Source organism: Manis pentadactyla, chromosome 13 (genome assembly GCF_030020395.1).
Source record: "Manis pentadactyla isolate mManPen7 chromosome 13, mManPen7.hap1, whole genome shotgun sequence".
Taxonomy (NCBI): Eukaryota; Metazoa; Chordata; class Mammalia; order Pholidota; family Manidae; genus Manis; species Manis pentadactyla.
The window spans coordinates 62,079,579-63,210,788 of record NC_080031.1 but is presented as its reverse complement, the minus strand read 5'-3'; the positions used below and the strand labels follow the sequence as shown (position 1 = coordinate 63,210,788).

Here is a 1,131,210-nt window from a genome sequence, read left to right as displayed (position 1 = left end):
TTTTAGGTGATAAAGGCAATATTTGAAAGTATGATTTTCTTGCTCTTACAGTCACCTAAAAAAATAAAGAAATTGAGATTTTAATTGAAATAATAGTGGGATCTCATGTGAGGCTTTTGCATAGTCATAGAAAACTAGCATTAGAGGCACATGTACTTTGCTCTCAGACTTTTGGAACCCATAACTGTTGGTGGATTTAATTAGACAGCTCTACTAATTTGAGCCAGAGTTATGCCAAGTACTTTTACGTTACTCAGCAGGACCACTCTATGACACTGACAATGTCAAGGGGTTATGTTCCAGTCATAAAAATTGGCTAAGATACTTAAATTACCAAATAACTCAGCCTCAGAGGGACCATATTGCTTTGAAAGAGAGTGGTGTGGGGGTTTTGAAGTGTCAAAAATAAATGAGAAGTAACTTAAAGAAGATATCTAGTTTGGTTTATGGACCACATCCCCCCCCCCAATTTCTATCTAGTTACTAGACAAATGATTGATATTGCTAAAGTGCAAAATCCTTTGATAATGAGGTTTTATAAGTAACTCCTGCATATGTTGATGACCTTTTACTAGTGTCAGTGTGTGACAGAGGTGAGTTCTGAGAGAAGAATGAGCCAAGTTTTGAAGCCCAGGGGAACTGAGGGCCTAGACCATTACCATTTGACTTTCTCATTTATTTTTCTGCACATGAATCCCCTGTTGACCCTGAACGAGACATATTTGAAATATATTGGGGAGAAAGAGGTGAGAACTGGGCAGCTGAATAGTAATTTGGTCTCTGCCACTCATTATTTCTGGCTCTTTGGATATTAGCTATAGCATTCAATTGCAATGCCGTCTTGCTTAAATCACGGCTGTCCATGCAGTGGCCTTAGGAACGAATTCCTTAATTTTTCAGCATCACTGCAAGAGAGATGAAGAGTCAGATAATTATTTGAAGCTTCTATAGCGCAGGACACTACTCAGCATGTCTGTTAATGGCAGATTGCAATCGGAAGAGTAAATGATAACCACATTTATGTACATATTTATCATTATCTATAAATTTAGACTTGGCCTGCAACAGCAGTTTATTGGATTCAGAACCATTTATTAAATTGACTTCATGTATTTTCATGGCCATGAGTTTAAAGAATTATATTTTTAAAGGATTTCCACAAACTGAAAATGATTTGCAACTGCATTAATGGGAAGAAATAAATTGAAGACACTCAGGTGAAGAGTTTAACACAGAGAAATGTTTGATTTTCCTACAAGAGTTTATAGGGTACATTTGAAGTTAAGGTTTCTGTGTGTGCTTTCTGCCAGGTTTTGCTTCTTAAATTAACTTTTAAACATTTCTAGAAACTATTACTATATTAATCTTTTTGTGTTTTTTACTGCCTGGTTTGGTAACAAGTCACTATAGTGTTACATTCAGGTTAGTTAGTGTGGAAACGAGTGGAAGATATTCCTTCATAATTCTAACGCTTTTAAACACTAGTTTGTTGCATGATTATTATATTTAAGTACCTCATGATGTCAGTTAACTGCCATTGCACCTCAGTTAAATAACTTTATTGATAGTGTGGCCACATTCCTTTGAATAGCTGTAACACAGTCAGATAGGCTGTCTCAAATTAATGTTAGGTGATCCAAAAAGCACATGACTTTATACATCTTAGGTTTGGTGTGTGTGTGTGTGTGTGTGTGTGTGTGTGTGTGTGTGTGTTTATGAGTGTCAGTTGGTTTGGGTGCATTTAAGAAATAGGCAAGGTTGTAGGTTTTGAGAGAAGTGTGAAAATTCTATTAATTAACTTTAGTAATCCCATGACACCAGAATGGTAGCCAATACATCTTCCACAAAAATAAATAATAATGATGTATTTATAGCTAATGGGCTGTAACATTCTGGGATCAGCAAAAATGTGGGTAGAAGCAGAGAGAAACACACATGACCTAATGAAGGGGACTGAGAGAATAATAGACATGGAGGAGAGCACATGGGTGAGCCAGGACTTTTCAGGAAAAAGGAGGACATTTTAGGGTCTTGAAGTCCTGGTTATTTTCATTGGCTAGTAATTTGGAGTCCAAGTGACCTGAAGGTAATCTCTCTATTTTTAATCACCTTTTCCTCTCATGCTTCCTCTTACTTTTCTCCTTACCACACATATAATTTGGTTGTTGTAAAATGGGGCATCAAAGGTTAAAAATAATTACTGTTTCATTGTGCCAGTTTTTCAGTCAATATTTCGAAATTGCCAACTGAATATTGTGTCAATTTCAATAGTAATGCATTTTCCCACCTCTGAAATTGATACAAATTTATATGTAATTTTTAATTTTCTTGCCTTTATTGTATGAATTTAGACCTTTCTAAATGATGACAGAAATGATGACAATTATGTCTTACTCCTAAATTGAAAGTGAATTCTTTTAAGATTTAATTATTATTCTTCCAAGTGGTAAAGATATCTCAAGACAAATGCTGGGCATAGAAGCCACAGGGCATAAATATGCAAAGAAGTAAAAAGCTAACCTTTTCAAACAATAAGGCTTCTCTCTCACTTACCAACTTTACATTTCCCTGTATGGCCCCAGAAGATGACTGGTTAGCCAGAAACGGGTAAGATTCCTCAAGGGAGGAACAACCTAAGACAGGCACAGTCGCAGGGGGGCCATCAGGTGAGAAATTGGGGATCAACAGAGGTGAGGCTTAGAACCTCACCCCCCCTGTTCTGAGAGAAATCTTCTGCATACGTGGATGTTTTATTGCCCTTGTCTAGCTTGGATTAACACGTAGTCTACAGGAACACACCTGATCATCTACATTTGCTCTCTTACAACACTAAACTATGTTTTCTACCTTTATCTTGTATCTACCTACCACTTCAGCATTTTATTAAAAATAATAATAATATAGAGAGAAATGTGGTATCCACATATAAATCAAGTATAAAAATCAAATGAGTATTCATATTTGAACTGACTTTATAGTTCATAATGCATGAACAAAACCAAAAGTTTCTGTGATGACTGCCCTTGTACTGTTCACCATGTGACTTATTCACTATGTAAGAATTTGTTCTCCATGTAAGAACTTGTTTGTTATGCTTCAGAAGATTGGAGACTGACGAAAATTAGGCTTGGGGTGGATTAATGATTGTGCATTGAGCATTGACTCCCCTATACAGAATTTTATTGTTGTTAACAACTATTTGATCAATAAATATGAGAGATGCCCTCACAAAAAAAAAAAACAAAAACATGCACACTTCCAATTGTAAAATAAATAAGTAACCGGGATGTAATGTATAGCATAAGGAATATAGTCAAAATATTGTAACAGCTTGGTATGGTGATAGCTGGTACCTAGAATTATCATGTATATAAATGTTGAATCACTGTGTTGTACACCTGAAACTAATGTAATACTGTGTGTCAACTACCCTTCAATAAAAAATAATTGTCTACAAAAAAAAAAAAAGATTTAATTATTATGTATGTTTTCTGAACTTTTAAAATATGTCCTTTATGAAGTCAAGCAAGTTTCCTTATATTAATTATTATCCTAAATGGGTGATGGATTTTTTTGCACCTAATTTTTCTGCATTGAATGAAATACTGTTTATTCTGAGAGAATGTGTTGACATAAATTCATGGATAGATTTTACTCATGTTAAATTATTTCAAATTTCTGTGATGCTCTGTGTAAGGCAGAACTAAATACAAATTGCACATTTTAGATAGTAACTTATTAACCGTTTTTACATTTTATTCATAAGTGGGAGTTACAATTTTTCTTTCATGAACTATTTTCATACAGTTTTAAATCAGTGCCATACTAGCCACATAGACTGAATTGGTAGAATTTTTACTTTTTCTGTTTAGAAAGTTGTATTAAAGGGATATTTTTTGAGAACACATAGCTGGATTTTTTTCCGTTTTGAAAATCTGTGTCTTTTAACTGAAGAGCTTAAATATAAATGATAATTAGAATTGGTATTGTGTATTAGGATTTATTTCTTCTATAGTTTGTAGAAGTTTTTAAAGTCATGATTCCCCTTGGCTTTATTTTTTCATCTTTCTTGATTTCTATTGGATAAACTGGATGTCCTTTACTGTCTTTTAAATCTTTTGTCTACCAGGTTGGAAGTTAGATTATTTCTATCAGTATATTTAATTGAAAGTTTTGATTAAAACACAAAAATAAAATACGTAATGTAATTGCAAAGGGAGGTGCTAGTCCAATATGCAAATCTTTAAAGGAAATGTCTTAAATTAAAAAAATTGAAAGTTAAAAAAGTTAAACATGCCTACACTAAGGATGTTAAAGACAAATGAAAAGAGGATTTATGAAGAACATTTCTTTGGAAAAAGCTGTTTAGTGTGTTGAGTCCCATGCCCACCCCCAAGAGGGAAGGGAGTGGCTAATTTAACTGTTACCTCAGAACTGGGAGAGGGGCTTCACCAGGACATTTACAACTTCATCTCTTCCCCTGCTTTAAGGGGAGACAGGAGAAAGGCATTTGTCCTCTGGAAAAAATAAGAGGATGAGAGAGGTGGGGCAGCAAGTGATCTAGTAGCAGAGGGAGTGTGTTGGGGGAAGGGAAGTGGGTTTCCTTTGAACCACATGTATGCCATGTGCTAAAGGGATCTGGTGTGAGTGTTGTCTTAGATGTTATTAGATAGGTCTTACTGGAAAGCTTTATATCCCTCAAAAAGTGGTCAAAATCAAATCACTGGGTTCCTAGGGGCTGTCACATCAAAGGAACTGGAGGGCAGGAAGTCCCAAGGACTGGGATCTCTGAAGAGGTCACAGAAGAGCTTGTGTGATATTAACGCCAAATACAGTGTCATTTGAATAAGAAAAGTCCTGAATCTCTCATCTGATCTCAAAACCCTCCTGGCAAGTGATGGGGGAATCTGACACTGTTGTCTATCATGTTAGAGAGACAATCTGCAAGAATAAACAAAAGTCCTGCTGGACTCCCTCCCTGAAGACCAGCAGACCCAGTGCAGTAGGTTCCAGCTAGAAGGTGAAGGGAGAAATACTGCTTTTGAAAAGGTTTGGAAGATTTTGTTACTATACCAGATTCGACATTCTGTGTATAGAATGAGAGTCTGTGTAGACATGGATCTTTCTATTATGTGCGATAAGAAAAGTCATGCAAGTAATAACTCTATAGCATCTTACTATGCTGACGGACACTGACTGCAATGGGGTGTGTGCTGGGGGACTTGGTAATATGGGTGAATGTTGTAACCACAATGTTGCTCATGTGAAACCTTCATAAGATTGTATATCAATGACACCATAATAAAAAAAAAAAGAAAAGCCATGGAACAAATTACCCGACAATATATGATTATATCCCATGAATTCCCTTTGATTGTTATACACCAGTTAAAGTATTCTGTTTCTGTTATTTAGTAGTTATCCTTACATTTTTAGCATGCATATTCTAGCCTCCTTCTGAACACTGCTGATATTAGTACTAGAAGTTTCTAACTAATTCTTGTAACTTATTATATGAAATTTTAGCATAACCCTGTATTGCTAATTCTTTACATTTATACCTACTGAGTTCCTCTTCCTTTTTAAAGACAGCTTTCCTTCTCTGATGTTGTACTAACATTCTCTTAGATTTTTTCCTAACGTTTTTATACTTTAGTTTCTAACCTTTAGATTACTGATCTCTCTGGGAAATTTTTCTGCATATAATATGTGGTAAGTTCAGTTATATATTTTTATTTTAAATATATTATCAGTGGTCTCAATCTCATTTATTTCAGAATCCATTATTTGCCCAAAGATGTGTACTGCCACATTTATCATGTATTTCCATGTATTCTTGTTCTGTTTGTAGATTCTCTCTTCTTTCTTCTATTACTGCTTTTATACCATACCATTTTTATATTTGTTTAACTAGTTCTACTAATATTTTTCCATGTTTCTTTGGGAATTATGGAAGATAGTTTGCATGAAATTCAAAATATTATAAAGTTCCAAAAAGATCTCTTTGAGACTATGACTGATGATTTATTATATCTATGTAAATCTTTTAATAAGTTTATATATTTTTATATATAAACTTTAAAAATAAATTTGCTTATTTCTTTTAATAAATTTATTATATATGTCATATATATAATAAATTTATGTCTGTATATATGGGTATATATGTGTAAATCTCTTAATAAATTTATATATATACATAAATAAGTGATTTATATATATATATATATATATATATATATATATATATATATATATATTTAGCTCTTCCTTTTAGGGACCCAGGCCATCTTTCCATTCTCTAAAGTCTTGTATGTACTTCATAGATTTTTTTTCTCGTGCCTTCCTCACTTTTGTTGTTATTGAATTCACTCCCAGACTGTATAGCTATTTTGTTCTTGCAGTAAGATTTTCCACATACAGCAGTTTAGTAATACAGAGTCCAGGAAGCAATCTTTAGAAAATCTCTGGGGAGATTTAGGTCCAAATATGCTTGAGGTACAGCCAAGAACAGGTGTTAGCCCCTTTTGAGAAATGTAACCAAATGTTGAACTATTGTGAGACCACAGAGCAAACTGTCATTTATTTCTTCCACACAGATTTCTGAGTGCTTGTTCTTAAATACTAGGCAGTACTGTATGATACTATAGGAAGCAAAACAGACAACTATTTCAGAAAACCCTTGACTTTTCTTAGTTTATATTTTAGTAACAGGGACAGATGATAGATAAGATAAGTAAATTATATACTGTGTTGTACAGTGTTAAAAACTAAGTAAAAGAAAGCAGGGAAGGAAGATAAGCACTGGGCTGGGCTGAAGTTGTAGGTGGGGTGCACCATCTACAGAGAAGAAGAGAATTAAGATGAGATGGGAGATAGGTCATGGATGGAGAGCCTGGTCATATAGGAAATTGTAGGTACTTGTAACAATGTTCACCTTGACTCCAAGTAAGAGGGAAAGTTGCAGGAGAGTTTTTAGCAGAGTAGTGAAATGATATGACTTAGTTGAACTGTATTTTGGCTCTGGGTTGAGAATAGACTAAAGAGTAGTACCTCTGACCCAGGTAGAAGATGGCAGTGAGGTGGTGGGGAGTGATTAATTTTGGAGCTATTTCGAAGATAGAATAGGCTTGCTGACTGAATGAGCATGAGATGTGAAAGAGAGGAGTCAGGAATGAAACCAGTGCTTTTTGCTTGAACAGCTGGAAAGACAGAGTTACCATTCAGTTAGAAGGTAAATAGCATGGAAGAAGTAGATTTTGGCAGGGACGGGGATCAGGCGCTCAGTTTGGGATATTTTATTTAAGAGATACTTACTAGAAATCAAGCATATACTGATTTAGTAGTTAAGTGTTGATATCAGGGACCAGGAACCGTAATGCGGATGTGGGAACCATCAGAACATAGGTGGTGTTCTAAGCTGCGAAACTGGAGATCACCTAGCAAGTGAGTATAGGAAGAAAAGAGACTGAGACTTGGAGTACTCTGACATTTCGGGGTCAGGAGAAGAGGCTAATTTAGTAAAAAGACTGTGAAGGAGGGGCCCAAAAGGTAAAAGAAAAACCAGCCCAATATGTTGTGCTGTAAGCAAAGTGAGGCAGCTGTATCAAAGGGGAGAGAGTGATTTATTGTGGCAAATGGTGCTGGAAAGTCAGTTAAAATGAGAAATGAGATTGACCATTGTCTTCAGCAACATGGAGTCTGCCGCTGACTGGTAAAAACAGTTTGGTGAAGTGGTGTACAGGAGGAGATTCACTGAGAGGAATTCAGGAATTTGATTAGAAAAATTGGGACAAAGTTTTGCTTCCAAGAAAAGGAGGGATATGGGACCTAACTGGAAAAGGACGAGGTAAACGGGAGGGAGGCTTTTTTGAAACGGAAAAATTACAAGTTTTTATGTTTAGGAGAATGAATCACAAGAGAAGAAAGAACTGATATTGCAGGAAACAAAAGAATAGGTGGAATGATGTCTTTGAGTGAGTGAGCAGGATTGGCATTTAATTTACAAGTGAAGAATTGGTCTTTTCTGCAAGCAAGGACCTAAGTGGAGGATATGGTCACAGGTGCAGGAAGGTGGGCCGGAGTTTGTGGAGTTTTTCTTCTGATTGTTCTGATCTCTTATCAAAAAAGGAACCAAGTGATTAACTGAAAATAAATCTGGAGGAATTAGTATTAGAGATTTTCAGATAGAGGAAAATGAATGAAAGTCATGCAGGAGAAGGACTGCTCCAGCCCTAAGATGTGGGAAGCATATAAAACATCTGACTGCCCCTACCCCCTGCAAAACCATTCATTTTCCTCCATTATTACAGTTCTTCAATTTTTAGCTGGACAGAGTTTCTTACAAAAATCATGGCCTTCTTTGCAGCTAGGCAGGACTCTTGGTCAAAATTTAGCCGATCACAGAAATCTGTAGCATTACTTTACACTAACAAAGAAATAGCAAAGAGAGAAATCAGGAAAACAATTCAATTCACAATTGCATCAAAAAGAATGAAATACCTAGAAATAGACCTAACCAAGGAAGTGAAAGACCTATACTCTCAAAACTACAAGACACTCATGAGAGAAATTAAAGAAGATACCAATAAATGGAAACACATCCCATGCTCATGGATAGGAAGAATTAATATTGTCAAAATGGGCATCCTGCCTAAAGCAATCTATAGATTCAAGGCAATTCCTATCCAAATACCAACAGCATTCTTCAACAAACTAGAGAAAATCATCCTAAAATTTATAGGGAACCACAAAAGACCTCGAATAGCCAAAGCAATCCTGAGAAGGAAGAGTAAAGTAGGGGGAATTATGCTCCCCAACTTCAAGCTCTACTAGAAAGTCACAGTAATCAAGACAATTTGGTACTGGCACAAAAGCAGACCCATAGACCAATGGAACAGACTAGAGAGCCCTGATATAAACCCAACCATATATGGTCAATTAATTTATGATAAAGGAGCTATGGACATACAATGAGGAAATGACAGCCTCTTCAATAGCTGGTGTTGGCAAAACTGGACAGCTACATGCAAGAGAATGAAATTGGATTATTGTTTAACCCCATACACAAAAGTAAACTCGAAATGGATTAAAGACTTGAATGTAAGTCATGAAACCATAAAACTCTTAGAAGACAACATAGGCAAACTTCTCCTGAATATAAGCATGAGCAACTTCTTCCTGAACCCATCTCTTCGAGGAAGGGAAACAAAAACAAAAATGAACTCATGGGACTATATCAAACTAAAAAGTTTTTGTACGGCAAAGGACATCATCAACAAAACAATAAGGCATCCTAAAGTATGGGAGAATATATTTGTAAATGACATATCTGACAAGGAGTTAACATCCAAAATATATAAAGAACTTACACACCTCAACATCCAAAAAGCAAATAACCTGATTAACAAATGGGCAGAGTATATGAAGAGACAGTTCTCCAAAGAAGAAACTCAGATGGCCAACAGACACATGTAAAGATGCTCCACATCACTAATCATCAGGGAAATGCAAATTAAAACCACAATGGGATATCACCTCACACCAGTAAGGATGACCAGCATGGAAAAGACTAAGGACAACAAATGCTGGCGAGGATGCGGGGAAAGGGGAACCCTCCTACACTGCTGGTGGGAATGTAAGCTAGTTCTACCATTGTGGAAAACAATATGGAGGTTCCTCAAAAAACTAAAAATAGAAATACCATTTGACCCCAGAATCCCAGTCCTTGGAATATACCCGAAGAGTACAACTTCTCAGATGCAAAAAGACATATGCACCCCTATGTTCATTGCAGCACTTTTTACAATAGCCAAGATATGGAAACAACCTAAGTGTCCATGTGTAGATGAATGGATAAAGAAGATGTGGTACATATACACAATGGAATACTATTCAGCCATAAGAAAGAAACAAATCCTACCATTTGCAACAACATGGATGGAGCTGGAGGACGTTATGCTCAGTGAAATAAGCCAGGTGGAGAAAGACAAATGCCAAATGATTTCCTCATTTGTGGAGTATAACAATGAGGCAAAACTGAAAGAACAAAATGGCAGCAGACTCAGAGACTCCAAGAAGGGACTAGTGGTTACCAAAGGGGAGGGGTGGGGGAGGGTGGGTGGGGAGGGAGGGAGACGGGGATTGAGGGGTATTATGTTAAGTACACATGGTGTGGGGGATCACAGGGGGAACAGTGCATCACAGAGAAGGGACATATTGGATCCCCAGCAACTTGCTGCACTGATGGACAGTGACTACACTGGGGTATTGGTGGGGACTTGATAGTATGGGTGAATGTAGTAACCACATTGTTTTTTCATGTGAAACCTTCATAACAGTGTGTATCAATCATACCTTAATAAAAAATAAATAAAAATTTAGCCAATGAAATTAAGTGGGCATGTTGCTTGTAATTTCTGGGAAACCTGAAGAAGGAGGGCTTAATTTCTCTCTACTTTGTGTTGCTTAGATTGCACATGTGAGGCCTGGTTGCTGAGGAGATTCATTGAACCCTGAATTGCTAAGTTCAGGTTTCTAAAAAATCCCAGCCCAAGGCAAATTTAGGTGCTAATTCATTACTGGGGGTGTGAGAGTAAAAGAGAAGTAAGGCTAGGAAGCAGGAGAAGCCAATACAAAGTAATGTGTTTCTGCGTCAACCACAGTTCCACAATCATGGAAAAATCCTAATGACTAGGATATGAGCAGTAACTCCCAACTTCTTGCCATTTATACTGTTGTTAGCCAAACTTCTCATGTTGGGGTACCTCCTCCTCTCTGCATTGCCTCTTCTGTCCCCTACAGGTGGGTACTGGGGAAGCCAGAGCCTGTCAGATCAAATCAGATGTGGGCAATGGAGCTGCTGGGCACCCTGCCTCAGTGGGCATGTTGGAGGCCCTGCCAGTCAGTGGTGGGAGAAGACAAAATATATAGTGGTAACCAGGATTTGCAATTGTGAGGACTTTGTAACTTGTTGCTGGGTCTAGTCTGGCTAGGAGCCAGGGCACAGATTCCTGGGCCTTCACTCTTACTTTGCTGTTATCAACTTGGGAGATCATGGAGAAATAGTTTGAGTGTCCATTTCTTCATCTATTTCAAGAGAACATTTTTTTTTTGTATTGAAATAGTTTGAAATAATGTTCAATGCCATTCTTATTACTTGTGATTCAAGAGGTTCAAGCACCTTCTATAATTATTTCCTTTGCGTTATATATTACAGTGTATTATTAGTAAATATTTTGGAAAATATCAATTAAATAGGTAAGATACTAGATTCTAGATTCTAAATGTGGAGTGTAGTTTGAAAAGCCCTGTTCTTCATCTTTGTTCACTTCCTAACCTATTCCAGAAGATTGTAAACACATAGCTAACCCATCTGATACTAAAATGGTTGAAGGTAGAAAGGAGAAGGTGGCTTTTTATTTTCACTTCTGTTTGACAGGAAACTCTTTTAGGAGGCATAAACCAGTATAATCGGGGTTTCTGCATTTGCATAGAAAAGAGTTCTGACAAATACATGGAGCTCAGAATGTAACGAGGGAAGGGGCTGACACCTGGTGTAGTGTTTAAGAATCTGTTTTCCAATTTTGGCCCTTTATGTAAAGTTTTCCTAAGCAGTATTCCTTATAAATTTTTTTTTTTTTTTACAAAACTGTTAGTTCTAAAAAAAACCCAGCTTGTTGAAGAGCTTTACTAATTATATCAATCTCTTGAGGGTACATTTTGGTAAAATCCCTGAGAAGTCTTGTGAAGGAGGCTGGTGACAGTGTTTAAAACCATTTGTGCCCAATTTTGTTTCTCTATAGAGACTACTTTTTCTCATAAACTTCTATTTTAAGAGGTACCATTTTTAAAATTCTGCTCTACAATTTCACCTGGAGGAAGATCCTAGGTCACAGGTCAGAGATAATATTTAGACAATATCTAAGCGTTTTGTGGTCTTGGGGTTTGATTGGTAGATTTTAAAAAAATGGGAAAGAAATATCTCATAGTCACCTAGACAACTTTTTCTTTGGTAAAGCCTGTGCCTTGTTAATATATTTTGCTGAATTTTGGGACTGAATGGCATAGCTTTTCAGATTTGTGACATATTAAAGATGACTATTCTGGTTAATGAATGTGGTGCTACATAAAGTGGAAAGATGAAATTCATCACAAAATTGTCTGAAAGATTAGTCAGACTTTGGCTTTTCTAAGACCAGAGTGCCAAGCCACATTTGAAAAATGGCATGATCATTGGAAAAATTTGGATATTTAAAACAATTAATTATATTTTGAGTTTATTTCACAATGTACCAGATATAAAGCAGGCAGAAGGTCATTTTGGAATTAGAGAATTTGTTCTCATTTGGTTACTTCCTAAATATAAACATTGCTGAAAAAGGAAAGGAAATATAATCAACTGCATTAGGAATCGTGCCACATTAGCTCCTTTATTATATAGTGAATTATATGAGATTTCAAAGATGGTGTAAGTATATTTGCAAGGAAAATGACTGTAAAAAGACCATAAGCAATATACAATATCATCTTATATTTCAATCATTAACAATTACTTAGCCAAAGTCCCTTTGAGTCAAGACATATTAAATGATCAACTCTCAGATTCCTTAGGAAGTCATAGGAGTTACATTATCAATTTGAATAATCTGAATGTGGTCCTGAGCTCCTTTGATTCTATCAGTGAGAACTACCAAGGCATTCCAAATAAAACAGAAACAGCACTGACCAGTTGTCTGCTCTTAACCCTCTTACTCAGCTCCACTATTATTCTGATGGCTGCCATACTACAGTATGCTCAAAAAGCTTCCTCTATTATTATTATTAGTCTAGAATACAACCACTGCAAAGCTTGGTTTTGTTTGTTGTTGTTTTGTTCGTTGTTGTGTCCCAACTACCTAGAACAATGGTTGACTCATAGTAAGTGTTAAGAATAGCTCCACGCATGAAGGAGTGAATGAACAGAGGGCATTATGTAAGTCCCTGTCCCATATTTCTTGTCCTCACAGTTTCTAGAAACATCTGACACAAATGTTGTGCTTCAATCAGATTGTGCTTTTGAAATAATGTTAGAGGCCCAGGGAAAGTGCCCCCTAGAATTATCTTCTTTCACAATGCCTGAAATTAGTTTCCTGCTCCTCCTCTTCTTCCCCCTTCTTCTCTCCTCCTCCTTTTTGTTTTTAATTAAGCAATCTTTTTTTTTTAAGTGAGGTGGGTTATTATAAAATTCAAATACTTTTGAGAAGGGTAACACCCATTCCTTGTGTAACATCTTGATGAGATCATTACTTATAATTTCTGCTATTACCACCTTGATCCAAGCCGGAGAGGTATCTCCTCCCTGGTTACTGGAGTAGCATTCTAACTGGATTCCCTGTGAAGTCTCTTTTTAGTACAATACCAGAATAATCCTTTTAAAATTACAACAGATTATGGATCTCCTGTGCTTAGAACCTCCATTGGCTTCTCATGTCTCTCATTTCAAAAGACTGAGTTTGTTCCTTGGCCTTCATCTCCTTTGTAACTTGTGACTTCATCTCCTACACTTCTTCCTGCTCGCCACGGCCTCCTAACTGTCTTTCAGACACACCTTAGGAAGGACGTCAGTGTCACCTATCCCCCCTCTGCTCTTTATCCACATAGCTTCATGGTTAACTCCTGTCTCTTTCAAGGTTTTATTTACATGTTGGCTTTCTCACTGAGACCTACTTACACTATCCTTTCTGAATTGTAATCCCCATCATCACTCTGAAAGCCCCTTACCCTGTTCTACTGTTTAAATCCTTTCATAGCACTTGGCAACTTCTAAATTAATACAGAATTTTATTGTTTATATGTTTACCATTTACTATTTCTGTCCTCCTGCCAGCATAGGATTCTGTGATGGCACAGATCTTTGTTAACTGGGGTACAGGTGTATCCAAGTACCTAGAATAGCACCTTGATACTCAACTATGATACTCAATTCATAATTCTAGAATGAATGGATACCAAATATTTCACTTGTGAAGGCCAAGAAAATAGTAGCAAAGTGTAGAAGCCTTGGGTGCCTTGTAAAGATGGGCAATGACTGGAAAAGGACCTATAGAGGGTAAAGGAAATGTATTGCGCCCAGCCTGTCAACAGACTCTTGGGCCAGTGTAGCTAGAAATAATGTATATTCTGAGCTTGTGTATGATCATTTGATCATTTACCAACTCCCTGATCGCCCAGAAAGAAAATGGCTTAGTCTCATGCAAGCTGCCACACAAAGGCATGTTTTCGATTCAGCCAGCTTTAAATATGCTTGTATTCTAATGGGAATGCTTAATTCCTTGTCTTAAAAGTACTCAAATGTCTATCAGTTACTGCTGTGTGCTGTTGACTTTTTTTTTTAATTGTACAACCCGTAAGACAATTGTGGAGAGGTTATCCGGAGCTTTGCTATATTAGCACAATAGTATTGACTGCTGATAAGCTTGACAGTAATTTGGGTCATGGACAAAACTACACCAGGGATTTAGAAATATCAAAGACCTTAACTGACATTAAGCAAGCCTCATATTCTTTTAGAAACTTCTACAGCAGGCAGTATTTTTCCCAGGATGTAGTGATTAATAAAAGGTAAGAAGAAAACTAAATTGAGAAGCTTGTGTCTTCTGGAGGAGCTTTTGGGAGCTACTGGTGGCAACTGTACTTGGACTTCTCTTAAAGAACCCACTAAAACCCTCAGAGGGGTTTGTCTGGAAAATTATTGGAAGAATCCTCTGGTAAAGAAACTATTAGTAGTGGTTACATATGGAAATAGGGAGTTCTAGAGTAGGAGGAAGAATTTTCATTTCATGCATATTTATGCTATTTGGATTTTTGTGGGGTAATTGAGTTACTTCAAAAAGTTGTCAGTATATTTTATGGTGAACACTGAGTAGCTGGTATGTGCATCTTGAATTCCATACAAAAAATAACTACTAAAATCATAAAAAATAAAACAACATGAAACCAGAGCTTTTGTACTATGTCATCTCATGTCCTGGACGTTAAGGGGAGTGTGTGTCGTGATATGTCCTGTACTATGTACATAGAGCCAGTTCTCATCTTGAAATGGGTTTTCCCTAAAGTTTGTTTACACTTCAGTTGTTAGGAACATGAGATGCATTTTTTCCCCTCAGAATTAATTTTGCACTGGTGGTCTAATTCCATTATAATTATAAAGAACAAACATATTCACATATCTAAGATGATAAATGGTAATAGAGCTTAAGTTCTAAGCACGTATTAGCCACATTTCAGTGAAGGGCAGGCATGTCAGAGTTCTAGTATGGTAGGTCATCTCTTTACTCTGGCTGTTAGGGGTAGGAAAGCTTCCCAGAGCTCCAGCTTTCCTGAGGTGATGCTCCCTGGCTGGACAAAAGTAAAGAGCTCTGGAGTGGGGGCAGGGGATCTGGGATGGTATGAGGGTAATGAGAAGAAAGTGAGGCAGAACTCAGTCCTGGAAATTTAAGAGGGATGAGAACCAGAGGCATGGAGCCTGGGGAACTCAGCCTGGAGCAGTGGCCGGGTGGAGTTCACCTTTCTGGACCCTTCATTTCCTCCATTTTCACCACTGCTCCCCATCTTATGGTTGGCTGGGAGCACTTCAAGGAGTGAGCAGCGAGGGTGTCCTAACAGCCTCTGGACAGCAGCACAGGTTTATCTTGCTCTTTCTCCCTTCTTCTCTTGCTAAGAGACCAAAACCTGGAGATTAGGAATATAGGAGGGTGAGAGCAGAGATCATACAGGAAGAAATAGCTGAAAGTTTTCCTTCCCTTTTTGTCATTTACCTCTGCCAGTTGCAGCTGCCAACTCAGAGTTTATAAAGATCTTAACCCAAGGCTAGGAAGTGAGAGGAGGGCAGACAGCACCAGATGCTCATGGTGCTGCTGAAGGGGGGAAGTGAGGAAGTGGCTCGGCCCCCACTGCTTGACCAGGTGTGTAAGAAGCTGTCCTGTCCTCTCCGCCCATCAGCCGTGTGGGACTAATGTAGCACCTTCATAGTCTTCCCAGCTCTGAGAAGGAAAGAAGAAGAAAAGAGGATAATGTTTTTATGATTATTATAACTGATATTTATTGAACAGTAACTATTTACCAGGCATTTTTCTAAGATTTTGATATGTAACAGTGTAACCTTCATAATGATCATATGTATGTACATATTTGTTACCTTCATGCAATGGATGAGGCACAGAGAGGTTGCATAACTTGCCAAGGTCACACAGGTGACTTAGCAGGTGCAGATGCTCATTTGTATTCAGTATGCTCAAAAGGGTCAGGGGAAAAATCAGTACTAGTATTACATGTCTGCAGGTATGAGTAGATTTATTAGAGGTCTGAGACGTGAACTAAGCATTTCTCTTGCAGAAATTTTCAGAGATTTTTTTCTTACAGGTAGAAAATACCACTAAAAAAAAAAAAAACCTGATCTAGGAAAAAAGACTTTTTGGCAAAAAAACTTAGTATAGAACAGTAATCCTGGGAAGCCCATTGCTGGAGTGATGTAAACTTGTTTGGATGATTGAGATGAGATAATGGATTTTCTCTCATTTCATATTCTCTCTCAAACTTGGTGGAAACATGTTCCCTATTTCTTAAGAGTTGGGTTATGTTGATTCATATTTTACTCTTTTTATTTTGGATATCATTACTTTTAATACCATCAAATGCTGTTTTAATAACATAATGTATTTCTTAAACGGTTAAAAACTTAAGGCCACTTAAAAAACACTCATTAAAAATTAGAAGAGTAATTTTAATATTTAGATTACCTCTGCAGTTCCCAATTGCAGATTAACATAGAAATATGCTAAATAATTGAAAAAAGTAAAGAGTTTAGTAGTAGTAGTAAATTTATGTAAATCACATATGAATGTAAATTATTCTGTTTATAAAAGAAAACATTACTCTCCTCTTGCCTGATTGAACAAATAAATATTTCTCATCCATGTAAATATGTTTATATAAATAAAAAGTATTTATTAAGTAAGTCACCATACCAGAAATTAGATGCTTATTCACTATGGTACATCTTTCCGATCTTTCTGGAGCATCTGTTTTCCTTGGGAAAATGTTAATTTAATGATGATTCTAATGATACCATTTATTTATTTGTAAATCTCCCATGACAAAACCATGTGAAATGCTGCCCTTGATTATTCCCTCCCCGCTTTGCTTCAGAAATGAAATTGTGGACAAAACCATCTAACATCCTACGGTTTACCTGTTACTTGAACTTCTAAGATATAATTTGTCACTATTAGAAAACCAATGTAAGGAAAGTTAGTATTAATGTTTACTTTCTATGCTTTTGTTGTTTGTTTAATTTCAATACTCACAAAAAGAAGTGAAAATGTATTAACTGTGTAGACTCCTGACCAAACTGGGAATCTGGAGGTTGTGCTTAAAATGTCAAAGTGTTGGGAAAGTTTACCTGTGAACTCAGATTCATGTTGAAATATAGACAACTGATGTTGGACACAAGCAACAGGTGTACTAGGAGAAGTAAGAAAGAGTGAAATGTCTTTGCCAGGAGACAGAGAGAACACTGGCTACTGAGTGAATGTGCCAAAAAGAAGGAAGAGGGTGAGATGGAGGAGGGAGGAAGGAAGGGAAAAAGGAAGGGAATTTTTGTTGTTGTTGTTGTTATCATTAATCTACCATTATGTGAAGAACATATGTTTACTAGGCTCCCCCTTTCACCAAGTCCCCCCCACACCCCATTGCAGTCACTGTCCATCAGCGTAGCAAGATGCTGTAGAATCACTACTTGTCTTCACTGTGTTGCACAGCCCTCCCTATGTCCCCCCTACATTATACATGCTAATCGTAATGCCTCCTTTCTTTTTCCCCCGCCCTTATCCCTAGGAAGGGAATCTTTTTAACAGGGTTACTTTGTTATTTCTCATGAAAATGGTTCTTTTTAATGCTAAATAAAAACATTTTCCCCTGGCTTATGTAAATTGTGGATCTATAAAAAGTGAATTTTAGAGACCAGCTTTAGTTTGAAATAGCAATGGTGATTTCATACTCTGCAGGTTGGCCTTGGGGTGTTGAAAACACCAAATATGTGCTACTTTGAACCACCTCCCCCACTTTCTCTGGTAAGTTAGAGTTTGTAACTTATCTAGGCTTCTGATTTGTGACTTGTGTGCACAGATTGAGATATACATTATGGCCAAGTGCTGGTTACTGGCTTTCCAAAGGGCAAAGAGATTTTTGAGAAGCTACCCTTTATGAAGACTTTTAAAATAAGTGAAATTTCTTAAAATTAGTTTGAAGTGAGACGTATATAACCCAAAGATAAGCATGCAGTTATCACACATTTACATATTTGTAATTGGTAAAACCTTCTGGAGACTGACAGAATTTAACAACTCTATTTTTATTAATTCTTATAGTTTCAGACAAATCTTCATTCCAAACTTCTCTGCAAATGATATTGAAAGCACATGTTGATTACTTATTTGAGGGTTATTAAAATTGGGAGTATTTTAATTTGGAACATCAAGAAATCTTCGTGTCATTGTTTTATAGGACATACCATTTTAAATATGTAGCTATAACATTGATTCCTTTGATTGAACAAAGCGTTCACAAGACCATTTTTCAGGCTGAAAAGGGGTCATAAATTTATAAAACCAATGTTCCTGCCGATAGATATAGATCTTCAAAATAATTTATGGTGATAACTTTCTCTGTGTTTGGTAAGTTCAGTTGGAATCAGAAGCAGAATGTTTATACCTTAGGAATTTACAAAGAAGCTGTAAGTGCAAACTCACGTTCATAAGACACTCTACTTAACAAATTCTTATGTGATGAATGACCTTGGAGCAAAAAAAAAAAAAGGTGCGAAGAGAACACACAAGGTCTTCATTTCACACTTGCAAATTTAAGTGTCCTCTCCAGATTAGCACCTTATTCCTGTGCTGAGGCACCAAAGAAGGTATTCTGCCCTACATTTTAGCACATCCAACAGAAAGAAAATAAAGACAAATAATTTGAAAAGGCTAACAAGAACCAATTATATTCATGGCATTTAGGGTGCTTTTGAAAAAGAAAGGCAATTAAAAGAAAAAAATTGTCCTAATTTTTTTTTTCTGACATAGGAGAAAATAATGGGCTCATTCCAAGTGTCTAAAAAGGTGTCATCACATTGTTATTTATACATGATAACTGAATAATTCACAATAGACATCTTTCATGTTGATGATTTCTCTCCTCGTTGTTTGGAATAATGTTAACTCTCTTGATTTATTGTTAGTCCAGACATGAGTGGTTTAAATCCATGGGGCAAGTAGGCATAGACTAGTTTAGAATGATTTAAATTTGTAAAAGCTGAAAATTCTTAAAACTCTGGCTGAAATTCCATTTTATTTCCTTTTCTAGAAACTCTTCTCATCAAAACACTAGGCAGTGACCTTCTGGGCTTCAGCCTTTTCCACCCAGAATCTGCAGGCTGGGTCACCTTCTTAGAGAGCCAGTGCGTTAAACCCAGACCTCATAATCAAAGCAGACCATGACTGGTTCTTTGCAGAGCATTCCCCCAGCCACCAGAAGCTGCTGCTATTTCATGTGAAACACGAAAATCCATTGCTCAATTAGGCAAGGACTTGACAAACATAATCAGAGTGGCCACAGCTCATTGCTTCTGACACTTCTTTATCCCTTCATCCATTAGGCACTTGAGCACCTGAGGTTCAGCTGAAGCAAACTAGGCTCATAACTTTAGTTCCTTGATCCTTGGCCAGTTGTAAGAGAGCATCTACTTTCACTTCTGCACTCACTCTTAAATGTCTGGATGTGTCCTGCATTTCAATCCTCACAGTAGCTCCGAATGGCATTGCTGTCTATGGAATGAACCATCTAAAACCCTGTTTTCTCAGTTCTTTTCCCTCAACCTCATTGATCTGCACCTCCATGTCATTTCACAAATCCACTGTCATCATTAGATCCTACTCCTTGCCATCATTTGTACAACTCACCTCTGAAATACTAAATTAAATCATTCAACTCTGTGACCATAACTTCTTGCCTCTGACCTTTCTCAGTTTTTCAAACTATCTTGTTCTTAAATATATTGGGAACTCCTGGTTCCTGTCCCTTACAATTTTTCTTTCTCTCCACTAAACTCTTGGCCAACATGCTCTCCTCTCCTTGGGCTCCATTGTGTACCAGCATCAACCAGTTTCTGATGGGATTCCCTCGGCCACTTGCCATGAAATCCACAGGTTTTACCCACACCTGTACCTTTTCTGTCCAACTTCTGTCTTAATTGTAGTCGAAGAGTTACTCCAACTTCTGTTCCAGGCCAGACCTTCCATCAAATCTATGGACCCCATTTTATTGCACTTTCTCGCTAACACTGATTTGTTATGTCCTTCTTTCTGTAGCTTCACATTTCCCCTCTGTCTCTGCCTATTCTCTATCATATGTAAATGGTCTGAAGTCTCTTCTGTCTTAAAAATGATAGTCTTTCTGTCCCTTATTTTCTTTGATTTATACTTGATCTTCATTTTCCTACTTCACAACAAAATTTCATGGAAGAGAGATGACAGTCAGATATGACTGTCTTCTCCACTTCCCCCATTTCTCTGAAATTTTCCTTAACTCAGTCACTGTTAGCATCTTTTTAATAAATGTAATGTGCTGCTTTCATAACTTGGACCCATTAGCCACACTGAATACAGTTCATCATTTGCTCCTCCTTAAAAAACTCTTCTTCAGGACCTAGGGCAGTCTACCTGCCTGGGTTCTCCCTGTTGTTTTAGCTCTTCCAAGCAGTCTTTTTTCTGCAGTTGCCTTCAAGTTCTTTGTCTCTTAAATGCAGGGCCCTTCTTCTCATCTCAGTTTTCCATAATGAACTTAAGGACTCCCATTGCTTCAAAGAGAAAATGGGTGTTGACATATCCCAGATCTCTATGTCTGATTTAGATCTCTTTATTGAGTTATGGAACTGTGCACCAACCACTTACTGGACATTTCTAATTGTGTTTTGTATTGGTGCTTTCAGAAAATTCATCCAAAACTGAATTTATCTACCTATTGTGGACACCTTGCTTTTCTTGGAGTATATATTTTAGAGGATAGGATTACCACCCAGCCAGTTACTCATGCCAGAAATAAAGGAATCATTCAAGACTCTTAGCACTCTTTAACCCACCTTCTCTGAGCAAATCAGTTGCTAACATCTGTTGATTCTATTTCTTAAGTATCTTTCAAGCTTGTCGAGTAGCCCTGTTTAACTGGACAAGAATTAAAGGTGTGGAATTAAAGGTGAACTTAACCATGGCTCCCCCTGTCTTCAGCCACTTTTTCATACTATAGCTAGAAACGTTTCCAAAATCTGAATGTTTGACTATGTTAATACCTTGCTTAATATCTTCAGTGTCTTCCTATTCTACTACGATGGTGTTCAAACTCTTGTCGATGGCTTAAAAAGCTTTCTAGAGCAGTGACTTTATCTGATTTAATGACCATTATTTCCTAGTCACTAGCCACAGGACCAATGTAATAAATTTTCATTGCCTAACCACATAATTGAGTATGTAAAAATTTCTTGATGTCTGTTATATTGTAGGTTATAAGATGGAAATCTGTAAAACTAGATGCATGTATCCAGCTCTCCAGCAGTTTATAATTGAAATGGGGAAAAAAACTATATTCCCTACTCTTTCAAAAAAGAATTCAAAAAAGCCTCACTGTGCTGTTTAACAGTTACATTCAATGAAACTCAAGAATGAGGAGGTAAATTAAGTCAGAAGGGAGTTTGAAGTCAAGATTATCTAGGGTCTTGAAGACAAGTCAGTGAAGCTGGCTGTGATGCAGGAGGGTAGTCTTCAAGTAACATTAGAACTGTAACATGTCAGCTTGAAAAAAGAATAATTTAAACTTGTTTTGGAAAAATAATAAGTCAGTACCATTCCCCTTCCATTTCCCAAAATTGCTTATTTGTGTTTCATCTATAGAGTCCCCTGTTGTTGATGGTCAGTTGTAGATCTAGATATACATAATTGCATCTCCTTAGAGGAATCACTGTATTGGCTAGGTTACAGCTGATCACATTTCAATAATGCAGAGGATATAGGAGACAGTAAAGAAGTCATTAAACCTAGCCTCTTGAGATAGGTCGGCATTTACCATCCATGTCATACAGCTTTAGCAGACATGGTTATAAACCTCACTACTCTCTGTTTGCTTTGTGCTTTAAAAAATTTTTGATGTTGGAATTATCTACCTATTGTTAAAAGGAATGCATAGCAATAATTTCATTTGCCTTTTTTCAAAATATCTCATAAAATTATCTTTTCTAAATTAATTTACTTAACCCTGTATATTCTTGTGCTCCAAGCTATAGGTCTATAAAATGGGGACAAGGACAGTATGTACTTTCTAAGTTTATCGTGAGAATTAAATGAATTAATCAGTGCTTCTCATCCTTTTTTAGTTCCTTTTATTGTATGAAGAAAAGACTTCACTAGTTCTGCAGCATGTGAGGCTAAATGATGAGGTAGTTCATGGCAGGTCTAGTTTAAGGGGTCCAGTTTGAGTTTCTGATTATCTCACACCCACTTGGCTAACCTGAGAGATGCTCCGAGATTATCTTTGGAGCACCTGAAATCCATAGGAGGCACACGTTTGGGAAGCCCTGAGTTTGTAAAGCTCTTAAAATTACACCCGATGCATAATGAGAGCTCCAGCTATTATTGGGGCTTTACGTGTCACGAACATGAGGCAGGGTAGCACTACTGCCACTTTGCAGATGAGCATCTGGAGCTCGGGGAGATATGTAATACAGCCAGAAGGTTCTTTCCAGGACATAAATGATTTTAAGAAAAATTAAGAGTCCCAGAACCACCTCGCCCCACTTTTACCCCAACTAAGCTAAGAAAGATGAAATAATAACATAACAAATCAGTTATATATGAAATTGTAATACACATCCCAGTTGAGAGTTACTCCTGCCATTTGCAATGTCTAGTGTCCCTTCTGGTGGTCGTAGGTATGTGACAAAATGTAGAGATGTAAAAGAACCTTGATTCTATAGGGACATTTGTCAGTTACATTTATTTGTACATTGATATATTGCAACTATGGATAATGTTAAATATGTTAAGCACACAGTGCTCATACCATTTCAAGAAAAATTTATCTACAATTTGGTATTTCCCTCTTCTTGGAGAAAAAGCCTTTAAAACTGATCGTTTTTCTTAATCCAGAGAGGTGTTAATGAATTTTGTTACATCAAGGAATTGGGTTCCTTAAAATGGAACTAAGGAACATAAGGAAAATACCAAAAATCCAAGGTAATTCACTCCAAGGACAAGAATTAGAACATTTGTATTCCTGCCTCCCCCCCATCCCCCACATACACACACTCCAAAAGAAAGTGCAAAGAAGATACCAGGGCCAGTATTCATTAAATTATGCCTAAACTACAAAGGTATTCATAAAAAAATAGGGCTGATTTGTCTACATTAGTGGAGTTATGACTTACCTACCCAACTACCAGCTTTAAAAATTTTAATGAATTTCTTAAAAATTCTCCCAGTATGTCATGAAAAAATTTTAATAAGACATAAAAGAACATCAATTTACAAAGGTATTAGTTGAGTATTCTTTTTGTTGACTCTATTTTTTAATATTTCCATTAAAATCATCTTAAATGACATCAGTAGTAAATTGTCATTTTAATGAAATTAGATATTGCCAGACATTCATGAAAGACTGAAAAAACCCAAGAAACTTAATGGATAAGTAGATTAATAAGGCATATTAGGCTGGGCTAGACTTACAGGCACTTGGTGCAAAATGCCTTTCTAAAACAATAATATACCAAAGTAGTCTTTCTGCCTATGTTAAAAATGGTAACATTAGAAGGAAGATGTAATATATTTTGTTCAGTTGGAGATTTTAAAGTGGACAAAATGCTTAAATATATCCTTCTAATCTATTGCTATGGACTGCATGTGTTCCCCCAAAATTCATATGTTGAAGCCTTAATGCGATGGTATTTGGAGATGAGGTCTTTGTGAAATAATTAGGTCATGAAGGTGGAGCTCCCATTATAGGATTAGTGTCCTTAAAAAAAGAGCAGGAGAGCCAGCTCTCTCTGCTCTCCACCAAGCAAAGATAACAAGGTAACAATTGGCAAACCAGGAAGCCAGCTCTCATGACAACAAATTTGCCAGAACTTTGATCTTAGACTTAGCCCCTAAAACTGTGAGAAGGAAAGGTTTGTTGTTTAAAGCACTCAGTCTCTGGCATTCTTGTTATAGCAGCCTGACCTGACTGAAATATCTATATAGTAGAGGAAAGAGATGTGGGGTTTGGAGCTTGTCATATTTCCGGGTTTCTCTATTGCCTGGACATTCGGACAATTAAGCAGTGATTAAGACAAGTCTTGACAGTGACTATGAATTCACTAAAATGAACTGCAGAGTGATTACAATAAAATTAGACTCCCCAAAGAGGTAATCACATAATTCTTAGATGCAGAAAACCTTTAATACTATTTATAACAGATGCATCTGACAATACCCAGATGTTCTACAGCTTCCATGTAGATGAAAAAATGAGCCATAACTCAGTGGACCATTATTAGAAAACATGATTTGAGTGCCTTTCCCCTTGAATGACTATTGATTAGAATAATGCAAAAGTATATTCTACATAGTGTAACAATGTAAAAAGAATACTGTGTGAAAAATACATACAAAATTCTGCTAGGTACTGATTGTTAGAACTTCCTTTTTCATCCATTTTCTTTAACAATTCTATAATTATTCATGTGGAGTATGAATTGTGTAATGTGATGATTATTCACAAACTTGCTTTGGTTAGTATGTTCATAAGTATATACATGGTCTATGTCTGTATTTGAATCTAAGTCTGTAATAATCTCTCTTATTTCCTAAGATAATGTCAAAGGAGAAGGATAACTAAAAATGTTGTATGTAAGATAGGGCTGAGAGAATGTCCTAAGGTAAATTACTGTGCTACTGTGCAAACCCATTTTCTAGGCAGGTGGCCCAGAATATTGAAAAGTTGAAAGTCATCTGCATGAGCAAATGAGGATATAATTGTGCCTGGGGTAGACAGTTTGATGGCCAGTTTCAAGAGCTCTTGTAGACATTTTGACCAGGTTACTCCAAGGCAAAGCAGCTGCATGAATTAGAAGTCTGAGACAGACGCCTATAGCCCATTCATCTGCTTGTCTCTCCATGAGTCAAACTTCCAGACTTGTGTGCACTGTGGAAATCTCCTTACAATTAACACTAAACAAGTCAAGGGCACAGTGTAAAGTACCTTTTGTGAAAAAGAAGGTGATAAACACCTTGTAAAGGGTGTTGGGTCCTCTCTCTTAGTTCACCCAACTGATTCTTCACTAGTTTGGGTAAAACAACCTGAAAGTTAGAAAGTGTAGGAACCTAAATTTGGGTTTCAAAAGTCTAATCCTAGAAACTGGCTTGAGCCAGGAGGTTTTGCCACTTCTGCCCTGACTCACCCTGTTTAGATCTAAAAAGTCCCTCATTCTTTCCTTCTACTTTATTGAGAACTCACAGCCAGCAGGGGGGAATAAAGGGGTGAGACTCAGTTAATGCATTTCAAAATCTCCCATTCTAGCTTGGTACTGAGATGTGGAGGTGGGAGCTCTAAATGTTTATCCTAAAGGAAGAGGATTCACAGCCCTTGTTTATATTCTCAAACTGACAATAGCATGCATATATAAAAACATGTATATAAATATATAGACAGAGAAATGTATTTTTACTTATGGATATCTTTATACAAGCACATTTTCTTTAAACACTTCAGTCCATACATACACTTATTTAATTTTTTCTTAATCTGATTTCTGAATAATATTTATGGTACACAGAAAATCAGGTATACACTTTTATACTCTTAACTGCATCTTGTTTCTGTTAGCAGTATTAAACAGAACAGGTAGCAGATTTCATAGAATTGGTATCACTGTGTGATCAACCTATGGAAACATGTTTTCTCCTTTAATAAAAGATAGAAGTATCTGCCATATCTGCAGATGAACTGAGAAAAGCAGTTGAAACTCTGAATTACTTTTTCTATGTATGTTACCCTAAGTATGCTTTAGTGAATCAAGCTCATTACTTCAAAGCCTTGCAATAATGTGGGGCCTTGTTTCATTTGTAAATGATTAACTAGCTCAGCTTCTTTTGATGTAAAAGTGAGCTAATTGTTTTGGATGTTACAAGTCTGAACCCTTGAATTCAAAAGGTAACAAAGGAAAAGTTGCACAAATTCTCAAATATACTTACTAGACACAGAGAAGTCATCCTCTGCTGCCATGATTTACTTTTAATTTTTGTTAACTGTATCAAAATATCACTGTATCTTAATTTTTATTATCTCTAAGTTGTTATCCTCTGTTATTATTGTGGAATTTGGTTACAGTACTCCAGCTTTCTCACACAGGGACCACTGCGGAAGATTGAAAGCATGTAGATTGTAAGGCGAGAGTCCTGGAGGTAGAGTGTGGGGAAGTTGGGGTTCCTGTGGCCGGGATCCTCACTGAACTTAAACCACCTGATGATGTAACCGGCCTCTTGTTAGGCTACGGCTTCCACACATTTAGGCAATAAGCTATTATTTGCGCTATATAGAGAGCTTGGCCCAGTGCTCTGCCCGGAGGCAGGGACGCTAGTGCTCAACCTACTGCCAGAGAACAAGCCGGGTAATAAACCCTTTGACCCCAAAGAACGTTTTGCTGTCAGTTTCTTTGGTCACATTGAATCCGTAGTGAACTTGCCTGGAGCTGAAACCATTGGCAAGGCAATCTCTTTGCCCTTTCTTCTTACTATGTGTTTTAAGTTCCTTTAATAAACCATTTGATTTGGCATTTTAATTTGGCCCATGAGCTAGTCTGCTTTTTTACCTAGGGAATAGTGTATTAGTGTTTTTATTACTGCTGTAACAAACTAACACAAACTTAGTGGCTTAAAACAACTCAGATTTATTATCTTAACAGTTTTAAAGGTCAGTGACCCATTTTGGGTGTCACTGGGCTGAAATCAGGGTGTTAACAGTTCTATGTTCCTTTCTGGAGGCTGTAGGGGAAAATCCATTTGTTTCTTTTTCCAGCTTTTGCAGCTCAACCCTTATTCCTTAGCTTTTGGCCCCTTTTCATCTTCAGCCTCCTTAGTGGCAGATTGAGTCTCTCACAATGCCTTCCCTCTAATTCTGACCCTTCTGCCTCCTCCTTTGCTATTTAAGGACCCTTATGGTTATAATTAGGCTAATCAAGTACAATCACTTTATCTTAAAGGGAGGTAATTAGCAACCTTAATTCCTTATACACCCTTAATGCTCCCTTACAATGTAATATAAATAGTTTATGAACTTGGATTAGGACATGGACGTTTTGGGAGGTCATTTTTCTGCTTACCAAAGATAGCCTCACTGGCTTGTACCTGGAATCTATCATTGCATCAGTAATTTTTCACCTCACTACTGCGCTTACTCATTTAACAGTCTTTCATTCACTTAATACTGATTTCATACCATGCACATTCCTGGGCTACGAAATCCTCTTCTTAAAGTCTTCCCTCCCTAGCCTCTACGTAGAACCAGAAAGCTTGTAACCTTATCGTGCTTGATTCACTGATACTAAGAGGGATCAACTTGCTAAAAACAAACCCTGAACCCTCCTTATCAAGTCAGTTATTAACTCAAAACTAGAGTGACTAACCATCCTGGTTTGCCTGGGACCGAGCGGTTTCCCAGAACTGAGACTTTGAGTTCTAAAACTGAGACAGTGCTGAGCAAATGTGTGTATCAAACTTCTGTTTAACCATCCTGCCCATCCACTCAGTAACTCCCACATCCCTGGGAATTAGAGGCAGTTTATCTGTAGTGGTCAGTGTCAGGCAGGGATTAAAAAGTTGTGGCTCTGTGGTTTCAGTATCTATGGGGCTGTAAACATACCACCTAACCTTTCTATTCTTGAATATGCTCAATTGTAGGATAAAATGCTTGGGGCGATTACCACAAGGTTTCTTTCCAATTCTGAAATGGTGTGATACTTTTGTCCATTTGTGGTGAAATTATTACTAAGCAGCTTTGAAGTAGCTTATAGAGAAGTTCAATGTGAGGGCTCTGTTTTCTGTTACCAGATTCCTGTCTAGCCACGCACAGTGTAACTGTTGAAGGCTCCTACTGGTCTTTGGTTATTTATACAGAAAATACTTTGGTTTTTTTCTGGAGTCTTCCCAGATCTAAGCAAATATTTGAAGTTTGAGGCATCTAGAGCCTTTAAATAGAGTGAGCAAGCATATAATTAGGCTTGGTTTTCTCTCATGGTCCAAGGCATGTCTTTCCCAAGATGTTGCAGAGTTCTGTAAGTAATTATGACACGTTAGTATGTGCATTTGTGGCAACATGGTTGTTTCATACTTTTCTTTTTTCTGTTCCACAAGTGGAAATATGAACTGTTGACTCAATTCAATATTCTAGAAAACAGGACATAGCAAAGAAGATGGTAAAACTGAACTCTTTAAGAGTATAGAATAAATATGAGGTTTATATAAAATAATTGATCATTAATATCTTCAAAGTGTAAAGTTAGGATATATAGGATTTGGGTTGGAGTTGAGAAAAGGAGACCATTTACATACCATTGATCCTATTGTATCATTTGGGAATGCACATTCTCTAGGGAAGGGAGTTAGGAAAATGAAATCAAACTTTATGGGTTTGTGTGGTTGTTAGAAAGAATAGCTTTTGCTATGTTATTTGCTAAACTCCTGCCTGCTGTGCATACTGTAACTCTTGGGGCCACCTCTTGTAGCCCAAACCAGGATCCCAGACAGCCCCAGAAGTGGGTTGTCTTTTAGGATATCCCATTATTGCCTAATAATGTATATGGAAAGAAATCCAACAAGGAGATCGCCACATGCTGCATCGGGCCTCCTTAAAGTTGCCTACACTGTTTTGTATATTCAGGAGTCCTTGACCTGTCCCTGTGGACAGTGGCAGGGAGTCTGAACTGAGACCCAAAAGCCTGTATATAAGTTGTGTTTTCCCGCATACAATACTAATAGGAGAATAAGGGAAAGCACTTTTGAGTTTAGTGTTTAAGAAGGGGCTCCTTATTCTACCCTAACTGGCCCATCTCTCTGGCCTGTAGAAGGAAGAATTGGAAAATGTAATTTTCTACCATTTGTTCCTCTGCTTCTTATTCATTTCCTGTGGGGTTGAGTAATTATGAACTGGCCATTACAGTGGTTCACATTTTTTTTATTTTGGTATCATTAATCTACAATTACTTGAAGAACATTATGTTTACTAGGCTCCCCCCTTCACCAAGTCCCACCCACATACCCCTTCACAGTCACTGTCCATCTGCGTAGTAAGATGCTGTAAAATCACTACTTGTCTTCTCTGTGTTGCACAGCCCTCCCCGTGCCCCCCATGCACTATACATGCTGATCGTAATGCCCTCTTTCTTTTTCCCCGCCCTTATCCCTCCCTTCCCACTTATCCTCCCCAGTCCCTTTCCCTTTGGTAACTGTTAGTCCATTCTTGGGTTCTGTGACTCTGCTGCTGTTTTGTTCCTTCAGTTTCCCTTTGTTCTTATACTCCACATATGAGTGAAATCATTTGGTACTTGTCTTTCTCCGCTTGGCTTATTTCACTGAGCATAATACCCTCTAGCTCCATCCATGTTGTTGCAAATGGTAGGATTCATTTTCTTCTTATGGCTGAGTAATATTCCATTGTGTATATGTACCACATCTTCTTTATCCATTCATCTACTGATGGACACTTAGGCTGCTTCCATTTCTTGGCTATTGTAAATAGTGCTGTGATAAACATAGAGGTGCATATGTTTTTTCAAACTGGGCTCCTGCATTCTTATGGTAAATTCCTTGGAGTGGAATTCCTGGGTCAAGTGGTATTTCTTTTTTTTTTTTTTTTTAAGTTGTATTTCTGTTTTCAGTTTTTTGAGGAATCTCCATACTGCTTTCTGCAAAGGTTGAACTAATTTACATTCCCACCAGCAGTGTAGGAGGGTTACTGTTTCTCCACATCCTCGCCAGCATTCGTTGTTCTTGGTCTTTTTGATACTGGCTGTCCTAACTGGTGTGAGGTGATATCTCATTGTGGCTTTAATTTGCTTTTCTCTGATGATTAGAGATGTGGAGCATCTTTTCATGTGCCTGTTGGCCATCTGAATTTCTTCTTTGGAGAAGTGTCTGTTCAGATCCTCTGCCCTTTTTTAAACTGGATTATTTGCATTTTTTCAATTGAGATGCATGAGCTCTTTATATTTTTTGAATGTCATCCTTTATCAGATATGTCATTTATGAATATATTCTCCCATACTATAGGATGTCTTTTTGTTCTATTGATGGTGTCCTTTGCTGTACAGAAGCTTTTCAACTTGAGATAGTCCCACTTCTTCATTTTTGCTTTTGTTTCCCTTTCCTGGGGAGGTATATTCATCAAAAAGTTGCTCATGTTATGTCCAATAGATTTTTGCCTATCTTTTTTCCTAAGAGTTTTATGGTTTCATGGCTTACATTCAGGTCTTTGATCCATTTCGAGTTTACTCTTCTGTATGGGGTTAGACAATGATCCAGCTTCATTCTCTTACAAGTAGCTGTCCAGTTTTGCCAACACCGGTTGTTGAAGAGGCTGTCATTTCCCCATTATATATCCGTGGCTCCTTAATCATATATTAATTGACCATATCTGTTTGGGTTAATATCTGGACTCTGTATTCTGTTCCATTGGTCTATGGGTCTGTTCTTGTGCCAGTACCAAACTGTCTTGATTACTGTGGTTTTGTAGTAGAGTTTGAAGTTGGGAAGCGAGATCCCTCCTGGTTTATTCTCCCTTGACAGGATTGTTTTGGCTATTCAGAGTCTTTTGTGGTTCCATATGAATTTTAAAACTGTTTGTTCCAGTTTGTTGAAGAATGCTGTTGGTATTTTGATAGGGATTGCCTTGAATCTGTAGATAGCTTTAGGCAGGATGGCCATTTTGACAATATTAATTCTTCCTGCCCACAAGCAAGCGATAAATTTCCATTTGTTAGTGTCCTCTTTAATTTCTCTTAAGAGTGTCTTGTAGTTTTCAGGGTATAGGTCTTTCACTTCCTTGGATAGATTTATTCCTAGGTATTTTATTCTTGATGCAATTATGAATGGAATTGTTTTCCTGATTTCTCTGTCTGCTACTTCATCATTAGTGTATAGGGAAGCAAAAGATTTCTATTTATTGATTTGGCATCCTGGAAATTTGCTGATTTCTAATATTAATTCTTGTAGTTTTGGAGTGCATACTTTAGGGTTTTTATGTACAATATCTTGTCATCTGCAAATAGTGACAGTTTCACTTCTTCCTTACTAGTCTGGATGCCTTGTATTTCTTTGTTTTGTCTGATGGCCGTGGCTAGGACCTCCACTACTATGTTGAAAAGCAGTGGGGAGATTGGGCATCCCTGTCTTGTTCCTGATCTTAGAGGAAAAGCTTTCAGCTTCTCGTTTTTAAGTATGATATTAGCTGTGGGCTTGTCATATATGGCCTTTATTATGTTGAGGTACTTGTCCTGTATACTCATTTTGTTGAGAGTTTTTATTGTGAATGGATGTTGAATTCTGTCGAATGTTTTTTTCAGCATCTATGGAAACGTTCATGTGGTTTTTGTCCTCCTTTTTGTTTATGTGGTGGTTGATGTTGATGGATTTTCGAATGTTGTTCCATCCTTGCATCCCTGAGATGAATCCCACTTGATCATAGTGTATGATGATCCTCTTGATGTATTTTTGAATTCGGTTTGCTAATATTTTGTTGAGTATTTTTGCATCTATGTTCGTCAGGTATATTGGTGTGTCATTTTCTTTTATTGTGGGGTCTCTGCCTGATTTTGGTATTAGGGTGATGCTGGCTTCATCAAATGAGTTTGGAAGTGTTGCGTCCTCTTCTGTTTTTTGGAAAACTTTAAGGAGAATGGGTATTATGTCTTCTCTATATGTCTGATAGAATTCAGCGGTCAATCCTTCTGGCCCAGAGCTTTTGTTCTTGGGTAGTTTTTTGATTACCAATTCAATTTCGTTTGCTGGTAATTGGTCTGTTTAGGTTTTCTATTTCTTCCTGTGTCAGTCTTGGAAGATTGTATTTTTCTAGAAAGTTGTCCACTTCTTCTTGGTTATCCAGTTTGTTAGCATATAGATTTTCATAATATTCTCTAATAATTCTTTGTATTTCTGTGGGGTCCATAGTGATTTTTCTTTTCTCATTTCTGATTCTGTTCATGTGTGTAGATTCTCTTTTTCTCTTATTAAGTCTGGCTAGGGGGTTATCTATTTTATTTATGTTCTCAAAGATGATTTTTCTCCTATTGTTTTATTCTCAATTTTATTTACTTCTTCTCTGATCTTTATTATGTCTCTCCTTGTGCTGACTTTGGGCCTCATTTGTTCTTCTTTTCCAGTTTCAATAATTGTGATGTTAGACTATTCATTTGGAACTGTTCTTCTCTCTTTAAATAGGCCTGGATTCCTATATAGTTTCCTCTTAGAACTGACTTTGCTGCATCCCACAGAAGTTGGAGCTTTGTGCTATTGTTGTCTTTTGTCTCCATATATTGCTTGATCTCTTCTAATTTGGTCATTTATCCATTGATTATTTAGCAGTATGTTGTTAAGCCTCCATGTGTTTGTGAGCCTTTTTGTTTTCTTTGTACAATTTATTTCTAGTTTTATACCTTTGTGATCTGAGAAGTTGGTTGGTAGAATTTCAATCTCTTTGAATTTACTGAGTCTCCTTTTGTGGCCTAGTAATGTGGTCTATTCTGGAAAATGTTCCATGTGCACTTGAGAATAATGTGAGTCCTGCCGCTTTGGGGTGTAGAGTTCTGTAGATGTCTTTTAGGTCCATCTGTTCCCAGTGTGTTGTTCAGTGCCTCAGTGTACTTACTTATTTTCTGTCTGGTGGATCTGTCCTTTGGAGTGAGTGATGTGTTGAAGTCTCCTAGAATGAATGCATTGCATTATATTTCCTCCTTTAATTCTGTTAGTATTTGTTTCACATATGTTGGTGCTCCTGTGTTGGGTCCATATATATTTATAATGGTTATATCCTTTTGTTAGACTGGCACCTTTACCATTCTGTAATGTCCTTTTTTATCTCTTGTTACTTTCTTTGTTTTGAAGTCCATTTTGTCTGGTACAAGTACTGCAACACCTGCTTTTTTCTCCCTCCTGTTTGCATGAAATAACTTTTTCCATCCCTTTACTTTAAGTCTGTGTATGTCTTTGGGTTTGAGGTGAGTCTCTTGTAAGCAGCATGTAGATGGGTCTTACTTTTTTATCCATTCTGTTACTCTGTATCTTCTGGTTGGTGCCTTCAGTCCATTTACATTTAGGGCGATTATCAAAAGATATGTGCTTTTTGCCATTTCAGGCATTGGATTCATGGTTACCAAAGGTTGAAGGGTGGCTTCTTTCGTATCTGACTGTCTAGCTTAACTCTCATATTGGGCTATTATAAACACAGTCTGATGAATCTTTATTTCTCTCCCTTCTTATTCCTCCTCCTCTGTTCTTTATATATTGGTTGTTTTATTCTGTGCTCTTTTGTGCTTCCTTTAACTGCTTTTCTGGGTAGTTGATTTTATTTTTTTTGTCTTGAGTTAGTATTTGGTTGATCTTCTTTCTTTGCTGTGATTTTATTATCTCTGGTGACATCTATTTTGCCTTAGGAATGCTTCCATCTAGAGGAGTCCCTTTAAAATATCCTGTTGAGGTGGTTTGTGGGAGGCAATTTCCCTCAACTTTTGCTTGTCTGGGAATTGTTTAATCCCTCCTTCAAATTTAAATGATAGTTGTGATGGATACAGTGTTCTTCTGTCAAGGCCCTTCTGTTTCATTGTATTAAATATATCATGCCATTCTATTCTGGCCTGTAAGGTTTCTGCTGAGAAGTCTGATGATAGACTGATGGGTTTTCATTTGTATGTGGTCTTATTTCTCTCTCTGGCTGCTTTGAATAGGTTGTCTCCTTATCCTTGATCTTTGCCATTTTAGTTATTGTATGTCTTGGTGTTGTCCTCCTTGGGTCTCTTATGTTGGGAGATCTGTGTCCCTCCATAGCCTGAGAGACTATGTCCTTCACCAGATTGGGGAACTGTTCATCAGTTACTTCCTCAAAGACACTTTCTGTCCCTTTCTCTCTCTCTTTTTTCTTCTGGCACCCCTGTAATATGCATATTGTTCATTTGAATTGGTCACACAGTTCTCTCAGGATTCTTTCATTCCCAGAGATCCTTTGTTCTCTCTGTGCCTCAGCTTCTTTGTATTCCTCTTCCCTAGTTTCTCTTTTCATTCATCGTCTCCTCCACCGAATCTAGTCTGCTTTTAATACAGTCCATTGTGCTCTTCAACGATTATATCTCCATCCTAAATTCTTTCCTGAGTTCTTGAATGCTTTTTTGTACCTCCATGAACATGTTTATGATTTCTATTTTGAAATCTCTTTCAGGAAGATTTATTAATTCAGTCTCAGTCCTTTCTCTGGTGCTGAGATTTTGCTTTGAACCAGGTGCCTCTGACGTTTCATATTTGTATGTGGCGCCCTCTAGTGCCCAGAAGCTCTCTCTGGAGCTGCTCAGCCGCTGGAGCCATGTCCGGGGTCACAGGGGAGTGGTGCTGGTGCCCTGTTCCATGAGGTCCACTCTTTTCTCCACGTGTATGCATTCTGGTGCATCCTCTTTCCTGGTGCTCTTTCAGGACTAGTTGTGTTAATTATATTTTTGTATTATATGTGGTTTTATGAGGAATTCTCTGTCTCGCTTGTCACGCCACTGTCTCTAATCCGGTCTCAGTTGTTTTGATGCTCCACCCAGAACTTGGAGTCTGACTTGTTAAATCTGTATCGCTCTGTTGGTTGCAGTTAATTTACTGTCAGGAGAGGAGCTACTGTGACATCTGGGATTTACCTTTCTGCTTCAGAGTGAAGAAGTAGTAAGATTCTTAACTTATTCTTTAGCAGGCAGACAACAACTCTGCCCACCTTGTGGGCTGGGCAGGCGGCCTTGTCTCATATGCTCCCCGACCAAGATACCGATATTCCAGGGAGAAACCAGACCAGTAAATTTCATGTGTTAAGTTAATTTTAAATATTCACGGACCACTGAACAAGTCCACACCATTAAGGCTTTATCCAATTAGCAAAAATCCTCAACAGCCTATAAAACCTCTAGACAATGCACAACTATGGGCTCTCTTATCCCTTCCTGGCCTGGCGAACCAAGAGCTCTGTCCTCTCACTGTCTCTCTCACTAAATGCCTCTCCTACCTTGGGTGTTTGCTAAGTTCATTCTTCGACTCCACAGACAAGAAGAACCCGAGGATCATTTTGTGGGGCTCGTCAGGGATAACTTGGGAGGTGAGTTATCAGCATCAAAGCCTGCCTTTTCTTTCACTGTCTTTATAGAAGGAAGCTGTCTGTGGCACACAACGTCAGGTGCTCTTCAGCCACTTAAATGGGACTAGCCCGGCTGCTGATCTCAAAGTCTCGAGTGACAGGTTTCCCTGCGTCTCCCTCAGTGGACCCCCGTCTCCCTTGGGAGCCAGCAAAGTCAGCTGAGTGGAGGCCAGGATTCCCTTTCAGAGGCATCTCCTTGGATGCAAGGGACTGAGGAAGGCTGTGGGCAACTCCGAGAGTCTAGACTGAAGCTACACTTCAGTGGCTTCTCAAAGGCCCGTGTGTCTGGAATCAGACCCCGACAGCCCGACTGGGTATCTATGAGGAGTGTCTGTCTTTCTGTCTCTCTGACTTCCAGCCTGCTTCTTCAGGCCACCCTGGCCTCTGAGTGAGGCAGGGGGCATCCGTACCTCTCTTCTAACTTCATCAACGTCATAGAACCCGATGCTAACCACTGCAAGGTAGGGGATCTATGCTTCCCTCTTATTTCTGACGAAATGCTGTAGTTTTTATCTCATAAAAATGTGTCTGGTTCATTGAAGAATGCTGTTTGTATTTTGATGGGGATTGCATTGAATCTGTAGTTTGCTTTAGGCAGGATGGCAATTTTGACAATATTGCGTTGTTTTTTGATTCCCGCTTCCAGTTCTTTGCTGGTAATTGGTTTGTTTAGATTTTGTGTTTCTTCCTTGGTCAGTCTTGGAAGGGTGTATTTTTCTAGGAAGTTGTCCATTTCTTCTACGTTTTCCAGCTTCTGAGCATATAGGTTTTCACAGTAGTGTCTAATAATTCTTTATATTTCTCTTGGGTCCATTGTGATGTCTCCTTTCTCGTTTCTGATTCTGTTGATATGTGTTGATTCTCTTTTTCTCTTAATGAGTCTGGCTAGAGGGTCATCTATTTTGTTTATTTTCTCAAAGAACCAGCTCTTGGTTTCATTGATTTTTTTCTATTGTTTTATTTCTCTCAATTTTGTTTATTTCTTCTCTGATCTTTATTATGCCCCTCCTTCTGCTGACTTTAGGCCTCATTTGTTCTTCTTTTTCTAATTTTGATAATTGTAATGTTAGACTATTCATTTGGGTTTGTTCTTCCTTCTTTAGATATGCCTGAATTGCTGTATACTTTCCTCTTAAGAGTGCTTTCGCTGCATCCCACAGAAGTTGGGGCTTTGTGCTGTTGTTGTCATTTATTTCCATATATTGCTGGATCTCCATTTTAATTTGGTCGTTGATCCATTGACTATTTAGGAGCGTTTTGTTAAGCCTCCAGGTATTTGTGAGCCTTTTTGCATTCTTTGTACAATTTGTTTCTAGTTTTACAACTTTGTTGTCTGAAAAGTTGGTTGGTAGAATTTCAATCTTTTTGAATTTACTGAGGATCTTTTTGTGGCCTAGTATGTGGTCTATTCTGGAGAATGTTCCATGTGCACTTGAGAAGAATGTGTATCCTGTTGCTTTTGGGTGTAGAGTTCTATAGATGTCTATTAGGTCCATCTGTTCTAGTGTGTTGTTCAGTGCCTTTGTGTCCTTACTTATTTTCTCTCTGGTGGATCTGTCCTTTGGAGTGAATGGTGTGTTGAAGTCTCCTAAAATGAATACATTGCATTCTATTTCTTCCTTTAGTTCTGTTAGTATTTGTTTCACATATGCTGGTGCTCCTGTATTGGGTGCATATATATTTATAATGGTTATATCTTCTTGTTGGACTGCCACCTTTACCATTCTGTAATGTCCTTCTTTATCTCTTGTTACTTTCTCTGTTTTGAAGTCTATTTTGTCTGATACTAGTACTGCAACACCTGCTTTTTTCTCCATATTGTTTGCATGAAATATCTTTTTCCATCACTTGACTTTTAGTCTGTGCATGTCTTTGGGTTTGAGGTGAGTCTCTTATAAGCAGCATATAGATGGGTCTTGTTTTTTTTAATCCATTCCATGACTTTATGTCTTTTGATTGGTGCATTCAGCCCATTTACATTTAGGGTGATTATCAATAGGTATGTACTTATTGCCATTTCAGGCTTTAGATTCATGGTTACCAAATGTTCAAGGTTACTTTCCTTACTGTCTGAGTCTAACTTAACTCACTTAGTATGCTGTTACAAACACAATCTAAAGGTTCTTTTCTGTTTCTCCTTTTTCTTCCTCCTTCATTCTTTATATATTAGGTGTCAAATTCTGTACTTTTTGTCTATCTCTTGATTGACTTTTGGGATAGTTAATTTAATTTTGCATTTCCTTCGTAATTAGCTTTTCTACTTTCTTTACTGTAGTTTTATTACCTCTGGTGACAGCTATTCAAACCTAGGAACACTTCCCTCTAAAGCAGTCCATCCAAAATAGACTGTAGAGATGGTTTGTGGGAGGTAAATTCTCTCAGCTTTTGCTTATCTGGAAATTGTTTAATCCCTCCTTCAAATTTAAATGATAATCTTGCCAGATAAAGTGATCTTGGTTCCTAGCCCTTCTACTTCATGGTATTAAATGCATCATTACCCTCCCTTCATGCCTGTAGTGTTTCTTCTGAGAAGTCTGATGTTAGCCTGTTAGGCTTTCCTTTGTATGTGATCTTATTTCTGTCTCTGGCTACTTTTAATAGTCTGTCCTTATCCTTGATCTTTTCCTTTTTAATTACTATGTGTCTTGGTGTTGTCTTCCTTGGGTCCTTTGTGTTAGGGGATCTGTGGATCTCCATGGCCTGAGAGACTATCTCCTTCCCCAGATTGGGGAAGTTTTCAGCAACTACCTCCTCAAAGACACTTTCTATCCCTTTCTCTCTCTTCTTCTTCTTCTTCTGGTATCCCTATAATGCGAATATTGTTCCGCTTGGTTGGTCACACAGTTCTCTCAATATTCTTTCATTTTTAGAAATCCTTTATTCTCTCTGTGCCTCAGCTTCTTTGTATTACTCTTCTCTAGTTTCTATTTCATTTATTGTCTCCTCCGCTGTATCCAACCTGCTTTTAATACCCTCCATTGTGTTCTTTAACGATTGGATCTCCGACCTGAATTCATCCCTGAGCTCTTGGATGTCTTTCCGTACCTCCATTAGAATGTTGATGATTTTCATTTTGAACTCCCTTTCAGGAAGAGTCACGAGGTCCATATCATTTAAATTCTCGGGAGTTGTATTAATAATTTTACCATGGACAAGATTCTTCTGGCGTTTCATGTTTGTATATGGTGCCCTCTGGTGTCCAGAAGCTTTCTTCTGGAGCTGCTCAGCCCCTCAAGCAATGTCACAGGTCCCAGGGGAGCAGTACTAGTGCCTGGTGGGAAGAAAGAGCTGTTCCCTGCCTCCCTGCTGCTGTGCCTGTCTCCACTGCCTGAGCCAGTTGGCCGGTCACACAGGTATAAGTTTTGTCCCAGAGCAGCTGGATATGGATCCCTGCTTTCCACAAACAGCCGGAATCCCAGTCTCCCCAGGAACTCTGCCTGTATTAACTTTCCTACCCGGTAGTCATGCAAGTCTCATGGAAGCACAATGAAATGTAGGTTTGTGCTCCCAGCGCAGATCTCCGGAGCTAGGTATTCAGCAGTCCCAGGCCTTCCACTCCCTCCCTGCTCTGTTTCTCTTCCTCCCGCCGGTGAGCTGGGGTGGGGGAAGGGCTCAGGTCCCACGGAGCCACAGCTCTGGTACGTTACCCTTGTTCGGTGAGGTCTGCTCTTTTCTCCAGGTGTGTGCAGTCTGACGCTGTCCTCTTTCCTGTTGGTCTCTCAGGATTAGCTGCGCCAACTATATTTTCTAATTGTATCCAGTTTTAGGAGGAAGCCTCTGTCTCTCCTCTCATGATGCAGCCATCTTTCCATTTTGACAATATTAATTCTTCCTAGCCAAGAGCATGGGATGAGTTTCCATTTGTTAGTGTCCTCTTTAATTTCTCAAAAGAGTGTCTTGTAATTTTCAGGTCTTTCACGTCCTTGGTTAGGTTCATTACTAGATCTTTTGTTTTGTTGATGCAATTGTGAATGGAATTGTTTTCCTGATTTCTCTTTATGCTAGTTCATTGTTAGTGTATAGGAAAGCAACAGATTTCTGTGTATTAATTTTGTATACTGCAACTTTGCTCAATTCAGATATTAGTTCTAGTACTATTGGAGTGGAGTCTTTAGGGCTTTTTTTTTTTAATTTTGATATCACTAATCTACAGTTACATGAAGAGCATTATGTTTACTAGGCTCCCCACTTCACCAAGTCTCCCTGACATACCCCTTCACAGTCAATCTCCATCAGCGTAGTAAGATGCTGTAAAATCACTACTTGTTTTCTCTCGTGTTGTAGAGCCCGCCCTATACCACCCCCACATTATATATGCTAATTGTAATGCCCCTTTCTTTTTCCCTCCCTTATCCCTCCCTTCCCACGCATCCTTCCCAGTCCCTTTCCCTTTGGTAACTGTTAGTCCATTCATGGGTTCTGTGATTCTGCTGCTGTTTTGTTCCTTCAGTTTTTCTTTGCTCTTATACTCCACATATGAGTGAAATCATTTGGTACTTGTCTCTCTCTGCTTGGCTTATTTCACTGAGGATAATACCCTCTAGCTCCATCCATGTTGCAAATGGTAGGATCTGTTTTCTTCTTAGGGCTGAATAATATTCCATTGTATATATGTACCACATCTTCCTTATCCATTCATCTACTGATGGACACTTAGGTTGCTTCCATTTCTTGGCTATTGTAAATAGTGCTGCGATAAACATAGGGGTGCATCTGTCTTTTTCAAACTGGGCTGCTGCATTCGTAGGGTAAATTCCTGAAAGTGGAATTCCTGCGTCAAATGCTATGTCTATTTTGAGCTTTTTGAGGAACCTCCATACTGCTTTCCACAATGGTTGAACTAATGGACATTCCCACCAGCAGTGGAGGAGGGTTCCCCTTTCTCCACAATGTCGCCAACATTTGTTGTTGTTAGTCTTTTGGATGGTAGCCATCCTTACTGCTGTGAGGTGATATCTCATTGTGGTTTTAATTTGCATTTCTCTGATAATTAGCAATGTGGAGCATCTTTTCATGTGTCTGTTGGCCATCTGTATTTCTTCTTTGGAGAACTGTCTTTTCAGCCCTTCTGCCCATTTTTTAATTTGATTATTTGCTTTTTGTTTGTTGAGGTGCATGAGCTCTTTATATATTTTGGATGTCAGCCCTTTATCGGATCTGTCATTTATGAATATATTCTCCCATACTGTAGGAAACCTTTTTGTTCTATTGATGGTGTCCTTTGCTGTACAGAAGCTTTACAGCTTGATATAGTCCCACTTGTTCATTTTTGCTTTTATTTCCCTTGCCTGGGCAGATATGTTCATGAAGAAGTCACTCATGTTTATGTCCAAGTGATTTTTGCCTAAGTTTTTTTCTAGGAGTTTTATGGTTTCATGACTTACATTCAGGTCTTTGATCCATTTCGAATTTACATTTGTGTTTGGTGTTAGACAGTGACCCAGTTTCATTCTCTTACATGTAGCTGTCCAGGTTTGCCAGCACCATCTGTTGAAGAGACTGTCATTTCCCCATTGCATGTCCACAGCTCGTTATCGTAAATTAATTGACCATATATGTTTGTGTTAATGTCTGGAGTCTCTATTCTGCTCCACTGGTCTGTGGCTCTGTTCTTGTGCCAGTACCAAACTGTCTTGATTACTGTGGCTTTGTAGTAGAGTATGAAGTTGGCAAGCGATATCCCCCCTGCTTTATTCTTCCTACTCAGGATTGCTTTGGCTATTTGGGGTCTTTTTTGGCGATCCCATTTTATAGAGAAACAAATCAAGGTTGTGAATGGCTGACACTTTTGCTCAAGATCCACAGAAAGAGACAGAGCTGGACTCAACTCTAGGTCTACCTGCTATCCAACTCCAAATCTTAACAACAGACCACACTGGCTGGAAGCAGTCTGAGACATGGTTCCAACTCCTCCAGCAGCTAACAGGCCTCTGGAAGATGGGATCAGCATGAGCAGACCCAAAGGAGGAATCCAGATAATGTGCCTTGAAACTTGCTTCTGTGGGACTTTTATCAGAACTGATAGATTGGCCCTTGCTGCATGGACCTCCTACACGAAGGAGGTGGATTGATCAGCACAAGGGGATGCTGTGGTGCATCACTCAAATTCCTTTTCTGGCCCTTAGGCACTTCATCTCACTAGTTTCCTGTGGGTTCTTCTCACAGGACATAGAGCTTGTGAAGTTCCACACTATACCCAGCTTTTGCCCTTACCATAGCACCAGCACTCTTTAAAAATTGTGTGGTTGATTGTCCTCCCAGCCATGAACACTGTAAACTCACATTCTCCCTCTACTGCCTCAGAGAATTGCAGGTCAACAACTTGTAAAACGTCCCTCATCTTCTGCCTGGCATCTGCTTTCTTTCCTTACACAAGGTCTCCTGCTGTTGGGATGAAAATCTGGCTGCTCTATGTCTCAATTGTAAGCCCCAAATCATGAGGAACTTGCAGAAAAATATAAGGAAGGGGTGCCAGACCTAGTTCCAGCCTTCCTCCTGAGTTAGCGATACCCAACTTTTGGCTGAAAGCTGAAGAGCCTAAACCCTCACCACTCCCACTGTTTCAACCTCTCGTTACACAGTAGTGTGGTTTGTAAAGCCTCTATATGCTTAAAAATAAATTCACACCATACAAAAAAAATCATGAGTCTACCAACCAAACATTACAATATTTGCCGTCTGCAATATTGCCACCGTCTTTCTATGATTATTTTGTATTAATGTAATCAGAAGGGTAAATAACTTTATGTTTAAACATTGTTACATATTATTTTCATACCTAAGTTTCCATATTTCCTAACTGTTTGTCATTGATGCCTAATGTTCATTTCAGTGATTGATTTATATGTAATTTATTTATTCCTTTCCTTATGCTTATAAGGTGGTTTCCAGCCTTTCTCTATTGTAAATAGTGTTATAAACATCTTTGCATTTATAGCTTTTATCTTTCAGAGATCCTCAGGCACTTGTCAACTGTAGACTCTCCAAAAGATGACAAAAAAATGCAGTTGATCAAAGTTAGGATTATTAGACCTATTGTAGTAACATAGAATACTTCCTTTGCAGAGTTTTAGTACTTCTCCAGGAGGAGGTTGGGAGCCTGTTTATAAGGCTTTGGGGCCAGGGCTGGGTGAATTTAGGAAAGATTTATAAAGGCAGGGAATTCGGATTGGGCACAATTTAGGACTTAACAGTTCTGGATTGGTAGGCACAGTAAGGCAGTGGCTTGAAGTGGGCTCATGTTACCCCTTGATAAGTTAGCTATTTCTGTTAGCTCAGTCTTGTCTTCTGGGAGCAGTGTTTCTTGGAGCAAGCAGCTAAGTTATTTTTGTTTATTCTCAGTATTGTTGAACACAGGAACGCAAAAGTATACTTGATCCCGGTTTTGTTTAACCTAGGAATAAGAAGTCTTCTTGGTTCATTTCTACCAAAAGTAAATCATATACCTTACCCCACTAAACAACTTCTCAGGTCGGGGCTTCACCTTTATCCCCAGGGAGATTAGAAGGAAGTGATTCTGAGGTTGCAAATCCCAGTCTTGGGGGTTTGGGTGTGGGGTGAGGAAGTGCCTGTGCGAAGTGGTCAGTCGCTGCTTCCTTCCTTAGCTACCACTATTCCCAAAGATCTGGCCAAGCAGCCCTCATCTTCCCAGGAGCTTCTCCTGTGTCTGTCTTGGTGTTTTGCCCTTGTAGTTCCTCAGGGATGGTTTTGAGGGAAGGTGGTGACATCAATGCTGGTTGAGTATCTTGATGGCAGCCAGCACCAGAGTGGAGTCATCTGCTATCTCCATTTCTGGGAAACATACCAAAAAGTTTTACCAAGATGTAGGAAAGACTGTGAATTATCCCGTTACTCTTATATCTGATATACTCAGAAAGGGTAGGGAAAATAAGTTAGTTAATTTCAGCATACTGTGGCTGATTTTTTTTATTATGGTAATATAGATATGGACAATGCAAAATAATAAATTTTCAGCTTTACAATGGTATGAAAGTGATATTTATTCTGTAGAAACCATACTTTGAATTTTGGTCTTTTTCTGGGCTAGACATATGCAGTGCAATAGTCCCTTGTGAAGCTGGGCAGTGGCCACAAGGTGCAGTTCTCAATCATGAGGATAAATAACCGATACACTTACAGCCATTCTGTGCCCATGCAACCATTCTGTTTTTCACTTTCAGTACAGTATTCAGTAAACTGCATGAGATATTTAACATTGTATTACAAAATAGGCTTTGTGTTAGATGATTTTCCCAACGGTAGGCTAATTTAAGTGTTCTGAGAACCTTTAAGGTAGACTAGGCTAAGCTATAATGTTGGGTACATTAGGTGTATTAAATGCACTTTCAACTTAGAGTATTTTCAACTGCTAAAGAACAAAAATTCAAAGGAGTAACTTTAAAGATTTAATTGGCTTTATTCAATGATTCATGAATTAGGCAGTATCCCGTCATAAAAAGAAAGGTGCTCCAAGGAGTTGTACAAAATGGAAGGCTTTCATAGGCAGAAATGAGGCCAAAGAAATTAGCAGCAAAAGAAAAGGATTGTTTCAAGCAAGGTCACCTTCACTTAAGGGGAAAGGCAGGAAGTCTAACGCAGATTACCTCACTGCTGATCAGGAAATTTCAGAATAATTGGTTCAAAATTCTACTACTGGGAGAGGATAAAACTGCAGTTAGGTTAGGTATTAAGTGTTTTGCTAGAACTTAACATACGTGACTCTATTTTGGGCCTGTTGTTTCATTTTTAACACAACTTAAGATGGGTTTATCCAGATTTAACCCCAGCTAAGTCAAGGAAGATCTGTATAACATAAAGGCATACCATTTTAGCTATTTTTATGTGTATGGGTCAGTGGCATTAAGTACATTCACACTGTTGTACAATCATAACCACTACCCATCTCTGTGACTTTTCATCATCTCACACTGAAACTCTGTATCCATTAACAATAACTTCCCAACCACCTCTTCCCCAGGCCCTGGTTTCTGTCTCTATGATTTGCCTGTAAAGTACTTCATGTAAGTGGAATACACAATATTTGTCCTTTTGTGTCTAATTTCACTTAGCCCAATATATTCAAGGTTTTTCCATTTGTAGCATGTATCACAATGCCATTCCTTTTAAAGGCTGAATAAACCACATTTTGTTTATTCATTCATTCATCCATGGACATTTGAGCTGATTGAACCTGTTGGGTACTGTAAATACGGCTGCTATGAAAATTGGTGTACGTGTACCTTTCAAATCCTTGCTTTCATTTCCTTTGGGTATATGGTAATTTTCTGAGGAAAAGTTGTTTAATTTTTTGAGGAAACTATTTTGTTTTTAAAATATGGCACATGCTATTGTTAACCTTAAAAATAAAACAGTTATTTTACCAGCAAAAACAGGTTTATTTAGAAATAGCTAAGAATTGCAATCCAGGACAAACAAGCTCTGGAAAAACGATAAGCATGTCCAGAAAACAAAGGAGAGGTAGAGAAATGCTCTTTTATAGAGAAAAGGGCCAAGTTGGCAGGGCTGTTTTCAGCAAAAAGCCCACTGGAGTAAACTGGGAGGCGTACATGTTGTGGCTTCTCATTGGCTGAGCCGTGACTGTCTCTACTTGGCTGGGCTGTTGCAGGGGAGGCAGAAACTTTCCTTCTTGCTGGGGTGTAAAGTAGCTATGACAGTATGAATTTTGAATTTTGAAGTACAAAATTCAGTATGGCGTCAGTCTTTTCCTGAGGTCAGAGATTTACAAGGCGTAGTGGGCATGAGAGCTCCCCCTGCAGGCCTCCCAATGCCTTGTCCGTGAGGTTTCTCTCAATTGTCACACAATAAATGTATTTTCTTCTTAACTTTGGAACCACAGTAGCTCATTTAAGAGATAGAAAATATCTGCTCTATAATCCATCTGTTAACACCTATCTTTGTCATTAAGTCAAACCAGAATTACTTATTGTCAGAAAAAGTCTATTTTTACACCAATGTGTTAATACATATTTCAAGGAATATGATAGTAACCACTAATAAATAAATAAATCTTACAAATAAGATTACTAAAACCTACCAACTAGTTTTAAGTAATACAGATCTAATATAGTTATTATTTTAAAGGATAACACATCAATATATTGTTTCTTAATGTGTAATAGTGCAATGTAATGTGTAGCTAAAATTGTACATTATTTAGAAGCAAGGAGTATGATAAATGGTTGGTTTCCTGGTAAAGTGTGCATGTGTGTATGTCTGATGTGATTCAAATTCTGGTGTTTGGCTTTTGAAAAAATTAAATAAAAAACCATGTCAAGCTACAAACAACTCCATTAGTTTCATTAGGCAATCTTCGTATTTAATGAAAGAGAAAGATTTACTGCTAAACACTAATAGATCTAGAAACTAGCATGTAATTTCTTTCTTTTTTCCTTTCTTTTTGGTGGGTAGGAGGTAGGTAATATTTAACAATTTTAAAGATAAATAAGGGTACTAAAACTCATATGACTCAACACCAAAAAAACAAATAAACTTAAGCTCTGACCTAGTGAGGATTTAAGTCTCCGTGAGATCCTAGCAGGGCAGCACTTGCTGGTCAAAGAGTGTGAGGGAAAGTCTTGAATGAATAGGATGATATTCTTGGACAGAAATTTTATCTTGAGAGCTCTACTGTGAATGAAAGGAAGCAGATACCATCTCACATCCCACCACCAGTGTGTAGGAAGAAACCCAGTAGAGGACATTTACACCTTGGTGGAGAGAGCAGATTCTGAGTTATCCAGCATATCAACTGAGGTCTGTTGGTAATCTCCAGCTATCAAACTCCAGCTGGTAATCTCCAGCTATCAAACTCCAGTTTACAGGGTAGAGGTTACCTCATGGGAAAATAAGCGTCGGAGCTCTCTGCCCTGAGAAACATTCCCATGCCCATTGCCCCAGCTTGGAGGCTAGGACTTGGACACTGTTTCTCTACACAGATTCAAATCACTAGGCTAACAGGCCAGTATCCCCAAGAAAAAGAGAGCTCAGAAAAGTAAAAGTGTATTTTAACACAGTAACTGCTATAAAGGAAACACAGTAAAATGAAAAATCTTAACTGGTTAAGTAGTTTTATAGGACCAGGTGGAAGAAATATAGGGGGTGATACTGGAATCACGAATCAAGAAAAATTATATATTAGAAGTATTGACTGGAATACTGAGTCTGCATAATAATATATCTGATTAAAAAACAGAACTCACTGGTGCTTTTGGCTGCAAACCACAATGAGCCTAGAGGCAGCTGGTTATAGAATTAGTTTGCTCAGTAATATGACAACATTACCAAAGATCTAGTTATTTTCCATATTTCCACTCTGCTGTGTATACCACACTGGCCATCACTGTCCAGCTTGTATCCTCATGGTCACAAAATATCCCACTCTTAGATAACTGTCCACATACAACCTCACCAAGGAGCAGGGATACATTGGAGCCTCTTACAATTTTTTGTAAATAATGAATAAAACGTTACCCAGAAGACTGAAAAAAAAAAAAAAAAGTAAAATGTGGGACCTCTTGCCAATGGGTTTCTGCCCCAGGCAAGTTCACTATGGAGTCAATGTGGCCAAAGAAATGACAGTAAAATGTTCTTGGGGTGAAAGGATTATACCCAACTTTATTTCCACGGTGGCAGCTCAATCACTAGAATCCCGTTTACTCAGAGCGAGTCCGCAGGCAGCAAGCCGGTCTCTGCCTCTGGGCCTATAGGCGTGCACAGCTGGCTTTGTCCTCAGCACTGCCACCCCTCCAGTCTCTGCTCTCCTGCAGCCTTGCAACCATGCCACTGTGTCCCCCAGAGCACTGGGTAGAGCTCTTTATATAGAGTCAATAGCAACGTATTGCCCACACGTGTATGATGAGCTGGCCAACCAGGGTCAGCTGAGAATCCTGGTCACAGGAACTTTCATTTTATCCACAGGGACAATAATAGGATAAAGGCTGGGACAGGGCTCATGGAAGTTATGAGATTCTATTGTAAGTTGTATGATTCTTATACAATGCATTAGTGGTATAAATATTTGAAGGCAGATTGGTAAGTTAAAGGTGTGTACTCCCACCTCTGCCTGCAAAGAGAGAATGCGAGGTGATCTATCATGCTTTTACTATAAACTAATAAATTTAATTTCACTTTTACCCTAAAAAAAAAAAACAGAACTCACTAAATGAATCACAGAATAGATTCAGCTGAAGAACAAATACATGAACTAAGAGGAAAGGTCAAGTAAATCTCCCACAGCAAAGACAATCATGACCAGGTGGGATTTATTCAAAGAACCACAAGTATTCAGTATTAAAAAGTGTAGTAGTAAAATTCACCATATTATATCCAAGAATAAACCCCATATGACAAATCCTGACAAAGCATGTCACAAAATTGTTAGGATGGAAAGAACTCAGCTCTGTGTCGCAGGGAAGTTAGATAAAGTGAGACGAGAAACCAAGTTAAGAAAGCAAAGTGAGTTTTAACACTTCACACAGTAACAGAGGGGTCTGCCTAAGGTGAGACAGGCCCAGATGCTCATGCTGAGGCTTCTTTGATGTGGTTTTGGCAGGGCAGAGAGGTCCTTGATTGACAGATGTCAGCTCTCTAGGCTTGTTCTGATTGGTGAAATGAGGACAGGGGCTGTGCTGTGCCTGTGCTTCTGATGTTTCTTATCTGGGGAGACCCTGGACATTTCCTGAGTCACTCTTGGACCCTGTGGCTGCATCTGATTAACTCTCTGAGTCATTTCTGGCTTTCTGGCTCTATTTGATCAACTCCCTGAGTCATCTTTGGGGGGGCCCTCTCTCCTTTTCATCTGCTCATTTCTTTGTGCCTGACACTTCAGAAGAAACCAAAAGGAGACTTGAAGAAATAGAAATGCTTTCAATATTTTGGATATGTAATTTTAGCATGAAAAAGATGTCCATTATCTTTAAGTTTATTTATAAATATAACAGAAACCTAATAAATATACCAAGAGAATTCTTTCATTTTTTTCCCCTGGAAATACTGAGCAAATGGACTTTGGATAGGAGGGAGAAAGCAGTCTCCACTTGAGAGACCACAGGGGAAGCAGTGACATCAAGATGATGGACAGGGCATATACTGAAAAGAAGCCAGGGACACAGAGAGAGTTGGTGGCAATGCAGCATTCCAGAAGGGGATTTTAGAAGAGTAAGGAGGTTGGGCCAGAGAAAAGCAAGTCTAGAACACTATGAGGATGCTGAATGGTACCTGGTAGACCAAGATACTTGATCACAGAAAAATACTTTGGATTTAATCTTCTCGGAGATTTTATAATAACCCTCCAAGGTGGAGGGTTTTTATAGATGTAGCTGTTATTGGCAAGAAGAAGGTAGAGAGAGGGAGGAAATGCCAGTCATTTATCCCGAGCATGTATGGTTCCATACCTGCATCAGTTTGGAGTGTTATATGATTAAAGGCAATCACTTCAAAGATCCTCTTTGTGGGCCCTGGGCTCATAGTCATATTACTGATGAGAGGGGAAAGCTGAACATATATTTGTGAGGTAAAATATAAGTCTGTATGTGTTTTGGCAATGTTGTACTTTACCCGATTCCTACTCCTGGAAAACAGTGATGATTCATAGTGCCTTCCCCCAACCCCATCTTTTTGTGTTTTAGGAAACAACTTGATGCAGAGAACCACCCTTCTCCATGTGACTTAGACAACCCTGTGATGGTCCCCTTCATTACCTGTGGTGATGCAAGGAGAAATCACAGCGTGAAGTAACCGTATCAGTGTGCAAAAACAGAAAGAAGCCAAATACTGGCAAAGAAACCAGTAAATAATTCAAAATAGGAAATAGCAAGATGGAACTCCAACCCAAAGTACTGGCATTCCAAATTCTCCACCATAGCCTTCTGAAAAGGATTTTTGTAGTTACCAATGAATCTCAAAAGATAGGTGTGACCTGAAAATGAAAACATGAAGTCAAACAACAACAACAACAACAACAACAGGGTGGGGAGGCATCTGATACACATTCTTGGCAGTAAGAATGATGGAGAAGAATTACACGAAGAAAGGTTCACAGTCTTTCCTCTGAGGAAGTGATAGTGGTGATGACTTCTTCATTATGAATTCAGGAAAGTGGTTGCCATTCTTCAGTTAAGGAACAAAAAAAATAAACCCACAAAGGGTTACCTGAAAAAGATGTATGTGAAATCTATGCCGATGTGAGAAATGACAAAAACAAGGACAGAAGCCGGGAAGGAATCAGTGTTCTTCCGTTCTTTATTTGAATATAGAAAACTCTAGAAGCAATTACAGAAAGCGGACTCTGAAACTCCACGTTTTCAGCAATATGAATCAAGAAATCAGTTTCTTTAAGACTAAAACACAGCAATTGCAGCTGCCTGGCATCCTTCAAGGAAAACAAGAGGTGAAAACATAAGTAATCTACAATTATTGCTTCAGGGGGAGAATTTGCATCAGTGATGGATTTGTAAGTTCTTTTTATGAACATTTCCATCTTAAACGTTCCTTTTCTTTTTGTTTTGTTTCTAAACTAGCCTATTATTTCAACATGCATTTGACTAAGTCTCTGTGGAGGTGTTATAAGAAATAAGGTGGGGTTTTTTTCTTTCCTTTTTTATGTTTGTTCAAGTTATGTTTACCTAAACCTTTCACAAGTCAAGTATACTTGCAAAGTGATTTTCAATAATATGCTTCAAAATGTTTTCTCTATGAAATAATTTGGGGACTATACTTGCCTCATATTTCTCATTTGTGCTAATCATGAAGTGTACTTCACTGCTTCACCTCTGCTTTTTTGCCTTGAAATTAAATGTTGAGATACATTTAATAATAGAAAATTATGAGGCAATTGTAGCTATTTAAAAGAGATCATCTTTGTTAAAAGTTATTCTTGTTAACTAGGATAGAAACTTATTATGGGCATGCAGATAATGGATTATCCAAATAAAAATTAATTTTATTATACTTAAAAAAGTAAGACAAAATAAAGTAAAATAGAACCCCAAGAAATCTCAAATAGTGGCATTTAGGCATCTAGCACTGATGCCTCTGCTAAAAGATGTATGTTTGCATTATCATCTGTTGGTGAGTAACTGCTTCCTCTTGTGGTGACTGAGTTAGTTTATTAAAAACTTGTGGAACATTACTTTTTCTTATTATGCAAACTCCCATAAAGAAACTTAACTACAGGTAATTTGACAAAATGAAATGGTAAATATCCTTTTATCACCATGGAAAGAGATGTTTTTATCACCACAGTTAGTAAAAGGCAGCCATTCCGAGAAAACAACTTTTTGCACCTAATCTGTCAGCACACACAATTTAAAGTTCAAATTTAATGTAAATTTAAATGAAGAAAACAGTGACATATTCATCAAAGCACCACAATGCCAATTTTCAGGAGAATTTTAGAAAAGAAATTATTTCATAAGACTGTCAAAAGCAAGTAAGAATTGCCATCTTGGTCTAATAACCGAGAACAAGGAAAGGAAATTGACCAAAATGACTACCATCATTAAGATTAAGTAGGATGTGAAAATATTTTGATAGAATAAGCACTGAAGGTACATTAGCTATTTCAAAGATCTTTACATTGGTTTTACCAAATTTGCTTTGCTAAACTCTTAAATTTGCATTTGACTTGGTTTTGTCCTTTCTTATACCCATCTTACATGAAAATACTCAGTATGCAATCAACTCTTGATATATGTGTATCCTCTTTATAGATACATGGATGAGAGTTACTGATCATCCATGAAGTGTATTCAGACTTTTATCCCTTAATCTTCAACTGTAGGATTGCCAGCCACCACTTTAATATGAAGGTTGGGACAAAGAAAGTTCAACTTGCTTGCCTAATATCCAATAGGTACTAAGTGACACATTTGGGATTCACGCTGAGAGCTTTCTCCCAAGTCCGTGCTCTTAAACTACTCTGAGTTACATTTATAAATCTGACTCAAGCCAGGTTATCATAGGATTAATCTCACTTGTCTCTTTCCTTTCAAGCTACACATTCAATATGGAGTTATAATGGAGTTCAAAAGAGAAGATTGGAGGAAGGGTTTGGGATATCAGCCCCCTCCTGTTTTCTTTGCTTATCTGACCTACTATGTACCTTCTACCAGTTGTCAGAGGCAGAGGCTAAGTGGCCAAAAAACAAGAAGGTAACTCACAGCCGCCTTTTCATGTCCTGTTTTCCTTCCTTGTCCTCAGCCTCACACTTTTCTTTGGACAGCTTTACTTTTAATAGAGAGACTTGGTAGAAATTGGATGTTACAGTAGGTTGTGAAGTCTTGCTATCTAAGCTTCCTCATGAGAGCTGGCGTCAAGGAGACGTTATTCTGGTCTCAGTGTTTTGACCTTTACACAATGTGCTGTTTGGGAATGTTTAAAAGTGAAGCATTATTAAAAATTCCATACCTGGTTTATGACATCAGGATTTCCACTGACATAGAAACCTGATAAGAAATGCGTCTAGTAAGATTATACACTGTATAATTAAGAGCAGTATTCACAACAGAACACAGTTTCTCTAGGTCCGGGAAAGACCATTTTCATTTCATTTCATTTCATCTTCGTTTAGTAGCGAGACTCCACATTCACTAGTCATATGGTCAAGAGGATTGCTTGACAGTCTGAGACTTTCTCAACCTTTCTTCTATCTAAAATATGACATATCCAGTTTTTTGAATTTTAAGTTTTAAAGCTAAAATATTTTGTTAGAGTACGTATGTGTTCTATTATGAGATTCATTGTTTCTTCAACTAATGTAAATTAACCAATTAAAGCTAGAGAAGAGCTCAACATACTTGTGATTATCTGAATTCATTCATGTTTATTCCTTATATATGTTATATATAATGAATATATATACAATGTTTTGGTCAATAAATCTCAGGTGTCTACTACTGTTGCTAATGGTGGAGATATACCAATGCACAAGGTAGGTCATGGAGCCAGCCTTTAGAGGATTTACATATTGGTGGGTATCTTGTTTCCTGGGGATTTTTTTCCTATTAAAATTTCAGTAGTAAAAAATATATCATTGACTCAGCCCAACTTTGTATATACTTGTAGTTGTCCATTTAGACTCATGTCATGGCCTAAGTGACTACTAAATGTTAAAGGGCCAAGGTCAGAAAAAAAATCTTGACCCTGTGAGAACGTCTTCATGGAAAGGAACCTCACTGGGCAGTCATAGTTAAATAACTGTATTTATATGTACTTTACTATCATTGGATGGTGTACCACACTGAATCAGTAATGTTACTGAATGTGTTTCTGTGCTTTCATAGGTCATTTTTGAAGTTATTTTACATAAATATAATCAGCTATCACATAAATTCCACCTTGTGCTTACAAGAGGACAATCATAAAAGTACTAATCAAGACTAGTAGATTCCTTTAAAAATCAGAAACTTTCAAAGATGTGATGACAATACTAAGAAAAATACTTCTAAAAGAAGGGGTACTCAAGGAGTGCTAAACTGATTATCCAAAGTTTTCAAACCATTTTCCTCAGATTACATTATTGAACTTTAGCATGAATTTAGTGTTTTTATATAAGTAATACATATTAAAATGGAACCCAAAAGTTCTTAAGAGTTATATTTCAAAATTACTCCAAATTACTCAAATATAACCATTTTTTGACATTTGGTTAGATGTCTTCCTAGTTGAATACCCATAGTGGTGCCTAAATACAAAGAGAAGGATAAATGAATAGATGGGTGTAAAAAAGGAATGGAGTATAGAAAGAGGAACAGAAAGTTATTTTTCAGAAACTGAATCATACTGCAGTTAATTAAAATACTAAGTTTAATTATACTTGAATTTACTGAAAAATAGGAATAAAGCTAAGAGTGTTGAACTTTAAATATTTCATAGAAGTTTATTAATACTTAAAACACCCCTTATGATTAAGAATAAAAGGAAACAGATGTGTATAATTTTAAGTTTCATTTTTAGGTAGCATCATTGCAATGCTGCCATTATGGATGAAACAAGCACATTTTTATCTACCTCCTTTCTCCCTGTTTCCTACTTTGTGTAGCTCTTTCTACTTTGTAAAAATGTCTGTAAAAATCTGTACTCTCCTCTGGTATCATAATCTCTGTACTTGCGTTTTATTTTGGTATTGAAATGGATTTAGTGCTCCTCTGGTCGTTTTACCATATTCGCAGTATAGGAGGGATTTTTTTTTTTAATCGCCTCTTGATTGCCTGGATTTCATTGTCAAGTTTTTTGGAGGCATTTTCAAGTAAGGCTCATCCTGGATAATATAAGGCTGAGAATTCTGTTGCTCTTAAAACTTTATGGTTACTCATGCTTGGCTTTTATTTAACTTCTGAGGATCCACTACCATGCCTGACTGGGGATACAGAGATGTATACATTGAAATTCCTGACCTGGAAAACTTTAAAGCTGACTGATAAACCATACACTGTACTGAATACAATAACAATTAAGCCCCCATTGTTGTGTGTTTGAAGCAGGAACAGTGACTGAGCAAAAGCACAGAGATGACAAACATGGTGCACAGGGAACTTTAGATTTTAGATAGTGCTATGCACAGGGAAAGAAAGAAAAGGACGACAAAGTCTGGAGCAGGGGACCTACATTGGCCCTTGTCCCGAGATCCAAACTTTCTTCATAGAAATTAGTGCAATGCAGTTGTGTCAATCAGTTCCCACTCCCATCTCCACCCTCAGGTGCTTATTGTCAATATTGTACTATATTTTGGCATGAAGCATTGCATTTGTGTTTTGTTTCTGTTTCTTTTCCATGGCATTTCCATTCATGTTTTGAGTTGGCTCTATGGCAGAGTTAAGTGACTTTTTCAGGAATGACTCTTTTATTTTTTTCTTTTAGATTTATTTTTTTTTTGTAGATAATTATTTTTTTATTGAAGGGTAGCTGACACACGGTATTACATTACATTAGTTTCAGGTGTACAACATAGTGATTCAACATTTATATACATGACAATTCTAGGTACCAGCTATCACCATACCAAGCTACCAATACATACCAAGTTACAATATCTTGACTATATTCATTACATCCCAGTTACATATTATTTTACCATTGGAAGTGTATACTTTTTTTTTTTTTTTTTTTTTGTGAGGGCATCTCTCATATTTATTGATCAAATGGTTGTTAACAACAATAAAATTCTGTATAGGGGAGTCAATGCTCAATGCACAATCATTAATCCACCCCAAGCCTAATTTTCGTCAATCTCCAATCTTCTGAGGCATAACAAACAAGTTCTTACATGGTGAACAGTACAAGGGCAGCCATCACAGAAACCTTCGGTTTTGCTCATGCATTATGAACTATAAACAGTCAGTTCAAATATGAATACTCATTTGATTTTTATACTTGATTTATATGTGGATACCACATTTCTCTCTTTATTATTTTTATTTTTAATAAAATGCTGAAGTGGTAGGTGGATACAAGATAAAGGTAGAAAACATAGTTTAGTGTTGTAAGAGAGCAAATGTAGATGATCAAGTGTGTGCCTGTAGACTATGTGTTAATCCAAGCTAGATAAGGGCAATAAAACATCCACGTATGCAGAAGATTTCTCTCAGAACAGGGGGTGGTGAGGATCTAAGCCTCACCTCTGTTGATCCACAATTTCTCACCTGATGACCCCCTGCGACTGTGCCTGTCTTAGTTTGTTCCTCCCTTGAGGAATCTTACCCGTCTCTTGCTAACCAGTCATCTTCTGGAGCCATACAGTTAAATGTAAAGTTGGTAAGTGAGAGAGAAGCCTTATTGTTTGAAATGGTTAGCTTTTTATTTCTTTGCATATTTATGCCCTGTAGCTTCTATGCCCAGCATTTGTCTTGAGGTATCTTTACCACTTCGAAGAATTATGATACTCGGTAAATTCGATATGAGGCACGAATTCTATTTCAGGGTTGTAATTAGGAAGGAAGAAGAAAAGCTATAGAAATAGCAGGTGGCAGAAAACATAGGAAGATTGATTATTTCTTTGACATATCTTCTTGTAGAGTAACTTCAGCATGTATAGGTTTTAAGCTACTACTTAAATTGCGCACACACATTAACATAATAGGAGTACAGTTACATAACCAAAGCAGACCTGTAATTACCAGCCATCTCCAGTGAAACCAAGAAAACCAGTTAGGCACCTTAGGCATTTGTGAAAACTTATCTATGATATGGTGGATATTGTCCAACTGAACTTGAACAGTCTGAGAGAAATCAGACAAATTAAAACAACCCATTCCTGGGGAATGTTCACATACCTTATGTTCTTTTAACAGTAAATAGTCTGTAGTTGTAAGATTTTGGAGCTCTACAATTTGCACTTCTCCTAATTCTTGATTGAGTTCCAACAGTATAGATCCAGTCAAATTTGCTGTTTTACTGTATGCATAGGCCAGCTTAGATATCTCCTTCATTCCCATGGCAAGTCCAGGAACTGGTGGGATGAGTACATCTACAGCTGTAGCAGTACGTTGATCTTTTTGGGGTTTTTTGATGATCATCTTCTGGCATGAGTCTTCCAGAGAGTGCTGATGTTGGAAGTTTTTTTTCATGTCGTATCTTAGTTCATTTTTGAGGTAGCCCAATTAGGCTTTGATCATCTGTATAAAAACAAACAGACCCTTTGTCTACACTTTTATATGCCCTTTATACTCTTGTGTAAAACTCATTGGAGGTTACCACACAGGAACTGCCCTTTTTTTTTTTTTTGATATCACTAATCTACCCTCACATGACGAATATTATGTTTACTAGGCTCTCCCCTATACCAGGTCCCCCCTATAAACCCCTTTACAGTCACTGTCCATCAGCATAGCAAAATGTTGTAGAATCCCTGCTTGCCTTCTCTGTGTTGTACAGCCCTCCCTTTTCTCCTACCCCCCAATACATACTAATCTTAATAGCCCCCTACTTCTCCCCCCCCTTATCCCTCCCTACCCACCCATCCTCCCCAGTCCCTTTCCCTTTGGTACCTGTTAGTCCATTCTTGAGTTCTGTGATTCTGCTGCTGTTTTGTTCCTTCAGTTATTCCTTTGTTCTTATATTCCACAGATAAGTGAAATCATTTGGTATTTCTCTTTCTCCGCTTGGCTTGTTTCACTGAGCATAATACCCTCCAGCTCCATCCATGTTGCTGCAAATGGTTGGATTTGCCCTTTTCTTATGGCTGAGTATTCCATTGTGTATATGTACCACATCTTCTTTATCCATTCATCTATCGATGGACACTTAGGTTGCTGCCAATTCTTGGCTATTGGAAATAGTGCTGCGATAAACATAGGGGTGCATTGGTCTTTCTCAAACTTGATTGCTGCGTTCTTAGGGTAAATTCCTAGGAGTGGAATTCCTGGGTCAAATGGTAAGTCTGTTTTGAGCAATTTGATGTACCTCCATACTGCTTTCCACATGGTTGAACTAATTTACATTCCCACCAGCAGTGTAGGAGGGTTCCCCTTTCTCCACAGCCTTGCCAACACTTTTTGTTGTTTGTCTTTTGGATGGCAGCCATCCTTACTGGTGTGAAGTGATACCTCATTGTAGTTTTAATTTGCATTTCTCTGATAATTAGCGATGTGGAGCATCTTTTCATGTGTCTGTTGGCCATCTGTATTTCTGTTTTGGAGAACTGTCTGTTCAGTTCCTCTGCCCCTTTTTTAATTTGGTTATTTGTTTTTTGTTTGTTGAGGCGTGTGAGCTCTTTATATATTCTGGATGTCAAACCTTTATCGGATTTGTCATTTTCAAATATATTCTCCCATACTGTAGGGTTCCTTTTTGTTCTATTGATGGTGTCTTTTGCTGTACAGAAGCTTTTCAGCTTAATATAGTCCCACTTACTCATTTTTGCTGTTGTTTTCCTTGCCCGGGGAGATATGTTCAAGAAGAGGTCACTCATGTTTATGTCTAAGAGGTTTTTGCCTATGTTTTCTTCCAAGAGTTTAATGGTTTCATGACTTACATTCAGGTCTTTGATCCATTTTGAGTTTACTTTTGTATATGGGGTTAGACAATGGTCCAGTTTCACTCTCCTACATGTAGCTGTCCAGTTTTTCCAGCACCATCTGTTGAAGAGACTGTCCTTTCGCCATTGTATGTCAATGGCTCCTTTATCAAATATTAATTGACCATATATGTCTGGGTTAATGTCTGGATTCTCTAGTCTGTTCCATTGGTCTGTGGCTTTGTTCTTGTGCCAGTACCAAATTGTCTTGATTACTATGGCTTTATAGTAGAGCTTAAAGTTGGGGAGTGAGATCCCCCCTACTTTATTCTTCTTTCTCAGGATTGCTTTGGCTATTCAGGGTCTTTGGTGTTTCCATATGAATTTTTGAATTATTTGTTCCAGTTCATTGAAGAATGTTGCTGGTAGTTTCATAGGGATTGCATCAAATCTGTATATTGCTTTGGGCAGGATGGCCATTTTGACGATATTAATTCTTCCTAGCCAGGAGCATGGGATGAGTTTCCATCTGTTAGTGTCCCCTTTAATTTCTCTTAAGAGTGACTTGTAGTTTTCAGACTATAAGTCTTTCACTTCCTTGGTTAGGTTTATTCCGAGGTATTTTATTTTTTTTGATGCAATTGTGAATGGAGTTGTTTTCCTGATTTCTCTTTCTGTTGGTTCATTGTTAGTATATAGGAAAGCCACAGATTTCTGTGTGTTGATTTTGTATCCTGCAACTTTGCTGTATTCCGATATCAGTTCTAGTAGTTTTGGGGTGGAGTCTTTAGGGTGTTTTATGTACAGTATCATGTAATCTGCAAATAGTGACAGTTTAACTTCTTCTTTACCAATCTGGATTCCTTGTATTTCTTTGTTTTGTCTGATTGCCGTGGCTAGGACCTCCAGTACTATGTTAAATAACAGTGGAGAGAGTGGGCATCCCTGTCTAGTTCCCGATCTCAGAGGAAATGCTTTCAGCTTCTCGCTATTCAATATAATGTTGGCTGTGGGTTTTTCATAGATGGCCTTTATTATGTTGAGGTACTTGCCCTCTATTCCCATTTTGCTGAGAGTTTTTATCATGAACAGATGTTGAACTTTGTCAAATGCTTTTTCAGCATCTATGGAGATGATCATGTGGTTTTTGTCTTTCTTTTTGTTGATGGGGTGGATGATGTTGATGGACTTTCAAATGTTGTGCCATCCTTGCATCCCTGGGATGAATCCCACTTGGTCATGGTGTATGATCCTTTTGATGTATTTTTGAATTCGGTTTGCTAATATTTTGTTGAGTATTTTTGCATCTACGTTCATCAGGGATATTGGTCTGTAGTTTTCTTTTTTGGTGGGGTCTTTGCCTGGTTTTGGTATTAGGGTGATGTTAGCTTCATAGAATGAGTTTGGGAGTATCCCCTCCTCCTCTATTTTTTGGAAAACTTTAAGGAGAATGGGTATTATGTCTTCCCTATATGTCTGATAAAATTACGAGGTAAATCCATCTGGCCCGGGGGTTTTGTTCTTTGGTAGTTTTTTGATTACCGCTTCAATTTCGTTGCTGGTAATTGGTCTGTTTAGATTTTCTGTTTCTTTCTGGGTCAATCTTGGAAGGTTGTATTTTTCTAGGAAGTTGTCCATTTCTCCTAGGTTTCCCAGCTTGTTAGCATGTAGGTTTTCATAGTAGTCTCTAATAATTCTTTGTATTTCTGTGGGGTCCGTCGTGATTTTTCCTTTCTCGTTTGTGATACTGTTGATTTGTGTTGACTCTCTTTTCTTCTTAATAAGTCTGGCTAGAGGCTTATCTATTTTGTTTATTTTCTCGAAGAACCAGCTCTTGGTTTCATTGATTTTTGCTATTGTTTTATTCTTCTCAATTTTATTTATTTTTTCTCTGATCTTTATTATGTCCCTCCTTCTGCTGACCTTAGGCCTCATTTGTTCTTCTTTTTCCAATTTCGATAATTGTGACATTAGACCATTCATTTGGGCTTGTTCTTCCTTTTTTAAATATGCTTGGATTGCTATATACTTTCCTCTTAAGACTGCTTTTGCTGTGTCCCACAGAAGTTGGGGCTTAATGTTGTTGTCATTTGTTTCCATATATTGCTGGATCTCCATTTTGATTTGGTCATTGATCCATTGATTATTTAGGAGCGTGTTGTGAAGCCTCCATGTTTTTGTGAGCCTTTTTGCTTTCTTTGTACAGTTTATTTCTAGTTTTAAGCCTTTGTGGTCTGAAAAGTTGGTTGGTAGGATTTCAATCTTTTGGAATTCACTGAGGCTCTTTTTGTGTCCTAGTATGTGGTCTATTCTGGAGAATGTTCCATGTGCACTTGAGAACAGTTTGTATCCTGTTGCTTTTGGATGTAGAGTTCTGTAGATGTCTATTTTGTCCATCTGCTCTACTGTGTTGTTCAGTGCTTCCATGTCCTTTCTTATTTTCTGCCCAGTGGATCTGTCCTTTGGGGTGAGTGGTGTGTTGAAGTCTCCTAGAATGAATGCATTGCAGTCTATTTCCCCCTTTAGTTCTGTTAGTATTTGTTTCACATATGCTGGTGCTCCTGTGTTAGGTGCATATATATTTAGAATGGTTATATCCACTTTTTGGACTGAGCCCTTTATCATTATGTAGTGTCCTTCTTTATCTCTTGTTAATTTCTTTGTTTTGAAGTCTATTTTGTCTGATTTTAGTACTGCAACCCCTGCTTTCTTCTCGCTGTTGTTTGCCTGAAATATGTTTTTCCATCCCTTGACTTTTAGTCTGTACATGTCTTTGGGTTTGAGGTGAGTTTCTTGTAAGCAGCATATGGATGTGTCTTGCTTTTTTATCCATTCTATTACTCTGTGTCTTTTGATTGGTGCATTCAGGCCATTAACATTTAGGGTGACTATTGAAAGATATGTACTTATTGCCATTGCAGGCTTTAAATTCATGGTTACCAAAGGTTCATGGTTAGCCTCTTTAGTATCTAACTGCCTAACTTAGCTCGCTTATTGAGCTGTTATATACACTGTCTGGAGATTCTTTTCTCCTCTCCCTTCTTATTCCTCCTCCTCCATTCTTCATATGTTGGGTGTTTTGTGCTGCGCTCTTTCTAGGAGTGCTCCCATCTAGAGCAGTCCCTGTAAGATGTCCTGTAGTGGTGGTTTGTGGGAAGCAAATTCCCTCAGCTTTTGTTTGTCTGGGAATTGTTTAATCCCACCATCTTATTTAAATGATAGTCGTGCTGGATACATATCCTTGGTTCAAGGCCCTTCTGTTTCATTGCATTAAATATATCATGCCATTCTCTTCTCACCTGTAGGTTTTCTGTTGAGAAGTCTGACGTTAGCCTGATGGGTTTTCCTTTATAGGTGACCTTTTTCTCTCTAGCTGCCTTTAAAACTCTTTCCTTGTCCTTGATCTTTGCCATTTTAATTATTATGTGTCTTGGTGTTATCCTCCTTGGATCCTTTCTGTTGGGGGTTCTGTGTATTTCCATGGTCTTTTCGATTATTTCCTCCCCCAGTTTGGGGAAGTTTTCAGCAATTATTTCTTCCAAGATACTTTCCATCCCTTTTCCTCTCTCTTCTTCTTCTGGTATCCTTATAATATGGATATTGTTCCTTTTGTAGTGGTCACACAGTTCTCTCAATATTGTTTAATTCCTGTTGATCCTTTTATCTCTCTCTATGTCAGCTTCTATGCGTTCCTGTTCTCTGGTTTCAATTCCATCAATGGCCTCTTGCATCCTATCCATTCTGCTTATAAACCCTTCCAGAGTTTGTTTCATTTCTGTAATCTCCTTTCTGGCATCTGTGATCTCCCTCCGGATTTCATCCCATATCTCTTGCATATTTCTCTGCATCTCTGTCAGCATGTTTATGATTTTTATTTTGAATTCTTTTTCAGGAAGACTGGTTAGGTCTGTCTCCTTCTCTGGTGTTGTCTCTGTGATCTTTGTCTGCCTGTAGTTTTGCCTTTTCATGGTGATAGGAATAGTTTGCCGAGCTGGGACAAGTGACGGCTGGAAGAACTTCCCTTCTTGTTGGTTTGTGGCTTTCCTCTCCTGGGAGAACAGCGACCTCTAGTGGCTTGTGCTGGGTAGCTGGGCACAGACAGGGCTTCTGCTTCCTGTCAGGCTGCTATGGAGTTTATCTCTGCTGTTGCTGTGGGTGTGGCCTGGCTTGGGCAGCTGCTCCAAAGTGGTGGAGTCGCGTTGGAGGGGGAGCGGCTGGGATGCTATTTATCTCTGTAAGGGGCCTCCATGCTCCCTGCAGCCCAGGGGATTAGGGTGCCCAGAGATCCCCGGATTCCCTACCTCTGGATTAAGTGTCCCGCCCTGCCCTTTTAAGACTTCCAAAAATCACCCGCCAAAACAAAACAATGACCACAAAAAAGAAAGAAAAATGGCTGCTCTTTTTTCTTTATTCTCTGGCGCCAGCCTCAGGCATCTGCTCACTTGTCTTGCTACCCTCTTTCCCTAGTATTGGGGTTCCTATCCCTTTAAGACTTCCTAAAAGTGCTCGCCAAAACAAAACAGAAAAAAAAAAAATGGCCGCTCACTTTTCTTATGTCCTTCAGCGCCAGACCTCCGGTACCCGCTCACCATTCTTGCTTCCCTATTTCCCTAGTAACCACGGTCCCGCACATGCACTGTGTCTGTGCTCTGGTCCGGATGACTGGGGCTGGGTGTTCAACTGTCCTGGACTCTGTCTCCCTCCTGCTCTGTCTACTCTTCTCCTGCTGGGAGCTGGGGGAAAGGGCGCTTGAGTCCCGCGGGGACGCGGCTTGTATCTTACCCCCTTTACGAGGCACTGGGTTCTAGCAGGTGTGGATGTGTTCTGGATGTTGTCCTGTGTCCTCTGGTCTTTATTCTAGGTAGAGTTGACTTTGTTATATTTTCATAGATATATGTGGTTTTGGGAGGAGATTTCCGCTGCTCTACTCATGCCGCCATCTTGGCTGCCCCATTTTATTTTTGAGAAAGATTTTTTTCTGTCTTTAGTTAATTACTGACTACTAACTTAAGAATGCTCCTTAGTCACTAGCTTATGGTTATTTCATTGATTTATATTTTCTTTTTTTTCCTGATCTCCAATTCTTTCCTGATGCCCTTCCCTGTAGGCATATAGTATAATGGGTGTGGCTTTTATTCTTGGAAATGTATTCTATTATATTTATCAACCGTATGTTGCTTATCCATTCTTTTTGAGTGAGAAACTAAAATGCCCCTTCACTTCCATTATAAATAATGCTGTGAATATCACCCTTGTAAAGATCATGTTACAGAATGAGATTATAGGCTTGTAGGTTATATGTATATTTAATTTCATTAAATGTTGGTTAATTGTTCTCCAACACAGCTACATATGTCGATACTTCATTTTATATTATGAAGGTTCCTTTTTTAATCCATATCCTTACAATTATTTGTATAGGTTGATCTAATTTTTACCAGTTTGGTATGTGTAAAATAGTATCTAATTTTTGATTTGGGTTTTTCCAATAGCTGACAAGGCTGAGACTGTCTTGGGAAATGTGCCTACTGTTTAGTGGCTGCAAGAGTCCGAGCGCATGTTGGGGGAACAGCGTGAGGCAGGACCTACTTGAAGTAAAGAAGGCTGAAGCTGGCTGAATCACTGCCTGGCTCTAGAGCAACTGCTCAGTTTGAAGGAAATACATATCACCCCTCAGGGAGCAGACTGTCAGTGGGAAGGTGAGAGCAGAATGAAGCTAACTAGAGTTCAAACCCTGTGCAGAGCCCATTGGTTTCCAGGAGCCTGGGGCCTAGAACAGAAGCCGGGGAATGAAGCCTTCATGCTTGACAAGCACAGAATTCACGATGAGGGCCATGGGAGGTAAAACCAGGGGCTTCCTCTTTCCCTGAAGGCTCTGGGGAAGTGATGGGGCAGAGAGTTTCAAAAGAGACAGTGGGTTGTTGAAGTACATGAGCCTGTTCCCTATAGTGGGGAAAATTCAATAAATGTTGGGGCTGTGGAATCACAAGGTGTTCGCAAACCCACTATACACATACACCTCACATATAACTTATATGTGTACATATTATATGATACTGCTAAGATACGACAGTTACCATGTTGTATGGGGCAGGAAGGTTCTAAGCCTGGTTCAGGTAATGCCTTATTCTCACCCTTGGGGAGATTTAGTAATGTGGTTACCCTAGATACATAAAGTAATTATCTTTTGTTTAATCCACATCATTGGTTCCCAAGTTTTGATATGAAGTGCAAGATAAAAATTCAAGTTGATAAGAGTTTGTGTTGGGTAAAAGGCCGCCCCCCATCAGTGGTCTGCTCTGATGCATGTGTCAGAATGCTCCAGAACCCTGTGTCACATCATAATGGCCCTCCTGGTGTACTTAAGCACTGGCCAGGCCAGTGAGTGACTGAGTGCGGAGAGAGCCTCTCTAGTTGCTTGTTGTTCTTGGATAGTGAGTGCAGAGAGAGCCTTTCCAGTTGCTTGTTGTTGGATATACTGACTTGATTGTTAGTTGCCATCACTCGAACCTCTGATAGCAGAGCTCCAGGGAGGAAGGCCCACTTCTCTGAAGTGTTCAGCCATGAAACACAAACGGACAAGGAAACATCTTGAAACTACACGTTCCCCCAAAGCTGCCAGGATGTCAGGAGGTGTGTCAGTGATATTCTCTGAGCATTGGGGATCTAAAAATTGTCTTCTAAAGAAAAAGAGCAAGGTTTCCCTCTTATGGGAGAGAAAGGGCAGGAAGGCTGGAGGGAGGAGAAGTGTGGGTGCGCCGGTCTTTCTAGGGAATTAGATCATCTGAGGGTCAAGAGCAGATTCCTGTGACTAGGTCCTTGTCTCTGTGGCATAGGACCTGTGTTCCATACATCGTGCCGCTCTGGGTTACTGTATCACAGATGTAGTGATTGATTACTATAACTTTTCTTACATAATGTATTTCCCTTTATTTGTTTTTTTACAAAACTGCGGGCATTTGTTAAGTACGTGGATATTGTTATACGTTTTCTAATAATACTTTTTCCAGTTTATGAAGAACGTGTGGCTATAGAGGTAAGTAAATAATTAGGAAAAAAGTTTGGGAACCTAAAATTGGAGGTGCAGGGATGAGAGTGTGAAGTCAGATAGAAAATGACTTGATTTCTTAGATTGTCTCCAACATGAAGAGCTTTCTTTCATTGTCTCAGAGCATAGAGATGTAAATGTGAGGCTCCTTTATGAAATGTAAGTAAAAAACCAGCAGGGCGCACACACACCACATGGTTGAATTGAGAAAGTTCGGTTCTTTCTAGAAAAAGTGGGAAACTGAAATAGTTGTGGTGACTGTGAGGTTTAAAAAGTAAACAAGTCCTGTGAGGAAGAGCCAGTGCTCAGCAGTGGGAGGGGACAGATGAGGACCAGAACCAAGGGTCCCAGTAGGGGCTCATAAAGGGAATGTGACATTTGGATTTCAGAACACCCCAGTGGGGTCTTGGGGGGAGGCTTGGGAAGTGAGTCTGTCTGCAATTCAGCTTCAATACACATAGTGCGTGTTCAGAGATATTTTTTGTGTAAACTATAAAACATGTAAAACACATTCACACCAATTTGCACATACACACACATATAGCATAAATAACCAAAGGGGAAGACAGTAATTTCTAATGTAATGGCTTTCTTAATATGTACCAGGTCCAATTATTTGCTTCTCAAAACTCATTATATCACTAACGGAGTAGATTCATTAGTTGGAGTACATTAGGCCTTAGTAACTAATACACGAAGGAATGTATCTACTTCTTATGCAACAATGAGTGTATGTGAAGGAACAGGGCAAGTCTCCCTGCTGATAGAAACTTTTTATCATTAACACTCAGCTTTTAAATAGACCCCAGGTTATCAACATTCCAGTTAGCTGGACAAGGGAAGAACATGGCAGGGCACAGAGGAGGACTTCATGCCTATGCCTGGTTGGGGCACGTGTCCTTGCCACTCATTTCCCACTGCAGAAAACTTAGTCACATGGTCAGAACTACTGTAGCTCCAGGGGGAAGGGTGTTCCATGCCCAGGGCCGAGTCCCCCTCTGGAACCGGTGAAACCAAGATTAGTCCAGGAAAAGGCGTTTCTTCTTTGTAGTCACTGGCAGTTAATGCTCCCCAGCCTGGCACACACTCCGCTGCTCCACCTCTTCTGTAGAAGGTCTTACTCACCATGGTGTGGGCTGAGAGCGAGAAGGGGCTGAGGAAGAGCCAGGTGGAGAGACAGGGCAACTCAATGGCCCAGGCTCAGAACTGAGTCCCTTCCCTCAGCAGGGGCCATAAATGACCCCTTGTCCAAGACCTGCCCAGGGTGTTCGCTTCCAATCCAGGGGCAGAAATGTATCATGTGGGTGTGTCTGCCACCTTTGAAAGAATTTTTAAAAGACCTGAATAGGGAGGCTGAGAGTCTCGGAGAAATACAGAAATCCATTCCCAGAAGAGGAGTCTGGGTCGAGTGTGTAAAGTCGTCATTTGAACATCTCCAGCACCATGGCTGCTGCCCAGGAATTCCCTGCGAAAATGCTGTATCTGCACACCTCTCCATAATTATATTGACATCCCTATGTTTCTATATATCTATGTCAATATAGATACCAGTCTAGATAGATAGGCAGACAGACATGCAGAATTCTTTTAAAACTTATACACCCATGTCCTCTAATTACATAATTTCACATGAGGACAAAGGAGCTAGTACCCAATTTTAGTCACTAGTTTTTGATATTCTGTATACATCTTTAGAAATATCACATACAAGATTCCTAAAACACTGACATCTACTACACACAATTTTCATAATTGTTGTTTCCTTGTATTTGGGAGCAAGTGAGGTTTCAAATGCTTAATTTCATGGGGGGTTTCAATGCCTAACATGATTGTTCACTCAGCATATCTTTTTTGAATGGATACAGGTCCCAGAAACTGCTTCATCTGTTTTTTTATATTCCTTCCTCAGAATTCGAGAAGACTCAAGAGGACTCTCCTGAGCCTGAGGCACATGTGGTGGTCAGAGACAACAATCAGACACCGGGAGAAGAGTCCTCTGACTCTGAGTATTTCTCCCGCGTGTCGTCTCCAGGACAGCTGCGTGCTGCTGCTGAGGATGGTAAGGGAGATCACAAAGGTTGGACAGGATGAATAGCTGGGGTGGCTCAGCCCAATCCCTACTTATTTCACTTTCCCTTCAAAAACAGGAAAGGGCTTCAGGGCAGAGGAACTAAGACTGAAGCCTCTGCACAGGGACAAATTGGGGTGTGCTTTCAAGGATAGAACAGTTCCCCATGTGAACACTGGGAGAGCTGTGAGTGAGGTAGTGGGCTGTGCTGATAACAGGGTGGGAATTCAGTTACCACCTCTTCCCTTAGGTCAGCACAATCTCACATGCACGCACGCACGCCAGCACACACATACACCCTATATTCCTCCATACCAGGTACAGCCGCATTATTCCTTTTCACTTTCTCATATGCACAAGCCTTCATTCCAGATGCGTCCTTCCCATTCTCTACGAGCGTTACAGATACACACTTGCGTCTTCCCTCCTCACGCCATCATTCTCAGACTCTGCTGTCTACAGACTAACCCATGAATAATGTACACCCTTTCACACAGGTAGCTTGTTTTAGCTCCCTCAGAGCCAGGGTCTGCGCTCAAAAACTCCTAATGCCCTGATGGGAATGCACTTTCATGTACAGTCTTTCTTTTCCATGTACCACCTCACCCATAAAACCTTCAGCTCAAAGCCTTCAGCCCCTCAGGGAGCTGCGCTTCTGGGAAGCTCAAGCACACTTCCTCCAACACGCTCCGTCTTTAACTGTTTCACAATAAGAACATGAACCACCCCTGTTCACGTGTATTGTCTCACCACACACACATGTACACTGTCATTCCCCACCCCCTTACCTATGTGAGAAACACTCACCAGGTATGTCCCAGAACATACATAGACCTCAACACCCTCATTCCCACAGAATCACACCACAAACATAGCTCAGGTAAAATATACCACACACGGCATTCATTGACTTCACATACATATGTACCTGGGGGCCATGTGCCCACATAGGAATATTCTCAAGACCATCGCAGCTCCTACGGACTTCACGCACTTATTCTAGTTTACTTATTTGAAACTTCTTTTCCCAGGAATCACCGAGTTACCTGAAGATGTTCCTCATGTTGGGGCCCTTGAGATGACTCCCCCCCAGGTCTGGGAGGAGCAGGAAGCTTCCTCCTCCTCTCCCTCCTCCTCCTCCTCCTCCTCCACCTCTTCCTCTTCCTCCTCCTCCTCCTCCTCCTCCTCCTCTTCCTCCTCCTCCTCCTCCTCCTCCTCCTCTTCCTCTTCCTCCTCCACCTCCACCTTGTCCTCTTCCTCCTCCTCCTCCTCCTCTTCCTCCTCTTCCTCCTCCTCCTCCTCCTCCTCCTCCTCCTCCTCCTCTTCCTCTTCCTCCTCCACCTCCACCTCCTCCTCCTCCTCCTCCTCTTCCTCCTCCGCCTCCTCCTCTCCCTCCTCCTCCTCCTCCTCCTCCTCCTCCTCCTCCTCCTCCTCTTCCTCCTCCTCCTCCTCCTCCGCCTCCTCCTCTTCCTCCTCTCCCTCCTCCTCCTCCTCCTCTCCAGTCCCTGTGAGTCAGCAGGGTGAGTCCTCTCTGTTCCCACAACACGCGGGCACAGCACCCATCAGGGAAATTCATTACCGGCATGTCTTTCTGAAAAGGGGTGTGACTGTCTGGTGGGGTGGGGTGGAAGTGTTGGAGCCCGCCTCTAAAAAGACTAGAATGGTGTCACGTGTTTTTTCTCAAGAGGCCCAAAAAATATCGGGGGCCTTTTCAACACCAAAAAGCCAGACTGCGGTTTTTCTGAGAAGACCCTCTTATGTGTCTGCACCAAAACGCTTCACTGACAAGGAGTTCAGCTCGGATAACAACGCCCCGCAGGGAAGGGAGCCGGCTGCCAGTGCAGGGGAGCCTCCAGCCCAGGAGGGCTCCAGGGCCAAGACACCCCAGGGGCTGGGGACCCTGGACAGCGGCTTCAGGTGCCTGGGCTGCTGCCAGGTTTTCCGCAGCTTGGAGGTCCTGCAGGCGCACGTGGAGAATGCGGCCCGTGAGCGCTTCAGCTGCCACGTTTTCAACCGTGCCTTTGCTCAGATGCTCAGCAAGCACAAGAAGAGAGCCCGAGAGCTGGGAGGAGAAAATCAGGAGAACGTTTCCCTGCCAGACCAAAAGCGTTCTCGCACTAAGACATCCTCCTGCAAGTAAACAGACGTTTCAGGCCCCAGAAAAGTGAAAGTGAAGCAGGCCAGCCTCTACCGAGCCACTACTACTGGCCCTTTCACCGCCTCTTTTTTGAAGGACTTGGCTGGTTTAGCTGTTACTTTAATTGATTACACATCCTTATTATCCCTTCAATAAATCATTGTTTTGCCTCAATTAGCCAGACATTTAATGTTGTTTGTAATTTAATGTATCTTAACAGATGCAAATTAGCTTTAACATGATAATTTCTCTCTTTTTAATCATTGAAATGGTGTAGGGTAGAAAGGAGTAGCACACTATAGTCCTCTTGAGTTTCTACTGAAACAAGGGGTATATACTTACACTTGGTGTGTACACTTTGATCTTGATTAGTTAGGAAGCTGTGTTGAAAAGGTTTACATATGTATACAAAATAATTGAACTTCACTAGAGTAGACCTTTTTTGACATTTTTGAAACCAGTGGGAAAATGAAAGTGCAGAGAGATGTACAAACAATAAGAAGGAAAATGAAATTTTAGACTTGAATATTAAAACAGATTAGATTTTTAAAAATCATACATTGGGCCAAACAGGAGCACTGTGATTGCAAAGGAAACATACACTGAATCTGAAGGTAAGGAGGGAGAAGTTCAGTCGGAAGAAGAGAAAATCATAAAAAGGAATGTACAGAGTAGCTCCAAGGCCTGTGGGGGACCAAAAGTTCTGAAATTCATGCCAAGCCACAGGTGTCGCAGAAGAAGAGATTCATGCAGAAAATATCTGAAGAAATAATGGCCAACATTTTCCAAATTTGGTGACAGATGCCTGTATAGATTGCTGGTGACTAGAAATTGAGGGGAAGCAGTTGCCATGGGCTCAGAGTGGATGATAAATTCAGAGGTCTCTCTCCCAGTAGAAAGATGCCAGGAGCCCATGGCTGGCCCCGGTAGTTTTCCTAGTCCTTGCAGAGCTCACATAGAAAGGCTGACATGCTGGAGGCCCCAGGCACATCTGGGGAGGGCTCTCTTTCTGTTTTGATCTGCTTTGGGGCATGGTGGACAGATCCTTCACTGCCTCTCCCTCCGAGTGGGAGATTAAGAGACTTGGGGACCACAAAATATAGCTAAGTGTGTGGCTGTGCTCCTTGGGACTCCATATGGAGCCATGGGACTTCCAGAGTTTCAAGCAACCCTGAAACCAAACCAAACCAAAACAAAAGACTAAAGCACTGTATGCAAAGGGTAAAAATGCATCTTCTCTGTAGTTACCTGGAATAGGTAAACAATGCATTTGTATTTGTAAGACAGATTTTCCACAGATACTGTATGTCTTTGGCGTTTCATTCTGAAGAAAGCGTGACTGTTTTTCCTCCCATTGTGTTGGACACATGACTTCCATTGCTACTCAGTGTAACCATTTTAAGTTGTTTGTACTTTGGATATAAATATACAGATATAATCATCTGGCCCAGAGAGGAGTTTACAGTGACTGTCAAATTGAGCTTAGAATTTTCTACTCTCACATATAGGGTTTGAAAGATGTGGCTGAAGGACTGGGAGAGCTTGTCTCCTGCTGTGCACGTAACATCCAATTTGTTGATCCAATTGTATATCCAAACTGTAATTGCAGGCACGGCGACCTGGGTGGAGCATTACAAAGATGAGAGGGATGCTTTACCAGTCCCAAGTGGAATGAAAGTCCAGCTGAGGGGTCATTTCTTGGTAGCTTTTGGCCTTGAAGCTATGTAACTGCAGTTAGAATGTCACTCACCGTGAGTCATCTGAACCCAGCGTTCAGTGCCAGCAGCACTAATCAGCAGGCACCATCCTGCCGCTGACCCATCATCCGTCGGTCTGAGCTGGGTGGGACGGCCTTGTTCTGGCCAGAAACCTGAGGAAGGGTTAACACCCACAGCATCTTAAGCTCCCAGGAATCTTAGATGTCACCTAGTCCTGCTTGCCTCCTCCCTTCAGCTTGTGATCATCCCTTTGGCTTCAGTTTCCCATCCATTAAACAGGCAGATTAGCTCTTGAAATGGGTGGATTAGCTCCAAGAAATAGCTCTTCCTCTTGTTGAAGGAGAAGATGGTACCTTCTGCACACCGTATCCTAAGGTGGCCTACACTGCTCTTTTATCCTAGAGATGGAGGAAAAAACTTGGGGTTTCTTTTGTGGGGTTTTCATTGGGGCAAGAAACTTGCCTCACTTCTGGAGTATGTTAGTTAAAGGCATGAGACTGGAATTTTAGTTTCTCATCTCCCGGTATGGGCTCTTTGCATGATGCATTGCCGATTCTCTAAATCAGGAGAAATTTTTCAGTCTTGACATACAGTTTTATTTAAGGATATAATAATAACAGCAAAGCAAAGGACCTTATGATCATGAACTATCCCATTTTTAATTAACTACCCCCAAATTCCTTTGATAGATCAATAGATGAGTGGTTTTTTTAAAATTTGTAACTGAACATTTAGAATAGTATGAAAACTGAGTGTATCTGTTTTCCTTGTTCAGTCATCTGTATAGAGGGAAAAATCTTAAGGATAAAGGAGTGGGGGTTCCCATACTGATTTGACCATCAAACATGATTTCTGTAATAGTTTTATCTCCTGGTGTGAGATGACTTCCCATCCTTTCTGAGACCCCACTGAAATAAAAAGTATCAAAACTTAAGAAGGAATAAGCCCCAACAGTTGAGTAGTGGGTAGATGGGGAAAGAGGCAATCATCAAAGGAAGGTGTTTAACAGTTTCCTGGAAGATGGAATGTTCTGGGAGTGTATGAACAGATGCAGCAGCATGGACTCAGCCCTGAGAGCCTGCAGGGGGTCGGGAGGCAGCCTGCCAGTGGTTGTGTTGAAGAGCTTTTGGGCTTAGAGTTGGCAGCGGAGGCAGAGGCCAAGGTGAGCGGTGAAACTGAAAGCAAATGGGTCCACCAGGGTGTGTACACGGGACCCATGCCTAGCCAACTTATACTGTACAGAATACAGGCAGCCTGATGTTAATGACCAGGCAAAAAAATCTTAAAGACTTTCATCTTAAAAACAATACAATGCAACTAAAGGGTGATATAATTATTATTGATTTCATTATCCTTCCAGATGATTCCATCATTCTTTGGCTTTATTTTAATATTTTCTTGGCGTAGTTGGAAATAATTGATTAATAATGAATGAAACTTAGGATTGTGAAGTAGCAAAATATCACAAGGTAAAGGAAAATAAGATCAGTAAGATCCCATATTATGTATTAAAAAAGAATCCATTGGTGCTATGTGGTAGTGATAATGATGCTGGGGTTCTTGTTCACGGAGCTGAAGAATGAACTTCGCAAACAGTCAAGGTAGGAGAGCAAGGCAGAGGCTTTTATTTAGACATAAAGCAAGAGGACAGGGTGGCGTGTTGTCTAGGGGATTTATAGGCAGTTGAGAGACAAAGGGCTAGGGATGTACACCTGCTAAGTGGTCCCAAAATGTTTGTATTTGAAGAGACATTTATTAAGGTTCTTATTAGTCTTCCTGTTTATTTACAAGAAATGTATTGCTCTGATTTCCTCCCAGGATGGCAGCTTCTTGGTCTGGGAACAATTCACTTAAGACAGCCTGCTTTGCTCCCAAGGTGGGCTGAGTTATTGTCTATTTGTTAAAGAGTAATGTTAAGAAACTTACTTTTTAACTAATTGGGTTTTAAAATGCAATCTTATTTTCAAGATGGAATCCTTCCTGTTTTTATTACATTGTTTTGGGCTTGCTTGCTACATTGCCCGGGTTGCAAATCATTAGTTTAGGACTGGAGGAGGAAAAGCAGCACCTGGGTAAAGTCAGAAAAACAAGCTGGGCCCCTCAGTAGGTCAAAGCAAATCCCGCAATGGATTTATCTTGCTTTGTTTTTTCCTGGGGGCCCTCACCCTACTCTGTCTAAGCCCATGGTCCCTGTCTCAATAAGATAGAAGAAATTTGATTTTTTTTTAAAGGACAGATTTTCTCTTTGCTTTTGGAAGACGTGTAAGAAAGAATAAAATATCAATTCATACAAATAATTTCTGCCTTTTGAAAGTAACTTCTTTTCTGATTATTTTAGGATCATTTTATCTTTGGTGTTCCTCTGTTTTACTAGCACTTTATTACTATATTCTGTATCTAGGTGTAGATTTCTTTTAATTTACATTTTTGAGCATTGTGTGTATGTGTGTGTGTGTATGCGTGCGTGTGTGCGTGCACATACACTGCACGTGTATGCTCCGTGAACCTGAATGTAGGCACCTGTCAACATTGCTGGAAAATGCTCAGGTATGATATCTTTGAATGTTGCCTCTTCCATTTTCTATTCTGTCTTTTATTCTGAGGCTAATACTTGTAATACATGATGTTTTCATAAGTCTAAATTGACTATATTCTTTCTGCTGGTTCTTTCTCATGGAGCTTTGTTTCTTCACAGTGTATGTGTGTGTTTTGTTTTGTTGACCTTTTTTGGCATTTTTTGGTATTTTTTGCTGGGTAATCCATTTCGTTGTACCTTATCTCTTTTTTTTTTTTATGGCCAAGATTGAACTTAATATACACACAGGAAATTTTTTATTTGCTTTTGCCAGTCACCCAGGAACATTATCAGTTGGGAGGGACTTCTTAGCTTGATGGTTTTTATGGAGCACACAATAGGTATTAATTGAGGTTATGCACCTGTGAAGGGGTTTATTTCTCAGTCTCCCTTCCCCTGGGGATGTATCCTTCATTGGCTTTGTTTGGAGCTGGCCTTGAGGAACCCAGTGCTCCCCTACCTTGAGCAAACCTTAGACTGTCTTCGTTTCCTCTGCCTGTGTGACCCCCAAGTAGATGCATGAAGTGCTAGGGTTCACACCTTGCCCACAGGACAGAGTCTGCTACAGTGCTTGCTTGTCTTACCAGGATCTCTGTTTATATTCAATTTAAGGCTACCACAGAGTCCTTCTAATCAGCTTAGAGATGCATATATAGGTAGAGCTATATAGAGATCTATGTACATACAACTTTTAAAAACAAATATAGATACAGATAAAACAGAGATTGATAGATTTATAGATAACATTTTTAGGGTCCTGAGGATTCCTTTCCAGGAAAATCAGAGCCCTAGTGAGTGATCAAGTACTGAATCACTCTTCACGGTTAGCCAGCTGTCACCAGGATTTACACTGGAAATGTCAGAAATAGAGAAATGAGATGAGATAGTGTATTAAATTACTTAGTGCTCAGGAAATGCCATGTGAATTTGAAAAGAAATGACCACTTCAGGCAAATAATTCATACTTAACAACTACTCTTGTTTAATGAATAATGTCTCAAGACACTTGTTCAATTTCTAAAATTCAAAGATAATCAAAATGAACTGAAATACAAATTTGGGAAGGCATTAAGCCTTTCACATTAATAATTCTATTTTCTGAAGTGATATTAGTACATGGTGTTTGGAGGAATTGAAAAAGCTTTTTTGATATACTTTTTTTCACAGACCAATGATCATTTTTATTATCTCTGTTTTTGAGGGAATAAAACTTTAAAAATTACTGTGAGCAGCTAACAGTTTTAAGGAATAAAAGCTGTGAAGCCTGCTTCAGTGAACTGTAAAATGAAAACAAGCTTTTCAAAATGTGCCATTTAGTAGGTTAGAGTGTATCAGATGTATACATTGGATCAGTTTATTTACAATTATTTTGTTTTCAAGAAAATATAAAATGATTTAAGAGTAAGGGAAAAAGAAAAATTTGTGATGTGACCTTGAAGAAAGTCAAAATATTCTCAGGTCTCAGTAAGGAACTTGTCATCTAGGTCAATACAGTACCTAAATTATTTCTTTATTTATTTATACTCAAGTTTGACTCTGAACAAAGTTTATATACAGCTTATATAAAACACAGGAAGATTATTCAAGTGTTCAAAGTAAAAGCTGAAAGAAAAAATAAAGCACCAGCTAGGAAAATAAAATTAAGTTGGTAAAAGCCTAGTTAAAAAGCTACACAATAAAATTAACTTGATTGTGGTAATCATTTCACAATGTAGACATTAATCATCACATTGTGCACTTTACATATACACAATTGTACTTGTCAGTTATACTTCAATGAAACTGGAAAATGAATAAGGAAATATTTATTTATTAAACTGTAAGAAATTTTTTGTTTGTACCAAAGAATAGGCAAAAGATCAGAACAGATATTTCTTCAAAGAAGATACACATATTCCTAAAGCACATTCTCAACATAATTACTCATCATGGAAACCCAAGTCAAAACCACAAAGAAATACGACCTCACACCTACTGGGATGGCTACAATCAAAAAGACCAATATTAACAATTGCCAGTGAGGTTGTGGAGAAATTGGAACCCCCATACACTGATGATGGGAATTTGAAATTTGGAAAGTACTTTCGATAAAAGTTTGAAATTTCTTCAAAATGTTTAACATAGAGTTAACCATATGGTCCCGCAATTCCTGGAAGAGGTTTAGAGAGTGAGGTCAATATTATTACTAATTTGCTCTTCTTTGCAGAAATGACTGAGCCAGGCCATCACAGAGAATTTGTTTCACTCCCTCCCCAAACTCTAGCTAACTAAAGATCTTCCTCGATGCCTAGAAATAGTTGAGCTATCTCTGTAGGAATATATCTAACAATTCATTATATTTCTGTTTTCTCTTTTTTATGTTAAGAAACATTGCACTTAGTATAAAGTAGAGAGATTTTGTAGTTTTTCTTGAAAGGTACGTAATAACAAACCACTGCTCCCTTAGCTATTGGACATGAATTGCTAAATGAAGATAAAAAATATAGGCTAAATAAGCGACTGTTAATAGTTTTCCACTTTGTATTTCAAAGGACAAAATCATGAGCATGTCAGCAAAGCCAAGAGAACTACCTCTGAGTTCAAGCCAAGAATGAAGGATAAAAAGAAAATTCTATGATTCATCATGTATCTAAGACGAGCTGAACCAAATTGCTGAGTTTAGGACTTACAGCTTTTGGCATTTTATATTAATTTTCTTTCCAATACTGTGTGTGTGTGGATAGATAGATAGATAGATAGATAGATAGATAGATAGATAGATAGATAGATAGATAGATGATACATAGATACATAGATAAATCTAAGGTGTTTTATTCATTATTAAAGAAACTATTGATGACCTCTATTTCCTTCTACTAAGGTAAGCTCTACCAGTTTTGAAAGTGATGCTTGAGTACGTTTACTATTTTGTTAACTCTGATAAATGGCACATTAACATCTTTTATGTATGTAGAGAATATTCCTAGATATCCAGGCCCGGATAAGCCATTTTGGATCTCACCTCTCCTTCTACATCAAAGTAACTGACAAGTTCTGCATGCATTCTTTACCTCAGTTCCATCTACCCTGCTATCCAATGTGGCATTTGCATAAAAACAGACACTTAAATCAGTGGAGCAGAGGATACCCAGAAATAAACCCAGGCACATATGGTCAATTAATTCATGACAAAGCCAAGATTATTTAATGGAGAAAGAACAATCTCTTCAATAAATGGTGTTGGGAAAACTGGACACTTGTAAAAGAATGAAACTGGACCCCCTATCTTACACCATGAACAAAAAATCAGTACAAGATGGATTTAAGACATGAACTAAGTCTTAAGTACTTAAACCCGAAACCATAAAAATCCTAAAATAAAACATAGGCAGTATGTTCCTTGACATCCATCATTGTGATGATTTTTCAGATTTGACACTAAAAGGCAACAAAAGCAAAAAGAAACAAGTGGTCCTATATCAAGCTAAAATCTTCTGCACAGTAAAGAAAACCACCAAGGTGAGAAGGCAACCTAAAGAATGAGAGGAAATACTTGCAAATCATGTCCAATCTCCAATTGAGGAGTTAATATTCAAAATATAAAAGAACTGCAACAACTCAATAGGAAAAAGCACACAATCCAATTAAATATTGGGCAGAGAATCAGAATAGACAGTTTTTTCAAAGACATACAGAGGACCAACAGAAACATTAAAAGATTCTCAATGTCACTAATCACCAGGGAAATGCAAATCAAAATCACAATATCACATCACACCTGTTTGAGTGGATATTATTAGAAAGACAAGAAATAGCAAGAACTATTGGCAAAGATGTGAGTAAAGGAAACCCTTGTGCACTGTCGGTGGGAATGTAAATACGTGCAGCCACTATGGAAAACAGTATGGACGTTCCTCAGAAAATTAAATAGAGAATACCCTGTGATCCAGCAATTCCACTTCGGGGCATTTAGCTGAAGGAAATGAAAATACTAACTCTAAAAGGTATCTATAGTCCGTGTTCAATACAGCATTACTTACAATATCCAAGATATAGAAACAACCTAGGTGTCCATAGATAGATGGATGGATATTCTATGGACACGTGTGTATATATATATATGTGTCATGCACACAGTGGAAATTACTCAACCATAAAAAATAAGGGAACCCTGCCATTTGTGACAACATGGATGGAACACAAAGCCATTATACCAAGTGAAATAAGACAGAAAAAGACAAATATTGCATGATCTCACTTTGTGGAATCTTAAAAGACATACGTGGACTGTTAAAAATATTAGTATTTAAAAATTAAAATTTTATAAAAACAAAATTAAAAGATTTCTCAAACAAAACAAAACAAAACTGAGTTCATGGATACAGAAACAGATTGATGGTTGCCTGAAGGGCGGCTTGGGGAATGCGCGAAATGGGTAAAGGTGTTCAAAAGATACAAACTTCCAGCTATAAAATAAGTAAGTCCTGGGGATGTAACATACAGCATGGTGACCATAGGTAATAATACTGTATTGTATATGTGAAAGTTGCTAAGAGAGAAAATCTCAAAAGTTCTCATCACAGAAAAAGAAATTATAACTATATGTGTGGCATTGAGTGCTAACTAGACTTATCATGACCATTTTGCTATATATTCACATATCAAATCACATCTAAAAGTGACAAAATGTATATCAACTGTATTTCAACTTAAAAATAGAAAAAAGAAATTCAGTATCTTCAGTTCTTCTAAAATCAGTTTCTGAGGGAAGCTTCTCCATCATTGTTATGGTATTTTTCAAAAAAGTGTTGTTTTTCTATTTCACATATAGTGGGGAATTTGCTCAAATGGCTCTTATTTATTTATGTACTATCTAACCTCTTCATTTGTGTAGAATCTCCCAGAATGCAGGAATGATAATGATTATAAGTCCATTATGTGCATTTTCTGTGTTATTCAAACATGTCTGCATCATGTAGTAAAATTATCTCTAATACTTAGTACTCTCCTTAGGTCAAAGTAGACATACAAATAATTCTACTTGTTGGAATTGACATATCAATGTCTTTGTGACATATTGGAAATAATCTACATGTTATATATTAATATTAACACCATTTATGACCATGACTTTGCCTTTTGGTTTTTGAGTAATCATTTTTTTTATTAAGGTATGATTGATATACACTCTTATGAAGGTTACACATGAAAAAACAATGTGGTTACTACATTTACCCACATTGCTAAGTTCCCCCCAATACCCCAATGCAGTCACTGTCCATCAGTGCAGCAAGATGCCACAGATCCACTATGTGCCTTCTCTGTGCTACACTGTTCTCCCCGTGATCCCCCACACCATGTGTACTAAACATAATACCCCTCAGTCCCCTTCTCCTTCCCTCCCCACCCGCCCTCCCACACCCCTCCCCTTTAGAAACCAGTAGTTCATTCTTGGAGTCTCTGAGTCTGCTGCCATTTTGTTCCTTCAGTTTTGCTTCATTGTTATACTCCACAAATGAGGGAAATCATTTGGCATTTGTCTTTCTCTGCCTGGCTTATTTCACTGAGCATAATGTCCTCCAGCTCCATCCATGCTGTTGCAAATGGTAGGATTTGTTTCTTATGGCCGAATAGTATTCCATTGCCACCTCTTCTTTATCTATTCATCTACTGATGGACACTTAGGTTGCTTCCATATCTTGGCTATTGTAGAAAGTGCTGCAATGAACATAGGGGTGCATATGTCTTTTTGAATCTGAGAAGTTGTATTCTTTGGGTAAATTTCAAGGAGTGGGATTCCGGGGTCAAATGGTATTTCTATTTTTAGTTTTTTGAGGAACCTCCATATTGCTTTGCACAATGGTTGAACTAGCTTACATTCCCACCAGCAACGTAGGAGGGTTCCTGTTTGTCGGCATCCATCCTCGCCAGCATTTGTTGTTCTTAGTGTTTTCCATGCTGGCCATCCTTACTGGTGTGAGGTGATATCTCATTGTGGTTTTAATTTGCATTTCCCTGATGATTAGTGATGGAGCATCTTTTCATGTGTCTGTTGGCCATCTGAATTTCTTCTGTGGAGAACTGTCTCTTCATGTCTTCTGCCCATTTGTTAATCGGGTTATTTGCTTTTTGGGTGTTGAGGCGTGTAAGTTCTTTATATATTTTGGATGTTAACCCCTCGTTAGATATGTCATTTACAAATATATTCTCACATATACTGTAGAATGCCTTTTTGTTTTGTTGATTAAGTAATCATTTTTTTATTGAAACATAGTTTATAAACAATATTATAATCATTTCAGATAACACCTTAGTGATTCATCAATATATACATTATTAAATGCTCATCATGATAAATGGAGTTACTATCAGTCACCATACAAAGATGATATAATATTATGAGCTATATTCCCTATGCTATATTTCCCTCCCTGTGACTAAATTATTTTGTAGTTTGAAGTTTGTACCTTTTTATCTCCTTTACCTATTTCACCCATTCCCCCCAACCCATGGTAACCAAACCCCGTCTCTGTGTTTATGAGACTATTTCTGTTGTGTTTGTTTTGATTTTCAGACTCCACATGTAAGTAAAACCATGTGGTATTCCTTTGACTAACATTTCACTCAGCATAAAACCCTGTAGGTCCATCCCTGTTGCCGCAAATGGCAAGATTTATTTATATTTATGACTGAATAGTAGTCCATTGTATATGTGTACCACATCTTCCTTATCTATTCATCTATTGGTGGGCACTTTGGTTGCTTGACTATTGTAACTAATGTTGCAGTAAACATTGACGTGCATATATCTTTTCAAATTAATGATTCCATTTTCTTTGTGTAGATTCCCAGAAGTGGAATTGCTGGGTCATATGATATTAATGTTTTTAATTTTTTTGAGAAAATTCTATATTGTTTTCCCTAGTATTGAAGTTTTCCCTTCACTAATTTGCAATCCCACCAGCAGTCTATGAAGGTTCCCTTTTCTCCACATCATCATCATCACTTGTTATTTCTTGTCCTTTTGATATTAGCCATTCTGACTGGTATACAGTGATATCTCATTATGGTTTTGCTTTGCAGTTCCTTGTTGATTACCGAGGTTCAGCATCTCCATGTGCCTGTGGGCCATAAATATGTCTTCTTTGGAAAACTGTCTATTCAAGTCCCCTCCCATTTTTAAATCAGATTATTTGATTTTGGGTGTTGAGTTGTATGAATTATTTATATATTTTAGATAGTAGCTCCTTATCATATATAATTTGCATATATATTCTCCCATAAAGTAGTTTGCCTTTGTTTTATTGGTGGTTTCTTTTGCTGTGCCTTAGCCTTTTAGTTTGATGTAGTCCCACTTGTTTATTTTTGCTTTTGTTTCCCTTGCATGGGGAGACATATCCAGATTAAAAAATCTAATGTTGATGTTCAAGATTTTACTACCTATGTTGTCTTCTAGTAGTTTTATGGCTTCAGGTCTTACACCTAGATCTTTAGTCCATTTTGGGTTTATTTTTGTGTATGGTATAAGATAATGATCAAGTTTCATTATTTTTTGCACATAGCTGTCCAGTTTTCCCAACACCATTTATTGAAGAGACTGTCTTTTTCTCATTGTATATTCTTGCCCCCTTTATCATATATTAATTAGCCATATGTACTGGTTTATTTCTAGGCTGTCTATTCTGTTTCATTGGTCTATGTCTCTGTTCTTGTGCCAGTACTGTACTTTTTGAAAACTGTAGCTTTGTAGGAGTACAAGGTTTGAAATCAGGGAACACGATACCTCTAAGTTTGTTCTTCTTTTTCAAGATTGTTTGGGTTATTTGGGGTCATTTGTGGTTATATTTAAGTTTTAGGATTATTTGCTCTAGTTCAGTGAAAAAAAATGCCATTGGTATTTTGATAGAAATTGCACTGAATCTACAGATTACTTTGGGCAGCATGGCCATTTTAACAATATTCTTCCTATACATAATCATGATATAGTTTTCCATTTATTTGTGTTGTCTTCAGTTTCCTTCATCAGTGTTTTATAGTTTACAAAGTAGAGGTCTTTTACTTCCTTGGTCAGATTTAGTACTAGTTATTTTATTCTTTTTGATGTAATTGTAAATGGGATTGTTTTCTTAATTTCTCTTTCAGCTAGTTCATTGCTTGTATATATAAATGCAACAGATTTCTGTTAATTGATTTTGTATGCTGTGACTTTACTGAATTCATTTAATTCTAATAGATTTTGGTGGAGTGTTTAGGGTCTTCTATATATAGTATCATGTCATCTACAGACAGTGACTATTTTACTTCTTCCTTACCAATCTGGATGCCTTTTATCTATTTTTCTTGTCTGATTTCTGTGGCTAGGAGTTCTAGGACTATGTCGAATAATAGCAGTGAGAGTAGGCATCCCTGTCTTGTTCCTGACCTTAGAGAAAAAGCTATCAGCTTTTCACCATTGAACATGATGTTAGATATGGGCTTGTCATATATGGCCTTCTTTATGTTGAGATATGTGCCCTCTGTACTCACTTTGCTGAGAGTTCTGTTATCATGAATGGATGTCAAACTTTATCAAATGTTTTTTAGCATCTATTGAGATATCACATGGTTTTTAACCTTCCTTTGTTAATGTGGTGGGTCATATAGATTGATTTGTAGATACTGAACCATCCTTGAATCCCTGGGACAAGTCCCACTTGATTGTGGTGAATGATCTTTTTAATGTGTTTTTTTATTCAGTTTGCTAATATGTTGTTGAGGATTTTTATATCTATGTTCTTCAGTGATATTTCTCTATAATTTTCTTTTTTGTAGTGTCCTTTTCTGGTTTGATACCAGGGTGATGCTGACCTCATAGAATGGAAGCTTTCCTTCCTCTTCAGTTTTTTGGAATAGTATGAGTAGGAGAGGTATTAACTCTTCATTAAATGTTTGGTACAATTTACCTATGGAGTCATCTGGATGGGAGTTTTGTTTGTTGAGAGTTCTTTGATTACATATCTAATTTCACTGTTAGTAATCGGTCTGTTCAAATTTTCTATTTGAAAAGTGGTTTAGTCTATTGGTTCAGTCTTGGAAGATTGTTGCACCTAAGTATCCATTTCTTCTAAGTTGTACAGTTTGTTGGTATATAATTTTTCATAATACTCTGTGATAATTGCTTCTGTTTCTGTGGTGTCAGTTGTAATTCTCCTCTTTCAGTTCTGATCTCATTTATCTAAGCCATTTTTTTCTTGATCTATCCAGCTAAAGGTTTACCAATTTTGCTTATCTTTTCAAAGAACCAGCTCCTAGTTTTATTAATATTTGTATTGTTTTTTAGTCTCTATTTCATTCATTTTTGCTCTGATCATTGTTTCTTCCTTTCTTCTACTAACTTTGGCTTAGTTTGTTCTTCTTTTTCTAGTTCCTTTATATGTCAGGTTAGATTATTTACTTGAGATAGTTCTCACTTCTTGAGGTAGGCCTGTATTGCTATAAACTTAACCTTAGGACTGTATCCTAAATATTTTTGAACCATTATATTTCTATTTTCATTATTCTTCAAGTATTTTTTAATTTTTTCCTTGATGGCACATTGGTTGTTTAGTGGCATGCTGGTTAGCCCCCATGTGTTTGTGCTTTCTCTGTTTTTTCTTGAAATTGATTTCCAGTTTCATGCAATTGTCAAAAAAGGCTCTTGTATGATGTCTTTTTAAATTTATTGAAACTTGCCTTGTGACCTAACATTCTGTTCTGGAGACTATTCCATATGTGCTTGAGAAGAATGTGTGTGTATTCTTCTGTTTTGGATGTAATGTTCTGTATAAATCTGTTAATTCCAATTGCCCTAATGTGTCATTCAAATCCATTGTTTCCTCTTTGATTTTCTGTCTGGTTGATCTATCCACTGATGTAAGTGAGGAATTAAAGTCCCCCACTATTAGTATATTACTGTCAAGCTCTCCCTTTATGCCTATTAGTATTTGCCTTATATATTTGGTTCTCCTCTGTTGGGTACAGAGATATTTACAGTTGTTATATCTTCTCACTAGATTATGAGCTTAATCATTATGTAATGTCCTTTCTTTGTCTCTTGTTATAGTCTTTGTTTTAAATTCTACTTTGTCTTATATAAATATTGCTACTCCAGCTTTTTTTTTTCTCATTGTTATTTGCATGGAATATCTTTTTCTATCCCTTTAGGTTCAGATTGTGTTTGTCATTAGGTCTAAAAAGTGAGGCTCCTGCAAGTAGCAAATAGATGGGTCTTGTTTTTTTACCCATTCACTATGACCATACTTTTGTTTCCTTACAACAACAACAAAAAGATTCCTGTTGCCCTTTCATTGAACATCTACACAATGCAAGGCACCTTGGTGTCTCATGGAATACACAGAGACAGTGTCTGCCTTCAAGACATCATCAAGCTGCAGGGATAAGATGAAGACAATGTAGAGCAGATAATATGCTGTGGGATTCAAAGTAAGGAGAGATTAGATCAATTCGAAGTGAAAGGAAAGATTTCTTGGAATAGGTGATGTGTAGGTGAGGCACTGTAGCAGAAATTGTTAGTTTTTTACCTGGGTATCTATGGCCCCTGTACTTTCTCAGTCCAGAGTCCTGAATTTTAGCTAAGCACGTTGATATGTGAAAAGAAAGACTACATTTCCCCAGCCTGCCTCCCTTAAAACCAGGTACTGTCATGTACTAAGTCATGCACCAAGCACTGGCCAATGATAAGTCAGCAAAAGTATCCTGTGTAATTTCTGTGAATGTTGCTTAAAGGTAGCTGTGTTACAGGAAGGAGTCTCTCTTTACCATTCTGCCTTTTGTTGGTCTTTTGGCCCACAACTCAGGTCTAATAGCTGGAGTTCCACAGACCATCTTGAAACATAAAGTGACTTGAAGATGGAAACTTTGTGCTAGTTTTGTAGAGAGAAAGACAGGAGTAGAGGTTTCTGATAAAAACATGAGATGGACTTCCTACCTCCAGATTTATTTGACTTAAGAATAAACTTAATTTATGTAAACCCTTATTATTCGGGTATATTCTCATCTATACAGCTGAATCAGATCCTAACACTATAGGTCGTAGAGTTCCACTAAAGGGAGGCAGAGAGAAAAGTTACTCTAGCAAAGGAAATAGCACTCTACTGGGGGATTTTGTAGTTTTAACTGTATGCTCATTTTGATAATTCCAGTAAAGCCTCTGATAGCATTTCTTGTAGTCCTCTTTCCTTCCAACAATACTTTCACATCAAGAGAGGCAGTTGAGGTCAGTGATGAGAGGGGTGAACTCTTGAGTCAGACTATATGATTAGGACCCCAGCTTGTACTCCCACAAGCTGTGTGACCTTGAGCAATTATTTAACCTTTCTCAGTTTCCTCCTTGCAAAATATAAACAGTGAAAAAACCCAGTTCATAGAATTTTTGTGAAGATTAATTAGTAAAGCAGCTAACAGTGAATGTTCGAGAGAAATGGACCATCACATTGAAGGTGAGTGTGGCTTGGGCACTCAACCTGGGAACAGAGAGTTAAATGAATCAAATTCCTTACTCTCTACATGTTTATAGTGTAGTGTTCTGTGAGGGCAACTGTGTTTGCATTCTCGAGGATGATTCTCTTTGCAGTTCTGTGTCCAGTGAACCACACCACACCATGCGAGTCTAAGTAACAGAACAATGTTTAGTCAGCAAATAAATTAATACACCTCAGTGCACTCTCTTATGCCAAGAAATGATGCTGTGGGATGGTACACAGGAAGATCAACCTGATAATATCATGGGATTTCCCCTCTACCCCCTCCAACACACAAATCAGACTGGCTTGCAGTATCTTCACGTTAATGATGACGCCATTTTAGGAAGACCTGAAAGTGAGTCATGTCAGAATATGGCAGCATTAAGAATGTCTAATATTACTACAATTTGTGCAAATGCCAAATTAAACTTCTTGAGCTTTTTAAAAAGAATTGTTTCACTCTGAAACAAATGACACAGCAGTTTCTGCATGGCTTCCCCCTCCCGTTCATATGTTTATACTGAAAGGCACTTCCTCTATTGTCCACATGACTTTGCACCAGCCCCCACGTCTACTTAGAATTTTGGAGGAAGTTACCAAATCATTAGAAAGTTGTGCCAGTTCTTTAGAAATTGTATATTTTTTCTATAAAAATAATATGCATGCAGCCTACCTAACTTGTGATGTGCCTAAAGATAGCAGTGTTGACACTGTCGATTCCAGCATTGTCGGCCAAGCTCTCTTAGGGCAAATTCACAGTGGATTCTAATATGTGTGACGAGAACCATGCCCCATTGCTGGAACTCTCGTCAGTGCTCTCTCCTCAATCGCTGGGACAATAAGAAGAGACCAGGGTGGCCTCAGAGGCCCTCGGCTCTGCAGCAGCTCCTCATTACACTTTTTATAGGGCCCTGGGAGTGGCCCACATATTCTACCACCCTGACCTGTCCCTTCTGCCCACAGTTGGTCTCCTCTCCCAGGTCACTGCCATGCAAACCTAACGTCACTCTCTAGTCTCCAAGTCTCCAAGTCCATGTGTATAGTCCTTTGGAGCAGTGGTTTTCAAGATTTGTTTTACCATGACCCATAGGAGACAAAAGTTCCACAGAGTATGGAACACCATGTCATACTCCGCAGTGTGCACATTGATAAATTCTATCCCATTCTGTGTATTAAAAAAATGCTCATCATAGCTTACTAAATTGATTTCATGACTGATTTATAAGTTACATCTGTTTGAAGAATTCCTATTTGAAAGTTTTAAAATATTTTAATAATAAAAGTAAGAAGAAATAGCTTCAAACTAACAAGGGGAAATTCACAAAAATTCAAGTCATCTAAAAAATGGCCCTCTGCTGGACATTTCGTTTCCTTTGGCTGTTTGGGTATTGAAGCTGGTTCATGTGTTTGGGGAATTCTCCTCCTCCTACTTGGGGAGGCAGGACCCATTTCCTACTACAAAACCTCACTGCCCAAATACCCTCTTTGGCCGCCCCCTAGAAGTGGGGGATGAGTACAGCCACCCAGGCACGTGGTCTGGAGTAAGAATTCAGCTGGCGGTGTAAATGGCTATTGGCCACAGCCCCTGTGAAGCAGCGTTGCACACGGCCTGGTGCCAAATGGAGCCGTGTGCCGGATGCTGCCCCCGGGATCCAGCTGGAAGGAGAGCAGTGGCTCCATCACATGGTGTTTGGTGATGTGTATTAGCCCCAGACATTGTGTCTGGCTTCTCTTGATTCTTACCTGTGTCTGATTTTCCAGCTTTCCTGGCAATATCCTTTCTGCTTAAATCTGCATAATGTAAGTTGGTTTCTCTCATTTGCAATCAGTTGCAATCAATTTCCCTAAGGTTTAATGTAAACATTACAGATTTTAGCTCTGCTTTATGTAAAAGGTGATTTGTAAAAGGAATTTGCAATTCCCTACAAAGTCTGCATTAGAAGTCCAGTGAAGAGAAGGATGGGGAAGTCTGGTGAAAGCTCGATTGGGAGATTGAGGGTGTGCCTTACCGTTGAGACAGTAAGTAGAGGAAGAACCCATCCCTTGGAGTTTCTCCAGTTTTCCTTTCTCAGCTAGATTCCTAATTATTTCCTTTCTTAGCGTTAAAAACTCGGGGGTTACCAAATGACAATGACTAAGAGAGAAAAGGGAAGGCAGTTCCTAGCAATGAAAGGGAAGGGAGCCCTAGGTGCAGCACCGGGGAACGGAAGCACGCCATCAGAGTCGCTCCTTGAGGCAGCCTTCCACATGCAAGAGGCCAGTCCTGGATATGAGAGCGAAGAACTACATGTGAAACTAAAGCACATCTACTACCCATGAGCCATCATCTGAATACAGATGCCTATTTTTTTTTTGTCACCAGGCTGTGAGATCCAGTTTAATTCTTCCCAGTAAAGGGCTAGATGGCCAGTATAAATTCTCCTTGTTGATTTATCCAAATGGTACCTCAATTTCTATAGACTGTTTAGTCAGGAGGATTGGAACAGGAGTACCCAGGCACAAAGACACAGGTTTGCTGGGGCAAACCCTCATTAAATTCCATTGTTGTTTTCCTCTTTGGAAAATTGTGTCCTGATATTTCAACCATCCTATGTGCCCAAGGGATTTCAGACTAAGTGTTTTGTGCATAAATCCAATGCAGATATGCTGCAACTTTAGTTCACACCCAAAATGTCACGAGGCTACCACTTCTGTACTGGATTAACACACATGTAAATGTGATGACTACGTAAGCCTGCTGCTAAACCAGATGAACACAAATGTGTTCAGGTAGCAAAAAGACACTTATGAAATATCTAATGAAATAAACATAACAATGAATTAACAAAAATGCAAAAAAAAAAAGAGATGAAACAATTTCAAACTTACTTAGGCAGTGAACATGTGGATACAATTAATATGAACATTGTTTTAGTATCAAAATGTCAATTTAGATATTTTAAAATATGGAAAGGTGATGTTTACTGGCATTGATTTTATTTATTTCCATTAAAAATAGAATCTTAGAAATACTTAGTTTTTTTAGAAAAGTTTCTTTTCTTAGAACTTTTCTTCACCTGCATTGTGATAATAAAATATAAATGTAGGGTAGAGATATTGTTCATATGCATTCTTGAGCAATAGGAATTTTGAGCAATGTGAATAAATGATTAAAAGGTATCACCTGTTATTTTACTGAGCATAATACCCTCTAGGTCCATCCAAGTTGTTGCAAATGGTAGGATTTGTTTCTTTCTTGTGGCTGAATAGTATTCCATTGTGTATATGTACCACCTCTTCTTTATCCATTCATCTACTGATGGACACTTAGGTTGCTTCCATACCTTGGCTATTGTAAACAGTGCTGCGATAAACATAAGGGTGCATATGTCTTTTTGAATCTGAGAGGTTGTTTTCTTTGGGTAAATTCCTAGGAGTGAAATTTCCAGGTCAAATGGTATTTCTATTTTTAGTTTTTTGAGGAACCTCCATATTGCTTTGCACAATGGTTGAACTAGCTTACATTCCCACCAGCAGTGTAGGAGGGTTCCCCTTTCTCCACATCCTCACCAGCATTTGTTATCTCTTGTCTTCCTGATAATATCCATGCTGACAGTGATTTGCATTTCCCTGATGATCAGTCATGCTGAGTATCTTTGCAAGTACCTGCTGGGGATCAGTAATTCTTCTTTGGAATAATGTCTGTGCAGATCCTCTGCCAATGAATATGATTCCTTTGTATGGATTTCTAGAAAATGCAAACTAATCTATAATGATAGGAAGCACTGTCATTATTTGCTTGAGAAGAGGGATGGGGCAGCTGTGCTGAGTGGCAGGAAGGAGGGTCTTCAAAGTTAAGGATGCTTTGTGTGTTGATGGGTGTGTGTTCATTAGCTTGATTGTGGTGATGATTTATTTCATAGGCATATACATATGTCAAGACATTATATTATGTACTTTACAGTTTTATATTATTATATAATATACCTCAACATAATACATTGTTTATATGTTTAGAAAACAAGACATTCACAAGAAACTCAGTTAAAGAACACTTAAATATGACTAATAATATTTCTTATTAGATAATAGTGAAAATATGTATCCATGCATATATACATATATGTATGAGCTAATCCTGAGTTACTTACCTAGTTGTGAAGTTAAAACAAAAAGAACCTATATACTACAGTGTATGCCTCAGTAAGAGATGCATCTGTATGTGCATGTTGATGAGCCTCTATTCTTAGTCCAGTGAACAAACATGCATTTTTTTTCAAAACCCGCAATCCAGGTCTGCACAGAAGCCAAGCAGTTCATGAAAGCACATCAGAAAATAACCAACTAGCTTTGCTAAAAGCAGAAGAGGGGCTGCTGAAGCAAGCATGACAGTAAATGGGTGAGTTAGCCTTAGGGTTAGCCTTAATTAATCATAATTCCTAGCAATACAGTACAAAGAAGTAATTTGTGTATCCTAATCCTTTTATTATATCCTGTCTTACAACTCTTAAATGCATTTTCAAATAATTAAGAAGTTTAAGGAAAAAAAAAAACGTATTTCCTATCCCTGAGAAGATCTGTTTGTTGAGTTTAGCTTTTGTTTTAAATATATTTTTCTAATTTACCATATAATACAGTCTGGAAATATAATATTTGCAAAACCAGAAAACAGATGTAGGTTTTGGGTTATATAGTTTCATGTAAAATAAAAGAAAAATTACATTCAATAGGCATGAAATACTTCGATAATGATGTTAGAACATGGAACCAAAACATCTACAATATATAGCATGAATTAACTTGTCCATATTTGTGGGAACATTGTATACAGTCCCCAGTATTGCCAATTCAGTGAAAGTAGTCTTGTTAGAGATTTCTTTTGCACTTCCCCAATATTCTCGCACGTTGATGGTGGGCATGTCAGTGATACAACTAACATGGAGGGGAAATGAACAGTCTCCAGAAAAATCACATATCTATTTACTCTTTAACTCAGCAATCCCATTTCTAAGAAGCTATTGCAAAGTTACACTGACAAAACTATATACTATGTGCACAGACTCATTACCTGGAATGTTTGTGATGGCAAAGATTGAAAACAAGCCCATCGATTGAGAGTGAGCTGAGTGAGTTATGATATTGCTGCACAACATGCTACCATAAAAGGAAACAAGGAGGGTCTCTACACAGTAGCAGATTTTGATCACCAGGATACATTAGGTGCAGAATGGTGTATAAAGTAAGCCATGTTTTATTAGTAGTGATGTGCTAATTCACAACAACTGGATATTGTGTTTATCTTGATGTAATGCAACATAAAGTGCATAGCATCCCTGTGAAGTAGTCTTAGGAAAAGTGTTCAACCTGACTCTTACCAAGGAGACATGGGCAAACCATCAGACCAGTGGGATGCCCTGCAAGACCACTGGTCTGTTGTCTTTAACTAGGATCTGTTCTGGGAAAAGATAAGGTTATGATAAGAACCATTCTAGATTAAAAAAGAACTTAGACTTTAGAGCTTAAACTGATTCTGGTTTTAGACCAGTCAACTGCACAAGACATTTTAGAAGAAACTAAATATAGGCTAAATATTAGATGATGTTAAAGAATTATTGTTAATTTGATGAGATGTGATCATGGTATTGTGTTAGGTGGGGAAATGTCCATTTCTCAGAAATGTACCCAGAGATATTTAGGGTAGCAATGCCATGTGGTCTGTGATTAAATACCATACTTCAGAATAAAAAAGTTGAAACAAATTGGGCAGAATGTTAACGATCATGAAATCTAGGTGATGAATATGTGGTAGGGAGTACCATTATATTGTTTCATTTAATAAAAAGCTAAAAAATAAAATTGAAACAGAGCAACACCAGTAGAGGTGACTGCCCCGAGCTTCCTCCCTCCCGCTTCTTGATGGGTGGGAACAGCCCGGAGCTGGAGCAGCTGTCTGGACTCCGTAAGTGGTGGGCACTGGTGAGGTCAGAGGTCACCTACCAGCACTGGATACTTGCCTACCCAGAGAGAAATAATTATTATAATTAAGCCTTTGGAGAAAAGGTTGTTATAAATTTGCAGGATGTGTGAAGAAATGAGACAAACACCCTGAACCTCTGTTGCCATCCACATCATTGAGAGTAAATGTTAGAGCTTATGGGACATGTAAAAACAGGGGCCCATGGAACAACTCATGGTAGTCTTTGGAACATTGTTAATTCCTAATAAGTTTCGAAAGACTTTCTTTGATTATCTCACTAATGACCAAATGACCCACCTCCATGGGGGTGGTTTATGAAACAGAGAGGAACCTGCCCGAGGACTCAGAGTCAGCGGTAAAACTCTCCATAAGTATCTTTTGTAAACAGTACATTTCACCAACACTGAGGAAGGGGAAGTTATCATAAATAGAAGTACAGAAGTATATGGATATAAGAAAGCTGTTTTAAAAATTCATGAATAAAAAAGTATGTGTATACTCCTTTCTTGGCAGGATCCTGATTGGCCTAGGTTTCCAGGCATAGTTTGTAGTCTGTGGCAAAAGTGATTGTTAAATATTTAATTTGTTTGGGAACTGTTTCCCAGACTATTATTACAGGATCACTTATTTGGTGCCATAAAAATTTTATTCAAGAAGTGTTTGATGTGCCGAAGACATGTAGTAATATTAATGCCTCCACACACTCTAACCCACTTCTCATCTTTCATGTTGAATTCACTTTACAAGTCCTTATGAGGGGCAACGATTGTTCATTAACATAAACAAACAGATCGTAGCAAGAGTAAGCTTCCCATCAAAAACCAAGCTATGATCAGAGGCTAAATCAGTGATTAAAAATCAGTGATTAAAACCTGAGCAGGACTTTGTGACTGGATAGAATTATAAAGCGGATGAGTCTTCCATTCAGCATTTCTCATCCTTCTTCCAGCGTCCACATGAACCTCTCCCCCCAGCCCTCTTCCCCAAGCGTCACCTGCTGTCTAGGAACTTAGAGCTTCTTGGCCCATTGCAAACATGTGCTGTGGTATTTTCCTACGAGCATAGTGTCGTCTAGGACCTTTGTAAACCTCCACCTTCTCCCCTAAGCCTCCCATAACCCAAAAGGTGCTGTTGCAGAATTTTATCAGACTAACGGACACAAGTAATTTGCCTGTACAGTCCGAATTCTTTAACTGCTATGGTAAAATCCTATGGGCATAAGATGAGTTAGGGGCCATCATATGATGCTATTTCTTCAGTTTCACTTTGAGCCACTTACGGACCAATTCATCTTCAACAGAACTGAAGGTACAGAGGGACTTGGGAAAGTGTCAGAGGGTAAAGTCAAATCAAAAATGGGGGAGACAGAAAGGAGAATATATTTAGATTGAAAATAAGCAAGATTTTTCTTTTTACATTGACTTGCATTTAGTCACAATATTTATTTTCAAGTAACACTCAAGAAAAATACATTTCTATATTTCCTAAAGGGGAACCTGAGAAATAATGCATTGTCCATGGCCATAGAAACAGAAATGGTCTAGACTATTTGTATGTGCTTGTTTCCCTTTATTTTAATTAAGTAATCATTTGCAATTAGTCTTACTGTCCCTCATTTTGCAAAAGTTAATAATTGTAATTAATGGTTATATCTTCTATTTAGCTTCCTTTAGCACTATCTGAAAGTGAATACAAAGTTTCTGGAAAAAAAAGGAACAGATACATGGGCCGATGTCAGGGTATATCCAATACCGGGAGATGTCCCAAGATTTTCATTGATTCCTTCTTTCATGGCGAGATTTCAGGCACAGATCTGGCTTTGGCTAATATAAATTTTGGCAGCATGTTTGAGTTCTGCTAATAAATCAAATTGTCTCACATTTATGGTGCTAAATATTTTCTTAACTCACTCATATTAGTTGCTAAAAATTTAGTTCCATGCCTTGGGGTTATGTTAACAAGTCCCTCTTAAGAAAAATAAGCATACCACATGAGTTTTTCATGAAATTAATTTCATTTATTTTGAAAGATGGTCCTTTATTCTAATGGTATTCTTCCTTCTTTTTAATGTTGAAATAAATCCTTCCCTTTATGGAACGATGGTGATGGTATATGGTAATTAGTGTAATGTGTGCTTAATATTTTAAATTTAACAAAATAAAAGATGGCAAACCTATGCTTCTTTACTCATTTTTTTCCACTAGAGGTGGACAGGTTTTACTGGTACTGGAAATCAAAAGTCTGAGACCAACTGCTCCATATTCTGTTTTCTGCTTCAAGTGTTGTTTTCTAGAAGGTGACTGAATCAGAGTAGAACCAGGAGCAAAAAGGATAAAATTTGAAAGATGCTCTTCAGGTTGTAAACTGATTTTCAAGTTGCGAACTGCTTGATACTAATACTTTTTTTTAACTGAAAAGCTGTGTCTTGAGTTGAAAAGACCGGAACTTCTGAGTAAATTTAGAAATCATTTTATCTAAAAAAATTGTTTTTAATTCAAGTATCCTTGATATACAATCTTATGTTGGCTTGGAATGTACAACACAGTGGTTCAACAGTTACCCATGTTATTAAATCCTTACCCCTCTAGTGCAGTTACCATCTATCAGTGTAGAAAGATGTTACAGAATCATTGACTATATTCTCCATGCTGTACGGCTTATATTGTGATTGCAAATTATTTCTACCCAAAGATTTTTAAGAGCTTGTCTTTCTTCTGGGCTCTTCACTGTGACTTTAAAGTAATCCTTTTCAGATTAATAAATCAGAGTCACCCTTGGAGTTTTTTCAGTTTTCTTTTATTAGGAAATCTGAGGTTAGCTAGAACCCAGCTGCAGAACATGAGAGAGAAGGAGGAAGAAAAGCCTGACAATGTGAGGCAATGCTTAACCATTTCAGTGTGTGCAATTAACCATTCATACACACTTCTTAAAAGCAGAGAGCTGGGATGATGGTGTCTGCAGGAAAAAAAATGTAATTAAATATTCCCCAGGTTTTTAGCTTCAGTAAAATTTCATCATGGTATGACATTTTATTGTAATTCTTTGCAATTTATTGTTAACTCCCCATGTTCCCCTCTCCCCTTTAGAATCCTTAGTATGAAGTCTTTGCATGATCTAACTGAAAAAATATATATATTTTGTCAAGGACAGATAATAGTATTTTATGCTTTTAAAAAATATGGATGTGGATATGAACTTAAGCTCGCACATCCGTATTTTTTGGAAAATTTTGTACAAAGGACTGTCCTCTAAGGATAGAATTCCCACATAAATGTCAATACCAACGTACTAATGTAAGTGCTCAAAAATACTTTTTGTAGAAAAAACAAAACAGTTGTCTGATGCTTTATGAACAAAGACCTCAAATATTCCTTGATCCGTCTGACACCCTGATCTCCTTTTGGTTGTCCTCTGTCCCATTCTCGGCAGGTTTTTTTCTTTAATTCCTCCCCTCCCCTCTCCTGCCTCTCGTTTAGTTCCCTTAAATTGGTACTTGATTTAAGGAGTGAACTCCTCCAACCCCACTGCAGCAGCTGATGGCCCCAGACCCCGCGCGGGGACTCCCGGACGCCGGCCCTCCCGCCCCGGGAGACGGTCCCGTCCCCGCCAGAGCCCCTTGGCGGCACTTTCCGCGGCGACTGGACGCGCAGAGCCCCGAGCCCTGCAGCGGCAACGCTCGGAGCCGCGGTTGGCCCCGGGCCTGGCGGCGGGCGGTAGGAGGCTGCACCAGCCCAAGGACGCTCGGGGGGCAGCCGCGCCCCGGGTGGAAAGCAGCTGCTCAGCGGAGAGCGCCCTGGGGGCGGAGCGGGGGCGGCGCTGCGGGCCCCGGATCCCACGGGCCCCGGGGTCACCTCGGGCCGAGGCGTGGCCCTGAGACCCTGGTTTCTGGCGGGCCAGACGGGAAGCTGCTGCAGTTCTCAGCCGTCGCCAGCCCCGCTTTCCTGGACTCGGATTCAGCCTCCAATCTGCACCCCCGGAAAGACGACCCCGAGGAGAGCATCAGCCCCGGGACACACTTCGCCTGAGGGCGGTGGTGTTTGCCCAGGCCGTCAGAGGCGGCGGGACCGACCCAGCCTTCCTGGGGAGGGCTGCAAGGAGCCCGGGAACCCGGCAGGGCGCGGGCCGCGTCGGGGCTCCGGAGGCGAGGGCGCTGCGCTGGGCTCGCTGACTCCCAGGCCCCTGCGAGCGCCTGCTGTGATTTTCCGCGCTCTCCACGTCTGCCAGGTGTCCCAAGCCTTATCTCCAGCAGCACTTGGGGCGTCCTTTGTGCAGACCGCTCACAGTGTTTCGCAAGATTTCCCTCTCCCTGGCAGAAAGGCTGGCACAAATTGCTGGTGCGGGTGTGGAGGAGCAGTTGTCTCGGCGGAGAGCTGAGCCTAGAAGCGAAGGACGCTGGTAGGGCTGGGATCAGAGCTGCTTCTGGTCCTGTGGCCCCCATGCTCTTGTTATGGCTAACAGGACTAGGGGCTGGAATTGTCTTCTTGCACTTCCTGCAGAAACTCCTGTTCCCTTACTTCTGGGATGACTTCTGGTACCTGGGGAAGGTGGTACGCTATGGAATTCGGATGGAGATGTGCAGGCTCCGAGGCGAGCTGGTCACTGTCCTGGATAAATTCCTAAGCCATGCCAAGCAGCAGCCTCAGAAACCTTTCATCATCTATGAGGGAGACATCTACACCTATCAGGATGTAGACAGAAGGAGTAGCAGAGTGGCCCATGTCTTCCTGAACCATTCCACTGTGAAAAGGGGGGCCACCGTGGCTCTGCTGATGAGCAATGAGCCTGACTTCATCCACGTGTGGTTCGGCCTGGCCAAGCTGGGCTGCGTGGTGGCCTTCCTCAACTCCAGCATTCGCTCCAAGTCCCTCCTGCATTGCATCCTCAGCTGTGAGCCCAGGGCCCTCATAGTCGGCGCAGGTAAAGTATGGGGTGTGGTCTGCTGTGCAGAATGGCAATCCTGCCTGTGTCCCCCGGACCTCCTTTTTTGTTAGAACAGTTCACAGCTAATATATTGGGTGTGTGCATGCCAAGGGGACAAAATAGTATTACAGGTCTATGAGTGGTGGACAAACACACCCTCTTCCCATTTCAATCTCATACCCTGTTGTAGGTTAGTAAATATCAAGACAGCTTCAGAAACCTTTACTAAAATATCTGCTTCTGACTATTCGGGGACGGGGCAATTTTACTGTTATTGATAACCTTCCATGGGTGCAAAACACAGATACAGAACTTGGTCTATTCTAAGCTGGTCAGATCTGACACAATTATTTGATGAGTAGGAAAGTTAATCTTGCTGTCACTGTGGAACACCTATCTGCCTCTAAAGGTAACATTATCAAGTTTGACTACATTAGCAGAAAAACTATGTTGAATATAAAGTGCATGAATTCTGGTCTTCCTGTCTGCTCTTACTCTGCAGGGACTGCAAGCTAGGATTTGCCCTCCAAGATTGGGCTCCCACCTCCTAGCCGGTGGGTATGCACTTGGCAGACTTTTGGCCTTTTTGTTTTCTCCCACCCCCATCTGTGCACCATTTTTTTCCTTTCTGTAGTTCTATCCTTCTTTCTCCTCCCCTTGGAGTTAGGCTTTGAATACACAAATTAACCCTGAACTACAAAGAAAAGTCTTTCGTTGAATACCTAATTAACAAAGAACCAAGGGAGATGGGTTGCATAACAAAGTGGAATTGAGTGTGAAAAATGATACTACTTGGTATAATCTGAATGGTTTATGCATATCATTCGTGTATGAGGGTAGGAAGGTAGAGGGTGAGCAGAATCCTTGGCAAGGCCCTTAGCGAAAATATTTAAGTATTTTAGATTAATAGTTCCATACTGTCACCTTGTGCAGACTTTTTAGATTCACAGCACAGTATGGAAAAATAATCTATTTATATGCCAGTGATCTCCAAAGTATAGAACTTACCAGGTAACCTTTGTCATATTGTAATTGTACATTAAACAAAAATGAGTCAGGCAATATATAGTAAAACGGTTAATTATTAAAGGCTCTCACTTCTGCTGCTTCCTGTTGTCCTTCCCACTCAACTTGTGACCTGATATGCATAATGCTTCCTTTCAAGGACTGTTTTATCTTGCTTAAGCCACGGGAACGGAGAAGCCAAAAAGTCTCTTGTGTATTTTTTGATCGTTTGTTTTCATTCAGCGACCGTGTCTTCCAAGAGTGAAACTCAGCCTCTCACCTTGGAAAGAGGCTAACTAATATGTGATGGGATTTCTCTGGACAAGAAGTAGGATTAATGAGTCATACAGAATTTTTGTTAACAGGGTGAAGCAATGTTTACCACTTGTGCGGGGGCCAGTGATAATGTGAAGGAAGCAGGAAAAAAGTATCAGCAGTTCGTCTCTTGGATATACACTGACATTTTACTCTAATTCCCATCTTATTCCTCGATCTAATTTAGGTCACAGTTTCTGGAACAAATCTGCACCTGAAATTGTGCTAAAAACTGATAAAGCCATAAATCCCCTTAAGAAGAGCAAACTGAGAGGGCCAGAGTACCCCTGAAAAGAATGTTTTTCTGTGGCCATGAGGTTGATGCCAACTTGAGAAATACCCCATAGCTGGTCTCCAGAGGGATTCGTCTCAAAGTCCGCAGAGCTGGTTACCTCTCAAAAAGACCATTGAGACTTGGCTGCTGATTGAATTGTAGCCTAATTAGGACCAATTAATCTAGCAGTTCTTGCTTGTGCCAGGTTTTGCTTTACCTGCCAATGAGTGATTGCATGGTTTCCTTGTTTTTGTTTTTTAACACCAACAGTGAGTTTTTACATGTAAAAGTCACTTTGGGATGCTGGAGTTTTAAGCCAAAGCCATTTAGTTGATTGATTTTATCATTTAAGTAGTATCTGGAAAAGTCAACCTTCCATCTTTTTAGTCTGTTTCCAAAATAGGCATATGACACATGTTTTTCAAAGATGGGACAATTCTATTTCGATTATTAGATTTTTTGGTAAGATGTTGCTTGTGTCATAGTCACGTCCCTATATTTGAAGTGCTTACCCTGAAATACTATATCCTTGGTCTCTTGGGTCTAATCAGTGAACAACATGTTAGTTTTTAGAACTTTAAATTTCAGAGGACTTAGATTCTCATTGGATGTTCCTGATGGGGAAGCACTATTAAGTCATTGTGTCTCAGGGGAGTGTATTTAGGTGGAAAGACAAGTCAAGTGGTTTAGACAGAGATAAGCCAGGCAGACCAGGATGTCATCTGTGGCCTGCTGCTGCTTAGCTGCATGATGGGAGACGGGATCATCAGCTGCCCTGGGTCTCCCTCTACCTAGTTGTAAAATGGTGATAATGCCTCTGCTTCACCATAGGACTCCAGGAGTAAATGACATAGCTGTTGTAATAAGTGGCTTGCTGAGTGCCAGCTATGTACTCACTAGGTGAATTGAAATAAGTGCTATTATTACCATAGAGTCATCCCAGGCTCTTAATAAGAGATCTTGGGGTTTTGCCGTGACCTCCTAATCTGGGGTTAGCTATAAGAAAGGCTAGTGAGTCGTTTGTTTGGAATCGGACCTTGAACACTTGGCTTTGGTATGTTTTAGCAAAATTTTATTTTTCAGAGTTATCTAGAGCCAGTTTCAGACAGGTTTTACACACAGGCCAGGTAATGCCCACGGTGATAGGGGAAGTGTCAATCATGGCAGTGCCTGATAATTCTGTCTCCAGGAGCAAGGAATAAGCAAAAGAAATCACTTAAGCCACCAGTCAAATGCTATTCGTCCTCTTACTGTCCTTCACAAAAATGTCAATAGCTGCCATTTCCTCAAGGCTGACTGTGTAAAAGGTATCCTGTGATTCTGAAGGGCTGGTATAGGCCTATATTTTGGAAACAGAGGGAAAGCAATTCACAAAGTGTATCTAGGGCAACAACATAGTAGATGGCAGAGCAAAGACTGAAAACCTGAAAGACTGCTGTGCTATCTAGCCTGACTGTTCTGGGGGCTGTCAATCCCCTTTTGATATAACTATGAAAAAAAGTACATTCCAGTTATATAAATACAGTAAAAAAAAAAAAAGAAAAAAGCTGCCAGTATTAAGTCATCAGGCTTTTCATACACAGATCAGAAAAAATTAAAACATTTATAAAACTATTATTCCTTTCTCTCATAGTCTGAAGAGTCAAAAATACTTGGAAGGAAGTTTTATATTTGCGTAGTTTGGTTTAGAAGATGTGTCAAGGGGCATCTCAAATTTCCCAGGAAAAATGTGAGCACGTCCTGAAAATTAAGTAGTCTTAGATTAAGCCTAGCCCTTTCTTCCCAATATTTCAACTCTGATGTCGCTAATCATGACTGTTGCCGAGGTTACCATCCACCTGTTTATGCTTTTCTCTTTACTTCAAACAAACAAAAAATAATGGGTTGCTTGTATCTCATTCTTGAAAATCTATGTAATTACATCCTTAGACATGTTTAACAACAATAATAATAATAATCCTTTCCATTTTTAAAGCACTTTATAAATTACAAAGTGTACACACATTATCTTACGTGATCCTCACCACAGCCGTAGCCTCGTTTTAAGGATGAGGAAAGCGTGGTTGACAGGGGGCAAGTCTTCTCCTCAGGCCCGTCTGTGTAGAGGCAGTACGGACAGGAGCCCAGATTTTCTGATCCTGAATCATAAAAGCCCCCTGGGGACACCTTTGTCTTTGCCCCCCTTTCTGCTCTCGTTCATGCCCTCACCTCCGTCTCTTCTCCTCTCCCCTTCCCTTACCCGCCCCCCTCCTTTTAGCCTCATCTTACAAGTCCTCCAGACTGTTCACTCAGACTGTGCAGGACAAATGTTCCAGTTAACAATCAGCCGTGGTAATTCTCCAAATGACTTTCAACCGTAATGGCATCTGTTTTTTAAAGACCAAGAGGCAGAGTTAGAAGAAAAATAAAGACCCTTTAAGCTTTATAGAAAGGTACTATAAAATACTTTTTCAGAAAGTAATATGTGCTCACAAAAGTAAGACACAGCTTGTGTGAACTTTTGTTTTATCAATGTACTTTGATATCCTCATAGAGCTCTACTTTAATTTTAAGGACATTTTTAATATTTTTACTGGTAGTAGAATGAATCACTGTTTTGCATTTTTTTTTTCTATGTCATACTCAACTAGGTCAAGGATTACATCCATTCGAAAAGAAAATAACTGATTTTGATAGGATTTTTTAAGTGGCTTCGTGGTTCTGGAGCTGGGAAGGACAGTACTCTATGCATTCGTGAATAAATGGTTTTTTGCTGTTGGTCACAGGGACACTGACCAGGGGTGCTTATTTACAATACCTGCTGAGCACACATCTGTTATAAGGGAATGATGCTTGAGTACTGTCAGGAGCAAAAATGACTTACAGGGTGGCTGTGCCTCCTCAGCAGAGGGGCAGGCTGAATGGGAGAAGCACCATCTTGGAGTTGGGGAAACGTGCTTAGACCTTAACTGTTCCATTAACTGACTGCTAAGACATGGCAGATTGATGAATGTCACTGCGTCCTGTGTTAATTAAATGGAAAGGACACAACAGATGCCTGGACCATAGTACATACTCAATAAATAGTTGCCATTATTATTTTTAGTTGCATGGTGGCAGAGACCTATAGGCAAAGTTAAGAGGTCAGTCTTTGCCTGAGCCCTTTGGTTTTCACAGTTGAAAGTCTTTTCCCATGTGTATTTGTATTATGATTATTAATAAATTAACATTTGTAAAAATAGCTGACACATTATTCATGATGAAATGAGTTTCTGGCCTGATCTAAATATAAGCATCCATATCCTAATATGAATTGCTTTAGGACATTGCTTACTTAAACATCATTTATCTTAGAAATGGTAGCCTGCCCAGTGCATTCTGTGAAAAGTAGTGAGCTGCTCTAAGTAGTAGGGTGCTAGTTATAAGCATGTGGTGGAATGCGTAATTTCATTTTGGATTCTATGTGATATCTTTGCACTATGGAAAGCTCAAATTAACTATTTGTAGTTGGATTTCTTATTAGTTTTATTAACACATAAAAGTTTAAAGTTTAAATGTTTGCCAGTGTATTAAGAGCTACAAGCAGTGTCTTTGAAAGTATCAGATTGTTTTAGGCAGAATAAGTTTTTCATTCAGTATGCATAACATACTTCACACTAAGTTTTACTCATTGGTGTTATAGTCTCAGAAATGTAAGAGATACAATAATGATGTGAAGGAAAGAAATTAAGTTGTACAGAAAGTGCCAAAGAATCATAGTGAAGATCCTAAGTTACCTGTTGTTACGCTTGCAGCCCTACCGAAGTCCATACCAAGTTCAGCTGCTTGGTTTTCTTACGATAGTTTGCTGCTAAGACCTGCATCTACAGTGGATCCCATGGGCAGAGCTCCATTCCATAAACAGGTCTCTCTACACCTACAGTGTGTGTCCCGGGGGCTGGGTAGGATGCCCACCATTCTTTTGAGGCACTGCAGGTTTAGTAGAGTGGAATCCTCACTTCACTCAAAGGAAATACTCATGAAACACAACCAAGTTTCCTTGAAATATTTAAACACATGCTCTCTTATGTCAGGACTTTATATTCAGAATTCACTTTCTGAGTGACACTGCAAGTTTTCATTTTATTAAGAAAGATTGACACTGATGAGTAAATCATGATTCTTTATCCTCTATAAGACTTTTCAAATTTTCATTTCAATTTTCACTATCCTCATCTACATTTCTTACCACTGTTGAAGAAATAATTTGTAGATAAACTTCAACAGAATTCTAAATGTGTCAGCTAAGTTAATTTAATTTTAATGTATGAAGGAAATTAAATTGCATCTCCTCTGACCTCTAGGAATCTACTCCCTTTTTCTTGCTTAAGTCATCCTCTTTCATAAGTACTCAGTGTTTCTTCAGACTTTACATTTCCAACACATTAGGGGCCACAGTTATTTGTATTGTAACTTTCTTGGCACTTAATGTTGCCAACTTAGACTTACATATCATTAGGAACATATAAAAGTTTGTGCTGTTAATATATGATTCCAGATGAGAGACTTGAAATTAAGGTAGCGAAATGAGTCAGTTCTGAGACTTGTACTAGTCTATTCGAAATGCCAGGGGGAGTCATTAAGACAAAATCTAGTACTAAAAATTAAAGGGAAATAGGATGTCTAGATCGTTTGTTTGTCCTGCTTTTACATCTATTGGTGACTTGCCTTTTCCCCAGTATTCCTTGTGATTTTTCACTTCTTACCAAAGCAATCTGTGTACAGCTGTGTATGCTCAATAGAATTAGATGTTTTCTCTGGATTCTTACATTTTCATTTGGGTTTGCTGTAGAAAGAAGAATGAACTCACAAAACTTCAAGTCCCAATCTGCCTCCCGACTCCCAACATACCAACTCCTTATAATTGTCTGTGTTTCCTTAGTTTTCTTGCAAGCTTTATTTGTGAACTGCCTGGTCCCATTTGACACATTGATCTTACTGCTTCTTTGTGATCAGGCTGGGTTATAGATTTTGAGGAGGTAAATCATGAGTTTTGCTCAAATGTATTGTGTGGGAGAGCCTTTTGTGTGACATCTGTATGACCGATGGCTTTTGTGGATAACCAGATACTGATTTACATTTCCAGGGAAACGTTTAATGCAGTGCCCTGAGTTCTACTTCAAAGCAGAATATATCTTGTGATCATTGTTGAAGTTTTGTTAAAAAATTAGAAAAAAAAATAATTGTTTAGAAGGGGAGGTCCATATGTATATGGACCCGAACAATCTGACCAGGATGTATTTTACATTTAGTAACATTTTCAAGTTGAAATAGAGTTGATAATCAGTGTTATATTGGTCTCGGCATTTCAGGCTTTCCCCCTCCCCTTGTTCCCTTGCCGTGGGGTCCCGCCTGGCCTCAGATCCCACTGCTCCTGATGGAGGCTCTGCTTTTCTCCGCCTGCTCCCCCCTGCCACTGCGGCTCCCTGCTCTGAACTAGGGCTCTTATTACCTTTTCTTTTTTTCCTTTTGCCCTCAAAGACTTTTGTCTTTAATTATCCTGATCCAGAGAAAAGGGCACCTCTCATTCTCCTCTGTCAACCTTTGGCTTCGGATGGTCCCTAAGGCCTAATGACCTTGGGATTCCAGAGCAGTGGGCGGACTCTCCCGGATGTGCTGCATTCAGAGAGCTCTGAACAGCCACAGACAGATGGCTGCTTAAATAATGAGTTACTGGGTGGTATTTCCAGGAAAATGTCTAGTGAAGTATCCTGAGTTTAGACTGAAGGCAGAGTATCAAAACAGAGTTTTATTTAAAAGTTACGAAGAACCATAATCTGGATGGTGGAGTCCCAAAATTCAATTTGAATCAGCCTATTTGCATTGATTAAATCAAATGATAATCAGATTTCCCTTTCAGTTGTTCCTGTTGAGACAGAATCCTAAAATGACTATGATATTAGTCATCCACCCAGAACAGGAAACCAGCATTGCATTTACATTTTATCTCTCTCTTCCAAACCACAAAGGAAAGCCAGGTGAATGAGCTTTATACTTTATTCACTTATTTCTAATTCTTTGGTTTTTAGATTTGCTGGGAACTGTAGAAGAAATCCTTCCAAGCCTCCCAGAAGAGATCAGTGTTTGGGCAATGAAAGATTCTGTTCCACAGGGCATAATTTCACTCAAAGCCAAGCTGGGCACAGCATCGGAGGGGCCAGTGCCACACAGCCACCACGTTGCCTCAAGCCTCAAGTCTCCTTATCTTTATATTTTTACCTCTGGGACAACAGGTAGGATCTATGTCTTCTTTAACAGATGCAGTACATTTGCAAAGCAATGGTGTTGGGCAACTTTGCGCCACATGTCGTCCCCAGACACCTGAGAAGGCCTCTGACACAAAGAAGACCGCTTAGGTCTCAGAACTCTCAAACTTGAATAGAAAAGTTAATTGCTTCACTTTTTTTAGTTTTTATTATTTTTATTTTGGTATCATTAATCTACAATTACATGAAGAACATTATGTTTACTAGGGTCCCCCCTTCACCAAGTCCCCCCCACATACCCCTTCACAGTCACTGTCCATCAGCATAGTTAAGATGCTGTAAAATCACTACTTGTCTTCTCTGTGTTGCACAGCCCTCCCCGTGCCCCCACACACATTATACATGCTAATCATAAGGCCCCCTTTCTTCTTCCACCCTTCTCCCTCCTTTCCCACCCATCCTCCTCAGTCCCTTTTCCTTTGGTAACTATTAGTCCATTCTTGGGTTCTGTGATTCTGCTGCTGTTTTGCTCCTTCAGTTTTTCTTTGTTCTTATTTTCCATAGATGAGTGAAATCATTTGATACTTGTCTTTCTCCACCTGGCTTATTTCACTGAGCATAATACCCTCTAGCTCTATCCATGTTGTTGCAAATGGTAGGATTTGTTTCCTTCTTATAGCTGAATAATATTCCATTGTGTATATGTACCACATCTTCTTTATCCATTCATCTACTGATGGACACTTAGGTTGCTTCCATTTCTTGGCTATTGTAAATAGTGCTGTGATAAACATAGGGGTGCATCTGTCTTTTTCAAATTGGGCTGCTGCATTCTTAGGGTAAATTCCTAGAAGTGGGATTCCTGCGTCAAATGGTAATTGCTTCACTTTTAACTTAGCAGGTCACTATGCTCACTTGGCCATGGTCTGATCTGGACAGATTGTCTGCACATTTGGCAGTTTAAAGGGCCCTGGCATAGCTGAAGTCCTTGAGCCAGCCCCAGTGGCTCAGTGTGAACTTTGGCCAGCTGCTTAGGCAAGGTCATTGCTCACTTCTCTGCCCCTTAGATTCCTGAACCTAAAGAGATGAGCTTAAATGGTTTCTCATTAATCCTTTAGCCTACCTTAAAACAGTTCTGTGTGTTCCAGTGTATGACGTTAAGTCCTGAGCACAGTCTGACTCTAGCTATGATTTAAGCACTTGTAGCTGGCACTTGATTTCCTTGAGGGTGAGTGGAGTAGGTGACACACAGGAAGTCATGAAGGCATCACAGCTTTTGGAGAAGACACCCAACAGAATCAAGTCCCTAAACTTACCTTTTTTTAGGTAACACACACACGCAAAGAATAATGAAACTGCCTGAGATGTCAATAGGCATGTTAGCTTAAGAGATTCTTAGGAAAAACTGGGTCATGTTTATGGTAAACTAGGTCACCTTTTAAATTAGTTTGAAGATGACTGTGGGGTTTGGAGTAGGCATCACAAATGTTCTGTTACTAATTTCTTGTGCACAGGCAGTGTTATAAGCAAAACTACAGTTGCCTAAATAAAGTTTTCTTACTTCAGTAAGGAAGTTTTACTTTCTTTTCTTTTCTTCTTTTTTTGCTATTTGGATCCTAAGAATGATCTCTCTTAGACTGGAGAGTCAGCTGTATTTTTGTCTTTGCTTAGAACAGCTTTGATAAGTGAGCTGGCAAATGCTAATATGTATCCAGTTGTCAGTATCACTTCACTTTGACTTTGGACTCCAAAAGGGACAATGCAATTCTGGAAATGATATGCTTTGAAAACTTCCAACAGAAGGTGCTTAACTAATATGTCCTTGTGGATATTCTCTTATGAAAACTAGAAAGTGGCTCTGGGCTTTAAAACCATCTTTACCGTGCCTCCACCCCACCTGCTTCCTCACCCCAACGAGAAGAGTCTGGAGCAGACTGTTAACAGCCCTGGTTTTTTAAGACTAAAACCCAGAGGGTTTTGTACCATTGGAGTACAGGGTGAAAGCAAAAGCACTTCTAATTTGTTTTCTTTTGATATTTATTTGTGCTGAAGTTGTTCAGCACAGAGGTGAAAAATTCTAACAGTTTTACAAATTGTAGGAAAAGAGTACCCACTTGCCCCCTGGAGTTCTTCTTCCCCAAACCAACTCCATTCAGTATTTTTAGAGCTTTCATTTTATAATCACCTCCGTATCTCTACACAGAACAAGTCTCTTAACTAGAAAGTTAACAGATGTTGACTACAAAGTGCCTGCTGCTTTTCCATGATGCAAAGTCAATGGTTTGTCTTCTATTTCCACTCCCCACCCTCCTCATTTCTTTCTGTCTGGTGCACTTTCTCCCCAAGCACCTTCCCATAGTTTTATGGCAAATGTGGGCTTGGTTAGTATCAGTATCCTCACTTAGTAGCACTATTTCTAGCTGAGTTCTGCAGCATAATGAAATTAATTTATCTCCTTTCTCTAGGTATACAGAAATCTACCCCGAATCTGAATTGGTCATTGTTCTGTTGACTTGCTGGTTATCTATACACTTCTAACTGGTTCATGCTCACCCATATGATTCCACTTATATGTGGGATATAAAAAATACAAAACAAGCAAGAGAAACAGAAATAGACTCCTAGTCACAGAGAACAGAATGATGGTTGTCAGAGGGGGGAGGTGGAGGGATGGTTGAACGAGGTGAAGGGGAAAAAGAAATGAGCGAGAATGTTTCCTATCTTGATCTAAATAATGGTTACTTGAGTGTATACATGTCAGAATGCATCAAGCTGCAACTAAGATTTGTGCATTTTATTGTTGGTAAATAAAATAAAATAATACCTGTATTAAAAAAACAGTGAAGGCTGTGTGTTTCTTGTCCAGCCCGTTCCATGGCCACCTCTTTGCCGGGCCTTCACCCCAGCTCTTTCCGTCTCCACCAGTTTCTTTCTTGCTGTCCTGGGTTCATTCTTCGCCACCATCCCGGGAATTCCCTTCACCATGTTTATTTTTTCTGACCCCTTAAGTCCCAGATCCTAAATTAGTTTCCTTGGCTTTCTTTCATTTTATCGTTGTACTGCCTTCAGTGGCTGTCTGATAAAGAGTGTTTAGGAAGTAAGGTTTTTGAAGTCCTTACACGTTAGAAAATGTCTTTTTTTCTATCTTGCACTTCTTGGTTTAGAATTCTAGGGTAGAAATATTGTCTCCATAAGGGTTTGAAGACATTGTTCTGTTGCCATCTGACGTCCAGTATTCACGTTGAGAACTGCTTTTCTTTCTGATTTCTTATCCTTCATGCACCTTGGCATTGTTTTTCTTTCTTTTGGGGGGATTTTTAGAGTCTTTACTAGTCTGTAACACCACGATGACTTGGACTGGGACTGGTCTTATTTATCTATTTTGCTGGGAAACTTCTAGGGCTTTTCAGACTACAAACTCATGCCTTGCAATTCTAAGTACTTGAAAATTTTTTTTAAGTTTTTTTTCTATAGGCCCATATCTTTTCTTTGTTTCTGCTCTTTCTGCTCATTCCCTCCTGTTACATTTGTTTGTTCATTCTTTTATCTTTGGAGCTCTAACTTTTTGAAGATTGGCCTTCCTGGACTATTATTAATGTTCTAATCTTTTCTATCCCACGTTCCTTGTCTTCTCTTTTGATTTACTTTTTGAGAGATTTCTCTTCTAATCCTTGTGTTCTTTGAATATTCTTCTTTCCTTAGCATGTTATTTTGTATTATTGATACTTTATTGTCCCGTATCTCTCAGAATATTAATGATTTATTTTTTTAAGATTTCTCCTCTCTGCCTTGTCTCTGTTTTCTCTTTTATCTTTTGGGTTGTATTGGCCTCAACCCTTTATCCTGCAGGAGTTCCTCAAATATCGGGTGACCTCTGTCATTTCATATTTAAAATGCAGTCACCAAGACACATGCGCACACAAAATAAACCAAATCCTGACTGAAGATCTGTGTGCCTGAGTGGGACTTGTGAACTGGTTGCTTTCATTCTCCAGGACATTTTGTTGGGGGATCCATGACTGTCAGGGTTTCTGATGTTGGGGGATCCGTGACTGTCAGGGTTTCTGATGTTGGGGGATCCATGACTGTCAGGGTTTCTGATGTTGGGGGATCCATGACTGTCAAGGTTTCTGATGTTGGGGGATCTGTGACTGTCAAGGTTTCTGATGTTGGGGGATCTGTGACTGTCATGGTTTCTGATGTTGGGGGATCCATGACTGTCAGAGTTTCTGTTTTTACATGTGTGTTATTCACATTCCTCAGATAAGAATCTTGAGAGGCAAAATGAGTCCAATTTAAAAGGGAGATGGAAAAGCATGCAGACTTCCTCTTATTCCCCCTATTTGTTCAACCTGTCTTCTTCCTGGTGTTTCCAGAGGCTAATCTTCTACAGAAAATAAATCTCAAACCTTCTACTACCATTTTGCAAAAAGCAGTCTGGGGCTGTAATTTTGTTTTATCTTTTGCATTTTAAAACAAATATCAGAAGAATTTATTGACATTGTTCCAAAATTAGTTTGTAGAATGATCTCACACAGGGAAAGTTACACACACATCATTCCTTTTAGTTTAAAGGCCTGAGCCGTGTGGGGTCATGAGAGAGCACAGCAGAGCAGCATACGGAACTGATGGTACAGAGGACGACATGCTTTATGAATATAAAGCTAATAAAGATTGTAACAGAATCACATTGAGCCTCATTAAAAAATGAAATGACACATTTAATGAAAACTACCTTTCTCTTTCTCTCTAATATTAATGGATGTTTCCAACTCTAAACCTAGAACTGAATTAAGTGATTGTAATGATAGTAAATATGAGAACTTATGTTAGTGTGTCACCTAATGTAATAATCAGTTCTCACACAAACCATCTTATGGATGTTGATAATGAGGAAGGTGTTGGCGCACATTAGGAAGTGAGGATTTGGAAAGTTAAATGCTGGGAGTGAAGACTGCTCTTAGGCCCTTTTGCTGGGTTATAAGGGAGCCCTTTGGATAATATGGAGCATTTCCTAGCCATTCTTACTGCTGTCAAGTCCTGTTTGCCCAAGCTTACCAAAATACTACATTCCCGGGCCCTGGAATCAACTCAGAGTGTCTCTGAGTAAGAACAGGATTGAAGTCAATTCTTACACCACTTACATCTCTCTGACCGAGGAGATGATGTGGTATCTTAGTGAACAACAGAGGGGTTATAAAATTCCCTATTCTATGACCTTGATGTAATTGCTTCTAAATAGAACCTCCATAAAGCTCCCTGTGTAATATTGCATATTTCTTTTCCACTCTCTGAGGTACCCAGTAATCACATTTCTGAGGCTTTCTGGGTGCTGTGGGCACAAATCAGCTTTCTGCAAGGGTTCACTTGAGGTTTCAGCTTCCCAGCTGCCGAGTCACCCACCGGTCATCCTTCTGCCTTCCTGGAATGGCGTTCATCTCATCTCTGGGACTTTCTCCTGGCCTTGCGGGTCTATGCTCGTGCTCAGTCTGCCAACTTCCAGTTCTCTTATTGCTCACCAGGCTTGGCTAGGTAGCCTCAAAGCTTGGTCAGAGCCGCCGTGCGTCCAGCACTCCTGTGGGCAGCAGGACGAGGAGAACAAGGGAACCGTTTAAGGCTGTGCACCTGGGAGCCGTTCACTATCACCGTCTAAATCCGTTTCCTTTCATCTCTCCTTTTCCCCAAACTTACGGGTTTTTTCTTTATTCCACAATGATCCCAGCATTCCCCAAATTATTTATCTCTGCTTCTGAATGGGTTTTCTCCTGACATCATCTTTTCTTCCATCTTCCTCCTAATCCCCAGCAGCCTCATTCCCACGTTTATGCCTGGGCTTCATCCCTCCAGTCGAGGGACTTTTGAGGATTCCAATGTCAGGGATGCACAGAAGGTTAGAAGAGGGCTTTAGAGACCAGCTAAGGTAGCACTTCTCCGGGTATGTTCTACAACATATCCCTTCGTGTCTTCAGAGAAATGCAATGAAAATTGAAAAGGGTCTTTATACAATTTCCTTGTCCAGGTTGACAAAATACAAATTAACATCAGCCAAAACACCAAGGTTTCTGTACCAGGCGACTTCTCATGGGCTTTAATGTGTTAATATGCTTTCTAACTCTTTCAAGAGGGACTCTAAAATGCAGTTTTAATAAACTTTATTTATTCTCCTCCTTTCAAACTGTTTTACATCAACCTTTGATCACTTTCATTTGTTGCGCAAGTTCATTTATTTTGTGTCTTTTATCAAAAAATCTGAGTACCTTGAAGGGTTAATAATAAATTAATGAGATCATTATACACTTAAAGCTAAGCGAATTAGGAAGGGAAACATGGCTAATCAGTTTGCTCAAGTGCTTTGAAGGAATGACATAAGCATACAGGTGGAATATAACTAGATAAAGCATGCTGCTTCTTTGGACACACCTCCAATTTGAAAAGTTATTATTCTTAAAGCTGGGTTGCCATGAGATCAGGAACACTGTGGGAAGTAGGACTACAGTGGCTGAAAAACATGGGAGGGAACTTCTTGGAAACAGAACATGCATAAAGATTTGGTCTTCTGGAAGAAGGCATTCAAAACAGAAAGGCATTGAATTACCAAGAATCAAGACTGGAGATAGTCTCACTCAAAAGCTTTATAAATGACAATAGGAAAATTCTGTATGCATGTAGATGACAATAAATACTTTCAGGAAAATATGAAATGCCAAGCTATCAAGAGGAGCTGTGGAAGACTTCCTTTGAGAAAATTCATGAGTACATTTTAATTTGTAGGCAGCACTGCCTATGAGATGGTCTCTTTCAGTTAGCATAAATGGAGCACAAAAACCTGTTAGGAAATATCAGATAGGCGCAGCAACAAGGAGGGGCTTGAGGTTCACCCCAGTCAAAGTGTCTGGAAGTCACTGGAGACTGGGGTTCACAGCTCCATGTGCTGCTGGGACCAAAACCAAGGAAAATTTGGCTTCCAGCAGTAAATATACTGAAGTGGAGAAAGAGTGATGTCTACTAAATAAGATGGCACCCCACTTGAATGTATAAGTAGCTCTGGTTACTACAGACCACAGACGGTTATGAAACCAGAGAAGGCTTACAAAAGCAAAGCTGGAGTTTAGTATGTATGGAAAAGAGCTGGTCGTCTGCGTGAAATACACGTCAGGAAATAGCAGCAGCAACTGTGAGCTAAATGTCAATTGGAAGGTAGAACACCAGATCACAGAGGCTGAGCTCAGAGGTCATGACCAATGGCAGGGAGATCTGGGAGGAAATTGCAGCAACAGGGCATTGCATGGGGCGGAGCATACCCAGAGAAGCACATAGCGGACAGTAAGGAATTCTGGCTGTAAAAATTGAGAGGCCAGACATGGGAGCGTATCTTATTTTTTTAATTGAATAAATTTGATATGTAATATTGTGTAAGTTTAAGGTGTACAACTTGTTACTTTGATACATTTATATACTGTAATACAATTGCCAAAGTAGCAATATTCATCACTTTACATAATTACAGTACAATAATTATTGTCTGTATTCATTATACTGTGCATTGGATCTCTATGGCTTACAAGTTTATACTGTTAATCACCATCGCTCTTATTCCCCAGCCCCCAGTCCCTGGTAAAGAAGATTCTACTACTCTATTTTTTAAAGGCTTTACTTTTTTAGATTCCACATGTAAGTGGTATCATACAGTACTTGTCTCTGTCTGACTTACCTTACTTTGCATAATGTGCTCAAGGTCCATCAATGTTGTCATCATAAATGGCAGGATAGCCTCCTTCCTCATTGGCTGATTAGTATATGTACCACATCTTTTTATCCATTAATCTGTTAATGGGTATTTGGGTTGTTTCCATATCTTGGCTATTGTAAGTAATGCTATGATAAACGTAGAAGTGTATATATCTTGTCAAAATCCTATTTTCTTTTCCTTTGGGTATGTACCCAGAATGAAATTGTTGGATTGTATGGTAAATCTATTTTTAATTTTTTGAGGACCCTCCGTACTCTTTTCCATGGTGGTTGGACCAATTTACATTCCCACCATGTATAAAGGGTTCCTTTTCACCACATCTCTGTCAGCACTTGTTCTTTCTTGTCTTGTTGATAATAGCCATTCTAACAAGTGTGAGGTGATAGCTCATTATGTTTTTGATTTGCATTACACTGATGATTAGTGATGTGGAGCATCTTTTTATGTGCCTGTTAGCCATTTTGATGTCCTCTTTGGTGAAATATCAATTTAGTTTTTCTGCACATTTTTAATTGGATTATTTGTTTTTTTTGTTATTGAGTTGACTGAGTTCTTTATATATTTTGGATATTAACCTCACCTCTTATATAATCCAATATATGGTTTGCAAAAATTTTCTGCCATTCTGTGGGTTGTCTTTTCATTTTATCAACTGTTTCTTTTGCTGTGTGGAAGCATTTGAGTTTGATGTAATCCTGTTTATTGATATTTTTTCTTTTATTGTTTGTGTTTTGGGTGTGACGCATAAAAAATTATTGCCAAGACCAGTACTGATGAGCTTCTTCCCTATGTCTCCTTCAAAGACTTTTTTGGTATCATGTCATATGTTTAAGTCTGATCCATTTTGAGTTAATTTTTTTTTTTGAGTCATGTGGGATGAGATCCAAGCTCATTGTTCTGTATTTGTTTCTCCAGTTTTCCTTTCACCATCTGCTGAATAGACTACCCTGTCCCTATTGTGTATTCTTGGCTCCATTGTCCGATATTAATGGGCCCTGTATGCCAGGGTGTAATTCTGGGCTCTCTAATCTGTTCCACTGGTTGATGTATTTATTTTTATGCCAGGATCATACTATTTTTATTACTAAAATGGCTTTGTGAAATAGCTTGAAACCTGAAAATGTGATGCCTTTGACTTTCATCTTTTGTCTGAGGATTGCTTTGGCTATTTGGGGCCTTTTCTGGTTCCACACAAAATTTAGGATTGTTTCTCCTGCTTCTGTGAAGAATGCCTTTGGTGGGGCTTGCTTTGAATCTGTAGATGGTTTAGGGTAATTGTGGCCATTTTAACAACATCAGTTCTTCCCATCCATGAATGCAGAAGTCTTTGCATTTTTCTGTGTATTCAATTTCTTTCAGCAAAGTTTTGTAGTTTTCACTGTACAGATCTTTCACTTCCTTGGTTAAATTTATTCCTAAGTATTTTATTGTTTATTATTCTATTATGAATGGGATTTTTTTCTTTATTTCTTTTTCAAATGCTTCATCATTAATGTAAAGGAATGCAATTGATTTCTATATGTGGATTTTGTATCTGGTCACTTTAGTGAAATCATTAACTGATTCCAACAGTTTTTTAACAATTCTTTGGGGTTTTCTATGTATAGGACCTTATCCCCAGCAAATAATTACAATTTTACTTCTTCCTTTCTGATTTGGATGCCTTACCTAATTGTTCACCATAGGAGTGGTGAAAGTGGGCATCCATGTCTTGTTCCTTCTTAGAGGAAGTGCTTTCAGTTTCTCTCCAGTGAGTATAATGTTAGCTGTGGATATGTCATGTATGTCCTTAATTATGTTGAGGTGTGTTCCTTCTATACCCTGTTAAGGCTTTTTATCATGAAAGGGTATTGTATTTTGTCAAGTGCCTTTTCTGAATCTTTTGAGATGATCATGTGATGTTTTTCTTTCAGTTTCTTGATGTTTCCAACAGTATTACAGTTCTTGACATAATCCAACAGTATCATAATTATTCATATGCACTTATTGAACCATCCTTGCATCCCAGAGATAAATTCCACTTGGTCATGGTGTATGATCCTTCTAAAGTGTTCTTGAATTTTGTTGCTATTACTTTTTGCTGAATTTTTACATCTATGTTGATCAGGAATGGTGGTTTGTAGTTTTCTTGTGGTATCCTTATCTGGTTTAGATATCAAGATAATGCTGGCTTTGTACAGTGTGTTAGGAAGTATTCCTTCCTTGAAATTTTGGAAGAGTTTGAGGAGGTTTGGTGTTATTATTCTTTAAATATTTCATATTTTCAGTGAAGCCATGTGCCCCTGGAGATTTCTGTGTTGAGAGTTTTTTGATTACTGATTCAATCTTCTTACTTGTTATTGGTCTGTTTAGATTTTCTATTTTTTCCTGGTTCAGTCTTGGTAAATTGTATGTTTTTAGAAATATATCCATTTTTTTCTAGGTTATGTAGTTTGTTGGCATGTAATTGTTCACAGTAGTCTCTTATGATTACATGTATATGTTTCTGTGGTATCAATTGGAATGGCTCCTCTTTCATTTCCAATTTTACTGATTTGAGTCTTTCTCTTTGCTGTTTAGTCTAGCTGAAGGTTTGTCAATATTTTTTTATTTTTGAAGAACCAACTCTTAGTTTTGTTGATCCTTTCTATTGTTTTTCTTCTGTATTTCATTTATTTCCACTCTGATCCTTATTATGTCCTTCCTTCTGCTAACTTTGGACTTAGCTTGTTCTTTTTCTTTTTCCTTTAGGTGTAAAGTTAGGTTGTTTATTTGAGGTCTTTACATTTATTGCCATAAACTTTCCTCTCAGAACTGCTTTTGCTACATCCTACAATATTTGATATGTTGTATTTTCATTTTCATTTGTTTTGAAGTAATTTTTTATTTCTCTTTTGATTTCTTCTTTGACTCAATGGTTCTTTAAAAGTGCATGTATTTGTAGATCTTCTCACTTTCCTCCTGTTGATTTCTTTCATACCATTGTGGTTGGGAAAGGTAGGTGATTTCAGTCCTCTTAAGTTTGCTAAGATATGTTGTGTTGCCTATCATATGATCTATTCTAGAATGTGTTCCATGTGCACTTGAGAAGAATGTGTATCCTTCTGCTGTTGGAACAGAATCTTCTGCGTATGTCTATTAAAAGTCCATTTGTTCTAAACTGCGGTTCAATTCAAATGTTTCCTTGTTGATTTTCTGTCTGGACAATCTACCCAATGCTGATAGTGGAGTATTAAAGTCCCCTACAATTATTGTATTGTTTTCTAAGATCTGTTATTAATTGCTTAATATATTTCAGTGCTTATTTTGGGGGAGCATACATATTATACAATTATTGTAGCTTCTTGATGTACTGACCTCTTTATCATTTTTCAATGATCTTTGTCTCTTGTTACCCTTTTTGGCATGAAATCTATTTTGTCTGATGTAAGTATAGCTATGCTTTCCTAACTTTTCAATTCTGTTTGCTTGAAATACCATCTCCTGTCCTTTCACTTTGAGCCTCATGTGTGTCTTCAGAGATAAACTGAGGCTCTTGCAGGCAGCATATAGTTGGGTCTTGTTCTTGTATTCATCCATCCAGTCTTTGCCTTTTAATTGGTGAGTTCACTCCATTTACATTTAGGGTAATTATTGATATGTAAGGATTTACTACTGCCATTATATTTTTCACCTTCTGGTTATTTTGTCTCTTCATTGTCCACTGCTTTTCCTTCTGTTTCTGTTTACCTTTGTAAGTTGGTGGTTTTTCCAGTGATTTGCTTAGTCTCCCGTTTTTTGTTTTGTGTCTCTGCTCAAGATTTTTGCTTTATGGTTACCATGAAGTTTATGCAAAACATCTCATAGATAAAATGGTTGTTTTTCTGCTGATGGCAGTTTACCTTTATTCACTTTTTTTGATGTCACAAATTATTTCTTTTTATGTCTGATTCTGTTACCAAGTTTTGGTAGCTATAGGTATTTTTAGTGCTGTTTTCTTTTGTACTACAGTTAAGAGTATATACACTACTCAATGCACTACTCTGAAAAAGAGTTACAGCTTTCTAATTCTGACTACTTATCACTTTAATAAAATATTTGTGTATTTTTGTATTTTCATTTCAGCTTGAAGAGCTTCTTTCAACATTTCTTGTAAGGCAGAGCTGGGTGTGGTGAACTCCCTCAGCTTTTGTCTGTCTGGGAAAGCCTTTATTTTTTCTTCATGTTTAAAGGATTACTTTGCTGGGTGGAGTATCCTTGGCTGGCAGTTTTTAATCTTTTGATACTTTGAATATTTCTGTTTAGTTCTCTTTTTAGAATTTGATTCTCTTTGGTAAAGTACTCCTTCTGTTCATTAATTTTATTCCTGAAATTATTGTACTGCCATTCTAAGTATATCTGTAGCTCACTGAATTTCTTCATAATGCTATTCTAAGTTCTTTATCAGTCAGATTGCAATATTCCATGATTTGGGGTTGTTGCTGGAAAATTGTTTCTTTTCGTGATACCTTGTTACCATTTTTCATGGTGTTTGATGAAAAGTGCCTCTAATACTTCATTTAAAGGAGCAAATGCCTTTTTATTTAAGCCAGTTTTTGTTTACTTTGATTCAAGCACTTCAACAGGTGGGTAGCTAGGCGCCTTTCTTTAGTTTCCCAGAAGGTGGTGCTATAGCACAGGTTTTTGGTTTCTTTTATGGAGTGTACCCCCCCCCACTAAGGTTGGGGCATCAAAAAAAAAAAGTGGCAAAGCAGGGGGAGGTATGTAAGTAGCCCTTGGGGCTCTGATGTGACCGCAGCAGTGAGGGGAGGGGCAGGGGTGTCTCAGAGCTCTGTTGGCCCTGCTGACCTTGAGGTAGCCGCAGGGAAACTTCTTCAGTTCTCCTTGCCTGCGTCCTTCACTTCCCTTCCCCTTGCCCCAGCCGCTCGGGCCGCCCTCAGAGAGAGCCCACGGCCCCTCCAGCTGCAGGGCGGGTGATGGGGCAGAGCCCCACCCACTGCCTTTCACCACCTCAGCCGGGAAGCGCTGCGACTCGGGCCACCGCCTTCCGTCCATCAGAGGTGCCGGGTGGATGGGCCTCCCCGGCGTGCTGTGCGGTGTGGAGGTGCGCCCTTCCGTCCGGTCAGGTGTGTCTGCTGAGCTGTGAGCTGCGGCTTTGTGCTCCGTGATGCTGACCTCACCCCAGGGGCGCCCCTTCATCTCGGCCTCTGGCCTGAGACAGTCAGACGTCAGCGAGGAAATGCTTCAAGCCTGGGAAATGTTACAAAGGCCACGTTCAGGGCTCAGTACCGCCCACTGAGAAGTGACGTCTGCAGCCGCGGTGAGTGTGCAGAGCTGCTGGCGGGTGCAGCTGCTCTCTGGAAGGTGGCCGAGGAGGCCTCCGTCAGCAGCGGGGAGAACGGACCACACGGGGGACCTGCGTCCGCCGCCATTCTCTCCCGGTCCTGCCATGCACTGGCTTCCTGTGGTTTCTCTGCACCGCCCTCTGCTTCCTCCCGGACTGCCGATCCTCCTGGTCGCCACTGCATTTGTGTGAACAAAAGTAACTTCGCCGATGAGGTGGATTTGGGATGAGGCCTGTGCATGAAGACATTCTAGAAGCATTAGAACTGTTTGAGCCGACAGTCCAGATGACTAAAATACGACTTAATCTAACAAATTAATTCAGGAGATGATCCTCATTGTGAAAACAAGTTGTGTTCACTGTAAGGAGATACAGGTTGAAACAAAATTGTTTATCTCTACCATAGATATGGTGATTTCATATTAATTAGGTACTAATTGGATGATTTTATCATGTTGATATTACAGTACAGAAGACTTAACAATCTGGAAATTATTTAGGCAAACAATGCCAAGTAACAAAACAATATGCCACAGTTTTTATACAAATTAATTCGAACTACAGATTTTTAGAAGAAGCCCATTGTACATGGAAGAGGATTAGAAGAAAAAGCTGTTTCTGCTTGGATTATGAATATCCAGAACTATATCAACATCATATGTCATAAAATGTGATATTTTCTGATGACCTTATTCCAGAATATATTAAGCATGACAAAATTAATGGTTTATAATTGAGACAGAACCTTACTTGGAATTGATATTGTAAAATTTCTACTTAAAATAATGGATTAGATTCATATTAAGTTTTGCCTCATTTTGGGTGTACATTTTTAGATTTTTTGCATTCTGGCAGCAGATCTGGGTCTTTGAAGCTGACAAAACTTCAAAAGTCAAGCATGACTGAAACTACAGTATCTTAAACTCCATGTAATTTTATAGTTTGGATCCTTCTGGGTAGATCTAAGATTCAGGGATCCATTACTGCATAGCTCCCATTTACATGGCCCCTTGTACAAAACAGATAGAAAACTTGAATGCACTTTTTCTCAGTTGCTGTTGTAGTAGATAGCAGTATAGACTCGCTTTCTCTCACATTTTTCTTCTTTTTCCTGTCTTCCAGGTCTACCAAAAGCAGCTGTGATCAGTCAGCTGCAGGCTTTGAAGGGCTCTGTTGGACTGTGGGCTTTCGGTTGTGCAGCCGATGACATCATCTATATAACTCTTCCCCTGTATCATAGTTCAGGATCTCTCCTGGGAATCGGCGGATGCATTGAGTTAGGTAAGTTTTTATTTTCTCTTGGTAAGTTTTCAGAATGCCTTATAATTAAAACTTGTGTTCATTAAAGTTTGAAGCTTTGGCAGTTGAATTCAGAGTATTTGTGTGCATATTATACAATTATATTTATTAAAAGGACCCAATTTCATGACAAACTCAGTGTATTCCTGAAGTGGGAAGAGCAGAGACCTGGGAATGTGGCCCTCGGTCGGAGCTGGCCCTTGACTGGGCTTCCCTCTCTGTGGGGTCACCCATCTTTTAGTGGTCTTCCTCCCCCTCCTGAACTGGTAGTGAAGCTTTCCAGGAGGCCAAACGTGGAAGCTGCATAGCTCTTAAGGCTCCAGAAGTTACCTAGATCATTTCATCTGCATTTTGTCAGTCAAAGAGAGTCACAAACCATTCCAGATTCAAAATCTGAAGGCTGGGGAAATAGACTCCACCTCTTGAAAGGCCGAGCGGTGAATTCATATTGCAGAGTTAAGGGCATACAAGGAATAGCTGAGGCTATCTTTGCAAACACTGTACCCAGACACCCAAGAGGTCGTTGGGCAGGACTTGTGACTCAGTGACTCAGTAGATTCCATTCATAAACACACTGAAATTATGTGTCTGTTGCTAACTAGGCCTGAAATAATATAGTAACAGGTATCATTTACCACTATTTAAATATGTCTAAAATATGATAAAGTAATTTTATGGAATAGGAGATTTTGAATATGGTCCACAATAAAGATGGTGAAAACATTAGCATTTTCCTTGAAACATACACAGATGACTTACATTGTTTTAGCAATTAGGTTGTTAAAATGAGGTTTAGCAGTCATCGATATCTTACCAACTCGACCTTAGTCTTTCTCAACCTCAAGATATGGTGAGGCTGCTTCAACATTTTAAAAATAATATGTACATGTTCAAGGTCACAAATAAGTGAATATATTCTCGGTCTCCATGAAGGATGACTCTTATCTCTGGTTATGCTCTACTACTTGTAACTCCCACCCTTATTTTGACTGATGCTTTCATTCCATGTATTGCAAAAAGTGTATTTGCAATCAAAATGTAGAATTACAACAGGCATAATTTTACATGACTTAGTAGACTGTAAGATTCATGTTTTCAGTCGAGCTTGATATAAATGACCACTGATGACTATAACAGCCTTGACAGTGAGCAAAAGTGTTCTAGACAGCGCAACTGCATTTGTATTTTATCTTAATGCTGCCCTTGAATTTTTTCCCTAGTGCCCGTTTTTGCCTTTTCTCATAGGCGCTACTTGTGTCTTAAAGAAGAAATTCTCTGCAAGCCAATTTTGGAATGACTGCAGGAAGTATAACGTGACTGTGTTTCAGTATATTGGAGAACTCTGTCGCTATCTTTGCAAACAACCTAAGGTAAGAGTGATCATTATCAGAGAGAAAATGTAATTTCAGAAAAAAAAGGTATGTAGAGAAAAAAGTCATTTTTTTTAACATTTAAAATAAAACTTTTTTTTACCACAGTAAACAAAATAATGTATTAAAACTGACTTCCGGAATTGCCCAAATTATTTTTTTAAACATGATCAAAACTTTTTTATACATTACTTTAAACATAGTTTTCTTTTGCAAATTTATCCAAAATACTAATTTTTCATTTTAGAAATTAGTTTATATTTTTATAAGAGGCCCTAATTGATGTTCATCAAGATACCTTTCTCTAAGCCCTAATAGTTTATACCTTCCATTTAAAATATATAAGTATATTTTAAGTTGTCATTCTCAAGGATACTCTTGAAAAATTATGAATTAAACACCTATAAATTCTTCTTCACTTCTGTTTAAGTGTAGCAATTTATCATATAATCCATACTGGTCTATCAGCTGAGTGAGGATGAGTTTCTTGTTCTCCTCAGATATAACTGACTGCAACTCATAAAGCAACAGCTGGCTACAGCTTCTCCACTTCCTTATTAACAACTGTAACTGAGACAGGTCATTCTTTGATCTGTACATTTTGACTAGTTTTAGCCTCCGGAGAACATCTTCTTTCTCCTGAATCTGCTTCACCAATTTTTCTTTTCCTTCATTTAATTCTTTTTTGGGAAGATTCTCATTCACAAAGTCATCCTGGAGATCACTGCAGGACCCAGTATCACATGACTTAGATTCACATACATTGATACTCTTGAAGGTATTTTTTAAATATGTATTTTCTTCAGATTCATTGTCTATATGTTTAATACTTTCTCGAAATTCCAAACAGTTTTCTTCTGTTAAAGATGGTTTTTCTGAAAAGGTCTTATTTTCTTCATTTTCTACTTTAAGCCGCTTTACCACACTGGAACAGGAATTAAATGAAGATCTAGTTTTCCTTAGTCGTTCTCTAAGTGTTGCACTCATAGGTTGTTTTCTTGAACTACGTGTACAGGGAGATGGTAGACTGTCGCAGGCCTGTGGAGTGCTAGGTAAAATCACAGCTGAGTCAGATGGACTTTCCATCTTGAAAATGAAATCTTGGTTTACGTCTCCCTATGCCATTCCCAGTGTAGAAAACACATGCAGCCGAAGCCAGGAGCAGGTCCAGCTCCAAGAAAAAAGTCATTTTTGTTTATTTCTACTCCAGCTTCTTCCAGAATGTAGTTAAGAGCTGACTTGCAAAGATGTGTGCAAAACATAAAAATGAATGTAAAATGTATCAGAGGAAATAAAAGGAGAGTAATGCAGAAATATACATGTGCTTTAGATTGTGACAGGATAGGACAGACCCACAGTCCAGTCCATTTCATATTTAGACCTATTATAATGTCTGTAAACATTGCCTGGATCTGATTATGAAGTTAGATGCAGGCCATGTTTATAGAAAGTAATGTTTCTAAGGTGGAATTAGATAATATTTTTAAATGCTGTCCTTAAAAAGAAAAAAGGGATGACATTGATTACACTTGTTTTTCTTTTTTTCTTTTGAATAAGTGATTAGAATATCTTATCTCATTTTGCTTTTGCTTGGTTTTGCTTTAAACTTAAAGACAGATTTTTCTTTAATTTACATGTGTCTCCCCTACCTAAAGCAGTCATTACCACATACTTTGGTGTTTTGCCCCTTTCAAAACACCAATGGAGTTTTGACCAATGGAGAGGGTTGCCTGAGGCTTGTCTTTATTAGTTCATTTGCTTTTTTGCCCTCAGAAATTATTTTCCTTTTCCTAGTGTCATTTGTATTTCAAGGTATTGAGTTTTTTAACTGTATGATTTTCTAAACAATCTTGAGACTACAAAGTAGTGACTCTTTCTGTAATCAGATCAACACCAGTGCCTGAAGAACTGTGGTGGAGAATGCCTGCCTGTGTGGGGTGGGGCAGCAGAACCTGAGGACTGGCCGTAGGCCTTTGAGAAACACCTTTTCCTGGGCTAGGGCATCTCTCACTCATCACCTGTGCCATCATCCCACTGGCTTACGGCATGGATGGTGAGCTGGGGTATCTTCTCTGGCTGGCTGAAATATGTCCTTTACCCAGCACAGCTGAGATGAAGTTGGAGGCCTTTAAAAAAGACTTGATCAAATACGTGGGATTACAAAGGAGAGATAAACACAGAAAAATGTAAAACTGGATAATCTTATTTACAAAATGCTTTTATTCATTTTAAGCTTGGCATTTACCATGGAGAGACCTCCTGTTAGCTCCTGACCCATCTCTATACTTTTTCTTTTTCTTTTTTTTTGGTTAGGTGTGCTTCACATGGCTATAGATTCCCTAGATTCATAGCCAAGACAGGGAGTCCCAGAGAAATGTTTTAGGTTTTCTGACCTTTATTCTGTTCAGGAAGACTTTGCCAATATCAGGGTTTGGTCTCACCTGAAAAGTCCCAGTAGAATTATAATTCCAGAGTCTGACATATTTTCTCTTCTAGTTTTTATCATATTCTTTGTTAATGTGTATATTTGGGACTAGGTTACTTTAAGGAATTCATGTCCTCCAGTAAAGATAAAAGCCACCTTCGTAAAGCACATAGTAGGTACCACCTAATGAGCTTCCTCATGGCCTTCCTAAACTGGGTCTCCAGCCACTCGTGTTTCCTCTCATCCTTTAATAGTAGCGTTAGCTTTCCCAAGGTTATTTGCCTAGTAAGTGTTTATTGAATGGCTGAATATATGCATTTATTTTATTCCAAAATTTTACCATCTTAAATAATGCTGCAATTATAGTCTCTTCATGCAATATAACCAGTTTAGGATCTCAGAAGTGAAAGCAGTCTAAGGACGCAGATATTTTGGTGATTTTTTTTTTTTTTGGCATATTTCCCAACTGCTGTTCAAAGTGGTTGATGTGGTTTAGAATCTCATGGGCAATGCGGTAACATTGCCTATTTCTCCGTCTCTTATCAGTACTGGATGGTGTTAACAATAGTGGTCTTCTAGTTATGCTTCATGGAGCTCTAGATACTCCTTCAAGCTTCCTCAAAAGTTCCTGAAGGATGGAGGACAGGGATAATAGGTGTAGCTCTGGGAGGAGTGTGTTCCCAGCCCAAAGGCACATAAGCCAGTGTAACCAGTGAAGCCAAAACCAGTCAAGGGAAAAGCTAGGTGGGAGAAGCTCTTTATTGCTTACAAGGGGCCCAGCTCCATTCGCCTCTCTCCTGCAGCTACTCTCGCTCTCCATTCCTTTCCCAACCCGGTGCCCGCTGTCCTCTCTCCCTACCCTTTTGGGGAGAAACTCTGCAGGTAGAGCCCCAGTGACTGACTGGCTCCAGAGCAATTGTGCAACAGAGGAAAGGAGAGAACAGCCTCCCTGCATCCCTTGTCCCCGAGGCTGCCAGAGGCTGCAGCAGTAAGCACCTTTGTTATGTAAAACGACTGAGGCACGGCAAGAGGTTCTGGAAATACTGTAGTTTTTATCCATAATAGGCCAGTCTTTGTGGCTCACCCTTTAAAATATGGTGGATGAAACCAATTTGCTTGTGCTTCTTCGTAATGTTTTCTTTGAACAGAGAACATTTTGTTTAAAAAAAAATAAGGAAAAGATTATTTAATTTCATTTATAAATTTATAGGCTAGAAAAACAAATATTAATTTCTCTTTTAGGATTATTGGCAAGGGGGGATAATTTTATGTCCCCCTTTAAAATGTCTCTTCTGAGTCTTCCACTCATTTATCTCTTTGGCATATAATGTTTTATCTCATCTGTTAGACCTATTATTTCCTATGCTGAAGATATTAATAGTTTGTCATATTTCTTACAAATCTTTTTTCAGAGTGTTTTTCCTTGAGTTTTTTTTTATGATATACAATATCCCTTTCAGTGCTCTGAATTTGTAATGCACTAATTTAGGGAACCTACTTTAGCTGCAGAGCATTTGAGAGAACTGAGAATTAAAAGCAGAAAATCTGATTGCTTTCAGTTAAATATTTTCATTTTTAACTAAAGTTCTGTGATGAAAAGATGCTGTTCCTGAAATAATCTCTAAGAGTTTACCTGAAGGTAAATTGAGGAAGAGAGAGGGAAATATTGTGCAGCCTAAAGAAAAATTTAACAATTCTTTTGAGCAGAGATGCATTATATTATCTAATCCCCTTTGTTGAAATCACATAGAACAATACAAACAGTTCTTGGCATTAAAGGTTAGGAGAAGGAAGTCATCCTGTTCTGCATGACACCTTATCCTTTCAAGGAGATCTTGCTTTTTTGCTGCCCATGTTCAATCCTTTCAATGAACTTGCCTTGAAGGGGAGCAGCGATGTCCTCTGCGTGGCCTGCACCGCACTGGGCAGTGGGTTCAGGTGGGGCCAGGCAGTGAGAAAGTGCCGTGGTTCACACTCTCAGATAATTAGAACTGAATGTCTCATAAGCCATGGATGTTTATTTAAAATAAATCCTTAAGCAAAAGAAAGCAAAACTGTCCCTAAATATACTCAAATTTGTTGTCAATCTCAAGGTAAGTGATATAATCCAAAGGAGATTTACCTGCGGGCAGAAGTCACAGTCTGGGCTGAGTGCTGATATGTCACTGCCTAAAAGCACCATAGGGTTGCTTTCCATGGTTGGGAAGAATTTATTCACTCCTGACCCAACCCTGTCTTTTTTCTCTTTTTTTGAAACTCCAGTTACAAAAGTTCCTTGGCATAAACATTGGATAAACAGCCTCAAACTGCTGGCAGCGGCATTATCCTTGAAAACCAGCCAAGGTCCTGGTTCCTCTTAGTCACAGAGCAAGTCTCCCCTGGGACAGGAAAGCAGTTTGTTCCCACTTTTCCAGTGTTCCAAGTTTTCTACTTACTGAAGCATCATCATATGATTTCTGATTGGATCTAGTTCTCTATTTTCTTAACATTCATACTGCATTTAATATTGACAGGTGAGGAATGTGTGAACCTCTAGACATTGGTGATTCTCTGGGCTCTGCCACAGAGTTTATCTTATTGGGACAAATAGGATTGGGCAGTTGGTAGTTACAGGGTCCCCTATGTCAGTCATTAATTCACCCATTCATTCACTCAAGTAATATTGTAGGTTTGGGTATACAGGGGCACAACAGACAAACGAGACCCCCTTTCTCAAGGAACACTCTAGTTTGGGGTAAGACAAGTAAACCAGCAAGCACATGAAGCAAAGTAATTACAAGTTTATTGAAGAAACAAACAGGCTGAGGTCCTGGAGGCTGGTCAGTGGCAGGAGAGGGTGTCGCTAGTTAGACTGCATGGTCAGAGAAGGCATCACTGAAGTGTTTAAAAATGGCATAAAACTAAATGTGATTCATTCCCAGAGGAATTAGCATATTGACAAAAAGCCCACATGGTGAAGTACATGCCAGAATGATGCTCAGGCTGAGAGGCGGAAGGAAATTGAGAAAGAACAGGCTATGCATATTCGGAGAAAAAGAAGTTTTGAACCAGCCAATAAAATTAAGACAAATGTAAAGAAAGCGTAATATGGATATAACATACTTAGGTGATGTCCAGGAGAGAATGTGAACCCTGTAGTACTTAGCCAGTGAGGACCCAGGGGTGGGACTCGCAGGCTGAGGACTAAACTGCTTGTTGTAACCCCCTGAGTGTGCCTGGTCACCAGACACTGATCCTGCAAGACCACCGTTAAAGCCTCGCTCCACTGTTCTCTTTGTCTCCGTGTCCACTTACTGAGTTCAGCCCAATGAATGTGGTTCTGTAACAGTGGTGACCTGTGAGCTGAGGAACTAACCTGACATGTGGGATCTTGCCATAGAAAAGCTGGGAGATTGCAGATCTGGCAGAATAAGCTGAAAATGAAGACGTCCGCAGGGGACATAGCCTGAATGTTTGAAGAGAAGGAGACCCTGGCTGGACCACCCATAGACCAGATCTTGTAGGGCTCAGTAGACTGTGGAGGAGGATTTAGATTTTATCCCCATCAGAGCATTTGGAAAAAAGATGAAAGCAAACTGGAAAAAAACATTAACAATTTGGGATCTATTTTGAAGGAGAGAGAACAAGACTTGTTAAAGTTCAGGGATGGAGAGGGAAGGAATGGATAGATTCAAGGATGAGTCCCAGGTTTTTAGTTCAAACATATCTAGGTAAACAGAGACCCATTTGCAGAGATAAAGAAAACTGAGGTTTAAGGAGTGAAAACTAAATTTCTTTAGGACCTGTTTAGTTTGGTATGTTAATGAGGCATCCAGGTGAAGAGGTAAAATAGGCAGTTGGGTGTAGTAATCTAGAGCCCAAGGAGTACCGGGACAGGGTCTGATCAACAAAGCAAAAGACTTATATTATGATGCATATGTATGATGCCTGCTTTTCAAGTTAATATTATAATTTATTATTTAGGCTGCTATTATTTAGCTTATCTATAGCTTCCAGTGTGCAACACCTACATTTTGACATTCTTACACTTTCTAGTGTATGTATTTTGGTTTATGTATTTCAGTACATATATTTTCTATAAATTATATCCCTTTATTCTGTTTTCTTCAAAACTAGGGGATTCACTGAGAGAAAGTATCCTTGTGATTCTGGATACTTTTGATAAAGTATATTAAATCCTGACCAAGTGGATACACTCAACTCCTGTTATGAAAAGAGAAACATTTTAAAGCATCTGGATATTTGATAAGTATTTATGAAATATGGCTCATTAAAAGCCATACAGATTATACTTAGTTTTCCCTCCGCACTGTTTAGACAATCCTGCAGTGACCCCTCAGTGTTTGCTGGGTGTTTCTGAAGGTAACAAAATGAAAATGGTGAATGACGGGGATCTGTGAGCTTGCACAGATGGCACTGTGAGATTTCAGTTTGAAAGGACACCTAGTTCATTTTCTCCCAAGAGAGCCCATCATTTCTTTCAAGCTTTAAGAATCTCCCTTGTCATCCTTAGAGAAGACGTGGGGGTAAGGAAGATGCAACAGTATCAGAGAACAAAATTCCAGGAGGAGACTGCAAGCTGTCTAGGCCTAGGTCTCTTGAACTTGTTTGTTTGTTTTACTGGTGATGTTTGGAAAGGATCTGACAGCAGTTACAGGCTCAATGCATTGGCATCACCTCCCTGGTTCAGTGCATGACTATTTTGTTTTTCCTATTGAAATTAATGTATTAAAAATATTTATCCTTTTATCATGTTTTTATTTTCTTGGTTTCTACGTAACTTCAGCTGTTTCATCATCACATCTCCCCAATTCCACATCTTGTAAAAGATGTGTAGTTTATCAAAGCATTAAGCTTTAGAAACTTCCCTGCCCACACTTAGTAACTTGTAAGGCATGACATTTTAAAATTAATGTGGGCTTTATTAAGATGTTCTGGTTTAGTTTCCTTACCATTTTCTTCTCTGCTACACTCAAAGCAATTGATTTTATCTCTAAGACCTCATCATTTTGAGATATTTATACATTTTTTATTTCTTTTCCCCCAGCATTTGAAGCGTATGATTATATGGTTGAGAAAATCACCTCTCTTTTAAAAGCCAGTTTTCCTTAAATAAATCAGAGATGTGTTTAATAGTCTCATACTAGATATGAATGCACTTAGAAAAGTTGGCAAGATACCAGAACCTTCTTTTCTGCTTAGAAACTACAAATATAGAAATATGAGGGACTAAGATAGGAAATAGCTATTACCATCCTAAATGCTAGTAGAATTAGAAGGGGTGTTAGGAATATTCTGAAATGTTTTAGAACTGTGTATGTATTAAAGGCTTTTAATAAGTGCTAATTTTAATACTTAATTATTCATATTTCCTGGGTAGTGGTGCATATAAAATACATTATATCTTCTTCTTCCTGTGTGTTGATACCATTCATGCTGTCATTTCCATTAAGAATACACATATCCCTTATTTATTAAATTTCCCAACAAATTTACCTTTATGCAGAAAGTCTTCCCCAAAAGTACATTGCTTCTCTTTCCAACTCTTGTTGTATGACTTTCTGCTGGTCACTTCGCATCTCTGAGCCCTGGTTCCTGAATTTATATAAAATAGCAATACTTAACTTTTCCTAATTTGACCCTCAATTCTCACAATCCAGTTACAAGATATATGTGAAAAAATGTAAACTCAGACGCCCAATGCACATAGAAAGATTTTATTTTTTATCGGAATGTAGTAATGTTTTCCACAAGTGTCATTATAAAATTAGAGTAATTTTTGTGGGTGTTGAAAAATAATTGGTCTTTGACTACTAAAAACCATGCAACATTGATTGCAAAAAAGTCAATTTAAATAGATCATGAGACTCTTAAAATAAACTTTAATAATATTGAAATGTTAACAATCTTATTATAGTTGTCACAAATAAAAACACTAGGAATAATAATATAAAAACAGAAACCCTGAAAATATGTCCGTTTACTTTTGGGTTTATATACTATTGTAACTATAACTGTGGTGTGTTAGTAAGGTCCTCCTACATTCCAAATTGATTTAACGTTTTGAAATTTACATCCCAGATTATTTATTTAATTATTTATTTGCTATTTTTCACATTGCCTATTCTTTTAATAGTCTATTCCTGATGTCCTTGCTATAGACAAGTCAAGGTCAGAGATGATTTATCTTTGCCTGGCAGAGATGGCTTATCAGCAACATTAAGAACCTTTAGCAAATGATTAACAACTGGCATTTTCCAATAGATCATTTTATTCCCAATGGTAAAAAAATAACAATGAATTTAGTTAAAAAATATATCAACAATCTAATGCCAACTTTTCCTTTAATTCACCATGCGATGCCAGGCAAGTTATTGAATTTCTTTGCCCCTTGGAATCAGGGAGCTTGAAATTCAAGCCTAACTTCCATGTCTTACAAGCTCTGTGATATTGGGCAGATTATCTTGTGTTTCTGAGTAGCCCCACATGTTTTTCATCTGTAACATGAGTGTGATAACGATTATGTCCAGAGTTGATGTAAGGATTATTGAGTTAACCTAAGTGTAGAAATTAAAGTGAAAACAGTCCCCAGTGGTGGGGCTCTTTGGAAGAGGACACTTGGCCTTCTCCCAAAAGTTCTCACAAAATGGTTTTTTTTATCATAACAATTATGCCAAAATCAAAGATCTGGTCTACTGCATGACAGGTTCAGAGCCCCATTTCTCAGTCCATGTCTTTCGATTAGACTCACCTAAACCAGGCTCAGGAAAGCCCATGTATAGCTCTAGTTGTCTCCATGGCTGGGTCTTCCTCAGGCTTCCTGACCTCTGCCTGTTGGAGTGCCAGCACTTGCAGCCAAGCCATTTCTCTTCTCTCTCTACTTCCCTGTGTATGTTCCTGGCTATAAATACCCTGCCTTCTCCCTTGACTTCAAGCTTTATATATCTGAGTTCCTACTTGACATCTCCACTTAGAAATGTAGTTGTCATCTTACCTAAAAAATGACCAAAGCCTAACTCTTTAGACAACCTGCTCCATCAGCTTGCCCCATCTTGACAGTCACGGTTCATGACGACTCCATTCCTCCAGGTACTCACTAAAAAACTCTGGCATCTCCCTTGAAGCTTCTCTTTCTTTCACCCCCTCCACCCCCCCACACCATCTAATCCATGAGCAAATCCTGCTGAGTGTATCAAAAAATAAAACCAGAATCAAACCTCATCGTACTAGCATGGAAGCTCAACTATAATCAGAAAAAAGAGTTCCTGGGAAGGACGGAGTCCAGTGAGGGAGTCTGGATAAACCCAAGGTTTGCATCATTGTGGGAGGGAGTCATGCCCTTGCTACAGCTGCTCACGGCCGAAATTATCTTGCTAACGAGCCCCTGCACTTTTCGGTGTATTTCATTATTGAATCGTGGTAGCTGTGGTTCAGGCAACCTTTTTTCTGGGTTTCCAGGGAAGATCAACCTCCTGTAAGTCTACCCAGGCTTTTATTTTTTAGGCCCGTCAATGCTGCCTTTCAGGTTAGAGGCAAGTGTTGGAGGCTCTTGGAGCTGATCTTCTCTATGAGGCAACTGTGAAATATCTCTGGTCTAAAGCAGTTTTCCTTGCACTTTGAATTCTCTGAGTGCTGTCAGGATAGAGAGCACCTCTCCAGAGCAAGTGGTCTGCAACAGGCAATCCCCATTACTAGTGTATCTAGAAAATGAATTTGAAATAAGCCCACAAGGTGGTTGGTCTCTGCTGTAACCGTGGAGACCACAGAGCTCTTTTCAAGCTATTATTTATGCCTTCAAATGCTTTGTGGAACTGGTGTCTGCATCCCTGAGGCCCTGGCTTGTCCTAACCCGGCTGGAGAGACTCCGTGACAATGACTGAGGGGGCAGCTAGCACCCACACTGTGTTAGCCATGCAGGCCTCTGCTTTTACATGCCCTCCTGTCCTTTCTCAGAAGAGGACCCCATGCTCTTCCCATTCCATTCCTACTTCAATGTAAGAAAGTTGGCTATTTGATGTGTTTTTCTATCCCGGGATTCTCCGGCTGTTTTGCATTTAGTGTTACTCTGTATCTGTTCTGTAATGCCCACCTGGCTGGCTGCCTCTATTTTTTCAATGTATAATATCAGAGTGTCTGTGAAGGAAGCTCTTGGAATATATGGTTATTATTACAGGGGATGTGTTGGTGTGGCACACGTACAGGTCTAATTATGAGTGGGTTTTAGGAAAAAGGGATCTTAAATAGAATTAAGATGGAGGAATCATAACCCCTAATATGCATTGTTGTATATTTTAGGTGATCCTTTAGGAATTCGACCATACTTTTGTGCATTATTAAGTGGCTTCTAACCAAGGGCTGAAGGCAGACATGATTTGCACCTTGATTTTTACTATGAATTTAGATTTCTTTGCTGTCTCTCTCCCCATCTATCAAAAAACAGTCTTTGTTCCCTGAGAAGTCAAGGTTGATACAGAATTACTTGCATTTAAACAGAACCTCCAAATATTTCACTTGTCGTAGGCCTACAAAGAGACTATTCAGCCCGGTTGTGTTACAGATTCTCTGAGTAGGACTAAGCTCATGTTCTGGAAGAAAGAGATTTTGTTTCTAGGCTGGTGTTTGTTGGGGGCCTGCTTTTTTCAGCAAGTGAGCAGATAAATCTGTGACCCGCTAGGAAGTAACTACAATTCAACCCCTGCTAGAAAACAGCTCCCAAAGAACACTGGGAAAAAACAAGAGCCTTGGTTCAAACTGATGTGATTCCTTTACGGGTATCGTCACATCAGTTGGCTGCGTGGTACTGAAAGCCGGAGGGAAACTGGCCTCCTGAAATCAAGGATCTTGGGATCTCTGTACTGAAAGTTCAGACCCATTCAGCAAATTCTCTTCTAAATTTAGAGTGGCATTTCAGATGGCTGAAGCTGAACTGAGTCCTCTCTGTGTGCTGCAAAATGCTTACTCGTGTATGTGTGCTCTTTGGGCTTCTGTGTCTGCCTCCCTCTCCCCCTCTCTGCCTCGGTTTCTGCTTCTTTGTCTCCCTATCAGCACGTGTCTCTTCCTGTGTGTCCCGGAACCTGTGTCTCTGTGGGCAGCTATGTCTCTGTATTTGTGTGTCTGTGTGTGTGCCTCTCTGTCTGTCTTTGAGTGTGTTTCTATGTGTCTAGTTTGTCTTTTTATCTTTGCTTTTCTGTGTGTGAGAGAGAGAGGCAGAGACTCTTGCTGTGTGCATACCTCTTTATCCCTGTGTCTCGCTCTCAGTTGTGTGGGTCTCTGTCTCTGTGTGAACGCATCTCTCTCTGCCGGTGCTGATGATGTGTTCTTCCTCACACTTGTCCCTCTGCGGAGCCTCCTTTCCATATCCCTGACCATAACGTGGGTTCTTCCCTCTATCATCTTTCATCTGGAGTACTTCAGCTGCTTTCCTCGACTCTGCCAGCCCCCCAGCCCATCATGCCACTTGGTGCCAGCTGATGTTACTATGCCAGACTCTGCTCAATGCCCTCCAGTGGCTTCCAGTCACCTTCTGGGGTCACTGGAGAGCTTCACGTCACTAGCTGGGCAAGGTTTTTCAAAAGGCTCCTGTGACCGGAGGCACACAGAAAGACAGAGGCACACAGACACCGATATTTTGTTCATTTACCAATATGCTCAGTGTGTATTAGAAGCTGTTCACCTACTTTACAAATAAAACCAGCTCCCAGTTATATCCAGTGAGACAGAGCTCTTAAAGAAACATAAAACGAACATTCACATTGTCTATGTGCTTGACAGCTAACAGATTAAAATCTTTCCTTTAAGTCTGAGAAGGTACAGAGTTAAAGAATGTGACCCAGCATTTTTAATTTTGTTTGTTTGTCTCTCATTGTTACTGATTTATTATTATTTCTTGTTATTTTGAATTATTTTGGTGAGCTATGGAGGTAGCTCAGAGGGGATCTTAGATTTACAATGACTACACAGATAATGTATTCTTACTCTAATTTTTTGAGGTATGATATAACATTAGATTCAGATGTATAGCATAGTGATTTGATATTTGCATATGTTCTGAAATGATCACCAAATTAAGTCTAGTTAGCATCCAGCACTATACATAGTTGCAAATTTGTTTTTTGTGTGATAAGAACTTTGAAGATTTATTCTCTTAGCAACTTTCAAATATACAAGAGAGTATTATTAACTATAGTCATCATGCTGTACATTACATCCCCATGATTTATTCATTTTGTAACTGGAAATTTGTACCTCTTGACCTCCTTCACCCATTTTACCACCTGTCTGTTCTCTGTATCAATGAGCTTGGGGTTCTGTCTTTCTCTGTCTGACTTAGTTCACATAGCCTAATGCCCTCAGGTTCCATCCATGTTACCACAAGTGGCAAGATTTCATTCTTTTTATAGCTGAATAATATTTCACTGTGTATATATGTACCACATTTTCTTACCCATTCATCCATCATGGACATTTATGTTAATTCCCTGTCTTGGCTATTGTAAATACGGCTGTGGTGAACATGGGGGTGCACATATCTTTTTGAATTAGTGTTTTTGTCTTCTTTGAATACTTACCCAGAAGTGGAGTTGCTGGGTCATATGATAGTTCTATTTTTAATACTTTGAGGAACCTCCATTCTGTTTTCCATAGTGGCTGCACCACTTGTGATTTCTTGTCTTTTTGTTAATAGCTATTCTAACAGGTGTAAGGTTCTAATTTTTCATCAGTGTATAATTCATGTTAGTTAACAGTGTTTATTAACTATAGAATAAAATTAAGTTCTGTTTTTTCCTTTAATTCTAAAATATGAACTAGAATTAAAAATATGGGAATATTGTCCATCCAATAACAATAGTTACAGGTACTTGTTATGTTTATAAGCCAAATATTATACTGATTAGATGACCTCTTTTGCTTATTGTATGTTAGGCCCTTGGCTTAACTGCAAACTACAGGACGTAAATGAGATAGCTATTCTTATCAGGCTTGCAGAGGAATTAACAGAATCAGAATGGTTTCCATCCTCTTGTTCAAATTTGTATAGATGAAAAATGATAGAGCTGAGAGTGCAAACTCAAATATATATATATACACACACATATATATATGTGTGTCTGTGTATATATATATGTATATATTTTTTTAAGTAATCCATTGTTCCTGAAATATGCTTTCTTCCTTACCTGCTCTCTACCAAAATAAGCCTTCAGTTACTTGAATTTAGGAAAAGCTTTTCCCAGATATGAGGAAATAAAAGTTCTATCACTCTGGGCCAGTGTTAGTTTCATTAACTGGTAGACACAGTTCTGTAACAGACATAAACAAGATTTAAATTTTTACTTCCCTTCCAGTATTGTACATATGCAACTTACCTCTTGGATATTTGCCGGTTACGTAATAGTAATGCATGAAAGAACTGGGAAGTGGAACTAATGAATTACAAGTAAAATCCTTTCTTCTAACAGAAAGAAGGGGAAAAGGAGCATCAGGTGCGTTTGGCAGTTGGAAATGGCATACGGAGTGACGTGTGGCGAGAATTTTTAGACAGATTTGGAAATATTAAGATGTGTGAGTTTTATGGAGCTACTGAAGGAAACATTTGCTTCATGAATCACACCGGGAAAATTGGATCCGTTGGGAGAACAAATTTCTTTTACAAAGTAAGTACATTTTCTTTACAAAATAGATTGAGGTCTGCTAACTTCTATTCTAGACTTTGTGCTTGTAAATTGTGGTAAATATTATCACCTTTCTTTTTTTTAAGTTAAGGACTTCTGTAAATAAAGTGGCGGCTAGGTGAAGTGGTAGTGTAGGTCCCGAAGCCTCGACCATCTACCATGTTTTCCCTCTGGAATATGGGGATAATAACACCTAATTTTTCTGTTCTTTTAAAATTTAATCATGTAATATATAAACAGCAAGCATAGATTCTGCTACATATTAAACTCTTTCCATTTTCCATGAGTATTTTCAATTCATTACTTCTACTTTTCACTTTTATATCACTCAAAGTTATGTATAGGCTTCTAATACTACTGTTTCCTTAAAAGCTGTATTAAGATTCCATTAAAATCTTAAAAGCAGCCAAAAAATCATCTTCCTAGGAGTAAAAGACGTGCAGCTGTTTTCTCAATAACAGCCATGCAAGGCAAAAGATAGGGAACAGTTATCTTCAACAGGCTTGGAGAAAATGATTTGCAAAATAGAATTTATACTCAACAATAATATTTTTTAAGGAATAAAAGTGAAAGTAAACAGTCTCAAAATCTGATGGCAAAATTTACATAACCTCAATTGGAAATACACAAATCCAGAATCGCAGTAGCATATAGATCTTTCAGTATTTGATAGAACAAGCAAAGAAAAAAAATCCTAAAGTGCTACAGAATACTTTAATACTATAAACAAGCCATTCAAACTAATGGACATATATAAGACACTGCCTCTAAAACTGCAGAGTATCCATTCTTTTCAAGCATTTATGAAACATTCACAAAGATTACTAGACCACTTAAGGAATTCCAGCAAATTTCAAAGGATGGAGTATATATGGATTGGGTTCTCTGACCACCATTTAATGAAAGTAGAAATAACTTTTTAAAAATGAGTTAGATCATCTATATATTTGGAAGTAAAACATCTCTAAATTTCCATGGATCCAAAAAAAGTCATGATAGAAATTGGAATATAATTTGAGCTGAATCATAATGAAAATGTTATATTTCATAATGAAAATGTTACTTGTGGACTCAGATAAGAGCAGCTGAGAATTCATAAGCTAAATAGCCATCTCTATAGATTATAAAACAACTAAAATAAGCTCAAAATAAAAGGAAGGAAATAATAAAAAGCACAAATTAAAGGAATTAGAAAAGAAACATTTCATGAATAGTTTCAAAAGAAATGAATATGAAATTTTTAGAGAGTAGAGAAATTGATTCAAAGCTGATATAAGTCATCCTATGTTTGGAACCTAAAGAAGGGGTACAAACTATTTCTAAAATGCATTCTTTGGGGTTTTGAGGGTCTTACTGACATGTCAAAAATGCCACCTGTGTTTTGAACAAAAGTAATTTTGGGAAAGTAAGTGCTGCTATTACTGAGCTTCATGTTCTTTACAGTTAATTTTTTCAATTCATTGCACTAGTTCCATTAAAAATTTGATATTCATACCAAATAGCTCCTTAGTGAAACAGAGTCACTCTGAGGTAATCAGCCAACAAGAGTATGATGAACGAGATTTGTATTTTATAATACTGGCTTGACTTCACTATAACTTTGAAACAATTTATCTTCCCTGTTAGATTGCACTAATGCTAGAAATGCAGGAAGTTGTTATTGTCTCCAGGTTATTTGGAAAACTGATTTTCTGTTCATTTTAGTTTTTTTTTTTTTTTTAGTTTGGAAATGGAAAAAAAAAATGTACCTAGTATCATATGAATTCTAGTCTGTCTTTTATCATTTCATTTGCATATTGTTTGTTACCTAGCAGGTAGTCAGAAATATTTGGACCAAAAATTGTTTCATAATTATGTGAGGAGATTTAATAAGTGTGTCTCTCAAAAACTCAAACCTAATGGATGTTTGCATGTGCTGTCTCAGAGAGGAATCAGCCTCTAAGCAGAGACAGGAGGTTAATAGTAAAGGAAAAGGTTGAGGCAGCAAAACAGAGTTCCTTTGATCCAGATATACTCCTTGCATGGCATGCTTACCTACAAATGCATGAATTTGATCTTTGCCCAAATACCCGCCAAAGCAAACAATATGAAAAATATAATGACAAATCATTTGAGAAACAAACCCAAGTTAAAGTTACGGACCTTTTTCTACCCCAAAGGATGATAAATGGGAAGAATAGATATGAAATCCCTAGGGGAAATACAACTTCAAAAAAAAGAGAGAAAATTTAAATAAAAGCCAGCTGGAAAAAATATATGGATGCACATCAAAATAATAATCCTCCAAAATGGCCAGGAAATGTTTAGAAAAACAATTTCCCATAGGTTCAAAAGTTGCAATAATTTTCCCATTAAAAAATAAGAGCTCAAAAAGGAGGAAAGAGCAAGGAAAATATAAATCAACAAAAGTATTTGGAAAGTAGGCAGGCTCAGCTCAAAGAAAAATCATAAAAGGAAAAAATGAAAATATTACAGAAATGAGCACCACATTAAAGGACTTAAAAATAAACAGGACTACAAACGTTGTTAGGGAGCAAGATGGATGGGATTAAGAAGTACACAAATGCAACAAAAAGAATAAGCAAATAATAATATGAAAGAAATTAAAAAGACAGATTTGAAAACACAATGATCTGACATGTTTAATTGGTTTTCCTGCAGAAAAAGAAAATCAAAGAGAAAAAATTACTTAAAAACTAATAGAAGTAAACTTCTTTAAAGACTTGAGTCTTTAGCAAAACACACGTTGTGTCCCAGGGGGAGAAAAAGTACATGGTACAGAATGATCATCAGAAAAATATATATACTGGTGAAATTACTGAACATAAACATCCAGAAGGAGATGCAGGGGTGGAAAAGGCAAAGGGATGCATAAAGTGTAGAGTGAAGGTGGGAAACATCTCAGGCATCTCTCAAAACAAAAACAAAATACTCAGTGACAGAAAAAGAGGGAAGTAATGTCTTCACCTAAGAATTTTAGTTCTGATTAAGCTCTTCTTCAAGTATAAAGGCAACAAAGAGCTGTTCTCCAAATTTTAAGAAGATGAAGAATATAATAGTCATGTATTTAGAGGAGTGCAATTCTTCTTTATGAAATTCACTGAATGCAAATTTTTGGTCGACCTGAACACAAAGCAGAACTTAGAAATGAAGGAATCACCAACAGTTAAAAACTTTGGGTTTGTTTAAATACAGATTGAACAGCTCTGAATTATGTTTATAGATGGGATACAAGTACAAATCCTGACAATGTAAGAATACTTATAACACTTAAGTACAAATTCTCTCATCTTTCACAGCCATAAATCCATAGATACAATAGGAAAGATAAAATATGGGAATTCATACAAAGGCTCATTTTCATCATATCTTTCTATGCTTTTTTTATTGTCTTAAAATTAGGCATCTTTTAGGGACTAGGGATCTGAATATGCAAAGGCGTACAGGTATGTGTGAGAACTCCAAGGGCCTGTGCATACAGCCACATGGGCATGTACGATGCAGTTCTAGGCCTCCATTCACCTCATGTGTTATGAAGGGGACCCTCTGCTGCTGTGCTCTAAACACCTTTACTATACCTCTACCTGTATCTGTACATGTGCATATGTGTTTGAAGGCATTATATCTATTTTTTTATTTGTGTTGTTACAACACAGCCTTTTTTTTTATTGAAGTACTAGTGATACACAATCTTATATTGGTTTCAGGTATACAACACAGTGGTTCAACAGTTACCCATATTATTAAATGCTCACCCTCTCTAGTGTGGTTACTATCTGTCAATGTAGAAAGATGTTACAGAACCATTGACTATATTCTCCATCCTGTACTACCATCCCTGTGACCAACTTATATTATGATTGAGAATTTTTCTGCCCTTTTATCCCCTTTACTCTCCCCACCCACCCACCCAACCCCTCCCCCATGGTAACCACCAGTCAGTTCTCAGTGTCTATGAGTCCACTGCTATTTTGTTCTTTCTGTTTTGCTTTGTATTTATATTCCACAAATAAGTGAAATCATACAGTATTTGTCTTTCTCCATCTGGCTTAATTCACTTAGCGTAATACCTCTAGGTCCATCCATGTTGTTCAAAAATGACAGGATTTCCTTTTTATGGCTGAATAATATTCCATTGAGTATTTGTTCGACATCTTCTTTATCCATTCATTGATTGTTGGACACTTGGGTTGCTTCCATATCTTGGCTGTTGTAAATAATGTGGCAGTAAACATAGGGGTGCATGTATCTTCTCAAATCAGGGATTTTGGATTCTTGGGTAAATTCCTATAAGTGGAATTCCTGGGTCATATGGTATTTCTATTTTTAGTTTTTGAGGAACCTCCATACTGTTTTCCATGGAGGCTGTACCAATTTACATTCCCACTAACAGTGTAGGAGAGTTCCCTTTTCTCTACATCCTTGCCAACATTTGTTATTTCTTGTCTTTTGGATAGTGGCCATTCTAACTGTTGTGAGGTGATATCTCATTGTGGTTTGGATTGCATTTTCCTGATGATTAGGCACATCTTTTCATGTGTCTGTTGATCATCTGTATGTCTTCTTTAGAAAAATGATTTTTCATGTTTTTTTATGTATGTATGCATGTTTTTTTAATTGAGAAAAATTTTTTAAATCTGCCCACTTTTTTTATTGAGACCTGTACTCTGAAAACTATAAGACACTAATGAGAGAAATTAAAGAAGACACAAATAAATGGAAATCTATTCTGTGCTCATGGATAGGAAGAATTAATATTGCCAAAATTGCAATGCTTCCCAAAGCAATTTACAGATTCAGTGCAATCCCTATCAAAATACCATCATTTTAAATGAACTAAAGCAAATAATGCTAAAATTTGTATGGAACCATGAAAGACCCCAAATAACCAAAACCATCCTGATAAAGAAGAACAAAGCTGGGGGTATTATACTCCCTGACTTCAAGCTATACTACAAAGCTATTGTAATCAAAACAGTATGGTACCGGCACAAGAACATACCTATAGATCAATGACAGAATAAAGAACCCAGATATAAACCCAAGCATATATGGTCAATTAATATACTATAAAGGAGCCATGAATATACAATGGGGAAAAGACATTCTTTCAGTAACTGGTGTTGGGAAAACTGGACAGCTACATGCAAGAGAATGAAACTGTATTATTGTCTACCTCCATATGCAAAAGTAAAATGAAAGTGGATTAAACACCTAAATGTAAGATATGAAACTTAAACCTCATAGAAGAAAACATAGGCAAAAGTCTCTTGACCATAAGCATGAGCAATTTTTCCTGGACACATCTCCTCAGGCAAGGGAAACAAAATATAAAGTGAACAAGTAGGACTAAATCAAGCTAAAAATCTTCTGTACAGCAAAGGACACCATCAACAGAACAAAAAGACAACCTACAGTATGGGAGAATATATTCACTGATGATTTATCCAATAAGGGCTTGACATCCAAAACATATAAAGAACTCATACACCTTAACACCAAAAAGTAATACAGCCATTTTTGTAATCTGACTAGACCTCTCAAAGGCAGAAAAATAATAGAAAACCCTGTATCTTCACACTTACCGCTCCAATTCAGGCTACTTCTAGATGTTGTGAAGTTTCAATTTCATTTTCATTACAAAGTTAGCAAATTTCTGACCATCAAGTTCCCTGTATCTGAGAACAGCCACACTGAGCAGTGATTATCATGGAGTGAATCTCGCTCACGCATGTAGTTGCCAAACTAATATGAAAGAAATAACAGCAAAGCTGGTATCACCAGTTGCTGGGCAAATTTTTTCAAAATACAAAGCATGTTAAAACAGGAAAGAAAAGAACGGGTAATGAACAGGGCTCAATTCTTGTTTGGTTAAGTTGATAAATGCAGTTCAGAACTTTTGGAGTCTTTCTCTTTAGTAGTCATTAGGCAAGTGGTCAATATGCTGTTATCTCAATTACAGAGACTAACAGAATGCAGGCTGGCATTTTAATAAAGAATCTTTATGTTGAGAATAACAGTATACTTGCTTTGCTGCCTCTTCCACTGGCCCTCATCTTAAAATAGGGTAAAACTGATTTCTTCCTCATAGGATGTTATGATGGTCAAACTAAATTCTACTCTTAAGCTCTTAGCACAGTGTCTGGCATAGAGTAAGTGCTCAATCAATATTGTGTTATCATATACATCTTAATTCAAATAATGAATTGTGATTCTGTTTACATGCTGATTTTACTGAGATTAAAAACCAGAGAAGTTTGTGTTTAGTCTTTGATAGTAATATTGTCATATTTATCTCATTAATCTGATTCATCTTTTTCCACTTTTTTGATCTATATTCATTTTTCTCCTTCCCATCCTTCTCCTCTTTTTCTCTCTCTCTTCTGTTTGTCCTTCCTCGTTATTTTTTTCTTACTTCCTCTTACTACCTCTGCTTTAGGTTACTGCTTTCTAGTTTAGCTTATTTAAGAAGATCGTTTGTTTCACTGATCAGGAAAACCTCAATTTTCTTATAAAGAGAGGAGGTTGGACTGAACTAACCTGCAATTCTCTCCGGGGTCAGATTTTAGCAGATCTATGAATCTACATGACATGGCAACGTGGACATTACAGGAGCAGAGGAGCAGGAAATATTTGGGGACAAGGACAGATGCCCAATTAGCTTGTTTACCCATGTGATGAGGGTATGTCCCACCACATTCGCTGTCTCACAGCACAGCAGGGCACAGACGAACTGAGTGTCCGCTTAGGGATGTTGGAATGAAAGCCTAGAGAAAAGGTCAAAGTAAAAGTCCCCTTTCAAGGGCTTGCAAGTTAAAAATAGACAACAAAATGCTTCCATTCACAGAGTCTACTTTTAGTTCTGCTGAAACTTCCCATTTCCAGGGATGTTTTGAATGACTCCAAAGAGAAGGCACAGAAGTGGCCCTCTTACCTGTGGTTGGTAGAGGATGTAATTGAGCTCACTTGTGATTGCTTGACATCACTTTATTTAAGGTCACACTGAACCATGTTCTGCTAAGGTAACGGGCAGCATAAAAGAAATGAAAGCAAATGCCAGCCCATGTGTGCTGCTTACTGATACCTGTAGTTTTGACTTTCGGGTGTTTATTTCATTTTTCATCAGTCAAGTTTACTTATTTTAATGAAACCACATTTTAATTCATTGTTTCAATCGATGAGCATAAAATTTACTACCAGTAGAGGTCACTGCACAGATAAACAGCTGAATCTTGTTTTGGTTTGTGTGTTTTTGTTTTTGCAGCTTTTTTTCACTTTTGACTTGATAGAGTATGATTTTCAGAAAGATGAGCCCATTAGAAATGAACAGGGTTGGTGCAGTCGTGTGAAAAAAGGTAAGACTCTCGTGTTTGAAGAGGTTTCCTCGGGCAGAGTTTTTGCATTTCTTACATTGGAATGGTTATTTCAATGTAACTTACTTGGAATTTCAGTGCAGGTGGAATTGTTTAATTATTAGGTGCTAGAGGCCCCACATGGGTTGCTCAGGTGGTAAATTATTAAAATTTAAAAGTGAATACTATTCGGCTCATAATTTTAATTCACCACTTGCAGTTTCTAACCGTGGCCTATGTCTATCGTCCTGTATCATCCAAGTGTAATGTAAAGAGAAATGACTTACCATTCTAGATATGGGGGAAAGGCAGGCTGACTTGGGCTCTCATGATGAGAAACTGTTCAGCTTCGGACAGGGCAGCCAACCTGTGTGAGTCTCGTTGTCTTCATGTGTAGAGTAGAGGTGACATTACTTACCTCATGAGGCTACTGCTGACAAGGAAACGGGACGGTGTATGTAAAGCCCTGTGGCGGGTCTGGCATGTGGCTCAGTACCATCTCCTCTTTTTCCTCTCACTCTCCTCCTCCACCAGGGGAGACTTTCTGATCATTTTTGGTTAGAAATGTTAATGAAAGCAAATGCCCGAATTAACTTGCTGCAGCGTTTCATAAATCTAGAAAGTTAAGTGTAGAGATGTACACTTAGAATTGCTTAGAAGTCCAGTCTGAATAAAGCAGGCCAAAATTAACTTTTCACTGTCTCAGAATATGTTTAAGTTACTTCTCAGGTGATGTCCTTTAAATCTTTACTTCAAATGTGGAGATAAAAGGCTGTAAACGAAGTTTTTTGTTGGTTTTTTTCTAGTAGCTGAAAGATTGAAAAAAAATGTAAGCTGTATCTAATAAAAAAGCAAATTTCCCAGTCCTCTGAATTTTTTAAGCCTACAGGCATTCAACTTTATAGATAGTATCCAGAAGAGAAGCCATTCCTAAAGAGTTTGCAAAGAACTTTATTTAAACATACTTTTCTAGTGAGATTTATTTATTGCAATTCCAATAATATCTGACAATGGAACTTGAATCCTCAAACTGCTTATGTAAACCTCAGTGTTTCTTAAAAAGCGGATTGTCACCACATATCTGATTTAACTCTTTTCCAGTTCTTGTTAGGGGTTATTCAATGTTTTTCCCATTAAAGCATTGTGTGTTGCATAAATCATGCCTAGCAGGGATAAATAAGAATACACTATGACCTTTTTAAGCACTTGGAATAATTAATTTCTCAGGGAAGAAACTTTCATCTGTAAAAAAAGCAAAGAACATAAAGCTTAAGGGGAATAGAAGAGGCTTGGAAATTTCTGAAGTATAGAGAATGTAGACTGATGAGATATGCAATGGAGGAGAGGTGTGGGTGAGTCAGATGGACCTGTTTAAAAAATACTTCCACCATAGCATTTGGCAGCTCTGTGGCAGCAGGAAAATTCCTTTTTCTTCCCCAGTTTCTTCACCTGTAGGATGAAGAGAATGTGAGGGTCTGTCTTACAGGTTTGTGGTGAGGGTCAGATAGGGTACATGTGTAGAGCCCTCAGAACGGTGACTGGTAGGCAGAAAGTGCTCGGTAAGTGTCACCATGCGGTGATTATGAGGGTGCTGAAATTGATGGTGCTGGTGATGGCAGTGAGGGGCCCCTGCTGTAGCAGAGCCCCCAGGCTTGGCCAGCCGCCCGTGTGCCCTGGGAAGCCAGGATGTAAAGGGGTGGGAGCCATGGAGTTGAATAGAGTGTTAAATTGACATAAATTGCTTTGCAGTTTGCTGGAATTCAGCCGCAGCTAGCCAGAGGGATGTTGTTACCTCTTCTTCAAGGGGGTCAAAGCTAGTCGACAGTGGCCTTGAAACACTCTGGTTGATGGTTGCTTCTGCCCTTTGGCTACAACATTCTTTTAGGAATAGTTTTTCACCATGCAGATGATTGGGCAAAATCTTAAGTAATTTGAATAAATCTGATTGAAAAATTATTTCAGAAAATATGTCTGAAAACAAGTATAACTAATAAATTTCGTGTCTTATCTCTTGTCCATTGAGGATTTCCAGACAACGTCCCAGAGGAATAAGACATTTTCATAAGCTACTAATAATGTATTAAGTAGATCAGAGATTGTATTGTACAGAAACCTTGTAGCAAAATCACAGAGACTTGAATTTGAGTTCTAGGTCCATTCATATCTATTGGACTTTGGTAACTTCACTCTTCTGGGAGGCCATGGTTCCTTGCCTGTAAAATAGCGGTGTCAATTACCAATTTAAAAGAATTCTGTGAAGAATAAACAGCACAGTAAGTGCCCAATTGCTACTACAAAACATTGCTACTATCATTATCTTCAATTCAATTAAAACTATTATTATGGTTATTTATATAGCTAAATATATAAAAGTGATAAAATCTGTGTAATCCAAAAGAAAAGTAGCCTTTGGTCTATGTACTGAAGATGTAAGATAAATTTAATATACCTTTCCTTACATTCAATTTTCTCTTTGTTAGTTTTTCCAAAGGATATTGTGTGTGTGGCAATGCATGAAAGGATGTACTAGATGTAGGCATGCAGAGTAAATGGTATCAAGTATCCTGAAAATAGGTGCAGAGGAAAGTAAGAGAAGCAGCTTAGGCTGTGTTGGTTAGGTATAAGTTAGACACATGCATGGTGTGTACAGTTAGCTGTAATCAGATCACTGAAAAATGCCTTTCTCTCACAGGAGAACCTGGCCTTCTCATTTCTCAAGTGAATGCCAAGAATCCTTTCTTTGGTTATGCTGGGAACAAGAAGCACACAGAAAAGAAGTTGCTTTGTGATGTTTTTAGAAAGGGAGATGTTTACTTTAACACCGGAGATTTGATGGTCCAAGATCAGGAGAATTTCCTTTATTTTTGGGACCGTATTGGAGATACTTTTAGGTAAGAAATACAGCTGTCCTGCTTGTCCTGTGATTGTGGTCCATTCTCTGAGCAAGGCTCCATGGAAAACTGACAGACCACATGCTCTTTGATCACAATAATGTCTCCCCATGTAAAAATTCATCGGCCATCTTTTTTCTAAATTGAAACAGCAGTTGTTTATTGATGTCAATTTTTATAATTTTTAAAAAATGAGTCAATTTGGTCCACTAAATAGTATATTTAATAATAATAATAATAGAAATAATAGAAATAATAAATAATAGAAAATCAACTTGGTCAAATTGGTATAATTCTTCACCTGCTGAAACAGCGAAATTTCCCATTCTTATATTTTCTTTTTTAATTCCTTAAGATTATTTTGGGCTTATGGAAATCATTTTGCTTTACTAGTTAATGACTACAGAACAGTGAAGGACAGCAGGCATTAGAAAATGCTCAAATGAATAAATGAATTATACTTCTCTTTCCTCATCTTGGGCAAAATTATGAACTCACTTTATATACAATTATTTTAATTAAAATAAAATATTCATTCATACACATTAAAAGAGCCAAAGGGGCTCTCCTAGAAATTAGAGGGGGTCAGTTCACTGAAAGACAGCTACAGCTTTTCTTTCAATCTTTTCTATCTCTATTATTAGAAACAGGGAGTTTTTTATACCTGTTATATTATAAAATAAAGAGGGACATCATTATTTTGTTTTTTATGACTTATAGAAACACATTTTATAAGTAAGTTTTTATATAGCAATGGGACATAGATAAAGTAAATTTAGCTAAAACACAGATACACTGATTTTGATTTATCAGCAAAGTGTTTCCTAAGAAATGCCTTCATTTTGAATGACTCCATCATTTTTGGTTAGTAGGTGCTTACACAGAACCAGAGGCAGGTCCCTAAAACTAAAACTGGGTACTTAGTCCTTCAAATCCAGATCTTATTTTTTATTTAGATGGAAAGGGGAAAATGTTGCAACCACAGAGGTGGCGGATATTATTGGCATGTTGGATTTCATACAGGAAACAAACATCTATGGTGTGGCTGTGCCAGGTATGAATATATTTCAGGTTTGGAAAGATTCTCAGAAAAGAATATCCCACTTTAGTTTTGCAGTGATCTTACTAATTCAAAATTTCATTTATTATATATTAAAGTAAATATCTTAGTCTTGTCTCGGCAAGCAATGCCCTGGGCCAAGGTAACCATCTTCAAGATCCCATCAGGGGGAAGGCACCAAATGAATTTCAGTGTATGTGTGTATTTTTAAGCAAAGTTTGAAAATTCAGGTCAGTGACTCACTGCTTGAAAATAGTTACAGCTTTTCAATAGTCTATTATTTTTCTGTTAATGACGAGAGTTCATGCATGCCTCTAAAAAAGGAATATGTTCTAGTTTAACTGTTTAATAATACTGACCTATTTTTAAAATTAGTTTAAAATCTGTTTGGCAACCTTTATTTTTTATAAAGATGCATGTAAGGATTGTCTCATGATCGTAGAAATGTCAAAAAAATGTGGCCAACTTGAAATCATAGGACAACTGTCCCTCTGCTCTCACTCTCACACTTTTTTTTTTTTTTTTTTTTTAACAAATGACCAGTTTCCCAACTAATGTTTGTAGGTCCAGGGGATCCTGGGGGTGGGAGTGTTTGGATGGGGGAACAGAGGAAGGGTATTTAGACTCTAATAGACAGCCACTGAGGGCTGGAGAAGTGCTGCAGGAGTTCTGATTCCCTGGAAAAACCCATAGGTGGCATGAGAAGCAGTAAGTGATCTATGAAATTAGTTATGGGAATACCAGCCTCTAGTATTTCAACTTAAAAACATACCCTTTATTTTTTGCATCGATGCTTAACACGGACACGTCTCTGAAATATGTTTGTCTTTAAATATTTGTTTCTTCTTAATATTTTATACTAAAGGATGCAAATTATGAGTCATTTATTGTGTTTTCCATTCCATCTGTTCTGTTTTTGTAGTTAGACAATTAAGGACAGACTTGCCCTTCCTTGTTCCTAAATGATTTCTAGGGAGGAAATCATGCTTAGGAAATCAGATGCCCCTCGTGGATGCTAGTGTTTCATTGTTATTGCTGCAATTGATTTAATGTCTCTATTTGCAACAATTAGTATGTAATTAATAGGATTATTTTGAAAATCCACTATTACTTGTAAAAGTGACTCTATTTCAAACTTCATTTTTCAGATCATGAAGGAAAAGCAGGAATGGCTTCTATTATTTTAAAACCAAATAAGTCTTTAGACTTGGAAAAAATTTATGAACAAGTTGTAACATATCTGCCACCTTATGCCTGTCCACGATTTTTAAGAATTCAGGTAATTTTACTGTCTGAATTTGAGGAATTCAGGTAATTTTACTTTCCCATCAGATTTAAAACCAGGAATCCAGGAGGTAGTTTAACTACAAAAGAATATTTTCTCTTTTAGCTAATAGGAGCACTTTATTTACACTAGAACATTTCAAGAATAATGTAAATCATGGGGATGCTAATTTATACCATAGTTGAAGCCTAATGATAGAAGGAAACGTGATGAAATGCCAGGATCCTTGTTTTTGTCCTAATTATAAAATTGCTCTCTTCCTCTTTAATCAAGCCCTCAGAGCAGAAATGATAGTCCTAGTAATTGTGGCAAGCCAAAAACCACGGCTTAACACAGGCCTTGTGAAGGCATTGGGTGCCGTGTGCCTAAAACTAGGTCCCAGAAAGCTGACGTCAAGATGTCTGCAGGATGTGTGCAGAACCTAAACGCAATTGGCTCAAGCAATTCTACTTTTAGTTTTTATCCTCACTGAGGGAATTCTGAATTCATTTGTTTTGAGGAGTGGGCTTTCTCTTGTTAGGTTACTGAGATAAAGTACAATAAAAAGACACAGACCTACTCAGCAACTTGCTAAATTTTCTTACTCATTTATTCAGCCATCACTTATTTAATATTGTGCCTCAAATATCACTTCCTGAAACTAGAACTCATCATCTCTTAACATCCAATCACACAGAATTTTTCACGATAATATTTGTCATGTCGCAGTTAGATCCCTGATAGTGCAAGAAATGGCATCAGATTCACCTTGAAAGCATTTGATGACAATCTCGGTATATAAGTCACCTCTTGACCAATGGGGCACATTGTCTGAACTGTCGTAAATGCCTATTGTATCCACATAATTGTTTTAATCTGTAAGAGCTTCACACATTGCCTCTGATTATTTTCATAACAATCTGTTGAAATACTAAAGGGAAGTAAATATGAAACAGAAGTAACACATTTTTAATTGAAATTTATATTGAGCTAATTGTAGCTTTACATGCAGTTATAAGAAATAATACAGAGAGATCCTGTATCTGCCCTTTACCTCATTCCCTCCAATGGTAACATTTTTTGAAACTATTAAAACCAGGATATGGACATTGATCTAATCAACCTATTATATTAAAATCTCCTGTTTTGCTTACACTCATTTGTGTGTGTGTATTAAGTTCTGTACAATTTTATCACCTGTGTAGCTTCATGCATCAATAACAAGACTACCAGGATCCTTCTGTTGCCCATTTATGACACCACCCCCAAAAAATGTATTATAGGGAGTAGAAAGTTGATGGACCAAACAATGTTTTTAACATTTTCCCCTAGGGCATCTTAAAATTTACTTTCATTAAGCAAGAGAAATATTTTGGCACAGGACTACCTTAGAAGAAGACTAAACCAGGCTTGTACAAATTTAAAAATGTTTTTGGTATCATTTAACACCTAAAAGAACTTGTGCCATGACTAGTGTCTATTACAGTGTTTGCTGTAGTAAGCACAGTGCATGAAGCTAGTGGCCAGTCAAAATACTTATTTAACAAATGAATTATAATAAATGATCTGTTATAGGCAATGCAAAACTCTGTTACTTCTGACAAAATGAATAAAGCAACTATCTTATTCAAACTATGTTTAGCACAAATTAAAAAAGGATTATTGTTGCCAATAAATGTACCAAAAAATTGTAAATGTGATATTACTCAGTATGGTTGGGGTGCAGTTAAATTGGTCTTTTCATTCTGCTTGTGGAAGCACAATTTGTTATATAACCTCTCTGGAAAACAATGTAAACGTGTTCTCAGATTCTTGGAATTTGCATATATCTTTAGTAATTTCATTTCCAGGAATATATTTCCTTAGGAAATAAAGATGCACAAATGTTATATACAAAGATGTTCTTCAAAGTATTGTTTATAGTAATAAAATAATAAATAATACAAAGTGATTCTACTAATCCTGGTAATTGCTTTATAGGAAAAGATGGAAACAACAGGGACATTCAAAGTACAGAAGTTTCAGCTGGTGGAAGAAGGATTTAGTCCACTGGAAATTTCTGATCCACTTTACTTCATGGATAACTTGAAAAAATCTTATGTTCCACTGACCAAAGAACTTTATGATCAAATAATATTAGGGGAGATCAAACTTTAAGGTTTTTTTATATATGGGATGTTCAAATGCTTTCTTAGGAGAGGTGAGAAGAGAGTGTGTGAATTTTTAATATGATATAGGGAAAGGGAACTGATGTTAATTAAGCATGTACTGTATTTCCTTAATTTGCAACAGCTATTCTTTAATTAAGAACTTTAATTTGTTTTAATTGACAACAAACTTCAGTTGGTTAGTATTTTTACTTGGGGATTCAGTGTATAAGTATTTGCCTTAATCTTAAAGATTTTAAATAATAAGTGGTTAGCAGTTTAGATACATCTAAAAAGGACTTTTTAAATAAAATTTCTAGTTTTGAATAAGTGATTACATTTTATTCAAATATTTGTGTGCCCTATCCTGTAGCTCAATAACATCATCTTCATTAATATGTGTTTTAGGTCTCATTCTGATGTTTTTAGCTTCAAACTTCTAGTCAAAGGAAGCTGACAACTAAATGCATATGCACTCATATCTCCCTTAACTTAAACTCATCTTAAGGTAATAGAAGAAATATAAATACATGAAGCAGCAAAGCAGGAAAACTGGTAGGAGATTTGAAGAATGTATAATGGGATGAAATTAACAATAAAATCCAACAGAGCTGTAGAAACCCCTGGGAATACAGGGAAACAATAGACTAGAATAGGACCGAGGTATTAACACCAAGATCAGAGGCAGAAAGAGCTTTGAGTGTGAATGGGTTTGTGAGTAGTTAACTGGAAACTGTATTACATGGGTGGTGTAATAAGCACAGTTGTACTTAACCTCAGGTTGGAAGCACCAAACCCCAGTGTTTGCTTCAAGCTAAAACTATGTGAGTGATTCTCTTACCACAGTGCGTTTGCCTCCATGGGAGGGGGTTACGGGTGCTGAGCTAAGAAGCGGAGTAGGATCCAGCAGGAAGCTCCTTTGCCCGTAATCCTAATTCTCTGTACAGCCAGAAGTAACAGTGGCCTTGCCTCATGTTGCCTATCCATGCCACAGAGACCATGTTCATTGAAAGAGAAGTTGCAGATAGTTCCTTTTAATCATTGTTAAGAAAACATGTTTTGAAGTTAAATTATTTTTAAAATGTAAAAGTTAACCATAAATAGCATGGAAATAAAGGGTCAAACTTTAGAATGAAAAAAAAAGAAAATGTAGTCAATTTTATGAAAACCAGGAATTTTAAGAGGAACATTTTTTAAAAAGTAAGTCTAAGCATATCCATTCTCCCATCATATAAAAGAGAATGGATTTTCTTTATTTAAGGGAGTATTAGATGAATGAATACATTGGTATTTTTATATTGGTGACTTGGCTTTTCTTTACCTTTCCCACTAAAAAAAAAACTTTCACTTTTACATATGTATTTTTCATTTATAGGTGCCTTTGAAGTGCTATAGAGCTGAAGAAACATTTTTTTCTACAAATTCATAGCTCTTTGAAATCTTTGGAAGCTAAAAAAGGGACATTTGAAAAATGGGGGTAGGTTTATTGGTGGGAAGATTGAAAAAGTCCTTTTTAATTGCTTCTGTTTCTCTCAGGAAAAAAATAACAGAGGAGAAGGGTTTGGTGGAGGTTTTAAACAAGAAGTGATGGGCCGTTGCTTTGAGAAGTGTATTAGAGAAGGAACCCAGGAGACTTTGTAAGGGAAGTGGTCAAAAGTTCAGACAAGTCAGCAGCATTGTGTGATTTTCTCCGTAGGTCTTAGGTCAGATTTCCTAAGGCAGAGCCCAAGGCGGGGATTCACGTGTGTCTGATCTACTGGGGAGGACAAGAAGGGAGTTTGGTAAACAGGAGAGGGCAGGGAAGAGGCTAGGCAAGGATGTGGTCTCAGTCTTTGTTCCATTTGTTCCCCATGCTGACCTCTGGTGCATGAATCAGCCACAAAGGCTGCCCTTTTGTGCTCGGTGTCAGTCAGTCATTACCTGGAGACGCCCTGAAGAAGGGGCATGATGAACGGCAAGATAGGCTAATGGATCCTCCCGAAAAGATATTATTTATCAGTAATAAGAGTGAAGTGCTGATACATGTTAAAACATGGATGAACCTTGAAAACACACTAAATGAAAGAGGCCAGTCATAAAAGAATACATGTAAGATGCCACTAATATGAAATGTCCAAAATAGGCAAATCTATAAGGACAGAAAGTAGGTAACTGTTTGCCAGAGGTTGGAGAAAGAGGGACTGGGGAGTGGCTGAATGGCAGTTTCTTTCTGGGGTGATGAAAATGTCCTAACATTAGATAGTGGTGGTGACAGTTGTACAATCAGAATAAACTAAAAACCACTGAACTGTACATGTTTAAAGTATGTATTTTATGGAATGTGAATTAAATAAATCTCAAAGCTGTTAATTTTTTTAAATGTGGAGTATCACATGGGGGTCCTATGGGCCTGGTGGGCCTGGAAAGCAATAATCAACTGTGATATATGATTCAACTACTCTAACTGGTTTTTCTGTAACTTCTGATGTATGTTCAAAAACGTTATCTTAATTAGACCTCGTTTCCACAACGCAGCATGACTATTCCTACATTGTTGTTTTGGGATTGTTCCGCTCCATGGGATTGGGGACTGTCAAGCAGCTAGTTATGGTTAGTTATACATTAGGCATTAAGTCACTCTTTAGATCATTGTATATAATTCTTTGATCAATAAATATGAGGGGTGCATTCTCAGCACCACTCTTGAGCTGTTAAGCTTTGAGTCCCCTGGCTGGTCCTTTCAGATCTTCGATATTGATGCCGGGGTTCTTGTTTGCAGAGTTGAAGAATGAACTTAGCAAACAGTGAAGGTAGGAGAGCCAGGGAGACTTTTATTGAGAGATGCAGTGAGAGGACAGACAGAGCTCCTGGCATGAGCCAGTAGAGGACAAGAGAGCCCCGGGTGGTGCGCTGTCTAGGGGATTTATAGGCGGTTGAGAGACAAAGAGCTAGGGATGCAGACCCACCAAATGGCCTCTAAATGTTTATTTTTAAGGAGACACTAAGTTTCTTGTCAGGTTTTTGGACTATTTTGTAGAGTTAGCATAAGAAATTTAGAATAGCAGTTTCTCGGTTTGGGAGCATATCAATCAAGGCTGCTTGTCTTGCTTTCAGGGTGAGCTGAGTTATTGTCTGTTTGTTAAATAGTAAATTAAGAATTTTACTTCTTAATTTCTTATCTTCAAGATGGAATTCCTGCCTTTCACTATGTTGTTTACGGCTGGGCCTGCCTGTGATATTAATTGCCCAGGTTATATATTACTGAGTAGGGGCTGTAGGAGGAAAAGCAGCATCTGGGTAAAGTTAAAGATAAACGGCTTTTCAGCAGGTTAAAGTAAATTTTACAATAGCCTCGTTTAATTTAATTACACAAACAAGATATGGGCTATGCTGAGGTATTTTCTTATCTGGGGGATGTTCAAACATTCCAGGCCAGGTTATTCCTGGCTTTTTAGTTTTAACTAATCTTTGTTGAAGAATGCTTATATTCTTAGTTTGATATTTTACTTTAGAGAATTAATATGACTCTGACTTTGCTTAATTGTTTAATATGGAGTGTTGGTAGGGGTCTTTTTCCAGAGGCCTTCACCCTTCTCTGACTACACCCACGGTCCCTGTCTCAGTATCTCATCGTGTCTCCTCCCTTAACTGCGGGTCAGAAGCAGGGAGGGACCGAGAGGTCCCATGCTACCTGCTTACGCAGCTTCCTTGCGTCCTCTGGCTCTGCTCAAGGCTGGTCCAATATATACCATGGCCAGTTCACAATGGATCACTGCTGGGTTCATCAACCTGATAACTTAACTTGTAATTCTTGACATTGAATAAATATTGCAAAACAGAATCTCTACAGATACTCAGAGCATTGCCCATTGATTATACTTCTTTCTACCTGTTTGTGAATTAGGGTTCAGAGAGGAAGAGCAGCTGAGGGAATATTTGGGCCTCAGTGGGTGTGATGGATGGGAGTAAGGGACCTATACCAGTGACGGGCGGGTCAAAGGTAGGCTTGGGCTGACTCCCAGCTGCCAGACTGGGGAATGGAAGTAGTTAAGGAACTCATTTGCTTTCTTTTTCACCATGGCTCTTCTTTGTGCTATTTCTTGAATGTACTGTTTATTATCTGTAAGTGGAGACAAGATCAAAAGAATATCATTTTCAACAGACATATGTTTTATAGATTGTCAATGACATAATAGAAAATTAAAGTAAATTCTCCATCTGTTACGAGCTGCAGTATTGAGACCAGACATATTTTCATGCAAACAAGCTAAAAATACTGAAGATACACGAGAGCTTATGCCAAAAGGCAATAACATACTGAACAAATCACTTTCAGACTGAATTTAGCAAGCAAAAGAGACGACTCTTTTTTGATGCTGCCAAGAAAACCAGTGAGAGAGATGAACAGATTGATTTATATCAAAGATAGTGATTAAACCTACTCTTGCAAATCCTGCGTTAGTCAAATATTTTGGTGACTGACAAGCAAGCCAAACTATTAAGCTTAAAAAAATGGTCTCTGAATGGCCAGTTGGCTTTTATCTGCATCAAAATACCTGGTTTTATGGTTTAATTGCCTTCCTATTCTACTGAAATCCAGAAAGAGAATTTTATTTGAAGCTATTGTGATCTACTTGCATGTTATATGAAAATGTAAAGAGACATTTAGATCAAATGGAGATTCGTAGTCAAATGAATCAATTTTTTCCTGGGAAATGGAGGCAAATCAAGCACCAAGGCTCCCAGCAATAGAGTTCCAAGCCGTAGCCAGAAGGGGAAAATGAGAATAAAATTAGAAGTGGCCATTATTGTGGAGAAAACAAGAGCAAATTTGGCCACACATCACCTTGATAAATGGCACTTTAAAAGATAGATTAAGTAAACCTCCAAATGTCAAACTAGATTACATGGGTAAGGATAGCTCCACACTGCTATGCTGCCCTCTGGGTATCAGCCCCTGGCAGCCAAATTCCTGAGGGAGCAGTATCAGCAGGGGTCAGCCTGTGGCTCAGGCAAGCGAGCCCAGGCAGCCAGCATCCGATCGCTCCCTTTATGGAGTCCACACTTCATTCTCCACAGGACCATGCAGATTAGTTACTGGTGCCAGGAAACCGTAACACCAATTCTTTTCCTGTTACTGAGACAGGGACCGTGGGTGTAGTCAGAGTAGGGTGAGGGCCTCCGGAAAAAGACCCCTACCAAAACTCCATATTAAACAATTAAACAAGGACAGAGTCACATTAATTCTCTAAAGTAAAATATCAAACTAGGGAATATAAACATTCCTCAGTGAAGATTAGTTAAAACTAAAAAGCCAGGAATAACCTGGCCAGGAATGTTTGAACATCCCCCAGATAAGAAAACACCTCAGCATAGCCCATGTCTTGTTTGTGTCAATTAAATGAGGCTATTGTAAAATTTACTTTAGCCTGCTAAAAAGCCGTTTATCTTTAACTTTATCCAGATGCTGCTTTTCCTCCTTCAGCTCACCTTGAAAGCAAAAAGCAAAACAAGCAGCCTTGACTGATATACTCCCAGACCAAGAAACTGCTATTCTGAGAAAGGATCAAAACTGATAAGAAACTTAGTGTCTCTTTGAAAATAAACACTTAGAGACCATCTGGTGGATCCACATCCCTAACTCTTGATTCTCTCAACTGCCTATAAATCCCCTAGACAACTCTCCACCAAGGACTCTCTTGTTCCCTCCTGGCATGAGCCAGGAGCTCTGTTCTTTCACTTTATCTCTAAATAAATGCCTGTACCTTGCTCTCCTACTTTGACTGTGAAGCTCATTCTTCGGCTCCGCGAACAAGAACCCCAGCATCATTACTATGCAGGATAAAGTTCACATTGTGCTCCGAAAAATGCAGTTGTGCAACACAAACACAAGTACTATTTCAGTAACAATATAAAAATGTAAATTGAAAAAAAAGATTGAGAAAGAGAGCTCCCTCTCATAATATTTCACGGTATCTGAGGTTTCACATTGAAACTCTTCAAGTAGGATGGGGAGAGAGGGTGGTGAGGACAGGTTCTCTGTATTTTTGTTATTTTTTGTTGAGGTAAAATGCTGCAATTTTACTATTGCAACCATGGGGCCTGAAAGAACACAGCTGCAAAAATGTGAGTGAATTCTTTTCTACCCCAGCACTTTTCATTCCTCAGAGCACTCAAAAAATTGAAAATTGACCATATATCGAAAAACTTCCAATACATAAGATTACATAACTAGCAGTTTTCGTTCTCACCTGAGTAGATACAGTGTCTATTCTAGCCTGGATTTAGCTCTCTAATCCTATTTCTTCCCAAGTAGAGCCATTTTCACTTTATAATTCACTTTATAATTCGTTCATTTTGAGAAAATTCCACATATTTTAAGAGCTTCTGCTCCAAATCCTCGCTCTCACATTTGTCTGTTTCCTTGTCTTTATGAGTCTGGGACTAAGACTCTGCACTTGTAAGCGCCTCCTACTCATCCAGGAGTCACCGTCTCGCCCCTCGCCCATCCCCTACATTTAATGCTGCCCTCTGAACCAGCCAGGGCAAGAGGCATCCATTATCTCAAAGTTGGCCTGTTAATTATAGCAGAACACAGAAAAAAGAAGTCAGTACTTAGCTTCTGAGCTTCTGAAGTCTGAGCTGCCAAGTCAGTCAGAGCCACTGTTTCCTGCCTCTGGAGATGGTATTCAAGTCTGCCAGAATGGCGGGGGATAAGGGGCCAGATACAAAGGGGTTAGGTGTTGGTGTGATTCCCAGAAAATGAGCTTTGTACCTTGGCTTATGTCTGAGGCCAAATACCAGGACAGAAGAACACTAGAAACTTTAATTAGAGCACTGTGGGGGTGCGGGGGTGGTTAACCCAAATTCAACTGAAGCCCTGCGAGGTAGCTAGCCTCAAGGGCCCCTTTATCCAGCACGGCGTGGCATGGGTAGGAGTCGCTCTTGCAGTTGTAGGCAAAAGGGGTCTGAGGTAGTTGAGAGAGTTCTTGTGCCAGCATGGCTTGGGAGCGCAGCCCAGGTACTTTTCAATCCTTTTAGAGGGGCATGGCAGTAAGGAAACGAAATGGGAACAAAAAGCTTTGAAGTTGGGGGCAGAGGAAGACTCAGCTGCCATTGACATGCCACAGGTTTGATCTGCAGACCAGCTGAGCTAATGGTGAGATGGGGACCATGGGCTTAGACAGAAGAGGGTGAGGGCCTCTGGAAAAAGCAAGGCAGGATATTTACAGTCAGAGCAATGTAACTACATGCAAGGAAACCCCCTACCAAAACTCTGTGTTGGACATTAGTTCTAGAGTCATTCTTCAGTGAGATCAGTTAATATTCCCCAGATAAAGAAGAGTAGCACATGTTTTTATTATGCTAATCATTTGTAATCCTGTGTAAGATTCACTTTAGCATGCTGAAGGCCCAGGCTTATGTGCTGTCTTTCCTCCTTCAGATATGATGAGGTAATTTTGCAAACTGGGCAACTAATTTAGCATGCAGACCCAGCTGTAAACAACATAGTTAAAGGCAGGAAGGATTCTACCTTAAAGACAAGATTGCATTTAAACTTACTCTTTAGCAAACAGACAATACATTAGCCCACCTTGGGAGCTGGGCAGGTGGCCTTTTGATATGCTCCCAGACCAAGTCCAGGGTATCCCAGAGAAAAATCAAGGCAGGAAATACCTTATGTTAAGTTAATTCTAAATATTCAGGGACCACTTAACAAGTCCACACCCCTAAGCCTTTTTTTCATGTTCCCAAATATCCTCAACTGCCTATAAAACCCCTAGACAATGCACAACTATGGACTCTCTTGTCCCCTTCTGGCGTGAGCCAGTAGCTCTGTCCTCTCTCTCTCTCTCTCTCTCTCAATAAAAGTCTCCCTGGCTCTCCTACTTTGACTGTTTGCTAAGTTCATTCTTCGACTCCACAAACAAGAACCCCGGCATCAATGGGATGATGGAGAAGTCAGCAGATACCAGCCCGAAACAGTCAACAGGACCAAGCCTGGTTTCAGTCCCAAACCTGAGTTTGTGGCCTGATATGCCCACTGGTCATGGCCCACATTTTATAACCTTCTTTACTTGCTGAAGGAGAGGAATTAATGACTTTTTTGTCATTAAACTTTCAACACAAATAACATCTACTGACTTATGTACCGATTCGGGGTTTGAAAAATATGGGTATATCTGAAATATAATGAAACAGGGATTTGGGTCTGTTGAAAAGGCTGAGACAATTTTAGAGTATGATTTACATAATGGTTTTTGGTTTTGGTGATACATTTTTATTGAAGTATAGTTTATATATATTATATTAGTTTCAAGTATACAACATAATGATTCAGCAGTTATATGCATTATTAAATCCTCACCCCAACTAGTGTAGTTACTGTCAACATAGAAAGATGCTACAAAACTATTGACGATATTCTGTATGCTATACTTTCATTTTCATGACTAATTTATATTATGATTGAGATTTTGTGCCTCTTTATACCCTTCACCTGTTTCACTCCACCCCTAACCCCTCCCCCATGTTAACCACCAGTCATTCTTCAGTGTCTATGAGTCTACTGATGTTTTGTGCACCTCTGTGTTTATTGCTGCATTATTTACAGTAGTCAAGATATGGAAGCAACCAAGCTCTCCATCAACAGAAGAATGGATAAAGAAGACAGGATACTTATACAATGGAGTAGTATTCAGCCATAAAAAGAAAGAAATCCTACCATTGGTGACGACATGGATGGACTTAGAGGGTATTATGCTGCGTGAAATAAGCCAGGCAGAGGACAAATGCCATATGGTTTCACTTATATGTGGAATCTAAAAACAAAATAGAATGTAATTACTGTTTTAAAAACGTTTTGTAATACTTCCTTTGCTATTCTTTCAGTTTAAAATTGCAATATACTCAAAAGTTTCATTAAAAATGATGATAGCATGTAAATTCTATAAACGGTTATAGTTTATAGTGAGATATTCAGGAGGAATATATGCCAGATTGAAAGAAAAGTATAATCTTCAAATGTTGCTGATGGTGATATTTAAACATTTTGAAAAGCAGATGGTTTAGAACCTTAATATGCATGACCTAGGTGATGATAACAATTTTAAATGCATTTTTGCTAATAAGTCTGCGTGATCAGATACAATAATTCAGGGAAAAATACCTGTTGTACAAAGAAAGATTTATTGAGTTTAAAGGGTAGGTTAATTTCTCTTCCAGGTTATATGAACCTAAAATTTAAAAAAATGAGGACATAGTAACAGTAAGTGTCTAGCATAGTACTTGGCACATAGATGCTTTAAAAACAATCTCTTTTTAATAAATCAATGTTATGTCCTTTTCTAAATATTACAGTACTATTAAGTCATCTTAAAACCACATCATCCAAACTCATTAAACATGGAGTCAGTTAAAAAACAGTAACTTTATTTTTTACAATATTGCTGTGAAATCATGTCTTTCTTATTGCATAACTGCCCCATGCTTAACAAACATCTCCAAGGTATTATTAATTTTACTTGACTAATGTTCAAATTAATTATAACCAAGAGTCAGTGTGTTTTACCAAGATGATAATAAAAAGGATGCTGTAATAGACAGAATAATGCCTCTCCCACACATATCCTAAGACATCCATGCCCTAATTCTGAGAGCCTGTATGTTACCTTAAATACAAAAAGGACTTGCAGATGTAATTAAGTTATAGGTACTAAGATGGGAAGATTATTCTAGGTTATCCAGGTGGGACCAATGTATTCACAGGCGCCCTTATAAAGGAAAAGAGGAAATCAGGACTGAAATGAAAGCTGGAGATATGATGGTGAAAGTGGAGAGATTTGAAGCAGCTAGGCTGTTGGCTGAGGATGGAGGCGGTGCCATAGGCTTAGAAAGCAAGCAGCCTCTAGAAGCTGAAAAAGGCCAGGAAACAGATTCTCTCCTACCGCCTCAGGAAGAAACGTGGCTCTGCTGACACTGATTTCAGGACTTGTGAGCTCCGGAGCTGTAAGATAATGTCTTTATTGCCTTAAAGCCATGAAGAGTTTGGTAATTTGTCACAAATGGTGAAAACGTGTACAGATGTCAAATTCCAGGGCAAAAGAAGATTGAGGTAAAGACATAGGCTACGTCAGGTCACTAGCCGCCTCCCCTGTCCCATCCTGAACCTCTGCTGGAGAGCCCTGCCTGTCCTGGGGCTGTGAGCACCTAGGGCGTCAGGAAGGGATCGGCCCGAGGCACTTACAGCCAGAGCTGCTGAATTGGGAGAGTTTGGGTGCCCCCGGGGAACCCTCACTGCCCCCCAGCCGAAACTGTATGTACTTACTGAGGAAAGCATCCATGGGTTTCTTCAGATTCCCAAGTAGTTCAGGACTTAAAAAATACTTAAGAACCTCTATATTAGAATAATGGTTTACTGTTTTGTTTTATTACGTCCTTTGTAACATTGCCTGTCATCAGTAAAACGGCGATCATGAGGATGTGCAAGAGACTGAGCGTCAGTGACCGCGGATGAATGCTCTCTGGACACTCGGGTGTCCACGCCCAGCACACCTACCCAGTGGGCCTGCCCTAATAGAAGCTGTTGTGTGGCTCCTATGGGCACTGTGTTGGTGCCCAGTGGCCTTTGGGGTTTGTCATTAGGCATCTTGGTAGCCATTTGGCTTGATGTGTTCTCACTTAATCCTCAGCCGAGGCCCTGAGGGTCAGAAAGCCTCTGCAAGAAGGAAGGGACTGATCAGGAGTGATCTGGTATTTCAACGCAGGCCTTCATCTTCACTGAACCTAGGAAGCCGCATGGTACAGTGTGTTGGAAGAACAAATCAGGGTCTCTCAGGTACCAAACAAGAAAGGGGGTATTTTGAGCAGCTGCTTATAGCTAGGCAGTGGTTCTCAGGGACCAGAGCAGCAGAGGCTGCGGGGAACTTCCGGCTCTGCTCCAGATCTGCTGACACGAGCTCTGGGCCAGCCCAGCAATCTGGGTTTAACAAGCCTTCCAGGTGCTTCCGAAGACAAAGTCTGAAGATCACTGAGCTAAACTGTAAAAGTCCTTATCACCCTACAGAGCATTTTGCATTGATTTTTTTTGTATTCAAGCAATAATATTCAAATTATAAGTTAGTTTTTAAGGATGAGGAGGGAGATGGGAGAGAAAAGAAGGAAGGCAAAGCAAATTAACAGGAAACGGAGAAATTAATTTGATTTTAAAAATTTTCCCCTTTAAAAAAATGCCAATACAGTTTTTACCTGATCACTTGTGGCTGCAAATAACTACTTCTTCCTAGAGCACTTGCTCTTAACCTAGGAACAACTGGGACACTTAAGCAAGCTTCCAGAGAGTTATGATTGGCATTTTTCCTGCAAGTAGTCTCTTATCAGGTCAATAGTTCAGCCTTAGATAATTTCCTATAGTCTGAACAGTTAAATTTAAACCATCAAGAAATCAAAGTCAAATTAAATCAGAGCAAAATCCATTGATTGGGAATGGCTTAGGACAAAGAAATCCCATCAAAAAATTTCTTAACTATTCTAACCTGACATATTCACTCAATTTCAACATGACCTTTCTTAGTTTTAATGTCAACCAGGTTATGCTGCAGTCTAGGATCATGCATGACAAATGCTGAAGAGAAATGGATACTGTGATAACAGATATAAACCAGGCAAAGAAGGGTGCGTAAACTCTGTCTAAATCCCAAAGGCCAACATAAATAGATGACCAGGAGCAATGAGCTGTGTGAATGCATCAAAAACCCTCTTCTCAGCTTTTATTTTGAATCATATTTTTAGGCATATCCTCCTCTTTGACTTCTGCCATCTCTAATATTCACTCTATCCTGACCACTGACATTGTTTTGGGTGACTCTGATGTCTGAAGTCAGCCTTACTGAGAAGCCTGGAGCCTTTTAAGACCATCAACCCCCCTTCATCCCATAACTGTCATTCATGCTCAGAATTGAATACAAAAGTCTTCATGCTAGATTTGTTCACAGTATCATTTATCTTATTTAGAGTCTTTATTATGTGGATAACTATTACAAATTGTCTTATTCTCTTAATTATGATAGTTGTACTAAAAATCAACTTCAACTGAGTTTTCAGAGTGGCACTTGATCAAGGTACCTTGCATAGTTTAGGGTCTGATCATGTATCATCTACACAGCTAAACTTCTACCATTTTTCCATATATATCTTCATTAAGCAACATTTGCCTTCCCTCAGATGTTAAAAATGTCCTGCTTTACAGCCAACCACTTCCCTTTACTTTCCATCAAGACTCCTCTTTTCCACTTGGTATTTTCTTCATCGCTGATGTACTTTTCCTCCTATATTTATCCTACCAGGTGCCTGGATTTTTCTGAGTTTCTGAATTTACTCCTTTTGAAAAGAAAAAATAGAGACCATCCTTCAACCTTGCAGCTCTTTATAGCTGACATCCTTGCTTACTGTAGCCAAGATTGCTAGAAGTCTCTATGCCCTTATCATTCCCACTTCCTTACTTCCCATGCATTTTAACTCAATGCAATCTTATTTTTGATTCCATGGTGATGTAAACATTGCCTGCTAAAAGTCCTTGAATGACAAACATATCATTAAATACAATGGCTTTTCAGTATTCTCTGTTTAGGCTGATAGGCTTTACTTGACATCTTTGAATGCTTATTTCTTCTTGAAACTCAAATCTCTTGACATCTAGGATATTACTTTCTCTGGTTTCTCTTGTATTTCATCTATGTGTCCTTGACCCTCTTTTTCAACTTCTCAAATATCTATGTAATCTCAGGACTTTGACCTACTGTATTTCTGACCACAGTAAACTGCACCATTATTAATCCACCCAATTACTCAAGTCAGAAACTTTTGTCTGATTACAGGTAGAAATGTTTCCTTTCTTCTCATATAGATCTTCAAATATGTTTCTTAAATAACTCCCTGCACTGATGACCCTTCCCACCATGACCTTGTCTGTCTTGCTAATTCAGAGCCATTATTCAACAGTTATCTGAGGTTCTCTCTTTACCAGGAAACCCTCCCTTCTCCAAAAGCAGTTACGGGACAGAACTGCATTAAGCAAAACTTGAAATATTAAAATAAAGTAACTGCATCCATCTCTTGCCAACTGACTGCACATTTCTTATTCACACTAAGAAAAGCAAGTGAAAGCCTTTGAGTTATTTGAAACTAATTACTGTATAAGTTCTGGTGGCTGTCTCTTAAGAGATTGCTAACTTCCATTACCCAGAAAAACCAAGCATAAAGCTATAAGACTGAGGTGAAAGAAACACCCACAAGCCCCGAGTCAACATGATTTGTGTGCGAGGAGAACTGCCAGCTCTTCTAGAGAGCTAGATATCTTAGGAAAATGGAGCAACAGTGGAATTTGTCTTCTGCACTTTATCTACCTTTATCACTATCTTTCCTTTCAGTTTCGCACTGTACCTGTCTTTCTTGTGTCTTCCGGGTTATAAATATTTGGAATGTACTTCCCCCAAAGCCCTGATATTATATCTATTATTACTATGTTTTGCCTCAGAATTAGCTGATTTTAAAAAGGTGGCATCAACACACCTGCCTTAAACTTTTGGCCATTTGAATATTGATGAAATTGGGTACTAAAGCAATGCATGCAATTAATTTAAATTAAACCCTTGACTTTCAAATATTAAATATAATATTAATGGTTGAATTAAGAGATTCTCTGACTTAAGGTGATTTTTATGCCATTTTTAAAAACCCTTATTTTTAATAAGTCTAAGAAATGAAGGAACATGTTAAATAGATGAAAACGGTGAAACAATAGCCCTTATGCATATAACCTAGTAATAATAATATGAGGGTATTATTTTTACTGGCAGTGGCAAAACTAGGTAATTAAGACCACTCTTCCTACAGAGAACAATTTGAAAGCCTGCTTAAAATATGTTGCAATTTACTTGAAGTATCAGGATCCTAACTAACCAGGTAGCAAAGAATTACTGATGAATGAGAAGACAGAATTGAAGAAAACTGAGTCTTTTTTATTTTCTGGAACTTTAAATATATTAATAGTCACCAATGAGTTAGATCTCAGGGCTGGTTGTGAAGCATGCAAATTGAATCTTGATAGAAATGCAGAGAAAGGCAGCATCCCTTTGGGCCTGTTTGGGCCTGGGAGGGGGGTGTCTTTGGTCCCCCCAGAAGTGGTGGCAGAGAAGCTAAGCAGCACTATTGAAAGAATTTGGGGGATATAGGACAAAAGTTGCACCAGCCCACCAATGCTGCGGACTCTTATAAACCCATGATGCTTCAGATTAGGGCTCAAAAGTTTGCATTTGTGGAGTCAAGGTACACTGGGAATGAATCAGTTCTTGCAGATACTGTGGAATAGCTGTAAAGCATCTGAGAGGTTCTGAAAAATCCCAGTCCTAATGCATAGTGTATTTACATTTAATGTAACTTAGTTTTTGAATTTATAACTGTTATCAATAGCATTTGAGTTAAAACTTATAATCTTGCTACTTGCTTTCTATATATTCTGCTTCTTTGTTGTTCCTTTTTCTACTTCTATGATGTCTTTAACCATCTTCCCATTTATCTGCCTCCAATTAAATTTTATCTTGACTGGAGTTGGTCTTTCTGGAATTTATGTATTGAAATTTTTCTTTAGTTTTGGGAAATTCTTAACTGTTATCTCTTAAACATTCCTTCTGCCCCATCTTTCTCTCTCTCTGTCTCTCTTTTTTTCCCTTCTGAGACTTTAGTTAAATGTATGTTATGTATTTTAGAAAAATACAACTTACTTAAACTGACACAAAAGGAACTTGTAAATTTGAATATTCTTTTAACTATCATGTAAATTTAGTCTCTAATTAGAGACTGACCATACAGGTAAAATAATTAAGATACTATCATAACATCACAAAGATAGAAAAATGAAATAGGGAACCCAGAAACACACCTGTGTGCTATGGACATTTGACTTAAGAAAAAGTAGCTGTGGGGAGTAGTGGGGAAGCAACACTGATTTCAAAATACTGTGCTGTGAAAACTGGATATTCATGGGGAGAAATAATGAAACTTATTTCAACATAGTGCCACAAACAAAAATCAATTACAGATTGATTATAAATCTAAATGTGAAAGTAAAAATAATCGTTTTTCAATAATGAGAGAATGAGCTCAGGATATGAAAAATTTTAAACAGAACCAAAATGCTAGCTGTGAAGATTATTATCTCTAACTCAATTGACACTAAGACTTACGTTTCTCTAAATTCATCATTAAGAAGATGAAAATTCGGGGGCGGAGCCAACATGGCGGCATGAGTAGGACAGTGGGAATCTCCTCCCAAAAACATATATACTTTTGAAAATACAACAAACACAACTAGCCCTAAAAGAGAGACCAGAAGACGCAGGACAGTGGCCAGACTGCAGCTACACCAGCGAGAACCCAGCGACTGGTGAAAGGGGTAAGATACAAGCCCCGGCCCGGCGGGACACGAGCGCCCCTCCCCCCAGCTCCCGGCGAGAGAAGAATAGGCAGAGCGGGAGGGAGACGGAGCCCAGGACTGCTGAACACCCACCCCCAGCCATCCAGGCCAGAGCGCAGACACAGTGCGTGGGCGGGGGGCCCTGGATACTGGGGAAACAGGGAGTAAGACCTCTGAGCGGGTGCCGAAGCTGATGCCCCTGTGACAAAGAAAAGCGGGGGCTTTTTGAAAGTCTTAAAGGGACAGGGACTTAACAGCTTGACGGAAACAACACAGGTCATAGACCAGCAGCTGGAAATTACAGGGAAAACTGGGCAAACTAACCTCCTGGGCAACAGCTCTGAGACCCCTCACGGAGGCAAACAGCCAAACAGCCCCCCCATCCATCACCCCTCTGGGCGCTGCAAAAGCAGAGAAGCAGCCTGAGACAAACTCCGCCCACAGAAAGGGAAATTTCTCCCTTCCGGCCAGGCAAGACACAAAGACCCACTCTACACGCAATTACCCAACACAAGCCACTAGGGGTCGCAGTTGCCCCAGTAAAGAAAGGCCAGTAGCAAGTGAAAAGTTTGGCCCTCCCAGCTGACAGTCAATAGCACCTGTCAACATGAAAAGGCAAAAAAATATGATCCAGACAAGACTAACCCAGACAGCTTCGGCATCTGCTACATCTTCCCCTGAGAAGGAATCTGGGGAGATAGATTTCGCCAGTCTTCCTGAAAAAGAATTCAAAACAAAAGTCATAACTATGCTGATGGACTTGCAGAGAAATATGCAAGAACTAAGGAAGGAGAATTCAGAAATAAAACAAGCTCTGGAAGGACTTCAAAACAGAATGGACAAGATGCAAGAGACCATTAATGGACTAGAAAACAGAGAACAGGAACGCAGAGAAGCTGATGCAGAGAGAGATAAAAGGATCTCCAGGAATGAAAGAATTCTAAGAGAGCTGAGTGACCAATCGAAAAGGAACAATATAAGAATCATAGGTATTCCAGAAGAAGTAGAGAGAGAAAAGGGGATAGAAAATGTCTTTGAAGAAATAATTGCCGAAAACTTTCCCAAACTAGAGGAAGAAATGGCCTCTCAGACCACAGAGGTACACAGAACTCCCATGACAAGGGATCCAAGGAGGGCAACACCAAGACACATAATAATTAAAATGGCAAAGATCAAAGACAAGGACAAAGTATTACAGGCAGCCAGAGAGAAAAAAAAGGTTACCTACAAAGGAAAACCCATCAGGCTATCATCAGACTTCTCAACAGAAACCCTACAGGGAGAAGAGAATGGCATGATATACTTAATGCAATGAAACAGAAGGGCCTCGAACCAAGACTACTGTATCCAGCACGAATATCATTTAAATATGAAGGAGGAATTAAACAATTCCCAGACAAGCAAAAGTTGAGGGAATTTCCCTCCCACAAACCACCTCTACAGGGCATCCTACAGGGACTGCTCTAGATGGGAGCACTCCTAAAAAGAGCACAGAACAAAACACTCAACATATGAAGAAGGGAGGAGGAAGAACAAGAAGAAAGAGAAATAAAGAATCATCAGACCGTGTTTATAATAGCTCAACAAACGAGTTAAGTTAGACAGTAAGATAGTAAAGAAGCTAACCCTAAACCTTTGGTAACCACAAACTTAAAGCCTGCAATGGCAATAAATTCATACCTTTCAATAATCACCCTAAATGTAAATGGACTGAATGCACCAATCAAAAGACACAGAGTAATAGAATGGATAAAAAAGCAAGATCCATCCATATGCTGCTTACAAGAGACTCACCTCAAGCCCAAAGACACGCACAGACTTAAAGTCAAGGGATGGAAAAAGATATTTCAAGCAAACAACAGAGAGAAGAAAGCAGGTGTTGCAATTCTGGTATCAGACAAAACAGACTTCAAAATAAAGAAAGTAACAAAAGACAAAGAAGGACATTACATAATGATAAAGAACTCAGTCCATCAAGAGGAAATAACCATTATAAATATATATGCACCCAATATAGGAGCACCAACATACCTGAAACAAATATTAACAGAACTAAAGGAGGAAATAGAATGCAATGCATTCATTCTAGGAGACTTCAACACACCAGTCACTCCAAAGGACAGATCCACCAGACAGAAAATTAGTAAGGACACAGAGGCACTGAACAACACACTAGAACAGATGGACCTAATAGACATCTACAGAACTCTAAATCCAAAAGCAACAGTATACACATTCTTCTCAAGTGCACATGGAACATTCTCCAGAATAGACCACATACTAGGCCACAAAAAGAGCCTCAGTAAATTCCAAAAGATTGAAATCCTACCAACCAACTTTTCAGACCACAAAGACATTAAACTAGAAATAAACTGTTCAAAGAAAGCAAAAAGGCTCACAAACACATGGAGGCTAAACAACACGCTCCTAAATAATCAATGGATCAATGACCAAATCAAAATGGAGATCCAGCAATATATGGAAACAAATGACAACAACAACACTAAGCCCCAACTTCTGTGGGACACAGCAAAAGCAGTCTTAAGAGGAAAGTACATAGCAATCCAAGCATATTTAAAAAAGGAAGAACAAGCCCAAATGAACGGTCTAATGTAACAATTATCGAAATTGGAAAAAGAAGAACAAATGAGGCCTAAGGTCAGCAGAAGAAGGGACATAATAAACATCAGAGAAGAAATAAATAAAATTGAGAAGAATAAAACAATAGCAAAAATCAATGAAACCAAGAGCTGGTTCTTCGAGAAAATAAACAAAATAGATAAGCCTGTAGCCAGAATTATTAAGAGAAAAAGAGAGTCAACACAAATCAACAGTATCAGAAACCAGAAAGGAAAAATCACGACGGACCCCACAGAAATACAAAGAATTATTAGAGACTACTATGAAAACCTATATGCTAACAAGCTGGGAAACCTAGGAGAAATGGACAACTTCCTAGAAAAATGCAACCTTCCAAGACTGACCCAAAAAGAAACAGAAAATAAACTGTCCAATTACCAGCAACGAAATAGAAGCGGTAATCAAAAAACTACCAAAGAACAAAACCCCCGGGCCAGATGGATTTACCTCGGAATTTTATCAGACATACAGGGAAGACATAATACCCATTCTCCTTAAAGTTTTCCAAAAAATAGAAGAGGAGGGGATACTCCCAAACTCATTCTATGAAGCTAACATCACCCAATACCAAAACCAGGCAAAGACACCACCAAAAAAGAAAACTACAGACCAATATCCCTGATGAACGTAGACGCAAAAATACTCAACAAAATTTTAGCAAACCGAATTCAAAAATACATCAAAAGGATCGTACACCGTGACCAAGTGGGATTCATCCCAGGGATGCAAGGATGGCATAACATTCGAAAGTCCATCAACATCATCCACCACATCAACAAAAAGAAAGACAAAAACCACATGTTCATCTCCATAGATGCTGAAAAAGCATTTGACAAAGTTCAACATCCATTCATTATAAAAACTCTCAGCAAAATGGGAATAGAGGGCAAGTACCTCAACATAATAAAGGCCATCTATGAAAAACCCACAGCCAACATTATATTGAACAGCGAGAAGCTGAAAGCATTTCCTCTGAGATCGGGAACTAGACAGGGATGCCCACTCTCCTCACTGCTATTTAACATAGTACTGGAGGTCCTAGCCACGGCAATCAGACAAAACAAAAAAATACAAGGAATCGAGATTGGTAAAGAAGAAGTTAAACTGTCACTATTTGCAGATGACATGATACTGTACATAAAAAACCCTAAAAACTCCACCCCAGAACTACTAGAACTGATATCGGAATACAGCAAAGTTGCAGGATACAAAATCAACACACAGAAATCTGTGGCTTTCCTATACACCAACAATGAACCAACAGAAAGAGAAATCAGGAAAACAACTCCATTCACAATTGCATCAAAAAAAATAAAATACCTAGGAATAAACATAACCAAAGAAGTGAAAGACTTATACTCTGAAAACTACAAGTCACTCTTAAAAGAAATTAAAGGGAACACTAACAGATGGAAACGCATCCCATACTCATGGCTAGGAAGAATTAACATCATCAAAATGGCCATCCTGCCCAAAGCAATATACAGATTTGATGCAATCCCTATGAAACTACCAGCAACATTCTTCAATGAACTGGAACAAATAATTCAAAAATTCATATGGAACCACCAAAGACCCTGAATAGCCAAAGCAATCCTGAGAAAGAAGAATAAAGTAGGTGGGATCTCACTCACCAACTTCAAGCTCTATTATAAAGCCATAGTAATCAAGACAATTTGGTACTGGCACAAGAACAGAGCCACAGACCAATGGAACAGACTAGAGAATCCAGACATTAACCCAGACATATATGGTCAATTAATATTTGATAAAGGAGCCATGGACATACAATGGGGAAATGACAGTCTCTTCAACAGATGGTGCTCGCAAAACTGGACAGCTACATGTAGGAGAATGAAACTGGACCATTGTCTAACCCCATATACAAAAGTAAACTCAAAATGGATCAAAGACCTGAATGTAAGTCATGAAACCATTAAACTCTTGGAAGAAAACATTGGCAAAAACCTCTTAGACATAAACATGAGTTACCTCTTCTTGAACATATCTCCCCGGGCAAGGAAAACAACAGCAAAAATGAACAAGTGGGACTATATTAAGCTGAAAAGCTTCTGTACAGCAAAAGACACCATCAATAGAACAAAAAGGAACCCTACAGTATGGGAGAATATATTTGAAAATGACACATCCGATAAAGGCTTGACGTCCAGAATATATAAAGAGCTCACATGCCTCAACAAACAAAAAACAAATAACCCAATTAAAAAATGGGCAGAGGAACTGAACAGACAGTTCTCCAAAAAAGAAATACAGATGGCCAACAGACACATGAAAAGATGCTCCACATCGCTAATTATCAGAGAAATGCAAATTAAAACTACAATGAGGTACCACCTCACACCAGTAAGGATAGCTGCCATCCAAAAGACAAACAACAACAAATGTTGGCGAGGCTGTGGAGAAAGGGGAACTCTCCTACACTGCTGGTGGGAATGTAAACTTGTTCAACCATTGTGGAAAGCAGTATGGAGGTACATCAAAATGCCAAAACAGACATACCATTTGACCCAGGAATTGCACTCCTAGGAATTTACCCTAAGAATGCAGCAATCAAGTATGAGAAAGACCAGTGCACCCCTATGTTTATTGCAGCACTATTTACAATAGCCAAGAATTGGAAGCAACCTAAATGTCCATCAATAGATGAATGGATAAAGAAGAGGTGGTACATATACACAATGGAGTACTACTCAGCCATAAGAAAAGGGCAAATCCTACCATTTGCAGCAACATGGATGGAGCTGGAGGGTATTATGCTCAGTGAAACAAGCCAAGCAGAGAAAGAGAAATACCAAATGATTTCACTCATCTGTGGAGTATAAGAACAAAGGAAAAACTGAAGGAACAAAACAGCAGCAGAATCACAGAACTCAAGAATGGACTAACAGGTACCAAAGGGAAAGGGACTGGGGAGGATGGGTGGGTAGGGAGGGATAAGGGGGGGGAGAAAAAGGGGGGTATTAAGATTAGCATCCATAGGGGGATGGGAGAAAGGGGAGGGCTGTACAACACAGAGAAGACAAGTAGTGATTCTACAACATTTTGCTACGCTGATGGACAGTGACTGTAAAGGAGTATATAGGGGGGACCTGGTATAGGGGAGAGCATAATAAACAAAGTATTCGTCATGTAAGTGTAGATTAACGATAAAAAAAAAAAGAAAAGCAGTTCCTGTGTTGACCTCCAATGAGTTCTACACAATGATATAAAGGGCATATAAAAGTGTAGGCAAAGGGTCTGTTTGTGTTTATACAGAGGATCAAAGCCTAATTTGGCTACCCCGAAAATGAACTAAGATATGATATGAAAAAGAACTTCCAACATCAGCACTCTCTGAAGACTCATGACAGAAGATGATCAGCCAAAAAAAAACCCCAACAAAGATCCACGCACTGCCACAGGTGTAGATGCATTCATCCCACCAGTTCCTGGACTTGCCATGGGAATGAGGAAGGAGATATCTAAGCTGGCCTGTGCATACAGTAAAAGAACAAAATTGACTGAATCTATACTGTTGGAAGTCAACCAAGAATTAGGAGAAGTGCAAATTGTAACGCTCCAAAATATTACAACTACAGACTATTTACTGTAAAAAGAACATATGGGATGTGAACAGTCCCCAGGAATGGGTTGTTTTAATTTATCTGAATTCTCTCAGACTGTTCAAGTTCAGTTGGACAATACCCACCATATCATAGATAAGTTTTCACAAATGCCTAAGGTGCTTAACTGGTTTTCTTGGTTTCACTGGAGATGGCTGGTAATTACAGGTATGCTTTGGTTACATAACTGTTCTCCTATTATGTTAATGTGTGCACACAATTTAATTAGTAGTTTAAAACCTATCCATGCTGAAGTTACTCTACAAGAAGATATGTCAAAGAAGTAATCAATCTTCCCAGGTTTTCTTCCGCCTGCTACTTCTATAGCTTTTCTTCTTCCTACCTAATTACAACCCTTAAATAGAATTCGTGCCACATGTCGAATTTACCGACTATCATAATTCTTCCAAGTGGTAAAGACACCTCAAGACAAATGCTGGTCATAGAAGCCACAGGGCATAAATATGCAAAGAAGTAAAAAAGCTAACCTTTTCAAACAATAAGGCTTCTCTCTCACTTACCAACTTAACATTTCCCTGTATGGCCCCGGAAGATGACTGGTTAGCCAGAGACGGGTAAGATTCCTCAAGGGAGGAACAACCTAAGACAGGCACAGTCGCAGGGGGGCCATCAGACGAGAAATGGGGATCAGCAGAGGTGAGGCTTAGAACCTCCCCCGTCATGTTCTGAGAGAAATCTTCTGCATACGTGGATGTTTTATTGCCCTTGTCTAGCTCGGATTAACACATAGTCTACAGGCACACACCTCATCATCTACATTTGCTCTCTTACAACACTAAACTCTGTTTTCTACCCTTATCTCGTATCTACCTACCACTTCATCATTTTATTAAAAATAATGATAAGAGAGAAATGTGGTATCCACATATAAATCAAGTATAAAAACCAAATGAATATTCATATTTGAACTGACTGTGTATAGTTCATAATGCATGAACAAAATCGAAAGCTTCTGTGATGACTGCCCTTGTAATGTTCACCACGTAACTTATTGACTATGTAAGAATTTGTACTCCATGTAAGAACTTGTTCGTTATGCATCAGAAGATTGGAGACTGACGAAAATTAGGCTTGGGGTGGATTAATGATTGTGCATTGAGTATTGACCCCCCTATACAGAATTTTATTGTTGTTAACAACCATTTGATCAATAAACACGAGAGATGCCCTCAAAAAAAAAAAAAAAGAAGAAGCCAGACACACACAAAAAAAAAAGAAGATGAAAATTCAAGGCAAAGTGTGAGAAAACATCTGTTGTGTGCGTGTGTATGTATATGCACAGAGCATTCACTTTTTAATGAAAATAATATATAATGTTAAGTAAGTGTCTAGAATAGCAAAAGGCTATAAGCCTCTGTTAGTAAAATAAACTCATTTTTGCATTTCACCTTCTTTGTGCAGTAGTATTTTTTATATTGTAAACATGGCATAATGCAATTTTGGATTATTTTATTTTAAAGTAAATGTTTTGATTTTCTACATTCTCTATTTTTGAAGTCTTCATAGATATAAATAGGGTATTACTGATACACAATAAAATTTGGGGCTCATGTATATTAGATTTTAAAGAGAAAGAACTTTAACTGGTGCAAAAAAGTATGGCAGAAGTGAATGGCACATGGAAAATACTCAGTAAATTAATTTTTACCACTTTATGTGTTTTATGGTTTCCATTATAAAAATTGAATAGATTAAGACAAATCAAGTATAAGAAAAGCTGTCATATTTAAAGCTTTGTGATAATTTTTAGTGATAATCTTAAAATTTCTTTGAGTTAAAACCTTAATGTTTAAGTTAAATCTACCCCACTTCATTCAGAAAGAAGAATAAATTCATCATCATAAAACAATATAAACATTAAAAAATATATGATCATAAATTATGAAAAATATTTCCTAACTGCAAGATGAAAATCTCATTTATTTAAAATTTCAGAAGAGCATGAACATAAACCCATATTATTCAAGCTGTAACTTGATTCATGATTGAAATTCATCAGGGAATAGTACTGTAATTATAATAAAAGTAGTTAAGCCTCAAAGTCATTAGACATAATGCAAGATTATGGGCAGAGGAGATAGATTCTATTTCATATTTTGCTACTTAAAGGTTTTGTGACCTTGGATACATTTAACCTCTCTGTGTCTATATTCTCTATTATATAAAGACGCTTCAAAGACAAAGGTTACACCTTTTGTTTATATTTCATTTTCTACATTTGTACACATGATTTATGTATGTATACACTACCAGAATATGTAAATATGTAAATGGAAATACATTCCTCTACTTAAAAGTTTTATCAAATTTTTTATGTATTGTTTTCCATCCACATAAACTTTATCTCAGCAATAATATTCAACACAGCAAGAGAAATGTTTACAGTATAAAAGGAGTAGTTTGTTTTGAATAAATAGTTACTGATAACCAACTAGTTGTCAGACTTTGTGTTAGGTTATGCTTTCTGAGTGCAAGAATATACGAACATTGATGTTTTTCTATCTTTAAATAACATAATAATTACAGTCCTAATGAGTTCCAACATCAACACACACATGCATTGCCAGATGATGTGGTTAAAATGCAGACTCTGCTACTGCAGGGTTCAGGACCTGAGATTCTGCATTTCTAACAACCTTCCAGATGATTCTCCAGGCTGCTAGGACACAGATCATGTTTTGACAGCAAGGTGAACCTCCTTTACTGACTTCTATTTAAAAGGTCCCCCGGCTTTTTCCTTTCCAGTGCTTGTTCCTTTTGATGTTTGGTATTCTGTACTTCTTCAGGTTATTTCACTATTTCCTGGTGTTATTTGTCTTGAAGTATCTTCTACATATTAAAAGATGCCCCCATGCTTTCTCACTTCGAATTTATTCTTTAGCCAATTGTGCCATCAGTTACTGAAAAAAGTCGTGATGTGAAAGTTTTCCATCCTTATAAAAAAATCCCCTTTCTTTTGAAGTTCCATCTCCTGTAAGTGGAAGACTCAGTTGGGACCAAACCAAATAGATTTCATCAGCACAGATACTGAACTGTATTCCACATGAGCTCAGGGGCTGCAGGCTGCACGGCAGTGAGAAAATGAAGTGGACAGAGAAGATAAAGGCATTTGCTGAAGGAGCCGTGGGGTTTACATTTAGTCAGGTCACAGGGAATTTTGCAGTTCTAGAAACTGACAGTAATGTCTGGGATAAAAGTGAACTGTGCCATATCCTGGAGCCTAATCTATATATGTGCTACATAGAGTTTTAACTTCATCATATTAAGTTGGCAAACTTAAGTTGGAAGCTCCTGGTGAAAGCTATCACTCTAAGCCAACTTTAGGATGAATGAAATGCCAGACAGCCTCCTGATCTTGCTCAGTGGACAGATGCAAAGAAAAATCACCAAACTAGCAATTTGCAGCAGTTCTTAACTTCTAAGCTGGCCTCTTACTGCCTCTGCCTCTAGCTTTGTTGTGGTTACTTTTTTTGTTATACTAATTATGGTGTGTGTGTGTGTGTGTGTGTGTGTGTGTGTGTGTGTGTGTGTGTGTGTGTGTGTTGGAAGTTGTTAACTTGTCTTTTTAGTTGATAGGTGTCCATTTCAAGAGTAGCCACATTAAAATTTGAGATAGAAATTGATGCCTATAATGTAGAGGTCCAAGATACTGAGCCTAACGCTATGACTGAATGGAATTTTGGGGTTGTCTTTCTTGAGTAGGCGTAAATGTATTCTGTTTATGAAATAGAGTGTGAACCAATTAAACCAACATTTGATAACCAGAATGGTGGCCTTTGATACTCATTATGCTGTTTATAAAATATTTTCAGTTCACTTCCTTCCAAGCATATCACTAAAGTACATCAATCCCTGAGGAAGTTAGAGGTGGCCTTGGGATTTACTGTGGACAACAACATGTGATAGAAATTATGTAAATCAGTTTTGGGGAGGAAGCTCTGATGATCAGAGAAGCCTCTACCTCCTGAGTAATTTTACTGGGCAGAGCCCTCCCTGACCCCTGCTGAATATGAATGTAAGAAAAAAAAATGCACTGGGCTAAGTTATTAGTATTAAGGACTATTTGTTACTGCGGCATAACCCAGCACCTATTCTGACTAACATAGACTTTAATTTGCTCAGTCTCTGTGCTCTGAGTCTTTTCTGACTCTTTCCTTCTTTTCCTCATCTTTCCTGTAGCTCTCTTAAAATCAAGTGCTTGCTGCAGTCTGTACGTCATAATTTGTGATGGTTGAGTAATCCTCTGCAGGGTCCCTCAGTGGTCAACACATAAGTAACTGCCAGTGTCTATTCTTAAGGTCAACCCTGGTGGAGGTCATACTACTCAAATAGAATTCATATTGACAATATAAATTATCTCATATCATCTGGAAATGACTCACATTAGCTAATGACTGGCCTTCCAAGTACAGGCCATCTGTTTTTGTTGTAAATATATTAACTGATGGGCTGCAGCCATCACCTAAATTAGCAGCTATTTAAGCATGGATGAGCAGTATGAAAATCCTTGACAGTTGATGGCATGTTCAGATTGTACTGTCTTAAGCTGCAGGGAAGGTTAACTGCAAGAGATTCAATGGCTTGTTTTGATCTGTGTAGAATATACAATTGTCCTCAGAAATCACTTTAGAGAACCATGTGTATTAATCACAATAAAAACAACTGGAAAATAATTATAATTTCCCACCACAGTTACAAAATATTGCTTTGATGTTTAGGTTTATTTGTTAAGTAATATACCACGGCACAAAATAGGGAATGATATTTGGGTGCTTGTATTGTTAAATGAGTTTATTATTTTTTTTTATTAAGGTATCATTGATATACAATCTAATGCTCAGGTTTCACATGAGCAACATTGTGGTTAGTACATTTTCCCCTATTATCAAGTCCCCACCATATACCCCATTAACAGTCACTGTCCATCAGCATAGTAAGATGTTACAGTCATTACTTGTCTTCTCTGCTTTTTCTGTGCCCCTGACCCCTACCCTTTGGTAACCACTAGTCCATTCTTGGGTTCTGTGAGTTGGTTGATGTTTTGTTCCTTCAGTTTTTGCTTTGTTATTACACTCCACAGATGAGTGAAATCATTTGGTACTTGTCTTTCTCCACCTGGCTTATAAAATGAATTTACTTTTGAGAATATATAAATAGAACCCCACAAATCAGTAAGTGAACATAAAAACAAATAGCAAAGAATTAAAATAAGCAATTACAATAAGTTGAAATCCAAATGTCTAACAAAAAACATGAAAAAATGTTTAATCTCATAATCAGTAAAAGGAAAATTAAAACCACAGAACAGTATCATTAAGTACTATAAGACTGGCAAAAAGAAAGAGTCTGAAAAAATTGGAGAAAAGATATGGAAAATAGAAGCTCATATATTCCTAATAGATTATAAACTCAATAAGATATTAATTTGGCAATATTTAATAAACCTCAGCATGATCATAACTGTAGTCTAGTCTACTGAGTGTGTGTGTTGTGATTAATTGATCCATTTAGATTATTTTGGTTCAACAGGAATAACTGATAGACACATTTATATATGAAACTTTAAAATAGTAATAATAGTAACCATATTAAATGATAACTGCGTAACATGAACATAGTAAGTGCTTTAAATATAATACCCTGTTTAATCTTCACCAAATCCCCTTGAAGGATAATTATCCTAGTTATAAAATGAGACAACTTGTAATTTGGCAAAGAACCCCCACTTAGGATACCAGAGCCAGCATTTAAGCTGGAATCTCCCAACCCTGTCACTTACCCCAGTACGGGGTCTATATACCCACCACACAGAGTTTCTGGTATTATATTCAGGCTTATTTCTTTTAACAGCTTGAGGTAGCAGAGACATCTACTACATGTAATGTAAATAGTATTTACATTAGTGTTTCTGCACATGTAGTCCAGACTTCATTCCCAGTCTCTCATGGTTAGCTGAATGAGGAATTTTCATCAGTGGAATGTGAGGGGAGTTGATATCTGCCACTTCTGAATTAAAACTAAGTGAATACATCTTCCCCACCCTCTTTTCTCTTTGATTCACTAGATACAGAAGACAATGAAATAGAGGATGGCAATGCCTTAGAAGGAAAAAGCTTTATCTCTGAATCACTATATCAAGGAAAGTCACCCAACCAGGGCTCACATGAGGTAGAAATAAACTTTTATTGTGTTTAAAATTTATATGTTTGGATAGTCAGTCACAGCACCTTAACCTGAAATGATTTCCACAATACAATCCATACATCAAAGACTATGAATATTATCAAGGTTCTTAATACATGATGTCAAATTTCTTTTTAAAAAGATTATGTTAATTCACAGGCTCACCAGAAATGGATAAGGGACTGTCTTATTCCATCTGCCAACATACATTTTAAAAAATATTTTTATTCTTTGATATGGTATTGTTCTCTGAATACATCTTTCCAGTATTTTGTAGAATAGCAATACCTGTGGTGTCCCAGCATTGTGGGACAATTTAAAGCTATAAACTGAGGTGCTTGTGAGCTATTTTACTAGTATGGTCAAGGAAGAATGCAATTAATATGGAAGGAAGATGTGACCTGATTCAGGCCAAGTGAACTGACTCTAAGAGAAGAATATTGAAATAATAGAATTATGAAAATTGTTTTGGTGAAACTCTTTGTATGTATAGTGGGGAGAAATAGAAAATGAATGATTTAGAAGGTGCCATTAAGAATATACACTTGGGAAAGAAATAAATACAGAGCTTTCTAGGAGAGACCCAAAAACATACATACAGAAATGAGCTGCTTGGTTAAAACAGCCTGACCCAAGTAAGAAGCAGAGAGGAATAGTTTAAAGATTTCAAAGGGAAGAGCCTTTTGGGATCTGTAGCCCAAAGTTATGGGATTTTCTGCTAGAAGTTCTACAAATTTGATATTGTAGGATATTCGGTCTAAAAGTCCCTTTCTTTCAATCTAGGGGTTGCAGAAGAAACTTTAACTAGACTGGGAGCATTGAGGGTATAGGAGTCTAGCAAGCTGTTCTAGAAAGCTGTCTTAAAAATTAAAGATAAGGTGTATGTAGCTTGTTTACTACTTATTCCCAACTCCAGCATGGTATTCCTTTGATGGACAGGTTAAAAGTCCATTCATTTGGCAAATGCATGCAATGCATACAGTTTATACAGCTCCGTTTTCTCGCAGTACACAAAAAGCCATGCACTTAAAGTGGCTGTGTATGTCCAAGATGATGAAGTGCACTGTGGAACAAGGAGTCCTGCCAAAGATGCAAAAGTGGAGAAATTCCATAACCTATGAGTACTGCCTTTAAAGGAGAAACCGCCTTTCATTTCATTCATCTTCCACCTCAGTCCAGTCTGGGGAATTCTTCGGTAGGAATTATTTTTTCCTTTACAGTGGCAGCTAGTTCTTAAGGTCACAGACTGGCTGGGTTCAAATCCAAAAACTGTCCCTGAATGGCTTCTTGAAATCGGAGAAGGTGTATAAGCTCTCCTGCCTCAGTTTCCTCATCAATAAATAGTAATAATTACAATATTGATCTCCATAGCTGTGTCATTGAGTTCTTTGTGTGAAAGGCTATAGTAGGCTGAATAATGGCTCCCAAAGATACCCGATCTTAACCTCTGGATCCTATAAATATTACCTTATATGATAAAAATGGTATTTGTAGATGTATAAGAATCTTGGGATGGGAAGATTATCCCACCTTCCATCAGCAGAGCTTTTAATCAGATGCAACAAGACAGGGACCTGTGCACCTTAGAGGGGGGCAGTGGCCACACTCCAAAGCCTTTTTCTTAATTGGGAAGATGTCCTACTTAGACTCCAGGGAGTGACATCACCTGGGAGGGTATGTGACATATTTGTCAAAGTCTTCAAACTAGTGCTCCTGAACAGTATCTGGAGCTAAAATTTGCTTCCCAAAGAATGATAAGAAGCCCAGGCAAGAGAAAATGGTCCACTACAGTGATCTGGAGGCTTTGGGGTCCTATGAACGGACCCTCTACTGCATCTCTAATCTGTGATTACAGGTTAGGTGACCCTGAGCCACCATTTCACCTCTCTGGGCCTAACTCTTCTTCCTAAACTGTGGGAGGTGAGGGGGAGTGCAGGGGGTGGGGGTGGGGATGACAATATTGCCTCTTTGGATTATTGTATGAATTAAATAACACATGTGAAGTGCTTCGCTTTGACCTAGTAAGCAGTAAATACTGAATAAATAGTATCCAAAAAAGAAAGGGCAAAGCCTTAAATCATTCAAAATCATGGAGGATTAAGTAGACAATTAACTTCAATAAAATTAAGTGAAAATTTAAAAATTGGGCACAGAAAAGTCCCATTAGGTCTTTGCTTTGTTTTAGGCCCAAATATTGGTTTTTGTTTGTTTGTATTTTAATTCTCTAAAACATGGAAGTCTAGTAGTAGCACCATGTTGGGGTTAGTATATTAGGACTGCAGAGGTTGTTCCTGAAAATTAAAATAATAAGAGATAGTCCAACTTTTTAATAAACTTAAATTAGGGAAAAATCCTTCCTATGAAAGTAGATGCTGGCACCAATAGGATATTAAGTATAGAAATGCTTTTTATTTACCTAAGTTTTAGCTCCAGAGTTATGAGAAATCACTTCATTTTTTCATAGCTAGGTTTTAAAATTTAATGCAGGTGACAGAATAGACAGTAAAAAGTGGCCTCAGAGTCTGTGTAGAAAAGCCAGACACGTATAGCCTGAGTGGAAACAGCACGGCGCCTTCCCATCCACTTCAGTCACAGCGTTCTCGTGTTGAAAATCATCCCAAGATTGGGGTTTGAGTAATGGAGTGGAAATTGGGGCGATTGTCATGCACTGCTCTCACTGAGCAAAACCATAGATAGGGCTGAACTTAGCTGGCCTTGGGATAGTTTAGAGCCCTTATTCTTTACTGTCCACCATTAGGTTTGCTTATTCCTTCCTTCTTTCTTGGTACCAAAATACTTACTTTCAAGTTCAAGGAAGGACATGTGACCCGTTTCTGGCCAATGACATGCCAGGAGATGTTTGCTCGGGGATTCCTGGAAAATGATTTTTTTTTCCTGCAGCAATGGCAAGGGAAGCCGAGAAAATGCCTTTCCCTGATGCTGCGCTTGCTTCCAGCCACTGAGCACAGTTGTGAGATGCTTGGAACTGCAGCACCTACTGTAGGACCATGAGGGGAAGGGGAGAGACTGAGGAAGATGCCAACCTTAGCAATGACCTGGCAAACTTCTGGCCCTGCGGCAGCCACCACCCCCCTCTGAATGTCTAGTTACGTGCAAAGCGTAAAATATTTGTCAGGCTTTGTATTTTTCTGCAGGTAAAAGTATTTGTAACTGACACAATAGCTACAAACAAATTGGGATTACCAATACTTTAGTTTCAGGGACCTTGGGGCTCCCTAGAATGTAACTATATTACAGTGTCTTTAGGAGAGGGTGAGAAATGACATCAGAGTACTCAACCAGAGAATAAAAAGAATGTTGAGAAAGATAAATCAATTGGTTTTGGTTATCATTGATCTGTTCAAGTATTTATTGAATTCGTATTATTCGACAGACACTGTGCTAATGGGAATACTTTGAAGCAGGTAGGTAAAGTCTCAGCCTTCACATAGTGTGTACACATCATAAATAAACTTAGGAAAAAGATGAATACTGAATGGCAAGTGCTAAGAAAAAAAATAGACTCTAATATAAGTGTGAAAGATTCGACTGAGGAAATCTATTCTAGATAGATTTAAAGGATGAAAAGGAGTCCAGTGTGGTAAAATCTTGGGAAGCAGCCTTACAAGTAGAGTAAGTGCAAGGTTTTGAAGCAGTAAAATTCTTAGAGAATTCTATGTGGCTGGAGAAGTGTGAGTTCAGGAAAAAAAGATATGAGATGAGAGCGGAGAGGTGGAGCAGAAGTCAGCCTTTGTAAGGCCTAGCAGACCAGGCGAGGAAATGCACCTCCCTCCATCTCAAGTCTAGCTGGGAAGCCAGCAGGGGGTTTGAAGCAGAGAAGTGAGACATTCTTGTTTATGTTTTTAATAGTTTGTTCTGTCTGCTGTGTGGAGCACGGACTAGGGGCAACAGTTGAAAGCACACTGCAGGAATCCAGTGAGGACTGATATGCTGCGACTGGGCTGTTGCCCCTGAGAATAATTAGTTGTTGAAGAGATGGGTTTTGCTGGTGGAATGAATGTTGTGGGGCTGGAGGCGGACAAGGGAAGAATGACTCACAGGTTTCTAGCTTGATCCCTGGGGAGTGATCCCACTTTCTAAGATAGGGAAAGACTTTGAAGAAAAATGCTTATAGGATGAAAATTAAGAGTTATGCTTTGACTGTGGTATGTTTGGGAAGTTCTGGAGACATCAGGTAGGGAGGTCAAGCGGGCAGTTTGACTTATGGGTCTGAAATTAAGGAAGGAGTCAGCACTAGAGATACAGATTTAGTTGTTGTAACATAGACGGCATGTAAATTATGGGAATAGATCAGGTCATTAAGGGAAAGTGTACAAAAAGAAGAAAAGAGGATGCAGAGCTGAGGCCTGCTGTGTGCTGACATTTAAAAGTCAGAAAATAGAAGCACAAAAAATATTTTTAAATAGCTTGTGAAAGCAGTCAATGAGAAGGAAAATCAGGGGGATATCAAGTACTGGCAGCTACGACCTAAAAAGATTTCAAAAAGCAGAGAGTGACCAGAGAAGAGTTGGATATGTCTGGAAAGTCTAGTAAGTTCCGAGCCCAGACATGGTCCTTAGCCATTGGCATGGTCACGGAGTTTGGCAATAAGGTCACCAGTGACCTCGATGAGAGAGTTTATGTGGACTGAGGAGGCAGCAGCCATACCGGGGTGAGTTAAAGAGGATATGGAAGAGAAGTGGAGTCACATTTTCCAAGAAGTTTTTCTATGAAGAGCAGAGAAATGGGTTCAGATGTATAGAAGAGGAGGAAAGAGTTAATTTACTAAAACTTCACTTAAAAAATCACGTCTGATGAGAAGATCCAGTAGAGAGGGAGGAATTGTTCATGTGGGCCAGGAGTGGGGATAATGGCACAATGGACTTGTCTGAGATGGGGATCCAGAGCCCAGACAGAGCCTCTGCTGGGAGCAATGATGCCTCCTTCAACGGATCCGGAAGGGAGAGGGGGAAGTCACGTGCTGTGATGACCTGGAAAGTTCTACGAACTTTTGTCAAAAAATGGCAAACTACAGAACTGCACTTGCCAAGGGCACACCCCACATGTGGCAGAGCAGGGATGCCAAGCAACAGTGTGATCCAGGATTCTGAACGAGCCGTAACTGACCTTGGGGGAATTGAAGCCGGTCAAATTGTAATCAGTGAGATGCGGCTCATCTGTCTTAGGGCGCGACCTTAAGATAAATTTTGCAGACAGTGGGAGCTCTAGGTCTGGGAGAGAGTTTGTAATTTTGCTCTTTCTTTTCCATTCTAAGAGTCCGTTTATTGAAAAATGAACCAGACTCAGCATTGGACAGAAACTTCCTGATGAGACACATGGAAATTCTGAGATACAAAACATAATAAATTATAAACGCCTTTCTGTCAAAAGATGGTCACAGCAAGTTGAATGTATTAAAATAGAAATGGGATTCTGAAAGTATGCTCTTTGAAAAGAAAATGAGAAAAGAGCAATTTCGGCGTAACAGACCAGGCCAAAGTTAATGCTGTCTTTAATATAGTGATACGTACCTAAGTTATACCAGAAATAAGGACAACAGACATTTTAAAATAGTTTACAAAGTTATATATAACAAAAAAGAGAAAATACATAATTAGGTAACTCAGTCAGTTTCTTATTCCAAAGCTGCCTGTATGTTTACCCAAATTCTCTGCCTTTCATTCTCAGTGGAACAAGAGTCCCTGATCCTGGGAGAAGCGCCGACCCCTTTCTGTGCTCTGGATCCCGTCCTTTCTAAGGACTGTTCTCCTTCAATATCCCCTCTCCCAGGGCACCATAAATCTCTCCCTTTATTCCGGTTAATTCTCACCAGTGTAGAATGATTATATACTGTTTCTAGTGTTTCCTGTCTTAAAGAAATTCTTCTAAACCCTTGTCCTTCTTAATCCAAAGCGTAATTGACTCATTTCTTATTATCAGCTTTTTCCTTGAACTCAGTAAAACCGAGCTTCTATCACTGATACTCCACTGGACCTGCCCTTGTCGGTGACACAAAGAGCCTTTAAGTCACTATATTCTCTGTGCTCCTTCTCGTCCTAGTTGATCACTCGGCAGTATTTGACGTAGTTGCCCATTTCCTTAATTTATTTGGTTGAACTGTATGAAATTTCTGGTTTTATAGGTCTAAAGTAATTTGGGCTGTTTCATTTGGCTTAATATAACAGTAGCACTTTTTCAGTTCACCTCCAGTGTCCAGGGCTCTTTGCCTATCTCCACATCTACTTCTTACCAATCTCATTTCTACCTTTACCTCCTTTGCTAAACATACCTTTGTCATAGGCCCTATTTTCTGTTTAGCTATTGTCTCCTTCCTGGTGAGCTCATCTCTTCCCATGGTTCAAATACCTTTTTTGTGAGGATGGGTGTCTCATATTTATGTGATGAGCTTCCTCTCCTCTGAGATCCAGATTTAAATATGCTGCTACCTACTCATCTCCCTTTGAGAGCTCAGAAGCATCTCAAATGTAGTATGGCCAAAATAGAATTCTTGGCTTTTGCCCCTGACATGTTCCTCTCCTAGGCTTCTTCATCTCAGAATGGCACCCTAACATGGCCAGGTACCCAAGCACAAGGACAGGAGTTATTTGGGATTTCTGCCTATTCTTCATCTCGCATATCTAATCTATAGAAAGTTCTCTTGCTTTTACCTCTAAAATAATGGCACATTCCCTGACTCGTTTCCATTGCCAGAGTAGGATTCTTCAAACTTGGCACTATTGACATTTTGAGCCGAATCACTGTTCACTGTGGGGGGCTGTCCTGGGCATCATTGGGTGTTTAGTGCTATGCCTGGTCTCTACCTATTATGTACCAGGAACATCTCCGCTCTCAATGGTGACAACAAAAAAACGTCCTCAGACATTGCCAACTGTGCCCTGGGGAAAAACAGCTCCTGGCTGAGAAGCACTGCTCCAGAGCCATCTGCCATCATCTCTGAACTGGATGACTAATACTCAACCAAACCAAACAGGGCCTGACTTCTATTTTTGACCCCCTGCATGCAATTCTCCACAGACCAGTCAAGGTGAGTTTTTTAATATCAAATCAGATCATGTCATTTCACTGATTACATTTTACTCAGAATAAAACCAGATTCCTTATGTGGTCATAGCCATTGCTCCTATCTCTTATTTCATAGGATTCACTATGTCCCCACCCCACCAATCCTCAAACATACTAGGTCTGTGACACTTTAAGAGCCTTTGTACTTGTTCTCCCCTCTGTCTAGAGTGTTTTTTCTGATCACTCAGATCACAGCTTAAATGTTTCCTCCTAAGAAAGTAGATCACAGACAATTTATTTAAAATACCCTTCATCATGCCACTCCCAGATATGGCACTGCATAACATTTTCTTCTTAGGCCTTTCACTAGGGTTATCTCATTCACTTGCTAATGTTTCCATGTTATTTTATTGTTTATCTATTTATTCCCCAGTAGACTATAAGCTCCATAAGAGCAAGTTGCACTTTAAGAGCATCATCTTTCTTGTTCATTACAAAATCCTTAGAGCATATTATTTGCTGACTGAATGAGTAGACGGAGAATTCAAGCAATTCAATTTTATATTAACGTGAGTTAAAATAACATTATGGGTGATAATCACAGGTGGGTGTAAAATCATAATCCTAACAATAGTTTTCTGCTAGATGTGTCTATTAGATGATCTCAGAGGTATAATCCAATTCTAAAATTTCTCTGATAGCTCTTCAAATCCTTTGATTGTGCCGCATTCCATCTATATATGAAATGACATCTTGACATTTTTTTTTTCCCTTCCTTTGCAGAAAATTGTGAGAATTCCCCAAGGAGAAGTGTGTAAAAGCTACTTGGATATTTGACTTTCTTTATCACAAAGTTTCCAGAAAACACAAATGGAGTCATATTTTTGGAGCCTGTTGAGAAATCTAGTCATCTGCTAGTAATAGCTGTCCCAGGATTAATTTATAATGTGAACAAAGCATTCATCTAAAAAACATTGCCTCCAACTGAATATACCTTTGAATTTTCAGGATGGTAAGCTTGACGATATATGCAGTGTAACAACTCTACACCAAATATTTGGAGAGATTCTTCTATGTCCAGGCAGTATTCTGGGGGCTGTTACACAGCCTGGAACAAGGGAAACAAGTCTCTGCTCTCACAGTGGATGAAGATGGTGGTGACTGTTGAGAAAAAGAAGAAAAATGAAGCGTGAAATGGGTATAGATTGTCATCACAGTAAGTGATCTATGTTAAGTGGGAAAGTAATGGTGGAGCTCTTTGACTTGAGGTAAAGTAAGCTCAGACATGCAAAACATAGGGTGGTACTTGTATTTTTAAATTATTTTAAGGTAAAAATTTACATATGACAAAATGCACAGATCTTAATATCTTAATGAAATACAGGATATTTGCTTCATACCAGAAAATTCCATGATGCCTTCCAACCATTACTGTCCTCCTGTGGGCCACCATTGTTCTGATCTCTATTATCAGAGGTTGATTTTATCTGTTTTTGAACTTCATTTGAATGGAACCACACAATCTGCTCTCTTTTGTGCCTGGCTTCATGTTTTTTTCTGGATTCATCCATGTTCTCTGTATCAGATATTCATTCTTATTTCTGTATAGTATTCCATTGTGTGACTCTATCACCATTTGTTCATCAAATCTCACTGATTTGGGATATTGTGAATGGAGCCTCCATGAATATTTGTATAAAGTTTTTTTGTATACACATGTTTTCATGGATTAGGATGAAATTTTATTTAGGATTGAGATTTTGTGGCTCAAGGACAGATGCATGTTTAGTTGCACAAAAAGCTGCCATACCAACTGTTCCAAAAATGTTGTGCCACTTCACACACTCACTACAATGTATAAAAGTTCTAGTTCCATACTGTCCATTGTCTTTGATTGTAGCTGTTTTAGTGGGTGTGCCATGGTATTATTTTGCTAATTTGTGTTTTTCCTTCAATGAGTGATGTGAAGCACTTTCTCAAATGCTTCTTGGACATTTATCTTTTTAAATGAAGTTTCTGTTCAAGTTTTTTCTCCCCTTTTAACTGGGTTGTCTTTTTATTTTTTATTAGGAGTCTTTCATCTGTTTTGGCTGATCTCCTGGTGGTTTGCAGCCTCTCCCGCAGGTCCTCCTGGGTGAGCACCACCATGCAACATGACAATTGTCGCACTAGGAGCTCCATGAACATTTTCATGTCTCTATCCCAGATCTCTTTGTCACTGATCTTCTCTTCCTTCTTCAAGGTTCCTGACTAGCTTGCCAAACCATTAGCCATTGCCCATGAATCTGTGTATTTTCTAAGCTCAGCTCAGGCAACTTCTCTTTCCATGGAAAGTAGCTGATCAGGTCATTTCCCAATTCCCCACCCATTAGGAGGATTTCCCCTCATTCCTGTCTTCCCAGGCTTGCACCAACATAGCAAGCCAATCCGTTTGTGAACCAAGCTCACATTTGTTATCCCTCATTAGCTAGTGATAATGGATCTGCCATGTGGCCTGAAGGAGGGTGGGCACGGGTTGGAGCACTAGAGGATAATATAGCTGTCTAGGCTACTGCTTATGCGGTCCATTCGCTCTGTCTGGTCTTACTTGTTCTTGATCCCAACTTCCAACTTCCAATGGATGTCTTCTGGGCCTTCTTAACCTTACATCTTGGTAGATATGACAGAAACTAGCTTAGGGTGGGCTGTTCTGTAGGGATGGCCACTTGATGTCCTATCAGCATATTTTACCTTTCTTATGCAGATGGTACGGCCTTGTTCCAAAACTGATGGTGTCTGCAGTGTGATTCTTGCATGAGGGTTTGCCATAAAGTTAATGGAATCTTTTTGTACCACTGGTATTTTCAGTAATACAGGATCTGTCAGATTCTGTGGCCTGAGAGGCAGGGCTGCTTACACCACCACTGGATCCACTGAAAAACCCCTTCTTCTACTCTGGGCCCCACTCAACGCTGGCAGCATTTCGGGTCACCAAATGCATCAGGGTGTTTATGCACAGATGTGGAGTATGTGGTCCCTGTGACCCAAGTTGGTCTCCTGGGCACTGTGTTGTATGCTTTGTGATGGAAAGAACAAGTAGAAGAAGCAATGACTTGTCCTGTACTTTGAAGAGACTATTCTGGAATGCCCTAGCACCCTGGACCCTGAGATGTTACTAATGTGGTAGACCCTCCCTTAGAGATCCTCTCTCTCCTCTTGGAGCTCTTGTGTCTCAGCAAGTCTTCCATAAACAGTCACCTTTGTTCATCTTGTCCAATTAGCATTATATGTGAGTGTAATATTCTGCAGGCTGTCTCTTCATAGAACATTATGATAGAGGGAAGACCATTAACACAGCTTTGGGGTGAGAATGTAAATGTATGGCCATGTAGGAGTTACCCTAGAAGCAGTTTGGCCCATCTTCCATAGCTGTACCAGGGTATTAACACCTCTATGCTGTAGAGTGTTCCTTAACTGATATACTTATGCTCCACATCTCTGATAGTGCAGCCTCGTGACCCAGTGCCATGCATAACTTCTCATCTCTTCCTTTGCATTCTGCAGTCCCTTGGGGATATAGTCCCTTTCCAGCACATCTATGGCCTGGTTTTGCCATTACTTTAGACTGTGTATGTGCCTTGGTACCAGGAGGGAAGGTAGGGGGAACATCCTGGGGGAATTCCTGTCTTGCTGAAGAAAAGCCTCTGCATTGTCTTCAAAGAAGGGGGGAATGCCAGTCATTAATGAATCTGAGGACACATGATTTTGGGTGTCATCAACCCCATCTTATGTGTTGTGGTCCCATTTCCCAATCAGGGCCCTGAACTCGGCATGGAAAATATACATGCACTATTTGAAAGTTTCATCTTCTTTGGAGCTCTGCTACTCTTAACATTAAGTCCTAGTCCTGGGTCCCTGCTGTCTCTGTTTTCTTACTCCAGGGACTGAGTTACCAAAAGCTGCCCTATGGCTTTCACACTTAGCTTTTAATTGCAATTATTTTCTCATTATCTTTTTCTAGAATATCAATCAAGCTTTGCAATCACCACCTAATTCCTTTTTTCTTTCTAATAAGTATTTCCCCCATATTTTTCAAATGATTGATTACAGCTATGGCATCCTTTCTACTTGTCTATGATCCCAGCTCACCACTGGTGAAAATTTTAACAATTGCTGGATACTACCTGTCCTCTACTTTCTAGAAGTGGTGAGGTATTCATTACTAGCCCAGCAGTGGATAATACAGCTCCCTAACCCCATCCACACTGACTTTCTTAGATCATTCTCAGCACCAAATATCACAAGGTGGTTTCTCTGGAAGCAGACCCTGAGATAAATATTAGCATGCTGAAGACTTAATAGGAAGCGCTCTTTTTTGGTCACTATTTCTTCAACTATTCTTTCTGCCCCACTCTGTCTCACCTGGCTTTCTTGGACTCCACTTACACATGTGTTAGACTACTCGATATTGTCCTACAAATCACTAAGAGTATTTTTATGCTTGTAAAATCTCTTTCTGTTCTTCACATTGGATAATTTATATTAATCTGTCTGCAACATTGCTAATAATTTCCTCTGCAATTTATAATCTGATGTTTAGATCATGCACTGAATTTTTCATCCCAGATACTGTTCTTTTCTGTTTTAAAACAGATTTGTTTGCTTTTTCCTCATTTTCATTTCTCTGCTGATGTTTCCCATTTGTTCATTCTTATGGTCATCCTTAGTATTCTTAAATGTACTTATAATAATGGCTTTAAAGTTCTTTTCTCTTTATTCAAATACCTGGGTTTTCTTGAGGTCTGTTTTTATGTACTGGAAAACTTTGAGCAGAGGAGTGATGTACTCTTCAATTATGTTTTTAAAGTACTGCTCTGATTGCCCTAGTGTAACTGGACATTAGGGGTACAAAAGTCAAAGCATGAGCACTAATAATGAGGATAGTATTACAGTCAGATGAGGGATGATGTCAGTTTCATCTTGGGTGGTAGCATAGGTGTGGCTGAGAGGGTTTGGGCTCTGGTCTTGTTGATAGATCAGAGGGAGAGAGAAAGAAGAGAAGATAAACTCGTGGTGACCATACTTAGAGACTAAAATGGAGTTGCTGTTTGCTTACATGATAACAGGGGAGAACATTTGGAGGCGGTGCAAAATCATACTAACTGTGAGATTTCTATTATATATCCAAGTGGAGTTATCAAATAGGCACTTGAATATGAGTCTGGTTTTCAGGAGCAAGGTTTTACATGACATAGATTTGGAAGTGAAAGGTCTGTGGGTGGTATTTAAAGTTATGGTCTTAGAGAAGAGGTGTCAGGACTGAACCCTGCTGTACTCAAATGTTTAGAGGTCTGGGGAATGACAAGAACATGGGAAAGGAGCCTGAAAAGTAAGGAGGAGGATAAATAAAAGAGAATAGCATCCAGATGAGATGAAAAACATGATTCAAAATGGAGGGAGTGATCAGCTTTTCAAATGTTGCTGCTAATTAGGAAGAGTAAGGAATAAGACTTTGTTGTATTAGTCCACTGAGATTTTGGGGTTTGTTCCTGCAGTGTATTACATAGTAATCAATACCATATACAACAGCTTCTGAAATTGCTTGAAGTTTAAATTTTGAAAGTAGGTGCTTGAATTTAATTAACTGGTAAATTTCCTAAGAAGTCCTATATGAGATCATTTTGGACATTTTATCTGTAATGATGATTTTATTAATTAGGATAGTTATTTTCTACATATCATTAGAATATATATTTATGGTTTTATTTACTGACTCTAATAATATTTATAAAACTTATTATCTAATAATTACATCCCTGAGAAGAGTAAATGATCAGTGATACGCACTCATGGCCCTTTGCTAGCATCTTCATGCACTGCTTGACACACGGTTGGTACTCAATGTGAATGTGCCCAGCACATATGTATCTTATTGATGCTATTTGATGTACTATTGCCCCTGTACAATTAAATTAAGTGGCCAGAAGCCAATCTCACGTAGCACAGTGGAAATGGAAATTAGTTTCTTTACTGAGAGTCAGAAAACCATTTCAAAACCTGCAAGTGGATGAAGTATGTTGTCGGGGCCACCACTGCACAGGCAAAAGTGCTTGTTGAGGGTGTTTGAAGTCCAGACCCATATCCAGTCTCCATCTTGTCCAATCTGCTCTGTCCCTGAGGCCTCAGCCGGTAGAAGGGATACTTTCAAATTACTCCACCTGGAATAGCTACTCTTCCTGTAATCAGTCAGCCTAGAGGAAGGAGTGCCTTTCTCTTATTAGCCCACATTTGCACGTCTACATACAGAATACCTTGCAATAGAGTGGTAGCTGCAGAAATATCATTTTGGGTCCAATGGGTTCCGCCAACAGAGGTTTAAATGGAATCTCACAAATGTGATGAGAAGCCAGAAAACAGACTATCTTCAGATGCTTGGGTACAAATGAACAATAAAGGCCAAATGATGGTCTTAGCATTATTTTAAAGCAGTGCTTCTCAACTCTGGGCAAATTTGCCCCCTCAGGGATATTTGGCAACATCTGGCAACATTTTTGATTGTGGAGACCAGGGAGGAACAGGGTGTTACTGGCATCTAGTGGGTAGAGGTCGGGAGGCTGCTAACCATCCTACCGATAGCCAGCAAACACCCATTCCCCCGAGGAAAAGTAGTATCCATTCCAAATGTCAGCGATTCCAGTCGGGAGACCCTGCCTTAGAAAGTTGTTACTTTCTAAGAGGAAATGCTTAGTATCTAAAATCTAATAGGTAAAATGAGTTCAGATTCAGAAGCCTATCTTCCTAGGACCTGACGTTAAGGAAACTCTGTTCCTAGCGTTTGCTTTTTTAATTCTAGAGAATTCTATATAGTGACTTCCACTGTTCAGAGGCTGAGGATTCTTCTACGTGAAGGTGGTCGCTTTGCCGCCCTCACAGACAAATCCTCAGTTTGCATACAAAGTCCCGAATTTTACTCTTAAACCTCTGAATGTTTTGCAGTTCTCAATCCAAGTTTTCTGTAAACTGGGTCGAGATAAAGGCAGGCCAAGATCTCAAACCCACAACGAGAGATCTTGTGCTCCCTGGGATTGAGAAAATGTGAAATTCTCACAGCGCTAAGGAGGGATGGCCCTCCTAAGGAAGCATTAAATCGTGCTGCTTTTCTTAGGGTCCTATTGGTTTTAAGATGACCGCCGGCAACGGGCAGGAAGATTGCCTGCCTGTCACAAGGCCAACAGGTAAGGCGTCCCGGCCGACTCAGCCGGGCAGCCCTGGGGCCCCGGGCTCGGCCCCGAGCGCCTCGGGAGCACTGCCCTCTCGAAGGGGGGCGGAGCCGATGCAGGCGCGCCACAACCTCGGCCGGGGACTGGCGCGCAGGGCGGCCGGGCAGATCGGGGCCGGAGGCAGCGGCGGTGGCGCGCGCCCGGGGAACCACCCGGCGCCGGGACCCGCCCCCCGAGCAGGCGGGCGGGAGGCGGGGCCGCGGCGGGCGGCGGGCTGCGCCTCGCGGGCCTCGGCGCTCGCAGACGCTCGGGGAACATGGCGGCGGCGGAGCCGGCGGTCCCGGCCATCCCCGGCAGCGCGGGCACGCCGTCGGGCGCGGTCCCCGTGCTCTTCTGCTTCTCGGTGTTCGCGCGGCCCTCGTCCGTGCCGCACGGCGCGGGCTACGAGCTTCTCATCCAGAAGTTCCTCAGCCTGTACGGCGACCAGATCGACATGCACCGCAAATTCGTCGTGCAGCTCTTCGCGGAGGAGTGGGGCCAGTATGTGGACCTGCCCAAGGGCTTCGCGGTGAGCGAGCGCTGCAAGGTGCGCCTGGTGCCGCTGCAGATCCAGGTGGGTCCCGCGGCCGCTGCCCCGGCTCCCGGGGCGTCCCTGTGCGCGCCGCGCTCCTCAGGTGCCCCGCGCGCCTCGCCGCTGGGAGGGCCGCGCCGCGGTCGCAAGCCTCGGGGGCGGCCCAGCGACCGTGCTCGCCCGAGGGTGGCGGTCCCCAGCCGGGCTCGGCCGCAGCGGGGGCGTGGGCCTCCTGGGCCGCGGCGCGCCGGCGCCCCCACGTGCGTGGCCCTCAGCAGCCCGCGTCCGCTCCGTGCCGGGAGCGCGTCCCCGCCGCCCGCGAGATCGGAGGGCTATGCCCTGGTAGCCGTGTTGGTTCGGGGGTGGTGCAGGACGGCGGAGAGGAGACCGTGGGGCGTCTTGGATTTACCACTTGCGGAAACACAAACTTCAGGAGTCGGACCCTTTCCCCGTCCTGTTGCCCAGCTTTGAGTTCCTTGCGCTTAAGCCTCCCCCGACCTAAAGTGGGTAACAATTGCTTGGCTTCTTCCTAGTAACTGTCAGCTGAATGTTGATTTGCGTCGCCTACTAAAGTCACCTGATTCCAGGACTGCAGTGCCTTCTTAAATGCCCAACTTCAGCCAGATCATGATTTTTTGGTTGTGCTGACCAAGCGAGTTGTTACACCTGTTTAACCTTAGAGCTTTTTAATACTGAAAAAAAAAAACGAGCTCCAATACTAATCGTGGGTTGGTTGCCTGTTCTCTTTTCACGCTTAGAGGATTCACTGGCGTATTTACATTTTTGAAAAGAAATATCGTAAGGTATACTTTAGATACTACATTATCAGCCTTTTATTCCTTAGTTGAGAAACTGATAAGGCGTTATCCTCCAAAGTCCAAACTGAAATGAGGGACTCTGGGTTAATAAAGCATTTTAACATTCATGTATCGTTGTTTTTTTGCTTCCAGCACAGAGGGCTGTGGAATTGGTCTTATTTTTCCTATCACCCCAGCACCTGTGCCAGAAGCTTCCAAAAAGGTACTTCAACCTGGATAAAGTTTCTGCGTTCAGAGGACAAAGGTTACGAGATTCCCCTCTTCACCCCTGGAGAGCCTAAAAAGGAGACAAGATGGTCTCTGATACCCCAAATTTTGCCCTGCTATCCAGAGGGAGAATTTGGAGAATTATAGTTCCTAGTTGTTTACTTCTCCCCATTTTTATGTCTTCAGGAGTTTTCATGGCTGACACCTCTCTACAGCCTTCCTTGTCAGTCTGTTTAGATTATTGCTGCCAAAATACCCAGGAAGTTGGATGCACCTTTGACAAATCCATTAATAAAGGCGAGAATCCAGATGCTAAGTGAAGGAGTCTGGAAGCCTACCCAGGGTGCAGACTTCTTTATGTTGCATTTCCTGTAGTGGTTGGGAGGAGCATGGTCTGTTGCCTGAGAAGATGTTTTGCCACCCAGCCATCTCCCATATCTGTTGATTCCCGCCTGCCCCACCTCCCTACACCGCCACCCCACTCCAAGATAGGATTTTTTATTTTGAAAAATTCAAGGCCTGGGTCTGACAACTCTTCTTAATTAAATATCTAGAAATTAATAATGTTTATATACCTGAAATGTCTTGCATATTCTCAGAAGATATTAGATAGTTGAGCTCAGCTGTGGCTTTTGAAATATTTTGCTTGGTATAGGAGATAACATCTTTTTATGGTGGTGGTTTATATTATTATTTATAATAATAGCACTGCTCTGTTTATCCCTTTAAAAGTGTTATTTTTTTGTTTCTAAATAGTTCCAGAATTCTTAAGCATCTGTTATAGAATACTTTATACATTATAATATTTAAAAGATTTTTCTTTTATATTGTATCACTTTAGTATTCATAATAGTTTGACTTCTTCAGTTAGGTGCCTCCCCCAGCTTAAAAGTAGATAATGTGGAGGGTCCACCCCCCCCCAATATATGTCTATATACCTGCTGTGATACCTGTTTTTATCTATATGAGAAGATATGTGTGTGTGTGTGTATACATATTTGCATAGACATATACATGTGTGTGTGTACTCTCAGAAGGGGAAGATAATTTTCTTTAAGACCATTTTACTGTATTTTTTTGGAGCCCTTCTGTATAACGCTAGAGGTGTGGGCACTTTATAGCTAGACAGGACCATAGAGTTCATTCTACAGACATTTGAATGATAGCTGCATGTGCCTGGCACAGTGAATGCAAACAAGGGTAAGACCCAATTCTTACTGCTTACCTGATAATCTAACTCTTAAATCTTGCTGCAGGAAATTGCCCAGGGTTTTATGTTGGTGGAGCTAGAAACGCATGTGAAGGTCCTGCCTTACAGCTGACCAGGACATTCATGTCCTCTCTCCATGCTTAATGCACATATCAGGCAGAATGGAAAACAAGCCACGAACTCGAGCTTCTAATATCATTCGTTTTGATGCTATTTCATTGTTCTTTGGAATAGATGCCTGTCACTTAGGACTTTGGAATAGATGCCTGTCACTTAGGAAAACTCAAGGTGACCCATCAGTAAGGTGCACTGCTGGGAATGGTAAGCCTCATTTCTCGGAGAAAGAGACAAAGGATGTAAGTTTGGCCACATGTAGTCCGGTTCTTAAATAGTGCCATTTGTTATTTCTCTAAACTTAGGCCTTAGAGCCTTGGTGGCCCAGCTCACATACTGTATGTTCTAGAATATATTCTTATTTTACAGAGGGATCCTAGCTTGCTTTCCTGCTTGCTTTCACTGGTATTGCTTAGGGACCTCATAAAACACAGTGGTAACTGGTGCTTCAGCATCCGCACCTGTGGTTGGGACTGATCTTCAAGACTCACATTGCCAGTATTAGGCTGTGGTAATGTTTTAGTGTCTTCTTTTCCCAAAGGTTCTGTCAAAATGATCGAGTGTCTGCTGACAGCTCAGGTTGCTGAAGACATCTCATGTTCCCAGCAGAGTTTACGTGCCTTCTCTTGGTCAGGATGCTTGAAGCCTGAGGAGTGTTGAGACACAACAGAAGATAGGTAGAGGAGAGGATTTTAGACTGAGAATTTAGGTCATTTTACTGACTGACAAGGTATCTTTTAAAAGGCATTTTCCAAGTTTTAACTAACGGAAACTCACACACATTTAATATACCACCAGCAGTGTATTTTCCAGCCTGCTGCCAGAGAGGGCAGAGCCCAAATAGAAGACAGGAAGACATGGACTTTGTGAGGGCAGCAGTGAGAGGATTTTGCTCCTGTACAAAGGAGGGAAGGTTCTGGCAGCTTTGTGTGGGCAGAAGATAAGGGCTTCCCTGGGAAGGTTATTTTGACCTTTTCCTGAGATGGTTGATTGGGAAGGTATTCGGCTCAAGCTTTCACTCTTAATTTAGACATCTGTTACTACTGTTTCTATTTTAAACGTGCTTGAACATTTTCTAGCTGGAAGAGATCTCTCAGTTCTTGGTGGGAAGGAAGAGAAGGCAGGGTTTGGAAAGGACGAGCAATCTGTTCCCCCGTGGGCTTGCTGGCTTGAAGGTGGTGGTTTTCGGTCACAGAACCTTGAAGGTGGGAGCATGTAGAAGGAGCAGGTAGGTGAGTAATTCTGAGTAGAGCAGATAGGATGGATCTCTGACAGCAAACAGTGTCAAAGGCACTGAGAAGAAACAGCTGGCTTCTGAGGGCACGTTATGGTCTCCACCCCACTGGTTTGGTGGTGCGTGTGTGTTTGTGTGTGTGTGTGTGTGTGCGCCATTTGATGAGAATTTTTCGGTTCAGGTTTTTGCCTAAAACAGTTGCCTGCATTGTGCCCCTTGTAGAAGCTACCTGTAAACACACTGTTTGAGAATGGGAGCTATGATCTCTGTTAGGAATTTTTTTGTTTCATTTAGTTAGCCAAGGGGAATCCAACTTAGAGTCACGTGTCCCTCTGTCTCTGGCATCTGGCTGGCTTCACCTCACACCAATCTGGGGTACAGTCTTAAGAAATCAGCTCTGAGGTGGGGGGAGACAGCTGGCCTCCTTAGGGTGGTTAGAAATTGTATACTTCAACTGAAAAGCTAGAGTTGTCATATTAATGTCAGTGACATTAGTGTTCACAATAGATGAGTATGTTGTGCAAATAAGATCTGAATAAATAATTCTCTTGCACCCTAAATGAAAAAGCCCCAAACTTATTGCCAGGAACAGATCATGGAATGGTAAGTCGGTGATTTCTGGAAATCCACTTTATGGCTCATTTTCTTAATTCTGCAGACTATGTTGATGTAACAAGTTAGGCAGTATTAGTATTTCTTCTCTCTCTCTCTCTCTCTCTCTCTCTCTCTCTCTCTCTCTCTCTCTATATATATATATATATATATATATATATATATAGACGTAGGTTTCTTGATATATCTTAGTAGTAAATGGTATTTTAACCTCATTACAGAGAAATATTTTTTTACATGTTCTGAACTGTAGAGTGTAAGGTATGTTTCCTATATGAAGGATATCACAATAGCCTAATAACACTTATTGATTGATTATAGGAAACTCTTTCAATCCTTGAAATAGCCCTATGAAGTAGGTATTATTTTTCTTGCTTTGTTAAGAAATAGATAAAGAAACTGACATTTGGATAAGTTAATGATTTGCTGACTTCCATGTAATTGCAGTTAGTGAAACTGAAATTTAGACTCAGGTTCTCCTGCCTGTGGGCTTCTCTCTTAGGGAGCCTTGTAGCCCCCCGGGAGTCACATCGCTTACTATATAGCTGTGGTAATCCCATGTCCTTGTAAACACTTAGGAGTGAAATAATAATACTCCATCATCCCTTCTGGACTCTCTCCCAAGCAGATGATCCTATTTTGTGACTTAACAGACTACCAAAATTTTGAAAACATCATATTTACAATTCCAGACTTTAACCTCTCCTGAACAGTTCACTCACTGGTAGCTCGCGAGGGGGCTGCTGTAACAAAGTACCACAACGCCGAGCAACTTACACAACAGAAATTAATTTTCTCCCAGCTCTGGAGCCTGGAGGCCAGGGCTGGCGCCTTGTGAGGGCTGTGAGGGAGGGTGTGTTCCATGCCCCTCGGCTTCTGGTGGCTCACTGGCAGCCGGCATTGGTTGGCTTAGAGACACATCAGCCTGATCTGTGTATGATCTCATCTTGATTTAAGTATATTTTAATGACTCTGTTCCCAAATATGGTCCTTCCTGAGGTACTGGGGGGTTAGGAATTCAACATACGAATTTTGGGGGAGGCAGTTCAGCAGATAACACCCACTGTGCAGTAGTTTTACGGAGAGAACAGAACCCGTACGCAGTGCATCATGAAGCCAGGCCGGCCACCCTCTGGGTGCCTCTATGAGGAACGGGGATTGAGCAAGGGAGGGACAGGTGCCTTGCAAAGTAGTGGCCGTTGTTAGAAAATGGGTCAGAGCACCTGAGGTAGTAAAGGAGCATAAATACTGTCATGATATAGTAAGAATGGGACCTGAGGATGAAAAGTCTTTTGAATATGAATTAAGGTCAAATTCCCACAATGACAGTAAGACAGTGGACAACGTTTATATTTGAAATTGACCCCTTCAACACTTGCTTGAGGAAACCATTGGCTGTTACTAACTTTTGGTATTTAAATGTATATGTTACTTAATGTAATAATGTAATAGTATCAACTTTTTGTATTTAGATTATATGATAAAGATGTTATACATATTTAAAAATGTATTATGTATGTCTATATGTAGGTATATGAAGGTGTATATATACACATGTTTTTATGTGTGATTTCTACATGCTTCTTGAATATTCATTGGTCAGTAATTGTTACACTTTTACTTGTGATGGCATTTGGTCACATCCACTTTTAATCTGCTCTTGCAGTTGCAACATGTAAAATTGTGACTGTAAGCAGCATTTTCTTTATCTACAAGGTTTTAGTTTATGAGAAATTCAATTTAGCTGTCAAATTAAGAATTCCTGAATTACAGAGTTTGGTGTGTCATTTGACATCAGCTTATTGGAATTCATGTGGATTTGGGGCTGGAGGTCATTGGCTGGATATGGTTAGGATTAGGGGGCTTTTTTTTCTTTTTTTTTTGCAGCCTCAAAGCCTCCTTTCTGGCTTGTAATGGATGGAGTTTACTAATAAAGTAGCATGTTTTTGCCCAACTACCATAACACAGAGAGATTGTTTCCTTTTTATGCACTTTGTATTTAGAATAGTGTTAGATTTATAGCAAAGTTGCAAGGATATTGCAGAGAGTTCTGGATACTTGGGCCTCGCTTCCCCTGCCCTCCTCTTACCGTCTTACGTTGTGGTATAATGGAAGGAACCAACAAACCAGCGAGGGCACCAACCTTGGTACATTCCTATTAATTTACTATTAAGTGGGCTTTTTGCTTTATTCAGATTTCACTGGCTTTTCCCTAATGCCCTTTTTCTGTCCCCCAGTCCAATCACGGGCACTAATGATATTTAGTTGTTCTATCTTTTTTAGGCTCCCCTGGACTCTGACAGTTTCGCAGACTCCCATTGTTTCTGATGACCTTGACAGTTTTGAGGAGTAGCAGTGAAATATTTCTGTAAAATGTACATCACTTTTGGTTGATCTGAGGTTTTCCTCATGCTTAGACTGGGGCTGTGGGGTTTTGAGAGGACTAGCATGAAGGTCATTCTCATCCTGTCACATCAGGACTGTGTTCCAGCAACATAACATCATCGATCACTTCACCTTGGTCACCTGGCTGAGGCTGTGTTTGCCGGGCATTTCCGCTGTCAGTTTACCCTCCCACCTCCATACTCTACTCTGAGGAAGCAGATATCTGAGTGCGGACTGCACGATGTTGGGAGTTAAACTTCAACTCTTTGAGAGGAGAGCAGCGATGCGTTTTGATTCACTAGATTATGACCAGTTACCTATGAATCAAAACGTGCTTTGCCAGCTTGTCTCTGTTTTTTGTCTCTGTTTACGGAGGGTTTATAGATGATGATTTCCTATGCTTGGAGGTTTTGTCCGGTGCTGAGTATTTCTGGGCTACATGTTCTGACCCCAGCTGTGTGTGTCACAACGTGCATCTGCTGTCCCCTGCCCAGAACAGGACACTTCACAGCTGAAATGCAGCAGTGGCATTGATGTTAACTTTTACTCTTTGTACTTGTAAGCGATGCTATCATCAAACCTAAGTTTTTACTATTGTATCATTTTTTTCTGATTATTTTTAAATAACACTTGGGAAATGTTTTTAAATAGCATTTGGAAAATATAAGCAAGGATATAGGGAAAGTGTTACCAACACTCCTAACTATATAACAACTGTTAACATTTTTCGTTTATCTGCTTCTTCATTTTACTCATATTTTTACATTATTGAGACACTATTGAACTGGGCTTCATTTTTAAAATCAGATTATGGGCACTTCTTAGTTTATGTTCTTTGAAAATATATATACCTATGTTATTTTACTTGGCTCAAAAATCTTTTGTCATGTTAACATGTTAAAATTGTGCAGTCATTTCTGTAATATTGGTCTTTGGTTTATTTCTAATTTTCGCTATGAAAAGCAATTTAGTGAACATCTTCATGGGTAATTTTTTTTTCTCTGTGAGTCACATCATTTCTTTTTGTATATAGTTGTAGAAATTGACCTACTGGCTCAAACAATAGGTGTATTTTCCTTCCTTTATTGTCCTCCACTGAAAATAAATGTCACTGTATGATTGCTAAATCATTCTTTTTTATTTTCTCTTCAGCTCACTACCCTGGGAAATCTCACTCCTGCCAGCACTGTGTTTTTCTGCTGTGATATGCAGGAAAGGTTCAGACCAGCCATCAAGTATTTTGGGGATATTATTAGTGTGGGACAAAGACTGGTATGTATGTTTGTTTTTTCCAGTTTGCTGAAGCTGATTTCCATTTGTATATACACATTTAAGTATATTGCTCATTGTCTTTCTATTTGTTGATTGTTTGTTTTCAGTTACAGGGGGCCCGGATTTTAGGAATTCCTGTTATTGTAACAGAGCAGTATCCCAAAGGTCTTGGAAGCACTGTTCAAGAAATAGATTTAACAGGTGTGAAACTGGTACTTCCGAAGACCAAGTTTTCAATGGTGTTACCAGAAGTAGAAGCAGCATTAGCTGAGATTCCTGGAGTCAGGAGTGTTGTGTTATTTGGAGTAGAAGTGAGTACCTGTTTTTGTGTTTTTGACACAGCATCGTATGTAAAACTTGATCTTTCCAGAATACAGTTTTGTATATAGACTGCCATGTAGGTAGTCGTAATAATAGCCACCCTTTATTTAGTGGTGATTGTTTTCATGGCACTGATCTAAACACTTTCTGTCTCCTACTTCATTTAACTCTCACTGCAACCCTCTGAGCTAAGTACTCTTGGTCTCCCCATAGTACAGATAAGAAACTAAAACACAGATGCTGTATCAGTGCCCTAAGGTCATGCAGCTAGTAGTGGACAGAGCTGGATTTGAATTTAGGTTGACTGATTCTTGGGCCTTTTTTTTTAACCACTACTTTTGAACATTTTCACCAAAGGCGTGATTTTTATTTATGTGTTGTAGGATTTCACTTTGGTCACATTTTTGCTCTAGAAAAACCTCACAAGTCATGTGGTTTATTGTCTTTCACAATGGAATCATGTTCATACTTCAAAAAGAAAAGACAGATTCCTAATGTTGATTAAAATGATTTTTTGTTTGATTTGGTTTTTTGGATACCTCCAAACAGAATATAAGTATTCGTTCACAGCTTTTGAACAACTGCTGAACTACACTTTTAAGATTATATGAACAAAATTATTAAAAAATGAAATTCAGATACTATTAAATCAATATACCTATGATGTTTTAATGGCAGGTTTTATAGCAGTAAGTTCTCATAGTGGAAGGATATAGCCTCAGGTTTAGAGGTACGTTAAATATTTCTGTTTGGATGTCGATAATGGCCATAGAGAGGCAGCCCATTGGTATGAATCTGTCACGCTCAGTGCTATTGCTGACTCCACTGTTTTTGCTCATTCATCATCATTATGCCTAATCAAAATCACCTATGAGCAGTCATCCAGTGCTAATTTTAATGAGGTGTCAGTTGATAATTTTCCTAAAGCTGTCTTGTCAGGTGAAAGTAAGGATGGCATTGTGGCATTATTGAAATCTGTTTTTGTTTTTTTTTTAATGTCTAAGGTGGTTATTTAATTTTTTTTTTTTTTGAGAGGGCATCTCTCATATTTATTGATCAAATGGTTGTTAACAACAATAAAATTCTGTATAGGGAACTCAATGCTCAATGCACAATCATTAATCCACCCCAAGCCTCATTCTCGTCAGTCTCCAATCTTCTGAAGCATAACGAACAAGTTCTTACGTGGTGAACAGTACAAGGGCAGTCATCACAGAAACTTTTGGTTTTGATCACGCATTATGAACTATAAACAATCAGGTCAAATATGAATATTCGTTTGATTTTTATACTTGATTTATATGTGAATCCCACATTTCTCCCTTATTATTATTATTATTTTTAATAAAATGCTGAAGTGGTAGGTAGATGCAAGATAAAGGTAGAAAACATAGTTTAGTGCTGTAAGAGGGCAAATGTAGATGATCAGGTCTGTGCCTGTAGACTATGTGTTAATCCAAGCTAGACAAGGGCAATAAAACATCCACGTATGCAGAAGATTTCTCTCAGAACAGGGGGATGAGGTTCTAAGCCTCACCTCTGTTGATCCCCAATTTCTCACCTGATGACCCCCCTGCGACTGTGCCTGTCTTAGGTTGTTCCTCCCTTGAGGAATCTTACCCGTCTCTGGCTAACCAGTCATCTTCCGGGGCCGTACAGGGAAATGTAAAGTTGGTAAGTGAGAGAGAAGCAATATTGTTTGAAAAGGTTAGCTTTTTGCTTCTTTGCAGATTTATGCCCTATGGCTTCTATGCCCAGCATTTGTCTTGAGGTATCTTTACCTCTTGGAAGAATTATGATACTCGGTAAATTCGATATGAGGCACAAATTCTATTTGAAATCTGCTTTTATTGGTTGTATAATGTAGTTATTGTTGGGACATGTTTTTACTGCGTATGCTCTGCCAATCAGTTGTTACAAGGTAGTGCTTGTTACAGAGATGGAATCTGCATAACGCATTTGCTGGTGACGTGTAGTGTGTACTTTTAGCCTGTGTCACGTGCCCTTTCTAATGTGGCCCACCGTTACCCCTGGGGGCCTTGTAGCATCTCAGTTTTCGCACTGTTTCCTCAGTCTGCAGTACTGCAGACTCATTCTTTGTGTTCGCTGTGGTATGAATTCAGGAATACACCCAACTGCAAGCATCATGAACACTGAGTGGTAGTCATCAGCGGTGAGAAGGCCCTTCTGATGACATAGATAAACGCCTTCAGTAATTCCTTATAGAGCTCTGAGAAGATGTTCAGGGTTCCAACTATCAGAAACATCGATGTAATTTCTGACTTAAAAAGTCAGAGGTGCTGTTTATGCCCCAGATCACCTAGTGAGTTAGATTAGAGGAAAAACTAGGTATAGGGCAAGGTTGTTGGACCTGTAACTCTCTCTTCTTTGTGATGTTGTAGCACATTGGTAAATTGTTTTACTTTACTGTGTTATTACATGTGATGCTTTACTTTCCTACTAGACTCATGTGTGTATCCAGCAAACAGCTCTGGAGCTGGTTGGCCGTGGTATTGAGGTTCATATCGTTGCTGACGCCACCTCCTCGAGAAGCATGATGGACAGGATGTTTGCTCTTGAGGTAATTGTCCTGCTTCAAAATAAATCATATCAAGTTTTCCAGATAAATCTGAAGAGTATTGAATATTTAACAACAATGAAAGGCTTACCTCTTAAGTTTTAGTGTGGTCTGATGATACCAGACTTGATTTCCGGAGTCCCGACTGTGCACGATTGCCCTTTGAGGTCCCACCATTGTGTCCTATTCTATATCTTCTCTCTCCTTAAACCTTGATTTCCAGTGACCCCAAGACCTCTTTACATCATTTCTCATAATCTGGCTATGGTTTTATGTGGGACCTGAGAGGTATTCCAGTAAGCTTAATGTGAACCATGTAGAGAATTGTGAATTAAAAACAGCTGCATTTCACCTACCTTTAACTCAGCCAAGATCCAGCCGAAACCTTGGGCATAGCAGGCCTCAGCCTGGTTCAGCCTGATAGCAGGTTTTCTCAGACTCAACTTTCTGCAAATAGGAAGTGTGTCACTGACTGGACAGCACTCACGTGCAACGTATTGTGGCTTTGAACAAGTGCCAAGTCAGGGAGCCAGTGATTTTTTTGTCAATGTCACCCAACAGTCCTTACTTAATCATTCGCTATTCCAAGGCTCTGGAAAAGCAACACAATTCTTTGAAACAATGAGTGAATGTTGTAGATCTCTCTCTCTCCCCCTCATTCATGTTTAATTCTAGTTTTGTTGAGGTAATTGTCCTGCTTCAAAATAAATCATATCAAGTTTTCCAGATAAATCTGAAGAGTATTGAATATTTAACAACAATGAAAGGCTTACCTTTATTTGTAATAACTTTAGTATAATGTACATGTGGATTGACTTGTTAGGTCCTTTAACTGTTTATTTTTATTGAGAGTGGGAAATACAGATTTTTTTGTTTTGAGACCCTCCGGAGTTTCATGCACAAGGCAGGCCTATGAACCACTTTCTCTGTAGGATTGCTAAATCCTCTCTTCAGCCTAACGTGTTCCCTGGGGGGTGAGCTTGGTAGGGCACCAGAAGGAGTCAGAGGAGAGAAAGAAAAGTCCGTGGCGAGGGCTGCCACGAAGCAGGTGGGCCGCTGGCAGCAGTGATTGTTTTAAAGCTGTCCATTCTCCATTATGCTCGAAGCAGGGAGTCCTGTTTTGGGACTACTGGTAGAAATCGTTTCATTTATTTTGTTCAACTATTTTTAAATCCATTGGACTATTGGATGCTTTTTGTTGTGCTGAAGTCCTAAGTGTTGATTCTTCCTGTCTCTGCAAGGGTTTGTAAGCTGTTGTTATATCGTGAATGAATCAACTCTCACTTTTCTAATTTCCTTAGGAATCTGAGTTTATAGATGCCTCTATCCTTTCTCCCCACCTTGGCAAGCAGCCCTCTGCCTCTGTGCAGAACCTTTATGGTAATGCAAAGTGAAAAAGGAGAAACATATAAAACCCCAGAATTCTCCTTGTAAAGACATTGTCCTGCATTTGTATATGTTTTTTGAACATGTCTTTCTTAAGGCATTTATTACAGAAAATTTTGATTGTTGGCAGATTCTCTCTTCTCACAAGACAGAACGAAATTGTGGCCAGCTTCTTACTTTCTGAACCTTGTTCTTGGAGAGGTTTGCAGTCTCAGCCATCAGGGGTCCAAACAGTGGAGGGATAATACAGGTTTGAATGCAGTTTCTGGCATTTCTTAAATTTGTGTCTTTGGACAAGTTATTTAATATCAGTACTTCATATTCCTCATCAGTGAAATGGAAAGAATAGTAGCCCCTCCCTGGGAGAGTTTTAGTGAGGGTTAAATAAGGTAATATATTGATAGTGCTCCGTACAGTGCCTGACAAGCCAACACTTAAGTGTGAGCTGCTGGGTTTATTTGTGTTGTTCTTGTTGCTGTCTTCATGAGTCTGGCTTATCAGAAGTGTAGGAAGCGTCTATTAGCTCCCAAAACCTAGAAGGCACTAGGCCTGAGAAGTTCTGAGGCTGGAAGGAGAGAATATGGTCTGGGGTGGATTTGGAAGAGCCTGGGCCAACCAGCCCTCCTGGGCTTAAAGTGTTGAGGCTGAAAGGGAACAGAGAATCCGGTCATGTAGTGATAGGGTCCCTGTGCCGCGTTTCAGATTTTCCCTCTGAGTCTTACCTTGATAAGGAATGTTTTAGTTTATCCCAAAATCATAAAGAGAAACGTTAAGTTTTCTCTTTTATTCTTTAACTATGAAAGTTAAATAGCAATCTGACCAGCTCTCCTCCTTCAAATAATTCCAGAGACTACCCCTATGGCCTGTTAAGATTATTGTACTAGTAAGATTTATAGTTACCATATTGAAACTTCTGTACCGGCATCTTTGGTATGTATTTTATGCAACAATATTTTCTGAGCACTGACCACCTGTCAGGCATTGTTTTTTTTCCAACTAATAATTGTTGAGTAAATACAAAATAGAATAAAGCACTCTCTTGCACTTGATGTCCTTGTCCTTCTGGGGAGTTGTCAGTGTTGCTAGGAAGTTTAATGGGTTTGTCTTGTCCCCTTGCTGAGGCTGTTGTAAGGCTTTCCGCTCTTGCACTCCTAGGTTTGTGGGTCAGAGAAAAACCTTTCCTTTCCTTGGGCCTAGTGGGACTGTTTTTTGCAAGTGTAAAAGAAGAACTTGGGAAATCCATTAAGCCATGTACCCACGTGCAGCAAACAGCTGGAGTTTTAAATGCCTCGTTTTAAACCAGGAAAGAAAGTGCCTTTGGGACCAGTATTGTACGTGGCCTCATAGCTCCAAGGGCTAGGAGGAGCCTGCCAGTGTCCGGAAAGGGGCTGTGGTTCCCTCTCGGCTCAGGAACCCTTTCGGGTTGGGGCTGGGCAGGTGCGTGGGCAGGTCTACCAGCCTGATCCAAAATGGGCATTTTGCTGACCATGCTTTTCCCTAACATAGGTTCTTGGCTTGATTATTTTGAATCCAGTCCGTATTGGCCATACCTCCATCTTGAAGCTGAGTCATACTGTGTTGATTTCTGTTTACTAAATTGTGTTTGGTGCCTGGTGTGCCCCAGCCACCCCGCCAAGGTGACCTGACCCTCAGTATCACTGAGGATTGGTGGCCGGGAGTGGCCAGGCCGTGGTCAGCAGGGCGCTAGGGGAAGCTGGCTTCTCCCAGGCACATGATTCCTTCCTCAGGTCTGGGGACAGCGCTCTGTTCTTCCTGCCTCACGGAGGAATCAGACAATTGTGAGAACTGACTTCTGTTGGCACTTCAGAGTATGTAAGGCGCTTGCACAGGCATCAGAAGTGTGGGGTTCAGATGCAGACCTGAGTTGCTGAGGGTCCTCGTCTGCCGGGAGCAGCGCAGGGGTCAGGGCTGTGCAGCCATACATAGCCCAGGGCTGGGTTTCAGTGACTGGGCTGCTGCCAGTCTTACGTTTATTCCTGCCCTTCTGTCTGAAGCAAGCACATAGTCCTTTGAGATTTCTGGGGTTTGGTACAGTCCTCAGAAGCTGACGAAAAAGTAAGGAGGAGTAAATGAGTTTCCAGAAGTCTTCAAAAATCCAGAGAGAACTCGCCAGCTGGTATTTGTCCCGACAGGAAGGGCACTAGCAGCCTCGCCTGTGCTGTCCTCTTTCCCGGGTGATTCTCTGCTGTTTCCTCCTTGAGAATTGCCGTCAGCTGCGGCTATGTTCTTCGGTACTGGTGGAGGTTCAGGCCCGCTTTCTGAAGAGCGGGCTGCACATCTACAGCCACCTGAAGGGGGAGTTTCCCTGTCCAGGAATGTCGGGGCTCTTCAGGGGGATTCCTGAGTGACGAGAGCTGGATCTGTGCAGTGTCCTGTGACTTGGCCTGGAATTGTTTCTAACCACTTCATCTGCTGTGATTCTTACAGTTGGTGTTTCTATATATAACAGTTGGCCTGTTGTTTTTCTCTAGGGTTTCTGATACAAATACATCCAAAGAATGCATCTCTGCTGTAGATTTTCTGGGCACCCTGTCCCCCATTTCCCCCACTTTCTCTTCTTTGCCCCCTCTCTCCCTTTCCCCTCCCTTCTTTGAGATTTCTTTACGATGATTCCACTGGAACAACTAGGCAAGGATGTTCTTTGACTGGTGAAACTTCCTATGGCCTTAAATTTTATACTCCTGTTTTGTGATTCTAGAATATTATGGTGGTGGTGGTGCTGGTGGGCCGTTATCATCCAGGGGCACATGCTTCAACCTCCATGCGGCTCTCCCACCAATAACCATTTCTTACTTATGGGAAGGTCACCTGTGCTGTGTTGGGTGTTTGGGGCCAGAGAAGAGAGATTGAGAGTCATTGCTTTACATTATTAGCTGGCTTTCTCTTCTGTCCCTGGCGCTCATAAGTCATAATATTGGTACCTGTTTTCTTTCGTTCCTAGGCCATATTACTAATATTGAGAATAACCGTAATATGTTTGTGGTGTGGCTAGTGTGAGATCTCTCCCCAGCACTGAGCTGGATGGTATGGCTGCAGACCATGGTTTCCCTGCAAGATGCTAATTTTTGTGTCCCTGCATCCTCTTTGCTGTCTTCATGTGGCATTCATTCTCCTGCTTGTTCCTTGATTTGTCTTTGTCTTGTTTACAGCGTCTTGCTCGAACTGGGATCATAGTGACTACGAGTGAGGCTGTCCTGCTGCAGCTGGTGGCTGACAAAGACCACCCCAAATTCAAGGAAGTTCAGAATCTGATTAAGGCGAGCGCTCCAGAGTCGGGCCTGCTTTCCAAAGTATAGGACGCTTGAAGGACTGGTATGCTGCCCCCCGTCAGGTGACAGGACTGTAAGCCAGACAGGCTCTTGTTGCTCGTGGAATTAATGTGTTAGACTCAAATTGGCTCCTTTTCTGTGCCCCTTAGTGAAAATAGAACCTAACCCATTAGACCATTTGGGTACCAGCATTTAGTTACAACTGTCCGAGGCTTCAGGGGCTGCTTTCCTTCTTTTGTTAATGTGCTTTTATTTATTTAAAAAAAAATTGCAACAGAGGTTCCTGTTGTGTCTATACTGTGTACACTGATCGTAACTTGCTAGAGTGCGTGCTCTGGTGACGTTTTCTTAAACTGCACACCGTCAGGGCAGGCACACCAATCGTGGGCAGACACTCATGTCAGTATCACTCATATGTTATCATGTTTGTGTGGACTTAGTGCTTTTGTTTACAGGTTGCTTGAAACAGGAGTATGAGATGGGAATTTAAAAGCAGGACTCTGGACTCTGTGACCCGTCTCCTTGCACAATGCAGGCAACTGCCTTGTTCTCACCAGATGAAATTATATTGATGAATTATGTATCTTTCTTGTTTATGCTAATTTTCCTGTTCTGGTCACCATCATTCTCTGTTAATGTTCTCCTTTTTAGCTGAAGCTTTTAGCTAGAGACTCACGGGGTCATTGACTATTTTAATTTATAGACAGATGGGATGATTCGCAATGCCATATAATTGGTGGAGGGCTGTTATAAAATGTTTGAAGTATTTCTCTGGCTGAAGAGCTGGACAACTGTCTTAAGAACATCTAATACGCACTAGATTTAGCAGAGAGTTGAATAAAATGTAGTTCTAAACCATCCATATTCTTTGATATTTTTCTCTACCTACCTTCCAAATACTACAGTTAATACAAAAAGAAAGCATGAGTAATGATCTGGTAGTGTTAGTTTTGTAGTCATTGCTACCGTTCAATAAATTTATTTTCATTCAATACTTATTAAGATGGTTTTAAAACTTTTTTAAAAATATGTGAATATGGAACATTGCCGTCTTTTATATTAAAGTCATTGAAGAAAATGTATTACTGTGAATGAAATGATTTTGTTCCTCATAACATGGCTCCTTATACTATTCCAGGGATTCTAACATTTATTTAAAGGTATAACATTTTTGACATAATCTTTCAACTCAAGGACACTGTCAAAGAAGGAAAATCCTTTGGCGGTGGAGGCAAGTGGATTTGACTCAGGGGCCTTTTTCATTAAGAACAATGGTAGAAACTGTTACTTCTTTTGTCTGAGGGAACAAACAACAGCCTATCCTTCTTGTGAGTGTGTTTAAATGCTTTTCTTCCCGGTAAGCTTGTGTGTCAAAAAAAAGAACCAAAGATTTCTCCATGTTTTAAAATAATTGTTAATAAATTTAACTTCACGCTTCTCAAGCTTTAATATGAATGCAGATCACCTGGGGATCTTGTTAAAATGCTGACTCTGGCTTAGTAGGTCTGGGGTTGGGCCTGACATTTTGCATTTCAAATAAAAAGGAACCATTTCCACCAGTGCTGTTCAGAAGGGGCCTCACTTTGAGGACCAAGGATGCAACTCACAGCGCCTGTCTGCCTCCCACTACACCCTTCATTTCTCATGACATGTGACCATGGTAAAAAGCCATTTGTAGCTGAAACCAATTCTGTGACCCTGAGTTAGCTTCCTATGGGAAAACAAAGGACCACAAACTTAGTGGTTTAAAGCAACACAAATTTATTGTCCTACAGTTCTGTCAGGAGTCTGAAATGAGTTGAGTGTCACTGGGCTAAAGTCCATTTTCCCCCTCCATGGTCAGCAGCTTGAAAGCAGGATCTATGCACTTTCCGTGCTTATTCAAAAAACATATTTTGAGAAAGTACTAAATGCTTAACACGGTGCTATGTGCCAAGGATAAAAAAGATGCTCCCACCTCAGGACACTTACAGTCTGGTACAAAATGGGATATATCCTAACCTCTCAATAAATGTAATTGAATTAAGTTGTGTCAAAGGTTCAGAAATGTCAGTATAACATTACAGTTCAGAGTAATACAATTATGAATTCTGCCTTCTCCCTTCTTTTTTGTAGGTCATGCAAAGCAAGGTGACAAGGCCTTATTATTATGGGAAAACTGGATTGATTTTAATGCATTAGGCTTTGAATTTGGAAGTATATAATTCTGGAGGATAACAAAACTCCTTTAATTGATGTAAATAAAAAACTTGCAAACATAAGCCAGAGAATAGTCCAGTGTATTAAAAATTGCAAGAGGGTTAGGAGCAGGCTCTGGATGCACAGTTTGACATGCTAAAACATCTGTGGAAACGTAATCCAAAATTAAGAGTAGTGAAAGTAATAAACTTATTTCAACCAGGAAGCCAAATACCCTCTTACAACCATTCAACTACCACATTTCTTTAGGTGGAATATTTTCTGTTTTTAAAAGTAATTTGGGGGGGTCGGAAGATGGCGGCGTGAGTAGAGCAGCGGAAATCTCCTCCCAAAACAACATATATCTATGAAAATATAACAAAGACAACCCTTCCTAGAATAAAGACCAGAGGACACAGGACAATATCCAGACCACATCCACACCTGAGAGAACCCAGCGCCTCGCGAAGGGGGTAAGATACAAGCCCCGGCCCCGCGGGAGCCGAGCGCCCCTCCCCCCAGCTCCCGGCGGGAGAAGAACAGGCAGAGCGGGAGGGAGACGGAGCCCAGGGCTGCCGAGCACCCAGCCCCAGCCATCCGGGCCAGAGTGCAGGGCCCTCGATTCTGGGAAAACAGGGCAGCAAGAACAGTGAGCAGGCACTGGAGGCTGGGCGACAGAGGACATAAGAAAAGCGCGCGACCATTTTTTTTTTTTGCTTTTTTGCTGCTTTGTTTTGGCGAGCGCTTTTTGGAAGTCTTAAAGGGACAGGGACCCCAATATTAGGGAAACAGGGCAGAAAGACCGGTGAGCAGAGGCCTGAGGCTGGCACCGGAGAATAAAGAAAAACGAACGACCACCTTTTTTTTTTTAATTAAAAAAATTTTTTTTTTCTTGTTTTTTTTTGTGGTCGTTGTTTTGTTTTGGCGGGTGCTTTTTGGAAGTCTTAAAGGGGCAGGGCGGGTCACTTAATCCAGAGGTAGGGAATCCGGGATCTCTGGGCACCCTAACCCCTGGGCTGCAGGGAGCAGGGAGGCCCCTTACGGAGATAAATAGCCTCCCAGCAGCTCCTGCTCCAACGCGACTCCACCATTTTGGAGTAGCTGCCCGAGCCAGGCCACGCCCACAGCAACAGCGGAGATTAACTCCATAGCAGCCGGGCAGGAAGCAGAAACCCTGTCTGCGCGCAGCTGCGCAGCACAAGCCACTAGAGGCCGCTGTTCTCCCAGGAGAGGAGGGCCACAAACCAACAAGAAGGGAAGTCCTTCCAGCCGTCACTCGTCCCAGTTCTGCAGACTATTCCTATCACCATGAAAAGGCAAAGCTACAGGCAGACAAAGATCACAGAGACAACACCAGAGAAGGAGACAGACCTAACCAGTCTCCCTGACAAAGAATTCAAAATAAGAATCATAAACATGCTGACAGAGATGCAGAGAAATACGCAAGAAAAATGGGATGAAGTCCGGAAAGAGATCACAGATGCCAGAAAGGAGATCGCAGAAATGAAACAAACTCTGGAAGGGTTTATAAGCAGAATGGATAGAATGCAAGAGGCCATTGATGGAATTGAAATCAGAGAACAGGAACGCATAGAAGCTGACATAGAGAGAGACAAAAGGATCTCCAGGAATGAAACAATATTAAGAGAACTGTGTGACCAATCTAAAAGGAGCAATATCCGTATTATAGGGGTCCCAGAAGAAGAAGAGAGAGGCAAAGAGATGGAAAGTATCTTAGAAGAAATAATTGCTGAAAACTTCCCCACACTGGGGGAGGAAGTAATCAAACAGACCACGGAAATACACAGAACCCCCAACAGAAAGGATCCAAGAAGGGCAACACCAAGACACATAATAATTAAAATGGCAAAGATCAAGGACAAGGAAAGAGTGTTAAAGGCAGCTAGAGAGAAAAAGGTCACCTATAAAGGGAAACCCATCAGGCCAACGTCAGATTTCTCAACAGAAACCCTACAGGCCAGAAGAGAATGGCATGATATATTTAATACAATGAAACAGAAGGGCCTTGAACCAAGGATACTGTATCCAGCACGACTATCATTCAAATATGACGGTGGGATTAAACAATTCCCAGACAAACAAAAGCTGAGGGAATTTGCTTTCCACAAACCACCTCTACAGAACATCTTACAGGGACTGCTCTAGATGGGAGCACTCCTAGAAAGAGCACAGCACAAAACACCCAACATATGAAGAATCGAGGAGGAGGAACAAGAAGGGAGAGAAGAAAAGAATCTCCAGACAGTGTATATAACAGCTCAATAAGCGAGCTAAGTTAGGCAGTAAGATACTAAAGAGGCTAACCTTGAACCTTTGGTAACCACGAATTTAAAGTCTGCAATGGCAATAAGTACATATCTTTCAATAGTCACCCTAAATGTTAATGGGTTGAATGCACCAATCAAAAGACACAGAGTAACAGAATGGATAAAAAAGCAAGACCCATCTATATGCTGCTTACAAGAAACTCACCTCAAACCCAAAGACAGGTACAGACTAAAAGTCAAGGGATGGAAAAACATATTTCAAGCAAACAACAGTGAGAAGAAAGCAGGGGTTGCAGTACTAATATCAGACAAAATAGACTTCAAAACAAAGAAAGTAACAAGAGATAAAGAAGGACACTACATAATGATAAAGGGCTCAGTCAAACAAGAGGATATAACCATTCTAAATATATATGCACCCAACACAGGAGCACCAGCATATGTGAAACAAATACTAACAGAACTAAAGGGGGATATAGACTGCAATGCATTCATTCTAGGAGACTTCAACACACCACTCACCCCAAAGGATAGATCCACTGGGCAGAAAATAAGTAAGGACACGGAAGCACTGAACAACACAGTAGAGCAGATGGACCTAATAGACATCTATAGAACTCTACATCCAAAAGCAGCGGGATATACATTCTTCTCAAGTGCACATGGAACATTCTCCAGAATAGACCACATACTAGGCCACAAAAAGAGCCTCAGAAAATTCCAAAAGATTGAAATCCTACCAACCAACTTTTCAGACCACAAAGGCATAAAACTAGAAATAAACTGTACAAAGAAAGCAAAGAGGCTCACAAACACATGGAGGCTTAACAACACGCTCCTAAATAATCAATGGATCAATGACCAAATCAAAATGGAGATCCAGCAATATATGGAAACAAATGACAACAACAACACTAAGCCCCAACTTCTGTGGGACACAGCAAAAGCAGTCTTAAGAGGAAAGTATATAGCAATCCAAGCATATTTAAAAAAGGAAGAGCAATCCCAAATGAATGGTCTAATGTCACAATTATCGAAATTGGAAAAAGAAGAACAGATGAGGCCTAAGGTCAGCAGAAGGAGGGACATAATAAAGATCAGAGAAGAAATAAATAAAATTGAGAAGAATAAAACAATAGCAAAAATCAATGAAACCAAGAGCTGGTTCTTCGAGAAAATAAACAAAATAGATAAGCCTCTAGCCAGACTTATTAAGAAGAAAAGAGAATCAACACAAATCAACAGTATCAGAAACGAGAAAGGAAAAATCACGACGGACCCCACGGAAATGCAAAGAATTATTGGAGAATACTATGAAAACCTATATGCTAACAAGCTGGGAAACCTAGGAGAAATGGACAACTTCCTAGAAAAATATAACCTTCCAAGATTGACCCAGGAAGAAACAGAAAATCTAAACAGACCAATTACCAGCAACGAAATTGAAGAGGTAATCAAAAAACTACCAAAGAACAAAACCCCCGGGCCAGATGGATTTACCTCGGAATTTTATCAGACATACAGGGAAGACATAATACCCATTCTCCTTAAAGTTTTCCAAAAAATAGAGGAGGAGGGGATACTCCCAAACTCATTCTATGAAGCTAACATAACCCTAATACCCAAACCAGGCAAAGACCCCACCAAAAAAGAAAACTACAGACCAATATCCCTGATGAACGTAGATGCAAAAATACTCAACAAAATATTAGCAAACCGAATTCAAAAATACATCAAAAGGATCATACACCATGACCAAGTGGGATTCATTCCAGGGATGCAAGGATGGTACAACATTCGAAAGTCCATCAACATCATCCACCACATCAACAAAAAGAAAGACAAAAACCACATGATCATCTCCATAGATGCTGAAAAAGCATTTGACAAAGTTCAACATCCATTCATGTTAAAAACTCTCAGCAAAATGGGAATAGAGGGCAAGTACCTCAACATAATAAAGGCCATCTATGATAAACCCACAGCCAACATTATATTGAACAGCGAGAAGCTGAAAGCATTTCCTCTGAGATCGGGAACTAGACAGGGATGCCCACTCTCTCCACTGTTATTTAACATAGTACTGGAGGTCCTAGCCACGGCAATCAGACAAAATAAAGAAATACAAGGAATCCAGATTGGTAAAGAAGAAGTTAAACTGTCACTATTTGCAGATGACATGATACTGTACATAAAAAACCCTAAAGACTCCACCCCAAAACTACTAGAACTGATATCGGAATACAGCAAAGTTGCAGGATACAAAATCAACACACAGAAATCTGTGGCTTTCCTATATACTAACAATGAACCAACAGAAAGAGAAATCAGGAAAACAACTCCATTCACAATTGCATCAAAAAAAATAAAATACCTAGGAATAAACCTAACCAAAGAAGTGAAAGACTTATACTCTGAAAACTACAAGTCACTCTTAAGAGAAATTAAAGGGGACACTAACAGATGGAAACTCATCCCATGCTCCTGGCTAGGAAGAATTAATATCGTCAAAATGGCCATCCTGCCCAAAGCAATATACAGATTTGATGCAATCCCTATGAAACTACCAGCAACATTCTTCAATGAACTGGAACAAATAATTCAAAAATTCATATGGAAACACCAAAGACCCCGAATAGCCAAAGCAATCCTGAGAAAGAAGAATAAAGTAGGGGGGATCTCACTCCCCAACTTCAAGCTCTACTATAAAGCCATAGTAATCAAGACAATTTGGTACTGGCACAAGAGCAGAGCCACAGACCAATGGAACAGACTAGAGAATCCAGACATTAACCCAGACATATATGGTCAATTAATATTTGATAAAGGAGCCATGGACATACAATGGCGAAATGACAGTCTCTTCAACAGGTGGTGCTGGCAAAACTGGACAGCTACATGTAGGAGAATGAAACTGGACCATTGTCTAACCCCATATACAAAAGTAAACTCAAAATGGATCAAAGACCTGAATGTAAGCCATGAAACCATTAAACTCTTGGAAGAAAACATAGGCGAAAACCTCTTAGACATAAACATGAGTGACCTCTTCTTGAACATATCTCCCCGGGCAAGGAAAACAACAGCAAAAATGAGTAAGTGGGACTATATTAAGCTGAAAAGCTTCTGTACAGCAAAAGACACCATCAATAGAACAAGAAGGATCCCTACAGTATGGGAGAATATATTTGAAAATGACACATCCGATAAAGGCTTGACGTCCAGAATATATAAGGAGCTCTCACGCCTCAACAAACAAAAAACAAATAACCCAATTAAAAAATGGGCAGAGGAACTGAACAGACAGTTCTCCAAAAAAGAAATACAGATGGCCAACAGACACATGAAAAGATGCTCCACATCGCTAATTATCAGAGAAATGCAAATTAAAACTACAATGAGGTATCACCTCACACCAGTAAGGATGGCTGCCATCCAAAAGACAAACAACAACAAATGTTGGCGAGGCTGTGGAGAAAGGGGAACCCTCCTACACTGCTGGTGGGAATGTAAATTAGTTCAACCATTGTGGAAAGCAGTATGGAGGTACATCAAAATGCTCAAAACAGACTTACCATTTGACCCAGGAATTCCACTCCTAGGAATTTACCCTAAGAATGCAGCAATCAAGTTTGAGAAAGACAGATGCACCCCTATGTTTATTGCAGCACTATTTACAATAGCCAAGAATTGGAAGCAACCTAAATGTCCATCAATAGATGAATGGATAAAGAAGATGTGGTACATATACACAATGGAATACTACTCAGCCATAAGAAAAGGGCAAATCCAATCATTTGCAGCAACATGGATGGAGCTGGAGGGTATTATGCTCAGTGAAACAAGCCAAGCGGAGAAAGAGAAATACCAAATGATTTCACTTATCTGTGGAATATAAGAACAAAGGAAAAACTGAAGGAACAAAACAGCAGCAGAATCACAGAACTCAAGAATGGACTAACAGGTACCAAAGGGAAAGGGACTGGGGAGGATGGGTGGGTAGGGAGGGATAAGGGGGGGAGAAGTAGGGGGGTATTAAGATTAACATGCATGGGGGGGTAGGAGAAAAGGGAGGGCTGTACAACACAGAGAAGGCAAGTAGTGATTCTACAACATTTTGCTATGCTGATGGACAGTGACTGTAAAGGGGTTTATGGGGGGACCTGGTATAGGGGAGAGCCTAGTAAACATAATATTCGTCATGTAAGTGTAGATTAGTGATAGCAAAAAAAAAAAAAAAAAAAAAAGGGCAGTTCCTGTGTGGTAACCTCCAACGAGTTCTACACAAGGGTATAAAGGGCATATAAAAGTGTAGGCAAAGGGTCTGTTTGTGTTTATACAGAGGATCAAAGCCTAATTGGGCTACCCCGAAAATGAACTAAGATACGATATGAAAAAGAACTTCCAACATCTGCACTCTCGGGAAGACTCATGCCAGAAGATGATCATCAAAAAACCCCAACAAAGATCCACGCACTGCTACAGCTGTAGATGCACTCATCCCACCAGTTCCTGGACTTGCCATGGGAATGAGGAAGGAGATATCTAAGCTGGCCTGTGCATACAGTAAAACAACAAAATTGGACTGGATCTATACTGTTGGAACTCAACCAAGAATTTGGAGAAGTGCAAATTGTAGCGCTCCAAAGTCTTACAACTACAAACTATTTATTGTTAAAAGAACATATGGCATGTGAACAGTCCCCAGGAATGGGTTGTTTTAATTTGTCTGATTTCTCTCAGACTGTTCAAGTTCATTTGGACAATATCCACCATATCATAGATAAGTTTTCACAAATGCCTAAGGTGCCTAACTGGTTTTCTTGGTTTCACTGCAGATGGCTAGTAATTACAGATATGCTTTGGTTATGTAACTATACTCCTATTATGTTAATGTGTGTGTGCAATTTAAGTAGTAGCTTAAAACCTATACATGCTGAAGTTACTCTACAAGAAGATATATCAAAGAAATAATCAATCTTCCCATGTTTTCTTCCACCTGCTACTTCTATAGGTTTTCTTCTTCCTTCCTAATTACAACCCTCAAATAGAATTCGTGCCTCATATCAAATTTACCGAGTATCATAATTCTTCCAAGTGGTAAAGATACCTCAAGACAAATGCTGGGCATAGAAGCCACAGGGCATAAATATGCAAAGAAGTAAAAAGCTAACTTTTTCAAACAATAAGGCTTCTCTCTCACTTACCAACTTCACATTTCCCTGTATGGCCACGGAAGATGACTGGTTAGCCAGAGACGGGTAAGATTCCTCAAGGGAGGAACAACCTAAGACAGGCACAGTCGCAGGGGGGCCATCAGGTGAGAAATTGGGGGTCAACAGAGGTGAGGCTTAGAACCTCACCCCCCCGCTCTGAGAGAAATCTTCTGCATACGTGGATGTTTTATTGCTATGGTCTAGCTTGGATTAACACATAGTCTATAGGCACACACCTGATCATCTACATGTGCTCTCTTACAACACTAAACTATGTTTTCTACCTTTATCTTGTATCTACCTACCACTTCAGCATTTTATTAAAAATCATAATAATAAAGAGAGAAATGTGGTATCCACATATAAATGAAGTATAAAAACCAAATGAGTATTCATATTTGAACTGACTGTTTATAGTTCATAATGCATGAGCAAAACCGAAAGTTTCTGTGATGACTGCCCTTGTACTGTTCACTATGTAACTTATTCACTATGTAAGAATTTGTTCTCCATGTAAAAACTTGTTTGTTATGCCTCAGAAGATTGGAGACTGACAAAAATTAGGCTTGGGGTGGAATAATGATTGTGCATTGAGCATTGACTCCCCTATACAGAATTTTATTGTCGTTAACAACCATTTGATCAATAAATATGAGAGATGCCCTCACAAAAAAAAAAAAAAAAAAAAAAAGGGACAGACTTCCAATGGTAAAATAAATTAGTAACCGGGATGTAATGTATAGCATAAGGAATATAGTCAAGATATTGTAACAGCTTGGTAGGGTGATAGCTGGAACCTAGAATTATGTATATAAATGTTCTACCACTGTGTTGTACACTTGAAACTCATGTAATGTAATACTGTATGTCAACTACCCTTCAATAAAAAATAATTATTAAATAAAAAAAAAAAAAAAAAAAAAAAAAAAAAAAAAAAAAAAGTAATTTGGGTAAATCTGACTTCAGAGCTGGGTGGAACTTCAAAGACCATCATTTCAAAGGTTCACGTCAGCTCTAAACTTCTTAACGTGGTTTTATTTTACAAATGCAATGAGTGAGGCTCAGATAGAAATGCTTTTTTGAAAGCTGCATAGGTGCTTAAAGGCACAGCAGGATGAGAACTGGGTTTCTTCGTCCCTCCTGTCCTCCCTTCCAGTCCCTGATAATGCAGGGGGAAGGGCCATTAAATAGGATGGTTTCTAATTCACCCCACAGCACACCATTTCACACTAGCAAAACTAGTGGGATACTTGTAGCTGATAGCTTTCCTGTGCCACAATCTTCAATCTCATCTTTTTTCTTTACAGTTTTCCAATTAATTTTGGAGAATGGCTGAAAATAGGAATAGTATCATATCATTGTTGAATAGATGCATCCATCTTCCCACATCATTAAAGCTCCCTTAATTTCCATGGAACATGATTGTCACTGTTTAACCTTGATTAAAATGAATTTAAAAGTCACTAGACTACTATAATGAGATATATCACTTAGATATGATTGAAATGTATTTTTTAAAATAATTACAGTTGGCTTTTAGAATTCGTATTTCCATATTGCTTTTCTTTATCTTTTAAGCTTGAACAGCAGACATGTTACCAAGATTTATTTTTAGAAGAGATACAAATCCAAAATTGTGGTCAACTATAATAGCCTGTTAAATCCTATGGAAGATATTATCCAGATTTGCCTGTTGTAGGAAACAGAATTTTGAAATAGCCCCAAATGTTCCCTCGCTGGTTGTCACACACCCCCAATCACATATTCATCTCCATACAGCTGTAAGGGGTTTTTGCTCAGGTGAATTAAGATCTCAACAAATTGGTTCACCTTAAGACAAGGAGACTGTCTTTGAGGGCCTGATCTAATCCGGTGAGCATTAAAAGGGACTGGGTGCTTCCTGGTGATAAAGATCAGAGTGGGAGGGTTCTACCAGAGAGAGGTTCTCCTGAGGACTTTGAAGATGGAGGGGACTAAAAGCTAAGCATTTGGGTGGCCAGCAAGGAAACAGGGACCTGAGTTATGCAAGCACAAGGAACTGAATTCAGCAAACAACCTGAGTGACTTTGCAAGCTGATTCTCCCCCCCCGGGAAACCCCAGGTAAGAACTCCTGGCTGACACCTTTCATTTCTGCCTTTTGAGACCCCAAACGGAGAGAATCTGCCATCCGTGCCTGGACTTAAGACCTACAGAACTGCGAGGTAATACATTTCTCTTGTTTTAAGCCACTTCGTTGGTGCTAATTTATCACACAGAAATAGAAAACTGATATATATTTGCTTTTCTGCTTTGTTGTGTTTTGAAAATTTGCAAAGTTTACATGAAGAAAAGGAGAAAGGAAGGTTGGAAGTGGGATGCCATCAAGAGAATAAAGTCTGTATTTTACATACTAATTAGTTCCTATTAATTTGCTTCCAGAAAAGTGGGGCTAGAAGGGACAGTGGATGTCCTGCAGTCCATTGTGTTAGTGATGCAGCCTTTTCCATTGTAAGGTTAGCTTTTTGTGTTTTTCATTTCAGGAACTAGTCAAGTAGGAGCACACTTGTCATACCAGGCTTCATTTCCTGATATAATTGTTAGCTACATAGTATATTTTACTACTTAACTCTAAAAGTCACTTGGCTTCAGATTTGTTCATTGTTCTTGCAGCTGCTTCCTTGTTAAATGGTTCCTCCCACATCAGGCAGTAGATGCAAGAAATGAAAGGTGATGTGTCCCAGAACCTATAGTTAATACACAAAGGCTCGTTGTTAACATATACTGAATACGTGCAACTTTGAATTGGACTTCTGGAAAATGCATATTTATGCTTTCAAAATAGCCCGTTTAGCAGCGCCAGCTACAAAGGTGGAATGCTTTGTAAATCAAAATGTTGGAAATGTGGAGATTTTTCCAAGAAATTAGGCCTTAGAAAGACTGCGTGAAACCTATGAAGAACACAGGTGGAGGTTCTTAGTTGCTATCCAAATGGTAGTGTTTTTGCTTGTATGCCAGTAAGAAGTGCTTTATATTCTTGGAGAATTAGGCAAAACCCAAATACTCTGTGTCCTTTGCTGTCAATATTAGATTTCAGCAATTTATTCTTGCAGGTTGACAGCATGGTTTAAGCATAACGTGTGTGTGTGTGTCACAGACCTTTCTTTTCAAATTAAAAAAAAATGGATTGGAGTTGTTGGTGAGGGGAATTGGCAGGAAAGAAGAGAAGAATGGGGAATTTTCCTTCTTATTCTGCAGAAAGCCTTTGTATAAATGTATGATTGAAATCATTGAAATGGCAGATCTGACACCAGAGGCACATTCTCATTTGCACAAGGAAGAGATTGGACTCAACTGTATCACATGTAGGTTCCTTGAAATTTTTTAAGTGAATTAAATGGAACATTCGTTTGAGTGACCGTATCATATCAAAGAATGTGCCAGGTACCTAAGTGCTCTGTATCTATTAACTCAATCCTAACAGTCCTGTGATGTAACCAAGTGAATAAGTAACTTGCCCAGGTCATCCAGCTGGTTGGAGTGGAGATGCTGAAACTTTAACCTGGAATTTAGAAACTGCTGGAACCATTATACTACGCTTGCTCTTGCTGCCATGGGAGCCAGACACCACGCTAGGCACTTAGGGAAACGTCTATAAACAAGCCATAATTATATGACACATAGGTGGCACATGGAAGGTCTTTATTCACAGGTTTTTTTCTTTATAGAGGTAGCTTTCCCTGTACTCTCAGATTTGCTATAAATAGCTTTTTTTTGAAGACTTGACATTTTCCTTTAAATACTTTTAATTTCTTTAGAGAGCTCATTGAGAAATGTACAAGTTCCACTAATGCTCTTTCTCTTGTTAAACTTCCTTTAAGCCTTTTAAATGGCTTTAGATTTGCATTCAGAAAATGCAATTTTCTTAGCCAGAAATTTTGTCAACTCACCCAACCTCTGCATTCTGATCTTTCAGAGATAAACAGAAACTTATTTATGGTGAGTACTCATTGACTCTGCCAAGTTACTTTGTGCTTATTTTAATTACAAACTAACTGTACTTCTCTAAAAGTAAAATTCTATCTCCTAAAAACCTGAATATTTTAGCTTCAAGGTCATTGAAATATAAATTCTTCAGGGACAGGAATGGTTAGGACCAAAATTAACATAAAAACTTTCTAGAATTAAGAGTAATGGAAACATGTATATATTATAGCCCTTGTTTTCTTTCTGTATTGACCAATCTCTTATATTCTGAATGATTCTAATCAAATCAGTTGTTATAATAACTAGTAAACGTAAATTTCTAAGCTAAAATCAGTGTCAAACTTGGGATTTGATTTTACTCTTACCTACCAATAAATTGGCCTGTGTATTTTTCGTGGATGCTGGCAGAAGACATGAACTTTCTGGATCAGAGAGAAAGGCCTTTATTACTCATGGCCCTGGAGGCAGCATGAACAGTAGCATCAATACATGGATTCCCTTTGCCCCCAAGTTGCACAGGCAGGATACAGTGTGTGCCGAATGGATTTCATGCTCTTGGGGGGTTTACACTGCGCTTTCAGAGCAAGCCACAAGCAAGCCTGCTCTTTGTCCTAAAGGAGCTCTTATCTCAGCTCTCAAGATTACCTGCTGCATAAGTGATACTGAGAAATGGCCGGGGTAGAAGTGTTCAGGTCCTTGAAGACATGGCACTCCCAGCAAGACATGGAGTATAAGAAGCCCAAGGAGAGCTTACATCCCAACAGGTGGACGCAGTGTGCTATAGTGGAAAGTGCAGAGTCCTGGCTTGCTCTCTCATAGCAACCTTAAATAAGCCTTTCTGAGGATCTCTAGGTTATTTCACATAGGAAATGGGGTCTGATGAGATGGCAAGAAATAGCCACACCTTCAACCAGATACTCGTTGTTGCCCTTTTCTGAAAACCTTTATATAAAATAAGACAGGTTGCTCAAGGCTAAAAATTGAGCCTCAGAGAATTTTCACATTATCAAGCAACACACACACAGTATGGGTGATTGCCCTCAAGTGTGAAATGGATTCTTAGAAAAGAAAATGAATTAGTAATTGTTTAATCAAGGGTGCCTTAAAAGAAATCTTAGGAAATGCAAACAATTAAAAATGTGTTACTAAGAAATGTTATCTTTCTTTTTTTGGGATAACGATAAAAACCTCCAATCCTCAGAGAAGGCATCAGGGTGTTGTGAGCATTTAAAAAATTGTCATCTTCATGCAATGTCTGGACTAGCTTAGAGATATCTTAGATGGACTGCTTTGTTTGAGAAATTTGTTTTTTCAAGAACAAGTGAATGAGCTCATTGTTTAGTCTTTTGAAACACATCTGATTTTTATTTTAGGTAATAGATTGAATTCTGTGAATACAGAAGTTTTGCTAAATAATAGCTGTATTTAGATGAGCTTGGTTGGTTGAAACTTCTCAAAGTAGGTTTCACATCTTCTCTTCACCCCTTGAAAACTTCTGTGCTCTTCAAAGAACTAATAAAGGTATAAATGAAAGATACCTGAAAAGAGATTGCATTACATGATTTCAGTCCATCCTGACTTGCAAACTAGCATAATGGTTGATTTTTGCCAGATCTGTGCTTTGCTGTCATTATTGTTAACATTGTGATTGTTCACAGACTACTCTGGGTAATTGGAATGTGGGCATTGTAGGTTCAGGTGCACAGGGATTCATTTATGTTAACATGGAATGAAAGCTGTTTTGTCACTGACAGACCGGTAGCATAGGGTTGGCAAGTATTTTAACACAGGAGAAACGAATGCCAGCAAACCTTACAAATAATTTCTGGAATGAGTGTCTATGGGTTTATTTGTTCATCCTTTCAGTACTGTCTTACTGGTTACCTACCTTGTGAGAGCTTCCCCACTGGGAATAGAGGAGAGAGAACTATGCTTCTAAAGGAACTCAGTCTAGTGAGAGAGAAAAGCAAGGCCCCGCAGGCTGGTCGGTACAGATATGAGGTCCTGGGCACGATTAGGGGGAGATGGGTGACACCCCTCCCCAGATGGATCAGGGCTTTTTTTTTTGTTTAAAACAACAGAGATTTATTTTCACACAATTCTGGAGACCTGAAGTCCAAATCAGGGTGTCAGCAGGACTGTTTCCTTTTTAGAGGTTGAGGGAGAATCCTTCCTTACCTGTTTCCAGCTTCTGGCAGTTGCCAGCAATCCTTGGTGTTCTTTGGCTTGTAGACCCAGCACTCCAATTTATGGCTCCATCTTCCCCTGGCCCTCTCCTCTTTGTGTCTGTGTCTTCACATGACCTTCTTTTAAGGACAGCAGTCATTGGATTTAGGGCCTATGCTAATCTAGAATGACCTCACCTTATGAAATTATATCTGAAAAGACCCTATTTTGAGATAAGGTCTCCTTTTGAGATTCTGGGTGGATAAGAATCTTGGGGAGACACTACTAATCCAACACATCAAGGTTCAAACAGTCCACACGTTAACCATCAGCAGTGATAGCACCTGGGTTATCCCCAGTGGATTATAAATCCCTACATCATGAGAATAATGGCAAGGGAAGAGATCAAGAAAAGAAAGGCTTTAAACTTAACCTCTGCTGAAATGGATCAGGGCTTTTTGATCCAGAACCTTCCATGTTCATTCTTGTACAGTCTGTGTGCTTGATTGGCTGGCTTCATACACAGGATATTTTCTGGCCTTGGCTTTACTAGGATCTGAAGTTTTACTCCAAGCTTATAGTCTCTTAAAGGAGCACACCATCCAGTCTAGAAAGAGCTGCACTGGGCCTGCCTAGCTCCTAGGCACAGTGAAGGTTCAGGGACAAAACGGGTGCCAACAGCAGCATGAATATTCCTCAATATCAGGCGTGGGGAAGGTCAACTTACCGATGCACACACCAGAGCAACGTGCAGAAATTCTACTTAATAGGCGAATCGCTTACTTACAGTACAGTCAGTCTGGATTAGAGAGAGCTCTGCTGGGGAGGTGCACATAGGCTGAGTGGCTTTGAGTCACTGTGCGGTAGGCATTGTGTATGTATCCTGAGCTCTCCAGCGTGAGTGCCCACAAGGCGAGGCAGAAAATGCAAATAACAGAGCAGGTAGGCCTGGCGCCCAGGGAAGTGAGCGTTGAGAGGCTGGCCCTGCCCAGTGCCGCCCGCTTGCTGCGGCAGAGGGAGGCAGACCCAGTGGTAGCAGTTCCCAAATCTAGAGAAAATGAAAAGCTTGACTGTAGATGTTGGTCTCCGGCCACCTGACTGTAGCCACAGCTCCTCACCTGCAATGTGGTGGTCTCAGTTTTTCTCATTCACCCGTTACTAGTTGATCTTGGCTATTTCAACCAAGCCCTAAAGCAGTGGCCACAAAGCTTGCTACCTGTGAGAATCACCTGGAGATGTTATAAAACTCCAACACCCAGAGCAGGCCCTACACCAGGGAGACCAGCCTCCACGGGTGGGACCCAGATATTGCAGGGGCCCTTAAGTCCCCACCCCCTCGTGGTTCCAGCGTTCAGCCAAGTTTGAAAAACACTCCTGGAAGACCTTGTTCCTCAGTGTGCCCTGCGTGTGCCCTGCAAATCATGACCATCATGCCTGTGGCGAATGCAGACTCTTAAGCCTCACCCCAGTAGTGCTGTGATAGACCCCATAGTTGAGCCAAATTCCCCGAGGGTTTCCTGTGCTGATTAAAATTTGAGAAGCATTGCCTGATTACCAAGTGACAGGGTGAACCTCACTTAAGCCTTAGAACAGTGGTTCTACGCATTAAAATGACCCATTTCAAAAATGTAACTATCCAGGCCTGCCTAGGGAGATTGATTTAATAGATTTGTGATGAGTCATTAGTATTTAAAACAAAAACTGTGCCAAAGTACAATGTACTGGCAAAGTTACATCCCATTAATTGTCTTAGTTTTCCTCATTTTGTAGTTCTGAGAACTTGTTTTCACCCAATAAGTATTTCTAGGATAGTCATTTGATGATTAATATTGAAAAAGGCAGGCACTGAGAGAAGGGTGCCTGCTACCAACTGTTAGCTGGTATGTCTGGGTGTGGATGTCTTCTAATTATACTAATTAGCTCTTCATTGCCTCTCTTGAAAATGGACTCCAGTCCCTCAAACACAGGCCCATAATCTACAGGAATGGCTCAGTCAACCAGGTATCTTATCTGAGAGGACTTAGAGCATCTGGAATAAATCAAGTTGTCCTTTTTTCCTGTGAACTCCAGTTCCTTCAGCTGTAAGTAAAGGTGACATCTCTCCTGTCAGGAGGAAACTTCGCGAAATGTTTATAAAGCACTTAGCACAGTAGCATAATGAAATGGCAAGTCTCCTGAGAGAGGACGTTCATCTTAAGAGGTGTTTATCAAGGATCTTGGAGCCCCCTTCTTTAACTTCTACCCAAACTAAAGCAGGTTCGTTTTTTTTAATGTCCTAGTTTCATATAAAATAGAGAAATAACTACCGCTATGCAGTGCATGGTTTACCGTAAAGAACCAGAGGTTTTACCCAAACTAAGCAATGCAACTGAGCAGTTTATTTTTTTTGTGGGGCATGCTGGGAAGCTAAATCATGGGGTGAGCCTGCAATCCAACGTACTTTAAGATTAATTCTGAGGTTACTTGGTCATGGCGGCCCACAGATCACAGCTCTTTTTCAACTTTATCAGGCTAATTTATCTGTCATGTGTGACGGTGGTGTCCAGTTTTTCTATTATAGCAGAAGTAAAAGCTAATATCGGCTGAGGCACTTTTGAGTCAATTGATAAAGCTTGTCCAGGAAGGCAGCACACTCAAATGCATTGGTTACTCAGAGGTCCGGAAAGATCCTCCTCGGTGCAAATATACCTGCATCTTCGGCACAGAACACTGCGCTGGAAGCTCTATGGCGCCCCCTTGGGGTAAACGAGGGGAATAGGCTCTCCAGACGGCTTCGCCCAGAGGGGGCACAACCCGTTTTATTACCTTCCACAAAAGTCTTCATTTACAGAAAAGTTAAGGGAGTCCCTGTCTGTGTGGAGCTTACATTCTGATGGTATCTCAGCTTTCATTTTATCGAAATGGATCTGATAATGTAGAAAGTATTGGAAGAAAATGAAATAATGGAGCTCTTCTCACTGAGCTATTTCCAATAATTTCTGGACTCCACTTTAAATAACAGGTTCTTAGGAATTTTTCCCCTGGCTTTCTATTCTGCTTTTGCTTGTGGAAAGGCATGTATATTTTGTGTTAATTGTAGTAAACCTATATGGTGAGACATACTGAGAGATTCTGAATGCTTAATGAGAAATCTAAGAATTTTCCAGCGAATGTAACCTCAGAAGGGATCTTGTGCATTTTTCTTTATGTGAGATCCAGAGATGCAGACAGAACTTTCAGCCAGTCACTGTTCAGTGGGATTCAGTGTCTTCCTAACCGGGTCCCATCAAGGCCTTTAAGGATACCCCAGAGCTTGGAGGAGATGTTATTTGCTGAGTAACCAAAGCTTTAAGGCCTGGTAGCCTCAAATACAGAGAAGCCGAACCAAGATTTGAAAAATGAGAAATTAAGAATATAAATTACTGCTTATAAAAATGTTAATAGACACATCAGTAAATTATTTTAGAATTAGCATGCCTACTATTTTAGCTAACAAGAAGCATCTACTATTTGATGCCAGTTCCTGAGAGGATTTGAGACTCCTTTGTGATGTTTATTTATGAAGGCACACGTTTGAACATTTGTATTTAGTGCCTCTGCACTGTGAAAGCAGTGATGTCGGAATGGAGAAGCTACAGTGTAAGAAAGGAAACAAGCACCTAACAGCAATGAAACTCTATTGCTCTGTTAAAGAGTCTTGCTGCCAGACCTGATTAGTTTGCATTTGGTGGTACTTTCCGCTCTGATTGTTCCCTTCCTGTTATTATAAATAATGAGTCAGAAATCTGACCCAAACCCAGCTGGCTTGTGCTCCTTTTTCTTTCCCCTGGCTTTGTTCTATGAGACCTACACCCATAATTCCTGCTCATCATGAATAATGCCGCATGTGTATACATATATATATATATATAGTACAAACTTAGTTTTTCACTCAAAAAATACTTAATGATACTAAATTCTTTCAGGTATTCAGAAATGTTAGTTTTTTGTTTATTGCTTTTTAAATGAACTTGGAGGCTGCATCAGGACTGGGAATGCTCGGGAACATAATTTCATCAGAAGAAGACTTGTCAAAGCCATTACACAACACTGCGTTTTTTTTTCTCCAGTGAATTCTTATATAGTTAGTTGTATGATTTCAGATTATTAAAAACAAATACAAACCCTCTGTATATGAAATCAAGAAGTAATATTCTGACGGAATTCTCTAAATTTTATAACAAATTTACATATGTTTTTTCCTGTACATCTTAAAGCTGAAGTAAATTTTCAGTATCCTGAATTGGACCTAAATTCTAGGTCATCTTACAAGCAGGACAGGGGCTGATTGAATTGTTTTTAAAAAGGACAGAAGTAAACTGAATTCAGTTGCATTCTCATGATAGCTGATTTTATTGTCAGTCCTAAAAATGAGGTTGGACAGGGGTGAGCCGACAAGTTCAGGGAAAAATAAGATTATATTTATAGCCACTAAATGTAGTATTCTGTCAAGGAACGACAGTCAGAAGTTAATTGACAGACGAGACTGGCCTTAGGTTTAAAGTTCATCCACAATGGCAGGACAGAAGTAGGAGACTGAGAATATTGATCAACAAGGTAGACTTGAAGAGATGACCACTAAGACCAGAAAATGGTCATTTTCTATGTCTACCTTACTTAATCATAAAAGAGAATCATGATAAAATATTAAGAAAATATTAAGAGCCACATTATTTAAAAAAAAACTTCTAAATATCCATACTTATGACTTGTATTTCTTCATCAAGTATATTAACTCACTACATGATCAACTATATTTTTCATAAGTTTCTCATAATTTTGAAGTTAAGGTTAAAAGGAAAAGAAGGAACGTGAACTCAACAGTCCAAGCAGGTTTATTGCTAAACCTGAGAGGGACCCCTCTGTCCTAGCGAGCAGAACAAAGAAGGCATCTCTTACAGGCTAAGAGACAAAATTTTGATGGCTGGGGTTTTGGGCAGACTTTAAAAGGGATGGGTCAGGGAAAAGGTGGGCTTGTGGCTTGCTGACATGTCCTTGGGAAAATACTTGTAGCCTAAGTAAAATGAATTCTAGGTCTCTCTGAGATGGCTGATGGGCTTATTCAAAAAGGCAATACTCCTGTCTGGGTTCTATCAAGGGTAGAACTTTATTTATTCATAATTTATTTGACACTGAAGTCAGGACACATTTCCCAAAATAAAGACACCCTTATCAAATCGAACTTAAACTAATGATCCCCTATATATAATGAGCAGATAGTACCTTAGGTTTATCTCAGGGATGAATAAAGTCATATAAGAAAATACTAAGCAGTATGACCACAAAATAATTATATAGTTCTCTGTTAAACAAAACCCTGGAGTACTTAAATGCAAGCATCACCAGAGGGAAATTCTGCAACACTTAATTAAAAAGAGCTTGCATTCTTGTGTAAAAACTTATTACCAATTAATTTAAAAAATGACAGCTTCTTTTCCTTAGAAATTTGGGCAAATAGGAAATGATTGGGCATTTACCAGAAAACAGTGCAAATGGCCATGGCATAAAAAATTATTAATCATTAAAAAACACAAGTAAAAATAGGAGTATACTCCTGTTCACAATACTTGTAAAAGCAAACAGATAATCTGGTACAGTTTTGTGTATGAATTGGTACACACTTTTGTTGAGGGCAGATGGTATATTAAATAAAAACATTAAGAGAACTTAAATAAGATGTTTTTCATTTATTGGGGAAGAAAGATGGCTGGATATAAATGATTGAGAGGAAATTTGTCAAAATATCAGTAAGTTGTCACTGATGTTTCCATTACATTAAACAAATATTTATTGAGCAGTCAGTTTGACTAGTGCCAGGAGCTAACTAAAGTACTGTGTATACAGCAATTCCTAATTTTAAAAAATCCTTGGTAGTTCAGACTATTATTTAGTCTATTTTGCTTTATTCAATATGATTTTCAGAATTTACAAAATTTCTCCCAGGAATATGCTTTCTCCTATTAATAGAAATGCAGGTTACTTAATTTATTCTATTTAAAAGATGAATGTGTGTTCACTTTAAATATTTCAGACTGAAATATGTTTATTAAAAAATTCTCTGCTATGTTACCTAAGTATTTTGTCATGTCCCATAGTAAATCGGACCACAAGGGCCCTTCCTACATACATATGACTACATTAATTTTATTTACAACCATCATCATGTTAACTTAATATTTCATTTTCTGGACTTCTTCTGACAATGAACCATTTTGATAATTTTGAGAATGAGAAAACATAGGAAGCAGCTGTGGGGACATTGCTCTCATCACTGATGCCCCTGGATTGTAACAAAATCCTGGGTTGTACCTGACATTTTCACCACTTTCACTTACACTGCACCTTATGGGCTTACAGGTAGTGGGGAGGAAGTAGTGGAATTATGCAGGGCTAAGTGCTATATGGTTACCTAATTACCTGTTGAACCTGAGTAGTATTTTTTATTCTTAATCTGTGCCTTAGGATGACCTGGGAGGTAGGGATAAAGCAGATCATCAGGCCTCTACCCCCAAAATTGTGAGCAAAAAAAAGTCTGGGATTGGGCCAGGCCTCTGTATTCTTAACAAGTTGTCTCAAGTGGTTCCATCAGCAGTGACCACTTACTGGAAAACACTGAGAGTAAGTGCCCTGGGGCTGGAAGCATACATGCCGGTGCACTTTAGGATGTTAAATTATTGCCCAGACAAATCTCCAAAGAAACATTTCCCATTAGCCTTGCTCTCAGATAGACGCTACAGAAATGGGACACCCAAGTCTTCACGATTGCACACTTAGCATTTCTTGAAGGTCTGCTTTTGGAGCTCACATTTCTGAAAAGAGATGTCTAGGTCACTTCCAGTGCGAGCAATTATTTTCTTGAAAGGTTTTCCTTTTTGGGGTTTGTTTCCAGCTTGAGCCCTTCATGCTCAAAGGGACTTAACAGACTTCCAGGCACCTCTGCTGGACAACCGGCCTGAAGAACTGATGCCTCCCATTGGAAGACAGCTTCCAAAAATGTTTTTTTGCAAAAGAGAATTTTTGGCTTTTCAGTTAGCAAAGCAGATTTTCCTTGTATTCAGCATCAAAATAAATATGTGGAAATTAAAAATCCTCTGAGTTTATGGATTCCTAAATATGTATATGCAAATCCTTGGGGTCCTTCGAGGCCGGTTTAAGGTACATCTTGAAGGTACATCTACTTAAATGGTGATACTTCAAGCATGGTGACGACCGAACATTGGATAAAATTATGAAGTAGACTTAGGCGGCCCCTCATCTCTGCTCCTGATTCTGCTCTATCAAGAGAAAATGTCCATTTCTACCTTATGCTGGCTTTCTTAGCAGTGAAACAGTAACTTAGATAGAAATAGATGTTTTACATCTTCCTGGGACTTATGCATTTTGTGGATAGAGTTTTGTGCTATTCAGGAGGATTGTTGAATATTAGCAAGAATCCAGTAAACATTTGCCAGGAGTGACGGGGGGCTAAAAAGTTTCCTCTAAAATAAAAATCCCTGAAACTATACTTTCCTCCTGTGATACCATGCTGACCTTTGATATCCCTTCATTAGTATTTTAATAATATGGCAGTCATAAAAATATCATCCTAATCATCAGTACTAAAATATATCTGTGAATACATTTGTTAATTTTATTTTCCCTTTAGTCCCAAAGGAAATTAAACATATGAATGTGAATCTTATAAATTCATGAATAATGTGTATACATGAACATTTTCCCAAATTTACTGTGAATTGCTATAAAAATGGAGACTACTTTCAAGTAATGGTGTTTGCATGGACTAAATGATTGTGCAAGCATTGTGTTTCTTGTAACCATGGAGACTTAGGGCAGTGGAGACATACATGCATATCATGTTGAAAACGTACTAGGGTAAAAGAGGAACTAGCTAATGAAAAACGAGATATTTATTTTATAAACCCATCAAATATTGGTGCATTTAAATGTACTTTTTGCAAGAGGTAAGCCACTTTACACAAGTTTTAAGTTTTTTTTTTTTTTTTTTAGGCTAAAACCAATTTTATTGCATTAATCATTACAACATGCTACATTTACAAGAGAATATATATAAACTTCTTGAGTATTAGTTCAGGGAAATATGATTGCAGTACTTCATATGAACAAAACCATGTATGAAGTTGACCAGGAGGAATCTGACTAGAAAGTAACTGAAACATAAGCAAATTATCTCAGGGGTAATGGAGAACCTTAAAAGAATAGCTATTAGTTGACACAATGCTTTGACTTGAGGAATCTTGAGATACACATATTAGTGTCTTAGATAGATTAAAACAGGTGGGGAGAGATTAGAAAATATTTACACACCAGTTACTAAACAATGAAGACTGTGTTTCATTGTGTAGTATTTTATCATGAAATTAAGTTTCAGTAAAAATTTGCTTAGAAGGATAATATTTTGCTTAAATATAAAATGTACTTTAGATTTTCTTTTATTCTTTGTAGGAGAATCTGAATGTCATAAAAAACAACATTTGTTGAAATATTTGTTGTAAAAAATGTACTAACTTGAAAGTTGTAACTATGTTTACCATAGTAGGTTGATTTTATCCAGTTTGGATAATTAATTTACTATTATGCCTTGATCTAGCTTAATTATCTCAACCACATAAAGATATTACGTGTTTTTTTTTAACTAGAAGCATAGCTAACAGCATATTTCCTCTTTTAAGTAAACATTAGCAAAATAAAGTAAGTTTAACAGAACATCTTTAAAGTGCAATGCTTAATCCCCATCTGTACCTAAAAGGTTGATATGCATTAAACATGTGATAAAACAATTTAAATATTTCAAGCAGAAATCTGTTGAAGCAAACACAATTTTGACTATTTAAACGAAGTTATGGAGTCAAGATGATGGGATGTACAACAATAAATTATCTAATGGTAAACTATTCCTTAATTACCATATTTAATTCTAACAAATACATTTAAAGACAACATTAAATAATAAAAGTGTGCTCCTAATGACTTCCTCTCTAGTTCTCTCTATTCCTCTATTCCTTCCTTCCATTCATTCCATTTTCCTCCTTCCTCTAGTTTTTTTTTTTTGTAGCATCCCTTTGAAAATCTGTCTTACCTTCTCCAGCTGCACAGGGAAAAACCTGATGGCCCAGCTGCAGCCAGAATATGACATCCTCCCAGCTTTGCCTTTTTATTTTTTAATTTTTTAATTTTTTTTTAAGTTTTAAGTTTTTAATTCAGAGCTTAGCATGTTGCTTGGCGTGTCATAGGCCCTCAATAAGTGTTTGATTGATTCAGGAAGGTATTGATAAACTCTACGAGGTGGCTCAGTGCGAAGTGCCCCGGGTGAAGTCCTGCCCTTGGCAGGTTGTGTGAGTTCAAGACAGTCATTTCCCCCATACTTAGACTCTTATCAGATGTAAGTCTCCCCAGCTTGCCATTATTCATACATGAGATTTCATAATTGATAGAGAACTCACAGAGTGTCTGACAAAGCCCCCCTCCACTGATGAGCAATCTGAGGCCCAGACAAGCCAGATATTTACCTTATTTTAATTAGGAGCAAAACTGTCATTGATTTTCATCCTATCTCTTAACTGTATGCTTTCACCTCAGCCCTTACACTTCATATAGTGTAACATGGTTCTAACATTCAGAACTCACAGTTGATCCCCTCAATAACTCTGTGCGAATGGGATTTAATAATATTCCCATTGGACAGATGGGAAAACAAAGGGTTACAGAACTTAAGTGACTCCTTCAAGGACACGTTTTGCATGAGTGAAGGCACTTCTCTATGGTGTTGCCTCTTGTTCAGTGTCTAGATAACATCAACTACATACACAAAAAATAAAACAGTAAAAACAAATACATATATTCCTGGTGGTTAAATAGGCTTTATCGTTCTGGAGTTTTTTAACCTGACATTGTAAAGTTTGTGTGTATTATCTCAAACTACCAATCAGTGTGTGTGTGTGTGTGTGTGTGTACAAAAAACTGATCAGTTGACGTGATTTTTAAAACCAAAAATGGTTTGCTTGGAAAGATGGGCAGTAAAGAAAGCTTCCAGATTATAGGCCAAATTTGATAAACCAGAGTGTTCAAAGGGGACCAGTTCTTTAAGTGAGGCCAATTCTCACCTTCATGTAATATTTTCTCTTTCCCACCAAAAGATAAAGGAATTAGCTAGATGATCGGGAAGGGAGAAAGACAATTTCCTTCCCAAAGTTTGAAGACTTACCGCCACCTCGAGGCAGAACAGATGGTCTTTCTTAACAATGCATAAGATTTGTTTTACATGAATTGTGGGGCTTAAGCTAATTATATTGTGATACCCCCACATGAACCAAAGAAGGTCATGGTTTACCCTTCATGATGAAAATATATTTCATGGTATTTAGACTAAGGAAGGGAGAGTATTGAGCCAATACTCCTATTTCTGTTGAGAAAACAAATATTTAGGGAGATAAGGTGATTTGCCAAAGTTTTTCCACAGGTGTCAAGCTATAGTCAAAACCTGGCTTTACTGGCTCCCTTCCTGGGCCTGTGTTACTAAAATAAACTCTGTTCATTGATAAGGTAATCAGTAGACAGTAAATAAAAGGGTGGAATAATTTTATAGGGGACATGTGCACGATGGACAAGCTGCATTTCTACCAAACCTAATGAATACATATACGATCCAGCAGGTCAGAGATGCCATTCACAGTTGTCAGAATGAGATGCGCCCTGATAAAAACCTGGGAAGTGATGATGGACCTTTTAGTGTAGACTGCTCATGAGCTAGCTTTAAGAACTGCAGGTACGCATTGGAGAAGGTCATCGAGAGGGCATGACCACCCTGTGACCTGTGAGCCGGGCCTGGCCAATCTGAGGCCCCTCACCCCCACCCCGCCCTTGGAATGAGTTCCTCCCACCGTTCCTGTAGCTGGCGCCGTTTCAAGGATGTAACCTTAAGAGTGAATGATGAGACCGTCTGGATGGTGTGTGTGACTGAACCCCATTAAGGCCTCTCCAAACATTTTAAATTGTGGCATGCGGGTGAGAGACCACTGCTCGGGCGACCACCCAAAACTAACTTCATAAATAAGTTCCTTGCTTATTGGAACTTCCGGCTGACAATCTGGAGTGGCCGGCCTCACCATCTCTCCCTGCCTTCTGTGTAGGGGGCCCAATTTGTGAACTAATAGTTTGATGCGGTGTTTGGGGGTGCATTTATCAAAATGCTTGTACAAATCTTTTCCAGAATTTTAGACCAAATGGTAGAAATCTGAGGGATGGGCTCACACACACACCATACAGTCTATGGTCCATTTACTCAAGAAAGTGGAACCACGTTTAAGCCATGGAAGGTAAAAAGGGATTTCTATTCTTTTCAAGGTCCTTGGAGAGGAGTTGTCTTTGAAGACTTGTTCTGATGTTTGACCATATGCACATCAGGAATTTTTTTAAACCCAAAATATCTTATGATAATCTTCAAGCCTATTTGATTTATAAAATCAGGTACATTAGACTCATACTGTTAATCTTAGGCTTTAGTGCCATTCCTACGTGTCCCTTTATGTTTTTTTCCTATTATTTAGGAAAATTATTTTTTTAAGACTTCATTTTTCAGAACAGTTTTAGACTTGCAACAAAACTGACAAAGAGGTAGAGATTTCTATATGCCATCCCACACGTAGGCATAGTCTCTCCCATTGTCAGTGAGCAGGTGTGCGTGTGTGTGTGTGTGTGTGTGTGTGTGTGCACACATGCACATGTGCATAAATTTCTTTTTTAAACTAAGGATGAGCCTCCACTGACATAACTGCTCAAAGTCTGTAGTTTAACTTAGAGTTCCCTCTTGGTCATGCACTCTATGTGTTTGGACAAATGTTAAACTACATATATCCATCATAATATCATACCAAGCATTTTCATGGTCCTAAAAATCCTCTGTGCTATGTCTGTTCATCCCCCCGTGCACTCCCCAACCCGTGGAAACCACTGGTCTCTCTATTGTCTGCATGGTTTGGCCTTGTCCAGATTGTCGTAGAGTTGGAATCCTATGTAGCCTTTTCAGAATGGCTGCTTTCACTTAGTCATATGCATTTAAGTTCGGTCCATATCTTTTCTTCAGTCTTGATAGATTTCTTTTTAGTGGTAAATAATACTCCATTGTCTGGGTGTGCCACAGTCAACAGTTTGTTGATTCATTCATCTACTAAAGGACATCTTGGTTGCTTCCCAATTTTGAATATATAAATATCCTTGGGCAGGTTTTTGTGTAGGTGTAAGTTTTCAGCTCCTTTGGGTAAATACAAAGTGTGCCATGGCTGGATCACATGGTGAGACTACCTTTAGTTTCCTAGGAAACAGTCAAACTGTATGGAAAAGTGGCTGGACCATTTAACATTCTGACCAGTAATGTGTGAGGATGCCTGTTGCTCTACTTCATGGCCAGCAATTCAGTGTTATCAGAGTTCTGGATTTTGGCCATTCTACTAGATGTGCTGTGGTTCCCTTCATATCTTTGAGTCAAATACAGATGCATGTTTACTTTCTGAGTTCATTACATATACATACAATTTTGGCTCTGTCGAAACCGTTTCACGTTCTCACAACTCCTTGTTTGTAGTCTGCAGTCACTGTCCAGTTTCCTTCATTCTGTCATTCATTCCATATTTGTTTATTGAGTACCTACCTGGAAGGCATCATGTCTTAGACTGGAGATGAACCAGGTAATCCCTGGCCTCAGTTGAAAATTCAGATTAATTTTAAAACACATGTTCTTAAAATTAGCATAAAATTCTATAATAAAAAAACAAAAAAATACATGCCTGTCCCATTCTTTCCCACCCCCATTTCTTGACACCAACCTCTTAAAAGCAGAACATTTTTGTATAAGATATGTTCAAAAAAGTATGCAAATGATACTTGAGCATTTCAAATGCAGTCACCAAACTCTGATAACAAGGAAATGAGAAAATAGAACATAATCAGTTCTTTAGAACGCCCCCTACCTCCATCTCTTGATGCTGTTACAGACATTTATGTGGTTTCAGCTTTGGGCTGTGATGGGTGGTGCTGCTATGAATAATCTTGGAGATGTGTTTTTGGTGAACACCCATTTCTGTTAGGTGTCTTAGCAGGAATGGAATTACTAGGTCATGGGTTGTATACAACAGAGCCCTAGTAGAAACTGCCAGACAGATTTTCAAAGCAGTCGTAACATTTGGCATGCCTATCAGCAGTTTTATAGGAAGAACCAATCACTCTGGAGCTTCTATTACTTCTGGGGATTAATTCCATTAAATTATACATATGTATATTTCCTTAACAAGACACTGACACCCTTGTATTGCACTTATACTGTCCCCACCTTGTCTCTCCTCACCTTCCTCTGAAAATTAAGGTTAAATGATCTCTTCTGTTAGCTCTATTTGTAACTTAACAGAATATTCTTTTGTGTCTCCCTGCTTTCTGTCTGCTTTGAGCTGTTTCCCTTGCCTCTCTACTGTGTTAAAATGTAAACATCAGATGTATTATTAGGTGCCATCCTAAATCAGGATTGTTCAGTTTTCCCTATTATTAAATTATACAACTGGGTACATTTGCTAAAAATGAGAAACCAACGTTGGTACATTCCTATTGACTAAATGCCAGGCTTTATCTGTGTTTCACTAGTTTTTCTGCTACTGTCCCTCTTCTGTTCCAGGTTCCAATCCAGGATACTCCATTTCCTTTACTCAGCATATCTCCATATTCTCCTCTGGCCTATGACAATTTTCAGTGTTTTTGTTTTGTTTTCAATGATCTTGACAGGTTTAAGTACTGGTCGGGTCTTATGGAGAAGGTGTCATTTTCTCATGATTATACTGAAATTGAGAGATTTGGGGAAGAATGCTACACAAGTGAAGTGTTCCCGTGACACCACACCTGGGGGACATGACATCTACCTAACATCCCTGCTGGTCAACTTTGCCATTGGTTAAAGGTGCCATTTTTCTTCTTTTCATACTCGATTCTTTGGAAGCCAGTCCCTATCTGGCCCGTTCTAACTTTTAAATCATGTGGCAGGCCAACTTCTAAAATGACCCCCGAAGTTCCCACCTCCTAGGACATAGATTACATATGTACAGTCTCTTCCCCTTGAGTGAGCGCAGGGCTTGCAAACCTGAGAGACAGTCACTCCTGCGTCTGTGCTGTGCTATGTAAGACTGGAGGGAGTGTCTCCCAGTGGATTTAAGAGTAAGCACCATGTTAACAGCAGTGGTTCCATGGCTAAGACCCGAGGGTAGCCTCTAGGAGCTGAGAGATTGTACTTGTTATATAGCAATAAAAAAGTCCAAATTTCCAGGAAATTCATGCACATACTTAAGACAGGCATACCTTCTTTTTGCAATCAGTGCTTCTGTGCCTTATCTGTAAGTTGATTCTAATTGTAGGAAAATGATAAATTATTATGGTCGTTCACACTCTACTGCGAAATGTAAGTATCTGCTAGGATCCTATTTCCCGTGTTCTAAGCACACAGTTCAATTGAGTTCTCTGTTCTCCTGTCTAGGGCTCAAAAATCAGGGAGTACTTTAATTTGCTTTAGATTTTAATTTGCTTTAGATTTAGGGTTTGCTAAATATTTAATTTTTAAAATCCCTTTATTTTTCTCCTAAAAAGCACTATCACTGTATCTTCAAGCATTTAATTATACCTATTGAATAGAGTCAATGCATTCTTTATTTGAAGGTAGAATTCCTAGAGTCCACTGATTCATATTCTCATGTGGACTATTTGAATTCTAGGCCTGATAAACAGATGTCGATTTTGGGGTGTAAGATATTCTAAGATCTCTCTAGGCTGCTTATCAACATTTAAATAAAGTCCTTTTTCATCCCTGAATTGTTAATAAAGGTTGCTTCTATTTATGTTACTCTTTTTCTCTCTGTTTCTGGTAATCTTTATATGGTCAATAATCAGGGGTTGTTTGCTTGAATTTAAGAATTTAAAAAATGGTGTTGAGTATACCGAGTGTTCGGCATGGCCTCCTGGTACTGTGTATGTCCCTGCGCTGTCCTCCCAGGATGCTCCCTGGAATGAGAAGACTGATTGGAATCTTTCTCTTTTTCTCCAAATGAACCTTGTTGTCTGATAAGTTTTGTGGTCAGAGGCAGAGAACTGCCTTGTAAATTAGTTCTCACCTGCCAGTGTAAGTAAGAGCTTCTGGGATGTCCACACCCACACAGATACTACACCTTTCTCTAGGCAGTTGTTTACAGATTTTTAGAAGAGGTTACTTATGTCTTATGATGGGAAGAGGGAGGTAAGCACTCGTGTGTGTGTGTGTGTGTGTGTGTGTGTGTGTGTGTGTGTGTGTACAGATTCCGTATGCTTTCAGACTTTCAGACAATTGTGAGTCTCCCGTTTCCCCATGACCGCCTACAATTCTCTGCACTCTTACAAGGTCATTCACTTTCATGTCCCTTTATTGTTTTGGAAGGAGGAAGAGAAGCAGGCATATGTGCACATTTTTGAACCAGCTCCCAGGAGATCCCTTTTAATCATAACTTCCCACTGCCAGTCCAGGCTAGCTGGTTAGCCTCAGGCCTGCCTACGTAGCTCTTTCACTGTTTGCCTACCTATGGCCAGTGTGTTCATATGCATGGGTTTCTTGATGATGGCTGTTATGGGGTCGGATTCTTGGGTTTCAAACTCAGCTCTGGAGCTATGTGATGCATTTCTTTGGGAAGGTTGCTTAAAATTTGTGCCTCAGCCAGGATGTAATCAAGATGATTACGTCTATCTACTTCATAAAGTAATCTGAGAATGACTTCATGTACTTCCACTGCCATAGAATTTCTAAACTGTTTTCTGATTTTAAAATAACCCCTTCTGTCATAAAAGCCATAAGCAGACACAGAGAAATGCCAGCAGGCAGAGGTAAACTGAGTGCATTCCAACAGTCTCTCAACACTTCTTGACAATTCTTCATCATTCCTGATGCTGAATGATTCCTGACCAGCATCCAGGATGCGAGGCTTAGGGGCCAGTGAAGAAGAAAAAGCAATACAACTGGTAAATCCTGCCCCTTGGTATCACTTATCCTCAGTGTTGATTTCATTATGATTTCTTTTTATAATTCTCTGACTAAATGAGAGCTTGATGAATCACTGCGTAATTAAATAACCATGAAACAGCAGGCAGGCAGGATGTGTTTTACTTCATTTGGTTGATAGAGGAAAAGTCACTCTAAGGGGAAGTGTTTTTCTTACATCTTTTTGACATACAAGACATATATAGGGAGAAATAAAGGACTTGTATCACAAACATCAATATTTTTATTAACTGTTTAAACTTTTACAGACAATTAACCAAAGAAGAGGTACAACCTTCAAACTTTCCTTTATGTGTTCCCAGGATTTGGGTTACTTAAGTGCATCATATCCATCCAGGTCTGGGCTGTCTCTGGCAGAGACACCAAAGGACTCTTGTAGGAGAGTTTGGTTATTGTCTATGATAACAGTTTCAGAAAATTAGCCAATGAGGCAAAATACACTGATTTCCTTACATCCTATGAGGGTACCAACACATACAGGCATATCTAAAACTTTAGTATTTTTTCAACAGTTGGTATTTTAGGTTAAAAAAAAACCCTATTATCCTATTACTGCTTATGAATAGTGGTTTTTTTATTTCTAAATTTTTATTAAGGTATGACTGATATACACTCTTATGAAGGTTTCACATGAAAAAACAATGTCGTTACTACATTTACCCATATTATCAAATCCCCACCCATACCCCAATGCAGTCACTGTCCATCAGTGAAGCAAGATGCCACAGATCCACTATGTGCCTTCTCTGTGCTACACTGTTTTCCCCGTGATCCCCCACACCATGTGTACTAAACATAATACCCCTCAGTCCCCGTCTCCCTCCCTCCCCACCCGCCCTCCCCCACCCTCCCCTTTGGTAACCACTAGTTCATTCTTGGAGTCTCTGAGTCTGCTGCCATTTTGTTCCTTCAGTTTTGCTTCATTGTTATACTCCACAAATGAGGGAAATCATTTGGCATTTGTCTTTCTCCACCTGGCTTATTTCACTGAGCATAATTCCTTCAGTTCCATGTATGTTGTTGCAAATGGTAGGATTTGTTTCTTTCTTATGGCTGAATAGTATTCCATTGTGTATATGTACCACATCTTCTTTATCCATTCATCTACTGATGGACACTTAGGTTGCTTCCATATCTTGGCTATTGTAAAAAGTGCTGCAATAAACATAGGGGTGCATATGTCTTTTTGAATCGGAGAAGTTGTATTCTTTGGGTAAATTCCAAGGAGTGAGATTCCAGGGTCAAATGGTATTTCTATTTTTAGTTTTTTGAGGAACCACCATATTGCTTTCCACAATGGTTGCACTAGCTTATATTCCCACTAGCAGTGTAGGACGGCTCCCCTTTCTCTTCATCCTTGCCAGCATTTGTTGTTCTTAGTCTTTTTGATGCTGGCCAGACTTACTGGTGTGAGGTGATATCTCATTGTGGTTGTAATTTGCATTTCCCTGATGGTTAGTGATGTGGAGCATCTCTTCATGTGTCTGTTGGCCATCTGAATTTCTTCTTTGGAGAACTGTCTCTTCATATCCTCTGCCCATTTGTTAATCAGGTTATTTTCTTTGTGGGTGTTGAGACATGTAAGTTCTTTATATATTTTGGATGTTAACCCCTTGTCGGATATGTCATTTACAAATATATTCTCCCATACTATATGATGCCTTTTTGTTCTGTTGATGATGTCCTTTGCCGTACAGTAACTTTGTAGTTTGATATAGTCCCATGAGTTCATTTTTGCTTTTGTTTCCCTTTCTCAAGGAGATGCATTCAGGAAGAAGTTGCTCATGCTTATATTCAGGAGATGTTTGCCTATGTTGTTTTCTAAGAGTTTTATGGTTTCATGACTTACATTCAAGTCTTTAATCCATTTGAAGTTTACTTTTGTGTTTGGGGTTAAACAATAATCCAGTTTCATTCTCTTGCATGTAGCTGTCCAGTTTTGCCAACACCAGCTGTTGAAGAGGCTGTCATTTCCCCATTGTATGTCCATGGCTCCTTTATCATATATTAGTTGACCATATATGTTTGGGTTTATATCTGGGCTCTCTAGTCTGTTCCAGTGGTCTATGGGTCTGTTCTTGTGCCAGTACCAAATTGTCTTGATCACTGTGGCTTTGTAGTAGAGCTTTAAGTTGGAGAGCGTAATTCCCCCTGCTTTATTCTTCCTTCTCAGGATTGCTTTGGCTATTTGAAGTCTTATGGTTCCATATGAATTTTAGATGATTTTCTCTAGTTTGTTGAAGAATGCTGTTGGTATTTTGATAGGAATTGCATTGAATCTGTAGACTGCTTTAGGCAGGATGGCCATTTTGACAATATTAATTCTTCCTATCCATGAGCACGGGATGTGTTTCCATTTATTGGTATCTTCTTTAATTTCTCTCATGAGTGTCTTTTATGAATAGTTTTTTAAGAATTATATAACGCACAGAGTGGGTATTCTGTACATAACAGGTCTCATCCCTTTTCTTTCCATGAGTGTGTCCTTCGTGACTTTTACGACCCCTGTCCTCTGTTGGGTTTGGGTGTAGGGGGCCATGGGGATGAACCCCTGTCCTGGCTCATGATCAATGGGGGGGAGCTCTGGAGTTGGAGGCCCTTCCCTCTAAATGTATCATTATTTATTAAATGCACTAACTTGACCTCACCTGGAATGTCCCTTTAGCCATTATTTAGAGTACTCCCCTTATCAGTTATATTTTTCAATGTCCACAGAGACTTACTATGCCTATTTGCGAGCTTAAGTATTACATAGACCATGTCTGACATTGATCCTGAAGAGGCCCTGCTCTTTCCATTACTTCTTCTGGAGCTGTGCCTTCTTGAGGGTTTGTGTTTTTTTTTATTTTTGAAGAATTTTTATCTTTGTTATTCATAACAAATGTCTTCCCATTCTCCACTTTGAGTTTATAAGGGCCATTATGGGTAGAAACTTGTTACTGGTCTCTGAAAACAAATTGCCGTTGCTGCTTTCTTACATTCCTTCCCTCCCACCCAAAGGTCCTATTTAATTTATAAAATCACTTGTTTTCCTGATAGGATACATTTACCAGAGCCAATTAAATTTTTCTTCCTTAACTAGTGAAAAGACAGGACCAGAAATTGGCAAGATGAGGATGGAAATAGAAAGTCAAGCTCCTACCAGAATTATTTTAAGAAGAAAGCGTTCTCCTTTAAAAACTTGGGATGGCTTTACCCCTGAAAAGCTAGGAACTTTGGATTGCCATTTAAAGGTTCTCTTCACGTTGGAAAAGTAGGAACACCTCCAGCTTATCAAGAGAATATATTCCCTTATAGACCTAAGCAATTCATTCTGCTTATATGGTATCAAAGCATATGGGATTCTGCTTATATGGTATCAAAGTATATATAACTTAATTTCTAATAGCTGTATTTTCAATTTGCCTTTGGTTAATTCACTGTAATTAAACATAAAGCTTGTCACTTACCCCGGTAGTCTATCTTTATGTGCAAATCTTTTTAAGACAGAATGAGTTATGAGCACACATTTGAGAAGAGTACCTGTAAAATGCTACTGGTGATCAGTTCATTTTAAAAATGGCTCATAGAGACTGTTCTTAAGCCGAGTTTTATGTATTTCACAAAGTTTTATAGCATTTAAGTCCTGTATGTTGCTTGGTGTCTTAGGATACCTAAGCAAGATGCTGAAATTATTTTATACAATAAAACAATTGGCATTTTGTCTATTCAGAAGATAAGCATCGGCCTTTCTAAAATCAATACGGGGACATTTGATGATCAGGAGATTCCTTGGGTCAGGGTAACATAACCATTTTTATTCAATGAACACGTATTTACCGTTTTCAATGTGCAAAGCATTGTGTTGCCTGCAAGAGTTACAGAAATAATTACTTATTACCCTTGAGCTCAAGGTGATTAGTTTGACAAAAGAGAAAAGAACTTGCTTTTAAACAGAGGAACTCTGACAGAGGTCCAAATGTCCATGGAAGCAGTGAGGGGGTCTCTTAATTCCATTTGCAGTGATACCCAAAGCTTTACGGAGTCCGTTTTGGATCTTCATTGGTGCCCCTCTCTAGCAACTGTCTCCAGCTCTGGGAGACAGAAGAGGACAACCACATTTCTCTTGTCTTCCCCCATTCAACCAGCTTCTAGTCTTGCTTCCACCCTAAGTTTCCTGTCCAGTATCTGTACATCTGAATTCCTTGCCAATCTGGACACAGGATGGAGAGGAACGATAAATTTTGAACTTTTTATCCTTTGTAGGCAAGACAGTGAATGCCTTTGCTAGTCAACCAGGAGTACATCCTTCCGTTTTGAAGGAATTCTTGAAATAAACATGAGGATAATTAAAATTCAGGATCTTGGCAGAAGCACTTAGATTTTCACCTTGAGTTGACAAGTTGACCTCATTTCATTTACTGTGAAATTAAAAGTGACAGGTTAGTGGTGAGCACAGGTGTGTCCCTATGATTAGATCTCAAGAATGTCATTTTGATCATCAATCTAAATGGCACACCCTAAAGTTGCTTGCTACACAACACTTTCTTCCCTGTTACGTTTCAGTGTCTTCTACTTTCTTGATTACCTATTCACACCCATAATTCTCCTATTTCATAATCATTTAGGAGTCGAAAGGAAGGCAATATTAAAGCCAAATAAATAAGCTAATGATGGGGGACTGCGGGGTGGGGGCCTTGCACCTAAGGAGGAGGAGGCCACATTTTTAACTGGTAAATTGTGGAGGTGCCAGGCTTGTAGCTTTGTGTTCTATGTATGTGTCTTATCTAAATGTAATCATGACTTTATTTACTCAAATGGTCCATTATTAAATTTCAAAAACTTTTAATAAACATTTTACGAGGACTATTTAGTTTCTTTATGATGCCTTGTTAAAACCTTTGTTTTAACATTTTTTTCTATCAACTTAATAAAATTTGTGCCAACATTTTTAAATTGTATACTTTTAAAAATATTATTTTATTTATTTATTTATCTTGGTATCATTAATATACAATTACATGAGCAAACTGTGGTTACTAGATTCCCCCCATTATCAAGTCCCCACCACGTACCCATTTCCAGTCACTATCCATCATGTTTTAACATTTTTAATCATTGGAGCATGCAGAAGCTGCCTCAAAGCCATCTACCTGCTCTGGGCTTTGGAGAGCAGCCAGTGCTCGTACCTGGCTTGTTGATCCTCTGCCTCTGGCTCAAAGTTGCTTACATGATGTACTTTTCATGGTATTGTCAGTCTGCTGGGTGCACAGCTTCCTCTCAGAGGCAGTGGGCCTTTTCTCCCATGACCCCAGCTGCCTTTGGACAGGCCAGTTGTTATTCCCAGGGAACAGTCGTGCACACCCCTGTTCTCAGCTGTTTGGGGTCAGGGAGCCATGACTAGCCTTGCAGCAGGGTTAACCACGCCTGAGCCACTCCAAAGTCTACTCATTTCTAGAATTGGAAGGTACTGTGTGCTATTAAGAATTAAGGTAGTGAGCTTTTGTTTGTATTGACTGTTTAAAATTGTAAGCATTAACTAATGTGTCATAAGACAAATCATAATCAGAAGATTGACACTCACACATCATATGATTACAAAGTAAAATCATAAGGTATTATCCAGTACAAGGTTTATCTTTTTACTTTTAGCCTTGCACTGGGTGATATCTTACAATTTTCTGGTTTCTTACAGAGAGATAAACGGTTGTAAAATTTTAGCTCAACAGTTTTATTAGAAGAATGACTCACAGAAAAATAAACATGATGACCTGTAAGTTTTGATTTGAATTGTTCTTGGGATGATTTCACATGATTGTATAAGGTATGAATAATTAAGTGGAATCTAATTCTACTGGAATTCCAAAGGAGTTGGCAATTCAAAGGAATGTTTATCCTGTAATAAGGCTTGGGTCAGAGGGCACTTAAGGACATTGCATTCTTAACATAGGGTCTCTTTTGCACTATGAAATGTTTCATTAAAATACTGGTGTGAAGGAAATACATACAGTTGATTGATCAAGTATGAGGGTTTACACACAACCCTGGTACTCTCGATCTCTCTTGCTCTGTTTTACTCTAATTTTTTTCCCCCAACGTACTTATTAAGTTCTAAAATATTAACTAGCTTACTGATATGTTTATTACTCACTTCCTTCTCTCCCTGCTAGAATATCAACTCCATGCAGAGATCTTTAACTGTCTTTTTCATTGATGAATCCTGAACATCTACAAAAGCTTGTAGAATATTGAAGATCTTTAACAAATAGATTCTTGTTGAATGTATAAACTAATGAAGATAATGGAATTTATTTTCTTAAATAAAAAGCATCATTATTCTTACCTGTTATAATTTTTATTTGGAATTTTTCCAAGAATAGATGTGTAAAACACACCATGGGAACTTGAATTACTTAAATACTAGTTTCAATTTCTACGTTCTTGGTGTAAATGTTAAGTACACTACAATTTTTTGGATAATCTTTACTCTTTTATGTCTCAATGGATTTATATAAATGAAAAATGGATTTATAACACGGAAATGACAATTGAGTCTTCACTTTTCAATCAGCAGTTATTGTTACTGCTCTCGATCAGGATCCTAGTTTTCTATTCTAAAGCCCCCAGAGAGTTTCTCTCAAGGATACCAGTGGGGTTTCTCTGGAAATAAAAGGGTGTATTTGACAGGATCAAGAGACATTTCATTGACTGTAAGATATACTGCTCTCAAGAAAAATGAGAAATTTATTATAATATTAATATAGTATAATTAGATATGATATATAGTGATATACTTACTATAATATAAATATAATATTATTATATTAATACATAAAGTATAAATACACCTGAAACTTTCTAGGCAATATTTATATTTTACACCTAAAATTCTTAACACAATCTGCTTTGAGAAGGGTCATTTCAAATAGTGTTACTGACTCTGCTATTAGCTCTGTGGGTATCAATGGCCGTCAGTATAAGCAACATGGCTAGTATTTCTTATATGTGCTAATAATCTGTCATTTTTATATTATTTTCATTACTTTATTAGGGAACATAACGATCTACATCAAAGGAATCTAAATGAAATAAAAGATTGGAAGGGTTTTGATCTTGATGAAATGAAAGATCGGAAATCTACAAAATGACTGTTCTTTCTGACTCATGTAACTTCTTTCTTTGGAAATGGCTGCCTCCCCAAATTGGCCAAGAAGCCTGTTACCGTTAATACATGTTTTTTAATGGTTTGCAATAACAAAAAAACTAAGAGTTCCTTTCAAATAAAGTTTATTGAGGTAATTACATTATAGGTTTATAGTTCGGTGAGTTTGGAAAAGTGTATATATATCCATGTAACCCAGTCAAGGGTTATATCCATCATCCTGATCAAGAAAGAACATTTTTATCACAACCAGAAAGTTCCCTCAATTTCCTTTGCAGTCAGTGTTCTTCCCCACAAACCCCTCCATCGTCAAGCAATCACTAATCTAATATTGTCAGTTCTAGAGCTTCATATAATTGGAATCCTTGCATTATAGGCTGTTTTATAGCTGGCTTTTATTGCCTAGTATGTTTTTGAAAATTGTCCATGTTTAGCATATATCATAATTTACTGTTTGGGTTTTATTGAGTATTCTTCATACAAACTTTTACATTTTTTAATCCATTCACATGCTCATACACATTTAAATTATTTCCTGTTTGGCGATATGAAATAAATACCTCTAACAATTTGTATATAACTATTGGTGTAGTCTTATGTTTTTATTTCTTTTGAGTATATATGTATGAATGGAATTTCTGGGTCATGTGTTAAGTCTATTTAAAAGAAACTGGTAAAGGATTTTCCAAAGTGATTTTAATCATTTTACACTCCCAAGAGCAAATTTGAAACTTTAGTGGTATTCTATACTCTAAAACTTGGTATAATCAGTCTTAATAATTCTGGCCTTTCTGGTGATATCTTGTGTTTCACTGTGGTTTTAATTCATATTTCTTTGGTGACTAGTGATGTAGAGCACCTTTTATGTGCACGTGTATTCACAACTTAAGAAAGTTGTATTGTTTTATTTTTGAATTGTGAGACTACTTCATATATTCTGGATATAAAAGTCCTTTCCAAATGTATCTTACAAATATTTTCTTCTAATTGAACATGGGTTTTGTGTGTGTGCATGTGACTTTAATTTTGGTTATGAAGGTTTATTGTTAACAGCTTTATTGTGATATAATTCACATGCCCTAAAGCTCATCCATTTAAAGAATACAATTCAGTGGTTTTCAGTCTATTCATAGATTTATACAATCACTATCACAAGCAACTTTAGAATATTTTCATCACCCACAAAGAAACCCTATACTCCTTAGCTAACATTACCCAGTCTCTGTCCAACCCACATTGCTGGCAACTACCCAGCCATTTTAATGTGGTTTTCTTAATAGTGTTTTTGAAGAACTGAGGGTTTTGATCTTGATGAAGTCAAATGTATTTATTTTTTGTATTTTAATGTGATTTTTGTACCTTGTCTAAGAAAATTTCACTAATATTTCCTCTAATGTATGCTTCTAGAAATTTTATAGTTTAAGTTTCATATTTAGTCTAATCCATTTCAAATAAAGCTTTATGTGTGATATAAGATATGTGGTAGAGACAAGGTTCTTTCTTTATTTTTAAATGGACATATAATTTTTCCTAGCATGATTTATTGAAAACTGTCCTTTTCCTTTTGAATTATTTTGGTACCAATATCAAAAAACAAAAATGAAACAATTGACCATACACACATGTGTGTTTATTTCTGGACTCTCATTTCTATTTTGTTTGGGACTGCATTAAATCCAGAGATAAATTTGAGGAGAATTGATATCTTAGCAAAATTTTGTCTTTCAATCAAAAACACTGTGTATTTCCCCATTTGTTGAGCTCTTTAATTTCTCTGAATGGAGTTTTTCAGTTTTTAAGTGTATAGTTCTTGCATGTATTTCACTAAATTTATTCCTAATTATGTTTTTGGATGTTATTTTTGGATTTTTAAAATTATTTCCTAATTTTGTAGCTAATATATGGTGTATTTATCTTATATCCCATAACCTTGCTATATTCACTTGTTAATATTAGTGCTCTTAAGGATTTTTTAGAATTTTCTATGACAACAAACATGTCATTTGAGAACAAGAGCAGTTTTAATTCCTATATTTATTTCTTTTGTTCACTGGTACTTTATTCACTGTCTTCTAATATGTTCTTAATCTAACATATTTGAATTTTTGATTTCAACTATTGTATTTTTCATCTCTTGAAGCTGATTTAAGTCTCTTATCTTCTAGTTCTCTAATCATTATGTTCATATTTTTCTTTATATCCTTGAGAAAATTTACCTTTATTCATAGCTTTTTAACATACCTTCTGCTATAAGCAGTCATTTCCAATACTTCATGGTCTGTGTCTCCAGATGATTTTTTTTATTGCTATAGCTAGTATTTCCCTCCTCCTTTGCTTGTCCAGCTATTTTTGAATGGATGCTAGAAATTGTTGTAGGCTAGATTGAATTGTACTCTTTTAAAGAATGTTGATGTAAGTTTCATATGATTTTTAGATTTTGAGGCTTTCTTTTAAGATTTAGAGTAGATTTAGTTCAATGAATCCCCATAAATAAGTTGATACCCATCTGAGGACTCTATCCAATATTCCTGGATAAAGTCTTTAAATTCTGGCTAGTGAGAGTTTAGTCCTGTGTGGACTGTAGGAATTGTTTGACCTACTGCTAGCCATTCTTTTTCTTTAATATTTTTATTCCCTAATGCATTCTCTAATACGCATGCAGATCAATACTCAGCAAAATATTTGAAGTGATCCCTCTGTAGGTCACTGGAGTGCTCACTTTCACTCTGTATCTTCCTTTCTCCACTACTTTACTCCAACAATTCTTTTCTGTCTCCCTTAACCTCAGTTCTGTCTCTATACTCAATGAAAATAAGACTCTGATAGGTTCGACCCTGTCTGCCCTGTAACGCAGAAATGCCTCCAGGCAGTAAGCTCTGGCAATTGTATGGCTTACTTTGTTTCCCTTCTCTAAGAGAGGATAGTCATTTTCTGCCTGTTGTATAATATGTGAAATCAGTTGTTACATGTATCTGTTGGGCTTCTCCTTAAGGAAGAAGGGAAATTCCTGTCACAGGTAATCATTCATGGACAGAAGTAGAATTTTCCTGGTTAGTTTTTATGATTTTCACTTTGCAGCTTAGATTCCCTAACCATTCATCCATTAAGACTTTTTTCCCTTTAATTCTTTGAACTTATTTTTGTTTTATTCTTTGAGCACATTTATAATACTGAGTTAATTTTTGTCTACTAAGTTCACTATCATGGTCATTTTAGGGTTGGTGTCTATTGACTGCTTTTTTCTTTTAAATGTATAGCAGTATTTTAGATCTTGTATGTCTAGTATTTTTTTCATGTCTATTATACATGATTGATAAAAATTGTGGAAACTCTGGGTTTATTTATTTATTTATGAATATGCAGTTAAATTACTAATCAATCACATTGGACTTATGCAGGCTTGATTTTATGCCTCATTGGAATCTGGAAAGCCCGGGTATTTCTCAAGCTTCTCTTACCTGTGGCAATAAATTTTCAAAATTCCTTTATGATATTTCAGGACTTGGTTTTAATTTGTTTTAGGGTAGGTTTAAAATAAGACTTACCTTAGAACTTGGTCCTTGTTTCAAAAGTTACCTTTTGGCGTGATATTAACAAGGGTTTAATAAGATCTCTCACATGCTCTCTACTGCTGTATCCTTGGCGATATAAAAACAGTAAAACAAAATAATGTAAACTCTCATCTAAATATTTGTAAATCACACTTTCTTAGGTAATAAGTTTTAGGTAACCAGACCTTGGTGGTACCTTCTGGAACAAAAGCCTATATAAGATGGCTTTGCTTTAGCTTGTTGGGGCTTTATTCATTCTCCTGGAAAGAAGTTTTCTATTTCTAGAATGTTTCTGAAATTAGGGTATGAAATTCACTTTGTTTTTCAAATTATTTTTGTGAATTATACTATATTTAGTCACTTATTTATAGCTGAAACTCTGGGGATTTAAAATTAACATCCTTGCCCATGAGCTTTATAGAAAGTTTCGGCCTTGTGTTCCCTGCTGTTCTGCTCTGCTTTATCCAAATAAAGCTTTATGAGCCAGGTGACATCATTATGAGTCTCCTGCTCACAATTTCACTTGGGAAGAGTAAGTACTCCAGGATCACATGTGCACTCTTGTGCTGGTGTGGTTTCTGGGACACCTTTGCTTACTTTTTGCACAGCTTTTTTGAGTTGACTTAGGCAGAATTCTACTCTGAGCATTAAAGGCAATGTGTTTCCTACTGAACTTTTTCTCCAACTCGTGTACTTACTAGACTTGCTTTTTCTGGAAAGATTTCAATTGAGGAATGGGAACAAAGATCACAATAGTTTTCTGACCACCATAAACTTCAATTCCCTTGGCTGCTGTTATATTCAGCTCCCTTAGCTGGGCCTTAAGGTCCAAATTCATTTCCAGCTCAAGGAGAGCCTGCGAGCTGCTGGAGAATTCACCCAGCTTTTCACCATTGGGTTTCACAATCTTTATGCACTTATTGAATATCTTCTCCTTGTTGACCACTGTGCTAAGGAGAGAAAATTTTATTTTTACAGTTTTCTCAGTGATGTATTGGATATAAATACATAGGTACTTAAAGATAACCAATGAGGTTACATTTCTGTTCATAAGCCATTTCATCAACCCTGCTTTTTTGTATCATTCAAATGTATCCTCCTCTCTCCACTTTCACTGCCACAATCTCCGTCCAGACTTTTATAACAACCTGCTTGGTTTACTGCCACTGGCCTCCTAACATCCACTCAAGAGATCAATAGTTCATTACCCACATAGCAGTATAGAGGGTATAACAGCATGTAAAAAATGCAAATGCCATCACTTGGAGTATGAAATCCTCCTCTGCACTTAGTGGGAACTATTTGTAGATGAAAGGAATGAGAGGGAAAGGAAGAAGATGTATCCTTGAAAAAGAACAAGAAAGTATAACACACTGAACAATTGGGTTCTTTAGTTACTGTGACTTGAACCACCCATTACTAGGTTTGCAGATTTATCTTTGCAAGTTATATTCTTGGATTCAGACAGTTTTTCCACTTCCTCTGGCCCACTTCAAACCAGCTTCCGCCCATCTGATTGATTCATTCTCTTCCCCATGACACATACATAAATTTCCCATGTTAACTGCTACTTTCAGATTAACAACCTCCTGGACAGTTTACCTGGCTTTATTTGAATTATCTTCTTTCTGAGAATACTGCCTTCTGGACTGTCTCTTCTTCCCTGACTGAACCCAAGTCACTGTCTGAGTGTGTCTACTACATTCAGCCTAGGTTTCCAGAATTAGGTTTCCTTGAAGTTAGAAAATAAAACTACTGCATGGTAGAAGAAAAAAAACTATATTATACTATATTTAGTCACTTTTGTTTAGGATAATAGGTATTTTTTTAAACATTTGAGTAGATATATATTTATTGTAAATTTAATCTGTGCTTTCTATTTTGGTGTTTGATATACAACAAAGAGATTGAACCATGTGTCTGTTTCTAGAGTGCAGTATTTTTGAGGACACAGGCCATTAAAATCTTGGGATAAGTGCTGTAATAAGGCATATGGAGTGTCATTGAACACTTATTGCAGTCTGCCAGGTAAAGTTTCTTAGGAGAATAACTGAAAATTGAGTAGGAGTCAGCAAGGAAGGAATTGGCGTGGTGTAGGAAAGAGTGTTTTGAAGAAGTACACAGAGATTTAAAAATGTAGGTGGAAGGGACCTCAGAGCATCTTTGTAGGTTAGACAGGGCTCATCAAGAGAAGAAACAGGAAAGTAAGCAGTGACTAGGTCATCAAGGGCCTTGTGAACCATGTGAAGGTGTTTGAATTTTATCCCAATGCAGTGGTTCTTAAACATGAATGTGCATTCAAGCCACATGGAAATCTTGTCATAGTGCAGTCTTACTCCCTAGGTCTGGAGTGGTGCCTGCTGTTCAGCATTTCTTTTTTTTTTTCCTCTTTCATTTATTTATTTATTTATTTTGGTATCATTATTATACATGTTCTGCATTTCTAACGAGCTCCTGCTTGTTGCCTGTACTGCAGGTTCATGGACCACTAACATCAAATAGCAAGCTGCTAAGGGAAACAGCAAGAATCTGAGGAATTCAAGCAGAGCATGAAATGTGATCAATATTTATTTGTGCTCTGCAAAAACGGCTTTAATTTCAGAATAGAGGATTAACTGGAGAAGGGCAAGATTAGATGCAGGAAGATTTCTTAGCAGGCTATTTTGGTAATCCTGGTCAGATACAACATTAGTTAGGCTACTAGATGGCACTGGGACGGACAGAACTGAGCTGATTCAGAGATTGGGGAGGTAAAAATGAGAATCTTTGAAATAGATTGGACTTTGGAAGTGAGAGAAAGAGAAAACAGAATAAAGAAAGAGTTCTAGGTTCCTGGTTTGGTCGAATTTATTGTTACTCAACATGGCAGACAGGACCTGTGTGAGGATTTTAAAACAGTAGAGCTTTATGAAAATGTCATTTTTTTTTTCAGCAAAAATGAGAAATGACTATTATCTCTAAATTTAGATACCTAAAGTATTTGGCATGAATATAGAATAAAAGACTGAAATTTTTTTCTTCAGTGGCTAAAATGAAGATTTTTTTTTTCTTGAATTTTAATACTTGAGACCAATCAATAAAATTAACTCCCTGGAGTTTGGTATGATTCATCCTAGGAACTGCCCCCCTCCAGTTAGGGGCTAGTGTGATGTTCTAATTGGAACACAGCTGGGTTTCAAAGTAGACCGCACTCTGCTGCCCGTGTAGATGTAGCATTTCTAGTGAGTCCTCAGGCATTAGGAAGAATGACTGGATTGCCTGCTGTGTGTGGCTGTGGGTCTGGTTCTATTGTTCTGTCACAGCTTACATTCTCACATAGGTAAAATCTGGTTATACTGAATGGCAGCTCTGAAGTCACAACAGCTGGAGATAATACAACATAAGGGAGGATGAGGAAAATTATATATATATATATACACACACACACACACATATATATATACACATACACACATACACACATTTTTTTTTTAATGACCAGGTGAAGGCATGCCTAGGAATAAAAAAATCTCAATCATAAACTGGCAAAGCCAATTCCTGACCAACTACCTCAGTCCCAAGCAGCCCGTTATTCCTGGACGTCCTGCCTGCTTACTACATGGAAGGTTTGACTCTCCATGTGATAAAGGAGGAGGGAGTAGGAGTCACAGAGCTTCTCTAGTCTTGTCCTTCTTTTTTGAGTTGGTTTCACTCTCTGGCAAGATCTGATATGTTGCCGTGCTGGTTTACAAGTTAATGATGGGATAGAGAACAAGTTGGTAAGGCACCAAATGACTGACCACCTTTCCCCAGGTCAGTCTGTCATAAAGCAGTTTCTACTTCCTTCTAACATCTTTCATTTACATGCCCAACACTCTCCAAGTAGAGTTAACTTTTCACTGACTTTTCTTCCAATAATTGTGGGGCATTGGATTTCGGCCAATGGAGGCTATTGGTGAGTGCGGTTACAGCCAGGAGTCTAAGTTTCTCCAGGTTGTTCTTTTTCTGCTCTGACGTTGTTCAGTTAGACTCTGAGTGCATCAAGGATTATGACAAAACCTCTAGTTCAAAAATACTTCCTCACTTTCCTAAACTTATGGACACTGACAATTTTTCTTTTCTCCCTTTATTTTGTGAGGTGGACATATTTTTTTTTTTTGCAGCTCTTGATAGAACTACAGTGACATAATTAATTGGAAGTGCAACATTGCTGACTAAATAAAACAGGCTCTTCCCAATTACCTCATTGTGTAAATTTAATTATGACATGGGTTTATCTTCCATAGATGAATTTCATGGCTATCCAAAAAAGTTATTTTGGAAAGTATGTGTCCACAATGGAAGGTTTTTAGAGACTGTCTAGTGATTAGGCTCTGCCATAGTCCCCACATTTATCTCATGAAGATCTGAGCTTTAGACGGGTGGTTTGACTTGATCAGGCTCACTGAGCCAGTTATGGATGGAGGCAGCATGATTTGTTTACTTAAGTCAGAGCTTTGTATCTTTCATGAGAATAACTTGTTATTCATCAAAAAGAAGGCTTTTTTCTAACTCCACCTCAGAATAACAGAAGTAGGATGTTCAGGAGAGAAACCTAGCATTAGGGTTCTTCAGAGCCACTAAGATATGCATCTATGTATGTGTGTAGATCTGTATTGAGGAATTGGCTCATGTGACTATGGGAGGCAAGGAGTCCCACCATTCACCATCTGCAAGCCACAGTACCAGGGAAGTTGGTAGTAGAGTTCAGCCCATGTCTGAAGGCCTGAGAGCTACAGGAGCTGGTAATGTAAATCTGGTCTGAGGTTGGAGAAGGTGAGATGGGATGTTCCAGATCAACTCCTAAGGCAGGAAAAAGAGACAAGTTCCTTCTTCCTTTGCCCTTAGATCTGTTCAGGCTCTCAACAGATTGGATGGTGTGCAAAACTGCTTTCCTTGGGTACACTGATTGAAATGTTAATCTCATCTGCAAACATCCCTACAACATTCCCAACAATGTTTAATCTATGCACCCCATGGCTTATCCAAATTGACTCATGAAATTATCCATCACAAGTCCACCTCTTAACCTGATGCCCATATACACCTTCTTAAGCCATACTTAATTTCCAAATAACAATAGTAACAAGGTCATAATTCTACCTAGTCTGCTACAACTATCCTGTGTACAAATGAAAATTCACTAACCACTTCCCCACTAAGGGAGGAGACTTAAGTGATATTACTCTTCCCCTGGATATCCTATAACTTATACTGTCATATAAAGTTAACCACACTTACACACTATGATATAAAATTAATACATCTTAAGTGACATGATAGGGGAAGAGAGAGAAAAGAAAACTGTGTTTGCCTGTATATCTGGCTGATACAGTCTTAGTTTCTGTAACTGGCCACTTGGCTGTAGCTGGTATTTTTAACTACCTTCTTTTACTACCTGTTCTGTATTCTCTTTGTCTTCAGCAAGCACCTCTGTTGGTTGTGGTTTCTAACTGGTGGGGTGACCCAAATATTTGGTCCTGGAGTGTCTGAGCCACTAGTAGTCCTGCCTGGTTAGTGTAGTTTTCTGTTGACCTTAATCACAGGACATGGTAACACTAAGTGATACCCAAGGGATCACCTGGATTATGGAAATATTCTTCCTTGCCTCCATGGCAGGGCAGTTTCCCTTGATGGTAGATCAGTTACTCCAGCCAATACTGAAATGGATTCCTTGGCCTATTGAGTCAGAAGCATGAGGAGCCTATGTGGCCCGTCAGTGACAGTCTTAACTTTGCATTCAGTGTGGACTCATTGGTGTGTCTCCTGGTGGAAGTATTCCTTCCTCTAGAACTAAGACCTTTAGGCTAGCAGAGCATATTGTTTCAAAAACACAAAGCAAAAAGTTCACTACTGAGTACCAGGGGTACTATCAAATGGTCCCACTGCTTTTCTACCCCGTGTTTCCTGGACCTCAGAGTTCTGGCTTTGGGAGAGACAGCACCACATACTGGTTGCTGATTTAAAGTTATACAGCCATCTGGAGAACTTTCCTACAGCCCTGCAGGGTGTTGTCACCTAGGCAACACTGTAACCGAGTCTTCAAAAGGCCATTGTACCATTATGTCATGTCCGTTGCTTCAGGATGGTGAGGTGTAGGGTAAGACCAGTGAATTCCATGAGCATAGGCCCATGGCCACACTTCTTTTGCTGCAAAGTGAATTCCTTGATCTGAAGGAATGCTGTATGGAGTATCATGGGGTGGACAAGGCATCCTGTAAGTCTGTGGATGATAGTTTTGATGGAAGTGTGGCGTACAGGGAAGGCAAATCCATATCCAGAGTAAGTGTCTATTCCATTGACAGAACACTACCCTTCCATGACAGAAGTGCTCCAATGTAACCAACGTGCTGCTAGGTAGCTGCCTGATCACCTCAGGGAGCGGTACCATTTTGGAGGCTCAGAACTGGTTTCTGTTTCTGGCAGATTAGGCACTGACTGGTGGCCGTAGCCAGACTGGCCTCAGTGACTGGAAACCATACTGCTGAGCCCAGGTACAACCTCCGCCCCTTCCCTCAGGGCCTCTTTGTTCATGAGCCCCTTGCCTATGACAGGAGTATCTGGGGAAAGAGGCTGACTGGTATCCACAGGAAAGGTCATCCTAGACACATGATTATTAAAATCCTCTTCTGTGGAGGTCATCCTTTGGTGAATGAAAAAACACAAATACCTTTATATTTTTTGTCCAAAGAGGTCTATTCCCATACTTCTTCCCCAAATATCCTTGTCATGAATTTCCTCATCCTGTTCCTTCCAAATCCCTGATCATCCCACCAAACCCCTGACCACAGCCCGTTGGTCAGTATATAATCTCAGGTCTGGCCATGCCTCCTTCCAAGCACAGTGAACAACCAGGTGCACTGCTTAAAGTTCTGCCCACAGGGAGAATTCCCCTTCACCATTGTCCTTCAGGGATGTCCCAGAGAGGGAGGGACTACAGTGCTGTAGATGCTCACTTTAAGGTGGTGCCTGCATATCACACAGAACCATTTGTAACACATACTCCAGGCCTCTATCAACTGATTGTAAAAAAAAAAAAATCTAGAAGGCCCCAGATACAGCTGGGGAGAGAAGACTGTGCAGCAGAAGAGGTGCTCGTTGGCATCTGAGTCACTTCCCCATGTAACTTACATGTGCCTGCATGGCCTGCTCATGTATATACCACTCCCACTTGATTCTGGAGTATTATTTGTACACCCAACTTTACAACTTGATGTATCAGATAACACCCAGTCCCGACTAGTTGCTATTTCTTGTTCACTACGTCCAGTCAGCAAAATGTCATCGATGTAATGGACCTGTGGGATGGCTTAAGAATGGAAAGGTGATCAACATCTTTGAAATAAATGATAACATAGGGCTGTAGAGATGTCATATACCATTGAGATAGGACAGTGAGGGTGTATTTCTGGCCTTGCCAGCTCTGCTCCTGGTGCATGTTATGAATGGGGCTGGAGAGAAAGCTATCTGCTAGGTCAGTAGCTGAACACTTGGTATTCGGGGATGAGCTAATTTTCCCAAGCAATGAAACCACATCTGGTATAGCAGCTGCAATTGCGGTCACTACTGGTTAAACTGACAGTAACTGTTTCCCAAGGCCCATCTGTCTCTGCACAGGCCAAATGGGAGAGTGGAGATGTGGCCATCCCTGCATCTTTCAAGTCCTTGATGATTACGCTAATCTTTGAAATCCCTTCAGGAATGTGGGATTCCTTTCTCCTTAATATTTTCCTAAAGACAGTAATAATGATGTTAGTCTGGTGAAAGGAAATCCCGGGGCAAGATACCTCTAAAAACTGAGATCAGTCAAAGGGAGAAATAAAGTTTAAAATCCATTTATTGCTCACAAAACTGCAGTCTGGGACCGTTTCTCTCTTTCCTACTCAAGCAGAAGCCAAAACTTGCCCTCCCCCTCACCTCTCAGGTACAGATAAACCCTCCTTGCCCAGGTAATTACCCATTGATGGATGAACTCTCCACCCCTGAGGAATGATGCAACTGCACTAAAGCCAGGTGAGATATTCTGGAAATATTACAATTTTACCCACAAATGGCTTCTACTTGGCCTTTCCCAACATAATAGTCCTTACTCCACAGGCCAGGGAAGCAGTGTGCAGATTCTGCCAGCTGCTAAGTAGGTCTGTTCCAAACATGTATTCTGCACCTGGGGAAAAATGCCCAAGGATGGTTTAGGGACCCACTAGATCCACTGTGAGACTGCTTGGAGCTAAAGCCCCATTCCTCACCTCCACAAATCCCTACTTCTCCCGGCGGGCCACTGTGGTGTTTGGGTCTCTGGAAACTACAGTCTGTTCAGAACAAGTGCCCAGTACTCCCTGGAAGTTGGGAGTATTTCCTTTTCCCCAATATACAGTTACCTTGATGCAAGGTCATAGATCCCTTTTGTGAAGGTTGGCAGATGGCTAACAGTACATGTTTTGGGTGTTATAATGGGGTCCTTCCTCTAAGGGATCTGGCCTCCCTTTCATTCAAGGGGTTTTGGGTCTGTAAACTGACTTAAGTCTGGAAGTTGACTGAGGAGCTGTGAATCTTTATTCTTATGATTCAGTTTAGACTTTTGTTTTCTTCCCTAGAACTTTGTTTAAATACATGTTAAGTAGGGATTTAGTAGGCTTCTTATCTATTTGACTTCTAGGAGCGCCATGATTAGACATCACACATTTGTGCCAGTCAGACTGTTCTGATTGCCATTCTGACCTGCTGCCTGCCACAGTGACCGTGCCACCTCGTCTTTGGAGGTTGATGGCTGCTGCTCGGCCCCTGCCTTCCCATGACCAACTCTCTCCGGCTGTGTGCAGGCTCCCCAGTTCCGTGACTGCAGGTCCCGTGGTGAGATGTGGTATGTGGAGAAGGGCAGTCACAGAGGTCCTCAAGGATGCTGAGGCTCGCCTCACAATTCCTCACAGGGTCGGTGAAGGGGTGTCCTGGGAGCCCTTCCGGTGTTCTTGAGTAGGTGTTTAATGACAAACCTACTCCAACATCCTGCTCTCCCCCAGCCTCTCCGTCCCTTCCTCTACGGTAAACTAAGGCACGTCCTGGGATTCCAACTCACTGTGTGTCACCTTGTAGCCCACGATTTACCCAACCAAGCCAACTATTAGAGCTTGTCTGAGTCCTTGAGCTACAACTTGGATCAGAATCTTTACTTAATGATACTTAATGAGCACATATCAATAAATTAAGCCTGATACAGTTTTATGTTACCTCCATGACTGTTCCACAGCCTCAGTATCCATTTCCACACATATTCCCCAGATTTCTGTCTGTAAGTCTTAAAAACTCAAGTAATTCTTCTGGAGTGTAACAGCTCCTCATGGGTCACACGTTGTACCTCAGCTTTAGGGACCTGTGGGGACTCAACTCTAGTTCTCAGTGAAGAAGCAAAGAAGGGTGGTGGGGTGGGTCCTGAGGAGAATCAGAGGAAGCCATTAGAGTTTCCTCAGGCCATCAGGTGTAATCACCTCAAATGGAGGTAAGAGGTAGATGCCACTGGGTGTGGGGTGGATGCTTCCACTGGCAAAGAAGCCTCGTCAGAGTTTAGGGGCTCAGTGTCTCTCCACTTCCTACTTGTCCCCATCCAGACACACAGAATCCCATTCTTCGCCATCTGGTGCCCTTTCTTTAACAGTAGACACCTTGCAAGGCTGGGAATTCACCTTCATGGCAATTCAGCCATTGTAATTCAGGGGATGAGGTTCTGCTTTTGATCTTCAGCAGTTTCAACTCTGAGGTGCAGGAGCTGATGGTTTCCTTCAGGGCATACTCACAGCTCCCAGGTTGTTCATGCTAAGCTTGAGCTAAGAATTCAAATCCCTGACTTCCTCCTTTGCTTGTACTACTTTGTCTGGCAACATTAGAAGCAACCAGCCAACATGATTAACATTAATAAAGTTTCTGAAAACGTTATAAAGTTTCATACACAGAGTCACCCTCCTCCTTTCTTACAAGTGGCTGATGAAATTAAACGTATCCAGTGTAAATGTTTCATGTATCTCTATTGCTGCATCATGCCATGGACTATCAGTGACCTCTTTAGCAGCAGAAGTAGTCATAAGCATCTCTAAATCTAGTCAAATTACAATGCCAATTCCAGAAACCCTAGAACCAATTCAGAAAAAACATCTTTAATATTCTGTTCCTCCAAAACCTCTCCCAGTACCAAAATCTGTATTAGTCAGTGTTCTCTGGAGAAAAAGAACCAATGGGAGAAATACAAATATTTTCATGTCTTTGGATATATCATCTCCCAATTCTCTCTCTCTGTCTTTCTCATATATGTATGTGAATATACATAATGGGATCTGGTAAGAATTGGCTCACATGATTATGGAGTCTGAGAAGTCTCGGGATCTGCCATCTGCAAGGTGGACACCAGGAAAGGCAGTGGTGTGACTCAGAGAGTCTTCAGGCCTGTGAGCCAGGGGAGCCACTGGCAGGAATCCTAGTCCCAGAGCAGGATGGCTGATAGGAGCTGAAATGTCCCTGAGTAGCCGGTGGGACAGGAGAAAGAGGGTGAATACTTCATTGACCTTCTGTTCTGTTCAGGCCTTCAAGGGATTAGTGATTCCTAACCACAGTGGGGAGGGCAGTCTGTTGAGTCCACTTTTTTGAACACTAATCTTATCTGGAAACAACCTCATAGACACACCTACATACAATGTTTAATCCGGGCACCCAGTGGTCTACTCAAGTTGATAAATACATTTGACCATCACACCCAGAAATCTACATTTTTTAAGTTACCTCCTCACCAGGTGGTTCTTATTTACACTTACCTTTGGGTACTACCGGCTTGCATTATTGGTGGATGTCAAATGTGATGCCCTATTATATAAGAAAGTTCAGCAATATGTTCTCCCAAATATGCATTTTCTAGAAAGTAGATGAAAACTAATGTAACTATGAATTCTGGAGAAATATTTGAACATTTAATCTCGGAAGATTCATTTGGCTACTTAATAAAGAAATGTCTGAGCAGATGTGACAGACAATAGGAAGTACAATTAGAGACTCTAACGGATAAGTATAGTTGTAATGATAAATTGTATCGGCTATGCTTTTATCTTTTTTTGCTATTTTAGTGTTTGCTATAATGTGAATTATTGGAAAACTTACCAGCAGGTGGTAGCGCTGTTTAACAAATACACCCTCATCACATATCCAGCAAATGTGACTGAGTTACTGGCACGAGTGCGGCCACATTCTAACATGTCAGAATATTGGATTGTAATGTGGAAAACCAGAGTCCTGGTCCCAGCTGTATTACTTATTGGCCTCATTGCTTTGCAAAAATAATCTAATCTAATAGTGTTTAAAAAACATTGTAAGCACAATTGGGATAATAATAACTGTCCTCGTGTGTTGTTGAAAGGGTGGAAACAGAAAATGGTTGTGAAACCATTATGGAGGGGAGGGTGTAGAATGCTATGGAAGTGAAAATATCATTTCTTCTTTGTTGTTGTTTCTTTTCTTTATTTCATTTAATCCAGGCATTTGTTTTAAGATGTCTTTCTACTGGCAATAATGGTAGTCATCATGTTGAACCCTAAAAGGATGACACTCATAAGTGTAAAATGATTTCCCATTGATCAGATGTTCAACTATTTCTTGATCATTTTTCAATTCTATCTCATTTCTGTGTGATGTTAGATGCTAAAATCCTGTGTTTGTTGGAATTCAGGAGGAGTAGCTCTAGCCTCGAGTACATGATCATTGCTTCCTAACCTTAGCAAATCCATGAACTAAAGAGGGAAAGTCTAAGAGAACCCAAATAACTCCACAGTATTTTTTGAAGGAAATAGCATCTACATGAGCTGGTGTATTTAAAGTGAAAGGAGCATAGTGAGCCAGTAGTTTACCTTTACTGAGTATTTGCTGTGTACAGAGATGTGTGCTAATTATGGAAAAGCTTCAAAGGTAAGAACCCAGTGCTGCTAAGATAGAAGCCATTTCATTCTTGGGTTTGTGGCTTTTGTTTTTTGTTTTTCACTTGACAGATAATTACTGATCATGTTCAATAGACCAGGGACTTTACTAGGTGCTGGAGATACAGGCTGTACAAGACACCTGTAATTCTTGAAGTTCTGCAGGTGAATTGCAGACCATGTGTAAAGAAAGCAGATACAGTATGTAAGGACAGAGACAAGAACCATAAATGGGGATATACAGCTGGGTGGGTGCTTAGATTAAAGCCAACTTGGGTAAGACTGAAGAAGAAGAGAGATTCCAGGTGGACAAAATGATACCTACAAAGGCAAGCGTTTAATGTGGAGGCAGTAGAGTCTAACAGCTGAGAGCATGGGCTTAGGAGTCAGAATGATAGGGAATTCAGTTGTAATTCTACCACCTGCAATCTGGGTGATCTTTGGCAAGTTATTTTGATGTTTTGATTCTTGGGTCCCTCTTCTGTAAAATAGAGATGAACCCATAATGGTTTCACAACCATTTTCTGTTTCCACCCTTTAAACAACACACGAGTACAGTTATTATTATCCCAATTTTGCTTACAATGTTTTTTAAACACAATTAGATTAGATTATTTTTGCAAAGCAATGAGGCCAATAAGTAATACAACTGGGACCAGGACTCTGGTTTTCCACATTACAATCCAACATCTATTTTAGAGTGTTGTAAGAATCATATATGAAACTTAGTGTACAATAGCTCTTAATGGGGAAAGCGAACAGATCATCTTGAGAGATATAAAATAGGAGAGCAGTTGATGCAAGTCACCCAATGCTGTGCAGTGAAGTTTGGATTCATGATAGCAGACAATGAGAAGTACAGAGCTCTGTGCAGAAAGAGATGTCAGTGCAAAGATTTAAAAGGTGGTATAGCATGGCATACAGGGTGCTTTAGAACTGAGAAGGAGTGGAGGCAAGAGAAGCAAAGTCATCTCAAGAGTATGGATATGAGGTAATATGAGTTTAGATTTGGGTAAGGCATTTGGAAAGACTTGGTGATGAACTGGATATGAGATCAAGGGGGAGAAAGAATTAAAGTTATTCCCATAACATGAGCCTAGGGAACTGGGTGTATGGTTGTATTTTTGGCAAAATTAGGAGGCAGGGTTTTTTTAAAAAAAATATGAGAAAAGCAAACATATTTATTTATTATGGAAAAGAACCAGTAAGAAGAAATAAAGCTCCAGGCAGAAGGGTCCAAGATCCAGGCTGGACATTTCAGTTGGGAATAAGCTGACTTTCAAAGTGTTCATTGAAACCAGCTGCTATAGGGTGCTTGCAGATAGTAGGAAACAAAGGGAAAAGAAAAATCACATCAGTATATTCCAAGAAAGACTCTTCCTGGAGCTGAAAGAACATTTGAGAAAGTGATAAACTTATAAGCTCACCGAAAGCCAGACTTTGTTTACATGACTTGGAAAAGCAACGCCTCCCTCCTGGGCAGGGCTTCCCCCCAAGACCCTCAAGTCCCACCCTCCTTTAACAAGGTCAGGAGTTGAATGGAAACTGACACATTATAACGAATTTACTATCTGGCCGTGTCATGTATAGTAATGTCAAATGTCAGGTACCTCAGATTCTATTAAATGAACTGTGTTCTTTAGAAAATCGTAGTTTCCCTTGGTTTCCCATGTAAAGAGAAATGGACTATTTCTCTGGAACAAGCTGACCACCCATAAAACATGCAAAAAGATGGAACAGTAAAATCCCTTTCAGAAACTCTGGGAAGACGTCCCCCAGAGCCTACCTGCCCAAGTACATCAAGCAACTGTATTCAGTATCAGAACTATATGCCTGCTTACTTCCACCAGCCGGCTTACAACAGTGGGTTGCCCTTTGTCTTTGCAGGCGGGGCCGTGAACCCGATTTGAAGCTGAGGATCTTGACAACAGTGAAGGCTATTAAAAATAGCACTATTAAGGTCTAATTTATATAAGCTTATGTAAAATCTAGTTTGCCAAATATATGCATCCTAATAACCACTATGAAAGTCGTTCATGATGTAGAATATTTTCGTGACTCTAAAAAGTCCCTGTTTCCCCTTTGTAGTCAATCTCCTCCCCCCCCCCCACCCCGTCTCTGGCCGCAGGCGGTCATGCTCTGCTTTCTATCATTGTGGTCATAACTTCTCTAGAATCTCATCTAAACGGAGTGATGTAGCATATACTCTTTTGTGTCTGATGTGTTTCACTTAGCATCATGCTTTTCAGATTCATCCGTGTTGTTGCGTAATTTGTTCCTTGTTTTTCTTTATGGACTAAACTTCATACTTTATTTGAAATTGATTAGTTTTTCCTTAATGTCTTTTTTCCAGGATCCCATCCAGTATCACAATTCGTTTAGCTATTATGTCTTTTCAGACTCTTCGGGGCAATAACTCTTTGGTAAGCTTTTTGTTTTTGATGACCTTTGGTTTTTTCAGCCGGTCAGGTATTTTAGATAATGTCTTATTTAGAATTATCTGATGGTTTTCTCATGATTCACCTAGGGTTAAAGATTTTTCAGGGTACAACCATACCTGTCTAGCTGCTCTTTCCATTACTGAAAGTGTACTATAGCACTTTCCAAATTACGATTGTTGAAATCTTTATTCTTCCCTTCAATTCTGTCATTTTCTTTTTCTTTGTGTATTTTGGGCTATGATGGTATGTACAGTGGCTTTCAATTGGTCATATCGAAGGGATATTGCTAACAACATGCCTTCCCACCTGGCTAAGACAGTATTCAGTTTTCTGCTCTGAAAACTCATTTATTTCCCTCTTTCCAAACTGTTCTGTAGAAGCAAGTCACAGGTGTAGCCCATACTTCAGTGTGGGAGTGATGCACCACCTTTTTAAAGGAAGAGTATCTATATAAATTACTAGGAATTCTACACAGGAGATTTGTCTCCTATCCCCATTTATTTATTTATATAAGCATTTATTATATCATATGGGCTTGGGTATTTATTTTATACTTTGGGTTATCAATCAATACTATGTTACTTGTTTGATTGCTTCTGTTGTCTCAGCTTTGGAAACTGGGAGCTCTTAATGAGAATATATTTAATCTCTCACCATGAATTATGACATTCATGGCAGATATTTTATAGATGTGTCTTATCTTTCTGCAAAAGTTGGCTTCTATTTCTGACCTGCTGAGATTTTAAAAATTTGGAATAGATGTTGCATTTTGTCAAGTACTTTTTTGTGCATTGGTTGAGATGACCATACAGTTCTCTTTAGTTAGCAAATAAATAGTGTGATATTATATCTATCGTTCCCTCCCCCAGTCTCTTTATTTTCAGCCTGACATTCCTGGGAAAATGCCCCTGATCATAATTTTTAACCTTTTTGATGTACTTTGATTTGTTAAAAATTTGAGAACTTTGCGTCTATGTTCTTGAGGGATATCAGTCTGTTATTTTCTTGAATTATGTTGTCTGAGTTTGACATCAGGGCCTCACAGAATTAGTTGGAAAGCATTCCCTCCTCTTCAATTTTTTTGAAAGACTTTTTTTGTGTAGAACTGGTAGAATACACCATTGAAGCCACCCAGGCATGGAATTTTCAATGTAGGAAGGCTTTTAATTACAAATGAAATTTCTTTAATATATATAAGGCTCTTCAAGTTGTCTATTTCATCTTTAGGGCATTTGTAAAGACATTCTTTGTGGTGGACGGAATGTTCTAGAGAAGTCAGGGCAAGTTGGCCGAGAGTGTTGTTCAAACCTTCGGTATCCCTGCCGGTATATATGTATGTATATATATATATATACAGTCAAGCTGCTCTTTCCCTTATTGAAAGTGTACTATAGCACTTTACAAATTATGATTTTGAAATCTCTATTTCTCCCTTCAATTCTATCATTTCTTTTTCTTACTTTGTGTATTTTGGGGCTATGATGGTATATATATTTATATATACTTATATGTACATATATTTGTATATTTTATATCTTCCTGTGGAACTGATCATTTTATGGTCTGAAAGTGTGTATTTTTTTTCTGATGTTGGTATAGCCATTCTAGCTCTCTTATAATGACTGTTTGCCTGATATTTTCCTCATTCTTTCATAGTCAGTCTCTTTATGTCATTGAAATCAAAGTTTGTCTCATGGATAGGGTACAGTTGCACCATATATATCATATATGTATATATATACACACACACACATACATATATATATATATGGTCTCACTTTTGCCTGTCTCTGCCTTTGGACTGCAGTTTAGTTTATTTACTGTATAGTTATAACTATTTAGTGTAATAGTTGATGTGGTTGGATTTATTTTGCTATTTACTGTTTTGCTATTTTTTGTTCTTCCTTTACTGTCTTATTTTGCTTTAAATAGATCTTTGTTAGAGAATCACTTCTTTTAGAATTAGTTGCTCATGGTTCTTTGGGGATTCATGTACAGCTTAATTTAAAATAACCTGCTTCAGATTAATGTTGACTTCATGACTATATAATAAACTTTGCTCCATCATAGCTCCCTCCTATCTCTTATCTTTTGAGCTATTATTGTCAAATATATTATATCCTTAAGTATTATGATAGACATTATAGTGGAAGTTATAAATACAGTTCTAAATTGTTTTTTACTCTTTACTTTTACATCAGTCAAAAGAAAAACAGAGACAAATGGATTCATACCTTCTCTTATGTTTGTCTAAATAACCATCTTTACTGGTACTCTTTATTTCTGCAGGGATTTAACTTGCTGTCTGATGCCACAGCGTTTTTGCCTGAAGGAGTTCCTTTAGTATTTCTTGTAAGGTGGGTTTGCTAGCAATGAATTCTCTCATTGTTTTTTTTTTTAATGCCTCTACTTATCCATTCTTAAAGAAAAATTTGAAAGAAGAATTCCTGATCACCACCTTTTTGATATCATCTACGTTTTAGTGTTGTTAGGAGGGTCTGGCATGGTTCTCACAAGGACTCTGTGATGTGCTGTTGAATGTAACAATTTCACAGAGCATCAGTATCACAAAGTCCCTTGTCACCGCCCGGATCAACACCAAAACAAAACCTCTCTGTAATCACGCATGAACACAGATTAAAAAAAGAGAACATAACCCAAACCACGTCAATGCTCAGACATATCCCTCCCATGGTTAATATCAGTGATTGCTGCAGCTTCACCAGCTTTAGATTAGCCTTGTTTCATTCTGTTTCACAGATAAGAATGTTTAAGTTAGAGTCATAAGATTTCCTCCACTTTATGACATCATTTAATCCTTAGCCAAGCCCTATATCCTTGAACACTCTTCCAGATTCCCCAATACAAAGCCAAATCCTGTAACACTCTCTTAGTGAGATACTCCATGATCCCGGTGGTGTGTGGTCTTCTCTGCTGCAACAGGCTAGAAGCCAGACTTTGTTCAACTACAGATGAGCTCCTGGTTTCTTTGGCTGAAGGACACAGGTGCCTGAATTGAAAATGTTGAAACAGTTAGCCTGGACAAAGGCATACATACTAGTTAAACGTAACCAGAACTAAATTATGGATCATAATATTAATATCAGAAAAGTTTTAATTCAAGGTAAAACATTAAATTAGGTAAATATAAATGAGTAACAAAGAATAAAATTTAAAGGAAAGGTCTAACTTGAAAATCTGTAAGGACTCAAATATGGCATGAAAAGGAAAAAAAAAATCTTCCTGGAATGCTCTTTTTCTAAAGATTGGGCACTCAGCAAGCTTCTGCTCTAAACGGCCAGAGTAAATATTTTTGATTCTGCAGACCAGACTCTTGTTCCAACTTCTCAGCTTTGCCAAGGTAGCGTGAAAGCAGCCATTGACAATACACAAATGGGCGTGACCGGGTTTCAAAAAAACCCTTTTTGATGGACATTGAAGTTAGAATTTTCTATAATTTTCACGTGGCACAAAATATTCTTTCGATTTTTCTTTAACAGTTACAAGATGTAAAAACCATTCTTAGCTCCTGCGGTATACAAAAATAGGCGGTGGACCTGATGTGCACGGGGCCTTGCCTGCGACCCCTTTGCTAGATAACTGTACCACTCGCTGCCTCATACATTTACAGTAATGTCACCTTCTCAGCAGGGGCCTCCCTGATTACCTTTTAATAACAACACTGGCCCCTACTCCCCTCTCTACTTTTTGTCCCCCTACTGGACTTGTAAATATTAAATGTAGTATATACTTTATTCACCTGTTTGCTGTTTGACACCCCTCATGAGAATGTAAATGCTTAGAAAGTTAGAATTTTCAGTTTCATGTACCGCTTCAGCCCCAGCACCTGGTATGTTGTAGCACTTAATGAGTATTTGGTGGATGAACCAGAACCTATGGATTGATGACAGGAGCAGCAGATGACAGTAGTCAGCTTGGCCTCAGGCTGGTCGTACTTCATGCCTCTGGTTTGAGAACATGCCTGGAGACCTGCTTTACTCTCAGTCCTGAGAACACGCAGGAAGCACGGGAGAAGTCAAGGGCAAGGGCACGAACACAGAGAAGCCGGGCTTTTACTCAGAGTCTGAGATATCAGTAGAGACTGTTGAAATTAGGGAATGTACCTAAAAATCCAGTGTGAATTAAATTTTTATACTTTTCCCTATACCTAGTTGGTGAAGATTTATAGGAAATATTGTATCAGCTATAGATAGAAACTACATTTTTATTGTTTGAGTTATACTGGTAATTTCTTGATCCTGCTTTTTTTTTCAAATAAAAACTTTGGGTAGAGTATGTTAGCAGGGGTTGCCTTCCAGGAGGTTTAACCGTGAGTTTAACTGAGAACTCACTTTTCACTTGGATGGTGGGAATAGTGTATAAAGGGAGGCTCCGGAATTTCTGTGTGCCAGAGTCTGACAGTGCTCATCTGATTTGTGGATACAGGGGCAGAAGGCCATTTTTGGGTGTGGTAAACACTTTTATTGCTTAGAGGGTTGGCTTAGAAGTGTGATGGGCATCATAGGGGCCTAAAGCCACTTTTAACCACTTTTCAGGGTTAGAAATGACCATTTGCATGTTTTCTTTCATTTTTAAAAGATAAAAAACATATTTGAAGTGTAGATGAAAATACAAAGGAGGTCAAAGTGTAAAAATAAGAATGTCAGGAAAATAGAAAGTAGGAAAATAAACAGGAAAAATGTTTTCCACTTGTCTGTGCCCTTATTTCTGGAATACCCAAGAGAAAAGTGTGCTGTTTCTAAGGAGTTTTCCCTGTTTGCTTAGAAGCCTAATAAATAAGCGAAATGGTGAATTTTTACTGCAGATCTTATCATTAGGCAGTATAAGACTTTCCAATTATATATACTCCTGGTTTCTGCCTGTGAATGGGAGGACGGAATTCTGAGGCCATGGCCTTCTACTTCTCTTTAACAAGGGCTACCACTTATTTCCCAGATTCAAAATAGAATGGGGCTGGCAAATCACAGGCATCCAGAGAGAAGTCTGCTAATATCAATGCAGCCGTCGGATGGGGAGGAGCAGGGGTGGAGCGGGTGGCATTGAGGGAGGGGCACCATCCTTGAAGAGCACAACAGTCTTCAGTAGTTATTCAAAGGCCATGCAACTATTTAAAGAACTTTCCCAAAATAGGTCTGATCTCTGCCAGTCTTCCAAGTTTTTCTTCTATCTATTTATTAAGATAGACATCTAGATTTTATGTGGGATCTATTCAAGTTTTTAAAATGTCAATCAGTAATTCAAGATATTTTAAAATTCTATGGAGGTCAAATAATAGACCATGTTGGACTTAATCTTGTGACTCCTAGTTGGATGCGCCCTCTGAACATGGTGATTAAGTCATTATTTTCTTTCATGTGACTGTAGAGCTGCAAGGCAGTATGAAGCTTACAGTATCTGAGAGTATCTTTCCCATTAGGGTGTCATGGCTGAGGAAGGCAGAAAAGTATGGTGGGACATGCACCAGAGGACATCTGCATTCCTGGAGTCTTGAGTCCAGATTCTGAATATCAGCATCAATAGATATAGGTATGGATGTAGCTCTGCCTTATAGATATAGTCATTTCTTGTCCCTGCATCATTTTCCTTGGCAATGGCAGTCTATCAACAGGATGGGAAAGATACTTTCAGATACCAAAAACTTTATATCACACTATACCGATGCTAACTATGAAGGTAAATATAGACTGATATGCTTAACAAATGGAAAGTGGTCAGTAGCAATATTTAAAACAGTGTAATTTAAACCATACTTCCTGAAAAATATGTTTGGAATAGACTCTTGAAAAGCAAGGGGAATAAATCTCATTTATACCATGGTTTCTACGAGAGTAACTTCCAGATACTAAACTATTTACATTCCAAGGAACACTTAAAACATAACCCTTCCATAAACTAGAGCCTGTCTGCCTGTGGTCTCTTCTTCCAGAGAACAAGATTTGGCTGCAAAGAATATTTGCACCATTTCTGGAGGTTAGTGTAGCTATTGAGCCAAGTTACTTACAAAGGAATGAGGCATGAGCTGAGGCGCGGCACACAGAATGTTCCCTGGGCACCTTAGAGCGGCACTGAGCTGGGGAACTTCCGTTAGGAAAGTTCCTTGTTCCTTTGAGGAGACAGTTGATTAGGTTCAGCAAAGAATGTCCCCATACAGACCTACCTGGGACCCTGGGCAGCGGACTGAATGTCACAGGCAATTCATCCACCCCTTCCTTACACTTCTGATGCATGATTTTCCTCCCTAACTGCCAGTGTTTCTCAAGGCTGAGAAACATTTTCAGTTTACTTATCCATTGTAGCTCTGTTTAATATATATGTGGATGTGAAGATAAATTTATGTTTATTTGATGGGTGTTTCTCATATATCAGTAAGTCAATACGATATCATATAGTTTTAATACCATTTTAAAAGCTTCTTACTCTGTTTCTTCCTGATATTAAGGTGTTAAGTAATCACTTTTTAACCAAAAGCATATCAGCACTTAAATATTTTTGCCATGTAAAAATATTAAAATAATCAAAATGTATTTTATTCTTGCTTTAGAGTAATGGGCTACTTGTTTAGGAAGATGGGGATTGAAGAAGCTCTCCAGGCTTGAACTGTCTTTCTGACTGACTTTGAACCGCTGCCCTAGTTTATTGTAGATTTTCAGACTGGCCTTCTCCGTGCTGGGCATAAAGTAGAGCTAGATCGTCTAGGACAGGCAGCTCAGTCATACTCTCCTGCACATGCTGTCTCATTCAGGAAGCAAAGTCCAGCTTCAGACTCTCAACCTTTACCCTGTCCCCATGCTTTTGTAAAAGCTCATGCTCGTAAAATGAAAAATTTTAACTAATTCTGTTCCTTTTCACCTTGCAGCCAATCCAAAGCTGCCTTCCCTATGAGACCATGTTTTCAATTCATCATTGGGAAATTTTAAAAATTGTAAAAAGAAAATGTTTAAAATTAAGGTTTAATTAATTTAATTCAATTCAATCAATCAATACGAAATTTAACATTACTCTGAATTTTAAAACTTAAGTTCAATAAAGATAGTGCATAGACACAGTTTGGACGTTGAATTCATCAGCCCCATGCATATGCATACCTATCGCCTTCCTGACCTTGAGCTGTCTGCCCAGCACATTTCCTCATTTACTATCTCCTCCCAAGAACACTCACCTCAGAAACATGCTTTATCTCAAGTGCACTGCAAACAACTTCTCCCGCTTAATGTTCAAACCTCATTTATATAGTACTGCAGATAGAATAATTCTGAACAAAGTTCTGTACTTTATAAGAGAGGTCTTAGGATGCACTAAGGCACGCGGCCTTTTGTGTCCCATCCTCTTGCTTTATAAACAGCTGCATAAACAAAATCTTTAATTAAAAGGTTGGGTGAGAATGCAAGCAGATAAATGAATCTGAATGAAAAGTATGGTAGACAGAATCACCTTCCCCCACCACCAAATGTCCCTACCCTCATCCCTAGAAACTGAAAACATGCTACCTAATACGGCAAAGTGGAGTTTGCGCATGTGATTAAGTGAAGGGCCTTGTCATGGGGAGATAATCCTGGATTATCCAAGTAGACCCAATGTGATCACAGGGCCTTCAGTGAAAGGAGGAGGCAGGGGATTCAGTGTCAGAAGCAGAGAGAGACGGGACTCTGTGGCTGGCTTTGAAATGGTGGAAGGAGCCAGATGCTAAGAATGCAGGTGACCTCTAGAAATTAGAAATAATCACGGAAATGGAGGCCTCTGTAGAGCCGCCAGAAAGGAATTTTGGCCTGACACTTTGATTTTAGTATAGTGGGACCTGTGTTGGACTTCTGACCTCCAGAAATGGAAGATAATAGATTTGTGGTGTTTTAATCTTAATAGTTAAAAAATACTACTGTAAGATGTGTGGTGAGATAATATTTGCCTATCTTGGTTTCATAATCCTTTCTGGCCACAAAATAAACAAAACAGAAAGCATATTTATATATAATGTAACTTAGAGCTCTGTTAATGGTGTCCAAAATTCTACACCAGGTATCCTGTTCACTTCTGTAGTAAGCCAGCTATTAAAATTTACTAGCCATTATACAAAACTTGGAGTTTGGATAAGCTTAAAGAGTAGGAACTCATGTATTTTCAAAGCATGAAAATCACTTCCAGAACTTTTACTTCCTGTAGGTTAATATTTGCCATTAAAGAGCTTCTAAATTTTTATGTCAGTTTCCCGTAGTTTTTTTAATCAAAGAATTAATTAGGACAATTGAATTAATATTTAATTAGGATTTATGTAATTTGTTATAAAAATTACTTTTTTGTGAACCCAAGACACTAATTTACTCTCTTAATTTACTTCACCTCTGTGTTTTCTTAGCTTTCTTTCCAAGCTGTTTATTAAGAAAATATTATTAAATGTACATTTTTGGTCATGCAGGGTAATTAACTCTGTTAAGTCTTGGTAACTGTCCAATGCTCTATGAAATGTGTTAATACCAGTATTTATACTGGTGAAATGACTTTGTTTATGTAACTATTATCTTATTGATCACATAATAATGATAAGGCTAAGCAGTTTAATTATGTCAGAGATAATTTAGGAATTATTTTTATAAAAATAACACACGCAAGATCTTTATAAAATCTAAATAAAATGAAAAAGTACAAAGAGAGTGAAATAAGTTATTTTAAATATTGATCCATTAGGTATATTTAAGTAGAGAGATAAACAGAAAAAATATAACAATGGAATTATATCGCACATGATACTGTAATAAAAATATTACATTTTATTTTACTTAAATGTAAAAATGATAACTAAACAGTCGAAGGTGGAGCAAATGCTGATGTTTGGTAATTGTTTCTTTGCCACAAAAGCTATTCATTTTTAAAAAGTGTTTTAAGGTCTTGGAAAATGATTGGAAGAATGGTCGGATTGGAGTTAACAGTTTTCAAAGTCCATTATTTCTAGATTTGACAGTATGAATGTCTTGATTATTATAGAAGATGAAAGAAAGGTGTTTTTAGACTTCCTTGTTTTCTCTCCCTCGCCTGCGGCGAAACAGACCCCGAGGTGGCTCCTGCCTCTCCGTGCCTCCCGGAGCTCCTGATCTCGGGTCATGCCCTCCTTTGGGGTATGGACCCCACTGAGTGCGTCTAACCAACAGAGCACAGCAAAGGTCACAGGCTAACACCTGCATGATTTTAATATCCGTCTTGCTAGGACTCAGATCCTTGCAGACTGTGGGACCAAGAGCCTCAGTTCCTTGCTGGCGGTTGGTCAGAGCTACGCTCAGCCTCTTCCTCCTGGGCCTTTTCACAGGGAAGCTCACAAAAGAGCTTCTTGATTGGCCAAAGCCAGCAAGGGAGAGTTATGGGAAGACAGATTATTCCACTTGGAGGTGTTTATATTTCTAAGAAATGAATGAAACTGACTTACAAGTCTCATTCCATCCTTAAAATTCACCCTGTTGCTTACCCTCTGGGTTGGAGATTGGAGATAAGAAGGGAGACTGGGTAGTGGGGGACTGAGAAGCTGGTGGGACTTTACACACTGCTTAGCAGGCAAGCTACTCAAAATCAAGAACCATGCTATTTTTGTCCTTCTCATGTTGTAAAAAGCCATCAGTCAATTGAACCAATCTCCAGGTTGCTGAGAATTTACTTGGTTTTTGGAATTTTGGTATTAAAACCATGAGTTCTTAATTCGAGTGGTCATAGTTACTTCATTTCAAGCACTGAAAGATTTATCTGCTTAATAATGGGACATAATTTGTGTAGTTAACAATTGAAAATTTTGCCTGAACTATATCCTTTTTCCTTTTGTGAGTTTAGCTTCTGTAATTCCATTTGATTTCAGTTGGGTTGGGTCCTCAACCACGTAGCCCCACTTCTCCTGTGAGGGGTGGGCGCATGAGCCAGCGTGATGCGGCCACGGCACTGTCAGGGTTGGGGAGCGTTCAGGTGCTCAGGAAATACTAGCGTCATTTTGGGAATCGCTATTAATGTTGGGGAAGATATTGGACTGTTTTCCTTTAGGTAGCTTAAGTCAGGTTTTGTCACTGAGACTGAAATAATTGTGACAAATACAGATTGTTTTGCATTCGGAAATCTAGATAAGAAACGCTTGTGCCTTTGTCTTCTCCATTCAACTAGATGTAATTGGTTTGCTTCCTTCATAATTCTATCCTAATTTAATTAATGATATCTTGGTTACTAAAATGAGGATGTGTGATTGGATCTCTTACTGTGTTCTAGACTGCATGAGAAATCCTCCAGGAAACTGTTATTAGCTTCCTGTGTCCTTAATGATACATAGAAATTATATTTAATGTACTTAAACATTGTCTTAATTTTGGGGGCATAAATGAGGCCCAGAGTCAAAGGCTAATTTGTTTTCAATAGTTTTGTAACTTGCACAGAAACAGTGGAATTTATTAAGTAGAAGGTGAGTGTTTCCAGCATTCCGGGTGAACTTTGAGATGAAATGATCAGAAATGCTTATAAAATAAGAGTGATTTTATATTTTCCCAGGGTATTTTGTTATAGTTGTGTCTCCATAACTGTGTCTAATTTTTTTTTTTTTGCTTTGTAAATATTGGCTGTATAACTCTAAAATCTATGCTTTTTAAACTCTGGGTAATGTTACTTCACTTCATTAGTGCTGAGGAGATTATTTGTTCTTTATTCTCAGAAAATGAAGATGTTAAAGGCTTGCTTGGTAAATGTTTGAATCTCAATCTCTTCCACTCTTCTATTTTACCTTCAGACACTCCCCATCATTTAATCCAGCCTTGCATTCATTAAACCCCTATTTACTGAGGACCTACTATAGTTACCCTTTAGAAACATTCTAGTTAGTAAGGCAGATGAGAGCCCTGACTTCATGCGATGGTAGTCTCTTAGGAGGAAGATGGCATAGGGATACATATTATTTCTGCTCAACAAGTGGTGGTAGAGATGCAGTGAGCTATGTAAGAACCTGAAACATGGGCGAATGGACAGGGAAGGGGTCCATGAGGATGAACCCTTGGGCTAGAAACTGAAGAAAGTGAGAGAGTAATTCAGGGGAAGAGAGACAGGTGGAGCATCTGAGATGGAGAGAAGGGCATGTCCAAAGACTCAGGAAAGCGAGTGTACATTTCTTAGGGACTCACAGAAAGCAAGGGTGGCAGGAATGGAGGGTGAAGGGGCTTCCTGGTGCCAGGTGAGCCTCAGGGGAGACTGTGAAAAGCCCTCTATTCCATGTTGAGGAGTGTTTTGGTTTATCTTGAAGCAAAGGGAAATCGCTGTAGTTTCCATGGGGACATGTTCTGCTTTGCATACTGGAAAGATGGTTCATCTTGTTGTATGGGAAAAAAACAGAAATGAGTAACAAAAAAATACACTGACCTTATCTGCAGAACTACAGCCAGTAATCACTTGTACAAGTTCAGGAGAAAAGATGATGGCACCTTGGACTGAGGATAGGAAGACGTGGTAGAGATGGATTAGGCAGAGGAGAAGGAGACAAAATTGAAACAGATTTTGAGATAAAAACCATCATACTTGGTCGTAGGCTGGCTGTAAATGAAGGATGAGAGGAAGGATTTCAAGAATGATTATTAGGATTCTACCTTTGTGCAACTAAACGGATTAACCGAAGGAAAGAAATGCCCTCCAAAGTATCACACTCTACAGATGCACTTCTATGAACTGTCTCTCCTTCCTTAACCTGATCAGAACCTCCATGTCCAACAAGCGTACCACTACTTACTGTAACCTGGGGGAAATCACCCAGACCCAATTAATATAAGCTACCATGTTGAATGACTGATTCACCAGCACCACCTGCTATGGTGAAAAGCAGTTTTTCAAAGGAGACTTGTTAGATGGTATTTCAGACAGTGCAACAGAGGGAAGTAATTGGGCACTAAAGGGCAGAAATTTGGGGGCATGGGTGATCCCCAGTTTTCTCTTTTGTTATCCTTCAGGTTTACCTTGGAAACATGATAGAGGTCCCTAGATGTCACAAGAATAAGCATATTGAACTGGTGGTAGGCTCTTTGTCCCAGTAGATCCCTAATTCATCTTATATGATTACTCACAATTGGAGGTTTAAATTACCATCTCTTTCTCATTCTAAATGATGCACTGAATGTAAATAGAATGCAAATAGAAAACCATACTCTTCTCCTGTAACTGTTACTTGTTGTTGAGTTTGAGAATCCCATTTCCATTTTTCCCCACTAGACTTAAAAAGAACAAATTTAATTATTATTTTATTTTTTGGAGTGTTTAAATACAAGAAGGCTTGGATCATTAAAACCCTCAGTATCATGATCCATTTCTTTTAAGCTGATGTTTCTTATTGTCAAATCATATCTGCTCATGTTAGAAAACAAAAAAGCCATTTGTGGTTGTAGACTATAAGAGCTTAGTACTCTGCTAGAGGAGATACAGACCGGGCAGGCAGCCATCCTGACAATAATCTGGGACTGCTTTGTCAGTAAGTTTATTCCGGGCACATATCCCAAAGCCACTCTTTCTGGGCTCCTAAGGGAGCATGTGTGAGGATGTTTACCACAGTGCTGTCCTAGGGCAGGTGCTGGAGGCAGTTGGGGGTATGGAAAGCTGAAATGGGTGTATGTAAATGATGGAAAATTGTGCAGCAGTTAGGAGCAATGGAAAAAATATATATACATAGGGCATTATGGGCTCACCTTAAAGCTCAAGGGAAAAAGGAAGAATGTAAGAAATGTGTACTTTAATTTGTTAGATTAAATTACATGCACACAAAAGAAAAATACAGTTTTTAGAAGAACATATGAAAACTAAAAAACACACCATGAACACATTAGAATAGTTGTCTATGAAGGAGGCAGGGGAATGGGAGTAGGGAATGGGGATAAAAGGGAGTCACTAATTTCTGCCTCATTAAGGATATAACTGCCCATATTACAAGTTATATAAATGTGCAAAGGATGAAATCAACTGTCCTTAGCATCCTCTTGTTGCTGTATTTCTTTTGAACATATCTTAATACATTTTAAAGTTAACAACATAACAAATACACAATTTTATACCTTGCCTTTTTTCCCTCTAACAGTACAAAGTAACAGGTAATGAAGTGTAGTATAGAGTTTTCTGATTTTGGAATTTTGTAGCTTTGTTTTCTTGGACAAATTGAATAGCCCTTCTCATGACAGTTTCTTTATCCATAAAAGTGGGATAATAATTTCTATCTCCCCAGGTAGAAATCTCAAGATTAAATGAGATAATCTGTAATGTGTATATCATGCTGCTGGCAGAGAGTGAGCAGTTATTTCCATGAACATTTCCTCAAGCTAGTCTTAAAAATAACTGTTTTAAATGTTTTCTTTTCATTAAACACCCGATCTCTTATTCTTAGATATTTAGGTTGCTTTGAATATTCGATGGCTGTAAATAAAAAGCTTAAAAACATCTGTGCACTTAACATGTTATCATATTATTCCTTAGGAGATGTATAATCACTGACCAAATATTGGTGACATGCTTAAAGCTTTTGCTAACATGATGCTCTATTTTGTTCAACAAGATACTGCCAACATATATCCTCAACTCTCCCTTTTTTAAAACATAAATTTATTACTGTCTTTTTTAGTTTTTCTATCATATCTTTGTTCTTTCTAAAAATCAAATAATATAAAATACAGTTTTTATATACCATTTCCCCAGCCCACTGTGTTTCTTTAAGTTCCAGATGATTTTATTTGTTTGGGACTATAATTCCATATGTTTCACAGGAGCTATTTTCTGTATTTTATTGAAAAATATGTAACTGGGAATAATTTTCCTTAATCATTTTAACTTAAAAATTGGATTTTCAGAATATATTTCCTTTGGCTTTTTTTTTTTTTTTGCAAACCTGGAATGCTGTAGTAAGCACATAGATATCTAAATTTTACACAATGCAGAAACACACTGTAATTTTCTTTGTTTTAATAACTATTATCTTAGCATTTTGATCAAGTGTGCATTAAACATTGTATACAGAATTGGCCATTCATTCAATTTTCATATAGACTATTTACAGTAGCAAAGCAACATTTAAGAAAACTTCTTAGTCTGTTGGAAGACAACACCAATAATGCTTGTAATTCAAGTCTAACAACAAAACGTCCAGGAAAAGTTGCTTAAATCTCTGCCCTGCATCTCCGGGTAGAACAGACAAGATCAGGGGGTAAATTTGTGCACAAGAATTAAATCAGCCATCACTCACTGAGCATAATGTGTAGGCAGCAAATTATGTGGGTTGCAATAGGAGACTGGAAAGGAAAGAAAGCACATCCTTTTGGGAGAGGTTAGGGGAGGTAAGAAAACACACAGGAAAAGAAATACAGTTATAAACTAGCACTTGTGGTGTCTGGGGAGTGGAAAGGATAATCTTATAGGACTTCCATAGATAAAAGGTACCAACTGCAGGGTCAGAAAGTGCTATTTTGTAGCTGAGGTTTGAGGAATGGTTAGGATTTAGATGGATGAAGAGAACTCAGGAGGGGGCGTGCAGTCAATAGCTTGTGGGGTTTTAGTGTGAAGGAGGAGGGTGACGGTAAACGCTAGGGCTCCAGGGTTCCTTGCAGTAGGCAAGGCCCTTGCTGAGGCTGCCTGGTGGAATGGGGCCAGGTTATAGGGTTGAGAATTCCTCCTTAAGACACAGAGCTCTCTGCAACACACGGGAGAGGAAGCGAGCTCTTTCCAAACAACCTAAAGTTGGAAGATTTTCAGCAAACTGGTTTATTCACTGGTCAGTTTGCAAGAAAAAAACAGGGATATTTTCTTTACATGGTATTGGATGTACATTTTGACTTGTTCAGTAATAAGTACTTCTCTTCACAGATGCTGCCTATACCAAGTAATATTTCCATGAGCAAGAGAGGGAGGGCAGGCAGCAGAGGGAATGGAGAGCTAAGCGTGGTAAGAAAAGGCCTAATGAACATTGCCAAGAGCAGGGGTGCTTTGGATTCAGGAGGGGTATATGTTCCAGGAAAAGCACTTTCAGAAAATGAGATTAAAACCAGTGAGACTAGACAGATAGAATTCCAACTGGGATTTAGATTATCCAAGAGATTGACAACCCAACGACAATGGACAGAGTGAGAGCCCCCACCACAAAAATCACTAGAAGCCAAGTGCAGCCAGGAAAATCAAAGTGTCAGGGTGCTGCTTCAGCATTTTTATTCATTTGCACCAGCATGGGAAACTTGCCAGTAAATTTCAAGACATGATTGACGAGAATGGAGACAAGCATTTGCCATAAATTACTTGAGTCACAGTTGCGGCAGAACAGTACGTGTGGTCAGCTTCTGTGCTTTATCGTTCAGTGCTAGGTCTTTACACAGCGTGCCTTCTGTCTTACAATAAATTATGGAGTTTCAGTTGGGAATGGACAAGGTTGAAGCTTGGGTAGCTGATTCTTTAATATGAGGTTACATAGTGTGCTTGTGGCAATCCTAAAAAAGGAAAGTTACACCCAGAGCTTTCAGAGAGTGAAAGCATAGTCTAGAAATTTTACATAGAATTGGCCATTTATTCACATTTTTCATATATAGTATTTCTGATAGCAAAGCAACACTTAAGATAACTTCTTAGTCTGTTGGAAGACATCATCTATGATATTCGTCATTACAAAGGTTAGTGTTAGGAAAAGAACTTGCTTAGTATTTGGCTTGCCTTTAGGAAGATGACTGTTCATTCACACAAATTCAAAACATTACAAGTGAAAGGAAGAAAAAGGCTAGATGGCCGCTGTCACAACCATTCAACAATGTCATAGCCCAAGAGCAGCCATAGACAATAAATGAATGGGTGTGACTGTTGCCAATAAAACTTGACAAGAAGAGGTGGTGGGCCAGATTTTCCCAGCAGACTGTAGGTTACTAACCCTGATCTATGTTTTAAAAGAACTTTAAGCAGAGACTTAAGTGAAAGAAACAGAAAATTTGGTAGTTCAGGGTTTCGGGCCATAGTTTGTGTGATATATTTCTATTATTGATGCTAAATTAGTGTAATTCATTATGTTAGGGATTTGGTGATCCATTAAAATTTTGGCCCCCTTGTCCTTTAGTTCTGATCAAGTTGCCTGCATATTTCCTCTATAACTGGACAGGAATTCTCTTACTTTCCATTTTCTGTGTTGTGGGGGTTGTAGTTCTGCTATCGTCAGGTGCTGCCTCTTGTGATTCCAGCATGAACCCGGAGATTCTGGGACATGTCTCTGATGTATGGAAGAGGGGAATCTAGGTCAGGAGAGCATAAAGCCTATCTCCATCAGGAGGATTAGAAGTGGGCAGGGAATCCTGACTCCCCCCTCTTACCTCCCAGGTTCCAATTATCCCTTTCGTTCCTGGGGCTGCTTTCCTGTGAGTTTCCTGGGGCTGCTTGTGTTCCTGTCAGAATTCTCAATTGAGACCTGAATATTGCAGTGTTCTGCTGAAATGGAGAGTAAATGTAGAGAGGCAGTCACTGATCTGGGCTGGTTCCAGAGATAATGTGATTGGATTAAAAGTCCATTGACTCTCCTCTTTGTAGCTATTGCTGGGAAGCCTTCCTCAGCCAATAAGTGACCAAATTTTAGGAGGATGGATGATTGGTTTAAATAATCTTGCTTAGTATTAATCTCACAATTCTGAGGATTTTAAATATCAGAACAATGTATCATAGAAACTGAAATCAGCATTCTCAGTGTGTTTAAAGATAAGAGGATGTATTATTTTGAGATAATTTAGTCGTATTCTCACCCAAAGGCTGATGCTAGAGTTAATATTTTCTAAATGTTTCCCAGGGAAAGAAGTAGGTCTCCTTGATATAAAGTCTATGTACACACTTGAAAAAAATATATTGTCATGATCAACATATTAAGTTATGTTTTCACCACATTAAAAGTTAGCAAATATGCAGAAATAATGTTTAAATCACTAAACATAAGAACTTTCATGTTAAATTTTGTTTTTATAATTCTATCAACCTTTGATAGTTTAGGGCAACCAATAATTGGGTACATAGTGTACAATGATACATAATGTAAAAATATGAACATCAAAATTATATACATTGTGGGATGGTTACTTATATTCACAAAATTATTTGGTTCAATGAAATACATGCCAGAAAAATATTTAACATTAAGCATCCTTTAGAAAATTCAGTTTATTTAAAAATGTTCAAACTTTAGCAACATTTGCTGTGTAAAGGCATAAAATTCTATAGACGACTATTGCCAGAGGTGAATTTTTGTAATCATGTTAAATGTGTTTTTAGTAACTTTTTTTAAAGTATACCTATAGAATATTTAGAATAAGCAGAATTGCAAACATTTCCAGCTTTCTGTCACCAATAGCAGAGATGTCATTTAAAGATTATCTACTATCCAAACATCAGCGAGTTTCTTTGTTTTATGATTGGCACATGGTATAGATCAGCTTGTTACAAAAATGGGAGTGAAGAAACATTATTTTTATCAACATGTTAAATCTTTTTTAGTATGCTCACTACTGAATCCAAAATAAGCCTCTCAACTTCCATTTTTCATCTTTAGACTTCAGTGGCATACCATGATCATTTTATGTCACAGATTTTCTGCAACATCTGTTGAAGAGGGATTTAGTTCTGGAATGTTCTGTGCTAACAGTAGGCATAATGAATGGAGTGAAATATACCCACACTGTGTACTTTCCATCTGTGGAGCTTTTTGTGAAAAGGAGGTTGACTAGTTACTGGGGCCAAGTGGACACAAGATGCTTTAGTCATTGTGTGAACAGGGAAAATCCTGAAATCAGAGAATTGGATTTTACTGGAATGTAGTTGGCATTTTGTAGGAGAAAAAAATGCTATCTTTGGAACACTGAACCCTGGCCTATTTGGTAAGAACATAAATCCTCTTCCCTTTCACTAGGTTTTTATATATTTTGACATGTTATTACATTTATCTAGATTTAAAATTTAGAATTGATATCTTCCTGGAAAATAGAATTTTTTTCATCATGAAGTAAATATCTTTATCATTAGTAATGCTTTTTCTCCTTGATGTCTGTTTTCTCTCATAGTAATACTGTGACTATTTTTGGTGACCATTTGCATAGTGAAACTTATCCTATCATGTTTCTTTCACCCTTATGTTCTGATGTGCCTTCTTATAGAAGTTACATAGAAGTTGGTTTTTGAAGATCAAGTCTGACAATTTTAGATTTATTTCACATTCTTTGTCCTGTATGTTGTAGGTTTTTATTTCTTGAATTTTGGGATGACTTAAGTACTTCTCACATTTTTATACTGCTAATTTGTAAGTTATACACTCTGCTTCTCCAGTATAGCTGGTTATTCTTCTATCTTCTATCAAAATCTAAAGTCAATTTTTAAAAATCCATGGCAGACAATGCAAAGATTAGAAAATGTTGACTTCATTCATTCCTTTACCTGTTTAAGAACTTGGGAGCCTTGTTTTAATAACCCAACATCATCATCATAAATATTATCTATTATGCTTATTTACATTTTTATCAATTTTTCCTGAGGTATACTTTGTATACAAACATTTGCAAGTATTTTCTCCTAGTCTGTCTTGCCATGTCATTTTCTTCTAGTGACTTTTGAAGAGCAAAATTAGCTTTTCTTCCATGGCCCATATACTTTTTGTTCCCCATTTAAAAAGAACTTAACCAGCTCCAAGTTGGTGAGGACTTTCTCCTGTGTTTTCTTTTAGGAGATTTATAGTTTTGGCTCTTATGTCTAATCTATGATACATTTAATTTTCATGTATGGTGTGCTGTAAGGGTCAAGGTTTACTATTTTCCTACATAGAAATATTTGGTTGTACCACTTGCTAGCAATATTTTCCTTAATATATTGAATTATCTTGAAAATGTAATGGAAAATTAATTTACCATATATATGTGGATGAATTTCTGAACTTCCTAGTTTAATTGATCTATATAACTATCTTCATGCAGTCACGATAGCTATAGCCTTGTTGTAACTTTTGACATTAAGTCATGTAATTTCCACAACTATTTCTTCCTTTAAAAATTCTTGTAGGCTATTTTAGATCCTTTGCTTTCCATATTAATTTAAGAATCAACTTTTTATATGAATGAGTATGCTGGTATTTGTGATTTTGTTAAATTTGCAGATCAAATTGGAGAGAAATAGTATTTTAAGAAGTATTCCAGACTGTCAACATAGTATACTTCTCTAATTACTTAATCTTTCATATCTCTCAAAATTTGTAGTTTAACTTGTATGCTTCTTGCATATTTTAAGTCTACCCCCTTACCTGTTCTATGTTTTGCTGGTATGATAAACAGCACTTGAAAATTTCGATAAACAAAATTTAGGCTTTATATTTAGGTCCATATATGGCGTGAGGTATGATTCAGGTCCTTTTCCCCCGCGGGTCTGTGTCTGGTCTCTCCATTCTGTTATTTTGATCTATGTGTTTATCCTTCACAAACACCACACTGTCATGATTGCTATAGATTTACATTAAGTTTTGAAATTGAGTAATGTGAAACCTCCAATTATTTTTTAAATATTGTTTTGGATATTTTAGTTCCTTTGGCTTTTCACATAGATTTTAGAATAAGCATGCCAATATATATATTTTAAATGTCTTCATGGCATCTTGATTGAGATGTGAATCTACAGATTAAGGAGAACTGACATCTTAAAAATAACGAGTTTTCTAATTCTTTAACATGGTATAGCTCTTCATTGATTTAGGCCTTCTTTAATTCCTTGCATCTTATTATTTTTTAAAATTTATACCTAAGTTATTTCATGTCTCTTGCATAACTGGGAATATTATTGTTTTCTTAAATCTCAGTTTTAAATATTTCATGACTAATATATAGTATTACACTTATTCATTCATTTATTTAAATATATTTGTCTTGTATTTTGAAACCTTGCTAAATTCAAATCTAGTAGCATTTCTATATATCCCTTGAGGCTTTCAACAAAAATGGCTATCATAGTTGAACAAAAATAGTTTCATCTTCACAAACTGTGTGGTTTTATTTCTTTTTACTGTCTCCTTGCATTGGCTACAACATTAAACAGAGGTAGTGAAAGAGGGCATTCTCCTTCCTCATAGTATCGGGGAGAAAGCATTCAGTCTTTGTTAACTATCATGTTAAGTGTAAGGGTTAGGCAGACATTCTTTATCAAGTTAAGCAAGTTGCCTTCTGTTCTTAATTTGCTGAGTGTTCATAATGAATTGACGTTGAATTTTAGTAAGTTTTTTTCTGTATTTGTTGAGATGCACTTTTCTTTAGTCAGCTGATACAATGAGTAATGTTGGCTGAATGTTGAACCAGCTTTATAGTCCCAGGACAAATCTCACTTGATCATGAGGCATTAACTTTTTGATGTTTTGCTGGATTAAAGTTGCTAGTGGTAAGGATTTTTTGCATTTACATTCAAGAAAGATGTTAAATTATATTCTTATGTCTTTCACTGTTTTTGTTTTCATCAGACAATTTTTAAAGTGTTTCTGATTTCTTAAAGTTTGTATAAAATTGGTATCATTCTTTAATGCTTTGATAGAATTCGTCAGAGAAACAATCTGGGTCTTGAGATTTCTTTGCTGGAAGTGTTTTAACTATATTTAATTCCTTTTGTGAACATAGGACTATACAGATGATCTACTTATAGAAGCTTTGAAAGGTTGTATCTGTCAAGGGATATTTATGTGTTTAATTGTTAAATTTATGGGCAAAAGTTGGTCATAATACTGTCTTATCCTTTTAATGTCTTTAGGAGTCACAAAAAAATTACCTCTTTTTCCTGATAGTGATATTTTGTGTCTTTTCTCTCTCATGTAGCTTTTTTCTTTTCAACCAGCCTGTCAAAAAGTTTATTAACTTTATTGATGTTTATAAAAATTGAGCTTCTGGTCTCACTGATTTTTTTCATCTGTATTTTTCTTTGTTTACAATTTCACCAATTTTTGTTCTTTATCTTCTTTTTGGCTTGCTTAGAACTTAATTTGCCTTTCTTTTAGGTTCCTAAAGTCAAAATTTATTTGAGACTTTTTTCCTTTCTTGGGCATAAGCATTTAATGGTGTAAATTTTAAACACTGTTTTTAGCTTCATCGCATAAATTTTGGTGCTTTGTATTTTCATTCCTTTTTAAATGAATATGTTTTTTAATTTAACTTTTCAACTTTTGACTTAATTCATAGTTTATTCATGGTCTTTAATTGCATTATTATTATAGAAAGCACATTCTATTATTTCAATTCTTTGAAATATAATTTCCTTTTTTGGGGAACACAATTCTTCCTATATTTCTTGTTTTCCTCCACAGTTCAAACTTCTGAGCAAGGACATTTTGGGATAAAAAACATGCCTTGGGAAGTACAGGTAGTATCTCCCTAAAGACAGAAAGCTGGAGATGTCCCAGGATTAATTAATTAATAGCTTTTACCTTACCCTCCAGAGAGACATGCCTACTTGAAAATAATGTGTAGTTTGTTGTTTGGGGGATTGTTTTATAAATGTCATTTAGGTCAAATTGGCTGGTAGTATTTTGCAGAACTTATATATCCTTAGGGACTGGCTCTTGTTTTCTGATTTGCTAAGAGAAAAATTTTGAAAACCATAACAATAGTTGTGGATTTGTCTGTTTCTCTTTTCAATTCCATAAGTTTTTGTTTCATGAATTATGAAATTCTATGTAACTATACACATTTTGATGATTGCAATGACTTTTTGGAAAATGAACCCTTTTATCACTGGTATTATTCCTTGTTTAAAAGTCTGTTTTCTTTGCTATAAATGTTTTATTTCAAAGAAATTTTCTTTTGATTAGTCAGTCGAGTTTCTGTTGATTAGTGTTTGCACAGTGTTATTTTCCATCGTATTTTACTACATTTCTGTATACTTGATGGGTGTTTCTTATAGAAAGCTACATAAATGTGAGTCATTTTAAAATCTGGTCTGACAATCTCTGTCTTCTAATTGACATATTTGGACCATTTACAATTAATGTTATTATTTGTATGGTTGAAAGCTACTATCTTGCTAAATGATTTAAACTTGTTTTATCATTTCTTCTTTTTATCTTCCTGTATTTTATTAATTGAGCTGCTTTTGCTTCCATTTGATTTCCTCTATTGTCTAATAATTTATACCTCTTCTCTCATTTTTAAAAAGTGGGATTCCCTAGAGTTTACCATATACATTTTTAAATAGCCAGTCTACCTTCAAACAATATTAACTTCCCATATACTGGAAGAACTTTGCAACAGTGTATTTCAAATTCCTCCCTCCCATCCTTTCTGTTGTCTTGATACTGAATATTACTCTTCCATAAGTTATCAACCCACAGTCATTATTACTTTTGCTTTAGATAATGAATTACCTTTTACACTAAACATAGGAAAAAATTATTTCATGTTCATCTTCATTTTAACCATTTCTAGAGATCAAGTTCCTATCTGGTACGATGCTCATTTTCTTAAACTTGTAACATTTCTGTTGGTATACTTATGCTGATAATTAATTTTTTTCTGAAAAATCTATTTCTCCTTCAGTTTTTGAAAATGTATTTTCACTGTGTATTAGATTGCTGAGCTGAGGTTTTTTTGACTTGCCTAGTTTCTGATGAGAACCCTTCTATAGTTCTTACCTTTTTCCTCTAAAGTACCTTTTCATTTTCCTTTGATAGCCTTCAAGGTTTTCATTTAATGTCTGGATTTCAACAGATTTAATATAATTTGTGAACTTTATGCTCTGAGCTTAATGGATCTGTGGTTGATGACTTAAAATAAAATTCTGAGCCTTTTCTCTTCAAATGTTTCTTTCGTTTTCCCTCTGGGTCTTTAACTGTACACACAGTAGACCATTTGATACTTTCCAACAATTACAGATGTTTTGGTTCCATATTTTTCCTTAATATTTTTTATTTTTTTCTCATTTTTCTCTTAACATTTTAGCTTGGGTAATTAATGTTGTTTTATCTCCAAGTCCACTGATTCTCTCTCCTCAGGCATGTCCAGCATGCTGGTGGACCTAGTGAAGCTGTTACCTCTGTGGTCATATCTCCTGTATGTGATTATGTTATGACTCTCCTTTAGTATCTCCTATTTCCCTGCCATGACTCCTCACCTGTCATATATGCCGTCCACCTTTTCCTCTGACGCCTTCAATAAATAAATTAAAGTTATTTTCTCCTTTGAATATTTGGACCATATCTAGTCTGGTAATCTCTTTGCAGTAAGTTAGTTTTGGTATGACGCTTATTTTCCTTAGAATTTTATTTTTCAACAATCTTTGTGAACTTGGGAGAAAAGGTCTTCTCCAGAAAGAAGTTGAATTTCCTCTTCCCAATGCTTCAGAATAATTCTGAATGCAATTCTTGCCTCAGTTTTCTGTGAGTGACAATCATTTCAATTTGGGCTTTAAAACAGGTTTTGGCTGCAAATTATTAATAGTGTTATTTCCTGTTTTAAACTTTGTGCCCAATTTTAAGACTGAATTTTCTTTGTGATTTCTGAAGTTATCACAGAGGTGATAGTGGAATTTCTGGGTGCCCCCTGTAGGATGATCTAGTCCTTGGTGCTCCCATTCACTGGGGAAGAAAATGCTACCTTTCAAGGGCAAATACCCTCAGGGTGACTGCAGCCAGCAGTATTTTTCTACTTATATCCCTAGAGTCCTTTTTTATTTTTCTTTTTTTGACCTGAGAATTTCTTACTCTCATGCTAACACCCTGATGCATTGAGGAAGATATTGTCTATATGATATGAAGGAATACTTATTATTTTTGGTGAAAGGGTTGATTTAGGCAACTAGCTCACTATATATTCAGACATGGAATTCATCCAGCTTCTGAAGTTTTATGGTGACAATTTTGTGTTTGATTTGAATAGTCATGTTAGAGTTTTGAAGGTTAAGTCTAGAGGCTGATTTTGATTTGTTAGGAAATCTGCATGCCATTTTAGGACTGTCTGTAAGTGAATAAAATTACCTTTTGTTAATCAACCAATGTTCTAAACTAACACCAAACTTTATTAAAACACTTAGTCATCATCATACAATAAAATTTTGATGAAAAACATGAAGCATACACAAAGTGAAAATAGTATAATGAACCCCTGTATACCCATCACCCAGATTTGAGAACATTCCATTTTTTGCCACCTTTGTTTATTCAATTTTTTACATTCTTTGCTGAAGTCATTTAGAACTAATTCTAGCTGTATCATTTTTTTGCCATGTATTTATGTACACATCTCTAATAGATATGTATATTTTCTTACATAACCACACTTTTATTACTAAATAATATTACACCTAATAGTGTCACCACAAGTGCTTTCAAGCAATTCAGTATTCAAATTAATTATATTTTCCCAGTTCTCTCAATATTTTTTCCCATCCACCTTATTTAAGATCTAAACAAGGTCCACACACACTGCATTTGCTTATTTTTCTTAAGCATCTTTTGTTCTAGAATAGTCTCCGTCTTTACTTCCTCTCATGTTTCCCTGCCATCGATTTGTTGAACATTGAATTGTTCCACATTTAGTGATGCTCCAATCGACAGCTTGAATTCTGCTGTAAATTTCCCATCAGTCTCTTACTGTTTCATCTGTTACTGATTATTACCTAAAAAATTAATAAGTTCATGTCATTATTTCCAAAGATGCTGGATTACTATTGAGTTTTGAGGTGTTATCATGAACTCAAGGGTGTTAATATATTTAATGTACATTCAGTTACATTTATTATTCATTAGACACTCACATTTTTCTGCTTTTGCTTAAAAATCATGTTTGTTTTTGTGTCACTTTAAAATAACTGTTTAATTTTTGAAAGCTTCCTTGCTGTCGAGTAGTTCCTATTTCTTGTTTTATCCACTTGGCTTATTGACATATATTTACTCTTCACTATGAAAAATTTGTATTTGTAAGTTTATGTTCTCCTTTTGATGGGGGCATTCTTCTCCCCTACAGCACTGATGACTTCAACCCAACCTTCAGGATTTGCTTTATTTTGTGCTTCACCTACACTTGGATTGGCGTGATGGTTAATTACAATAGGACCAGTTCTGGAAACTATTAGGAAGTCCATAGGGAAGGCTTCAAGTCCTAGACATTGATGATTCTTGTTAGAATAAGGAATGCTGGTTCCTGTGTTTTCATCTGTGGGCCCAAGTTGTCAACTCTGGGACAACAGAAATCCCATTAAATCTCCTGTCATAATTTTTGTAAAACTTCCATGCTTGTTGGCTGAGTTTTTAGTCCCTGTACTACAGGTAAGGTAACACTTGGTAATACTGACATTTATGAAGGTGGATCAGTTCCAACCACCTTTCACACGTTGGCATGAGTCCCAATTTCCTGTAAGTTCAAGGTGGTATGTCTGATATTCCTATGAACAATTCTACATTGGCTGCAATTACCTTTATGACTTTGATTTCCTTCTTTATTTCTGGCACTTAGACATTTCCTGGGTTTCAAGTTTGGCATGGCATTGAATTTCATTTTTGGTAACAGATTATCTGTAATTTCTGTGTCTCTATATAGGGTCCCATCAGTCTGCCATAATGGTACAAAGTTCTGAATATATCTCAACAAGAGGTGAAAATTAGACATTTGAAAGCCTCCTAAGTATTTCCTGGTAGATAAAGGTGAAAAAGCTGATAAGATTTGTTTTTCTTGCTGCTGAATATTTCCAAAACTCAAACTCCATCAGGAGAAAAATCAAAATCATATGTTATTTTAGTAAATACATAGAGGACTAATGCCAGTTGAAGATGGCCAAGTTAAATGTTTCTAGTTTATTCCATGGAATTTCTAGTTATTCCATTTGCATTTGCATCAATTAAAATGATGCAAATTTAAAAAAAAAGTTCCATTTTCAGTGACACTAGTAGACAGCCAAGATTCAATCTACTAATAGCAAATATCAGCAGACAAGCAGTGTAAAATTTTGGCTAAATGAAGGAACATACTGAGATTTGTGTATATTTTTGATGCATAATACATACATTGTCCTTCAAGACTTGAAAGCCCTTTCAGGAGACTCTACTTTGGAACACAAATCTGGGGGGCATGAGTGTGCCATGGAATTGTTCCATAGTGGAAAATGCCATGGATTGTATCTAATTTCATAGCATAAGTAGAGAAGGGTACATCCTTATTTGGTAAAATCTCATCTCTGAGCAAATTCCAGTATCGTATTCAAGGCTGAACTACTTGAAGCTTTTCCACCAAAGTGACTTTTATTTTTAATACTGTGCAATATTATTGTGGACATATCAGTAAATGATACTCAACAAATTTTACAGTTTAAAAAATTGAAAAGTTGAAGTGATACTATCACATTTATAGATTGGAAAACCCCAAAATAATAAACTGAAAGAATATTAGAACTAAGAAGAAAATTTGAACCATCTTAAGATGTTACAAAATCAATACCTTCCTTATGTATTAATTATATCAAATCAGAAATTATGTTACACAAAACCTATTCACAACAGCAATAAAACAGTAAAATACCGAGATAAAATTTAACAATATAAATTAAGAGTCTTATTTAACTGAAAGTTTGAAAACATAGAATGAGGTTTGAATAAATAGAATGAGTTCATTGTTCTTAGGCTTTACACTGGCATTCTAGAAATCTCAACACTCTAAATTATGTAAGTTAAAATTGTGACAATAAAAATAGGAAAATGATTTTTGTAACTTATACTGATTACTCAGAGACTTAACACTCAACTAAAATGCAGAAAACTAAAGAAAAAGGAGTTTTGAAAACTCACTAGGCTTGCAAGATTTACGTTATAAAATTTCACTGTATGACGATTTTGTTGCACTTTATGAGAATATAGATAGATCATGGTATAAAAAAGAATAAGTTAAACTATACAATAAGCCAAACAGATGTGGAAATTTAGTATATCACGATGAGAAATATAAAAGTTAATTGAGGGGGAAAAAACTAGAATTCCACCTTGGCTGTTCTATTGAATATACCCTATCTCTTATGAGATCACAAACTTGAAAGTTAAAAAACAAAGCTATTCTTTGGAAAATAGGGGCAATTTTTTTTTCTATAATATTGGTGTGGGGGAGCTCCAGTCACAAAATTCATACTTCATAAAGGAAAAAAAAAAAAGATACATTTGACCACATGAAAATGTAAATGTAAATACTCTCAACGATGAAAACATTAGTCAAAAATCCAAGTGCAGAACTGAGGAAAGATGTTAATAACCCCTAGTAAAAAGGCTGGTTTCCTTATGGAGGACTTTGTTAATTGTAATTCACACCTTCCTCATATTTCAACATCTCTAGAATGGGGATGTCTGGAAGCTTTATCTAAAACGGCATCACTGTAGGAAGCACAGAGCCACGAGGGGCAGGGGTCAGCGGGGTAGTAGCCTTGTTCAGCAACATTCCTGCAGCTGGGGTCTAGCGCAGGCTAGCTCTACTTAATTGCAATGTCAGTTTAAGAGTTCAGCCCTGATGGCTTTTAGTTCTTTCAGGGAATGTTTTTGAGAAATGTGTCAATACAGGGCTCTTAATTGCATAGAAGACACTCCTGTGGGGGAACCATGGACGTGGAAGACTTAGCGTGACTGCAAAGTGCTTCCAAAGAGTCGGATGTTGGATTGGAGAGCTCTCTTTTGCTTAGTTTCTTGTATGTGTGAGAGTGAAACATGTCAAAAATATCTGCCTAAAGCATAAAAGGATTATTTTAACATGCTCAAATTAAAAATGACAGGTGATAAGATATGCTGCCCTCTTTCTTAATGCTTTGGCATTTTTGTCCTTGATGTCTTATAATTGATGATGTCTTAGATTTGGTGGAATATGGAATAGAGTGGCTTCAACTGATCAATGAGATAAGAACAATTCAAACTCACATTTAAAGAAATGCAAATAGCATTTTAAAATATGAGTAGATGTTAATGTTACTCATAATTTTGAAAACAAAAATTAAAACAAAAAATGAAATGTCATTTCATCTATCAGATTCACCAAAGATCAAACACAATGTGGATGATGATATGTGGAAACAGACTTCCTCATCCAGTTTGGGTGGTGGATTAAGCTCTTTTCAAAGGACAAATTTATGTCCTTCCAAGGACAAATTGACATTTACCAAAATTAGGGACAAAGGTAGACTTTGCCCAGAACTTCAGTATTTGCAAATTTACCTACAGATCTATTCATACACATGTATAGATATAATCCTAGGGAGAGGGTTGCTGGGTTATTTTTAATTGTAAAGAACAAAAATAATTTTAGTGTTAACGATTAGTTGAACAAATGACAAGACATCCAATCAGTATAATAATATCTAGTCACTTAAAAGTGAGGCTGACATTTATGTGCTAACAAAGAAACATCTCAAAAAGATTTCAGCAAGAAGAGACCAGACTGAGAATAGTACCTATATATATATATATATATATATATATATATATATACAAAGTGTATTTTCATTTGTGTAGAAACAAACCAAGTAAACTAAATATATATACATATGTGAGAACAAAGTTGAAGTATATACCAGTAACAATGTTACATTTATATCAAAGTCCCAGTCCAAAAAAAAGAACAGATGAAGGTCATCCATGTGACATTTTGTACTCTCAGCTGCGTAGCCTCAGGAGCTGCTGGTAGGTACAGACAGCATGTGATGATGCTGACATTTACCTGGAGCCTGTTTAACATCTTGTGTTTCCTCAGTGTGTACGTCAGGGAAAGAGCAGCCTGTCTCCTACCCCTGCCCTTGCAATTACTTGGTCTAGTCGAGCCACGGTTGACAGCTACACTCAAGGCTCTTACAGTTTTACAGGCATCTCAGGGACCTCCCTGTTTCAAGATGCGGGTCTGGTTTTTTGCTTTGGTTTGGTTTTTCTCCGTGCGTGAGCAGCTTGCCTGTTGTTATTGTTTCGAAGTATGTCATAGAGTTCTACCCATTAAGATCGATATTTCTCTTCTCCTCCTACCTGTGCTCCCAAACACGCTGCTGTTGAAGATTATAGGAGAAAAGCAATGCTCTCCCTGTGGCAGGAATGTGTCCTTTGGTTCTGGTGGTTGTTAGGACAAGCACCTATTATTTTTGCTCTTGTCTGGGTTGAATGATTTATGAGTGAACTATTTAATTTTTGGAGCATTTGACATTTTTGACCCCTCATTCATCAACCCTTTGGAATTACTTTCTTGGTAGATTGAAATTGTGCTTCATTCCTCTGTGTATATTTTCAGTTTTCCTTGTCACAAGAATTACTGCCCTGGGTTTACCCAGGAGAGTCACTGAGAGGTAAGCAGATGGCTGTCAGAGGCAGACAGACCAGGGCAGTGCTGAGAACATCCCTGGAGAACAGGGCCCCTGTTTAAGTGCTTTGTTAGCATTCTATTCTTCCAAAACTACTTTTGTTTTTCTTATACACTTCACTTTTGTGGTGATGGTAAAACTAACCAGAAAAATCTTCATATTATCTTGTCTTCCTTAGAAGTAAAGTTGCTTAAAAACCAAAAACAAACAAACAAAAAATTTCGTTATTGTCATGAAGGTTATTAACATAGGTGGCTTTGTTGGACAAGAATAGCTGTGCTTTTATTTCAGCCATTTAACTGAAAGTGTTTCAAAATTTCTATTTATAATGGAAAAAACTATTTTTGTTCTAGTAATCTAGAATTGCATTGCTGCTGAGTGCCAGATAGTTAAATCTCATTTAACTTTGTCCTATTTTAACAGTGAAATTGGTAAATGAACCACATATTAATACTTAGGGGTAATAAGAAATCTTGGTTATCCAGTATATAATTCATGGGACAGTGACTTTTGTGTCTGTTTGTTCTGTTGAACTATAAAATTAAGGGCAAATTAGAATGTGATCTGACATCTGGACACATTTACTGTTTTTCTTCATGATATTGTCAAGATTGTATCTCTGGTCTAGAGGCTTAACTCAGAAAGAGGAGATGATATCACTGCAAGAGCTCACCGTGAGGAGTAGAGCCTGGAGTGAAAATTCAGCTGTTATACCCACGAGCTAGAGGTTTTGGCTTTGTTAATAGGCCTGTTCTGATTTGTGCTGCCTGGTGTCCAGAGAAAGGTGCTAAATTAATCATCTTGTCCTAAGCAGATATCTTCAGACAACAATTAATGAAAAAAATCCAGAGTTTATTATGCCCAAGAGTTTTCTAAAATGAGACAATGGAACTGATATCCAACCATCAAATAAAGATGATTTTTTCTTTCTTCTATGTAATTTATAATTTTCCCTTATGAAAGACATATATTGTATTCTCTTCATCTCCTTGTGTCAATCTTAACAGCAAGAAAGCTCTCCCATATTAGGACACTTAAGACAAATTGTAACTCTAAAGTCTGAGCCTGTAGAACCCTAGCAGTTATTCCTGTCCCAATCCTACTCTTTGGGGGACATACTCGAATTCCCCTAAGAATCTTGAGAATATACATTTATTCATTGAACATATATCTGTTGTGTCCCTACTATGTGCCAGGAGCTCTTCTATGCATCCAGAATACAGCAATAAATGAGACAAAGATTCTGCTTCCAAGAAACCTACATTCTATGATTAATTACAATCCTCCATATGTTCAGGAACTAAGACCCTTTCCTAGTTGAAGTTTGTTGAGTAATTGATAACCTATGCTTTAAAAATAACTTCTCAGAAAGCCACTCTTACACATTGCTTCTGTATATTGCTCTATGATCTTTTAACACTTATTTTTAGAAAGAAAAACTCCCTAAGTGCTAACAATTTTCTTAAGAGTGGAGAATGGCTGGTTTGTGACCTCTATAAAAATAATCCTTAAACTGGAGAACTTATTAAAATATAGGTTATGATTCAGTGCATCTGGGCAAGGGATCAAGTTTGTTCTGTATTTCTAACTGGTCTCCAGATAAGGCTAATGCTAATGCTGGTCTGTGTACCACTCTGAGCAACAAGGCTTTATCCAACAGCAGTGCTGGTTAAAAGTATTTCATTTCCCACTATGACTCAACTATACAATTCTTCAAACTTTAACATTAAATTCATTCTTCACAGTAAAAATTGTCAAACATGACTCTCCAAGACAGGTAGTGGTTATTTATAATGTGCTCACCATACAGCAGAGACTATGAAAATCTTTGTGGTAAAGATTATGATCATGCAATGTTCTCACGTAACACATTTATGGCATAGCAACTAGAAGATTACATAACATGGTGGTTAAGAGCTTGGGATTTAGAATCAGAAAGTCCCTATTAACCATGTAATCTTAAGCAAGTTACTTAATCTCTCTAAACCTGTTTCCTCATCCGTAAAGTGGAGATGACTAATATTACTTGCCATTTAGAATTATTATGGAGATTAAACGACATGGTACATATAAAAAACACACATAATTTCTGGCACATATTGTGTGGTCAAAAATGCTGGCTTTCCCATTATGATAATACACAAGCGATATAGAGGATTAAAAAATAAGGAAAGTTATTATCCTATTCTCAGAGAACGCAGAATTTGGCATGGAGATGAAATGGATATCTTAATAACTAAGTCATGATAAAGAACAAAGAGTGTGATCAGAGTCAGAAGAGGAAGTGATTAATTTTACTTTGGACACAGGATACCAGACCCTTCCTGAGAACTCATGATGTTCAGTCGGTCAGCATTCTAGCACTTTACGTATATAATTTACTTAATCCTCACAAGATCCCTGTGGTAGGTTAAACCTTTCATCTCCACTTTCGAGGACAGTGAAAGGAAGGGTAACTTGTCCAAACCTGGGAAGTAGTTGACCTGGGTGTCCAATTCAGTCTGACTCTTGGGTCTGCCTGGTAACCACTGTACTTTCTCGTCTGAAAACACATACAGCTGCCTGTAATCTCTGAGTTGAGTCTTAGCAACCAGAAATTTTAGGATTAGGGTGGGAACAGATGACCGAGAAAGGGCCGGTGCTGAGGCAGAGACCAGAAAATGGGAGCTGGTATGGAAAATGGAAGAATTTGGATTCACTGGGTTTATTTATTAGTAGGAGAATTGGATAAGTGGGCCAAGTCACTTGGATTCTCTGAGATTTTATTAATATGACACTAGTCTCCAGGGAATAGAGACTGTTTCAGGATTCCCTAGTTCCCACTAACGGTGTTCTTTCGAAAAGCCAAGTAGAAGCCTAGCAGTTGACTTATATTTAGGACAAGCATGCTCCCCAAGGGTATGGAAGACCTGTGTTTGTCCATTAGATCTGGGTGAGACGTGTTGTGTTCCTTTCCAGTTCTTAATAATAGTTTATCCATCTATATATACTTCCATCATCGAGGAATAAGTAATATTTGCCAAGCCTCAGCAGCTTTTTTTTTTTTTTTGTATTCCCTCACTCAGCAGTGAGAGATTTCCTTAGACAGACTCTGTCCAGTCTGGTTTACTATCTCGGAACTTCAGAGATGATATATAAGAAGCACAGCTGGCCGATTGCTTCCCTGTTTTTCCATTCTTAAAAGTACCCCCCATCCTCTCTATCATTCCATTTGTCTCACTCACTCAACAGGCACCGACATGATTCAAGACACTTGGATATGTTTACAGCCTCATCATTCTATATCTGAGCAATATTGGAAGAGCAATTTACAATCCCAGGGTCAATGCAGGGATAATGACCTAAAACCTTACCAGGGTATTTGAGGTAACAAATGAGAAGTACTTTACAATTCTCAGGAGGAGCTTTGTGGTTTTAGATGTTGTTATATTTCCAATACTCATGATAATTTTTTTCCTTTATAGATGTTGTTACGTCCTGGGAAAAAGAGCAGATAATTATACCAAGTTACTCTAGTTTTATATAGGAAAGTCAAACCTCTCAGAATTTGTCATTGAAATATTTTGTCTTAGAAGACTTGAATCTATAGAAGGGTTATGTCTCACTTATGCTGTTGTGTAATTGTATTTAATGATATATATATCAGTATATATCTTTCCCTTTGCCACAGATAAGAGACATATCTTGGAGTTCAGTTAACTGTAACAATGAATTGAGCTTCATCTACCCCCTCTCCCCATCCTGCATCCCCCATCTTGGGCGTATTCGACTTTAGAAGAAAATAGCAGATGTGAAGAGATATAAGCTAAAGCATCAGTTGTATTTTCATATGGCACCATGATGTGCTGAGCAGCAGCCCCCAAATGTCTCCACATCCTACTCTGCAGAATCTGTGACTATGTCCCTTCATATAAGAGAGACTTTACAGATGTTACTAAGGATCTTGGCATGAGATGTTGAGCTTGGATTCACCATGTGATTGCAATGTATTTACAAGGGTCTTTAGAAGAGGGGAAACAGCAGAGTTAGCGCTGGAGGAGATGTGAAGACTGAGGCAAATGTTGGGAAATGTGGGGGCATGAACCAAAAATGTGGGCAGCTTGCACAGCTGGAAAAGGCAAGGAAAATGATCCTCTCCTACAGCCTCTCAGGGAGCACAGCACTGTGGACACCTTGATTGCAGACCCATTTTGGATTTGACCTCCAGAACTATAAAACATTTGCATTGTTTTAAGCTACTGAATTTGTGATAATTTGTCACAGCAGTGATTGAAAAGAAACACAGGTATTACTGGATCCATTCTGGGCTCAGTGTATACAGTCAAACTTAATGGCTGAATTTCTCCACTTTTATTATTATCCAAAGATTATTGTTCAGGATAGTGACACATGGAAAGAATGTTAAAAGTTCTATATTTGATCCACTGAAGTTGTCAAGAATCTGTAATTATGTACTCCATTTATGTTTCCAAAGAAACCATCAGTGAAATAGAAAATTGTTGTAACTGGAACATTCTTTCAGCATTCAATTTATCATTGACATTTGTACTGATAAAGTGGTGCCTGTTTTCTTCCTATTTTGTTTAAAAGATTCTTGTCATGTGATGTAATTTTTTTTAGATCATCTGCCCCTATGATAGCCAGTGAGTGTTCAAGGTTGAAAAATACTGGCCCTTAAAAAATTGGAAGAATGACAGCCATCGAGATTATGAAGGAAATGCTGACTCTCTGTGGCCATTTTGCACTTTAAATGTTTTCCTTCCTAACTCCCGGCTTTAATTACATTTTGTGCATTCTGAATTTTGATACCAGCAATGAACTAATACAGTGAAAACCTTGAAAAGAGCTTTAAAAGTACTTCATCAAACTTGCCATGTTAATGTTGCTAAGCCATTAATTTAAGAGCTTCAGAGCCTTATCTGAATTTTGTGTATAGATGAACCAGGGTGAATTATACCAGTTACTACAGGCACAGATACATATATATATTAAGGCATCCTTACAGAGAGTGCCCTCCCATGGCTGAACACAATCACTGTAGAAATAAACTGTAGGTGTCATACGTGCATTTAAATAAAAATTACTAACATGCTTTATTAATTTACTGATTTGGGAAAAGAATAGGTGGATAAATTTCTGTCTCTAAGTATGATATCCCATAGAGGTAGTGAACTGATAAATTATTTAAATAAATTTTAATACTCCAATTGCTCGGATATGCATAGCCTTGGACTTATCTTAATTTGGAAAGAACTGACACCTGTATAGTCTTCTCATTTAGGAAACTTTATTTGCTTTCATAGGTCTTGTTTTTTATCCTCTAGCAAAGCTTCCTAATTTTAAAAAGATGGATCTAATTAATTTCTTGTTGATTTTTTCCTAGGAACTTTATTATTTTTATTGCTACTGTGAATGGAATTTTCCCCCACTACATTTTCTATGTAGTTATTGCTAGTATAAAGGAAAACTACTGATATTTTTGTTGAGTACATAATTTGTTTCAGATCATCTTTTGGAATTCTTGTTAGTTATAATAATTCTTGCTAATTCCCAGGTGAGCTCCTCAGATTTTCTAGGTTTGTAGTCAAATCATCTACAAATAATAGTGCTTTCTTCTCTTTTTTTTTCCTTTTCTTAATTGTTAGGTTAGTGTTGCTTTTTCTCACTTCATTGCAGTAATTAGAACCTACAAATATCTTTAGTAATGATGATGTGTTTTGTACATTCCTGTCACTCGGTGAATCCTTTCAGAATTCAAGACATTCTTCAATGGAGGAAAATTCCTGTTATTTCTTTACTATTTCTCTCCTAGTCTTTCTAGAGTTCTTATTTCTATACTATATCTTCTGCTTTCCATCTTCCAGGTCCATCATCTTTACTTGCCATTTCTTTATTTTCTTCATATATTTTAGGTTTGATTCCTTGGAAACCCAGCTTGAGGTGGGGATGTTTATATAGGCATTTATTGAGGGAATGTTCTAAGAGAAATCTGTAATGCAGTGAACAAGGCTGAATAAGGTAGGGGAGGAAGCTAGGAAGAGAGATGTGTTCAGCTGAAGCCTGCTTAACACCATGGGGAGCTCCAATGTATGAATGGCCCAAAGGAGTCGTTCTCTTTTAAACAACAGGACCAGCTTAGGGGAAGGGAGCGGCTCTGAATTATTAGCAGCCACTACTTACAGCAGCTGGAGAGTGGGGGGAAAGGGGGGCATCAGCCCAACACATCTGGGTGAGTCACCAAAACCATCTACTAAATATTCTATGTTTAAGAATAATTCTTCAAGTAAATTCTTTAAAAATATAAGGACTACCACTACCGCCACAATATTTCCACCTTCCAAGCAATGTTACTAACAAGTATTTGAAAACAAGTTTTGGTATTTGTTTTGAAAAAACATAAGCCTTCAAGGTCTTCTATTCTTTGCAAAATCTAGCTTAAGATGCCTTGCTTTCACATTTATGTTCTCTACTCATTCCACTTCATTTCCAATGGCAGGATATTCTTCTAGTCTTAAGGATATTTTCTTGTTAATTTTGTTGTAATTGAGAAGCATAAGTGGCAACTCCTTTATTTCTTTTCCTGACCACCAGGTAAAGCTTGTATCATAGTGGAAGCTCACTCATCTTAAAATGCTGTTACTGATGTTCCCCATAAGCCTCAGTACAGTGTCCAAAATGTCTAGGCATTTTTAATCACAGAATTTCTAGGGACCAAATTTCTTAATGAGGTCCATTTACTCCTTTTTTATTAAAGTATAATTAACATATATTATGCCATTTGGTTCAGGTGTATGTCATAATGACTCCATATTTTGATACAGCGCAAAATGATCCCTATGAGACTTCTAATTATCATTTGTCACCATATGAAGTTAGGACATTATTATTGGGTATAGTCCCTCTGCTGCTAGTCTTACATCAAGGGAATAATTGCTTTAGAACTAACTCTCCTGGGTGTGCTATAAACTTGCTGCTTATTATTAAAACTATAGCTCAGTTAAGTTTCTTTGCTGATATGACTATGAATTAAATAACTTAAAATATGAAATTTAAATGAACAAAAAAGAAGTCCTTCCTATGAACATACACATATACTCGGCAAGTTGAATGCTTTGCTTAGGCCGGTAGAATCAGCTGAAGGGTCATTTCCTCCAAACACGTGAAGTTCACTTAAGTCTTTCATCTCCAACTCTTAACTGAGGTCTGGCATTAACCTTCTGAAAATGCAAAAGCACCTCATCTTGTCCATGTTCATGGAGAAGGAGACATTTTAGTACTGAGTGACCTGGGTGAGAAAGGTTTAGTGTAATAGAGGGTGAAATGAGTTGTAAAGCTTTCCTTGCCTTTAGCAGAGGGATGTTTTCTTCTACTGATGTGCCTGATAGGTCATTATGTTAAGTAGAGTGATTAAATAAGTTTTCAAAAATCCATCAATATGCTTAGAATGGAATGCCACTGGAATTTCATTAAATAAATGCCCATCTTTTTCTGGGGTGAAAATCTATTTCTATAATCTGTACCTACCTGTCTTTTAGAAAGAATTTGGCTACGCTGGTGAGATCTTCAGATGATGCTGGAGTGCGACATTTTGCTTTATGTGAGGGCAAATCTTAAGGAATTTTAAACATAAGTTATTGAATATCATGTATGAACACATACATATAACTATGTGAATCAAATATAGAAGTGTGACTTCAAGGATTAAATTACTTTCAACAGTGAAGTTTCAAAGTGCAAAACCCTGTAAATAAAATAACTGAGCTCAACCTTATATGTAAGGATGTTGGAAACCTGGACAAGCCACTAACATGTTTATCATACTGTGGTCACACCGTTGGGGGTTGAGTTCATTCTCCTCCGTTCTTGTCCCCGCTGCAATGTAGAATGGAAAGGCAGAGACACAGCAGTGAAGCAGAATGCAAGTTTAACTCAAATACACTGCAAAGGAGGAACAGGCTAGAGTCAAGTTAGACAAAGGCAGCCTGTTCACAGTAAGGTTTCTTCTATGGGGTTTTTGGCAGGGTAGAGACGTCCTTGATTAACATTATTCGGTCTTGGGAGGCTTGATCTGATTGGAGGATTGAAGACATGGGCTGCGCTCTGACATTTTTATCTGGGGAATTTTTGTCATCTGAGGAATTCCTGTGTCCTTCAAGTCACTCTCTGTCCCTGTGGCTTCATTTAATCAATCCTCTGAGTATCGCTGATTCTCTGGCTTTATCTGTTTAAACTCCCTGAGTTCTTGGTTGGCTCCACCCTCTTTTCATCTCACTCATATCTGTCTTTCTGCCTAACAACACTATTCTAATGAGGATAGATATTTTAAGAAAAGTATGGAAAAACAGTCTCATAAAAGTTGGCAGATTTATAGGTGCCACGATACTGATTTATTACGAGCTACATTAGTTGCCTGTGCTGCTGTAACAAATGGCTGCAAAGCTTGTGGCTTAAAACAACCTGAATTTATTATCTTGTACCTCCTTAGGTCGGAAGTCCACCACGGATCTGAGCACACTAGAATCAAGGTGCGAGCAGGGCCATGCGCCTTTGGAGGCTCTCGGGGATGATCGATTTTCTCACATTTTCCAGCTTCCAAAAGCTGCCCACCTTCCTTGGCTTGTGGCCGCTTCCTCCTCTTTAAAGCCAGAAATACTGGACTTCTCCTATTCTTATTCTATTTTCCCATCTCTCTCTGGCCATAGCCAAGAAAGGTTCTAAGCTTTTAAGGACTCAAATAATTTAACTGAGCCCACACAGACAATTCAGGATAATCTCCCTGCTCAAATTCATGAACTTTAATGACATCGGCAGAGTCCCTTTTGCCACGTAAGGTAACATCTTTATTGATCCCAAGAATTAGGGTGTGGACACCTTTGGTGGGGAATGCATTATTCTGCCTACCACAGAGCAGATAATTTCTAGATGAAATAGATAAAGAGCTCTACCAAAAGTGTCTATTTCTCCTAACACAGTCTGCTTTCATAGCATATTTCTAAGAATCTTATTACTGTTGTGGTTCACATAAAGTTTATAATCAACTGAAATTACAAGATAGTTTTGTATTATTCAGGGCTAACTCCCAAATAGACAAAATTACTTCACTAATGTGTCTTTCTTGAAAATTCCATTTGCAATCAATTGAATTTAAGTTCAAATTAGGATTGATTATTCAGTGTAGCTGATATACGATGAGGATTCAGGGTTGGCACCCACAATCAAAGGCAGAGAATTGTTGAAGTATTCAAACACACAAATTTATCTGTGGTTCTCAGAGATGAATTTTAATGAAAGACAAGTGAGTTTAATATAAGAAGTTTGCTAGGCTCTTAAAAAACCAAGGCATTCTCATGACTTATACTAAATGTAAATAAAATTATGCTCCTTCTGGTGTTTACCAAATCCAGCTGGCTATAGACATTTGCAAATCCACTCTTTTTCATCTCTAAAAAAGGTTTTTGATTTCTTCCTTTGGACCTCTGACTTCTGATTTTTCTTTAATGCCTGGAGAAATCCGTTCTTGCAGACTTCAAACCATTCTTTGCTCTCCTGCTGATGCTGTGGGAGGACGAGAGGCTCCTCACTCTTGGAGCGCCACAGGTTTTGTGCTGGGCTTTGCTCCAGGCAGGAGGAAGCAGATGCAGGTCAGAGAGAACAGGCAGGCCCACTGACTTTTCTTAGAAGCAGGGTTAGTTGTACCTTCAGCAATGACAACCAGGTCCATTAAAAGAAACAGTAAAATTTAGCTTTCACTGACCTTTTTAAGTCTAATGAAAAACAGTCACCTAGAGAGACGCTGCAGGGAAGCCAGCAAGGAGAACAGGACTAGATATTAATATGCACCATTGTATGAGTAGAACCTGGAATTAACAGTGGAAGATTTAAAAACAAAAACAAAAAGCGTACCCACTCCCCAACACCTCTAGGCGATTTTCTGAAATAACAAGTAAAGCAGAAGAAACAAGAAGATATGCAGTAAATGTGTATATATGTTATGGATGGTGCTTCAGTAGAGAAAAGATGGATAAAGCTACAGAAAAATGTCACTTTTGGTCAAAGATTTTTGTGCCTTTTTTTTCCTCTTTTTTTTATTAAGGTATCATTAATATACACTCTTATGAAGTTTTCACATGAAAAGCAATGTGGTTATCACATTCACCCTTATTATCGAGTCCCTCCCATACCCATTGCAGTCACTGTCCATCAGTGTAGTAAGATGCCACAGAGTCACTACTTGTCTTCTCTGAGCTACACTGTCTTCCCCGTGACCCCACACAACCATGTGTGCCAATCACGATGCCCCTCAATCCCCTTCTCCCTCCCTCCCCACCCACCTTTTCCCACCCCTCCCCTTTGGTAACCACTAGTCCCTTCTTGGAATCTCTGAGTCTGCTGCTATTTTATTCCTTCAGTTTTGCTTCGTTGTTATACTTCACAAATGAGGGAAATCATTTGGTATTTGTCTTTCTCCACCTGGCTTATTTCACTGAGCAAAATACCCTCCAGCTCCATCCATGTTGTTGCAAATGGTAGGATTTGTTTCTTATGGCTGAATAGTATTCTGTTGTGTATATGTACCACATCTTCTTTATCCATTCATCTACTGATGGACACTTAGGTTGCTTACATATCTTGGCTATTGTAAATAGTGCTGTGATAAACAAAGGGGTGTATATGTCTTTTTGAATCTGAGAAGTTGTTTTCTTAGGGTAAATTCCTAGGAGTGGAATTCTTGGGTCAAATGGTATTTCTATTTTTAATTTTTTGAGGAACCTCCATATTGCTTTCCACAATGGTTGAACTAGCTTACATTCCCACCAGCAGTGTAGGAGGGTTCCCCTTTCTCGGCATCCTCACCAGCATTTGTTGTTCTTAGTCTTTTCTATTCTATGTTGGCCATCCTAACTGGTGTTAGATGATATCTCATTGTGGATTTAATTTGCATTTCCCTGATAATTAGTGATGTGGAGCATCTTTTCATGTGTCTGTTGGCCATCTGAATTTCTTCTTTGGAGAAGTGTCTGTTCATATCTTGCGCCTTTTTTTTTCTAGCTGTGTTATTTCTTGCATGCCGCCCGAGTGGGTTAAGTGAACACCACAGTACAGGAAACCCAGATTGCCTACAGGCATTTCCATCTCATTTGCTCAGCATATTTTTCTTTAATAAACTCTTCACCCACTCCCATTTAGGCATGGCTGGAATCACACTTCCCCATCTCATAGGATGACCAACGGTCCCAGTTTGCTTCCTGGGAGCAAAAGCTCCCAGGATATGGGACTTTCAGGTTTAAATCTGGAACAGAATTGAGCAAACCATTAGGGTCTGAGTGCATTCCTGATAGGGCGGTGGTGGGGGGCACTTTCAGTGCTAAAACCAGTATAAGCCATAGGGACAAGTGGCTTTCCTCACCAAGTCCCTTGCCTTGAATTCCCCTCTAGGACTTTTGCTTAAGCTATTGGGGAAGAGCTGCCCTTTGTTTCCTACAAGGGCCAGTCAATTTCTTGCCACCTGGGGAAAGATCATGTCTTGAGAAGGAAGCCAGCACAGTGAAAAACTATTGAACAGCAGATTCAAGGGAGAGCTCTGCTCTCTTTTTGCTCTTTGATACTGGTGGCACTCCTGGGTCTAAATAGCATAAATTCCTTGAATTTTCAATTTCTGTCAACCAATAAATTCCTTTTTAAAAAAACTTAAACACTTTTGACTTTCCATCAGAGGTCATTTATATTTTACATTTTCTCAGATAGTCTCAAATTACATTTCAAAGAGGCTAGATCAGTTTTTTTTCCACCATCTGAACATGTATTTTAATCAATATTTGATGTCAGGCTTTACTATCTTGCCAGTGCTGTTAAATGGCACTTAATTGTTGGTAGAGTTTGAATTTCCTTAATGGTATATTGAACATTTTTTCAGTTGCTTGTTTCAGAGAATCTAGTTGGACCCTACCATTCTAAATCCTTTCACAAATTTGGTATCGATTGTTTGTCTTAATTCATCATTTTGTTTTATACATTTCTAGATTATTGCCTATCTTTTAACATTGGTCATGCTACCATCAGACAAAACTTATATATATAAGTTTTTTATATTGGTGTAGTGAAATTTATTGATCTCTTTGCATACCTGTTTTTGTGCATATGTTATTTTTTAAAAACTACCCTGTCCCTAGTCAGAGATTGTTCTATAGTATAAAATTGGTGTTGTCTCTTATACGTAGGTGTGCATTACATCTGAATTTGGATTGCAAGCCAGGTAGCTAAACTTACCCATATAGGAAGTTAATACCATTGATTCCTTTAAATGGTGTAAAGTAACATCTCTAATCAAGTTTGCCATTTATGCTTGTGGTGATTTTTGAGGCATCTCCTCTGTTTCATAGTATGATTGTTTTTTGCATCAATATAGGATTGTTAAAAAATGATGATACAGTTTTATAATAAATCTTCACATCAAGTAGTTCTGGCTTTTTACTGTTTGTATGAGTTTTAGAAGACATTTAAGTTCACTTCAGATATTTTGATCACACCTGCAGTTGCTCCATAGACTTGTTTAGGGACAATTGATATCTTTACAATTGTGTTCCTCTCTGGGAACAAGGTGAAATCTCTTGATTACTTCACATCTTCTTTTATGTCTTCAGTAAAATTTTGTGATTCTCCCCATTAAGAACTTTTCCAACTTTTGTTATAATTATAGGTAGGTGAATACCTAAGTTTTCTAACATTTCTGCTATATTCCCTTCATTTCTGGTAGGTTAGAAGAATAGATATTTACATATTGATCTTGTGTCTTGTGTCTGACACTATGGGCACTTTTTCATGTATGCTCTTGAATGTTTTGTAACCACATTGCTTGTAAGCATAGTCAACATGCTTTGTTTCTTATATATACATACATGAGTACATAGTAGATGCTCAAGAAATGTTAGCTACATCTGTTTCACATTCATTTGTGTAATCTCTGCAAGGTATACATCTGTGGAATTTTATGTAGACCAGGCCTATCAGGAAGTTGAAAAAAAGTGGCACAGTAAAGGCCCCTATTATTATACCATTCGTCCCATGGGGAAACAAACTTGAAACTTTGTCTAAACAAGACTTCTTACATCTAACAAGGTCCTCTAGATTCCTGCACTGATTTTCTCTGTGTTAAACTATTACATGAGGAAAATCATAGGTAGCTGAAGGGCTTTTTGCCCTTTGAGGCAAGGAAATAAAATATAATAATCAGGTTCATAGGACCATTTCACAAGGTGGGTAATGATAGAGATTACTGCTAGCATGTCTTTTTAACTGCATATATGTAGAACAAGGTCATTAAAAATGTGGCCTATTGCAAATGAAAGCCAATGGTGAGCAAGAGAACAGAGACATTTAAGGGGCTGTGTTCCAGGGTCTGCATTCTCTTAAGGTTGCTAGCTTCAACTCCGTGACTTGCATTTACATAAAAATATAAATAAATTCACATATTTACATCTACAAAATACAAATGTTTATTTGTATGGCCGTCCACTGTACTCATAATGGGAAAAACGATTTCAAGTTTTAAAACTGCTTAACCTCAGGAAGATAAGATTGTTTAGAAAAATTCACCAATTCCTAAAATCCTGCCAGAGGATCAAATCATCTAACTTAATGGTCTTAAAAAGGAGAAGAGGGGTTGACATGGAATCCATAAAACCTTATTCATCATGTTAAGAAAGAATTAAATGAGTTGAGCATTTGGCATTTCCCAATTAGAAGAAGAGAGTTGATTTTAAAAAGCATTAAAGTGTCACTTATTAAGTATTTATTAGATGTCAGAATTTATTTGAATTATCTCATGTAATCTTCAGAAGAGTTCTGCCTGGTAGCTATGAGGTTTCGATATATAATCCTCCTCAGTCAGCAATAGTACTAAGTTGCTTATTGTCTCTGAGTCCTTGCAACCCCTTGCTGTTTCTACCAGACAATATTGATTAAGTAATGGAAGTATTAATAAATGCCAATAATGAAAAGATCAGTGGGCATACTTTCCAATTCACTTAAAATAGAGATAGCATATTTAAAGAATCAATTCTTTTCCTATTTCCTTTGCACTGAACTGTGAGCTACAACCGCTAATTTCTTTGATTAGTGCTCCTGCTCCTTATATGTAGACTCCACTTCAATAGGTGCTATAGCTGAGCAAAATGAACCAACTATTTAGCATCTGTTTTGTGCCTGCTTGCTAAGTATATTCATCTACTCTCATCTGTAGTTATTTTATATTTACATTTAAATATTATTCACCTCTTTCCTTGAATTGTTGCGTTTTAGTTCTTGATTGCTCTCGTTTAGTAAGAACAGAGCAGGTCGCTTAAAAGATTAAGTGGAAGAGGGAAGTGGCCAGGACAGGAGATCAAATTCCCTTTGTTAAATTTTCTCACTGTGTTACTGCGTTGATATAAAAGCTCCAAAAGTGCATGGGATGTTGATGGGAACAGATTCACAAGTAGATATTAAAACCTAAGTCGCAGAAATCACACAAAAATGTCTGAATTGCTTTGTCCCAGATACTGTTTCTGCCATAAGCAAGAGGGTGGCCCATAGATACTGCCAAAGAGAGTACTGATAACCTCTAACTTTTTATAATTACTCTTGGAGCCTCACAATGAGAAAAGAGAGTTATAACAAGCACATTTTAATTTAAACAATGTGTTGCTCTGTTTCTTAAAACTGGAAAACGTTAATTCATATTTCTTGGGAAAAGAAATATTGAATATCTCAGTTACCACACCGTATAGTTGACTAAACAGAAGTAACTATTCACTTAGCAAAGACTGTTTACTTAAAATACCCTTGGGATGTCAATGACACTTATGTGGTTATAGTAGCTTTTTCACAACAAAGTCACTAGGAAGTCAGAAATCCTACATTTCTCCTTTTTGTCTGTCCCTTTCTGAAAGGATATTATTCCTAAGACTATCATTTGGAAATGATGTTACCAGATAAAGAAACAAAAAACATACAAGAATCTATGTGGCCTAGGAAACTAATACAATTCTTTTAATTTAATTTTGCTAATGACTCTCTAGGGGCCCCCTGTGCCTTGGAAACAAGCTGGCTGGGGCTGTAGGTGGCCGTAAATCCCAAATGCTGCTCAGGAGCCGTTAAATATTCTGCTTTCCATTCACCTGGAGGTGTTAAATGTACAATTGCTGGAAAGAAAGAAAAGATAAACTTGGCATGATAATGGCCAAGTATAGAACTTGCCAGTATTGTTTGGAGTGTCCATCTCAACCTTCTGGAAGTTTATTGATCTATGGTGCTTCTGCATAGTAACTGAAAAATAAATATTTGCAGATTGCCCTTGGTGGAGCCCCATTCCGTATTTCAGAGGGATCCCAACGGTATCCTGATTTTTCTGAATAAGCAGTTCTCAAAACAGCCTTTCCTCCCGAGGTGGGAAGTTCCCACTGTGAGCAAGTTCCCAAATGAAAGCCAGTGCAGGGTATCCACTGAAAAGCCCATGGGTCCGGTGATGAGCTGGGATTCTGCTACAGCTGGTTATTTCTGGTTCTGCTGGATTGAGAGTCTGAGGAGCCAATGAAGTTGAAGACTGCCACACACCAGAATTCGAAATGAGCTAAACCATGTAGGGGGTGTCCTTTAATCTGCCCAGGTGGTGTAATGCTGTCCTTCCTCGGCCCTGAGCAAGGATTTCCGAAGAGGGCTAATACAGATTCGCAGAGTATGAATGAGTGCTTTCAGGCTCATTAATTACTGTAACACTAGTTTGGGTGTCCTGTGAATAAAATTCTCACTCTTATGCACTACTGGAGCTTAGAGGAAAAGCAGTCATAACTGTTGGAGGTGATAGGAAGGCAAGTAGGTGCCGGCTGGAGAATTCTGAACCTCAGGCTGGAGCAAGAGTTATCAGGAAACTCAATACAACGGGTTGTCCAGCAAAGCACAGAGGGAATGGTGGATGTGAATGGAATTTCTCCTTAGTGACTTCATTACATACTAAGGAGAAACTGTGGCACAGTGGGAGGAGGTAATGATATGCTCCCTCACAAACTGACTCCATTAACACAGTCTCCCGAAAGTCCCCAGTGATTTACATTCCAAATCGAGCAGCCTGTTTCCACTCTTCATTCTTCCGAACTCCTGCGTAACAGTTGCCACGGGGGTATCCTGCCATATGGAAACCTTACCTCCTTCGGATTCCTCTCATTCAACTTAATGAAAACACTTAAAGTTTCAGTGCCCTATGAACACTGTGATTGGCATGCACCTGCAGCCAAATTTCTTGGATTTAATTCATAAGGAGAACTCCCATCCCGTTTCTTGCCCACCCACTAAGAAACTCAAAAACAACATAATAAATCAAATGTGTGTCTTTGAAGACAGTGAGAAGATAAGTTTCCAAAATTTGGTTTTTATCTTTTCGTATTTTGTCTTCCTTTCTGGATTTTCTTCCAGTTAATCTTCCTGCTTCAATTTTGGCGGCTTTCCATTTTCTCCCTGGTCCTATTCTAATCTTGCTCTGTATATGCCTGGGGCTTCTGGGATGATAGTGACTCCCAAAGGAAACTGCAGCTCTGACTTAGCTCTTGAAATCCTGAGCTGTATCCCCCAACTCCTATTAGAAATCATCAGTATGCATCACACCTCTCAGCCACAGCACATCCGGAGCTGAACTCCTTATCTCCTCCTCCTCAAGAAGCTTCACGCTTGTTCAGTAGTCTTGGCTAATACCGCCCCTCGCTCTGCAGAATGCTTTTGCAGAGGCCAATGTTAGTGATTTGCAAACATCCTGTTTCATTCTCATCTTCATGGTCCAAGAGACTTACATAGTCAAAGGACAATGGAGTGTGAACGAGAGAAAGGAAAGTTTAAAACTCAAGTCTATTTATCAGGAATTTTGAAAATCTATGTCTTAGGATCTCTGCTATCAAATGACAGCAAGGATCCTTCCCTCAAAGGACAATTAGCAACAGCCATTTCTTTTGCTATAACCTCTTTAGACTCTCCCTTCTTATCCCTGGAAGTTGTCTCGGTGTTAAGCTAACTAGTACTCAGGAGCTCTAGGCTTTGACCTGGGCTTACCCTTTAAAAAGTGCCCTCTCACCAAGTGCTTATATTCAGATAACACACTGGCTTCTCATTTATTGCTTCCCCTTAAACCACTTCATTAAATTTTGGAAAGGGGGTCTGGTTTACCTCTCATTAACTAATTTCCTCCAAATATCCAGCTAGTAAAGTGCACTACTAACTATCAATCAATATATCTTCATTAGAGAGAAACTATTAATAAATCAGAACCTAATGGTGTCTGGGTTGTGTTGACCTGGAAAACGCTGCTTATTCATCCACATTTAGGGACAGAATATTTGTCCTATCTAAATTTTAAATATTATTATGACCCTTGCTTGCATTTTCTAAAGGAGAAAAATTTCAATTCTCACTTTCTTCCTCTTCTTCTTTTGGTCCCAATTACCTAGTTTAGATAATTAGCAAGAAACTTAAAAATGACCATTGGATTAGCCCTCATTCCTTGGACTAGAATCTTTGTTGTGATTTTCAGCTTCCCCTTTCCTTCCTCTCTACATCCAACTGGTTCTAAAACCTGTTGGTTCTACAACTAAAAGCCTCTTGCATCTGGTTGATCATCTCTATGACTTGGCATACTGGGCCTTGGGTCACCCCCTAACTCTTGTGCGTCCTACGCTGGTGCCTGGCTGTTCACCTAAAAGGCCTTGCTCTTTGACTACTAATTGCATCCACTGGTTACTCATCCTGAAAAGTCATTCTCATTTTCTCTTCTTTACCTTCAAAAACTCACCCTGCAAGACCAGCTTCAATGGGCAGAGAAAAGGGAAAGACACACCATTGGTCATTATATGATACTTTCTCACTACAAGTTTCAGAAGGGCAGAAATCATGTCTGTATCATCTCTGATACCTCTTTGATATCCTCTTTGATTTTATGTCATCTTTCACATACAATAAATGGCCAGGAGTAAACAAGTTTAATATGGCATTCAAAGCATAATACCATTTATATCAACATCCCACAAAATTAAATACTTAGGTGTAAATCTAACAATGTACCCAAATCTATGTGCGGAATACCATAAAACTGTTTTCTGAAAACAACAATATAAAAATAGTAAATCAATAGCAAAATAGGAACCAAATGCCAAAATACCCTACATATAAAATTTCTCTGTGTAAAACATTCTGGGTCAAAAAAGGGATCAGTGCTAAAATTGAAGAATATCAAGAAAATGATGAATTATGGATAGGCTGTATGTAAATCTTACAAGTATGGCTGGATGTATTCACAGTAAAATTTATTGCTTTGATTCACTGTACCTCTAAAAATGAAGTAATTTAAATGCAATTAGCACTCAAGTACAGGTGCATAAAGAATCCCAAACTACACTGCAAAATTAAAAGGAAGTAAATAAACACTGAATGACAGAAATTAATGAAAGAGCTGAAAATGGAATTGGTAAAGGTAGGATACTTACTTGGAAAACAACCTATAAATTAGATAATTCATTAGAGAGCCTAGTTTTAAAAAGGAGTCATAATTTCATAACATCAGAAATGCAAACAGGAAGTAAAACACATATTTAAAATGACAAGAAACATTAGAGAATACTATGTTAAACATAATGCAAATAAATTTAAATTTTCAAATTTGGTTTGGGAAAGATGCTGAATCTATACTGATTAATACAGATGGAATAAAATCGAAAGGTTTTCATAAATTCTATTTCTAAATCAAATCTATGTGGGAGTTCTTGGGGTTTTCTTGTTTTTGTTACTCTATTATCTTAATGTGGAGTGTGGAATTAAGATAAAACTTTAGAGAACCAAAAACTCATGAAAATATGAGTTCTTCTCTATTCCATACCCAAAATAAATAATTAAAACAAATAAATAGATAACTACAGACTCAGCACATGCAACCACTGTGAAGATGACTGACTTTAGGAATGAAAATTCCAGAGTTATCAATGGTATTTCAGTTTATAAAGAGAGATTTAAAGCTCCTGAGTGTTTTTTTAATGTTCATGCAACATAAATAGCAAAATTTGAACAAAGAGCACCAAAAAAAAGCTATAAACAAACTGCACTTATAAAGTTGAATAAAAAATAATCTTAAATAACATGGTAATAATCATATTTTGAAATCAATTAAAAAATATGCAGTGCTAAGATGGGATTTATTTTAGAAATGCCAAATGATACAACATAAAGAGGCTAATTAGTATACTTCATTTACGGAAAAGTGGAGGGTAAAATAATTATATGGTTGCTTCAATGACAGCTGAAAAGAAAGTTGGTTAAATAAATCACTTTCCAGTTTATATAATACTTATTTAAAAAGGAATAGATATTTCTGTCCTGGATTTTTGTAACTATATAGCAAAACTAAAAACCAAAATTGTACATGTAAATATTGGAAAACAAAAAGAATATTCTTGTTATAATCAGGAATAAGACAAAGATGTACATTATCACTGCCATTATTTAAATGTACCCTGAAAGTATATTCTGTGGTTATGAAAAAGACAAAGAAGATACAAAACTGGAAAGGAAACATTTTCATTATTCATAGGGGATTGCATAGTTGGTAACTTTTAAGAGAATTACCTGAGCACAGGTAGGAATACAGAGACAGTAGGAAAGTTCAGTAAGACGTCTTATTATAAAATTAGCATTCAAACCTTAAAATAATTTATCTGTACAGAGTTTCAAAATTAAACAGATAATTCATCTGTACAGAGTTTCAAAATTAAGATGTTTACAAGTTAACATAAACATGTGAAGTGCAGGTAAACCTAACATGAAATGTGTAGAATCTATATAAAGAAAACTGTAAAAATTAGTAAGAGTTATAAAAAGCCTGGAATTGAGGAAAAGGCATTCCCTGTTCTTGGATAGAAAGACTCTATTTTAATGATGTAATTCCACCAAGCTTTTACTGTATATGTTCAATGTGATACTAATACAAATATCTGTGGGAAATTTTGGAAGTACTCAAGTTGATTTTAACATTAAAAACATAAGAAGAGGCAAAAAACAAATTATGTAGAATAATAATATACTGAGTACTTTAATCATGTATAAGATTGATTATAAAGCTACAATGATTAAAAAGATTTTAGCCCTGGCTTATTTAAAAAATAAGCAGATCAGTGGAACTCAATAGAGAATAAAGAAGTAAAAGTAAATACATATGGAAATTATTTAGTGTAAGATAATAGAATTGCCAAGCACTAGTGAAAAAATAACTACATAGTGAATGCTGTTGTGACAACAGGCTAACTGTTGAGGAAAAAAATAAAGCTGAATTCCGTCTTTACTTCTTAAGTCAACGTGCTTTCCACAGTAATTAAAATAATATTTTGAAGTATTGACTCAAGCCAATATTTACTCCTTTCTGGCTCCCCAGCTTTTCCCATCACAGAGGGGATAGCTCATGAAAATGAATACATTCTGCATCTGGATATAGTTTCCTTACTTACCATGCTTCTACAGCACCATCATCCGTGGACATATAAAACCATTTTGGAGCAGTTAATTCAATATATACGTACCATATAGCAATGAGCTGAAGTTCACAGAATTTACTGATTTTTCTATGTATTTTTCCATCACCAAAATACAGCTACCACCATAGTCCATTGGACATTTGGAATAGCCAACTGATGGCAGTGTTGTGGATTTGATAGCAGACAATGTCTTGGCCAGTTGAGAGCTCCCAAGGGGATATATTTAATAAGTGTTTTGAGCTGTTGAGCAACATGTGAGCACAATAGACAGGTCAGGGACCTGGAATGGAAGGTGAGGAAGTGTGTCACAGCTGTATCTATTGATCCACTTGCAAAATCTGTCCTAAGACTTGGGCACCATTGGTTTAGATGTTTTATTACCCAAAGAAAAGAATATTTCCACCAGAAGATCCCAAGATGTTTCTGAATTAAAAGCTGATATTGCCATTTGCCCATCTCAGGCTTTTAGGACACTGAGAGAAGAGAGAAAGGGGGATCTAGATTGTTGACTGAGCTGATTAATTCTGGCAATTGAAAGACAATTGTGTGCTAGTTGCAAGGGGAAGTGTAGATGAAAACAGGGATAAGCCTGAGGTTTCTGGGGCTAGTGGTAAAAGTTAACGGAGACTATAGGAACCTCAGAAAGAATCTAGAAGTGTTCAGGTCTCTGAGGAAGGATGATTGGATAACTGGGCCACAGCTAGCTGGGGCACTAGATGGAAGAGAAAATCATATCATAGGTGATATAATAATGCATACCCCAAAAGGTCTCTGTACCAGTTGAAGATACTTGTGTTTTCTTCCTTGTTATATAGTATTTTTCTTACAGAATATCATGAAATTTATCATTTTCTCAGTGTACTAAAGAATACACAAATGGAGGAATGCATGTTTCCCAGAGTTTCTGGACTTGGATCTGGAGGTGCTAACTGATAATATTTTGAATTTACGCCTTTCAGAATGAAGTTATGTTGGGTTTCTTTTAGTTGTTGTATGAGGACCCCTTGACTTAGACAGGATCGAGCATGTTTTGCTTGGAAGCAAGAAAAAGCATCCTTATTTTGGACTGCCAAAAGTAAGACTGTAGTGGACATTTATCATTCATGAGGGTGCCGATCGTATACATGTCCACCCTGTATTTGGGCAGTCACTCACTTGACATGTCAGAAATGTGCTCCGTAAAAGCCAAAAAGGCCATTCTCTTTGGCAGCTTCTTTCCCACTGATCGCCCGTGATGTAAGTTCCACAGTTATTCACCAAAAACAGACTTTCAGTCAATAGCTTGTGATCTAAAGAGGCATGCCAACCAACAGATAGTGGCTGTGGCAGTGGTTTCCATTGTTTTCAACAATAGCCATGGCACAGCGCCTGTAGGGCTGACAGCGGCTACCGAGGTAACTGTATTACCTGTAGAGTCTGGGCTAGCAGGGGCCGCAGGGATGTGGATAGTGGTCTAGTATCATGGCCTGTTGACTTTCTCTTTTAGCTCCTCCAGTTTTCCTGGAGGGTGGAAATTATCTAATATCCCTTCCATAAAGTAGTCTTTTGCTTGATGTAGCTAGCGTTAATTTCTATTGCTTTTCAACTAAATATCCAGCAGTATGTATTTTTTTCTACTTGTATTTCTTGCTTTTCTCTTGCCCCATTTAAGTATTTAGTCAGCTTTCCTTCTCATTGCCTACTGAAAGGAAGGGATAGAGCTGGGGTAAGCAGAAATTCTGACTTTGTTTTTGAAAAAACTTCGGGAAAGATGGCTATGCTGGCTTTCCTAACAAGCCCTTAGCAAGCAATACCCCAGGAGGAGATGCCCAGGGAGTGCATCTAGGTGGATGAGGTCATGGGTGGTTTTAAAACAAAATATTCCTGTGTCCTAAGCAGGGCATTTTTTTTTTTCAGGCTGTAAATTCTGCAGTGCTGTGTTGATGGGAGGTAAACCTTGTTTGGACAAAAGAACTGATATGAGTTACTTCCCCAAACTTTGGCTTTGTGATAGTCCTTAGGACCTTTCAAAATCTGAAAAGACTAAAGAGAAACATAAAGACTGAGATTAGGTTTCCTACCAACCGAGTGGGATAAGGATTTAAATTAAAAATTGTGTCAGGAAAAAGTAAAATTAAAATTTGAACTAAAATTTATATGTCCACCATAAAATTGAAAAAATTCAAGACTATTAAAGATCCAGAATAAAATATGGCATTTAAAAAAATAATCATGGATTGATGAAGTCATTCTAAAAATGACATTGTAAATATGTTCCCAGCCCAGGGCAAAATACCTTTGAAATCAAAACCAGTCAAAGGGAGAAATAAAGTAGGAGAAACCCATTTATTGCTAACAAGCAGTCATCCACTTCTGCTTGCCCATGTCTCTTGCCACACAGCTGCAAAAAGGGGCCCTACCCAACCTCTCTGGTCCAGACATGCCCTTGCTCCCCCTCGTATTCACCTATTGCTATGGAGATGGCCTACTTCTCTCCACCCCTTGGAAACACCTATTGATATGGAGATGCACTAAGGCCAGGTGAGAGATTCTGGAAATATTGCAATTTACCCACAGACATAAAACCCAGAAATACAGCACTTAAAAGATGGCTCTATTTGATGATTTAAAATACTTGAATTTTTACATGGTAAGTGATGTGTCATATAAAGGGTACTTTTAAATATGTAGAGAGTGCTTTCACAAAGTTTTTAGCCATGGACCCTCTGTAATAGAAAGATGAGCTAAAGCATAAGGCAGTAGCTTATAACAAAAGAAATTCTAATGTTTTCTTCACTTATGAACGTATATTCAGTGTCGGTGAAATTATTAAAGAAAGTAGAAATTAAAGCATTGAGAGACTACTTTTTTCTCTTGTTTAAGTAATATTGGTCATAGTAATAAGTAGTAATAATAACAAAAATAAGTGTTTACTGAGCACTTGCTCTGTGCCAGACAGTGTTTTAAGTGCTTTCTGTGAACCTTTGTAATCCTCACAAAGCCCTAAGGAGCAGTTAGTGGTTTTCCTGTCTAGAATCTAACATTGTTGGATACAGGTGTATCTGTTGGTTTTGCTCGCTGTTGGAGGGATCCTCAGTATGCACAACAGTGCCTAGCTTCCAGTATGCACTCTGTAGATGTTTATTAATTAAGTAAAATTTTGATTTACATGAGAAAACTGAGGCACAGAGAAACTAAGTATCTTGCCGACAGAGATACAGAACTGGTAAGTGGCTGAATTAACTTTTGTACCCAAGCAGTCATTCATCAGTTTGAACTCCAAATCACTCTGTTAAACTCCCTCACACAGCAAATGTTTGGTAATGTACAACATCTGGAAGATATGAGTGGAAAGGCATTATCAAAACTGTTACGACTCCTTTGAAGGGCAATTTGGCAATATATATCAAAGTGGAAAACATACCCATTAACAATTCTTCTGTGAACATACTCATGTTCACAAAGATGTCCTTAAACTAAGATGCCTCGGTGTTCAGCAATAGGGTTGGATAACTTATGATACCACTCTGCAGTGCAATAGTTAAAAACAAGGTCATTTTCTGCATGTTGATTGGGAAAGATCAGCATTAAGGGGGAAATGCGAGATCTAAAACAATTAATATATTCTGCTCCTATTTGCCTAAGTTAATCCAGTATGCTCTCTCTACTGGTGTCAGTTTTTGTCTATACCTCCACCATCTCTTAGACACACATAACAGTTATCACCATATACAGTTACACATATGTAAGCTTACACTTTTTATAGAGAGACTTAGAATCTACTTATGACCAGAGGCCTATGTTTGATTGTATATGCTTCTGTAGTCTTTGAATTTTACCGTGCGGAAGCACTCCTAGTTAATAAAAAGCTAAAACATAAGCTAAATATCTGTATATATTCAAATACTTTGATGTAAATCTGTGAATTTTGCTCATGGAAAAATGACAGTAGCAAAGCAGTAGAATTATAAGAGGGAGGCAGACAGGGAAGCTTTCTCTTTACTGATGTTTAGTTTTTGTAATGGGATATGTAATTTAAATTATATTTTGGAATAAACTTCTGGCTTTATCCTTTTCATCTGGAGATGCACACCAGCATGTGTAACAAGTCAAACTCTAAAGAATTAAAATTTTAAAGCAAGTTGAGCCTGGAAAAGTTGAATTATTTTAAGGATAGAGATATGTTCTACAAACTGTGAAGGTATTTGTTCTACTAGCCATTCATGTAAATCTGGATGCTTTTAAACAATTTGTGAAAACTATGAATAGTGTAAACTCAAACTCTAAGTTGTGTTTACTTACTATAAACTCTACTATATCCTGGTTTATTAGGCTGGGACCTAGTAGATATTAGTGCACAGTGATACACAATATGAGACTTAGGGTAATATTTTGGGAAAGTTTAAAGTTAAAAAAAACAGGAACATCTGTGTTTCCTTGTAGGATTTCTTAAAATTGTGATTTTGCATCAGTTAAAAGAAAACAAGGTAAATAAGTGTTTAAATTTCACCCATTACTTCCTCCCTGAGACATTATTCTTTATGCAAAGAAGAAAAAAGACAAAATAAAAAAAAATACATCCAAATGGCATCCACTGCACCCTGTATTTCACCTTTACAGAGAAAACCTAACTAAATTATATATTCTTTCTCAAAGATTGAAGAGTAAAATGCAGGTGTGCATGCAAGAAACTAAAACAGTTTCATGTATTAGGGAAACTCCAAAGATACCTCCAAAGAACATTTATCAATTATTTAAGCATCCATTCATTCCTTCATGCATTGATCCATCAGACCAACAACAGTACACTCACTAAGGATTTTCAGAGGCTAAAACCTGGACACGACATATTGAAGCAGGAGTAATAAGGAAAACAGCAAGTATGCTCAGTCACATAAGCTTAACTTCAAAGTTAGGAGATAATAGAAAGGTAGCAGGTGGGATAAGGTAAAAATGGAATAGGACAATCTTATAATTTTTTATTACAATATCAAAGAGAAAATATGAAATTTGATTATCATGCTTAGAACTGTCAAGGCAGAGTCAACTATAGAAGAGTTAGAGAACTTAAAACTCAACTCAATTAACATCTAAGGTATTCTATAGCAAAAAAATATGTATACTGTTCTCAAGTACTGGAAACATTAATGTGGGAAACTCTCACTTCTCACAATAATTTGAATCTTAGAATTAAAGAATGCTATAATTGGAAGGTGCTTTAGAGATTGAAATAGTTCATTTTAACAACCCAGAGAGAGGGTGGCCATTCAAGGGGATACAAATATTCTGGGCAAACAGAGAAGCTGGAGTGGTGTGAGTAGGGGGGTGGCTTTCCAGATGGTGAGCTGTGCTGGGTCAATTTAGAGACAAGATTGGGTGGTTACAGGCGAACCTGAAATGCTAGACTAGTTCTTTCAAATTTAATCTGAATGACAATAGGACTTATGTTTCCCCAAGCAAAATAGAATTACCAAAGGGGTATTTTGAGAAGGATACATGCATGTGGCCAGAAAAACTGCTTTCAATTACGATTGTTTTCCAATATGCAAAAAAGAATGATAAAAGGCTGGAGCAATATGACAGTTTTAAATTTGGATAGAAAAGGCCACGCTGAGGTACAATTAAGTGAAGGAATTGGGACAATCTCCAATCACAGATGCTCTAGCTATTATATAGATCGTTTAGTTTTATGGAAAAAAATCCTGCCCATCTTCTTTGGAGGTTACAAAAAAATGGTTGAGGGAAGATGCAATATCAAAGGAGAAGTGAAAAAAATGTATAAGAGATTGAGTGGCAAAAGAAAGGGAGAAAGAAGACGGAGCAAAAGAAGACAGAGGTACAGCAAGGTGGAGAGAGAGAGGGAGACGGTGAGGCAGAGAGGAGGTTGGAGAGGGCAGAAGAGATGTTCCTTACCCTTGCTATCCCCTGCTTTTCAAATCCCAAGGACCTCTGTACAGCTCCAGTTTCCTTTTGGAATTCCATTTGCCTTTGGTAGGTACATAAAGATCATATATGCTGTTCTAGCAATAGGGACGGACAGTGTGGGGCGGAAGGGAGCGTTCTGAGACTAGCTGTCACACTCTAGAGCTTCCTCCTTCCCAGAAATGGTCTGTCAGAGATTATTTCCTCTTGGTGGGTGTTCTTGGCTTACTGACATCTGTGACCAGGAGGCAAAACTCAACTGTTTCCCTTTAGGCTCAGAAAATTGTGTCTTCTGATGGCAGATGTAGGGATTTAAACCCCTGAGGTAGATATGAGACCGTTTAGTCTGTGTATACCGGCCCCCAGTGGCGTCGAGCAGGCTTTAAAGATTCCAGAGGGGTTTCAAATATATCTGTGGGTTCAGTGGCCGTAATTTCCTCTATGATAGCTAATTAGGGCCTTATAAATCGATTCTATCCCACTGAGGGAACTACAGCATAAATATATTAAACCCTTAGCTCCAGAGACTGAACTATATAGACAGTGAGATGTGGAGTTAGAACTAGAATTCTGCCAGTTGGATTTGAGTCAAGAGAGTCTTCAGTAACACGTAAATGAGTAGGACTATGTATTTGGTGAAAAAAAATGGCAATGAAATGAAGCAAAATTATCATCATTGCATAACCATATGAACTTTTTTCTTTATTTAAAGGTCTTAGAAGAGTTTATTTTCAAATTAGAAGTGAAAAAAAATTGCCTCAATAGAAAGGTAGCATTTTCCTTGTCGTATCTTAATGCCGTCTTCATTTTGTATCGGGAGTCACTATACATCATTTATAAGTGGTTTTGTTTACATTGTTACTGTTCACCATGAATGTTGATAAACTAAATTTCTTTAAGGATTTTCTTCCCTTTTGATAAATATTTTATTGATTAGTATTTGCTTTTATTTTTATATGAAGCTATCACAGGATATAAATGACATGGATTTTTCTCTTTGGTAGAAATAACATATTTAATAAAGCATTTATGATATGTCATGAAGGCATTGTGCTAAATGGTGTGTGTGTGTGTGTGTGTGTATGTATATATGGCCTCATTTAATTACCATAGCCAACAAAGTAGGTGGTATATGCTATTATTTTAATTATTTTACAGATGAGAAAAATGAGGCACAGAGGTGTTATAAAGCCAGGTCCCAAAGATATTAAGTCATAGAACTAGGATTAAAATCTAGCCAGTTTGACACCAGGGGCAACGGTCTATTTAATGACCACATTCACCTAAGATGCAGCGTTTTCTTTGCATTGTATATTGTCATGTAAATTTCCTAGACAAAATGTTCTCTTCTCTCTCTCTCTTTTTAATTTTAGTAAAATAGTGGGTATTGTGGTTTCTGGGACAAAAGTTTGTCCTGCTAAAATATTTTGTTTCTACCAACTGGCTATCTGAAGTTCCACATATGAGAGCTTGATTTATTTTATCTAGGAACACTTTAACATGTTCCCACTCACTGCTTACTTAATACAGATGAGTTCTAGGAACTTCTATGACAGCTCCTTTTCATGGAAAAGGAGGAGGGAACACATGTCAGAACCCTGGCGCTTGCAGTATCTCACTGAGTAGGAGGAAGGGAGAATGGGAAGTTTTGCTCACATTTGGCTGTAACTCGCTGTCTCTGGCTTTTTTACTAACTCATTCTATGACTTTATAATTGTGCCTCCAATATGCTAAGATTGACTCATGAGTTTGGCTTCTCACCGAACTCACAAATTTGCCTTCTCCAACACTTTCCAGAGGCTCCATAGGACCAGGGAAATCCGGCAGTCAACAAAAAAAAACATTTAAAATTTACCGTATGCTAAGAATAGTTTGCTTTTCAACCGGCTTTTGGAGTTCAATTTTAAAAATTCAATAATTTGCTAAAACGTGAAAGTGATACTTAGCTTAATAGAAACAGAATACAGTAAAAAGAATAAAATACCTGCAATAACCTTACCTCAAATAATCTTCAGATATCAGAAAAAGAGACAAAAGAAGACAAATATCAAAGAAGAAAGCAGAAAACATTTTAATGGATGAAATATCTTCATGAAAGTACAGATCTATGTACTGCCTCCTAAGAGAACCACCTAAAACAAAAAGTACACAGGTAATTGCACCCAGATGAGCCAAGAAATATCAAACACAAGAAAAGGAGGTGGAAATTTTAATGCACAAAGCATTCACTGAGACAAGGAGGCAGAGACGCCAAAGAGGTAAGAGTTATGAATATTCTTGTGCCTAAAACAGCTTTGAAATTCATAAAGAAGCTAGAACCAGAGAAATCAGCAACGACTGAACCATGAACACACCTTCTTTGGAAAAGATGAGGCAAAGCAGATACTGTGAGAATCCCAAGGTTTTGAAAAAACAGTTTGATAGAGACAGATCAAAACTGAAAAACACGCTAGTCAGCAAGAGATAGCATCTACCAGACTGAGAAAATAAAATTGAAAATAATTGCAGCATGGATAAGAAAGTTTTAATAGCCATGCTATTTGAAGATCTAAAAATGAAGAACAAATCAGGGAAAGAGAAAACAAAGTTAACACTGAAATCAAACTATTATCTGACTAAAATTATTACAAATGATTATAATACTTAGTGTTATTAGCAGTGCGGAGAGCCAGATAGTTATAGACACTGAAATAGGGACATGAATTGCAGAGTATCCTAGCAAACATTTTGACAGGATTCATATATTTAAATTTTTGTCCCACAGGTATAGTCAAATACTTGTCAAATGGTTACTGTCCAAAGAGATTTATTATCACTTTATACAAAATGTAAAAATGTGGAAATAAAATATGCAAACTGACAGAAGAACTACTTAAAAAAAATGGTGCCACCATACTAAACATGATAAAGAATGAGACAGATCTTTGTGAAGTGACGTGGGGAATGTTCAGTATTATTAAGTGACAAGAGCAAGATTCAGAACAACAGATAGAGAGTTACTATTTAACCTATAAGTACATATATATGTCAATATACACACACACCTACAAAGACATAAACATACGGATGCACACAGGGAAAAGGCCCGCGGGGTCACATTGCCGCAACATTGTTTTCATGTTGCCAGGGAAGTGGGAAAGCAAAGAGAATGGGAAGGACTTTTGGTTCTTACTGTAAAATTTCTGTATTAAATTAATTTTGCAAGTGTACATGAATTCCATAAATAATAAAAAATAATTAAAATGCATCTTGTAAACACTGAGCATTCAAAAAGCCAGCCAGAAGTACTTCTTTTTATTTTGTATGTTTAAACTTTTCCTCTTATTAAGGAGAGTTTGATGACTAGACTCTAGAATTGTATACAAAAGGAACATCCGGCTTGTGTTCTTTTGGGGCCAACAGTTATATCACATATCTTAACTGTTTTGTTATCCATGTTTCGGAAGGTTAGACAGGAACTAAATGAACAAGAACCGTAATTTCTCTTATAGCCTTCTTGGACTGGCCATATACTAAGTAGCTTCTTACGACTGATAAATAGCAACAAGTTCTTTGTCACACTGTGTTTTAACCTGTCTTTCTCCATAGTTACCTGTAAGGCCATGTTTTCTTTGAGTCTCTCCTTAAATTTACATATTTTGGATTATGATCTATAGAGATCATATTTAATTTGCAAATGAAATTTTGAATTTAATCTAATTGCATGGTTTACATATACAGTTTTTTAAGTACATTTTATATATTTTTCCTGTTCAGTTGGAAAATGCATTTAAGATATCTGTATGTGTGTGTGTGTGTGTGTGTGTGTGTGTGTATATAATGTATACATATATACGAGATATATGTGTTTTATTTTGAATAGTGAACAGTACAGTTCAATGTACAGGGCAACATACAATTAAAGATTTTTTTAAAGGATTTTCATCCATCCATTCAAAACAGTGTATTGATGACTTGCATGTCTAGATATGATGGAGTAGTTTGTGCCTACCAACACATACATACGTGTGTGTGTGCATATGCACACATGTATTTTCTGTTTGCATTTTATAAAATCAGAGAACTGCCTGTTGACAAAAACTTCAACAAAGATGCTAACTACAGAGATCTACTTCCTTCTAGATACCGTTGCCAATTATCTGCTTAAGACAAGAGGCTGAGAAACCCTGGCTGAGGCACAGGATACAGAAGAGCTTCAGGCAGTCCTATGGCATTGGAGAGATTGCAAATCAAGTTTACATCTGCCAAGCAAACTTCTAAGACTTAAAAACCCAATATCCTGGAATGGTGTGTAGGACAGAAGTGTACCCTTCAGCCTAGATTATCCTCTTAGGTAAATGGTCAAATTCTTAAACTATGCAAGACAAGAAGCTTAAATATTATGCAGAAAGCCTCTGAAAATCAGAGTAGGGGTTTTCAGGAATTTCACCCAGTGCTAAGGAGGGAAAATCTGGAGTTTAGAACTGGCCAAAGAAGAGAAGTTCTATTAAAAACCTATGCTCTTCATGAGGGCATTGAAGGGCATCCTAGAAGCAGGTGAGCCAATTAAAAATATACTAAAATCAAAATCAGCCCAATCCCTGACTGGGGGAAAGTTTTTTGCCCTCATAGGTAGGACAGGGTTCTCCCTTTCTGAAAGAAATAACATTGCCCAGAGCCTTTACATTCCTTTACGCATAGGGTTTGTTATTTAGTAAAGAATTGCCTGTAATACCCCCAAACGACTATCAAGAGGGAAGGGTAAAAAGACAAATCAGATGAGCCAATTTAAGGTTACAAAAACTCCGATAGGATTAGGAGGCCCCTGTCAGTCTCCCACCCATTCCTGAATCAACTGCTGTTACTTTTGCACAGAGACCTCTGTGCTTCTCAACTGGAATCAAGAAAGGCGACAAGCAGGCAGATTCTGAAAGAGTGAGACCTGTGGAGAACAGGGAACAGCAATGAGTGAGTTTCCCATTTTCATCATTTCCAGTCTGAAGGCAGACCCCAGTTTGTTCCAAGTGGCAAGACCAAAACATCAGCAGAAAACACAGTATTCCTGGCCAGAAGAGCGAGAGAGTGGAGTTCAGGGCAACCAAGGACACAGAAGAGAAAGCTGAAGGAGGGAAAATCAAAATTCTGTATATAAACTTTGCCAGATCTCTAGCTGACAACTGAAACAAAGATGCACAAGGATGGAGCCTAGGTCAGCACACACAGGAAACTGGGACTTGAGTTGCTGCCCAAGAGACAGAATTGAGGGTTATATTCAACCATGTGAATTGAAAACAAAACCATTGCCCTTTGGAGGAACGTAAAGGCACCAGAACTCTTCAAAATGAAACATACATAATATCCAGGATAGAATTCAAAATCACACACACTACAAATACATATTATAATAAGGTAGCACATTTGCAAGAGAAAAGGAAATGACCCAGATCAGAATGTATAAATTGTCTCTATATACTGGTGACAACTATAAAATGGAATGTTAAAAAGATATTTAAATAAACAAAAACCATGTTTAAGAAATCTAACAAGAGATATACATGGTCACTCTCTGCTGAAGACATCAAAACACTACTGAAAATTAAAAAGACAGATTTAAAGAGAGATATATCCTGTTCAGGTATTAGAAGGCTCACTATTGTAAGGATGCCATTTTGTCTAAATCTGTAGATTCAATGAAACCCAATCAAAATAGGAGTAGCCATTTGTTGCATTTCAAAGCTAATCCTGGAATTACTATCAAATATGAACAATAAAACAGTCTGGCAACTAGAGAAGGAGTAAGAAGAGGACATGGAAAAGCAATAATCACAATGAAGCTGGAGGCCCTAAAGTCAAGAATTATTATAAGGATGTAATCACTAAATCAGCTAGCTAGTCTCACAAGAGAAGAGAGACCAGTGAAATCAGTTGGAAAGTCCAGAAACAATCCCAACACTTAGAGTCACTTAACTTGTCACAAAATTTCCATTACAGTGCACTGGGGAAATGGTGGTGTTTCAATCCATCTAACTAGGTCAACTGGGTGTCCATATTTAAAAAAAAGAAAAAGACCCTACCTTCTCCCCCACCATACACACTTCACAGTATATACAAAAATTAACTCCACATGTTATATAGATCTACATGTGAAAGATATAACACACAATCTTCTGGACAAAAACCAGGGATATTTTCTTTGACATTGAGTGTAAGCAGAGATTTATTAAATGATATACAAAAGCACAAATTCTAAAGGAAAATAGAAACTCAATATACTGTACCTCATTAAAATGAACACTGATTATTGGGTTACGCAATTAGGAGGATATAAAAGGGCAAAGTGATCAGTAGGAAAAGATACATTATAACAAAGGACTCACTTAAAATATGTAAAGAGCTTCTCCAAATCAATAAGAAAACAAAAGCCAATAAAAAAATATGGTCACATCTAGAAGAGATGCTTCCTTTTAGTAGACCAACTTATACCTAACCTTCCAACATTGTTCCTTCCAGTCATCAGACCATCCAGCCAAACTCTTCTGTACTGCTCAGGAACCCAGATATTCTTATCTCAAACTCCCTCTCTCTTTACAGGCAAACAGAGGAACAAGAGGCACCTAAAGTCTCCCCCCAGAGAAACGTCCCTCATGTACACACATTCTTTTTGAGAGCCACCACTGAGTGAGGCTGTAATGTAGCTGCAATTCACATTTGAAAGGCACAAATATTTAAGGTTCATGCATCTTTGAATCAGCCCTGGGTTTGCTCTTTCTCTGTTCCACCAGTCATTAGGGACTTCCTAGCACCAACCTGCATGAGATCATCAGTAGTAGACGATAGAGCATCTTTAATACAACAGAGATAGAGAACATGGGGGGAGGGAGGTCTGAGATAACTCCTGTTGTAATTTTCCTGGATCTTCAGAACTTTCTAAGGCCTAATCCCAAATGTACCTCTGCTATCACACAATGCATGGCCACTATGCCCCACCTGACATTATTTGACAGCTCACAGCTCACAACTGGTGGCAATGGTACATAGGTGTTTGGTATCTCAGTCTCGACCAGGGCCAAGTAGCATGCCAAGAACTTTTTTCTGAAGGTGTAGCCTTGCTTCTAAGTCCCAGATGTCTGTGCAAATGTCCTCTGTGGCATGCCAGAACACATGCTGCACTTTCATCTATCCCAGATGTGTCTAGCACCATGGCAACTGCTGGGGCATGTGGTCTGAGCAGCTTCCCACTTACTCTGCACGGCCTTCCAAATCTATGCACTCCCTCTCAAAACTTGCAGTAAAAATGGGCTGGAGTAGTTTTCTGAAGGATTTTATACTGCCTCCAAAACCTGAAGCAGACTGCCAAGCCCTGTGCCTCTCCTTGATGTGAAGTTTGAAGTGCTCTTGACCTTGAAGAGGATGCTGCAACATAACCAAGATCTCCCATTACTGAGTGTGCAGCTGCCTCTCTTTTACCCAGAGTGCTGCACTGTTGTGATGAACCATCTCAGTCAGAAGTTACCATTTCAGCAGCCTCCATTTGGAATATCCTACAACCATAGCCCTTATTCTACAGGAGAAGCAGCCAGTATGAGGGTTCTGCCAGCTCTAAAGTATATCTGTTCTGATGAGGTATTCAGAAAATGACCACCAGGTAAATTTTTGGATCCCATGTGGCCTCACTATGAGACGGACCTGGGCCAGGCTTTTATTGCCTGGCTTCTATAAGTCCTTAAATAATAGGTGGGCTATAACAGCATTCGGGGCCTTTAGTATCAATAGTAGATCTGATCTGGTCTATAAAAGCCTTGGAAATATCTAGACACTTTTTCTAGTGTTCAGTTATTTGGTAAGTGGCCATAGGTCCCCCTTCACAACTGTGCACTTTCTTTAGTATTACAGCGTCTATCCTTAAGCTTTAATCTCCTCCTTCAATCAGTGGACACTGTCTCTGAGAATTTGCTCAGGATTGGGAATTGAACAAGCAAGGGGTTGTGAGTCTTTCTGCTGGGAGAATAACAGCCTATATCAAGCAACAAACCATCTTGGTCTCCCATCTGTCATGCCCCTGTGCTTGTTAGCCATTGTCATAAATCCCCATGGGTCAAGGTCCCTTGGTCAGCAATCTGGCCTTGCTGCTGCCAACTATAGTAAGGCTATCAAACTTGAATCTTATGGTTAAGTACTTATACATGGCCTTTTGTATTCCAGAATCCTTTTATCTCAAGTGTCAGAGATTCCAGTTCCATAATGCCATCCCCACCATCAAACCTGTCCAGCAGAGGACAGCTCATCTGGAGCTTCTCACTGAGGCTGTGATCTCTCCACTAGCATATCACCTTTATGTGTGAGTGCAGGGCGTGTCTCCTTGTTCTCCTAGTGAACACAGCCATCTGATATGTCCTTGAGTCTCATATAATAGATCTATTCCAGTATGCTGCATCTGCGGGTTTTCTGTTCCTTTTGTCGTCAGTGTCAAAGCCCTTCTTGACCTTCACCTTACCAGGAGCCCATTTAGGAGCTGCTGCAAGTGCATCTGTCCAAGTCACAGGGGAATATCCCTAGTCAGCAAACTCTCCATTATGCAGCTATCCATTCTGCCCTGGTTTAATACCCCCAGGTCTCACGTCCAGGCATGTTCTCTCAGTTCCTGTTCGGACCTATTGGTCAGATCCTGCAGATCCTTATGTGAATAATCCCTTTATCTTTTGGTAGGGTCAGGGTACTTTCCCAGCTGGGCTATGTTGAGGTTTAGATTCTACTTATTGGTGTATTAGCCAGGGGGAGATTTGGGGAGGATTTTGACAGGGTCCAGTATTGTGCCTCAACTGAAGCCTGTGCACACACACTAGATATATGTGTGTGTGTGTGTGTGTGTGTGTGTGTGTGTGTGTGTACACTCCCATGCGTGTAGGAGGAAGGCTGGCATTATCCAGCTTTTTTTGTTTCCCTTAGTTAAAATTCTTGAAAGATAATATCTGATTGAGCCCACTCCACTTACAGACCTCCCTAGGTCAAGGGTAATCAAGAAGGCATAGACCTGACATGTGGGCTCTGCAGTTTAGCACAGAAGATATATGAAAACTAAACTCTAAAGAACTGGGTTTGAGCTTGGCTGACACCTGGGAACATGTCTGACAAACACCAAATACTGAGACTATATCATAATGCCTATGCACACAGAATCCTCTTTTATTTTAACCATTATTCTGAAGTAAAAGGGACACAGTAGGAGATACTTGTTATTTCTAGTTTTACCCAAGAGCTAGGCACTTGGGAACTGGTGCAGGTTCTGAGGTTTGTGTTCTAAATCATGCCTGCTATTTCTGTTCTGTGTATTAACACTACCAAAATGATAAGCCAGTGAAAAACACTTTGAAGTAACTTTCAGCTATAATGCTTGAATGATCAAGAAAAAAAGTTGATTTTTTAAAAAGCATGTTTAAAGTAGTAATTATGAAATAGAGGTCAATTCTTTTTTCATATTTCAAAGTCTTTTCGTATTGACCCATTATTTTTGGTTGTGGCCCACTTCTAGTGGTTTCTCAGTATATCTGGCACCAGGAAGTAGCTTTAAAGTGCTGAAAGGTCTGTGGATGAGAAGCTGGGTTTTATACGTTCTCGCGTTACTTTGCTTCTGACGGTCTAGGATAAAATAATGGCGAGGTTCTATAGTCAAGGGGAGAATTACTTTCTAAGTAAATAACAGGAAAACTCTTTGTACACATAGCAGCCATATGCACTAGAAATACCAGGAAACAACTTTACAGATGAAGTTCTACCGCATTTTTCCTTCCTTCTGTTTTTAAGGTGGCTAGAATACAGGGAATCCAAAAGAAACTCAAAACTAAAAAGCTAATTTTTTCACTATTAAACTCTAATTGGACAGTGAGTGTTTAATAGGTTTGATTGCTTTCAACCTTCATGACAAATGACACCCCGTTGTTTCCTAGTAGTCACTGATTATAGCTCATTCTGAATAGAAAATTAATACATTTAAAATCAGAGTTCTTTGGTGTTTTGAGTTTTCATTTTCTACTCTAATAAATTAAAGGGCTCTGTTTATATGTTCTTAGACCCACCATCTTGTTGTGAAGTATAAATGCTTACCTATCAGCAAGATGAGTTAATATCAGAAATCCCTTGATTTCTGATATAGAATCTATAAGAGTGGTTAATTTAACAAAAAGACTTTATATATATAACTATATATATGAAACTATAGTTTGAAGCTATATACTACATATATAGTATACACACACACATATACATATATATAGTATCTATCTGTTGAGAGAGAGAGAGAGAGAGAGACATCTTCTGGGAGTAGAAAATCTCAACTTTTTTAGAAAATCAGAAGGATCGTACCTCCAAATTCTGGCCTAAAGGGAGACTACACTGCTAGTCTTCTGTTTAGAAAGATTTATTTGGAATACCCAGTTCAGAAATTTGGTGTGCTCAGGGCAAGGAAAAGTTGTCATTATAAAACTCTTAGTGTTTGTGATATGCCTGCAGAGTCCATGAGTTGATGCAGGTAGATCAATTGGTGGCTTAAAAGAATAGAAATCAGTGGTTTTGTAACTATTATTTTCTATGCTAGTAGTTGTCAAATGGTTTGGTCCCAAGATCTCTTTACACTTTTAAAAAATAATAAAGACCCCAAAGTGTGTACTTTAGAAGATTTTTACAAGACACAAAGACCCACAAGCACATATTCTCATTAGGTATCAAATGAATGGCAATATAAGCTATCTAGCCTCTGGAAAATTCTACTGTACACATATAAGAGAATTAGATTTAAAAAGGCAAATAGTATCTCAGTTGTTGCTTTAAAAGAGTTTTGACCTTTTAGGCCTTCCGGAACCCCCAAAGCGCACTTTGGAAACCACTGCTAGACCCAGTGTCTGGAAAAAGGAGTTTAAATAAAGGGAAACTGACTTCACTGACTTCAACCTGTGATTGATTATCTTCACAGGGAAAATATGTTTCATTTATGGAAAAACATGTTACATTCACATTATGGGGATTGTGTGTGCGTATAGCACAAAACAACAATAAGCAACACAGCTGTTTTGGGAAGACCAAGAAAGACTGTCCTGGTCACCCAGAGTTGGGTGGTCTTGAGCAGACCAGACTGTGCATCTCCTAAGGGATGTGCACCCCACTGGGTGCCTTGCTGTAGCTTCCAGCCGACGCACCTGTGGTGTTTTTACTTTATTCACCTTGGGGGAAGGGATGGGCTACAGGGCTGGAGGAGGGGCCCAGATTCCCAGGCCAGAAGTTCCTCTGAAGGTAAAGCACTGGAGCCCTTGAAGAGGGGTGGAGATGAAAAGCAGAATTTGCCTCTCACAGAGTGAAGGGTAGACTCTGGGATGGAAAGGTGATATCTAAAAAAAAGGGAGTTTCTCATAAGGAGGTCCTTTGTGAAAGGCTAACTTTTAATTTTTATGTTTCTTGGTCTCTCCAAAGAGTCACATTCAGCATAAGTTGAAAGGTACCTCCTCTTTCCTATCCTTTGTCAGAATACTTGGCAGGTAATCCCAATCTTTCAGTGAAGGGGAGGAGTCAGTACGCAGAGAATGAGGGTCAGGTGTTGAGAGAAATGGACCCCCCCCCTTCCCATTGTCCTCCCACTGTGGCGGCCACACCCAAACAGCGTGTTGTGCGAGGACAGCCACAGGAATGGCCTTGAATGCTGTGTGATGGTCAGCACAGCCGGAAGTGGTGGGCTCTCCGAGAGCTGCGCTGGGGACGGGGAATGAGCCCGGCTCCTCTTCCAAGTGCACCAGGGTGGACGGCACAGGCGCGGCGCACAGGGAGGAGCGCGCTCTGGGGCTTCAAGTTTCCTTCTCTTAAAGACTGACGTCCTTAGACATACCTTGGCAGCTGCAATCACTGTTGTCTTTTGACCTTAAATTTAATGAGGGTCTGCCATCCTCCATCTTTCAACAATATGAAAATCTGCTGTGCTGCTTCTGAAGGGATTTCTCTTGCATCTAATGTTAAGTATCCTTTTTCACCTATCAGTTTAAATGTTTTCATTTCACAACGATAGATTTATTTACATGGCAATGATGAATTTTGTTCAGTATCTGTGCTAATAAGAGGCTACTGATCACATTATTTAAAAAACTCCAGTCTGCAAGTTATTTCTATTTTTTTCCTAGGACTTGACCTCTGTCTCTGGCTAAGGTCAATGTGATAGAAATGAAATCTTACAATATCACATATAGCTGTCTCCTTTTTTAACCTAAGGAGATAGACCCTAATACTTATATTAATTTATTTTGTGTTAATATAAGGATATATATCTTCTCGATTTATAAAATATATATTAAATGAAATATATTATGTATATTAAATATATTGATATGTCCTTTTCAGTAAGAGAGAGTGTCTGATAAGTAACACTGACTGTCAGAAAAAATTATATACCACATTCAGTGCAGCCATTCAGGTCTTCAGTCTCTGCAAAGAAGTGATTACAAATCCAGCTGGCATTGGAGCAGGTACTATGGCCACATCTGTCTAATGCATTTTGTTGCTTCTATTAATCTCTTATGCAGGGTGTTTAAAAATTTGCTAAAAATAAAGCCTTCTTTCTGTGTAACTAAAGGACAATTCATTTATTTTGATATGCAGGTGGCATAAAATTGAACAGTTCCCCTGTATAGAGAGCTCCAAGTTTAATTAAAAATACTGCGCCATAGACCTCTGTTTTGACCGTCTCACTCTTTGGTGCACTTTACTTCTACTACAGTGTAGCATATGAATAAGTGAGAAGATTCCTTTTCCCCCAGTTCTTTCTAGTGTTGCATACTGGGAGTTAATCATAAAACAATGGACTCTGAACATTGCAAAAAACTTTAATTAGTCAAGACCTTTCAACACTTCAAATCCTCTTTGAATTGAGGTATAGGATAAATGAGAAATGGTGAAGGATACATAGGTGGTGGTCTCATGAAACATAATGAAACCATTATTATATGATAGTATCATATTCATGACCCATTATAAAAAATTCTTCATCAATTCTCAGTACTTAGGGGTAACATTCAATACTTTTCTTATTTTCACCATACTCCATGCAAAGCTGTTTGAGGTTTTAATTGATGAGGAAATCAAGCTAAAAGTTGGCATACTTACCCACTGAAGGGGAAGTATCATTATTAATAATGTCCTAGATATATCAAGGATGGAAACCCTTACTCTTCATGGTATGCTCTGAAGCAGTTTAAATAACTTTTCCTCCTGTAAAGACTAAAATATCACAGGATGTTTAAAGTTCCTTCACTGCTCTTTAAGTGAAAAGTTCAGTGGAAAGCAGAAAGGAAGAGAAACAGTAGCAGAGCAATGAGAAATCATAATACCAAAGTGCAAATAGTTCATTTTGATGGTATCCCTGCGAATTTGGAACAAATTTTGCTTTATAAAGATTTTTGTTTTCCTCTTTTAGCTTTCTAAAGATATGGGAGTTATTTAGCCATAAAATATATTTTCCCATGATCTTCCATCCTGTTACACTGTGCCATATTTGCTTTGGAGAGGATACAGGTAGGAAATCATTCTCCTTTCTCATACTCTTTCAGCAAGCATTTCATGTGTGTGTACTAGTTGCTGAGCTCTGCATAGGTCCTCTTTCCTAGGTGTTCAAGGTCGGTACCCTAAGCCACTCTTTGCCATGTCCATTCCTAGCTGCTCTCATTAAAGAAGGGCAGTCTGGTTCCCTGTCCCTTCAATGTGAGTTTTCCTTTGGCTTGCTTAGGGCAATAATGTGAGCTGGAAATGACAATGTGCCATTTCCAAGCCTCACCGCGAGAGGCATTGCCTGTTTCCCTCTGACTCAGGCGCTCTGCCATTACCATGGGAACTTGCCTGGGTTAGGCTGCCTGTAGATGGAAAGAGCAAATTCAAGCCATCCAAGTTAACCCAGCCTATCTTTCTGTGGATTTCTGACATTATTTCATCTTGCAATGTAAATGTCACCTACGGGTATTAACTTTTTAGAATTTTATATTTACTTTGTAGCATATTACTGGGTCAATTTTCATCAATATCCAGTATGTATTTTCAATGAGAATGTATTCTCTATTACATGCAGAGCTATCTATCTACCAGATAAATCTTAGTAGGTATAATATATGTTTTCTTTATCTTTACTTAATTTACTTTTCTTTTTCTACTTGATCTGTTGAATTCTTAGAGATTTATGTTTTCTTGATATGATTCATATAACATTTTCTCAATATATTTCTCAGTTTCTTCTAGTAGACATTACCGGTTTTAGTTTATATATTTCAAATATTTGATGTCATGTGCATAAAGCTTCATGACTAATAATTTTTCTGATAGATTAAATAATAATTTTCTGATGACCACTTTCATTTTCTATTCTGTTTTTGTGGTATTTTTTCATTTTGTTTTGTTAAGAGTATGCTAGAGATTTCTCTATTGTTAATTGTTTTGACCAATGTTTTGATTTACAAAAAAAAATTGGAGGACTTATAGTAAAAGACTTGAAAAGTACTTGAAAAGTACACATTTTGTCTCATTTTATGAAAAAAATTTGTTTGTTTGGAAATAACCTTTCCAAATAGACAAACTCTCTCAAGAAAGAACTAAGATAAAATGTAAAATATAAAATGAAAAAGAATAGCTACACAGATAGCAGAAGTTATAAATTATAAAGTAATACTACGAACAGCCATAAAGGAACAATTGAAACCCTAGGTAAAACATTTTTGGGGGGAGAATATGAAATGCTGAAATTGGCACAAGAAGAAGGAAACTCAAATAGACAGGCCAGTGGTTCTTGAAAATCTTGGGTTGATAATGGAAGCCTTTCCCAGATAGCATGAGGCCAACATGTTACACTTATGTTTCAGCGTATGTTAAATGTACGGATAACAGTTTTAAAAGCGTTTCTGTGTACAGGATGTCTAATATTGCTGTGATACTAATGTGTATTTGAAAACTAAATTGAATGACAAGAAATAAAATCGTCATCAATTTCATAAGTGACTATGGTAATAAAAATTCTCCATGAAATACAGTTGTCTTTTTAATAACCAATATACCGTGACCAAGGGTTTAATCCCAGAAATGTAAGAATATTGCAGAATCACAAATTGTATCAGTGTAACTCACTGTACCAACAGAGTAATTTGTTAGCTCTTTTGAGTGCCCTTTCTGTGTATAATCTGTCATTTATCTGAGCTTGGAATCCAGGAGGCTTATTAAAGCATCTGCTTAATATGTCTCTTGAACAGAAGTTGCACATATCAGTTTTCTCATGTTGAACAATCCCTGCCTTTCCTGGAAAACATATTAATTTGGCCATTTGATTTTTTAATACATTGTAGGATTCAGTGTGCTAATGTCTTATATAGGGTTTTTCCCATTTGTGTTCTTTAATAAGATTTGCTTATAATTTTACACTCCCTTATTACCTTGTCTAATTTGGGTATCAAAGATATAAAAGCCCCATTCATTCTCTGGTCCTTAATTTTATGTGCTGTAAAAGAGCATATATTTGGGATTATTTATTTCTTGAATGGCTATAGGAACTCACCTCTGATGTGATTTGAGCCCATGTTTACTTTTGGGAGGGAGGGGACATAGCATATATTTTCAACTCATTTCCTTAATAGTTATTGGATATTCTTTTTTGCTGTCTTCTTGAACCACTTTTAATAAATTGCATCATTCTAAGATATAACTTAAGTTTTCAAATTTATTGGTGTGCATGTTAATTGTTGTTACCTATGTTTATTATCATCCCATTAATTTTTTAAAAATCTCATACTTTTTTATTCCTAAAATGTTTTGCCTTCTCTTCCTAATTTATTTGTTGGTCATGCCAGAGATTTGTCTCTTATATTAGTCTTTCATAGGATGATGTGAAATAAATAGTTAGCAACTGGCATAGCATAGTCACCCATCAATCAAAAAAGGCACTGGTTGATCTTCAACTTCTTATAAAAAACAAAATGTATACTGTTATTTAGAACTACATATTTTTAAATTTCCTCAAAATGGAATATTTTGAAAATTGTCTTTATATTGGTATCTAACAATTGTATTATGGGTGGAGTTTAACAATTTTTGAAACTTGTTTGTAGTTCTAATACATGGTCAATATTTGCAAATATTCCATTTGTGCTTGGAAAAAATTATACTTCTCCCATTTATTAGGTGTAGTGTTCTACTTAGGCTATTTAGATCATATTATTGATTAGTTCATATGTATATATTCCAGTAATTACTGGAGTATTCTATTGAAACTCTTGCTATCACAATTTCCCTATATTTCAATGTTTCCCTATATTTCAGTCCATTTTTGCTTTGTGTACTTGAGGCTGTATTATTACATATATACAATTTTAGCAGTGTTTTAGCCTTCATTTGATTTGTTTTCATTATGCATTAACTCTATCTGCCAACATGCTTTTTGTGTTAAAATTTTTTTTATTAATAGTTATATCAGTCTTTATTTTGTTAATATTTGCCTGGAATCTCTTGTTCTATTACATAAGATTCATCTTTCCTGTATTTTTTTTTTTATGATTTGTGAGCAACATATAGCTAGATACAAAGATTATCAGATTAGGGGAAAATGTCTAGTTGCAAACAGCCATACTAGCACATATTGACTAAATGTCAACCTTCTTATTCCAAATAACAACTTACATAGGATTCAGTATGTAAAAGTTTCATGTCTCTTGCTTCATATTTCATTTTCTGAGCATAAATACAGCATTTCTCATGATACATAGCTTTTTAAATAGCGAAGAATTAATGGAATGGTGTTTATAGCAGAACTCAAGCTGGTCAACCTTTGAGGTGCTAAAAAAAATTGGCAAAAATCAATCTTAATTTCCCCTTTCTTCTGGATAATTCTTATTGGTATTTAAACATGTTTTAAAACTTATCAGCTTGTAAAAACCTCTTTACTTTACCCCACCCCACCCCAGCATCTACTCCCTGTCTCTACTCTGCTTTACAGTAAAGTCCCAAGGATGAGTGTCCATAGTGATTGTGTCCAGTTCCCTTCTTCAAACCCTTTTCACATCCACCTTCCCACTGGAATTGCTCTTTCCAAGATTACAATGGTTAATTCCCCATTTTCATTTTACTAGCTTATCGGAGTTTAACATAACTGATCGTTCTATTTTCCTTAAAGCACCTTCCCGCTAAGCTCCTGGGACACTCTCCTGATTTTCTTCCCATTGGCTGCTACTTGTCTCATGGGCTGATTCTTCTTCTTCTGCCTGAATGGCAAGCATCAGAGAACCCTAAGGTGGACTTCCTGGAATTCTTTACTCTTGAATATATATTCCCTTGATGAGTCTATCCAATTAACAAGCTTGTGTTCCCAGACCTGCATTTCAGTTCTATGACTTCTGATCTAATCAACACCTCAACTTGGATGTCAAATGAGCATATTAAACTTAATGTGCTCAAAAATTGCCTGACTCCTCTCTCTCCCACAGTACCACTTTGACAAAGAATCGCCGCCAGTAATTCTTCCCAGGAAGGTTAATGGTAACATGATCCTTTCAGTTACCAACCAAGAACCTCTAGAGACATGTTGGTGGAGACAACTATCTCTCCCTGACCCCCCATGCCCCTGCCCACCACCCCGGCTCCCTGCTCATGTTCAGTTCTTTAACTTAGTTGCAGCACCTTTACCACCCATGTTGTGACTGGCCATATACAATCCCAGGTACAGACTACATTTCAGATTTTTGTCACTACGTGTAACTATCTGGCTATAGGTTTTCTCCAGTGGATATGAGTGAAAATGAAGCATTGCCATTTCTGCTTCATGTTCTTAAAATTGTTTGTTCTGTCTCCACATTATCTTTCTCCTTCTCCACAAGTTGAAAATTGGCTTTAGTTCTGTGAACTACCTAGTAGATTAGAGATATTTAGGATGGCAGGCCCCTCTCCAGGCCGGTCCTCACGTAACCTCAGTGCCTACCAACACGCTCTGGATTATTTGCTTTATTTGTGCCACTCTATGTTTTGTCTCATGGTGATGGAAGTTTATCCACCCTCTAATACTTTATACTTGACTCATCTCTTTCCAGTTCTTCTTGGCTTTGCCTATCTAGGATAGTTGTGCTAAATCAGGGTCAATTTTCTCCCTCCAGGGCCTTTGGAAATGTTTGAAAACATTTTTGCTTGTCACGAAGGAGGTGAGGATTTGTTCTTGGCATCTAATTAGTAGAGAGATAAAAGATACTGTTAAACATTCTACAAGCATAAGACAATCCTCCCATAATAACATTATCTGGCCCAGAACATTAGTAGTGTCAAGGCTGAGAAATGCTGCTCTAGAATCTGATCACTTCTCTTCACCTCCTTTACTACTTCCTACCGCTTTCTTTCTCACCTGAATTACTGCTATGTTGCTACCAAGATTCCCTATTTCCACTCTCACCTCCTTATAATCTCCTCTTCACATAGCAGCCAGAGTGGTCTCCTGGAAAATGTCATCTCCGTTATCTACTGAAAATCTTCCCATGGTTCTCTCATCTCATGCAGAGTAAAAGCCAAAGACCCAGGGGTGAGTAGCCTACAAGGTTCTATGTCATTTGGGCCTCATTTTCTCACTTATTTTTTGCTGCATTCCATTCACCGTAGCTTCCTTGTCCTTCTTCAAACAAGCCAGACACATTCTCATATCAGATTTCACCCCTGCTCTTCTCTCTAGACCTGGACGGTTCTTCCCACACAAGTGTGCATGGCCTGCATACCTCCACTAGGTCAGTGAAAACTTTCTTGGTTCCACTCCTTTTCCACAACATTTTAAAAAATCTTCCTTAACTGGCCATGTTTCTTCTGTAGCACTTATCACCATCCAGCACACAATATAATTCACTCTTTGTTGTTTATTTTCTGTCCCCCACTACTAAAATGGAATCTGCATGAGGACCATGATTTTTATTTTTAATCATTGGCATATCCCCTGGTACATAGTAGGCACTTAGTAAATAAATATTTGTTGAATGAATGAGTGAAACTGTGAAACTCTTTTCGCTCTTAGTATCCTATGTTAAATAGTGTGGCATTTGTTCAAGAATATTTACCTGATTAAGAATATCTACCTAGTTGTAGGGATTTGCCTCTTATCACTTAGATTTCTTACTTGCCAAGTTTTGGTCTTGATTCAATAACAGCTTTTTCAAAGAAGTGTTAGATGTCATGTGTTTTAGGGTAGATTTGCCACCTGACTTCATTACGAGCTCAGAGTGGTTCTAGGATGTGGCTCCTCAGCTCCCTCAGGTAATCTGATCTAAGGGTGTCCTTGCCTAACTTGTCGGAATGTTTCTTTCTCCCCGGGACCACCCAGGTCTTGCTGTTGTGTTTTTATGCTTTCATACCACGGCCAACATGAGCATCCTCAGTTTTATGCATTTACTGCTTAAGCACGTCAGATTGGCAGGTGAAGTTCCTTAAGAAGATGTGCTTCTAAGCACTGAACCATTTATCCTTTTCCCTCCCATTTAGGACCCCCTGGTATGCCTTGGTTTTTATGTGATAAGGCAAAGGGACATGACAGGATGCATCATTTCACAATGTTTGAAAAATGTTGCTTTGATGTTGTACACAGTTATTTCACCTAAGATGGTTTTAAAGGCATAGTGAGAACATTTGGATACAATATTAATTTCTGTCCCCCACCCCAAAACAGCAGCCTTTGAAAATCAATTTACTTAAATGCCCCTGGACAATCTAAAATTGCCTGTGCTATCAATTGTCTTCAAAATGCTAAAAATGTGGAAAGATTCTATTTGACTGCCTGAACCCCATTCAGGAATAATTACTTTAGAGTGAAGTCCTCTGTACCTCTAGCACACCAGGCCAGTTATCCTGTTTCCATTTAAGATAACACAAATGTATCTTTTGTAGATGTGCCTTGAGAAGACAATAAAAATAGGAACATTAGGTGCTTTGTCAGACTCAGGGCATAATATTAATGAAATCCAATTGCATTCCTTCACATCACAGGCTTACTGAAACCAAATTTTAGGTTTGGTGTACATCATGCAAGATTTCATTTAGAAAGGTAAATTAGAATCCATATAATTTGAGAAACATTTGGCTTAAATTACTGGGGCAGTTGGGGGGTGCAACATAATGGTGTAGATTTTATTCTGGAGTATATGCATTTGGCTTTTATGAAGTAATTTTATAGTTTTGATGTAACAAGAAAGCAGAGCTTTTTTTTAGATGACATGATTAAAAGGACTCTGTGATCTGTTATCCATCAGTGCATGACTGCTGGCTTTTTGTTTTTGACATTATAAGAAACTTGATCCTATTTTATTGTTTAATGAAAAGGGCCATTCTTGAGTTACTTTACTTTGAGGTGAAATTCAAAATCCATGGGGCCTTAAAGGATATGAAGTAGAAATTCATATCAAAATGTATGTTGTCATAATCATAATGAATATAGAAAACCATCTTTGCCTTCAGTATTTCTTACCCAAGGAGTAAGGTTAACTAGGAACAGGAAGGATAAAAGTCTAGTTTGGTGAAGGGAATGAATTATTTCCTAGGGAGATGGTAAAATTTCTTTCAGTAATCATACTCCAAAAGTTCATAAGAAATGCATTTATTGAATAATATGTTATTTTAGGTTTTCATTTTAGCTCTCAAAATCTTTATCATCTTGACCTTTTAAAAAGTTTTACTGGCTTGCCATTGCAATTTGTTCTCAATTATCTTAATAGTGGAGTGCATTACTAACAATAAAGCAAGTGTCTCAATTTTGCAACACCTGTTTCACCTTTCCGAATCACATCATCCACCAAAATTAATAGTCCGTCTTGTAACAGACCACTACTTACTAGAGATCAGGACAAAATCAGAGTTACTCTTATTTTCTTATAAAATTTCTCTAGTAGATTCTCTTTTGTAGGGATGAGTTGCTTTTAGTAATTGTAGGAAAAGGCAATACCTGCTCTTCTACTGAAGCGCTCATGACCTAAGGGAAGGGCCATTGTCTCATTTGTAATTTTTGAAAGTAGATTTGATCAGTTGTTAACAGATAAGGAAAAGGAGAGTTGGAACAAAAAAAACGATTTTCAGAAACACTACTTCATCCCAAAGTGAGCAACCTTCACAATCTAGGTAGGCCTATGGAAGTGTGACTCTTTTTGTCATTTGTTATAATAATACAGATAATATTTTTGAAATACAGTAATGGACCTTTTTATTTTTTTTGAGTGGTACCTCTAACAGAGGCATTCATTACTTTAGGAGCATTTATGTGTTTGTTGCAATAAAGCAAACATAAACAGACCAGGCCCAGGTTTTGATTTCCCAAGTGACATTTGGATATTTATATTTTCAATATGAATAATACAAGTATAGTATCTAACAAGAAGTCAAAGTGTAGTGTAAACAAAGCATATTTCATATGGAAGATCACCTTAGAGAAGAACAATAAAAGGAAGGTGCTAAGAAAAACAAGAGAGGCATTTGATAAACCCCCTAAGGAAAGTCCTGGAGAAGTGGAGGAAGACTAAAAACATTTGGCTGATGCTGCATTTCACTATCACATTCAAATGGCCTTGGGAGCAGAAGAGCAAGGGCAGGCAGTGGTGTAGGTAAGCATGGCCTTGAGAGAGAGCCCTGATGCCCACCGTAGGGTGCCACACCCAGGGATTTCCATGTGTCTATTGTGGAGACATGGCAGTGCTAAGAAAAATCTGTGGAGCCATTGCATTGTGCATCCAATATAAGGAGACCATCACTAGAAACAAATTTTAGGGACTATAAACTTCATCACAGATGCTGGTATGATAGTCCAAAGTCCAGATGGATGAGCCGTATATTGGGAGATGTCATTCCTGATGCCCAGGAGTTGTATGTACAACAGAGCACTGGGGTGACTTAGTAGAGTTCAGCATAGAGCCCTGGGGATAGACGAGAAAGTGCCCAAGGCCCTTCCCCAGCCACCTTGCATATCTCAGCTTCTCTGTATTCAACCTCGGGCAGAAGGAGGGGGAAAGTTTGCCCTCTGAGAGGAAGGAGAGTCTAAAGGCAAAGTAGTGCATCTTTAAGAGCAGACAGTAAAAAGAAGTAAAGTAGGCAGGAAAATGCCCTCGTTGTGGAGTGCGAGCTCTCCTAACAGTCCTGTGTATTCCATTTTGCTACCTCTGTAATAAAGGATGACTTATTCATTCTGTTAGTACCACTGGCTCATTTACAAGTGCCCCACTCAGTTCATTCACCGTCAACAAACCTCAGAAAATGAGTGTTAGAAACATGGAGTTTCCTTGTCACAATGAAGGCTGACCTAGAAGCATTCTTGGAGACCAGCCTGGCCTTTTGAGGGAGGGTGTGAGTCACAGCCTCAAATGCTCATACAGACAGCCTTTTGGCCCTTTCTACTCAAGTAGTTTCTCTGCAGCTGCTGCCTCTGAACTTATGTGAGTCAAATGCTTTCCATTACTCAGGAGACAAAATTTCGTAACACAAGCCATCAAAGTGCTTGTTTGGCCACCTGGTGCTCAGCAGTTCAATATTATATTGAATTTGTTTATTCAGTGCAGTATATGCTTCGTAAAAAAAAGGATTTAGCCTGGTTTTTCCAACTTTATTTTCCTAACCTTGAAGTAATCAGAATAATGCTCTTTAAAACATCTCTAGGTAAGGAGTCACAGTTAATCTAGTCACTTAGGTAACTAATGTAAACATATTTGCACGCATGTATACCCACCAATGATTAGATTAAAAAGTCCCAATTAATTCATGTGTATTTATTTCACACACAAAGAATTAGTTAAAATAGTCACACATTTAACTGACATATTTGTGCATACACAGACATAAGTACAGATTACGTGGACATTACTACTCGGTAATTCTAGAATAGTCAATTCTTTTCTTCTTGGTCAAAACCAGAATGCTTTACGTACATATGACTTAGTTCCATACATAATTCTGTCTTCATTAAAAAAATACCCTGTACTTTAAGTTAGAGGGCTCCAGAAGCTGACCCAAGGCAGAGATTAAGGTGCGTGAAGTTTATGTGGGAGGTGTTACCAGTAGGAGATTAGAAATATGAACACAAAAGAAAGAATCACTTAAAGATTTGTTATTAAGAAGGTCACTCCTTGAGCAACGGGGGCTCAATCCCTCTAGGAATGCCGGGAAGTAGGTGCCCGACTCTTCATCCCGACCCTGGGTAGAGGTTGTCCACCTTCCATCAGTCATTGGCTGAAGGCTGTCCTGGAATGGGAAAATATTCATTCTCCAGTACTTGTGACCTGCCTCTTGCATGGGCTGAGCAACTCGACTTTGGCCAGAGAATGCATACTTCAGGCAAGCATTACTAGTCAAAAATATTAAAAGTCTGAGACAGTCCATAAGGCAGGAAGTGGTATTTTAAGTTAGCCTGGTAAAGACTGTGAAGAAGAACGTGCCAGGCAGAAGGAACAGCATGGACGAAGTGCAGTAGGACGAAAACACTGGGTGGTTTAAAATAACAGAAAGAAAGTCTGCGTGCTGGATGCTGGCAAGCTACTGACAGCATATTATACAAAGAGGATGGAAAGATTATTAGGGGCAGATTATGTAAGAGTTTGCTGACCATGTTTAAGATTTGGATCATATCCTATGTGCAATGGGGAACTATAAAAGAGTTTCCAGCAGGGAAGGTCATTAAATTTTGAGATCACCCTTGCTGCTGTGAGACTAATGGCTGGAGGGAGGCACGAGTGCACAGAAGAAAGACAGCAAAAGAGTCGATTGTACAGTCTAGGGTACAGATAACAGCAATTTGAATTAGAATGGAGATTGGGAAAGTGGGTGCTTTTTAAATACATTTTGGAGATCAAATTGTAAATGTTGATGACAGCAAAGACAGAGCACATTTTCCTGACTATGCTAAGGGATCAATAAGGCTGCCATTTACTTAGAGAATGGAGATATCTGCAGAGAGAAAGGGTTTGGAGGTAAAAACCTTGAGATCAGATTTGGAAAACTTGAATCTGAAACGTCCCTGCGATTTATAAGAGAGAACGTGAAGTAAACAGTGAGGTACACAAACACTTTGGGTTGAGAATGTAAATCTGAAGTTAGGGCGCCTTTTCTGTAAATCATCAGGGGTGTCAGAAACTACTATTCAGGCTCTGATATAGAGAATTCAACAATAGAAAAGGAGCCAAAGTATTTTAAAGAGAAAACCACAGGTAAAAAGAAAATTGCACATTTATGCGTAAGTTCCTCATTTAACAGGTAGTAAGCTCACGGTGTTGGATTGTTTTCCCAAAACTTGGTGCCTTAAGGTTTGGCTAGGCTTTGTAGCAGCAATCATCACCATGTACTTCACATGAGTTTTGATTTAACACATAGTTTATTCTAGTGAAATCATGTGCCACTGCATAGCGCATAGTAAGTGCTAAGAGGCGGTGGTCTCGAATTGTTCTGTTAATTGAGTAGAATCTCATTCTTCAGGAATTATCCTATTGTGATGTAGAAAATTATCCCCTCAGCTATATCCCCCACCACCCACAACCCAAGCCCTTCCCCTGCTAGGCTGATTTAGGGCCATCTACGTGGACTGGAGGAGTTGTGGTCTAAAACAATAATTACCTGGGTCTGAGGAATGGTGGGGAGACAGTACTGTGAGGGTTAATACTTAAGCCCATAAACCAGGAAAATAGCCTCAGGTCAGAAACTTAGAGAGTCAGAGAAAGTATGGATATAGAGTGTAAAAACTCAACCAGGGCAAATGGGTTAGAGACAGTACACGAGCCGCTGGCTGGCTTGTGTAGGTCCTGTGTATGATGCTGGAAGGCCCGACAGCTTCCAGGAGCCCTAGACCTCTTGCACGCCAGAGCAGATTTTTTGGGCCCCAATGCATACGGGCCTTTGTTAATACTGTTTTGCACTCTTCTTGACTATTTTACTGATTATAACCTGTAGCCACACTGCGATCCATCTCTAAGTGGTAACATCCAACTCCAGGACCCTTGCACACCCACACCTTTACTTTGGGCTTCTTTGTGGAGGTAATTAGAGTAGTTATGTTGCATGGCTGATGGAAAGTTCTTCTAAAACCTCATGTGGGTACCTCTCCCTTTCCCACACAGCAGCTGCTTGAAACCTTTTCACCATTTGTCTCCTCAGTCTGATCTCTGCTCTCCCGCTTTCTCCTGTGATCAGACCCCTTACCTGCATGCTGTCCAAAGGGGATTCCAGAAATGGATGCTGTACACGAAAACACCTATTCATTATGGAGATACAGGACAGGCAAAAACTCATACAATGAGGGTAATTTTTGATCCCATTGTTTTTCATGACTTTTACACAAATTTACAAATATTTTACTTTATGTTACCAACATGTATAATGGCTCTTTCACCCAAATGTAATATTAGTATGAAAATCAGAAACCTGAATTACCCTCTTATAAATCTTAACACTCAACAACTCTATATATTTGAACATTTGTTTCCTAACTGAGCAATTTAGGAACATTGTCCAACTTACTAAATATTTTTTAAACCACTTTGCAAAAGCATAATATATAATTAGTTTATGAAAAGTAGTAGTATTTAGAATTATGTCAGTCAGTATTAGGAGAGTATATTATATTTAGTTTATGTATAGCACTCAGTATAAAATCTGTCAATGAATTGGCCTATAATAAATATGGAATATAAAATATAAAGTATCAAGTTAGTCATTTTATGCCCTTATAAAAAACTATTAACTCAATCTTAGTAAATATTAGTTGAATGTTTTGTTTTACTTTTACGATAAGACATCACAGCAGAAGCTCAAAATACAAGGCAAAATAATACATATGGATACACACATATATGTGTATGCATATACATATTTACACATGTGTGTATATACACACACAAATTATCCTTGGGGAAGCTCACATAAGCGAATAGAGGCAAGTTAAAGCCACAAAAAAGTGATTTAATTGTTTCTAGGTGTTTGATTGTTATTAGAGACTTTTAAGAAAAGCCAATGCAATACTTCTGTTTCTCTTCCTACCTCTGTCTCTGAGGACAGCAGCTGACAGTTAATCATGAAGTTCCTGGCCACACTCTGATCTATATACTCCAGGAGCCCTTCTGTAAATTTAGACTGCAAACAAGACTACGTCTGACTTTGGTGTTTCTTTTTCTGTCGGCTTGTTCACATGGTACCCCCAAGTGGCCTCTTGAACTTAAAATTCAAACATAAGAGTTTACTTCTGGTGCTTTAGTGAGTAATGATGAAACTAAATCAAAAAGGAAGAGACCCAAAAAACAGAAAGAAAAAAAACAACTTCAAAGCATGCTCTGTAAAGATTGCTGCCCAGTGACTGTGTCAGAGACGGGGAATGACTCTTTTGGTTAAACTGGAAAGTAGAAGACATCACAGGTCTGTATTTTTTTTTTTTTAATCTCTTCTCAAGAGTCTGTGGGTTTTGGCTCCTGTGTATCTGTTAAGTGGTAATTCTAACCTTTGAAAGTCCATTTTCTCCGCCGTTCTAAGGAAGCTTCCTGTGATCTGAAGCCAGAGGGCTGGAAAGGATTCAGGGTCGTTATCGCATTTATTATATAACACATATGGCTGCAGGGCAGGTTATAGGCTAATTTAAGTCTTATGAGGATGGAGAAGGGTTGGGAGGGGCGGGGCTGAGGGAGGGACTGAGACCGAGAAAAAAGATATCTCAGTGAGGCTATTTTCTGCTTAGGAAACACAAAAGCCTTTTACCTCACATAATGTAATCGCAAACTACCCAGGCTCAGGTGAATTCAGTAACATCCAGCTCAGCCATTCTTGGTTTGATCAATACCATACTACCAGTGCTCCAGTTCTAATGAATTCTGAGCCAAGTCTCAGAAAACTGTTTTTTGCATCAGCTGTGAGCAGATTAAAAGGAATCAGTTACAGGAGACCTGAGCAGAAACAGAATCCAGGGATTGAAAACGTAGGCAGCCATCCACCTGAAGATGTTAGATGTGTACTCGGATACATAGCCAGCTAGGCGCATAGCTAGAAGTTTGTATCAAAGGCAAGCCTTTGGTGTCTTCTGATTCAACCACTGAGTTTTAATGTCAATGAGAATAGTAGTGAGGCACTTGCTAAAACAAACCACTGGATCATATAATTTTGATTAGAGGTTTATGCAGAAGCTCATCTCTCAAGATAACATTGGTTTGAAAAATGCAAAATCGAAACCCAAAGGGGAATGGATACAAGCACAATAGAGACAGTGGCATACGATGGGAATTTTATCTTCTAATCATAAACTTTGGTGTTTATAAATTTTTTAATTACAGATTGAAAATAAACTGTTTTCCTTAGAGTGATTTGTTTAATGGTGAACACTTGAATTTTTGAAGAGTTTTGACGGGTCAGGTTCAATAATGCTCTGACTTCCATAATTGCATGGAATTGCACAGGAGACCAAAGCTGTGTGGCTTATGCCAACTCCCATAGCACAGAAGGTACCTAGCACATGTTTTAAGTTTCCAATAACAGCAATCAGAGTCCACCAGCAGAAACAATGAAGAATTTAAAGTTTTCCTTTTGTAAATAAAGTATCAGAGGTAGATCTGGTTTCATACAAGGCTAATTAGGTGGCACCGCCTTGTTATCTAAGACTTAGTTTCTTGCCATCTCTTTGCTCCAACTTCCACAATTCAGCTATATATTCTGGTGACAACTTTTTGAGGATCCAAGATGGCTTTCAGCATCTCCCTGTGCTATTCGATTGTGTTCAATCAAAAAAAAAAAAAAAGTCAGGCATAGCTTTCCTGCATTCACAGTGAATCTGTGGCATCTCCACTTGAATTACCTTAGCTGACACGCTCAGTCTTCATCCACTCACTGTGACAGGTGATGCGCTGATTGCCTTAAAACTAGGTTATGAGCTGGGGTGGAGTCTACCCTCCCAAAAACTATGAGTTTCCAAAGAGGAATGAGAAATTGTTGAGGATGAAGAAGAGGTGAAGGAGGAGAAGTGTACTAGGAAAGTAACAAAAGGTACCTGATGTAGGACTCAGCTTTGGCAATAATTATTGACATTTATGTGGTTTAATTTTTTTTTAATTTTTATTTTTTATTAAGGTATCATTGATATACAATCTTCTGACGATTTCACAAAAACACAGTGGTTTCAGCATTCACCCATATTATCAGATCCTCACCTCTTCCATTGCGGTCACTGTCTATCAACGTATTAAGATGTTACAGAGTCATTAATTGTCTTCTCACTTAATGTATAACATTAAGATGTTATAGAGTCATTAATTGTCTTCTAGGTGCCATATGTGACTTACCTATATTATGATTGTGAATTATAGTGCCCCTTAATCCCCTTCTCCCTCCTTTCCCCTTCCCCCTCCTCAGCCCTCCCCTTTGGTAACCACTAGTTCCTTCTCATTGTCTGTGAGTCTGCTGCTGTTTTGTTCCATCAGTTTTGCTTCATTGTTATACTCCACAAATGAATGAAGCCATTTGGCATTTGTCTTTCTCCGCCTGGCTTATTTCACTGAGCATAATGTCCTCCAGCTCCATCCATGTTGTTGCAAATGGTAGGATTTGTTTCCTTTTTATGGCTGAATAATATTCCATTGTGTATATGTCCCACATCTTCTTTATCCATTCATCTACTGATGGACACTTAGGTTGCTTCCATATCTTGGCTATTGTACATAGTGCTGCAATAAACATAGGGGTGCATATGTTTTTTTAAATCAGGGATCTTGTTTTCTTTGGGTTAATTCCTAGGAGTGGAATTCCTGCGTCAAATGTTATTGAGCTCTATTGTTATCAGAGACCATTAGCTAATGTCCATACTACCATTTGAAAAGATTTTATACTCAGCTTGAATCACCATCTATTATCTCCAAAACTGCATAAATTACCATTTGGTTCAGGATTTTCCTTCTTGGTCGGTATAGGCAAGATGATTTTTTTATCCAAAATTTATATCTAAATGATTATTATTTTTTTAAAATGTAGGCAAAATTGTTGCATTTTACACCCAGTAGAATGTAAGAACCACCTACTTTCATGGTTCTTCTATAATTAAAGGAAAGCAGAAGTGGAACCTCCCTATAGCCAGTCAAGGCTAAGTATATTTTTACTAATTTAACTTTCGTTTTTAAGGGTCTAGCTAGATTAATTCCCAAAGAATTTGCAAATAATACAAACAGAAATATATGGGCTCTACTGACTATCACATACTGAGAATAATTTGGGAGTGCTGAATAATAACAAAATATATTTGTAGCCACTAAGTGCTAGGTTCTTCATAAACTAGCTAATACTATTATCACCATTTTACATAGGAGGATATGAAGCCCATAACATTTCTCAAGATATTAAGAGGAAGAAAAAGGTTCAAACTCAAAGATTGTGGCTTCAAGGATAGAATCTTTTCTTTCTTTCTTCCCTTCTTTCTCTCTCTTTCTTTTTTTCTTTCACTCAATTTTTTTATTGTGAAAAATGTCATACAGACAGAAAATTAAACACATTGTATAATAAATGCCCACTTACTATAACATTTACATATGCCTTATCTATGTGTCTGTATATCTATGTTTTTGAAATTTTTCTAAGCATTTGTAATTATGGGCATGACATTTAATCCTTAACATACTTCAGCAGACATTTCCTAAGAATGGCATTCTCCTATATGTCCACGGTATCATTAAATATCTAAGAAAATTAGTAATGCCAGTATTATATCAAGTCCATTCTCAAATTTCTACCCTTTTGTATAAGTAGATTTCATATATGGTTTGTTTGAATCAGTATCCCATTTCAGTTAATGCCCTGCATGTGGCTGTTATGAAAAACTGAGCTTTAAACCCCTTATACAACACAGTCTTGAGGAGTTCTCGGACTGTTAGAAAACGCACACAACTGCGTTTTTCTTATAACTCTACAATTACAGAGCTCTTCTGGAATAAAATATACCTGGATATTCATCACAGCTCAACCAGTTACTACTGGATTCATGACCTTGGGCAAGTCGTTTGATCTCCCAAAGCCATAATCTTTTTCATTTTTTCTGGTAATTGTGAGCATTAAAGGAGAAACCGTGGGCTCTGTGCTTAGCATAATGGCTCAGTATTGTGGAAACAGTTTAAAGGGGCATCACTGTGAATAAAAACTGTACAAGTGCATGGAAGGAATATTTAGAGTCAGCATTTGGTAATCTTACATACCATGGGTTAGCCGGGAACATGGTACCACTGACAATCCCATCAAATACAGGAAAAAATCCCAGGGAAAACAGTCCTTTAGATTCACAACACAGTGATCCATGTAGAGTCACGAAGGGAGGGAAATTGTTTCTGATACTGCCATGCTGGGCTCATGTTTTGAATATACATAAATTCTAATTACAAAAGATTTCACCATTAGAGTAAAGTAGATCTCCACCTGGGGAGTTAAGAAAGTAGCCAACTCCTGAATTAAATGGACCAAAGGATCTTGATTGGCATTTCATTAAGTAATCACATCTTTTTTCCAGCAATAACATTTTTCCTTTGTCCAAGTGGCAATGCAAAGAATTTGTTTAACCTGTGAAGAAAGAAAAATACCAGAAAATGGAACAGAATACCATGAGAAAGAGAAGCCTATGAGAGTGATGAGTTAGTCACATAGAAAATAAGGTTTAATTTTTTTCTCTAGTATGTGGAATATTTGTAAAAATAGAGTTCACTTCATGTTTTTAGCCTGAGGTACTATGTTGTACAATACACTGGGAGCAGTAAGTATTTGCAGATCACATTGGTATTCTACATGTATTTAAAACATGTATTCTGACAGTTTAATTTCCCAGTGAAAATAAAATTATTTGGCTGGGAAATAAATTGTTTTCTTGATTAAAAACCCATAACAGACACAGAGTTTTAGGCAACCCTAAAAGAAGCTCCATTAAAAGCAAAGAATCACTTGGTGATACAAACTTCTAAAATTCTCCCACCTAAAACAATGTAAAATATGACAAGCTACCAGCTATTTAAAAATAGGTAGTTTGTGTGTTAAAAGCCTACCAATAGCAAACCTACCTGGCTTCACACATTGTTCAAGGATGGCGCTTGCTCGTTTTCTAGAGACACTGCTGCATCACAGCTCTTACACTTGGCCTGGTTGTGGACAATATCAAGCTGTTTCTCCAGACTGTTGGCCAGGACTCTGAAGTTCTTGTTCTCTTACTGGTTGTTCCTGCCAAGTTGGGGGAGGATTGCACAATTAAGGCAACACAAGGCACCTTTTTCTACTTTGGGGGAAAATAATACATCAAACTATCATAGGATGGAGGGGAGATGCTGCAAAGACAGAGGGGACTGCCTGCATGTGGTGATTCTACTGGCGCACGTCTTGGGATGTTGTTTTCCAGAACTTTGTTCTACAGCACTGTAGTGTTTTTGTTCATTTCTTCTCAGAAGGGCTCTACAATCCTAACAAGCTGGATAGTTGGGTTTTGACATTTATTTTGCTTTTGCTTTTGTTTTTATCAATTAGGTGAATGCTGGTCAAAATGTTTAGTCAGGTGTCATTAGTTTTATAGTTGTCATTTTCTGTTTCACTGAACATTAGCCCACTTAATTCTGGTATAATGCTGAGAAAGAAAATAATTGTACAACTGGTAATGAGCTTCCTTCCCCAAAATATATAAAGAGTAGCACAAAGATTCGAAGATGTCCTTAAATTTTTATTTTTTAAACCTCAAAGGTCTTAATGGAAGAATAAGACTCATATAAAAATAAGAAATTATTTTTAAAAAACAGTGAAATATGCAAAATAACAAGTTGTTAGAAAACCTCAAAATGAATACATATGCATGTATGTGTGTATTCTTTTGGAATCAAAAGTCAATACGTGAACAAAACCCTATACTAGTCACAAACATTTGTGTATTTGAAGAAATACTGAAGAATTCACAAGAAACACAGTAGAAAGATTCAGAGGCGATAGGACCTAAAGAGATGAAAAGTATAAAGAACATGTTGACAAACAGGGAAACAAGATGCAAAGACTCCAAAACGTTCATCTGGCAGAAAAGACATGCTTAGACATGAAATTGTTAGAAGACAATACACGATACTCTCTGTATGACCTTGAGGTTGATAAGAATTTCTATTAGAATCAAAATCATAAACCAATAAAAAGAAAACCTCCAAAATGAATTTTTAGCATGTTTTTGCTGCTTTTGATGTTCTCAATTGACACTGTTCCTTTTTTTTAATTGAGAAATGCATTGAAGATGTATTGAGCCTATTTTATTTTTCTCTTTTCTTTGAGGCTTATCAGCATTGTATCATTATGTGGAAATCTGATGAGTTTTAGTAGAACTTTTAACACTGTGGGTTTTTACTTCATAGGCAATTATGTCATTGACAGTTTTCATTTCATTTAGATAAACATATTTTATAATTTCCTTAGTGGTTTTATGACCCATGGGTTATTTAGAAATACATTCTTGAATCCCACCCCACCCCACCCCTGCTTTGGTGTGTCTTTGGTATTGATTTCCAGGTTAATTGCACTTGGGCTGGTGCACATACTTTGTATGATTGAAGTCTTGTTAAATATGTTGTAGGTTGTCTTGTGAACTGTAGTGTTTTCCTTGTGAACTGTGTGCTTGAAGGGACTGTGTAGTCCACTCTTGTGGTATTATCTCGTTCAGAGCTTCTGTAACCTTACTTGTCTTGGGTCCTGTGTTTCTGGTCCTGGAAGTTTTATAGAGAAAGCCAGGGGAGAGATGTGGCTTCATAACCTTTCTTATTCTGTTCTGCCAGCATTTTAAGTCCTTGGTATTAGGCACTTACCCTCTTAGGATCATGATTTCTTTTCACCCATCTATCATTATGAAATGTCCTTTGCTATTCCTGGTTATATTTTTGTCCTAAATTTGACTTGGCTTTTTATTAATAGAGCCATGACAGCTTTCATTTTAGAGTGTATGGTATATATTTCACACACACACACACATGAGATTCTGATGGGGCTTAATAGAAAGTATGCATATTTGTAAAACCAAACTGTGTGAGGCCAATGATAGTTGGAATCAATTGGTTGCTTACAAAGTACAATGGTGATTTTCTATGAAAAAATAAAAATGTCAAATGACATACATAGTAAATAATTATTAGCAACTTATAGTTGCTGAAACAGTGATGGGTGCATGAGAGTTTATTATGCTATTGTCTCTACATGTCTACTTGTTCCATTAAAACCTTAAAAAGTAAAGACATATAATAGAAGATGGAAAAGATGCTTATTGGGTTATAGAAAGCAGAAAAATGTTAAGTAATATAATTCAACAAGGGGAACATGACTTTTACATGGACGAAGGCAGATAGAACAAAAGTAGCCACAAGAGAAAAAGAATAAAGTAAGATAAAAAAGAAAAAATTGGAAAGACAAATGCAAAATAGTACCTTTAAATGAAGAATTAAAAATCAACTAGAATACAGAAAAATATGAGGTAATAGTTGGTCATTAAAATAATGAGGAATCAACGTGACCATAATATGTGAAGAAAAAGTATACATTCTCACTAAGAATAGAACTTAATGCACAAGGAGAAGAAAAATATGTAAAAAAAAGTCCTGATTTATAAAAAAATGTATCTCCAAATTAATGAAAACAATACTATAAATTGTTAATGATAGTTAAACACAACAATTTTTTATCACTTTCTATTGACAAAACCTTTTGCACACAGTATCTATCTGTAACCCTTCCAAACTCCCTGCAAAGGCTGGTGGGGTAGATTGCTTCTAACAGACACGAAACTCACTTCTCCGTTTCACTCCAGAGTAACTTCTCTAAGGCTCATCTGTTAACTCTAAATTTGGTTCAAAAAAAATTTTTTTTCCCTTTATTCACAAAAAGGCACTGGTCAGAAATTCAGCTACAGAATTAGCCAAATACCCTTTACCCAATATAAATAAAGAAATAATCTATAACAAAACAGTTAAACCATTCCATTAATCTGAAGCTTTTTTTTTTTTTTGGCCTTGTCTGATAGTATGTTAAAATCAGAATTAGCATGATGACTTCCTCTCCACTATTACCTCACAGTGTCAAAGAGTTTGCTTACAAACACATTAGCATTGCGAACTGGACATGCATGCCTCACTAAGTCTCTGTTCAAGGACAACATTCGTAAGTACTTCTCTTACTGCTTCTGAGTCGCCCAGCATGTCAGCTGCAAAGTGTTTATTCTTGACATCATCCCGTTCCAAGCTGTTTGTCTTGCCCTTCAGTATTTCTTTTTCATAGCCTAGAATGGGGCATGTGTGAATTACTTCATGTTATTTGAATCCTACTCTTCTGATTACATTTTTTCTGAAATTAAATGTAAAATGATCCTTTCCTTATGCAGAGACATTAAATCAGACAACTGCTAAGAATATACTGTTATAAATTACAAAACTATGAACCTGGAAAATGGACTCTTCCTATAAGTTACAACTCACCAGAAGGAAATTACCAAATTAAAGTATCATAATTATACCTGAAAAACTAGTCTTTAACCTACTTGTTGATTAATCTTGTTTATTTTTATACAACAGTCAGTTCTTTTCTCAATAGAAAACATTGTGCTCTATGGGATGGTTATTTTTCCATCAGAATATCTCCTAGATCTTAAATTTTTTCTTTATGTTTGAGAGAGACACAGAGACAGAGATAGAGAGGGAGTCTTTTCGTCCAATAGGATAAAACTGAATAAAATCTCTCTCTCTCTCTCTCTCTCTCTCTCTCTCTCTCTCACACACACACACACACACACACACACACCATATATATTTTTTAAAGCTTTCAGAAAATATCCACCATCACCTTTATGTTAAATCTATCTAAACTTTATTCATTAAATGTATTGTTAGTTTAAAAAGCCACAGTGGCTTGTTTTCCAAAGATCTTAAAGAATATCAGGACAGTAATCTGAAATGTTAAGATAATCTAAAAAATATAAGTATATTAATACTCTACAGCATTAGAATACAATACTATCAATTTCCTAAGCAGGTTATGGGTGAGATTTCATCCTTTATATTGTATTTGTAAGGCATTTTATTTTCTGTTTTATCTGCAGCCTATGATCTGAGTCATTTTGAGACTTTGCTAACACTAGATGAATTTGTTTTTGTTCCCAACTAGTATTTAGATTCCTGGTTTAGATTAAATCTTGTTTTATACCATAATGGCTCTGATAGTAGTTATACATTCCTTTTTGCTAGCTATTAGATACAGTATATATTAAATGGCTTTAAAAAAGTAGGATAAAAGTAGTGGAATGATTTTGTCAGTTGATTGAATCAACTAAATTGTGTAGTCATAAGAAGCGTATGATCTTGGAAGTAAAGTAATTCAAAGCATCATATGCCAAGAGCAGAAGTTCCACAGGAGGGGAGGTGGCAGGGCGGGGTTGGGGGAGTAGAAAACGGATACATTCCAGTCTAAAATATTTCAGAAAATTTAGAGAAAGATACTCTAGCAAATGAGGAAAATAAAATGTTTTCAAGGGGAGGAACATTTAAAAAATATAAAACTAGGAAAAAAAATTTTGACTTGCTTATTTATATTCTTAAAATGGATTCCTGTAAAATCTTTCAAAACTGTGTGGTGAATTTATCCTCTGGATCCTGGAAATCTATGTCAAAGTCACCCTGACCTGTGAGAATTGGTTAACGTTTTTGTATGTATCAGATATATTTTGATATTTTCTGTTTATTTTTCAGCACTTCCTCCCACTGATTATCTGTAAATATCTTTCTCCTTTTCCTCTGACCATTGCCTCTCCATTTACATTCTTGCAATTTCTCCCTCAAGATATCCACACAAATACAAACACACTAGCTCATTCACTGACTGTGCAAAAAAATATGTGAGCGCCACCCATTCAGGTTCTTATGCTTTTACTACACATAGGCACATGTCTATGAATACCACCCAGTATGCTGTTTTGTATATTTCAATTATCTAAATTAAAAAATAGCACTCTTTTATTTCCTTTGCATCCAATTTGTTTCACTGCATATTTTCTTTTTTAGATTTATCTATGTCAACATATACATTCATTTCAGTTTTAACTATGTCTTCCGTAAGTATACGCAGTCAAATGCTGGCAAAGCTACATTGTTTGATTTAATGTATTGTATGGATATATCACAATGTATGTACAAATAAGAGGGTTTTCTAGGTTATATTCTTAGATGTAGAACTGCTAGGGCAGAGGTTATATTCACTTTCAATATATCTAGATCAGCCACATTGTTCTTGAAGTGGCTATGGTAATTAGTTTCTTGTGAGCAGTCAAACCTTCAATTTTTTTTTTATAAGGTTCTCAATTTTTGCCAAACTTACGGAGAGAAATTAAGAGGCCCAAAATTCCTTGTGGGGTGAACATCTCAACAAAATTTTTGGCCATTTCACTTTCTTTCATCACCATTCAGTACAATGAGTTTTTTATTTCAATACTATATTTTCTGAAATGCTCTATTTAGTTTCTTATCCTATTGGGCAAAAGTTTATTACAATGTCATGAGTTATAACCATTTTATTTGCATATTCTTTTAATTCCTCATTAGAGTAGAGTGCATGTTTTACTAGGACAGACCATTTCAATCATATTCTGAATTATACCCTCATAACCATTATGGTAACTACAACAAAAATGTTGTTCAAAAATACTGGTTGGATCAATAAACACACATTTTTCTAAGTCATTTAATGAGCAACCAAGCTTCTAGGCATTCAGGATGCAGAGTGCACATAACATAGTTCCTATCTGTCTAGTGGTTCACGTAGTACTCAAGACACATTATTTCCATTATACTCACTGCAATGTCTTCCTGCTCAAATTGTATTTTAGTAGCAGTGGTCTTGGATTTGGAATAACCGTCACATGTCTTCATGCAGCACAAAGTTTACTCTGCTCTAAGAAAGACCATAAAAAAGAACAACGCAGAACAACACAGCTGAGATCTCATGACTGCCAGGCACTGCGTCTGATGCCCTTCCTTATTCTGGTATGTGCTGTGAGAGCTCCAGGGCTAAGTGGAGATGAACAGTGTCTGCCTAGGAAAGCAGTTGCTTCAGCTTTTGTACAGTGCTAGTCATACGCTGTCCCCAAGTGAACATGACGATTGCCTACTCTCTCACTGCAGCTGAATCTTCCCAACGCTGATTATTCATTGCTTGAAAAACAGTATCAAGAATGAGGCACAGATGCTTAGTTTAGTACATTAGCTTCAATCATGTTCTGATTTATGCTTGATTAAGTATAGGTATATTCCTATTAATTATGTTTTTTAATTGAAGTATCATTGATATACAATCTTACACTGGTTTCAAGTATACAACACAGTGGCTTGCCAGTTATCCATATTATTAAATTCTCACCCCCCCAGTGTGGTTACTGTCTGTCAACATAGAAAGATGTCACACAATCCTTGGCTGTGTTCTCCATACTGTACTACCACCCCTGTGACCAACTTATATTATGACTGAGAATTTTATGGCCCTTTACCCCTCACCCTTCCTGCCTACCCCAACCCCTCCCTCATGGTAAATATCAGTCACTTCTCAGTGTTTGTGAGTCTACTATTTTGTTCATTTTGTTTTGTCTTGTTTTTATATTTCACAAATAAGTGAAATCATATGGTACTCGAGGAAGATACGGCCAAAGGTTAAATACTCAGGTATCCCAGAAGCTAGAAGTAAGGCCACAGAATCGCCTGTTAACCTTTACTTCCAGGGTCTTCCCAATTCTTGCCAATATTTTTACTTTTCCTCCATCTTTTTCTTATAATTCTTAGTTTAGCAACTTTTGTAATATTGGTTGCATTAATATAAACATACTAAAACATCAAAATATCAGCAACAACTACCAGGACATCCGTGATCCAATGAAGAGTTGGGAGAAAAACACATTAACTTTAATTATATCCCTTCACAAACTTCTGATATTTCTCACCAACTGGGCTATACTCCTACCCCACTTAGCCATAATTATTTGTAGCTTTTCAGAGGTCTGGACACAGGCATTCACCTGCATGTTCCAATTTTTCGAAGCTAGATTTCTGTCTTGATTCAGTCCCATGACTCACTCACTACACCAGTTTCCAACCTTCAATTTTCTCTTGGTCTGTTGGGGCCGGTGCTGAGACACCAGTGCGTTACCTTCCAAGTCTGAGCACTTACAGCATAGGTGCATCTCAAGTGTATTGTAGAGGACTTCCAAGTTTCTGATCCAGCATGTTAGGAGCTTGGAAGTTGCCACTCCATCCTAACAATAAGTAAAGAACTGAACAAACTGAAAAATCAACAAGTCTTCCTAGATACATTGGAGAAGTGAGGGCCCACGACAACCACTGCCTGACACCTGGAGAGACAGGCAGGCAGAGAGGGAGAATCACAGCTGGCCGGGCTGGAACTCCACGAGCAGAAAACTCTGTAGAAACCAGTTGCCCGTAGAAGCAGCTGATCTGTAATCGATAAATTGCTGGAGGCTCAGTGTGGATACCTCAAGACTTTTTATTTTATTAACTTTCCTTCTAACTATGCATTCTAGTTCTCAAACCATTAAGTCCATATGATGTCATGGACTCAAGTTTAACTCAAGAGTTAAAACTCCCAGGGAACCTGCCACACTTTTGTGAGTTTCATCTCCTAGAGCTCTATCAGGTTCACACAGGGAATATTACAGAAAAATTCTCTTGGCCTTCTGGCAGGGAGAGGGCAAAAGTAACCATTTTAGAATATGCCAGAGTATTCTGTTTGTAACCAGGCCTGCCCTCAGGAGAAACTATTTTAATGGAGCCTAACCGAATAGGGTTTATCACAGCCTAACCAACCTAGGGAAGGGAAATATCCAACTCCAGCTCCTGGACTGAGAAGCGCTCATGAAATTCACAGCCCAGGACACAGACTCACTAAGAGACTGAGACCTAACCACAGGACCACAGGACACCTCCCCTTCCCCCACAGCGCAGCAACTGCATCACTAAAGGTCTCTTTACTGGAGTTTCTTTCATCCAGTGTATCATGCCAGCTTTCAACAAAAAATTATAAGGCAGATCAATAGGCAAAAAACACAGTTTAAAGAGACAGGACAAATATCAGAACAAGACTCAGATATGATAGGGCTGTTGGAATTACCAGACCGTTAATTTAGAATCATTATGATTAATATGCTAAGGGCTCTAATGGAAAGGTAGAAAACATACAAGAATAGATGCAATTCACCCTCCTAAAAAAGAAAAAAGAAAGAATAGATTGGAATATAAACAGAGATGAGAGTTCTAAGAATCAAGTATATTGTGTATCGCCAGAAGCATTAAGTGCCCCAGAAGATTACCAGTTTGAATTACCATTCAATTTGTGTCATAGTTTCTAAAATTACCTTCTGGCATGTCCTGCAAGATGTTGCATGTCCTGGGGCAAACTGCCAATGATCTGTGCCTGCTCTATGATGGCAAGAGTCATCATTTTGCATATCTAATTGCTCCACCTCCTGTGTGTGTAGTGTCCCATGTACAGTCACACCTAGTAACGTTTTTTTTTTTAAACCATTCAGAGCAGGGGATAATGACATGCTGCTCTTCATACTCCAGGTGTGACTGTGACAGGCAACAGTGATTTACAGCAACACAATCCATCAGCTGCCAGCAACAGCATATCCAGTTCAGTGCAAAGGTAGAAGCACCACAACCAAGAACACAAAACACACTATCCAAATGGTAACTACAAACCACTGTTTCTCAGGCACGTCTTAGCTAGGATCATCATCATCAGGGGCTGATGGTTGCTCTCCTTCTTCCAAAACATGCAAAGAGATTGTTTGGGTAATCTTATAGTCAACTTCAGTCAAGCATCCTTCCCAGCAGAAAACAAATCCAGAGATTTCTTCCAGCAGTGGCCATGAATGGGCTTACATCTGAAAGAAACAACTAAGAAAATTACTTTTGTTCTGAGATATACTCTTTCTTTAAGACACCACCACTGATTTCAATGATCACTTCCTTTTTGCCAGAATTTCCTGCTTGCTATGTTTTTAAATTTCATTTATTACCTGTCTTCATTGAGACTCAGCCACCCTGGGTGGGATCTCTGATTCATGCATCAACCAGCCCACAGGACAGATATGGCTTCCTTAGAGGTTCCTTTTTGTCCAGACACAGATTGAAAGAATGGAAGGGAGCAATTTCAGTAACTAAACTGCGGGCCTGTGCTTAAGTCACCCCTAATTTAACCACACAAACTGAAGTCACTAGGCAGCCATTGTTCCCTTAAGAATGCACAGAAATTCAGAGGAATTAAATAAGGCTAGCAATGTTTCCCTTGTGGTGGAAGGCAAGTGAGCCCCAGACACAATACACCTGGACCTGATGAAACAATTTGTAAAGTGCAAATGATAGTTTGTGTTTATGTCATTCTCCATCCCTCCTTCCCACTTCCACACCCCAGAAACCTCAACGAATTTCCTCTCTTCCTTATGACTCATATCCAGATTTCATGTATATGCACCCAGTCAAGTCAGCCAGCCCTTCATACTCTGACCACTCCTACTTTTTGTTAACTTTCCTCTTAACTATCCATTCTAGTTCTCAAACCATTAAGTCCATATGATGTTATGCTTCGTAGTGAAACGTACTTTCACTGAGTGAAATATAGCCTTGGACCAAAGTGGTAGATACTCCATACCAAAAATTTTGTGGAATTCTCAGCTCTTGCTTTCTTTACAGGACAAGGAAAGCCCCCAAAAGAATAGTCCATCCCAATCAGAAGCCACTTGAAGCCAGTTCTGGCTATGGTAAGGATCCTATGAGGCCTGCTCACCAGCTGTGGTCAGCTATTATCTCTGGGAAATCTGACACATCTTTATTTAATGTTGAGTTCTATAATTTCTGTCACATTAGCAGCTTCATAATGTGATAAAGATATAATTATTCCACAGTGTTTCATAGCTTAACACTTCCCAGTCTACTCGTTTGAGATACATGGAGCTGCATCTAAGATTTAAACAAAGGCATCAGTTTTTGCTACCCAGTCTCTTTTTGAGCCAGTCGCTGAGTCTTTCTGTTGAGTAACTACCGGTACTCATTTTAATTCTGAGCATTTCTACAGCATTTCCACAGCTACATTCCCCACACAGATACACTCTCAGTTGTACAATCTTCCTGGGTGCATTTGCCTGACCACTTGGCAAGGCAGTTTGGCAGTTGCCCAGGAATCCATAAAACTAAAAAAAAACTGGGGGGAGTTGTTTTTAAGCTGCCAGATGTACTGCCCTCCATTCTGCCCGCTGTGTAGCCTTCCACTTGCCCTCATCACTTAATTAAAATTGCATCTTCATCAAGTGCAAGGAGAACATTCGCACATCTCAAAACTGGGTTGTATCCCTGAATTCAGCAACTTCCATTTCACACCAGGAAGTATGGTGCAGCAGAAGCTTCAGGCTTAGGAGCTAACAAATCTAGAGATGGCGTCACTAGGAGGGGTGCGATCTGGCCATGGGTACACTGACCTCCCTAACCAGCCCCTTCCTCCACCCTCACGCCCACGCATCAGAGCCCCAACCGGCAGCACATTCGTGTGTATACTTTCTCCATGTTGCCAATAAACTCTGCTGAAAGGCTGTAGCCTTGTGGGAATGTCTAACATTAGCCATAACCTAATAGGTGTTTTAGTTCTCAGAATAATATGTTGTCCCTCAGTGCAGGAAATCTCTCCACCAACGCCCAGAAATGGGCCATCAATTATCCTCAAAGAGGTACATCTAGCTGCAGTGATGGGTACTCTGTGAGTCTTCCCTTCCAGAGGTCATTGCTGGGGGACAGGGTTAGAGTTTTTTCAGAGACATAAGTCTCCACAGGCCAGCAAAGCAAATACTGGTTCCCCTTCACAAATTACTATGACAAGAAACTTAGGACTGTTCACACTGGTACTAGACGAAGATATCGAATGTAGGTAGTGACGGAAGCCATATTTTCAAATTATCCTAAAAAAAGAAAATATTTGGAAAATTTGTGAGAACACAGTATAAAAATGTTCACTTTGTGGACATGTTTCTACACATATTTGACCTCCCATAAAACAACAAATACATGCTTCCACTCAATATGAAACAACTAACAACCATCCTTAATACAAAGAAAGATGCTCTTAGCACCTGCTCCAAAAGGAGAGACAGAAATCTCAATAGTCGTTGTATCTCTTGATAGCTGTGCTGTTATCCATCCTCAGGGAACATGAATTCCTCTTGAGCTAGTCGCAACCTCAGCTGAATGCTGCTAATGCAAACACCAAATTACAATGTTAATCACCACCACTTTATTATATAAAACAAGAGGAAAGGAAGAAGTAATGAATTAGCACATATTTTCTGTAAGTATATGTATAATATTAAATGTGTGTGTGTAGTAGGCATTTTAGCCTAGAGATTTTAATTAGGAAAAATCTAGAGCTTCATTTCCCTTTCCACTTCTCCTTTTATTTCAGGCAAAAAGAATTTCACAAGTCCTGGCCCTCTTCATGCTAATGTCAAACCCACCAGAAGTTTCAAATGACCTACATGTTCCTTCTCCTACGAGGGAGGAGATACGGACTTTTATTTCCATTTGTGCATGATGTAGTTTATCCTTTCTAAAATACTTTTTCCATTCCTGCATCCTGTGGGTGTCATGATGACCTTCTCATTAATTACAAATATTTCGAGTGTCAGCAATGTAGGGAAAAAGAAGTACTTGAAAGCATGTGAATCATGTACAATTTGTCCTATGAAAGAGAATGATGGATGGCAAAACAGGATTTTAAAAAAATTCTCTTACCAATCTTTCAAAGATTCTCTTTTACAAAGGACTCTTGGTGATGTTGATCACTGCAGCAGGCTGGGAAGGAGACTATTTCAAAATATTTGTGTTCTGACCACAGATTTTGGAGGAACTCCACAATTTCCTTTTAAAACTCTAGGAATGCCTGTATGGGAATAAAAGAGAATATGGTCATCTGGGAAAAATCACAGTTGGCCTAACCCAGAAGAGGGATGTCTGAAAGTAGGTCACTTGACTAATAGCTCGAGGGGCAACCTGTATTATTTTCTCTTCTTTTAGAGGAAGAAGGAATCAGGAATCACAACTGAAAATGTGGTTAATAAATAAAACAAGTAAAATTTACCCCTCTAGTTCTTAAAGTCATCTGACCTTTATAATGTGGGAAAATACAGACACTGACTAATCTTACTGCTGTTCTATCCTCTTTTTATCTAAATGCTCAGTGCATAATCGAAGGAGATAGAGGACTGTTAGTCTGTCAGATTGATTGGATCTCTACAATCTCCTAGATACTATATGTAAACAATTGTTTGGGGATTTAGGTGGATTATGTTGAATCATTAATACATTAAGAGACTGATTTGATTTTTTTTTAATTCCAAAATCTAACATGAAAACACACACATCTCAAGCATAATTTGTATACTAGGATGATTTTAATATTTTACTTTTATTTGTAAGAATATATGATCTGTGCAGGGGATGACTGATTCTTTAAGAGGGAAACATTGATTTGATTAAAACCATCTTTCTACTTACTGTGCTTTTAGGAAAATAGCCAACAAATTTCTAGAAAACAAAGCAGGAAATCAGTACGAGACTGACATTCAAATTAATTTAGCTAAAAGAAATATCCCTACAATTACCAGTTTGTGAGTCCTTTTCAAAGAACAGAATGAGGCTTAGGACTAGATATTTCTCAACTCTGAGATACTGCCTCATATTTAAGAACAAAACAGTCCTCTGAAGTGAGGCCATTGATTTGTTAAAAATAATCGCTTTTCCCTCTTTATTTTTTTCTTAAGACTCAAACTTAGCCCACCTTGGAGAGAATGTAAGTCACACATTAGCAGAGAGTCAAGAGACCTCTGGCAGGATGATCCTAGGTAATCAAACTGGTTAACTTTCTTCAAAACATCTGCAGCTGCTGTTTTAGTTATAATTGAGGGCTTTGATTTCAGAAATCTGGACAGAGAATCAAACGTTGACTTTGATTTTAATTTTGTTTCACTACAGCTCATCCATGCCTTACTGTATGATTAATATCTCTCTTAATGTAATAAAAATCAAGTCGTAAGCAAAAAAAAAAAAAACACAATAATGCAAACCAAATTTAATACTCATGTTCATTGTCATTTCTAATACTGTGCCATTAATGAATAAAAAGACAGATTTTTAAATCACTTCTAATTTTATTACTGTTTCACATGGTCAATGTAAGCTCCAGATATGAGCAAGAGCTATATTTTCTAGTACTTTGGTAAAGAGTTGAATATGGAGGGACTTTTAGATGTATTTAATCTTTTTTTAACAGCAGACAGGATTACAGGTTTAATAGTAATTGATTCACAGGAAGATTTTTAAATAATTACTTCTAAAACACTTCTTGAGCATGCATGAAATGCTGTTACATGATGTGCTGGGGTCAGAGACACAAAGGTGAATGAGACACAGTACCACCTCAAACTCACTGCCTTCTACAAGAACATTTGGAAAGAACATGCACTGTAACTGTAAGCGCTGTGTATGTTGAACCATCCTTGCATTCCAGGATCAAATCCTACTTGGTCATGGTCATATTCCTAGAATTCATTGTGCTAATATTTTGTTGAGAATTTTTGCATCTATATTCACCAGGGATATTTGTCTATAGTTTTCTTTTATTGCAGTGTCCTTACTTTGGAATCAGGGAAATATTGTCCTTGTTGAATGAATTTGGAAGTGCTCCCTCCTCTTCAATTTTTTGGATGAGTTTTTAAAGGATTGACATTAATTATTCTTTCAATGTTTCATACAATTTGTCACTGAAGCTGTCTGGTGTCAAGATTTTCTGTGTTGGGAGGTTGATTATGAGGAATCTCTTTACCTGTATTAGTTTCTCTTCTTTTAGAACAGTTGCTCTGTTCACATTTATTTTTTTCTGATTCACTCTTGGTAGGTTGTGTGTTTCTAGGAATTTATCCATTTCTTCTAGATTATAGGTATTCATAGTAGTTTCTTATGATCCTATGTTCTGTGTATTTCTGTGATATCAGTAATAATGTCTCCTCTTTGGATTTTAATTTTACTTATCTGAGTATTCTGTATTTTCCTTAGTTTAGCTAAAAGTTTATTAATTTTGTTTCTTTAAAAAAAAGCAGTTCTTAGTTTTATTGATCCTTTTGATTGTTTTATTGGTTTCTATTCCATTTATTTTCATTGTAATCTTTATTATTTCCTTCCTTCTATTAACTTTGTGCTTAATTTGTCCTTCTTTTTCTAGTTCTTTGAGGTATAAGGTTAATTTACTTGACGTCTTTCTAATACCCTAGTACATGCATCTGTTGCTTTACACTTCCCTCTCAGAAGTGCTTTTGAAAGATCCCATGGGTTTTGTTATATTGTTTTCCATTGATATTTGTTATGAGGTTTTTTAATTTTCCCTTTTGATTTCTTCTTTGGCCCATTCGTTGTTCAAAAGTGTGTTGTTCAATTTCCATGTATTTGTAAAATTTCTAGCTTTCTTCTTGTTGATTTCTATTTTCAAACTGTGGTGGTCAGAAAAGATAGTTGATATGATTTCAATCTTCTTCAATTTGTTATGACTTGCCTTGTGTCCGTTCATATGATCTATTTTGGAGAGTGTTCCTCATGCACGTGAGAAGATTGTGTATTCTGCTGTTATTGGATGAAATATTCTATATATGCCTGTTAAGTCCATTTGGCCTAAAATATGGTTCAATTCCAAGGCTTTCTTGTTGAGTTTCTGCCTCTAAGATCAGGAACAAGATATGGATACCCACACTCACCACTGTTATTCAGTATAGTCCTGGAAGTCCTAGGTGGAGCAATTAGGCATGGCATCCAAATCAGAAAGGAAGAAGTAAAACTGTCATTAGTAGCAGGTGATATGATTTTGATTCTATTTGTGTGTGTGTGTGTGTGTATGTGCGCCATGAGGTAAATAAGGACCTAGTTTTTTAATAGCTTTCTTATCTGCCAATCTCTGTATGTCAGTGACATCTCCCCTGTAGGTCACGAGATAGACCCTGTACTTCTAAGCCTCATGTACCTGCATAATAGCATCTGCATTAGGGAGGAAAGGACTTGGGATCTTCTCTTGGCTTCACTCTGGCCTCTTGTTTTTCCCAAAAGCCCTTCTACAGGAGACATCTCCTTACACTTCACTCATAAGGAATGGGTTTGGGGATAGACACATTGGTGTCCAAACAAAAGCAGGGTTCTGTTGGCTGGAAAGAAGAGAGAATGGCTGCTTGGTAGACATAAAGAGTATTTGGCACTTTTGACCATTAATAAATGTAATTTTATTCAGATCAACAAGACTATATCAACTATCCTGTGTCCAAAAGCTAGGATAATGATATGAGATAAGCCATAGTCACTGGGCATAAGGAGCTCACATTATTTTGGTGCATTTAGAAAAATAAACAATTAGAGTATATTTTGGTAAATCTATTATAAAAGTGATAATGGAGTGGTGAAAGGGAGATAGGGAGAAAAGGACCCACACTGACAAGGGGAAGGGAAATAAACTACTAGTTACTGAACTTCCACTCGAAGTTATCTTCATAAATACAAGTTGAATAAATTTGTTGAATGAAAAAAAAAGGGGTTCCATCTGGACAGCTGAGCTAATCAATAAATCCAAATTTAGAACTCATGACTCTAGAACCAAAGCTAATATACTTTTGTCAGTGTTAATTCTTATGCTTAAAAATCACATTGTACAATCTTGTCTAGTTGCCTAACCATATACCAATCCTCCCTTTTAAAAAAGTATAGACATTCTACTTTACAAATAAACATTTTTCATAGAATTAATCTTGCAGATCATATCAAACTGGAGCTTATGTAATTGGATTTGGTCACACCCAGTAAATCTACCAACTGCATATAATGCTAGGGTTCATAATTTCCAAGGACAATTAAAGAAAGCTGTGCATTTTCAGAAGTGGTACTTCATTCATATAGAGGACGAAAGAAACTTAGTCATAACCTGTAATGATCTTGAAGTTTTCTACAGTTTACCTCAAAAATATCTTACTGAAGGGTGGCTTTAAAGAATGAAGAAAATGTTATGTTAATTGGAGGAGCTGTTTTGTAATTCCAATTACATCAACACAGTGTGTTTATTCTTAGTGCATAATATTCACCAAACTTTTGTAAGTTCCACAGAAAAGTTCTGAAGCAAGAGAAAAGGTCCAACCCTAATTAGAAGCCGGTTGATCAGAGGAATTTCTCTAAGGGGGATTAACTCTCCATTCAGAAACAAAGGCGCAATTTCTTATTCCTTCTCAGCTTCAAAAGGCGCTCCAAGAAAATAAGGCAAGTGAAGTGAAGAGAAGGGAAATGGAATCTGGCTCCATTTCTCATCTTCCTGGATGGATGTGTGCCTGCCTCAGGCAAGGTAATTAGAACAGCTGAGTTGCAAACATGAAGCGGTAACATTACAGTATCAAGAAAGTTTAAATTAAAATGTTTCTTTGGAGCAAAAACCTTCAAAATGGCAAATACCTTTAATGCTTTTGTCCAAGTCATTGACTTATTATATATATATTCTTTGTCTTGTTCTGGAATCCTCAGGGTATCTTTGTTACTGTGTAATATTATACTGTTTCTGCTGCATTAACAGAAGTATACTAACTTGGAAGATGGTGCCTACTCATCATTTTATGTGTCATATTTTTGCATAGGTGTCTTAAACTGTTACAAAATCCATGATTTTTGTCAAATTAACATATTTGAAATATGTTTTCACTTGCAAAATTAAAATATGTTTTATAATAGGAAAGCTACAGAGTAAGCAAAAACAATAGTTTTTGGAAAGATTGACTTCTAGCATTATGTTGTATGCATGTATAAGAATTTCCTCATTTCCCTGTATGGCCCCGGAAGATGACTGGTTAGCCAGAGACGGGTAAGATTCCTCAAGGGAGGAACAACCTAAAACAGGCACAGTCGCAGGGGGGCCCATCAGGTGAGAAATTGGGGATCAACAGAGGTGAGGCTTAGAACCTCACCCCCCCTGTTCTGAGAGAAATCTTCTGCATACGTGGGTGTTTTATTGCCCTTGTCTAGCTTGGATTAACACATAGTCTACAGGCACACACCTGATCATCTACATTTGCTCTCTTACAACACTAAACTATGTTTTCTACCTTTATCTTGTATCTACCTACCACTTCAGCATTTTATTAAAAATAATAATAATAAAGAGAGAAATGTGGTATCCACATATAAATCAAGTATAAAAACCAAATGAGTATTCATATTTGAACTGTTTATAGTTCATAATGCATGAGCAAAACCGAAAGTTTCTGTGATGACTGCCCTTGTACTGTTCACTATGTAACTTATTCATTATGTAAGAATTTGTTCTCCATGTAAGAACTTGTTTGTTATGCCTCAGAAGATTGGAGACTGATGAAAATTAGGCTTGGGGTGGATTAATGATTGTGCATTGAGCATTGACTCCCCTATACAGAATTTTATTGTCGTTAACAACCATTTGATCAATAAATATGAGAGATGCCCTCACAAAAAAAAAAAAAAAAAAAAAAAAAAAAAGGACAGACTTCCAATGGTAAAATAAATAAGTAACCGGGATCTAATGTATAGCATAAGGAATATAGTCAAGATATTGTAACAGCTTGGTAGGGTGATAGCTGGAACCTAGAATTATGTATATAAATGTTCTACCACTGTGTTGTACACTTGAAACTAATGTAATGTAATACTGTGCGTCAACTACCCTTCAAAAAATAAAAAAATATTAAAAAAAAAAAAAAAGAATTTCCTTTTTGCAGAAGAAATAATAATATGGTTACTTCTGAATCAAATCACAGATAATGATTTTAAAAGTTGTGTGATTATTTATATTTCTATTACACAAGGAAACATCAATAAAATTCTGAACAAATTAACAGTCAACTCAATTTAAGACCAACAAAAAATGTTCTAGTAAGTTCTTTGCTATGTTTTCAAAACATCTCAGATCTTCCTTTAAAGAGAAGTAAATCGATTTTAGACTTCTGAAAAGTGATACAGAATGTATTTAAAATTGGGCTTTCACTTGAGAAGAATTATCCCCATAAAGTAATTCTTATACTGTATAAGAATGTCATAAATGTTACTGTAAACACCTGTACTATTCTCATGCTACTGTGAATGCAGAATACTAAATTTTCTTTCATAATAACGTTGGCTTGAGATTAAACCCTTGCTAAATTTGCTTGTAGCTGAAAAGAAACAAAGAAGCATCACTTCAAAATTACAAAAGAAAATTACACACTTTAATAAGATACCATTTTCCCTTTTAATATGACAGATGCTTTTCATTCTTTTGAAAGCTTCATGGAGTAATAACTGCCTTTGTGGGACAAAAAAATGTTAGCACTACAAGTGGGTTCTACATAAAAATTATAAATCGTCTATCCTAATTTCAGACCACTCACCAGGGGTATGTTTTCTTCTATATCCCTCTAGACCTATGAATGGAATCATGCTCTAAATAATGTTTAGGAACTCTCTATTTTCACCTGACATATTTTCTAAATCTTTTCATCATAAAGTATTTATTTTAATGACTTCTAAGTATAAAATGGTATGGAGATAATAGGATTTATCTAACTAGTCCTGTTTCTAAACTACATCCTTTACAGAAGTGCTGCAGATAAACTCTCTGAATTGTTAGGCTATTTGTATGGAAAATTCCAAGAAATGAAATTCCTTGGGAGCTGAAAGAACAGTAACATGCCCCTTTGCTTATAATATTAGTAGCAAACTTTTTATTTTCCAAGTTGGTCTTTTGTCCTTTACAGTTTATTTCTGGTGGACTTTTCTTTGTCAGTGTTGCTCTGGGAGGAGGGGGGTTCCCTGCTTGGGGCAAGTTCACCATGAATTTGCTGAGACCAGAATAACGACAATGGAACATTGTGGGTTAAAAGGGGCTTATAACAAGTTTCATACGCGCAGCAGTAGGTCAGTGCTGTAACTCTGTCAGCCCATCTCAGTCTCTGCCCCAGGCCCTTCCTCCACTGGTGGCTCCGCTCCACTTTCTGCTGCTCCCCAGCACAAGGCTCTCTTCTCCCCTTCTAGGACTAGAGCTCTGCAGCTCCTCTCCCCTACTCCGTAGCATGGGGGTTGGGGACTCAGGAGGCAGCTCTCTCTGGTGATTGGCGGATACCATGCCCAATTACCTCCAGGCACTTGTGTGTTTCCTCTCCACCCTTCCTCTGGGCGGATACTTTGGTGACAGTTTGCTGTTGGGAGTAGGGACGGAGCTCTATAGGCTGGGAAACAACTCACATCCACCTGGCATGGAAGCAGGCTAAGTATGTATATAATGAGTGATATTAGAATCAGGTGAGAATCCTGGCCATAAAATTTCCATTTTCCCTACAGTCAGTAATATAAGCATTTTCATATTTATATGATAGAATGCACCTCTGTGAATAACTTCTAGGTTTCTATTATACTGTGCTTTTAGATTCAAAAGACATTACCTCTGATTTAAAAAAAAAATTTATATAGTTGATAATTTCTTTAAATGAATATTAAGAAAGGTCATTGCTTAGAACCCTGAAACATTAGTTTTGACAAGATGTCAAAGTTAGCTGTGCTTTGAGCACAGGCATGCTTGAATTTAGCTTTCTTCATTTAGTTCACTAATATTCTTTGCAGTGTCAAAGATTGAAATTCCTTTAATTAAGATTTCTAGTGAGGCTCTTATTGTTTAATTTGCCTTCGACATTGATGTAATAAAATAATGCCATATATGAAAAATCAGTGTCTATATCCTAAACATATGAAATCTATCAAAAGTTTTTTAGCAAATATAGTTTCTGTCTTTCTCTTTTTCTTTTCATGAGATAAAGCACTCTTTATTGAGTGCTTATAAGTACTAGGTGCTGTGGTAAGCAATGCAAAGATATATACTTAGCAAAAAGTAGAATACCTTGCTTCTTGGGGCCTGTAGCTAATGGTTCTTACCTATGGATCTATACCCCTTTCAATTTATTGAAAAATATTTTCTTTCCTTTAACATTTCTTCCTTGGAAAAGTTGTCTATATCTTCAAATGGAAAACTGAATATCACTTTAAAAAGAGATATCTAATTAATAATAAAACATTAACAATCTTTTTTTTACTGTTTATTGGTATGTACCTGTGCCTGTACTTAGCATATCACTTTCGATACTGCCCACAACCTTATGCGGTCAGAACTGGATTCCTATTTTATAGATGCTACCCTGAGAAAGGCCAAATATTCTATCCAATGATACAAAACCAGCCTTGATGAAAAGTAAATTAAATGCAAGCCAATACAATTAAATCTACATGTTGTCAATAGACCACAGTTCTTAATTGTGGAGTTGTGTGATTTTAATGCTGGCTTTTAGAAATTAGTTCAGAATTGATTTACATTTCAGCTTTGGTTAGCTGGTCATCCTTAGACAAAATACTTAATCTTTCTAGGTTGATCTTAGATAATAACATTCCAATTTCACCAGTCAGTTGGCAAGATTATATCATTTTAGAACTTTTGCTGACCTCACATATGATGTACAATGTAGAAACTAGATATAAGTTTTGCATATTTTAAGTCTTTGTGTTAGTTCAAAAAATATAAGGCATCAAGTATATGTATAAATATGTATGTATATTCCTGGGAATGGTTGTGTACTTTTTATTTCTATAAAGCATATATTGGCTATGGTGTAGTAAAGTTTACATAAATGTTTGAAATATTGTAGTTTCATATTCCACTAATTTTCAATGGATTGTTGATATTGGAAATTTTTGCCAGTTTTTATGATGAATTCTGAGTTGGATGACTATAATAGTGGCTTACTTTCCTTTGGAAAAATATGAGGAAAATTATTCTCCTTCCAGTTGAAGTAAACATTTTTATTCATACCGAAGTAACATAACTTTAAAGTTTTATTATTTCCAAATATGTACTGTCTAATGCATCACTTATATTTTGGTTAGTTTTTTATTCCCTGAAACTCAGTTTCTTTTCTGTAAAAGGAGAATACTACTTACTCAATAGCCTGCCATAAAGCTGAAATAATAAAATATTTATTTAAATATATGCAAGACAGTGCCTTAGGCTTAAAGCTCAACAAATGGAAGTGTCTATTCTCCTTCACAGGAAAGAGTCATATATACTAAATCTAAAAATGGAAAAATGATGGATCAAAAAAATGTCATTAACACTAACTGTTTATTCTGGATGGAGTCAATGGACTAGATTTCAATATTAAAATTCCTTGGATTTTAAAAGTAAAATTACCTAAGGCACTCCTTCTCAAACTTTTCCCCATGAAGTACTGTTTAGAAAAGAGAAAAATTGATAAATTCTTGACAATTGGAAGAAAATACTAAAATTATCAAGTATGGGTTTAAAAATGCATGCTCATTTTATATTTAACTCTATACTAAGAAAGGGATGCAATAAATGGTAGTGATTAAGCCATAAGCTCTGAAGCAGAGCAGATATGAATTTAAATCTAGGATATATTACATATTTGCAATTTTACACAAATTATCTTATTTCTCTGAGCCATTAACTGAAACTGGTATTAGATATGTCCTGTTTATCTTGGCTTATTGCTAAGCGACAGTGACACTGTTTTCATGAAAATTTAAATGCCTTTATCTTAAGAGTTTAGATTTTCTCCAGATGCATTGGATATTAGTAGACTTGGTGTAGAGATGAATGATTCCACAAATGTTGCGTTTATAACTGTTAATTGTGTTTATAGCTGATTTTCGTCTGTAACCTACAAAACTCATTTTAATGCTGTAATGAATTGAGTAAACAACTTGAAAAGTAGACATTTTTTTTTTCTCTCCCATGTAAAATTTCAGGAACTGGTCCAGGGTTATGGGGAGGCTTCACAGTCATTAGAAACCCAGAATCTTTCCACTGGGTGGCTCTGCCATATACAACAAAAATCTTCCATCTAGTAATCAATATAAATTGCCCAAGCTCTTGCTATTATGGGGCACTCTAGGTACTGAAAGGGAAGAAGCAGAAGGGAGGGCATGATCTTCTCTTTAACGGCACACCCTCAAAGTCACACACCTACCTTAGGGTCACTTGGCCTTGGCCACTCCTAAACAGAGTGGAGAGTGGAAATGATAGTCTTCCATTTACTAGCTACATACTCAGATAAAAGGGGAGGGTGCTATAATTAGTGGAAGGGGAGAATAGATAATAGTGAAACTCTCCTGTCTCTGCTCCAGCCCTTATGTTCCTGCCTGACAAAAAGAATCCAAAAAGAAAGGGGGTTCACCGTTAGTCCAGACTACATTTTGCCTTGGTTTCTACTGCTGATTCCAACACATTTCCCGAATCTTCTAGGAACACACAACCAGGTGGACACTACTGCCAGACACCTGGCTCTTCTCTATATTGACAGTTCCAAAAAAGCATGGACCTAAGTCTTACCTTAGCAAATTGGAATATACTATAAAAAGCTAATTGAGAAGGAAATTTTGGTAAAACCAAACAAAACAATGAGAACATTTAGAGGGTTGAAAGTGAAGTGCATCAAGATACACACAAAGAAAAGTTTTGGGTGGAAAAATATTCCTTAATTGGCCTTAATGTTAGATAAAGATATAAATCCTAGATCAGAGTACATGGCAGTCGTCTACCAGAAACATCATTCTGTCTGAGAAACTGGGAATTTAGTTAAACCTTATGTAAATTCTCCGTATTTCTGTTATATCTCTGAGACCTCTGGCCACATCCTTACACTGTTGTTGAAATTTACATCTCTAATGAAGCCTGTCCATATCTCTGGGTCCACAAAAAACCTTTTACTATACATTAGTTTAACCTGTACCTTTGTTAACCTGAATTTCTTCTTTTTTGTTTCTTCGAAATCTTTAGTTCTTTGTTTTCTGGAGATGTTTCCCTCAACCCTGACCCGTCATGCTCAGTCATTTACAGTGTCTTAAATTCCCAGTTATCCAGTTTTGAGGCCTGGTTCTCCCATTAGTGAAATGATAGTCTTCAACTTTCCTTCACAGAAGCAGACTAGTTAGTTCTCAATATCATCATTTCCTGAGCTGACTGCTTTGGCCTGGATGTTTGTGTCCCCCACCAGATTCATATGTTGCAATCCTAACTCCCATAGATGACTGTGTTAGGCAGTGGTGCCTTTGGGAGGTGCCTAGGTCATGAGGGTGGAGCCCTTATGAATGTGATTAGGGCCTTTTTAAGAGGCTCCAGAGAAATCCCTTGCCCCTTCCACCGTGTGAGGACACAGCAAGAAGGGCCCGGCTATGATGCAGGGACACGAGCATGTGGCAGCTTGACCTTGGACTTCCCAGCCTCCAGAATTGTGAGCAATACATTTCTGTCATTTATAAGCTACTTAGTCAGTGGCATTTTGTTACAGTAGCCAGAAGAGACTAAGACAGTGATGGTCTGGATTAGGTTGACCAGGGGGCCAGAGTCTGACCCTTACCCATTCCAATTACCCCAAAACCTATGGTAATTCTTTTAAATGTCAATTACATTTACCTCTGAGATACTTCAACTCTAAAATAATTCGAAAGGGTTTAACCTCAGCTCATCAGACTTGCTCACTTGCATGTCACTTCAATATTCTCTTAAGAAAAGGAGAAAACTTTCCAAGACTGCATAATTGCCCATAATGTCCTACTACTAGATTATGAATAAAATGCAGTTTCTCTAACTTTTGTAATTGCTCCAGTCTTCATAACTTTCTTGGAAATAAGGAGTCAGAATTTACATGGCCAACTGAAATGGTTTCAGACTCTTCCTGTTTATGGCATCCAAGGTAACTCAGTCTCTTTGGGGTATATCTTCAGGATTTATATAATTATTTTCCTATTTCCTGTCAAAAATGGTGTTCAAGAGTTCCAGTGTTATACTTTGTGCTGTCCTCTGAAGTATTGGTCTCTGTGAAAGTTTCCTCTCTGCCAAGTCACTGGACACCCTAATGTCACCTGCTGCTGACATGTGGTGCTGGTTAAGTCGAGACTGGTTCACTCACCTTGGCTGGGTTCTACTGGTCCTCATGCACACCCAGCCCCACCTGGGTTCTCTTGGCACAGACCCCCCTGAGTCTTACCCATACTTCCTTGGGCTATTGAACTAGCAGGTCCTCATTCCTTGCCTGAAAGCCCTACGCAGAACGCATGCCCTGCCCTCAGCTGTCTCCCATCTCCCCGCTAAAAAGACAAGGGAACTTTTGAGAAGTTGGTGGGCAACCCCTCCCTCCACCACTTGTAGCCTGCTACCTGGTAGCACATATTGTATACAGACTTCTTTAAACAGATTTAGAGTTTCTAGTCTGTACTTACATAAGCCAAAAGTACAACTCAGTGCTCTGCTCTGGGTTTCTCTTGTTATCTGTTTTTTCCCAACCGTAACACACTCCCACACCAGATTTTGGGTCTGGAATAATAAAAGCCCATCTGATCATTTGATCCACACATTTCCTTCTCTGGTTAGCTCTTCTCTTATTGTCCTAGGAAATATCTTTATATCTTCCTTTTTTAGGTAGATGTGCCTCTGACTTGAGTTGAACACAGTGTTTTCAAATTATACTCATTATACCTATTCTCAGTTAGTATAGATTATTCATCATTCCTAGAAAATTAAAAGATATATGAAATGTAGAAATGAAAAATGCTTAAATATCTCCTCAAGGGATAATTGCAATCAATATTTTATTACACATATTTTTCAGTGTTCTATGACTATATTGTCATTTGGCTGTATTACATCCATATCACTTTATATAGATAAGATCATATTGCCCAATGATTTCTTTCATTCTTGGAGATGTCAACCATTCTTGGAGATGTCTATTAATGAATATGCATAGACATCCCTTTTCAGAGATGTGCTATATTCCAGTACATAGAAAGGTCATAATTTTATTAATTCTTATTGCTGCTATACATTAGTAAAAACATTTTAAGTTATGTATCCACTTTAACTCATGTTCTTTTTCTTAGTCTTCTAACTCTACTGTATTATAGTTGAATTGTCATTATGAAACTATTGAGCTTTTAAAAAGCATTATGTTACAGTTAAGAAGATATATATTACATTTTAGAGCTAAAGATAACTAAAAGCCATGATACTGCTAAACTCTTCATAGGCTGGAGTTTGCTCAGACTCAGCTCCTAGGATTATGCAAATAAGAACCTAATCATGAAATGAAATTCCCAGTGTCTCTTATCCATTTGTTCTCATCCAAGACCTTGAAAACATCAAAGTACTTTCATTCTTTAAACGTTGGAAGGATTTCCAACACCAGTTTCTGAAATAAAGGCATCTATGTCCTGATCTTCCTTTTGAAATAAACAAAAATCAGTAATTGGAACTATATAGAATATATAGAGACTGAAGTCAGCTTTGGAGCCAGACTGCCTGAGTGACTTGAGTTAAACACAGTATTTACAAATCATAGTCACTGTACCTAGTCATCCTTGGCTACCTGTGTGTTCTGGGGCAGATTTCCTAATCAATCTGCATCTCATTTTTCTTATTTGTAAAATGAGACTGATAATGACTTTTGCCTCATACAGTCTTGGAAAAGTCTGGAAAATTGCCTATGTGAGCATTTAATATGTTATAATAATTTAGTAATTATTATTTCTGATGAACTTGGAAAGCAGCCACAACCAAAAGCCACACTCCATGAAGAAGAGAGATACAGGAAAAAATGAGGTGTGTAGTAATATAAGTCCAACAGCACATGCAGATCATTAGCATCATGCAAAGCCCTTCAGAATGCGTTCCATACTCTGAGGGTCCGATTCAGGGACTCCTTGATTCAAAAGGTGCTGGAGGGAAGCCTCCCTGCCTTCCATTTGACAAGCTAGTGTGGAAAGTAAGGCAAGAATGGCTGAGGCAACAGACAGGTTCACAACATGCCAGAAAGTATGAGAAAAGCACAGGGCACGCAGCCCTACAGATGCTGATTTTGATTAGGAAAGAGGGGTTCCAGCCAAATCACACCTAAATGCCTGCCGTCTTCCCAGGGCCCAGCGTTTTCCAGCCAGCCTAGGTTGGACCCAGACTGAACACAGCTGTTGGGGAAATGTCTAGTAGGAAAGTGATAGAAAGCTACCAATGCAACCTGGAGCTGTGTGCTGACCAGCTCATTGCCCTGCCCGACCTGCTCCCAACACCGCCTTTAACAAGCTGGCCAAGAGAAAAGGCCTCCCTTTCAAAGTGAGTAATAATAACCAGAGTAAAATCAGCAGGAGGTCTGTGCAAAGGTAAAAAAGGAAAAACCATACTAGACTCCTGTAGGCCCAAGGACTCTGTGTGCATGGAGAGCAAAACTCTGACCTTACTGTGGCAAATGCCTCACTTATTAAACAACGAAGTTATGAAGTTGGTAAGCAATTAACATTCCTTCAAGCATCAAATCAACCACCATCTAAATACTTATTCCCTGCATAGTCGATGTCCTTTTATATATATATATATATATATATATATATATATATATATATATATATATATCTGAAAAGTGATTCAGCTATGTATTTGAAAATATGGACATTCCACTACACATGGTAAAGAAACTTCTGAAAGGACATTTGAATATACATTTGAAAGAAAGAGAATCAGAGCATTAGTTTGGAAGAACAGAAGGAGGTATGTCATTGAAAAGAGTTAATAAAAACATTAAAGACATTCTTTTATTTCAGTATTCAGCTTTTAGCACACAGGGCATATAGTTCTTTGATTATGAAAGGGGTGATTTCTTTCATTGTTTGCCTTCTGTGAATGAAAAAAAATCCACTCATTGTTTTGGCCCTTTGTTCATTAGGTTAGTTAAAACAGATGCCTGAAGAAAATGGATATGGCAAAAGAAAAAAAAAGAATATTAAAAATATCTTTCAAATAAAATAAAAATCAAAAGAATAAAAGAAAATATTCAACACATTAAATGTTGGCGTACTGAGGAAAAGAGTAGAGCCAATTAAAAAGAAACCCAAATTCATTCAAATATGATACAAGAAAATGTCCTTAAAATACAGGAGTATCTGAATATGCAGATGACATGATGTTTTGTGGCCCAGGAAAAAGCAATTAAAAAAATATGTATAACTCAGAGACAATCAAGTCACTTACAGGAAAAGTAATCATGCTGAAGTCTAACTTTTCCACATCCAATATTCAGTTTGTTCATTACACTGTTCTCTCTAGTTTAGAGAATGGTTGAAAATATTTTCATTAATGAATCAAAAATATATGGATATTCTAGATCACATTCTACACTTAGTATGGGAACATATTTCAACATTTGTATGAGCCAAATTTTCATTCAATATAGAAAGCAGTCTTACATTTTTAGAATATATAAGAACCCAAGAATATAGTACCCAATAACCCTTACTGAAAACCTGCATGGAGAATTCTGGTCCATTATATACTTAGCATATTATGAATATTGGAAATGAACATTGAATCCATTTAAATATAGAACTGAAGTTTAAAGAATAGTGAATATTATATTTACAGAAGAAAAATTTAAGAACCTTAAAAGCATTGACAAGTACATAAGATATAAAATAATATAAACATAACTAAAATAAAATAACTAATAAAATTTAAAAGTAAATAATAATATATTGTAAATATATATATAACAAAATATAAATATAAATACAAATTATAAAATAATAAAAATCAGGACATGAACAGAATATAATAATTGTATGCTGATTTCCTCAACAGTAGATATTGGTTTATACTGAGTTACACAATTAAGCTACAAAAGAACAAACGAATAGAAATAAAACACACCAAAAACTAAACAAGGACAATACAAGCCATCTACCAAAAAGAGTGTTTTTAGCGTTAAAATTAGAGAGTCTGTCTTCAAATGTGATACAAAAGTAAAACACATCTATCATTAATAGATATAAATAGAAGAAATGCATCCCTGAAAAGGGAAATAGCAAACTATCAGACTGAAAGCTTTGATTGTCAAACAACCCTATTATTTGCTATAGACTGTAAATTCATCTGAGCCAAATGATTATTAGAGATGGTAGAAAAGTAGAATGGTGGGCAAATCTAGACACACAAATGTAATCCAAATAAAAGCAAAAATTAATAATATCCAATATTTAATTCATAGAAAAATATTAAAAGAACAAAGGATACTTTATAATGAAAAAATATCACCCACATCGTATTGTAGTCATGAACTTTTGTATATAAAATTACAGCATAATTTGCCATAAAGATAAACCTATGAGAAGTAGGAGGAACATTAACAGCAAAGGAGATTTTAGCTTCCCTTTTATCAGCTTACAACATGTTAAGAAAATAAGGGTGAAAATAAGAGAAGATTTAATTAACAAGTAAAAAATTTTAAACACTTTTATAATATAGTGCTTAGGTGTCATACTTTTTAATGCATTTTACATATATTAATGTGTTTCAGCATTCTTTTCAAGTGCCCAAGAAACACACACAAATAACAGAAGTGTCCCAAACCACATTTATCAATCATTGAATAACAGAAATAGAAGAGCAAAACATGAAGTACTATGTTCAATTTTTTTTTTTTAATTTTACTCTTATTTAACTTTCATCCTGAGAGGAAATGAAAACAGTATTGTGAATTATGTATAATATATGTTAGTAAATTCTATGGTATAGGACTTATGTGACACAATGACTAAAGCTATACATAGAGTATCATGTATAATGATAACACCTGAATTTGTAAAAAAGACAAAGACAATATTAAATTCAAAATGTTATAAAATATACCTAACCAAAGCAAATCCAAAAATTAATAAAATTCTAATTAGAAAGAATTAGAAAATAGAACTCATTTAAATTGTAAAGAAAAGATACTTGATAACATAATATTTTAAAAGACAGTATACATACATATGTAAAAGAAGAAATAAGTGTAAAAACTACTTCAAAGGATTTCAAATGGATTAGAAGCTAACACCTAATTCAGTAAATAAATATGAAAACTTCACTGAAATGGAAATTTTTTCTATTAATATCTACATTACCTAAGCTAACATAGAAGTCATAGAAAATCTAAACAGATTAAATCTATTACAGGGACAGAGCAAGTTGTCAGCAGGATCTCTATTAAGACGATTGTGTACAAACATTTCCATGGGTGAATTAAATCAAACTTTTAAGAAGAGAAATATTCTAGAAAGCAGACAGCTAGAAAGACTCTTAGTTTTTCCAAATTAGTCTAATTAATAAGGCTAACATTCTCACAGTTTATAGTTACAGAGCCATCATAACTGGCATCATAAGATGCCATCATAAGAGCCAAAAACCTGGCAATTAAGTCAAAAAGTAAAAACCACAAATTGGTGACATTGATGAATTAACAATGAAAAAAAATCTCTATTAAAAATATAGAAGCCACTAATATATATCAATTATATATCAGCTAGAAATATAAAGATGTCTCAGTATTAGGAAACCTAATAAAATTACAATGCTTCAAATGGGAAAAAAATATGTTCAGTTCTTTAAAGGTAGAAAAGGCTCTGCTAGCAAAAATAAATGCCACTCCAGAGAAAATATTTCATAAAACAGAAATAGATGAATATTGTGTAATTTTTAATCTATAAATATATGATGGTTTAGGAATGTTCATATCTCATATACACAATAAACACATATTTGCATATACATAGAATCCATTACTTTCAATATTTCCATATGGAATAAACAGAAATTCTGATTCCCGTTTCTAATAAGGGTAGAAACAAGAAAGCCCCTTCACCACTATTCTTTTGTTATATATTATTACCTCGGGCACATAATTAGCTTTTCTTGTAGCCACTCAGTTGTCTCAATCAATACGTATGGAGAAAAATGAGATATGAAAAGTGGAAAGGAGGAGGAGGAAAAGTTACAACTACTTGCTGAATCTATAGATTCTTTCTTGGAAACAACCAAATGCCATTTGAGAAAATAAAAGCCGGCGATCCGAAGTCAGAGCGCAGAGGCTTTCGGGACGCCAGTCCGGTGGCGCGACACTCCCTTCTCCCCTCCTGCAGCTGCGGCAGGACCCGCCACCGTTCGGGACGAAGGGGTGGTCGGGGTCCCAAGCATCTAATGGGTTCAGGGCGATCCATCTGGAATAATCTGTGTTTCCCTGATGGTTGCTTTTGAGCCTGGTCAGTCCAACCCGTTAGTGTTTTCCCAGCCTACGGCCACCTAGACGCTACTCATTTCTCTTGCATCCTTCCTGTCTTCCCAGAATGAAAGCACAAAAGGGGGGATATGCCAGACACACCATTTTTATGCAGGTAGAGTGCAAACTCCCTCTTCAAGGGAGACAACCTCAAGTCCCATCTATCTGCTTTCTCTCTCCAGCTCAGAGTCTAGCTGTTCTGGGTATGGAACAGTCTTGTCTTTTAAGTTACATACGGTTCCCCATGATGCAGAGATGCATAAACTAATAGACAAGTCATCTGCCCCACCTCGCTCCGTGACATGTGCACACGCGCACACACAGATTAAAAACCACTGGTGCAGGAACAGCTGACAGCAATAAAAGCCCCAGTCAGAAGAGGGAAGAGTGGCAAACACAACAGCCCTCAGCAGCCCGTGTCAGTCAAGCTCTGCTGGGCAGGAATTGTACAGACGCCCTGTCCTGGTAGGAAAGTTCTTATTTGGACCCTGGTTCTGCGCCCCGGTATGAACATCCTTGTTTTGTTCTTAGAAACTTTTCCTTGAATCTGAAGTGGCCATTGGACATGACACCTTCTTTGGAAACTCTTGTCTTTTGAGTTGATTTCTGTGCATGTTTAGAAGCCTAGGGTTTGCTTTAAGGATCGAATAATCACATATGTCACAGTTCACGCTTCTAATTTTTTTTCAGCAATGCTATCCCTTCAAATCAAAGACAAAACCCAGTAGGTTTCTATCTATTTATTCCCAGTTTCACATGAAATCAATCATCACTAACTATCTCACCTGGTCATCATTTTTTTAACAGCTTGAACTATAATTCACTTACTATACACTTCACCTATTGAAAGTGTACAATTTGAGGGATTTTAACATATTCAGAAAGTTGTGAAACTGCCACAGTAATCAACTGTAGAATATTTTAATTACCTCCAAAGAAATCTCATACCCATTAAGAGTCACTGCTCACTCTCATCAGCACCCCCGTCCCCACCCTCCCTGCTGCTCTTCATCAGCCCTAGGTAACCACTACTTTGGTCTCTATAGATTTGTCTATTCTGGCCTTCCATATAAATTAAATCATTTACTATGTACTTTGGTGTCTGTTTTTTTAAACTTAGCACAATGTTTTCAAGGCTTTTCCATGTTAGACTATGTAAATAATACCTCATTTCTTTTTATTGCTTAATATATCATTGTATAGACATGCCACATTTTATTCACCGTTTGATGGACATTTGGGTTGTTTCTACTTTTTGCCCATCATGAATAATGCTGCTCTGAACATTCAAGTACAGGGTTTATGGATATGTCTTTATTTCTTTGGGGTATATTCCTAGGATATGAATCAAATGGTAACTCTATGTTTAAGGTTTTGAAGAAATGCCAAACTGTTTTTTAAAGTGTCTGCAACATTTTACATTCCAACCAGCATTTCTTGAAGGCCCTAGTTTCTTCCCAACCCTGTCAATACTTGACATTATCTGTCTTTTTTATTATCATCATCCTAGTGGGTATGAAATAGTAGCTCATTGTGGCTGCTCATTATTTTTAAGCCTTCAACTGCTTGATTGGCGATCTCTCCTGTTTGGCGCATGTTCCCTCATCCTCACTTGAATGATGCCTACCCCGAGGCTCCTGAATCTATAGATCTGGATGGTGGGTTAAAATCCTAACCTGAGTTTTGCTGCTGAGCTGGTTCCTAATGTCTGACAGAGAAAATTATTGGGAGGCATAGGAGAAAAGCTCTGAGATCATATAAAATTTTCTCCCTTAATCTTTTCAAGTGATAAATCACATTAGATGTCTTTATATGCCTTGAGTGGATGCTGCTTAGGCATGACATAATTTTTTTTCATAATCTTCAAGAATCTATTTGGTAATATTTTATGTCAGATTTATAGCTGGATTAATAAGTAACACTGAGCTGTTCCATTTGTCAGACATTCTTTTTTCAGTGTTCATATAAATGTTATAGAACTTTTACAAAATGAAGTCATTAGGTCTTGCTCCTTTGTACTATGTCTTCTCAAGTGCTTGTATACAAGAGGGATTTTTTTTTTCCTTAACAATTTAATTTAGCTTGTCTCTTCAAATATGTGGGCTTTGTGACTTTGGAGCTTGGAACAAAAGGACTAGCAAAATAAATATTTTTTTTTATTTGGGATTTAGTTCCTTTAATGACTATTTGTTTTCTCCAATTTCTCATTTCTCCTTTTCATATTTTGTTTGAAAATTGTCCAATTACATCACTGAGTCTGCACTCTAAAATATGTCTTCAATCTATCCTATCTCGAGCACAATGGAAAGTGACCAACTAGAACATAAGTATCTCTTACCTAGACAGTTGCAATAGCCTTCTAACAAATTTCCCTTTTTTTACTTTCTCCTCTCTTCAAGTTTTCTTTCCATCCAATAATACGAATGTGATTTCAAAATGTAAAATAGATTGTGTCATTCTCCTGTTTAAGGTTGAGCTCTCTGCTTGGCCTTTTGATAGTCCAAGGATGATACTTGTCTCTTCACCTGGGATGCACAGATCTATGAGCCAACCTCTTGAAGATTTACCCCTGCAGCAGTTGTTCAGAGTACCTAACAAGGTTCTTTCCAAAAGGGTGCAAGGGCTGTTTTTATGTTGACCTCTATTCCAGAAGACCAAGTATCTAAGTTTCATTTCATGCAAAGCTTGGTTAGTTGGATATTGAAGAAGAGCTGCCCATAACTTTTGATAAGACTGTGTGTACTGATTGAGTTCTTTGTACTACTTGACCATGTCTTCTTGCAACAAAGTAGAACCAAAGACCATAAGTGTTGTTATTGGGTTTCTGAGTTGGACTTTGCCAATTTATAGAGAGCCAATTAACTGCCAATTGATCGATCTTATTGTAATTATAGCTATGGACATTATATTGAGTCTGAGAAGTTCAACTGCTTTGGAATTTTCAGCTCACATTAGTATGAGAACTCCTTCCATTTACCTGAAGATCAAGGATGCTACAGACCACCTGGGAGCAGCAAACATTTTTTATAAAGGGTCAAATGATTAAATAATTGAGGTTTCTGTATTTATTGTTCCAATAAAACTTTATTTAAAAAACAGCTGGCAGACTAATTTATCCCATGGGCCATTGTTTGCCAACCCCTGGCAAAGACAGTGGAATGTTTGAGTAACTGATAGCACTTTCAGTGACCCTAAAGATAGATTAGGCTTTCCTGAGTTGGAAACATGAAATTGAATACATTTTTGCTATTTTCTGAGTTGTAGCCCTTCAGGAGGGAAAGGACTTCGCCCATCCTGAAAATAAGCAGACAACCAGAGCACATTCATATTCCATTGCAGTAGGTACTAGCATGGAGTTCATTTAAAAATATTTGCATGGGTCCTGCCATCAGTGACTTCTGTCCATGCCCCATCTTGACAATTTTGCTAGAATTGTGCTTTTAGCAAATGAGACACGCACAAAAAACAGATTCCACGATTTTTTTTTTTAACTTACCTACCAGTGTTGCTTTAAATAGTGGCCAGTTTGTTCATGCTGTGGTGGGACGATCTCATGTAACGTCTTAGCGAGGTTCCATATGACCTCCTCTGCCACAGCCAGATCACCTGCTTAAGAATGTCAGAGATTCTTTTAAGTAGTTTGTGTCCACACCATGTACAATATTTTTTATCTGAGTGTGAGGCTGAATTGTGGTATTCTATAACAAGTTCTTTGAACTCCACTGAAAACTTGGTTTGGGAGCATGTCACAAGTCCCTTCACAAAGACAGGCTGGTCAATATGATAATGAGCCAGGGTGTTTCCCTCAGCTTTTAGACCAGCCACTTTTTAATGATTACTTTAAGTACCTTGATAATAGGAACTTCCTTTGCAGTGTTAGAGTGCCTAGAGGTTTTTGACTTGTCCAGTGTGCTAGGGTTCCTTCTGAGATTGGGGAGATTCAATATTTCCAAACCATCTTAAAGTCACAGACACCCTGAGACACTTCTACAGTCTGTTTATAAATCAACTTACTTTCTCTAGCCAATTGGAAACTGCTAGTAAAGGCAATCAGTTTGGTCATTTGAAATGATTTACTCCCTATTATGGGATTACATCCTGAAGATGAAATGAAGTCGGTAATTGAATAGCCAGATTAACGATTTCTCATTTCTGCCTATAGGTATATGATCCATTAATACACGTCTAGATTTTTCTAAGGAGTTTCTAGTAAGTGTACCTGGTGTATGGATGATTCTGAGATGCATGCTAACCACTCATTTGTTTCTCCTTCTTTTGATAAGAGGAGTGTTGATGTGTCTGAGTTACTGTGATGAATAGTAATACATAAGGGAGAACTTCACAATATTCATGAAATGTAAGACAGCTTGTGATGAAATGAGTATTTTTCAGTAAGTAGCAAAAGTTTATTCATTCAGAGGATCTTTAGATTCATGAAAGGCCCCAAAATTATGCCAGTGACTCCTTCATGTGTTCCATGACAGCTTCTATAGCCTTGAGGGAACATGGCTTAGCCAATGGATCAAAAAAAAGTCTAATTAGCTATTAGCCCGATGAGATGGCTTATAAATGCACACAGAGAAAGGTTTATGGCAGTAGGCAAACCTAGAGAAGGGTGTTAGAGCTAACTTCAGTCTGCAAAGTACAGTCTAATATCAGGAACAGAAAGAGAGAAAATGATTTCAGAGAATGTGGGAACCCAACATCTGAAAAACTTGGCAAGAACTAGAATTCTCCAGAATTGCCTTTTAGTTATCTGCCAGGGAAGCTTTAATTAACTTATGGTCAATTAGAGATAAGAGATTTATCTCCCTTAGGCATATCATATCTCAAATAAGATGATGAGCTATAAGGTTTTTGTTTTTAATTTTTGACACTGTGTCTTTTTTGTGAAAGGTGAGTTTTAGAGCATCTTCAGAGTTTTGTAATAAGTAACCCACATATTGGATGAGGGTATTATGGGGGAATTTGAGATCCTTATTAGAAACCAGTGAACAGTAAGACAAAGCCTCATTCAATATCTGGGACACGACTGTCTGGGCATACTTGTTGATTCTCCCAAGGGAAGGTGAACAAGCACTGACTAAGTGTAAATGGATTCTAACTCAAACCATAACTATAAAATATGATTCAGGTGGAGGTGAAGGAAAAAATAACACTTAGAAGGGACTGCAAGAGATGAGTCTTTTGGCTATTAGTCTTTCAAGAAAAGTCTTAGTCATTTTCCTTCTGGGTTTGAATGGTATTGGGTAAATAATCAGATGAGTCAGCTTGAACTTGATGCATTTAGCTTCCATAACCCTGCCAATATGGATAGAAATTTTGGCCCACAGGGAGGCTGGTATCTTTTGGACATCTTAAAGCTATGTCTGAGTTAAACACAAAATTAAGTCGATGTCCAAATTAATTGTGATTAATTGGATTAATGGGGACACTTCCTAAATTTAAAGTAGACTTTCTGAGGATCTCTTAATTTGTCACTTCCCACTTATGTAAAGCATATCTTCTGATTAAGTTGTTTGGCATGGTATCACAGAGGAGAAGAACGTCTTTTATAAGTCAAAACACAGCAGACATTTAGCAAAAATTAATAAATGTTTCAGATTTTAAAAACCAGTAGATTCTGCCTGAATCCAGTATATTCTGGTTATACTAACTCTATGTATCCCTGAATATCATAGACTCAGAGAATTTAAAGCTATAAGAAATACTCAAAATATATCCATCTGATTTAACCACTTTTATTTACCATGAAAAGCCTGAGAATTTCAAAGCAGGAATAACCGTCTACTTATCCTTGTGTCTTCTCCCAACATTTTTAGATAGTTTTGGACTCTGGTACAGAGTAAAAAATTCTACAAATATTTTGGTTTTAATGAAACCTGACCTCACAGGATAATTAAGTCTCTGTTGAAGTTACTACCCTATAATAAAACTGATCATGTCATTCTCTCATTTAAAATTATTTTCCACTTTTTGCATTGCTTCCAGAATAATTTTCAAATGATGTAGGTTGGGTCACATGGTCATTTACTGTATGGTGCCCAACTACTCCTTCAGTCAGTACACCCCAAGTATTCCACACAGGGACACAGTACAAAGCCAGTCATTCTCCCCCCAGTTCTGGTTCATTGAATAGTTTACCCTATTCATAAGGTGACTTAAGGAAGGAAATGTTCCAAATTCTCAGGGAGACTATTCTCATTAATAGCTCCTACAGTTAAAAATTTTGTATGTGTTTATATTTTAAGCATATCTGGTTATGTCTATTTCATTTCCTTCACTGAAGATTAAAATATATATTAAAAAGTCTACAATGATATAATGTAGGCAAAGATGTGCAACTAGGTACTCTTAGAACTTCTCTTCTTAAAACTAAATATTTCAGTCATACCATTTATCTCCCTGTTTTAGCCCTTTGAATCATTATTGTAGCTTTCTCTGTACTTTTTCCAAGTTCCCCTCATACAGAAAAATGTGAAGCATTGCATAAAACTGTTTATAGTATTTGTCAAGCTTTCATTTGTAAGACTTAGTCCAACAATGTGGTGATGCAATCTACCCTCCTGTTTGTTTATGTATGAAAATGTATTGTGTTTGCATTTTAACAGTGGCAGTCCATGACTGATTCATGGCCACTGATGAGTCACTTTCTTGATTATGTCAGGCCTGTTTGTGATCTGCACAACAAAACTATGTGATGGATAGCTGGATTCTAGAGTTTAAGACAGGAGCAGATGTTAAGAGTTTGTGCTCAGCCCATTGAAAGAGGCAACCAAATAATAAGTCATCTACAGAGTCTTCTTGGAGCAATCTGGTGACAAACATTGCCTTATAAAAGTTAAACTTTAAATTCCACTGAAACACACAGTTCACATTGGAAAAATGTGAAAACATTCCTCACCCACATTCACATTGGAAAAATGAATGACAAGAGTTGTTTGTACTCAGTTTAATTAAACTCCAATCAGTTTTTCTATCAACTTAAATTTTGAATATAAAAGGTTCTTTCCAGAGACTTTGATTTTAACACAATGCCAATGTCATCCATACTGTCTGGTCATTTCATGTTTCAGTTGCTGTTACCACCTTGGCTATTGATAGCCTGTGTCTATACTCTCTGCATATCTCTTCCAAATGACTGTTGACAGTGAAAAAGTCAGAGGGCTTGCATAGGTCTAACTTCCTTGGGTCCAGGACTGGTGGCACATGGACTCCTGGTTTCCTTAATTGTGACCCTTCGCTTTCCGGCATCATTGTTCCTTAGTGGCCGTGAATTCAAATACTTGACTTTGTCTTGCATTTCCTATTCTGAGTGAGTGTTATTTGGGTTCTTCACTACCTCTTGTAAGAATCACAGAGCTGGAAGATGGTCTGTACTGAGGGAGCAGGTAGACCACCAGTGTCTCTGATGGTGTTATGTATGTTACTGACTCATTCTGGAGGGAATTATTTTCCTGATCCGTGGCAGGGGGATAAGAACACCTACCCATCTCACAGCAGCTGTGTGTTTTTTTTAATGTATACACATAAGAAGTTTGTTTTTAGTTCAAAATTGTGTGCAAATGTAAAATGGGGCTGTGACTTCACTTCCTCTTTAGGGTTGGTCCTCCACCGGGCATTCTTTTCCAGAAACCAGTGGCAGCTTTCTGCAGTGAGGTCTGGAAGAACAGCAGGCTGAAAAGGAAATAAGTTGTTAGCATTACACTGTGAGGCTCATTCTGAACAGCTTGGATTTCTTCAAATATTAAGAATCTACATAATATTATTAGATTAAAATAAAATAATCCTGTCACTTCATCCTTAGGTATAATACATTTTTAAATGTTTGATCTTACAGTGTTTATATCATTTGTCATTAACCTCAATTGAGCGGAAGGAGTATTAAGTGAATTCATGCCCATCAGATATCTGTTAAAGATGACGGCAGACTCACAGAATATTAGTCCTCACACTTAACCATTGCCTACTTGGTATAAAATCAGATGTTCTCCCTGTAGCCTATATGTCTACTCAGCATCTATTCTCTGCTTCTGATTATTTTCAGAATCTCTATGTTACTGGGAACAGCTATGTGTCCATCCATCCAACAAAATGGACTTTTGGGGGTGGTTAGTGATATATTAGCAGAATCTATTGAGTGAGCTCTGGGAAAATTATTTAAGAGCTCTGGAATGGGCATAATCCCTTTAGCTTTTCTCTTTTTCTTCATCTTCCTGCCTGGAATGCAGTAATTATTATGGGAGCCCAATGACCCTCTTGTGAGCATGTGATAAATTTGAGGATGGAAGCTACACATGAAAGATTGTGGAACAGAGAGATATTAGGAACCTGGGCCCTGATACCATTACAGAGCCACCATCCTAGCTCATGTAATGTGAAAGGAAGACATTCTGAAATCAGTGTAAGCCACTGTTAAATTTCAAGTCTCTGCTACAGGCACCTCAATATAATTGCTAACATTCATTACCCTTCATAAAATAGGCATATTTTTTTCCTCTTTTCCCATAATCAGAAAATGACACCAACAACAATAACCAAAAAAGCATATCACTCTATGTACGTATCTGCTAGTACACATGTAAGCAAATGGATCCATGATAAGAAATATGAGGAAGCCGGGTGATCTGTGTATTTTCACTATGACTCTTATACATTCACAGGTCTTGATTACAACAGTTGCTATAAAATGATTTCCTTTCAAAACTGAAATGGATTCATTTTAAATGCAAAGAAGAAAAAGAATCTTAAAAAAAGAAAAGTCTTCCTCTGGAGTTTGATGCTGGAAACTCCCAGAACAATGGGCAACGTACAACGTAGAGGCCTCCAGTGACTGCCAGGTCACAAATGTTCCAGAAGATTAGCACTGCCATAACGCTTAATGATGATAGATGGTGATTAGGGATTATCTTTGGCTGTTTTCTCCGACTTTCTTTTTCTGACAGGTTTGTCTTAATTAAACCCAAACTGGAATGAAAAAATAAGAAAATCTGCCATTTTAACCTACTTTTTAAAAAAGAAGTCAGCCAACATAGCAAATCAGCTCTTATTTATTCAGCTTTAACAAGGAAAACAATGCCATTGGAAATTAATCACATTTCTAAAAATGAACCTCTTATGTCTTTCAGATTTATGCTTAAGTAGAAACCATTGTTCTCTTTCAGAGACTAGGAAAGCTTTGGATGTGAAAGCATGCACAATTGGAAACCTTTGCGAAGAACTAGAGGTATAGGGTGGGTAAGGGAGGCTTGCCAACATACTTACATGCACATGAAAATACATGTATGTAAAAATGTTTGGAAGACAGTGTATCATAATGATCAAGTATAGAGACTGTCATTTGCAGTTGCCAAAATAGGAGCTTAAAATATTATTTTCCTATTTATTTTTCTTGTACTTTCCAATATAATGAATATGAGTCTATTTAGTAATAAGAAAATAAAAATATGGAAGAAATACATTGAATAAGAATGGTATTTTCTGTCACTTTTGGATTTGTAATTCTCACACTGTCATAACTGAGACATTTTTATTCTCGGTGAAAACACAGACTATCTCGTCACCAACCTATATCACAGTCCTTCACATACAATGTGGTGGTTTTGCAACTATATTCCCAAAGGCTTTAATGCTCAATTCCTCTGCCTGTGAGTACATGCTAGGCCCAGTGATTCACTTCTAACACAAAGAATATGCCAGAACGTATATGTCTCTTTCATGTTCAGGTTAAAAAGATAGTGCCTCTCTTTCTTTCTCTGATCATTCACCATGGGGAAACCATCCTGCCATGTTCTTAGCTGCCTTGTGGAGAGACCCACGTGATGAGAACTAAGGCCCTAGGTCCATCAGCCCATGAGAACTGACTCCTGAGAATGACCATGGGAAAAGCTTGGAAGTGGATCCTTTTAGGCCCCTGCAAGTCTTGAAATGATTACAGCCCAGGCCAGCATCTTGACAGCAACCTGGTGAGTGACTCTAAGCCAGAACCACTCAGCTAAGCTGGACTCTGATCCCTGACCCTCAGATAGTGTGAGACTAATATTTGCTGTCTTAAACTTCCAAATCTTGGGCTAATTTGTTACACAGCAATAGGAACTAATACACACTAACATGAGCATTGCCTCTAAGTATGGGGATAAATAGTACTTGAGTAGATGAAGTTGGAGATGAAGTAGGGTAGTGTTTCAAGCAAAAACAAAATGACTAATCCTAGGTAAAAGAAGTTGGGGATATTTCAACTAAATAAAAATTAACAGTCAATCTCATTGAGAAATCGGATGAAATGATACTCAAACCTTGTGGAAGCTTTTTTTTGATGCAGGATAAAACCATTTATTTGTATATAAATTAGATTCCCTGTAGTACATCCAGTAACTCTCAACAGAAGTTTACAGTGGAGAATTATGCTGGGAATTGGAAAGAACAGAAGGGAATTGCTTATTTTTATTTTTAAAACTTTCCAAAGCATTGGAGTTGTTTTCCTGCCTAATATTATTTTTCAAATTAAAAAAAAAAAGGAATTTGTGTACAAGTCTGAGGATTAAATTCTCAAATCTTTTTTTTTTAGTTTCTTTTTAAAGAACAGTGTGTATGACAAAGCATATGTATAATCTAACATTTCTATAATGTTGTGGCAGGATCCATATATACAGAAAAAATACAGATGATCACTGTACAGGCAACCTAAGAGAAATCCAGTAAATATGAATAATTTTTTATGAAGATACCTCTACACCTAAAATAGGTACTCTGAACTCCTGGATCCTGGAGTTTGGAATTTTCTTCCCTAAAAGGCAGATCATAGTAGATATGAGAAAGCTACACTTTACTGCATCGATTCTTCATTTTGTTGTATGCAAGTGCCCTGTAATTTAACTGAGGAGGTCAGATTCTCTATCCCCAATTTTTTAGAAAGAGAACTAAACTCTGGATCCTCAAATGCAAGTTTTAAGCATAAAGAATTTAGTCTTTTCTCCTGAATGTGTTTGCTTCATTAGCTTTTGGACGGAACTGCCCTAAATGAAGAAAGAGAAGAGAGACTTGAAAACCTCCAGAATTCTTCAGAAAGACTTCCTTTGCATAGAATCGTTCATCAATTTCAACAGTAACAGAAAGTAATGGAAACGTGATCTGAATGGGTAGCTGATAGATGAGTAGTAATTTTAAACTCCATTGAAGCTGTTCACCAGATATGGGCACAGCTTGTTTGTTTATTATAAATGTTTAAACATTGTAGATATTTTTGCCAAAATTAACACATTTCTTCCCAAAGGAACGCTAGTGATATCATGAGAGTGATATGTGAAAAGCAGTTAATTTTCAACGAGTAGACAATTTGTGGCATGAATTTTTATAAATGATTTCAAAGTAAGACTTAGTATATTCACAAATTTGCAAATCTCTGTTTAGAATTGTATGGGAACCTATTCCATTAGAATGTTTATTCTTACTAAAGGTGTTCTTTCACAAAATAAAAATAAGCTAGAAGTCTCTGTCAAGGAGAGTAGTTTTTTGTTTTTGTTTTTTTTAGGTGCTCCCAACTGTCCATCCTCAATATTAGTACATTTTGTTTTCTGGTTTTCTGAATTTTATACATAAACCATGGACTCCTAGTTTATACAACTATATTTATAGCTTTTTATAACCTTTGAAACAGAAGTTCTGTGCCTGACTTTTAAATAGAGAAAATAGGTAGCTTAAAAATTAAGTCTACAGCTTTTTTTAATTGAAAACAACAGATTAAGAGTCAACCTAAGGTCTCAAGAAAAAGAAATAAGTAAAATTCTATGAAATTCTTCAGGAACTTCCTTTATAAATCTTTGAAACGTATTTCGTCCATTGGCCTCTTTTAGTGATTAGTATAGTGATATTTATTAACTATAGAATTATTATTCCAACACATATTTTGTGATTTTTTAAGAAAAAACTATTTCTCAGTGGCTTTGGAAGAACTTTACTACCCTCAAAAAAAAAAACACAAAAAGAAAGAAGAAGGAAGAAGATACAAGTAAAAGAACAGGTGAGACCTAGTGTCTTCAGGACAAGATGAGATTTTTATAATGTTTTCAGACAAAAATGATACACAGGTTAATCCATGAAAGAAGACAAAGACCAAAGAGATAGCAAAGATTCTGTGGACTACACTCTTATGCAGTTGGTTTTCAAACTGCCCTTTAAACCCAGAAACAATTTACAAGCCACTATTTTTAGCACTTTCCTGGTCCTCTTTGAGAGTAATTACATGGCCGTATTTTTCCAGTTTGACGTATCTCAAATGCACATCATTACAATTCTGATTAAACATAGAAAGTAGAAATGTTTTAACTAATGCTATATATTTAAAACATTTGAAAGAAAAATATATCAACATTTCAATTAATGATAAAGCATATATGTGTGTGTATATAAATACACATGTGCATATATATACGTCGACTATCCTAAAATAATAATCCTTCTTATGTTGTGAACTGCAGTGAGTTCTTCAATGTCTAGAATTATTTCTTCTTCTTAAAGGCCAAAGATCACCTTCCTTTGTCCGTATTACAAAAATGTTGAGTGATAAGAATCAACTTAATCTCCATCTCTAAATAAACACTAAATTGATGGCTTGTTAAAGTAGACATCTGTTCAAGGTAAATTAATCATAGAGGGTGAAAAGAATCAAATACAAGAGCAAATACTGTCCATATGAGTTAAGAAAACAACCTCTTCCCTAATTTATGGCTCTATATTTTTTAATTGACTCCTTTTAAGTACTTAGAAGAGTATGTGTCCCTTATGTAAAGCCACCGCGGGCATCATCAAAACTCCAACCTGCTGCCATGACCCAGGCTCCAACAATGTCTCATTTTTTTATATGGTTGCCTTACGCATCCAGGACACTCCAGAGTATGTTTTAAGTCAACTCACATTTTAACCAGCATTTTAAGATGTCTGAAGCACTGTCCTGGCTCCAGATTTTATCACAGGTCTTTTTATCTTAATTATTTTTTATATGTACCGTCCCTTCCCTATCATGCCTGGGGGTCCGAGGTGCTCTCACCCCTGGTGACAAGGTGGTTGTTATCTCTCTACCAGCACAAAATCAGGGTGTCCCATTTTAGCTTCTGTAACTTTACCTTTTACTCAAATCATGCCCAAGTACAACAGGTGGAAAGGGCATTTTTGTAAAACACACGGAGACCCACTGTATCCCATTTTGATACATAGAGCTTCTTGGTGAGCAGTACAGCCAAGCAGTCATTCTCTTTATGACCTAGGATCGTGTCTGCCCAACAAGAAAATCCAGGTAGCCAAATCCAAATGAAGATTGACTCCCTCAGTCCCCTTTCGGCCAGGCTGTTGTCTAGAGAGGGTACCAAGCAGGCTGGCCCACGGTTGCCTTTAAGGGAAATGAGCATCAGTTTGGAAATGGTCCTGGCAGAATCCTCCACCTCCCACATTAGTGTACAACGCTCTCCTCCTCCGATCATCACACATGAAGCAGCCGAAAGGAGATGACCCCTTTCTGAGTGTCAGCCACATGAAGGGACCAAACTACTCTATGAAGGTATGAGGAGCAGTAAGAAGTAAGGGAGGTAAAGGCAGAAATCTTGTTGAGTTACTTTTTAAAGAGGCTGTCGCAACACTCAAGAAGACCAGACGCCTGGAGGTGTCAGCAAGAACGGAAAATCCAGCAAATAAATTGTCTGTCAGTCCACTGTTGAGCAGTCTTTGCAATAAAACATGCATCATTTTCAGAGGGTGAATGATCAGGAAAGCCAAAAATCGGACACAGGTGAGTTTCAAGGGTGACGATGATGCCTCTGGAGCTGGCTGCTTAGACTGGAACAGCGACACTAACTTCAAATGGTATCAAGACTGGTGAGACACCGGGGAAAATCTCAAACCAGCCAGGGTTCCACAGATTCACCTGGTTTCTGTCCGGGGTGAACTTACCTCTTTTCTCCTCCAGTACCCCTGCATCTCTGTAATGATCGTCTCCTAATTCTTATCCATGTCAAGCATCAGAGGAGAAGATAATATTCATTTATTTATCTTTTCTTCATGTTGTTATGATGCCTTTGACATAACTTGATGCCTTAAACCAAAGAATGAATGTCTAAGAGTTGGAATTTTAAGTAGGGCAGAAAATCTATGTTTTTGAGCCTTTGCAGTACTGTCAAATCATATAGTAAGTTTGCAAACATTCCTCTGTGAGTTCAAGCATGATGGGGGATGTTACTGTCTTTGCCGCCTTATATGATGAGTGCAAACAACAGCATCAGTGTTTGGCATAATAATAATAGACCTAGCGTTCAAAAGAATGTTCACATTGTACAGAGCAACTTGAACACTGTGGTTTCATCTACCTCCTCCAACACCCTGGAGGAAGGCAACAGCCCTTTTTATAAGTAAGAATATGTGACATCCATTATTCATTCTCGAAACAGTAGAACCAACGCTGAAACTGGCATCTCTGATACTGAAAACCTGGTGCTTTTCCAGAGCTGTCATTAAAGCTTTCCTCTGAGAAATAAAGGATGATTACAGTCTTTTGTTTTGCATGTGTAGAGATCTTGCTATGTAACTTGTAAATGCTCACAAGAAGCTGGGGGATTTTTGATACTTAATGACAAGATTGGGTCAACTACTCTAAGGCCATGGAGTCTCAAGTTCTCATTAGATCCTTTTGATGTTGGAGATGATTGTGCGCACCAGCGGATGCGGAGGGTTGATTTGACCCAGCCTGTCATTCCCCTGCTCCCTACCCCCAATTACCTGCATGATGTATTGGTAGAGCGGGCAATGCTACTGAAGAATTCTTTCAGCTGAGGCTGAGGATTGAAAACAATCCAGTAAGTTTTCTCTGCATTGTTCACTAGGTCTTTGTTTTATCTTCCAAAGGTTTGATGTTGGATAATGAATAAATCAGGATAAAATATGAATGCCCCCTCTGTAAGGACCCAGCGGGAAACATCGGCTGTTGAGCCAGATCTCAATCAGCAAATGAAAGGGGTTCATTTTGGCATCAAGACCAGGCCTGTGAAGTTAGCTTGTTTGAAGAAAATTCAAGATGAAAAAGGAAGTATGTGTGCATGGTGTGTATGTGTGAGAGAGAGATAATAAGTAGGTTTAGAAAACGTTCGTTTTGTGGAAGCACTGCATTTTATAGGAAACAATTTAAATAATTTTCTTGTAATGTGTTCTTCAAAAATATTTACCAAGTAATCTATTGTTTGCCTATTCTTAATTAAATTGGCTTAAATGTTTCATAAATGCACATAATATTTTACCTCTTGGAGGTTAAGATTCTTTTGAAGCTCATATACATACATAAAATATTTATGTTGCTGGCATAAAGTGTTGCTCAGCGTCCTAGAAAAAACTGGAGCCATTTGTAAAACAGAAAATTGTATGGAGACTGGCTTTATGTGGAATTACATGAACAGGGTCATAGACTTGGAGTTAGGACATAAGAGTTTGTTTCCCTTATTATCAAATGTAAAGCTGTTTCTCTCTTTCTGGTCTCCTATACATACAATACTTTTTTTAAAGGTTGCTCTATATTGTTACTTTGAGGACAGTGCCGTAAGTGACTCAACCACGGTAATTTAAAGCAGGATCTGGGGCTAAGAGCACTCGCATCTGTGATGGCCTGCCAGCCCCTGCTGCACTCACCGTTCTTCTCGTGTCCGCCCCACCACGAGTGCTGTCCCAGGCAGTCAGCAGCTCCCAGCTCTTCCTGTCATCCTCCCTGTGGGTAGACGCTGGCTTTTGCTCGTGGGCTTCCCTTCATCTAGGGCATGCCTGAAAGGAAGGGATGGAAGCTTTGGCAAAGCCTTCAGTTCTAACTATGCAGGAGGGGTGAAGTTCACTCAAGGAAAAATTGTCAAGTAGACAAAATGTTGCTCTGGTATCCCCTTCTATGCACTTCTCCCCTCTCTGCTGTGTCCTTCTTTGCACCCCATTTCAGGATCTAGGACGGCTATGCAATGCATCTTGAGGAGCAGTGGGGATGCCGGTGAGGAGCCACTCATCCCTTTTGTACATCCATCACCTTTTACTTCCAGGCTCATTTAAAAGCTAAGCTGCCTTTTCAACTGTATAGCCCAGAACTTAATTTTTAAATGAAAAAAATCTGAAGGTCCAGCTAACATGAGGGAGAGATACTTTTGGGAGGCAAAGACACTCCCCCAAATAAACTATCACAGGTAGTTTCTCATGTTCAACATTAACATGTAACATGCCATGAAGGCAGTGCTTTCTGAAAGTTCTTTACGATTCCCTACCCTGAAGTTGCCACTGTAGTCTTGGTTCAGACACTGAGCACGCAATAGTAATTCTTGTCCTTACTTATTTTGTTTGACATGGTAAGTGACCTGGCTCAGTGTTGGATCAATGTATGTTTAAGCAGAGTGAACGTGGGTACACAGAAAAATATATGTAGCAGGTCCGTCATCTTGTTATATAGACATTGCCATTACAGCATTTTTTTCTTTCAATCTGTGATCAGATACATGTTCTTTTTTGATATCAAGAAATTAAGATGTAGATAAGGCAGCTAACTTCTGAAACAGTGTGACTGAATGACATTAAGGAAAGAAAAAGACTTTTCTATTCCTTTGAGAGAAATTTTAGATGTAAGAATGTTTAAATAAACAGGGTTTCTTGAAGGGGCAGGAAGAGTAACACAAGATGGACAGGTATGTATTATACAGACTGTAAGATCAAGATGCATTAAATTAAAAGCAATTTCCTTTTGTATTTTATCTAACTGCAACTGACATTCAATATATTTACTTAAATTTTTCTCTTGACCTTTTCTCATCACTTCCTTTTTTTTTTTGTGACTACCAAAGCTGAGATTTTTATCTATTAATTAGTAGCAAAGACTCAAGTTAGAGTTGCCTGGGGCAAGCATGGTTAAATGCTACACTGCTACCATATAGTTAACTGACATTCAACATGTGAGAGAGAGGGGGAGGGAAAGAGGAAGGGGAATAGAAAGAGAGACAAAAGGAGAGAAGAAAGAAAAGCAGAAATTTACTAGAGGAAAAGTATCCACTGTAGGAAAATGTATTATATTAATAAATAATAAGTTGCAGTTCTTTATAATATCACTAGGTGGCATGTGATTGATTTAACAACAACAACAAAAAACTAGAGAAGAGCCAGGAAAGTTACGACTTTAAAAAATAGCTCGAAGTTATCTGTATTTATTTTCATATTGATTTGCACAGTTCACATTTCTGATATCTCAAATTTGTGTTGGGGATAAAATGATATAGTACATGTAAAAGTGCTGTTAGTGCCTGGTATACAGTCAGCACTCAATATGTGTGAATTTATTTTTGTGTAATTAGAGTAGGAAGTGGGTTTTTTTTGACTGCTTCTGTTTCTATTCAAATGCGTAACCATATGGTTCCAAATGGTTTATAGAACCGTTTAAAACACAAAAATATAAAGTGACAGAAAATCAATTTAAGCCTTTTGTGGATATGCTTCTAATTGTTTCTAAACTTCAGATAAATATTGTTTGTGAGAACTATTGCTATCTGAATTCCACAAAATCTTAAATTTGATGAAAAAGATTCCCCAAAATGTACTGAATTCAAGTTTCTAAAATGTATACACATGTGTGTCACCTACGTGCTTTCATAACCTGTAGCATATTTACCCATGTTTGTTTAAAAATTGATGAATTACCAAAGTTCACTCCCCCCTTTCTCTATGAAAAATACACCTCAATGCAAAATAGTTTATATGTAGTAGATTAGAAGAGAGAAGAATGTCAAGTTGCAGCAACGCCTTGGAGTGTTGCTGATATTGGTACACCCTGGAAAGGCAAAAGCAGCTAGTAAATAAATGTGCATATTGCTCATTTTCACTTCTCAAGATCTGAAAAGGAGAGAATTCACTTGAAACCAGGTCCAAAATATTCATGTCAATTTTCTGCTGTAATGGGTCATTTAGAGACAAGTTGAACATGCATTTGAGATGACTTCTCAAATAAAAGTTTAAGTCACTTCCTTTCCTAATGAAAAAATATGGAAAAGTAATTAAAAAGAGAAAAAATAGCAAGTTTCCATTCTTAAAAAAAAAGAATGGAAACTTTATTGAATATCTACTCTTTAATAAACACTGCAGATATATTATTTAAATCATAACAACCTATTCAAAATATCATGATCATATATTATACATGAAGAAAATTTAGTACGTTTAAGTAAAAATCTTGCCCAAAGTCACTCACCTTGTGAGTGAGAAAACTTGGATGGAAATTAATGGACAATCACATTAGGTTGCCTCTGATGAACATTTCTAATTAGCAATTTTTCTGGAAGGTAAATTAGAAGTGCCACCAAGTTCCATAAAACTGAACCCACTATTTGTTGATCATAGTTTTACGAATGAAGAAAGAAATTTTACTTGTTCTTGTATATGGCCTTGGGGTTATGGCCTTGCACTGGCCTTGGGGTTATGCCTTATAATACAAGTTAAAAATGGATCAAACATATTCAGAGTAAAGAGATCACAAATGATATTTGAGTACTATAAGAATAATTTAAAGTATTATGGATAAAATGGTTACATGAGTGTATATACACATGTCGAAACTCATCAAGCTGTACATATAAAAAATAAAGAAAAAGAACAAAATATTATAGGAGGCACTTCTGCTTCTAGTAGTGTAGACTGGATAATTTGTACCCAAACTATCATGCAAATAACTAAAACACTGGGATACAGGGGCAGAAATCATGTTTTCTGAACATACTGGAGAGTGGAAAAGAGTTAAAGTTGGCCAGACCAGAATTTGGGAGAGGAAAAAGCCCCAGTGAGGTCAGCCTGGGATTTGGGGTGCTTTCTTCTGGGCATGTGCCACTCAGGACAGGAGAGCCAAGACATGCAGAGGTGAAGTAAGCACTTCAACAGTCTGGTGTAGACAGGCATGAGGGGACTGGAATCCAGGAATCTCCAAAAGAGGAGCAATTGGAGGACCTCTCTCACATTACAGTTGGGACTGCAAAGGATTCAGAGTGGAGCTCAGGTTCAAGTAATCTCAGCCCCTCAATTTGGACTGAGGCAATCCCAGGTTTCTGGTGTCTCCATGCAGCTAGCAGAAGCAAACTAAAAAGACTTTGGAACAAGATCCCGTGTTTGGTCTCAAGTTATTTCTCCAAACAGTTTTTGAACTGATATCCAGATCATCTGAACATAACCGGACAAATAAGGAGACAAGACAGAGTAAGTGAAAACCAGTCACAACAACAAAACATAGTGTCACGGTCTGAATGTTTGCATCCTCTCCAATTTCATATGTTGACATCCTAAACCACAAAGGTGATGGTATTTGTAGGTGGGGCCTTTGGGAAATGATTAGATCATGAGGGTGGAACCATCCTGTATGGGATTAATGCTTTTATAATGGAGACCTTTCTAGCCTCTTGTGTGTGTGGATACTAGGCGAAGTCTACAGCCTGGAAGAGGGCCTTCACCCAACTACGCTGGCATCTGATTTTCAACTTCCAGCCTCCAGAACTGTGAGAAATGAATTTCTATTGTTTATAAACCACTTGGTCTGTGCTACTTTATTACAGCAGTCTGAATGGATTAAGGCAGACAGAAACAGGACTACAGGGGCTCCAAGTATCAGAAACAAAATTTGCAAGAATTATACACCTGTAAGGTGAGAAAAGCCAGAGTTAAAATTTTCAGGAGAAAACTGCAAACTATAAAAAGTAAACAAATGGAAATTCTAGAAGTGAAAATTAAAATAACTGTAATGAGGAGCTCAGTGGATTTAAAAGGAGCTGAGAAAGAATTTTAGTGGAAAAGCTTAGTGAAGATATTTGGAATAATGCATAGAAAGACAAAGATAAGGGGGAAAACACACGTGCAGGGTGGGATAAGAATGCTTAGCATAACTAGTAGAATCCTAAAGGACAGAGAAGAAAAAGGGAGCAGAAACAATTTGAAGAGATAATGGATGTGATCTGTGTTAACACTGATGAAAGACATAAAACTATTCTTCAAAAAAACTATGAACAAGAAGCAAGTTAATAAAAAAGAAAATAACCCACACCTAATCACATCAGAAACTACTGAAAACTAAAGACAGAGGAAATATGTAAGCAATCAGAAAGTTAAGAAGAAAACTGTAATGATTATATTCTAATGCGTGACAGTCAAATTAAAACTTAACTTCTCTGTAGCAACAATAGAAATCAGAAGACAGCTGAATGATATTCTCAAAGTGCTGAAAGGAAATAACTGCCAACGAGAATTCTGTGCACAGCAAAAAATGTCTTTAAAAAATTAAATTGAGAAAAATAATATTTTCAGACAAACAAATGCTGAAGGAATTATCACCAGCAGAGCTTACTAATGGGAAGAAAGAACCTCTTTAGAAGGAATATATGGGACCTCAGATGGAAGATCAGGGATGCCAGGTGGTAGAAAGAAAAACAATAATGGTGAAAATGAAAGTAAATATAAATAAAGTTGGATGGCATAAAAACGATAACCTATTGATGGTTTATATGCCATGTATTTACTTATATATAATTTAATATATAAATTATATAACAAATGGTTATTTATGTGTTTATTTGCAGTAACAAGGGGAAAAAAGCTCATAAGTTGGAAGGTGGGTATATTAAGTTTTCTAGGGAATAGTCGAGAGAGAGGCACAGGGAGAGGGAGAATTCATGGATAGCAACTTAAGAATTGGTGAATCATTTTCCTTGCTCCTCTCCTTTCCCATTACTGTTCTAAACAAGTCAGTCCAAAGCCATTAGCTGGAGATAAGCAAATCTCTGCCATGACCCCAGAGCAAGTATGAGAGGTTTTAAAAGGGGGATCATATTAAAAGAAAGGGATAGCAAGGATCTTGGGTTTCATATATTTATACATAAGGAAGGAGGCAGCCTCCCACAGATATGAAAATCATGCGAGCTTCATGTCCCCAGATATAAAGAAGCATGGTGATCAATTGTTTTAAGTATACACGTAAGAACGCTTCTCTACGAAGTATCAACTCTTACTGTAGAAACATATGCCACAGATCACTAATAGAAATGCTTTTTATGACAGCTTAGTCTGTGTCTTCAAAGCAGCCAGTCACATGTGGTTTTGTTAAGGGATGTTTATTTTGTGACACCAGCCTGAAAAATCTTAAATTCAAAGATCTTCAAGGCACTGTGATTCATCTTCAAGGATGGCGTGGAGATGAGGGTGAATTCTCAATGTTTTCTTCTTTGCTGATGAATGCATTTAGCAGCTGTTCAAAAAGAAATTATGTTTGATTATGGTTTTTTGCTTTTCAAATACCATCCTAAGTTATTAAAGAGTGTTCTAGGAAGTGAATTCACCCCCGTCTTCTCAGTGTGTTGACAGGTACTCATTTTAAAGAAAAATTCAAAAGAAAGAATGAAATCATGTGATCATACAATACTGCTCAGGGAGGGGGCCATTTTGGCCTACAGTCTAACCTGACCTGTACTTCAGTCTGTGCCCTGCATGGAGCCCAGAGGGCCTTTGTCCAATCTGCACGGTGTCACTGTGCAGATTAGTCTTGGCCCTGGATTGTCCCTCAAATCAGCATTGGCACTGTTACAGAAGATCCACCAAGCCGTGAGCATTTCTTCTCTCAGTCATCCCAAGGACTGTCCAGTGATTTCCTCCTGACTTGCATCTCTATGGTGGAGGGACTCTGCTCAGGCCCACAGGTTTAATTTTCTGCCCTCTTGGGAGACACAGCAATTTTTATAGGCCCTCAAACACCACTCAAGGCATTTGAGAAATTTAACAGTGTTTTTTCCAGAACTCTTTTGCCCGGGACCACCTTGCCTCTTTAAATAACTTTCTGTCAGTTTTAGCTGAAGCCCCAAAAGGTCAAAAACAAAATATTTAGCAGCTGTGTGCACAGTTCAAACCAAGTGCTGTACCATTTAAGGCTTGTAGAAGTGAACCCCCCCCCCCCAACCTTTTGTAATGATGTCCAGAATAAACATACAAAAGAACTGAGTTTGAAGAAGTTTAGAGAATGTCTTAGCAGAGGTGTGCTGGAATGCTGTGGAATTTCCCCTCCCTGGCCCCACCTCAAACCCAGTGACAGACTCTTCAAGGAAGCCATTCAGAGAATACTCTCCTGAAACCTATGGCGTTTGCACATCTTTTTAGAATATGATCCCATGCAACTGACGCCCCACCAGCATGACATGACCCTGTGGACCACTACTGAAATAGAGATGGCCCCTAGAGGTGAAGAAAATGACATGATAGTTGACCTCATCAGCAATAGAGTAGGATGTGATAAATACTCTAATAGAGGCACAAAATGTTGAGAGTTACAGAGTAAGGAATGGTTAGTCCTGCCTAGAGGAGTTTATGACAACTGATAAAGGTTGGGGAGGGATGATATGTGATTGGAGTTTCCAGAAAACTGAGGAAGAATGGCCAGAAGTAGTAGGTGTGCTGTTTCTGATGAACGGGAGACCAAGCATGCTTAGATATTGGCAGGACGTTGGACGTTGGACGTTGCTGAAGCTTGGGGAGTATGGATGTCAGAGTACATGATCAAAGATGGGCAGGAGAAGCAGAAGTGGAGTATTTGATGGCTTCTTAAGTGTAACTCTGGGGGGGAAATCCCGGGGCAAAATACCTTTGAAATCAAAATCAGTCAAAGGGAGAGGTAAAGTGGGAGAAACCCATTTATTGTTTACAAGCAGTCACCCCCTTCTGCTCGCCTGTGTCTCTTGCAACCCAGCTGCAGATGGAGAGCCCCACCCAACCTCTCAGATCCAGATATGCCCTCACTTTCCCTTGTAATTATCTATTGATATGGAGATGGCCTACTTCTCTCCACTCTGGAAACACTTATTGATATGGAGATGCACTAAGGCCAGGTGAGAGATTCTGGAAATATTGCAATTTTACTTACATTAAGTCATCCAGATATTCCAGAATATTCCAAACTGAAACTATGTGAATAGAAGGTCTTTTTTCTTGTATGATGTAAAGGTGAAATGACCACTAAATCTGATGAGGAGAATCTTTGACAATGAATACTTTAAAATGCACATTAAACACAGTGACTTATAACAAACTCATATTAGATGACAGGTAAAGGCCAACTCTGCTTTCCACCTGAAAGGACACCTTTGAGAACCACTAAGTTCTGGTGTTCAGCTTTTTGATACCATACGTTTCCACAGAAAGTACCAGTGGGAAGTTCTAGGTATGGACGTGAGTAGTAGCATCTATATTTTTACTTCAAGATATTCTCACCTAAAAATCTCAGGGAAAATGTATTGGAGAAATATAGGAATACTTAATTTCTTCTTGAGCTGATTTTCTTGATAGTATAAAAATGCCAAAAATACAGGTTTTTTTCCCCCTCTAGTAATTTAATTGACTAGATTCTAGGCCACAGCTTTCTGGTGTGAAATTTTTTTCAATGTGTGATATGTTGAGAGATTTTTATCCCTTCACAGAAGAGGAAATTGAGGATTGAATATGTGGTCTTCACCACTTTATTTCCTAACAACTAAAGAGAAATAATCAACCTACCCTAAACTTCTTGGAAAATACCTCAAATTCTTTCAAGAGATCCAAGTCCATGGTTACTTAATCAAGATGCTGAGATAATGTTTGCCTCACATTTAAGTGTTAGAGTTGATTGTGTTGGAATTCCCCCTCCAGGCTCCTCTACAATAGGCACTTCCACATTCTTTTCAAATTGTCACGTCCAAAAAAGATCCTTCAGCCGATAATCAAGCTTCATTTACAGTCAGGTGCCTCCCCTCTGAGTCTGAGCTTAAGCAAGAGCAGCCGGCACACCAGGAAAGCTTGGGCCCAGCAGGTCGCATGGTGTGTGCTGAATGATTTCTGTCCTCTGTGACTGCGGAATAGACTTTACACAGTGATTTCTCAATTATGCCATCGAAGAAATAGTGGAATCTTAGAACACAACTGGTTCCTATAACCCAGTTCTGAAAATTTGGAGATTTCAAGTCTTGTCCCTCTGTCTTCCAGGCATCTTTTTTTTTTTTTTTAACCTCTAAACCTATTTTTATTACAAGATTATTGTGGAAAATGCTTTATGTAAACTGGTAAATTATCTAATGATTTTTTTGTTGACTTGGAAACATCATGTGATATTTAGCTATCAAGTGAATGAAATTTAAGGGAGGGAAACATACATTGAAGTAAAATATAATCTTCGTGCTGTTTTTAAGAAAATCAAAGTCATGTGTATTTACTATAATCAGAAATATACAGGAAAGAAGCCTATATCATGTAAATTTTTGTCTAAAATTGGAATTTTACCTCTATATGTATTTAACAGACAGTAACTTACATTACAGTGGTTTTCATGAAAATTAACAAATTAGCCTGAATACCATGATGATTAATTATTACAAAGAAGATTATTTTAAGCTTAATAATTTGCTATGCTTCACTGGGGACATCTAAGAAACAAAGAAGCATAGATAATGTTACCAGATACAATACAGGAGGGCAACAAAATTTAAAAACTGGTAAAATTTATGCAATAGGTAACTTTCCAGCAGGAGCTGGATCCAGGCATCTTTTTATCAAGCTACATATAATGTCTTTCGCTAACGTGCAGCTGGAGTGGTGGAGTTATCTTGTCACTTGACAATATTGTCAATTGTCTTTGCTGAGACTCCTGAGTCAGGGCAAACAGGAAGACTGGCTTTCCAAGACCTTTCCTTCTCACTTCCTGCCCCCTACTATTCCTCCTGGTGAATGTAATTCCATCTCCTCATTATGCATCCAGTCAGCAGGTAAAATCCATGGCCCATGACATAAGCCTTTCTGTTACTTCTCTTAAACATGAAAATACACACAATTATTATATTTATATTTTTGTAACTTAAGATTAAGATAACCCAGAGTCAGTGGCATAATAGAAACTATATCATAACAATAACAGTGCCTTATTTGGAACAAAATACTTTCTGGCACAAAAGAAATAGCTCAAGACATATGTTCTACTAAAGAAGATAAGCTACAAGCAGAAAAGAGATGTATTTCATGAAAACCCTAAAATCTTTAAACATATTCTTGCTGTGATTTTGTTTGTTGGAAATACATATTTAATATGAACATAATACACAGTTTGAGTATGCATTAAATTCATAAAATTTTAGTGACCACCAAGGCTGCTTGCAAACACTGCTTATGAACATCACATTTTCTGATTTATAAGAAAGCCCTCTCATTCAATCAAATTTGGTTGAATAATTTTTCAAAGTGATCTTGATAATTAGTGGGGATTAGTGCTTTTTATTTCAACTCATATGCCTCTCAGCTAAGTAGACAAATAACTCTCTAAGCTAAGACTAGAGTTATTTGTGGAAAGCAAATAATATAAATTGGATGCATTGAATTATATTTACCATTTAGCCTAAACAAGAGCATATTACACACTATGTGTAATCGGCTCAAGCATTAGTTCACATTCAAGTCTATACATGGGTAAAATTATAATATTTCCAGAATATCTTGCCTGGCTTTAGTGCATCCTCAGGGGTGGAGAGAAGTATGGCTTTAGTACATTTGCATATCAATAGATGTTCCTCAGGGGTGCAGAGCCATTAATCTCCATATCAATGGGTAATTACCTGGCAACCAAGGGCTTATCTGAACCTGAGAGGTGAGGGGGAGGACTGGTTGGCTTCTGCTGGAGCAGGAGAGAGAAACGGCCTCGGACTGCAATTTGTAAGCAATAAATGGGTTATAAACTTTATTTCTCCCTTCCACTGATTTTGGTTTTAGAGGTATTTTGCCCTGGAATTTCTTCTCCCCAGGCTTACACTATAGAACGTCCCATTTTGCTGATTCACTGCCCCCTCCCCACTGTTACCAGTCTATGAAGTATTTACTTAATATTTGGTATCCTTAAAAATAAGATAAATCAAACCAAATAAAATAGTTTCACTAGAATCCTAATCACAAAAGGTCTCACAAAGAGTCAAATGTCGTAGCCCCTTATTTCCTTGGCTTACTTCCCTTGGGGTAAAGATTCAGATTCATTAGCATATTATTAAATGCCTACTATATACCAGGTGCTGGTTTACACACTTTCACATGTGTAATCTCATTTATTTTTCAACAGAAAACAAAAAAATCCTCTCACTGGTATCCATAAGAGGGGAATTTGGGATTTTTGAAACCACTCAAGTTCTGGTTTGGGTCATACAAAATGTGAGTAATTTATTTTTATGGATTGTGCTTTCAGAAAGATTTTGGTCTGATTATTTCAGTAGGTATACTTGCCATGCTTCCTGAAACAAAGTGAATTTGTTTCACATCTGTTCTGTGTCCACATTACTTTACATTATCTTGATATAATGGACGTTTGTTTTGCTTACTTAGGCTGCAGCCCTAAAGTCTGCTTAGTATTGCTTCTCGTTTATCCTAGATGCTCTGCGATTTCTCCAGGAACAGTAAAAAAAGTATGCATGGTGTCAACAGCACAGTCTCTCCTTTGATCTTTATCACGATGCCGCTGAACCTTTCACTTTCACGTAACAACTGGCATTTGTAGACATCGCCTCAAGTATGTACATAGAGTAAACTTCTTGAGCTCTTACATCAAAGATTTTACAGAGAAACTAGGGAAGAATTAGCAAATTTCTATAGCTGAAAAACCTGCCATCCAAATATGTAGTAACAAATGTTTAACTACAAGAGCTTTCTCCTCGAAGTCTCTAAGAACTTCCTTACTATTACCACCAATCACTCATGACTCATTGTTCTCTCTCTACAAATCATTCTTGTAGAAAATTAACTCTAATGATACACATCTTAGAAAAAATACAAGTCTCCTTCACCTACCTCCCCTTCCATTAGGGCTGCATTTTTTCTACTCCCCTTTGTAACCAAACTTTATAGAAAATGCTAAACTGTGTCCTGCCTCTGTTTGCTCACTATCCAGCCATGCTTCAGCGCATTCCATTCTGGTTTCTGTATCCAGCACAACAAAACTGCTTTTATCGGTGACTTACACTTTTCCAAATCCCATTAGACTTTTTTGCTGGTGCCATTCAGATTCTCAGAAGCATTTGACATAGTTATACTATCAGTACTTCCCAAAATAATCTTCTCTACTGCCTTTCATGGGCCTTTCTATCTCTGCATCTGTTCCTTCTATGCATTTCTTGCTTTTCCTTATTTAACTATACTGTAAAATTTGGAAGTTGCAAGGGTCAGATCCTAGACTTTCTCATAACTCTCTACAGTCTTCCTTTAGTTGTTTTATCCGTTCTTCTGACTTTAAATGCCATCAATATAGTAAGATCACTCTCCCAACCAAAAGAGAAAAATTATTTCTCGCTTAGCAGAAAGGTAGAATGGGAAAGTATAATTTGGGACCTTTAGAGTCCATCTCATTTTGCCAAAAAATATCACATATTATTTTTCTATTTTGTCTCACTGTTAAGTATTTGAAAGTACTCACTGAAATACTTCCTACCATTATTTCCCTCTCCTTCTGTGTTGTCTTCATTCTCTAACTTTTCTAAGCATTCATTGAGTTACTGTGAACCCTACAGAGGTATGAACACCACACCCAGCATGGCTCTGTGTTTGGTGATGCATAATTATTTGAGACTTGGTGTGACATGATATTTACAATCCAGAACATACCTATTAGAAACATAAGAAATACACACATGTAATATTTACATGTCAGGACAGACAGTACTTCATATGCTTATAAATATACATGTAATAATTGGTATGGCATTCAGAGGAAGAAGAGGTAATTATCAGCAGGAGTCATCTAAGAAATTAGATCTATAAGATCCTTTCTGCCTCAAGATTGTTGTTTTAATCATTCAAAGGAACTTCTGAATGGTCCTATCTTACATAATCAGTAGTCTTGGTATATGATCAACTCTTTGTCCCAACAATTCCAAGTAAGACAATGTCCCTAGTCAATTAGGAATATAAATTAATCCATGATGTTTTCAAAATGTTGTTCATAGGGAAATATTAGCTCTGTATATCCATGATGAAATAGCCAAGTATATTAATTTTGATACATTGTTATGATAGACTATTCAACAGCATATTGAAGAATAGTACATATACCAATTATGTAAAATATGACTATAAAAATAAAAGGTAAAGATATGAACTATGTGGAATAAGAAATTAATAGTAATATCTGGATAGTTTATTTTTTTGGTGATATTTGATTATGTGTTTCTCTATATTAACATTTTTCATAAATATTAAAATACATAACATATACTTGCCTAATCACTCCAAAAAACTTTCCTTTTATTGAAAAAAAAGCAGTGTTGATTCCTCCCATGCAGACACTGCTAGTAACAGATCATTCACTAGTTCTTTTTAGTTGCACATAAACTAAAACCTTAACTTAATGGTGTGGCATATGTCCTGAATATTTGTAATTATTTATCTTATTAATTCCTAGAATGTAGAAGTTAAGCCTGATATCTTTGTTCTATTTCATGTCCATAGGCAAACATATGATTAGTAATGAGTTTTATTTTAGTTTCTGTTTCATTTATTTATTTTGAACATTTTTATTATGGTATATAAAGTTAAAATTGAGTAAAATGAATCACTTCAGTCTAAAGGAAAATAATAAAATTAAAATACATGTTTTCATTGCGCACATTAAAAATATTTCCTTTGCATTTTAGTGGGTGGCTTTCCTGAGAACCCCAATGAATAACCACCCATGTGCAAGTTCATTGTTATTAGAATGGCCCCAAAAAAGTGAATATATCAGTCACACTCCCACTGATGATAGGATGAAAAGTTCTAGCTGTTCCATACCCTATAAACCTAACATTGATAAATTTTCATGTAATTTTAATTATTATTAACTTGATGAATATAAAGTTAAATTCTATTTAAGATATAAAGTTCCTTTCTCTGATATTCAAAGAGGTGAACTTGTTTATATAAGTTTATGACTTACTTGCCTTTATTTTTCTGTGAAATACTTTTTGATGTTTTTCAACCACTTTTCAATTAGATAATCATTTTTATTGATGTATAGATGTTATGTTATATATTCTGAGTAAAAATCCTGGGTTAGTTACAGATATTATTCCATCAATGTGTGGCCTACATTTTTGCTCTGTGATCTAGCAAACCACTTCTGGATCATTATTGATATGGGTCAGAAATTTTATCATGAATTTAAAAGTGTTTGCATTCATACATTAATTACTACTTACATATATAAAACATTTGCACTGTGGGGTTGTCTTATTGTTAGGGAAATCAGTTCTAAGAAATAATTCTACAATAATAAAATTGGCCTATGAGTGTACATTTGAAAGCAAAAAAATAGAAAATAAAGCAGTGCTTCAAGTTACCTAACTAGGAATCAGAGCTTCATTTGCTTTAGAAATAGATGAAACATAACACAAAAAGATGGCCCCCTGTGTACGGGTGGTCAGCAAGGAGATTCATCTCAAACTAGGCTATGCGATATGCCATACAGATAATGTAATATGACCAGTATATTTCTTGAAAATTTGTCATGCAAAGCGTTGTCCTGTTTAACAGTTTCTCTGCACACTAAGGTATTGCCCCGGCACATTCAGTGTAGACAAAGAACCTGTTGTTCATACGGAAAGTCTCCCCACCGCTTGTCACGTTATTTGATACCTCACGGCCGAAAGTAATCCGAAGATGTCTGGAAGCTGAAGCAAAGAAATGAATGAGGCTGTTAGGATGTTTGTACTCAGGCTCTTGGGTGGGAAAGTTAGTAAACTGTGCTTTTGAAGATTTATAGAGATGAGTATCTGTGGTGCGTTCATTTATCCTTGGCCCCATTCCCACATCGTATTCCAGATCTTGCCGTTAGGTTTAAGTATGCATTTCCTGGACTCCTGAGACCTGCACCTGGGTGGGAGCTCATTTGCGGATCTTAGATACAGAGTCTTTGTTTTTCTTGTGTGTAAGTGAGAGCTGTGAAGCATCATGTGAATCTTGGAGCTTCCTGGACTAGAGTAAGAAAGGGCCCAACACTTAGAGGCACTCACGTGGCACAAAAGAATACATGGAGTGATTGTCTGCAGAGATGGTCACCCTCTCCGTGTCCATGCATGCTGCTCCTTCCATCGAGCAGGGGTGTGTGTGCCTCACCCTTTGAACCTAGGCTAGCCTTTGATTTACTTTGAAAGAATGTAGCAGAAGGGATGTTCTGGAACCTCTGAGCCTAGACCTTAGGAGACCTTGTAGAGTCCTTCTTTGTTATCTCAGAAATTAACTTCCATTTAAAGAAGTCTGACTGTCCCTGGAGGATGGGAGATTCCAAAGGGAGAGAAAGAGGCCCAGCCTGCCCCCAGCTGTTTGAGCCACCTCAGGGGAGACAATGGACATGTGAGTAAGGTCATCTTGGACTTTCCAGCAGCCTCCACATGGAGAAGGACCCAGCTGGACCCAGCCAAACCCAGCCGATTCTCAGAATCATGAGAAATAATGAATTGTTCTCTTAAACTGCTATCTATGGTGGGAGTTGGTAATGCAGCAATTGATGAGGAAAACAGAATCCTACTGCATTTGGCATAGCAGATAATCTAAATTCATCCCACTGTCCTCAGTGAATCTGTTTTTGTTTGTTTATTTATTTGTTTTTTGACAACTCTTTACTGTATTTGATACCTCTGATTATGTCTTTTCCAAACTTTCATTTCCACGGCCCCACTCTCTCCGGATTCTCTTCTTCTTCTTCTTCTTCTTTTTTTTATTGATACACAATCTTATGTTGTATACAACACAGTGGTTCAGCAGTTACCCATATTATTAACTCCTCACCCCCACTAGTGCAGCTACTATCTGTCAACATAGAAAGATGTGACAGAATCATTGACTATATTCTCCATGCTGTACGACTATTCCCATGACCAACTTAAATTGTGATTGAGAATTATCAAGCCCCTTCCTCATCTCACTGTTACATGTGGATGATTCCAAGGTCTGTCTCCTTTTTGTGGTATATATTCTCTTTCATGCCTCCCTCCAGGACTTATGTCTTCCTCAATCTCTATTTTCTAAGCCTCCAAAATTTGTAACTCAAACCATATCCCTTTTCTCTCTTTCAGACTCTCACCTTCAACTATGTGCTGGAATGCTGTTTAAGTATCAAAGTGTTTCAAACTTGGTCCTAACTGAAGCTCCTGGTTCCTAAATCCTTACCTAAAAGTTGTGTGTGGGGTTTTTTTTTTTTTTCATATTATCACTTAATCTAGTCCCTTACTTTGTGCTCTAGCTATTCTGGGCCACACATCTGAGGTGATCTCCCTATTGCCCCCTTTTTCACAGCCGATCAGCCACTATGTGTTTACAGCTCTAACTGGAAGGTGTGTCTCAGGTCTGTCTCTTCCTTTTCTCCAAGTTAGCCTATGGCTCTCAATTTTTATTACCTGAACTAAATCAACTGTGTCCTAAATTGTTTTCTTGACTTTATTCCTTAGTTGAGCTAAACAGATTTTTCTAAAATGCAGAGATAATCATGTGATTTTCTGCCTTAAATCTTTGAGTGCCTTCCTTAACTACTCCAGAACTTTCTGTCTGGTGTACTGTACAAAATAACACATGTGCACAGTAGTGTGTCTGTAGGTGTTCAGCAACCTGCTCTCCATGAGATAAAAGTGTGTGTATATTATGCATACATACATACATATACATATATGTGTGTGCATGTATACATATGTGTATATGTTTAGTATATTTTACTGATGTAAAGAATGCTCAGCATACAAGTTACAAATAATAAATATAATGCTCTCATAAGTTCAATATAGACGTTTGATTTTAATTGACTACTTTTGTTGATTTTTGCTGAACTGTTGTATCTGGAGCCAAGTTATGGTTGCAGATGATAAGCAGCTATTGTTCTGACATAGATGTTAATATTTTCATTGACATTAATGACTAAGATGAACAATAACAATAAATGCTTATTTTCAACCTTCACTCATTAGTTAATGACATAAGCAACTTCTTTGCTGAATCAGATAACAAATTCCTAATACTGAAGATGTACTTTCTCAATTATTTTTTTTGCTATTAATGTTATAGCTAGAGCTATGATATACTTTAAGTGTAATCATCCTTATTAACATTTTATCCATCACTATACCCAGAAGATCAACAAAACAATAAAAAGAAACTTGATTTGCAGTGTTAGCTGATTTTTCCTGGCATAAATACTCCCACTGTGGCCAAATCCAAGCTACCAGCATGTATTTGGAAGGAGATGCACAGTATTTAGTGCTTTAGTTAATTATTTAGTATTTATACCATTCAGATACAGTAGACCTGAAAACCTCAACAACACACGTAAAGGTAAGGTGTAGTAACATAATTAAGAAGTTATAGGGTTTGAATATTTACTACCTTTGTTTTTAATGCCTTTGATTGTAAGCTTATACAATGTGATATTTAAGAATGGCTACATTTACTAAGCAGTTTGTAAAGTTCTTCAAATTTGAACTATTGGCTCTTTGATCAGTACTGTTAGCTGATTGCAGCCCTCACTTTGGTATGCTCAAGATGCTCCCTCTCCAGGAAGTTTGCAGGGCTTGGACCTCAAAGACTGCTGGGTCCTTGGCCCTCCTCCCCATGCGAGAACTGCTGATTTTTCACTTCCTGGATGAAGCTCAGGTAGAACTATCCCTTGCCCCATACAGATATAACGTCTTCCTTTATGCCCCATTCTGACTTCTTAACCTTTCTCCACCTCCTGCAATATCTGTCGCATATGCTATCTTTTTCCTACTATACTCATAGTCTTATGAGCCTGTAGCAAAGAACTGTGACCCATAACGGGTGTCAATTTACAGTCTGGGAATAAATGTGGGGAAGGTGAGTGGGCTGTTAGGGCTGATGGAGAACAGGAAATTAAAAGCTGCAGTCAGAATGCAGGGCCCTCCACCATCCCGGACAAACCTATTTGACTGACCTCATCTAGCAGGAAGAGGCCAAGGCGGCTCGCTTTCATCAGGGTCAGTGAGAGAGCCTTGAGGAGTGACAGAAAGCAGTCTGTCAGCACGCTCCTTAGGAAAGGATCAGCCGGCTCCTTACAAGAGGACATCAAAAGATTCTCCTTCAGAGGATCTGGCAAGATACTACATTATAAACTTTGTCAGAAGTTTTAAAGTAACAGAAGTAGTCGTAGAGAGCACAGGCTTTACAGGAGCCATCTAGGCTTCTGATTAGCGTTTCCTTCATACACGTTGCACCTAAGGATCAGTGAACAATTCTATCACCACTTCCACAAAGAAAGCACACCGCCTATTGAGCAGAGCATGTGTGACCCCCAAACTTCACTCATAATGTGCTTTGACTTTAGGGGCAGAGCAGCAGAGGCCGGATCCTGTCTATACTGCCCTCTTCCCATTTACTATGCAGTTAGTGTTTCAACACGTTCTGTGATAGGGAACTCACTACCTTTCAAATTTCTTAGGCTGTGCTTGGCAGGACATAAAAACCAGAGAGACTGATAATAGAGGTCTGAAACTAAGCCAGTGTCTTATCACTCATGGCTGCATTACTCTCAAACTCACTGAGCTGGGTTGGACAAAGGTTGGCAAAAGAGGTTAGCACACCAAGGTCTTACGTGTCTGCAGGGAGTCCTTGCCAACAGGGCAGAAGAATCTCCGTTACGACTAAGTTAAAAACCTGAGTGTTGCCCATACTGGTCAGATGATTAGAAAATGACCAGCTTAGGGGCATGATCAATTTTTGTTCATATAGTGTAAATATTTGATGTTGCCCCAGATTAGTAATAATAAAAATAAATACATTTGTGGAACAGCCACTGTAGTCAATGCTGATTGTCACTGATTTTGTAACATTGTTACTTTCAGTAAATGAAGAAATGTACTGACAGTTGAATGTTTTCATATTGTATTAGGAACTTATAGAAAATCTTATATCTGTATTTATACATAAAATCCAGAGACTCAGGTGAATTTACTCACCCAGGATCACGTAGGCCTATCTCCAAAGTTATGTTCTTTGCACTAGACCATTAAATATAGATATGCTTCATGCATTAGACATCACTGGACACTAGACATAGTTCTACTATGTTAATAATAACAGTTCATAACAGTTAATAGAACAGGTCATACTATTAATAATATTATTCATAAATTCACAGTACCATGTTTAAGTCCAGAGGTTAGTGATAGAATGTAACTCATTTCACTCTGGACTGAGATATAAACATTGGAAATGTTTGGATGCCAATATTCATGTCTACAAATATTCAGACATTCCCTGAAATATAGAAAATTATAGAGTTCCTCCCTTCTTGCTATACATTCTTTTTACTGGCATATTGCTAGTCCTTCTTTCATTCAGCAAACACTATGGACTGAAGACCAGGAAATGGGCTAAGTGCCTCTGGCACCCAGGGAACAAGACATGCAGGATTCTTTCCCCCAAAGAACTACTGTTCCCATTGAAAAAGGTGATCATAACACAAAAGTAAAAAAAATGAACACACAGCTAGGATCATTGTAGACCGTGTAACTGGTTATGAAAGAAATACACTGTGATATGGCAGGGAGTAACTAGAGAGTGACTATTGAAAACCTAATGGTTTGTCACTGCTGTTTCTTCGACATTAGTGTCAACAGGGAGCCTATATGAGGCTTTCCAGAAAGGGAAAAAGTAGAAAACAGTGGTACATGTTTGCAGCAACCTCCCTGTACAATACGAGTGATTGGAAAATCAATCATTCCTTTTGGAATTGTGCATTGACTGATGTTGCCAGTGGCATGAAAAAAGGAAGAATTTCACAGTGGAGGAGCTTGACTTAAATGCTAGACACTTAAAACCTTAGTGTCTGTCAGCAACTTTTTGTTCTTTATAGTTAACAAATGGTTTTTGTTTTTTGTTTAGAAAACTAACCTCCTCTGTGGAGACAGGGCTGCAGCTACAGACGTTTGGGTCAGTTGGCTCCCGGGAATCATTAGGAGAAATGGCAAGATTGAGCTGAAAGCTCAGTGCCCCAGGCCAGCTGGATCCCCAGTTACTGTGACGTGTCCTTGCACAGGTGATAAATGTTTCCTACAATCTCTAAAATGAGTGTTGCACCATTTCCCAAATGGTCACTAGATTCTTTCCAGCTCCAGCAACTTCTGATTCTGTGTTCAGATTCAAATTACCTAACTACATATAAATATGTAGATTATCTGTCTATCATGACAGGGAGAGAATTTGTGAAGGTAAAGTAGAGAACAGAACTGTCTGTTTGGGTTATATTATAATATTCTGGATTTGGCTCAGACCTTTTAAACACCTGACTCTAAAGTCATTTGCTTTGGATTCCATCTAACAAATTAAAATTTTCTAGTCCAGCATCTTCATTGTGAAAAGGAAACAGCCACGCTGAGACATGAAGGATGCGGCCATTGTTCCAGTGGCAATGGCTAAACCAATACACACAATGGCTAAACTGATACTGGAGCCCAGAATATTCCTTGCAAAAATATTCTTTATACCATTCCCAAAATAGAGAAGCAAAGTAGGAATTATACTCATGAATACTCTTTTTAGAGCTTCTCTGAATAATCTGGCCACCCAAAAGAAATGAAAACAAATGTCCAAACAAAAACTTTGTCCACTGCAGTTCATAGCAGCATTATTCATACGAATCCAAGAGTGGACACAATGCAGAAGTCCATCAAAGGACAAATGCATGTGGTATCCAAACAAGTATTATTTGGCAATGCAAAGAAATGAAGTACTGATACATGCTATAATATGGGTGAATTTTTGGCAACACATTCGTAAATGAAAAAATAAGTCGTAAGACACTACATATTATATGATGTATTTATATGAGAAGTGGAAAATGCGAAAATCTATGGAGACAAAAAGGTAGATTAACGGTTACATGGGGGCAGGGGAGGGAAAGGAAATGATATTGCATAAAGGGTTGCTTTCAGAGGGGATGAAAATTTAAAATTAGACTAATATTTGCATAATTCTGTGAATATATTAAAACCTCTAAGTGTTGTACTTAAATGGGTGAATGCTTTAAAGGGTATCTGAATTCTCCTTCAGTGAAGTTGTCTGAGCATTTGTCTGCATTGGCATCTCACCGCTGGAGTACCAAGAAGTTGGGCTTCCCTTTTCTACACACCAACTTAATCTTGATCAGCTATGAGAGGCTAAAAGTAATTGCATAGCTATGAATTCAAATTTCACAGAGTTTGAAGAAAACTTTGAATTAATAGTCTAATAGTGAAACGCTTATACTATGGAACCAGATTTCTTAGGTTTCAATCCTGGCTCTGTTAGTTACAAGATGTGTGATATGGGACAATATCTATTTGTTTACTTTGAGCCACAGATTCCTCATTTTTAAACCAGGATAATAATAGTACCTAGCTCATAGGTAAATTAATAGCTATTTGTGCAGTTTTAGCTAACATGATGTAGCTTAATTGTTGAATGATTGATAGTCATATGATATAGTTGGAATCCCTCACTTTGCAAATATAGTACTGTTGGCATTATGCTTTAAAGAAGTTACATAAAGTTGCACAGAATCACGTAGTAAAATACAATGAGCTGTTCATAGCTTAGTATTCTCAACTGTATCACATGACTTTTATTTTTAAGAAATAAAATATGGATTTCAATATTGTTGGACTAAAATGTTTCTCACTGTGGAATAATTTAATCAATTTAGTCTTTATAGATTTCTTTCTTGTGGAAGGAGCAATTGGATAAATGGTAAAGAATACACAGTGTGTTTGAACCGATGATCATTTGAACTGATGGAAACTAAAAGCAAATTTTGTACTTAATTCAGTTTATATTCTACAGATTACCCCCAAAGAAAAGTTCATGAATTTTGAAGATCCATGATAAGTGACGTTCAGTTTTAAGGATATTTACTCAATTAATCATTTCCATCAGTAATCTCAAGTGGGACTGATACCAAGGAATTGTGACATATAGTTGAAATCCTACATTTTTCAAATACAGTGGATTTAGAAGTATAAACACACATAAAAATAAAACAATCCAGTGGTTAAATGAAATACTTCCTGCTGGTTTTTTTTTGTGTGTGTGTGCGCTTTCCCAGGTAATGTTTAAATTGATTCTGGAAAGTAGTCACAAAATTACATTCACTTAATTTGCTGACCTGGAGACAGAGAACAAGAAAGTAAGAAACAAGAGGCAAGAGAAAGAAAGAAAATGACAAAAACATAGTAATTACACTCTTCTAAGCAGTTTTGAGAAGGGTTAATGTTATTTGATCTTGATATAATTCCATCCTTCTCTCCTTAAACAGATATCCAACAAAGGTCTCTGGACCGGAATGCAAAGTTTTATATCTTAAAAGCAATTTATCTCACTAGTCCTTAAAATTCTGAAGTCATTGAGAAATGTAAACTGAAAGGCTTTTTCAGCAGCATTTTTCCTATATGGAAATAAAAGGGATGAAAGCAAAATACAAACTTTGACATTTGACTGCATTTATAATCCGGACACATTTGGTAAACATTTTGATAATGTGGAGTTTAAGTTTAAACAAATGACAAAGATATGTCCAAAACTTGGGTTTCTTAACTTAAACTTCACATCTGATCTGTTATATCCCTAAACTTTTACATCATGTTGCCAAAAAAACAATACTTAACTCAAGAATCAATAGTTCCAATGAGCAGAGTTCTGTAGTTTAATCACAGAACAAGGAAAAGAGAATTAAACTAAATTGATAGTTGGGGTGTGCATTTTATTTGTTCAAACTCCTTTCTTTTCTTTTTTTTTGTGCTCAACATATTTTGAAGGATATTCTGCCTGCTCTTTTTATTTTTCCAATGGGAACTTAACTAAGGCAAACAATTCCCATCAATTTTTTTCAGTTCCACCTGTAGTATTAAAATACATTCTGTGAGCATATGATATCAGACCTATTGTAGGTGCAGGAATTTAAAAAAACAGGGTCATTGCTGTCTAAAAGCCCTATTCAGTGGGAAATACACACACAGAATACATAACGGATTTAAGCTGTCTGTCACAAATGCCATAGCAAAGGTATCTGGAAAGCACTATGAAAATATCTGGGACAGAAAGATAACCATCACTTTAGGGAATCCGGTCAGACTGCTCAGGAGATACCAGTTAGGCTGGTTTTCAACAGGGGCTGGCAGGGCCGGACAAGTAACTATGGGGGATTAAGAAAGACTCAAAAGTTGCAACAAGAAGTAATAATTGAAAGCAGGGCCCATTCTCAGAACAAAAAGTAAATTGGATGGGGCTCTTTCACCTTCTACCAGTCAGTTTTTCCCATCCTTTTAAATGTCATAATCCGGCAGCTGGGAAGCAGCCGTCCCCCATTTTGCCGCATCGGTGTCTGCGCTCATGCTTCTGAGCGAGGGATTGTCTAGGGGTTGCGTGAAACCAAAGCTCTTGGCAGTAGGCCCACTTTTTAGGATGACAATAAGAACCTGTCCTTTTTGCGCTCAGTTGCTCTGTTCAGAGTTTGGGCACTAGATTGTTCGCCTCTGAAGAACAGCTTGAAGATGTGGCTCATACGCTGTGGGGGGTGTAGCAAATGATCTCACCACTCATATGGTCTTATAAACCTGTTCTGCAGGCTTCCACATCTCAGCTGTCAGAATCAATGCCTTTGAAAAACATAAATCAATTCTATAATGTTTGTTTCTTTTAAAATCCGCCAAGAATAATGGTATCTTTCTCCATTCTAGGGGAGAAACAGTGCAATGAAGATATTCATCACACAGCTTGAATGAAAGATGACTGGTAGGTTAATTCATTTCCTTTCACTAGGAAATTTCGACTTTGTTGCTATCTGGAACATGATTAACATAAATCAATGCACCATTGATTTAACTACAAAGTTACTTTAAAATAACTTCTCATTATTTACATTGTCGATTCAGTATTTTTAGGAAAAGAAGTAAACTATACATTTGGTCATTTGTCTGTGAAGATTGTACAAAAGGAAAGAAGAGCATAGGCAATGTTAAACAAAAAAAACAACAACTTCACAAGTTCTCTTTCACTCTGTGAATATTTTCAAAACATTCCTTTCAGTCAAATAAAATGACAAGCATCAATTTAAAATATTTGTTGATGTGTAGATTATGTTAAATTTGGGATAAGTGCGTACATGTATCATGCGTCACAGACATCTCTGGACCGTTGAGTACTTCCTCTTCTGAGCTCTACAAAATACAGAATTCATTGCTTTGTTGTGGTCAATTTTCATATTTTGCTATGTTAGGAGGTCTCCCAGAGCCTTTATGAGTGGTAGGCACTCAGTAAATGTTGATTCTCTGCTGTCAGTACAATAACACAGAGGCCTTACAATGATAGATGAACTTTGAAGAAGTCATTATGAGCCTATTTCATTGTCTTTTATGCAAACATCATTTATTGAGAAAATTATCAGTGCATTATCTTTGATGATAAGTCTGTTTTATCCTCAGTTTCTTTCTGTTCCCCCCCCCCCCCAAAATCCAGATACACTGCTTTTGTGGAGCTTCCTAATATTGATAGTAAAATCCATTCCATCTTTCCACATAGAAGCAATATTGGTCAGTGTGATTTTTTAAAAATCTTAGACATTTTCAAGTTCATACTACAGCTTCAACAATTGTCCTCCAAAAGCCTATTGAGTGTATCTTTAGCCTCACCGACTTTACAATTCCTATCCTGGTTAGTTTTGATGGAAATCACCCTTGGCATGGGACATTCCTGGTTTGAGCTCTGAAAGTTCCAAATCTCAAGAAATTCTCTGTTCTGGGCAATGGTGTACAGTTGGTGACTAGATAGTCTATCACTTCTGTAACTAATTTAAAAGGATTTGTCTCTTAAAGATAAGATATCTTTAAAAAGCATTATTATCAGCATACCTAAAAATCCTGTACATCACATAGCCCATCAGAGTTCCCTTTCTCTAATTGTCATAAGTGTTTTTAACAATCTGTTTTCAAATTAGGAGCCACATAACATGTGTTAAGTTGGGACTGGTTGACATGTCTCTTATAGTTTTGTTTTAAATCTATAGAGTCTTTTTGTGATAAAACCAGGAATGTACTAGAGTAATATGTAACCAGTAATTTCAGTTCTTCTATCCCTGAAGAAATGCGGAAGTACCAGATCCATTAATTTAATGAGGTTACATTAATCACTTGGAGAACATGGCCAGCTCTGGAAGCAAAAGTCCAAAGGTGGAAATAGCAAGATGACGGCACATGGGTTTAATTGAGAGTGCTGACTTAGATATGTTGGCTGTGAGACCCAAGATATAATGCCGTGAATTTCTTTATGAACTTACCTGGAGTTCGGGAGAAACAAAACTTTGATTAACTAATAATATCAAGAATAGGATTGGGGGAAGGGAGTGAAGGTACACTTGCCAGGTGTTTGCTGAAATTTCTCCCAAACCAGTTCTTCCCCAAGCTCTGTCTGCATCATTTAAATCAGTTTCGTAAGATCACCAGCATATGTTAAATGCATTGAACAATAAGAAAGAAACCATGCTGGGAGTTTTATTCATCTTGATGTATAAATTTAACTTGAAAAAAATAGAAAATCTATATGCCAAATATTATTGCTTGATGCCTTTTAAAACATTAAATGGAAATTATTTGGTACATATTAGTAATATTCTATAGGCAACATAAAGATGAGAAAATTCATACAGAAAAAATATTCATGCCACTATCGGAGTACATCTTGAAAAAATTAAGTACATTTCATTTAGGGAATCACAAAACTAACTGACAGGATTCCTGATCTTTGGGCTATATTTCATGTGAATGTCAAAAAATCTCCCAAACTAGGTATCTTGAAAATTACCAGTCAAAAGTGTCAGACCTCAGGAAAGCTGGGGACTGACCAGTTTTTCAAGATCCAAAGTAACCCCACCCACTGTTTCCTCAAAACCAATCTCCATTCTTTTAATACATATCAGGTTCATTTTCTGTCCCTTTACCCTGTGTATCTCCTAGGCTTACATTCCCCCCTGCCAAACCAATTAACTCCTTTTCTATGAAGGTCTTCTTGGCCCATGTTTGCACATGGATTCTGTCTACTCCTGTCCACTGCTATTTGTTGGTCTTTTTGCTCTCTTTCACTTTCTGTGGCCACTATTAAGCAAATGACCTCTAACTATTTATTTACAGTTCAGATTGCCAAGAAAAAGGAAGGCTGTAATTCTTACAAAGGTTTTTCCAGGCTATTGATTGATTCCTCATGAGGTACAAGCCAATTATAATGTTATCATGTGTAACCAGAGGGATGGCATCTTGACATGGGGGCAAAGGACAGTAAATGTCATATCAAGTTACACAAAAGGGAATTCTCGGGGTTGATGCAATGTACGTTTCTTTTTCAGAATACTGAATTCTATTACTTAACATGAATAGGTCTGTAGTGTGTAAAACGTAGATGAAAAACATTTACATTTTAAGTATGAATAAGTAACGAGTAAGCACAGTTTGCTAGACCTTGGTAGAGTTCATAGGTTATGTTCAATGAAGGCAAGTACTTAGTAGTATATTAGAAGAGAGTGGACAGTATTCCATTGTGTGAATATGTCACAATTTCTTTTTCCAGTTGCCTGTTGATGGACATCGGGTTGTTCCATGTCTTGGCTGTTGGGCAGTAAACGTGGGGGGGGGGTGCATCCCTTTAGGTTAATGTTTTTGTTTTCTTTGGATAAATACCTCGAAGTGGCATTTCTAGACCATATGGTAGTTCTATTTTAATTTTTGAGGAACATCCATATTACTTTCCATAGCGGCTGCCCCATTTTACACTTCCACAAGCAGTGCACAAGGGCTCCAATTTCCCCACATCCTCGCCAGCACTTGTCTATCTGGAACAACACGGATGTGTCTGGAGGACATTCTGCTAAGTGAAAGAATCCCGTTGCAGAAGAGCAAATACTGTATGCTCCCACTTACATGAGGTATCTAAAATGGCTAGACTCACAGAGGTATAGAATGGAATGTGTTTGCTAGGGTTTGAGGGGAGAGTTGGAATGGGGAGTTGTTCTGTGAAGCTTCAGGTATGCAAGATGAATAAGTTCTGGAGGTCTGCCCTACTGCATAGTGGCAATAGTTTAATAGTACTGTATTGTACACTTAATAATTTGTTAAGAGGGCAGGTCACCTGATAAGTGTTCTTATAACAAAAGCAGCAAAGCAGCCCAAGGTACCTTTAGAGGTGATGGATATGCTGTTACCTTGATTGTGTGATAGTTTCATGGGTCTACAGATATGTCCAAACTCATCAAATTGTATACATTAAATATGTGCACTTTTGTATATCAATTGTACCTCACTAACAAGAAAAGGAAAGAAAGAAATGAATAGACCAAGATACCTCATATTCATAAGGCCCCTGGGTACCCAATATCAGTGATGTAACAAATGTTGAGAATGTACTAAATACACATGAGATATGTGAAGTACTCAATATTCATGAGCACCTCTGGCTCTGTATCTCTTCTGCCCAAGAAATACAAATAAAACCCCAAGCCTGTTCAGGAGAGGCTACAGCTGACCAAGCAGACATGACTCACTAATAGAAGTTTGTGCCATTAGTCCAGGAAGCCTTCTGCCTATGGGCCTTCATGCTCAAACTTAAGCTCTGATACCAGTAACCACACCATCAGCCAGAAAGGCAGAGGTACAAGAGAGAAAGGCAGGTCATACGAACGTGGCTTACCCCAGCATTCAGACAGTGGGGTCCTCTCCTCCCAGTTTTACGCTCTCCCCTGTGCGTTAACTTGCTCTATCTCTTTACCTTTGCTCCTCATTGTGTGCTCTAACTAGGGGGCGAGCATCTGAATGTGCTCTGGGAGTCTCTCTCTTCTGTGTCCTCCAGGATAACTTCCGGCTACTGGAGTAGGAGGCTGTCATCGCATCAAGACGGTTTCCAAAACAACCTGTGACTTGCCCAAAAATCGTATACAAAACATCTTAGCTTTGGTTTTGTTGCTTAACATTAACTAAATGGAGTAAAATTGTCAGAAGAAATGAACTAATAGTCTACTTGAAACCAGAGGGAGAGCCTTAGAAAGAGAGGGATTAAATGCTCACTTCCTCCTATTTCTTTTCAGTGTGAATTAGGAAAGAAAAACTTGTACAGCTGCCTGTACTTATGTTACTGTTTTCACCACTAAAAATGTACTTAAGTTATCTGTTCCATTACTAAAAATGATATAGCTTCTAATCAGGTTCTCTTCCTATTATTTAATTAAAATCCATCAGTATTTGCATTCTCCAAAATATTATACCTTAATATTATTACCCTAATCCAATTTGCTTGATAAACCCAGTTGTTTTCACCATCCCCATTGTTCATAGAATTGTCTTTCCCAAGGTCCCATAAGTAGTTTAAAAAGGACATTGACTAGTTATGTATCTCCTGACTCCCTCTCTTATTTTTTCCTATGATAGCCTGCAGTTGTCCTTAGCATTGGGACTAATATTTTAATTACTGCCTACGGTTTCTATGTGTTCTGTATTCATTTTTATTGACATCATAGCAAATTACCCTAAAGCTCATGGTTTACAATAACACAAATTTATTATTTTAGAGTTCTCTAGGTTAGAAATCCTACACAGGTCTCACTGAACCAAAATCAAGGTGTCAGCAGATCTGTGTTGCTTTCTGGGGAAGGAATAGGCTCTGCAGAAGGTCCATGCTTGGGCCATACGATCCAGTAGACCTTTGTCGGTTTTGGAGGTACCAAGAGTGGGAGAGAGGCTGTGTAGAGTTTATGGTAAGGCCCATGGGGAGATTCTCAATGAAGACCTGCAATGTACTGGAGCAAATCATGCCAGCTGCAGTGGGCACTGCACTCTCTTGAGAAACAACTGCTGCCGCGTGAGCAGGCCTCGGTAGAGATGGAGCATCTGAATATGAGGCATAAAGTGAGGACGTGGCCGGATCTGCCTGTCGTGAGCCAAATCCTGACAGACCCACCAACTCATAAGCTAGGTAGATCCATTAATAATTCATCAAAACTTGAAAAGGACACATGTAGGATCAAGTGTGAGTAGTACCAGGGAGCACAAGGAACATGCGTGAGAAGCAGTCCTGATCCCCAGAGCCCCCACCACTGTTGTGCCCGCATCTCTCCCTCAGATCATGCTTACAGTGCTTTGGGGACTGACTTCGTATGGAGGTGCACAATAAATGGTGGCTGAATTACCACCGAACTTGGTGGCTTGAGAGAGTGGATATAATAGGGAAAACCCTCCTAATTAGCAAAACTTCAATTGGTCATCTAAACTGTGTTAAAAGAAGACAGGCCTAAACTTCGAATCGGTCATGATTTGGATGGTTGGCAATGGCATGGAAGGAAAAGAAAGGAAAATATTGGAAAGAGGAAATACAAAGAGATACAAGGTAGAAGCATGGACTGGACACAGGGGGTGGGTGTGCCATATGAATATTGTTGTATCTTATGTTAACACACACAAGAAAACATCCCTCAAAGAAGAGGCAAGAGTTAAAAATGACCCAGCCAGGCAATCAGCCAGCCTTTCTCATTGGCCACCCTGTGACTACTGCAGCACATGAATCAAGTGCCACAGGTGCAGAGGTAGAGGCTATCTATGTGACCAACCATGCTCCTACTAGCTGAACCAGTATCTACTCGGAACCAATATCAAAGGTCCAAAGAGCCAACGATGAACACCAACACTGAACCGCCATTTGGACACTATTTTTTGGGGAAACCAATTTGTTATTTGGTACCATGTTGACTGCATTTGACCTCTTCCATTCTGGAAAGGCCTGTGATTTGTTCTCAAAAGAATAGATCAATATTGAGTTTGGTTCCCCTTTCCTCCACATAAGGTCCAGCCGGCAGTGCTATTCGTTTTGTGGAGTGATGGACTCAGTGCCAGGGTATGTCATATTATATTGCATCAGAACAGGTGACTATCCTGATAGCAAAGAAGGTATTTGCTTACTTGGAGCACACACTATCAGATGTGTTATAATCTTGTAAGAAGATTCAGCTAAAATGTTTTTGTGAATAGCTGAAGGTGCAGTGTAGGCTTTCATCAGAATGTATAGGTCCAGGGGGCTGCAGCTTTTCCTCCCTAAACACAAAGATGTTTCAAGGAAATACTGAGGGGGCTCTTTAGAACCTTCCCTAAGTCATGTCAGCTGGGAGACAGGAACAACAGCCAATGTCAGAAACCCTAGCCAGACTCATGTCCCCAGTCTTTCTTACAGAACAAAAGCCTAATTTGCAGAAAGAGCAAGAACAACTGTTACCTTACCACACTGGAAACCCATTCCAACTAGAAAAGAAGAAAAAGATCTACCTGGGGCAGGACAGGAATACTTGCTAGGTCCAGCCCTAATTGACAGGGACAATTCTGAAGGCCATGCTCCACAAGTTCATAGAGGTGCTGAGGCTAAGGCTTAATCAGAACGTTAGAGAATGCCTCTCCTCCCCTACTTCCCACCACTAAGGTAATGCACACTGAGTGAAAATAATAGTAGAATACAGCTGGGAATACTGCAAGACACAGATTCTTCTCGGGGTGCAGACATTGAGAAGTACTCCCTGGGAAACTAGCCCACTCCTAAATGCAAGCCATCACTAAAAGAGCATGAGGGCTCTGGGTGCTGAACCATAGCAAGAACCCAACTTCAAACCCAACCCAACATTTGACTTGATTGACAAGAACCCCCACCCTAGAGTCATAGGAGAAAGAAAGGTATGCTCATCTCCAAGCATAAGATAAACATTTGTCAGAATCTACTGTGCTGTGCACCATGTGTGGCTTCCAATAAAAATTACAAGGTATTTGAAAAGTCAAGAACAAACCCAGTCTGAAGATATAGAAAGTCTGATATCAATTATCAGAACCAGGATCAGAGAGGACTCAGCTGCTGAGAACTGACAGGGAATTTAAAAATAGCTATGAATAACATATAAAGGCTCTAATTGAAAAGTCAGCCAGCATGCAAGAGCAGATGGGTTTTAGCATAGAGCTAGAAACTATAGGAAAGAATCAAATTAAATGGAAATACTAGAAATCAAGAACACAGTAACAGAGATGATGAAGTTTGCTATATACTTCCTTTCTCGCATCTCTGAAAATAAAAGTCAGTTATTTCACTCCTTACTTTACACTTTTACTGATATAAATACTTGGCCTGATTTGACCTATCAAGTGTTTAAAACTTACCTGTATTTCTTTTTTGATTGCTTGAGTTATCCAGTGAATAAAAACAAGCAAATCCAATAGAAAGGTATTTTACTGACTCAGCTATGTTTTACTATGTGTGTATGTGTAAATGTATCTTTTAAACCGATTTCATCAAATTTAATCAAAACAACTGAATTAATTTCTGCATAAAGCCCCTACTTTTCAATGGATGTGTTCAAGTATAAAGATGGGAACGGGCTTTGTCTGAAACAAGAATGCTATTTATCTAGAAATTTCTTCATATCAGATAAGCATGCAACCTTTCAGGCAGCAACAATTTTCTGTTTCAGCTCAGACTAAACTTCCCAGGGAATTCCATTAAATTGAATTGTTCTGTGGGAACACAACACTGTGTGACATAAAACAGCCTCCAACAATTTACCAAATTGCTTTTTCATTAGGCTGTATTTTATTTTTAAAAGACTAAATGATGAGTTTAAGCATTTCTCTCAGCATAATACACATAAGACAAGACCAAGAAAATCTTGAATGACAATGCAAGTAGTGTTCTGTTGAATAGTGCTATTAAAGAAATAATAATCATACAAATTCTACCTACAGGTACTCTTGTTAATAATACTATTTATTATTTGTTGAGAGCTGACAGTGAGCAGAGACAGCCACTGCCCTAGGGGCTTGTAATATAATCTAGACAGCCGATGAAATCTGAATAAACCATGCCAGTTAGTGTGAGACTGTGGCTTCTATCCATCTATAAACTTCTCTTCCTTTTCTCTTTGTTTTTCCTCCTTTATTCTTATAAAAGGCTGTACATAAAGTGAATACATTACTGTAATCTTTTCTCAGATTTCTCAATGGTATGTTACATTAAACAAGCCATGTTAATCATAATATATAAAGTGCTTTAATATTTAAGTAGAGATCAGCAAGACTGTGACAGCTTTTCACAGAGTATTTGAGGTAAAGTCCATAAATATTTGTAATGTAATAAAAATATTTTAAGTATTAAAATGATCTTTTCTCCTTTTCAGAGAAGGGGGGCTGTTTTCATTGATTTACAAAAAGAAAAAAAGGTCTGTTAATTACACACTATTTGTTCAGTTATTGGATGTCACTTCAATTTGTATGAACACTTCAAATTGTAATTTTTTCCCTTTAAAAATTCTTCGGAAGATTTTTGCCTAACAGTTTTTCTGTATTTGAGCCCTTACAAAATGGATTTTTTTTTTCCTAAAGCAAGGTTTCCTTAAGACATTTTTTAAAAAAGCATCTGAAGTAATCTCAAATATATATGTGTATGTATTTAAATGTTTATTTAAGCATGTAAATATAGAATTACACATTGAACATTTGGAAATCATGAGTTTAATGTGACATAAATTAACTCTTTAGAGCAACAGAAATACATTGTTCCTTCATAGAAGCGAACACCACCATTTTTCACAAAGCATTTTAAACCAAAAGTCAAGATCTAGCACATGTATGTACTCTTCTGAGATGGAAAACCAGTTTATAATCTCCCTTGTTTTTTTAAAAGAGTTTATTTATCCTGATATAAAATTTGAAAGGCTTTCCAGAAACAGGAAGACATAAGTTTCTGGTTCTAATTTAAATAGTCATATGATATGTGACCTTAATGTAGTAAGATATTCTGGCCAGAGTATTTTCTTCTATGGATCAAGTGTATTTTTGTTTAATTGTAAAAATTTAAAACAAATGTCTCCCAGGTTGAAAAAAACCTCAAGGGCATCATCAGTCATAAGTTTGAAACACATGCCCAAATAATTAACAGCTAAATCATAGTATGAAAAAAAAGCGTTTCCTGAACAATTTGTGGTTTTTAATATTTAAAGTCTTCTCTTAGAGGGCGATTGTTTTAGAATGGCTGCTTTTCTCTGCACTTTCACTCAATAAACATTAATGAGTCAATTCTATAGAAGTAGAAATAAAACAGAGAAGCATTGAACACTTCAAATTGTATTTTTTTCCTTAAAAATTCTTTAGTAGATTTTTTTTAAAGTATGGAAACTAAATGATACAATAGAAAACATTAAGAAGTCTGTCACTTTCTGGGAGCTTTCTCTATTACATATGCTCCCATTCCTTGTTCCCTGTCCTTTGATGTATTTCAACAGTTGGTTGTATACTCTGCTTTTTCTTTCTGCATAATCACACAAATACATACACTCCCTCTATATCAGAGGAAATACTGTACAGGAATTATTATTATGTTAATAACTTAAAACTTTTTTAATAGTATATACATTTTTCCATATCAGTGGGAAAAGGTCAATACTTTTTAAAAATAATTGGGAATTTTCATAAGGTGTGCTCTAAATTAATCAGTCTTTTGCCTAGCCATGAGTATGGAGGCTTTCCGGGAGTTTAGTGCTACTATAAACAGTGGTGCTATAAACATCCTTGTATAATATCCTTTGGTGCCTGGGCTTCTCTCTCTCCATGATAGGTTTCTTCCAGTGGGATTATTGGAACAACAGAATGTTTTGGATTTTGCTAAAGATGGCCAGTTCCATTTCCAAAACAGGGCTTAGCACACACCCATAAGCAACGGTAAGACGGTTTCCACCTCTCACACACTATCTGAACTGACTTTTGCCACTCTTTTTATTTTAGAGGGTTAAAAAAAAAGTCAGAATAAGATATTTTTGTAATAATCTGCCTTACTGTCCCTACTAGTGAAGTTGAGCAACTTTTCATATGATTATTTTTCATTTGCCTTTTCTTCTTCTTTCAATGACTTATTCTATCCTTTTCCTGTTTTTCTTTCTGACTGCTGGTTTTCTTTTACAATCAATATATAGGAATTCTTTTTATATTAGGGATATTAACCCTCTGTCCTATGTGTTTTTTGACTTTTAAAATATTTAATAATACCTTTTTTCAAAGTCAAATGCTTTCTTTGTCTTTATGACTTTTACCCATTGTATACTGTTTCAAATCTTCTCCAAAGATTATTTAAATACTCCCCAAAAATGTAATGATATTTTTTGCCACTAGCATATTAGAAAATCAGCAGTAATAGAGTCTGGGTAAATTTGGAGGAAAGTAGATGCCATGTGTTTATAAAGAACTTCCATACAGGCTACCAGTGGTGTTCAGTTATTGATCAATGATGGCTATGTGAAGAAAGAAGCTGACTGATATCATCAGAAACCTTTTGTAATCAGGAATGAACCCCTCTTTCACAGAGGGGGCTTTTGAGGAGCATTCACATGGGACACAAATGTCTTCCATGCTGGCAAGTTCATACACATAATTCTTTTACAGGCTTCTTTGTCACCAATCCTGTAATCAGATTCCTTCCTAGTTTCTTACAAAGGGTGCAAACCATTAACCACCATTTGTTAATCAATATAGAAACTTACTATCATGTCATGCCTCTTTCTAGCCTGGTGGACAGAACAGATGTACTGCTTGACATTCGGCCCACTGTGCTTCACACCCCCAGGACACTGTGGTTGGTGCCAGCAAATTGCACACAGAAACCTGTGAACCCGGTTGAATTTATTCCTCTTCAGTCAACTGGTCTTAGAGCACTTCCCATAAAACAATAGGTAAGGTTTGTGGGAGGGGCTTCAGTGAAATAAGAATGAGTGTGCTTCTATTTTGAAAGAACTGTTTATGAAAAATGGGGCTTTGGGGACCTGCTTAGATGATGTACTCACGTATACACAAGTTCTGTTTGGTGATAGTCTTTCTGGACAAGTTTGGCTAGATTCCTTTCTCCCTTCCTTCTCCCTTCTTCCATCTATTAGCAAATATTTACTAAAAGACTGTTATATACTAGGTATCATGCCAGAATTTGGATAGTAGTGGTGAGCAAGACAGACTAGTCTCTTCCTTCATGGTGTTAATATCTTAGTATAACAGAGGAGCACTAGGATCATGATGGGGAGCTCAATTTACCTGGTTGTCTGCTATTCTGTAGTCAAGTATGCAGTCTCAAACATGGCCTAATAGGAAGCCAAGAGCTTTTGTAAAGAACGCAATAGTTATTTGAAGAAGAGGGCATGGTAATGCTCCAGAATTTTTAGGGCCTGCATCCTGATTTTCTAATCATGTCTTATCACTGTCCATTCAGGGATGAAATTATACCTGCCCAATGCCCCTCTCAATGTCCAGGGTCTATAGTGTAGACAGGCAGAGCCTTGTGCTCCCCACCAAGACCAACTGGAGAACTTTTGGTTGTTCTGAACCATACTCAAATTGTGCCACCCTCTGGATCAATTAGTAAATAGGTTGGAAAGGTTAACTCAAATGAGATATGTTTTTTCCAAAATCCAAAGAACCCAAAAAATGTTTTTCTAACTGCTGGGGGTGCGAGGTACATCAAAATAATTCTTTATGTTGAAAGAGAGATCCTGACATGCCCCAAATTGCTGGATTCCCAGAAACTTCCCTGAGGTAAGAGGACCTTAACCTCCTACTCTTTAACACAAGAGTTCCGTCAAGTCCACACACATCATGCACTCAGCATCATCGGTAATTTAATGGCCAAACTTTATGTCCCTGTGGGGGATGAAATTATGGAAAGCATTAGAGAGTAGACATGCTGGAGGATTTGATCTCTTTCGGGTAAAAACAAATGTTTCTAAGTGTTTTACATTTATGGGGATAAAGGAAACAATATTACCGATCAAATAGGCAGCTATCTTTGAGGGCTATCTTTATTTGCCTAAGGAAAAAGACCCCATCTAGAATAGCAGCTAAAATTGATTCAATATACACCAATCATGTATTATTCTCTATGGCCGATCTGTCACCTGCACAGGTGAGTTAAATAGGAATATGGAAAGAAAAAAAAAAAGCACATTTGCATTTTCTAAGTCTTTGATAGAGCCACTAGTCTCTTTAGTTTCACAGTAATTCAGAATTACTTTGATTTGTATTTTTGGTTTGGAGGGGGTGTCTGATGGTTTCCATTTGCAGTCTTATTGCAGTAGCCCTTTACCTGTAAGCTGGGAAACCCCTGTGGGAAATCTACTAATTCTCAGTATTCCTAGTATATATTCAGTAAGTGAAGAAGAACCACAGGATTATGACAGATGCAAGATATTCACTAAAATCCACTTCCTCTTTCCCCTTGATGGAATGAATGTTAGCCTATATTTCCTACCATCCCTTGTATATAGAGATGACCTAGTTATCAGATTTTGCCAAAAGCATGTGAACAGGCATGATGTGTACCACTTCTGTGGTTTTTTGGACACAGGTCTGCCTTGTTATATGCCCTCCCCCTCCATAGGCTGGGTATAGATAGCAAGGGTGTGGGACATGGAGAAGTCCTAAGAAGGAAGGGGCCTGGGTTCTAAAGTATAAGGGACACCTTCCCAGACTGTTACAAATGAGAAATAGATGCTATTATGTCTCAGCAATTATATATTTGTGAGTATATTTGTTCCCATAGTCTTCTAAATACAGTGTAGATTCAGGATTTCACTGGGCCTATCATAAGAAGACTCAGATCAAAATTCATTTATGACTTTCAAAAGCCCCTACTTTAATATAAATTACAATGTACATTAGTGTTAGTGTTTTCTGAGAGCTAGTGTCCAAAAGTAAGACTCAAAGGTCTGGGTATATTCTATTCTCCAAAGCAAAATAATTTTAGTAAATAGTTACAGGTTCTTTTCCAGCAGGCAAGGAGGAAGACTGGCTCACATTTTAATTTATTGTCAAGTCTTCTCACATGTATTCACGTTTTCCTTCATTCAAGGGACTGGGGTCTATGTACTGAGCCAGGTCCAGGAATATGCTAAGGAGACCATGATCTTCTGTTATAATGGATCATCATAGATAGAGGATATTTTTGGTTGCTTGTTCTATTGTTTTATATATTCTAAACACAAATCCAATAGAATTGAGTAAGCAGCCTATCCATTTCACTCCTAGTCATCCTATGATATATTGGCCATCTGTATTTCTTTTTTGGAGAACCGTCTGTTCAGTTCCTTTGCCCATTTTTTAATTGGGTTATTTGTTTTTTGTTTGTTGAGGCGTGTGAGCTCTTTATATATTCTGGACGTCAAGCCTTTATCGGATGTGTCATTTTCAAAGATATTCTCCCATACTGTAGGGTTTCTTTTTGTTCTATTGATGGTGTCTTTTGCTGTACAGAAGCTTTTCAGCTTAATATAGTCCCACTTGTTCATTTTTGCTGTTGTTTTCCTTGCCCGGGGAGATATGTTCAAGAAGAGGTCACTCATGTTTATGTCTAAGAGGTTTGTGCCTATGTTTTCTTCCAAGAGTTTAATGGTTTCATGACTTACATTCAGGTCTTTGATCCATTTTGAGTTTACTTTTGTATATGGGGTTAGACGATGATCCAGTTTCATTCTCCTACATGTAGCTGTCCAGTTTTGCCAGCACCATCTGTTGAAGAGACTGTCATTTCGCCATTGTATGTCCATGGCTCCTTTATCAAATATTAATTGACCATATATGTCTGAGTTAATGTCTGGATTCTCTAGTCTGTTCCATTGGTCTGTGGCTCTGTTCTTGTGCCAGTACCAAATTGTCTTGATTACTATGGCTTTATAATAGAGCTTGAAGTTGGGGAGTGAGATCCCCCCTACTTTATTCTTCTTTCTCAGGATTGCTTTGGCTATTCGGGGTCTTTGGTGGTTCCATATGAATTTTTGAATTATTTGATCCAGTTCATTGAAGAATGTTGCTGGTAGTTTCATAGGGATTGCATCAAATCTGTATATTGCTTTGGGCAGGATGGCCATTTTGACGATAGTAATTCTTCCTAGCCATGAGCATGGGATGCGTTTCCATCTGTTAGTGTCCCCTTTAATTTCTTTTAAGAGTGACTTGTAGTTTTCAGAATATAAGTCTTTCACTTCTTTGGTTAGGTTTATTCCTAGGTATTTTATTTTTTTTGATGCAATTGTGAATGGAGTTGTTTTCCTGATTTCTCTTTCTGTTGGTTCATTGTTGGTATATAGGAAAGCCACAGATTTCTGTGTGTTGATTTTGTATCCTGCAACTTTGCTGTATTCCGATATCAGTTCTAGTAGTTCTGGGGTGGAGTCTTTAGGGTTTTTTATGTACAGTATCATGTCATCTGCAAATAGTGACAGTTTGACTTCTTCTTTGCCAATCTGGATTCCTTGTATTTTTTTGTTTTGTCTGATTGCCGTGGCTAGGACCTCTAGTACAATGTTAAATAACAGTGGGGAGAGTGGGCATCCCTGTCTAGTTCCCGATCTCAGCGGAAATGCTTTCAGCTTCTCGCTATTCAATATAATGTTGGCTGTGGGTTTTTCATAGATGGCCTTTATTATGTTGAGGTACTTGCCCTCTATTCCCATTTTGCTGAGAGTTTTTATCATGAATGGATGTTGAACTTTGTCAAATGCTTTTTCAGCATCTATGGAGATGATCATGTGGTTTTTGTCTTTCTTTTTGTTGATGTGGTGGATGATATTGATGGACTTTCGAATGTTGTGCCATCCTTGCATCCCTGGGATGAATCCCACTTGGTCATGGTGTACGATGGTTTTGATGTATTTTTGAATTCGGTTTGCTAAAATTTTGTTGAGTATTTTTGCGTCTACGTTCATCAGGGATATTGGTCTGTAGTTTTCTTTTTTGGTGGTGTCTTTGCCTGGTTTTGGTATTAGGGTGATGTTAGCTTCATAGAATGAGTTTGGGAGTATCCCCTCCTCTTCTATTTCTTGGAAAACTTTAAGGAGAATGGGTATTATGTCTTCCCTGTATGTCTGATAAAATTCCGAGGTAAATCCATCTGGCCCGGGGGTTTTGTTCTTTGGTAGTTTTTTGATTACCGCTTCAATTTCGTTGCTGGTAATTGGTCTGTTTAGATTTTCTGTTTCTTTTTGGGTCAGTCTTGGAAGGTTGTATTTTTCTAGGAAGTTGTCCATTTCTCCTAGGTTTCCCAGCTTGTTAGCATATAGGTTTTCATAGTAGTCTCTAATAATTCTTTGTATTTCTGCGGGATCTGTTGTGATTTTTCCTTTCTCATTTCTGATACTGTTGATTTGTGTTGACTCTCTTTTCCTCTTAATAAGTCTGGCTAGAGGCTTATCTATTTTGTTTATTTTCTCGAAGAACCAGCTCTTGGTTTCATTGATTTTTGCTATTGTTTTATTCTTCTCAATTTTATTTATTTCTTCTCTGATCTTTATTATGTCCCTCCTTCTGCTGACCTTAGGCCTCATTTGTTCTTCTTTTTCCAATTTTGATAGTTGTGACATTAGACCGTTCATTTGGGATTGCTCTTCCTTTTTTAAATATGCTTGGAGTGCTATATACTTTCCTCTTAAGACTGCTTTTGCTGCATCCCACAGAAGTTGGGGCTTAGTGTTGTTGTTGTCATTTGTTTCCATATATTGCTGGATCTCCATTTTGATTTGGTCATTGATCCATTGATTATTTAGGAGCGTGTTGTTTAGCCTCCATGTGTTTGTGAGCCTTTTTGCTTTCTTTGAACAGTTTATTTCTAGTTTAATGCCTTTGTGGTCTGAAAAGTTGGTTGGTAGGATTTCAATCTTTTGGAATTTACTGAGGCTCTTTTTGTAGGCTAGTATGTGGTCTATTCTGGAGAATGTTCCATGTGCACTTGAGAAGAACGTGTATCCTGTTGCTTTTGGATGTAGAGTTCTGTAGATGTCTATTAGGTCCATCTGTTCTAGTGTGTTGTTCAGTGCCTCTGTGTCCTTACTTATTTTCTGTCTGGTGGATCTGTCCTTTGGAGTGAGTGGTGTGTTGAAGTCTCCTAGAATGAATGCATTGCATTCTATTTCCTCCTTTAGTTCTGTTAATATTTGTTTCAGGTATGTTGGTGCTCCTGTATTGGGTGCATATATATTTATAATGGTTATATCCTCTTGATGGACTGAGCCCTTTATCATTATGTAATGTCCTTCTTTGTCTTTTGTTACTTTCTTTATTTTGAAGTCTGTTTTGTCTGATACCAGAATTGCAACACCTGCTTTCTTCTCTCTGTTGTTTGCTTGAAATATCTTTTTCCATCCCTTGACTTTAAGTCTGTGCGTGTCTTTGGGTTTGAGGTGAGTCTCTTGTAAGCAGCATATGGATGGATCTTGCTTTTTTATCCATTCTATTACTCTGTGTCTTTTGATTGGTGCATTCAGTCCATTTACATTTAGGGTGATTATTGAAAGGTATGAATTTATTGCCATTGCAGGCTTTAAGTTTGTGGTTACCAAAGGTTTAGGGTTAGCTTCTTTACTGTCTTACTGTCTAACTTAACTCGCTTGTTGAGCTATTATAAACACAATCTGATGATTCTTTATTTCTCTCCCTTCTTATTCCTCCTCCTCCCTTCTTCATATGTTGGGTGTTTTGTTGTGTGCTCTTTTTAGGAGTGCTCCCATCTAGAGCAGTCCCTGTAGGATGCCCTGTAGAGGTGGTTTGTGGGAGGCAAATTCCCTCAACTTTTGCTTGTCTGGGAATTGTTTAATCCCTCCTTCATATTTAAATGATATTCGTGCTGGATACAGTAGTCTTGGTTCGAGGCCCTTCTGTTTCATTGCATTAAGTATATCATGCCATTCTCTTCTGGCCTGTAGGGTTTCTGTTGAGAAGTCTGATGATAGCCTGATGGGTTTTCCTTTGTAGGTAACCTTTTTTTTCTCTCTGGCTGCTTGTAATACTTTGTCCTTGTCTTTGATCTTTGCCATTTTAATTATTATGTGTCTTGGTGTTGCCCTCCTTGGATCCCTTGTCATGGGACTTCTGTGTACCTCTGTGGTCTGAGAGGCCATTTCTTCCCCTAGTTTGGGGAAATTTTCAGCAATTATTTCTTCAAAGACATTTTCTATCCCCTTTTCTCTCTCTACTTCTTCTGGAATGCCTATGATTCTTATATTATTTCTTTTATATTGATCACTCAGCTCTCTTAAAATTCTTTCATTCCTGGAGATCCTTTTATCTCTCTCTGCATCAGCTTCTCTGCGTTCCTGTTCTCTGTTTTCTAGTCCATTAATGGTCTCTTGCATCTCGTCCATTCTGTTTTGAAGTCCTTCCAGAGCTTGTTTTATTTCTGAATTCTCCTTCCTTAGTTCTTGCATATTTCTCTGCAAGTCCATCAGCATGGTTATGACTTTTGTTTTGAATTCTTTTTCAGGTAGACTGGCTAAATCTATCTCCCCAGATTCCTTCTCAGGGGAAGATGTAGCAGATGCCGAAGCTGTCTGGGTTAGTCTTGTCTGAATCATATTTTTTTGCCTTTTCATGTTGACAGGTGCTATTGACTGTCAGCTGGGAGGGCCAAAATTTTCACTTACTACTGGCCTTTCTTTACTGGGGCAACTGCGACCCCTAGTGGCTTGTGTTGGGTAATTGCGTGTAGAGTGGGTCTTTGTGTCTTGCCTGGCCAGAAGGGAGAAATTTCCCTTTCTGTGGGCGGAATTTGTCTCAGGCTGCTTCTCTGCTTTCGCAGCGCCCGGTGGGGTGATGGATGGGGGGGGCTGCTTGACTGTTTGCCTCCGTGAGGGGTCTCAGAGCTGTTGCCCAGGGGGTTAGTGCACCCGGTTTTCCCTGTAATTTCCAGCTGCTGTACTGTGACCTGGGTTGTTTCCGTCAAGCTGTTAAGTCCCTGTCCCTTTAAGACTTTCAAAAAGCCCCCGCTTTTCTTTGTCACAGGGGCATCAGCTTCAGCACCCGCTCAGAGGTCTTACTCCCTGTTTCTCCAGTATCCAGGGCCCCCTGCCCACCCACTGTGTCTGTGCTCTTTTGCGGGTGGCTGGGGCTGGGTGTTCAGCAGTCCTGGGCTCCGTCTCCCTCCCACTCTGCCTGCTCTTCTCCCGCCGGGAGCTGGGGGGAGGGGCGCTCGGGTCCCGCGGGGCCGGGACTTGTATCTTACCCCTTTCACCAGTTGCTGGGTTCTCGCTGGTGTAGCTGCAGTCTGGCCACTGTCCTGCGTCTTCTGGTCTCTCTTTTAGGGCTAGTTGTGTTTGTTGTATTTTCAAAAGTATATATGGTTTTGGGAGGAGATTCCCACTGTCCTACTCACGCCGCCATGTTGGCTCCGCCCCTCATCCTATGATATATTAACAACCACCAAAATGTCTATGGGTCTGGTCATTTAGATTATATTGCCAGTAACCAGAGCCTTGGCCTTGAGCTTAAGCACCACTATGTCAGCCAGGGTCTTAGTTGCCCCCTTAGAGTCACAGAGACCCTTTCAGCTGCATCTCCCAACAGCCTTCGTAGCTTTGAAGAACAGCCTCTGATGCATTTTTAATGATGATGATCCTCTCATCAGTTTATCTCCCAAGCTTTGGAGAAAGCAGTTTCTAGGCCTTCTAGGGGGACTACATTTCACCTGATTGATTCCCTCCAACATTCCAATCACCTGGCCTTTGGATTTCTTCTTCTCAACAAACCAAGGAAGTTTTGGAACAAATAGAGGTTAGAGATTCTTTCAGTCCACCCTGGATTTTAGTGCATTCCTTGAGCTCAGAATTTGGAATTGGGGCCTCTCATTGGTCTTGTATAGGATCACTGGAGACAGGTACCCCCACCCCACATTTCTTAAATTCAATACAGTGAGTATATGATGGAAGAAAATTCTGCTCTTGATGCACATTTCACTCCAGTAGAACAGAAGCAATAAACAGAAATGTTGTCACTGTGTGTCATAGACTGACAGATTCCTATTAATGAACACCAACAGAATGTTTTTGCCTCCATTCCCAACTATGCATAAGTCCCTAGATTTTTCTGAAGTCCTTTTGATGCAGCCTGCTCCCTCATAACAATTTAGGTCATGGTTCTTACTTAGATCAACAGAATTGGGTTCTGGTTTGACTTAGCAGAAAAGAATTTAATAAAATTATATCATGCAGCTTAAGGAATTGATGTGGAGGCTAGAGAATCAAGCACACAGAAGGCACACAGAACCCTCTGGAAAACTGGGCAGCTGTCAGCAGAGGCAAGGCCCAGCCACCGGGATAGCCGATCAGCATGCTTACATGGCTGGCTCAGGACACCGATCCTGCTACTGGCACTCACCACTGCAGCTACTGACCCCTGCTATTGAAAGGAATTCTAAATTGTTCCTCTTCCCTTTGTGCTACTTGCTCCAGATCTGCCAGCAATGCACATTCAATTAGTTAAGCCTAGGTTATGGGTCTGCACTCGCTGGATAAGGAGAACGAGAACCTGAACTTCTGGGCTATTTTGTGAGAATCAATGCCCTCCCATCCCAGTAAAATTCTCAACTGGGGGATTCCTGGGACAAATGAAGGGAGATCAAATGATGGGCAGCCTAAACCTCAGCAATGCAAATGTCTACAACACTCCTCTCATATGAAATTCTACCTGGATTTCATGCTAGTGGTCTCTTTGCCATCGCTAGCCAACAAATCAAGGGAGTATTTTTCAAATTGATTTTTGCCAGTGGGGAACTTGTTGTCTCAGGATAATTCTGAAAACCTTCCTTACTGAACCTCACTCTCTTTTTATCCCCCATCTCTTTCTCTTTCTCACACACACATTTTATTTTTATTTTGGTAAAATTAATATACAATTACATGAGCAACATTGTGGTTACGAGATTCCCCCCCTTTATCAAGTCCCCACCACATACCCCATACAGTCACTGCCCATCAGCATAGTAAGATGCTGTAGAATCACTACTTGTCTTCTCTGTGCTATACTGCCTTCCCTGTGCCCCCCTGCTACATTATGAATGCTAATCGTAATGCTCCTTATTCCCCTTCTCCTTCCCTTCCCACCACAGCCCCCAGTCCCTTTGGCAATGGTTAGTCCATTTTTGGGTTCTGTGAGTCTGCTGCTGTTTTGTTCCTTCAGTTTTTGCTTTGTTCTTATGCTCCACAGATGGGTGAAATCATTTGATACTTGTCTTTCTCTGCCTAGCTTATTTCACTGAGCATAATAATACCCTCTAGCTCCATCCATGTTGTTGCAAATGGTAGGATTTGTTTTCTTCTTATGGCTGAATAATATTCCATTGTGTATATGTACCACATCGTCTTTAACCATTCATCTACTGATGGACACTTAGGTTGCTTCCATTTCTCGGCTGTTGTAAATAGTGCTGCAATAAACATAGGGGTTCATATGTCTTTTTGAGACTGGGAAAGTGCATTCTTAGGGTAAATTCCTAGAAGTGGAATTCCTGGGTCAAATGGTATTTCTATTTTTAGTGTTTTGAGGAACCTCCATACTGCTTTCCACAATGGTTGAACTAGTTTACATTCCCACCAGCAGCTCATAGATACATTTTGAATACTTACAATAACCATTGAACTGTAGGTATGAAAGGCATGTCTTGATCTCAGCTGAGTCCTCCTCCCGTTTCTGGCAGGATCACATATATATGATATGACTTTTGGTTTCATTCATTCAATTACTCAATAAATATTTATTGAGTATTCTTGAGTATAAAGTATTCTTGGTTCGAGGTCATTCTCTTTCATTGCATTAAATATATCATGCCACTCCCTTCTGGCCTGTAAGGTTTCTGTTGAGAAATCTGATGATAGCCTGATGGGTTTTCCCTTGTATGTGATCTTTTTTCTCTCTGTAGCTGCTTTTAACAGTCTGTCCTTATCCTTGATCTTTCCCATTTTAATTACTATGTGTCTTGGTGTTGTCTTCCTTGGGTCCCTTGTGTTGGGAGATCTGTGCACCTCCATGGCCTGAGAGACTATCTCCTTCCCCAGATTGGGGAAGTTTTCAGCAATTATTTCTTCAAAGACACTTTCTATCCCTTTCTCTCTCTTCTTCTTCTTCTGGTTTCCCTATAATGCAAATATTGTTCCATTTGGATTGGTCACACAGTTCTCTCAATAGTCTTTCATTCTCAGAGATTATTTTTTCTCTCTGTGCCTCAGCTTCCTTGTAGTCCTCTTCCCTAATTTCTATTCCACTTACCATCTCCTCTACCTTTTCTAGTCTGCTTTTAAAGCCCTCCATTGTATGTTTCATTTCAGATACTGTATTTTTCAAAGTGTCTATCTCTCTGTTGAATTCATCCCTTAGATCTTGAATATTTTTCTGTAGCTCTATTAGCATGTTTATAATTATTTTGAAATCTTTTTCAGGAGAATTGGTGATTTCAATTTCACTGAGCCATCTTTCTGGTGTTTGAGTGATTTGGGGGTTGAATAAGATTTTCTGCCTTTTCATAATCCTATTTTATAATATGAATTTATAGGTTTGTGTAGGCAGTGCCCTCTAATTCCCAGAGCTCTACTCTTCAGTGCTGCCCAGCACCTGGAGTGATGGTGGGAGCCTCAAGTGAGTGGTGCCGGTGCCTGCCAGGAGGAAAGAGCTCTTCCCTGTTTCCCAGCCGCAGTGCCTGCCTCCCCTGCCAGGGCCAATGAGCCAAGTGTGCAGAGAGAAGCCTCTTGGATACACCCCTGTGGCTTCCATTGGTGAGGCTGCCCTCTGGCTGGCCTGGCTTGATGTCAGGGACAGCAGGTTTGCAAGCAGGTGCCCCCTGGGAGGAAGGAGTAGCATGCTGCATATCATGGTGGAGGTCCTCAGGGCTGGTTGCCAGGGTTGGAGATGGAGTGCCGAAGCTCCTGAAAGTTCCCAACCTACTGGGCTGAGTGTGCCAAGATGATTTTGTCTGCCTGTTCCTTCTCCTGAGCAGCAAGCTCTGTGTAATTCTTGCCCCTTTAGCAGGCCTCTCACTGTTGGGAAGTCTTTCAAAGCACCTGCCTTTCTTTTGTGACAGAGCAGCCAAACAGGAACCTGTTTTCCACTAGTGGCTGGAATCTCAGTTCTCTGAGTATTCTGCCTGTCTTTGCTTTCAAACCTCTCTGATCTCCAGAGGGCCATGCAATGTGGGTTTGTGCTCCCACGGTAGATCTCCAGAGCTGGGTATTTTGCATTCCTGGGCTTCTACACCCTCTTTGCTCTGTTTCTCTTCCTCCTGCCAGCAAACTGGGGAGTGGAGAGGGCTCAGGTCTCAGTGATCACAGCTTTGTTAACTTTACCCTTTTCTGTGAGATCTTCTTTTTCCCTGGATGTAGGCTGGCTGCTCCAATCTTCTTTCTGGTCACTCTTTTAGGATTAGTAGTATTTGCTATATTTTCATATTATATGTAGTTTTGGGAGGAGATTTTTGCCTCACTTCTCATGCCACCATCATTTCCCCCTGCCTCCCATTATTTCTACTTCTATGTCTTCACTTTCACTAATTTTTTTACTAAAGTGTTTAATCTGCATCACTCCCACTTGGTGTGTTTTTCATTTGAAATACTGTACTTTTCATGTCTAAAATTTCCAATTGGATCTTTCTCATGTGTCTCCTCATCAAATTTTCCTCTGCTTTTATCTGAAGTTACAAAATATATACAATAGCTATTTAATGGTTTTGTTGGCTCATTCTATTACTTTTGTTATGCCTGGATCTATTTTTACTAATTGACTTTTCCTCCTGGTTATAGGTAATATTTTTCTGTATCTAGAATGCCTACAATTTTTTGTCAGCTGCCAGAGAATGAGAATGTACATCCTTGCTGCTTATTATTCTTTAAATACAATGCACTTTTTTTCTATTAGGCAATTAAGTTACTTGGAATCAGTTGGATCATTTTGAGGCTTACTTTTAAGCCTTGTTGAAATGGGCTCAAGTCAATTTTAATTATGGGCTAATTTAGCTTCACTACTAAGCAGATGATTTCCAAAGAGAATTATAAAATGCCTCTTAAGGTCCTTACACTCTGACTGGTGGGAACACACAGCATTTGAAAGTGTTGTTTGGTCTAACGTTTTCTGCCTTTTCCCCCCTTAGACTGGGTTGTTTCTTCACTTGCATGCACAAATCAGAATATAGAAAATTACTTCAAAGTTCACTTAGCAAACATCCAGAGTTTTCTGTTTTTATGGTAGTTTTAAGAATGTGTCCAAAAATTCTTTAATATTCATCCCACCAAATTGTTGAATTTATTTCCCTTCCCCTTGAGTATGAGTTGGAGTTAATGACCCATGTCTGAAACATAGATTATGGCAGAGGTGATGGGATAGCTCTTCTGTGGTTAGGTTATCAAAATACTGTGGCTTCCTTCTTGGGTGTACTCTCTTGCTCCTTCTGATGGCTGCTCTGAGGGAAGCCAGAACCTGCAGGTCTAGTCAAGTCATAAGTGACTACAGCTGACAGGTCTGGCCAACAGCTTGTATGCAAGTCTTAAGCTAGAACTACTCATATAAGCTTCTCCTGGATTCTTAACACTAATGGACTATGTGAGATAATATTTATTGTTTTCAGATATGTAAGTTTTGGGGTAGTTTGTTATGTAGCAATAGGTAACTAATACATATTTTGATTCCATGAAGTAGGTGTTGCTGTAACAACAACTTAAATTGTGAGAGTGGCTTTGACATTGGGCAGTGGGCATGGAGGAGAGTATTAGTGAAAGTGTAAAGTACCTTGAAGAAGCTTTACTCTAGATTTGATTTTGAAATAATTTTGTATTCAGAATATTTTAAAATATGATACAGATATTTGCTATGCATTCTTCATCCAGTTTCTACTAATGATAGTGTCTTATATAACCACAGTATATTATTTGGTGTCATGTCCAAGAAGTCTTTGTTTAACTCTAAGTCATGAAGATCAAAGATTTCATTCCATATTTTCCTCTAGAAATTTTATGTTTTATAGTTTTCCACTTTATATTTAGGTATATGGTCCATTTTGAGTTAGGGTTTACGTAAGATATGAAATTCAAAGTTTCTTTCTTTTTGTCTTTGATATCCAGTTCTTCCAATCCCATTTGTTGAAAAGATTATCCTTTCTCCATTGAATTGCTTCTGCACCTTTGTCAAAAATCAGTTGACTGTACTTGTGTGAAAGTATTTCTAGACTTTCTATTCTGTTCCATTGCTCTATGGAATACCACAGTCTCTTGGTTACTATAATTATAGAGTAAACCTTAATATTGGGTGGTATTGAGTCATCAGACTTTATTTTCCTTTGTCAATATTTTTTGACTATTTTAATTCTTTTCTCTTTTCATATATATTTAAAAATCAGTTTGTCTAGATCAACAAAATCCTTTTGGGATGTTGAAAGGAATTTCCATAATCAAAACAATGATGTGGGCAGAATTGTCACCATTACTATGTTTATTCTTCTAATCTGTGGACCCAATATGTATTTCCATTTATTTAGCCTTTTGTTTTTATTAATGTTTTGTGGTTGTCAGCATACAGATCCTATACATATGTTTGATTAGATTTACACCCAAATATTTCATTGTTTTGGAGCTAATGTAATGATATTGACTTTTAACTTTAGTTTCCAATTATTCATTTACTAGAGTATATGAAATACGGTTGATTTTGGTGTTGACCTTATATCCTGTGATCTTATTACCCTTGGAGTTTTTTTTGTGTGTGTATTTATTTTGAGTATTTTCTACATAAACAATTAGGTCATTGGCAAACAGGAACAGTTTTATTTATTGTTTTCAAATTTGTATTATTTTTATTTCTTTTGCTTGCTTTATTGCACTGGTTAGGATTTCAAATACTATGTTGAATAGGAGTGGTGAGAGTCAACATCCAATGCCTTGATCTCAGTTTGAGAGAGATAGCATTCAGTCTTTTACTCTTAGCTATAGTTTTTAAAAATATATGTTCTTTATCTAGTTGAAGAATTTTCCTTGTATTCCTACTCCAGTTTGCTGAGTTTTAATTATGAATGGATGTTGAATTTTGTTAAATGCTATTCTGCATCAATTCATATAGTCATGTGCTTTTCTTCTTTAGTTTGTTGTTATGGTGGATTATATTGGTTGATTTTGGAATATTGAACCAGCCTTGCATTCCTTAAATAAATCTCACTAGTCATATTACAATATTCTTTTTGTGTATTGCTGGATTCAATTAGGTAATATTTTCTTTTAAAATCTATGTTAATGAGCTATATTTGCCTGAATTTTCCCTTTTTGTATTGGCTTTGTTTGGCTTTGGTATGAGGGTAATGCTAGCCTCATAAAGTATGTTGCAAAGTATGGTCTTCTATTTTCTGGGAAAAATTGTGTAGAATTGGTATTACTTTAAAAACAAACATTCCTCTTAATTAGCCATTGAAAACATCTGGAACTAGTGACTTCCTTTTTGGACATCTTTAAACTACAAATTTAACTTCTTTAATACCTTAAAAAAGCTTTTAGTTGAAGCCATATGACCTATGGCTAGGCTATTACATGAAAGCTTGTAGAAAAGTGAGGAAAATATTTGGGAACTAAAGGAAAGGGAATCCTTGTTATATAGTGGCATTAAACTTAGCAGAACTGTTATCTGCAGTACAAAATGGGCCTAGTGAACTGGTTTATCAAACTAAGGAGATTTGCAAAAAACTTTGACATTGCCATCTGGTTTATTCCTGCTTCTAGAAAATGTGAAAGGAAAGAGATAAACTAAAGCTAGACTGTTAACAAAGAGCAGCCAAGATTTGATGGCTTTGAAAATTTTTAGCCTTTTTTTCTGGACAGCAATGCTAAAATTAAGAACAAATTGCATCAGAGCACAAACAAAATCCAGGGCACTTTCAGGAAAACATGGTCTAGTGATAAAGCCAAAGGTATAACTGTAAAATCCTTTGTTAAGATTTCATAAAGATCACACATGGCCATTCAGAGTACTTTTCCGTCAGAGCAAAGGCCCTCTAATATATTTCAGTCTGTATCTCCAAGATCCTTGCAATCAAGCATGAGGGCTTCTAAGAAGTCTAAGAGCACTGTCTCAACAATCTCATCAGAAATGCAAGGTAGGGAAGAGTTGATCTTAAAGATATTTGAGGGTGTGGCTTTTATCTACTGGGGTGAATCCTATAAAGATTCATAGAAGTCTCACAAAGTTTGGAAAACGGTTACATATGCAGGCACATTTCTGGACAGAAAAGGACTATATAAAATGATATGCAGTCACTGGACCCATAAATTCTGCTCTCAGGAAGCCAACTGAGAAAATCACTCAGTTGTGAATGCATATTCCCTTTCATGAAAACGAAGGATGACTCTGAGAATAGCATAAGCTCCCAGAGGGCAGAGCCCACAGCCATGGAGAATTATTCCTAGACCTTGAGACATAATCAGGGAACTTTAAATGCAACTTTCCGAGTTGGATTTCAGAATTTCTGTGGGCCAGTGGCCCCTTTTGTGCCTCTGCCTTTCCCATTTGGAACAGAAATGTCTATAGCAGTTATCCCCTGATTGTCCGATCACAAATGTTGGGTGTATGAGAGGCAGATAAATTGTTCCTTTAGTTTCTTAAGTCTGTGGAGGGAGGAAAACTAAATTCAAGGAGCTTTACTTAGTGAACTTCTCTGAGAACATTCACACATGCCAGGATATGACTAGATGGTGAGATTCTGGACTCTGAGATGATGCTTTAATAGCTTAAATTCTTTGAAACTTTTCCCTGTCAGTGTGGGTTGGACTTGGTGATTTGCTTCTTTTGCATACAATACAGTAGAAATGATGCATATGCTTCTCAAAATTAGGTTATAAAAAGACCAAAGCCTCCAGTTCAGGCCATTCTCTCTTGGATGACTTGTTCTGAGGGAACATATGTAATGAGCAGCCCTATGGAGAGGGTCTGTGTAGCAAGTTTCCTGCCAACAGCCATGTGAGTGAAAACAAAAAATCCTGTATCTCCAGTTAAGTCATCAGAAACTGTAGCCCTGGCCAAGAGTTTGATTGGAGTTTTGTGAGAGATCCTGAGCCAGACATATCCAGCATAGCTACTCCTAGATTCATGATCCTAGAAACCATGTAAGATAGCAAATGTTTGTTGTTTTAAACTGGTAAGTTTGTTATAGAGCAATAAATAACTACTATACTCTGTGCAGTTCCCTTAGCTCTAGTACTCTGCCCTGTGAATTCTCGCTCTGTCTTCACATGTCTCCTCAAATCAGCAAGTCTTCAGGTCTTTGGATTTCTCCTCTGTGTGCTAAAGCCTGGAAATTGCCTCTAGGTAGTAAGCTGGGGGAAATTGTAGTGATTCAAATATTTGCTTCCCTTCTCTTATAGGTCAGAATGCTAGGCTGCCTGTTGTCCAATGTCTGAAAACCATTTTGTCTGTTTTTCTAATTGCTTAAGGTGAGAATTAGAGCTGGCTCCTGTTACACTATCCTGGTCTGAATTCGCTTAAGTCGTGATGTTGATTTAAATGTAAGTGCTACTAGGAGTTGGTATCTGCATACAACTCAGTTAAAGAGTTCTTTGTATTTTCTTAAGATTTTAAGGACTTTTGGAGGGGAAAGGTTGAAGAATAGGTTGTGAGAGGCTTCAGGCCAATGACTGGAGAGAATGAGAAAGGCATAAAAACCAACTCTGTATATGGAGAAGCATGGGTTATAAAAAGCAACATGCGAGCACCTTATGTATGAGAACAGTTGGTTCCACTTACTCTGATGCTTCGTCACTTAGCTCCACCCCACAGAGGCAAGGCTTGGTTGATGCTGGCTACCATCTGGTGACATATGTAGTGACCTGTCTTAACCAACATATTTTTCCCAGCTGCTCTTTTCTTCCTTCCGAGGTTGGTAATGCACACATGTCAGAGTCCTGCCTTTTCTCCTTTATTTCATCACACACAGTGTACTCAGTTCCAAATCAGGCTAGTTCTTTCCTTCACATGCGTACATACCAAACCCCACTAATTGATGCTATTATTTGCACATCTAATTCTCTTGTAGTTAGAGCACAAAATCTTTCCACGAGTCATCACTCTGTTAGCTCATTCTCTCTGTAAAGCAGATAAATCAGGCTGATAGCAGCTGCTCAACAGAGCTAGTGTTGCATTTCTGGATAAAGAAAATGGAATTGGAACACCATATAGAAATCAATTTTCATCAGCATCTAAATCATCTTAGAGAATCTGCTGAAAAATTCCACACCTATTTAGTGTAAATCATTGAATTAGGCTGGGAGTTGTAAAAAAAGAAAAAAGAAAAAAGATGTAAGAAATCATTCCTACCTTTCAAAAAAATTGATAGTCTAGTAGGAGAAGTATGTATACAAGCCATTACAACCCAAAGGATTTATAAAGGATTGGAATATAAGTAAATTTAAAAACTATTTCAAATGGGAGAAGAATAGAGCTAGCTGGGGATTAGGCAAACTTTTCTGTAATTTAACAATCAGTATTAGCCTCCACCATGACAGATGGATAGGGATTCCTGTCAAGGGTGGGGTGGGGGGTGGGGTTGGGGGGGTGGGGGGAGATGGGAATTTAAATAGGCAACCTGTCCTCTTGAGTATATTAATTTAATCATATGGCTCATCTAGTTTTAAGAAATCACAAATGTAGTCCCATAAATACATACAATTTAATGCACATTACTTCTACAGTTTTACACGTTTGTTGTCATTGTGGTTAAAATTATATGAGAAATATTGTATTTAAGACTCATATCCAGTGGAGGTGTTTCACTGAAACTAGCTTTTTGCCTTAATAACCTGCTGTATTTCTTAAAAATAATCTGCCTCTGCTTTCTTGCCTAGTTTTAGGTCTGTATAATTAAATTCCGTAAACAGGAGTGTGGAGGTTCCTAAGTTACCCAGATATTTCTTGAATGTCTGAAAACCTACACCCTCCCTAGTTATTGCAGTTTAAGAGATTTTATAAAACAAGATTTGGAGACAGAACATTCTTGACAAACATACCTAGAGTGTCTTCCCGTTTGTTTTTAAACTCCGGACAACTCAAGAGCATTGAGAACCCCAGCTTATTCAAACAATGGCTTTCCTTTGAAATAAGATAGTCTGCCTCCCTTAAAGGCATAGTAGTCACCTTTGACACAAGGAACAGAAGGTAAAACAACAAAGGAGGTGGGGAAACAACTTCAGTGCTGGAATTTTTAAAAAAACAGATTTGCATTAGCTCTCATTTCTAGGTGTTTGGCCTAGTCCAGAGGATGCAAATGGCAGGTTAGATCGATCACGCTGGAGTCTGATGTGAAAGGCTTGATGTGGCTAAGGGAGAGGTGTGCAAAAGGGAGTAGGTACCATGAAGAGCTGCAACAAAGAAAGCAAGAATATTTAAGGTTGAATTTCCCCAAAAAAGGCAGAAATAGCAAAGATATTTTTAATGTATAAAGGGGTAAAAAAGGCAAAATAATCATCCTGGTCTGAGGTCTTTAGAATGCAATATTTAATGTGGATGCTCTTACTCTCACCTTCATTAGGAGTGTGTGTGTGTGTGTGTGCACGTGCGCGAGCACCTGTACAGAAGAGAGAGAGAAAGGAGAGGGAGAGGGAGGGAGAGAGGGAGAAAGAAATTGATAGCACCGATGACTGGGAAGCCAGAAAGATAAGGTGGGATAAGGGGCACTGAAATGTCAGAGTATCTACTGTCCTGGGAACCTTTGAAGCACGCTCCATGACGAATTACATTATCTCCAGGCTCAGAAAATCCCTAGAGACAAAGATGGGAAGAAAAATCAAAGGTCTTTGGCAAGTGGGGCAGCAGCTTTGTGCTCAAGTCTGCACAAAGTTTCGCTTTGTGTGATGTGGGGGCGGGGGCGGGGGGGGCGAACTCGACCAGGGGAGGCGCCTGAGCAAGGGGGTCGGATGGAAAGGGGGACGCACTTGTACCTGCACACACCTCAGCCAGGGTGGGTTGGACAGGGCAGAGCTGAGGAAGAACGCAAATCCGGCCTCCCAGGCTGGCCAATCAGGAGTCAGGTGAGGGAATTTGGGTCCCCACCCCAACCCGGCTTGTGAGCACGTGTGCGGTGTTCTGGGACCTTTGTCCCGCAAAGTCACACTTGGCGGGCACCCTTTGGTCTCATTTCCTTGTCAGGTCTGCATGTATCTCCTCTCTCCACCCCACCTCGCGACTCGCGTCTCCCTCTTGTCCCCCCCCGAAATTCCCTCCCGCGCCTGCAGCCCTCCGGTCCCGAGCGGCGTTCGGAGGAGCTCGGCACACCGGGGCGCTGGGACTGCGGCGCTCGTCGCGACGGGCGGCGAGCCTCGGCTCAGACCCCGCGGAGCCCCTGCCCGCGCGCGGTAGTCCTCCGCCCGTCCCGAGGCAGCACGGGCGGCCTCGCGCCCGCCGGCCCTCGCCTGACTGTGGGTCTGTCCTGTGGGGCTCCGGAAACTCTAGCAACGTCCAGAACACAGAAAATAGACTCGCCACCTAATTCGCCAGGGAGCCGCCGCGCTGCGGGGCCGCGGCCACCCCGCTCCTCCCCCCAGCCCACCCCGCCCGCGCTCGGGCAGCCTCCTGGAGTCACACAGCACCCCCCCGCCCCCCCGGCAGACAAAGGGCCTGGGCAAACTCGCCGCCCGGCCTCCGAGCGCTCCGGGGAGGCGGCGGCGCCCTCGGTGGATCGCGCGAGGAGGCGCGCGCGGGGCGAGGAGCCGCGGCGGGAGCGCGGCATGGGGAAGCGCCGCGAGATGCGCCTGGCTCCCGTCTGTTGCTGCCTGCTCTACCAGCTGGGGGTCCTGTCGGGGATCGCGGCGGGTAAGCTCTTCCGCGCCCTGCGGCGGGCTTTCCAACTTCCCAGCGGGGACCTAGGACGCACGGGCAGGCTAGGCTGGTGCAGCCGGTGCGCGGGGAGCAGGGCCTGTGGGTGCGGGCGCGGACGCGGGGCGCACGCTGGTCGCCAAGCGCGCTTCTCCCGGCCTCGGCTTAACCCTCGCGAAACGGTCAGGTTTCCTCGAAGGAGAGCAATAAGGTCTGCAAATGGACATTGACCACACCTGGAGGAAAACGAGGAAGCACGTTCCGTGCTAGCGATCCCTTGCTCTGGCATAGACTTGAAATAGTTTATTTGTGCTGGAGTCTTTGCACCCGTTTTCTTTCAACAACGAAGCGCTGTCACCAAACTTTGCTGCCCCACCCCCCATCTTATAATCGTACTTTTATTTTGAAAATGCTGGGGTCTGTAATCCGATCGCCAGGCTCCAGGGGCCGCAGACGTTTCGGGGGCTAGCCGGGTGGTCCCCCACGCCTTAAGGCGAGAGCCCTGGGTCCCCCGGAGCGGGAGCCTGGGAATGCTTGTGCTACCGGCCCCGCGGCCCCGTCAGCCCGCACTTCTCTGTCTGCCCCGCCCGCAGGGCTGCAGCTCGCCCCCGACCGCGAGGAGTGGGAAGTCGTGTTTCCTGCGCTCTGGCGCCGGGAGCCGGTGGACGCGGCCGGCGGCAGCGGGGGCAGCGCGGACCCAGGCTGGGTGCGCGGCGCGGGGGGCGGCGGAGGCGCCCGGGCGCAGGCGGCCGGCAGCTCCCGCGAGGTGCGCTCCGCGGCTCCGGCGCCGCCTGAGGGGCCCGCGCAGGGCCGGCCCGAGCCCCGGCCCCGGCCCTCGCCGGCGGCGGCGGCCGAGGACTACGAGGAGCTGGAATCGCAGGAGCTGCCGCGGGCATGCAGCGGGGCTGCCGCCCTGTCCCCGGGCGCCCCGGCCTCGTGGCAGCCGCCGCCCCCACAGCCGCCCCCGTCCCCGCCCCTGGCCCAGCCGGCCGAGCCGGACGGCGACGAGGTGTTGCTGCGGATCCCGGCCTTTTCTCGGGACCTGTACCTGCTGCTCCGGAGAGACGGCCGCTTCCTGGCGCCGCGCTTCGCGGTGGAGCAGCGGCCGAGTCCCGGCCCGGGCCCCACGCGGGCAGCAGGCGCCCCAGGCCCTCCCGCGCCGCCCGACGCCTCCTGCTTCTACTCCGGAGCGGTGCTGCGGCAGCCAGGCTCGCTGGCCTCGTTCAGCACCTGCGGAGGTGGCCTGGTAAGCACCCTTCCCTCCCCGGCCCCCCACTTCCCGCCTGCTCCTCATCCCCTCACACAGTGCTCGTCCCCAACTTCGCCCTGGTCCGCACCACCCAGTGGGCAACACCGTTTACCCCCAGGGAACGTCTCCAGCGCAGGCGCCGGATCTCAAGGCTAATTGGATGGATTAATAGCCTCTTTCTAGAAAGGTGGTTACACGTTTCTCCTAGGTGGTTTTAAGATTTCTTGTAACTCTTCCCGCTGGTTTTACTTTTCTGTTTTCCAAAGTAAGCGCTACCACGAGGTGTCCGTGAGGAGACTGGAAGACAATAGATCCGCTTGCTGCTGAATCTCCTCGGTGTGCGCCGCCCCCACCCGCAACCACCCCCAAATTACCCCTCCCCAGTAGCGCATCCGTTATCTCATAGTTTTTGTTTTTGATGTCTTACTTCAAAACCGTCGGAACAGTTCTCTAAGGAATTATGTTCTGACAGCTGTCTAGAATTTATACACATGCACAACCACTTTGGACACCTGTTCAGTACTCCTGGGAGAGGCAGGAGTTGAGAAGCAGCAGCCTGGAAACTCGGGAGCTCTTGGCCGATGGGTGGCATTAGAGTCAAGTCAGGATTCAGAGGAGTGTGGTTGCAAGATTTAACATTTTCTTTTCTAAGGCTTACATTTCACTTGGCCAGAATTCCTCTCCTTCTCTGCACTGGATCCATGGAGGAAAGTGGTAGGGCCGAGAGCCTTGCTCAGAGGCCTGTTGGAAAGTAAAAGCCATCTGCTCACTGCGTTTTTCCTCCTCTGCTTTGACCAGGGTTTGGGGTAATTGTTACCGCCTGTAAGTCGGCCTTTACTTTGTGGTAAGGCATGCATAACAAAAACTGAACCGCTTTAACCATTTTTAGATGTGCAGTGCAGGGGTGTCAAGCCCATTTCCATGGTTGAGCACCATCATCCCTGAGGCCTTTACTATTGGTTGAAGACAAAGGCCACAAGATGTGGAACACACCCACGTGATTTGTGGCTTCATTTTGCTGTTCCCAGTGAGCTATTGATGAAGTCCACAAGGACTTGTCTGAAAGCAACCTGCTCATTTGGAGAAAAATCCAAATGGATAATGGATAGTAAAAGTTATCAGCACATTCAAAGCCAGCCAAAGCCATGAAATGGAAAAAATTGGTTGAAACCCAAAAAAATGAATCTGGAAATTTTTACCTATGCCCTCCTAAGGTCCCATGGTCAAGTGATGTAAATTGCTGGACAAGGTATATTTTACCAGATGCTTGTAATGATGAATATTCAAATATGGACATTTTTAGCCATGAGTGAAGAAAATTGGCAGGGAAAAATTACGTGAAAAGCTTGAAAGAATGTTTTTTGTGGAACTGGTGTTTGAATACTTCACTGGCAGAAACATTTTGTGGGTATTTCATTGTCTACTAGTTTTTGGCTGGGGGTTAAATAGTTACATATAGGAAGCTTCCTGTGGTAGAAGCAATAGGGGATAAAGCATTTCACTGTGTTGAAATGTGGGCTTTTGGTCATATTTTCCAAAAGAGCTATGACTTCTCTCCATACTTAAGGGAGCAAAGTTAGAATTATGAGTAGGTTTTTCATAGGCCGAATAGGAGTTTGACATACCTCCTTGTTTATCATGTTGGACTTTTACTCACTTTTCCTATTAGCCACATATATGTATGTTCTGAACTGGGAAGTCTTTGTTACTGAGGAAAACTGACGTTGCCAGCAATATAGTATAGCAGTCAGACCTTGAATAAAACGTTAGGCAAATAGCCCAGAAGAGTGGGTTTATTACTCTAGACTTTACCATGCCAGCCCTTTTCCCTTAGGGTAGATTAGGAAAGGGGGAGCATAATTCGTTATCTGAGCTCTGACACTGGCTGATTGCCAGATGATTGACAAGTGCCTTACCTCTCAGGGCTTTAGTTTTCATAAGTAAATTGAGAAAACGGGATGACTTAACTTAAAAATTGAATGCTAGAATTAAAATTCCTTTGGATATTAAATGTCTTCTAGGTCCTGCATTAGGGGCTCACAGATTAGAAGGACATCCTATACAAGTGAGGATGACACTGGTGGTCATGAAACAGTGACATGCTAGCATGATTTATGTAATATTATGCCCCAGGTAAAATCATGCTGGGAGAGTGGGGAAGGCTTCCCAAAGCAGATAGAGTGTTCAACTGGATTTTGAAGCATGGGGAGGCTTTCTCCAGGCAGTGAAGGGCTGAAAATATTTCAGATAGAGGGAAGAGCTGAGTGGAGAGTGAAAGTATAGAGCCTAGAAAGGGAATGAAAAGAAGCTCTCCTGTGACTAGGTGAGAAGGTGCAATAAGGGGAAATGATCCTAAAATATCTGCGGAGATCAGACCTCAAAGACCTGGTCTGCTAGAGTATGGGCTTTTCTATCTAGCCATTGACTATCACAGGACTACATTTGTGCTCCTCTGTATTTCCAGAATGCTGTGACCCTGTAAATCTAGTGTGATGAATCATGATGTCTTTATGAAGGCGAATGATTTATAAATGCAACGATCTTCTGTGTGCAACAGTGTTTGTTTCTTCCCTCTAAAAACTTTCTGATTGTTAGATGCACAAAGAACAGATCACTGAGTACACCTTCCCATTCCCTCTCTAAGGGAGTTTTGCCTAGTGGTGTCTGAACTCAACACCTTTGGATTATTTCATATTTGAAAGGATCCAAAAGTCTCTATCACAGGAAATAGGTCAATAGTTACCCAGAATTGCAAAGTGGTGAACATTTATAAGATTGGCTAGTTCATTCTTCAAGTACCTGTCTAACTTGTGCTGTGAAGGGAAGAGCGTTAGAATGGAGATTTTGGGTAGAGGGTAAGGTGCTGCCTCCTCAAAGTACATAGTCTTTCTGGGTCTCATTTTCTCTGTTTATAAAATGTACAGATTGTACTTTTATATCTAGCAATTGATATATGACGTGTCCTTACTATTTCCCATTAGCAGTCTCTAATATTGAATAATCATCTTATTTGAGCCATATATTGGATCTCATAGGCAAATAAATATAAGGGTAGGCAGTTTCACATTTATTGAACAACTCCTTTGAGCAAGGTATTGTGCAGATATAGAGAATACAAAAAGAAAATAAGGAAGCCTGGGTATGCTTCCAGGAGCCCCCAGCCTGTTTTGTCAGTCACATGCATAAACAGGGAAATGCAGTAAGCTGAGATATGTACAAGTGTAGGTATGTGCCAAGTGCTATGAGGTATTGTTTTGTTCATCTCTTTATGTTTCCACCCCATTGTAAGTTGTCTAGTTTATAGTAGGTGCTCAATAAAAACCACTGAATAAAATACAACGCACATGCAGTACTCCACTAAAAATGTCTTAAATAACAATTTCTAAACAGTTAAAATACCCAAAGTCACAAATTAAATTCCATGAAAGAGTGCAACAGTTATGCTTGCTCAACATAAGCACATCACTTCTTTCTTAAAAAGTACACCTGGGCACCAGGCTAAGGTAACTAGATCAGTACATACATTGCCTAAGGTTCTTTTTAGATGGACTGTAGAAAGAGCTATCAGTAGTATTTAGGTTACTTTTCTAGGATGATAAAGAGTGACTTTATCCACTTTTTAAAGTTTTATACATTAATCATTTTGATTAGCCCTTCATACAGAATCTAGTCTTGTATAAATTCCATTTTTTTTTTTTTTTGCAATTTACTCATTTACTTGAATCAATGTATTCGATGCTATGACAAGTTCTGAACACTTAAATATTTGAGGGCATCTGTTTTAGACAAGGCACTTCATCAATTGCCAGTGGGAAAGCAGGAAGGAAGGACATCTGGGCAGGGAGAGGGGAAGGGTCCTGTATAACTAGGAGAACAGTGTGAAAGTGGAATCAGATTCGAATGAAAAAAGTGAGTTTGCAGACTAGCCACATACATCTGCCTTCTCCATTCAAGCCGAATCTTAGGAACGACAGAAAAGATATTCTGAGCAAACCTAATGCAGTATAATAAAAGAATGCCATCAGACCATTAGACTTATTCACTAAAAGACTGAAAACACTTTGGATTTGCTTGATGGCAACATAGAGACATTAGAAAACATGTGGGAATGGCAGGAGCTTTGTGGAAGTGCTGCTGCTCACCCAGGGAGAGGGAAGGCCATGAGCAAAAGGGGCCCTAGGCAAAAAGAAAGCATCGTTGGCTTTTTCTGATGCTCATTTATGCCAGGCAGCAGAAGCCAAATGTGTGTCCCCAGCCAAGAGCAGAGAACATAGAGCCTGAGCTTTCCCAGGCATGCAGGAGGCTAGGGGATAGAGTCTCCACCCTGAAAAGGTGAGATCTTGGTTCCCTGCACTCAGTAGAAGGTCCCACCTGTCTCTCCAAATAACTGGAGGACAGCTGGGTAACGAACTTTTCACAGCAGATAGGTAAGGAGGGACACCAAAGCCGGATGAGCCAACATCCAACAGTATCACACTTACAGGAAAGTAACCATATAAAAGAGAGCCATCCAACTCTGTTTAATTACATGGAGCAATAAAATTAATAAAATAAATACTTTAACAGAAGAGTAATAGCAGATGCATATTGATAAAAAAAAGAAGAAATTAAAAAAACAGGAGCTGTTGCTATTCAGAAAAAATCGATTAGGTACTGAAGTTACATAATCATTAGAATTAAAAACTCACAGATGAACTGATATGTAAATTTGTGATCTAGAAGATCAAACCCAGAAATTATCCCAGAGCATAATTTAAAGGATAAATGAATGCAAAATATGAAAGAGGAGTTGTGAGTCATGATTCAGAGATCTAGGTGGTCCAGATTTCTCCAATAGGAGTTAATCTTTAAAAATAAGTTAAAGGATAGAACTTTTTAAAGGCCTGTGACTGTACCCTAACATTTGACTCCAAAGTCATCAAGATACACATTCATCAGCCAAGCTTTGGAGGTGAGGCTAAGTGCTCTTCCTTTGAGCATAGGTCAGATAACTGGTGTTCGCAGTGGGCCTTTTTCAGCATGCACCAAAACCAGTTTCCAATACAGCTTTCTGTATTTGGAATATACATTGAAGACAAATGCTGGGTAATTTGTGTGCAAAATTGTGGACTTTTACATTTTTCAATGTTTTTACAGTTGTTTCATCCCAAATAAAATTATTTTTTGAGCAAACTCAAGGTTTTCCAAAATTTCCATGGAAACAAAGGCATCTTATGCACTCATATTTCACTGGCTTTCATATTTAGCATTTGCTTAAATTATGTAATTATGAAATGCTATGCGTACCTGTGTTCAGACAAATAAAGCCAATTCTTGGTTAACATGCAGGCCAGCTGGTAGAAGTAATTGTGTGCATCCAGACAAGGGAGGAATCTAGTAGCTATGGCATTCAGTATGCTACATGCCTCAGTGATCATATTTTTCTGGGTGGCGTGTAGAATGTTATTTAATTCAATGATTTGAGTTGGAGTGGCAGATACAACCAGTGCTCTTAGGTAGATGTTAAGAGAGCCATTTTCATATCAGAAGCAAATTTGCCACAGATTTAGGAAAACACACACCTTCCTATTGGAGGACCAACCACCTAACTCAGAGTGGCATAAGTAGAGTGGCATACTGCCGTGACCCACACCTAGACACGTTGTGGCAGAATATTAGAAAATCAAAGAGGAAGAAAAAGTTCTACATGTTTAATAAAGGAAAGATTATCTGCCAGGGAGTGAGTATCAGACTGATATTAGAGATTGAGTAGGTAAGATTGGCTGCTAGAGGATTATGAGTTGATAGCTTCAGAGTTCTGAGGAAACGTGGTTTTGATCTTGGACTCAGCCAAAGTACAATTCAAACTGAAAGGCAAAATAAAATCGTTTTCAAAATTAGAGGGACTTAAACTATACCACACAAAACTTCCAGAAAGGTATGCAGTGAGAAGTCGTCTAACACCATTTCCCCAGGTATTAATCAATGTTCCTGCTGAGAGGTAGCAGGGTTATTAATGTCTAGTATATGATTCAGGGATAGTTGATACATAAACAAATAATAAATTATTAATTATGTAAATTTATAGCTTAAACTACCACATTTACACACACACACACACACACACACACACACACACATGAGTGCATAAAGAGATTCCCATTTCTTTTTTGGCAGTTCCATTTTGTCTGTCTACAGGTGGGGGCCATAATTAATCACTGTGGTGTTGATTGTACATTTGATTGATTCCAATGTTTTCCTATCATAAACAGTGCTGAATAAAAGGAACTCTTTGGATATGCCATTTTGCTGATGTAATGTATATCTGTGTTAAAGAGTATGTTTATTGGTGATTTTGGGGGATACTGCCTGATGGCACCCCATGTAGGTGACATCACCGTACACTCTCAAGCCAGCAGAGTATGTGTTTCTTTCTCCTACACTCCTACCAATACGGATGTGCTTTAAAATTTTATCTTTGTGAAATCTAATAGGCAAAAAAAAAATGTCTCAATGTAGTTTCAATTTACCTTCCTTTTGCGTTATTGGTGAGCTAAGCATCTTTTCATACTTGAGTCTCATTTCCTTTCCTGTACACTTTCTGTTCATACCTTCTACCTGTTCATTTTCCTGTTAGGTTTTTGGTCTTCTTCATTACTAATTCCAGAGCTCTTATTTTATATTAGTATTTTAGGAAAATATAAAATATTTTTTACATTTTATTTGGTGATCTGTAATCTTAACATCCATAATCACTGTTAACTTTTTAGTGTATACTGAAAAGGCAATATAAATATCAAGTAAGCATTGAGTTTTTCCCAATTGTATTGGTAAGCTAGGAAAAGCAAGTTTTCACAAACATTGTTTTTGATCCATAAGATTGGCACAAGGTTATGCAGATTGATATGCAGCGGGCATGCTTGGGGAACACGTCATTTTACACATTGTAGGAGAGTAAATTGGTAGAGCCTTTTGTGTGGTATGTATTTAGATTGTAAATGTGCCTACCTTTCCTATCAGGAATTCTGCTTGTAGGTCACAATATAGAGGAGTACTCAGAGATGTGCAAAAGATTTATATATAAGCCTATTTTTTCACTGCATCATTGTTTCCAAGAGCAGGGTGCTATTCATCAGTAGTGAGCTAGTTACTTCTCTATATTACATGGAACAAAAAGGTAAAAGAAATTGCTTCTGGCTTCAAGGTATTTACAGTGTTAAAGGAACCATTTCTTTGCTTCGGCTTCTCATTCTCCCTGTTTTCATCACAGGTTTTTGGTTTATAAATGTTCGGTGTCTGCTTGTCAACTTCAAGTGCGTATCTCTTTAAGGCATTCTATGGTTTTCCAGTTTAAAATTAGGAATGGTATGGATGATGGTGGTCCTGCTGGCAGTGCCACGTGGGAGGAGTTTCTGTGTGTAGAGCGGGACAGTACACAGATGCTCTAATCTTATTTAAGGAAGCAATATGGTGCATTCTAATGGAAGTAAACATCATGCTGACATTGTATATTAAAAGTTAATCATCTTAAATCACATAGTAACATGTGTCCTGAGAGGATTCAGGCACAGACCAGTTTTGTGAGAAGAAATTTTATTTAATAGTGTTTGTTTATTTAATATTTATGTATTAATATACATTTGGAGTTTTACTAGCTAAATCATAAAGGATGCTTTTTTTTCATTCAGGAAATTCTTGATAGGAGTCTTAAAATATTTTTATGCAACACTAAAACAGCACATTTTTATTAAGCTCATGCACAATTGAACGTTTCTGCTTAATTGCAAGTTCATTTTTACCTCAAATTGTTTTATGACTTTGTGTTTGCAAAATAAAGAATAATCAGAGGCGTTACAGGTTCCTGATAGATGGGAAGTGCATTAAGTTAGGGAAGTATTCCTGACATGTTTTCAGGGAAAGGCAGAACCAGTGGTCCCTCTTGGGTTAGGATTTGGGGGGTTTCCTGAAAGGAAATTTTAAGATTCCCCTAACCAAGTGGGGACCATAATTTGATGCCGAGTGCATCTAGGGTGCAGACATAGTAAGCACATACATCATCTTGTCTCCGTCTCATCTTTATACTAATGCCAAGCCCTAGCCTGAGAGAAGTGAGAGTGGGAACTAAGCCATTTCAGTGCTACCCAGATAACTGCATAGAATTATTGCATGCTGGTGTTGGGAAGGCCCTTGTGGATTAGATAGTTGAATACTTGCCTTTTCCAGCAAGAGCAACTGATATCATTTTGTAATTAATGTGCATATATCTGCAATAAATCAACTGTTTAGGTTCTAATGCAGATGATCAGGGAACAGAGCTGATGAGACCAGGCCAATTCTGGCATCATTAAACAGCTGCTTTCCTGTTGCTTTCCATTTCAAAAAATAAGATCTGAGCATATTTCTTTTTCTTCACAAGCACATAAAGATGTTTTGCCCCAGATATTCTCTGAGTCCTCTTAGGACTGCCTGGCTTCACCTGAACTTTACAGCCACAGTGTGCAGTGAGCCCACATCCCTGGCTCTTCGCTTCTGCATAGCCAGGCCCTGTTTCTTAAAGTATGGGGTGTGGAAAGACAGCTGTATCAAAACCATGGCGGTGGGGCTGAGGTAGAGGAAGCTGGAAATTCTTCATTTAAAATAAGAATTCCCAGATTGAGCCTCAAATCTAAAAAATGTATTGCAAAAGAATATGAGGTTATTCTCATGCAAGCTAAGAAGTGAGACTCTAAACTCCAGAGCTCAGGATCCTTAATAAAGGCATTTGCATCCACCAAACTTATACCCTAGGGGTCTCGAAGGCATTATAATACTCATTTTTAGCTCCAGTTATAGTAGACTTGGGTAACTCCTGTCCTTACCTTTAACATCCTCCCAGGGAACCAACTCAGATGCCATTGAGTGAGATGGGATTTTATGGCTTTCAAATTATTCCGTAAGCTATAAATGTGAACTAGCTGGGGGATATATAATGGGAACTGAATGCCAGTGTGAATGTTTTCTTATTCTTTAGGTGAAAGTATATGTAAAAGTTAAAACTTGCTTCCCATTTTAGGAGTTGGAAGTAAATAGAACTAAATTGTTTCAAACTGTCATCAACAGTTTTATGGATAATATAACTGGAAACTCACTCTAGCTGTTTCACCAGAGTCACTGTAATAAAAATTATCAGACATAGAAGAAGGAACATACCTTCCAATTGAAAGGGGACTGCCTTTCTGCCAGGTTTAGATGTGGATAAATGAATACCAAGACACTTTGTAGAGGAGTATTAGAAAATCAGTGAGAAAACTGTAAACACTTTGTGATAGATTATCTGCACTGGAATGAAACCACAGGATGTTCAGGTTAAGTGTATGTTGAGAGATGCGTAAGAATGAAATAGTAAGCTGTCTCAGATGGCAGAAAGAAAAGAGCAAGTCTTATCTGCCCATTCATGCTTTAAGAATTTTTTACTGTAAAACCCATTGGCATGAACAGCCAAAAATATGAAAATGCTAACAAGGAATGGCTAGGCAGGTAATTATACCAATGGCCTCTCCATTATAATTTGGACTTGAATGTGTGTTCAAATGTGACACATGCATTTTCAAGATGAAAGTATTATATTACCAGCAGATTAATTTTAGTGTGCCCAGTTCATAGATAGGCCGTTCAGTTATTGATGGAGGCATTTATGTGTAATTAGCATAGGTTCTTTGTGGTGTTGTCTATTTCTGTTTGTGTGCTTGCAGATAAAGTAAATAGAACCTTAAGATTTTATTACAGCAAAGTAGAAAGTCAATAATTTAGTGTGGAGCTAGCACTTCTGTATAAATATAGTTAAAGTATGATATCTTAGTAACCCATTATGGAAATGTCTTTTAATAAACTTAATGATTCAATACTCTGTTTTGTCTATTAACATGAGTAATGCCTGTGTTTCTACAGATCTCTTAGAATTTTCTTGGTTCAAGGTAGGTGGTTCTAATTAGTAATGTTTTAAAAAGTACTGGATTGGTATCTTAGAAAGTTCCTATGTAGAAAATTTTCTAAGTAGAGCCTAATTATTTCTTGTTAGTAAGATAGATTCTTGTGTATGTCAAGCTGATTTTTCTAGAATAAATCATTATTTAGTATGTAATAAATTGAAAAGTTTATTGTGAATGCTTTTTCTCCTAATACCTTTTTTTTGGTATGATTTATATACCATACAGTTCACCCAGATGTGCAATTCAGTGGCTTGTTGTACATTTACAGAATTGTGCAACCGTCACTATAATCCAGTTTTGACCATTTCCACTACCCCGAAGGGGTCCTCATACCTTTTGCAGTCACTCTTTTCCTACCCCTAGTCCAAGGCAACCATTAATCTAATTTCTGTTTCTGTAGATTTGTCTTTACATTTCATATAAATGAAATTGTATAAAATTTGGTCTTTTGTGTCTGGTTTCTTAAAATTAATGCAATGTTTTTGGGGTTTGTCCTTTTGGTAGCGTGAATCAGCAGTTCATCATTTTTTCTTCTTGAATGAGAAACCATTGTTTAGCTATATCCCATTTTGTTTATCCATTCATCAGTTGGTAGGCATTAGGGTTGTTTCCAGTTTTTCGCTATTATGAATAATGCTAATACTAATGTGCAAGTCATTGCGTAGGTATATATTTGCATTCCTCTTGGGTAGATTCCTAGGAGTGGAATTTCTGGGGCATATGGTGTATTTATGTTTACTATTTTAAGAAACTGCAAATTCTTCTCCAAAGGACCACACCATTGTACATTTCCACCAGCAGAATATTTGTATTCCAGAATCTCCACATCCTCAGCAACACTTGTTATTGTCTCTTTGATTATACCAGTTTTTGTGGCTGTGCAGTGGAATCTCACTGTGGTTTTAACTTGCATTTATCTGGTGATTGTGTTGAGCATCTTTTCATGGTTATTACCAAGCCATTCATAAATCATCTTTGGTGAAATGTCTATTCAAAACTTTGGCCAATTTTAAATTAGGTTTTTTGTCTTTCTACTATTTAGTTTTAAGAGTTCATTGTGTACTCTGGATGTAAATCCTTTGTCACATGTGTTTTGCTAATGTTTGCTTTTAGCCTATGGATTTCTGTTCATTTTCTTATTGGTGTTTTTTAAAGCTAATTCTTATAAATTTTGAAGAAATTCAGTGCATCATTTTCTTTTCTTTTATGGAATGTGACTTTGGTGTTATATCTAAGAACTCTGTGTCTAACTCAGAGTCCCATTGATTTTCTCCTATGTTTTCTTCCATAATTTTGGTGTTTACATTTAGGTCTATGATTTATTTTGAGTAAGTTTTTGTATATGATGTGAGATAAGGGCCTAAATTAATCTCTTGGCATGTATATATCTAATTTTCTCTCAACAAAATTTGCTGAAAAGATCATCCTTTTCTCATGAAACAAAATAGAACTTTTCTCAGAAGTGAACTATAAGAGTTTACTTTTGAAATATTAATACTGTTCTTTTCTATATATTTATCCTTATGTCAATACCATACTGTCTTGATTTATATAACTTTATAATATGTTTTGAATTTGGGAAATCCAATTTTGATTTCCTTTTTAAAAATCTTGACTATTCTAAATCCTTTGTATTTCTATAAAAATTTTAATATTAGATTGTCAATATCTGCAAAGAGTCTGCTGGGACTTTGGTAGGGATTGTATTTAAAGATCAGTTTTGGGAGACTTTCCATTTGAAACAACACAAAACCTTTTTTTGCTGTCTGGAGATGATTATTACAAGAGCAACGTTGGGGATATTTTTAAATGCCCCAGTGATTAATAAGGAACAAGATTAGCTACTAATAGCCAATATTATAGTGGACAGCATTTAAAATTTGTAAAGGAATTATGACAGTAAGAAATCAATACGTCTCAGTCAGAGTCCCACAAATACAGCATACAAAATAGGAAGTTACACAATTCATGTCTTTGAAGGATTAGGACATGAATCCAGGTATCAGACTTTAGTGTTCTTATATCCCACTGCTGTGAAAAAGACCAAAGTTGTTAGGGTTCATATCAAGTAAAAAAATACAAATAAACAAAATACAAATCAGCTTTTCAGGCAGTAGATATAGTCACACACATTCAGAGAGTTATTCTCTAAATGTAGACTTGTATACATATTACTGTGTGTTCTTATTTAAACAGAGCCAAGACTTCCAGTACAGTACCTTACATTAAAAACCAAAGCAATGTCCTTTCTCTGGTAATAAGAGCTTAGAAAGATATCTTTGGACTCAACCATAATTGAGAAAATGTTAGGAAAATAAAGTTCCCTGGAGTTTAGTCTATTAGGCATTAATTTAATAATGGTATAATGAAGCCAAATAAAGGATAGAAATACAGTATTAGTTAATTACAATAGGTAATTTTCTACATTTTAGCAGCTCTTATGTTGGGATGTGTTTATAACACCGACAGTGTCTTAAAACTGATAACATTTGGTATGAAAGCAGATGAGGACTTGGTGTCATTTTAGGAAGTGAACGTTTAAGCAGGCCTGGTTGCCACTGTTGTCCTGGAAGAACTTGGTTCAGGAAGTAAAAGGGAATGAAAACCACAGGGTTTATTTAAATCTTTGGTTTTGAGTAACAGTGTATGGAGCTATACACAGAAGTTTTATAGTTTTTAAAAATGTGCTTAAATTTCTTCTACTTACGTTGACTATAGGTCAATATTAAACCACAATTTCATCCCTGTGAATCTTATAATAAATCTGAGCTTTAAGGAGTAAAGTGATGGTCCAGGAATTCTACCAAGAGAGATGTTTTGGAGTGGATAGAGGGAAAGGGACAAGACGTACATACAAATGTGCCTTGCACGTTGGGTCCCAGTCTTAGCTGGTAAATGGTTAAATTAAAGAACATTTGATTACTAATGAATTCCCATGACTGTTTATTTTGCATTTTCAGTTTCTGTAGTTCCCTCTTTGTCAGGCCCTGAGAGTTTGCATAATGCGTATGAATTGACATGACCTTCCTAGGAGGGAGATAGGGTCATGAAGGGGGTCAGTGGGTGGGAAATAAAAAAGAAGAAAAATCCACTGATGCATATTTAGGGTGTGTTTTCAGCTTAAGAATATGGAAACCTTTATTTCTATTTGAAGTGCTTTTGGAATAATGTATGCAAGCATCCTTGGGGACAGCCTACCACTGCCCATTTAATATGGTTTAAAAGGTCTCCAAAGCAGTTGCCTATAGTTAGCTCAGTTGTAGTATTTTCGTCTATATTCTAATAACTTGGCTGCTCTTGCCTTTGGCCATGGAGTCTCCCCAAGTGCACAGTGTCCAAGTTTTGGGTGCTTGGTCACAGGGTCTTACGTGTCCTAAACCTATTAATAGCTCACCATAGGCTTGTAAGAGAATACATCGGGCTCTTTATTGGAGCTACATAATCAGCTGTCTGCTTAATCCTTCTCTCATTTCTTTCCATTACCTATTCCTCTAGAAGATACACATTCAATACTGGGTACAGTGTTCCTATCCTCTCTTCTTCCCATAATTTGGAAATGGGTTTCAATAAATTAGTCTTGCAGAGCTAAAAAATGATATAATATTAGTGAAAGAGGAAACAGGACCACCAATAATAATAAAAATGTTTTAACCATGATAATGTAGGTTTTAAGAGTACTTTAGCTTATAAACTGCATTTACAAAATCTCTTGTAGCCTGTCTACACGTTTTAGAAAATAAGTGCTAAACAAATACTATATGTAAATATCTTTCTATGCCGTGGCAATGGAAGATAGTACTGGACAGGAAACATATCTGCCAGACATAGAGAAGGTACTAATCATACAAAGACTTGAAGGCCAGAATATAATAGCTACTATTTATTGAGCACTATTACATGCCGTTAAGTATGGCTAATTTTCATAGTCTCCCACTAAGATACATGCTGTCACTTGATTACATAGATATGGATGCTGAAGCTCTTGGAGACTGAATAAATCACCCACATCAGGTAGCCAGTAAGGCTTGGAGGTGAAGTTCAGAGCCACATGTATGTGTGTGTGCACACGTATGTTTCATGAAAATATTTTGTTGCTCCAGTTTTATTTATCAGAGATGTTAACATTTCCCTCACTTTTTATTTGATCCAAGGTATGGGGTAGAAATTGACATGGAATAGATATAGGAATAGAATCTGACATAGTAGAAATTACTGATTTTTAATGTAATCTATCTTCGTTTTCTCCATTTAGTTATGTCTCTTGATAGATTTCTTAAAGTTTTAAAGCAAGAAATTAGCACACAGCACAGGGATTCTCTTTAAAATATGCCTGATGGAGTCTAATACCATTAACACCACTAAACAAAAAAAAAATGTATTAATTTCACCTGTTCGTTTAATTGTTGGAAGATTTTGTTGTTGGAAACCCCTGGCATCTTGGAATTAATCTTGATTTTGGTCTTTGGAAAACACAATAAATGCTGTATCTTTCTGTGCTAAATAGCAATGACAGTGGCAACTGCAAAAGCAATGATAATTCGGGTCATTTAACTTTTGGACACTCCACCGTGTGGTTTTTAATTCTTCCATGATTAATTTTTACAGTGACTCTGAGAGAGGTGGTGTTGGTTAGGAAGCTGAGTCATTTGTCTAAGCTCGCCAAGGGAGCGAGCTGGGAATCAAACCCAGGTCTTCCCGATTTCAAAGCTTAATATTTTTTATAGAAGTGGTTTGAAGACTGGGTTCTGCAGAGCTGTACAGTTCTGAAATACTGTCTCAGGAATTGCCATTTTTCAGCCTTTGGGGTAAAGTGAAGTGAAGGGGAGCGTTAGGACTAGATGGTGAACTCTAGTCTCTGTATCCTGTCTTTGGTGTGATCGGCTCCATTGTTGTCTGTTAAATATATTATCATTTTCATATAATAATTTGGTTTGAAAAAGTGTCCAAGTGGAATAAGAAAGTTTAAAAACGACTGGAACTTCCACTTGCAGCCAAGATGAAATAGGAAACAGAATGTCACACAAAATATATGAAACAGTGATTTTTCAGGCATTATACAAAAGGTAGCTAGCTCCTGGTAGTAATCCCTGAGAGAAAAGAAACCAATGAGGGATCCCAGCTTACAGCCTGAGAGAGGCTGAAGTGCAGAAAAGGAATAAAAGTAGAGACCAGCATTCCAGGAAAACTGAAGAGACAGGGTTTGAATTTGAGAGAAGCCAGGGAAACTGAAATCTGCAGAAGAAATACTAAAGATCAAGCAGTACATAAATAGTACCCTCAAGATCTGCAGAGGGCTCCTCTAGAGGATTTAGCTGAATACTTACCTGCCATTGTAGAACATCCCCCTCTACCACTGCAGGACACAGTACTTTTCCAGTGCACAGAAGAGATAGTCTAATTTAATACCTTATTCTGGGCTGTAAAATACATCTCATTAAACTGAAGGGGAATGAAATAATATAAAGCAAGTTTTTTTCTAACAAAATTAAATTAGAACTCAGTAAGAGAAATATATTTGGCAAATTCTCAAATATTGAAAAATGAAGTAATGCTCTTACAGACAACATATGGGTCAAGGAATAAATTACAAAGGAAATGAGAAAATATTGGGACTGAACAAAAATGGAATATAACATATAATTTGTGGAATGCAGCTAAAGGGTGCATATGGGAAAATGTGTAGCATTAAATTCATAGAAAGAAAATGAAGATTCAAACCAATGAGCTAAGCATGTACTTGAAGAAATTAGAAAAAGAAGGGCAAATGAAACCTAAGTTAAGCAGAAAGAAGAAATAATAGTAACAGCTGGTATCAGTGAAAAATAGAATAGAATAATAATAGAGAAAATTACTCAAAAGGTTCACTGGAAAAATTAAAATAATTGATAAACCTCATATTCCTTAAGGAAAAAAAAGATAGGAACACAAATGTCCATTTAAGAGTGAAGACATCATAACAGATACAACAGACATGAAAGGGATAAAAAGGAATATAATGAGCAACTTTTTAACAATAAATCCAGCAACTTAAGTGAAATGGACAAATAAAGTGAAAAACACAAAACACAGAAGCTCACTGAGGAAAAACTAGCAAATCTGAATAGCATTATTTCTAATGAGAAATTGAATTTGTAGTTAAAAATCATGCAACGATGGCTTACTTCATGAATTCTATCAAACACTTAAAAGAAAACACCACCAACTTTATACAAACTATACCAACTCTTCTAGAAAACAAGAGAGGAATGGCATTCTACACAACTCATTTTGTGAGGCAGTTTTACTCTTGATTCCAAACTACCCAGAAACATCACAAGGCAACCACAGACCAAAATCCTTTATGATTATAGTTGTAAAAATCCTTAAAAAATATTTATAAATAAAATTTAGCAATATCTACAGTCACTTATCCCAGTAATCTAAGCTTGTTTTAACATTTAAAATGCTGTGTAATTCACCATGTTATTAGAACAAAAGAGAAAAAACTGATTAAAGGGGAAATGATTATCTTAGTATATGCAGAAAAATAATTTGACAAAATTAAACACCCATTCATGATAAAAACTGTCAGAACACTAGAGTAGAAGGAAACTTCCTTAACTTGATAAAGGATATCTATGAAATCTATACAGCCAGCATCCCCTTTAATTGAAAAATACTGAATAGTTTCTCCTAAGATCTGGAACAAAGCAAGAATGTCACTATCTACATTCTTTATTGTAATTAAGTCTAGTGCAATAAGGCAAGAAAAACAAAAAAAAGGCATTCAGATATAAAAGAAGAAGCAAAATTGTCTTTATTCACATGTAACCTGATGGTTTATGCAGACAATCCTAAGGAATCTACAAAAGCAACTAAAACTAATGAGTGCATTTAACAAGATTGCAGTATATGAAGTTCATGTATAAATATCAATTATATTTCTTTATAATACCAATGAATGATTGGAAAATGAAAATTTAGAAATACCATTAGAATTTCATCAAAATAGAAATATTTTTACATAAACTTAACAAAATACATGCTACACCTCTATACGGAAAATTATAAGACATTGCTGACAAATGGAGGACTATACTGTGCTCATTAATCAGAAAACTCAGTTTTGTTAAGATGCCAGTTATTCCCAAATTGATTTATAGATTTGACATCCTCACGATTTTTAAAAAATGAGACTTTTAGGGGAGAAGTTGACAAGCTGAAAGTGAGAGTGTGTGTTGTTGGGGGAGGAAAGAAGGGAAGGGGAGGAAAAGAGTGAAAGGACATTTATCAGTTCTTTCCTCCTTTGCCCCTAAGCATCCTTCTACTCACCACTGTGAGGTCTGCATCCTATTTAGCTTACTACCTGTGAAACTTGAATGAGATATTCTTTCCAATATTATTATTACTAATCACACAGAGTGTAAAGATTGAGGTAACTGAAACAGAGTAACTTCTTTCTTAGGTAACTATATAATCTAGTCATAGATTTTAATTCCTAAAGAGTTTCAAGATAATTTTCTTCTCTTCAGAGGGATACTTGGGCACTGTCAAGATGCAGCAAAAATTTTTGAATTAGGATTTAAAAAGCAAGATGGTAATTTTTCAACGTATGATGCTATTTATTGTATATAAATAGTGCATTTAACAATCAAACTGTTACCATTTTTAAAGTTCTACAAATTAATAAAAGTATTTAAAAACTCACTCTGTAGCAACAATAAAGTATTTCTGTTTTATGGCCTTTGAGGTCTGTTTCAAATTCAATGAAGTATGTTTTATATATATATTTTATATATATATATATATGGTATATACGTTTATAATATATATTATATATATAATATAATATTTATAATATATGATATATATATGGTATATAAGTTTATAATAACATAGGACAGGGCAGATCTGGATCACCATCTTGCATAGTGATCGACTTATCTTGATCCACTTGTAAAAGGTACAGATTTCTATTCACAGATGTATGTGTGTGTGTGTGTACACATGTATGATATATAACATATAAACAGAATATTATGTATTAATGCTAATTAATGTAATAAGATTTTAAGTGTTGTGTTTTTCTTTTTTTTAATACATGTAAAATAATAAATATGCTTACCTTTTTTCTTGACACTCATACTGAATTCCAAATAGCATAATATTTTCTAGATAAACCTTTCTCAGTTTGAAATAATTAATCTCAGTTCATTGACATAATTAATTTTGGTAGGAATGGTCTGTGTCCTTACTTTTTAAGAATCTAATTCAGTAAAATATGTTTTCAGCTCTAACCAGTTTACTCTGGCACATCCTGAATTAGTGAGAATTGTCATTCTTATGTATTATTTTGGGTAGTTGTTGAGTTAAACCTACGGTAGCGATTCATACCCATCTGTGGATTTGAAGTCTATAGGTTGAATACATTGATTAAGAAATCATGAAACAACACTATAACTCTGTTGCATGGCTGGTGTGATTTTTAGGGCTCTGGTTTTACTCATTTTCTGTAAGAGACCTTATTGATAGTCATAGCAAAGACGTTGGCTTTTACGTTGAATTGCAAATCTTAATTATCTAAAGTACTTAGGACTTTGTGAGGTAGAGCATAGGAATCGTTTACTTTCTATACAGATTTATAGTTGTATAAAGTGCTTTCACATGTATCATTTCACTTAATGGACAGAAAACTGTTATTTGTAAGATAGGAAAGGGTTGCTTTAATTTTACTCTTAATGTTGCCTTTTTCTTGACTAAACTTTACACTGACACTCACCCATTTTTATCTGCCAAGCATCAGCCCTGCTTTTAAGTCTGAACAGTAAACCAAATTAATCCAGAGTATAAAATACATGTTAAGATGTTACTGTCTCAGTAGTCTGTGAAGATCAGGCTTTTAATGTTAAAATTGAGCCTATTTAGCTTTATTTCATAGTTTTTGTTTACTACCTAGTCAGTAGATAAAAATTCTGACTTCATTATGGTAGGAAGGACAGCACTTATTGAATGCCAATTATGAAAAGTCAGGTGTGATTTATACACTTCCCTGGAACAATTGGTGGCTCTTCTCTTCTTAAAAGAAAGGTCGTGTGGCAGAAGAGAGAGGAAGCAGTGCATATTGCAGGAAAGGGTTGCTTTGAAAGTCGGTTTTCTATACTGCTTCTTGCATTCATTCCCTCTGATTTGGAACATGTTGGTCTATGAGATCCTTTTGGTGACCCGGATGGCCTCATCTCAGTGGCGTGTGGTGGGATGCTCAAGGAAGTCATGAAAAGGCCAACGTTCAAAATCTCCTGGCCTAGGGCAGCTTTCATTTTCAAACAACCGCAGTGCCCTTAACCTTTCCTTTTTTAATTCATCGATCTCAAAGCTTCCATTTTATCTTTTATGAGACTCTGATCAGAACCAATGGCTCTTAGTTTTCTGGGTGGATGAACAATTCAGTTATCATTTCCTGAGATTGCATGTTTTTGTATTTTCTAGGAAGCATCTTTTGAGTTATGCAAATGCTTTGAAAGTGTCCACCTCTTGTAACTGGGGCTTTGGCACTATTCTTTAGAACAGTACAGAGTGCTTGTTTTGAACAGTATAGCTGATGAGATCTTTCTACAGGGTAAACTGTTTATTTCTCAGTAGCCAGATCAACAGATCTTAGTATTCTCACTCGAAAGTGGGAAGAGTAAGTTCCCGTATTACTGCTTCAGCTCATGCAGGTCTGTGCGCTGTAGCACGTACTGAGCAAGGTCTTCCACTGCCACATCTTTCCCTTTTCCTTTATGCTTCAGGTTTCTTCTGGATAGGTTGAATTGTCAATATATGAATATTACAATTAAAAGCAATTTCATATGCTACAACCTAAAAAACAGACAAACAAAAAACTCTTTAGGAAAAGTTCATTTTACATGCCACTGAAACTAAGTAATTTATTTTAAAGTTCAATAATAAGTTTGAGGGGAAGAAAAAGTCATTAATGTTTGAAAATGAAATGCCAGAGCAAACAAGCATACTTTTGGAATACTCTTTGCTCCTTTATACTAAGAGAATGGACTCAGGAGCCAAACACTGTGGGTTTGAATGCCAACTCCCTTATTACTTCTATGTTACAAGCTATGTGACCTTCAACAATTTACTTCACCTCTCATGCATCCCTACTGTATCTCCATCTTTTAAGATTAAGCTACTTAGAATACATTTGGCATTATTCTAAGGGCAATAAATGTGTTAAATAAAATGGAGATGAAAAATAGGAATAGAAAATATTTTGGTCAGTGCATTAAATCATTTTCTAGGCCTTTCAAAATGGTGCTTCTTAGATATTTTGAAATTATATGAATGCAAAATATAGGTTAACATAAGTAATAGTGTACCTGTATGCAGTTTGTACATTAATTTGGTTAAATAGGTTTGAGAGGAAATGTGTAAAACTAATTACCCCTTGCATTCCAGGAAATGTCTGTTGGTTGATTGAATGGTTAAATGAAGTTTTCTCACCAACATTCTTTCCCATATTCCTTTCAAATTTTTAGTGCCAAAATGCCATCCCGGAACTGATCTCTAAAAGGACTCTGACACTTCCCCATTCAAGTATGGATAAGTGACATACTGGCTTCTCATGACCGAGTGATCACAAAGTAGCTATAAAATGCACACCCACAGAGACGATGGCTTAATTTGCTTGTTTTCCTATGGCCTTGCATTTCCTATATGGCCATAAAAAATTTTGTAAGAATGTGTAGGAAATGGAAGTGAGAAGAGAGAATGCATTGGTAGCCTGCAAGGGACTATGCTAATTACTTTACATGGTAAGAGTAAATTCATAATACTCTGTGAAAGGCAAGTAGTATGCTCAAATTCATATGTTGACTGTACCAAATCAAATAAAAAATGATTGAAATAATTAATTTCAGGCTTGTAAAAGATAGACTAAATACTAGACAAATGGGATTGAAGTCCGGGTAAGTAATGAGGAAGGAGAACTCCCAACTTTTCAAATAAATCTCTGTATTCTGGTGCAGATATGTCATTTCACTCCAGATTTCTGAGGGGATTTGCAGAGTAAACACTGAACCACTATTTCTTGTCTTTTAAAAGCATGTATCTTATAACCACCTTATTCTTTTAGACTGATCTACCCAGAGGTCATTTAGGTTGTTTTCTTATTTTTATAATTAAGAGAAACAATTTGCACTGCCAGTCTCCAACAGGACCTTTCAATTATACAAATACACAAGTATTTCTTTTTGGCAAAACTGCTGAGGTACTGAGTATGCACGTTTTCATTTAAGAGATAGTGCAAGATTGCTCTCCAAGCATTCATACCAGTTATTCTTCGAATACTGTTTCAGAGTACCTGTTACTCCAATAACCTCCTAACCCTCAACATTCTACCTTTAACTTTAATCTGTGTAGATGACTGTCAGTACCATCCTATTATCATTTGCCATTTAATTTACTTGATTATTGTCAGATTGATCATCTTTTCGTGTCATCAGCATTTAGAGTTTCTTTTATTATGAATTTGCTATCATATAATTTGGGAATTCTTCATAGTACTGGAGAAGTACTGGTTATAAGATACATGCTTTTAAAAGACAAGCAATAGTGGTTCAGTGTTTACTCTGCAAATCCCCTCAGTAATGTGGAGTGAAATGACATATCTGCACCAGATATTTGAAAAGTTGGGAGCTCTCCTTTCTATCCTAGAATTATTCATCTTTTAAATTCTTTTGTTGCCAGTGTTTCAGGTATTTTCTTCCAGTTTCCCAAATGTGTTTATGTTTGGTCATAAAGCATTTCTACATTTTGATGTGGTCCAGTTTGATGTACTGCCTGGGATTATCAATATTGCCACAAATTATCAATATCGCTGCATTTCGGTGCTTTTTAAAGAAGGCTTTTCCTTCTCCAAAGTCATAATCAAATCTCTCTGCCCTTCTCTATTGATACTTTTGTATTGTTGAGTTTCATAAAAAGGAAGTTTCAGAGCATTGCATAGATTATGTTGCTATTTATGTTAAAAAGAATTCACATCACTGTGAATTTTCTTGTGGGTGCCTATGTAGGGATGTATAAAGATATAAAAAGCTCTAGAAAGAATCATATCAAGTTGGTAATAGTGAATATTTCTGGAGATAAGTGAAGGGGTCTAGGATTGAGGATGGTAGTCAAAAAGATCTTTAAACTTATTAATAATTTTGAAAACCATTTTGACAGAGTTCCTGTGTATTGCTTGTATAAAGATCATGCTTGTGTGCACATGTGTATATTTAATAAACTTTTATATTTATGTATATTTTATTTTGAAAGCAGTATAACAACATAAAGTTTTTAAAAAGAGAGATCTGTTTATATTTTCACTACTTAAAACCACTGTTACAATTTTAGTATACTGTTTTTATTACCAGTCTGGTTCCCCATGATTGTACTGAGTTTTAAAAGTCCAAATTAAACTTTACCTACAATTTTTATCATTCCTAAGGAAGCTTAACATATCACATGCATTTTGCGATATTGCTACATAGACTTCAGTACAGTCAAATTTAAAGAGACTGCAACATGTGTTTCCCCTGAAAATACCATAATTTAGCTTATTATTTCCTTAATGGTGGATTATGAGATGGCTGACATTTTTTTTACAATTTTGAAAAGTGAATATTATCCTATGTGGTTGCTGTTTCAAGAATGTCTTCCCTACTCCAAGTCACAATCGTAGTTCTTCCATGTATTTTTCTTAAAACTTTTTATGTTATTGGATTGAATCAAACAAAGCAAGGAGGTCTTATTTTAAATATACCCTGAGGACAAATTGCTGGAATTGCAATTACTGAGTCCAAAGGTGTAAGTTAACTTGGCTCTGCACAGATTTCCCAGAGGGCACTAAGTTATGAGGCCACCAGTGAGGTCTGAGAGCACCAGGTTGACTTTATTTTAGTCTACTACAACGTCGAATTTTATATTCTTATAGTTTAAATTGGTGTTTGAAACAGTGTAATTGTGCCTAATTGTCAGAATTTATTTTTCTAATTACTAGCCAGGAATGACCACAATTCCATACCTACGTCTCTATTTTTTTCTCCTTTGCAAATTGTACATATCGTTTACTTCTTTGGCTGTTAGGGTCTGTCTGAGTGATTATCATTTACAGAATTGATGTGGTGTGATCATATTTATTCCTAATGTTTTCTCAATCCATTCTGCATTTTTAGTTGAATGTCAGTTAACTAAAGTTTCAGTTTTGAAAGTTTTTTTTTCTTTTAAGTAGGATGCTTCATAGTTATCTTTTTAATGTAATCATTTGGAATGAGACCATTTAGGTAGATTTCTAACTATTTAAATGAAGATGTCTTAAAAATACTGATGTCACCAGAAAAGAGATTTCTAGGAAGCATTGTGATTCTTTGACTCTGCCAGTTCAGTAATTTTAATCAATCCAGATAATTACACTAATATGATTCTAATTCAGTTGGCAAACGTTAAGAATATAGTTGCTGATTTGTTGGATTATGGGGTCAATATCCAAATATATTTTTAATATCTTGGCTGCATATAACAATATAAAACTTAACAAGAATAAAGGAGAGGTCCTACAATTAGTTTAAATAAAACTCTGGATAGAATAAAATGGCTGTGGATAAAATAATTGCCCATGTATTATCTGCTTCACAAGATTAACACTCCAGTTACTTTCCTGTTTGTTCTATTTTTCAACTTTTATTTTTCCCAATATTCATAGCACAGAGATTCCATTCATTAACATAAAAATTGCAAGATTCAAATAAAATGTGACTTCATATATAGTGCAAACCTATATATTTCTGACTTGAAATATTTGAAAGATCTGAAATATTTCCCCATGAAGAATAATAAAAAATATTAAATGACATTTTCCATTCCGTTATACTATGCCAGTCTGTATCAGGTTCTTCATGTCTCTTATTTCAGTCTCTTATTTCAGCTCATCTTAAACACTAAAGACTATTACACAAAAGACAAAAAGACATTTTTCATTCAACATTCACTTCCATCCTTTAAAATCAAAGACAATCAAACCTAGGAACAACATTTATAAACTAGAGAACATCCAAGTAAAATGAAAATTATGGAGGATAAGTAGCTATTTCATATCAGGAGTGGTTATAGTGACTGGACATATACAGAGAGGCCCTGAGAGTATTTTTCACATGTTTGAAATGTGAAAAGGCACTTAGGATGCTGAGTCAGGACTCATGGTTTAAAGTAGTTGTGGAGAGACTTTCTGGGCCTTTTGTACAAATCCTCCTGAGATCTCCCCCTGCCCAGTGGGTGTCTGGGCTGCTTCAGAGTGGTGATTGCACTTTTAGTGAGTGAAATGCATGAAATATTAAATGTTTATCAGGGATGTTGATGAATGATCTCTGGGTGAACTTGGGAACAAACTGTCCCCTAATTTCTTGTTCTGATAGGCTCTTGTTTATAAATGTCTTTCTTAAAATGTAATGCATGAACGTGATATTCCAGATGTGGTCTGGTATATGCAGAGTGTATTGGATTTCCTGGTTTATACTAGATTTGTACAGCTCTTTAGGTGTATGACCTCCCACTGTAACCTCTAATAAGTCAGCCTGGTATTACACTAGCTTTTGAAGCCTCTTTACTCACTGATGGGTTATGTATAAAAGAGAGAGGAAACAAAGGTTGGGGAGAAAAAAGGTTAAGCATGTTCTTTCAGCTCTCTCTCATCACAGATTTGTATCTGTGGATCTTGTGGTTAAGAAACAAGCATCTGAGAAAGAACTTTTGTTACATGATTTATTGTTGCTCCCCTATAATTTCTTGGATATTACTTAATACCATTCAAAATGGGAGTGGGGAGAATATTTTAATTATGCAAGGGTACTAAGCAGAAAAAAATCAACAACCCAGTAATGCATTTTGCTGATGTCTGGAGAAAGGACTTAAAATCTGCAGGAATAAACTGCTAATTACAGATCTTCCTTGACTTACAATGGGGTTACATCCTGCTAAAACCATTTTAAGTTGAAAATACTGTAAGTTGAAAATGCTTTTAATGTGCCTAACCTACCGAACACCACAGCTTAGCCTCACCTACCTTAAATGTGCTTAGAACACTTCTGTTAGTCTACCGTTGGGCAAAATCATCTAACATAAGGCCTATTTCATGATAAAGTATTGAATATCTCATGTAGCTTATTGAATATTACACTGAAAGTGAAAAGCAGAGTAGCATGCATCCAGAAAGGCTGTGAGTGTGTTGGTAGTTGACCTTTGTGATCCCATGGCTGACTGGGACTCCTGGCTCACTGCTGCTGCTCAGCTTCAGGACAGTGTCATACTGAATATTGCTAGCGTGGGAAAAAGACCCAGATTCAAAATTCGAAGTATGATTTCTACTGAATATGTATCACTTTTGCACCACTGTCAAGTTGGAAATTCCGAAGTCAAGTTGTGCATCGTAAGTTGGGGTCAGTCTGTATTATAAAAGATACTTAAGTTTTAAAATGAATGTTTGGTACACTGCTGTATTTCCTGCATCTGGCACATTGGCTGAACTATAGTCAGCAAATATTGTTGAATCAATTAATGATCATATTTATTTGACCTTTCATTGAATCCAGAAGAGTTGTAGCACATTTTCCATGTCTCTGAGCACCAGTGCTGTGGTCCTTGAATAGTTTGCTCCACTAATCTTGTTTCCATGGTAAAATGAATTTGCATCTACTCTCTAGGGGTATGTAGGAGGTTGGCAGCATCTCTGTTAATTGTGAGGTCACCAGTAAGACCTGGCAGGGATGAGTGCTCCCCCCAGCTGCAGCTGTGCAGCCTCCTCAGTGGCCTCACTCAGCTCCACTGCAAGCACCTCACTGGGCTGGAATTGCATGAGATCAGTGCCGCGAGAGCTCATCGCCATGGCGAATGGCTCTGCAAAATCACTGGGAGGAAGGAACCTTTTGATAGCAAGGTGAGCAACTGAGTCTGCACTAACTCGCTCAGTGTCCCACGTGGGATGGGGTGGCACATTGGAAGCCACCTTTTTTTGGGAATACAATACAGAGATCAAGCAAAGTGAATTAATAAGTTTAAACTCTTCTCATGACTTTAGAAAATTGAACTTATAAAATTCTCTCATTTGCAACAAAACAAAAGCCATGTTGTTACGACTTTGGGGAGCCCTGATTGATAGAGGTGGGAAGTGTTCTTTTGCTCAGTTTTTGTTCTTGAAGTTGGCAGCCACATGAGCATATGTGTTTGATTATTTTGCATAGGATTACTAAACTTTTAACCTGATCAATATGGGGTAGACAGGGCAATAATTGCTTCAGCATGAACTGAATGAGGGCTTATGCTTGCCTTTTTAAAGCCACTTCTAGAAGGAATTCTTGTTTTAAAAAATCAACTATACAACCTCCTACTTTTTTAACCTTGCCAACCCTTCTTCCTGTCCCCTTTGCTGATTTCCTTCTCTACTTCTCCACATTAGACCCTCAGGGTTTGGTCTTAGGCCTTCTGTTCTTTCTCTATGCTCTCTTTCTGAATAGCATCACTTATCCCCCTGGGCTGAAAAATCATCTTTATGTTGGCAACTTTCAGTGGTATGTCTGTAGTTTAAAACCTCCACTGAGCTCCATATCCCAACGGTCTCCTTGACTTCTCCACTTGGATGTTTCACAGATATATCAAATCTAACATGGTCCCATCAGAAACTCTTTCTCCTCCCCTTGAAATCTGTTTCATCCTCAGTATTTGACATTCCCATCTCAGTGAAAGACATCTATCTTCCCTTCTTGAGTACCCGAGCCAGAAACTCTGGAAACATCATGAATTCGCTGTGTCATTGTCCCTCCATGTCCCAATAGCAAAACCATTAACAGATTTGAATGGTTGCCCTTCTGGTTTGTATGAGGATTCAAAATTAATCTCAAATGTATTTACTTTTCTCTACCGCCTTCCTTTAGCCACCATGTGTTGCTTCCTTGATCTAGACGTCATGGTCTTGCACTTGTACTATTATAACTGACTTCAAACTGGACATCCTGATTCTACTGTTGTCATCCTATAATCTGTTTTGCAAAAAGAAGAAGAATGACTTTCTTCAAAATGTATATCAGATTACACCATCCATTGTCAGTTTCTTCCAATTACACTGCAAACAAAATCTAAATGTCTTACGGTTCGTCTTCAGAAGTCTATGTGAATCCTGCCCTGCCAACCCTTCTGTCCTGTTTTTGCTGCTATAATTGTTGGTCCATGACTCCTGCCACCTCCTGTCTCTACATCAGTTCTTCAGCTATGTCCTGGCTCGTCTATAGGTCTTTCCCACTGACAGACTTTGTGCTCACGCTGCTCTTATTTTTTGCTTTAATTACTACCATTGCTTCCCAACAAGCCTTGTATCACTCCATTTCAACATCTCTTTTAAATTAAAGTGTAATCTAAGTCATACCTTTACCTTGTTTTGAAAAGGCAATACTTCGTATAAAAATTATAACGGAAAAAATAAACTATCGGGCCCCGTCCTCTCATTCTTTGATTCCTGCCATCCAGGAACAATTGCATTTCTTTTGGTACTTGCTTTGACTTGGTATTGATAAATAACTGAGTTATATTGTTTATTCTTTGGTTTTCATTTTGAAGGTACATTTTACTGAGGTCTAAACATAGGGAACACAAACATATGTCAGTTATAAGTAGTAATTAAAAAGTATGCCTTGAGTTCCTCCCATAGATCTTTCAGGGTCATAGCCTTGGTATATGGCTTCCTTCCTGTAATACATCACTGTTCCCTCATTTCCATCATTTCTGTTCTGTTTCCTAAGGCTGGCTCCTTCTTTAGGTCTTGCCTCATATGCTCTCTCCTTAGAGAGGTCTTACTGAGCCATCCTCTCTAGCATTTCAACCTCTGCTCTATTTCTCTCAGATGCTATTTGTTTCTTTAATGGCACTTCTCACAGTTTATAACTTCTTGAGCATATTTGTCTCAATACGTGATTTTTCCTGTCTTTCCCCCAAGATGTAAGGTCCATGAAGACAGGGAGGAAAGCTGTTTTCATCTTTCAGTGCCTTGCAAACTGCCATATGGTAGGTATTCAGTAAGTAAACATTTGTAGTGGACATAAATAATTATCATGCAGATACAGTGAGACATAATAGCTTTTGGCTAGAGTGGTTGATAAACTTAGTATTGAATTCGCTTCCTATTTTCACCTTGCTTTATGAATATTTAAAGAATCCATAGATATACCAATGGATCAATTAAAAAATTATTATAAGCAACAAGAGATTACTGTATAAGGAATAGATATAAGAAAGTATATGAAAATCAATGGCTTTCCTTGATGTGAGCAAAAATTAGACTATAAAGTAAGAAATGAGATAACCATCACTATAATAAAATCATCATTTTGGATAACTAAATGTTAAGATGGCACATTCATTTCCCACTTTACTAGTTTTTACCACTCTTCATTTCTTCCACATAGAACAGCCTCTGTTTTTTCTCATACTTGTGATGTTATTTATCCATACTGGAGTTAAAAGAGAAATTTGTTGAAATTGTTTTTAAATCCCTATCTCTTTCACATGTTGGGGGAAAATTAGAAGAGGATTATTGGTTTCAAGAAGATGGGAGATGAGGTAAACTTTTTATCATTTGCAGGGGTGAAATCTATTCCTGTGTAATTATTCAGTAGATAAGGCTCTTGAAAGAACATGCACGTGAGGCCATCACGCACCATCCCATTGTAAGATCCATACCCCTTGTCCAGGAAAAGGTAGATGGTCTGAGCACCAAGAGAGGACTTCATCGGGGTTTATTTCTGAATGTGCATCAAGTAAGCGACCCTGCTGCAGAACACCCCTGGGCTCCTCTCGAATAATCATTTCCCACATATCACTGCTCCAGCCACACTAGCCTTGCTTAAATGTGCTCATAAGCCTGTTTCCGTATCATGGCCTTCGTTTGCCCCTCTGCCTCAAATGTTCTCCCCTGACACGTTGGCCTGGCCATTTCCCACACGGCAGGACTCCCCAGTGTCACCTCACCCGCAAGGCCCTTCCACATCCCTCTCTAACCCCGTGATGGGACTTGGAACCTGAATTCATATTGTGCACGTAGAACTTTTCACTGAGTAAATGGGACTCAAGGGATAGCATAATAAAATAAGCAGTTTGTTCTGTTTTTTGGTTTTGCTTTTTCTGTGCTTCCTTCCGATGTTTACTCTTGGGTTTTGAGCAGCCCCCTAGCAAATGAAGTCACAAAAAGTCTCTTTGGTAATTAAATTGTTTAACCTATAATCATCAAGCCGTCCAAATTCACAGAAAGTGACAGTTCCTCTGCCACACATCCTCCACATTCAGGCTTCCTTGGAGCTAATCACACGCAGTGAAGAGGGGGACGTGAGGTTGAGGCCTCGTTACCTCTGCACACAGGGCTCTCCTTCCCCCTGCTCAGCGCAGCCGGGCTCCTGTAGGACAGAGGCTGTAGGGGAGGCAGGGAGGGGAGTGCTCAGGTGGCTGGCCAGGTCTCCACGTGTTGCTGAACTCTGTGTGTGACAGATGCTTGAAATGGGTGCACTCTCTCTCCTGGGCCACCTCTGTGGGTTCTGGGGAGGGTCTCTTCTTTGGGGATGCCCCTCAGTCCCGGGGGTCTCACACATTTCTGGATGGTCATGTTCAGCCCCCAGGTTGGTGCTTATGTCCTGGTGGGATACCTCCAGGCTGCATTTTAAACTTGCTTTCTATTGTAAAATCGAACACAGACATAAATAAGTGTATATATGGAACAATGGAAAGCTTATTAATGGTTATGGGGGAACTGTATGTATAACTTCGACCTGGCTGAATAAATAGCAGATCGTCTCCCCTCCTGGAGAATATGTAGCTTGGTGGTGGGTCTTGCCAGCCTTGTTCACGGCTGCACCCTGAGCTCTGCTGTACAAAGTGGACATCATTAGCATTTTATGGAATAGAGGGTCTAATGACTGATTAGCTTAGAAAACTATTTTATGGAGGATAAACTGTCATTCAGTAATTAAAAACCAGGTTTACAGGGATTACTTAATACTCTTAAGGAACAAAATAACTATTCAGCTATTCTTAGATGAGAAAATAGAGTAGAATATAAATTTAGCATATGTATGCATGTACATAGGCACACACACACAGAGACCCAGACACCAGAATATATACTTTGTTGTATGTGTGTATGTGTTAATACATTAGAACTATGGACCCACACAGTAATCATTCCATGTGATGAGATGTGGGATGATTCTTTTTTAAAACTGTATATTTGAAATGTTCTGCTATTTAAAAGTTCTGGTATATGATCAGAAGACATTTTAAGAAAGGAAATAGAAAAGAATTAAAATGAAGAAGGAAAGAAAATACCAAAACCTTGAGATACTCTCCCAAATCTGCCCTGGCAGAGTTTTTGGCCATCCACCACTGACAGAGGCCTGGAGATGAAGCCCTCAGCCCCCTCAGAGAGCCAGGGCACTTTTGGCAGCTAAGAAGTCTGATCACGTAAAACAGTCAGCTCAAGATAAAGTTCAGAGCCTAGTGCAATATTTTTGTCTTCTGCTTTGTGAGGGATGGGGCCTGGCCTTGCTATTGATGTCAAATTTTGACATCTACCATCTGTGAGGTGTTGTGCTTGATGTCAGAGCCTCGGTGCAAATTTTTTAAAGATGAGAGTTATTTGGAATAACAGTTATATGGCAGGCTGAGCCTTTTGCAGATAGCCTCACAGAGGCAGCATGCATTTGAAGCCAGGCAATATTTGGCTTGAATACTGTCTTCAACCCATACTGATTTTTGTGACCTTAGGACACAATAAATCTTTATCAAACTCAATTTTTTTTTCAGTTAGAAAGTGGGCAAAATTAGCATATGTGTCCCAAGCTTGGAAATCATGGATAAATAGGATCTGGTATACAGGCACATTATTTTCTTACATTACTCTTTTCTTACAAATGTTTTTAAAAGAAGTTTGAAAAGGGAAGAGTAAAGGACTATATAATTTTTTGAGCCTGGCTAACTAGAAAAAGGTTAGAGTCATGGACAGAGATACAGACTTAAAGAGGAGGTGCTAGTTTGGGGAGAGTGCTGCAAGTCAAATGAGATAATGCAGTTGAGAGACAGTTGATCTTGATGGAATGCAGTGATGCGAGGTGCATTTCAGAATGACCTCCGTAGAGGGTCTTGTGACACCACATGGTAAATGCAGAGGACAGTTGCTGACCCCAAACCTGCCTTGGGGTGAGAACCTTGACCTGTTTAGGAAAAGAGAAGCAGTTACTAGAAAAGAGAACTAGAACAATGTAGGACTCATGCAGGAAGGAGAAAGGCAGTCCGGGGTCAAATGCTTTTGGGGAATAAAGGAAAGGAAATTGTGGGTGGCTTCAGAACACTTTTCAGTATTCGATGGTGGAAATAGGAATGCAGGTAGCAAGGATTTTTCGAGCAATGGGTTAAAACTAAATATCGATTTGGAAATTGGGAGGCTGAGATTCTAGCACTGGTATTGAATCATCTGTGTGATTTTAGGCAAGTCACCCAACATTTCTAAGCCTTGGTTTTTCTTGATTTTAAAACACCAGTGATGACTGGGTGATTCTGAGTTTCCTTCTGCCATTGCAGTTTCATAATTCTTTTTGCAGCCCTTTGGCAGGGAAAAGAAAATGGAATGATGGTAACAATGCAGTCATGTGAAAGCTTTTCCCAAAGATGGAACTTGGGCATGCAAGAAAAGCAACAGTGGAAATGCTAGAGGGAGGAAATCAAATTATAATTTTTCCCCGATGGAGTCACAGGTGAAGTGAGTAGATGTTCTTCAGAGCTGTAAATGGATATGTTTTATTTTATCTCAAAAAGAAAGAATACATTGAGTTAAAAGCCACATTCCTTGAGTGCCCATTAGGTGCCAGGCCTTAGTGAGGATAGGCACTGAGCTCAAAACCTGCCCTCAAATAGCTCCTGGTCCAGTCAGAGACCCAAAACAAGAACCACCGTGGATGCGTTAGTGTAATAGTAGGAAAGGTACAGTGTAGAAGTGGATGGGGAGGCAGTGCTTACTCTGGAGAGAGGACAGGGTTGACTTGATTTTGAAGAAATAACTTCCACACTGACAGTGACTTTCTCATTCTTCTGGGAAGAGATAACAGCATATGTGCCACATCCCAAAATATGATCATGCAACTCAAAGTTATTCTGAAATATGTGCAAATATAAAGTTTATTCACACAATTAAAATTTGTTTGTTATAGTTACATATGAAGTTTAGGTTATAATAAAACTAGTGAAGTAGGCAAGACTTTATTATACTGTATATATATTCACTAAGGATTTGGAGTTGTGTGGACATAAAGGGGAAATATTGAAAGGGTTGAGGCAGGAAAGGTATTTTAGTATGATAAGATGCTAGGATAGACAAGGTGTCAGAAGTCCATTTCCATACAGATTTATGTGAATGTGTAGAATACACAAATGCATGAAAACTCACTCCTATTTACAGTAATGTGGAAAATGACATTTTTGAATAAGGCATAAAACAAACTTACAGCATTACCATTTATGTCAAGCCCTGTATTGTGCTTACATTTAAACTATAGAATGCTTTCTTTACTTAAAGAGATATTCACTGTAACATTGCCATGCAAGAAAATACTTAAGGCAGTAGAGCCAAACTTATATAGAAGTTCAGATCATGCAGAGCATCAGACATTTGTCTAAAATGTTTTTACAAGCAAATACTAATGCCAAATACTTTCTCAATTTCTATTACTGCTGTTTAGAAATAAAACACCTGTGCTACTTCCATTTTCTCCCAAATTCTCTAATATGCCTTATAGTCAGATAGTAGACTAATCATTTTCAGAGCTTCAAGTACTTGACTTTCCTTTTTCTGTCAAGAACTTTGTCAGTTTTCAATTATAGAAGTTTCTCTTTTTTTTTTTTTTTGGCTATGTTTCCCATTTTTCTACTCAAGCCAGGCATCTTCTCAGACTGTTCCCTAGATGCCACATCCTTTTTGCAGTGGCTCATAAAACGTCCTCTCATAGGGAGTGGCCTTGTCCTAGTCTTATCCAAATCCTGTATCCCCCAAGACTCTTCTCAGATCCTGAAATTATAAGAATCTACCACCTTCCTCATGCCCTTTAGCACTTACAGCATTTAGTTCTTGCAATATACTATGTATTTTTTTAAAAAGGATGTTATCAAAGACTCTCACATTTATGCAGTTGGAGTCTCAGATAAATACCTTCAGCTGGTCCACTGCAAGTTACCTAGAAAACCAAGGTTCTGAAAGGAGAATGGAAGAATGAAGAGAAAACTTGTGATAACTGTACTTCTCTGAGTGGCTAGGAAGTGAGGCAATGGAAATGAAGGATTAACCTGGTAGGAGTGGGAATAAGAGCAGAGCGTGCCATGCTGCTGTTCAGGCACATAGTTATTTCTTATTTATGCTTACGTTAGACCTTTAGAATCTAGTTAATAGAACACAATTATTTTAAACAAATGAAACATAGTTGATGAACTGAAGCAATGATATATAAAAATCCACGCACATTAGCCAAATCAAATTTCATGTTGTGATTAAAAGTTGGTGGCCGTGTCAGTACACCTACATGAAGATCGATGTTAACAGTTGTGTTAAAAAAGCACAGAAGCATCTAAATACAGAGATAAAATATAACACCTGTTAAGAAAAGAAATGGCTGGTAACTTACTTTCACATAAGTGACAGTAAATTTGGAAAATACTGAAATTCTTGCCAAATTATCAAATCAAAGAATAGCAGTCAATGATGAAAGCTGAGATACCACAGGTTGAGAAAATGCACAGAATGGCACAATAATGTAGGGAACAACTGTTAAACTTCATTTCCAAATGTTTGCATGAAACATCTCAAAATAGTTAAAATCATTTTAAAAAGTCTAAAAAGGGCAATCTGGGAGAAAAAGGCTTATATAGCTTGCATTTATTTTAGACAATGCATCATGCCATAATTATTCACATAAGCTTTTCTTTCCTTCTAAAATTGAAAGGACAGCATTTGCACTAAAGTGAATGCCACCTACTTGTAGATCATTGGACACGGGGGTTCTGGTGCAGAGGTTAATACAAATCTGTGTTTTTTTCATGGTTTTTAAAATCACAGTGCCGATAAAACCAACTATATTGTTGGTGGAAAAGGTGAGGCCTTTGTGGGGACAGAAAGCCTCCAGATTTTCTGCAACTCTGCTTTAATATAAGTCATTATTTTGAAAGATAGGGACCTAAGCTAGAGCGTTTCGTGCTGTAGGATGGTATTCTGGTCTCAGAGGGAAAACCCTTTCCTGAGAGAGAACACTGAACAGTTGGCGCTGAATATGCCCCAGAGTGAACGGGAGTCTGGCACACTGTGGTCAGACAGTAAATATGTATTGAATGAATGAGTCACCATTTATGATTATTCCAACACTTTTTTCCTTTTTAAAAGTGGCCTTCTCACTTTTAAAAATGTCTATGGGTAAAATCCTAACACAACAGGTAATTCTGTTATGAAGAGCTTTCCAAATCCTAATTAATAAACAAAAAAACTCTCATTTCAAACAGTGTTTAATATGCTAATATGTGGATCTAAAGGTGAATAAATTTTGAGTCTTTGGTCCATACTCATTTTTGTGCTTGCATTTCATTCAATTATTCTTAATAATAAAATAAAAAATTTTATGGCAAACATTTCTGAGTGGTTACCTGGCATCAGATCCTATGATAAGGGCATTACATGTGCTTTTAAAAACATGAATCTTTGAAACGACCCTCTGAAGCTGTTGCATAGAAAAAGGCAGCAAAACTTACTTACAGTTACATGGCTAGTAGTAGCTTATGAACCCAAATAATCTTAAATCCACAATTTTATATATGTCATTGTATGTTATATGATGGTATGTAATTAAATCTTTTTTATTAAGGTATCATTGATATACACTCTTATGAAGGTTTCACATGAAAAACAATGTGGTTACTACATTCACCCATATTATCGAGTCCCCCCATATCCCATTGAAGTCATGCAGTTAAACTTTATAGGGTTTATTGTTATCAATCTAACCATGCTTATCACCTGTTGAAAGACTATCTGATTGCAAATTTAGGATTTTGGGAAACTGGGCTCTAACTGACCATCATAACATTTTTATTTTAATCATCAGCCACACTGTCAGTTTTATTAGGGACCTTGAATACTGACTGACTCTCAGAAACACAATAATGTATAAGACAAGGGTAACATATTTCTATATTTTTATTCTGGATCAGTGACATATAATGTGGCACCATGTTGCCTCTATCCATGTGTAGGTTTACTACTTCTTTAATTTTTATTATTTCAAGTTTTAAAAATTTTAAATATTTGATGTCCTCTTTGCACTATCAAATTAGGCTCCAGGGAAAGTTTGTTGGACTTCATATAATTACCTTAAAATTCAGTCTAGTTGCATATTTGAGAGAATGAAAAACATGTGAAAAATGAAATAATTTGTTGGAAGTCACATTGAAATTGCACAAAAAAGTGGCCCAAATATATTTATATGCTTAATATGTTGCAAGACTCATTTGAGTAAATCTTTGCATCATTTCCACTCATGTATGTGCATGTGTGTGTGTGTGTGCAAAAGGTGGAGAGGGAGAGACTGGGAAAGAGAGAGAGGTAAAGGGAATAGATAGAGTAGTGGAACTGTTATTCTGATACTTGAGAATTTTATTAGGGATATAAAAAATTCAGTGAAATGAAATTGATGAGGATTTTTAGATATATTCTAAGAATATCTTTTAATGTTGATGTTCACCAAATATAATGGGATGGCATATCAGCAATCACCTAATCTCCCTGTGTGGAAGATGCAATATACTTTAATAATTAAAAGAAAAATAATTTTATTCTATACTTGTAAGGAAAATATATTTTATAGCATAGATTTATTTTTTCTTAATATTTAATGTGAAGAAATTACTATATCTGAAGAAGTAATTATTATTTATTATATATACTATGCCAGTTATAGGTGGATCAAATTAAAACTCTACATAGAGATTTATATATAATTTTCATATAATTAATGCAAAACAGAATTAAGAACTTTGGTTGTAGCAGGTTGGGCATGAATAACGTAGCTTCTAAGGGATTATTTCTTCAAAACCATTTACTAAAGAGTTAACAGAATGAATAGTCAAATACGTTTTGTATAATATAATGTATAAAGAGTAAAATAATAAAAATTGAAAAGACCAAGTGGAATATTTTCCTAGTTACAGTGCAAATTTATATTCTGAAGAAAGAAATGATGAGGCTCAGCTTCAGTGTGCTTGTCTGAAGTTATTTTTATTGATCATAACCATATTTTACAGTTTTTAGCCCTCTTTTTACAATGGGCTAACTTAAAAATATGGCATATATGAAATGAAACTGGTTGTATGTAAGTGATGTGTCATTTTCTTCTGTAATTTATTGTTCAGAGGTTTTCAGAATATTTAGTAGAAGGCTTTAAGAAAATTTTATTTAGTAAGTTCAATACCGTGTCTCTGCTATATACTTGCTTTGATGTGTTACATTAATTACTTTATTAAATAAGGATTGTCAAAAAGTTAGACTATGTGGTATATATGCAATTAAAACTGTAGTGCTCTTCTGTATGTGCTGAACATATAAGCGACCCCAAGGGTCTCTCCAAGTGAGCCTTGAATGTTCCAGAATTTTTACCGTGCATCTGTTGCTGGCATCTAGCCTCCCACCCACACAGGCTAAGACTAATGAAGTTTCTGCTGTGCAATAAAGTACATAAAGATGAAGTAATAAAATGGGAAGACAGTTACCTTATTAGTGGGGTTGCTAAAATAGCTTCATTACAATGTATGCACATATGTGAAAGAGTGTCTAAATAGGAAAATCTAGAAGGTAATTTATTCAAATGGTATCTCTTACATATCCTTTCATGTTATATATTCCAGATGGGATTTATACAGCTCAATGAGGACTTCATATTTATTGAACCACTCAATGATTCAGTGGCCATAACGGGTCACCCACACCGTGTGTATAGGCAGAAAAGGTCTATGGAGGAAAACGTCACAGAGAAGTCAGCTCCTCACAGTCATTCCTGTGGCATCATTTCAGGTAACACCTTCTCCTGAAAGGATTTAACTAAATACGCAGTATGAGATGAGTCTTTTAAAATTCTTTACTTTTCTTTCTGCCTACCTATCTGTCCATGCATCCGTCCATTCATCCATCTACCAACTTTATCTTTTTTTTTAATGTGGAATCTCTTTTGGTTGATGATAATTAAACATATCTATGTGAGACATATCTTTTAGTTTTCTATGAAGCACAGCATTTTAATATCAAAAAATGGCAACTCAAAAGGATTTCAGAGATTAATATATAACATGTCCTATACCTCTGTCTCAAACTGTGATGTGTTTCCCATGGGATACTGTTCACCTCACTGGAATAGAAATGACACAGAGAATTCCAGATCTCTCAAAATTGAATACTTTGAGCTCATGGCCTTATTTGAGTCCCCCTCTATGAGACCAGAAGTCCTCTTCTTCCTTTTTTTTTTCATTTGACCCAAGTGAAAATCAGCTTGGAGATTAAAATTAGCAGAGGAATAGGAAGAAAAGTAAAGATTTATTTCTTTAAATTTTTTTCTCAATATCAGAATACCTTCAATCTGGATGTTTCAGAGGCTCATATACATTCCCAACCATCAAATCCTAGTCTCTTGTCTGCCAGTACTTCACAGAAATAAAATGTGTGTGTGTGTGTGTGTATGTGTGACTCTTCTGTGCACTTCCTTATTTCCTTTGGCAGAGATCTGTGGCATTAACAAAAATAGTAAGGAAAATGAGCGATTTCTCTTACATACGTCAGACCTGAAAGCTATAGCCAACATTCAGAAAATAATTAGAAATCCCCCTAGGAAAAAATTTTAGACATCTAATCCAGACATCTCAATGAATGTTTACTGAGATGAAAAATATTTCCAGTTAAAATCTGAGGAAATATGAATTTACTGAAGAAGTTTTGATGTAAAGACTTTAAAGTTTGATTTACAGATATAAAATTAGGTGTTAGTTTAGTTAGCACCAAGATATTCTAAAATTGGGTACGGTTTGAGGCTCATTTAGGTTTTTGACTTGTGACAATAAGTAACACTTGCAGAGGTTGGAGAATGTTCATGTAATCAGTTGTCTAGGGCGTTCAGAATCAGAAAGAATTAAAATATGTTTCTGTTTAGACATATTTATCTGAAATTAATCCATGATTTCTATTTTCTTTTGGGAAAGTTCCTGTCTGTCTATATGGGAATTATCTTCCAAAGTGGTTAAGTGACTCTATCTCTGTGTCACACTGTTCAGTGTAGACGGTTGTCAAGTCAATTTAAGACAGACAAATCCCTCTTCTCTATTCTAAGAACTTTGACACAAAGGAGATAAAACAGCCAAACAAAAGTCATGGCATTATGAACAAGCAAAAGAAAGGCTTTAAGGCTTTTGTACGGTGAGATGATAACAGAAACTTGGGTTTAGTCCATTTAAGGAAATTGCCTTGTATGAGTTGTACTGAAAATCTGCCCTATGCAACTTTTGAATACTATTAAGTTCCAGCTGTTCCAATTACTCATGTGCATGGATGACACAAAGCAGGCTTTGTGTGCCGTTGTGCGTGCAGGAAAGGTTTCTAGAAAATTCTTAATGTCAATAGGTCTAGAAACCATAAACCCACTGTTTATATTTGGAAAATATTGTTTATAAGGTTTCTAATTATTTTTTTTAGGTACCACTGTTATATATTAATTGACCTATTTGGATCAAGCACTTGCTTTCAAGGTGTGCTAAACTACCATCAGTCAGATGATTTACTGAGCTTATCTATTTTCAGAAGATTTTTTTTAAGGGTCTAGAATTTAAAGAATCATTTAAAAATGAGCAATCCATGAAATACAATATTCATTTCCACTGATGTGTCTAATTGTACTTCTTAATCCAGGCTGATGCATTAATATAGTAAACACATGATTCAAATCTGGATAATGTTTCGGTTTTTGCCTTTGTACAATGGAATCATAATGTTTTCTAGTTTCAGATTGGTCTTTGCACTATCTCCTTTCATCATTTTGATGCCTTAGGTATATTACTTTTATGTATTGATTACATGAATATTTTTTCTAAACAGGTAACTTCATACATTAGGGTGGCTTTGTTATGTTCTTTAGTAAAAGATAATACAGAGGAGGGGAAGGCACATGAAGTTAAGATTCAGAGGCCCCCAGGTTCAAGGCTTAGCTTCAGTCTCACTCCAGCCAGGTAATCCTCTTCAATTCCCTTCAGCTTTTGAACCTAGGCCTCTTTATTTGCAACATAAGCACAACTGGTCACATCACAGGGAAGTACAGCTAAATGACACAGCTCTAATTCTCAGGAGACAACCAGTATATTATTTTAGACAAACAAGTAATGAGTAATTATACTGTAGTATGATGAGAACTGTGGCAGACTCAGTACACAAAATTCCAAGCTTCTGAAATTGGTGGGCTGAGCCTCAAAGATCTAGTAAAATTTACCAGACTACAGATTTACATCTCTGGGAGTAAAAAGAGCAGAGTGTGCAGGCTAAGATAATGAACTCTGGGGTCAGACTGCCTGTATTCACATACTTATGCTGCCACTTCCTAGCCATGTGACTTTGGAAAACTTATTTTATCTCTGAAAAGCTCCATTTGCAATATACAAAATGAGGCTAGTGATGTCTGAATCTCAGGGCTGTTGTCAAAATTAAATGAGAGTATGCATTAAAATGAAAATGTATGTGAAATTTTTAGTGCATGTTATCAGGTGGGGAAAGAACATTTCAGCTGGCAGAAGGAATAATACATGCAAAAATCTAAAGCCAGAGGAAAGCACCAACTTGGGAAGCTTAAGCCAAATGTCTGTAGCACAGACCTGAGGTACAGCCCTGGAAAGGCAGTCAGGGAGTTGATAAAGGAGGGACTTTAGTGCCAGGTAAGGACTTTCTATGGAAGGCAAAAGGTGGTATTTGAAGATTTTAGGTAGGTAAGTGACCTCATATATATCCCTTAACATTTTAGTATAAATTTATGACTATGTCTGGGACTCAGTGTGAACAACAAAGAGATTTATATAGAATTGAAGAAGACTGATCTTTTTAAGCAGGACACAAAGATCTTCTATTCTTAGCACTAACTTAATCAGACCACTATTGAAATAGTTTCCATGTTTCCCATGCACCATCCATAACTGCTGTGGAGATCTTTGTCAGTATGTGAAGGATGTTATGGGGAACAAACATTGAGCGTTGGTGATTACACAGTTTAAAATGTTTTCTCTAACTGGAAGTGTGCAGTATCAACTGTGTTGTTTTTATACATGCATGTAGGTAGGAAAGGGTCTCAAGATTTCAAAGATGACAAATGAGCTTGGCATAGCCCTTGTAGACAATGAAGACACCAAGGGAAGCAGTTTAATGAAAAGATTACTCCAATATGCATGATTTTCATAAATAATGGCTAACTTATATGATGGAATCTACCATGAAGTTGAGATTCTAAAGAAACTAGAATGTTCCAAGTAGTCTATTTAAATTTAACATGCAAATAAGGATCCAGCACACTGACAACATGGGACCAACACAGCTGTTAGTAGCTGGGCCAATAAAGCAAACAAACTTCATGGTCTGTTTACCATTCTGGGTCCAGTTCAAAAGCCCCTCATTTTATAACTATTCCCTTGGTTTTGTTTGAGCTCCCCTTTTATTTTTCTTATATCTCTGTCTCCTCCACGGGTGTGTCTTCCTCCTGATGCACAACTCCTAAATGTGGGCATTTCCCAGGACTTCCTCCTTTTCTCCTACTTCTTTCTCCATGTGCTTTCCCAGGATGATAAAATCTAAATCCAAGGGTCCAATTTCACTTACCCATAGACTAGTTCCAGTCTCTCTGTCTCCATTTTCACGTCTCTCCTGACTGCCACGTGTGCAGTCACTCCTGCTCAGATGTCTGTCAGGCACCTCAGACTTCATGAATCTGGAGGTGAGCCCATCATCTCTCCCCCCAGACTCCTCTCCCCCACCATCCACCTCGTCACTACCACCATGCACTGACCAAAACAAACAACAGCAACAAGAAATCCTCCCTTTTCTTCTTCTAAGTCTATTAATTTCACTCATGATGATGTCTACTTCCTAATATTTTGCCTATATCTCATCTTCTCTGTTCCTACCACTGTGGGATTCTCATCGCACAGAGTCCATGACATATGAGTGTATGTTTTGGATCACTGATCACTGAGTGTATGAATGTTCAACTTTAGTGGATACTGCCAATGAGTTTTCCAGTGTTTATCCTAACTTAAACTTCCAGCATGTATGTGTATGGGACTTCTAGTTGTCCCCACATTCTTGTTGACACTTGATAGAACTCTTTGTTTTTTAAACATTCTAGGGATTTTAATTAATTTAATGTTTTAATTTGCATTTCCCTGAAGACTAATGAATTTGAGCATTTTCTCATAGTTAATTAGTTATTTGGATATCCTTTTTGTGAGAAATGGCCAATTAAGTCCTTTGCCAATTTTTCAATTGTGTTGTCTGTCATTGATTTAGAGTAGCTTTTTAGTTCTTTATTGTGGAAAAATACTGTAAACATTTTCTCCCATTTGGTAGCATGTTTTTCATTCTGATAGAGGCATGTTCTAATAAACAGAAATTTTACATCTTTATGTAGTTAAATTTTATAAGCATGTTTATTTATTTGCATTTGCTGCTTTTATTTGGCCCTTTTTGAGGAATCTTTATTACCCTAAGGTCATAACTTCTGTATGATCCTGATGGAAGACAGAACCAAATTTTTTGTAACCCATGAGTAGTATTTTATTAATTGCGTGCACCTGCCTGAAATGAGGATCTGAGGGCAGTCATTTCAGGCACTTCTTGCAAGTAGATCTCTATTTTGTAGGTTTCAAAAAAGCAAATCATGGTATCTTTTATTTATTGAGTTGTTTTATTTATATGTATCGCTGTGCTAGAAAGTTTAGTAATGTGATCTTATTATAAGACAAAAACAACTCTGGCAAGTAGGTGTTAATGTTACTCATTTTACAGATGAGAAAACTGAGGCTGCCTGGATGATGTTAATGATGCAAGTGGCAGAGCTAATAAATGGTGAAGTCCAGTCTGTCCGAGTCCAAAGTCGTACTTCAGAGCCAAATGCCCTTTTAGGTCTCGTATGTGCAGGGAACCTATGCTTATTTAACTTTGCTCACCAATGCATCATCAGCACATGTTGATATTTAATAAACTTCTTTTTTTTTTTTTTTTTACTCATTAAAGAAACAGAAATTTTTAAATTCATGTTGCCAAGGTGGAGGCGCATTTGAAAATCCATTTCTCTGTTGCAGATAAAGGAAGACCTAGATCAAAAAAAATAACAGAAAGTGGAAGAGGGAAACGATATTCATACAAATTACCTCAAGAATACAACATAGAGACTGTAGTGGTTGCAGACCCAGCAATGGTTTCCTATCATGGAGCAGATGCAGCCAGGAGATTCATTCTAACCATCTTAAATATGGTAGGCAAACTTTAAAGTGCGCTTGGAATTTTTTCAAGAAAACTCTAAGGAAGAAATGTGTGAGTATAATGAAGTTCTTTAAAAATTAACTCATTACTATTCCTTTCTTTTATTGATATCAGTTGAAAAAAATACTTTAGGTATAGCAGTTTGGCCCATCTCGAAAGAGATAGCAAAATAATAATTCACATCTTCTAGAAAAAAACGCTTGTTAATTGTGTGCAGAACTCATATCATTCTGTTGTCTCTTTTCCTCATGCCCTTTTTGTTCTCTTTTCTGAAAGACCGTTTGTTGAAATTAGCAGAAGATGTAATAATATCTGTTTATATGCATGGCCCCACCCACAGTACTATTGAGTATGAGGTGGAGCACAGCTGTAGGTTGGTTATCCCTCAGCTCTTACATAGGTATGTAAAATGGGATGTCTGATAAAATACTAGTTAATGAGTAAGATGTAATAGCTATAGCTAAAATTTTAACCAGATGAATCACGTGTAGCTGCCTTCGGCTGACAATTCCTGGACTGCAGAAATCTAGTTGATACCTAGCAGCTTATATATATTTATAGATGCTTACCACCAAATGGATCCTTTGACTTAATTGCATATCCTGTTGTACACCCTCCCTCAAGGCAGAATTAGAAGGTTATAGTGAATAATGCATAAGAAAGAATAAACCTAAATAAAAGCCAAAGGCAAATGTCCATGATTCAAGGGAGGGAACCACTGATTCAAAGATAAATTATATAGCTTTATAAAATTCCCATTTTTACTATATTTCCTATCATTTAGCTTGTTTTTCCAGTGAATGATACTTGGGTCACTGATGGGTATGTTAAGTAAGCCACCTCCTGAAATGTTCCACCAGCATTCTGGATAGGGTAGACTAACATAGATTAGTGTCTTTTAAGTAATACTCTCAGAAAGCAGGGGTTTGGTGTGCCAGTTTTATATTTTCTAGTAAAAATTAAATTCCAAATTAAAAATAATTTAAAGTACCACATAAAAAATTTGCCCTGCTTTCTGGTATCAATACACACCACATTGGAAAAACCAGTTATTGTTATGATCATTGAGCAATGGCCTGCAAGCTTGTCTTCATGGGCAGCCCTGAAGGGAGGAGCTTTGAAACCCTGTTCCCATTGGGCAGCCAGCCTATGGCGAGGAAAACAAAATCCTAAAGAATGAATTGGGAGGTAGCATGGGCAGGCTGGGTTTTCAGGACTGTTTCTCAGAAGAATGGAGAGGTGGCATTTTGCGGTCTTAAGAAAAATTGTAGGGTTTAGTTACTAAAATTCTTCTCTTCAATATCATGAAAAGCCTTCCCTCTGTGTCCTGTGAGATGCCTGGAGTGTCAAGGCTGCACTCATATCCCAGAAGGCTATGTCTAGATTTCTCGGTATTTAAGATGAATTAGCTTATTATTGCTTTTTAAGCTCATCTTATAATAATTTAAAGGTTTGTTTCAAAATATATAAGATTTTGCAATGACCATGAAATTTTTTCCCATGTCTGGGCTTTAAGGAAAATTAAGGTGTCTTCAGTTTTATTTTAGGATTTTTATTTTTATTTGTTTTTAGGTTTTTAACCTTTTCCAACACAAGAGTCTTGGTGTGCAGGTCAATCTTCGTGTGATAAAGCTTATTCTGCTCCATGAAACTCCAGTAAGAAAGTCTTGAGTTTTTTGTTTAATTAAGTGGGTGAAAAGTTGTGTTCAGGTACTTTTAAGTAAAGGGAATGTTAGGGATGTACTTCTTATTGACTTAAAATCCAGAAATATCCAGAATCACTTAAAGTGTACATAGAACTGGCCTTCAGTTTTGGCTAATACCTCCCTTTTATTCTAAAAATGGAATGTTCTTAGTTTCCAAGGATCCTGACAACAAACCTTAGCTTTCCAATATGTAATTTTAAAAAGTGATTTTTAATGACAGTTGTATTTTCTTGTTTAAACATGTGCTTTTAAAACTTTTCCTTATCTGTAATTCATTTTAAACAGAGACTATTCTGTGGCATCATTTTAGCATGCTGCTTAACTGGCCCTTTGGAAAAATCTTCGTTCTTAAATTGTAGACACGATTAAGTTATTTAAGGCCAAAAGTTCCACATTCTTAGTATCCCACTGCACTGCCCTCCTTTTTCAGAATAGCATTAAGCAGATTTTGTAATTATGGTTCCTTCACAAGTTTGAAGATTTTTTTTTAGTTCAGGCTAAACAAGTGCTGAATGTCTGCCAGGTTCTGATTAATGTGATGGCCAGCAGTCTGCTTTAGTAGTTAAAGAAGTCCCCTCAGTTTTTAGCTTTTTGTATATCTGAGAATAATATGCCTTGAAGTGAAATCTCTTCTTTTGCAGGCAGGTCTATATATCGGGCACCACGGAGAGAAAATGCTAGAGAGTTTTTGTAAGTGGCAACATGAAGAATTTGGCAAAAAGAATGATATACATTTAGAAATGTCAACAAGCTGGGGAGAGGAAATGACTTCAGGGGATGCTGCTATACTTATAACAAGGTAAACTTTCCAAATCCAATTAAATGGCATTCCTTATTTGATGGCTGTGCTGCTAATCCTATTAAGCCCTTCATAGAAAGCTTTTATTCCAGATTTTGTGTTCCAAAAGCTTTTGTCATAATGGTATAAGTATCTCCCTTAGCTCATGATAACCGATTTCTGAATAGCCACATACTGGACGGCATATTGACAAAACATTTGGCTAGTCATTTTAAAAAAATTTTGCCGCCATTAATGATCACAAATGAAAACTGTGGTGAATTTTGGAGGAACTTCAAAATTATGAACCTGTACTGTGTGTTTTTCAGTCATCACCATAGAAAGTACCCAGTATTCAGATATTGACAAACTTTCTGCTTTCTTCCAAGCATCAACTAAGCCTCTAGCAAATTAATTTCAAGCTGCATTGTGAAAGTCCTTACTGCTCACCAACATTTGCAATGCAGCATTAAATGTAAAAATTAAAAGATAAAATAATGAGCAACAATATACTCTATAAGAGCACTCTTTAGTAATTATCCGCAAATTTAGATAGAGCTATTAAAAATGAATGATAATTCATTGTTCACTAGCAATTTAATTTTAGTATCAACAGTGTTGACATTTCACGTCATTGAATAAACAATAACATTTAAACATGATTTTCTGTAATAAGTCTATTAAATTCATGATAGCTTCTTGATGAATATAAAAATAAATGTAAATAGAATATAAAAACTATTCTAGTTGTAAATAATTCATAAGGGTGAAAAAAATCTCTACGCAAGAATGTGATTGGACTTCCACTTCCAGTTTTATGGCTGTTTATTGTAGGAGTACCAGATACTGGACTTAAGCAATAAACAACCGTAAAACCTGAAAAGATTTATGAAGCAACTGCTTTCCCTTACTGGAGAATGCACAATGTGACACTTTAGTCTCTGAAAAAAGGAAAGTTTACTAATGAGCCCCACAGTCAGCCCAGCTTTTTGCCCGGGAACAATTTTTTGACTGGTAAAGCAAGCTAGAATCTAGATAGAGCACAGTGGTCCCACTGAGGGCACCAGGGACAAGAGACTTCCTTGGGGAGAGGTGCCAAGAAGTCTGTGTGCACATCAGCTGTGAGAATGTTGTAAAGCTGGTCTGAATATATACAGATAGAAACTGCTCATGGTGTATCAGAGTGCTGCAGCTATGGATACCAGGAATTGAGCAGATTCGGGTCAGAAGGGTAAAGCAACCTTATTAATACCTTCTCATTGCTCCTGAGAAACAGAAAGGCTGTATCTTCATAGTAAGGACTAAGATCCAGAGAAATGACTACTCTTGACTTGCCCTAACAAAACCTGAAACCAAGCCCCAGGAAGGTCTTTAGGGGAGATAGAGTTCAGAGATCGAGTCCCACCAATTTATGATGGTGTAGCATAGGGCTTTTGATAGATCCTCTCTAGCAAAGAAGAAACTCAAACCTGCCTCAGTTCAGAGTGATCAGCCAGCAACTGAGTGCCTCCTAAAACAAGAGTCAGCTCTCCTCAGAGGAAGATAATGGCATCCTGAATCTCTGTAATATATTTTCCATAATGTTGGGAACATAAAAATTATCTAAGCAAAGAAAGATGGAAATGTGACCCATGGTCAAAGAAAAATAGTCAATAGAAGCTGACCCTGAGATAGCTTGGATGTTGGATTTACCAATAACATAGGTATAACTGGAATCTCAGAAGAGAATGAGAATGGGCAAGAAGAATTAGGTGAAGATGAAATGGTAAAACATTTTCCCAAATTTGATGAAAAACTACAACTCACAGAGCTAGGCGTATCGTAGGAAAATTGGCAAATACCAAAGATACAGAAAAAAAATATTTAATTGGCCAGAGAAAGATACATTCCATACTAAAAGATCAATGACTGACTTCCCATCAGAAAAAAATGAGTCCAGGAGACAATGAAATGATATCTCTTGTGTATGGGGCTGTGGGTGAACCCTGTCAACAAAGTCTTAATGAGTTCTTAAGAATACTTTCTTAATATATGAAAGGGTATCTACACACAGATTCACACACAAAAAAATCTACACCTAACATTGCACTTAATGGCAAAGCCAAATGTTTTCTTTTTAAGACTGGAAGCAAGGCAGGGCTGTCCCATCTTACCACTTCTATTCCATATTGTACTGAAGATTGTAGCCAGTATAGGACTACAGGAAAAAGAAAAGGAAAGGTATGAAAATTGGGAAGAAAAAGTAAAAAGTGTCTCTCTTCACAGATGAGATGAATTGGTACAAAGAAAATTTTAAGGAATCTCAAAGAAAAATTGCTAGAATTTATAATTGGACTTTTCAATATAAAGTCCATTTATAAAAATACTTTTATTTATATATAATGAAAATAAACTATTGGAAAAATTTTATAATAACTTCCCAAACCATAAAAATACTTATGAATAAATAACAAAATGCATGCAAAACCTCCCTCTAAATATTTACAATGCACTTCTGAGATAAATTAAAGAAATTAAGGTTCATTCATTGGAAGGCAAACTGTTACCAATATATCCGTTTTCCCCACATTGGCTTATAGACTCAATATAATCTCAGTGAAAATCTCTGTAGGCTTTTTAATAGAAATTGACAGCTGAGTCCAATACTTATTTGGAAAAGGAACGGACTTAAAAAGGTCAAAACAATTTTGTTAAAGAAGAACAAATTGAGTGGACTTACACTACCTGATTTCCAAACTTATAAAAACTCAGTAATCAAAACAATGTGGTTTTAGCAGAAAGTTAGCCATACAGATCAATGAAAGAGATAAAGAGTCTGGAAGCATACCCATACATTTATGGCCAATTGAATTGCAATACAACTACCAATATAATTCAGTGATGAGAAGATAGTTCTGTCTGTTCATCAAAAGGTTCTAGACATCTGGATACCCAATGTGAAAAAAATGAATCTTATCCCTGCTTAACTGTTTGTGTGATGTTAATTCATAATGGATCATAGAATTCTACATGAAAGCCACAGCTATAACATCCTTAGTTTAAAAACAGAAAACTTTCATGACCATAGGGAGGGCAATGATTTCTTAGGATACAAAAAAACACTCACCATAAATTCTTAAAAATAATCATTTGGACTTCTTTAAAATTAAAGCCATATTGTGTCTAAAAAACTTTAATGTGAAAATGGAAAAACAAGCCAGTGTTGAAGAAAATAATTGCAGTACATATATCTAATAGTGCATTTGTATCCAGAATGTATATCTGTATGTGTGTATACACATATATAATAAATACATACAATTATAAAAATCAGTGAGAAAGATGATCAAATAGGTAAACTTGTATTTATCCAAATAGTAGTTGGTGATCTTGACTTGATTAACTGACCTCTCATTTTTATTTCATTATTGTGTCATTGTTATCAACAAAATGAATAGAATGGAGTGAAAGATAAGACATCTTGTGTAACATGTAACACAGTAAACATTCAGTGATTTTTTCAAACAAATGATTATGTAAGATCATGTGCAAACCTTTATTCATGTGGAAGACATACTATCAAATATTTTTGTTGTCTGATTATATTGTAAATATTCTTATATTGATAGTTTTCTTAGCCCATGGTTAAAATTCACTTTATAAAATTATTACTCCATCCCACATTATCTTAGACATATTTAAGAATCATCTGTTGTTGCTAAAGGTATTCCTTAGTGATTGAGAACATTTTATGGGGTTAAAGTTCAATATATTAAATATTATTAGTAGCGTTTTTATAAACACTTTAAGGTTTAAATTTAAATGAGAAAATAATATGCAAAATTCAGGGCATGTAGGAATTGTGAAAGAAATATTAGTTCCTTTTGCTTCTTTGAGTTTGCTTATAGCCAGTGAAAATTAATTTAATAATTTACACTTTCCGTTTCTAGAGCGTAAGCTTGCTTGCCTTGGGATTTTCACTGTAAGCTCATTCAAGAGTTCAATACAATACTGAGACTTGTAATGTTTTAGTTATTTGAAAGTATGTCTACTTTGTATACCAAAGCTATTGGATTTATACTAAGTAATTCATATTGTACTAACTTGTCCTCCAAATTCTGTTGGTCTATGAGATCTGATATTTGTCACATCAATGGAAAAGGAATGGAATAAACATTTAACTTTTTCAAGTGTTCAAATATATGAATATTTAACAAAGAAACATAAGCCAGCAGATTATTTCCTTTTATTTCAGGTTAAGGTAGCTATTATCTGGTTTCATTTTCTCAGCGTTAAAGCAAGCTGATGGGTAGAAAAATTGTGAGGAAATTAAGTGGATAGCAATGATTAAGACCTAGGAAAAGGAACAGCAAAATGAAATGCAAAAACATGTTACAAAGTATTTGAAATGTGAGGAAAGGTTGAAGCATGAGTGGAAATTAACGAAGCCCATAAGGATCAACGATGGCTGATACAATAATTGTATTGGACTCTGGGACAAACAAGCATGCATTAATCCCAACTAGCCCAGTTATGAGCAGAGTGGCTTGGCTCAGTGATCCTTAGTTTTCATCTGTAAAATGGGTGTAGTAATACCGATTTCACAGGATATCAGATTCAATAGGGATGTTATACTTCAAGCACCTAACAAAGTACTTAACCCATAGTAAATGCTCAATTAAAATAGCTACTATTTTGTCATTTTTTTATTCTAATATTAAAGATTAGAAAATAGGATAAATAAAGGCAGAAGGTATAAGCAAATGTGTTTCTGTAGTCTGAACTATGCATGAAGACTTTCTGACTTTCGTTTGTATTTCTGGACCAAATTGCCTTTAGTATTATACCCATTTATGTATGTGTAAAGAACAATATGTTGAATTTATAAGATGGACTACTGGAATTTACAGCCAGTTCCAGTGATTGGTGACCTTCAGAAATTTTTTTTAAAGAATGTGATTATCTGATACTTCCATTGATTATTTGGAGGAAACTTCTACATTGCCAGCTTCTCTATAGTTTACATACAGTGTATTTAAGGCAAGAGAAAAGAGCCACGGAAAATTATTTTATGTATAAAGAGTAAGAGCATTTTCTCTTGCATAGGTTTTTGCATCTTCCTTATTGCATAACAAAATTTTTTGTTGTTGTTTTTTTCTGCCAATTTACCGAGTTTGCTGTATGTATAGAGCACTGGAAATTGTTCTGTCTCTTAAACTGTATCTAACTTTAGACTGACAAATTTGGAATCATCTTTTTCATATCTAATTATGTATAACAATCCTTGACTAAATAGTTTTAGAAGGAAAAATGAATCACTTTTTAAAAATATAAAGGCGTTAGTCTTTTCTAAAGGACTATAAGCAAAACCTAAGTCCATTTCAAGTTATTGAACAAATAACTAGATGTAATTCCTTTATCTCATATCTTTCTCTGTTCTCTGCTAAGTAGTCACATTATTTTTATTTGAATTATGTTGTTAAGATTATAAAATGTATTTTGAAAAACATGCCTCTTTCCTATGGTTGAGGTCTTTTTGATGACATATTAGACAGGGTTGTATGATTAAATGAACAGATCATTTTGTTCGTTTAATTAATTTTTGTTCAAACAAAAAAATCACTTTGTTTTTGAGTTCCTCTGAGAAATCAGCTAATACTAAAATTTATCTTGCTGAAGGCTTTAAGCACTTTTTAATTTGAATAAAACTAACAAATCTTAAAGTTCTGACTCTACCAAAAAACATATTTTTAATGAATTACTTTCATAAAAATAATAGAGTAGCAAATAGATGATTAGAATTTCCAGGGAACAGATAGACCTCCCTTATTTTCATTTTTATTATGACTATTATGTATCATATTTTGTAATTATTTAGCATGGCAAGGGTTTTAAGTATATTTTATATTGTTTTTGTACTAAATATTTCTGAAAAACACACTATCACCTGTATTTTATAATCTCAGTCTGCTGAATGAGGTCAATTTATAAAACAATTATTCATCCTCAGATGTTCAAAACTTGGACTACTACCATAGGACTAAACATGTGCTCTGTAGGCCTAAATTATATTTTTCAAAGATAAGATAAGACACTGTTATTTCTAAAGTATCTTTTTGTTAGGGCTGGAAAACTGAAACTTCACCATCTAAACAGGACTTCTACTCAAAACCTAATGGGCAAAGCTTTTGCTCTAGTTTTGGTAAACCACTTCAGGTTGCATGGGAAAAAAACCTTTGTTCCCCTCCTCAAACCTTTAGCAGAATTGTCGTGGTCAGTTGTTTTTTACCCTGATACTTCGTTCTTAAAATAGGACTTAATAGATTGCTTGGTATTTTTGGAAGAAAATGAGAATAAAAATCTGTGGTTGACAAACTGTCAAAGGGTATACACATAGAAAATATTGATAGGTATTGACAAGTAATTCTCCCTTTACTCACCTGTAGGGCTAAGGCTTATGTGAAGATCACTGTTTCTCGTATCTCTGCTTCCAGCACCATAGCTGTGAAAAATCACCTCCACTAACAGGGATGTTTGATTTATGAGTGATTTAGCACCAGTTAAGGAGGAAAGTCTAGATGAATGATTTGAGTAATCAAGGAAGACTCCCTTAATAGTCAGTGCAAACATAATCAGATTTTTAGCTTTGTGAGGAAGTTGTGAAAACTAAAATAAAAGTTTTAATCTCCATGGATTCCATGGCTTTATCTATAGTTGACAAGCTAAACTCAGCCCAGTTTCTAGGAAATGTTCATCTTAGATAATTATGAAATATTGTATGTTACATGAGCACATTAGTAGGAAGGAATTTGAGATCAGCTATTAATTTTGGTTTCAACTAAAATGAGTAATGTTTGTATAAATCCAAATCTATCTGCAGCAATACGTTTGTTAAATTGTTCTGTGTGATAAAGTGAAGTAAATAGCTTAGAGCTGACCTAGTGCTTAATGGGCTCATAGTAACAAAAACATAAAATATGTTCTCCCAAATGTCAAATGTATGATTTCTTAGTTTAGTTTTCACATAGCTCTTTGAAATAATGGGAGAGACAAAGTCTGTATCTCTTGAAAATACTCTTCAATTTAGAACTTAATTTTCTTCATGATACTTTGTCTTTCCTATTTACTGAGATGCTTTTGCTTTTATATAGATACTCCTTTAGGTACAACCCTTCTGAAAGTTAGCTTCAAACTAATGCTATTGGCAAGTATGGTAGAAATTTAATAAAATACAGAAAGGGCAGAAATATATTAATTTGATACAAATCATAGAATAATTTTTGAATGAATCATTTATAGGTATATCCCAGGGTGCTATAAAAACTCTACAGTAAGACTTATTCTCAGATGCATCTTCATTCTTGGAAATTAAAGGCTGCATTTCATTTTTTTCAATATAAATCAGAACTTAAGCAGAACTTATTGGTCTTTACAGTTGCCAAAGTCTAACAGTATCATTTCCATAAACTCACATAATGAAACTCTATGATGCAGACTTGAGGTACTCTGTGCCAGCATGAGCCCAAAATTAGAGAATTTGAATCCATGTGATCACAGTCTAGCGGCAAATAAATCTCTGTCTCCCATCACCACCCCCCAATCTTGGACTGTTACGAAATTAATAATGCATTATTTTTGCCTTTTGGAAAGATGTTGACTGTTGAAGAATTGAAGATTAAGAATTAAAGTCTGATCTGAGGTTTGTAAATGCTGCTGACAATTTATTCTTCAATTGTATTAGAAGTACTTCCAGTTCTTCTGGATGAAGTAATGTGCTCTGTTCATTGGTTTGCTGAGTGAACAGAAATTGGCTGTGTGAAGGTCTCAAAGTGCCCCTGACAATAAGCAGTGCATTTGTCATCGTTTTTTCATGTTGTTCAGTTACAGATGAAGTCCCTTGTTTCACATTATGTAAATCAAATAGTTATGTTGCAGCCTCATGAATTATGATATGATGTATTATACATTTAGAAAAAGCACATAATATCCCTTTCCCTGTACATCTGAATATACTTTACACTCAGTGATTCTTGGCCCTAGGGTGAAGATTGGATTTTATGTGGCTCTTTAATTTTCTGCATTACCATATTATTCGATATCATCTGTGTTGGGTGTTTCTCTCTCCATTTGTTTGCTGGCAAAGGCAATTGCAAAACAGAACTATCCGTTATTTAATACAGTTTCCCAGGCTTCCTCCCCGACCCTGGGGGCCCTTACCACGTTACCGAGGTGATCGTGTGCCATCCTCTTACTTGCTTTATGAGTAGAAGCCTTTCTTACTTCTCTTTGTATTCTTCCCCTTATCGAGTGCTTGGGCTAAAAGAGGCACTTAACAAAATTTACTCTACACTGCAACGCTCATTCAGTTGGAACAGTAGATTTTTAAGCCATATGCAATATTGATAGGATTGTACCTTCTATATCACATCCTATCACATCCAATTGTATAGGTTGTGCACTACACAACAGTAGAGGGAGCCATTTACGTTGTTGTATATGTAAATGCCCCCGAGGATTAACCAGTGCGCAGCTAGGCATTGTGTCCTTGTTATAAAATTGATTTGTCTATGTTCTGATGCAGAGAAAGGCTAAATATATCTGGCCATTTTCTTTAAAAAAAAAGTCAACAAACCTTTTCCATTCCTCTTTATCTGTAATTATATTCAGACTCTGAATATGTTTCATCACCAAGGAGATATATTTTCCTATATCATTTGGTGTTGGTTTTGAGCCACAGAGACCAAATTTGCCCAAGTTTAGCACCAGAAGAAGTGTCTTTTTGGATTTTTTGATAGGTGGAGAAGATTATGTGTAATACTTGGAATCTAAAGAAGAAAATTAAAGAATCAGGCATCAAGAAAGACAGCAAAAGGAGCTCTAAAATTCTCAACCACTGGGTTCAGATGATTCAGACCTGGGGCCATTCACATGCTCTTACTTTATTATCTGCTAGATCTTCTGAAAAGGCGGATTTGAATGTGGGCGGGGGGTTAGAGGGTGGGGGCATAGTCCAAATTCTGTGATTAGAAGCCAGTGACCAGAAATATGATGTATTTGAAGGTTGTTTCCCAGTGGAAAGATGCTGGGGTTTGGGGCCAGTTAGGATTTGGCTCAGTGGCTTTGTAGAAATCACTCAGCTTTTTAAAAACATGTGACTTAAGGAACAAGTGTTCTGATTAAGAGCATTCTTGTTTTGGCCAGATTTATAAGGTTTTTGGTTTTATATCTTGAATATTGAAGGGAGTACTGTCCACTAGTTTAATTTAGAAGTTTAAGGTAGGGTAGTGTGAGTGGTTACCTTTTATGGGATAAAATCTCAGTGTGTCTTCTCTCATTTATTTAGAGTTGTTTTTCCAATGTAGGCATGCATTTTCTTAAAGATCATTTTTTCCAAAAAGTGTACAAATATTAAGACCCCCAGTGCTGGTGGACAATATGATTATTTAGTTCATTAAAACTTCTTTTTCTTTGCTATCTACTGTGTAATAACTAACAAAACTTACTCTACACTGCAACGCTCATTCAGTTGGAACAGTAGATTTTTAAGCCATATGCAATATTGATAGGATTGTACCTTCTATATGTAAAAGAAAATATTTGTGTAGAGTGAAGATTCATGTATCAAATGATAACAACCAACATTCAATTATCCAGGGTAGATTAACTAGCTTACAGATTTACCAAAATATAAAATAATCATGTATTTGAGAAAAATGGTAACATTTTGCAGATTAGTGAAAACATGTACTGTTCCTATTGTTTGGAAATGCACTGTTATCAGTACACAGCGTGTGCAACACTCCATTATCTGTATTGACTGCATTTAGGGGATGATCTACTCCCTGCAGTAGACACTCTCTGGAGCAAAGATACCTCTGACTTGCATTGTAAAAGCATTGGCAGGAGAGGGCATGGCCACTAAAACAAATCAAAGCCAAATATTTAAGGGTGGAATTTAAATGAGCAAAGGAAGGATGAAGGAATAATGTGCAAAAGGGTCTGAGTTTCTCTGCCTCCCTAGAGTCCTAGTGAAGTATTGGAGAAATGTTGTTAGCTAAAAGACCCACAGAAGTAATAAATCTTCCTGTGATTCTTTGTGAAGGCTTTTATGTGATAAACTGTCATTCTTATACTCTTTTTGCAATTTATAACTGCAGACTGGTAAATGTACTTATAAATAATGGATATGAGTTAAATGAATTACATTTATATTAAGTCTGTATTGTGCCTGTATTGCAAATATGTTATTTAAGATTATATTTTATCTCCTTTGTCTGGACTCAACCCTTCTCCCCATGACTCTAGTAATCAAGAGTTGATTCTCTTATCTGTTTCATAGAAACATCTCTGTCAGAAATTTGCCAGGAGGAATAGTAAAAATTTATAATAATTAAATGTTAATATTAAAGTATTTCATTCCCAGTTCATTCATACCTGTGGCTATCCACACATAATTTTCTAACTCCAACCTATGGAAGAAAAATGACAATATTGTAGCAATCACTAACTTCTGCAGTAATTAATAACTCACATAATCCTCAGTTATACAAGGATACCTTGGGAAAAATGTTCAATACCAATTGAAATCAATGGGAACATTTGTTCAGGAATTTATTCAGTCTTTTAAGGTTTGGTAAAAGTAGCTGTGTGATATAAAATGTAAGAATAAGGCCTATATGGCTTGTTTCTATGTATACAAACATTTAGTGTTATCAATAAATATGTTTTACTCTGCTTAATTACTGTGTGCTATATCACAGATTGTGTTCAGTTCCTTTAATTATATGATAATCTGGCTGACTGGATGGTCAGAAAATCTTCCCATTGTAGAGATCTAAGAATTGTGGACAAAATTACTAAAAATCCTTTACATGCACAGATGAGCCAAAAACACAGGGCTCTGGCAAAAAAAAAAGAAAAAAAAATGTAGTACTTCTGAGATAATGTGGTAGCTGCCCCAGGAGGAGTTCATTGGATTCAAAAATCTGGGTTCTTGGGCTTAACTCCCACCTGAAGGCTCCTTTTTGAGGCTTTGCACAGTGAAGAAGTGGGGCTCTCTGAAACCTACAACCTTAATACAAGTGGGGTCTGGTGGAGGCTCTGCAAACAGCACAGGTTGTTAGCAGGAAGTATCCTACCTCAGCCATGACCACACGGCTCCTCTGCTTATTCACTGCCATGAACATGATTCAAGCATTGAAGACTTAGCTACCCAGGAGGGACTTTCTTTTGACTTACACCACAGAAGAAAATCGTATATAAAGCACAACTAAATGAATTCACAGTAGAATTCCAAAACACAAAATGATAACATCTCCCATTGTAAGAGCCAAGATCACATTAAAGAATAACTTAAGAAGTTGACAAGGATTACATAAAAGCATGTTCACTAGATTAAAAACCAAAATGTGAGAATAAGGTGTTTGGGGGAAAAAGCAGAGTTGATTTGAAAGTTGCGAAAATAAAACATCTATAAAAGGAAAGTACTTATATTTAGAATCTCCATTTCTGAGTCAAAGAGAAGATTAGATGAAGCTTAAGAGAGCATTACTGAATTGGATTCTCCTGGAAGGCTGAATAGAATGGTTAAGAGACGGAAATACAAAGGGCACCTGAGAGTTACAGACAACAAAATGAGAGGAACAAGCATGCTCCTGAAGGAGTTCCATAAGAAGAGAGCAGAGAGAATATGAGAGGAATTAGCTAAATAGATGATATGAGAATTTTTATGTGTTCATGGTTCTTCAAATGGAAAAGCATGCAAATACCATGAAAGATAGATAAAGATAAGCTCAGTACCTAAATATATCTCAATGGGACTGTAGAACTACAGAGACAAAAATAGACTCTTAAAATTAATCAGAGCCGATGTTATATGTCCGTTACATCTCAATAAAAAACTTAACCAGAAACCAAACACACAAAAGAAGAACAAGGTGATTGCAGGCTTCTAATCTACATTTATAAATGCTAGAAAAAAAAAGAAATAATATCTTCAATATGCAGAGGACCAATAAAGTGACCTATATTTTTATCCTTAGTACCATTTCTTTATGAATACATGCAAACTAATGAGAATTAAGGAAGCAAAGACTAGAATAATTTGCTATTCATATATCTTCACTGAAGGAAAAGGTACACTGAAAGAAATATTTAAAGAAAAGGAGTAACAAGCTCTCCGGAAAGTAAAGATATTACTGAGAAACGAAATTGCTGAATTGTAGGTGAATCTAAATAAGAACTATTGGTTAGAAAAAAACTGTCTAACTTGAGATTTTAAAAGCTGAGATGGAATTACAATGTCAGATAAAAATAACATCAAAGATTGAAGGAAAAGATTGGGTTAAAAGCATTTGATGTCCTCTTATTCAGGAGAAGACTAAAGATAATTTATAACTAGACATCTCAAGTGAATGTGGTAGGCAGAATTAGTCCATGTTCTAATCTGCAGAACCTGTAACTATGTTATCTTATATGGCAAAAGGGACTTTGTGATGTGATTGTGTTAACGATTTTGAGATTAGGAAATTATCCTGAATTATCTGGCAGAGACTAATGTAATCACAGGGTATAGGGAAAGAGGAGGCAAAGAGAGACAGTGTGACGATGGAAGCAGAAGTCAAAATGACACAATTACTAGCTTTGATGATGGAGGGGAACATGAGTCAAGAACTCCAGGCAGCCTTTAGACTGAAAAAGGAAACATAGTCTCACTTAGAGCTTCCAGAAGGAACATAATACTGCTGACACCTTGATTTTAGCCCACTGAACTCCGTTTCAGACTTCTGATAGAGACTGTAAGATAATAAATTTGTGCTAAGCTGTTGAATTTGCAAAATTTGTTACAACAGCAAAAGGAAGCTAGTACAATGTACTCTAAAATGTAAAGGTAACCATAAATCAAACACAATCTAGTGTTACTTTTCAAAACAGCAGAAGGAGAAAAATAAAACTAGATTTATTTGTAAAGACAAATAACTATGTAACTTATTTTATATGGCAAAAGGGACTTTGTAAATGTGATTATGTTAAGGATTTTGAGACTAGAAAATTATCCTGAATTATCTGGGGGTGCGTAATGTAATTACAGGGTATAGGGAAAGAGTATTCACTTATAAAGATATTATGTAACTAAGTTTTACAATTTTAACCATATGCTGCTTTTAAGAGACTTAGAGAATATATTGAAAAGAAGTTGAAAGTAAAGCAAAGGAAAAAGTTATGCAGAGCAAATATTAGACACAATAGACTTTAACACAGAAAACATTATAAAGCCTAAGTAGAGTTTTTACACAATAAAAACTAATTCAAAGTAATTACACAAATATAGAGAGATAACTTAGCTTCAACATAAGGCAAAAATCAGCAGAATCACAAGGAAACATCAAGTAATTTATAACCACAATGGAATTTTAACAGCTTTTCCTCAGTAACAGATGGAAAAATAAATTAAAATTTTCTCCTATTGAACAGTTGTATAGCAGAGCTTATTATAGCTAGATCTTATGAACATATATATCTTTGCTCCAAAAAATTAGTGAATATACATTTTAAACATGCCTTGAACATGTTTATAAAACTATGAATAAGTATTAAATCACAAAACGTGCTGATAAGCCAAGCAAGATGTGAAATGAAACCTAATCATTGTATTTAATCAATGGAGATATCATTGATGAAATTGACAGGGGTGTTTCACTTAATTTTTGTTTTATTGAAATATAGTTGATATGCAATCATATTAGTTTTAAGTATACACTACAGTGTTTCAGCTGTTATCCACATGATTAAATCCTCACCCCAAGTAGTGCAGTTACTGTCAGCATAGAAAGATGTAACAGCATCATTGGCTGTATTTTCCATGATATACTACCATCTCCATGACCAACTTATATTATGATTGAGAATTTTTGTGCCCATTTATCCCTTTCATCCACTCACTCTAGCCCACCCCAATGATAACCACCCATCAGCATCTGTGAATCCACTGCAATTTTGTTCATTTTGTTTTTTTTTTTTTTTTAGATTACAAAAATAAGTGAAATCATGTGGTATTTGCCTTTCTCTGCCAGGCTTATTTCATTTAGCAAAATACACTCTAGATCCATCCATGCTGTCACCAGTGGCAAGATTTCTTTTCTTGTGACCAAATAATATTCCATTGTATATATGTACCACCTGTTCTTTATCCATTCATCTATTGATGGACATTTTTGTTGCTTCCGTATCTTTGTTATTGTAAATAATGCAGCAATAAACATATATCTTTTTGAATCAGGAATTTTGTTTTCTTTGGGTAAATTCCTAGAAGTGGAATTACTGGGTCATATGGTATTTCTTTCTTTCTTTCTTTTTTTTGAGGAACCTCTATGCTGCTTTCCACAGTGACTGAACCAATTAGTATTCCTTCCAACAGTGTAGGATGGTTCTGTTTTCTCCACATCCTTGACAACATTTGTTATTCCTTGTCTTTTGGATAGTGGCCATTTGGACTTGTGTGAGGTGATATCTCATTGTGGTTTTGATTTGCATTTCCCTGATTATTAGCCACAGGGAGCATCTTTTCTTGTGCCTGTTAGATTCTGTATTTCTTCTCTGGAGAATTGTCTGTTTAGGTCCTCCACCATTTTTTAAATTGGATTATTGTTTTTTTGGTGTTGGGAATATGAGTTCTTTATATATTTTGGATGTTAACCTCTTATCAGATAAATCATTTATAAATATATTCTCCCATACTGTAAGTTGTCTTTTTGTTCTGCAGATGGTGTCCTTTGCTGTACAGAAGCTATTTAGTTTGATGTACTCCCACTTGTTCATTTTTTATTTCATTTCCCTTGCCCAAGGAGATGCATTGAGGAAAAAATTGTTCATGCTTATGTTCAAGAGATTTTTGCCTATGTTTTCTTCTAAGAGTTTTATGGTTTCATATCTTATATTTAGGTCTTTGATCCATTCCAAGTTTACTTTCGTGCATGGGATTAGGGAGTAATCCAATTTCATTTGCTTATAGCTGTCCAGTTTTCCCAACACCAGATACTGAAGAGATTGTCTTTTCCCCATTGTATATTCATGGCTCCTTAATTGTATATTAATTGACAATAAATGTGTGGGTTTATATCCGAGCTCTCTAATCTGTTCCATTGATCTATGGGTCTGTTCTTATGCCAGTCCCATACTGTTTGGATTACTGTAGCTTTCTGGTATAGCTTGAAATCAGAGAGCATAATACCCCCAGCTTTGTTCTTTCTCAGGATTATTTTGGCTATTTGGGGTCTTTGTAGTTCCATATGAATTTTGGGATTATTTGCTCTAGTTCACTGAAAAATGCCATTGGTATCTTGATAGCAATTGCATTAAATGTATAAGTTGCTTTGGGAAGCATGGCTGTTTTGAAAGTATTAGTCCTTTCTATCCATGAGCATGAGATAGATTTCAATGTATTAGTGTCTTCCTTAATTTCTCTCCTAAATGTCCTAGAGTTTTCAGAGTACAGGTCTGTCACCTTCTTGGTTAGGTTTACTCCTAGGTATTTTATTTTTGATGCATTGTAAATGGAATTGCTTTTCTGATTTCTCTTTGTGCTAGTTCATTGTTAGTATATAAGAATGAAACAGATTTCTGTGTATTAATTTTGTATCCTGCAACTTTGCTGGATCCAATTATTAGTTCTAATATTTTTTGATGGAGTCTTTAAGTTATGTCATGTGCAAATAGTGACAGTTTTTCTTCTTCCTTACTGATTTGGATGCCTTTATCTCTTTATCTTGTCTGATCACTGTGGCTAGGACCTCCACTACTATGTAGAATAAAAATGGTGAAAGTAGACATCCTTGTTTTGTTCCTGATCTTTGAGGAAAAGTTTTCAGCTTTTTGCCATTGAATATGATGTTAGCTGTGGGTTTGTTGTATATGGCATTTATTATGTTGAGGTGTATTCCTCTATTCACATTTTGTTGAGAGTTTTTATTATGAATGGAAGTTGAATTTTGCCAAATGCTTTTTCAGTATTTATTGAAATTGTGTAGTTTTTATCCTTTTTGTTATTGTGAATGTGTTTCACATTGATTGATATATAAATGTTGTACTGTCCTTGCATCCCTGGAATAAAGTTGTGATGGCTGATCTTTTGATGTATTTTTTAATTTGGATTGGTAATATTTTGTTGAGGATTTTTGCATTTGTGTTTATCATGGATATTGGTATGTAATTTTCTTTTTTTGTAGTTTCTTTGTCTGGTTTTGACATTAGACAGCTGCTGGCCTCATAGAATTAATTTGGAAGTATTTCCTCCTCATCTACCTTTTGGAATATTTTAGGAAGGATGGGTATTAGCTCTTCTTTAAGTGTTTGGTAGAATGCAGTAGAGAAGCCAGCTGATAATAGACTTTTCTGTGTTGGGAGTTTCTTTTTTACCAATTCAGTTTCATTACTGGAAATTGATCTGTTAAGATTTTCTGCTTTTCCCTGGGTCAGTCCTGGAAGGTTGTACTTCTCTAGAAATTAGTCCATTTTTTATAGGGTGTCAAATTTATTGGCATATAATTTTTCAAAGAATTCTCTTGTAATTTGTTGTATTTCTGCGTCAGCTGTAACAATTCCTTTTTCATTTCTTATTGTGTTTATTTGTGTCCTATTTTTTTTTCTTGGCTAAGGGTTTCTCTTTATCTTCTCAATGAACCAGCTTTTGGTTTCATTGATATTATTCTATTTTTATTCTTTCCTATTTTATTTATTTCTTCTCTAATCTTTATTATGTCCCTCCTTCTACTAACTTTGGGTTTCATTTGTTCTTCATTTTCTAGTTTCTTGTGAATTTAGACTGTTTATTTGGGATTGTTGTTCTTTCTTGATGCAGGCCTGTATTGCTATATATTTCCCTCTTAAAATTGCTGTTGTGGCATTGTATGTTTTGAACTGTTGTATTTTTGTTTTCATTTATCTCCATGTATTGTTTGATTTCCTCTTTGATCCATTGATTATTTAGAAGCATCTTTTTTAGCCTCCATGTGTTTGTGGGGTTTTTTTTCTTCAAGAAATTAATTTCTAGTTTCATACCACTGTGATCTGAAAGATGCTTGATCCAGTTTCAGTCTTTTTGAATTTATTGAGGCTCTTTTTGTGTCCTAATTGTGATCTATTCTAGAAAATGTTCCATGTGCACTTAAGAAAAAATACATATCTCACTGCTTTTGGGTAGAATGTTCTGTAGATATCTGTTCAGTCCATCTGATCTTGTGTGTTGTTCAGTGCCTCTGTTTCCTTATTTATTTTCTGTCTGGTTGGTCTGTCCATTGATGTGATTGGTGTTTTGAAGTCCCTAGTATGATTGAGTTGCAGTCTATTTTTCTCTTCGCATTTGTTTTACATATTTAGATGCTCCTATGTGGGTGCATAGATATTTATAATGGTTATACACTCTTGTTGGGCTGACCCCTTTATCATTATGTAATGTACCTCTTTGTCCCTTGTTATTTTCTTTGAAATGTACTTTTTCTTATACAGGTACTGCTACTCCTGCTTTTTTCTCATTATTTGCATGAAATATCTTTTTCCATCCCTTCACTTTCAGTCTGTGTATGTCTTTGAGTCTGAAATGAGTCTCTTATTTATTTTCGCATCTATATGTAGGCAGCATATAGATGGGTCTTGTTTCTTCATCCATTCTGTGCCCTGTGTGTTTTGATTGGTGGATTCAGTTCATTTACATTTAAGATAGTTATTAATAGGTATGTATTTATTGCCATTTTTTAAATTGATTTCTGGTTGTTTCTGTAGTTCCTCTCTGATCCTTTCTTCCTCTTTTATACTCTTCTCTTATTCGATGGTTTTTAGTGTTGTGACTGGATTCCTTTAAAAAAATTTTTTTGTTTATGTATTATAGGCTTTAGATTTGTGGTTACCATAGATAGTTTCCTAAATATCTAACAGTCTGTATTTTGTCACTCTAACAGTCTAAAATTACTTGTTTTTTATTCTTCTCTTGCATCTATACATATTAGATGTCATAATCTGGATTTTTTGTGGATCCCTTGACAGATTTTATGTATAGTTGATTTTACTACTATTTTTTTTAAACTTCACTTACTTAGCAATTGGTTTACTACCTTTAGTGTGGATTTATTTTCACTGATGAAAGATATTTAGGTTTAAGAACATTTTCATGTACAGAAGCCCCTTTAACATATCCTGTATGGCCAGTTTAATGGTGGTAAATTCTTTTCACTTTTGTTTATCTGGGAAACTTTTAATCTCTCCTTCAGTTCTGAGTGATAACCTTGCTGGTAGAGGATTCTTGGTTGGAGGTGTTTCCATTTCAGTACATTAAATATTTTATACCTCTTCCTTCTGGCCTGTAAATTTTCTGCTGAGAAGTCTGCTGATTGCCCTTTGTAAGTAATTTTTTTGTCTCTATATATGCTCTCAATACCCTCTCTTTATTCCTAATGTTTGCTGTTTTAATTGTTATATGTCTGTTGTTATGTTCCTGGGGTTCTTTTTGTTAGAGGCTCTCTGTGCTTCCCAAATCTGGGTGTCTGTTTCCTTCCCCAGACTGGGGAAGTTTTCAGCAATTTTTCTTCAAAGAGGTTTTCTACTACTTTTTTTTTTCAATTTTCTCTCATACGCACCCAAAGACTAATTGCAATATTGTTTGTAATAGTAAAATTCTGCAGAACCTAAATGCTCATCGATAGGAAACTGCTTAATTTATGGTACAGGACTAGCAGTAACAAGAAACAACAAAAATATCAAGTAGCTTTTGAGAGGCTACCATGTGGCTGGCATTATTTTAAATGACTTTTAGGTGTTAACTCATTCAGCCCACACACTGAACCTGTATCTTAAATGTTTTATATGTGTTAAATAATCTAATCTGTATGATAAACTTATGTGGTATGTAAATGTCATCATTACTTCTATTTTTTAGATGAGGTTACTGAGGCACAAATGGGTAATTAAGTTGCCTAAGATTACATAATAGTAAAAGGCAGATAAAGTTTTACTTTCATATAGTTTGCCTCTAAAGCTCCTAACTTGTATAGAATGCTCTCCAAGATCTCACAGTCAAATAATGAGCAAATTGTATAATATTATTCATGGTTAGATCCCGGCTATGTAAAAATAATTATTTTCTTATGCCATTATTAAAATGTTTATTATCAGTCTTCTAAAATTCTTGCCAATTGATGGTATAAAATGTTATGTCCTTTTAAAATGTATTTCTTACGTTTAAATCTTCAATCTGGAAGTCATTTGTGTCACGTGAAGTAGAGATATTACAATATTTTTCAAGAAGAAAGTCATATCTCAACACCAGACACTATTTTTTTTGTAATAAAAAAAATGGAATACTGTAAAATTCAAAACAAGATGAAATTTCATTTTTGAAATGTTAGCTATGAAATAGGGCAACATTTTTCAGTATTATTTCAGATAAAAATGTATCATAAAAATATTAGTCTAACGTTTTCTTAGAATTAAAAATAGTCATTTTCAGTTTTACTAAGTACCTGGAGAAAAAGGGTGTGGTTCAGTTATTCATGTAACTATTAAATATGATTCATAATCTATCGTTTATGGAAAATTTTATTTTTACTTCAGTTGTCTACTTTTCTTTCTAGGAAAGACTTCTGTGTACACAAAGATGAACCATGTGATACTGTTGGTAAGTACACCTTAAAATTTTTACACTCTGAGGAGTTCTGGGAATGTTGAATATGTCAGCTTTTTAAATATAGGAAATTATTTGAGAATGCTAGTTTTAATGGAATATTTTTAGAATGTCAAAGATGTATATTCAACCTATCTTTTTAATCATGTGTTATCACTTCAGTTATTAATGAAACAGCTTAGACGTATACACTGTATATGGTGGAAAACTTTAATCAATGCTTTAGAATTACATGAGTTCTTTTTTGCTATTTTTCCAGAGATATACACATGGGTTCAATAAAATTCTATTATTATTGGTAAACTAAAGCAAAATATATTAATGACAATATGATTGACCTTTTACAGGCTAATGGATTTGCTTTTGAGTTATATATGCTTGAGGTTCTTTGTAGACTATATCAAAGGAAGTTCATCTAAGTTGCCTGACAAATGGGATTCTCTTTACATAAAGTAGCAAATTTTCTGTATTTTGTCCTTGGATATCTAAAATTCTAAAACATAACCATATAGCTAATGGAATCCGTTAAACCACAGTTTTTAATTTTGAGAGAATGGTACCATATATGCTAATATAAATGCATCTATATAAATATACCTTTCCACATATATATCTAGATAGATAAATATGAACTACATATAAAATATGTAACTATATATAGTTTTAAATCATATAGCTGTAAATAATAAGGTATTAGGAAGGTATATTTAATAGTCATAATCTAGTTTTGACATACCATATAAGGTTCATTTCTATAGGGTAATAGTATTTTAATTTTACCATCTTTGAGGCATCATTTCTTCTTTGTTACGTAAACAAAAATAGGGGTAGAAATAGAATAAATGGTATGGGTCTTTAAAAAAATAACTCTTACTAGTTCCATCAACCTAAGATGATTTAGATCTAAGATACTAAGTGAAAGTTAGTTATAATAGTTGAAAGCACATGATGATGAATTCAAAGGAATGTTTGGTTCAGAAGGGGTTATAAACATAAAACAAGCTGGACACCTCAGGAAAAGCTGAGTTGATTTAGCGATGGTATTCCTAATGTTAACTTAGCTGCTTTCTGCAGTTCTCTTCTCCTCTTCTTCCCTAAATCTCCAGAAATTAAATCTTGATACATAATTTTCATTAACCTAACTATGAAAGCTTTTGATTACTAATAAAGCTTGTCTCAAAATTTCCCTCCACTTAAAACAACTGTGTTGCTCCTAAAGCCATCTTTAATATAGACCCATCAATTCTTGCTCCTTCTAAGCCCCTGAGAGAACTCAGCCACCCAGGCAGGGTCTTCCACAATTACGCTCACTCATCACCTCTTTACAGCATGGATGTGCAGACTAAGGAAGCAAGTACTAACAAGAGGCGAGCCAGTTTCTTTTTATTATGACTATGTTTCATACTTTCCTAAATCTGGTAATTGAAAATAGCGTACATGTACATGGCATATATTATCTATGAAACTTATTTTCTGGTTTAGAACTCATTTGAATAATGAAGTAACTTGGTGTGTTTGAACAATCAGTAGGTAGAGTTCGTCTGGAGAATGATATATTTAGTCCCCAGCTCTGTTCTCCTGTCCATAAAGGGCTTGAAAAAAATTGGTTTTAAATATTGTAGCATAGGATGTGGACAGTCCAATACCCTTCCTGAAATCTCTCTGTATTTTTTGTGTTTAGATGCTTTAGATCACATTTGGCATCACTAAATCCTTGTTTCCCCCCTTTGTATCTTATGGAAGTTTTTTTTTTTCTCACCCCAAATATGATACAAGTGTCTTTTTCCTATTTAGTGTTGAGCAGAGTAAAAATCTGAAATAGTTCTTCAGGATAGGTAAAATGAAAAGCTATAACAACCAAGAAAGAATAGTCTCTTCACCATGATCTTTACCCTCAACAAAAAATACCATCACACTAACCACATGCTTATGCTTAGAGATTGTACATTGATAGGATTTGGAAAGACATTTGTTAAAAATAGGCATTGCGGTTGCCACCTCATTGTCCACGCATCTACCATTGTGCAGCCACAGTGTCATATAGATTTCAGGACTTTAGGCCTAACCTGGGAGGCAGATGACATTGCAGTGGTTGGTACATGTGATCTGTCACTCATGTTTGTCTAATTAAACTAAGAAAGGAGCATTTTTCATAATTAGAGCTTGTTCATGTGTGTGAACAAGGCAAGATGCAACCCTGATCAGTATAATCATAAAGGAAAACAACCTTCAGGTGAAGCCAGACTCATACACTGCAGAATGGAGAGATGAAGGGTACCTGTCTCCTTAATGACATTGCAAAATTACTGCATCCCTCCAACCTTGTCTAACCTCTGGGCTTCTGAATGTGTAAGCCAGTAAATATCCTTATTATTTAAGCCCATTTAAGGCTTTTATTTCTCTAACTTGAAGCCTGAGGCAGAGATCTTTCCTGATACTCATGTATTCATTTATAAGAAACAATACAGGGCAATAGTAATCATTTCCCCTTTTATTAGAGATTGTACATTGATAGGATTTGGAAAGACATTTGTTAAAAAAAGGCATCGCGGAGGGTGTTGGTAAACTGCTCTGTGACTCTTTCCAAAAATTAAAAAGGTACATGTGGCTTATTGGTTATCTTAACAGTTCTCAATCTCTAGTATAACAAAACAAGAGACATGGGGCTTAAATCAATAAAGTGTTTATTAGTAAACATTTTTAAATCTCATGTAGTACTGTGGGTTGCATCAGATGCTTTTCTTCAGTCATCTTTTTCTTAACTTTTCTCTCCTCGGTATAGAGAAGGGAAGGACAGCAGTTAAAAGCTTTAAATGTATGTTACTAACCTGAATTATAAATCAAAAGGAATGCCTGTATTTTGCAGTGGTATGACTTACACTGTGCATTGTGTTTGAGCAACAGTGTCATAGACATCAGCACATTTAATTCCTTCAAAATTTGAACTTTCTAGTTTTATTCACGTTATTACTTTATAGATGAAGAGAACTCTGAAATAGAGCAGAACTTGGATTTTGAAGTCAGACATCTAGATTTAAATCAGGTCTACTGTTTATTAACTACGTAAGTGTGGGCATATGCTCTAACACATTCACAGTCTGTATGCCTCACCTGTACAAGAGAGGCTGTATTATTGACCTCACAGATATTGTGAAATTGTGACACTTGGTACTGAGCAAGCAATGGTTTGTGTCACATTCTTTTATTCCCCTCAGGTTGATGACAAATTTGCCCAGCATCTCTGTCAGTCAGTGTGATGCTGGCCTCTGCCTCAGAGCCTCTTGTTATAATGAAAGTCAGTTTTCCTTTGTAACATGATATGTTCTTATAGTAGAGGACAATACAACTAGAAAACTAAAGGTGAGAAAAATATCTTTGAATGAAGTCATAGAATAAAATTGTACAAATTAAAATATATAATGAAATGACAAATACATACTTGGAAATAACATTTATTTACCAGCATTTTAATTTTGAAACAATAGGATACTCTGCTCATTTGCTGACGCAAAAGATATGTACATGTTAAATGATTTGAGCCATATCATTGTTATGGAATATTATGAATGAATGCTTCAGTTGATATTTTGTACATGTTTATTTAGCTCATAGTTGAAAAGATATTTAGAGGGTAAAAGGTAACAATTTTTTTGCCATCCTCTCAGTCATACTTCTGCCTGTTGTTTTAGTTGCTTAGATGGTTTGAGAGATTGGTAGGTAAGTATATAGATACTGGAAGAAAATGCTATTAAATGTTTTAATCAACAAAATATTAATTCTGATCTGGATATTCATCTTATAACATTTCTGAAATTGAGATTCATTTTGTAATCAGTTGCTTGTTAGAATTGTGTCATAGTTTAATTCAATCTTAGGTTGGATGAACTATCACGGAATCCTTAAATTTCAGGAGAAATAAAGCATCATTCCAGATTCAAGTGGCAACTATTTATCTTGTCAGTATTGCTAGTGAAGTTCCCCTACTTTCTGTGGCAGGCAGAATAATGGTCAGCAAAATTGCCCATGTCTTAAACCCCATGATGTGGAAATATGTTAGACTGCACAGCACAGGGAAGTGAGGGTTGCAAGTGGAATTTAGGCCACCAATCAACTGACCTTAATATAGGGAGATTATCCTGTGCTAATCACAAGGGTCCTCAAAAGCGGAAGAGGAAAGCAGAAGAGTTCAGAGTCAGAGAGATGTGATGACTGCAAACACACACAGAGAGATGTGATGGGAGAAGGATCTGACTCATGAATACTGGTTTTGAAGCTGGAGGGAGGGGGACCCAAGTAAATATACACAGGCAGCCTATGGAACCAAAAAAAAAAAGGGCAAGGAAATGGATTCTGTTCTAGAGCTTCCAGAAGGGAGCTAGTCAGCCCTGTGACGCCTTCATTTTAGCCCAGGAGATCTGGGCCACACTTCTAATGGAGAGAATTGTAAGGTCATCAATTTGGGTGTTTTAAGTAATTAAGTGTATGATAATTTGTTACAGAAACCATAAAAAAGCTATACTTTCTAGTAACTATTTACTCCCCATGACTTATTGAGAAGGAATAAAGAAACATGGTGGTTTCAAGTCTTTAGACTGTGGGGTTAAATTAAAAAATAGATATTTTTATCATGATATAAAAATATATAGAAGGAGCAACAAACTGGTTTAACAAACCCAAATTATTGTAGTTGACCATTTCTAGCTGAGAGACCAGACCAAAAAATTGTCAATATCATCCATAAACAATGAAAGAAATGGAACCAATTCTTTAAAATCTTTCCAAGAAAATACCAAGCTGTGATGATTTTGCAGGTGATTTCTACTAAAAGTCCCAAAGAGCAGATCATTCCAGAATTATACAGACTATTTTAGAGAATAGAAAAGGATGAATTAAAACCATATAAATTTCTTACCAAATCCTGAAAAGGTCAATGTAAGAAAGAAAATTAATGTTATTCCACTCAGGAAAAAATTGAGATAATACTAAAATATTAACAGATATTATCTCATAATGTATTTTTAAAATAACCAGGTAAGATTATTCCAGATTTATTCCATAAATGTAGGAGTAGTTTAACATTAGAAAAAAACATAAAATGTAACTGTAATCCAGTTCAAAGCTAAAAGCCATATGATCATCACAGCGGATAAAGAAAATGTTTTTCATGCAATTCAAAGCACATTCATGATAAAAGCTCTTGGCAAAATAAGACAAAGAAAGAACTTCATTAACCCTGTTAAGAGTGTTTACTAAATATGCATAAATAAGGATTTTTAAGAATACTGAAGCATTAAAAGCATTCCTCTTCAAATTAGAGACAAAGAAATGATTATATTATCACTATTATATTTAACAATGTGCTGGAAATTTTAGGCCTTAAAATGAAGTGGATATTATGATTTTCTACATTTTAAAAACCACAGAAAATATGAAATTAAATTATTGAGATTAACAGGAGAGTTAGGTGGTTAGATACCAAATCCATATTCAATAACCAATTACATTTTATATACCAGCAATTGGCAGTAAGACATTTAATTCAAAAATTCTATTAAGTATATATGGAAAAAATTAAATTCTTTGAGATATATCTAATAATAAATACATAAAACATATGGAGAAAATTATTGAGCTCTCTTGCAATTCAATAAAGGTGACATAACTCAATGAAGACATAAACTGTGTTCATGGTCTGAGACTAAAGGTGATATACAGTGTCCCTCAAACTTATCTATTGATACAAAGTGTTTCCATTAAAGTTCTAACAGGGTCCCAGCTAACCAACCAGATGGCTCTTCGTCTCACAGGTTAAATAAATGCTTATTGTTTCATGCAAAAAAAAAAAAGTTCTAACAGGAATTTTGCAGGAAAATTGACAGACTGATTCTAAATAGTATATGGAGCAGCAAAGGCCTCAGAAAAATGTGGGGGTGGAACTCATCTATCAGATACCCAGATATAGTATATGATAAATAAGATAGTGGTGAAATTGATAAATAAGGCGGAACACTAGGAGAGGAGGCACATTATGTTAAGACAGTTATTCACATGGAGAAAAGTTGAAATGAATCCCATATGATTTAGATTTTTAAAAACTTAGAAAACAAAATTTAGAAAATCTTGTATTATTGAGATACAGATTTTTCTAAAAGGACACCAAAATGGTAACCATAAAGGAAATTACTTGATGAATTTGACTACGTTAGTATTGAAATGTTCTGTCTATGAAAAGGACAGTGGAGAAAAACACCAAGCTTTTATTAGGCAGAAGATAGCATATTTTACAGATTTTAAGGTGTCTTCCTTGTCACTGATCTTGACATACGCTTATTCTATATACCACCAAAGAGGAAAAAAATAAAACAATGTGGTAAATTCTAATTGTGAGACGTTATTGTTTTTAAGACATACCACAATGTGAAATAATGTGAATCTTGGAATTAGTGATACATAGTATTCACAACACATATAACCAACAAAGTATTAGAACCCAGAGTATCAAAGCAACTTCTCTGTAGCAGTGAAAAGGAAACAAATAAGCAAGCAGACATGCCAAATAGGGGGAAAAAACCTCTATCAGCCATTTTTAGAACAGAATACATCAAGGCTGAATTTTTTTTTTTAAGTAATAACCTTACTGGAAATAAGGGAGATGTATATTCAGATCACAAGGAAATTTCCACCAGTGAGACTGATAAAATAAAAAGTCTGACATTTTCAAGTTTTGGAAAGAATGTGCAACCTTTTACATTTAAGGAGGGAATGTAAATTTGGTATAACCACTTCAGAAAACCTTTGGCAGTGTTTCCTAAATCAGGCACATGGATAACCTGTAACCATTAATTCCACTCCTAGGCATATGCCTAAGAGAATCCTATTTGCACTAAAGACATATAATAGAACATTAATAGTCATCAATCAAGAGTAAAGTAATTAATCAACATTTGATGAATCAAGAAAGCACAGTGTGTGTGTATAGTGTGTAACTGGAGAATAACACTTGGTGGGAGAATGTAGAGAAAATAAATGTGAAGCCTCAAACTGTGAAGAATTTCAACATTTTCACCTTCAGTTAGAGGATGAGAACTCAGCAAGTGAGCTTGAGATGTGTTTACCCTAGAAATGTAACCATGTATCCATAACTTAACAAAGTCTAAAGTTGATGTTTTTTCTGCTCTTAGGAATACATGGTCCTGAGAACATTTCACATACCATGTCCTGACTGTAGGCAATTATCATTTAAAAATTTTCATTTCATTTTTAAAACCCACAAGATTTTATTATGGTTTTCTACAGTCAATGCTTAATTAGACTTATCCACATATTTATAATTTTATTAGTTCTTCATTCTTTCTTGTAACCTACATTTATCTTCTGACAGTACTTCCTGGCTAACTGAAGTGATATTGATTAGAATTGCCTTTAGCGAAGATCTCCTGATGGCAGATCTTTGAGTTTTTGTTTGTGTGAAAATGTTTTAATTTCAACGTCATTCTTAGAAAAGTATTTTAAGCAAGTATAGAATCCCAGTATTTTGGGTACATGGTTCTGTTTTGTCTTGTTTCAGCACATTGTAGATAAAGTTTACTTGCCCCTGGCAACCACTGATGCTCTTGAGAATTCAAGTATCAGTTTGAACTCCTTTTAAAGTAATCTATGTGGCTTTAAGATCTTTTTAAATTCTTTGTTCTGTGCAGTCATTATGGTAACTGTCCTTCCTCCCTCCCATCTTGCCCTCCTTCTTGCTTGCCATCATCTGTCAGTCTGTTCATCCATCCAAAATGTCTAGTTCTTGATTTCCATTTGTCCTTTCTTTGTATTTTTCATGCTTCCTGAATCTGAGGACTTGTGTCTTTTATTTATTCTATAGCATTCTCTTAGCAGTATCTCCTCAAATATGTTTACCCCCATTCTTTCTACCCATTCTCTCTGGAAATTCTAATAAAATTAGGTAGCAGGTTCTTGTTCAGATTCCCACATCTCTAATTCTTTATCCATATCCATCTTTGTCTTTCTCTGTTGTCCTCAGGTAAATTTTTTAGGCTTTATTTCTGTTTATACTAACTGTATTTTCTTGATATGCTATTTAAATCTGTTTAACTTATTTATTGAGGATTTTTTTAAGTCTCAGTAGTTCTTGTGTTCTGAGACATTCCATCTGATTCTTTCTTACATCTGTTATGGGTCATTTTGGTAATATTGAGCCTTCCTCTTGATTTCAGTCTCTTCTTTTAGGTCTCAATCATTTAAAGTGTACTTTTAGACAGTTGTAACTAATAATTTTGTTATTGAAGTTTTTGTTATTCTAGTCCTGTTTGTTGGTTTTGCTAAATCCTGTTCATGACTTTTCATAGTTTATATAATGTTGTATTTGAGCTCTTATTTCTTAATATTTGTTTTATCTGTGGGAATCCTGTATTATCAGGAGAAGAGGGTGCCTTGCTCAAGATACAATCTGTATTCAAAATATTTTAGGGGTATTTAAATTAATTTATTGAGTTGGTCTCCTTGGAACATGAAGGTAATATAAATTAGTTACCGTAACTGTATGAATATTCTCAGGGTAAGCTTTTTAAAATTTAAACAGAGTCTGGGTCAATGTAGACAAGTTTTTAGGCCATTAACTTTCACCATGGAGCAGTTTGAATTTCTAACCACCATACATAGGATTTAGCAATCTGTGTTGAGGGAAAGGGAAATGATATCCCCTCTCCCTCACTTATATGGAGTTAGCTTCATGTAGAAGTTTCCATTCCAAGGCCTTACCTGTCTCTCAAGGCACTTTGTCCTGTACAGTCAACTTAATCTGAACAACTTTGGATTTGAGTTTGACAAATGCCCATGAGCCAGTACATAGATATCAGCTCAGAACTTTGTATTTTCCCTTCTTTTCTTTAGGCCCAGGGGAGGATTTCCCTTACTTGTATACTTGCATTTAAGAGGATTTTTGTTATTTTTATTCCAGTGTTTGTATGTATAGGGTTGCAATAGAATGGTCTTGCTGCTAGAAATGGAATTCCCAGAAGCTTTTAAAGATTATTATATGTATTTGTACACACTATAGATACTCTTGGTCACAGAATCTGCTTTCTCAACATTCACAGGTGCTGTGGCAATGCTTGGAAGAACTGGTGTTATAAGATTAGTATGTCACTCACATATTTTTAAAAAATAATTTTAAAAAATATGTACCATGAAAAAACTAATAGTTTTGGAAGGTGTTCTAAAGATGCTTAAATTGTCTATGCTATGAGCCAGTGGTTCTCAAACTTTATGGTCTCAGCATCTCTTTATTTTCTGGAGAATTATTGAAGACACCAAGAGGGCTTTTTTTTTCTGTAGGTAGTATTTATCAGTTGTCACTATGTTAGAAATCAAAACCGAGAAGTTATAAAATATTTTTAAATATTTTAATTTTCATTTAAAATGAACAATAGTAAACTCATCAAACATTAGCGTAAAGAACATGCTTTATTTATTTATTTATTTATTTATTTATTTATTTATTTATTTATTTTTATTGAAGGGTAGTTGACAACAGCATTGCATTACATTAGTTTCAGGTGTACAACACAGCGACTCAACATTTATATACATGATATTTCTAGGTACCAGGTATCACCATACCAAGTTGTTACAATATTTTGACTATATTCCTTATGCTATACATTACATCCCGGTTACTTATTTATTTTACAATTGGAAGTGTGTTTATATATATATATATATATATATATATATTGTGAGGGCATCTCTCATATTTATTGATCAAATAGTTGTTAACCACAACAAATCTCTGTATAGGGGGGTCAATACTCAATGCACAATCATTAATCCACCCCAAGCCTAATTTTCGTCAGTCTCCAATCTTCTGATGCATAACGAACAAACTCTTACATGGAGTACAAATTCTTACATAGTGAATAAGTTACATGGTGAACAGTGCAAGGGCAGTCATCACAGAAGCTTTCGGTTTTGTTAATGCATTATGAACTATAAACAGTCAGTTCAAATATGAATACTCATTTGATTTTTAAACCTGATTTATATGTGGATACCACATTTCTCTATTATTATTATTTTTAATAAAATGCTGAAGTGGTAGGTAGATACGAGATAAAGGTAGAAAACAGAGTTTAGTGTTGCAAGAGAGCAAATGTAGATGATCAGGTGTGTGCCTGTAGACCATGTGTTAATCCGCGCTAGACGAGGGCAACAAACATCCATGTATGCAGAAGATTTCTCTCAGAACATGAGGGGGGAGGTTCTAAGCCTCACCTCTGCTGCTCCCCATTTTCTCACCAGATGGCCCCCTGCGACTGTGCCTGTCTTAGGTTGTTCCTCCCTTGAGGAATCTTACCCGTCTCTGGCTAACCAGTCATCTTCCGGTGCCATACAGGGAAACGTGAAGTTGGTAAGTGAGAGAGAAGCCTTATTGTTTGAAAAGGTTAGCTTTTTACTTCTTTGCATATTTATGCCCTGTGGCTTCTATGCCCAGCATTTGTCTTGAGGTGTCTTTACCACTTGGAAGAATTATGATACTCGGTAAATTCGACATGTGGCACGAGTTCTATTTAAAGGTTGTGATTAGTTAGGAAGAAGAAAAGCTACAGAAGTAGCAGGCAGAAGAAAACCTGGGAAGATTGATTATTTCTTTGACATATCTTCTTGTAGAGTAACTTCAGCATGGATAGGTTTTAAACGACTAATTAAATTGTGCACACACATTAACATAATAGAAATATAGTTACCTAACCAAAGCATACCTGTAATTACCAGCCATCTCCAGTGAAACCAAGAAAACCAGTTAGGCACCTTAGGCATTTGTGAAAACTTATCTATGATATGGTGGATATTGTCCGACTGAACTTAAACAGTCTGAGAGAATTCAGATAAACTAGAACACCCCATTCCTGGGGACTGTTCATATCCCATATGTTCTTTTAACGATAAATAGTCTGTGGTTGTAAGATTTTGGAGTGCTACAATTTGCACTTCTCCTAATTCTTGGTTGAGTTCCAACAGTATAGATCCAATCAAATTTGTTGTTTTACTGTATGCACAGGCCAGCTTAGATATCTCCTTCATCCTTCCCATGGCAAGTCCAGGAACTGGTGGGATGAGTGCATCTACACCTGTGGCAGTGCGTGGATCTTTGTTGGGGTTTTTTTTTTGCTGATCATATTCTGTCATGAGTCTTCCCGAGAGTGCTGATGTTGGAAGTTCTTTTTCATATCGTATCTTAGTTCATTTTCTGGGAAGCCAAATTAGGCTTTGATCCTCTGTATAAACACAAACAGACCCTTTGCCTGCACTTTTATATGCCCTTTATATCATTGTGTAGAACTCATTGGAGGTCACTACACAGGAACTGCTTTTTTTTTTTTTTTATCATTAATCTACACTTACATGACGAATACTTTGTTTACTTGGCTCTTCCCTATACCAGGTCCCCCCTATATACTCCTTTACAGTCACTGTCCATCAGCGTAGCAAAATGTTGTAGAATCACTACTTGTCTTCTCTGTGTTGTACAGCCCTCCCCTTTCTCCCACCTCCCTTTGGATGCTAATCTTAATACCCCCCTTTTTCTCCGCCCCCCTTATCCCTCCCTACCCACCCATCCTCCCCAGTCCCTTTCCCTTTGGTACCTGTTAGTCCATTCTTGAGTTCTGTGATTCTGCTGCTGTTTTGTTCCTTCAGTTATTCCTTTGTTCTTATATTCCACAGATGAGTGAAATCATTTGGTATTTCTCTTTCTCTGCTTGGCTTGTTTCACTGAGCATAATACCCTCCAACTCCAACCATGTTGCTGCAAATGGTTGGATTTGCCCTTTTCTTATGGCTGAGTAGTATTCCATTGTGTATATGTACCATTCTTCTTTATCCATTCATCTATCGATGGACATTTAGGTTGCTTCCAATTCTTGGCTATTGTAAATAGTGCTGCGATAAACATAGGGGTGCATTGGTCTTTCTCAAACTTGATTGCTGCATTCTTAGGGTAAATTGCTAGGAGTGCAATTCCTGGGTCAAATGGTAAGTCTGTTTTGAGCATTTTGATGTACCTCCATACTGCTTTCCACAATGGTTGAACTAACTTACATTCCCACCAACAGTGTAGGAGGGTTCCCCTTTCTCCACAGCCTCGCCAACATTTGTTGTTGTTTGTCTTTTGGATGGCAGCCATCCTTACTGGTGTGAGGTGATACCTCATTGTAGTTTTAATTTGCATTTCTCTGATAATTAGCGATGTGGAGCATCTTTTGATGTGTCTGTTGGCCATCTGTATTTCTTTTTTGGAGAACCGTCTGTTCAGTTCCTTTGCCCATTTTTTAATTGGGTTATTTGTTTTTTGTTTGTTGAGGCGTGTGAGCTCTTTATATATTCTGGACGTCAAGCCTTTATCGGATGTGTCATTTTCAAAGATATTCTCCCATACTGTAGGGTTCCTTTTTGTTCTATTGATGGTGTCTTTTGCTGTACAGAAGCTTTTCAGCTTAATATAGTCCCACTTGTTCATTTTTGCTGTTGTTTTCCTTGCCCGGGGAGATATGTTCAAGAAGAGGTCACTCATGTTTATGTCTAAGAGGTTTGTGCCTATGTTTTCTTCCAAGAGTTTAATGGTTTCATGACTTACATTCAGGTCTTTGATCCATTTTGAGTTTACTTTTGTATATGGGGTTAGACGATGGTCCAGTTTCATTCTCCTACATGTAGCTGTCCAGTTTTGCCAGCACCATCTGTTGAAGAGACTGTCATTTCGCCATTGTATGTCCATGGCTCCTTTATCAAATATTAATTGACCATATATGTCTGAGTTAATGTCTGGATTGTCTAATCTGTTCCATTGGTCTGTGGCTCTGTTCTTGTGCCAGTACCAAATTGTCTTGATTACTATGGCTTTATAATAGAGCTTGAAGTTGGGGAGTGAGATCCCCCCTACTTTATTCTTCTTTCTCAGGATTGCTTTGGCTATTCGGGGTCTTTGGTGGTTCCATATGAATTTTTGAATTATTTGTTCCAGTTCATTGAAGAATGTTGCTGGTAGTTTCATAGTGATTGCATCAAATCTGTATATTGCTTTGGGCAGGATGGCCATTTTGACGATATTAATTCTTCCTAGCCATGAGCATGGGATGCGTTTCCATCTGTTAGTGTCCCCTTTAATTTCTTTTAAGAGTGACTTGTAGTTTTCAGAATATAAGTGTTTCACTTCTTTGCTTAGGTTTATTCCTAGGTATTTTATTTTTTTTGATGCAATTGTGAATGGAGTTGTTTTCCTGATTTCTCTTTCTGTTGGTTCATTCTTGGTATATAGGAAAGCCACAGATTTCTGTGTGTTGATTTTGTATCCTGCAACTTTGCTGTATTCCGATATCAGTTCTAGTAGTTCTGGGGTGGAGTCTTTTGGATTTTTTATGTACAGTATCATGTCATCTGCAAATAGTGACAGTTTGACTTCTTCTTTGCCAATCTGGATTCCTTGTATTTTTTTGTTTTGTCTGATTGCCGTGGCTAGGACCTCCAGTACTATGTTAAATAACAGTGGGGAGAGTGGGCATCCCTGTCTAGTTCCCGATCTCAGCAGAAATGCTTTCAGCTTCTCGCTATTCAATATAATGTTGGCTGTGGGTTTTTCATAGATGGCCTTTATTATGTTGAGGTATTTGCCCTCTGTACCCATTTTGCTGAGAGTTTTTATCATGAATGGATGTTGAACTTTGTCAAATGCTTTTTCAGCATCTATGGAGATGATCATGTGGTTTTTGTCTTTCTTTTTGTTGATGTGGTGGATGATATTGATGGACTTTCGAATGTTGTGCCATCCTTGCATCCCTGGGATGAATCCCACTTGGTCATGGTGTACGATGGTTTTGATGTATTTTTGAATTCGGTTTGCTAAAATTTTGTTGAGTATTTTTGCGTCTACGTTCATCAGGGATATTGGTCTGTAGTTTTCTTTTTTGGTGGTGTCTTTGCCTGGTTTTGGTATTAGGGTGATGTTAGCTTCATAGAATGAGTTTGGGAGTATCCCCTCCTCTTCTATTTCTTGGAAAACTTTAAGGAGAATGGGTATTATGTCTTCCCTGTATGTCTGATAAAATTCCGAGGTAAATCCATCTGGCCCGGGGGTTTTGTTCTTTGGTAGTTTTTTGATTACCGCTTCAATTTCGTTGCTGGTAATTGGTCTGTTTAGATTTTCTGTTTCTTTTTGGGTCAGTCTTGGAAGGTTGTATTTTTCTAGGAAGTTGTCCATTTCTCCTAGGTTTCCCAGCTTGTTAGCATATAGGTTTTCATAGTAGTCTCTAATAATTCTTTGTATTTCTGCGGGATCTGTTGTGATTTTTCCTTTCTCATTTCTGATACTGTTGATTTGTGTTGACTCTCTTTTCCTCTTAATAAGTCTGGCTAGAGGCTTATCTATTTTGTTTATTTTCTCGAAGAACCAGCTCTTGGTTTCATTGATTTTTGCTATTGTTTTATTCTTCTCAATTTTATTTATTTCTTCTCTGATCTTTATTATGTCCCTCCTTCTGCTGACCTTAGGCCTCATTTGTTCTTCTTTTTCCAATTTTGATAGTTGTGACATTAGACCGTTCATTTGGGATTGCTCTTCCTTTTTTAAATATGCTTGGAGTGCTATATACTTTCCTCTTAAGACTGCTTTTGCTGCGTCCCACAGAAGTTGGGGCTTAGTGTTGTTGTTGTCATTTGTTTCCATATATTGCTGGATCTCCATTTTGATTTGGTCATTGATCCATTGATTATTTAGGAGCGTGTTGTTTAGCCTCCATGTGTTTGTGAGCCTTTTTGCTTTCTTTGAACAGTTTATTTCTAGTTTAATGCCTTTGTGGTCTGAAAAGTTGGTTGGTAGGATTTCAATCTTTTGGAATTTTCTGAGGCTCTTTTTGTGTCCTAGTATGTGGTCTATTCTGGAGAATGTTCCATGTGCACTTGAGAAGAACGTGTATCCTGTTGCTTTTGGATGTAGAGTTCTGTAGATGTCTATTAGGTCCATCTGTTCTAGTGTGTTGTTCAGTGCCTCTGTGTCCTTACTTATTTTCTGTCTGGTGGATCTGTCCTTTGGAGTGAGTGGTGTGTTGAAGTCTCCTAGAATGAATGCATTGCATTCTATTTCCTCCTTTAGTTCTGTTAATATTTGTTTCAGGTATGTTGGTGCTCCTGTATTGGGTGCATATATATTTATAATGGTTATATCCTCTTGATGGACTGAGCCCTTTATCATTATGTAATGTCCTTCTTTGTCTTTTGTTACTTTCTTTATTTTGAAGTCTGTTTTGTCTGATACCAGAATTGCAACACCTGCTTTCTTCTCTCTGTTGTTTGCTTGAAATATCTTTTTCCATCCCTTGACTTTAAGTCTGTGCGCGTCTTTGGGTTTGAGGTGAGTCTCTTGTAAGCAGCATATGGATGGATCTTGCTTTTTTATCCATTCTATTACTCTGTGTCTTTTGATTGGTGCATTCATTCCATTTATATTTAGGGTGATTATTGAAAGGTATGAATTTATTGCCATTGCAGGCTTTAAGTTTGTGGTTACCAAAGGTTTAGGGTTAGCTTCTTTACTGTCTTACTGTCTAACTTAACTCGCTTGTTGAGCTATTATAAACACAATCTGATGATTCTTTATTTCTCTCCCTTCTTATTCCTCCTCCTCCCTTCTTCATATGTTGGGTGTTTTGTTGTGTGCTCTTTTTAGGAGTGCTCCCATCTAGAGCAGTCCCTGTAGGATGCCCTGTAGAGGTGGTTTGTGAGAGACAAATTCCCTCAACTTTTGCTTGTCTGGGAATTGTTTAATCCCTCCTTCATATTTAAATGATATTCGTGCTGGATACAGTAGTCTTGGTTCGAGGCCCTTCTGTTTCATTGCATTAAGTATATCATGCCATTCTCTTCTGGCCTGTAGGGTTTCTGTTGAGAAGTCTGATGATAGCCTGATGGGTTTTCCTTTGTAGGTAACCTTTTTTTTCTCTCTGGCTGCTTGTAATACTTTGTCCTTGTCTTTGATCTTTGCCATTTTAATTATTATGTGTCTTGGTGTTGCCCTCCTTGGATCCCTTGTCATGGGAGTTCTGTGTACCTCTGTGGTCTGAGAGGCCATTTCTTCCCCTAGTTTGGGGAAATTTTCAGCAATTATTTCTTCAAAGACATTTTCTATCCCCTTTTCTCTCTCTACTTCTTCTGGAATGCCTATGATTCTTATATTATTCCTTTTAGATTGATCACTCAGCTCTCTTAAAATTCTTTCATTCCTGGAGATCCTTTTTTCTCTCTCTGCATCAGCTTCTCTGCGTTCCTGTTCTCTGTTTTCTAGTCCATTAATGGTCTCTTGCATCTCGTCCATTCTGTTTTGAAGTCCTTCCAGAGCTTGTTTTATTTCTGAATTCTCCTTCCTTAGTTCTTGCATATTTCTCTGCAAGTCCATCAGCATGGTTATGACTTTTGTTTTGAATTCTTTTTCAGGTAGACTGGCTAAATCTATCTCCCCAGATTCCTTCTCAGGGGAAGATGTAGCAGATGCCGAGGCTGTCTGGGTTAGTCTTGTCTGGATCATATTTTTTTGCCTTTTCATGTTGACAGGTGCTATTGACTGTCAGCTGGGAGGGTCAAAATTTTCACTTGCTACTGGCCTTTCTTTACTGGGGCAACTGCGACCCCTAGTGGCTTGTGTTGGGTAATTGCGTGTAGAGTGGGTCTTTGTGTCTTGCCTGGCCGGGAGGGAGAAATTTCCCTTTCTGTGGGCGGAATTTGTCTCAGGCTGCTTCTCTGCTTTCGCAGCGCTCGATGGGGTAATGGATGGGGGGGCTGCTTGACTGTTTGCCTCCGTGATGGGTCTCAGAGCTTTTGCCCAGGGGGTTAGTGCACCCGGTTTTCCCTGTAATTTCCAGCTGCTGTACTGTGACCTGGGTTGTTTCCGTCAAGCTGTTAAGTCCCTGTCCCTTTAAGACTTTCAAAAAGCCCCCGCTTTTCTTTGTCACAGGGGCATCAGCTTCAGCACCCGCTCAGAGGTCTTACTCCCTGTTCCCCCAGTATCCAGGGCCCCCTGGGCATGTACTGTGTCTGCGCTCTGGCCCGGATGGCTGGGGCTGGGTGTTCGGCAGTCCTGGGCTCCGTCTCCCTCCCGCTCTGCCTATTGTTCTCCCGCCGGGAGCTGGGGGGAGGGGCCCTCGGGTCCCGCAGGGCCGGGGCTTGTATCTCACCCCTTTCACCAGTCGCTGGGTTCTCGCTGGTGTAGCTGCAGTCTGGCCACTGTCCTGCGTCTTCTGGTCTCTCTTTTAGGGCTAGTTGTGTTTGTTGTATTTTCAAAAGTATATATGTTTTTGGGAGGAGATTCCCACTGTCCTACTCACGCCGCCATGTTGGCTCCGCCCTAGAACATGCTTTTTATAAAAATTAACTACATTATTCCAAAAACTAACGAGAAGGCATGGTTTTGACTTGCATCTTTGCAGATCTCCACATCCAGCTTGTAGAAGACAGCTGGGATTTTGTATCTGCTTCTGCATGTAAGGTGTTGCTATTTGTTATTTTGGTTGCAGCGTATGAGGAAATTCTAGCCTCAAACCTATGTAGTTAGGAAATGGGTATTTTCAGATTATTGTGGATAGTCTTTGAAAGTACATGGAAATACAAGTGGTGGTATCAATGATTAGTGGATTATGAGTGATGTGGAAGCTGAGAGCATAGCAATAATCTTTTATACTATTATGTTCATATCTGTTGGTATATCTTATATTTTAAGTGGGTGATTTAATTGGGCATAGCTTTTTGGCATCCTTCATTGGTCAGTTGGAAACTATTGGTTGACTGAGTTAGGCAGAATGAAATCTTCTAATGTTGACACATTTCACCATACAATACATACTGAAAAGTCACATTGTCAGTAAACCATCAGTCTCATCAGAAAAGTCTTTGAAGTGTTGGGAAGCTGCCAAGGACACAGTGGCAGATAAAATTTTCCAATATTCCAATTTCACTTGAAGCTTGGATTTTATCATTGGCCAAAAACAAAAGACAACAAAAAACACCAGTTGGTTTTCTTGGAGTGATAGGTTCACTTTGTTCACTTTTGGGTAAATGTCAGCCAAATTCCCAAGGGCGAATAACCAGTGTTTGTATGGTAGGCATTCTTTCAAGTAAAAATCACGTCCAGTGAAAATCACAGTTAGTTCCGCTCATAACTCAGTCTCACAGTACTTTTCCTAGAGGTAACATCATATGTTATCTTTACAGCAGGAAAGTTTAATCTATATTACCTTTTTGTTTTATAAAATCTTAAAAAATGTGTGTTCTCAAGGGTTCAGATTTAATGAAACTAATACATCTTATTGCTTCATCTAGGACAGTTTAGAGTGAAATTGCATTTACCCCCCCTGGGAATGAGGGGCAGTAAAAAGTAAAATGTCAGTGAGGTATGGTGCCACTGCCTTGGTTTGTTGCTAAACAAGTTCACCTACCATTGCTTTTGCATCATCAGTGCACATGTTGACAGTTTTGATCTTGTGGACCTCCTGAAAAGAACTCAGGGGACCCTCTGGAAAGATATCATAGAAGCCCAGGGTTCTACAGAACACTGCCTGAGAAATTCTGCCATAACCTGGGAATGATTGATAGTCAGTGGTGAGAGTGGTCACTTGTGTATGTGTGTATGTGTGTGTGTGCGCGTGTGTATGACACAAAATCTTTTAAGAACTTTAAAGTATAAATAATTGGTAAATGCTTAGAGCTGGTCAAGGTACATGCTAATCAATATGAGTTTCAGCTATGAATATGTTTCTAAGACTTGTTGAGATATGCTGTGCATCCTTTCCCACCAGTTTGCCAATTCTGGGATGCTTTGACCCTCCCTGCATTCTATTGCTAAGACTTAGATGCTTCAATATTATTAATAAACTTTCTTCTCCAGTCTTTCAGCAGGTTGTAATGATTGTTTATTCTTCTGTATGCCTCTGAATAATTTTGATTTTATGTACTTGCAAATTGTCAAATAGGCATACAGACCACCTAGGAAGCAATTGCCAGAAAGAAACATATTCAGAGACTAAAACATACTTAAATAACCCTTTTATGTTGACATTGTACATGTGAGAATCTCCAGACACTTTGCTTTCCAAACACCAATATGTTCTCCAAACCACATTTCAGCAGAACTAATCATTTTTATTGTGTGAGAAGATGAGGTCAAGACAGTTTTTTAAAGTAGCTTAATTTTCATTAAATCGCAGTTGTGGCATTTTCTCTCGCATTGTGGCATCTAAAGCGCTGAGAATTTCAGAGACAGAAAATACTTAAGTTACTGAGATCATCTCTCTATTTTAATACCCCTTTGGTTAGAATTATGTATTTTTCTGCTGGAAAACCCTATTCGTTTCATATTCCATATTTTGAAATTTATAATCCTTCAGAGTAGGCAAAGAATGAAGTTAACTTTTTTTCTATATAAATCTTACCTTCTGAGTGAATTAGTATTGTAATTAAGTTGTCAAAGGTTCAAATACATTCATTGGGTATTTACCATTCAAAGTCTCAGGCCAGGCCCTGTCATACATTCAGGATGTCTGGGGCTTTTTGCCCACTCAGTGTAATGGGACATATACTTAAACTAAAGATATTACCAAACATATTAGAAGCATGCATCAGCCTTCAATGTGTATAATTTTATATAAACTAAGGTCAAGTTCAAAATACCCAGAAGCCATTGGATTTATGCCAAATATGTTGTTATGAAGTGCTGCTTAGTGTTTTCTGTGGATGTTCTCAGAAATGCAAGTGGAATGTAATTAGTGTAGTAGACAGAATTCTAAAGATGACATTCCTAAGATTCCTGTCCTTTGGTTATTCAAACACTAACCTTGGTACTGCTATGAAGGGATTTTGCAGATATAATTATAATCCCTCACTTCACCATAAGATATGGATATCTAACCCTATTTGCCCTGTAAAGCAGAGGCAAGGAACTGATTTGGGACAACAACCTAAGTGAATTTGGAAGCTGACACTTCCCCAGAGTATTTAGATAAGAGCCCAGCCTGTATGACACCTTGATTTTAGCCTTCTGAGACCCTAAGTAGAGAACCCACATAAGCCATCCCAGACTTCTGACCTACAGAACTGTGCATAATATATGGGTATTACATTAAGCCACTACATTTATAGTAATTTGTTATGCGATAGTAGAAAACTAACAAATTCAGACTAAAGCATGCATATTATTATACATTGTTTAGGGGTTTATATACTGGGAGAAAATGAGACCATCTGGGATCAAAGTACAATTCATGGCCCTCTGTGAAAGCATAGTTAAAAAAATAAAACAGGAAAATGTTTGTTAAGGAATAAAAGTGAAGGCAGATGTTAAGGGGATTTCTAATTATCATATACCTGGTGGAACAGTAGAACAGTGAAAGTATTATGGGAGTATTTTGCAAGGATTTACTACAATCCTACAGTCTTTGCAATTCTCCATATTTAATATTTCTTTTCCCCTGTCTCATCAGTGATGACAAATGGGTGAAATGGGTCTGAATGCTCACCCTGGGGAACAGAAAGGAGAGGGGTAGGGAAAGCTGGGTGTTGAAGGAGTGGAATTAGGTGGCACCAGCTTGGGGTATAGGGAAGTGCACCAATCTTTGGACCTCCAGCAAAGAAAATAAGAGAACCCACATGAGGCAGATGGGCTGGGCTTGACTCTGGCTTTTTAAAAAAAAAAAGGCCTGTGATTTTCCTCCATTGATAAGATGGTCAGATAATCTATAATTCACATTATATGCTTTGAAAAGTTAAAGGAGGTATAATTGATAATTATGTTTGAACAAATGCATAAAATGGGATGCCCCAGGCAAACTAGCTAGTGCTCACTCTATTATTGGTGAATATGTATGAAATATATGTTGAAAAAATAGTCAGAATTGTACATTATACATTGAAAGTACTTACTTCAAAAATATTAATCCATAATTATTTATGTAATTTAGATATGTCATTACTTAATCCCTCCATAATAATAACTAAATTCACTAGGAATCAACCTAGAAGCATTTGCTGCATGTTTAGGAAGCTGGTTTCACACCATTTCTCTCAACCTTGCTTTCCCTTGATCTAGATGGTCACAAAGCATTGGCCATTGGCACATTAATAATGGTCTGAGTCTCAGATGGATATAAATAAAGTGATAATCCTCATCAGGTTCTAAATTCTGGTCTCTGAAAACCCTGTAAACAGACAGTAATATCAACTGTGCTGCTGTATTTGATCTTCTTCCTCAGCTGTGATTGGTTCTTCCATTACATTTCATTTCATCCTCTTCACTTCTCAGTCTTGCTCCCTCTCTTTATTATTTTTTTTCATTTATTCCAGTTTCTCCAGTACTTTGGGGCACCTATTCTGTGCTCAAAAGCATATTAGGTGCCAGGTGCTAGAGGCAGAGTGGTGCCTAAAATGAAATTATTCACACATTCTTTGACATCTTTTTTCCTTGTAGCTATCCTTTTGTTATTCTTGCCTAGATAACTAAAAAAAAAAAATCCTGCTTATCTTCCTTTTACTCTGAGCCAACTTTCCAGAATTATGCTATCATGGCTGACAAGCATAAATGTATTGATACACATCTCTTAAGTGTTGAGAAGCTTTAGTGTTTTTTAATAAATCTGGAAATCATCATTCATCAAATTTTAATAATCTTGTTATCAGAAGACCCTACTTGATTTCAGTATGAATTTTCTATATTATATATTCATTTACCTCATATAAGAGTATTGAAGAAAATGAAAAGTTTATAAATCATTTTTCTTTTGGTGTAATTATTAATATATAACAATACTAATATAATCTGTATTATATTAATGCAAATGTTTGGTAGGTCGGTTCTGTTACCGTGTGTAAAACATTATCAAGTATTATATGGCAAAAGTTCAGAACGTATGTAAGTCATACAGAAGACAATACTTTTTTCAGGTACTACAATGATCTGTGTCTTTAATACCTAAATAATCTAGTGGTGTAGCAAATTTGTCAATTTGCTATCTTCTTCCCAATTCTGCTCCTTATGTAGTTTGAAAGTGATAATAACTCTAGAGACTATTGAGATTTTTGAGATGCTTCATTTGCATTGTAGAAATAATAAAATTCCATAGGTAAATTTCTTGAAATTACAAGCAGCTAGTTCTTGTATTTTTTGCAGAGAAGAAACTATCTGTGTCTAGTTTCAGGTAAGCTGATATAAACACAGCCCACCCTTGTCCTTCATTGAACACAGCTATAAAACATGGGAAAATGGACAGCTATTGAGGATTTTAAAAAGTAAGTAATACCATGAAGATTGGGAAGAAGACAAGAATTTGAAGTACCATCAAACTAGCAGTGGGTTTATTATTTTTCTTTCTCTCTCCTGGACTCAGCTCAGCCCAAACTTGGAAGTGGTCATCAGGGTGTGTGTACAGAGGGAGGTCTAGGGAGTCCCTCTGGTTTGGATTTAGAGGCAGAGTGGTAACCAGAGGGGAAGGAAGGTCCCCAAATGCTCAAAGAAAATGAGGGAAATCCCCCCTTCAAAAAGAATTATCTACATTCTCTCCCATCCCATCTGCCAAGCAATCCTGTGATAGCATCAGTGGGGACAGCAGCAGTGGTACAGACAGGAGCCAGAAATCTAGGAAGACCCTTCCTCTATGATCTGTGTAACTTCAACTCCAAGAGGGCAGAGCGAACTCTATTTTTGTTCTGTCCTCCAACTGTTCATATCTAGAAGCAGACACAGTCATGCAAAGTGGATGGTAGAGTGGGGTAACTAAAGCCCTAACATTCTGCTAGCAGGACTGAAGTGAGAACCACAGAGACATGCAAGGTGCCAGGGAGAGAACAGAGAGTGAGGAGCTAAGGAAAACAACTCTATACAGTTGTTTATCAACTCATTTGTTCACCTCCAAGATCTGTATGTATGAATATGACTCTAAACATTTCTTTGAGAAATGAACTACTAAGCTACTGAGCCACCTAGTTCCCAGACTGGTCTGTAGGTGACAAACACATTAGATAGATTTGAATAGCAACAAAAAGGCTTTGAAAATTGACAGTGAAAATTTGACAATGGAACAAAAGCCCATAGAAGCCTTGGAATTTACATCCTGAACCCAAGTAGGTTGATTTTACGTTAAAAAAAAAAAAAGTACCGGTATTCTTCATAAAATTTAAACAAGAGTGATAGTCTCAATATGCAGTATTCAAAATGTCCAAGATACAATCCAAAATTATACCATGTAAAAAGAAATAGGAAAATTTCACATTGCATGGGAAAACATACTCAACAGATACCCACTCTGAAATGGCATGGATTCTGGAATTATCTGACAAAGACTAAAATATCTATTATAACATTGTTCCAAGAAGTAAGGGCAAACATTCTTGACATGAATGGAAGGATGGAAAGTCTCAGCAAATATAACATATAAAGAAAAACCAAATGTAAATATTAGAATTAAGAAACTAACAACCAAAATAAAAATTTCTCTGAATATACTGAATAGTAGAATGGAGATGACAGAGAAAAGAGTCAGTGAATTTAGTAACAGATGAGAAGATATTATCCAATCTGAACACCAGAAAGAAAAGAAGATGGGGGAAAATATGTGAAGAGTGTCAGGGATCCATGAATAACATGACAAGTAGTCATCATGGAGACAGGAGAAGAGAAGAAATATGAAGAAATTTGGCAGAAGATTTAAATCATCAGATTCAAGAAGCCAAGTGAACTCCAAACAAGAAATACCTGAAAAAATGCACAACCAGACCTATCATAATCAAACCCTGAAAGTGGAAACAAAGAGAAAAAAAAAAAAGACACAGAAACCTGTTATTTTAAGGCAACAGTGATTCTAATGATAGCATATTTCTCATGATAAACCATGAAACCAGAAGGGTGGCATGCTGTTTTTAAAATACTGAAAGAAAGGAAAGTAAAATGAAAGCATTCTCAGATGAAGGAAACTAAGAGACTTCAGAAGCAAAAGAACTTCAAAAGAATTACCAAAGTATGCTTCTTACAGAAGGGAAATTATACTTAAAGGAAACTGAAACATCAGGAATAAAGAAATAACAAAAGAAATGGCAAATATCTGGGTAAATATAGCAGACCTTTTCTCTTCTCAAATGTTTAAAATATGTTACATAGTTGAAAGCAAAATTATAGCATTGTCTGCTGGATTTTTTGATGCATGTATATGTAATATATAAGATAACTCAACATACATGGAGGAGGGTAAAGGGACACATTTCACTTGCAGTGGTAATATATTGATTCTAAGTAGACCTTGAAAATTGAATGTGTACAACATAAAACCTATAGTAAGCAACCACTAAACAAATATACAGAACAAGGTAGTTAAAAGCACAATAAGTAAATTAAAATGAGATACCAAAATATTTGAAACCTTTCCTCTTTTCAAAGGTCATTGTTCAAAAAAGCAAAAATAAGGCAGGAAATGGAAACAGAAGAAGGGAAAACAGAGGGCATGAATAACATGAACAACAAAAAACAAATAACAAAGTGGTAGACCTAAATCCAAATGTTGCAATAATTACATAAACATACATAGTCTAAACACACCATTAAAAGGAAAAGATTGACAGAATGGATGAGGAAAAACAGACCCAACTCTTTGTTGTCTTCCAGAAAACTCACTTCAAATGTAACAGGCAGATTAAGAGGAAAAATATGAAAAATATATGCCACGAAAAAGCAATAAAAACTAAGAACACTCAAATAGCTAATGACTATCAGACAATGTAGATTTTGGAAGAAAATTACCAAGAACTAAGAGAGACATTATATAATAATAATGAAAGGGTCAATTCACCACAAAGATCCAAAGACCTTAATGTTTCAAAACCAAACAGTAGAGCTCTAAAATTCATGCAACAAACACTGACAGAACTCAGGAAAAATCAATAAATGCACAATTGTGTTTGGAGATGTCAAAACACTCCTTTCTTGGTGATTGATAGAACCAGTTAACAGAAAACCAACAAACATATAAAAGAATTAAATAACCTGGTTAACTAACACTTAACACACTGCTATACACAAAATAGCAAAATATACATGCTTTACTAGGGACTAGGAAAATTTTCTAAGAACATTTTCTAGCTCATAAAACCAACTTTTACAACTTTAAAGGAACTTAAATCATACAAAGTCTGTTGCTGAGCACAGTGGAATTAGACTAGTAATTAATTATAGAAAGGTATCCAGACAATGGTCTCCGAATACTTGGAAAATAACATTTTTAAATAACTTATGGGTCAAAGAGGAAACTTAAAGGAAAATCAGGAAATGTTTTGAACTGAAAAACACATGAAAAGACAACATGTAAATTACATGATACAGATAAAGCAATTCTCAGAGGGAAATTTATAGGATTAAATGTTTTATTGAAAAGAGGAAAGGTCACAAATCAATAATCTGAATTTCTACCTAACTAGACTGAAAAGAGGAACAATGAAAACAGACACACTCAGATCAAACAGAGGGGTGGAAATAATAAAGATGAATGCATATACCAAGGAAGTGAGAACAGGAAACCAATAGTGAAATCTATGGATGCAAACCTGAAGTTTTGAAAATGTCAATAAAAATTTAAACAGCTACTAAGTCTGATAAAGAAAAACAGAAAGTAGGAACAGTTTACTAATATTAGCAATGAAAAGGGTGTTATCACTACAAACTCCTTAGATATTAAATGAATTATTAGGGAATAATACAAACAGCTCTATGCACACGAATGTGACAACTTAGATTAAAGAGACCAATTCATTGAGAACCACAAATGAAAAAAACTTACCCCAAATAAAACAGATAACTTGAATAATCGTATGCATACTAAAGAAATAGAATGTGTAGTTTAAAACCATCTAAAAATGAAGTCTCCTGTTCTAGAAAGTTTCATTGGTAAATTCTTTCAAAGAAGAAATCACACCACTTTTACATTATCTATTTAAGAAGAGAGGTGAAGACACTTCAGAAGACACTTTCCAACTCCTATGAAGCCAGCATTACCCTAATATTAAAACTAAACCAAGAAATACAAAGGAGAAACGCCTACACAGAACTGTGGATCAATATTCCTCATGAACATAGACACAAATATTAGCCAATTGAACCCAGCAATACATAAGAATAATAGAACAGAAACAGATGAGTAGGTGAGAAAAAAAAGAAAGACATAAATAATTGGAAATAAGAAAACTGCCCCTTTGTAGAAAACATGACTGTTTACATAGAAAATGACAAGAAATGTATGAAAAAACTCCTAAAACTAATAAATGAATTTGGCTGAGTCACAGTACAAAGCCAACAGTCAAAATCCAATGTATTCTTATGTACTAGAATTGAAGAGTCAGAAACCACAATTTTAAATATGTGTGTGCACATATAAACACATATGTACATTATATGATATATAAAATGAATACATAATATAAAAAATCTTCATAACTTGTTTATAATACATATAAATGTACATAATATAGCTCCAAAGTGAAATATCTAGGTATAAATTTAGCCAAATACATACAAATTCTGTGTGCTAACAACTAGTGAGTGATGACGAGAGCAATGAAAGATCTAAATAAATGGAGAGACAGTGTGTTCATGGATTAAAAGTTTCAGTATAGCACAGATGCAGTTCTTCTCAAATTGATCTGCAGATTTAACACAATTCCAATAAAAATTTGAGCACTTTTTTATAGAGGCAAGATGATTCTAAAATTTATATGACAAGACCAAAAACTGACTAGTAAAAGAAAAATAATGTGAACAGAAACACACTACTCAATTTTAAGATTACAAAGCTTCAGTAATCAAGACAATGTGGTATTGGTCGAGAAGTAGGTACACAGGTCAATGGATCAAAACAGAGTTTCCAGAAACAGATCTGCACAAATGCAAATACAAACAATTGATTTTCTACAAAGGCACAAACTCTATAAATGAAGAACAAATAATTTTTCAATAAATGGTCTCAAAAAAGTTGGACATCAGTATGCCAAAACAATGAACTTTGTACAAAAGTTAATACAAAATGGATTGTTGATCTGAATGTAAAATGTAACACGTTAAAAACTTAGAAGAAAACACAAAGAGAAAATCCTTGCAAAGTTGAGTTAGGTAAAGAGTTCTTAGATATGACATGATCCATGAAAAGTAAAATTGATATACTGGATTTCATCAATACTAAAACAACAAAAATACTTTTGTTCTGTTAAGGGACTAAAATATAAATTATGGATGTGGAGAAAATATTTATCCATATCCAGATATCCAGACACAAAGACTTGTGTATGGAATATATAAAGAACCCTCAAAGATCAACACTAAGAAATTTAAACAGTTTAAAAATGTGCAAGAGACTTGAAGCGACATTTCATTTAAAAAGTTGTATAGATGGCAAATAAATACATGAAAAGATGTTTAACATCATTTTTCATTGGGGGATGTAAGTTAAAACCATGATGAGATATTACTGTTTGCTTATTATATGAGTAAAACTAAAAATGCTGACAATACCAAGTGCTGGAGAGAACATGGGTCAACTTTAACTCATACATTGTTGCTGGGAGTGCAGAATTTTACAACTACTTGGGAAAACAATATAGCAGTTTCTTATAAATATACACTTACCATATGACCCAGCATTCCCACTTCTAGGTATTAACTTCAGAGAAATAAAAAATTGTATTCACCCAGAAACTATTCTGGAATGTTTATATCTGCTTTGTTCATAATTGCCCAAAACTGGAAACAATCCAAATGTTCCTCAAGTGGTGGATGGATAAACAGTATGTGGTACATCCACAAAATGAAACACCATCCATCTACCAGTTTGGAGGAATCTTCAAGCATTATGCTGAGTGAGAGAAGCCAGTCTCAAAAGGTTACATACCATACTATTACCAGGTGGTGGATTGTGGAATTTCCTTGGTTCTCATCTTCTCCAAGGAAAGAATTCAGTTGAGATACCCAAAAGAGAGTTAAAGGTTTTTTTGTCTGTGTTTTTAGCAAAGCGAAGAAGGAGGAGTGGGCTAACTCTGGGGGGTGGGTAACCACCTTCTGGGTTTTACTTTGTGGTTTTTGGAGGGGGGGTTATTTGATTCCTCCCTTTCGTTTTGTCATTCTCACACCATCCTCTGGCTCCACCTTGGTTTCTCCCCTTCAGCCTCTTTGCACAAATTTGTGTGTCATTTTCCCTTAGGGCCTAAGTGAAACCCATGGTGGAGTCAAAACCACAATGTAAATGATGTTATGATGTTATTATAATGGCCTCACAGTTATTAGTGGACAAGGTTTTTCTTAAGTGCGCATGCTCCAAAACTGGGAATGTCCAGTGACCCGTATCTTTTGCTTAACAGTTTGCACTGAACCTCAGAGGGGTTGGCCTAATGGAGACAGGGCCCTCTCTGGGTGGAGACTGGATGGTCTCTGCTCTCCTTCTCCCCTCCTACTCATTTCTAGCTGCCCACTGTAACAATACATTATCATTTATATGCCATTCTCTAAAAGACAAATCTATAAGGATGATCCTATCAGTGATGGCTATTGTTTAGGAATGGGGAGGGTATATCTATAAAGGGATAACCAAAGCTAACAGACCTAGGACAGAGAATTCTTCTGTTCTGGGTTTGTTCTGGCTTCGAGTGATGGTAGTTACAAGGATCAATATGAGTGTTAAAAATTCATGGACCTGCTCAATACAAAGTAAATTTTACTGCATGTAAGTTTAAGAGTTAAAACAAAAAAGAGAAAGATATGTGATCATAAGATTTGCTTTTTGCATTATAATCAGGGTTTCCACAAAGGTTTCTGCAGGTTGTATCCTGCCCCTGGTATCTGATCTACGGAGTTTAAGAGGGAGGAGGAGCTGAAATCTGGCCGAGACTTCACCTACCACACCCTTTTCCTAATCCTTCCATTCACTTGGCAAGCCTTTTTAAGACGTCATTTTCCCATTTTTGTGCCTCTTTTAAGTTCACACTATTCCACTCTTTGAACTGAGGCCCTGCTAAAAGCCAGTAATTTTTGCAGATTTTGGTGATTGTTCAAATGGACTGTTTTAGAATTTCCAGGTGGAAGGCCATTTCTTTATTGTCCTTTCCTCCCTTTATCCGTGTTGAGATTTTACCCATTCCTCAGAACTCTGATTCATTTCCACTTTCAGACTTGATGGATTGTCTCTCACTCTGCCATGCATGAACTTGGCCAAATTCAGTGCACCTTTCTTATAACTTGCATCCCATTCACTCCCTCTTTCTAATTCCTTGTGTCAAGGATCTTGCTCAGCACTGTGTCCTCCATCCACAGCACAAGGGTTGAGCATCCCTGCTGCTCAATCTATATGTCTTTCTGAGTAGAAATGAATTCCTGTTAGGAAAATGACATCTTTCCCATGGTTTACAATAAAAGCAAGGCTGAATTTATCTTGTTTAATTCTTGGAGGCTGGTGTATATCTTATTAGGCACTGGCCAGAATATATATCAGACACGTTATGTTTCTATTTTGGCAAGATATGTTGTAGGGATAAGATTCAGCTTTATAATTCTTAAGGAATTATTATGAGAGGTAGTTGTTCTTAAGATATTTCTCTTCTCAAGATCCTTTACTGTTAAGACTTTATTTTAATAGAGTGGTATTTATATTAGAAAATATTTTAATGATGCTATTAAACACTATGTGAATATGGAATTATGCTGAGTATATTTTTGGGGAACAAAAACCATCTTAATTTAGAAAACTCCCTTAGGTGGTCCTTGTACTTTTAAAAAGTGTTATTATTATTACAAATGCCTGGAAGTGCAGCATTGCGGCGTTGCGTTGGCCACACACTTATACAATGTTGTTAGTGAACAGTAATGCTTGTTAAGCATCTATTATGTGCCATGGGTTTTTAAATACATCACCTCCTTCAAGAGTTCTGTGTCATATGGGAATGTTACCCACTTTGCAATAAGAACATTTAATGTTTAATGGTTACCATGTTTCAGATAAGCCAATGTATCCTTGAAATATGGTATCTAAATGAATTAGCCTTTCAAAGACAAATGATTGATTTTTCCAATTTTATTGTTGGGAAAACTGAGGCTGAGAAAACAGAGCTTTCCTTTGGTTACAAAGCTAAAAATTGACACTGGGACATAAATCCTAAAATATTTGCCATAAAACCATCAGTTCCTAATGCTTTAGTCCTTGTATTTTGTCTTTATTAACTTAATGTAGACAACAGATCATCAAAGGTTGAATTTCAGTCAAGCCATCAAATCAGTTTTGAGAAAAATTTTAACCAGCTTATTTACATTAACTACCTCAGTATATAGACCTAAAAATATATCTTAAAAATGCAAGTTGGTCACTGGAGATGGCTGGTAATTATAGATCTGCTTTGGTTATGTAACTGTATTGCTATTATGTTAATGTGTGTGCGCAATTTAATTAGTAGTTTAAAACCTATACATGCTTAAGTTACTCTACAAGAAGATATGTCAAAGAAATAATCAATGTTCCCATGTCTTCTTCCGTCTGCTACCTCTATAGCTTTTCTTCTTCCTTCCTAATTACAATCCTTAAATAGAATTTGTGCCACATATTGAATTTACTGAGTATCATAATTCCTCCAAGTGCTAAAGATACCTCAAGACAAATGCTGGGTATAGAAGCCACAGGGCATAAATCTGCAAAGAAGTAAAAAACTAACCTTTTCAAACAATATGGCTTCTCTCTCACTTACCAACTTTACATTTCCCTGTATGGCCCCGGAAGATGACTGGTTAGCCAGAGACGGGTAAGATTCCTCAAGGGAGGAACAACCTAAGACAGGCACAGTCGCAGGGGGGCCATCAGGTGAGAAATTGGGGATCAGCAGAGGTGAGGCTTAGAACCTCACCCCCCCTGTTTTGAGAGAAATCTTCTGCATCCATGGATGTTTTATTGCCCTTGTCTAGCTTGGATTAACACATGGTCTACAGGCACACACCTGATCATCTACATTTGCTCTCTTACAACACTAAACTATGTTTTCTACCTTTATCTTGCATCTACCTACCACTTCAGCATTTTATTAAAAATAATAATAAAGGGAGAAATGTGGGATCCACATATAAATCAAGTATAAAAATCAAATGAATATTCATATTTGACCTGATTGTTTATAGTTCATAATGCGTGATCAAAACCAAAAGTTTCTGTGATGACTGCCCTTGTACTGTTCACCATGTAACTTATTCACTATGTAAGAATTTGTTCTCCATGTAAGAACTTGTTCATTATGCTTCAGAAGATAGGCGACTGACGAGAATTAGGCTTGGGGTGGATTAATGATTGTGCATTGAGCATTGACTCCCCTATACAGAATTTTATTGTTGTTAACAACCATTTGATCAATAAATATGAGAGATGCCCTCTCAAAAAAAAAAAAAAATCAAAGAAAATAAGGTTAAAAGCCCAGTAGAAAAAGGCCATGGTCAACTAATCTTTGACAAAGACCCCAAGAAAACTCAATGGGGAAAGGATAGTCTCTTTTTTTTTTGTAGATAATTATTTTTTTATTGAAGGGTAGTTGACACAGTATTGCATTACATTAGTTTTAGGTGTACAACATAGTGATTCAACATTTATATACATGACAATTCTAGGTACCAGCTATCACCATACCAAGCTGTTACAATATCTTGACTATATTCATTACATGAAAGGATAGTCTCTTTAACAAATGATGTTGGAAAAACTGGATGTCCACATGAGAAGAATGAAGTTGGACCCTTATCTTACACAGACACAAAAATAAACTTAAAGTGGGTTAAAGACTTAAACATAGGACCTGAAACCATAAAACCCCTAGAAGAAAACATAGGGGTAAAGCTCTTTGATACTGGTCTTAGCGATAATTTTTTTTGGATATGACATCAAAAGTACAGGCAACAGAGACACAAAGCAGACTTGTGTCTGACTACAGCTTCTACAGAGTAGAGGAAACAATTAACAAGATGAAAAGGCAACCTGTGGAATGGGAGAAAATACTGCAAACCCGATACATGATAAGAGGTTAATACCCAAAATAAGCTATAACAAAAACACCCAGATAACCTGACTGAGTGATGGACAAAGGACCTGAACAGACACTTCTCCAAAGAAGACACATGAAGGCCGACAGGCACATGAAAAGGCGCTCCGCATCACTGATTGTCAGGGAAATGCAAGTCGAAACCGCAGCGCCCTGTCACCTCACATGTGAGGATGGCTGTCATAAAGGAGTCAGAAGATCAGTGTTGGTGAGGATGCGGATAATGGGGAACCCTTGTGCCCTGTTGGTGGGCAGGGAAATTGGTACAGCGATTGTAGAAAGCAGTTTTTAAAATCTGTCCTCAAGAAATTAAAAATAGAACTGCCATATGATCCAATGATCCCACTTCTGGGCATATATTCAAAGGAAATAAAAATCTCTATTTTGAAGAACTGTCAGCACTCCCATGTTTATCGCAGAATAATTGATAGTAACCGAGACATGGAAACAACCTAAGTGCCCGGTGACTGATGAATTATGGCTCACATATACAATGGAATACTATTTAGCCTTAAAAAGGAAGGAAATCCTGCCTTTGTGGCCCCATAGATGAACCTGGAGGACATTATGCTGGGAGAAATCAGCCAGACTCAGAAAGTCGAATCCTGAGTGAGTCCAACAGTCAAATCCATGGAAGCAGAGTGGGATGGTGGTAGCCAGGGGCTGGGGGAGGGGACATGGGGAGCTGCTGGCCAAGCGTGTAAGCTCACACGTAATAAATGAAATGCAAGTCAGAACTAAAAAAAAAAATGCAAGTTGGGAATCACTAGTTTTTAAGTAATCATATTTTTTGTAACATACCATGTTAAAGCACTAAATTAAACTTAATATTTTAAATATTAGTAGTTGAGATTTAGGAACATAAGATATTTGTAATTCTAATGACATTATTATTACATTCTTGCATTTCTTCAGTTTATAGGATTTATTCCTTGAATAAAAAAAAACACTGATCATATTAAGTAGAAAGCAAGGTATGAAAAGTAACAAAACAATTAAAAATTGTCATGGTGAAAAAAGATTATGTCAAACTGTTTTGAACTTTGAGTTGATTTGTAATTATAAATGCATGCTGTCAGTGTTTTTATACTGATTTTATTAGTATATTAAAAAAGTAATTTATGCAGCTTTTTAGTAGCATGATATTTTTAGTTTTAATTGTCTCTGTTTAATGCTTTCAGGATATGGTTATGTTAGAACATTATAAAACTACCTTAGCCAAAATTCCTGATTTATATGCAATCAGAACACTTAAAAATTTTTCCAGCTGTATACTTAAGCTTACATCACAAAAATCTTCAACTGTGATTCATCTTACCTGTTTTTTAAAGTCATGACAGTTTTTAAATCCCCAAGGCAGATGAAATCATTAAACCTATTTTTGTTGTTTGCTTGTAAGCAAAAATCATATGGAAAGCCTAAGAACTCTGATGTATCTTTTTTAAAATTAACATCACAGTGGGAATGGCAGTTTTCAGCCATGTTTGGAGTAGACTACATAGTAAAATTCTCATTACCCATGTGCAAGAGTTAGATGTGTGATCTGCCACATAAGGTTTTCTCCATGTGCCACAGAATTATATTTTCAGAGTTTACTGAAATCTGAATTAAGAACTTCAGGTGGTAAGTGTTATTAATGATGTTATCAATGATATATCAAAACCAAAATAATGTACATTGGAATGTAGCTTAATTTAAACTCTCCTAGGATTAAAGAATTTAACTGCTAAAACCACCCAAAAACTTGACCTCACATTTTCTGAAGAGAGGAGAAAACGGAATGTGAAGTAGAGTGAATATAGAAGACAATAGCAGAAACACAGAACTAGCCTGCAGGCAATCATTTTCCTAATTGGTCCTCCTTCCATTCAAAAGCAGCCCTATTTGTTACCTTAAATGTGGGGAGGAAGTGGGTGGGTTTAGTAGTGGTGTGGTTTATAATGATGTTTAAGGAAGTAGAAATACAATAAAAGCAACAAAGCCTTTATAACCATGATGTCCTCTCCTCTCTCAGAAGAGCAGGATTTAGGAACTGGCCACCTTCGCGTACCCTGCACTCCACCCTCCCTGTGGGCTCCCTTTCTTTCACTAGTTTTCCTGAACATTTATTTATACCATCTTTCACCTTCTTTTTCCTGCACCATATTAATATTTCATATGAAAACTTGCCAAAGATTTAGAAGTGGTGTTTATAGGACATCTAGTCCAGGAGTTCATTTAAATGCCTCCATCACACTTTTGGATAATAAGGAGAGTGACTATTCACTGCTTTATCTTCCTTTAAAAACCCATCAAAAATATAAAACACACACACTTTTTTAAACATGTATGTTCCCATCTGTCATTAATTTTGTCTCAATACACATAACAAGGCAAAAATATGACACTAACTTAGGCAAAGAAAGCATTGCGTCAAGCTTTGTACTGTGTATGAAATCTTTTTCTCACAAGTCTCTGCCTCCTTGATTCCAGATTTAGCAATAAACCTGCTTGGACCGTTGAGTTCGCATCCCTTCTTTTCCTTTTGCACACAGTATTTTCATTCATTCTTTACTTGAGCCATCCTCTATTGGTCTGGGGTTCCCATATCCACTATCCTCCAGAGTTCTAAAAGCATATTGTTGATCTTTATTCCTTCCATCTGCCATCAGAGAAGATCCTTTGGATCACTAGGAAGTTAACACTGAGATGGAAATACAGGAGAGATGCATGTTAATACACATCAACATTTATTATCATTGTACTATAGCAAACACGGTTTCACACATTGGGAAATGAACAGGTTAATTTCTCAGTCATTTCCTAGCCTTGTGGCATTCACATTCTGAAGGCCAGGTGGTCAAGAGTCATATAAATAATTAAATTAATTGGTGTAATAAACGTAAAACTGGCATAGACAAAAAAACCAAAACAAAACAGTGTAGATCTGGGAGTTCCAGGGTGGGGAGGACAGTATTTGTAATTTAAAATGTGGTGATCAAGGAATACCTCACTGAAAAAAGTGGTATTTTTAAAAAGATTTGAATAAGATCTGGGGAGAGAGAGATCTAGGGAGAAAATGTTCCAAGCAGAGTGAAAAGCCAGTGAAGAGATCTTGAGGTAGAAACATGCTTGTCTCATTTGAGAAATGAAAAGAGGAAAACAGAAAGGCCAATGTAGCTGGACCAGAATGAATGAAGGGGATCATTACAGGATATTTTAGATTTTGTATTTCTTTTTTTTTGACAGTTTTGGGAAATTGTAAAATTTCTTGGCATACTTTTTTACTATTACTGTGGTGTCTTCAGGAATTGGAGAGACATTTCCTTATGCGGTGCTGAGACTGGTAATTTGTATTTGTCTCTCTTTTATTCTTGATTGGTTCTAGTGAATCATCAGTTTCTGTCTGTTTTATATCTTTTTCATAGTCCATTGATTTTCCTCATAATTTTCTTCCTTCTATTTTCTTAAGCTTTGATGCCCTCTTTTTTTTTCTCAGCTCCTGGAAGGAATTTTAACTATTGATTTTCAGCCTCTCTGTATTTTTTAAAAGAACATGCTATGAATTTCCCTAAGCACTGTCATTTCCACCCACACATCTTTATTATGTTCTGTTTTTAGGATGACTATGTTTAAATACTTTCTACTTTCCATTCTAGTTGCTTTCAGCTGTCATCTATTTAGAAATGTGTCATCCATCTCATTTCTAGGCAGTGCGGGCTTTTCTCATTATCTTTCGAGTTCTTGATTTGTAAATTGTTTCCACTGTGGCCAGTGAACATATTTTGGACTACTTTCACTTTTGAAATTTGTTGAGGCTTTTTTTTCCCACTACTCAGTATACAGTCAAGCTTATAAATGTACCACATACACTTAAAAAGAATGTGAATTGTGTTGTTGAATGCAATATTCGGTTTTGTCAGTTTAGCCTCCCAGTTTAACGGTGGATTTGTCCATTAGTTCTGTTCATGTTTTGCTTTATATATTTTGAGGCTTATTGAGTAACAGAGAAAGAGCTATAATGTCTTCTAATTGGAGTGACCGTTTTATTATAAAAAAAATACCTTTTTATCTCTCCTGATGCTTGTGGCTTAAATTCAATCTGTCTAATTTTGTATATTTGTAATATTATATTGTCACCCCTGCTGTGTTTTGGTTGATAGTTGCATACTATATCTTTCTCTATTCTGTTAACCTATCTATATCCTTCTATTTAGTGTATAAATTGATTTCTTGCAAGTGGAATAGAGCTTGGGTTTTTTTTCCCCCAATCTTAGGAACTTAGTTTGGCTTTAGTTAATTTAGCCTTTTATATTTGATGGTATTTGTGGTATGAAATGCTGCCTTTCTATTTGTTTTCTATTTTACTTTATTTCATATTTCTTTTCCCTTGTTGCTTTTTAAAATAGGTAACTCTAATATTTGTATGCCATTTTGTAGCTCTGCAATTGTTAGATAGACATTATTTGATTCTTCTTTTACAGTTACCATGTGTGTCATGTATCATGTACATACTACTCCCCTGAGAATGCTACAACTTTTGAACACTTAAATTCCATTTATCCCCCACTACATAAGTTGCATGTATCTTATTCTCTAAATTTTGGGAGACATTTAAATTAGTGTTCTGTGTAGTCAATATTTATTTGTTATTATTATTATTATTATTATTATATTATTACTATTATTAAAACTCATATATTTACTCTTTCTAGTGGTCTTTATTTTCTCTGCATTTCCATCTTTAATCTGGGTTTTTACTAATATGTGAAGATGTTTCTCCAACATTTCTTTACACCAATATTTTGACATAAAGTGCCATGAAGAAGGAGTTTCTTTCTCTAAGATGCATTTCGGCTGTGGCAGCTGAGTGAATATGGATTTCAAGCTGCCAATATTTATGTTAAAATTGTCTTCATTTTATCATCTTTTTTCTCTAGTTTTCTCTCACAGCACTAACTTATGATTTTATCACTCCAGATTTGAAGATTTTTAAACTTTATTCTTGTACTTGGGAATTTTCTTTTGTTCAAGCTTAGGTATACATGAAAATATTTGTATGTCACACATTACTCTATGTTGTTTTTCCCAAAGGAAGTCTTGGTCTACCATGATGTGGGAACACATAAGCAACATTTTAATAGCTATACAATATTCTGTCTTAGTTGACCACAGAGACTTATTATACTTTTTATTAAACTAATATACTTTGTTTTTTGTTAGAAGCCACTTTTTTCTTAGTATTCATAGAAACTATGCTGTTAGGAATGTTACAGATTATTTAAACATTTAAGAGAATTGGGAAGCCTATTTTAAACATACATTCATAATTATACCGATACTAAACTCATAACTTACATAGTTATACTTTTATATTCTCAGATCATCATTTTGTCTCTTAATGGAACAAAGGCAAATACTTAGTGAACTAGTAAAGTACCATTTTAAAATATTTTCAAAGCTTAATTTGAATGTAATCATGTCAATGGATTTCATATTATCTGGGCACTATCATTAAATTGGTCTACAATTTTTTTTTTCTAGCTCATGAATGAAATACATTTTGATTCTTCAGAATGACATTTCTATTTAAGGCCCTGCATTGAACCATATTTTTATATTAACCGTTGTTCCAGCAAATTCCATCTACACAATTCCTTTGGCACACCCCTTAGTGAGGGTATGCTAAACATGGTGAGATGCACTACGTGGCTTACCATTTGAAGACCCAAAGCTACCCTTCTGTGGATAATATCAACTCTCATAAGCAGCTCCTTACCCTTTTCCACTGCCTTTGCTGAACTAACCTCTGCCCACTCGTGATACCATCAAGCTGCTTCCTTCTCTAAAAGACTTTCGTGCTTTGATTTTGGCCTATCCGATGTCACTTTTTTATTATCCATAATGTCCTATGTACACCTTTATGTCATCATGATCACGTTTTAAGATGAGTGTTTGTGTGTCTCATGCTCCTGGAAGCATGTATTCATATTAGTACGTACCTTCTGGACTTGTCACATATTAATTACTTGCTCCATCAGGCCTCAGGTAATAGTAGGACACAAATAACTTACCTCAAAGGGTACAAACACAGCTTACATAACTTACCTAGGACCGTACAGGTTTTTGTGTCAAGAGAGCCAAAATTTTCAGCTCAGGTGATCTAGCTAGTAGTTAATAGCAACAGTTCTGTGGCTGGCTGATATATCCATCTGATTGCATAAAAACTCTGATTTCCCAATTTGTCCATTTCTGTGGCATGCATCCTATAGGGCTTTAGGAGTCTCCGGTCGTCTTGATGAGATATCATATCATGTCCTAGGATAGCATGTTTTGTATTTGACCAAAAACTCTTTTGACTCCTGGTACATGACTTGATTCCTTTCTCGGTGAGAAATTAGAGGTTGTTTTGGTTTCCTTTGTATTTACAGAATTTTTTATATTGAAAGAGTGCTTTAAAAAGGGTCTGTGTTATATCAATTTTTAACAGCTCTGTTAAATCCTTTCCCTTTCTAAAGTATACCCCGTTTTATAATAGGAAACATGTGGTTTCTTGGAAAGAACTGAAACACATAGGCTTTTAAACAGAATAATGCAAGTCATTTAAATTAGTCATGGTTACATTCTCCATAACTTTCAAGGCAAAGAAAATCTCAGTGTGCCAAATGTATGATAGTGAAATTCAAATTTATCAGAGTCTCAGTTGAAGATTCTGTCTTTGCACTTAAATAAAAGAAGAAAAGGAGGAAAAGGTCATTTGGGGTCATTAAATTACACCCTCATCTGTAAGAGATTCTGTTAACTACTATTCAGATTTCATAAACATGATTGTCATATTTATGTGTTTAATTTTCTCATTATAAAGATATTACAAACACATGAATTTGGAAAAATGGGAAAAAGGGAAGAAAAATTACCCATAATTTATTCACATAATACAATTGTTATTATGCAAATTCACATATTTGGATAGTCTTTTGGCTCTACGAAAATGTGGTGGTATGTCGTGGATCTTCACCTCTGAGACCTTCTCTACTTAAATCCCACACTCTTATCACAATCTCCAATACCGTTTCAGAAAGTATTTTCTTTTTCTTCACTGATGTCCCCACCTGAGGCCACTGTATTCTAGTCTTCAAATTATGAGGCTCCCTTTGACCTTACGTTTTTACTGACACAGCATAGTATCTATAAGTTCTTTCCCTTCTTTCACTCTCAGGTTTACTGTCAACCCTTATGCCTCATGATTCTTTCTTTACTCCTGATCTATAAAACCTTTACCAGATTAATCCAAATATCATTCTTCTCTCTTTCATCCATTAGGTTGGATATCATTCAACTGGGCGTATTAGTGCCTCTCCAGGCTCGTGATCGCCATCCTCAGCTGAACCATCCATGTTTTCTGACTCATTTATATTAAGTATTCCCGTGGTACTTAATCCGCTCTCTTCACCATCTCTCTGTTGCTATTACAGGCTTTTGTTCCTTTTCCAAAAATATACTATTCAACTCTCCCTTCCACCTTTGACCCATGCATCAGATAATTGTTGCCTCCTCTTTCATTTAGTCATACAAGAATAGGAGAAAGTCATTTCCTTTGCTTACAAACTATATCTATGAAAGCCCTACAGTAATCACGTTACATGGTGAAACTGACATTTTTATTAAAGTCATAAAAGAAAACAAGGATCTCAACATCACACATATATTTCAAAAGTATGTTAGAAATCTTAGTCAATGTAGTAAAATTACAGAAAAATACAGAAAAAGTACATAAAGATAGAAAAGAAGAATACAGAATAGATAAGAACTGGAAATAAGTGAGAATTATTATTATTATTATTATTCTTTTTTTAGAGGGCATATCTTATATTTATTGATCAAATGGTTGTTAACAACAATAAAATTCTGTATAGGGGAGTCAAAGCTCAATGCATAATCATTAATCCACCCCAAGCCTAATTTTTGTCAGTCTCCAATCTTCTGAGGCACAACAAACAAGTTCTTACATGGAGAACATTCTTACATAGTGAATAAGTTACACGGTAAACAGTACAAGGGCAGTCATCACAGAAACTTTCGGTTTTACTCATGCATTATGAACTACAAACAGTCAGTTCAAATATGAATACTCATTTGATTTTTATCCTTGATTGATATGTGAATACCACATTTCTCTCTTTATTATTATTATTTTTAATAAAATGCTGAAGTGGTAGGTAGATGCAAGATAAAGGTAGAAAACATAGTTTAGTGTTGTAAGAGAGCAAATGTAGATGATCAGGTGTGTGCCTGTAGACCATGTGTTAATCCAAGCTAGACAAGGGCAATAAAACATCCACGGATGCAGAAGATTTCTCTCAAAACAGGGGGAGTGAGGTTCTAAGCCTCACCTCTGTTGATCCCCAATTTCTCACCTGATGACCCCCCTGCGACTGTGCCTGTCTTAGGTTGTTCCTCCCTTGAGGAATCTTACCCGTCTCTAGCTAACCAGTCATCTTCCGGGGCCATACAGGGAAATGTAAAGTTGGTAAGTGAGAGAGAAGCAATATTGTTTGAAAAGGTTAGCTTTTTACTTCTATGCAGATTTATGCCCTGTGGCTTCTACACCCAGCATTTGTCTTGAGGGGGCTTTACCACTTGGAAGAATTATGATACTCGGTAAATTTGATATGAGGCACGAATTCTATTTAAGGGTTGTAATTAGGAAGGAAGAAGAAAAGCTATAGAAGTAGCAGGCGGAAGAGAACATGCGGAGATTGATTATTTCTTTGACATATCTTCTTGTAGAGTAATTTAAGCATGTATAGGTTTTAAACTACTAATTAAATTGTACAAACACATTAAAATAATAGGAATAGAGTTACATAACCAAAGCAGATCTATAATTACCAGCCATCTCCAGTGAGGCCAAGAAAACCAGTTAGGCACCCTAGGCATTTGTGAAAATTTGTCTATGATATGATGGATATTGTCCAACTGTACTTGAACAGTCTGAGAGAAATCAGACAAATTAAAACAGCCCATTCCTCAGCAAGAACAGTGAGCTGGCGCTGGAGGACACCAGAAAAGCGAGTGACCACTTTTTATTTATATTTATTTATTTTTTTGCTGTTTTGTTTTGGCAAGCGCATTTGGAAGTCTTAAAGGGATAGGGACCCCAATATTAGGGAAACAGGGCAGCAAGACCGGTGAGCAGATGCCTGAGGCTGGCGCCAGAGAATAAAGAAAAACGAGTGGCCACCTTTCTATTTTTATTTTTTTAATTAAAAAAAATTTATTTTTTTCTTTTTTTTTTGTGGTCGTTGTTTTCTTTTGGCGGGTGCTTTTTGGAAGTCTTAAAGGGACAGGGCAGGACACTTAATCGAGAGGTAGGAAATCCGGGGATCTCTGGGCACCCTAACCCCTGGGCTGCAGGAAGCAGGGAGGCCCCTTACGGAGATAAATAGCCTCCCAGCTGTTCCCCCTCCAACTCGACTCCACCACTTTGGAGCAGCTGCCCGAGCCAGTACACGCCCACAGCAACAGCGGAGATGAACTCCATAGCAACCGGGCAGGAAGCAGAAACCCTGTCTGCACGCAGGTACCAAGCACAAGCCAATAGAGGTCGCTGTTCTCCCAGGAGAGGAGGGCCACAAATCAACAAGAAGGGAAGTTCTTCCAGCCGTCACTCGTCCCAGCTTTGCAAACTATTCCTATCACAATGAAAAGGCAAAGCTACAGGCAAAGATCACAGAGACAACACCAGAGAAGGAGACAGACCTAACCAGTCTTCCTGAAAAAGAATTCAAAATCAAAATCATAAACATGCTGACAGAGATGCAGAGAAATACGCAAGAGAAATGGGATGAAGTCTGGAGGGAGATCACAGATGCCAGAAAGGAGATCACAGAAATGAAACAAACTCTGGAAGGGATTATAAGCAGAATGGATAGGATACAAGAGGCCATTGATGGAATTGAAACCAGAGAACAGGAACGCATAGAAGCTGACATAGAGAGAGATAAAAGGATCTCCAGGAATGAAACAATAGTAAGAGAACTGTGTGACCAATCCAAACGGAACAATATCCGTATTATAGGGGTTCCAGAAGAAGAAGAGACGGGAAAAGAGATGGAAAGTATCCTGGAAGAAATAATTGCTGAAAATTTCCCCAAACTTGGGGAGGAAATAATCGAACAGACCATGGAAATACACAGAACCCCCAACAGAAAGGATCCAAGGAGGACAACACCAAGACACATAATAATTAAAATGGCAAAGATAAGGACAAGGAAAGAGTTTTAAAGGCAGATAGAGAGAAAAAGGTCACCTATAAAGGAAAACCCATCAGGCTAACATCAGACTTCTCGACAGAAGCACTACAGGCCAGAAGAGAATAGCATGATATATTTAATGCAATGAAACAGAAGGGCCTTGAACCAAGGATACTATATCTAGCATGACAATAATTCAAATATGATGGTGGGATTAAACAATTCCCAGACAAACAAAAGCTGAGGGAATTTGCTTCCCACAAACCACCTCTACAGAACATCTTACAGGGACTGCTCTAGATGGGAGCACTCCTAGAAAGAGCACAGCACAAAACACCCAACATATGAAGAATCGAGGAGGAGGAATAAGAAGGGAGAGAAGAAAAGAATCTCCAGACAGTGTATATAACAGCTCAATAAGCGAGCGAAGTTAGGTAGTAAGATACTAAAGAGGCTAACCTTGAACCTTTGGTAACCACGAATTTAAAGCCTGCAATGGCAATAAATACATATCTTTCAATAGTCACCCTAAATGTAAATGGACTGAATGCACCAAACAAAAGACACAGAGTAATAGAATGGATAAAAAAGCAAGACCCATCTATATGCTGCTTACAAGAAACTCACCTCAAACCCAAAGACATGTACAGACTAAAAGTCAAGGGATGGAAAAACATATTTCAGGCAAACAACAGCGAGAAGAAAGCAGGGGTTGCAGTACTAATATCAGACAAAATAGACTTCAAAACAAAGAAAGTAACAAGAGATTAAGAAGGACACTACATAATGATAAAGGGCTCAGTCCAACAAGAGGATATAACCATTCTAAATATATATGCACCCAACACAGGAGCACCAGCATATGTGAAACAAATACTAACAGAACTAAAGGGGGAAATAGACTGCAATGCATTCATTCTAGGAGACTTCAACACACCACTCACCCCAAAGGATAGATCCACTGGGCAGAAAATAAGTTAGGACACGGAAGCACTGAAAACACAGTAGAGCAGATGGACCTAATAGACATCTATAGAACTCTACATCCAAAAGAAACAGGATATACATTCTTCTCAAGTGCACATGGAACATTCTCCAAAATAGACCACATACTAGGCCACAAAAAGAGCCTCAGAAAATTCCAAAAGATTGAAATCCTACCAACCAACTTTTCAGACCACAAAGGCATAAAACTAGAAATAAACTGTACAAAGAAAGCAAAGAGGCTCACAAACACATGGAGGCTTAACAACACGCTCCTAAAAAATCAATGGATCAATGACCAAATCATAATGGAGATCCAGCAATATATGGAAACAAATGACAACAACAACATTAAGCCCCAAATTCTGTGGGACACAGGAAAAGCAGTCTTAAGAGGAAAGTATATAGCAATCCAAGAATATTTAAAAAAGGAAGAACAATCCCATATGAATGGTCTAATGTCACAATTATCAAAATTGGAAAAAGAAGAACAAATGAGGCCTAAGTTCAGCAGAAGAAGGGACATAATAAAGATCAGAGAAGAAATAAATAAAATTGAGAAGAATAAAACAATAGCAAAAATCAATGAAACCAAGAGCTGGTTCTTTGAGAAAATAAACCAAAATAGATAAGCCTCTAGCCAGACTTATCAAGAAGAAAAGAGAGTCAACACAAATCAACAGTATCAGAAACGAAAAAGGAAAAATCACGACGGACCCCACAGAAATACAAAGAATTATTAGAGAATACTATGAAAAGCTATATGCTAACAAACTGGGAAACCTAGGAGAAACAGACAACTTCCTAGAAAAATACAACCTTCCAAGACTGAACCAGAAAGAAACAGAAAATCTAAACAGACCAATTACCAGCAACGAAATTGAAGCGGTAATCAAAAAACTACGAAAGAACAAAAACCCCGGGCCAGATGGATTTACCTCGGAATTTTATCAGACATACAGGGAAGACATAATACCCATTCTCCTTAAAGTTTTCCAAAAAATAGAGGAGGAGGGGATACTCCCAAACTCATTCTATGAAGGTAACATCACCCTAATACCAAAACCAGGCAAAGACCCCACCATAAAAGAAAACTACAGACCAATATCCCTGATGAACGTAGACGCAAAAATACTCAACAAAATATTAGCAAACCGAATTCAAAAATACATCAAAAGGATCATACACCATGACCAAGTGGGATTCATCCCAGGGACTCAAGGATGGTACAACATTCGAAAGTCCATCAACATCATCCACCACATCAACAAAAAGAAAGACAAAAACCACATGATCATCTCCATAGATGCTGAAAAAGCATTTGACAAAGTTCAACATCCATTCGTGATAAAAACTCTCAGCAAAATGGTAATAGAGGGCAAGTACCTCAACATAATAAAGGCCATCTATGAAAAACCCACAGCCAACATTATATTGAATAGCGAGAAGCTGAAAGCATTTCCTCTGAGATCGGGAACTAGAGAGGGAAGCCCACTCTCTCCACTGTTATTTAACATAGTACTGGAGGTCCTAGCCACGTCAATCAGACAAAACAAAGAAATACAAGGAATCAAGATTGGGAAAGAAGAAGTTAAACTGTCACTATTTGCAGATGACATGATACTGTACATAAAAAACCCTAAAGACTCCACCCCAAAACTACTACAACTGATATCAGAATACAGCAAAGTTGCAGGATACAAAATGAATACACAGAAATCTGTGGCTTTCCTATACACTAACAATGAACCAACAGAAAGAGAAATCAGGAAAACAACTCCATTCACAATTGCATCAAAACAAATAAAATACCTAGGAAGAAACGTAACCAAAGAAGTGAAAGACTTATACTCTGAAAACTACAAGTCACTCTTAAGAGAAATTAAAGGGGACACTAACAGATGGAAACTCATCCCATGCTCGTCGCTAGGAAGAATTCATATCGTCAAAATGGTCATCCTGCCCAAAGCAATATACAGATTTGATGCAATCCCTATGAAACTACCAGCAACATTCTTCAATGAACTGGAAGAAATAATTAAAAAATTCATATGGAAACACCAAAGACCCCGAATAGCCAAAGCAATCCTGAGAAAGAAGAATAAAGTAGGGGGGATCTCACTCCCCAACTTCAGGCTCTACTATAAAGCCATAGTAGTCAAGACAATTTGGTACTGGCACAACAGCACAACCACAGACCAATGGAACATATTAGAGAATCCAGACATTAGCCCAGACATATATGGTTAATTAATATTTGATAAAGGAGCCATGGACATACAATGGCGAAATGACAGTCTCTTCAACAGATGGTGCAGGCAAAACTGGACAGCCTCATGTAGGAGAATGAAACTGGACCATTGTCTAACCCCATATACAAAAGTAAACTCAAAATGGATCAAAGACCTGATTGTAAGTCATGAAACCATTAAACTCTTGGAAGAAAACATTGGCAAAAACCTCTTAGACATAAACATGAGTGACCTCTTCTTGAACATATCTCCCCGGGCATGGAAAACAACAGCAAAAATGAATAAGTGGGACTATATTAAGCTGAAAGGCTTCTGTACAGCAAAAGACAACATCAATAGAACAAAAAGGAACCCTACAGTATGGGATAATATATTTGAAAATGACAGATCCGATAAAGGCTTGACGTCCAGAATATATAAAGAGCTCACACGCCTCAACAAACAAAAAACAAATAACCCAATTAAAAAATGGGCAGTGGAGCTGAACAGACACTTCTCCAAAAAAGAAATACAGATGGCCAACAGACACATGAAAAGATGCTCCACATCTCTAATTATCAGAGAAATGCAAATTAAAACTACAGTGAGGTATCACCTCACACCAGTAAGGATGGCTGCCATCCAAAAGACAAACAACAACAAATGTTGGTGAGGCTGTGGAGAAAGGGGAACCCTCCTACACTGCTGGTGGGAATGTAAACTACTTCAACGATTGATGAAAGCAGTATGGAGGTTCATCAAAATGCTCAAAATAGACTTACTTTTTGACCCAGGAATTGCACTCCTAGGAATTTACTCTAAAAATGCAGCAATCAAGTTTGAGAAAGACCAGTGCACCCCTGTGTTTATCGCAGCACTTTTTACAGTAGCCAAGAATTGGAAACAACCTAAATGTCCATCGGTAGATGAATGGATAAAGAAGATGTCGTACATATACACAATGGAATACTAATCAGCCATAAGAAAAGGGCAAATCCTACCATTTGCAGCAACATGGACGGAGCTGTATGGTATTATGCTCAGTGAAACAAGCCAAGCAGAGAAAGAGAAATACCAAATGATTTCACTTATCTGTGGAATATAAAACAAAGGAAAAACTGAAGGAATAAAACAGTAGCAGAATCACAGAACTCAAGAATGGACTGACAGGTACCAAAGGGAAAGGGACTGGGGAGGACGGGTTGGTAGGAAGGGATAAGTGGGGGAGAAGTAGGGCGGTATTGAGATTAGCATGCATGGGGGGGTGGGCGAAAAGGGAGGGCTGTACAACACAGAGAAGGCAAGTAGTGATTCTACAACATTTTACTATGCTGATGGACAGTGACTGTAAAGAAGTTTATAGGGGGGCCCTAGTATAGGGGAGAGCCTAGTAAACATAATATTCATCATGTAAGTGTAGATTAGTGATACCAAAAAATAAATAAATAAAAATAAAAAGGCAGTTCCTGTGTGGTTACCTCCAATGAGTCCTACACAAGGGTATAAAGGGCATATAAAGTGTAGGGAAAGGGTCTGTTTGTGTTTATACAGAGGATCAAAGCCTAATTGGGCTACCCCAAAAATGAACTAAGATACGATATGAAAAAGAACTTCCAACATCAGCACTCTCTGGAAGACTCATGCCAGAAGATGATCATCAAAATTCCCCAACAAGGATCCACGCACTGCTACAGCAGTAGATGCACTCATCCCACCAGTTCCTGGAGTTGCCATTGGAATGAAGAAGGAGATGTCTAAGCTGGCCTGTGCATACAGTAAAACAACAAATTTGACTGGATCTATACTGTTGGAACTCAATCAAGAATTAGTAGAAGTGCAAACGGTAGCATTCCAAAATCTTACATCTACAGACTATTTACTGTTAAAAGAACATAAGGGATGTGAACATTCCCCCGGAGTGGGTTGTTTTAATTTGATTTCTCTCAGACTGTTCAAGTTCAGTTGGACAATATCCACCATATAATAGATAAGTTTTCACAAATGCCTAAGGTGCCTAACTGGTTTTCTTGGTTTCACTGGAGATGGCTGGTAATTACAGGTATGCTTTGGTCATGTAACTATACTACTATTATGTTAATGTGTGTGCGCAATTTAAGTAGTAGCTTAAAACCTATACATGCTAAAGTTACTCTACAAGAAGATATGTCAAAGAAATAATCAATCTTCCCATGTTTTCTTCCGACTGCTACTACTATAGCTTTTCTTCTTCCTTCCTAATTACAACCCTTAAATAGAATTCGTGCCTCATATCAAATTTACCGTGTATCATAATTCTTCCAAGTGGTAAAGATACCTCAAGACAAATGCTGGGCATAGAAGCTACAGGGCATAAATATGCAAAGAAATAAAAAGCTAACCATTTCAAACAATAAGGCTTCTCTCTCACTTACCAACTTCACATTTCCCTGTATGGCCCCAGAAGATGACTGGTTAGCCAGAGACGGGTAAGATTCCTCAAGGGAGGATCAACCTAAGACAGGCACAGTCGCAGGGGGGTCATCAGGTGAGAAATTGGGGATCAACAGAGGTGAGGCTTAGAACCTCACCCCCTCTGTTCTGAGAGAAATCTTCTGCATCCGTGGATGTTTTATTGCCCTTGTCTAGCTTGGATTAACACATAGTCTACAGGCACACACCTGATCATCTACATTTGCTCTCTTACAACACTAAACTATGTTTTCTACCTATATCTTGTATCTACCTACCACTTCAGCATTTTATTAAAAATAATAATAATGAGAGAAATGTGGTATTCACATATCAATCAAGGATAAAAATCAAATGAGTATTCATATTTGAACTGACTGTTTATAGTTCATAATGCATGAGCAAAACCCAAAGTTTCTGTGATGACTGCCCTTGTACTGTTTACCATGTAACTTATTCACTATGTAAGAATGTTCTCCATGTAAGAACTTGTTTGTTTTGCCTCAGAAGATTGGAGACTGACTAAAATTAGGCTTGGGGTGGATTAATGATTGTGCAGTGAGCTTTGACTCCCCTATACAGAATTTTATTGTTGTTAACAACCGTTTATCAATAAATATGACAGATGCCCTCACAAACAGAAAAAAAAAACCTACACACTTCCAATTGTAAAATAAATAAGTAACCAGGATGTAATGTATAGCATAAGGAATATAGTCAAAATATTGTAACAACTTCGTATGGTGATAGCTGGTACCTAGAATTGTCATGTATATAAATGTTGAACCACTATGTTGTACACCTGAAACTTATGTAATGTAATACTGTGTGTCAACTACCCTTCAATAAAAAATAATTATCTACAAAAAAAAAAAAACAAAAACCATCCCATTCCTGGAAACTGTTCACATCCCATATGTTCTTTTAACAGTAGATAGTATGTAGTTGTAAAACTTGCACTTCTCCTAATTCTTGGTTGAGTTCCAACAGTGTAGATCCAGTCAAATTTGTTGTTTTACTTTATGCACAGTCCAGATTAGATATCTCCTTCTTCATTCCAATGGCAAGTCCAGGAATTGGTGGGATTAATGCAGCTACAACTGCAGCATCGCCTGGATCTTTGTTGAGGTATTTTGATGATCATCTTCTGGCATGAGTCTTCCAGAGAGTGCTGATGTTGGAAGTTCTTCTTCATATAGTCTCTTAGTTCATTTTCTGGGTAGCCAAATTAGGCTTTGATCCTCTGTATAAATACAAACAGACCCTTTGCCCACACTTTCATCTGCCCTTTATACCATTGTGTAGAACTCATTGGAGGTTTCCACTCAGGAACTGCTTTTTTTTTTTTTTTTTAAAGAGAAAAGAATATTATCAGAAAAGTGTACCTCCATATCCGATCATCTGACACCCTTTAAGTTATCAAAATTAAGGATATTTAAAGCATGCATTAATCGTTGACTTACAGTTAGTTTTATCCTATCATGGAGTAATCCCCCTTTTCTTTTTTTTTTTTTATCTTTAATCTACACATACATGAGGAATATTATGTTTACTAGGCTCTCCCCTATACCAGGTCCCCACTATAAACCCCTTTACAGTCACTGTCCATCAGCATAGCTAAATATTGTAGAATCACTACTTGTCTTCTCTGTGTTGTACAGCCCTTCCCTTTCTCCCACCCCTCCTATGCATACTGATCTTTATATCCCCCTTCTTCCTCCCCCACCTTATTCCTCCCTACGCACCCATCCTCCCCAGTCCCTTTCCCTTTGGTACTTGTTAGTCCCTTCATGGGTTCTGTGATTCCGCTGCTGTTTTGTTCCTTTAGTTTTTCCTTTGTTCTTATACTCGACAGATGAGTGAAATCATTTGGTCTTTCTCTTTCTCCACTTGGCTTATTTCACTGAGCATAATACCCTCCAGCTCCATCCACGTTGCTGCAAATGGTAGGATTTCCCCTCTTGTTATGGCTGAGTAGTATTCCATTGTGTATATGTACCACATCTTCTTTATCCATTCATCTACTGATGGACATTTAGGTTGTTTCCAATTCTTGGCTATTGTAAATAGTGCTGCGATAAACATAGGGGTGCACTGGTCTTTCTCAAACTTGATTGCTGCATTCTTAGAGTAAATTCCTAGGAGTGCAATTCCTGGGTCAAAAGGTAAGTCTATTTTGAGCATTTTGATGAACCTCCATACTGCTTTCCACAATCATTGAAGTAGTTTACATTCCCACCAGCAGTGTAGGAGGGTTCCCCTTCCTCCACAGCCTCTCCAACATTTGTTGTTGTTTGTCTTTTGGATGGCAGCCATCCTTACTGGTGTGAGGTGATACCTCACTGTAGTTTTAATTTGCATTTCTCTGATAATTAGAGATGTGGAGCATCTTTTCATGTGTCTGTTGGCCATCTGTATTTCTTTTTTGGAGAACTGTCTGTTCAGTTCCTCTGCCCATTTTTTAATTGGATTATTTGTTTTTTGTTTGTTGAGGCGTGTGAGCTCTTTATATATTTTGGACGTCAACCTTTATCGGATCTGTCATTTACAAATATATTCTCCCATACTGTAGGGTTCCTTTTTGTTCTATTGATGTTGTCTTTTGCTGTACAGAAGCTTTTCAGCTTAATATAGTCCCACTTATTCATTTTTGCTGTTGTTTTCCTTGCCCGGGGAGATATGTTCAAGAAGAGGTCACTCATGTTTATGTCTAAGAGGTTTTTGCCTATATTTTTTTCCACGAGTTTAATGGTTTCATGGCTTACATTCAGGTCTTTGATCCATTTTGAGTTTACTTTTGTATATGGGGTTAGACAATGGTCCAGTTTCATTCTCCTACATGTAGCTGTCTAGTTTTGCCAGCACCATCTGTTGAAGAGACTGTCATTTCACCATTGTATGTCCATGGTTCCTTTATCAAATATTAATTGACCATATATGTCTGGGTTAATGTCTGGAGTCTCTATTCTTTTCAACTGTTCTGTGGCTCTGTTCTTGTGACAGTACCAAATTGTCTTGATTACTATGGCTTTATAGTAGAGCTTCAAGTTGGGGAGTGAGATCCCCCCTACTTTATTCTTCTTTCTCAGGATTGCTTTGGCTATTCAGGGTCTTTGGTGTTTCCGTATGAATTTTTGAATTATTTGTTCCAGTTCATTGAAGAATGTTGCTGGTAATTTGATAGGGATTGCATCAAATCTGTATATTGCTTTGGGCAGGATGGCCATTTTGACAATATGAATTCTTCCTAGCCACGAGCATGGGATGAGTTTCCATTTGTTAGTGTCCCGTTTAATTTCTCTTAAGAGTGACTTGTAGTTTTCAGAGTATAGGTCATTCACTGCTGTGGTTAGATTTATTCCTAGGTATTTTATTCTTTTGATGCAATTGTGAATGGAATTGTTTTCCTGATTTCTCTTTCTATTGGTTCATTGTTAGTGTATAGGAAAGCTACAGATTTCTGTGTGTTAATTTTGTATCCTGCTACTTTGCTGTATTCCGATATCAGTTGTATTAGTTTTGGGGTGGAGTCTTTAGGGTTTTTTATGTACAATATCATGTCATATGCAAATAGTGACAGTTTAACTTCTTCTTTCCCAATCTTGATTCCTTGTATTTCTTTGTTTTGTCTGATTGCTGTGGCCAGGACCTCCTGTACTATGTTAAATAGCAGTGGGGAGAGTGGGCATCCCTGTCTAGTTCCCGATCTCAGATTAAAATCCTTCAGCTTCTTGCTGTTCAGTATAATGTTTGCTGTGTGTTTATGATATATGGCTTTTATTATGTTGAGGTACTTGCCCTCTATTCCCATTTTGCTGATAGTTTTTTTCATGAATGGATGTTGAATTTGGTCAAATGCTTTTTCAGCATCTATGGAGATGATCATGTGGTTTTTGTCTTTCTTTTTGTTGATGTGGTGGATGATGTTGATGGACTTTCGAATGTTGTACCGTCCTTGCGTCCCTGGGATGAATCCCACTTGGTCATGGTGTATGATCGTTTTGATATACTTTTGTATTCGGTTTGCTAATATTTTTTTAAGTATTTTTGCATCTACATTCATCAGGTATACTGGTCTGTAGTTTTCTTTTTTGGCGGGTTCTTTGCCTGGTTTTGGTATTAGGGTGATGTTGGCTTCATAGAATGAGTTTGGGAGTATTCCCTCCTCTTCTATTTTTTGGAAAACTTTAAGGAGAATGGGTATTAGGTCTTCTCTGTGTGTCTCTTAAAATTCCGAGGTAAATCCGTCCGACCCGGGTGTTTTGTTTTTGGGTAGTTTTTTGATTACCGTTTTAATTTCTTTGCTCGTAATTGGTTTGTTTAACTTTTGTGTTTCTTCCTTGGTCAGTCTTGCAAGGTTGTATTTTTCTAGGAAGTTGTCCATTTCTTCTAGGTTTTCAATCTTCTTGGCATATAGATTTTCATAGTAGTCTTTAATAATTCTTTGTATTTCTGTGGGGTCTGTCATGATTTTTCCGTTCTCATTTATGATTCTGTTGATTTGTGTTGATTCTCTTTTTCTCTTAATAAGTTTGGCTAGCAGCTTATCTATTTTTTTTTTTCTCGAAAAAAGAGCTCTTGGTTTCATTGATTTTTGCTATTGTTTTATTCTTCTCCATTTTGTTTATTTCTTCTCTGATCTTTATTATGTCCCTCCTTCTGCTGACTTTAGGCCTCATTTGTTCTTCTTTTTCCAATTTCTATAATTGTGATGTTAGACTATTCATTTGGGATTGTTCTTGCTTCTTCTAGTGTGCCTGGATCGCTATATACTTTTCTCTTCAGTCTGCTTTCGCTGCGTCCCACAGAAGTTGGGGCTTTGTGTTATTGTTGTCATTTGTTTCTATATATTCCGTGATCTCTATTTTAATTTGTTCATTGATCCATTGATTATTTAGGAGCATGTTGTTAAGCCTGCACGTGTTTGTGGGCCTTTTTGTTTTCTTTGTAGTATTTATTTGTAATTTTATACCTTTGTGGTCTGAAAAGTTGGTTGGAAGAATTTCAGTATTTTGGATTTTGCTGAGGCTCTTTTTGTGGGCTAGTATGTGGTCTATTCTGGAGAATGTTCCATGTGCACTTGAGGAGAATGTATATCCTGTTGCTTTTGAATGTAGAGTTCTGTAGATGTCTATTAGGTCCATCTGCTCTACTTTGTTGTTCAGTGCTTCCGTGTCCTTACTTATTTTCTGCCCGGTTGATCTATCCTTTGGGGTGAGTGGTGTGTTGAAGTCTCCTAGAATGAATGCATTGCAGTCTATTTCCCCCTTTAGTTCTGTTAGTATTTGTTTCACATATGCTGGTGCTCCTGTGTTGGGTGCATATATATTTAGAATGGTTATATCCTCTTGTTGGACTGAGCCCTTTATCATTATGTAGTGTCCTTCTCTATCTCTTGTTACTTTCTTTGTTTTGAAGTCTATTTTGTCTGATATTAGTACTGCAACCCCTGCTTTCTTCTCGCTGTTGTTTGCCTGAAATATGTTTTTCCATCCCTTGACTTTTAGTCTGTACATGTCTTTGGGTTTGAGGTGAGTTTCTTGTAAGCAGCATATAGATGGGTCTTGCTTTTTTATCCATTCTATTACTCTATGTCTTTTGATTGGTGCATTCAGCCCATTAACATTTAGGGTGACTATTGAAAGATATGTACTTATTGCCATTGCAGGCTTTAAATTCGTGGTTACCAAAGGTTCAAGGTTAGCCTCTTTAGTATCTTACTACCTAACTTCGCTCGCTTATTGAGCTGTTATATACACTGTCTGGAGATTCTTTTCTTCTCTCCCTTCTTATTCCTCCTCCTCGATTCTTCATATGTTGGGTGTTTTGTGCTGTGCTCTTTCTAGGAGTGCTCCCATCTAGAGCAGTCCCTGTAAGATGTTCTGTAGAGGTGGTTTGTGGGAAGCAAATTCCCTCAACTTTTGCTTGTCTGGGAATTGTTTAATCCCCCCTTCATATTTAAATGATAGTCGTGCTGGATACAGTATCCTTGGTTCAAGGCCCTTCTGTTTCATTGCATTAAATATATCATGCCATTCTCTTCTGGCCTGTAGGGTTTCTGTCGAGAAGTGTGATGTTGGCCTGATGGGTTTTCCTTTATAAGTGACCTTTTTCTCTCTAGCTGACTTTAAAACTCTTTCCTTGTCCTTGATCTTTGCCATTTTAATTATTATGTGTCTTATTGTTGTCCTCCTTGGATCTTTTCTGTTGGGAGTTCTGTGTATTTCCGCAGTCTGTTTGGTTATTTCCTCCCCCAGTTTGGGGAAGTTTTCAGCCATTATTTCTTCCAGGATACTTTCCATCTCTTTTCCTCTCTCTTCTTCTTCTGGAACCCCTATAATACGGATATTGTTCCATTTGGATTGGTCACACAGTTCTGTTAACATTGTTTCATTCCTGGAGATCCTTTTATCTCTCTCTATATCAGCTTCTATGCGTTTCTGTTCTCTGGTTTCAATTCCATCAATGGCCTCTTGCATCCTATCCATTCTGCTTATAAAGACTTCCAGAGTTTGTTTCATTTCTGTAATCTCCTTTCTGGCATCTGTGATCTCCCTCTGGACTTCATCCCATATCTCTTGCGTATTTCTCTGCATCTCTCTCAGCATGTTTATGATTTTGATTTTGAATTCTTTTTCAGGAAGACTGGTTAGGTCTGACTCCTTCTCTGGTGTTGTCTCTGTGATCTTTGTCTGCCTGTAGTTTTGCCTTCTAATGGTGATAGGACTAGTTTGCATAGCTGGGACGGGTGACGGCTGGAAGAACTTCCCTTCTTGTTGGTTTGTGGCCCTCCTCTTCTGGCAGAACAGCGACCTCTAGTGGCTTGTGCTGCGCAGCTGCGCGCAGACAGGTCTGCTTCCTGCCCGGCTGCTATGGAGTTTATCTCCGCTGTTTCTGTGGGCGTGGCCTGTCTTGGACAGCTGCTCCAAAGTGGTGGAGTCGAGTTGAAGGGGGAGCTGCCGGGAGGCTATTTATCTCCGTAAGGGGCCTCCGTGCTTCCTGCAGCCCAGGGGATTAGGGTGCCCAATGATCCCTGGATTCCCTACCTCTGGATTAAGTGTTCCGCCCTGCCTCTTTAAGACTTCCAAAAAGCACCCGCCAAAATAAAACAATGGACACAAATAAATAAATAAATAAATAAATAAGTAATGACCGCTCGTTTTTCTTTATTCTCCGGCACCAGTCTCAGGCATCTGCTCACGAGTCTTGCTGCCCTGTTTCCCTAGTATTTGGGTCCCTATCCCTTTAAGACTTCCAAAAAGCACTCGCCACAACAAAACAGCAAAAAAAAAAAAAAAAAAAAAATTACCGCTTGCTTTTCTTATGTCCTCTGGCACCAGGCCTCCGGTACCCGCTTACCGTTCTTGCTGCCCTGTTTCCCTAGAATCCAGGGCCCCCCGCGCACTTACTGTGTCTGCGCTCTGGTCCTGATGGCTGGGCCTTAGTGTTCAGCAGTCCTGGGCTCCCTCTCCCTCCCGCTCTGACTCCTCTCCTCCCACCGGGAGCTGGGGGGAGGGGAGCTCGGATCCCACCGGGCTGGAGCTTGTATCTTACCCCCTTCATGAGGCGCTTGGTTCTTGCAGGTGTGGATGTGGTCTGGATGTTGTCCTGTGTCCTCTGGTCTTTATTCTAGGAAGGGTTGTCTTTGTTATATTTTCATAGATATATGTGGCTTTGGGAGGAGATTTCCGCTGCTCTACTCACGCTGCCATCTTGGCTCCACCTCGAGAATATTATTTTTATTTGGGAACAGTGTATTTGAAGGCAAATTAATGTAAAATTTAGTAAAGTGACTAAATTTGATATGCACTGGTCCATGCAGCAGAGGAATATTTGACATGGTGACATCCCACATTAGTTAAGTTCAAATCAGCATTTGGTGATGGGAGTATTTTAGTTGTGAAAAAATAGTATCCTAAGGGAAATTTTATATCAAACGGTTGCTATTGGCATGCTAATTATAGTTGAATTTTACATAGTAATTTTGTGGGACTTTTAATCTCAAATATATATGTATTTTTTAATTTTCAAAAGCTCAAGAGAATTTTAATACCCTAGCAGGTGGTGATGCTTTTCTTCTACCCTCCTTCCCTTGTCCATTTTTCCTTCTTCCCTTCAATTATAACATGAGTGCAATTACTCCCAAATGTTTGTTTTCCATTTTTTATTGTATTGATAAATACTTGATTAAGGTCTTTTAAAATTCACTTTATGTTTAAGATTTTTAAAAAGTTTTTCTTTCATTTGTTTTCTAGTGGTCCCAGAGTATGGTTTCATTCTGCTCCTCTTCCGTTTCCGAGCCCTCCCTGTTTATCACCACCTTTACTTTCCCTCCTATTTCACCTGCTTGAACCCTGGAGTAATTTTATTTGCTTTAATAAGCCATATGAAGTAGTAGGGCTTATCATCTGCCTTTTCATCCAGTTTTCTATCCATCTGCCCATCCATTCATGAAGAAGTCATTTGTCTATTTGTAATTTCTATAAAATCTTTTGATTCCTAAACATCTAGAAAAAAATAACATCTGTATGTAAATTTCATCTCTTGGCTGATTCTTCTTGTAGTTATATGTTTAAAATAATGTGTTTCTACCACATTTTGCTTAAAGGATGTACCTCCATGTTTCTGATAGGCCAGTGGCATCAGCCCTTGACATTCTGCATGAAGGTTTGAATGAGTAAAGATTTCAGATACACTTTCCACTAATCTCCCTTTTCAGTCCTTCAGCAGTTCCTTTCCTCAAACCTCCTGTGCCTCAGTCTCGAGCTCTCTAGGGTTCTACCATGCCCATAAAACCCTTCTCTCCCATTGTTTGGGCTGTGGTTCCACTCACCTCATTTATGGTCCTCCATGAATTTTCTGTCTTTGCAAAATGTGGGCAAGGTGATTTATTCTTTTATTTACATTTAATTATTCCTTATTATTTTTTAAGTTTCTGAAGAATAGGGAAAAAGCCATAAGCAGTCACTAACCATCTTTAACTACGGGCAACTCTGCACTAAATTGTAATCAGAAGCACAACAATAGTTAGTGGGTCACTGATTCAAGATCAGGGTCAAATCCCTGTTCTGTCATATTTGTTAATCATATGATTTTTGGAAAATCATTTTGCCTGTCCAGGCCTTAATTTTTTTCATAAAATGAGCTTAAATATATTTTATGAGGATATGAGAATTAGAGAACATACAGTTACTTCAGTAAACACTAGATATTGTTTTATAACTTTTGTTATTTGAAAATGCATTAAAACATGCTTGAAGAACACAATTCCTTGTGCTAAATAAAATGTATTCAGGGATATATCTTAAGTTGTAAAATAGCACATAAATCTTTGGCTAAAGAATATCAGTGATTCCAAATATTATCATCCTTACTGATAATTAAACCAAAAGATCAAATATCTTGCTGAAGTTTTTATCTTAAGTAATATTTCAATATCGTATGTTCTGTAGTTGGACCATCTTATTAGGCAGTAAGTTTTCAAAGGAAGCATTTTCAACTTACCGAACATCACAGATAATTTTTATGTCATATTAGTTAAAATAGTACTTAACAAAATAAAATTTCAAAATTTTATTAAGATATCAGTGTAAGTTCAAGAATGTTCTGTATGTAGTTTATTTTAGGGTATATCTTTGAAACTAGATTCTTAACAAGAATAAAAACATTTAACATAATCGCTGTTTTTTTATTTACATTTTTTAAGTTGTAACTATTCATTTGTCTTACATGTCAATGAAAATGGTATTTATAGAATATATTCTTACAGTGTGCCTTTTGAGAATTGGATTACTGGTAAAATAATTTCATCTAAAATATGAAATTAAAAGAATATTATAGTTTATTGAGCAACTTATACATTTATAAGGGACAGATACCAGTTTAATATTGACATATTCTTCTAGTAATACCTAGCATAAATATTTACATTTTAATTCTTATATATGGTAATTAATGTTTTCTAGGTATAGCTTACTTGAGTGGAATGTGTAGTGAAAAGAGAAAATGTATTATCGCTGAAGACAATGGCCTAAATCTTGCATTTACAATTGCTCATGAAATGGGTCACAAGTAAGTGAAAATTCTGGCTTTCCTAATGTATTAGCATATGAATTTGTGATGTCAATTATTGAATTACATGTGTGTCTTTGATTTTCTTCTTTGGCCTCAAGTTTTTAAAAAATTAGGGAAACGAAGTAGAGATCATCTAAATATAAGGAGTATCTTTTGGATGTTGTAATCATTCCTGATACTTTGAATAAAATCTTATTACATTGTTAAAATCCTCATCAAGAGAATGTTTACATGGCACATAATTCATTTCACTTCTCATTTCCCAATGAAGTAAACATTGTAATAATGTAATCATGGCACTACAAAAGTATGTATCATTCAGACATCAAAGGAAAACACTGTACAAGTACAAATACTTCCAGCCTGTAATAGTACCTGTTTGTTATTACTCAATGCAAGGAATTAATCTGCATGGTTTAGGAGTAGTGTATTTGAAAGATAATGAAACTGTATACATAATTAATATGGAATGAACATTAATTATGCATCAGGCACAATTCTAAGTACTTTAGATATATTAGTTTACCTAAAACTCATAAAAAGCAATGATATCGTTCTACAGTTCTACAGATAATATTAATGGCAATAATAATTAGTGATAGCAACATTTTTGGAGCAATTACTATGTGCCAAGCACATTTCTATATGCTTTATACGACCTCCCAACATTCTTGTGAGGTAGTGCTATTAGAGTTTACCCATCTTACAGAGGAGAAAACTGAAGTAGAGAGATGTTCATTTGCTATCCCAAAGTATAAAAATAATAAGCTGGAGGAAGGATTTAAACTCAAATCATCTAACTCAAGTCGTGCTTTTCTGAATTTCTACATTATCTGCTGTCTTTGGGCCTTAGATCCCTCATCAATAAAATGAGGATATTACCTGTGTTTTGAGGTTGGGTTTGGGATCCAAATTACATAGAACTGTGCACATATTTCCAGAAGTATATTTTAGTAGAAATTTCTAGGAACTCAGAATTTTGACTGCAGGCTTCCCTACGTGCTAGGTAGTTCAAATGAAGAGTATTTAAATAGGTTTCAGATTTAGTGAGGTCCTACTGAGGGAGGCGATCTTTATGGAGGCCTCTTTGGTCAAAGACATATTTGGTTTGGCCAGTAGTATTTAAAATATTGAATCAGTTGCCAACATTAAAAAGTATAAGTTTGACGTAAAAATGGAAATTTCCAGACCTGGCAACATTAGACCCACAGTCCCACATGGCAGCTATTCTTCAGAACTGAGTAGCATCTGTACCCTTTAGACTGGGCCCATCGTTCCCAGCTCATCACAGGCTGTAGCACTAGGTATTGTTCTTCAAAAGCCTGGACTCTGCAGGCAATTGAGTAAAGTTGAGTTGGCAGTGCAATTGGATTGGTATAAGAAAGTTTAGAAGAAAATTTATGTAAGACATAACAGTTTGATGTAAAAAAAAATCTTTTTTTATTCAAGTAAACTGTAGGAAAATTAAATCATAATTATACAGCTCGGTGGATTATCACAAATTGAATATACCCATGTGCCCATTTAACTACTCCAAGAAATAGAACATGATCAACAGTGCTTGAGTTTTGCTATCATTGTTTTTAAATGTGTGGATATACTTTTATTTTCTACCATGCAGGCTTTCAGTAATCAGTCAAGTGCTCTAGAATCTAAGGAATTTGTTATTCAGAAAGGAAACAAAAAAAGATAAATATACTTTAAAATCATTCTTTAAGGAAAGATGCAATGAAGAAACCTCATTCAATATTGCACCCCAGGAACAATAGGATTTACATTTTTAATTCCAATACAATTTTCATAGTTTAAAAATATTTCAGCTTAATCATACTAGGAAAAACCATGTGCATCATCTAAATGAAGAATACTGAGAATAATGTCTAGAGGCAAGAAAAAGTTATTAAAAATCTTAAGATAATAGGTGCAAATTAATCATAAATACAGTTCTTACAATGCAAGTTTCTCAATAATTATAATTTTCACTCTGTAGCTATGCATTAACTGCTTGAATATACAAGGAATCTGAGTACATTTTTATGAAACAGATGCTACATAATTTCATCAAGTACCAGAATACTAGAAAGTTCACTTTAAAAAATAATTTTACTTTTCAGAAACAAATATGTAAAATTAATTTCTTCACTCTTTGTTGTATTCTAAAATGTTGTATTCTAATTAAAAACTAAGTAGAGGAACCAATCACAGTACAAGTTACTTTATTAACATGCAAAGGCTTGTTCAAGAACATACAACTACTTAAACAAGAAACTAAATGATCTGATTGAAGGAAAGGCCACTTCAGCTTTTATGTAGTAGAAACATTAGTTTATGACCAGGAACTCAGGTTGGAATGGCTAAAGTGGCAGTAAAATATTATTTTATTTGACTTTTATAGATCAGCACCCAAAATCAATAGAGATGTGCCAGAGGTATGTGTAATGCTTTATGGATTAAGACCAGGACATGTGATATATGTTGAACTACTTAGTCGCTAAAAATTATTCTTACCAGTAAGCAATATTTGTCTCAAAAGGAGAGGCTGATGTTTTCTTTTTGCTAGAGAATGGGAGACACTAGCAGTGAAAATATGGTGTCTTTTTGAAGAACAGACAAACAGGAGGGAGTTCATCTATGTAAATTATATCATCAACCGTCATGCAATATAAGACAAACCATAATGGCAGAAAAATGTAGAAAGAGGAAATAAAAAGCAATGTTCACATACACATAGCCTCTTGAATGGGGTAAGTTTTCATAGATGTTAGACAATCATATATATGGATCCTGTGTGTACACACACACACACACACACACACACACACACACACACACACACGTTAAGAGAGCTCTTTTACTTATGGGTATAATTAAAGGTCAACTATTTAACTGAAACAGTTAAATTCTTTTTTTTTCTTCTTCTTGGATTTCTTTCCTTCTTTTCTTTTTTTAATATGCCTTTTTCTAATGTATTTCCTATAGGCAGAAAGTGGATCCTATAATTCTGCAACCCACAATTTTAGAATGTTTGAATGTTGCCATTTAAACTTGTCAATTCAAGAATACCTTTATAATCACATATGAAATCTTTCTAAACTGGTTTGGAATGAGTGCTTTTATATTTGTAGCCTTGAATGTGACTTCTAGAAATTCCCAGAGCAACTCCACATATAGTTGCAAAAGTCAATATAAGCCACTAAGTAACTGACTCTTGGGGTCAGGAATTTGAGTAATTGAAGAGAACACAAAAATCTTTTCTTTACTATTGCAAAGGAATCTTAAACAATGTCTGAAAAATTGAATTTTCTTTTGGGAAATCACCAATTTAAAAAATATTTATTTATATACACAAGTGTAAGAATTCACAGCAAGAAAGAGGAAGTGAATGATTTATACCAATGTTTTCTGAGTCCTTTTCAAAATTATTTTCCTTTCTCAATGATAGGTCAAGGGAGTGATTATCTTTCTTATAATCCAAAGTTTCATCAATAGAATGTTCTTATTGGTATTGAATGTTTATATAAGAATAAAATACAAATGAAATCTTCGTTAGTTTACTGTGATGAAAGCCAAAACTTAATTTTAATGAATAAAAAATACCTTAGGAAATGGTTCCTGAATTTGACAGGATTGGTTAAGTGCATATGTATATACATACCTATTATATTTTATATGATCTTGATGAACAATTAAAGAGATTTCATGTGGTCATTTATTATTGATTATTAGTTATCATTAGATTAGTGTCTTTGCGGACAGTGTTCCCAAGACCATCTTGGGTTCAGTGATTTGCTGGAAGGACTCAGCAGGGCTCAGGACATACCTGGTACAAACTTCCATTTGCCTCTCCCAGTGGGGTTGTGCAAACAGTGCTTCATTCTCTCAGTAATGTGTGAAAACACACAGAGCCTTGCCAGCCAGAGAAGCTAACCTGAGCCTTGGTATCTAGAGTTTTTCCTGGAGTCTGGTCATGTGTGGTGGCTGACCACCCATAAGGATGACCTTCAGCCCCCGTCACCTCCAGAGGTCAAGCTGGCCCAAATACCCCTCCACAAATCGCATTGTTGGTATCAACTCTCTGGCATGTCCCAGGTCTCCCAGGCAGGATATTCTATAGGCTTGGAGGTTGCCTTCTGGGAGCCAGGCAAGGACCAGACCTCTTTTTGGAATATGCAAGTTCTGGACCACCGAAACTCATGGAGTTAGGTCTTTACTGCACAACTGCATAATATTTTTAAAGTCAAAATATCATGGTTGTATTATGTTGCTAATGGCTGTCTAACTTTTATTAGAAGGCATTGCACTAAATACTCTGTATTCATATCTAATTCAGTCTCATAAAATCTTAGCTAAGTGTTGTTATTAAAGTAAAGCTAATAGAAATTAATTTGGGGGGGGAGTTCTTTTGATACTGACATTCTTTTTTGGTTAAATATATCGTTAAGATTTTCCTGGTTCTCTTTCTTAATTTCCATTGTTTTTTAATGTCTTTGACTTGAAGATATTTTTAATAGTCAAATCTCATATTTTCTTCCATTATTTCTTATATAGCTTTTTCAGTTAGAACTGCTTCTGCATTCTAAAAGTAAGAAAATGCATTTTTGTCTAGTTGTTTTATATTTTCTTCTCTCTCTGTCTTTCTCTCTTTTGGCATCTAACACTAGAAGACCATCTAGAATCTACTTTGCTGTATAAAGTTCTCCCCATTAAATTTGATTTTCTAACTAACTGCTCAATAAATGATATTACTCTACAGAATGTGGTCTCTGATGAGATAATGAGCTAGATTAAAATAGAGCACATTGCCTGCTACATCAAAAAAGTTGTGAAATGGAAAAAAAAAGCTGAACTAAACTGTGCTTAATGATATAGCTGATTTGCATTCTAGTGCCAGCTTCTTATCTAGATACAAATCCTTAGAAATGATTCCTGCTAATGGCAGCTAGCACACTGACCACACAATGAGTAGCCCTGCCAGGTAACACTAATTCACGCCAAGTCAGTGTTGCATAGGAAGTTTGAGTTGCTAGAGAGCAATCTTGATTTTTAGCCTGAAAGGTGGTCTGTACTTGAATTCTGTCTCTCTGTCTTCCTATATTTTTGAAAAACTTTTAGACATAAATTCTGTGATGCAATTCACTGCAAATAATAAAAGTTTTTCTTTTGTGCAAATATTTAGTGATAGTTTAGATGGTTTTGTTACATAAGTGAATATATACTATATAGTGAGTATATATGATATACACACGTGTATAATATATGGAGTATATAAATATACATATAATATATATAATATCACATGTAGTATATATGTATAGTACACATAGTATATGTATAGATAGATATTTGTAGTCTTTGTTGTATATATTGTCATTTATAAATAAAAATATCCCCTTCAATATTGGGTAAGCACTCACTAAAATTTAGCCCCAAGCCTTAGATATTATAAAATATATGAATTATCAATGAAACAGTAATATTAAAGATAATTATTAATAACATAATCCTGTGAATATTTTTCTGACCTTAGTAAATCTGGAGATTTATTAGACAGCAAAACTTTGCACTGGCTTAGCACATTCTGCTCCCACATGAAGAAGGAAGGCAATGTTAGCTTTGTTTTAGAGATGATGATTGCTGAAGCTCACACTGCTAATAAGTGCCTGAGGGGGTGGGTGTTCAAAGTCATTAACCATGTCATTAATCACTGTGCTGTGCCAGAAATACTGAAGGGTACACCTAACTAACTTTGTGCAACTTATTTCTGGGCTGGCTCTGTATTATCTGTCCCTACCTTACCTTTCAGTGTACTTCTCACTATGCTCCCTCTCATTCTCAGCACTGTGTGCAGCCCATTAGAGTTGTTACAATGTTTCTAATATACCACATTCTTCACACTGCAGGACACTGACACACACCATTCCCTCTACCTGCAGTACTCTTACTTCCCATCTGTGAATAATTGTCTCCTACTGAGCATAATTCACATGTCATATCAATAACCATTTCCTACAGAATGTGTTCTGTAGAGCTCAGTCTCTCTATTAAACACTTAATAGCACCACTTCTTTGTAAGTGCACATTCATTCATCTATCTACTGGTAGGCTGTAAGCTCCAAGAGCCGATGAACCATGCCTGTTTTTGATGATCATGGGATTCTTCATGCATTTGATAGTACTTAGTACATATTAGGTACTCAGTAAATATGTATTAATTAAGTGAATACTTTAATGTGGTAATTTTCTTAGCAGAATATTCTTGCTCTTATTCAGTGAAAATGTATTTGAAAACAGATGCTGTATACACATTTAAATTGTTCAGAATGTTTTTAGATATGTATGAAACTTTTAATAAGGTATCAGGCTAAGTTTTATAAAAATAATATGGTGTCTTTTTGAAGATACCCAATGCCATATGGAGTGGGACTTTATTCCAGTGTGCACACGCAGAAATGACTCCCTATAGCCTAGAAGAGCTCCCCCCTGCGGTCCTCCTAGCGTGACAAGCGGAAGCTCCATCCCTCCTGTTACTCAACCAAAAGCCATGGTATTATTTATGAGCCCTCTTTTTCTCACTCCCCATATTCAGTCCATCAGCTGTGACTCTACCTCCACGATATGCAAAATCCAGAAACTTCTCACTAGTTTTCCTGCTGCTCCTATGATGGGGCTACCATCACCTTTCTTTTGGATTATGACAGTGGCTTCCTTAAATGATCTTTCTTTTTCAGCCCTTGCTTCCCACATCCTGTTTTAAGTCAGAGCAAGGGAGATTCTCTTAAAACAAAGCAAATTTCCTGACTTCTTTGTTGAAAACTTTCCAGTAGATTCCTATCTTGCTGGTAAAATCCCCAGTCATTACAGTGGCCCACAAGGCCCTACCTACAAGGGAAGGAAGGAACCTCCTTCCCTTCCAGCCTGTCATTACCCTTCTTACTAGCAGAGCTCCAACTGCATCAGGCTTTTTTCTGTAATTCAAGCACATGAATCAAGCACCTACTTTAAAGCCTTTACCTTTGCTTTCCCTTCTGCTTAGAATGTTCTCCGGAACCGCCATGGCGGTCTCCACTGTTTTTCTTTAGGTTCCTGCTCAAGTATCACCTTCTCAGTGAGGACTTTCTGATAATAGTTCTTAAAAATGTAAATGTAACCATAACCCCAGCTTATCTCCCTCTGCCTGCTTTAATTTTCTATATAAACTCTGTCTATCCATCCATCATTATTTATCCATGCCTTCTTCTACTTGTAGGTACATAATGAAATCCACATGCCTTAGTTTATTAGCTTATTTTATTCCCACCATCTAGAACAGTAGTACTTGCATGTTTGGCACATAATATCTACTCAAAAATGCATTTATCGAATGAACATTAATTTCTTATTTCTAAAAGTATAGAATATATAATCTCCTATGCTCTATAGAAGTGCTGAATTTCCAAATCCACTAAATGTCTAGCAGAAACAAATGAAATAGTCTATTTGAGGAACTTAATTGCTATGTCTAAATAATAAGTTAGCATTTAATTTCACATTAAAAATTCACATTAGGATTCACATTAAAATTTGGGTTGAATAGAAGTTGAAAAGACATTGAAATCTCCCATTCCCATTTTTGAAATGCTCAAAAATCCCCAAAAGATAATTTTTAAAAATGAGCAGCCAAACTAAAGAGCTAGAAGGAGAAATTTCCACTTACTAGAGATAGAAGGAATCTATTGATATGAACGAACTGGAATCTCACTCTTGCTGAGGGCTAAGTGTTCTTAGATGGAGACGCTGAGGGTTGAATGCACTCTGGTGGATGGGAGCCAAAACTTCACAGCCCCTTACATGGCAGTGTGTTTCTGCAGTCAGCTGGAAGCAAATGAGTTGCTTCAGGACATGGAGTGAAAAAGAATCCATCAGGATCAACCATATTCTAGCGGCATAGCTTCAAAGCATAAAGGCAAACATCAACAACACAGAAATATGCTCACATAATCATAGATCATAGTGGGAGGTTTTAACACAGCTCCCTGCAACTGACAGAGGAAGTGAGCAACAAGATCTGTATGGAAGATAAAAGATTTGAGCAACAAAAAAACTGATGCACTGTGAAGATATAAAACCTTTACCCAAGAGAGAGATTCAAGATGGCGGCATGAGAGCCTTCTTAAGAGTGTATATCAACGATACCTTAAAAAAAAAATGAAAAGAATCAGATGACTCAAAATGTTGTGGCCATAACAATGAAGACAATGCTGGTGTCAAAAAAATAAGTTTGTGAGACAAAAAATGATTGTAATTTGGGTGCTGTCAAATTGGAAAGTATATCCAACAGAAATGCCAAAAAGACCACATAAAAAAGATAGAGGCAAGAATCCTGCACAGTCCTCATGAGTTGATTTCAGCCCCACAGAATGAGGTCCTTGATGTTTAGAAAGAACAGAAGGTTAAGAGCCAGATCTTGGTGTGTGCCAGCACATACAGGACAAAAGAATGAAAAAGAATATCAAGGAACACAACCATCTTAAAACTTAAGGTAGAAAAAAGTGAATTAAAATAAAAAATAGTAATAAACGTTGTTTAAGTAAGTTGTTCATTTCTAGCGTGCAGAGGAAAAAAACTGGTTTCATTCATATTTAAGAAGGGAACAAATCAAAATTAAACACATTTATAAAAATTTGTGATTTGTAATAATTCTTAGAAAATCTTGTTTGAATAAATGCATCTTCAAAAAGAAAAAAAAAACCTTTAGCCAATAAAGAACATACCAGATATTTACAAGGAATGACTATATATTGTTTTATTCTACAAATCTAAACGTATTTCAGAAAATTAATATACAGATGAATTTTTACTGATTATAATACAATTAAGTTAAACAATCAAGTGCAAGAAGAAAATAAAAAATTTGTAAATTTAGAAAGTTACAAGCATACTTTTGAAAAACCCATAAATCAAGGAAGAAATCATTGGAGAAAGCAGAATATTGTTTAAACAATAACAAATGTGCTATTTAGCAAGTTTTTTGCATGCAGATAAAGTGGTGCTTATGCATACTTACCAAAATCAATGGGAAACATCATTCTTCATGGTGAACTACTGGAAACATCCTCTATAATAGTAAGAAAACCACTAGTATCTCACCATACCTGTTTCTAAATTTATAATGAGGGTACAAACAAGGGTAGCATGGCAAAAAAAAAATTAATAAAGGTCTAGGAATGAGAATGGAAGAAATAAAACTGTTTTGATTTGGAAATAATATATTGCCTAGCTAAAAATTTGATCCAATGTAAGAATAAAGTAGGGAATTAGTTCATGAGTTTAGTAAGATTATTGCATACATGATAAATATACAAAAATCACCTATCAACACAAGCATACAAAATATTAAGAAGAATATTATTTACTAAATCAATAGAACACAAAAAGCACTTAGGAATAAATCCAACAAAAGATGGGAAAGCATATACCCTTACTAAAATTCATAACATCAAGCCTATATCAAAAAAATACCTTATTTATGGGTAAATGTAGTATGCTACAGATGTCAATTCTGTTGTAAATGATCTGTTGTAAATTCATAAAAATTCCAATGAATATATCATGACAGTTTCTTTTATGAAAGTTGGTAAGTATTTCCAAAATTTATATGTAAGTGTAAATAGCCAAAAAGCCACGACATTCTTGGAGAAGGAATGTTGAATGTAGGAGCAAAGAAGAGAAGGGGGAGAGGAGAATAGTGTGGGACTCCTTCCCTAATAGTAGTCAGGTACAATTTTGAAACAATAGTAACTAAGACATTTGGACATTTATGCAGATATACACAGACCAATGGAACAAAAAAATGTGACAATGAAATTGGTTTTCTCCATGTATAAGAAATGAAATTGAACATCTTCTTTGTTCAGATCATTTCTAGAACTCAATGCTGGGGAAAAATTAAGACGGATATATCATAGGTAGGACTTTCAAGATGAAGGCAGAGGCATGAGGTCTGACAAAAGTCTGACAGGGATCTTAGAATTGGTCTTGTTCAAATTTCTCATTTGTGTAATGGTTAATAACTTATTACTCAAGTTATATTAGATGAGATAACACACCTATATAGTAGGTATAAACATATTACCTTTACTTGTTTTCATGAAAATATTTCATAATTTTAAAATGAAAATAAAACTAGACAGAAACAGCAAAATGAGCATGTTGTATAATTGGAAACCTCAACACAATCTCCTAAAAAAAGCCTATTAGAATAATGAGAGAATTTTTATTGGCCTGTTACAAAACTATATAAAATCTTGGCTTGCCAATTCATAAATAATAGCCACTTGTAAGCTGTAAAGAAAAAATTCCATTTATAATAAAGGTAGCAAAAAAATTAAATGAAATAAAAATAAAAAAGACAAAATACTTAGGAATATACTTACAAAGGAATGTACAAGACTTATAAAAAGAAGAATTTATAACCAAACAGAGAGTCATAAGAGTGGTTTAAATAAATGGAAAGTCATTTCCTGGTTTGGGAAGAGAGCAGTCAATATTATAAAATGACAGTTATCTACATATAAGTTTACTGTAAGCTGTCCAAAAATGCCAATAGAATTTTTTTAATTCGATATACTGATCTTAGGGTCCACATGGAAAAAACAACAGAAGAAATTTCTTGTTTTAAAAAGAAGAAATGGGGAGGAGGAGAGTAAGTTCTATCAGATACTAATATATTTCATAGTAAACAAAGCAATTTGTGCTGGTGCTTGAATAAGCAAAGAAGTCACTGGAAGAGAGTAAAAACAATTCAATTTATAAGCAGGAAAAGCTGTGGAAATATAGCCTATAATAAAAGCTGCCCCTGTAATCAAGGGAAGGAAATGAATCATTCAGTAACAGAAGTAACAGGAATCTGATTCTCTATCTTAGTCATTGCATCAGAACACACCAGAAGTAATCTGTACCTTGGGATTTTTTGTTTTGTTGACTTTTCTTCTTTTTTAGTTTTTTTCATAGGGAGTGTCTATGATTCTAGTTATGAAATTTAGAAATATTTAAGGAAAAGTGACATGAAGCTAATGACTCAAAATTAAATGTCAACACAAGAAACAAAAATCTAACAGTCAGATGATAAATTACAAAGTATTTGCAGCTTATATGACCAAGTAATATTTTCCTTAATATAAAAAGAGCTGTTACAAATCAGTACACAAAATGGTCAGAGCCCTGTTAGAAAAATGGCAAAGGGTATAAACCACACAACTGATAAGAGATGTCTCCATGTCTTATATAAAAATACCGTAGTATCATTCATAGAATGCCCAATCAGACACCAAAGAATTCTACTTTCACCTATCAGATTACATAAATTGTACAGAGGAATCCACAGTGACTCCTGTTACAAAGCCCATTTACTTCCCTTGGCAAAAACACCCTTCCCTTTTCCTTCATTTTCTCTTACTCTTTTTTCAGATAATTTCTTCAAAGAAGTATGCCATGTGTAGGTTAAATTAAATCCCTTAATATATACTATTCTAGGTCCTATGTAATTTTCATTCCTCATTTTTTTTCACTTGCAGGCTTACCTTATTTATAGGATTATTTGATATCAGTATTTCTAATTAGATTGTGCTGCTTGAGGACAGGAGCTGTGTCTCGTTTTTTTGTTACTCTTGGATGTAATTTAATGTTGCATTTTTAATGTACTCAGTAAACAGCTGTTGAATGATGTTTGCTAACAGTGTAACTGAAAGCGAAGTGTTGGAGTGTGTGAGGAAGCAGATTTTCTCATACGTCTTTGAAAGGGGCATAAAGTGTTGCACTGTGTGTGGAGACCGTGGGGCAATATTGACCCAAACTTGAGGAAAGTCTGCTTGTGGATAGAGTTTCAACTCATTCTGCCAGCTTTGAGTATAGCCATTTTAAATTATAATTTAATTTGTATTAGTGTTCCTTTGCTTACTAGAATGGTTGAACATCTCATCTTTTCTGACTTGCTAAATTTAACTCCATTACTTACAAAATCTGCAGCCAATAAAAATAGTCTTGAGGACTTGAGAAATGGTCACTGTTTTACATGAATAAAGCGGCATTTATTTTTTGACCATTTAGTATCTGATGGTTCAACTTTCTTTTCCTGATTATAAAAAGCACCCTTCAAGATATGTTATATTCTTGAACTAATATGTGTATAAAGTTCTGAACAAAACTGTTTAAAGTCAGTAGATGATACAGTTTTGTAATTTGACTTCAGCTCGTTTATCGTAACTTACAGTACAAACTGTCAAGAAAACAAAAATTCTAGCATGGAGTTCTGTATTTTTTACAAGTTAAAGACACTGCTTAAACACATACAATTTAGTCACTGATAAAGAATCTCACATGATAATTAGATTGTTGCCTACTTCATAGAGATGTTGAGTGGATAAAATTACGTAAGCTAGGGGAAATTATAAGTCATATCATAAAAACATGAAACAATTTTGGATATGGCCTAAAATGCTTATGTTTTTTATTTTTGTTTTGTCTATTGAACTAGGGGAAAATATATTACTCCGCTTTGGCATGGAGACATGGCTTTTCCACTAAGTTGGCAATTCAGGAGTTTTTTTCAGAACTGAGAGGCTAATGAGGCAATAAATATGCAAAATTAGCTCCTTGAAGGCAATAAATATTTGGGGCACCTGCTGAAGTTTAAAATATTGCCAGAGAACCAAGAAGGCAGGTGCCTTGTGACTAATCACCTTTGAAATCAATAGCATTTGCTTGCATGCTTTGCTGGAAATTGTGCCTGGACTGAACCAAGGTCAGCCCCAGGTTATAAACTCACTGCGTTGGACATCTGCCTTTCTGTTACTGGTATCAGTATTGCTATCAGTTCTTCAGCTGAGACATAGGAAACATCTTTAACTCTTTCTCCCCTTGCTTCCTTCCACAATCAGTTGCCAAATGGTATTCATTCTTCATCTGAAATGGCTGGTGCATCTGTCCATTCTCCTTTCTGGTAGCCCTCCAGGCTTGGACTGATGGAATACCTGCTTTCCGGGCCTGCGTGCCTTAGCACCTCATTTTCTAATCTAGCTCACATACTAGTCAGATGCAAAAAACTTCCTGAATCGTGGTCCTGATCCTCAGTTCAGAAATCTTTATCGCCCTTTGCTACCTAATGAATGAACTCCAGATTTCTTAGCCTTAGATGATGACTTTTCTAGAGTGGTGCCTATCTACCTTTCTAACTCTAGATCCACTTCTCATGAGAGCAAACAATCTATAATTTTCAAACTTTATGTCTTTATTAATTATTTTTCTTTATCTCAGCTCCCTGTCCTACTGACTTTTACTTCTTCCAATTTTACTTATCCATTAAATGGCCAAGACAAATTCTATCACTTTTGTAAAATTAGATCTGAAAGCCTGGCTGGAAATGTATTTCTTGTTTTAGCTCCCTTGCATGGTTGTAAATATCACTTGTTACTTTGTTACTAATATATACTGATTTATACTGATATTTACATACACACATACACGTGCACTACTGAACAGCAATCTCTAGGAAAATAGGATACTAACACAAGTTTTCCTTCCACAGCACAAAGTTGAGTGCATTTTCCATTATAGACACTCAAACTTGTACAAATGAATAAGGATTTGTTGTATGAATACTGATCTATTGGACAGTCATCTTGAGATCAAGAGTACAAGGACTTTGAATTCCAGAAATGGGGATGAAGAATTATTTTGGTTCAAGGAATGCAATTGCCTTGATTGAATAAAAGAAAACATGGTTTTATGACTATGTAAATTTAAATATGGCAAAATAGTTTTCCTTCCTGGCACATGACAGTATTTTTAATTCCTATATAAAAATAAACTATGTGGAAATACAGTAGTTGAATTATATATCTGTTATGATAACTCTACTTTTAAATCTAGTTACAAGCCTGCCTACTTCATGTGAAGTCCTTAAGTTACAGACTTGGAAAGGCCAAATCTAGCAGTTTTTGCAATAGGCCCATTTAATCTATAATTCTGCTACTTAAGTAAGTTGCTAGAATATGCCCCAAGAGGCATCCTAGTAAACATAAATTCAGCTAATCTCTCTCAGCTTGATGAGATTTTAGAAGTAAAATTTTTGTCTTTCATTGACATGTATCAGTACATCTATAATAAGAAAGAGTGGATGTATTCTAAAGGGAGAGTAGACCAACAATAAGATGTAAAAAGTGAAGATAGAGGCATACATCATCATCTAAGACTGTTAGGATGGAAAATCCATGAAATAATAATAGATTGCTATAATAGACAAAAAAAACACAAAAAATTATTCTGTTCCTTACCTCTAGAAATCCATTGCTCCTTAACAGTGTTCAAGGTAAGTTATCCTGTAATTAATGTCCCTTGACCCACTAAAGTTGGTAATGACTACATGCCAGTTTACTGTCCCTGCATTGTATACTCTTTGGAATTCCCTGTAGCAAAAGTCACAAGTATCTTTCTTTAGTTCACGTGCCTTGGTTCAGGTTAGAAACTCCTCAGTGGGCGGTGAGGGAGAAAGCACAGTAGAGAAGTCCAGACGCAGGCTTGAGTTCTTGTCACGTCCATTACTCGGTGACTGAACTATGGGCAAGTCATTCTCCCTGTGCTTATTTTGTTAATTCCTAAAATTAGGAGAAGTTTCTCTCTCAAGTTTCCATTATTAGATTGGCGATACTATCATTGCATGGCACTGTGGTTGACACATAACATGGAATGCATGAATAATAACAATAGTATTATTGAACTAAATAATACAAGGAATTGAAAAGAAAATATAACAGATCTTGATCACCTGAACACTTAAAGTCTAGATGGTGATAGTTTTTATATATATATATATATACTTCAAATTCACCAGAAATAGAAAGCAGTTCTTCTGATATGTCTTAAATGCCCTGTATTTGAAGGGCTCAGAAGTTAAGGATCATGAGAAATATATGCTAGAATTTATCGAAGAGGACTTCAGGCAAGAAGAAAAGTCATAAAATTGAGGTTGTAATTATAAATACAGATAAACTGAGGAAAGCATTCTGATAGGAAGGGAATATACAAAATGATAGGCTGCAACTCACTATTCCAGTGAAAATTAGATTGAAATCAGTTTACAGGTCCTTTGAAAAACAGGATAAAAAGTTTGGATTTTATCTTGTGGATCACTGGTTCTCAGAATTTTGAGTGCATAAAATCATCTAGAAAAATGTGTTTAAGTGTAGTTTCTTAGGCCCTGTCTCTGTATGGTCTTTTTCCAAGGGTTGGGGTAAGGCCCAGAAATCTGCATTTTACCTAAGCGACCATCATCATGACCCATGATTCTGACGGACATGGTTCTGTTATCCACATTTTGGGCATCATTGCTTGCCAAAGAACATTTTTCCTAGGAAATTAGTATTTTGTATTAATGTTCCATGAGAAGCTAAAGTAATTTAAGCATGGTTTAATGAGGCAGAGAGTTAAGGGGCAGGAGGTCAGTCAGGCAGACCTTAGCACCATGCAGAAATGAAGACAACTCCGTTGGTCACAATGGTAGAAGAGGAGGGGGGATTGTAGAAATGCTTTTAGGAATTTAGAGCTAACAGGATGCAGGCATCTGTTAGCTCCTGGAGGGCAAAGGATGGTAGATAATAAACCCCTTGGGGATAGGAAGTAGATCTTACTCATTTCATGACCCCAGCTCAGTATGGAACCCACCACAGTGTGGCTTCTCAACAACTGTTCGTTGAATTGCTAGATAAACCGTCATATAACGCACAGCAAAGTCAAAAGGCATCTCTCTTTTTATACCTCTAATTTTTTTTTAACCTCTGATATCTTTACCTTGTTGCTCACTTGCTTTAAACTGCCTTCTGACTTGCTGATAGAAGTACACATTTAATTGTTTTATGCAAATTGAAATGATTTAAGTGATTTAAAATATAAAAAGTAATGAAAATATTTTGTGTTTCTTAATGGTGGGCTTTTTTCCCATGAGCACACAGCACTGAAATCCCATCAGCTCAGATCTAGCCACTGAACTGTATGAAATTAAGTTTCATTTTGTGGAAATGTAATCCACTTCCAGTTAAACATTGTGATAGTTTGTTTCTTTTTTTAAAATAAATTTTTCCATATAATATGTGGCTTTTAGTGGGAAATAATTTATCATGACAAAACACTTAATGTATTTAGCACAAAAAAGTTTGCTCTTTAAAGTATTACTGTTTACACATCTGATCCTTTCCAAATTATCCAAAAAATGTGTGTGAATTCATAAATGTTCTCTTCTCTAACTCTTTAAACATCAAAAGGGACCATCTTCAAAATCCAAATGCTTCTCCAGCTTTCCGCAGGATATCACAAAACTTCCTGGCAGGGACTTTTAAACAAGTTGAGAAGTTTTATAAGATAAAAATATTTTTTCAGTTGACTTGACAACCATGTACAATGTTAGTGGAGAGTTTACTTGCCCAAGGCTCTTTTCAAAATGAATTTAAACTGAGATTATTAAAATGTAGCTCAGTTGTGCAGTATGAGGAGAGGTGTTGCTAATGTCCTACTTTGAGAACACTTTCTGTACAACGTGTATGACTTGATTATGGGACTACCAATGGAGACGTGCATTTCTGCTAACAGAGGGGAGACTATTAAAATTATTCAAACACAGTTAATTATATGCATAAATGGAGAGTTTTGATTCAGAAGAAGCACTATAGCTTGGTGGATTAGAGGTCTCTCTGCTTGACCACCAGACTGGCTCTGCCATTGATCTTAACACTTACCTCAACAGTGAAGCAGAAATCATGAGAATAGAAATATTAAGGGGATATTTTGAAGATTAAATGATATCATCATCATAAATGATTAATATAGTGACTGGTGCAGATAACGGTTCACAATTAATTGTTTCATATCAAACAATAGAATCAGTACTAAGCAATGTCTGCTGATAGTTCCAGATGTTTGGTACACAATCCCTGTGCCAATTTAATGATAATCTTTTCTGTTATGAGATAAATAGCTGTAGGAAAAATACAGTTAATGGTAAAACAATGCTTGAATCACCAAATCTCTCCATGGCTATAAACTAATTTCTTATATGACAATCAGGATCCCAAAGGGAAAAAGATCATCTGGATGAGAAGTTGTAATCTTCCCAATTTGGAAAGTCATATCACACTACTTTGGAAAATGTCCAAATCTTGGAAGCAGGCACTCTCCTTCTCTCAGATGGACACATTATTTAAGAATTTTTATTATTTCTGAAAGACCAATTGCCTTTCAAAAATAATACCATTTATGTATGGTTTGAAAGACTGCACCACCACAGATGGGAGAATTGAGCACGTTCTGAGGGAGAATTGAACACGTTCCCCATGGCGAGTGACTGTGGACGTCACAGAGTCTCCCAGCTCCGTGTGCTGCAGCCAGAGGCCCCCGTGGAGGGGAGGCGGCGGTGCTGGCTGGGACTGCGTCAGAACTACACAGTCAGAAATGCATTAAGGCATCTTTAGTGACCTATGATATTATGCCAGGTTTACAATTTCTTACAATTGTAGCAAATTTTTTTACAATTTGCAACACTTGGCTAACAAAATTAATTCTTGCTATTATTATTTACTTGGTTTTCCTGAAGTCTACAATTCTCACCAAAGTCAACAAATATAGCAAATTACTTTAATGATGTTTATCTCTGTGTTTTTTGACTAATGAGAGTAAGATAAAATTTCCCTCATTTACTACCCCAGTGAAAAGAATAATTATGGGTTTCCACTGTATTCCAGGCATTTTACATCATCTTCAAGTAATCTGCACGACCAATCAGGAAAGTATACTTTAATAAATGAGGAAACTGAGGCATGTTTATTTCTTTATTATTGTTTAACTTGCCTCGAGTCAAATGAATAAGGGAGAGATACAGAATTCAAATCTTTGTAACTCCAATGTCTTAAATTCTATATCCAGCAACCGAACTGATCCATACCTATTCCATACCATCTCTTCTTTTTATTGTCAAAGCATGAAAAACATTAATCCTCCTATTTTCTCTGCCAGTCATTCTATTAATATGTGTTGATACAAACATGAAAGACATTAATTAAAATATGTTAATTAATTCGAATAGGAAAGAGAAATATGATTCATCATATAGTGAATTTTTCTAGCACTGAAAGCAAAAAATGACGTTCAATATATTTTTAGTTTTATTTAGACCACAGTTTTCATAGACTTCAAAATTAGCAAGCATGGTGAATTCTTAATTCATTATTCTTAACTCATAAACTAATAATTTATTCCATCCATATCATCTTCTGATTTCAGAAACAAAATGCAATAGTCTTTATTCAAATACTTAATTTGCCTCAGTGAAAATATAGTTTAATAGTCTTGAATTTATTTTGATTTGAGAAACTATAGGTAGCCTAATTGTAACTTCTCTTAGCAATTTCTATAACAATTCTTTTATAGTGTTTTAAAATACATGATGGATATTCTCCTTATTCACAGTTTTTTATTATGAAAGACTATTTTATTAATAATCTAGTTTATTACACAATGAGAAAAGGAAGCCCTTGGCTATGCTGCCAAGCATGTACAAAACCAGGCTTTGCTCTTTGTACTTCTCAGTATTAACCCTCACTCAAAAGCAGATATGTAATGGTCTTGTTAATGAGAATTGAGAAGAGATTATATGAAAGTTTTATTGAAATAGTAGTGATTCCACATGAAATTGGTTCCGCTTTTAAGCATGGTTAATAGATTAAGATTCCAATATGCCAGGATTTTTGAGACATGAGAACAGGCCAGGATTTTGAGACATCCCTATCCTCAAAAAATAGCAGAGTTAACCAGAAATGAAAACATATAATACACTGTAGAAAATGCTATAATGTTCAAAAAAATCCTATGGTGGGACAAAAAGTATACACAAGTGAGGTGGAAGGAAGTGAAAGAAAATCTCATGAAAGTATTCTACAGTAATCGTGAAGATTACAGTTTATCTGTGCAAAGACATTGAAGGAGAGGCACTTTGAGAGGGGTGGGGGAGAAAAAGGAATTCATCGATGCCAAAGGTGCATAATGGTTAGTCACGTGATTCCAGAGCCAGCCACCTCAGTTCAGCATTACCACTTTCTACTTCCTCACTGTATAACCTTGGGAAAGTTACTTATCAGCAAAATGGACACTATAATAGTTTCTATCTCAAAAAACGGTTTAACTCAAGCTTATAGACCCCTTTGTATGGCATATGACACATAGAAAATGCTAAATAACAATTCACTGCAAAAGAATAAGAAAAAACATACTTTTTGGAAGAATACCAATTATTAGGTATTGCTGAAAAGAAAAATGCAATAAATGACTTGGAAGAAGATGAAGAGGCAATATACCATGTTAAAGAGCTGGAAGTTACCATGTAGGTAATGGAAAAGCAGAGGAACAGCAGTCCACGTGTAGATCTCACTGTGGCATAGTAGCAGAAGAGAGGAGGATGTTGGGAAGGATTCCAGGTACAGGACCCATAATGCCATAACAATTGTCAAGACTAATATTTCATAATCCTCTTTAATAATAATAAAAGGAATTGAAAGGAGATGACAATTGAGAGAAATAATTAGAAAGTAGAATTTGTAAGGCTTGCCCCTAACACTTAATAAATAAAATAGCCTGGGTGATCATTTGGGAGAAGAAAGGATAAAGATGGCCTCAAGATTCTTGATTTGGCAGATGGCTAGCAAAGGCATTAAAAAAGAGAGCAAGAGAATACAGGAGCGAATAGAGGTTGAAAGAGAAAAGCATGAGGACAGTTTTAGCCTTAGTGCATCCGTGTGGAGTACATCCATTTAGAGATAAGTCAGATTTTTAGAATAAAGTTCCAAGTTAAAGCAAGAGATTCAAGATTCACTAGAAAACACAAAGATGGCCAAGAATGTGAAGGTTTCCCAAGGGACACTTTTTATTGTAAGTGGAAGAAGACGGTCTTGCGAAGCAGGTGGGCAAAATTAATAGTTTAATATGATTTCAGATATGACAAAAGGTTGAATAAAGAGTCTCCAGGCAAGAGCAAGAATCTACAGTGGTTGAATAGAAACTCCCTATTTCTATGTGTTTTAGACATACTACTGAGAAAAAAATATATAGATCATTTTGATAATAGTGACCTAACATGTTATTTACTAGATTGAATGGGAAAATATTTTATACTAAGTAAAAATATTTACCTTTAATCGAGATAACTCAATTTTGAAAGTAAATCAATCTGGTCTAATTTTGTTTTGACCTTTTAAACTTATTTCTCTCCCATTATTTGAAGATATTTTTGGCTGTTACTTAATCACAGTTGTAAAATGTTAAACAATTATCTAATGTATTTTTTTATTTTAATGTTGTGCTGAATCAGCATGGGCATTAATCATGACAATGACCACCCGTCATGTGCTGATGGTCTTCATATCATGTCTGGTGAATGGATTAAAGGACAAAATCTTGGTGATGTTTCATGGTCCCGATGTAGCAAGGAAGATTTGGAAAGATTCCTAAGGTACCAAGGTCACTTTTGTTGCGTTGTGAACGTGTACACGTGCCTGCTTCCTCTACCAACCAGGGACGGCAGAGCAGAAGGGGCCCTCGAGGAGGAATCAAGGCATTTGGTTGCAATCCAGGGTCTTCTGCTGAGTCATCATGTGAATTGGGACACATTTCTTAATCCATTTGCTTCTCAGTTTCCATATGTTCAAACGACAGGATGGGCAAGATGAGTTTTAAGGGTGAAAAATTCTTATAATGGTGAAAAAATAAATCTGTCACAGTACTTTTAATTTCCTCTTCAGAATATCCCAGTGGAAACCTCATTGCTCCTCATTCAGAGCATTTGTTGTTTATCCCCAAGAAACCCTTCAATAAAAGCTCCAGCTCTCCATTCTGATGCTCATACACTCGGAATCTTTTCTCATTAATGCATAGTTTTCACAGTCCTGAATTCTCATCTATCCCACTTCCAGCAGTGATAATAGTTTCTGTCTAGTTGGGAAGAAAAGGAAAAATATGATTATTGTACTGATTTTCATCTTAATGCCTTCGTTCCTTCCTTATTTTTTTTTGGTAATAGAAGGAGCAGCTGAAACAGTAAGTGTATGTAAAGTAGTTAGCGAGTGAGAGACGCTGAAAGTATCCCGAAGTCTTAAGTAAGAAATACAGGGACACCTAGCTAGCTAATAATTCCCTACACAGATAAGTTTTATTCATTTCTCTATACTATTTAAATTGGCAAGCCTATTTTTACTGTTGAGTGAATATTAAAGTCCGGTAAAATATAATGTTTATTATGTTACCATAACTCTGCTCTGGTATATATTTTGTACATGCTCTTCATATACTCTAGTACTTAATGCGTATGATATTTTGAACACATCACTTCACTGCAACCGTAGCCCTACAGGAGGCCCTAATGGGTTCCTAAGGAACATGCTGATTTGTGTGGCTGCCTCCAGATGAATCAGAACTTTTACAAAAACAAATACCACCTCATAAATAGAAGTTGTATTACAATGTCAAGTTTAAAAATATCCATTCTACTGATATTCACTCATGAATACATTCCACAGATTCTTTAAATCCCTGAATATTGTTGATTGCTCACCTTCACATGTTACTCTTGGGCAGGTTCCTCTCTGAGTTTAATCTTCTTCATCTTACCAATGTGTATTATTAGTAACTGTCTCACAGTGTTATGTAGATCAGTTGAGTTAATCTGTATGAAAGGTCTTTATAAATCCCCAAACCTGTTAACTTTAACATTATTATTATCATTAGGGTTATCTTCAATAATTGTAAATAAATGATTCTCATATGTGGAATAGTTTCTATGAGCATTCATCAAATTAGCTTATAAGTAAGAATATATTTTTAATATAAAAATGTTTCTGGTTGCCACTGCTAATGAATTATAACAGCTTTTTACACTAAATTCAAAATTTTACACATATCTGCATATTGCCAGGTCAAAAGCCAGTAACTGCTTGCTACAGACAAATCCCCAGAGTGTCAATTCTGTGATGGTTCCCTCCAAGTTGCCAGAGATGACATACACTGCTGACGAGCAATGTCAGATTCTCTTTGGGCCATTGGCTTCCTTTTGTCAAGAAATGCAGGTAAGGGTTGTATCCAGGTGGGACTTTTTAAGTGTACGTTCGTCCTCAGAGTTTAGAAGTATTGGTTGGATGAGGGGAAGATGACTGTTTCAGAGTTTGTGGCTCAAAAGCACCTGAATCTTGGAAAGAAGGATTTTCTTAGAAAAGATTTCTGTATTTTTCCCTTGGCACTTTGGAAGTGATAGAAATTAGGTGTGGGTATTTAATCTAAGTCAGGAAGGAATGACCCAAGAGTTTCAACTTCAGAAATGGCACTGACATCAGGGAAGTATGTGCACTATGCCAGTTCCGTGCTGCTCTTTTAAATATCCTACTTTGTTACAAGGTAGGTAACTGGGTGAAAATGTCATAAAAATGATATATGAACATATAATTGTAGAGGAGAATAGGTCTATCTTTAACCCTCAAAAGAAAATATTAAAAGTATATTCTATAAGAACAAAAGTTGGAGAGTGCCTTTTGAAAAAAACTAGAGAAAAAGGGCAAATATGTGTTGGTAAACTAAGCAATGTCTGTATATTATTAGTCAAATGGTCTCTAATTACTCAGAGGCTAGTGGTACCAGTCTAGAAAATCTGAAGTCTGAAGGACGGAGAAAATGACCTTCTTAACTGATGTCAGAATTTTAGCTCTGTTTTCTCTTCCCTTTTTCTTTTCTTCTCTCTTCCTGCTGCCCCTCCCTAGTTGCCCCTCTCTTCCCAATACACACATTTCACACCCACTGTATGGCAGGAATAAACCAAGAGTCGCGCTTGGAGTGAATTGTTAGCTGCATTACACTCTGTGTAAGTTTCTGCCATCACCTCAGACCAGTTTGACTTTGCTGAAGATGAGGCTGTTTTGGATAACTGGCAGTGTAAATAAAATCCACTATGAGAAAAAGAATATATGGCCTGCTGATATATTTTATGCTGCTGCTTCTTTGTGGTATCTGCCCAAGGAGTTGTTGACCTGTTTCCTCCTGATCAGTCTCCCACACTAGTACATAAGCTCCAGGAGGGCAGAGGATGCTTCTCCAGCATCTCGCCCAGTGGCAGGCACAAGGTTAGGCACTCAGTGAATATTTGACTTATGGATTAAAATAAGTGACTTCAGGAAAGAGTTGGAGCTTTGTTAAATGTCTTACATGAAAGGACATGTGGACGGTAATACTGATCTGGCAGTAGTGGAGCTCTAAAAGAACTCCTGTAGGTATGTGGTTATGACCAGATTCCCAAGTAGCCCCTTTGCAATCTGTCCCTGACTCCTCTCTCATCTCATTGATCAGTTTTGTTCATTCTACGCGTACCTCCAGACCTTTAGACAATCAAATACTGGGTCTTCATCTTCTTTTTTAAATCTTCATGATAAAAGAAATGTTTTGAGATACTCAGGGTTGGTTTTATGGATAGACAACTTTTATATGCTGAAATTAGCATTGTTTTGGAAACCAGAGTAGGCTCTTTATGGTTATGACTGTATTATTGTGTGGGAAATAGTTTCAGTTTGTCAGTACAGAGAATTGATTAAAATGATAAGTGGAAAATTTCACATTTGATAAAGTGCCCCAAGTGTCAGAAAAAGTCCACAAATCATCAGCCACAAACATGATCTTGGTAAGTTATAGATTATTCTTTGCAAACATTACTTTAAAATATGTTTAGGAATTATTTGTATATAGTCCAGTTAGTTAAATTTTCCGAGTATCATTCTACAACGTTATGAATGCTTAACTATAATCCACATAGTATGTAAATCATTCAAATTTATGTCTAATTTAATTCTTAAAACAATTATATGCCATAAATTACTATTCAATCCTATTTTACAGATCAACAATTTGAGGCCTGTAGAAGTTAAATAACAGTTAAGTTCTTAAACCTATTAGGGAGTGTGTTAGATATTATGCCTTCCTGCCTCTTATAGAACTCACACTTCTTTATATATTCTCAATAGGATAGAATCTTAGGTCAGATCTTGTGTTAAAACTGAATTAATTTTATCTGCTTTAGCACCTACATCATCAGGGTGAAGAATTTCATCAGGGTGAAGAAATATCTTAATCCTTTTTCTAAGCTATTTGCTCTATTCATATGGTTATTTCTCCCTAACCTACCTGCGTGGATCTTCCCCCCCCCACCATCTCTGAAAGTGTAATTGTTTATTAGGGGATTTTAAATCTGTGTTTCTTGATTCCTAAGATGTTGCTTTGTTTTAAAATGGGCATTTTACAAATAAAATTGAGTTTTAGGTTTTAGGTATTGAGAATTTGATTCAGATTTAGGTATCTCCTTTTCCCTCCCCTCAAATGTTTCATGTAGGACAGTTTTATTTATAAAATTGGTTTACTCTCTCTTTCTGTCTGTGTGTAATCTTTATCAAGGGGATTTAAAAATAATGCCAGGAAGAATTGGGCTGCTGTGGGCAGTCAAGGAAGGGTTTGACTCAGAACCAAGCTGGGTCAGGATTTGGTTGGAGAGCCTGGTTGAAGAGGCGTGAAACATGGACACCAGCAATGGTTTTGCCTCATCTGACTTGTATATCCTTAGTGAAACTCTTTTTCTTTCTGAGCCATGCTCTATAGAACAAGTGGGACTACATCATCTTTCAGAGTCTCCTAGAGTGGTCCTAGTCTGGAAAATCTGTGATTCCCAAAGAGTGCTCTGATACTGCCCTTGAAAATTAGCATTTAAATCCCAAATTAGTGTACAAATTGCAGGAACTAGATGGATGGATGGGTAGATAGAGCATTACAGAGATTACTTACAAATGCAGTCATTGATTTGACAAATGTTTAGTGAGTTCCAACTACTTGGTGGGCATTGTTCTACACCCTAATAATATAGCAGGAAACAGAGACCCCACCTTTAAGGAGCTTACATTTTAGTTGTGGGAAAACAGGCAAGAAGCATGTACATATATAATGTGTCAGTTGATGTTAAATGGTTTGGAGAAGTATAAACTCAGGTAAGAAGGATGGGAGTAAAACCAGGGATGAGTGAGGATGGGGTTTATTTTATATAGGACAATCTGGGCAGGCCTCCTGGAGAAGGTGACATTTGTTTAGAGATCTGAGGGCAGTGAGTGAGCAAACCATGTATTATCTTGGGAGGAATATAGCAGGAGGAAACAGGAAGCAAAATGCCTTGGAGTGGAGTTTTGGTCATGTTTTAAGTTTAAGATGCCCAGTAGACATGAAAGTACAGATGGACGTAGGTTTAGGGTAGATTGGTATCTGAAAGTCCTCAGCAAGTAGATGATACTAAACAAGTGATACTAAATGATAATACTAGTAAATGAGCTAGATAGAAGAAAGTTCCAGGACTAGAAAGTTGATCACCACAATATTTAAAGGTTAGGAAGATATGAAGAAAGCAACAATTAAACTTCTGCAGGTATCTGTTTATCAGAATAGAACCAAGACTAAGATCCTGGAGGCTAAGTGAAGACATTTTTTGGGAATAATTAGTTGTTCCAAAAGCTAAAGACAAAGGGAGTAAGCGAAGTCTGAGAATATGCAAATACTTTTTCCCACAGAATTTAGTACTGCTACTTTAGCTGTCTGGAAATCCCTGAACTGTAAGTGTCAGGAGGTATGACTTAAAAATATAAGAGGAAATGGTTATAAGTGTAGAAGATTGAGTAGTTCTGTTTGTGAAGCCACACACAGAAACCTTGAAGTGGATATAAATGGAGTTAATACATCTACAAATCTGACACCTTGATTTTATCTAAAACAAATCTCCTAGAAGGCAGACTCCATAACTTCAAAGGGAATTGTCAATCCTTTTTATTGCTTTTCCTCTAGCACCTAAGAGAGTGCTCAATAAATACTGGTTCAGTGAGTAAGTGAATCTATTGAATGATGGAAGAATGATTCTCAGTTTTAGCTCATATAGTTGATTCTTAGTTGACATATCAAGGTAACATGAATATAACTTTGTAAAATATTAACTTAATGTCTACATAAAAACTAACCTGTAGGGGCAAAGAGCTTTTGTTTCACAGCTTATACATGAGCTAATTGGGCTTATGACCATCTCATTTTTAGTCATTTAATAAATATCAAGCTGCGTGAAGTGAGGATTCCTAGCAACTTTTCAATGCGTGTGTTTCTGATAGAATCTTAGAGATACTGGCAGTTGGTCCATAGTACTTGAATTAGGTAGTGCTCCCCATCCTTGTAAACAGATAGTCACACACAAGTACTGGCAACTCCAACACTACATACATGCTAATCTAATTAATAATATAAATTTACCCTTAGGGTAGCAATTTACTGCAAAATGTTTAATAGCATAGCTGTAGAGATTCTTAAATTTGCCTCAAAATCCTGACACCCCCCCCACCCTAACCCCACCCCCACCCCCACCAGCAATAATAGCTACCTCTTCTGCATTAATATGGAAATTCTTGGATGGCCTTGTTCCCCAGTCCTAAGCAATTGTTACTCTGGGCCATCTGGCATCTTCTGTCTGAGTCGGCTCCAACTGCATCAAGACTTTGTTACAGCTGCCTGAAATTACTTAGCCTGGCCAAGAATACAGAGGTATTCTTATGTGGATAGTTCCCTAGAAACGGTAAGAAGTGGCCTCCCAAGAGTTACATTTTTTGAATAAGAAGGAAATGTGCTAAAAAATTGAAGACATCCAGGAAACTTAACATTCTGCCCTTGGTTTTGAAATAGGCACATGGTGAATTGTATACATACTATGTTATGTAGAAAACTTTATAGTGTACTTGTGTTACAGGTTGAAGTCATTCTCCTCAGTTCTTGTCCCTGCAGCAACAAGGAATTGAAAAGCAGAGACACAATAGCAAAGCAGAGTGAAAGTTTTATTTGAAGACACTCCAAGGAGGAGGGGGCCAGAGTCAGGTAGACAAAGGCATGAACTTTTAGGGGAGGGTCTCTTTATCAGGTCCTAACTGGGAGGCACTTCTTTGATTGACAGGGTGAGGTCTTTTGATTGACAGCTCTAGTTAGTTGTATACCCATTCCTCTTGGTGCACATGTCTTTTCCCCAGAATGCACACAGAAAAGCCCAGGAGGAGGAGGAGGAAGAGCAAAACCGCAATTGTATTTTAATGAGATTATGAGGGGGTATGGTTTGAGCGATTCTTAGTTTTGTTCATTGTGCCTGCATTGGGACCAGTTGGGACTGTTTTGGCCTGGTCCCCATAGGTAGGAAGTTACCTCCCTGCGAAGCTTTTGTCCTCTTCATGTGGGACCCCTACCTGGGCAGTTTGGGCAGTTTTTGAACCTAATATTCCCCTTCCCCAGCTGCTCATGTCTATCTTTCTACTTGACACTTGAACCATATGGTGATGTAACCAAGTAACAAAGAAAGGTCCAGTTTTACGTTTCTGGGATATATGTGATATATCAAAGTATGTACAACTTCTAAAACCTCTGATTTGATCTGATGAACTGGCTAGCATTAAAATGAAGTACCTTATGGAGAATTCTAGAAGGCTGAGCCTCTATGATGTGGCATGAAATTGCAAGAGGCAGCAGGAGTTGGACTTAAAGGGGCTTAACATGAAATAGCCCTTGATGACTCTTACTAGTTTTTTGGACAACTAAGACAACATCGAGAACATGTTGTCAAGATTGATGAAGTTACAGATTTTTAAACTCCTTCCTTCCTATAAAATCAATAAATTAAGGTGGGTTAAAACTATCAGGAATTGATTCAGAATGTTTTGATGTTTAGTCTAAGCTTATCTAATCCTTGGAGCATTAGTTCTACACATTCCAGGAGTCCATGTACTTGGTAGCAGCCTATTTGACTGGATAATCTAGCTCTTTTTATTTTAATACAGCTAATTTTTTCCCATGACTTCTTATTGATATGGGCTATTTTTTTCCATTTTTAAAATCTTTTGTTCATCCCTGTGACTTACTTATTTTATAATTGGAAGTTTCTAACTTTTTAATCCCCTTCACCTATTTTTTTCCCATCCCTTCATACCCTTCTCCTATTGCAAAAGTTTATTCTCTGTTCATGAGTCTATTTGGTTTTTTCTTTGTTCACTTGTTTGTTTTGATTTTCAGACTCCACACATAAGTGAAATCATACAGTATTTGTCTTTCTGTTTATTCAGCCTATATTCTGTACATCAATCCAATTTGTTGCAAATGACAAGATTTCATTTGTTTTTATGGCTGAGTAATATTCCATGGTGTATACACCACATCTATTTTATCCATTTATCCATTGATGGACACTTAGGTTGCTTCCATAGCTTAGCTACTGTAAATAATGCCTTAAACATGCAATAAATGCAGGGGTGCATATATTTTTTTGAATTAGCATTTCTGTTTGCATTGGGCAAATACCCAGAAATGAAATTACTTGATTGTATGGTATTTCTTTTTGTAATTTTATAAGAAACCTCCATACTGTTTTCCATAGTGACTGCACCTGTTTATATTCCCACCAGCAGTGTATGAGAATTCCCTTTACTCCACATCCTCTTCAACACTTGTTATTTCTTGTTTGATACTAGCTACTCTGACTGGTGTTAGGTGATAGCTCATGGTGGTGTTGATCTGCATTTCCCTGATGATTACCGATGTTAAGCATCTTTTCATGTGTCTGTTGGCTACGTGTGCATCTTTGAAAAAGTGTCAGTTCAGGTCCTCTGCACATTTTTTATTGGATTATTTGTTTTTTTGGTGTTGAGTTGTATGAGTTGTTTGTATATTTTGGATATAACCCCTTATTGGATATATCATTTGCAAATATATTCTTCCATTTAGTAAGATGTCTATTTATTTTGTTGACAATTTTTTTTGCTTTGCAGAGCATTTTAGTTCAATGTAGTTGTACTTGTTTAATGCTTTTGTTTTCCTTTCCTGAAAAGGCATCTCCAAAATAATTTTATAAGGCTGCGTCCAAGAGTTTACTGCTTATGATTTCTTTTAGGAGTTTTCAGGTCTTATATTTTGGTCTTTAATCCATTTTGAGTTTACTTTTGTGTATGGAGTTAGACAGTAATCCAGTTTCATTCTCTTGTAAGTAGTTGTTCAATTTTCCCAACACCAGTTATTGAAGAGCCTGTCTTTTGAAGAGACTTGTTTTTTCCCCATTATATATTCGTGGCTCCCTAATCATCATGTATTAATTGATCATGTATGCATAGGTTTGTTTCTGGGCTCTCTGTTCTGTTCCATTGATATGTGAGTCTGTTCTTATACCAGTACCATACTGTTTTGAGTACTGTACCTTTGTACTAGAGCTGGAAGTATGGAAGCATGATAGCCCCCCACTTTTGTTCTTTCTCAGAATGTCTTTGGCTATTCACGGTCTTTTGTGGTTCCACACAAATTTTAGGATTATTTGCTCTAGTTCAATGAAAAATGCCATTGGCATTTTGATAAACTTGCATTGAATCTATAGATTGCTCTTGGCAGTACGGCCATTTTAATAATATTAATTCTTCAAAACAATGAGCATGTTATCTTTCCATTTATTGTGTCATCTTCAATTACTTACATCTCTGTCTTAGAATTTTCAGAGTATTGGTCTTTCACTTCCTTGGTTAAATTTATTCCTAATATTTTATTCTATTTCATGCAATTATAAATGGGATTATTTTCTTAATTTCTCTTTCTGCTAGTTCATTGTTTGTATGTAGAAATGCAACAGATTTCTGTGTATTAATTTTGTATCCTGCAACTTTACTGAATTTATTGGTTTTAGTAGTTTTTCGTTGAAGTCTTTAGGGTTTTCTACATATAGGATGATGTCATCTGCAAATAGTGACAATTTCTTACCAATTTGGATGCCTTTTACTTCTTTTCTTATCAAATTGTTGTGACTAGGATGTCTAGTATTATGTTGAATAAAACTGTTGAGAGTGGACATCCTTGTCTTGTTGCTGATCTTAGAGGGAAGCTTTTAGCTTTTCACTGTTGAGTATGTTAGCTGTGGATTTGTCATATATGGCCTTTATTATGTTGAGGTATGTTCCCTCTATACCCACTTTGTTGAGAGTTTTTATCATGAACGGATGCTGCATTTTGTCAACATTTTTTCTGCATCTCTTGAGATAGTCATATAGTTTTTATCCTTCCTTTTCTTAATGTGGTGTATGATATTGATTTTTGGATAGTGAATCATCCTTGCATCCCTGGGAAAAAAAATTTCACTTGGTCATGGGGAATGATCCTTTTAGAGTTCCTAGTATTTTATTCTATTTGGTTTGGTATTTTTGAATTTGGTTTGGTAATATTTTGTTGAAGATTTTTACATCTATGTTCATTAAGGATATTGTGCTGTGATTTTCTTTCTCTCTTTTAGTAGTGTCTTTTTCTGGCTTTCTTATCTAGAATGAATTGTAGAATGAATTTTTTGTCAGCATTTGAGAAGGATGGATTTAGTCCTTTAAATGTTTGGTAGAATTCACCTGCAAAGCCAGCTGTTACATAACTTTTGTTTATTGGGAGTTTTTTGATTACCAATTCAGTTTCAGTACTAGTAATTGGTTTGTTCAGATTTTCTGTTTCTTCCTGGTTCAGTCTTGGAAGATTGTATGTTCCTAGAATTTATCCATTTCCTCTGGACTGCACCATTTCTTGGCCTATAATTGTCTGTATAGTATCTGATGCTTCTTTGTATTTCTGTAGTATGGGCTATAATTTCCTCTCTCAATTCTGATTTTATTTATTTGAATCCTTTTTCTTTTTTTCTTGTGAGCCTAGCTAAAGGTTCATGAATTTTGTTTATCTTTTCAGAGAACCAGCTTTGTCAATTTCACTGACATTTTCCTATTGTTTTAGTCTCTATTTCATGTATTTCAGCTCGGATCTATATTTTTCCTTCTACTAACTTTGGCCTTTGTTTTTTCTTCTTTTTCTAGTTCTTTTAGAGTTAAGATCCAGTTGTTTACATGAGATTTTTCTTGTTCCTTGAGTAGGGCCTATATTGCTGTAGCCTTCCCTCTTAAAACTGCTTTTGCTGTGTTCCAAAGATTTTCAACTGTTTGTTTCTATTTCATTCATCTCCAGGTAATTTTTTGATTTTCTCTTTGATGTTTTTGTTTTTCTTAAGTAGCATGTTGTTTAGCCTCTATGTGTTTGTGCTTTTTCATTTTTACCTTGTAATTGATTTGTAGTTTTATACTCTTGTTGGAGAAGATGCTTGATACAATTTCTGTCTCCTTTAATTTATTGAGTTGTTTTGTGGCCTAACATGTGATCTATCCTGAAGAATGTGCACTTGAAAAGAATGTGTATTCTGCCAGTTTTGGATAGAATGTTCTGTATATATTTGTTAAAGCCATCTGGTCTGGTCTTTTACAGTTTGGACAGTTGTTCATAGCCACTGTTTCCATACTGATTTTCTGTCTGGATGATCTATCCATTGACATACATGGAATGTTAAAGTCCCCTTCTGTTGTGTTACTGTCATTTTCTCCCTTAATGTCAGTTAATACTTATTTTATAAATTCTATTGGGTACATAGTATTTATAATTGTTATATCTTCTTTACTGGATTATCTCTTTATCACTGTGTAATGCCTTTCTTTGTCTCTTGTTACAGTCTTTGTTTTAAAGCCTATTTGCTGTCTATATTGCTACTCCAGTCTTTTTTTTCACTTCCATTTACATGCAATATCTTTCTCTATCCCTTTACTTTCAGTCTGTATGTGTCTTTAGGTCTGAAGTGAGCTTTGTAGGTAGCATATAAATAAGTCTTCTTTTTAAAAAAATCCATTCAATCACCATATCTTTTTTGATTGGAGCATTTAGACCATTTACATTTAAGAGTAATTATTGGTAGGTATGTACTCATTGCCATTTTGGTAACTGTATCCTGGTTGTTTTTTATAGTTCTTCTCTGCTACTTTCTTCTTTTCTTGTTCTATTTCCTTGTAATTGGTGACTCTTTAGTGTCATGCTTAGATTCATTTCTCTTTATTTTTTATATCTGTTAAATATTTTTGGTTTGTGGTTACCATGAGATTCACAGAAAAATTCCATAAGTATTTAGTATTCTATCTTAAGTTGATGGTTGTTTAAGTTCAAATACGTTCTAAAAGCACTAGATTTTTACTCCCCTTTCTCCATGTTTTATGTACATTATATGATAGTTCATATTTTTATTTTTGTGATTGCCTCAACTAATTTTTTATATATAATTGATTTTACTACTTTTGTATTTTAACCTTCAAATAAACTTTAAAGTGATGGATACTACCTTTACTACTAGTGAAATTTTTTCCTTTCATAATTTTCCTACTTCTAGTTATGACCTTTTCTGCATAAGTAGTCCCTTTAACATTTCTTGTAAGGCTGGTTTAATTATGGTTAACTCCTTTAACATTTATCTGGAAAACTCTTTATCTGTCCTTCAATTCTGAAGAAGCTTGCTGGGTTAGCATATTCCTAGCTGTAGGTTTTTTCTTCTCAGTACTTTGAATATAGCATGCCACTCCCTTATGGCCTGTAATGGTTGTGCTGAAAAATTAGCTGATAACATTATGGGGTTTCATTTGTATGTAACTGGTTGCTTTTGTCTTGCTGCTTTTAAGGTCTTCTCTTTATCTTTAATCTTTGACATTTTAATTCTGTGTCTTGTTGTGTAGAGCTGATATTCATCCTGTTTTGGGCTGTCTGTGCTTCCTGTATCTGGATGTCTTTTTCCTTCTCCAGGTTAGGGAAGTTTTCAGGTATTATATCCTCTAATAATTTTTTAAATTATTAGAAAAAGAAAAAAAAGTCTTTTTTTCTTTTTGGGGTTCAACTTGAGTGTTATCCATTACTCTGTCTTCCAAATTGCTGATCCATCCATCTGCCTCCTCTAATCTGCTGTTGATTCCCTCTAGTGAGTTTTTTCATTTCATTTATTGTATTCTTCAACTCTGATTGGTTTATTTAATATTTTCTATTTCTTTGTTGAAATTCTCACTTAGTTCATCTATTCTTCAAGTCTGGTGAGCATCCTTATAAGCATTACTTTGAGCTGTTCATCAGATAGATTGTGTAATTCCATTTCATTTAGTTCTTTTTCTGAAGTTTTATCTTGTTTTTTTGTTTGGATCATATATTTTTGTATCCTCATTTTGTTTGACTTTCTGTGTTTCTTTATATGAATTAGGTGAAACAACTACCTCTTCCTTGAAGGAGTGGTCTTGTATAGGAAAATCTTCCTGTTCAGACTGCATGTGCCTGGAAGCTTTGACTGGCTGGCTGGAGTTGTAGTGGGTGCAGGCTGGGGGTCCTTGGTCATTCTTCATGGGGCTACCCTGGTGGGACTGCTGGAGCTGAATTGGGCAAGTACCAGGGGGTTCCAGGGCACTCCGTACAGGTGGCACATCAGTGGAAAGACAGAAGCTGAAGGGGCATGGGCCACCAGATTGCTCTGTGCAGGGAGTGTCCTGGCAGGATTGCTGGAGCTGAAGTGGACATGGGCTGAGTGTGTCCCAGTGTGCACCATGCTGTTGCTGCCTTGGTGGAACTTCTGGAGCAGAAGTGGGTGCTGACATGCTCAGGTGGGGTTGCCACCTTGGGGAGAGCTATTGTGGGATGGGGCTGGGAGCTCCCTTATGAAGCAGGCTAGCTATCATGCTTGGACACTGCCCCCTTCTATGCTATCAAGATGGAAGGGAATATAAACAGTGGTGCTTGCCGGCACTTCCAACCGATGAGAGAATTCCAGACGTTCCCCCGCGGGTTGGCAGATACTCTGGTGTTAGTAAATCAGCATCCTTCACTCATATTCTAGTTATTCTTTAAGCCACAGGTCTTTGTTCTATGCTGTGGTGCAGGCAAATTTGTATGTGGGTCCCTCGGTAATATCCTGTTGTATTGCAGTTCCTAATATGGGGGTGGGGGTTCTGTCATTACTGTGTCTCTGTCTTTCCTACTGTTCTCTTTGTGATCTCCCTATCCTTCGTTGTGCAGAAACTATTCATTCAGCCCTTATGTCTTCTTCAGGAGGATTTGCTGTATGTAGATTCAGTGTCTGTGTGGGAAGAAATGAGTTCACGATCTTCCCATAGACCACCTTCTGGGCTTTTATTTTTTAAGTCACCATCTTTATAAATCGTCTATTTATATTTTTGCCCATTTTTCAGTTTTCTCTTTGTCTTGCTGATTTGTTATATTTGTTCTTGTTATATTTTAGGTGAGAATTCCTTATTACTTGTAAATAGTGTGTCATTTGTGTGTTAACTTTTTATACAGTATTTGTCTTTTAACTTTGAGGTAGTTGAACCCATCAGATTTTCCCATTAAGATTGTGTTGTTTTTAATTTGGTTTATTTGTTTTGATTTGTTTTCTATTTTATACAAATTCTTCCTAACTTGGAATTAACTTATGATACATTCATATTCTTTCAGCTTAAATATTTCTTTAGCACCAGAAACATTTTGAATTTCTTTTTTTAATTTACTTATGATGGGAGTTTTTAAAAGATAACTTTTGTTATTTATACCTAATTTATTGCCCTGCAATAATATGAAATAGTTTATAATGCCAGTTCTTTATAATTTAGTGAAATTGCCTGTACAAAGTAATATGTGATATATCTTAATAATTGTTCTTAGTGTATTTGAAAGAATATGTGTTCTTTATAGTTCATTATATGTCACTAGATCTTAGATGAAGCATGTTAGTATTATTCAAAATGTCTACTGTTTGCTTATTTTAATTTATTGATCAGTAACTGACAGGCATGTGTTAGAATACTCAACTCAAACTGTTGATTTATTTATCTCACCCCATAATTCTGTCTGTTTTTACCTTATGTATTATTGAGTAATATTACTATAGGCATACACATTTATGGTTTTTCATCTGCTTGATTTGTTTTTTCCTTTTCGTGACTTGTGCCTTATCTGTTTTCTCTGGCATTAAAGCTGCTATCTTAGCTAATATTTTACATACTTTTATCTTCAGCATTTCCACAAATAAATATAAATATGGATATGGATATAGACAGGTAGATATGCCTACAAGAGAAAAACAATTGCTAGATTTTATTTTTCTATTTAAACCAATACAATCTTTTTTTCATTAGCTAACATTTTTATATTTATTTAAAGTAGTATTTTTATTTATTTACTTATTTATTTATTTGTACATAATTATTTTTTATTGAAGGGTAGTTGACACACAGTATTACATTAGTTTCAGGTGTACAACACAGTGATTCAACATTTATATACATGATAATTCTAGGTACCAGCTATCACCGTACCAAGTTGTTACAATATTTTGACTATATTCCTTATGCTATACATTATATCCCGGTTACTTATTTATTTTACAATTGGAAGTGTGTAGTTTTTTTTTTTTGTTAGGGCATCTCTCATATTTATTAATCAAATGGTTGTTAACAACAATGAAATTCTGTATAGGGGAGTCAGAGCTCAATGCACAATCATCAATCTACCCCAAGCCTAATTTTCGTCAGTTTCCAATCTTCTGAAGCATAACAAACAAGTTCTTACCTGGAGAACAAATTCTTACATCGTAAATAAGTTACATGGTGAAAAGGACAAGGGCAGTCATCACAGAAACTTTCGGTTTTGCTCATGCATTATGAACTATAAATAGTTCAAATATGAATACTCATTTGATTTTTATACTTGATTTATATGTGGATACCACATTTCTCTCTTTATTATTATTATTTTTAATAAAATGCTGAAGTGGTAGGTAGATACAAGATAAAGGTAGAAGACATAGTTTAGTGTTGTAAGACAGCAAATGTAGATGATCAGGTGTGTGCCTGTAGACTATGTGTTAATCCAAGCTAGACAAGGGCAATAAAACATCCACGTATGCAGAAGATTTCTCTCAGAACAGGGGGGGTGAGGTTCTAAGCCTCACCTCTGTTGATCCCCAATTTCTCACCTGATGACCCCCCTGCGACTGTGCCTGTCTTAGGTTGTTCCTCCCTTGAGGAATCTTACCCGTCTCTGGCTAACCAGTCATCTTCTGGGGCCATACAGGGAAATGTTAAGTTGGTAAGTGAGAGAGAAGCCTTATTGTTTGAAAAGGTTAGCTTTTTACTTCTTTGCATTTTTATGCCCTGTGGCTTCTATGCCCAGCATTTCTCTTGAGGTATCTTTACCACTTGGAAGAATTATGATACTCAGTCAATTTGATATGAGGCACGAATTCTATTTCAGGGTTGTAATTAGGAAGGAAGAAGAAAAGCTATAGAAGTAGCAGGCGGAAGAAAACATGGGAAGATTGATTATTTCTTTGACATATCTTCTTGTAGAGTAACTTCAGCATGGATAGGTTTTAAACTACTAATTAAATTGTGCACACACATTAACATAATAGGAGTATAGTTACATAACCAAAGCAGACCTGTAATTACCAGCCATCTCCAGTGAAACCAAGAAAACCAGTTAGGCACCTTAGGCATTTGTGAAAACTTATCTATGATATGGTGGATATTGTCCAACTGAAGTTGAGCAGTCTGAGAGAAATCAGACAAATTAAAACAACCCATTCCTGGGGACTGTTCACATGCCATATGTTCTTTTAACAGTAAATAGTCTGTAGTTGGAAGATTTTGGAGCGCTACCATTTGCACTTCTCCTAATTCTTGGTTGAGTTCCAACAGTATAGATCCAGTCAAATTTGTTGTTTTACTGTATGCATAGGCCAGCTTAGATATATCCTTCCTCATTCCCATGGCAAGTCCAGGAACTGGTGGGATGAGTGCATCTACAATTGTAGCAGTGCGTGGATCGTTGTTGGGGTTTTTTGATGATCATCTTCTGGCATGAGTCTTCCCGAGAGTGCTGATGTTGGAAGTTCTTTTTCATATCGTATCTTATTGATTTTCGGGGTAGCCAAATTAGGCTTTGATCCTCTGTATAAACAAAAACAGGCCCTTTGCCTACACTTTTATATGCCCTTTATACCCTTGTGTAGAACTCATTGGAGGTCACCACACAGGAACTGCCTTTTTTTTTTTTTTTGGTATCACTAATCTACACTTACATGATGAATTTTATGTTTACTACGCTCTCCCCTATACCAGGTCCCCCCAATAAACCCCTTCACAGTCACTGTCCATCAGCATAGCAAAATGTTGTAGATTCACTACTTGTCTTCTCTGTGTTGTACAGCCCTCCCCTCTCTACCACATCACCCATGCATGCTAATCTTAATACCCCGCTTCTTTTCCCCCCTTATACCTCCCTACCCACCCATCCTCCCCAGTCCCTTTCCCTTTGGTACCTATTAGTCCATTCTTGAGTTCTGTGATTCTGCTGCTGTTTTTTTCCTTCAGTTTTTCCTTTGTAGTTATATTCCACAGACAAGTGAAATCATTTGGTATTTCTCTTTCTCCGCTTGGCTTGTTTCACTGAGCATAATACCCTCCAGCTCCATCCATGTTGCTGCAAATGGTAGGATTTGCCCTTTTCTTATGGCTAAGTAGTATTCCATTGTGTATATGTACCACATCTTCTTTTTCCATTCATCTATCGATGGACATTTAGGTTGCTTCCAATTCTTGGCTGTTGTAAATAGTGCTGCTATAAACATAGGGGTGCACTGATCTTTCTCATACTTGATTGCTGCATTCTTAGGGTAAATTCCTAGGAGTGCAATTCCTGGGTCAAATGGTAGGTCTGTTTTGAGCATTTTGATGTACCTCCATACTGCTTTCCACAATGGTTGAACTAATTTACATTCCCACCAGCAGTGTAGGAGGGTTCTCCTTTCTCTACAGCCTCGCCAACATTTGTGGTTCTCTGTCTTTTGGATGGCAGCCATCCTTACTGGTGTGAGGTGATACCTCATTGTAGTTTTAATTTGCATTTCTCTGATAATTAGCGATGTGGAGCATCTTTTCCTGTGTCTGTTGGCCATCTGTATTTCTTTTTTGGAAAACTTGTCTGTTCAGTTCCTCTGCCCATTTTTTAATTGCGTTATTTGTTTTTTGTTTGTTGAGGCATGTGAGCTCTTTATATATTCTGGACGTCAAGCCTTTATCGGATGTGTCATTTTCAAATATATTCTCCCATACTGTAGGGTTCCTTTTTTGTTCTATTGATGGTGTCTTTTGCTGTACAGAAGCTTTTCAGCTTAATATAGTCCCACTTGTTCATTTTTGCTGTTGTTTTCCTTGCCCGGGGAGATATGCTCAAGAAGAGGTCACTCATGTTTATGTCTAAGAGGTTTTTGCCTATGTTTTCTTCCAAGAGTTTAATGGTTTCATGACTTACATTCAGGTCTTTGATCCATTTTCAGTTTACTTTTGTATATGGGGTTAGACAATGGTCCAGTTTCATTCTCCTACATGTAGCTGTCCACATGGTGAAGAGACTGTCATTTCACCATTGTATGTCCATGGCTCCTTTATCAAATATTAATTGACCGTATATGTCTGGGTTAATGTCTGGATTCTCTAGTCTGTTCCATTGGTCTGTGGCTCTGTTCTTTGGCCAATACCAAATTGTCTTGATTACTATGGCTTTATAGTAGAGCTTGAAGTTGGGGAGTGAGATCCCCCCTACTTTATTCTTCTTTCTCAGGATTGCTTTGGCTATTCAGGGTCTTTGGTGGTTCCATATGAATTTTTGAATTATTTGTTCCAGTTCATTGAAGAATGTTGCTGGTAGTTTCATAGGGATTGCATCAAATCTGTATATTGCTTTGGGCAGGATGGCCATTTTGACGATATTAATTCTTCCTAGCCATGAGCATGGGATGCGTTTCCATCTGTTAGGGTCCCCTTTAATTTCTCTTAAGAGTGACTTGTAGTTTTCAGAGTATAAGTCTTTCACTTTTTTGGTTAGGTTTATTCCTAGGTATTTTTTTTTTTTTGATGCAATTGTGAATGGAGTTGTTTTCCTGATTTCTCTGTTGGTTCATTGTTAGTGTATAGGAAAGCCACAGATTTCTGTGTGTTGATTTTGTATCCTGCAACTTTGCTGTATTCCAATATCAGTTCTAGTAGTTTTGGGGTGGAGTCTTTAGGGTTTTTTATGTACAGTATCATGTCATCTGCAAATAGTGACAGTTTAACTTCTTCTTTACCAATCTGGATTCCTTGTATTTTTTTGTTTTGTCTGATTGCCATGGCTAGGACCTCCAGTACTATGTTAAATAGCAGTGGGGAGAGTGGGCATCCCTGTCTAGTTCCCGATCTCAGAGGAAATGCTTTCAGCTTCTCGCTGTTCAATATAATGTTGACTGTGGGTTTATCATAGATGGCCTTTATTATGTTGAGGTATTTGCCCTCTGTACCCATTTTGCTGAGAGTTTTTATCGTGAATGGATGTTGAACTTTGTCAAATGCTTTTTCAGCATCTATGGAGATGATCATGTGGTTTTTGTCTTTCATTTTGTTGATGCGGTGGATGATGTTGATGGACTTTCGAATGTTGTACCATCCTTGCATCCCTGGGATGAATCCCACTTGGTCATGGTGTATGATCCTTTTGATGTATTTTTGAATTTGGTTTGCTAATATTTTGTGGAGTATTTTTGCATCTACGTTCTTCAGGGATATTGGTCTGTAGTTTTCTATTTTGGTGGGGTCTTTGCCTGGTTTTGGTATTAGGGTGATGTTAGCTTCATAGAATGAGTTTGGGAGTATCCCCTCCTCCTCTATTTTTTGGAAAACTCTAAGGAGAATGGGTATTATGTCTTCCCTGTATGTCTGATAAAATTCCGAGGTAAATCCATCTGGCCCGGGGGTTTTATTCTTTGGTAGTTTTTTGATTACCACTTCAATTTCATTGCTGGTAATTGGTCTGTTTAGATTTTCTGTTTCTTTCTGGGTCAGTATTGGAAGGTTGTATTTTTCTAGGAAGTTGTACATTTCTCCTAGGTTTCCCAGCTTGTTAGCATATACGTTTTCATAGTATTCTCTAATAATTCTTTGTATTTCTGTGGGGTCCGTCGTGATTTTTCCTTTTTCGTTTCTGATACTGTTGATTTGTGTTGACTCTCTTTTCTTCTTGATAAGTCTGGCTAGAGGCTTATCTATTTTGTTTATTTTCTTGAAGAACCAGCTCTTGTTTTCATTGATTTTTGCTATTGTTTTCTTCTTCTGAATTTTATTTATTTCTTCTCTGATCTTTATTATGTCCCTCCTTCTGCTGACCTTAGGCCTCATTTGTTATTTTTCCAATTTCTCTAATTGTGACATTAGACCATTCATTTGGGATTGTTCTTCCTTTTTAAAATATGCTTGGATTGCTATATACTTTCCTCTTATGACTGCTTTTGCTGTGTCCCACAGAAGTTGGGGTTTAGTGTTGTTGTTGTCATTTGTTTCCATATATTGCTGGATCTCCATTTTGATTTGGTCATTGATCCATTGATTATTTAGGAGCGTGTTGTTAAGCCTCCATGTGTTTGTGAGCCTTTTTGCTTTCTTTGTACAGTTTATTTCTAGTTTGATGCCTTTGTGGTCTGAAAAGTTGGTTGGTAGGATTTCAATGTTTTGGAATTTACTGAGGCTCCTTTTGTGTCCTAGTATGTGGTCTATTCTGGAGAATGTTCCATGTGCACTTGAGAAGACTGTGTATCTTGTTGCTTTTGGATGTAGAGTTCTGTAGATGTCTATTAGGTCCATCTGCTCTACTGTGTTGTTCAGTGCTTCTGTGTCCTTATTTATTTTCTGCCCGGTGAATCTGTCCTTTGGTGTGAGTGGTGTGTTGAAGTCTCCTAGAATGAATGCATTGCAGTCTATTTCCCCCTTCAGTTCTGTTAGTATTTGTTTCACATATGCTGGTGCTCCTGTGTTGGGTGCATATATATTTAGAGTGGTTATATCCTCTTGTTGGACTGAGCCCTTTATCATTATGTAGTGTCCTTCTTTATCTCTTGTTAATTTCTTTGTTTTGAAATCTATTTTGTCTGATATTAGCACTGCAACCCCTGCTTTCTTCTCGCTGTTGTTTGCCTGAAATATGTTTTTCCATCCCTTGACTTTTAGTCTGTACATGTCTTTGGGTTTGAGGTCAGTTTCTTGTAAGCAGCATATAGATGGGTCTTGCTTTTTTATCCACTGTATTACTCTGTGTCTTTTGATTGGTGATTCAGTCCATTTACATTTAGGGTGACTATTGAAAGATATGTACTTATTGCCATTGCAGGCTTGAAATTCATGGTTACCAAAGGTTCAAGGTTAGCCTCTTTAGTATCTTACTGCCTAACTTAGCTCGCTTATTGAGCTGTTATATACACTGTCTGGAGATTCTTTTCTTCTCTCTCTTCTTATTCCTCCTCCTCCATTCTTCATATGTTGGGTGTTTTGTGCTGTGCTCTTTCTAGGAGTGCTCCCATCTAGAGCAGTCCCTGTAAGATGTCCTGTAGAGGTGGTTTGTGGGAAGCAAATTCCCTCAGCTTTTGTTTGTCTGGGAATTGTTTAGTCCCACCATCATATTTAAATGATAGTCGTGCTGGATACAGTATCCTTGGTTCAAGGCCCTTCTGTTTCATTGTATTAAATATATCATGCCATTCTCTTCTGGCCTGTAGGGTTTCTGTCGAGAAGTCTGATGTTAGCCTGATGGGTTTTCCTTTATAGGTGACCTTTTTCTCTCTAGCTGCCTTTAAAACTCTTTCTTTGTCCTTGATCTTTGCCATTTTAATTATTATGTGTCTTGGTGTTTTCCTCCTTGGATCCTTTCTGTTGGGGGTTCTGTGTATTTCCGTGGTCTGTTCGATTATTTCCTCCCCCAGTTTGGGGAAGTTTTCAGCAATTATTTCTTCCAAGATACTTTCCATCCCTTTTCCTCTCTCTTCTTCTTCTGGTACCCGTATAATATGGATATTGTTCCTTTTGTATTGGTCACACAGTTCTCTTAACATTGTTTCATTCCTGGAGGTCCTTTTATCTCTCTCTATGTCAGCTTCTGTGCATTCCTGTTCTCTGGTTTCCATTCCATCAATGGCCTCTTGCATCCTATCCATTCTGCTTATAAACCCTTCCAGAGTTTGTTTCGTTTCTGTAATCTCCTTTCTGGCATCTGTGATCTCCCTCCAGACTTCATCCCATATCTCTTGTGAATTTCTCTGTATCTCTGTCAGCATGTTTATGATTTTTATTTTGAATTCTTTGTCAGGGAGACTGGTTAGGTCTGTCTCCTTCTCTGGTGTTGTCTCTGTGATCTTTGTCTACCTGTAGTTTGCCTTTTCATGGTGATAGGAATAGTTTGCAGAGCTGGAACGAGTGACGGCTGGAAGAACTTCCCTTCTTGTTGGTTTGTGGCCCTCCTCTCCTGGGAGAACAGCAACCTCTAGTTTCTTGTGCTGGGTAGCTGCGCATAGACAGGGCTTCTGCTTCCTCCCCAGGTGCTATGGAGTTTATCTCCACTGTTGCTCTGGGCGTGGTCTGGCTGGGGCAGCCACTCCAAAGTGGTGGTGTCACGTTGGAGGGGCAGCGACCAGGAGGCTATTTATCTTTGTAAGGGGCCTCCATGCTCCCTGCTTCCTAGGGGATTAGTGTGCCCAGAGATCCCCAGATTCCCTACCTCTGGACTATGTGTCCCACCCTGCCCCTTTAAGACTTCCAAAAAGCATCCGCCAAAACCAAACAACGACCACACACACACAAAAAAAATTTTTTTAATTACAAAAAAAAGAAAAAATTGGCCTCTCGTTCGTCTTTATTCTCCAGCGCCAGCCTCAGGCATCTGCTCACCGGTCTTGATGCCCTGTTCCCTACTTTTGGGTCCCTATCCCTTTAAGACTTCCAAAAAGCGCTCGCAAAACAGAACAGAAAAAAAAAAAATGGCCGCTCACTTTTCTTATGTCCTCCGGCGCCAGGCCTCCCGTACCTGCTCACCATTCTTGCTGCCCTATTTCCCTAGTATCCACGGCCCCGCGCACGCACTGTGTCTCTGCTCAGGTCCGGATGGCTGGGGCTCGGTGTTCAGCAGTCCTGGGTTCCGTCTCCCTCCCGCTCTGCCTATTCTTCTCCCTCCAGGAGCTGGGGCGAGGGGCGCTCGGGTCCCTCTGGGCCGGGGCTTGTATCTTACCCCCTTTACGAGGCACTGGGTTCTCGCAGGCTTGGATGTGGTCTGATTGTTGTCCTTTGTCCTCTGGTCTTTATTCTAGGAAGAGTTGTCTTAGTTATATTTTCATAGATATATGTGGTTTTGGGAGGAGATTTCTGCTGCTCTACTCACGCCGCCATCTTGGCTCCACTGATATTTTCATTTAATTTATGTTTTTATTTCATATTTGTCCTCTATTTTTACCTCTTTTTTCCTTTCTCACTTTCCATTAGAGAAATCAAGTTTTCCTCTATCTTCAAACATCATACAGTATTTCTGTATTTTTGTTGTGTATCAGTTATTGTTTTTTTTCCCTGCTCAATAGTATTCCACTAGTAGATAACTATTTTGTTTAATGATTTACCCCTTACTAAACATCTGGGATATTAGCTATTAGGAGTAAGGCTACTCTGATCATTTATGAATGACTGTGTTTTTATTCTGCTGCATTAGTATGTTAAGACATTATATATTAACAAATTAATTACTTGTAAATGGTAACCTGGTTGCCTGTTTTTGTAAATTAAGTTTTACTGGAATACAGTCATTTCCATTTGTTCACATGTTCTCTTTGCCTGTCTTCAGGCTACAATGACAGTGTTGAACAGTTGCAGCAGAGACCGTATAGCCACAAGTCTAAAGTATATGCTCTGTGACGCTTTAGAGAAAAAGTTTACCAACCAGTGTTGCAGGTACTCTGGGTACAAAGATGGCTGTCTTTTTTTTTTCATGGACAATTAATCTTGTTAGATTCAAACTGGAAACTGTATTATCTACTGTGAACAGCAGCTCTTTCTTGGATCAGTTCATTCCTCCTTCATCTGGTTTATTTGGAGTGTACTCCATGTATGTATGGGGCAGGTACCAGCTAACAACTAAGTCTTCTCTAAGTCTCTTCCTTTTGGGATTGTCCCTTCAGTTTTGGCAGCTTTGACCATCACAGTTCCCATCTTCTTGAGTTCAAAAAGATGGCATGTTTTTCACTGTTACATTAGTTACCCAATGTCATGCCATGACCACAGGCCACTATCAGGTCAAAGCTGCAAAGATGGCAAATTCAGTTTGTCCAAAATCACTTCAGCTTCCCTAAAAAAATTACCTGCCATGTTCACTGTCCAGGAAGTTGTGTTGTTGTTGTTATTGTTGTTTTGTATTCTATGCATAGTTTATAGCTTTTATCTGTAGGAGGGTTGGTCTTCTGGAAACTTACCTCACCATTCCAGTAAGGGAATCTTTTTATCTTGCATTTCTCTTTCATACTAAGGAATTTTGGATAATTTTTCATTCAAATACCTCAAATAGTTTTCCACTTTGCATTCTTTTCTTTGGAGGTTCATTAAATAACTAGGTATTGACAGTTCTCCTTTCTCTAAATTTCTTCTTACTCCTTGGCTTTCTTTAACACTTTCTATTGAGAAATCCTTTTAAGCTTGCTTCGTCGTATGATGGCTATGCATAGACTACATTTTCCTTCCTATGTCTATTACTTAACTTCTGCAACTAGCAGTCTTGTAGTGTGTGGAGTGGGGGAGGTGAAACAGAAGATATCAAATTTAATTAACTGTGGCCAGATTTTCTCTGTTAAGGGATCAAGTTTTTAAGTGTAAATGAGCTAGATTTCTGGTATTTCTTTCCAGTTAAAAAAAAAAAAGGTTTATAATAAGGGCTAAAATCCTGTTTGTTGCTTTACCTAGTAACATTTATTTAGATTTATCCTCATTTTTATTAGTCTCTTTACTCACCATTACTTTTGAGTCCTTTCTTATGAGATCATATTTTTCCTTAAAGTGCATCATTTAGAAGTTCCTTTTGGGCAGATCCGTTAGTGGTAAACAGTTTTGTTTCCTTAAAAGATTACTTAGCCGTAACTTAAAATTTTTGCTGAGTTCAGGTGTCTCAATTGGCAGGTATTTTTACTTTCTCTTGCCACTTTCAGTACATCATGTATTCACTTCCTTATATTTGTGCCAAGATGCCATCTTTGCCATTTAACTAATCTTGAAAGAAAGCTCCCAACATTATACTGTTTTTGATGATGTTTGCTGTAGATTTTCCTGGATGTCCATTAATCATGAAGACATTCCCTTTAATGGGTAGTTTGCTAAGATTTTTCTTTTTAATGAATAGATGTGAATTATATCATATGCTTTTATCTGTTAATATAAAAATCATAGATTTTAAAGCTATTGATGTTGCTTGATTGCATACATCAATTATGTTATAATAACCTTGTATTCTGAGTAAAACCCAACATGGTCATAGTTCATTTTTTTATGCTTTGCTGGATTCAGTCTGTTAAAACTTATTTAGCATTTTAAATCTAATTTAATAAATAGGGTAGATCAGTATTTTCACTTTCTTTTAAAATCCCTGTCTGATTTAGAACTGTTTGTTTAGAACTGTTCCCTCTTTTTCTGTTTACTAGAGTGTAAATATAAATTGAGAATCTAAATTTTTTGAAAGATTGTTAGTTTTTGAATGAAATACATTCTTTGAGGAAAGGTTTTTAGCAATCTATTTTAAGTATTCTGTGGTTACAGAATAGTTTAGGTTCTCTACTTCTTAGGCCTATTTTAGTAAGTTTCACTGTTTTTTATAAGTTTTAAAAAATATTTTTCCATTTTATATGAGTTTTCAGGTTTGTACAATTTCTTGTGAAACGTTTCTTTTTAGATTTTTATTTTTTATTCTTCTTCTGTTTTTCATTATTTCTTTTTTTTTTCTTTTTTTAAATACACCCCCCTCTCTGCCCACGTCCTTTATTCCAACCTTAATAATACTAAGGTGTTCTGTGATAGAAAAGGATGTTTTGAAAATATTATCCCACACTGAATTACCTTTATAATCAACTGTTAAGTTATTGAAAATATGTTTTGGGAGGTAATAAATGGAAGAATGCTTTACATGTCCAAGATTTAAGTGTTATTTCTATGTATGTGCACTTAATATTTTTTTATTTTAACATGAATTTCAGAACATCTTAATGGAACTACATGCTTATATAAAGAAAGACATGGGTCCAGGTTATCCTTGAAGATAAATTTTATGATAATTTTACAAGGACAAGTAACCTTCCATTTAAACTATTGCGCTATAGATGTATAGTATTTTTATGTAACATTTTAAAAGCCTACTTGAAATTCATATATACTGTTTATAGTCTTCTTTTAGATAAAAATAAAAAAGGAATGTTGTACTGTTTTTATTTGCTAGAAGATTCTGAATTGTGCATTTCTATCCTGGTTTACTATGCAAAGCATTTGAGTTTTAAAGTTCTGCTATTAATGGACAACATATTAAGTGGCTTCAGCAATTAAGTTGAAAAAAATATTTGACTCTGGTCTGTGTAACATAGAGTGTTTGGTTCTAACAAAATACCCGACCCTGCACCCCATTATCTTAAGAAAGGGCTTTCTATTACAGAGCTCTCATATCATACATCCGAAACAGTCCATCTCTCAAGGTGAAAACAGTCCATACTCTTGCTTCAACATTTTCTTGCTTTTGACAATTTGTTTTGAAACCCTAAATCTGAGTAATTTTTTTTAGAAGAGGCTGTCATTTATTTAGCATAAGCTCCCCAGACCTGCAGAATATAAAGGGTAAAAAGATCTCCTCTGAGAGATTTATTCTACATGACTGTGCTTATCTTGAAAAGCTGCCAAGTTTGCTTTTATGTTCTCAGTGCCTCAGTGGGAATCAATTAGAGTACCTGCTGTTTTGAATAGCAGATAATGGTGGCAGGTCAGAATTTAGACCACCAACAGTGTTAAACAGGCAAGTGTTACTCTCAAACGACAATAGAAAAGAACCTTTTCTTTTTAGTTCAGTATGCATTGGTTGACTGGTGAACTTGACTAAAATAATTCATGTTATCACAGCTAAGCTTTATTGAATGTGAGTAAAGCAAAAATTCTATGATGGAAAATACAGCATTTAGCCCCATGACTAAAAAACATCCTTTAACAGCAAGGTCATGGGAGGAAAAAAAAACTTAGGAACTAAAATTCTCAGGTTAGAGATCCATAATTCACATATAAATGTGTCTACAAAAGTACACAATAAACAGTTATCCTCCCTGTTTATTTCCAAGGTCCAAAATACAGCAGAGAAGCAATTTATTTTAGGCATTCTTTAAAATAAGGTCCTGGATGACTTTCAGGTAAATGATTATGTGTAGTGAAAGCACATAAGTTATAGCCTCAGCATAATGAGATGTATTTGTATAAAATATTTTGAAGCAGAAAAACTGTCACAGCAAATAAAATAAGGTAAATAAAATATATCACACTCTTGCCACAGGCTATTGAATTTTTAAGAGTTTACAAACATTTCAAAAACCCAAATTTTTAAAATAAATGAAGTAGAGGAAAATAGTATTTTGAGAGTTGTGACAAATCCCAGTTGTATTAGAGTTGTAACAGACCTGCTTGAAACATTAGTTTAAATATATCTTTCCCAAAATATTTAATGGATTTGGGTCATGGGTTAATTTTAACTTTGCAGTGATTGTTAGACTGTTTGGAACACCACCACCAATGTAAGCCTCCTAAAATAGCCTTTTTATCTTATCAACCTGCTGGGCAACTGCTAAGTAGCATCTTTTTCCCTCCAAATATGGAGTCTTTTCCTTCTTGGCATTCAAGATCTGGTTCTTCTATCTTTAAAATCGTGTTCAGTGCTCCCTCACCGTGTACGCCTCCTCCCGTTACACAGTATGTCTTTTACCCTGCCGTACACTTGCTCAGTCTATTGACCTGTGCTCTTCCACTCTATTCCCCACATACCTGGATAGGCAGTAATATAATCATCTCACTATAGATTACTCTAATCACCTGTAAATACCCCCATGGGTTTCATATTTCTATGCAATTTGTTAACAATATGCTTGTGTCTAAAAAGCTTCAACCGTCTTTAAGAATGTAGCAGTTGTGCCTCTGTGTCTGTGAGCTAGCCACAGTCGTTGTGGCTCAGGTTTCTCACAGGTTTCCCTTTTGCATTTCCTTAGAGTTCTTTTCTTTCGTGTTGCTATTTCTCTGCTGCTTTATCCCAGATACATATATTTTATTCCCTTCAACTTGGCCCTAGAAAAAGTTCCTTGTATTCTAGAGCTGTAGAACTCATTCATAGGGAAGTAAAAATAACTGATAACAGTTTACAAAGAATCTCTGTATTGTCCAGGACAAGACTACATGATGAAATAATGAAGTACTAACCATGGGGTTTAAGCATAAAGCAGAGAGCATAAGTAAGGACAGGTTTTCGGATAGGAGGCATTAAATTCATACCACAAATGCATCACTTTAATTCTCCAGCTTGGTACATACAATGGTACAAATAATGCTTTTTAGTTTGCATGTTTCTTTTGTGGCTACTTAATCTTGTATAATCACATCTGTGTCACGGACAGAAATTTAAATATATTTCAACATATTAGGCAGGCTTTCTATTTTCATGTATCAATCTCATCACTTTAAATGAACCATGTGCTGTTTCAATATAAGTTCACTACTAAAAGTTCCCAAGGCTTCTTTTTCTTCAGATAATTTGTGTTCCATCAAAGTAGCTTTCTCACAAACTATTGACTTAGCCTCAAAAATGTGCTACCTTCCCCTTATTAGCTTATTGTGCCCTTGTTTTCAGCATGTTATTTGCACAGGGTTGTGGTGCAAGGTAGAAGGAGAGAAAGAATGCAGAACCAAACTAGATCCACCAATGGATGGGACTGACTGTGACGCCGGGAAGGTAAGTCATCTGTGTTGCTTAGAGCTCATAACAATAGCAAATGGAACTTAAGAAACTCACATCTTCTCCTGCCATTTCTCCTGGCAGGACATTGTCTCCTGCCTGTAACTTACGTAGGCCTCTTAGCACTAGTGGAGTACATTTAGTATCTATAACCATTTCAGCATGTCATTTATTTTAAATTTTAACTTTTGTTTTTTCAAATCCGTGATTTTTTTAAATGTCAGTACAGTTCTTTTTTATTGTTGATTATAAGAATGCTGAGTCAGATACGTGTTTATACACTTTAACAAAAGAATTTGTAGTGTTTTACTATTTAAATTAAATCGTATATAAATTAATCACTAATAATAGCATAAATAGTAAAACTCAGAGCTGATAAATCCTTCCAGGGATAAAATATTGTCTCGGGAGAGCCGTTTACTATGTCCATTTCAAGCATAAGTAAAATTTCTAATTGATATTTTGGGGACTAGTAAATATTTGGCTTAGTCATTTAATGTACATGATAAGGTTATGGGAAATTACTACTGTATTTTTCCATATAAAATAATTGTTGAAACATTTCTTTTCAAGAATATAAAAGAGCTAGATCTCACATAAACTTACAATCATAGTCAATTTAATCAAAAGATAACAGTTCAATACTTCACATAATTTTCTAATTTGTACTCAATTAAGGAAAGGTGGAACACTTATTACTACTCATTAGATATAAGAAACTTTGCTTCTGAAGAAAATGAATATTTATTATATTTGAAAAGAAGCAACAACATAAAGATTACTTGGGGTGAATTACTTGGTAAAAAAAAATCAGGTTATGTAGAATTTAAACACACATTGATTTGAAAAAATGGACAAAATTGAAATCTAGCAATTCCACTTCTGGAATTTTGTCCTAAAGAACTACTTACACACGTGCACACAGAGTCACATGCACACATGCAAATGCTTATGTAAGGGTGCAATTTGCAATGATAAGAAATAAACAATTAAAACATTCACTTTATTGTTCTTCCTCATCTGAGGAATGGTTACAGTGTAGCTGTTAAAACAAATAGGTAGATACATAAGTACTAACATGAGAAGATCTACAAGACTAGTTACTACATAGGCATGTCAGAAAAATTGATACTTTATGATACCATTTGAAATTTAAGAAAAAATGCAGTTTGTATAGGGATGTGAGCGCATACACAAAGTATACATTTTAAACACACAGAGTAGTTTTAGGATATGAACTCCAAACTGCACTTTGTATAGTTAGCTCTTGGGAAGGAAGTGGAATTGATGAATAGGAGTAAAGCAACCAAAGGTGAGAGTGAATATAACTTTTCTCCCAGACATTTCTGGATTGTTTGATATAAGTGTGTAGTCATTCATTACTGATATGATTTGTTTCATTAAAAAAAAGAAACAATGCCCTCTTACTGGACTAAATTATGTTTTCTACCTTTATCTTGCATCTACCTGCCACTTAGCATTTTATTAAAATAATAATAATAATAAGGGAGAAATGTGGAATTCACATATAAATCAAGTATAAAAATCAAACGAATAATCATATCTGACTTGATTGTTTATAGTTCATGATGCATGATCAAAACCAAAAGTTTCTGTGATATGACTGTCCTTGCACTGTTCACCATGTAAGAACTTATTCACTATGTAAGAACTTGTTCGTTATGCTTCAGAAGATTGGAGACTGTTGAGAATTAGGCTTGGGTTTCATTAATAATTGTGCATTGAGTCCCCTATACAGAATTTTATTGTTGTTAACAACCATTTGATCAATAAATATGAGAGATGCCCTCTCAAAAAAAAAAAGAAACAATGTACAAATTGGATAATTCCAAAATATAAAAATGAAGACTAGAAATGTTTTATCATTAGATACAATCAATAAGAAAACAGTTCCTTGATAGCAAATTTCAGTAAAATATGTCAGTTGTTTACTGTGCCAAGTGTTTTTCTTTAAGCTTATATGGAAAGTCAGAATTTGGGTTGATTTTATTTGTTAATATTATACACAGAAGTACAATATTATATGGATATTAGGCAAGCCTCATGGTATTATGCTGAGTAATTTATTGCTTGAATCATAAAACTGTATCAGCAATAATTTTCATCCCTTAAATCAGAAGCAGTAAGAGTCAGCCATATTCAAACATCACACAACCCATTTGTCTTACTTAGTTCTTTAATAACAAAATATCTTCACTTTAATAATCTGGTATCCTGTTTTTCTGTTTGTTTCTTCCGATATTTGTGAGAAAATTTCGCATTCTTGAGGTCTCTAAAATAACCTTATCTTTCAGCAATCAAAATTGTAATTGCTCATCAAAAATAAAACATTTTATATCCCTATAATCATGCTAATGATATTCTTTCAGTTGTTTTGTAATACTTTGTCGATTGAAATAACTAATGAACTTCTCAGTTCCTCAGGCTTCAGACATCCATCTGTTCCAGCTGTTGTAGGAGCCATCATGAAAATAGCTTTCAGTACTTGGCATTTGAGTGCTGTAGTGCTAAAATATTTGAATGCTTTCAACCTTGCACTGAACACTCCTAGTTTGGTACATTCCAAACCAAGAAACAAAGCTGAGAATTTTGTAATGTGTTACTCTTCAGGGATGTTAACCTAGCTGTATAACTAGTTCATCTAAGAGTATATCATTAAGTCTGAGAAGATGCCTACAAAATTCTAAAATTGAAATGATTGTGAAGGTAGGGATTTATCTGTTTATACACAGCATTTCCATATAAAAGCACCCTGTTTTTCCTTCTCCTTTCTTCTTTATAATGCTATCATCTGTGTTTACATTTACATTTCACAGAAGTTAAAGAGTTGATAAATGATTTGGTAAAAAAAAAAAAAAAACAACAAGAAGTATATGCTTTTTAGTTAAAATATTTGCTAGGAATTTGAGGAGGGAAAATAAAAGTTAAAAGCAATTTACTAGAATTTCAGATTCGTCTTGAAGGATGCTACGTAATATATTTTAGTCATTTACTTTACTAAATTGAGATTCATGAAGTTACCATCATCATTCTTTATTGAAAAAATAAAGACTGTAACATCCTTGCAATCCCAAATTTGCGTATGTAGAATTTATTGCCTTCTTTCCCCTTCTGTCTTCCAACGGGGTATGCACAAGATTTAATTGGAATATAATGCTTCCTATGACATCTTCACAGACTTCTTCCAACTGGTTGTTTTCATACCCACATGAAATTTGAGAGAATAGAAATACAGTCAACTGTTTTTTACTGTCTCAGAAATAATCTGTATTATATATTCCTTTAGCATTTTCATAAATGACTGAATAAGGAGATAGGAAAATTTTGAGTTTTTAAAACCATGCAATATCTTTTTTGAGGCTAAAAATTAAAAATTAAACAAAATGTGCTGCTAGAAAATTTAAGAAAAGCATTACCCAATAGGATATTAAATGGTTCCTCAGTGCTGAAACACAGAAAGTTTCATCCACAGGTGTGGTTATCTCTAAGGTGATGAGCTATAAGTGCTTTGTTGTGCTTTCTTTAAACTTGACTGATTTTTATATGCAAATTTGGCTTGCCTGTCTGTTTCCATTTCTCTTCATCTGCCAGATGTGGTCTAGTTTAAGCAATGTGCAAGTCTAGATCCTGGTCTTTCCCAGAATATTTTTAGTCTACTGTGAACTGTAGCCCAACCCTTCTATGCCAGCTTGCTGCTAAATGGGCAAGGAGCTATGATATGCACTCTGAGAAAAAGTAGGCCAAAACAATTGGCCATTTTAAGTTTGGACAGCTTCCACATTGAATTTTTTTTTTTTCCATGAGTGGCATAACATAGTTAAATCCTTAAAAAATCAATAAGTTGCTTAAAAGTTTGTGCTGGCTCTTTTCCCCACTTTTCAGATTTCAGATTAACTCTTCATACAAAATCTCAGTTCATTTCAGACAATCTTAGTATATCAATATAGAACTCTATAGCATACTTTTCTAAATACTTCTAGTAAATTAAAAATATTTTCTCAAAATCAATTTTAAAGGTCAATAAAATCAGAATGAATAGAATTTTGGTTAGATTTCTGGAAGCTTATTAATAACATGATACATATAATTTATTACTACTACTACTACTACTATTATTATTGTTAACACTTATTAAATCCTTAGTATGGGCTATGCCTGTGTTTAGTGCTTCATTCAAGCCCTGCAAAAAGTCTGTTAGGTAAACATGATTATTGTTCACATTTTGAAATATGAAACCTGAGGATAAGAATGTTTCTGTTATTTCCTTAAATCCCTTAGAAATCATGTTGTCATTAAGTGTAGAAAATTATTTACAGCTAGTAGGATCAACTTGTTCAACACCCCCATTATTATATAATCACTAATCTAAATTTTGCTGATCTTATTATTCTTAACATGATTTTGTTCAATTAATTTTTAACTTTAACATGTTTGCAGTGACCATCATACCTCTGATTTTCCAGGAATAAGGAGAATTTCTAATAGTCTTCCCACCAAATTCTGGCAGCCCTTCCTCAGTGACCAAGGAAATATCCTCTTTTGCTGCTTTAGTTTAAAGTTAGTGGAAAAGATGAGAAAGAATGAGCACACTCCTGTCTCTCCTTATATGGGTGTCATTCTTAGCTACTAGGCACAAAGTATGTATAATTGGAGTAAAATGCAAGCATCTCAAAGCATCTCATTGCCCACATCTTTTGAATAAAACAGCTTTCAAAAGAAAATTTGCTATAATGTTAATGCTTGAATTTGATGGGAGCTCTTTCAGAAAAAATTTAAAAGGCATAAAGAAAAGTGCTAAAATTAAATCAATGTTGTTCTTATTACAAGGAATGAGAGTACCCAGAATCACTGACATTTCAAATCAAAATTCCTAAGTTTTCTGGTTCACCCTAGAAGGACATTTAGATCTTATTTTTTTCCATTCTTGTATTTGACTGTCTTTCTTTACCCTTCCCTTTTAAATCATGAGGTATCTTAGAACATGTTAGTTTTTCTCTCCAGCCTGTTCAGCCCCAAATTCCATCTCCATCCTAAGTACTGAATTATCAGGGCTACAGTACAAATTATGTGTGCTGTTTGCATGAAAAGACTGTATGACCTGACATGAGGCATGGGAGAAGGGACCCTTGTATGACCTTGACAATAAGCAAGCACCAACTTATTTTTGTTCTTTTTCAATTCCCCATGTTTGGGGCTCCAGTAGACCTGAATTAATTGCAATTCCAGTGACTCTATAAGCCAGTGAATGATTTTCCATTGTGCCCTGATTTGTTCACCTAAGACATAACTTTTGGAATAGTGGTGTAAGGCTGGAGAATGTACCAGCAGGACCCCAGCACCTGGACATGTGGCCGGAGAGTGGAGCACGTGGAGCCCCTGTAGCTGGACCTGCAGTTCTGGGATCAGCAGTCGAGAGCGCAAATGTCTTGGGTAAACGCACAGCTCCTGCATTGGGGGAGGGCATTTTTCTCCCTCATTTTTGAAATGCAAAGGTTTTACTGATAAATCATGTTAGAAAGCAAAAGAGGCCCTTGAAAACCTACTGCATGTTGAAAAACAGAAAAGTCCCTCCATTTATCTATTTTGCATAAAAACTCCCTGTTGAGAAGAAAATAAGACCACCTTTCTGAGAACAAATAAATGCTGTATGGGGGTAATTTCTTGAGTAACCAAATCAAATGTGCTTAAGTGAGCAAGGAAACATGTATTAACAGTTAGTCAACACTTAAAGGAACTGTGAGAAGAGCAGGAAGATGCTAGGACCTCAGAAAAGGAGGGAAGGGAAACAAAATGAATGTCAGTAGAAGCCAGGAGTGATGACAAATGAGAACATTTAAGCACATGTACAGACAGAGAGCCTTACAAGATCAGCACGCTCAACCCCATCACTCCTAGAGTGGTTCTAGGAAAGCCTAGAGAGAAAGCTGTGTGAGAAAGTCATTACAGCTTATGCTTTAACTCTTGGTGTGGTCTCAGTGTCCCAACTCCTTCACAAGCAATTTAAAAGAATGTATATGAAGACATTAGAAGCATCTCCTTAATAATTCTTAGAACCAGACTCTTTTGTGGGAATTGCAGGCTTTCTATTTTGCCCCCAGCCTCTGCCCTTTACTATTCTGTATCATTTTCAGGGAAAGTTGGCTTTTATTTTCTCATGTATTTTGGAAGTTAAATTCATCAAGAATTGGAAAAAAGAAGAAGTTTTAAAAAAACTAAACATATAGATTCCCTACTATCACCAGTCACTTAGTGTGTCCACATTTTCCAAAGTAGATTTCCTACAAAGGATTTAACCTTATTAATTTAATACCTTTTCATTTTTTTAATGAGTAACAAATATTTTTTTAAAAAAGATAAAATTGATTATTTGTACTATCTTTTCTAGGCTAGGTTCTGAAGCAAGGGATTGTAATGGTCCCAGAAAACAATACAGAATATGTGAGAATCCACCTTGTCCTGCAGGTTTGCCTGGATTCAGAGACTGGCAATGTCAGGCCTATAGTGTTAGAACTTCGTACCCAAAGCATGTACTTCAGTGGCAAGCTGTCCTGGATGAAGGTATGGCCAACCAGCTCATCCCCATCTTATTCAAGTAGACCTCTGGATTTGCAAGGTGCTTCACAATAATAGTAAATGTTATTTTACAGACTGTATTCCAGCTATTTTAGAGCTTTATTTTTTCTAAACTTTACTGACATACAACAACCACAAGCACTGACTAAAAAAAAATGTGTAAAAAATATAGAGTTATTATTACACACCAGTTAGATGAACTAAAATAAGGAAGAGTGACAGTCCAAAATGCTGGTGAGGAAGTGCAGAAAGTGGATTTGTCATTGCTGGTAGGAATGTAAAAAGGGTACAGCCACTCTGAAAAACAGCTTGGCAGTTTCTTAAGTAACTAAGTATATACCTACGATACAATTAGGAAACACAGGCCTGGGCAGTTATCCCAGAAAATTGAAAATTGGTGACCATAAAGAAATCCTGTTCATAGTTTTTTGTTTGTTTTTTTTAATAGCCAAAAACTGGAAACAACCAGAAAGGTTCTAGTAGCTAAATGGTCAGCCATGCTGAAGTATATCCCTTGATAATACCGTGGGGTATTATGCAGCAATGAAAGGAACAGACTGTTGATCTGTGCAATGACATGGTAGGTTTTAGAGCATTATGCTAATTGAAAAGAGCACATCCTAGAAGGTCACATACTGGATGATTCCATCTACATGACATTCTTGAAATGACAAAACTATAGACATGTAACACGGAGAGATTCATGGTCACCAGGAGTCAGGGAAGGTGGTGGGGAGAGGAATGGGTAGCATTATAACTATAAAGGGTAGCATGAGGGAGAACTGTGTGCTGATAGAATAGTTCGGTATTGACGGTAGAGGTGGTTGAAAAATATCCACATGCGATGAAACAGCATGGAATTCTTGACCTCCAGGTGCCAATGCCAGGCTCCTGGGTTTGCTACTGTACTACGGCTACCCAGGGGTAACCCTCGGGGGAAACTGGGGGGAAAGGTATATGAAACCTCTCCTCTCTGTTTTTGCAACTTTCCTTAAATCTTTCATTATTTCAGATAAAGAATTTTAGGAAAATGATATGTTGCCTTGTTACTTAAGAATGATCATTCTTGCCCGTGACCAGTGGGCTTGGGTTTGAGTTACAGCGAGCAAACATGGTGGTGAATTCTGTGACTTAACTGACCACTGCGCCCCTAGTCTCTCCTTTCCTTTTCTCCACTTGGTCAGTTTGGACTGTGCCTTCCATTGTTTCAGCAACCCTCGTGGTACTAGCCTGAATTCCATTGTTTTTCGATTTCGTGCACCCATCTGACAAAACCATTCTCTCGGTATAACCATGAGCATGTGAGCACTAATGGAACCAGCCAAACAATAGGGAAAATTGTTCATCTACATAATGGGGGTCTAGGGGCAGTAGCCATCAAATGATTACCGCCTCATTTTCTTGCTAACAAATACATAAGCCTAACTGTATCTGCAGGTATTCCATCTGTCTTCTACTCTGCAGCAAAATTTTGGTTCTTCCATCCCAAAGCCACTCTCCCCAACTGTGCCTTGGGTGTCCGTCCCCATCTTCCCTCTTTCAGGTGGCTTACGGACTGTCCCTGGTTTCTCCTGTGTGTTTAATCTGTTTGCTGTGATCTTTCACATTCAATTTGTAAACATATTTAGGACACCTCCAGTAAAAAACACAAACCTTCCTGAAAACATACAGCCACCTCGGACTGGTACACTCACCCTCTTGCCCCTCACAGATATTTCTCCAAAGAGCTGTCTTGTTTTCCAGCTCCCTGTTTCTTTACTTTCAAGCTGGATTCAATCAGCACAAATCTCACTAATGTCAACAAGGACTTTCATGGAAATTCAGTCTAATGAATGGTTTCCAGGGCCCTTCATGCTTATCCTTTCAAATACCTTCTAATGAGTAGCCACACTTGGTTCTTGAGACACTCATGTGTCTTTATTTCCATGGCACAGCACCGCCTTGGCTTCCTGTCTCTCTTTCTGGGGTGTGCTGCTCCTCCTTCCTGTCGCTGAGGCTTATGTTTTCACTCTGCATTTTCTTCGTAGGCAACCTCATCAATTATCTATCCCCATGAGTTCAAATATGCAAATAACTCATGAATTTATGTCTTCAGCCACATTTTTCCTTTGAGCTCCAAACTTCTATGTACGATTTCCTACTTGATATTTCTACTTGGATATCTACAAGTTTAAGACTAAAGTCATGATCATAATCCTTGCAGTCCATGCCTCTTCTGACCCTCTTGGGTGTCTCCTGTCTCACTGAGGGTTGTACCAGCTTTTCAGTTGCACAAGCTAGCGATGTATGCCATTCTTAGCATTTCCATCTCAGTGTTAGCCCATCGCCATGCCTTACTACTTTACCTCCGGAATCTCTCTCCGCTCCCTCTCCACTCTCCCGATTCGAACTTCCAGGTCCCAGATTCTCTCCCTTGGCCTACGCTAGGGGCTCCAAAGCAGCCTTTCTGCTTCTACTCTTCTCTGCCTCAATTCACTCTTCATAGGACAGCTTAGAGATCTTTATATGAAATGTAGATACACACTTCTATTAACCTCCCACTTAAAGCACTTCAGAGGCTTCCCCTGACTCTTCAGGTACAGACCCAAGTGCCTAACATAACGTGCCCAACATGACCCTCCTTGGTCTGCTCCCTGATTGAGCATGAGCCCATGAGTCCCGTTGCTCTGAGGACCAGTCTCGAGCTTTATTACCTGGTTATAAGGCCATTTTGTGTCCCCCTTTAACTGCTCTTGCCTCATTTCCTTCGCTCCCTCTGTTATCTCCAGTGCAGCCAGGCTGAATTCCATTAACTCCCTCATATACAGTGTGCTCTCTTATTTCTGGGCCTGTAAACATGCTAGTTTCTTGGCATAAATACCTTTGATTTCTGAAGCTTTGATCTCTCTCTCCCCATTTATTTACATTGAAAACTCCTACTGATTTTTTTGGACTCAGTTTATGTCAAATGTCTAGGAAAAAAAATCCCCCTGATCCTCCAAATTGGGTGTGTGCCCCTTCCCAGTGCAATGTTGTAGCAGATTTTAATGTGTCTGTATTCCCTCTGTTTCTGGGTTTCTGATGAGTATTTGTTAATTCGAACAGAGGAGCAATGTCTTTTTATTGTAAAAATAGAATCAATATGACTTCCAATCATCCAAATCATCATCTTACCATTTGAAGGTTAATCCTGTCTCTGCCTCTAACTGGCTGTGCAATTTGATAATATTCAATTCATTTGAAACTGATTTACTCATATGTGAAATAAGAGATAGGACATAGGTTCCTTCCAGACTAAAAAAAACAGAATCAGATGGGGTTCAGTTTAAATACTAAAGCTGTTGGAAATCACTCACAATTAAAGAAACTGCTAACACATGATGATATTTATTGTCAGAATGATCTATAATAGATATTTATATAATTAGCAGGTTAGCATTTTTTTATAATTTTATAACACATATCAGTCAAACCCATTAGTCTTCATGATGAATAAAAAACACAACAATAATCATCGTATACTATGGTACTGTGGAAGAAATTGGAATATACAATTCTTTAAAAAATCCCAAGTCTTAATACCATGACCCCTTAAAATACAAATGGCTATTTCTGTTTTTCTTATATAATATGTGAATCTGTGGCAGGGAGAATTAAATGTAGGGTGTCAGTGCAGTGGTGAGCTTTTATTTTTAGAGAAAAAAGACACCTGGCTTTAACATTCAGGTATTTTGCATCCACTGTGCTGAAATTTGGCTGAAATGCATGTTTAATGCATATCTTGGAAAGGGTTGTTTTCTTAAATCAAGACATAGCCTGCCTGCCAAGTACTGGCATGTTACATGGATCACTATAATGCTACCATCTCAAGGGTATACTTCCAGGAAGGAAAATTGGTATCAAATGTTTATGTCATCTATAAAGCTAAACTAAGCTCAGTGAATCGACAATATGTTGTAGAGGAGAAATCCAAAGATTTTTATCTGAATTCTTGCCTAGAATGTGAATGGAATTTTCTAGACTAACTTTTCTAGCATTAGTCATATATCTCGTTTGTTCCTCTCTTCAATGAAAACTCCGAAAAGAGAATTATATATATATACACACACACTGCTTTCAAAGTGTTAACAATTATAGCAGTGGTTTTTAAGTCCAAAGATTTAACATAGCAAGCAGTCATTGGATAAACATAACCTACTTTGAGGTGTGAGAGCACACTGAAATGCTTTATTGCAGCTTATAATGGCATCTTAAAGGAAAATTTCAAAACCATGCACACGTAAGGCCATGTTCCAACTCCCCAGAATTGTTCAGAGCAGTATTCAGAAGCCACATGTGAAAACTGTTTGAAATGTTCAATTCCGAAGGCTCATTTAACTGTCTGTCTTCTCTTTGCAAAATGATACCCTGTTCCATGCCCCTGGCTGTTATTTGGTATTTATAGAATCCCATCAGCATACGTGGAACTTTACCGAAGACAAAAGCAAAGATCAATGTCAGAGACTATACACTATTTTCCATTCTATTTATACGAGCTTAATAAACAGTAAAGGGCCTGACTGTTGTCAAGCCAATAGAGTAGTAATGTAGCATGGAAATGTCTCTGAAGTTGCAGATTTGGATAATTCTACTACTGGTGTTACCAAATACTACAGCTCCTCTGTAGGATGCTTACAAATAGAAACAGCACTTTCAAAATATTTTGCCACTCACTGAGCCCAGCAGGCAAGTGTTTTAACTTTAACCATCCTCCATTATTGCTTAGTGAAGCACTGGAGAAGATAGCCAGCCATTCAAGAATTCTTCAAAATAGCAGGGTCATCTATCAGAAAGCAAAAAAAAAAAAGAGAGAGAGAAAGAGAGTGTAGCTCTTGGGGATGGAAATCCCAGGGCAAAATACCTTTGAAACCAAAATCAAAGGGAGAATAAAGTGGGAGAAACCCATTTCTTACAAGCAGTTGTCCACTACTGCTCCCCCGTGTCGCTCATGACCTGGCTGCAGTAGAAGGGGCCCCACCCAACCTCTCCAGTCCAGACATGCCCTCGCTCACCCTTGTAATTACCTACTGATATGGAAATGGACTACTTCTCTTCACCCCTTGGAAACACCTACTGATATGGAGATGCAGTAAAGCCAGGCAAGAGATTCTGGAAATAATTGCAATTTTGCCCACAGAGAGAGAGATGTTCTTTCCTTAGAATAGTGGTTGTCAACCTAGATATCATATATACTGACATGCTTTCTGAGGAACGATAAAAGGGATTGAGCTTAACTAGCACTTCAGCAATTGCGCATTCCAGTGGATGTTCTCATGGGACTGAATTGCATTTATTTCGAAACGTTCTCATAATGGAAAATCTTAGGGGAGATGTTCATCTTAGTTCATCTTTCTCCCTCTAGGAATCTTTTCAGTAAGAAAATGCAAAATGCATATGTTGAAAATTAGTGCAGTGGCATTTAGAACTGAAATGTCAAGAAAGGCTTCATGGAAAAGGGAGTTTGTTCCAAAAGATATGAGTGAAAAATGGGGGTGTGCAAAATATTTTTCAGGAAGAATACCTGGTTTGTGTGTGGTAGAGCTTTAGTGCCAAAAAATATTAGGCGATACATTTTAAAAATAATTTGCAGTTGTATTTCTTAAGAAGAAGATTAATATTCATGGGACACCTATTTTTTCCCCCAGGTATTATCTCACCTTCTATTCACAATAACTCCCTAGTATTATCTATTCTAGTATTTCATTACTCAATTAACCTCGAATTATATGTTTTACTCTGAAAATCAAGCTTGTGATAAAATAATGTTTATGAATTAACTTTTGCTCATTTCTTTTTATCCACTCTGTGTGTAGAAAAACCATGTGCCTTGTTTTGCTCTCCTGTTGGAAAAGAACAGCCTATTCTTCTATCAGAAAAAGTGATGGATGGAACTTCCTGTGGCTACCAGGGATTAGATATCTGTGCAAATGGCAGGTGTCAGGTAAGACATTCCAAAAGGGAGAAGGTATCAGCTGAGGAAATGTTTTGGGATCCTTGAACAGCTGCACAGTAGGTGGAAAGCTCTGCATGAAGGTTCAAAGGATGTGGATGTAGTCCTGACTCAGCTGAGATCTTCTTTAGGTCTGATCTACTTTGAAACTCCACCTCCTCATCTTGTATAATCAAGGGTTTGGACTGCATAATCTATAAGATCTGTTACTTGCTGACAGAATCTGAGATTTTTCTTCTGTGATGCACATATTACAGGTCTGGAATTGCACCATTTCAGGCATTTCTGTGTCCAATCATTCCAGAACAAAAATTCAAGCACTCAGCTTTCTGTTTTTTCTGTCCAAGGCTGAGCCATGTGGCAAAAACCTAGTCTTATTGCTTACTTAATATTTTTTTTGTTAAGGTATCATGATGTATACTCTTACAAAGGTTTCACAAGAAAAACAATGTGGTTACTACATTCACCCTTATTATCAAGTCCCCCCCGCCGTACCCTATTGTAGTCACTGTCCATCAGTGTAGTAAGATGCCACAGAGTCCCTACTTGTCTTCTCTGTGCTAAACTGTCTTCCCCATGACCCCATACACACCATGTGTACTAATCATAATACCTCTCAATCCCCTTCTCTCTCCCTCCCTACCCACCCTTCCCTACCCCTCCCCTTTGGTAACCATTAGTCCCTTCTTGGAGTCTCTGAGTCTGCTGCTATTTTGTTCCTTCAGTTTTGTTGTTATACTCCACAAATGAGGAAAATAATTTGGTATTTGTCTTTCTCTGCCTGACTTATTTCACTGAGCATAATACCCTCTAGCTCCATCAATGTTGTTGCAAATGGTAGGATTTGTTTCTTTATTATGGCTGAATAGTATTCCATTGTATATATATATATATATATATACCACCTCTTCTTTATCCATTCATCTACTGATGGACACTTAGGTTGCTTCCATATTTGGCTATTGTAAATAGTACTGCAATAAACATAGGGGTGCATATGTCTTTTTGAATCTGATAACTTGTATTCTTTGGGTAATGGAATGGAAATCCTGGGTCAAATGGTAATAGGAGTGGAAATCCTGGGTCAAATGGTATTTCTATTTTTAGTTTTTTGAGGAACCTCCATATTGCTTTCTACAATGGTTGAACTAATTTACATTCCCATCAGCAGTGTAGGAGGATTCCCCTTGATCCACATCTTCGCCAGCATTTGTTGTTCTTAGTCTTTTTGATGCTGGCCGTTCTGACTGATGTGAGGTGATATCTCTTTGTGGTTTTAGTTTGCATTTCTCTGATGATTAGCGATGTGGAACATCTTTTCATGTCCCTGTTGGCCATCAGAATTTCTTTGAAGAAGTGTCTCTTCAGCTACTCTACCCATTTTTTTAATAGGGATGTTTGCTTTTCAGGTGTTGAGACATGTGAGTTCTGTATATATTTTGGATGTTAATAACCCTTTGTTGGATATGTCACTTGCAAATATATTCTCCCATACTATAGGATGCCTTTTTGTTCTATTGATGGTGTCCTTTGCTGTACAGAAGCTTTTTAACTTGACGTAGTACCATTTGTTCATTTTTGCTTTTGTTTCCCTTGCTCAAGGAGATGCATTCAGGAAAAAGTGCTCATGTTTATATTCAAGAATTTTTGCCTATGTTTTCTTCTAAAAGTTTTATGGTTTCATGACTTATATTCGGGCCTTTGATCCATTTCGAGTTTACTTTTGTGTATGGGGTTAGACAATAATCCGGTCTCATTCTCTTTCATGTACCTGTCCAGTTTTACTAACACCAGTTGTCGAAGAGGCTGTCACTTCCCCATTGTATGTCCATGGCTTCTTTATCATATATTAATTAACCATATATACTTGGGTTTAAATCAGGGCTCTCTAGTCTGTTACATTGGTCTATGGGTCTGTTCTTGCACCAGTACTAAATTGTCTTGATTACTGTGGCTTTGTAGTACAGATTGAAGTCAGGGAGCATAATCCCCCCTGCTTTATTCTTCCTTCTCAGGAGTGCTTTGGCTACTCAGGGTCTTTTGTGGTTCCATGTGAATTTTAGAACTATTTGCTCTAGTTCATTGAAGAATGCTGTCAGTATTTTGATAGGGATTGCATTGAATATGCAGATTGCTTTAGGCAGGATGGCCATTTTTTTTTTTGGTATCATTAATGTACAATTACATGAGCAACATTATGGTTACTAGACTCCCCCCATTATCAAGTCCCCACCACATACCCCATTACAGTCACTGTCCATCAGCATAGTAAGATGCTATAGAATCACTACTTGTCTTCTCTGTGTTGTACTGCCTTCCCTGAGGATGGCCATTTTGACAATATTAATTCTTCCTACTCATGAGCATGGGAAGTGTTTCCATTTATTGGTATCTTCTTTAATTTCTCTCATGAGTGTCTTGTAGTTTTCAGGGTATAGGTCTTTCACTTCCTTGGTTAGGTTTATTCCTAGGTATTTTATTCTTTTTGATGCAATTGTGAATGGAATTGTTTTTCTGATTTCTCTTTCTGCTAATTCATCATTAGTTTATAGGAATGCAACAGATTTCTGTGTATTAATTTTATACCCTGCAACTTTGCTGAATTTAGATATTAGACCTAGTAGTTTTGGAGTGGATTCTTTAGGGTTTTTTATGTAAAATATCATGTCATCTGCAAACAGTGACAGTTTAACTTCTCCTTGCCAATTTGGATGCCTTTTATGTCTTTGTGTTATCAGATTTCTGTGACTAGGACCTCCAGTACTATGTTGAATAAAAGTGGGGAGAATGGGCATCCTTGTCTTGTTCCTGATCTTAAAGGAAACGCTTTCAGCTTCTCGCTGTTAAGTATGATGTTGGCTCTGGGCTTGTCATATATGGCCCTTATTATGTTGAGGTACTTTCCCTCTATACTCATTTTGTTGAGAGTTTTTATCATGAATGGATGTTGAATTTTGTCAAATGCTTTTTCAGCATCTGTGGAGATGATCATGTGGTTTTGTCCTTCTTTTTGTTGATATAGTAGATGATGTTGATGGATTTTTTAAATATTGTACCATCCTTGCATCCCTAGAATAAATCCCACTTGATCATGATGGATGATCTTTTTGATGTATTTTTGAATTCGGTTTGCTAATACTTTGTTGAGTATTTTTGCATGTATGTTCATCAGGGATATTGGTCTGTAATTTTCTTTTTTTTGTGGTGTATTTGCCTGGTTTTTGTATTAGAGTGATGCTGGCCTCATGAATGAGTTTGGAAGTATTCCCTCTTCTTCTACTCTTTCTTTAAGGAGGATGGGTATTAGGTCTTCACTAAGTGTTTGATAAAAGTAAGCAGAGAAGCCATCTGGTCCAGGGATTTTGTTCCTAGGTAGTTTTTTGATTACCAGTTCAATTTCATTGCTGGTCATTGGTCTGTTCAGATTTTCTGTTTCATTCTGGGTCAGCCTTGGAAGTTTGTAGTTTTTTTAGAAAGTTGTCCAGTTCTTCTAGGTTATCCAGTTTGTTACCATGTAATTTTACATAATATTCTCTAATAATTCTTTATATTTCTGTTGTGCCCATAGTGATTTTCCTTTCTCATTTCTGATTCTGTTTATATGTGTAGAATCTTTTTTTCTTGATAAGTCTGGCTTGGGGTTTATCTATTTTATTTATTTACTCGAAGAATCAGCTCTTGCTTTCATTGATTCCTTCTATTGTTTTATTCTTCTCAAATTTATTTATTTCTGCTCTAATTATTATGTCCCTCCTTCTTCTGACTTTGGACCTCATTTGTTCTTCTTTTTCTAGTTTCATAAACTGTGAGTTTAGACTGTTCATTAGGGATTGTTCTTCTTTCCTGAAGTAGGCCTATATTGCAATAGACTTCCCCCTTAGCATGGCCTTTGCTGCTTCCCACAAATTTTGTGGTGTTGAACTATTGTAATTTGTCTCCATATATTGCTTGATCTCTGTTTTTATTTGGTCATTGATCCATTGATTATTTATGAGCATTTTGTTAAGCCTCCATGTGTTTGTGGGCTTTTTTGTTTTCGTTGCATAATTTATTTCTAGTTTCATACCTTTGTGATCTGAGAAGATGGTTGGTACAATTTCAATCTTTTTTAATTTACTGAGGCTCTTTTTGTGGCCTTACATATGATCTATTCTTGAAAATGTTCCATGTGCACTTGAGAAGAATGTGTATCTTGTTGCTTTTGGGTGGAGCTCTCTGTAGATGTCTGTTAGGTCCATTTGTTGTAATGTGTTGTTAAGTGCCTTTGTTTCCTTACTTATTTTCTGTCTGGTTGATCTGTCCTTTGAAGTATATGGTGTGTTAAGGTCTCCTAAAATGAATGCATTGCATTCTATTTCCCTTTTAATTCTGTTAGTATTTGTTTCACATATGTAGGTGCACCTGTGTTGGGTAGATATTTATAATGGTTATATCCTCTTGTTGGATTAACCCCTTTAACTTTATGTAATGTCCTTCCTTGTCTCTTGTTACTTTCTTTGTTTTGAAGTCTATTTTGTCTAATACAAGTACTGCAGCTCCTGCTTTTTTCTCCCTGTTAGTTGCATGAAATAACTTTTTCCATCCCTTCACTTTCAGTCTGTGTATGTCTCTGGGTTTGAAGTGAGTCTCTTGTAGGCAGCATATAGATGGCTCTTGTTTTTTTATTTATTCAGTGACTCTGTCTTTTGATTGGTGCATTCAGACCATTTACATTTAGGGTGATTATCGATAGCTATGTACTTATTGCCATTGCAGGCTTTACATTTGTGGTTAACAAAGGTTCAAGGATAATGCCCTTACTATCTAACAGTCTAATTTAACTCACTTAGTATGCTATTACTGCCTCGGCTTCTTTGTAGTCCTCTTCTCTAATTTCTATTCCATTTACTGTCTCCTCTACTATATCTAATTGGCTTTTAAATCACTCTATTGTATGTTTCATTTCAGATATTGAATTTCTTAATGATTGAATCTCCATCCTTAATTTGTTCCTGAGTTCTTGAAGATTTAGACACAGTCTGAAGGTTCTTTGTTTTTTCCTCCTCCATTCTTTATATATTAGGTTTCCTGTACTCTTTGTCTATCCCTTAACTGACTTTGGGGGTAGTTGATTTGATTTTGCATCTGCTTAGTAATTAGTTCTACTTTCTTTACTGTGGTTTTATTTCCTCTGGTGACAGCTATTTAGCCTTAGGAACACTTCTATATATATAGCAGTCCCTCCAAAATACACTGTAGAGATGGTTTATGGGAGTTAAATTCTCTCAGCTTTTGCTTATCTGGAAATTGTTTAATCTCTCATTCAAATTTTTTTTTCTTTACTTTTTTGTTGTGAGGGCATCTCTCATATTTATTGATCAAATGGTTGTTAACAACAATAAAATTCTGTATAGGGGAGTCAATGCTCACTGCACAATCATTAATCCACCCCAAGCCTAATTCTCGTCAGTCTCCAATCTTCTGAAGCATAACAAACAAGTTCTTACATGGAGAACAAATTCTTACATAGTGAATAAGTTACATGGTGAACAGTACAAGGGCAGTCATCACAGAAACTTTTGGTTTTGCTCATGCATTATGAACTATAAACAGTTCAAATATGAATACTCATTTGATTTTTATACTTGATTTATATGTGGATACCACATTTCTCTCTTTATTATTATTATTTTTAATAAAATGCTGAAGTGGTAGGTAGATACAAGATAAAGGTAGAAAACATAGTTTAGTGTTGTAAGAGAGCAAATGTAGATGATCAGGTGTGTGCCTGTAGACTATGTGTTAATCCAAGCTAGACAAGGGCAATAAAACATCCACATATGCAGAAGATTTCTCTCAGAACAGGGGGGGTGAGGTTCTAAGCCTCACCTCTGTTGATCCCCAATTTCTCACCTGATGGCCCCCCTGCGACGGTGCCTGTCTTAGGTTGTTCCTCCCTTGAGGAATCTTACCCGTCTCTGGCTAAACAGTCATCTTCCAGGGCCATACAGGGAAATGTAAAGTTGGTAAGTGAGAGAGAAGCCTTATTGTTTGAAAATGTTCGCTTTTTACTTCTTCGCATATTTATGCCCTGTGGCTTCTATGCCCAGCATTTGTCTTGAGGTATCTTTACCACTTGGAAGAATTATGATACTCGGTAAATTTGATATGAGGCACGAATTCTATTTCAGGGTTGTAATTAGGAAGGAAGAAGAAAAGCTATAGAAGTAGCAGGCGGAAGAAAACATGGGAAGATTGATTATTTCTTTGACATATCTTCTTGTAGAGTAACTTCGGCATGGATAGGTTTTAAACTACTAATTAAATTGTGCACACACATTAACATAATAGGAGTATAGTTACATAACGAAAGCATACCTGTAATTACCAGCCATCTCCAGTGAAACCAAGAAAACCAGTTAGGCACCTTAGGCATTTGTGAAAACTTATCTATGATATGGTGGATATTGTCCAACTGAACTTGAACAGTCTGAGAGAAATCAGACAAATTAAAACAACCCATTCCTGGGAACTGTTCACATGCCATATGTTCTTTTAACAGTAAATAGTCTGTAGTTGTAAGATTTTGGAGCGCTACAATTTGCACTTCTCCTAATTCTTGGTTGAGTTCCAACAGTATAGATCCAGTCAAATTTGTTGTTTTACTGTATGCACAGGCCAGCTTAGATATCTCCTTCTTCATTCCCATGGCAAGTCCAGGAACTGGTGGGATGAGTGCATCTACAGCTGTAGCAGTGCGTGGATCTTTGTTGGGGTTTTTTGATGATCATCTTCTGGCATGAGTCTTCCAGAGAGTGCAGATGTTGGAAGTTCTTTTTCATATCGTATCTTAGTTCATTCTCGGGGTAGCCCAATTAGGCTTTGATCCTCTGTATAAACACAAACAGACCCTTTGCCTACACTTTTATATGCCCTTTATACCCTTGTGTAGAACTCGTTGGAGGTCTACACACAGGAACTGCCTTTTTTGTTGTTGTTGTTATCACTAATCTACACTTACATGATGAATATTATGTATACTAGGCTCTCCCCTATAGCAGGTCCCCCCTATAAACCCCTTTACAGTCACTGTCCATCAGCATAGCAAATGTTGTAGAATCACTACTTGCCTTCTCTGTGTTGTACAGCCCTCCCCTTTCTCCCACCCCCTTATCCCTCCCTTCCCACCCATCCTCCCCAGTCCCTTTCCCTTTGGTACCTGTTAGTCCATTCTTGAGTTCTGTGATTCTGCTGCTGTTTTGTTCCTTCAGTTTTTCCTTTGTTCTTATATTCCACAGATAAGTGAAATCATTTGGTATTTCTCTTTCTCCGCTTGGCTTGTTTCACTGAGCATAATACCCTCCAGCTCCATCCATGTTGCTGCAAATGGTAGGATTTGCCCTTTTCTTATGGCTGAGTAGTATTCCATTGTGTATATGTACCACAACTTCTTTATGCATTCATCTATCGATGGACATTTAGGTTGCTTCCAATTCTTGGCTATTGTAAATAGTGCTGCAATAAACATAGGTGTGCATTGGTCTTTCTCATACTTGATTGCTGCATTCTTAATGTAAATACATAGGAGTGGAATTCCTGGGTCAAATGGTAAGTCTGTTTTGAGCATTTTGATGTTCCTCCATACTGCTTTCCACAATGGTAGAACTAATTTACATTCCCACCAGCAGTGTAGGAGGATTCCCCATTCTCCACAGCCTCACCAACATTTGTTGTTGTTTGTCTTTTGGATGGCAGCCATCCTTACTGGTGTGAGGTGATAACTCATTGTAGTTTTAATCTGCATTTCTCTGATAATTAGTGATGTGGAGCATCTTTTCATGTGTCTATTGACCATCTGTATTTCTGTTTCGGAGAACTGTCTGTTCAGTTCCTCTGCCCATTTTTTAATTGGGTTACTTGTTTTTTGTTTGTTGAGGAGTGTGAGCTCTTTTTATATTCTGGACGTCAAGCCTTTATCGGATCTGTCATTTTCAAATACATTCTCCGATACTGTAGGGTTCCTTTTTGTTCTATTGATGGTGTCTTTTGCTGTACAGAAGCTTTTCAGCTTAATATAGTCCCACTTGTTCATTGTTGCTGTTGTTTTCCTTGCCCGGGGAGATATGTTCAAGAAGAGGTCATTCATGTTTATATCTAAGAGGTTTTTGCCTATGTTTTCTTCCAAGAGTTTAATGGTTTCATGACTTACATTCAGGTCTTTGATCCATTTTGAGTTTACTTTTGTATATGGGGTTAGACAATGGTCCAGTTTCATTCTCGTACATGTAGCTGTCCAGTTTTGCCAGCACCATCTGTTGAAGAGCCTGTCATTTCCCCATTGTATGTCCATGGCTCCTTTATCAAATATTAATTGACCATATATGTCTGGGTTAATGTCTGGATTCTCTAGTCTGTTCCATTGGTCTGTGGCTCTGCTCTTGTGCCAATATCAAATTGTCTTGATTACTATGGCTTTATAGTAGAGCTTGAAGTTGGGGAGTGAGATCCCCCCTACTTTATTCTTCATTCTCAGGATTGCTTTGGCTATTCAGGGTCTTTGGTGTTTCCATATGAATTTTTGAATTATTTGTTCCAGTTCATTGAAGAATGTTGCTGGTAGTTGCATAGGGATTGCATCAAATCTGTATATTGCTTTGGACAGGATGGCCATTTTGACGATATTAATTCTTCCTAACCACGAGCATGGGATGAGTTTCCATCTGTTAGTGTCCCCTTTAATTTCCCTTAAGAGTGACTTGTAGTTTTCAGACTATAAATCTTTCACTTCCTTGGTTAGTTTTATTCCTAGGTATTTTATTTTTTTGATGCAATTGTGAATGGAGTTGTTTTCCTGATTTCTCTTTCTGTTGGTTCATTGTTAGTGTGTAGGAAAGCCACAGATTTCTGTGTGTTGATTTTGTATCCTGCAACTTTGCTGTATTCCGATATCAGTTCTAGTAGTTTTGGGGTGGAGTCTTTAGGGTTTTTTATGTACAGTATCATGTCATCTGCAAATAGTGACAGTTTAACTTCTTCTTTGCCAATCTGTATTCCTTGTATTTCTTTGTTTTGTCTGATTGATGTGGCTAGGACCTCCAGTACTATGTTAAATAACAGTGGAGAGAGTGGGCATCCCTGTCTAGTTCCCAATCTCAGAGGGAATGCTTTCAGCTTCTCGCTGTTCAATATAGTGTTGGCTCTGGGTTTATCATAGATGGCCTTTATTATGTTGAGGTACTTGCCCTCTATGCCCATTTTGCTGAGAGTTTTTATCATGAATGGATGTTGAACTTTGTCAAATGCTTTTTCAGCATCTATGGAGATGATCATGTGGTTTTTGTCTTTCTTTTTGTTGATGTGGTGGATGATGTTGATGGACTTTCGAATGTTGTACCATCCTTGCGTCCCTGGGATGAATCCCGCTTGGTCATGCTGTATGATCCTTTTGATGTATTTTTGAATTTGGTTTGCTAATATTTTGTGGAGTATTTTTGCATCCACGTTCATCAGGGATATTGGTCTGTAGTTTTCTTTTTTGGTGGGGTCTTTGCCTGGTTTTGGTATTAGGGTGATGTTAGCTTCATAGAATGAGTTTGGGACTATCCCTTCCTCCCCTATTTTTTGGAAAACTTTAAGGAGAATTGGTATTATGTCTTCCCAGTATGTCTGATAAAATTCCGAGGTAAATCCATCTGACCCGGGGGTTTTGTTCTTTGGTAGTTTTTTTTATTACCGCTTCAATTTCATTGCTGGTAATTGGTCTGTTTAGATTTTCTGTTTCTTTCTGGGTCAGTCTTGGAAGATTTTATTTTTCTAGGAAGTTGTCCATTTCTCCAAGGTTTCCCAGCTTGTTAACATATATTTTTTCATAGTATTCTCTAATAATTCTTTGTATTTCTGTGGGGTCCGTCGTGATTTTTCCTTTCTCGTTTCTGATACTGTTGATTTGTGTTGACTCTGTTTTCTTCTTAATAAGTCTGGCTAGAGGCTTATCTATTTTGTTTATTTTCTCGAAGAACCAGCTCTTGGTTTCATTGATTCTTGCTATTGTTTTATTCTTCTCAATTTTATTTATTTCTTCTCTGATCTTTATTATGTCCCTCCTTCTGCTGACCTTAGGCCTCATCTGTTCTTCTTTTTCCAATTTCGATAATTGTGACATTAGACCATTCATTTGGGATTGCTCTTCCTTTTTAAAATATTCTTGGATTGCTATATACTTTCCTCTTAAGACTGCTTTTGCTGTGTCCCACAGAAGTTGGGGCTTAGTGTTGTTGTTGTCATTTGTTTCCATATATTGCTGGATCTCCATTTTGATTTGGTCATTGATCCATTGATTATTTAGGAGCGTGTTGTTAAGCCTCCATGTGTTTGTGAGCCTCTTTGCTTTCTTTGTACAGTTTATTTCTAGTTTTATGCCTTTGTGGTCTGAAAAGTTGGTTGGTAGGATTTCAATCTTTTGGAATTTTCTGAGGCTCTTTTTGTGTCCTAGTATGTGGTCTATTCTGGAGAATGTTCCATGTGCACTTGAGAACAATGTGTATCCTGTTGCTTTTGGATGTAGAGTTCTGTAGATGTCTATTTTGTTCATCTTCTCTACTGTGTTGTTCAGTGCTTCCGTGTCCTTACTTATTTTCTGCCAAGTGGATCTATCCTTTGGGGTGAGTGGTGTGTTGAAGTCTCCTAGATTGAATGCATTGCAGTCTATTTCCCCCTTTAGCTCTGTTAGTATTTGTTTCACATATGCTGGTGCTCCTGTGTTGGGTGCATATATATTTAGAATGGTTATATCCTCTTGTTTGACTGAGCCCTTTATCATTATGTAGTGTCCTTCTTTATCTCTTGTTACTTTCTTTGTTTTGAAGTCTATTTTGTCTGATATTAGTACTGCAACCCCTGCTTTCTTCTCACTGTTGTTTGCTTGAAATATGTTTTTCCATCCCTTGACTTTTAGTCTGTACATGTCTTTGGGTTTGAGGTGAGTTTCTTGTAAGCAGCATATAGATGGGTCTTGCTTTTTTATCCATTCTGTTACTCTGTGTCTTTTGATTGGTGCTTTCAACCCATTAACATTTAGGGTGACTACTGAAAGATATGTACTTATTGCCATTGCAGGCTTTAAATTCGTGGTTACCAAAGGTTCAAGGTTAGCCTCTTTAGTATCTTACTGCCTAACTTAGCTCGCTTATTGAGCTGTTATATACAGTGTCTGGAGATTCTTTTCTTCTCTCCCTTCTTATTCCTCCTCCTCGATTCTTCATATGTTGGGTGTTTTGTGCTGTGCTCTTTCTAGGAGTGCTCCCATCTACAGCAGTCCCTGTAAGATGTTCTGTAGAGGTGGTTTGTGGAAAGCAAATTCCCTCAGCTTTTGTTTGTCTGGGAATTGTTTAATCCCACCATCATATTTGAATGATAGTCGTGCTGGATACAGTATCCTTGGTTCAAGGCCCTTCTGTTTCATTGCATTAAATATATCTTGCCATTCTCTTCTGGCCTGTAGGGTTTCTGTCGAGAAGTCTGATGTTAGCCTGATGGGTTTTCCTTTATAGGTGACCTTTTTCTCTCTAGCTGCCTTTAACACTCTTTCCATGTCCTTGATCTTTGCCATTTTAATTATTATGTGTCTTGGTGTTTTCCTACTTGGATCCTTTCTTTTGGGGGTTCTGTGTATTTCTGTGGTCTGTTCGATTATTTCCTCCCCCAGTTTGGGGAAGTTTTCAGCAATTATTTCTTCCAAGATACTTTCCATCCCTTTTCCTCTCTCTTCTTCTTCTGGTACCCCTATAATACGGATATTGTTCCTTTTGTATTGGTCACACAGTTCTCTTAACATTGTTTCATTCCTGGAGGTCCTTTTATCTCTCTCTATGTCAGCTTCTATGCGTTCCTGTTCTCTGGTTTCAATTCCATCAATGGCCTCTTGCATCCTATCCATTCTGCTTATAAACCCTTCCAGAGTTTGTTTCATTTCTGTAATCTCCTTTCTGGCATCTGTGATCTCCCTCCGGACTTCATCCCATATCTCTTGCATATTTCTCTGCATCTCTGTCAGCATGTTTATGATTCTTATTTTGAATTCTTTGTCAGGAAGACTGGTTAGGTCTGTCTGCTTCTCTGGTGTTGTCTCTGTGATCTTTGTCTGCCTGTAGTTTTGCCTTTTCATGGTGATAGGACTAGTTTGCAGAGCTTTGATGAGTGACGGCTGGAAGAATTTCCCTTCTTGTTGATTTGTGGCCCTCCTCTCCTGGGAGAACAGCGACCTCTATTGGCTTTTGCTGGGTAGCTGCGTGCAGACAGGGCTTCTGCTTCCTGCCCGGCTGCTATGGAGTTTATCTCCGCTGTTGCTGTGGGCGTGGCCTGGCTCGGGCAGCTACTCCAAAGTGGTGGAGTCGCGTTGGAGCAGGAGCGGCTGGGAGGCTATTTATCTCCGTAAGGGGCCTCCCTGCTCCCTGCAGCCCAGGGGTTAGGGTGCCCAGAGATCCCCGGATTCCCTACCTCTGGATTAAGTGACCCGCCCTGCCCCTTTAAGACTTCCAAAAAGCACCCACCAAAACAAAACAACGACCACAAAAAAAAAAAATTTTTTTTAATTAAAATTAAAAATAAAAATAAATAAATAAATAAAAATTAAAAATGGCTGCTCGTTTTTCTTTATTCTCCATCGCCAGCCTCAGGCATCTGCTCACCGGTCTTCCTGACCTGTTTCCCTACTACTGGGGTCCCTATCCCTTTAAGACTTCCAAAAAGCGCTCGCCAAAACAAAACAGAAAAAAGAAAAAAAATATATATTGTCCGCTCGCTTTTCTTATGTCCTCCGGCACCAGGCCTCCGGTACCCTCTCACAGTTTTTGCTGCCCTGTTTCCCTAGTATCCAGGGCCCGCCGCGCATGCACTGTGTCTGCGCTCTGGTCAGGATGGCGGGGGCTGAGTTTTCAGCAGTCCTGGGCTCCTTCTCCCTCCTGCTCTGCCTACTCTTCTCCTGCTCGGAGCTGGGGGGAGGGGCGCTCGGTTCCCGCCGGACCGGGGCTTGTATCTTACCGCCTTTATGAGGCACTGGGTTCTCGCAGGTGTGGATGTGGTCTGGATGTTGTCCTGTGTCCTCTGGTCTTTATTCTAGGAAGAGTTGTCTTTGTTATATTTTCATTGATATATGTGGTTTGGGGAGGAGATTTCCACTGTTCTACTCACGCTGCCATCTTGACTCCCTCCTGTCCTTCAAATTTAAATGATAATCTTGCCAGGTAGAATATTCTTGGTTCAAGGCCCTTCTGTTTCATTGCACCAAATATATCATGCCACTCCCTTCTGGCCTGTAAGGTTTCTGTTTGAGAAGTCTTATTATAGCCTGATGGGTTTTCCTTTGTAGATGATCTTTTTCCTCTCTCTGGCTGCTCTTAAAAGTCTGTCCTTATCCTTGATCTTTGTCATTTTAATTATATGTCGTGGTGTTGTCTTCCTTGGGTCCCTTGTCTTGGGAGATCTGTACACCTCAATGGCCAGATTGGGAAAGTTTTTAACAACTACCCCCTCAAAGACACTTTCTATCCCTTTTTCTCTCTCTTCTTCTTCTGGTACCCCTATAATGCGAGTATTGCTCCTTTTGGATTAGTCACACAGCTCTCTCAATATTCTTTCATTCCTAGAGATCCTTTTTTCTCTCTCTGCCTCAGCTTCTTCATAGTCCTCTTCTCTAATTTCTATTACACTTACTCTCTCCTCTACTACCTCTAATCTGCTTTTAAATACCTCCATTGTATGTTTCATTGCAGATATTGAATTCCTTAATGATTGAATCTCTGCCCTCAATTCGTCCCTGAGTTCTTGAATATTTTTCTATACCTCTGTGAGCATGTTTATGATTTTTATTTTGAAATCTCTTTCAAGAAGATTGATGACTTTGGTTTCACTTGACCCTTTTTCTGGTGTTTGTGAAATTTGGGTTTGACCCAGTTTCCTTTGATGTTTCATATTTGTATGTCATGCCCTCTAGTGCCCAGAAGCTCTACTTTCTGGAACTTCTCAGCCTCTGGAGCGATGTCGGGGGTCACAGGGGAGCAGTGCTGGTGCCCGGCGGGGGGGGGGGAAAGAGCTGTTTCCTGCTTTCCGGCTGTAGGGCCAGTTTCCACTGCCAGAACCAGTGGGCCAAGCTCACAGGTGTAAGCCTCTATGCTTTGCGTTTGTAGCTGCCATAGGTAGGGCCTCCTTCTGGCTGGCCTGACACCAAGGCAGGGGCTGCTAGTTTGCGAGCCGGTGCTGGCCAGCCAGGAGGAAGGTGCAGCTGGCTGTATATCATGGCAGGGTTGTTGGAACTGCATAGCCAGCCAGGTTGATGGAGGGGCTAAAGCTCCTGAAAGTTCCCAACCTCCTGGACAGAGTGTGCCTGGACAATTTTGTCCACCTATCCTTTCTCCTGAGCAGCAAGCTCTGTGCAGTCCTTGACCCTTTAGCAACCCTCTTGCTGTTAGGAAGTCTCTCAGACTGCCTGCCTTTCTTTTGTTCTGGAGCAGCCAGATATGGATCCGCTTTCCAAAAGTGGGTGGAAACTCAGTCTCTCCAAGTATTCCACCTGTCTTACCTTTCCAATCCCACTAATCTCCAGAGAACCATGCAATGTAGGTTCATGCTCCCAGAGCAGATATCCAGGACTTGGTGTTCATCAGTCCTAGGCTTCCACCCCTTCCCGATTCTGTTTCTCTTCCTTCCACTGGTGAGCTGGGGTGGGGGAAGGCCTTGTGTCCTACCAGATCATGGCTTTGGTACATTACTCTGTTTCGTGAGTTCTGCTCTTTTCTCCAGGTGTATGCAGTCTGGTGCAGCCCTCTTTCCTGTTGCCCTTTCAGGATTAGTTTTATTAACTATATTTTCATGTTATATGTGGTTTTGGGAGGAGGCCTCTGTCTCACCTCTCATGCTGCCATCTTTAATCCTGCTCACTTAATATTGAAATACTTTAAACATACTTGAATCAACTGATTTTGAAATGTATATTCACTTTTTTATCACACTTAAACATTTAGTTTGCCTTTCTCTTCCTTTTCGTAAAGGATCTCCACCTGCTACATGCATTTATGTGTTCTTCTTTATTGATCTTTAGAAAAGTAGAAGTTCTGTTAAAGATGGTATGACCAACTGAGTGGAAAGGTCAAAGACCAGTCTTGAAAGTTGCTAGTTACTGCTCTGCCACTATCTCCAATTGGCTTCTCCTGGAAGATATTTAATACCAAGAGTTTTCATGATTGATATTTATGCAGGGAGAGGAAGAAGGCAGGACTAAGCCCAGGGAGAGGCTGGACTGTGGTGCTTTGTAAGACTCAGCTGACCCCATGGGGTTTTGTCCACATTTGGGGTGAGAGAACAGGTAAGCCCAGCATCTGCTCGAGTCTGGAGGCATACTGCCAGGAAGGGCATGTACCTTGGGAAGGGGCTGCAGTTTCCTCCAGGCTAGGCAATTTCTGGAAAGGGCTGATGGCTGAGAGCCACCAACTGATAAAATTGCAGGCATTGGAGAGGAATAAGTCCTTGCATTATAAAAGTTACCTGAGTGGAACAGCACTGAATCTATGACCGCCACTGGGAGTCTGTGTTCTTGGAAAAATACGTATGCAACTGTTACTGTAAAATGAAGCTTTTAGACCAATGGGTGTTGACTTTTTGTGCAATCCACTTCTGAGAATTTGATGAAAGTTTAATTTTTTTCTCAAGAAAAATGCACACCTGGCCACACACACACACACACACACACGCCTAAATTTGGAAACAATTACAAGCTATAGATGGGTCAATCTGTGGTCCAATAGACGTCTATGAACTTCTGGGTAAAAACTTGGAAACAAAATGGAATGTAAATACTTTGCCAGTTCTAAGATTCTTTATTTTGCCAGCATGCTAAAAAGCTGAAAGCAGAGAGTCATGTAATACCATTGGCATAAGGAACAGTCTTATAATTACATACTAATTTCCTTTATTCTTTAATAGAATATGGCAGTAACCTAAAATGTAACATTTTTTGTCTGTAAAAAAAAAAAATCATTGCAGGTATTTACCAATACATATTTTGTTATTGGATCTGTATGTTGTGCAGTTAAAGTTTTTTATTTTATTTTGTCATTATATGTAAATCTGCCAGATTAGTATACATCTTAAATGAATTCACTGTTCAAAAAAATTATTTTCCCACCTGTATATGCCAAATACAATAGCTTAAATTGCTATGCTTTTCACTTACCAGTATTGTGTTAGCCAGATATTTTCAGAGTCCCTAGCTGGACATTAAAATTACAGCAATACCTACAAAAATTCTGCATTAGTGTTATGTGAAACCTGATGATTACAATTACATTAAAGTTCTATGAAATGGATTGTGACTTCTGACTCAATACTTCAAGTAGGTTTTGTTTTTTCAATCAGAAGTTTCATTCAGTCTTTCAACATAATTAAAAACATGCTCCTTTTTTTTTTCTTTGACAGCCCTCGATGTATTGGATTTGGCTAGAGTGTTTTGTTTTATCCCAAAATACATAGCACCAAAGCTGAATGTAGAGTTCTAAACTTGGCGAGTGGTGTAAGAAGCATGACTGAAAACAGACAGCTTTATTCTGGTTTTCCTGTTTGGCACTGTGATGTTTCTGTCACAGAAAAGGATAGCGGTAGCGCCCCTGTGCATTATCACGGTATCCTTTCATCTCAAGCAGGCCAACTGTATCTCAGGTACCTGCCACCAGCTAAATGGTATTACCTTTTCAAAGTCGTTCATCCTCAACTTTTGGAGTTCTGTGAGCATATTTTAATAAATGCGGATACTTGAGAGTGCCAATTACAAAATGCAAAATCTTTGAAGCTCATCTTAATAATACATGATCATTGAGCCATGGCATAATGTCTGTCATGGACTTATTTTAGGTTTACAAATTTGTCATAATATCCCAGGTACGAGACTTAGAAAAAACTAAGAAACTGTGAGGCACTAATTTATTCAATCATTTGACTACTATTTATTGGGCTTATGATATTTGCCCAGAAACAATCTAAATTTACAATATTTGGAATCTGGGGATAGAGCAGTAAAGGTGCTTTTATCATTTCAAACCCACTCTAAGCTCTACTTCTTTTGCTCATTTATAAATGAAGGGGATATTTTTTTCCTCACCCTGGACTCCTACGTCTTTTCATGGTTCCTGCTTTGTGTACTCTTCCTTTACTTTTGTTATATTTGAGAATTTCCTGTGGTGACCACCTCTTTCACCTAGAGACATTCTCTTTATTTCTGTCTGAGTAAGCTTTGATTTGTTGATCAGAGTTCTCCACTATCGCGTTGTCTGTCTACCTCTGGACATGGATACAACCCCCCTCAACAAAAGGAAAGGATGTCGGGCAATGCAGATTTAATGTGATTTCTGCTTTCTCAGGATAGTCATCCTATAGCTGCATTTTAATCTTCCTTCCCCATCCCAACACACCAACCCCAACCACAGATAAAGATCCTGTCTTTGTTTCTGTTTTATTTAAATTCCTTTAAAAGGATTGTAGTTTGTTATAAATGGATGTATCATCACCCATTCTTATAGCTCCTTCTTAATTAAGAACAATTGTGTAAACCTACATTTATTTCTGACAGTAGTGACATTAAATTCTGCCCTTTGGAGTATGCACAACTTTGCAAAATATCCTATTTTCTGAACATCAACAGGAGACCAACACTATTCATTAGAATAAATGATTTAATCTCACAAGATTCATATGAACATAAATCTTCAGGGAGCATATAAAAAATAATTCCTCTGTTCATATATATTCTTCTAGCAGCCATGGTTTGTAATCAGTTCTTACAGTCACGTGCTAGATGCCAAAGAAGGTGGGGATAAAAGTTTATTCATGAACTGTAGAGAAAATAAACATTTACATTTGATTTTCATAAAGTTAACATTTATTATTCATCCTTCACTTTGCAACCCCTTTAGAAGTGAGGCCATCAGTGTAATGAGGTATATCTGTTCTATATTGAATAAATTAATTATATTTAATAGAAATATGGTTTCCTTTGGGGACTTATTTAAGTTGCATTTGCCTCAATATTTTTCCAAATTGCTTTAGCATATCATTTAATTCTTAATTTAAGAAAAATACTCTCATCATTATCACTGTTCCTTTACAGGTAATATTTAACATAAGCTTACTGTATTCATTTCTACCAGAAAATATGATATTTTACTAGTTTGTCAAATAAATATGACTTGTATGTAGAGATGAGGTTTGTCCTAAATTAATGGTTAAAAAAGAGAAAGAAAGAAGAGTTACTTTATGAGTACTGTCATTCTCTTGTTGCAGAAAGTTGGCTGTGATGGCTTACTAGGGTCTCTTGCAAGGGAAGATCATTGTGGTGTATGTAATGGCAATGGAAAATCATGCAAAATCATTAAAGGAGATTTTAATCACACCAGAGGAGCAGGTAATTATTTTTAATTTTTCAAAATTAATAATCTGAACAGTCTTTGGGGACAAAGATTACATTGAGGTTGACTTAGAGATCACAGTTGATTCTGTTGCAGACTTTTGTAATGGGTATTGAATAATTTTTCATGATGACATACAATATATGTGGTATGAGTCAGAAATTCTAACAAGTTCATTTCCCAGTAATGAAAATATCAAGTCATCTGTTGTACATTTAATAAGTTGGAGCAGCAAGGGAATAATCTAATTTGCATTGGCTAATGTTATCAGGTTTCTACAGACCTTTATCCCCAATACAAAGCCTGATGTCTAACAGAGAATAATGATTTGTAACAGCCTGAAGCAACTACTGGGAGTATTTTAGCTTTGGGATTTTCAACTTTCCATTTTCTTTATTTTTTCTTACAGTTTTTACTTAATTTGAAGGAAATACATTTTTGGAAAGAGAGTCTGTAGCAATGTAGCATAGTGGAAACAATAACAGGGGGAGTCACATGTGGGATAATATTCCAGATGTATTAATAGTGGGAAGTCATCCTCTCTTCTTGTGTTCCCTCATTTATATCAGGGGATATGAGGATGAAATGTTAGTAATGAAGTGATCCACAATAAAGAGTTATATTATCTGTACTGAAATATGACTCACAAATATGCTTTATATATAGAAAATCCTCTATACTCAAGTCCTCTAACTGTTTCCATTAGTGGGGCCTCAACTTCTATCTATTGAACTATCTTAGTATTTATGATTATATTGTCATCATCATTAGTATGCTTTTCTTACACATATCAACTTTTTCCTATTTTAAATTCCTTTCTTGTTCAAATACCAAAAAATCTAAGACTAAAATTTGCATTCATTTTAGTGCTAAGAACAAGCTATGTATGTATGTTTGAACAATCAAGAAAACTGAGTTCTTTCTAGATAAAAGAGTCTTTCAGAGAAGAAAATTAGACACAGCCTTTAAAGTTGAATAAAACCTTTTGCTAAGCTCCAGCAGAATAAAAGATAAGTGAGTTTGAAGATTTTGAAGCCTAAAAATAACCAGGGCCTGCGGGAAATTGCAGATCAAAATCTCAGTCTCCAAAGCTGTGAAAAAGGTGACGAGTCCTAAAGTCAAAATCTGCTGGAACTCATTTAGAAAAGTCACATTTAGCTGTAACAGGCTCCTGGACTTTCAACTAAAAAGTGCAATTATAATAAGCTTTTCAGCCTGATTGTTATACAAGCTTTTCTAGTGCAGAAGTTCAAATAAAGTCTGAAAGACCAAAGAGATTTAAAGATACTAGAATTTTTGAAGAATGTTCTTGCAGAGCTAATTTAAATGCATGGGCACAGTTCACTGAAGAATACTGATGCACGTTTGGTACTGATATCTTTGTTTAATTCTAATAACACTTTATTTTTCAGTTTAAAAATAATCAGGGATGCTTTTCCTTCTGACTGTGGTTATATGGATACATTTTTCCCTCAGGTTCCTGCTTCAGACCCCCTTTGTTTTTATTGCACTTTAATTTCTACTTTTGTTCATTTGTGTGTTGTAGGTATGTTATATTAATGGCATGTTATTTGGAAAATGTCTGAGAGAACATTTTCTGAGTCAGAAATGGGACTGTCAGAGATGAATATTGTTGCTTTCTTCCTTATAACTCTATGCTAGTTTCACATTGTCCACAGGGAAGAGACTAGAAGTCTTCACTTAGACCAAAGGTCCTGCATGGTGTTAACCCCTTTGCCTGTCCCTCCAGCATCATCTCCCATCAGAGGACCTTTGCTTCTCCTAACTGCAGCCACCAAATTTCTTACAGGTGCTTAAACCGACCATGCTCTGTTTAGCACCTTACATTTTAAAATATCTTCCTATTAGCTTCCTCTTAGATTCACCTGGTTAATTTCCAGATATCATTTAGATCTCAATTCAAATGTCACTTCTTCAGTGAAGTGTTCCCCAAACAGCCTCCACCTCCTATCACCAACAGCTAGTTTAGTGACCTTTACCATATTTTTATCCACATAGTGTAGCTCTAATCACATTTGTGATTTTACACTCCTTCCCCACTAACTCTAACTTCAGTGAGGGAAAATATCATAGCTATTTTTGTTCAGCACCATATTCCCCATGACCAACATAGTGTGCAAGCCATTAAAATGTATTAATTTAATTAATAATGAAACATTATAGTATTAAGAACTTTAGAAAATGAAAATCTGTACGAGTCCTTAATTATATCATGGGCTTCATGAACTTGTGACTTCAGGAATGTTGTATTCCTTTCTCTTGAGGTAATTTTATCCTTAGAGTTTTTGGGCTTCCTCATTTCTTGAAGGAATTGCACCCTTCTTTGATCCAGCTGGCTATGTGCACTGTATATATTGTGTGTATAATGTATGTGCCGACTCATGTGGGTGTTTTCAGTCTCTGTGCTCTGTTTTGCGTTTGCTTAATCATTTTTGTTGATGCTAAAAAATAAACTGAAGAGGAGTCCCTCTTTTTTCTCTTTTAGTACATTTTTATCATGTCTTTCATTGTAACTTGCCTAGCAAGGGGAGAACTTTTTAATGAGTCTTTAAAGGTAAATTGTGTATTTGGCCAGTTTTGGAACTATATAGTTATCAGTACACACAAAGAAGAAAATGGGCATAAAATGTGTTATTCTTAGTTTAAGAGATGATGATACAGATCCTGAATAAGGGATGCATTTTCTTAGACATTTGTCTGTATGTTTGCCACAGCAGGAGACCGTAGGGTTGTGTATTCCATTGTATAAAATAGTGGCAGCAGGTCACAGCAGGAAGTGCATGGTAGAATCAGATCTGAGTTCAAATTTTTGGTCAGTTACTACTGACAATGCTGTCTTGTTAAAAGCGTTTTTTCCTCTACCTTTATTTTCTCATATACTAAATGAAGAACATAATATCTCCCTTTGATGCTATCATTATGGTACTATGTAACAATCTTTGGCAATTACCTATAATATTGGCTATCACATAGCAGTTGTTCGAAATGTACATTCATCATTATCACCCACATAGAGATAATGATTGCTATTGGCATTTTAGGATGTCTGATGAAAAATGGGATCTCTGATTACAAAACAGATTGTTCCTGTTTACCTAGTAAACTGTCCAACATGAGGATCAAATTTACAACATCGACATTACAGGCTTTATTCCAGCTGCTAAACTTGGCAGTAGCCACTCTTATACTCACTTCTTTAAAAAAATGTACATTTCAATTGTGCTAAGTGGCCTGTTTATTGAAAAATATCTAGGCCTGTGGTCATCGGCTCTCTTCAGAAATGTCTTTGTTTAATATTTTTCTTCCTTTCTTTCTTCTGTAAACTCAGCCTTCTGTAACCCGTCTTACGAGCCATTCCAGTTGAATAGTGGAGAATTACTCTACATATAAGTATTGTCCTAATGTACTGCAAACCTCTGACTTACTGCTGAGCTCAAATAGGAATTTCTAGTTATTACCTCTACTCTTCTCTGCCTACTCTTCTTGATGTACTGAAATTTAACGTCATCTCCACTTTACTAAATTCATTTGCTTAGAGGTTCCAGTCACCTCTCGATTGTGACATGAAATGGACTCTCCTTAGTCACTTTTATCTTTGATGTCTTCACAGCTTTGGACACATTCTTCTTGAGATATTCTAATCTATAGGCTCCCACTATACCAAAATAGCCAGATCTCCTTGGGATTATTTATGCTCTCTATTCTTTCCTGATTTCTTTTAATCTTCCTGTTACAAACTGTGAGTGTCACCAAAGTTGAGTCCTTGACTTCTCTCTTGATTTTCTCTACTTATTCACATGGCTTTTAAATTACTGCCTCTGCAAAGATACTGTACAAACGTACTTCAAGCAGCCTGACCTTTCTCTGGAATTCCAAATGTTCAAGAGTTCTTACCGAACATTTTACTAGTGTTATACCACTTTATTAAATACAAATGGCAAAGCTGAATTTATCAGATTATTATCAACACTGGATTTCTATGTTCCTGTAAATAATGGCTCCATATTCAATGTAAGTAATAATATAACATTATGTTCAATGTTTATTCCCCCACTTAATATGTTTCTCAAGTTTAGAATATTTTTTTCTTCACAGTGCCTTCTGGATTTTCTACTTAGCCTCTATCCCTCTGGGATTTTTACATTAGCCTCCTGACACTGTTATCCACAGCTATGTTGCTGGGCACCCTGCACACTGCAGTCAGATAAAGTCTCTCCAAACCAGTATCAAGTTATTGAGATCCCTGCTCTAGAATGTTCAGTAGCTTTACGTTGATAAATTCAGTGTCCCAGACATGCATTTAAACTCCCTTTAATAGAGCCATCTTCTTATATCTTCTCATTCTGTCAGGATTATTTTACTTATGTATTACTAAAACTATTCTTAACTTATAGTGAACTCATCCTTTTTCTATGTATATTTCCAAATCCTATCCCTTCTTCAAAGACGGCTCATCCATTTACTTCTTTGTGATGCTTTCCTTGACTGTCTGCAGTTTTCTCTCCAATGAATCATAGTGATTCCAGCAGATGCCAATGTTTCTAAAACATGAGTTGTGTATATAACCATTTAAAAGGAATAAAGGGAAAGAAAATCCCACCTCTGTGAGTTAAAAATAGCAGCGAAGCTTTTGAGTTGTGCTGTAATCAGAGAAGGGGCACAGTTTAAACAACAGTAGTTTATATTTTTCAAGGAATTAGCCATATCATTTTGCATATGATCAATTTAACATAATTTTTAAAGTTTTATTTAGCTCATATTTATTTAATGTATTTGTGCCTTTTTTCCAAGTTATTATAAGCTCACTGAGTACAGAGACTTTCTTACCTGATTTCTATCTACAAATAGGCAGTAAAGATTTGTTTCTGTTTTCATTGTTACCTGTTTTGTTCATGTAACAAAATGGTACTACTTGTATCCTTTGGTGTTACTAAAAATGCTTATATTGAATAAGCAGTGTTTGCTAATGGAAATGATGATTTGAAAAACATATGCCTCTATTTCCAGCCACTGTCACCAGGTGGGGTGTATGCTACCTTTTGGTATACACAAAATAATCGTTAACAATTTCAGGAATTTTAATAATCAACAGAAGACAACTCTGAGATTAGCTATTGTGCCTTTTTCACAGTAGCTTTGAAATTAGACTTTTATCAGATATGTGGAGCTATACAGAAATACTAAGAAGAATATTAAATATTATTTTAAGACAATTTTAAATATTCAGCCAGGAGTAGCTCTCTGTTCTATCACTGTTCTGCACTAAATCAAGTCTTGGTTTTGACTTTTTCTGGATTTTCTCTCCTCTATTCCATTTTGTCTTGTCACCTTATTTCACTTCAAGCGTTACATTCCCAACCTGGGCTGAAAAACCTTTCACAAGAAACACCTAATCGCATCCTGCCTCTAGCCACCTGACACCTTCCAGGGCAACACACGGTTGCCTGGTGTGGCTTTACAGTTACTTGTCTCCAGCCCCAGTTTCAAAACCCTTCGTTAGTCTCCTCAGGGGGTTCTTGGTCTCTCTCGGGCAGTACTCAGTTCTTCCAGGGTCCTGATCGCTGCCGGCTGTATAGTATTCTCTCCAGCTGCATTTCCTCTTCCTCACACATCCTGACTTTAAGGAATTCCATGAGCAGAGTCTGAAGTGACTTGCCCTGCATCTCTAACTGGGCTCTCCCATTGTGCTTTTCCTCCCTTCACAGTTCGTAAGATATCAGTGCGCTTTTTTACATAATATAAATTACCTGCTTGCCCTTGATAGTGCTCTAAACTCAGAATGTGATCGGAGAAAGGGGACAGTTTAGACCACTTTGGTTTCTATTCTTCAGAGGGAATTAGCTATGTATCATTGTACATATAATCTTTTTAACAGAATTTTTGAAGTTTTACTTAACTCATGTTTATATACCATATTCAGTTCCCAGGTAACTTCTCGGGTTGAAATTATGACAGCTTGTATATGTCATTTTTTTTTCTTTCTGTAAGTATTGAAATATAGCAAAAAAAAAAAAAGGGGAAGCCAATTAAGACAAGAGATCTTAGAAGAACTCAGGATTTATGTCCCGTTTCATTGACTCTTACAGGTTATGTAGAAGTGCTGGTGATACCTGCTGGAGCAAGAAGAATCAAAGTCGTGGAGGAAAAGCCAGCACATAGCTATTTAGGTAACTTTGGGCAACCCACGTCCGAGCCCAGTTCCCTGCCCTGAGAGTTCTGTGATGACAAGGATGTCCGTCTGTTTCTAGTTACATGTTTGAATTTCCCAGGAAGCACCTCTTGTCATATCAAATAGGAATTTCTTTCCTTCTCTCTCAGGGACTTCCCTGGAGCAAAAGCAATCTGGTTGTTTGTTTTGTGAGGGGGTATAAATTGCTTCCACATGTTAGTCCCTGTTTAAAAAAAAAAAACACCCACTGAAGGATTGGGGTATGTTTTGTTTTATATATATGCATATATATGAATACATAAATGTATTTTGTAAATATATTTAATATTAAATGCATACATATATACATATTCATGCTTATTACATGTGTATATATATGTGTGTGATATATATGATTACTTCAGTAGTAGGAAATCATATGAGATTCTTGGAAAAAATATCTACATACTAAAAGGACTTGCTCTTTTAATGGGAAACCGTAGTCTGTCTGCCTCACTTCAAATGCACTCACCTATGAAGAGAGTATTAAAAATTTTTAAGTATTTCCCATAGAAAGAATGGTATCTGTTTTAACTGGACCAATGAATGATTTTTTAAATGTATGAAAGAAAATAGTCAGTTGCCAAAATACATATTGCTTGTATATGCACATTTCAAACTAAGTATTGGAAAATGATCTTTTATAGTCATGGCATCCATAAAAAGAGGGATCTAATGTGATTAGGTCTGGCAAAAGACTAAATTTTCTCACAGAGTTTAAACAATGTATTTATATGATCTTTAAAGAAATCCTTCATGTCTTTTTTTTCCTTACCAGAAATAATGTCCTCATTATTCTTTCTCAAATAAGAAATAAATATCCCAAGGGAAACAATTTTTACATGGAAAATAACCCAATATTACATGATTGTTTCTACTCTGCAATATTGAAAATAGTCTACACTTGGATTGAATTATTTTCTCATTTGGGTTCACATTCTAGGAGTAGGAAAATTTGAGGGAAGGGGACAGTCAAAGAAATCCTTTTTCATGTGACACAGTCATTAATTTGTTTTACCAGTGTGTATATTTTGCCTATTTTTGCCTACTATGGCTTTTAAATGTATCCTAAGTGCAAGTAAATCATCTCAAAGATACAAATTCAGATTAAATCTCTAATATCCAGTTTTTTTTGGAGACATTGTGAAAAATCTAGACAATTTCAGCACATTCATTCCATAGCAAAAAATGACTCTTACTCTTGGGAATATATTTTCTTTTTTCCAATCTGGAAAGAAATATAGATGTCTCAAATGGAGTTTTCTCAAATTATACAAAACTCAGTGTTAGTCTATGAGTTTTAGTAACTTAACAAACAGCGCTATATAAACCAGTCAGTTTTACAAATGCGATATCTCCAGGCTCTCTCTGATTCCTTACGTCTGTCCCAGACTCTTCAACCAATCCAGCCTATTTGCTGGATCCCTCGAGAGCAACTCCCTTTATCAAGGTCAGCCAATCCCCTCCTTATAGACAAATCCAGAGGTCACATGTTATGTGACCTATGAGCAACATTCAAAACTGTAGATCTTCCCTCAGTTCACTGAATACTTTCTTCCTTAGGCTTCCAAAACCTGAGTGTGTGAGGTGATGCCTCATGTGGTTCTGATTTTCATTTTTCCAATGATTAGTGATATTGAACATCTTTTTGTCTGTTTGTTGACCTGTTTGTACATATTCTTTGGAGAAATGTCTATTCAAGTCTCCTTTGCTCATTTTTTAATTAAGTTGCGTTTTTTTAATTGATGAATGTTAGGAGTTCTTTATGTATTCTGGATGTTAATCCCTTATATTTACAAACATTTTCTCCCATCTCATAGGGTTTTATTCTGTTAATAGTATCTTTTGATGCATAATAGTTTTTATTTTCATGAAATTCAGTTTCTTTTTTATTACCTGTGCTTTTGGTGTCCTATCCAAGAAATCATTGCCAAATTCAACGTTGTGAAGCTTTTGTCTTATATTTTCTTCTAAGGGTTACATAGTTTAGGTCTTAACATTTAGATTTTTGATCCACTTTGACGTACTTTTGTATGTGGTGTTACTTAAGAGTCCAACTAGTTTTTTTTGCATGTTGTTAGTTGGTTTTCCCAGCACCACTGGTTCAAAGGCTGTCTTTTCTCCATTGAATAATCTTGGCACCCTTGTCAAAAATCATTTGGCCATATACATGTGAAGGTTTATTTCTGGGGTCTCTATTCCATTCTCTTGGTCTGGATGTCTGTTTTTATATCAGTAGCACACTATTTTGGTTACTCTAACTTTCTAGTGAATTTTAAAATCAAGAAGTATGAGTCGCTAGCTTTGTTCCTCTTTTTCAGGATTGTTTTGGCTATTCAGAGTCACTTGAGATTCTATGTGAGTTTTAGGATAGTTTTTTTTTATTTCTTTAAAAAGGTCATTGGGATTTTGATATGGACTATATTGTATTTGTAGATCACTTTGGATAGTATTGACATCTCAACTAACCTGGGATGTGTTTCTACTTATTTCTTTAATTTCTTTCAGCAATATTTTATAGTCTTTATTATATAAGTCTTTTACCTCCTTGGTTAATTCCCAAGTTTTTATTATTTTTCATAATAGTGTAACTAGAATTGTTTTCTTAATTTCCTTTTCAGATTGCTCATTGTTAGTGCACAGATATGCAACTGCTCTCTGTATGTTGACTGTGTATCCTGCTACTTTGTTGAATTCATTTTCTAGTTTCAATAGATTTTTGGAGAATCTGTAATGTTTTCTGCATATAAGATCATATAATCTGTTAATAGAAATAATTTTACTTCTTCCTTTTTGATTTGTATGCCCTTTTTGCTCCTGAATTTTTGAGCATTATACCTTCAAATAATTTTTGTGCCCACTCCCTTATCTAAGATTCCACTTACACCTATGTTAGACTACCAGGTATTTTCAGTGAGCTGCTGAGATGCTCTGTTCATTTTTTTTTCTTTTTTTCCTCTCTGCATTTCAGTTTGTTTTTAGTCTATTAGCTTGTCTTCAAGATCACTGACATTTTTGCAATGTCTTATCTGCTCTGAAGTCCATATAGTGAAGTTACTGTTTCAGATATTGTGTTTTCCTAGTCTGAGAAGTTTGATTTGATTATTTATAGTTTCCATTATTCTCTTTAATAGTATAGGTTTTTCTTTAAATTCTTGTGCCTACCATATAGGGAACATACATATAACAGGTCTTGATTTACTAGTTCTATCATCTCTGCTATTTCTGGGTCTCATTTTTTTGACTGATTATTCCCCTCCTTATGAGTCATATTTTCTGACTTCTTCATGTATCTAGTAATTTTTAGTTGGATGCTGGACACTATTAACGTGATAGTGATGAATGGCTGGATTGTATTTTTTATTATTGAGTGTTGGGTTATATTTTGCTGGATGTTTAATTTACTTGCAGATCAGCTTGACTGCTTGAAGCTTTTGTAAAGGTTTGTTAAGGTAAGCCCAGAGTAGCCTTCATTATAGGACTAGTCTAGTTTTATTTCTAATATGCAGCCTTTCTTAGTTCTCCATATGAGCTCTCCACTCTGACTACATAATGCTCCTATTGTCCTCTTCACTACATGAGCTCCAGGAGCTGTACAGTTCACAGGTGCTGTGTAGTTAATTTCCCAGCCTCAAAGAATCTCACCCCACTTATTTGCAGCTTAGTGTTTAGCCACAGGCTCAAAGAAACACCTTTGCAGATTTTTGGAGCTCATCTCTGTGTAGCTAGCTCCATCTTCACCAGTACTTCATAAAACAGATTGCAGCTGACTTAGCCAATTTAAACTCCATTCTCTGTGTCGTCATCTGTCTGAAGTGCTCATCCTTTGTGCTCTGCTTAAGTTCATGCTCTCTGGGGCAGAGTCTGGTAAATATCTTCAGGCAGAAAGTGAAGCAGTTTTAGAGCTCACATTTGTTCTTCTTAGGAATCATAGATCTCTGCTGTAAGTTGTCCAGTGTCTGAGAATAGCTGTTTTCATACGTTGTCTACTTTTCTTGGTGTTTACAGTAGGAGACGGTGCAGTTCTAGTTATTCAGGTATGGCCAGAAACACATTTTCTAAAAACACATTTTTAAAGTTAATGAATTAAAAACAAACAAACCCAAGAAATATCACATACCCAGAGTATTGATTCTTTGTGTGAGGTTGCTATTAAGCTTACAAATTGTGTGGGTTTTCAGGTACCTGAGTGTGCCATTTTCTGGGTAATGCTGAATTCTAGAAATGTCAGTTGAGCCTAAACACACTATAGCCACCTACAGAAATTGTTTAAGGCATTTTTATTAGAGTTTTTCCAGAAATAGTCTTTTATAATTGTGCCTTGAATATATGTTGAAATACAGACAAAAATGGAATTATACTGGCCATTGTACAACTCTAGGTCAAATGATTTCTCAAAATAGTTAATAGACTTTAGAAGAACATAAAGAAGTACTTTACATGTTAGGTAAAATAACCTCTTTTTAATCAATTTAACATTATCTGTAGTATATCCATTTGTAGATGGTAATAGCTATTTGCAAAGTGCTGAGCTTCCTCTCAACATATTTCCCTTTAAAATTTAAACTTCAAGGTACAATTTAATATATATTTTTCATAAATAAAAAATATGGATGTTAATTTTTATCTAAAGCATTATACTTTATATGTGGTACATGATAAATGTATTATTTGGTAGGAATTAAGATTGATGAGATAAAATTTCAATAATTTTATTAATGCATTGCTTATAATACTAGAAATATAATCAAATCCTGATTGAAAAAATCCCTCAGCGGACCAGAAAAATCTTAACTGATAGTAATTTATTTAACTTACTTAAAGTTTAAAAATGCAAATGACTCACAAGCAAATGAAAGCTATCTTTAACCTCAACAGTAATGAAACAAGAGATTTTTTAAATCTAGAGTGATTGTTCATAATTTAACTCCTGCTATTTCTTCTCAACCATTTTCTTTTGTTAGAATAAATGATTAAGGGCCAAAAGAAGGGTTACAGACATCTAAAGGAAGTTGGAGGAGGCAAGATAAATGTGGTTGGGTATTAATGGACAGTTTCAGGGCAGAAAGAGAGCTTGTGGCATTTACTGGGATTGTGGACTTTACCAAAGAGGAGATACTTCATGTTTACATCAGGGAGTGTTGACCCCTTAGTTTAAAAATTAATGAAGTACTTTTAATAAAACCATATGAAGTGGATATTAGCTAATGATGCTAACTTGTTATTCTCGTAATATTTTTGAACCTCCTTATAGCTCTCCGAGACACTGGAAAACAGTCCATTAATAGTGACTGGAAGATTGAACACTCTGGTGCATTCAGCTTAGCAGGAACTACTGTCCATTATGTAAGGCGAGGCCTCTGGGAGAAGATCTCCGCCAAAGGTCCTACTACATCACCTTTACACCTCCTGGTATGAGAGAACAAGTTGATAACATTGCATAATCAGCTTCCCATGGCAGAGTGCATTCATTCCCACGGTGCCTTCTCTAACCTGTTTTCCAAATTTGAATCATCAGGCAGATATTTTAAATTATTTCAGAGGTGGACTTTTAGGAGTTTTTTCATGTGGTTAAATCATGATGTCTGAAATCGGAGATTATTACAAGAGAAACAAATGTTTTAGGGAATTCAGAGACTCAAAGCAGAGGTAAATTAGTAGGCAATAGGAACCTCGTTTTCCTTAAAAGCATGCATTGGCTTCCCAGAGGGAGTATCTGGAAAGAAAGTGCTATAATATGGCAAAGTGAGAGCATTTCATACATCCATCAAATGAGCATTCTCTGAATCTGTATAAAATGCCTTTAATGATATGGTATTGTCCTTGGGGAAAAGATTTGGTAAAGGTATCTAACAGAGCTTCCAATTACCCTGTTCTGTTCTCTTACTAAGTTAACTGATTCCTATAGAGAATTATGGAAATTTGAGTGCTTGGGATGATAAGTTTCTTTACCATGTAGTAAAAGATTAGGTGTGAGGCAGGACAGAGATTGCAATGAAAGGGGCAGGACAGTAGGGCTCTGCAGCCAACTGGTGGCAGGTCCACATGCCCCCTTTGACCTTGAGCATCGCAGTCAGAGCTCACGGCTCAGGAGCCAGAGGACTGACTATACAGCTGGGCTGTTTTCCATCACAGTGGCAAAGTCTAAACTTCAGACACTTCAGCACCTCCTTAAGTCCACACATAAAAACAACTCTAAAACATGATCAACTGCCAGTTTATCTGGAGTGTGGTATGCCACTTTATTTAATATCTCTAGACAATTTAAGTTGAATTTGTCTTCACTTGGAGACATCTGTGTTGCTGATCTAGGAGCCAGTGGTTCAAAGCACATATCAGCCCATTTGCTTTTCCTACTTCAATGTGCCTGCAAGTGACCTAGGGTTCTTGTGAAAATTCACATTCTGATCTGGGGAGGAGCCTGAGATCTGCATTTCTGAGCAATTCCCAGGGAACACCACTACTGCTGGTCCATGGACCACATTGCAAGTAACAGTGTTTTATAGAACGCTTTACCAACAGCCATAAAGGGAGCAAGGTGAATTGCATGGTGATCTTCTGTTCCAAATCTTAATAATAATAATAATGATAATAATAATAATAATAATCACCATTCACTTAGCATTAAGAGTCAGACACTGGCCTAAAATGCTTTACATTCATTATAGCATTTAATCATCACAATAACCATGTTTGTGTGTTATTACTCCATTTTACAGATTAGAAAAAAACTACGTATGAAAAAGGTTAAGTGCCATGCACCGTGTCTCCCAGTAAGTTATTTGACTATGAGTAAGCCAGGTGTTACTCAATCCTCTTTGCTGCCTGTCCTGATCAAAGCTTGAATCTCAGTTCTTTACATCAGACAGTCTTAGATCATAAGTACTTTGAATAATCATTGTGTTCATCTCCTCACGGTTCCTTTGAATCCTGTTATTTCATTTGAATTGGAAACTCCACTCTGTGCCCTGTGCCATCTGGAGAGAGGGAAAGAAATGACTAAACAAACACTGTATGGCCATCTGGCTCTTTCCACGACAGGGTTACTATAATAACAACATTGTCAACAACAAACATATTTTTCACAATTTGTTTGCAGAAAATGCCATCAGGTTGCTAGCCTTATATGAATGTAATCTACATTTTTCTTTTTATGGAACAAGACTGAGGCTCATTTTCTGAGCCTCTAATTCAAAACCTTAAAACAGTATATGTGAGACCTCAGTGTTGGGCAGAGGGGTTCTCTTGATGCAGAGTCCTTAATCTGACCGGTAATCACCAAGGTTTTTCCTGGAAGCATGAACGGTAATGAAAGTCAGTGAACTATGTCTAAAAGAAGGCATCTATGTGACCTGGATTTATTCAGTAATCCAAGGGAAACTGCACTTCTAAGATATTTTTCTTTAATGACTATTACAGACTGAAAGCCGGTTCTGAATTTCGAAAGGCAGCCGTGCTGCTGCCGTGCTTCAGTGTTTGGGCCCCTCAGCTGTCACACGCTCACACTGGCCTTTTCGCAAAGAATACTGCCAGATTCAAATGGTTTAAGGAAGAGCTAATGATTTTGTAGCCAATGTCTTTATTTGAAATGGTGTTAGATAATCAAGGATAATCTCAAGTTCTATCCATGAAACAGTAGGGTTTTAAAAAAAAATGGACACATTTTCATTTAATTAAACAAATTGGCAAATAGCTGTTATTTATATATTCATCTCATCCATTTAAAAACTAGGTATCAGTCTGGTTATGTCCAAAGGAAGTCCATCTCTCTCTTTCTCTCTCTCTAACTCATTTAGCTGAATGTCACTTATAACTGGCAACATCAAATGAGATATGGAAAGCCAAAATAAGCACTGTGATGTCCTTAGACTGGTACCTCCATATATTATGTATCTGTGAATTTTAAAGCTATCATTTTTATTACTGGCATAGTTGAGTTATAATGCCATCATGCTAGTTTCCTGTATTAAAATATATCTTGGTATGTCTTTTGATATATCAAGTAGGATCTTGAGAAAAAGAGGTAAAGAAAATTGACTTTGGGCTCACTTAAATGTTTTTCCAAGGATTATTAACTCTGCATTCCCTGTCATTACAACGACCTTGATAGAGATTCAAAACTAAACAAAGGTCTTTAATAATTTAACATAATTTAAAATTGAGATTTATATCTTTGCATGCATCACAGCATTACATAGATTGCTTACATAAATCCTCAGATCTGTAGACATCATAGAGTCTATGGGTTGTTAGACATATTTTATGCAAAATTATTTATAAAAAATGCATATTCTTGTTCATTCTTTCACTTAAAATAGGTTTATCTCGGGTGTTTTTCATTTGCACTATGTATGATTTCCCTGATGATGTAGTTCTAAGCCTGACACTGGGTTCTGGGGGAGAACAAACAAAACAGATGTGGCCTCTGCTTATGACTTAGTCCAGGGTAACTCAGAGTTCAGTCATTCTCATGCATCTTTTATGGTTTATTGTGCTGCTTACATATGCATACATAACTATACCATTATTAAGCTAATATTTATCAAGATTTATTTTAAGATAAATTTCTTTTCAAAGTAAATGACCTTTACTACAAATGGAAAATTAGAAACCTACCCAAAATTAAAAGTTAACGTAAGCAGACATAGAACACAATTGTTAGCCTCCAGTTAACTTAGAAGTTCTCTACCTTTATAGAGTCAAATGATTTCCAAAGTCTTTTGTCCTCTTCCTCTGTTGATATAGGGACTTAACTATCCATCTTTCTGTTTTATATTAGTGGAAAGGCTATGTTTGATACTAGATTATGGGTTTTATCATGTAGATAGGATACCTATCCCTGCCTCCCACCCTCACCTCACTAAATCATCTCATACATGCACTGTGCTTTGGGAAATTATCTAGTCCGTCAGCTTGAAAGAAAATGATCTGGAATTTCTAATCTCATCCAAGTGGGCTTTTTTTCATGCTGTCTTTAGCTCAGAGGTAAGTGTATAACATTTACACAATAATGTCACAATTCTGCTATGTATTAAAGGAACATGTACACCATATCTCACCTTGAATGTGTTCTACATTGACCCATCTGCCTTAATCGCTTTTATATATCTAGGTGCTGCTGTTTCAAGACCAGAATTACGGTCTTCACTATGAATACACTATCCCGTCAGACCCTCTCCCAGAGAATCAGAGCTCCAAAGAGCCCGAACCCCTTTTCATGTGGACACACACAGGCTGGGAAGACTGCGATGCCACATGTGGAGGAGGTGAACGATTTTCCAATATTTGTCTTTCCAAAATAGGAGTTGTTCTCTGATAAATAATTGATAAGACATATCCACAGCCCCATCTGAAATTCCAAACTCTGTAGGAGATCAGAACTGAAAGGTTTTTGTGACACATTTAGTGGCTAAATGCCTAAACTATTTTGTGGCAAAATCTGGTATGAATTGAAGAAAGGCTATTTGCAGTCACTCACTGCATTGCCTCTACATAAATATTAATGTGTGTGCTTACAGGAGCTACCTGAGACACCATATAGGTTGTTCTGTCATGTATATGCACTTCAATATTCACTTTTCATATTTTACTTTTTCATTTTTATAAAATCTTAAAAGTCCTAAGTTCCAAAATACATCTGCCCAGAAGAATCAGAGACATGAAACAGTAGTATTGAGTCTGCATTTGTTATCTGCATACTTGTTAAACATACAAAGCACCTGAAGAAAATAATTTAATTCCCCAATTCCTTTTTATTTTTTCAAGAGTATGTTGTTATTTTCAGTATAGAAGTATCCTGAGTTTCACTCAAAGGTTGTTAATTAACCTTTCCTATTAGAAGTTGAGGAGGCAAAAGAACAAAATTACTTCCACATAAAATGTGAGACCAGCAAACCACTTAATCCTACTGATGAGGCAATTGAGTTGCACAGGTTAAATGGACTTCCAGTTACTCACGGAATCAGCTAATAGCAGGATCCCAGGTCATGAGACACACAATGTCTATTTGTATCATGTGTATCAGCAGCTTAGTATTTCAGGTCTCATTTGCATTTAATACCAAATTTTCTATAGTTCTATAGTAACAGATTCATTCTCAGGTTCAAAAGAAACTATGCAAAAGTACAACATATACATATGTCATAGAGATAATGTGCACTGGTTTGTGCAAAGCAGTGGATCACCAATTTTGTTTTCTAGGCAAAGAAACTAGTGGTACATGTAGCCTATATGTGCTGCAGCAGAAGTGGGAATACTAGGTGCACAAAGGTGCACAAAGAAACTGACATGCGAGGAGAGTGTTGGGGGAAAGGGAAACAGAAAATATATACGTAAATAAGTAACATAATATGAAATTGTGTTAAGTAGTCTGGATAAAAAGCAAAAGAGGAAAATAAATATGAGTAGTGAAGATGGGAGGGGGTAGGTGCCAGAAAGGCCTCAGTGAGAAGATCACACTGATTTAAAAATCTAAAGTGGTTTTGGATGGGCGTCACCTATGAGGGCGTCTGGAGACAAAGAGTTCCAGGCGAAGACCACGAAGCAAGGGTAGAGGTGGCACGTGCAAGGCACAGCAAGGATGCCAGCATGGGCTTCCTTTCTTCTGGGTGATGTGAGGGTTTGAATAGGAGACTGACTGATCCTGGCTTATTTCCATGAAAAGGGTGCAAGTAGACAGATCAGTCAGAAGGTTACTGCTATAATTTAAGAAAGAGATGACAGTAGCTTGACCTGGTAGTAGCAATGGAGGCAGGGGAAAGTGGTCAGGTACTGCATATATTTTGAAAGGGAAGTAATGGAATATGTTGATAGACTCGGTGTACAGTGTGAGAGAAAGATGTCAAGGATGACGGATGATTTTGGCCAAGTGACTCGCAGGATGAGGTCACCGTTGACCTCCGTAGGAAAGTCTGTGGAATAGTGAGATTAGGAGAGAGTGTGAGTCCAACGTTAATTTGAGTTGCCTATTGGATATCTAAGTGTGACGTCAAGTAAGCTTTTGGATATGCAAGTCTGGTGGTATTCAGGAGAGAAGATTAGACTAGATGGATGGTCTTTTAAATGCTGTGACTGAATGAAGTCACCTAAGGAGTGAGTGAGAAGAGAAGGAACTCTTGGAGGTTGGAACCTTAGGAGTTCCAGAGAGATAAGAAGGAAATGGAAAAGCAGATTAAATGAGTAGCCAATGACATGGGAAAAAAAGCAGGCAAAAAAGAATGCTTTCCTATAAGACAGGTGAGAGTGTTTTAAGGAGAGAATGATCCACGCTGTCGAAAGCTGCTAATAAGTCAAAAATCATGTGACCTGAAAACTGACTATTAAATTGAAATATATTCATTATATTTTAAAATATTTTATACTTATACTTAAATAAATGTATTTAAAATCAATCATTAAAAATAATTATTTTGAATGGTTGAATTAGTAATTAAATTAAACTATACTTATTATATTTGAAACAAATATAGGTCAATGGTTACCCTGTCAAAAATAATTTTAATGAAATACTTGGTTCAAGACTAAGTGGAGCAGATTAAAGAGATAATATCATGCCGTGAGTTGGAGAAGAGACTGAAGGTAATTTAGGAAATACTGCTTAGAGAAGGAAACAGGAGAATGTAGCTGAAGGGGAATATGGGTCAAAGAGTCTGTCGTTATTTTTAATAGGGGAGATTACACGTGATTGTTTGCCATGTGCATCTTCTAGAATAGGACAAAAAAAAATTAGTAATGTAAAGGAGAGAACCAAAAATTGCTGGAGTGACACTGGCAAGATTGGATGGAACGGACCTGTTGGCTTTAGGCTGAAATATGAAAAACTTAGCCCATCACTGGTAACAGGAGAAAGTACAGTATCTGTGAACAGAAACAGGTGTCAGGAACTTACGGTGATACTCTTCTGGTTACATCTATTTTATCAGTAAAGACAGTATTGCTGAGAGTAAAGGTGGAAAAGGAGATACTGGAATGCTGATAAGAAAGAAGATGTGAATGAAAGAATGAATGAAATGGTACATGTACATTGACTGTTGAGTAGGACTGAGGGTCCCCTTGAAATTAATGGTCATGAATTTAGCTTGGTGCCAGTCATGACGGAATATTACCCTCTAGCGATGCAGGGCTTTCAGACACGCTTGGGGAGGAAGTCTGGTGAGTGTAATAAAACAAGAGAATGTGATTGACCTGAAGGTGTATGTAAGGAGTTGCCAGTGGTCTACCAAGGTGCTTAATTGTATAAGGAGGACAATAAAGAAGTGAGGAGCTTGAAAAGCAGTGAGAAGGGGGTAGCAGGGAGGGGTCATAGGGCCTGGTGGGGTTAAAGAACTTTTAGACTTAAGAGTACCCAAGCCAGGAGGGCTGGAAATACAGGAGGTGGTGACAGGATTGGTACCACCAAGCAGGGGATCTAGTGGCTTAAGTAAAGTGAAAGATAAGACCTTTGGAAAGAGAAGGTGGCAAGGAATTGCAAATCTTGTGTTAGAGGAATCATTCAAGTGGGTATTATAATGACAAAATAGTGCCAAGAGCAGTGTTAGAAAATACAATAATCCAGGAGCTGAAATCTTAAAAAGAGGGAGTAGCCGAGGGGTTGGTGTTTGACTACAGAAAGGAGGGGAATGTGTTGTGTAATCTGGCCCGGAGCTGTATAGGTTTACAAAAGAGAAAGGGAGAATGGTTAGGTACTGGCCGTGGTGCTAGGGACCCCAAGCTGCCTCTGCACGCAGAGGTGCCGGAGCCTGCGCAGAACACGGCCACCCACTGGGGGCGGCCGGGAAAGCAGCAGCGTCCTCAGGAGGGAGAAGGAGGGGGCCCGGAACACGCCGCGGCACGGGGGCTCCTGCCGGAGTGCTCAGGGCTCTGGTCTCCCTCCTGGCTCCTGGAGGCCCTGGCCCTCTGGGGCCGCCAGAGCAAAGGCAACTGGAAGTGGGGGTGAGGAAGGAGCAGATTATAGAGCACAGGCTTTGCTCCTGAGGGTATAAAGGAATTCGAATAAAAGGACTTAACCACTCACAATTTAAACAATTTCATCCATCCCCCTTGCCACAGTGAAGTGTTGGCCATGTTTCTCCCGGGGCCGCCATGTCCCCGCGTGACTCGGGGTCTCCCCGCTGCTGTCCTCTCCTGCTGAGGCTCTCATGTACCCCCAAAGCCCTGTGTCTGTGCTCTACTCATTCTTCACTGATGCCAGGACCCATTTCTCTTAAGGGGTTCTGCTTCACATACTCTGTCCAAATTAAAAGCAAAAACACAGCTGGAAACGAACACATCTGAAATGAATATCTGAACAGTTAGAAATGCCTCCGCTAGAACTCAGATAAGAATGACTGGCCTCCCTCCGTCGGTGGGCTGTGGGGGGAGTGGAATGATGAAAAGGGGTGTGATTCCTATTACAGCACAAAAGACAGTCATGAAAAAGTTTTGGTATTTGAAACTCTAGACCGGAAAGTGATTGTCCAGGGAATTTTGTTATCCTCATTTTTTTAAATTTTCTTCTGAAATATTGGTCTAAATAGCTGCATCAGAAGTAAACGTACAGAACTTGTCATTCTTCCGTTTGAACAAAGAGATTTTTAGGGTTAAAAGCTTTCCCCCAAATCACATAAATTATAACCTAGAGTATGTTTTGCCAATGGTCATTATACAGATATAGAGGTCACTATAGGCTATTTTAGTTTCAGCATCAGAAGGGCGTTTCGATATTCTTAAGCATAACTTCTTAATTATTAACGTGAGAAAATTGAAGTGCATGGAGATGAAATAACTTCCCGAAGTGACATGCCCAGTCGGGGTGGAGGCAGGATTAGATTCAGGTCTCCTGAATTCAAATCTTCTCTCTTCCTCATATACTTCCTTCAAGAGCAGCTCCGGAAGCGGAATTGTTTCTTTATATAATGTAAAGCATGCCCCTTAGAGATTCTGTAAGTGCTCTTTGGATTCAAAGATGTGTTTTACTCAGGTAAATAAAAATTTAGATATGTTCTTGTTTTTATTTCAAATGACTTCTTGTGTAAAATAGTACTCCTAATTATACACAGCTGCTAGATGATTTGTACTTGAATGGAGATTTCTGCTCAAATCTGTCCCATTGTGTTTAGTCAACAGTTTTCAATTATCTCTGACTATGTTAATAGGGAGCATATTCATTTCAGTGCCAAAACATTTCTGGGCTTTTGGATATTATTTTCCTTTACAGTTCATAAATAAAGTGGATGGACAGGATTTCAAGACTCGCATCATTTCTGACTTTTGTATTGTCGATTTTATAGCCAGAGAGAGCTTTGTAATCTTTCAGCATATTCATGAATTAAATGAGACTTAAGTTCAAAGCACAGAACATTGGAAACAGATACATGCAAAACTTATCTCCAACAGCAAAGAGGAATAATAGCACTATTTTACTTCACAGGACTGTATTAAGTAAGAGCAAATAAAATATCACAAAGAGCAATATAAAATTTCAGTGTTTGACATGTTATATTTTTAATTCTGTTTAAGGCTTTAGATCACCAGCAATAAGGAGGAAAAAGTATTTTTTTTAAAGATAACTAGTGTAGCTAAATTTTTATTGTAATGACCTTTTACATCAGTATCTCAAACATTTCAGAATGATAACCAGATTAAAATCAATTCAATATGCATTGCATTAATTTATTATTACTAGTTATGACAAGATACGAAAAGCTTATGATTCCTCAAGAGAGGAATATTTTTAAATCTCTAATAGATGCTAGTGATCGCAAGTAAATTTTTCCAACAGTTTAACATGTGGACACTTTTATCATCATGTATTCAAATTCCAGTGATAATTCTAGAAAAATCTGAATGGATGTATCATTTTGCATTTTAGGGTTGGCCATTGAGATTAGTCCTTTTTGATTCAAACAGCTTAAAATGTACTTGTGAAATAAATGTTTACTTTGCAGTAGTGTTCTAGAACAACTAAAAAAGTCTCTAAATGAATGTTTTAAGTTTATTTTGGCATCTCCAAAGTGTGGGTCAGTAGATAAAGTCTTTTTTGACATGAATGTCCTGTTTTAAGTGCTCTTGGCCTTCAGAGGCATTAAAACATATCTCATTCCATAATGTCTGAGGATTATGAATGAAATCAGCATTCCACATACTGTCTACAATAACTGCATTACTCTAGTATTTATTTTGACCTAGTGGATGAATTAATTTTATAAAATCTAGAAAAAGGACCCCAAAATTCAGTAACCTCTTTTGAAATAAATGAGGAGTGAAACATGCTTTTAGGAAATCTAAGTACATACAATTGGAAGGGAAAAAATAAGCCACCATTCCACGTTTTTCACATTATTCTAAATCCTTCTAGCTTGTGACTCTCATGCTGTTAGGCTTCTAGTGTTATATCCCCTAGACATGGCTTTACCTGCCCACTAGCAGATTCTAAGGAGGCTTCCAAGCCTGTGGGTCCAAGTTGAGGAAATATCTCAGTATACAGATGCCTGTATCTATTTAAATGTGCCAACTCTTTTTCCATTTTAAAGGCACTGTATATGCACCAAAATATATTGTTCTCTACATTACTTCATTTCAGTACTATTTAATGCAATTTTGCCCTATACTTTCTTAGATTAATAGGAACATTTTTATGTTAATGTAAACTCTTTATAAACTTGAATTTTGATCCCTAAATGATAATTCATTAACTGGATTTGCCATAAGTGACTGTTGTCCATGGTTAGTCATTTAGATTGCAAATGATTTTTTGCAATTTTAGGAAATAGTGTTGAGATAAACTTCTTAGTACAGAAAGTGCTTTGGGCTTAAATTGCTTGTTTATATTTTGTTCACTGATTTCTTTACCAATACTGACTATATACTCACTATTGCTGGGTAGTCCAAAGATGAGTGCTTTCTGAGAATTTTTAGAGAATTCACTGCCACTGTAGGAGGATTTAGATAATAATAAACTCACTATACAGAGGGATATGGGGGTATGTAAAAAACCTTACATGGATATGCATAGGTGCAAAGGCACTGGGGTTAGCAAAAATGTTTATTACTAGGCTCCAAAATAGTGGGAAGTGATTTGTCCAGAAGAATGGAGTGAAGCTAGTTCATGAAGGTCCTGGAATGTTAATGCTAGCAATCCAGTTACATTTAATTTGAAAATTATGGGATCCTATTAAAATTTTCATCTGCATAGAAATGAGAAGATCAGGTTGGATTATATATTGGGTGTTGTTAAAAAAACACAAAATAAAATTCTTATTAAAAAAATGTAAGTGGTTTTAATATTAAGGCCAAACCCTGAGGGAAAAATTGTATAGAAATGTCAAAACACTGCCTAAGAAGTAAATGGCATGACACAATTTTGGAAGCTGTTCAAGTTAAGAAAATGTATGCTTAAAAAATAACCAGCATTTTACAATTCTCTAAGAAGTGCTCAGAGAAAAGTCCTTCAACCTCATTCAAGTATATTTACTTTAAGTTCTAATGCTTGACAGCCATTGTTAGCTCACAGGGAAATAAAGTAAAAAATTTTTAAGAAAATTAAAAAGACAAATGAATATGACTAGTCTCCATCTTACAGAATTCCACAGTTGTATTTAAAAGCCTGGAAAGTACAATATTATATAGAGAATTTCACTTGTGCTTATCAAAACACTGGACCTACTTCCAAAAATGTGTTTCCACGTTTATAATGCAAGTTCTAAAAATGTGATCTATCTGGATAGAATATGGGTTTATTAAAATTATCCAATTTTCAAGTTGAATATAGAGCGTAGAAGAAAATCAGTTTATCTCAGACTAGAAAAGAAGGCATGCAGTCTAATATGTAGACATTGTTAAATTATCTACAAAAAACAAAGAGTCCGTAAATAAAAATTACCCTTCATTTTCAGTTTTTTCCCAAACTTGGTTTTGAGATGAATGCATAATGGTTGTTTTATTTTATTCACAATTGCTCTCAAAACAGATTTCCCCAATACTGATTGAATGGAAATGACCCAGAGGGGAAGTTAATTGCCATAAAGCAAGTGATAACATTGTCAACAGCTTGCAGCTACTCATGGTTCAGGCAGAAAGCCAGTTCCTTCATCACATTCTGGTCATCCCTAGGTTCACTGGGTGCATTGTAAATACTGCTATTAGATGCTAGAATGGAAATTTCCTGTGTTGGCTGGGACATAAAAATATATAAAGGAAAAAAGTCAAACAGTAACATTTCCATATGGCTTGAAGATCTTAGTTGTATTTTCATAGGCAGAATATGTCCATAGCTGAGCAACAGATTTTTCCCTGATTTTGTTGTTTTTGTTCAATGCCACTTTTAAAACATAGGGCTAAGCTAATCGTACCTGCCAAAAAACTTGAGGTGTGAGCTTCATTGCTACAGTGAAGATGGAAATGTCCCAATTCATACTCACATGCCTTCAAACTTTCTTAGAACACCACTAGGTGCTCCCTGAAATGGTGTTCATACCTATATCCATTTTGACATATCAGTACTTAAACTTAAAAGATTTTTTTCAATAGTTAGCTCAGAATGTTAGCTCTGGGATAATATAACTAAAATTAGATATTTTTTGAGGAAAGGAAAAAATGCAGTATCATCAGTCCTGAGTTACCTATTCTGTGACTGCATGTATGTTCAGCAAAAGATTTGTGGAAAATGCCTCTGTCATCTTTTTGTATTTTAGCTGGCAAAAAGCCATTATTAAAATTAGCTTAGGCAACTACATCTACACCTGTTCTGCAAAAGAGTGTCATATGACTGGAGACTTCATAATAGACTGTAAAACTAACATTTATGTTTCATAAAATTAACATTTATTTTAATCCTACTTTTAGGTAGGCATCATCGTAATGTAGAAATAATACCTACACTAGCATTATACAAAATTTACATACACTTATTTAATGTATGCATCAGGTCATAAGGAGCACCTGGAGCATAGGAAACTCAGAGAAGTTGACAAAAACGCTGTGTCAGATTCTTACATTTAAATAACTCCTACCTTGTGAGGCCAGTTTTCTCATTACAAGAGCGTAAGAGGTCATTTCTGTTTCTCTTGCAGTTTGAGAATTGAAGTTGGGTTTTGAACACTGCTATGATTAAGTCTAATGCCATCCCTCCCCACCACCCTTTTTGACGTACCAAGGAATAGCCTGGACAGCATCTAGGGCAGCAAAGGTTGCCTCTCCTCTGCAAGTCAGCAAAGGCTTGCCTGGCTGTGTGAGTGCCCAGGTCATGCAGAGGACGTCAGAAGCACAGCTGTAGCATTCAGACGGGCCACTGATGTGCTATGTAAGATCCTTGGCGACAGACTGTAATTCAGCCCATCTCCATTTGACAAGCCAAACACGCCTTTGCCAAGCAACTTCCCTGTGGAGAAAGGAGCGCTGTTTGCTAATTCATCTGCCTAGTGGGCGTGATTTTCCCTACTCTGTATACCCTAAGGGGCACCTTTACCAAATATGGCTGGATGGCCAGTGAGGCCCTTCGCATTTTGGACCCACTGCTGCCCACTTATAGAGTGCTGGGGGCACACCTTCTCTCACTTAAGCGCAAGAGCCTGTCACCTGCCCGGCACTCTGTTGTCTGTATTGGAGCTCCCACAGGATAAATTGGATTGCACCAGAGCCCTGGGATTCTCCAGGTGGAAAATAATTTGGCCAATCTTGCACTGCCTGTGCTAGAAGATAGAACTGAAGATCTAAGGGGTATCAACAACATAATATGAAATACCCACATTTATAATTGTTAAGTAATCAACGTATGTATAGAAATGTAGTCATGACCTTTGTGTACTACAAATTGCTGTGGGACTATGCTCAGTGTTACTAAGAGGGAGATCAACGAAAGATCCAGATCCTATACTTGTTCTTTTGCTTTCTACTTGACCTCCCCTACATTGTCTCTTCCCATCCCCATTCAAGTCAAAGATACTCAGAAATTGCTCAAAGTAGCTCACTTCTTTTTTCCTTTCTTGATGCCAGTCTCTTCCCTCTGTTAATTAAATTACAGAGAATCCTCTCTGTCACCAGCCCAGGCTATCCTATTTGTCATGACCAGCATGAATGCTCTGAGCTTCCTACTTATCATTGCATGACAGTCATAGGGCTTTAACTAATGGGCCTTCCAACAGAGACCCAGGGGACTTGTGATTGTTTTCTTAATCCTTCATGACCCATGCCTCTAAAATTGTTGGTTTATTTAGTTATCTTATAATGTCAACAACTTAAGTTAGATTATCAATCTTATATAAATACTTAGACTTCTGTAGAGAAACAGAATTAGCATTTTTAGTAGGCTTTTTAATTGTAAGATGAAATGATAAAAGTGTTGTCAAGTGTACATAAAGGGCTCTAATAAAAATGAAAACAGCATACATAGGGTCATTTTCACCTGCTATTATGAGACGTCATCATACCAGAGAAAGGAGCAAAGCCATTTTTCCTAAATCTGGTGAAAAATCTAAGAGTCCCATGGGTTTTCTTAGAGAACACAGCAATTATTAGAGAATGGGGATTTCAGAGTTCTGGGGGTCTTTGTTAGAGGCAAGGAGAAGAAAGGTCTGAGTTACAGTCAAAGAAGTTTGCTTCCATAACTTTCCAGAGCATTGGTGATGCACAGCCAAATGATGACGGGCATGCCTGTTGTCTGCGTGCTTTCATGAGGCCATATAGGTTTTATGCAAATCCAGCATTGCACCACCTAATGTTAAAAGATGGCACCATCCTTCACAATGCATCTTCAATTAATACTTTATCGACTTGTGCTGCTATAACCCCTTGGTAATATAAAACTTGCCATTTAATTTTTACCAAGGAAAAAGTTACCATTCCTCTTCCTTAAGCCTAGAGATACATGTTGTTATTTAGATAACAAATAATATCACCCTCATTGATCTAGCCTAAAATTTGTTTCAAATGCCTGTGAAAACTACAAGCCTATGCACAACCTCCTAAATCCATTACATAAAGGCCTGTCATTGCTTTATATGTTTATTTGCTCTTTTCAGGGGAAAGGAAGACGACAGTGTCTTGCACAAAAATCATGAACAAAAACATCAGCATTGTGGACAACAAGAAATGCAAATACTTAACCAAGCCAGAGCCACAGATCCGCAAGTGCAATGAGCAGCCGTGCCAAACAAGGTAACCCTGTCCCACCACTTGGTGATGCTCTGGTGGCTGTTAAGTTGCTGGGCTTTAAAACAACCCAAATATTAGCAAAATCACATTTTCTTAAACGTGGCAAGACGTAGTTTTACATAAGCAAGGTCTAAGAAAGAATGGCAGTTGGCTTGATGGAAAGGGCATTGAAACAGCAAGGTTAGCATTCGCCTCAACGTTAGCTGTGTTCCCCAACTGTGAAAACAAGAACTTACTTAGATGGAGGAGGAGCAATTAAAATTATCTGGTAGTTGGTCACCTCTTCAAAAAGTCTGGTTATGGGCTGAATTTAGCTATTTGTTCCTAAATTCTCTGCCATGGTATGGTATGGCAGAACTTGCCAAGAGTGATATAAAGTCAGGTGGGACTAGCCAGGAAACAGTCCCCTACACAACAAGAGGGACAGAGTGGGGCCCCTGGCTCCCCAGGCTAGGTCCTCTCTTCCTTGCCTGAAGTTCCCCTTGCACACTGCCCAGGTCCTGATCTCTGATCACTGGATTCCTGACGTGGGTACCGGTTACTAGACAGTCAGTTGCTGTGGTCCCCTGTGACTTCCCCAGGGAGTATTACACAACAAGGCAGACAAGAAACTCCTAAGCAGGGGACCAGACAGCAATGCTGAGCAGCTCAAAGTGGCATAGAAAGAAAGTCTATGTATGTTTAAGTAACTGGCAGAGGTGACTGAGTGAAACCTGAGTATGATTTCAGAGGGAACTAGCACAAAGCTGTTTGGATGGTTCCCGTCACAGGGCTCCTGAAATTCCACCTGCTTTCGTATGACGATGTTGGGCTTGAGTGGGACTGAGCCCCAGTATCAAAAATCAAAGATAGCATGATAGGGGGTGAGGCTGGATTGATTCCTCTGGAAAATGGGGACAGGACATTTGTGCTGTCCAGACACTCAGGTTTGTGGAGGCTCAGTGAGTTAGGGTATAATCATGAGTCCTTAGGGAGTCAAACAGAGAATTGATCTCTCTCCATAGCTTCTGTAATGGAGTCACAGTGAATTTACACGTGCTACAACTCACATGTGCAAAGAATGCATAGCAGCCCTGTAGCTAAAGTCTTCTTCATGACCCTCAGCACAGTGAGTATGGGGCTGTGTTGAGGAGGAGGAGAACAAAGTAGCCAATTAACTATGCTTTTCTATCTCTTGGGAATTCATGTCCTCCAGGCTAATATCCAGTTCCTCTTACAGGTTTCCCTGTCACCCCTTCTTTTCTGTCTCTGATGTAACACAGAATCCTTAGTTCCCTCTGTTTCTGACTCACTGCAAAACTCAAGTATTAAGCCCACCAGGTCTGGCTCATCTATGTTCATGAGGACTGAAAAGCATTTGGAAAATCCTTTCTTTCTCTGCAAAGCTGAAATTTCAAGACTTGGTTTTCTGTAGATTCAATGGATTTAAGGAATCCAAAGTTGACTTTCAATGTTTCCTCTCCTTTTCATTGCTGCTCTAACAGTCCTATCCTACCCACCCCCATCCCCAGACAAAAACATATGCTCCTAAGGAGTGGGATGAAGAATGCTATTTAAAAGAACGTGCAAAAGACAAAAAGTTTATTAATACACCTTCAGGAATGTTTTACCCATTGCATCTGCCTAGCTGTATGCTTTTGGGGCTAACTCCATTAATAGATGCACTAATCAAGCTTTTCGATAGTGATCAACAGGAAGGGTGACCCGGGGAATTGTTGCCGTCTGTAGTCAGGTCCTTGGGTCCTTTCCTTTCAGTGCTGGATGGATGTAGAAAAAGAGTTTTTGGCCTTTGCCCTGTCAGCTAAAGAACCTGGACTCTTTTTTGTTATTACTACTCCTAAGAATTATCTTTCTTTTTATCTCTTTTAATAGATATTAAAATGCTCATTTACCTTGTGTTAAAGAATTCATTAAACTATTTCAGATCATTTTGTTTTACATTGAACATAACTTTTCCATTTGGATGAAAGCAGTGGCCTCTTGGGCCGCATCAGTCATCTTGAACAAGCCAGATTTGAGGACTAGAGCCTGTTTGTCACTTCTGAACTTGCGTCTGCAAAGGATTGAGATGCACAGTACATACTATTTATTGTTCATCCATTGACTTCAGCTATCCTGGCAAAAAATGCCTCAAGAATAACTTGGTACAATGAATAATTTTAAAAGATCAGTACATTTGTGAGTAAGAAATTTTACAGCTGGAGACTGGAAATCACTTTTTAGAAATTGTTATCTTCCTTCCCTTGGAAAAGGAGACAGTGTATTTTGAACCACTAAGAAGCAAGTTGGTGAGGTTAGCCAAAATACTGGAAAGTAAGAAATAGACATGGGCGATCATTAGAGGGTATCACAGGAAACTTTCCAAGACTTACTGGCATTGGACGTCATTTATGTCTCTTGCCTCTTCTTTTTCCCCACCTGAGTAGGAAGCATTCTAATATCCATTCACATTTATTGAAGAAGTCACCAAAGGGCCTGATGGAACTCTCTGTGTCAAATATAAAATACACTGATACAGGAAATGGGATAATTGCAAATTAGATTAATTCTAAAGTACAAAGTGTTCTCTTTCATTAGAATACAGTTTACATTTTAGTTCTTATTTTTGAGCAGTTTACACAAGGAATGGAAGAAGTCATGTTTATCATTATATCAAGGATCTCTCAGATTTATTCCATTTAAAAAATATGAGATTCCAAGAAATTGCAGTGTTTTCTGGGTTCCATTATTGGAGGGGAAAGATACGTAAATGGCTTCTGCACTGTGCTGAAAGCCTCAGTCCAGAACGATAAAGCAAAAACGAAACTAAATTGGGAAGATAAATGCTCACTTTGGGAAAAATCCACAAGGTGACTCCCAAGCAAAGTGGTAGATTCTCATCACATTTGACAGACCAGCAGATAAGAACTGTTAGAGGAAACAGTGGGGTCCAAATCTTATCATGAAATTTTCTTTTTTTTTTTTAAGAAATAGAAGCAGAGAATAATTTAGAATTAAACCATTGTATGGATGAGAAACTAGGTTGCATGAGGATGTGACTTTGCAGACTTTGGACCATTGCCAGGAACATGTGGGCTTAAGTGAATCTGGAAGAATTGAGGTTATTTCTGTAAGACAACAAATTCCATTTTAAGGAATGATTCATGAAAATCTATTGTGTGAAAAGTGTTATGGGTGGAGAGAAGAGGAGGCATTGATCTCCTCCTTGGAAGAGCCTACCTAATAATCAGGAAAAGGTCAGGCTACGTAGGCGGCCTGTGGACCCCTCTGTTTCCCTAGGGAATATCTAATAAGTGTTATGTGAGAGCCCCCTGACGTAGGGCAGAAGAGAACACAGTCCCTGTGGGTTGGGTGGAGAAGCCCTGCGGGGAGGAAGGGGCTTGGAGCAGGCTGTCAGCATCGGCAGCAGATGCTCCATAAACAAGAGCCGTGAAGTGAAAAATAGAAAATGTTTGGGGAACAAACTGACTATATGGTTTATTTTCTAAACAATTGAGAGCTGAAGATAAATACATGAAAAAGTATAAATCACTTATAGATAGACTGTAATATATGATATACTGAGTCCCTATTGTCTGTTAGGCAATATAATAATAAACACTTTTACAAGTGAGGAAGTGGAAACTTAACAGCTGTTAGGTATTGTAAGAATGTGCGCAGCTAGTAGGAATCTATAATGAAGCTCGGGGCTTCTGACCACCCTGCACTGCGCTGCAACACGATTGTACAGATAGTTTAATGGGGAGATTTCCATCCCCCTATAGGATTGTCCAAAGAATGGGAAGTGCAGAGGTTTCATTGACAGAAATCATTCAAATAACAAATTTCTTGAATCATTTTCCTGAAATGGATTTGGGGAGGTGTTTAGCGATCCTCAGCGTGGGACCCAGTTCATTAGAAACGGACGTGACGTAGATGCAGATCTCTGTGCTGATGGTGGTTTGGGAAGAGATCTCCATCTAGGTATCAACATACATATGTACTGGTAAGTCACTGAACCAGTGAGATCTGAAAGGAGTATTTGCAGTCCTGAGGACCTCTACAATGGGGTCGCTTTCCATGTAGCCCTCTGAGCCTGTCACCCCATCGTCCCTGATCACATTGCCACGAGACAGGGGTCGACCTAAAAAGAAGCCCACCCAGGTAGCTCTTACCTAGACGGTGTGTTCCAGACACACATCTTGTTGTGGGTGGTAGGCAAATGATTGCTTCCTATCAGTAAGAGGGGAATCCCAGTGGCAGGCTTCCCTTACCTTGCTAAGACTGCACTGGGATTTGGTGTACAGCCTCGTTGCCGTTTCTGACTCCACAACCTCATGACCTTTGCTGAGTTGCTCGACCTGCCGTTCCTTGGTTTTCCTTTCTGTAAGTGGCCGTGAGAGCAGCAGTACACGACACATGGGGCATTGGGAGGATTTGAAATACAGACTGCAAGTACCTCCTGATGTTAGCAATTTCGTTCTTTTAGGTGCCTCGGTATGGCAATACGCTGAGCGTCACAGGCAAGGCCGGCACTCTGTCTGGGAAGGAAGCTAGTATGTACTCTGGGATTCGGATAAGGGCGAGGCCATGAGATAAGAAATGTGGAGACTTCAACAATAGAAAACATGGGTGTTCTAGAGAAAGCTATAATGTTGGGTAAAAAAAGGTACAAAGTTACTGTGCAACATTCTACTCACAGGTGTCAAAATACATAGTAGGCAGGCCCTGTCTACCTTGTTTCACCTGTTCTTGCTTTACTTCCAGATGGATGATGACAGAATGGACTCCATGTTCACGAACATGTGGAAAAGGGATGCAGAGCCGACAAGTGGCCTGTACCCAGCAGCTGAGCAATGGGACTCTGATCAGGGCCCGTGAGAGGGACTGCGCCGGGCCCAAGCCAGCCTCGGCCCAACGCTGCGAAGGCCAGGACTGCATGACCGTGTGGGAGGCGGGAGTGTGGTCGGAGGTGCGGTGCTCGCCCCGCTGCCCAGACGTTCCCTTTGCTTCTGACTCTTAGCTTGTATCGGGTCGAAAAACTGCATCATGTCGCATCAGGTTCAGAATCCCCGTGCGTGGCAGCTTCAGTACCATCTGTTGATTTTCCTGATAATAAAAGGAATACACTCATTATAAATCATTCTGAAAACAGAAACAAAGTTACTTACTCTTTATTCTGTAAATTTTGTAACATAATCAAGAACGTATTTTATATACATTTTAGAGTCATGCTTTCTCATTCATATATCATGAATATGCTCTTTATTCTCTAAATATTGTAATGTAATCAATAGAGTATTTTATTTATATATATATATATATATTTTAGAGTCCTGCTTTTTCATTTATATACATGAGTATACTCTTTAGTGGCCCCATAAAAATACACATTTGACTCCTTTATATATCCCTGAACATTTTAGAGAAAGAACAATAACTTTTAATTATCATTTCTTCTGAGCAAGGGCTGTTTTTACTTCCTTTAGTATATTGGCTGTAATTAATGACCAATGTGAGAAACTTAACAGTTTCACCATTTTATAATACAGCTTGGAGAAATGAAACAGTTTGTTGTCCAGTTTTTCTGAGCTATATCTTGCTGTTCAATAGGTTTTTCTTCATTTGTGACATATAGTTTTGAGAATGAATGCAATATCCAATTTTACATCAGAATGAATCAGTTCAGTCTGGAGAGAAGACTGACAGGAGCATCTGAGAAACAAAACACCCCACTTCCAGCCTAACCATAGCATTTTTGCAAACTCTTTGGGAGGAAGTAGGTCAGAAATATTCTACCATATAGATCTTTGACTCCAGCTGGAGGAAATAATAGGTCACAATGCAATATGCCAATTAAAAAGGTCTCTCTTGATTTAATTTAAAAATTGAGTTTGTGGATCAAGATTAGTTTCAGTTGTAAAAAATAAAAATACACATGTGAAAATGCCAAATCACTTTAAAGCACAACATATTCAAGCACAAGCCATAACTTATGAGACAATCATTTGTGTGTAAGTTATTGTATTCAAAACATCATTCGTTCCATGCTCAGGTTTTAAGAAACACAGCTGTTGGAATCCACATGGAGTTTCCTGTATAGTCATTGCTAAATATATACTTGGAATTCTTTCTTTGGACCTGTTTCAGACACAGACACAGATTAGATTATCAAGTTTTGCCCTATGGGTCATCCTTCCCCTCCCCTCTCCTGCCCAGTGTCATTTTGGTCCCTGTGTCCAGATAGTCAGTGATGGGCAACTTTGCAAAACTGGGAAACTTTATACATATTCCTTAATAGAGAGTATAAATGTAAGTGAGAGGGTAAGGTGTGCCTAAAAAAGATTGGTGGAATATACATACATGCCTTCATATCTGTTATGTCCCCATTGTCAATCAGGCATCAGTTATTTATGAACTGAACTGAACTATTTCTGAACTCTATTTTCAATCCATAGAGCCACTTAGAATAATGACTTCTAGGGATATATAATTATGTAAAGAAATTATTTTGTTTTATTTTCACTAAGATTTTCTCTGTGTTTAGCTTCAAGAAAACTTCATGAAAAATTACATTCCCTAAGAAATTGATATTTTTCACAACCATCTCTTAGGGCTAAAAGAGACTAAATTTAGCAAAAATAAATTGCCATACATAATTTTATGTAAAAATTTGGTGCCAAACAAGTTTACTATTTTACATTTTGATCATTGTGTATTATTTGTCTTTCATAAATAATACCTGTGTTATCCTACTCTCTGTAATACTTCTGTCCTTCTGAAGCCCATTTACCACCAGTACTGCCCTCTGATCCTAGACCATTGCCCAGGGCTCTCCTTCTTTATTTTTTTACCTGACCTTATGTGGGTGATGGGCTTGTGAGAGATAAGTAGAATCATGGTTTAACATAATTTAATCACTAGTCTGTACTTCCTAATCCCGACTTCTTTCAAACTCTCTGACGTTTTCTTCCAGTGTTCGGTTAAGTGTGGCAAAGGTGTGCGTCACCGGACTGTGAGGTGTACGAACCCTAGGAAGAAATGCGTCCTCTCCACCAGACCCAGGGAGACTGAGGACTGTGAGGATTACTCGAAATGCTATGTGTGGCGAATGGGTGACTGGTCTAAGGTGAGATTCATCCTGTACATTCTCAGGCTTAGATTTCCATAATGTCAGCACTGCCCTGGGTAATGACCGTACAGCATGACACTTACAAGGAATAGAAGGTGAGGTAAAGGCCATGGGAGGTGGAGTATTATATACCCAGGTTCAAATCCTGCCTGCATGTCCAGGATCAGGACCTCTGTGAAATTGTTTTAAAGATAAAACAAGATAAAATATATAAATCATTTACCATTTTTTCACATGAGGGAAGCTTCCCCATAATATTATTGTTATTTTATTGCTAGTTTTTGTTGATATAGTTCTTTGTCAGAATATTTTTTTTGGTAGTTTTGTGTCAACAGTGGAAAAATTGCTCTCAGCTTGAGAGAGAAAAATATAAATCCAGGTATACTCAAAGAGAAAAATCTCCTGTCCTAAAATTGTACCTCAGATTTCTAAGTAGATGTAATGCAGCCTTTGTTGAACAGCAGTCCTGTTTATTTCACTGAGACTGTTAGGCAGGTTGAGTTTATTCTCCTTGGTTCTTGTTCCCACTGAAACAAAGAATTGAAGGGCAGAGACACAGTAGTGAAGCAGAATGAAAGTTTTATTTGAATACACTCCAAGAGAGAAGGGGTCCAGAGTCAAGGTCAACAACGGCAGGTTTTACTTGAATAAAAGCAGAGAGGAAGGGAAAAAAGGGGGACTAAAGGGAAGGTCATTGAACTGCTGTTCAGCATAGGGCATAATCCCTTGCCAACTCCTAAAGCCAGTGTCACTTGCCAATCCAGTGTCCACTTGAAATCTGCACAGCAGGGGAACTGAGTTCCTGCCACCCCAGGATTTGGGGGAACCGCAGAGCACAGAGATTTTCAGGCAGGCTACTAAGGAGCATGATTGTATAGCTGCAGTTCTGTTCACATCGCCTAGGCGAGGGAACTTGTAAGCCCAAATCAGAGCTCTCAGTAGTCCCTCCCTACTTGTCTGAAGTAGAACAGAGAGACACACTCAAAGAAAGATGAGTACAGGCAACCTCAGAGAGGAGGTGCACTTAAAGCTTTGGGGTCTGGGGTTTTATAGAGCTTTTCTGGGTAAGGGTCACCATATGGCATGATGTACACAGGTTATTCATAATTCCTTTGAATTTTTGTCTTAAGAGTAGGGTTGTTTAGGTGACTGTGTTGGTTTGCACTCTGACATTCTTTGTCCACATAGGTTTATTTATATTTCCAAGGTCTGTCTCCTGCCCTGGTTATAAAGTTACTTGATTAAGGGGTTGAAAGAAGACAAAGAAAAGAGCACAGAGATTAAGTTAAAGAATGAGATGGACCTTTTTTGCAGGCTAAGTAGATTTTACAATGGCATGATCTAATTGGTACAATGAAGACATGGGCTGTGCTTGGATACTTTTCTTTATGTGGGGAATATCCGACATTCTAAATTACTCCCTTTGGAACTTCAATTAATTAACTCATTAACTCTGTGAGTCCTTTCTGGCTCTCTGACTTTTATCTGGTTAACTCTTTGAGTCCCTTCTAGTGGGCTTTAGTGGCTTTATTCTCTCTCCACCCCACTCATGTCTATTTTTCTGCCAAACAAGACTAGAAAGTTGGCAAAAATGGGACACAATGTTTTGCTGTACTGTTGACATATTATATGCAAGAATCTGACTATATCTCTGTTATAAGTACACATCAGGACCTTTCCAGGGAGATTAGAATATGAGCCATATGTTTCTGGACAATATAATTCTGTATTTACTCATTTAAGCTGTCCTAAGTATAGAACACTGACTTGAAAAATAACAGTCCCTTATGTTTAATGAAATGCCGTATTTTCTGCCTGACTTTGACTTTTCTGCCTTTATTTGAACTTACAACTTCTTGTTTTCATTACTGGAGGCTGAGAGGAGTAAATAAAAGAGAATTGTTATATCTACATATTACACAGAATTAGGTCCTTCCTGAAATTTATGTACAATTAACTTTTCTATGTAGTATTAACAAGTGGTTTATACCTAATCAAGGGAATTTCAATAATAAAACATCTTGGATTTGCACATAATTATTCTTGGTTTTTCCTTAGAGTCAATTAATATTCTACAATTTGAACTTAATTCGGTCCTTTAAAATTCTGGGGAATGAATAGTTTTGGTCACATATCAAATTATGACATGATTAATAGCTTTTTGGACAAGAGATTATGAATCTTTTGGTGATGATATAATTGGAAATAATGCTAGAAGCACAATAAATCATTTTGAATCACCAATTATACATATAGTATGATATATCTTTGTTTAGAAGTGGTAAATATAGAACTTGAAGTATAACAAATCCTTTTTAACTTATCCTGCAAAAGGAAACCACAATTACATCAAGTATATTAAGTTGAATAGAAGAAGAATCTAAAAACTATGAAACAGTGAATAATCATGGAGGACATTTCTTTCCACTGAAGGAAAATTCAGTGAATCATTGAAGGAAACTTAAACAAATCATGGTCAGTGCAATCAAGAATATCCTAAACTACATGATTATATGACACCACTGTGTTTTCAATCATGCATCTCTGCAGCCTCTTGTTTCTGTTTTAAGTCAAAGGCACATGAAGAACAGGATCCAAAAATCCCAAAGGAGGAATTTCCTGTTGCCCCATGGCTAGACTAGGACCTTAGGGCTATGAATTCTTACATGTCTGGACTGCCTGGCACATACCCTACCCCAAAGAAAATCAACTTTCAGGAAATCCCTGAACTAAATGAGGACATGTAGAGTTTTCCAATTTTAAGACAACTAAACTAAAAGGGTCATTAAAGGTTAGTAGGGGGAAACTCAATCGCTTGTTTGTATTTCCCATCCAAATTTAAAGAAATAAATAGCAGACACAGAAAATAACCAAATTAAATACCTAGTAGAATGTGGAAGTAGAAAATGTTAGGCATTAAGCATTGACTAAAAAGAAATAAGTAAAATGCAGAAAATAGATTGTCAGGTAGGTACAGTAGTACAATCAGTATTTACTGAAAACCTGAATGTCATCATTTTTATAAGACTAAATACATATAAATTTATGAATTCTTGAGGCCTATATTCCCAAAACTAAGATCCATGGACAACTCATCCCTGGGAATGTGGTCTCCATGGATGAGAAGTACTGTAGCTAAACAAAGATAAGCAAATACTCTGGTGTGGGACTTTTCAGACCTGTTAGCATTCTTCTGTATTGGTGAATCTCAAAGAGAGGCTACAGAATTTCTCTTTCTCTTTTTTCTTTTTACCAAAGATCACTTTTGCAGAGCATAGTTTATTATTTAGTATAATACGCTTTGGGAAATCTTCCATTAGATTATTCAAATTTCAAGGACTAATTTTGTATATATTTTTTCCAACTAGAGAAAGTTTGTAGGTTGAAACCAAACTGAAATTATCAATAATCTAGAAAACTGTTGAGATGGATTTGCATTTCTGCTCCAAATTATTTTCTAATTAAGTCTACAAGTCTCTTGATATTTCAAAAAGATCACTACTTACCATTTTTATTATTATAATCTGAAACAGAAAATCTGAGCAGTACCCCATAAACAAGTAGGAGTCTGTTACACTGAAATCTATCATTGTTGGATCAGTGAATTAAAGAGCTCAAAGGTTGTGGGCTTGGTTTTACATATTTGGACATTGAGGAAACCCACCTCAAGAAATCCTAGAGAGATGTTGCGTTAGAGGAAGCTTAGAAAACATACTTGTCTCTGAGTAAGTTGTTCATACTAAAGAAATTACTCAGTGGTAATAGGGTCCTTTTCCTCAGGAAGGATTTCCTATTGTGTTGTTTGGATGCATCCCCTGAGCATTGGCACAACTTGCTCCTCACCATTCTGTCTGAGAAGATAGCTGTCTTCTCAGCCATGCCCAGACCCCCAAAGCACCAGCTATCAGAGTGTTTTGCATCTGTCTCTTTACTGAAGAAAGGGACATTTTTTGCATTGCTATCGTTTTTATTTTTAAGATCTCCTGAGACTCTATCTATTGCCCCAGATATATTTAAAAAATTAAATTTACAAACCATTTCAATAACTCAGAAGTAGTCTAGTGCATGTGACTGGTATTAATTATTGAACATAACAGAAATATTTGAGCTTAAAAAGAATGAGGCACACGTACTATGTGTGTATGTCTTCTATCTACAGAAAATTTATAATTTGGAGAGATTGAAGTAATGTCTCTGTCTATAAATGTGTGCATATGGGTATGTGGGGGTGGGGTGGGGATATTGTATGTATTACAATGGATATATTGTAGTACATATATATGTATAATTTTGTTTTAAATGCAGATATAAGAGCATGTGCTTAACATCCTTTGGATTGGAAAGTGAAAAAAAAATATATTTTTTATCCACAGGGCTTAATAATACTGTCTTCTTAATAGGTCCTTGAAAAATCACTAGTCTCTTAAAAATAATACTATCAGTGCAGTTAATCTGCATACCAAAATATCTATAATTTCACCTTCTAAATCATACCTGAAAGCAATTCAGTAAATAGGTATGATTTCATTAAAAATTATTCTTGATATTCTTTGTAGGGGATGGATCTTGGAACATGCCAGACCTCATTTTGAGGACATTAAATGTCAACAGTTGGGGGAGAGAGTTCCACGTAAAAAAATAATGAATTTTGAGAAGAATGTAGAATTCACATCAGTAGTCTTAGCACTCCATGTTTTTTATTTAGACGTGGTGAAGTATACTTTCACCAAATACCAGAAGATAGCCAGAGAGGCATAATCAGATCACCAGGACAGTAGAGTTAAGACATGTTTAAAATGCAAGAAAGACATGCAAATGATCAGCCAGTTAGAAGGCATCCAGTGGGGTCTTCAGATAAAACATGTAATGAAAGGGAAAACTGCTTTAACAAACCGGTCCCTGGTCCTGCTTCAGGTTGCCTGGGGTGGCACTCCAGCTTCTTCACAGCCAGGGGGACAGCCAGCATCGAACTTGTGAAGAGCAGTTCCTTAGGGACGCCCCCCAGCCTCTGTCCCCATATCCGTGAAGTTGCCAGAGCACAGGTCGCTCCGATCTTCCAGATGCTCTAAGCGAGCCCCACCAAAAGCAACAAGCCAGTGTCCGTGACATGCACAGTCCGAGGAAAAGTATCTGAGCTACTTAAAGTGAAGGATTTATTTTAATAGACAAAACACAAATAGCAGAATGGATTAGAAAAACTAAATCCATAAGTTGACATACTACATACAACCTGAGAGAAGTACGTTAAGAGATAGCGTGGGGCAACCAGAAAGCCACATACGAAGGGACCAGATTCTACTCTGTTCTTCCCAGATGCTTCCACATTTCTGTTTTCCTGTACTGTTTCTAAGACTGGATGCTATCAACCTTTTATTTTACCCATTTGATAGGTGACAACATTGACACCTCATTTAGAAATGCACAGATCCTTTGACTCAACAATGCTACTGCCAAAGATTTTCCTTACAGACATTCTCACATTTTTAATCATATTTGTGAAGCTGCTCTGTGCAGCCTTGTTTGAAACAACAAAAATTTGGAAACAGCTCATATATCCCTTAACTAGTTATATAAATCATAGTACTATATTCAAATGATGGAATACTATGGTTTAAAAAATATATTTGTAGATAAACACATACTGATGAGAAAAATTCCCCAAAACCTACTATTAAGTGAACAAATATTATGCAGAAGTTATACAGTACAAGGTCAAGTTATTTGCGTGTGTTCTTTTTATACATATTATCAATTTTTTGCACATATATACAGAGAACAGTTTATTTGAAATACCTTGGAGGAAAGGGTCTTCTGTTCTTGTAATTCTACCATATCCATACGTAACTTTTCATTTTATAAACTGGTTAACAGTTTTTGTCTGAAATTAAAAGAAAACATACTTTCTTAATACATTTTTTTTTTCAGGCCACAATTGAAAATGATTGATAGAGATTTAGGGAGATGTGGAGAGAATATTACAGAAATTCTAGGAAAGGGAGCGGATTTGGGAAGTGTAAGAGGTAAAATAATTCAGTGTATGCAGTCAGACAGCCTTGAGTTCAAATTCTTGATCTTCTGTTCAAAGAAGTTGATGGATCCAAATGAAACAATGCACAGAAAGTTCTTGGCATAGTATCAGATATATAGTAAGCAAATAAATGCTGACTTCTGCTGTCAGTAGAGATGGGGAGAAGTGGTTGGCTTTGAGAACGTATTATGAGGGCAAAATGAATATGGGATTGATTATCTGGGGGAGATGAGAAAGAGGGAGCTGTTAAGGCCTTACGAAGGACCCCCGTGTTGTCTTGCTTGTCTGAACAATTTGTATGGATGGTGAGTCTGTGATGTGAGATAGGAAACCCCAGGGAAGAATCAAGTCGGAGGGAAAGATTGTAACTTTTATTTTGGACTATGTTTAGTTCCATAAAAGGTAAATACTGGTGTCTCGTGGTAAATCAGAGGAGAGGAATGGGATGGTAGTACAAATTTGGGAGGCATCGACATTTAGATTTAAATTTTTTTAGTATAAGTATGTCCGGGGAGGCAATGTAGCTAGAGAGGAAAAGATGCAGCCTTGAGAAACTCTTGCCTTTAAGGCACGTGGAAAAAAAAGCAACTGCGAGCAGGGGGTACTGAGAGAGGGCGTTCAAAGGAGCAGGAGGCCAACAGGGTGGAGCAAGAGAAGACTGTTTTCAAGAATGTTCGGTGAGATGGGGACCGAGTCAGAGGGAGGCAAGTGACAGGGCCAGGACCTTTCCTCGTGACTCAGGCTCCACTGCCCTTGGGACTCTGCCACTGACATTCCTATCGTTCCTCAGGTTTTGTACATCTGAAACAAAAGTTCTCATTTTACTTCCTCAAGCTATACCCAACTCCCAATTTCCTTTGTCTTGGAAAAATGTCAGTATCCTCTTCCCAGCTCCCAGGCAGTCCTTGGCACTTCTTTAAACACAGGGCTTTGCCTCAGTTGCTCTTTACTCCCAGAATAATGCTGTGGCCTTTCGTTTTTCACCAGGACTGAAGGAACGATTCCTAGTGTACTTCCTTATTTCCACACACCACCTATTTCAGATCCATCAGTCCTTCCTATAGCCAGCATCCTTCCAGAGAATGGCCATTGGCTGCACCATCAACCACCAGATTCTCACTCTGACATTCAAAGCTCAATGGTCTCGTCCTAACCTACACTGAATTCTCTCATCAATTCAGTATTTCCACCAAGATCAGCTCTTAGCCATCTGTACTTCTATCATCTCTACACCTTGGTGTATAATACAGTTCTTTACCTGGAATGTGTTTCTAACATCAGTCCAAGTCCTTTAAGGACCAGCTCAAGTGCTTAATTTTTCAAAGGGCTTCCCCAATAAATGACAGGAATTATTTTGCACTTACTGACTACATTATTTTTCTCAATTAATCATGTATTGCTGTATATTGTTCCTGTTCCATTAAGAATGTCTTAGCTCAGTCACCCTTCTCACAAATCTCGCTGAGTAACCAGACATGGCATTACATATAGTGATGTTTATTGAGTAAATGACCACTAAATTTTTCTATCGAGTAAGCAAAAAATGTATGATGCATCTAAGCCTTATATTTTTTGTCTTCTGATCCATTGTTTTTTTTTATTCTAATTTTATAACAACTACCACATTTCATATATTTTACTACAAAAGAATTAGTAACTAGCTTATTTTCCTCCAGGAAAATTGAAGTAGCCAATATAACTTTAGGTAAACATATGACCCCCTTAACCTTTTCCTGTATGGTCAAACTACTGAAAAATGTGACCTTTTTTTTTTTAAAAAAAGTAAATCCACCTTTATTTGAAAAACATGCTATTTAAGCAAAAGAAGGTGCTTAACTTTGAGCTTCAAGGAAGCTGGAAGACTTCTTTTGCATTCTCTTGAAGCCATTTGGCTGGAACACCTGCCATCCGGTTAGAGAGCAGTAATCTAACCTAGAAGGAAAGCAATAGGAAGAAAAAAAGTAAGGATAACAAGCAAGCCTTTTCCTGGAAGCAAAGAAGGAAGGATAGAAGCAAAGCACACTAAAGGATATGTGACCCACTGGCATACTTGGTTTATTTCAGGTTGGAATAAGTGAAAGGTGGCTATGCAATGCTCAGGACTGCCTGAGCTAAAAATAGCTCAAAATGTGTGTTATTTTAAATCAAGTCTTCATTTATGCAAGTAAAACAAAACAAAAAGCACATATTTCTCTAACATGGCCACAGAAGGTTTTCATCTACTTTTTGACATAGAAATGTTGGACTCAATCTGGAAAGGAAGAAATTCAATCACTGTCATTCCAAACTGTTCTTTCTGATGGGAAGATGCCTCACTAGAACAATAGTGATAAAATAGAAATGTCTGGCTGTCTTTTTTCACCTCTCCAACACCCTGTGATTCATAGGCTCAGCACTGGCAGAATTGAGGATGTGTCCAAGACATTGTGTTTATTAATTGCTTCTTAAGGCAAAACATCTCTTTTTCCCTCCAGCATTGTGGTGATCAGTGTGCACTTTGATATGAAAAATGATTTTTGTGGTTATTGTGATGATTCTTTCATAAAAGTCAGTTCTCTACTAAGCATTCAATAGCAATCTGCTTGATTTTACCACACACAGTTCCTTGATTTGCTATAACTAGACACAAACATTTTCATTAAAGAGACAAAAATAGTCTGAAGTGCAGAACCAAATGCTGAATTAATTAAACACACATGCAAAAATCCTCAAATGTTAGATCTCTAGGAATAGATTCAACTCCAAATCCCCACGTGTTAAATAAGTTAGATGAACTACTTTAAAGAGATGCTGAAACACTGACCAACATAAATAGCAAATCTTAAGAAACAAACCTAGCTTTTGGTCCTTAGTATGCTTGTTTCACACTCACTTTATTAAAAAGTTGAGAGATGGAACTGCCAAGCATATACATAAATGAATAGGAATGCTGTGCTAATAATTTCCAGCAGACGTCATCATTTCGTTTCCTGATGTGGGCCACGCTCACTGTGAATGCTACTTCACTCTTGTTAAACCACTTTGGAATAATCGATTTATTCCCAAAGACAAATTAATACAAGTCAGTTCTGTTAACCTGCTTATAGATTGGCACTTATCATGACAGATTATATCAGGTTCTGTACTATTGTCTGTTTTATTGGTCAAAAAAATTTTTTTTAACTTTGCTTGCCAGTGACAATTTTCTCTTAATTTAGGAATTCCTATTTCTTACAGAGGCCAGCTGGAAATGAGGAAAGCATTACAGAGCCTTCCTTAGCTGTTGGCCTGGAGAATACACACTCTCTCCAAAATATATATCTTTGGCACAGTCCAGAGGGAAGGAATCTAGGGTAATCTCTTAGCTGGCCAAGTGTGAGAATTATTATTTTTAACCCCTAAACACACTGAAATGTGTTGGTTTATTATTTTTTTTAAGGAATTCAAAATCAAACCAGTGCTGTTAGCTTAGTTATATTTCTTATCCAACAAAACTCTAAATAAATACCTTATAATACCAATTTTGCTACTGGGTTTTCTACCCCTTGGGTATAATGTTTAAGAGGACATTTTAGCTTGAAGAGTTTTAGATTTTAACATTCAGATTAACCAGCATTAACCAGCAGATTAGTTCCATAAACTCTCTGGCAAAACTAGATTATTTAACATAAGTCTAGAAATGTATTTATACCATAATGTCCCATTTGGTTCCCCATTATAAGTCATTGAAATATTCAGAGTAACAAACTAGCACCAAAATAGTGTTTATGTGACTATTCTGAATTCCTTAAAGTAAAAGCAGAAACTAACACTTAAGCAATAAATTTAAAGTTTGGTATTTTATCTAGAATCTCAATACCTAAGACTAGATATGGGGTGTCTATTTTAGCTACAGGTTTAAAATCACATATTCAGAATAGATTTACCTGATCTCAGAACCCATGAGCACAGAAGCACCACGAAACCCAGATATCAGTGGAAAGAATGTCTCCTACCTAAATAAGAGAGCCATTAAGAGATATTTATAGATATCTCATTTAAAAAGCCTTCTTTACTGAAATTAAGTTGTCCAGAAGTTCTTAGGTTATTTCTTGAACAAGAAGATAACCATGTTCTTTGTTGAGTTTGAGAAAAACAATACATTGATTACACCATGAGCCATTATGGAAATCCCTACATGATATGTGAATTTTCAATTGACAGAAAGATACTTTTTTATGTTTTGCAGAAGTAGATTCAAATGGTACTATGGACAAACTTCGAGAGCCTCCTAAAATCACGGTGACCCTTCTCTTTCATTTGAACACTTTATAAATTGGTAGATGGCTAGCCTTTTTCTTTGAATTAAACTTGTTTTATTCATTTCAATATATTACAGAGCAAATTTGCTATCCACTAGTATTTAATGAATTTATGTCACTAAGCATAGAGCTGTTCATAGAAACTTTGGAGAACAGTACATGTAGATTGTTTTCAAATGATGTGAATTATTGATAAACATATTCAAATATACCATAAAAGCAATACTTCTATATAAAATAATGAAAATTTAGCAACAGAGTACACTCACATATGTAGTACTTGATCCTTCAAAAATGTCAGGAGTGAAATTCCATCGTCACTTTTAAACAATGGAAATAGTTATAAGGTTCTATTACATAGTGTGTGTATGTATTACATATATAGATAGATAATAGATAGAATTTTAAAAGAGGATAAATCCTTCTTGTTGACTTACTAACATATTTATCTGTGGTTCTTATTACTAAACTATTTCTCTCATCATTTTAATAACCTGACTGGATTACTGAGGAAGTTTCCCTTACCATGTTTTGTATTTGACATGCAAGCTACAGTGTAAACATAATTTAATACAGTCTTAGAAATTATCACTAATGTCCCAGGGCAAGAAAGGATTTATTCCATCATAAGGGAAATCTATGGGGATATTATCAACAGATATTACTCACACATACCCACAGGTAGGGAAGGAAGGTCATAATTTTCTCAGGTAGATTGAAATGATGACTACCACTAAGTTGATAAAACAACTTTCATTTTAAGAGACTTCAGGGCTCATTTTTTTGGTGGGCAAGAGGGATTACCAGCATCAATTTTCCTTGTCCTTTGTTATCTCTATAACTTCAAAATCATGTGAGCAATTTTCTAAGCTGCTTAAGATTGTTCTAAAGATTACTGTTTCCTTTTTATTCTAGTAAACCTGGGACATCACAGTTGTGCTTCCTGTTCAAAATTAAAGGCTCTTACTTCATGGAATTGATTCATGAGGTGCTTTGATTAAAAGGTCCTTGAGGGCAATGTTAAACTGGAGAGCAGAATATTTGTCAGACGGTATGAGTCTCTCTTTTTAAAATACTCTAGTCAGGAAATTTTCCTTGTAAAAGAAATTCCAATTGCAAGTTACTGGTACACCCTGTGTTTCTTTACTAGTTGCTGACAAATATTAATGTTGACATTTTAGCACTTTGACCTTCAGTGGGAGTCGATAGTGCTGCCTTGTCCCAAATATGTTTTAAATTTATTTGGTACGTGTGTGAAGAGCAAGATTTGAAATGTATTAGGAAAAAAAAACGTTGAGAAGGCAGACAGGCAGGAGAGAAGAGAGGAAGCCATTGAAATTGATTTGAGATCTGTACAAACACAGTGGAAAGAACGTCTTCTTTGGAATCAAAAGACTTGCATGTGAGGTTTGTGTTTCCTTCAGATGAAGCAGGTCTGTGTCACCTTCTCCATGAATCCTTCCTGACCAACCCATTTGAAATGCAAACCTCCCACCCAGAGCTCCCCAGTCCTTCTTCCAGCTTTCGTGTTCTCCCTACCGCCTGTCAGTATCTCAGATACAATGGATTGTAGTTCTTCACCCCCTTGCTCCTCATTGCTGCTATTTTGTGTACTATACTAACCACATCCTGGTCTCCAGAACAAGGGTTTGGCACATTGTAGACTTCTGGTAAATATTTATTGCATGAATGAATGAAGTAACTGCTATGAGCCTCACTCTTCATTTGTAAAGTTATTAGGGTTATGAGCAAGATTAACGCAGACGTTCTGTGTAACAGCATATTAGATAGTACCTGGAGTGTAATAGGTATTTCATGTGTCCATTCATTTGTGTTTGTCATTCAACACATTGATCTGCCAGTGAGTTATCTAGAGATAGGGAGACGGTGTGTCCAGGTGACCCAGGACTGTCTCAGTGTATGCCTGTCAGTCTAGGAATAGTTATTGTCAGCAACTTTGTTCACAAGTGCCCTGTTTTGGATGATGAATTATATGGTCACCCTATAATCAAAAGATAAATCATGCATGTGAATTGTCCTTAAGGCGGCAGCGTTTATTTCATTCCCCATAACATGAGTCATAGCCAAACAAAACTTCTGATTCATTAACGTTTAGGTTAACAGTAAGATATGAGGATTAGAGGTTAATTGGGCAGAACAGAGGAAAAGAAGAGATTTCTGACTGTTACCATAAAGAGGAGTATCAGCAATCTTCTAGTTTAAGTAATGCCTTAAGCATCCAGTCTCTCAATTCAGCAGACGGGTGCTCAAACTCCACCTCCACTGCTTCTCAGCTGTAAAGCTTTGGGCGATTTGTTTCACTTATTTGAGCCTCTATTTTCTCATCTGTGTAAAAGCAATAATAATAGTACTCAGGGGCTTCATGTGATATATTAAAAATACATATAACCTCTAACACAGTTTCTGGTATGTAATAAATACTAAATCAGTGCTGGCTACTGTCAGTACTGAATGGAGTAAGAGCTTTCAGAAGTAGCAGTACTGGTTTTCTTTGACCACTAAAGCAGCGAACCATGGTTCTATAATGCCACCGATTATTTAAAATATTTAACAATTGGCAAGAAGTAGATGACATTGCCCAGCTTCCATAGTGCTTAGTAGTCTGTTTCTGACTGCATCTGTTTTGTAGCATTGTAGTTTTTTAATAAGATTTATTGAATTAAGTGTCAGCTCCATAGTTGAATAATTTCTGCCATTTTTATTTTCTGCATAGGATCTTGAACCTAATGTGTAATCAATAAATATTTGAAAAGCCAATAAATGAATATTCTGAGACAGTCAAGGAAACTATAATTCTGAGACTTTGTTTAACAACAGCCACAGCTGGCACAGTGAATAATTAGATAAATGATGTTAAGAGTCTTTACTGTTATGTAGCTTCACCACCGAAAAATTGCCAGACTGCAATAACTTTTAATAGTAAGGTATTTGGAATTTTTACTTTCATAGTAATTTAGACAAACTATACCTATTATCTACTGCAATGGCTTGGTTAACAAAAATGAAAAAAAAGTGCCAGGTAAATTAGTTGCTAGAATTAGATCCTGGGTTTCCTCATTCCAAGGCTAGAGTTAGTTTGGCCTTTTCGTGTAATGTCTGTCTTTAATCATAATGACATGATTTGAGAAAATATCCAATTAGTAGTATTTTTCATAATAAAGTAAGAACTAGTTTAGGAGATAATGTGGGATTTCCATTGTTCCCATTTCAAACATTTGTTCATTTTCCTTACGTTTGTAATAAAATTTTTACCAAGATACATTTTATAAAGAAAATAATTACTAGTAAGAGCTTGATACTTTTATGGTAAAAGTATTCAACAATTAGATTCTAAGGCTATTATGCTATTCAATTTCATAATGAAGCTTATTCTATTAGTTTCAAAGACAGAAATGATACTGTTTTAATTAAGTGGATTATAGAATTTCCATTATATCCTGAATACTATTTTTATTTCCAGATTATTCCCAAATAGTTACAAAACTTCATTGCAGAGGGAATGCAAGTAACATATTTTAAGCTTTTCAAATTTTTATGAAAGGCACTATTCAGCCATTATCTGCTAAAATTTTGTATTCCGAGTTACCATGTATCTATAATTACTTTATTTCTTTTTTTATAATCCTGAGAAATGGTGTATTCCCTTGGTTTGCCCATGTCCCTTGGAGGTGATATAATGTTAGTTGACAGTATCAGGAATAGTCTGTGACTGATTACTGGTTGTGTTTGACATGTGATTGAGAATTTTATCTTTGGCATCAGAATGAGTTCATCTATTATAAAACCTCTTACTATTCTTTTGGTTTCTTGTCAAGTATTGTGATTAATTTCAAGATCTACAGAAACTTTAGGAATAGATACTAGAATGATATTTTTCCATGTTGACTTAATGCCTTAAAAGTTTTTGGTTCAGCTATTTTGAATTTTCCTAAAACACTTTTCTGAGAGGCATGATGTCTTTATATAATTATATTCATTTTATACAGTGGTATTAAGATGTTTTCAAGGGGGAAAGACCATGTCAAACAGTTGCTCCTCTTAGAATAGTTTTAAGTTGTAGTAAAGCTTAAACTGAACTGGAAACATTCAGATCCTATACAAGTTCATGAGGAAAAAAACAAATTTAAAAGCATGTAACATCTCAGATGTTCGTTAATATGCTATTTGCAGTAAACTAAGGATTCAACAGATACAAAAGGTATTAGGCAGAAATTTTTACTGAATAAAACTTAGAAAAATCAGTTATCTGTGAATTTATGTTAATGACATGCATATAAAATCCCATTATTCTTACTAGTAATTACTAGTAAGCTGTTTTCATACATAACATACAAGCTGTTTTCCTTAAGTTGACATGACAGTGAGCTTAATTTCAGAAGATTTACCATCTGTCCTAAGAGACCAACTAGAGTCACTAAAAAGTATTAATCAAAAATAAGAAACAACAAAAATTGGCGTATGTTAAATACAAAACATAGACCAATGACCAGTAGTTTCCAAGCTCAGGCTGGGTAACAGAATGACCTAGATACTTTTTTAAAAAATGCATATTCCCAGACCTCATCTGAGTTTATTTACCAAGAAATTCTAGGCCTTAAAATCTATAATTAAAAAAAACAATTCCCCAAGTGGTTCTAAGGGATAGCTTCAGATGTATGGGTATATGGTTTTAAAACACAAGTGTTGCCGAAATATGCATACATAGTTGAAATAACTGTGCAACACTTCATGGAGGCAGTGGATTTGAGATTGTGATTTGAAAAGAGGCAAAGCATTGGGAAATGAGTAATACCATGAATACAGTTGTCATGGGGGAATAGAAACTGCATGGGTATGATTGGTCTGTAACCGAACAAATGATTCCTCAGTCAGAGAGCTGGAAAATAATATTGAGGAGGGAGATAAATGCCAGCCAGGAGGGAGATTCTGGGTTACTGGGCTTTATCTTGTTGGAACTCAATAACCGAAGATTTTTATCCAAGGAGATTACACACGTAAAGCAATTTAGAGAGAATGTTTATTCAGTGTTACTGTGTGAGATTGATTGGAAGGCGCGAGCTAAAGACAAAGCAGACAGTAGTGGACTAGGCTTGATGTGATAAGGGTTTGCATAGAATGCTTCTTGTGCAAATGAAAATAAGAGCTGGGACCCATGGTAATGGCAGGGGAAGAGTGGACAGCAACGAGAGTGCAATCCTAATTAAGTCCTGGGAAAGTAAACACCAAGGGGGAAAATTTTCAAACTATATGCCTGTATATCTGAAAAAGGACAGAAAGTATTTACCAATTTTCAATTACAATACAGCAAGATCCTCTCTTCAAATAATTCTAAGTTCTTGAAAACTATTTAGCCAAGTATCACTGCATCTTTACTGTATAGGCAAGAATATGCTAATAAATAAATCGTTATTTTTGGAAACGCAAGCACATTCTGTCTCTCACATGTAATTTTGATACCATAAAGTAGTTGTATATTCTCAGTGATATAAGCACCAGCTTATTTGTGTAACAAATTAAATCTAGTGATATTTTTGGACCCATGAGACTTATCTAATAAAAGACCATTGTATGTCACGTATGTTCTTTGCAAAATGTCTTACACATGAAGACAAACTACATTTAGCTGAAATACAAGGAATCTGTTAAAAAGGCATTTTATTAGAAAAATCCAGGTCGCCAGATATTTTTATTTGGAAAATACTGGATGGCATGTGATTTGCCAAGAAATAGAAGCTCTTCCAATAACACATGAGGGGGCTAAGCCATGTTGATATTGTTGATAAGCCTCCACAGGCTGGAACAAGTGAAGCCGAGGAGTAAATTGAAAGCCGCTAGGGAAGATCCAGCCCCCAAGTTGGGCACATGCTAACTCTTGAGCATCAGTGACTAAATTAAAGAATAACGAATCAATTATTTGTGGCAAACAAGATATTAGAACTTTAAAAACTGTCTGCCGTAGTGCATTACAGGTATCATTCATTCTCTTCCCCTCCAAGTCGGACTGTTCAGCTCTTTGTAGCCTTCTGCACTCACCTGTGTCGTTCATGGCCCTGAGTTCTGTTTTAATTTGAACAGACCCTCTGAACAGCATCGTGTCCAAGCGTCAAAGTTTCTGACCCATGTTTTGCATCAACTCTGGATGTTGTGGCTCATGTTCACTTTGAAGGAAATAGCAAATAGGACTTCCAACACACCTTGTGTCTCTCCTAGTGCTCAATCACCTGTGGCAAAGGAATGCAGTCTCGCGTTATCCAGTGCATGCATAAGATCACAGGAAGACATGGAAATGAATGTTTTTCTTCAGAAAAACCTGCAGCATACAGGCCATGCCACCTTCAGCCCTGCAATGAGAAGATTAATGTAAACACCATAACATCACCCAGGCTGGGTAAGCAGACCAGAAAAGGAATGGTTTTGAGGAACCTAAAAATACTCTTGGCTTCTTTGGTTTTGCATATCACTTTAAAGCTTAGTTATAAACCTATACTAATTAGTTTGCTTCTGAACTAAACTGGATTTATTTACCTATAGCTTAGTCCAAATGGCCAGGTGGGTAAAAAATCCTAAAGACTAAACTGTTTTGATTCCTGGAGCTGTCTACTCAGAGTCAGGCCCTGGAAGGATGAATGCCACCCCACCCAAGGTCATCTTAGAAAGCATTGAAGGCTATTAACGTATTTGGGGTTCTGACCAGTCCCATAGCAGAACTATCAATTAAGGTGATGTCTGTGGAAAGGTGAGGTGCAGCATATACCTTAGATCGCTCCCTTGTTAATAGCCTTCCATGTGGTTCTGCATACAAATTGTCCTTTAGAGAGATATAGAGTAAAAAATGGCTTTCAAGAAGAATGGGCACATGGATGTACACCAACAAAAAGAGGTAACATTTTTTGATCTTTAAAGATATAATATTAAATACAAATAAATGCTAGCCACATACTGATTTATGTAGTTATTTTATGTTACAAAATGCTTTCATTTTTATTCTCTGTTCCACATTTCCAACTTCAAGTAAATATAACCTGCAGTTGTGTAAGAAGTATTTATTAGTGAATTGGCCTTTATTTCTGTGGCAATTTATGGCTTTCCATAGCACTGCCCTATGGCACTTGTTGGGTTAATTGATGTTTAACATCTTCAGTTTGAATCTGGGCATTTAATCTCCAGGGGAACAATCTAATTATGCAGAATAATATTGCCAAAATGCAAGAAGCTAGCTTGTCATAGATACTTCCCCAGGAATAAGATTCAATCAAATGGAAACCTTTGGTTTTCAAGGAAATACAAAAATTCTCTTCTTCAAGCCAAATAATTAACATTTCTAAGAAATGATCAGTTCAAGTAGAATTAAGACTATTTAAGACAAAAAGTTAAGCAATACTAAAGCAGATGCACTAAATCCATGTATTCAAAACCAGCATAAACCCTTTCTCCAACAATTACTTGGGAGTCCTTTGACGGGGTATCGTGTGTCAGAAAATAGTAGATTAAAAGAAGAATTTAATTAAATTGCATTTTCTTTGTTTATTATTTCTTGATGGTATATCCCAAACACAGAAGCACAGTGGTTGGAAAAATCTAAGGTTTTTAAAAGTAAAATAGTGAGTCATATAGTGAAGTGGCCAAAGAAAGAACTACAGCAGAACTGACTTTTATTGGACATGACCACACTATTTCTTTAGAATAACTGAGGCCAAATCTACCTGACCAAGTTTTCTATACCAAGTTCTCATTCCAAACACTACATTTTCAGTCCCTGTAAATTTCAGTCACTTTTGATCATCAGCTTTGATTTTAAAGATGCCTGAAACTACAATCCCCAGATAGCCCTCCTAGACATGTTTGCCCACTAGGAAACAAGAAATGTGAAGTAAGTGTGAGTGTATATTTGTTTTGCTATTTCTTTGCACTTCTATCCATAACAACACTTACTGATTGGTTTTCCCCAGAAAGGTGGACATGGAGCATACAGCCATTTTTCTTTTAAGTCTTCTCAGCTACAACCCAGAAGAAACATAATCAAAGCCCTAAAACTGAACCTTCAAAGTCATTGGCTGTGCAAATCATTGCATTTGGGAAGTCTATCGTTAATAAATCTAAAAAAGCTTACAGATAAAGCCATTTTCATCCACCTTAGTCCTTTGCTATAGGTTGTTTGTGTGTATGTGTGTGTGCTTCTGTATGTTTCTTTATCTCTGTCTTTTAAGTTCCAGGAGGTAATGTAAATGAGGCAGAGTCACTATTTTAAAATGCCCCCATTTAGATGGCTGCCATCTGTTTCTGCACCTGGCACTTAGGGTATCTCTATGTATTGAGCACCCTGTGTTCTGCTTCACAGCTGCTCTGACTTTCAAGTGCCTGGGAGATCAGTGGCCTGTGTACTGCCGAGTGATACGTGAGAAGAACCTGTGTCAGGACATGAGATGGTATCAACGCTGCTGTGAGACGTGCAGGGACTTCTATGCCCAAAAGCTGCAGCAGAAGAGTTGACCTCTAGCAGGCTGGCTCTTGGCAATTACATTATTTATAAACACACCCGCTAGCATGTTCTTCAGACCAAATATTATCAGATTACATATAATTTAATCAAACTAATTTATTTTTTATTTTTTTGCCTACCAAGTATCCACTGTAGTGTCTGTTTTGGTTATACAAACATGTTGATTTATACTACATGGCTTCATCAATAGTTTTCTATGAATAAGTTGGATCCAGTTTCCAGAATAAAAATTAAAAGGGGAGAAAAGAGATCCATGGTCATTGGGCTTTAAAAAAAACTTTTTTTTTTAGTTAGGGCTGTTTCTAAGGTGCTATTCTCTCCCCCTCCAATACCCTTGTGTTATCCAGAATAATACTAATTTTGTGTAATAGTTTAGTTAAAGAAGAGAGAAATCATTTTTGTTTGTTGGTGTCATGATGCAGAATTAACCCATTTTCTGTAATCTGCAGGAGATGTGTAAACATGACAAACCTCATAGTGTTGAACAGGTTATTTAGAGAATGTATTATGAATTTGGTTCAGATTTAGAGATTTCCGTAGGAAAAATTCTACTGTAATTATAATCTTATTTTAATAGTGGCAAAGAAAAGTCAAAATAGAGACTTTGATCATGTTCATGAATATGTACTTGAACACAAGTATTGTAACAATGAAACACTGTAATGATTTACACTGAATCACCATTGCACTGTTTATATAGTGTAGAGAAACCATTATAGAAATGGTAACATCCTACAGAAATGTGTATTATTTTAACATGTTGTCCTTAGATTTTAGCTTTTTAAAATATTTTGAACAAAGCATTGCTCCACCCATTTCCTTCTATCTTTTTAGCAGATTTATAAAAGAGTATAGTACTTAGCCTCACAAATCAAGAGAAAATTTACTTCATATTTTTCAGCCTTTTCCCTAGAAACGAGGAAAAACAAAAAAGCTTAGGATACTGTTGTAGTGTCATTGTGGTGTTTTTTCCTTTTCAAAATGAGAAAGTTTTACAATTCTGTGAAATGTTATAAAACCAGCTTAAATGTTTTCTTGTGAAAAAATATTGTACATGATTCACATGATTTCTTAGATTTTTTCAATAAAATGCGTGAAACTTCCTGTGGGGAGGCAATTCTTCATAGGGCTGCCCTGTCCCCCCTGTCCTGGTACCACCTGCTTGTGTTTGGGGTACCTTCTAAGGGATGTTTGGGTAGAGAACAGCCTTCAAAGACAAAGATCATGTTTCTCTTTGGAGCAAGGGGCAGACACACTTCTCATTATAAAAGCATCAGGTTCTCTAAAATTGGGATGTCTCGTGAAATACAATCCACTGCATGTACAGGTTTCACCTGGCTCGTTTTGTGTCACGCTGTGGGAATTGGGGCTCAAGGAACTGGTGTGAGAAGATGCTGATTATCTGGCTACTGCTGTTGCTGTGAATAATGAAGTCCTTTGTCTGCAGCCCAGGAGTCTAACATCTCCTGTCCTGAAGGGGCGGCAAGCGATCTGGATAAGTTTCAAGTAGAGTAAAACTGCATTCATCAAGTTCTTGACCCTTCCCTCAGTATTTCTCACCTTAATTTTAATTTGGGGAACATTTTGTTTCTGCATTCCCCCTATTCTGGATAACCTTTCATCTAATTGCTGAGATAGAGAATTAACCCATATAGACTTTTATGTAAGATGGTGGGGAAACGGGAGAGGGGAAAAATTACATAGCAAAAGGAGACATTCTCAGTTCCATCCCTTGATCCCTGAATCCATGAACCCAGGTAGAAATATCACCATGTATTAGTCAATGAATCAGACCACATACATCTTAGAGAACCTCCAAAATGTTTCCCCCAGCTGGTGCCAGACTAAATATTTTTTTTAAAAAGACCCTGCATCATTCTGTTAGGGCGTCTGCTTCTGGGTGATAGAGAATGAAGTAATAGCAGAGATTTAGGTGTCCACGAGCCCATTGCCACATTTTGTTTACTGGAACATGAGATCCTTGGACAGGAACAATGCTGTGTGGAGTATCATCAGAGTGAATGAGGCATTTGGTAAGTTCATGGGTGGTGTTTGGCAGAAACTTTGCAGACTGGGGAGGCAAATCTATATTCAGGGTAAGCGGCTATTTTTATGAAAACAAACCGCTGCCTTTTTGTGATAGAAATGATCTAATGTAATCACACTGCAATCAAGGTGGCCTGGACTGACCGGTCCAGGAAGGAACATGGTTTGAAACTGGTGATGAGGGAGTTCTGAGGAAAAGGTATGTGGATAGACCTCCTTGAATAACGTATATTCCATCTGACCTCTCACCAAAGAGCACCCTCTGGAGAGAGAGCTCAGTCATCAGGTGGATAAGATGGCAATTTCTGTGTATGCCAGTCAGTCTCTTTCATCGGCCACTTTCATCCTTGCCCAGTGGGCCCAGGAGCAAAGAGTCGGTGGTGGCAGGAGTGGAGATGATGCATGGATTCAGCCGCGAGAATTTCCACTCGCAAAGGCCGCTGTAGCTGCAGTCAGCCCTGAGATGTCAGGCAAATAGTAGCAGAGTCGAGAAGTATTTCCTGGCATGGCACCAGCCCACCACCCTGAGGCGTCACCAGCCCACCTGAGTAGCCAGGCACAGCCAGGTAAGTCTGACCCGGAAGGGGTAATTTGTTCAGATGTCTATGGGATGCTGTAGCCTCTGTGTAGCTACCTCCTTTGTAAGTCCACAGCCAAAGTGTGGGAGCGGATCTGAGTTTGCTGTTGGTCAACAGGACCAACAGTTAAAAAAGAAGAAATAGGCACAGAGCTCAAGAGAACCAAGGCAGCCTGGCCCCTGCCAAGCCCCTGTGTCTCTGTCACCGCGTCTGATTGCAAAAGGCTTACAGTTTATCGGATGCTGTCTCCATTTTGCCTTCCAAATCTCATGGAAGTTCCTCGCTTGGCCGGTTTTAACCTAGAATCACACAAAGAAGGGGATTCTGGAAAATGCGGTTTGCTTTTTTAACTATAGAGAGCTAAGAAGACTTTAATTTTCTTCTTTTTCAGTTTGCTTTATATCAGCGACAATTAAATGAAAATCCATGTTCTGATCCACTTTTAAAGTAACCGTAACACTTTTTAATCACTTAATATATGCTAAGCATTCTGTTATCTATTAAACCTCTCCACAGACCTCGTAAGACACTCTCAATATAGTACCTTATAATAAAGGAGACAGGCTCAGGGAGAGTCATCAACTTACCCAGGAACATAAGTTAGTTGAAGGTATTAGAACCACTCTGGCTCCATATTCTGTTCGGTCAGCTACCCTGTTTCAGTCTCCCTTGTTTACCAGTTTTGAAAACATTTTATAATTGATATATAAGGTTTTATAACTTAATCACAGGCTTTCTTTATAATCAAAACTATCCAAGTAATTTTCAAACACATAATTTGATGCACTCCAAATGCGCATCTGGACATTGTACAGGCTTTTCAGCTGGAAATACTTTCAGATATTTCACTTGGTTATCAGTACAGTCTAGGAATAAAGGAAGGGTGGGAGAAAAGAGAGGAGAGAAGAAAAAAATAGGATTGATATGTCAACAGTTTTGCTAGTAAACCATATTTAATTCTATTTTTACAGCTCTCATGTTTCAAAAAGCAATAATTCTGGGTCCAAATCCAAGGGGAAATGATACTTTCATAAAAATTTGCCATCAAGGAACAGAGAAAATGATTACTTGCATGATAAGGGTTGAGAAGCCCAGATATCCACATTTCCACCAGGTTGTCCTGTAATATAACTGTTTATTTATATTTATTTACACCCTTTGTTACATAAAATGAAGAAATTAAAGACAGTAACCAAAAAAAAAAAAACACCCTAAGCTAATATTTGTCCACTTATTTGCAGGTAAATTTTTTGAAGAGGTAAAAGGATAACAATGAAATGGGTGCTACGTGGTCAAATAAGTATGGAAATGCTAGAGTTAACAAAGCAGAACCTCTTGGAGTCTTCGGTGTGAGTTTGTTCATGACAGACTACCGGAAGAGAATATAGAGTATGTCATAAACATTTTGGCAATTGAATCCTTTTTTCAATAGGAATAGTTGATTGGAAAACAGAGCTCTAAGCCACTTTTTAAAAATCAAATTTAATTGGATTATCAATTTCCAACCAGAGTAGAGCTCTTCTTGGGGCACTGGAAGAGGCAAGAGCCATCCTTATGCACTGAGCAATGAGCTTCATGAGGTCATCAGACATGACGCGTAGGGAAGGAAGAATCCAGCAGGCATGCTGTTTTGTAATGTATCATCCAGTGTAGTGCCCAGAAAAGAAAGTATGAGAACATCATCAAACAAAAGATAGTAAGATGAGAGTATAAACAAATCACTCTAAGATTTCCAAGGACGGAAAAATCATACATGCTAGGAAAATATGTAGAAATTTTGTGAGAGGCTATATGTATCAATAAGGTGAGCTATAATCAGAATGTGAGAGAGGATAGGCTCCATTATGGAAGTTCTTGTTGAAAAATGGAGGCATTCAGATTGCAGGCAAAACACAGGCCTCTGACTAGGGCACAAAGTGAAGGAAAAGAGTAAGGTAAACGGATTTTTTAAGTCATCTACCCTTCTGCACAAATCATCCCAATTTTATTTCAATATTTTAGCTTTTCTAAGACTACGAAGTTGAAACTGGTAGCACTGTGATGGAAGGATTGTATCTCCACCGCCAGAATCCCCCCAGGTCCTGACATTCCCCTTCCAGCAGTGCCCTGGGAAGTGTGAAGCTGGTTCACTGACCCCTGAGGCTGACCATGGAAACTGGCTGACTTGAGGTCCACGGAGACTAGAGAGGCAGAGAGAGAGCTGCAAGCCTTTGCAACAGTACATGTGAGAAATAATGGCACTTGAAGTGGGTTTACAAAAACAGAGATTCCCCATTCACCAGATATTCGTTGCATGCCCACTAGATGCCAGGCATAGCCACAGGATCTGTAGCATTGAAAAATAGCAGGTGATCATAGAAGACACATTTATTTTAATGCATGGACAGTAGAGTATACAGGGGACTTATTGGACATAGAAGATGATGTGGAGTTGAAGACAGTTCTGCAGGGATGAAAGATGAGGCTGGTGAAAGAAACAGACATGGGGAGTAGAAGCCAGTGTGGGGAAGATCATATTGGGTCCTTTCTTCGGGAGGTCAAACTGTGCCAAGGTTTCTGCATGCCACCACGCTGTAGCCCTCTACGGGGGAGACCAGCAGGCTGAGATCTCAGCATGTACACCAAGAAGCATCTTGTCTCTTAGTCTTACTCCACCTTCCGTGGAAGTCAGCTTGTGGATTCCCCAAGAAACCCACCAAACATATTTATCCCTGCTGGGCCCACAAAAATCAAACTTCTAAGGCTCATCTAAAGCAAGGAATTCTGATTTTCTTTCAGCTCACTAACCTGATTGACATGCACTCTTCATGAAATGTAAGAGACACTCAGTTGGTTAAAACATGGCAGAAACACTCCTGTGTTTCTGACCCCCAATGTGAACAATTTAATCAAGAAATCATGCAGGCCCTACTAATGAATTCTCACAGAGCCTACAGATTGGAGCTGCAGGGATTCCTGGTCAGCCCAGAGGTCAACAGCCAGGGTTGGGAAGAAATGTTTCCAGACGAGGATTGGCATCAACAGAGGCACAGGATTGGAGCAGGTTGGGGAGGGACGGCGGGGGTGCGGGGGGGGGGGGGGTGGTGGCCAGTAGCAGAAAAGGGAAAAGACAGCCTGAGTTTCTGATGTCAGTCCTGTCGGCTGCCTCCAGGGGCAGCAGTGAGAAATTAGAACTGATAGTTTGGAATGAGGGTAGACAAAGAATGGCAAGAAATGGAGAGCCTGAAATTAAACTCGCAAGTGGAAAGAGACAGATGCAAGCCTCTGGGCATCTAGAGCATTGTGGACGATTCTAAAGGAAGGGCGCCTAAGGAAAACCGGGGGTTCATTTCACCTACCTCATACTTTGGCTAAGGAAAAGGCCTAATCAAATATATTTGGATCTAGGTTCTGTGGCTGCAGTTGCCAATATAAAGAGCCAAAGAGAAGAAAGGCTCTTCTTGAAAATGTGTGTTATTCCCCAAAGAATCTTTTAGGAAAAGCAAATAGCCTGAGAAATATTTGTTCATTAGATGTATTCTGGCTGCAGCCAGAGAAAATCCAGAAAATACCAAGCATGTGAACATACACATAATACACTTGATTCTTCAAACACTTGTGATTTAAGTGTTTTCTTATTAACTGTTCTTACACAGGACCTTGTACTTTCTCCAGTAAATGTATTGTTAAAACCACCCAAATGTATTTCAAATATTATAAGATAGTGACAGAGTTTAGGGCCAAAAAATGCTCTTAGAAAATGTTGATTATGCAGTCCAGTTTAACAACTATTCAAGGAGGACGGATGAGGTTTTCTTAACACTCTTATCCTTACTGCGGTGAAGAATGTAAGCACTCTTTAGTCTTGCTCAGTTTGAAACCAGAAACATCCTGGCTGCTGATTCTTATAAGCTATATGGCACTCGTCTGAAATCGGGTGTTGATACACTGCACATGTAACCCCATTACCTCTGCAAGGGAAACCTTCCTGCTGAATCAGATAGATTTCAGAGGTACAAACATACCAACCTGGGTCTAAAAACTGCTGCTGTGTCTCTCCTTCAGCTACAACACGAGAGGGACGGTGTCCTCTTTCTCTAGATGGAAATCCATAAGGTAGAGCGGCTGGTGATGAGAGAGGTTATCGCTGCTGCAGACATCATCACTTCGTGGCATAGCACACCGTCCATGGCTTCACTCCCCACCACAGCTCTCTGAACAGAGATGGGGCCGCTTAGGAGAGCACGTCATCCTCAGAGAGCAGCTTTGCTCCCCTCTGGCTCCAAAGGCACCGTGTGAGCACCAGAATGCATCGCGGGAGTTTATACAGCTAGAAACAGGCAAAGGGACCTCAGACAGTGAATGGGTCAAGGCAGTATAGGTCAGGGCACTAAATCACAGTAGCAAACTATAAAGCAAATACTTGCCATTTCTGTGAACCAGACTAAAGGTGACAACCCAAACATGGTTAGGTTTCACCCGAGCCTGAGACTCTGGGAGTCAAGACCAGAGAAGAAACAAGATCCAGACTATCTCACGTGAGGCTAGAGAGGCAGGGCCCAGCCAGCCGTGTTAGGTCAGCCACGTCCAGGAAGGAAAAGTAAGTAGTGTCTTTGTACAGGTGACTACTCAGTGTGCTCCAAATTATGAACTGTGACAGTGAGATTCTGGCAGCCTTTATTCAAAGTATAATTCCTCTTAAACTGGCCCTTCTGGCTCTGTGTGGACACATATTTAATATTGGCATTCTACTAAATTTAATGACCATCCCCCACTCTCCCATTCAAACACTCTGAGTGCATGTGTGCAGTGTGCGTGCGTGTGTGTGTGTGTGAAAGGTAAGGCAGGGTGCTGCATTGTCCCTGTGTGCCGATGTATCATTGAGCGCAGCTGAGACCTGGTTTCAGATGCCCATCGGGACGCCCTCAGGCTCATTACTAATGGATGAGTCTCACAGGCGCTGCCTCGCCTGCCTGTTTTTCCAAACCCTTAGATGAAGAGAGACATGGATCTCTCTGTTTTGCCAAATAACAACCATCCTGACAAATTCCTGCAGCTCGATGTGAAGCCTTTAATGTGGAACTCAGCCCTTCTTCAGGCCAGCCTGGCGAGGTTTCCTGGGGGGAATCACCCTGCCCCACAGCACTGGCGAAACCTGGTCTACTCACAGGTAAGAGCCGGACGCACACACACCGCGGCGGGGGCACGTTTCTTTCTATCTACTGTTTCATTATTTGTACAAAAAGAAGGCAGTAGGAACACAGTTCAAGGCAGCTGCTAAATCTTGCAATATAAAAAGGGTCTTTCTCTCTCCCTTCACATACGGAGACGCTCTGATCGCTTTGTAAAAATTTGAATCCTCCCCTCATTCCTCTCCGCCCAAGAACTAGCTCCTCAGCCTGTCCTTAGTTGAGATGTCGTGGAGCCCTCATCTTTCCTTCTGAATTTTTCAAACCGACTGTTCATTTGCAAATAGGCTCTGGCGGGGGTGGGGATGGGCGGCCCCTACCTATCTCATTCGTTGTGTTCTAAGCTCAAAACATAAGCTTACACAGGGGGCTCGGCCACAGCCTCTGAGACCATTGGAGGCCTTGCTTCCCCCTCATTTAGATGGGCTCCCTTTCATTCTGTGCAGAGAACATGCTGATGGCAAAACAATGAAGACTGAATGATTGAAGGAAAGAAGATAGAGGGAACTTTCCACCTTGGAAAGGTGCTGGCTGTTATTTCTGATAGTCTTATTTTCCATAGGTGTCTGTGTGGACAGGACATAGCAATCAGAACCTTCAAAGCCATTGCGGACTTTATTTCTTCTTCTGCGTCCTCCTCCTCTTTGCTGACCAGAAGGGAAGAGTACAACTGATTAGTTCCTTGTGCTGGAATAAACATAAAGGCCCTGACTATTTGCACAGCTCATGAAACGGGAATCGTCTTTGTCATGGGACGTGAGAGCTAATGGGGTTAAGGGTTAGTCAATTCAGAAACAGGAAGAAGCATTTCATTTCAGAACAGATGTGACTAACCTACAAACCCCTGCAAGTCATTATATCCTTTGGAGTGGTTCAAATTCCCTGAGCAGAAATTTGTTTTCTTTTAAGAAACAGTTGCTGCTCATGAGTCCTGGTGTAAAGTGACTCCCTAGTGGGGTGTTTGTGGGCTCCTTGGGACCTTTATCATGAGATCATTCAAAATCAAGTACACTCAAATGATTATGTAAGTATTTCCTCCATAAGGCTTTTAAATTATTTCCATTGTAAAGCAGCCTATTATGACAACTGACTTTTTTAAATTTTTGCATCCTTCCCTTTTGTAATCCTCTAAAGCCTTTTTGCCCATCCATACACACGTTTTTGGTTATTGTTTTTGGATTTTATTGCATTTCAGTTAAATGCAATGACATTCATCCTTGTTCTTCTTTACTGTTTATGTCATGGAATAAAATAATTTAAAAATCAGTTTAGAAAACTTTGGCCCTCCTGTGCTGTGAAGTTTAGTCAAAGAAAATATATCCAATACATTCTTTTGAGTTTGGAACACGTCAACCTAACATCTTTTGTCTGATTCTGGGCTTGACCTATTTCCTTTAAGTGGAACGTCACAGTTTAAACCTCTGTTGAATGTTGTTCCTAAACCTGAATGAGATGCAAATTTTTAAAGTGCATCTTTTTCAACAAGCCCTAATGCGCTGAAATCATGATTCGAGGAAAAACAAGAGGGTAAAAATCTGCTTCATATGTCTTTGCCTATGTTATTGGCTATTGTAAATTGCAACTAGACTTGATTTAGCTATAGTTTTACTCTAAAAAGAACCTTAGATGACTGAATCAAGGCGAATTTACTATTGAAATAATGGGGAAGGGGACAGTAAATGAATTACAGATTCAGCCAGTTGGGTAGGCTTGTCACAGATCATGAGTAACAACAATTGCATTTACAATCCGAAGTTACAGTATGTCAATAAGTAAGTCTTCTCTCCTTGGCTGGATCTTAAAATCCAGGAATGGTATGTTCAAAGGATAAAAAATAAGTCTAAAAGAAATGGACATATGAAAGTTTTAAGTAGTTGTGATGATACCTGGAAAAAGGCACCGAATATACCAGGTGTATCAAGGTGTTAGGGGTGCATAAGCAGGCAGCTGTCAAACCATTCTTAATTTAAAACTCTCACTCTGTGTTGTTCATTTTATTTTGTTTTGTTTTTAGATTCCACAAATAAGTGAAATCATATGGCATTTGTCTTTCTCCGCCTGGCTTGTTTCACTGAGCATAATACCCTCTAGACCCATCCGTGTTGTATTATTATTATTATTATTATCATCATCATTTGCCAATAAACTTAAATATGTTGATATTATCCTTTTTTTAGACTTTGGAAGACAGCAAATACTATTTGAATTTATACTGTGGTTGGAGGCACACGTGTGTGTGTGTGTGTGTGTGTGTGTGTGTGTGTGTGTGTGTGACTGTGTGAGTAGATGGCGGTGTTGGCAGATGCAGTCAATAACTCTGTCAAGCTATGTGGCTAACTCAAGCAGTAGATTGTTTTTTATTATTAAAGTATCATTGATATACAGTCTTATGATGGTTTCAAATACACAACACAGCGGTTCACCGTTTATGCATATTATCAAGTTGTCACCCCCTTCAGTGCAGTCACTGTCCATCAATGTAGTAAGATGTTACAGTCATTAACTGTATTCTCTGTGCTATACTTGACCTACCTGTATTGTGATTGTGAATTACTGTACCCCTTAATTCCCATCTCCCTTCCTCTCCCCCCAACTCTCTCAAACCCCTCCCCTTTGATAACCAGTAGTTCCTTCTCCGTGTCGATGACTCTACTGCTATTTTGTTCCTTCAGTTCTGCTTTGTTTTTATATTCTACAAATAAGTGAAATCCTTTGATATTTGGGTTTCTCCACCTGGCTTATTTCACTGAGCGTAATACCCTCTGGACCCATCCATGTCATTGCAAATGGGAGGATTTCTTTTCTTTTTATGGTTGAATAATATTCCTCTGTGTATATGTACCATATCTTTAGCCATTCATCTACTGAAGGACACTGGTTGCTTCCATATCTTGGCACTGTAAATAGTGCAGTGATAAACATAGGGGTTCAAGTGGCAGATTTTTTTATACTCTCATGAAATCCACATGAACTTCAGAGTTGTGTCAGCTTCTCCTTTGTTCTCACTCCACCCAGGAGCATGGTGTTTGGGATTCACACTACCTCATGGAATGTCAAAAGACTCAACCTACAATCATTGCCTTCAAAATTGCTTTAAAAAATCAGTTAAAATAGAAATCCCCTAGATCTCAAATACAAAGCTGAATTTTTAAGTATATGTATCATATTTGTATTCTTGATTTGTCTTTGAAGCTTTTTTTGAATCTACATCCCACTTTCAGAGGAAATTCTCTAAACCATTTGTACATGAGTTAAAGTAATAATGTACAAAGAGAAAAGAAGGCACTGGTGTTCTCAGCAGGCCAATCTCTCTCTGGATGCTGTCAATCCCCTTCTGTACAAGTCACCTGTATTTACAAGGAGACTGAACAGATATTTCTTGGTGCCACTATATTTATATTCCTTTTTCTTAAATTCTTTCACTAGAGAAATAAAGAAGCTTTACAGTAAACATCATCTCAGTACAATGAACAAACGTTCACCAAAATCTAATGTTTCTGGTTGTTAAAATAATTTGAGGCATGTATCTGATGAATGCATTTGGAATTGTATTCTAGTTATTTCTGCCAGTCCCATCATAAAACGAGGTAATGAAAGGAAAAGACTGATTTTTTTTAGCTTAAATGATAAAATATGTTTTTTCAGATATTATGGTGGCCAATTTTTTTCTGATTAATATTTACACTTCAAACGCTTTTCAGGCTAATCTCTTTGTTATGTATCTTTTCCTGGCTTCCATCACATTTATTTCGGAACCTAGGAGCATTCCATACTAAATCTGTAGCTGGAGTGAGAGGCCAAGGGAAAGAGATTGCTCTTCCCTTCATTTCTAGACAATGGCATTTACTGTTTTGTTTTGTTTTTTCTAATCACATTTCTTCACTATTTTTTTTCAGTCCGATAGCTACCTTTTTCTCTTGCATTTTAATTTCTCTTCTCTCTATCTTAATTTTTTTTGCATACTATAACTGTATTTCTTAGCAATCTGTCTGTGCCTTCTCTAAGAGTGTCTCTATTCCCAACCCTCCATTTACTCTTTTGAAAAGAACAGCCCTGTGTGTACAATCATCTCCCATTTTTAGGCTTATATTTGGAGAGATATTATAGGACTGTTATAGTGAGGTGATTTTTGAGATGCTTGAATTACTGTCTAGGAAGTGGATGGAGAAGCATCATGGAGTTGCTCAGGGTTTTACTTGAAAATACCAGAACATGGTTTGTTGAGCTTTGCTGAATTTATGCAGTTCACAAAAATCTCCAGTGGGGTTAGAAGTTTCGCCTTGGATGGTGTGCTGTCAGAAGCGAAACCTGAACTGCTGCATCTTACTGATCTCAGACAACCCCCAAATGCCTCTGGCACTAAAGCTTGTATCAAAGACACCGTCCATGCCACAGCAGCATGGGAGAGCCCTGGTCACGTGGAGGGGGAGGCCCAGGTCGAACCACAGAGGACCGGTGGGTCTTGTCTGAGATTTTGAATTTTATCCTGGGAATTTTGAGGAGTTGGTGAAAAATTTTGAGCAAGAGAATCCCATGATCAAATCTGTGTTTTATAGAGATAACCATTCTAACAACTTGGTAAAACAAAATTACTGTGGTCAGTGGAGAGCTGATTTTCGGGAGACGTTTGTCTGTGTGCCCACCCCTCATATATATGCAAAATGCCTTGTTTGCATTATGATGATGACAGGGATTTCATTGCATGTATATTTCAAATTGGGGAAAATGGTAATCTTTATGATCTTGATTCTCCCAATCTATGAACATCTCTTTCCATTTATTCAGCTCTTCATATGGCCTTGGACTATGTGTCTTGTGATTCTCCACATAGAAGTTTTGCATACAGTTTATGAATATATTTTATATAAGTTATCTTAAAAAGTTTATGTCTAAAGATAACATACATAAAGTCACACTATAAAAGAGATAGTGTGGTATATCTTATATGCTTTATATCTAAAAAGTTACAGTACTTATTGTTCTTAAGAATAGGACCTTTTAAATTGTATCTTATAATAAATGTTACTCATGTATGCTATTGATTATTATATGCTATATATTTTATATTGATTTTAAATACAGAAATTGTGTTAAATCCATTTGATTTTGACTGTGAGTGTGCATAATCATGCCTTCTGCTGTTTTGTTTCATTATTTACAAGCCCTGTTCCTTTTATTTATTTACTGTTCTATTTTTTTCTTATTGTTTAGGGCTCTTCCACTGGAACAATATATGAATATTTGTGATTACTGGCATATTCGTATTAACTCTGGAACTAAAACAAATGCTTCTAATATTCCAACCATTTGGTTAACTGTGCCTTGGAAGTTTTAGGCAGGTTGTCTTAATTAGCTTAAGAAAATGGCCTACTATTTTTTAGTTTACTAAGAAAGTTTGCTTTAAATGTTTGAATATTTTCAAAATCTTTTACAGAATCCATTGCAAAATTCTACATTGCTTTTTTTCCCATTAATATAGTGAATTACATTAATCTCTGAATACTAAACTATCATCTTAGTGAAATATCCTTTTCTGGTTACATCTATCTTATCCTGATATATATAATTCATAGGACTCTGTTTAGCAATAAATTTTATTAATGATCTTTGCTTTTATGTTTATAATGGAAATCAGCCTATAATTAAATTACCTTTTCTTTTACTTACTGCCTTTGAAGTTTTCCCAACTTCATACAATGAATTGGGGAGTATTCTTTGTTTTCCTATTTTATGAAAGAGTTTGACTAGGATGGAAATGATCTGTTTCAAGAATGTTTGATAGAACTTGACTACAGCACTCTCTTGGTCCAGTGTCGTTTGTGTGTGGTGGGGGGAGATTTTGCAATATTGATGCAATTAGTCAAATTATCACACATTTATTAGCATTTTCTACTTCTTACATTTTAATATATTAAGTTTGGTAAGTTAGAGTATGTGAAAAACTGCCCAATTGCATATAAGCTTTTTAAAAAAGTTTTTTTAATGCAAGTATAGTTGACATACAATATGATACTGTAAGCTTTATAAATTGCTCAAATTATTCTCCTATTACATTCCTTAATCTCTGCTATATCTCTCCTCATGTTCCTATTACCTTTCTAACACTGTGTGTTTGTGTCTTTACGATGTTTCTCCTGAGCAGTATTGCCAGAGATATTTTTAGTCTGCTTAGCCTTTGCAAGGAAAGAGTGGTCAGCATTGTTGATCGTCCCTATTGTGTATTTAGTTTTTTTCTTTATAATATTTATTGATTTCTGCTTCTATCTTTATCATTTCATTTTGACTGTTTTCTTAGATTTACTGTTTTATTGTTAAGGCTTTGAATTAGATGTTTATTATCCTCATTAATTTCTCACTTTCCTTTTATAATGCAAGTATACATACCTATAATACTTTCTCAAAATACCATGCAGCTCCAGCCAACAGTTTTCCAGTGTAGATTTTTCAATCTCATTCTGTCCTATGATTTTACTTTCTGCCATATTTCTCTGAAACATGTTTTTAAGTTTTCTACAAAATGTGGTATTAAAAGTTATCTTTTTGATATTTCTATATACATTTCTAGCTAAGATGACTGGTCAAAGAACATGATTCACCTAATACTGAGTTTTTGAAATTTGTTTTAGAGTCTAGCACATTATCAGTTTTTATAAATATTCAGTGTATATTTAAAAAATGAATGATTTTAATTGTTTAATAAAAATGTAAGTATATGTCACTTGATCAAGCTTTCTTTTATTGCACAAATCCTCTCTATCTTTAATAATTGTTTTGTCTGCTTGGTTAAAATTATATATATATATATATGTATAAATCCTTGTAATTATCTCATTTTGCTGTATAAATGTTGAGACTTTTATTAGATGCATACAAGTTTTGAATTATACTTTACTGATGGTGTCTACCTTTTTTCATTTTCTAACAAGCCTCTTTATATCTAACAAAGTTTTTTTATCTTAAAGTCTATTTTTCTGCTATATATACTTTCTTAGTCATATATATACACATATATATAAATATATATGTGTATATATATATGTATATATATCTTAGTCATGCTAAGTCATATTTTGGAAACAAATATGCCCACATTCATAATGAATTAATAAAATGTATCTCCCACACACACAAAGTCTGGTGTCAGTGGTATAAATATCTAAGGGGCTTGCTTCCAAGTGGAATCCAGACTGTTCCTTTTTGAGAATCTACTATATTAAAAGCTCTGTTAAGCTTGTAGGTATGAAAGAGAATAATCCAAGAATCTTTCCAGGGATTTTAGGGGGTCAAGCCTGACTTCTATTGTCATATGTCCCAATCTGTGGACCTTTATATTGTTGGATTTTTCCCAGAGGAGAGCGCCGCCCCAAATCACTCACAGAAGGCGTCTCTTGATGCAATAAGCAAGAGGTTTATTGTTATTCCAGCTAGCTGGGGTCCAAGTGTCAGCCCGACGCAGCGGGTCTCAACAAGGACCCCGAGCACTCAAAACCAAGGGTTTATATGGCATTTTCAAAACACTTAACTCTTAGTAATTTTCTACAGCTGCACATTATCTTTGCAAGACATACATCCTGGGGTTAAGCGAGAGCAAGATAAGGCCACTCTTCAATTGTTAGGGAGGTTCTGCACGGTAAGCTTGGTATGTAGGATTAACTGACCAAGGTTAGCTGACCGAAGGCTACAGCTGCCCCCATCCCGGTGTTCATGATTAACTTGTTTTCCAAGGCCTTACCCAGTTCCAGTTTTTTTTTCTTTTAAGTCACAACTTCAGAAAACTGCTTCTAGGCCCTTAAGATGGCTACTCTTATGCTAACTTATTCTCATTCTTACAATATGTTTGTTGAACACCTAGCCATGTTTGTGTGGCCTCCCTTCTTGAAGGTGGGATGATTGGTTAGGTCATGATTCCACTTTCTCTAAGAGCTCCTTATCCATTGCTCTCCATAGTCCCTGGTTCCATTCTCTAGGAAGGATCTTCCGCCTGTCAGAACTGGGCCCTCCTTCGAGGATAGGCTTTAAAGTTAACTCCTACTCATGGATATTTGGAGGCCTAGGGGCTATTGTTGTTTTACTTTGTTTTTGTTTTTATTTCATTTCAAACAATCAAAAGCTTCTATGTATGGGCTTGAGATTTCCTTGGTAATGCATTTCTTACAGCACTTAGTAAGCCATTTATTAATTTAATCTTTATTTACTTGTAGTTTGTTCTATATGTTAAACATGACGGAAGTTTTTTGGAAAGCAAAGTTGTTAAATTGGCTTTAATACCCTGCTTTTCTGCCTCCATTTCTTTATCTGTAGACTCAAGGAAAGCCACCTAGTGTCTGCCAGGGATAATTGTCATGAAGCCTCACCCTAACTAGTATGATCTTTACCTTGAGTCATTTCATTCAGCTAAGCAATTGTAGTGGGCTTTTTGACTCAATGCTTTTTTTTTTTTTTAATAAATCCATGTCTTATTGGTCTACAGATTTTTAACAATAGAAGTCATCAAATTTTTAGATTATCTCTATGCTCTTTCATTTCTGTTTACGCACTGTCTAGATCTTTCTCTAATTTCATCTCTTTCTGGTATTATTCCAATGCTTTGATTCATGTAATACCATTATATGTACCTAAGTACTGTGATTATTTATGAGTGTCTGCCCTAAAGCTAGAGGTGATTAGATCACATGTTACTACAGATGACATATCAAACATTTTTTACTGTATGACATAAGTAACATCATTCGAGCTTCTGACATCCCTTTGATCCCTTTCCTCTTTTTGACTGCTAAGCCAGTGCCACACCTTTATGGAATTTCAAATTACCACTTTCTATATTAGGGCAGGTAGGTAGGTAAGCAAGGCTACACTGTAATAACCCCACAAAATATCAGTAACTGAAAAGAAAATGTCCTTGCTCATGAGAAGTCTGAGGAAGGGCAGATGGGTTTGAGGGCAGTTCTTTCCAAGCAATAACCCAAGGTTTCAAGTTCTTTCACCTTGTAGCTCTGCTAGCACACAGCCCTTACTTACAGTGACACAAGAAGGGAAAGTAGGGAAAATGAACCAAAAAAATCTTGCGGGAGATTTCAGGGGCCAGGCTAGGAAGTCGTCTTGTTACTGTTGTCAGCACATCATCAACTAGAGCTGGCCCCAATTTAACTTCAAGATGGATTAGGCAAGGCAGTCATCCTACATGTTCAGGAAGGGAAACCAACTTGATGAGCGTTTAACCAGTCACCACAACACACAGCTCTCATGTGTTTGTATTCGCCTGCTAGATCTTTATATATTCTTTCACTCTCATTCCTTCTGAATCGTTATAGTTTAGGTGTTTTTCCTGTAAATATTATATAATTTAATTTTTAGAATCTGATATGACAATCTGTAAGTCCAGGGAGAGGAAATCCTGGGGCAAAACACCTCTAAAAACTGAAAGCAGTCAAAGGGAGAAATAAGGTTTAAAACGCGTTTATTGCTTACAAACTGCAGTCCAGGGCCTTCTCTCTTTCCTGCTTCAGCAGCAGTAAAACTGGCCTCTCCTCCCCTCTCAGGTACAGATAAGCCCTCCTTGTCCAGGTAATTACCCATTGATATGGAGATGACCTTCTCTCCACCCCTGAGGAATAATGCAAATGCACTAAAGCCCTACTTCTCTCCACCCTTGTGCTCCTGTTGATTTGCAGATATACTAAAGCCAGGCAAGACATTCTGGAAATATTACAGTTTTACCCACACTGTCTCTGTCATTCAAATAGCAGATACTTACCCTACTTACATTTAACATGATTATTTCTAACATTTGTCTTTCTTTTTTCCTGGGGAGGCCCCTTGCCATATTCTGTTTCAGATTTCTTGTCCTGTAGACTGATCAACTCTCCTTTATCTTTTTTCTACTGCTCTACTGATTTAGAAGCTATATGTTATTTCTCTATTTTTAGCCGTATCTCTATCCTCTCACTGAAATGATTTCTTAAAATGTCTTAAAAATATCTGTGTTAAACTTTTACTGCCCAGTGTTTTGTCTCTTATTTTAAAACTCACAAATGAGTGATTACAATTGTTATTTCTATTTTACCATAAAATCGGGGTTAGCTTAGATTTATCTATACATATTTATCAACTTCCTTCTAGTACCAATTTTCTTCTTCCTGAAGTACATTTTTTAGAGAGTCCTTCTTTATAAGCCTATGAGTTGTAAACTCTGTTTTTGTCTGAATATGTATTCTATTTTACTTTTTTACTAAATGATAATCTACTTATACATAAATGGTATAAATATTTAAAGTGTATGAAAGATAAGTGGACAAAGTAACGGTTAATATAGAAATGTCAAGGTAATTTTTGAAGTGTTATTTTACTTAAATATTCTAAAATATAAATTGTTTTAGAGCCCATATGACTAAAATAATGGAATCACTGTTGAGTTTTCCTGTGGTAAATGTAGATATAGCACGTGGGGTCAAGAGGTGGGAGCAAATACATGTTGTTGTTGTTTTTGTCCTAAGCCTTTTGAAAAATATCTATCAAAATACAAATGAACCTCAACCATAATTAGTGTTTTTTATCATGCCATCATCTAATTCTTAATAAAGTTATTGTATTAATTTTCCCTTCACGTGTCTTTCAGATAGGAAATTATCATGTAGTGTAAAAATAATATGGCACCATGTTCTAGGATAAACCTCAAATTTTCAATAATATGACTTAGAATTAAGAGCTTGAATGTTCTTTTTATACTATATCTCTGATTATTTTGCTATCTTGTGTATTTTAGTTTTTCAAGGTCTTTAAACATTATAACAGCGTGTATTATTTTTTCTTGAACCCTGAAACTGCATTTTCCTCATTTACAGAGCTTTTTTATATAAGAAGCTCAAGGAATAGTCTAGCAGGCAAGAAAACTGACAAAACTAATTTGTCAGTGTCAGAAGAATTATCCTGCTTCAAAGATGATCAAAGATATCTATCCTTGAAGAAAAAAACTTGAGTCAGAATTGTGCTTAGCCAAACGATCCTGAATTTCATATCAAATTGTTTTTCCTCAAATTGGAAACACTTTTAATGAGGCCATCCATCTTAAAGACAAATACTAAGTCAACATAATTTATTATTTCATTGCAAACTTCAGTATTATAGAACATAAATTAGTTTCCAGCAGATCAATAACCCTATGAAGTCAGAGATCTCCAAGTTGATCTCTATGTGAAAAAATGTATGGTCAGGAAAACTGAGGAAATGTAAGGCCAAGAACAATGTAAGTAGCTTTATCTAGATGATATTTTTATTTGGCCTTTGAACCATTTCAGAAAGAAATTAATATTACATATAGTACATATACTGCCTATATGGAATATTAGCTTACAACTTAGCTTATACAGATACTGAGGGAATAGTATATAGATGCTGAGGGAATAAGTATATTAATCATCACAAATATGACTCAGAGAAATATTAATTGCATTGAACCTTCTCTGTTTAGGAAGGCTACAATATGTGAAATGTATATTTAAAAATTGTTGTAAATTAATGAAATGTGTTACCAATTTTTAAGGGTTAAACCTAAGTTTTCCTGAAAATTAATTTATGTGTGAATTCCTCTCCCCTGATGTCCCATGATAAATGAGGCATTACCCTATAAGCTTTTTGTTTCTTCTCTGTTATATTTGGCCAATGAACAAGTTTTAATTAAAATACTTCTACTTCCATGGTAGTTTTGTACTCATAAGGAAAAAAATAGAGCAAAGTAGAAATCTGAAGGTCAAATGACACAGAAAAGCACACATGATATGATTCCACTTACATAAAATACAAAAGGAGGGCAAACTGACCCAGATTTGGGGTACTGGTTATCCTTGGGCAGGGGGAGGGCAGGGTCTCCCTTGGAAGGGAGCATGAGATGAGCTGGAAATGTTTTGTTTCTTGTAGAATCTTGGGATTATTTGGTTTCTGAAATTATCTTGAGGTATACATACATAATATCTGCACTTTTTTTATATGTATATTATGCTTAAATAAAATGTGTTTACAATAGGAAAGTCAATATTAAGGTATACAATAGCAGCTGGTCTGTAGACACATATAGGAGAGCAATGCTGAGTTAGTCCCGTTCTCTAAGCTGTGTGTAGTAGGAGTCCCAAGTGAGTTTTTGTGAAATCCAAGTCATATCTAGATGGTGACTTTTAATCCTGACTTAGCAATGTTAAATATTTTTATCAGGTATGGAATGCACAAAGAGAAGGAAGTAAAATATCATAAAATCTCAATACAAGTGGGCTAGAAAAAAAAACGGCTTGGTTCAAAAGTCTACTATATGAATTAAAGATGTTCTTTTTCCGTTACTTATAAAATAGCATTTTAATGGTTACAGAAGCTGAGCAAGATCACATGCAAAGAAATAAAGAAATTAGTGCTAGGATTCTAGGTGAAACAGAATCCTAGAACCCTGTGTTCATTCATTGTCCTAATTGTTCCGGTTTCCCGGCAGAATCAGCCCGTCTTCAGTTACTGTTATTTTTTCACACTGCCTTTTCTGCCATCAGTGGCCCATGGGTAAGAGGCACCCTGTTGCTCTGTCTCCCAACAGAGAGAAAAGAAGACTATGACTCCTCAACGAGGAAGAGGATCCACTGTGGAGGGTGCGATTGCCGCCGAGAGAGCCCCACCATCCCTGTCTGCAGTTCTGAAGAATAACCCGCTCTATGGTGACGTCAGCTTGGAGGAAGTGATGGAAGAAAGAAAAAAGAATCCTTCATGGACCGTCGAGGAATATGACAAGCATTCCCTGCACGAAAACCTTGCTGGGCATCTGAAGGTACTTGAGGCAAAGAATCACCTCCTTCAAATGATGAGGGAGATGAGTTAAATACTCCTATTATATGTAAGAATTAAGGGCAGGCAGCATATTTCAGGTCCTTTTGACCTCGAGCTTCCCTTTTTCACTCCTAGATGGTATTTGTGTTTATTTGTTTTGAGTTTCACAATTTCAGCAGTTACTGGCATCTGTATCACATGGAGATTTACCTAGAAGGTAAAAGGTTTTCAGAGGAAAACCTAGGTTTGTGGCCACCCATGTTCATGAATACTGAGGAATTCCTTATTTTACATTTATTCAAAAATATTTATTAAATGCTCTGTCTTAGACACTGTGCAAGCAGGTCTCATCAAAGACCATTTTATTTCAAGCCCACTCAGTGATTCAGTTTGGACATTTCCCTGTGTCTCAGTAACAAAACAAAACAGAAACATTTCAACACAGGAAAACTATGCAGTGAACTCATTCACCCAACTTAAACCCGACTTCAGTTTTTCTTCCTTTTTTTTCTTTCCCCTGGTGTCACCCATCCCTCAGAAGATCTACAAATGCCTGAAAAGCAGGAAGAATGACCCTCTGTTTTCAGAGTGGACTGGATTCCTGCCCAGCTTGGCTTGCCTCTGCTTGCTTAGGGCCAGGAAGGCCTGACATTTACCACATACACTTCTTTTAACAAGATATATCTGTTCTAAGCCTTAAGCACCTTAAGCACCTGTAGATTTTTGGGAGATGGGTCGGCATTATATTCCCTTAAAATCTTGCACATTTTAAAACCTAAAATGTGCACTCCTTGAAATATCTTTCTGTCCACTCTTTGAAGTTTCTTAATAGTCTAGTAGATTTAATGTGTCTCCTCCTTAATGTAGGCTCTTTTCCAGAGAAGTTTCCATAGCAGATGCTCCCCCTAGCAACAGTAATCTTGTGTTTTTTATCAGTAGCCTGAAGATCACGATCTCTAAGAAGTCACTCTCTACAATTAGGAAAAAGATGCATTGATTTATTCCATAAACACTTATTGACTATAGGCTAGAGCCTATTCTCTTCTCTTTGTTGTTTACATGAATGATCAGAGGACTATAAAGATGAATATTACTGTCCCTGCCCTCAAAAAGTTCATCTAACTGAGCAAAATGATCACCATAGAATAAAATCGAGAAGGCAACAAGATAGAGGAAGAAGACAGTCACTGTAATAATAATGGAAAGTGATATGCGATTCAGAAGAAGGCAAAATCACACTGGATTTTAAAACCTTCACCAGAAATGTGTGCTGGTCTTGAGGATGTGTAGAATTCCAGAAGATACAAATGGTTTGCATGAGTGAGAAGGCTTCTCTGTCAGGAGTAGCAAGAGAAAAGTCACAAATACAAGAAAGTGGCAGTTTGTTAGAACAAGTAGTCCATTTTTGCTGGAGCTACAGTGTAAGGAGTAGAATAATGGGAAAATAAGGCTAAAAAACAGACTAAAAAAATATTCCAATGTAAGACTAAGGGAACTGCACATTATTAACAATGAGGAATCCTTTGTGTTGTTTAATGAACCACGAGTCGTGTTTGCAAAGACTGAACATGAGTGATGGGTGCACTGCATCACTAAGACCAGAAGTGCCGCCTGCCCACCCACCCTTACTGTCCGCCCACACATCAGAGGAGCCGCCATTAACAGACCCTGATGCTCTTCTTCAGCACTAACTTTTTTTGAAGTCAACTTGTTTCTAATAGAATGTCTTCTTATCCCTCATTGATGCAATTTCTTTCATCAACATCCCACATGTTGCAAAATCAGCCAATAGAGCCCCTGACTTATTTTCTGAAATGTTTTCACCACTTATGGGCTGTAAAAGTTCCAAGTCCCTTTGGTGACTCCCATTTTTCTAAATTACTATATGAGTTAACAAAGAAGAAAAGAGAAAAGAAGCTACATAATTAGTTACCAAGGTAAGCTATAAACAAAACATAAGAGATGATAGTCTTCATTATGGAAGTTCTTACTGAAAAACAGAGGCACTAAACTGGCAGGCAAAGTGCAGGCCCCTGATTAGAACATAAAAAAATGAAGGAAAAGAGTGAAGTAGACAAGAATTTGTAAATCATTTATCCTTCTACACAGGTCATCCCAATTTTATTTCAATATTTTAGCTTTTCTAAGACTACAAAGTTGAAACTGGTAGCACTGTGATGGAAGGATTGTATCTCCACTGCCAGAATCCCCCCAGGTCCTGACACTGCTCTTCCAGCAGTGCCGTGGGGAGTCTGAAGCTGGTTCACTGACCCCTGAGGCTGGCCATGGAAACTGGCTGACTTGAGGTCCACAGAGACTAGAGAGGCAAAGAGAGAGCTGCAAGCCTTTGCAACAGTCCATGTGAGAAATAATGGTGCCTGAAGTGGGTTTTCAAAAACAGAGATTCCACATTCACCAGATATTTGTTGCATGCCCACTAGATGCCAGGCATAGCCACAGGATCTGTAGCATTGAAAAATAGCAGGTGATCATAGAAGACACATTTATTTTAATGCATGGACAGTAGAGTATACAGGGGACTTATTGGACATAGAAGATGATGTGGAGTTGAAGACAGTTCTGCAGGGATGAAAGATGAGGCTGGTGAAAGAAACAGAGACATGGGGAGTAGAAGCCAGTGTGGAGAAGAACATATTGGGTCTGTTTTCAGGAGGTCAAACTGTGCCAAGGTTTCTGCACGCCACCACGCTGTAGCCCTCTACGGGGGAGACCAGCAGGCTGAGATCTCAGCATGTAAGCCAAGAAGCATCTTGTCTCTTAGTCTTATTCTGCCTTCCATGGAAGTCAGCTTCTGGATTCCCCAAGAAACCCACCAAACATATTTATCCCTGCTGGGCCCACAAAAATCAAACTTCTAAGGCTCATCTAAAGCAAGGAATTCTGATTTTCTTTCCACTCACTAACCTGATTGACATGCTCTACTTATGAAATGTAAGAGACACTAAATTGGCTAAAACATGACAGAAACATTCTTGTTTCTGACCCCCAATGTGAGCAATTTAATCAATAAATCACACAAGGCCTCCATATGAATTCCCACACAGACTTACAGAGTGGAGCTGCAGGGATTCCTGGTCAGCCTGGAGGCTACAGCAGTGCGTTTGGGCTTTTCAGGGAATTTGTCTCTCTTACTTGGGCCATGATGCTTAAACCAGGACAGTGTGAATATGGACCTCCAATGCCTCTGACAGTGTCTTGTTCTGCAGTCTCAACAGTCTATTAACACTGATTGATCCTATGTAATTCTCTTTTAGGAAAATCCTAATGACCTACGGTTTTGGTTGGGAGACATGTACACGCCTGGTTTTGATACCTTACTGAAAAAGGAAGAGGAACAACAGAAGCATTCAAAATATCGCCGTATAGGTTTGATTTTTCTCCTTGTTGCCTGCCTCTTGGTTTTCATAGTGACTGTCAGCACTTTTTTGACCTAAAGAAACTGCCCCAGACACAGCCACATTAATTTTCCTAAAAATATTCCTAAATAAACATTTTCAGTAAAACATGTTCATGCAGTGTGACCGTATTGTTAATTGTGCAGTTGAATGTAACTATCTTATCGAATGCTAATGTTGCTTTAGATTCGGGTGCCTTTTCTACTTTGTTCTATGAATTCTTTGTAAGAATTCTAGCCTGAGCTACATCCTTTGAGAAGCAGAAATTCTGGGGATTGAAACTGCACAACAGTCATTATATACAACCCAAATGAAACCCTCTGATCAAGAACAAACAGCCCCAACAGTAGTCAGCAGCTTTGTCTTGGTGCTCAAACTACATTTGCCTTGTTTTAAAATCCTGTTACCTCCTTGCCCCTCACCCTCCTCGTGTCACTAGCAAACCTGAGCAAATCCATTTTTGCCTGACTGCCAGGTACACAGGATTCAGAGCTGGTGGTGCTGCCAGGTAGGTTGGATTCATGCTTTTTTATCTTCCTTTATTCCTTGTTGAAGCCAGAAAAAAAGAGGGCAGGCTTTATTCAAACATATTCATATTTTCTCAGCCATCTTTTATAATGCCTCAGGTTCGTGGTGTAATTTTACTAGACCTAACCTCGAACAGGTCATAGCTATATAATTAATCATGTCTGGATCTAATTGGGCCTCATAGGGATCCTCATTGGCCAGTGTGACCCCTAGTGGCAGTCTGTGTGTATCACTAGTCATGGTCTAGGAGGAAGGCCCTAGAAAAGTAGAGGGAATGTTGCTAAGAAAACAGGGTTTGAGCTCAACTGTGCCTTTTGCTAACTGCTGGACCCTGGACAAGTTATTCTCTCTGAGAAGGCGTCATATCACCTCCCCAGCAGGGCTCACCGAAGGACTAAGAGACAATGTCTGGCTCCCATTAAAAGTTGGGTAGTTAATTGCAGATGTTGCCTCTAATTTGTGCCAGCATATTGACACCTTACATTGCTGCAGTTACCTGGGACATGGCTCTGGGCACAGATGGAGAATCAAGTCCCCCTTTTCCCCTTCTCCTAGAACATGCATCCCTAAGTCCCTCATCCCTGCCCCATCTCTTCTTTCTAGACTCTCCCCATACCCCCAATCATCTTGTGCAGTAAACAAAAATGGGACTTCCTCCTCTTCCCTTGAGTCAGTTTTGCCCTTTGAGGTTGCTATATTGTTTTCTTGTTTTTCTCTTAAAGACACTTGAAATAAAGGACATTCAAGTGTAGCTTTACTGTACAATGAAATCATGATGCACAAAAATTGTCCTAAGGATATTTGTAGTCCTTGACTTGTTACTCCTCCTCTCCTCTGTAATAGATTCTAGTCCAACTTAGAACTGCATGAAGGAGAAATGAAGCTCCTGGGGATTCCTGAGGGCAGGCCCACTCTCACTGGGGACACCCCAAAGACAGTCACTTGCTATTACTGTTTTCAAAGCTTGACTGCCTGATGTTTGTCTCTAAGGGATTCAAAATGTGTTCAGGTACCTGCCACACATGGAAAGCACCGGTGCTGCCCCAGGTGTTGTCCAGGGCCACGTACAGGTAAGGCTCTCAAAGACACTGAGCTGGGGTAACCACAGGAGAGTGTGAAGCCATTGACCTGCACCCAGCCCCCTGGCCTCATCTCATCCTTCCCTCTGCCCAAATACCCCCACCCCCCCAGTATTCCTCTGCTCTCTCTAGCCCACCTCTACTCACCCATCATACTACCAGTCATTCATATTTCAGAATGAATGGGCTGGTGACTTTGCTATTACTTCCAAACCAATCTTTACTTTTAGCCTCCAGTGTAAATGTAGAATCAAAATACATTATTGTCCCTGATTGGGTTAATGTTAACCGTGCACAGGAGAGGGAAAGTCATAAATAGGGACTACATCCCTGCGAGCACTCAAAAATCAAACCGTGGAAGTAGTTCCAATTTCCCCTTCAGGATGGCTTTCGAAAGTGGCTCGAGCAGAGAGAGCATAATAAAGTCATGGAAAATACAGAGTTGATGGCCCTACACAGGCTTAAGTTCAAATCTGGGCTTTCTAAAAAAGCGCTGGTCCAGATTCAATGCAGTACTGTTTTTAAAGCATACTTTAAATGTAATGCTTTAATTGTAATACTTTAAATGTAATGATTTAAATGTAATCTTTGGCACACAATAGGTGGTCAGTAAATAATAACTATTATTATCTTCAAAGGAGTGACTATTTTCATCACTTCTTTTTTTTTTTATAAATTGGGAGAAGAAAGTCTGGGCTCCATAAATTCTTAAGTAATAATGATTTCAAACGGCAGTATTTCCCAGGTTCTTTAGTAGATGCACCTCTAAAAAGTTTTTTTGTATTTGTTTTTCATTGTCTAATAAGTCAGTGTGTGGGAGGCCTAAAAGTCCACAGTACGGTCATCTTTAGAGAAAAAAAATTCCAACTGTGGGTATTTTCTAGAAGTGCTGCTTTCCGACTTAAAAGAATTAAAGTGGTGTTTTACATAACCCTTTAATGGCTATTCCAATTGCATTCAGTTTGCTGTCCACCTTGCAGAGTTTAGTGGGTGGAAAAAACAAGAAACGGTCCTTGGCAGCTTAGTTTTTCCAGAGTGCACTCCTGCCATCTGGTGGCGACATATATTATGCCAGCCCTTTGCCCATGAAAAAGCATTTCACCAAATGGACATTTTGCAGGCAAGGGCCAAAGTGTGCCTCTGTGGCTAGAATCAGTGTGACCAGGTGTACAAGAGCTCCTGCCTCCCCTACACTTGTAACCACTAATTTTGATACCCATTTATCTTGCATGACAAGAGTCCTACTAGTGTTCATAAACGGACTCTACTGCATATAATAATAACACGTGCAGGGTAGGGACCACCCTGTTCCTAATCTCCTCACACTGGTTAAGATTTTAGGATTATTAAATAATTTACTGCCATTTCAGATACAACATGGTCTGAATTTCTCTAGTTTTAGCTCTCCATATTGAGATTGTCTTTAAATATTTTTAATGCCTTTTTTTCTCTGCCCACTGTTTATTACTAGTTTTAAAATTCTCTCCCCATACAATTGAAAAGGCAATTTTATATGAGAAAATCAGCTTTCAAGCTATAATTCAATCGGGCCATGACATCTCAAGCCCTTGGAATTTCTGCTCACACACCCACAGAGTCTAACACACTGTGCCTTGCAGGGGAAAGAGAGGTCCTTTGGTCCCTTCCAAATAATCCCTTAGTCCAGGCTCTTGCCCAGTTTGAGGTGAGACTGTTGAATGCAAGTGAGCAGCTTCAGAAACTGAGCACAGCTCTCTGCCAGAGCAGGTGTGCGGCTCTCGCTTCCCGGAACCTGTGACTCGGGTACCGGACCAGACTTCCCTTTTTGCGCAGACTCCTGGAAAATGCAGGACCAAATGGGGGCCCTCTCTTCTTAAGAAGTGCATAGAACGTCCTCACGGGCTTTTCCTATCCTAGCCTCATTCGTGGCTTCCTCTCATAATCTGTCCTTTGCCCCATCTTCCTCCCTGCCTCAAATATGTGGTATCTCCCTGGGCTCTGCTCTTTCTCTGAACTTTAGACCTATTAAAAAGCTCCAGAGCATAGAGAACTAGAGTATGCCGAGAACTGGGTGTGCGTGTTGATTATATATGTGTCCGAAGGTATATAAAAATCAAATATAAAAGGCTCTCTTTCAAAAGAAAAATTTGAAATTAAAGTATCTTTTAAATAAGGAAATTTGTTGTTTTAGTATAAAACGTTCCCTGACTAGGTTTCTTTGGCCAGAAGAAATGAGATTCAAGACTCGCACAGTTTTATTTATACCATACTTACAGTTTTCAAGTTAGTGACGAAGAGAAAAGAGGAGGAATCCTTTTGTTAATTAAACGTGTTAGTTTTTCCCAATTATGAAAGAAGTATTGAAATCCCTCACATTCACATTAGCTCCAAGGCTGGCGGCACACTGTGTAGATTACCTGAATAATAAAACAGTGGCTAGGCTAGATTCAAAACTTTATCAGCCAGTATACATAAAATAACAGTTAACTAAGCTTCTCTCTAAAAATACATTATTTTAAAGATCAAAAGCTTTAGAATCAACACAATATTTAAGAGATCTTTTTTTTCCTACGGCCATTACTTTCTCTTATTAATACGATGGTCACAAACCTCTTTCTTGAGTTCGAAACATAGTATTTAAAATTTTTTATTTTGTTTATTATTATCAACACATAAATGCACAATTCGGCAACAGCACCTTTTAAGTTTTACTCTGACTTGTTAACCCTGAGGGGGGAAAAAAAGCAGACGATAAAAAGCAGGAAAGGATCGCTGGACTCTCCTTGTGAGTTGGAGTTCACCGCTCACCGCCAGATGGCAGGTGTGCACCAGGATCCCAAACACTTCCCACAGGGTTTGAAGACTGTAGTTCTTTGGAGTCATGACGCAGAAATCCTGACCAATGAGGAGAGAACTTCCAAAGAATAGGTGTGATTAACTGTGCTGATTAAGCCCTCGAGGGGGAGCCGGGGGGTTGCGGAGGCCACTGAGTGTACATCAGCACAGAAAAGTGACAGTAATTGGGGTCTCATGCTGAGAAGGTTTCAGATCAAGCAGTTCAAGCTGTGCATGCAGAACTCATTAACTCCAACTGGTGTCTTTACTCCAACTGTGGTGCATGCTTGTTAAAAAATGCAGAATCCCAGGACAGCTAAACTGGAATCTTCCTGTTTAACGAGCTCCCTGGGTGATTCTTTCTCTCTTAAGTATTGAGAAAAGATCTTGAAAACTCAAAGCTAAAATTCGGGGAAGGATGGAGAGACCCATAATGAACTACCTTGTATCGTGGATTTTAAAACACTCCCTCCAGGCTCCCATAAATGTACAGTGTACTTGGTAATACTTCCCTCTGGAACAAAAAGACAGAAGTAGATATATAAGTCATCTTCTTTCCTGACTCTTTCCTCCGCCTTCCACTGTCCTCTGGAATACAAAATTCATGAGTAATTTGACCCTTGACATATTGAAAAACTGACCTTTTTTCAACAGGTACTTGATGTTTAAAACATTGAGCTGAAATTGGTACTGCATTTTAAAGTGGAATCTTAGGAGTATGTTTTGTGATGGAAGAGCTACAGAGAGAGCCTCAGCCATCATGGATGACGCAATCATGATTTCTTGTGTAACAGCAGGATTTGGTGTGTGAGTCAGGGGTTAGCACTCCAACCACATACTCCCTCTAAAAGTGGTTCCCGGGATACAGAGTCAATCTTTCTGTTCCCAAATTTGTGTAACAGGTTTAAATTCTGCAGTCACCAACTTGAGTACAAGGAAAAGAGACTATTGATCTGCCTCCAGAACAATGGTATTGTTGTAAATTCAATTCAATTGGCTGTTTATCAGGATTGTTAATTCAGTCTCCATCCAGTTCACCTTTGACCTCTGAGTTTCCCACCCCACTTCTGGAGGGAGTACAAGTCTAGGAAGAAGTCATGCAGGTAATCATCCACATACACCTGGGAGCATGGGATTCCTTTTCCTTCCATTGTTCTGTGGCATCGTGCTCTGCGGGGCAGGGGACACAATGGCCACCCACACATGTGCTGGAGTCACCAGCCATCAGCTCCCTTCCAAAGGTCCACATACATCACTGCAATGGGCATCTTCTCAATCTATGACTGGCTTGGCCAGGTGACCCCACCGCCACTACCACCACCACCTAACCTGGTATCTCCTTGCCTGGCTTCTACAGAGAAGAAGATGAGTTTTCACTCTACAGTGCTCCAGGTACACACTGTTTCATGGAGATGGTAAAATGGGTCCACAACATCTAAAAGGCAATACCTCATAAATCCAGTGTTGTTGATCCTGACTGTGTGTCCTGTAGCAGGCTGACGGTGAAAGGAGCCTCTTCTTTTTCAACAATCAGAAAACTTGCAGAGGGTGTATGTTTGACGCTAGACAATGAAGTCCAACAGGGATTTCACGAGTGGATTAGAGGAATGAATTTCTTATGAGAGGAATAATGTGAGTAATGGCACAGTGGTAGGTGAGCCACATGTTCAGGAAATGGCCCGCAATAAGGACATGGCTTGCCTCTTACTTCACTAAGAAAATGAAGCAAACCAGAGAAATTCATATGCTTTCATTATAAAGTCTACCTCCATCAATACTCATATATTCTGCCCCCCTCTATTATATTAATGCACCCTCTCTGTTTCAACCTAAAACCATCTCCTCTATCTGTTCACTGGATCCCATTTCCTTCCCTCAGGGACTTGCCTCCTACAATTGAACCAGACTCCTCTCTTTTTTGTACTGGTAAAGCCTCTCTTTCTGCTGGATGATTCCTACCAACAGATAAAAATGTTAAAATACTTCCCATTTAAATAACAATAACGACAACAGAAAGTAACTTCATTGACCCTATATTTCTCTCCAGTTACTGCCCCATTTCTCTCTGTAGGAAGTTTGAAGAGAATTTCAAAACAATTACAATAAATTTGAAAGAGTCATCAAAATCACAGTCTCAACTTTCTCTCATTCTCTCCCTAACCTTGTCTATTCATACATTTGTTTTCATGAATCTACTGAAATTGCCCTTGTCAAGATTACCAATGATCTCCATGTTGCCAAACCCAATGATCACTTTCAATCCTCAACTACTCAAGAGCAATTGCCCCGGGAATTCTTCTAGAAACATCCATTGTTTTGCCTGCAGATCTTTTGCTCTCTCACAGGGCTGAGTGGCTGCTCCGTCTCTCCTTCCTTCCCTTGATCATCCTCAGTTTCTCATCCTCTAAGTGTGGAGTGCCCCAGGGCTCTGTCCTCACAGCTTCCCCCCTACCCTCATTTCTGTGATGATCTTTCTCAACACCATGATCTTAAATTCTGTCACTGATTAATTCCAAATATTCTAATGCCTGAGCTATCCTCTTAACTCCAGATTTATATATCCAATGAGCTACTCAATCTTCCCAGTCAGATGTCTGATCGACATTTCATATTTACCATGAATGCTCTTGGATTATTGCAACAACCTCTTAAATGGTCTCTGATTTCCTGTTTGTTCTGTCTAATCAAAACAGAACAGCTAGAGAGGTCTTTTAAAAACATAACTCAGTCATATCACCCGTCTGCTCAAAACCTTCCAGTGGTTTTCTGTTGTTATGAACTAAATAAGTTTGTTTTCCTCCAAAAATCCAAATGTTGATTTGCATATGTTGAACCATCCTTGCATCCCCGGCATAAATCTGTATGGATTGTGGTGTATAATCCTTTTCACATGCTGCTGAATTCAGTGTGCTAGCATTTTATTGAGAATTTTTGCAACTATATGCATCAGGGATAGTGACCCACAGTTGTCTTTCCTAGGAGAGAACTTTTCTGGTTTAGGTATGAAGATAATACTAGTTTTGTAAAATAAGTTTGAGACTGTTCCCTCCTTTTCAATATTCTAGAAGACTTTGAGAAGGATTGGTGTGAATTCTTTAAATTTTTGGTAAAATTCACCAGTGAAGCCATGCTGAGCTTTTATTCATTGAAGATTTTTTTGACAACTGATTCATCTCCTTACTAGTAATTGATTTGTTCAGTTTTTCTATTTATTCCTGATTCAGTCTTGCTAACTTGTATGTTTCTAAAAATGTTTCCTTTTCTTGTAGGTTGTCCTATTTGTTGGCATAGAGACGTTTAGAGTAGCCTCTTCTAATCCTTTGCATTTCTGTGACATCTGTTGTGATGTCTTCTTTTTCGTGTATGATTTCATTGATTTGGGTCCTTTCTCTTTTTCCCTTGGTTACTCTAGCTAAGGGTTTGTCAATTTTGTTTTTCTTTTCAAAGAACCAACTCTTAGTTTGGTTCTTTTCTATAGTTTTTCTGTGCTCTATTTCATTTATTTCTGCTCTAATCTTTATTATTTCATTTGTTCTCCTAGCTTTGGGCTCGGTTTATTCTTTTTCTAGCCCCTTACGACAGAGTTAGGTTGTTTATTTGGCATCTTGGTTCTTAATGTAGATGTTTATTACTGTGATCTTCCCTCTTAGAACTGCTTTTGCTGCATCCTACAAGGTCTGGCATGCTGTGATTCCATCTAACTTTGCCTCAAGAAACTTTTTCATTTCCCTTTAATCTCTCCTTTGATCCATTGATTGTTTAATTTCCATGTGTTTGTGAATTTTCCAGTTTTCTATATGTATTGATTTCTGGTTTCATGCTATTATAGTCAGGGAAGATACTTGGTATGATTTAAATTTTGAATTTGCAAAAACTTGTTTTGTGGCCTAAAATATGGACTACCCTAGAATTTTCTACATGCACTTAGAAGAATATGTATTACACTGTTTTTGGATAGAATGTTTTGTATATATCAGTTAGGTGTGTTGCAGTTGGGGACCGAGTCAGAATGATGTTTAATGCAGAGGGCTTAGACCTCCTTGGAGACTAAGCCCCAAGTCAGCACTCCCCTGTGCTTTTATTAAGTTACAGCAAGCAAAAAGACAGGCATCGACTCATGATTATAGAATGAGTTTTTTCATCAAGCTAAACAATTGCAAACTAATCATGTCTTAAAGTTTCTCTTATGTCTCGTTAAGTCATCTGGCCATGTGAGTCTAAACAATTGCAAGCTAATCACCTCTTAAACATTTATGTCTCGACAAGTCATCTGGCCGCATGAGCCTCATGGTGTGCCCCTCATCTGGGTTTGCCTCAGAAAGGATCGGGAGAACTGTTTGCAGTCCTTGTCACACCGCTCATGACTCGCAGCAGATTCTAAGATGCAACACCTATTGTTCTTCTCTTTTAGATTAGTTTCAGCTATAGATTAAGCTTAAGCAGGAATTAAATTACAAGGTTAACTGCTGGGTTGTCTACACTGGGGTATCTACATAGGTCCATTTGGTCTATAGTATTATTCAAACCTACTGTTTCTTTACTGCTTCTCTATCTGGATAATCTTTCATTGCTAACAATGGGGTAGTAAAGTTCCCAAATATTACTTTGTTACTGTATATGATTACTTCTCCTTTTAGCTCTGTAGCTTCTGCTTTATGCCTTTAGTCTGTGAATGCTCCGTCGCCGGTACTAGCTTTGCTCTGTGGTGATCGGCTCTGCCTCCCACCTCTGGGCTCCAGTGCCACTGGGCTGCCCTTCCTTCAGGAGCTGCTGCCAGCCCTTCCAGTCGGGCGGGGCCTGGAGACACTCTTCACAGTGGCGGCGGTATGGCACCCTGGGCTGGAGGGCCAGCAGAATTCCAGGTTTGAAAATCCAGATTAGGCAGATCTGCAGCCTGCCAAGTTCCCTGGTCAGATGTGCCCCTGACTTGGTTCTGCAGGTGAGCTAAGCTGCTGGTTGGGATTCCTTCTTGGGCACTGTGGGTACAAACTCAGTCTGCCAAGATGTGTGCTGGCTGTTGCAAGCCCCTCCCACCTCCTCCACAGTCAGGCTCCCAGTGGCAGAACCTCAGAGATTCCCACGCAATCTCAGAGTAGAGGCTCTTGCAAAGTGACCCACAATACTGGGGGCTGTGGTTGTCCCCCTAGGTTTTCTTCTCTTACTGGAGGATCAGGAGAGATCTGTCTGTGGGTGTTGCACTGGCCTGGGGGAGGGTCACTGTGGCCAATATGGTCTCTTATCCTCCTAATGCAGCCTTTCTAGGCCTCTGAGGTGCAGGAGTACTTCAGCCTCAACCCCCATGTTCTAGGATTCCCTTAGTATGTCTTGTTCTTGAGTGGTTTGTTGTCGTTCTTGTGAGGGGGGACAAAGTCAGGAATGACCGATGTGGCCATCTTAGTGACATTCCTCCATAGCCAGTTTTAGCTTTAGACCTCCAGCTGGTGTGCAGTTCCATGAATCTGGAGGAGTCCTTTTCAACTGGGGGATGTGGACGTAAGGTTCAAGTCCCTGAAGCTGGGCTGTCATCTAAGTAGTGAGTTGGATCTGGTGTGATCCTTTCCAAGGAGGTTCAAGGGCAGTCTTTACTTTTACTGATTCCAAATCAGAAAGATGGGAGAAAATTGGAAACATTAGTTTGGAGGGTTGCAGCTAGGTATTTGAGGAAACCAGAAGAATTCAGGACCCCATTTGGTTTACAGATGAATAACAAAACCTCAAACACAATGAAAAGGACTAGCATCTTATACCACAAAGTTATGTTGTAATTTTCTACTGAAAACATAAACTACTTTTTCTATACTTACCCTCATTTGTATCAAAGATAATCAGAGTAAGACTAATTTGTTTGCAAAGTAAGTCAATAAGTCACAAAAGACTTTTTCAAAATGGTCAGGGTGAAAGATCTGGTGAGAGTTCATTTGATAAGGGAATGTTTCTCTATGTCATACAATAATTTAGGGTAACAATTAGACAATAAGGGTATTGACAAATTTTTAGGAACTTCAAACAATTTCTGGAATACCTACGTTAGTAACACATATCCCTCCATATGCCTGTACCCTAAGAAGGCTTATCATCACTTCCTATTTGACAATGCTTCCTGTGTAACTTAACATACCAAATAAACGTAATTAGCTCAGCATTTCTCCTTTACAAAGTAGAGACAGAGCCTTTGAGATTTTTATAGGGACCCTTTGGAAAACATTAATGTTACTTTCAGGCAAAAAGATACCATTTAGAATTTAATTTGGGGGAAGTCATCAAAACATCAAACGGTTTGAACATCTGACTAAATCGGGTAACACATCATTATTAAATAATACTTATTTGTTTTTTTTAACCAAAGTGACAGCAGAGGCTAAAGGCAAATACAGAAGATTACAAAGTTGTAAATAAAACTTAACTCTTTTAATATTGAGAAAACTGAGTTTTCTTAAGAAATAAAAAACCTGATACAGTGTGAAGCAAAGGAAATAATTCTAAAACACAAGATCTTTGTTTTCTAAGGCAATTACTTAAAAGGTAAAGAAAAACCTTTCACAGATCTCTTATCAATAGTAGACCAATAGTTCAAGAAAACTTTGTCCTTTTCATGGAGGAAAAAAAATTCTTTTTGTAAAAGCAGTGTATTTTTGGTATTTGCTCATTCTTTAAAAACTTAAAAAGATTCATTCCCATCTTAGCCCACATGACGACACATAAAATTCTTTTCATAAGATTCCTTTTCCATAATGCTTCCATCCATTCATGTTTTTCTTCTTTCTCATTCTGGAACTACCCCAGTCATTTTGTTTTAGGACAAAATTATTCTCTTTCAGCTTTACTATGAATAGACACAAATATCTTTAATTCCTTTGGAATAAGAACCCAAAAGTTGATAATACTATATTCAGTACTTAATGTTTCAGTATTTTATCTTATTTTGAGATGACTGATATATTCAATGAATATCTACCATTTAATGTAGTATAATATTAAGGTTTCCAGTTACCAAAAAGATTTTTGAAGCCATTTTTAAGTAAACATACCACAAAATATAATTATTGTTGAAAATTCATCTATAAGCCATAAAATAAAATTATTGTTGATCCAGTTAATCTATAAACTTGTATGTTACTTACATCTATCCTTAATAATTGTTTAGCTCATTCATGAAACTGTCACGAGACATTAAACAGCTAACCATCATTGTCAGTTATTTTTCTTCCTGATAAATTTTGTAGGAGATAACAGAATTATGACTAGTACACCACTTAGAATAAAAGTTATAAGTCTGCAGTGTATTTAATGCTGATAACTCTGAATACATGTCTGTTTTAATTAAATCCGCAAACTTAAACTAGCTTTCATTAACCAAAAATTCTCTTACATCATGTAAACTTGAAAAATATTTAGTATCTATATTCCTGAGAGTATAATTTATGTAAACACTTCTTTTTCATTAAGCCAATTAAATAGAGCCCCTTACAAATTAATTTCTCAATATGATCCAGAGATAGAAAATATCACATATCTCTAACATACGTGTATAGACATACAGAAATATATAGACACATAGATCTTTTAGCTTTCAATTAAAATTTCTATCCATGAGATGATAATGTAAAACTCACTAGTTTCTAAAAGAAGGGTTGGATCCAAATTGTGCTTCTGGCAGATGGAATGAGGTGAGGTTACCTGCTCAGATGGTTAAAGCTTTTTTATAATACTTGTGGAAAAGACTTTCAGGAATTTCATTCACTTAATTTCCAAATGGCTTTTTTTTTTAAGAAGAATTACCTCCCTAGAGTTTGCAATTTATGAGATGGCAGTGGGTTCCTATAGAACATCTTTGCACACCTTGAGGTACACATCTCAAAGGCGCAGAGAAAGGATGCAAGTTTCTCCAAGAAGAGCTTTTGTTTCCTAAATCGAGATCTTTTACAATATTCACAGGTACTTGCAGGTAAATAAGAGAGGTTTTGAGATTGGTAACAAAGGATAGATGGGCTTTGAATTTTTCTAAAGCTCTATTTCCATTCTTGTAAAGACTCAATTTGCACAGCAAGTACAGTTGTTTCTAATTCTTCTAAGAATTGGGTTGCTGCCTGAATGATATGAGTGGGGCCGACCCACTCATCCAACTACACTAACTTCAGTTTGCTTCTTTATCTCAGAGAGAGAATCTTCAACCAAGATGGAAATCAAAGATTCCCCTGTTCTCGATTTAGAGCTGTGTGCCTTTAGAATGTTTTAGTAAATCTTTCCACAAATGGCTTCAGAATAATTCCCCCCTCTAGGTATCTAGTTTCATTTTATCTTGGGGGAGAAGGCCTAGAAGAAAGTTCCTATAAGATTCTTAATATCAGCTTCCCATTTGGTCAGCTTCTAGCCATGAAGCTACTTTTTTAAAAAGTCCTTTTGAACATCTTACCAGGTTTCAGCTTGGATGAACAGTGATTATTCCTGGCAGTACTGAACAATCCCATGGATGCAAGAGTCAGCCCCAAGGAGGATACAAAAGAGAATACCCTCACAAAATCCAGAGCCACTCCCAAAGATAACCAAAAGAAAGAAAGTCTCAGATAATTCCCTTGAGAGTTCACAGTAGTCAGTAGGGCCCTAGTCACAAATTGGGTGCAATTCGCATTTCTGTGTTAGCCATATTTGGGGGCCCCCAAACTGATCATTTAGCTGCCTGCGCACAGAAGAACCCAGATGCCCCGGAAAGGCAGAAAGCAAAGCCAAATTCTCAGGACACACAGCTTTAAGACACACAAGAAGTCAATAGCTGTCCCTGAGAGACAAAGGATGAACAATCTATCAGTGCCTGGAAGCAAGTTCTTGCATATCAATTCAAAGATCTAATTCTTACAAATTTCTTTTCCCAAAAACACAAATTTTGGAAGGAAAGAGTATGAAATTTTACCTTCCTCTCTCAATGAGGCAGCTGGTAAAAATCTGAGAGACCTGATTTGGGTGAGAATTTTTACCCTTTGCCAGTTCCTACCAGCTTTCCAGGGATCCTGTCTGCAGCCAGTGGGGTGTCCCAGAGCATCATATTTTGGTTACCAGAAACTGTAAAGGAGCAAAAACAATTTCCCATCTGCCCTATGTAGTGAGTGCTTGGCTGGGACCCCTTTTTCTTTAGGGCATCTCATGAATGGATAAGTTTATCCAAGTTAAACGTTCTCCACTTTGACCACTGCAATTCAAGTTTACCTTTGGTTAAATTTAACCTGCTTGTTCAGCCTTAAGACATAATTTTACTCACCTGAGGCCTCACACTGGACCCGGTCCAGCTCCAGACCCTGTCTGGTTTCTAAGTTGGACCCAGTGTGACTCTAGCAGTTTTGGATGTAGTCTAGGAAAGGAAATGCTAAAATAAAGTGTAAAAGCTCATAACACAAAAGCTGCAGAGCTGTGATTCCAGTTCCAGAAGCAGCAAGACCTCCAGAGGCGGTGAGAACACCGTGAGCCCAGGGGCACAACAGGGACCCATGTCTAGTTGCTCATTGCCCCTGGGGGGACCTGGGGTCTCTTTCAGTTCCCTTTTCTAATGCCAAAACTGGTAAAGATAAATTGAGGCATATTAAATTTTTTAAGTTTTTGTGAGCAAAACTCAATTTGAGTATTTTCATTTTAAATGAAATCACAACGGGGGGGTGGGGTTAGGAACAATCCGCAGACAGGAGTCAGGGCAAGGGACTTGTGTAGAGAAGGTGCAGAAACAGAAATCGTCTATAGCTTGCAGCCAAGTTGGCTGTTTGTAGCTGATTGTCCTTTGTGTTTGAATTTCATAATCTTGAGGCATTTCCAGGCTTCTAATTAGATTATTTTATGTAAGCCACCTCTGTCTACTGTCCCCCTTGTTTAACTAATTTAAAAGTGCAGAGAAAGTAAGTTAAGTATAAAAGCACAACGGAACCCAAGAAGACAACAGCAGCTCAGGCTCATACCTGGTTGAGGGAGCTCAGGGGCTTTATGGAAGGCATGATCTTTGGACTTAGTCTGCAAGAACTGGTACATTTTTAGCAGGCAGAGGTAAATGAGAGGTGTTTCCAGGCCCACAAAAAGGAGTCAGACCAAACTATACTACATACTATAGAGTTTGGCAGCTGCGGAGGGGGTTGAGCCAGTGAATGTTGATTTTCTTTTTGACATTTACTTGGCTTAAGCAAAATAACTGAAACAGGATCTATGCTATAAAAAATCAGTAAGTGACGCAAAAGTGAAACTCTGGCTTTGATTTATGTACAGGATGATTTTCAGCAGTTTTCGGAGCTCTCAACCTCATGTCACCAGACGGTCCAATTTATCTCTTGTCCCCCAAAATCCATCAGCGAAGATACTGGGTTCAGTGTCAGTTGCCTAGAACTCAGCGTCAGTCCCTTACCACGGGGGTGATCTTGCACAAGTTATCCACTCAAACCGAACTTCTTCATCCGTTAAAAAATAATGAATCATTTCATGCTTTCCTCACAATATTGGAATGGTCAAAAGAGAAAACATTCCACAGAAATTCTTTATAAGCAGTAAAGTGCTCAGCCAAAGAAAAACAGCTTTTTTCAGTTATTTCCTTACACCCCCACCTGCCTCAGCAACATAATGATGGCATGTGTGAAAGCATATAAAGATGTGGTGGTATAAAATTATATTCTGTTATTCAGTATTTTCGATGTTAACATGCAATGATTGCGGGCAAGGACCTATGTTCCTGACCCATTGGGAATCCAAGTGGCAGGGTGCCTTTGTGCCCCTCTGCTGTTACAAGGAGTATTATTTCTATTCTCTGAGAAAGGCTTTAGCTAGAGTAAAACAATTCAAAGTCAAAAAAATATGGACATTTATGGAGTCATTCTATGGCCAAGAGTAAATCTAACATAAGTACTGTGGCATACGTAAGGCATTGGGTGTTTTGCTATGATGGAAAAAGTAATTTCATGTCCCAAGCAAATGAGAATTATTATGAAAAGAATATCACATCAAAAAAAAAAAAAGGATATTCCATAGAAGAAAAAACTGAACTACAAACACCATGTAGCCCACTAGTTGGTCTAAACAGCGAGGTACCACTCTTGATAGTGAGCAATTTGACGATGATATAGAAATGTAACAGGTCATACTTTTCAGTTACAGAACTGTTCGGGGGATCTGAGTCATCTTGTGCCATCTGAAACCTCTGTTTTCCTACTTCTGATGGCTTCTCTGAGGTTTTCCACATCCTAATCAGACCAGCTGACATGAGATTAACAGAGGGTACCATCTAGTTCTGGCCCTAAGAAAAACTTATAAATAAGGTAGATTTTAAAAATAATTTCTTCCCTCACTCTCTAACCCACCATGAAACTTCTTTCATTGCCCTTCCTGCTTTTTAGGGATCAAATTCCTTTCCTTCCTCTCCTCCCTATACTCTCTTATATATATATATATATATATATATATATATATATCCATTTTATATCATATGTGGTCACTTATACGCAGGGTAACCCCCTGTGTTATACTACATACTCCATTTCCATCTCACATCGACTCTAGATTCCAACATTTACCTACAGTGGGTTCCAATCCCTCTGGCACTACCCATGTGATTATGACTGATAATGAATTAGTTGATGTGCCCTTCGTCCCAAGAAATATATTTGTATTTTAACTGGGCCTTTCAAAAACATAAATTTAACACACTGGTACTTCAAGTAATGAGAATTTAGTTGCAGAAAAAGAGAATTTTGCAACAAGCTTTGTAGAAGTGTTCCCGATAGCCACAGCTATTTAAGGCTAAAGTGGAGATAATCTGGTGAAACCCACTTTAAATATAAAGATATATATGAATAACAGCTACAGTTTAAAATGCAATGAGGTGGCCCGGATTTTAAATTTCTGTACTGCTCTAAAACTTGCCTTCATAAGTTACTTTCTGTAGAACATAGGACCTTTCCTTAGAGACACAGAACAATGAATTGTTCACATCACACAAATTAAATGCAGTTGGGGCTTTATGGCTTACTGTTGACATGGTTGGGCTATTTTTTTTTTTTTTTGGTATCATAAAATCACATGGGCAACATTGTGGTTACTAGATTCCCCCCATCATCAAGTCTGTAACACATACCCCATGACAGTCACTGTCCATCAGCGTAGTAAGATGCTGTAGAGTCACTACTTGTCTTCTCTGTGCTATACAGCCTTCCCCGTGCCCCCACCCCCACCCCACATTATGCGTGCTAATTGTAATGCCCCTTATTCCCTTTCTGACATGGTTGGACTTTTTTAAAAAAACATATTCAGAACTTATTATGCTTGATGGATTGATTTTAGGAAAGTTGAGAACAACTAAATATAACTTGGAGAAAAATTTAGTCATTTTGTTTGAATTATCCTTACTATATTTCTACTTATGTTAATTTCAGTAGGTACTTTATTAAAGAAATGTTTTGACATTTCTAAAATCTTAGAATGTAAGAAATAGTAAGCCACTGTCTTAAATTGAAAAACTAGGAACCTTTTGTAGACTATCTAGAAGTGGGAACTTACCCACAAATTCCACAATCTGTGGATTTTGAGTGGGCAGAGCTCAGAGGTCAGAGTGCTGATGATGACAGAATGGGAAACCAAGATAGAATAAGATTGTGTATCTAAAACAAAGGATGGGTTTATATAGATAAAGAGAAACAAGTTCTGAGATTTCAAAGACCTATTTACTTGGCTTGTGAATGTAAATTAACTTGCTTGAGGCCTTGCGGGTTAATTTTGGAGGGCAAGGAAGTTTCTTTTCTCTTCCAATTCTTTCCTCAGTTTGCCCCTTTAGTCATTTGCAAGGATTGAGTTCCTGTTGCTCTCCCAGGATTCAGTTAACATCCTGCCAATTCTAAGTGGTTTAATCATTGTAATTAATGTTTTGAAGAATCGATTAAAGGCGTGTCTAGATGGAGACAAAGACACCCAATTAGGAGGTGTTGAAAAGGGAGCTACTCCGCTCCCAGCGTCTTAATCTGAGTCCCAACTGAATCCTGCTCCTCCTTCTCAAGTAGCAGTAAGTCTTTCAATCTTTGGGAAAGAAGGACATGCCAGGCTGACCCTCAAAACCCACAGATGGTTCTCTCTGCCCTCCTCCTCTTCAAAGATCCAGTAAATGAGTCGCAGTTATGTTTTCAGTGTAATTACCAGGCACAAAAGAAAATCTTCTTCCTTTTTTAAATGTTACATTTTAAATCAATGAGATTCATGTTGCAAACTTTACTTTTTTCTCTGGCAGCACACAGTAAGCTTTCAAAATAAGGCCACCAGTTTTTTTTCTTTGTTAGAACTTCTAAAATAAGTAGTTCAATGCTGTTGGTCCATAATTTACTTTAGAAACATATTGGGATTTTTATTTCCCAGAACAGCAATTGTGAATGTTTAGCAGAGTAGATGTAGTGGAAAAAGCTGTGATTTAGTTCTGACCCCCAGTATTTACTATTTGTCCTTCAGCAAATGAAATCTGAATTCTCAGCTTTGTATCTGTGGAACAGCAATATTATGTCCAGAGTGTTATTTACAAGGAGAATCAAATGTGGAAAGTGTATGTGCTGCTTTTTAAACTGCCATGAACTCTTCAAACAAGCGTATTCTCTCCCTGGTGCCAGAAGAGGAACTCGAGCAGCATGTGAGGCCGCCTAAAGCACGGCAATGGTCACCCTCATCTTTCAGTGCACGCTTCATGCAGCCACTTGAGCTCAGACAAATATCGTTTTGAGAGCTTGAATTAGTGTTGGGAACCTCTACTCTGCTCCAAACAAACCTATCGAGATGACCACTGAGATTCCAAATGTAGGGTGAAAGGGCCGCCCAGAACCACCCCTACCCACACTCCATCAGTCTTGACATGTTATTTGATCAGTGCACTGCCTCAAAGACTTTATGAAAATTTTCTTAGAGCAATAATGACACAAATGACACACCATCCATAATAATATTAATTTGGTGACTAATCTGTATGAACATTTCAGGATCAACCAGCCTCGTCACTTTTGTCACTCACTGTCTCTTGCACCATGCGGGAAAGCCTCTGACACAGACAGGGATGTGGTCTATACAGCTACATCACACAGAGAGCTCCCCGAAATCCAGACCAGCTTAGTAGGGATTCAGGTTGTACCAAATTGGAGACCTTTGAAAAGCTGAAATCATGTTGTGTTTTACTTGGTGGAGGTGACGCTGAGAATTGCCGACTAAAAAAAATATGTCAGAAATCAGAGCCTAACAGGTAACAAGACACTGATGGATAATTTTATATGTTGACTTGGCTTGACTATGGTGCCCAATAATTTGGCCAAACACCAGTCTAAATGTCCCTGTATATATGTTCAATTAATAAATGACAAAGGAGGAAGAACATACAATGGGGAGAAGATAGTCTCTTCAGTAAATGGTTTTGGGAAAATGGACAGCTACATGCAAGAGAATGAAACTGGATTAGTCTTTCCCACCATAAACAAAAATAAACTCTAAATGGATTAAGGACCTAAATACCATAAAACTGTTAGAAGAAAACATAGGCAAAAATCTCTTGAACATAAGCATGAGTAATTTTTTTCTGAATATGGCACCCCAGGCAAGGGGACATAAAAGCACAAATAAACAAGTAGGACTATAATAAACTAAAAGCATCTGTACAGCAAAGGACACCATCAACAACCTACAGTATGGGAGAATATATTCACAAATAATGTATCTGATGAAGGGCTAACATCCCCAATATATAAAGAACTCATATAACTCAACACCAATAAAATCAAATAACCCAGTTAAAAATGGGCAGAGGACTTGAATAGACATTTTCCGATGAAGACATACATATTGCCAACAGGCACATGAAAAGATGCTTCCTATCACTAATCATCAGGGAAATGCAAATCAAAATCACAATGAGGTATCACCTCCTACCACTCAGAACAGCCACTCTCCAAAAGACAAGAAATAACAAGTGTTGGCAAGGATGTGGAGAAAAGGAAACCTGTTGGTGGGGATGTAAATTGGTGCAGCCACTGTGGAGAGCCATAATGAGGTCACACATACCAAATACCATACAATCCAGTAATTCCACTTCTAGGAATTCACCCAAAGAAAACAAAATCTCTGATTTGAAAAGATATATGCACTCCTGTATTTATTGCTGCATTATTTACAATGGCCAAGATATGGAAGCAACCAACGTGTTCATCAATAGATGAGTGGATAAAGAAGCCATGGTATGTGTACACAATGGAATATTTTTCAGCCACAAAAAGAAAGAAATCCTGCCATTTGTGACAACATGGATGTACCTAAGAAGGTATTATGCCAGGTGAAATAAGCCAGGCAGAGAAACACAAATACCATATGATTTCACTTATATGTGGATTTAAAAACAAAACTAAACAAAATGAATAGAACAGCAGTAGAGTTACAGACATTGAAGTGACTGGTGGTTGCCATGGAAGAGGGTTTGGGGTTGGTACGTGAAATAGGTGAAGGGGACTAAAAAGTATATGAATAAATGTTGCTTTAAAAGTATGTTTTAGATGTGATTAACATCCAGATCAGTAGACTTTAGTAAAGCAGGTAATTCTCCTTAATGTGGGTGGACCTCACTCAATCAGTTGAAGACCTTAAGAGCAATAATAGGCCTCACAAAGGAGGAATTCAGCCTTAACCCTAAGTTTCTCACCTGCTTGACAAGCCTGTGGAATTTGGACTCGAGAGCTGAATTTCTAGCCTGCTAGCTTGGCCTACAGATTATAGATTGCCAGACCCCCAGTGTGTAAGCCAATTCCTTACAATAAAGTGCTTTCATGTGCACGCTCCCTCTGCCTGCAAATATATGTATTTCTCAGTACAACAGAATAAAAGGGGGGAAGTGGACAACAGTTTAAAGTGTAAATCAACTCACTACATAGTCTTCAAAACACCGCCTTCCAGTTTTCCCACATTTACTTCTTGCCTCCCAACTGTGTTTAACTTGAACTTCTGCAGCAGTGGAATTCTATGTTCAAGATGCCACATTTCTAAATAAAGCTGTGTTTTTTCCTTGCAAATTCTAATGTTATCTCAAGGATAATAGCTTCTGATCTTAAATTATAGCCATTTAAAGATCTCCTTAAAATCCCTTTGTGTGCTTTGGAAAGAAACCTAAACCTGGCCATCTATAAAGACATAATGGAGCTGGAATTCAGGTTCATTCTGGGAGGCCCTAGACACTGTTTTGCAGAAAAATGAGAACCCAGACAGAAACTAACATTTAGGAACCTGGCACAGAGCTATTTGAAAAGATTAAGAAGAGTGATTGCTGGCGCTGTAGTCTGCACGTTTGCACACAAACCAATCAAGAACCAGGTGACCCAGTCATCCAACCATATCTGTGCCAGAAGCCCGTGATCTGATGAGAGACACAAAGCTAAAACATACTAAGCATTTATACCAATATTTTCAGGTTCACAAAACCTTTTGTCCAGATACGTAAATAATAAAGCAAAAGTTACCAGAAAAAAAAGTGAAACTCATTGTTCAGGGTTGAAGAAGTGACCAAAGCAGGGCTCCACGGGTTTCCACTAAGTTTCCCTGTTGCAGGAGGCCCCAGGAGGTGCATGAGGACCACCTGAGAACCACTGAGAACTACTGAGAAGTCAAGCTTTCCTTTTTCCTGAATTTCTAGAGCCCATGCATGACACATGCATTATCCATTTAAAGCATTTGGGGTTGGGGGTGCAGAGAATCACTGAAAAAAAAACATGTGCACATGTAAGAGGTACTTCAATTTCAGAAATCTAAAGAACAAGCATATGCCTTTGAGTGAAGACTACATTTCACAAAAAATATGTGAAAATGGCCACAAGGTTATAAAAATTCAAGAGGAAATGGCAACAGGATCACACAAATCGAGGCCAACTTCGCTGGGAACCTGTTCAATAGGTCAGATTTGGACAGGGGAGGAGGTCAGGAAAGCCGCCATCTAGCAAGGGCAATGTGAGCACAGTGATGGAGCAGAAGTGACTGACGCTGACCCTGGGACACTGACCAATGTGGATGAAGAGCCCAGGCTATGCAGAGTGAGATACATTGGGAGTGAGAAGCATTATTGTGGGGAGGATACCTGAAGGGTTGGATCGCCATCCAGCATTTAGAACTTTCCCCAACACAGACTGGGTATTTAAAATTAAGTATTGAGTAAGGAAGTTTTATTTCATACAGGAAGTAATGGAAGAGTAATTTATTCTTTCTTCTAATTAGAAAAGTACCTGTTATTTCTCCTATGGGCCTTATACAAGTAGGAATTATTAATGCAATTACATTTTTTAACTAATCCAATACTGATTCAAACTATTGGGTTCATAAAATTGTAAATTCACACATTCTCCAAAACCCAAAACTTCATTAAGTTATTATATTAAATGGACTAGAATCAACAAAGTACAAAGACACGTTTTACACTACCCAGTCAATTTTGCTGCCATTCAAGAAGCACATCCTTGTTATAACAGTACTTGGGATTTGTTTTCATTAGGTATGATGAGACACACAGACGTAGAATTACTGTCATTAAGCAAGACAATTTTACATAGAGATCCCTATAAGCGGGTCACAGTATCCCATATAGGGGGAGCCACATAAGACATTTCATACAAACATGCAATTAATCCCAAATATATACCAATATCCCATTTTTTGAATGCAAAATTAAAAAGTGTATCCCAGAACTATAGAACAAGTGAAAGCTGTGAAGTCACAGCTAAAAAAGTCAAACTGATGTTTTATTGCTACCCATTGAAATTCCATATATACTGGGTTCTACCTCTTCTGTTCTAAAACTCACAGTGTTACCAATCTATGTGAAATCTCTGCCCTTAGAAAACTACACATATTCATTCATACACCTTCATTAGACATTAGACAGGTATTAAAATATAAGCTAACAGAAGATATAGTCATTTATCACAGGAATGTGTATCTGTTGGACAATGTATAAACATACCAACATGACTCCTGATGGTGCAAAGCAGCACATGAGCCAATGTCTAGCAGGGTCAAATGCTCATGCACTATAGAAGAATAATTTTAGGTTAGGGAAGGCTTCTGTGAAATCTTTGGGAGAGGAGAACCCAACATAGATATACAGAGACCAACAAATTGTGAATTAGAGTTAGAAAAATGAGTAGGACATATTCGGAGAACAGTTAAGTGTCTGATCTAGCTAAAGGATTTACCCTGGGAAAGTGAAGATAAAATTGATTACCAGAGCAGGTTGCATTTTGAAGGATGTTAGGAAGGACATTTTCCTGAAAATGAAATCAGAAGATACACTGTAATGCACTGAAGGTCTTTGAGCAGGTGAATGAAAAGGTAAAATCTCTGATTTGAGAAGATAAATTTAGAGCAGTGTTTATTAATGAATGTTCCCAGGATCATTAATTGAATTACTCCAAAAGTTAGTCCCAGATCAAATAAATGTGGAAAACCCTTGAGTTTCTTTACTGTTGGTATTTTCTATGACTTTAATACAATAATGGTCATTTTGACTTTCAAAAGGAAAATACAGCATTTCCCAAATCCATTTGACCAGGAAACCCTTTCTAGGAAATCAATGCACGGGTCAAGTATTCTCTCTGTATTGGTACCAAACTCAAGTCTACACACTGATATATGTAAGAAGCATACTGTGTTACATTTTTAAATCATTTGATTTCTAGGTTGAGCCTCTATTCCCAGGTTGGTAGAAATAAAAGAAATTTAAGGGCAAATCTACTTTGCCCATGCATATATCTATGTTCTGGAATCTTCCAGTGCCAAAGGAGTTAGGAGGGTGTGAAATGATATGGTGGCACTGACCTGGCTGGTCCTCTGGCATCTGCTAAGATGTCCTAATTGCTCAGACATGTTTTATTCAAATCCAGTGGCTCTCCTCATTACTTCCATACCATTCTGGGATGGATAGGAATTTCACTTATCTGTTTCATCTTGAGGTACAAGGAAGAAACTCCCTGTGAATGTGCAGGACCCATCTTTGCTGGACGTGTCACTGAGGTATTCTGTGCCGGCCTCCTGCTTCCTTTTGGTTTCTATGCAGGAAAAGGGGAACGTCCCAAATCCCTAATGGCTTTTGGCTTTTCTCATGACATTTCTACCTAAATCTTTACTCTGCCATGAATTGTTTTTGTTTCCTAGGAAACTACTTTTTAAAACTCACAAGCGACAAAGAGCCCCCTTGTCCTCATACTCAGCTGTAACTTCTCTTCCCTGAGAAAATGATCTAGCTCTCTTGGAAGAGAGCTCAAGACAGGGAAACGGTGTAGAAGTAAGGAATATTTGAGGTAGAAAATGAGTTATTAGTGCAAAGATACTTCCAACCACACCTATAATACCCTTTAGGAAACGCAGGTCTAAAAAATGGAGGGTTAAAACTGATGCATTAAAGATGTGTGTGGCAATGCTGCTGCCTTGAGTTTTGATTATCATGTGTGGTAGATTATAGTAATAGCCCTCAGTAAATAATGAATGCACCCCTTGCCTTACAACTCATGGTCTTTGTAGTTTTGTGTAGTTCTCTCCTACATGGACTCTTCAAAAGCCTCTCCTTACTGCTGGGACCTCTTCCTCCACCAAAGGCTACATTAGCTTGCTGAACACACAGGGTCAACAAGAGCCAGCACCGACTCACAAACATATCACGTTAGCTCTGGCTGAGCTGCTGGCTGACTGCAGAGGCACGAGTGACCTCAGCTGAGCCTAGAAATGCACAGATGAGCCTCCACCAAAGGGTTAATATGACTGTGATAATATGATTGTTAATATTAATGCAATTAAAATAAATAAGCAAATAAAATCATTGCCTACCCACTGTGTTATGGAATGATTTTTATTGCATGAATATAAAAATATACAACACAAGTGTCTTGCCAATGGGTTTTAGCCCTGGACAAGTTTGCTATGGATTCAGTGTGACCAAAGAAATGACAGCAAAATGTTCTTAGGGTGAAAGGGTTATACCCAACCTTATTCTCAGGGTGGCAGGTCAGTCACTAAAATCCCGTTCACTCACAGAGAGTCTGCATGCAGCAAGCCAGTCTCTGCCTCTGGGCTCCTGTCCGCACAGTTGTTCTCCGGGCCTCTCTGCACAGCCATCCTGCACAGCCGTCCTCTGAGCCTCTGTCCTCAGCGCTGCCACCACTCCAGCCTCTGCTCTGCTCTCCTGCAGCCCTGCCACCACGTCGCGCCCAAAGCACTGGGCAGAGCTCTTTTTATATGTATTGCCCACAGGTGTGCAGTGAGCTAGTCAACCACGGCCAGGTGAGAATCCTGGCCACAGGAACTCTCATTTTATCCACAACAAGATAAAAAATACGTATTATGGTAGGAATGGAAGATGGAAGAGAGATTTTGTGGGAAGATTTGCTCTAATATGGATATATGGGATCAATTATCACAACCAAATGGGATAAGCTAGGACTTTGGAAGCTGCTCATTCTTAAATTTAGTGTTAAAAAAAATGATCTAAAATGGTTGCCTTAGTTTAAGGTAACCTGTGTTTATACATCTGCCAGGAAATTCACTTAATTCTGGACAGGACCTGAGGATTTAACCCAGATCTCTAACAAACACTACAAATATTTGGAAATTGTCCTAGTGGGCTATTATAGGAAAAAAAGAAACAGGTAGTATCGGGCATTCGAACACATGCTCAATTCTTCAGTAACTTGGAAAAATGTAGTGAGGAAGTGGGGTAAAACATGTTTGGTGGGGCCTCGGCATCATGCTCTAGTTGCGCCATTTGTGAATCACTGTCACTGTCACTGGTTGAGATGCAAGAAGATTCTTTTGTTGTCACGGATGAAAGGAAAAACAAATAGTTATATTAGTATAAGCAAGTTCTCAGATACAAGACTAATCTAAACCCCTGATCAAATGTATTTTCCTAAAAATTGACAAGAAGCAATGGAAGTAACTATCATAAAACTAAGAAATGTCAAAATATGAAGGGGTGCATGATACACATTTGCAGGTTCTGAATCTAAAAACTACATTATAAAACAAACTACTGCTAGTTAGCCATGATTAGCTGGGATCAAATAACTTTAACTTTAGTCTTACGGCAAATTCTATTTTTTCCCCCCAATTTTATTTTATATCTATAATTTAATCTACACAACAATCCTCAGATTTACACATAAATTTTCATACACAATGTATAGGCGAGGAAACTTGAGACTGAGATAGAGTAACTGGCCCAAGATAACACACTGGTAAATGGAGGCCCAGGTATTTACACTCTGGAAACGGTGTTTGACTGACACAAAGTCAAGTTGGACTTTGTCAATGATTCTGGTTCTTTCCAGCCTGTTTCAGAGAACACTGGAATCTTGTGGTGCGTCAAGGGCCACAGAGCAGAAAAAGGCAGGGGTGGTGTGGGGTGAGTCAAACAGGCTGTGCTCTAGGCCTTTCAATCCACTTTCAAACACAGTCCATCTATTATGATGTGTATGGGCGTACTTTGGGAAGCATTGCTTGAAAGATTCCCAAACACTGAATCTTGCCATGATGTCTCCTAATGCTGTTAACGATCTGTACTAGCAACCCCTTCAAGTCAGAGACCTTGTCTTATATTTTCTTTGGTCTCACAACGGTGGGAAACCTCCCCTGACCCGTGTGCCAGACTTTGGGAGAAGGAGCAGGTGGAAATCAGTGCCCTTGGGAAGCGCTGCAGGCTCCAGAACAGCACTGTCTGAGCATCTCCCATGAAACCTGGCAACCCGCTCGCCGTCTGTTTCTCACCAAAGCCAATGGAATCATGCACAGTACCTGTAGCCTCACTGGCACCACCATTCCTGAGCTCTCCCCCAGGGGGGAAGGGACGTCTTCTCCAAATATCTCGAGGCAGTTTGCAATGAGAAATTGCACAAGACTAAGCTGTAACCAAGCAAGAACAGGGCGCTCTTCTTCACATGGCATCGCTAGAAATCCCACCTCACCTGTGAATCTTGGGTCTAAAAAAACTAAAAGAATTCTGAGAAAAAAATCAATAATTGATTCAAAAGAACCAACCATAATCCAGTTTTAAGAAATAAATGATACTTTCAAGACTACTTGGGTACAGATTTCAAAAAACTTTCAATGTGTGAACAGAAGTTATAATTTCTACCCTAGCTTAATAGCTCACATTTTTATATCAGTGCTTACATCTTTGGAGATAGAATAAATTGCAAGGAAGTCACACAGGATGCTTGGGGTGGAGATGTGTGTATATAGTCTCTTACTAAGCTTAACTTCTTATGAAGATCTTTCCAGGTTTATTGAGATGCAAATGTTGTAAAACACCTTATTAAAATTTATGAAGCATCCAATACACAAAAACCTGTGACATTCACCTATTAAGTGAAGAAGAACCCTAAACTTGGGAAGCAGAGATTTCTGTGGTCTCTGCGACGGCAGGAAGCAGCTGGAGAGAAGCCATGTTGGCTTGTCTGCGGGCAGTCCCTCCGCACCCACTGCCGTGCCTCATGCTTGCTCTCTGGCCCAGTCGGGGCCGAGCTGTGCTCTCATGGGGCACGTTGGGGCTCCGTTAGGATGCTCCGGAATCTTTTACTAGCTTCCTCAGTGGGCACACAAGTGAAAGGGTAGCCAAGCATTCTTGGGAATGAGCCACTGCTCACAGACGAGGGCCAGTGTGCGTGGGACCATATTGCCTAACCCATGTAGGACGTGCTTCTAGTGGTCAGAGAGGTCCTAGGTGTTATCGCCATTGCACAATGGGGAAACTGCTGCCTGGAAAGCATGCCCAAGCTTACAAATCTTCAGTGAGTCGGCCTCGAGTTGTAAGTTGGCTTGCCCAACTCCAAAGCCCAGGAGTCACATCACACCACTCTTGTCTCTCTATTGCTTCAGTCAGTCTAGCACTGACTCTCTTGGACAGAGAGAGGGAAGTGACTCGGCTGCTCTCAACTTCCCACTGTACAGCCCACTGTCCTGTGCCCCACTAGAGTATGGTAAGTGCCCGCCACTCCAGGGCGTGCACTTTTAAAAACTGGTGTGTCCGAATTACTACCACACGTTTCAGACTCAAGGTGGGGACTCTGCCCTGAAGGGCATAAAGGTAAGAGCTCTCCTTACCTTTTTTCCAAGTCCTTTCCTATATCTGCATTGCAAGGACTAGGCAGACAAAGAAGGCTCGGGGCTATAATCAGTGATAAAGTGTAAGCTGTCATCATGTGTGTGTTGTCTGCTGCACAATGTTGTGTAATACTCTGAAAAGATGTCGCAAGAGAACCGCATTGGCTCCCAGCAGCTGGTCTAAAAGCCTCAAGACAGAAAAATGCACTTTTAAACGAGGGAAGTCATTTGGCCTAGGAAGTGGGAAACACAGAGACAAGGAACAGAGCACTTTTTCCACCAAGTACGCAGCCCACTCTAGCAGAGCTCCAGGTATGAGTGCACAGAGAAATGTCGGACTCAGTTAAATTCCTGAGCCAGGTAAGAACTTCTCCGGTTAGATAAGTGCTTGGCCAAAGGAGGGTCAGACCACTGGCGCACTGGTCTGCTACCCTCTCAGACCAGTGGGCCTCATTTCCTATCAGTTTCTTACATTCAGGTGTAAAATGGGCAAGGAGTCCGTATGAGTAAGCTTAGAGAAAAAGAGTTCAAGGAGGGCAGTTAAGATGTGCACGTATTTTAAGCTGGCCTCCTGGGTGTGATCAAATGAAAACCCTTCGGCTTTGGTAAGTATTGTAGTGGTCAAAGCTGTAAATGACAGGCTTATTTTCCTAAGAGTCTGTCGGTTGTAATTCTCAGTGTGAGCAGAGTAGAGTAATTGTTGCATCGTTACCTCCGGGTGGCAGTTATTTTCTCATCTTCGCTCTCCCTTTGCTCAGGAATGGCTAGCCATTTTCATAGAGACTGGATGAAAATACACTTCCTTGGATATTTTCAGGAAAATCCTTACAAAGATAAAGAATATTATTATTGCAGCCAATACATATTGGAGAAATTGCAGAGAAAACCTTGGGTGGCAAACTTCAGTTTGGTGCCCGCTACCTTCACAGCCACCCAAACCGTGACCCAGGAGAGCTCGGCTCTGACTCTTCACCGACTTGCACACCCAAAAGCAGGAGCTTGGATTTTCCCCACAACTTAGGAGCATAAAAGCTGAGTTTGGGCTCTGTTGGCAATGAATATAAAGCCCCTTGTAGCCTCTGGAAGTGACCTTTGTGTACGTTTTAGCCAACTAGCACAAAGCAACTAGGTCCGGTGATAAAACAATTCAGTTTCTTGAGAAGAGACACATGTACTACTCTCACTTGAGAAGAGACAGTGCTCACTCTGAATTCTAGAAAGTAGTTTCTGAAGCAAAACACACCTGCACATCCTATTGCACACATATTGAGAGAGAACTGGGCCTTCCGACCTGAGGTATCTGTGCCCCTTGGGAGAAAACTACTCATTTATTAGCTCCCTTCTGTAACCCTATAAAAGACCAGCTCTGCAGACTTATAAGCTGCCAAATTTGGAAATACAGCCAGATCCCCAATGTCTAACTACCTGTTACCCTCTTCCATCCCTGAGTGGAACATATATGTCCTCCCCCCAAAAGGGAAAGTGCCTCAAAATTTCAAAACATCAGTTTCAGGCCTCTGGATTGGAGACAGGCAAATGTAAGCTTCCTAAGTGGAGGCCTGGAAATCCATCACTACAGAAGGCTGATGAACAAGTACTACTGTTATACAAGGGAGCCTATTACCACTTATGAAGCTTTAATGCTTTGCGCAAGCCCGAGGGCCTTGCGAGCTTCACAGGCCTACCTGGCTTCCACTGGGCTCACTACATAGCCCAGGACTTCTCTCAGGTTTAGCTCAGTCAGAAAATGTCTGCAGGCAACCATCACAATTATAATCCAGGAATTGTTCCCTCCTCCTAATACTTACTGAGCCGCCCTGTGTGCCAGGTGCTCTTCTGAGTGCTGACGATAGAGCAGTGAAGGCAAAGGGAAGTTCCGGTCCTGTCATTCCTCTACTGAGTCACTGGCACACACTACCCACCCACCCGGGCCAGGGTTCTCACAGTGTTTCCTATGGAACGGTCCCAGTATATTTGGAGGGAGGAGGCACGACAGCCCTGGCTGGCTCTGGTAGTCCAGCAGGGAGCCGAAGGGCACTAGCCTCGGGCCCCAAACTGCAGCTGTCGGGGCATGTGTCTCCCCTCTCTCCTGGACTCTGTGCTGCAGTCACACCGGTGGCCCGCTGTGCTGAAGCCAGAACATGAGCCAAGCTGGCTGTGCCAAGGGTATTTGTCATTGCACCTCTGTTTAAGACAACTTAATGGCAACTTCAGTGTGGTCCTGAGGAGACAGTCCTTTGTGGTTGAGGCCAATGTCTCCAGGTAGTTTCACATGGTGTTATCACGGCCAAGGTCATAAAGTCTGATTCTCCACCAGGATCAGTCAACTTTAGGAAGAGAAAACTTGAGGAATGTCTAAGAAACTGTACCTATCAGTGCCACCCTCTGGCTAGTTTGGGCTTAGAACAGAGGAATAGGCAAGAACCTGCTGACTCTTGCTAGAAAATCATAGCAGTTCCATGTGTGCACCCTGCAGAGAACGGCAGCAGCCTTGCTAGTCACATACCCGGTGTGTATTACTGTGGGCCCAGCGGGGGCAGTGGTCCACTCTACGTCGTTTCTGACTGTTGCTATTTATCATACAGTTTCATGGAGGGCAAGGTAAGACCAGATGTAACTGACATTTTGTGGTAATTTTCATAACCTGTTTGTAGTCATTACTACATTAACATGGTTCAGAGCTGGCAACAAGCTCTAAGATGGACTGATGAAATCCTTTCTCGGTTCCCTTATTCTCCTTATAGACATGTAACTGATACTTGTGATTTAGCTGTGTTCCTTCACAATTGATCTTTTTTTTGTATGAACTTAATGAACATTCAAATGTCCAAACTAATTGTAGCTGCTGCACCCACTTTTCACAAGTCATATTTACCAGAGAAGGCATGTGGTGGGAGCTGCTTGCTATGACCATAGTGGTGGGCTAAACAAACCAATTCAGGTTTTACCAGAGGATGGCAAAGGTGCCAAAAGGTGAAAAGAGGTCCACATCCTGGAGTCAGTCCTATGTGACTTTGACAGTGAAAGGCATGAGGGGAAGAGGGGAAGGAATGATGAAGCGAACAGAGATTTTGGTGGCCACGCTCAGCATTTTTTGATGCATTGTAAGGCAAATATTTGCATACTACGGCAAAGTAATACAACCATCTCCAAAGCAAAGACTAATATAAATCTTTTTTTGGAAACTTTCCCTCCTTAGGAATATGGGCAGGAAGTCATCAAATTAGGACGTTTGTTTTGGTAAACATTTTGTATATACATGCGGAGTTTGAAGTTTATTATTATTTTGTTGTTATTATTATGGCTATTTTGCATAGAGCACTCAAGAGTCATGATGGGGAAGGTCATATGTGACAGAAGAAGAAAGTATATCTAACACACAGGGCTTTTGATGATCAAAGTAGTTTCCTGAAATTTTGACGTTGTGTTTTACAGTTCTGCACATTCTTAACCTATTAGGTCTTTGATGGCTCCTAGGCTGTCGTGATGGAGGATACCAATCACACAGCTTCAGAGATAGGCTGTGTGTGGACACTGCTAGAACTCTCTCTACCTTTAAGACCGCCACTGCCACACACAGATTCACCATCCCACTCCACTTTGTCCCTGGAATTGAGCTGCTCCTTTAAGGCTCTGCAGGATTCTGCACTGGTCGCTGTCCAGAAGACGGCTCTTGTGAGCGGCCGTTTTTGATTAATAAAATCAAGCAGATCCTATAGGAAGAAAAGGAAAGACAGACACACATGGCAGCTCATCTCTTCAGGGTATGTGGAGGCATGGTGCTGGAGTGGAGGGACTAAACGTGTAATATTTTTTTCATTTCTCTAAATACATTTCTACCCAACAATCCCTTCTACAGTCGTGCACTGAAATACTTCACTTATTGTAATCAGATTTTCCTTTTCAGGGAATTTATGCTTTTTCATCAAACTTCTCTGCTTCAAGGCCTCTGTGGAATCACCCTGTCCTCCTCCATTCATTCTTCGCTAGTCCCTAATAGAGGGAGACACTCTTCCCCACGTCTGTAAATCGTTTTGCCATACTCATTTCCAATTTGTTTATTCCCTTCTGAGCAAGTATATACATACCCAATTCCTACTTCTTCTATTTCCTTCCCTCTTTTAAAATCAGGCCCCAATCCCTCGCCTCATCCTCTCATTACATTCCGTTGTCAACAGTCTTTCTTTCCTGTGGCCGAATCTCCAGGGCCTCTGCTTGCAGTGTGGGGAGATAATAGGGGTTGGTGTCACGCAGTCCAAGGGCTCTGAAGTCTAGTGTCCAGCCTATCCTCTGTGTGACCTGGGGCACATACATACTCTGCTGACTCTCTTGATGTGGGGTGTGTGTGTGTGTGTGTGTGTGTGTGTGTGAAGTGTGGATGATGATAATCACAGCTACGTCAACCCCTAAATTTGTGGTGAAGGATGTGAGGACCAGGGCAGTAGCTAGCATGATAAATTCTTTCAATCTAGAATATAATTGCCTGTATCTAGCGCTAGGAGAGATACTGGACACTCAGTGAAGGCTAACACTGTCAACTCAATGCGCCACTGAAGATAACATAGGTCCAACTCAGTGGCTTGCACTTGACACGTGCCGTTTGGGTGGAAGTGCCCATATCGGCCAGAGGATGAGTCTTTACGCTTAAGCACTTGACATGCAAGTCAAATCCACGGGACTAAAGTTTGAGTTGTATGACTGAGTCAGTTTAGATGAAGGAGACTTGAACCTACTGTAGAATTTAAGGAAGGAGATGAAAAGCAAGTATGAGGATGAGGCAGACTCTCAGAGATTCATACACATGAAGCCCATTTTAATGGACCTTAGCAGGCATGGGTGCAATTTTCCTGAAACAAATGCAACGGGCAAGAGTACCTTTTCCTGTGGTATTTGCCTTATAACTCTGCAGTACCTAAGGCTGATTTGATTCTTTGACGTAATATTAACAAAGCCTCTCAGCCAGAGCCAGGGGCTAACAATCTCTCCATTTGGGGATAGGTTTGGAGGAGAGTCCTTGGGCTCTCGAACTCTCTTTCCTCAGAAGGGCTGCGCAAGACCTACTAGAATGGGGATGGGCAGCTTGTCATTGTCACACATGCACGTGAGAGAAGTGCCAAAGAGCTGTCCTGGCTTTGCATTTGGTGGAGCCAGGCTGGGGGAGTCTGGACAAGTACCCGAGCCCTTCCTACAGGCCAGGCGTGCGCCGGCACTCTTTCTCTCTTCCAGCGGGAATCTAAGGAAGAAGTGGGATGATCGTTACTGGTAGTTTAATTCACATCACCTTCTTTCCACCCCTGCCATTGCACATCACATTTGTTCCAATGGCGAGAAGAGAAAGAAACTGAGTCATTGGCTGTTTGGAATTTCCCACATTCTGAAATTGGCCAATTGCATCCTTGCAGTGCTAATGTGTTCTTCTTCTCCATATCCTGCCAACCAGTAGTTGAACCTCCAGGCTTGATCACTCAGGGTCAGTCCTTTCATGGGCATCTACTGCCTACTTCACTGCCTCATGAAGACTGTTTCTTGGTATTAACCATGCACAGTGGATTGCAGTGTCAGAGCCCATTTTGAAAGCTAAGACAATGTGGTATTCCAAACAAGCAGAGTGTGGGCATCATTTACCTTCATAGGAAGACTCCTCTGACCCTGAGATTTCCTGTTGGGTTTTCTAAGTGACCAGGCATGGTCACCTTTCTCCTGTCAAAAGGATCTGCCCTTCCTGACAACACCTGCTTGACTGACTGCACTCTTCAGCCAGCCTCTGGCCCTACGCTCTGGGGGGCCACAACCCTCAGGCAGCTCCGCGGATGACTTTCTGCAGTCAGGGTCCTTGGCAAACAGTCATTATGTGCTGGTTATATTATAAGATTACAGGTGGCTATGTTTCTTAATACTCCACCAAGCTGCCTAGGCATGATTTCTAATTACCGAACAGCTCAGAGCAGTAGAGACAAAGAGCTTTACAAAGAAAACGTGATCATTTCGCGTTCAACATTCCCACTGCTCAGCTATGAATATTTTCCTAATAAGGCACCTGAAGGTTTGCCTAAACCACCTGCTTACAAAACTGAATGCTTTAAAGAAGTCAACAGTGGAGTCGAGTTTGTAGAAAGAAAAACACAAGAGTTAACATTTCACCAAATACCCCCAAATGCGCATCCACTTGGCTTTTTGTGGACGTAGTGAGCGAGTGCACTGCCGTGGGCACTCACAGGGAGCAGCGCTTGTGACACTGGGTCAGCGGGACCAGGATCAAATGGCCTGAGGGTTCCTGCTTTCCCACTGAGCTGGGTAAGCTACTCAAGAGTCTGTGAGCTTCAGTTTGCTCAACTTTAACATGAACGGAGCTGCTTGCGTCTTGCTGGTGGACCACATCGTATAACGTCCAGCTCGGCACCAGTCGTGGCTCACTCAGCTCAATAAAAGTAACTTCCCTCTGAGGGCCTAAGGCAGCCTCGACACCCACAGCAGACCCCACCCCATTCTCCACTTGCCCTTTTGGCCTCCAGAAGGTATGTGGGTGTGAAGCAGTAATGCCCCCACTCTGCCTGATGAAGGAACTTTCCTCCTGCCCTGAGGTGCACACCCCAGCCATTCTAAAGGGAGAGAAGGAAGGATGCAAATACGATCTTCAGTCCAGCAGGAGGACCCTGTGTGTCGACGTGCACACACACTTAGGATAGACACACACACTTAGGCTACATGTGCGTATGGAGGTCAAGGTGTGTGTGACCTGGTTTCCCTACTCGATACCTGGGTTTGTTATTTCTAGAACTATGCAGATGCAGTCCGTTACCCAGCCTCCATAAGAAGGATGCTGTATTCCTTGATACAAAGCTATGTATTCCAGCTACTCTACGAGCACAGACTTAAAGCAGAGTAGACACGGAGTCCTGTACTTTCTCAAAAATAGTTTTCTGCTCAGCTGGACCATCTGTGATGTACATTATTTGGTCTTAGAGTTCATGTTGCCTCTGGGGCTACTAAAAATATATGCTATGGCCATGAGTATATGGGAATGATGAAAGAAGCTGAGTTTTAGGAAACTAGGAATTTTGTATGGTCATGGCATGATGTGGTTTAGTGTTTCCTCATGCTAGAATTAAGGTATGAACATTTAAAAAGCAAATTTTTGTACCATTGTCCTTATAGATTAACCACCATAATGTTAAAAATGCTTTAAGGAGAAATTGTGTTCTGGCTCAAATACTTCCCAAATTAACAGCACAGTGTCTTCCGAGGATGACACTTCATTGGCAGTGTTTTGGAATGGTTGAAACAAAAATGGTATGAAGAAATAATAGTAAGCCCCAGCCGTAAAAATTCTATCCAGTTGTAGCCTCGACATGGGTGTGAAGCAGACATGAGTCAGCTCGTTGTGTGGGTAGAATTGAAAGTTCGATTCTGTCGAGAATGCCAGGGCCACTGCACCCAATCTAAAGTCGGTAAGGCCCATAATTCTTTGCTCCCCCTGAATTTTTTCATTCCAGGTCTGTCTGATCAGACCATCATTTGATCACTTCTTGTGATGGCCTGAGATACTGGAGAAAACCCTGTGATGGGGAAAACATATTCCCCGGACATATGAAGCTCATGCTCTAATAAGACACAAGTTGTGTTCATAACATAATTCAATGTTGGAAATGCTCTGGGGTTACAGAGACAGGAGAGACTGTCTACCTAGAGGAAGGAAGGGAAAAACCCCTCTAGCAATGCACTGGGTGTCTCTGAGGTTTATTTTGGGTTATTGGTTCATTATTAGGTTCTTGCATGTACTGTCCCACCCACTCATGGAGCATCACCTCTATGTCCTGAGTTTGTTTTCAGGATTGGAGACATCAGCCAAGAAAAAGGCCCTGCAGGAAGGGAGGGGGCTCACCTCTCCCTTGTTGGTTCCTGGCCAGGTGCCTGGGCTTCAGGATGAAAGCAGAGGCAGAATCCTCCAGTCCCTCAGGCAGGAACCTAGTAGCTGGAAGATGGCTTATTTTAATTCCATAGGGATGTTCATGCACTACATGGAGAAAAATCTGAATATAGATTCCAGCTGATGGTGGTGGGTAGGATACAAACCTGCCTTACCCTGAGCATGGACGCCATGCTGGGGTGTGCTGCTGTTCTCCTGGGGCTTCTGGAGAAAGAATGCTGTGCCTCTCAGTCAGCGTCATATTCACTTGCCTGCGGGACACCCTGTAGAAACCAGGTGCCCAAGCAAGCGTTTCAAGAGAAAAAGTTTAAATGTGGTGCTTTGCTTGGAATGCACAGCCCCATCAGGGCAGTGCACAGTGTTGGCTTGTGCTGTGTTTCCATCTGGGACTATTATAGTCCCTCCACCTCCAGCACCGTGCCTCCACATACCCTGAAGAGACGAGCTGCCATGTGTCTGTCTTTCCTTTTCTTCCTATAGGATCTGCTTGATTTTATTAATCAAAAACGGCCGCTCACAGAATCCTGCAGAGCCCTAAAGGAGCAGCTCAATTCCGGGGACAAAGTGGAGTGGGATGGTGAATCTGTGTGTGGCAGTGGCGGTCTTAAAGGTAGGGAGAGTTCTAGCAGTGTCCTCACACAGCCTATCTCTGAAGCTGTATGATTGGTATTCTCCATCACGACGGCCTAGGAGCTATCAAAGACCTAATAGGTTAAGAATGTGCAGAACTGTAAAACACAATGTCAAAATTTCAGGAAGCTACTCTGATCATCAAAAGCCCTGTATGTTAGATATACTTTCCTCATGTCACACACGACCTTCCCCATCATGACTCTTGAGTGCTCTATACAAAATAACCATAATAACAACAAAATAATAATAATAAACTTCAAACTCCGCATGTATATACAAAATGTTTACCAAAACAAACGTCTTAATTTGATGACTTCCTGCCCATATTCCTAAGGAAGGAAAGTTTCCAAAAGAAGATTTATATTAATCTTTGAAGATGGTTGTAATATTTTGCCATAGTATGCAAATACTTGCCTTACAATGCATCAAAAAATGCTGAGTGTGGCCACCAAAATCTGTTTGCTTCATCATCATTCCTTCCCCTCTTACCCTCATGCCTTTCACTGTCAGAGTCACGTAGGACTGACTCCAGCATGTGGGCCTCTTTTCACCTTTAGCACCTTTGGCATCCTCCGTTAAAACTACAATTGGTTTGTTTGGCCCACCACCATGGTCACAGTCGCACGGGAATCAGCTCCCACCACATGCCTCCCAACTGAGAGTCACTATGTCTGATTTGATAGTGTATCTTATACATCTACGTGCAGACCACCAAGATGCTATAAAGTGGATCCTAGACAGCCTACAAAACTCAAAATTGTTTCCAACAATTAAGTACCTTTTCGTTGTTCCACCACATTGTTTAAGTATTTTATGAGCTCAGGATCAGTAATTACAAGCAGGGTTAAGTCCGTATTTCTGCACCCGAGTGAAGGTTTCAGATGGATATATGCCACGCTGATGCAAAATGCTGTTGATTCCAAATGCTAAAAACAAAAGAAATGTTAAAGAAAAGTCATTATCTTTGTAACTCCGGAAAATAAAACATGTTTATATGCGACTATGTTTTCATTAATCCTATAAAGCTGTAAATACCTAAACCCAGGTGTTTGTGTGTCTTGTTGAAAGCACAGTAGGTACAAAGTAGCATGAGAAAGCCTTAAAATCTTGACCAAAATAAAAACAGAGATCAAGCAATTATGGTGACCAATGACAACAATAATTCAACACTGCAAAATTGGTGGGACTCAGCAAAGGCCATGCTAAGAAGGAAGTATATTGCAATACAGGCCTACTTCAGGAAAGAAGAATGATCCCGTATGAACAGTCTAAACTCACAACTAATGAAACTAGAAAAAGATGAACAAATGAGGCCCAAAGCCAGTAGAAGGAAGGACATAATAAAGATTAGAGCAGAAATAAATAAAATCTAGAAGAATGAAACAATAGAATCAATGAAAGCAGGAGCTGGTTCTTTGAGAAAATAAACTAGATAGATAAACCCCTAGCCAAACCCATCAAGAAAAAAACAGTCTATACACAACAACATAATCAGAAATGAGAAAGGAAAAATCACTACTGACACCACAGAAACACAAATTATGAGAGAATACTATGAAAAATTATATGCCAACAAGGTGGATAACTTAGAAGAAACGGACAACTTTCTAGAAAAATACAACCTTCCAAGGTTGACCCATAAAGAAACAGAAAATCTGAACAGACCAATGACCAGCAACAAAATTGAACTAGTAACCAAAAAAACTATTTAACAACAAAACGCCTGAACCAGATGGCTTCACCGCTGAATTTTATCAAACATTTAGTGAAGTCCTAATACCCATCCTCCTTAAAGTTTTCCAAAGAGTAGAAGAAGAGGGAATACTTCCAAACTCATTTTACAAGACCAGCATCACTCTAATACCAAAACCAGGCAAAGACACCACAAAAAAAGAAAATTACAGACCAATATCCCTGATGAACATAGATGCAAAAATATTCAACAAAATATTAGCAAACAGAATTCAAAAATACATCAAGAGGATCATCCATCATGATCAAGTAGGATTTATTCCAGGGATGTAAGGATGGTACAACATTGGAAAATCTATCAACAACATCATCCACCATATCAACAGAAAGAAGGACAAAAACCACTTTATCATCTCCATAGATGCTGAAAAAGCATCTGACAAGATTCAACATCCATTCATGATAAAAACTCTCAACAAAATGGGCATGGAGGACAAGTACCTCAACATAATAAAGGCCACATATGACAAACCCACAGCCAACATACTTAACAGTAAGAAGCTGAAAGCTTTTTCTCTAAGATCGGGAACAAGACAAGGATGCCCACTCTCCCCACTTCTATTCAACATAGTTCTGAAGGTCCTAGCCACAGCAATCAGACAACACAAAGAAATAAAAGGCATCCTTATTGGCAAGGAAGAAGTTAAACTGTCCCTGTTTGCAGATGACATGATATTGTACATAAAAAACCCTCAAGAATATACTCCAAAACTACTTAGATCTAATATCTGAATTCAGCAAAGTTGCAGGATACAAAATTAATACACAGAAATCTGTGGCATTCCTATAAACTAACAATGAACTAGCAGAGAAAGAAATCAGAAAAACAATTCCATTCACAGTTGCATCAAAAAGAATAAAATACCTAGGAATAAACCTAACCAAGGAAGTGAAACACCTATACTCTGAAAACTACAAGACAATCACAAGAGAAATTAAAGAAGATACCAATAAATGGAAACACATCCCGTGCTCATGTAGGAAGAATTAATATTGTCACAGTGGCCATCCTGCCTAAAGCAATCTACAGATTCAATGCAATTCCTATCAAAATACCAACAGCATTCTTCAACAAACTAGAGAAAATCATTCTAAAATTCATATGGAACCACAAAAGACCCCAAATAGTGCAAGCAATCCTGAGAAGGAAGAATAAAGCAGGGTGGATTATACTCCCCAAATTCAAGCTCTACTACAGAGCCACAGTAATCAAGGCAATTTGGTGCTGGGACAAGAACAGACTTATTGATCAATGGAACAGAACAGAGAACCCTGACATAAACCCAAGCATATATGTTAAATTAATATACGATAAAGGAGCCATGGATATACAATGAGGAAATGACAGCCTTTTCAACAGATGGTGTTGGCAAAACTGGACAGCTACATGCAAGAGAGTGAAACCGGATTATTGTTTAACCCCATACACAAAAGTAAACTCGAAATGGATCAAAGACCTTAATGTAAGTCATGAAACCATAAAACTCTTAGAAGACAACATAGGCAAAAATCTCCTGAACATAAGTATGAGCAACTTCTTCCTGAACACATCTCCTAGAGCAATGAAAATAAAAGCAAAAATGAACACATGGGACTAAATCAAACTAAAAAGTTTCTGTACTGTAAAGGACACCATCAACAGAATAAACAGGCATCCTATGGTATGGGAGAATATATTTGTAAATGACATATCCGACAAGGGGTTAACATCCAAAATATATAAGGAACTCACATGCCTCAACACCCAAAAATCAAATAACCTGATTAAAAAATGCACAGAGGATATGAAGAGACACTTCTCCAAAGAAGAAATTCAGATGGCCAACAGACACATGAAAAGATGCTCCACATCACTAATCGTCAGGGAAATGCAAATTAAAACGACAATGAGATATCACCTCACACCAGTAAGGATGGCCAACACAGAAAAGACTAAGAACAAAAAATACTGGCGGGGATGCGGAGAAAGGGGAACTCTCCTACCCTGCTGGTGGGAATGTAAGCCAGTTTAACCATTGTGGAAAGCCATATGGAGGTTCCTCAAAAACTAAAAATAGAAATACCATTTGACCTGGGAATTCCACTCCTTAGAATTTACTCAAAGAATACAACTTCTCAGACTCAAAAAGACGTATGTACCCCTATGTTTATTGCAGCACTATTTACAATATCCAAGATATGGAAGCAACCTAAGTGTCCCTCAGTAGATGAAACGATAAAGATGTGGTACATATACACAATGGAATACTATTCAGACATAAAAAAGAAACAAATCCTACCATTTGCAACAACATGGATGGAGCTGCAGGATATTATGCTCAGTGAAATAAGCCAGGCGGAGAAAGACAAGTGTCAAATTATTTCCGCCATTTGTGGAGTGTAACAACGAAGCAAAACTGCAGGAACAAAATAGCAGCAGACTCACAGACTCCCAAGAAGGGTCTACTGGTTACCAAAGGGGAGGGGTGTGGGAGGGTGGGTCGAAGGACGGAGAAGGGGATTGAGGGTTATTATGTTTAGTACACATAATGTGTGTGTAGGGGGGTCACAGGGAAAACAGTGTATCACAGGGAAGGCAAACAGTGAATCTGTGGCATCTTGCTACACTGATGGACAATAACTGCACTGGGGTATGGGTGGGGACTTGACAATATGGGTAAATGTAGCAACCACATTGTTTTTTTATGTGAAACCTTCATAAGAGTATATACCAATACCTTAATAAAAATTTTTAAGAAAAGAAAAAAGAAAACATCTGTATTTATGAGGCAATAAGAATCCATCTCACTGCAATTCAAGCCTAAATTCCGATTGTGGTTAAGGAATGTCAAACCCCCTTTTGCGTCAGAGTTACCAACAGATTAAATGGTCCAATCATCCCAGGCAAGGCTCTCCTCTCCCTCCCCTTTTCCTCCTCGTCTCTCAAATCATCGCAGGTTCTACCAGAAGGCACAACCGGCCTGGGGCAAAACGGTGTTTCCCAAAGTCCATCACCACCAATCCCACAACTACCTAAGGTAAGGTAGTGATGCTGGGGTTCTTGTTCACGGAGCCAAAGAATGAACTTCGCAAACGGTCAAGCTAGGAGAGCAAGGCAGAGACTTTTATTTAGGGAGAAAGCAATAGGACAGAGCTCCTGGCTCAGGCCAGGAGGGGACAAGAGAGCCCCGGGGTGACGCGTTGTCTGGGGGTTTTATAGGCACTTGAGAGACAAAGGGCTAGGGATATATACCTGCTAAGTGGTCCCAAAATGTTTACGTTTGAAAAGCACTAAGTTTCTTGTTAGTCTTGCTGGTTATTTACAAGAATTTTACTGCTCTGATTTTCTCCCAAGATAGCAGCTTCCCGGTCTGGGAGCATATCACTCAAGGCTGCCCGCTTTGCTTCCAAGGTGGGCTACATTACTGTTTGTTAAGAAACTTACTTTTTAACTAATTGGGTTTTAAGATGCAATCTTATTTTCAAGATGGAATCATTCCTGTTTTTACTACCTTGTTTTGGGCTTGCTTGCTACATTGCCCAAGTTGCAAATCATTAGTTTAGGGCTGGAGAAAGAAAAGCAGCACCTCGGTAAAGTTAGAAAAACAAGCTGGGCCTCGCAGCAGGCTAAAGCAAATCCCACAATGGATTATCTTGCCTTGCGTTTTCTAGAGGCCCTCACCCTACTCTAAACCCAGGGTCCCTGTCTCAGGAGTAAAAATACACAGGGGCTCCACCCCAGTTGTACTGCGTTGTAAGTCTCTGGGGATGACGGGGGTGGGGGGTGGAAGGCGGCGGTGGGGGAGTGGAAGGCGGGGTGGTAGCTGCAGCTTAAAGAAGCTCCCAGGAGAAGGGGCTATAAGGCGAGGCAGGCTTCAGCAGCACCGAGGCCTCTACGTCCATCATTAGCAACATGGCGGGAGGAGCACCTACATCCGCCTCATCCCAGATTCCTCCTGTCGGGCAAAAGGCCAGGGTAGAGAGGAGCTGAATTTGCGGCCGTTAGGCCCACCGGTCTCCCTGCCTCGCAGCCTAGCCGCGGGCCTAAGCGGAGGTCTGGGCTCAGTTTTCCCCGCCCTGCCGCCTGCGCAAGGACTTACATCAGAACTCAGCCACGATTTCGGCGCTCCTGCAGAGGGTGATGCCTTGCTCTCGGGAGAGCTGCAGCGCCACGACTGAGTCCGGGGACGAAGGCACGCACTTGTCTCCGGCAGACAACGACAACAATGGCTCCAACAGCAGCTCCCCAGCACTCGTTGCAAAATTAACGACGCAGCGCACGGTGCAGCCCTTCGCGCAGGCGCGCACACTTCTAGATCACGCCCCACAGGGCGGAGACCTGTCCGCCTCTCCGCCGTCTCCGGAGCTGGCTATTCGCGCAACAACCTCTAGGTCTCGCCCCACGGGGCGGGGACCTGTCCGCCTCTCAGCCGTCCGCAGAGCTGGCTATTCGCGCAGGCGCAGTGGGTAGGCGTAGCCACGCTATTCCGGGTTGTCTCGGCTTGAGGGGACCCTGTTGGGCGCTTATACTTGCGGAATCTAAATCGGTGGAGGGTAGAAGATTGCCCATTACGGTTTAGTGGCCGCTCCCTAGGTTTGTGGAGCACAACGTCTGAGTTTCAAAAACACTTTCAAAGTGCTTATGATATGCCTCACGTCTGCACCAGTAAGTAGCCCCAGTGACCCTAGCGCTCGGTCGGAACTTTTGCTGTTTTGGCAGTTCGCAAACCAGCTGCGTCCGTCGCAGCCAAGCCACATCTCTACAGGGCCTGATCACTGTGTGGGCGCGCGGCTTTTCCTGAGAAATTGGGTTAGGGGTTAAAGGGAAGAACCGCATTCGGTTTTCTATGCCCTGTCGACGTCTGACCACCGCTGTACGCAACGCCAGCCACCTGCCCGGACGAGGCATCCGCTGGCCGCCTGGGGGCTGCCTCTGGCGCTGGGGCTGCTTCGGCTCCGCCCACCCGCGGGCGCTGGTCAGAAATAGCCACCTCAATGAAAAGGGCCCTCAATAATGAAGATTTTTCTTTTTCGATGAATTTAGATTCTCAGGTTGAATGACTTTCATGTTAAGGTGAAAAGTAGTTAAGAGAGAGTGCCCAATTTATGTTCATGTAAATTGTGAAACAAGTTAAGCAGCTAGAAAAATTATTTGTAAAACAAAGTCAAAAACCTTTATCTACCAGACATACCGTTACTTAATTATATGAGAAATGCCCAAGTGTATTGGTTTTCTATTGCATAACAAATTACCACAAATTAGTGATTTAAAACCACCCGTTTTTTTCTGTCAGTCCTTGAAAGCCATGACCGTGTTGGTGTGGCATAACTGTAGGCTCTGCTTAGAATCTCAGAAGGTGGCATAAAGGGGTCTGCAGGTGCGTTTTCTCACCTGAGATCTGGAGTCGTCTTCCAAGCCGCTTGGTGGTCGGCAGGGTTAATATCCTATGGTTCTCGGATTGAGGTCTTCCTCTTGCCGTTGGCCAGAGACATCTTGCACCTTTGCCCAGGTTGCCCTTGCATAGACCTTCTCACACTTGTAGTGTTTTAGAGACTTTAAAAGCCCTTTTTTAAGGGCTCACCTGCTTATGTAAGACCCAATCCTGCACGTCATTTCCCCTTTGATGAACCTAATCCCCAAAGTGATATCCTTCATATTCACAGGTTTTGCCACACACAAGGGGAGAGAATATAGGTTCATGCTCCCTAGAGGGCACAAATTTGGGGGAGGGCACCTTAGAATTCTGCCTTTCACAGTGCTATGTATCAGATTTTGATCAGTTTGAAGAGTAAAACATAGGTACTAGGTAACAGGCAGATTTAACTCAATAAAATACTTCTTTACATCCTTTCATCTCTGTGTGTTTAAATCACCATCTTTTCACTTCTACCAGAAACTTGGGTTAGAGCCAGAATTCTGGCATCACCGGAGTAGAGCTCACTCAATGCCCACCTTATTCCCTATAAAAATTGTCTGTCTAAGGAACTTTATATAATTCTCAGCACCTTAGGAAAGACTTCCTTGCATTTCATAGTAATATCTGAAGATGCACATTAATTGTTAATATGATTTTGGAGATTCTAGAATTTAAAAGGCTAACAAAATACATGAGTTTTCCATGCATACAGGAAGTATTTATTAAACACTTTGTGCTCCATGAGATATAAGAAATAACGCTTAGAAGTCATGATGTGTACTTTTTTAGGAGTTTGTCATCTATTTTGTTTAAATATGCATAACAGAAAGAAAAAAATATTGAACACTCAGAAATTTGGCCTCCTATGACTTCTGCCTACTTCAGCAGCCCCCTTTCAGAAAGATTACTTTCCTAATCTGTTTGAGGATTAGGCAGATTTTAACTTTTCCACCTCAGGGCTTTTCATGATGTGCTTTCCTCTACCTTACATTTATACTCTTTTAGAAAACTTAAATGCTACTGCATTAAAGAAATTTCCTTTAACCCATCAAACTAAATGGTCCTGCTCTTATGCATTCCCATAGCATCTCATAGCACTATTTTACAGCACCGCTTTCAGTGTTGCAATGAAAACAATTATATTGTAGTAATTATGTAATGATTTGTGTTATATCTTCCTGTTTCCGGAAGGATCGCTGTGGGATCACATCCTGTGGGTTCTCCACAAATATTTGTGAATGAATAAGGAAACTTCATGAAAGAACCCCAAATATTTCCTATTAGAGAGTAGGTTAGATAGATGAGGTGTGGTCACCTTTAGGGAGCTTTGAGTACCCATCTGAGTTGATTAACTGGAGGTACCAGGGATTTCTGGGTTCTTCGGATTAACATAATTAAAGGAGAATTTTTTCAAGTGTAAATACAGTAATAATTGTAGAATGGATTGTGTACAGGATGGTCAAGAGTGGTGGTCCTCAAACTTGACGGTGTGAAATAATCACTTGGGTATTTTGCTAGTAGATTTCTAGCTTGGATTACCCCTTCTCCAAATCAGATTCAGTCCGGTATCATACATAGCCACTAGCCACAGATGACTCTTAAGCTATCGAAATGTGCTTGTCCAAATTGAGATATGCTACAAGTATAAATTACCAGATTTAGAAGGCTTAGTATGAAAAAAAGAATATGAAGTATCACATTTATATGTTTTTAACTGATTACATATTGAAATTATATTTTACATGCATTGGATTACATCAAATATATTACTAAATTTCATTTGTTTGTTTTCAGTTTTTTAATCTGACTTCTAGAACATTTAAAATTACTTGTATTTTTACTTTTAAGATCACTTGTATCTAAAATGTGACAGTGGTGGTCTACTTTATGTAGTCAAGGAGGTGACATGTTTTAACGAGCATCCCAAATGATTTGGATGCAAGTCCTTAATCACTCTAAGCTGTAGACTGTGACTGATATTTTAGTAATTCAGGTCTAGGAAGTAGAGAACCTAAACTGTGTGGATGCCAGAAAGTTTAAATAAGAAGGTATACATCAGAGCAACGCATTTTGAAAACAAGAATTGAGTTGATGACTGATATGAAAGGAGAATGAAGTGGCAGTAAGGGTAAATCCAAGGTGACAAGTCTACAATACTGGGTAGTGTCAGTCAAACCTATGGGGATGTTAGGAGAAGCTGCCCACACTCTGAGCTTTTCCAACTTTTTATATGTGACAATAACATTTAGGATTCTAGAAGCTTTGGAGGGACTTCTTTCCCATCAACTTGTGGGTCCTTGATTTTATATTGACTTCATCTTATCTAAAGCATGCACACTTATCTTTACAGAATTTATTTTAAAAATTCTTTTCAGTCATTAGGGTTTAGATTTATTCACAACTCAATGAAGCTTTTCTAATGTGTAATGTTTAGGGGAAAGCTATTTGGATGAGGAGAAGTGTAAATTGAGGTTTATTTCTGAAGAAAATTCAAGCAGTGTGTGTAAACAAAAAAATCCATATTAATAAAGGAGATTAACTACGAAAAAGTGTGCCCAGACAGGCGTATATTCCAGATTAGGATGCTAAACCCAGAAATAGTCATAAAAATTTCTAAAGCTAGAATCAAATGGAATTTTAGTAACTTTTTGGAACTTATTTAACAACTTAGTTGAACAACCTTATAGATGGGGAAACTGAGGTCCAGAGTGGCTTATATAGTTAATCTAAGATTCAATATCTAGTTAGTAGAAGATTTAGTAGTAGAATCTGTAGGATGACTGACTCAGTCTCTTTTGAAATCTTATGTATTTGAAGGTAACCTGAAACATGCTCCTTCTATTAAAAGTTTTTTTCTTAATTAATTTTAATGAAGGGTTGTTACTCAATAACCTGTACATGTAACTTGTGGAGAAAATGGAAGTTATAATCCATAATGAATTTTATGTCAATACACAAATAGTTCCAACTGCCAGAAGATGGCACTGATTACATGTGAAATAATACCTTCTAAGCACTCAGTCCCTGTATGCTTCAGTTGAGAAAGTAAAATGGAGGGAAAATGAATTTAGTAGTTTCTAAGGTATCTGTATATGTGAGATAGACCAGAATGAAACATTGAATCATAACATATTACAGAACTGTTATCCTTCTTTTAAACATTTATTATATACGAGCTCTCACGTGCTCACATTTGCACTCACACCAAAAACATATTTGTGTTTAGTTATACTTACAGTTAATTTGTTTTTACAGAGAGAAAGAAAACATTTTAGATAGTTGAATCATTATTCTTATACACTTATGAGAATTTTCTTTCAAATTGCCAGGTTACTTTATTCTTGACGCCAACATCTTGAAATAGAGCAGTTTATTCTAAATCTGATAAAACAATAAGGGATACTTATCTTTATGATAATTTAAATAAGAAATTCATCTAAATTTTGAAAAAAATCCTTGCACACATAGATACGCATGTCAGCTTGGGGAATTTGCTTTTTTAAAAAAAGGATGCTGTCATAAATCTTAGTTATTCTATTTCTTACATCATATAGATCATTTCTCATTTTATGTGAAGGGCAAGGATTAAAATCAGAAATTTTCTATTCTGATTACTTAAGGTTTACTTTGTAGATCTAATGAATGTTTATATTTTTCATGGGTTTAAGAGTTAAATTGCATAAGTCTCCCATTTCCTCAGAAAGTTTTCTCCAAAGAACTCTGTGATTGTTCGTCCACATGCTCAAAAAAGATAGCACAACAAATTTGAATCATGACATTTTATTAATAAGCAATGGATTAATCAAGTCAACAAATTACTATACCAGCATAATTCATAATTTTTAATGATGTAGTTGCATACATAAAATAGTAAATTTTTATCTTCAGGAAAAATTAAGTGCTAAATATTAGTAATTATTTAAGTTCTTGTTATGAAAAATATGGGATTTCTTATCAGAAAGTATTACCGTTTTATTATGAATTTGTTTTATTATAATTCTTTGTGATAATAAAATATAGTCATTTAGAAGTCTTTTTATAAGTCAGCCATAATTAGGTACCAAAAGGTACAATTTGAAAGGTAGGTGATAATCTTACTCATATTTAATACCCAGAGATTGATGGAATGTGTGTGTGTGTGTGTGTGTGTGTGTGTGTGTGTGTGATATATATATATATAAAGCATGGGTTCTGCAATCAGTTGGATTTGACAGCACAGTGTATTATAAATTATAATTGAAATTCAAAATAACTCAGAACATGAAGCCCTTGTGAAGAATTAAAAAGCCATGGTTGCTATTAAATTAATAAAAATAGATTTAACACGTTAAATGATTTCATAATTAGATATTAATTTGATCAAACATTTTATGCCTATAGTACATTTTTAGCTTATTGTTTCTGAATATTTTGTATGTAGACTTATTTTTATTATTGCTTAATATGTAAATATATAAATTAGTTCTACTAAATCTACGAACCAATAATAAAACTAAGATGTTATTTGAATAAGTAGAGAAATAATTTTTTGAGGAGTTCCATAGACAAAACAAAATATGTAAAACATAAATTTGGGCCTTTCTCAAATACTTGTCCATACCATTTTATGAAATATTTATGGGAAGAAGGCTTTGTGAAAACATGAAAAATCCCTTTAAGTTCATTTATATTTTTCTATTTACATAAACTTGGCTTCTTCAACTGTAACAGTTTTAACTTCCCTTGTATTTATGGCTCATTCAAACAGTACAGTAGTCAAGCCATATTTATCAGGTCACAGATCAGTCATGCACATTAATTCTATTATTTGTACTGGGGTTTTCCACTTAAAACTTGAATATGACAGTGTTTTTCATTCTTGAATAATGTATATATCCTGTTTAACATCAAGTATAAATAAAAAAGGCTTACTGAACTCCAGAGTTGTGATTTAATATTGGACATCAAGTGGATTAAAAATTAAGTGGTGTCTTTTTATTATTTTTAGTTCCAATATTGTCAATATGGATGCTAACTTTTCACACTGAAGTAGATGGCAGTTCTCTGTTTTTGTTTTTTGTGGTTTTTTTGTAGATAATTATTTTTTATTGAAGGGTAGTTGGCACACAGTATTACATTACATTAGTTTCAGGTATACAACATAGTGATTCAACATTTATTTACATGACAATTCTAGGTACCAGCTATCACCATACCAAGCTGTTACAATATCTTGACTATATTCATTACATCCCGGTTACTTATTATTTTACCATTGGAAGTGTGTACTTTTTTTTTGTGTGTGTGAGGGCAGCTCTCATATTTATTGATCAAATGGTTGGTAACAACAATAAAATTCTATATAGGGGAGTCAATGCTCAATGCACAATCATTAATCCACCCCAAGCCTAATTTTCGTCAGTCTCCAATCTTCTGAGGCATAACAAACAAGTTCTTACATGGAGAACAAATTCTTACATAGTGAATAAGTTCTTACATGGTGAACAGTACAAGGGAAGCCATCACAGAAACTTTCGGTTTTGCTCATGCATTATGAACTATAAACAGTCAGTTCAAATATGAATACTCATTTGATTTTTATACTTGATTTATATGTGGATACCACATTTCTCTCTTTATTATTATTATTTTTAATAAAATGCTGAAGTGGTAGGTAGATACAAGATAAAGGTAGAAGACATAGTTTAGTGTTGTAAGAGAGCAAATGTAGATGATCAGGTGTGTGCCTGTAGACTATGTGTTAATCCAAGCTAGACAAGGGCAATAAAACATCCACGTATGCAGAAGATTTCTCTCAGAACAGGGGGGGTGAGGTTCTAAGCCTCACCTCTGTTGATCCCCAATTTCTCACCTGATGACCCCCCTGCGACTGTGCCTGTCTTAGGTTGTTCCTCCCTTGAGGAATCTTACCTGTCTCTGGCTAACCAGTCATCTTCCGGGGCCATACAGGGAAATGTGAAGTTGGTAAGTGAGAGAGAAGCCTTATTGTTTGAAATGGTTAGCTTTTTATTTCTTTGCATATTTATGCCCTGTAGCTTCTATGCCCAGCATTTGTCTTGAGGTATCTTTACCACTTGGAAGAATTATGATACTCGGTAAATTTGATATGAGGCACAAATTCTATTTAAGGGTTGTAATTAGGAAGGAAGAAGAAAAGCTATAGAAGTAGCAGGCGGCAGAAAACATGGGAAGATTGATTATTTCTTTGACATATCTTCTTGTAGAGTAACTTCAGCATGTATAGGTTTTAAGCTACTACTTAAATTGCGCACACACATTAACATAATAGGAGTATAGTTACATAACCAAAGCAGACCTGTAATTACCAGCCATCTCCAGTGAAACCAAGAAAACCAGTTAGGCACCTTAGGCATTTGTGAAAACTTATCTATGATATGGTGGGTATTGTCCAACTGAACTTGAACAGTCTGAGAGAAATCAGACAAATTAAACAACCCATTCCTGGGGAATGTTCACATCCCTTATGTTCTTTTAACAGTAAATAGTCTGTACTTGTAAGATTTTCAAGCGCTACAATTTGCACTTCTCCTAATTCTTGATTGAGTTCCAACAGTATACATCCAGTCAAGTTTGTTGTTTTACTGTATGCACAGGCCAGCTTAGATATCTCCTTCCTCATTCCCATGGCAAGTCCAGGATCTGGTGGGATGAGTGCATCTACAGCTGTAGCAGTGCGTGGATCTTTGTTGGGGTTTTTTGATGATCATCTTCTGGCATGAGTCTTCCATAGAGTGCTGATGTTTAAAGTTCTTTTTCATATCGTATCTTAGTTCATTTTCAGGGTAGCTCAAATAGGCTTTGATTCTCTGTATAAACACAAACAGACCCTTTGCCTACACTTTTATATGCCCTTTATATCATTGTGTAGAACTCGTTGGAGGTCACCACACAGGAACTGCCCTTTCTTTTTTGTTGTTGTTATCTTTAATCTACACTTACATGAAGAATATTATGTTTACTAGGCTCTCCCCTATACCAGGTCCCCACTATAAACCCCTTTACAGTCACTGTCCATCAGCATAACTAAATGTTGTAGAATCACTACTTGTCTTCTCTGTGTTGTACAGCCCTCCCCTTTCTCCCACCCCGCCTATGCATGTTGATCTTAATACCCCCCTTCTTCCTCCCCCCCATTATCCCTCCCTACACACCCATCCTCCCCAGGCCCTTTCCCTTTGGTACCTGTTAGTCCATTCTTGGGTTCTGTGATTCCGCTGCTGTTTTGTTCCTTCAGTTTTTCCTTTGTTCTTATATTCCACAGATGAGTGAAATCATTTGGTATTTCTCTTTCTCTGCTTGGCTTATTTCACTGAGCATAATACCCTCCAGCTTTATTCCATGTTGCTGCAAATGGTTGGATTTGCCCTTTTCTTATGGCTGAGTAGTATTCCATTGTGTATATGTACCATTCTTCTTTATCCATTCATCTATCGATGGACATTTAGGTTGCTTCCAATTCTTGGCTATTGTAAATAGTGCTGCGATAAACATAGGAGTGCATTGGTCTTTCTCAAACTTGATTGCTGCATTCTTAGGGTAAATTCCTAGGAGTGCAATTCCTGGGTCAAATGGTAAGTCTGTTTTGAGCATTTTGATGTACCTCCATACTGCTTTCCACAATGGTTGAACTAACTTACATTCCCACCAACAGTGTAGGAGGGTTCCCCTTTCTCCACAGCCTCGCCAACATTTGTTGTTGTTTGTCTTTTGGATGGCAGCCATCCTTACTGGTGTGAGGTGATACCTCATTGTAGTTTTAATTTGCATTTCTCTGATAATTAGTGATGTGGAGCATCTTTTCATGTGTCTGTTGGCCATCTGTATTTCTGTTTTGGAGAACTGTCTGTTCAGTTCCTCTGCCCATTTTTTAATTGTGTTATTTGTTGAGGCATGTGAATTCATTATATATTCTGGACGTCAAGCCTTTATCGGATGTGTCATTTTCAAATATATTCTCCCATACTGTAGGGTTCCTTTTTGTTCTATTGATGGTGTCTATTGCTGTACAGAAGCTTTTCAGCTTAATATAGTCCCACTTATTCATTTTTGCTGTTGTTTTCCTTGCCCGGGGAGATATGTTCAAGAAGAGGTCACTCATGTTTATGTCTAAGAGGTTTTTGCCTATGTTTTCTTCCAAGAGTTTAATGGTTTCATGACTTACATTCAGGTCTTTGATCCATTTTGAGTTTACTTTTGTATATGGGGTTAGACAATGGTCCAGTTTCATTCTCCTACATGTAGCTGTCCAGTTTTGCCAGCACCACCTGTTGAAGAGACTGTCATTTCGCCATTGTATGTCCATGGCTCCTTTATCAAATATTAATTGACCATATATGTCTGGGTTAATGTCTGGATTCTCTAGTCTGTTCCATTGGTCTGTGGCTCTGCTCTTGTGCCAGTACCAAATTGTCTTGATTACTATGGCTTTATAGTAGAGCCTGAAGTTGGGGAGTTAGATCCCCCCTACTTTATTCTTCTTTCTCAGGATTGCTTTGGCTATTCGGGGTCTTTGGTGTTTCCATATGAAATTTTGAATTATTTGTTCCAGTTCATTGAAGAATGTTGCTGGTAGTTTCATAGGGATTGCATCAAATCTGTATATTGCTTTGGGCAGGATGTCCATTTTGACGATATGAATTCTTCCTAGCCACGAGCATGGGATGAGTTTCCATCTGTTAGTGTCCCCTTTCATTTCTCTTAAGAGTGACTTGTAGTTTTCAGAGTATAAGTCTTTCACTTATTTGGTTAGGTTTATTCCTAGGTATTTTATTTTTTTTGATGCAATTGTGAATGGAGTTGTTTTCCTGATTTCTCTTTCTGTTGGTTCATTGTTAGTGTATAGGAAAGCCACAGATTTCTGTGTGTTGATTTTGTATCCTGCAACTTTGCTGTATTCCGATATCAGTTCTAATAGTTTTGGGGTGGAGTCTTTAGGGTTTTTTATGTACAATACCATGTCATCTGCAAATAGTGACAGTTTAACTTCTTCTTTACCAATCTGGATTCCTTGTATTTCTTTATTTTGTCTGATTGCCGTGGCTAGGACGTCCAGTACTATGTTAAATAACAGTGGAGAGAGTGGGCATCCCTGTCTAGTTCCCAATCTCAGAGGAAATGCTTTCAGCTTCTCGCTGTTCAATATAGTGTTGGCTGTGGGTTTATCATAGATGGCCTTTATTATGTTGCGGTACTTGCACTCAATTTCCATTTTGCTGAGAGTTTTTATCACGAATGGATGTTGAACTTTGTCAAATGCTTTTTCAGCGTCTATGGAGATGATCATTTGGTTTTTGTCTTTCTTTTTGTTGATGTGGTGGATGATGTTGATGGACTTTCGAATGTTGTACCATCCTTGCATCCCTGGGATGAATCCCACTTGGTCATGGTGTATGATCCTTTTGATGTATTTTTGAATTCGTTTTGCTAATATTTTGTTGAGTATTATTGCGTCTATGTTCATCAGGGATATTGGTCTGTAGTTTTCTTTTTTGGTGGGGTCTTTGCCTGGTTTTGGTATTAGGGTGATGTTAGCTTCATAGAATGAGTTTGGGAGTATCCCCTCCTCCTCTATTTTTTGGAAAACTCTAAGGAGAATGGGTATTATGTCTTCCCTGTATGTCTGATAAAATTCCGTGGTAGATCCATCTGGCCTGGGGGTTTTGTTCTTTGGTACTTATTTGATTACCGCTTCTTTCATTGCTGTTAGTTGGTCTGTTTAGATTTTCTGTTTCTTTCTGGGTCAGTCTTGGAAGGTTGTATTTTTCTAGGAAGTTGTCCATTTCCCCTAGGTTTCCCAGCTTGTTAGCATATAGGTTTTCATAGTATTCTCTAATAACTCTTTGTATTTTTGTGGGGTCCGTTGTGATTTTTCCTTTCTCGTTTCTGATACTGTTGATTTGTGTTGACTCTCTTTTCTTCTTGATAATTCTGGCTAGAGGCTTATCTATTTTGTTTATTTTCTCAAAGAACCAGCTCTTGGTTTCATTGATTTTTGCTATTGTTTTATTCTTCTCAATTTTATTTATTTCTTCTCTGATCTTTATTATGTCCCTCCTTCTGCTGACCTTAGGCCTCATTTGTTCTTCTTTTTCCAATTTCGATAATTGTGACATTAGACCATTCATTTGGGATTATTTTTCCTTTTTTAAATATGCTTGGATTGCTATATACTTTCCTCTTAAGACTGCTTTTGCTGTGTCCCACAGAAGTTGGGGCTTAGTGTTGTTGTTGTCATTTGTTTCCATATATTGCTGGATCTCCATTTTTATTTGGTCATTGATCCATTGATTATTTAGGAGCATGTTGTTAAGCCTCCATGTGTTTGTGAGCCTCTTACCTTTCTTTGTACAGTTTATTTCTAGTTCTATGCCTTTGTGGTCTGAAAAGTTGGTTGGTAGGATTTCAATCTTTTGGAATTTTCTGAGGCTCTTTTTGTGGCCTAGTATGTGGTCTATTCTGGAGAATGTTCCATGTGCACTTGAGAAGAATGTATATCCTGTTGCTTTTGGATGTAGAGTTCTATAGATGTCTATTAGTTCCATGTGCTCTACTGTGTTGTTCAGTGCTTCTGTGTCCTTACTTATTTTCTGCCTGGTGGATCTATCCTTTGGGGTGAGTGGTGTGTTGAAGTCTCCTAGAATGAATGCATTGCAGTCTATTTCCCCCTTTAGTTCTGTTAGTATTTGTTTCACATATGCTGGTGCTCCTGTGTTGGGTGCATATATATTTAGAATGGTTATATCCTCCTGTTGGACTGAGCCCTTTATCATTATGTAGTGTCCTTCTTTATCTCTTGTTACTTTCTTTGTTTTGAAGTCTATTTTGTCTGATATTAGTACTGCAACCCCTGCTTTCTTCTCGCTGTTGTTTGCTTGAAATATGTTTTTCCATCCCTTGACTTTTAGTTTGTACATGTCTTTGGGTTTGAGGTGAGTTTCTTGTAAGCAGCATATAGATGGGTCTTGCTTTTTTATCCATTCTATTACTCTATGTCTTTTGATTGGTGCATTCAGCCCATTAACATTTAGGGTGACTATTGAAAGATATGTACTTATTGCCATTGCAGGCTTTAAATTCGTGGTTACCAAAGGTTCAAGATTAGCCTCTTTAGTATCTTACTGCCTCACTTAGCTCACTTATTGAGCTGTTATATACACTGTCTGGAGATTCTTTTCTTCTCTCCCTTCTTATTCCTCCTCCTCGATTCTTCATATGTTGGGTGTTTTGTGCTGTGCTCTTTCTAGGAGTGCTCCCATCTAGATCAGTCCCTGTAAGATGTTCTGTAGAGGTGGTTTGTGGGAAGCAAATTCCCTCAGCTTTTGTTTGTCTGGGAATTGTTTAATCCCCCCGTCATATTTGAATGATAGTCGTGCTGGATACAGTATCCTTGGTTCAAGGCCCTTCTGTTTCATTGCATTGAATATATCATGCCATTCTCTTCTGGCCTGTAGGGTTTCTGTCCAGAAGTCTGATGTTAGCCTGATGGGTTTTCCTTTATAGGTGACCTTTTTCTCTCTAGCTGCCTTTAAAACTCTTTCTTTGTCCTTGATCTTTGCCATTTTAATTATTATGTGTCTTGATGTTGTCCTCCTTGGATCCTTTGTGTTGGGGTTTCTGTGTATTTCCGTGGTCTGTTCGATTATTTTCCCCCCCAGTTTGGGGAAGTTTTCAGCAATTATTTCTTCTCAGATACTTTCCATCTCTTTTCCTCTCTCTTCTTCTTCTGGAACCCCTATAACAGATATTGTTCCTTTTGGATTGGTCACAGAGTTCTCTTAACATTGTTTCATTCCTGGAGATCCTTTTTTCTCTCTCTATGTCAGCTTCTATGCATTCCTGTTCTCTGGTTTCCATTCCATCAATCGCCTCTTGCATCCTATCCATTCTGCTTATAAACCCTTCCAGAGTTTGTTTCATTTCTGCAATCTCCTTTCTGGCATCTGTGATCTCGCTCCGGACTTCATCCCATTTCTCTTGTGTATTTCTCTGCACCTCTGTCAGCATGTTTATGATTCTTATTTTGAATTATTTGTCAGGAAGACTGGTTAGGTCTGTCTCCTTCTCTGGTGTTGTCTCTGTGATCTTTGTCTGCCTGTAGTTTTGCCTTTTCATGGTGATAGGACTAGTTTGCAGAGCTGGGACAAGTGATGGCTGGAAGAACTTCCCTTTTTGTTGGTTTGTGGCCCTCCTCTCCTGGGAGAACAGCGACCTCTAGTGGCTTGTGTTGGGCAGCTGCGCGCAGACAGGGCTTCTGCTTCCTGCCCGGCTGCTATGGAGTTTATCTCCACTGTTGCTGTGGGTGTGGCCTGGCTCGGGCAGCTGCTCCAAAGTGGTGGAGTCGCGTTGGAGGGGGAGCGGCCTGGAGGCTATTTATCTCCGTAAGGGGCCTCCCTGCTCCCTGCAGCCCAGGGGTTAGGGTGCCCAGAGATCCCCGGATTCCCTACTTCTGCATTAAGTGTCCGGCCCGCCCCTTTAAGACCTCCAAAAAGCATCGGCCAAAACAAAACAACGACCACAAAAAAAAAAAAAAGAAATTTAAATTAAAAGGAAAAAAAAATTTTTTTTAATTAAAAAAAAAAAAGGTGGTTGCTCGTTTTTCTTTATTCTCTGGCGCCAGCCTCAGGCATCTGCTCACCAGTCTTGCTGCCCTGTTTCCCTAGTATTGGGGTTCCTATCCCTTTAAGACCTCCATAAAGTGCTCGCCAAAACAAAACAGAAAAAAAAAAAATGGTCGCTCGCTTTTCTGGTGTCCTCCGGTGCCAGGCCACCGGTGCCCACTCACTGTTCTTGCTGCCCTGTTTCCCTAGTATTCGGGGCCCTATCCCTTTAAGACCTCCAAAAAGCGCTCGCCAAAACAAAACAGCAAAAAAAAAAATGGTCGCTCGCTTTTCTTATGTCCTCCGGCGCCCAGCCTCCAGTGCCTGCTCACTGTTCTTGCTGCCCTGTTTTCCTAGTATCCAGGGCCCTGCACTCTGGCCCGGATGACTGGCGCTGGGTGTTCGGCAGTCCTGTGCTCCGTCTCCCTCCCGCTCTGCCTATTCTTCTCCCGCCGGGAGCTGGGGGGTGGGGCGCTCGACTCCCGCGGGGCCGGGGCTTGTATCTTACCCCCTTCGCGAGGCGCTGGGTTCTCTCAGGTGCGGATGTGGTCTGGATATTGTCCTGTGTCCTCTGGTCTTTATTCTAGGAAGGGTTGTCTTTGTTATATTTTCATAGATATATGTGGTTTTGGGAGGAGATTTCCGCTGCTCTACTCACGCCGCCATCTTCCGCCCATCCCCCGGCAGTTCTCTGTTTTAAGATAGTCTTTATGATGATCCGGAATATACCTTTTTAAGCCTGTTTTACATTATCATCAAAATAAAACTTGAACTCAAGTGCCATTTAATTAATGTATCTCCAAGAATATTCTTGCAGACCCCATATGAGAAACTACAGAATATTGCATTTAGATATCTTAAAATGTATTCACAGCTTTTCATTATTTTTAAATGTAAGGTGTAGTCATGAGTTTGTATAATTAAGCAATTATTAATAAGATAGGTCCCTTTTTTGGGAATTTTACAATAAAATTCTTATTGTCTTTGAGCTTTTCAGTCTCCATTGAATTAACAAGAAATTATAATATTACACTCCCAAGAGTAGCTAAAAATACTACTGTAATACAGAAGTTGAACATCTCAAGAGACTTAAAAAGTTCTGTGTTGCTATCCCTAGGACAGCTGCCTGCCTTAGGAAAAATCTCAGCAGTGGGGCCAGAGCAGGCCATTACCAAATGCCCCAAGTACACTTGCCCCTAGGATTCTGGTACTGTGAATGTACCCTCCTCTTCTCTTCCTCAAATATCTTATTTAAAACAGTGAGTGTATCCCATCATTAACAGCAAAAATAATGAATACACCCCTATATATGCTGATTTATCTCTAAATTGTGAGCATTTTCCACAGTATTTGGTATACTATCTATTTATTTATTTAAAACATACACAGATTTAGAAATTAAGAAAATGAGAAATCTATATTTTAAAAAGTGGTTCTTGTTATGTCACTAGATAATAAATGTTTTGATTTTCACTAAATACAGTAACTATATTTAGACTTACATGGTTAATATGCTTCATTATTTTTAAAAATCTTGGCTTAAGTCTGATAATTACTTTCACTTGTTTTTGTTTGTTTTTTCTTTTCTTAAATGTTATAGAGGGATTTCTTTTTGTTTCCTTTTTTCCAATCATTAGGAGTGCTTGAGGAGTACTGAATCCGTCACTACTTTGATGGCACAGTTAAGATTCCAGATTCACATTTCCAGGTACCAACAGTTCCCTCTAAAATACCACAATCAAGTCAGCCTTCGTTTACATTTATTTCTACTGAACACAGCAATGCCCAACTGGTATCTCTGAAGCGTAATCGCATCTTAGGTCTTTATTTCTCCAGGTAAAGCAGCTGTTTGGAATTGAATGCCCCCCTTCTTTTTTGTCTTACCAACTGAACTGCATCCTCATACTTCATTCCACATTCAATCAAAGCAAGTGCAACCAGCACAGGTGCCCTTCCCAATCCTGCAACACAGCAACCTGGCTCTTCACGAAATTTGGTTTTTAGTAGGTTTAGCCAATCATCTAGTCTGATTAGGGGGTGGCGCCCCATCATCAAACGGCCAATCTAGAAGGTGGATTCCTTCTTTTTCAACTGGAGCTTTAACATGCGTAGCATCACAAACTCGAACCAAAGTTGTCACTCCCTTATTAGGTTCCTCTGTGAACTTGTTGAGGGCAGCATTGGTAGGGTGGTGAGTTATCAGAAAATGCATGTTCTCATAGGAGATCTCCCCAGGGCCTGGACGGTTCATTATGGCAAATAAAAAGTGTGAGCGTGTGTGTGTGTGTGTGAGTGTGATGGGGTAAAAAATCATTGAAATGTTTCACAGCAGAAAACATTAAAAAGACCACTAAAATGCCTATGATCAATCAGCATTTTCTCTATTCAACTTGTTTATTCCTCAAGAAGCTTCTCTCTTCAAGATAAGCAGAAGTATTTAGAATCCACTTGAATCCAAATTCAACTTGGGCCTCGATGTCTGCAGATGGATACCTTTGGACTCCAAAAAAATCCAACTACATACAAAATTTAAGCAGCCTTTACTACATTTAGGCACTAGTGAAACAAGTTAAAAGTGTAGGTCATTTCCACTTTTGTTTACTTGGTGCTTAATTTTACTGGAGTCGTTAAAAGAAATATGCTAGCAAAAAAAAAGCCAACTATTTCTGGGGCCAGTCTGGGTGCCCAGAGTCTTCAAGACAGTGTTGATCACGGCACCTAGAAGCCCCCAAGCTCACCTGGCAGCAGAAACGCTGCGCCGAGCCTGGCAGAAGTCGGCCCTCGCGCCCAGAACGCTGCACGTGGGCAACGTGTATTCCAACGACAAACGCGGGAGAGCTGGGCACCGGGCACTGGAGTCCGGCGGCGGCGGGGGAGACGCGGCGCCTCTCTCCTCAGTCACCTCGGCGGCGGCGGCGGCGGCGGCGGCGGCGCGCGTGCACGAGTCCGTCGCGCTGCTGCTGCTGCCGCCCGGACGGCGACAAGTGAGCCCTGCCGACCCCGCCGCCGCCGCCACCGCTTCCACTTGTTTTCATACTTACGGTTTTTTTGGTTTGTTTTGAGGTTTTTTTTAAATTTTTTTAAATTTTTGACCATCAGAGCTAAAAAAATTGGTTCAAAGATACGATAATACAAATAGGAGGAGAGCATTGTTGATTTATTTTTATTGCCTGAATTAAGCAAGTATGCAAAGTTTCTATTGAAAAGGGATTATTAAATGCCCCATTTTCCTGGTGCCAATTAGATGGTTTTACAACCTAATTAAAAAGTGTTGTATTTTTATAATTTTAACAAATGGGTCTGAAAACAAAGCTTTAAACAGTTTTGACCCTTTTAAAAAAATATGTAAACGCAACACCTTTCTATTAGTTTGGAACTAAGTGAACTGTTGTTTTCATCTTTTAATTGCCTCTGGAGCCAGTTCATAATTTAGAAAAATTATAAAAATAAATTGGAAAAATTTGTTTCCAAGTTTTTTCAATTATGCAGATGAAGACTTAAAAAAAATAATTGGCACACATATGCTCTCTCAGTAGCATGAGTGTCTTTTGAAAAACATTTGTTCATTTTAAGAAGTCACTTTTTCTTTGAAAGATCATACTGAATTCTTCTGAAATTCTCATTAGATAGTACTGATTGTTACCTGCGCACAGAAAGAACCAGTAAATTTGGAATGGTTGATATTCATTTCTTCAGGATACCAGTCGTGACCTGTGACTTTCGGACATACAAACTTTGTTACATTTTAGTACAGTTCATTTTCTTAGATTAAAAACTCAACACAAGTAGAAGTTCTAAATTTCTTCCAGTGCCCCAGTGAATTGTTCTGTGTACTACTCCACTCTGGGATCATTGGCTTAGAGGATGTATGCAGAAGGATGGCTGAAGGATAAGTCGCCCTGAGTGGGGACGGTAGTGTTCCTGGCTTGCCCTCATTCCCAGGTAGATGTGGAATAGGTGTAGCTGAGATGGCTGACTTGCATGCCTATGTGGAAATTTGAGCTGCCATTCTCCAACGCTAGCTTCTGCCAGAGCAGTCCTGTGAGGAAAACACATTATATTTAATGGAAAGGAGTGTGTCAGGCTTTTGAACCCCATTCATCCATGTTCCATTTAAATCTGCTGAAGGTATGGAATAAAAACCCTCTTAGGAGTTTCAACTAATTCTTCTGTGTTATAAGAGTTCACTTGGATCCCATGAAGAGGAACTTAGCTGGTAGCACAGAAGTGGAGTGTTCCAGCATTATCTAAAGAAGCAGGAATCTCCAGGCAACCTGCCAAAAGCGGAGTTCACAGGCGAGGTGCAAGGGAAGGATATAAGCCTGGCAGGTTCTCGAGAAACATTTGAAAGGCAGAATATCTGGGCAATTTAAGAATCATATAAGGATGTTTTTTCCCTCATCCATAAAAGGGGGGTAGCAATAGTACTTGCCACATGAAATTTTTTTTACACAAATTTTTTATTGAGGTATTATTGATATACAATCTTATGAAGGTTTCACATGAAAAACAATGTGTTTACTACATTCACCCATATTATGGAGTCACCCCTCAAACCCCATTGCAGTCACTGTCTATCAGTGTAATAAGATGCCACAGAGTCACTTCTTGTCTTCTCTGTGCTACACTGTCTTCCCCATGCTCCCCCCAACACCATGTGTACTAATTATAATACCCCTGAATCCCCTTCTCCCTCCCTCCCCACCCCCCTCCCCCACCCCTCCCCTTTAGTAACCCCTAGTCTCTTCTTGGAGTTTGTGAGTCTGCTGCTGTTTTGTTCCTTCATTTATGTTTTGTTGTTATACTCCACAAGTGAGGGAAATCACTTGGTACTTGTCTTTATCTGCCTGGCTTATTTCACTGAGCATAATACCCTCTAGCTCCATCCATGTTGTTGCAAATGGTAGGATTTGTTTCTTTCTTATAGCTGAATAGTGTTCCATTGTGTATATGTACCACCTCTTCTTTATCCATCCATCTACTGATGGACACTTAGGTTGCTTCCGTATCTTGGCTACTGTAAATAGTGCTGCGATAAACATACAGGAGCATATGTCTTTTTGAATCTGAGAACTTGTTTTCTTTGGGTAAATTCCTAGGAGTGGAATTCCCGGGTCAAATGGTATTTCTATTTTTGGTTTTTTGAGGAACCTCCATATTGCTTTCCACATGGTTGAACTAGTTTACATTCCCACCAGCAGTGTAGAAGGGTTCCCCTTTCTCAGCATCCTCGCCAGCATTTGTTGTTCTTAGTCTTTTCGATGCTGGCCATCCTGACTGGTGTGAGGTGATATCTCATTTTGCTTTTAATTTGCATTTCCCTGAGAATTAGCAATGTGGAGCATCTTCTCAGCCACATGAAATTTTGGTAAGGATTACATGAAATAATGCAGATGAATCTTTGGCTTTCTGTTATTGTTATTTTATTTAGATAGCTTTGCTCTCACTTTCCTAGGTCTGGTACATCTTTAAGATAACTAAAAGAGTCCTTAGGTAATGCAACTTAAGGCAAAGATGGGGACAGGCAGTCTCAGCATTATAACAAAGAAAATATAATAGCTAGCATTTATTGGGCATTTATTTTCCGCCAGGTTCTCTTCTAAGTGTTTTACATGAATCAACTTTCTTAATCACTTCACAAGCCTATGAGTTAGGTACGATTATTACCTGAATTTTCTACAGCTGAAGAAACTAAGCTACAGAAAGAAGTTGAATCATTTATCCAAGGCACCTAGCTGGGAGACCTGGAGTCAAGTCCAAGTGATCTAGATGGTAGCAAGATGTGAATCATGATGTCTGGGAAGTTTAACTATATTTTAGAGAATCTACCTTGAAGTAAATCATAGTGGGTTCTTATGCCGTCACCTCCCTCCATTCTTAGCGGGAAACTCCTGGGACCCATCTAGCCATGGAACACTGTGACGCTGAGTGGTTGGAAACCTAATGGAACCTGAGAGTAAGAGAGATGACCCTGCACTTAGAATAAAGGTTAGAGTAAGAGAAAGAGGTCAAAAGTGGAGGAAGATTGACAAAACGTGGGGTCCAGGGTAGGGTATTGGTTCTCCTAAGTAAGAGTGGGCAGCCTGAAGGCACATATCTTGAGTAGGGTTGCAACAACAGAAATGGTCTGTTTGTTTTTCACTTTGTGCCCCATACAAATGTTCCAGCCAAGAGACAGAAAGGTAATTGAAGTCCAGCCTTCTGCCCAGCTTGCCAATACTAAGTGCTGACAAGAGGAAATAAGAATGTCTAGTACAGTAAGAATGCAAAGAGATGGCAAATCTGCGATGAATTTTGAAAATGTGTTCAGATGTGTTTGGCTGAACTCTGAAGAGTAAAGTCTGGAATCGTAGAGATCACAGTGGAATGGTATACATGGAGATGATAACTATGTTTGTGGGACTCTCAAGTCCTAATCTCACTTCATTAGGATTTAGGTAGACACGTTAGCCTTTTACTCTGAAAAAAGGGAACAAGTTGAGCCAAGAACAGCTTTTAGATACAAGTTTGTGTCTTTTGACCTTGTTTGTGGTAGCAGTTAATCTATAACCCATGATTAAAGCTACATAGCTGGGTCATGGGGAAGGCAGTATAGCATGGAGAAGACAAGTAGTGACTCTACAGCATCTTAATACGCTTATGGACAGTGACTGCAACTGGATGTGGTGGGTGGGACTTGATAATACGGGTGAATGTTAAAACCACAGTGAGACTTAGAAAGCAATTTTTTCATGATTAAAATAATATATTTTTACATCAAATTTTAGGAATAAAGCCACAGGAAAACAGAAAAGGAAAAAAAGGAAACATATCACTTGAAATCACCACTACTATTTAGAATTTTTTTCTTCACTCCCACCATACATGAATATACATGCTTACAATGTAAAGAAAGAAAGCAAAGTTGGAATTACACTGTTTTAAAAACTTATTTAATCCACAAATATTTGTTGAGCATCTGGTTTTGTGCCAGTACCTTTTCAGAATATGATACAACAGTTAGCAAGAAAGATAAAAACCCCTGACCTAGTGAAGTTCACCTGGAGGGGGGAGCAGAAATAATAAGGCGAATCTGAAAACCATATAATGTGCTAGGTAAATACTATGGAAAAAAATAAAGCGGAGTAAAGCAGAGGAGGAGCGGGTTGCAGTTTTGAACCCTGTGTTCAGGGTATGTCTCATTGGGAAGGTCACAATCAAGCAAGGGCTTGAAGAGATCAGGGAGTTATGCAGCTGGGTAGGAGAAGCTTTTACACCTGAAGGAACCGCCAGAGCTGAGGTGGGATCAATTTCTTAATTTAGAGACACAATACTACAAATATATAAACAGAGGCACCCCGTGTCTTTAAAGAGAGCAAGACTATGCAGTCAAAATTCCACCCTTGAATCCTAGCTTTACTTTGAGCTACTTGTTTGACTCTCCATGCCTCAGTTTTCTTATCTATAAAAGGGGAATGATAGTAACAGTACTTACCTAATCAGGTTGTTGTGAGATTCAGTGAGAAAATAAACACAAAACACTTAGCACAATGCTTGGCCTGCAGTAAACATTTAAATTATTATTAGCAGCATAGTCACTATTATTATTATTACTCATTGAAAAAAAAAGAACAGTAAAATGTGAAAGATCTCACTTTCCTCAAAGGCAGTTTTTATCTTCAGTCCTGTTTCCAGAATGCATCGTTTTTTTTCTCCAGCTTTATATTATATTGTAAGCATTTTCCCCAAATAATAACAGTAACTATTCTTTAAAAATATATCATTTTTAATGCTTGCATCAAATAAATGTGACATTATACCTTAATTTTGTTCTTATAGTTGATAATCTTGTTTCTAGTTTTTAATCTTATGAATGGTGCTGCTTGTATATAAAACTTTATGCATATTTCTGATTAATTCCTATGAGTAGAATTACAGGTCAAAGGGAATTAATTATTTTTAAAACTCTTGAAACTTATTGCTAAGTTGTTTTCCAGAAAAGTTACAGTCCCATGAAAGTGCCTGGTCTTTTGCTCACTGACATTGAGTAGTACCTTTTCTCACTTTGAAAGGCAAAATAATTGTATATAGTTCTAATTCCCATTTATTTTATTACAAATGAAGTTAAACTTCTTTCCCTCTTATTCATTGTCTATTTGGATTTTTTTCTTTATGAATGGCTTTTTTCACTCTTACCCATTTACTAATATTTTGTTGTTGATATGCAATTATTAATTAACCCTTTATTATACACATTGTAAATATTTTTCATTTGTCATTTGTCTTTTAACTTTCTTTACCGATGACTCTTTTTTTTAATTGAAATACAGTTGATATACAATCTTTTTTTATTGAAGTATCATTGATATACAATCTTATATTGGTTTCAAATGTACAACACAGTGGTTTGATAGTTACCCATATTATTTAATCCTTAACTCCTCCTGTGCAGTTACTATCTATTATGTAGAAAGGTGTTACAGAATCATTGACTATATTCTCCATTCTGTACTACCGTCCCATGACCACCTTATATTGTGATTGTGAATCATTGTGCTGTTTTATCTCCTTCCTCCTCCCCCCATCCACCCCAACCCCTCTCCCTTGGTAACCACTAGCCACTTCTCAGTGTCTATGAGTGTCGGTCCCTCCCTGCTTCTGACTCACATATAAGGGAGGAGACGCGATGAGTTACTGAAGATCTGAAAGGACCAGCCAGGGGACTCAAGGCTTAACAGCACAAGAGTGGTGCTGAGAGGGCACCTCTCATATTTATTGATCAAATGGTTGTTAACAAAAACAAAATTCTGTATAGGGGACTCAATACACAATCATTAATCAACTCCAACTCTCAACAGTCTCCAAACTTCTGAAGCATAATGAACAAGTTCTTACATGGTGAACAAATTCTTACATGGTGAACAATGCAAGGGCACTCCTATCACAGAAACTGTTTCTGTTTTGATCACGAATCATGAACTATAAACAATCAAATCAGATATGATTATTCATTTGATTTTTATACTTTACATGTGAATTCCCACATATGAGTCTACAGCTTTTTGTTCCTTCTGTTTTGCTTTGTTTTTATTCCACAAATAAGTGACATCATACAGTATTAGTTTCTGCCTGCCTTATTTCACTGAGCATAATACTCTCTAGATCGATCCATATTGTTGCAAATAGCAGGATTTATTTTCTTTTATGGCTGAATAATATTTCATTGTTGATGGACACTTACAGTGCTTCTGTACCTTGGCTATTACAAATTGTGCAGTGATAAACATAGGGGTGCATACATCTTTTCGAATCAGGGATTATGTTTTCTTTGGCTAAATTCCTAGAAGTGGAATTATTGGATCAAACGGTATTTCTATTTTTAGTTTTTTGAGGAACCTCCATACTGCTTTCCACACGGGTTGCACCAATCTACATTCCCACCAACAGTATAGAAGGGTTCCTGATATGCAATCTTATATTGCTTTCAACACAGTGGTTCAACAGTTACCCATGTTATTAAGTCCTCACCCCAACTAGTTCAGTTACCATCTGTCAACATTAGGAAGATGTTACAGAACCAATGGCTATATTTCTCCATGCTGTACTAACATCCCATGACCAACTTATATCATTGAGAATTTTTGTGCCCCTTTATGCCCCTCACCCTCCTCACTCACCCACTCCAACCCCTCACCGACGGTAACCACCAGTCACTTCTCAGCCAGATGACACTTTCTTTTTTAACTGTAAATATTGTATACTTTTAGTTTAAGAATGGAAGTGCAAAATAAGATACATCTCCAAAAATACTCAACAAAATTTTAGCAAACCGAATTCAAAAATACATCAAAAGGATCGTACACCATGACCAAGTGGGATTCATCCCAGGGATGCAAGGATGGCACAACATTCGAAAGTCCATCAACATCATCCACCACATCAACAAAAAGAAAGACAAAAACCACATGATCATCTCCATAGATGCTGAAAAAGCATTTGACAAAGTTCAACATCCATTCATGATAAAAACTCTCAGCAAAATGGGAATAGAGGGCAAGTACCTCAACATAATAAAGGCCATCTATGAAAAACCCACAGCCAACATTATATTGAACAGCGAGAAGCTGAAAGCATTTTCTCTGAGATCGGGAACTAGACAGGGATGCCCACTCTCCCCACTGCTATTTAACATAGTACTGGAGGTCCTAGCCATGGCAATCAGACAAAACAAAAAAATACAAGGAATCCAGATTGGTAAAGAAGAAGTTAAACTGTCACTATTTGCAGATGACATGATACTGTACATAAAAAACCCTAAAGACTCCACCCCAGAACTACTAGAACTGATATCGGAATACAGCAAAGTTGCAGGATACAAAATCAACACACAGAAATCTGTGGCTTTCCTATACACCAACAATGAACCAACAGAAAGAGAAATCAGGAAAACAACCCATTCACAATTGCATCAAAAAAAATAAAATACTTAGGAATAAACCTAACCAAAGACGTGAAACACTTATACTCTGAAAACTACAAGTCACTCTTAAAAGAAATTAAAGGGGACACTAACAGATGGAAACACATCCCATGCTCATGGCTAGGAAGAATTAACATCGTCAAAATGGCCATCCTGCCCAAAGCAATATACAGATTTGATGCAATCCCTATGAAACTACCAGCAACATTCTTCAATGAACTGGAACAAATAATTCAAAAATTCATATGGAACCACCAAAGACCCCAAATAGCCAAAGCAATCCTGAGAAAGAAGAATAAAGTAGGGGGAATCTCACTCCCCAACTTCAAGCTCTACTATAAAGCCATAGTAATCAAGACAATTTGGTACTGGCACAAAAACAGAACCACAGACCAATGGAACAGACTAGAGAATCCAGACATTAACCCAGACATATATGGTCAATTAATATTTGATAAAGGAGCCATGGACATACAATGGCGAAATGAGAGTCTCTTCAACAGATGGTGCTGGCAAAACTGGACAGCTACATGTAGGAGAATGAAACTGGACCATTGTCTAACCCCATATACAAAAGTAAACTCAAAATGGATTTAAGACCTGAATGTAAGTCACGAAACCATTAAACTCTTGGAAGAAAACATAGGCAAAAACCTCTTAGACATAAACATGAGTGACCTCTTCTTGAACATATCTCCCTGGGCAAGGAAAACAACAGCAAAAATGAACAAGTGGGACTATATTAAGCTGAAAAGCTTCTGTACAGCAAAAGACACCATCAATACAACAAAAAGGAACCCTACAGTATGGGAGAATATCTTTGAAAATGACACATCCGATAAAGGCTTGACGTCCAGAATATATAAAGAGCTCACACGCCTCAACAAACAAAAAACAAATAACCCAATTAAAAAATGGGCAGAGGAACTGAACAGACAGTTCTCCAAAAAAGAAATACAGATGGCCAACAGACACATGAAAAGATGCTCCACATCGCTAATTATCAGAGAAATGCAAATTAAAACTACAATGAGGTATCACCTCACACCAGTAAGGATGGCTGCCATCCAAAAGACAAACAACAACAAATGTTGGCGAGGCTGTGGAGAAAGGGGAACCCTCCTACACTGTTGGTGGGAATGTAAGTTAGTTCAACCATTGTGGAAAGCAGTATGGAGGTACATCAAAATGCTCAAAACAGACTTACCATTTGACCCAGGAATTGCACTCCTAGCAATTTACCCTAAGAATGCAGCAATCAAGTTTGAGAAAGACCAATGCACCCCTATGTTTATCGCAGCACTATTTACAATAGCCAAGAATTGGAAGCAACCTAAATGTCCATCGATAGATGAATGGATAAAGAAGATGTGGTACATATACACAATGGAATACTACTCAGCCATAAGAAAAGGGCAAATCCAACCATTTGCAGCAACATGGTTGGAGTTGGAGGGTATTATGCTCAGTGAAACAAGCCAAGCAGAGAAAGAGAAATACCAAATGATTTCACTCATCTGTGGAGTATAAGAACAAAGGAAAAACTGAAGGAACAAAACAGCAGCAGAATCACAGAACTCAAGAATGGACTAACAGGTACCAAAGGGAAAGGGACTGGGGAGGATGGGTGGGTAGGGAGGGATAAGGGGGGCGGAGAAAAAGGGGGGTATTAAGATTAGCATCCAAAGGGAGGTGGGAGAAAGGGGAGGGCTGTACAACACAGAGAAGACAAGTAGTGATTCTACAACATTTTGCTACGCTGATGGACAGTGACTGTAAAGGAGTATATAGGGGGGACCTGGTATAGGGAAGAGCCAAGTAAACAAAGTATTCGTCATGTAAGTGTAGATTAATGATAAAAAAAAAAAAAAAGCAATTCCTGTGTAGTGACCTCCAATGAGTTCTACACAATGATATAAAGGGCATATAAAAGTGCAGGCAAAGGGTCTGTTTGTGTTTATACAGAGGATCAAAGCCTAATTTGGCTTCCCAGAAAATGAACTAAGATACGATATGAAAAAGAACTTCCAACATCAGCACTCTCAGGAAGACTCATGACAGAATATGATCAGCAAAAAAAAAACCCCAACAAAGATCCACGCACTGCCACAGGTGTAGATGCACTCATCCCACCAGTTCCTGGACTTGCCATGGGAAGGATGAAGGAGATATCTAAGCTGGCCTGTGCATACAGTAAAACAACAAATTTGATTGGATCTATACTGTTGGAACTCAACCAAGAATTAGGAGAAGTGCAAATTGTAGCACTCCAAAATCTTAAAACCACAGACTATTTACTGTGAAAAGAACATATAGGATGTGAACATTCCCCAGGAATGGGTTGTTTTAAGTTGTCTGATTTCTCTCAGACTGTTCAAGTTCAGTTGGACAATACCCACCATATCATAGATAAGTTTTCACAAATGCCTAAGGTGCCTAACTGGTTTTCTTGGTTTCACTGGAGATGGCTGGTATTACACGTATGCTTTGGTTACATAACTGTACTCCTATTATGTTAATGTGTGTGCACAATTTAATTAGTAGTTTAAAACCTATCCATGCTGAAGTCACTCTATAAGAAGATATGTCAAAGAAATAATCAATCTTCCCATGTTTTCTTCCGCCTGCTACTTCTATAGCTTTTCTTCTTCCTTCCTCATTACAACCCTTAAATAGAATTCGTGCCACATGTCGAATTTACCGACTATCATAATTCTTCCAAGTGGTAAAGACACCTCAAGACAAATGCTGGGCATAGAAGCCACAGGGCATAAAAATGCAAAGAAGTAAAAAGCTAACCTTTTCAAACAATAAGGCTTCTCTCTCACTTACCAACTTAACATTTCCCTGTATGGCCCCAGAAGATGACTGGTTAGCCAGAGACGGGTAAGATTCCTCAAAGGAGGAACAACCTAAGACAGGCACAGTCGCATCAGGTGAGAAAATTGGGATCAGCAGAGGTGAGGCTTAGAACCTCCCCCCCTCATGTTCTGAGAGAAATCTTCTGCATACATGGATGTTTTATTGCCCTTGTCTAGCTCGGATTAACACATAGTCTACAGGCACACACCTGATCATCTACATTTGCTCTCTTACAACACTAAACTCTGTTTTCTACCTTTATCTCATATCTACCTACCACTTCAGCATTTTATTAAAAATAATAATAATAAAGAGAGAAATGTGGTATCCACATATAAATCAAGTATAAAAATCAAATGAATATTCATATTTGAACTATTTATAGTTCATAATGCATGAACAAAACTGAAAGCTTCTGTGATGACTGCCCTTGTAATGTTCACCATGTAACTTATTCACTATGTAAGAATTTGTACTCCATGTAAGAACTTGTTCGTTATGCTTCAGAAGATTGGAGACTGATGAAAATTAGGCCTGGGGTGGATTAATGATTGTGCATTGAGTATTGACCCCCCTATACAGAATTTTATTGTTGTTAACAACCATTTGATCAATAAATATGAGAGATGCCCTCACAAAAAAAAAAAAAATTTATAAATATATATATATATATATATATATATATATAAACACTTCCAATTGTAAAATAAATAAGTAACCAGGATGTAATGTATAGCATAAGGAATATAGTCAAAATATTGTAACAACTTGGTATGGTGATAGCTGGTACCTAGAATTATCATGTATATAAATGTTGAATCCCTGTGTTGTACACCTGAAACTAATGTAATACTGTGTGTCAACTACCCTTCAATAAAAAATAATTATCGAAAAAAATAATAATAATAAGATACATCTCCCATTTAAAAGATAACCTTTAGGATCAATGTTCTCTGTAGTATTAAGCAATCTAAGAATGATAACAAAGCCTTTGGAAGAAGTCCAATGGTAAGTGTAATCAGCTGTCTTTTCTGTCTAAATATTACCTCTTCTTTAACCCAGCTCAAATCCCACCCCTAAAAGTGTCCTGCAACTGCCCCAGGTGTATCATCCTCTCCCTGGGAAGTCGTCAAAACGCAGGCTATGAAATAGGCTGGGCTTGGAAGTTGGACTGTGAAGGCTGAATTCAGGGTAAACAGTGTCTAGCATTCAGTTTAGGGTACATGTCAGAAATAGGGGAGATCATGCTGAAAAAGTAATCTGGGGTCATGGATGGAGGACCTTAAATTCCAGTTTGGTCTTTTTTCTATTTGCAGTAGAATGCCATCAAAAGCTTTTTTTCTTATTTTTTCTTTTTAAAAAGTAGTTTTAATTATCTTCAGATTATAAAATAAGTAATATTTTCCCAATTCTCAATAGTTTCTAAAATATAAAGACTAGAAAACATGTTAGAGAACTACTTTCAAAATTCTTTGGTTTATTCTGTGTGGGGTTCTTCTGTATACATCCATAAATACATTCACAGTCCTATATACCATTCTATACAGATGGAATTAGACCACACACACATTATTTCATAACCCATATTTCTTTATTGTCTGCAGTTACCAGTGCTGGTGGTGAACAGAGGGAGAAGGGAGTCTTGGGGGAGGTGATGGCAGGGTCCCTGGAAAAGATGGTGAGGGTCATCGAGCTAGGGCAGGGGGCACAGATAGTGGAAGCCAAAGATGATTCAGAAACAGAACTTGCCCTGTATGTCCTGTTTTCACTGTTAAAGTCATATTCCTTTTGTTGCAATTTTCATTTCTCTAGCTACTTTTATATTTTATTTTCTTAGCTCTTTCATGACAAATTTTTGGGTCCCTTGGGAAAATTATTTCCACTAACCGAAAGTGACTGGGATCATCTAATCCATCCTCCTCCTGACAGTTTCAGTCTCTTACACAATATCTGGGCAACAGAGCATCTGGCCTCTTACTCAACAACTCAAGTGATAGGGAGCTTAGTCATCACTTAGTCCAGGGTCTGCTTCAGTGTAATTCTCATTTTTAGAGTTATAGTCATTCATTTTCATATATTTTCTGTATCTCTAAGTCTTCTGAGTTGTGGTCTTTAGAACCAAGACATGTCTAGATCATCAAAAATATGTTTGAACTCTCTGATCTGCTTCTGTAGTATAGAATATGAACAGAGCACAATACCGTAAAACTCACTCTAACATATTTGGGAGGCGTGTGGTCCAGAAATGAAAAGGCAGGTTGGTGATATTGACCAGGTCAATGGAATAACCACGGTGTGCCCGGAGTCCAAAGGTCTTTGGTCCACACCTGCCCTGGTCCCTGCTGTGCTTTGGTGCCACCTGGTGGTGGATGCTACGCGACAGCTCCTGGGATGTGTGTGCTCCTAATAAAAAGATTAGACTTGACCCATGACACAAGTAAGTATATTATGACACACCGCAATAATTTCAAAGAATAGAAACAGTAATAAAGAGACGATGAAACAAAAATACTTCACTGGGAGTGGAGAAGTTCGGGAAAACCTCTTTGAGGAAGAAACACTTAAAGTTTAAATAATTAAAGTACTCAGTCTTACATGCAGTTGAAGGAAAGAGAAATAGCAGGTGCAAAGTTCCTCAGGCATATGGAAAGAGCGTATTAAAATCAACTGCAATATCAGTGAGGCTGAGAAGTTGTTAATAGGAGGAAAACGTGAGTGGAAAAGTAGCCAGAAGCTTGAACTTGAAGGGTCTGAAGGGACCTGGGGTTCTCAGACTGTGGTGGGAAGCCGTTAAGGTCGGGACCTAGTCACTGGACTGAGGCAGCAGCAAGGCAAGGAGCCCAGCAGGTTGGTCACCGAGGCAGCCCATGTGAGTGGTCTTTCTGGCTTCAACTGGCGTGGTGACAATGGCTGGACAGACTCCATGGCTGATTTGGGAGGAATTTACTTTCTCTTTATTTCATTTTACTTTTTCTTTTTCCATTTATGTGATTTATGAACACACCCTGCATTTTTGAGTGAAGAAAATGCAATTGTTGGAAGGATCTTTGGTTGAACTGAAACTAAAGTGTTGTGGTTCAGTTTGTGTCTGTTTGTTTTCCTAGATAGTTTGTCTGAGGTAGCTCTACAAGGTGCAGTTGTAGCCATTAAAAATTCTAGCATTTGTGTGTCATGTTAGTAAGTATGAGGAAATGCTGCATAGCTGCTGACATAAAATTGGCCATCGGACCTTCAAGCAGATACTAAAGGAGAAAATGGAAATCAGGGCAGGAGAGGAACATTTCTTCCTTCCCTACATTCAGGGTGTTTACTTGACTTCCTCTCAGATGTGAATAAGAAAAGTGTACACAGAGGTAATGTGATCTAGTGGGCGAGAGCGAAGGCTTGATGCCAGACTGCTTGCTCTCCCTCCCAGCTCTGCCACCTACCTGGATGGGATTATGTGACCTCTCTGTGCCTCGGATCTACGTCTGTAAAATGAAGACAAAAGTAGAACCCATTTTGTAGAGCCGTTGGGATGATGAAATGAGTATTATAAGGAAGGTGTTTAAAAGCATGTCTGGCTTGTAGGCAGTGCTAAAAAATTATCTTTTAAGTTTGTGAAAGATCAGTTCATTAAATACTTTGGAAATAAAATTGTCACCCAGGAGAGGATTATGTACTTAGAGTGAGAATAAAAGTACAGTGATTCAACTTTTCCTATCTGCTACTTAGAGATGAGTCACATACTAAAAATATTCTATCACCAACACAAACACCCCAAAATCCAAGCTCAGCAAAAAGATAAAATGAAGAAGGGGGAAAAGAATGGAAATATGTATGGTTTCCACTTGTATCCCTTTTTCGAAGAGAGAGAGGCTCTTGGTAGATGATTCCTATTTCTTAAAAGATGGAAATCTGTTAGAAGAACTTCTACCCTTAGGGGCATTTTGACACATCTAATCAGTGTATTGTAAATAGGGAAGAAAATAAATAAGATATTGCATTTAAAACAGCTCAGAGACTTTGCAGTGACTAACCTTAAGTCTAATAAAGGCATAAATCCCTGACTGCATTTTCTCTTAAGGGATTTTAAAAGATGCTAAAAAATAGTTGTGTTTGGATAACTACTGAGTTGGACTGTATATAACAGTCTGCAAGAGTAATATTTCCCAAGATGGCACTCTGAGTTTTTAAACCAGCAGACCACTTTGGCAATAGCCAAAACATTCAGGAATAACTGTTAACGACATAACCAGATGTGTCTTAGAGAATCAACTGTCTGGCCAAACCACCAAACCTTACAGAAAGGGAGAATGAGCTCAGTAGATAGAAAAAATTCCAGCCTGCATGATATATGTTAGGAACATTATTGTGACTCAATAGCTGAGTCTTCATTTCCTATTGGGCTTAAAATTCTTTCTTAAAGAAGCCAGTTTCTCCCATTGCTTCTGCAAGATAACAAATACACCTTCCTAAGTCATATCCTGATATCCTGAAAGTGATCATGTGTGTTCCAGCAGGGCTTGATTCATTCCCAGGGTACATGGACTCACTGGGTGATTCTAGCTTATTATCACAGAAGTGCAGCATGTGTTAGTCATGCAAATATATTGTTATCTAGTGAGCCATCATGCTATGGTTTGTTTATTAAGAATTGATTTTTAAAATACATTACTATTTGAAGATATTTCTTTAAAGGAAGCCAGGTGTATCCTTCTATTAGCAGGGCACACTTCTCCCTCATGTCTTCCCACTCATGTTTCCATTCTGGGTTCTTTATTAGAGGAGGCCAATCTCTGTCACGATCTCACTCCTACTCAGAGGAGAAAGACGATTTATCTGACTGGAGGGTTTGGGAGCTTGTTCAGGTCAATTTCTCTGTCTCAGCCTCTCTCTGTCCCTCTCTGTCTCCTCCCCACACACCCCCACCCTCTGTCTTCCAGCTGCATGCTGGCAGGAAGATGCATTCCCAGCTGAGCCTTGCTCTAGAAGAGTTTTTCTTGCCTGTAGGTATTCTCATCTGCTCTCTGTCATGCAGTAACCTTATCAGATTAGGTTGTCCCAAGGAATTGGGAAAGAGAAGAGGGATCTGACAGTCTATTTTCAAGAAGGGAGTAAACTCAGTTCCTGGGCTCACTAGACATCCCCTTAGCTGTGGATGCCAGTAAGCACCTAATTGCTCATGGGCTCAAATGGGGCTTATGATCTCCTCAGGAATGCAAGAATGAGTCTCAGTGGAAAATACACTGGCTCATAAAGGATCTGAAGATTTTAGCAAAATAGCACAATGGTAATTATAAGGGCTCTGAAGTTGGTTCATAGCTGCTCCATGCCATTTATGCACCAAGGAAAGAAAATGATGGCATCAGATGAGTTGAGTCTTATGTCAGGTCAACATATGAAAGCCTAAAGGCCTGTGTTAACACTGAGAGACCTTCCCAGCTCCTAGAGTCAGAGGTCAGACTGTTTTAAAGTTCAGTCCCAGGACCTGGGATATGCAGACTAACAGATTTACAAAAATGGATGAATTTAAAGCCCATGAAAGTCTTCCATGTTAATGTCAGAGCCTTGATAAAAAAAGGACTGAGATCCTGAGATAGGGGGTGAGAATATGTGGGTGATGGTCCTTGAGACTTAGACTCTCAGATTTACCCTGAACCCTAAAAGCCAGCAGAAGTGTCTCCCTCCCATTGCTATTAGATAGCACCTTCCCATTTTGCTCAGAGACCATTCAAAGGCCTCATGTAATTTGTATGCCTTACAAGATGATTCTGGTCTTCCTCAAAATCTGCCGTAACTTCCCTCACTGCTTCTCTACCACTAACTTGATTCAGTCTCAAGATGGCCTGACCAGGGGACTGTTAGTCCTGTTTTGATAGGAAATGGATTATTCATCTAAAAACACCCTGGGACCTGGCTAACAGGTATTGGCAGGGACCATAAGAGCATTCTGAACACTGGATGAGGATATCTTATAATTTAGGGCTTAATGTCCTAGCAATTACACCCACAGCTACTTCTAATTGGCTGCTAATATAGCTTCCTGAAGCTGGAGAAAAGGATAGCTGGAAATGGAACAGCATGGATGGATATGGAGGAAAGTCTCAGAAACCTAGTCGAGTGGAAATAGACTTATTATATGACACCAGAGAATGGTTGACTCTGTTCCCTTGGAGGTCCCAGAGGAAACTCCCACTCGCTTTATCCCTAGGAGTCTGCAAGTGAAGGAGAACCAGCATTGTTGAGGATCAACACAATGTTCCTCTTCAGGCAGGCCAGAGAGTATGTGATAGACATGCATCGGGGATCGTGGGGACGACGAGATTCCAGACTAGCAAAGGCCGGGTACAGCGCCTGACTATCCTAACAGAGCCCAGGGCCCTGCAGTTGCTGCAATGGTAGTGCTGTCAGAGGCAGCCAGGAAGCCCTGACCCACAGGAATCCATTAAGGTCATAGCTTATAAGACACGGTGACCCGAAGGCAAGATAGATGGGCGGCCAGCTGGAGTATTGCATAATATCTGTAATAAAAAAACGATCAAGAGTACAGAAACAGAAGGCTGATACCAGCTATAGCAAAGTCATGATCCCTTGCCAGTTTCTAGAATGGAGCCTCTTCTCAGACCCGGAACCTATGGGTTTATGAGAAGGCTGGGCCCCGTTGCAAAAAGATTCTGAAACACCCGTGCAATGTTTACAGTGTGATTCTCCCACTTCCTCTTCTTAGGGACCTAGGACCATTTCCCCAGCAAATGTGCCTTCCCTGGGGAAAGTGGAGTATTCAGACCTTGTGGTGGTGATCTGACGCAGTGCCTGAGATGACTGGCACAGGGCACACAAACACGCTCACGGTTCCCCCTCAGAGTACAGAGCTGGTGCCAGAGAGTGTCTTGGCCCAGAGCATGTCTCACAGTGGGACTGATTGGTCATTTTCCTGGTCTCTGAGTACAGAACTGGCATGGCTATGCTTGGTAGCTGGCACTGCCCTCATGCTGGTTCCCTGGCCTGTGGAGGAAGAACCAGAAGGGGAAGAAAGGCCAAGGGAAGCTCTTGAACTTGCTGACTCCGGCCACGGTAATAAATCAGGATCAGTATATGTCACCTGTGTGGTGCTGCAGGGATTAGAGCTCCCCTCAAAAATGTAAAAGCATAAGAGTTCCCATTGCATCCCCATTTAACCTATCAGCCCAGACATCAAAAGTGAGATGAATTATAACAATTGATGTGAACCCATTTATTGGGTCACGTGAAGGCTATCAGTTTTGAACAGGGCCCTTTGGAAGATTCACGCTGCATAGCAAGCATTTTTGCTACTGGAGCATATGTCATGCAGATGTTATGGTGCTAGAGATTTCTTGATAAGATGCCATGTATATTTTCTGCAGGTCCCAGAAGGGTCACAGCACAAACACACTACACTTCTGAGCAAGACGCTGTCACCTGTAACAGAGCACTATTCATTATTGGAAAAGTATCTCCTAGTATGCTATGGACCCAAAGAGAAGCTTGGCGCCTGACTTTGCAGCATCAAGTGCCTAGGATGGAGATGCCCATCTATGTCTGGACTTTGTCAGAAACACCAAGTAATAGCATTGAAGGGTAAAGCACACGATGGAAATGATACATTCAAGTTCAGGCCAAAGAGGGCATGGAGGGGGTAAGAAAGTTGCAGATGATCCAGGTTTCCTCTCCCAGATACCTTTCTCTGTTGCACTAATTCCAACCTGCAGCTCACACTTTGGCCACGGGGGTGGGGGATTCTCCCATGAGAATGTAATGGCTTCTGGTTGTCATGTTGGTAGCACTCAAAACTGTATTGTGGCCACGCTAAATCCCACTCAAGGTGGTCTCTGAAAGACAGCAGTGAGGCAAAGCATCCTGTGGGCGGATCTTTGAATGGCATATACCTGGTCATCAAGCAGGTGCGAAAGGGGAGTGGTCCGAGGTAAGAGTATGGATGTGCATAGCCCGTGTCCCTGACAGTGTCTGGCTACATCCTCGGCAGCCCACAGCTTGAAAAATCAGCCTTTAACGGAGTAGTCAGTGTCAGGCCACAGGTTTGAACATGGATGTCATGCCTGCCAAGGTATCCACAGCTGCTACCAGGGCTGAATTTTAAGCAGTCAACCAAAATTGATGTTAAACTCTTGATATGTCATCATTCCTCAAGAAACCAAACACCCACGTGGTGGCAGGTTGAGTAAATCAACCTCTCTCAGCCTGGAGCAGGTAGCAATTTGGGTATATAGTTATGTTTCTTTTCCAGCCTTTCTCATACTACCCTGGCTACCACCACCATCTCGTGGCTCAGAGTTTACGACTTACCATCATGGAATCTCATATAACACCACCTCTGAGAAAGAGGCCCATTTGGTGACAAAGCAGGTGTGACAGTGGGTATGTGCCCACTGCTCCTAACACAGACATCGCTACTCACATGCTGCCAACCTGACAGATCATCAGAATGGCCTTTTAAAGGCATAGCTAAGGTTTCAGCATAAGATGATACTCTCAAGGGGCTGGGACATTGCTCTTCAAGATGCAGCATATGCTTTGAGCCAGTAGCCTTTAGGTGGTTCAGCAGCCCCCAGAGATAAAATACATGCACCCGGGAATCATGGTGAGCAAGCAAGAGTATCAGAGCAAATACCCACTGGAGACAATGGGCATCCGATCCTTGCAGCAGTAAGGTTTTCTGGCCTACAAGCCCTGGGTCCTGGGAGAAATGGGATCATCATACAACCTAAGTATGGGTTTAGTTAAATCTAAAGATATCACTTTGGTTTGTTCATTTCTTGATTTATCATACCAACAGACCAGCAGGCAAAGAATGGATTCATCCTACCAGCAAGTACAATCGACCCTGCTCATCACGAAGAGACAAAAGTTGCTGACACATATCTGGGATAAGTCAGAGTATTTTTGAGTTCAGTCGATTCACTTGGGAATCACTTATTTCTTCCATGCCTGGTGATCATGCAAGACAATTATAGCCACCTAACAAAAGAGCACAAAGCCAGTTGAGACCCCTCAAAGATGAAGATAGAGGTTACCCAAGAAGCAAGCCCCCTGGACCAGCAGAGGTGTTATCAAAGGTGAAAGGGATGTGCAACAGGTGGCAGAAGAAACAAATGGTGAATATTATTTGTGAACTTGGAACCAATTGCAGCAGGCAATATGTCTGCTTCTATTAACTCATATTTTATATCTATTTTCTTTAAGAATTGTGACAGGCTACAACCTTGAAGAATAAGTGACAGAATAAACTGAATGAGAAGCTTGAGTATATCTGAGTGATGTAAGAGGTGAACTGTAGCAGACACTGCCTGAAATTTGTATTAACTCATTGATATGTGTAATTTGCAATAACTTGTTGATGAGGAGATTGAGACAAGACAGCAGAGACTCAGCTAAGGTTATCTAGTCAGTGATTGGTGAGAACAAGGTTTTAACCCAGATCCTTCTTACATTGATAATGACTTGAACAAATCATGAAATAGAGATAGCAAGATTTCAGTTCATGGATGCATTTTCAGAGTCAGGACTCAAAGGCAGTTAGAGAATACACAAATTTAATTGTATGCAAACACACATCCATGTATCATATAGATGTAAGTATGTATATGTAACATATATATATACATGATTTTTTTAATTCTCTTGCCTCCAAAAACAATTTAACATATAAATATAGACAATTCTAGTAATGGAAGGAAGCTAGGTTTGATAGATTTATACAGAGATAATATCTACAGATTTATAGAAAATTATGAATACCTTATGAACAATTCAAAGAGATTTAAAGGGTAATATAGATAATATGCATTTGCATATTAGGTTAACCAAAGACTCTAAATAGCTCACAAGGTACGATTTCACTGTAATGCATATATTTCATTGATTTCCCAGTTCAACCTGGTTAATTATGTTCTACTTCTTTCTAGGATTGAATTTAATGTATGGTTTGAATATATGTCTAAAACACCTTACAGGAATGTGTTTAGAGTGATATATTTGCTGACTCCTTTAATATCAAAAATTCTTCTTGCTTTAATATTCAGCAATAGTTTGCTAAACATGGCAGAGAGATGGGGGCGGGGGAGCAAAAGAAACAAGAGGAAAGAGGAAGGAGGGAAAGATTATCTACATTCTGTTAATGATCAGAGAGAAGAAGGCAGTGATACCACAGGGAGCTTATAATTAGATTAAAACATTTGGCTAAAACTTTTGAACAAATTGATTTTGACAAAGAAGCCAAGGCCGTTTAATGGAAAAAGATAATCTTTTCAATGAATGGGGCAAGAATGCCTGGATAACCATGTGAAAAGAAAGAGGGAGGAGAAAAAGGGCCCCCCCAAAAAAAGAAAGAAAGACAGGAAAAAGAAAACAAAATTAGAACCTACTCTTTCTTTACCCTACATAAAAATTAACTTATCATGGATCTGGGACCTGAATGTAAGTTAAAACCATAAAACTTTCTGGAAGAAAAGGAAGAGAGATCCTTAGTGACCTTGGACTCGGCAAACATTTCTTAAATAGGATGCAACATTATGAACTATAAAAGAAGAAACCAATAATTCGACTTGATCTACATGTAAACTTTTTTCCTTCGAAAGGCATGGCGTAAAAATGATAAGAAAACCAAAAACTAGGAGAAAACTTTACATATATGTACATTTATATGTATGTATATTTAGAATATGTAGGCTCTTCCTTAGGAATACATAAAGACTTTAACTGCTCTGTAAAAAGAAAGCAACTGGTAGAACACAGACAAAAGGTTTAATCATACACCTCACCAAAAATGACAAAAGAAAAAATGCACACAAAAGGATGCTCCACATCATCAGTAATTTAAGAAATGCAAATTAAAACCACACTCAGATACAATTGCATAGCTGAAATTAAAAAGACTGACTATACCTGCTGTTAACAGGAATATAGATGAACCGAAACTGTCACATAATGAGGGTAGGAATGCATAATGGTGCAACTTCTTTGGAAAACAACCTCTTAAATGTTAAATATCTACCTCCCGTATGACCTCCTAAGTATCTCCTCAAGGAAAATGAAAGCAGACTCTGATACAAAGACATGTACACGAATGTCTAAAAGAGCTTTGTTTGTAATGGCCAAAACCTGGAAGCAACACACATGCCTATCAACAGGGGAATGGAAAAAAGCAGATAATGGTATTCATACAATGGAACACTACTCAGTGATGAAAAGGAATGAACTATTGATGCATTCAACGATATGGATGAATCTCAAAAGAGTCATGATGGGTGAAAGAAGCCAGACAAAAAAGAGTACATACTAAATGGTCCCAATTGTAGGAAATTCTAGGAAATGCAAACAATCTATTGAAACAGAAAGCAGATCACTGATTGATTAAAAATGAGATGTGGGAAGAAAGGCTGTTTCACAAAGGGACACAGAGAAACTATTGGAGATGACAGATGCCCATTATCACGATTGAGGTGATGGTTTCATGGAATATACATGTGTTAAAATATATCGAACTGTATGCTAAATATAAGCAGTTTGTTTCATGTTAATTATATCTCAAAGTTGTTCAGGATGTCCTAAATATCAGGAACTCTAATTAAGGATTTTATAATGAGAAAAAATACACATGCAAATGTAGCACTTAGTAACTCTAAGATGGCTCAAGACTTGGTTTACTTGCCTAGCTACCTAGTTTGCATTTGCAGATGTTCTGAAGAGGAGTTTGGGTTTGTGATGCAGACTTAAGAATAAAGACAGAAGAGAAAGATGTGAATTGTTAAAGGATCAACAGAACCTAACTGCTCACTCTAACCTGTTGCTTCTCCCATGGACCCTGGTCAAGCTGGAGTAGGTATGCACATTGTTCGCCTATTCTGCTCACTGACAAAACAGTGAGAAGGGAACCACAGCCCATCAGAGGGAAACCTTATTCCTCCTCTGTGCCCTGTGTTACACAGTTTACACTCGAGACCAAAGGTGGCCTGGAGTACTCTTGCAAACCCAGAGGTTTGGGTCCACAAGTGGGGAGCCAAAGACTGATCAGTTCTGTTCAGTGCCCATCTGAGTATTGAGCTTCAATACCACTTCTCTAGTGAGATGCTTGCACAAGAAAGGTCTCTGTGCGACTCACCATGCACGCTTTTACAGATTCATGCTGTCCAAGATTGACTTTCATTCAATGGCCCTTTCCTGCTAGAACACACAGGTGAAACTTAATGATGTAGAAAGCTTGGCGAAATTTTGCTCCAGCATCACCGGACTGAAGGAAGAAGATGGTAATGAAGTCATTTCCTGAATAATCAACAGAGCAAAATATGAAAGTGATGTTAGTCAGCCTGAGAAGCATTACTAAAAAGAGAGGGCAAGGGAGAAGAGGAGATAAATCACCCTTGGGTGCCATAGAGAGAAAATAAGGCAAAGAAGACTTAGGGCGTTTGTGTTTGGTGAAATTCTAATTACAGCTGCCCACTGTAGTACATAATGAATTAAATTTTCATTACCCAAATTCAGCCTTTTGTGCTTACTCTGATAAGCACTATACTTAGAACGAGCTTGTGAGACTTAAGTGGATTGATTTCTGGACCTGGTGTCCTGGGACGTCTTAAGAACGTCATCCCCACGTATGGGGAGTGCAGAGGAATATGTGGGTGGATGAAATATTGATAGCAGTGCAACTTTGGAGGGAATAATATTTTGCTTTATTCCTTCTTTTAAAAATATATATATTAATGTGTTTATTCCTTCTTTTCTTCATTTCTGCTGGATTGATCAGCAGATCAATTTCTTCCCTATTTTATTGTCTTCCACTGGTAACTTGAAATTGCTACTATGGAGTTCTATTCTAGTGGTTAACTTCCTATTTTTAAATACTAATTTTCCAAGTACATTTCTCAAATGATGTGACAAACATAAACAATTTATTAAAATATACAACTTCTTCATCCCAGCCCAAACCTCCACTGACTGCACAGGGATGGGAGTGGGCAGTGGGGATAGTCAGGTGGTTGCTTCTGGGTGAAAAGCCTCCATTCATAGGTGGCAGTGGTGGATTGGAGAATGGCCTGACAGTAAATACCAGAGTCAGTGGCTCAGACTGCCTCCATTCCTGTGCTTTCACTACCTGCATTTTCATTCAATTCCTGCTGCACTCTCTAATCTTATGGTTATTTCTAGATTCTACCCAAAAAAACGGATTGTTTGGATTTAGGGTTTTTTTTTTTAGGTCATCTATGTAACCTTTCTGGAACTGTAGAGTTTTCAGAACTGACTAGATTTTGAGATCAACTTGCTCCTGTCTTCTTTCAGTCTTCCCAGAATTCCCTGTTTTTCTGGTCTTGCTGTGTCAACCCACCTGTTTTCCAGGCACCTATGAATTAGACTTGATGTTTAATCTGTCGTTTCAGCTGCCATTGATGAGGAGAGCGAAGTCATCACATATGTGGCTATTGTGATCCTTATGATTAAATCCAAAGGAAAGAACTGAGTAAATGAGAAAGCAGTAGATAGTTGGGGTTCATATTTTCTTTGAGAAATGTGGTAGATGGATAAATGTATCAAAAATTTCTGGAGGTGGCAACATCATAGATCAAATTGGAATATTATAACTCATAGTCATAACTTTACTTAATGCAAATACAGCACAAACATTTAGGAGACGTTATCTGAAAATCATTGTTGCTGTAAGAGTCATTCAAGGGAAAGACGTTAATCCTTTTGACGTCTTAGATTTATTATGTTTATTCTCCTAGCCACTTCATCTCCTTTTCTCTGGAGTATGAATGTGCAACTTCAGTCAGCCATGCATCTACCACCGTTCAGTACCCTTTTTGTGTTCTATATTGGCATGGTTCACTTAGTTCTCACCTTCCACTTTGCACTGCTGTGTTAGAGGCTAGTGGTAAGTGTAGAGCCTGGCGCACACTCAGTATGTGTTTACCCAGCATTTTACTACCCACTGCTCCTTGTCATTTGTTGAAAGGGAAAATAGAAGCTAACAGGACCCAGAGTTGATGTGGCACACCAAGTTAATGAAGTGGAGGAAATATGAAAATTCAGGAGATGAAGGGAATTGCACCCCATAGACTGCAGAAATAACTACTCTGAATTGAACAATTTCCTAATACTCTATTGATGCAAAGTCTCAAAATATCGAGGGCTGTGTATGAAACCACAAAGTAATTAGAAATCCAGGAATAATTAATGGGAATAGACTCATTTCTGCCACAGAAGGAAGAGAATCAGGTCAGGGGTTTGGAAAGAGCTGATAAGAAAAGACTATTATGAATATTAAAGAGAAATAAGAAATAATAAAGGAAGAGAAAAATGAATGTCTCAAAAGGCAATTAAGGTATGATAGGTAAACATTTCAGTGCCATGAAATTGTACAAGCAGCCATCAGCCAATATACAGCTCCAAGCTAGACAGTGCCACCTCGACTATTGGAACGGTTTAAATATGTTTTCATTTCTTAGCAACTAGTGCAACAATTCAAGTGTAGGCAAAACAGCTTCATTGAGTAAGATAATTTGATAAGCTTATTAAGGAGGACAAAACTCTCAGGTTAGGTCCCGGGTTCCTGGGTGAGAAAGGAAGCAGCTCAGCAAAATGCAACGCAGGCGAAGCACAGGGGTGCTCAGGGTTGCACTGCTGGCCAATAAAATTGGTGAGCAAGGCTAAAGAAACACTGTCACAAGACCAGACACATCGAAATGAGACTTCACCGAATTATTTGTTAGTGATTTTGATTCAAATCCTTTCTTCTACCTCATCTGTAAAATTTTCAGCAGTCTTCTTGGCTCCTCAGCTAATCTGACTTTCAAAACTTAGAAAAACCCTGAAAATAATTCTTTCATTTAGGAAATGACAGGAAGTACCTACCTACCTCTATCTATTATGTTACTCTTACTCATTCAACCATGAGCTTTTGATTTTCTACCCATTGTGACACACTGGTAGGCACAATTAAATAAGTAAGTTTACTTAAAATTGGATAGCAAATAGCAGTAAGTTCTTCTACAATCAATGACTAAAATAACTTAATGGACACTGAGTAAAAGGAGTGCTCAGAAGTATGGATTGCTCTAAAGAGAAAAATGAGAGAAGAATGCAGAGAGGAAATTCAATATAAACTGGATCTTAAAAGATGGGTGAAATTTTGTTTGATGGAAGAGGGGTGTACATGACAGATGGGAGGGTGCTGGCCACACCTGCCTGACAATGTGGTGACTTGGAGAAAGCACAGCACGCCAGAGGGAGGCTGGAGACCCAGGGCCAATGACCCAGGAAGATGCGCCTGAATGGTAGCAAAATAGGCCAAACATAAGACAGAGTCAGATCCTGCAGACACAGGTCTCGTCCAACACTCAGAGAAGTACCAGTCTCTCTAGGACACTTCTGCGAGAGTATGGGGCCTGACTGAGAAGTAGCGGCCCCCTGCGAACTGGAAAGTTGGGGTTTGGCTGGTGTGGAACGAATCTGAGAACTGTGAACTCACAAATCTCACAGATATCCTTTTGCCAACAAAGACCACCTCTCCTTTGTCTCCAGATGAACCGGCTCTGCCTTGTTTAACGAAGCTCTGAAACAGGTGGGAATGGACTGTAGAAGTCCTGGATCAGAGAAGAGGGAACGCGGTTTTAGTTGGGCCATTTCACACACATACATTCCCTAGGTTTCTTTATAGGCTTAGCAAAATCCTGCAATTCTTTTATTTTTTATTTTTTATTTTTTTCCTGCCATTTAATACTTTATATCACTAAGGGAAAGAACCATTTAATTCTTTCATACATTTATGAGTTCAGATCTTCAAAGAGTGTGAGCTCTTCCAGTGATCAACTTACATCGAATTTACAAGTATAATTTGCTACCAAAAGACCTTGAACAGTTTTTGGTGCACATGTTTTGGCACTCCTTATTAAGAAATGTAATCAGGCAAAAGTCCAAAAGAATATGTATTCATTGTTTCTCTTCAAAAATCTACCATTTGCTCTTGTGTTCTAATTAAATCCCTTTGTTGTTAGCCCCTTCACAAATCCTGTCTGAGCAGAAAACCTAAGACAGAGATGTCCCCTTCAAAGCACTACCAAACCAACGGAATTTTAACCGGTAAATTGCTGATTAGCTGTGGGTCATTTAAAGAGACAACGTGAAAGCAATTAGGATAGGCTCAAGTCCTAACTGGGATCCCAGGGGGCTTCAGATGCTGTTTAAAACAGTCATGGCAGAATACTGTATTCCCTGTCTGATCCTTATGCTAGCCTGAAATCTAGCACAACAAAGAAAAACTTCTGTAGGGGATTTCTGGAATCCCTATTTGGTATATGAGCATTGTCACACCTGAGATGCGCAAAGGTGTGAACTATAGTATGCCTCTCCGAGAGCCATGTCCATGTCTAGGTATTGACAGCAGATTTGCAGCAGTTCTTCTGATTATCATATGCAGATACGCATATCTCCCTCATCTTGCATAAATAGTGGCCTTCCATATATGCTCCTATTTTTTTTCCTGCTTTACAGTATATCCTGGAGATCTTCCCATAACAGTGCACAGAGCTCCTCACCCCTTCTTTTTTTAAACAACTGCATAGCATTCTATCATGACAGTGTACCATAATTTTTTTTTTTTGAGAGGACATATCTTATATTTATTGATCAAATGGTTGTTAACAACAATAAAATTCTGGATAGGGGACTCAATGCACAATCATTAATCAACCCCAAGCCTAATTCTCAACAGTCTCCAATCTTCTAAAGTATAATGAACAAGTTCTTAAATGGTGAACAAATTCTTACATAGTGAATAAGTTCTTACATGGTGAACAGTGCAAGGGCAGTCATCACAGAAACTTTAAGTTTTGATCATGCATTATGAACCATAAACAATCAGGTCAAATATGAATATTCAATTGATTTTTATACTTGATTTATATGTGAATCCCACATTTCTAGCTTTATTATTATTATTATTATTATTTTTAATAAAATGCTGAAGTGGTGGGTAGATGTACAATAAAGGTAGAAAACTTAGTTTAGTGTTGTAAGAGAGCAAATGTAGATGATCAGGTGTGTGCCTGTAGAGTATGTGTTAATCCAAGCTAGACAAGGGCAGTAAAACATCCAAGGATACAGAAGATTTCTCTCAAAACAGGGGGCATGAGGTTCTAAGCCTCACCTCTGTTGATCCCCAATTTCTCACCTGATGGGCCCCCCTGCGACTGTGCCTGTCTTAGGTTGTTCCTCCCTTGAGGAATCTTACCTGTCTCTGGCTAACCAGTCATCTTCTGGGGCCATACAGGGAGATGTAAAGTTGGTAAGTGAGAGAGAAGCCATATTGTTTGAAAAGGTTAGCTTTTTACTTCTATGCAGATTTATGCCCTGTGGCTTCTATGCCCAGCATTTGTCTTGAGGTATCTTTACCACTTGGAAGAATTATGATACTTGGTAAATTTGATTTGAGGCACAAATTCTATTTAAGGGTTGTAATTAGGAAGGAAGAAGAAAAGCTATAGGAGTAGCAGACGGAAGAAAACATGGGAAGTTTGATTATTTCTTTGACATATCTTCTTGTAGAGTAACTTAAGCATGTACAGGTTTTAAACTACTAATTAAATTGCGTGCACATATTAACATAATAGGAATACAGTTACATAACCAAAGCAGACCTATAATTACCAGCCATCTCCTGTGAAACCAGGAAAACCAGCTAGGCATCCTAGGAATTTGTGAAAACTTATCTATGATATGGTGGATATTGTCCGACTGAACTTAAACAGTCTGAGAGAATTCAGATAAACTAGAACAACCCATTCCTGGGGACTGTTCATATCCCATATGTTCTTTTAACAATAAATAGTCTGTGGTTGTAAGATTTTGGAGTGCTACAATTTGCACTTCTCCTAATTCTTGGTTGAGTTCCAACAGTATAGATCCAGTCCAATTTTTTGTTTTACCGTATGCACAGGCCAGCTTAGATATCTCCTTCTTCATTCCAATGGCAAGTCCAGGAACCGGTGGGATGAATGCAGCTACAACTGCAGCATCGCCTGGATCTTTGTTGAGGTTTTTTGATGATCATCTTCTGGTATGACTCTTCCAGAGAGTGCTGATGTTGGAAGTTCTTCTTCATATCGTATCTTAGTTCATTTTCTGGGTAGCCAAATTAGGCTTTGATCCTCTGTATAAACACAAACAGACCCTTTGCCCACACTTTGATCTGCCCTTTACAGCATTGTGTACAACTCATTGGAGGTCACCACACAGGAACTGCTTTTTTTTTTAAGAGAAAAGAATATTATCAGAAAAGTGTACCTCCATAGCTGATCATCTGACACCCTTTAAGTGATCAAAGTTAAGGATATTTAAAGCATGCATTAATCATTGATTTACAGTTAGTTTTATCCTATCATGGAGTAATCCCCCTTTTCTTTCTTTCTTTTTTTTTTTTGTTATCTTTAATCTACACTTACATGAAGAATATTATGTTTACTAGGCTCTCCCCTATACCAGGTCCCCACTATAAACCCCTTTACAGTCACTGTCCATCAGCATAGCTAAATGTTGTAGAATCACTACTTGTCTTCTCTGTGTTGTACAGCCCTCCCCTTTCTCCCACCCCGCCTATGCATGTTGATCTTAATACCCCCCTTCTTCCTCCCCCCCATTATCCCTCCCTACACACCCATCCTCCCCAGTCCCTTTCCCTTTGGTACCTGTTAGTCCATTCTTGGGTTCTGTGATTCCGCTGCTGTTTTGTTCCTTCAGTTTTTCCTTTGTTCTTATACTCCACAGATGAGTGAAATCATTTGGCATTTCTCTTTCTCTGCTTGGCTTATTTCACTGAGCATAATACCCTCCAGCTTCATCCATGTTGCTGCAAATGGTTGGATTTGCCCTTTTCTTATGGCTGAGTAGTATTCCATTGTGTATATGTACCATATCTTCTTTATCCATTCATCTATCGATGGACATTTAGGTTGCTTCCAATTCTTGGCTATTGTAAATAGTGCTGCGATAAACATAGGGGTGCATTGGTCTTTCTTTCTCAAACTTGATTGCTGCATTCTTAGGGTAAATTCCTAGGAGTGCAATTCCTGGGTCAAATGGTAAGTCTGTTTTGAGCATTTTGATGTACCTCCATACTGCTTTCCACAATGGTTGAACTAACTTACATTCCCACCAGCAGTGTAGGAGGGTTCCCCTTTCTCCACAGCCTCGCCAACATTTGTTGTTGTTTGTCTTTTGGATGGCAGCCATCCTTACTGGTGTGAGGTGATACCTCATTGTAGTTTTAATTTGCATTTCTCTGATAATTAGCGATGTGGAGCATCTTTTCATGTGTCTGTTGGCCATCTGTATTTCTTCTTTGGAGAACTGTCTGTTCAGTTCCTCTGCCCATTTTTTAATTGGGTTATTTGTTTTTTGTTTGTTGAGGCGTGTGAGCTCTTTATATATTCTGGACGTCAAGCCTTTATCGGATGTGTCATTTTCAAATATATTCTCCCATACTGTAGGGTTCCTTTTTGTTCTATTGATGGTGTCTTTTGCTGTACAGAAGATTTCAGCTTAATATAGTCCCACGTATTCATTTTTGCTGTTGTTTTCCTTGCCCGGGGAGATATGTTCAAGAAGAGGTCACTCATGTTTATGTCTAAGAGGTTTTTGCCTATGTTTTCTTCCAAGAGTTTAATGGTTTCATGACTTACATTCAGGTCTTTGATGCATTTTGAGTTTACTTTTGTATATGGGGTTAGACAATGGTCCAGTTTCATTCTCCTACATGTAGCTGTCCAGTTTTGCCAGCACCACCTGTTGAAGAGACTGTCATTTCGCCATTGTATGTCCATGGCTCCTTTATCAAATATTAATTGACCATATATGTCTGGGTTAATGTCTGGATTCTCTAGTCTGTTCCATTGGTCTGTGGCTCTGCTCTTGTGCCAGTACCAAATTGTCTTGATTACTATGGCTTTATAGTAGAGCTTGAAATTGGGGAGAGAGATCCCCCCTACTTTATTCTTCTTTCTCAGGATTGCTTTGGCTATTCAGGGTCTTTGGTGTTTCCATATGAATTTTTGAATTATTTGTTCCAGTTCATCGAAGAATGTTGCTGGTAATTTGATAGGGATTGCATCAAATCTGTATATTGCTTTGGGCAGGATGGCCATTTTGATGATATTAATTCTTCCTAGCCATGAGCATGGGATGATTTCCCATTTGTTAGTGTCCCCTTTAATTTCTCTTAAGAGTGACTTGTAGTTTTCAGAGTATAGTTCATTCACTTCTTTGGTTAGATTTATTCCTAGGTATTTTATTCTTTTTGATGCAATTGTGAATGGAATTGTTTTCCTGATTTCCCTTTCTATTGGTTCATTGTTAGTGTATAGGAAAGCCACAGATTTCTGTGTGTTAATTTTGTATCCTGCAACTTTGCTGTATTCTGATATCAGTTCTAGTAGTTTTGGGGTGGAGTCTTAAGGGTTTTTTATGTACAATATCATGTCATCTGCAAATAGTGACAGTTTAACTTCTTCTTTACCAATCTGGATTCCTTGTATTTCTTTGTTTTGTCTGATTGCCATGGCTAGGACCTCCAGTACTATGTTAAATAGCAGTGGGGAGAGTGGGCATCCCTGTCTATTTCCCAATCTCAGAGGAAAAGTTTTCAGCTTCTTGCTGTTCAGTATAATGTTGGCTGTGGGTTTATGATATATGGCCTTTATTATGTTGAGATACTTGCCCTCTATTCCTATTTTGCTGAGAGTTTTTATCATGAATGGATGCTGAATTTTGTCAAATGCTTTTTCAGCATCTATGGAGATGATCATGTAGTTTTTGTCTTTCTTTTTGTTGATGTGGTGGATGATGTTGATGGATTTTTGAATGTTGTTCCATCCTTGCATCCCTGGGATGAATCCCAATTGGTCATGTTGTATGATCCTTTTGATATACTTTTGTATTCTGTTTGCTAATACTTTATTAAGTATTTTTACATCTACATTCATCAGGGATTTTGGTCTGTAATTTTCTTTTTTGGCTGGGTCTTTGCCTGGTTTTGGTATTAGGGTGATGTTGGCTTCATAGAATGAGTTTGGGAGTATTCCCTCCTGTTCTATTTTTTGTAAAGCTTTAAGGAGAATGGGTATTATGTTTTCTCTGTGTGTCAGATAAAATTCCGAGGTAAATCCGTCCCGCCCGGGTGTTTTGTTCTTGGGTAGTTTTTTGATTACCGTTTCAGTTTCTTTGCTCGTAATTGGTTTGTTTAACTTTTGTGTTTCTTCCTTGGTCAGTCTTGGAAGGTTGTATTTTTCTAGGAAGTTGTCCATTTCTTCTAGGTTTTCTAGCTTGTTGTCATATAGATTTTCATAGCAGTCTTTATAATTCTTTGTATTTCTGTGGAGTCTGTCGTGATTTTTCCATTCTGATTTGTGATTCTGTTGATTTGTGTTGATTCTCTTTTTCTCTTAATAAGTTTGGCTAGAGGCTTATCTACTTTGTTTATTTTCTCAAAGAACCAGCTCTTGGTTTCACTGATTTTTGCTATTGTTTTATTCTTCTCAATTTTGTTTATTTCTTCTCTGATCTTTATTATGTCCCTCCTTCTGCTGACTTTAGGCCTCATTTGTTCTTCTTTTTCCAATTTCTATAATTGTGATGTTAGACTATTCATTTGGGATTGTTCTTGCTTCTTCAAGTGTGCCTGGATCGCTATATACTTTCCTCTTAAGACTGCTTTCGCTGCGTCCCACAGAAGTTGGGGCTTAGTGTTATTGTTGTCATTTGTTTCTATATAATCCTTGATCTCTATTTTAATTTGTTCATTGATCCATTGATTATTTAGGAGCATGTTGTTAAACCATGTGTTTGTGAGCCTTTTTGTTTTCTTTGTTGAATTTCTTTCTAGTTTTATACCTTTGTGGTCTGAAAAGTTGGTTGGAAGAATTTCAATATTTTGGATTTTGCTGAGGCTCTTTTTGTGGGCTAGTATGTGGTCTATTCTGGAGAATGTTCCATGTGCACTTGAGAAGAATGTATATCCTGTTGCTTTTGCATGTAGAGTTCTATAGATGTCTATTAGGTCCATCTGCTCTACTATGTTGTTCAGTGCTTCCATGTCCTTACTTATTTTCTGCCCGGTGGATCTATCCTTTGGGGTGAGTGGTGTGTTGAAGTCTCCTAGAATGAATGCATTGCAGTCTATTTCCCCCTTTAGCTCTGTTAGTATTTGTTTCACATATGATGGTGCTCCTGTGTTGGGTGCATATATATTTAGAATGGTTATATCCTCTTGTTGGACTGAGCCCTTTATCATTATGTAGTGTCCTTCTTTATCTCTTGTTATTTCTTTGTTTTGAAGTCTATTTTGTCTGATATTAGTACTGCAACCCCTGCTTTCTTCTCGCTGCTGTTTGCCTGAAATATGTTTTTCCATCCCTTGACTTTTAGTCTGTACATGTATTTGGGTTTGAGGTGAGTTTCTTGTAAGCAGCATATAGATGGGTCTTGCTTTTTTATCCATTCTATTACTCTGTGTCTTTTGATTGGTGCATTCAGTCCATTTACATTTTGGGTGACTATTGAAAGATATGTACTTATTGCCATTGCAGGCTTTAAATTCGTGGTTACCAAAGGTTCAAGGTTAGCCTCTTTAGTATCTTACTGCCTAACTTAGCTCACTTATTGAGCTGTTATATACACTGTCTGGAGATTCTTTTCTTCTCTCCCTTCTTATTCCTCCTCCTCCATTCTTCATATGTTGGGTGTTTTGTGCTGTGCTCTTTCTAGGAGTGCTCCCCTCTAGAGCAGTCCCTGTAAGATGTCCTGTAGAGGTGGTTTGTGGGAAGCAAATTCCCTCAGCTTTTGTTTGTCTGGGAATTGTTTAATCCCACCATCATATTTAAATGATAGTCGTGCTGGATACAGTATCCTTGGTTCAAGGCCCTTCTGTTTCATTGCATTGAATATATCATGCCATTCTCTTCTGGCCTGTAGGGTTTCTGTCCAGAAGTCTGATGTTAGCCTGATGGGTTTTCCTTTATAGGTGACCTTTTTCTCTCTAGCTGCCTGTAAAACTCTTTCCTTGTCCTTGATCTTTGCCATTTTAATTATTATGTGTCTTGGCGTTTTCCTCTTTGGATCCTTTCTGTTGGGAGTTCTGTGTATTTCCATGGTCTGTTCGATTATTTCCTCCCCCAGTTTGGGGAAGTTTTCAGCAATTATTTCTTCCAAGATACTTTCCATCCCTTTTCCTCTCTCTTCTTCTTCTGGTACCCCTATAATATGGATATTGTTCCTTTTGAATTGGTCACACAGTTCTCTTAATATTGTTTCATTCCTGTATATCCTTTTATCTCTCTCTCTGTCAGCTTCTATGTGTTCCTGTTCTCTGGTTTCAATTCCATCAATGGCCTCTTGCATCCTATCCATTCTGCTTATAAACCCTTCCAGAATTTGTTTCATTTCTGCGATCTCCTTTCTGGCATCTGTGATCTCCTTCTGGACTTCATCCCATTTCTCTTGCGTATTTCTCTGCATCTCTGTCAGCATGTTTATGATTCTTATTTTGAATTCTTTGTCAGGAAGACTGGTTAGGTCTGTCTCCTTCTCTGGTGTTGTCTCTGTGATCTTTGTCTGCTTGTAGCTTTGCCTTTTCATGGTGATAGGAATAGTCTGCAGAACTGGGACGAGTGACGGCTGGAAGAACTTCCCTTCTTGTTGGTTTGTGGCCCTCCTCTCCTGGGAGAACAGCGACCTCTAGTGGCTTGTGCTGCGCAGCTGCGCGCAGACAGGGCTTCTGCTTCCTGCCCGGCTGCTATGGAGTTTATCTCCGCTGTTGCTGTGGGCGTGGCCTGTCTCGGGCAGCTGCTCCGAAGTGGTGGATTCGTATTGCAGGGGGAGCGGCCAGGAGGCTATTTATCTCCGTAAGGGGCCTCCGTGCTCCCTGCAGCCCGGGGGATTAGGGTGCCCAGAGCTCCCCAGATTCCCTACCTGTGGATTAAGTGTCCCACCCTGCCCCTTTAAGACTTCCAAAAAGCACCTGCCAAAACAAAACAACGACCACAAAAAAAAAAATTTTTAAATAAAAAAATACAAAAATAAATAAAAAATGGCCACTCATTTTTCTTTTTCTCCGGCGCCAGCCTCAGGCATCTGCTCACCGATCTTGCTTCCATGTTTCCATAGTATTGGGGTCCCTATCCCTTAAGACTTCCAAAAAGCTGTCGCAAAAAAAAAAAAAAAATGGCCGCTCGCTTTTCTTATGCCCTCCGGCGCCAAGCCTCCGTTACCCGCTCACCGTTCTTGCTGCCCTGTTTCCCTAGTATCCAGGGCCCCGCGCACGCACTGTGTCTGCACTCTGGCCCGGATGGCTGGGGCTGGGTGTTCAGCAGTCCTGGGCTCCGTCTCCCTCCCGCTCTGCCTATTCTTCTCCCGCTGGGAGCTGGGGGGAGGGGCGCTCGGGTCCTGCTGGGCCAGAGCTTGTATCTTACCCCCTTCGTGAGGCGCTGAGTTCTTGCAGGTGTGGATGTGGTCTGCATGGTGTTCTGTGTCCTCTGGTCGTTATTCTAGGAAGAGTTGTCTTTGTTATATTTTCATAGATATATCTGGTTTTGGGAGGAGATTTCCACTGCTCTACTCACACCACCATCTTGGCTCCCTCTGCAATTCTTTTTGAGTGTGCACTGTTTCCCCCTTGTAGACATGATGCTTATTCCCTGCTATATTAGTTTCCCATGGCTGCTGTAACAAATCACCACAGATTTAGTGCTTAAGTCCACACAAATGTATTGCCTTAGAGTTCTGGATATCAAAGCCCTAAATAGTCAGTGAGGCTAAGTTCCTTCAGGAGGCTCTGGCAGGGGGGAATCAGTTTCCTTGCTTTCTCTAGCTTCTAGAGGCCTTCTGCATCCCCTGATTCCCAGCCCCGTCCTCCACCTTTAAAACCAGAGGCATAGCATCTTCCAACCTCTCTATACCAGACCCTTCTGCCTCCCTCTGATGAGAATCCTTGCGATTGCATTGAGTTCACCCCAATAATTCAGGCTCATGTCCTCATCTCAAGATCCTTAATCACACCTCCAAAGTCCCTTTGTCCAGAAAGGTCACATATCCACAGGGCCCAAAGATTACAGTTGTTAAGGTTACATTAGACTGAGGCGGCTCTCGTGTCCTGGTAGCCTCTGTAAGCAAACTGAGACCGAAGCCCCACTGCAATTCCTGTAAAAGCATTTGCATTCCAGAAAATGAAATTTACGAATGCCCTACCACACATAGCCAGCTCAGCTTCCCCAAATAAGGTGACTGCTTAAACTATAGCCAATCAAATATTTCCCTGGCTTTGTTTCCTCAATCCCCAGCTCCTGTCCTCAGAGGACTCCTAAACCTCTTTTGTCTGGTTCAAAAGGGTATTTGTTCAAAGAACTCTTGAAAATCAGATGTGGGCATCTTTGAGGGCCGTTATTCAGCCTACCATTCATGGAAAACACAGGGATTTGATGTTAGCTGTGGGTGTAGAAGCAACAGAAACTGGAAGAGTGTAGTACAAAGAGTGGGAATCGGTATTCTATTGTAAACACCTGCCTCAGAGTAGCTGTGTGCACGATGGTGGTGTCATGATAGCGACAGTCTCCGGAATTATGAATGGCAGCAATAGTTTCCAGAATTCTGGATTTATAGTGTCAGGGTGAGACTTTCAATTTAAACTTCAGTGACAGCATCTGTCCCTCTAGCTCTCCCAGTGGGTTTATAAAAGCCTGCCCCCCAATATTAAATACTTTGCTGCTTGAAATGTCCAGATGGATTTCTATTTCCTGCACTGAACTCTGATATGACATTGAAGCCAATGTACATATTATCGCCTGTGGCAGTGAAGAGCGATATTCTGACAGGTCTCAAGTTTGGGATCCCAGGTCCGACACTTAATGGTTGTGTGACCTTGGATGAGTGACTCTTTTTTACTATGCCTCAGTTTTATTGCCTGTAAATGAGAATTATAATATTATTACCTACCACCCAGGGGTTGTTGAAAGGAGGATCTCATTAACATATCTGGGACCCATGTTTTGTTGATGAGATCAGAATTTTATCATAAGCCAAGAATAGAAGAAAATCAGAATAAGGTAGAGTCAGTTCTTGTCACACAGGAGGAGAGAGGGAGCTGCCTTGACTGACCATGGACTGGGGGAAGAAAGCCCCAAACATCATGGAAGTAGAGGTCTGTGTCCTGTGTCTTCTGTCCTGGCTTCTCTTTTTGCAGGTTAGTGCCCCAAGAGTCATGGGGGACGTATACTAGACATGTTCTGGAGAAAGCAGAAAACAGGATAGATGCCACTTTGCTCTCTATTCAGAGCCCTGGTAGACCACAAACAGGATGACCCCTCTTCACCACATGGGGGGAAAACCGGATTGGTGGGGAGGTGAGTAAAAAGATCTAATCTATCATTATTGGGTCCCATGGCAAAGGCTGATGAAAAAATCACAACAACCTGGGGAAACCCTTGCCCCATGCCTTATAGCTGCCACGTTTCCCCTATCCCTTGATGTCAGTGTAAAGAGGAAACTGAAAGGGAGAAAGAGTCCCCTAGAAAATTTAACTTTGGATTAAGAGCATGTTAATGCAGTAGAGATGGCTTTTTATTTGAAAGACATTGTCTAAACAAAAGATAATGAGCTATTGTTAAAATTCCCCTGCAATCCCAGTGCCCATTTCTCCTCATGGATAGTTTAGAAAAGCTACTGATAATAAAGGACCCTTGCATTCTTTGGACATCTGTGTAGTGTATGGGTGAATTTAACACCACAACAATTATCTATTGATTTACAAGACCTCGGTGATAGCAGTTGCGTGCACATAATTATACATAATCTAAGTGCCAGGCATTTTGAAGAGAACTCCAGATAGACAAGAGTAGGGCTTATACTGTTTAATATTTGTTTAAATTATTTGGAAATGTTGATATTATATAGTAAGAAATGATGAGTTACATTAATATTCAGATTGATTCATTCATTTATTTTATGTAAAATTGTAAGATTTTCAATATTTTATGACATTTTCGCTATTCTGCCATTCCAGAGCATTCTTACTGGATTCATTGTAGAGAAAAAATAATACCCAATTACCTTAAGATTTCTAAAAGACCAATATTCACAAATAGGTAGACGTGTTCATCAGCCCTAAAAAAATTTGTGTTATAGTTAGAAAATTTGATTATTTGTTCAATTTTTTTTACATTGTATTATTTTTTCAACCAGCTTACATTCATACATTCAAGCCTAGGAATTGACTAGCCGTATTTTAAAGGAGACAACAAAATTTTAATATGTTTTATCATTTTAAGATAATAATTGCTGCCATATAATTTATTTTCCTATTTTAATATAGAATAATTTGATTTTAATGTGTTATCATGTTTCTTGTCTCCTATGCTAATTAAAAACCTCAGACTGGGACCACATTCCATTAAATATCTGTTGCAACATGTCTGTAGAACTGTCTGTTCTGTGTGTATAAAATTCTCAGGAAACTGGAAGCTTAATATTCAAGTTTTATATAATTCTGTTAACACCAGTCTTAGAAAAAAATTTAAGGAAAATTTACGACTAAGGTACTGAAATAGCTAACAAAATTTCTGCCAACTTAGAATATCTGCTGGTTTGGGGCTATCCATAGAGCTTTTGTTTTAGTGCCAGAATCAAAGATTCCATTAAAAAAAAAAAATAGAATGTCTGGGCCACTGGTTGGCAACTATCAATTCATGGATTTTGTGCTGCGTGGTGTCATCAAATACAAGAATTTATGTCTTCATTTTTTTTATGTTCCTATTTTTTACTAAGCATTTCTTCACCTTTCTTTGAGTTCTGTGTAATTTCAATATGCTGTTTTCTTTCCCTTTCCTTTACTTCAATATTGTTTTTCAATTTCTGTACTATTACTTGGTTGTATTAAACAACCATCTATTCTTAATCTGGTAATTTTTTTTTTCAGTGTGTCTGCTATTTAAAGTGTTCACAATAGCTTGCATTTATTGAGCACTTATCATGGGCCAGACATTGTGCTATATCACACACATACACACACACACACAACACACAGAGTTTCAGTGAATACTCCCCATTAAGGAGCTTGGTATTACTATCTCTTTATAATTATCTTTATTCTTTATTACCTTTGTTACCTTTATCTTCACTACTATTATCTTTATTAAGGGGACTTTGAGGCATGAGGGGTTGACTTGTCCAAGGTCACAAAGTTGGCAAGGGAGGGAGCTGGGGTTTGATTACATGTGGTTTGACTTCAAAGCACACTTAACAATGTTTTAGTAAAATTCTATTAGTCCTGAGTGACAGATATTCATCATAAACTAGTTGATGAGACATGGAATAAAATGCTTCTTTTTATGACAAATCTAGCAGTGGGTTTCCAAACACTGCTGGATTCAGATAGTTAAATGACAGTCAGGGTCTATCTCTTGCCATCCCAGGGGCTTCATTCTCCTCAGTCTCAGGCTGCCTCTTAGAAGATTGGAACCATGGCCGCCAGCTGCTGTAGGTTCACAAGGCCCTTGTAGCCAGAGATCACAGAGAAGTGAGAGTGTCTTTCCTGCTGTCTCTGCAGTAATTCCAGTGGGGGTTATGATTAGCCTGGTTTGGGCCACACGCCTAAAGCAGAACTGTGGTCAGGACTTCACAACAGCTATGGACGATAGTCAGCCCTATGTGAACCACAAAGGCTGAACAGGATTACAGTAGGAGAAAGGACTCCCCAAAAGAAGGATATTGGGCAGGCAAAAAAAAAAAGAATTACATGTCCATATGTGCACGTTGGCATTAGACCTTGTGAATTACTAAACTTACACAAAACACCAAAATATCACCTAAGACTTAACAAAAATCCTGTGAGGTACTTTTTAATCTTCATTTGTTCAAATAACAAAGACTTGTGCAACTTGCCCAAGTTCACATTATGTAGAAGTCATCAGACCTTTTAAACATACATTATGTAATCAACTGCAGGGCTTGTAGAAGAGTAATATACAAAACTCAGGTGACTAGACCTAAATGTGATGGCTTCCAACCTAAGTATCAATTTTTTGAAGATTAAATATCTTCAAATGAAATGAAACTAGACATTAGTCTGATTTAGTCCTTTGATGTTTGGTGATAATTAATCTTTTAAAAATATTTTAATGTCCTATGCATCCTAGTCCTTACTTGCAATTTCCTGAGGGTATAAAATCAAAGAGTGGAAAATTTCTAGTGGATGAATGTCAGCTTTATTCACATTCCTTAGCTGAATAAATGTGATTGCTTGGAACCATGTTTAATGAAATAAGTTCAGAAGTTATAGGAACCTGAAGCAACAGCAAGTACTTTATTAATATTTTATGTAAAACAGAAGTGCGTTTGGGAAAGGAACTTATGTTTAAATATTTTTAAAGGTCGCTATTGCCTGCGGGAGGGGAGACGGTGTATTGTATGAAGCTTAATCTACATACTCAACATGTGTAGCATGTCACATTTCTTTATTTTTTAAGTCATCTAAAATCCATCTCCAGGCCTCCATTTGGAAGGGATAGTAAGGACTTAAACTAAGACATTGTTGGAATATGTCCCCATCCATGGTGGTCTAATATCTTAGGGGTTGTGTGCTGCACGCTAAGGTATCTGGGATCTCTGGGATGCCCCTGAAGCTAGGGGTCTATGGTGGTTTCTGTTGATACAGCCATCATTCCTCAAAGCATGGTCCCCTCAGGTCTAGCGGCTCTTTGCTTCTCTTCCACTGGGTGCCCTTGGTCCTTGTAGAGGCTGACGCCAATGTGTCTAGGGTCCAGGCTTCCTGGGGGCTGCTACCTCAGGGGGTTCGACAGTCCCTTTCACAGGTTCTAGAAACGTCATCTCTCACAGTTTGGCTTCAAAGGCTTTACTCTCTTCTCCCCTCTCTCCTCATCTGCTGGGACAGCCAAAGTGATCTCATCCCTGAGCTAATAATACTTTTGCAAAAGAGAAGAAGGACCATTGTCCTCAAGAGGATTCTACTTCCAGCTCTGCAAAAAGTCCAGGAGCAGAAGGAAATACAAATGATCCGGCTATCATCTTGAAACAGGATGAAGAGGGAGAAACATGGAAGATAAACACCAATTATCTTAGCAGTATTGTTCCATTATACATGTATAACCAGGATCTGCAGCTTGAATAATAGACAGTTTCATTAGTGTTACCTCTGAAATAATGTATAATGTGACAAGAAATTCTCATCACCCCCAGCCATCCTGAATGTCCCGAATGGATGCCATGAGGATCCCCAAACAGCAGCTAGATGAAGGACTGAGGAGATATCATTAGCAGGATAAGCAGAATAAATACTTTGAAACTGCTGGAGAACAGATTAGAGAAGTCAGACATAAAGGCCTATGAAAAACAAGTCATAAGTGCCTAGGAAATGAGAGTGAGGCTAGCTGGCCTAGACTCCTGGACCTGAGTGGGACACGGATCGCTGGCCCTGGGACAGTCTGAGCTCAGCTAACTCAGAAGCCATCAGCCGAAGTTCTGTGGGTCCATGGAGAGGCTTGAAGGTTTCTGGAAATCTTTGATTGGAATGCCATTTTGAAATGGTGTTGTTTGCTGTTTTAAACGCCATAATGAAAAACAGAAGGTGAGCCTGGAAGTACTGTGTTGTGAAGAGCACTAAATGGGTGTGTAACTTAAAAAACATATCTTATTTGAGACCCTAACTTTCACTTAGATGTGACTCCCTTCTGGAGAAATGGGTGTTAACACTTGAGGGAGGTCACACCACTGCTCTCCTCACCAGCTACCGTGGCCTCCCATCCCCCTCTAGGGGGAAGCCTGACACTGGCCGACAGGGGCTATGGGGCGTGCCTCTTTCCTTGCTGATCTCATGTCTTACCACCCTGTCCTTGCTCACACACCATCAGTCACCCTGGCCTCCTCGCTGCTCCTGCAATGCAGCAGGCGTGCTCTTATCTGCCTGCACCGTTCTTTCCACAGGCATCATGGTATTTTGCTTCCTTACCTCCTTCAAGTATTTGCTAATACGTCATCTTCCAAATGAGACCCTTCCTGACCACTGTATTTAAAACTTGTCTCTTGAACTGTCTTCCCTGACTTATGTTTTTGTATTTTCTCACCATCTTGCATACCATACAATTTAATGCTGTGTTTCATTTTATTGTCACCATCCCCAATTATGTGTAAGCCCCATGACAAGGGCAAGGGAATTCAGTCTGCTTTACTTAACAATGAGACCCCAACACCTAGAACACTACCACATAGAAGGTGCTTAGTAAGTCATTGTTGAAGTAATGAACAGGGAACTAAATGACCAGTGAAATAAAAGACCAAGTGCCACATCAGACAGATTAGAATTAAGTGACCAGATTTTTCTTTACAGATTTGTGTGTCTGCATTTGTATATTTTAACACTGAAAGTGTTAAATACAGATGCTTTCTCTCTTATTCCAAATTGTTAGAGCTTCTTTTATATACACACATGCATACGTATCTACAGAGAAAAATTTGATCACTTGCTTAAATATATATATTTAAGAGTCATATTCAAACATAGGAAATATTAAGCACGTCCCGTGTTCCAGACCTCATACTGTGAGTGTTCATCTTGTTTAACTCACTTGATCCACACAACAACCAGCAAAGCTTCTAAGCTATTTCAATAGAAGTTAAACACTGAAAGCAAGGGGCATTTCAGAGTTCCCCGCCCACTTTCTAGTCACTGCAGGGATCTGACAGGTTATCTTAAAGTAGAATGTCCACACATTTGAATATACTCTTCTTCTTGGTCTACTACAGCAGTCCTTAAGTGACATAAGTTACCTCACACAGGGAGATGTACCCAGACCAGGTATAATCTACTTTATGGGCAAGTAAAGGACTTCTAAGAGGAATTTTTGTTCAACCCAGTTTTCAGTTTATTTTCTAACTTAATCTCTTAAACATGTAACCTCGATTTATACTGTTAACCTCGTGATTTCAAGTTCATCTTCTTTTCTGCTTGAACTTCACAGTAAAGCTTCCACTGTCATATTTGGGCACATATTTGAACATTTTATTAAGAAACTCTGGAATAAGAAGGTTATTGTTCTCTGACATTCCTTTTAAAATTCAAGCTTTCTTATGTCCACTCACATAGAACTGTAGCCACAAACTCACCTGCTCTGGACCTGCTCCTCAAAGTACACGTGGTGCAGACACAAAAACACTGGAAGTGTTAAAATATTTAGGCAGCTTTCTCTCTTGTTCCAAATTGCTGGTGCTTCTTGTCTGATTGCTGTATTTTGATTATGAGAGCTTTCTTTTTCTTTGATGTTGGAAGTAAAATGAAAATTTTCTACTCCTCTTTTAAGAATTTGGATCAGTTTCATGTCAGAGAGTGCTCGGATTGCAAGGTGAACTGTTAAAAATCTGCTACTATTTATAAGCACTCATCTGCTTCAAACAGGATTTTATTTTTGAAATCATTGAACATAAAAAAAAGCCACAGTAATAAATTGTGGTGAGAATCTTCTATATGACTTGTAATTGTCATCTACCTGATGTCAAAATTGTTCCTTCCTCTAGTTTATCACGTTCATCAAAGCAGCCTCATTGTTCCTGATTGACTATTTTAGTGAGCAATTATTAAAAGTATAAAATTAATTTAAAGTTTGTTTTAAGCAAAAACTAGTTTGTTTTAAGCAAAAGGGTATGGAATAAGATTTTTTTCTCTCTTTTTTTAAGGTTCTGCTAATGAAAATTGTTTGAAAAATCACTGCTATTGCCCGAGGGTTGGTGAATGTTTTCTGAAAGAGCCAAATAGTAAATATTTCAGAGTTTGCAAGGCGTTTGCAAAATTGAGGATATTATGTAGGTGCTTCTCCAACATTTAAAATAGAAAAGCATATTAAAATGTAAAAATTGGTTTCAATTTGGAGGCTGCCAGAAAAAGGTGGTGGGCTGGATCTGGCCTGTGGGCTGTAGTCTGCCAGCCTCTGGTCTAGCCCATTGCCCTTCTCTTTGTTGGTGAGGAAACGCTAGCAGAATCGAACTTCCTGTAGAAGGTTCACAGATGCGGTGGCGGCACTGAGAGAAGAACAGGAACCGCACTGGAGGTCTCCTGATGTCCGGCACCACTGGATTGTTAATGCAAACTGAAGAAGGAAAGAGGCCCAGATACAAACATGAAAAGACCCCAGACTGCAGGGGAAGCCAAAACCACATACAAAATGATTACATAAATACTCACCTTATAAAGGAACCCCAGTTAGTAGGTGCTTTTCCTTTCCCACGACACCCTTCTTGGACGCAAAGGAGTATTTCCCATAAGTTATATGTAATAAACCAGAAAGTCAAGATGGCTAGGAACTGCCTGTCTATCTATCTCTGTCTGTCTGTCTCTGTACATATATCCTTACACACACACACACACACACACACAAGTGATTTAACAATTACTTGAGAGGGATACATACATATATATATATCCACATTCCCACCTTACCTTCACAGCCTATTTTTTTCCAAATTTTAGAAGCTCAATAAATGTAACTTAATGAATAAAAAAGTAAAACTAGAAAAATACATCATCATTTTCTTCTTACGTCACTACTTTATGTCTTGATATGCAGATTAGAATGTTAATGATATGATTAGGGGTTAAATCACAGAAAATAAGATTGCTTCTGATAGCAACAAGCTTCATTCTGGGATTATTTCAATTAGTTTTACCTACCAGGGCCTTCTAAGGAACTGACTATAGATACCTTTACAGCTCAACCATCTTTTTAAATCTCTGGATCATCAAAAATTAAGGATTAAAAAAAAAAAGAATCACATGCTGTTTTCACTATGCAGATTGTACCACTAGGATTATTACCATTTGCAACTTCTAGTGAATTAACAAATCTAGGAATTCATGACCAACAGCAGCTTATGTCAGAAAGGGAGACAAACATTATGTGCCTCCTTCTGAAAGAACACGATATCATCTACTAAGTATTTTTGTTCAAAAGGAAAGGTGAACTTGTATCTGGTGATTCTCTAGATCCTAACACCAAATCACCAGCTCACAGGACACTTGCTTACATGTGGGGTCTAAAAACAAAACAAAACAGAATGAACAAAACAGCAGTAGACTCAAAGACACTGAGAAGTGACTGGTGGTTACCATGGGGGAGGGGCTGGGTGGGTGAAGGGGATAGAGTGGTAAAAAACCCCAGTCATATATATAAATCAGTCATGGGGATGAAAGTACAGCATAGACAAGATAGCCAATAGTTCTGTGACACCCATCTGTGTTGACAGGAACTACACTAGTTGGGGTTTTAATAAAGGATTTAATAATGTATATAACTGTTGAATCACTATGTTGTGTACTTGAAACCAACATAATATTGCACACCAACTATACTTCAAATAAAAAAATCAAAAGAAGACAGAAACATATTAAATGACACCACAGCAATGGAACCCACAAAATCCAGACTGTGGGAACCCTGTAGGGCAAATGATCCAGATTCTAACCACACTAACAAAGGAAAATAAGAGATGGAGCAGAACCTATTAGAGAAGCTTGAAAGATGTAAAAAACAATACTGATTATAAAAAATATGAAAGTATAAAAATGGAGTTTATGAGACAGTTGTAAAAAATATGAAATTGATGTAAATATCAACAATTTGAACAATTACTTGATATCAGATAAGATTAGGGAATAATTGCTGTTTGAAATTTTCCATAGCAAAATGTTTTTAAAAGTTGCCAAAAGGAATTTCGCCAACCAATATATGGAAAAACCCCAGAGTGGCCTTCTACTGAGAACTCTAGTAGCTCAACAGAGAATGGCTACAGACATAGTAACTATAATAGCCTCATAAGACTGTTTATGATAAGATACATTCCTCAATGAAAAGAAATCTAAATTTGCAGGACACACTTTTTGAAAATATTACATGGTATATTAAGGGTTACTTCTGTGGTTTGTGTCTAGTGTAGTACAGAAAGTACAAAAAGTATGGCTTTGGGAGCAAATATCACTTTCAACTTGTGGGTTAGAGCAGAGGCTGCCAGAGTCCTGTGCACATCTTGCCCATACTGCGTGAGTTCTTGCCAGTGGTCTGTCTTCCAGATACCAGCCTCTTGAACTCTTTGCTGAAGGGCTTCTCCTCTGGGCAAGGAGCAGGCTGGAGGTGCCGGGGAATCAGTGTCTCCTGAGATCAGCCCCTAATCAGTGACTGGCAGAAGTCCATGTGGAAATAGACCCAACCTCTTTGCTCTTCTAATGGGATAAGTCTGAGGCCCTTGGTCTCCCCGGAATACCAGAGTTTCCCAAGTGGAATTAAACTCTAGCTATTTACAGTGGTAACTGACTTCAGAATTCACCCTTTCTCAGTTTCCTTCCTTCCCTTTACCTTTTTACTTCACTCTCCTACCAGAAATGCCTGGGATCATTTTCCAAATAAACTACTTGCTCTCAAATTCTGATCTCAGAGTCTGCTTCTTGGGGCACCCAGATCAAGACATAGAGAAATATAAAGGCATTCAATTTGTAAATACAAACAGTAAGGGGGGTTCTTCTACCATTTCGAGCTGGTGAACATAAAATTGTAGCTAGCTACCCTTGTTTTCTGAGCTTGGTGAATGTCAGTAGAAGAGTATAATAGTCTTGCTTATGTTAATTTGCTAACATTGTTTAATGTAAATTTAATGTAAACTTGTTTAATTTATGATTTAGAATTATCCCAATTATCAAGGAAGATCACAATAATCATTTATAAACTCCAGTATGTTTAAGAATTGCTCAGGTGTCTTGTTATAAATGTGAATTCTCGGCCCTTGACTTCAGGGAACCTAATTCAGAACCACTCCGACTTGCTAGTAATCGTTGTGCCCATTCAAACATCAGCAGTACTTACAGAGGAGTCCTGAGGATCCCCTATGAGAAACACTGACTTAGGAGCCAAAGTTTTAATTACTTGTAAGGTGTGGCCACTTGGGTCCTTATATCAGAAGGTTTGATCTGACCCCGATGGGTATGTCATATCCTGGAGTCCCAATTCTGTGCTGCAAATACAAAAACCTATATTTAGTTTTAATCTGATTCAGATGGTGCTGCTGTATTCTGCCTGCTTTCTGTAAAGGTAGAAAGGAAGTGATGTCTGGAAAACACAGCGTGGTGCAGCATGGACGGCGTGGCAAGCAGACTGTAGCAAAGGTCTTAAAAACTCAGGGCTCCACCCGTCCCTTATTTCTTGGTTATGCTCTTGAGTCTCTTGGGTAGAGATGGAAACAGAAGCCCTGCCGAGAAATCACTTAGTTCTGAGGCTGACATTTGCTCTTATTCCTCTCTTGAGGCTCCTCTAGTCTTTTTACCCAGTGAAGATTCAGAGCCTCTGGGGTGCCAGTTAGGGAAGGTATGGTCACCCCCAGCCCCACCCTCAGGTTTTTGCATCTTGAACAATATACTTATAGCAATTTCCAGATGATGAACATTTGTTTCACTTATGAGAGTCAATTTACCCTTTTCAATTAGTTCACGCAAGTTTATTTGGATTTTTGCATCCTGTCTATTCCTAGAGATTCAAATGGCTTCAAAAGGCAAATAATTGCACCTTCAAGTTGATTCGTACAGCAATTTTATTTTCTTTCCTCACTGAATTTTCTGACTCTCCAACTCTAGAATTAACTGGAGACATCCTTTCTCTGGCATTATAATACAACATGGCTGGAGCCTCAGAATGATGTATTTTCCTTCAGTTTGTTTTTATAGAAATAAAACCATGCTCCCAAATTTGTTAAAGACACTAATTTATTACTAGATATAAATTAGAATCAGAAATGTCTGAATGATTTAATTTCTACTTGTCTTAGAAGATTCATTCCTACCACTTCCTTCCAATAGCAGTACATGCAAAAAACTAAAGTTACGGGAGTCCTAGAATTCAATAGGTGTAAATCTAAAAGCATGGAGGCAACGTATAAATATGTCAGTGGTTCAAAAGTGCAAATTCAAGGATAGTCACTCTCATGTCAGGCCAAACTATTAGAGTCAATATTCCACCAGGAACCAAGCATTCTAAATGTTGATTACTCTCCTAAAACTGTTGTGCCATTTCCAGGAGAAGGAAAAGAAAAATGAAGGAATTTCCTTAGACCAGTGTTCACAAATGTTCTGGCCTTGGCATCTCTTTATAGTCTTAATAATCAACAAAGATTCCAAATATTTGTTGTATGGGAAATACTAAAAATGAGAAGAAACTAAATATTAACACAATTCATATAGAAATAAACTTTTATATATTAGCATGAATAAATATAATTCCTTATGAACATAAGTATATTTTCTAAAAACAAAAAAAGATGTGACGAGTGGTAGAAAATAAAAGCTCTGCCCTCCAGTGCTAATATCTTAATGAAATCCATAAAACCTGACTTTCAAGACTATTGGAAGACTTGTGTCATCATTAGCTCACTCTGGGTATAAATGAAAGTCTGCTGCTGGATACAGAAACCTCGCAATGACTTGTAAACAGTGCCTGCTTCTCTCATTCAAGATGCAAGGACAATCTAACCTCTCTTGCATCTTAGTAAAATACCCTGAAATTTAATAAAAATAAGCATCACAGAAAGGAGAGTCCCCTTAATCTCCCCTCTCATGCTTATTCTGTGATGATAGTGTAGCTATAAACAAAGTGTGTATGTGTACACATGTACATGCACACATACATATATATTTGTATGTCCTGGTATGTAAAATATTTGTATATTGATATGTAAGAAAGCAGCACCATAAAACCTGTAAAATGTTCTGAAATCTACTTTCTCTTGGTTGTTCAAAAATTTAACTTTAAGACAATAATCAGAACTGTATATATTGGGTGAAGTAAAGGGTATCATTAAGATTAATTTCACCCCTTTTACTTTTCAAAAATGTGGCTACTAGAAAAATCTAAATTACAAATGTGGATCATATTATATTTCTTTTCAATAGCAGTGATCTGTAGGACGGGTAAAAAAACAAGTAATTAAAAGGGGCTGCAAATGAAAGGAACAGGAAAGAAGGTGGTATGTGCATTTTCACTTTTCTAAGATAGAAAATATTGAATTGGGGCTTATTAATATTTTAGGAGACAAGTGAAAGAGAAAATTAAAATAAAGAAGCTTTTTAGAATGAATTCAGATTGGTGCTTAGCTCTCTGAAGACGCTGCAGCTCACTGGCCCATCATAAACTATTACTCCTTAAAAAGAAAAAAAGAAATCCTCACATCATGAAGAGTGCCTCTTTATTTGTAAAAGCTTCCTTGGGTGTTTCTGTTAGGTTGAAGAGACTGTCATGAGAGCACAGTGAGGATGGAAGCAGAAGTTTTAATTCTGATATGGTCACCCATGCACCCACAGAAGTGACATTTCATAAGTGACAGCAGAAGTCTCTTTCTCACCTCAAAGTGCAGGAGTGGTTTGGATGAGCAGACCGTCTCTTAGCTAAATCTATAGGAAACAAAAGGGGAATGAATGGGTGCCGGTCTTAAACAAATCAACTACTTTCTTGAAACTTTTTACTAAAAAGAATTCCAAATCTACCCAAAGGTAATCACACAGTCCAACCGTCACCAATACCTGGTCAATCAGGCCCGCACACATTGCCATCCACCGAGTGCCACCCTCAATCCCACATTATTTGAATTCCAGACAGCATACCAGTTCATCTATAAACAGTTCCATATTTATTTCTGAATTCTTATAAAATGTAAGCACAATATCATCATCATGCCTAAAAAAAGGAATGAATAATTCCTTGGTAGCATCAAATATCCAGTTAGTGTAAATAAAAATTAACTACAACATTTTCAAGTCTATTAACTAAAGGTAGATTTATATTAGGCTCTAAAACACATAGTCTTACAATGTGCTCCAAATAATTACCTTTTCATATTTCAGTACATGAATTCTATCATCCCTTCATGTGCTGATTTCTGAGGAAATAAAAATATAATTAAATGGTTATCTTATGACATCTGTATGCTTAATTTCATATTAAGACCCCTCTAGCTATTTACTGGCAATGTCAAAAAATATTTTATAACACAATCTTCCCCTTAGAAACAAAGTGAATTACATTATGATTATTAACCACTAGATGCCACAGTTGCTTCAGGCAAATGAAATCAACTTAGCCTTGGTCTGTCAGGAAAAAAATGATAACATTCTAAATATCACAGTAAAATACTAGCCCTAAGTATCAGTACTAAGCCTGAACTTGTAACAGAAGCATATACTGAACCATATAATTTAAATATCTACCTTTAACTTTCCTAACTGATCAAACTATGATATCCTCCCCTTTAAACTCATTTGTCCCTTTTCTGTGATATTCAAGTTATTGCTAATTCTTTCCAAAGCACTCAAACCCTCCCTGTACCACCATCAGAGCTGGCTGCCCAATGGTTCTTTCTAAGTGTATCAGACTCGGTTGACAGGGTGGTTAATGTCATTGCAAAGCCAGGGACACACCCCTTCCAGAGCTCTGTTTCCATGTGCATCCAGCTGATTCCTTCTGCTCTGATAGCCTCTGCTCGGGGAAGGTGGCTAATGATTCAGTGTAACACTATGTACCACATACTTGAAAGTGTCACAGGATTTAGAGAGGACAGGGAGCCTGTTTTGCACTTTTGTCTAGAAATTATTATAACTCTTAAAGTTTTTGCTGTTTTTCTCGAAGTCCACTACTGAGGTGCTTCATAAAGAGATTTTATCAGGTGGTTCACAGGTACCTGTTGAAACATTCCTGTTTGGATAAGAACAGCAATCTTATGAGAAATTTTTAGGAGGCAATGTTAGAATCACCTACCTTTCTGTATTCACTCTTTCAATACAGTATACAGATCTGGCTATATTTTAGTATGCATTTGTTACATTTGTTTTTTCTTCAGTTACCATTTCCATTCAAATTTTTTCCCTTAACACTCTCCATCCCCAAAATATTTTTTTTCTTAAATTCTTCCTAGAACGTGTTTAGTTTTTTCTTTAATAAAAATCTTAGTCCTTAGTAGAGATTTAGAGATTTCCCAGAAAATTATCTACCTAAAATTTATGTATCTTCAAAACTGAGTATGAGAAAATTACTTCCCTGACTTTGGGAAAGACCAACAAGTAACTAGAGGGATCTCAATAAATATGAAATTGAACTCCTATAAAAAATTTTTCCAACACCTCTGTTTGTCACAAATTTGGAAGAGTTGCAGACACGTGAGAAGAATATCCCCCCACATAGAAAAGACAAATATTCTTTTCTCCTCTACTGAAATGATGGGGTCACTTTAATAATGCTTTCAATGCTTTCCCTGATGCTACTTGTCCCCTGCCCCTCTAGATTTATCTTCCCAGAGGAGCTGGAGTGGTCCCTGTAAGATGTAAATAAAAAGTACAACACACCACTCTACTCAACACCTTCATTGTTCAGAATAAAAACCAAAATTTTGACAAATGTCTTCAAGGATCAAAACATGCACTGGCCAATATGGCGGGCGCCAGTCACATGTGTCGATTGAAAATCTGAAATGTGGCGAGTCTGAAAGGAGTGTGCTGTAAGTATAAAATACATATGGATTTAGAAAACTTAGTACCAATAAAAAAATATGTAGATTTTCTCAGTAATCATTTTACATTGATTACCTATTGCAGTGATATCTTAGACATAGGGCGTTGAATAAAATGTATTGTTGACATTTATTTCACCTGTTTTCTTTTTATGTGCCTACAAGAAAAAATTTACGTTACATGTCTTGCATTTATGGCTCACATTACACTTCTCTTGGACAGCACTGGCCTAAATCACAAGCCATCAGCTCCCTCCCATTTCCAGTTCACATCCACCTCTTTGCTGTTCCTCAATACACCATGTAGAGCTTGAGCCTTTGTGTTGGCTATTCCCTCTTCCTGGAAAGTCTTCCCTCAGATATCCTCTGGTTGATTTCCTTACTTTCTTCTGTTCTCTGCTAAAATTATCAGAAACAACTGTGACTAATCAATTTTTTTCCCAAACATATCTGTGTATTTATTTGTGATGCAAAGTTGCTAGCTGACCCCTGTATGCACCTCCTTGGTTCATACATTTTTCTTCCTCCCTCCCTCCTTCTTTCTATTGAACTATAATTGATATACTATATTCTTTGAGTTTCAGGTATACCAATCAATTAAAAATGGCCTCATTCAACACATGGACCCACCCACTCCCTCTGTTTTTCAAAACAGCTATTCACTGACATAGTATATGTCCTGTATGTGTACATTCGGTCTCTCCACAGTAGGCAATAACCCCCTTGAAGTCAGGAAGTTCCTCTGTTTTGTTTACTGCTATTCCTCTAGAATAGTGCCTGGTTTAATGGAGATGCTAAATACCTAATAAATATTTATTGAATAAATGAAAAGATGAGATATCATTAAAAATATGTAAGGTGATATCTAAGTGATTTTATCATGAAGGAAGGACTGGAAAAATGGGAAGAACTAGTATCTCCTGAGAGCCTACAATTAACTAGACACTGTACTTGGTTACATACAATGTCTTAATAAATCCTCACAAAAACATATTAGCAGATGAGAAATCTCAAGCTCAGATCATTTAAATAACTTTTTCTAGGTCACTTAGCCAGTATGGAACATCATTTCAATACTTGTCTTTATACTTCAATGTCTCCAAGTGCCTTCCCTGACTCCCAGGCTACATTAGATGCACTTGTAAATACTTTGTCCCAGCATTTCCCCTTTGTATCATTTGTCACCCCTGTAATTCCGTTTGTAACGTGGTGTTTAATGTCTGTCTCTACTGCACTGTAAACTTTTTGATAGGTGGCAATGAGTATCTTGCTGACATTTCCATGTCCAGAGCCCTCCACCTTGTTTAATGCTAAATTTTTAATACATATTTGTTGAATAAATGAATGAATGAAGTTAACTTTATCCCCAAATACTAGTAAGAGTTGATGACTGGGTTATTTGTGCCCAATGAGAACTAACGATTTTGTAGATCAACTACATGAATGGCAGCCATTAGCATGAAACCTGGCTGGATATCACAGGGAGGTGTATGCTGGTGCGTAGGTAGACTATTTGCTCCTCACAACTGACCCTAGTTAGGGATTTCCTCTGAAAATGTGCTGTCCAACACGGCAGCCCCCTAGCCACATGGGACCCTTTAAATCAAAATTATCTAAAATTAAATACAATTGAAAAGTCATTTCCTCCATCATACTAGCCACATTTCAAGTGTTCAATAATCATATGTGGCTATTGGCTGCCTTACTGGACAGCACAGATACAGAAAATTTCCATTACAGGAAGAGTGCTACTCAATAGCACTAGGCTATTGAATCGCACTATTATAGAAAGTTTAAAATGTCCCTGGGAAAGATGTATTTTTAAATCAGAAGGTGCCCGTTTGATTAGTTTTGTATTCTAACTAAAATTAAACTTTGAGAAAGAGTTCTATAATCTGTATTCCCAAGTGTTTCTGGGCAAGAACTAGACATGGAAAAGGAGCTTCATTGTCCAGCAGATGAAACATTTCGTCAGAAGTGCTCATGCCCAGCCAGTGACTGGTGTGGAAAGAACCACTCCTCCCAGCGCCCTGGGCAGGCCTACTGTTCCAGGGACGCTGCCAGCCCCTTGCTGGATCAAGCCCTGTGTCTAATGCCATTCAATACCATCCCTTTGCTTTTGATGGACAAAACAGAAGACTGGAATTTGAAGAAGAGGAAAGGGTTTGGCATTCCAAATGCACCTCGGACGATAGTTACACCCACACCTTCTAGAGAGAAAGTTTTAAAATGTGCCTTTCCTCAAAATGTCACATGTCCTCAGGTCATTTCTTCATCAGCTAACTTTTAATGATTTTGGCCAATACAATTTAGCTTGTTTTGAGGTTCTGTCGCGGGAGGTTCTTCCTCCCTAATTGGAGAGGTAAAACATTTCCTGGCATTGCCTTAGAAAATGGTCTGTAGACAAGAATAAACATTATATTCTCTTTTATTTTCTGATTAAGTTCATTTATTTGGGGCAGGGTCGGTATAAGAATTGTCTTTGTTTGAATCTTCTGGGTATTGGCTCTAAAATGTGTTCCCTTTCCCCCCCATTTGGCAGTCTTACTGAGCCAGACTCCATCAGGAGTGAGCACAGTTCATGGTGTTCACTTCTGGACAGCAGACCAGGAGGAGGAGGCCAGTAGGCAGGTGGGGAGCAGGAATTCATGTTCTCAGGGGACTGAGCTCCCTCTCACCGTGATCTGCCCAGCCCTTCAGCTTGGTACTTGCAATCCGCCCGAGCTTTTCTTAGGAGGGACCCCAGGCGGCAGTGGTGCTTCTGTGTAGGGCTGGAGAGGAGCGGCGACGGATGCAGGTCGGGGCTGGGAGTTAGTCCGGCCGGCAGGAGAGGTGCTAGGCTGGGACAGGGTTTCCTGCGCGCCGAGCAGGACACGTTGTGGAGAGAGAAGACGGGGGAGTCCAGCCGGGTGAGAATCGCGAAAAGCACGCAGAAGGCGAGGCGCGGAGCGCGGCGGCCCTGGGCGGGGCACAACGGGGAAGGGTCACGCCGGGACGGGACGGGCTGTGTGCCGGGGCCGGCTAGCGAGGCCGGAGGTGCGGGCGCTTGCAGGGCGCGCGACCCGAGCTCCGCGGTGAGGTCAGTGCGGCCGAAGGGCAGCGCAGCCCCCGGACGCGGTGTTGGGAAGCTGGCGGAGGGGCGGGACGGGACGGGAAATGGGACGGAGAGCCGGGGCTGTGGGAGGAGGGACGAGGGGGCGTCGGCGCGGTAAGCCGGAGGCGGCCCGACCGGGCTCGCTTCCTTCCGGAGAGGCGGCCGGCTCTGCACCGGGGCGCGGGCGGGGGGCGTCCAGGGCGGGTGCTCGGGAAATACCGCGGCCCGCGCCTTCCCCGGCCGGCGGCGCGGTGCGGCGGCTCCTCCGCGGGGCCAGCGCCGAGCCCGGCGGCGGCGGGTGGGGGGCCGGGAGGCGGGGAGCAGGGAGCGAGGGCGGGGCTCGGGGGGGCTGGAGGAGGAGGGGCCAGGCGCGCCAGTGACAGGGTGGCAGCCCAGGAGCGGACGCGCTGCCGCCGCCGCGCTCCACCTCCTGCTCCTCCCGCAGCTCCGCTCGCAGCCGCCGCCAGCGCCGCCGCTGCCGTGAGAAGTTTCACTCCCGTCCCTCGCTCGGAGCGCCGACCCCGAGCGGAGCGGACAGCGCGGCCGGCAGCTGCCACCCGCCGCTGGCCGGGCGCCCGGGGCGCTCCGACCCCAAGCCGGCGTCGGCGCCTGGGCGGCGGGCAGCGACCCCGGCTGGGGGCGCCGAGGCGGAGGAGGGGCGGGGGCAGCCGGGCGACCCGCGCGCGGCGCCGCGGCCGCTCAGCCAGCGTCCGCGCCGGGGCGGCCGCGATGGCCGTGCGCTCCCGCCGCCCATGGGTGAGCGTGGCGCTGGGGCTGGTGCTGGGCTTCACCGCCGCGTCCTGGCTCATCGCCCCCCGGGTGGCCGAGCTGAGCGAGAGGAAGAGACGCGGCTCCAGCCTCTGCTCCTACTACGGCCGCGCGGCCGCTGGCCCCGGCGCGCAGCAGCTGCTCCCCCAGCCTCAGCCCCGGCCGCGGCCCGGCCTGTCGCCGCCCCCCGCACGCCAGGAGCTCCAGGGGCCGCCGCCCCCCGAGGCAGCGCCCGGGGTCACCAGCTTTCGGGGCAGCCCCTGGCAGCAGCCACCTCCGCCGCAGCAGCAGCGGCGGCGCGGACGCGAGCCCGAGGGCGCGACGGCGCTTCCCGGCGCCCCAGCGGCCGAGGGGGAACCCGAGGAGGAGGACGGGGGCGCGGCTGGGCAGCGGAGAGGCGGCCGGCCAGGGAGCAACAACGGCAGCGGGGACGGGGGCGCCGCCGCCCCGAGCTCCCGGCCCCGGGATTTCCTGTACGTGGGGGTGATGACCGCCCAGAAGTACCTGGGCAGCCGCGCGCTGGCGGCGCAGCGGACCTGGGCGCGCTTCATCCCCGGCCGCGTGGAGTTCTTTTCCAGCCAGCAGCCCCCCAACGCCGGACTCGGCCAGCCCCCGCCACCCCTGCCTGTCATCGCGCTACCGGGGGTGGACGACTCCTATCCTCCCCAGAAAAAGTCCTTCATGATGATCAAGTACATGCACGACCATTACCTGGACAAGTACGAGTGGTTCATGCGCGCCGACGACGACGTCTACATCAAAGGTGACCTCCCAGCGCCGCTGTCCCATCTGCCCGCCTCCCTGGCTCCCTCCTCTGGAACCAGCCCCAGTCCGTGCCCAGCCCCTCTCTGCTTCGCTGCCAGCACGTGCTCCGGACCCCCGCAGCCCCCGGTCCGTGGTGCCCACCCCTCGCACCCGCCCACCATTCCTAGTCCGCTCCTCCTCCTCTCCTGCAGTCTGGACCCTCCTCACACCTGCCCGGCTTTATTATCCCTCCTCATTTTTGCTTCTCTTGTTTTGCGCCCAGCGCTTGCCCCCTACTCTTTTCCATGTAGGAGAGGTGAGGGAAGGGGCTTCCGGGTCAAACCGAAGGCCGTTTGCACTCTGCCCTGCTCCGAAAGCCCCCGGTGGCGGTAGTTGCTCAGAATGGTCAAGAGGGGCGTGTCCTCGGTGAAGGAAGGGGAGCCCCGGGGCGCGGGTGAAAGCCAGGCTGGAGATCCGCGGTGGTGCCTTATTCCACTGCCCTTTTGTTCTAATGGCTGTAGCGCAGCTTCGGAGTAGTGAGATTAGGGAATCGTGTTCGCTGTCCTGGACCCTTCCCTGTGCGTTTCCGTCCCTTTCGGGGACCCACCCCGCTCTGGGAGTCCTGGAGCCCCCCCCACCGCCCAACGCGCAGCTCCTGCCGGCCGCCCCAGGCGGCACCGAGCTGTCTCCCTCCCCTCGCCCCACCTCAGTGAAATCCCGCGGGGGTGGCCGTGTTGTCAGGACTTGGGTGGTGGGGAAGAAGGGAACACGCCTGGAATTATCAGGCCCTAGGAGCTCCCAGCTATGCTAGGACACACCAGTGTGGATCCTTTCCAGTCCATTTTGGTGGCTGCGGCGATAAGCAGAGGCTGGAAGTCCTTCCCAAAGCCACGCGCAGCCACACAGTATGAGAAGAACTTTGTCAGTTTTTTAAAAAGGCGCGGTCCTTCACCCTGAGTGTGGGGCTTCTGGCCAGAAATTTCTAAATTCCGCGGGGTGAAGTGCCTTAGAACAGGAAAAATCTTTCCAGTCTAGCCGGTTGCGGAGATGGAAAGGGGCGCGAGGGAAGGAGCAGGGTTGTCTCAAACGAGGTGTCCCTGTGTTCCCACATTTCCTAGCTTGTTGGTCAAAGGGAGCAGCACTTCCTTAGTTGATGGATCTCTGCTTGCAGCCTCATTGCTTCCTCCTGACTCAAGTAGTATCTTTCACAGGACTCAGTAAAAACAAAAATCTATACCGTTTTGGCGCAAGGATTAAGGGCAGACGTAATAGGAGATTTCTCGGGTTTGGAATGGGAGGAGTGAGATCACCCTATGGTATATTGGCATAGGAAGGATTTACTGATAACTTGATAAAAAATAGATAATTCCATACGAAAGTAAAGAAATAATTGCATCTCTGTTGAACACACTGTCTCATAGATAGAGATATCCCTGTAAGTCTGTGATTGACCAACTATCTTAGAGTCCCCTTGTTTTCTGTCTGATTAAATCAGAAAGGTTTGCTGGCAGAAGTTTGCCACACTTAGAGAATTTCTAAATTGCATTAGCAGCATCTTCAACTGTCATTTCTCTTAATGCCTGGAAAGATTGTCCTTCAGAACACTGAAATGCCATATTCTTTCCATTTCTATTAAGAATGAAATGTGTTTTCTATTAAGAGCCTAGTAATAGTCAGCTGAAACTCACTGAGATCCAAGGGGCGTGGCATGGGAATCAAGATAAGTAGCTGCAGATGCCTGTTCGTCAAAAATGGTAGTAAAGATGCTGATTAGGAATATAATGAAGGTGACTACTTATTGTAGCGCATCACTTTGTAGACTACTAAATGCTTTTGAACTCTGTTAGCTACAGAATTTTACTTAAAAAATTTTTTTCCCTGATGACTTTACAAACTGTAAGGAGACCAACTATATTATTAAATTTTTAACAAATGTTTGTTTTTTTCCAAAGGGAGCTTTCCAAAGTTTCAAGGTTAAATATCAGACTACTTTGATACAGTCTCTCTTTGTGTGTGTAGGTATGTGTTTACATAACTTTTGGGTTGTATGTGAGTGAAGTTTAGGAAAGGACAAAACACTGAACTAAATTATCAGGAAAAAATAATTATTGGAAATCAACAATCCGCCAATCAATGCTATGTGTAAGCACTTAAGATTATGTTTTTGAGAATTTTACCATTACTGCAAACATGCTAAGAAATATATTTTTATTCTCCTTGTGATTGTCTCACCTTTTCCAAAAAGAGTCTGATGATTGTTAGATTTATTCAGGTTTTTCAGTGACCTTGACTGGAAGGTTGGTAACATTTTTCATGATTTCATTAAGAACAATCAATTCGTATTTTTTACATAATAGACTTGCGGGAAGTTTACACACAGTATTGGAAGTTCTGTCTCTTGCTTTGTATAAGTGATTTTGAAATTAGGAAAAGGAATGATTGTTGTTTTTTCCTTTGTAGGTGATAAGTTAGAAGAGTTTCTTAGATCACTGAATAGCAGCAAGCCCCTCTACCTGGGCCAGACTGGCCTGGGGAATATTGAAGAACTTGGAAAGCTGGGGCTGGAGCCTGGGGAGAATTTCTGCATGGGAGGACCTGGCATGATCTTCAGTCGAGAGGTTCTCAGGAGGATGGCGCCGCATATTGGTGAATGCCTCAGAGAAATGTACACAACTCACGAGGACGTGGAAGTGGGAAGATGTGTCCGACGTTTCGGTGGGACTCAGTGTGTCTGGTCTTATGAGGTAAGATGTGCTGTCATGAAGATAGTCACATATCACAGGTGCCGATTTACAGACTGGGGCTGTGGTTCTGTTATTCTCTCTGAATCTTTGTGTTTGTTTGCAAATGATAGCAGGGACCTGTTATGGACAGGAGGTTGATGGAGGAGATGCTGTTCTTATGAGAGCTAAGGCCTGTCTGAGATTTTCTTCTTACTGTGACTCTCAGCTTTGAGCAATAGCCTGTATATATGGTCACATCTCTGGAAGATGCTTTATCCCCTTTATTTGCTTTATTGGTGTTTATGTATTTCTCCATGGGGTTGTAGCTTTTAGCATTTGGTACTTCCTCGTTTGTTGCTATTGCTTTCGTTGGGCACGTACTTGCATCTCTTCATTTTCCAATAGCTAAAATCTGAAATTTTCGAAGAGTGAAAATTGGAAATTTCATGAACGATTTGCATATGGAAATTTAACGTGTGTTTTTATAGCATAGTAAAATTTAACCCATAACATCACTTATGATAGATAGATTTAGTCACTGAGTTTTAAAGGAATAAATTAGCTAGAAAAGCAGAAGCTCTGAGGATGCTTAATGTTAGGACTGGTTCCCTAAAACTGGTTTTCGGCCACCTTTATTCCATTTTCTGCACAACAACCATTCTTTCTACACAATTCTTTTCTGCGTAACAGCCAATCTGTTCTTTTATTGCGGACTTAGTTTTATAAAATACCATGGGATTTTTTTGCCTTCAGAATTTTATTTTGAAATGAAATAAATTGTATCCACAATAGTTTTCCTAAAAGAAAATCTTAGTGAAAATTGACCTATTTAGTGTATTGCAGTTTTCAATACCTTTCGGTTTTCAAGCAATGGCAGCTTAATATATTTTAGTTACCCAGTGCCCACATTTGTAAAGTGTAACTTAATTCATTTAACTTATCTTTTCAAATTTGCCATGTCTCTTGTATAGGAGAAACATTTTGTGAAAACAGGTTTCCTGTGAGGTCATTATAGCTCAAGATTACACAGTTCATTCATTTTCTTTTAGAAGTGTAATCCCATGTTAGTTAATTTTGCCTTCTTCTTTATATTCTGTGGTATTTACACTTTGGGAGATATTTATTACACAAATTTAATATTTTTGATAGTTATTTGGAATATGTATTATGCAAATTAAAATTAGATGCCGCATTCCCTTTGGTACCAAAATAGTGATTTTTTCTTTTATAAAACTACCTTATGACTACCCTTTAGAATAAAATTTATGCAAGAACATGATTTAAAAATAGGTCCTTAGGAATCAGTTCAGTAGCAATGATTGGTCTTTCTCCATTTAATGGGAAACTGACAGGAAAGCCAAAAATAAGTGCTCAGTATAGAAACACAGTTAATTTTGTGTCTATGACGATGGCATTTTGGTGATATTTAATCTGTATGGATGAGTAAAAAAGAATTGTATTTTTTAAAAAAGATGGAATATTATTGTTTTATCTGATACCTTATTGCCTTTATATCACATACAAAGTTTTAACAAACCTTTTGTTCAAATGCGCCTCCTTTCAAGTTTCCACTGATTCTGCTATGAAGTACAATCCTTGCCATCCACCCATTCATGTTCCAAGAGAATAAAATATGCTCAGGTGATCTACCTACTCAAGAATTTCTTTAATATTTTATTTATAAGATAAGTATTTCTTCCAGTTGAAGTGAAATTATCATAGATGTGTACTCGGTTAGAATAAGTGGAATCTCAGGTCTCTAGCTGATGTCAAAGAAGAGACAAACCAAAAGGGGCTTCAAATCTTACAGAATGTCACTTCATGATCACAATGTAGTCATTAACTTCTCACAACACTTTCAAATTTAGACTGACGCACATCATTGACTTCAGAATCTGTAGGAAAAACCATTTCTATGTATTTTTTTTCCTAGCAATAGAAAATACTGTTTTCTAAAGGCATACTGTTTTAGAATGTTGACTTTATGTTTGCTAAGCAATTATATGGAAATTGCTGTGTTATAGACTGTTAATCTTTAAAGGAGCTATTTAGACAATATTATTTTAGAGAAGGCACTTATTTAATCATAATACAAAGTCTCAAGTCTTATTTAATGGAGTAGTGATGGAAAATTTCATTACCAAGGGATATACTGAGCAGCATCTATTCATAAATTTAGTGAGGATAAATATATAATTAAATTATATCTAAGCATTTAGTATTAGGGTATGTTCTGTGATTCTTGGGACATCTGAATAGGTCACTTGGGTACAACCAAACTAAGGCTTTCCAGTTTGAATTTTAGGTTCTGTGCTACTGTTCATATTATATGGAAAAGTTTATCTATGCCGTGTTAGGTTGGCATCTGCAATAAAGGTGAGATTTCACATCTGGTCATACAACAAGCTATGAAAATTGATCCTTAACTTTGTCACCATATTTCTTTTAAAAGAACCATCTGCAACAGAATTTCTTAAAACTTTGAAGTTGTTTTATCTAACTTTCATGGATTTCAGGATTTGGTTTGGCTTTTCCTCCTACTTAAACTTCTTGCAGAGTCAACAGCACGGTTCACAAACATGTTCACGATTTTTGAGTTTGCATAGGTGAAACATTCATGATAGAATATTGCTTTTTAAAAATGATAAATAGGCTTGTAGATCTTGCAGGAAGAAAATTTGACAAATATATTAAAATATAAAGATTGTTTAGCTTTCCTTGATTACAAATTATATTTTTATAAAACCTTAGATCCATTAGTATCCTTCCTTACTGCTCAGCTGAAGTGTGCTTTGTCTGTTTTATATACAATTAGGCATAGCATGATACAGAGAGATATACAGAGAGAATATAAATTTGAACTTGGGTTTAAGTCACCACTGTACCACTTAATAGTTTTAGTGCCTTTTGTAAGTTACTTCTCTGAGCCCTATTTAGTGCAACCGAAAGAGGATAACGGTATCTACCTCATAGATTTTGGAGAATATTAAGCGAAATGGTGAAACGATCCATGGACAGCCCTTACTATAGTGTCTGCCACATAACAAATTGTCAATAGATGTTAACTATTATTGTTATAATACTGACAGATTGTGTAGCATACTATATATATAATATGGATTAACTGGTTTTATTCATCTAGTTATTATTAATGAGTGATTCATCTATATCAAAAGAGTCAAACTAAAAACAAATTAGGTTCTTTTCAGTTAAAGAATCTAAATTTAGGCTTTTTTGGCAAAGCACAAGAAAATAATATGTTTCAGTATTTTAGAAGTATGAGGAATCCAGTATCAGAAAACATGGAAGTCTGCATGTTTAAAGATGCATCGCAAATATTTGCTTCAGACGGTGAGCATTATATTCAACATCTGATCTTAAGGAGATAGCGTGGAAAATACTATTTAACAAATGATTATTTAAAAGGAATCCCAATCAGATCAGACTATACACACAGAAAGTTCAGTATGGATTTCTAGATTAGTTATCAGAACAATAGCTCCTTTTCTGAGTCTCTGTGGAACGGTCAGTTGGAAAGGAAGTCCGTAGTATCCATTCTGCAGTCAGCTCACGTGAACACCCAGAGCTCGTCTCTCGAGTGCTTGGAACCTCCTCTTGCTGTTCCTCAGGTTTTTCAGGAACCTATGGATCGCTTCAGTTCTTCCTCACGATGGACGGTCTCGGTGGTCTCGGGTAAGGTCTTGCCTGTTGCCTCTTGCTCTGTTTCTCTCTCTGTCATTTCCACATGCTTTGTCTTTTTTCCTTTCTGCCTTTAACGATAAAGAAGTTAAATTACCAATGCACTTTGCTGGGCATCGCTTCTCATCAGTTTCTCGGTAAATTCTCTCGCTCATGACAGGCTGACCCTGATATTCCAACGGGTCGCAGGATGTGCACGCAGATCCCTTGTGGGACCTGGAAACAGTTTACCTCCTCTGAGTAAAGAGGCCTTCGGTGGCTGGCGAGGCTTAGACAGACTGGTTCTCCGTGTACCTGAGGCCCTTGGACAGTCAGAATTGAGATTCTGTCAGAATTGAGATTCTCCCCTCCCAACCTAGAGGTAGAAATATCTCGTTTTGAAGGACACGTGGCCAATGTTAATAATCAACAAGCTCCTGGGTCTCTGTTGCACTCATTTATACCTTACACTGCATAAGTAAAAGTTATGAACTGAAGCTTGCTCATGGAAATTATTCTATTCACGCTGTGAGTGTTGGAATGTATTGGCATCTGCTGTTGCTAAGTTCACATTTTTGGTTGAGATCTGCCCTGGCTACTGTTTTTCTAAATATCTGAGCTGCAATCTGGCAGCTTGGGCAGCTGCATATGGCTTTCAAACATTATTGGCCACATGGGGTGTTTTAAGGTTTTGTTTTTGTTTTGTGATGGCTGAAGCAGAGGCAGACAGTCCTCAGTCTCCTTCACGTCACACTGGTGTACACTAAACTCCCTGTGCACGTTTTTTAACTGCCGTGCCCAGGTGCAGAGTCTTTTGAACCAGATAATCCAAACGTTGCAAATTTCATCAAAATATTCTCTAAAAGACGAAGTAATTTTTCAGTGAGAATGAGGTGTGTATTTTAAATACTGTAATTTATGGAAGAATTGATTTTTTTTCAAACTTGGCTTTGAGAACTATATAATATAGTTACAGTTTCTTTGCTGTAGGTATGTTTTTAGCAAATACCTAGAAAGTCCTCACTGTGTAAAAAGAAGCATTTAAACAATTCATTTTCAGCCCGTGCCTGAGCAGAATTAGAAATTCTGGATATTTTTGTGTTCTGTTTTAGTAAGGTTCCTAACATTAAAGCATGAAATTTAATTTCAGTGATTTTTCTGATCCCTCTGAAGGAGTTTTGCATTTTATCATCTAAGAGTAATTTTCAGAATAGTTTGTATATATCTTTTTAATGTTTACAGTTAAAGTCAATATATATTTTATTCAATGTAATGTTTCAAATAAGACATAGTTATGTTGATAAAAATATTTTTCTACATTTCATATGACTAAATAGATTTTTATTAGATGCCATAGAGTTAGTTAATTTTATGCCAGAAAGTCTTATGTCTAATCTTGGCCCCCTAAAGGCTATACACCCCAGAAAATCCCATTATTTCACAAAAGGATATGTTCTGGAAGTGTTTCTCTGGGCTTGTAATACCAGAGAGCTATACCATTAAAAAAAAAACTGTATCTGCATATCAGTTCTTCCTAACACATCCATTAAGGATAAAATATCTGTGCCATTCTTTTTTTTTTAAGGGATTATTGATATACACTCTTATGAAGATTTCACATGAAAAAACAATGTGGTTACCATATTCATCCTTATTATCAAGTCCCCATACCCCAATGCAGTCACTGTCCATCAGTGTAGTAAGATGCCACAGATCCACTGTTTGCCTTCTCTGTGCTACACTGTTTTCCCCATGACCCCCCACACTATGTGTACTAAATATAATACTCCTCAATCCCCTTCTCCCTCCCTCCCCACCCACCCTCCCACACCCCTCCCCTTTGGTAACCACTAGTCCCTTCTTGGAGTCTGTGAGTCTGCTGCTATTTTGATCCTTCAATTTTGCTTTGTTGTTATACTCCACAAACGAGGGAAATCATCTGAACTTCTTCTTTGGAGAATTGTCTCTTCATATCTTCTGCCCATTTTTCAATCGGGTTATTTGCTTTGCTTTTTGGGTGTTGAGGCATGTGAGTTCTTTATATATTTTGGATGTTAACCCCCTGTCAGATATATCAATTACAAATATATTCTCCCATACTATAGGATGCCTTTTTGTTCTGTTGATGGTGTCCTTTGCTGTACAGAAACTTTTTAGTTTGATGTAGTCCCATGTGTTCATTTTTGCTTTTGTTTCCCTCACTCAAGGAGATGCGTTCAGGAAGAAGTTGCTCATGCTTATATTTAGGAGATTTTTGCCTATGTTGTCTTCTAAGAGTTTTATGGTTTCATGACTTACATTAAGGTCTTTGATCCATTTTGAGTTTACTTTTGTGTATGGGGTTAAACAATAATCCAGTTTCATTCTCTTGCATGTAGCTGTCCGGTTTTGCCAACACCAGCTGTTGAAGAAGCTGTCATTTCCCCATTGTATGTTGATGGCTCCTTTATCATATATTAATTGACCATATATGGTTGGGTTTATATCAGGGCTCTCTAGTCTGTTCCATTGGTGTATGGTTCTATTCTTGTGCCTACCAAATTGTCTTGATTACTGTGGCTTTGTAGTAGAGCTTGAAGTTGGGGAGCATAATCCCCTCAGCTTTATTCTTCCTTCTCAGGATTGCTTGCCCTATTTGGGGTCTTTTGTGGTTCCATATAAATTTTAGAATGATTTTCTCTTGTTTATTGAAGAATGCTCTTGGTATTTTGATAGGAATTGCATTGAATCTGTTGATTGCTTTAGGTAGGATGGCCATTTTGACAATATTAATTCTTCCTATCCGTGAGCACAGGATGTGTTTCTATTTATTGGTGTCTTCTATAATTTCTCTCATGAGTGTCTTGTAGTTTTCAGAGTACAGGTCTTTCACTTCCTTGGTTAGGTTTATTCCTAGGTATTTTATTCTTTTTGATGCAACTGTGAAGGGAATTGTTTTCCTGATTTCTCTTTCTGCTAGTTCATTGTTAGTGTATAGAAAAGCAACAGATTTCTATGTATTAATTTTGCATCCTGCAACTTTGCTGAATTCAGATATTAGATCTAGTAGTTTTGGAGTGGATTCTTTAGGGATTTTTATGTACAATATCATGTCATCTGCAAACAGGGACAGTTTAACTTCTTCCTTGCCAATCTGGATGTGTTTTATTTCTTTGTGCTGTCTGATTGCTATGGCTAGGACCTCCAGTACTATGTTGAATAGAACTGGGAGAGTGGGCATCCTTGTCTTGTTCCTGATCTTAAAGAAAAAGCTTTCAGCTTCTCGCTGTGAAGTATAATGTTGGCTGTGGGTTTGTCATATATGGCCTTTAGTATATTGAGGTACTTGCCCTTTACACCCATTTTGTTGAGAGTTTTTATCATGAATGGATGTTGAAGTTGTCAAATGCTTTTCTAACATCTATGGAGATGATCATGTGATTTTTGTCCTTCTTTTTGTTGATCTGGTGGATGATGTTGATGGATTTTTGATGTTGTACCATTCTTGCATCCCTGGAACAAATCCTACTTGATCATGATGGATGATCTTTTTGATGTATTTTTGAATTCGGTTTGCTAATATTTTGTTGAGTATTTTTGCATCTATGTTCATCAGGGATATTGGTCTGTAATTTTCTTTTTTTGTGGTGTCTTTGCCTGGTTTTGGTATTAGAGTGATGCTGCCTCATAGAATGAGTTTGGAAGTATTTCCTCTTCTTCTACTGTTCAGAAAAGTTTAAGGAGGATGGGTATTAGGTCTTAACTAAATGTTTGATAAAATTCAGTAGTGAAGCCATCTGGTCCAGGAGGTTGTTCTTAGGTAGTTTTTTATTACCAATTCAATTTTGTTGCTGGTAATTGGTCCATTCATTCAGATTTTCTGTTTCTTTCTGGGTCACCCTTGGAAGGTTGTATTTTTCTAGAAAGCTGTCCATTTCTTCTACGTTACCAGTTTGTTGACATATAATTTTTCATAGTATTCTCTAATAATTCTTTGTGTTTCTGTTATGTCTGTAGTGATTTTTCCTTTCTCATTTCTGATTCTGTTTATGTGTGTAGACTCTTTTTTTTTCGTGATAAGTCTCTCTGGGTGTTTACCTGTTTTGTTTATTTTCTCAAAGAATCAGCTCTTGCTTTCATTGATTCCATTGTTTTATTCTTCTTGATTTTATTTATTTCTGCTCTAATCTTTAGTATGTCCCTCCTTCTACTGACTTTGGGCCTCATTTATTTGTCTTTTTCTAGTTTTGTTAATTGTGAGTTTAGAGTGTTCATATGGGATTGTTCTTTCCTGAGGTAGGCCTGTATTGCAATATACTTTCCTTTTATCATGGCCGTTGCCATGTCCCACAGATTTTGCGATGTTTAATTATTGTTGTCATTTGTCTCCATATATTGCTTGATCTCTGTTTTTATTTGGTCATTGATCCATTGGTTATTTAGGAGCATGTTGTGAAGCCTCCATGTGTTTGTGGGATTTTTCATTTTCTTTGCATAATTTATTTCTAGTTTCATACTTTTGTGGCCTGAGGAACTGGTTGGTACAATTTCAATCTTTCTGAATTTACTGAGGCTCTTTCTGTTGCCTAGTATATGATCTATTCTTGAAAATGTTCCATGTGCACTTGAGAAGAATGTGTATTTTGCTGCTTTTGGGTGTAGAGTTCTGTAGATGTCTGTTAGGTCCATTTGTTCTGATATGTTGTTCAGTGCCTCTGTCTCCTTACTTATTTTCTGCCTGGTTGATCTGTCCTTCAGAGTGAGTGGAGTGTTGAAGTCTTCTAGAATGAATGCATTGCATTCTATTTCCCCTTTTAATTCAGTTAGTATTTGTTTCACATATGTAGGTGCTCCTGTGTTGGGCTCATAGATATTTATAATGGTTATATTTTCTTGTGGGATTGATCCCTAAATCATTATGTAATGTCCTTTCTTTGTCTCTTGTGACTTTCTTTGTTTTGAAGTCTATTTTGTCTGATACAAGTACTGCAACTCCTGCTTTTTTCTCCCTGTTAGTTGTATGAAATATCTTTTTCCATCCCTTAACTTTTTGTCTATTTATGTTTTTAAAGTGAGTCTCTTGTAGGAAGCATATAGATGGGTCTTGTTTTTTATCCATTCAGTGACTCTCTGTCTTTCGATTGGTGCATTTAGTCCATTTACATTTAGGGTGATTATCGATAGGTATGTACTTATTGCCATTGCGTGCTTTAGATTTGTGGTTACCAAGGGTTCAAGGTTAACTTCCTTACTATCTAAGAGTCTAACTTAACTCATTTAATATGCTGTTACAAACACTATCTAAAGGTTCTTTTTTTCTCCTCCTTTTTCTTCTCCATTCTTTATATATTAGGTATCATATTCTGTACTGTTTGTCTATCCCTTGATTGACTTAGGGGATAGTTGATTTAATTTCATGTTTGTTTAGTAATTAACTATTCTACTTTCTTTACTGTGTTTTTATTACCTCTGGTGACAGCTATTCAATCTTAGGAACACTTCCATCTGTAGCAGTCCCTCTAAAATACACTGTAGAGATAGCTTGTGGGAAGTAAATTCTCTCAGCTTTTGTTTATCTGGAAATTGTTTAATCCCTCCTTCAAATTTAAATGATAATCTTGCTGGATAAAGTAATCTTGGTTTGAGGCCCTTCGGCTTCATTGCATTAATTACATCATGCCACTCCCTTCTGGCCTGTAAGGTTTCTGCTAAGAAGTCTGATGTTAGCCTGATGGGCTTTCGTTTGTATGTGATCTTATTTTTTCTCTGGCTGCTTATAACAGTCTGTCCTTATTCTTGATCTTTCCCATTTTAATTATTATATGTCTTGGCGTTGTCTTCTTGGGTTCCTTGTGTTGGGAGATCTGTGCACCTCCATGGCCTGAGAGACTCCTTCCCCAGATTGGGGAAGTTTTCAACAATTACTTCCTCAAAGACACTTTCTATCCTTTTCTCTCTCTCTTTTTCTTCTGGCACCCCTATAATGCAAATATTGTTCCATTTGGATGGTCACACAGTTCTTTCAATATTCTTTCATTCTTAAATATCCTTTTTTACCTCTGTGCCTCAGCTTCTTTGTATTCCTCTTCTCTAATTTCTATTTCATTTTTCATCTCCTTCAGCATATCTAATCTGCTTTTAATACCCTCCATTGTGCTCTTCAACGATTGGATCTCTGACCGGAATTCATTCCTGAGTTCTTGAATATTTTTCTGTACCTCTGTGAGCATGTTAGTGATTTTTATTTTGTAATCCCTTTCAGGAAGATTCATGATGTCGATTTCATTTGAATCTTTCTCAGGTGTTGTATTTATAATTTTACTTTGAACCAGGTTTCTTTGGCATTTCATATTTGTATATGGTGCCCTATAGTATCCAGAAGCTGTACTCTCTGGATCTGCTCAGCCCCTGAAGCAATTTCCGGGGTTGCAGGGGAGTGGTATTGGTGCCTGGTGGGGAGGAAAGAGCTGTTTCATGGTTCCCAGCTGCTATGCCTGCCTCCACTGCCAGAACCAGTGGGCTGGGCACAGAGTTATAAGCCTCCATGCTTTTCATTTGTAGTTTCTGTAGATGGGGCTTCCCTCTGGCTGGCCTAATGCCAGGGTAGGGTTTGCTGGTTTGGGAGCCAGGTGTGTCTGGCTGGGAGAAAGGCACAGTAGGCTATGTATCATGGAGGGAAGGGATCCTTGGAGTTGTGTAGCCAGCCAGGGAACTGGATTGCCTGAAGATCGAGAAAGTCCCCAACCTGCTGGGCAGAGTGTACCCGGACAATTTTTTCTACCTGTTCTTCCTCCTGATCAGTAAGCTCTGTGCAATCCTTGCCCCTTCAGCAGCCCTCTTGCTGTTAGGAAGTCTCTCAGACTCCACCTTTCTTTTGTCTTAGAGCAGCTGGATATGGATCCCTGCTTTCCACAAGTGGGCTGGAATCTCAGTCTCTCTAGGAATTCTGCCTGTCTTAGCTTTCCAACCCCCTAATCATGAGAGTACCATGAAAGCACCATGAAATGTAGGTTTATACTCCCAGAGCAGATCTCCAGAGTTAGATATTCAGCAGTCCCAAGCCTCTATACCCTCTCTCTCTGCTCCATTTCTCTTCCTCCTGATGGTGAGCTGGGGTGGGGGCAGGGCTTCAGTCCAGCTGGGCCATGGCTTTGGTACATTACCCTGTTCCGTGAGGTTTATTCTTTTCTCCAGGTGTAAGAAGTTTGTCACAGCCCTCTTTCCTGTTGCTCTTTCAGGATTAGTCGTATTAATTATATTTTCGTATTTTAGGAGGAAGCCTCTCTCTCACCTCTCATGCTGCCATCTTTAATCCTCTCTCTCTTGCTTTATTCTTCATCTGTGCCATTCTTTAAGGGCTCTTGCTCATCTTCCTTAGTGTCTTCCTGTTACTTAGGGGCTTTCCCCTTCTGCAGTGCTGATTTTGCTATATCAAGAACATGGTCTATACCCCCAAAGTATATTATGTATGGGAAAGTGTATGTGGGGAATTTGATCTAAAATTCAGTCTTTCAAAGATATTTGCTTGCTTCTGCTTCAGTCACAATGTAGTTTCTAATTAAAAGCAATGAGCTTCTCATAACTGCCCTTCACACCCCTATTCCTCTTGTCAGGTGCAATTATCACACATTGATTTTTTAAAAAGTTGAAGTAGAGTTGTTATACAATCTTATATTTGTTTCAAGTATACAACACAGTGATTTAACATTACCCACATAATGAAATCCTTGCCCCAACTAGTGTGGTTGCTATCTGCCAACATAGGAAGGTATTCCAGAACTATTGACTATATTCTCCATGCTGCACTTCCATCCCCATAAATAATTTATATTATGATTGAAATTTTGTGCTGCTTTATCACCTTCATCTATTTCACCTCCCCACCCCAATCCCTCCTCTTTGGTAACCACCAGTCACTTCTCAGTGTCTATGAGTCTACTGCTGTTTTCTTCATTTTGTTTTGTTTTTAGATTCCACAAATAAGTGAGATCATACGGTATTTGTCTTTCCTCACCTGGCTTATTTCACCTAGCATAATACCCTCTGAGTCCATCCATGTTCTCAAAAATGGCAGGATTTCTTTCTTTTTTTATGGCTAAATAGTATTTTATTGTATATGAACCACATCATCTTTATCCATTCATCTGTTGATGGACATTTTGGCTGTTTACATGTCTTGGCTATTGAAAATAATGCAGTGATAAACATAGGGGTCCATATATCTTTTTGAATCAGGGATTTTGTTTTCTTTGGGTAGATTCCTAGAAGTGGAATTACTGGGTCATATGGTATTTCTATTTATCATTTTTTGTGGAACTTCCATACTGCTTTCTGCAGTGGCTCCACCAATTTCCATTCCCACTAACAGTGTAGGAGGGGTCTCTTTTCTCCACATCCTCACCAACACTTGTTATATCTTGTCTTTTAGACAATGGCCATTCTGACTCTTGGGAGGTGATATCTCCTTGTGATTTTTATTTGCATTTCTCTGATGATTAGTGCTACAGAACATCTTTTCCTGTGCCTGTTGGCCTTCTCTATGTCCTCTTTGGAAAAATATCTGTTCATATCCTCCACCCATTCTTTAATTGGGTTATTTGCTTTTTTGGGTGTTGAATCATATGAGTTCTTTATATATTTTGGATGTTAACCCCTTGTCAGATAAATTGGTTATGAATATATTCCCCCATACTGTAAGATGCTTTTTGTCCTGCTGATGGTGTCCTTTGTTGTACAGAAGGTTTTTAGTTTGATATAGTCCCACTTGTTCATTTTTATTTTGTTTCCTTGCTTGGGGAGATGTGTCCAAGAAAATATTGCTAATGCTTATGTTCAAGAGATTTTTTCCTATGTTTTCTTCTAAGAGTTTTATGGTTTCATGTCATATATTCAGGTCTTTAATCCATTTTGAGTTTACTTTTGTATATGGAGTTAGTAATCCAGTTTCATTCTCTTACATGTAAGTGTCCAGTTTTCCCAACACCAGTTGTTGAATAGGTTGTCTTTTCCCATTTTATATTCATGGCTCCTTTATTGTATATTAATTGACCATATACACATGTATTTATTTCTGGGCTCTCTATTCTGTTCCATTGATTTATGGATCTGTTGTTGCACTAGTACCAAATTGTCTTGATTCCTGTGGCTTTGTAGCTGAGCTTGAAGTTAGGGAGCATAATCTCCCAGCTTTGTTCTTCTTTCTCAGGATTGCTTTAGCTATTCGGGGTCTTTTGTGGTTCCATATGAATTTTAGGATCATTTGCTCTAGTCCATAAAAAAATGCTATTGGGATTTTGGTAGGGATTGCACTGAATCTATAAATTGCTTTTGGAAGGATGGCCATTTTAACAATATTAATTCTTCCTACCCATGAGCATGGGGTAGATATCCATTTCTTTGTGTTTTGTTTAATATCTCTCATAATTGTCTTATAGTTTTCAGAGTACAGGTCCTTCACCTCCTTGGTTAGGTTTATTCCTAGGTATTGCATTCTTTCTGATGCAGCTGTAAATGGAATTGTTTTCCTGATCTCTCTTTCTGCTAGTTTGTTGTTAGTATATAGGAATGCAACAGATTTCTGTGTATTAATTTTGTATCCTGCAACATTGCTGAAGCCAGTTATCAGTTCTAATAGTTTTTTGATGGAGTCTTTAGGGTTTTCTATGTATAATATCATGTCATCTGCAAATGGTGACAGCTTAACTTCTTCCTTACCAATCTGGATGCCTTTTATCTCTTTGTGTTGTCTGATTGCTGTGGCTAGGACCTCCAGTACAATGTTGAATAAAAGTGGTGAGAGTGGGCATTCTTGTCTTGTTCCTGATCTTAGAGGAAAAGCTTTCAGCTTTTCACCATTGAGTATTATGGTTTTGCACATTGATTTTATGAAAATTGTTTCTGCCATTCTTCATTGTATAAAATAAAACTGCTTTCAAAGTTGAAGGAGAAACATAGTATGGGTTTTTCAACATTTTTGAATCTTGATTGGTTGGTTCATTTTCATTGGTGACTAATGCCTTATCATCTGAGTTATGACATGTATACTTTCCAAGAAGATGATTTCCCACAGTTTTGAAAATGCTAAGTTTGAAAGGTGCCTCTACACAATTTGAAATAAGCTCCATAATAATATAAATACTCAAGTTAGTTGAAAAACTTTGAATACTCTTCTTCTTTAGTTGATCCACAAGTATTCTGGTTTCCTGAAAAACTTACAAGTCTGTTTTCTGCTTCCATTTTCTTTGCTTGATCTCCTAAAAGCTATGTTTTAAGAAACATTTATGTAAACCTCTTTTCTGGCTAGTGAATTAGTAATCAACTTACAAAGAAAGGTATTCCATCTTCTAGCTATAGTATATTGCATTTTACTTTGAGTAAAGCATGTTACTTCTTTTGAACAAAGGTATACCTTTTAATAAGGTATTTGAGCTAGGTGTAAATTTCATTAAATTAAAATACTCAGTACCACTTTCATGAATAGAATAGCATATTTGCTCTGATGTGTGCTATAAATCCCCTCATCGTAAATGTGGGGTGCAGCACAAAAAGGACAGTTTTGCTTGGAGGTAATGTGGTTCTGGTCAAGTACACCACTTCCTGGCTTGATTTTATTTTTGAAATTAGGTTACTCTTCAGAGAGCCCTCCATGGGTATTACTTCTCACCAAAATGTTCTTATCTTAGGTTGGCCAACAGCCTGTCTGAGTTATGCCTGTTCTCAGGTGAGAACCCAGAGAATAGCCATTGTGTCATTGCTTCAGGATAGATCTGTGCTTGTGCTTTGCTAATCAAGAGGAGGGTAGCGACGCCAACTACAAAGGGAGGATTCAATCCAGATAAATGATCAAATGGCCACACTACCGGAGGAGCACAAAGTCAGGCCCAGGAGGATTTCTAACAACTTGACCGAGAACTAGCAATGTGGTTACCTAGCTGTTGAGCTGATTAGTAGAAATGTCACCTCTCATACATTTAACAATTATGTATGTTATATTATAATTATATATTTCTTAAATTAATTGTATAAACTTAATTTTAAGGTAAAATTTGCATGCACAAATTAAAATGTTGAAAGAACATCAGTTTCATGAAAAAATATTCTCTCATAATCTACTGTTCTTTTATGCAGAAATAAATTTATATAAAATGAGGATGTTAACAGAAATGATGAGTTTATTTAAAATATGAAAAAAATATTGTGTTAAATAAGTTGTAAATGGTCTGCCTTCAAATTCAGTCTTCTCACATTGCCAGCTGCTTTCATTTGCTCAGATGTACTTACTGAGCACTTTCTCTCAGCAGTGCACACATGTGGGCCATCCTCGTCTTCATGGAGTTCTCAGCGAGGAGTCCGGCTTCTAACCAATTCTTGCCTTCCCAGTGGATTCAGAGTTGGGTTTCCTGTCTTCTAAATTCATCCTTCTAAATTCTCTTTTTTCATTCTAAACCATGTAAGCTCCAGTTGAGTCCAGCAATGGTACCAGTCTGGGAACTAAGATCAAGTAATCCATATTTTACTCTTCTTAAGGTGGAGAGAGTGAGCATCTTTCTCTCTTGTTTGCCTTACCTCCTGAAGAGGAGAAGAATGCAGACACGTTTATTGATTTCATTGCATATTAATATATTTCTGTGCCTGCTGTGTAGAGCATAGATCATTGTTTTCTAATTAGCTTTGGAGCTAGACGACCTGGCTTCAGATCCCGGCTCTGCCGTTTACTAGCTACATGGCCTTGGACAGTTACGGAAACTCTATGCTTTTGTTCCCTCATCTGTCAAGTGGATATAATAATAGTTCTTAACCTCATAGAGCTCCAGTGAAGATTAAATGAATCAGTATGTATAGCAGCACTCAGGATAATGCCTGGCAGAGTTAAACATTCTGCAACGGTTAGCTGTTCTGCAGAAGCAGGATGGCATAAAATAGCGCCAACTTCACAGAGCCTTTGTGAGGAACAAGAAGGTCACTGTACTAGATAGAAGCCCTTAGAATAATGCTCGACGCAGAATAAGTTCTGTATAACTCTCAAGTACTGTTAATGTTTTCTAGTTTACAGTGTTCATGTTCCTTTTTTTCCCCTCATGGGAAAGAGATAACATTGCTTGGAAAGGTTTATTGCAATTACTTTTTGAAAGGTGGACTTTGCTGTAAGCAAGAGAGAGGTGCTGATTCAGTGGTTCTCCATCCTGACTGCACAAAGCAATCTCCTGGGAGAATCTGAGAAAATTCCGATGCTGGAGCCCATCCCTGACCCATTATGTCAAAATACGTTGCAGGGGAGACCTACGGCCTGGGTAAGGTTTAACACTTCCTGTGTGATTCTAATGTGGCTCCAGGGTTTAGACCACTGTACAACTTCTTTTATGAATTTTCTGTATTCAAATATCCAGTCTATTTTTTAACTACCTCTTAAAACTTTTTGTTTTGTTTTATTTTGAGGGACAATGCAGGAGAATGATCATCACCCTACATTTCTGTCTATGTCTGTTACTCATCTGTTCCAAAGAGTTAGTCCCTAGATTTTGAAAGAATGAATGTAAAGCCATCGCTCACAACTGTTTTCTCATGTTCTGATTTCCATGGTTCATACATTATGCTTTTTTTAAAAGAAAAATTCAAGATGATTTTAAAACATTCTTAGGAAAAGAAATTTTTTTTACCCGTACACAGCTGGAGTTTTTTCTAAGAGTTTTATGGTTTCATGATTTACATTCAGGTCTTTGATCCATTTTGAATTTACTTTTGTGTATGGGGTTAGACAGTGATCCAGTTTCATTCTCCTACATGTAGCTGTCCAGTTTTGCCAGCACCATCTGTTGAAGAGACTGTCATTTCCCCATTGTATGTCCATGGCTCCTTTATCAAATATTAATTGACCATATATGTTTGGGTTAATGTCTGGAGTCTCTATTCTGTTCCACTGGTCTGTGGCTCTGTTCTTGTGCCAGTACCAAACTGTCTTGATTACTGTGGCTTTTTAGTAGAGCTTAAAGTTGGGGAGCAAGATCCCCCCCACTTTATTCTTCCTTCTCAGGATTGCTTTGGCTATTCGGGGTCTTTGGTGTACAGCTGGAGTTTTTTTAGCTGTTTTTATTTATTATGTTTCAGTAATACATAATAATAGAGTTCCTAAAATATAGGTGGAATGTTTTCATTGATTTGGTCACTTTAACATTGACTGTTGAGTTGGAGCTCAAATGAAAAAAAGGTATCTTAGTGGTCTGACTGACTGCAGAAACAGTAACTTATTTAAAAACTTAAATGGGTAAGTCTGATTTCACCTAGTTATTTTTGGTGAATATTTCCAGGCCCACTGCTACAGCTGACCACTGTACTGGAGGAGAGTATAGGATACACAGGAGTGTAGGGAAGAAGTCCTCAAGGAGAACAGGAAAATACAGTGCATTCTCCAAACTAGAAATAATGCACAGGGACATCTCCAGGTGAGTCTGGATGTGGAAAGGCAAGGTGGATGAAGAGCATGGTAGCAAATGTGTGTTTGGTACAAGCATTTCTGGATGCCAGAGAAATGAGGATCAGAAGCTGTTGGTAGGACTCAATTATGAAAGGCCTTGTGTATCTTCCTCAACGGTTTAGATCAGAACTTGTAGATCAGTGATTTTTCAAATCACCTGGGCTAATGTAATCAGCTGAGATCCAGTTATAATGGATTCTGTGCAGAGTATTGTTAAAAATCTCTGCACAATTCTAATGAGCAGTTGGAGTGAAAAATAAGTTCCATAGACAATGAGGAGCTTTGAAGAGTTGTTCATTGGGGAGCACAATGATCAGATTCCCACTTAGTGGGTGTAGCACGAAGGATAGATTGGAGGCTCTTGCCCCTTGGGATAGTGACAAGGAGGCTATTGCTCCAGGCCAAGTGAGAGGAGAGAGTAAGTGGAAGGGGAGATGAAATCGAGAGCTCATGGGGAAAAAACTGACAGGAGGAGGTGATTGATTAGTACTGCTACCAGTTTTGGTTTTGAACTCCAGTGGTAGCAGTGCTCCTAGAAATAGGGAATAAAGGAGGAAGGGTAGGTTTGGGTGGTTGGAATGTCTGAGGCATGGGCAGAGGGTGAGGAGAAATGAGTTTTGTTTTGGATATACTGAGTTTCATCATTCATTTATTCAACACATACTAACTGAGCATCTAATACAAGAGGCACTTCTCTAGGTGCTGGAAATATAGCAGTCCAACAAAAAAGGAAGTCCCTGTATTATTTTGTAAGGGAAAGAGAGCAACTAAGCAGGGAGGTGGCTAAGGAATGCAGAACGGCGGCGTGGTGGTAAACAGGGTCGTGAAGTGCACCTCTAGGAGAAGGTGATGTTTGAGCCAAGCAGAGAATCCCAGGGAGAAGCTTTCCTGTCCAACCACAGTCGGTGGCCACGTGCCCAGGGAAGAGCACTTGGCAGGTCAGGAACTAACCAGAAGGCCAGAGAAACTAGAGCTGAGTGAGGGGCTGCAGGAGTAGTAAAGGTGAGCTCAGGAGGGAAAAGGGGTGAGGGGTGGGAACAGGTATAAACGGCTTCGCAGCCCTTTGAAAATGCTTGTTAGTAGAAAAATGTGGCCCCCGTGGCTTGACCAGCTTGTCGGAGTCGGCCGGCAGCAGTCTGGCGCCATGGTGAGTATGATCAGACTGCATCAGTACGTTTAAGCAAGCACCACTTGCTTGAGTGAAGCAAGTGTTGAAAATTAAAATTACAGTTTAAAATTAAAGTTAAAATCTTAGACCACAGCCGCAGGATGAAAAGTTCAGTTTGTTTAAAATTTATCAAGATTAGTAATTTCTTTTACTATAATTTAAAATTTAAAATGCATTCAGGGATTTGAACCAGTAATATAAAATGGTTCAAAAACAAAGCATAAAAATAGGGTTAAAATTTTCCTTCCAATTTCTGTCCTCTGTCTGGAGACGCCCTCCCCTTACCAACCATCCACTCTTTTTTCCAGAGTTTCTCTCGCATGTCATGCAGCCCTATATTTAGAGTATTTTTCTCCTCTTCAGTTTTTGTTTACAAGAGATAGCATATTATACATAGTATTCTAAATGCTGCTTTTTAAATAAGGAATATTTTGTGGAGTTATTCTTATAACTTTATTCTCATTAAATAATATTCTCATAAAATAAAAAAAATCCTGATTCAAAAAAATTTTAATGCTGCCTGGTATTTCAGAGCAACTGAGATATTATTTTAAGAGAAGTTGCACGTATGTGAGAACAAAAGTAAAATGTACTACTGCTCAACAGCAATCAGTATGCAAATCCTTTCTAGACTGCTAACGTTTTTTTTTTTTAAAGAGCAACAGATTCTCCAAATGATTAGTCCTTTTTCATGTCTCATTTACTTACTCTTCAAACATTATTGACTCCTTCCTGGGTATCAGATACTTAGATGGGTGCTGGGAGAGGTAAGTTCTCTATCCTTGTAGAATTTGCAGTCTTATGATGGGGGAGAGACATTGAACAAGGAAATAAATAGGTGATACCAAACTCTGATAAGAAATTAATAGGATGGTGTTGGAAAAGGTGAGTGTAGAGACCACTTTAGATAAATTTACCAGGGAAGGCCATTGGTAAAGGTGATATTTGAGCCCAGAAGCAAAGCATTAGAATGAACCTGGGAAGAGTTGCATATCCATCCAGTCTAAGGAAATAACCAGTGCAAAGGCCCTGTGGTGTGTGTGACACTGACTGGAGGCCAATGTGGTTCAAGCACAAATATCCAGGGAGAAAGTGGCATGAGAATGAGGATCCAGACAGCAAGAGTCACATGGCCGAAGAGAAGCTTAGTAAGAGAATGAGAAGGCTTGGAAGATTTTAAAGAGCTGAGTGTGACATTTATACCTTCATGTCCCTTTTTTTCATATTCCAAAAAATTATGTGTATTTGAACATGTAAAATCAAGGTATGATTTTTTTTAGATAAGTATAGTGTGAAAAGTTTCTTGGTACAAATTATAATATGAAAAGCATTTTATATTTTTTGTATAAATATTTAGTATAAATAAATATGCATATTTGTTACAATTAGTATTTTATATATTAGTTATGTATACTATATTTAATATAAGTATGTATGTGTATGTAAAACACTTACTAGTATATGTGAGGACAGATTTAACAGAGGTACTTTATTACTAAATGTCCAGTAAGAGGATAATCGGCATAGTGTAATAGATGTTAAGTTGTAAATTTGGGCTTCCATTCATTACATATGTTTTACCAGGTTTTGTTTGCAATGTATAATGTTTTGTACAGTTTTCTGCAATAGGATGACCAGACATATTTTGGGTTATTAAAAGCATGCAGCATGGAACTTTATCACACAATATTATTTGGCAATGGACCAAAGACATTATTTCCCTTGAATGAAAGTTTAGTAGATAATTTTCATTAGCCAATTTATTGTATATTTACGTGACATTATTTGTTACACCTGGAGGCTATTCTTAAAGAATCATTTTCTAAAGTTTCTATCTGAAATGGCTTTTTCTTAGTGTTCCAAATATCTTAAAAATACATGTCTTCCTTTGTGACACTGGAGTTTTGGATTTATGAACATATAGTCTGTTTTGTGTCTTAGGTGCTTCTGGTACAAATGGACTTAGAGCAGGATAATTTTAGATTAATTGCATAGCATGTAAATCTATCATCCTTGATTTCCTACCCATTTAATTGCTGATATTAAGATTCATATGTTTCCTCTATGGTAGTTCGAAATTCTGCTTTTCTTGTATTCATCCTTTATCTTGTTTTGGTTTCTCTTCTGTAGTAAATAATCTTAAAGATTTATGAAATTGTGGTCAGTCAAATTACATCAAGATGTCTTCTGAGTTTGAAAACTCTATGGAAAGACCCACCATAGTCAAATAACCTTCATTAATTGGTATTTGCTTCTGACAATATATTTTAGAGTAGTGTTTGTGAAAGTTTATTTTCACTGGTTATAAGCAATGTAACAGATGATTACTCTTGCTCTTACACACGTTTGTTGCCGTAATATTTAATTCAGTAAATTCTGTAGATTTTCTTACCATCAACTTAAAAAATAATTTCACATCCATTAGAATTTGTTTTTTTCATTTGAAAAGCATTTCACAGTATACCATAAATTAGTTTCTTGAAACATGAGCAATATAATGAATGGTAGTATATTAATTAAGCACATAATAATTATTATCAAATAGAACATTTCCATAATAAAGCAAAATTACGTGAAACAAACCCTATAAATGCAGGATTTTCATAAGGTCCTATGGGGCCCTATTTAAAATTTTGATTGTATTGTCCGTTTTTCTTATATTAGCCAAGTTCTGATTTTCTTAATGTTAACTAGATAATTTTCTGTCCTTTATTCTTCTAATATTTCTTTGTTTTCTAGGGATCATAGTATTCACATGCTCTTAGGTTTTATTTTGCCTCAATCCATTTTAAAAATGATTCCTTCACTAACAAACACAGACACATTAGCCTAACATTCTTGACACATTATGGATATTGATTACACTTTCCTTGTAAAACTAAATTGCCATATTAAGGGCGAAAATATATCATCTGATTTCAATTTTCACAGATTTAACACAGGGTCACATGAGGTATGTTCTGTGTTCACAGATATCAGGACCAGCTTAACCACAAGTACCCTCAAACTAAGGCTTGTAAAACTTGAATCTTATTATGTTTTTAAAACTTAAATCTCAGGCCAAAGTTCCATTTCATCAAGTACATCATTTGAAGACTTGCTGGAAACAGTGATCATGAATGCTATTGATTTTATCAATGTTGACAGATAGTTATATAATCCAGAAATAATAGAAGATCCATTCCATTGCTTTCTAGGTTTTGTTGTGTAACAATTATAAGTTGTGTATTAGTATACAAGAAATGATGCTAACAGTTGCTGATTAAATAATAAAACATTTGTGCTTTTATTTTTAACAGAACCCCTGTTTGCACCTTATTCCTTGTCCAAAAAAGATTTGTGTCCAAAAACATGTGAAAAAAAAGTATTTAGGAATTTGAGTGGTAAATCCCTTTTTGGTTTCCCATTTCTCCAAAGTAGTGTTAAATTCCAGTTTATATGCACGAGTGTAAGGGATATTTAGTCTTCCACCCAGCCTCCACAACCTCTAGGTAAGTTGAATCAAGAATGATGTTAGTGATATATTATTCTTACGGCCCATTTATATACCTTTATTAGTCACAGATTCTGGAATATTAGAAAAGTATAAAATGCTTTGAGTGCTAGTATGTTTGCCATATTTCTTTCTGTAGAATAAATGTGACTTGGACAAATTAATCTAGATCTGGATCTAACAGATTTTGTTTTATTTTAAAAATTAGTGGGTAATGCTGGCATCATTCTGTAGAACTGTTTTGATCGGATTTGTTTCTTTCAACCACTGTTCTTGCTATTGAAGCAGATTTATGTGGGTCTGCATCACTTTAGCAGTCAGGTACACAGCCTGTGGAGAAATGGAAGCTGGAACAAGGACTTACTGCCATGTAAAAAGTGTGGACAACCTGAGCAAATGCTGATCTTAGGTTTGTGCGGTTTTATTAATTTCTACTCTATCTCATTAAGAATAAATACTATGCTAGGAGAAAATGTTTAAAGTGTCTAGTATTTTATTATGCTTCTGATCAATAAGCTTTTTAACCTTCTTGAATGTATAAAATAAAAATAGTAAGGATCAAATTAATCTATTGATGTATTGTTTTGAAAATCAACTATTTATTAGTTATGTAACAAGGAGTATCATGGGTATTTTAGCTTAACTTTATGAACTGTAAGGGGGATTAAGTGAGATGCAGTTTCCTTTGTCTTGTGCTTATGGGCAACAGGCTCAGAGCAGTTTAGCAACTTGCCCAAGGTCACACAGCTGGAGAGCTTTTAGAGTCTTGCTTTGACCTTTGGTTCATTTGATTCCAAAGACCATATTTTTCTGAGAATGTTACATTGATGTTCTGCCTAAAGATTGGAAGAATGACATTTCATTTTTATTTTAAAACTGTGATGTCATATGGGAGTAGACAAGTTCAAGAATATTCAGTATGGGGAAATTGGAAAGAAGAGATGCAGTAAAGACCCAGAATGGAGAGCTGCAGCATCAGGTTTAGCCTTTGCTCCACTTGCTGTGTGTACTTGGAGTTAAAGAGTCTCACCTTTCTGGGAGAGATCTCTAGGGGTTGAATGAAAGGGGCCAAAATGGTTACAGTCCTTCCAGTCTGTATGCTTAGCATGTATGTTTACAGGAAAAATATTAAAGTTTTCATTTTCCATAGAAGCAGAAACTTTTGTATTTTACTCTACCTCAGAGCAAGAATAAAAATGTAGGCTGCCAGCTGTACTATTTAGGAACAAAGTGCACTTTGGCAGATGTATCACACTGGAATTTCACTTACTGGGATGTATTCTGAGAACTCCTCAATTTATCTTATAAATATTCCTTGTTCTGGTGATTATGTTAGAATGATGATTTCTTCTTTACTGCTCAGAAATAGACACACATAGAGGAAATTTCTCGGGGATAATTAAATACATATTTTTAAAAAGACCTAAAACTTTGTAGAAACTCTTATTGTTTCAGAGATTTTAGTGTGTTTCATAATTATTAGTTTCCAGGAGTGTCTTTTATGTGGACTTACATTGTTAATAAATTCTTGTGAAGATCCCTCTGGGTAATTGTTATTACTGTCTTTATTAGGATTATCATAATAAGCAGGCTTGCATTGAATGCCAGCCATATGCTTAGCTGTAGACAGAATAGGAAAATAAAGATGGTGCTTCAGATAACAGCTTAAGAAAGGCACAGCTATGTCTGGAGTTTAAACAAAATGTAGTCATACAATAGAAATATCTGAATATTAGACTGTATGTGAATGATTGTATTCAAAGCACTTACCAAGTATAAGATTCCATGCGTTTTTTTACGCATGTGATCTCGTCTCTTGAAGACTTTTGAGTATAGCTATGAAAAAAGATAGCTAAATGGGAATATCGACAATACGGAAGCGAGCATGGACTTGAGTTGTACACAGACAAGTGCTATAGATGTGTAAAAGGAGTCACTGCCAGGGGCTGTGAAGTTTTGGCAGGAAGGCTTCTCGCAGAAGTTGATCTGAACCTTGAAGGGTAGGTAGGTCAATTCTCCAAGTGTAGAGAAGGGATAAACCAGGGCGAGCTGTGCCTGATGCCCCGAAGTCACCTTGGTCAGGCTGGGAAGTAGGTCGAAGCTGTAGAGAGGGGGTCACAGCACCAAAGGAAGCCAGAGAGTCTACCTGCATACGGCTGTGCCAGGGACCACCTGGGAGCCAAACCATGGCAGGAAGTGATGCAAAGACTATAGACAAGAGATGACAGATGACCCCTGAAAGGTGAGCATGAGAATCCTCTTTTGCCACTGGGGACTGAGGGTCTCTCCTAGCTTGCCAGTGAAAGCAAGGTCTTGGAACTCTGGAAACCTTTAGGCCACTAGGTTAGCTTAATTTCTTCCTTGAAAACAGCTTTAATCACATTTTTGTCCAAAGTGCCTCAGTGTTTCCAATCTGGTTCATTTTTCATTGCCTCTGTCTCAGCTTCCGTAGTCTTATTACAACCTGCCTGTAGCAACATTAGCAGGCTCCATGCTAACAATTTCTTTTTCCATTTTGAATAACCCGCTGAAAACAGATCCTGTTTAGTACAGCTTTGTAAATAATTTAAAGCATGTATATTTGTGGAAAATCCATCTAGCCTAAACATGTGGCTATGTGCTTATTGATTAACACTGTTCTACAGCTGTTCTATGTGCCTATAGACAAATCAAATTCTTCATCTTTGTGTGTCTTGGCTGATTGTCGGGGCTGATTTCTCCCAGCATAGCTGTAAAGGGTCTTCATGAACTACTGCCTCACATTTTAATCAAGGAAAAATCATTAAGTGCTTAATAAATTATACCCGGGCTTTTAATATTTGTGTTTTTTAAACTATATTTTACTATTTTTTCTATAAGGGACCAAATATTTACCAGCCTAATTCTCCAGATTTGGGGGTAGATGTGATAAAGCCATTTTACAAGTTCTTGTGTCAGATAATAATGTATTTGACTAAAGAAAACAGAAAACGTGGCCATGGTGGCTTTTGCCAATTTCCCATGTGTAGGTGAGTAAGCGGTGACTGAGCAGGTGCTGGGTGACGTCCTCATGGCTTCAGGCTGGTGCTGTCTTTTAGCTCTGCCTTTGCTTAGAGTGTGGGCTTCTGTCCTTGTGCTTGACCATTTCGGGCACTTTTTAGTATCTAATCCTGGTTCTGGGTAGGAAGGGGAAAGACTTTCTGCTGGCATGAATTTAGGCCTTTTTTAAGGGGTGGAAGTCTACCCCATGGACTTCTGCCTATATATCCCTGTTTGGCATTGTGTCATATAGCCCCCTGTGGCTGCCCTAGAATGGGTCATGCTTCCAGCTTCCATACCAGAAGAAAGCAGAGGGGAAGGAGCTTGGGAGTAGGTGTTAATAAAGCTGATTTACTGCAGTAGGATTCGCTAGAGAATCAGAACCGATAGGAAGTCTGTCTGCCTGTTTGGCAGGCTTGCTATCTCAGTATCTATAAAAAGAGATTTTAAGGAATTTTGTCACATGATCTGGGGGCTGAAAAGTCAAAAATCTGCAGGGAAGGCTGGCAGGCTGGGAATTCTGGCAGCTCAAATCTGAAAGTAGTCTGGAGGAGGAATTCCCTTCTCTCTCACTCTTTGGAAGGCCTCACTTTTTTCTCCCAAAGCCTTCCAGTGATTGGATGAGTCCCACCCACACTATGAAGGGTAATTTGCTTTACTCAAAGTTTACTGATTTAAATGTTAAATCACACCAAAAAAAATACCTTCATAACAACATCTAGACTGCTGTTTGATCAAACAGCTGGGTGCCATATCCTAGACAAGCTGAAAATGTAACTCTCACTTTCTTACTAGGGTTTGACAGTAACAAGTTTAGGACTTTCGCAGACTCAAGTCCAGCATGAGTGTCAGTGGGTTGATGTCTGCCTGGTTTGTGTTGTGCTTTGTGCATATGAAATACAATCATTCTTTATGTGTCCCAGAAAATTCTCATGTTAATTCTGTAACAGAGTTAAAATACTGACTGATAACTATTTAAACAAGGGAAAGCCTTAAAAATAAGATGTATTGAGACTTCTTAGTGTCTTATTTAGTTCTAAGGTGGTAAATGACTTACAACATTTTAACCAATAAGATGACAGAGTGTCAAGAGGGATAGTGGAATGTTGATTGGCCTGGAAATGAAGAGATTTAGGTCTTTATATTATCTCTGACATCAGCTAGTCCATCATCTTGCCGTTCTAAGCCACTAATAATAGATCTCCTATCTTTCCTACCGTATTGTGACAGTTACATGAGATAAGGGATCTAAAAAATGCTTTATGAGCCATAGAGTGATAAAAATATATAAAGAGACACTTATAATATGAAGATAAATGTCTCATCATAACCTCCTCTGTGATTAGAGGATGGCATAGTGGACGAGCTGTCAGCTGAAGGTTAGAGCTGAGTGCAGCCTCAGGAATGATCTGGTCCCAACTATGATCCGGTAAGTGTGAGCCCGGAGAGTCTCCAAGGAACATCCATCATCCCGTGGGAGGGTGAGTCCCTGGGAAGCAATAGGAGGGCCATTTCCTGGCAGAATGAGGAATGTTTTGAAATTAACGTTAGGTTGGATCAGCACAATAGCTGTTTCATCCACGCTTGTTTAACCCTCTCCTTTGGAAATACACAATTATTCAAGTAATAGTGGGCAAAACAGGATTTAAGAAATATTTCATTCTATGAACAAACTTCTAGAATGAAATATTAATTTTAAAAAACAAAGGAGGAAATAATACAAGAGTTTCCCAAGTGATGTTAAGGTAGTCTTGATTGCATGTAGAATATTTAGGCCCAACTAAAAGTCACTGACAATTTCTTAATTCAGTAACCCACCCTTTCAAGCCTTTTAAAAGCAGCTAAACTTCCAAAAATAATGGGTAGTAAATATACCTGTGAATGGGATTTATCTAACCCTCACTACATTCAACATTAATGTCTGACTTCTTTCATATAATCCTAAATGTCTTTGAGAAAATGATTTTGAATGTGTGTTTATATGAGATCAACTTCTTATTTATAAAATTTGGAAGGTGCACCTAACAATTTAATTTCTTTAAAAAATATTGATTTTGAAACCCTTAAACACTAGCTGTTCACACTTTTTCTTGATGTTCATGTGAAATGGACACTTAAAACTTCAAAATTGGCTTCAAATTGTCAGTGTTCAGTTATAAGTAATTCATCCCTTGTCCTAGAGATTTCACTCTCAGTCATTTCTCCTGAGGAAAACAGATGATTTTAGATTTGTGTGTAATATTTAATATGTGAGACAACCTAAACAATAGAGGGAAATGGTAAAACAAGTGCATCCATATGACAGAATTGTGGACAGCCATTAAAAATGATGTCTGATATTTATTATATGAAATAGAAAAATACTTATGATGTAATACCATGTGAAAAGAATGAGACATAAATGAAATATAAATCATTACCTCAATTCAATATATAAATTGTTTATTGGAATATAACTAGAACTTTGGGAATCATACATGGCGCTCTGATATTCTCCATAAGACTGTTAGTATGTAAAATACTATAGGTGCTCTGTTTAAGGAAATTTACAGTGGGGAAGCTTTTATGTGGGGGAAATGAAAAAAACACACATCATAAGTGTATTGCCAGGTGAAGGGCCTATCATCAATACAGAATTCAAATCTGATGCAGGAGGCACTGTATGTTCTTCAGTAGTGATGTTCCAAAATGACCGTAGCCTCTCGGGGAGGTAACTGAAGTAGCAGCCGTGGAAAGTTCTAGAGGAGTAACTGGATTTGAAGCAGTGGGAGCTTTTGTTTATCCTCCAGGATAGGTTGTTCCCTAGTACTTGGGTGTGAAAAAGGCTCAGTACTGGTTCTTGGAGAACATAAAATTAAGCTTGGATATTTTATTATGTTTTCAAAAAAGTAAATACTGACATCTTTTTATTTCTAGCAGAGGTCTGATATGAATAGGAGAGAAGTGATGGGAAAATGATTGCTCAAAGGAGGCTGAGCTTTGATGACTGAAATAAGGGTCCCTTCAGTGGTCAGCCCACCCGGGATCATAATCGCACAAACTTAGGATCAGTTTGTTTAAAAGTGGCACTTAGAAATGCAGAAGGAAATTCTTACTTAGAATAAGAATTAGACCCTCATATCGAATGACTCATACTACGGGTTATAAAAGGAAGACAAACTACTAAAAAGAGCTTTTTAAGTTACTGTGTGAAGAAGTACATTTGTAGTAAGGGTAAAATTTCTATAGTTGCAACATGCTTTCTCTTGTGTAGTTACCTTCTTTTCTTGTGAGGATATTTCAACGTAAGTATTCAAATTCACATTTCTGAGGTATACTTTCTGAGCTGGTAGGTTTTAAGCAGTCCGTTTAATGTTTACATGACCTTTCTTCCTGATCTCAACCCTAAAAGAGGCTGTCTTATTCTTATCATTTTGGCTCTAGTAGTCACATATAGTCATACCTGAGATAAGAAAATCCGAGAAAATTGTTGTTGATTTTGGCCATCTGTGTCCGTATTCTGGATGCCACAGTGAGATTCACTTCAGCCTCACCTCACAACGCTGATTTTCCTGCGCCCCAGAAATAACAGACATTACTCTTGAGGCCAGTCTGTCAGTCATCCAATTGGAAGGTTAGTTCTTGACAATCCATCATTTGGACACAATATTCATTTGGCATAGCTCTCATTTTCAGAGCTCATTCATCCACAACAAGGATAACAAGTAACTGCATAAGGGGAAATCTGCAGGAACAGATTGCTAGAATAAAAAGGAAAAATAGAAATGAAAACCTAAAATTATTGTGCTCAGGAATGTGATGGGAAGACTCTTGATTTGTTTACTTTTAACTAAATTCTAAGTCAATCACATGGGAAGGCTGAATTTTTCAATGAGTGTTATAACACAACATTTGCAGCTCCCAAACTCTAAATTGAAGTTGCCACATTCAGGTGTTGACTTATGTAGCTCATAAATCACTGGCTGCTCTGTAGACAGAATTCATCTGAAAAGCTGATGCAGGGAAGTGTCCCATTCAGTGTTTTCTAAATCAGATTGCTGCAGAGCGGTTTCCCAGATACACAGATCTGGAAACAGGATTGGAGACAACAGGACTTTTATTTGTTCATTCAAAAGACAATTTTTGGCAAAAAGTAACTTGAGGGTTAAAATAGAAAAATCAGCATTTCAAAGCTTCTGCAAAGGACTCATTACAAGATCTATATTCATTATAATCTATATGAGACAATCTATACAGTTTCTAGTTGTTAATTAAATAGACATATGTCCTCATGTAAATTTTTGGGAAAACTTAACTTTATAAAATCCTTTCAAGGATAAAAAGAAATAACACTTTTACATCAAACGCACATTTGGAGAAAATTAATTTGCTTGGACTTGACTTCTGGTTCTACATTTCCTGCAAAATAAAGGTCAGGCCTTTCTGCATGGTGTGTCCATCAGGATTCTTCGTTGAAAGCCAAAGTACCCACCTCTGGCTGATAAATGCAGGACAGTCATTCGATGATTTGGGGCAATTCACAGACTTCTGGCCAAGCCTGAGAACCAAGCTGAGGGCAGGCTGCCTGGGACGGGGCCCAGGATTATCTCCACCCCTACCTGCTGCCGTGTCGGGGAGCCGCATGAGATGTAGAAGCCACCATCCTTGCAGGGAAGCAACCTGCATCGTTTGTGCTTCTTTGTGTCACCAGCTCCCCGGATCAGGTGCCACTGGTGCGGAAATCCTAGGTCAGATTTCGGCATAACTTCTGTAATGGACCCTGTGAATGTGACTAGTTTCACTTTTTGGCTTCCTTAACAGACACATGGTTGGATTCCTCAAACATAAGAATGGGGTGTAGACAATGAGTCCAGAAAAAAATTAAAATGTATATGGCATGCAAGGTCTTTGACTACCAGCCCCATAGCTCGCTCTGCTCCACCCTCATGTTGCCCCTTCCGCCCCCTGCATTCTGGCCGTGGACTTTTCCAGCACCGTGGTTTTGCTCATGGTGTTCTCTGAGCCTGGAACTCTCTCCTCTCCCATTTACACAGACTCTCCTTCAAGGGCTACCTCGATGACCACACCCTCCACAGTCTTGATCTTTTCCCCAGGAAGAACTATTTTCCTTCATCTGGAGTTCCCTCTCTTGGACTCACTCTTACTCCCTTCTTGGCTTGTATCTCATCCACCCTTGGAAGTAAGTAAGCCCTTCCGGACGAGGTGCTTGCTTTGGTCATTCGTGGAGATTCAATCATACTGATCAGTAGGCTGTATTCACTGGTGCATCTGGTCAGAGTTTTTAAGATGAGCCTTCAGGACTCTGATTCTGTAATATTTGAATGGGAATTTACATTGTACTTATTCTCTCCAAACATTATTTTGCACACAGCTTCAGATATTATCTCTGTGCATAACTTGAAAAATAAAACTACCCTAGAAGGTACGTACTTTGAATTTCTCTCTCCAAATAATGATGTATAATGTTAAGTGGCTTTGGATTAAAACCAAGCCGGCCAACCTGCTTGTCTAAATGTTAAGTTCAATTATATTGGTAGGCTTTCATTAAAATAACTTTTCAGGTTAAAAATAAAAACACAAAACACAAACCTATGATACTGCTAAGTAAAGACTTGGTAAGTCCTTTTATAAGTGATGCTCTGTATTTATACCATGTAGGGAACTTTATTTTAGTGAGTCTGGATTTACTTTTGGGACATGAATAATCTTTCCTGGTGTTGAAAATGGGCTGAAAATCAAGGTGCTCATGGCTTTTTCATGCCGAGCCTGTCACACCAATTAACGTGGGAAATCTTTTTATAAGCACTGCCTTGAGATGAGATGATAAAGCCTGAGAATATGAAGACATAAAGATCAAAAATGTCTTAAATTCTGATTACGCTATTTCATAGAATAGTGGAAGATATTATTCCTGGTCACGGGGCCACTTTCTGTTATCTGAGTTATAAAACTACTAAAGAAAGTATGATCTTGTTAGGTTCTAAGTAGTTTGTGCTCATCAGATGGTGATGGCATTGAAAGAGTTTTTCAAGGGCCTGACATGAAATAGAAATGTTCCAGATTCCTTTTCCCAGATGGGATCACCTTAGTCCTTGAGGACATGGGGCAGTATTGACACGGGTGTGTGTGCCATACATTGTCTGTATGTATAGTGTGAGAGAGTTAAACCTGTTCTCTAAATCTAAAGGAATGTGACGATGGCATCTTGCTTTTTAAAAAGCAAACAATCTTTGTTTACTGCAGATGTGAGTTGAATTTCTGATCACTGAATTATTTAAGATGTGATGAGTATTCTTTTGACTCTCTCTAACTGAACTCATTTTTAGCATTTGTAGTGATAATTTACATGTGAATCAGAAATTGAAGTTTTTCAGAAGAGGTAATAGTAAAAAAATATGTTGGAGTTTTGTAGAAATTTTATTTTTAGCAATGATCTTTAGACATTGTGTTAACCTTTTACAAACTGCACTGAGGACAAACCCACATAGTAGCAATTCTATGTAGATTCGTAAAGGTGTAAGAATATGCTTTGGTGGGGGAGTTTACATGTATTATTGACCTTGTCTGTCTTTTTATAAACTCTGCTTTAAAATTTTCACTGTCCAAGCAGATGCTGCAGTCCATATCCTTATGTGTATATGTATAGCATATGTATATTATATGTATAGGTGAACAGATCTATGCAAGAGTATGTTTGTATAGATGACATATATATGTATTTATATATTATGTATAGTATATATTCATTTACCTAAATAATTATAGATATATGTGTCGCTATATATGGACACACACAGCTTTAGTAGTAGACAGATTTATGCCAATGCCTTGATTATTATCATTATGTTTCTTATCATAAGTGAAACTTACCCATACTGTTGAATACTGCATTTTTGATACACCAAGGCCCATTTAAATTCTTCTAATACAAATACTAGCTCATAAAACCATCTAACATGCAAAGATTACTAGAGAGTAACACTTTTTGAAACTATAAGAACACTTAATTTGTTTTACTTCAGTGAGTCCATTATTCTCTTATAAATGATAGTCTTTAAAATGTGTTATGTTTGCATAATTGCATTTGTCAACTTTCTATAATTTTCATAAAATTAAATAAATTTACTCCACACTGTTGAATGTAGATTCTATTCATTCAGGTGTAATAAACCAATTAATTATTACTTTAGAATTGTGTTGCTAAAGGATTAGCTGGGATAAAAGGTGATATTCACATTTACTGAACCAGACACCACGGTTAACATGATCCACACTATCTTGTTTAGTTTTTATGATAACCCTGACTTTATTTTTACTTCCACTTTACAAATGAAGAAAATGGGTGCTTAGAGGGGGTTAAATAATCTAAAATCTATCTGACTTCAAACTCTGTGCTCTTTGTACTTTACCTCACCAGGTCAGGGAAAGAGTGTACACCTTGGTTTGAATTTTTCAGAGTATCTTTTGTTTGATGATGGATTTGGGAGGTAGAACTTACATTGAACTTTCTTCAGTTAAGGCATGTTGCAAATTCGAATCAATAACACTTTATGAGATTAGCTTCATTTGATCCTTATATTTATCCTTCTTCCATTGGGGTGTTTTCTTGGACCTCAAGGAATCAACTGTTACATTATTGTGGGTCTGAAAGTTCTCCACAGAAGTTATTCTGTGTGTTTATTTTATAATTAATGACACATGACCAGATTCTGCATTGTTCGGATGATGGCATTATAATCGAGTCTTGCCATGTGGTATCAGTGTATTTATATCCATGTTATACTCCTTCATCGAAGCACAATAGGTTTCTTATCATTATCAAGAATGAAGGGGAGCAAGAGAGAGTTAGACTTAATATGAACATTATTAAGTCAGACATAATACATTAGCACCAAAATGAAGATTCAAATATCAGCGCTCCATATGAGAAAGGTTTTGCAATAGTTGAAACACAGTGTTATTGTAGGCAAGGCCCTAAACAAATTGCAAAACAGCGATTGTCACATTACAATAGTGCTAAATTAATGTTAACCCTGATTTTAATGGTTTGCCATGTTTGTGTATAATTTATAAATTAAATATATATAAATAAAACTATTAATATTCACGATCTATATCTACAGATTTTATACTTAGTTATATGTTTGTGCATATTTAGGTGATATAGTAATAAACAGTTTAAATTAATAATCATGACCCTTCAGAATTTCTTCACCTTTAAAGGTGTTTTGTACTTAAAATTTGATAAAGGGTAGATTAGGATTCTCTGAATGCCTTGCAGACAGGAACCAGGTCTAATTCAGAGCTCTAGGGTATAGAAGTTCTCAATAAATTTGTGAAGAATTAAATTATGCAGTGCCATCTATATATATATATACATATATATATCTGTTAAGGAGACATAGGTCATGCACAAAGAATACTATAATAATAAGCATATAATGTTTTGGGGTCAACTATTAAATATTGCCATAAAATTTGAATGGAATTAACTGGAAAACTCATATGACATTTGATGACTAGTAGGCATGTTGCACCGAGTTGCACAGATCTGGGGAATACACATATATGAGAATTGCAGTTGAGTTGTTTTCTGCGAGTAGCTTCCCACCTTTCAGTACTACATCTCTTTTCTCATGGCAGCTCTTCTGGGGTTCTTATCAAACCTAGAGTTACCACTTGGAAAGTGATAATCACAAAGCTATTGTTTCCCCTGTGGGATTCAACACTATGTCTGCAATACCCCTCTACTGGTGCTTGGAAAGGGCCAACTGAAATTAAGCTGGGGCAGAGTAAACACCTCTAAGCTAGAGGTCTCCTTCCTTGGGCTATGATAAGTGACCCATCTGAATACCCATGGTGCTTTGCTGGTGGAAGTGGGCAAGAGGGGGAAGACTAGTGGTTCTAGACCGTGGTGTAAGATAACAAGAAAGAGCCCTTTTTTGATTTGTTCAACAGAACTATGAGCTCTGTGTGAAGATGGCCCTGTAAACGGCCTGTGCTAAAAGGCCCTCAATCACCCATTTGGGACAACAAAATGGATTTAGTGTTATGAACTGCTGATGAGAGCATATATTTGTAACTCTTTGACCTAATTTTTGGGTCCATACACTTTTGAAAGCATTCCATGAAAAATTCACTAACCTACTTAAACAAATGAAAATTCCAAGTTCTGTAGTACTTTTTTTAAATTAGCAAAGTAGTGCATGCTTCTTATCCACAGGTAAGGGGAGCAATGTAAGTCTCCTTTCTCTATACACTCCACAATGTATGTGTTCATAGTTTAGGCAAAACTGTGGCTCTTTGATTAAAAAAAAAAAGAATTTGTCATTTTCTTAGCAAATGCTGATGTGAAATAATTTTAGCACACTAATATTCCATGGTACAAAATCTAGTATTTTCTTTTTATTTCTTTGAATTTGTCTACCCAACTAACTAGATTGGAAGTTAAAATAAAATGAACCCATACGTTGGACCAGTTATGCTTCAGTAAAAACAGATGTCTATTTAAATACCTGATGACTGTAACATCCAAAGTCCTGGAATCATCCAGAAGTTTTCTATGAGCTACTGCCCTGGATTTTGTAGGTGAAGATGGGCGTTAAGGACTCTGTGGGGCAGAAGGAATGTGGAACATGGCACATGTGCCTGCTGGGAGAAAGCAAAAAACAAAAATCACTGATCTGTTCTTTTCAAACTGGCCTGGGCACCCTAAGGAAAGCCACAGGATAAATATGGCACAGCTTCCTAAAGCATTAGCTTTGCTTGAAGTTTTAAGGGCAAAAAGTTAAAATGAAATAAATAATGCTATGTTAAGGAATAAAATCATGTGTCTCATTTATCGGAGTTTTGAAGTTTTAACATAAAACACAAAAAATTATTTTAAAGTACTGAGCTTATACCATCAGTACTAAAGGGTGTAAATCCATCTCTTCTGCCCCCAAGGGTGCTTCAGTTTGGGAAAATTTGAGAAGCTCTGTTATATGTTAAGGATACAGAGAAAGAAGAGAGAGGAGACTTATGGATTTTTCCATTTTGGACAGTATAGAAGAAGAGGTGGGTAGAAAAATATTGAAGATTTCTCACTCACTTTTTTATTCCCGTGTCACATTACACGTGACACCCGTGTCATGTGGTATTTAGCATAATACCTTAGAGATGGCAGAGCGTGTAAGATTGTGGGTTTTTTGATTCAGTTACTCTTCTTATTAAGCAAAAGTGGTGAGTATTGAGCACCACTGTCCTAACTGTGCCGGGAAGTTTTCTTTAAAATTCAACTGACTGGTACTTTTAAAAAATCCTTACATGTGAGAGGCTTTGACTCTCTCAGAGAAAAACAGAACAAGACTGAGAGAAGTGAAACTATAAAAATATTATTTGAGCTACAAAACTTATTTTTATTTATTTTATTGAGGTAAAATGGGTATATAAAATTATATTAGTTTCAGATGTACAATATAATTCTTCAGTATTTATATGACCTTCAAATTTATTTATCCTTATCCACACTAAGACTTAGTTACCATCCATCACCATGCAGCTGAGCCCCTTCATTCATTTCGTCCACCCCTCAGTACACTTCTCCTCTCACAGCAACTGTTCTCTGTGTCTGTGAGCTTTGTTTGTTTTCTTTTGTTAATTTTTTTTTAGATTCCAACCATCAGTGAAATCATATGGTGTTTGTCTTTCTCTGTTAGACTTATTTCATTTAGCATATATCATGTCAATATCCTTAAGATCCATCCAAATTGTTGCAAATGGCAAGAATTCCTTCTTTTCATGACTAAGTAGTATTCTAGTGTATGTGCAGCTCATCCTCTTTATCCATTTACCATCAGTGGACACATAGGTTGGTTCTGTATGTTGGCTATTATAAATAATGCTGCCATGAAAATGGGGCTGCATGTATCTTTTTGAATTACTGTTTTCATTTTCTTTGGATGGGTACCCAGAAGTGGAACTGCTGGATCATATGGTAGTTCTAATTTTAATTTTTGAGCAACCGCCATACTCTTTTCCATTCCCACAAACAGTGCGTAAAAGTTCCCTTTACTCCACATGCCCTGTAACATTTGTTATCTTATCTTTTTGATAGTAGCCATTTAATACGTATGAGATGATTATCTCCTTGTGGTTTTGATTTGCATTTCCCTGATAATTAATGATGTTGAGCATCTTGTCATGTGCCCGTTGGCCATCTCTATGTTGTCTGTCTTCTTTCCTTCCCTTCCTTCCCTTCCCTCCGTCCCTTCCTCCCTTCCTCTCTTTCTCTCTTTCGCTATTGAGTTGTTTGGGTTCCTTATATATTTTGATAATAACTCTTTGTCAAATATATGATTTTCAAATATTTTCTCTCATTCCGCAGGCTGCATTTCCATTTTATTGATGACTTTCTTTTGCTGTGCTGAAGCTTTTTAGCTTGATATAGTCTTACTTGTTTATTTTTGCTTTTGTTTTCTCTGCGTTTGGAGTCAGATCCAAAAATTCAACACCAAGACTGAAGTCAGGGGACTTACAAACTGTTTTCTTTTTTTTTTAGATAATTATTTTTTATTGAAGGGTAATTGATGCACAGTATTACATTACATTAGTTTCAAGTGTACAACACAGTGATAAAACATTTATATACATAATTCTAGGTACCAGCTATCACCCTACCAAGCTGTTACAATATCTTGACTATATTCCTTATGCTATACATTACATCCTGGTTACTTATTTATTTTACCATTGGAAGTCTGTCCTTTTTTTTTTTTTTTTTTTTTTTTTGTGAGGGCATCTCTCATATTTATTGATCAAATGGTTGTTAATGACAATAAAATTCTGTATAGAGGAGTCAATGCTCAATGCACAATCATTAATCCACCCCAAGCCTAATTTTCGTAAGTCTCCAATCTTCTGAGGCATAACAAACAAGTTCTTACATGGAGAACAAATTCTTACATAATGAATAAGTTACATAGTGAACAGTACAAGGGCAGTCATCACAGAAACTTTCGGTTTTGCTCATGCATTATGAACTATAAACAGTTCAAATATGAATACTCATTCGGTTTTTATACTTGATTTATATGTGGATACCACATTTCTCTCTTTATTATTATTATTTTTAATAAAATGCTGAAGTGGTAGGTAGATACAAGATAAAGGTAGAAAACATAGTTTAGTGTTGTAAGAGAGCAAATGTAGATGATCAGGTGTGTGCCTGTAGACTATGTGTTAATCCAAGCTAGACCAGGGCAATAAAACATCCACATATGCAGAAGATTTCTCTCAGAACGGGGGGGTGAGGTTCTAAGCCTCACCTCTGTTGATCCCCAATTTCTCACCTGATGACACCCCTGCGACTGTGCCTGTCTTAGGTTGTTCCTCCCTTGAGGAATCTTACCCGTCTCTGGCTAACCAGTCATCTTCCGGGGCCGTACAGGGAAATGTAAAGTTGGTAAGTGAGAGAGAAGCCTTATTGTTTGAAAAGCTTAGCTTTTTATTTCTTTGCATATTTATGCCCTGTAGCTTCTATGCCCAGCATTTGTCTTGAGGTATCTTTACCACTTGGAAGAATTATGATACTCGGTAAATTTGATATGAGGCACGAATTCTATTTAAGGATTGTAATTAGGAAGGAAGAAGAAAAGCTATAGAAGTAGCAGGCGGAAGAAAACATGGGAAGATTGATTATTTCTTTGACATATCTTCTTGTAGAGTAACTTCAGCATGTATAGGTTTTAAGCTACTACTTAAATTGTGCACACACATTAACATAATAGGAGTATAGTTACATAACCAAAGCAGACCTGTAATTACCAGCCATCTCCAGTGAAACCAAGAAAACCAGTTAGGCACCTTAGGCATTTGTGAAAACTTATCTATGATATGGTGGATATTGTCCAACTGAACTTGAACAGTCTGAGAGAAATCAGACAAATTAAAACAACCCATTCCTGGGGAATGTTCACATCCCTTATGTTCTTTTAACAGTAAATAGTCTGTAGTTGTAAGATTTTGGAGCGCTACAATTTGCACTTCTCCTAATTCTTGGTTGAGTTCCAACAGTATAGATCCAGTCAAATTTGTTGTTTTACTGTATGCACAGGCCAGCTTAGATATCTCCTTCCTCATTCCCATGGCAAGTCCAGGAACTGGTGGGATGAGTGCATCTACAGCTGTAGCAGTGCGTGGATCTTTGTTGGGGATTTTTGATGATCATCTTCTGGCATGAGGCTTCCAGAGAGTGCTGATGTTGGAAGTTCTCTTTCATATCGTATCTTAGTTCATTTTTGGGGTAGCCCAATTAGGCTTTGATCTTCTGTATAAATGCAAACAGACCCTTTGCCTACACTTTTATATGCCCTTTATACCCTTGTGTAGAACACATTGGAGGTTACCACAAAGGAACTGCCCTTTTTTTTTTTTTTGGTATCACTAATCTACACTTACATGACAAATATTATGTTTACTAGGCTCTCCCCTATACCAGGTCTCCCCTATAAACCCCTTTACAGTCAATGTCCATCAGCATAGCAAAATGTTGTAGAATCACTACTTGCCTTCTCTTTGTTGTACAGTCCTCCCTTTTCTCCTACCCCCCCATACATGTTAATCTTAATACACCCCTACTTCTCCCCCCCCTTATCCCTCCCTACCAACCCATCCTCCCAGTCCCTTTCCCTTTGGTACCTGTTAGTCCATTCTTGAGTTCTGTGATTCTGGTGCTGTTTTGTTCCTTCAGTTTTTCCTTTGTTCTTATATTCCACAGATAAGAGAAATCATTTGGTATTTCTCTTTCTCCGCTTGGCTTGTTTCACTGAGCATAATACCCTCCAGCTCCATCCATGTTGCTGCAAATGGTTGGATTTGCCCTTTTCTTATGGCTGAGTAGTATTCCATTGTGTATATGTACCACATCTTCTTTATCCATTCATCTATCGATGGACATTTAGGTTGCTTCCAATTCTTGGCTATTGTAAATAGTGCTGCGATAAACATAGGGGTGCACTGATCTTTCTCATACTTGATTGCTGCATTCTTAGGGTAAATTCCTAGGAGTGCAATTCCTGGGTCAAATGGTAAGTCTGTTTTGAACATTTTGATGTACCTCCATACTGCTTTCCACAATGGTTGAACTAACTTACATTCCCACCAGCAGTGTAGGAGGGTTCCCCTTTCTCCACAGCCTCGCCAACATTTGTTGTTGTTTGTCTTTTGGATGGCAGCCATCCTTACTGGTGTGAGGTGATACCTCATTGTAGTTTTAATTTGCATTTCTCTGATAATTAGCGATGTGGAGCATCTTTTCATGTGTCTGTTGGCCATCTGTATTTCTTTTTTGGAGAACTGTTCAGTTCCTCTGCCCATTTTTTAATTGGGTTATTTGTTTTTTTGTTTGTTGAGGTGTGTGAGCTCTTTATATATTCTGGACATCAAGCCTTTATCGGATGTGTCATTTTAAAATATATTCTCCCATACTGTAGGGATCCTTTTTGCTCTATTGATGGTGTCTTTTGCTGTACAGAAGCTTTTCAGCTTAATATAGTCCCACTTACTCATTTTTGCTGTTGTTTTCCTTGCCCGGGGAGATATGTTCAAGAAGAGGTCACTCATGTTTATGTCTAAGAGGTTTTTGCCTATGTTTTCTTCCAAGAGTTTAATGGTTTCATGGCTTACATTCAGGTCTTTGATCCATTTTGAGTTTACTTTTGTATATGGGGTTAGACAATGGTCCAGTTTCATTCTCCTACATGTAGCTGTCCAGTTTTGCCAGCACCACCTGTTAAAGAGACTGTCATTTCGCCATTGTATGTCCATGGCTCCTTTATCAAATATTGATTGACCATATATGTCTGGGTTAATGTCTGGATTCTCTAGTCTGTTCCATTGGTCTGTGGCTCTGCTCTTGTGCCAGTACCAAATTGTCTTATTTACTATGGCTTTATAGTAGAGCTTGAAGTTGGGGAGTGAGATGCCCCCTACTTTATTCTTCTTTCTCAGGATTGCTTTGGCTATTCGGGGTCTTTGGTGTTTCTATATGAATTTTTGAATTAATTGTTCCAGTTCATTGAAGAATGTTGCTGGTAGTTTTATAGGGATTGCATCAAATCTGTATATCGCTTTGGGCAGGATGGCCATTTTGACGATATGAATTCTTCCTAGCCACGAGCATGGGATGAGTTTCCATCTGTTAGTGTCCCCTTTAATATCTCTTAAGAGTGACTTGTAGTTTTCAGAGTATAAGTCTTTCACTTCTTTGGTTAGGTTTATTCCTAGGTATTTTATTTTTTTTTGATGCAATCGTGAATGGAGTTGTTTTCGTGATTTCTCTTTCTGTTGGTTCATTGTTAGTATATAGGAAAGCCACAGATTTCTGTGTGTTGATTTTGTATCCTGCAACTTTGCTGTATTCTGATATCAGTTCTAGTAGTTTTGGGGTGGAGTCTTTAGGGTTTTTTATGTACAGTATCATGTCATCTTCAAATAGTGACAGTTTAACTTCTTCTTTATCAATCTGGATTCCTTGTATTTCTTTGTTTTGTCTGATTGCCGTGGCTAGGACCTCCAGTACTATGTTAAATAACAGTGGAGAGAGTGGGCATTCCTGTCTAGTTCCCGATCTCAGAGGAAATGCTTTCAGCTTCTCGCTGTTCAATATAATGTTGGCTGTGGGTTTATCATAGATGGCCTTTATTATGTTGAGGTACTTGCCCTCTATTCCCATTTTGCTGAGAGTTTTTATCATGAATGGATGTTGAACTTTGTCAAATGCTTTTTCAGCATCTATGGAGATGATCATGTGGTTTCTGTCTTTCTTTTTGTTGATGTGGTGGATGATGTTGATGGACTTTTGAATGTTGTACCATCCTTGCATCCCTGGGATGAATCCCACTTGGTCATGGTGTATGATCCTTTTGATGTATTTTTGAATTCGGTTTGCTAATATTTTGTTGAGTATTTTTGCGTCTACGTTCATCAGGGATATTGGTCTGTAGTTTTCTTTTTTGGTGGGGTCTTTGCCTGGTTTTGGTATTAGGGTGATGTTAGCTTCATAGAATGAGTTTGGGAGTATCCCCTCCTCCTCTGTTTTTTGGAAAACTTTAAGGAGAATGGGTATTATGTCTTCCCTGTATGTCTGATAAAATTCCGAGGTAAATCCATCTGGCCCGGGGGTTTTGTTCTTTGGTAGTTTTTTTATTACCACTTCAATTTTGTTGCTGGTAATTGGTCTGTTTAGATTTTCTGTTTCTTCTGGGTCAATCTTGGAAGGTTGTATTTTTCTAGGAAGTTGTCCATTTCTCCTACGTTTCCCAGCTTGTTAGCATATAGGTTTTCATAGTATTCTCTAATAATTCTTTGTATTTCTGTGGGGTCCGTCGTGATTTTTCCTTTCTCGTTTCTGATACTGTTGATTTGTTTTGACTCTCTTTTCTTCTTAATAAGTCTGGCTAGAGGCTTATCTATTTTGTTTATTTTCTCGAAGAACCAGCTCTTGGTTTCATTGATTTTTGCTATTGTTTTATTCTTCTCAATTTTATTCATTTCTTCTCTGATCTTTATTATATCCCTCCTTCTGCTGACCTTAGGCCTCATCTGTTCTTCTTTTTCCAATTTCGATAATTGTGACATTAGACCATTCATTTGGGATTCCTCTTCCTTTTTTAAATATGCTTGGATTGCTATGTACTTTCCTCTTAAGACTGCTTTTGCTGTGTCCCACAGAAGTTGGGGCTTAGTGTTGTTGTTGTCATTTGTTTCCATATATTGCTGGATCTCCATTTTGATTTGGTCATTGGTCCATTGATTATTTAGGAGCGTGTTGTTAAGCCTCCATGTATTTGTGAGTCTCTTTGCTTTCTTTTTACAGTTTATTTCTAGTTTTATGCCTTTGTGGTCTGAAAAGTTGGTTGGTAGGATTTCAATCTTTTGGAATTTTCTGAAGCTCTTTTTGTAGGCTAGTATGTGGTCTATTCTGGAGAATGTTCCATGTGCACTTGAGAAGAATGTATATCCTTTTGCTTTTGGATGTAGAGTTCTATAGATGTCTATTAGGTCCATCTGCTCTACTGTGTTGTTCAGTGCTTCCGTGTCCTTACTTATTTTCTGCCCAGTGGATCTATCCTTTGGGGTGAGTGGTGTGTTGAAGTCTCCTAGAATGAATGCATTGCAGTCTATATCCCCCTTTAGTTCTGTTAGTATTTGTTTCACATATGCTGGTGCTCCTGTGTTGGGTGCATATATATTTAGAATGGTTATATCCTCTTGTTTGACTGAGCCCTTTATCATTATGTAGTGTCCTTCTCTATCTCTTGTTACTTTCTTTGTTTTGAAGTCTATTTTGTCTGATATTAGTACTGCAACTCCTGCTTTCTTCTCACTGTTGTTTGCTTGAAATATGTTTTTCCATCCCTTGACTTTTAGTCTGTACATGTCTTTGGGTTTGAGGTGAGTTTCTTGTAAGCAGCATATAGATGGGTCTTGCTTTTTTATCCATCTGTTACTCTGTGTCTTTTGATTGGTGCATTCAACCCATTTACATTTAGGGTGACTATTGAAAGATATGTACTTATTGCCATTGCAGGCTTTAAATTCGTGGTTACCAAAGGTTCAAGGTTAGCCTCTTTAGTATCTTACTGCCTAACTTAGCTCGCTTATTGAGCTGTTATATACACTGTCTGGAGATTCTTTTCTTCTCTCCCTTCTTATTCCTCCTCCTCGATTCTTCATATGTTTGGTGTTTTGTGCTGTGCTCTTTCTAGGAGTGCTCCCATCTAGAGCAGTCCCTGTAAGATGTTCTGTAGAGGTGGTTTGTGGAAAGCAAATTCCCTCAGCTTTTGTTTGTCTGGGAATTGTTTAATCCCACCATCATATTTGAATGATAGTCGTGCTGGATACAGTATCCTTGGTTCAAGGCCCTTCTGTTTCATTGTATTAAATATATCATGCCATTCTCTTCTGGCCTGTAGGGTTTCTGTTGAGAAATCTGATGTTAGCCTGATGGGTTTCCCTTTATAGGTGACCTTTTTCTCTCTAGCTGCCTTTAACACTCTTTCCTTGTCCTTGATCTTTGCCATTTTAATTATTATGTGTCTTGGTGTTGTCCTTCTTGGATCCTTTCTGTTGGGGGTTCTGTGTATTTCCGTGGTCTGCTCGATTATTTCCTCCCCAAGTTTGGGGAAGTTTTCAGCAGTTATTTCTTCTAAGATACTTTCCATCTCTTTTCCTCTCTCTTCTTCTTCTGGGACCCCTATAATACGGATATTGTTCCTTTTGGATTGGTCACACAGTTCTCTTAATATTGTTTCATTCCTGGAGATCCTTTTGTCTCTCTCTATGTCAGCTTCTATGCGTTGCTGTTCTCTGATTTCAATTCCATCAATGGCCTCTTGCATTCTATCCATTCTGCTTATAAACCCTTCCAGAGTTTGTTTCATTTCTGCGATCTCCTTTCTGGCATCTGTGATCTCCCTCCAGACTTCATCCCATTTCTCTTGCGTATTTCTCTGTATCTCTGTCAGCATGTTTATGATTCTTATTTTGAATTCTTTTTCAGGGAGACTGGTTAGGTCTGTCTCCTTCTCTGGTGTTGTCTCTGTGATCTTTGTCTGCCTGTAGTTTTGCCTTTTCATGTTGATAGGACTAGTTTGCAGAGCTGGGACAAGTGACGGCTGGAAGAACTTCCCTTCTTGTTGGTTTGTGGCCCTCCTCTCCTGGGAGAACAGCGACCTCTAGTGGCTTGTGCTTCCTGCCCAGCTGCTATGGAGTTAATCTCCGCTGTTGATGTGGGCGTGGCCTGGCTCGGGCAGCTACTCCAAAGTGGTGGAGTCGCGTTGGAGCAGGAGCTGCTGGGAGGCTATTTATCTCCGTAAGGGGCCTCCCTGCTCCCTGCAGCCCAGGGGTTAGGGTGCCCAGAGATCCCCGGATTCCCTACCTCTAGATTAAGTGTCCCGCCCTGCCCCTTTAAGACTTCCAAAAAGCACCCGCCGAAAGAAAACAATGACCACCAAAAAAAAAAAAAAAAAAAAAAAAAGAAAAAAGTTTTTAAATTAAAAAAAAAAAATTTTTTTTTAATTAAAAAAAAAAACGTGGTCGCTCGTTTTTCTTTATTGTCCGGTGCCAGCCTCGGGCCTCTGCTCACCGGTCTTGCTGCCCTGTTTCCCTAGTATTGGGGTCCCTATCCCTTTAAGACTTCCAAAAAGCGCTCGCCAAAACAAAACAGCAAAAAAGCAAAAAAAAAAAAAAAAAAAAAATGGTCGCGTGCTTTTCTTATGTCCTCCAACACCCGGCCTCCAGTGCCCGCTCACTGTTCTTGCTGCCCTGTTTTCCTAGTATCGAGGGCCCTGCACTCTGGCTCGGATGGCTGGGGCTGGGTGTTCGGCAGCCCTGTGCTCCGTCTCCCTCCCGCTCTGCCTATTCTTCTCCAGCTGGGAGTTGGGGGGATGGGCGCTCGGCTCCCGCCGGGCTGGGGCTTGTATCTTACCCCCTTCACGAGTTGCTGGGTTCTCTCAGGTGCGGATGTGGTCTGGATATTGTCCTGTGTCCTCTGGTCTTTATTCTAGGAAGGGTTGTCTTTGTTATATTTTCATAGATAAATGTGGTTTTGGGAGGAGATTTCTGCTGCTCTACTCACGCCGCCATCTTCCGCCCCTCAATCCAAACTATGTTTTCTTCTAGAAGTTTTATGGTTTGGGGTCTTATTTTGTGTAATTTTGAGTTAATTATATGGTGTAAGATACTGGCCTAGTTTCCTGCTTCTGCATGTGGCTGTCCAGTTTTCCATTTAAACACCATTTATTGAAGAGATTGTCCTTTTTCCATTGTATAATCTTGGCTTCTTTGTTGTGAATTAATTGTTCCTATGTGTGTGAATTTTCCTCTGGGGTTTCTAGTCTTTTCTATTGATTTTTGTATTTGTTTTTTTCCAATACCATACTGTTTTGATTACTATAGCTTTATAACATACTTTTGAAGCCAGATTGTCTGATACCTCTCCAGCTTTGTTCTTTCTCAAGATTGTTTTGGCTTTCCAGGGTCTTTGTGATTCCATACAAATTTTAAAATTATTTGTTCCAGTTCTGTGAACAATGCCATTGGGATTTTGATAGGAATTGCACTGAATCTGTAGATTGTTTTGGGTAGTAGGGCCATTTTAACAATATTCTTCCAGTCTATGAGCATAGAATAGCTTTCCATTTATTTGTATCTTTTTCAATTTCTTTCATCAATGTCTTACAGTTTTTAGTGTAGCAGTCTTTCTCCTCCTTAAATTTACTCCCAGGTATTTTATTCCTTTTCATGCGATTGTAAATGGGATTGTTTTCTTAATTTCTCTCTCTGCTAGTGCTTTATTAATGTATAGAAATGAAACAGATTTATATGTATTGATTTTTATCCTTCAACTTTACTGGATTTGTATATTCGTTTTAACAGTTTTTTTGATAGAGTCTTCAGAGTTTTCCATATATAATATGTTGTCAACAAATAGTGACAGTTTTACTTCTTCCTTTCCTATTTGGATGCCGTATTTCTTTTTTCTTGCCTAACTGCTGTGGCTATAACTTCTAATACTATACTGATGAAAGTGGTGAGAGGGGCATCCTTGTCTTGTTCCTGATATTAAAGGAAAAGCTTTATCTTTTCACCATTGAGCATGATGTAAGCAAGCAGTGGGTTTGTCATATATAGCCCTATTATGTTAATACACATTCCCTCTATACCTATTTTGTTAAGAGTCTTTATCATAAATGGATCTTGTATTTTGTCAAGTGATATTCTGCATCTATTGAGATGATCATATGATTTTTATCCTTTGTTTTTTTAATGTGGTGTATCACATTGGATGATTTGTGGATGTTGAACCATACTTGCATCCTGGGAATAAATACCATTTGATCATGGCATATGATCCTTTTACTGTATTGTTGAATCAAGTTTGCTAATATTTTCTTGAGGATTTTTACATCTATGTTCATCAGGGGCATTGCTCATGATGTTCTTTTTTGTGGTGTCCTTGTCTAGTTTTCATATCAGGGCAATACTGGCCTGATATTCAGAAAAATGACTCTGAAAATGTTATTTCTTTAACTTTGTGAAAGTTTGAGAAGAATAGTTATTAAATCTTTGAGTGCTTGGTAGAATTCACCAGTGAAGCTGTCTAGTTCTGGACTTGTGTTTTTGAATGGTTTTGATTACTGATTCAATCCCCTCACCAGTGATCAGTTTATTCAAATTTTGTTTTTTCATGATTCATTCTTGAAAGATCATGTGTTTCTAGGAATTTATCCATTTATATGTCCAATTTGTTGGTGTATAATTATTTATAGTAGTCTCTTATGACTGATCCTTTGTATTTTTGTGCTATCAGTTGAAACTTCTCTTTCATTTCTGATGTTATTTATTTGATCCTTCTCTCTATATTTCTCAGTGAGTCTAGCTAAAGGTTTTTCAATTTTGTTTATCATTCAAAGGACCAGCTCTTAGTATCATTGATCTTAGTTATTGTGTTTTCAGTCTCTATTTATTTTATTTCCATTCTGATCTTTGTATTTTTCTTCCTTATACTAACTTTAGGCTTTGTTTGCTCTTCATCTTCTAGTTTCACTGGGAGTAAAATTATAATTTTATTTGAGATGTGTCTTGTTTCTTGAGGTAGGACTGTATCACTATGAACCTCTCTGTTAAAACTGCTTTTGCTGCATCTCATAGATTTTGGATTTTTATATCTCCATATCCATTTGTCTCAAGATATTTTTTTATTTTCCTTTTGATTTCTTTTTTGACCCTTTGATTGTTTAGTAGCATGGTGTTTAATCTCCACATATTCTTTATTTTTCCACTTGTAACTGATTTCTAGTTTCATACCATTGTGGTCAGAGAAGATGGTTTATGTGATTTCAGTCTTCTTGTTTTGTGGCTTAGCATGTGACCTATTTTAGAGAATGTTCCATATTCACTTGAGAAGAATGTATATTCTGCTGCTTTTGGATAGAATAATCTGTGTACACCTATTAAGTCCATGTGGTCTAATGTGTCATTTAAGGCTGATGTCTTTTTACTTTCTGTGTGTGGATGATCTGTCCAAATGCACCTGCCTGCACTAACAAGGTAGAAAGAGAGTGCAAAAATGTTGCTTACCAGGGCCTCTGGCTCAAAGATTGCATTGGTCCTGGCCTCTTGGGCAGACACTTGCATATTAGTGAATGAATCTCCTGCACATATAATCCAGTCACTCTGAAACTGCTGTCTTTGCACTGGGTCCTAGTATGATTGAGTCCATGTGCAAGCCCGTCAAAAGAGCTATCTCAGCTCTCCACAGCCCTCAAAACTTCCTGGACATAAGCCCCATTTGTTTCCAAAGCCAGATATTTTTGAATTGGTAAAGACCCAAGGGTTGGGGTGCCTCATGTGTGCCACAAACCCCTTACTCCTCAGGGAAAAGCTCTGGACCTATGTGATCCCTCCCTATTATGGATCACTGTGCCAGGGGAGGGGTTTTTGGCAAGTCTGTATCTCTGCCTCTCTTGTCCATCTCAGTTTGTGGCCCTTTTATCTCTCATTGTGGAGGGAGCTATTCAGCTAATTCTGTTTTTTTCCAGAGGGAGTTATTCCAAATGCAGCTGTAGACGCCGCATCTGGGAGGAGATGTCTCCAGAGTTCTCCTTTGCTGCAATGCTGGACTGCCTCTTCCCACAAACCTCCTATCTAATAGTCTTCCACACTACTTAGCAGCCACTCAAATAGCATTAGAGAAGCATATCTTGACTCAGTGAAGTACAATGGACATGTTGGGCTGAATTTTCCACCTTTGTGAATATCCCTATATTGTTTACTAGCTGTTTCTTTTGTCTTCAAGTGTTGTCTTCAAGTGTTCAAGGCTGATGTTAAGTAACACGGTTGAAGTAAACTTTTTTTTAATTAAAAAAATTCATCCTTTTTTTAGAAAAAAATAGACATTTTTAGACACTTTTATTTCTCATTTTATGGCTGAGTCCTAAAGAGTAATTTTGAAGATAGGTTAGGGGATCTGAGAAGTAAGCTTATTTTCAGAAAGCATTTCTCCAGATGAGGCAATTATTTTCCAAAGTTAGGTCAAGGTAAATTATAAGATTATAAAATTTAAAGTAGAGTATATATTTTTAAATAGTCTAAATGCAGTTATATATTTATGTGACCTTCTTGTTTAGGTTGAAATTGTGTAAACATTCATAAATAATTTTGCATTAATCTATGTTTCCTGCACATTTAACTTAAAAAGGTACATTTAAGCAGAATGTAAGAAATTTTCTACTTGCTATTAAATATGAGTAACATTACATACTGACACATCTTAGTATAAGTTGCTTTTTATAGTTTAGCAATTGGTATCAATATGAGTAATTATATTTGAGCAATACATGTCTAAATGTTCAGGTAGAAAAGGTAGTATGAAAATGAATATATTATTTTCAGTTTTTTGTAATTTATTTTTCACATTTTGAGAGTTATTATTTCTCAGGTTTTTGTCAAATTTCCTATAAATTAAAATGTGCAATGTTTTCAAGAAATAGCATAAGGTTTTTACTGTGACTGACATTGTTGAGAAAATTGGAAGAGGGTAAGTAAAAAGTGAAATCCATACTGCTCAATTAATATTCAGGTGTGGTAGAGTACCGTGGAAACTTTAAGAATAATTTTTAGAATATACCTCCATTCCAGAATGGTCAAACTAGTACACATGCACACACACAGGTATTCTAAGATCTTTTAAAAAATTTCATCAGTTATCTTTTACCAGATCTATTAATTTCATATATTCTTCAGCAGATGAATAACAGATAAACAATTAGTCACTCTCTCTGTTTGAACTGTTACCAAACCTTTCTCACAAGTGAGCACTGATGATATGTTAATCTTCATTTTTAGTGCTCAGGTATTATGTCCATATTAATCTGACTCCCTTCTGCTACCTTTAGTTCAAGACAATGAAAATAGTTCTGCTTGGCTGCAATGAAGAGTAAACGTGGATGTAAATGCACTGACAGTGCATGGCAAGACTCATTATGTGTCTAGGTATTATATTCATATTCTTTGTATATATTCATGTGTGCCGTTTACATTTGGGATTTTTTCCCCCCTATTATTTCTTTGCTATTATCCTCTGCTCCAAGTTTTTTTCACTCCTTTTTCCTGAAATTAATGCTCAGTAGTCAAATCTTTTATCTGCTCTATTGAGTCTCTCTGTGTTTCATCTCTCTTTCACTTTTTACCTTCTCATTTTTACTTCTTATCCTGGGAAGTATATTCAAATTTATGTTCTAGACCTTCGACTGATTTTTAAATTGGCAATCTTGTATCTTAATGTTTTTATGTTCTGAGGTTGCTTGTCTTTAGACCATCCAGTTATTTTTATGGATATGGTACTCTTCTTGAACATTTGAGTGTTATTAAGTTGGGTATTTTTCTTCTGTAGCTTGAATTAGCACTTTTTCCCTCTTCTTGTTTCTGTTGTTGATTTTCCTTGGAAATCTGGTGATTTTTGGTTGCCCATATTTGAGGGAAAGCCTTGTTGATTAGGCATGGGGGATTTGTTCTAATATTGCATAACTAGGCTTATTTCCTAGTGGACATTTCTCTGGAATCAGCTTTCTGACCAAGAACTGTAGGCATGAGGGGGGCGAGTTGACTGAGAATTATTGCTTAGAATAAGTGGGCAGGCAGGCGGCTATCGAGTGGATGGCCCCCAAGCCTGCATTAGGAAGCTGTCCACCTGGTTGCTTTAAAATTTTTGTAACTTATATACTTCAGTTGACTAATTTTTGTTATTCATTTAATTTCACTCAACTGCTGGTCTTATATTCAGGGAAATCCTCCTTATTAACAAAAATCAGTTATTTTCAACCTGCAAAGCAGAATTGAAGATCAACAAGAAAAGCACTGTGATTCCAAGATATCAGTCCCCAACACCTTATAGAAAAATCACGATTTATTTCTTATTCTTCATATATTTTTATGAAGATTTTTATGTTTGCCTGTCTTCCTAACACAGTTGCTTTCTTGTTTTTTTGCCCAAAGGAAAAGAAGAATTTTTTTAAAAAGAAAAAGAGGTAGAGTTAGAAGTAGGTGGTCTGCTGAAGAGCAAAAGTAAACAGAAAATGGAACCATACAATATGAATAATAAGTCATATATTCTCTAAGTTAAACTGTGTCAAATGCCTTCTTTCTAAGAAAATAAAGAAGTTATCTCCTTTAGAGAGAGGTTATTTTTGAATGGCCAAAGAAATGTATAAAGATTAATCCTGGAAAGAATAAAATACAGTGCTCACTATTTCCCTACTAGCCTAAATAAAAGACCTGTTACCCTAGTTTGTTAGCCAAACATAGCGGAAGTCCTATTCATCATTCAAAGGTCAGCATGAATCTTGCCCCTTTTAGTGAAGTCTTCCTGAATAAACCCCAAGGGAATGTTCTCTCTAGTCCATTTACATATTCACATCTTTATTTCTCTCTTATGAGACCTAACATAGTTTACTTTATATTCTGATTTGCTTGCTAATATTATAGTTAATGTTAGATGTTACTCTTGCTATGAACAAGATTTTAATTTTTAATTACCTTTGTGTATTTCTTAGATATTTTTGCTTAGAAGACATGTAAATAACAGGTAAAATGATTGGAATGATGTCAGTTTCATCATTTTCCAATAATAATTTGTTACTTCTAAGCAAAACACATTGCACATCTATCCAGAATACTGCTGCATTTCGAGGCTTTCCTTTCATATTTCCTGAATTTATCTCTGGGATTATAGTTTGTATTTTGATTTATGGTTTCCATCTTGAAATTTAGATTTATGAATAAGAAATTTGAGCACAAGTACATGCTTCTCTATTTTTCCACATTCATATTTCTTATAACTCAGTAGAGCAAAGAAATTCCTAATTTGCATTTTAAAGAATATGAGATGTGTCAGCTTCAATATTGTTAAATAGGGAAAAATAACAATAAACAAATTAATGATCTAGAATAGTTGAGCTTATTGTTATTCAGTTGATATGCAGCTAAAGAGACAAGATTATAAATATAAGTAGTTTCCATGGATAGCATTTTTAGACTTATTTGCATAAAGAATTCTCTGTCGCCAGCATGGGAGAGAGGCTCAGGACTGTCATAAATTTGGAAATTTTCATTAGATTTTTTTTCATGTATATTTTGTTATAGTTTTAAGGTACTTTTTTTTTTCTGTTATTGTAATTGATGTCTTTTTAAAAAAAATATTTTGACAGAACTTTAGAACTGTGATATCTTATTTGATTATTTTATTGCCAGAGTTAAGTCATGTTGATTGTGTTAGCATTTCTGATTTTGGTTATGTTGTTTAGACAAACTTCAGCATCTTTTTCTACTTGACTTTGTCCACAGAAGGATGGTTAGGGTTTGGCAAATAGCAGATATTCACTAAAATGGTTGAATGAACGAATGAATGAAGTTTGATTTCTTGAACGTTGGAGTATCGTAGAAGGTTTTTGATCAAAATTAACATGGTGAAAATGTGTCTTCAAAATACTTGTTTCCTGTTACTCTTTAAAATAGCCATTGATGTTGGGATTTTATTACTTAGCACATTTTTTTTATTAAGGTATGATAGATATACACTCTTATGAAGGTTTCACATGAAAAAATAATGTGGTTACTACATTCACCCATATTATCAAGTCCCCACCCATACCCCAATGCAGTCACTGTCCATCAGTGCAGTAAGATGCCACAGATCCACTATGTGCCTTCTGTGTGCTACACTGTTTTCCCCGTGATCCCCCACACCATGTGTACTAAACATAATACCCCTCAATCCTCTTCTCCCTCCCTCCCCACCCGCCCTCCCACACCCGTCCCCTTTGGTAAGCACTAGTCCATTCTTGGAGTCTCTGAGTCTGCTGCTATTTAGTTCCTTCAGTTTTGCTTCACTGTTATACTCCACAAATGAGGGAAATCATTTGGCATTTGTCTTTCTCTGCCTGGCTTATTTCACTGAGCATAATGTCCTCCAGCTCCATCCATGTTGTTGCAAATGGTAGGATTTGTTTCTTTCTTATGGCTGAATGGTATTCCATTGTATATATATATATACCACCTCTTCTTTATCCATTCATCTACTGATGGACACTTAGGTTGCTTCCATATTTGGCTATTGTAAATAGTACTGCAATAAACATAGGGGTGTGTATGTCTTTTTGAATCTGAGAAGTTGTATTCTTTGGGTAAATTCCAAGGAGTGGGATTCATGGGTCAAATGGTATTTCTATTTTCAGTTTTTTGAGGAACCTCCATATTGCTTTCCACAATGGTTGAACTAGCTTACATTCCCTCCAGCAGTGTAGGAGGGTTCCCCTTTCTCTGCATTGTTGCCAGCATTTGTTGTTCTTAGTCTTTTCAATGTTGGCCATCCTTCCCAGTGTGAGGTGATATCTCATTGTGGTTTTAATTTGCATTTCCCTGATGATTAGTGATGTGGAGCATCTTTTCATATGTCTGTTGGCCATATCCTCTGACCATTTGTAAATTGGGTTTTTTGCTTTTTGGGTGTTGAGGTGTCTGAGTTCTTTATATATTTTGGATGTTAACCCCTTGTCAGATATGTCATTTACAAATATATTCTCCTGTACTGTAGGATGCCTTTTTGTTCTGTTGATGGTGTCCTTTGCCATACAGAAACTTTTTAGTTTGATGTAATCCCATGAGTTCATTTTTGCTTTTGTTTCCCTTGCTCGAGGAGATGTGTTCAGGAAGAAGTTGCTCATGCTTATATTCAGGAGATGTTTGCCTATGTTGCCTTCTAAGAGTTTTATGATTTCATGACTTATATTCAAGTCTTTAATCCATTTTGAGTTTACTTTTGTGTATGGGGTTAAACAATAATCCAGTTTCATTCTCTTGCATGTAGCTGTCCAGTTTTGCCAACACCAGTTGTTGAAGAAGCTGTCATTTCCCCATTGTATGTTGATGGCTCCTTTATCATATATTAATTGACCATATATGGTTGGGTTTATATCAGGGCTCTCTAGTCTGTTCCATTGGTCTATGGGTCTGTTCTTGTGCCAGTACCAAATTGTCTTGATTACTGTGGCTTTGTAGTAAAGCTTGAAGTTGGGGAGCATAATGTCCCAGCTTAATTCTTCCTTCTCAGAATTTCTTTGGCTATTCGAGGTCTTTTGTGGTTCCATATGAATTTTCTACCAATTTTCTCTAGTTTGTTGAAGAATGCTATTGGTATTTTGATAGGAATTGCATTGAATGTGTAGATTGCTTTAGGCAGGATGGCCATTTTGACAGTATTAATTCTTCCTATCCATGAGCATGGAATGAGTTTCCATTTATTGGTATCTTCTTTATTTCTCTTAAGAGTGTCTTATAGTTTTCAGAGTATAGGTCTTTCACTTCCTTGGTTAGGTTTATTTGTAGGTATTTTATTCTCTTTGATGCAACAGTGAATGGAATTGTTTTCCTGATTTCTTTCTCTGCTAGTTCATTGTTAGTGCATAGGAGTGCCACAAATTTCTGTGTATTAATTTTGTATCCTGCAACTTTGCTGAATTCCGATATTAGTTCTAGTAGTTTTGGAGTGGATTCTTTAGGGGTTTTTTAAATGTACAATATGATGTCATCACTACATTTTTTAATAAATAAAAAAAATTCAAAGATTTGTGTGTGTGGACTGATTAAAGTACATGTATGATTTTTATTTTTTGACAAATAAAAATATGTATTGAGATAAGCAAGTATTTAGATATTGTACTTGAATACAGGAGAAATGGAAATGATAAAAAAAGGTAAATGAGCTCTGGTTTTAGTTAGATTTATTTTAATGTTTTAAAACTCTCAATGTAACCTTCTTGGATAATTTGGTAAATATGAAATTTAGCATCAACATTGGTTTACTAAATCAATTGTTTTATACACTAATTATTATTCTTTTAAATAATGAGTTTGTTTTACTGTTTAAGAAGTAAACTAGTTTTTACTTTTCCAGGAATCGGTCTAGCAGAACTTTAAGGGTTTTTTATATGTGCCCTACTCCCAAAACAAACAAATAGGGAATTTATTTATAAAAGTGTTATAAAGGACTCCCTTGTACTAATTTTGTTTTGTGGCTAGTGTTCTGAGTTAATCAAATTAGAATTATTTTCTAAGCTACTTTGAATACTCTGTCCACTGGTGGATATATTCAAACCAGTAGAAATTTCCGCAGCATGTTCTGAGTTGAAATTCTTCCAGAGACTTGAACTGGAATGTTCGGTTGATTGTGGCAAGTCTGACTTGCTTTTCACAATAAATGGTACAGACATGAGTTTTCAGAAACCGGGCAGTGGAAATTACAGCTAATGCATGGGATACACCAAAGGGGTAATTGCTTTCTTCCTTCCTTCTTTAAAATTAGTACTTCTGACATTGCTAAAGTTGCTCAAAATGCTTCTTTCCTAATTGTAATATATAAAGTCAGTAAAAGCAGGGGAGGTGTATAATAGTAATGAAAGAGATTGAACTGAGAGACAAAAACAAATGTGTTCATATTGCCTTATTATCTCTTGTAACAGTTTCATGTGAAACCATAGCAATATAGAGAAAATTATTCCTCAGAATTGTCTGAACTTCTCCAGTCAAGCCCTTTCCTTTGAGAACACAATATTTATTCACCTCTTTTAAAGACCAGTGGTCGGTTGTCATCACGTCTTCATCTAATGTCTGAGTATACTGTGCACAATGCACACTTAGCCCTGGGAATTTTCTCTGACACCCAAAAGCCCCCTAGTCATCCAAGATTTACTCATCTCTCTGTGCTCCTAATTTTAGACACTATCCCTGACAGCCCTTTATCTAGTCAACACATATTTTTTAACTTTAACAACTATTTCAAGCCTTCTCTACTCTCACACTTCCTATTTCCCATGCTGTTCTCAACAGATGACCCTGCCTTTTCCATCCAAAAGAAAAGTCATCATATGGAAATTCAGCTTCCCTCAGCCAAAACCAGGAAGCTACCCATATTTGCAACCATACTTTTAACCTTTCCCTCAGCCACATCACAGGTTTCCTGCCCTTATTGATACCAATCCTTTCATTAGGTCTTTTTTTTCTGTATCCCCAACTCTCTCTGAAAATTCACATTATCAATTACTGTCTTCACTTTTCCACTTCACTCAACTTCACTCAACTTCACTTTTCCACTTCACTCAACTGTTTGAGCTCAAAGGAATCATTCCAGTCAAGACTCAGATTCAACACCACCATGATTGAATGAATGACCTTCAACACCGCACTCTGATATTTTGCTAATAGCCTCGCTCCATGCCAATTTCATGCAAAAACATGAGTCACTCGTGAGATCTCTCCTCTCACTCCCTGAATTCTTTCTGTCACCAGGCCTTGTTGGTGTCTCTTCCTGAAAGTCTGCAGTATATCTTCTTCCTTCTGTATCTTCTCTGAATGCCCTCACCTAGCATCACCTATTACCAGAGAGATTACCAAAGCCCCTTAATTCATCAAAACTGTTGTGCAATTTGAAGATGAATCTTTTCTGATTATAAATATGGCCTGTTACTCCACTGCTTAAAACTCATTAGTCACTTCCCATAACAAACAAAATAAAAACCAGTCTCATTTTGTAGCCTATGGGATCCTACATGACTGACCCCTGCCAGCATTTTCAGCCACACCTTGCTCTCCCTATTCCTTGGTCTCCAACCACACCAGCCTACACTCTCTGGTCAAGCAACGGACTCCTGCTTCCTCCTCTTTGATGGTGATATCAAGTCTATGGACTCTGGCTTTGTTGTATATTATAGTTTCAAGGATTATATTCAAATGAAAACTCTAGCAGAAAGAGGGGAGTTACCTAGAATTACGTAAATTATCCAGAAAGGTGAACTGATTCTGCAAGAGGCTGGAACACAGGGACTGTGATGCAGGTTGCAGCTACCTTGGGTGCTAGGAGCCGTTCCTAAACAACCGGTTTCAGGCAGGGTTTGTGGTGTATGTTCTCATGCTGGAGTTATGCTAACTTCAAGGTGTTTTCAGGGAAATTCAGGGTGCTTTCCACGTTTTCAGCTTCCAGAGTGAGGCCAGGATGACCAGAATTGACCACTGGTTGTAACCCATCCAGCAAAACTATGGTGTGATGGAAAGAGGTGACCTCTGTGCTGAGCCAAGACCTAGAGTCCTATTGACCGTTAAAGAAAGACAGGACCCTATTTTATGTCTTGATTGAAGAAGTGGATTATAGTCACTACAAACATGGGACATCTCTATAGCATTTTACTGTTATGAAACTATTTTCACCTACTACCTTGGTCAATAGCTCCCTTAGTTCTTGAAGCAGGCACAACAACCATTTTTCAGATTCCTTTCATATAGATGAAGCTAAAAGAAGGCTACAACTTCATCCTGACACACACGTCTCAAAGCCAGAATGAACAGCCACATCTAAGCCCCGGGCTGCTCCGCCTGCGGTTGGTACAAAATTCCGCCCCATTCTGGTTGGAGTGCACACGGTCAGCATGTCAGTGAAGTGTGAGGCAGTGGGAAAATAACTAGTGGATGACACTGAGGAGTCTGTTTTCAGCTGGTTTTCACGGTGCAGCCCTCTACTCAGCAGTTCAATTGACCTCTTTTTAGTTGTGTCTGGGATGTGGCCCAGAACAGTACTGAACAGCGTCTACAACCTTCTTGGCGTCCCTTGCCCTTAGTCATCATTTGAATGTTTCTAACATTGTCTGACTCAGAAAATAGGAATTTTCATTTTCTGCTACACTATCAGTTCTGCTGATCTTGAGTCATTTATAATGTCAGGGCCTTTTTTTTCTTCTGTAAGAATTTGAAAAAATTCTAAGAAATGATTGTATGTGTATGTATGTGATGAAAAACTTCTGCATCATGATAGTACATAATTTCTCCATCCTTACCTCTCAGAATGTGTGCTGAGTGGGAATAAGATCATGGTCTGCCTCCTTCCATAGGATTCAGGCTCTCTCGGTGGGCTGGAAACTGCTTCCAGAGAAGACAATACGATGTGTCAGCTGGCTACGCAATCACAGAGTGACAGACTGCAGATCTGATTTGACTCTGAAGGTGCCTAGTTGTCCAGGAGAGGAAGTGTATCCTTGGATAAGGAGGAATTCCCTGTACTGCCCATCAGTCAGCACTTGCCTACTTTGGGAAGGAGAAGGGAGGAGAAGGTGGTGGTGGTCCAGGAAGGAGAAGAAGGCATTTTAACTTTCCTTGAAGCTAGGGGCTAGCATCACCCAAGTGGTGTGCAACCGAGTATCTAGCTTGGAGGTGTCCTGGTCTATCCCTGCCAGTATTAGGAGCCTGTTCACTACTTGGGATCCCAGATGGAAACTGCACGGTCTCCAATGCTTCGTATTTTAACAGCCACTATTTAACAGTCTAGGATTGAGTTATTTGGTATAACTTTTCCCTCCTGTGTGTAGCAAACAGTATGTACAGAATCTTAATCACTTTGGAAATAATCTTAATTACTGACACAAGACAGGTTACTAGTAATTCTGGTATGTTTAAAATTCAAATTAGTATGAGGAGTCTTTATCCCTCCCCGCACAAACTCTTGAGCTGTGAAGAAATGTGTAAACATTTCTTTCCTTCTCTCTCTCTCTGTTTTTTTTTTTGTTACTTTTAGAGATGTGACTGAAAACACAAAATATTCTTGAACTTTCTTTTCCCCCATGTGTTTTCTGTCATTCCAACAGGGTTATCTTTTTTGAAATACAGTTAGTCTGCTAACAAAAAACATGGGTTGAGTCATATACCAACTTTCACTTCTACCCTTTAAACTTTTACTTTTTAAAATTGAAGAAACATTTTTACAAGTCTCATGAGAATGATGTCAACGTTATTACCAGCCTAAACACAATGAGCTGTGACCAGCATCAGGGTCTATGGATGTCCTTCTGTTTTGCCTTTGAATGTTTTCTTGGCTGCAGTTTGAAAGATAGATGTCAATGCTGCTGCCTATACAGTGGCAAGTGGAGTATGTGTGTGTGTGTGTGCGTGAAGGATGGGTTGTAGGTAGCCGAAACTGTCAGGCCACCTACATGTCAGGGATCATCTCTGCTGATATCTATTTCCATTAGTTACTGTGTCTTTTTCATTAAAAATAGTAAAACGCATCAAAGATTTGAGTGACTGGGATTGTAACTATTACTTTGACAATTCACAGACTGTAAGCTCAAGGCAAGATTAAAAAAAAAAATCTGCTTTGTTCACTGCCTTATCTTCTGCAACTGTATCCACATCTGTAGGCACTCAATAAATAACTGAATGAGTGAGTGAACTGGTCTTTAAGGGGCAAGTCAACTATTAGGAGTCTGCAACTAAGCCTTAGGCCACCAGGAACAAATCGATAAAGGCTATTGTCATCTAAAGTTTGATTTCAATGCAACATTTTCATAAATACATTAAAAGCATTAACAAAAGCTTTGATATTAAACTTACTTGTTGAAAATTTTCAGTGCTTATTGTATTCCAGGTAGAGTCTTAGGTGCTAGGGATTCAAAGAAGAAGAAAACTGAATCTCAGTCCCCTTGGAGTTTACTTTGTAGTTCAGAAAGACAACAAACCTATAAATAAATTATTCTACATCCAGTGCTGGCAAATGCTGTAAGGAAAAATTAAGAAAAGCCCTCTCTGAGGTAACATGTAAGCAAAGCCCTGAAGGAAGTGCTGTAGTGGCCCTCGGGCATATTTAAAGAATGTGCTTGGCATATTCTTGGCAGAAAAGGTAGGAAGGCTTTATGTAGCAACGTGTTTGGGGTACTCACAGGCCACCGAGAAGGCCAATGAGGCGAAAGAGGGGTGAGTAAGGCTAAGAGTGCATATTAGGGAAATGCAGGTCTGAAAGCAGACCACTGTGGGCTTGGAATCCATTCAAGGATGTTGCTCTTCCCTTGAGTGAGCTGGGAAACTAAGGGTAGCTTTCTAAACAACTTGGTACTGGCATCATGAAGAAGACAGAGTAGGACTTTCTCCATCACCTCTGTGGATGATTGGCTAATGGAACCCCCACCCCTATATTCATGGTGTCTGCAGTAATTTGGTAGAGTTACCCAGGGCAATATGCTTTAATCAGCACTCGCCCAAGAGAGAGATAGAGGTTAGACAGCCAGAGCAACCCCATTCCTCCAAGTCCCCAGTATACATTTATTTTAACATTTTTTTCTTTTTATATTTTGTTACTCCAAATTCCAGCATTAGTTTGAATTCCCTGGGCATGTGTGTTAGCAAAAATGGATTCGAGAGGATTTTGCATTTCAGGTGTAAGAAGCAAGGGCTTGCACAGTGGTGTGGGTGCACAATATTTCATATAAAAGCTCTGAAATGGGCGTCAGAAATCTGGTCTTCAGGTCAACTTCTGATAAACACCGCCATTTGACCTTGGGCAAATGATGTTACCTCTTTAACCTTTAGACCTGTCATCTTATAATAAGCAAAATTTAGCTAGATGTATTCCAAGGACTTTGCCGGTCAGTATCTCAGTCAGCTTGGGCTGCTAGAGCAAAATACCTTCGACTGGGTGGCTTAAACAATAGAAATTTATTGCTCACAGTTCTGGAGCCTGGAAATACAAAATCAGTGTGCAGGCCACTTTGGTTCCTGGGGAGAATCCTTGGCTTGCAGAGAGCTGCCTTCTGTGCCTACTCCTATAAGGGCACTAATCCCACAATGAGGGCTCTACCCTCATGACCTAATTACTGCCCAAATACTATTAAATTGAGGCTTCAGCATATGAATTTGGGGAGGACACAAACATTCGGTCTGTAACATCCAGCTTTAAAATCTGTGATACCGTCCCATGTCCTTTCATTATACTTAAGAATTTCCAAGTTACGTCCATCAAAGGTACAATGTGACATACAGCTCACTGAAAGTTTGCTTTGTCAGTGCTGTCAGTTAGATAAATATTGCATACACTTGCTTTGTGGACTCGATTTTAGTGACCACATGCTCTTTTGGTGTTGTAGTGGGCCTTGAGGTTGCTCCATTTAAACACTGTATATTAATACAATGCTTCTGCAAGTTGTTGAAGAAAACTTTTTATTGTACTTTGTTTCCTTGAAACAAGATAATTGGCAGGTTTCAGAAAGAATACTGTAATCCTGAAGGGACGTTACTAATTCTAACGTAATTGATTATAAAGGGTAATTGTCTTTCCAAATTTGCCAACGTTTTCTTCTTTAGTAGTTATTTAGTAATTATTCTTTGCACCTGTCAGGAAGGAAGTGTAGAGATGCCTTCTTTGGGGGTCACCAGAGACTTTGTTTTACATTATAAAATGCTGGCTCATCAACTATATGTCTCTTACAAAGTTTGCTGGTAGAAAGCCATTTCAGTTAGTGAGATCAGAGTCTTAAATTCTTGTTTTAAAAGCTTTTAGATGAGGAGTAGTTGACTGAGTCCCTCTTCTCATATTCCATGCATTCTGGATTTTATCCATCAGAAACATAGTTTGATGGGGGAAGATTTGTAAACACTTGAAAAGATGGAAAGGATCAACCCAGCGCTTCTGACAACATGTCTTATTTTGGATGCTACTCTATATTTGTATTGTAGACTGTTAGAGAAAAAGTATCAGAAATGCCAAATGGTTGGAGAATAACAGCTGCTGAAACTTCCCAGAGTGTTTTTGTGGTGGAAGCTAAAAGTGTGGAATATTTGTCTTCTATTTAATCTGTTCATCCAAATAAACTTATCCTTGGAAAAGATCCAGTGCTTTGTATATGTCAGGACATTACATTTGGCAAATGACAATAATCAACATGTCATTTCTTCATGTGCAGTTCTACAGGGAAGTAGGTCATTCTGTAAAACTTGCACTGCACACCAGTTTGAGTACTGATCCTCGACCCTGCTCACCTACTAGCGCTGACCTTTCTTGAACTTCTGTGTGCTCCCCTGAAACGGGGGAGTCATGAGACTCATGTCGAGGCTCTTATGAGCATTAAATTGGATAATTAGATGTTAATAAAATACCATTTTAATACATGAATATTTTTATTCTTTTAGGATTAGTATATTTTAGAGGAACCAAAACTGAAAGAGTCCCAAGATACACCCATCAAATCAGTTGGGAGTATATACAGCCTGCAAGTTCAGCAGAGATTCTTTATTAAATTCTTTTCTGTTAAAGAAAGAAAAATTCTCTTTAAGGTATTAGGAATGCCAAATGGGCTTTTCAGTTCCATAGAAATTTCCAGTTTTATCCAGTGGCTACCTGATAGAAAGACTCTAACTTTCCATTGAGGATCAGTTTTCTTGAAATGTGTTTAGTTCTAGCCTTGAAAAGGTGGCTGGCGGGGCGGCGGGGGAGGCAGTAAGGAGTAACAATAAGAAGGGAGCCAATGCCTGACTATTTTCTATCCTGGTGAGCAAGTTCCCTGTCAAACACTGGGTGTACTGTAAGTGATTTTACACTTAAAGTCAAAGAACTCCTTGTGTACGGTCTCAACGTGTCTAGTGTTACTTGTGTCGAAAGTAATTTAAGAAGGTAATAAATGAATGATTCTGACCATCTTCTATTTATACAACCAGTTTGGAGTGGCAAGGTTGTAATGGAAAAAACACTCATCTTATAATCAAAGGACCTTATGTTTAAAATCAGACTTCACTCCTCTGTCCTCATCTGTAAAATCAAAATAATATGCTTTTCTGACAGATTCTGTGGTATAATTTGCTTCACACAAAGGATTTAGCCCTATGTGTTAATTAAAAATGAAATTTAATCCAATTATTTGAGGTTGGTTCAATTCAAACACTTATTAGGAGAAACATCAAAATCTAACTTATTTGAAGGTGTAGGCATTCGGGTGTTGGTCTCACTCATAGTGTATCTCCATGGGTGTGACAAAAAAAGTTCTTCTGGGTACATGGCAATAGAAATTGCTCAGAATGACTAGATTCACTTATTTCAATTTTCTTTATTTTTCAGAACTGAAAGTCAGTTGTCCTTTGTTAAAATTGTTCAAAATTGAAAAAACAGTTTAGAATCTTTCAAATCTGGCACCACAATAATTTTTTAAATGAAATTCACAGTAATTCTCAAAAATGGGGATGAGATTTTAGGTATTGAACCGTTAATACAAGAAATGAGTGAGCCATAAAATCAAGATTTTTAATAGATACTTTAATCTGGATTTTCCTCCCTTATAATCCTCCTCCTATTCCTTTCTCCATTTGTGGGCTTGGTATTCTTATCATTAAAAAGGGAGGGAGAAACATGGAACTGTTTCTCCATCTTCAAATAATTTTATTTACCTAAATGAGATGGACAGCTTAAAATCAAAGCTACTGCAAAACACCTGCATGACTCAGGTGCCAGTGGCCTGGGGAGGACAAAGAGTAACCCTAGATCCACAGGGTCTTTTAAGATAAATCAGTTAAGTAGTGTTGGATATGGGAAAGAGCTAGAAAATGGTTCCTGGGCAGCACTGTAAGCAAGTGTCAAACACCTGGTGCAGTCAGGGCTTATGTGCACGGTATGAACACGAAGTAGAATTCCAAGCGCATATTGTTGGGAAGGAAGTCAAAACAACACTTTCGGTCATGAGGTGCAGTTCAAAATGGGCGAGTTTAAGCGGGATGAGAAGGAGGCTGATTATACGGGATAGTACGTGATGTTGAACTTCCTAGGCACATGTATATAGATCAGGTAAGAAAGGGAGTCCGACGGAAGATGGAGTCAGTTAAGGAAGGGCCTTTTATACCAGTCTACAGGGTTAATATTTGATGTAAGAAGAATCAACTAATGTGACTGAAGATTATTTCCAAATTATTATGCTCGATAAAAAGTATTTATATGACATACAGATTGTAGATCTGCACATATATGTGTATCTTGTGTAGTTTTAAATATCCTTTGAGAGGAATAAAACAAATTTATGTAGAAATTGAAAAATACTTTCTAAGTGTTCTTTTCTATCTAAATATGGCATTTATTTAAAAGGTCTAATATTTACGAGTCACTGATATTATTTGGTTCCATAAAAACCTTCCTAATTATCTGAGAGAGCCAAATGTGAGCTCGCCTTTCTTGGCAAAAGGATATTGACTTTCATTAAAACTGAATTGCAGGACAGACCTTTAAGCCTTTATCTGCATCTCATTAACTGGCATGTGATTTGGGAGAGTGGCTATTAATTATACAGAAGACAGTGAGTGAATAGAAAGGATCATTCAAAGGCAAACCTGTGTCCTAATGCATTATACACTTCATCTGACAGGCATTAATTTGCCTAAGTGTTTGGGCTCAGCCATAGTGAGGGTCTTTAAAGGACATGTGTCTAGAAGCAACATTAATGTCAAGTTTTTTCATTTAATTTTAATATACTGCTAAGTCATTTTTCTTGAATTTGACTGCTCCGTTGAAGTGGCAAAAAAGGAACATAATGATGTAATGGGAATAAATCCTGAGAAGCTACAGATTAGATTTTGTGAACTAAATCCCTCTCCCCTCATCATCAACTATGATGTTGTACTCTTCTGAAATCCACTACAGGTTAAAATAAGATGCTTTTTCAGTATAAAGATCCAAGAAGAGGCAATCCTCATACCTATTGTTAAGACATCAGCAAGTAGATTGTGTCTTGTTAAATACAGACTGCACTGGAAATCAACGACTTCTTCTTGTAATACATTTTTATATATCCACACATAAGTACAGATTAAAGTGAATTTGCAATACACTCTTTGTCAACCGTCTTTCAGCTTTATCTGTGCAGCTTAATATTTTTCAAATTTGGTCATGTGTTCTCAAGTTTGGCCTCTTTTCAAAGTCAAATGCCTGTATCTAATTTTTGTATGCAAAATTCATGTGATTTCTAATCTTAAAATTATCTGCCTGACTGTACTATGGCAAACTGATTTTGAATATCGAGTGCAAATACACTGTGTTATGTTAAACCATTTTGAGGGGTGGTCAAAACTTGGAACTCCTAACATTTGCCTTGGGAAAAGCAGGGTAGGGAAGAGAGAATGTTCCAGTGCCCCTCATGGTGAGGGCAGGGAGTTTAGTCATCTGATTGGACCAGCTGGCTTTCCCCTAATGCCTTGGAAGTTGAGGTGTAATTGTGTCTGTAAATGACAGCTACTTCCCACACTTTGATGGAGCAAAAGCAAATGGGAACCAATAATTTTGAGTGTAGATTTTTATTAAATGGTAAGTATTCTGTGGCAGACAAGAAGGTCCTAGAGCAAATAGGCTGGTGTGTATTTAAACACTCTTATTGTGTTTTTTCCAGCCTATAAAGAGCAGCGTTCCCCAATGTATAAGCCCCTGTTAGTCCACTTGCATCTGAAATATATGGGGTATTTATTAATGAGGATTTCTTGGCTCCACTCCAGACCTAGAACTGAGTCGGAATCTCTAGACGTAAAGCCTGGAAATCTGTATTTAAACCCATTCCTTGCGCAATTCTTAAGCACCGATTTAAGCTATCTTTCTAGCATTTGGGGCACCAAGTGATTTATTTCTATGAAAAATGTTTATACGTAATGGATTAAGCATTATAGTTTAAGATGTGTTTATAATTTAATACAGTTTAACTATGTCACATTGTAGTTAAATTGGTGTTGTTATGTACTGGTACACATTTTACAGAATTACTATATCTTTCAAAAGAGTTATCTGTGGGTCAGTGGAAGTAAGTTGATGTCATTGTGATAGGTTCTTTCTTTCTTATAAAATGACACTTCAAAAGCCTAACATTATATATATACACACACAGACACATGCATAAGGTTAAGAGGTGGTATAGGTAGGGTTAAATAAATTAGTACAAGTTCAGGACCAGATTTCTGCAGTCAGTGTAAATACCACTATATTTAAAGTATTTGAAATTACTTCCTTTATCAAGGTAATGATTTGCTCATTAATGTTTGATGCTTAAAATATTACTTAAAGTAATTAAATGAATCATGTCTTAGGATGCATGTTTTCTTCAACCAGCATTAGCTAATTGTACGTAAGTCATTACATATACTGATTGCATGCCAAGCACACTTTCTTGCTCTTTATAGACATTTAATTTGAAACACTGTGAGAACTATCAGTTATTTTTGCCTCTGAATGAACTCAGACCTGAATAGAAACTTTCTCACGAAGTATTTAATTTGTTTCTCTTCACACAAAGGACATGCAATTTCAAAGCATGGTGTAAATGGATTTGCAAGATTCTTAGCAGTAGGAAATGTATCCTCCTCCCCAGTTTTAAATTTAAATTTTTTATTCAGTGGTGAAATCCTTTTGGTAAAGTAGTCTTAAGTGCTGTTTCTACAAGAGCTGAAGGTCAGCCAGAAATGGAAGGCTGAGCAAAATGTTCTACTTTAATTAATTAATTAAGGCAGTTTCTTTCTGTTGAATCAAGGGGGAAAAAGGACTTACAACCAAAGACTAGTGAAGCATTATGAGTGTATTTATTTGTTGAATAAATAAAATGAATGCTGTGTTTCTTTCAGTTTCTCCAACATTCCAAGCTATTTCCTGCTCTAGGGTTCTTGCCATACACCTTGCTTCTGCCTGTAAAGAGGTCCCTCAAGTTTGCATCCTTTAGATTCCCACGTGCAGGCTGCCTTCCGAGACTGGCCTTGTTGGACTACTCTGTGTGGTGTGCATCTCCTCGTCAGCCTTTGGTTTGCTCCTTTCTTAAGACTTAATACAACTTGCAATTGTTTTATTTGTCTCTTGGATCATTTCTTGTCTGTATTTCCTACTGGATTCTGTACAAGTTGAGAGCAGAGAAAATATTTGTCATGTAAACATTTGTATCACCTGAGCCTAGCAGAATCATTTGCACATGGAAGGTACTCAATATATATTTATGGATGGATGGGTGGGTGGATGGATGGATGGATGGATGGATGGATGGATGGATGGATGGATGGGTGGGTGGATGGATGGATGGATGGGTGGGTGGGTGGGTGGATGGATGGATGGATGGATGGATGGATGGGTAGATGGATGGATGGATGGATGGATGGATGGATGGATGGATGGATGGATGGATGGGTGGGTGGATGGATGGATGGGTGGATGGATGGGTGGATGGATGGATGGGTGGATAGATGGTTGGGTGGATGGATGGGTGGGTGGATGGACAGACATGTGGTTGAATAGTAAATGCTCTTGGGTTGAAAATATTTAGAGAGAGAGAAGTCTTATAAATGGTATGCCACCATGAAATTATGTTTACATTTGATCTGTGGTGAGGAATGGATAAACCCTCAAAGCAATTTGTATTTACCATAACCACTTGAGTAGAACTGAACTAATGAAATTGGAGCATTTTGTATCTTGTGTCATTTTTCTGGGATCCTGTACCTTATTTGTACCATTCCATGTGCCTTGGTTAATACTCTAGATGTAATTTTCTTTGTATAACAGTAGACATACTTTTTCTCCTTTTTGTAAAAAAGACATGATTTGTGGATGTAGTTTGATTAATAATGACACCAGCTACTCTAGGCTGTAAAGCCGTGCTGCCAGAGTTACGGTATGATTTGAATTCAGTAAAGCCTGAGTCTGATGATCTATGGCATAGCACTGGGGACAAAGTGAGTTGGTATATGCAGCTCTAAATTATTATCTCTAACTATCAATGTAAATACCTCTGCTAAGCCAAATAAATATGACGCTAGAAAATAAGGCTAAATACAGTATGCTTCTGTAAAATGTACACTTGGCACATTCCTTTGCGTTCTTTTAAATATACATGAAAACATTTAGAAGAAAATGGAATATTTGAAATTCAAAGAGAGTGTATTGAGCAGATCCAAGTGATTAAAAGAGAAGTTTTCAAGGTTAGTCTGTTCTCTACTTATAGTAACATGGGAGTAACTCTGCATGCTTTTTTATTTTAATAAGATAGGAGACTGTGTCTTTTAGATTTGGCATCATTTTACAAAGAAAGATAGTATGTACTTATTACATTGCTTAGTCAAATATAATAAGTGGTTTTAATACAGATGCTGTTATAATATATGCAAAAGAAATAATAAAAAATGGGGCTGTTTTCACATGCTGTTCATTTAGCTTTATAAGTCTTCATTGATTAATAAAAGGCTAGCATCATAATACTATGTACTACAGGTTGAATTGTTATTACATTACATTACTAGACACTAAGCCAGGCAAGTTTTTTTACATATCTATATCCACAGCAACTGTGCATTAATATAATTACTAATACTCTGTTGTACAAATGAGAAAATTGTGGCTTACAGAAGGTATTGGTCTAGAGCTATATGGCTAAAAAAATTGCTAAGTCAAGTTTATCTGCTTTGAAACCCAAAATTCTTTATGCCATATCACATTGCTGCTAGGAAATAGCCTCAGCAACATAAAATAATATTCAGAGACATTATTAATGTAGTTGATATTTTCCATGTAGTCACTCAACAGACATTTATAAGAAGTGACCAGGCATTAAACTGAAATTGGGGATAGCCTAAAATTATGCATGTAACTTGTCCCCCAGGAACTTATTTTATTGAAGTGAGATTGTTGCTGGCGGCTGTGAATTTCTGCACGTGCTGTGGTTCTGCTGGGAATTCAGCTCCGCTCTTTTACACATCTCTTCATCTCTAGCTGATTCAAACCCGTGGAAGGGCTGCCTCCCCTAGAGCAGCTCTCACTGTGCCTTGTTTAAGCAACAATGACTAAGTCATTCTGGCAAGAGACAGATTTTCCCCTATGAATCTGATTGGAATTTTGACCGAATTGAAGTAGGTAGTTTGAACAAAAAGAATTTCATTGTGGCCTGCTACCTACAGAGGATATCTAAATTACTTAGATTGACTTCAACTACATATATTATCAGTCTTTGGATTTCAAAACATTCCAAATTGTCTCTAGATTACCATTCTGAAATGTCTAATCCACAAAACTGGTTATCCATCTCCTTAATCCCTCACCTGACCCTGGTGGCTATTGAGCACTAATTCTCTTCTGTAAGGTTCTCTGTGCTTGAAGTGTTTTTGCTACTTTGGCAAATCTTACTCGTATTTCATGTCTGGCTCAAGTCAACTTCCCTGGCAAAGGCATTCTCAACTGTTTCCATCCCTATTAATCATTCTGGCCCAGGCCTCTTTTAGCCCATATTGTTCCACAATTCTTTGTTCCCTCAACTTCTGTATGCTTATTCATCTCTATCCTTAATGTGTGCTTGTATTTTCAAATAGATTGTAGACATTTGATGGCAAGGGATCATATCGTGCATTCATTTTGTTTGTTTTTGCATCTCCCAGCTGGGACTACAGCTGCTCGTAGCATTTAATACACATAGGTTCAATTAATGAACCCGACTACTAGGTGAGCACTTGTAATTTCTAGGGACCATCAGCTGTGATTCGTTCTTTCAAGTTGAAAACTCATAAAACTAGAACTAATTCATCAGCACCATTTTAATAAGAAAAGATTTTACCTTTGAAGAAAGGGAGAAATTCTAAGCAGAAAAACCTACTTGCTACCACTGTCAGTTACCTATGAAACAGAGGACTAAGTGCACATCATTTTTGTTGGAAGGAACCTGCAGTGAAAGAATTCATACTTACACTTGGGTTAATACTTGAATTTTGAAGATATACAGAAGCATAATTGATTCTACTTAAAAATGAGAATCTCATGTTGAAATCTATTCAAAGCTTAATTGAACATAAAATGTGCATATAACATACTACAAACATGTGGACAGTGATATTTGTTCCATTCAGCCTATTTGTCTTGCTGACAGTGTTGTCATGGGCTGTGTGCTTCTGTTTTTTGAGTTTTGGGTGGGATTTTTGCCTTTAACTAGATAATAAAGCTTAAATATGTCTCATTTCCCATAGTTACCTATTGTCAGAGTGCTATTGGTAAACTTGTATAAGTATGTTTTTATCTTTTCCCCAAATTTTTATGACCTGTGTAACAAAATGTGTATATAATATTTATACCATAGAGTAATACTTCCTTTTACTTAACACAGTGCTTAGTGTTAGGAATTACCACTTAAGGTAAGTGGTGGGTGGGAAGAGTTCCTAGTTATCCGAGGTGAATAATGTTATACTAATCTGTGCCTATGATTTTTCTCTTTCCATTTGGAGTAGCCTTTAACCACCTATTGCCCCATAAAGTGGTTTGGAATGAAATTCCTTCACTAGATCTTTTCTTAAATGGGGGGAGTCCTCCTATGCTTCTGTTTGTTTTATTTGCATTTCATATTATATGGCATGTTCACTTTGGAAAAAAGAAGTGTTTCCCATGTAAACTAAGCATTTATTAATAGTTCTAGTCATGCCAATACCAAAACATCCTAAGAAAATCACATGTCTAAACAGACTTCAAGACCCCAGAAGGATAAAAGGATGACAAATCCCGCATGAGGAAGGGAAGGCTCGTGGACGTGTAGCCCCTGCCCGTGGCATGTCTTCCAGGATGCAGTGGAACAAGCATGGTTTAGGCCTCTCTGCGTGGTTATATATAGGAAGAGGCAGCCTGATATTTTTTCACAACCTAAAATTCTTGATTGTGGTAGTCCCCCTTTGCTAAATAAAGCTCTTCATGTCTGTTTCAGGGGCTCTGTTCTGGCATATCTGCACCATGAAAGCAGCTATTGGCTTATTTCTGCAGTCATGTGTGTGTGTGTGTAGATGAATGAATGTGGGAAAATGCCCTGCATTCAGACCCAGAGGATACTTCCCAAACCCATCATGCACTCAAAACCAGGCCTGTTATAGGCAATAAATAAGTAGGAATACTCCCCTGTGGTCCCCCTTCCAATGCCCAGTTCTTCGGTATTTCCATCTTGTTGCTCGCTGTTTTCTGGCCTTTAGTTCTGTGCCTCTGTCTTCTCACAGCTGTCACCTCTGTCCCATAGGCCCATTTGCCTGCTTTGCCCTGGTCTCCAACGCACTGCTCTGTCTCTTCTAACACGATCTTCAGCCCGCGGATGGGTGCCTCAGACTTACTCAGCTCACGATGACTCTCATGCCTTCTTTGCTCTCTCGCTGGGGTTTGAACGCTCTCACATGGTGACGGCTGCTCTTCCATCCCCTTTGATGGCTCTTTCATTAGGTGCCTCTCTTGTGAGCTGTCTGTTAGCAATGGTGTTTATGAAACCTTTGTGCCATGGGTCCAGCCCAAAGCAGTTCCATCAGCCGTGCTTATTGATTCACATCATGTCACTCACTGCAAGATCACGTGCTTTCCATAAAGAGCCCATTCCTGTTTTACATCCTCTAACTTAATTACACATTTTATGAAGAATTTTGAGAATCTAGAATCGTATCGTAGTCCTCGCGAGCTACCTCTAAGTGCATATGCAAGTGAAATTAGACAATTTTGCCTGTTTTTATCTATCTATGAATTATATTCCTGTATGACTAGCTATCTTCTGAATATAAAACTTTTGTTCCTGTTCTAATGAGTATAAAAATGTTTCTTTCTGAGCAGGTGCTAGATTTTGGAGATAATTTCAAATGCAACTAAGTTTCTTCCAGATTTCAAAATGATTTTTTTCTTTCTCTCCCTCTCTCTTTCTAACACCACTTCTGTTTGGTACAATTTCTGTTGGAAATTGTCAACAGTCTGATGTTGTCATCTTGTAAAATCTGCTTTCCTCAATTTTGGCAGACAGTGCTTTGATTAAAGGACCGTTTCTCCCCTAGAGAAACGATGACCTGCATCCTCACAGTCCATCCCCTCTCCATTACTGGCTTCTGCAGTAATCTTCTAATACATGTCATTCTGGATAAGGCAGTAATCTTCTAATACATATCATTCTGGATAAGGCATTTTTATCCTTAGCGTTCTTCAATGTCTCCCTCATGACAAAAACCGGACTCTCCAGCAAATTCTGCTCCTGCTTCCACTTGCAATAAAAATCACCCCATTCTGTGTAAAACCCAAACAACTTGTGTTTTCTCTTAGAATGCTTTGCTGTTTCACAACACCGTGACTTTTTATACGCTGGATCTGCAGTCTGGAATGCTTTTATTTTTGTCTGTTTGGCAAATTCCTATCTGCCCTGCATTCTTAATAGATTGACCACCACTGAACTTTTCATAGTCATAAAAATAAGTTACTAGCCCAAATAACTGGATATGAAATGTTAGAATTGCATCCAATCTGTTTTGGAGCAAATGAGACATCCTGACACAAGGCTTCCTTCTGGTAGTCCTTAATCTGAAGGGATGCCTCTGAGCCACTGAGGCCCTTTCCACCGATCCAGGCATACTCCTGCCTGGTCCTTCTTGTGAATTACATACAAGGGATGGAATGTGCCAGACTGGGTGTGAGATTGTAGCTGCAGGAGGGAGAAGCTAACTGGCGCTTACATGGGCTGCCTCTGGGTCAGTAATGGTTTGGACCCATCAATTCCAACTGAAATATTTAATAGGTGCTTATGCTGACCCCTGCCCTCTCATGCCCTTGGGAACGTTCCTTAGGCTCATGTTTAAACTAGGATTTTGAAACGCCAGCATCTTTTCAGTTATCTTTGATGAAATCGAAGTACTATGATTGAGAATAAAGCAAAGACCCCTCATACTTACGGTTCTTCAGGGCCGTCGAGGGTGGTGGGTCATTCCAGAGGACTCGCAAGGCTTCGTGTAAGGGGCGGGGGCTGAGGGCAGAAAGCTGGGCACAGGCTTCCTGCCTCAGCTGTCCTGCGGGTGGTACAGCAGGCAGTGAATCTTACCTGCTTTTACAGATTTCAGGCCCCCACAGAGTGTCTTTGTTCTTGCTGTAGAAAGGATCTGAATGTGTAATCTGTACTGAAAAACATTGTTGGCATAAAATATAGTGTCAAGATGTAATGTGAGGCATGATGAGACTTAGAATTTGGTAAGACTATTGCTTTCCTTGTTTCTGATACAGTAGTACCTAGTCAGAACTTTAGTTTTAAACTATATGTAATAACTACTTACAAATGGTTACTTTACAATGTATGACATGACGAAATGACCTCTCCAAGACCCTACATTTCAAAGCAAGTAGCCAGTTGAAAAATGTAAGCAAAGCAGTGCTTATAAGCTGACTGTCAAATCTTTAATGTTGAGGTAATATTTTAATATAATGAATATAATGCTGACTTATAAATTTTTTGCTACATAACAAAATTATTTTTGTTGAAAATTTGTCTATGATGGTCAAATATAAAGTTTAAACAAAGTGCTTTCTCTAATCTGATTTCAGGATTTTTCATTTTATAAGCCATTTTTTGCATAAATTATAGTATGTTCTGTGACTATTTGAATATTTTCCTTTGAAGTGTTCCACATGCTCAGCCTAGTGAGGCATCAGCATAGAAGAAACTCCTTTTGAACCGTCTTCCCTGTGAGATTCCTCTTTGGTGATGGTGATGGCAATGATGCTGATACCATGTGTAAAATCTGGCATTTTGTGTAGGGTTGTTGCACAGATTAAATGTGAAAGAATTTGCGAGGTGACTGCCATTTATTCAAAGAGACCAAAGTGTGGGGAGTCGAAGTGATTTGTCCAGGTCAGTGGGTGGCTGCAGTCAGAGTTGCATCCAAGCTGGTCTGACCCCCATTCTATGTTCTCTGCATAAAAAAGATAAAATGAGAGCCTCCCTGATTGAAATTAGGGCCACAGCCTAGGCCCATTTGCACAGCATCCCTCAAGGATAAATAGTGCTTAGCTTGATGATCTGAAATACAATTTGTCTGAGACCTCCGGTTTGTGAATTAAGACACTGTTGAGCAGACAACTGACTGCCGTGTGCCTTCCCGGGGTCATATATCAGTAGCCAGTTAGGAGTGAGACTTCAGTATTACTGAAAATCAGGTATTGTTGCTGCTGTGTGATTTACTCTAAGATTTATCAATTTTACTTGAATGCAACTTGTGTGTGTCAGGCACAAGGTATTTGTTAATTCGATATCTATCAAATGTTAGTGAATTTACCTAATAGTCACCAGGGCCATTTCTTTCTGTGTCAGAGGCGACTAAGATGCTTATTAAGGCTGGTCAGAAGTTACGGGCATTTTAGAGGCTGAATTCATGGCCTTACATGCCTGAAGCCATTCCATTAACTTCCCTTGGCTTGGACAGAGAGCGCTCAGAGAGACCTGTGTCAGAAAGGAAACAGTTGGCTGGACTTGCATGTGGTTCAAAAATGTCAGCTGTTTTATTTGCTCCCTTTTTTGGAGGAATAGTTAGTTTGGCAATGTCCCTGTCTCAGACACCCCCCACTGGCCAGCTGTTTAAGATGCTGTTGGAGATGAGCAGTGGAGGTCTCCCAGAGAGGTAAGATGACATCAGTCAGTATGGAACTAGAATCAGTCTCTTATGAACTGGAAATCATACTGACAGGCAGAAAATTCCTGAGGAAGAAACCTGGAACTTGGCCACAGAGAGTCCCTTCAGCAGTTTGAGGAGCTGATGGACTTCTTTTCTTCCACCTGCAACAGATGTGGTGCCTTTTTAATTTATATCGCCAGTTTGGATTCAGATTATGTTCTCCTAGTCAGCTTCATTTAGTAACCATATCACATTCAGTGGACGTTCCAGATTCTTACATGTGACGTTTGGTTCTTTGTGTTCCCTTACTAGGTCAGGCATTGCCACTATTAAAGCCACTCTCTGTACCTGCCAGAACAGGGGAGAATGACAAATCATGGCTCTTTCACTTCTTTTAGCAGTATGGCCACCACTTAACTTGCTGTCAGAACTTTCTGTGAGTTGACTCTCTCTATATATGCACACATACATATATATGTATTATGTATATGAGTATATTGTTGGGAAATTGGCTAACTAGACTTAAAGATGTTTAAAACTCCTTATGGATTGTCTTACTCATTTCTGAAACATAATTCTCTTTTAATAAGCATATAATGCAAAATAAATCCTGAATGTTTAGGCTGACATGCTCCATTTTTGTACCATGGAGCATGGTGTTTCCCTCTGACCTATCTGTAAAACATTAGAGAAAACAAATCTAGAAAAAGAAAGGATGTAAAATAAGCAAAATAAACACAGATATAGTGGTTTGAGCTCCATAACCATTCCCATCCTGGTTTCAGATATAACATCCTAAAGAATGTGCACAGATATTTTCTGTAACAGGTAACCACCTAAAGACACAGTGAATACTCTTGGGGCAATAGAATTAAATGTTATAAAAAGGGATGGTTGAAGGAAGGATATCTGGGGACCTTACCTTTTTTGTAAACTGTATTCCTTTAGCAATATTTAATATAGATTTTCCTCATTGGAAGACTTGCAAGTTCATAACGAATTTACACATAGATTTTTTTTTAAGTGGTGGGATTTCAGGCCATATATATAAATAGTATATAGAGGAAGGATATTCGCAGATTTTTAGGATCTGATTTCTCTGGCATTTTTAACTCATGATGAAGAAAATTCTACAGTAACTTGGAAAAGATTTGTTAAAAAGAAGAGCTAACTAAATCACATTGTTTTCTTATGACAGTCTCTAGGGGTGGTTCACTTGAGTAGTTTATAAAAAATGTTTAAAATTTTGTTCTTTAGTTTTTTAAGAGGCAGCAACTTTCTTGCTTATTAGATAAGATATAAGATTACTCTACATATCTTATATAAGGTAAGATTTCCATCTTTACTTTAGCTGTGCTCTTTTTGTTTCAGGTATTAATTTAATATTTTCACTTAATTGATGTTATTTATTGAGTAGCTACTACACAAGGCATTGCTTGGTAAGTACACTATATATAACATCTCTAATTTGCAAAAGAACTACTTAAAGTAGAAATTATTAACCCTGCTTTACTTATAAGAATGCTGAAACTCAGATAATTTTACCTAAAGTAACATGCAAAAAGTCATGCGGGAGGTGGCATTTTTTGGCAATCCAAACCCCAGTCTCTTCGTTTCAAAGACCACATACTTCATTGTACCACACGGCCCCCAAGGATGAAGTGAATCCAGAGGAAGCACTTTCAAGGATAGGTTATATTTTAAGCTACTTATGATAAAGTATCAATAAGTTTTTAAGGACAATGCTTTATTTGGGCACAGATTCCTTGGCACTAACTGCCCTGTGAATCCTTGCTGCTCACTGTGGTGGTGGCATCTCAAACCAAAGCAGTCATTTGTGCACAAAATGTATCTTTGTTAAATAAGTTAAATGCACATTTGTCTAATGTCACTTAAGCTGATTTAAGTTGTCTGTAAGATAATTTTAATAAGGTAGGAAGACAATAAATAAAATATGCTGATAATTCATCAAAATATAAAAAAAAAATGCAGTGACCATAGTATTCAACCAGCTGTCTACATTTCAGTGGTAATTATTCCCCTTAAGTAAGTGAAATATTCTTTACTTGGGGGGAAATAAAATATTGAAAAATATCTTTTTATCATGACCATAAAACTCTCAAAAGATTAATGATGAGATTATCTGTACTACAATTTTAATTTAAAAGAAATAACTTTTAACAACATATATGTAAATATTGTCATTTCCTTGATTTTGGTTTGCTCAGGATTACCATTATATGTATAATTAAAAAACTAAACAGATAACTTACTTGAGGAGAATAAAAATAAACCTGAGGTAGATTTCTAAAGGCGATTATAAAAGGCAGTACTGAAAGAAATCCATGAACAACTTTCTTCCATCAGATTTCTTCAGTGGTTTGTACAGCTTTGTGTCTTTCTAGAAAGTAGGTGTGTTAATTACCTAGATAGAAGTTTCCGGTGCTGTGAATTGCACGTTAATGTATTTATTTTTAGATACTCTTTCAGTTCTGAGCTTGGAGTTGTACTTATTTTGCTGGCTTTCATTATTGTCTTGTGCTTTTGAAAAAATATGGTCAAAGTTCTGCTTCCAGTGAAATACTGACTGTCTTTGTTTCTAAAATTAGAATAATGTCTAATATAAAAGATTTATTTTAGTCATAGAAATTATTTAATGTACAGTATTTTAGTGATGGAAATTAGGCTGAGTTTTTTAGTAACTTCATTCATATTTTTCTCTTGTTAGATATATTAGAAGCTCCTTGAGCTCAAGAACCAGAGGTAATTCATCTTTATATTCTCACAGAAATAAGTATAGTTTCTCAGGTTCTCAGCATCCATTGAATTGAATGTTAATTGTAAGAGTATACTGAACAGCTGTTTATTTACATCTTTTAAAGTGTATGTGTATATGTGTAAATATTTTTATGTTTGTTTTCTTGTGAAGATATATCAACTCAGTTTAAGGAAGTAGAATGGGTTTGATATCACCTATGAAATGTGTTCCAGGGTCCCTGCCTTCAGCATGATAGTCTCCGTCTTTCACAGCTTTCAAAAACTGAGAAAACTAACTAAGCTTCATGTTTTCCCCATTTGGGTGCACTCTCCATCAGGACCAAATTTAGTGGGAAGAAATGGTAATGAATTTGAAATATGTGACATGGCTGGTTTCAATTTTGTAGTTTCTTTGTGGTTTTGATGTGGCTGCTTTGAATATAATATGCTGTATTTGAATGAAGAATAGAAAAAAAATTGCATAGAACTCCCTATGTTAGTTGTAACCCTTACCTTCAGGTCATTTTGAATTAAAATGAGGAAAAGGGGATCATGTATTAACAGAGGAAATGAGGATAATAGAGGATAGGGAAAGATGGGGGGAAATGATGAATTTTTACAAATTCTGATAGGTACTCTTTCTGGGTATTAAATAATAGTTAAAAGTAGTAAGAGGTTCTGGAGTGAAATGTCAGTTTATTTAAAAAGAAATTTATATGTACTCTTTAACCCAACAATCCTACTCCTCAACATTAATTTCAGGACAAAACTAAACAAATTTAGGGTGAAATATGAATGCAGATATTTCCTGAAACATTGTTTATAATAGAGGAACAGCTGGAAACAACCTCAATATCTATTAGTTTAAAAAATTATAATATATTGGCAGAACATAACATGGTTCCGGCACTAAAAAGTATAATGTCTGTCATTTATATTCATTATCTTAGATCTTCCTGATAAGTTAAAAGAAAAAGCAGGTTGTGAAACAGCATGTTTAGTATTATTTTACTTATAAAAAAACATATATTTGGATGTACAAATCATCCTAAGACAAGCCCATAATGTTAATGGGGTCTGCCTCTGAGCATTGAGTATTTTGCCCTTTTTTTATGCTTTTATGAATTTTCTGCAGTGATTATACATATCTTAGTTTAATGATATTGAAATAGTTTTAATCAACCTGGAAAAAGAAAATCCCACTGATTGTGGCACATCATTTATTCTTTAAGTTTGAAATTATGGTTAGCTTCCCAACTACAACTGCATTATTTATTTATATATTTATTTAGCTATCTAAGAGGTCAGAGAAATGTCCATTAGGTACTAATTTAGTAGTGAGCAATAGAAACCAGATGTTAATCTAACATAGAAAATACTATATTAAAAAGTTAAAAGTACAAATGAGGTTTAAAAATTGACTTAAGGTTTAGATTTGTCTCATATATAATCATTCACTGGCTGATATCATGTGGTATTTCAACGTTTCAATTCATAACATAGGGTTCAATTATAGTGAGATTCTGGCTTGTGTTTGAACAGGATTTGAGTGCCATGTAAATTTTTAATTTTACCTTGTTATCCTTTAGGAACCCAGTTCCATAATTTAGTTTCTTTTATAAATCCTCTTTTAGCTTCATTATACTGAATTATTCATTCAATTCATCTATCTGACAGGAATTCAGTCTTCAATGATTTCTTCCCTTCATATATTGCTATATTTAACTCTATTGTTATGATGTAAAAACAACCCTTCAGTGAACTCTGCACTAAAACAGTTGACTTAGTGTTCTTTATAATCACAAATATTTTAAAATATAGGACAGAAAAAAGAATGTATCTCTGTCATCCACTTAGTACACACAGATGCAGACCCATTTCTTGAATCATCATTTCCGCTGCAGAGAGTAGAATAATGTCTTCAAGGCAGTTACATAATTTAATCAAAATTTGTATCTTGAATGATTAGTCCGACATGTCATGTTCTTTTAGACAACTCAGAGCTATGTAAAAAGAAAAAAAACAGGGTGGAGGGGAGAAGATAGTTACTCTATTTAATACAGTACCTTTCATTCATCCTTCCCAATGTATTGTAGTGGCTTCATCAAATTCAAATGCAAATGAAACATTCCATTTCTAAGCTTTAGAAAATGTATATTAATTTAATTAAAGCAAAGTGTCAGAAGGTGCACTCAGAAAGTTATTATAAATACTAATAGAGTTAAATTTGATTAGAAGTGTATGTACTTGTAGGTTTTGATTTAATCATGAAGTTTATTTCACTTCTTATTGTTCCCTTATCTGACAGAAGTGAAAATGATAGTACTTCCCTTTTTGGTTTGGAGAATTAAATGGCCCACTATAGATAAAGGGACTAGCACAGGACTGGACACATAATAAATGCTCAATAACTGATAGCTTTTGTTAATGGTTAATGTTCATCATAATTTTCTGGTTGGGATCTGAATCCTGTTTTTTATCATTAAATTATCCCATTTGTAACTTTCCGTACTATGGCGAAGCATAATGGATTTTTTAAATAAAAACTGAACTTTTAAGGTACACTTTGAAAAAGACAACATTATACATCTGAGTTAAAAGTGTAGTAAAGTAGGCATTTTTCGTGTATTTCAAGTTGCGCATTTGCCTAATCTGTCTTGTCTTGATTTTTCAACCCTGCAATTATTTCCTGAATGGAAAGATGAGATCTCTAGGCTTTTAGTGGCTTATTCAGGTCTCACTAGTGCTGTGGTAAATTGTAATTCTTTTACATTTATACTCACAGAGACACTGTGATGAAATCTAATTTATGTTTTCCTGAGTATTCTTTAACCTCCTAGAAGCATATTTGTCAGTATTAGAAATGTAAGCAAGTGCAAAGTATTCTTTCCTTGTATAGTTGATATACAATCTTATATTGGTTTCAAGTACACAGCACAGTGGTTCACCAGTTACCCACAATATTAAATCCTCACCCCCTCTAGTGCAGTTACTGTCTGTCAACATAGGAGGTTACAGAATCATTGACTATATTCTCTATGCTGTACTACCATCCCCGTGACCAACTTATGAATAATGCATTTACTTTTACAAAATAAAATAAGTTTGTTATTTGCTCCATCTTTAGAAACACATCAACATACACTTAGATTAAACTTAAATTTTCTCTGATCTCTAAGAAGGTGAAGTCTTCTCATTTTTTGATGTAGGCTGTCAATGATTCAGCTCAACACATATTTGCTGAGCACCAACAACATACCAAATTGTAGGGTGGATGATAATGATGAAACCATGAAAATTGCCTTTAGTGGTGCTCAGGTACATACAAACTCATTTCAATGTTGTTTATTAGATATTAAGACCAATTCATGCATAAAATACGAGAGGAAAAGAATGTCAGAAGAGCACCTAATCCAGGAAATGAATTCAGCCCAAACAGCTCTTCAGAAGGCAGAATGATAATTACATTCAGAATTATTCTTCTGCATTATCACCAAACCCTCAATCATCAGGAAAGATTCACTTATGAACATGATAATTTCCTGAATGTTAAGCAAAACATCCTAATGCATTTTAGTAAAAAAATTTAAGTGTAGTAAACAAGGAGGTTGTCTGCTTGATGATTAACTAGAAAGTGTATCTGGAACATTATTTCTTAAGTATTAATTCTAATTAAGGATTCATGCTTTGAGACTATCTTTTAATTCTTAATATATACTGATATTTTTAATATGAGCATAAATGGTTTATTGTTATTTTCTATATTTCAGAAAAAGCTTACTTGTTAATGAGGTTTTTGTTTTTGGCTAAAACCAAACTGAACAAAGCTGGAAAACAGATACAAAAAAGCAGTATCAATATTTTTATTTTATAAATATTTAAATTGCTGGAAACTTGCTTTATTAAAGGTACAATTTTTTTCAAAGTTTACTGGTTTTATTAGACCTTGATATTTAACAAAATAAAAATACTAAGATAAAGAATACAGAGAACACAAAAGATTTCACCACTACCCTAGAATCAAATTTATGGTAGAAGAAGTTATGGGCATCAGTCTGTCCATAAAATTCTCTGAGCCATATTCAGTGGATTCAACATTATTTTATCACCAGAGCTATTTGAAAAACAGACATCTCATAATACAAAGCTACTGTTAAAACACTCATCCCAGTTGGCAATGTACTAGAGAATGCAAAATGTTGTTGGTGTCATATGAAGTAGTTACAAAATGTTTTCATTATAATAGACTTTCTTTTACTAATTGGATCTCAGGGCAGATTCTATGTAATTAATAATAGGAGACATGTCTCAATTCATGAAACCAGCTCCTTTAAAATATTTTGGGGCTGATCTCTGAATTACAATATATTGGATTTTTAGCATGATTACAAATTCCTCGTATTTAAAGGAATGACTTCTCAAGGGAAATGACTATCTCAATCACAGTAATGTTAGAGATCTGGTGCTGTTCTGTAGCTTGATTTTAGTTCCTTTCAAAAGAAGACTGCCATGTTAACTAATTTCTTGGTTATATGTGTAATATGACCTATTTGCATTATATATTATTTGACTATAAATTATACTTAATAATAGCTGACCAGTAAGAAAAATAATATAAATATTCCAGGAGGAATGATCTTCCATTTGGGCCATTTTTTTCTGTTGTTAAATATGTTGAAAGAGCTGTTAACTCTTGTAGGGGCAAATATGACTCTTACATTGTTTCTTTAAACATCAACTAAAGATGTCAAGACTGCCTGTTTCAGACCATTCTCAAAATCTTTGTATACTTACATCATGCTATGGAATCTATAATTAGCAGTTACATTTTTTAGGCAGCTGAAATAATTTATACATATTCGTATTTTTTCTTAGTGAACCAAGGAATGCAATGAAATTAATGGAACATTTATGGACATAAGATGACATTTCCTTCAAAATTATATCTGGACTCAGGGCTAAAAATAGGTTACTGTCCTTGTCCAGGGAAATGTATTCTCCTGATAATGGCATATCGTTCCCTGAATTTGGATGACTAACAGCACCAGAGCTTTTTTATATGTGAGTCCAGATCTCTTAGATTCTTTTAATCCCATTGACTCACTCAGGACATAAGTACACAAGATGAAAACATTATTGACAAAAGGCACACCTTGCTCATTCATCTAAAAGGTTGTCATTATTTTCCCCTACCTTCCTTACAAGACACCTTTTCAGAAGCAGACCTATTTGTGACACTGCTAAAGAGTCAGGCAGGGGCAAGGACAGCCATGAGGCCCCATTTGCTTTCATGGCATCTTCTGGAAATACTGTTTTCTGTGTCGGTGGCAGTCAGTGTTGGCTCCTGCCATTTCAGAGCACGTGGATTCATACGTATTTTGGAGAGCAGAGGACTGCGGCGGGCTCTGCTTTTTCTATAGCACCATGCTTCATGCTTGGGGGCCTCAGAGTGTGTGCATAACCTCCTCATATAAGTAATGGGCTACTTAGTGACGCTGCTTTCATGGTGTTGGGCAAAAATTATGTCATCTTCCCCTTTACTCTCCCAAGTCATAGCTTTGAAAAGGAAAACTTCTTTTCTGAAGGAGGAAACATTTTAACTATTAGCATTTTAAGAACATGTGTTAAAGTTCCTAAGGGAAAACCTACCATATGGGGCATATAAAGCCAAAAAGAAAAGTAATCTCTATCGGAAGGACTCTCCTTACAACTTAACAGGACAAAGAATAAACCTTGTTTACTCCTGTTTGTGTGTTGATCTTGAAAGAGAAAAATACCCATTTTTTGTTCATTTTCTTTAAAATCCAGAGCAGGATTTTTATTGACCTCTAGTTTAGGATATAATTATGATAAACTTGAAGGATGGTTAAGCAGGAATTTTTATCAGTTTTGTTCACTGCTGTATCTCCAGCACCTAGAACAGAGCTTAGCACATAGTAGGTGCTCAGTAAATATTACTGAATGAATGACTATGTTATATATATTCTATTAGAACTGCCACTTGTGTAAGTCAGTTAACTTTTATTAGCTCACTGGGCAAATCAAGTCAAAGATGTAGCCATTTGCACCTCCTGACTGCTAATGAGAGTCTCATCTTTTGCAAAAATGACATTATTGTAACTAGTATTCAATATTTTAGATAGTATGTGGTTATACAAGTCCATGCTATAGAATTTAAAGCAGGGAAGGACATTAAAACCTGTACTTCTGTACCAGTGTCATGAGAGGGGCCCACTGTCCGTCCTGGAAGCGTGGCTTGGAACATTTCCCATGCATACTTCTGCATGGCGCACTTCCTCCTGCTGCCCCATTCCAGTGAGGAATGCCAACAGAATGGAAGGAAGTACACAGTAGGAGACTTTGAAATCCAGTAACGTCTCCTCGAAATAATTGATAATCCTGATGCTTCCCAACAATTTGGCCCTAAACCTTCAACTTTTAGAAGCAAACCAAAAAATAAAAAAAGTATGTTATTGGAGGAAGACAGCAATCAAGATTACCAGGTACTTCAAGTAAACTTTATTAGATTTCAGAACCCATAGCATGATTCTGAAGGATATTACTGTGCTTTATATATAAGTAATTATTGTTTATGATACATGCATTACTATTGAATATTCAGAGAGCCATTGTTCATTTTTAAATGATCAACATATTCATTAAATACAGTGCATCAGCTTAACTTGAATAAACATACTATGACAACCAGGTTTGCCAGTTTGCAGAAACTCTTTGCTCTCTCACAAGTTTTGTAAAATTGATGTGTTGCAGTGGAAAATAACATACACATTAAACAACAAAATGAGATTTTTTTAATAGCTTTTTTTTTCTTAGTTTCTTTATATTAAGTTAGCTTGACAGGCAGTGGTTAAGAACCCAGGCTTGGGACCAGAGTGCCTGATTCCAGCCCTGCCACTTGCTAACTCTGTGATATTGGGCAAATTGCTTAGCCTCTTGGTACATCAGTCATTATCCCTAAAATGGGAATAATTATAATAACATCTTCATGATTGTTTTTGTGATGTAATGACTCAGTATAGGTAAAGTCTTTGAAGAGAATTCAGCACACTTTTTCTGCAAAGAAACAGATAGTAAATGTCTTAGGTCTGTGCAGCTATTCATCTCCATTGTTGTAGTGTGCAGGAAGCATAGAAGATCCATAAATGAATGAATGTGTTTATGTTCCAGTAAAAATATCTGGCAGTCCAAGCATGAGTCATGGTTTACTGACCCCAATATAAAATACTGCTTAATGTGTAATCAGATTTCAAAATGATTAGATATTTTATTCTACCTTTTGAAGTTTTTTTATCAGTTAACATATCCTGAACTCATAGGATTTGCCAGTGTATAAAAACACGACATAGCATGTTTGAAAATATATATATATATATATTTTTTTTTTAGATAATTATTTTTTATTGAAGGGTAGTTGACACACAGTATTACATTACATTAGTTTCAGGTGTACAACACAGTGATTCAACATTTATATACATGATAATTCTAAGTACCAGCTATCACCATACCAAGTTGTTACAATATTTTGACTATATTCCTTATGCTATACATTACATCCCGGTTGCTTATTTATTTTACAATTGGAAGTGTGTACTTTTTCTTGGTTGTTGTTGTTAGGGCATCTCTCATATTTATTGATCAAATGGTTGTTAACAACAATAAAATTCTGTATAGGGGAGTCAATGCTCAATGCACAATCATTAATCCACCCCAAGCCTAATTTTCGTCAGTCTCCAATCTTCTGAAGCATAACGAACAAGTTCTTACATGGAGAACAAATTCTTACATAGTGAATAAGTTACATGGTGAACAGTACAAGGGCAGTCATCACAGAAACTTTTGGTTTTGCTCATGCATTATGAACTATAAACAGTCAGTTCAAATATGAATACACATTTGATTTTTATACTTGATTTATATGTGGATACCACATTTCTCTCTTTATTATTTTTAATAAGATGCTGAAGTGGTAGGTAGATACAACATAAAGGTAGAAAACATAGTTTAGTGTTGTAAGAGAGCAAATGTAGATGATCAGGTGTGTGCCTGTAGACTATGTGTTAATCCAAGCTAGACAAGGGCAATAAAACATCCACATATGCAGAAGATTTCTCTCAGAACAGCCGGGGTGAGGTTCTAAGCCTCACCTCTGTTGATCCCCAATTTCTCACCTGATGACCCCCCTGCGACTGTGCCTGTCTTAGGTTGTTCCTCCCTTGAGGAATCTTACCCATCTCTGGCTAACCAGTCATCTTCCGGGGCCATACAGGGAAATGTGAAGTTGGTAAGTGAGAGAGAAGCCTTATTGTTTGAAATGGTTAGCTTTTTATTTCTTTGCATATTTATGCCCTGTGGCTTCTATGCCCAGCATTTGTCTTGAGGTATCTTTACCACTTGGAGGAGTTATGATACTCGGTAAATTTGATATGAGGCACGAATTCTATTTAAGGGTTGTAATGAGGAAGGAAGAAGAAAAGCTATAGAAGTAGCAGGCGGGAGAAAACATGGGAAGATTGATTATTTCTTTGACATATCTTCTTGTAGAGTAACTTCAGCATGTATATATTTTAAGCTACTACTTAAATTGCGCACACACATTAACATAATAGGAGTATAGTTACATAACCAAAGCATACCTGTAATTACCAGCCATCTCCAGTGAAACCAAGAAAACCAGTTAGGCACCCTAGGCATTTGTGAAAACTTATCAATGATATGATGGTTATTATCTAACTGAATTTGAATAGTTTGAGAAAAATCAGACAAATTAAAACAACCCATTCCTGGGCACTGTTCACATCCCTTATGTTCTTTTAACAGTAAATAGTCTGTAGTTGTAAGATTTTGGAGCGCTACAATTTGCACTTCTCCTAATTCTTGGTTGAGTTCCAACAGTATAGATCCAGTCAAATTTGTTGTTTTACTGTATGCACAGGCCAGCTTAGATATCTCCTTCATTCCCATGGCAAGTCCAGGAGCTGGTGGGATGAGTGCATCTACAGCTGTAGCAGTGCGTGGATCTTTGTTGGGGTTTTTTGATGATCATCTTCTGGCATGAGTCTTCCCGAGAGTGCTGATGTTGGAAGTTCTCTTTCATATCGTATCTTAGTTCATTTTCGGGGTAGCCAAATTAGGCTTTGATCCTCTGTATAAACACAAACAGACCCTTTGCCTACACTTTTATATGTCCTTTATATCATTGTGTAGAACTCATTAGAGGTCACCACATAGGAACTGCATTTTTTTTTTTTTTAATCATTAATCTACACTTACATGACGAATACTTACGAATACTTTGTTTACTAGGCTCTCCCCTATACCAGGTCCCCCCTATATACTCCTTTACAGTCACTGTCCATCAGCGTAGCAACCTGTTGTAGAATCACTACTTGTCTTCTCTGTGTTGTACAGCCCTCCCCTTTCTACCACCCCGCTATGGATGCTAATCTTAATACCCCCCTACTTCTCCCCCCCTTATCCCTCCCTACCCACCCATCCTCCCCAGTCCCTTTCCCTTTGGTACCTGTTAGTCCATTCTTGAGTTCTGTGATTCTGCTGCTGTTTTGTTCCTTCAGTTTTTCCTTTGTTCTTATATTCCACAGATGAGTGAAATCATTTGGTATTTCTCTTTCTCTGCTTGGCTTGTTTCACTGAGCAAAATACCCTCCAGCTCCATCCATGTTGCTGCAAATGGTTGGATTTGCCCTTTTCTTATGGCTGAGTAGTATTCCATTGTGTATATGTACCACATCTTCTTTATCCATTCATCTATCGATGGACATTTAGGTTGCTTCCAATTCTTGGCTATTGTAAATAGTGCTGCGATAAACATAGGGGTGCACTGATCTTTCTCATACTTGATTGCTGCATTCTTAGGGTAAATTCCTAGGAGTGCAATTCCTGGGTCAAATGGTAAGTCTGTTTTGAGCATTTTGATGTACCTCCATACTGCTTTCCACAATGGTTGAACAAGTTTACATTCCCACCAGCAGTGTAGGAGGGTTCCCCTTTCTCCACAGCCTCGCCAACATTTGTTGTTGTTTGTCTTTTGGATGGCAGCCATCCTTACTGGTGTGAGGTGATACCTCATTGTAGTTTTAATTTGCATTTCTCTGATAATTAGCGATGTGGAGCATCTTTTCATGTGTCTGTTGGCCATCTGTATTTCTTTTTTGGAGAACCGTCTGTTCAGTTCCTTTGCCCATTTTTTAATTGGGTTATTTGTTTTTTGTTTGTTGAGGCGTGTGAGCTCTTTATATATTCTGGACGTCAAGCCTTTATCGGATGTGTCATTTTCAAAGATATTCTCCCATACTGTAGGGTTTCTTTTTGTTCTATTGATGGTGTCTTTTGCTGTACAGAAGCTTTTCAGCTTAATATAGTCCCACTTGTTCATTTTTGCTGTTGTTTTCCTTGCCCGGAGAGATATGTTCAAGAAGAGGTCACTCATGTTTATGTCTAAGAGGTTTTTGCTATGTTTTCTTCCAAGAGTTTAATGGTTTCATGACTTACATTCAGGTCTTTGATCCATTTTGAGTTTACTTTTGTATATGGGGTTAGACGATGGTCCAGTTTCATTCTCCTACATGTAGCTGTCCAGTTTTGCCAGCACCACCTGTTAAAGAGACTGTCATTTCGCCATTGTATGTCCATGGCTCCTTTATCAAATATTAATTGACCATATATGTCTGAGTTAATGTCTGGATTCTCTAGTCTGTTCCATTGGTCTGTGGCTCTGTTCTTGTGCCAGTACCAAATTGTCTTGATTACTATGGCTTTATAATAGAGCTTGAAGTTGGGGAGTGAGATTCCCCCTACTTTATTCTTCTTTCTCAGGATTGCTTTGGCTATTCGGGGTCTTTGGTGGTTCCATATGAATTTTTGAATTATTTGATCCAGTTCATTGAAGAATGTTGCTGGTAGTTTCATAGGGATTGCATCAAATCTGTATATTGCTTTGGGCAGGATGGCCATTTTGACGATATTAATTCTTCCTAGCCATGAGCATGGGATGCGTTTCCATCTGTTAGTGTCCCCTTTAATTTCTTTTAAGAGTGACTTGTAGTTTTCAGAATATAAGTCTTTCACTTCTTTGGTTAGGTTTATTCCTAGGTATTTTATTTTTTTTGATGCAATTGTGAATGGAGTTGTTTTCCTGATTTCTCTTTCTGTTGGTTCATTGTTGGTATATAGGAAAGCCACAGATTTCTGTGTGTTGATTTTGTATCCTGCAACTTTGCTGTATTCCGATATCAGTTCTAGTAGTTCTGGGGTGGAGTCTTTAGGGTTTTTTATGTACAGTATCATGTCATCTGCAAATAGTGACAGTTTGACTTCTTCTTTGCCAATCTGGATTCCTTGTATTTTTTTGTTTTGTCTGATTGCCGTGGCTAGGACCTCTAGTACAATGTTAAATAACAGTGGGGAGAGTGGGCATCCCTGTCTAGTTCCCGATCTCAGCGGAAATGCTTTCAGCTTCTCGCTATTCAATATAATGTTGGCTGTGGGTTTTTCATAGATGGCCTTTATTATGTTGAGGTACTTGCCCTCTATTCCCATTTTGCTGAGAGTTTTTATCATGAATGGATGTTGAACTTTGTCAAATGCTTTTTCAGCATCTATGGAGATGATCATGTGGTTTTTGTCTTTCTTTTTGTTGATGTGGTGGATGATATTGATGGACTTTCGAATGTTGTGCCATCCTTGCATCCCTGGGATGAATCCCACTTGGTCATGGTGTACGATGGTTTTGATGTATTTTTGAATTCGGTTTGCTAAAATTTTGTTGAGTATTTTTGCGTCTACGTTCATCAGGGATATTGGTCTATAGTTTTCTTTTTTGGTGGTGTCTTTGCCTGGTTTTGGTATTAGGGTGATGTTAGCTTCATAGAATGAGTTTGGGAGTATCCCCTCCTCTTCTATTTCTTGGAAAACTTTAAGGAGAATGGGTATTATGTCTTCCCTGTATGTCTGATAAAATTCCGAGGTAAATCCATCTGGCCCGGGGGTTTTGTTCTTTGGTAGTTTTTTGATTACCGCTTCAACTTTGTTGCTGGTAATTGGTCTGTTTAGATTTTCTGTTTCTTTTTGGGTCAGTCTTGGAAGGTTGTATTTTTCTAGGAAGTTGTCCATTTCTCCTAGGTTTCCCAGCTTGTTAGCATATAGGTTTTCATAGTAGTCTCTAATAATTCTTTGTATTTCTGCGGGATCTGTTGTGATTTTTCCTTTCTCATTTCTGATACTGTTGATTTGTGTTGACTCTCTTTTCCTCTTAATAAGTCTGGCTAGAGGCTTATCTATTTTGTTTATTTTCTCGAAGAACCAGCTCTTGGTTTCATTGATTTTTGCTATTGTTTTATTCTTCTCAATTTTATTTATTTCTTCTCTGATCTTTATTATGTCCCTCCTTCTGCTGACCTTAGGCCTCATTTGTTCTTCTTTTTCCAATTTTGATAGTTGTGACATTAGACCGTTCATTTGGGATTGCTCTTCCTTTTTTAAATATGCTTGGAGTGCTATATACTTTCCTCTTAAGACTGCTTTTGCTGCGTCCCACAGAAGTTGGGGCTTAGTGTTGTTGTTGTCATTTGTTTCCATATATTGCTGGATCTCCATTTTGATTTGGTCATTGATCCATTGATTATTTAGGAGCGTGTTGTTTAGCCTCCATGTGTTTGTGAGCCTTTTTGCTTTCTTTGAACAGTTTATTTCTAGTTTAATGCCTTTGTGGTCTGAAAAGTTGGTTGGTAGGATTTCAATCTTTTGGAATTTACTGAGGCTCTTTTTGTAGACTAGTATGTGGTCTATTCTGGAGAATGTTCCATGTGCACTTGAGAAGAACGTGTATCCTGTTGCTTTTGGATGTAGAGTTCTGTAGATGTCTATTAGGTCCATCTGTTCTAGTGTGTTGTTCAGTGCCTCTGTGTCCTTACTTATTTTCTGTCTGGTGGATCTGTCCTTTGGAGTGAGTGGTGTGTTGAAGTCTCCTAGAATGAATGCATTGCATTCTATTTCCTCCTTTAGTTCTGTTAATATTTGTTTCAGGTATGTTGGTGCTCCTGTATTGGGTGCATATATATTTATAATGGTTATATCCTCTTGATGGACTGAGCCCTTTATCATTATGTAATGTCCTTCTTTGTCTTTTGTTACTTTCTTTATTTTGAAGTCTGTTTTGTCTGATACCAGAATTGCAACACCTGCTTTCTTCTCTCTGTTGTTTGCTTGAAATATCTTTTTCCATCCCTTGACTTTAAGTCTGTGCGTGTCTTTGGGTTTGAGGTGAGTCTCTTGTAAGCAGCATATGGATGGATCTTGCTTTTTTATCCATTCTATTACTCTGTGTCTTTTGATTGGTGCATTCAGTCCATTTACATTTAGGGTGATTATTGAAAGGTATGAATTTATTGCCATTGCAGGCTTTAAGTTTGTGGTTACCAAAGGTTTAGGGTTAGCTTCTTTACTGTCTTACTGTCTAACTTAACTCGCTTGTTGAGCTATTATAAACACAATCTGATGATTCTTTATTTCTCTCCCTTCTTATTCCTCCTCCTCCCTTCTTCATATGTTGGGTGTTTTGTTGTGTGCTCTTTTTAGGAGTGCTCCCATCTAGAGCAGTCCCTGTAGGATGCCCTGTAGAGGTGGTTTGTGGGAGGCAAATTCCCTCAACTTTTGCTTGTCTGGGAATTGTTTAATCCCTCCTTCATATTTAAATGATATTCGTGCTGGATACAGTAGTCTTGGTTCGAGGCCCTTCTGTTTCATTGCATTAAGTATATCATGCCATTCTCTTCTGGCCTGTAGGGTTTCTGTTGAGAAGTCTGATGATAGCCTGATGGGTTTTCCTTTGTAGGTAACCTTTTTTTTCTCTCTGGCTGCTTGTAATACTTTGTCCTTGTCTTTGATCTTTGCCATTTTAATTATTATGTGTCTTGGTGTTGCCCTCCTTGGATCCCTTGTCATGGGAGTTCTGTGTACCTCTGTGGTCTGAGAGGCCATTTCTTCCCCTAGTTTGGGGAAATTTTCAGCAATTATTTCTTCAAAGACATTTTCTATCCCCTTTTCTCTCTCTACTTCTTCTGGAATGCCTATGATTCTTATATTATTCCTTTTAGATTGATCACTCAGCTCTCTTAAAATTCTTTCATTCCTGGAGATCCTTTTATCTCTCTCTGCATCAGCTTCTCTGCGTTCCTGTTCTCTGTTTTCTAGTCCATTAATGGTCTCTTGCATCTCGTCCATTCTGTTTTGAAGTCCTTCCAGAGCTTGTTTTATTTCTGAATTCTCCTTCCTTAGTTCTTGCATATTTCTCTGCAAGTCCATCAGCATGGTTATGACTTTTGTTTTGAATTCTTTTTCAGGTAGACTGGCTAAATCTATCTCCCCAGATTCCTTCTCAGGGGAAGATGTAGCAGATGCCGAAGCTGTCTGGGTTAGTCTTGTCTGGATCATATTTTTTTGCCTTTTCATGTTGACAGGTGCTATTGACTGTCAGCTGGGAGGGCCAAAATTTTCACTTACTACTGGCCTTTCTTTACTGGGGCAACTGCGACCCCTAGTGGCTTGTGTTGGGTAATTGCGTGTAGAGTGGGTCTTTGTGTCTTGCCTGGCCGGGAGGGAGAAATTTCCCTTTCTGTGGGCGGAATTTGTCTCAGGCTGCTTCTCTGCTTTCGCAGCGCCCGGTGGGGTGATGGATGGGGGGGCTGCTTGACTGTTTGCCTCCGTGAGGGGTCTCAGAGCTGTTGCCCAGGGGGTTAGTGCACCCGGTTTTCCCTGTAATTTCCAGCTGCTGTACTGTGACCTGGGTTGTTTCCGTCAAGCTGTTAAGTCCCTGTCCCTTTAAGACTTTCAAAAAGCCCCCGCTTTTCTTTGTCACAGGGGCATCAGCTTCAGCACCCGCTCTGAGGTCTTACCCCCTGTTCTCCCAGTATCCAGGGCCCCCTGGGCATATACTGTGTCTGCGCTCTGGCCCGGATGGCTGGGACTGGGTGTTCGGCAGTCCTGGGCTCCGTCTCCCTCCCGCTCTGCCTATTCTTCTCCCACCGGGAGCTGGGGGGAGGGGCGCTCGGGTCCCGCAGGGCCGGGGCTTGTATCTTACCCCTTTCACCAGTCGCTGGGTTCTCGCTGGTGTAGCTGCAGTCTGGCCACTGTCCTGCGTCTTCTGGTCTCTCTTTTAGGGCTAGTTGTGTTTGTTGTATTTTCAAAAGTATATATGTTTTTGGGAGGAGATTCCCACTGTCCTACTCACGCCGCCATGTTGGCTCCGCCCTGAAAATATATTTTTTAACAAAAATACAAAATGATTAGAATGTGAAAGAGTATCTGAAAATTTCTGGTAGGAAATCCTCTTATTGAAGGATATAAATAGAAAATATTTTTGAAAAAATATAAATGGAGTGGGCTTAGGGACTTTCAATGGTTTGGTTCAAGTCAACAAGCTGGGAAGCAAGCAGCAGACGTAGGGACTGAAGTGTGTGAGTGTGTGTGTGTGTGTGTGTGTGTGTGTGTGTGTCCTCTCCTCCCTGGTTCTGTGGACTTTCTACCAGCCAATCTTAAGTATGACTGGATTCAGAATGTTTATGTCTTGGTCAAACAGAAATTGAATATGAAGCAATGTGATATTTAAAGACAGGTAGGTAATAGATTGTCAACTCAAACTTTCAGTTTTATAGACCTTAATTTCACCGTCTGGTTATAACTGACTTAATACTAGAAATATTTTCAGTCTCATTTATATCAAGGTTGGATTAATCCAGTCAAACCTCATTTGTTTATGCAATAGTGGTTTTCACTTATATTCATTCACTCATTCACTTATATTTATGTGCTCAGTCATTAATTCATTTAGTAACAATTTGTTGAGCACCTTTTCTAGGTGAGGATTTGAGGACTACAGAATGAAAGAAAATAAAACAAGAGTCCCAGCAATCACGAAGTTTACAGTAGAATAGGAACAATAGAGAAGCAGTGAAGTGATGACATTATGGTTGACCAAGGGGCCAGAGGACTGTGAATGAGCAGAGGAAGGGTACATATCTAGCCTTCCCAAGGAGATAACCTCAGCTGAGACCCAGTGGAGGGGTTGTTGTCAGCAGATTTGAGGGTGCTGGGAAGGGCATTTCAGACAGATGGAACACCAAGGTAAGAGATCAGAGTGGGGTACCAAGTAGATCATTAGGGTTGAGTAACATAAGAAAGGGCTGGAGAGGTTGTAGATCTTTTTCCATGTAATTACAGGGATGGTAACTAAATACTTAAATACTAAAGTATTTAAGTTGATGAATGGCATGATTGTATTTGCCCTTTGAGAAAAACATGTGGGTGGCATTTGGGGAATTGATCAGAGGGAGATGAGTCTGGTAGTTGAAACAAATTCAAAGGGTCTCGTAGTAGTAGTCTAGGTGAGAGGTGGTGCCAGCAGGGACCTCTGGAGAGAACTTTAGGAGGTTGAGTTAGAAGATTCGGAGACAGATTCAAAGTAGGAAGTGAGAGTATAGATGGAATCAGGATGATATCCAGATTTCTGGCTCTCTTTTACACTAATTTATGTTTGGCAATTCAAGTGTGGAATTCCCTTGCCCTTACCTACCCTTTGTGTTATTTTTACAAAGTGACAATAGTGTTATTATTGTTCAAGATTTTGTTCCACGGATAGTATAACAATCAATAATAAAGATAAACAATAGACATGGTATTGAGATTCCATCAACAAGCTTCTGAGTTTTTCAAAAAGTCAAGTCTTCACCAGTTACTACCATAATCAGTTCTATTCTGTGGCCACTGTTACAGTCATGAAATTTGGATTCTGTAAGTAATGTAAATGGAAGCAGCCATGGGTGATACATTAAAAACAGCATGGGCAGTCCCTTACTGGGTGAAGGGCTGGAAGGAAGAGAAAGAGAAGGGAGAGGAGGAGGGGCCCAGGAAGAAGCGGAGGATTCTTGTGGATTGGGATGTCAGGGAAGCAGGTAACTGTTAGTCCTTTGATTTAAAAAAGTGCAAGGAATAATGCTTTTCTGGAGACTTTAGGGAAAATGCAGTTATTTCTTGGAAGCCTCAAGGTAGCTGCACTGCAGGGGTGCCCTGTCTCTGTTTAGAGTGTATGAGTAGATGCATCCTATAGTACAAACTACTTTTTATTGCTCCATTTAATTCTGACCAAGTGGCACTGGAAATAGACAAGCCAGGGTGGAGAAGGAACCTTTTAGTCAATTAAAATTGTTCCGTAGCTTTCCCGTGAAAAGGAGAGCTTTTCTGGGCATTCCGTCAGCAATTCAAATCAGCCACAGAACTGTGTAAGCCAGCTTGCTGACACTGAAGACTGCGCACATTCTCTTCCGGGATGTTACACGCCTTTGCTAAGGCACCACAAGTCCTTTGCCTCTCAGTCACAACAATAAGAGTAAATTAAAATCTGACTAGAGGTCAATAACACATTACCTTGGCATTGCAACTAAATGATTTCCCTGATTGAGCCGGTATGGTTTTCCAAAGGAATAAAAATATCTCCCCTAGTCTGTATTTTTTTATAACATTTGATTTTATATAAACCTACCAGTTAGAAACCAGAAATCACTGAGTTATTGCTGTTTTTAATTACAAAAAGGTGCTGAAGTCAACTACAAATATAACATCAGATACAGAACGGAAGGAATCAACTTTTCTTAGTACCTACGTATTTTATCTTAAATTCTTGAACACATTTCATAGTCTTTAGGTTTTCAGATGGAATATAGTTTTCTATCAGTCTGGCAAAGCAAGAAAGCAATCTTGAAACCTGTTATTAGCAGTATTGTAAGCAGAAGAGATGAATTGTGATCAGTTGTTTTACCCATCAATATACCTCCATGTTTTATGAAAATTCACTTTTAAATTTCTGTTCTGCCTAAAGATTTTGCTCAAAAGAACCAAGCCATTTCTAACTGTAACATACTAGTCTATTTGAGGCAATTTCCTAACAAATCCCCAGTTACACCATGTTACATTAAACTGTGCTCTAAAGCAGTAGTTTTAGATTTAAATGCTCACACATATCCATTACTGTTGTTACTGTCATTACTATCTTAATAGATAAAACAATAACCAACCTTTGTTCAGTGTTTTGAGTGTTTGAGTGTCTTGAGTGGTGTTTTCAGTGTTTTGAATGACGAACAGGGTTTGGCACTTGAAACCCTGTTTTGACTGCTTTATAAATATTGTCACTTAAGTTTCAACCCAGCTCTTAAGAAGCGGGGACTGCTGTATGCTGTTTCAGAGGAAAAACTGCGCTCAGAATGCGTATGTGACTTGCTCAATTTTGTGTGGCAAACTAATGTATCTTGGACTCAGGATTCTAGTTCAAATCATTCATTCAGTCTCCAGCACCCGTTAGCCACTATACCCTGTCATCTGAGAATGATCTGCTTCCAAAACATCTGCATACATTAAAAAAAATTGTGCACATTCACAGAAGATGCGTTTATTTCATTTAGACAATGAATACGTAGTAAGAGAGTTCCAGCTGTGTTAAATAACCCCTTCTTAGGACCACAGTTCACAGGTTGGAAAAGCCTGCATTCAAGTTTTGACATTTTTTTCTTCTTTGTTAATTTCTCTTTTCCCTCTTCCTTCCTCCGCCCTTTCCTCTCTCATTCTCTCTCTTCTTCTCAATCTCTGTCTCTCAACTTCTAGAGAGAGAGCATGAGGTCTGTTAGAACCAAACAGGCCTCATTCCAAAGCCTTTTTTTGTCTTGTGCTAGCCACCTTATTTTGAGAAAGTTACTGAACTTCCCTGAGACTCAGTTTTCCCCTCTTAAAAAAGGAATAATAATATCCTTGTCAGAGTAATTGCCCTTTAAATAATACTGTGTCTGAGAAGTGTTCTAATCATAGTAGCTGTTGTTACTTTGGTTAAATTTTGTTATTATTGTCATATTATCATTTCAGGTCACATCGGAGACAGTTTCAATGCTGCTGTCATTGATCCACTCAGCCAGGGCAGCCTGATTGCTCTGTCATTCCTTTAGAGCTGATGGGATGCTTTGTAAGACCATTTGGGAAACTGTTATTTCAGACACCATCTGTGAATGTCTCAACAAACTGCACAGAAATGATGGCATTTTTGCCTCTCCAAGCCCTAGAGTTGTTTGGGTTTTTGGATATGTTTATTTTTACACCTTCTTAACAACATTTGAACATGTTGTAGACCTTAATGCCAGCAACAGTTTCTGTCTTCCAACCAATATATTGGATTTCTTGATTTGGTTTCTTAGGTCATTGTTAGAAAACACTTGTTTTAAAAAGGCACAGCCAAGTTCTGTCTCAACAAACACCACAGATAAGTTTCCTGTGGTCCAGTTTTTGAAGAAGAGACCTTCTAAACCAGAGTGGGTGTTGTAAAGAATTTATTATTATCTTAATAACAGACACATAGCAATTCTAAAGCCTGCCATCTCTGGTGTATGCGTACCGTCACACGGACACACACACACTCTTACATCATTGGCTTTCTCTTCTTTATGGCACTTATCAGATCTGCAACATATCTATCTAATGGTTGACTTGTTATGATATGCCTTTCCCACCATACTCACAAACCAATGAAAATAAAGATATTATTGACCTGTTTTCAATATGTCCTAGTATCAGGCACCATTTCTAAATTCATATGGTTTTTTAACTCATGAATGAAACTATGTGAATCGCCAATGTCTGGTTCCTGGCTCTCCCCTCCATAAATGTCTGCTGCTTCCTCCTCCTTGGCCATCTTTGCATGAACTTCTGCTGATTAAAGTTTATCAATGGACACATTTCTCTGGTGACACGAAATGTATTTTAAAATTTCCAGCTCTTTTTTGTTTCATCCCTGAAGATTTTTTAAAGCAAGTTAAAGAAAAGCCAGGCTAGTTCCCTGTCTTCCTTTTGTCAAAACCAATATATGACAATACGTGCCATATACACCACTCCACATGACACCCACATCTCCTCTCAGATTGTAAAGTTCATTGTTTAGTCTGATTTTCCTCAAGCTAGTTTTTTTGTTCATTGAAAAAGCTATCCATGCATAATTTTTAAAAAATCAAACAAAAGTAACTGTGCAATGCAATGGAAGTCACATACCAAATTTTCTTTTGTGTTTTGGCTTAACAGTAAGGTATTCAGAAACATTTCAGTCTTATGCCAGCATCTGTGTGTATGCAGATACCTAAATGAACACTACGCTCACTCTTATAACCCCTGTTATTTTTCCCCCACTTAAAAGTATGTAAGATCTTTCTATATTACTACATGAAGATCTGATTCTTTTTCTAAAACAACTGCACAGTATTTCATTGTGTAGATATAATTTTCCATATATTGAATCTATTAGTGAACACTATGGATAGTTTTCAGTCTTTTGATATTTAAAAACAATACTACCATAAATAAATACTTCTCATAAATGTATCTGTGGAATGAATTCTTGAAGTAAAACATTAGGTCAAATGGTTTGTGCTTTCTAAGTGGTAACGTCTTGCCAAATTTTGCTCTACATGGGTTGCCACAATTTATACTCCTACCAAGTTTATGAAAACATCTTTCCTGCCAACTAGTCACCGATATTGTTTATGATCCACCATTTTTAATTTTGTTAATCTGATCAGTGAAAACTGGCAGGTTCTTTCTGAAGCTTTTAACTTGCATTCTCTAATTATGCAAAAGGCTCAGTATCTTTTAATATATTTCAAATCCATTTACATTATTTTTTTAGTTACCAAATTTTCTTTTGTGTTTTGGCTTTAGTTACCAATTTGTAGGAATACTATATTCACTATACAAGTTGATTCTTTGTCTCCCATACATTTTTTTCTGTTGGTTGTTTGGCTAATTAAATGTTACCCTATTTTCATGCAGAATTTTTAAAAATACATAGTTATTAACCTTTTCTAAGGCTTCTGCCCTGATGTGCCATTCAAAATGGTCTCTCAGGGCACCCATTAACAGCACAATGTAATTCCTTCTTTGTATGCAGTATCTGTCCAATTTCTGTCTTGCTCACTAGACTGTAAACTCCACAAGGTCAGGTACTATCTTTCTGTAACTCACTGTGATATGCCCAACACATGATGTGGTACCTGCCTGCTATGGAGCGCCTCTTCGGAAATGTTTATGGATCGAATAAAGGAGGGAAGTAATAAGTGGTATGATGTCATTTATTTACCTAAAATACGTGGGTATTTTTTTTTCACTATTTTTTTTATTAAGGTATTAATGATATACACTCTTATGAAGGTTTCACATGAAAAAACAGCGTGGTTACTACATTTACCCATATTATCAAGTCCCCCCCATACCCCATTGCAGTCACTGTCCATCAATGTAGTAAGATGCCACAGAGTCACTATTTGCCTTCTCTGTGCTACGCTATCTTCCCTGTGGCCCCTCACACCATGTGTACTAAACATAATACCCCTCAATCCCCTTCTCCCTCTCTCTCCACCCGCCCGATCCCACCGCTAGTTCCTTCTTGGAGTCCGTGAGTCTGCTGCTGTTTTGTTCCTTCAGTTTTGCTTTGTTGTTATAATCCACAAATGAACAACTGAGGGAAATCATTTGGCACTTGTCTTTCTCCGCCTGGCTTATTTCATTGAGCATAATGTCCTCCAGCTCCATCCACGTTGTTGCAAATGGTAGGATTTGTTTCTTTCTTATGGCTGAAAAATATATGGGTATTCATGTTCAGAGTGTGTATTTATCAGAGGCTCAAGTCCCAGTGGCACATAAATTTATCTTCGAAAAGAAAAAAGCATTGATCCTCAATCCAGTTCATGTCAGTACAAGTCACTGAAGACTGTATTTGAAATCATTTCATATTTGCTCTCAGAACTGCTGACTTTTGGGAGGCTGTGACTTAGTGGTCGTTTCTTTCTCACACTGCATCACTTTGTTGGTTCAGAAAGCCAACATCTCTCCCTTGCCAAGAAACTAGTGATGAATTTCAGCAGTATGTCTCAGAAACGGCTAACTTTGAACAAATGTGAAAGATATTTTTTATAAAGATGATCACTATGTTTAAAGAACTCACAACCTTTTGAAAGAATAGACAGTTTGCAGAGAGAATGTTTAAGATTAACAGATGTTTTGCTTTCTGTGGCTTTTTATATGAGATAAGGGCATGCTAAGCATGTTTTTCCATCTCTTAGTTTAGAAGCATCTTAGGACTGTGTTATCATTTTGAAAAGGCTGCACTATAAAAATAATACCTTTGGTAACAGGTAAAAATAACAAGGTAGATATAGTGAGGGCGTGTAATTTTTATTTGTCAGCAATGAAAGTTAATAACTAGAATTATCTCTGATTTTATATTTCAAGTCAACCTAAATTTTATACTTTATTTAAAAAATGCATGTTTTGTAAGTCTAAAAGATCTTTCTAACATAGATTTATATTCAGATATATCATGTCTACCACCTTTTAATTATGAATTCATTATGTGCTCATTCTCACCCCTCCCTCCGACCTGGGTAACAGAAGTTGACCGTTATTTTATGGACTGTAGGAAAAGCCAGGTACACCCCGGGCTCTCTTTTATGTGTGCGCTCAGGAATTTCAGCAAAGGGCTCCACCTTTCAGCCCTTTGGTTCCTTGAAGGTTGAATTCATTCCTCACAGGAAAGAAAAGATTATCTGAGAAACCATCATGATTCAAAGAGTTTTAGAATTAGGGTCTCAGGAATTTTTTTTAATTCTCCATTTTTTAAAAAACAAGGCATTTGAGTAAGTAGGTCACTGAAAGAAGTGGCGGATGGTGGAGGCGTTCTCAGTGACCCAGTAGGCATGCCATTTTGTGCCTGGGGCCGGGACTGACCCCGGGATCTAGTGAAGGACCTGGGATGGGAACCAGGATGAGCAGGTCCTCCCTGAGAGTGTCTGCCCCCCTTCCTTTATCCCACAGGCATAGGACTTAGGGAGGCTTCGGTGAGAATTTATGTATTTTTGCTTCTGTTTGGAGGTAGAGTATATGCATAGAGTAATTTAAAAGCCTGTGTATTAGCTATTCTTCAGAATAATTTCATAAAAATGAATGGTATATGATTTTTAAAAGATCTTTATGCTCACAAAAATTGGCATCCCTTATTCTGAACATACCCTCACCAATAACTTGCTGTGTTTCTAGGTTAGGGGAATACAAAAGTCTGTATGCATGCAATTGACATTCAGAGATTTAACGCACAAACAGAATGCCATGTGAACCAAAGAAGGCAAAAAAAAAAAAGAACCTAAGACGGTTAATTAAAATTCTGGCTGGTTTCCTTTGGTTATTGATATGTAAGCCAATACATACATTTGAATTACTCTCTATGCCCTTGTTCTATGCTTTTGAACCCATGACTTTAGGAACAGATGACATCGGCTCCCTGTACCTGATGGTAGTGCAGGATGGCTTCCTTCTGCCTCTCTCTGTATCCCCTGTGAGAACCGTCCGAATCTCTGTGTCTTATGGCCCGGGATTCAGGCCCAATTCCGCAAAGCCTACACAGTTAAGGTACAGGCTTTTTTGGGAAAATGTACACAGCCAAAGATCAACAAAGGGAGAGAAGGCATGGGGGCCTCTCTTCCTCCTGTCTTTCCACAGAGAAATGGGTCATGGCAATGGTGCTTCTGGGGCCGCGCTGTCGGAAGGGGATACGCAGGCCGAAGGGGCCACCAAGCCTGGATTAGGATGTGAAATGCTTAAAGGCCTAGAAATGCCAACTGCCCAGTACTTACGGACCTAACTCCTGGGGGACACAGTTGCCTCTGCTGACAATTTTGGGTCGTGAGAAGCTGAGCCTGCAGAGCCCACCCTCCTGTCAGGGCACGGGGGACCCTGCCCCCCAGCCCTGCCAGCTCATTGTCTCGGCAACCAGAGCACTCGCGGTCATTTTCAGGGGACCCTGATCCTGGTGCTGTGATGGAGAGCCACTGAGAGGCATTGGAGTCGAAGAGACGAATGATTAAGGTAGTTGGAACCTGGTTTATTTCTTTCCTTTTCCTTCCCTCCACCTCCCCTCCCCTCCCCTTCCCTTCCCCTCCCCCTCTCCCTCTACCTCCCTCTTCCGCTCCCCCTCCAGCTCTCCCGCTGCTTCCCCCTCTCCCTCTGCCTCTCCTCCCCTCCCCTCCCCCTTCCCCTCCCCTCCCCCTTCCCCTCCCCCTTCCCCTCCCCACTCTGTCTTTCCTTCTTTCCTTCTCTACCTCCCTCCCTTCCTCCCTCCCTCCCTTCCTCCCTCCCTTCCTTCTTATTTTAATTCATTTAGCCACACTCCAACCTAGTTGTGCTCCTAAATGCCTTTATAAATGCTTTCATTTCCTTGTTTCTGGATTACCTCTTGTTTGCCTTGTTTTCACATTTCCTGTGTCCAGTCCCGGTTTCCTCATGTCACTTTGCACAAGGAGTGTCGTCAGGACCTCTCAGGTACCTTTCTGCTCCGCCTGATTTGTTCTGAGCTGTCTCAGCCGCTGAGATCAGCTGTGCGTGTTGTCAGGCGCTTTGCCCTGTTGTTCCGTGTCACCCATAGGGCCGTTGCTAATTCAGCTGTTAGGATTCTGGACAGGATTATCGAAGACACCTGCGTTTCCTGTTTTTGAAGCTCTTGTGTTTTTGAAGTTGTTATTCAGGTAATAAGGTTTTCATGAGGCACAGTGCCTTGTTGTAGTACAATTTTTCGGGTATGTAGGAAAGATATGTCTTTGTTTCCTTTGGATAGAGAGCAGGTTTTCAAGGAGCGATGTTCCTTGTGGATTTATAGTTTTCAGTGCGTCCTTTCTGACTTGTGTCTGATAGGTGATCAACCGAAATGGTGAACTCATTTGAAAAACAAAATGACCTGAAGCCCTGTGTCCGGGGCCTCGTGGGAGCTCGAGTTAGACTGAGCAAAGGGCAGGGCACCGTTGGGCAGGGCTGCCTGAGGAGGCAAAGTGGAGAGGGTAAACCAGACGGGCTAAAAATCATATTTAATTTTAAAAGTGAGAAAGCAAAACAAAAATATCCCGAAAAACAAAGAAAGAAGAATTTCAGAGTTCTTCCCTGGGCCATCTGAGACCTTGAAGTTCAGTTTTATCTAACTCGGTATGATGAGGAAAATTCAGTGTACCCTGCAGAGTGGGCTTAGGCACCTTAAACCTCAGAGGTTAATTCAGATGTACACAATTTTTTTAATGTCATCCTTTGACATGTCATGAATCAATTTTTATCCCATCTTTTGTTTACTTTTTAAGAGTTGTTTCTTACATATTGAAAAATTGATCTTAAAGCATTCGTGTTTTGGATGACTTATTATAAATCCCCTATTTGCCTTGTGCTTAAATAAAAAAAGCAACGATGTAAGAGTTTAACCAGGATTCAGTATCACTTTTATGCTCATTGTTGAAAAGGTGAAAGGAAGGGAGCGACACACAGCAGCAATTCACCGGAGAATTCCGCTTTATTAGTTAAAGGTGCTGGGTTATATAGGAAGGGGCATGGGGTGATTGTGGTGTTACTTCTACGGGGCTGGTGGCTATTGGCTAGGTGCTGGAATTAGGGAGGCGAGGGGTGATTGGGGTTCAGATGGCGCCGGCGGGAACTGAGGACCCAGAAGAGAAGCAGGAGGTTCGCCATCTTATGGGTGGGAGCCCTTCAAAAGGGTTTTTTCATTTTCTTTCAGGGTGTTGCTCACAACTATTACAGTCATTATAGTGCTGAAATTTGAGCTTCAAAAAAAGTGTTTCCATGAATGAAATTGCTATATGGGAAGTTCAGTAAGTCTATAAACTAACTAGAACACTTTCTAAACATCTAATTCTTGGTCCACATTGCATGGAGAAATTTCTGATGTGGATGAGAGCTGTTCACCATTTTCATAGCTGTTCAGGTTTATTGAGGTATAATTGACAAAATAAAAATGTGATGATTTGATATACATGTAACACTGTGAAAGAATTCTCTCCATCTAGCTAGTGAACACATCCATCACCTCACCTATTTATTTGTTGATTTCTTTATTTTTGGTGAGGACTTAGAAATTCTACTGTCTTAGAAAATTTCAGTTATACATTAGTGTTAAAACTAGGTCAACATGTCATATGTTAAATCCTCAGACCTTATTCATCTTATAGCTGAAAGTTTGTACCCTTTCACCAACTTCTCCTTATTTCCCACCCCCAACTCCCAGCAGCCACTATTCTATTCTCCATTTCTATGAGTTTGACTTTTTTTTAGATTCCATATATAAGTGATACTATGCAGTATTTATCTTTCTCTGTCAGACTTACCTCACTTAACATAGTTCCATCCATGTTGTTGCAAATAGCAAGAATTCTTTCTTTCTGAATAATATTCAGAAATATCCGTGGCTAATATTCCACATTTTCTTTTTCCATGCCTCCATTGGTGGACACTTCAGTCAGTGTCTTGGCTACTGTGAGTAAGGGTGCAGTGAACATGGGGGTGCAAATACTTCTTTGACACCCTGTTTTCATTTCCTTCAGATACATACCCAGAAGTAGATTGCTAGATCATATGATGGCTCTATTTTTAATTTTTTTAGGAAGCTCCATATATTTTTCCATAGAGGGTGTATCAGTTTACATTCCCAGCAATAGTGCATGAGGGTTGCCCTTTCTCCACATCCTCACCAATACTTGTTATCTCTCGTCTTTTTGTTGACAGCGATTCTAATAGGTCTGAGGTTCTGATTTGAAATCTCATTGTGGTTTTCATTTGCGTTTCTATGATGAGTAGTGATGTTGAGCACCTTTTCATGTACCTGTTGGCCATGTGTATGCTTTCTTTGGAAAAATGTCTGTTCAGATCTTCCCAGCTTTTAATAATTTCTTTTTTTTTTTCTGCTATTGAGTTGTTTGAGGTCTATGTATATTTGAATAAGAACCCCTTGTCAGATACATCATTTGCAACTATTTTCTCCCATTATGTAGGTTTCCTTTACATTTTGTTGATAATTTCCTTTGCTGGGCAAAGGTTTTTAAGTTTGATGTGCAGTCGACCCTGGAACAATGCATGCAATCAAAAATCTTCATTTAACTTTTGACTCTCCAAAAATTCAACTAATGCCCTACTGTTGACCAGGAAGCCTTACCAATAACATAAAGTTAATTAACACCTATTTTTTACGTTGTATGTGTTACAGACTGCATATTTACAATAAAGTAAGCTAGAGGAAGGAAAATGTTTTTTCAAGTTGTTGTGAAGGTCCAAATATTTTTCCAATGCATTTATTGAAAAAAATCCCCGTGTAAATGGACCCATACAGTTCAAACCTGTGCTGTAATGCCATTTTTTCACTTTTTCTTTTGTTGCCTTTGCTTTTGGTGTTAAATCCAAAAATTATTGCCAAGACCCATGTCAAGGAGCTTACTGTGTTTTCTTCTAGGAGTTTTACAGTTTTAAGTCTTTAATCAACCTTGAGTTGATTTTTTGTGTGTGGTGTAAGATAGGGATCTAGTTTCATTCTCTTGCTATCCAACATGGTTTATTGAAATGTTCGACTTGACCTAAGTATCTCATATGACATGGATATTTATTTATTTAATGGCTGGTTTGGTAGGATAGCCATTTTTTTGGTTTTATGTTTGTTTTCCTTTGAGAACTTACTTGAGATCTCTACCTGGTATATGTTCTGAAACATGCAAAGCCATTGATAAATTGGATGTTCTCTGGATTTATGCAATTTTTATGGTTGCTCTGTTTTACTCATACTGTAATTTCTGAGAAGCTAAAATGTAGGAAGGAATTTATCTATTGTTTGGTTTTGGATTCTTCATATGGTGGTCATTCAATCCACTCTTCTTAAATCAAACTGTATTTTTTCTTATCTGAACCACAAAAAGTGAAGTTGAATATTGAGTCACAAATAATGAATAGTGCAGTATCTTTCATTAAGTAAGCTTGTATTTTGCTACATTTAAGATTTTTGTATATTTGAATGTCCTTGATACAATTCTGTTTACTTTGAAAATTTTTAAGTCTGCTAAAGTAGAAATACAAATTGGAAGTTGGTCTTTACTAATGACGACTTAAAGTAAAAAATAAGAAAACACATAAAACTACATTTACCCAGCTATTTTCCTAAATTCCTTCTGTTTTTTTTTTTGTTGTTGTTAATAATATCTGCTAGAACAAGGAAGAGATAGGATGAGATAACCCAAAATAGGATATTTGGTTAGGGTGAGAAAACCTAAAAATAATCTAGTTTTAAAAATTGGCATTTGGGGACTGAGGTGGCTCTGAGTTATTTGCATATATCTACAAGGGGACCATTCTTAAAGTAAATATTTGAAAGTGATTTGGATTGTTTAGGAAACTAGGAAATAATATTTATAAGACTAGTAGATAATGAGGTAGGGTCTGAACAGATTTGTCACTTTAAAATTACGTTTATGCATGTTTTAATGTATTTTTCTTATCACCTAATATAATCATATAATCTAATCTTATTTTGTAAGTAACAATTTTTATGATATATAATTTGATATATCATATTAAGTGATTGAGTAAGTGAATATTATTTGAACATTTTCTGAAGATAATGGTTTGTGTGTATATTTAGCATTAGACAACTTGAAAATTCCATTTCAACAGCACATATTTGAACTCAATATATTAAGCTTTTTAAGAACCTTACAGAGCCCAGTTTGGGAAAAATTACCATTATTTAAATAAAAAATCAACTGACACTTTAACAAATGATCCCGTAAAAAATATATTATTATTATGTTTAATAAAAATAAAAGTTAATAAAAAAAAAGTCACTCCAGTAGTATAATTGCTGTATATGACTCAACACAATACTAAATTTAAATTTAAACTTACATCAACATTCTGAAGATATTATGAAACTTTAAAACCTATGATGTTTAGCAATCACCTGTTTCTTTTGATTGCATTCTCAGTCTGGAGTTTTTTTCCAGTAAGATTTCAAATTAAAGAATTTGAAAAAGATCATTTCAACCTTTATTTTTTATGTCCAGATCTGCAGTAAGGCAATAATACCTTCTCTACTAAGCACACTAACATTCTCAATTGCCAATTTGAAATGAGGTCATCTCTAAAATATATAATTTTTTTTTTTTTTTTTTTTTTGGGAGAAACCTGTTTATTTCTTACAAGCAGGGGTCCAGCACCTCTCCACCCAACCTCTCCAGTCCAGATAAGCCCTTGCTTGCCCACATAATTACCTATTGATATGGAGATAGTACTTCTCTCCACCCCTTGGAAACACCTTTTTTTTTTTTTTTTTTAATAATTATTTTTTATTGAAGGGTAGTTGACAGACAGTATTACATTACATGAGTTTCAAGTGTACAACACAGTGGTAGAACATTTATATACATAATTCTAGGTTCCAGCTATCACCCTACCAGGCTGTTACAATATCTTGACTATATTCCTTATGCTATACATTACATCCCGGTTACTAATTTATTTTACCATTGGAAGTCTGTCCTTTTTTTTTTTTTTTTTTTTTTTTTGTGAGGGCATCTCTCTTATTTATTGATCAAATGGTTGTTAACGACAAAAAATTCTGTATAGGGGAGTCAATGCTCAATGCACAATCATTATTCCACCCCAAGCCTAATTTTTGTCAGTCTCCAATCTTCTGAGGCATAACAAACAAGTTTTTACATGTAGAACAAATTCTTACATAATGAATAAGTTACATAGTGAACAGTACAAGGGCAGTCATCACAGAAACTTTCGGTTTTGCTCATGCATTATGAACTCTAAACAGTCAGTTCAAATATGAATACTCATTTGGTTTTTATACTTGATTTATATGTGGATACCACATTTCTCTCTTTATTATTATTATTTTTAATAAAATGCTGAAGTGGTAGGTAGATACAAGATAAAGGTAGAAAACATAGTTTAGTGTTGTAAGAGAGCACATGTAGATGATCAGGTGTGTGCCTGTAGACTATGTGTTAATCCAAGCTAGACCAGGGCAATAAAACATCCACGTATGCAGAAGATTTCTCTCAGAACGGGGGGGTGAGGTTCTAAGCCTCACCTCTGTTGATCCCCAATTTCTCACCTGATGGCCCCCCTGCGACTGTGCCTGTCTTAGGTTGTTCCTCCCTTGAGGAATCTTACCCGTCTCTGGCTAACCAGTCATCTTCCGGGGCCATACAGGGAAATGTGAAGTTGGTAAGTGAGAGAGAAGCCTTATTGTTTGAAAAAGTTAGCTTTTTACTTCTTTGCATATTTATGCCCTGTGGCTTCTATGCCCAGCATTTGTCTTGAGGTATCTTTACCACTTGGAAGAATTATGATACTCGGTAAATTTGATATGAGGCACGAATTCTATTTAAGGGTTGTAATTAGGAAGGAAGAAGAAACGCTATAGAAGTAGCAGGCGGAAGAAAACATGGGAAGATTGATTATTTCTTTGACATATCTTCTTGTAGAGTAACTTCAGCATGTATAGGTTTTAAGCTACTACTTAAATTGCACACACACATTAACATAATAGGAGTATAGTTACATAACCAAAGCATATCTGTAATTACCAGCCATCTGCAGTGAAACCAAGAAAACCAGTTAGGCACCTTAGGCATTTGTGAAAACTTATCTATGATATGGTGGATATTGTCCAACTGAACTTGAACAGTCTGAGAGAAATCAGACAAATTAAAACAACCCATTCCTGGGGACTGTTCACATGCCATATGTTCTTTTAACAATAAATAGTTTGTAGTTGTAAGACTTTGGAGCGCTACAATTTGCACTTCTCCAAATTCTTGGTTGAGTTCCAACAGTAAAGATCCAGTCCAATTTTGTTGTTTTACTGTATGCACAGGCCAGCTTAGATATCTCCTTCCTCATTCCCATGGCAGGTCCAGGAACTGGTGGGATGAGTGCATCTACAGCTGTAGCAGTGCGTGGATCTTTGTTGGGGTTTTTTGATGATCATCTTCTGGCATGAGTCTTCCAGAGGGTGCAGATGTTGGAAGTTCTTTTTCATATCATATCTTAGTTCATTTTCGGGGTAGCCCAATTAGGCTTTGATCCTCTGTATAAACACAAACAGACCCTTTGCCTACACTTTTATATGCCCTTTATACCCTTGTGTAGAACTCGTTGGAGGTTACCACACAGGAACTGCCCTTTTTTTTTTTTTTTTTTTTTTTTTGCTATCACTAATCTACACTTACATGACGAATATTATGTTTACTAGGCTCTCCCCTATACCAGGTCTCCCCTATAAACCCCTTTACAGTCAGTGTCCATCAGCATAGCAAAATGTTGTAGAATCACTACTTGCCTTCTCTGTGTTGTACAGCCCTCCCTTTTCTCCTACCCCTCCATGCATGTTAATCTTAATACCCCCCTACTTCTCCCCCCCTTATCCCTCCCTACCCACCCATCCTCCCCAGTCCCTTTCCCTTTGGTACCTGTTAGTCCATTCTTGAGTTCTGTGATTCTGCTGCTGTTTTGTTCCTTCAGTTTTTCCTTTGTTCTTACATTCCACAGATAAGTGAAATCATTTGGTATTTCTCTTTCTCCGCTTGGCTTGTTTCACTGAGCATAATACCCTCCAGCTCCATCCATGTTGCTGCAAATGATTGGATTTGCCCTTTTCTTATAGCTGAGTAGTATTCCATTGTGTATATGTACCACATCTTCTTTATCCATTCATCTATTGATGGACATTTAGGTTGCTTCCAATTCTTGGCTATTGTAAATAGTGCTGCAATAAACATAGGGGTGCATCTGTCTTTCTCAAACTTGATTGCTGCATTCTTAGGGTAAATTCCTAGGAGTGCAATTCCTGGGTCAAATGGTAAGTCTGTTTTGAGCATTTTGATGTACCTCCATACTGCTTTCCACAATGGTTGAACTAACTTACATTCCCACCAGCAGTGTAGGAGGGTTCCCCTTTCTCCACAGCCTCGCCAACATTGGTTGTTGTTTGTCTTTTGGATGGCAGCCATCCTTACTGGTGTGAGGTGATACCTCATTGTAGTTTTAATTTGCATTTCTCTGATAATTAGCGATGTGGAGCATCTTTTCATGTGTCTGTTGGCCATCTGTATTTCTTTTTTGGAGAACTGTCTGTTCAGTTCCTCTGCCCATTTTTTAATTGGGTTATTTGTTTTTTGTTTGTTGAGGCGTGTGAGCTCCTTATATATTCTGGACGTCAAGCCTTTATCGGATGTGTCATTTTCAAATATATTCTCCCATACTGTAGGGATCCTTCTTGTTCTATTGATGGTGTCTTTTGCTGTACAGAAGCTTTTCAGCTTAATATAGTCCCACTTACTCATTTTTGCTGTTGTTTTCCTTGCCCGGGGAGATATGTTCAAGAAGAGGTCACTCATGTTTATGTCTAAGAGGTTTTCGCCTATGTTTTCTTCCAGGATTTTAATGGTTTCATGGCTTACATTCAGGTCTTTGATCCATTTTGAGTTTACTTTTGTATATGGGGTTAGACAATGGTCCAGTTTCATTCTCCTACATGTAGCTGTCCAGTTTTGCCAGCACCACCTGTTGAAGAGACTGTCATTTCGCCATTGTATGTCCATGGCTCCTTTATCAAATATTAATTGACCATATATGTCTGGGTTAATGTCTGGATTCTCTAGTCTGTTCCATTGGTCTGTGGCTCTGCTCTTGTGCCAGTACCAAATTGTCTTGATTACTATGGCTTTATAGTAGAGCTTGAAGTTGGGGAGTGAGATCCCCCCTACTTTATTCTTCTTTCTCAGGATTGCTTTGGCTATTCGGGGTCTTTGGTGTTTCCATATGAATTTTTGAATTATTTGTTCCAGTTCATTGAAGAATGTTGCTGGTAGTTTCATAGGGATTGCATCAAATCTGTATATTGCTTTTGGCAGGATGGCCATTTTAACGATATTAATTCTTCCTAGCCACGAGCATGGGATGAGTTTCCATCTGTTAGTGTCCCCTTTAATTTCTCTTAAGAGTGACTTGTAGTTTTCAGAGTATAAGTCTTTCACTTCTTTGGTTAGGTTTATTCCTAGGTATTTTATTTTTTTTGAGGCAATTGTGAATGGAGTTGTTTTCCTGATTTCTCTCTCTGTTGGTTCATTGTTAGTATATAGGAAAGCCACAGATTTCTGTGTGTTGATTTTGTATCCTGCAACTTTGCTGTATTCCGATATCAGTTCTAGTAGTTTTGGGGTGGAGTCTTTAGGGTTTTTTATGTACAGTATCATGTCATCTGCAAATAGTGACAGTTTAACTTCTTCTTTACCAATCTGGATTCCTTGTATTTCTTTATTTTGTCTGATTGCCGTGGCTAGGACCTCCAGTACTATGTTAAATAACAGTGGAGAGAGTGGGCATCCCTGTCTAGTTCCCGATCTCAGAGGAAATGCTTTCAGCTTCTCGCTGTTCAATATAATGTTGGCTGTGGGTTTATCATAGATGGCCTTTATTATGTTGAGGTAGTTGCCCTCTATTCCCATTTTGCTGAGAGTTTTTAACATGAATGGATGTTGAACTTTGTCAAATGCTTTTTCAGCATCTATGGAGATGATCATGTGGTTTTTGTCTTTCTTTTTGTTGATGTGGTGGATGATGTTGATGGACTTTCGAATGTTGTACCATCCTTGCATCCCTGGAATGAATCCCACTTGGTCATGGTGTATGATCCTTTTGATGTATTTTTGAATTCGGTTTGCTAATATTTTGTTAAGTATTTTTGCATCTACGTTCATCAGGGATATTGGTCTGTAGTTTTCTTTTTTGGTGGTGTCTTTGCCTGGTTTTGGTATTAGGGTGATGTTAGCTTCATAGAATGAGTTTGGGAGTATCCCCTCCTCCTCTATTTTTTGGAAAACTTTAAGGAGAATGGGTATTATGTGTTCCCTGTATGTCTGATAAAATTCCGAGGTAAATCCATCTGGCCCGGGGGTTTTGTTCTTTGGTAGTTTTTTGATTACCTCTTCAATTTCGTTGCTGGTAATTGGTCTGTTTAGATTTTCTGTTTCTTCCTGGGTCAATCTTGGAAGGTTATATTTTTCTAGGAAGTTGTCCATTTCTCCTAGGTTTCCCAGCTTGTTAGCATATAGGTTTTCATAGTATTCTCCAATAATTCTTTGCATTTCCGTGGGGTCCGTCGTGATTTTTCCTTTCTCATTTCTGATACTGTTGATTTGTGTTGACTCTCTTTTCTTCTTAATAAGTCTGGCTAGAGGCTTATCTATTTTGTTTATTTTCTCGAAGAACCAGCTCTTGGTTTCATTGATTTTTGCTATTGTTTTATTCTTCTCAATTTTATTTATTTCTTCTCTGATCTTTATTATGTCCCTCCTTCTGCTGACCTTAGGCCTCATCTGTTCTTCTTTTTCCAATTTCGATAATTGTGACATTAGACCATTCATTTGGGATTGCTCTTCCTTTTTTAAATATGCTTGGATTGCTATATACTTTCCTCTTAAGACTGCTTTTGCTGTGTCCCACAGAAGTTGGGGCTTAGTGTTGTTGTTGTCATTTGTTTCCATATATTGCTGGATCTCCATTTTGATTTGGTCATTGATCCATTGATTATTTAGGAGCGTGTTGTTAAGCCTCCATGTGTTCGTGAGCCTCTTTGCTTTCTTTGTACAGTTTATTTCTAGTTTTATGCCTTTGTGGTCTGAAAAGTTGGTTGGTAGGATTTCAATCTTTTGGAATTTTCTGAGGCTCTTTTTGTGGCCTAGTATGTGGTCTATTCTGGAGAATGTTCCATGTGCACTTGAGAAGAATGTATATCCCGCTGCTTTTGGATGTAGAGTTCTATAGATGTCTATTAGGTCCATCTGCTCTACTGTGTTGTTCAGTGCTTCCGTGTCCTTACTTATTTTCTGCCCAGTGGATCTATCCTTTGGGGTGAGTGGTGTGTTGAAGTCTCCTAGAATGAATGCATTGCAGTCTATATCCCCCTTTAGTTCTGTTAGTATTTGTTTCACATATGCTGGTGCTCCTGTGTTGGGTGCATATATATTTAGAATGGTTATATCCTCTTGTTTGACTGAGCCCTTTATCATTATGTAGTGTCCTTCTTTATCTCTTGTTACTTTCTTTGTTTTGAAGTCTATTTTGTCTGATATTAGTACTGCAACCCCTGCTTTCTTCTCACTGTTGTTTGCTTGAAATATGTTTTTCCATCCCTTGACTTTTAGTCTGTACATGTCTTTGGGTTTGAGGTGAGTTTCTTGTAAGCAGCATATAGATGGGTCTTGCTTTTTTATCCATTCTGTTACTCTGTGTCTTTTGATTGGTGCATTCAACCCATTAACATTTAGGGTGACTATTGAAAGATATGTACTTATTGCCATTGCAGGCTTTAAATTCGTGGTTACCAAAGGTTCAAGGTTAGCCTCTTTAGTATCTTACTGCCTAACTTAGCTCGCTTATTGAGCTGTTATATACACTGTCTGGAGATTCTTTTCTTCTCTCCCTTCTTGTTCCTCCTCCTCGATTCTTCATATGTTGGGTGTTTTGTGCTGTGCTCTTTCTAGGAGTGCTCCCATCTAGAGCAGTCCCTGTAAGATGTTCTGTAGAGGTGGTTTGTGGAAAGCAAATTCCCTCAGCTTTTGTTTGTCTGGGAATTGTTTAATCCCACCGTCATATTTGAATGATAGTCGTGCTGGATACAGTATCCTTGGTTCAAGGCCCTTCTGTTTCATTGTATTAAATATATCATGCCATTCTCTTCTGGCCTGTAGGGTTTCTGTTGAGAAATCTGACGTTAGCCTGATGGGTTTCCCTTTATAGGTGACCTTTTTCTCTCTAGCTGCCTTTAACACTCTTTCCTTGTCCTTGATCTTTGCCATTTTAATTATTATGTGTCTTGGTGTTGCCCTTCTTGGATCCTTTCTGTTGGGGGTTCTGTGTATTTCCGTGGTCTGTTTGATTACTTCCTCCCCCAGTGTGGGGAAGTTTTCAGCAATTATTTCTTCTAAGATACTTTCCATCTCTTTGCCTCTCTCTTCTTCTTCTGGGACCCCTATAATACGGATATTGCTCCTTTTAGATTGGTCACACAGTTCTCTTAATATTGTTTCATTCCTGGAGATCCTTTTGTCTCTCTCTATGTCAGCTTCCATGCGTTCCTGTTCTCTGATTTCAATTCCATCAATGGCCTCTTGCATTCTATCCATTCTGCTTATAAACCCTTCCAGAGTTTGTTTCATTTCTGCGATCTCCTTTCTGGCATCTGTGATCTCTTTCCGGACTTCATCCCATTTTTCTTGCGTATTTCTCTGCATCTCTGTCAGCATGTTTATGATTCTTATTTTGAATTCTTTGTCAGGAAGACTGGTTAGGTCTGTCTCCTTCTCTGGTGTTGTCTCTGTGATCTTTGTCTGCCTGTAGCTTTGCCTTTTCATGGTGATAGGAATAGTCTGCAGAACTGGGACGAGTGACGGCTGGAAGGACTTCCTTTCTTGTTGGTTTGTGGCCCTCCTCTCCTGGGAGAACAGCGGCCTCTAGTGGCTTGTGCTGCGCAGCTGCGCGCAGACAGGGTTTCTGCTTCCTGCCCGGCTGCTATGGAGTTAATCTCCGCTGTTGCTGTGGGCGTGGCCTGGCTCGGGCAGCTACTCCAAAATGGTGGAGTCGCGTTGGAGCAGGAGCTGCTGGGAGGCTATTTATCTCCGTAAGGGGCCTCCCTGCTCCCTGCAGCCCAGGGGTTAGGGTGCCCAGAGATCCCGGATTCCCTACCTCTGGATTAAGTGGCCCGCCCTGCCCCTTTAAGACTTCCAAAAAGCACCCGCCAAAACAAAACAACGACCACAAAAAAAAACAAGAAAAAAAATTTTTTTAATTAAAAAAAAAAAAAAAATTTTTTTTTAGTTAAAAAAAAAAAAAAAGGTGGTCGTTCGTTTTTCTTTATTCTCCGGTGCCAGCCTCAGGCCTCTGCTCACCGGTCTTTCTGCCCTGTTTCCCTAATATTGGGGTCCCTGTCCCTTTAAGACTTCCAAAAAGCGCTCGCCAAAACAAAGCAGCAAAAAAGCAAAAAAAAAAAAAAAAATGGTCGCGCGCTTTTCTTATGTCCTCTGTCGCCCAGCCTCCAGTGCCTGCTCACTGTTCTTGCTGCCCTGTTTTCCCAGTATCGAGGGCCCTGCACTCTGGCCCGGATGGCTGGGGCTGGGTGTTCGGCAGTCCTGGGCTCCGTCTCCCTCCCGCTCTGCCTGCTCTTCTCCCACCGGGAGCTGGGGGGAGGGGCGCTCGGCTCCCGCGGGGCCGGGGCTTGTATCTTACCCCCTTCGCGAGGCGCTGGGTTCTCTCAGGTGCGGATGTGGTCTGGATATTGTCCTGTGTCCTCTGGTCTTTATTCTAGGAAGGGTTGTCTTTGTTATATTTTCATAGATATATGTTGTTTTGGGAGGAGATTTCCGCTGCTCTACTCACGCCGCCATCTTCCGCCCCTTCATCAAAAATATATAATTGAAAGAGGGAGATAATGCACCCCTTATCCCCAAATAATTTATTTAGCTGAAGAATACATTAATTCATGCCTTTTCTTCTTTCTGGTTTATCTTCATTGTGTTATCAGCACACGTTTATTGCCTCCCTAGTCTGCTGAGAGTGTAACTAAAGATATTGGGAATCCCAGAGACATAAGATATGAAATTCAATCTACCAGGTAAACTGTACATGAATGAATATATAGCACATGGGGTCCATGCTAATGTGTGTCAAATGTGTGTGCTGAAAGTGAGCACACATTTGCAGGAAGTGGGGGGGGTGTTTGAGTCAGTGGGGTCTAAGTGAGCTCCGTGTTCTTGGATTACACGTGCATATAGCCCTTAGGACTGGCAGAAAGCAGAAACAAAGAGGGAACATTTTCTAAGCAGTGGGAATTTGGGTTAGGATGTGGCATTAGGATGGTGCCTGGATGGTTTGCCAGGAAGAGGTCAGATCACATGTAACGTGGGTGGTAGGGCTGCAGAAGCATGAGCTTTCTGTGTAGCTCCTGAAGGTCTGAGCTGAGGGTGACAAGTGCTAAAGACCCAGTTGTGTCAGATGGAGCCGAGGGTCGTGAGTTTTGTGAGTTTTGTGGGATGGGATACTGTGTTTGAAAATGTCTTGTGAAATAACCATTTATGCTACCGATTTTGATTGTGAGAGCTCCTAATATTTAAGTGATAAATGAAATGCTGTGTTTTCTAAATACTGCCTTGAATTACCCAAAAGACAGACGAAGCACAGTGTAGCACATTAGCAAACTGTTCTCAAAAATACGAAACAGTTTGATGTTTTTAAGGCAGGCTTTGCTGTTTTCATTAATAGGAAAAAAAATGCTTTATAATTTTAAAATGTGTCCATTTCAATTGCATATAGAAAGAGAGTATATTTTCTGTGTTTGGAGCCTCAAGAAAATGTATATAATCCTGTATGGATATCACCATTAAGAAGGCGCCTAGTCTACAGTGTTGGATAACCCAGTAGAACAATTGACTCTTCAAAGAAACTATAGACCAGTGGCTCTCAAATGATAATGTCATACTCATCCAGGAATCTTGCTAAAAATGCGTATTCTGATTCAGTAGGGTCTGGAAGGGAGCCAGAGAGTTTGCATTTCTAACAAGCCCTCAGGTTAATAGTAATGATGCCTGATCTTGGACTACACCTTGAATAATACAATGGAATTTTCAACAAGCCGGTCTCCTAATGTGTAGTACATGGGCAGTAACTGACACCGTGTTGTTATGTGTTGATTTGTATTTAAAGAACTCTATTAAGCTTCCATCAAACAATCTTTAAATACTGGGAAGGATTCATCATTCTTATTTTTTCCTTGATGTTGTCTCTTTGGTTACTAATCTTGCCTGAAGAACAAAAGGTGGTAAAAGATGTTTATCACCACCCTCAAGAAGTTTCCACTTAGAAGAGGAGATAAAGATTCTGTGTTGACAGATCGTATCTGCATTAGTGTGGGGTGAGGATTTAATAATAATGGGCAATTATTGAACCACTGTGGTGTACATTTGAAACTAATATAAGACTGTATATCAATGATACTTCAATAAAAAAAAAAGATACTCAATTAGGACAAAAGGCCGTGCATAGACTGTAGCAGTGTCTGGACTGAGCAGAAAAAGCAGTGTGGTGCAGCTGATGTTTCTGTTAGCCCACCATTTATGAACACTATTATTAATAAGATAATGTTCAAGGAAAGGAAGGGCCCTAGACTTCCTGAAATATAGAGATCATGTTGAGGGTTAATAAGCCTTGAGTTGAAAATAGCATAGTAGACCTAGAATTTCTGCTTGGATTTTATTTCGAAGGCAGTGGGCACCATTAAAGGCTCTGAGATTATAGATAGGGAAGGAAGTGCTGAAAGAAGATGATCAAGAGATACATCAAAATCTCAATATAGAGTGTAGTGTAGGTGGAACTGGTGAGTCTGAAGATAAGTGGGTGACTTGGAGATTGCTGTAACCATCCAGCCTTGATAAGGACCGAGAAGAAAGCAATAACCATGGAAACTGGAAGACACTGATAAGAGACAGATGTATGTAGGCTTTCCTTTTTTTACCAGTAGTTTCTTTAGGGTCCTTTGAAACCCTCTGAGGAAAAAAATCGTGTGGGCAGTTTCTTCCTTTGTGTGTTTTCTATTGCTGCTCAGCAGGTGCGGAGGTGTGATATGTAAGGTCTGTGTTTAGGATGCCACCTGCCTCCACGTGTTGTGGAGCTTAGTGGCTGCACCACGTTGAGATTCCAGCAGCTCATTTTCCCTGCACTCTGAACTTGAGATCCCCTAACAAGCTAGTCTCAACATTGCCCCAGGCTTTCTTGAGTCAGTAATGTTCCCACTGCCTCTCCCCTGGGGCTTTTACTATCTGCAGGCACTTCAGGGGGAACTTTCCAGTCCTATTGGCAGGGGAGAGAGATGAAAGAGAAACAGTTGCCAGGCTGACCCAATCTCCTGAGACGCCCTTATTCTATTTTCTCCAATAAGTTAGGAAGGCTTTTAAAAAGTGTCTTTTCAAGGTGACCTCATTCCATATTCCCTTCTCTTGAACAATGTTTACATTTACTTATTCGTTGTTCCCTTCAGACAAGTTGAGTGCTCACTCTGAAGTAAATTTTCTAAAATAATCCTATGAACAATCTTTTGTAGCAGAATGTAAGGCTTACTAAACATAGCTTGGGAGCACATTCAAAGAAACCATAGCAAAGTATGAAGCAATGATATGGAGCAGTTTTAACACAGCAACTGCAGAAAGTAACAAAAACAGCTTTGTTTCCAACTTGCTTTTATGCTATCACCAAGAGATAGGAAAACCAATCCTAACTCTCTGTAGGCCACTTAGAACAAGGGAGTTACTCTTGGGAGAATGGAGTCGAAGGACATGTGATTCCTTTGTGAAACCACTGTATTTCCTATTAAGTGGCCTGGGGGTCACAGCTGGGTGCCCGCTACCTGGTAATCGTACATGGGAATTGCCACTGAAGAGAATCAAAGTAGATTGGAGAGGCACACTTTTTAAGTCCTTTTATTTGTTAATAGACGAACTTCTCCAAGCTCAACTATTTTGTTTTTCTCTTTAAAGGGAGAATATGATCTGGATTTAAGGAAACCGTATTAACTTTGTGGAAATATGAGTCTGTGTTTGCCAAAAAATTGCTAGGCCTCCTGCCCCAGGTAAACTTCTCCTGGCTTTTTAACAAGTATTCAGAAATGTTATTGTTGAACTTGAAAAACATCCATTCATCTCCAACTATTTAACATAAATAATGAATAACCATAAAATGGTCCTTGAGTAATCAAGATAATAAATCATTTTGCAGTAATCTGCCTCTGGTTCAACCTATGCTTTGTGTAGTCTGACATAGCTTTGTGCCTCTGAGAGGACTTCTTGTTGGGAAGGACTTTGTGATCATTACATTAGGTCAAACAGATTTTTTGGAGTTTTGTTATTTATAAAATAAAATGATTTGATAACTTCACTAGCCAGCTTTGCTGCTTTATTCTAGCACATCTCAGAATAAATTTTTTTCTAAAATGTGCTCTATTCCCATTTAACTATTTGCATATCTCTTTGTTTGAAGAGTAATTGCTCTCTTATAGTTACCATTCAACATTACCAGATCTTAACATGGATTCTAGGACATATATTTTGCCCTTTGCTCCTCTATTCCAATATTTATTCATCCCCTGCAGTTAATATCTTGTTGCTCTTATCTTCCTAGTATCTCTTAATTCTATCACCTCCTCTCTATTCTTGTTTCCTCACTGTGGCTCCCCTCCTCCTCGGTTCAAACCCTTATCCCTTCTTGCCTGATTATCACAATGTCTACCTGTTAGCCTATGTCCAGACTGACTGTAACTTATGCTGGCTTAACCCAACGATAGGACAAACAGAGTCCTGTTTCCCTCGTAGAACGCCTTTTGGTTTTTACTGACAAAAAAAACTTCATGGAATGTTTTTAGTTGCTCTTTGTATTGGAAAATCTTGGAAGTGTTCAGTCTAGCAAAGATGCATCAGGTTGAATGCCAACTAAAGGTTTATGCATCTTTAATAGCACCGGTATTAAAGGCCATGAGAGGCCATGCTACTCTTCACAAAGCTCTGTGATTTTACCATCATGTCCCATCCGAAAATGGTAGCTTATAGATATTTCAGATGTGCTCTAGAAAAACGTTAGGGATTTGGGTTGCCTCATTATGCATTATAATTCTTTCTACTTAAATTAATGGGAAATAAGCTTCTGCTTGTATTTTGCTAAAGAACTTCAGAGCATCTTGTTTTCATGGGTTATGAGGTATGAGAGGCATATGTGTTCTTCACACTGTGGTCTTAGAGCTCTTACAAAGCACACGTTTTTTGACCCTCCTCCAATCCAGATTTTCTTCTGGCTCCCCCACATCTTTCTTGATCAAAGTTCACGCTCTACTCTTTCTGGAGAAAGCCTTCTCTACCTCCCCATAACTTCTCACACTGCCCTTCTGGCAGTCTCCACCTAGGACCACGTGTATCTAAACCACCTGATACACTATTAAAAATGTCAGTTCCCAGTCTGTTTCCCAGATATACAGAAATGGAGATAACATGAGGTCTGCTGACCTCTGTTTTGGCTACTGAAGCCCTGTGCCCTCCTCAAAGTCTATCAGGACATTTCAAGCCTCCTTATGTTTGTTTTCGTGCAGCCCTTTATCTAACCCCCTTCCATGCCATGGTATTTTCAGTTATTCACATGTTTCTTCTTCTTAACTCTGTTATAGACTCTCAAGAGAAGGAGCGACTTTTCCTTCAGTGTTCTGTCCCCAGACTTTGGTGTGCGGCATGTGTCCCCCATCTTAGTGCCTGATATGTAGGTGAATGAAAATCTTTCTGCCAAGGTGGTAGTAAGCCTTGGAAGCAGGACCTGTTTATTTGTTGTTATATTGCCAATATTTATGCAGCATCTGTTCTTATATTTTCTTTATTACATACAACATGATGCATTTAGTTGTCCTGATTCACAGTTTCAGCAAGCATGGATTAGCACCGTCTCCATAATCTTCACTAAGGCGTTAGGACTGAGTAATGAGCTAAGACATCTCTGGGTTCTGCACCTACACTGGTGGTCATAACGCTCACTCACCACCACCACCACCACTGTGCTCCCATTAGCAATATTCCTTAACTAGCAACGTTGGGATTGTTTGAATGTCTTATTTTCAGTCATAACTGAATTCCTATTCTAACTACATCCATGCAACCTTTTTTCTTTATACTCTGCTAAATACAGGAGAGAATTAGTGGGGGGAAAAAAAGCTTTTCTTCTCAGTTTCCATGGTAATGGAGCCTTCTATGTGTTTAACCAGGAACGAATGCCAGCGCACCCTGTTTTTTTCCTCTCTTTCTCATACACATGCACGCAACTGCATGCACATACATGAACACATACACACACCTACATACCAAACATGCACCACAGAGTTTATTCTGGCAAATCTTGTCAATACCAGAAAATTTTTAATACTTCTTTTTTACTTCAGTTAATTTGTCTTACCCAGTGCTGTTTCCCTGATCAGAAAAGGGTAAACACTATCTAATTTCAGGCGTATGATAAATATTTAGAAATGAGAAAGGACAAAGTATGTTCACGTTTTCAAAACACATTATAACTATCAGGGTTGTGGGGACTTTGGCTTCTCTAATTACTATTATTATAATAAAAATGGGAAGTTGATAGTTTTTATTCCTATTGTTTCCTCATTGTTTTGCCAATATACAGTTTATGTAATTGTGTGCCATCTATTGGAAGGGCCCACATAACTGGTCAGGCACATGGAGTGCAGGGGTAACTAACTGCATTATCCTGTGTTGCTATGAGTGAATTATGTCACTTGTTGGAAAAATAGATTAAATTTCTTCTAACCCCTGAAAGGGTGATTTTGCTCGTGGAAATACTCCTGTCCAATGGGGACTGGATGAATTTGATAATTTGATAATTTGATTTATAGTATGAATGTATAGTAATTAATAAAGTATTAATTCTGTCTCTTAATTTATTATTAACTAATTAGTAATTTGATTCTATAAGATTAGTGAATACCTATTTCTGTCTATACCACCTTGTTATTGTCAATAATTTGGATTTACCATGACTGATACTAACTTAGATTTTCATGTGTTTGTGAGTCACACCGTTCTGTAGTTTATTTGCATTGTTGGCATATATTAGCATTATCTGCATAATCCTTACAAGTGGTCCTGACTGTGAATTGTGCTGAGTAACTCTTCTGATTTTCACTTGTACGCTTTGTTTGAATTGCTGCTGTTAATACCACCACTCATAGTAATATGGTAAATTATATAAATGCTTGCATTTGACCTAGCACAGGTAAAAATAGAGGAAAGTTATTGAGAGCTGTAGCAATTCTACTTATTCTGTCAGTGACATCTTATTTTTGTCACCTGTTCAGTTAAGTACAATTTATAATTTATTTTTTAAAATGTGTTTGGAACAGGCTGTGAAGTGATAAAGTTCATGAGTAACATCCTCTGTATAGAATTTCATCATTTTATCTTAAGGGCATAGTCCTTTGTTCAAAGGGGACTTCCATGAAATTACAGTCTTTAAATGTTGCCCCCTTAACTTGTCTGTTACTTTAGAATGCTTTTCAAAACTAATGGTAAATATATTACATAGAATGTAAGCACAGAACAGTGATTTTTTCTTATTTTGGTGTTTTGCACAAACTTTGAAAAAATGTGCAATTTAATTCACTTAAAGTTTAAAGTATAAAAATATGCCCTACTTGGGGTGGATTAATGATTGTGCATTGAGTATTGACCCCCCTATATAGAAATTTATTGTTGTTAACAACTATTTGATCAATAAATATGAGAGATGCCCTCACAAAAAAAAAAAATTTATATATATATATATATATATATATATATATAAACACACTTCCAATTGTAAAATAAATAAGTAACCGGGATGTAATGTATAGCATAAGGAATATAGTCAAAATATTGTAACAGCTTGGTATGGTGAGAGCTGGTACCTAGAATTGTCATGTATATAAATGTTGGATCACTATGTTGTACACCTGAAACTAATGTAATGTAATACTGTTGTCAACTACCCTTCAATAAAAAAAAAAAAAAGCCCTATTAATGTATTAGGGGAAAAGATAGTTTTGACGTCAAATAATGATTGACTCATGAGCTTGAGATGCCATAAAGTTGACTTGAGGTGGATTTATAAACTTGAGATACTGAGAACAATAAAAAATCACTAGAATGTTCCTCCTGGATATTCTTAGAGAAGAACTCTCAAAATTCATGAATGACTTCATAATACTTTCCAGAATGTACAAGAAGTGATTTAGAGTGATTTCTCTGGTACGCTCTTGGATAATGAGACCCTCAACACCCCCTTTAGAAATGCAGAAATCCAGACATATGAATTGCACTGTCTTTGAGTTTTTGTTTTTAAATTCCATTTTTCCTACCCTTTGCAGATAAAAAGAAGTTGTGGTGAACCCAATAATAGGCAATTTACTAACAGTCAGTTTTTTTGGTATACATATCTTTTATAGAAATTATACAAAGCAGAGGGACTATAATTTAGCCTTTGATTCTGATTCTGCTGTAATTTAACTTCTCCAGAGATCTGTTTTCCATTTCATCTCACAATAGCTATTGTGCAGCTAAATAGAATGCAATAACGATAATAATATGTGTAAAATATAATGGGAAATACATTTGAGAAATGAATAAAGAATGTTTATGAGAATTTCATCAACTGTTTAAAACCAATGTGTTTAATGTATAAAGGGAAGGAGCCCGACCAAAGGCTTATACCTTCACATTTACACATTTCCAGTAAAATGCCTGTAAGCACTGTAGTTTAATACCATCATCATAGGCCCTGAGAACAGTGCTGTAGAAATTAGCACCCAGGACTTAAAATAGCACCCTCCATTTTTTTCCTCTGGTTTTGGTCTCTAGCATTAATAAAGTATGCAGAGAGGAAAAATGAGTCAGGTCATTTAAACTACAATTGGAGGAAAGACTTGTTCTCTAAATAGACAGCATTAAAGAACACATTATTTAAACATAACAGAGCAAAACGTTTTTTTTACAAAATAGCTCTTTGAAGGGAAATACGGATTTCGTGGCATGACCCACTGTGATGTCTCCTAGTATCACATTTTCCCAATACCAGGTTTTATAAATATTTTTCCAAGTTTTTGAGCAATTTATTCCACATTAAATATGCAACCAATATAGATGCTTATTCTGGGCCCTACTTAAACCTCCTGTGTAATAACCCAGTGTCACCCCATCCTTCCTTGTATTAAGCGGCCAAAAGACACTGCAAACTGCTCTTGCTCTGTGAGCCACCGTCTGCTTTCCTGTCGCACAACTTTAACTGGGCAACCCCCACCCCGGGGACATATACATTGTTTCCACATTAAGAATAAAATGCCCTCATTGTTTTTCTTACCAGCTTCCCCAGTAGAGATAGAATCCAATTTAAATGAATATGATAAGATTTCAAACTGGCAATAGTTCAGCTAAATCTTCTAAATACGAAAGCCCATTGCAGAGGTCTCTCTTTCACTGAGCCTTTACTTGGTTATCATAAGGAAAATGTCTTGAGTGTTTTGAATTTGCAAGCGATCATGGGGAGGCTTTATTTGTAGGAAAGGAAATAAATGCAAACCCTTGAAACAGGGTTTTGCATTGGGCAGCCGGCTCATGACGGCAGCTAGTCTCAGTTTTCACTGCAATTAAGGACACAGTGTAAGATAGTCTTAATCAAATCATGTTTTACAAAATGTACTTTAACTGATTTCTCATTGATAATATGGAGAGTTAATTTTCTTCTACATGCCTAAAGAAGTGCAAGAGATTAGAAGTTCTTTGTAGCCATGGATAGCATGAAATAAAAAATTAGACACACATTGAGGCCATGTCCATAAAGAACCTGTAATTTGACATCAGCTGGTTCTGACTGGTCTCTACCATTACTTTGCAAATGGCTATATGTAAACTTAACAGAGTAATAGGGGAATTGAAAAGGTAACTGATGTTGGTGAGCACAGAAGTGGCCCTTCCGTCCCCTCAGTGACAGGAGATGAGTGAAATCTCAGTAGGTATTAACTCGGCAAGTGAATGATGTTGACATTATAAAGTGTATTGCAGAGTTAAGACTCCTTTTCACATTTATCAATTATATCAATTGTATTTTATAATTATATGTAAAATAATATTTTATATTTTATTATATATAAAATATCAATTATATTTTATCAATTCACATTTATAAATTAACTTAGTCATTTGATAAACACCGTGAAATAGGCTGGACAGCTATTATTTTACTTAGGATTTTGTAACTGAGTTATCTGAGTTTCAGAGTTGCCTGAGGCCAAACCGAGTGGCAGCTCCAGGTTTGAATTCTGCTTTATGAGTCTGCATTTATTACTTGATTCAGCAAATGTTTGATGATTGATTAATTTATGGCCTAGAGCAGGTTATACAGTGAAAAAATAAAATTCTTGCCTTGAGAAGAACTTTGGTAAATACACACTTTCTCCACCATGTCATGCCCACTTCCAGTGTCATATCAGGGACCTTCCTAGAGTCAGGCTCTGAGCATCTTCCCGGTTGGCCAGACCTTTGATTTGACGTTACATGAAAGAAGAATTATAAGGGTGTCCTAATTTGGTTTTTTGGTGGAGGAATCAGTGAAATCTTCTCTAAGGAAGTAACCTTTTGGTTGACAGCTGATAAAGGTAGCCACATGAAAATTCCACAAAGGGTGCTCTAGGCAATTGAAAAAACACACAAAAGGCAGACGTAGTGCTAGGCTCCCACCTAAGGAAGGTGGCCAGTGAGGTGCGGGTGCAGGAAGCAGGAAGAGGGCGGCCCCGGGCAAGCTGCAGAGCCAGCAGACGCCGGATCCTATGGGGCTTTGTGGGGTCGCCAAAAAGATGTGTCTTTTAACAAATGAAGCAGAATTATTATTTAAAGAGGAAAAGTGGTATCGTCTGACTTATACATAAATAGATCATTTTACCCACCATGCTGAGGATGGACTGAGGGGCCAAGAAGGAAGCAGGGAAAAGGGCAGTTGCCCTAACGTCCAAAGCGCCTGGCAGGTGTCCCGGTGAGACGGTGGAGCTGGCTCGAGGACCAGAGAGTGAGCAAGAGAAATGATCACCTGGGAAGGAAATCTCGTGTGCCACTTTGCCTCAAGAAAAGGAGCGCCCCTTTCGTCTTTTGGCCCCTGGATATCTCCGATCTCCACTAACCAGCCTGCCTTTTCTTAGAATTTCTGCATCACCACGGATGCCTTTGCAGTTTCCTATGCATTGTAGGTAGGAATTACTGTTCATCCATGGTGTGTCCTCTTAGCTATCAATCCAGAATTTTGAGAAACACATTTTATTTGGAGAAGTATTAAAATATGACCAATGGAGTGATTAAAATATGAGCTTTCACTGTAATTAAATACTATAGTAAAGAGAGATAATCATGTCTTAAATAAATTACCTGCTGAAAACACTGCTGAGCAGGATTTCCTTCACTAGAATTCATTGCTTCACATCAGCAAGACACACTATTATGAACAGTCAGGTGGGATATATAAATAGCAGTGATATATTTTAGTGGTATTGATGGAAGTGGATTTATGCCTTGTAATTTCTGAGCCTAATTTGCCAATTTGCATTCTTAAAGGGAAAAATCATGTTTAATAACCACGATCCTGAACCAGTTCTCTGAATATGAGGTTTTGCTGGGTTTAAAATGGTATGCGAAGTTTTGGGCATTTTATATTGAGTTGTGTCTTAAAAATTGACTTATTATAAGCAAATTATAATAAAAATTTGCCTTCTTTTTTGAAGGGTTGGATGATTAAATTCTCTTTAAATTTGAATGAAACAGCAACATGCAGTGAACCAAAATGCTTATCATATTTATTCTGTTATCAAAAAAGCACTGGCTAGTTTACCTTTTTTATAATTTGTGAGAAGGAAATATCATTTTTCCAAGACCCTCATGCTGTTTATGTGTGGGCGCATAAACCTAGTTTCAGATAGACAGCTCTTGCCCTGCTTTCCCAGCCCTCACTCCCGAGGAGGCCCTGCTTCACCCCCGAGGAGGCCCTGCCTCATTTCACCTGCCCGGGCAGCCCTGCAGGGAGCCCCGCCTGAATGTGTGCCTGAAGTTGACCCAGCAAGTTCAGCCTTTCGGGTTCTCCAGCACCTTGTCGTCCTGAGATGGGGGAGGACTGTAGGCTGGCATTAAGACTGGACTTGCAGATTTTATAACAGGAGTCTGAGGAATCTGCAGCCAATAAGGAATGTAGTCTTCATTTGATAGCCAAACAGAGCCCAAACCTTGGACAGTTTTGTGAAAGAACAGTGAGGAGGAGCAGCAGCCGCGGCTCTGCTGGTTGTTAGCTGCTCATTAAAATGACTACTTCTGGGATGGCACCTGAAACAGGTGCCGAGAGGGTGGCTCTGAGGATTAACTTAAATAAATCACGCAGCAAAACACCCGATGAATAGTAATTTTTGGTAATTACGAGCCATTATTATTATTATTATTATTTCTATTACTATCATTAGGTCAAACATGCAACATGACGCCTGGTACAGAATAGCTGCTTAATACTCATTTTGGTTGAAGGGAAACCCAGTTTAAATCGCCATAGTGGAAATGAGAACTGACTGCCTCACGTCGCTGAAAAGCCCAGGGCTGGTCCTGGTTCTGGTGCCGCTGGAGACGGTGCTAGGAAAGAGCTCCTCTCGCTGCCACCTTCTGTCACTGCCTTTTTCTAGCGCTCCCTATTTTGTCTCTTTGTCTCTTTTGCCCCTCTCTGAAACGCCTCCCTTCACCTGGTCTCTCGTTTCCTTCTTCCTGTCTCTCTGTGCCTCTCTTCCCCTCTTTGCATCTCTTTTTTGGGGCTCTCCCCTCCCCTGCCCTCCTTCTCTCACCCTGTGTCTCTGCTCTCCCCCCACTTCTCTCCTTGGCCACTCGAGCTCCGTCCCTCTGTGGTGGTCACCTCACCTGTCCTGTCTCCCTCACCCCTGCTTTCCTTTGTGTTGGGTATCATTCTCAGCAGACTGGTGTCAGGATGGCTCTGGCAGTTTACGTGGAGATCAGTGCTGATGATGCTGTGGGAAGAGAATCCACTTCCTTCATGCCCCTGGCAAACCCCTATCACCCCAGCACCCCAGGAGCGAGTGAAGTTCTGTGTTCGCCAGGTCTGGGGTCAGGAGATTTGTTCCACCCCAATTTCTTGGACTCAAAGTGGACTGTGTGCAACAAAATATATTGCAGCTTATTAGACATTTACTATGTAGCAACCCAGTTTTATACTCTTATATAATCTTATTACATCCCTGTAACATCATTGAGTATTAAGAACTTTACTATCCCCAGTCAACAAATGAGGACATTGGGATTTAGAAAAATTAAGTATGTGGCCCAGGGTATATCAAACAGGCAACCAGGCTGCATAGGAAAAAGATGGGCCCAGCCCTCTGCTCTTCATTCCTCACATTCTGCTGCCTCAAGAGGAATTTAAATTCTGAGTCTCTATTTCTCCATCTGTAAAATGAGGTGTCTGATTTAGATATTTATGTGATTTACTTCTTATAACGTTAATTTTGTAATTGAGCTGCAGTACATATTACAAATATATTTCAGCAACCTCTGCCCCTCCCCAATAATTCTCAGCACCCCTTTTTTGATAATGCATGTAATTTTATTTAATTTTATTATCAGATCTACCAGAGCTCCCAGTTAACATAGCCTCTTCTTAGCATCAAAGAAAAAGTCAACATTGATTATCACTGTGCACACACAGAAAGCGTTGACCCCCTACCTACCCCTGCTCCTGTCTCTCCTTCAGACACAGGGGATTCAAGTCCAAAGACTTTTCATTCTCAACAACATGATCAATCATATCTGTGTTGTGCAGCCACATGTGAGAAATTGTGGGTTAGCCCTCTTCCTTTTGGATGTTATAAATAACAGTTATGGCAGACACAGATATTTGCACCTGTCTTGTACTTAATTTTTTTCCCTGGTTTCGGATTTTCTAATCTCTCATTATTTTTCTGTTTCAGGAGATCCTTTAACTTATTCTCTAGATGGATTTTTTTTACTATTTGCATACTGACCATAATATAATTTTCTGTCCTGAAATATTTTTATCATCACAGTTATTTTTTTCTAATGAATTGGAAAGGAAGTGGTAAATGTCATAGTTTTCCAGCTCTGTGACATTTAGCCTATTTTTTGCAGTATAGGTTTAGAAAAGGTTTTTTTTTTTCTTTTTTTAAGACAAATGTTTTAGAGCAGTATAAGGTTCTTGGCAAAATTGAGGGGAAGATAGTTTCCCTTGTGTGCTCTGTTCCCAACATGCACAGCCTTTCCCATTATCAGCATCCCCCACTGGGATGGCACATTTGTTACAATCAATGAATGTATACCGATACATCTTAATCACCCACGACCATAGTTTACATTAATCTTCACTCTTGTACATTCTGTGGCTTTGCACAAACGTGTGAAGACATGTGTCCACCATTATGGTGTCACACAGAGTAGATTCACTGCCCTAAAATCCTCTGTGCTCCACTGAGTCATCCTCCCCCTACCCAGCAACCACTCTCTCTCTTAACTGCCTTCATAGATTTTAGAAGGTTTTTTTTTTTTTTTTAGGTAATCTATTCTTTTTATTGTAGGAATGGATACAGCATGGTTTAAAGGAAGTCAAGTAAAGTTACTTTGATTATTAAAACTCCATTTCAGTGTTAATTCCCTCAGAAGAGCACATGCCACAATTCTGATATAATTGCTGGTATTTACATCATTGTTCAAAACAGAAAAATTCTCATAATGTTCATTAGTTATTATTATCTTGTTTTCTAAAAATAATCTGTTAATTCCATAGGGGTTTTTAAATACTGTTTTTGGAAAGTGTGATAGTAGTAGTAATTTGACATTTTTAATTCCAAAATCCACTTGTGAAATACTGGTAAAGCTCTTCTCTGAGACATGATCCCACAGCGCCCTCTATACAGCCAGTGGGGACTCAAAAGTTACCCTCTCAAGCTGCTTTCCTAGAGTGCTTAGGAGCCTGCCCAGTCTCTCTGGCTTCTGAACCCTCCTTTGAAGGTTTGAAGATGGTCTGAAGAATGGTAGCTAAGACTCATTAGCATAGTATTTTTTAATGAAACATTTTCCTACAAGAAAAATCAAGGAAGGTTCTTGCCTAATTGCATGGCACTACAGAAAAACAGGATAATTTTCACTCTCTTAGTTTTAATTGCTCGAGTACAGTAGAAGTATTGCTGGGTTGTGGAGGAATGAAACTCCGAGTCTTATCTCTCTTTGAAAAAAAAAAAGACTATTACTGAAGATAAAAGGCAGAGCGTATAATATAAAGATCTGGACTCTGCTGTTTTTTATATCTGCATGGGTCATTAACTTCTCTGCACCTTTTTTGACACATGAGGGGGCTGAATGTTCGCTGAAGGACTGAAAATTTTAAGACTCTAACAGTGTTTTAGTCCTTTAATAGATTTCATGGAAATTTAAATTATGTAAATCTGAAATAGTATAATATATAATAGTATTATCTCACTGTGTGCACATAATTTATAATAGAGACATTACCATTTAATTTTGTACTTGTTAAAGTACTGCAAAATTTCAAAGATGGATGATTATTTGAATATGATAGTCCATGTAGTAATATTGCTTTGGCTAGTAAACCAATTAAACTGTCATTGGTCATTAGGATTTATGTGAATTACACAATTTTTGAGTTGGTTGAGGCCTGCATTGGTACATACCTTGCATAAAATGTGAAAACCATGCACATTGTTCTATAAAATATTTTTGATATCATGCATGGTTTGATAAAAGTTACCTTACTCATTCAACAATGTGGCTGAATTGTGTAAGATACTAGGGACACAAAAGTGAACCAAACAGATATGATATCTTCCCTCATGAAGCAGACACAGCAGTATCACAAGTGACATTTGGATAAATATGTAAAAATCAACTATTTTAGATTTTAAAAATAAATTATCTCAGAAATAGGGGATTCAAGTCCAAAGACTTGTTTTAACAGAAATATGCACAAGCCAAACATTTTCACAGAGGCAGGTGAGAAACCAGAAGACATGGTCTTTGACTTAAATTTAACTTGATAAATTTACAACTTGATTAATTGGAGAGTGTAGTCATTCAATGAAATGTTAAGGAAACTCCAAGTGAAAGCAAGTGTGTCTTTCACTTAAGGTTGATCTCTGTTCCTCTACTACTTATTTTCAGCAAACCCAACTCTATGATTACATATTGGTGGGTTGGAATGTGTCTGTTGCATTTCTAATAGTATATTCTGTTTCCTGCAGTTATGATCTCTTATGAGATCCATTTGCAAATCATTTTCCCCCACATATTAAAAATGTGAGATGACTTTAAACAACAAGAGAGTTCCCTCCTAAAATAGTTATTATTTGGAAGATACTATCTTTAGCACCTGGATTGTATATATTGCACTTCTAATACCATAATGTTTTGTTAGATGGTGCTTATTTGTGTAAGAGAGTGTTAAAGAAGCCTTGGTTGAGTTGTATTATCAAGGTAGATCTTGTCTAGCTTCCTTCAGAGAGAACCCCACTGTAACTCAGCATTCCCCTATACCCAAAATGAGAAGAGTGTGGGTGCCATCTCCCACCCCAAGCCTAGCAGCAGTGTCTTCAAGGATATTTATTGGGGAGAATTCTGTTGTGCGTTCTGATCATTCACCTTCCCAGGAAAGCTACCCCCTTCACCTCAGGCTAAGGGAGAAGGGATTTAAGGACACCACTCTGAGGGCATAAAATGCATCCCTTGAAGGGTAGAGATACAGTGGACCACTGTCTAAAGCCTGCCTAGGAAAGCAAAGTTGAGCCCAAATGAAAGAGGTGGGTGCTCTGGGATAAAGCTGGACTCCCACAGTTGGAGCTTCCCAAGAAGAATCTAAAACAAGCCACCGGTTAGATTCCACAAGAAGCAGACCCTGAATCAGAGTTGTTGTAAAACGTTTCCTGCCAAGTTAACCCCTGGGAAAGGAAGCGCTGGGGAAGCCAGCAGGCAGCCACAGCGCCCGGGCTGAAGCCTCTGGCAGCCCAGTGGGAGCGCTGAGCAGAGCGCGCTGCAGAAGACTCCCTGGCTGGGTGGAAACGGTCGGGCCTGTGGACCAGTCTCGCTCAGCCATGGGCTGGGGCGGTCGTAGGAAGACTGAGCCCTGGGCTGAGAGCCTGACAGCTGGAGGCTGACCGCTCCCTGCTCTCCTCCCTCGGGCACCAAGTGCTTTCTTGGAGGGGACCCTCGGCATGGCATCTCCACTCACGGCGAGTCCCCGAGCATTTCTGTTGATACTCATGAAATAAATTCCACTGTGTGCTTTTAGTCATGAAACAGTTTCATTTAAGTAATTAAAATTTTCTCATGTAATAATTCCAAATTCCAAATTTTCTTCCCCCCACCACCCCAGCACATTACTGGCCTCCTCTCTTTCCTACCTTTGCCCTTGACTGACTCTTCTTTCTCCCACTTGCCAGAGACCATTTCTCACCCTTTCAGTTTAGGCCCAGAGAGGAAAGGCGTTAGTGCAAAGAGGAGGTACCATGGGGGTGTCCCTGACCCATAGGGGTGCAATTACCGATTCTGTCATCATCATCTTGTGATAAATGGAACTTTATTAAATAATGAAGGTATTTTGTGATTTTGATGTGTTTTCATTAATTATAAAACTGGTATTGATTTGGCAAACACTTCTACCAAGCACTTTATTTTCAAACACTACTGAATTTAATCGGTACACTGATCCTTATATATGAGAAACAAACCCCAGCAGTAAATGGAGGAGCTGCAGTCTGAGTGTCTGAAGATCCCTGAGTTCTTGTTCCTCAGCTGCCCAAATGTGGGATAGATCTTTAAATAATTTTTAAATAATTTCTATATCCTATACTTTCTTTTTGCTTTCTTATTTTTACTCCAATAAAACTCTTGAGCTTGATCATATTTACCAGTTACTGGTCTTAATGTTAGTTCAAATCCAGTGGGTAAATACAAGTAACTATCTCAAAACAAACTCAGAAAGTTCAAGTTGCAATTCTATGCATGCTGGAAGGTAGTTTAAAATATAAAAATTTTTTGCTTCAGGAAAGTAGATTTTAGCAAGTTGCAAAGTGAGTGAATTTGTTAGGAAAAAAGTTGCTGAGGAGAATAACAGATCTAATTCAACTGAATCCTGCCTTTGGCTGCTGCTGACGTGTGTCTGTACAATAAGGCCCCTCCAGATGTTTGTTTGCAAATTATTTTAGTCTTTACCATGTGAAATAGAACAAACATTAGTTCTAGTTAGGCTAGTGCTACTTTTCTTATGTTAGGACAATACAGAAGTCAAGATTTTTTTTGTGCTATTATCGTTTACAAAGAACACAAATGAAATGGAAGCAAAATTTTACAAAGAATATTCTGATAGGTTTTAGCTTTTAATTTTGGATGATTCTCCTGTGGGAGACTCTGTCATTATCAACTTCCTAAGTTATTCAGAATCCATCTCTTCCATATTTATAAGGTGTACAGTTTTATATTTTTTAAAAGGATGGCTTGTTTCCCCAAATAGAAATCTGAGCACTGACAATTTTAGCAACATTTTATTATGAGCATTTGTCACTATTCTCATCACTGACATTTAATTGGTTTCCTTTCAAAACCAGGAAAGAATCCATTCAATTTATGGTAGGCACAGTTCTATGGTCTGTGGATAAAAACTGTGAACAAAACAGACAAAGCCCTTCATTTCACAGAGCTCATGTTCTAGAGAGGTGAGATAAACAGTGGAAAACAAACAAGAAAAATATTTAGCGTGCCTCGTGGTAATAAGTGTTATGTTATGGTGTCAAAAAAAATGAGACATAGTGTCAGGACAGAGTGCTGATGGGTAGAGGAGACAGTATGTTGTGCTCACTGAGAAAATAAATAACGTTTTAGTGAAGATTTGATTGGGGTCAGGAAACAGGTCCTACACATATGTAGAGGGTGGACATCCAAAGGAGGGAAAACAGCAAGTATGAAGTGAGGATTTGCTTGGCATGTTAAAGAAGGAGCAGGGAGGGCCCCGTGCTGGAACGGAGTGGACAGAGGCGTGAACAGGGAAGACCAGGACAGAGGAGTAATAGGGTCACAGGTGGTAAGGTCTTGTAAGTCATTTTAGGAACTAGGACTTTTAAGCTGAGTGAGATGGAAATGCATGGAAGTGTTTTCATCATGTGAGTGACAATGGTCTGACTTCCATTTCAACGTACACTGGAAATATACTCTATCAAAGCAAAGGAAAAAACAGAGACATTAGGTAGGAGGCTGTGGTCATAATCCAAGTGAGAAATGGTGGCGACCTGGACCAGCCACAGCTGTGGAGGACATGAGGAGAAGAGGCAGTTTTCTGGATATGTTTTGAAGATAAGAGCTAATGGGATTTCTGGAGGGGTTGGTAGTAGACATGAAACAGAGAGGAATCCTGTCTGCCTCCAAGACTTTTGGTATGAAAAGCCAAAAAGACGGAGTTGTCCCAACAATCCAGCCATGATCATATATGCATTTGGTGTTTACATAGTACAAGGGATTGCTAGACAAGAGAGAGAAAAAGTAAATCGGCTGTAGTTCAAGTAAAGCATGGATGGCCTCAGGCTGTCCGTAGCTCTGAGAATATGGGTAGGTATGACTCTGGGTGGCGGGGGGTAGGGGTGGAAATCCCAGGGCAAAATACCTTTGAAACTGAAATCAGTCAAAGGGAGAAATAAAATGGGAGAAACCCATTTATTTCTTACAAGCAGTTGTACACTTCTGTTTTCCCATGTCTCTCACAAGCCGGCTGCAGAAGAAGCTCCCACCCAACCTCTCCATTCCAGATAAGCCCTTGCCCAGCTACCTCTTGATGTGGAGATGGACTACTTCTCTCCATCCCCTGGAAACACCTATTGAGATGGAGATGCTCTAAAGCCAGGCAAGAGACTCTGGAAATATTGCAATTTTACCCACTATAGGAATAAATGGTGAGGTGCACATGCCTCAAGGTACAGGATGCAGAAAAGGAACCAAGGTCAGTAGCAATGGGTAAAAATTACTGCATGAAGGGAATGATCCGTTCTGTTCCTGAGAATTCTTGTAGTTAGATCAGATCTTCAGTCAGCTTGGAAGCAACTGCTGCTGGCTAAATTCCTTTCTTTTCAAATCAAAACAACACCTTAAAATCTGCGCAGCTAATTGCTGTGACATTGAAATTAAAAACAAAGTGTGCGGTTGATGAGAACACTGGCATCCCCAGGGTAATCCTAGAGCACCTTCCCAAGTCTGATCATTCATTCAGCTATTCCTTTACTATTGCTCAAGTAGTTCCCGAACATCACTGCGGGAGGCATGATCATCCTGAATTAAAAAACTGTACATGATAAAAATGTTACAACTCACAGCTCAGTCCTGACCCATGAAAAGAGTATAGCTTTGGTTCCAGATTAGGCTCTCTTAAAATGTAGGAAGATGGATTTCATAGCACAGTGTTGTCCCACACTCTAATGCAACATGACAATAATCTGTGCTCATTTTTCACACTGTCTTCAGTACACTATGGAGAATTCATGAAATAATACCCATGAGGCATGCCCTCTTTAGGGAACATACTGAGCAAAAAAACAATAGGGACAGCATTCCCATACCCTCTATTAATTCTATCTACTGTATCTTCTTGTTTTCTCTAGTTGAGGTTACCAAATTTAAAATGTATGTGCATTATTAAATTCTCTAGACGTTATCTTCCTAATACGTCTGTTCTCTTTTTCTGCTTATATATTGTAATGTATCCAGAGCACCACATTTAAATAAAAAGTGTCCAAAAAGGCACAAGCGATGCTTTTGAATTGGGTACCATTTACAACGACTTTGGGTTGATATGCTGTAGATGCTCCCCTTTTGTTTTGTTATGTTAGCTGTTTGGGGGTGTTTTTCCCCCAGTTTTATTGACATATAACATTGTATAAATTTAAGGTATGCAACATAATTTGATGTATGTTTATATTACAAAATATATATCAACCATCACCTCACCATTACAAAGTTTTTTCTTGTGATGAGAACTTTTAAAATCTACTCTCTGAGCAACTTTGAAATATACAAAACAGTACTCTTAACTACAGTCACCATGCTGTGCATTCCATCCCAGAACTCATTTATCTCATAACTAGGAGTTTGTACCTTTTGACCACCTTCACTTATTTCCCCCACTCACTACCCTCCACCTCTGGCAACCTGTTTCTATGAGTTTGGGTTTTTTTTTTTAGATTCCACATATTAAGAGAGATCATACACCATTTTTCTTTCTCTGTCTGACTTATTTCATTTAGTTTAATGCCCTCAAAGTTCATTCATGTTGTCATAAATGGCACAATTTCCTTCTTCCTATAGATGAATAATAATCCATTTTATATATACCACATTTTCTTTATTCCCTCATCCATCAATGGACACTTAGGCTGTTTCCTCATCTTGGCTAATATAAATAATGCTGCCATCAACATGGAGATGCAGATATCTCTTCAAGATAGTGACCTCATTTTTTTTTCAGATCTCTACCCAGAAGTGAGATTGCTGAATCCTGTTGTGGTTCTGTTTTTAAGTTTTTAGGAACCTCCATTCTGTTCTTCCTTAGTGGCTGTATCATTTTATATCCAACAGTGCACAGGGGTTTCCTTTTCTCCACATTATTGTCAAGACTTATCTCTTGTCTTTTTGATAATAGCCATTCTGACACCATCTGCGGTGTCATCTCATTGTGGTTTTGATATATATTTCTCTGATGAGTAGTGATGGTGAGTAACTTTCCATGTACTTTTTGGCCATTTGAATATCTTCATTGGAAAAATGTCTATTCAGGTCTTTTGCCCAATTTTTAAATTGGATTGTTTATTTTTTGCTGTTGAGTTCTCTGAGTTCCTTACATATTTTAGATATTAATCCCTTATCAGCTGTGTGACTTGAAAATATTTTCTCCCATTCCTTAGGGTGCCTTTTCACTTTGTTGAGGGTTTCCTTTGTTATACAGAATTAATATTGTTAAAATGTATTTACTACCAAAGCCATCTATAGATTCACTCTATCAAGCCTATCAAGATTCAATGACAGTTTTTGCAGAAGTACACAAAACAATCCTAAAATTTTATAGGGAGCCACAAAAGACCCTGAATGGCCAAAGCAACCCCGAGAAAGAGCAGAGTAGGAGGCCTCACACTTCCTATTTCAAGCAGTACTCTAAAGTTATAGTAATCAAAACACTATGTTACTGGCCTAAGAACAGACACATGGATCAATGAAACAGAATGGAGAGCTCAGAAAAAAAATTGATGCATATCTGAGCAACTAATATTTGACAAGTGAACCAAGAATACTCAATGGGGAAAAGACAGTCTCTTCAATAAATGGTGTGAGGAAAATTGGATATTCACATGCAAAAGAATGAAATTAGAACCATATCTTACACCACTCACACAACTTCACCCGAAATAGATTAAAGACTTTAAATGTTAAACTGGAAACTATAAAACTCCTAAAACACACAAAACACCAGCCACAAAAGCAAAAATAAACAGATGCTCTCCTTTTTAAACATAAAGACGGTTTGTTCATTGCTTAAAATGCATGTTCCTTGTTAAACTGTCAAAAGATTGCTGAAAAAGTGGAAAACGGTGTGAGCAGGCTGTTGAGAGGAGCTCAGACCTTCGAGCCCCCCCAGTCCTCCCCCGACCCCACTAACCCCCTCTCACCAGGGAAGGTGCAGAGAGCTGAGCTGTGTTGTACTCACAGGGCAGAGATGCTAGATTTGGCAAAAATAAAAAGAAAAGGGTAAATTACAAACATTATTTGTAAAACATAAAGCAACAAAAGACTCAAGTACTTAAAATTAAAGGAAAAAAGCTTTAAAATCAACAAGAAAGACAACGGAGCTGGGGTAGCGCAGGCAAAGGCAGCAGGCATGTTTGCCAGCAGTTCTGCTCCTGGGATAGTAGTCTCTGCCTTAAGACACTCATAGTGGCTAGTTTTCAAGAATGAGGTGTAGAAGGGATTTGATCTTCTTACCTAATAATTTACTATTGTTTGAATTCCTTATTAAGAATATGATTTTTTAAAAATAATTAAAGTTTTTTTAAATGAAGGAAAAAGGCCCCTATTCTCCAAATGCCCAGCATAGTAGGAAGATAGTATTCCAGAGCCTGACCCCCTAGCAAGAGATAACATTCCCCCTTGGGACTTAAGTAGTTAAGTTATTAGAATTCTATCTTCACTTAAAAGCATACATTGGCATATGTGTAGAAAAAAGAATGCAGGTTGCTTTATAATCCAAGGGTCCTTAGTGTTGGTAATGAGATATTTATTTTTAGAATCACTTATCCTCTTGACTCTCAATTTGTGGTGCTAGTTGACTGTTAAAGAATGGCTTTGGGAGGATGGTGAGATAAATATTATTAGCCTGAACTTGCTCTTCCATTAACTGTGTCATATGCAGTGCTACTAAACTGGAAAGATACCTGTTTTTGTAGGTTAATTACTGCGGCAGAGGGAGTTGCTGAAATTTACATTTGCTTTGTATGTAACTATCTATAGGAAATTACTTTGGACACTCCTAAGAAAAGGGCAGAGTATTAATATTGTGTAATTACCCTTTCCTTTCTGTCCCCAGAACATTTGTCCCTGAAAAGGATTCAGTGACAGTGAAAAAGGCACCTTTTACGTTTATTTCCTTGGAAAGTTAAAAGGCAGTATTGTTCTATTACCTTCTAGTACCAATACAGCCAAACTTAACAAAACTTGAAACTATCCTTCATGACTTATGGGATGACTGTGCTATTCTTGGTCATAATTACACCTTAAGGAAAAGGCTTGATAAACTTCCTCTTCTGGCCATAAATTTGTATTTAACCAAATAGCACAAGTAATATAGATTTTTATATGCACCTGCCCACTGAGACTGGGAAAACTAAAGTTCCTTAAGGCTTTAGGGATGCTTGGAGGCAGCTAAGTCTCCTGTAGGGACTCTAACCTTCCTTTCCACGGTGCATTGTTTGACCATTCCTGCCTTTTATTCCTTTGCCAAATGATAGTTCCCTCTACATCTGCAGCAGAAGCATGAATGTGCTGCAGGCTGGATAGGGAGCGTTTATCTGCATCGGATAACATGTGCACCTTACTGTCTTTAAGAATGAATGTCTGTTTAGCTGAATTATAACAGAAGTCATTAGCAAAGAGGAAACAAGCATAGTTACTAGATTATCCCTACTTTCCAGTTTTTTCTCCTTTCCCACCTATTATATCTAAATTTACTTGAAATTTTCAGAAGAAAAGAAACAGAAACACCACTAAAAGAAATGCCAAACTTCACGTGAATGCTTCTACATCATAGGGGTTCCTAAAAAGTTATTTCAGTTAAAAGAAAAAAAATTTGAAAAACTAAGAATTAGAGTTTTAACACTTCTGATACACATTTCTAATTTTGATTTGCCTCTAAACACATTCTGATTTTGATTTACCTCTAATTAAAGATTTAACAGAGCAAGACACCAATTGTGTGGCAGATTCCCCTTTTAGGACATCAGTTATTTAGAATATCTACCAGGATATAAGAACAGATGAGAGATTAGTATGTGTGTATATGTGCAGGGTAAGGGAGTGACCACGTTGTAATTGTTCCATATATTCCTCAAGTTTTTTTTTTTTATCGAATGCCAAGAATTTCTACACTATGATCTGATGACAGGTTTGAAGAGACATCTCAGGCTTTCTCTGGAGAACTGGAACAGGGAAACAAGATTGGAAGCTGGGGAGTCAGTGGGGCCACTGAGATGCATGTAGATGAGGGTGGTAACAGCGGAAACAAATAAAAATGGATGGTTTACTGATAAATTCTGGAGATAGAACCCAGAGGATTTGCTGGTTTGAGAGACAAGAATAATCAAGGAAATCTTCATTTTCTTTTAGATGAGTAAACTGGGTGAATGGTGGTGTCATTTTTAGAGATGGTAGAGACTAGAGGGAGATTAGAATGGGAGGCTGTGTCAGGGTGGGAGTCAAGACTTAGATTTGGCCATTCTGAGGTCTTTTCATGTTTGCAATCAGTATGGAGATGTCAGGAACAAAGTTGTGTTCAGTCTGTAGCCTAGAGAATAGATCAGAGTTAGATATATAGTTGCTAAAACATATAAAGCTTCAGCGCATGTAGACGTCAATTCAAGGTCCAGGATCAGGTAAATTTACTTTAAGAAGACAGCATAGATTGAGAAAATCTGAAAGGTCCAGGACTGATTATCAAGGAAGTTCATCATTTGGAGGTCAAGTAAAGGAGAAAGGACAAGAAAATAAGGCCAAAGAGTCACTAAGGAAGTGGAATTAAAAGCCAGCAGAGTGTAGTATCTTGGAATCCAACAGAAAAGAATATTTCAAGGAGGGGAGAAGGGGTCAGGTGTGTTAGCTGTGGGCAAAAAAAAAAATGAATCTAGAGATGTTGTCACTGAATTTAGCAACAATGGCTTTTTGTGGGTGACCTTAATAAGAAGTTTCAGACGCATAGTAGACAGACATCAGATTGAAGTGTATTGAAGCATGATTGGTAGGAGAAAAAGAGGACAGAAAGAAAGTTAAGTCAAACCTGTTAAAGGCTTTTGTTTTGAAGCAGGGAGAAAAAAAAACAGTTGCTGTAGAGAATACGAGAATATCTCAAAGGAGATCTAATATATATATATATATATATATATATATATATATATATATATATATATATATATATATATTTAAAGATATAAAACTCTTTGCCATTTTCTTGCATACTGATTGGGTTGACCTAATAGAAAGGTATACTTTATGATGTAGGATAAAGATGATTTCTTTCAAGAGCAAAATCCCAGAGAAGACAAAGAAAGCTGGGATCTGTAACATGAGTAGAGACATTGGCCTTTAGTAAAAGAAGAACCTCCTTCCCTGTGACAGGAGGGAAGGCAGAGAGGGTTGGTACAGATGCTGGCAGATTTATAGATTCAATGATAGGAAGATCAAGAATCTCACCCGACAGCTTGTATTGTCCCAATAAGGTACGAGGCATAATCATTAGCTAAGAATGAATAGGGGAAGGAATTGGTACAGTTTAGTGGAGAAGAAAACATGTTAAATATTTATTTTGGAGATTAGGAAATCGAGTTTATTAGGAAATGTTAACGAATTCCTGAGCAATTTTGAATGCTATGTGATGTTTGTTGTGAGTCTGATGTGGTACCATGAAGTCCCTTGTGTGATTTCTTCCAGCAACACGAGATGCTCAGATACAGATGCTGATAATGGCAGGAAACTGTGTTGAAACTGGGTCAGGATTTTTCTGGAGTGGCCAAGGCATTTGGAAATATTTATTAGGCAGTGACTACAATGATGGACCATGGAATTTAAGCCATGTCAGGAACTAAGTGAAGCTGAGAGGATGGTAATAGGAGGTGAGAAAATAGAAGGGCCAATTAAAGTCATTGTGAGGTAGCAGGATTTATGAACTACATGTTTGAGTAAATGAAAGAGTAGGTGAATGTAGTCAGAGAAGATACCTGTACACAGGATGAAGGAGGTGGGGCGTTTCTAGGTGAAAACCAGGACTAGGATATTATTATGGGAGTGGGAGGAGAAGGTTATTGGACGTGACAATGCCAAGGAGTCGAGGCGTCACAGTACTGGACGGGTCACTCACGAGATGTTAATGTCACCCAGAAGGATGACATACCAGTGTTGTCAATGAGTGACCCAAGTTTGATAAGTGACAGGAGAGGTAGACAGCGTATTTGAGTGGCATAAGGAATTAGGGTTTTTAATGGGACTACCTGAATTACAAATGGGAAAATAGACTAAGTACGCTCATCACCAGCTCCTGACACAAAGGCACATAGAGTATAAAAGAGAATTAAAAAGCATTCACAGGGAAGGGCTGGTTAAGAAAAAAAAGTGCTCAGTGTCTATTCAAATTTGGGTATAGCAAGGTAAAGGTGATATTTAAAGAATATTGAGGGTAGAGGAAACTTTAGGGATCCTAGACACAGGGTTTCAGAAGACATATTAATGTGTTTAGAAGGGAAGAGGAGTGGAGAGCTAGAAAATATGCAAAGAGCAAACCAGGGATGAAATTCTGAGTGACATGATCCAGGAGATTTGCTTTTGATAGTGGCCATGGATGTGGGGCAAGATGAAATTGGTCCAGAGAGCATCAGAGCAGAAGGGAGACCAATCAGTTCTGTCTGTTTGCTGGAAAACATGTCTGGGGGCAGAGATTTGGTGCTCTGCATGGAATTACATGGTGAGGCCATGGCACTGGAACCCCTATTCCCTGTGAAGCCTGTGGAAGCCTTGAGCATTCCTCCCTTCATTGCCTCAGTCTGGGTCCTGCTAAAGCCAGGGTGTCTTCTGACTTAGAAAAGGTGTCACTCTTGCGTCAGCAGTAGGAGCACCCTGTGCATGCTCAGAGTGGGAAGGTATTCCCAGTCCTGCCAAGGTGTGCACTGAACCTGACGGCTGTGGAACATGCCCTGTGCTCAGCGGCAGGGCAAGGAGTGAAGGGAATGAATTTTCACTATCTAGCTGTGCAGGGTTCTTGATAACCTTGTCTCATTTATCGTGAACCCAGTCCACTTTTCTGACCATTTTATAAGCACCAGTCTCAGCTCTACTCAAGCTAATAAGTCAGGCTAAAGAGCAGAAAACAACTATTATAACTCAGGCCATTATACTAATGTCTTTAAAACTACCTCATTAAAGGGGAACAAAGTACTGGCCCAGGGAGGCCACTTTATTATTATCACATTACATGAGACTGCATTTGGAACTTAGATTTCTTGCATCCTTATCTTTTTGAAGGTGAGGAAGTAATGTAGCATCCAAATGAAGGTGAAGTACATTTTCCATGACCACAATTAAACTAGTTAATAATTAAATGCCAGATGTGCTATGCTATGCTTTTAATATTTTCTAAATAAGTGGTTGACGTTTGAGGAGATGCTGAGAAGCATGTCTTTATGAAAGAAAAACTGCTTATTAAGGTGCTTTTAAATGTTGTATTTTTGCCTTGACCTTAAGCTTGTGGGCTAAAAGATTTGATCTTGTAATTATCTCAAAATATCTGATGAACTCATTTGAGGGAGTTCGTACCTGCAGGTACAGAATATTACACATGGCATATTCCCTGACTTAAGTGAGCCTGCAATCTTGTAAAAGATACAATCAACTAACAATTAATAACACCCTAACCATCTACATTAGAAGAACGGGGAACCAACTTGGGGTCAGGGGTCAGGGCAAAACTCTCAAATGAATGGAGCTCAAAGCATCGATAAATAATTTTCACAGAGACCTCTGCATGAAATCAGAATTTCTGTTTTTAATTTACTATTAAAATGTCTGTCTAGAAAATAGGACATTTTATGGTCTTTTTTTTTTAGTGACCTCTCAGGTGGCAACAGGTTAATTGTAAATAAGTTCAATATATTCATTTATTATCTGTTTGGAGATTTTTAATTAGTTATTAAACTAATTATGAAACTTACTAAAATGAATTAGTTGAAACTTTAAAACATTGTTTCTCCAATCCACTGTTTCACTGGGTACCTATATTCCCATTATCTTCTGTAAATACAAGAAAAATAAGTAAGTCAAATTTTAAAGTGTATTTGAGAAGTTGTAAGATCTGGTTGTGAAAGAACCTCAGGATCATAAAAATAAAAGAGAAAATATATTCAGTTTTGTCTTTGATCAAATGTAAAGTGTTTGGATTCAAGAATGCACTGAAATAATTTGAGCTTATCTGACCTTCTATCTGATATTTCTCCCTTGATTTAACTACTTTCAGGAACAGTCATGACTCATTCATCAAACCTATGTTCATTTTTCATCTACTGTATATAAACTACCATATGAGCTCTGAGTATGATATCAAGATTAACCAGACAGGGGCCTCCAGCCACAAGGATCATACAAATACACCCTGGCCAATGATGAGCTAAATACATTTGACCCTTGAACTACACAGAGGTTGTAGGCTCCAATCCCCTGGACTGTTGAAAATCCACATGTAACTTTGACTCCCTAAGTACTTTACTAATAGGCTACTGTTGCCTGGAAAGCTAACTGATGACGTAAACAGTCAGTCAACACATATTCTGCATGTGTTAGATACTCCATTCTTATAATAAAGTAAGCTAAAGAAAAAAATATCATTATCGAAAAATTTTCACATGTAAGTGGATGTGGGCAATTCAAATCCATGCTGTTCAAGGGTCAACCGTACTACATCATAGGGAAAAAAATGCTTTCCAAAATACTTGAAATGAGTAATTCAGAGACTATCTGGAGACCATCATGATCCTTTTGTTCACCATCCTGGATTTTTCTGGAGCAGATCCCACATGTGTATAATAGGAAATTTCCTGTTGGGTACAATTCACTAGCTGAGATGAAGAAAGTTCCAAGGAAACATACTTTTTACATAATGTACTCTATAAAGCCTCAATAGCAACATACTGAACTCTCACTAATGCCAAAGCAACAATATCTAATTCCCTTTGAACTGTAGAAACCAGAAAATAAAGACCAATACTTTATATTTTCATCACTTTTCCCTCTTGTCAGTAACTACTCAAATCAAATAGAATGCTACCATTGCATTATATATGTGTATGTGTGTGTGTGTGTGTGCGCGCGCGTGTGTGTCTGTATGTTTAATTACCTTTGTAAATTCAACTTCACTTTCTGTAATTACTAAACAGAGCATATTAACAGGTTGTTTGTTTGTTTTGATTTGCAAATCTTAGCAGTCAGTATTGGCACCCAACCTGGCTGAAGATGAAATCAGCGCAATTTATTTATCTTTTTCCACTGTTGTGTTGTTGCAATAGCAATGTGTGCCCATCAATAGATTCCATTTTCCTTATTTAAATAAAAATAAAGCATAACCTTAACTCCCTTTAAAATGAATGACTTTAAAAAAGAAGAAATAGAGGAAAAAGTAAAAGCAAAAGAACAAAGTCACAGTTTTTTTTTTAATGTAAAGTGAAATATACAGCTACTCCCTGAAACAGTCCTATTCCTCCGTGAATATTTCTATGTACTTTGTCATTTGTTTTCCTTATTTTATCTTAGTTTATGATTTTCAATGTGTTCTCTGAAAAAAATGATCATTCTGTGTACAAATATTGCAGCAGATACAATCTTTTCTTTTTATGTCCCCTAAAACGTGTGGGGCACGGCTGGAGGCGGAGGCAGAACTGGGCCGACAGAGCCGTGTGTCTGCAGTGGACGCCGGTCTTCCGTTAGGGAACATACCGCGTCCAGATCTGGGCAGATTACCCTGACGCACTTCTCCTTTCCTTCTTTAGTTCTCATTCTTCTCTCCCATTTTCTTCTTTGCTCTTGCTATTTGTCTTTTCTCCAAGTCCTCTTCCACTGAGGGAGATGGGAAGGCTAAATACTAAGATTTGCATCATAAGCAAAACCCTGTTCAGCCCTAGTTTTTCTCCTTCACCAAAGTTGCAGAAAAAGACATGGGATAGCAGCTACATAATTGCCAACATTTACAATGTGATCCTAAGTCATGAGATATATTAATTCATCTCCAAATTCTCCCTTTAGATCTTCATGTAGAGTTTGTAAAGAAAAGATGAAGTGTGACATTTATTTGGCCAGAGTTGAGAATTTTGGTTTTCATAGTCGGGAAGAAAGATATCACTCTAAAAAGATATCTTTTTTAACATTCTTTCATTGACAGAGACTGGAGCTTCCCTTTCTGTCAACTGGGAACATGCTTGCATAGTGCAAGGCTTCTCTTACAAAAGAAAATAATTTGTTAAAGCTGTGTCCCCTACCAGTTTGCCTACAGATAGCTGGCACACACCATGAAAAAGAACAAGAAATCATTCTCAGATGCTCCCTTACATGTGGTCCAAAGCCAAAGGCCGCCATGTATGTAGCAACTCCTCAAAATTAGGAAGTCTAACTAGACTTCTGGGAAAAACCTTTCAAGATGTTTTATTTGACAGAATTGAAAGGGGCTGTCAAAGTACTCTAGACACAGGATAAGCTTACTTAACTGATAGACCCTTCCACTAGGCTGTGCTTTTATAATGTCATGATAAAATGCTGGTCGATCCTCTCAATAATTAGGACATAATTGGTGGTTCTCGTCTATGGCCAACAATTAGTCCATGATAAAACCTTTCCTACATGTTTTCCCATGTCCTTAGTTGAAACTGTCCATAACCATGCCTCTTCCTTAGCAGTTCACAGATGGGAGCAAATAACGTCCTTCTGTTCCATAAAGTCAGCACAGTGAGGAAATTAGCTGGCCATCATTTTGCCCTCTTGGTTGGATAGCAAATTTTCTGTATGGTTTGTTATTTCTTTTGAATGCATTGCCAAGGAAGTTTAAAATAGAATTTTGTACCTTAAGACTATTTCTTCAACCCTTTAAAGGCACCTAGGAGAACCTTTTGTGGGTGTGATGGGTAAGCTATGTCTCCTTAATATTTGAACACTAAGAACTAAAGTATTACTACTAAGCTACCTGGTGATGTGTTTTGTTTGGCTGATCCACAGAGGTGAATACACATTCAGATATAGCAGGCCTGTGCATCAGTGATGTCTTTTGGCTAGTACATTCCCTTCTGGTTTTATGACGGCTGCCAATTGTGTGCCCATTATATTCTATTATTTCATGTTAAAATATTTTGTGAGAATAATTCAAATTAGCTTCCATTTGTTATGTTTTCCTGTTTAAAAGTAATATAAATTTCACTTGTGGTATCTTCAAACAATATATTATAGTTAAAAGGGAGGATTTATAAATGACCATCTGCCAACTAGAGGAAAATGTAGTGCTGTGTCTACACAAAAATATGAATTTATCATTATGTGGTGAAATCATGATTTAACCAACTGCTTTACGAAATACCAAAATTTCTAAAATAATAATTTTAATGGGTATTATACAATAGCCAGTTGTATATGTAAATTTACCCTTTGCAGAAGATTTAATAAGCAATAACATTCAGGAGCAAAAAAATATGTTTTGAAACATGAAACCTGATAAAATGAAAGGAATATACACACTGGAATCACACATAGTTGGGTTCAAATTCTAGATAAGAACCTGACTTTGCTGTCCAGAGAATGAGAATTTGAGCTTGGCCTGTGTCCATACACTCATTTCCAATACTGATAGTCATCTGTAGATGCAGATGAGCAAGGAAGATTTGTCGAAGGTTAAGGAAAACCAGCAGGTAGTATTGGCACCCAACCTGGCTGAAAATGAAATCAGTGCAATTTATTTATCTTTTTCCACTGTTGTATTGTTGCAATAGCAATGTGTGCCCATCAATAGATTAATGACTGCATTAATTGGTATACATCTGTCTTTGAACTATTAATGCAGTTATCACAGAAAATATGGTATATTTATATGTACAGTTGATCCTTGAACAACATGGGGTTTGGGACACTGACCCCCGTGTTGTCAAAAACACATGTATAACTTTTGATTACCGAAAACTTAACTACTAATAGCTACTGTTGACCAGAAGGAAGCCTTACTGATAATATGAACACTTGATTAACACATATTTCATAGGTTATATGTGTGATACACTGTAGTCTTACAATAAAGTACACTAGAGAAAAGAAAATGTTTTTCAAATTGTTGCACATGTCCAAAATTTTTCCAATATATTTATAGAAAAAAAGAAAAGGGTTTTTGGCTTCTGCTGGAGCAGGAAGGAGAGAAACGGCCCCAGACTGCAGCTTGTGAGCAATAAATGGATTTTAAACTTGAAAAAAAAAAAAAAAAAGAAGCCCCACATGTAAGTGGGCCTCAGCAGTTCAAACCTGTGTTGTTCAAGGGTTGACTGTATTCTCATAGAAAGATAAACAATATGTACTTACATAGAAAAAATTTTAAATACTATAAAGTATGATTTTATTATTTTATTTTATTAACAAAATAAAAACATATTCATACTTACAAGCAAATCCTCAGTCAAAGTTCTGGAATAATGGCTATCAAACCCTTAACAGTGGCCACCTCTACAGAGGAAAGAATTGGGGGTCTTCAGGAAGGGAGACCTCAGATTACATTGTGTATAATTCTATATTATCTGGATTTGTTTTTTATTATATCCATATGTTTTCTGTAAATCAAAATATAAAAATATAATTGAAAATCATGAAAAGCAATAGGTTGAATTATTAAATCACTATGGAACTTTTTCAAAAGAAACTAAGGTTCTTTAGAGACTATACATCTATCTACAGGATCCTACTAAATTTCTATTCTTTCTGGCCTCCTTTGCTTTCCTAAATTCAGAAAGACATGTTTTTGAAAAGAAATGGAACATGTCTTACTGAATCCATGATTGGTAGACCACAATGAGCTCCCAGCGCTCACAATGCAGTCAAATGACATATACCAGAGAAGAGAATGCATGGATGTATTTCATAGGACTCAAAAGAAAGACCTAGAAAACTATCACAGAATGTCATAAATAGCTGGAGGGTGGGGCAGGGACATTTTCTGGGAAAATGGCAAGCTTGACCACCTGAAGTGGATAAGCCCGAATCACGCACTTGAAGAAATTAGGACAAACTTAGGAACAAAGAGAGGGACTTACATGTGTTTAGGGTGCAAAGATCAAGGTAGATGAAATGCAAAATTGATGAGGCATCTTGGAGAAGCCAGGACAAAAGCAAGCTGTGGTAAATAGGGAGTGGGCTTGTAAACCAGAGGTAGAATTATAGTTGCCAGAGTTGGTGACAAGTGACATAAGAATGTAGTGCCCTGAAGTGGCAGAATAAGGCCTGGGGTAGAACTGAGAATGACAACTACATGCATTAAGATTTTGAAAACAAAAGTGGAATGTCCTAGGAGGATTAGGGTGAAGCAAACTAGGAATTCTATAGTCTGTCCCCTCTCTGCTTTTCGGGGTATTGTTTGTGTCATTCTTTCCTTTTTCTCTACAGATGAGCTTTCCTGGACTCTCAGTCCACAGTGGCACAGCTCCTAGTCTGCATGGGGTGCCCCAGAGACAGAGGGGGTGTACTCTCTCACTACAGGGAGAGGGAAATCTGAGCGGCCAAGCCTAGCCCTAGAACCCATCCAATAGTCTACCAGTGAGGAGTAGGAGCGGCCGCACAGGGCAGTCATGGCCCCTGAGAGGTCACCCTGGAGAAAGTGGGGGGTTGACTTGTGAACCAGATACCTTCTCCGTCTAGTCACCAGGTAACTATGAACTATATACTAGCCATTGTGGAGATTTTCCTTTTGGCACTCTCATTAATACAAATATTGCTAAGAAATATTTTGTAACAGTATTGGCCCCATGGCACTGGTCACACAGTTCACAATCAATAATAACAATTTTTATTGAATGGATTCCTGTTTTCTGAGAGAAAAGAAGCAGGGATGTTAGTAAAAGGGAAACAGACACTTCTGTCTAATCAAGAAGTGCTGAAACCCATCTTGGGAAATTAATTTTTCTAGTCTTCTAATGGAAAGCTCACGCCTATGTTTTTAGCTTTCTGCACCTTAATACTACTTAAACATTGTGATAAGCTAATGTCTACAGGCTTTGACTGCTCCTTTCTGCCCCTATTTTACAAATGGAAAAGCTGAAGCTCTTAAGTTTTCTCAAAGTTGCATAGGACTGGGATAAATGGACTCAAATCAGTAAACATGTAATGTAAGTACTCAAAAAGGCTCCAGCACTAGAAAGAATACCTAGAAGGAACAAGCCATAGGCATTTGATAAGTAAAAATATATAAACCAGGGTGAATTGGAAAGCAAATCCCTGATTAACTGGCAAGTCAGTTGTAATAATGTTAAATATTATAGTTTAGAGGAAGGTGATAGTGAAAAGATGGGATATATTCAACAATTAATGTATTTCCATATAGAGATATTCTCACTAAACTGAGTTTTAGCAGTTAAGAAAGAGTTTGTTGTTAAAGGAAAAATAGCTGCTGTTGATGGACTCAGTCTCACAAAGAGAAATAGAAATCATCACAGGAAGACTAAGTAAATAAAACCAAAATGAAGATGCAATCAATTTTAAGTAACAAATGGATGGTGTAGACCCTGGAAGCAGAGACTAAGTCAAGACCAAAATGGGCTACTGCAACTCAGAGTTGTAAAGTGGCAGGAGCTATCGTTAAAGGAAAATGAAATAGACTGAAAGGTAAGATTTATAAATTGGAGGTGGAAATCCCAGAGCGGCAGATCTACAGAAGGAATCCATAAAGGTAGAACTGAACCTGTCAATAATGGCAGTCATTCCTCACGTTTATGAAATTCTGATCTGGAGATACTGCCTTGGATCCAGAACCATCCTCTAGTTCCTAATTGTGAAACCAGGTTTATGATATCTTTTGATTGTGAACGTCCATATTCTTCCATCACCTTTATCATAGCACATATATCTTTATAATGACTCCTATACTGAATGCATCTCTGCTCTTTTTAACTGGAGGAACTTTAGGATAATATGTCTGGTCAATGTCTGAGTCACCTTGGGTTGCCATGACAAAAATCTCATCGACTAGATAACTTAAATGACACATGTATTTTTGCATGACTGATGGCTGGAAGTCTGAGAGCAGGGTGCCAGTCCTGTCAGGTGCTGGTGAGGACTCCTTTCCTGGCTTGCAGGCAGCTGCCTTCTGCTGTGTCTTCACGCGGTGGAGAAGGATAGCAAGCTCTCTGGTGTCTTCTGAGAAGGCGCTAATCCCATCATGAGGGCACATACTAAGGGCGCGTCTAAAGACACATCAACCTACACTGTCTAACCCTAATTACCTTCCAAAGGTCCCATCACCAAATATCAGCACATTGGTGGTTAGAGCTTCAACATATACGTTTGTGGGGTAGATCATTCAGTCTATAGCAGTCACAAAAGAGGACATTTAAAGAAGGTATTGTATTTGGAGCCTGGATGACAGACATAGGGAAATGGACACAAGTCTGTTTAGATTAGGTAAGCTCAGTGCTAGATAAAAATTGTAGTTATGTTAACTGGGAGGTGAGCAAAAGCAGTGAAATATACTTGTTTGGTAAATCTGGGAAGTTTATCATGATGAGTCCAGATGTGTTTATTTTATTCATTTTACCCAGCATTTACTGGAGTTTCTCAGTCTGACGATCTGAAACTTCCCTTAGTTTGAGGACGTTTTGCTCTGTTCCCATGTTCTCTTGATTTATTCTGGTGTTCTCTCATTCTGGAAAGCCTATTGTCAAATATTGGAAACAGTCTTCCACATGCTTTGGGTTTTCTTTCATTCTTTCTCTGTCGTGTCTTTCACTGCTTCTGTGAGAATCCCTTGGGCCTTTCTAGTAGTTTCTTCACCTGTGTCTGTTCTCTTATTCAGCTTACCCACTGAGATTTAATGTCCATGATCACTTTTGTCATTTCTCTGAAAACTGATTCTTTGTCATGGATGTGGAAGCTTCTTATTTTCCTAATGATATTAATTATATGTTATCCAAATTCTCAAGCAGTTTCTGCTGTAAGTCTTGTTTCCCTCAATATTAATATTTATCACCAGTTGTTCACGGCGTTGGCTTTCCTCAAGCGTCGGTGCGCCCGCCTTTGTAACTGACATTCCCTTTCAGCCAAGGAAGAGTCTAGTGATGTGGGTCAAGAAAATGAATTCCAGAGCCCCGCTGCCTGGGATGTGATTAGTGACTTCACATTCGCATGCCTCAGTTTCCCCATCCATAAAAAGAAAGCCGTGATAGCCCCTCCCTTACAGGGTTTTTGGGAGAATTAAACAATTCATGTGTCCAAAGCTTTTGGAAGGCAACCTACCACCCACTCCATCCATCTACTCAAAGAGTATTAGTTGTTAATGCTGTGAGAATAATGAAGTGTTCAGCATTCATAAATACTAGCTGCTAATATCATGTGACACTGAGGAGTTTACTGCAGCCAGACTCCCATGATTATGTGAGAGGTTAGGCTGAGCTGCTGGCGGGCGCATACCAGCAGTTTGTCTTGTGGGTTGGGGGGCTTTGTGATCCCATAGAATGTAGTCAGCCACCTGCTGTTTACTGCTTTGAGGCTGTGTGTGTGTGTGTGTGTGTCTAGCTGGAGAACTACCCAGTTTATCCAATCTGGAGGGTGTCTATCTCTATGTTCTGTCATTTATAAGGATTTATGACCAGCAGGTAAGTGTAGCCTGTGTTCTGGCCCCCATCTTGTGTGGATCCTCAATGATTATTTTGCATGTGAGTTACATAATACTATTCAATACACAGCTGTGTATCTTTGACACACATCCCCCTTCTATCCCTGTAGGTCTTAGTATTTGCCCCTTGTCAAAAGGGCCCCTTTTAGCTATGGATACGCCCGTCTGCAAAAGTGTCCTAAAGATGCAGTCTTGGTTTCCATTTGGTAGTTTATGATATGTGGTAAGAGCGTCTCAATATATCTTTTAATACCACAGAGCATAGATTTTTCCTTGTGTGGTGAAGGTTTCACTAACAGGTTTAGAAAGAAGAGTTGGAAACAACTGGAAAACTGTGAAGTCCTTGGCTTTTTTGTACTGATGAAATATTGGAAGAGATGGGAGAGTTTCTTCAACTGTGACTTAGAGGAGCTGTCGGAATGATTTTCATGGAACCAAGTAATGTCTTTAAGGGCAGAAAATCTGGAATGAGGAAATGAGAAGACGCGGGCCCCCTGGTAGGATCTGTGCATCCCCTACACACCCCAAAGGACAGTTGGATGGGAGATGAGCAGCCCCGTGGCAGCGTCAGCGAGCGGTGCAGTGACCGCAGCCCCAGCCAGAGGCACTGTGGTGGGGGAGGACTCAATTTTCCAAGCCGGGTGCCAGTGAGGCCTGGGCGTTTTGAAGAGATGATATATGGCACTTTCATCCATCCCCTGCAGAGCTGGCCTGGTGGCAACTGGGCAACACTAAGAAACGACATATGAAAAAAATGATGCTTGTGGAAAGATTCGGAAGGATGAAGAGAACTGATGTTAGTTCTCTTTCCTTTGTGAGCTCAAAAGTAGTCATGCGGCCTAGAATTTGGTGTTTAGGAAGGTTGTCCTTGGTAGAAGAGGGGAATGCCTATATAATGCCCTCTCTAAAGACTGAAGTTTGTGTGACATGCCTTGAAAACCTCATACTGTAATTTCTTTCCTCTGCACATCCTAATTTCTCTGAGTTGGATGCAAGTCATTGACCCAGAAAGTATCTGATGGCATCACTTTGGCACTTAAACAAACCCTCTGACTCAGCTTGTCAAAGAAAGTTCTGGTTCATCAGAAACAAATGCTAGAAAAAAAACACTAAAAAACTTGAGCAATTCATTTGACAGCTCAGTGTTGGGTTTGATTTTAAATGTGTTGCCCTTTTGTTAAAATGATAGCATTCCATTTATTGTGGTTCCTGGTTCCTTTGGCTTAAAAAGCTTTGATAGTTGGGTTACAGCACTCTGTAAGAAGAAAGAAAATTTCCAAAATTCCTTTGAAAGAAAGAAAAGCAATTTTAAAAGGAACCAAAAGTGAATCCTCACTAATCTCAGTAGACAAACAAGGGATAAATGGAACCTTGACTTTTGTAATTGATCTTTTTGTTTTACAGCTGGTTTCCACTTCAATTATAAACAAACAAACAAACAATTCTCCTCAAGTGATCTATCAGTCTTTATTTATTGTAAGCATTGCATAGAATAGTGTAGTTTAGGGATTTGGATCATGGGTAAAATCCTGGCTTAAACCTTGCTAGCTGTGTGATACTGGACAAAATTCTTAACTGCATTGAGACTCAATGTCTTCGTTTATAAACTAGAAACAATAATTGTACCTGTTTGATAGGAGTTAAAAGGACCACATGAGTCAATATACAGAAAGCATGTAGAACAATGCCTACTAACCAGAAGCATTATTTATGTGTTTGCTATTAGTATTTCCTTTAAAGGAAACCACCTGAAATTATGGGGAAGCTTAAGTTCTTAGACTATATAAAATGAAATTATTTCTCAAGCTGTTAGTAAAAAATATTGTATGGCTATGACATCATGTGTCATAAATTATTTCTGAATAACTTCCCCAATTACGATTGGGAAGCATGGTAATAATTGCTCTTACTGGTATCATTGTTTTCTGAAATTAAAGTATTTTTCTTTCTTTTGGATGGCTCTGTATAGAAAGTACAGAATACATCATGTGCTGCTTTGGGAAGGAAAATGTTATCAATATACCTTAATAATACTACTTGCCATTAATAGCATAGCTCAATAATGTCATTACTGTTAGCAGCATTTTCGTTCACTTTCAGAGTTGATAGCAAAAAATCTCATTAAACTTTTGCCTTTGTTGAATGACAATGCCTTTTTGTGTAAATGTTAAAAAAAAACTAATGACTGTATCAGCTGTAATTCTTGGCTTGCTTTCTCTTTGTATCATCTTCAGCATTAGCTCTCTGTTGATGAAAATGGTTATACCAAGATGTTTATCCAACCCCTAAATTCAATGCTCCAAACTTAAGTCCTCATCATTTATGCTCACTTCTTTTGATATCTGTCCCCTGCCCCGGCCCTCCCCTTATTCTTCCTACACACTGAAAGCACCTTTCCTCAACTTCCTTGTCAGGTGTACCATTGTTTTCCTAACCACCCAAACCCAAATATTTAGTCATATTTGGTCCATAATTTCTCCTCATTCTGCTCATTCAGCTGGCAACTAGACCTTCCTGGATGTCCCATTAAAATAGCTCTTCTTTATATGCAGTCCATCCCACTACCACAGAGTGACTCTTCTTGCCTCCCTGCTTTTCTACCACCTGCATGACTCCAGCTAAAACCCTCAATTTCTGATTTGTTGTCTTTTCATACTAACCTAATATTTAACAATCTGTATTTGTTGATCAAACTACTTTTTACTATCCAATCTAGATGTAAGGTGCCCACTTTGAAATGTTGCACTGGTTAATCATCCCTTAGGTGTGGGTAGATGAAAAATGGACATGGAATGATAAAAGTCATATCATAATATCATAAGATAATATGAACAGTTTAGATTCATTGTCTAAAAGTAATTGATGAGGTAGATTAACTAGTTTTCTATTTATAGCTACTGGATTTGTTTCCTGTGGCTTTCATATTATATTCTGCAAACTGGGTGCCTTGAAACAGCAGAAACTTTTTGTCTCACAGTTCTGGAGAGCAGACTTCTAAAACCGAGGTGTGGGTAGGGGTGTGTGTGCTCCCTCTGGGGCTGTAGGGGAGAATCCGTTCTTTGCCTCTTCTAAGCTTGTAGTCATCAATGGCTTCCTTGGCTTGTGGCTGCATCTTTCTGTCTTAACTTCACACAGCCGTCTTCTCTGCCTCTGTTCTTTTCTTTTCTCTTTTAAGGACACCCGGGTTGATTTTTTTGTGTCAGCATGGCCAGACTGTGATGCTCAATCATTTGGACAAGTGCTAGTCTAGAAGTTTCTGCACAGTTATTTTATAGATGAGACCAACACTTATAATCAGTTAACTTTAAGATTATCCTCAGTAATGTGAGTGGGCCTTGTGCAAATAGTTGAAGGCCTCATGAGCTAAGGTTTCCTGAAGAAGGTATTGTCCTTAAGACTGTAACATAAAAACCCTGCCTGAGTTTCCAGCCTGCTGGCTCGCCCTACAAAGTTGAGGCTCAAGACTACATCAGTTCTTACCTGAATTTCCAGCCTGCTGTTATGGATTTCAGATTTGCCAGTCCCACAGTTGCATGAGTCAATTCCTTCAAATTTCTCCCTCCTTCCTCCCCCATATATATGCATGTGTCTCTCCGATTGGTTGTGTTTCCCTGGAGAACCCGGACTAATGACTTATACAGGACCCAACCAGATACTCCAGGGTGATCTCATCTCCAAATGCTTAATTTAGTTAATCTGCAAAGACCTTTTAGCCAAATATGGTAATAAAGTAACATGCCTAAGTTTCAGGAACTTGATGTGAGAATTTTTTGGGAGGCATTTTTCTGCCTACTGCAGCTTATCTGTAAATTACGAATTCCTGGCTTTGTCTTAGGGGTTCCACAGAAAATACCAAGTCTGTCGGTTGATGAAATGATTCTCCAAACAGTTATTAACATAAAATTTTATTCACATTAAAGAATGCATATGTATGCCAGATGGAACTTTTAAGACAGAAAGATGTTGTAAGGTGGGTTAAGAAATTGTATAGCAAATTGTAACTTTCAAATTCATGCATATAGCTCTCTTTGTTAAATAATTCTAGAGTCTGAGCCACACTTCATAAAAAAATAAATAAATGAAATGAAAGTGATTTACAAGGAAATCTATCTTTTACATACCAGAAATCCAATTTCAAAATATTAGGCCTGAGGTTAGCTTATATTGTATATATTGTATTAATTTGCATTTTTTTGCCAGAGTTTATGAAGAGTTTTTTATCCAGTGAATAAGTTGTTCAAGATCTTTATATATCAGACTGCAATAAATAATGACCATATTTTTAAGGTATCTATTAACTGCCCTCTGCTTATCCAATGTTTTTTTTTTAAAGCATCTTGAGAAGATTCAGCTTTTTTCAGATAGGAGTCAGTGTCCAGATAAAAAACAGGTTTCCATTCTAAAATAATTTTGCATTCAGTGGATAATAACTAGCTCCTGGGTTTTATTTTAGCATTCTTTTCCTCCTTGTACTTCAAATTACATTTGAAGTTTCAACAGTGGAACTCGGTCTTTATTAAACAGCTACATGTTCTTTTTATTTGTGTGTGTGATGAGGACTTTGGCTACTCTCTTAGCCACTTTCAAATACTCAATACAGTATTATTAACTGTAGTCATCTTGCTGTGCATAACATCCCTATGACTTATCCATTTTCTAACTTGGAGTTTGTTTTCAGATTTTTAAAATTTATTTTCTCGTTTTTTTTTGGAACAATGTAAGTTTTAAAGATTTTATTTTATTCAAGTAGCCTGAGCAATAATTTTGTGAATATATATCTAATGGCCTACAGGTCATCAGGTATTTGAGTTGCGGGTGGAGAGAAGTGCTGCAAAAGAAGCAGAAACAAAGAGCTCTCAGCATAAATGAATGAATGAGCTGTATGATTTTCAAAACAGCACTGATCGTCACAAGGTCCACAAACTTGGATGGTTTCAGTAGTACAGTTTTCGCTGTTCTAACATGCTCTTCATCAGCTTTATTATTGGTGAGACATCTCAGACATCCATTTGTGAAGTTGTTTTGTATCTCTCTTCTCCTAAATTTCCATCTTAATTCCTCTGGAGAGCTGTCATTGTTAACTGTTTTTTGTATTGAATATCTGAAGAGGGCAGCCATGCTTTCTGTAGAACGTGTGCTTTCATTTCCTGGGTAATTAGGGAAGTGAGTGCTGACGGGGAAGGTTGCTAACAGTAAAGTTCTTGCACATGACAGTAGAAGGCGTCACTGTTTGCCTCTCTGTTCAGGCTGCAAAGGCAGAGATGCTGCAGGCAGCCTGACAAGTTAAGGTTATAAAAACAACAGGGTGATGGGCTCACAAAGACTTAGAAAACAAGTAACTCGGCGTTTGGGCTGCAGACAGTTTCACATTTAAAACGAATTCCATCCTTAGCCCATAAGCTGATAGGTATTCCTATCTAGTAGTATGATTAGCAATCATTTATAGGTACACATACTGCCAGCAACGTGCCAGGTATTTTACACATATTCTTTCCTGTCCCCACAGCAGGCCTGTCAGTTACTATAAGGTCCATTTTTACATGGAGAAATTGAGGCTGACAGAGGTTAAGGAATTTGCACACAATTATACGATGGCTGAGCCAGGACTGGAGGTGAGGGCTGCTTAGTGCTCCCATTGGCCATCATTCTGTGTTTGGAATAAAGGAGGTGGTTTTTTAAAATGGTCTTTTCTTGCTCTGGGCGTGCTTCAGAAACAGACCTCCTTCTGTGACACATGTTAAGGATTTCAGAAGGCAGTTCAAATAATTTCATTTAATTTGGGAAATAGATGAAAGTCTCGTCTGCTATTCATTGACTTCACGTATTACATAATGAATATATGATGGGTAAATCTGCATACTCCCAGATCTTCATCTCCAGTCAACTCTGAGAAAGTTCCCAAGGGCCAAGGTTGCTCCCAGAATTCTTCCAAACAATTTTCAGAGTCCAAAAGTTAAATCCAAACAAAATCATTTATCGTGAGAAAAGAAACACTGGAGAGGTTACAAAATAACCTTGCTGCCTGTGAAGCACTGTTTTATTTTCCCTTCTGCTGATGCTGGCTTTGTGTTAAGTTTAAGGAAGTGCCTCTCTGAGTAGCTGCCTCTGGGAAAATTTTTATTTTGAACAGCCAGGGATGTGTGTATGGTTTCTACTTTGCATACATTGGTTTGCAAGAGCCATTTCTTTCCTCTGCATGGAATGATTTCCTGCATGTGCTGTGAGGAGAACTTGCTCTTTGTAATTCATTCTTCTGGAAGAAGTCCATTATTTTGCTACTACTGAGTCAACAGATACAAATGCCTCAGCATAATTGAATTTATTTAAAAATCTGCTTTTTGGTGGTGGTGGTTTGGGTTTGCCTTTAAAATGTGAACTTTGTGTTCATTATTTGGAAAGAACAATTTCCATCCGAAGGAAGGAGAACACCGTTGGCTGGCGAGTAACAACTTTGACATTTAGAACTGGCCTGTAAAGTCCTAAATAATGCTTGAATATTCATGGAAGAATTAGCAGTTGCTCTCGGGCTCTCTGTCTAATGCGAATAACAACAAACAAGCGAACAGAAAACAAGCCGGGGAGATCAGTGGCCCGTCGTCCATTCCTCGCGGTGGAAAACTCTGTGGGGATTTTAAGGCACTTCATGTAAAACGAGGTTGCTTGGTGATGGCTGAGCGGGGTTCGGTAAGGCCCATCCTTCATGGGACTCCTCTTCCCCAGGTGGGCTTCTCGTTTTGGGAGGCACCCAAGAAAAGGTGGAGAGCACAGCCTCCCAAAGACTGCCCCTGAGAACTGCACTGGTGAATTTCCTCCATCAAGAAGAGTGGATTAGGCGTAAGATACCTACCCTGTCACTGTTGTGTCTCCACGGCATAAAAGGGTCAGAGAAAGAGGCACTTCTAGTCTGACATTTTATGCAATTGGTTAACATGTTCCTAAATTATTTTCTAATATCATGGCATAATCACAGCTATCCATCAGCTTTTCTAGTTTGGTGAGATTCCAGCCTATGAAACTGAAATGCCTTGTTCACAGAGAGCACCCTCCCCTGTCACACTGGATCAGAGCCCATGTCTTCCTAATGTAAACAGGTTCCATGTTCATGCTGCTTTGTTACGTTACCATCTCCCGGATGTGCTGTCAGTTGCATTGTGTTAACTCATTGTTCCCAGACACTGGCTTCCCCTGTGGAAAATAACCCAAAACTTGGCTCCGCCATGTCCTGAGATGGCACCAACACAAAAAGTCACAAATCTCTGTCCTCATTTCTCCACACAGCCTCTTCTACTGCTTCTCTCAGCAATTTCTGCTAATCATTACGTCCTTTTTAATATCCCCATTCATATTTTTCTCTTTTCTCATATTCTAGAGGATACATAGGCAGTGACTGCATTCTTGACCAAAACCCTCTGTTCCTATTGACTTCACACACAGCTGTGCTGGGTTATCCTAGAACTCTCTGGGTGTATACTCTTTTGCCACCCTAAAAATGAGAGAGCATGATGAAGCCATAGAAACCACATGGTCAACCCCCTTCTTTTGTTTATTTTTTTCCCCTAGTTGTGTAGTTTTGGTTTTATTTTTTCTTTGTTTCTTTTTTCAGGATTTTTTTAATTGAAGTATAGTTGATCTATAATATTATATTGGTTTCTAGTATACACCATAGTTCTTCCACAGTCACACATACTATTAAATCCTTACCCCAACTAGTGCAGTTACTGTCAACAGAGAAAGATGTTCTCCATGCTTCACTTCCATCCCATGAAAAACATATTGTGATTGAGATTTTTCACCTCTTTATCCCCCTCATCCACTCCCCCCAACCCCTCCCCCATGGTAACCACCAGTCACTTCTCAGTTTTGTTCGTTTTGTTTTGTTTTGTTTTCAGATTTCACAAATGAGTGAAATCATGTGGTATTTGTCTTTCTCCACCTGGCTTATTTCACTGAGCATGACACCATCTAGGTCCATCCCTATTGCTGCCAATGGCAGGATTTCTTTCTTTCTTATGGCTGAATAATATTCCATTGTGTACATGTACAACTCTTCTTTATCCATTCATCTATTGACGGGCACTTGAGTTGTTTCCATATCATGGCTATTGTACATAATGTGACAATCAACATAGGAGTGCATATATCTTTTCAAATCAGGGATTTTGTTTTCTCTGGGGAAATTCCTAGAAGCAGAGTCACTTGGTCATTTGAATAATAAGAAAACTAAGGAGTTAAAAGTTCAAGACTTGTCCAAAGATCCACAACTAATTAGTAACAAAGATGCAATTTGAACTTAGGACCCCTTTCTATAAGCCCGGTATTATTTTTATGCTGCTCCATTCTCAGAACGAAATGGAGTTCGTGTGTTTGGGACCATGGGGCTAGACTACCCCAAAGCCTAGCTTTCCTTCCAACTCCAAGCCTGTCCACCAATCCTCCGGCAGATAAAGCTTTACTGAGTCTACTTCTTTGTGTTTATAATTTGTGTTTAACTTGCATAAACACTTCGATATTTTTAGGTGAATTTAATTATGTAATCTAACTCTTCCATGAAAAACATAAAGAATCATTATTACGCTGCATATGCTGGCTTACCTTTGGGCCAGGAGAAGGCCTAGAATGCAGGGTGGACGTGGGCGAGGAGCAGCCCCACAGTGATAGGCCTCCTCAGCACCGCTCAGGATGTAGGGCCCATCCTGGGCTTCTGGTGGCTCCATCAGCAAGGCTGTTACTTCATCCTGGGGCTGGGCCCCTGCCTGCCAGGCCAGCGTGCTAGATTCCTTTTCAGTGCCCTGGTTGCTAATTTTAAAAAGTGTTTCATAATAGCCCGTGAGAATTTTGCGAGTTAACACTTATGTCTCTCTTCCTGCCTGCATTTCATTTTTATGGTTTTAATATACACTTTATGCAGGATGCCTTGGAGTGACTTTGGATGGGAAATGGACTGTTACTAAAGGTGTCACATTATAGTTTGCTGAAAGTTGCAGGTGGGACTTTCTCCAGTGACAGTGAAATACCCATTCCTGAAGCTTTCTCTAACACCACTGGCCAAATAGCTCTCCTCCTTTTAGGTATTATAATCATTTTATGTCCTGTAAATTCCTCTACAAATTTGCCACTTTCTATACTTTTATTAGACATATCTCTATCCCTCTGTTTTGTATCAGGGTTTTAGTGCAGACACCGTCTGGAAACCTGGCGTGCTTGCAGAATGGTTTGCACACAGAGGGCACCCAGATATTTGGTATTTGGATGACTTTTGGAGACAATGAAATTTTGTTCTCTCACTTTTCAAATTAACTGTAGCATAAAAACCTAGATCTGGAATATTTCTATGAAACAACTTTCATGGGGTAGAAATAAATGTTCATTTAAAGGAGTTAAAGTCATTCATAGTATGTAACTAAGAGGCAGATGGGAAGGAAACCGATGTCTTTGAGTAACTAGTGAAGTTATTGCTCTCCTTAGGTGTAAACTTGGAATTATTTGTATTCTTTAGATTTGACCTCCCCCCTTACGCCTGTTATCTTCCGTGCAAAAAAAGAGAAAAAAATGTAGCACTCTAGGACCCTATATATTATTTCAAAGTGACGTTTTGCTATGTGATTCTTTTCTGCTCCAAAAAAATCATAAATTCAATAGAGTGTGTGCCTGCCTGACAACCCATGGTAAGTGCAGAGACTCCCTGAGATTTTCCTCACACTCGTTGTCCCTTTGCAGTGGCAGTGCCTCCTGGCGAGTGGTGAGGCAGAGGCACGGCAGGTGCCTGCACACGCGGCAGCCCGCAAAGGGGCTTTTACTTTGGGACCTACCATGGCTGGGCTGTTTTATGTCAGTTAGCATCAACATTTAGTCCATTGATGAGGATGCTTTTCTTGGAACAAAATCAACTCACTGAGGCTGGTTCCATAATTAATTATTTTAATTAATTAAAAACAATATGTGCAATGTCAGGTCCGACATCATTACATCAGTGATCACTACATTCCTTGCCCACAAGCAAATGCCTAGGATTCTAAATTATAACGACAGTGATGTACTGAAATAATAAACAGAAAGAACACTTAGGAGGAAGATCTTGGCATGAAAGTGACCAGTCCACTTGCCATCCGAATGGAAAGCTGCATGAAAAGGCAAACTTTTAGATACTTCAGTGGAGAGCACAAAATAGGAAGGCGGTCAGTTGTGTGACTCAAATATTTGATCCCATCAAGACCAGACTGTTAACTCGCCCTGAATCCGTCTGTATTTCTAAAGCTATGCCTGCCGATTAGCGAGAACCTTCACAGGGATATGACAGGACAGGCTTCTCCTTGGATTTTTTTTCCCCCATAGCTCTTCACCTCATGTTTGATTCTCCTGGCTTCTCTTTTCATTTGTCCTAGCTAAATTGACCAACCTCATGTTCTTGCCATCTTTTCTCTAAACAGTATATTGGGTCCCAATTTCTATATTATGATAATATTAATAATACCCAACCTGAGAGTCTGAGCCATATGGCTGTCTGGGGGAAGGGTGTTCAGGCAGAAGAAAAAGTCAGGGCAAAGGTCCTGGCTTGTACATAGGTTATTCTGAGAATAAATAAAAGGTTAGTGTGGTTACTAGGCGATGAGCTAGAAAGAGAGTCACAAGAGATGATGTGTTGAAAATACCCCAGTGGGACTGTGCAGAAAGAAGGACCCATCAGCCCAAGGAGGGGATGATGGTTTGGGTCCGGGTGGTGGCAGTGCATGTGCAACAAGTGGTTAGATGCCAGGTGTGTTTTAAAGAGCATCAACAGGACTCGCTGATGAATTGGATATGGGTGCTTGAAAAGATAGGAGTCGAAGATGCCTCCAGAGATTTTGTCCCGACCAATCCAAACTGCCATTACATGGGAGGCTGGGGACAGTGGCTTTTCCTGTCATCCCACTAAACTGTGTGGGTAGAGGCTGCATGCAGAGCTGGACATATTCACAGACTGGTTTTAAAATGAGCAAGTGACTCAAGAGAGTGACAGCAGCTGAAGGTGTATAGCATTATAAAGATTATAATAATGGACCATGGATGTTGACCTCAGAAGGAAGGAAGGGAGAGTGTAAGTAAAATAATGATCGGTTCGGTCCATCATTGGTCCCAGAGGCGTTGAATGGTTGTGGTGGTACTAAAAGAGTGAGTTGGAATGACAGAAGGTGGTAGTCATAGGCTGGGTAATGGAAACAGAGATTATGGATGGGATGCATTTATGGGTCATAAGGGAGAGAGTATGGCTTGTGAGTGATGGGCTAAGGTAAGGTAGTGATGAGGTCTCTTTATTATTAGAGGCAAAGAGTTTAAGGATTTGAGAAGCGAGAGTGTTGGGAGCTGGTTTTTGTGGATGCTATTATTATGAACAATTATGACAGCATTGAATATATTTAATGGAAGCCAGGGGCTAAAATTTTCCGGGATTGGGGGACGGTGGTCCAGAGTTGCCATAGTTGACTATAACAAGGAGGGGTAGATATAATCTTATGGCAGGAAATTCGAGGTGTTGTTGTGGAGAGGAGAGGAGGAATATGTACATGGCACCTGGGAAGACTGCGGACACTTGCCAAACTTCTGTACTTGAGGGTACTCAGCTCTTAGGGGTGAAAACAGCTGCTCCTCAGGAAGGTTTCCAGAAAAGTGGTGCCCACATGGGAGAGAGGTGAGAGCAAGGCACTTAGAGCAGGAGGTGAGAGGAATGTTCAGGGTCGAGGAAGAGTGAGTATGGATGCCGCTTATCTCTGTTTTTTGCTCAGTTGTGATATCAGAGATGCAGACTGTATTTTATTCACCTTTGGGTTTCACCAATGCAGCAAAGCATGATTTGAATGATTTAATGTTCTATAGGCTCCCCAAAATAATCTAGAACTTTTTAGAAAATAAATCTCAGCCTTAGTTTAGGCTCATGAAAGTTTAATGTTTGTCAGTCTGTAAATAACTGTCCCAGTGAGTAACTGGGTGTTCAGCCCACAAATGCCCAGGCACCTATAAACACATACTGTGTGTAGCAGTATTTACATTACTAGCACCTCTTCTCATCCCTTCTTCAGTGTGAGCTGCTTTGATATTGGATTTAATTTCATTTGTAATTCCTTATTGGTTTTCCAGTCAACAACTAAGTGTCATTATCACACACAGAGCACCACCAATTCCCGTTAATTAGCCCTATAATTGCAAGTGAAAGAACTGAATACACTTGAGTTTCCCATGAAAATTAAAAAATAAGATGGAAATCCACTAATTGCCTATTTCACTTTCAGAAGATTTCATAATTACTGAAGCTCTCTGTGCTGCTGCTTTGAATTGATGCTCTCACTATAAATTATGGTCCAGGTGCTCCTAGGATGGGCTGTATTCAGTTGTGCCAATTTCCTATATGTTAGCAGTCACCAGGGAAATACTGGAAGAAAAATACTACTCCTCTGAAGCACAAAAGACTACATAACAAAATTTCTACTCCCTTTCCTAATGTAAAACTCTTTAATTGTGAATTCATTGAACATCCCCGGATGTGCACTGGGAGGGACATAGCAGGGCAAAAGCCATGCAAAGCACAAAAGTCTGGGTAGATAATAGAAAAGTATGTTTCTTCATGAAGAACACAGTCTTCAAGAGTATGATTCTATAAGAAGCATTCTCAACAAGCTTTCATCAGTTACGGTGGTATATGATATTTGCAGCCAATTTTTTTATAGGGTGCCACTATCAGGGTCTAGCGCAAAGAGCTGATCTTTCACTTTAGGTGAGCTGATAGACTGTAGTAAAAATAACTAATTCTGTTGCTCACTCTCTAAGTGCCAGGTCCTGTGCTAAGCACTTTCTATGTATGATCTCCACAACCACACTGTGGGGGGGGAGCTATTCTGAAATCCATTTTGCAGGTAAAGAAACCAGTATCCAGAAGCACCATTCCTGAGGTCACAGAGCTTAGGAGGCACCAGAGTGGGCAGAATACGCCGTCAGAATTGGCAGCCCATGTTGCTCTGCCCCCTAAAGACGGTGTTCCTCATGAACAAGCTGTTAAGAAGTAAGGCTTATGCCTGTCAGTCTGATGATTTGCTAAAGCTTCTTCTAATAGTCTTATACATTTTCACTCACTGATTCGTTTACTCTTTGAAAATAGTTTATCAAGTGTTTATGATGTCAATACCAGAAATGACCTTGAAGATCAAGTAGCCCAACTATCCTTGCACCCTCTTGCCCTGACTCTCTCCTAACACACACTCCAGGGCTGTCAAGTGAGTTCTCCACACAGAGTTTTATATTAGGAAAGTGGGTAGAAATCTTGGTGTATATATTGATCATAGGAATGCACATTTCTACTTAATGGAGTCTCATTTCCAGTAGGAATTCATTAAAAATGCAAGATAAATGAATGAAATGGAGATATTTCAGGTTAATGAAATACTCAAATGCATAAAATGAGTTCCTAGCAAAACTGGAACTGAAACCAGTCCTGGGCAACTCCCAGATAAGGCCTGCACAAGGTTTCCAGTATGAAAAATGGCAAAATAAATACTGGGGTTGGCAGTGTCTTCTAACAGAGGTTAGACCACATATACTCTAAAGAAGTGGCTTCTTGAGTAGTTGGTGTACATGATAAGGGACAGTGCCTATAGGAAGGCATCTGTTAAAGCATCTAAATGTCAATAAACATCGAACAGAACAGCAAATGCATACTCATTTTGGAGTGAGCTTTTTTATAAAAAGCAAGGTATAGTCTAATGCATACCTGAACAATATTAGTTGTGTTGTTTTGTTTTGTTTTGTTTTTTTCAGTTAGGAGACCTGTCATGAATTCTATCTTGGTCTTAAAATTCTCTTCTGTGATTTATTCTGAATTTTTTTTTTTACTCAGGATCAAAGACTCCAGGGATACTTATTTTCTTGCAGGCCGTTTGGACACCTGTTTGTCTCGCTCACACTCACACAGTTCCTACAGCATGACAGGCTGTCCCAGTTAGCCTTTCAACCAACCTGATTCTGTCTTTCCCCACAAATGATGGTAAGTGGGAAGAAGACATACTGGCAATCCAACCATGTAGAACCCCAAAACTTCTCATATTCATGAAGGAGATATTTTCCCCTCCTTCCCAGACCTCCCTCCTGCCACCGTCACACTATTCTTTTATGCCACTTTGGTATACATTGATTCATCTATGCCTCTTATTTTTCTCTACTGTAGTCTTTTGCTACTTTAAAAAAGGCTCAAAAAGTAGCTTAAATGAGAGAGACTCTTTTAAATACTTAAATAGTATTTACGTAAAATTTACTCAGCAATCTTGTATTAGAATGTTAGACTATCTTATGTCACAGGCTAAACTTTTAACTTTAAAATATTTGTAAGGGAAAAACTCCACTAAAGTGTTTTTTAAACTTGAGTTTTTCAATTAAGTAGACTGAGAATTACTTTATTGTTTTTGTGAAGTTTAAAACAAAAAAAGGAAAGATGATTTATACCTTGGTTCTTTTTTTTGTATTAGTGCTCTAAACCTGTTAATGTTTTCATCTGTTTTGAACAGCCAGCCTCTTTAGAAAGGTCATTGGCATCCCATTTGGTGATGTCATCTGTGATGAGCACATGACCAGAGATTAAGTGCTTTCATTTTGCTCCTCCGCTTCCCCCTATCCCATTTCTTATGTATTCCATCCATTAAATGTCTCGCAAGTGCTGGAAGTTGACCCTGGCCCACTTCAGCCTTAGACAATTAGTTGAGAAAAGACTGGGTGGTTTGCCTAGCTGAGGGGAGAGCTGAACGACGTGCCGAGGGAGGGCAAGGACAAGAATCCTGACGCAGCAGCAGGAGTTGCTGGCCACTTACAGTATGTGACTGCCAGTGACTTCATATTACCGGGCTTCTCCATCCAGATTTGAAAATCCTGGGAGGGAGAATTAGAATGTGCCAGCAGGAATCAGGAGTCTTTACCCCAGATTAGTAAGCTTTGCTCGGGAAGCAGGGTTTTCCTGCACATAAACCTGTAGACATCAAGGGCCATTTCTACAGAAAGGGGAGTGACTAGTGGGCAGCCATCCTTAGGGCCTCTGCAACCATTGTCCACACTGGCTTTCCTGGAAAGGAAGTAAGACATTCCACCCAGCACAAAGCATTTGCACACACACACACGTGCACACACACACACACACCCGTGGGAACATATGTTCACTCTGCTTTGGATGACTTATCTACCACTCACTACATTGCATACTACAATGATTTCTATATTTTATTGACTCTCCTTGTTCATCTAGACCTTGGAGTTATCACTTGAGGTATAAAGAAATAAAGCTTGTGAGACATTTTTTGATCATATGGATAATCAATTCATGCTTATGTTTCATACTTTCTGAAAGAGAAATCACAGTTCAAAGAGGGGAAAAAAGAGCAATTTGTATGGGTAGTTCTGTAACCACTATAAAGCACACCTGTTGAGGAAAGGGGTTCAGTGTTAGTCAATGCAGCACTCACAGAATCTAATATCAGAGCCTATTACTGGTCTAGAATTCATAGTTAGTTTTTAAATGAATAAATAAATGGGTGAAATACCCAAAAGATGTGCATATATTCCATCCTATTTGTAAGAATATTGCCATAGAAAGTCCATATTCTCTGTTAGGCTCCCCAGGGTCCAGTCATCTTTAAACCAAGTCAGCAGAGGCTGAAAACCTAAGTACAAGTTGACCCACTGGGTGGAGAAAGTTATTGAAGAGTCAGAATGTCCGGGTTCAGGCACGTCTCCACAGAGACTGTGCACGCGCACATGGGCACATGGACCACAGCTTGTGTGTCATCTTCTAGACTTGGAAATAAATGTATTGAAGCTAACCAACTATCTAATACTGAATGGCAAAGAATATAACATACATTTCAATTTCATTCATTATATTAAAGATGTAAGAAGAGTTTACATGGAACAATTTTCGCCTAGAATTTTCATTTCTTTTCAGTGTGCCAAGGCCTATGTGGAAAGTGCATACTGAGGAATCCTGGCTGCCTCGGCTATTTTACATTTGTGTAATTTTATGTCTACATTGGCATAACATATCATGTGTCATTTCACTTCTTACTCTTATTGTTGTTAGCGAATTAGAGTTCCAGGAAACACAATATATTCTATACTGCATTCTAGATATAGCTGGTAGGTAGGAATCTTGTAATTTGGAAAATAAAAATTATGTACCACCTACATTTATGTTTCCCCTTTCCACCAATCCTATCTCTTCTAAGTTAAGATTTTGGTGACAATTCCTCTGTCAGAAATAAAAGAATAATAAATTACCTTTGATATTTTTGGTATTTCAGCAAGAGGCCACTTTATTACCTTTACTGCTATAGTATTTGCATGTAACATTTGGCATCCATCTTAGATTTTTATAGAAACATTAACATTTTGTTTATAAAGCTTATGTGTTTCTATATATGCACATATGTATTTGTGTGTATATTATCTATTTTATGTTTATAGAATCAGAAACACAGAGAAGATCATATGTCTAAGAAAAATGTGTCAACAACAGACATAATGGAAAATTGCATTTTATAGTTTATGGGCCACCTTACAAGCACAGTACCTTCTCCAGAACGTCACAAACATCTTTTCTTTTGATATTGACTATGGGAGTCCTACCTATGCAAATGTTTCTCATCATGAAAATCGCACATATATATATGTATAATGTAGAATATATTATAGATATATGACAGATGAAAGAGATATCTATGGTTTTTATGAGAACACATATATTTGATATACGTTCAAGATATATATTTCATATCGTATAGATGAAAGACATATATATGATTTTCATGAAAACATACATATTTGTTTTTATTACTTTAATTGAGCTACTGTTATATACTGATTGTCATATAATGTCAAAAGAAATTATAGCCATTAAACTAATCATGAAGTTTGAGTTCTTCCTAGAATTGATTGCATTGATTGGATTATCAAGCTACTTGCTAGTGAAGGCTGGGATATCTGGTTTGAACCAAGATTAAGGCACAATGATTAAAAAGCAAAGACTTGGATGAATGAATCCTCTAATCCATCCAGATTTGCCTGGCTCATCATAGTATGTTTTTCATTTTATGATGCTGTCTTAAAACCATCAAATAAAAAAAATCTAAGCACAAACATGCAATTAATTATAAAAGTCATAATGCAGGTTCAAAATGATTTAATGTAATTGATTTTGTTGAAAGGTACAACTGGAAAATAATTTTAATGTCCGTATTCATCCTTCTGGCTAAAGGCTGTACTCTTTATTTATTACAGTTTTAGAAAAATAAATTCAACTTTCACTGCTTTGGGAAAATATACAGCTCTTCAATACTGTTAAAGTGTTAATAAAAGTAAGATAAATCTGGATAGTGTTGAAGCTGTCTTCATCAGCCAAAATAAAACTGGCTAGGAATGAACATAGTAAGAACAGTCAGATTTTGACTGCTTTCAAACTCAGATCTGTTTTACTGATGCCTCGGTAAAAATTGGAAGTCACTTTTGATTCCTTTTTATTTGCAAGGGAAGGGTTTGGCATTTTCATAGACTTGTGTCGTATGTCAGTGTGTTCATATATCTAAGTGTCTATGCCTCTTAAATATATTTTTCAAGATGATATCAGCTTAACATTGTGTAATCCAAGCTGATGCCCGGGGTAGTAACAGATCATCACCATGTTCTCTTCGTAACAGCACTGCTAAAATACAGAGACCCTCACAAGTATATCTGTTGTTTTTCTAAGTAACTGGAAAATCCATAAAGGCACATTTCTATAACTACCTGCCAGAAGTAATACTCATTCAGTGAAATATTAACTAGTTTTTGTATGTGTGTGTGTGGCCTACTCTTTTAAATTTAGATACTTGTATGGAAGTAAATGAAGGTTTCTACTCAAAATTTATTTTCAAACCTAATATATGCATATTGTTAGGAGGAGAGTTGAGCCATTCCTCTGAACAGTTGGGACAGTATAAATAAATGAGTGACAATATCTACCATGTGTGTGTAAGAAAACTAAGCAATTTCACCATTAGCCAAATTGTACGGAAATGATCTAGAATGGCATGTCCCCAAATTTTCATGTTAGAATGTTGTAGATGGCTTTCAACACATATTCACATTTGTTTCTTGTCTTATTCTCATAGCAGACTTCATAGATAAGAGAAATGAGGTATAGAGAGTTGAAGGGACCAACCCAAGTTCACAGAACTGTCCTGTAAAGAGCAATATTCTCCAGGGGGGGATGAGCTTTATTAGCTCGCTTGACAATTTTTTCCTTATCAGAGTCCTAGTAAAATGATATCGCATTGGACAATCTAACAGTTCTCTTTCAACTCTCATTTATTTTCTTTAATAGAGCAGTGTCTAGGAGAAGGCCTCATACATATTTCTAAATAATGCAGCCACATAATAGAATAAAATTGTAACAACACAGGGAAATAAGAGGGTAGATTTGGATATAACCAAATAGCTCTCTTAAAATCTAGGAAACTGCTGAAAATAAAAACTTGATAGAATATGGTATTGCTAACATAGTTCTCCCAAGAGTGTAGACAAAAGATCCAACTATATATGTGTCGAAAATATTTGGAATGCTATTTATTGGCTCTGAAAATAAGCGATGATTTGTTCTAGTATGTTATACTCTTGGGAGAGGAAATAATTTATTAAAGATTGTAAGACTGTCCTTTCCTTTGATTTTTACATAAATCTGGTGCAGTGTCCTAAGTGTTCAGTACTGCCACACAAAAATGTTGCTTTCCACATTTAGGATTCAGTAGTTGTTGAATGCAATTGTAAGCTTTGCTTTTACACTGAATAAATAGGAAATCTGAATTTCCAGAAGTGACCAGTTGGTGTTAAATAAACAAATATATAACAATAATAAGAGAGGAGAAAGTCAGAAGATGGGGATCACTACCAAGCTTTTTGACTTAGGAGCCATATAACTTCAGACAAGCTACTCTGATCTTCCATTTCATTATTTGTAAATGAAAAAAGAATTCCTCTCTCACTGGAATATTGTCAGGATGAGATGGAATAAAGGCCTTTGAGGCTATAAAGTCTCACACACATTGAGGAGCTATGTCATTGGTTTTAAAACTACTATTAATTTTTCCCAACAACAGCAAAAAGGATATTGTGGCATACCTGCCTTAAATGTGCCTAAAATGTATTTCAGGCCCTGTGATACATCCAGCTTATTATTCTTTCCTTCCTTTATGGGAAAAATGCAAATACTTTCTTGTCATCTTGGACCTAAAATTAAAAAATATTGCCCTGCTCTTTTGAATATTCTGGTGCTCAGCATACCTTAAAACTAATAAAAATACAGTGCTAGTACAATAAAGCAGTATAAAATTCAAAGAGATTGACTGTATCCATACATTATGTACCTTAATTACTGCAGCTTATGCAATAATCTTCACATTATGGGGAAAAAAAACCTTTTTTAATATACCACAGCACCTCTCTGTTGTTTTTTCTCCTGATTTTATCTAGGTTCTCTTGGCAGTCTCAGGTCCCTTCCCCATTCAGTCACACTTTTATTTTTCAAGTGGCTGTTTCATAGATACGATATTTTGCTAAGCATCATGAAGAATATAATGGCAAAACATGTATCAATCTTGACCTTAAATTGCTTTGCATCTAGTAGGGTAAAGGTAAGTCAGAGATACACATTAACATATAAAATGCAAAGAAGACAGGAGTGTCTTGGGAAAAAGGGAAGCCTGTTTGCTGTGCAAGTTCTGAGGACAGTGTCATGTCAGTGGTGTGAGATTAATAAGGCAGGCACCAGCTGAGGGCCTTTTCATTCGGGCCAGTGTCATGTATTCCTATCACTTACGATCATTTCTGTTGCTATCCCTGTACCTCAGATTCAGGGATCTACAACCTGAATTCATCATAGTTTCCAAAAGTACAATTTTTGTTGAATCTATTTCCAGTTTTCCATATTTCTTTCAAGTTTCTTATTTCTTTTAAGGAGGTCACCCCCATCTCAGCTGTGGAGACTTGAGGTCTTCGTATTCTAGAACCGTTCCCCATTCTCCCAGTCCAGACTCCACTAAGGGCAGGATCCATGTCTTGTTTGAAACAATGCTGTGTCTGTTTATTGCCTTTCTGGTTCCAGCCTTGTTTTGGACGAACTACTTCATACTCTGTGAACACACCCAGTGCCGTCGTTCATCTGCACCCTTGCATATCTGTTTTCCTCTACCTGGAGTGTCTTTCCTGTACAGTTTTTTACTGAGGGCTATAAGCAATGGACTCAGATGCAACCTTGTCCATGAATCTTGCCTGTCCTCTTTTTCGCCATGTACCTTCACATCTGGCTTCAGGACAACCCTCTCTTCCAGCTAAAGGTGAATCTCTTTTTTCAAAATCCCATGGCCTCAGTCTCTACCTCCTTTGTGCTCCATCCCATGCTACACCACATTGTAATCATTTGAGGTCATTCTTTATTCCTTATCTTTAGTGGCCCTAATGCAGAAGGGCTGTTTCTTTTCATTTTGGTATCCTGAGTGTTGCAGAGTAAGATCGAAACAAATGTTTGTGTATGAATGAATGAATACATGAAGTCTAACCATAGATAATTTCAGACGTTAAAGATTAACATTTCCCTTAGAATAATATTTTTAGAAATATTCATATATACACACTTTATAAGTGCTTTAAAGAAAAATGTATGTATTTAGGTGCACATACATAGGATTTCACTTTTTTACTTCAGTGCCCACATCTGGGTGGAAGGCCACCTTAAGACCTGTTTTACAAAATTTTTAAATTCTATCCATCTTCCATAATCTCAGTGATTTTGGAGTTTAATTTCAACCAAATGCATAGGAGGAAAGAATATGGGCAGGTGCCTTCCTTCTAATCTGAGGTAGCCAGATACTGTAACGTGGCTGGAGTACTGAAGGCTGAGACAGGAAATTGAAAGAAGGCCAGTAGAACAAGCGTGGGACCTTCTCATTGTGGAGATGTTGGTCCAGCAACATTTGCATATGCTATGTGCAAAGGAGAAATGAAACAGAAGTAGGGTTCTCCACTCTTCGGGACAGCATATGTGGTGTAGCAAGGTAGCCAAAAAGGCATTGGAAAATGCTTTCTTAATGCATAGCGTATTTTGTCCACAAGCAGGTGCTCTGACTGGTAAATGAAATTTGAAATTATCAGAGAAATCTGAATATCAATAGGAATAAATCAGAACTACCCATATTACCCACTAAACAATCCACTAACCTGTAAATTGATGCTACCTAGTTATCGTGTCTAAGTCTTTAATTAACCTAGTAGTCATTTTGCCATACACTTGTGTTTATGTACACACACACATATATATGTATGCATAGCCTTTTCTTAGCTAGAATGTATATTCATGAAAACCTTTGTGTTTTATTATATATACCAAAAGGAAATCTTCTTATAGGGCTCTTTCTAAGGAATATCAACAATTAATATGTAGTCATAACAGCCAACCTCTACTGAGCACTCTTTAGTTACCAGTCACTGGGCTGAGTAATTTGTGTGCATTTTCTGCAGTTAACTGCACTACAATCCTTTGAAGCATTATTTCCATTTTATAGGTGAGGAAACTGAGATATAGACAGCTCAAATAACACATCTGAGGTAAAATAGCTTAGAAGTGGTTGTGATCAGATTTTAGATTAGGGTGCCTGGTGCCAGATCCCAACTAGACCACATTGGAGGGCCACCCATACAACTTCACCCACTGTATCTGTGTTTCCTGAAGCATAAATGCCTCCTTGCCAGCCTGCCAACTGGAGCTTCAGAAACACTGATCTGCATTCCCAGAAAGTTCATGTGCTTCTCGTGCTGTGATGCCCATACTCCTGGGCCTGCACACTGTTTCAGGAAGGCAACAGTGAGTGTTTGCCTAGAGAGCTGCCCCATAAAGAAATGCATGCTGTGGTCCCTGTGAAGCTGTCCCATCCTGGTGATATACTCACTCTGGGACAAAAAGGGAATTCATTTCTGGGATCAAGTTTAAAGGTATTTAAAGATTCGCACATCAGTTTTGTCACCAATGAGAGCTGACAGGTAAGGTTTTGATCAGATGTTCAAAAACCCTAGATAATACTTGTTGCTCTAACCAGCCATTGCTAAGCCAGAATACTGTCCTCTTCACTATTAAGTATTTAAGACCATTGGGTGTAGGATACATAGCAAGTCCTCAAAAACACAGATGGCAACACCGTGAAGTAAATTCCCGGTGACAGCAGCAAAGCAGACCTGATTGTTTTACTCAGAGCTCAAACTTCACTGCTGTCCAGCTGGGATCCAGAGAAGAGGAGGATCGCAGTCAGCTGTCTTGAAAACAGCCTTGCCTACTGGGGAGGCTGGCAGAGTAGCAGACGATAAGATGGATCCACTAGTGCCTGACCCCAACCTTGTCTCTCACATTCAGCCTCTTGAATCACCTGCCCCTCTGGTCTCACTTGTCCAATCTGCCATAGTCATTAAAACAGGGCCTTAACTGCTGAGATCCCTTTCCCTCCAAAGGTTGTTCTGAGGATTGATGAGATTACATTCGTAAAAGATTCCAGCAAATATCAAAGGAAAAACACTGCCTGTATATCAAGAGTTGCTGTACTTGAAGCAAAACACCCTTGTTTGCTTCTTTTTTCTCATCTGACTCTGAGACCCATGACAACATTCATTCTCCCATTTTTCCAGCCTGGACATAGATGGTAAAGAGGACGAAGTTCAAAGCTGAGGCCAAGGCTGCTTTCCTTAGACTTGTAGGTCTCATTTGTATTGCTATCAGCTCTTCTAAAGAGACAATTTCTTTCCAGATATATTTTATGCACCCATAGGTATATTCAAATAAATAGAAATTTCTTTTCTAAAAGACTTGAAGCCAAATCTCATGAGGAAAACTTTATGCTGGCTGTGGTATTTTTGATTTGTGACTTGGAGATAAATTTCAGGCTATATGTGGAAAATAGAATGTTGTCTTGTAAGCTTTCAAAGCAAATATTTTTGCTACTTGCATTCAAGATTTCAATAATTATTCTCATATGTAGATGGAAGTTCTTCTCTGGGTTCCATAGGAAAGGTTTTAGAGAGAGGCAGCGGAGGGTTACAGTTAAGAACACGATACAAATCTTAGGGACTTGGATTCAGCACTGATCCAGCAAGGACACGCTGCCTGACTTTAGGCAAACAGCCCACCTTTCGTATCTTCATTCTTCTATCTGTAAACAGAACAGTAATAGTACTTGTCGCATAGAGATGATGTGAGGAAGCCAGATACTCATGTGAGATGCTTGGCACAGGCTTTAAATGAATGGTTATTACTGATGATACTGACACACTTTTTAAATACATGACAGAAGCAAAGATGTTTGTGGGTGAGCATGAGAGTGAGGGGGCTGACTTTTCCTTCTTCGGCTTTCTTCTACTGATCCAAGTGGTGTTATAAAGCCACTAAATGATTCTGTTTGTTTTCTGGCAAGCTCATAGTTGGCCATACTCAGGGAAATATTTTCAGTCCTAAAGAAATACACCTGAACATTTATATACATACACATACACTTAGGCATTTATGTAAAATGTACACACACACACATACATTTATCTGTCTGCCTATCTATCATCTATCTATCTATCTATCTGTCTATCTAACTATCTGTCTATCTATCTATCTATCTATCTATCTATCTATCTATCTATCTATCTATCTATCTATCTATGAGGCTGGTGCCATAAGCCACTCATAATTAAGCCTATTTAATGGCTCTGTGGACAATATAAGTCAATCAGCCCTCAGTCGTTCATCTATGAAATGGAAAGTTTGAAATAGGTGAAATCCCAATTTTAAATCTCTAAAATTTTAGAATTTATCCTTATTTTTTACCTCCAAATATAGTTATATATAAACTGTAATGTAGCTGTATAATATAAGCCACTTCCCCAAGGAGTCCTACCCTTGCCCTCTCACTAGGTCAAGTGTCCAGTACCCACTTCTGTTCTTCGGTGTACCATCCCTCTGTATGACCATGGTGTCTCCACTGGGCTATGACTTTTATAGTACCGTTCAGTGTACCACCAGCACAGTGCCTGTACATAGTAGACTCCATCCCTATTGACTGTGGACCTATTTTATAACTGGGCTGATGTCTGTGGGTTGTTAATTGAGCCCACGAGAATCTGTTTCTTCTCAGAGTCTATTTCTGCAAGCAGGGTACTTTGTAATGAGCCTATTATTTTGTTTAAAATGGACTACCCTGTTCTTAGATATTAGGTAAAATCCCAGAGTGTAAACAAAATTTAGCAACTTTTAAATGCAGCCCTTGGAAAATAATCAAGACCTGGAGTCAGGATGCTGAGCTGAACAGGCCGGCTTCTCTTTAAAAGAGATCATCATATTGTTTTGTTCCCTTAATATTTAAAAATTATGGGCAGATCACAGGCAGAACTGAGTTGGTCCAAGATGCTTCCCCTACTGTGTGATCTTGGTCAGTCTTTTAAGACTGTCCAAGCCCCTGTTCCTCAGGTGGAGATTATATATCCCATGGGTATAACCTAAGGATCAAATTAGATGTGTTGTGCAGCATCTCCAACTGCCTCTTGTACCCACTCTTTATTCTCTTCCTCCCTTTTAAAATATTTGCCCCAAGGATTTAACAGAGGAATTAAGGAGATAGGACTAGAGTTAAGACTCGTCTATTTCTAGGAATTAATTATTAACTAGGAATTAAGGAGTTAAGACTAGTCTATTGCTAAGACTAGAAATTCTCTCTATTTATGTGTGTTTAATCAAAATCCTAAAGACATTCTGCCTTGAACATAATATTTCTCTGAGGAATACTCACAGACAGGTGAGAACTTCAAAGGAATGTAATGGAAAATTGTACTTCTCACCTGAGTCTGGAGTAATACAGACCTAGTGGCAGCATCAGACATCTCCAGTGGAGGTTCATGCAGTGATGCTGATGGTCACTCTTTCAGAAGGCCAACAGGAAGGGCATTTAGAGTGGATTGCTGAATTTTTGTTTATATATTATGGGAAAAAGCTTCAATTTTTAAAAGTGATGAGTTGTTGATAAGTGTACTATGATCACATTTTTTAAAACATGAATTCTCAGTAGAAAAATTAGCACAAGGGATTCTGGACACGACAAATTTGAGAAGCAGTTACTAGTATATTTTATTCAGAGATAAATCCAATAGAGTTTGTTTCAAATCAAGTGCTTTATCTAATAAAATGTTTTCTCATAATGCTTTATATTTGGTACTGAATGCTATGAAAGGCATCGCTCTTCAACTGTTATGACAGCTTATAAATAAATCTCATTAGTGCTAAATTAAAGAATTGGACTGAATTCCTTGTGCACTGATTTTTTTAATGACTGTTTCTCTATTGAGCATATTGTGTTTTACCCCCAAAGATCATGGGTGGGTGAGTAGGGGTGGAGCAGCGGGGAGAAGGCATGCTTATCTGTTTGGGGCCATGCTTATGAAAGGTCGTTTCCAAACATGATTAACACTAGTTTCCCAATTAGAGATTATTACAGAGAGTGATTGTTGTCTCATGTTAGGGTGTCTGCATACTGATCACTTGAGATGCTGGAGAACTTTTTTTTTTAAGACTACTTTTTGAGTACAGTTTTAGGTTCACAGCAAAAAAGAGGAAGGTACAGAGATTTCTCACATACCTGCTGCCTCCACACATGTGTAGCCACCCCCTTTATCATCGTCTCCCACGAGAGTGGCACATTTGTTACAGTTGATAAATCTACATGGACACAGCATAATCACCCCAAGTCCATAGTTTACATTAGGGTTCACCATGGTGCCGTATACACTGAGGGCTTGAACACATGTATCATTATACAGTGTTATGCACATTATACGTGTGTCCTCATTATAACATCACACAGAGTATCTTCCTCCCCTAAAAGTCCTCTGTGCTCCACCTCTTCATTCTGCTGCTAACCCATGGCAACCACTGATCTTTGAGAACCTTTTCTTAAAGAAGGAATCGTGTTAGTCATAGAAACAGAGATGACAGAAATACAGAGCTTTAGTTATTTTCAATTCTGAAATACCCATTGAATACAGGGTGGAAACAAAACTTGCCCCAGATCTGAATATTTTGGCTCTTTCCTAATGTAATAAGTGATTACTGTCTTCAAAAGCACTATTTGGTCTCCTTTCAGTTACTTTATTTCATTTGTGGGGGTTGCACATTTGATCATCAGCGAAGTTAATTCATTTCTCAATCCCTCATCTTCCTGCAAATGTGCTTCCATGAGAAGAGCAAGTGTGGAGCTGGCAAGGCATCTTTTTTCCACTGGATCCTGTGTTACTGTTTTTAAAATGTGCCTCAGCTCTGTGAGCATTTCATGGAAATGTATGCCTAGGAAAATATACTCTATCTTTCTCTTTTCTCAGTTTCATTTCCATTGCCCTAAAGCTAACAATTCCATGTTATCAGCAGGCATTACAACTTAGCCATAAATATGACAAGAAAAATCATCACACTGATTTTTGAATCATCACATGTGGTAGTATCGAATTTATCTGGCATTGTTAAGGAATTAGATGATAATATGATTGAATGTTCTAGATAATAAAGGGTTATTTATGTGCTATTTTCCTTTTAGTAAGTTTTCTCCAATGCATCTTTCTAAAATGCATTTGAATTTCTATGAATTCTTGAAATACATTATTCTGCATACCAGCAAACATTTTTATGATGAACAAAGATCATTATCATAAAATTTTTTATTGCTGTTTCAGCATTTTTTCTGTACCGAAATACCTCAGGAGCCTTAAGGAGTGTAAACTTTTTAGTATTTTTTATACATAGCCTTGTGCTCATCTTTCTGTGTTCTTTTCACAGTTTTTCTTTTTCAAGTTGGAGATTGTCTCCTGGTGTTTTCCTCCATCTCAGCATTGACATGCACATTTTTATAAATGAAATAGCCCACTTGCCCACGCTCATATTCACCTCTCTTCCCTTTCATCAAACCAACTAGTTGTGTTAAACTGATTAATGTAATTTAGCTACAGTTGAAGTTTCCTATGGTTCAAGACTATTTTATGGTTTCCTTAACATAACTTACATTAATGATAAATTAAAGAGGTCCTTTCTCTACTTACTTCTGGGTTTATGACTGTATTTCAGATATCTGAAATTGTTGCAAACATACTCTCTTCAACCGGTGGAAAATTCTTATATCAGACTTCTAAGTAAGAAAATGTAATACATATTGTTAATCAAATAGTGATTGGATATGCAATATGTAAAGCTGCTCTGTAAATATCACAAACAGGTTAAAACAAGTCAGCTTTGTTTCAGAAAATTTGTCTGTAATCATGATGTTTTAAACTAGAGCAGTTTTTATCTTTGCTGATAAGGAGTTATTTTATTCAACAACAGAAAAGCCATTTTTCACATCAATTAAGTAAGCATCAAGGGACCAAAAGAAAAGATGCTGCCTTCAAAGGGGTGTTAAAATTTTGTTTATTAATACTTTCATTTTTCAAATGGTACAAAATAAGTTTAGCTGTATAACCTTGACTTAAACTTGCAGTATCTGACCTATTTGTGACAGTATAGATACAAGTATTGGTTGAAAAATATTTGCTGAATTAGTGTTAGAGAGCAAGCATTGCCTGACTTGACCGTGCCTGTTTGATTTCTTCTCATCTATTTAGAAGACTAGATTCCTGTTACTTATTTGTGTGTGTATAATTATATACATTTCTCTCCGTGTGGATATATGTAGACAGATCAGTAAGGAAATACAGGGCTCTGTAAATCGGCATCCATGAAGTCCTGATAATAAGGGAAATGGAATCTTATTATTGTCAGCATGTGTCCAGATAACAGCTGTGGATTGACAAGGTTGTTCGTCCAATATTTACCCTTCACTGTGGAAATACAGTTGTAACCGATTTATCGAACTAGCTGAACACAGTAGGGGGCGCCCATCTCTTTCTGTCATGCCACCGTCTTTCTTTCATGCTCCTGGCTAAAATCCCTTGCTGTTCCCATGTCTTTTGCTTCCACTCCAAGTACTAAGACGTGGTTTTGTTTCAGGCAATAGAAGTCCACTCCAGCCTATTATCAAAACCTCAGTCGCTTACTAGCTTTAAAGTTCCTGTCTCCCCCTGCTCAGGCCCGCCTTAGCTTCTTCCCTGTTTGCCCTCTTCTTCCCCTGGCGAGGCTGCCCCCGCCTGGGCGAGTTATGCCAGGGGGAGCGAGGCGAGGGAGGGGGCCAGGAAAGGCTGGTATGCTGTTGGTACCCCTGAGGGAGTCAGACATCCAAACACAGATTCTTTCTCTTGTGAGGTGCTTCAGTGGGTGCCTCTGAGAGCCCTTCATGAGGCCCTGCGTGCTGAAGCCCCTCCCATGAGCCCCCTACAACCAACTCCTGCCCCCACCCCCGGGCCTGACTGTCAGTGCTGCCCGTCTGGTCACTTCTCCCACCCCTGTGTCCACTCTCAGGAGCGGAGTCACTTTCCAAAACATGCAAAGTTGACTTCCTTCCTCTAGGTTCTACCCCAGTTTCTCTCTCCTCTTCCCAGTGTTGCTCACTCCTTGCTCTGCAGGCTCTAGGTGGTCCATCAACCATTTAAATTTAAACATTTTTAGCCATGAGCTCGTACCCCTCCCTGCATCCTACAAAGTCTGGAGAACACGTGTCACACTGTAATACCCCTCTCCCCCACCATTTCTCTCCCTAATGGTTACTTTCAATGCCCACGGATTTTAGTGCACGTAATGTATTCACTCAGGATGCACGCAGATTACATGGAGCTGTCACCACTTAAGAGTGCCACACTCATTCAGTGTGGCATCTCTGGGAAGAAAGAAGGCAGCAATTGTTTAAGGAGAAATGCCTCCTCTCGGGTTGGTACTTCCCAAATGGGGACCTTATACATTTTTTTGAGGATAAAGGAGGACTTAACTTTGCTTTTGCCTCTGAAACAAATGAATGAATAAACTGTCTGAAGCACGCTGTTGGTAAAGCCTCCTAGGAGTTATCTGTCTGATATGTAGATGCTTTCTTCCCTTTCATATCTATTTTTTCTCACTTGGGATGCTCTGTTTTGAAGTATTTATAATTCCTGTTTACTGGAAATGAATTTGGACCATTGCCAAAAGCACCAGGTCTGCTGTTTCTGAACTTAGAAAAAAAAAATTATTTGCTTTCTTTCTGTTTCATTATATTGGCTTTTGCTTCCTTCTTATCAGGACCATGATTCAGTCCTTTCAGTGTGTGATTATCCCAAGAGTCCTCGATTTGCTAAAGTGAGAATCTCTATATTTTTGTCAGAAAGCAGAATGGTGTGTGGCCTTGGAACCCTCTCGCAGCATTTGGTTTTCAGTTGGGCCTTTGTGACCCTGAATGTAAACATGTGAATTTGAATTCCTACTTGGTAAAGAGAATTAATCTTGAAATAAATTAACAACAAAAAAGAGGAAAATGCTAAGCATCTATTGCTTTATCTGCAAAATAGCTGTGAATGGGTTAAATGCTGGATGGCAGGCCTAGGCCCCATGATCTTTTGAAGATCCTTCTAGGTCTAAGTACTGTAATGTGGGATAAGAACATGAACTGCTGGAAAAAAAAGTTTACTTCTTTAACTTCCAGGTTCTTTATCTGTAAGATAAGGCTATTATAATTCATAAGGTTCGTAGGAACATGTATGATATAGCGGTGCCTGAAATAGAAGACATGAAATAAATGCTTGTTCTCTCCAATAAGGCATTACATTTAGATGAAGAAAAATAATATATTTAAAACTGCACTTGAAGTAAAGGTACCTTGGGAAAACTCTTTAAATTCTGATTCTGCTTTTCTCTTTGCAAAGTTCATTGATATTTCTAGGTATTCCAGGCTTCATAAAGTTAACTAGCCTTTGGGTTTCAAATGGAATCCCATGAATGGCCTGCCCATCCTAGGTCACCAGCAGGTGTAGTTCAGAATTGCCAGAGAGGATTTGAACAAACCCAGTGACTGACTGTTCAGAGCCCATCATTTTCTTCCTTTCTGTTCTCGCTGCTTGAGTGAGGTCTGTCACTGAGTCATGTGAAAGCCCCTCGGTGGGTCTGATCCTCTCTCTGGCCCCTCCACCAAGTCAGAGGGGCCTATCATCTTTAAAACCCTCAAAACACCGTATCCACCTTGGTTTTCCTTGCATATGACATGGGAGCTTTTTTCCCCAGATCTTATCACACTGTGGAGAAGAGATTAGTTTGGGGGAGTTATCTGAGTTATAAATGCCATAATATGGAAAGTGCTAGAAGGCCAATATTACTAGTAAGCCAGACTTGCATAAATTGGCCAAGACCCTCACTAACTTCAGCATAGGCTTGAGCTGGGACCTCTACTGTGATTAAGTTTGGGTTTGTACCTCTGCATAAAATACTTAAAGTTTTCTTTACTGCAGTTGTAATCCTGCACCTCACATATGAGGCCCCCAAGACATCTGGCTTTGGAAATGAGCAGGGCTTATGTTCAGTTCCAAAAGAACCAGGCTTTGCAGGTCTGAGATCCTTCTGGGGAGCTCATGTGCAGATTCAGCCATACAGGACTCCAGCACAAAGGTAGCAGTTTGAGAGATGACTGGATTATAGGTGAAGGGCATTTCTTTGTTAATCTTAAAGTGTCTGCCTGCAAGGCAGGGACCAGTTGGGACTTCCTTTGCAGACAGAGGCCCTAGCCAGCACCATTTTTGCACTCTCCCTCTACCTTGCTAGCCCAGGCAGGTGTGCAGGACACAACCTCACAGCAGGCATGGGTGTGCCCCACCCCCAAAGCTCTTCCCCTGCCTTGCTGAGGCCAAGGACACACCCCGCCCTCAGCTCTCTCCCACTGCCTCCCGAAAGCCGGTGGATGAGCAGAATCCACACAGGAGGTGATCAAGGGGCATCATCCCCTGGACCTGGTGGCCAGAGGCTTGTGTTTCTGGGCCCCACAGGACTATAACAATCAGAAGGACCTTTGAGGGAAGGTTACCACACCAAAGACACTGCCCAGAGAGCAGACTGACACACATCCCCGGTCTGCTTGTGGAAAAGGCCCATCTGCTTGTCCTGGAGCTTCACCTTGAGGGACAGGCTTCAAGTTTGCCATACACATGGAGCCTACAGATGTCCTTTCAGGGAATAGTGGGCAGAGGGCGTCATCTTTGAGCCCTCCTTTGGCCTCACCAGAGATCAGTCATGCCTCCCAGAAAGGAGATTATACCCTTGTCTGAAGCCCCAATTTTTGCAACTTTCACACAGGGGCTACTCAGTCTTTTACAGACCTCTCAGTCTTTACAGTTGTGGAGCCATAGGACTGTATATAGTGACATACTTTAAAAGCTGCTGCCTGAGGATCTGGCTTCCAGTGAGCCTGCAACTGGGTGCTGACCAGGATCACTCCTTTGGAACACTGGCAGTTCTTGCACACCCTCAGCAACTGTGACCTCTCAAGAACAAATCAGACTCCTTAGACAGACACAAAGATTCCAGAGACAACCAAGAGCTAGCACAAAGTTGAATGATAAGTTCACCTCCTCCACAAGGTCACTCCTTCAAGATTGGGAGAAGTAGCTGTTTTACCTAATATGCAGATACAAACACAGAAAGCCAAACAAAATGAAGAAAGAGAAGAATATGTTTATAGTAGATACACAAAAGATAATGAGAAAGGAATATAAACATAACACTAAAGAAAGGCATCAAACCACAAGGGAAGAGAGCAAAAGAAAAAAGGAACAGAGGAACTATAACAAAAACCAAAAACACCAATTAATGAAATGGCAATAAGTGTACACCTATTAATAATTACTTTAAATATAAATGGACTAAATTCTCCAATCAAACCAGAGAGTGGTTTAGTGGATAAAAAGACAAGACTCATCTCTATGTTTCCTGAAAAAGACTCACTTCAGATCTAAGGACACACACAGACTAGAAGTGAAGGAATGGGAAAAGATATTCCATGAAAATGGTAATGAAAAGAAAATTGGTGTCACTATACTTTAAACAAAATAGACTTTAAAACAAAGACTATAAAAAAACCCTCAATAGATTTTAAAATACACTTTGAAACAAAGACTAAAAAAAGCCAAAGAAGGTATTAACATAATGATAGGTGGATCAATACAAGAAGATATAACATTTATAAATATTTATGCACCCAACATAGGAGCACCTATACATATAACGCAAATATTAACAGACCTAAAGTGAGAAATTGACAATAATGTAATACGAGCAGGCAACTTTAATTACACCGCTTACATCAGTGGATAGATAATCCAAACAAAATCAAATAGGAAATATCACCCTTAAATGACACATTACACCACATAGACTTAATAGATATATACCAAACATTCCACCCAGAAGAAACAGAATACACATCCTTCTCAAGTTCATATGGTGCATTCTCCAGGATAGATCACATTTAAGGCAAGAAAATGATTATCAATAAATTTAAGAAGACTAAAATCACATCAAGCATCTTCTCTGACTACAATGGTATGAATTTAGGAATCAATTACAAGAAGAAAAATGGGAAAATATCACAAGTATATGAATAGTATACAACATGCTACTAAAACCAATGGATCAATAAGGAAATCAAAGGGGAAATTTAAAAAAATCTAGAGGCAAGTGAAAATGGAAATGCAATGTACCAAACCTATGGGATGCAGCAAAGCCATTGTGAGAAGCGCCTGTAGTGGTAACTGCCTGTATTAAGAAACAAGAAAGATCTCAAATAAGCATCCTAACTTTATACCTCAAAGAACTAGAAAAAAAGAACCAACAAAGCCCGAAGTTAGTAAAAGAAAAGAAATATTAAAGATCAGAGCAAAAATAAATTTAGTAGAGATTTTAAAAAATGGAAAAGTTCAATAAAACAGAGTCTGTCATTTGAAAAGACAAACAAAAAATTGACAAATGTTAACTGGACTCACCAAGAAAAATAAAAGGATCAAATAAATAAGATCAGAAATGAAAAAGGAGAAGTTACAACTGGCAGCACAAAAATACAAAGGATCATGGGAAAAATGATATGACGACAAATTGGGCAACATAGAAGAAATGGATAAATTCCTCAAAATGTGCAGTCTTCCAAGAATTAATTTTGAAAAAATAGAAAATCTGAAGAGATCAACTAATAAGGAGACTAAATGGGTAATCACAAACCCCCCAACAAACAAAATTCCAGGACAAGATGGTTTCATTGGTAAATTCTACCAAATATTCAAAGAAGATGTAATACCTATCCTTCTTAATCTCTCCCAAAAATCTGAAGAAAAGGGAACATTTCCAAAATCATTTTGATGCCAGTATTGCCCTAATAGCAAAATCAGATAAGAACACCACCCAAAAAGAAAGAGAAAGATAGAGAGAAATGGAAAAAGGAGGGAAGATGGAAGGAAGGAAGGAAGGAAGGAAGGGAGGGAGGGAGGGAGGGAGGGAGGGAGGGAAGGAGGTATAAAGGGAGGGAGGAAGGAGAGAAGAAAATTATAGGCCAATCTCCCTCCATGAACTTAGATGCAAACAATCCTGAGGACAATACATTGGCAAACTGAATTCAACAAACATTAAAAGGATCAGACACCATGATCAAATGGGACTTATTCCAGGGATGCTAGGATAGTTCAATATTTGCAAATCATTCAACATGATGCATCACATTATCAAAATAAAGGATAAAAATCATATGATGATCTCAGTAAGTGCAGACAAAGCCTTTGACAAAAGCAAAATCCATTTATGACAAAAAAAACTCTCAACAAAACAGGTATAGAGGGAATGTATATCAACATAATAAAGTCCATAAATGACAAACCCCCTGCTAACATCATTCTCCATGGTGAAATGCTAGAAGCTTTTCCTTTAAAACCAGGACAAGACCAGGATGCCCACTCTTGCCACTTTAACTTAACATAGTATTGAAAGTCCTAGCCATAGCAATTAGGCAATTAAAATAAATAAGTCATCCAAGTTGGAAAGGAAGAATCAAAACTGATACTAACTGTAGATGACATTGTACTACATATAGCAAACCATGAAAACTCCATCAAAAAGATGTTTGAGTTAATAAATTCAGTAAAGTTGAAGGATACAAAATCAATATACAGAAATCTTTTGTGTTCCTATACACTAATAACATACTATCAGAGAGAGAAATTAGGAAAAAATCTCATTTACAATTGCAACAAAAGCAATGAAATACCTAGGGGTAAATTTAACCAAGGAGATGAAAGACCTGTACCCTGGAAACTATATGATATTGATGACAAAATTGAATAAATGGAAAGATATTCCTTATTCATGGATTAGAGGAATAAACATTGTTATAATGTCCATACTATCCAAAGCCTTCTGCAGAGTCAATGCAATTCCTATCAAAATTCCAATAGCATTTTCCCCAGAACTATAACAAATAATCCTGAAATATGTATGGAATCACAAAAGACCCTGAAGTCAAAGCAATCTTGAAAAAGAACAAAGCTGGAGGCATCACACTCACTGATTTCAAACTATACTACAAAGCTACAGTAATAAAAAAAAAAACAGTGGTATTGGCATAAAAACAGACACATTAGATCAATGGAACAGAATAGAGAGCCCAAAAATAATGCCAGACATATATCATCAATTAGTTTACAAAAAAAGGAGCATAGAATATACAAAATGGAAAGGACAGCTTCTTCAATACTTGGTCTTGGGAAAACTGGACAGCCATGTGTAAAAGAATGAAACTAGACCACTATCTTATACCATACCCCAATAATACATACAAATCAAAATGGATTAAAGACTTGAATGTAACACCAGAAACCTTAGAAGTCCTAGAAGAAAACATAGGCAGTAAGTTTCCTGACACTGATCTTGGCATTGAATTCAGGGATCTAACTCCAAAAAGCAAAGACAACAGAACAACAAAAACAACAAAATGGGACCACATCAAACGAAAAAGCTTCTGTACAACAAAAGAAACCATCAACAAAATGAAAAGACAACCTACTGAACGGGAGAAAATGTTTGCAAATCCTACATCTGATAAGGGGTTAATATCCAAAATATATAATGATCTCAAACAATTCAATACTAAAAAACTAAAAATTCAATTTTAAAATGGGCTGAAGGTTTAAATAGACATTTTTCCAACGAAGACATACAGATGGCCAACAGGCACTTGAATATGTGTTCAACATCACTAATTATCAGGGAAATGCAAATCAAAACCAGAATGAGATATTACTTCACACTTGTGAGAATGCCTATCCTCAAAAAGACAAGAAATAACAAGTGTTGATGAGGATGTGGAGGAAAGGGCACACCCTTGAACACTTTATTAGAATGTAAATTGTTGCAGCCACTTGTTAAACAGTGTGATGGTTCATCAAAAAATTAAAAATAGAACTGCCTTACTACCCAGCAATTCTACTTCTAGGAATTTAGCCAAAGAAAACAAAAACACTAATTTGAAAAGATATTTGCATCCATATGTTCATTGAAGCATTATTTATAATAGTTGATGTATGTAAGCAACCTACATATCCATCATGAATGAATAAAGATGTGGTATGAATAAAAAATGGGATACCACATCACCATTAAAATAAAAAGGAAATCTTCCCATTTGCAACAAAATGGTGGGAACTTAAGGGTATTATGCTAAGTGAAATAGGTTAGACAGAAAGAAATATACTGTATGATTTCACCTATATGTGGAATCTTAAAACAAAATGAAACAAAACTCATAGACACAGTAACAGATTAGTGGCTATAAGAGGGGAAGGGGGTTGGGAGTGTGGGCAATATGGGTGAAGAGGGTCAATTACATGGTAACAAATGGCAACTAGACATTGTGGTGATCACTTTGTAGTGTATATAAATATTCAATTAATATGTTATATACCTGAAATGAATATAATGTTATATACCAATTTTTATGGACTCAGAGGAGCTACATCCTAACTATTCCTAAGATAGAGTGCTCTGATTCTTTGAAGTATTAAAATGTGGACATTTAAAATGTTTCCAGGATATCTCCTGATCATTTTTCACTTAGTGCATTGGCCTTTACTATGATTTGAACATCTATTTTTCAGTTGAATTTTGAGTGTTTTCTAATGTGCACTGTTGGAGGGCCCTATCCATACAAGTATGATAAAAGCACACATCTGCCCTCCAAGAGCTTCCACAGTTTGTAAGAGAGTCAGCCACAGAGAAAAATTTAGGCACATTAGTATATGTTATCTTATCATTGTTGAAACACAAGAATTACTTAGTTTATTTGAATGATCTAACCACACCGAGGTTCTTTGGTATCACGGTTATTTAAAAATATGTGTGTGTTTGGATATAATAAATATTAAACACCAGCCCTCCCACACAATTAGATTTCCCTATCTCCTAAGAAAATATCACCTAAGAAAAATGCACGTATACTACTACAACTAATTGCTATTATTGTTATTATTGGCATATACATTTGTATGAGGTGCTACATATGTTTGCAATTGCTTAGTTATGATAACAACCTTGATAGTTTTGTATGTTGTGCTTTATTTTACATAGAAATTTATGAAAGATGTAGCAAGACGCACAGAATCACACAGTGGCTGGTCCAGGACAAATGTAAAGTCTGGCATTCGGCCATCCCCTCTCTGCTTGATTAGGCCTCAAGGAGACAGAATCTTTTCAAAGTGTGGGTGCATTTCCTCCTTACATGTTTTGTAGCCATGAGCAGTAAGGCCAGGAAGCCCATTTTGAGAAAGTACTACTGAGGCAAAAAAAAACGTCCATATGATGATAATCAGAACTGTTTTGTCTTTGACTACCCACTTAAAGGTACTACATAGCTCTTTTATTTTCTTCTCTTTACACCCTGCCAATCACTTGTCTCCCATTCCACTATTACCCCCAGTGCTAATATAACACAGACAGAAATGGGCTAGCCGTCTGCATGAGCCATTTGGTGACAGCCTGCTCTCTAAAGGGGCTCTGCTAAGACAGATACAGCAGCCTTTCCAGTCATCTTTGGCAAGTGCCCGACTGTTTTCCCAAAACAAGGTCGTCCGCCACCTGGAGGAGTAAGAGTGCAGTATGTGTTTCCATTGTTTTCTGTAAAAACTGATGCCGAACTATAAACTACTTAAAAGATTCCGAATATAAGCATTCAAAAAGGAAAAAAATTAACAATGTGGCGGAATCTTTAAAAATAAAAATCTATTTAGATCCATTTAAAAGGCAAATCTCAGCACTAACGTAATTTAGAACAACAGCAGCTTGCAGCCTTATATGTTGGGCTTTTTCATTGTACTGACTTTCAGATGCATTATTATTATGACATGCTTAAAATGCTCTATTTAATTTTAATCAATTCCAAGCCATTTACCAGGATAACTGAAGCAAAAGCTTGCTTTGTTCAAGGCTCCAGGGAAGGGTTGTCCATACAGAGGTAGCACAGAGAAGTTGTGGAGGTGATAAAACTGTCCTATATGGAATTGTGGAGATGGAAACACTGTTCCATACATTTGCCAAATCCATAGAACTGTACACCACAAAAAGGTGGATCCTGTAACCTAAAAAAATTCAGTTAGGATACAAGGGAAAAGATAGAATTCAGACTGTGACGACTGACTCTAACTCTATTTCGTGTGCCATAGACCACACTGAAGGGATGGTGAGGAAGGAGCCAACCTGTGGAACTTCAGGACAGAGTGGGGACAGGAAACTATAAGCTAATGACCAAGAGAACTGTACAGAAGCCCTGGAATCTAGTTCATAAAATTATTTCTCACCGGCATATTAGTAAGGAATTCTGAAATCTGTTTGTGTCCTGGAGTTCAACAAATAAATACGTATTTCATAGAAAATGAAGTCTAAGGAAAGGTAGTTTACTGACTTAGTCGTATTCCACTGTCAGCATAAGATATTACAAAAGAGAAAGGAGAGCTAGTGGTACTGAGCCCTGTGGTACTGGATTAGAGGCAGGCTTATCAATGTGGATGCATAAAACACACACACACACACACACACACACACACACACACACACACACACACAGAAATAGAAGCTTGTGTATGCATGAGTTAATGTAAATACATATATATCCTAGCTCTCTTCCCTGAAGGGGCTAGAATCAGTGATTTCTCCAGTATCGGTCTTCATTTCTAAATACCATTCTGCAAGAGGAAGAGCGAGGGATGCTTGGAGAACTCACTGACCCTATCCATAAGTGTCTTTGAAGTTTATTGACTGTGTTAGAATTTCCCCTTTAAAAATGCCTTTATTTTATAGTGTGGTATGACTTGACTTTGCAGCGCATCCTTAAATGTGCACCTGGACAGATTTAAATTCTTTCTCTACTAAGCATGCAGAGCTCAAGAGCAGCTGGGCAGAGCAATGTCTGTAATTGATATAACATATTGGTAAATCAACACGTTTATTTCCCCCCTGGTGAGTCACGCTGCTGTAGACATCTAAAATAAACCTTAATTCTACCTCCCACAAACTGGTTTGAAGACTGTCTGCTAATGTTTGTTTGGCAGTTGATAAAAATGGAATAATTAGATTGAATTTGTTTTTCTTTCTGGCATTTCCAATGCTCCTTTCCAAACAGGTCTCTCTGAGAAAATATTTAGAAGGCAATGCTTCCCATTTTTCCACACCTCCTTCGGCATGCTGGCAATAATAAGGAAGCAAGTAGATGTGTTCATTGTTCGTAATATTTCCTTTAACTACAACTGGACCACATTTTACCACAGATGCCAGGGATGTAGTGGCTGTGTGGTCTTACATAATTCTAAAAAATTACATGGTTTAGCAATGGTGATGAACAGGAATTTCTCCTGCCTTTGTAAGTGAATTAATACATCGGTTCACCCGTGAATGTGTGAGAATGATTCTAGTTTGAATGTAACTTCTTCTTTTAACATGCAGCTCATTACCTATAATAGTAGCACTGAGCATCCCATCATTCCATCTCTTTTATACCTATGTGAGATATCTATTATAAATTGCATTTGTGAGCCTAGAATTGAGTCAGAGGCAAATGATGAAATATTTTCTGGGTATCTTCCTTGTACGGATCCTCAGGCTAAAATCATGAGGAAACAGTGGCACATAAGAACCATGTCAACCTCTTGAAGCCACTCTCTGCCAAGCATTCCGATCTGACCAGTGAATGTAGCAGAAGCTCTGAGACAGGCTAAAGCAGGCTCAGCCGAGACTGGGCAGAGTCCAAGGTGATGTGTCTCATCTCTAATGAACTCCTGGGCATCTGCTAATTATTTTTCACCTTATTTGAAATGTGACCCCAGGAAATAGAGAAAGTTTTACAAGGAGAAATTTTAAAAATACATATTGTAATTGGGATTGGTGGGAGAATGCTTTTATGAGCACAGAGACAAGAGATGAAAATATTCAGAAGGGGACATAAAAAGGGGGCTTTCTGTATACTCTATTTGAAGATTTAGATAGCTAATACATTTATATGTTTTATGCTTTTATATGCCTAATTGTCAAAGTATCTAATTGTCTGTTAATTATTAATTTTTCTTTAAATTCCACCTTAGTCTTATATATATATGAGTCAAAATCAGGTCCCTTAGTGATAATAGTTAGATGAAGTAGCTGTCATCAATCGGGGGCATATTACAATTGAGTGCATATTATGCCCAAAGTACTGGGTTCAGTGCTTTGCATGAATTCAGTCACTCATTCCTCACACTAACCTCGTGAAGTTGACATTTCATTATAAACATTACAGTAAACTGAGGCTTAAAGAAGGTAATTAACTTAGCCAAGCTGTAGCTGTTCAGGAAATGTTCACTTTGTAAATTTGTAATTGCTATCTCAGCACTCTTAAATGAGTCTTAGGAAAGGTAGTTTATTGACTTACCGATTTAATCAAACACCAATTTATCAGGAATAAAAAAACTCACCTCAACTTTGCCTTGAAATACAAATGTTTCACTTATCTAGGCTAAATTTCTCTAGTTGAGTTGCTTCAGAGATACAAACTATCTCTTTGAATCTCAATGTATCAAATGGTCTCTGAAGTGCCCTTTAATTGAAAAATAAGACTGCTAGCAATTGTTGGGCATATCTCTGAAGACCTGGTATCCACTGAACTATTTCTTCATATTCCCATCTTCTCACTGAGCACATGCTGCAAAATCTTGAGAAGCTTGTCCATAGTCTCAGTTTATTTTGTCAATTTAACATTGTCTAAGAGTAATTCCAAAGATTAATGACCAAATAAGTACCATGTTTTACTTTATCATTTCCCCCACAGGATACTATAGCACATTTTCATCATTACCATGGATTCAGCAATTATTATAAGCTTCTGAGAAACAGTAGATAGCGTAAAAGTTTTCCTGGAAAAAAATCACCAAAATGCATGACCATGTCAATTAAGTCTACAAGATACTTTTCAAATTACATCGTTCTTTAAGGAAATAAACATAAGATAGCTCAAGAAAGCTGCTATATTTAGAAATTCACATATAGGGAGCTAATCTCAGATAATAAAAGGGACATTGGAAAATCACTGAATGCAATTGTTTTCTTTCGGTATTTTGATTTAGGAATTATTTGAAAATTAAGCATACTAACTCTACATTCTTCAGTTTTAATGAGCCTTCTCAAGAGTCTCAAGATTCAGTGCTCTCTCTGCATTAGTTTTAATGGAAGAGAGTATTTTCACACATTATTTTGCTTTTGCAATTTTGCAGCTTGTGATGGATATTGAGAAAAGACCACACTAAAGAAAACAGCATTGTTTGTGATATTACTATATTAAAGTGCTTCCTTTTAGAACACACTAGTTATATTTTTTGCACTGAGATATTAGTCAAAAGGTACAAACTTCCAGTTATTATATGAATAAGTTCTGGGGATCAGTGCACAGTATGGTGACTCTAGTTAACAATATATCATATACTTGAATGTTGCTAAGAGAGTAGATCTTAAATGCCTTCACCACACACACACACATATGCACAGGTAATTATGTGAGTTCATGGAGGTGTTAACAAATCCTATTGTAGTAATCATTTCCCAATATATAGGTATATCAAATCATCATGTTGTATACCTTAAACTTACACAATATTCTAAGTCAGTTGTATCTCAATAAAGCTAGAAGCAAACACATACACACACAATTGAGCTCAGTATGTTACAAGTTTGTATTCCAATATATTTTCCTTGTATATTATTATTAACACATTGACTTTAAAGTCTTCCAAAAACTTTTTTATCATCAATCTTGAATATTGTTGTAGTTAAATCACAGCATTTAATATTTATAAATCAATGTAACTTGAAATCCTTTAGTAGATCAGTATAATTAGAAGACCTTACTGGGAGTTAACTATTGAAAAAGAGTCTCACATTTTTGTTTTTCAACCACTCTTCCCACTACAAAACAAAACAAAAATTCAACCTAGTGAGCAATAATATTTTCAGTCATTTTATCAGTAACTACATTTGCTTTATGGTTTAGAACATGAGTAAGCCTATTGATTTCACTGTCAGATGGGGCCAGTATTTAAGTATATTCCTAATATTCTATTTGCCAGAAGTAAGAGCATGATTAATAGGCTAAGACAATGTTAACCATGAATAATCCTCAAATCTAAAGCCAAAGCAGAAGTTGTGAATAAGGTTTCCTTGGAATTTAAGCTCCTACATATTAACCTGGTTATGGAGAAGGAATATGGGAATAAGGTGCCAGGAATCTCCTGGCCCATGTTATTTCAGAACTTTATTCTGCTCCCTTTTGTATGGGCCTTCTTACTGGCATGTTTTCCTAGCAGCTTGTTCCCTGAGAAAAGACTGTATAATGACTCTAGCAGAGTGTTCCAGTTGAGGATGGAAGTGTTTATCAAATAGCTCAAAGGGCAACAAAGGGGATATTTATTTGCCTGACAAAGAAATTAATCACACACGCTCCTAGAAGAATTGGATTGCTTAGCTTCCCTGTGCAGCTATGGATTCAGCCAGATGAGCATATGGCAGAGACTAATTAAGAGACTCCTACTGGGAATAAGCCGTGCCCTTTCAGAGCCATTTCTAGAATGCTGAAAATTTCTAGCAACAGCATACTCTCTGGTCTTAGTTAGCCTTCTGGCCACATTTGCAAGTTGTGTGACAAACCTACTTATGCAGGAGATGGGTTGTACACAATCCAGAAGGGACGGCATCTGTGGAGTTCTGAAATTATTCCATTATGAAGATTGTATTAGAATTACTCCAGTTAAGGTTTTTGCTTCCATGGTATCATATCAGGTTGAGAGCAGGAAGTAAGATAAATATGTGAATGCTAAGTATGTCTTTCGGGCCTCTCATAAATGTTCCCTTTATGAGCTGCAGTTTCATTATTATTGTAATTATCTTCTTTGTATATTTTGGCCTATTCAAGTCCCACCTTTTTGCTGGGCCTACTCTCGACCTCTAAAAGTAGGTAGCATTGTGTTTTCAGATATGTGAAGAGGAAAGCATCTCATTATTGGAAGGAAAAAAATAGAGATACATGCATGTGTATGTGTGTATAAAATGTTTTTGTACTGAAAATGAAATATTTTTCTGTGTAAGCAATATTGAGAGCACATAAACATTTACTCTGCAAATAGGGAATTCTTAATGTTATGCATACATTTACCTGAAGGCATTGGCTTCCTGTATATGGGAAGCCTTGGTTTTTGTGTGTGCTTTTCACTGTTTATAAAATACCATCCCAATGCTGGCCATCCCTGCTTTGTACATGCCACAACGTGTATTTCTTGAGCGTGCAAAGATACCTGATTTGCTCTGTGATAATTTGTTAATGGGGTTCAGGAGTCTCTTATATCTTAAAAGTGTCTTATCTCTTAAAAGCAGCAGCTTGATCTAGGCAGGGAGTAAATATGTGTTGATGGCCCTTAAATTCAGCATTCCTTTTTCATAAATAGCCAAATGCATCTGCTATTTGGGTAGTTAAATGTGAAAGCAATTTTTATGTTAATGCTAGTTTGGCGGGCTTTTTAAAGTTGATTTTTGCTTTAGGAGGCTTACCTCTTACCCTCTTACTGTTTATATCATAGTCCATAAAATTCAGCAGAGGCATTGATAGCTTGATTATTCAGATTAGTGGCAAAAAATGCTTCTACAAAATTTGCCAGTGGATTAAAATTCAAGCTGTTGATTAAACACATATTTCAGCACATCTCAGCTGTGATGTTTTCTTACAGGAATCCTTTCTCACCAAAGAGCTCTTTCACACATAAATATGTGGCCTCAGGAATGAATGCATACTCTTGATTAAATTAACTAAATGTGCTTTTGACTGCCACCTCCCGCGCGCTGTGGTAATGTGCTTTGTTGGTGAGACACAATGAGATTCAAAAAGAAAAACTGAGGATTCGGGGTTACCTCTTTCTAGAAGAGACTTTACACCAAAAACTTCAGCAGGTGTAGGGCTCCTGATCTCACGGTGTGAGATATCTGGTAAGCAGAGAGAAGTAAGAGCAATGGAAGAAGAATCTTGTAAGCCCAAGCATGAGGAGGAGTAATCAGGGCATTGAATTTCCCAGGACATTTTTTTAAGGTGCTGTCATGGGTGCTGAAGTGAGACAAATAGGAGAAGGGCAGGCTGGCCAGTTGACAGTGGAGTTTGGGTTAGATCCATCAAGAGTAAGAAACCATTCTGCTGTTTAAGCCATGTGACCTGAGTAGTTTTTAGAGATGATCAATGTGATGATGTGGTGAACAACTGGAAGTAGAAAGTGTGGGTGTGAAATTAAGGAAGACAAAGTGGGAGCCCTTTCAGCAACACAGCCCTTTCCCTCTTTTTTAAAAAAAATCCCTTTTCTCTTTAGAACACATTTCTCAAATTATTCCACGAAAAGCATTTCAAAACTGCGGAGAACTGTTTTATAACAAATATCTAATGCTTAGATGCAATGATTCAGTCTCGCTACTACAGTGATTCTTTGAGATAAAAATGCTCCCGAGGTAAGTAGAGTTTGACATTCATTTAATGCTCCTCTTTGACATTTGCAAGGTGACATAATATATAATTCTCTGAGTCAACCCAGATCCAGCTATATACAAAGATGACAGATTCATTGCTCACCTCAAGAAAGGCTTGCATGAAGTAACACATTCTCAGAATGAAGTGGCATGGAATTAAAGATAATTTTTAATCATATGCACCGTTTCATTCTTAAAATAGTTTGTGGTCATGCTGTCATATTGTGCACATTCCTATACAGTAGCTACTAACTAGACACTTGAAAATTATATTTACATTTACAGCTTTCTGACTTGGATTGAAATTCTGGCAGTTTCCTCAAGTATCTATCCTCAATCATTACTTTTCAGTTGTACTCATGCCATTGTGATGAGCACTGAATTATCTCCAGATTTTCTTATGGAAACTTCAATATAAAGCCAGGCTATTAAAACCAAAAGGGACATCAAATTATTTTTAAACAGTGATATGTAGAAATTCAAGTGTTGTGTTCTCAAAGTCCCAGTAATTGATCTCCTTATATCCAGGTATAATTGTATAAAATGTCTTTCCCTAGTATTCCCCAGAAAATGAGAATGATGTTTTTTTCTATCTAGTACATAGTTTTGGGGTTTTATTTTTTGCTTTAGATATTTTTCATCATGAATATGTGAAAGTGTTCCATTCTGATTGAGACTCTTATTTAGACTCTCGAAGCAAATAAGCCCAAATGGATTTAGATATGAGAATATGAGTCTCAGGCTCCTTTCAGGAAAACAGATGCCAATTATATGATTTTCCTGCAACACACAATGCATTCATTCAGTGATAAGAGAATTTTATTTTACTAGTCATATGAAGAGACAATGCTTAGCTTTGCAGTGGCTGAATTGGGTGTATTACACTGTTGTGTACTTAACGCTTTTCCATTAACTCACATAATTTTACTGCCTTTGAATAGTGTAAATGTTCAACCTTGTCATAAAATCCTTTACTTTGTGTTGAAGGTATATTGCCCCCAGCAGTGCAGGAGGGCAGTCCACACCCCTCTGGCTGACTGGTGCCTTAGAACACTGCCTTGTTAGTGCCAGACATCGGGCATAGAGCAGGGAATAAAATAGATCAAGTCCCTATCTTCAAGCTGCTTTTATTGCACTGCAAAGACAGACAGTGAACCATAACCAAATAGATGTATTTCAGGTGGTGATAAAGTCCTGTGAAGGAGAACAAAGTGGGAGAGGAGTGAGTGAGAAGGGAGTGTTGGCAGGAAGGTATTGAACCCAGTGTAACTTGGCCTTTATGTCACTTGGCATCGTGTGTCACAAGTACTCATAATTATAGGACACCTTGGTATAGTTCTGTTTGTCCCTCAACACAGATTCATGATCCCAGCTGTCACTGGCCAGGTGTCACGATACCTGCCTCACACTGCACCACTCACCCTATTTATTACTTCCTTGGGCAAAGCAAGCTTGCAACTTAGCCTGGTTAGAAAAATCACAGTAAGAAAGAATCAATCCAGTTCTGCATGAATAATAAGGAAGGTTGGTAATTGTAGCCTAAGTGGTGTTTATGTGACATATACTCTGAAATCTCAGTGACCTTTTTTGTTTATGCTCTGGTGATGCTTTGGAGAATTAAGATTGAATGACTTTTAATTAATTATTGTTATTCTGTCCCCCATAAAGGTCTGTTTTTGTTTTACCATGGAAGGATCTTAGGTCTTTTACTAAAATAGGAGTAACTAAGGTTATTAATATGCTTAATACAGCATAACATTGATAATGGTGGATTCAGGTGATGTTATACTTTTTTTCAAAGGAGAATGATTTTTACTTGTAGAGCTTGTATTGTTCAAGTCAGAGCCTTCATTCTTTACTTTTCATATATAAAAACAGAGATAAAAAGGATCTGATTTGCAGTTCTGCCATCCAAGCATTATATAAAGGGACAATCCTCCTGAACTTCTTTGCAATGTTATGATAGCTAATGTTAGTAATGTAGAGTTACCCAGGCTCAGCAAAATGGGTAGTATATTTAAAAGTGAAGGTGACTTGCTCTGAGTCCATTTTACTGAATACTTAATCATTCCTTAGAGGCCTGTTATATATCCATATAGAGGAAATAGTATACTGATGTTAAGATAAATTTGAAAATAAGTTGGTTTCCTCCCACTTTATATGTACATATACCCCACTTGCAAATGTGCTGTCTGCTTAGGTAGCCATAAGTTTCCTCTTACACTATCACATATGTATTGTCAAAATATATTTTGCCTGAACCTGGCAGGACTCAGAAATCAAAAAGCAGACTGGACTAGACACAATGTAAAACTTAGTGGCATTTGATCATTCAAGTCAGTCAGTTTAATAAATAGGCCTTCTTGTTATCATGTATGCAAAACAGCCTCTAACATCTCCACCTCTCCCCGTGATTTCCCAAATCATTTGACTACTTAGTTCTTTTCTCTTCTAGCTGAGGTCCTTTTGCCAGAACAGGAAGACCCAAGGGGTTATGTTTGTGTCATTGTTTACCATGCTCTTCCATAAAGCCGTAGATTCCTTCAGCATTTACGATGATGAATATTTTTCTATTATCAGAACAATTCACCTGACTACAAGCACAACACCTGATAATTCTGTAATTCTTTATAATTTATAAAGGACCTTCAGAAACATTTTTTTTGTGTGTGTGGTACTCCTAACAGCCTTGTAAATTAGATGGGGCAAGAATTAATATTCCTGTCTAATTTCATAATTTATGCACTCTAGTTAATGGGTATTTAAGTTTAAAGTGCTTGTAAAATCATTTTACATAATGTAAATGCATACAGATACATATGTATTTAATTGTGTTAGTGATATGTTTGAGGTTATCTGTAGACATCAGGCTCATATTATAATTTCTATGCATAATTCCAGAAGATCTTTTTAAAAAATTATCCCCTACATTAAGGTTTTATGTTATACCTTTCTGCTAGTGTATATATCATACATTTTATAGGGCAATCCAAAGTCTATATAAAGTATCTTAATACAAGTAAATAACTTTTCCTTTGGCTAATCTATTTTAAGTGGTAATTTCACATTTACCTGAGATTAAAACTTTTTCCTTTCAGAAATAATACTTGTAATCAGTATGCCATAGAATTATAGAACAATATAAAACTATCAATCTAGGTTGTAATGCATTGTCAAAGTTATCATAAAAAGATAGTCATATATATATATATATGAAGCTGTGATGCATTAATGTGAGGCTTGATCAAGGAAGAGATTGTATTTATTAGTCTTGCTTTTTAAATGTGATAAAGCTTTTATGACACTCATTAGAACAACTGCATTTATACTTAAGTTTTTCATTAGAAGATTCACATGCTGTATTATCAGCTTAGAAGTGGATTCACAGAGACAATAATCAAGCATTTTTGTCCAGAGTGTTTTTAATGATCTATTAATGAAATAACATGTCAAGCACCCAGAACAGTCTGGTATATAGCATCTCTCTCATATAAGGTAAATATTAACTTCATGTTTTGTAGATACCTTCCTCTACAAATGGACCCAAATAATCTAAAGCATGGGTATTACTCTTTCAACTGTATCTTAGCCTTTAAGTTTCTTAGGCAGAAAAGAGATTGTAATCTTGTACAGTTATATTCAATGATCTGCCATAATAGTTATACCATTCTTTGCAAATCAAATAAAACTTCTAATGGAAGTGGACATTAATCTGTGAATTGAGATATAAGTCTAAGGAACATTAGAACTATTCATCTATTCTTATGCAAATGCAGATTCACTACAATTTAGAAACCTGTTGCTTAGAAGAGCCCCTCTTCAGTCTTTGCTTAGGAAAATTAACCTTATTTTAAGGGTCATGGATTTCCATTAAATTGTCCTCAGAAGTGCAGCGCAGAAATAACATTATATACCGCCTTTCCAGTAGGGGGTGATCTCCTACTGAAAGTGGTAAGAAGAGAAGACTTGAAAGATACACTGTGGTCATCCCAAATGCAAAATGGAAAATCTTAGTAGAAAGCTCTCAAGTCAAATGTTGTAAGTAATAGTAAGAGAAAATAAAATGAATGCCTTTGAAGTTGGATCCAGCAAGGGAAACTCTAAAATCTTTTTTTGTACGTAGACAAAACACAATTTTGAGGCCTGAAGGTAAATATTTTGGTCAGGTGTCTTTTCTCAATTTCCAAATTTCAGGTCAAGTTTTCTTCTCGACAATGTGGGATATAAGGAGCGTTTTGATCAAAGAGGATTTTATCTTTGCTTCTTCTTTAAAGAATAAGGTTTCCTGTTCTGGAGAGAGTAATTTTTCAAAAATATTTTTGCATATATAATACTTTGTACAACAGTGTGCAGGTGAATATTGGAAAATACTGGGGGAGACATGCTGCAAGGTTGGGATCTGACAATTGTCTAGAGCCTGCGCAGACCTGGACGCTGTGGGAGGAGGTTCCATGCATCACCGCATTTGGCCTTCCCAGTCTTCTCTGATCCATACACTTCTTGCAAACTCAACAGAACTCCAAAAGTTCAAGTGTGCTACAGGTAGGCAATAGAAGGAAGTGGGATAGAGAATGGGAGGTTCAAGATTCCTTGGAAAACCGTCACTTTTAATTTACTAAAGAAAAATCCTTTTACATATTGGAGTTAGAGAAGCCAATCACCCTGAGACTGTCCTGGTGAAGAGAAACCTTAGGAAATCATGGGTGTCCATAGCAAACCTGGCTGCTTCTGAGTTGTTTTCGTCAGGCACATCTAAAAAGAAACGTTCCAGAACCGTGTTTTATGTAGCGACTTTGAAAATCAGCTCTGGCTTCTAGTGCCTGTGGGCTTGATAGAGTCGCCATCATTTCTCATTTCATTTCTTGACAAAAACTTGAAGTTTTGCCTTTAGTCAGAACTTCCACCATAAAGAGCTCTGTTTTAAATAGATTGGATACCTAAATTCTAGATAAGAAAAAATACATCTCCATCCGATTCTCTTCATGAGAGCAGGAGCAGCTATTGAAAGCTGGTGCTGCTTCAGCTTTACCATCCTAAGAAAGAAGTCCAGCGTTTGTCCAGGGAGAGCTCAGGTAATGCACAATCAAATCCGTGGCTTTCATTCTGCCCAGAGGGCTTTCTGCTGACAGCAGGTGAAGCTGAGATCTCATGAGATCTGTCTTGAGGCTCAGGAAGATAACGTTCATAGTGGATGAGCACTTCTATGTGTTTTTTCCTAGCTTGGGTGAGAAATGCATCCAACTTATTTTCTATTTCACATAAGAAGCATTTTAATTTGCATTTATCTGGTGACTAGCAATGTGGAGCATCTTTTCATGTGTCTGTTGGCCATCTGAATTTCTTCTTTGGAGAACTGTCTGTTCTCCTCTGCCCATTTTTTAATTGGATTATTTGCTTTTTGTTTGTTGAGTGTGTGAGCTCTTTATATATTTCATTAACTTGAAGGCTTATTAAATCTAAATAAACTGTATAGCATTATACATTTCATTAACTTGAAGGCTTATTAAATCTAAATAAACTGTATAGCATTATAGGAGATCTCTAAACTCTGTGGACAGTATATCCTTGATATCTTCAGGAGGCATATGTGTAAGGTGTTTAGAAATCTCCAGGTTTGGGACCGTGAAAGTTTAACAGTCTTCTTTTGTTAAGTATTGAATTGTTGCTGTCAGTAGCCTTTTATAGCTACCTTTTGAACATTAACTGACATTTTATTTCTTACATGTTGCCTGTTATCCATACACAAACCTCTGTTTTTAGCATTGAAAATGTGCCATGGGAATGTGCTGAAATGTGCTGCCTGGTGGGCTAGGCTCACTCATTAACACAGTAGCTTGGATCCAATTTGCCAGCCCCATGGCATGAATCCTTCAGATTTGTATTTCAGTAAAGTATAAATCCCCATAGCGATGGACTTGCAGGATGAGAAATTGATCATGTAAAACCCTCAAATGCCAAGAATCTTCTGTACTGTGTTTTCATGAGTATTGCAGGAATGGAAGGATTGTCTCATCAATCAGTCGGATGTTTTAAACTCCATACACACTGAAGTGGATTGCCTGAAAGTATGCCTTTTATAACCCTGCATATATATGGTTTCTTTTATCCTGTGGCCGCAGGTACATCATAATACAGAAGTTATTAAATTTGCGAGCATGCAATGCAATCAGCCCAAGTTTAATTGAAACAGTTCTGTATGTGACAGTACAGATTTGCTCTACTCAGCATAAAGTTCTTTATGTTGATAACAGAGGATCCCAAAATGGCCATTAAATACTGGAAACAGACATTATTTATGTTAAGACAATAATTTCCAATCCTGACTGAACAATAGAATTTCCTAGGGAGCATTTAAAGTATTCTTATACCTGAACTTCAGCCTTGTTCAAATAAATCAAACTCATGAAATCAGTAATTTTTAAAGCTTCCCAGGTAATTTAATGGTCAAGAGAGATTGAGAACCACTGTGTTAAAACTGACTTCAAAATAAGATGCTGGCGAAGTATAGGCAGGTCAAATGAGTTGACTCTGTGGGTAAATATAACAGATGCAATTGATTTCACACATTTCATTTTTAAAAATACCTATATAGGACTTACTACACGTCTGGCAGAGTTTTAAGTGCTTGACTCATTTGACCTTCCTAGCATCTCTGTGAGGTATGCTAACTCATCCCCATGTACAGATGACAAAATTGAGTTAGACAACCTCCTCAAGGTATTGAGCTGATGAGGGGCTGAGCCTAGCTTCAGAATTAGGTTCCGACTGGTTGGTTCCCAAACTGTGATCTATGAATCAGCTGCATCAGTCTCAGCTGGACACTGATTGGAAGTGCAAATTCTCAGCCTCAGCCCTAGGGTTTTTTATTCAGTGAACCTGGGGTGGAGCCTAGGAACTTACATTTCTGAGTTTCTGGCCAATACTGCTGTGGATGGTCTGGTGAGGACCAGGAGAACGTGCACGAGGCTGCCCTGTCTCTCTCAGTTGTCCAGCTGTGCACCAATATATATTTTTATAGTTTAATTAATTATAGGACTAATGGAAATGTAAAAGTTCAGGTCTCAGTAAATGTAAAATATTGTTACTCAGTATCACCTTTGTTTCTTTGGAGACGCATGGGCTGGCATTATTTGGAGTTGATCAGTTAGTGCGTAAGTTGCCCAAGCTACTGCTGAGTTCTTGATTGGAGATTGGGAAAGGGAGATCAAACAAACAAAAGCAATGTTAGAGGAGATTGTAGACAGAGCGTCTCTTCATGTCACTATTCCTCTGACCACAGTCCAGCTAGCTCCCCATCTAGGAACTTTGTCCCATGCCATCCTTGGTCCATTTCCCTTTGGCTAAATAATTCAGGGGTTAGCAATACAATGCAAAAACTTACTATTACAGACTCATTTGTAGCTGTTAGAGACAATTCAAAATCACATTTAAGCTAGTAGTATTAATCTTTTGTGTAGCTGTGTTGGGATGAGAGATGCATTATATGTGGAATTCTATACCTGATTATGCTGTAAAAATGATATAAAAGAATGTATGGATGCATATATATATATACGGGAGAGAGAATGTTCATAGCAGAGAATATAACAAATGATGAATTCACAGACTATCTTTCTGGTAATATTTCAGCTCCAAAACATTAGTGTTTGTATAAATCACATGTCATATATTTTGCCAGGGCTTAGATGCTTCATGTGTCCTTGCCAAATGCACCTGTGAGTTTTGATCGCTGTAGAGATGTGTCTTCAGTATAATTCTGTGCTTCATTATCTCTCCGTTGATAAATGTCACAATATGTGTTTAAACACAGAAGCAAAATAGCACTATTAAAAGAACATTTTTAATTCACTCAACAAAATCATGTTTTCTATTATAACTTATAATCAAGAATTTAAAAAAATATAGGCTTAGTAAAGGGTTGACATCCAAAATATATAAAGAGCTCATGCACCTCAACAAACAAAAAGCAAATAATCCAATTAAAAAATGGGCAGAGGAACTGAACAGACAGTTCTCCAAAGAAGAAATTCAGATGGCCAACAGACACATGAAAAGATGCTCCACATCGCTAGTCATCAGAGAAATGCAAATTAAAACCACAGTGAGATATCACCTCACACCAGTAAGGATTGCCACCATCCAAAAGACAAACAACAACAAATGTTGGCCTTTTTTATCCTTTTCCGGCCTTCAAGATGTCGAAGCGAGGACGTGGTGGGTCCTCCGGTGCAAAATTCCGAATTTCCCTGGGTCTTCCAGTAGGAGCCGTGATCAATTGTGCTGACAACACAGGAGCCAAAAATCTGTACATCATCTCTGTGAAGGGGATCAAGGGACGACTGAATAGACTTTCTGCTGCTGGTGTGGGTGACATGGTGATGGCCACAGTCAAGAAAGGCAAACCAGAGCTCAGAAAGAAGGGTTCTGCCATCACAGGACCAGTTGCAAAGGAGTGTGCAGACTTGTGGCCCAGGATTGCATCCAATGCTGGGAGCATTGCATGATTTCTTCAGTGTATTTGTAAAAAAAATCCATTAAAAATTATTTGCTCCCAAAAAAAAAAAAAAAAAAAAAAAAAAAACAACAAATGTTGGCAAGGTTGCGGAGAAAGGGGAACCCTCCTACACTGCTGGTGGGAATGTAAACTAGTTCTACTATTGTGGAAAGCAGTATAGAGGTTCCTCAAAAAACTAAAAATAGAAATACCTAGGAATGTACCCTAAGAATGCAGCAGCCCAGTTTGAAAAAGACATATGCACCCCTATGTTTATTGCAGCACTATTTACAATAGCCAAGAAATGGAAGCAACCTAAGTGTCCATCAGTAGATGAATGGATAAAGAAGATGTGGTACATATACACAATGGAATATTATTCAGCCATAAGAAGAAAACAAATCCTACCATTTGCACCAACATGGATGGAGCTAGAGGGTATTATGCTCAGTGAAATAAGCCAGGCGGAAAAAGACAAGTATCAAATAATTTCACTCATCTGTGGAGTATAAGAAGAAAGAAAAAACTGAAGGAGCAAAACAGCAGCAGACTCACAGAACTCAAGAATGGCCTAATAGTTACCAAAGGGAAAGGGACTGGGGAGGATGAGTGGGAAGGGAGGGATAAGTGGGGGGAGAAAGGGGGCATTATGATTAGCATGTATAATGTGTGTGTGGGGGCACCAGGAGGGCTGTACAACACAGAGAAGACAAGTAGTGATTCTACAGCATCTTACTGAGCTGATGGACAGTGACTGTAATGGGGTATGTTGTGGGGACTTGGTGGTGGGGGGAGTCTAGTAAACATGTTCCTCATGCAATTGTAGATTAATGAAACCAAAATAAAAAATTTAAAAAATATATATATAGGCTTAGCACTTAGGAAACACGGCTGCACTTTTATTCCAGCACTTGCACAGAGCAGCCGTTGACATCTGCTGAGCTCTGCTCCCACTGCATGATCCCTTCATCTGGCATGTGACTCAGTTGTGCATTTGTAATCTTCTGTCTGACAAATCCCAGGAGTTTCAGGACAGCTAACCCTACAGGGGAGACCTGAGCTCTGTCACCAACTCCATCCATCACCATCGGAATCATTTTTGTAGTACCTTTTTTTTTTTTACAGGTACATGAATACCCACTATTGTCCCTAAAAATATGCTCCAAGCAAAAATAATGTTATGGAGCAGGAAAGTACTATAAATTTTATTAGTAGAGTCAATAAGAATTCTATATGTAATTCTTGAAATTATACTCTCCTTTGTCATTGAACCATGAGAAATGCATTATCTTACCCAATGTGGGGATGTGAAACTACCCCTATTGTTTTATATCACTGACATCAATCAGTTTATGAGACTCAAGTTTTGTTCATATACTTTTTCTTCATTGTGGCCATATATGATTTTGGTGACACAGACTAAGAAAACATCATTGTAGGTTTGAGGACCTCAGATAATGGCTTCTTCCATGTGCAGTTACTGTCGAACCATATTTTCATCATTTTAATTGTGGTTCTTGATACTGGCTTATGAGGACAGCAAAACACCTAAAGGCCTGGAGAATTTTCAGGCTAGAGAGACATGGACAAAGTTGTTCGTATGGTGGTGGTTAAATAGAAGGGAAGGCATGGGAAGTGTGTATAATAAATACTTATAATTAGTATTTTTATAATTACATAAGATTAGAAAGGTGAGAACATGTAATACTCAGTAATCCCCACCTAGTGAGAATAATAATAGCGACCATCTCGCAGAGGTGTCATAAGCACCTATTGCCGTGAAATGCGTGGAGAAATACAAGAATGAATTCACCAGAAACTGCGTCATTGAAAGCTGCGCTCATGTGATGTGATGTTCCAGAAGTAAAAAGCTTTATTCTTTAAGTCGTCCCTGACATTTTCAAATCACTTGCAAGTGCTCTTCAGATCGTGTTCCTTTCTAGCTATCCTTTGGGATGTCATCTAGCGGTCCCTGGCTGAATGACATGGTCCTCCTGCTCCTTTTCTTGTACCTGTTGCTCCTCCTGACTGTCTCCTGCAGGAACATCAGCCCTTGACTGACTCCTGAAGGTGCCTCTTGAGTGTGGAACACTTCTCCCTAAATCAGTCCTAGATCTATCAAATCTATCAACCATCAGTGTGGACTGTAGCTATCATGATGGAATGCGCAGCTGACATGGCAAACCTGAATAAAGGCCACAACATTGGGTGCAGAGTGTGAGCTCAACCACGAAAATAGATATATATATACATGTAGAAAAATAAAGCAAAGATTAGAGTTCATTAGATTCTAGGTGGTTTTGTCTCTTAATTCTTTACAAATCTTCCATAATGATTGAAAGATCATAATATGAATGACTAGAGAGAGGACTTTTCTTTTCAATCCTCATCTCCAGCCCCCACTTAAAAAAGTAAGATTTCAGATTTTTCCTTTTTCTTCCCTGTCTTTTTGTCTATAAATACAGAGGACAGAATCATTTTGTGAGCAATCAATCACATTTGATGTTTTGATGGTAATGTTTCTATTCCTAAATTACAATGTTAGAGCTGAAAAAGACACTTCAAAGCAATCAATGCATGAATTTCACATTTTCCCAGTTTCCATTAAAATGTTTCTCCATGTTAACATTTACAGCCATTTTTATTTATATTTTGTATCTCCAGTTTCCCACAGCTTAAAACACCAAACTTTCTTCTTTATGATGCTTCTCGAAGACAGAAGCCCTGATCATTCTGCCCAAATCAGCATTTCACACTTTATTACCCCTTTTTCCTCCTGTTTCTTAAACCAGTGATTCAGCCATTCTCTTTGTTGCTGCTGTATCTTTTACTTGTACAAGATCTTCTGTCCTGATCTATTGACCCTTTGCTAATCAGAGGCCAGTTATCCATTTCTCACCTGGATTAGTTAGCATGTCTCTGCTGACGTCGTATCTGTGCCCAGGTATGTTAGAGAATTTTGAACAACGAAGAGCAAAGTGCGTGTAATCATTAGTGCTGAATAACATTTGGTGTGAGGTCTGGTGGTCACACTATACTCAAGACAGAGCTGCTCTGTGGAACGAATGGCAATGGCCTGGATTCTTCTTCCAGACTAGCTGCCTGGGGAAGCCATGAATGGCCCACCATCTGTGGGGCCTCACCGTCTGTGTGGCCTCTCCCAGCCTCTTACAGTGGCTCACAGATTTCTCTCCTCCCCTCCCAAGCTGTCTCTCCACAACGATCCACAAGAGGTTCTCATTGCTAGTCTGGGAAAGGCTTTTTTTCATTTTCTGCCCCAAAGTGACCCACTTTAAGTATGTCAGTCCCCCTTTCTTCTCCAGAATCCCCCTGGTGGTTCCTTCATTTGCCCCCCAGAATTATTTTTGAAAAACCTTTCTGGGAAGTTTAAAGATATTTGACCCAAATAGCAACAAAAGCATTCCCAGCAGCAAAAGAGGAGGGTTGTACTCCCACAGCCTAAAGCAATCATACTAATTATCTTAGAGGAATTCGCAAAAATGTGACAAGGACCGTGTGCTAATTGTAACGTTCACTCTGATACGATCAGGCTATAAATACTCTCTTCTAGATCAGTGCATGCACCAAGCTTTTAAATATGTTCGTGAAATAAGTTCATTGCTTTGTATATCCAACATTGAATTCTTCTGGCCTGTTGGTTCCTATGGATGAAACAAGAGCTCTTAGGAATCAAACAGTAGGTAGATGCATAGGCAAAATTAATCCTGTAACTTTAACAGTGTGGGCAAGAAGCTTAACTGGCATGTGCTTTTCTTTACCTCTGATATAATGGTTTCTGTAGTTCACTGGGAGGAATCATTCCACCTCAGTGGGCTGTTGGCCAGTGCCCAGGGGAGCAGTGTTCCATGGTTCCCTTAGCCCATTGTTCCTCCCCAAGTGGAGAGTTTGCTTGGCCACCCGAATGGGTGGCCTGAGATGGCGCAAGGCCCATGTGTGCGCTGTTCACAGGAATGCCAGCCTGCGGGCCGTGCCAGTGATTGAAGACCAGACAGTCCCCTGAGGCCCGCCAAGCCCAGCTGATTCTGAATGGGCCCTCCCGAAGGCTCCGTCAGCAGTATAGTAAGAGACTTGAACAACTTGCCCCAAGTGGAAATCACCCTTGAGCTTTAGGTCAAATCATTTGGCTAAAGAAGTTACTGCAGTAAAAACAGAATCGTTGACTCAGCAGTGTTATGTTTTTGTAGCTTATATAGACAGTTTGGCATCATTTCAGGGGGAGGTGGGTCCTCTTTGGGAGGAAGGAGGAGAGAGTTGAGATGGGAATGGAGAGCATCCTAATTCTTACAGTGTCCTTCCCCTGCCTAGCAACCTCTCATCATGTAAGAGGAGCTAGACGGGACCGCGTCAAGACTTCAGAAATGCACCACAGTGGTGAGACAAAGAAGCAATGATATCCTTTGCTGTACAGAAGCTTTTAAGTTTGATATAGTCCCACTTGTTCGTGTTTGCTTTTGTTTCCCTTGCCTGGGGAGATATGTTCATGAAGAAGTTGCTCATGTTTACATCCAAGAGATTTTTGCCTATATTTTTTTCTAAGAGTTTTATGGTTTCATGACTTACATTCAGGTCTTCGATCCATTTTGAGTTTACTTTTGTGTATAGCATCTTACTACGCTGATGGACAGTGACTGTAATGGGGTATGTGGGGGGGGACTTGATAATAGGGGAAGTCTAGTAGCCATAATGTTGTTCAAGTAATTGTACATTAACAATATCAAAATAAAAAAGAAAAGAAAAGAACAAGAAATAAAATCCAAATTACAAAAAAAAAGAAGCAATGAGAGGCCTCTATGGGGCATCCTCCTGGTTGAATATAAGGAATTAGTGGAAATGGAAGGGCGATGGTGTTGAAGTGCCTCCAGGATGTGGAGGAGCCCGGAAGACGTACCATATGTTAGTAACCGCGACACTAAAGACCCAGGCAGTCATGGAACTTTGCTGATAGAAGGAATACTGCAAACAGAGGCTTCCAGACCATTTAGTTCATGGCCAGTGAAACTGAAGTCCAAAGGACTCCCCTTGATATCTCACGGCTGAACAGGGGCAGAGCCAGGGCTAAACGTCCCTACAGTATCAAACACACCATACAGACATTGAATACTGACAGTGCCAGCAAATTTTTCTTGGTGCTCAGAGTAATATGGCTGCAGCCCACAAAATTCTCGGCATTAATAACTAATATTTTAGTTACTTTTTGTTTTCATTTCAACATATACAAATCAGGGCATTTATAGTGTTTTGAATGTGGATAGAATTAGCAAAGCAATCAGAATTTCCCAAGTGGTTTTATCAATAAAGCAGGTTATTCTAAGTAGGTGATTGACAGCCCATCTCGGATTACTGCATATGTTCTTAATAGTGATCCACATTGACTTTAGGCTATTTTGTTGTAGAGGGAGAAGATAAATTGGAGCATGTGAGTGTGTGCTGCCATATACTTTTCCCCAGTATTTTTGCAAATTACCATCAATTTCCTCTCTCCACATGTAACCTTAAGATGAAGAATGGTGCCTTTTCTTTTAATGGAGGTGAAATTTTCTCCCCTAAATTACCCTGGTTAAAGCAGTTTGCTAGAGTGATTCTTTAGCTAAGTGTCCATGAAATAGGAAGGCTCTGATGCTTTTATACTCCAGGTGAGACTGTGGTAGTGAAGATCCTGCCAAATTTCCCTTCTTTTTTCATGTACAGATGGGGGAAAAAAGAATGACAGCTGAATGCCTAGTGCTGGCTTTAGGCACATCATGTCATTTAATGTCCCTGTGACTAGGAGAGAGCATACAGTTTGCTTTCAAAGTGGACACATCCTAGAATGAAAGGGGACACTGTTAATAATTACTCAAGGGCAACAAGTGTATACAAAGACTATCCTGGGAACCCCAGGAAATGTGGTCATTCTATCTTTGGCCCCTAGACAAGAACCTCAAACCCATCATACAAGTAGGAAAACTGAGGTTTCAAGAGGATAAATAATTTGCCCAGCGTCATATTTAGAAAGTGGAAAGTCTAGAAGTCCAATGCCAGGCTGACTCCCAGCAGATGTAGTTCCCCCCATGCTCTTGTGCCCAGATCATCCACCCAAACGTGCCATTTTGTGGCCGTGATTGCAGGAGGGAGAGTTGAATGCTTGAGGAAAATAGAACCATGCGAAACACCCTAGCGATTTCCTTGTGAGGCTGACTCATCACATGGCCGGTTAGTGTGTAAAATACCTTTGGAGGGCCCCTCCGACCCCAGGGAGGAGCTCCCTCCGTGCCCACTCAGGGGCCTTCTTCTGCCCAGAGCAACCCTGGCCCCTGGGTTTCTTTCTGTATTCCAGTCTTCTGCTTGACATACTCAATCTGACACTCCCAGCAGAGGGGATGCTCTTCCCCTGTTAGAGGCTCATTGCTTGTATTCTTGCCTCACCATCATGTCATTTCCCAAATTAGAGACCTCCTCTCTGCCCTGTCTGACCACTCCCTGCCCACTTATCTGCACAGTCTTCCAGCCTCGCTCCTTCATGATCTTCACCAACTCAGAGGCCTTATTACCTCTCCTAGATAATTTTAGAGACTTGCTTCAGATATCTCTGCTGTGTTTTTTTTTTCCTTACATTGCTATCAGGTCATCTCTCTGAGAAGCAAACCTGATCATAGCACTACTTGGACTGCCCCTATGGTGGTCTCTGTGGCCTGTAGGTAACATCCAGGCTGCCCAGAATGATATGCAGTCTAGTCCTTAGGCGGAAAACACCCATCTCTCTGAAAGAAAGACAGACAGAGATAGAGACATAGAGAGGGGCGGGAGGGACAGAAGGAGGAGGAAATAAAATATACACGGCCATCTCAGAGACACCGTCTACAGCACTGCTGGTTACACAAGTCAACCAGGTGTTTCGCTGTAGCCGTGAGCCGCTTTCTGTAGCCAGGGGTCCAGGTGTGTGGATGAGGCTGCCTGGAAGAAGAGGCTCCTTTTTCTAATTTGCCTAAAAATCCCTCCCCTCGCCAAACCACGTGCCCAGAGCTTTATCTTTCTGGGGATTAGCGCCTCCCAAAAATGTGCCCAGTTGCTGCAGCTTAGCTGTTTCCTCTGAGGGACTTTGTAAATCTCCAGGGGGGGGCTGTCGCTATAGCGTTTCCCCAGCTTCAGTGGGAATGTGAATCACCTGGGGGTCATGTTACATTGCAGGTTCTGATTGAAGGGCTGATGGGGGCTGATGCTGCTGATCCACACTTGGAACCGCAAGGTCCTAAGACCTGGTAGTGCTCCTTGCATACAGGAAGGGCTGCACATCAGTGTTGACTAGATGGGTGAACAGCAGGAAGGGAGAGAGAGAGGGATGGAGGGATGAAGCCATATTTCACATGCACCAGAGACTTGAAGATCCATTTTTCTAATGTATTTAAGGAAAAGATGCCCCATAAAGGTAAAATGAGAGGCAAATTGTGAGTTTGTTTCTTCCTCTGGTAAACTTTTAAATAATTTGGGGCCAGGCTAAAAATTCACTGGAGTTGTTATTGCTTTCTTTGAGAATTTTTCCCAGAGCTGCATACATAAAGCTTAGGAGATATATGGTAGAGGCATAGTAGATACAGGGCAGGGGGCTGAGAGGGAACGTTCCATGTTAAATAAGCAGTAAAACTACTTGTGGACTGTGACGTCTATGTAATTTTCAAGGAATTTAGGGCAGTGGTCTTGTTGAATAGACTTGAAACCATTCATTTCATTGTTTAGTTGTTTTCCCCAAAGAAATAACAAAAAGCACAGACTTTGTCACTGGGCAGTGGACAAACAATACAGGCCAACCCGTTTTGTTCTGCTGGGCCACAGACGTCGCCAAATTGCTCATCACATCCTAGAAATGGAGAAAGTGAGGCTGGTGAGATGGACGAGGCTGGGTGTGATGGAGCCAGCATCAGTCATGCATTTATTGAGTGCTTACTGTGTAGAAAGGCCCTGTGGTCATGCAGTATAGGTGAGTGTATTGAATTAGGTGACCCCAAGCTCCCTTTTTAGTCTTGAAGTCAGTAATATATGTGACTTGCCAAAACAACATGAATTCGTGAATGAATAGGTTCAATAAATGAATGCATGCATATGTACATAGATAAAAGCAGCCTGTGATAACAGCCGATTTAGACACTTCAGTGTGTTGCTGTTTTTGTTGTGTCCTTTCCCTGTATAATTATTAGAGCGTATTTCTTCTTGGACTTAAATTAGACCTTGTTTCAGATTTTTAAGATAAGATTTGGGCACAGCAAAAGATCGGTCTGATCCAAACAGAATGATAGCTCTGTGTGGCTCTTCTTCGTGACAAATATCACCTCATACTTAGGCTTATCCTGGAAGCCTTTCTGGAAAGAAAAAGAAAAACAAAGTATCCATTTTTGTTCTCTAATAGCCTGTGGCAAGTAGCATAAAAACAGCCCTCAGCTTTCTAAACAGCGCTGTCTTAAAGTGTTTGAGTTTTCAGAGCAGCGTTCAGACAGATCCACAGTCGGATGTGCAATGCCCAGACAGCCAGGATTTGCTACTGGGTTGAGGGTAATGTCGCTTATGTCACTTCCCAAACTGAACAGTGTTTTCTGAGGAAACTGGTAAATATTTTGCCCAGCCTAAATATTTAATAATAATTTTTTTAAGAAAGGTTATTGCCAGCCAGGTATAAGTTCACTTAAAGTGTGATGTGTTTTCCTTGCATGTCTTTTATAAATGTTCTTTCCTACCAACGCATGTAGCACAAGGGAACGCCCGTGGAGGGAGCACATGCTGGTCAGGGTTTGCTCCCTCCTCCGCGGCTGAGAGAAGTGATGTTGGCAGACCATTTGGCCATATTTCCATGGTATTAGGTGCTATCCCACCTTTAGGTTTCAAGTACTTGGAACAAATGTTCTGGAATCCATTCTACTGGATTGGCATTCAGGACCTCCATCCCCATAAAGTCCAAAAGAAAAGACAAAAAGGGTAGTTAAAAGTTTAATAGCAAAGAAAAATGTTAACTAAAAACACTTCCATCAGATATTTATAAAATCAAAGATTAATTTATAGAGTTGCCACTGAGTTAAAAATAAAATTATAGTAATTTGAAAACATTTCTATTGAGCCCCAAATAGGGAGACTTTTTCAGAAAAGGTGCCAGTTTTAAATTCACCATATTCAGTCTAATGAATATGCTGGTTTTTCACATAAGCCTATGTGGGCTTACTGTTCTTTCTCTCAGGTTCTCAAGTGTCAATGCGCACATGTGCACACACAAACTCACACACAGACACAGTCAGTGCCCAAAAAGAGTTTGTGACACAGTGATAACAGAATTAATATGAAGAAATAAGGATGAACAGTTCTGAGGGCAATGGAGAAAAAGCATAGAATGAGTTAAACCATGTAAGAGTCAGAAAAGTCACATGATGAGATAAAAGCCAGAATTTGCTGGATGGTTTGCGAGTGAGGCCAACAGGGTGTGGGCACTGGTGGCAGTCACAAGGCCCAAAACGACCTTTCACAGCCAACCTCAGTGTGAGGATGCAATCTGCACCTCCTACCTTCCTTCCGTATTCTCTGCCCCTAAATCCTCTTCCTGGGAACACTCTGCTGAGATAACCCAGGGGGAGACTCCTCCTGATCATGTCTGTAAATCAGGGGAAACAATGTTTGTGTCTTTGCAATGTATCAGTTAGCTAGAAAGTTATTTCAGTAAGAGTAGGAAAAGCATGCACGTTGAGCTTTTACTCTTCAGAAAGACAGCTTTTCCCATCTGGCTGTGTGATTTCTCTCTCCTTATTCTTACGGCCCCTCTCCCATTTTGCATTCAGTGTCAGTAAAAATTCTAGCAGAGTAAATGCTTGTTAAAAAAATAAATGGATGGATTATCAGTCATGCTACATTTGTCTTCATTTTTCCTTCATCCCTAGAGAACAAAAGAGTAAGGGTTAGAAGTGAAATGTGGAGCTGTAAATATTAAAATTTCAGTGTGAGAGAGTGATGCACTCTAAGTAAACTTTTAATTTAAGATAAGAATAAGGGGGTCAAAATTTAGCCTCTTGGTCCCCATTCTGATCCCTGAGCTGTAGACTCTGATGGTCACTTGGAAACATGTTTGTTTGCCTTGGAATCTGTTGAATCGATGGTGGCAGAAGCAAAAGCCTGAAATAAGTGATCGCAGAGAGCTGCTCTTGTAAGGGTGTGCTCCTGGCTAAGGCTTCCTTGGATAGAGAGCCTGCAGTATATTTTAAGAATCTGTCTCTTACGATTATGTAAACCAGTCCCAAGAATGTCATCCCTCCCCCTCTATAGCTAATAAAATGAGCACGATTCATTAGAGCTTCGAAGCTGACTGAAACCTCCCAAGCATTCAAGGTGCCTGCCTCACATGCTTCTTGGATATATTTGACATTGGTCATTCTAATAACACCTTGGATAGAGCTTTCACAATACCTTTTCATGTATTTATTTTCTCATTGTTCTTTGATGAAGGCAGTTCTAATTCATAATCACATTTTGAGGTTGCATGAGAATGATTTCGTGTCTACCCCTGGTATGGTTTTCTTACTGAGGCAGAGTTCCTAACACTTTGTGGATATTTGATAACTGTATGTGTGAGAATTTCCTGCTGGGTGGCCTCTGCTGGACTCCTTAACCTTACCTGAGGAAGAAAGACTGGTGATTACTGGTTACACAGGCTGAGTAAAAAGCCGTAGGTCTTCAGACTGTAGCCTTAGGTAATTTTGCTGCTCTGCTTCCAAACCCTTATACATATCTGGGCTTGTGTTTGTAGTCGTGAAGGTACTGACTCTGAATCAAGGAAGACATAAATATGTCTGTGGTATCAAGCAGAACTTTCCAGTAAGAATGTATCTGTCTTTTCATTCTCCTGTATTGATAAGATTGGCTTGTAATTTTATTATAGAGAGAGAGAGTGAGCAAGGAAGAGGCCCTGCCCTGTCTATAAACTGAAGAGTGTATGCTGATCTTTTGAATTTAATGATATGTTTTTGCTCTGGTAGGCTAGAACTTGAATGGTCAGATCACTTTTATTTCATTGCTTGGCTTTTTTTTTTTTGATCATGTAATACGATGATCAGATAATAGAACATACCAACCAGGACACTTTGAGAATAAAAGGCTCTTTTCTAATTATCTGGGAATGAAAAGTACAATCAGAGACTGTAGGGTCATTTTGTCATTATTGTGTTTTTTTCCCTTTAAGCTCTTATTTCACTGGCAAGCCACCCTGGTCTGACTTCAAGATGCAAAACAGGCCCTTGCTGTGGTTCTGTTGCTCGTGGCTTGTACGGCTCTGCTTTCTGCTTTGCACTGATGAGCATGTCTTTCAGAGAGACATAAAGGATGTTGGCCCCTCCCAGCAAAGACTGCTTTTATTTTTCTCAGATACATATGTGGACACTACCAGGGAATCTTACCTGAATCAGGGAGAAACTTTGTTTCCCAAGTATATACTGCCAACACACAGTGATTGACAAAAGTGCTCTAGAATGAATCCATGTAATTCATTCCAGCTTTTTCCCAGGAGCCAAGACTTTTTCTAAATCTCAACCTGTGGGTAATTATACCAATAACATGACTATTTCCCAAGTAAGCTGCTTTCATGCCACACGCTGTGCCAGACACTTTCCTGTATTATCTCTAATCATTAATCGTTCAGACAATCCTGCGAGCTAAGTGTCATCCCACTAAGTGTTGTGAAATCTGAAAAGAAAAGTAGAGAGGTTAAGAAAGCTGCCTAACCAGTAAACTGTGAATCCTGGGTTGTGTCTTAGGTCTCTCTGACTGTAAGCCCATGTTCTTTCTATGAAGCCCATATGTCTCTTTAATTAAGAATCACCATCAACTCTCTAGAACATATTTATGTCTTGCCCTCCATTATTTATCTGAAAGCAGTCATTTTCTATAAATCTACAAATAAAATGTTTTGTTTTATTTTGTTTACATGTTACTTATAACCCTGGTTAAGTCATAAATTAGGAAAACTACAGTCAGAAAATGGAGAAGTACTTAAATTTAGTTGATAAATTGCTGATGTGGAAATTGTTAACAAAGCTGTTTAAAGGTTAACCTGTTTTTTGTGCTTTTCCTCCATGAAGATGAACTAACAAAGTTTGTTCTATTCTAAAGAAGATTATTTTGGAGCATAGGATGCTTTACTGTGATTACACACTATTAGTGTTCTCAGCGATAAATACATGCTTTGAAATACAGCAGTGAGGTACAATTTCAGTACTTTATTAAGAAAAAAAGGAAGTATTATCTAAAGTATTACTGCCACATGGACAATTTGCAACTTTAAATTATTCACAAAGTTTGAGAGAGGTATATCCCAACTTTGTGGAGAATTTAATACAAAAAGTAATATTTTTAGCTTGTTTCAAGAAAACGTTTCCAGTTCTAACAATGACACACAGTGAGGAGTGAAAATCCCACAGATTGAAAAAAAAAAAATGTAAGTCCCTGAAAAATTCGGCTCTCAGAGGTGAGCAAGATTAACAGATATCTCCCTAACTACCTTTACTTCTCAGCAAAGGAAGGGCATGGGCGTGTGTGTGTTTATGAAACTGTGAGGTTTCTCTTTTTCCTTTTTCAACCTCTCTGCCTAGAGAATGCTCAGGCAAAGTTACGGCAATTCTAGCTGGCCAATACTCTAGGGAAATGTACTCAAACACTTGTCTTCTCATGTCTAGTGATGCACACCTATGCTCAGGTGGATACAGAAGGTCTAGAAGGTTCCATGTACTGAGTTCCCTCAAGATAATCAGGGCCAATTATGTGGATGGTCCACAAGTACTTGTGTTATCCTTCACTATTTAGTGTGCCTAAAATGTAACATTAATCAAAGAGAACATAAGCTTAGCTCAGACCTTCCCTTGGCCTAAGGGTCAGGTCAGGTTGGTTGGACTGATGTTTAACCAACCTGAAATCTGGAGTCTAGAGTGTGGTTTCAACAAGAGCTTCCAAGCTCTACATGCATGGGGTGCCACTAGGTCAGGGTCCCTGAGCTGTTAGGAAAGGGATGGAATCCCTTGGCTTTGCCAGAAGTACCCCCTGTTTGCATGGCACAAATTAATTTATAATACACAAGAATTTCACTATCCTCTTGATATTTCTGCATCACAAAAGAGAATGATCATCCACCCTTCTGTGGTGCAGCATATGCTATTTGCAAAGATAATAAAATGTTTAGGCTTTTATCCTACTTAGAGATGGCAGTGGGACAAATACATATAAAAGTTCAGAATATGAGTACTATAAATAGTGAAGTTCAAATTTTGTCATAAAAGCGTATAATAATGGAAAGAACAGAGGGCGATCTGTCAGAAACCCTTTAACTCCGTTGCTGTCAGGGCCACTTACTGGCTGTGTGTGCCTGTACGAAAGCTGCCAACTCCGAGCCCGGCTTCCCTGGCTAGTCAAATGCTGATCATCCCGCATTGCCTGATCTCAGAGTGGCCGTGACAACCCAGGGCAGGAAAGCACCTCCAAGTTCTACAAGCTATAAAGTGGCATTACTTTAAATATTCCATTTGACATCCTTTTTCTCTGAATCTTAAGTAAAACAAACTTGGCTTTTGATGGAAAGAATACTGTCATAGTGATTAAAAAAAAAAAAAGAAACTTCACAAATTTCTACACCCATGGGAGGATTTTATAAACTAGAAATAGAGGAATTTAATCATCTTAACTATAATCTAACTTTTATAATGTGTTTATTCTATTACAATATCAGGGTTTATAGATGAATAATCTGAACATGTATTTTCACTTGAATGATTTAATTTCCTGGCAGTATATATTCCCTCAAGTTTTCCTCCTGTTTTTTTCTTTTTTCTTTTATTTTTCCTTCCTTTTTTCCCTTTCTTCCTTCCTTTCTTTTTTCTTCTCTTCCTTTCTCTGCCCCTCTCTTATTTTGCTTTCCACAGTGACCAGGAGGTCACCTTGCCCTGCCCACTTCCTGCGTTTCCGACTTCCTGGTTCTGAAGCATCCGCTCCCAGAATTCCATGCGCGCGAACACTTGGCCTCCCATATCCTTATCTCCCCGGCGTGTGCCGGAATTCTGCTTTACTGTCCTGTCCTTAGCTCTCGCAGCCTCCTCCATGCTGCGGGCGCTTTACCTTGGGGTTCTCGTGCTCCCATGCTCCCACGGAGCCGTTCCCGCTCATTTCCTCTGGTCACCTCTCCTCTGTGGGGCGCGGAGGCCCCTCCTAGTCCTCGGTGGAGACTTGCAGGAGTTGGCCGACTGCTGCAGCTCCTCCCGCCCGGCTCTGCTCCCCGCGCTCACCCGCCGACAGACTCCGGTGCCCGTCGCACTTCTCCCCGGGCAGCGGGATCTTCTTTCTGCACCGATGATCTCGCACGTTCCCCCGTCCCTCAAGGCCACACCCCTCCACACAGGTGTTCCTCCCTTAAGAGGTACTTCTCTGACCGCTTCTGCCGGAATCTGTTTCTGGGCAGTGAGGCATGCTCTCAGATCGTGTTTCCTGCTCTCTCCGTGCCAGTCTCACCGGCGGCCTCTGTTCTGGTGAGTCTCCATCCCTCCATGTCCCCTGCAGCCCACCGAGGCCCCCCCAAACTCGTTCTGCATCCCTCCTAAGTAATACCATTTACTCCACTGCTTATGAGGCCCACTGTCCACTCGTCATCTCCTCACGTGTTTTTAGATGTGACCCAACTAACACAGTTAAGATTACATTCTGGAGTCTCTCTCACCAGTCCATTTCCTCATCATCTTCTCCACCTTAGGAAACCAGTGAATGGGTCAAGTTGAAAATTCCAGAGTGTTCTTGGCTTCCTCCCTTTCTTGAGCCTATGCACTCAATGTCCCCTAACACATCCTCACTTGGTGCACATCCCATGTCCCCATACTGCTATAGCCTCTTACGTGGCCATTGTGCCGTAGCTGCCTGCCCTGAATCAGCTATTTCCACTCAGCTCTCCATGCAGCAGAAAACACCCCTAAAATTGTAAATGGATCATGCCATTGCCTACTTAAAACCCTAGAATGACTTTAATTTGCAGTTACAATAAAAGCCAGTATCTTTACCAAGCCCACAGATAAGAACCAATATTTAAATGTAGCTTTTTGTTTAATCACCACAACCACCCAAGGAGGCCAATACTACTCATACCCTAATTGACTAGGAAGAAATCTGAGGCACAGAGACGTCAAGAAACCTGTCCAACATCATATACCGGTAGTAGCGCAAATTCCAGATCAAAATCTGGCTAGTTGCCTCCAGAGCCTGTGTCATGAGCAGAATTATTATTATGATGATGATAATCATTGTTCTAGTTATTTACATTGAAAAGAGGCACTTTTAAAAGCTAGGATTTCTCCCCATCCCACCCTTGAAGTAAATTAAACGTATAATATGCACACTCTTTTAGAAAGTGAGTAGACATAGGGTAGCAAGAATTGACTTGGTTAATATGGTTCTCAGCTGAGGGCAGTTTTGCTTCCCACCCCAGGACACATTTGGACTGTCTGAAGACACCTGTTGATTGTCACAACTTGGGGGGTGGGTACATCTAGTGGGCAGAAGCCAGGGTGCTGCTCAATATCTCCCACAATGTGCAGGATGCCCCTGTATACACACACACACACACACACACACACACACACCACATAATTTTCTAGCCACAAATGGTTAATAGTACCAAGGTTGGAAAACCCTGAGATAGTCTAATCCAGTCCACAGTATCAGAGTGCTGTATTCTTTCCCCAAAGACATCATGAACGTTACAGTTAATATTTTCTAAGCCCCTTTAATAGGAATTATTCACTTGGAAAATCTTTATTAGAAATTACTAGGAGAGTATAAGATATGCCCCTTCTTGACTCTTGCTGTAATGTAGTTGGACATGTTAGAAAGATGTTATTAGCACTGAGTCCTGGGATTTTTATGTGAAAATTTATATAGTCATTTACCAATTTACCGAAGTTCCTCTTTGCAGATATAAGGACTCATAGTCTCAGCACTCTGACAAGGGCAAGAGTCAGAAAGTTTTAATAATTTTGCTTCCATTTAATTCTCAATTTGTCTGTGAGATAATTGTGCAGATTACTACTAAAATATTTTTTCTCCTCTTAGTCTTGGAATTGACCCCTTGCTGTGCATCTGCATACCTGACTACTAAGACCTTGGGTGCTGTCTGGGATACATAATTTATACTTTTAACTGTCAGAAACTTGGAATTAATGGAATATTATTTTTTTTACAGTATATCAAAAAAGTAGGTTTTCAGAAGAGATTAAGCATAGAGACAAGTGTACAGGGTAAGAAGACAGTGAAAGCATGTCTTCTAAAAGGCTGCCAGTCTGAGGGAGTGAAGCAATGGAGAAAGCTGGTTGGATTTGCCCCCATATGCTAAAGACTAATTCTTGATTAACTCTTAATTAATTAATTAATTAATTAATTCTTAACTCTATAATTAACTGTTAGTGTTGCTATATTAATAACATTTGAGCATCTGCTAAGTGCCATAATACTTCACTTAACATTTTATTTATATTTTCATGTGAATCTTTTATACAACCTGGTGAGATATGCCCACTTATTGAAGGGGACAAGGAAGGTGAACTAAGCTATTGCTTTTCTGGAATTACAGAGCTTGTAAATGGCAGGTTTGGATTCAAACCTAGGTTTGTCTGATTCTATACATAGGCCAGTTGGGCTATACATAGGCCAATACATAGGCTATACTCCAAATTATTTTAATACTAGCAAGCATGATGATTTATTTTAAGGTCTAAACAAGTTAGTTTGTTTTATTTTTTGTTTTGATAGAAAAGTCATAGTTTTTATGGTAACTTGAGAAAGGAAGCCTTAGAAATCAAAATATAATAATTTTGGTAAGGTACAAAAAGTTTTAGAATCCCTACTTTGATGTTGGCCGGTAACAGTCAAGAATGTAGTATTGTCCCGAATCCTGTTGACATTCACCAATTGTAATCTGTGGTTACAAGCTTATGTGACATTCTGTTCGCATCCATTGAAGACATTTACTTTCTTGGAGAATGCCTTCACCTGTAAGAAAAAAGAGAAACTTAGCTGAGTTGAAAAACCAGCTATTCCTAAAAATCATTGTATCATCTTGAAATCACTCATTACTATTAATACACTACACTGATTTTGTTTAACATCTTCCAATTGGAGATTTTTAACTAAAAAGAAAAAAGACTATGTAATTCCATCTTTTGCTTGCAACATCTGTCGACACACAGTGTCAGATTTCAGTGTTTTAATGGTAGGAACACCTGCAGCCTTGAGTTTCCTAAAACAAGTGAATAATTAAATTGCAAAATTATCTCTGGCTTTGCTTAAATATTCTTTCACATACTGTGACTTTTTCCCTGGTTACTATGTGCGATGTGGCTAAAACTTCACAAGCTATCAAAAGATAAACAATGAAAAGCATATTTCTCTACAGCATCAGATGCTAAAAATAAAGCCCATTCTCCAGAGTCCCCTGTTTGTGAATCTCATCTTTCCAGAAATATTCTTTGCATATAGATATTGGTAGATACAGACATAAATGTATATACTTTATATTTATATACATGCACATATATGTGGCCTCTAGCTATAAATGTTCATATATTATATAAAGGTTTTATATATAAGTGATTTTCTTTCACTCAATAATAATCTCTTAAAACTTACTGCCCACTAAACAGATACAGATTTACTTCATTTATTTTAAGGACTACAAGGTGAAGTGCTAAATAGATGTTAGGTTTGTCTTTGGAAAATCAGATTACAAAGTGTCTTAACTGTCTGAAATAAACTTTCGATTCCTTTTCCACATATTTTCATTTGTTTAATTTAACTTTGGAGCACATGCCGTCGTGTTCTTTCACGACTTTTCACACTTTTAAATTTAATTTTCCTTGCTGTGTGTTACCATCATTTTTCTCCACCTCCTCATATCTCAATGAATTGGTTTCCCTGCACATCAAAACTGTCATTGAAATCCTGCTCAGAAAACTCTTCCGCTTCGTTAGTAGTGTTGAACTCATTATTCATTTCTCATAAGCTAGTGTTTCTTGAGCAGGATCATGTCTTGATTACATACTTCTTAATAAAGGTGAATGAGACAAAAGGCTATTTTGCTACCATCATTAATCTTCAGGCTTAGAAGAATAATAAAAATCCATTGTAATTTTGCTTCTATAACTTTAGAGACTGTCTGTGACCAATAGACCAAATTTAGGAACATTAATTTTTCTTTCATTATTCCAAGTATTTATTAAGGGCTCTCCATTTCTTAGGCACTATGCCATGTGTTCAGGATTCACTAAGAAAACTTTCAGACCCTTGCCTTCAATCAAGTTAATAAAGGAGACAAGCAAATGGGTGAAAAATCACAGGCCGTGGTGGTGTCTCATCAGGATGTGCACTGATACTGTGGGAAAAGGTTATCAACTGTAGCCACGTGGGACTGCAGGAAGGCTTCACTGTGAGGGAAGTGCTTGGTGGGAACCTTGAAGACTGAAGAGATGGAGTCAGATAGAGAAGGGATTGGGGGAGGGAAGAGGTCTGGGCAGAAGGAATTAACAGTCCAAGGCAAGAAGCTCCAGAGAGCATTCGGGAAACTGTAAGTAGTGGTGGAACTGGAAGGCACTGCACACGGCGGCTGCAGAGAGATCCCGGGACGCTCAGGGAAACTCATGCCAAGGAGCTTTGAGCAGCTGAAGATTTGAGGCAGGGAGCAATACAAATGGATTTTAACTCTGGTAGCTGTTTGGCAGATGAAGTTAAGAAAGATGAGAGCAGGCCATTTCAGAAGCTACTGAAATAGTCCAGGCAAGAGCTGATGAGACACAGACCTCAGCACTGGCAAGAATGGTGGGGAAAAAAAAAATACAACTTTGAGATTTATCAAAATTAAACAGACAGGGCTTAATTCACTCCTGAGTCATTCAGCAGGAAGGTACTTAGGACCTACTGACTAGTAGGCTCTGGACTAAATACTGATTATTCATGGAGCATTTGAAGAAAAGGGGCAAATTATCAAATAGGAGCAATGATATTCGCTATGCTTCATGGGAAGTTCGTAACTGGTGCGTGAGAACCAAAGGAGTGAGCACCTCTGGGACCGCCGGCTTCAGTCCTGCCGGAGCCTGGTGTGTGAATGGCATGGCAAAGAGCCAGAGAACAGATCCAGAGGCCTCACATGCCTCGCGAAGAGTTTGGACTTTGTCCACTATGCAAAGAAAACAAATGGCAGATTTTAAGCCAGATATGCCTCTTAAAAGGTTTACTGTGAAAACCCTGTGGAAGAGGGATTGGAAGTGGGGCAAGATGAGAGGCTGGAAGGGCTGTAAAAATGCCAGTTGAATAATAGAGGTGAGCTGAGACTTTCTCAGGTAATGGTAGGCATAGAGGGGAGGACACAGTAAGACATATAAGTAAGAATTAGAGTCACAGATTAGACCAGCATCGAGGGTGACTCCCTCCGTCATTCAGCCTGAGAGCCCAGTCGTCACTAAGTGGATGTTTCTCTCCTACCCAAATCCCCCTGACTCACCATGGTGTCCACTTTCTTGAGTTGTTGCTCATCATTTTCCTGCTTTGAAAAACAATTCCATCACGTGCATATATATGCCTGAAAACTACATTAACTCTTAATTAACCAATATGTTCATTCATGAATTATGTGATTGAGTTTTATAAAAATGGCGTCACGGTGTGGAGAGCCTTCTGAAAGGGACTTGGCATCTATCCATATTACTTTGCTAAGACTCATTCATGTTATTTTGCATTGTTTTAATTTATTAATTTTTACTATGGCATCACATTCTATTAGGTGAGTCTACCATAAATTCTTATCCAGCCTCCTTTAATGTTTCTTCCCCCCCCCTCTTTCTTTTTTTGTTGCTGGTTCTGGTTTTAAGGTTTTTGTTGTTATTGTTTTGCTCTTACAAACACATTGAAGTGAATATTCGCGGCGGTCCCCTCATGCTAGAGTTCCCTAGGGTGATGCTTCTCAACCTGTCTTTGTTCAATGATCAGTTTCATTTCTCTTTTTATTTGTTCTTTATCTTCAATACATCAAAGGTTGAAAATATCCTTTCACAAAAGACAGCAAAGATAATAAAAATGAACTTTTAAGAAAATGAATTATGATATAAAATTTTAGCCTAATTCGTCAATCAGACTTAACAGACAAAATTACTGTGTCACATTGCTCTAACATTTCCATTTCTGTGTCCATCTTGTTGCAGACAATAACCAAAAGTTTGAGGACCACACTTAGAGAAACACTGCCTTAGGATACAGTCTTAAGAAATCGACTTGCCCTGAGGTTATCCTTTGCCAAGTTGTTTCTAAGTCCTTGTCTCGGGCTCACATCCCCAGCTGGAGGTCACAGGTCCCTCTGCCTCCAATGTCATCACTAACACTTAACTTCTGACTGTTTACTATTTGACTGTTGAATAGATATAAATGATTTCTCATTGAAGCTTAGGTGCATTTTCCTGATCCCTTATGAGGTTAGGCATCTTTTCAAAATTTACCAGCCAGTCACATTCCTTTTGCGTGAAAGTTCGTCTAGCCCATTTTTCTTTTGATTTGGTTACAATTTTTTCATATACTTTTTTGCTAAACTTATGTCAACTGTATGTATTGCAAACATCTTCTCCCAGTTAGTGACTTGCCTTGTCACTTTTAAAGGCAAGTTTCATTGCATCAAAAGATATGCACTACTCTACTTCCCAATAAATTCTTACTTTTGTAAGAAACCACAAGATATAGATATTGCAGCTATGTCTATGCAAGCAGATAGAAATTTTGGACATATTTAAAGAACATTCAGGTAAGCAAGATAGTATTTTTTCTGTTTAATAGATGAGGAAGCTTGGGCTCAGAAACAGAATGAAAAATGTAACTGGCCTTCAGTCTCTTTTGTATAGACTAGATAGATAGGTAGGTAGGTAGGTAGGTAGATAGATAGACAGACAGATAGATAGATAGATAGATAGATAGATAGATAGATAGATAGATAGATAGATAGATAGATGATGATAGATAAAGGTATTTATCACATACCTAATATATATCTCAGATATATCTCCTACTAATTCCCTTGCTCATCTGCACAACTCAGAATATCAGGGAAATGAATAATCCCAATGCCTCTGAGAATAGCGTACAGATACACCACAGAATCATACACAGGGATAGGCTAATTCATTGTATAACCAGAAAACAAAGTATTGGAATTCCCAAGGAGACATCAAGTCTTCAAGTCTTCAAAATCTAGATCTGGAAGGAGATTTGAGCAAGACCAATAATAAAGTTGTCTTTTTCCCTCTTTCTCTTTGATGAAACTTTTCCTTTCCAACTGGCAAATTGTTTTCCTTCTAAATTTTCCTTTTATTTCCTCCTTCAAAGCTAGAAAGTAGAGCAAGACAAAACACACACAGGCATGTGAAGCATGGTCTGTGAAAGGCAGCAATAAGGTAAGACAATTAAAGTTGTTTATTAGGAAATCTTTTAATATGGATGCCTTTTGAAGAGTCTAGCTAATTAACCTGAGCACACGTTCACTCATTTCCTGGGAGAATGGCTCCATTTTACTGACTAGGCACCAAACACAAATAGCAGATGAATTCCATGCATGCTAAACCATTTTCATATTTTGCTAGAGAATTCAATTTGCATAGCTACATAAATTTGTTTTTCTTCATGCTCTTCACATTTAGAAAATATATTAAATGCTTACATTTACACTTCATCTTAATCACTGATGAACTATATAAGATGTACTGTGACATGGCAAGGAAATAAGCTTTGGGCTTTTAAAGTATTCCATGTAAATTTTTAGGTAAAAGTAAACCAACCCGTGGACATGAGCTGAGGCCTCATGTAACAATGTTGTCAGGTGGTTAACACAGATTTCTTTAATAAAATTTAGTCACTTACTCAGCCACCCCTTTCTACAAGGCTTTGGGTTATCTGCTCCTGACACAAAGGAGACATATAAAAAATGTATACATGAAGAGCAAAATAAAATAAAATTAGAGACTATTACATGTTGAAGTTTCTATTTCTTTAACTGAACAAAAAATTCTCCAGAGTAAAAGATTTCATTGATATGCACAGAGCAGTTTCACCGAGATTATTTTCCAAGACAGGAATATACTTGTACTAAAAAAGCCACTCTCATTAAAACTGATTTTAAATCAAGATTCTTTTGTTGGTCCTAGCACATGCCAAGAGCCCTGTGAAGTAGCCTGGGTTGGCATTTAACTTGTACAGAAATGGTCTGCATCTTTATGATTGAACACCTAAGAGTTTGTTCCAGGGATTTTTCTCCCAGGGGGATTTGTGCTTTATAACAGGAAGGGCCAAACATATTGTCTCTGAATTAGAGTATTTCAGTGCTCAAAGCCTAGTAAGCCTCAAAAGGCTTTGTGTGCCTCCTACGTTCTTAGGGTCTTTTTATCTTCCACTGGTTCCAAATAATATTAATTGTTCAAAACTGCTACCTACCTTCATTCTTTCTGCAGAAATTTTCCCTTACACACATCCTTTACCCTCAGAGAAAACTGAGAACAGAAATCATCGTTCTCAATGTAATGTCTTCTACTATTTAAAAATCAGACAGTTAGGGCTGAAAGGAAAGTTTGAGTCTCTAGGTGTTCCTATGGGATGGAGACCTTATTGTATGTAGCCTGTGGTTTTCCATACTATTTAATTCACCCTCCAGCTTCCCTCCTTCATCAGCCCTCTGGAACCACATATAAAAAATTAGTTCTTCTCTCTAACAGCTGTTCAGACATATGAAGATTTTCATGACCCTCTAAATTTTCTCTTTTTCAACTACATATCCACATATTCATATCTCTGCTTGGCTCTGAATCCTTTCTCCAGCCTGACCCTTGTCCCCAGAGCAGTCTGTTATATGGGTCATAAACTTAAATGCCAACAGTACTCAGGTAGGTAATGTTAACGTGTGAATTTGACTGGAAGTATGTCAGAAATGTTGCACATTAAACAGTTAGGCATAGTTTTCTAATCCATTAAGCAATATGCTCTCTCCTTGTCTTATAAGCATGCAGTTAGATCAAACATTTGTCTTCCCACTTTTAGTAGAGACCAAGTTAGAAGACTCTAGTAACTTCCCATCTACATGAAAAAAAGCAACAGTAGAAACATGTGGCCAGGGTCACTCACACGTGGCTACAGTTAGGGTGACAACAGGCTGTACAGTGACTGTGACATCTACAGAGAGAAATCACATGCAACCTGAAGAACCAAGCGTGCTCACCTAGCAGCAGCACAAGTCCAGAATGCTGTAGCTTCCTCCTTCAAGCCAGCCTGGAAATTTGGGTTTTGTTTTTTATGTGAAATTTTCTAATTTTTCAATGTTAGAAGTGAATTTAAAAAGAAAGAACAAAAATCTCCGTATCAACAGAGTCAATAGTATCTATACTGTGTTGGCCAAACAAAATATATAAATACATCTGTAGGCCAGACACGACAGGTCTGTGACTCCTGCTTACCCATCACGGCTACGGATGCTGTTTGCAGAATTGAAGTGCGTTTGCAGAAGGCAGAGCTGAAGCGGCACAGCTGGGCTGAGGAGGCTGCGCCAGAAGCAGGGGCCAGGGCAGAGCTGGGTGAGCCAAGGTGGCACCTCCTTGGGAGGCTGGTGGCAGACTGTGGCCAGAGGTGGGCACAGGCTGTCAGCAGCAGTAAGGAAGTCTCACCCACGTAGGGTAGGCAGGCTCTCCCTGAAAAGCTAGTGGAGCAAGTAGGGGAGGGTGCTGGGTCCACAGGGGCACTGCTAGTGGGCCTCGCTTAGAGGTAGGGAATTCAGGCGCAGCCAGCCAGGCAGAAATTCTGAAACTGGATCCAGTTTACGTGGAAAAAGGTGGACTACAGGGAAGACGGCAAGACAGAGAGCAGATGCTAGAAGAAAGGCAGTGAGCAAGGCTAACTTGATGCTGAATGATTAGCCTAAGGTCCCTGACATTCTGTGTGCCCAATAAAGGACTGATTCCAGAGCTGAGAACGAGTCTGAACCTGTGGTAGTTAGGAAGTAAGGGAGGTGTAAGGGCGGGAGGGTGGGAGGGAGTGGACGCAGGAGTATGGTAAAAGAAAAAGAAAAGTACAGTATCACAGGGGCCATTTTGTTCTTCATCTAAAAACCTTAAGGATTAAAGGGTATTTGAAATGTACAAATGGGGATATATATATACTTTTTTTTAAAGCAGGGCAATGATGAAACTGTCCAAGGAAAACATTGAAACAATTGAGCCAAGATATTTTATATATTTACATATACATATATATAATAAATAAATATATATGTAAAAATGAGATATAAGATATTTGTTACATATATTTAAACTCTTCCTAGCCTATATATTATATATAATGATATATATATATATAATATTCCTAAAGCAGAATTTCTTAAAAGAAAAATCATTGTATGCAAAATTTCCAGACCACCTTCTTATTCTTTCTGTCTTAACTAATCTTTAAAATAATTAAAAATAAGGATTACATAAGAAAAATAGAGATCCTGTATAGAAATGGGAATTTAGGGGAAGGAATCCTGGGTCAAAGATCTCTGTTGCAGCTATATAAAATTTTTTCTCATGTAGCTATTACAAAGTCAAATCAGCAGGGCTATCATCATAGCTATTTTTGAATGGAATATGCTGGAAATAACTCTGCCAGGTTAATGATATTCAATTATCTGTTCCCCAGAAGAGACCAGAAAGGGGTCCTGAGAACTTTTATAACATTTGATAATCATTTCATCCACCCATATGGATGAGAACCAAAATGGGATAACCAAAAGAGTTAGCTGATTTTATAATTGCAATATTGATAATCCTAAGATCCTGAGGTCAGCTGTATGAAAAGAAAAATAAAATAGCCTAATGGAAGTCTGGAGGACAGTACCACACCACTGAGTTGCTGTTACGCATACCTAGCCTGATATGTTTCACGGTGTATATTGGTGCTTAATTGATATTTGTCGAATAACTTAATATTTCACAGTATTCAAAGTGGCTTAAAGTCTTCAAAGAGAGAACTATATGAAAGTTCCCTCTTAATTTGTGCTTGCGGAAGATGCATTTTTGATAAGAATGATGATAAATAACGGGGCTAGAAGACTTTGTTTCATGGTGAAAAAACTTTCTAAGGTGAGAGTTTGTTATATTTATTGCAGCTCCCAAAAGGCTTGACTAATACATATTAAAATAGAAAACTGCTAAATCATAGTCATAAATCAGTATCTTCTTTTTTAAAAACTAACTTTTGGGGAGTCATCATATGTAAATATATATAAAAGGGATCATTGTAGCCAATTTGGCTGCACTTCACAATCATTGGCAAGGATAATACAGAGGTAAAAGAGGCCACATAGAAAAGTAACCCTTCATCTGATTTAGCAATCAGCCAGAGACTGCTGAAATAGTGATGAATTATGAGATAATGATGTATTAATTCTAGAGTTCATACAATTCCTGTAGGTTGGAGCAGTGGTGAGACTATGTAAAGAATTCTATGAACAACAGCCATTCAGCCAAGGCTAGTAATGGATTGGCTCAAGGAGTCCCCTTAGGCAAGACACACGGGAAGCAATCTTGAAGAGAGAAGTAGAGTCAACAGCAGGTGATGATTTTTCCCATTTTATGATGTTAAGAAGCTCAGAGCAAGCTGTGTGGGCTCTGCCCTACTTTAGCAATATTCTGAAGTCTTTGTGTGAATAGATGTGATAACCTCACATCTTGAAACCGAAGCCTAGGTGGCTGATAAGGCAAAAAGCTGTCAGTTATAATAGATGAGAGCCACACTTTGATAGAAGATCTAAACAAAAGCAATTGTTTAGAATAAGAGTTGCGTTAAGTCCAAGAAGTTTTCTGTTGTCCTGCAAAAGGGAACATGTGGCTATCCTCTTTTTACAACAGAATATCAGAACCATGCATTTCCACTGTGCATATTCTGTATTTTAAATATGGCGAAGAATATTCGCAGTAATCATTAGGTGTGCCATTGTAATAGATGTTGGCTATTGTGCAGAAACTGGAAGCAAAAGCTAATATTTTTAGGGCTTCTGTATGACCAGATTCCTAGTGGTAATTTCCAAACAAATTTTTATACACTGATTATGTTTATAATAGACCTTACCTTAGAAGTGTAACTCCTTTCCATGAAATTTAGCTATCATCAGGTGCAATGACAGTGTTTTGAAATCTTTTTTTAAAAAAGTTCCAATAGTAATGGAATGTGTTTTTCACATCACTAAACTAGCAATCAGTTTCTGAATTTTATTTAGAGTCTGCTGATACGGCCAACCCTTAAACCACAAACTGAAGATTCAGGATCTTGGAGTACTTTGAAGCTCCCCAGTATATATAGGCAATGATTTCATTTATTTAAAACAAATCATGAATTCATTTGGTAGCTGTGATTTCATTTCATAACTCAAGCCTTTATCCTCTGGTATGAGAATCTTGGCCTTTTGTTTATAATTTCTTTTTCCAATTGGAAAATTGAAATATCAGCATGCCGAATCGTTACTTTTAGCTAAAGAGGAAATAAAATATACCAATGTGATTATGTGTGGAAAATTATTTTGAAGTAGGGCATCAAAATCAATCTTTTTTCAAAAAGTTTCTGTTGTTGGGATTAATAATGTAATATTGAGAGAGAAATGAGAGCATGAACTCAAAAATCACTACAACCTTACTTTTGAGACTGTTTCTCAGCAAAAATTATCCCAGCAGTTGCTGTTGCTATTAAATGTGTAGGGAGCTCCTTGGACATTCAGTCAAGTCCCAAATTTCTAGTTTTCAAGGGTGGAGAATTGATGGCCTTCCACTTAACTACCTGCTTTGGTGAATTGTCAGCTGGGATGGACAGGCCAAGCTCCAGGAAGTAGGGCTGAATCAGATGAACCTGTGTGGGTGGAGTTCAGGATTTCCCATCACTCAGAACACAGGAAGTGGTGGGAACGGGGTAGGTGGGCAAAAAGCGGAAGGGGAACCACCTTTAGAGAGCAGAAATAGTGTCCCTGGACCTGGCCACACCTTCCATCTTGGAACGGAAATGAATTAAGGCCTCAACATGAAATCTATCGCTTATGCTATTTTATTGCTACTGTTCATTGTGCTATGATTTCCATGCGTCTACTTGAAAAATAGAAATCCTTAATCAGAGAAAAATTCTGTAGATGAAAGTGTGGTGGTGATCGTTTAGCATACAGCGCTGTTTCTCCCTTCACCCTATTTCTTTCCTTCGGTCACTGTCACCGCTGGTCCGGTGACACTAGTTTGAATTGATCAGTTGAAACAGAGAGGAAGCACTTCTCCAGAGCTGGGTAAGTATGAGAGCGGTTGTACTTGCCAGGGGTAATACTGAATCTAATAGGGAAAATAAGCAGTAAGTGAAACAAAGGAATCTCAAAAGACCTACTCAGGTACCCGAGTTCTAAGACAGGCCAAATTAATTGGTGCTGCTCGAACTTTAAATATATAAATTCATATAGTATGTGCTCTTTGGTCTCTGGCTTCTAACTCAGCATTATATGTGGGAGGGTCATTTAGGTGGCTGCACGGAGTTACAGTTTATTCATTCTGATATATTCCTTCATTCTACTTGGGGTTAGATACTGGGACTGTTGCCAATTTGGGACTATTGCTACTATTTGGGTTTATTAAATACTATTACTACAATGAAATGTTTATACCTGTCTTTTGGTGAACATACGTACTTTTTTTTTTTACATACTAGAAGTTATAATTAGTGGTCATGGGATATACATATACTTAGCTGTACTGGCTACGTAGCCACACTATTTTCCGAAGAGGTTGAACCAATTTTATACTTTCACTAATAGTCTATAAAAGTACGTATTACTTTCATATTCAGGAAAAAGTTACATCGCAAAATACACAGTGGGGCAGCTGTATATCGCTGTGTCTTCTTGTTTTTAAGTCATTCAATCTGAAGTGTCTGGATGTTGGTGGGAATCATTTTTAGGAGGTCTTGGGTCACTATGTTAAAGTGTTCAAAAGGTGTTTATTCCATAAAGATATTTTTTTCCAAGCTGAAAAATATTCAGAAGCACTTCCATGTTTACTAATGGCAGAACTTTTAATGACTTTGATATAAATAATGGTACTTTAGAACACAGAAAACTCTTCCTAAAAGCTCAAGGGATTTTCACATATTGTTATCTAATGACAGTCCTGCTTGCCTTCCACCAGCCCTAAGCCCCTTCCCCAGCCCCTGATGCAGGAGAGGACTGTGCAGAAAGGGTGGCACAACTAGGCCCCAGTGCCAGACACTCCCACTTGAGGCGCCCCCGAGAGCCTGAATACCGCATTTCCTTTGGGGAGAAAAAAATTTTTTTTCACGCGATGCAATTGAGAGCCAGAGAAACTCAAAGTGAACACCTTTGTTCAGAGAGCATTCGTCCACATCACATCTTGGCCTGTGATTCAGATGTCGGCCTGTGAGCCAGTCTTGGATGTATACGTGAATTGTGATTGTTTTAGATGTTTATTTCAGGTCGTCAGTACCACTGATGACTCACATGATAGCTTTATCTTAATTTATATGTTAGTTTCCTTTTTTAAAAAAAATTAGAAACCGAATCATAGAAAGGAAGATTAAGTGCCTTCCTTAGTATTACCAGAAGGTGATGTATCATTTCTCAAGTTCCAGTTGAATTGGCTTTAACTTCTAAAGCATCAAGCATTTTAACTGTTAATGTAAAGATGTAATGTAATGTAATGTAAAGATGTAATGTAAGATTATTATGTTAAATGGGACTGACTGAGCATATAAAGAATAAGACCTAAATTATGGACAAAAAACCTGGTGCGATAAGGGTCAGATCCACTTCCCAGCACTGGACAGAGTTGCTGCTGTGCATTTATTGGTAAAAACATCAGTATCTGTGTCCAAGTTTCTTTAATAAAGTTGGACACATTAAAATATAAATTATGGTTGAAATTTTTATGCAGCCATTAAAATGATTTTTGTGGGCTGTTTGAACTAACTCAAAAATGCATTGTGCGTTGTAATTGCAACTGTGTACAAATACATAAAAAGTTTGAAAGTAAGTATATAAAAATATTAAAGGTGACTTGTGATTTTAGAAACAGGTATATTTGGACTGTATTTTTATATTTCCTTAATTTTGTAAAACATGTTTTAAAAATTTTTCATTCATTTTATTTAAACTTAAAAAAAAAGCAGTTCACCCATTTCTCCCATCTCCAGCCCCCACTTCCTATAACCACTAATGTTCTCTGTATCTTTGAGCTTGCATTTTTTTATTGGTTTATTTGTTTTAGATTGAACATGTAAGAGATAGCATATGGTAATTGTCTTTTTTCTGTCTGACTTACTTCACTTAGCATAATGGCCTTGAGGTCCATTCATGTTGTTGCAAATGGAAAAATAGCTTCTTTTTCATGGCTGAATAATATTCCATTGTGTTGTACCACATTTTACTTATGAATTCATCCATCAGTAGACACATAGATTGTTTCTGTATCTTGGCTATTGTAAATAATGCTGCAGTGAACATGGGGGTGTGTATATTTTGTCAAGTTAGTGTTTTCATTTTCTTCAGACAAATACCCAGAAGTAGAATTGCTGGATCATATGGTAGTTCTAGTTTTAATTTTTTGAGGAACCTCCATACTGTTTTTCATAGAGGCTGCACCAATTTATTTTCCCACCGACAGTACACAGGGGTTCCCTTTTCTCCACTACTTCCTTGCCAATGCTTGTTGTCTCCTGTCTTTTCAAAAATAGCCATTCTAGCAGGCGTGAAGTGACATCTCATTGTGTTTTGATTTGATTTGCAAAAGTTGAGCACCTTTGCCTGTACCTCCTGGCCATCCATTTGACTTCTTTGGAAGTCCATTTTTATTTAATAATTATTTTTTATTGAAGGGTAGTTGACATACAGTATTACATTACATGAGTTTCAAGTGTACAACACAGTGGTAGAACATTTATATACATAATTCTAGGTTCCAGCTATCACCCTACCAAGCTGTTACAATATCTTGACTATATTCCTTATGCTATACATTACATCCCGGTTACTAATTTATTTTACCATTGGAAGTCTGTCCCTTTTTTTTTTTTTTTTTTTTTTTGTGAGGGCATCTCTCATATTTATTGATCAAATGGTTGTTAACGACAATAAAATTCTGTATAGGGGAGTCAATGCTCAATGCACAATCATTATTCCACCCCAAGCCTAATTTTTCTCAGTCTCCAATCTTCTGAGGCATAACAAACAAGTTTTTACATGGAGAACAAATTCTTACATAATGAATAAGTTACATAGTGAACAGTACAAGGGCAGTCATCACAGAAACTTTCGGTTTTGCTCATGCATTATGAACTATAAACAGTCAGTTCAAATATGAATACTCATTTGGTTTTTATACTTCATTTATATGTGGATACCACATTTCTCTCTTTATTATTATGATTTTTAATAAAATGCTGAAGTGGTAGGTAGATACAAGATAAAGGTAGAAAACATAGTTTAGTGTTGTAAGAGAGCACATGTAGATGATCAGGTGTGTGCCTATAGACTATGTGTTAATCCAAGCTAGACCATAGCAATAAAACATCCACGTATGCAGAAGATTTCTATCAGAGCGGGGGGGTGAGGTTCTAAGCCTCACCTCTGTTGACCCCCAATTTCTCACGTGATGGCCCCCCTGCGACTGTGCCTGTCTTAGGTTGTTCCTCCCTTGAGGAATCTTACCCGTCTCTGGCTAACCAGTCATCTTCCGGGGCCATACAGGGAAATGTGAAGTTGGTAAGTGAGAGAGAAGCCTTATTGTTTGAAAAAGTTAGCTTTTTACTTCTTTGCATATTTATGCCCTGTGGCTTCTATGCCCAGCATTTGTCTTGAGGTATCTTTACCACTTGGAAGAATTATGATACTCGGTAAATTTGATATGAGGCACGAATTCTATTTGAGGGTTGTAATTAGGAAGGAAGAAGAAAACCTATAGAAGTAGCAGGTGGAAGAAAACATGGGAAGATTGATTATTTCTTTGATATATCTTCTTGTAGAGTAACTTCAGCATGTATAGGTTTTAAGCTACTACTTAAATTGCACACACACATTAACATAATAGGAGTATAGTTACATAACCAAAGCATATCTGTAATTACTAGCCATCTGCAGTGAAACCAAGAAAACCAGTTAGGCACCTTAGGCATTTGTGAAAACTTATCTATGATATGGTGGATATTGTCCAAATGAACTTGAACAGTCTGAGAGAAATCAGACAAATTAAAACAACCCATTCCTGGGGACTGTTCACATGCCATATGTTCTTTTAACAATAAATAGTTTGTAGTTGTAAGACTTTGGAGCGCTACAATTTGCACTTCTCCAAATTCTTGGTTGAGTTCCAACAGTATAGATCCAGTCCAATTTTGTTGTTTTACTGTATGCACAGGCCAGCTTAGATATCTCCTTCCTCATTCCCATGGCAAGTCCAGGAACTGGTGGGATGAGTGCATCTACAGCTGTAGCAGTGCGTGGATCTTTGTTGGGGTTTTTTGATGATCATCTTCTGGCATGAGTCTTCCCGAGAGTGCAGATGTTGGAAGTTCTTTTTCATATCGTATCTTAGTTCATTTTCGGGGTAGCCCAATTAGGCTTTGATCCTCTGTATAAACACAAACAGACCCTTTGCCTACACTTTTATATGCCCTTTATACCCTTGTGTAGAACTCGTTGGAGGTTACCACACAGGAACTGCCCTTTTTTTTTTTTTTTTTTTTGCTATCACTAATCTACACTTACATGACGAATATTATGTTTACTAGGCTCTCCCCTATACCAGGTCTCCCCTATAAACCCCTTTACAGTCACTGTCCATCAGCATAGCTAAATGTTGTAGAATCACTACTTGCCTTCTCTGTGTTGTACAGCCCTCCCTTTTCTCCTACCCCCCCATGCATGTTAATCTTAATACCCCCCTACTTCTCCCCCCCTTATCCCTCCCTACCCACCCATCCTCCCCAGTCCCTTTCCCTTTGGTACCTGTTAGTCCATTCTTGAGTTCTGTGATTCTGCTGCTGTTTTGTTCCTTCAGTTTTTCCTTTGTTCTTATATTCCACAGATAAGTGAAATCATTTGGTATTTCTCTTTCTCCGCTTGGCTTGTTTCACTGAGCATAATACCCTCCAGCTCCATCCATGTTGCTGCAAATGATTGGATTTGCCCTTTTCTTATAGCTGAGTAGTATTCCATTGTGTATATGTACCACATCTTCTTTATCCATTCATCTATTGATGGACATTTAGGTTGCTTCCAATTCTTGGCTATTGTAAATAGTGCTGCAATAAACATAGGGGTGCATCTGTCTTTCTCAAACTTGATTGCTGCATTCTTAGGGTAAATTCCTAGGAGTGGAATTCCTGGGTCAAATGGTAAGTCTGTTTTGAGCATTTTGATGTACCTCCATACTGCTTTCCACAATGGTTGAACTAACTTACATTCCCACCAGCAGTGTAGGAGGGTTCCCCTTTCTCCACAGCCTCGCCAACATTTGTTGTTGTTTGTCTTTTGGATGGCAGCCATCCTTACTGGTGTGAGGTGATACCTCATTGTAGTTTTAATTTGCATTTCTCTGATAATTAGCGATGTGGAGCATCTTTTCATGTGTCTGTTGGCCATCTGTATTTCTTTTTTGGAGAACTGTCTGTTCAGTTCCTCTGCCCATTTTTTAATTGGGTTATTTGTTTTTTGTTTGTTGAGGCGTGAGAGCTCCTTATATATTCTGGACGTCAAGCCTTTATCGGATGTGTCATTTTCAAATATATTCTCCCATACTGTAGGGATCCTTCTTGTTCTATTGATGGTGTCTTTTGCTGTACAGAAGCTTTTCAGCTTAATATAGTCCCACTTACTCATTTTTGCTGTTGTTTTCCTTGCCCGGGGAGATATGTTCAAGAAGAGGTCACTCATGTTTATGTCTAAGAGGTTTTCGCCTATGTTTTCTTCCAAGAGTTTAATGGTTTCATGGCTTACATTCAGGTCTTTGATCCATTTTGAGTTTACTTTTGTATATGGGGTTAGACAATGGTCCAGTTTCATTCTCCTACATGTAGCTGTCCAGTTTTGCCAGCACCACCTGTTGAAGAGACTGTCATTTCGCCATTGTATGTCCATGGCTCCTTTATCAAATATTAATTGACCATATATGTCTGGGTTAATGTCTGGATTCTCTAGTCTGTTCCATTGGTCTGTGGCTCTGCTCTTGTGCCAGTACCAAATTGTCTTGATTACTATGGCTTTATAGTAGAGCTTGAAGTTGGGGAGTGAGATCCCCCCTACTTTATTCTTCTTTCTCAGGATTGCTTTGGCTATTCGGGGTCTTTGGTGTTTCCATATGAATTTTTGAATTATTTGTTCCAGTTCATTGAAGAATGTTGCTGGTAGTTTCATAGGGATTGCATCAAATCTGTATATTGCTTTGGGCAGGATGGCCATTTTGACGATATTAATTCTTCCTAGCCAGGAGCATGGGATGAGTTTCCATCTGTTAGTGTCCCCTTTAATTTCTCTTAAGAGTGACTTGTAGTTTTCAGAGTATAAGTCTTTCACTTCTTTGGTTAGGTTTATTCCTAGGTATTTTATTTTTTTTGATGCAATTGTGAATGGAGTTGTTTTCCTGATTTCTCTTTCTGTTGGTTCATTGTTAGTATATAGGAAAGCCACAGATTTCTGTGTGTTGATTTTGTATCCTGCAACTTTGCTGTATTCCGATATCAGTTCTAGTAGTTTTGGGGTGGAGTCTTTAGGGTTTTTTATGTACAGTATCATGTCATCTGCAAATAGTGACAGTTTAACTTCTTCTTTACCAATCTGGATTCCTTGTATTTCTTTATTTTGTCTGATTGCCGTGGCTAGGACCTCCAGTACTATGTTAAATAACAGTGGAGAGAGTGGGCATCCCTGTCTAGTTCCCGATCTCAGAGGAAATGCTTTCAGCTTCTCGCTGTTCAATATAATGTTGGCTGTGGGTTTATCATAGATGGCCTTTATTATGTTGAGGTACTTGCCCTCTATTCCCATTTTGCTGAGAGTTTTTAACATGAATGGATGTTGAACTTTGTCAAATGCTTTTGCAGCATCTATGGAGATGATCATGTGGTTTTTGTCTTTCTTTTTGTTGATGTGGTGGATGATGTTGATGGACTTTCGAATGTTGTACCATCCTTGCATCCCTGGAATGAATCCCACTTGGTCATGGTGTATGATCCTTTTGATGTATTTTTGAATTCGGTTTGCTAATATTTTGTTGAGTATTTTTGCATCTACGTTCATCAGGGATATTGGTCTGTAGTTTTCTTTTTTGGTGGGGTCTTTGCCTGGTTTGGGTATTAGGGTTATGTTAGCTTCATAGAATGAGTTTGGGAGTATCCCCTCCTCCTCTATTTTTTGGAAAACTTTAAGGAGAATGGGTATTATGTGTTCCCTGTATGTCTGATAAAATTCCGAGGTAAATCCATCTGGCCCGGGGGTTTTGTTCTTTGGTAGTTTTTTGATTACCTCTTCAATTTCGTTGCTGGTAATTGGTCTGTTTAGATTTTCTGTTTCTTCCTGGGTCAATCTTGGAAGGTTATATTTTTCTAGGAAGTTGTCCATTTCTCCTAGGTTTCCCAGCTTGTTAGCATATAGGTTTTCATAGTATTCTCCAATAATTCTTTGCATTTCCGTGGGGTCCGTCGTGATTTTTCCTTTCTCGTTTCTGATACTGTTGATTTGTGTTGATTCTCTTTTCTTCTTAATAAGTCTGGCTAGAGGCTTATCTATTTTGTTTATTTTCTCGAAGAACCAGCTCTTGGTTTCATTGATTTTTGCTATTGTTTTATTCTTCTCAATTTTATTTATTTCTTCTCTGATCTTTATTATGTCCCTCCTTCTGCTGACCTTAGGCCTCATCTGTTCTTCTTTTTCCAATTTCGATAATTGTGACATTAGACCATTCATTTGGGATTGCTCTTCCTTTTTTAAATATGCTTGGATTGCTATATACTTTCCTCTTAAGACTGCTTTTGCTGTGTCCCACAGAAGTTGGGGCTTAGTGTTGTTGTTGTCATTTGTTTCCATATATTGCTGGATCTCCATTTTGATTTGGTCATTGATCCATTGATTATTTAGGAGCGTGTTGTTAAGCCTCCATGTGTTTGTGAGCCTCTTTGCTTTCTTTGTACAGTTTATTTCTAGTTTTATGCCTTTGTGGTCTGAAAAGTTGGTTGGTAGGATTTCAATCTTTTGGAATTTTCTGAGGCTCTTTTTGTGGCCTAGTATGTGGTCTATTCTGGAGAATGTTCCATGTGCACTTGAGAAGAATGTATAACCCGCTGCTTTTGGATGTAGAGTTCTATAGATGTCTATTAGGTCCATCTGCTCTACTGTGTTGTTCAGTGCTTCCGTGTCCTTACTTATTTTCTGCCCAGTGGATCTATCCTTTGGGGTGAGTGGTGTGTTGAAGTCTCCTACAATGAATGCATTGCAGTCTATATCCCCCTTTAGTTCTGTTAGTATTTGTTTCACATATGCTGGTGCTCCTGTGTTGGGTGCATATATATTTAGAATGGTTATATCCTCTTGTTTGACTGAGCCCTTTATCATTATGTAGTGTCCTTCTTTATCTCTTGTTACTTTCTTTGTTTTGAAGTCTATTTTGTCTGATATTAGTACTGCAACCCCTGCTTTCTTCTCACTGTTGTTTGCTTGAAATATGTTTTTCCATCCCTTGACTTTTAGTCTGTACCTGTCTTTGGGTTTGAGGTGAGTTTCTTGTAAGCAGCATATAGATGGGTCTTGCTTTTTTATCCATTCTGTTACTCTGTGTCTTTTGATTGGTGCATTCAACCCATTAACATTTAGGGTGACTATTGAAAGATATGTACTTATTGCCATTGCAGACTTTAAATTCGTGGTTACCAAAGGTTCAAGGTTAGCCTCTTTAGTATCTTACTGCCTAACTTAGCTCGCTTATTGAGCTGTTATATACACTGTCTGGAGATTCTTTTCTTCTCTCCCTTCTTGTTCCTCCTCCTCGATTCTTCATATGTTGGGTGTTTTGTGCTGTGCTCTTTCTAGGAGTGCTCCCATCTAGAGCAGTCCCTGTAAGATGTTCTGTAGAGGTGGTTTGTGGAAAGCAAATTCCCTCAGCTTTTGTTTGTCTGGGAATTGTTTAATCCCACCGTCATATTTGAATGATAGTCGTGCTGGATACAGTATCCTTGGTTCAAGGCCCTTCTGTTTCATTGTATTAAATATATCATGCCATTCTCTTCTGGCCTGTAGGGTTTCTGTTGAGAAATCTGACGTTAGCCTGATGGGTTTCCCTTTATAGGTGACCTTTTTCTCTCTAGCTGCCTTTAACACTCTTTCCTTGTCCTTGATCTTTGCCATTTTAATTATTATGTGTCTTGGTGTTGCCCTTCTTGGATCCTTTCTGTTGGGGGTTCTGTGTATTTCCGTGGTCTGTTTGATTACTTCCTCCCCCAGTGTGGGGAAGTTTTCAGCAATTATTTCTTCTAAGATACTTTCCATCTCTTTGCCTCTCTCTTCTTCTTCTGGGACCCCTATAATACGGATATTGCTCCTTTTAGATTGGTCACACAGTTCTCTTAATATTGTTTCATTCCTGGAGATCCTTTTGTCTCTCTCTATGTCAGCTTCTATGCGTTCCTGTTCTCTGATTTCAATTCCATCAATGGCCTCTTGCATTCTATCCATTCTGCTTATAAACCCTTCCAGAGTTTGTTTCATTTCTGCGATCTCCTTTCTGGCATCTGTGATCTCTTTCCGGACTTCATCCCATTTTTCTTGCGTATTTCTCTGCATCTCTGTCAGCATGTTTATGATTCTTATTTTGAATTCTTTGTCAGGAAGACTGGTTAGGTCTGTCTCCTTCTCTGGTGTTGTCTCTGTGATCTTTGTCTGCCTGTAGCTTTGCCTTTTCATGGTGATAGGAATAGTCTGCAGAACTGGGACGAGTGACGGCTGGAAGGACTTCCTTTCTTGTTGGTTTGTGGCCCTCCTCTCCTGGGAGAACAGCGGCCTCTAGTGGCTTGTGCTGCGCAGCTGCGCGCAGACAGGGTTTCTGCTTCCTGCCCGGCTGCTATGGAGTTAATCTCCGCTGTTGCTGTGGGCGTGGCCTGGCTCGGGCAGCTACTCCAAAATGGTGGAGTCGCGTTGGAGCAGGAGCTGCTGGGAGGCTATTTATCTCCGTAAGGGGCCTCCCTGCTCCCTGCAGCCCAGGGGTTAGGGTGCCCAGAGATCCCGGATTCCCTACCTCTGGATTAAGTGACCCGCCCTGCCCCTTTAAGACTTCCAAAAAGCACCCGCCAAAACAAAACAACGACCACAAAAAAAAACAAGAAAAAAAAATTTTTTTAATTAAAAAAAAAAGGTGGTCGTTCGTTTTTCTTTATTCTCCGGTGCCAGCCTCAGGCCTCTGCTCACCGGTCTTTCTGCCCTGTTTCCCTAATATTGGGGTCCCTGTCCCTTTAAGACTTCCAAAAAGCGCTCGCCAAAACAAAGCAGCAAAAAAGCAAAAAAAAAAAAATGGTCGCGCGCTTTTCTTATGTCCTCTGTCGCCCAGCCTCCAGTGCCTGCTCACTGTTCTTGCTGCCCTGTTTTCCCAGAATCGAGGGCCCTGCACTCTGGCCCGGATGGCTGGGGCTGGGTGCTCGGCAGCCCTGGGCTCCGTCTCCCTCCCGCTCTGCCTGCTCTTCTCCCGCCGGGAGCTGGGGGGAGGGGCGCTCGGCTCCCGCGGGGCCGGGGCTTGTATCTTACCCCCTTCGCGAGGCGCTGGGTTCTCTCAGGTGTGGATGTGGTCTGGATATTGTCCTGTGTCCTCTGGTCTTTATTCTAGGAAGGGTTGTCTTTGTTATATTTTCATAGATATATGTTGTTTTGGGAGGAGATTTCCGCTGCTCTTCTCACGCCGCCATCTTCCGACCCCAGCTGGAAGTCCATTTTTAAATGAGAGTGTTTTCTTGCTATTGAGTTGTTTGAGTGCTTTGTACATTTTGGGTATTAGTCCCTTATATGATTTGTAATTATTTTCTCACATTCAGCAGGTTACCTTCACATTGTGTTGATGGTTTTCTTTGCTGCCAAAAGATGTAGTTCTTCTTGTTTATTTTTGCTTGTGCTGCTTTTGCTTTTGGTGTCAGATTTAAAAAATCATCACCAAGACCTGTGTCAAGGAGCTTACATTTTCTTCTGGAAGTCAAGAGGTTTCAGGTCTTACATTCAACTCTTTAATCAATTTTGAGTAGATTTTTGCATATGATGTAAGATTGTAGTACAGTTTCATTCTTTTGCACAAGGCTGGTCAATTTTCCCAGCACCATTTATTGAAGAGACTGTCTTTTTTCCCATTGTATATTCTTGGCTCCTTTTTTGCAAATTAATTGACTATATATGCATGGGTTTGTTTCTGGCCTCTGTGCTGTTCCATTGATCTATGTGTCTGTTTTTATTCCAATACCATACTCTTTTAATTACTATAGCTTTGTAATATACTTTGAAATCAGGGACCAAGATGCCTTCAGCTGTGTTCTTCTTTCTCAAGATTGCTTTGGCTTTGGGGGTCTTTTGTGGTTCCATACAAATTTTAGGATTGTTTATTCTCTTTCTGTGAAACATACTATTGGAATTTTGGTAAGGATTGTATTGAATCTATATATTGTTATGGCAAGTATGGCCATTTTAACAATATTAATTCTTCCAATTCATGAGCAAGAATATCCATATATTCTATATATCTAGGTATTCCATTTACTTGTGTCTTCTTTTATTAATGTCACATAGTTTCATATATAGATCTTTCACCCTTGGTTCAATGTATTCCTAGGTATTTTATTGTTTTTGACACAGTTGTAAATAGAACTTATTTCTTGATTTCTCTTTCTCATAGTTGGTTATCAGTGTAAAGAAGCAGAACGTATTTTGCATATTGATCACGGATCTTGCAAGTTTACTGAATTCATTTATTATTGTTAACAGGTTCAGTCAATCTACTGATCATAACAATCAGTACTTGAATATATACTACGAGTAGAATTCTAATGATTACTTGATATTTAAGGCTAAAGCCAGTCTCCGAAGGATTACTTTCAGCCATGGTGCTGAGAGAATGGTGAGCTTGCATGCTCAGTGTGCTAATTTACAGGATAAATTAGGACCTCAGTCAGAACCATAAACTGCATTAGCACTTACATCCTTACTAATGAAAAGCACATTTGAAGTAACACTGGATCTGCTCCAGTGATTAATACCACGGGTGTTCTATCTCTCCTGAATCTCTAAGGAGAAATAAAACTTAAAGCTATATTGGTTTCTCCTGTGTTTTATGTAACTTTAAGGTTTCATAAAAACATTTTCATGTGCCCTAGAGAAATAATAAAGTATTTCTTTAAAGAAATTATATGTTCATATGTGTCTGCCCACTCTATCACCTCTAGGTCCTGTGGCAATACCACACCAAATTGGTTTCGGGACATGACAGCTAATACAGAAACATTTCACAAGCTTACAAGGCCTGAAATAAAAGAAACTGTATTTCAGTATCATTCAGCCCCATATGACATTTTGCTGGGACTATGGATGCCATATGTTGTGTGATATGTTAGGGAATGCATCTGGGATGTGGATGCTAATTCATCATGATCCACAAGGTGTTAAAACTCTTCCAGGTACATTCTCAGGTTTTGTAGGTGGTCAGAGAAGAAAACTGTAGTCAACATTATAGTTTCAGGGCTGATGATGACTTTGCAGAATGGCATCATTCTGTGCAAATACCTCGTTTGAGCAGGTTTTGACATGAGTCCATCATCTGACTGATGGGGTTAGTAGGAGACAGAGGACAAAATGAAGGGCATAAAGGTCAGAGAGTAAATGCTGAAATGCTGAACTCATTCTTTCATGTAGCCACTCAACAATTGGTTATGGAGAGCCTGCTCTGTGCCAGATGCTCAGCTCTGCACTGGGGATGTGGTTGTGCAAAGGCCTTCCCTTCATGGAGCTTGCATCCACTGGCATTATCACTATAGATGAATCCCAGAAGTTTGTAATTGCCTTGAAGATTTGTCTGGGCCAGACGCTCATTGTATCAGCCCGGCATCATTTAAAATATAACTCTGGGACCATTTGCTTTAGAATCACTTGTGACATCTTTTTAAAAAATCGGATTCAGACTTTCTTCAGGCAAAGCCTGGAAATCTGCATTTTAAAGACGACTCCCAGCTGCCTCTTCACAAGAAAGTTAAAAACCACTAATCCAAGAGAGTTGATATATGTTGAGTGTTCTTAATACACACACTTGCATACACATACCACAAGTAATAATAATGGGAATGGGAAGAAATTTTGGGAGGTGATGGATAAGTCTCTTGCCTTGATGGTGGTGATAGTTTCATGCGTGTATACTTCTCCCCAAATTCATCAAATTGTATACATTAAATATGTACAGCTTTGTACATGTCAATCATGCCTCAATTAATTGGTTAGACTTTTTAAAAGTTAAAAATCTTTTTAAATAAAAAACACTGGTCCAGGCATTATTTCTAATATTTATTATGAAGCAATAACAGCAAAATATTTGAGGCCAGATTAATTTGCAAACCTTGTGACCATAACCAAAATTGTTGACTTGCTGTGAAAGTTGTCTTCCTATTCTAGTACTCTATATTTGCAATGAAACAGCTGCAGACTGATTATATTAATGTTTCCAGAACACGTATTGAAAATTAAATAAAATATGCTTAACAGCATGTTCTAATCCTCCTATAAATTTCATCATTCCTCTTCATCCTGTAATTTTTGTAGATATTTTTGCGTTGCATTTTTTCTTCACCAAAGAACATGTAAATTTTCTCCTATCAGTTCTATGATGGTGAGTAAGAGGGCAAGAGTTATTTAAGTTCCTAATCAATGCTCTTTTGCTAACATTGGAGGTAAATAAATAATTAAAAATCACAGATGGAATACTTATAATTAAAATTACAGATATAGCAATAGACATAAAAGTTTCCTTTAAAAGCAGCAAATAAAAGAATCACAGCTGTTGTTAAAAGCTGTTTGGGGAAGGAAATATGAAGTCAGCTTGATTGATAATATTTAATGCCCTTTGAACATCTGTTAAAAGCTGGTCATTGATTTTCCCTCTAACCTTCCAGGTTCTTGGCTGAGACTCCTCTATAATAAAAGACAAATTAACAGGAGAAAAACAGAGGTTTAATAGCCTGCCTACCTCCTGGACACATGGAAGATACCCTAGAAAACCGAGTTAACTCCTTGAAATGTCCCAACACACCACCTTAACTACCATCTCCACCTAAAGACAAAGGAAAGGGGGTGAGGGTAGGTCCAGGAAGTTACCAAGACAAGCACAGGAAACGAGGGTAAGGTTGTTTTGTATTTAAGTCTTGCCTTCTCCGTTGATGAGCGTTTCTAGAGATTGAGTTGTCTCCCTCTTCTTGGTCTAGAGTTGGAGATATCTTTACAATTAGAGATTTCCCTTATATACATAAATGTCTCTTGTGAAAGGGTAACTTCTGCTTGGTGTTCAGTTTCTCCTGTGTGCTGTTTCTTAAAAATAACCAGCCTGAGATCATCCTTATCACATAGAGGCATATTTGGGATGGCAAATTCTGCTCTCCTTCTATAATTTCTAAAAATTGAAGGGACTGTTCTACACTACTTGCTAACATTAGCAATGATTTTATGTCCAGTGAAATATAATAAAATTCTTACTTCTGTGTGCATTTCTCTATAGCCCCAGGCAAATCAAAGGCACTTCACGTAAAGGCAACTCCTGATAAAAGGAAGTTCCCTATTTCTTTTGCCGGAGCCTGGAGAATGGTCATTCTTAGGAGGAAATCATAGGGTATTAATCACCAACTGTTTAAAATTAAGCAACTCTGTTGCCTTTGTATACTCTCCTCCTAGCCATTCTGAAATCTAGAATTTCATCAAAACATCACTCTCTCTCAAGCCTTCAAGTTTGCAGGTTCGGCCTTCACACCTGAACACTCTAACTCTGGGCCCTTCTCCTTTGCGCCCCTTGATCCTTGAAACCACGGTTCACGATCCCCAGTCTGGGAAGCTTTTCCGCATTGCTCCTGGGAGTTGGTCCCTTTTTCATGGGCAGCTCCCTGCAGGCAGGATTCTTCACACCATGCTTCCTGGCACTGTCTGCCTCTGGAAATAGCCACAGCCAGTGGAACCCTCACTGCGAGGCTGCTGCCAGGCCTCTGGGTCAGGGTACCCTCAGGTTTCAAGCTGAGGTTGCAAACTTCAGCCTGCACAAGTGTTTTGTTTAGTCTGTTCATTGTTGTTGTTTATTTGATTGGTTTAGTTTTTTGTAGCCAGTATTTAAATGTGAGATTTTGCACGTGCCACACTAATGTGGATTTCTGGGTCTTTATAAAAATCCAAACATATGGCAACACGAGGCTCAGCATAATGGAGTGTAAGGAATAGTTGCCCTTTAACATAGGATAAATGTCTTCCCACTTTATCCCCTTCTCTCATTTACTCCTGACCCTTGTAGGTATTAGAATTGTGTCCCACTGCCTGGTTTAAATTCCAAAGGCCTTAGCATAGGTGGCAAAATATTATCATATCTAATCCAGGATTATCTTGCTCTGTAGCTCAGTAAACCCTCATATGCGCTTAGTTTCATGGATTCACAGTGTCTCAGGGCTTTCTTAAATGCCGTGTTTCTCCGTATCTATCCATTCAGTGCTGTGATTTTTCCTGTGGCTAGACATTGTTAGCTCTTTGTGTTGCGAGTGTAACTTTTTCATTTCTGAATATTAGGTAGCACATAGCTGTTCCATAAATGGTACAGCATACCTTTTTTCAGTGCATGTTACCTTATGACAGTTGGCTAATTAATTTTTTTACAAGTTGAAGGTGTGTCACAACCATGTGTCCAGCAAGTCTGTTGTGCCCCTTTTCCAATAGCACTTGCTCACTCCGGGTCTCTGTGTCAGTAAAGTAGCTTTTCATGAAGATCTGTACGTCCATCCTTTTTTAAAGATATAATTCTATTGCACACTTAATAGACTGCGTGTAGTGTGACTATACCTTCTCTGTGCACTGGGAAACCAGAAAACTCACTGGACTCACTTTGTTGACATAGTCGCTCCATCCCTGTCATCTGGATGCAAACGCGCAGTATCTCCGAAATAGGCTTGTAATGTGTTAATTAACATTGATATGAGGTGTCCATGTGGTATTGCCGTGGAACTCTCATCAGACTAAATTCTTTCCTATTTAATATTATAGTGTAGCAGAAGAAATTAAATGTATTGTTAGGTGTGAGAAATAATACAATAGAACTACTAAGGGAGTTACAGATCTTCCTGGGGGTAGGGACAAGTGGATATAAACTGACTCACCTTCTGCAACTAAACCTTCCATTGGCAGGCAGATCAGCAAGGGATCCAATAAACTAGAGCTGCCAGGGTGCATTGTTGCAGGGCCAGGATTTCTGACAAGCTCCAGGGTGCTGCCTAGGCTGACGCCTTGAACAGCAGTCCAACGTGTTTGGTTATTTAATAGCGAATTTGATGTTGGTCACGTGGTAGGCAGCCTCTCTGGCCCGCATCCTAATCTGAAGGCGGGGGCTGCCAAGCATTTGCATGACTTCTCTTAACTTTGGCTTCCGTGTGCAGAGAAAACCGAGCCCCTGACTGGGCGGATAGGAGTTTGTCAGGGGCCAGCAGACTCCCTTTGTGCACTAAATGTGGTACCTTTACGTGTTGAGGAATCTGCACTTTGAAAAACTGTTCATGTGAAAGGAAGCCCTTTGATATCAGCTCCAGGGCGAGCCCTCTGGGCCTCACCTTGTGCAGTAACCGGGCCCATAGGGCCAGTGGCTTCATTGGAGAAAGCCTAGAATGGCCCATTAAAACCTGTCCAGGGCCTATTGTGAGACTCTGGGAGCCCAGGAATGAGTGTTTATTTCATGTTTAATGCAACCTTCCACTTCAGCCTAAAAGCCTCTCTTTTCTGCGACCGAGTTTCTATCGAGTCTTCCAAGAAACACTACGGCTTTGCATATCCTTGTCCTCTAAAATGATTAACTGTGTAAAATTGAAAAACCCTGAAAAATGCAAATACTGTCCTGGCCCCTGGTGGGGTAAAAAGTCAACTCAGATAAAACATTTTTTTCCAGATGGTTTAGGAATTATGTTCCTTAGGTCTTCCAAGCAAGGGAGTGATCCTAGGCTGGATGACTTAGTAAAAAGTCATTTAGAGGAAGACAACAGCTTCTTTTTCAGAAGCCTGTGACAGCAGCGCCTCGTCCCTGCGGGTCCATACATTCGGTTCTGCTAAGCAGCTCTTGGGCTCGGGTGAGAACTGCCTTGGCAGGAGGCTCGGACGGTGTGTCTAGTCCCTTGTTTCGGAATCATTTTGCTCTCCTAAGCTATTCTGCAGTATCCAAATGTTTTCTTACCTTGACGGTTTAGAATTTGAGAGCAAGCTGTTTATCTGTTAATCCAAATCAATGGATCTTATTGCATGAGAAGAGCCCAGTTATTCCTTTATTACTAATTTTGAGTTTTTACACAAGAGTCTTGAACTGTCAGATTTCTTATATCTAGTACCTGGAATCCTTTTTTTTTTTCACCCTGACCAATTTAGTTACTTCTCTTTCTGACAATCCCTTAAAGTATATTCTCCACCTTTTAAAAAGAGAGACATTCAAGGTACTGCTTATTTCTAGCTCTCAGTTACAATCCATACAAATGTCGTTGCTTCAAAATAGACTGAGAGAAAGGAGTATGGATTCTGAGCAGGTGTCAGGTTGTTTATTTGGTTTCCCACTTAGAGCTAGGCGATGCCCTTTCAGCATCGAGGACGTGCTACTCCTGAGGTACAGCCCGTGTCCTCTGAGGAACACACATACTTAGCATTTAAATAGCAATTTGCATTTTCAAAGCATTCTGTGAACATTAATTAGCATTTCTTCACAGGATGCCTGTGAGATGGGTCAGTATTATTATCACTATTTTACAGATCAGAAAAATGGGGTGGCAGAAGCTGAGGGATTTGACTGCAAAGTATAACAAGCTAGAGGCAGCCCGGAATGGGTTCACAGCACCAGCTGGGTGAGCGAACACGTGGAACACATCAGGGCCTCTCTCCCCAGTGCTCAAAGGGCGCTTGATATCAGTAAATGCAAAGATAGTTTTATTTAAGCAGCAAGGCAACAAATTATCAGAAAATTTAGTTTATTGCTACACGAACTAGGTCTGCTCTGTGTGAGCAAACTGCATTGCACGGAGAGCTATTGACTGAAACTGTAGAAAGAGGCTTTTTGACACCCACCTTTGTGATATCACAGAAACCTTTTTTTTTAAACAGCAAAGAAGTACTTTTTATTGAGCATCTATTCTATGTGAAGGCCATCTTTGAATCTATAAGCGTTATTGCGGTGACACCTATGAGGAGGTATTGTCATTCCCAGATTGAAGGTTTAAGGAACTAAAGTTTGTGAGTTAAATTCCTTGTCTAGATCATTCAGCCAAGTCGAGGTGAAGCTTAGAGTCGAACACAAGTCGTGAATGGTTTACTTGGGGTCCCCTACTATGCAGATGATGAAGTTAAGTATCAGTCTGTAGAGAGAGACCTTTGTTGGCAAGCTACCCTGAGCTGGCTTCTCTTTCTTGTTCTTATCAGTGGCTCAGGTGAGGGGATGAACAGCAGGCACACCATGTTTAAAGACCCTATGAAGAGGAATAGCACAAGTGTTAGTGAAGAGAATAAGGATACAGTAAATTTTCAAATGGCCAAGATAATGAGCCCAAACACTGAGCCAGTTAGGCCCTACTTGGAGTGCTGTTGAGGGTATAGTTTAGGTTATTATATTTTACGAGACCAAAGTCCAGCAGAAACATGTCTCAAGGTAAGTGACTAGTATGCCAGTACTTAGGCTGCACAGCAGTGGCCACAGGCTGTGTGACTCGTTGGTCACAGCCATCTTTCACATGAAGGGGTGTCGCATGGAGGAACAAATCACATCAGTGATTGGCACTTGAGCATTGAGTGTTAGAATTACCAGCACATTTCTTACCACATCATCTACTACCTGGAATCATTTGTGTACCCCTGAGCACTTTAGTCTCTTGTCTTTCTGACAATGCCTTAACGTGTGTTCTCTACCTTGACAAAGGTAGAGAGTTAAAGAGCCAAAGACTTTGGTGTAATCCACACACATTTTCAGGGAGTCAGATCTGTCCAAGGACTAAGTCGGTTACCCAAGGAGATGCTAAAGCCCAATCATCAAAGTTGTTTGACTGGGATTGTGAGTAGCTGAGCATGCCTTTGGAGCCTGCCAGGCCCAAGTTGGAATCCCGACTCCCCCACGTGTTCTGATGCTATCTAGTTCTTCAAGAATCGGGTAGCAGTAGAATCTGCCCTGTGTTGACCAACCTAGAATACTAATGACCAGCAAGAGTACCTAGTAAATATTTAATGTCAGCTTCTTGGTTTAGAGGGATCTGATAGAATGCACTGAACACCAAATGATGGCTTAGGCAAGATGTGCTTTAAAGGGCTCGACATTTTACCCTGGACAGCCTTTGACCTCTAAATCTGAGGTGGCCATTAATCAGGGAAGTGAATTTTGTAAATGGACATATTTCATGAAGGACAGTACAGTTGAGTTGAAAGTTTGGCCCTAAGTTTTTGCACCATGTCTCTGAAAAAGTATTACTTAAGTGTAAGAGAGAAAGAGAAAGTGTGGTCAGAGAGATTTTCAGTAATCTAAAGAAAGATTTATTCCTTAATTCTGCATTAAGATGTTTTAAAGCATGTTTCATCCAGAAATTGTCCCTGAGATGATTTTAAATTTCCTTAAAAGCCCTTTTCTTTTACATATTGTATCATCTCCTCTCCTTTATCCTTTCCAGCCCTTTCGACTGAGGCATCATAAATGAATGAAATAAAAGCTGGAAGGCACTATCTTAATTATATAATATGAATTTTCTCTGTAAGGGTGCAAATTAAATCTAATAACGTTAAATAACTAAATTAGCATGTGTCACTTATACTTACCATAGCAATTTTGTACACATGTCTAGAGGTGTGAGCGGTGAGACTTAGGTTACTAGTAGTAACTGAAGGGGCCAGTACAAGCAGGGGTGAGCAGCAGCAGTCGGTGCGAGTCACCAAGAAAGGCACCCAGCGTATCAGTTACTGGCAGTACTGACCACAGAGCACTGTCCCCATCGAAGTACCTGCCTAATGTGACAAGGAACATTTCCAACTAAAAATCCCTAATGGTACTTTTTGTTTGTTTGTTTGTTTTTTCAAAGATCAAAAGCATCACAGTGGTTTGAAAAGAGTTTGGAAGTGTCACCTTAGTTACAGATAAAGGAGGCATATATTTTTGGAGATGCTCTATTTTGAGGCTTGTTAGCACCATTTAAAGACAATTCCATCTTAGAAGATGATTTCTGTCAAATCTTGCATTCCAGTTTGGATCTAAATCTGGAACAGATTGAGTTTTTGCATCCTATTTTTATTCATGGAAAGGTTATGTAAATCAGAACCACAGATTTATTCCTTTCAACCAAGCAGATTTAAATTGAGAACAAGCAACTTCCCTGACCCTCTTCCTCCCAATGCTTGTCTTACTTAAAAGTCCTTATTTAGAAGTCACACTGTAGGCAGCCCCTCACCTTCCCACCTCCAGTCCTGCATCTGCACCCCCTTTCTCCTCACATGGCCTCTCACTGTGACTCAGGAAATGGCTTTTCTCCTGTCAAAGGTCCGTCCATCTCTGGCGCTCTGGACCTCATTTCTTTCTCTGATGCCTCACTCCCCTCTCCAGGTGCCTCTCTTTGCCTCTTGCTTCATTCTGTCCTTTCAAAATCCTTTAAACAGCTTGCTGAGCACCTACTTTGAGCTATTCTGGTGTCTTCTGCATTTGGAGATTCTTCCTGTCTCTCAGCTAAAGAAGGATTTTGATCCTTTTATTCTCAGAGAGGGAATGATTCCTGGAAACCTCCTTTCAATCTGTCTCATTAAATGCAATACCCTAACAATCGCTAGAAGGGACCCACACTGGTTTCAACTCTAGGCCTCCAAAAAGGAATCTTCATTTGTCAGGAAGGTTCTAATCTAGATGGTGTTGCTCACTTGGCAAGTGAGGTGTATGGGCAGAAGATGAGGTGAGTGGCCAAGAGAGGTTTCCTCACAGCTACAACTGAGCCTTTGGAGGGAATACCAGGGGACCACTTCAGAAAGTGGAGCAAAGTTCTGGTCCTTTTTATTACATTCCTGGGAGCATAGGTTGTAGGCTATCAGTCATATTCAATTACTGTTTCTATACTGGGTAAAATGTTTGTTTATTGAATGGTTGCTATATGCCAGACATACTTCCAAATATGTTATAGACACTAATTAATTTACTCTTCATGATCACCATAATGTTGTCTACAATTTAATGGTGACAAAGCTGAGATAAAGAAATATTAAATGATTCAAACTCAGTCACATTAGGTAGAGCAGGCTTCAGACCCAGGCAGTCTGACACCAGAGCCAATCCTGGAATCTCTACCACAACATTCTTTATCGTATGTGTAGGAAGACAATATGAAAGAACGTAAGCAAAAGGTCTCCCGCACTCCCTTAAGCAAATATACTCAGTGACTTTTGTACACCTTACTTGAAAGAAAAAGAGTAATATCTATTAATCTAAGTCTTTTCCTATGAAAATGAAGTCCCAAAGTGGCAGAAACAAGATTCTTGGGGTCCGTTGGGGGTTTTTCCTGCATCTACCCCATAACGTGCACTCTTTTCCTTTATGGAAGTCTTTTCTCTCATGGTGCATAGTGAGCTCTAAAGTATCCCATCTTGAAAGAGAGAGAGAAAAAGGTGAATTTCCTTTAACACTTTTATAGTTTTGTGTTTTTACATATAGATTATTCATCATCTAAAATTTATATGTCTGTCTGTTCTCAATTAGAAATAAAATTTGCTTTTCCAGAATTACAGACAATTGTCCTAATGGGATTTGTTGAATAATTTGTCCTTTACCCACTTATTAGAAATATGCCTTTTACTTTATTAAATATCTGTATATAGGTAGGACTCTTTCTGGATTTTTCATTCTATTCTATTGATCTGTCTGTTTATTCTTGTACTATTATCACACTATTTAAATTATTCAAAGAGATTTGATGTTTTCCTTTCAAGACTTTTTTGACTAGTTTTATTCAACTACCATAGAAACATTTGGTAAGCCTGCCAAATCCCATTTTTTTAAAGGTGAACAATTTATGAAAATTCATTGTATTTAAAAAGGCATTTTAATGCATTCTAATTAATAATTAATTGAATTTTAACTACTTTAGAAATTTATTTTTTTAAGAATGCTCATTCATTCAGGATTCTGATAAACTCTGCAGTTTGGTCACTTTGCTCTTATGTTCTTAAATTCCCTTTAGTTGTTATATATACTTCTTATTAGGATTTTTTGAAGGTACAGTATAAGGGGTATGATAAGTTGGCATGGTTATTTTGTAAAGGGTATCAGTCAGTCATACAATCATGTTGCAATAAAATAATGCTAATTGCATCCTCTCGCCACTTTGAACTTAGCATAATGTTTCTGATTTAGAATTGAGTGCTTTTAATTCCTTAAAATATAGTTTGGCTATTTTTTTATTTAAAAAACCCTCAAATTATTTCAGGAAGTAAGAAAACATCTAGTTTGAAACCATCCTTAATTTTCCTAATAAAGGCATGTTATGAGAAATCCTAAATTCTAGTTGATATACAATCTTATATTGGTTTCACATATACAACACAGTGGCTCATCAGTTACCCACATTATTAAATCCTTACCCAACCAGTGTGGTTACTATCTCTCAACACAAAAAGATTTTACAGAACCATGAACTATATTCTCTGTGCTGCATTTCCATCCCCATAACTAACTTATATTATGATTGAGATATTTGTGCCCCTTTATGCCCCTCACCCTCCCAACCAACTCCAACCCCTCCCTCATGGAATTCAGTTTTTTTAAAATACATTAAAAAAAAAAAAGAAATTCTAAATTCTGAAGTAAATTATTAAAAACTGGGCTTCCTGCTCTCTTTTAACTAACTAATTGAATGTCCTTCTTAGCTGTTATTTAAAACTTTAAATAGAATGAGAAAACATGTAATGAAGGCAATAGTAATTTTAGATTGTATTTTGTTCAAACTATAGTAATGATACATCCTAACCAAGCATCTGATATACCATCACTGTATTGAGAATTATTGATCTCAACTGAAGAACATTTGACTTTTTACTTGTAAAATTGTTGAAAGACTCAAAGTATCCTTGGATAATATTTCAAATTTATACCAGAAAGGGCTTTTTCTTTAATTATTATTTTGTCGAATGACTTTACTCCTCAACAGATCATTTATCTATAGATACTTTCATGTATAATAAATGTCATTACTTGGTTTGTTGGGACATTTGTGAAAAACTAACATTCAACCAGAGACAGTTGTTCTACATGTTTTCTTCTAAACTGCTCATTTAAATAATGTGTTATATATATATATATATATTTTAATGTTTCACATAGCTGTTCTTTGACCTTCACATCAACATTGTACATTTGAAAGAGCTATGATTTATTCTCCTATTTAATAGGTAAGAAGATTGACACAGACAAATAATGTGGTTTCCTCCCTATCACAGAGCTGATCCACAGACTCCCAGTTCAGGGGTCATTCTTATAAAATCAATTCCTTCCTAATAATCCTTTTTAAAAAGCCATAAAGCCAACTCTCAAAATTCCTACCTTTCTTTTTTTGTGTTTTTAGTTTGTATGTCATTTCTCACCATGCTTTCTCAAGTGGCAGCTTGCGAGCAGAGCTATAAGGATACACGAAGAAGGAAGTCTGAGGGGTGATAAAAAAAAAAGCTACATACCAATTGTAGTGTAGCTGTAACAATAATACAGAGGAAATAAACTACAAAGCCGACATGAACTTAGATCTAAACCGAGGTGACATGACTGTAGCAATATTATGCCTTCTCTGTGTAATTATAATTACTTTCAAGTTTATTTTGTCATCAAACAAGCAATTTTTCAGTCAGTGCAGCTTGTGCAAATCAGCACTCTGGCATATGAATTATTTAATTCATTTATCACATACTTCTTAACGCCCAACCCCACCCTCCTGAAAAAAATAAAAGCGAGAAAAAAACCAAAATCAAAAAGTGCAAGAAAAGATTACATAGAAAGCAAACGTAGATGACAAAGGTAGTATCTGGGGTGGTTCTCATTCTCAAAAAAGTGAATTCATATGAGAAGAATAGAATAAAACTATTAGCAATACACATGACTTAATAAAGAAACAAAATAATTTGTCAAAAATGAACATGAAATATATTTTATGCTTGGTTAATCCTTTTTTGGTTAACTTACATACACATACACAGGAACTATTTGTTTTGACAAAGTAGACATTTAAGCAGAAAGAGGGTGGCCTTGCACATCACTTCCTCACACAAATGGCAGTTGCCAGACCCGTGGAATTCACTCTTGACTTACCATGGCACTTTTTCCCTTTGTACTTCTGGACCTTTCTCAACATGGCATTCCAAATAGTTGCTTCCATTCATTCTAAATTCTGCTCTAAGAAAAATCTATTTGTGTTTCCTAAGATAACATATTTCTTTTCCCTCCTCATTATAATCATGAACATTTTGTCATCCTTAAGTATCCCAACACGAGTCATGGTGAGCTAAATGAAAAAATCTGTAGTAACTTTGCCAAAATAAACTTGCAACATAACTATGGATCAGGTGGATAGGGCAGGAATGAAAATAACTAAATAATTAGATAAATACATACATACATACATACATCCCTAATTAACAAATAAATATGAAAGCCAAGTATTACAGCAAACACCAAATACATGATATAGTGAGCTCTGTAATACCTTGCAAAGTAGGGTCAGGCTGTCCTGGAATTGATAGAAGATGCATATGCATGGTAGGAATTTCATTGGCTTTAAAAAGACGAGTCACATTTGAATTGGCAGTGCTGTGCAGGAAGGGCAACCTCAGGTGATTGACAACAGTGATTTTTTCAAACATTTTTTTTCCCTTTTGCAGGATTTTTTTTTTTCCAAAAAATCTGTTACTTTAAAACCAAATACAGGTCACAGTAGAGTTGCTCTGACTGCAGGGAGAGGGAAATGGGCTCCAGAATCATGCTAATACGTTCTCCTGGTTTCTCCTGGGCTTCCGGGTTAGCACATTCAAAGACATCCACTTCTGTCATTTGTATCTTTCTCTTCTGTGGCTTCTTTGGGCCCTAACCTCTAAGTCCCATAATGGAGACATTTGTAATAATTCAGACTTGAGCCAAGGTCCAAGCAGGAAAAGGGGAAGAGACAAAAGGATCATTAGAAAGCACTCATGAAAAAGAAATAAAATATTTTGAATGGGACACTGGGAAAAAGAAAAGAGGAGTCTGAGATGTTGGTGAAGTAGTGACTGTATGTCAGGAAGGAAAACAGTGGTACCAAGTAGAGAACTGGGAAGTCAGGAGAAGAAACTAGATTTGTTTCTTGGTTTTAGCATGTAGAGTTGACCCTTGAACAATGCAAGGATTAGGGGCAAAAAGCACCATGCAATTGAAAATTCTAGCCTAACATTTTTGATTCCCCCAAAACTTAGCTACTGCTATCCTGCTGTTGATTTTAAGGTAGTACCTGAAAAAATAGACTAGTATTCATATATTTTATGCATTTATGACATAGCTTTTTCCTAATTATTTTGATATTTCAGGCCACCTGGTTCATTTGTAAGTTCTTCCAAATTGTTGCAAACCTCCAAAAAATGTTCTAATATATTTATTGAAGAAAATCTGCATGTAAGCGGACATGTGCAATTCAAACCTGAGTTGTCCAAGAGTCAACTGCCTATGTTTTGTTCATTTTTTCCCTTTTTAATGTACCGAGGTGGGCTTTAAAGCAGGGATTTAAGGACCAGCTTTCTTCTAGTCGGATCTCTAAGTCTCTGTCTTTTTGACAGACTGGAATCTGGAATTTGGAATCTACTTGTGGGCATGTGATGTATATAAGGGCCCCATCTCCAGACAGCCCTAACCCTGCATCATTTACCACATACTAGACACTACAGATAGAAGGAAATAAGACACAGTCCTAGCCTTCAGAAAGTCTCCAAATTTGTTGGGAACACAGATGGATTTAGATGAATAAACAAATGCAAAATTTAAATTGAGGTAAATAGTGGGATATATAGATGGTACCTAGTGTCTTGAGAACATATACCGGTGCTGATCTAGTAGGAAAAAGTATCCACAAGTCTGTGATATTTTGGCTGGGTGATAATTAAAGAGGAGAAGAATGGGATTGAGAGTTGGAAGAGCCTTCCAAGTAGAGGGAAAGACACTTAGCAGAGAGGAAGACAATATGACTGGAGCAGAGGGCAAGAGGTAAGAGAAAGCTGGAGAGGAATGCATTATTCTAAGAATATTATTGTTCTAAGAGCACTGGCTATCACTGACAGGGAAAAGAAGAGTTGTATGATCATGTTTGGGTGTTGGAAAGATGACTCATGGTGCATCATGGAGAACTGTTCAGAGAGTGGCCAGATGAGTTGTGATCAGACCGGTGGCTACTGCAGAACTGCAGAGACAATTCTTTGTATCTAGGTCCAGAGTGGCTGTTCTGAAGATAGAAAGAATAAAATCAAGATTTAAGAGATAGGAGATAAACTAGATTGGAATTGGTGATAAAGGTTCAAGGAGAGCGACAATAGATTAATGATGTATTAAATATAATACTCTTCACATGGTTTCATGACTGTAAAAATCACTTTCCCAATTTATTTGCTCTTTTATTTTATTTATGATGATTTTGACATGAGAGTATTTTAAGGTTAATATGCCATTAAAATCTATTTATTTATATTTTTGTGTGTACTTTTGTTTTTGCTTAGAAAATACAAATGTTGAACTATGTTTTCTTCTCATTCTTTTATAGCATTTTTTCTTTCCATATGGGGTCATGCTAGTAGGATTAAGGTCTTAAATATATGAGATATACACACATGCATGTACACATATATATATATACACACACACATATATATACACATATACACACATGTATGTAACATATTCAGTATAAGATGTGAGGTAGGTAAGGATCTAAATTATTTTTTGTGTGAATATCCAATTATCCTATAAACCAAATATTAAATTATGATTCCAACTCATTTTCCTTTTTTGTGAAGCATTTTCACAATGAATGTGCCACTGAGGTCAGCACTATAAAATATAGAAAATTAGACATAATATTCATGTGAAGATTTTAAGTGACCTGTTTTTTAAAAATAAACCTGTAAACATTATGTAAAATAAATTTAAAATGCCCTCAAGTATTGGGAGCAATAGCATTGAAAAAAATGCAAAAGCCAGTAGGATTTCGAGTGTAGCTTTGCTTGTTTATAAAATACTGCTTTTTAACTCATTAGTTGTACTAGTCAAAGTTGTATTCTTCAACTCTCATCCATTTTCTCCTGGGGATTCTACCTTTGCCTTTTAGAACTAAAAATAACTTATTTATTTTTATTATTTTTTTTTTAGAGGGCATCTCTCATATTTATTGATCAAATGGTTGTTAACAACAATAAAATTCTGTATAGGGGAGTCAATGCTCAATGCACAATCATTAATCCACCCCAAGCCTAATTCTCATCAGTCTCCGATCTTCTGAAGCATAATGAATAAGTTCTTACATGGTGAACAGTACAAGGGCAGTCATCACAGAAACTTTCGGTTTTGATCATGCATTCTGAACTATAAACAATCAGGTCAAATATGAATATTCGTTTGATTTTTATACTTGATTTATATGTGGATCCCACATTTCTCCCTTTATTATTATTATTTTTTTTTAAATAAAATGCTGAAGTGGTAGGTAGATGTGAGATAAAGGTAGAAAACTTAGTTTAGTGTTGTAAGAGAGCAAATGTAGATGATCAGGTGTTTGCCTGTAGACTATGTGTTAATCCAAGCTAGACAAGGGCAATAAAACATCCACAGATGCAGAAGATTTCTCTCAAAACAGGGAGGGTGAGGTTCTAAGCCTCACCTCTGTTGATCCCCAATTTCTCACCTGATGGCCCCCCTGCGACTGTGCCTGTCTTAAGTTGTTCCTCCCTTGAGGAATCTTACCCGTCTCTGGCTAATCAGTCATCTTCCGGGGCCATACAGGGAGATGTAAAGTTGGTAAGTGAGAGAGAAGCCATATTGTTTGAAAAGGTTAGCTTTTTACTTCTATGCAGATTTATGCCCTGTGGCTTCTATGCCCAGCATTTGTCTTGAGGTATCTTTACCACTTGGAGGAATTATGATACTCAGTAAATTCGATATGAGGCATGAATTCTATTTAAGGGTTGTAATAAGGGAAGGAAGAAGAAAAGCGATAGAAGTAGCAGACGGAAGAAAACATGGGAAGATTGGTTATTTCTTTGACATATCTTCTTGTAGAGCAACTTAAGCATGTATAGGTTTTAAACTACTAATTAAATTGCACACACACATTAACATAATAGGAATACAGTTACATAACCAAAGCAGATTTATAATTACCAGCCATCTACAGTGAAGCCAAGAAAACCAGTTAGGCACCCTAGGCATTTGTGAAAATTTGTCTATGATATGATGGATATTGTCCAACTGTAATTGAACAGTCTGAGAGAAATCAGACAAATTAAAACAGCCCATTCCTGGGAACTGTTCACATCCCATATGTTCTTTTAACAGTAGATAGTCTGTAGTTGTAAGATTTTGGAGCACTACAACTTGCACTTCTCCTAATTCTTGGTTGAGTTCCAACAGTATAGATCCAGTCAAATTTGTTGTTTTACTGTATGCACAGGCCAGCTTAAATATATCCTTCCTCATTCCAATGGCAAGTCCAGGAACTGGTGGGATGAATGCAGCTACAACTGCAGCATCGCCTGGATCTTTCTTGAGGTTTTTTGATGATCATCTACTGGTATGACTCTTCCAGAGAGTGCTGATGTTGGAAGTTCTTCATATCGTATCTTAGTTCATTTTCTGGGTAGCCAAATTAGGCTTTGATCCTCTGTATAAACACAAACAGACCCTTTGCCCACACTTTGATCTGCCCTTTATACCATTGTGTAGAACTCATTGGAGGTCACCACACAGGAACTGCTTTTTTTTTTAAGAGAAAAGAATATTATCAGAAAAGTGTACCTCCATAGCTGATCATCTGACACCCTTTAAGTGATCAAAGTTAAGGATATTTAAAGATTGCATTAATCATTGATTTACAGTTAGTTTTATCCTATCATGGAGTAATCCCCCTTTTCTTTCTTTCTTTTTTTTTTTTGTTATCTTTAATCCACACTTACATGAAGAATATTATGTTTACTAGGCTCTCCCCTATACCAGGTCCCCACTATAAACCCCTTTATAGTCACTGTCCATCAGCATAGCTAAATGTTGTAGAATCACTACTTGTCTTCTCTGTGTTGTACAGCCCTCCCCTTTCTCCCACCGCCCCCATGCATGCTGATCTTAATACCCCGCTTCTTCGTCCCCCCCCCTTATCCCTCCCTACCCACCCATCTTCCCCAGTCCCTTTCCCTTTGGTACCTATTAGTCCATTCTTGGGTTCTGTGATTCCGCTGCTGTTTTGTTCCTTCACTTTTTCCTTTGTTCTTATACTCCACAGATAAGTGAAATCATTTGGCATTTCTCTTTCTCTGCTTGGCTTATTTCACTGAGCATAATACCCTCCAGCTCCATCCATGTTGCTGCAAATGGTAGGATTTCCCCTTTTCTTATGGCTGAGTAGTATTCCATTGTGTATATGTACCACCTCTTCTTTATCCATTCATCTACCGATGGATATTTAGGTTGTTTCCAATTCTTGGCTATTGTAAATAGTGCTGCGATAAACATAGGGGTGCATTGGTCTTTCTCAAACTTGATTGCTGCGTTCCTAGGGTAAATTCCTGGGAGTGGAATTCCTGGGTCAAATGGTAAGTCTGTTTTGAGCATTTTCATGAGCCTCCATACTGCTTTCCACAATGGTTGAACTAATTTACATTCCCACCAGCAGTGTAGGAGGGTTCCCCTTTCTCCACAGCCTCACCAACATTTGTGGTTGTTTGTCTTTTGGATGGCAGCCATCCTTATTGGTGTGAGGTGATACCTCATTGTAGTTTTAATTTGCATTTCTCTGATAATTAGTGATGTGGAACATCTTTTCATGTGTCTGTTGGCCATTTGTATTTCTTTTTTGGAGAACTGTCTGTTCAGTTCCTCTGCGCATTTTTTAATTGGATTATTTGATTTTTGTTTGTTGAGGCGTGTGAGCTTTTTATATATTTTGGACGTCAAGCCTTTATTGGATCTGTCATTTACAAATATATTCTCCCATACTGTAGGGTTCCTTTTTGTTCTATTGATGGTGTCTTTTGCTGTACAGAAGCTTTTCAGCTTAATATAGTCCCACTTGTTCATTTTTGCTGTTGTTTTCCTTGCCCAGGGAGATATGTTCAAGAAGAGGTCACTCATGTTTATGTCTAAGAGGTTTTAGCCTATGTTTTTTTCCACGAGTTTAATGTTTTCATGACTTACATTCAGATCTTTGATCCATTTTGAATTTACTTTTGTATATGGGGTTAGACAATGGTCCTGTTTCATTCTCCTACATGTAGCTGTCCAGTTTTGCCAGCACCATCTGTTGAAGAGACTGTCATTTCGCCATTGTATGTCCATGGCTCCTTTATCAAATATTAATTGACCATATATGTTTGGGTTAATGTATGGAGTCTCTAGTCTGTTCCACTGGTCTGTGGCTCTGTTCTTGTGCCAGTACCAAATTGTCTTGATTACTATGGCTTTATAGTAGAGCTTGAAGTTGGAGTGTGAGATCCCCCCTACTTTATTCTTCTTTCTGAGGATTGCTTTGGCTATTCAGGGTCTTTGGTGTTTCCATTTGAATTTTTGAACTATTTGTTCCAGTTCATTGAAGAATGTTGCTGGTAATTTGATAGGGATTGCATCAAATCTGTATATTGCTTTGGGCAGGATGGCCATTTTGACGATATTAATTCTTCCTAGCCACGAGCATGGGATGAGTTTCCATTTGTTACTGTCCCCGTTAATTTCTCTTAAGAGTGACTTGTAGTTTTCAGAGTATACGTCATTCACTTCTTTGGTTAGATTTATTCCTATGTATTTTTTTCTCTTTGATGCAATTGTGAATGGAATTGTTTTCCTGATTTCTCTTTCTATTGGTTCATTGTTAGTGTATAGGAAAGCTACAGATTTCTGTGTGTTAATTTTGTATCCTGCAACTTTGCTGTGTTCTGATATCAGTTTTAGTAGTTTTGGGGTGGAGTCTTTAGGGTTTTTTATGTACAATATCATGTCATCTGCAAATAGTGACAGTTTAACTTCTTCTTTACCAATCTGGATTCCTTGTATTTCTTTGTTTTGTCTGATTGCCGTGGCTAGGACCTCCAGTACTATGTTAAATAGCAGTGGAGAGAGTGGGCATCCCTGTCTAGTTCCCGATCTCAGAGGAAATGCTTTCACGTTCTCGCTGTTCAGTATAATGTTGGCTGTGGGTTTATGATATATGGCCTTTATTATGTTGAGGTACTTGCCCTCCTATTCCCATTTTGCTGAGAGTTTTTATCATGAATGGATGTTGAATTTTGTCAAATGCTTTTTCAGCATCTATGGAGATGATCATGTGGTTTTTGTCTTTCTTTTTGTTGATGTGGTGGATGATGTTGAAGGATTTTCGAATATTGTTCCATCCTTGCATCCCTGGGATGAATCCCACTTGTTCATGGTGTATGATTCTTTTGATATACTTTTGAATTCGGTTTGCCAATATTTTATTAAGTATTTTTGTGTCTACATTCATCAGGGATATTGGTCTATAATTTTTTTTGGCGGGATCTTTGCCTGGTTTTGGTATTAGGGTGATGTTGGCTTCATAGAATGAATTTGGGAGTATTCCATCCTCTTCTATTTTTTGGAAAACTTTAAAGAGAATGGGTATTATGTCTTCTCTGTGTGTCTGATAAAATTCTGGGGTAAATCCGTCCAGCCCAGGTGTTTTGTTCTTGGGTAGTTTTTTTGATTACTGTTTCAATTTCTTTGCTCATAATTGGTTTGTTTAACTTTTGTGTTTCTTCTTTGGTCAGTCTTGGAAGGTTGTATTTTTCTAGGAAGTTGTCCATTTCTTCTAGGTTTTCCAGCTTTTTGTCATATAGGTTTTCATTGTAGTCTGTAATAATTATTTTTATTTCTGTGGAGTCTGTCGTGATTTTTCCCTTCTCATTTCTGATTCTGTTGATGTGTGTTGATTCTCTTTTCCTCTTAATAAGTCTGGCTAGAGGCTTATCTATTTTTTTTATTTTCTCGAAGAACCAGCTCTTGGTTTCATTGATTTTTGCTATTGTTTTATACTTCTCAATTTTGTTTATTTCTTCTCCGATCTTTATTATGTCCCTCCTTCTGCTGACTTTAGGCCTCATTTGTTCTTCTTTTTCCAATTTCGATAATTGTGATGTTAGACTATTCATTTGGGATTGTTCTTGCTTCTTCAAGTGTGCCTGGATCTCTCTATACTTTCCTCTTAAGACTGCTTTCGCTGTGTCCCACAGAAGTTGGGGCTTAGTGTTAGTGTTGTCATTTGTTTCTATATATTCCCTGAGCTCTATTTTAATTTGTTTGTTGATCCGTTGGTTATTTAGGAGCATGTTGTTAAGCCTCCATGTGTTTGTGAGCCTTTTTGTTTTCTTTGTAGAATTTATTTCTAGTTTTATACCTTTGTGGTCTGAAAAATTGGTTGGTAGAATTTCAATATTTTGGATTTTGTTAAGGCTCTTTCTGTGGGCTAGTATGTGGTCTATTCTGGAGAATGTTCCATGTGCACTTGAGAAGAATGTATATCCTGTTTCTTTTGGATGTAGAGTTCTATAGATGTCTATTAGGTCCATCTGCTCTACTGTGTTGTTCAGTGCTTCCGTGTCCTTACTTATTTTCTGCCCGGTGGATCTATCCTTTGGGGTGAGTGGTGTGTTGAAGTCTCCTAGAATGAATGCATTGCAGTCTATTTCCCCCTTTAGTTCTGTTAGTATTTGTTTCACATATGCTGGTGTTCCAGTGTTGGGTGCATATATATTTAGAATGGTTATATCCTCTTGTTGGACTGAGCCCTTTATCATTATGTAGTGTCCTTCTTTATCTCTTGTTACTTTCTTTGTTTTGTAGTCTATTTTGTCTGATATTAATACTGCAGCCCCTGCTTTCTTCTCGCTGTTGTTTGCCTGAAATATGTTTTTCCATCCCTTGTCTTTTAGTCTGTACATGTCTTTGGGTTTGAGGTGAGTTTCTTTTAAGCAGCATATAGATGGGTCTTGCTTTTTTATCCATTCTATTACTCTGTGTCTTTTGATTCGTGCATTCTGTCCATTTACATTTAGGGTGACTATTGAAAGATATGTACTTATTGCCATTGCAGGCTTGAAATTCATGGTTACCAAAGGTTCAAGGTTAGCCTCTTTAGTATCTTACTGCCTAACTTAGCTCGCTTATTGAGCTGCTATATACACTGTCTGGAGATTCTTTTCTTCTCTCCCTTCTTATTCCTCCTCCTCCATTCTTCATATGTTGGGTGTTTTGTTCTGTGCTCTTTCTAGGAGTGCTCCCATCTAGAGCAGTCCCTGTAAGATGTCCTGTAGAGGTGGTTTGTGGAAAGCAAATTCCCTCAGCTTTTGCTTGTCTGGGAATTGTTTAATCCCGCCATCATATTTAAATGATAGTCATGCTGGATACAGTATCCTTGGTTCAAGGCCCTTCTGTTTCATTGCATTGAATATATCATGCCATTCTCTTCTGGCCTGTAGGGTTTCTGTCGAGAAGTCTGATGTTAGCCTGATGTGTTTTCCTTTATAGGTGACCTTTTTCTCTCTAGCTGCCTTTAGAACTCTTTCCTTGTCCTTGATCTTTGCCATTTTAATTATTATGTGTCTTGGTGTTGTCCTCCTTGGATTCTTTCTGTTGGGGGTTCTGTGGTCTGTTCGATTATTTCCTCCCCCAGTTTGTGGAAGTTTTCAGCAATTATTTCTTCCAAGATACTTTCTATCCCTTTTCCTCTCTCTTCTTCTTCTGGTACCCCTATAATACAGATATTGTTCCTTTTGAATTGGTCACACAGTTCTCTTAATATTGTTTCATTCCTGGAGATCCTTTTATCTCTCTCTATGTCAGCTTCTATGCGTTCCTGTTCTCTGGTTTCAATTCCGTCAATGGCCTCTTGCATCTTATCCATTCTGCTTATAAATCCTTCCAGAGTTTGTTTCATTTCTGTAATCTCCTTTCTGGCATCTGTGATCTCCCTCCAGACTTCATCCCATTTCTCTTGCGTATTTCTCTGTATCTATGTCAGCGTGTTTATGATTTTTACTTTGAATCCTTTGTCAGGAAGACTGGTTAGGTCTGTCTCCTTCTCTGGTGTCTCTGTGATCTTGGTTTGCCTGTAATTTTGTCTTTTCATGGTGATAGGAATAGTTTGCAGAGCTAGGACGAGTGACGGCTGGAAGAACTTCCCCTTCTTGTTGGTTTGTGGCCCTCCTCTCCTGGGAGAACAGCGACCTCTAGTGGCTTGTGCTGTGTAGTTCCGCGCAGACAGGGCTTCTGCTTCCTGCCCGGCTGCTATGGAGTGTATCTCTGCTGTTGCTATGGGCGTGGCCTGGCTCGGGCAGCTGCTCCAAAGTGGTGGAGTCGAGTTGGAGGGGGAGCTGCCGGGAGGCTATTTATCTCCGTAAGGGGCCTCCGTGCTCCCTGCAGCCCAGGGGATTAGAGTGCCCAGAGATCCCCGGATTCCCTACCTCTGTACTAAGTGTCCCGCCCTGCCCCTTTAAGACTTCCAAAAAGCACCCGCCAAAACAAAACAACGACCACAAAAATATAAAAAACAAAAAATAAAAATTAAATAAATAAAAAATGGCCGCTCGTTTTTCTTTATTCTCCGGCGCCAGCCTCAGGCACCCACTCACCGGTCTTGCTGCCCTGTTTCCCTAGTATCCAGGGCCCCGCGCACGCACTGTGTCTGCGCTCTGGCCCGGATGGCTGGGGCTGGGTGTTCGGCAGTCCTGGGCTCCCTCTCCCTCCCTGCTCCCACTCCTCTTCTCCTGTCGGAGCTGGGGGGATGGGCGCTCGGCTCCCGCGGGGCCGGGGCTTGTATCTTACCCCGTTTGCGAGGTGCTGGGTTCTCGCAGGTGTGGATGTGGTCTGGATGTTGTCCTATGTCCTCTGGTCTTTATTCTAGGAAGGATTGTCTTTGTTATATTTTCATAGATATGTGTGGTTTTTGGAGGAGATTTCTGCTGCTCTACTCACGCTGCCATCTTGGCCTCGACATTGTGGGCATTCTATTTATTTTATTTTATCAGGAATAATTTTTAAAAACTCATTTTAACCCATTTTGAAAGATAACTGCAGAATTGAAACCAAAATGACCCTTCACTTTTTTACTAAAGCTAATGAGTACCCTGTGAAACTTACTGGGTCTCATGAAATTATTTTATTAATCCTTAATGTAAATTACCCATTTCTGTTGTGACTTTATATATGAGAAACAAAGATGAGCTATACCCAGCCTCCAGTAAGGATATGTCAGTGTAATTAGAAAGGGCAAAGTGACTCAAATCATTATGTTTTCATTTCCAGAAAACCTGACTTTTAAAAGATTAGGCTTCACTTATTTTTAGTTAGCACCATCTTGGAAACACCTACCTGCTAATTAGAGCTGTGATTCCTGTCCATTCCCACAGCAGTTCTATGCCCAAGCAGAAGTCTACAGCACTAGAATTAGAAATTTTCTTCTAAGAAAAACATTTTAATAGACATCCTGCCATGCTTATGTTATTTTAATTGGGTGTTTAGCTCTAGGGATCTTCATAATTTATCATAAAACTTTAATGTTAATAAAATCAGCTGGAAGGAAGCACCACTTATCTCCTTGATTATACCATAAGGAGTTATTTCTTAATTTGAGCCTTTCTTCTCTTCCTTTTTTTTAAGTTAATGAGAGCAAAGAGCTTTAAGTGGATCAAGGGATCTAAGCACTGTAATACAATGCCTCACCAAGTATTGCATATGATCTTTGTGAAAGAAAAATTATTATAGGAAAGAGTTAAACAAGCAAGGAAGACTTTATTCAAAACTGTTGCAATAGGAACAAAAGATTGAACTGCTGAAATAAAAGTCAGGAGAGTTTTTAAGAGCTGGGGTGAGCTAGTGAAAAAGTACTAGAGGACTTATCAGGGATGTTGGCCAATGTTAGGAGGCCATATGTGTTTGCCTATCAGTGCTTATGAAAGTTCAGCTTCTGTCCTCCCAAAAAAACTGGGAGATAAGGGCTCTATCTTTCTGGATGATTGCATTTCAAAGGGATGGTTCCAGGTCCTTGAGAAAGACATTCCTGGGTTGTAAAACTTGCAAGAGTCTGGAAGAAGATTTATATCTCAAAGGAGCAGAGGAAGAATTTACAAGTTTTCTAAAGTAAATGCTCTAAGAAAAGGCAGGTCATTACTCGTTAATAGTCTACTGAATTAGATATTAGCAAATAGCAGGGATGTCTTTGCAAGCTGCTTTACAGTGCAAGAAATTGGGCCATCTAAAGTTTATTGAATAATAATATTAGACACCTATTGAATATTAATATATGGCAGTCACTGTTGCAAGCATGTTTTCTATAATGCAGAGAACAATCCAGGAGCTCTTCTTTTCCCGGAAGTTGTAACTCTTCCAAGGTAAGACTGGGAAAATGGAAGAGCAGGTCTCAAAACCAGACCTGTGACACCAGAGTCATGATCTTTGCCCAAAATAGACATGCATGAACAAAGGTGGAAAAATGACAGAGGCACATGCAGGAGAGCTCCGTTTTTGTTTTTTTCTTTCCTTGAAGTCATTGAAATGTCCCCCAAAGCCATTTCTAATTTCGCACTGCTTTAACAATTCCTACACAAGCCTTAGCTTTGTCCCATTTCTTGAGTGGAAGACTATCTTGTCTCCATGCAAGGGGCAAAGGCCTCTTCTGGTTTTGTTTCATTGTCATGTAGTGTGGTCTCTCCACAGCACTTCATTTATTTGTGCAGAAATTATTAATGTGACAGAGCCCAGCCTGATTTAGAATCAGTTTAGCCTCCTACAATCATTTCATATTCCAGGAGCACGAAGCAGGCATGATGATGGGTGTCCTCTACCTTTCTCCCTGCTTGGATGACTGCATCAATTATGAAAATAGTAAAAAGATGTATGACCACCATCAGTAATGGTACAGAAGTACTGAACTGCGAGTCACCACTTAAATAAGATATAAAAGCTTTAAGATAGGTGCCAAATTGTGTCCAACACAGATATGTAAAGTCCTCTGTTGCATTTTACTTTTTAACTTAAAGAAACATGTAGAAGCCTGGGAAATAATACAGAATGCTGAGAATTTTCTATTAGAGAATTAAAGTTCCTCCAGAAATGGTTTGATCCCTGTTTTCATTACCAACTAGTTTTGGGGGAATATGTTAACTTATTTAAAATTATCATAAATAGTTTATGAAGTATAAAGCCCACACTACCCTCTAGGAGCAGGCCATCTAGAAAGGCATACAGTAAAGTAACACAGCAAGTACAATATGGTTTAATTAGTGTGATAAGCACTTGTCAAAATTATACAGCTGTTCATGAGTTTATATATTTAGTATTTATCTCACCCATTAGGCAGTTAACTCTATGAGGGCAGGGACCGTGTTTCTTTTGTTGTTCTACCTATGACACATTTTGCAAACTCAATATTTTTAAATGAATGAATGAGTCATTCATTCTGCAAGTGAGAAAGGCAGCCAGCATGTTGGAGAGGATTATACTGGGAAAGGTTGGGTCACAGATAATTACTGAAAGATGCTGTCATATTGTCTTAGAATCTATTATATTATTTTTCTCATGTTTTCAATGTTTATATTAATTGGACCTCACTTGCTTTCTTGAGCATCTACTATGCACATGACCCTGAGCTATGTTCTCCCATCCAGCTTATCCAAGAAGACTGTAATGGACTAACAGCTGAAGTCTATTTTTTACATAACAAATATGACATTTTCACTCTTAAATCTTGAAAATATAATGCCTTATTTTCATTTCAGAGTATATTTGAACATAGGCCTTCTACTTACATAAGAAATTACACATACACCAATTAACAGTGAACTGCATTTTGGCTCTCCTCCTGTTTGTTGGAAGGTCACCAAGTTTTAGTTTCTTGCAAATAGCATGCCATATTGCCCTGAAGGTTACTATCGGAACATTAATGATGATCGCTAAAAATTGTCCTATAGCCAAAGTCCATAATTGCAGAAAATGTCATTCTTGAAAACAAAATATCTGAAGTTTTCCCTGTCAGAAATTCAGAAGTAACAGAAGACCAATGTTTCACCAAAGTACTAATTATTAAAAGTTTATTGTGCATGCACCAAAAAGACAGTTTGCAAACCCGGGAGCACTCCAACCAAAATATGGAATGAGGCTCCAGGGGTATATTGTTATAAAGCAGCTTAGTAGTGCAAAGGCAGTGACTGTTTATTCTTCACAGTGATTGGTTATAATGTTAGACTTTTCTTAAATGATAGGGAATTTGTCAGTGGATATTCATATCAACCTTGGGATACAGTTTAAGTTTTGCTTATGATTTTCAGAGGCATAACCAAGAAATGGCCAAAGTCAACGTAGCCTTGCAAAATAAGCTAAATTAAGCTCTGCTTGTATGACCAAACTGGTTTTGGCTGCTTGGGAAATTTTCAAGGCTGGTCTCTGTTTCCTTTTTATTTTAACAGCTCCGGTCCTTATCTGCCCATTTTTATACTTTTTGCCTTAGCAGATTACATGTTGTTCATACAGAATTAGGTAAACTTATCATAAGTCATGAGGTTAAATGACTGGTTGCTTGAATTTGGGGAGAATGGAAATTTTAAAAATTATCAATGACAACAAAGAAAATCTTTTACTTTAGCTTTAGTGTGGGGGGGTTGAGTTTGTTCTCAGTTCTTGTCCCCACTGCAACAAAGAATTGAAGGACAGAGACACAGTAGTGAAGCAGAATGCAAGTTTTATTGGAATACACTCCAAAGGAGGAGCGAAATAGAGTCAAGGTAGATTAAGGCAGGTTTACTTGAATAAAGCAGAGAGGAAGGAAAAACAGATGGAGGAAAGGGAAGCACACTGAACTCCTGCTTTGCATAGGGCATAATCCCTTGCCAACTCCTAAAGCCAGTGTCACCTCGCATCCAGTGTCTGATCGAATCTGCATGGCATGGAAACTAGGTCCCTACCACCCCAGGATTTGGGGGAGCTTCAGAGCACTGGATGGAGTGAGATTATGTTCTGAGAACTTCCCAAGGGCAATGAAAGGAGATTTTTCAGCAGGCTGTTAAAGAACATGATTGTGCAGCTGCAGTCCTGTCTGGGTCACCCAGACAAGGGGACTTGCAAGCCCAAATCAGAGCTCTCAGCAGCCCCTCCCTACTTGTCTGGAGTAGGATAGAGAGAGTAACACACTCGAAGAAGGGGGAGTGCGGGCAACCTCAGAAAGCAGGAGGGACACCCAAAAGCTGGGATTCTGTCTTTTAAGAGTTTCAAGAATGGTATAAAGGTAAAGGGTCGGGAAGTCAGGTGGTCTCACAATGTTTATCTCCAGTGAGAGACAATATGTCATTGTCTATAGTCAGTTCTCTAGGTAATTCTGTAGGACAAACATTTTGTTCCTCTCCAAGATAGTGGCCACTACCAAACACCAGGAGCGCATCAGTTAAGACTTGCCTTGCTTAAGATGAGTCATTGGCTGATTAACAAAGAATATGTTAGGATCCTAACTCCCAGCTTGCTGCTCTTGGCCTCAAGATAAGTCCCTCTTGTTCCCACTCTGCTATTCACATCTCAGCATTTTTAGGAAAATTAATCATGATGCTTGTTCCATGTCTCTGCCTATTTCCCCTGCATTAGCCAGAGCAAGTCTCAAGACCAGCCTCCGTTTAACTCCGTGAGTCCTCTCGGGCTCTTCGGCTGTAGCTGATTAACTCCCTGAGTGGGCCCCACCTTCTTTTCATTCTGCTCATATGTGACTTTCTGCCTGACATTAGCACCTTTACTTAAATAAGAATTTGCTCAGAATTTGAGAGTTTTCATAACTGGAGTAAAATCCTTGAATTAGAAAGTGATCATTTTCTCTTTTTTTTTTTGGAAAGTGAGGTATAATTTTATGCACAATCCATGTGATCAAATAGGCAATACAATTCCCGCTATGGAGACAATACATTCATTCATTGTGTTGTCTTTCAAAACTGTATGGCAGCTACTATGTTTATGTTTCATCTTTTAAAGGTCTCGAAAGTCTATTTTGGAAGTGATACCCTTCCTCTTTTCCATCATCTCTTATTAGTTATAGTGTGATAATTAAGTCAGCAGTGAAGGGGGGTATTTATATTGATATTACATGAATAAAGGTATGTACATGTTTGCAAAGTATCGGGAACTATCTGTATGGTCAGGGCCTGAATGTGTATGTCAGGCTAAGTCAAGCACATTAATGAGCAGTCAAGTTTAATTATCATTAGTTTTTTTTTTATTGCAATATTATTTTACTTTTAACAAGGTAATTTTAATTAAGGTATATGGGTTTATTTAAACTAACAAATGATTATGTGCCATGATACCATTATAAACTGAAATCTGAATTGACTTTGTGATTTCCTTCTGATTTCAAATTACTCTCTTTGATATTTGCCTAAGACAGTATGTGTCTAGAATGTACCCTGCTGGGAAGTTCATATGACATGATTATTTTCTGTGTTGTATGGAAGTATTTTTATACTGTAGAGAATATACTGCTGAGAAACGTCACCCCATATAAGAACTGGTATCTGGAAGCTACTTTCTGTGTTGTCTGACAGGTTTTTTTTTTTAACTGAAATAGCTAACAAAATGAAATGTAATAGGAAGCGTCATCTTAATGGTACAGATTGCCCGTTAGATATTGTTGTTGGGATTTCACCCAAGATTAAAGTAGCTCATTAAACAGAGGAAATCATGCAGAGCAATAGTGAAGACTGAAATTAAAATGTGTTAATTTACCAGATCTTTTTTGCCAGGATTCCTGTGGTTGCCAGTGGCAAGACCACCTCGGTACTTCCTGAAATGGAGAAGACAGCGCTGCTGCGGGAAGTGGGACGCCCGGGGCGCGGCGGCCTTAGCACAGCGGCCTTAGCACTGCTCAGCACCGCGTTCCGCGCCCTCCACGTGGTTCAGTCTCTCTTGTACCACGTCTCTGCTCTTGTCAGGGCCACATGGTCTGCTTTCTTTCCGTGGGATTACTGTGTGCAAACGGTGAGCCTACAGGCAAAAGGAACCGTTTTATTGCTACCGTGGGAGAGATCTTGTCCATGAATGAAGCTCATCTTAAGTAAAGCATTTATAACCCAGTGTCTTCACTGGCCACACTGTGACTTGTAGTCCCATTTGGAAAAGTGAGAATCATGTGAAATAAAAGGAAAAGAAACTTTTTAAAAATCATTTTAATTGTTTTTAAGAGTACACTTCTGTAGCATCAACTATATTTACATTGTTATGCAACAAATTTCTAGAACTTTTTCGTTTTGCAAAACTGAAACTGTGTCCATTAAACAACTCCCCACTTCCCCCTTTCTCAGGCCCTGGAAGCTACCATTCTAATTTCTGTTTCTGAGTATGAGTGCATTAAATACTTCATATACGTGGAATCATGCAACAGTGATCTCTCTGGGATGCACTTTGTGCACTTATTGTAATGTCCTCAAGGTTCAGCTATCCTGTGGATGTAACAGGGTTTTAAAAACAAAAATTGTAAGATTTTTGTTTTGTTTTGTTTTGTTACTTTAAAGGACTATCCAAGAACACATATGTCCTCAGGCAACTTATATTCATGAAACAAACAAAAGTTCATGGAACTGAAAAAAACTGGAAAATGCACCACCACTTACCATTTTTCAAATTCAAGTTCATTCAAACACTGGGCTTACTAAGAAAACATAGGCAAAATCACACTTGCAGCCTTTGGGCTGCACGTTTTCAACTCCTGCTGTTTTTAAGTATACTTAGGGGTGATTTCTTTAATTAAAAAAAAAGAAACAAGACAAAATATTTCATTTTTAATTTTTTGCACATAATTAAACCTTTTCTTTTGAGATAATTATTGATTCATATACAGTTGCAAAAAGAAATAATGTAAATGAGTCTGTGTACCCCTTAACCAGTATCTCCCAATGACAACATCTTACAAAATTATAGCTAAATAGGACAACCAGGATGTTGACACTGGTAAATTCCACTGATCTTACTCAGATTTTCCAGTTTTGCTTGTATGCATTTGTGTGTGTATGTTTGCATATACACACATATTTAGTTCCCTGCAATTTTGTCATATGCCATGCATTGAATTTTTAAAGTAGAGTTTGTGGACTAGATATGGCTATTATCTAAGGTGCTATTGTTTTTATAAATCTTAGTGGCAAAATAATTTTATATGACAACATACATACATGACATGAAGGACATTCTTGCCATATTTAAACTAGATCTTTGCTTTCAACAGCTTATTTAAGCTATACCCCTCAACATTTTTTTCATTCTCTCTGTAACTATAAAATGATATATGCTGCGTATTTTTCCCAAACTTATTTTTTCTTAATATGTTTTCATCTGTATTTCTGTTTTAATCACTATTAGCAGAGGAGTAGGACACATTTTAAGAACTTCACTGTTAATATTTGAAGACAATAATTGAGGAAAAGTAAGTGTTCACTTGAAAATTCACTGCTTTGCTTAGAACTTTTGTATTTACTGATCTTATAAAATGAAAGGTCATTAGGCACTTTTAGTAAGGGCAATAGGCTCTCGATTTAGTTGGGTAGTGTCACATAACTAAATCATGGAGAATAAAATGAGTTTAAATATTTGCAAAGCAAATTACCCAGGACTTGGGTATTTATTCACTGTTATATTTTATACCACTTTAATGATTTATTATTTCCCTGTTCACTTTTATAAATTATTATAATTTGCAGAGTCTGTAATTCTTAGAACAAGAATGCCTCCTTCTCCTAAATCTTCCTTATTCTCATATATAAGAAGAATTTCAAAGAGAATTTTCTAAGAGGATCCTTTCTGTTTTAGGAAAAATGGAGTGGAGTAATGGGAATAAAAGAGCTTACATTAATTGAAATAGTTTCTTTATACAAATACATGAAAAAAATGTCTCTTTAACAGAGAAAAGTTAATGCAGATATTTTCTTAGAGAATATGGAAGATGTTTATGAACAGTGCTCTAAAAATGTCATGGCCTCTTATTTTCCCCTTATTTCAACAGAGACATCACAAAGACAATTCGGTTTTCTAGTTGTTAGACGATCTGAAATCAAATGATGGCGATTCTGAGAAAACTTAAGGCCTTTCTCATTTAGTCACTTATTTGAGTCCTACACTAATAATTATTGTAAGAATAAATACTAACAAATACAATAATAATAATAGCTAGTTCCTATTATAGCTCTCATTATTAGCAGTTACTCTACACCAAGTAGTCTTCTAAGAACTTTAATTTCTCTGTAATCCACTGTCACTCTTTATTTCTAGTCTTTTTTTTTTTTTAGCTTTCCTCATTTCCATCTTTTTGGTCCTTTACTGAGCTTTCCACAGTGTCTATTCCTTCTGATTTTGTTTCCATGTCTGTAATAGCTTATTATTTTATTCTTTCTGTATTTCTTAGTTCTGTGAGCTGACATTTCAACTTATCATCCCTGAGATCTTATATTTCTAACTGTGTTGTTTTCAACAATAGAGGAAATTCTTCTCTTTTTTTTAATCAGCTGCTTATTGTTTTCCTCAGTTCTATGGTTTCTTTTGCTTGGTGGGGGGAAGCTAGTTTTTAATCTAGTCCTTTCTTGTAGAAACTTTGTGTTAGTGCTGTAGTGTCTTCCTTTCTTAGAAAACATACATCTCTCCAGAAAAATTACTGTTCCCTGGACAAGTCCTTCACCATCGATTTATTTTAGCAGAGATATCTGTTGCAGTTCTAGACTTGCTGGTTTGCACAGAGAAGAGGCATTGGTCCTTTTTGCTACATGAGCTTTAACCTTCATGAAAACATGGCTGAACTATTTAACTCTTTGCTTTCTGTAGCTTGCCTCCTCTACTTCTCTGAAACAAAGTATTTCCATGGAGGGTTTATTCTGCCAGCCCAGGTCACCTCAGTGCCTGCACCCACAGTGGAATAGAGGGAATAGGTTTTATGCTGTACATTGTCAGGCAGTATGTTTCCTGGTTATTTCTGAGATCTGCTGTCCTTGAACCTTTTTGCCACTGACATTGCTGTGCTTGGCCTTTTGTCTCCACTTACTTCCAGATGATCCTGCTCAAGCTCATCTGCTTTTGGAAATCCTATAAGTATTTTGGTGACCATGTATTGTTCCAGGGTCTTCATTTTAAAGCTGGAGTTTGCTCTATTTTATTTTTATCATTACCTATGTCTTTGAAACAAAACAGTCTTATTGAGGTTTAATTTATATTTTACAAAAGTCTCCCTTTGTACAGTTTAATAATATTAGTAAATTTATACAGTCATGCAACCATGACTGTATAGTTTTATGGACTTTATCTTGTTCCAAAAGTTGCCTTTGCCTGTTTGCAGTAAACTCCTTACTGTTTGATGATTGTACTCAGTCAGTCAGGACACACTGATGTTAACTACTGCTGTGATTATGTTAATATTAAATGTCCCGCTTTTAGTATAAGGCTCTGGATGTACCATGAAATCAGCTGAAAATTCTGTAATAGAGAGGAAGCCAACTTAAATAAGAGGTTCTGAATTATTTCAAACAAGCTAATATAATTTCAAAAGTAAATTTTATTCTTTTTCTTATAACAGTTTTGCTACACTCACAGTTTAGTGTGGTAAGTAACAAAGCTGGCTACTTATTCTAGTCTTAGTCATAATTTTATTACTCTCAATAGACCCTTGGTTAAATAACTGAACCCTCCTGAGCCTTGGTTTCCTGAGATCCGCACAATAATTTGTCTTTCTTGAAGTAAAATGTTGAGGACTTCTGTTAGGAGAAGGTGCCTCAATTAATAGATACATTGAAGCGTTGGGTGTATGCTGCCGAATTATCACTGTTCCCAAGAATTTCCAGAAATAAACAAAGATGAAGCAAGCCAACTAAAGGGGGTGCTCTGATTCCCTGAAAACTCCTAGCTACAAAGAACAATCTCAGGGTGGCAAGTCTTTGCACTGTTATTTATGCAGACTTTCCATTTACTGAGTGTTTTCTAAGCATTATGTATCTGCATTTTTCTTGTTGAGCAACATTTTAATATACATTGAGGTAGCTGGCATTTTCCCTTTTACAGAAAAGGAGACTGGGATTTAGACAGGTTGGCTAGGAAGTGGCATAGATATAGTGCAGCCAGGACTCAAATCCAGATCTCACTGACTCCATCGCCGTGCTCGTAAGCCTTCTTGTGTCTCTCCTTCATAGCTTGGACCCATATACATGAAAAAGTAGAAAATTAGGATAACTGTGCTATTCATGGAAAAATACAACATAAATTCAAGATTTATCTTTACTATACATACTTGGAGTATAAATGTGCTATTTTTAAGGATTTCACCCATCACTGTCTTTGTCTGCTTATAATATTTCTGCAAAAGAATATTTACGATAGCCAAGAAATGGAAGCAACCTAAGTGTCCATCGATAGATGAATGGATAAAGAAGAGGTGGTACATATACACAGTGGAATATTATTCAGCAAAAAAAAAAGAAAAGAAAAGAAGTCCTGCCGTTTGCAACAACATGGATGGTGCTAGAGGGTATTATGCTTAGTGAAATAAGCCAGGCAAAGAAAGACAAATACCATATGATTTTACTTATTTGTGGAGTATAACAAAGAAGCAAAAGTGAAGGAACAAAATAGCAGTAGGCTCATAGACACTGCAGGGTCTGGTGGTTACCATGGGGTGGGTTTGGGGTGGGTGGGTGGGTGAATGGGGTGGATAAGGGGGATAAAGCAGCACAAAAATTCTCAATTGTAATATAAGTTGGTCATGGGGATGGAAGTACAACATGGAGAATACAGTCAATGGTTCTGTAACATCTTCCTGTGTTGACTGATAGTAACTGCACTGGGCGATGAGGATTTAATAATGTGGGTAATGGTTGAACCACTCTGTGTTGTATATTCGGAACCAATATAAGCCTGTATATCAACAATACTTTGATAAAAATAAAGAGAATATGTTAGATAAGCAGTATAAGGACAGCATAGGTTGTAATAATGTAAGTGGGGTGAGTGAATCATTTCAATGCTGATGTTATGTTGTTTGTTCTATAGCAAAATGTCACCTTTATCAAATTGTGCAGTGTTAATCACTTCAGTATCACCAAGGGACTTAGACAATTCTGTAATGTAACACTTTGCCTTTAAGCAATGTTTCCTATTAATTAGCATGTTTCCTTTTTCTTAGAAATGTAAGACATGCCTTCAGTGATAAAGATTAGTTTCAGACTACTTTTTAGAGGTAGTATAATTAATCCATATGTGATCAGAAATATTTTTTTAGCCTTCTTGGATAAAAGAAAAAAAACATGGAAAATTAGTTAAAGCAAATATTGAAGGAATTGCAGGTTAAAAAAATAGATAAAACTACAAGAATGGAGCTAACTAATGCAGGAGTCCCCTGCAAATTATGGATTTAATTTGATTTAACATCTATCAAAGTTTCAAATAAAAATTGGCATGTGTTTTCAAACAAAAATATAGGATGCAACTGAATTACTATGTCATGAATCTGGTCCAGAATTCTTCTTAAAATACCTTCTGTTATATTTTTCAAAGTGAAATGATTTTGATTTGAAAATATATCTGAGTATAGAAAAGGGGCCAGGTGAAATACTAGAGATAAAGAGTCTGCTATGGTATTGATCTTACTTCCTTTGGTCCCCTTCTCTAGCAAAACTGATATATTCTCTCTCTCTCTCTCTCTCTCCACATGTCCACACCCATTTATGTACATACGTATCTGAAAAACCTACATAATCATATATGTATATGCAGAATTTCAAAAGTCTTTTATTAATTGAAGTATATAGACAAATTCTCTTAATTAACAGTTCAATGAATGTTCACAAATTGAATGCATACGTGCAACCATGACCTAGATGAACAAATAGAATATTACCCACCCTCTAGAGCCCCCTGTACCCTTTTCTTGATTTTTGATCACTAGTCTAACAGCTAACATCATAGGTTAGCTTTACCTGTTTATAAATTTCATATAAAATAGACAAGCAAACAAAATGTATTGTTTTATATATGGCTTCTTTTACTTGCTGGCAAGATTTGTTCATATTGTTATGAGTAGTAGTATTTTATGTATTTTAATTGATTTATTGCTTTCCATTATATAAATATACTACATTTACTTAACAAATTTTACTTTTGATGTACATTTGGGTTGCTTTCAATTGGGGATATTTTAAATAATGCTGCTATGAAAATTCTTTTATATACATGTATATATATATACACATTAAGGTGTATATATGTATGTTTTGTGTGTATTGTGTTGGGTATATATCTAATAGAATTACTGAGTCACAGGGAAGGTATATGGTATTCGACTTTGATAAAAGTTTTTCCAGTGTTTGAATCAAGTTTCATTCTCATCAGCCACATGTGAGAGTTCTAAATCTTGCCTGTGTATCAGCAGTCTGTTTGATTTTAACCATTTATGTTCTCATAGGACTACAGATTGCATTGCCCTGATGATGAATGAGCTAGAGAATATATTTGTAAGTTTATTGGGTATTTGCATATTCTCTTTTGTGAAGAGCCCATTTAGGTTTTTCACTCATTTTTCAGCCGGGTTTGTCCTTCTTACTAATGTGTACAGGTTTTAAATTTATTTTAATATAATTTGCACATATCTTATTAGTCCCTTTTTCGTAAGATCTAATAAAAATACCTTCTCCCACTCTATAGTTTACCTTTCATAATCTCAAATGGTATTTTTGAGGAACAGAGTTCTTAATTTTAATGTGGCCCGATTTATCAATCTGTTTTTATGGTTAGTACTTTGTGTCATATTTAAGAAATCTTCACCCATCCAAAAGTTATATAGATATTTTCTTGTGTTCACTTTTACAAAGTTTATTTTATTTTTTTACCCTTTATATTTATATTAGCAATCCATGTGGGTTGGGTTTTTTGGGGTGATGTAGGGGGTCAGCTTTTTTAAATGGTGGGATTTGCACGATTTACTGAAAACACTGCCTTTTCTCCACTCTCCAGTGTCATTTGTCATAAGCCAAGTGATGTCATAAGTCATGTGTAGGTTCGTTTATGGATTATTTTGGTCCTGTGTTCTATGTGTTTATCCTGATATCAACATCATAGTCTAAATTTCTGTAACTTTTTGTCTGTTGTGTATTTTTAAAAATTATTTTGAATAATCTTTAAGTTTGACTTCATTTCTATATAAGTTTTAGAATTAACCTGTTAGTATCAACAGCACTTTTTTTTTTAATGGTGGGATCTGTATTGGAAATTCATCAAATCTATATATCCAATTAGGGAGAACTGGTATCTCACAGTATACTGTAAACAAATATTCGCAAATATATTCCAACTAAATGTAAAGAGGATTATATATCAGGATCATGATGGGTTTGGTCAAGGAATATAATGGTGGTTTAATATTAGAAAATCAATCAGTGCAATCCACCATAACAGAAAAAAAATCACATACCCTCCTCAATGGATGCAAAAAAGTAATTCAATCAACTTCTCCATTCATGATTAAAATTCTTAGCAATCTGGAAATAGAACAGAACTTCCTTAATGCATTAAAGAGAGATATCGACTTCTTCCCTCCCTCCAGGATTGGAACAAAGATTGCACTCTACAACATTTTACTGAAGGTCATGGCCAGCAACAAGGAAACAAATACACCCGACTTTTCCCTTAGCTGCTGGCTTCTGCAGAGTGAGAGTTCCAGACAAGTAGTGGAAGCTGCCGAGCTGGAAACTGGCAGAGTGCCCCACCTACCGTGGTCTATTAAAGTGCTCACAGAGACACCAGATTCAAGAGAAGGGGACCTCTCAGTGGGAGGAATGTTGGAGAATTCATCAGCACAATTCTGCCACAAATTCTTACAAATTAGGAGCTGTTTATTTTTTGCAATAATATTTGACCTCTGACTTGATTGGGATAAACTTGAGCTCTAGCTTGATTGAATGTACAATTCTGAGTCATTTGCCTCTTTCTGGTCTTCCAACTGTGCTGTACGGGATTTTACTATTGAATGTTGTTGTGCAGAATTTTGTGGCAAGATTCATTCTTTTCCTTTTTACCATCAAAGTGGGTTTTGTTTCTTTATTTTATTTTTTTTCCTCTTGACCTAAGTGCCCATCAATATATTTCTGCCTTTATTTTGAGGGAAACATGTCCCTTAGACATATTTTACGTACATATTTTTTATTTACTTTAATAGATATATTTGTGTGTTAAATATATATCCAAACTTGTAAATATATATTAAATATATATTTATATATGTCTATCTAAATATAAATTTATTTTTATTTATATACATATGTATTGCCATACTTTTATATATACAAATATATCTGTATATATTTATATTTATATACATCTATATCTCTAAACTTTTAACCTCTCTTTTATATTTCTATTATTTTGCTAAATTTTCTCAAATCTCTTTATGCTTCTTGTAACATGACTATCAGTGGTTTTAGTTGTCTTCTTTAGCTCATTGATTCCTTGAGTTCTTCTTTTATGGAAATTGTTTTCTTTTTAAATTTGTTTACTTGTTTATAATTTTTGCCTGCTGTGGAGATGTATTCTTAAGCTTGCAATATTCTTTTCCTCCTTATTCGTCCATTTATTTGCAGCCATGTCATGTTGCTGCTGTTGCTAGCTCTCCTTCCCCTCCCCCTCCTTCCTCTTGGTGCTTACCTGGTGTGGCTGTGATGGAGGGTTATTTCCTATCAGAGAAAGAGGAGTCAGCTGGCAGTTTGAAGTGTGATCTTAGAGCTCTGCGTTTTTCCTCATCTTTGTTTCTACCTGAGGTAGTGAGCTTCTTTCAGATTCGCAGAGAGCCCTTCCGGCTCATAAGGGTGTTAAGCGTGTCTGATTTTGGATATGACCCTTTTGAATTAGTAGTGTAGAGCAAGATGGTTTCTATTCCGCCTTACCTTACCTTATCAAGAACTCCCTCTGCAAAGACAGAATGTTGGAAGACTAAATGAAATACATCTCCTCTGGGTCTGATGTTGCCATTCCAAGCAACAGGTCTTTGCGTTTACCTCTCAAGGGGAATGCCTCTGTTTTGGAAGATCCATGCTCTACCCACTCTGTCTCCCTCTTACAATGATCCATTACGAGGTTATGGATATATTCAATTCTTGTTTTCTTGCATATTTTGGGTTGGTTGCAGAGTGAGTAGAGGGACTAGGATTCTTTACTTCAAAATACATAGCTGGAGGTTTGTGTGCAGTATTTGCATGTGAATTGACAGGTCACTTTACAGTATTTGAGTATGAATTTGACATTTTAGAACTATTTTTCATTTATTTTAAATATACATTTTACAAGTCAGTTCTGTTATGAAATATCATATAACTAATTTTCCTTAAATAATCCTACCTTAAATGTTTTAGCTTATTTCTTTCTTTCTTTCTTTCTTTCTCAATCTGTTCTCACATCCTGATTTCCTTTGCAGATGCAGCAACTGTTCCATGAAAATTACGAACACAACCGGAAAGGTTATATCCAAGACCTTCACAACAGCAAAATCCATGCAGCCATCACACTTCATCCCAACAAAAGGCCCGCCTACCAATACAGGCTTCATAATTACATGCTCAGCCGCAAAATCTCTGAACTGCGCTACCGCACCATCCAGCTGCACCGGGAGAGCGCTCTGATGAGCAAGCTCAGCAACAGCGAGGTGAGCAAAGAGGACCAGCAGCTGGGTGTGATGCCCTCTTTCAACCACTTCCAGCCTCGGGAGAGAGACGAAGTGATAGAATGGGAGTTCCTGACAGGGAAGCTCCTTTACTCAGCATCCGAGACCCAGCCTCCGCGGCAGAGCATCAGCAGCGTCCTGCGAACAGCCCTGGATGACACTGTCCTGCAGGTGATGGAGATGATCAATGAGAATGCCAAGAGCAGGGGACGGCTTATCGACTTCAAGGAGATTCAGTATGGCTACCGCAGGGTTGATCCCATGCACGGGGTGGAGTACATTTTGGATTTGCTCCTCTTATACAAAAGACACAAGGGGAGGAAGCTGACGGTGCCGGTGAGGCGGCACGCTTATCTTCAGCAGTTGTTCAGCAAGCCTTTCTTCAAGGAAACTGAGGAGCTAGACGTCAACAGCCTGGTGGAGACTATTAACAGTGACACGCAGTCATTCTCCTTCATATCTAATTCTCTAAAGATACTATCTTCTTTTCAAGGCGCCAAAGACATGGGAGGGCATGATGAAAAGAAAATACATATTCTAGTTCCTCTCGTTGGAAGGTATGACATTTTCCTGAGATTCATGGACAACTTCGAAAACACTTGTCTTATCCCAAAGCAGAATGTAAAGCTGATCATCACCCTTTTCAGTAGGGACGCTGGCCAAGATGCCAGCAAGCATATTGAGCTGATACAAGAATACCAGGACAGGTACCCTGCAGCCGAAATGACCCTGATCCCCATGAAGGGGGAGTTTTCCAGAGGTCTCGGTCTTGAAATGGCTTCTTCCCAGTTTGACAATGACACTTTGCTGCTATTTTGTGATGTTGACTTGATCTTCAGGGAAGACTTTCTCCAACGCTGTAGAGACAACACAATTCAGGGACAACAGGTGTACTTCCCCATCATCTTTAGCCAGTATGACCCAAAGGTAACCAATGGGGGCAACCCTCCCACTGACGATGACTTTGTCTTCTCAAAGAAGACTGGATTTTGGAGAGACTATGGATATGGAATTACCTGTATTTATAAAAGTGATCTTCTGGGTGCAGGAGGATTTGATACCTCAATTCAAGGCTGGGGACTGGAAGATGTAGATCTCTACAATAAAGTTATTCTATCTGGCTTAAGGCCCTTCAGAAGTCAAGAAGTAGGAGTGGTACATATTTTCCATCCAGTTCATTGTGACCCTAACTTGGACCCTAAGCAGTATAAGATGTGCTTAGGGTCTAAGGCAGGTACATTTGCCTCAACCATGCAACTGGCTGAACTATGGTTGGAAAAACACATGGGTATCAGGTACAATCGAACTCTCTCCTGACGGTCCGGGCGACGCGGATTGCCTTTTTAAAGGGGAGTTTACCTCATCATTGGTGGTTGTTATTTTTATTTTATTATTGTTATTTTTATTATTATAATTATTATTGTTGTAATTTTATTTTGTTGTCCTGGTCGTAAACTACTCTTGGTTGTCTTCCAAAGGGTGTTTGTTGACCTTGAGCAGAAGAGTCTGCAGTTCACTGATATTTCAGATTTCTACTGAAGTCAATATACATATTACCTTTATATTATATCTTCATTTAAAATTGGGTTAAATCATGGCAATCAGATGACTTTTGAAGCTCATTCGTCATGAGAGACAGCTTAGAAGAATGTTCTCTTGGGGCTTAAAGATGCAATAGCGACTTTTATTTTGTTCGTCAAATTCAATGTGATACAAATATTTACTGGTGAAATGGTACCACAAAAGTGCTTTATGCTTCCTCTGGGGAAGGGACTCTGTAACATAAACTTGAGTTTTGTAATTTATACAAGGACTTAAACTATATAGACAATAATTTTCTCCATCTTTAGGATTTTTAAAGTAAATGAACACTTATGATTGTATGTTTATTTTTTAAAAAAAAGTTTTAAAAATTGAGGAGTCTTGTTCCACAAGCAAAAGGTACTGGCTACCCTGGTCTTAGGACAATTATGTTCTCCTCACAACTGTCTGCTGTAAATGCAGATGGACTTTATTTTCTCAAGGAAATATGATTTAACTAAATATTCATGTACATTTTAGAAGCTTTATGGAACAATGTCCTTCATTTGCTGGCAAGAAGATAAACTATGACAGAACCTGGTTATTTATAATAAAACACAGGTATAACAGTACTCTTTTTCAAAAACACTGAAAAACTTGTGTTGTTTCCTTTTAGTCACCTTTGGTATCTTTTTTTAGTGGTCATACCCACCAAAACTTGCCTGCTACAGAGACTGGAAAAATGAATAAGGGATTATGGACGTACTATTTGTATTATTGTGCTTTAAATCCTAGCTTTCACAAGTGATTAAAATGAGTTTTTTTCTTTATTCATTCAGTAATTTGCAATCGAGGAGAAGCATTCATCCTCAATCTCTTCAACTTTGTGTTCACATTGAACCAAAAACCAGGCCAGAAATGGTGTTTCATTTGGGTTATACACAAAATGTAGCATAAGATTGGGCATACTGTTGGGTACTTTAGTTTTCCTTTTTCACACAGTAAGACTCAAGTTTGCATCAAAATTGACTTGCAAGCTATTGTTGTGAGTTCCTACCATTATTTGGAGCTGATGGTCAGGAGGCCACGTAGCATTTGCCTCATTGATGGGTTCCTTACATGGTCGCAGTTTCTCGGGGTGGGGACATTGGGGGGGCCTCAAAAAACTGTTGCTTAGTATTGTGGCAGACATGGTGGCCCTCTCCTTGACTATAATGCAGTCTTCATAATGTCACCTTCGTTAGGAAGGAATTAATGGCACATCTAGAGGTCCCTGACAGGGCCAACAATTCAGAATTGATCTCTGCTCTAATATCACCTCAGACCTTCACAAATCCTTACTTTTGACAGTTTATTTTCCTACATTACGTGACTTAGCTCTTTTGTAGGTTTTATTCCCCTGAACAGTAAATATATTGACATGCTGTCAAAATGGTCATCTGGGAAGGTATATGACTAAATAATGATTACTAACGACTTTATTCATGAAAAAAGAAATCAGGGTCTGCTCTTTAACTTAGACAACTGAAATAACAAGAGTTTTACTGTGGAATAAATGTAAAGGTCTTGATTAAAACATCCCAAGTCTTAGAGAGTCATGAGGCAACTGTACAGGGATGAAGTGGCATTCTTCATAGCACTGTTGAATTTATACTGATGAGACATGGGAATGCTGAGATCTCATTTGAACTTAATTACACATATACACCCTATACCAATATTTATGTAAATGGTTTAAATTCCATTTCATCTAGTTTTGCATTAAACTTCCCTATGATGTTTTTTCAGGCACTGCGGTATTTTCTGACTACAAATTTATTCGAATGGTACTAGAGAAATTAAAGTGATTTTCTATCTGTGTAGTGTCTATTACTAAAATCCCTTTTAAGATAGAAGGGCAACATGATTTGAATGCAGCCTGCTACACAACATACACACGTAATTGGCATTACCTTACTTGGATAGCTCTGGATGTGCTGTTTAAATGTCACCCATAACAATTCCATCAACCTTCAACATCATCTTACTGATCATCTCCTGTCCACTCAACACCACACTATGTAGTTTACTTGCAATGCCCTTTTAAATGTAATCCTCACAACGGCTCTCAGAGTACTGACATTATTTTCTTCATTCAGTAGATAGGGAAACTGAGGCCATGAGGGATTAACTCACTTGTCCTGGGTTCACACAGCTGGTGTGCTCTGGCATTAACTGTCATCTCAATCTGGAGCACTTGTTTTTCTGCTTCAAGCCCTGGCTTCTCAGGTGTTGGGGTAACGTAGAAGACAGGAAAGAGCTAAACTAAGGTCTGGCTGACACTATGGGCAAGGTTGCTCCATCGTTCAGCTTGCTCTTGCTGTGTGCTCGGGCTGGACAGAGCCACGTGGGCTGGTGTTTTGCTCAGGTACAGTCACCTCAGGCTTTAATCTCAGTCTTCCGCTGCTTTGCTAGCTCCGTCAAAGAGCACCTTATTGGGGAAGGGTTTCACCTGTG

The 1,131,210-nt window shown here is 38.1% G+C and overlaps 7 protein-coding genes, 6 long non-coding RNA genes and 2 pseudogenes across 26 annotated transcripts; 6 read left to right on the top strand and 9 right to left on the bottom strand.

The window, feature by feature from the left end:
* The first annotated feature begins 94,866 nt into the window (after window positions 1-94,866).
* SLC27A6 (solute carrier family 27 member 6) lies at window positions 94,867-150,394 on the top strand. 2 transcript variants are annotated; one of them, XM_036902591.2, is made up of 10 exons: window positions 94,867-95,347; window positions 102,992-103,195; window positions 117,343-117,501; window positions 118,765-118,889; window positions 132,774-132,968; window positions 140,251-140,341; window positions 143,031-143,229; window positions 144,186-144,283; window positions 145,438-145,568; window positions 147,534-150,394. In XM_036902591.2, exons 1-10 carry the CDS (start codon window positions 94,867-94,869, stop codon window positions 147,708-147,710), a joined length of 1,860 nt encoding a protein of 619 aa, XP_036758486.1. In that variant the 3' UTR covers window positions 147,711-150,394. The 2 variants fall into 2 exon arrangements, with proteins under 2 accessions (XP_036758486.1, XP_036758487.1); XM_036902592.2 differs by lacking the exon at window positions 102,992-103,195.
* Window positions 119,200-120,224, bottom strand: LOC118921014 (swi5-dependent recombination DNA repair protein 1 homolog). The gene has a single exon (XM_036902593.2). The coding sequence runs from the start codon at window positions 119,973-119,975 to the stop codon at window positions 119,283-119,285; it is 693 nt and encodes a 230-aa protein (XP_036758488.1). The 5' UTR covers window positions 119,976-120,224; the 3' UTR covers window positions 119,200-119,282.
* A 39,613-nt stretch (window positions 150,395-190,007) lies between the features above and the next one.
* On the top strand, window positions 190,008-355,664 carry ISOC1 (isochorismatase domain containing 1). 3 transcript variants are annotated; one of them, XM_036902595.2, is made up of 6 exons: window positions 190,015-190,453; window positions 198,144-198,263; window positions 198,371-198,574; window positions 201,049-201,165; window positions 205,719-205,881; window positions 206,294-206,920. In XM_036902595.2, exons 1-5 carry the CDS (start codon window positions 190,157-190,159, stop codon window positions 205,863-205,865), a joined length of 885 nt encoding a protein of 294 aa, XP_036758490.1. In that variant the 5' UTR covers window positions 190,015-190,156; the 3' UTR covers window positions 205,866-205,881; window positions 206,294-206,920. The 3 variants fall into 3 exon arrangements, with proteins under 3 accessions (XP_057347069.1, XP_036758490.1, XP_036758489.1); XM_057491086.1 differs by lacking the exons at window positions 205,719-205,881; window positions 206,294-206,920 and adding an exon at window positions 355,476-355,664 and having other exon boundaries at window positions 190,008-190,453; XM_036902594.2 differs by having other exon boundaries at window positions 190,018-190,453; window positions 205,719-206,920.
* Window positions 248,136-250,809, bottom strand: LOC130680464 (40S ribosomal protein S7-like; annotated as a pseudogene).
* Window positions 346,620-358,375, bottom strand: LOC118921017 (uncharacterized). Of its 3 annotated transcripts, XR_008993499.1 has the most exons (6): window positions 358,310-358,375; window positions 355,397-355,493; window positions 352,733-352,833; window positions 349,610-349,766; window positions 348,761-349,118; window positions 346,620-347,245 (listed from the first exon to the last, which is right to left on the bottom strand). It is a non-coding gene; the product is annotated as an uncharacterized LOC118921017 (long non-coding RNA). The 3 variants fall into 3 exon arrangements; XR_008993497.1 differs by having other exon boundaries at window positions 352,733-355,493; XR_008993498.1 differs by having other exon boundaries at window positions 348,978-349,118; window positions 352,733-355,493.
* A 2,253-nt stretch (window positions 358,376-360,628) lies between these two features.
* On the bottom strand, window positions 360,629-366,455 carry LOC118921018 (uncharacterized). The gene is made up of 3 exons (XR_005028164.2): window positions 364,662-366,455; window positions 361,388-361,535; window positions 360,629-360,847 (listed from the first exon to the last, which is right to left on the bottom strand). It is a non-coding gene; the product is annotated as an uncharacterized LOC118921018 (long non-coding RNA).
* A 29,059-nt stretch (window positions 366,456-395,514) lies between these two features.
* Window positions 395,515-451,109, bottom strand: LOC130680172 (uncharacterized). The gene is made up of 3 exons (XR_008993231.1): window positions 450,866-451,109; window positions 450,553-450,734; window positions 395,515-395,607 (listed from the first exon to the last, which is right to left on the bottom strand). It is a non-coding gene; the product is annotated as an uncharacterized LOC130680172 (long non-coding RNA).
* ADAMTS19 (ADAM metallopeptidase with thrombospondin type 1 motif 19) lies at window positions 449,317-706,793 on the top strand. Its single transcript, XM_036902596.2, has 23 exons — window positions 449,317-449,501; window positions 450,098-450,750; window positions 487,671-487,836; window positions 493,140-493,312; window positions 494,893-494,976; window positions 495,668-495,825; window positions 515,403-515,446; window positions 573,440-573,545; window positions 593,932-594,072; window positions 595,531-595,681; window positions 622,299-622,400; window positions 627,724-627,854; window positions 628,810-628,982; window positions 634,829-634,956; window positions 653,269-653,389; window positions 659,501-659,581; window positions 664,877-665,034; window positions 668,735-668,888; window positions 679,617-679,752; window positions 684,496-684,700; window positions 686,705-686,857; window positions 703,400-703,577; window positions 705,528-706,793. Exons 1-23 carry the CDS (start codon window positions 449,417-449,419, stop codon window positions 705,677-705,679), a joined length of 3,633 nt encoding a protein of 1,210 aa, XP_036758491.2. The 5' UTR covers window positions 449,317-449,416; the 3' UTR covers window positions 705,680-706,793.
* On the bottom strand, window positions 681,350-684,598 carry LOC118921022 (uncharacterized). The gene is made up of 4 exons (XR_005028169.2): window positions 684,465-684,598; window positions 684,003-684,112; window positions 682,122-682,237; window positions 681,350-681,802 (listed from the first exon to the last, which is right to left on the bottom strand). It is a non-coding gene; the product is annotated as an uncharacterized LOC118921022 (long non-coding RNA).
* Window positions 695,039-713,070, bottom strand: LOC118921021 (uncharacterized). Of its 2 annotated transcripts, XR_008993230.1 has the most exons (7): window positions 712,322-713,070; window positions 709,087-709,179; window positions 708,543-708,612; window positions 703,223-703,410; window positions 699,358-699,514; window positions 696,794-696,862; window positions 695,039-695,139 (listed from the first exon to the last, which is right to left on the bottom strand). It is a non-coding gene; the product is annotated as an uncharacterized LOC118921021 (long non-coding RNA). The 2 variants fall into 2 exon arrangements; XR_008993229.1 differs by lacking the exons at window positions 695,039-695,139; window positions 696,794-696,862 and having other exon boundaries at window positions 699,254-699,514.
* Window positions 713,071-713,273: 203 nt separating this feature from the next.
* On the top strand, window positions 713,274-729,809 carry MINAR2 (membrane integral NOTCH2 associated receptor 2). Its single transcript, XM_036902598.2, has 3 exons — window positions 713,274-713,462; window positions 726,053-726,280; window positions 729,555-729,809. The coding sequence occupies exons 1-3, from the start codon at window positions 713,286-713,288 to the stop codon at window positions 729,732-729,734; spliced, it is 585 nt and encodes a 194-aa protein (XP_036758493.2). The 5' UTR covers window positions 713,274-713,285; the 3' UTR covers window positions 729,735-729,809.
* A 24,143-nt stretch (window positions 729,810-753,952) lies between these two features.
* LOC118921008 (uncharacterized) lies at window positions 753,953-771,839 on the bottom strand. 8 transcript variants are annotated; one of them, XR_008993207.1, is made up of 7 exons: window positions 771,608-771,839; window positions 766,555-766,702; window positions 765,099-765,230; window positions 760,770-760,929; window positions 757,929-758,040; window positions 755,909-756,016; window positions 753,953-754,924 (listed from the first exon to the last, which is right to left on the bottom strand). It is a non-coding gene; the product is annotated as an uncharacterized LOC118921008 (long non-coding RNA). The 8 variants fall into 8 exon arrangements; XR_008993205.1 differs by having other exon boundaries at window positions 755,909-758,040; XR_008993210.1 differs by having other exon boundaries at window positions 753,953-756,102.
* A 15,320-nt stretch (window positions 771,840-787,159) lies between these two features.
* LOC118921024 (protein tyrosine phosphatase type IVA 2-like) lies at window positions 787,160-788,105 on the bottom strand (annotated as a pseudogene).
* Window positions 788,106-842,912: 54,807 nt separating this feature from the next.
* Window positions 842,913-1,130,998, top strand: CHSY3 (chondroitin sulfate synthase 3). The gene is made up of 3 exons (XM_036902599.2): window positions 842,913-844,080; window positions 846,522-846,805; window positions 1,126,948-1,130,998. Exons 1-3 carry the CDS (start codon window positions 843,279-843,281, stop codon window positions 1,128,508-1,128,510), a joined length of 2,649 nt encoding a protein of 882 aa, XP_036758494.2. The 5' UTR covers window positions 842,913-843,278; the 3' UTR covers window positions 1,128,511-1,130,998.
* On the top strand, window positions 1,048,594-1,048,997 carry LOC130680399 (60S ribosomal protein L23-like). The gene has a single exon (XM_057490855.1). The coding sequence runs from the start codon at window positions 1,048,628-1,048,630 to the stop codon at window positions 1,048,934-1,048,936; it is 309 nt and encodes a 102-aa protein (XP_057346838.1). The 5' UTR covers window positions 1,048,594-1,048,627; the 3' UTR covers window positions 1,048,937-1,048,997.
* Window positions 1,130,999-1,131,210: the final 212 nt, after the last annotated feature.

Coding starts and splice junctions, on each gene's coding strand:
- SLC27A6 (XM_036902591.2), top strand. CDS start 94,867: ATGCTCTTGTTATGGCTAACAGGACTAGGGGCTGGAATTGTCTTCTTG. Junction 118,890..132,773: donor ATCTTTGCAAACAACCTAAG/GTAAGAGTGATC, acceptor TTCTTCTAACAG/AAAGAAGGGGAAAAGGAGCA. Junction 143,230..144,185: donor CGTATTGGAGATACTTTTAG/GTAAGAAATACA, acceptor TTTTTTATTTAG/ATGGAAAGGGGAAAATGTTG.
- LOC118921014 (XM_036902593.2), bottom strand. CDS start 119,975: ATGGAAAGTCCATCTGACTCAGCTGTGATTTTACCTAGCACTCCACAG.
- ISOC1 (XM_036902595.2), top strand. CDS start 190,157: ATGGCGGCGGCGGAGCCGGCGGTCCCGGCCATCCCCGGCAGCGCGGGC. Junction 198,264..198,370: donor TTAGTGTGGGACAAAGACTG/GTATGTATGTTT, acceptor GTTTGTTTTCAG/TTACAGGGGGCCCGGATTTT. Junction 198,575..201,048: donor TTGTGTTATTTGGAGTAGAA/GTGAGTACCTGT, acceptor CTTTCCTACTAG/ACTCATGTGTGTATCCAGCA.
- ADAMTS19 (XM_036902596.2), top strand. CDS start 449,417: ATGGGGAAGCGCCGCGAGATGCGCCTGGCTCCCGTCTGTTGCTGCCTG. Junction 628,983..634,828: donor GCAAGCTGTCCTGGATGAAG/GTATGGCCAACC, acceptor CTCTGTGTGTAG/AAAAACCATGTGCCTTGTTT. Junction 665,035..668,734: donor CATCACCTTTACACCTCCTG/GTATGAGAGAAC, acceptor TTATATATCTAG/GTGCTGCTGTTTCAAGACCA.
- MINAR2 (XM_036902598.2), top strand. CDS start 713,286: ATGAAGAGAGACATGGATCTCTCTGTTTTGCCAAATAACAACCATCCT. Junction 713,463..726,052: donor GAAACCTGGTCTACTCACAG/GTAAGAGCCGGA, acceptor GTCTCCCAACAG/AGAGAAAAGAAGACTATGAC. Junction 726,281..729,554: donor ACCTTGCTGGGCATCTGAAG/GTACTTGAGGCA, acceptor ATTCTCTTTTAG/GAAAATCCTAATGACCTACG.
- CHSY3 (XM_036902599.2), top strand. CDS start 843,279: ATGGCCGTGCGCTCCCGCCGCCCATGGGTGAGCGTGGCGCTGGGGCTG. Junction 844,081..846,521: donor CGACGACGTCTACATCAAAG/GTGACCTCCCAG, acceptor TTTCCTTTGTAG/GTGATAAGTTAGAAGAGTTT. Junction 846,806..1,126,947: donor AGTGTGTCTGGTCTTATGAG/GTAAGATGTGCT, acceptor TTTCCTTTGCAG/ATGCAGCAACTGTTCCATGA.
- LOC130680399 (XM_057490855.1), top strand. CDS start 1,048,628: ATGTCGAAGCGAGGACGTGGTGGGTCCTCCGGTGCAAAATTCCGAATT.